Source organism: Peromyscus californicus, unplaced genomic scaffold, assembly GCF_007827085.1.
Source record: "Peromyscus californicus insignis strain IS unplaced genomic scaffold, ASM782708v3 Scaffold_8__1_contigs__length_139910024, whole genome shotgun sequence".
In the NCBI taxonomy this organism is placed as follows: Eukaryota; Metazoa; Chordata; class Mammalia; order Rodentia; family Cricetidae; genus Peromyscus; species Peromyscus californicus.
In genome coordinates, this window is record NW_026294606.1 from 27,912,891 (window position 1) to 29,066,323 (window position 1,153,433).

At 43.0% G+C, this 1,153,433-nt stretch overlaps 8 protein-coding genes, 2 long non-coding RNA genes, 1 other non-coding gene and 2 pseudogenes across 17 annotated transcripts; 5 read left to right on the forward strand and 8 right to left on the reverse strand.

Moving 5' to 3' along the window:
- The first annotated feature begins 35,874 nt into the window (after window positions 1-35,874).
- Nrn1 (neuritin 1) lies at window positions 35,875-44,540 on the forward strand. 2 transcript variants are annotated; one of them, XM_052728803.1, is made up of 4 exons: window positions 39,695-39,898; window position 40,132; window positions 40,187-40,331; window positions 43,363-44,540. In XM_052728803.1, the coding sequence occupies exons 1-4, from the start codon at window positions 39,818-39,820 to the stop codon at window positions 43,589-43,591; spliced, it is 456 nt and encodes a 151-aa protein (XP_052584763.1). In that variant the 5' UTR covers window positions 39,695-39,817; the 3' UTR covers window positions 43,592-44,540. The 2 variants fall into 2 exon arrangements, with proteins under 2 accessions (XP_052584762.1, XP_052584763.1); XM_052728802.1 differs by lacking the exons at window positions 39,695-39,898; window position 40,132 and adding an exon at window positions 35,875-36,148.
- Window positions 39,604-40,180, reverse strand: LOC128104054 (uncharacterized). The gene is made up of 2 exons (XR_008215850.1): window positions 40,001-40,180; window positions 39,604-39,803 (listed from the first exon to the last, which is right to left on the reverse strand). It is a non-coding gene; the product is annotated as an uncharacterized LOC128104054 (long non-coding RNA).
- A 65,155-nt stretch (window positions 44,541-109,695) lies between the features above and the next one.
- On the reverse strand, window positions 109,696-114,427 carry LOC128104034 (uncharacterized). Its single transcript, XR_008215847.1, has 4 exons — window positions 112,638-114,427; window positions 111,583-111,648; window positions 110,789-110,851; window positions 109,696-110,691 (listed from the first exon to the last, which is right to left on the reverse strand). It is a non-coding gene; the product is annotated as an uncharacterized LOC128104034 (long non-coding RNA).
- A 124,180-nt stretch (window positions 114,428-238,607) lies between these two features.
- On the reverse strand, window positions 238,608-694,799 carry Fars2 (phenylalanyl-tRNA synthetase 2, mitochondrial). Of its 5 annotated transcripts, XM_052729748.1 has the most exons (8): window positions 694,541-694,793; window positions 656,756-656,842; window positions 595,450-596,082; window positions 561,431-561,590; window positions 543,459-543,590; window positions 439,897-440,057; window positions 379,253-379,404; window positions 238,608-238,900 (listed from the first exon to the last, which is right to left on the reverse strand). In XM_052729748.1, the coding sequence occupies exons 3-8, from the start codon at window positions 596,059-596,061 to the stop codon at window positions 238,762-238,764; spliced, it is 1,356 nt and encodes a 451-aa protein (XP_052585708.1). In that variant the 5' UTR covers window positions 596,062-596,082; window positions 656,756-656,842; window positions 694,541-694,793; the 3' UTR covers window positions 238,608-238,761. The 5 variants fall into 5 exon arrangements, with proteins under 5 accessions (XP_052585708.1, XP_052585707.1, XP_052585709.1 ...); XM_052729747.1 differs by lacking the exon at window positions 656,756-656,842 and having other exon boundaries at window positions 694,541-694,792; XM_052729749.1 differs by lacking the exons at window positions 656,756-656,842; window positions 694,541-694,793 and adding an exon at window positions 609,383-609,481.
- Window positions 617,779-617,881, reverse strand: LOC128104792 (U6 spliceosomal RNA). The gene has a single exon (XR_008216098.1). It is a non-coding gene; the product is annotated as a U6 spliceosomal RNA (small nuclear RNA).
- A 195-nt stretch (window positions 694,800-694,994) lies between the features above and the next one.
- On the forward strand, window positions 694,995-736,981 carry Lyrm4 (LYR motif containing 4). The gene is made up of 3 exons (XM_052729753.1): window positions 694,995-695,442; window positions 722,918-729,340; window positions 731,087-736,981. Exons 1-2 carry the CDS (start codon window positions 695,357-695,359, stop codon window positions 723,087-723,089), a joined length of 258 nt encoding a protein of 85 aa, XP_052585713.1. The 5' UTR covers window positions 694,995-695,356; the 3' UTR covers window positions 723,090-729,340; window positions 731,087-736,981.
- Window positions 736,982-746,023: 9,042 nt separating this feature from the next.
- On the reverse strand, window positions 746,024-748,425 carry LOC128104734 (heat shock protein HSP 90-alpha-like). Its single transcript, XM_052729746.1, is given in 3 exon segments — window positions 746,024-747,082; window positions 747,085-747,856; window positions 747,858-748,425. Coding segments are annotated over 3 exon segments (2,229 nt in total). The 5' UTR covers window positions 748,380-748,425; the 3' UTR covers window positions 746,024-746,147.
- Window positions 748,426-755,813: 7,388 nt separating this feature from the next.
- On the forward strand, window positions 755,814-756,159 carry LOC128104737 (60S ribosomal protein L39-like; annotated as a pseudogene).
- Window positions 756,160-834,015: 77,856 nt separating this feature from the next.
- On the reverse strand, window positions 834,016-836,500 carry Ppp1r3g (protein phosphatase 1 regulatory subunit 3G). Its single transcript, XM_052729752.1, has one exon. It carries the CDS (start codon window positions 835,627-835,629, stop codon window positions 834,586-834,588), a length of 1,044 nt encoding a protein of 347 aa, XP_052585712.1. The 5' UTR covers window positions 835,630-836,500; the 3' UTR covers window positions 834,016-834,585.
- Window positions 836,501-871,523: 35,023 nt separating this feature from the next.
- On the forward strand, window positions 871,524-871,783 carry LOC128103831 (peptidyl-prolyl cis-trans isomerase FKBP1A-like; annotated as a pseudogene).
- A 30,861-nt stretch (window positions 871,784-902,644) lies between these two features.
- On the forward strand, window positions 902,645-911,270 carry Rpp40 (ribonuclease P/MRP subunit p40). The gene is made up of 8 exons (XM_052728717.1): window positions 902,645-902,802; window positions 904,275-904,419; window positions 905,085-905,153; window positions 906,451-906,546; window positions 907,184-907,309; window positions 909,315-909,513; window positions 909,622-909,756; window positions 911,050-911,270. Exons 1-8 carry the CDS (start codon window positions 902,680-902,682, stop codon window positions 911,246-911,248), a joined length of 1,092 nt encoding a protein of 363 aa, XP_052584677.1. The 5' UTR covers window positions 902,645-902,679; the 3' UTR covers window positions 911,249-911,270.
- Window positions 911,271-940,887: 29,617 nt separating this feature from the next.
- Window positions 940,888-1,094,777, reverse strand: Cdyl (chromodomain Y like). 2 transcript variants are annotated; one of them, XM_052727854.1, is made up of 7 exons: window positions 1,094,211-1,094,777; window positions 1,013,534-1,014,200; window positions 959,924-960,180; window positions 958,514-958,686; window positions 952,942-953,152; window positions 943,431-943,574; window positions 940,888-942,462 (listed from the first exon to the last, which is right to left on the reverse strand). In XM_052727854.1, exons 1-7 carry the CDS (start codon window positions 1,094,232-1,094,234, stop codon window positions 942,304-942,306), a joined length of 1,635 nt encoding a protein of 544 aa, XP_052583814.1. In that variant the 5' UTR covers window positions 1,094,235-1,094,777; the 3' UTR covers window positions 940,888-942,303. The 2 variants fall into 2 exon arrangements, with proteins under 2 accessions (XP_052583814.1, XP_052583816.1); XM_052727856.1 differs by lacking the exon at window positions 1,013,534-1,014,200 and having other exon boundaries at window positions 1,094,211-1,094,435.
- Window positions 1,094,778-1,127,591: 32,814 nt separating this feature from the next.
- LOC128103451 (coiled-coil domain-containing protein 167) lies at window positions 1,127,592-1,128,096 on the reverse strand. Its single transcript, XM_052727857.1, has one exon. It carries the CDS (start codon window positions 1,128,069-1,128,071, stop codon window positions 1,127,778-1,127,780), a length of 294 nt encoding a protein of 97 aa, XP_052583817.1. The 5' UTR covers window positions 1,128,072-1,128,096; the 3' UTR covers window positions 1,127,592-1,127,777.
- Window positions 1,128,097-1,153,433: the final 25,337 nt, after the last annotated feature.

A 1,153,433-nucleotide genomic window follows, 5' to 3' on the forward strand; every position in this document is an offset into this window, starting at 1 on the left:
GATCGTTTTCTTACTAACACGATCTATTTTCCTTTTCTTCCAGCTGCTTAAACTTCCTGGGAGAGACTAGCATGAAGAAAATACAGGCTGTTTTATTCTCTCTCTCTCTCTCTCTCTCTCTCTCTCTCTCTCTCTCTCTCTCTCTCTCTCTCTCTGTGTGTGTGTGTGTGTGTGTGTGTGTGTGTGTGTGTGTGTGTGTGTGTGTGTATGTTTTAATGAGGTCATTTCAAGTGGGGAATTTTGGGTTTGTGCATTTGTTGGTCATTCTTTCCTTTATCAAGAAATTGTGGCTTGTACTGACCAGCTAGCCATGTGCGGCTCACTCAGTTTTACTGTCATGTGAGCTCCATTCACAGAACCCAGATAACACATGTTGATAAGGGTCCTCTAAGCACAGAGCTTCATCCACACACAGAGGCATCTAAGGTCACAACATCTGCATCACTTCTTACCCATTTGCCTCCTCAGCTGTGTATTAGCAGTCTCAGAACTACTGGTGTGGGTAGAGAAAGTGAACAGATTCTAAGGGGCACATCACAGTCATGGTGTGCCCTGCAGCCCCTTCCTCTGACCAGGGTCTGTGTCACGTGAATCCCAGCAAGCTTCCGTCCCCACATCCTGTTTTGTGATGTTCAGGGATCTACAGAAAGTCACCCTAAGGTATCTGTTGTCCTTATGGATGGAGCAATTAACACCGATTAGTCTCCTTCCTCTTGGACCTAACTGAAAACAGAAGAAAACCTAACAACAACATCTTCTACCCCCAAGTATTCACGACAGATCCAAAATAATCACTGTTCCCTCCACCCCAAGCTGCTTTCAGTTTAGCTATATGCTGATAACTTCTATTGTCACTAGGATTGGTATAACTGATCCTAAGATATCTAAAGCCAACCCAAATTGTAGGGATATTGTGAAAACATATACCATATGATGGGTATGGTCATCATATGCTCTCTCTAGAGCTATCGCAGTACCAAATATGTCTTCTTATACTATGGAGGATGGAGAAAACATGCCCTTCCCCATCCTCCCTGCCTGTGACGTGCACACTCGCTCACTCATATCCCTACCAGGGCAGGGGCATCTTGGCAAAAGTCACTTGGACTCTTTTCATCAGGGAAATAAAGCAGAGAAACTAGAATACATGGTCTCTAATACCAGACAGGATCTGAGTGCTGATGCAGGATGTCTGTCGAGACAGGATGCATTTCTGGAAACCTTCTGGCTGTCATGCAAATTGGTCTGCTCAGCTCTGTTGTTCCTGCACTGACTCCAAGATCTTGGTTGTAACACTCTGGCAACAGGCAAACGCTCTCTATTATTAGAACTTCTCGCTACATATCTTAGATGTTAACAGATGTTCATAATTTCCAACTGAAAAACTGAAGAATTTTGATGTTGTCAGAGAGAAAATTCCATTCAGTTCAATTTTAATAAACTTGGATACAGTCTTTGCCATCTCTCTTTCTATCTTACCAGAATGTGTGTTAGTGACTTCTCTCATCCCTATGACCAAAGACCTGACAGGAAACAATTTAAGAAAGGAAGGATTGATTTTGGCTCACAGTTTTGACAGGCTGTAGTCCATTGTTGCTGGGAAGGCATGGCAGTAGGAGCATGTGACTCGAGACTCCTCACATCTTGGTGGGTCAGGAAGCTGAGAAACATATTGGTTTGAAAGCATGGCTGGGATGGACTCTTATGACCTACCTCTCCCAGTGGCCAATATCCTCCAGCAAGGCCCTACACCCTCAAGGTCCCATAACCCCCCAACAGCACTGCCAGCTGGGGTCAAGTGTTTAAATATATGAGCCTATTGGGGACATTTCATATTCAGACCATAACAGAGTGCTGTGTTCTAACCATCCTGGAAAACAGTTTACTACATATAAATTATTTTGTGCTTCTGTCTGCAATGCAATTAAGACTTTCTGGCACCATGGCCTTAAGTATCAAAGGCTACATTTTGTTGATGTTCTTTGCCTTAGTAAAATGTCAAGAATTATTAAACATTCATAAGAAACTCTCTTTGGTCCTTTGCTGTAAGGTGTTAAGTCCACAGAAGTCCAATAACCTTCAAATCCGAAATTCTAAAATATGACTTATACTTTCCAAATGTGAACAAGACATAAGAAAGGGGAAATCTGACTGCCATTGGTTACAGTGGGTCTGAAGAGTCAGGTCATATAGTCTTTTGAAAAGGCCTATGGGAAGGTCTTGATCATATACCGTACGTGTAGCTGTATTCACACAACCCCTTACTGACCCTGTCAGGACTGACCTGGTCCACAATGCCATGAATCAGATCTGTCATTAGGATCAGGATTAGTAGTGTTAGTATTCTTATGGTCCCAAAGACACGTAGGTCAGCTTTTGACTACCTATCACTGACAAGTTACCTAACATGGAGTGTGGGTTTAACCTGATGCCTACAGACAAGGGGATCTTGTTAATGTAGAGGAAATCTTCACAAGCTCCTATATAGTCAATTCACCACTGTTGGGTACACCACCCAGTACAGATGATGTTAGCAGGGCTCCCAACAGCATGTGCTCCAGAGCCATAGACCAATCACCTATGGAATCTGAGGAATAACAACAAATCAAACATTATGTGCAGGTCAGTAGGTAATTCTGAATACTTCATAATTTAGGATTTTCAGAGGGATCTTTTCTTGGTTTTTTATCACTGAAATTTGTTCTTAAATAATTTTATCCCTGTACACAATGAATATTTAACAACTCTCACCCTCTATCTACCTTCTCTCATCTCCCTACCACCTCTATCCAGTGAAGATAGAAAAAAATAGCAAGAAGTTGCCACACTCAGAAACTAGCAAATGTACTGGTTTATTATTCAGAAAATGCATACTGGGACCAGATGTGGTGACACACACCTGTAATCCCAGCATTTGGAAGGCAGAGGCAGAAAGATTACATTAACAGGCAGTCTCAGCTACAAAGTGAGACCCTATCTCAAAATTAAAAAAAAGTGTGTGAGTGTGTGTGTGTGTGTGTGTGTGTGTGTGTGTGTGTGTGTGTGTGTGTGATGCATAATATCTGCTAGACTCAACTTGAAAGCTAAGTGAGAGTCAGCTTGGTTCCTGCCCTTAAGTTGCTCCTCACCCAGTGACGAGGACAGGGGCCTGCACAGAGGATGACAGCTGAGTTATGCGATGGACAGTGGTGGAAATATGGAAACACCTACAAAGGAAAATTGCTCCACTATTCTGAGTTATTCTGTTCTACCATGAGACATGTATATGTACTGCCTCATCTACTGCCACAATGACCTTATCAGAAAAATTCTGTCAGCCTCATAAAGCATGTGAGTGGGCTGGAAGCATAGCTCAGAGGCAGGGATCATCACCAAGGTGTCAATTGGTCAAAACTAGGGTGCCATGTCATCTACTGTTTGAGACAGGACACTTTTGATTAAAAAAATTAATAAATTATGTAAATAGCCTATGTACATCACACACAGAAAAGGATATAAGACAAATGAGAAATAGAAAGATGAAGTACCTGCTAGAGGTCAGACAGGTGGTAAGTTCCATAGCCTATTTTAAATCATGACTGCCCCTCGCCCAGTGCATTCTTCTTGTGATATATGGTATTTGGTGAATAGTACATGGTGAAGACATAGAAGAAAAGGGAAAGGACTCTCCTAATTATTTAATATAGAAATCTCCAATTTGAGAGGGTATTAAATGGGAAAAGAAAATAAGATGATTTTTGAGATTCAACACAGTGAATACTACATTTTTCTTGCATTCTAAGCAACTAGTATGTTTTCTGAGCAATCACATGAATGGCTTATACTACTCTTTCCAGGGAGAAAAATAAGGTCATGGCCAACCTGATAGATCTTATCTGCTGAAGCAAGGTAAAACTCTTCTGTACATTTTTTTTGCTCGAAAATAGGGGATATATATTATTGCTGTAGCTATCACAGTGTCTGTGAGTGCGGAATTGTTCATTATTTATATAGAAACATAAATGCATATGGCAATTTACTATACATAGCACTTGCTGAACAAACAACTCCCCCAAAGAGCTGAGAAGAGGACAATGTAGAACAACACATTGCAAGAAAAACACATCACCCAGACAAATAGGAGGTGGTTTATGTTCTTTATGGCCAGAGAGCTCCATAGAATAGATATTATTCTCTGCTAAAAGTATTCAATGTTGAGATGCTATATATCGAATTTTTAAAATATGGATTTGCCTAATCAGATCCATCATTTTTATGTCCTTCAGGAAACCAATGAAATAGGTTCAAAATCACTTTTTTGGGGGAATCAAAGTGGAAGCAAGGACATTGTTTTAGAAGGCAGAGTTGAGAAATGAATAGCAAAAAGGACTGAGACAAGACAAACTGCGATGTACACACTAATGTCAAGATAGCTGGGCTCTCATGAGCATTTGTATGACATATCAAATGGGGAGGAGCTGTTTGGTAGAAATGTATTATTGTGTCGGACAATGGACTGGCATAAGGTCCTTTGCAAGTCATTCAGTTTTATGCATGGCCATAAACTCAGTTTCCAGGGTCTATACAAACAAGCCTAAAACATGGCTTGTTATTATAATAGGTAGGGGCTTGAGACTCATAAGATATTTCTATTTCTAGTGAAGTTATTTAATGTTGTGCAATGGGGATACTGATGAATCAAACCATATACTATTGGAAATTTTTTTAAATATATACAACTCAGGTTATAGATATTCTTTTAAAGGGTACCAATGGATCACCAAAGTGTCAATTGATCAAAATTATGGTTCCATGTGATCTACTTTTTGAGCCGTGAAAACTGAAGTATGATGACTGGTTATCCAAGCACACTACAAGCCAACCATAACTGTTCTGGGCAAACTGGTTACATGGTCACCCTAACTATTCATAAGCCATGTATAAAATAAAGAAACTAGACCACTGAGGAAAAAAATCTAGAAAACATCAGTCCTCTGTGTTCATCCTCAGCACTCCAGGACATCACAACTCCCCAGAACTCAGGCTAAATCCAAGGTGTATTCAACACAGCCTGCTGGAGAGCAAGCAAAACTGAGTTTAATGCAAGTTTTCAAGGTTTTTCTTCTCAAATTTTACTGACTTTAAAGAAGCTTTGAAGAAAATGAAGAACCATCTCCATGGAAAGCGTACATGAGGCAGGATTTTTTGCCTTCTTGCCTAGGAAACTCCTACCTGGTGAATGTGAGCCAACTGTTTAGCCATCCAAAGTTCTCGTCAATTCTCAGCAGAAGAAAATAACACACTTCCTAAGAATAGACAAGGGTTTCTGAATCTTAGCACTACAAACGTTTTCGTCTGCACAGCTCTTTGCGGTAGAAACTGCTCTTTACCTTGCAGAACAAAGTAGATCCAGGTATCTGCTGATATGGTGCCAATGACATCCTCCCACAGAGTGACAACTAAAATGTCTCTAGTTACTGGCAAGTATTCTCTGGAAGCAGAGTCCACAGTCAAGAACTATTGGCACAGGCACATTTGCCACTCCAACCACTATGAATTATTTTGTACTCTGAATTTGAGAGCTCAGACCAAAAAATAAAAAATTTAAAATTAAAAAAAAAAAACCACTTCTCTTGTATATACATATTAAAGCACACGCAATGTCCTTGGGTCATCTAGATTCTGCATGGCATCTCCAACGTGAAAGGGTTTACTTCTTCATGAGATGTTTTAATACATGCTTTGGCATTTCAAATATGAGAAAGTTTATTAACGCTGGCCTGAATCAGCTTCCTTGTGATTGATCCCTGCGGTCCCATCTTCCCAAGGGGAAACTCAATGGAAGTTATCTAGACATGGTCCTCCTAATTTGGAATCTCCTTTCTTCCCAGAGAAGCTTCTCTATTTCCTTCCACAGTATCTCCCATAACCCACCAGTTTTAGCCCTGGTCTCAAGACTTCCCCCAGATGAAAATAATGAAGTCAGTAAGGATGATGATGAGAGTGTTAATGATGGTGCTGCTATTGCTACTTGCTGATGGTGGTGATATATAGTGATGATAAGGATTGTGATGATGGTGACAATGCGATGATGATGATGATGATGATGGTAGTGGCAGTGATGATGACAATGGTTGTCATGATGGTAGTGACGATGGTGGTGATGACAATGGTGATGATAGCAATGATGATGAAGGTGGTGATTATAGTCATAATGATGGTGATAATAATGATAGTTATACTCGTGATGGTAGTGGTGACAATAGTGGTGATGACATTAGCAATGGTGATGTGTCAAACATGATGGTCATGGTAGCCATGGTGATGGTGCTAGGCACCACTTGTGATGATGCTAGGCATCATTTATGGTGTCCCTTCCATGTGCTATATGCTCTTTATCCATCACAATATTATCCAGTGTATCAACTATGCACATCCCTCCCTATATAAAACTGATAAATTATAGTGTATCTGAAATATCATTCCCACCAGTAATGGTGGCACATGCCTTTAACTTCAGCACTTGGGAAGCAGAGGCACCTAGATCATTGTGAGTTCAAAGCCAGACTGGTCTACATAACAAGTTCCAGACAAGAACTGTATAATAAAACCAATCTCTGCCCACTTCATGAGTCAACTGAATAGTTCTACTAAGTTCCTCTTCCAGGCTTTTAGAGCCCTTCTGAAGCTGACTCCACTCTTAGAAGACAGTAGCTGACACCTACTATTAAGTCAAAGTCAAGTAGATAATAGATTCTCCACTTTCCATTTTCCTGGTTCCTTCATTGTCCCCACCAGGGATAAATAGACCCATAACTACACTGCCCTTTTTTTTTTTTTTTTTTTTTTTTTTTTGGTTTTTCCGAGACAGGGTTTCGCTGTGTAGCTTTGCACCTTTTCTGGATCTCTCTCAGTAGACTAGGCTGGCCTCGAACTCACAGAGATCCACCTGCCTCTGCCTCACAAGTGCTGGGATTAAAGGCATGCACCACCACTACCCGGCCCCTTCTCCTTCTTTTGCAGAATGTACTAAAGCTTTGTGTATGCCCAATCAAATCTTGTTGCTGATTGAAAGCCCAGTTCAAGTCCTCCTTCATTCATTACCATCCAACCATATTTTTAGTTCCTCTTCATGCCAAATATAGCATACCGACACACAGACCCTCAGCCCATTCTTCATATAACTGTGACAAAGATAGTCTTAGGTGCCAGTGAATACTTTCAGTTTCTCTTGCATCCTGTTCACAGCAATTTCACCTGGCCAGTTCACAGTCTCTTTGACTCTTTTCTATCAAAGCCAGCCTGACATCAGAAGCCTGTAAAACCAAGCTAAGTTAATGAATAGCTGGAGAACAGAAGCTGTGTGCACAAAAGAGTTAAGAAAAAACAAATGTCAAAAACAAAATGTGGGGCAGGTGTCAAGAAAGTCAGGGTTGTTGTTTGAAGGTCTTTACAGCTTTGGCTTGCAGGGCACATTGGTCTTCTGGAGCCACAGGAAATACCTCTGATTACTTTTGATTATGAGATTGCATGTTTTGAGTAAACCAGGACAGAAATGTGCATTATGTCATCAAACTATGTCTTGTCTTCATCATCTTAGCCAAGATACTTTCCTTCCTTGCTTGCTTGTTTCTTTCCTTCTCTTCCTCCTTCCCTCCCTCCCTCCCTCCCTCCCTCCCTCTCTCTCTTCCTTCCTCCCTCTTTCTTTCTTTCTTTCTTCCTATCTTTCTTCCTCTGTTTTTTTGAGAGAAGATCTCACAATGTAGCCATTGCTGGCCTAGAACTTGTTACTATGTAGACCAAGCTGGACATAAAGTCATGAAGATCTCCCTGACTCTGCTTTGTCTCCAGATTGCTGGAATTTACACCACCATATCCTACAAATATACTTTATTATTATTATTATTATTATTATTATTATTATTATTATTATTCATTCTTTGAAATTTCATACATGCATAAAATATCTGTCTTGGTCATAGTCTCACATGCATATTCCCTCCAACTTCCCTCAGCTGCCCCCCCAAATCTACTCCCAAACTTCACGTCCATTTTTTATAACTCACTACTTCTGATTAGTACTGCCCATATATACATGGGTGTGGGGTCTTCCACTGGGAAACATACCAGTGGACACTCTCCTCAAAAAAAAAAAGTCATTCTCCCTGCCCTAGCAGTCATCAACTGTCAATAGTTCCTCAGGTAGAAGTGGGACCTCAGGAGCACCATCCTCCTCCATGCTGTAATTTTTAACTGACTGGATTTTATGCAGGTTTTGTGCAGGTAATAACAACTGCTGTGAGTTCATGTTTGCAGCACCATATCACATTTAAAGAACAGCATTTCACAACACTTCTCCCCATTTTCTGGCTCTAATATACTTCTATGCCCTCTTCCATGATTAACGGTGGGGAAGTGGTTGATGCAGAAGTCCCATCCATGGCTGAGCACTCACAGTCACATATTCTCAGCACTTTGAACAATTAAGAGGCGCTGCATTATTCACTCTCCACAGCAATAAGAAGCTTCGTTGACCAAGGTTGAAAGCAATACAAATTAGAGAAAATAAATGTTTAGAAGACAGGTTGGCAATATGATCACTGAGTAAAACAACATTAATAGCAAACACCCCCTACCTTGAGCATACAGTTCACTAGCCATGATTTTGACCATGTTTCCAGAACCAGGCATGAACTTTCTCCTGTGGCACAGGCCTCAAATCTGGTCAAGGGACTGGTTGGTTACCCCCATAAACAGTCCTGCCACTATTGCACAATCAAATACATCTTCCCCTTAGCCAGAATACTTTTGAGAATAAAAGAAGTAATTAGCAATGACGGTCATGGAATAAGTTATAAACCAGGACTGTGCCAGTCAGCAATACACCTGAGTGTAATCACGATAATACATGGCAACTAAAGAAATGGGAAGTGCTGGAACATCACCAGGCCTGAGAATCAATGTCTATCCGGAAAGTGGCAAATATGGGTGAAGAGAAATTCTAGGTTAAAAAAAAAACTTTTCAGCTACATAAGCCTGTAACAAATTTCTTTTCTGAATTAAACACCATATTTCACCTGTTTATGGAGTAAATTATGCTTCCATCTCATGTTTTTGACTATTTTTTCCAAACTGAACAGTTTAAAATTTAGAAAACGTCAATCTATTACATCATCAAAAGAAAGAACATCAATTTTTCTACTCTTACCATGCTGGGCAGTGTAGGAGATACAAGGAACAAAGAACACAATAAATACACATTGCTTGACCAATGTCATTCCTCCAGACCAAAAGATTGGCACCCATTTTCTAATTACTTGCATTGGACTTTGAGCAATGCTCAACAGTGAGGCTAATTGTATAAGGTCAATAATTCCAAGCAAAAAACCAAGATTTCTATTTTTTTATTAATGAACAGTAAAAATGAACTTGAGGCTCATTTACAAGGCTTTCCCTTCATCCACAAACACCACTTAACAGCCCAACACATTCATACACCTACATTACCAAGTGGAGATAAGTGTTATTTGTCTTCAGCTTGAAAAGTAAAAATGCTCATTTCATTTCATTTCACTCCCCATCACTTTTTGTCTCCACCTTCAGTCTGCTGCTCCAACTTTACAGTAGTTGGCTTGAATAAAGATTTTCCAACACTACCCAGTAACAAGTGGGGAGAATCCAAGAGAAAAAGTGGCTGGTGTTGCTTGCTCAGTTTGATGCACAGTGATGCAGAGTGTCATAGAATGGGAGCCTGTCTTTTTTTTTTTTTTCAATACAGTTCAGTTCTATATATCAGCCATGGATTCCCTTGTTCTCTCCCCTCCCGCTCCCCTCACCTTCCCCCCAGCCCACCCCCGATTCCCACCTCCTCCAGGGCAAAGCCTCCCCGGAAGACTGAGATCAACCTGGTAGACTCAGTCCAGGCAGGTCCAGTCCCCTCCTCCCAGGCCGAGCCAAGCAATCCTGCATAGGCCCCAGGTTTCAAACAGCCAACTCATGTACTGAGCACAGGACCCGGTCCCACTGCCTGGATGCCTCCCAAACAGATCAAGCCAATCAACTGTCTCACCGATTCAGAGGGCCTGATCCAGTTGGGGGCCCCTCAGCCATTGGTTCATAGTTCATGTGTTTCCATTCGTTTGGCTATTTGTCCCTGTGCTTTATCCAACCTTGGTCTCAACAATTCTCGCTCATATAAACCCTCCTCATTCTCGCTAATTGGACTCCCAGAGCTCCACCCGGGGCCTAGCCGTGGATCTCTGCAGCCAGATCCCTCAGTCATTGGATGGGGTTTCTAGCACGACAATTAGGGTGTTTGGCCATCCCATCACCAGAGTAGGTCAGTTCGAGCTGTCTCTCGACCATTGCCAGTAGTCTATTGTGGAGGTATCTTTGTGGATTTCTGTGGGCCTCTCTAGCACTTTGCTTCTTCCTATTCTCATGTGGTCTTCATTTACCATGGTCTCCTATTCCTTGTTCTCCCTCTCTGTTGTTGATCCAGCTGGGATCTCCTGCTCCCCCAAGCTCTCTTTCCCTTGACCCTCGCCCTTCATTACCCCCACTCATGTCCAGGCTGTTCATGTAGATCTCATCCATTTCTCCGTCACTGAGCGATCCCCGTGTCTTTCTTGGGGTCCTGTGTTCCAGGTAGCCTCCCTGGTGATGTGAGTAGCAGTCCAGTCATCCTTGTTCCACATCTAGTATCCTGCTATGAGTGAGTACAAACCATGTTTGTCTTTCTGAGTCTGGGTTACCTCACTCAGGATGATTTTTTCTAGATCCATCCATTTGTCTGCAAACCTCATGATGTCATTGTTTTTCTCTGCTGAGTAATATTCCATTGTGTATATGTACCACATTTTGTTTATCCATTCTTCAGTTGAAGGGCATCTAGGTTGTTTCCAGGTTCTGGCTATTACAAACAATGCTGATATGAACATAGCTGAACAAGTGCTCTTGTGGTATGATTGAGCATTCCTTGGGTATATGCCCAAGAGTGGTATAGCTGGATCTTGGGGAAGATGGATTCCTAATTTTCTAAGAAAGCGCCACATTGATTTCGAAGGTGGTTGTACAAGCTTGCATTCCCACCAGCAGTGGAGGAGAGTTACCCTAGCTCCACATCCTCTCCAGCATAAGGTGTCTTCAGTGTTTTTGATCTTAGCCATTCTGACAGGTGTAAGGTGGTATCTCAGAGTTGTTTTGATTTGCATTTCCCTGATGATTAGGGATAAAACAGCTTGGTACTGGCATAAAAACCGACATGTGGACCAATGGAATCGAATTGAAGACCCTGACATTAATCTGCACACCTATGAACATATAATTTTTGACAAAGAAGCCAAAAGTGCACAATGGAAAAAAGAAAGCATCTTCAACAAATGGTGCTGGCATAACTGGATATCAACATGTAGAAGGCTGCAAATAGATCCATATCTATCACCGTACACAAAACTTAAGACCAAGTGGATCAAGGACCTCAACATAAATCCAACTACTCTGAACCTGCTAGAAGAGAAAGTAGGAAGTAATCTTGAACGCATTGGCATAGGAGATCACTTCCTAAATATAACACCAGTAGCACAGACACTGAGAGAAACAATCAATCAATGGGACCTCTTGAAACCGAGAAGCTTTTGTAGAGCCAAGGAGATGGTCAACAAGGCAAAGCGACAGCCTACAGAATGGGAAAAGGTCTTCACCAACCCCACAACTGACAGAGGACTGATATCCAGAATATATAAGGAACTCAAGAAATTAGACATCAAAATGCCCAACAGTCCAATTAAGAAATGGGCTATAGAACTAAACAGAGAATTCTCAACAGCGGAAACTCAAATGGCTGAAAGACATTTAAGGAATTGCTCAACATCCCTAATCATCACGGAGCCTATCTTTTAACCATGACTTAGGTGCTCTGTTAGCATCAATTTCATCAGAGGCAAGAGCGTTTTCTGCAAAACCAGCCATTTGAGCTTCCCACAGCGGGGAAGAAGTTGTAAAGCATGGTGATGACTAATGATGTCATGAATGCTAAGACTTAAGGTGGGAATAGCATGGGCAGGAGAGGGAGCCCGTGGTGATACAAAACGAGTCTTTTGATTTAGAAATCAAGTTGACCCTGAATTTCTCCCAATGAGAACAAGAATGTCCTCTCATCCTACCAACCCTAAGGTGGAGCCTTCATTCTTTGGCCGGCTCCATTATAAAATCGATTTTTTTTATATTTTTATAATATTTTTATATTATTTTGCTTGGTATACAGCTTGACTCTCCTACCTAAACTCATAGTAAAATTTACTCCCCATTGCAAGGAATTAAGAGTGTGACCAAAGAAGTGATTATGACATGAAGTCAGAGCTCGCTCGCTCTCTCTACTTATGAATTCATTCATAAATGAGATTTTCTCCCAGTGGGAGTATCATAAAGGCCCATTTGGCTCTGACTCCTTTACATAGCTCTCACAAACTGATAGCTTGTGCTGCCTTAGGACCCTGTAGACAGTCCTCACCCACAGGAAGTCCCTCACCAGATGAAGTTCCTCAACCTGGGGTCTCCTAGCCTCACAAACTGTGAGATGAGTAAGCTTATATTCTCCATTAATTACCCAGCAGTTATATTCAGCTATAGCAACAGAGAACTGGAGTGAAAAATTGCCGACATGTTTCTGGGATGTTTTTCCTGATAGCTGAGATTTACCCACATATGTATTTGTCTAACACAATAAAATTTGAATATTATAATGGAGAATGGAATAAAGAAAAGCTGTTTCACTATGACCAGTATCTGTAACAAATTGTTGGATCACACAAAATGTCAGAAACTTGGATAAAACACTGGACCAGTTATATCATCCCCACTTTGTCTCCATTTTCGTCCCCAAGAAACATAACAGGTCCCAATATGACAAATCCTTAGAGATTTTGTTTTTCATGACAACCATATGTCAAGACTATGTGCACACATGAGTGCAAATGCTTATGTCAGGAGTATGGACACACATGAGTGCAAATGCTTATGTTAGGACTATGGGCATACATGAGTGCAAATGTTTATATCAGGAGTATGTGCACACATGAGTGCAGGTGCTTATAAAGGACAGAAGAAGTCATGGGGGTCCCCCTGGAGCTGGAGCTACATATAGTTGTGAGCTGCCAGTCATGGGTGCTGGGAACTGAATTTTGGTCCTTTCAAGAGCAGTAAGCACTCTTACCACTGCTCCATCTCTCCAGTCACCAGGTCTTACTTTCTGACACCCATGTTGTTCAGTTCTATTTTAAAGGAAGAATTAAAGGAAATCTTTTAATAAAACTATCTTCATATTTTCCCATCAAAACACCTTATCGCACCACAGGAGGAGACCATAAATGCTGCAGCCACACTGAATTCATTCCAAGGTGGGTCACAACTAAGAACAACCTGTGACAAGTGTTTAGGACTTTGAAATCCTGCTCCTTGGCTTAATGCTAAATGATCAGGGGTGGGGGGACGCTCCAAATTCTGAGTGTGTAAGCAGTAGTCTAGCCTTTTGTTTTGCTTCTAATAAATATTTTATTGTTGTTTGGAGAACATGAAAGTGCAAGTAGCAATTTCCTCTCTGTGGCTTTCCTGGTAATGACAGTCACTCCTTCATGAGCAGAAATGAGAGTTTCCTTTCCGTGGCCTACCTGTGAATAAAACCTCACTTAGCCGTGCAGCCGGTATGCTCGAGAGAGAAACTGAGGAAGAGATGATTCACTGTAGCTTTGCTCCATATCTGAACAAACAAGTATTAGACTTCGGTCAGTCTCTGCTGAGGCATTTGCTTCCACAGCTGACTTGTTGCAATTACAGTCTCTCCTTTCATACTTTAAGAGACCCATTCATAGAGAAAATATTCAAACCAATATTAAGACATTTGTAATTCCTGAAGTGCCTTGTCTTTCCAGTGATTGCAGAAGATGTCTAGTTTCCCACAAAGGATAAGACCTCTCCAAGCACTGATGTTGAGGACAAGCTTCATTTTCTGAGATGCTGCCATGTTTGTGAGACTCCCCCAGGCGTGTATCATGCATCTACCTGTTATTATGTACAGGTTATTGGAAAAGCTGCTACGATTTACTATAGCTGGTTCCAAGGGGAAGCACTATGAACAAGCGAGAGGACTATAGGGTTCAGTGCTTGAATCTGTCTGCTGGGATCACTCAAAGCATCTTAGGGAGCTGTTATCGCCACACAACATGAGATTCAAGAATGTAAAGCCTCTGGAGAGAAAGACAATGGCATCAAGTACTCCAGGATCCAACTACTGTCAACAAGCTCACAAAAATACATATAGAGAACTATGGCTATACATATATAGTGAACACAGGTTACCCCAGCACATGAGATGTGGAGGTAAGAGGACCCAGAGTTCAAGGCCATCCTTGAACATAACAAATGTGAGGCCAGACGCCCCCCCATCTTCCCCCATGCGTGAACACTCACGTGCTCTCGCTCTCATTCTCGCTCTCCCTACACACATACATAGTTCTTACAAAGGAAAAACACTTTGTTTACCATGATTGGGCAGAGGAAAAATCCCAGGACCCAGGAGGAAGACTGATTAATTAGAATTCTTGGGTATAGAGCAAGAAGGTCCTCTTGCTGTCTTGGGACCACCAGGACATGTCAGTGATCATAGCCAGCTTTTCCGGCTTTGTAAAAATGTCTAGGAATGTGTTTCATGTGGCCTACCCTTGTTACTAAAACACTTTGCACATTCAGCCAGATTTGTTTCTCTAGCAAGCCAAAGGGACATCTTTGAACAATAGCTAGCAAAAGGCACTAGACTCTGGTTCCTATATGGATTCTTATTAATGCATGTAAGTGAAATTCTTCAGGGGGATTAAAGCATATTCAAGCTTCAAAGTTTCCATTCTGAGTCTCTAGACCAAGACCTGTGCTAGAAACAACATTGTCCTGTTGATTCAGTCTGCTAATGCCCTGGGAATGGATTGATTTCTCTCCATTTCTATAGCTACTATCATCTCCTCTCACCTGCTACCTCAACTACCTCCTGCAAAGATATCTTGCCTCCCTGCTCCCACTTTCCATAACCCTATTCATTGTTGTAGATACTTCTCTGCCCTTGTATGATCCTGGCTTTTTAAACCCTTCAATGGCTTTATATGCTCTTAGAATAACCCCAGGCTTTTTTTTTTAGACACACACATAAGCTTCTTCTCATCAGTCCCTGTTAGGGTTTTTTTTCTTCCCAGAACTGTCTTCCTCTGTTTTTTTTTGTTGTTGTTGTTGTTATCTGTTTGTTTATTTGTTTGATATTTGTTTGTTTGTTTACCAATAGTTCCTATTCTTCCTTTAAGTATCAATATAAGGATCACATCCTTGGGAAAAACATCCCTGTTCCCTACAATGAGTTGAACTATGTCCCAAAATAATATGCTGAAGTCTAAACTCCGGGTACCTGTGAATGAAACTTTATTTAGAAATACAACCTTTTCAAATACAATCAAGATAAGAAGTTAAGCTAAGAAAACGGAAGAGGGAAGGATAGGGAATGAAGGAAAGAGAGGGAGGAGAGGACAGAAGAGGAGAGAAAATAAGATAGAGACAGATATAGATAGTGTGATAACCTTATAAACCAGGGGATTCCAGAATCTGTCAGCAGCTCAGAGAAAAGCAAAAAGGGTATAATGGCTTGAATGAGAAATGGCATCCACAGGCTCGGGTGTCTGAACACTTGGCCCTAGATGGTGCCACTACTGAAGATGTTCTGGGACCTTTAGAACATGAAGTCGTGCTGGACTTTGAGAGTTGATAGCCCCACCCCACTTCCAGGTCATGCTCTCTGCTTTTTATGTCTGGTTAAAGATGTGCTCTCCCAGCTTCCTGATCCATTTGCCTGCTGCCATGTCTCCTCAACCATTATGTCCTCTCCTTCTGGAACTATAAGGTAAAATAAACTCTTCCACAAACCGCGCTTGGTCATAGTATTTTTATTAGAGCACCAAAAAGTAAACTAAAAGGGAAGGATTCTTCTCTAAAGCCTTCAGAGTCAACATGGCCCTGCCAACATGTTAATTCCAAGCTCTAGGCCTCCAAAAATACATTTAAAAATGTTAGGAAATACATTTCCATTATTTTAAACCAATACATTTATGATAAAATTGTTACGGGAAGTCATGGGAAGTAGATACAATCATTCAGTCTAGAGTAGCTTCCTCTAGAACCTGCTGGTTCTTTGAACACTTTCAGAAAGTGTGAGCACCCGTCACTGTCTGTGATTATTCATTGCTGTACTGTGTCCATACAACTTCTCTATGAGACCGTAAGAGTCATGAGGTTAGTCACATGTGCGAGCCATTCACCATCACATACCCAGAGTACACTTACCACAGGGACGATGATAGCTAAGTAAGGGATGGTTTAGTGCTGGGGATTGTGCTTAATTTGTGCTTCTCGGGGGTACTTATTTATTTATTCATTTCTCTTTATTCATTACATTTATTCATTTGTATGCATGCACACATCATGGAGGAAGGCCCAAATGCCAGTGTGGGCTGTCAGAGGACCACTGTGTAGAATTCTCTCCTTGCAACTTTACATAGGTTCTGCTGATCAAACTCAGATCACCAGACTTGTGCTTTACTTGCTGGGCCTTCTTGTAAGCCCTCCTGTGAGATGCTGAAGCTATGTGGAGTGGTGTATCCTAAAACCAAATGGTCCCATATTGCTGCCCTGATGTTGACTAGCTCCTCTGTCCTCCTGGAATCATAAACTGGCAGTGCTGGAGAGACGCTTAGACTCCGCCTAACTCCCTACTTCCAGCCCCCTCTGGCTTTTTAGATGAGAGAATTGTGCCTTCTCCATATGCTGCGCTGTCACTTCTTACAGCTGTCAGTACATTCCTCTTGCAGAGCAGCAGTCCTCAATTGGCTACGGCTGCCTAGCCTGAGGGTCCAGAGGCAGCCTTCCCTCCCCTGCAGACAAAAGCACATGACTTTGACAGCTATTCACTGCTGGATGGCATTTTTGCTTAATTAGAATAATGGAATTTTAAGCCTGGAAGGTCCTTAGACATCATCTGAGCAACCTCATCTCCTCGTTTAATTGAGTAAGAAAAGTCTCAAGCTATATACACTTAAATTGTAGCAAGATGGATTGCCAAGATTTGCCCAGTTAATCACTTCCAAGGAGACACTCAGATATTTCTGAGCATTTCCTACAGGTCCATGTCCAGTGAGCTGAGGATCTGCCCCTCAGATTTCTGTATTTATGACCTCCCTGGGCTGACCAAGCCTGGGATGCCCCATCCAGCCTAGGCCTTGAGCTTCCTCTGGCACCTGTATCTCATTATCTTCTTCATCTCACATTCAGGACCTCACTCATCACAGTATTGCTGATCCTGGGCTCTAGACTTTGAGAGAGACTTCCCTGAAGAATCAGGCATAACAGAAGGGGAGCAGAGCACAGAAAACAAGGCAGATGGTCCTTGGTGTAGCACGATTCTGAAACCATACTTTGAGTTGACGCTTTGATCTTTTTTCAAGGCTAGCGATAATGTGGAAATGATAGCTGCCCAGTGTTCAGCAGTAGTGTTCAGTACACTCGACAGGGAGTCTAGGCCAAGTTGTGGTCACAAACACTAGTGGACTTTCACCCTACTGGAAATGCTTCAGGATTCCAGGTGCCTCAGAGTCAGCCTGGGGGATTCTGATCATGAAGAAGGCAGGACTAAGACCCACACACTTTCTGCTTCAAGGCTCATGTCCTCTGGGAAGTCCATTCCCTCTAAGGACGCACCACCACTACCTTGGCACTGTCCTTTCTTTGTCAAGACTGTCATGCCAAAGTACCAGGAACTGAGTGTTTAAAAAACAAAAATGTATACCTCACAGTTCAGGAGGCTAAATGCCATGACTAAGGTTGGCAGGGTTGCTTCTCCACACAGCCATGAGGGAGGCTTATCAGGTCCTTAGCCTGGTTTCTAGAGGGTTTATAGGTGGCTTTACCTTCTAGGCCTGTCCATACCTTTCTCTAACCTTTACTCCATTATCATACGACTGTCTTGAAGTCATATGTTCCCTATGAATGTCTGTCTCCATGTCCAAATTCCTCCCTTTAAAAATGTTATGTATTTGTTTTACGTGTGTGTGTGTGTGTGTGTGTGTGTGTGTGTGTGTGTGTGTGTGTGTGTGTACATGCGTGGATGCAATAAAACTCAGGTAAGGCTTATTGGTAAGTATCTTAACCTTCTGAGCCATCTTGCCAGGCCCCAAATTTCCCCCGTTATAAGTCTTATGTGATTAGGGCACATTTTAATATCCTCTTGTAAACTTTATTGCCCTCTAGCTTCTCTAAAGGAGCTCTTGGCAGATAACATCATGTGGCAGGGTACATGCAAGAGAGAAAGGTCTCACGGCACAACAGAATGAAACAGAATGGGAGGGGCCTGGCTTCCCCTTGTATGATAACCTGCTCTTCCTAAAAGTAATTCCTCCCTTCCTTCTTTTCTCCCTCCCTCCATCCCCCCTCCCTTCCTTGCTTATTTTTAAGACAGGGTCTGTGCCCAGGCTGTCTTCAAACATGCCATGTAGTCTAAGATGACCTTAAACTTCTGATCCTCTTATGTCTAAGTGCTGGGATTACAGGCATGCACCACCATACCTGATTTATGCAGTGCTGGGGATCAAACTCATCATGGCTTTGTGTATTCTACACAAGCACTCTCCCAACTGAGCCATATCCCCAACCCCTGATTCACTCCAACTGGACCTAACCTACTCTATGAAATGACTGTTAATCTATCCATGAATGTGAAGGCCCCATGACTAATTACCACCCAGTAGGTTTCATCTCTTAAAGGTTCATCATCTCAGTACCACCACACTGGACACGAGCACATGACTCTCATGGCACAAAGTGTACATGGCCAAGTACATCCCGCTTCCCATTCCAAATTAAGACCTGAAGTTAACACACTGCTCATCTGTATCCATAAAGAGAAAAATACCGAGTGCATTCCAAGCCCAGGTGCACAGAAGCTTCTCTATGGGAGGCTATAACTTCCTACAGAAGGTTCTTGTAGATACAAAAATGTCCATTCCCCAGCAGGAGAACCGACCAATAGCACAGTGTCCTAAACTCATTTATAAGAGGTGACTCCAAAGACCAAGCTCCAAGAAACCAATACAGATCTGAGTGGCAGAGAGACCGACAGTGGTTCCTTAAACAGGGGCTCACAGTGATCTGAAAAGAGAAACCTGGGAAGGCGAAGTCTTATTCCCTTCTCCATACCACACCCCACAACGACATCTTCCAATCCAGCATCACACTCGTCCTTCTCAGCAACTCTCACGCAGCAAACATCTTTACATACATTCTAGACAGGGAAACTGAGGCTTCTGTATAGTGAGCGGGCCATATTTTCAAAGCCAATATATTTAGGAGGGAAGCCAGAACTCAGTCCTTTCTCAGGTTGCCTGACTCCAAGATGTGATTCAGAAGGGGACCATTTTCACTTCGTTAATGAATGATTCATGATGGTCAGGGAAGTATTGGTAGGGTCAGATGGTCTGTCCTGCCAGGGCTAGACAGATTAACTTCCAAAAGTGTGTTACCAGGAGCCTCTTTATACCCACAGATGGAAAGGAAGTTTATCTAAAGAGTTTCATAAAAATTGTGCTGGAGCCCAGGCTCAATCAGCAATGGAGAGAGGAGCCAGAAGGCCCTTGTGGTGGCTGTATTATTGCCAGCTGTGTGTTCTTCCCAGCTCCTTCACCAAAGAATTGTTGGCATTTGTGGCCATCCTGGCCTCAATGTCGGGGTGGCTGGTCTTAGTGTCTCAGCAGCACAGATTTGAGAAGTTATCACAGTTTTCAAAATTACATTTTGGGGAAAAATATTTATCTGAGAGAAACCTACTGCAGACAGATGAATCCATTGTGTTTACTTGTTTGTTTTTCTTTCTGTTACAGACTAGTCTCCAGGCAGGAGAGAGTCTACTGAGCAGACTGTGAGTGGGTTGCTATTTCCTTTGTGTGGCCACAAGGCCTTGGTGAGAGGGTGAAGAGGCCCATGGTCTCTAGTGACAAATAGTCACACTATAAATGCCATTCTTAAACCTTCTCCAGTGCAAAACAAATGATGGACTTGAACCACTTCCCACTGAGATAAATAAAGCAGGCTTCCTAAAGTTAATAAATTCCCCAGAAAACAGCTAATAAGGTCATCCCACAAGTAAAATAACAAAGAGAGATGAATGCCAACACCTTTGGGCTCTCCTCTACACAAACAAAGGGCAGCCTGTGTGGCTTGGGCTCAGCAGTTGCAATGGGGCAGTGGAAATGCTGAGCTGCGTGAGCTACAGGGAGCTGAAGGCTGAGAGTAGGGATAGTCTTGAGATACACCTGTATTTGTATTCGAGGGTGAAGTATTTAGAGAGTTAAATGAAGCCAAGGAAAGGACAAAAGACTAGGAGATAGGCAGTAGAAATCTCTACTGGGAATAGTTTACTTTTTAGCTGTTTTAAAGTAGGTAGTGCCTGTCCTTCCTGTCACAGAGTCAAGTGGCCAGCCTGACTCAGGACAGAGATTTTGGAGGAAACTCTGAAACAAGCATGCTTGGGCCATGACCCAACTCCAGAACTGCCTGGAGTAGAACACCATGTGACAATTTTTAATATCATCCACATCCAAAAGACATTGAACTCTCTGGAAAACTGACCAGAGGAGGGGACTAGAGCCAGCAGAGCATAAAGAAGGCTTAGAGATTAAAAAAAAAAATTGAGAGTAGAGAGCAGAGAAAATGTAGAGATGAGAGTTTGGGGATCACTTGTTTGTGCAGTGGCGGAATTTGTCATAAGAATTAAGAATCTGGAAACTGTGTGTTCATGTTTAGGCCGCTGAGACTGAGTACTGAGGCCAATCCTTTTTTTAGCAAGACAGAGAGACTTCAATGGAGTAGTCCAAGGAGCGAAAGAGAACAGAGGAGGTGAGTGAGCAGTCCGGTAAGAGCCCATGGTTAGGTCAGACTGCATGAGACAAGCAAGAGAGACAGAGCCAGCTCCAGGAGAGAGCTGACAGACAGAGCAAACAGGAGAGAAGACACTTTCGGAAGCAGATCAAAGGGCAGTGGAGAGGCTCAGTGAAAATGGTCCCGAACAGGAACTCTGCCACAAGGAGGATTCCCATAGAGAGAGGGCTAAGTGCCTTAGCACAAAGGTGCCCTGGGCCATCGTGGAGAAGCACATAGCAGACTCTGGAGCCAAGCAGAAACAGCTTTTCCACGTGGTGGGCACCCAGGAGGGCAAAGCAGGCTCCAGGAGTCGGAGAGGACACTGCAGAGGAGGTGAGTGGTTAGAAAAGGAGGAGGAGGAGGAGGAGAGGCTGAAGAGGAGGACTCTGGAATCTGGAGTCGAGTCTGGTGAGTGGCAGAAGCGAGCAGAAACTTTTCCACTCCTTAGGAGAGTCAAGTCAGCTGCTTGGTTCGGTTAGGAGAGACCGGGCCCCTCGGAAAGGGTCCATTTGTGCTCCTCCCAACTTTCAGCAGCAGATGCATGAGAGGAGGTATGGTAAACAATCTGCTGACATAACCACTCCACTATTAGGGGGAGGCTGTTGATTGTGAACAAGAGAGAGAAAATACCCAGAGTCATCTGGAAGAGTCCGGAGCAGAGAGAAAGAGAAGCAGATTGGGCATGGCCAGGGCTGTCTGTGAGAGAGACAGGGGAGTGGAAGAGAGCGTAGCAAGGGACAATGGTGGAGATAGCAAGAGAGAGAGAGAGGAGGTGACAGGGAAGCGGGAAGACAAACCATGTGGTTTATAAAGAGGGAAAGGCCAGGAAGCTAGCAGGTACTTTGAAATACGTAACAGTACTTGTGACACTAAGGGATCCTGGAGGCCAGCATGGACTTTGATATGTTGATAGACACTACAGGTCGCCATGTCTTTTCTGCCGGACATAAGGGAAAGGACTCTTTTTGGCAAATGGGAACCAGTTTCATAAGTTCCTGAGGCATGCTGGCTTTAATTTAACCACCAGAAATCCTTCTATAGTTCATCTTAAGCTCATATGTGGATATATGGACATCCTGAGACCCAACCACAGATCGCCGAGGCAATTAAACATAAGGATCTTGTAGATCATTCACTCTCCAGCAGGGTGACCAGTAGTCATTGTGTCAAATTTGAATTGAATTGTGCCTATTCTGGATGTGTAAAATACAAACTGTTTGAGAACAGAACAAAGTAACATAATTTAATAACTTTTTACAGGTATTACAGATTGAAATTATAATATTCTGATAGATAAATATAATACATTGTCATTAATTATTGTTAAATAGAGTATATTATTAACTGACTTTCACCTGTGTTCTTTTATATTTTAACTTGGGGGCTAATAAAACATTAAATTCTGCATGTTAATTGACTTCTTCTCCAGTCACACTGTTCAAATTGCTTTTGGGGGGCTTTCAGGCTCCCCCCATGTGCTTAAGTTGAGAAGTGGCTGAAATGAAGTGGTCATTCTCTTTTCTCAGAGATTCTGGAGCTGTACAAGTCAGTCAATCCCAATTTGCACTTGTCAAAACGCATAGAATGTGCACGGCAAAGAAAGCTTAATGTATGCACAATTTTTTAAAAAAATCATTTAGGAAGTCAAGGATGGAATTCAGACTGTGACAAGAATCTAATTATATGGCAAGTGCATGAGAAATCACTGAGGGTGGGAAGGGGAAAGATGCTGACCCATGTAACTGAACTGGAGTCTGCAAGACAAAGGAAAGAGGGGTGTCTGTAGACACCATCCGTCCTCCCGTTGAGCGCTCTTTCCCATGGGCAATCAGGACAGCACTGACACCTCCACACATGTCTTGGAAGTGAACGATTGGGTGGAAGGGTAGCAGAAAGTGGGTGTCAGTTGTTCCACTGTTGGAGGAGAGGGGGAAGGGCGGAATGATCCCTGTGCTGAGGAGTGGAGTCAGAGACACCATACGGACCCATGTTTAGTTTAATGGAGGCACAGACAGATGCATAGCGAAGTATTTACTGGTCTGTGTGCATACACACAATTTCATATATTTTCTGACTGAGTCAGATGGAGTGACTGGAAACTAGACCATCTCTCGGCAGCAACAACACACCAACTGTCCAGGTTTTGTTTTCGAGGTCCAAGAAAAGGAACCAGAGCTTCCTGGAGAAAAGGCCCTTTCTAGACTTGAATGGAATTCTAAAAACCTCTAAAGGGTCCTCCTGGAGAACTGTGCTGTGTCAGAATGAAAGGAAAACAGTCGACAGTTATGGAGTCTGTCAATGGGAGACACAGGCCAACTGAAAGAGTTCTTTCTCAATGGTCACAGCTGGGACAATATGTGCAAGAAAACAAAGCAACACAGGTGACCAAAAGGCAAATATCAGCCCGTCTATACAGATGTGAATAAAGACCTGAATAAATTAACAACAACAACAACAAATAACAAAGAGACAAATAACCCACCCAGAAGAAATCTCCCTTCCCATTATGTAGTCTCTGCCCAGGACCTTGCTCATTGCTTCTTACTTCCCCTTTCTGGAAATAATTTCCGAATACAGTGACTTCTTTCCAGACAACACAAAATGGAAAGAGAAACAGAGAGCAGAAGCTCAATAAGCACCTCGCCAGGTGATCGAGGTTAACAGCAACAGATACAACCCGTTTCTTAGCTCAGGTTCCAGCTGCCTTACCACCGCGGACAGCTTAAACAGCAGAGATTTCTTTCTTACATCCTTCAGGTGAGAACTCCAGCATCAAGGCCTCAGCAAGGCTGACTTCATTATGAGGTCTACTCCTGTCTCCTGTGGAGCTGCCATATCACAGTGTACTCACATGACCTCTCCTTTGAGCACACACAGGGACTGCAAGCAAGGGACCTCAAAGAGTCCTAAATCAGTGTACAACCTGAAGCTAAATCGACTGGGACAAAACAGAAGGGCAAGTCTACTTGTTGTTGACCTGAACAATTTTGTCTATCATCCCAGAACACAGAAGGCAAAATAAAAATAGACAAATAGAATTGCATCAAATTAGCAAGCTTCTGCACAGCCGTAGAAACACAAAACTTAGAAATGGCCTCCAAAAGGGGGACATTTGCAAAAGGAGTCCGTGTCCACGCTACTCAAAATTCAAAAGCAAGAAAAAATAACCCAACTCAAACAAGGGCAAAGGAACTAGAAGGATTGCTCAGTGGTTAAGGGCAGTGGTTGCTCTTCCAAAGGAGCCAGGTTCAATTCCCAGCACCACATAGAGGCTCACAATTATCTATAACTCCAGTTCCAGGGGATCTGGCACCATCTTCTGGTCTCTGCAGGCACCACACACAAATAGCACACAGACACACATGCAGACAAAACATACCTTCACATAAAAGAAAAAGAAAATGAAGAGTAATACTTGCTATTCGGTAAAAAAAAAAAAGACAATTCTCAAAAAAATGGTATATAAGGGACTTGAGAGGTGGCTTAGCAGTTAAGAGGATGGATTGCTCTTCCAGAGAACCTGAGTTTGATTTCCTACCAGCCACATGGTAGCTCATAATCTCCTGTAACTCCCAGCTCCAGGAGATCTGACAACTCTGACGTCTGTGAGAATCCACACTCATGTGTACATATACCTAGTTAAACACAAAAGAAGCTTTTTTAAATGGCTTACAAAGAGTCAACAAATATATGAAAAAATATTCAGCATTTTCAGAAAAGTTCAAATCAAAACCCCAATGAGATATTACCTCATCCATCACTCACTGGACTCTAAAAATGTAGTCTTATTCAAAGCAAAGCTTGGCCATGCTGATAGGAAAACTAAGAAAAACAAAACCAGTATGCTGGGTGTTCAGTACATGTTTGAGTAACAGAGAGGATGGACACACAAAACCTCAGGAGATACGAACAGCACAAGCAGGGAGGAAGTTGACGCTCATAATCACTTATGGGAAAAGTGACATGAGGAATATTCTTTTGAACTAACCACATAAAAATTTCCACTAAAAGTGATTGAAACTGTGTAGCATACGTTTACCAGATGCAGAGCAGCTCAGCAGTTTCTAGAAAGTGGCACTAGAAAAAGCAGAGAAGCACCACCCTCCTTTCCACGTCCTTTGCCCCATACCTCAATTCCATATGGCTGACTACCTTTCGTGGGAAAGAAACAATCATAAATAAATGTCCCTCCCCTGAGTTCTATGAGCCACTCTTGCAAATTTACCAAAATCCCAGGAAGGGAATCAGAGCAACCCTAAATTTATTGGCAGTTGTCAGAAGCACAGTGGACGACCCACCTCTTGCTCCTGGCACCTGAAGTGAGGACAGTCGAGTGGGATTGAGCCCCTAACCTGTGGGGTCTGATGCTTTCTCCAGGTAGCTAATGTGAAAATTGAATTATAGGATGAGCATTTGTGGCTCACTGGAGAATTTTTTGGTGGGTGGAGAAAAAAAATCTCACACTTCTGGTCCCAGTAGTTTTGTGTGACTCTGTTAGAGTAGAAATAACAATTCGAGAAATGTCCAAAGGCAATCAAATATCTCACTTAGGAGGGCTATTTTAACATAGATGAAAATAAAACAGATGGTAATAATCAGTGAGTGCCTAGGCTGTGGGTAGAGGTCATATATAAATGAATAGGCGGTATTGTATTGATGTTGAAATTATGAACATAAACTAGTGGGTTTATATCAATAGCATTTTTACAAAGACTGCCCATATACAAAAATGGAGATGTGTGCATGTGTGGACTAGGACACCACTGTAATCTCAGAATATTTCTCTACAATAAAAAGGATTCATCAGTTACAAAAGAGGAAACAGCAAATCCAAGGGTTGGCCCCACAGATAAAGGTGCCCTCTACCAAAACTGATAACCTGAGTTCAATCAGTTCAGTCTCTCCTTTCAGGGAAAGAATTGACTTCCAAAAGGTGTCCCCTGAGCTCCACACTCAAGAGAAAGAGAGGTAGAAGGAGACAGAGAGATGGAATGGGGGCAGACACCAACCCAAGCTACCATCATTGCTGCAGACCGTCAACATCATTATGAGAGGTATGGAAAACACAGCTTTTGTGATCTGGGGTGATCCTAATATCACAGAATGTTAAAGAGGGAATGTGATATGGGCCACATGGAGGATCATCCTTGTACCCTCTGGTCTTGAAAACTATCTTGTACCAGGATTTTTCTTTTGGGCCACCAACAAGTTCTCAAATCACAACATGGACATGGAGACTTAGTTTTGAATGCTTAGCCTAGCTTAGGCTCGTTTCTGGCTGGCTCTTTTAACTTAAATTAACCTGTTTCTCTTTATCTACGTTTTGCCTCAGGGCTTTTTACTTTTCTTTCCTTCTGTATGTCACACTTTCACTGCTTCTCATGTCTGGCTGCCTGGCTTCTTGCTCCGGGCATGTCCCTCTTTTTCCCCTCATTCTCCTTTCTTCTCTCATCCTAGATTTCTCCTCCTACTTATTCTCTCTGTCTGCCAGGCCTGCCTATCCCTCTCCTGCCTAGCTATTGGCTGTTCAGCTTTTTATTAGACCAATCAGGCAACTTAGGCAGGCAAGGTGAAACAAATGCAACACATCTTTACATAATTAAGTAAATGCAGCATAAACAAATGAAACACATCTTTACATCATTAACAAAGGCAGCAGAAACAAATGTAACACACCTTTACACAGTTAAAGTAATATTCCTTAGCATAAACAAATATAGCACAACTTTACATAGTTAAATATTCCACAATACCAGCTAGGACCTGAAACACATGAGATGCTTTTTTTTAAATGTTAAGCCAGTTTCACAACATTGTTGGATTAAATTGTGTGTGCTTTTTCATCCATCATTGTGTATGAGAGGGGTTGCTTTAAAGCAAATGGTTTGGGAGGACTTCTCAAATTCTTGACAACAATTTTTTAGACTTTTGAGATGTTAATTTATTTACCACATGTAAAACATCTGAAAAGTACCCAGTATATGACAGCAGTTATTTTTTTCTTTTTTCTCTTTTTTATTTACTCTTCTCCCATATATTACATCCGACTGCAGTTTTCCTCTGTGTTCCCAGTCCCTTCCCACCCCCCAGATCCACTTCTCCTCCTTTTGCTTCAGAAGAGGGCAGGCCTCCCAGGGATATCAACCAAATATGGCATATCAAGTTATAATAAGCCTAGGAACATCCCCTCATATTCAGGCTGGATAAGGCAACCCAGTGGCGGGGAAAGGGTCCCAGAAACAGGCAAAAGAGTCGGAGACAATCCTTACTCCCACTGTTGGTGGTCCCACAAGAAGACCAAGCTACACAGCCAGAACATACACGCAGAGGATCTAGGAGATTTCCACACAGGCTCCCTGATTGTCAGTTCAGCCTCTGTGAGACCATATGAGTCCTGCTTAGTTGATTCTGGGGTCCATTTTCTTGTGGTGCCCTTGACTCATCTTCCACAGGATACCCGGAGCCCTGCCTAATGTCTAACGTGGGTCTCTGCATCTGCTCCCATAAGTTGCTGGATGAAGCCTCTCTGATGACGATTATGCTAAACTCTGGTCTACAAGTATAGCAGAGTATCATTAGAAATCATTTCATTGGCTTTTTTGCTGCCAGTCATGTTTGGTGCTATCCTAGGTCTCTGGGCTATCCAGACAGTAATTATTTATATATTTTAACATAATTTTTATTGATTCTTTGGGAATTTTACACCATGCACCCTAATCCCACTCATCTCCCAGTCCCTCCATATCTGTCCTTTACCCTTGTAGTGTCCCCCCAAAGAAAATTTAAAACTAAATAAAAACTAAAATTAAAATTTAAAACATACAAGCAAAAACACAAAAAAACAACAACAACAAAGCAAAACAAAAACAGACAAACAACAACAAAAAAAATCCACTTCGCTCCTCTATCTTTCCCACCTCCCATCATCTCTTCCTTCATATTAGTGGCATTGGGAGCTATGGTGTGTCATGTAGTAGACCCTTCTGTCCAAACAGCTTTACTTACAAATGCTCATTGTGTAAGGAGTTGTTGGTGAGGTTCAAAGCCTCTGGCTTCTGGTATACCATCAATACTGGACCCTCCAGGATATCCTGCTGTTGCTCCAAGTCATGGAGATTGTATGACTGTTGTTCTACCAAACCAGTCCCTTTGAGCACTCCAGCAGGTCATAGATTGGGTAGATGCTGGGGTGTGCCAACTCAAAGCCCTGAATGTGTGTGTGCCTAGGAGGTAGCTGAGTTGGTCAGTACAGGCTGCTGGGATCACCTCCCTCAGACAAGGGTGGGACTATCTTTCTCAAGTGCAGGGGCCAGCTCTCCTGTGAGGGGTAGGGCCAGCTCTCCCAGGGCCAGTAAGGGCCAGAGCCAGCTCAGCACAGCCCTCAGACTTCAACACGCATGGTTCACATGGGCTTCTGTGTTAACATAGGCAACAGTAGCTGTGTGGTCCCCAAACTCCAATATGGCCTCATGTGGCAGTCCAGACCCTAAGCATCTGCATGACCTTTAATGGTAACAGGAGCCATGGACATCAACACAGAGCCTGGCTGTGGTAAAGCCACGGACCCAGACATGGTCCTCAGCTGCCGTTTGGGCCTGGACATCACCACAGCACCAGGTGGCAATACAAGCCACTCAGATCTGTGCGGCCCCAGTGGCAGCATGACCCTGGGATACTAACATGGCTACAGGTGGTAGCCCAGACCCCAGGCATCTGCACAGCCTTTGGCGATAACAGGAGCCATGAATATCAATCAACACTGGCTGTGGTAGGGCCACAGACCTAGACTTCACACTCGGCAACAGCTTGGGGCTGGATGACACTATGGCCCCTGATGACAGCATAGGTCACTCAGATAGGCATGGCCCCAGCTGCAATGGAGCCCTTAGACACCAACCTGGCCCCAATTGGAGTATGGCCCTCGGACACCAACTTGGCCACAGGTGGTGGCCCAGACCTAGGGCATCCATGTGGCCTTTGGAGGCAACACAGACCATGAACACCAACACAGACCCTGGCTGCTGTAGGACCACAGACCCAGACATGGCCCTAGGCTGCAGCTCAGGCCTGGAAGTCACTATGGCCCCAGGTAACGCAAAGGCCACTCAGATATGAATGCCCTCAGCAGCAGCATGACCCTCAGATACCAACATGGCTTCAGGTGTCGGAGCAGACCCTGGGCATCTGCATGGCTTTTGGTGGTAACAGGAACCATAGATCAACACAGACCCTGGCTGCGGTAGGGCCATCTACCCAGACATGACCCTCGGCAGCGGCTTGGCCTGGATGTCAACATGGTCCTGGATGGCAGCACAGATCACTAGATCAGCATGGCCCTACTAGCAGCATGGCCCTCAGACACTAACATGGCCTCAAGTTTCGGCCCAGACCCTGAGCATCTGCACAGCCTTCAGTGTGCAGAACCACTGACATCAACACAGACCCCGGTGGCAGGAGGGTCATGGGCCTAGCCTTCACCATGGCACCAGGCAGCAAACAGGCCACCCACATCAGCTACTTCCTCACTGCCTTTATCTCTTCAGATCTGCCTCTCTCCATAGCACATGAACCATTCTCTCTCTCTCTCTCTCTCTCTCTCTCTCTCTCTCTCTCTCTCTCCCATTTCTCCACCATAAATTCACTCACCATAATGGCACACATCTACCCAATGACACAATGCACCAGGCAGGCCTATGGGTGCCCTCCACCCTCCCGGGCCTAGTCTATTTTTATATATTAATCCTTTGAGAATTTCATATAATGTATTTTGATCATGTTCATCTCTTTCCCCTCAACTCCTCCCAGACGTCTTTTCCACACCCACCCAATTTTTGTCTTCAGAAAGAAAGAAAGAAGGAAGGAAGGAAGGAAGGAAGGAAGGAAGGAAGGAAGGAAAGAAAGAAGAAAGAAGGGGGGAAGAAGGGAGGGAGGGAGGGGACCCATCAAGTCCAATTGGTACTGCCTGTATACTTGAGTATGGGATCATCCACTGGAGTGCAATTGACCCACCAAGGGCCTCATTCTTAAGGAGAACTGACTCACCCTCTGTTGGACATCAAGTGCCAATAGCTTCACAACTACAGGTGAGATTCCCTGCCCTACTTCTGTCTCCAAAGCTCTCACAACCACTCTGAGTTCATATGTGCAACTGCCCTGTTGTGTCTGTAGTCATCCACTGCTCCTCTCTCTTACACTCTTCCTTACAAGGATCCCTGAGCTTTGGGAGGAGGGGGTATAATATAGATCTCCCGCATAGGCCTGAGCGTTCCAGTCTGATATTCTATGCATCCCGACCAGCTGCGGGTCTCTGTGTTAATCTCCATCTTGATATCAATTTTTGTGATTGTAATTTGCTTTTTTTCATTTTCTTTAAGGTGCTATTGAACAAAAGTCTTCCATTTATTATAATCAGATCAATATTTTTCAGTTCACGGTTTTTAATGTTTTTTAAGGCCTAATCTTCATCTAGCTGAGTGTGGTTGTGCATGCCTATAATCTTAGTGCTCAGGAAGGTAAGGCAAGAAAATGGCACATTCAGGACAAATCCAAGCTGCATAGTAAGTTCCAGACCGGCTTGGACTAAATATCAAGATCCTGTCTCAAAACAACAAAGAAACAAACAAAAACCCTTCATCTTATATGGTAACTTGTATTTCAAAGTTTTTGGATAGTTAAGTCTCTATATTAGTCTATTTATATTACTATAACAAAGCACTAAGGATGCTTCTTCTTACAAGCAGAGACTGAAATGGAACAGGGTACCAATGGCAAGAGATATGGAATTGTGTGTGTATGTGTGTGTGTGTGTGTGTGTGTGTGTGTGTGTGTGTGTGTGTGTTGAGCATATGGTATGTGGTGTATATGTAGATAGATAGATATGGATATAGATATAGATATAGATATAGATATAGATATAGATATAGATATAGATATAGATATAAATATAGATATAGATATAGATATAGAGTCCTCTAGTTGGTCTCTCTATGAAGCTAGCAGTATTCATTCATGGATCACCATGATGATTTTACCAGATCCCAATCACTTCCCAAAGGCCCAGTCTCTAAACATCACAGTTTCTACTTCTCTTAATACCTCATTACAGTGATTAAATTTCAATACAGGAACCATTGAGGGACACACTAACTTTATGAAAACTGTAACAAAGGCTTTAATCACCTGGAATTGATTTTTTATTTTTATTAATTTATTTTGAAATAACTTCAAACATTAAAGAAAATAATGCCAGGGGAAAACAGAACTCAAGTCCCCTTTCATTTCCCCAGCTCTTAACATATTACTGTGTTTTTACCATGCTATTTATTTGCCTGTATTCTAGCTGTTCTTTTCTGAATGCTGTGATCCCTAACACTCCAGGAAACCACCACCCAAGCACACCTTTTTCTACACACAAGTCTCCAATCAAAAATCAGCGCTCACATAACATTGTGTCACTCATGGACCTCATTCAAGTTTTTAACAGTGCCAACAACATCTCCTTCTGATCTAGGGATCACACATGGGAATACAAATCACACTTAATCCCTATTTCTCTTCCAGTTGGTCCAGTGTGGAGAGATGTTCACACTGTCACACACCATGCAGATGTCACCATGCAGACGTTCACCTCGTCACACACACAGGAGCTCTGCACAGCCTTGCCTTGTGAGTCATTCTCTACGTACATTCCACAACAATGCTTACTTTTAAGAGGAGAGCATGTACCTCCAGAATCCAAATGTATGCATTAAAACCAAGTTTCCTTGGTCGGCCATATGTTTCAAGTGTAAAGGTTTCATCTAATTTTGGAAAGTTTCATGACCTACAGTGGAAAGCCACCTTACCAAGGTAAACACGAGGGTGGAAGAGGCCTCCTAACAGGAATTCTCTCTCTCTCTCTCTCTCTCTCTCTCTCTCTCTCTCTCTCTCTCTCTCCCTCTCTCTCTCTCTCATTAAAGTTTTTCTTTCACATACAAGACAATGATTTTGTTTTACAGATGTAATCATTGTACTTTGCTCATATTCGTTCACCCCACTATTAACCCTTCTTGTCCCCATTCACTGCCTCCCTTCTTTTTTTCGGTACATAGACCCCCCCTTCTGCTTTAATAACACACACACACATTTTACATAGGAGAGACAATTTGTGACATGTGTCATCACCTCCACACACACACACATTTTCCCCTTCCCACCTTACATGGAGTTTTATTGAGACCTCAAATGAAATAATACCATACACAAATTCACTTTCCTCCTAGTTTAAATATAGTATAGTTATTTCAATTAAAAGAACTAGCTTTATACATTTATACTCATACTTTGATTAAAGGTTTTGGTTGAAGGTTAAAAACAATGACAGATTGAATTTAGGGAGATGTATTGTTAGGTCAATCCATTCTAGTACAACATTGGCTTTTTTTTCTGGCCTAGAAGACAGAGATAGAATCTCCCACTGGCCCTGGCAACTGCTTTTGCGAACAATTTCAAGGGGATGTGTCTTGAGATGGCAGCTTCTGGGAAGTCCATGAATGACGGATTAGTAGAGGAAGCTGGGAAATCAACTCAGAAACTGTTCAGCCAAACTGGAGTGGCCCAGCCTGAACTGAGAAAGAACCTGGATGCTTTAAGGAAAAGGAATTTCGTCTGCCTGTCACTTATGCACATCTACTTTAGGTGTTCCCTGTCTAACCTTCAGACCCAAACAGCAACAGGGGCTTCCTTCTTCTTCTTTTTTCTTTTTCTTTTTCTTCTTCTTCTTTTTCTTCTTCTTCTTCTCCTCCTCCTCCTCCTCCTCCTCCTCTTTCTTCTTCTTCTTCTTCTTCTTCTTCTTCTTCTTCTTCTTCTTCTTCTTCTTCTTCTTCCTCCTCCTCCTCCTCCTCCTCCTCCTCCTCCTCCTCCTCCTCCTCCTCCTCCTTCTTCCTGAACTGTGTTTGTTTCTCTAACTTGTAGGGAAATTACTAGTTATTTGAAGGAAAAAAAAAGTTCTGCCTCTGCTGACCTATGCCAGGCATTCCAGCATGGACGTTACGCTCTGGTGTTATGTGCATCCCCACTTCCAGGCATGTCCACACTATTCTAGAAAAGCTCTGGTTCACAAAAACTCAAAGCTGAAAATCCTTTGGAGATTAAATCATAGGCACATCCTCTTTGTTTTCAGATTGGGAGAATGCAACCTCAAGCCTTCTAGGGACAGCCACGGTTGCTTGGAAGCCAGGGCTGTATCTGCCCTCCTACATGGCCATCTTTCACGTTAAGTAGGACGTGGATAGGCTTTACGAATTAATTTAAAAGAGGAAATGTCCTCCAATCCAGCCCCAACCATGGATGCAGCCTCTGTGATCTCCGTCACCAATGCACATGCTCTGCCATCTTGGCTTTTGTTACCCTTCAATTCAGGAAGTGGGAAAAAACAAAGCCTGTCTGGGCCTAGACTGCAGAAAGACCTGTGTGATTTAAAAGGTTGGAAATTTCAAAAAACGAAAACATCGTTAGCATCTGCTTTCAATTATTCATCCCCCGGATTATTTATGGGCAGTACCTCTGCCAGACTCTCACTTCACTTTAGCAGAGGGGGCCAGTGTAAAGGAAAGGGCCAGCAGGGGACCCAGAGGTGGCTCAGCACAGCAGGTCCGGAATCTACGCACGCGTACGCCGAACTGCGGAGGCCTGCCCTCGCACAGAGGCTTCATCGGCTTTATTTAGTTTTTCAATTCACCCTCCTCACTCAAACCCTAAAGCCTCGAGTTCCAAGTGAGAAAGGATGTATTGAGTAGGATCCCAGGGAACCCACAGAAAATGTTCCAGAAGGTCCCGATGAGTGAGCAGGAGGAAGGCAAGGACGTTGAGGGCACGAAATGTAAATCCACCCGGTTCCCGGGCTCTGAAGCTATGGAGCGGAGAGGGGAAGACTCGACTCAGAGCCACGGGCGGGGGTGGAAGAGGGGGAAGCCGGGCGGCCCCGCGCGTGGAACCCTGAAGGGACCGGGGATACGGGGGCGGGCTTCCAACCTTGAGGTCCCGCCCCTGGCCAGCCCCTGCTCTACCATTGGAGGGTGTCGGGGGAGGGTCCGAGGGACGCCCCCCTCTCGCCACCCGTTCTCGCCCCGCCTCCTTCCCGCCCACCTTTTCTGCTTTTCTGGGAGCCTCTGAACACTGGAACAGGAAACCCCCGGCGCTGCCACTGGGACCCTGGAAAGTGCGCCCCCGCCGCCCCGCCCACCCACTGGTGACATCACTACGGGGCGGGGTACGTGGCTCCGCCCCCAGAGCCAGGGCGGCCTGCCTAAGGGGTCCGTGGTTCTGCCCCGCTGCCGACCTGGGTCCCCTCGGTGGGTGCACTTCTTGTTACACCGTGCGGCAGTCAGGACCCCGCGGTCCTCCTCAATTCCTCCACAGCCAGTCACCTGACTCCAATTTTGCATCTTTCTGTCCCTTTCTCAGTCTGTGTGTCCAGATGGCTGTGTGGGCTCCCAGTGCAGGGGCCTGGAGAGGCAACTACAACGGAAGCCCTACCTCCCTAATCCCTTTGCATTTCTGCTACTAACGTGATAGCCTAACGCGGTCACTCTTCAGTCTTGCAAAATATGAAGGTTTTTTTTTTTTATTTTCTCCTAATTTTCGTTTATCTCTTCAATTGGCTTAAGTAATAAAGTTAGCCAGTGCGGCCTTGGACATTTGATCAAAGACGTTAGAATTCAGGCTGGGGAAGAGGATGTGGTGCATTGCAGAAAAAGAAGAGAAAACCAAAACTTAATTGCGTTTAGGAAATAGCCCTGATTATTTTTCCATTTTACACGACCCACTACAGGACCTTGCACAAACGCAGCTGAAGAGACATTTCGTTGCTGCACAGTATGTGCTGGATCATCAAAAAGCAGCGCAGGTGTGTGGGGGTCCGGTTGTGCGTGCGTGTACGTGATGGACATTGGTGCGTGTGTGTAAACGTGTGAGTGCAGCCCAACAAATGACCCCAGGAGGCTCCCAGAAAAGAGTCTGCACACTGAAGCTTGCATTGGAAATTTCCTAAAGCGCTAAGAGTTTGTAAATCACAAGAATCCGAAAATCGTCTTAGCCAAGGCTCATTGCCCGGTGCCTTCCCCACCCCCCAAAATAGCTGTCTCTGCGTCTAGTGTAGCGGCCCCTCGGGTGGGTGCAAGTCGCCAGTGGCGAGATTCACAAGAGGGCACGAGGAGTCTATTTCTGGGGCCCCAGGTGTGCACGAACCCCTGGGGCCTGGGCGTGTACGCGCGCTCGCGTGCAATGTGTGCGGGCTGACTCGGGGGCGCTGGGCTCTGTTCCCGGGCGTGCGCATGTGTGCGGGTGCTGGGGGCCGGGTGTTGTGTTCACGCGCTCCAGGCTGCGCCTAGAGCTCAGCTGAGGGGCTGGAGAAAAAGAGGATAGGCAAGTGTGGGGTCTGCAGGCCGTGGAGGGAGGAGGGTGCGGCGATTCGGCTCGGCTGAGTTTCCCCCCCAGGCCAGAAGCACCTGAAACCTCGCTGCAGGGTTAGAAGTGTCTGGGTTCGTTGTGGCGCCGGTGGAGGAGGGAGCAGGTTGAACAATCGAGTGGGCGCGCCAGGACTCCCCGGCTCCGGGCGGGGAGAGGAGAGGGAGCCCCGATTCTGCGCACGGAGGGGGCGGGGCTGGGGGCCCCTGGAAAGAGGAGGCGGGGGTGGCCACCGGGATGGGAAGTGGTCACCCCACAGAGGCGAGATTTCGTTGAGATTGCACATTAATTGGAGATAGCTGATTAATTCCAGAGTCTTATGACTATAAATGGCGATTCTCTACCAAGGTGTCTATATTAAAAAAAAAAAAAATCAATCCGTGTCATCCCCCACGTCAGGCCTGCTCGTGGGCGTGAGGCTGTACTTCCTCCGCCCCCTCCTAATGGAGTGAACCATTCCCAGCTCTCCCCCCCCCCAGCCTCTCACTCTCTCGCTCTCTTTCTGTCTCTTCCTCGCTCCCTCTCTTTCTCTCCTCCCTCTGCCTTCCCAGTGCATAAAGTCTCTGTCGCTCCCGGAACTTGTTGGCAATGCCTATTTTTCAGCTTTCCCCCGCGTTCTCTAAACTAACTATTTAAAGGTCTGCGGTCGCAAATGGTTTGACTAAACGTAGGATGGGACTTAAGTTGAACGGCAGATATATTTCACTGATCCTCGCGGTGCAAATAGGTAAGTGGCCGCCCGGTCCGGCATGGTAGGCGACGGGAGATTGCCAGCCCCGGAGGCGCCTAAGGGGACTTGCTGGCCGGCGTCTGCCGCTGCATTCAGAAAACCCTGCAGACACCCGGGGTCGGGGCATTAGCTGTTTGGGACTCTGGAGTCCTGGTTCGGTTTTCCTAAAGTAAGGGACTTGAAGTGTGTGCGGCAGGCTGTTTTCCAAAGGGGTTTTCTCCTTTCTCTCCAAAGCGCACATCCATTTTTGCTACCCTTTCCCGGGTTAAAGCAGGGTCGGAGCGCTCGTGGCATGTGGCCCCTGTTATACTGCAAGGTACTATTTTGAGGGGTCGAAATGTGAATGCAGAAATTAGATGGCTATGCAGCTAGGTCTGAAAAGTTTATTGCAGAAAGCAAAGATATTCCAAGGCTGCCCTCAAACTGCAGCATTTAGAACTTTGTCCTTCCCCCGCCCCTCCCCCATATCCTAGCTGCAGCGTTTGCTCCGGGCACCGCAGACTCCGCGCCGAGGAGGATAAATCAGCCAAATATGCACCCATACACTTTTTCAGGCTCCCGTGTGTCTGTGACTTTACATATTAGCATCTCTATTATTTTTATATAGGAAGGGGTTTTACGCGTTTGCAATATGTCGTTTCGTGTGTTTGTTATTTTTGTTTGCAGCGGTTTATAGAAGGACTAATTCGGTCCCCATTTTATGTTAAGGAATGTTGAGTCTCAGTTACACTGTCAAAAAGCTTTTTTAAAGTTCATATTTCTCCAACCAAAATGTAAATGTTGTAAGTGCTAAAGAATCCGCTTGTCTGATGTCGGATGGGAACACTAATTAATGTAGCCGAAAAGTGAAAGTAAAGCAGCTTATTAATAGAATGGACAAGAGGAAAAAAATAGAAACTCTCCAATGGGTTTTCTGGAGATGGAAAGAACTGCTGTCATGTCAGGCTGTAGAATTCTTTATGGGCAAATCTTGCAGTATTTAAGGAGTGCGTTAGGGAATTTGTGTGGGACAAGAAAAGGAATGCTTAATATTTTTTTCTTCATAAGAAATGTAGAGGAATCAGTGTTCCCAGGACATTAAAATTGATTCTTTCCATCGGGGTCTATACGCATTTGACATGATTTTGGGGGATTTTTGTCATTTTGCAGAAACTGGGATTTTGCAGAGCAAGGGCCGTGTATGGGGATGTTGGCTTTTCCTTTAATTTTAGGAAATGACTTAATGCTTTGCATCTGATGATTTTGTGCCTTTGACACCAGTTCAAAGAGCTGCAACAATCCTAGGACATAGATTCCCAAGGGCAGCAAATTCTTTACGTGTTGGAAATAAGTGACTGTGGCATTTTGCAGTTAGGCTGCAAACGCTTCTAGATCAGGAAACAGTGATGATTTTAAGACAGGCGTTTCACCTGGAGGATGTTTGGGGACTCTGTTTTCCTTGTGGGTGAGAATAGAAAATAATGAAACAGTGATTGCAAGAGGGATGCATTTGATTAACCTCAGCCTGAAAATGACCAAAATACTGCCAGTGGAATTAAAATGTATATGTTCCCAAATGTCCACCACCACCACCACCCCCTTTTTTTGCATCAGAGCCTCAGTCTTTATTAATTCATGGATGGAAGCTGTCCCAAATCACTGACATTTGGCAAGAAAAGTGGGGGTTGCGGAGGGGCGGGGAAGTAGAGGATGGTGAGCGAATAAAGATGCGCCGAGAGGAAGTTTGGAATGAATGAAAGGTCCAACGAATGAATGAGCAAATGAAAACCGCACTGGATAGGGATGTTAGAGAAAACAGAGGAGCTGGGGTCGACTGCCGGGGGTTACAGAAACCGGGTTCTGAAAGAACCGAGAGCTCAGACTTGCGCAGAGGCTTGCGCCTGCAGACTCTGTCCCGCGCATTGCTTCCGGCTCTCCAGTGAAAGCTAGATCTCTAGAAGCCACAATTTCGAAACACAGAAATGTTCCTGAATTCGTATTTTACACACGCTCACACACATGCGCGCTGCAGGATCTGCTCCAGCAACGCCTGGGAAAATAAGGTGACAGGAGGGCTTCCTGCTCCCAGAAAGCCCCAACACCCCTTTTAAAAATCATCATGGCATCTTTAACGACTCCGAGTTTGGGGGGTGAGGAAGGCCCCAGGGCCAGGGAGACTAGGTTGCGTTTTGTTTCTTTCCTGCAAAGGCGTGTTTGTAACATGCATTATAGAGGAAGCTGTATAGGGTTTCTTCCATCGTGACTGAGCCACATTAGAACAAAGATTCATTTATTCATAGGTCGCGATGTCAGTGTTTAAAATTTGCTTTTGTTATAGTGCCGAGGGCTTTTAAAACTAGGTGTGAAGGAAGCTAGGTTTATGAAAGGTTATGTGTCTGCCCCGGCTGAGGTGGAAGTTAACCTCGGTCCCTTCCGCAGAGCTTCCCGTTCCGGATTAGGAAGCACTAGTCCCGCCTAGCTCTTCCTGCGGCAATCTGCCTGACGCGCAGCCCGCACGGAGGCTGCGTCTGGCTGGGTCACCTTCCCCCGGGTCTGCAGTAGCCTGGCGTTCAGGGACAGGTGGCTGCGTGAGACTGAGGATGCTGAGTGTTCCACCCCTCCGCGATGCTTTCAACAGGGTTAGGTGGTAGAAGAGGCCTGCGCCAAATCCCCTAGAGCCGAAGGCCCCTTTCCCTTCTAGGATTCCCCTTCTAGTAGTCACCCTTCCCCGCCCCTACAGTGGAGATTTGATCCTCCCTCGAGCCCTTCGGGTACCCTCAGGTGTTTGGGGCCTTTTTGCCCTCTATTTACTGAGCCCCCAACCCGGTTCGTTTGCCACCGGATGGGAAGAAATGGCTGTTGCGCCGCCCTAGTCTGCCTGGAAGCTAGTAGCTCTTAAATCCAGCGCTTCCAGATTTGGTTGGCTTGAGTTTGGGAGCTAGGATCCCAGCGTGGCCTGGGATTTTTCCTTCTCTCCGCTGCCTCTGGCCCAGCTTCTACCTACTTCAACCCCACCCCGCTCCGTAGGAGCCAGAGCCCTAGGCGGCAGCCTATCTGGCGCCTAGCAGGCTGGCTGGCTGCAACCTTGAGAGGAAAGGTCTGATCTCCTGGCTGTTTCCAGGAACATTAAGGGGGAGTGCAGAGGTGAGAGATGCAAAGAAGAAAAGGGAAAAAAAAACAGGACACACACACACACACACACACACACACACACACACACACACACACACACCAGGCTGCGGGCATTGACTGGGGTCACTGGCACAGATATATCTGTCACACACACACACACACACACACACACACACACACACACCAGCTACTGAGACCAATCCTCACCTCAGGTAGGTCCCTGAGCATTTAAACTGCCCTGCTTTAAAGCGGCAGGGAACTGTGCACCTAAGGGTCTCACAAACAACAGATTTCATGCTGGGCAATCGGTCTTGTAATAAAAACCATCCCGTCCGCGTGGCTGTTGCGGTCTTCCAAAGACTTTATTCATTCATTCATTCATTAAGCAATATTTGCTGAGCGCCTGACAGAGACCCAGCTGCCCGGTGGCTGCGTTGGGGGTGTGGCGCTTGGTTCAGCCGCGCAAGCCCGGACTCCACACCTCTCTGGCCCGGCCGGCCGGCCGTTTTGGCCCCCCAGCACTCTACTTCTCAGACCCCCTCTGTCACCACAAAAATGGAAGATTGCACCGCGAGACGTGACAGGGTTTTTGGTGGGGGAAGTGTTGAGAGACAAGGAGGGAGTGAGGAAAGAAGAGTAATAAAGGAGATGAGGGAGGTGAGAAGAGGGGGCGATGAAAACAGAAAAAGAAATGGAGCTCAGTTGGGGGAGCGAGCTGGAGAAAATAAATGGACTTACCTCCCTGCCACCCATCTGCACTCACCCACGCTCGGATCCCGCCATCTGCACCAGAGGTGGGCCGAATGCAAATAGGTCATTCCTGGGCCACTTCGCTGAATGTTAAGAGAGACCACCCCAAGGGGCCACAGGGTCAGTGGTGGGGCCTGGTGGTGGCAATGCTGACTGGTTCCCTCCTCCCCGCAGCTTACCTGGTGCAGGCCGTGAGAGCAGCGGGCAAGTGCGATGCAGTCTTTAAGGGCTTTTCAGACTGTTTGCTCAAGCTGGGCGACAGCATGGCCAACTACCCGCAGGGCCTGGACGACAAGACCAACATCAAGACCGTGTGCACGTAAGTGTCCTCTCTGACCCTGGGTTTCCCTTCTGGGAGCGCTGCTGAGGTCGGAGTTCCATGCCACTCCCCACCCCCACGCTCTGCCCTACCCCCTCCCCTCCTGGGCTCGACATTCTACTAGTGAGAATCTGTCTTTCTGCCTTCTAGCCAAGGCTGCCGACAGGCCCTCTGGCCCTGAGGCCCAGGTTCCTGGTTTAGAATTTGCACTGTCTAAGGGGACTTCATGGCCTGAGGTCGGCTAAGGGAGAGAATTCTCCCACTAACCTAAGTTTTCCAGTCTTAAGGGCCTGCACCCAACAGGCATGGACCCAGGGCAAGTGCCATTTTAGCAGTTTCTCATTCCACAAAATCTCTGCTTTGAAATGATTTCCCATCTTTCTTCTTGTGAGTAGGTAGCCTCCTACTACTCTGAACAGTTGACTCCAGTTTAAGAAGAGCTGGGGATAATAGGAGATTTAAGAGAAGCCCCCCTCCAAAGCACACTAAGCAAGTGCAGGAAGGGACCACGGGTCTCCTTGTTTCCTAGAGAAAGCCTGAAGCACTGGTGTGTGTCAGTGACTTTGGGGCTTGGCAGGTTTTGCTAAGTTTGCAGTCCATTCCCAGGTTTGGAGTAGCCACCCTCCTTGCTCCTATCACCCTTTCCCCTTCCCATATCTGTAGGATCTCCCCAGATGGGGGCAGCTGCGGGTCCACGGGTGAAGAGGCCTTCATTGCCTGGTTCAGTGGTGTTTTCTCAGTGGTTGGCTAGAAAGCCTGCATCTGCCATAAAGGAGGCATCCAGCAGAGCCCCACTGCAGTGGACCTCCACATCTTAGCTGCTGGAGGCCTTAGAAATGCCTTCAACTTTGTATTTGACCATTCCCACCAAATGGCCTTGTAATAAAGCTAGGGCAAGAAGCACTCTTTGTTCCCAGAAGTCAAGTGCCCACTTTCCATAGCGTATGCATGGTTCTTCTCTTCCTAAATAGGGGAGAAGGGTATTCATTTAAGCAATGATCAAATGGAGGGGCTTGTCTTGCTAAAAAAACTTTACTAAATACCTCAGTACCCACTAGGAACTCCAACAAGTAAGTGGCTGATATCTTTCTATCATAAAACAGAAAAAAATATTTAATTCCAAACATCTGATAAAAAAGAATCTGCAAAGCAAGGCAGGTTTGCATACTTCAAAACCTCCAGCATTTGCTAAAAGCATGATATATTCCTAGCTACCTTTAATTTTTTAGCAAGACTCAGGTCCTGGAAAACATAGACAAGAGAAGGGCTGTCCCTAAGGCTGCAGGCAGCTGGATCCAGAACCTACCATGTTAATAGTACCCATTGGTCAGCAAGTGGGTGAAGCTAACCTCTCCCAGCCCCAGGTGAATGTTTGCTCTTCTCCACACCCCATATCAAAGAAGTACTCAGTCCCTATCTGGGATACCTTAAAAAAGGAGCAGTCTGTGTGTCCTTTGCTTTCCAGGTGCAATTGCCTTAGAGTCTGCAGGGGAGTTGTCCCTTGGGCCTTGCAGTGTCTGTAAATCTTGGTATCTATTTACAAATTGTGGAGCCTGGAAGTCCTGTGCCCAGGTCCCGGAGCCCTAATAATTCAGAGAAAGGAGGAAGTCCTTAGGAGGCAGCCTAAGTTCCAAGAACCCCAACAAGCATTTATATATAACTCGCTGTGAGCCAGAAACCAGGTTTGAAGTGGAAGCGAAGGTTAAGCTTGCCTTCAACAAGCTTACAGTCCCGGTGCACGAACAGAAAGGAAAGAGCTGAGGAAAAAAAAAAAAATGCACCCACACTGCTAAGAGTAACTGCTGACCCTGAGCTCTAGATCTGGGAGCAGTGGGAGCCAGACATACAGATCGACCCACCTCCGAAAGGAGACAGAGCTTTAGGAATCGATCACGGCTTGGGATTATATTTAGTTTCGGGATCTATTTTGGGTTTCCACAAGAAAGGGGGACAAATTTAAAAAAAAAAAAAGACAGGTTGGATGAAGGTTGTGGGGGCGGGGCTGAAGCTGAGAGGGAGAAGGGGAAGAGGCTGAGTTAATGTGAGTCGATTTGAGAACTGTCCCGAGGTGGGGGATCCGGAGCCCGGTCCGGGAGTGAACAACATAGGTGTCCATCAAGCCCACTATAGAGAAGTGGGTACTACAACCTGGAGGTGGTAGGTCATAAACTCCGGCTATTCAAACCTATGAAAAATGCTAGGGAGAAGGTTAGAGTAAGAATCCACCTCGCAGACCTGGAGCCACCCACAGAGGTTTGCAAGAGCTGGAGAAGGCTCCACAGTCTACTCAGGTGCTCAGGCACTTAATACTCACCGACCTGGGAATGGAGAGAAGAGCTGGCGGGGGTCCCCAGACGCCTTTTGGAGGACCGGACTGTAGAAAGGCAGGATGACCTCGGAGGACCGAAGCAAGCGGGAAGCGCGGAAAGGAAGAGAGGGGGGAAAATGAAAGGGGATATGAGGAAAAACTGGAAACAAAAGGAAGGTGTGGGGGCTGGGTGGAGAGAAAGAAGGAGGGCGAAGGCGAAGGCGAAAGGACCGCGGCGGGGAGAGGAGGGAAACAGAAGGGGCGAGGGGGAGGAGAATGTGAGAAGCCAGGAGGGGAGGGCCTGGCTCAGAGCAAGTCACCCATCTTGCGAGCTAAGAGGCATTAATGGGCCGCAGCTTGCAAGGCTTAGTGCTGTTTTCTTAGCTTTCCCGGAGGAGGGTGAGCAATCTGTTTGCGCAGGCTGTGGTGCCAGTGCCACGCAGCGGGTGCGACCCCGCTCCTGGCTGTCAGGTCCCCTCTTGGCACCGGACTAGGGAAATCAGACGGAAAGGAGAGGCCCACACTCTGGGACCCGGTGTTTAGGATGAGCTAAAGATCTGGCCGGTCGTTACCCAGTGCGGAACAGGTCTGGGAAAGGGGAGGCGGGCGGGGAAGAGGCGCTCTGGGAGGTTGGCAAGGGCGCAGTCACCGGGAGCGTAGCTCTGGGGTCCTCCCGCGCCCAAAGTGATCCTGCTTCTTCTGTTTTGTTCTGTTCCTCGCCAGATACTGGGAGGATTTCCACAGCTGCACGGTCACAGCTCTTACGGATTGCCAGGAAGGGGCGAAAGATATGTGGGATAAACTGAGAAAAGAATCGAAAAACCTCAACATCCAAGGCAGCTTATTCGAACTCTGCGGCAGCGGCAACGGGGCGGCGGGGTCCCTGCTCCCGGCGCTTCCTGTGCTCCTGGTGTCTCTCTCGGCAGCTTTAGCGACCTGGCTTTCCTTCTGAGCGTGGGACCAGGTCCCCCCACCCCCACCCCCGGCGCACCCACCCACACTCACTCCATGCTCCCGGAAATCGAGAGGAAGAGCCATTCGTTCTCTGAGGACCTTGTGATTCTCTGTGATGTTGAAAACACTCATATGGGATTGTGGGAAATCTGTTTCTCTTTTTTATTTCGTTTGATTCCTTGTATTTTATTTGCCAAATGTTACCGATCAGTGAACGAGCAAGCACAGCCAAAACCGGACCTCAGCTTTAGTCCGTCTTCACACACACAAAAGAAAACGGCAAACTCACCCCCATTTTTAAATTTTTTTATTTTTTGGCAAAAGAATCTCAGGAATGGCCCTGGGCCACCTACTATATTAATCATGTTGATAACATGAAAAATGATGGGCTCCTCCTAATAGGAAAGCGAGGAGAGGAGAAGGCCAGGGGAATGAATTCAAGAGTGGTGTCCACGTGGGAAGCATCTGGTGAATACTCACACTCACGTCTTTCTTCCACAGTACCTTGTTTTGATCATTTCCACTGCACATTTCTCCTCCAGGAAAGCGAAAACACACAGTGTGGGCTTTGCATTTTAAGGATAAGAGAGAGATGAAAACAGGCTGGGTGTAGTGGGAAAGGTGGTCAGAGGAAATGCTATGGTCACTGAGGGGCTGGCTTCACCTGCTATTGCCGATGCATCTTTCAGGTCCACTGCCTTTATTTTCCCTCCTCTCTCTTGTTTTAGCTGTTACACATACAGTAATACCTGAATATCCAACGGTATAGATCACAAGGGGGTAATCAATGTTAAATCTAAACTATAGTTAAAAAAAGATTTTGACATAAAAGAGCCTTGATTTTAAAAAAGAGAGAGATGTAATTTAAAAAGTTTATTATAAATTAAATTCAGCAAAAATTTGCTACAAAGTATAGAGAAGTATAAAATAAAAGTTATTGTTTGAAATGGGGGTGTCACTTTTTTTCCCCTCCGCCGAGTTCCCAGAATATCTAGAGGAACGCACACGGGAGCCAGGTGATTGTTCACCAAACATCTGGATGTCGTCTTCACGGGAACCCTCATCAGTTAAGACGTTTGGCTGTGTCTCTCAGATTCGGCTTATATTTGAAGAAAAAAAGGGGTCGTTTTCAATTTCATTAGAGAACAGAGGCCTTCACTAAGTGTGCACTGGAGACTTTCACACGCAGGTACAATGACCGTGGTCAGCCGCCTGCCAAGCCCCCAGGTGGGCCTGAGCCCTAACCTAGGTTCCTGCAGGTCAGGCCCTAACCGCCACACACCTCTTCCTCTGCGGTGGCTAGAGGCAGCTTGCAAAGGAACCGCCATTAAGGGCTCTGCAGAGGGGCAGAGAGACTGCTTTCCCAGGCGGGGATCAGGCGAATCCTTTCATAATTAATAAGACGGCTCAGCTGAAATGGCGAGGAGACGGGGCCCTATTGATCTGCCCGTCGATCTGCTTCCACCTCTCCTATTTATAGGCTCCTCATGGCTTTACAGATTAGTAAACAGCCGCAGTGGAGACCCGGGTCCAGGGTCTGCATACATGGTGTAGGCTGGGGGAAGGAGAACTATACGCATAGGCTCTTGGGTTCATTGAAATCAAAATCTGATTTCACTGTAGGTAGGGATGGGAGGGAGTTCGTGGGTGCTCCCTAGGGTACGTGGAGGGGCGGGAGAAGGATGAAGGCTGATCCGGTGCTGAAGCAGGCTCCCACACCCAATAGCCCGCCGCCCGCGGCGGGAGGGTGTGCCAAAGCTCTGAAATGCAATGTGTAAACAATCGCTAGTGTAACAGTTCATAAATCAAACCCAGTGGGTCGCAGCCCAATCTGTATTCCCCCCACGGATTGAATTCCAGCAACACATGCGTCCTTGCGCCCCGAGCGCTGGAAGCTGCATGGATTCTTAATGGCAGCATACATTACGGGCTCTGGTTCACGCACGCGCCTCGCGGGGCCACTCTGGGGAACAGTTCCACACGCTCCCCGCCCCCAACCCCTCCTCCTCCCTCGATCTGGATCTCAGCCCAAACCAAAGGAGATCCTGCTGCCTGGGCCGGGGTGCTCGCCCGCGCCGGATCGCACATTATTTTGGAAAACAGTTGGAATTTGTTCGTAATTTCATTCTGATGGTATTTTCAAAAAGTGTAAATATACAAATGACCAACCTAAGCACAACCGCTAGAATTTAAATGAAAACATCTAAGCCTGTCGCAAACACCCATCTATTTAATGGGGTGCGGGTACAAGGAGGAAAAAAAAGAGGATCTCCTCAGGTCCTGTTTTTTTGTCATAATAGTTTGCTGCCCACGATCTTTTCCCTTTGAGAATTGGGGACGATCCAGTGCCCACCACTGAGTTCCTAGCTTGTGGAAACGAATCCCACTTCGTGTTCTCTGCGGGCTTTGGTGAAAAGGCTGACAGGCAAACTGGAGTGGCTCCTCCCTGCGAGCTTCCCACTAGATCCACCTCCTAGAAGACCTAAGTGGGCGAGGCTGTGGGAGGAGACAGAAGGGATCGGGGGCGGGCTGACTTGTTCACCCAACAAGGTTCCTTTCCAGGAACCCCTTTCTCTGAGTGAGGTTCCAACTGCTCCCCAGGTGGAACTGCTTTAGACGGAGGGCTCCCCACCCCTAATTCCTCTGGCGTGCCTACTCCAAGTGGTCCCTCGGGAGACAGGAAACACCGGCTTACTGTTTGAAGCTATCTTACTCGGTTAGGGGACCACGCTCACATGCCCTAGGAGAGATCTCCAGGAACATAAGGCGAGTCTTTGAAACTCGGGCTTCTGGATCTGGCTCCTCACAGAACGTTTCTTTTGTTTGTGATTGTTTAGATTATTATCGCTCCGTCTCCAACTATCATGTGCTGTTTAATCTCGATGACATCTCCATCTCCATATGTTGATTGGTGTAACTGTTCTTAAGCTGCAAGGCAGGAGTCCGGGTTGCCAGTTCTGGGAGGTGGTATAATTAAAGTGGATCTGTCCTAGCACTGTGGTGAAGTGGGAGGAGTGGTCACCAAGTTCAACACACCTACCCGCTCCAGACCTGACCTGCGAGCATCGCCTCATAGGCTCTCCACACGGTCCACTGGCGCTGGCTCCCAGCACTTGAAGAGGACCTCCTTCACTCCATCCTAGGCAAAGTAGATTCAAGACATGCTAGTTCACTCGAGCATCAACTCCATGTGAAAATGTGAGAGAGGCCGTTTCCGGAGCCCTGACCTCAGTCAGGAACTTGAGGGCTGGTAGGAGAGGAGGGAGAACGAAGGAGGAGGAGAAAGGCGCCAGCGTGGGAAGTGGAAACCGGTGGAAAGCTGAGGAAGACAGATCCAGAAAATGAGGGTAACGGGGGCGGAGGCGATTTGTGAAATAAAGAAAGAGCATAATAGGGGGAATTAGAGCAGGAGAGATAAAGCCCGCCTTGGAGAAAAGAAGGCCAGGGTGAAACCCTTAGCTTTCACTTAGGACTCTGGGTGAAGCGAATATTACAAGTGACTACTGGGACTTTCTTCCTGAGGATCCAAAGAGTTTTTCGTTCATTGCGATGAAGAAGATTTTTCACTTCCGATGGCTATGGTGTAGGTACCCGCTGCATCTTTGCTCTGGAGTGCCCATCCCCAGCACTCACAGCCCAAACAAACCTTCAGTGTTGGACTCCCGCCTCCTGGAAAGCAGGCAAAGCGTTTCCCATTTCCAGAGGGCCCCTTAAAATCCCTGCAGAGGCTTCTGGGAAGGTCCTCCAAGATCCTTTGCTTCTCTTCACACCCATTTCGCCACATGCCAGACTCCCCCCACTCTGGTGATACTCACCTTGTCTGGTCTAGGACGCCGCGGGGGTGGGGGGGGGCGGGTGTCGGTTTCTGGAACAGCCGGCACTCTAGCCAATGGGCCCTGGAGGGAAAGACCAAGGTCCCCCGCTTACCCTTGCTCCCTAACACCTACCAAAGAGAATCCACCATCTATGTGCTGATCTCCCCCATCCCTTGCCTCTGGCATGGAAACAAAGTGGTAACCAGAGTAGGAGCGGGAGTGGGGGGGTGGGGGGGCGGGGGGTAGGGATGGGGTTAGCGATGAGTTCACCAGCTGCAGGGGCTGAAAAGGGGCCTTCATTTTGCTCCTTTCCTTGCATCCCAAGTCTTCAAGTTCCTAGGTCAGGGTGTCAGGCAATTTGTAATGACATATGGATCGGGATCCGGTCCCACTTTCCAAACCGAACAGCCTGAGCAAGGTGGTGAAGGGTGTGTGTGTGTGTGTGTGTGTGTGTGTGTGTGTGTGTGTGTGTGTGTGTGTGTGTGTGCAGTCTCTCCATGCCCTTCCCCAACACAGAGAAGGCTCTTCGCCCATCAGCTGGCTGGGATGTTCCAGTCAGATTTGTACCCTAGAGGGAAGTCACCTTTAGCTTGGCTTCCAGGAACCAGTACTCGAGCACCCCCAGAGCGATACTCCCAGTTGTGACAAGCTTAGACACAGTGGCTGAGCCCCTTGCAGCTGCTTCTGAATGTCAGCTGGGCACAGCAACACTCTGTGTCACAGGATTGTACCTTCCTGCAAGCTGACCATAGCGTTAGTTTTTAATTTAACTTCTTCCTGTTTGGTTTAGGCTTTATCTGCTGGAACTCGCAGAATTCTTCAAAGTACCCTCCAGGGACAACCCCCTTCCGCCTTTTAAAATGTCTGGAGAGTTTTTCTATTAGTACTCCTACAGTTTTAAGTCCTCTAGCTATAGGTGCTCTGTGCCCCTCCATGACCTTCTCCAAGGATATACTGGACAAAGTCCTTGGAATAAAGTTATCAACTTATGGATGACTTCCCCGAGACCACTCCACCCCACCTGGCTGTGCCCAATCCCTTACTGTCCCAAACCATATGACCAGCTGCATCACTCCTGTCATGTACAGAAAATTCTCCCAACAGTAAAAATGTAAAACAATTATCCTTGTAGCCAACAATGTGATTCAAGGGGACCTACAGGGAGAAATTTAACCTTGCATTCACTCACAGTGTTTATAGGGTGATGACTGTGTGCCCTTCACAGTGTGCCTATAAACCTGTGCTGACAGATATCCATGGTGAAGGTGAATTTAGGCTTTTTCCATGGCATGTGTATTTCATTTCAACAAAATCTTTTGATGAACATCTACATACATAGTGCCTTCTTTTAACCAGTCACACACTATTCCACAGAATGGTATACTACAGATTACTGTTTATTTCTTTGTTTGTTTAACATATATTGATGCACATATGAGGTTTTGTTTTCTTTTGTTTGTTTATGATGCTCTACAAATGTTACTGTCACAAATATTCTTGTTCAAACAACGCTCTGCACTAGATTTTTATTTCTTCAATAGCCTAGAGTTCCCCCACCATCACTCAGATTGGGTTGCTGGGTAGAAATGTCTATGTGCTTTTACTATGAAAAGATGCTAATTAATTATCGAAAGGATCCAGACTACCAGTTTTTCTGCATCCTCATCAACACTGGGTGTTAACAGTGCTTTGCAGCTTTCAAGGAGGCCACCTTGCCTGGCACTTCTCTTTTTTTTTTTTTTTTTTGTGCATCTCTCTTGGACCCTGAGGACCAGAGCACATGTCTCCAGGAACAGGGAAGCTCCAGCTAGACTTTGGGTCCCTGCTCCAGACTGTGGCAAGAGCCAAATAGTCAATGATTTGATTCAAAGCTGGGAGTAATTAGTCCTGGAAAACCCTGGCTCACCACCCTTAATTTAATCAACAGGCATAGGGAGTCTAGGGCTCCTGAAGGCTTGGTAAGTGATTAGAAGGCTCAGCTGAGGACCCCCCACTGCACCTTCTGTTGTTACCTGGCACTCACCCTGCAGCATGCCAGCTCCCAGTCCCAGCTGAGGCTGTAGTCCCCTGGCCTGGCTACAGTGGGTGGCAAGCAAAGCACACCTCATGGGACACAGATAAGGAAGACGAAGGCTGCAGCTGCCCAGTGGGTCCTAGAGGCACCTACAGGCAGGATCCAAACCACATGAACACCCAGGAGGACTGAACCATCTATGGGGGATCTCACTGTACAGAATAATCTCAATTCTACTCTGAGCCTTCCTCCATTTACTCTGACCTACTTTTAAAAAGGACACGAGTCCTTTCTACATGTCAAGTGTTATGCCAAAAGGTTGAGTTTCCTTAGTAAGCTCAGTAGCTGAATTGCATTCTCCCCATTTTACAGATGAGAAGCTGGGGTTTAGAGAGAGGCTAATAATCATTCCAAGGTCAGCAGGTATCAAGAGAGGGAGCTGAACTGGAAAACCCTGATCTAGCTTAGGAGTCAGTTTTTACGGTCACTTCCCTTTGCTTGGCATGTTACTATGCTGAACGAAAAAGAGTGAACAGAAGCAAAAAGATAACAACAGCAAAGTAATGTAAGTCCCCTGGCAGGCAGAATAAATGGCCTGAGAGATGTCTATCCATTTCCTAATTAAGCTCTGGAACTGGTGAGTTTTGTAGTTGTTGGCAAAGGAGAATTAAGGGTTGCTGTTGGGATTCTGCTGCCAATGGGCTGACCTTAAGATGGGGACATTTTTCTGGATTGTCCTGGGGATCAGTGTACTCACAAGGTTCTTAATTCCCAAGAAGAAGGCAGACTAGGCCAGAGTTATGGATGGGAGAACTCAGCCCACTTTTGGTTTTGAAGTCCAAGGAAAGAATCTCTGCCAAGGAAGTTGAAATGACTTCCAGGGAAAACTAAGAAAAAAAAAATGTTCTCCAGGGCTTTGGAAGGGAATGTGACCCAGTGACTTCTGCCCAATAAAATCCATGTCAGATTTCTAACCTACAGAACCTAGCATCAGATAATAAGGTGTTGTTTAATTTACCGTGTTTGTATATTTGGTTATAGCTGTGAAGATTTGAAGAGAACACTAGTCCAATCATAAATTGTATTGTACTGATTTAGTTGAGAAGGTACTTTTTACAAAAAACAAACATACAAAAAAAAAAACCCAAAAAACAAAAAACCCAAACCAACCAACCAATCAACAAGCAAAAAACATGCCCTTCAGATGTAAGCATGCTAGAGATTTTTCTCAGGGCTTCCCTTCATCCACGTGTGTGTTGGAGGAGGTGGCTGATCCATTTCTGTGGCATTTCAGGAGGCAGAATATGCATCAGAGAATGTGTTTCTAAGGGACAATACCACTGCTCACCGGTGTCTCAGCACAAAGACTTTCACATGTTCATCCCTTTTCTATCCCTTCCATTTGCAAGAGCCTCCTCCTGCTCACCTCCTTTCCAGCCGTTAACTCACGAACAAGCTAGGAGGTTTTTTGACTCTGTAATCCTCATGGGCCTGCCCAGACAAGAAAAGCTCGTCATTCGGAGCCATGCATTCTTGAAATAGACCACTGTGCTCTTTTTCTCTTGATAATTCACAGGAACTAGTATTAGCCACATACTTCATCACCTGGACAAAAATCGTATGTTGGACTGAGTTGCATGGTGGTAGCATTTCTAACTCTGCACTTTATCCAGACAACATAAGGAAGTGGGTTCCACCTCTAATAGAATATCTGGAGTGATTTGCTTGCTATCAACATCCTAAGAAAGAAGTTCTCTTGGGGGGGGGCAAAGCAAATTTAGACAGGCCTCTAGTTGTGACTGTCCTCTACACCCAGAGAAAGCTGTTGAAATAGTCCTAACACAGTGAACAGGACAAAGAGAAACATATAGTTACTGATCCTAGAGGACTCAAGGAAAGGATGGCAGGCACAGGCCATTAAATCCAGATTCACTGAAGGTTTACACTGGTTCCTCAGGCCCACCCTGCTATGTCTCTATGTGTCCTCGAGCAGTTGGCAAGCTTAGGTAAGTGACTATGAAAAAGGCTCAGGGACCCCCATGGTCCTCTGGTCAGCTCATCTGGCTGTCATCTGATGTACAGTAGATACAGAGAGAAATCTCAATTCAAATGATCAGTTAACTTTATCCAAACACAAAGTCTTCAACGTAGACCACTTTGAAGTGTACACTAGAGGCTAACCCATCAACCAGTGTGGAGGGTGAAGACTCCGAGTTGGGGGTCAGCCAGGTCTCTCCAAAGATTATATCCACCTAGTGAGCTGGTAGGCATGTCTGTGTCACATGTCTGTTCCACCTTTTACACAGCAGTCTTGGAGAAACTTTTGCCATATTATGATATTTTCCATTCTTGAACAGAGACTGCCTCAGTTTCTCTGTATGGAATACTGTCCTGTTCTACTTCTGAACAACGCTTAGACATTTTTACAGAAAACAAAACGACTTGTTCTTAGTCGAAATATTTATCTTCAGATCATTCTATAAGATCAAGTCTAAGACATACGTGTATGGCCTCAGGTAATGCAATCATGTATTGTTTAATTAACATTTCCCAGGACACACAGAATCACACAGATTCATATGTGCACACACCTGCAGATGTACAGTGCTCCTTGACCTGGAAACCTCTGTTTGGCTTTTGAAACTTGTCTCCCATCTAGTAGACTATGATCCCTGTTTTGAGTTTCATCCTCCACATGCTCTTCCCTCCCTGTGCTCTTCCCTCCCTGTGCTCTTCCCTCCCTGTCTACACTCATCTTCTTTCTGTCCCTGTGACAAACAACTGTGAAGGAAGAGTGAAAAGTGACTGGCTCCTGTCACAGAAGTTTTAGCCCACATCCACTTGTCCCACCATTTTGGGCCCGTGATGGCTCAGTGCATCATGGCAGGAGAACGTGGCACAGGACTCCACCTATAGTGTAGAACAGGGGAACAAAGGAAAGAAAGAAAAGAGGGTGAGGTTCCATTTCAGTGGCATGGTGGTGATGACCTAATATTCTCCAGCTGTGCTTCAGCTGTACATGGTCCTGTCACTTTCCAATAGTGTCATGAGTTGATGATCAAAACTTTAGCCCTTGAACCTTTAGGATAATGTAGGATCCAAAGCATGATATTGTTCATCTTGTGTGTTTCCCTATCATGCCCCAAGAGCAGTAGCCACAGAAGATATATAGTAAATAATAAAGGAAGAATCAAGTCCAGAGATAACAGATGGGTAGTAGAGCACAAGCTTAGCATGGACACAACTCTTGGAAGAAGTGTGGTGTGGTGGTGGTGGTAGTGGTGGTGGTGGTGGTGGTGGTGGTGGTGGTGGTGGTGGTGGTGTGTGTGTCCATATATAGATCAATAAAAATATTAGCATGTGTGACTACATCTATGTGAGATATTAGAGAAGATGATTTACTCAATAGACACCTGTGCCAGGCATAGTGCTATGTATTGTGGGATACTTGAAAGTGAGGGGCATTTCTTGATTTTAAGGAACTTAGGATTTAGATATTGATAACTTTGTTAACACACGAAGAATGGACAAATATGCATGAATAAAGAGTACATCAGTAACATCTTCATCCATACTACCTGAGTCCATTTCCGTTGCTAATAAATTATAGAGAAAGGTTTATTTTGTCCATTGTTCTGGTCCAGGGTCAAGACTCTACATCTGGCATGGCCTTCTTGCTGGCGAAGTCCCAAGGTTGTACAGCATGTCACATATAGCCTGAGACAGAGATCACACTAAAGATGTAAAACCGGCCTGGCTTTTACACCAGACCCATTTCTGAGATCTATCAATCCATGAGTCCATGTAGAACATGTATCCCTAAACATCTTTTAAGGGTCCCACATCCTACTATCTCATGATAGGAAACAATGTAACTTGAGTTTTGGAGGACACAGTCCACAGTCACTCCTCTGCTGACTCCCCTTCTGATCTCCAGAGCCAAGTTCTGTAGACACTGCTATTAGCCCCTTCTCCTCTGCCTCATTTGTGTCTTACCCTTAAAAAAATTATTTATTCTATTTAAATTTTTTATCAAGAATTCACACACACACACACACACACACACACACACACACACACACACATATATATATATATATACACACACACACACACACAGTGAGAATATTGGAAAGTGCAGGTGATATAAAGGGGAAAATTTAAATAGTTATAATTTCTTCAACCAGAGATAATCATTTTGGACTTAGTGTCTCTTGCATTAATCACCTAATTTTTGCATGGGTATGATGAAACTGTCTCTCCTCAAACATATTCTCTCTCTTCCCATGGCTAAATCATTGCTGAGTGCTTCCCATTGTAGAATATCAGTTAAAGATGTGTTACATTGGTTTATACTGTGGAATATTTGTTTAATGATGCAAAGATGTGCTGCATTCTTTTATGTTCTATCTGTTTAACTCTGTAAAGCTGTGTTTCTTTGTCTGCCTAAAACACCTGATTCATCTAATAAAAAGCTGAATGGCCAATAGCTAGGCAGGAGAGACAAAGTGGCACAGCTAGTGGGCAGAGAGAATAAATAGGAGAAATCTAGAGAACAGAGAGAAGAGCAAGGAGCAAGAAAAGAAAAAGGAGAGGAGGACACCAGGGGCCAGCCACACATCTAGCCACAGAGTAAGAAGGAAAAAAAAGATATATAGAATAAAGAAAGGTTAAAAGCCTAGAGGCAAAACATAAAGAAATGGGACAATTTAAGCTAGAAAAGCTGACTAGAAACAAGCCAAGTTAGGGCTAGGCATTCATAAGTAAGAGTAAGTCTCCATGTATTTATATGAGAGCTGGGTGGTGAGCCCCCCAAAAGTAAAAACAAAAACAAAAAAAACCAAACAAAAAAAATCCAAACTACAGCTTTCAACTCCCTGCATAGAGCTCATGACTTACCAAGATCTTGTCCCATCTCATCTCACCCGCCTCTTCTCCACATACAACCCTCTGCATACATTGCAGCCATATCGAATTCCCTGACCCTCTTTGAGCCGACATTGTCTCTTTCACCCAATGCAATCATTTTTCATTATGCATCACTGCTGATCCTATGTGACCAATACAGTAGACTACAACTGAAGCTGCACTGAGTGGCCTTCAAGACAAGGTCACAGTGGCTATTGCAGCTGCTTTCTCGCTCTCTTGGATTGCTTTCTTCAGCCAGTCGCCTTGCCATGAGGACGCGTAAACGCTTGGAAGAAACCCACATAGAAAGGAAGTGAGGCCTTCCACCATTGGCCAGCACTGTCTTGCCAGACACATGAGTGGCTGGAAAAGCAAAATTCTCTATCGCCTAATAGAATTTCAGATGCCTACCAGACTCAGTTCACCTCTGTCTACAACTTCACGGATTCCTGTGCTAATCTACCCAGTCAAGCTGCTTCCAAATTCTTTACCCAGAGAAACACTGATAAATAATAAATGATTTTTTTTGTTTGTTTAAACCAGTTTGAGAATGATGTGTGGAGCAAGCTACTCAACAACAGATTAACAACTACATCTGGAATATTCCTTCATTTTATTCTTCCATGTTTGTTAATTTTCCTGTATATGTTCCCATGAGTCTGTAAGTCCAAAATACCTTGAGCATCTAAATTTATTAAAGAACGATTTCTGCCAACTATGATGTCTTTTGGGACTGTATTGCTAAAAACACATACAGGAAAAAAAACAGTCTAAATATTTCTAATACAGGTAAATCTACACAGATGATTAAAGAAGATCAAAAACAAAGCAATGTTACCTTAATTAGGAAACCATAGCAAGACATTGGTGTGAGAGCAAATGAGGAAAATGACACTTCTCTCACCCATTAGCAATTAGCACTGAGCTGCTACAGCTGCTACAGAGCTGGAGACACCCCAGGAGTCAGAGGGAGAAAGCTAGTCTCCCCTTCTAATCTCCTGCAAGGCCTCCCATTGGCCAAACTGTTAGGAAGAAGTAGACAAAGGAGTCTGGGAAATGTAGTTTGCAGACTTCCTTCCCCCGCTATTAAAGAAAAGATATGTGTAGGGAAAGTGAGGCTCTGGGAGCTAATAGAGACAATTCATCATGTGAAACAATAACAGATAATGAAACAATATAAGCGCATATCTGACAGGTCTTTCTTGAAGAAATTAAACAGCCAACATGCATGATCCTCCTCTGACTGGAGAAAATCAGATGTTATTATGTTCAGCTCTAACATCTATCCCAGAGCTCACCAAAATACTGGACCCCACCATAGGGGCACATCTCACTCAAAAAAGCCTCCACAGCAAAGCCCTATTTAGTTGAAGAAAAGGATTTCTAATAAGAAATAACACACCGAGAGAATGGAATGGAGCAATCTTCTTTTCGACTGTAAACTCATGTGCCTCCCACAGCCCTTCCATGGAGCTGGTCCTGATGTGGTGTGTTTGACAGGTGAGCCACCTCAGCTGTAAAGAAATCAAGCCACACAGATGGTGAGTGGCAGAAACGGGGTCCAAATACAGTAAATGAGATCTAAAGAATGTGTATTTAACCACTCGACTACTCTGCTTCTTACTCTTTGTCACCGTACCTGAAATGTGGGAACTACTGACCACTTGCTGCACCTGTACAGCAAAGATTAAAAGGTACTAACAATGTAAAAAAGCATGAAGAACAGAGCCTGTGGAAACTCAAGCCCTGAGCCACAGGAAAACCTTTGGACTCAGCCTTTCCAACTGTGAGTCTACTGTAGATCAACTCATACATTCTAGAAAGGCCATAGTAGTTGAATTATCTAGGACATTTTTCCCCCGAGGCTCTGAACTGACCTTTAAGTCTAGAAATGACCCCCTCTCCCAACCCAAGCATATGGGCAGGTTAATATCTAGTGCTGGGGAGATCCTGGGATGTGGCCATGTGTCAGGCCAGTGATGAAAGCCCATACAGAACAGTATATCTGGGCTACTCTTTCTTGCTAATGCCAAAGCTGAAGTTGATGATTCTAGTTACTTGCTTAGGCTGTTGATAGAGAGGCAGAGGGGGAAATAGTTGGGTCAGTTTTTTCACTTATTCCAAGATATTTTTTTGAGGCTACTGTGAAGATAATGTTTTCTTGCTTTCTTTCTCCACATATTTGTTACTTGTATATAGGAAGGCTACTGAATTTTGTGTGTTAATTTTGCATCCTGCTGCTTTGCTGCAAGTATTTATCATCTGTATAAGTTTCCTGGTGGAATTTTTATGGTCTTTTATAAATAAAATCATATTGTCTTCAAATAAGGATACTTGGAGCTGGATGGTGGTGGCGCACACCTTTAATCCCAGCACTCGGGAGGCAGAGCCAGGTGGATCTCTGTGAGTTCGAGGCCAGCCTGGTCTACAGAGAAAGATCCAGGACAGGCATCAAAACTACACAGAAAAATCCTGTCTCGAAAAACGAAAACGAAAACCAACCAACCAACCAAAAAAGATACTTGGATTTCTTTTCTATTTGTAGCTCCTCAATCTCCTTCCATTATCTTACTGCTCTCATGAAAACTTCAGTTACTGTACTTAACAGGTCTGGAGAGAATGGACAGCCTTGTCTTGTTCCTGATCTTAGTGGGAATGTTGGGGTGCATTGTACAAGTCTAGCCAATGAAGCCCCAGCTTCCCTCTCCTGAGAGGGAAGCCTGAAACAGAATACTAATGTGAAAACAAGAATTATACAGCTGTGGATACATGTATGGTAAGAAGTTGACTTCAATATAATTTATGAAATAATGTTGATTATTTTATAATAATCCACTTACATACTTGCAAAATAAGACAATCTGCTTTGCCTTGACAACATTTTACCTAGTTCATGACCAATGGAGAAAAATTGGGCTGCTCAGAATAAAAAGGAAAATGGCCTGTTATTCTGATGACTGGTACCAAGGTATGGTTGCAAATAAAGGAAATAATTAAAACACAATAGCTTTTCTCAAAATGAATATCTTATTTTAGAAAATGTGTTTATTTCCTCACAAGTACAGAGCTACTATAAACAATACTCTGCCAACATCTTGCAGGACCATTGTGAATGAGCCATCTTCTCTTACTCAGAGGACATGCCACAGTGAGCTCTGCCCCCCAAATACCAAATATCCAACTCAGGGATGTGGTAATTCCAAAACTCATACTTACTTACATACCTAGAGTAGACATTTTTGGTTCTCTCTTTCTCTCCCTCCTTCCCCTCCCTCCCTCCCACCCCACCTCCCTCCACCCCCACCATCTTTTTCTAACATGGCTCTCATCATGAAGAGATGGAAGCCAACACCAATAACTCCTAAGGGCACGCTGATCCAAATGGAAGTTTCTGAGCAGGTGCAACATGAAACAAGTGAAGTCAACCAGATCACAAATGTATGTCTGTGAGACGAGGGAGGCAAGAGAAGAGCCTGATAGGCAGCGCGTCTTCACCTGCTGCATCTTCACCTGCTGCACCTTCACTTACTGCATCATCTTCACCTGCTGCACCTTCACCTGCTGCATCTTCACCTGCTGCATCTTCACTTACTGCATCATCTTCACCTGCTGCATCTTCACCTGCTGCGTCTTCACCTGCTGCATCTTCACCTACCACGTCTTCACCTGCTGCACCTTCACCTGCTGCATCTTCACTTACTGCATCATCTTCACCTGCTGCATCTTCACCTGCTGCACCTTCACCTGCTGCATCTTCACCTACGGCATCTTTACCTGCTGCATCTTCCCTTGGTGCATCTTCACTTACTGCATCATCTTCACCTGCTACATCTTCACTTGCTGCATCTTCACCTGCTGCATCTTCACTTGCTGCATCTTCACCTGCTGCATCTTCACTTGCTGCATCTTCACCTGCTGCATCTTCACTTGCTGCACCTTCACTTGCTGCACCATCACTTGCTGCATCTTTACTTGCTGCATCTTCACCTGCTGCATGTTCACCTGCTGCATCTTCACCTGCTGCATCTTCACTTGCTGCACCTTCACTTGCTGCACCTTCACTTGCTGCATCTTTACTTGCTACATCTTCACCTGCTGCATGTTCACCTGCTGCATCTTCACTTACTGTATCATCTTCACCTGCTGGATCTTCACTTGCTGCATCTTCACCTGCTGCACCTTCACTTGCTGCCATGCAACTTTTGAAACTGCAATTTCTGAAATGTTCACATTGTCATCTACTTGCTTTGTCGCTGATCTTCCTTCTTTCCAACACGTTCTCTGCCACAGACAGCATAAGTCCCAACACCATTGCACCTAGAGTTTCTCTGCCTTGCATCAAAAATCTTTAAATGGAAGGCTCCTTTCTGTCATTCAGCTTCAACATCCGCATCCTGCTTCAGAGTTAGCTCTCTAGCCCATCCATGGAGAACTGAGAGCCACCATGGCTGGTAACTGCTCCCCAGCAGACAGGGACTGCCTAGTTTTGCTCTGTTCACAGTCCTGACCCCTTGAAGTTTCATAAAATCACTATGTAATGTTGTTGCATCCTCTAATGCACTTGGGTGAAGCTGTGCCCAGCTCTTGGATAAACAGACACATTGTGTGTAGTTCTCTCTCTCCTAAAGCCCCTAAGTGGTCCCTGGGCCTCTTCTCAGATCCTTTCTCTGAGTTTTTTTCTTCTGAAGCTAAACATCCTGAATTCTTTTCTCCTGCATCACTCACCTCACATCTTGATGCCTCTTGAACTAATAATGAGCAAATCTCAATAGATCAATATTCATTTTTACCCATGGGGGTATGTTTCAAGAACCCCAGTAGATGCCTGAAACTCTAGATAGTATCCAATCCTATACATACTGTCTCTCCTCATATCTATTGCAAAGGTTGGTATTGATTATCAACTTGACAGGATCTGAAATATCCCCCCCAGGCACAACTGTGAGGGGTTATTTAGCTTAGGCTAACCTACCAGCCCACCTGTGTGAGTGCTCTTGATTAGATTAATTGAGGTGTGAAGACCCACCCTAAAGGGGAGCATCATTCCCGAGGCTTAGGTCCTGGACTGTTCCAAAAGGAGGAAGCTAGCTAAGTATTCATTGTTCTCTGCTTCCTGACTGTGGCTGCAGAGCGACCAACTACCTCAAACTCCTTCTGCCAGAACTTTCCAGTTGTGATAGTCTGTACCCTCAAACTATGAGCAAACATAAACTCCCCTATCCCTTGCTCTTGTCTGGATATTTTATAGCGATGACAGGGAAAAATAGAGACCTATGAAAAGAGTCACTGATTTCTGTGGTATGTCCTAATTGCCAGCATCACAGCTCCTGTACTTGGGGGCCATTAAGTAAATAGTGTTATACATGCACAAGTGCTTGATACTAGGGTATATGCACTGGTTATTTGAATAGCTAATAAGTGGCTAGTGCACTAGTAGCATATACAATGAGGACACACTGGAGAAAGGGATGAATCCCATCCCAGGTGGGGATGGAGAAAGCATTCACCAAGTTTCTCCAAACAGAATGTATTTTAAAATTCATGAGTTATTTCTGGAATATTTCATTTAGTGTTTTTAAACTGTGTTTGGCCTCAAGCAATTGAAATAATGGGAAACAAAACCAAACATAAGAAAAGACCTGAGTCAGAACAAGTAGCAAGTGCTGGGTGCAATCCAGAGGATCCAGTGTGGCTACTCTTGACCTACATAAGCAGGAGATGGTGGGGCTGAGTGAGCTCCGTGCTGGAGACAAAGGTGCTGAGTGTCTGGTGACCACAGGGCTCTGCTGAGTAGATCCTAACCACAGTTAACACTCCAGAAACTGATATCCCACTGCAACAGAGTGGTCCCATGAGATAAAACACCTCTTCATCCCTTATACTGCTTTCATTAGAATATCTTATCCCAGCAACCAGAAAAGTAGCTCTGACAGCTGTGATCAGGTGAGGCCTTGCATGGTTTTCACTTAAAGGAGACACTCTGTGGTGTATCCCGATTGCCAAATTGGTTCTGAGAAGAGACAGGGCTCTGTCTAAACTACTCCCCCTTCAGCTGTCACCTGCACAAACACAGGGGTAGTCAAGGAGACAGTAGCATTTATACATTAATATTCTCTTCATGGGAAAGCCTACCTGTTTAGAAAGAACTCATATGGTCACCTTTAAATAAATTTCATTCCAATGGTAGGTCTCTGTTCTTTGTAATATGACACAATATGTAGCAAAATGCCACTTTTCTGAGTAAAACCAAACCCTGGCCCTTCAGAGTTGTCAATGGAGGGAGAATATTCCTGTGAGGGTGACCCACCCCTTCCCTTATCCCTCCATTTTTATTTCAAAAGATCGCCACTCTACTGAGGATCTCTGGGTGCTGTTTGCACCACTACTAGGCTGGTCTCAGAGGGCACTGGTGCATGCTGTAGGCCTCTTCTCAGTCCTGGATGCAGCTGTTATGGTTTGATTCTGAAATCTCCTCACCAGGTTCCTTTTTTAAATACCTAGTCCTCAGCTTGTGGTGATATTTTGAGGGCTGTAGAGCCTGGCTGGTAGAAGGCACTAGGTTTAGACTTTTGAAGGTTTTACTGTAGAAGAGCCTTCTTCACAGGCCCCTGCCTCTACAACTTCCCCATCATGATGGACCCAAATCTCTCTAAAACCATAAGGCAAAACACGCCTTTCCTCCCTTAAAGTAGTTCTGTTGGGAATTTGGTCACAGCAAGGCAAAAGTAACTAACTGGTGCCCTCCTTCTCCTTCAGTCTATTGGAGGGAATGTTTTGTTTTGAACTTTCCAAACACCAGAGGTGTGCCCTGGGCTCTGACCAGTCCTATCGAATCCAAAGGTCAAGTAGAGGACTTAAAAATCTAGTTTGGAAGACTCCACAGATGATTCCCCCCAGAGTCAGGGCTGATGCTAAAGTGTAGATGTGCAGACTCTAACCCATCCCCTAATCCACTATTAGGCAGCATATACAACGACATGAACCATTTGAAAAGATGTTACTGAAGACCTGGGGAGAGAAAATGCATGGAAACAGTAACACTCAAAAAGATGAGCGATGTTACACCTTTCTTCTTAGAGATCCCCAACTGCATCCACAGAGAAGGAACAGTAACACAGAGAAACTCTATTAACATTCATAGACAAGAAAAGTCCCCACAGCCAAGGAAGTCTGGGACATGCTATATACATGCTCCTGGTCCTGAAATTCATGGGTGCATGCCGCATTTTGAAATCTTTTACAGGAAAAATCTCACTGAGATCTGTTAATCTGCAATTACCTGCACATACATCACCACAGAAATTCTGCTAAGTAGAGATACCTAAGGCACCTCTAAGTTTTTGCAAGCTTGCAGTCAAGGCTGTCCTCGAGACACCTCCAGAGTCTCTCTTACTCAAGGACCCTCCTCATCTTTCGACCAATTAATCTCTGACAAGAGTTTACATTAGGCTAGGGGTGTATAGCACTGTGGTGGAGTGTTTACCTAACATGTATAAGGCTCTGAGTTCTATCCTCAGCACCAAAAAGTGAATATCTCTAAACACAGGGCTGATCCCAGCCACAGGTCAGCATCTGGTACCTTTGGGCCCACTGTGTCTATAGGTTCTGTTATTGAATTCAACCAACACAGACTGGAATTTTGGCAGAAAAAAAATCTGCCTTGAGACTGAACATTTACATATTATATTCTTCTTTTTGGTGATGTCTCAAACTCACCATGTAGTCAAAGATAGTCTCAAACTTCTAATCCCTTGCTTCCATCTCCCAGGTGCTAAGACCAAAAGCATGTACTACCATGCCTGGTTTGTGAGATGTTTGGGATTGCACTCAAGGCTCCGTGCATGCTAGGCAAGCACTCTACCAACTGAGCTGCATCCCTAGCCTTTTTTCTTGGCATTTTCCTCTACACAATAAGTATAAAAACTATACTTAGCATTTGTCCTGCATTGGTTATTTCAAGTCCTCTGGAGATGACTTGAAGTACATGGGAGGGTATGGGGAGTCCTTTACAAATACTGCCTTGAATAGAAGAGACATGAGCATCTAAGAATTTTTTTTTATATCTTCAAGGGCTGGACTCCATCCCCTGTGGATACTGAGGGACATTTATTCACCAGCACTTGTATTCAAGAGAGACACACAATAAGATAACAAAGAAGACTTTGTTTATGTTCAAAAGCATTGCAGGTAATTGTTCAACCAGAAGATGGGAATCACATTGATCTAAACCTAATCCCTGTTCTTTCTAGCCAGCAGTGTGCTTCCAGACTCATGACTGCCCTAGTAAACATGAGTGTGTAGCTCTGTTTGGACATGACTGAGGGCTGTAGCACGAATCTTAAAAGTTCTTATTAATAAAATCAAACCTGAGCCAGGTATTGGGGTGAACGCTGGAAGATCAGAGAGACAGAATAGGCCACAGCCACCTTACCTCGCCAGTTCCTCAGCTGATCCTGTTTCCTCACACTGGAAGCCTCTGAGTCCTCATCCAGAATGAATCTCAGCTGAACTGCGGCTCCAAAGCCTGAAACCTTAACCAGCTAAAAGCTTCTAGTTTCTGGTCTTCACGCCTTATATACCTTTCTGCTATCTGCCATCACTCCCTGGGATTAAAGGCATGTGTCACCATGCCTGGCTGTTTCCAATGTGGCCTTGAACTCACAGAGATCCAGAGGGATTTCTACCTCTGGAATGCTAGGATTAAAGGTGTGAGTGCCACCATTCTCTGGCCTTTGTATCTAGTGGCTGTTCTGTCTCTGACCCCAGATAAGTTTATTAGGGTGCACAATATTTTGGGGAACACAATACCACCACAGAGGGTAGCCATGCAGATTCTGGCAAAATGATATAGGAGGCAATTTGTTTAGGGCCAACAGCTCTCGATGGTCCCCATTGGTCCACCTGGAGGCTAGGCAAACCTCTCTTGGAATGCAACTCCTTGAGTTCTCTTCCTTCCCCTGCAGAGGAATATGGAGGGAAAGAAAGGGAGTCTGTAGCGCAGGACTGAGATTAGAAGACAAAGGAGAATGGGAATAAAGGGATAGCTCAGTGGGTAAAGTACTTGTCCCACTGGCATGAGGGACAGTCTCCAGAAGCTCACGGGTCAAGCTAAGTTATGAACAAAAGATTTTGGAAGCTGATTGACCAGTATGCTCTTTTCATGAGATAGTGTATTGTAAGCTTTTACTTAGTCAGATAACAGCTGTTCCATGGCTTATCCACAGTAACAACACAATACCTTGATAATTTCCTTGTCAGCACTAAGTGTTAGTATAACAAACCTTTTAATATCTCAGTTTGACCCTAACTAGGCTATAAGCTAGGAAAACTTTCCCTGATCTAGAGTAGATGCGGAGTACACATTTGCTGAATTACTGAATTCAAACAGCTAGCCACCGCCCAGTGGTTGAAAGCAGAGTCCTTCTTTCACCCTTAGGTCTACACTCACCTTGCCTGGCCTAGATCTTTGCATCTAGAAAGTACTCACTAACCCCTGAACACATGAACCAGTGAATGCAAACAGATGAATGAACGAACAAGTAGGTAACAGGAATTAGTTTCTCTCTGTCCTGCCATGAGAAGTATTTAAGTATGTATACTATTGTGCTCTGGGAATAGTTTAGAACATGTGGTGAGATCAGGGGGCTTTGTTGTTCTACACTCCACATTCTCCTCTCTAGAACTTGTTCCTTCACATTTATGGGGAGGAGGCGCATCTGGCCCTCAGCATGTGTAGACTCTGCCTCTGTAGATCCAAGCTATCTTAGATCAATAATGTGTAATACATTTAAAAAAAACTTCATTTGTTCTGAGCACATACAGATTTTTGGTTATTTTTCCCTTTAAAGCTGGGAGTGATGGTGCATGCCTTTAAACCCAGCACTTAGGAGGCAGAGGCAGAGACAGGTGGGTCTCTGAGTTTGAGGCCAGTCTGGTCTACATAGTGACAGCAAGAACTACATAGAAAGTCCCTATTTCTAAATAAACAAACAAATTAATTAATTAATTAATGGAAGGAAACCACACATATCAATGCATTATATCAAGCATTGGCATCATCTGAGATGATTTTACCATGTACTAACACTTTGGGTTAGCACACAAAGTAATAAGCTTCATCGTAGCATCCTTAGACATGTCTTTCTTTGTTCTGCTTCCTCCTCTTCCTCCATCTTCCTCCCTCATTCTCTCTCCAGCTGGTTCCTTGCTTTCTCCTACTGGTCCCTATCTTCTGCTTTCTTACCAATAGAAATGATTGGAAATATCTGGGAAGACACAAGTAGGTTCTATACCAATCATTCTGCATATTTACATCTGACAATGTGATGCACACAGAGATTTCTGGAACCAATCTTCCATGGATGCTGAGGGACAACTACAGCTTGAATTCTAGGGACAGTGGCTCCTAATCGGATTTTGAACCAAACTAAAAACATCATGTCACCACGACCTCCCAAATCACTTCCCAAGAATGTTTTGATATCTGCCATCAGAGAGTGAATCCTTCAAGCTAGTGACTTGATAGCTTAGAGGGGCCCAAAACAAAGCAAAACAAAAGGTCTTGTTAGACACGTTTCTCCTCCCTGGTCGTTTGCATGAATAACATGTTGGTTTTTATGAGCTATTAGATTTTATAAACTTCCTTTCTAGAGCGATTTGTCAGTGTCAACAGTTATTACTATCCTGCAGTCCCCAAATTCCTCTCTTGTGAGCAATAATTTAGCTTAATTTTTTTCTCTGTGATAAACCTTTACATGATGATCAAGTTTCTAATTAAGGATTATGGTTACCTGGGAGGTCCCAGCAAAGAAACAACCAACAATTTCTGAGTAACAGACCAAACACAAGAGAGAGAAGGCAGTTTTGCAAATTGTCCCTCTGATGTCTCCCACCCCCTCCCCCAACCAGAATCCAATGGAGGATTGTGAGCCTCACACACTTGTCTCAGACACACTTTTTTTTGGCAGTAATGGTGATTGAACCCAGGACCATGAGTTCTAGCATGCACTTTAATTTCCCAGCTGTACTCCAGAGTTCTTCCTTAGTCCCCATTAATTAAAACAGGTCTTTTCAGAAAGTATCATAAATTAGATGATGCTTACACTCTCCAGGCATATCAGTTTTATCAATAGGCAAACTTTTAATCATTATCCTAGGACAGAAAATTAAATTTCTGGAAGGAGGGTTCTCAGAGCAGTATTTTGCTTTTAAAATAATAAACATTTTGGTATCCAAATGTCAACAGAAGTTAAACATATTCAATACATGAGGAGGTTGTTAATGCTGTTACATCTAGAGTGTTTCCCTATATTTGAAACAGACTCCACACTTGACACTTTAGCAGGTGGTGTCTTATTGTTTATGTCACTGTGCTGATTCCACGTGACAGCCTAGCACTCACATGCTTATTGACCAGCCACAAGGGCAGCGTTGTCAGAAATGATACTGAGATGAGCATCAATTGTTTTGTTAATAAAGGCTAGACAACAGATTTTGGTTGAGATTGAAGGGCCCTCAGCAGTGTTGTCCTATGCATCTCCCATGCCAGCCCCACCCTTCAGCCCATCTTTTGGTCCAGCCATACTGAATGGTCACTATAGTAGTATTTGCTCCGCCCATGACCTTGGGCAGTTCAATTACACCAGGGATCAGGAAGCAGGGAGAAGGGACCTTGTGACTCCTCTCCCTTTCCTTTTAAGAGGTCACTACAATAGCAAGAAGCACCACCTCCTTCAGGCCGTATAGCCCAACGTCATGAGTGGAACAAATACTACTACAGGCCACCTTTATGCAAGCAGAGCAGACAACATTCATACATTCAGTCTGGAAGCATGAGAAATTTGACATGCTGTATGAAACTGTGGGTCAGAGGGAGCTGAACACGGGCATACCAATGTTCACCATATCTCCCTTAGGTGGATGATTCTGAGCCACACTCCGCATCTTTTACTCAAAGCTCCTAGCATCATAGAGAACTACTCATTCAAGGGGTAAGTTAGCATGTCCAGGATGTTACAACATATATCACAGACTGGGTGGCTTGTAACAGCAGAAATTTATTTCTTATTGTTTTGGGGGCTGGGGATCGAAGCCCACAACACCAGCACTCTTCTGCATGCTTACAGAGCAGGAGAGGGCCAGAGAACTCTCTGTGGATTCTTTTTACGAAGTCTCTATTCTTATGGTCTAACAAACTCCAAAAGGCCCCACATTCCAGTTGAATCACCTTGTGAGGTGTGTCAGACATCAGAGTTTTGGGAGAAACACAAACATGTAGTCCATAACAGAGACCAAAAGAATTCACCCTTGCAAGAACCCAGGAAGAAGAGATGGAGAGATGGCTCAACAGTTTGCTGCTCTTATAGAGGGCTCAGGTTTGGTTCCCAGCACCCACATGGTGTCTCATGACCATCTGTGGCTACAGATCTGGGGGATGCAATGCCCTCTTCTGACCTCCACAGGTACCAGTCACACATGCAGACAAAGCACTCACATGCTTAAAATAAAATAACCTTTTTTTTTAAGAAGAAGAACCCAGGAAGAAACAAACGAAAAGTAATAGTTAAAAGAAAAATGTGATTTTTATTTATTTGTTTTTGTTTTTTGGGGGGACAGGGTTTCTCTGTGTGGCCTTGGCTGTCCTGAAACTTGCTCTGCAGACCAGGTTGGCCTAGAACTCAAAGATCTGCCTGCCTTTGCCTCCCGAGTGCTGAAATTTAAGGCATGCACTACCACCACCCAGCCTGAAAAATGTGACTTTAAAAAGGGGGTGGGAGTGGGGGTTGCTCATGTACAGGCCACTCCAATCAGAAGAACAAAGATTATCTGCTGGACCAAACAAAGGCCATGCTAACTTCCATGGGGGGGACCTGCCCCTACTTTTCCCCCCAGGATACTCTTGAGCAGGGAGAAGTAGAAAATATTTAGATAGAAATATAGAGGAGAGATGGATAGAAACATAGAATAGCCTCAGGAGGGCCTGGATCAAAACCTACCAGCCCAGAACTTTATTCAAAAGGGCTTTTTATAACAATGCCAAGGGATGAGGCAAAAAGACCTCCCCCTGCTAGGTACAACCAAATGTAGGCCCTTCTAAATACCTGGTAACCAGACCCATGGCCCAATCATCCTCTTATGCAGTCCTGCTGGGTACAGCCACTAGGAATCCTCAGTGGGCTCCAACACGTCCAAAAGTCCAGCTCCCAACTCTGACAGAGACTCCCTGCTGGACCAGAGGTCACAGTGACCCAGAAATACAGACCACAAAGTCCAGAAGACCAAAGAAGAAACAGAAACAAAGAAAAAAACACCTATCCAATAAAGACAAACTCAGAAATCAGCACCTAGACCTATAATCATCCCAAACCCAGATGCCTACATGCTAGAGTAAGAATACATTCAACAACATCCAGGGCAATATGGCACCCCAAGACCCCAGCTATCCTACTACAGCAACCCATGGATATTCCAACACAGCTGAAGCACAAGAAAACAACCTTAAAATCAATTTTATGAAGATGATAGAGGTCTTTAAAGAGAAAATGAATAAATCCTTTAAAGAGACCCAGCAAAACACAAACAAACAATTGGAGGAAATGAATAAACCCCTTAAAAAAACAAGCAAACAAGTGAAAGAACTGAATAAAAGTGTTCAAGACCTGAAAATGGAAATAGAAGTAATAAAGAAAACACAAACTGAGGGAGATGGAAAATCTAGGTAAGTGAACAGGAACTACAGGCACAAGTACCACATACAGAGTACAAGAGAAGAAAGAGAGAATCTTAGGCATAGAAGATACAATAGAAGAAATTGATACATTGGTCAAAGAAAATGTTAAATATAAAAAATTCCTGATACAAAACATCCAGGAAATCTGGGACAGTATAAAAAGATCAAACCTAAGAAAAATAGGAATAGAAGAAGGAGAAGAATCCCAGTTCAAAAACCCAGAAAATATTTTAAATAAAATCACAGATGAAAAAATTCCTAACTTTAAGAAGGACATGCCTATAAAGGTACAAGAAGCTTACAGAACACCAAATAGATTGGACCAGGAAAGAAAGCCCCTCCCACTGCCCACCACATAATAATAAAAATACTAAACATATAGAACAAAGGAAGAATATTAAGCACTGCAAGGGAAAAGAGCCAAGTAACATATAAAGGCAGACCTATTAGAATTACACCTGAGTTCTCAACAGAGGCTCCAAAGGCCAGATGGTCCTGGACAGATGTTTTGCAGACACTAAGGGACCATGGATGCCAGCCCAGACTACTATACCCAGCAAAGCTTTCAATCACCATAGATAGAGAAAACAAGGATATTCCATGACAAAGTCAACTTTAAGTGATATATATCCATAAATCCAGCCCTACAGTAGATATTAGAAGTAAAACTACAACCCAAGGAGGTTAATTCCACCCATGAAAACACAGAAAATAAATAATCTCACATCAGCAAAACCAAAAGAAGGGTAGTGCATGTGTGTGCACACACATACACACACACACACACACACACACACACACACACACACACACACACACACACACACACTACCACCACCACCAACAATAAAATAACAGGAATCAACAAGCATTGGTCATCGATATCTCTCAATATCAATGGACTCAATTCCCCAATAAAAAGACACAGGCTAACAAAATGAATGCAAAAAGAGGATCCATCCTTCTGCTGCATACAAGAAAAACACCTCAACATCAAACATAGACATTACCTCACAGAAAATGGGTTGGAAAAAGATTTTCCAAGTAAATGGACCTAAGAAGAAAACTGGTTTAGTTATTCTAACATCTAACAAAATAGACTTCAAACCAAAATTAATCAAAAGAGATGGGGAAGGACACTTCATACTCATCACAGGAAAAACCCACCAGACAACAGGAGGGATCAGGTGGGGAGGGTGGAGGGTAAGAGTACCAGGAGAGAGGGGGGCATTTGGGAGATGAGTTAGAAACCTAGTGCAATGGAAACTCCCTGGATTCTATAAGGATGACCCTAGCAAAGACTCCTGGTAATGGGGGATACAGAGCCTGAACTGGCCATCTTCTGTAGCTAGGTCAGGCTTCCAGGGGAGGGAATGGAACACCAACCCAGCTACAAAACCTTTGACCTATAATCTGTCCTGCCTACAAGATGTACTGGGGTAAAGGTGGTGGAGAACTTTCAGGAGTGGCCAACCAATGACTGGTCCAACTTGAGACCCATGCCATGAGAGAAAGCCCATGCCTGACCCTGCCTGGAGGGCCAGGAACCAGAGGCTGGATGGCCCAGAGACCTAGGATAGAACCAAACATGACTGGTAAAAAAAAAAAAAAAGTCAATGAAACGATTCCTAATGACACTCTTGCTATTCTTGTAGAATGGAACCTAGCATAATCATTATCAGACAGGCTTCATCTATCGAATGATGGGAGCAGATACAGACACCCACAGCCAAACATTAGGCATAGCTCTGGGGATCCTCCAGAAGGACAGGAAGAATTATAGGAGCCAGAAGGGTCAAGGACACCCACAAGAACATAACCCACAGAATTAACAAGGCAGGGCTCATAGGGTCTCACTGAACTAACCGTCAGGGAGCCTGTATGGGACTGAATGAGGTCCTCAGCTTATGATTGTGTAGCATGGTGTTCTTGTGGGACTACCAACAGTGGGAGCAGGGGCTGCCTCTGACTCTTTTGCCTACTTTTGGAACCCTTTTCCTCCTACTGGGTTGCCTCATCTAGCCTTGATATGAGGCATGTGCCTAGTCTCACTGTAACGTGTTATGCCACATCTCAGTTGACACCCCTGGGAGGCCTGCCCTCTTCTGAAGAGAAACAGAGAAAGAGTGGATCTGGGGAGACGGGATGTGGGGGAGCAGCTGCTGGGAGGAGAGGAGGGAGGGGAAACTGGTTGGGATGTAATATATGAGAGAGGAATAAATTTAAAAAGGAAAAAACAAAAATCAAAAGACTTGGGGTCCTCACCCAGGGCGCACATATTCCACCATGGACAGTCTAGAGAGGAGGCAGGACAGAGAGTTGAGGAAATGAAAGAAAGTTTCCATCTTAGGAAAAGTGCCATTGTTGTAGAGAAAGCGATTCGTTTAGACAGAACAGATTCTTTTTCTTTGTTTCTGTAGTGCTGGGGGTGGAAGCCAAAGCCTGATACACTGTGGGCAAGCCCTCTGACACTGAGCTGTATGCCCAGCACACCACAGTGTGCTAAGCAGTAACATTGTTTTTGTGAGAAAGCCACATAGAAAATAATTTCTTTTGCATGGCTATGCATTACCTGTATTATTCTAGACTCCCTTTTCTTTCTCAGATCTGATTGTCACCAAGCATCACACAGTATGTTCAACTGATAATACAAAAAGCTCTGTTATAGTCATCAAACCCACCCCCAGAATTACACGTTCATGCGTACACCTCCACATGTGCTTGCTTTTGGCTTTACTTTTGTTTGCTTTGGCTGGCTTAAGAAGAACTCCAACACTATTTTAGAAAGGGACATAGGAAAGAAAAGAAGGGGAGGAAAAGTAAAACGGAGGCTTAAATAAAAAGAGAAAGAAAAGAAAAACAAATGAAAACTTAGTCGTTGAAAAATAAAACTGGTCACATACTTCACGGGAAAGACAAGTGGCCACCAGATCAGGACGCTGTGCTCCCAACCACTGGTGGTGAAAGCCTTCAACGTATCTTCTCTCTGGGCGGAGCTCTTTCCACCTATGGCGGTTGTCTGGTTGTCCGGATGGGGTCTGCCGTCATCTCAAGTTCAGCCTTCCCACCTTCCAGGCTCCTGAACCGGGTCCTGTCTCCAGGAGAAGACTTCCTCCGGGTTGTGTTTCTCAGAGTTTAACCAGAACCAAACATGGGTGCTGCCTACATCACTCAGCAGACCCGAGAATGCTGACAGCTGGTCTATTCTGTCTGTGTTAATCACCAGGGCATTGCCCACAGCCCCTCCCTTCCCCTTCGCAGAGCTCTTTCTGAGTGCAGAATCTCTCTGGATTGGCTCTTGGTTGCATGTTTGGGGCTGTAATTTTCTGTGCATGTGTATTATCTGTCTCATCCCACTCATTTTCTGTCTTCTTTCTAAGAATTTCTCAGTATTTCTGGTCTTCTGATGATGGCTTCATTTCACATTTTCTCTGATTGTAAATTTATTCCTTTAAAAATATAGTGTTTTTATGTTAATAGACTTACAATTAGAGGGAAGGTGACAGATTGTGTTGTTTGCCATCTTGCTCCAGTATCATTTATATGTGCATATTACACAGGCATACATATATCTGCTTTATACTTTAAATTTGCTTTACAATATAGAAAATTATACTGCAGAATATATAATCATGTTGTATATATTACTTGTAGTCTCTTTTTCAGTTTCAATCAGAATTACATTTAGAATAATTCTTTATGAAATAATTAATCAAATCTTTCTCAAATGTAAAGGACAACAGCATTTAGCATGTGAACTAGAAATATATAGGACACCAAAATTCAAGATCTGCTAATTAATAAAATACATTCTTTTTCTTTATTGATGTTTGATGTTAAAACATCTGGATCTTACCAAACTCAAAGCAGAACAGATTATCAACATATTTTTCAGACAGCTGTTTGGAAACCCCATTGTTTCAGTGTAACTTGTATCTACTTTGCAAGAACTCAGTGATATAAAACAGGACATATGTCCTGATAGGGTATTTTCAAATCTGCAGCTATACTCTTAGCACAAGTTTGAGATACAATGAAACCCCACAACACATCTCTATTTTAAAACTTCCTAATGGGAAAATCAGCATGTGAGGACCATATACAAATCTATAAGTTTAGAGAAATGAAATAGAAGGTGAGTGAAAAGATTTTCTCTTCTTAAGATGCCTCATTGATGATATGGACCCTCTACAATGGACCTGCCTGCCAGAAAGAGAGCACACATACTCAAGAAAGAAAAGAAACTTGAATTATACTTGGTGATTTGATAGAAATGAAAACAAAGAGTATAAGAGATTAAAATAATATTGATGTTCTGCATAACGCTCACTGGAGACTGATGATGGTGCTCTCTGGAAGTTTACTAAAGTATAGAGTTCTCCAAGAAATGCCACTAAAGTGTTTAGTACCAGGAGTGTATGGCAGAGAATTTGTGAGGATGTCTGTTTGGTTCACAGAAGTGCTTCCTCAGTATACCAAGGAAAAATCTCACAGGTACCCCTCCTATATCAAATGATCATTTTCAGAATAGGCACGGTAATGGACCCCAAGGATGTCTACCATTGAATCTTGAAATATGATAGTTTGCATGGTAAAAAGGACTTTGCAGTTATGAAAGGCAAAAGGACTTCAAGAGAAAGAGAGATTGTTCTGAATTGTTCATATGTGCCAAGTCAATTCACATGAGTCCTTCAGGGTAATGAATATTTCCAGTCATAGCCAAAGAGATTATTCTACACAAGAGGGATTCCATCCAATATAATAATCTTTAACGACGGAGAGAGGATACTATGAGTCAAGGAATACAGTGGCCACCTAGAACTGGAAATGGCCCTCCCTCACAACTGCAAAGAAAATTCTATCTGCAGTCCCCAAAGTCAGAAAATGGATCCCCATCTTACTCTCCAAAACCTCTAAAAAGAATACAACCATCGCCATCTTGGTTTTAGCACAGTGAGATAAGCATTGGTCTTCTGACATTTAGAACTGTGCTGTGCTGGTCTCCCAAAAGCCACGAAGCTTCAGCTTTTGTTAGCTGTTCTCTACTGAGCAAGCCCAGATAAAACCAAATGCCACTTGGCATCTCCACATGCAAATGCAGATGTTTGCAGCCAAAGCATCATTTCAAACTGCAGAAATTTAATTGTGGGCCAGTAGGTATAGTTGCCCCTTTGACAAGGTCAAGATTGAAAGTCAGAAATGAGGGTGATGCTGGCCCTACTTCTGCTCCAACTTCATAACAAACAAGGACTTCTCTGTGGTCCTCCCAGTAGTCCTGCATCAGCATGTTCCTCCACCATCTGATTCTGCTTCTAGTCTTCTGCCCACACAGAGGTTATATTCTACTTCTTTCTTGAAGAGAAACCAAAGTCTTCAATGAGAGTAAAATCCCATGTGCTCTGAAGCTGAGTCCATGATATTGCCCAAGGATTCAGTACTTGAGGGCAGTTGTGTCACAGTGCTGGAGAAAATGAACAACCACATTCAGAAAGCTTAATTGTCTTGACTATCAATCTTTTCTTGTATTTTATCCGTCCCAATCCCCCCCACCCACACATGCACATGCATGATGTATATAGAGAGATTATAGAGATAGTAAACAGAAAGGCATACACGTTTGAGTTTTGATTTTTATGTAGCCTTAGCTGGTCTTAAATCCATAATCCTCCTGCTTCAGCCTCCCAAGTGCTGGGAATACAGGTGTATTCCATCACACCTGGATGAATATTTTGATTACCATATTAATTAGATATTGTCAGTTTAGACCTAATTTCTAAACTGATGTTTCTTTTCATAGAAAGTAATACAATTCATAAATTATGCAGATACTATGTGTGTCAATCACATTCTCATTTTCAGATACTAGTAAATTGAGTGTTATTGCAACTCGAGTTTAGGATGATAGCTAACAAAACATCTCCACATCCCAGAAGGCTCAACATGGCAACAGAACTCGGTTTAGATTATTATTCTCATCATTCACCTTGTTTCATTGAAAAGATTCTGATATCTAGCACAGGATGGTCTTGAACTTACTATGCTTCCCACTTTAGATTTCAGGTGCTGGGATTACAAGTGTGCACTGTAGCATGTACACCACACTATCGATACTTATTCAGGATTTCAGTGGGCAACTGCTTTGAGTTCTGAAAAAGCTGATTCTGTAATTACTCATTTGCTAGAAGTTATGGCCATCATGGGTATACCTGCACAAATCAAAACTGATAATGCTCCATCATATGTCTCTGTTAAAATGAAACAGTTTTTTGCTTATTACAATATAAAGCATATTACAGGCATACCACATAATCCTACAGGTCAAGCAGTTATAGAAAGATCAAACAGAACTCTAAAGGATATGCTAAATAAACAGAAAGGGGTAACAAAACCCCCAGAAACAGACTGCATAATGCTCTATTAACTTTGAATTTTCTTAATGCCAATGAGAAAGGAACAACAGCTGCAGAGAGACATTGGATAATAGAAAAAACTACAGAATTAAATCAGCCTATATACTTTAAGGATGTGCTGACCTCAGAATGGAAACCAGGGTATGTGTTACGTTGGGGACGAAGTTTTGCTTTTGTTTCTACAGGAGAAGATAAGTTGTGGGTACCATCAAAATTGATAAAGGTTCGATTTGAACAAGAGAAACCTCTTAATTAGAGGAGGTGATATTCATCAACCAGCATGAACATCCAAGTTAAACTAACTTACCAGTAACACATGTCTTTTCATTTAATCAGAAAATAACTTGCCAAAAAGGAACATCCCCAAAATTAGTCTTGGGGAAAGGTTTTTGTTTTTGTCTTTTAGGAGAATGAAGGTTAAGGAATCTGAAGAACACTGGACAAATTAGACAACTGAAGAAAAGGGACAAATCATCTATCCCAGGAAACAGAGTGAAATGGCATATGGGTATATATTATCTAAAAAATTTTATGTCTTCCTAAAGGTTTGTTTCTGCTTTTCTCTAAAAATTTAACACTATTGGTCTTCTAATAGTCCCAGTTCAATTAAAATTTAAAGCTGACTTTAGAGTTGGAGAATGGCTCTCTCCTTCTTTAAACTCAAGCATGTTGTTAAAAGGAAAATGCAAACTCCCTGTATCATGCCAGAATAAAAGAGCCATCTTCTGCTATGGAACAGGAGAAAAGCCAAATTAAGTAAGGGACTATTCTATTACTAATCTCAACTCTTTGATTCTATTCTGATTCTTTAAAACTTTTCTTAAAGTATAAATTTTATATCAAAATTTGCAAGATTAATATATATAGATATATAGTTATATATATATATATATTTTAAACTTTAAGATATGAATGGTCATATAGAGTACTAATTAATTCTAGAAAAAAGGCTTCAATTAGCTGCATATATATGTCTTTGTGTTCGAATCTCTTATCAGTTTTCTGCAGGAAATCACGGCCAGGCCTAACATCAACTGAAGTCTCCAGGAAGAAGTTGGGGCCCCACAACAACAACAATTCCACGTGGACAATAATAACATCATTAAGCTGACAAACATCATCTACAGATCAGCTTTGAACTACAAGGTGCTCAGAGCAATTTTGAGATGACTAGCTGAGATGATCCAGTCTCAAAGACTACTTGAATAAAGACTTGAGATAAACCCTGAACTTTGGCATTATACACAGACTGGATAATGAAGGACATAGTTACCTTTCCTAGAATTTGACAATTAACCTAAAATTTTTCTTTCAGGATAAAGATAACTTCGCCCATACCCAGCAGGAAGCAATTTTAAGAATACGACGCCCACATTTCCAAAGAGGTGGTGTGGGGCGGGTGGTTTTTTGGTCTTTTTAATGGGTTTTGGGTCTGGGATAATTTTCATTGTTTAGGGGGTTGGTTACAAGTTGTTGTCAAGGGTTAGGAAAAAGGCTAAGCAAAAGAGATTAGATTTAAGGTTCTTGTTTAAAAAAAAAGAGAAAGAAAGAAAGAAGAAGAAAAAGACAATTACTAGTTTTAAATACTTTACATTGGATTGGATTGTTTTATATTGTATACAAATTATATATATACTGAAATTGATATTGTTAGAAAATGCTATATGTATATTTCTAATTGTACTTATACCGTTCATTTAACAATGCAATTTTCTGATCCTTGAATGTTATTATTACCAACTATTAGGATATAAAGAAATGAAAGTTAGTAGTTAGACGTTACAATAGAACTTGTAGTCATATTAGATAGGTTTTAAAAATTGAGCAGATATATTTTAGACAGGTCATCTTCAAACCCTTCAGAGATCTACAGAATATGGCATTTAAAATGTTTTAATAACTTAGAAAATTTTTCTTTTTTGTTATGATTATGAGACATGTCGGCTCCTGGCAGTACCAATCTACTTCAGAGAAAATATGGGCATTGAAGAAACTGCATATGGAGTTAACTTTCATTGTGGCAAAAGTTAGCCACTGGACAGCAAAGTATCCTCGAATCAACTGCTGACAAAATGGACAGACAGGACATGAAACAAAGGACTACTGATTCTTGCCAAAACAAGTGTGGTTATGGCTTTATCAAAAGGCATCTTCTGAGGCCAGGACAATATGGCACCATCCCTGAAGTGGCCTTCGCAATTCGGAAAAGGTACAGTGCCCTTTTCTTTGAAGGCAGCTGAATAGGCAGTGGGCCGATGGCTTCTGATGTGCAATGGAACAGCAGCTGAAACAGTTATTCTTGAAGAGTAACTAAGCTCACGCCTCGCAATAGTAAACTGGCATTTGACAGAGGGATGTGGAGAAGAATGGGATGCTGAGATGAAGCCATATATACACAGCCAAGAAGAATGGACAGCTGAATTAAAAAACCAACAACAATTTCCAGAATTTAAAATCCTGAATCATGACATGACACTAGTGGAATTCAGGTGTTTCTGGTACATGGACTGCTCTCACCCAATGTGAGGTTGAACTGTTGACCTTGTGTACATCCTACTTCACAAATGAGTCTGTCAGATATGCTAAGCCTATAGGCTGAAGATGATGCCCCAGCATTGCGGAGAAACCTCAGGTGACTGTCCAGGCAGCTGGCCGTTTCTGTCAACTCACAAATTTTTTGGAAGTTGCTTGCATGCACTTTCTGTTTTTATTTTTGTTAGCTAATATTATTTCCTTCTTGGGTCTCTGAGGGAGTTGAAGATTAGTTAGTTATAGTTGAAGGTTAGTTAGGTATAGTTGAAGATTAATTAGGATAGAAAGTGAATTAGATACATTTTGGACTTAACAAAATAGGATGGATAATGAAATTATTTTCTCTGAATTTGTCAAATACAAATGGACTAGACATTGTTTAGACATTTATTACTTGTATATATTGTATATAGTCATTGTACTTTTGTATATGGTTTTTCTTTTGTTAGTTATAACCTTTTTCTTTTTTTTCCTTTTTATTAAAATAGAAAAGGGGAAATGTGGTGGTATTTTACTTGTACTGAAATGTGATTTTAATTGTATGTTAATAAATAAAGTTGTCTGGGGGTCAGAGCTATTAGAGCCATAGCAAGTGCGTGGCGGTGGCGTACGCCTTTAAGGACCTGGAGGGCGGTACATTCAGGCAGTGATGAGGCAGTCACATGTTTGGGTTTACAACCAATGAGAAGGCAGAACAGGAAGACTTTAAAGACATACACACAGGAAGTAGGTCCTTTTCGGAGACCTCTCGTGGCTGGAGAGGATCCCTGAATCAGGAAGGGTGAGGCTCTTAGCTCTGACCTCTTGGTTTTCTTCTCTGAATTGGCTCTGTGTTTCTTATTTAATAAGACGGTTGGTCACATCTACAGTGCACCACCATGCCTCACTCCCTCCTGCCTTTCTTAGTCTACCTTTCTTTAATTACTTACCAGTATTTATTCAGTCTACACTGTGTTACAGATTGTGTAGGTGCCAGAAATTCAATAATTCGCAAATCTTATATGGTTTTTGTCCAGATAGGTTTTAATATGACACCAAAATATTAGTGTCATATTAAATAATAGCACCAGCGTATATGAGCACACTGAAATCAAAGTGTTTAAGTAGAGGACTCAATAGAAGGGTTAGAATGCCTCAGGCTGGTCAGAGAAGGTTCCTGAAAGATGAAACAGCCTGTACTATGAAGACTATGTGGGAGACTCCTAAGTGAGGACAGCTAATGCAAACATCCTGAGGACAGAGTAAGATGGAGTTTTTGAAACTCCAATAGAGTCGTGGTTAGCAGCGAATGGGAGGAGAGACTGTGAGTGGATAGAGCCCAAGTCCACATGCCCTCCAGGCCACACTCTGGATTTTCATTGTGATCTAAAATGCAAAGAGAAGACATTGAATTATTTTAAATATAGAAAAAAATGAACTCAGATTTTAGGTTTTGAAAAAAAATCTTAGTGACTATAGAGAGTAGACTAAAAAGGCCAGTAGATTGGATGAGAAACAGTGGACTATTGAGGTGGGACTAGCGAATGAGGAACAGGTACATGCCCAAACTCCCTTCCAGGTCTCAACATGGGCTGGATGGTAGGCCATTCACATAAGAGGAGCAATGTCAAAGAGAAGGTGTGGGGTCTCATTTGGCTATGGTGATTTGGAGATAGGGGAGGACAGCTAAATGTGAGTACTAAGTGTGGAGGGGACATCTAGATTTTTAAGTATCATGAGCAAAGAATGTCAGTGAATGCATGGATGCGTTGTAGCATGGCTTGGTCCTAGAACGCTGACTAGAGTGTGGAGGAAGAAGAAAAGACAAACACATGGATACACAGATCAGATGATGGTAAAGCTGCAGCACACTGGAAGCTCACTGTGTTTGTTACAGACGGCTGAACAGGGAGGCAAGGTTGCTGCATACAGCTAAACATGGAGGTGGGTTTAGCTGATCTCAGGAGGAATGATATCTGTAGGAGCAGACTTCAGGTTGTAAGCATCAGGGGGAGAAAGCTACGGTGGGCATTTTCTGCACACACACTGCCAACATTCACATCAGAAGCAAAGTCCTTGTCATTCCCCCCAGCCTAGCCTGGGGAAGGTTTTGCCATTTTCTCTGTGGGTCTGAAACTTTGGTTCATGATAGAGCCATGCCTATGTCAACAACTAACATCCGGTCAGGACTTCAGACACTCAGGGTATCCTCTGCTTCCCACAGATGCAGATGAAATTGACTGAAAAGCAAGGGCTTCAGTGTGGTCTGGGAGTCCAACCCTTTAGAGGCAGAGATAGAGGAGGATGCACCCTGGCAAAAGAAGCTGGGAAGGAGCAGCTGGAGGTGGGAGGAGATCGAGGAAAGTAGTGACTCACAAGCCAATGACAAGAGTGTTTCCATGACAGTGGACCACACATTGAACACCAGAAACAGGGCTAGGGCTTCTAAGGAAATGACAGAGATTTGGCCAATTATTGCTAGCATATCTAATTAGGATGGTGTGAAATGCTCATTTATCACCTGAAGGTCACTGCTAACTTAGATAGAGACAAGTTTTCTTCATTATGGAGAAGTTACATTACAATGGGTCAAGACATTTATGAGAAATGTGGAAATGGAGGCACTGTATCCCCTCAGCCCCAAGACCGCAATAGGTACTAAATAATTATACTCATAAGTATATTAAAATCATTCCCAGAAGTAGGGCCTAGTGCTAAGGGCCTACAATCCCAGCTACCTGGATTGAGACAGGAAGATTGCCAGTTCAAGAAGCCTGGGTAACTAGGACCCTATCTCTTCAATCTTTACCACGGGATATATTTCTGAGGAGAAAACGTGTGTGTGTGTGTGTGTGTGTGTGTGTGTGTGTGTGTGTGTGTGTGTGTACATAGGTATGTATATATAACTGTGCATCTCAAATTTATATGTATTGCTTGGGCTACTTTATGGAGAACAGGGCAGAAGATATTAGGCCAGCCTGCTTCATGCTGATAGAAGGCAGAGATTGGTGGCCCAATTCACTTCCATACACCTTGCATTGTCTAGAACTCAACCAAATAGTTACAGATAGCCACAAACACAGCTGGAGCTCAGAGGCCAGATGCACAACCAGGGAGATGAGAAAACAAGTTCTGTGGACCACTTATCTGTCTCTACCCTAGAAGACCAAGATGTGGCACAAAACTGAGTGGTAACGATGGGAGAATTAAGAAGAGGTTAGATTTGGAGGTATTCTGATGACAGAATTGGGATCTATGAAAGGCTGGAGGTGGGTCATATGGGAAAATAAAAGACCAGTGTGCAGACTTCCAAGCATGAGTAACTGTAAGCATGGGGCCATCAAGTAAGATTAAGAAGGAGCAAGTGGAAAACCCTAGGCTCGTTAAACACAAGCTCCCCACTCTGCCAATTCCTAATCACTACTCTGTCTTCTATCTCTATATATCTAACTCTTCTAAGGATTCCATATACCTAGAGTCACATTGTGTGTGCCCGTTTGTGGCTCTCTTACTAAATTTAACATGAGATTCCTCTGTATCATACCATGTGACAGAGTTTTTCAAGCTGAGTATGGCGTGTATAGATGACATTTTGCTTGTCCATTCATCTCTTTGTGGGTTCACGATTCTCTTACATGCCTTAGCCATTTTTGAATCATGCTGGTATATACAGGGAAATAAATATGTCTTTGAGACCCTGCGGTCCATCTTCTGAGTATATACTTGGAAGTGGAATTGCTGGATTTTGTTGCATTTTCAATTTCTTGAAGAACTTCTGTACCATCTACCACTTGGGCATATCATCCCTCAGTCCCATGAACATTGTACAAGGAGTCCAATTTCTCCTAGTCACCAACTTCTGTTTTGTTGCAGAAGCCATTCTGGTGGATGTGAGGGGATATCTTGCGACTTTGTCTTAAACTTACGTAATTACCAGTGATACTGAGGACTTGTTGGTATTCTTGTTGGCCATTTGTAACCTTTCTTCTGAAAACATATTCAATTTTAAATAAAAAAAAATTATGTGTCTGAATGTTTTGCCTGCATGTATATATGTGCACCATGTGTGTGTCTGGTGCCTGTGGAGGTCAGAAGAGGACATCAGATCTCTTGAAACTGGAGTTACAGATGGTTGTAAGCTGCCATGTGGATTCTGAGAATCAAACCCAGTCCTAAGGAAAAGCAGCCAGTGCTCTTCACTGCCCAGCCATCTTTCCAGCTCCCTAAGTAGATATTTTTTAAACTTAGGTATTCTGGATATTAGTTCCTTACCAAACATATGATCTGAAAATCTTTTCGCCCATTCTATGGGGAACCTTTTTACTATGTTAATAGTATCTTTTGGTGTTTTTAAACTCTTATGAAAGTATCTGATTTTTATTTTTTTTCTTCCTGTCTGCACCTTTGCTCTTGTATCCAAAGCACACATCGTCCAATCTAATGGTCCCTCTTTAGCCATCAGGAAAATGCAATTTAAAATTACGTCAAGATTCCATCTCACCCCAGTCAAAGTGGCTGTCATCAAGAATGCAAACACAAATAAATACTAGTGAGGATGTGTGTGTGGGGGATAGGACCCGTTACATACTATTAGGGGTGTAAATTAGTGCAATCACCAAACAAATATATGGAGGTTCTCTCTCCCAAACTAAAATGGTGATATCATGGTATGTTCTGTTATCCCAGGGTGTGTCCCTGGGGGAATCAAAGTCAACATACAAGAGACATGTGTGCACATCTACATTTATTGCAACACTGTCTCGGTTAACAAGTAATAGCCTCAGCCTAGGTGCCTTTTAACAGAGAAGCGGATAAAGAAAAAGTGAGATACATATATATGTATACAAACACCCACAACGGAGCATTAGTCCGTTACAAAGAAGAACAAAATTATACCATTTCCAGGAAAATGGCTGGAACGGGGATCAACATGTTAAAACAAGCCAGGTTCAGAATGACATTTATCACATCTCCTCCTATATGTGTAATCTCAGTTTCACAAAGGATGTGAAATGGAGCAGTTTGGTGGAAGCAACTATAGGGGAGATGGGGACCTGAGAGGGTAACAGGATGAATACGATCAATACATCTGTCAAAATGTCATAATAAAACTCATTATTTTGTACAATTAACAAACCCTGAAAAGTCCAGTATGTGAAACTTTTATAGTATGTTTGCTTCTAAGAGTTTCATGGGTTTAGATTTTATATTTAAGGAATATATACACTAATCCAGTTGTTCTCAGCCTGTGGGTCACAACCTCCAAAAGATCATCGAAAAACACAGGAGCTGTGGTGGTTTGAAAGAAAAGAGCCCCCAATGGGAGTGATACTATTAAGGAGGTGTGGCTTTGTTGGAGTGGATGTGGTCTTGTTGGAGGAATGTGTCACTATAGAGACAGGCTTTGAGGGTTCATATATGCTCAAGCCATGCCCACTGAGTCAGACTACTTCCTGTTGCCTGCAAGATGTAGGAATCTCAGGTGCTTCTCCAGTGCCATGCCTGCCTACACGCCACCATGTGCCACCATGATGATAATGGACGGAACCTCTGAACTGTAAGCAAGCCAGTAAGCAGCACCCTCCATGGCCTCTGCATCAGTTCCTGCCTCCAGGATCCTGCCCTGTTTGAGTTCCTGTCCTGACTTCCTTCAATGATGAACAGTGATGTGGAAGCATAAGCCAAATAAACCCTTTCCTCCCCAGCTTGCTTTTTGGTCATGGTGTTTTATCACAGCAATAGAATCCCTAACTAAGACAGTAGCAAAATTACAGTTATGACATAGCAACAAAGTAATTTTATGGGTTGGGGTCACCACAACAGGAGGAACTGTATTGAAGAGTCATATCATTAAGAAAGTTGAGAACCACTATAAATCGATCAATTAATTATCAGATATAGCTTTAGGTAAGCATTCAACTTCATTCTTTTACACGTTTCCATCTAGTTCTCCCATAACTATTTGTTGAAAAATTATTTTCTTATTGCTTACACGGTCAAAAACCATCTGCCCATGTGTGCAAGTGTTCATTTCCAGGTTATCCACCCCATTCTTTTGGTCTAAAAGTCTGTATGCCAGCACCATGCTATTTTGATGACAGCAGCTTTGAATAATTTTGAAATCAGGATAGAGTGTTTTACCTATTTGGGGATCCTTTGAGGTCCATATAAGTTTTAGGAAGGATTTTTTTCTGTCTCTATCAATTGGATTTATATTGATCTGATCGGCAGTGGTTTCTTAACAATATTGTCTTCTGGTTTGTGGACATATGTATCTTTCCATTTAGTCTTTACCTTCTTCTGAAACAGTAGTTCCCATTGGACAAGTTTGCATTTCCTTGACTAAGTGAATATCTAAGATGTCTATGCTATTGTAAATACAATTGTTTTTTAATTTCCTTTTCAGAGTGTTCATTGTCACCTTGTTGGAGCTACAACTGGCATTTGTGTGTGAACATTCTCTCCTGATACTTTATTGAATTGTTAATTTGTTTTTTAAAATTTGTGCATGTGTGTGTGTGTGTGTGTGTGTGTGTGTGTGTGTGAACACTTTTGTATGAAGAGTGAGTTCATGCCAAATTCAGAAGAGGCCAAAGGTGTCATGGTCTGTCATAATCTACCCTAGACAGTAGACCTCTAGATGAACATGGAGCTAGGCTGCTGACCAGACAGCCCCAGCAATCCTCCTGTCTCCATTCCTTCCCTGCTCCCACAAGCACTAGAGTTAGAGGCGCTTCTGACTAATCTTCCAGCCTCAACCTCCTGAATCCTGGGATTGCCACACAGGCTCTGCCATGCCCAACTGACCTTTCTATTAGTTTTGGCAGATGTTTTTGTGGAACATCTAGGTTTTTATACACATATGATCATATCATTTGCAAACACAAATGGTTTTTTAAATACTTAATTTTAAAATTTAAAATTAAGTGTGTAGGGCAGTAGTAATGTTCCCATGAGTGTGGGTGCCTGCCAAGGTCAAAGGTGTCAGCTCCCCTGTATCTGGAGTTGCAGGCAGTTATAAGCCATCTGACATGGGTATTGCGAACCACACTCAGGCTGCCTGCAGAATTGGTGTGTGCTGTTAACCGCTGACCCATTTCTCCATCCCAACAGTGGTTCTTTTACATCTCCCTTTAGATTTGGGTCCTGCTTACTTCATTTTCTTGACCAACCATTCTAGTTGGGACTTCCAGCACCATTTCAGACACAAATGATGACAACGGCCATTTGTAAGGCTCTCAGTTTCTCTCAGAGGAGAGTTAGCTGCAGGTTTTTCATCCAGGACTTTGGTTATATTGAAGCACTTTCCTTCTCTTCCTCTTTGTTGGAAGAGTCTTCCACTTTCCTTCTAAATCATGAAAGGTATTGAATTTTAGCAAATACTTGTTTCTTCATCAATTCAGATGGCTATGTGAGATTTTAATTTTTAGTTTATGAATGTAACATATTGTTTTCATCAGCTTCCCAATGTTATAAGATCTTTGCATCCTAAAAATTAGTTTCACTTGGCTTTGGTGCATAATCCCCTTACTATGTGACTGAACATGGCTGCTAACACTTTTGACAATTTTACAACTATGTTTGTAACAAAGACGCTGATCTGTAGTTCTCATCTCTCTTCCTGTCTTTGTTTTTGACACTAGTATGATACTGGTCCTCCCAGAATGAGTTAAGGGCTTTTTGGAGATGTTTGAAGAGTGGCGGACATTTTCTCAATGTTTGTTAGGATTCCCTGGCAAAGCCATTAGATGTAGGGCTTCTCTTAGCTGAGACGCTTTTGATCACTAGCTTCATTTCCATCTACTTACAGGTCTATTCAGTCTTTCTAGGAATCTCTCTGTTTTGTGGAGATTCTCCAATGTGTGGGCATATGATTGACCATACTACACTCTTATAATGCTTTCTATTTCTGTGAATTATTAATAACATTTCCACTTTCACTGTAACTTTCCTCATTTGTGTCTCCATTCTCTTTATTTGCAGTCCAGCTAAGCAAAATTCTGTCAGTTTTGTTGCTACTTTTTTGTCTTTATTGGTACAGTTTTGTCTTTATTGATTTTTTTGGTACAGTTTTGTTGGTACAGTTTTGTCTTTATTGATTTTCCTCTATTTATTAGCTGTTTTTATTGATTTCTTCTTTATTTACATGTATGTGAGAGTGCTTGTGTGCTAACGTGTGTATACAGCGATCAGAGGATAACCTGTAGGAACTGGTTCTCTCCTTCTTCCATGCGGGTTCCCAGGGATCAGACTCGGACCATCAGGGTTAGTGGCAAGCACCTTTACTTGAAGAGCCTTCTTGCTGGCCCTATTCTAGTCTATATTAAGGAAATATTTTGGGGGATGTAGGCTGAGACCAGGTCTCAGTATGTAGCCCAGGTTGGCCTGAGCTCACTATATAGCCCAGACTGACCTCAAACTCACTTTTGTTTTACCATCACCCCTTGAATACTGGGATTACAGATGTTTTAAATGTGAGTGAAATACAAACAACAAACAAAACAGTGTTGTTTTTTTTTTCTGATACTAGTGAGCCACACAGAAAGGCCAATGTAACAAGAGAATTTTTGGAAGACTCATTTTCATTTGTTAGACAGCATGCCATTTAGTATGAAATGATGACAGCCTTTCATAAGAGTGTTCAAGGTCATGGGTAAGAAGACTAACCGTGGTTGGCTGAAGGTGGGTCACTCATTGTGGAAGTCATTGTTGATGTAGGAAACTTGTCTCTCCTCCACTGCCTAGCTTTCTCCATGACTACATCCTAGGGTAAGATAGATAAGAAACAGAATGTAAATTCAGAGACTGGTTTTATTGTTTCTGTGGCTGGGAAAATTCCCAAGTTCCACCCAGTAATCTACAAGGGGCTCTGGGTTAATGTGGTAGAATAATGTACATATGGGGTCACTTTTTGACACTGTGATACTCTCATGTGTGGATGTTTATTAAATATACCAAAACCCTAAACACTTGTGTGACCACAGTGTATGCTTACAGTTTGGTATTCTCTTCTTTTTATTAAGTGGCCCCAAACCATGGAACTTTCTTATCCTTTTGCCCTTTAAAATTCACTTACATGAGATGCAGCCTTGATTGTCTTTTCCACAATGAATTACACTGAATTGTGATAGAAGCTGAACCAATACCTCACTGACTTGTTACAAAAGTCCTAGAGCTGTACAGGATTGTCAGAGGACAGGCTAGAACCCATGTCCCCTGCCCAAATGCTCCATTCTCTTATACCAATGAGGGTCCACTGCCATTTAGCATACCTGTCACTTCCTGGATCTGGAACTAGGTTAGATTTAGGCTCTGTCTTAGTTAGGGTTTCTATTGCTGTGAAGAGACAACATGACAATGGCAATTCATATAAAGGAAAACATTTAACTGGGGCTGGCTTACAGTTCAAAGGTGCCTCTTTCTAAGCAAGGTCCTGTGGAGTTTCATTCCATGGCTTTAATAGGTACTGGTGGTCACCATCCAGGTCTGTTCTTTTAATGAGTTTTGCAAATAGGTGCTTTCCTAACATTCCTTCCCCTTGAAAATTTATTGAGATTTTTATTTTATACAAGACTTCTTCTCATTGACTATCTGGTTGTCTAATAAAGTGAGCACAGGTAAGGTGGGGTAAATGCTTTATTCTTTACTTTTATTTGTCCATCTCCAGAATAATTAGTCAGTATCTGGTAATTTCCAAAGGTAGTTAACCAGTCAACTGTGAAGGGCTGTATTGTGTCGTCTTGTTTTACTGCGGGGGAAAAAAAACTTGTAGTTTTTGTATACTTGATGTGTTTCTATACATCTTAGTCATTCTTCTTCTTCAAGTTGTCTCATCCTCCATAAGTTCAGGTGGATAGTCTTCCTTTTTTATTTTAATTCCAACAGTACGGTCTTTGTTGCTTTCCTTCTTGTCTCAATTGTACATTTTTATTACTATTTTTTTTGCTCCAGGTCTGGAAATGCCCACTTTCCTAAGAAAACCAGGATGTGCACAGTCTGTAGATTTTAGAGCCTTTCAGCTTTTTCTCTAGAGTCAGCTTGCTCCCTCACAGATCCAAGGTTGGGCATTGCCAGATTTCCCCTGAAATGTGGGTGGTGTATGTTGTCTCACTCTTAACATTTTCCAACAAGCTTGACTACAGTGAGGATACAGCCCTCCACGTGGGCCTGGAGCTTAAGGATTCCTACACCAGGCTCTGTTCTACTCTCCCCGCAGCTCTGCAGGGACTCCAGGACTGCAAGAGGTAGTCCCAGCTCTTGGAGAAGTTCTTGGGCACCCACCTTAGTCATCACGGGAGCTGAGCCAGAAGCTCTGCCGGAGCGTGAGTGGTCAGACACACAGGCACCAGGGTTGGTCCTTATCTGCCCTTTACCAGCACTGTGATCCAACACGTCACCTCCACTGACGGCCCCAGGCTGCCCATGTACCAAAGGAGATGACGGCAATAGCTTCATGGGGTCCTGGGAGGGTTAAAGAGGAAGACGCACAGCACCCAGCCTAGGACTCTAAAAGATGACAAATGAGGGTTCCTTGCCCTTCCCTGGATCACTCACCCTCTGTTATATAATCAGACGGGCCAGATCTAAACATTCTGAGCCCTTCCTGAAGTACTGATGCTATTTTTACCTGTCCTTTCACAGAAAGGTTACAGCCCTGTCCCGTTGTCGGGGAGAGGGCAGCCCTGAGTCACTTCCTCCCTTCCTGGGTTGGTCCTTCTGTGCTAAGCTGGCCCGGGGCCAGGCTGCTCCCCGAGAGCTGCGTAAGCTACTGGGGCTTGTGCTCAGTGACATTCACAAAGATTTAAAAACAAAAAAATCTACCGGCTTTGTGGGGGACTGGGCTGACCTCCCACTTCCTGAATTGATCACGATTTTCACTTTCCAGACATCCTCTTCCTGAAATGGATGAGTGTTCCACCCCACAGCAGCAAACATTAGCAGGTGGCTGATATTCAAACTTAAGGCTGGCAACTTCAGACTCCACACAAGTAACATGATTCTCTTTTCTCTTAAAATGTTGATGAATTTCTATTTTGCAGTATAGAACCCAGTATAGGTAGAACCCAGAGCCTTGAACTCACTCAATCACCAGGCAGCACTTCGTTTAAAGACAAGAGTGAGTTGAGGCTGTTATTTGTAACCCTAGCCATGCCTCAGAATGATGGAAAGAATCAAAAGTGCTAACGGCTGGGGATGCAAGCTGGTATTGGAACAGTTGGTAAATGTTAACGCTGAGCATCCAGTGACAGGTGAGTAGTATTGGCGAATGCCAACGGAAGTGCAGTCTTGCTGGCCAGAGAGTTCAAGCTGCATTTCCCAAGCATTAAGACTCTCTAGGGCCAGTGTACTGTAAGTGTCATTCACAGAAGGCCTACATCCATACAAGAGGGCTGAACTAGAACCCTGTTGGAGGTTTTCCAGCAGATTGGTGTCTTGACCAGATTGACATAACAAGGAATGTTACCCAGAAGCACTTGGGGAAAAGAACTGGAGTCAGGATGGACAGGTAAGACCAGCAGATCCCAATGTAGGATATTGGGAGTTGGACAGCCACCAGGAGTAATGCAGAAGGCCAGAGCATGGAAGCCAAGGAGAGGGGTTTTGCTGCCTCCCATGGTGCCTGGTCTTGGACTCTCAATCTCTATACTGAGCCCCTTGACATTGGCTCTTGGCTTGTTGGAGATTTTTGATACAGGCTTCCATCTACTTAATCATAGTAATGACTCATATTTGTTATGCATTTGCTATGCCTCAGGCACATATCTAAGGTTCTCACCTTCCCATTAAGAAAACTGAAGCTCAGAAAGGTTAAGTGAGCTGTCTAAGGCCACACAGTCAGTGGGAAGTAGAGTTAATAGAACTTTTAAATGATCCCATTTCCCATTTCTACCCTAAATATAACCATGTGGGAAGCCTGTATCCCACCTGGACAAGCATCCATTCAGCTTTGGGTTTACTGAGGCTCACAAAGTATTCATCCTTCTCTCCAGCCTCAGTTTCCTGCTCCCAAATGTAAGATGTCTGAAGTTCTGACCTTACTGTGCTTCTCTGACCAGTGGTTGGCGATTCCTTAGAGACTCTGAAGAGTCATCTGATCCTATGGTTTTGTAGCTTCATTGCCAGATCTATTAACCCCCTTTAAGGACAGGACCTCATTTCTACTTTGCAAACCCTTGTCCCAGTCTATGGTGTCAATAAGCATCGAGGTCTCATTAATAAAAGTGAAGAACGATCAACTCCATCAGAGGTTGCTGAAGAAAAGGTAGCAATCAGCATGAGCATTGGATAGCACTGAGAGTCTGAACACTGGGCTTCTCCTGTCACCCTGGGAAGCCAGGAAACCTCCACGCACCAAGTGTGCTCTTTTGGGGACTCCCATTCATCATATAGCTTTGTCAGGGCCATGTGCTGGCAAAGTTATTCTTTGAGGTGGTCAAATGTATCCTTAACCCTGGAAATTTCAATCTTATTTCATATTTGAAAAGACTTTTTGGTAATTATTTTGGGAAATCTCAGAACTACTTGATGATGTGAATACATTCCTCAGTTCCTTTGGGGGAATTTTTATGTAACGTGTTATTTGAGTGTAGCAGTTCTATGCTTCTGGCAACAGAATGATGCAGATTCTCTGCTAGAGGGGGACACCTGTGGGCACTAGTCACCATGCTTAGCTTGATGAACAGATGAGTAAATAAACCAATGCTTACATTCCAGGACCCAAAGAGATCTGAATTCAAAATACATAGCTTTTACCTTAAAGAAATGATTGATTTGCCAGGGTCTCTCCATGTCTCTGTCTCTGTTTCCCTCACGCTGTGCATTTGTACACACACACACACACACACACACACACACACACACACACACGTATATACTCATTTATCTTTCAAATGTACTCTGTATTTCATAATTTCTTCTAATACTGAGGAGGGTATGGTAGAAATAGTTATACATGGCCACTGATGATTTCCAATAGGATTTATGAATAGATAATGTGTAAGATGGTATGTGAACAAAGGCAGGCCATCATAAAGGAGTAAAATAGATCATGAGATTTTCCTAGTTCATTTACATAAAACTGAAAGAAGATTCTCTTCTGGTTTTATCATAATGAAGAGACTTGTAAAAGGTTCAGTGTGGTATTTTGCTGGGTTCATTGAAATAATATACTCCAGCACATTTTATAACATCTGAGTAAAAGAATCACTTCACTGTGGATGTGGATACTTCCATGCCATCTGTACCAACATGCATACATTCTGAGAGGTGTTTGGTTAGAAATTTTATCCGCATGTGAACATTATACTGCTCCATGCAGACCTAGATCCCATAGGTCAGTCACTCAATGTGGCTTCGTAATAAGGTATAGAGATGTGCTTGAAGTGAAATGGATGAGGCTACCACTGATATCACAGGGCAAGCCATCTAATAGTATAAGGTAAGAAAAAAAATAACAAATATGTAAAACAGGGACCTAGCCATTGCCTCTATCGAGTACTACATATTTTACGTAATTATGTTATCTTTATACAATGGGTAGTACAGTTCACTTGTAATATCAGAATCACCTCAAATCCATGACTAATGTGTGGCAATGTGATCTTATGCGGGCTACAGTGTCACTAGGAAACAGGAATTTTTTTAGCTCTGTTATAATGTAACACCACTGTCCTGTGCATGGTTTATCATTACCTGAGGTGTTATTCTGTGGTATAAGATTATGTGGAAATGGCTCTCTGAAGTTCAATGAGTTCTTGAATTAACACAATTGATTACCCAGAAGATCTTTCAGGAATCACCCCTGTTTTGTGCAGGATGGACCTAAAGGTGTTTGTGTTTTCCCCTGGGGTGGACAGAAGAAGTACATTTTTAGGATCAATCTATCAGACAGAGCATGATATAGTAGTAGTTTTAAAGTTTAAATATGAGAAGGGATGATATACTGCTTGCACTGACAGCCTGGCATGCCTCAACCCCTTCTACATAGTGTTGTGTGTTGCTGAAGAAAACTCTGCAATTTTCTTCCCATCACCATTAGAGTTTTCAATAAAGAACAAAAAAAAATCTAATGGCATCAGGCAGTTGATAAAATTGGCTGCCGTGTTGGGGAGTGTCTCCAAAATGCACGCACTCTGGAGGGTAGCTATTTATTGGAGGCAGCTAGCTGCCCATGGCTTTGAGAAGCTCTTATGAGAGTCTTGTGCTTTGGTGCTCCAAGACAGCTGGAATCTAGCTGGGTGTTTCCCCAAATTTCTGGCTTTTGTAGATTTAGGGAAAGTCGATTCTCTGACCTTGGCTTCCCCTGCCCTACTCAGCCATCATACCCTCTTTGGATTAAATTCTTCCTGCTTGAAATGATGAGTGTCTTCCCCCCTTCCCCCCAGAATGAACCCTCATTGTTCACCATCTTCAGCAACTTCAGTTGCAAATGATCCCATGTCCAGAGGTCCAGCTGGCTTGGAACAGAGGGTGGAGAGGGAGCTCTCTGGTCTGCGAGCAGAAACAGAATTCCTACCTTGGACAGCACCAGCACACAGCCCTCAAGGGAATGGAAGGAGAGTGAAAATAGAGCTGAGGTGGGGTTGGCCTTAAGAATCAGGATCAACATGTAGAAACAGGGCCCAGGAGTTATTAGCATAATTACAAAAAGGGGCAGTATCCTCTAGGACGCTTCTGAGTGGGAAAGTTGGCTGTAGGGGCTGTGGATCAGTTCTCAAGCTTTGGCCATGAGAGGGCTTGCATTATAAAGAAGCAGACCCCAAACCAAGAATATACATTGTCCTTTTGGAGAAGCAGCAATGAATCAGGACAATGCCCTTTACATAACTAAAATACTGTGCTGTAGGTATAAGGGATGTTAAATTGTCATGCTTCTTCCTTCTTTGTAGCAGCGCTTGACAGTGGCATACAGCCAGGGCATCATGGCATGAAAAAATGTGCTTACACATTCTTTGATTTGGAGCATAGTAATGTGACTTCTTTTGGCTAAAGGGAGAGGAAATATTAATTAGAAAAGAACCTAAAGGTGTGCTCACAAGGTCAGGCTCATTCTTTTCACATTTTCTACCACTATGAAAGACTATATCTTAGATATCTGATGCCTTGTTAGTCTCACACCTATAGGCATGACCCACAGGCCCATTCAAACCATATTGTTTCCCATTACAATTCCCAGGTGCTTGTTATGCTGTAGATTCATGATAATATCTGCCTGATACAATTTGTGCACACATCACAGATACCTTTCTTTATGAAATAATTTTAAAATTTGAGGGTAGCCTTGATTGTGTTGCTTTTATAATCAGCATACCAACATCTGCCTCATACTCAAATGTAGGATGAGATTTTATCAACTGTTTTCAATGATGACTTGATTTTATTCTTGGCTCACAAATGAAAATTCTGCTAGTTTGTGGTAGCTGTGGTCCTGGATAGTTTCTGTAACTATGTGATGAGCAGTTAGGTTTGAAATTGATTTGGACCCACACCTCTACAGCTACGTGTCTGTAGAAAGTCTTCTTCTCAGCATCTGACACCTCCATTTCCAGATGAGTTTAGATAAGGCTGTTTTCATTCTCCATTTTACATCTCGGTGAAATTTACAAGGCAGACACGTGTCCTTAGGAATGAACCAACTTTTTTTTAAAAGGCATGAACAAACTGAGAAATATACATGATCATTCATTTGGCACCATATTCTTGGATTTCACACATCAGGAATAAGCAAAATTAGTATAATTTGATTCTTAAATTGCTTGCTGACAATGTGAGTGAGGTGCAGAAGAGAATCAGTTTCCAAGGGAATGTGACAAGACAATCTTCCCAGAGCCTTTGTGAGTGGAGTGGCTCTGACCCCAGCACTAAGACTCTTACTCAGGAGGTCTCACCCACCTGACCCATGCTCCTCTTTGCCCACAAATGCTCAGATTCTGGATGGCCAAGGGGCAATAGTATTTTAGTCATAGAGTTTCTTCACTTGCTTTTTGCTATCTAAATTAAATGTCAATGGTCAGTTACCATTTTGGGAGTAGTTTTCAAGACAAAGCACTCTTTTTATGAGGGTAGAGATTAGGGAACATCATGGTTGTCATGGTTACATACTCCTTCCTTGATCTCAAGTGGTACCTATTGGTACTGCAAACTTTCCATCAGAGAGAGTGAAGAAGTTTCCATAGCCAGTTCTTCACTGTCTAGGTCAAGGGAGGGACTCAACGCATCCCTAGCATGACTCCCACATGTGCCCTTGTGTCATCCAGCCATGCTTGGTTTTGCTTGTCACTGATCCTCACTTCATTCTCAGGTCTTTCATGGACACTATTTAGTGTGGAGAGACACAGCACAGGACACTCTGGGTCTGAGTTCATGCTTCAATACTTATTGGTTCAGTGTACCAGTCCATCTTGTGTTACCACAGAAAATACCCAAGGCCTAATCATTCATATATATTCATATAAGACTATAGAATTCATATGTATGTGTGCATGTGTGCATGTGTGTATGTATGTATGTATGTATGTGTGTATGTGTGTATTCTGGAGGAACAGGAGCACATCACCAACATCAGTTTCTTCTAAAGATGCCACAGCAGAGAGGGCAAATGATGAGAGATGAAGCACAAGACGGACCCAAGACATACAAGCTGGTTTTATGACAGTCCATGAAGAGTCCAGTCCCTGAAGAAAAGCATTAATCCCTTTCAAGACTGATCTCCCATTACCTCTACACTGGCAACTAAATTTCCTACTACCCGGACGTTAGGGAGACAAGTCACATTCAAACCACATCATAGAAAACATGGGCAGGATAGTCCCTTGGTTTAGACTTATCATCTCATTTGTGGAAAGGAGACAATTGTAGCACCTACGTTGGGGGAATATTGTGAAAATTAAGTCTTAGAATAATGGGTCAGGATATGTCATCACTGTGTGATCCCTGCTATTTCAGTAAATGATAGTTGATATCAAAAGAAAAGATACCACGGAGACTCAGCCAATATCTGAGTAGAGTTCCTCTCGCACAACCTCGGCTCACCCCACATCAGCATGTAGAAGCTGCAGATAGGATAGCCATGTTGTCAGAGGATGGGAGTCCAGTACCCTGACTCTTCCCAGGCCTTAGTGGGCTCTTTTACTCTTATCAGAACTAGCAAGCCCAAGCTCTGTGGTGGACAAGACCAGCACGTGTTACATAGATCCAGCCAATGCCCCGTTCTACAGGGATGAGACCTGAGGCGGGAATGGCATACTCAACACCCAGAGGCCGATTCGTGATTTGACATCTTATTTCAGATTTTCTGTCACTGTCCCGTGCTCTCGCAGGCTGCTGTCTTCAGTAGTTTGACATGCATGTCTGTCATCATGTACATGCCATTTGGGGCTTCAGCGACAGGCAGGGTCATGTCAGTCTGAGCCACACAATGACACTGCCTTTAGCAGGCACCACATACAGAAACGTGTGCGACAGTTCTCCCACTTCTGTGTTGTGTCCGGCGCCTGCCCCCACATTTTAACACACGACGTATCTACTTTACCACTCTGCTCCCAATTCACTGTTTGAAGGGTTCCTGGTTCCTTGGAAAGTGCTTTGCAAAGTCTCCAGGTCACATGGTGTGTGGACAGAGGTCCAGCAGCTGAGCAGGGAGATTACACCAGTTGCCTCACTTGACTTGGGGAGACAGGCTTGGCTTCCTCACCCAGTACTCACTTTCTCAAACTGGCCTGTAAGTGTATTCACTAATTATTTCATCCCAAGTGGATGGTAGGTACAGGAGCCCCTTCATCCTGCCAATGGATTTACTCCAGGACTCCTGCAGATATCAAACTCCAAATGTTCAAATCCCTTAGATAAAATGGGGTCATATTTGCAGAGAAACTGTTTACATCCTCTTTTATCTCTAGATGACTTATAATCAACACAATGTGCATTCTATGTAGTAGCTGTTCCGTAGCATTTAGAGAATTACAAGGACAACCACTTGTATATGTTCAGATTTTTAAAAAAAAAATATTTTCAATCATTGGTTGGCTAAATTCACTAATGCACAACACTCAGCTGCAAAGGGTAATACTATTGTGACAAATACTAGTGCACACGGCCCTGCTCTGGAGTCACTGAGGAAGTGTGCAGGACTCACAGGATGGGGTGCTGTAATGTTGGCTAGGAGCTGTGGTGACGTGGGGATGGAACAGGAAAGGAAAGCAACAACCAGGAAGTGCCTGAGGTCAGACACGTGATGGACAAGCAGCCACATGGCTTCAAGGAGAGCTTTAGAGAAAGGGTGAGGAAGTACCTTAGTACTTAGCCCAAAGTACTAGAAGCCTTTAGGTTCTGCTTGTCACCCAACGGGATCTCGTGGCAGCTTATAAGAACCTGCATGGACCAAGCTCTAAAAGAGAAAGAAACAGAAGGAAGGAAGGGTGGGAAGATGAAGGCCAAGAAACTGTGGTGAGGAAGAAACGTAAGAGTGATAAGCAGCTGACACTCCAGGAAAGACCACCTGTCCCCATTCTCAACAACACACATAGCTTGCTGTATATCAGCACCAACCTGCCTCTCTGGTGACTAATCCAAGCCCTCAAGATGCAGCTGACTCTCCAATCCAGTCTCTAGAGAAAGGCACTGATACACTCATGAGGATGGAGCCCTCACGACCAAATGGTCTCTTAAAGGCTTCCCCACCTGTCAACACTTCAAGGCTGAGAATTAAATCCCAATGGAAGTTTTGGGAGCAAGGTACACCGCAGCCAGAGCACACATACCCTTGATGAGGTTCTGGGAAGAGGGAGGCTGGAAGGGAGGGTTCAAAGTAAGTTCAGAGATGGGCATTCCTGAGGGTCCTCAGGGCTTGGGACACCTACTAGGCAACTTCATTAGGATGTGCAAGGTTGAAGATACACAGCTTTGCCTCACTTCTACAGCATCAGCTCCACTCTCTGCTGCAACATTCAACTTATTCATTTTGGCCATGAACTCTGATGACCCTCATGGATTGAGATACTGGCTTATTTACCCATTTAGCAGAAATGCTGTTTTAAAATTTTTTTCAAGTGGTATCAATGACAGTTGTCATTTGCTCATGCACCAAGTGTCTTTGGGACGTAGCTTGTGCTTAATAACACTTGTCATGTCATTATTAAGTGGCCAGCAATTAGGAAAATTCAAATTGGGAAGGGCACTAATCTTACATAGTTTCACTAGGGAGCCCTCTGTGCTTTGTTGATTCATATGAAGCAGACGGTGGAGGGAGGGGAGAAGTATGCCCTCCACAATGCAAATGTCCTCAAGTGCCCCCAGTCCAGTCATGTTCCTGTATCTTTTGGGAGGGCCTGGCTCTGCACATGTCTGCTTCTCATTCACAAATCTGTTTCAGAGAAAAGTAAAAATCTCAAGAAAACATCTTTTAGAAATTTTAGCACAATTGTGGACACGTTAAAAATCAAACAACAGGCAAAGTGACTGAGAGCAAAGAAATATCATTGGAAATAACTGGGTTTGCATCATGCAATTTTAGCTACAATCTTAAAAGGATTGTCTTTCCCATTTAATAATTAACCTGTGCTTCCTTCTTTAAACGAATTACATAATTCTTGGTTAACAAACTACAAAGTAGTCTGCCTGCTGTGTGGTTTCAGATGGATTGTGTAATCACAGACATTTGGGATTTAACTACTCATTATGGTGCTAAAGTAGGCAAAATGGGGTTATTTATATGATTTTGTTGTTTTGTTTCCAAATGGCCAGGAAAAAGAAAGGGTTATAGATCTTCATCATAAATAATGCACTGTGAGGTAGACTGAAGACATTTAAACAAAGATGGTGTTTACAGGTTTGTCTGCCAGTCTGCCACATAAAAACAGCCGGCTAGATTGTCATCAAGTACACCGGGTATGTTTGGGACAATGTGACAAAATAATGGCTGCCTGGCATGGACTAAATTCCATTTGGACATTTAGGAAGCATTGATGGAGACAAACAGGCATTCTTCTAACCAACACAAACAGGTCAAATTAGAGGAACCTGTGACCAGCCATAAGAAGTGACATATTATATGTTATTAGGATGGACTGAACTGGAAAAATTGAAATGAAGTGATTTTACAGATAAGTCCCAAATCAAAAATCAATGGGACAGATGCACCCTGATGCTGAAGCTAATTTGCAGTGGAAACTGCTTCTCGCTTGGGGATGCAGTGCCGTACTGGGTGGACCAGCAGAGTGATTTATTGATTTCATGATTAATCAGGTTCTGCTGTTAGCATGAAGAAGCCCAGCCAGACCCAATAAATCAAAGGCAAACCGGTGAGGAACATCCCTACCTGGCTCCTGTTTAATTTTATGTATTTTCATATGCTGTAAAGACTTTGGATCAGGAAGATACAATGTCAGATTTCGTGCAACATCTCTTGAGGCGCATGTGCAGAGCGAGCCTAATGTTTATGTTCCTCATTAGCATGTTCTTCATTACTTTCTTATGCTTCAGACTAACTGGCGCCTGTTGTGAGGGTCGCTGAACAATATCTGACTCAGAATGTAAACCAGTGAAATCCAACAAATCTCTCAGCGATTTAGCCCAGCAGAAATAGGGAGGAGTCGTAGGGTTTCTCTGCACTTGAGCAAGCACATGTGTTCCCATGGGATGTGTTCATTTCCTTCTATGGTCTGGAAGACTTGTTTTGATTATTGTTGTTGATTTAATTTATGAGGCTATGCTGAGTTTATATGCTATCTGCTGCATGTGCATGCAAATGCCTGTGAAGGCCAGAAGAGGGCATTGAATCCCCTGGAACTGGAGCTAGAGGAGCTCGTGAGCTGCCTGATGTGGATGCTGGGAACCAAACCAGGGTTCTCTTCAAAAGCAGTAAGAGCTCTTAACCAATGATTCATCACTCCAGCCCCTCTTCTATGGTCTTAATAACTTGTTTATTTACTTATTCATGTAAGGAATATATTTCACATATCCAAACATTGAAAAGTAAAAACACATTGTAAAAATTCTGCTTCTTACCCTGTCACCTAGTGTCCTTCCTGCCACCAGCTGTGACAATCATGGGATCTCCAGTAAGAGATTTATTATATACATTTAAACAAAAATATACTTGTGATTCCTTTGTTTATTGCATTTAACACATTTTGAAGATCAATCTACATCAGTATAAAAAGAGATGGGTCATTCTTTTTAATGTCTGCACATCAATTTGATTAGGATACTGTTCGTAGAGAGGTATCCCATGCCTGTTACTGGGATTTTCATGTAACAGCCTATCATTTCTGAAAGCAGGTATTCATGTAGGACATTATCCAAGTAGTACAATTCTGTTTAAATTCCACTTTTTCTTTGTCTTTGTTAGCTTACCCATCATCAAGTTTCCTTATGATTTTTTCATACATTTTTAGTTCTAGTTCATCCCCTTCATCATCTTCTGCTCGTCATCATTTTCCTGCTCACCTTTCCTGTTTAACATCCCCTGCAAGATCCAGGACATGCGATTGGTCCGAGGTGACCAAGTCCAAGGATACCTGGAATGATAACCACAGCTTACATGTGTGATGAATTCTATGAGCTAGGCAATGCTCGGGCATTTTTATTATATTGATCATTTAATCCTTACTACCACACAAAGACCTAGAGCCTATTGTTTTCCTGCTCTTATAGATGGGGAAACGGAAGCTCAGTAAGAATGCTCAGATGTTGAGTGGCAGAACCGGGATTTAACTCAAAAGTCTGCCATTGGGAAGAACTAAAGGAGCCACAGAATTGAGACAAAATGCCACATGTCTGTGAAGCCTTTAAAGTGTTTCCTGCTTAGGCAGGGGCTTATCTCATCTTTTGAGCATCTAGGCAGTAGATGGCCATAACTTGATGAAGAGAAGAGTGATTCAGTCAACAAGTGGGCTTGGGTACAGCCTGCCTTTGGTTTGCATGAAACTCATCCCCAAACTGTAGGTGAGGGACCTGGCCTTGTGTTCTATCAACTTATACTAGTATAATTAGAATTATGCATGGAAAAGTTGCTTGTTCTTTTTTGTCTGTGCTACCTGACAGGGAACAAATTGGGCATCGTTCTCCCAGCCACCCACTGTAAGGGCTACTGAAGCATCCTGGTCCCTGTCACCGAGCCTTGGACACTGAAGAAACCTGCCTACTCATGCACCACCAGTACCCTTTTTTAACAACACAATTATCCCTAACCCAGGTTTGCCTTAAACCTGATATTTAGTCAAGGATGATCTTGAAGTTCTGATCCCCATTTGTCTACACCCCAAAGGTGGGATTCCAGGTGGTCCACCACCACAGCTAGTTTATATGGTACTGGGGAATGAACCCAGAGCCCCATGTATGCGCAGCAAGCACCCACCACCTGAAGTGCATCCCAGGACTTAGACCTTTAAAATATTTGCTAACAGTGCAGACAACCTCAAAATCGTATCTTCTTTACTATAACACCCTCTCTACCTTTAAGAAAAGGATAGAAAGGAAATGAGTAACCAAAGTATTGTAGAATTCTTTGCCACAGCCACAACTGCCTTACTAATGACTATACAATTCTCATAACAGTCCAGTTAAGACAGGAAGTAAGTTCTTTCTGACTTTTTAAAAAATTTATTTATTTTTATTCATTTTACATACCAACCATAGTTGCCTTTCCCTCCCTTCCTCCCGCTCCCCCCACCTCCCCCAACCTACCCCCATCCACTCCTCAGAAAGGGTGAGGCCTCCCATGGGGAGTCAACAGGCCTGGCATGTTCAGTTCAGGCAGGACTAAGCCTCCTCCCACCCCTGCATCAAGGCTGAGCAAGGCATCCCACCATATGCAATGGGCTTCAACAGAATTGGCTCCTTGTCAGTTTTTTTTCCCATTAGTTTTTTCTCCAACATTCTCACACATGTATGTAATACATTCTGGCCATACTCATTTCCCACCCTCTCTTATGCCCCTCCAACACCCACCACCTCACACCTTTCCTCCCCAGACTTTATCCAAGCATCATGTCTATTTGCTTGTTTTTGCTTTTGCCTTATTTTAACCACTTCTGAGGGCACGGGTCCAGAGTTACCCACTGGAGCATGAGAAGGTCACAAGAGACCACATCACTAAAGACAATGACCTCTGCTCCAGCCTCCACAACTACCAATGCATCCCGTGAGAAGGCAGGGCTCCACTAGTTCCCTCCACATCGATGACTGAAAGTTTATTAGCTCAGTCTTGTGGATGCCTTATGCAGGCAACTTCAGCTGTTTTGAGTCCATGGATGTTTGAGCTATGTCATGCCCATACGACAGTATTTCACAACCCTTTCTCCCATTGTCTGGCTCTTACACTCCTTTTTATCCCTCTCTCATAATGTTCCCTGAGCTTTGGGGAGTGAAATATGGGTGTTCTATTTAATGTCGAACACTCAACAATCACTTGCTCTCAGTACCTTAACCAGTCATGAGTCTGCATTAACAGCTGTTCACTGCAAAGAGGCACTCTTTGATCAAAGCCAAGGACAGTACTAGCCTATGGGTATAAATATTTAACAGCCAGTTGGACAAATGTCTACTTAGCAAAACAACAGTAACAGGTTCACCCCCAGGGCCTATAGTCTCCACAACGTATGGGTCTTGGACCAGGTCTACAGTACCAAGCATGGATCCCTCCTGGGGAGCTGGTCTCTGATCCAATATGAACTCAGCTGATTACCCCCATGTTAGCCATGCCACTGACGCACCAGTAAGCACCTCTTGTTTAGTAAGTGGGTGTTTGTAGCATGCAGGGTATAAAGCTAGGGGAGACTACTGCTGACTTTGCTCCTTTGCCACTTACATAGCAACTTGGAGCACTGTGAAAACTAGGTAGGAAGCATCCAGCTTAGTTCTAGCATGGCTTCTCTTTACTCTACAACCAAGGTCTGTGGTGCACAGTACTTGTAGAGGATCAAGGACAATAACCATGATCTCTATAGTTTCGGGAGCCTCTGTGCACTTTCTAGCCAACAATTCTAGGAAGGCGCCCCACATGTGGCACTGAGATTTTCATTTAATAATCCATGGCTTCTAGGATGGCAGTCCCCATCCATGATGGCATGTCTGCTCCAGATGTTTTTAAAAGTTTATGTTTTAAAATTAGATTTATAAAGTGATACTAATCTTGTGTTATATGTACTATGGCAAAGATCTTCTCCAATTCTGTGGGCTGCCATTTCCTTAAATTGATTATTTCCTTTTGTAAAGAAACGTTTTTAGTTTCATGAAATCCCATTTTTACATTGCTGGTCTTATTTCCTATGTTCCTGAAATCTATTCAGAAAAGTCCTTAGTTGTGCCTTTATGTTGAGGAGTAATTCCTATTTTTACTTTGAGAGCCTTGATTCATTTGGAGTTCAGTTTTATGCAGGATACGAGATGAAATTCGAGTCGTATTCTTCTACATGTTGATATCCAGTTCTCTGAGCACTATTTGTTAAAGATGCTTCTTTTTTTTTTAATGTGTAGTTCTTTGCATCCTTGTAAAAATTCAGGTATTTATAGTTGTTACACTTACATTTTAGATCTCTATTCCATTCCAGTGATCTGTGATCTATCTGTATGCCAGTCCTATGCTGTGTTTATTCCTATGGTTTTGTAGTATAACCAGAAATCAAGTATGGTGATGCCTCCTGCAGAATTTTGTTGTTGTTCAGGATTGCTTTGGCTACCCTTGAGCTTTTCTGTTTCCACATACATCTTAGAACAGGTTTTATTCTATGTCTAAAAAGAATGACCCTGGGATTTTTATTGAGATTGTATTGGATTTGTGGAGTGTTCTTGGTGAAATGGTTTCTGACCCATAAGCATTGGAGCTGGGTTATTATTATTATTATTATTGTTGGTAGTGGTGGTGGTGGTGTCTTCTAGTGTCTTTTTCAATTTATTTCTTCTGTGTCTTATAGTTTTCATTGTAGAGGTCTTTCATTCTTTGGTTAGATTTATTCCTAGGTGTTTTATTTTATTTCTGTGACTATTGTGGATTTAATTTTCCCCTGATTTTTCAAAAAGCATGTTTGTTGTATATGTATATAGAAAAGCTAATAATAGCTTTTATTTAATTAAAATATAATTACATGATTCCATCCTCCTACCTCTTCAATGCCTGCCACCTGCTCCCTCCCAAATTCACAGCCTCCTCTTCTTTAACCATTGTTATCACACACACACACACACACACACACACACACACACACACACACACACACACGTGAATAAACCTGCTGGTTATTGTTCAGTGTTCCCTGTGTGTATATATTTCTAGGACTGACCACTTTGTTTCCCTCTGAAATGTCACAGCCCTGGGCTCTATTGTCTGCATTTCTCTCAGCATTCTAATCTTCCAAGCTCCCACAACAATAGCTTCCTAAGCTATGCACATTCAGCAGCTTCTCCAGCTCAAAGCTCCAACTGCTTATACAATCTTCCTCCAACACCACACGGTCAGGCTCATCACAGCAACAACATTGCTCCTCTGTCCCAATCTCTGTATTAGTTACTTTTCTATTGCCATCACAAAACACCCCGTCGGAAGCAACTTAAGGAAGAAGGAGTTTCCTTTGGTTTACAGTTCCAGAGGGCTAGAGCCCATCACGGTAGGGAAGAGATGGCAACAGTCAACAAAAGTGTGGTGGTAGAGGCAAGAAGCAGAGAGAAAGAACAAGAAACAGGGCGAGGCTGCACACCCTCAAACCTACCCCCAGTGATACATTTCCTCCAACAAGGCTCCACCTCCTAAAGTGTCCATAACCTCCTCACACAGCACTGCCAGCTGAGAACCAAGTATTCAAATGCATGATCCTATGGAGGACAGTGACCATTCACACCACCACAAGCAGCCTGTCTGAAAGTTAGACCAACTGTTTAAATTAGATAATCTGACTATTGTCTACTTCTCCCACACTGAAATATCTACCTCTCCACAGTTTAAGGTAAGCAAGGTAAGCAAGACAGTTGCAGGGTATAAGTCAAGGGCAAAAACACCTAGTTCGTTATGAGGAGGGTTGTATCAATAAGCTAGTACCAAAATAATGCCAGGTTTTAAAAATAAAACCTCTTTTGTGGACATATATAATATGTATTAATTTATTAGCACACACACACACACACACACACACACACACACACACACACACACACACATACAATTCACTCACATTTGTAGTTCCAAAGCCCAGTTCAGGTAGACATAGTGGTTTGGACTCTGATGAAGCTAGAATAGAATATGATGGAACATCATTGCAAGAACACATATAGGAGCAAAATGGTTACAATTTGAACTGAATGAGAGAGAGAGAGAGAGAGAGAGAGAGAGAGAGAGAGAGAGAGAGAGAGAGAGAGAGAGAGAGAGCAAGTGAGAGACAGTGAGACACGCAGAGAGAAACTAGGGCCCTGCAATTTCTTTCCAGGGCATGCTCCCAGTGACCCACAGACTCCCACTAGGCCCAACTTCCTAAAGGTTCATGGAATCTCCCAACCCTTCATACATGAACTTTTTGGGTCACCAACTCAGTCTATAGCACTCAGAATTTAGTTTCCTGAAAGTATATTTATTCTCCTTGGTCTGTAATTTAATTGGGCAGAATGTCTACACCAGGATCTAACTGTGGGTATAGCTCGATTTAACCAAGTAGCTCTGCTCCAAGTGTGTTCAATCAGAACCAAAGAGGTAGGCATCACTTAGAAAAAGATCATCATGCCAGGCGGTGGGGGCTCACGTCTTTAATCCCAGCACTCGGGAGGCAGAGGCAGGCGGATCTCTGTGAGTTCGAGGCCAGTCTGGACTACAGAGTGAGTTCCAGGAAAGGTGCAAAGCTACACAGAGAAACCCTGTCTCAAAAAAAAAAAAAGAAAAAAGAAAGAAAAGAAAAGAAAGAAAGAAAAAGATCATCACATGGAAATGACAAAACTAGAGCAATTCCAACCACACATGTGATTCTCACTAGGACCACTTCTCATCTGTGTCATTATATTGTCTACAGCATCTCTTATGGCCAAGCCCCAAAGCCAAGAACAAGGAAGTATATTTTTCCCATGATGGAGAAGACCAAATGGAAAATAATATTTGTGGATGCTTTTCCCTATGTTTTCCTATAGGGCACATTATTATGGGCTGTGAAGTCAGTCAGAGGAACCAAACATTATCTAAAGCACAATTGTTCTGAGATCAAGCACTACTAAATTCAACAGAGTATGGAATAAATTTAATCCCACCGAAAACCCTCATCAATAAGTTAGAGGTTAGAAAATTTCCCCAGGAGGACTTATTATTTCTTTCTGTCTGCTATATCCAAGTCTCCATAGCTGCTTCCAGGTAAGCAGTGATACTTGATTTATGAGCATGTAGACCAAATGGTTAATTGTGCAAATTATAGAAAGGTCAACCATAAAACACATAATTCAATCATTTATGAGTTTTCTACCAAAGTATAACTCCTGATTCAGTTAGCAATATAAATATTTAACTTCTTGCTATGGAAGAAGTAATTCTGTATTTGGTTTCATTTGTTATTAATAACTATTTAATATAACTCTGGTTTTAACTTCCAGATTGGAGGTTAGAACCTTTTGAGATGAATTTCTGACTCTCAGAGTTGGCACTAGTATTAGGGCTATGGTAGTTTGAATGAGAATGGCCCCCATAGGGTCAGATGTTTAAATACTTGGTTCCCAATTGGTGGAACTTTGGGGCAAGGATTAGGAGGTGTGGCTTTATTGGAGGAGGTGTATCAATGGGGGAAAGAGCTTTGAGGTTTTTTTGTGTCGTCCCCATTCCCTATTACTTGTGGATCAAGATGTGATCTCGTAGGTGCTCCTTCCCTGCACCTTTACTTCACCAGCATGGACAGTAATCCTGTGAAACCATAAGCCCAGTTAAATGATTTCTTTTATAAGTCACCAAATGGTCATGATGGTTTGACACAGAAATAAGTAACTAAGACCCTTAAGAGTATTAGAAAAGATTTCTCCCCTCTGTTCTTGCCAGTTCCCTGCATTTACAATGTCTTCCTTTTCTCTGTGATAAGGACACCATTCCCAGCTGGGCACAGCAGTTCACACCTGCAATCCTAGCACTCAGGAGGCTGAAGCAGAAGGTTTGCCATGTGTTTGAGCCACACATACTGAGGATACATACTGAATTCCACGCTAGCCTGAGGTAGGTACAGTATGAGATCTCATTTGAAAACAAGCCAACATCAACTTCCCCCATTACCTCATGAAAGTTTCCATGCAGTTATAATCTGTCAGCCTCAGAGATGGTTTGGTTCATTTTACCATCACTGTGAGCAAATTACCCAGAGAACAATTTAAGAAGGAAAGAATTACTTTGGCTCCCAGTTTCAGAAGGCTAAGGTCATGGTTGTTTGATCCCAAACTTGATCAGGGCATCATGTCAGAGAGGGTCTTCAAGTCACAGAGGACAGGAAGCAGAGAGAGAGAGAGAGAGAGACGCGGGAACCAGGAACAGGGGACAGTGTTTATAAGCCTCATTCCTCAAGTTTCCAGAACCTCCCCAAACAGTGCCACCATCTGGAAACTAAGTATTCATCACACAAGGGGACATTTCATATAGAGCAGTGGTTCTCAACCTTCCGAATGCTGAGACCCTTTAATACAGCTCCTCATGCTATGGTAACCCCCAATCATAAAATTATTTCCATCGCTGCTTCATAATTGTAATTTTGCCACTGTTATGAATCGTAATGTAGGTATCTGATATGCAGGATATCAGGTTGAGAATCACTGATATAGAAACTATAGCCACACCTTCAAAACATTTATAAGAGACCTTAGGTGTGCTGCCAATTTTTTAAATAAATGAGATTTCAAATCAAATTTTAGTTTTCTGGATTTTCTTGAAATGGGAAGGTATCTGGCTAATCCTGATTTGGGTTTGCAGATTTGTGGTGTCTGGTTGGGACCCAGAAGTGCCTTGGGGAAATCTGGGCGCACTCCACAGTTCAGCCCCCGGGTTGGGTCTCTACCACAATTGCTGCTGGCCTGGCCCTGTGGAGCACTTTGGTTTCTTCATGTTTGACCGTATTTGTGTGAATAATGGCCTCTCCCTCAGACCTGCAATTCTTCTCTGTGTGCAGCTCCCTCTCTGCCAAGAGAAGTGAAATTGATCTACCTCACCCCTCCATCTCTTCCAAGACTCACCACATCTATCCTCATAGAAGAGAACACTGCTCTCCGTGTCAGCACAAAAAGCCAACGGGGGCCATTTTGTAACCTGAAAAGCATATCCTGGCCTCTGTCCACCCATCTTACCACCCAACCTTTGCTGTGGCCTCTGAAACTCGGTATAATTCAGACGAGATACCCACATGTCTGAAAAAGGCTATCTACCCATCTCCAATTTATATTAAATAGTTCCTAAATGAGACTCGTTTCTTTAAAGCAAAATTATACAGCCATTTTCTTCCTGTCTATGTTGTAAGTTGTTTTCTGCCTTCTAAAGTTATCCGCAGGCAGTCCTACTGAGCATGTGTGTGCTGAGGAGGTTGGGGAAGGCTACGGTCCTCCTCTGATGACCTTTTGTGGTTTCTTCAAGTTGCAAAAAATTTTAAGCCATCTTTTAACTAATTTTCCAAAATGTTTCAACTCAGTATCCAAATATTTCAAGGTGGAGTCAAGAACAAGGACAATTATAGGATGGTGTACCTTGACTGCTCACTAAATGCCTCTTAATCACAAAGTGAAAGACTAGGTCAACATAATTCTAAGGGCGGAGGAAAGCAAACAAGTCAAGGTTAGCATTCTGCCTGGTTGGAAATGGAGGCAATCATTTTTATTCTTTGGAGGAATTGCATGTGTGTATTGGGCTTCCACTTGTGAACAAACCATGAGCCATTCCAGCAGCCCCTGAAGCACATTGCTATGGGAAGCCCCAGACTCCTCCCAGGTGAGGCACACTTCTAGTAGAAGAGTCTTAATCTAGTTGTTTAGACCCATCTCGTGCTCCTGAGGACTCTAAGGCTGGATCTCAGTTTCATTATAAATGTCAGGGCATGATATAGTTGTGATTTTAAAAGCACTTTTATCATAACTCCTTCTTAGACACTTGGAGTTTTGTTTTATTTTGTTTGTTTGTTTCAATAAATTGCCCTTTGGGGATGAGACTTCTTCTCAGCCTATACGTGTACTGGTATGGAAAGCTTACCAAAATCCAGGCTGCCTTATTTTAAAACCCAGCAGGTGTCCACTGCCAGAGTTAGGGTGAGACCTAGTTTATGTAATCTCAGTATTTATGGTCTCATTTCTGGGCTTCTTCTTCATCTAATTAAAAGAAAGCAAATGGATATAAGAGGAAGAGGGAGAAGGAAAGAATTCTGCCTTTGTTATTCTGGTATGCAGGGAGCCCCTGCCTTCCATTCTTCTGCCCCCCACACACACACACACTGGCACATTTATAACCCAAATGGACACTCCAGCTAGAAGCAGGACAGTGAAGGTAGAGGATGGTGTTCTATACAATCAAAGTCAAAGGAGAGAATCATCGACATTTACAGGTAGCAGGGGATGTCCATGGATAAAGAGTGAGAGAGAGGGGGGGGGGCGGAAGAAGATGGAAGGAGTGGGGAGAGGAGAGAGAGTGGATGCAGGAAGCAAAGCTGAATTAAAATGCCAGTTCCAGGGAGATGGAGACACTGTCAACATCTCTGGAGTCTGGAGTCATGAGTGGAGTTTGAGGCAATAAAACTAGAACAGAATTCAGACCAGTGAAGTGCTGGTTGTGGGAAGGGCTGCCACGGATCATCACTGGAACTTACCATTACATGTAAAATTTGAGGACATTTTCCAAAGAGTCACCAGCAATGAGAAGAATTTAAGACCCAAAAGAGCTGATTCCAGACATCAGTGTTCATGATCCTGGCATATCAGCTGAAAATGCATGGGCTTGTGTGTCAATGTCCTTAGCAGAACCTGGACATCTCACCTGTCCTGAGTCTAAACTCCCAGTGGGTGCTTGGAGACAAGTGACCTCCTATGTCATTGCCCGGTTATTTAACCATCTTTTTGCTTTGGGAGGAAGACTTTGAAATTCTCTACAAGACAGACTTCAGACAACTAGTGGCTGATTGCCCTGTAGAAAGTATACAGGGTTGCTGAGTCCTTTGAATTAAGGATGTTTTTTTGGTTATAAACTGGGATGTCTGAGCATCTGGGATGTTCCGCATTCCCCTCAATGAGTGGGTGGAGTAAGTGAGGCTGCAGGGCTCTTGCCTTGCATCACCCCAGGTGCTGTGTGCAGACCTCCTTACTGCCAGGAGGGAAAAAAATCTTCCTTCCACCCTGGAGGCTCTAATTTCTTCTATATTCTGTCTCCTGCCTTCCCTGCATGTGTGGGTGAATGGTAAATGCCTTTGACACGTTCGAATAGACCTGTGTTAGGAATGAGTCTCCAAGGCTTTTCAAAACCACCCACGAAACAAGTAAAAGTTGTCTTTCTCACCCCAGTAGAAAATTCCCAACTTTTTAATAAGCTATCAAGCAAGGAAATGGGGGCCACTTTGGGCTTCTATAGCAATGAATACCCAAGGACTTACTTCCTGGAACATTTGTAATGTTAATAGACCTTCAGGGTCCCTAAACATTCTGTAAAAGATAACTTGCTGGATCTTTGGGGTTCTCACAGGACACAGAGTATTTCAGTTAGAAGGTTCTAAGGCCAAACTAATATAAACAAAGATCACAGAGTCCTGGGGTTGGGGGGGACATAAGGAAGAGGTTAGCAGGCCAAACTCCCCCATAATCACACCGGCAGTCCTCATTAAAACAAGGATGACTTAGATGGTGTTTGTCTTAGTTAAGGTTTCTGTTGATGCAACAAAACACCATGACCAAAAAGCAAGTTCGGGAGGAAAGGGTTTATTTGACCAGGGAGATAAGCCTACCTGAGAGTCGAAATTCAAGAATGTGGTGTTCAGTATGGAAGAGGGAATGGTGGTCACATAGCACACAGCCATTACTGTTGCAGTAACACCAGGAGTTGAGTGCTGCATTCCAATGCAGAAGATTGGTGTTGCAGAGGCTCCTTGCTCAGGCCGAAGTTTAACTGTTTCTTGGCAGCTGAAGGCTTCTCCTGACCCTTGGTCCTCCACTACCAGCTTACTGCACATCTGCACATCTTGGCTGAGGTGAAGTTAGAATTCCTCTAGAGCTGTCTATTTCTGAGCTACCCAGAGGTCACGAGGTCAGCTATAATCAGACTCATCCATTCATCTAAACAAAGTGCTCTCTTCTTTTTCTGCAATGCTGGGAATTGAATTCAGGACCTTCTGCTTGCTAAAGTACTCTGCTACTAAGCTATGCCTCAAATCCAAACAAGTATCTCTTGAACAATGTCTGCATTCTAGCTCTGTGGGGGAAAGCAATGAATAGGATACAATCCATGTTACACCGCACTTACTGTCTTGCAGACAGTAACTAGCTAACTGGACAATTAGGATTTCTTATACCTATTTGTGATCTAATGAGCTACTGGATTATGAGAAAGTTTTTCAAGTAATGGCCCAGTTTGATTTGGGGCACCAGCAAAAGTTGTTCTTGAGAGCTGTTCCACCGATTCTAAGACGTCATCACCTGAAACACACACCATCATTGTATGTACTACTACAAAAGGAAAAATTCCCTCCAACTAAATATGACACATTGTCTTTTTAGAACTCAGAATATCCCATTTGCTTTATTTGACTTGGATTTTTATTAAATATCATTGTATGCACAACTGGGAGAAATCTTAGGGTGGGAGATCAGTTCTTCAGTTCTTTTTTTTTCTTTTATTGAAAATAGATTTTTTTCATGCAGTGTATTCTGATTATGGTTTCACCTTCCCCAATTCCTCCCAGTTCCTCTCCTTTCTTCCACCATTCGATCCATACCCTATCTGTCTCTCCATAGAAAATGAACATCTACAGAAGAATAATAAATTAAAATTAGATAAAACAAAAAAATCAGAATAGAACAAATCAAACAGAAATAAGAGCCAAATAAGAAACACAATAAATACAATCACACACACACACACACACACACACACACACACACACACACACACACACACACAGCCACACAGTGGGGGGCATCCCATAAAAACACCAAATCAGAAGCCATGATATATACTCAAAGGACCTGAAGGGGCAGGGCAGGGGGGAAGGTCCAGACACAGCATTATGAGATGCCAGCCACTGAATTCATTTTGTGTTGTCTGTCTATTGCTGGGAATGAGGCCTGCCCTCAGTGTGATTTGTATACCCAGTAAAACTCTATTAGAGAAAACTAAACTATCCCTTTGCAAGCAGTTACCAGTTGGAGGTAGTTGTTGCGTTAGGGATGGAGGTATGTGTCTACTTCTCGCAGCTCTAGGACCTCTTCTAGTATAGACACAAGCAGTCAGTCCCTGTGTATGTTGCCTAAGTCTCCATCATTTCATTATGTGCATCAGTCCTGTTGTGTTTAGAAAGTCTTGTTTTCTTTTTCTTGCTGTCCTCCATCCCCTCTGACTTTTGCACTCTTTCTGCTTCTTCTTCCACAGAGTTCTTTGAGCCCTATGGGGAGGCATTTGATGGAGACTCCATTTAGGGCTGAGTATTCCAAGGTCTCTCACTTTCTGCACACTGTCTGGCTGTCAGTTTCTGTATTTGTCTCCATCTGCTGCAGGAGGAAGCTTCTCTGATGATGGTTGAGCAAGGCACCACGGATCTATGAGTATAGCAGAATGTTGTTAGGAGTCATTTTATTGCTACAGTGCTTTATTAGACCAGGAGTACTTCGGTTTTCCCCTAGGTCAATGGCCTACCTGGTCTCAGGTTCTTGGCCACCCAAGCAGTGTCAAGTATGGATTCCATCTCTTAGACTGGGCCTTAAATCAAATCAGATAGTGGTTGGTTACTCCCGAAAACTTTATGCCACCATTGCACCAGTGTGTCTTGTAGGTAGCTCCCCATTGTAAAGGCTTTGTAGCTGGGCTGGTGTTTACCTTTCTCCTTTGGTAGCATGCAGAGTACTTTCGAGTACCATGAACACTAGTCTTTGTGTTCAATGAGTTGTGTAGGTGTTGTCTTCAGTAATAGGACCTTACTATCAGTTTGTAGTGAGCAACCAACAGCCTTGGCCATAGCCTGGATTGTTTGGGGGATTCCCATTGGACCCCTTTGGCCAACAACTTGATTAGATGGAACCCATTCTCAGTACTGGAAGATTCATTTGATAAAAAGAGATGTCCAGCTGAGGCTCTGTCTCCTCCATTATTTGGTGATTTCCTTTAGATCACCTTCATACACATATATACTTTAAGAAGCTTCTACTGTATTCAGATTTCATACAACCCCCCAAATGGTTCTTAGTTTTAGCTTTTATGCTGTATCCCCCTCTCTTATCTCCCCTCTTTCCTCCCCTCCCTGTTTAATCCTCCCATTCCATTCCTACCCCCTCCTCATTCATCCATAGCTGTCTATTCTATTTCTCCTTCCTGGGGAGATCTATCCCTCCCCCTTAGTCCCCTACTCTATACCTAACACTTGTGGTTACATGAATTGTAGCTTATTTAACCAAGACTTAACAGTTAACACACAGATATAAGTGAACACCTACCAAATTTGTCTTTCTGGGTCTGGGTTATCCCATTCAGGATGATATTTTCTAGCACCATCCATTTACCTGTAAATTTCATAGAATCATTTATTAATGATTGAGTGGTATTCCATTGTGTAAATGTAGCACATTTTCTTTAGCTATTTACAGAAATCTAGATTATTTCTAGTTCTGGGTATTATAAAGCAGAATGAGCATGGTTAAGTAAGTCCCCCTGTAGTAAGATAAGTTATTCTCTGGATATATGCCCAAGATACACCTGGATCTTGAAGTATGTTGATTACCACCTTTCTGAGGAACTGTCACATTGATTTCCACAGTGGCTGTACAAGTTCTGTTTTCTTCATTTCATTCTACTTTTTGTTTATATTTTATAGATTTTTTAATATTTTTATAGATTTCATTAATAGATTTATTCATATCCTTTTTAAGAACCTATTATATTCATAATAGCTATTTTGAATTCTTTGTGCTTCAGCTATATTGCATTTTTCCAGGCCTACTATATAGTAGCGTTGCTGGGCTGTAGTGAGGACAGATTGTCCTGGCTGTTATTGGTTGTGTTTTTACCTTGGAACCTAGGCATCAGGGTTTGGGATGCTTGTAATTTTAGGTGCTGCCATTTGGTCTTGTCTTTGCTGGTAATGCCTTTGTGAGTTGGCAGCTGAGACAAAGGGATAGGGTGGTGGAAGTCTGTAGGAGAAAGAAGATCTGGGTGATGTGCTGGGAATGGGGTCAGAGAGCATAGATAGGTTCTTAAGGAATTCCTAGAATCTCTTTATACTGAGTGCTTCTATTATTTTCATCACAGAATGGTTAATGTTGATGCTTTTTCCACACGATATCATTTTCTTCACCATTAAGAGCACTGTGATGCGATATTTCTGAAAAGAGTCCATAAAAGAACTGAAAGCCATTGGGACTGTGTTGTAAGCCAAATGTGCAATTATGCCCGAATAACCTCTTTCTGACTTTGGCTTGGAGAACGTTGCTTAATAGGTCTGATCCACCACCCTTTACTTCCCCACCACAATCGTTTACTTCTCAGGACGTACGAGAGTGAGCCACTGTGTCTTCAGGATTCACAGTCAAACCACCAGCCGCATTCTGCATGTTGTGATGAATGCTTCCACAGCTGATGTGGGCAGAGACACAAATGAACATGAGCAACAGCATCCTGACAGCTGCCAGATAACAGCCCACACCAATGGATGCACCCAGACTGAGGTACCCCAATTCAAAGTTGTTACCATGTAGACAGTATATTTGAAAACAAAACATGGTAGTTTCTAAGATGGAATCATATAGATGAGTAAAAACCAGACAAATGAGAAAGGGAGTGAGGGGGGTGTTTGGAAGAGAGAGGGACATCATTGCACAGGCCCGAGGTGACAGAGTGTGGTGCCTTCCAGGAGACTTCAAATCTTGGCTCTATATACATGTTTATTGATGCACTATTTACAGTAGCTAAGAAGTGGAACCAACCTAGACATCCATCAATAGATGAATTAATAAAGGAAACTTGGGGCATAGACACAAAGGGGTTTTATTCAGCCATAAAGAAAAATGAAATTATAACATTTGTCAGAGAATTAACAAAACTAGAAATTATTTTGCTACATGAAATAAGACAGACTACGAATATTGCACATCTTCTCTTAGCTGTGGATCCTGGATTTATAGATGTGAAACTAGAAAGAGGACCATTAAAGGGAGAAAGAGATATTAATAGGAGAAGAGTAATAGAATGCATGTGAAATGGAAGCAGAGAGAGACCACTGGAGTCAGAGTATCACTGGATCTGAGGGATGGAGATGGGTAGAAAGAGGGAATGGAGGAGGAGGTACAAAAACAAATGCCAATTAAAAACATTGCCACATACAAAATTAAAATGTTGGAGCTAATAAAAGGAGTTTATGTGGTCTCCATACATGAATGACAAAAGTTTGAGGTAATGGTCATGCTTGTTATATGATATACATATGTTGAAACATCACACTGTACTCTATAACATATGCATTGTGTGTCAGTTAAAAGCAACAGCAGGAGTTGGAGAGACAACTAATCAATTAAAATCGTGCACTGTTCTAAAGGACTGAGTTTGATTCCAGCAGCCTAATCAGTGGCTTACAACCTCCTGTAACTCAGGCTCCAAGGGATCTGCTGCCCTCTTTTGGCCTCCGTGAGCACCTGCTCTTATATGCATATACCTGCACATAAGACAACCACATATATATGCAATTAAAAAAATAAAACCCAACATCAAAAGTCATTGTGTCTGTCACACAAGAATAGAGTTAAGGCAGCCAGGGATAAGGGTAAGTCTTGTGATGACTGTGGAATTTTATTCCTGAAGCTTGGAAAGGGCTTTCAGCAAACAGTGACCAAGAAAGAGTGAAGTACAGAGCCACTGAATGGTCAGGTCTGGAGAAAGGACTGGGTGAGAGTGAGGATGATGGAGGTCAGCCAAAGGCTATGGCAGCCACACACGTAAGCTGTGAAACTGGAACACATGGCTGGACTGGTGGTGACTGAAAGAGAGAGGCACCGAGCACACTTGTCTGGAAGGCTTTTACATTCAGGTTCCATGTCCTGAGGCAGCAGACAGGGCAGCAAGACCAGAGTTAGACATGGGTGTTACACGAATTGCTGATTGATCTTACAATAAAAAAACTCGATACCAGATATTGGGATAAATGCTGAAAGATCAGAGAGACAAAGAAACAAGCCACTGCCACATCTCACCTCACCAATTCTACAAATCCTCTGACTGAAATCCTCTGAGTCCTCACCTGAAAGGCTCCAGCCAAAAAAGCCTCTCGCTGAAAGGGATGCTTCTGCCAAAGTCTTTAGTTCCTGTCTCCTCACGCCTTATATAGTTTTCTCTGCCCAGCCATCACTTCCTGAGATTAAAAACATGTGTGCTTCCCAGTATAGGTATTAAAGGTGTGTGCCACCACTGCCTGGCTCTGTTTTCTCTCCTAGACTGAGTCAATCTCATGTAGTCCAGGGTGGCTTTGAACTCACAGAGATCCTGGATCTCTGCCTCCCGAGTGCTAGGATTAAAGGTGTGTGCCACTACTGCCTGGCTTCTATGTCTAATCTAGTGGTTGTTCTGCTCTCTGATCTTCAGGTAAATTTTATTAAGGTGCACAATGTATCACCACACATGAGGACAGCACTATCTCACCTCAGCCAAGTTTCATCTGAGGTTCTGAGACACCTGATGGAGGTGCTTCATGGAAAGAAAGATGGGCAGGCCTGAAGCTCAGAGCAAAGGTGTGGAATGGAGGAACGCATCTAAGTGTTACCAGAGCATACCTGGTAAATGAAGTGAGGTGTATACAGTTTTGCCAGCACCTCCCTGGGAGATGATCTAGAGGGAGACATACTGAGGCCCAAGGCTCTGTCTTGCTACAGCACCTAGAGCTGGATGGAGGATGTTAAATCATCAGCAGAGCTGGAAGCAACAGCCACAAAAAGCGAGAAGCCAGAAGAGCAAGGATTGAACATTGCCTATTGTCTCCCTGATGGCTCCTCCAAAGTCAGTCCCAGACCCCACAGGAACTCCTTACAAAAATGGCTTCCTTCCCACTCCCATGGCACCCTTTGCCTCCTCTAGAAGGTGTTCTGTTTCTAACAAGATTAATTTCATTTTCCTTTATATGGAAGAATATATGCCCACCCATAACCTCTCAGTTTGAACAGCTTTAACCATGTTTTTGGCAAGGTCATTAATTAGAGTCCTATTTATAATACTACTCAGTGCTCCTGGGGGAAGAAAAAAAGGCCATGAAGAAGGGGGTGGGGATAAAGGAAGAGAACAAAGCAGTCTTGAGAACTTCTGCTCCGTGCAATTCAGTGTTTGATAGGAAAGTAAGAGACTCAGAGAGGCTAAATGATTCGGGCAAAGTTACTTAGATAAGGTGTTTTACTCGCAGAGCTCAGGGCTCCCAACTTTGATCTACCTGCTGGACATTTCCCTCTGGTCAATTCCTTGCAGGAAGCTCCCAAGTACCTTTGAGATGCAAGCAAATTCTCTGAGAAAGAAGACTCCAGTACTGGTTAACAGCAGAAGCGTAAACATGACCCTGATGGATGACCCCCATGAATAAATTTGTTCTCTTTTCCTCCTTTAATTATATTGGCAGGTTGGACTCTGGTAGAAATAGCTGTGGCGTGATGGATGTATTGGTGGCAATTACGTGTGAGAAGGTTTCTCTGATTGGTCCGTTTTAATGGGAACACCAGGCAGCGACTTTAACAAGGACAGGCCCATTTGTTTCTCTGCCTCACTTGTTAGCTCTCCTCAGATCAGGAGGAAACTGCTGTCTAGTGGGGCTCAGATTCCCTTCAGAATAAAAACAGGGTCTTCACAAATCTCATTACGGTGCCTCGGGGTAAAGTGTAGGGAACAAGGGCTGCCTGAGGTCACTGAAGAATTGTACCACCCATCTCTGCTACCTGGGGGGAGTGCTGCTCTGTGCTAAACATTCTGGGAATTAATGAATAGCACATATTCCTAAAAGGAGTCCAAGGGAGCCAGTCTCAAGCTGTCTTGCCCACCAAGCAGGGAAGTGTTATGATCAGAGAAGATGGCTTTGGTCCATGAAGCTGCTTTAGGGGAGGGATGGAAGGTAACCTGTTCAGGGTGACATGTTCAGGGCAAAAAGGAACAGCAAGGGTGACTTTCACATAGGTCAACAATACTGAGACTTATTGGACATCTCCAAAATGAGGTTTTTGTTTGTTTTCTGTGGCACCCTTGGCACCACATGACAGGGATTGATATGACAAAATGTGACATATTTAGAGGTTCTTTTGCCTATGCTCAATACAGGACCCTTTGGATTTGGAGAGAACGTTTAAAATGAACCTGAGGTGGGCATCACCTAAATGTATCCACTATCTGCATCTGCCTCAGGATTGTTTTTCTTCTGTGTTTGAGACAGAGTGTCAATCCCAAGGTCTTTCTGCCCCTGGGATTATAGACATGGGCCACCATCCTTAATCTAGAGACCTCTCAAGACTTTCTACCTCCTTTTTGCATCCCTGTTCTTCCAACAAATCTAGGCATAAACACCAAAACGTTTAAGTTAAGAGGAGAAGCTGATGCAGGAGCCTGGTCTCAACCAAAAGATCCCAACCGTTTGTCACCAATTTGGAAATACTGTGATAGAGAATCTTGATTGTCAACCTGATAGGGGCTAGAGTCATCTAGGGACCAGTGGCTCTGGGCAGGTCTGTGAGAGAAATTCCAGGAAAGATTGATTGAAGGGGAAAGACTCAGTGGCTCAGTACTGCCTTTCTGCTTTTGGCTGCCCTGTGTGTTTATCCTTGTCTTTGATGATGATGATGATGATGATGATGGTGGTGGTGGTGGTGGTGATGGTGATGATGATGATGATGATGATGATGCCACCGCCATCTTTGCTGGCACTAAACATCAGATTCTTTGGCCTTTTCACATAGATTGAGGACCCAAAGTTCTTCAGGAATCCTCAGCACCAGAAGGGGACTACTGGGGCATCTAGCTTTGTGGACTGTGATTCTCGTTTTCTTCATTGTATAAATAATCACGGTTAGACTACCCAGCCCTTAGTGTATCACCAGGCATTCCAGGGATGCCCCTTTCATTGTACACATGCACATCGTTGGTTCTTTTTCTCTAGAGAAGCTGCCTAGTACAGGTGCTGAGGTACAGACTTGAAGTGGGAACTGAGCTAGTTTCTCTTCCTGGGCGCATAATCTGTCTTGGAGGAATTCATACCAATGGAAACTGAGCAGGTGTTCTATGCACCTGCCAGTCTGAAGCAGATGGCTACAACTAGGAGATCATCTCATCGTGGGATGTCCCACTATGTCCTCATGGGTCCTTAAAAGCAGAAAAGGATTCAGAAGAGCCAGAATGATGTCATGTGAAAAGCACCACCAACACTTGGCTGTGGGTGAGAAGACAGGCCAGGAGTCAAGCTGTATGAATAGCCTCCTGAGAGCCTGGAGAAGACCAGAAAACAGATTCACCTTCAAGCCTCCAGAACGACTGTAGCCTGGCTGGCACTTTGACCCCCTTTGGCCTCCCGAACTCTGAACCTTGAAGAAGACAATGAATCTGTGCTGTTTGAGGCACTGAGTCTACAGTAATTTGTTACAGCTGCCATATTGGAAAATCGTGTACTTTAGATTCTAAACAAACTAGAGAACGCAGGCTACAGACACAGCACATAATTTACAATAAGGAAGGATAGAAAAAGGAGCATTTATTTATTAGTTTTTTTCACTTGTATCTAGTTTTTATACACAAACATCCTCCCTGGGGCTCTTGTTTCTTTAGTATTCAACACAGAAGGATATTACATAGGGCAGGTGCCCAATAAACAAGAGGTTAGAATTCATGGTGGATGACAACAAATATGCCCTGTATGTGTGTGTGGTAGAGTCAAGCCACACCAGGTACTAGCCTGGAGATTTTGGGGGTAAGTTGAGGGGAATGCTAACACCTGGAAATAACATGGTTATGTAATCAATGCTCTCTTGTTACCCAGTGGCTTGGGGTCACTGGATCTCAATGGCAGCATCCAGACTTCTGTGGCAGGAAGGACAGAGCTAGCACGGAAAATGCCCAATGACAAGCCTCCTATTAGTCTCTGACTCTCGCCTACCTGGTCTGCGGCGGAGCTGGTAGCAGGTAACCAAACCTGACAGCTTTGAGTTTCTGCTCATCTCCTCTTTGTTTGCAAAGGACAGAGCTATGAAGAGAGGAACACTGAGGGGTGGGCAGGAGAGAGGGGACAGACAGTGACACTAGGCTATTTTAAACTTCTGGTAATTGGTTCCAGAATAGTCGGGAATAGACGTGTATTTTATATAATACCCACATCTAAAGAGGATTATTTTCCAAAGGGGAAGAATTATTAGCAAATGTAAAATGTTATAGATAACTTGAGAAAGAATCTTTTGTCTTTTCCATGCATGACTTCACTAGTGCAGACATTTTTTCCTTCAATGTAGGCTGTATGCAACTCAAACTCACTTGAAGGCATTTGTCTGTTAATAACTTTAACGTTAGCTACCAAATGAAGTCATTGTAAGAATTAATGACATTAGGGATTAAGTGTTTAGGATGGTGCCAAGTCCATAGAAAGCAACACTCAGAAGACAGTGGTCATTATGGTTCAGTTGTGATTAACCATCTTACCCAGAATTCCAACAAGAAAAAGGAAGGTGAGCCTTGCCGTCGAGGCAATGGCACCCCAGAGCTTAATGACTGGAGGGTGGGACCCAATTTAAGTTTTCACAGCTTCTCAGCAAAGACAGAAGAAACCAAGTAAAGTGTACAACTCAGGGCATCAGGGTGGAGACAGTCTGATTCCCTGTCCAGATGGTTCCACCAAACAACCAGTTCAGTCCCTAGTGATGTCAAAGCAGGAAGCCACACAGCTACAGCGTGACTGTCCTGGATCTATCAGCACAAGTCACACAGCCTACAGAGGATGTCCTGATAAAAATTTCTGGATTAAATGAGTGATCTAATGCCCCCCTCTACACACACACACACACACACACACACACACACACACACACACACACACACACATTTCTCATTCTGTAAAGTAAAAGTAATGAGTTTCAATTATCCATACAGAGTATCTCAGGACTGTTTACTATTTGGGGGAGAATCCTCTGAAAATCACTGAAAAATAACACAAAGTCAAGCATGGTGGCACCTACCTGCAGTTCCAGTGCCCAACATGCTGACAGAGGAGAATTCTGAGTTCAAGGTCAGCTTTGTCTACATGGATAATTCTAAGCTAGCCTGGACAATACAATAAGACATTAGAAGGAGGAGATGGGAGGGAGGATGGAGGGAGGAGGAGGAAGAGAAGTGAGAAGAAAGGTATTTATAAAGCAAATTGAAACAAGGTCAAGCAAAGAAAGCCACCTATACCACAAACCATGGTCCTTGTGAGAGTTGCCAATCACTGAACCACATGTTACCGTAGTCTTAGTAGTTTGTGTATTTACTATCTAACCCCAGTGTCTAGGGGTTAGTAGCCTAGGCCTGGCCCCCAGATTCTGCCTGTGATGGTGAGTCACTGGGCAGCATGCTCATCATGCCAAGAGAGCCAGCCTCTCTTTCAAGAATGTTTACCTCATTAATTCAGCCTCACCCTGTTTACGAAGTTACAGTCGTCAATAAACTAAATTCAGACTTAAATCATATATGCAAAAACAGACACCCTTTCTGGGTTCCTCAAAGCCAATAGAGGCAGTTAAGAGCCACTACCGCAATAAAAGACAGTCCTACCTAAATCTGTAGCTACTGATAGAGCATCACCCACCCTGTATGTATCAACAGTTGGTTTCTTTGTATTGAGGATAGCTGGCTTGTCTCCAGTTTAGTGTTACAAGCAGCACAGTACCACAAGCACTTGTAAAGAGGCTTCTGTGTGGACATGTGTAGGTGCTGAGGATTGTAGATGGTGAGTTAGTCTTTGCATGTCTGTTTTAAGGAAAATTCTAAACTGTTTTCCAAAATGGCTGGTGTCTACTTTCCACTAAGACAAATGATAAAGCTGGTGTGCCCTGCTCTAAACCCTGGTGCTTTCACTTCTGTGCATTGTATTTCTGACTATATATCTTGGGCCCAACATCGAATAAAATTTTTGATCTCCCAAATACTATTTTGTGAATTTTATCCCAATATTCCAGGCTTTAAGATCTTTAATATCTAATGTCTCTCACCCAATATATTGAGTATGCTTCTGGCTTCATTTTTTTCTGTGCACTATATCCATGTTTAGTAAAGATTCCTTAATTTGAAGCCCAAGAACAAAACAGGACAAAACCCCAAAGCATTGGAGACAAACTCATCAACTGTAAATAGCTGCCATGCATCTTCTTTCTCGCCTATGTCAGCAGCATTTCCAAAGGCTTTCTCGAGTCCAGGACGTCGTTTACACAGAACTTCCATCTAAATCCATCCTTTAAAAATAGAAACCTTTAGCTTCTTCAATCACACTGCTTCTCTGTGAGCACACTTTACTTCTTAGTGACAGATGTTTTCTTCTCTCTGTTAATAGAGACAGATCAGGATACTAACAAAATCACTTTATCACAGTATCTCACACGATTGATGTAGGGCACCAAGGTTTTTAAAACATGGAAATTACAAGGGGGTGATTGGTGGTGGTGGTGGCGGTGGTGGCAGTAATAGTGTGGTGATAATAGTGATGGTGATGATGATGATGATGATGATCTTATTGCTGCTGATTATGCGATTAATGATACTGGTTTGGTGGTGGTAGTGATGGTAGCAGTGGTGATGGTGGTGATGGTGATGATGATGTTATTAATGGTGGTAGGGAAAGTGGTATTGGTGATAATATTATTGATAGTGATTATGGTAGTAATGGTGATGTTACTGCTGGTGATGGTGGTGGTGGTAGGGGCAGTGGTGGTGATGATGTTATTGATGATGATGATGATGATGATGGTAGCAGTTCTGGTAATGATGATGATGATGATGGAGGTGGTGGTGATTTCAGTTAACATCAGCAGCACAATGACTATGTGTCAAACAATGCTGAGAAACATGACGGCTTCATTTTTATAGTTATATCACTTTGACCAATGTTCATGTTACTCAGTTCACGTATAAACTTGAGGAATATGGATGTCCTTTTTTGAAACTATGTATAGCAGCCCAACACTTTAATTTCGATCTTTAGTTTGGGTTGTATCTGAACTCTTAAATGAAAGGGAAATTAGATATTATAAAAAAATCAAAGCCAAAGAAAATTTTTGATTTATTTTATAATTCGTGGGACATTATAAGGCTTCAGAAGTCTGATTATCTTGCTTTAATTTACTGTATATTATATTCTTAGGTCATGTATATTTATGCCCTTTCCCGTTTTAGCTAACAAAGTATCATAATTTAAAATAAGAGAATTAAGCCGGGCGATGGTGGTGTATGCCTTTAATCCCAGCACTCAGGAGGCAGAGGCAGGCAGATCTCTGTGAGTTTGAGGCCAGGCTGGACTACGAAATGAGTTACAAGACAGCCAGAGCTGTTACACAGAGAAACCCTGTCTCAAAAAACCAAAAACCAAAAACCAAAAAAAAAGGAAAGAAAAAGAATTAATATCCAAAATTAAATAAATAAATATTTTTATTTCATGGACAATTGCCTTAGTATTCTTCTAATTCTCAAGGAATATTGGGTTTACACTGCACTGTGCAAGAAAGAAATATAGAATTTAGAGACGTAATTGACTGTTGAGAACACAGAGGTGTGATCTAATTGACAATGTTAAGAGGATGGTGCAGCTGAGCTTCAGGAGTCCAGTGGAAGAGAAGGAAGAGGGATTCTATGAGCAAGAGGCATCAAGATCATCATGGGGGAACCTACAGAGACAACCAAATCAAGCTAGTGGGAACTCATGAACTTTAGACCAACAGCTGTGGAGCCTCCATGGAACTAGACTAGGCCCTCTGCATAAACGAGACAGTTGTGTAACTTGGTTTGCTTAAGGGGCCCCTGGCAGTAGGATCAGGATCTATCCCTGGTGCCTGAGTTTGATTTTTGGAGCCCATTACCTATGGTGGGACACCTTGCACAGCCTTGATGCAGGGAGAAGGCCTTGGACTTGCCCCAATTCAGGGTTTGCTGACTCCCCATGGGAGGCCTTACCTTTTCAGAGGAGGGAATGGGTGGTGGGTTGTCAGGGTTAAGGCTGGTGGGTAGGGGAGCAGGAGGAGGGAAGAAAGGGGAATCTGCGGTTGGTATGAAAGGGAATAAAAAAAAATTCTTAATAAAGAGAAAAAAGAGGATGGTGCATGCTGGGAAGGTGATTCAGGTAGGTGAAGTGCCTACTGTTCAAGTATGAGGACCTATGTTTGGATCCTTGGTACCTATGTAAAAAGACAGATATAGCCATGCACACAGGAGGCAGAAAGGAGGATCCCTGGAGCTCACTTGCCAGTCACTCTAGCAAATCAGTCAACTCCAGCTTGAGTGAGACCCTGACTCAAAAAGTAATGCTAAAAATGATAGAAGAAGAGAATCTTTGGTCTCCACATGTGCATGCCAGAGTTCATGTAGCTATGTATACACAGGTACACACATACCCCCTACACACACACACACACACACACACACACACACACACACACACACACACACACACAGTGGGAGAAATAACAGCTACATCAATCATAAAGACTCATAATAATGGTTTTCCTAATTTAATTCTTTTATCAGCAAAAAGGTTTTTTAAACAGATAACAAAGTCTTTTTAAAATGTTGGAATCCAGCCGAACCTTGGCACCCATTTAAGTAGCCATGGAAAGTGATAGCCTGCATAGTATTAGAAGACAGATGCTGTAAAGTGTAAGATATTCCACTCACGTGGAGGAAATAGCCTCAGCTGTAAGCGAGTGCTCATTCCGCCTCACACTGTAATGATATTCCGGAGTCAGATCGAGATATCAGTCCCCAAATGGGATTTCTTAAAAAACAAATCAGTTGTTGGGGGAAGTCATGGTTGAAACATCCATCTACTTCATTAAATGCGAAGAGCATTGTGCTGCCACTATGGAGCCCAAACCTATCGTCGCCGGGGAAACACTGTGCTATTTTTGATATGTACCTTCAAAGCAATTGAAGCCAGTAAGTCAGTTTCAGCACAGAGAACAATTGTGAGACAAGGGGATACTCGTGCTTGAGAACTTAAATGCTCTTGTACTTGATTTACCATCACTCTGAAGAACAGTTACTGGTCATGTGACCTTGGGTGAGTTTCCCTAAGCATCTCTAAGACTCATTACCTGGATAAATGACTATAAAATGGCTGCCTCAGAGGGTGTGAGGTGGAAAGCTTCCAGGGCAGGAGGCAGAGTAGCTTTTGGTAACTTTTTGGATTATAATTGATGACTACTCTATATTGAGCATTTATGATGTGGTGAGGATAATTGTTCTCTTTGTGTTAGCTTTCCATCACTGTGACAAGATGCTTGAGAAAATCAACCTATAAAAAGGAAAGGTTTATACTTTGGCTGGGTGCTTTGGCAGTTTAATCTGGTCACTTTGCCATGTTGCTTTGGGCCTGAGGTGGCACAATGCAGCATGGATGGAACATATGGCCATGGAAGTTACTCACCTGACGGTGAGGTCTAAGGCCACATCCCTGGCTTCCTCTCACTAGGTACCATCTCCTAAAGGCTCCTCTACTGCCCAACAGCACTGTCAAAGAAGACTGACAACTCAAACTACAGCACAATCAAAACTCTGTGAGGAAAACACCTTATTTTATTTCACTTGCCAGCATGGGAACAAAGACGCAGAGACTAAGTGGGTGGTTTGAAAGAAAATGGCCCCACAGGGAGTGGCACTATTAGGAGAGATGGCTTTGCTAGAGTAGATATGGCCTTGTTGGAGGAAGTGTGTCACTGTGGGGGTGGTCTTTGGGATTTCCTATGTCAAGCTACACCCAGTGACACAGTTCACTTCCTGTTGCCTATGAGTCAAGATGTAGAACTCTCAGCTCCTTCTTCAGCACCATGTCTGCCTGCATGTTGCCATGTTCTGCCATGATGGTAATGGATGAAACCTCTGAAACTGTAAGCCAGCCCCAATTAAACATTTTCCTTTATAAAAGTTGCCATGGTCATGGTGTCTCAGCAATAGAAACCCTAACTAAGACATTAAGAGAGTTGTCAAATATTAGTGATTGAAAGGGGGCTGATCTCATGTGTAAGGCTGGTCAGTGAGAAGCATGAATTGAGGGCTACATCACCTTTCTCCATCCCTGGCATAATCAGCAACATCCTGGAATAAGTGACTAGGGTACCAATTTCCCCAATTTCAGATTTCTCTAAATTCATTATGTTTTCCTTATTGTAGCAAACAAATGTTTATTAATATGATGTTATGTCTTATAAATTCCTAGTAGGTGTTTTTAAGCACTTGACACATGCCTTGTTTTAAACAGTCACTCTATATGGCCCTACTGTCTGCCAGGTCCCTTTCTAGACAAATGATTACCAGGTAGACCAAAATCTGCCCTCCTGGAATTTTGCATCAGACACCATGGAGCTAGAATTACAGACAATTGTGAGCTGCCCAATGACATGGGTTTTAGAAGTCAAATTCCTAACCTCTAGACAAGCAGGAGGTGCTCTTAATCACCGAGCCACATCTCTAGCCCTAAGGAACTTTCCTAAAACAAAACAAAACCCACTAACAATGGCAGTGACGGTTGACTGTTCTGTCATAAACAAGACCATCCCCTGTAGGTCCCAGGGAACATTGTAGAAGAGGGGGTGGAGAGAATCTATAAGAAGGCAGACTAGAAGAAGGCTATGAAACATGCTGTTCTGCATAGACACAACAATTGCAACCAGCTGTGAGTACACTGGATCTGCACAGCAGTCAGGCATAGATGAGGAAGGGCCTCAGGGAGGTCTACCCAACCCTCACTGAACAACTGGCTGTGGGTAGATTCTAGAAGAAAAAGAGGAGTTATTGTCTTTATGTGTCTAACAACCAGTGAGGTCATCAGACTCTAGTAATAACTCCTAATCAATGGTTACACAGATGACCTTGGTAAAACTCTGTGGTTCATAAAATAAATTTAAAATCATAAAGGGAGTAAAGGTACTTGTTGGTTAAAGGATGTGGTGGTTTAAAGAAAATGGCACCAATGGGCTCATAGAGAGTGGCATTATAAAGTGGTGTGGCCTTGTTGGAGGAAGTGTGTCACTGGGGGTGGGCTTTGGGGTTTCAGGTGCCCAAGCCAGAGCCAGACCCAGTGTCATGCTCTCTTCCTGCTGCCTACAGATCCAGTTGTAAAACTCTCAGCTACCTCTCCAGCACCATGTGTACTGTGTGCCACCATGCTTCCCACTGTGAAGATAAAGGACTGAAGCTCTGAACTATGAGTCAGCCCCAATTAAATGTTTTTTTTTTCTTTATGAGAGTTGGCATGGTCATGGTGTCCCTTCACAGCAATAAAACCCTAACTAAGACAGAAGTTAGTACTGGTTGTAGGGTATTGTTGTGATAGGACAGTCCATGCCTTTCTTTTGAGGAATATGGAACACTTTGGGCCTTTGGACTAGAAAAACTGTTGGATTCTTTAAGTGGGGCTTAATGGGCCACCTTAGTAGGAGCATGGAAGACAGTGATGCTGAGTGTGCTTTGAACTGGAGGCCTTACTCAATAGGTTTCAGAGGAGAATAATACTAGTATGTGCCCTAGAGAATGGTCTTGTGATACTTTGGTGAAGATCGTGGCTGCTTTCTTCCCTTATCCCCCCAAAAAATCTATGTGAGGATAAATTGAAGATTAATGGATTAACATCTTTGGCAGAGGAGATTTCTAGGCAGCCTAATACTGACTGTGTTTCTTGCTTATTGGTGGCCAGTATTATGCAGATATAATATAATGAAAAGGATCATTAATCTAAGCAAGGGAAAATACAAAATGTACATTTTGAGGAGAAAAAAGGCCCTAGGGAGTATAAAGAAACTAAGTCCCATGTTCAAGGCTACAAAGACATTTAAAAAAAAAAGTCTGATGCTAAATGGAATGAAGGGAATAGTGAGCTCAGGGCAAGAACCCACACAGCTAAGCTTCCAACTTGTGAAGAGGAATTAAAGAAAAATTTAGGACTGGCTGCAATGCAGCTCACCTTTAATCCCAGCACTAGGGAGGCAGAGGCTGGCAGATTTCTGAGTTTGACATCAGTCTGGTCTATAGAGTAAGTTCAAGGGTAGCCAAGCTTAGGCAGTGAAGGAAACCATTGAAAATAGAAAGCTGGTGAAGACATATTTGAAAAAGGAGTCCATGCTCCAGCCCCAGCAAGTAGCAGAACTTGGCAGCTTTGGCTACATGGTTCTAGCTTTAGAGTTAAGAATAGAAGAAAGGAGTTATGGAATCTCCCTCTGCAGACTAAGGGAAGCCACTGAGGTCAAGCATGTGTCAGGGATGTCCCCGCATGGAGGCCTAAAGAAGCCATTGTGTGAAGCTGTGAAGGTGAAGCCTAGATTGCCTTGGAGACCCCAAGATGCTAGAGATGACAGAGCCATGGGATACCTGCCAAGGAGAGCTGCTAACAGGGAGTGGAATCAGCCCAGGAGAAAGAAGTGTGCTGCCATCAACAAAGCTAAAAAGAGTTGGAGATCTGAAGAGCACTTTGACATCAGACATGGAGATTCAGAGTTTGGAATTTGCCTGGCTGTTTTTTGGTCTTGTTTTTTTTTTTTGGTCCAGTATTTCCTCACTGTGCTCCCTTTTCTCCATTTTAGAATGGTAATATATGTCCTGTGTCATGGTATGTTGGAAGTATGTGATTTGCTTTTCAATTTTGAATTAATATGAGACTACAGTTAAGAGATTTCATGAGTCTCAGAAGAGACTTTGAGCTTTGGGTTTTTTTGTGTTTGTTTTGTTTTTTGGGTTTTTTTTTGTTTTTTTGTTTTGGGTGTTTTTTTTGTTTTTTATTGTTTTTGTTTGTTTGGTTGGTTTGGTTTTTCAAGACAGGGTTTCTCTGTGTAGTTTTGGTGCCTGTCCTGGTTCTCACTCTGTAGACCAGACTGGCCTCAAACTCACCAAGATCCACCTGCCTCTGCCTCCCGAGTGCTGGGATTAAAGGCATGCACCACCAGTGTTGAGACAGAGATAGACTATAGGGACTTTTAAAGTTGGACTGAATGCATTTTGCATTATGATATGGCTACAAGCGTATAGGGGCTAGGGAGAAGAATGTGGTGATTTGAAAGAAAATGGCCCCCATAAACTCACAGAGAGTGGCATTACTAGTTGGTGTGGCCTTGTTGGAGTAGATGTGGCTTTGTTGGAGGAAGTGTATCACTGGGGATGGGCTTTGGGATTTCAGCAACACAAGCCAGGTCCAGTGTCATGCTCTCTTCCTGCTGCCTGTGGATCCAGTTGTAGAACTCTCAGCTACTTTTCCAGCACATGTTTACCTGCATGCCACTGTGTTTTCCACCATGATGATAATGGATTAAACCTCTGAACTGTAAGCCAGCCCCAATTAAATGTTTTCCTTTGTAAGAGTTGTCATGGTCATGGTGTCTTTTCATAGCAATAGAAACCCTAACTAAGATAGGGGAGCTTGATAGGGATGAAAGGGAGATAAGAAAGGTTGACAGGGGAATAATCAGAATGCACTATACACTGTATGAAATTACCAAAGGAAATTTTTAATTAATAAAAAGTTAATAAACAAAATAAAGGAAAGAAAGGAGAAAAGGAGAGAGAGAACAAGAGAGAGAGGGAGAGAGAGAGAAAGTAAAAATGGAGTAACATTGGTTTAAGGTATTTATAATGGAGCCAGGAGGCATTATTCGATCAGGCCTTGTCTTTGTATACATAACCTTTTGAACTGGGTCTATTTTCAGATGAACACTGATCTTTGACCTGTGTCAAACCATAGATTTCTTAAACATATTTATTAACCTCTACTTATCTTCTGTTCAATGAATACTTTTCCCAAACAGAGACCAGGACCTCATCCAACTTGCACAACAGTTTAGCTTTCACCAGCACCAACCACAACACCCAACAATAAGTGATGTGATGCCTAATCACACTGTGGTTTAAAGCGGTGACAGTAACTGTCATTTCATGAAACCTCAGAGCACTTATTCTGTACAAACAAATGTGTTTTTCAAGTGACCACCCTCAGGTTGGGCTCAAATAAATCTTTTGTTTCTATAGTCAGTGTGCTTCAACTTGCCTCTTAAGTCAGCATACATTTATGCACAAGGGTTTTCTTTGTGGGGGGAGGAAATGGGGAGCAATGTGTTTTCTCATCTTTGAAATTTCTGAAGGTAAAATTTTTACTAGAAATTCTACAATGGTAATTCACTGTTCAGCATTTTAAGGAACAGTCATATCATCTCCCAACGTGGCTGCATTCTTTTCAGTCCCACTGGTGAAGTGTGAGGGCTGTGGGTTCTCTGCATTATTGACAGCACTTGTTGCTGTGGGTCTTTTGACTACCACCATTCCATAAATCGATGCAGTGTTGGATTGTGACCATTAATTTTGGGACAACTTTTTCTTGTCCTTGTTTGCCATTTATACCTTTGAAAAAATACCTCTTCAAATCTTTTGTCCATTTTAAAATTGGATTGTCTTCTTGCTAAATGCTCTTTATGAACTGTTAGGGTTTGAATGTAAAAGTCTCATGCATTTGAGCAGTAGGTACCCAGCTGCTGGTACTGTTTTGGGTGCACCTAGCTAGTGGTTGTCAGCACTAGAGGTGAGCCTTGAGGGTCATAGGCCAGCTCCGCTTTCCATCTGTCTCTGCTTCATTTCCACTAAGAGGTGAGTATGTCACAAGCTCCTGCTGCCACAGATTAACCGGCTCTCCCACCGCGATGGACTGCAGCCCTATAAACCAAACCATGAGCCAAAATGGCCCTTGCACCCCTGAAGTCACTCTGTCAGGGATTCTGTCACTGCAATGGGAAAGGGAATGACTTTGCGTGTTCTAGATTTGAGCCCTTTGTCAGAAATAGAACTTGCAATCTTAGTCTTTAGTTCTAGAGAGTGCCATCTCACTTCCCTGATGGTACCTTTAGGAATACAGAAGGTTTGTGCTTTCAAACTTGTTTTGAAACGTTTTGTGGATTTACTTACTTACTTGTAAATTGTGCTAAATACATTCAATATGAAATTTATTATTTTAAACATTTTCAAGTGGTTCAATAGTATTAAGTACATTCACATGATTGTATAACTACCTTCTACCATCCATCTCTAGAACATTTTCATTCCAAAACTTAATCCATGTAAATACTAGATAATAATTTCTCCATCTCCTTCATCTTCCAGCCCCGTGAAACTACCATCCTACTTTCTGTCTCTATGAATCTAACTATTTCACATACTTTATGTGAAAATAATCATACAGCCTTTGTCCTTTTATGACTGGTCTATCTCACTTAGCACAATATCAAGGTCCTATTAAACTGTAGCATATACCAGAACATTTCTCCTTTTAACACTTAATAATATACCATGATATGAATATACCAACCTTTCTTTAATTCATTTATCCACTGATGGAATTTTTAAATTTAAATAAAGACAATTTATGTATTTTCTTATATGGCTCAGACTTTCAGTAGCATAGCTAAGAAATCACTGCCCAGACAACATCACGAAAACTTACTCAGTTATTTTTCCCAAGAGCTTTGCAGTTCTGTGTGATTTACCTAGTTCTCCTTGTTCATTCACTTCAATGCTGAGGACTGAAATTTAGAATCTGTTTTCTGAGCTGCAGTGCATCTCAACCTGGATTCATTGTATTTAATTTTTAGATTGCTGCGAATTGCAAATACTTGATATATGTATGTAGCACAATGTGTTTTATTCCTATATGTATTAGATACAGACCAATTCAAAGTAATTCACATATTCATTGCCTGAAACTTCTGTAGTTTCTTTATAGAAACTCTTCTCTCCTATGCTGAGACAGAAGAGTGCCACATTCAAGCTTGTTATTGCTGTATTCACCCTGCTGTACCATTTACCTTTAACGACCTATTGGCTCTAGGTCAGTTACCACCTGTTTTGCTGATAAGAATCATGTTTGATACTTTTTAAAATGGAAATTCCCAGATCTGTCTCCTGGCGATTCTGATTCAAGGGGTATTGAGATGAGGTTGGAATCAGCTCCTCCTGCAGTCCTCCTCAGCTTAGCCGGTAGAAGAACACTTATACAGCTACTTGGGACTCAAAGAAGAGTTCCTCTGCTACAAACCAGAAGTGTCCTTACCCAGATACTCTACTCCAGGCCCTGACCGTAATAGAGAGAGGAGACGAGAAGCTGAGAAAGAAGGGTGCTTTCTGTTGTTTTCCTGTGGGGAAGAAGGGTACATTTCCTACTGTTTTCCCGTGGTTTCCTGAGTGCTGTTATTCTGTGATTATTGATTACTGTAGCAGCCATAGCATTCCACCACCATCAATTAAATCAAATTTTCAGTTTTAAATCTATTCTTAGTAATACCTTTGTTAAATTCCCAAATGAAGACGCCCAGGCCTACCAGCCAGCACCTCCCTTTGGATATCTGGGTTCCAAGCCCTTGGGGCACTGCTCCAGATTTGGAAATGTGGCACCAATAGAAGCAAGCAAGGCCTCATAGTACATCTAGGTCTGAGCGCCACAGGGCTACTTCTCTAAGTTTCTAAGTTTTTAATCATCTCAGTTTCTTCCCTGTGCTCAACAAACCTTTGGAATGGTTTCTGCTTCCTGCACTTGTCTCTTTCATTATACTTTAGAGTTTTATTTTTAGCCATTAGTTTCTTACACAGTAACTAGTTGGTTATTTTATGCATTAAGTTCTTTCTTTGAGTACACCCATTACAGGAAAGAGTAACTTGCTTGGGAATTGCTCTTTGGTCAAAAAATTGCCATATAATTATAGACCCTGAGAGAATAAAAAAAAATGTAGGGGATGAGGAGAAAGAACAACTCTATAATTGTTCTTATTCTCTACTTGTGGGTAATTTCTGCTCCATGGGACAGAGAAGGGAATTCAAGTTAAATCTGATGTTTTCACAAAGATGATGAAGCCATGGCAGACACTTAGAGATCCTGAAGAATTTGCCAAGTACCTGCAAGGAGGGAGCTACAAAGCTCTAGAACCCAAGTAATCCCCCTGAGTCCACTCCTCTGACTGTATAGGGTGAAATCCACAAAGCCAGGCAAGGAGCTCACAGAGCACTGACCTGCAAATGGAAAACTCTTAGGGTAGGGAACATTCAGGTTCTAATCGACCTAAATGGAGAAAAGCAGTTGAATATCTGTGGCTTTTGTAGAAGGGGCAAACATAACAGCAGAGTTTTATTATCCTCTAAAGTCCTTCTAGATACATGATCGTAAGTGTAAAAACAAAGCTAGAAAGGATCAAGACTATCAGCAGGGAACTAGTTGTTAAAAACAGGTACTTTTCAAAGAAGGTAGTTCAGGAGAGGAAATTAGTCAGTAGAAACAGTGTGATCGAGACTGTCCAAGAAGCCAGGACCAAAATAATATTGAATGTGCAAGTATTTTATTAGAAGTGTGTGTATGTGCATGTGTGTGTGCGTACTAGAGAGAGAGAGAGAGAGAGAGAGAGAGAGAGAGAGAGAGAGAGAGAGAGAGAGAGAGAGTTTAGAGGAGTACTCTAGTAACCCATGGAACAGCATCAACTGTCCAAGTGTTCTAAGGCATGTATAATTGGTACCTCAAAAGGGTAAATAATGGAGCAGCAAGAACAAATGTCTGAAGAAATGGTGGTTCTTTTTTTTTTTCTATTTTTCTATAAGCCACAGATCTAAGAAGACCAACAAACTCCAATCAATGCACCATAATGAAAAGTATATCAAAACACATCAGGGTCAAATCAATGAGGAAAAAATCTGGAATCAGCCAGAGTAAAGGAACATTACGCACAAGTGAACAAAGATATAGACTGAACAGTTTGTGGGTTGTTTGCTTGTCTGTCAGAGACTATGCACACCAGAAGGAAGGGATGATACCTTTGAAACATTGAAACCAAAGTCTTTCAACTGGAACTCTAGAGTGAAAATAGTTTTCAAAAATAAACACAGCAGTTGGTTTTATGACAAAACAAAAACAAAAACAAAAGACAGAACTGCTGTCACCAGAAGACCTATGGCACAGGACATGCTAAAGAAAATGTCTCTCTAAGAAGGAAGTTTCTTGTCTTTTCTTTCTTTGATTAGTTCTTGGGCAGAGTTTCATACATTGTGTCTTGATGATATTCACCCTTCTCCCAACTCTTCCCAGAGTCACCTCCACTGTCCTGACTTCACCCTTTTGTGTGATTTTAAAAAATAAAATAGCCGGGTGGTGGTGGCGCACGCCTTTAATCCCAGCACTTGGGAGGCAGAGCCAGGCGGATCTCTGTGAGTTCGAGGCCAGCCTGGTCTACAGAGCGAGATCCAGGAAAGGCGCAAAGCTACACAGAGAAACCCTGTCTCGAAAAACCAAAAAAAATAAATAAATAAAATAAATAAATAAAAAATAAAATAAAAACTCTCAAGATCAATTTGTGTTGCCCACATAGTTTTGGTCTGGTGAAAAGAAACCATTTACAATAAGGTCCTTTAAAAACTGGGAAGCTCACAGTGCCAGAGGATGCTACACAAGTTGTGAAAGAATAATTCGCCAAAAATTCTCTGCAGATGCAGATACCTGTGTGCCACTTGACTAGCCAGCCCAGCAAGAAGTGCCCACTAGTGTAGCAGCAGCGAGTCAGTAATGGGGGTAGCCAACTATTCTCTGATTGTGTGTGAGGTCCCCCTCCTCTGTAAGAAATCCATATCCAGTACTATGTACCTGTTCAAAAGCCTATGGCTCGGGAAATCATAAGCCCCCAGTGGGGAAAGTACTGATATTGTTTTGCTAAATGTATAGGCTATACCTGTTAATTTCCCTTCCAAATAATACTGCTTATAAGCATATATCAGTGACCATGAAGACTCAGAGTCAGAGGAAGGAGTGGAGTAAGAAGAATGCTGTCTCCAGAACACAACATTGTGACTGCATTCTTGATCCCACAGCAGCAGTGATTGACTGGCTTAAACCTGTGCAAGATTGGGCCTGCTAACAACTGCCGTGGGGGTTAGGAAGGCCCATGACCCCTTCCCACAACCTGAGGACAGCTAATGGTAATTGTAGGAGTGAGTGAGTGAGGGTCCATGAGTCTTATAGATCCTTGAGGATATGTAGGCTGTTAAAGGTCCCTTTCTATAGGCAACCCTAATGAAATTCATTGGCTTGTCAATAAATGAATAAATAAATACAAATATACTATAAAAGTAGAACTTCAAGCCGGGCGGTGGTGGCGCATGCCTTTAATCCCAGCACTCGGGAGGCAGAGCCAGGCGGATCTCTGTGAGTTCGAGGCCAGCCTGGGCTATCAAGTGAGTACCAGGAAAGGCACAAAGCTACACAGAGAAACCCTGTCTTGAAAAACCAAGAAAAAAAAAAGTAGAATTTCAATTTGTGTTGCCCACATATTTTTTGCCTAGTAAAAAGGAATCATTTACAATAAAGTCCTTTAAAAACTAGGTAGATTGCTGAGGTCAAGGCTGGCCTGGTCTATAGAGTAAGTTCCAGAACAGCCAGGACTACACAGAGAAACCCTGTCTCAAAAAAAAAATAATAATAATAATAATAATAATAATAATGAAAAAAGCAATGTACCCAAGAAGACTAGATGGACACTTAGCTCAGCTCTCATAAGGAAAGAAGAATGCAAAAAATGGACAATACAGGTATGGCGATTTGAAAGAAAATAGCCCCCAAAGGGAGTGGCACTATTAGAAGGTATGGCCTTGTTAGAGGACATGTGTCACTACAGGGATAGGTTTTGAGGTCAGCTATGCTCAAGCTACACCCAGTGAAGCCAACTACTTCCTGTAGCCTGCTGGTCAAAGTGTAGGACTCTCAGCTCCTTCTCCAGCACCATGTGTGCCTATATGCCGCCATGTTCCTCCATGATGATAATAGATTGATCCTCTGAAATTGTAAGCCACCCCATTAAATAGTATTCCTTTATAAGAGTTTCCATGTTCATGGTGTCTTCTCTTCACAGCAATAGAAACCCTAACTAAGGCAACAGGTATATAAAATAAACTTATTTTTTTTTTGTTGTTCTTAAGTTTCTTTAAACTCTGCTCAAATAATTGGCATGTTGCCTGTCTCTGGTTTCATTACGCAAGCCACATCACTTCCTGGTCTCCTGGTATTCTTTGAGCTTGAAGTCTTTTTATTACTATTTCAATCTCCTTGTTATGGGTCTATTTAGATTTTTGACCTCTTCTTGGCTTAATTTTGGTTGTTTGATTTAATCTAGAAATTCATACATTTCTATTAGGTTTTCCAGCTTAACAGAGAAGAGGTTTTTAAAACATTCCCTTATAATATACTGAAATGCTTTGGTGACTGTGGTAATATTCCCTGTTCCATTTTTATTGCTTATTTGGGCCCTCTCTTTATCTTTATTATTTTATTTTATTTTTGGTTAGTTGGACAAAGTGTCTGTCAATATTGCTTATTTTCTCAAAGAACCAGCTCTTAGATTCATTGATTCTTTGTATTGTTTTCTTTACATTAATTTCTGCCCAGTATTCTTCTTAAAACTATAAAACAAAATGAGACTACTTTTTGTTGATTGCGTTGTACAACCTAACAACTGCTTTTCTCACAGGATTATCCTGAAATCCAGTCCCTTCCCTTCTCTGGCTTGGCCCTATTATCTTCTCCTCCTTCATCCCCTGATCCTGCCTCCTTGCTCTCCTCACAATCATATCAGACTTTTTGGTTCTTCAAATACTTTCAGTTTTTCCCACCTTTGGATCCCTCTCGGTCCTTCCATGGCAGGTTCTTCCCTCAGATGCTTGCATGCCTCACTCCTTCATATTAATGGATCTCTGCTTGAGTATCACTCTGCCAAGAGACATTTCCAGCCTCTGTCTCAAAATGAGCAACCTCGTTGAATCTTGTTTCTCTTTCCCATCAATACAACCACTATTCACTTCTATTCAGTTACTCTGCTCACTTTCCTTCAAAGTACTACTACTGGTTAATGAAATAAATGTTCATTTAAGCCAGGCATGGTGGCTCATGCCTTTAATTCTAGCACTCAGGATATAGATGGCAAATCTCTGTGAATTTGAGGCCATCCTAGTCTACACAAGTTCTGGGAGATCAGGGGCTACATATTGAAACACTGTCTCTGGAAAAAAAATTGTTCATTTGTTTCCCCATTAGGTCTTTAGGTCTTTGGGATCTCTGATATATCAAGTAATGGCTTCCTGAGGTGTCCACATTCTAATCCTAAATCTGTAGCTTCTGAGTGTCACCTTATGGCCAGAGATTATTAAGAATCTTGCCCAGGCAAGGTAGTATGCATCTGTAATACTAGCACTTGTGGGACAGAGGCAGGAGAGTTTCCATGCTTCAAAGCCAGCCTAGATTATACATTAGACCTTGTTCCAAGAAATGATAGTAAAAGTGAAACAACAACAAAGGAATTAGGGGTCTTGAGATGATGCACTTATCTTGGATCTTTCAGGTGATGCAATGCAATCATCAGCACCCTTATGGAAGGGAGCCAGGAGGGACACACACATGGATGGTGATGGCACAATGAAAGAAGAGGTACTGAAAAGAGATGTGCTGCTGGAGTCAGGGGCTGGAGTGATGCCCTCTGAAGACAGAGGAAGACCCACAAGCCAAATGATGCAGGTAGCTTGCAGAGCTAGAGATAGCAGGAAGACTGACTGCCCAAGTTGGGCAGTGATTCTTTGCTGGGCCAATGGCCACACCAGCCACCAGAACTCCTGGTAGGTTGCCTGTCCATGGAACTCTTCCACTCTCTTGGTGCCTGCCCCAGGACTCTATCCCCAATACCTCTTCACCTCCTTATCCCCAACTCAGATGGAGACCTCCTTGCCTGACAAGAGACAAAACTGGCCACCAGAAGTCCAGCCTCTGACTTGAGTTGAGACTCTCTGCTCAAGCCACACTGGCAAGATAACCAGAGAGGAAACAGAAATCAAGGAACAAAACACCCATCCAACAACAACAAACCAGGAAATCAGCACCTAGACCTCTAATCACCCCAAACCCAGATGCCTAGGCTTTAGAGTAAGAACACAGTCAAGCACAGTGAGGGTAATCCTCAGCTATCCTATGACAGCAAGCTTCGAATATCCCAACCTAGCTATCCTATGACAGCAAAGCCCAGCTATCCTATGACAGCAAGCCTCGAATATCCCAACCTAGCTGAAGCACAAGGAAAATAACTTGAAAGTAAATTTATGAAGATGACAGAGGTCCTTAAAGAGGAAGCAAATAAACTCTTTAAAGAGAGAGAGGAAAAGACAAACAAAAAATTGAAGGAAATGAATAAATTCCTTAAAAAAAAGCCAAGAAAAAACAGTTGAAGGAAATGAATAAAACTGTTCAAGACCTGAAAATAGAAATAGAAGCAATAAAGAAAGCACAAACTGAAGGAATTCTGGAAATGAAAAACCTAGGTAAGCAAACAGAAGCAAGCTTCACCAACAGAGCACAAGAGATGGAAGAGAGAATCTCAGGCATTGAAGATATAATAGAAAAGCTACATCAGTCAAAGAAAATGATAAATCTAAAAAATTCCTGGCACAAAACATCCAGGAAATCTGGGACACCATGAAAAGACCAAACCTAAGAATAATAGGAATGGAAGGAAAAGAATCCCAGCTCAAAAGCCCAGAAAATATTTTAAACAAAATCATACATGAAAATTTTCCTAACCTAAAGGAGAAAATGCCTATAAAGGTATAAGAAGCATGCAGAACACCAAACAGATTTGAACCAGAAAAGAAAGTCCTCTTGCTACATAATGATCAAAACACTTAACACAGAGAATAAAGAATATTAAAATCTGCAAGGGGGGAAAAGCAAGTAACATATAAAGGTAGATCTATTAGAATTATACCCAACTTCTCAATGGAGACCCTAAAACCCAGAAGGTCCTGGATAGATGTCCTGCAGACTCTAAGAAACCACAGATGCCAGCCCAGACTACTATATCCAGCAAAACTTTCAATCACCATACATAAAGAAAACAAGATATTTCATGATAAAGTCAAATTTAAACAATATATATCTACAAAGCCAGCACTACACAAGATACTAGAAGGAAAACTACAACCCAAGGGTGTAGCTGGAATTTTCTCTCCAGGTCTGGCCAAACCCTGGCAGTCCGACAGCCCACTTATAAAATAAACACACAGATGCTTATATTATTTACAAATTGTATGGCCGTGGCAGGCTTCTTGCTAACTGTTCTTACAGCTTAAATAAACCCATTTCTATTAATCTATAAGTTGCCACATGGCTCGTGGCTTACTGGCATCTTCACATGCTGCTTGTCATAGTGGCAGCTGGCAGTGTCTCCCTGACCCAGCCTTCCACTTCCCAGAATTCTTCTCCTCCTTGTCCTGCCTGGTTACTGGCCAATCGGTGTTTTATTTATTAACCAATCAGAGCAATACATTTGTCATACAGAACATCCCACAACACAAAGTTGTTAATTACACCCGTGAAAACACAGGAAACAAATAATCTCACATCAGCAAAACCAAAAGAAGGGAAGCACACACACAAATACATACATACATACATACATACACACATACACACACACACACACACACACACACACATACACACACACACTCACACACACACACACATACACACACACCACCACTACCACCACCACCAACAACAAAATAACAAGAATAACTGGTCATTAACATCTCTCAATAACAATGGAGCCATTTACCCATAAAAAGACACAGGATAATAGAATGGATCCAAAAACAGAATCCATTCTACTGCTTTATATAAGAAATACACCTCAACATCAAAAATAGACATTATCTCAAAATAAATGGGTTGGAAAAAGATTTTCCAAGCAAATGGACCTAAGAAGTAAGCTGGTGTAGCCATTCTAATATCTAACAAAATAGGCTTCCAACCAAAATTAGTCAAAAGAGATGGGAAAGGATACTAGGTACTCATCAAAGGAAAAATCCACTGGAGAACAGGGGAGATCAGGTGGGGAGGGTTGAGGGCAAGAGTACTGAGAGAGAGGTCTGGAATCAGGGGGCATTTGGGAGATGGTAGAAGCCTAGTGCAACAGGAACTCCCTGAAATCTAAGGATGACCCTAGCAAAGACTCCTAGTAATGGGAGATACAGAGCCTGAACTGGCCATCTTTGTAACTAGGTCAGGCTTCCAGTGGAGGAATTGGTACACCAACCCATCTACAAAACCTTTGACCTATAATTGTCCTGCCTGCAAGATGTGCTGGGGTAAAGGTGGTAGAGAACTTTCAAGAGTGACCAACCAATGACCGGTCCAACTTGAGACCCATGCCATGAGACAGAGCCCATGCCTGATACTGCCTGAAGGATCAGGAACCAGAGACCCAGGACAGAACTAAACAGGAATGACTTCATTTGTGGGCATGAATGACTTTGACTTGGAAAGATCTAAGAGAAGAAAGATTAATTCAAATCCTCCCTGCCAGTCTCAACTGAGCAGCTCTTTGGGCAGCTAGCTTAATTAAGCAGCATTATTATGGGGAAAGCCAAACAGAGAAAAATTAGCATGATGTCAATTATCTGCCTAGTGACTGAGAGGATACTAAATGAAGTCTGAAGTTTGTTGACATCTCAAAGCATAGGCTGGGGCTGGTCTAGTGGCAGATGTGTGTGTGTGTCAGCTGAGACCAATACAAGCACAGGCTTGATCAACTGGTACGAACAATTTCTTTGGATAATGTAGATGACTATCCAGTATAATTTTCTTTTAATGCTCATAAGAGATCAGATCCAAGATACCTCTGGGGTACTGTGGTGGTTTGAATGACCAAGACCCCCAAAGGCTCATAGAGAGTGGCATTATTTGAAAGGATTAGGACATATGGTCCTGTTGGAGTAGGTGTGACCTTATTGGAGGAAGTGTGTCACTGGAAGTGGGCTTTGAAGTTTCAGAAGTTCAACCCATGCCCAATAGCTCACCTTTTCTTCCTGCTGCCTATGATTCAGATGTAGAACTCTCAGCTCTTTCTCCAGCACATGTCTGCCTGTGCACTGCCATGCTTCCTGCCATGACAATAATGAACTAAACCTCTGAACCTGTAAGTCAGCCCCAGTTGAATGTTTTCATTTATAAGTTTCTGTGATCATGGTGTCTCTTCACAGCAATAGAAACCCTAACTAAAACAGGTACCAAAAATTGAAGATGCTTGGGTCCCTTGTATAGTGTTTGAGCATAGCTGGTAGGTATCTTTCTATACACATGGCTTCACCTCTTGATTGTTTATGGTACAGTGATGGTCGATCTTGATTGTCAACTTTATGGGATTTAGAAAGATCTAAGGGACACACCTCTGGGTATGCCTATGAGGGTGGTTTTCAGAAAAGTTTAACAGAGCAAAGATGACCCACCTTAAATGAGCAGCAACCATTCCATGGGTTGAGTCTGAGACTGAATAGAAAAGGAGAAGTGGGCTGAGAATCACATTCATCTCTCTCAATTCAGAGCATAATGTGGCCAACTGCCTCATGCTGCCACAGGCATGACTTCTCCACCATGCTAGACTGTACCCTCCAACTGAGAGGCAAAATAAATCATTCCTGGGCCTGGAGAGATGGATCAATGGTTAAGAACACACACAACTCTTCAAGAGGGCCCTGGCTCAGTTCTCAGCAACCACTTTGGGAGACACAACCACCTATAAATCTAGCTCCAGGAGATCCAAGGCTTCTGGCCTCCAGGAGAATCCACACACAGGTAACATACACACTCCAAAATACACATGTATACATAATTAAAAGTAATGTTTAAAACTTTAAGTAAAAAAAAAAAACTTCATTATCTTGGAAAGTTGCACTGTCAAATATTGTAGCAGATAGTTTTTGTTTGTTTTTGTTTCTATTTTTTTAACTATTTGTCAGCTCACAACTGTTCATAATCCAGCTCAAGGAGATTTGACACCCTCATACAGACATAAATGCAGGCAAAAATTATTTCTTTCTATGACAGTCTATACCCATTTTCTTTTTTTTCTTAAGCCTACATACATTGCTAAACATACTGTAACCTGTTTAGAGGTTTTTTTCTGTCTGAACATCTTTTACTGTGTATCTTTTAGCCTTTTTTTGACCATGTGAGCAAATTGTTTTTTTCTTTCTTTTTATTATTATTATTATTATTATTATTATTATTATTATTATTATTATTTAGTTTTTCAAGACAGAGTTTCTCTGTGTAGTTTTGGTGCCTATCCTGGATCTTGCTCTGTAGACCAGGCTGGCTTTGAACTCACAGAGATCCACCTGGCTCTGCCTCCCAAGTGCTGGAATTAAAGGCATGCGCTAGCACTGCCAGGCTCATGTGAGCAAATTTTAAACTGCTAAGCTATAGCTGGGTCCTCCACAGGTCTCTAGCGGCTGGTTCCATCCCTTTCTTGGGTCTGTGAAAGCCAAACCTTAAACTTATGGCCCGGTTTAGAGATGCACTTGATCAGAAACTGTATTCAACCCCTCAGTTCTAGGAAGTGAGTGTCCCACACTGTGGCAGGCATTTTTACTTTCCTGTTTTTACTTAGCATGAAAAAGGCTGTTTAAGTGCTCTGCTGTATGGCAGAGTTTCTTAAAGGAGCCATATCTCTTCTTTAATTTTTTATTTTTCTCTCTATCTTTTTTTCTTTTTCAGCTTTCTCAGGCCCTATATGAAAATAAAGGCCCCACATTGGGTGCCAAAATGTAGGGGTTTTGTTTTGTTTTTTTTGTTTTCCTCTTTGGAGGGTCCACCACTCAGATCCCAAATAAATATATGGAAACTTATTCTTACTTATGAATACCCAGACTTAGCTTGGTTTGTTTCTAGCCAGCTTTTCTAACTTAAATTATCCCATTTCTCTTTAACTACATTTTGCCTCTGGGGTTTTTTATCTTTCTTTATTCTACATATCTTTCTTTCCTTCTTACTCCATGGCTGGCTGTGTTGCTGGGTAGCTAGCCCCTGGAATCCTTCTCCCTTTGTTACTCCTCCCTCTCTTCCCTAAATTTCTCCTTTTATTCTTTCTTCCTGCCAGTCCTGCCTATTTCTCTTTCCTGCCTAGCTATTGGCCATTCAGCCCTTTATTGGACCAATCTGGTGAAAAGTAACATAGCTTTACAGAGTTAAACAAATGCAACATAAAAGAATGCAACACATCTTTGCATCATTAAGTAACACATCTTAAACTAATATTCCACAGCAAGGTATTTTGCACAGCAGTGAGAAAAGTAACTGATACAGATCCACAACACAGTGTGGAAGTAGATGCTGCCTGAATAACTGCATTGTATTATGCAGGGAAAGATGACAAGACAAAGCCTGCATGTACTCATCACAGCTGAAATTTTTTTTAATCTTTGGTTGGTTGAGGCTCCATAGAACACACAGGTATGGGAAGGTGACTGCAGCTGGGGATCAATACATAGACTGTGGAGTCTGACTGACCCAAGTTCAAAGTCCAGAGCCACCAACTAGCCGCATCCCCTTAAGCGCATACTTGACTGCACTTACTAACAGAGCTACTTTGTTAAGTGCTTGTGAGAATTATGTTGAAATTGAAATGTCTGCAGAGTATTTGCTTCTGACATGTAAGAGGCACTCCATAAACAGTCCTTCTGGTAATCATCATTCCTTTTTCAAAAATGGCTTACTCAGCTTTGCTTCTAAAAAGAGTTGTTGGGACCTACAACACAGACCCCATATTCAATTCCTGAGAATTGACCCTCAGACCCTAAACCTGACCAAACTGCTGATATCTAAAAGTGCTCCAACCAGCTACTCATATGAGTACCTAACATCCTGTACTCAGGATTCATGGCTAAGGGGTGGCACTGGATACCTACCCTGTCACTGATTGTCATGCTGAGTGACAGAACACAGACTATATTCTAGAAAGACATGCTAAATGGATCCCTAGAAGAAAACTCTTGAATTTCAAGAATGGAATAATATGGCCTGCCAGCTGGAATTTCAACATTGGCATTTTGGTTCACAAGGGAAGCTGCATCTGCAGGTGGCTCCACAGGTGTTTTGTTTTCAGCCCTCCATGGCCAAGACTGTAATGTTTAACATGGAGTAGGAGTCAGTTTTGTAAAGTGCAAAGCCCAGGCAAAATTGTGTTTTTAGTAAAGTTTTTCAATAACTATTGAGCACACACACCCTGCTATCAGAACACTTACTCTGGTATGAGCAGAAGAGGTTGGCAGCACAACTCAGTTGCCCTCCACTCACTGGTCTTATCTTTACATGGTGCTACTATGCTTCATCTGGAGCTAGAGACTCTTGACGGTGAGTTATCAGCTACCAAATGTCTTGCAAAATTCGATGTTATAGAGAAACCCAAGACCTCACCAGCCATTTAGTGAATGTCATCCTTATAAGGAAAGATCACAAAGATATGATATGATCGTCTGAGGGGCCCCAGCATGGCACAGTATTAAGAGGATGGACTGTGAGCTTAGGAAGAGGGTTGAGAAGGGAAGGATGGAGATGGTGACTGAGAACAGGATGCAGGTGGATAGGAAAACAAATCTAATGCTCTACAGCATGGTAGAATGGCTGTGTTTGAAACAGTTAATTGAGTATTTCAAAAGAGCTGATGGAGAGAATTTTGATGGTATATTTTGGAGGTACCAATCATACTGGTCACTAACCACTGTATACATATAATGAAACACTGTATATATATATGTGTGTGTGTGTGTGTGTGTGTGTGTGTGTGTGTGTGTGTGTGTGTGTGTGTAGCTAGAGTTTTCCTGCCTGGCCCACAGTCAGGACAAATCTCTCTCACCCGCCAGTCCCACAGCCGCTCAGACCCAACCAAGTAAACACAGAGACTTATATTGGTTACAAATTGTATGGCCGTGGCAGGCTTCTTGCTAACTTTTCTTACAGCTTAAATTAATCCATTTCTATAAATCTATACCTTGCCACGTGGCTCATGGCTTACTGGCATCTTCACATGCTGCTTCCCATCGTGGCAGCTGGCAGTGTCTCTGACTCAGCCTTACACTTCCCAGCTTTATTCTCCTCCTTGTCCCGCCTATACTTCCTGCCTGGCCAATGGCCAATCAGTGTTTCATTTATTGATCAATCAGAGCAACACATTTGCCATACAGAACATCCCACAGCATATATGTACACATATAATGTATACTTACAATGAATATATACATATAGACACACTGTACTCCACAAATATGGACAATCACCATGCATCAATTTAAAGTAAAAATACATGAATAAAATAAAACCTGAAGAGCCCTTAGGGAGCTGTTATCAACTTCTGAGGGGGCTCTTACCTACATGTGAAGAGCCTCCTGTGAACCAGGAACCAGGTGCATAAAATACTCATCTTGCAAGTACCTCAGACTCAAACTGTTGGTGTCCAGAACTCTGAGCAATAAATGTGTGAGGTTTGAAAGCTAAACGAAAGCTGGGGGTATGAAACGTAGCTCTAGTTTTCATTCTCTGTGTGAACGGGGTCACATCACTTATTTTCTTGGCACCTCGATGCCTTTATCTGTCAAATCTGATGAGTGTACCTAATGTGCTCTGTGCTGCTCAGGAGCATTGGCCATCATCACCTAGAGGCTGAGACTTGTCTGAAGAGTCATGATCCAGTTTCTGGACTAGTTTTGGAAAAATACCACTGCCACTTTTAAGGAAAATTAGTCTGAGACAGCTGTCCCTCAGTGTTTATGGGGGAACCTGTGCACATCAAAACACAGTCCTCAAATGTAGCATTTGCATGTGACCTAACACATTCTGTCATAGGGAAAGCATCTCTGCATTCTTGTAATGTTGAACACAGTGTAAATGCTACATTAGTTGATATATTGTTTAGATAATAATGGCTAGGAAAGTCCAGGCATGTTCCCCCCATGTGCAAGTTTTCAAACTAATTTGGGTCTGTAGTTGCACAGACACATACTCAAGGGCTTGGGTTGTAGAAGATCCTCTAGCTTCTACCTTAGTTGAGCATTTCTTCCCCACATTTTGGGGGGAAACAGTTGTCTGATCTTGAGGACGTTCTGGTGACCCTGCAATGAAATCCACACAGTGAGGAGCAGAACCTCCTATGAACAACCACATAGGTGAACATCAAAGCAGGCTCTGCCTCTGACAGCTGGCCTACCCTCCAGAGATACCCTAAGCCAGACTCCCTCAGCCATGGAAGATCTTCAAAACAGGGAGAGAATCCACGATTGCTGCATGGAGCTGCTGGGATGGGAAGGCCTTTGTCTCTCAGCAGCAGGTGAGTGCTGCAGCCTCTGATGACAATTGGGAGGATGAGATGCTCCATGGTGCAGAAAAGCATTGGAAGAGGCTGGTCATGTTGAATGGTCCCATCCACAGAACACACCACTGTGTGTGTGCAGGAGGCCTGAGGGGCTGTTTTCCAGGAGCAAGGAATGTGATCATCATGCTGAAGAAATCCTTCTCATGCAGACCTTCACTCACCACCACAATCAACCCCTTCTTCTTGTGTCTGTTGCCACCCACCAATTGTAATCATTTTTCCTTTAATTATACAGACAGGATGGAATTCTTCCTACATAGCGTGGAGAATGTCTCAGGCTTCCTCACAGAGTGGAACCCACTCCTCTGGGGGCTTAGAAAGAAGCATGAACATTATGCAACACAAATAAACCTATGGACGACCACAGGTTGAGAAGGTCTGTGTGGAGATCCATGGCAGATGCTGGAGTGGATATACCTTGGTGAGGGTTGATAGTTTGAACTACCCTCTGTCATTTAAATACATGGCAGAGCTTCTGTGTGGGTGGCTGAGGAAAGGCTGTGTCTGGAGAAAGGCCAGTAATTCTTAGCAGATAGCAGGGGAGTAGGCAGACGATGGTGACATACCTCAGTGTCCAGGGGCCACTGGCTCCAGGACACTCATGGGTACAAAAGCTGCAGAGGCTCAGGTCTGTCACAGAACATAGTGTTCGCACAGAGTCCACACATACCCTGCTTGCACTTTAAATCATCCCTAAATGATAGACTACCTAACACAGTTATATGCTGTATAAATAATTGTTGTGCTGTATTATTTGGGGAATAAAGACAAGGAAAAAATCTGTAGTGTGTGTGTTCAGTGCAGATTCAATGTCCCCTGCCACCAGTATTTTCCATTCATGGTTTATCTGCGACTGCGGGCCCTGAAGACAAATAGGGCTGACTGGCATGCTTTTACCTGCTCTAATGTTTTTAAAGATCTACTTACTTTTGTTTTATGTGTATGGGGGTTTTGCTTGCACATATGTCCTGTACCAGATGTGTGTCTGGTGTCCTCGGAGGCCAGAAGAGGGCAACTGGTCTCTTGTAACTGGAGTTAGAGACTGTTGTTAGCTGCCATATGGGTGCTAGGATCAAACCTGGGTCCTCTAGAAGACCAGTGAGTATCCCTGGCCCCTGAGCATCTCTCCAGCCCCCTACCTGAGATATTTCTGAAGGTCTAAACAGAGTGGACAGGGGACTGTGACAAGACCCCAGAGTACCTGCTGTTCATGAATGAGAGCCTTGGTCAACAAATTATTAAGGACTTTTATTTTGGGTTTTTGAGATAAAATCTCGGGTATGTAGCCTAAGCTGGCCTTGAATTTACAGTGATCCTCCTGCCTCAGCCTTCTAAGTGCTAAGATTATAGGCATGTGTATACCTGGTTTTATTGTACTTTTTGAGAGTGAAATAGGAAATAAGATTTGAGACAGGTCGCCTGTCTGACCACAGCCCTGACCCCAGGTCTAGCTCCTAGAGGATTAATGCTGCCTAGCTTCCCTGCTGTGAACTAGCTATCAACAAAGGGCTTCTGGGCTGCCACCAACTCCACAGGGGCTTCAGGAGACCGAGAGGATGTAAGGGTTGTGGAGGAGGGGGAGCTGCCCCAATCGATAGACTGAGTGGTTCAATAACTCATTTTGCTGCGGATGCAGTGAAATAAATAAATAAATACCTGGTTGGACGTTGAAACTGCCCGTGCTCTGTGCTTCTCAGAGGCTGACTTGGTAGGCTTTAATAGCTTTGCTCGGCACAGAACACGGGCTGACTGTCCCAGCAGTGTGCCCTCTGTTTCCTAGGTAACCAAACTTGAAATCAGATGATGGCTGGAACTGAGGACCAAATCCATTTGTCCGAGGTACAGATGCGAGAACGCAGACTTCACATAGCCTGAAGACGGCCGCCTCATTTACTGTCCCTTCAGGTCCTGTGTGACTGCTGCTCCTTTACTTCCCACCCAGCACTGCCAGCCCCTTCGTCTTGACCCCAGAGCCCAGAAGAAAATGCCGGAGCTCCAATTGTGCTGTCGGAATCAATACGAGTATGCTTCTTTCCAGGTTGCTTGTCAGGAGAGGATCGGATGAAAAGAGCGGGCGATGCGCCTGGGCAAAGCTCTTTTGTGTGATACAAGGCTGAGCAGCGAGTTGCTGCCTGAAGCCAGGATCTTGGACCTGCGGTGCAAATCTGGCACTTGAAATGATTGTTCCAGGACTTTCCTCGAGGGAGGAAGAGTCCCAAGTACTGTAGTAGGTCAATCAGCAATTCTTCGCCTGTGCCTGGCTTCAGCTGAGAGTTACAGTAGTTAGCGCTCTGACTCCAAGCAGCTAAGTTCGGAAGACAGGAGACCCCTTTCCAGCATCTTGCACCGCTCCGATCCTAGCAATGCTGTTGAAACTACCTAATAATACTCTGTGTTGGTTCTCCTGTTATAGATGGTGCAAACACGAGTGGATAAATTTGAATAAATAGATGAGTTTTAATGGAACTAGTGGGGAAAAGAATCTCTCTGCTAATGTAGTATGTCTCTTTCCCACATTGAGTCTCTATTCTCCAAAGTTACAAGGGAGAGAAACACTTTCTCCAATCTCTGAACCCCTTGGACCCCAAAGGAAAAGCATCACCCTCAAGTCTGACATAAAACTGATAATAAATGCTCTCCGGGTACGCAGTAATATCATCACGCAACATAATTTGGCCTTATTTTAGAAATAGCTTTGAATTTCTACCTTTTGTATCATCAATGTGGTAATTCAAAATGCTTTCATTCAAGAAGTTTATCATTCAGGAGAGGCAGATAGGCAACCCTTTTCTCTACAGACCCAAATAGTATAAAACGTTATGCTTTCCAGTCCATCCGTTGCCTGTTACAACTATTTGTTGCTGTCAACTGCAGTGTGAAACCTGCTCTAGACAGCATTTGAACTGGCGAGGCTGTAGTTTAATAAAACTTTATTTACAAAAACAGGTGGAGAGCCAGATCTGGCACATGGACCATAGTCTTCCAACTCATAATCTAGATGAGTCTGTAGTATCAGGCACAAGAAATCGAAGAGGGAAACACACTGTAAAGCCATTTATTCTTTTTCTAGATTGGGTCCTTCATTGTACAAAGTTTCTCTACCCCACTTAATGACAGTACCATTTCTACATGAGGCTTCAAGTGTTTCTGCAGTGGGAGAAGAGAGGACCAACAATTAAGCACTTGACCCAGACACATCACCTGACACGTCATGGTCCAGAACTCATCACCTGACCACATACCTCTATATTCAAGACTAAGGAGAATTGTAATCTGCAGTCAGACAGGAAGTTAGGAATAGTGAATCACAATAATGTCTTCCTCATGACATTTCAGTTAGACCTGAGTTCTCTTCAGGAGACAGCTGTTAAAAGGGCCGCTGCTCTACCCCATGACTGAGACCTCTGCCCTCTGCAGAGACAGCAAGCAGAAGATCACTGGTAAGACTGCCCTTGGCCCTGAACTCTGTCATAAGTTTGAAGCATGGTAATAAACATAAAACACCACACAACCAGGGAGAAGGGCAGGAACCCCAACTCCTCCTATATGTAATGGGCAATGTAAATTCAGAAGACTGTGGTATAGTCAAGTGTTCTTGGGGCCCAAATGGGAAGAATGTGAGCCTTTTGAGGATACGGTGGGAAGCAGCAAACACAGCCTCCCATTGAGCAAAAGGATAGTGTACATTTAAAATGTAATCAGTTACTTAGACAGCAGTAGACGGCATCGGCTCTGCTTTATCGCACTGTCTACCACATCAGCAACACCAGTGGTCCTCAGGTGAACTTCCCAATAACTCTAGGAGGAAAATTGGAGATGAATTCATTTACTAAAGAGGGGAAACTTGGGATTTGAAAAGCCTGGAGTGAAGCTGGCAGCAGTTGCTAAGAGAAGAGGCAGATGCACCTGATAAACTGTGCCCTGTGCCATCCTGCCTCCACACCCTGGAGGGATGTACAAGTCACAGGCCAGCCTGGTGCAGAAAGAATTCCTGGAGCTGGTGTTGAATGGGGCTTGGGGAATGGGGACCTACTTAATGAAACAATCCATTTTGTCAGTTCGTAGGAATACTTACCTTGTCCCCTGAGACTTCCAAGAACTAATTAATACTAAATGCTTGTCAGGCCCTTTGCCAATGGAAAGGATTTGTTTAACCTGAAAGGCCAGAGTAAGCACAATAGAGGACTTTGGCTTTATTTTATAAACACCCTACGTGATGATGCAAAATGGCCTTGGCATGTGGTGTGGGGATAACCCTTTCCTGTAAAAGGCACAGCAAGATATGCACTCGCCTACTCATGTCCAGATGCTTAATCTGTCTGGAACCACATGATGATGTGTAAAGCTCCAGCATCCAGCTAAAGGCAAGAGCTGTCTCCTCCAAGAATCACCCTCAGTATCTGCAACAGACCTTAACATCATGATGTCAGTGAAACACCCAAAACCAAAGGACAGTTCGAGCTCATATGTTGTCTGGGTGAGACAGACAACCAGAAGCAGAGCCCATCTGGAGTTCATCAAATTGCCCAACTTGAAGGACAGTCCCAAGGCTGCCCTTGCTTCTGCAGAGCCAGGGAACTCCAATCCCACCTCCTGTAGCTAAAGTTTTTCTGCCTGGCCCACAGTCAGGACAAATCTCTGTCACCTGCCAGTCCCACAGCCGCTCAGACCCGACCAAGTAAACACAGACTTATATAAAACCAACTTATATTGGTTGCAAACTGTATGGCCGTGGCAGGCTTCTTGCTAACTGTTCTTACAGCTTAAATTGATCCATTTCCATTAATCTATACCTTGCCACATGGCTCGTGGCTTACCGGCATCTTCACATGCTGTTTCTCATCGTGGTGGCTGGCAGTGTCTCTCTGACTCAGCCTTCCACTTGCCAGCTTTATTCTCCTCCTTGTCCCGCCTACACTTCCTGCCTAGCCAATGGCCAATCAGTGTTTTATTTATTGACTAATCAGCAACACATTTGCCATACAGACCATCCCACAGCAACCTCCAGTTCTGACACTTCCTTGAACTCATTGAAAACGGCAGCACTCACAGCTCCAGTTTGTTACAGGAAAAGCATCGGGACCAGACAAAAGTGTGTCTACACAGAAGGCAGCAGTAAAGAGGGTTCCGTGCCCATATATGGTACAACCGTTGCTCATGGACCTTTTCAGCGTCCACACGTGACAATGCACAGCAAAGCTGATGTCTAGAGTGTTACATGACCACTTGGATGACCTTTACCTCCAGTACCCTGGAAATCCACCAAGGGCCATCCCATTAACATAAACGTTCAGGAGTGGTGGAGGAGGCTAGCCATGAAAGACAGGCTTTCTTGTTACTGTCACCCAGGGAAGTCTACAGGTTTCAAGATCAGATCACATCTGGAAGCAAGGGACAAAAACCACATCTCTGAATAAAACCAAATTCCTTATTATATAGGCTCTGGAGGAAAAGAATAAAGCCCCATTGGATTTCCTTGGGGAGTTTCCTGGGGACAGAGGGATCTAGGCAGTGGTGGACTAAAGGGATTTGCTTATTCTCAGTAGATAAGACAGTGCCCCTATCCTTTCAGGATTGTGTACTATCCCAGAACATGACTCCAGTCCTGGACTCTCTTCTCTTTCCTTTCCACCTATGAACCTCACTCATCAATAGCTCAAGAGCTCTTTCAAAATGTCACACATTTTGTTAATGTGTGACAGTTACACACACACACACACACACACACACACACACACACACACACACACATACACACACAAATGGCTACAAGCAAAATGGACTCTCATTTGTTGCTAGTGGGAAGCAAGCTGCCACTTTGGAAGACAGCTTGCTTGGTCTCTTTAAACTAAACATTCTATAAACATTCTATTAGCGTGTAATCCAGCAATCAATACTGTCCAGCAGCGCTGAAACTTATACCCACACAAAAACCTACACATGGGTGCCCAAGAAACTTTATTCACAATTGCCAAAGCTTGGAAGCAGCCAAGGTATCCTTCAACAGGTGTCATGACAGATAACCAATTATCACTCATGGCTTAAGAGATAAACGCTTTTAAGGCATGGAGGAACCTTAAGTGCATATTACTACATAAAAGAAGCCAATATAAAAGGTTTGCAGGCTCCCTTATCCCAGCTATATGACACTCTGGGAAAGAAAACTGTGGTGACTGAGTAGATTCTAGGGAGTTGGGGGAGGAAGGACTGAACTAGTGGAATGCAAAGGATATAAAGACGGTGAAATGACTCTCTATGAGATAATGATGAACACAGGACACAACAATTTGTACAAACTCACACAACGTAGCATGCCAAGAGCAAGCCCCAGGTAAAAACTGAGGTCTTGGAGTTACTGATAAGGAGGAAGAGGCAATGAAGGCTTGTTATGGGGAACAAATAGGTCACTGAGGTACAGAATGTTGTTAATGGGGGATGAGCCCAGGGGTGAAATGAGGGGTATGTGGGAAATATCTGTGGCTTCTATTCATTTGCTGAGAATTCTAAAAATTTTCTTAAAAGTAAAGCTTCACCAAAAAATAGCTGTAGTGTCCTTGACATCCTTTTTCTGAGAGGTAGGCAGTCCACAAACCCTTCGCACTAAATCTGGGTAGGCTTGAGCGTGCCTACCTTTTGGGGCTAGGTCAGGAAAGAAATGTCATGCCTTCTTGGTTTCCTAGGGCACTTGCATTTATGACCTTAAGCTACCAAGTAAGGAATGTCTGAGACCATCATTCTTGTAGAAGCCCGGGTCACCTGGAGAGCCATGATGAGTATTCCAACCTCAGCCCAAGTTAAGTTCTAACTGACATCCAGCAACATTCTCTGGCCATTGAGTGTGGATGCTTCCAGATGGTTCCAGACAAATCCAGTCAACCCAGCCATGCACCCTTCCTTCTGAGGTCCTACCCATGGAAGAGCAAATGCAAGCTGTCCCTGTTGTGTTAAGGCCAAATTCTTGGTTCAGTGAATCCTTTTACCCACAATGTCATGGGGTTGCATGCTGTATATTCTGATAAGTCACTATTTGGATAGGAAGTACACATGTGCAAAAATCCCTGGCATTGCTCGAAGTTGATATGTGGAGGACTGGTGCTGTCTTATCCTGCTGCTGTTAGAATATCTCAACGCAAGGATTTGGGGAAGCAAATTGGCAAGACATATTGGAAGCCTTAAAAATATATGTCCTGTGCTGAGAATTTGTTCTAAAGCATAAGTTATGTATCATCCAAAAGGTTTGTTTTTTTCTTTCTTTTTATTTTTGGAGAGTGGGAAACCCCCCACATGATCTAATAGAATGAGGATAAAGTAGATAAAAGCAGATGCCAACAAAATACACCATGGTCTATCCAGATGTGGCTGCAATGCTTCAGCCAACCAATGTCAAGCAAGAGCTTGCTGTGTGCCAGGTGCTGCTCCAGATGTAAGAAAGCGAAGCACTGAAGAGGCAGATGTCCTTCCCTTGCAGAGCTCACGCACGTGGGCAATAGACAACCAGCGCCACCCATGTTCCATAGAAACGTATGTGGTTCCTTGAAGAACGGTATTGGGCTGCAGAGAAACATAAACCAGGGCAGAAAGACAGATCATACTGGGATCATGGAAATACTAGACAGGGTAGATGGGTAAGAGCTGCCTGTGGGATTCAATGCCTTGGATGAGATTGAAGCCGCAGAGGACTTCTCTCTATGTTGGTAAAGGGAGAGCCAATGGGATTTGTCACTGTGTTGGGGACAGGGTGTGATGAAAGGACAGAAGTCAGAAGAATGAACTACTCAGAATGATGTGCAAGAGAAAGTGCAGTGGCCTGAGAAAATATTTGGGAACTGTTTCTAAGTGTTAAAGCAGGTTATGAAACAGCATGGCCAAAATGATTTTAATTTTGGAAAGGAAAACACATGTGTGGGCAGACACAGAAAATGTGCTAAAGGTTCTCAACTTAACTGTGGTTCCTTCTCAAACAGGATTTCAGTGGCTTTTATTTTCTTGTTTGCCTATCTAGTCACATCCCAGAGGATGACATTTTAAGACCCCTAAGATCCTGTCCCCCATGGTATCATAGTTATCTTCTATAAGCATACTCAATGGTGTTTGCACAATGACAGAAACCACTTTCTAATGTGTTTCTCAGAGCATCATCAGGCAACTCCTGACTTGATTTAGTTTCTATTTTTCCCAGAATTGCTTTAAGAAACAGGCTGGCTGTGCTGCCTGCTGGCCTTGAATTGATAGGCCTGGGGTAGGCTCAGGTGATTTTCCTGCTTCAGTCTCCCAACACATGCCCCCACAGCCAGAGGCGCTGATGATTTTCAACTAAGAAAAGTAAACCACTTATACTTGCTTTCCCCTCCCTGTTTTCCAAACTCAAATCTGTCCAACTAGGGCTTTCTAGGATTTCCTTCCGTGTGGTTTTCTCTGTTTTATTAGTGGTAATTATGGCTTTAGAACTCCCACTTTTTCTTCTGTTCCAGCTTTAATGGAGACAGAAGACAGTAAACATTTAATAATTCTTGTTTCTAGAATCAATCCAAAGCAGGAGTGGAACTATGACTCAGGAACTCAGGGTATGCAGTAAAAACAGTTTTAGTAGGGGCAAACTGAAATTTCAATTCACACCAAATGATTAAACATCAATGCAGTGTCCAGCCTGGCATCCAGAACAAGGGTGGATCCGTTTGGAAGCACCACACTATTGCTGCTATTGAAGGTGTGTCCTTTGCTTTATTCGGTAAGGCATACATGGAGAAAAGTAAGGAAGTAGACGATGTACTTTACACCATTGAGGTAACAGGTTGGTGGTGGGAGAGTGAGCGGGAGGATGACTCCAAAAGTTGTGACAGCTGACATCAACCTAACGGACAAAAAAGGAAGGATAAAGGTCCCTACAGAGAAGTGAGAAGGACATTCCAGGTTATAAATGATTCCAGTTTCTTTGGGGGAAGTCCTCGTAGGGACGGACATTCAGCCATCCTCCTCTGAGGCTCCAATACCTCTAGTGGAGTAATCATTCTCCCTGTTCTCTTTACCCATGGAAATTTCCTCTCTGTCTAACATGAAAGTCCGTTATATCTGGGATCACGTAACTAACCCTCTTCTCAATGAACATCTGAAAGTGAAATCTTTAAGTGGCATGTATGATGATGTGTATGTGTTTAAGAAATTAATTTCTTCAGCACAACATTTTTACATTGCTAGTCTCATAGTTAGTGATTAAACAAATGGCTTCTACTTTGGTATTTAGTAAATATCTCTTTCCATTATCATTTATTCCCTTATGGGAGCCATAAATGGTATCATAAACCCAGATGATAGGTACTTTTGTACCACCATGCCCCCAGGTTTAATCTGAGCAAAGAATTCCAAGGTGACTCTCAGGAAGGGGGTCAGGAGAGAAATCACATGGCGTTCTAAAGGGGGTGGTTTGCATACCCTGTAGGAGCATGATGACATGTGTAGGGGTGATGACATGTCCAAGAAGGGTTCATGCTGTGGTGAGCTTTTGGGCTGGATCTTCAGCCACTACTGCAGAATTGAGTTTTCAGAGGTTTCTCTGAGAGGGCAGGATTTGGAGGGGGAGGAGTGGGGGTGATCTATAGGCACAGGGCAATGCCACATCCTCCCAAACTGGGTGGAACTTGGCTTTTGGTGGTTTCTCTGAGAGGGTGGGGTTTGGGGAGGCAGGAATGGGGCTTTCTCAGCTGGGGCGAGCTGTTCCAGTCAAACAGCAGCACAGAGAATGGATCTAAGTTTGTTTTATGCAACAGTTGGTAGAGACTCCCCATAGCATCCATTGGGGGAAATAGTGATTTCTTTCGTTTTTGAAAAAGTCTGTATTCATACAACACACATGAAGTGAGCATCTCACACTTTGGACCTGGGTCTACCTAAGTTCTCAAGATTTAGAAATAGGTGTGAGGACAATTTTCTACCATTATGCAACTCTAGAGCCTCTGTCATTACCTGCACAGTGGAAGAAAATCATCCATTGAATAAGACTGAACACCTGACACCCATGAAAGTCTGCATGGATGCATGAACTTGGGGGTTAGTGGGGACCAATGAGCTTCCAGGAATGCCACGGGCTCGGGGGTGGCGGGGGAGGCACTGAGTCCAGATGCTTCTCCCTCACTGACCACAGTGTCACCAACAGCAATATTCAGCAAATGGTCCCTGCTCCATACTATAGAAGTGGGCTGTGCTACATTCTCCTTGGGGACACAGAGTTAACTCAGTCACCCATGTCAAGATTTGTGTATAGGGAAGTGGAGACCTCCTCAGTTCCTGTCCCCAACACATACTTAGTCTCCAGCACCTTCCCTGCCCTAGATTTGGTTCCAAAACACTGCTCACCATCTGTATTAAACAGGGTTCTCTGGAGAAATAGAACTGATGGGTTATATACAGATAGACACAGTGAAGAGGGTAAGAAAAGAAGATACGGCAGTTTGGATGAGTAATGTCCCCCATATATTTGAACATTTGGTCCCCAGTCGGTGGCATTACTTGGAGAGGTTGTGGAACTTTGGGGACATGGAGCTTTGCTAAAGGAAGTACTTCACTGTGAGTGAGATTTGAGATTTTATAGACTTACCAGTGCTTAATATCTCTGCTTCCTGTGTGTGGTCAAGATGTGATCTGTCAGCTTCCTGCTCCTGCCACTCTGCCTTCCCTACCATTTTGAACACCTAGCCCTATGAATCCACAAGCCAAAGGAAACTCCTTTTTAAGTTGTCTTTGGAAATTTATCACACCAATAGAAAAGTAACTAATTCAGAAACCAAGAAGCCCCCTGACCTCTCATCTGCAAGTCTGGGAAGCAGGAAGGTGGGTGATATAACTCTGTGTAAATCTCTAAATCTTAAGGCCTGAAAGTAGGTCCAGTGGTTTGGAGCCTGGTGCCAAAGGCCTGATGATGGAAGGAAGGTACTTTAAGTACCAGAGTCCAATGGACCAAGGACCAAAAGCTCTAATGAAATACAGAAAATGGGCATCCTCACTTAAGAAGTGAGAGAAAAGATTTACAAGACTTCTACATTTTTGTTCTATTTAGACCTTTAATGGACTGGGTGATACCCAACCACATTGGTGAATCTAGGTCTTGTTTACTCAATTTACCAATTCAAGTGCTAACCTGATACAGAAACATCCTCACAGATATTCCTGGAAATAATATTTTACCAGTTACATGGGAATGCCTTACTCTTGTCAATATGACACAAAGAATTAACCATTATGCTATCTGTTTTATTTAAAATCTACCTATGTTATCTTGTTTAATGTCTGTCTTCCTTCCTGACATACATGCCCCATTAGGGCAAGGACTTTGATTGTTTTGTGCAATGTACTTCACCAAGTACACTTTCACTCAATAAACATTCAGTAAGGAATGAATGAACATCATAATGCTGTGCCTAGATAGTCACCTTCAGCACAGTAGACATGTCCAGGTGCTCTTCTTGACTGGCAGCCCTTAAACACAAGCCTTGTAGTGTTTAAACTAGCGTATAACAATTGGGCAAAAATGTGAGTTTCAGTACATTTTCATTCCAGTATATCAGGTGCTCTGACCATCTTTGCCCCTTACTTCGCCTTCACCTCCCCCTCCCACCATTCCTTTCTTCTCTTCAAACAATCCTCTTTGCTCTGTGTGTGTGTGTGTGTGTGTGTGTGTGTGTGTGTGTGTGTGTGTGTGTGTGTGTGTCTGTGTGTCTGTGTCTGTGTCTGTGTGTGGTGTTGTGTTGTGTAAGGGCTGTAAACAAAGCTTTGTACATTTTGTCTCGGGTAAAAATCCCACGTGATAGGAATACACCAACTTTAATAGAAAAGGAAAAGGAGACCAAAATGTGTAGTAGTTTGACCGGGGTCATGTGAACAGAGTGAGAAAAAGGCTGGAAAGCTAATGCAATCTAAAATAACACAATTATGCCAGCCTAAACAGGACTATTTAATGTGGAATTTGGAAGCAGATCCATTGAGAATGCATAGATTTATTGATATCTACATGTACATTTAATTACAGCTTGTAAACACTAGTGATCCAGAAAGAAAAATGCCTAGGACCTAGTCTAGGTTCTCTTTTGTATTTCCTTACCTGTTTATCCTCAAATGACTTCTGCAACATCAAAATGTGTTTAATAACTATTTATTGAGCCTCAATGATGTGTCAAGCTTGATGCATCAAGATACATTATTGAACACAAATTATCCTGTGCTCATAGGGTCTATAATCTTACAGGGGAAAAAGATAATGAACAATAAATATAAGAGATAAGTACATCATATGTAGAAACATATGATGGAGGTAGGGAGCTGAGAAAGGTGAAGGGGTCCAAGAGTACCAGAAGGAGGAAACGAAGAGGAACTCTAGGCTAAAGGACTTACCCAAAGCAAAGACCTAATTGTAGAAGTGTGCTAGTCATGCTTAAGAGTGGCAGGAGACCTGCCAAGGAGTGACCAAAGGGACAGAAGTAAGAGACAGTCAGTGATGTGAAGGTACCCCCAAAGGCCCCTGCTTGAAGGATTAGTCACTAGCTGACTGGTGGGAGATAGTAGAACTTTCTAGGGGTGTGCCTAGTGGGAGTTAGGTCACTGGGAATGTGATCTTGAAGGGGATGTTGAGATCACTGATGGTTCCCATCTGACCTGTCCCGGGATAATGCCAAAGTTCTCACTCACAAGGTTGACAGACACAACGCTGTAAGATCGTGTCTTCCTTTCCTGCTGGTGTTGTGACCCCATCACTGTGACAAAACACCCAACGTAATAGATTTAAAGGAGAGAAGGCTTGTTTTGACGCCTTGTTTCAAGGGCCACAGCCATGGTCAAACGGGCTCATTGCTTTTGGGCCCGTGGTGACATAGTGCATCATTGTGGGAGCACCTGACAAAGGGGGTGACTTGTCTCTTAGAAGCTGAGGAATAAAAGCAAGTTGTGAGTCTAAAACAAGCCTGGGTAACCTACTGAGACCCTGCCTCAAGAAAAAGAAAAGAAAAGAAAAAGAAAAAGAAAAGAAAAGAAAAACTGGATGTTCTACATAGATACTATGGACCCTGAACACTCTAGTCAGAATTAGGTATCATTGCTGCTGAGTTTGAGGACCTTGAACCAGCCTCCTGCTATCTGCACACCACCAAAGGTATTCAGCAAATGGGGCCACTTACCAGGCAACCCTGTCTACCTTCCCCTGCTCCTGCGGTCCCCAGACCACTAGAGTTCACTCTCAGCAGAGCCCCAGGGAGAGAAATTCAGTAAAATTACAAATTCAGTGATGAAAATGATTCATTTAAGGTTTTGAAGGGTTCAGTATGAACCCATGAGAACCAGAGAAACTATAGGAGTGAACCTTGAGAGGTTTGGCCCAGTCAGTGGGTGGCTCACAAGAGTGACTAGGGCATGGCTCACCCACTCTCATCTGTAACTTAGTGTTCTTACAAGGACAAATTCGTCATCCCTAATATGCTGGTCATGGATCACTTAAAGCTTGCACATAAGGACAACGTAATCAGAAAAAGGTCCCATATATGGTTTAACATGGCATTGAGGAAAGGGTCAGAGGTCTAAGAAAGTCCAGGGATGTTTATACACAATACCAGAGACCTTGAGCTGCTCCTGGGAGACCTGGCGAACACATCCTTTATGGAATAGGAACCTCCCAGGTGAGGGGTCAGACATATGGGGCACACACAATAGTAAGTGCCACCACCAGTAAAGAAGGAAGCACTGTGGAGTGCCACAGGCCAGGGAGCAGAGCCCAACACACTCAGAGGCAAGTAAATAAAGTGACCATAATGAGCAGCAAGGCCAGAGTGGCTCAGGGCTCTGGACAGAGGTGACAATGGATGGCTCTGTCTCTAGAGGAGATGTGGATGAGTAGACAATAAAGATCTTTCTCTACTCCTATAATCATAAAAATATTATGGAGAGAAGGTGCACAGAGATCTGATGTCAACTACCAAAAGGAGCTGTTATCTCCCACTACCCATGGCTTGGGGAGTGGAGGGAGGCTAGGTTCCCCTGAGAAAAGACTCCACAATATCACAAACCTTCCTAAGGCACTGTGCAACTTCATGCTAGGAAAATGGAAATGCCCCAAGTTTTCAAGCATACAGAATCCAAACTGTCATCGTTACCAATAAAACCCAAGGTGCCATGATGGCTGTGGTCAGGAAGGGGAGTGGGAAAGTCCCACAATGGATGGGTTTCTTGCCACAGCAGGCTCCACAGTGGACCTGAGGGTCTGCGGATCTTCCTGTGGCTATTTCCTCAGTTCCGGATGCATCATTGAGATGGGTGCACTTAGAAGCCTCCTTGACCTCTGAGGTAAGATTGAAGAAGGCTGGAAGGAATGGGTGGACAAGCCAGAAAGTGCTTTTCTTAGCTGAGATGAGAGACAGACAGTACTCCACTCCAAGTGGAATGGCTGATCCCAGCACCACTCTTGAAAAGAAGCAAATGCAGGGGTGGACAATGGCAGCCTCCCCAAAGGGCTCAGGTCACTCTAGCAGATGAACAACCTAGTTAACACACTACCAAGAATGGAGGAAACATAAACTGAATGAATAATGGATAGGGGTTTTTAGAGCTAGGATTATAGAGCTGCAAGCGCTTTCAAGAACCATGCAAGGTTGTCCTCTTTATCTGGAGTTTATATAACTTTATTGATCCACAATTCATCAAGACCCAAATTATTAAACAGAAAATTCTAGGAATAAATGACTTATAAGTTTTAAATATGTGTAATCTTCTGAGAAAATGATGAAAGCATATGCTGAGATTTCATCACACCTTTGTCCAGTGTATCTATGCTGTGTATGCTACCCTCCTGTAAGTTACTGAGTAGCTGTCCCGGTTATCAGATCATCAGTCACAGCATACCTGTACATGTGTTCAGGTGGCCCTTACACAGTAACTTAGGGCTGTCATTCACATCATTCACCATGCCACATCCCATCACATAAGTAATATATCATATCAAACCACTGTGAAATCAAGTGCAGCACAGTAGGATACTGAAAGAGAGGCTACATTTATCTAACTTTATCATTTGTATTTATATTTTAGTGTATTGTTATAATTGTTTTATTACTGGTAATTCTCATTAATATCTTACTCCCCAATTAATCTATCCAATGGGAGTGTATGTACTGGGGAAAACAACACATACATGGTTCACTACCATCTTGGGTTTCAGGAATCCACTCGTTTAAGGGTCCTTTGTCCCGTGGACAGTGGGGCATTGAATTACACTTTGAAAATCTGAAATAAGCCAACCGCCGTTTCTAGAAAGTTCTCCACTCAGTCATCTCTAGCAGACAGAGTCCCTCCATTTTTCTACAATACTCTGGGGGCAGGGGGTCACCAACACATAGGACCTTGTAAGGTGTTGTGATGCTGTACCACTTGACAATGCTGTCGATGCTTTCCAGCTGAACATCATTCCTAATCTCAGCAGAACTGGTAAAAGTTGACATGCTTTTATGTAATCCTTTTACAAACCTTAAGCTAGCTGGTAGTTCTTAAATTAGATCAGGCTCTTGATTAATAGGAATTAAAAGGAACCGAGGATGGATGCAGTTCTTAATTGCAGTGATTTGTGCATGAAATTTGTGTTTGCTGCTCATGCAGGTTTATAATCTCTACTGTATTTTTCTTTCCGCTAGGAGCTAAATTGTTTGCCTCTTTGCTCCAAAAAGATGAGGTCTTAACTCCTACTGCCTCATAATTTGAATATGTCTGGAAATGGGACTGTTGCAAAATGAAGATGAGGTGACCCCTAAACCAATGTGACTGGCATCTCTGATGGTGAATGCTTTTGTCAACTTGATGTGATCTGAAGTCACCTAGAAAGCAAGTTTGCAGACACACCTGTGGGGGGTTGTTTAACATAGACGAGCCCCTAGGAATGTGTTTGAGAGAGTCTCGTGATTAGACAAATTGAGGTAGGAAGATACACCCTAAAAGTGGGCCACACCACTTCCTGGGTTTAGGTCCTGAACTGCACAAGGCAGAAGATAGGTGAGGAAGAGCATTCATGGTTCTCTACTTCCTGACTTTAGATAGGACATGACCAGCTGACATCAGGACTTCCTTACCATGCTGGACTGCATCCTCAAGCTGTAAGCCAAAGCAATAACTCCCTTTTAAGTAACTTTTACCAGGGTATTTTACTATAGAAACAGAAAAAGTAACTAAGACAGTGTCCTTACAAAAATACAGTGTTTGTGAACACAGACACACATGGGGAAAATGCCAAGTGACTGCATAAGCAGAGACTGAGAAAACAGACTGGAAGATGGAGAGTCAAGAGGACCCCTGCAGCTTTTGGAGAGGGCCAAGCCCTGCCAACACCATGGTCTTGAACATCAGACCTACAGAACTGGACATGTTGTTTTAAGGCACCCGCTTTGTGCTTCTGTTACAGCAGCCGAAGAAACAAATACATATGTGTGAATGGTTTATCTCTGATGGAATACCTAAGATGTATAGATCAGGATAAAAATGTGTCACTGATTCTCACCCATTTCCTCTCTTTTGAGGGACTATGGAAGTTTCTGAGTTGAGACTACGGCAGAGAATGATGGTACATATTTCCATCTTGGATGTATTTAGTTACAATTATAAAGGAGTAGCACTGCTTGCAAATAATCCATCCTTATCCACCTGGGACTCAAAGGCTACCAAACTGAAACAAGCCCCTCCCTCCGCAGGGATCAATAGATGCCCAATTTTTTCAAGAATACAAGAGCATTATTCTAAAATTAAAATAATCACTAAAGCTGGGCGACAGAATACCTTTATGTGTGGCCTCTGCAGGCTCGGCTGTGCCAAATTTAATTAAGGGGCTTTATCTGCATCAATAAATTATTATCCAAGGTAAAATAAAAGTTATTCGATTTGTTCACACTCAATTTCATTTAGGTGTACAATTAGTGGTTTATGTCTGTTGCAAAATAATTCAACCAAGAAATCAATTTTAGCACCTACAAAAAAGCTCAGCCAAGCTATAATTACAACCTTCCAAATGCTAATTACATACAATTTTGGATGGAAAAAAATATATGTATGTGTATACGTAATATCACTGTTTACCACCAAAAAAGTCTACTTGCATAAAACATGGGGAAATTATTTACATTATTTATGACTCTCAAAAGATTAAGATATTCCTCTTAGCGTCCCTTTTGGATCAGGCCACATTCATAATTAATTGTTCTCCCTAGCTGTATTTGTGCATGTACTCATCCTGTGCAGTCAGGAGAAAATAGGCTAAGGCAGAGAACTCCATAGTGAGTCAGCGAGAATCGGAGATCCAAGTGGGAACAGGGACACCAAGGAGAGCTCAGGATCCAGGGTTCCTGCTGTCCACAGCATCATCTTTGTTGGGTGGTCACTTCCCAATGCCACCATGTTTTGCTTGTGGCTTATCCCTTCCCAAACTCATGTTGACACCATTAGGTTAAAAGGAATTAATGCTGTTTTATGGTAGTTAGTTAACTTAGACAATAGTAAGCTCTCCTGCGTGGGACTGGTTAAAGGTCGCCCTTCATGCACTGTCTCTTCCACTAGTCTCCTGTTTTCCTACCATGGGATGCAGAGGGCAGTCCACATTGGGAGTCCAGCAGATGGAGCAGCTTATTACTGGACTTCCAGCCTCTGAACCATGAACTAAACAGAAGTCTTTCCTTTAAAACCCAGTCTCAGCTATTCCGTAATTCCTAAGACAGATTAGTGACCAATGGACTGATTGATGAAAACAATATTTGGTTCCAAATAGGAAATTATATATGTATTCCAGGGAGTCTATGAATCGACCAGATTTGATGAGGAGCCATGAAAAAGAAAAACCACATTGCACAGGTTGTTCTGGCAGTCTTAGTAGCTTCTAGATCATTCTGGGTAAATCATTTGGAGTAACCTAAGAATACAAAGTCAGTACACACTGAGTTTTGTTATTTCAGCTATATTGTTTGCCAAAGTCAAATTCACTGTGACAACCTTGACCTGCCCTGGGGTAGCAGGTCACAGTTTTTGAAGATCCAGCACTGGGAGGTAGATTTGCAGGGGGTTGTTCCTTTCGTGCTCATTTCAGAGTGGGGGTGATGGAATGAAAAAGGGGGCTGGAGAAGTGACGTGCTTCCTCCAACCCCATACTGCTCCAGTTCAGCCCGAGATACTGCGAGGCTGACGTTGACACTTCACAACAGGCTGACGACTGCAGTAAGCACCGTGCATTATTGCTGTAGACTTGTACATTGGACCTTCTTTCCTGGGTTCTAGAAGGCCCCGCACACCCCCCTTCTGTCCTTCTATGGTGCTGAGAAGAGAGCCCAAGCCCTACACCATCTCTGAGCTATATCCACAGCCTGAGAGAAACGTTTGAATCTCTTACAGGGAACTGCTGCCTTGAAGATTGGGGAAGTTGCCAATTTACACCTATTTTAATTTTAGAATTTCAGGATTTGGATACTTCAATCCATGAAAATACAAGGTGAGTATTTAAAGTGAACAGCAACAAGTGTCTGTGCTTAAGTACTAGACACTGGTCTAAGCATCTGCAAGTCTCCCAAAACATCCTGTGAGATTCACCACACTGCAAAAGATGAGGCTGAGGCTCAGGCTGTGGAGGAAACTGGCCTGTCATGGGTAGCCGTTCCAGCTTTGACCAGGAAGTGCCACCCTCTTTGAGGCTCCGGTAACTGTCATGCCTACAAGGTGGGGCCAAGAGAGGACCCCTGAAGATGCCTGAAGACCCCTGAAGACTCTGTCCCCTGAAGAGATCTGGATGGGCAAGCTCTCTTGGTTCCTGGACCCTGGGCACTGGAGGTAGACTGAGCAGAGTTCTCCAGAGAACACCACTGGACTGCGTTATACCTTTTCCAGACCCTGTAACCTATTCCTTCACTTGTAAGTTACCCCACAAAAAAACCTCCCTTTTAACTACATGGAGTTGCCTTAATATTTAAACCAATACTGGCTCAGCTTCAGAATGGCTTGCCAGGTGTCTGAATAAAATCTGTCCCACAATACTGATACAGTGAACAGTGAGACAGGCATTTAAACCTCAGTTTAATTGATCATAAATAGTCAAGCAATAAAGATGCAGTAAATAAGCAAAGATGTATAATCACTAAAGGACTGCTTCTGCAATCTGGCCAATGGGTGTACTTTGGCTGTCACAGTTCTCTGGCTGAAGAACACACAAACCCAGTGTCCTTATAAGTGTCTTTCTTAGTTTCTTACAGATTCACAAGTTCACCTGATACAGCTGCTTCCCAAAAAACCAACCTTGGGTACCTCCCTATGAGCTATTTGTCAGGGAGAGTCCAAAGTCCCCCCAAACAGTGCAGGCTGTTGCCATTTGTCTTGGTTGTCCACCAGAACTAGATGGTAAGACCCTATTGACTAAGACACTATACCACATCGGATACAGCACATGGGGAAATGAAGTTAGAACTAACCAGAAACTTTCTTCCTGTTGGCTAGCTTTCATAGTGCTGGAAAGTGCTATGTAGCCTACTGGAGGAGAAATGTCATCATGGATCCTCGTTGCTACAATACTGACCAGTCAGGCAAGATGGCCCACAGTGCAATAGGGTGTGAAGGTTATGGGAGCAACAAACCACTTCCTGTTTTGACTTGAAACTTGCTCCACTAGAGCAAATGCAGGTGAGTGGGTGAAGTCCTAAGTGAATGTGTATTGTTGACATGGTATGTCAACAACTCCAATGCCTCAGACCCATGGGAATTGGTAAAGCCTTCTCTGGGTGAGACTCAGAGGGTTGACAAAACCTTCCTCTGGTCCAAATATAAGTGTTTATGAATAACTGACCAATGTGCATAACAACAGCTTCCTCCTGATGGATGACTGCAACCTGAATCTATTCCCCTACAGAGACCCCCTAATAAGATTAGCAAAGCCTGCCTCCTTGTTCAGCTTTATACAATAAACCTGCCTTTTTAACTCATACGTATGAGTTATATGTAAACAGGCTGCTGTTGTAGTTGGTGACCTCCATTAGATCTAGACAGCTCACCTGACCCTAGCTTTTCTGTACCTATCCGTATGACTTTTCTTTCTTCAATACCCAGTGGCTCCAGTCAGGTCAATCCCTGAAGCCATACAGATGTTGTCAAGAGAATTCATGCTTGACACTGTAAATATGGTCAAAAGCCCATGGAGATCATAGGACCCAGTGGATGGACCAACTACTGTTATTTTGCTAAATGAACATATTGCCAAACTGTCTTCTAAATATTTATGCTTGCGCCCATAGATGATCAGTACTCCTCTCAGCCTTGGCTAGAGAAGCTTCTTTATGCAGTGAGTAGCAGTTAATTCAGAGATTTATAAAACTGGTAAGAGTTCAAAGAATAAGTGACAGTTGAGTATTCAGTCCTAAATAGGATCTCTACACCATGCTTCCCTGCTCATCAAGGCTCAGAGACTATCACAGAAAAGGGAGTGGAAAGAATATAAGATGAGGGATTGAAATGCTTAATGAACATGGCATGGCCACTGAAATCGTGAACTCATTGCAGCTGTGGTTACCTACACAAGACCTATATAAGATCAAGCCAGCAAGGTAAGTCAACGTTCCAAGCTGTACTAACTACTTACCACCACCACTCCCCATAAAAGAATATGGCATTAAGATGGGAAAGCAACATGTTGAAGAGGTGTCTTGGAGAAGTGGGAAAGGGATACTAGGGGTAGATACGATCAAGATGCACCCAATTCTTCAAGAAAGCTCCTTGTGCCTCTCTTCTTTTCCCTTGTGTTCTGTTTGTGGTAAGATCCTTTACCATAAAGTTGATCTTTATTACACATGTAAACTGTGTGGCACAGTATGGCTGACTCCAGGCTCGATGCTATGGGGTAGATCTCGCTAACCAGTCTTCCTGTTGTAATTGAAAGTTTACATTAACTGCACAAAAGCTTCCTGTTGCCTTCTGCCCCGCCCCTAGTAGCCACCGTTCTATTGTCTCTTCTGTGACTGTTCTTGGTGCCTCACGTGATTGGGATCTTGGAGTCCTTACAGTACTTGTTCTGTGCTTAGCTTCTTTCTCTTGGCCTACAATCCTCCGGTTCACCCATCTTGTCTCAATGGTGGTATTTCTTCCTTTTTATTTTTACTTTTTGTTTATTTATTTTTATAATTGCTTATTTATGTGCATATACGTCTGTCTGTCTCTATGTGTACCATATCTGTGCAGTTCCCCTGGAACTGGAGTTACACACAGTTGGGAGCCTCCCCAATTCACTGTAGGTACTAGGAACGAAATCTAGGTTCTCTGCAAGAACAGCAAGTGCTCTTAACCACTGAGCCATCATTCCAGCCCCTGATTTCTTCCTTTCCAAAGGCTGGATAACATTCCGTTTTGCAAATGATCTATCTGTTGTTTCTTTCTGTTGTGAACAGTGTTGCTGTGAGCTCGATGGGAGTGCCGAGGCTTCAACACTGTGATTTCAATTCCTTTGGGTTTATACCCCAGAGTAGATTGCAGGACCATGTGGTGCCTCTCTTTTTATCTTTGTGAGGGGCTTCCACGCTGTTTTCCATGGCAGCTGCACCACTTCGCCTTCCCACCAGCAGGAGAGAGGGGTTCTCAATGTGGAATATTCTCCCCCAGCAATGCCCTTCTTCCCCAAACAGCACAGGCCACCTCTATCAGCACCAGCCAGTTTTCAGTCAGTTTAGTATCTGGGAGCTGTTTATCCTCTCAAAGCTCAAGAGCCCCCTTCTAAGGGGGCCTACAGCCAGCATCTCACAGCTGTTCTTCTGTCTGATATTCATTTCTGTAATCCAGCTATTAAATTAAACACAGTTGATTCACTCAAAACAAGAATTCAAAGCAAATCTAATTCTCTTCATGTATAATTTTGAACAAAAATATACAGCAGGATCAGAACAGGTATAAATAATGAAGCAGGTAAATTGATTATGTGGCCAGCTGCAGGGGTTCATCCCAGGGTTCAGAGAAGGTAGCTCACGTGTTCAAAGAAAGTCAAGTGAAGAAGAACAGGCCATGGCCCCCTGCTGCAGTGGCATCTGACCCAGTTAGGCAAACAGCAGCAGTTATTACAACAGAACATAATATATATGCTAAAGGACCAAAATGAATGTTTCCAGGAACAGATGGAAAAAAAATGTAGGTTGGGTAACAGAAGTGTTGGGTGATTCACACATAACTGGTTGAACAAACATACCCAGCAGGGCCTATTAATGAACAAATGTCAACAGATAGTGAGGTCTCTATCAGTTCTGCCCCCTGGTAGGATGCTCCAGCATTGTTACAAACGACCTGGGGAGGAAGAAGGATGGTGTAATTGATCAATCTGTGATAATATGAAACCAGGGACCGTTATAAGTCATCAAGTAACAGAACCAGAATCCTAGACACCTGTGATATGGTCCCAACTGCCTGAACAGCCCACAGCATGGTATGTCCAGACAACAGGAGGAGATGTGCTTGGCATCACCCGACTGTATGTGTCACACGTATGGTGAGCCCTACTAGGACAGTGCTTTCAAGTGGGAACTGTAAAGTAGAGCAGATTCTGTCATGGGACCAGTGAGTCGGCGTAGCTAATGAAGCATCTGGCAGCTTCATCTCGGGAAAGCTAGCTAGGCACTCAGTGTAGACACACCCATGTGAAAGACACATGAGCTAAGAAAGACCTCATCTGTTGTCCACAGGTATGTGTGCACATGAGGACATAAGCCAGTGTCTTCCTCTACTGATCACCACCTTAGTTTTGGAGACAAGGGTCTCTCACTACACCTGGAGCTCATCAATTGGCTGGGCCATAACAAACCCCAGACATCTACCTATCTCAGCCTCCCTGGTGCTGAGATTCCAGGCGTGCATCACCACACCACCTAGCTTCTTGTGTGGATGCTCAGATCCACATGCTTGAGTGTCAAGTACTTTACTGACTTGAAGTATCTCACCAGCCCCTTGACTGAATTACCTTGGAAACACACATATGGGGTTATCTATGAGAGCATTTCCAGAAAGCTTTAGCTGAAGAGGAAGGGCCAACCCTGAATGTGCCCAACACCATCTACATCTTGATCTGCAGGTAGAGAATGAGACTGGGCCTGTCATGGGCATTTAAAACCTCAAAGCCCACTCCCAGTGACACACTTTCTCCAAAAAGGCCACACCTACTCCAATAAAGCCACACCTCCTAATCCTTTTAACCCAATCAAACAGTTCCACTCCCTGGTGACTACGCATTCAAATATATGAGCCTATGGGAGCCATTCTTATTCAAACTGCCATAGGCAGGCTGCTGACTTAGGATAGCTCCACAGTTGCTTCCTTCTGACAACATCACTGAGATATGTTTCATGTATCACAGAATTTGCCCTCTGAAGTGGTTTTCCTGATATTAATAGATGTGTGCAAACATGTTCACAGTCAATACAGGGCAATTTCTTATCACCTCAAAAAGGAGTCCTTTAATTCTCTATTACCTCCACTAGCCCCTAGCAACTACTAATAGACTCTCTGTCTCTTTAAATTTACCTGTTCCAGACATTTCATAGGACAGACTCATCATGCAATACCTGCTCCTTAATGACAAGCTTATTTCCCTGAATGAAATGTCCCCAGGTTTCATCCATATTGTTTCTTCATTTTATGGTTGACTAATATACCATGGTGTGGACAGACCATTCCCTGACTGATGGACATTAGGGTTTCTTTGACCTTCTACTATCATACATAATGCCATGGTTCTATTCATGTCAAAACTCCCACGAGTTCTTCCTGTATCTCACATAGTAATCTAGATAGCTGACACCTTGGTCTTGGCATTGTAGGCATTTCTTTCCAGAGCCTCTGCCTCTCTCCCAACCTGACCACAGAGAAGCACAGGGGTCACAGGCAGACCAGGGCTTTAGAAGCAGACCATACTTCCCAGCTGCTCCTGGGTTCAGCCAGGCACAAAAACAGCAGCCCCGCCTGAGAGTTTGGGGAAAGAGTGAGGCCTCTTCCACCTTAGTTGACTGTCAACAGGGAGTCTACTGTGTTTGCACTGTGGTCACACACATCTGCATCGTGCCTTTCTCCCTCAGCAGCTACCACTGTGGTGACTTTAGACAATTCAGCCAACCTGGATAAGAAAAGTTTTTAGCAGAGAACACTCCCAGAGCAGCAGAAGAAAAGCACCACCGCCCGGCAGCAGCCATTTTTCCCAAAGCAAGCCCTCTGTCTTAAGGAGATGCCCCTCTACCCTGTGGAGGGCCTCTTTACATTCCTGGGATCTTGAGTTTCAGTCTAAAACTGGCTGCTGCCACTATGACAAATGGCCACAAATGTAAACTTAGATATCTAGAAATCATGCAGGCTCATTATCTATCAGTTCTAGAATTCTAGAGGTCAAGAGTCCCAAAGATTCTCCCTGGGTTGGAGTCAAAGCTCTGACAAGGCCATGGTCTAGCCTGGAAGCCCTGGAGGAGATGATGGTTTCTGGCTTCCTCTAGCCCCTCACGCTGCCCATGTCCTTAGCTCCAGCTCTGAGGAAAATTGTCTCCTTGAGCAAACTGCCACCAGGATCCTCTGGGTACTCTCCACAAGGCCTCCTCTTTGGTCTGTAGAGCTGAGAAAACACTACACAGTTGTGACAGCTCAAAGCACCTTTCTAAGATGACCTTCACCCTCTTCTGAAGCACCTGCCTGAGAAAACTCACAGCTGGCCCACATCTCCCAGCCTTGGTGAGAGGAGACCTGCCTCCAGCAATCACACAGCTGTCCCCACGGCTTGTGCACAGATGAACCCTTAGTTATTTTACTTTCCTGGCTCTGTTGAGAGCCCACATGTTCCCCTTCTTCTTGAACCCCTTCATTCTGCCTTTAAAACGCCCGTCCACCTCTACACAAATCAGAGCTGAGTTCCTGGGGCATGTTCCCTTGTTGCGGTTGTTACATTTAAATCTGTCCCAAATGCTCTAATTCACGGTCAGCTCTGTGTATCTTTCTTAGCCCCGTTCCTCCAAGGCAGCCACAGCTGCTCCAGTCTTTCTCCTGTCTAATTAGCCTGACTCTCTGAGATTGCTACCACATCCCTGATTCCCTGCTTGCCTGTTCTACTTACAAGGAAGGACCCTTGGGATCTCATGGTCCCCACCCTAAGTAATCACCCCTAGATAATTAGTGCTCCCTGTCAAAGTCTGTTGATTAGCAACTTTAAGTCCCAGGCAACTAATTGACCCTTGCGGAATAATAAGAGCCACAGATCCAGGACTAGAACATGGACACCTTTGGTGATCATTTTTCTTCCTATTATATCAGCCCCCAATTTTATTAAGGTGTAGTTGAGGATTAAATATTATGCATAGTTAAAGTATACTCCCCCAATGATTTGCTATATGGATACCCATGAAATAGTCACAGCAAAGCCAGCAAGTACACCCTGCCCCTCATAGTTCTTGTATTTATTGGCATGGTGAAAACCAAGGTCTACCTTCTCAGCAAAGTCAAGCACACAACACAACCCTGCTAGCTGTAGTTGCAATTGAATTCTGGGATTTACTTTACACAACTGAAACTGTGTACCTCTTGTTCAACATCCCTCCACACCCCTCTCAGTCCTGCATCTGGTAATACCCCTTCTACTCTGTTCCTACAAGTTTGACACTTTGGGATTCCTCATAGAAATGAGAAGATGCGCTGTTAGTCTTTCTGGTCCTGGCTTATTTCACTCAGCACAATGTCACCCATGTTCCATGGTCTGCAGGCTGCAAGAGTTCCTGCTTCTGAGAGACTGACTTTATACATATAAGTGAGTAGACCACAGTGTGTATCCATTTTCTTTATCCATTTGTCTGTGAGTGGATACGTGGCTTGCTGCTTTTTGTATGGCATGACTACAGGGTAAACTCCTATGGTGAACATGGTATTGCTTCAAGATACCAATCTCTTATCTTTTGGACACATTTATATACCTAACAGTAATACTAGATGCCTGGATCAAGGAGGATTTCCATGTTTCCCAATAATGGTCTTTCGGTTTATATTCTATTAGTAATACAAAGAGTTCCCTTGTCCTCTTACTCTGGCAGCCACCCAGGCCTGCTCAAGGTGTGGTCTCATTGTGGTTTGGAATTCAGCTTTGGAGTTCCAGTGACAGACACATTTGTGTACACAGGTGTTGGCCATTTTTTCATCTTCTTAGGAAAAGTTAGCACAAATAATTGGCCACTTTTAAATCCAGGTTTTTTTTTTCTATTGAGTTGCATGGGTTCCTTATATGTTTTGGATAGTAATCCCTTACTTTGTATATTGTCTGTAGATGTCTCCTTCCAGTTTGCAGGCTGCCCTTTCACTCAGCTGATGACTTCTCTGTGGTCCAGAATGTGTTCAGTTTGGTGTAGCTTAACCTGTTCATTTGGATTTTGTTACCTCTGTTTTTAATGTCATATCAGTTTTTATTGGGGCTGGGGAGAAGGCTCAGTGGGTAAAAGTACTTGCCAGGCAAGCATGAGAATCTATCAAATGTCCAGAACCCACACAAAGCTGGATAAGCACCTATAAATGCTGTGGTGGTTCTGTGGTAAGATGGGAAGTGGAGGCAGGAGAATTCCTGGGAGTTTGTGCACCAGCTAGCCTGATGTGCACTAGAAGTTGTCCTTTGACCTCTACATGTGTATCCCAGCATACTCACACCCTCATACTCATGAAGGAATGTGCACGCACACATCCATACCTCAAATGCATATCGCACACACACTTAAACACAAAGATTTAAAATAATTAGTATAAAGTCAAATATATTACCAAGATCAATTTTGGGGAGAGTCTCCCACATGTTTGTTCCAGGAATTAATGTTTTTCAGGCCTTACGATTAAGTCTGTCAGTCATCCTTATGTATGATTTAAAATAAGTATCTAGAGGCTAGAGAAATGGCTCAGCAGTTAAGACCACTAACTGCTCTTCCTGAGCACTCGCAGGGTGTCTCACAACCACCTGTAACTCCAGTTCCAGGGGATCTGATGTCCTCTTCTGGCTTCCATAGGCACTGGCATGCATGTGGTACATAGACATATATGGAAGGCAAAACACTTTGTCTTAGTTAGGGTTTCTATTGCTGTGACGAGACACCATGACCATGGCAAGTCTTAGAAAATAAAACATTTAATTGAGGTGGCAGATTACAGCTTCAGAGGTTTAGTCCATTATCATCATGACAGGGAGCATGGCAGCTTGCAGGCAGACATGGTGCTAGAGAAGTAGCTGAGAGTCCTACATCTTGAAGGCAACAGGAAATGATCTCAGTGTCACACTGACCAAAGCTTGAGCAAGAGACCTCAAAACCTGCCCCTACAGTGACATACTGCCTCTAACAAGGCCACACTTACTTCAACAAGGCCACACCTCCTAATAGGGCCACTCTCTTTGGGGGCCATTTTCTTTCAATCTACCACACATTCATACACATAAAATAAATCATAATTTTTAATTAAAAAATGAAATAAGTAGCCAATCAAGTTTGGGGATTTTATAGTTTTTGCATTTGAATATCCAGTTTCTCAGCGCTGTTTATGGAAAAGACTATTCTTTTTCTACTGTGTATTCTTAGTGCCTGTGCTGACGATTACTTAACCATCTATATGTGTTGATTTCTAGCTGTCCATCCTGTTCTGTCAGGCTGTGTGTCTGTGTCATGCTATTTCAATTAGCATAGCTTCTTAACATACTTTGAAATCAGGAAGTACGATGCTTCCGGCATTGTTCTTGCCTCAAAGTTGTTTGATTGTGTGAAGTCTTTTGTGATTCTATTTGAGTTTTAGAATTATTTTATCTGTTTATGTAATACAAAAAGATACTGTCAGTATTTTAACTGGTATTGCGTTGAATCTTTTGAATAGTATTGACACTTTAATATTAACTCCTCCAAAAGACGTGGTGTGATGGTGTTCTGATTTGCTTTCTCTTGGTGTGATAAATAATTTTCTAACCAAAAAGCAACTTGGAGAAGAAAGGGTTTATTACATTTTACAGGTTACAGTCCATCATTTGGAAGGAAGTCAAGCCAGAGACCTGGAGGCAGGAACTGAAGCAGAGACCATGGAGAAATGCTCTTTACTGACTTGCTCCCAGGCTCAGCTACCTCTTATGTGCCAAAGTTCACTTGCTTGGGGATGGTACCCCCCACAGTGGGCTGGGCCTTCTCATACCAATTAAAAATCAAGAAAATGACCTACAGACACATCCAGAGCCCAATCTAATAGAGGCAATTCCTCGTTTGAAATTCCCTCTTCCTAGTTTTATTGACAATGAAATTTAGCCATCACAGATGATTAGTTTTGATGGTTGAGAACAAAAACAAAGTGTAATCGAAAGTTTCTCTCCTACCTGCCAGTTCCCGAATAACCATTCAGAGACTTAATATTAATTATAAATGTTTAGCTGATGGCTCAGGCTTATTACTAACTAGCTCTTACAACTTAAATTAACCCATTTTTGTTAATCTATATATTGCCACGTAGCTGTGGCATTACTGGTCTGCTGGCATCTTGCTCCTTGGGCAGCTGGATGGCATCTCCCCCAACTCCATCTTTCTTCTCCCTGTATCTTTGCTTGGATTTCCTGCTTGGCTCTATCCTGCCTTGCCATAGGCCAAAGCATCTTTATTTATTAACCAATGAGAGCAACATATATTCACAGCATACAGAAAGATAACCCACATCAATAAAGAATCACTTTTACACTCAGCTCTGGTTGTCTCTTGGCTACTGAGTCTTTCTCAAATGATCCAGTCTTCAGTCCCCAATTTCTGAATGTCCATTTAATTTATCATCTGTGACTTTTGTTTTACATGTGTTTGATATCAACAATGAAATGTGAAGTCTGCAAAAGTTTGGACCATATCTCAGCTTCTTGAAGGCAGATGATAGTGTGGCCGGTAGAAAGACAGGGTATTAGGAACTCAAATCTGGAAAACCCAGAGCAAGTTCCCTAACACCTTTGATCCTCACTCCTTCTTTACAACAAGGAGTCAATCCATAACTCTAGTCAAAAATAACATTATGTAACAACCATAAACCAAAAAACTCAACTGCAAATGGACAAGGGAATTAAATACACATTCTCCAAAGAAGATATACAAATGCCAGCCTCCTATTAAAAGACACTGACATCACTAGTCATTAGGTAAACACAGTTGCCACCATAGTGCGTTATCACTTCTCAGTAGTTATCACGCCTACTTACAAAGATATTGTGGTTCCAATGTGAAACGGCCCTCATGTGGCTGGGCAATGGCTCTGTAGGTGAATTGCTTGCCTTGCAAGCATGGGAACCTGAGTCTGATCCCCAGATTCCATGTAAAAAAAAAAACTGAATGTGGTGGTGAATTTGTAATCTCAAAACTTGGAAGACAGAGCTAAAAGAATCCCTAAGGATTTTTGCTGGCTAGCTAGACCAGCCTAATTGGCAAGTTCTAGGTTAATGAGAGATCCTGTATCAAAATAATGAAAGATAGATAGAAAAAAGGAAAGAGAGAAAGAAAGAAAGAAGGAAGGAAAGAAAAAAGGAAGGGAGGAAGGGAGGAAGGAAAGAAAAAAGGAAGGAAATAGATAGCATTTGGAGAATGAAAAGCAGTAATCAAGGTTGCCCTCTGACCTCCACACATATGTGTGTACATGTCCATGCACATCTGCATGTGCACACACATGTGCAACACATACATGCACACATGCTCCGCACTACATCCCTCATAGGTTTATGCATTTGAAGATTTGGTCCCTAGTTGGTGTGGCTATTTTGAAGGTTGTAGGATATTAATGAGATGGAGCCTTGCTGCAGAAAGGATAAAGTGAGTCCATAGGGTTGGCCTTAAAGTTTTCTGGTCCAACACCATTTCCTCTCTGCTTCATAACTGCTGATGCAGTGTAACCAGCTGCCTCATGTTCCTGGAGTCATGTCTTCCCCACCAAGGTGGATTGTATCCCCTCAAACTGTAAGTCAAAATAAACCAAGATATTTTTGCCAACAACAATAAATAAAAATAACTAACAAGGAAAGCAAAGTAGAGAACAGTAAATATAGAGGATCATGGGAAAATTAGAGCCCTCACCCCTTGCTAGTGGGAATGTGAAGTGGTGATGTGGATCAGCTGCTGTGGGGAAATTATGGCAGGTTCTAAAACAGTTCATAGAATTCTTGTGTAGCCCAGAAGTCCCACTTCAGGATAGGTGCACAGAAGGACAGGAAGCAGGAGCTTTAGCAGACATCCACACACCCATGTCTGTAGCAGTCTTGGTCATAACAGAAAAAAAATGGAGGAAACTCAAGTGTCCATCAGTGAATAGCAGGTAAACAATACCATGTGCTCTTTGCACACAAATATTATTCAGTCTTTCGGGGAAGGAAATACACATGCTACAAGACAGGTCACATGGAAGACATCATGTTAGGTAAAATAAGCGAGTCACAAAAAGACAAATACTGTGTAACTCTACTCACATGAGGCCCCTATAATTGTCAAAATTACAGAGATACAAGAGCATCATGTTGGCTGAGAGGGGCTGAGAGAGAAACAGGGAGTCAGGATTTATGGATCTGGGGCTCCTGCTGGGAAGAGGAAAGATCCTAGAGCTGGATGGGGTGACACTTGTACAATCCTGCAGACATTCTCCAAGCTCTAAAACTGTACACTAAGAATGTTCGGGAAGGTCCATTTTATGCTATGTATATTTCATCACAGCAAAAATAACATTTGTACAATACGAGGTGGCATTATTTCTGATGCTGTCACCTCCCCCTCACACACCTGCCCCTACTCCCATGCATATCCCTGCAAGAAACTGCATCCGGATCTGCAGAACACTGCCTCCATCCTTACTCTGTCCCCTCACATCTGTCAGTGAGCGTAGCTGGCTGTCTGAGCTGCATACACCTTTAAACCATGCCACCGTGAACATTTTTAGTCAGACAAAACATGGAGATGGAGAAAGCCAGGGAGAGAGATGTGTGTGTCTCCCGCATTCATGGGTTTGTATTTATCCCAAGTGATGTTGTTATTTTTAAAGTCTGCTAAAAGCTGGTTCCACCTGCTGGTTTCTTTGGGTGACCCAAATCTGTGTATGCATTCGCCATATGCTTTGGAGTCAGCGAACATGGGCTGTGTTGGTCTCCCGGCTGGTTTGATGCAGGAGAGAGGGACAAACAGAACCCACGACAGGTAGGGCTGGGAGCCCCAAATCCCACACAGCGCTGCAAGCTGTGCGCTGGAGCAGAGGGAAGCAATAAGACCTAATAACCTCCCCCGTTCTCCTAATTGCTTCCTTCTCCTCACAAAAGAACCACGCCAGCAGCTCTGGAGGCCCTCAGGGAAATCTCTGCTTGTTATAAGGCCGGTGGGCAATCCTTTCATCACTGTGAAATACTGGCAGTTTGTGTCAACAAATCCAATTTCAGTCAATCAATAGGCAACTGGGCCTCTCAGCCCCATCCTCCCAGTTGGGCAGAGCTGCAGAGCCCACTGCCTCCCTCTGCTAGTGCCCAGGAGCCCTGGAGCCCTGGAGGAAGGGCCACTAGCTGGAAGTGCCCCTCCCCACCAAGGAGGGAACATCAGAATGGACATGGCAGAGATCAGTTGACAAGGTTGGTCACATCAATAGAGGTTTGCGCAAGATACCCATCTTGGTGCGTAAGCTGGAAGGAAGGAAGGAAGGAAGGAAGGAAGGAAGGAAGGAAGGGAGGGAGGGAGGGAGGGAGGAAGGAAGGAAGGAAGGAAGGAAGGAAGGAAGGCTGTGAGACCTGGGCACAAGATCTGTGTGTGCAAGGTTCACAGTCTGGCACTGTACTTTGCAGCTTTGAACTCCAGCTTCCCACTTACAAAGCAGGATGCTTCTGCTGCCTGTGGACTGGGAGGGATGGTAAGTGTGCAATGGATGCTGGGCACTCTGCCTTGTCTTCAGTGTGTGTGCGAGCACAAGTGCACACACACACACACACACACACACACACACACACACACACACACACGGGTGGAGGGCCTTGATGCACTGCTGTAGTCATCATCAATGCCATCATCATGTCCTGTTTGCACAGAAAACATCTCAGGACTGTGCCCGTATGGTGGGGAACAGCATGGTGGCCCTGACAAGGCAGGCTGAGAACCTTCAGCCTCTAGCTCAAGAAGGTCAAAGGGCCTGTCGGGTGTCATCAATGTGTAACAGAACTTTGCAGACTGCAGCAGCCTCATCAGAGGGCCATGGCCACTGGATGAAGGTCCCTTCCAAGGAGCAGCACTCAGGACTGCACAGCCAAACCTGTAAAGGTTAAAACCTTCCTTTTTAAGAAAAGAAAAGGGGAAGTGCTGTGGGATGGTCTGTATGGCAAATGTGTTGCTGATTGGTCAATAAATAAATCACTGATTGGCCCGTGGCCAGGCAGGAAGTATAGGCGGGACAAGGAGGAGAATAGAGCTGGGAAGTGGAAGGCTGAGTGAGAGAGACACTGCCAGCCACCATGATGAGAAACAGCATATGAAGATGCCGGTAAGCCATGAGCCATGTGGCAAGGGATAGATTAATGGAAATGGATTAATTTAAGCTGTAAGAACAGTTAACAAGAAGCCTGCCACGGCCATACAGTTTGTAACCAATATAAGTCTCTGTGTTTACTTGGTCGGGTTTGAGTGGCTATGGGACTGGCGGGTGTCAGAGATTTGTCCTGACTGTGGGCCAGTCAGGAAAACTCTAGCTACAAATGGCGCCCAACGTGGGGCAAGAGTTTCCACCTAAAACCTGAGTAAAAAGATTCTAAAACGGAGCTAAAAACAGCTCCTAGTTGTCTCTTTTAAGCTGGCGGCAGCCTGCGTGTTTGAGCTACTATGGCGGGTTCCTGGCATGCATGCTCAACCTGCAGTATGGCGGGAATGAGGCCTCTGAAAATGGCACATTAAGCTGTGTGGTGGATTTAGCCTTTGCTAGTACAAAACAAAAAAAAAAAGAGATTTCTGGGCTACACGCTGCTTTGATAGAAGCATAGACCCACTATTTCTGAGAGTTGATGGCTCCCAGAGCTGGCAGAAAATGTATCACCGCCATGTTGGGAAGCTGAAGTGGGCGGAGCCAGCAGCGCCAGCACCGTTTCAGGCTTAGAAGGCTGCAGTTCAAAGCAATAGGCTCAAGCTAATATAAAAAAATAAGCCATGTAAAGATGGCTACCACACAGAGAATCTGGATTATGTTCTCTTTGATATTCGTAACTAAAGAAAAACATTTGATTACAAAAGCTGTTGAGTTATGCCAAAATGTATATTTTAAAGGTACCTTGACTTCAAAATTTGGATGTAAGGATATGTTGCTTTGGAAAGGAGGCTCTGCTTTTGTTTCCACAGAAAACCAGAGGCTATGGATTTGTTTCAGATTAAGACACATCAGGTTTGACCAGCCAAGACCACCTAAAAGGTCTCCGATGACACCATGGCCCAGATGATCCAACATCCAGAACCATTTCAAGGCAACTGGCTCAAACGAGACACCCTCATGGACTACTCCATAACCCTAAAATATTCTTTGTGTCCCCATAAGATACAGCGGCCCCCTCCAACAGGAAGTAGTAAGAGAAGCTACGCCCAAATTCCCAAATATACCAAGCTGACTTTGGAGATGTGTATAGGTTAAAACCTTCCTTTTTAAGAAAAGAAAGGGGGAAGTGCTGTGGGATGGTCTGTATGTCAAATGTGTTGCTGATTGGTCAATAAATGAATCACTGATTGGCCCGTGGCCAGGCAGGAAGTATAGGTGGGATAAGGAGGAGAATAGAGCTGGGAAGTAGAAGGCTGAGTGAGAGAGACACTGCCAGCCGCCACGATGAGAAACAGCATATGAAGATGCCGGTAAGCCATGAGCCATGTGGCAAGGGATAGATTAATGGAAATGGATTAATTTAAGCTGTAAGAACAGTTAACAAGAAGCCTGCCACGGCCATACAGTTTGTAACCAATATAAGTCTCTGTGTTTACTTGGTCGGGTTTGAGAGGCTGTGGGACTGGCGGGTGTCAGAGATTTGTCCTGACTGTGGGCCAGTCAGGAAAACTCTAGCTACACAAACCAGCAGGAGAAAGGCACTCAGCAGACTCCCCAGGATTTCTGCATCCTTAGGAAGCAAAAACAAAACAAACAAAAGACCACCCCAGAAAACCAGCAGCCCACTGGTTTCTAAGGGAGATCACAGCTTCATGGAGTACAGCTATTCCCCCTTGAATGCTAGAGGTCCCTACTGGGCAACAAAGAGTTACAGCTAAATATAGTTCTTGCCTGCAGTTGACATGCCTAATAGATGGAGGTGGGACACAGCCTAAGTCTGAGTTCCCAAGATGAAGGCAGCAATATAACCCTTGAGAAGCTGACAGGGAGGGACAGAACAAAGCGTCAAGATGAACATGCTTGATCCAGGGGCTCCTGGTGTGGGAAGAGCATGGCATTCACGAGCACTGAGGATGCCAATGCTCCTCCAGCAGGCAGCAGAGAAAGGGGCCTCAGAGCATGTTTTTGTGGCTGTTGTTCCTGCCGCTCTGCTTTATTTAACTGGGAAGGAACAGAGAGTAACTCAAGGCAGTTTTCAGGAGCAGAAACCTCTGGTGTTACTGGCTTTCATGAGAGGCCCCTCCATATTTGTTATTTCTCTTGATTCATCACAGTAACCCTGCGAGGTGGGGGTGTGTGTCTCTTCTGTCCACTGATGGCAAGGTTCAGAGAAAGCCAGAGGCTCAAGGACCTGGCAGCAAGCACCGGCCAGTGGTGGGAGTCTGGCAAAGACTTGTCTGGGGTCACACATCAGGAGGGGAACTCGAGGGGCTGGAGAGATGGCTCCGCTGTTATGAGCAAGGACTGCTCTTGCAGTGGTCCTGAGTTCGGTTCCCAACACCCACATGAGGCAGCTCACAGCCACTTGAACTCCAGTTCCAGTGGAATCTGACACGTTTGACTTCTGTGGTCACTTGCAAATACTCTTACACAGAGATACACATATTTTAAAATTATATAAATAAATCATATTTTAAAAAGAGAAGATTAGAGGCCAAGTGGTTCCTAAATCCCTCTGCTTGCTCCATGCCTACATGCTCAGAGCAGGAGACTGAGAAGGCCCTGACTAGGAAGGCGTTTTGGTTCATGGAAGAAAGTTCCAAATGGGGAGAGAGGGAGCTCAGAACAACAGACACACTTCACTACATATCTCAGACAGATCTTTCTAAACATTCCCTCTCTCGGCTCAGATATCTGTGGGGGACATCCAAAGATTCTGAATTTCAAAGCAAAAACATAAGCCCCAAGCCAGTAGACTACAAATCATGTTGACTATGAACGGCAACTGGGCCTTCATCACATGGTACCCGAGGTCTTCCTAAATCTACCCTAATGTAATGGCAGTGATAAAAAGGGAAGAGAGAAAGTAAGAAAGCAAACAAGAAGAGAAGATGGTGCGGTGCTCAGCAGATAAAGGTGCCTGCTGCCAGACCTGACATCTTGAGTTCCATATCCAGGATGGACATAGTAGAAGGAGAGAATCAATTCTCAAAAATTGTCCCCTGATCTCTACACACATGTAGTCACACACACACACACACACACACACACACACACACACACACACACACACTATAATAATTTTTTTAAAGAAAGAAGGACAGAAAGGAAGGGAAAGGAATGGGGATGGATGGCTGCAAATGTTTGGGAAATGTGGGACTAAGACCACAAGTGTGGTGGGAAGATTCCTGGCTCCTAATTCTGGATGAATGGGGATATGGAAATCTTTGCTTCTAACCCAACTTGAACTTAACACTAACATGGCAAATGGTCCTAATGTGATCCCTCTGGAATGTTCCAGGAAGGTAGAAAACAATGCATAAAACCAAATGCATTGTTTGACCTGCACCCATGCTGCCCACAGAGAGCAGTCTGTCACCTTCTTTACTTAGGTTGACAGCATCATCATTCCCTTGGACTATCACAGGAGTGTCCATCTGACCACTGTGCTGAATCCTCTTGACACCACCAGGGCTCCATGACAGTTTGCTCCTTCAGAGCAACCTCCCTCTCCTTCATAGACCATTGCTTGGAGAGAGCTCTTTCTAAAAGCCATATCTGACCTTAACAATATATGACAGAGATACCTGCACAGTCAAGTTTCTTGTAGCGCCATTCATAATCATCCTAGATCATGGTCAACAGATGAATGGGTAAATCTGTGATACACATACACAAGGGAGTTTTAGTCAACCACAAAGATGAATGAAAATGTATCATTTGCAGGAAAGTTGATGAACTGGATTTCAAGAAAAGCCCAACTCAGAGAGTTTCTCTCATAAACAGAATCTAGAATATAACACACACACACACACACACACACACACACACACACACACACACACACACAAATGTCTGCCTTCTTATAGAATACCAACAACTTGGGGAACAATTCCCCAACTGGGGAACCAATGAGTTTATTGGGCTTACTTACAGATCACCGGTAAGGAGTTACTTACAGGAGTGTGAGGGACCCCAAGGCATCCACACTTCTAGAAAAATCTCACACTGACATGGATGATAACTTCTTCATAGCTGCACAGATGGAAATCATAGATGAAACCCTTTCTGCTGTGGGATGGTCTGTATGGCAAATGTGTTGCTGATTAGTCAATAAATAAAACACTGATTGGCCATTGGCTAGGCAGGAAGTATAGGCAGGACAAGGAGGAGAATAAAGCTGGCAAGTGGAAGGCTGAGTCAGAGAGACACTGCCAGCCGCCACCATGATGAGAAACAGCATGTGAAGATGCCGGTAAGCCACGAGCCATGTGGCAAGGTATAGATTTATGGAAATGGATTAATTTAAGCTGTAAGAACAGTTAGCAAGAAGCCTGCCACGGCCATACAGTTTGTAACCAATATAAGTCTCTGTGTTTACTTGGTTGAGTCTGACGGCTGTGGGACTGGCAGGTGATAGAGATTTGTCCTGACTGGGCCAGGCAGGAAAACTCTAGCTACACCTTTCAGTTAACCTTTCACAGGGTGTATGGTCTAACACCCTCCAAGACCACAAGGCTGAACACAATTAAGGCAGAATTACATACAAACAGCCTGGAGGTGCAGGAGGGAGAGATTGAAATCTCAGCTGAGGGTCCAATGGCCTTCCCTAATCCCCCCTTAAATAGAGAATGTCAACAGGCCAGATCTTGGGGTCTTCTGTAAGTAGTCAAAGCTGCTCTCATGATGATGATGGCTGGTATGTTCAGAGTTATAGCACTATAATCATGACATACATGGATGAAATAGCCATAATAAAATGCATTATTTTGTATGTATTCCCCTACAGGCTTCAGACACACACACACACACACACACACACACACACACACACACACACACACACACACACCACACATTCCCAGGTGGCTAGATCTCAAACCGAGGCGTTTGCATAGCATGAGAACTTACCCTTTTCTCAAAGATGGACAAAGGGCTCCTGTTACGCAGTCTAGACACAAACACCGTTGCAATGACTGAGTTTGTGTCAACATTGTTTTCTAGGGCAACCATACAAACTGCCACAGGCTAGTGTGGCTTGGACAACAGAAATGGTGACACATTTGCACTGTTTCTCCCGCCACAGTATGGGTGGGCCTAGTCCAATCAGTTGGGACCCTAAAAGCCTGGTGAAAGCCTGCCTGCAAACTCCTGACTAGTGCCTCAATATGCAGATTTCAGAAGTGCCGGCCCCATGATTACATAAGCAAGTAGTCCCTGTGGCAAATACACACACACACACACACACACACACACACACACACACACACACACACACACACACACGTTTTCCCTGGCTTTATTTTTGTTGTGGGGTTTTTGTTGGGGGGGGGGGCAAGGTCTCATTTTGTTGCCTTGGCTGGCCTTGAACTCACAGCAATCCTCCTGACTCAACCTCCAAAGCGCTGGGATTACAACAGACATCGGCCAGAATGTCCAGTTTATAACCTGGTTGATCACAACTTAGTCATATCTAGTTACGAGGGAACTGGGAATGCAGTCTTCATTCCAGAAACAATAAACCCAGCTCAACTCCGAGATGGTGGTTGATGTAACTCTAAAAAGCGGCCAGTAGATGCACCACACCACACCACAGCTCTAGAAGCAGGTCCCCAGCAATGGGCGCAGGGACCAAGTGCCTTGGAAGTCTGCAGAAGCCCAGCGCCACACGTCCCCGCAGCCACCACTGGTGAGCGCGGACTCCGCTGCCATCCTGCGGCTGCCCAAGGCTCGCGGGGCGCTCGCAAAGCCTCGGGCTCCCAGAGCTCTGGGCTGGAGGCCAAGGGCACGCGCCGGGCATCTCGGGGCGCGCACATAGCGCTGCCCGCACCGGACTCCGCACCGTGGGGAGGGGCGGGGAGCCACATCTCCTCAGGGCAGATAGGCCAATGGGCGGCCTCGCTGATGCTGTAATGCTCCAACTCGGCCTTTCATTGGCCAGCTCCGCTTTGGCCTCGAACTAGTTATTGAGGGTTTTGTTTTGTTTTTCTGTTTGGGTTTTTTTTTTTTTTTTTTTTCCCTCCAGGAAACTCAAATAAGAGGAAACAAAATTCAAAGCAAAAGCGGGGGTCCCTGAGCCCAGATCCCGGGGAGCCAAGGATACCACACCTCTGCAGAGCCTTCTGGGCCCCTCAAGGCCCAGATACCTGCCAGGCTTTAAGGGCAGAAGACAGAGTGGTTGTAGTTCACGTTTCTTTCTGTGGGGTCGTTCAGAGCCAAGGGTACTGGAATAAACTGGCAAGAGGACGGAGACTTGCAGGGAGCTGTGCATGCCAAGCTTGGCTGATGATCTCTGAACCGTTTATTCCCGGAGTGTATCACAGAGCCGGTGTCCCACGGATCACACTGAAAATGCTCTTGGGAGGACAAGGCATCGCAGTCCTCAGCTGGCTAGCCAAGCCCCACAGGCCTTCACACTGGGCTTTCCAGGCAACACCATGCCAGGGTGACATAACTAGGCTGTCGCTTGTTACCGGCTCCCCAAACCCTAACTGGGGGTGGGAGGTGGTGGTTGAACAGTTGAGCAGTGCCTCCCACCCTCCTCTTTGTGCCAGGTTTCTTCTGTCTCAGGTGGTCAGATCCTAGCCAGCCTAGCTTTCAGGACAAAGTCTTTTCAGCACTGGAGATGACAGGTCCTGGACACAGTTCTGCCCAAAGTGACCCCTGGGAGTACCAAGAGACAGAGAAATAAGCAAGTGTGCTGGGTACGAGTCAACTGATACCAGGGACGGTGACGCCTCTTAAAAGGGGAAATGACAGTCTGTTGAGAGGATCAAAGTAAAGGAGAAGAAATGGTCGCAGAGAGGAAGGACCGGAAGTGCAAAGACTGAGTCAGTGTGGGCTTGTTAAAGGAGCTATTCCCCGCGCAGGGGGCCCTGGAAAGGACTCTCATCCCGGGGCATTGCTCTGGGCTCTGAAAGTCACACTTATTCTCTTGGGAAGAAAAGTAGGTGTCCTCAGCCTTGGCCAGCACATATTCTGGCCAGTTCTTGGCCCTCAGATGCTGCTCCCATATTCTGCCTGCTACCACTCAGGGAGCTTTGTTTAGGCAAGTGCCACGTGATCAGAGGCCAGCAAGCCCTTCAGGCCCAAGTAGGAAGAAGTAGTTTGCATGGTGGTGGGGCAGGGGTGTCCTTGAAGCTGGGGCCTGCGACTGAGATGGTAAGAAGAGTCTGGAGGACAAGGATGAAAGAGGTGGGGGGTGGGGAGCATACCTTGATGCAGTCCCAGTACCTGTGGGTATTAGGAGCCCTTCATTCTGGTCCCAGCTTCTCCGTCTTTGCCGGGGTGACCTTGGGCCAGTCATCTCAGCTGTGGCCTAGTTTCCTCACTTACAAAACAGTCGGGGAGGAGCTTTGATTGTTAAAGTCCCCTCCTCTTCGGACTCAGTAAGCATCCTTTGTTTGGGGGAGGTCTACTCCCCTACTACTTACCTACTGCAGCTGGTACCACGGTTGAGAGGCTGGGCAGATGGCTGCAGATGGCACAGTCGTGCTCATGGGTGGGGTGGGGGTGCTGACACTTAGGCATGACTCAAAAACGGTGCAGCACGAAGCCCTCTCTCTCTTCATCTTTCCATATCCTGCTTGCTGAGACCCCAGGACCCAGTGACTAATGGGACTGTCTCCTCGCTTGGCACAGGACGGTCCTGTGGCAGCCTCTGCAGGCTCCACCTCTCTCTGCTGGCAGCAGGCAAGCAGAATTTAGTAGGGAAAAACTCCTGCTTTCAGGAAGGTGAAGTCAGACTCCAGAGTGAGGCCAGGAGACCAGAGATAGAGAAGTAATTTTCCCAAACGCGGGTTGGGCCGAGGAAGCCCTGCTGTTCCTTCGCCCCACAAACTCCAAGTAGAAGCCCAGGTCCTTTGCTCTCGTGTGACAGCATGCCCTATCTTGCAGTTGTTTCTGTGTTTAGCTAAGAATTCTTTCTTTAAAAAGAAATCTGACGTCAAAGCAAAAACAAGACATTGTCCAATAGCTATTTCTTGAACAAGGCGTGTCGAATGCAACATTAGGACCTGGGTGTAGGCTGGTGGCCCAGACAGACCCAGCCTCTGTTCCATAGACTTTGATTCAGTAGGGGAGGGCCTTTGTAAGCTAGTAAATATTTAATGAACTATTGTGATGAAGGTAATGAAGATGAAGATGCCTTGGAGGATGGCCTTTCGTTTGCATGGTCAGAAAGGAGTATTCTGGTCAGGTTGGGATATCCCTGCTTCTAGCTGGGCCCCTTCAATGTGAAAACTGGGTACATGGCCAGATTGGATCCCTGGGAAGCTGAAAGCACCTAGGAGAAATGAGCAGCCAGTACAGGTAGATGAGTCAGTGGTAAAGTGCCTGTATACCATGTATGAGGCCCTGGATTCAATCCCCAGTACCCCACCCTACCCCCCCACCAAAAGTAAATGGGATAGTGAGCTGTCTTCACAGTGGTGTGATTGGCATCCCACCCCATTCAACTGGAGCAATGGCTTTTGCCCTCTTCCCATAGGCTTGCCAAAGCACAACTGTGATTTCATGTCAGAGACCAAATGCAGAGATTTACACACAACATTAAAGGTTTTACCCAAACAGGTATCAACAGACACAACAAAAGAATGAATTTATGACTGAGGAAGCAGCTCATATTCTAATCAGAGCAGAGAGGCTTTAATCCACTTACTTAATATCTTAGAGAAATATGGGAGGGCATCTATACATCAAACTGTCATGACTCAGAAAACAACTAATTATGAAAAAACAATAACAGATTTTAGAAGTGGGAAACTGGATTATTCAAAAGTCATTCCAGCCACAGTGTAGAGAATGAGCTGCCAAGAGGCAAAGAGCCATGGCGGCCCAAGAAAGCGAGAGCTGTGGTTCTGATGGAAGCAGAGGGCTTGGAAGGGACCGAGCACAACCACACGCAGTCTGCAGGGCTCGCGAACTATCTACGAGACTGTGTGTGAGGTGAGGGGTGGGGAGCACTCAGGGAAGGCATCTGCTCTGGGGCTTGAGCGTTCTAGCTCCCTACTGAGACCCCTCTGTGTGTATCAGAATGAGGTGGCCCTGGCCATCACCTCAGCCTCAGCCTGCACTTTGGAGGCCTTGCCCTCTCACTGTCATAGGGAAAGCGTTTCCCCCAGAGAGCTCGAAAGCAAGAGAGAGCTGAGTGCACACGGGCTGTGGCTGTGTCCCCTTTGCTGCCTGCAGGAGTCCAGGCTGTGGAGGAAGGAGAGCATGGCTGTTGCAGATGGGGTGTCTGAGAAGTAGACTCCCCAGTGGAGTGCTTCCTGTATCGTGTTAAGGAATCACCCCTACATCAGTGAAGAGTAACATGCAGAGAAAGGCAGAAGCAAAGCCACCCTTGTTCAACCCCACTGTGATGGACCTTGACAGCCCTGATGCCGCTCAGGATTGTTGCAACCTGGCATGAGATGCTAGATCTTTCTGCACAAATAGCAATCACTAAAATGTGACCTCAAAGACTCTTTCTCTACAGCATTCCATGCCATCTCTGTACTTCCCACTAAAGGGACAGAGAGTCCGTATTGATGGAGAATCTGCATGGTACTAAGGGTACAGTTGCCCTGCAGGAGGCTTGAGGCTCAGCCTAGTACATACCTCACTGTGTCTTAAATATGGCTGCCTTAGGGTCATTTGGGGATCTATTTCCAATCTTTGGAAGAAATTCGAAGATCCCAGGCCAGGCCTAAGCAAAAACAAAGAGACCTACATTGGGATAAAAGAGAAAGGAACGGCTTTCTACATAGTCAGCATCCATCTGGCAGCAACTCACCTGGGGTAGACTGTGTCATCTCAGCAAGAATCTTTGGAAATGCATCATCTACAGTCCAAATTCTACAAGTTCACAATGTGCACCTCCCATCGAGAGAAGCACATCTGGCTCAGTTGACAGAAATGACCCTCTGCGGAGATGTAAATTCTGTTGTCACGTGACCCGTCTGGTCCTGGCTGAACCCAGTCTCTCAGAATGCCTTGATGCACAGGATGTGGGCGGGTGAGCTGATAGAAGACATCTTTGTGTCCACAGGCCACTCAGGCCCCTTATCCCAGCAAAGTCTCCCTTTGTGATCTTTTGATTTTTTTTTTCATGGAATAACTAGGGTGGTAGGGAAATAGGAACGGGACCGAAGATGCGGCTCTTCCCTGCAGTCCAACAGGGACAGGAAACTTCAAAAACTCTGATTCTGCTTTGAGGTTGGTACCTCAGAATCTGGCTCATGAGAAGTGGCTTTGGGGGCAGGAGTAGTTTATTAAGTAGTATCTCCCGAGGGAAGAGTACAGAATAGAAATGGGAAGAGAAGGAAGCTAAGCAAGGTGGCTGAGCCAGCCAAGGCCTCATGATTTCATAGTGACTGGCTTGTCCCATGAGGAGGTCTGGAGACCTACAGCCACTCTACCTACCATCTAAGGATTTCTGTTGTTTGACTATTGGCTTGAGTATGTCTCCCGAGGGCTCATGTGTTAAAGGCTTAGTTTTTGGCATGGCAAAGTTGTGAGGTGAAAACTTTGAGAGTCTGTGTCTATTATTAGTTCTTTTGGTGTCACTGTGACCAACATACCTGGCAGGAGCGACTTAAGGGAGAAGGGGCTATTTTTGGACACAATTTTAGGGGAGTTTCAGCCCATCATTGGAACAAAGGCATAGTGGAGTTTATGGCAGTAGGTGTGCGTGGTGGGGCCTCTTCACATGGCAGAAGACCCAGAAGCAGAACATTTGGGTTAAGACTGAGGTTGGCAGAACTTTCATAGGCCTTCTCTCAGTGACCTACTTCCACCAGCTAGGCCCAACTCCCTAAAGTGTTCACAGCTTCCAAAAATAGCACTGCAAGTTAGGGACCAGGGTACAAAATATGAGTGTGTGGAGTACATTTCAGAATTCAAGCCACAGCAGGGCAGTTGCACTGTGCTCTCAGAAAGGACAAGATTCCAGGCCCCTGCAAAATCTCTTCTCTCTCCCTCTCTCTCTCTCTCTCTCTTCTCTCTCTCTCTCTCTCTCTCTCTCTCTCCTCTCCTCTCTCTCTCTCTCTCCTCTCTCTCTCTCTCTCTCTCTCTCTTTCTCTTTCTCTCACTACACACACACACACACACACACACACACACACACACACACAAACACACACATGCCTATACATGTGTGTTATATGATATTTTGTTTGTGTTCTGACAAAGTTTGTTTGGAGTCAGAGGGCAGAGCTAGCCACTAGTTAACCATAGAGGTCTGGAGGTCTATACAGAGAGGAAACAGGAAGTGATAAGGTGGGGCAGAGACAGGATCTTGGCCCTTTTGGATTCCAAGAACGGAAGAGGTAGGAAGTCACTGGTGGCTACTCCCTTGCTTTTCTAATCTTTCAGGTTATTACCCCCGATATCTGACTCCTGATTTTTATTGATAAGATAAATTAGATTTATACTTCACATGTACTTACATACATAGCCTGGCTCATGTTGACAATATGCCCTTCAATCTCCAGAATTATGATCTACAAAAACCTCTTTCATTTATAAAGTAAAACCCACCTCAGCTATTTTGTTATAATAATGAAAAACAAACTCACACAAGAGCTATGTCAGAGAGATGTATGCTCCCAGGCACTTCCCATTTTTACTTCACAGGCAAAGAAGCTTCCAGAAACTTGAGGAGAGCCCTCAAACAAACAAACAAAAAAAGTATAGGATTCTAGATACTTGGAGTGAAAGAAACTGGGGGCTGAGGGGATGACAATAAGGACACAAGGACGTCAAGGAGAAGATCTGCTGTGAGTATGGTCCACAGTTTCTGAACCAATACCTGCTGCACCAGTACCATGTGTGATATTTCTAGGAAGTCAGACTTCATCACTCTGGTTAGTAACAGACTATTTATTTTCCCTCAACACCTCAAACCACCATGTAGATTCCTGAGCTCCTAGAATGGACAGACTATATGCTTATGATTGTGAACATCTACAAACTATTAGAAAACTGAGAATGACTGTCTTTTTGAACATACAGTATTATTTAATAGTAATAACAATAAAAATAGTGTGCCTGGACTTGCATGGGTTCTTCTCATCTCTACCTGAACATACAGCCAAGTTATCTCTTCCAGTACCCTTGATTCAGATATAATTTGATGAGGTCCTGACTCTCAACCATGAGGCTCTTCCAATACAAGCTAAGCGAGTATGACTATCCTTCAGAAACCTCAGAGATTGTGTAGTTTTAATTGTTTTAAAGATATACTTTATATTTTAAAGTGTGTGTGTGTGTGTGTGTGTGTGTACATGTGGTATGGTGTACATCAGTGTAGGTACCCACAGAGTCCAGAAAAGGGTGTATGATATCCCTGAGCTAGGATCCAAACTCCGGTCTTCTGCAAGAGCAACACATGCTCTTAATCTCTCTATCCCCAAGACTATATATTGAAGGCAATGGTGCCACAAGATAAAAAAGTAGGATCTTTGAGTCCCTGGAGCCACCTGACCAGAATTATCAGTATTAGTGAGAAGTAAACATTTATTATTGAGCTACTGAGATTTCAAAGTTGTTGGAAACTACCTCGTCCTAATACAAATAACAATAACCACAGTAACAATGGCCCATTACCAGTGTCCTCATTTGTATTTGAGGAAACTGAGACCTAAAATAGTTGGAAGATGGAGGCAGAGCTGAGGTTCAGAGTCTGCTGCTTTTTAATCCCTAGTGTGTGCTCATTGGTCATGCAAACTTTATAAGGATTATATTTGATGCTTTGATAGAGCAGAGAAGAATATAAGCACATCCTGGGTGTGATGATAAATCTTCATTGTCAGCTTGACTGGATCGATCATCATTGTGGAAACACACATCTAGGTGTGTCTTTAAGGATGTTTACAGAGATTTAACCAAGGAGAGGAGACTCACCCTGACTGTGGGCAGCACCAGCCCGTGCAATAGAGACCTGGACTGAATTAAAAGGAAAACGCAAGCTGAACACCAGCATCCAGTGTTCTCTGCTGCCAGCCTGTGTGTGAAACGTGACCAGTTGTCCCATGCTCCTCTCGCTGTGCCTCTCCCTCCCCCCATGATAGACTGTATTCCTTCTTAAATTGTGAGCCAAAATAAAGCCTCCTTCCCCTGGTTGCTTCCTGTCTGGTATTTTGTCACATTGATGAGTAGAGTAAATCATATACTCAGTCTCTTGGGCAAGACATGAGTGGTGAGGAAGGTCACAGAAAGGAAAGGCTCCCTATATCAATAGTCAAGTTTAGATACCCCACAACTTTTCTAAAAGCATTCCTACATGTTTGTATGTGCTCTGTCCCCCAATAATCTGAGTGTGATCAGTGTTTACTACATTGTGCTCATTTGTCGGAAATGATTCTGACTGTTTGCTAGCAAGACAAATGAGATGACTAAAGGGTCAGTCTCTAATCCCCAAGACTGTGCCTCTTTAACCTGGTGTGGTGGTTTGAAAGAAAATGGCCCCCAAAGGGAGTGCACAATTTGGAGGTGTGGCCTTGTTGGAGTAGGTGTGGTCTTTTGGAGGAAGTGTGTCATGGTGGAGGCGGGCTTTGAGGTCTCATATATGCTCAAGATACCTCCCAGTGTCTCAGACCACTTCCTGTTGCCAGCAAGATGTAGGACTCTCAGCTACAGCTCTAGCACCATGTCCCACCATGATGATAATGGACTGAACCTCTGAACTATAAGCAAGCCATTCCAATTAAATGTTTTCCTTTTTAAGAGTTACCATGGTCACAGCAATAGAAACCCTAGCTAGGACACCTGGGCAGAGGAAGCAGACAGCTCTGTGGAGCTTGAAGAGTTGGTCACCTTCACGTTTTTTTCCATTTGTTTTCCTGAAACTAGAACTCTACCTTTGTTCATCCTGTCCAAGTTACAAAGTCCTTCATGGAAAGCTATGCTGTCTGCTTACCTGGGGCTGCGAAATCATGGCCAAATAATGTGGAATCATTTCCTTGGCTAATGACTGGTTTGGGGGCATACATATGGTGTGCAGTTGTCTGGGTCAATGAAACTAAAAGAGATCTGCATGGGAGGAACCTGCAGAGGTTTCTATTGCTAAATAAATAAGTAAGTATATAAGTAAGTAAGTAAGTAAGTAAGTAAGTAAGTAAGTAAATAAATAAATAAATAAATAAATAAATAAATAGTGACTTGAAAGTAAGAATGATACATTTCTGCTTTCATGCCTGAGACCACTGTGCTATTCCTGAAATGCTAGCATCCATCTATTAGCAGAGCAGCGATTAGCATAAGCCAAGTATTTAGGATGGCAGAGCAGAAAGATGGGAAGAGCCTGCATCTGGAACCATCAGGGAGCTGGTGGATTAAACAGTCCTGGAACTGCATCCTGCCAGACTTGTTACCATGGGAGAGAGCAAAACAGCTGCTTCTTCTGATTGAAGTGAATAAAGGATTCTATGCCTTGCAGCCAAATGCCTCCTAAATGATTAAAGTGATACTTTGTCAGATGCTCTCAAGACAAGCTTGGGCAGTTCAATATTAGATCATTCCTCTGCTGTGACAGAACACCTGACCAGGACAACTTAAGGAGAGAAGGCTTTGTTTTGGCTCACAGTTCAAGGGCATAGTCCATCATTGTCATGGAAAGTTATGACAGCAGGAGCCTGAGGCAGCTGGTCACTGTAGGCTGACTTTTCTTTCCCATCCACCAGTTCCCAAATAATCAACATGGAGACTTAATATTAATTATACATGCTTGGATGCTTGGACAGCCCATGTCCCCCACCCCACACCCATCACTGCCTCAGTTGCAGGCCAGCAGGGAAGACTCCTGTAGACAGGCTTCCCCACCAACACCCCCCCCCATTGGACCCTGCAATCTACAAGACTCACTCCCTACCCCAAATCCACCCATCTCCCTGCAACCTCAGCAGCTTTCTGAGACACAGAACCCCAATTAAACCAAGAGCTACAACTGGACTAAGACTGGCCCCCTGAGACACAGACATAGCAAAGACAGATTGGAGCGAGAGCAGGTCCCTCAGACACAGAAATCTCTTGTACCTATTGAGGAAGAGATGGGTAGATGCCAGTGCAAAAATACATACAACAACATAAAGAGCAATATGGTACCACCAGAACCTAGTGATTCTACCACAGCAAGAACTGAACATCACAATGTAGAAGAAGCAGAAGAAAATGGCCTTAAAAATAATTTTATGAAGATGGTAGAGGCCTTTAAAGATGAAATGAAAAATTCCCTTGAAGAAATTGAGGAAAAGACAAACAAAAAATTGGAAAAAAATCAATAAATCCCTTAAAGAAAACCAAGAAAAAGCAATTAAACAGGTGAAGGAAACAGTACAAGACCTGAACATTGAAATAGAAACAATGAAGAAGATACAAACAGAGGGAATTCAGGAAATAGAAAATCTGATTAAATGAACAGGAACTACAGATGCAAGCATAACCAACAGAATATAAGAGATAGAAGACAGAATCTCTGGCATGAAGGATACAATGGAAGAAATAGATTCATCAGTCAAAGAAAACACTAAAGCCAAAAAAGTCATAACACAAAATGCCAAGGAAACCTGGGATACCATGAAAAGGCCAAATCTAAGAATAATAGGGATCAAAGAAGGAGAATAATACCAACTCAAAGGCACAGAAAATATATTCAACAAAATCATAGAAGAAAACTTTCCCAACTTAAAGAAGGACATACCTATGAAGATACAAGAAGCTTATAGAACACCAAATAGACTAGATCCTCCCCCAAAAAAGTCCCCTTGCCACATAATAATCAAACCACTAAACATACAGAATAAAGAAAAAATATTAAGAGCAGCAAAGGAAAAAGGCCAAGTGACTTATAAAGGCAGACCAAGTAGAATAACACCCAACTTCTCAATGGAGACTCTCAAAGCCAGAAGGTCCTGGACAGACATAATGCAGACACTAAGAGACCACAAATGCCATACCCAGCAAAACTTTCAATCATCATCGACAGAGTGCACAAGATATTCAAAGGCAAAGCAAGACTTAAAAATACTTATCCACAAATCCAACTCTACAGAAAGCACTAGAAGGAAAAATCCAACCTAAGGAAGTTAGATGCATCCATGAAAACACAGGCAATAGATAACCCCACAGAAGCAAATCCCAAAGAAGGGAAATACCCACACACTACCACCAAAACATAACAGGAATTAACAATCACTAGTCATTAATATCCCTTAATATCAATGAACTCAATTTGCCTAAAAGACACAGGCTAACAGAATGGATATGAAAACAGGATCCATCCTTCTGCTGCATACAAGAAACACACCGCAACTTCAAAGACAAACACTACTTAAGTAAAAGGCTGGGAAAAGATTTTCTAATCAAATGGACTTAAGAAGCAAGCTGGTGTAGCTATCCTAATATCTAACAAAATAAACTCCAAACTAAAACCAATCAAAAGAGATCAGGAAGGACATTACATATTCATCACAGGAAAAATCCACCAAGATGAAGTCTCAATTCTGAACATTTATGCCACAAACACAAGGACACCCACATATGTAAAAGAAACATTACAAAACCTTAAATCACACATCAAACCCCACACACTAGTAGTGGGAGACTTCAACACCGCACTCTCACCATTGAACAAGTATGCCAGACAGAAACTTAACAGAGGAATAAGGGATCTAACAGATGTTATAACTCAAACGGACTTAATAGATCTCTACAAAACATTCCACCCTAACACAAAAGAATATACCTTCTTATCAGCACCCCATGGAACCTTCTCTAAAATCAACCACATGCTCCATCACAAAGCAAATTTCAACAGATACAAAAAAATTGGAATAACCTCCTATATTTTATTGGACCACCAAGGTGTAAAGTTAGATTTCAACAACAAAAATTACAGAAAGCCTATACTCTCATGGAAACTGAATAATGCTCAACTGAATCACCAATGGGTCAAGGAAGAAATAAGGAAAGAAATTAAAGACTTCCTAGATTTCAATGAAAATGAATGTACAACATACCCAAACTATAGAACACTATGAAAGCAATGCTAAGTGGAAAATTCATAGCACTAAATGCCCACATAAAGAAGTTGGCGAAATCTCTCACTAGTGATTTGACAGCACACCTGAAAGCTCTAGAACAAAAAGAAGCAAACTCACCCAGGAAAAATAGATGCCAGGAAATAATCAAATTGAGGGCTGAAATCAATAAAATAGAAACAAGAAGCACAATACAAAGAATCAATGAAACAAAGAGTTGGTTCTTTGAAAAAAATCAACAAGATAGACAAGCCCTTATTCAAACTAACAAAAAGGCAAAGAGAGAACATCCAAATTAACAATCAGAAATAAAAAGGGAGATATATCATGACAGTTAGGGTGTTCGGCCATCCAATCACCAGAGTAGGTCAGCTTGGGCTTTCTCTCGACCATTGCTGATGGAAGCAGATGCAGAGATCCACGGCCAAGCCCCAGGTGGAGCTCCAGTAGTCCAATTGGCGAGAGAGAGGAGGAATTATTGAGACCATGAGAGCAAGAGATATTGAGACCATGATTGGAAAAAGCACAGGGACAAATAGCCAAACTAGTGGAAATGCATGAACTGTGAACCAATAGCTGAGGAGCCCCCATGGAACTGGATCAGGCCCTCTGGATAAGTGAGACAGTTGATTAGTTTGAACTATTTAGGAAGTCCTCAGGCAGTGGGACCGTGACCTGTCCTTAGTGCATGAGTTGGCTTTTGGAACCTAGGGCCTATGCTGAGACATTTTGCTCAGCCTTGGTGCAGGGAGGAGGGGATTGGACCTGCCTCAACTGAATCTACCAGGCTGAGCTGAATACCCAGGGGAGACCTTGCCTTGGAGGAGGTGGGAATAGGGGGTAGATTGGGGGGAAGGCTGGGGGTGGGAGGAGGGAGGACAGGGGAATCCGTGGATGATATGTAAAATTAAATTAATTATAAAATGAAATGAAATAAAATAAAAAAGGGAGATACAGCAAGACAATGAGGAAATCCAGAGAATCATCAGGTCACACTTAAAAAAAAAAACCTGTACTCCACAAAATTGGAAAACTAAAAAATGGACAATTTTCTGAATAGGTACCACATACCAAAATTAAATAGAGACCAGATAAACAATTTAAATGGACCTGTAACTCCTAAGGAAATAGAAACAATCATTAAAAGTCTCCCAACCAAAAAAAGCCCAGGACCAGATGGTTTCAGCACATAATTCTACCAGAATTTCAAAGAAGAGCTAATGCCAATACTTTTCAAATTGGTCCACACAATAGAAACAGAAGGAACATTACCAAACACTTTTTATCAGGCTACAGTTACCCTGATACCCAAACCACACAAAGATGCAACAAAGAAAGAGAATTACAGACCAATCTCCCTCATGAATATTGATGCAAATAAAATACTGGCAAACCAAATCCAAGAACACATCAAAAAAAAATTATCCACCATGACCAAGTAGGCTTCATCCCAGGGATGCAAGGATGGTTCAACATACAAAAATCTGTCAATGTAATACACCATATAAACAAACTGAAAGAAAAAAAACACATGATCATCTCATTAGATGCTTAAAAATGCCTTTGACAGAATCCAACACTCCTTCATGATAAAGGTCTTAGAGAGATCAAGAATACAAGGAACATACCTAAACATAATAAAAGCAATTTACAGCAAGCCTACAGCCAACATTAAATTAAATGGAGAGAAACTCAAAATGATTCCACTAAAATCAGGAACAAGACAAGGCTGTCCACTCTCCCCATATCTATTCAATATAGTTCTTGAAGTTCTAGCTAGAGCAATAAGACAGCAAAAGAAGATGAAGTGGATACAAATTGGAAAGGAAGAAGTCAAACTTTCACTATTTGCAGACGATATGATAGTATACATAAGTGACCCCAAAAATTCTACCAGGGAACTCCTACAGCTGATAAACACCTTCAACAATGTGGCAGGATACAAGATTAACTCAAAAAAATCAGTAGCCCTCCTATATACAAATGATAAATGGGCTGAGAAAGAAATCAGAGAAGCATCACCATTTACAATAGCCACAAATTATATGAAATACCTTGGGGTAGCTCTAACTAAGCAAGTGAAAGACCTGTATGAAAATAACTTTAAGTCTCTGAAGAAAGAAATTGAAGAAGATATCAGAAAATGGAATGATCTTCCATGCTCATGGATAGGAAGGATTAACATAGTGAAAATGGCAATCTTAACAAAAGCAGTCTACAGATTTGATGCAATCCCCATCAAAATCCCAACACAATTCTTCACAGACCTAGAAAGAACAATACTCAACTTCATATGGAAACACAAAAAAAACAGGATAATGAAAAAATCCTGTACAATAAAGCAACTTCTGGAGGCATCACCATCCCTGACCTCAAGCTCTATTATAGAGCAATAGTAATAAAAAAAAAAGCTTGGTATTGGCATAAAAACCAACATGTGGACCAATGGAATTGAATTGAAGACCCTGACATTAATTCACACACCTATGACTTTTGACAAAGAAGCCAAAACTGTACAATGGGGAAAAAAAGAAAGTACCTTTAACAAATGGTGCTGGCATAACTGGATGTCAACATGTAGAAGATTACAAATACATCCATATCTATTGCCATGCATAAAACTCAAGTCCAAGTGGATGAAAGGCCTCAACATAAATCCAGTTATACTGAACTTGATAGAAGAGAAAGTAGGAAATAGTCTTGAACACATTGGCACAAGAGATTACTTCCTGAATATAACACCTGTAGCACAGACACTGAGAGAAACAATTAATAAATGGGACTTCCTGAAACTGAGAAGCTTCTGCAAGGCAAAGGACACAGTTAATAAGACAAAATGACAGCCCACAGAATGGGAAAAGATCTTCACCAACCCCACATCTGACAGAGGGCTGATCTCCAAAATATATAAAGAATTCAAGAAAGTTGACATCAAAATACTGTACAATCCAATTAAAAAATGGACTACAGAGCTCAACAGAGAATTCTCAACAGAAGAATCTCAAATGGCCAAAAGACATTTAAAGAATTGCTCAATATCCTTAGTCATCAGGGAAATGCAAATCAAAACAACTCTGAGATACCATCTTACACCTGTCAGAATTGCTAAGATCAAAAACACTGATAACAGCTTATGTTGGAGAGGATGTGGAGCAAGGGGCACACTCCTACACTGTTGGTGGGAGTGCATACTTGTATAGCCACTTTGGAAACCAGTATGGTGGTTTCTCAGAAAATTGGGAATCAGTCTTCCTCAAGACCCAGCTATACCACTCTTGAGCATATACCCAAGGGATACTCAATCATACCATAAGGATACTTGCTCAACTATATTCATAGCAGCATTATTCATAATAGCCAGAACCTGGAAACAACCTAGATGCCCCTCAACTGAAGAATGGATAAAGAAAATGTGGTACATATAAAATGGAGTACTACTAAGCAGTAAAAAAAAAATGACATCATGAAATTTGCAGGCAAATTGGATGGAACTAGAAAATATCATCCTGAGTGAGGTAACTTAGACTCAGAAGGACAAACATGGTATGAACTCACTCATAAGTAGATACTAGATGTAAAGCAGTGGATAACCAGACTACAACCCACAGTTCCAGCTCCAGAGAAGCTAGCTAACAAGGAGGACCCTAAGAGGGACACATGAATCACACTGGGAAGGGGAAATAGATGAGATCTCTATGAGTAAACTAGAGGTGAGGGGGGACAATAGAGCATAGGGGATGGGGGATGAGAACATAAGGGAGTGGGATGGTCAAGCTGGAACAGGGACAGAGTGGGAGAGCAGTGAAAGAGAAACCATGATAGAGCGAGACATCGTGAGGATAGGAAGAAACCAGGTGCTAGGGAAGTTCCTAGGAATCCACAAGGATGACCCCAGGTTAGACTACTTGTAATAGTGGAGAGACTTACCTCTGTAGTGAACTGGTTTACCCCAGTATTCAGATCCGTGAATACCCTAATTGTCATCATTGGGCCGTCATCCAGTAACTGATGGAAGCAGATGCAGAGATCCACAGTGAAGCACCAGGCTAAGCTCCAGGAGTCCAACTGAAGAGAGGGAAGAGGGATTCTATGAGCAGGGGGGCGGGTCAAGATCATGATGGGGAAATGTACAGAGACAACCATACCAAGCTATTGGGAACTCATAAACTTTAGACAAACAGCTGTGGAACCTCCATGGGATTGGATTAAGTCCTCTGCATAAGTGAGACAGTTGTGTAGCTTAATCTGCTTAAGGGCCACCCATGGCAGTAGGATCAAGATCCATCCCTAGTGCATGAGCTGGCTTTCTGGACCCACTACCTGTGGTGGGACATCTTGCACAGGCTTGATGCAGAGGGAAGGGCTTGGACCTGCCTCATCTGAATGTACCAGGCTCTGCTGACTCCCCATGGAAGGTCTTACCTTTCTGGAGGAGGGAATGGGGGTGGGTTGGGAGGGAAGGCTGGGGAGAGTGGGAGGAGGGAAGAGAGGGGGATCTGTGGTTGGTATGTACAATGAATAAAAAATTTTCTTTAAAAAAAAAGCAAGAAGCCGGGCAGTGGTGGCGCACGCCTTTAATCCCAGCACTCGGGAGGCAGAGGCAGGCAGATCTCTGTGAGTTCAAGGCGAGCCTGGGCTACAGAGTGAGTTCCAGGAAAGGCTCAAAGCTACACAGGGAAACCCTGTCTCGAAAAAAACCAAAAAAAAAAGTTAAAAAAAAGCAAGAAAAAAAGAAAGTTACAGATACAGTTTAGTATACACATGTATATATATATATGTATATATATATATATATACATATATATATATAATTTTTATTGAAAATAAAAATGAATCCATGAAAACACAAAATAATTATAAATGATTGGCCAATAGCTCAGGCTTGTTGCTAGCTAGTTACTTACAACTTAAATTAACCCATTTCTATTAATCTACGTTCTGCCATGTAGCATTATCTCTTTTTCATCTTTTACCTCCTGCTTCCTCTGTGTCTGCTGGTGATTCCTCTGAACATGCTCTCTGCCCTGAAAATTCTGTCTAACTATTGGCCAATCAACTTTTATTAACAATGAGAGCAACACATTTTCACAGTGTACAGAAGTATTCCACAGCAGGTCACATTGTACTTGCAGTTGGGAAGCAATGAATGCTGGTCAGCTCTCTTTTCAGTTCAGTCCAGGATCTCAGCCCATGGAATGGTGGCATCTATAGTTAGGGTAGATCTTTGCACCTCAACTAACTCAATCCAGAAACTTACTCACAGACACCCAGGGAGGTTTGTCTCCAAGGAAATTCTGGATTCTGTCAAATTGACAACCAGTATTCACCATCATATTTCCTAACTGACCCCACCCACCATGGAGTGGCTCACAGATATCTATGGGGATTCTTAGCTTACACCTCTGCTGTTCTCCACCCCTTCCCTCCTTCATGCCTTGACACATCTTAGTCCTTCATGTCAGAGGTCATTTTCCCCAAATTCTAAGATAACAAATCTTTGCGTGTATCCTGACCCCTGCTTTCCCAGGTTCCATTCTTATGGTTTTCAGCATAGATGTTGAAAGCCATGAGCCTAGTTGCTTTGAGAGCTGTTTTCTTAGGTTTCTATAGGTGAGGAACCATGAAGAAAAGCTTGTTTTCATTAGCCTTAATTAACCCACACAAGGTCATTTGTGAATTTTACATTTTAATTAACTTTTATTGAGCTCATGTTCAAAATGAGAAGCAAAAAAAAATGTTCATTAATGTAAATCACAAGGCTTTTTGTATAACAGTGTGGCTATTTCAATGAGACAGGAAATTGGAAATCTTTCCCTTCTGCTCAATACACAGTAGTATCTTGTAATTCCTAATTTTCCCCAAACACATCCATCCCTCCTTCAAAGAATAAGTAGAAAAAACACTGAAGTCATTGACTGTCTCAAGATGCCTTTCCCAAAGCATCTCTTCTGGGCCCCCTCTTAGGCCACCAACAAGGACCCCATTCTCTTACTCCACTGTAAATTGGTGTAACAACCACCATATTATCTTCAAGTTAACACATTTCTCCCACAGTATTGTGAGCTCCTTGAAGGTAAAACCATGTGTTTTTTATATTTTATCATTTATGATGTTACAATTTACAATACATAGCATCCAGCCACCTATTGAGTATAGATGTGGTCAATAGATGAGAGTCAAGAACATTTATCTGGGTTTTGTTTAAGTTTTTCATTAAGAATGAATATGTCCGGCTGATGAGGTGGCTGAGAGAGTAAAGGCACTGGCCACCAAGCCTGACAGCTTGAGTTCCATCCCTGGAACCTACATGGTAGAAGGTGTAAACCAACTCCTACAGGTTGTCCTCTGACCTCCAAATACACACTGTGGCATGTGTGTGCCCACCTCACATACATACATATATACATACATAAATAATGTAATATAATATAATAAATATGTCTTATTTCTGTATTTCAGTGTATAAAATGTCTCACAAGAGGAAAATATCCTTTTGTAGTAGCAGCCATGGACAGCAAGACCTGCTTTCATTCTGGATTTAAAGGGCAGTTGGTGAGGAACAGACAATGGCTGGACCACTACCTGAGGTTTGAACTTAAGCCAAATCCAAGTCCTTTGCAGCTAGGGTAAGAGAGGTCCCAGAGCCTTGAGGCATGCCTCCTGGGTGGCTTCCAGAGGCACTCCGATTGCAAGTATTAGCTCTTCAGATTGTCCTCAAAGTAAACACAGACCTGTCCCAAGCTCTACTTGGGACACTCTTCTACTTCCAACTTTCCCCCTAGTTTTCACATGCAAGAAAAAGTATGTGGTATGGTCTTTGTTCTTCTGTGTCTAGTTAGAGTACACACTGCCCCCTCCCCTTTTCCTACCCCAAAGGGATATAGCCCCACAAAGAGAATTCCTCATCTGAAAGTCCAAGACAGTGAATACCTAAACCAGCTAGAGGAAGGATGGACCATGTGGCCTTTGAGGATGGTACTGAGTGGACTCAGGGTTCTACCTCTAGTGTTTAGGCATCAAACACTGTTGCAGGAGAATTGTCTATACAACCAACCTAATGTGCCAACCTTTAATCTAGGACAGAGTCAGCAATTGGCTGACTGGGATTACCCATAAAGTTCTTAGAGGACTTTGTAGGTGGCTAGAGAGGACAAGAAGAGAGTTGGGAGGAGTTTGGGGGGAATTTGTGGTACTGGAGTTTCTGGAGAACATGGAGAGACCAATCATTTAGGTCTTTATCTCAATTTTTGACTCCTGAGTTTTTATTGTACTAAAACAAATTAGGTAGGTGGTCATTTTGTCTGGCAGCTACAAAACACAAATATTTTCAGTCCTCCAGAGAAGCAGAGCATCCATCTCAGCTCAGAGTAATCAGCCAATAAAACATCACCTTCCAGTCAATCTTGCACAAGGGTCAGTGCCTCCCCTCCAAACCCTGCGGTCACCACACCTTGCTCATAGGATAATGTCTATCCTAGTTTATTTTGTCATCTTAACACAAACTGGAGTTATCTGGAAAGAAAACCCTCCACGAAGAAAATGCCTCCTCGCATTATATCTTAGTCAGTGTTCTGCTGCTGTAAAAAAGACACCAAGACCAAGGCAACTCTTATAAAGGAAAGTATTTAATCTGGGGCTTGTTTACAGTTTCAGAGGCTTAGTCCATTATCATCATGGTGGAGAGTAGACAGGCATGGTACTGGAGCAGTATCTGACTGCTTTACATCCTGATTCACAGGCAGCAAGCAGAGAAAAAGATACTGGGCCTGGTGTGGGCTTTTGAAACTTCAAAGCCCACCCCCAGTGACACACTTCCTCCAAGAAGGCCACACCTCCTAATCCTTTCCAAACAGTTTTACTAACTGGAAACTAAGCCTTTAAACATATGAGCCATTCTCATTAAATCCACCATAGATTGCCTATAGGCAAGTCTGAAGGACATTTTATTAGTTAATGATTAATATAAGAAAGCCCATCCCTGCTGTGGAATAATCCTGTACACTGTGGAAATGTGTTGCTCTCATTGTTAATAAAAAGTGGATTGTCCAACAGCTAGGCTAGATTTTCAGGGCAGAGAGAATGATGGGAAGAAAAAGGGTAGAGTCAGAGGAGTCACCTGCCAGATGGAAAAGAAACAGGACATGCAAAAGAAGTAAAAGACTTGAGCCTCAGGGAAACACATAGATTAATAGAAATGGGTTAATTTAAGTTGTAAGAGCTAGTTAGTAATAAGCCTGAGCTACTGGCTGAGCATTTATAATTAATAATAAGTCTCTGAGTGGTTATTTGGGAAGCAGCTGGTGGAACAGAGCTGATCACAGTCCAGATAAAAAAACAACTCCACCTTCACATCCCACTGTGGGCAGAACCATCCCTGGGTAGGTGGTCCTTGGGTATATAAGAAAGCAAACTGAAAATTTTGGGGAGCAAGCTGGTAAGCCAAATTCTTCTGTGGTCTCCACTTCAGTTCCTGCCTCCAGGTTATTGTCTTGAGTTCCTGCCTTGGCTTCCCTTGATGGCAAGCTGTAACCTATAAGCTGAAATGAACCCTTTCATCTCTGTGTTGCTCTTGGTTATGGACTTTATCACAACAACAGAAAGTGAGCTAAGACAGCACCTGACAAGTAGGATCCACTCATTAATCACAACTGTTTTTCATTTTTTCTTTCCTAAGACAGGGTCTGACTCTGTAGTTGAGGCTGGCCCAAAGCTCTCTATGTAATCCAGGCTGGACTTGCACTTGACACAATTCTTCAGTCTTGGCCTCCCAAGTGCTGTAATGACAGGCAATTGTGAACCACTATTCCTGACAAATGTTTGTACCCAAATGGTCCTCTAACATTTCAGTAAACTCACATAGATAAAGAAGCAGGGGAGAAGGTGTGTGTGTGTGTATGTGTGTGTGTGTGTGTTCACAAAGCTAATAAGCAGCCTGGAGCCTCCTGGCCCTAGTTCAAGAGGCAGGGATTATACAGGCCAGGGCTAGACACCATTCTGTGGGGCACAAGTTGCCCTGTCACTTGCAACCCTGTCGCCTCCCCGGGGGATGGAGGATCGGCTCTGGCTTGCAGTGCTCACAGCCTGACCTGTCCCTCCTCACTTGTGGATCACCTGACTCCTCACACCATCTTAAAGCGACCTCATCATCTATCTGCACATCACAGTGTACTGTCCTCAGCTGCTTCTGAAGTATTCAGTGCTTGCATCGAGGTTTCAGTCATTTTCTCCTTGTTTTGGCCTCTTCTGAGGCAAATGTTCTCATGAGTCTGTGCTGCTGGTTGGCATTCATTTCAATAGTCACTTAACAGCCATGGACTGGGAAACATCCCATTTCCACATTAGCCTCCTCAGAGGCGAAACTCTGATTCTTTACCTGTCCCTCCCTGGCCATTTCCCTCTTTCCCCAACCCTCCCAGACAAGTCCTTGTGACCTGAACATTATTTTTTACTTAAAATCATTTCATGAGTACAGAAAGGTCTCACCCTCTAGACAACAAATGGCCCTCGGGCAACTGCCTAGGAGGAAGCCTTCCTAGGACATAAGGGTTGGTTTCTTGGAAGCCCTGATTAGGGAACTAACTCTTTGGGAGCTTCATGAACACTTTTGCACTCTGTGCTGGGGACATTTGCAGGCTAGGGAACACCAAGACCCACAGGCTCTCACCCGGCATGAGCTGCAGCCAAAGTATGAAAATACCACGTGACAGCACAGATAGGCCTAGAGACATCATGAAGTAAGACAGGCACAGGAAGGCACACACTACGTGATCCCACTCATGTGTAGAGCCTGGAAAATGGGTCTTGTGCAATTTAAGAATGGAATGGTGACAGCCCAGACTGGAAAGGTTGGGGAAATGGAGAGGGGTTGGTCAATGAGTTCCAAGTCACAGTCAGGGAAAACAGATCAATTCTGGGTTGTGATTGTACCGTTGGGTGATGACTACAGATAATAATGACATACTGAACACATCAAAAAGCTGGGAGAGAAAACTTCTAATATTTTCACTAGCAAAAATAAAGAAATGTTTTTGAAGTGTATTTACTGAGAATTGCTTTTAATGTTTCCCCCTGTGAGATAGGGTGTCAGAGTCCAGTTCCGACCTGTTGAAGGGTTCTTGGGTGGAGGAGAGAGGAATGAGGAAGTATTAGATAGAAATATAGACCTAGATGACAAGAAAGACAGAGACACAGGATAGCTTCAGGAGGGCCCTGGGTCAATACCCCAGTTGCCCAGAGTTTTATTCTAATGGGCATTATATACAGTAACAAGGGGAAAGGCAAAAAATCTCCCCCTTTCAAGATCAAAGCACCATGTACAGCCAAGTTGTAGACCATTCAAAACACCTGGTAATCATGCCCCTGGCCAAATCATCCTATTATGCAGCCCTACTGGGTAAAGCAAGCTCAGATTCTCTGACCTTGAGTAAGGCCTTACTAGGGAGCATCTGTGGGCCCCCACAATAATCTGTATACCCTAGACTGTTCCCAGAATCACTATGCAGCATATGCTTGCCTTGAACTTGCCATGTAGTAGGGTTTGCCTTGAACTTGCTATGTGGCCCAGGCTGACCTCAAACTGACCATCTTCTTCTCTGCCTCCTGAACGTGACAGTTATAGGCATGCACCACCACACACGGCTTGTGCACCTGTACTGAAGCCTCTCATGGCCTCCCATCATTATGTACAATTTCAAAAACACAAACAGGTTTGTTTCTAGTCTTCAAGTGTCAGGATAAAGGTGCATGTCTGAGGAGGCGGCAATCAGGGGCAGAGCCAGACAGAATGGGTTCATTGAGTTGGAACATGGACTGCACTTTGTACTCCTGACTGGAGAGGATTCCTGGCCATCTCCCTCCAAGACGCAATCTTCACTGGAGCAGCAGTAAAGGGGTCTTAGGCCTGGCCCCTTCTGGAGTCTCCCAAGCTTCCAGGCCCTCTCTTGTTCTGAAGGGCCTGGCTCTCCTGGGCTGACATCTGAGCTTTCTTCAATGAATATTCATGAGACTCTCCTCCAGGCTGCTTTCACTTGAGCAGATTCCAATTATTATTATTAAAAAGAAGTACTGCCACGTAGAGAGCAGCCTCCATTAATGACTCCTGTCCCCCTTGGGTGGGGGGTGGCTGTTATTCTCACCACCAATCTCTTTTATAAAGAGGAGGAACACGGGTTCCACAGCATCCCTCAGGTCACTTGGCCCAAAAGACTCAGGAAATCCCTGTCCAACAAAGGAGTTCAGAGCCCTGCCGGTGGAAACCCTGCCAAGAGCCCACCCTGAGCTTGTGGGTCTTTCCACAGCTGCTGGCCTCTGGAGCCAGGTCTAAGCCTGAATAATAAGGGAGCCCAGGAGATCTCCTGGGGACTCCACTCCCTCAGCATAAGTGGGAAGCTGTCCTCCTGGGTGGAGTTAGTAAAGTGATGACCACAGAGACACAGCACTGTGTGACATGAAAGAGTCCAGTCAGTAGTCAGTGTGTCTTCTGCCCTCCCCCCAATGCCCGTGGGTTAGCTGTGGGGGTAGAGTCTGAATGGTGAGGTTGGACGGCATGGACAAAGATCCCAAGTTCCCTGGTTCTGGAACACATCCAGATAGCATTCCACTCAAAAGCATGCATACAGAATGGTGACTCTGTCTTCCTCTGAGCTCTCTGCCCTCCTCTCCAGCAGCAAAGCCTCTGAATATGTGTATGGCCTTTCATCAGCAGTACAGAGATGGAGGAAGGCGCCATTGCCTCCCGTCTGTGCTCAAGTGACAGAGACTAGCATGCTTCAGTAGATAGCAGTCTACACAGCCAGGCAGCCACAGTAGCACCCATTACCTTGTTACTCTTCCTATTGATGTAATAAAATATCCTGACAAAAGTGGCTTGAGGAAGAAAGGGCTTATTTTCACTCAGAACTCAGGAGTACAGTGTATCATGGGAAGAAAGTCATGGTGGCAGGAGCCATAGGCAACTGGTCACACTGTGAGGAAGCAAAGATCCATGAATACTAACCTGTGCTTAGCTCACTTTCCCCTTTTTATATAGTAGAAGATCCGAACCTAAGGAATGGTGCCACCCACAGTGGGCAACTCGACAATCCCCCATAGGCAGGCCCAGAGGCTCTTCTCCCAGGTGATTCTACATCTCATCAAGTTGATAAATGAGGTTATGCCAGCACATCTGTCCATCAAATAAAATTCCCTAGAGCTGCAGTTCTCAATCTGTGGGTCATGACCCCTTTGGGGGTTGAATGATCCTTTCACAGGGGTCACATATCAGGTATTTACGTTACAGTTCAGAACAGTAGCAAAATTACAGTTATGAAGTAGCAATGAAAATAATTTTATGGTTGGAGTCATCACAGCATGAGGAACTATATTAAAAGGTCACAGCAATAGGAAGTTGAGAACCACTGATCTAGAGGAAAGAGATTTGGTGATGGGGATAGGGAGTAACAACCTTCAGGAGAAGGAGGGTTACATCACTTCTCAAGGATGTGCAACCCACTCCCCTGTAAACCCAGGCACAGTCTGGAACAGCCCTCTCCAGAGGGCTTCAGATACAAGCACTAGATGGACTGCAGCTACAGCAGGTACTTTGCTTATGAGCCTGGCTCTACCCTATTGCAAGTGTGGATTGCAAAACCAAGGGGCTGGGGGCAACAGTAGTGCCCTCCACTACCCATGCTTTCTACTTGCCCCTTCCAGGCCTCTGTCCCTGCCCTTCCTCCCTCATTCCCTCCCTGCCAGAAGTGCAGATGCTCACAGAGGCATGGATGTCCTCACAGAGCGCTGAGCTCACAGTTGCATAATCCAACTTTCCCCAGGCCCCGCCTGTCAGTCTCCACTCCAGCCGCTTAGCTGTGAGGACAGGACAAATTCATTTGCAAAGGACAAGCATAAAACCTCCAGTGAAATGCAATGTACCACAGTAAGTGGGAGCAGCTTAAAAAAAAAAAAAAAAAAAAGCACAAAATCCATTGGGGACCCTGTTGCCATAGGAACCAGTGTTACAGCTTGCTTCTGATAATTAATGGAGGGTTTTGCTATCATAGTCTTCTTGAAACTTCGCTTTCCCCTGCGCTGAGCTGCAGAATGCAGCATCCACTCCCCATTCATAAATATTTCATGACCACCGGCTGCTGCGTTTCATCACTGTGGATAACACTGGGCCTAAGCCACCCCTTGCCAAATTCCTGCTGTCCTGTCAGAGAGCGGCTTCAGTTTCTTTAATTCTTCCACAGTCTTCATGCATCTGCTTGGAAGCTCTTCATAGTCCCAAAGAACTGTGGCTTTCACGGTGGCTTTGCTCTAGGAAGCTGCGCATCTGTCTCCCGGGCCTGTCTTGTTCTGCTTAAGGCAGGGCCGCCCTTCCCTGGGGAGGTGGCTCTGCTCAGGCCCCTTGGGACACTGACTTGGAAACTCAGTTCTGCAAAGTGCTGCCTCAGCCTTGGGTCCCTCACTGCTAAATGGAGAATGGAGATGCCCACAGCCCTGCAGGGCATAGAGGCTAGAAAGAGGCTGTGGGCCACAGAACACTAAGGCCATACCCTCTGGATCTGCCGGCATTGTTGGTGGTTAAAACGCATGGTGCATTGTTCCCACAGATATCTTGTTTCGGTCTAAGTGAGATAACACTTGTACTTTTTTAAATTAAAAAATAAAAATTGTATATATTTGGCATGCAGCACAATGTTTTGATACATCCACACGTGGAATGGCTAAATCAAGTTAACATAGACTCTGTGGTGGAATAAGAATGGCCCCCATAGACTCATATGTGTGAATGCTTGGCTCATAGAGAGTGGTATTATTAGAAGGTGTGGCCTTTTGGAGTAGGTGTGGCCTTGTTGGAAGAAGTGTGTACTGTGGGGGTGGGCTTTGAGGTCTCTTATATGCTCAAGCTATGCCCAGTGTGGCACACAGTCTTGTTCTGTTGCCTGTGGATTAAGATATAGAACTTTCTGCTCCTTCTGTAGCTCCGTGACTGCTGCCATGCTTCCTACCATGAGAATAAGAGACTAAACCTGTGAAACTGTAAGCTGTCACCTCAATTAAATGTTTCCTTTATTAGAGCTGCCATGGTCATGGTGTCTCTACACAGCAATAGAAACCCTAAGACAGGCACCTAACCTCACACAGTTCATTTTTGTCATGAGAACCCTTACAGTCTACTCTCAACTCATTTCAAGCCCACCATACACTGTTCCTGGCTACACTCCCTGTGTAATGGTACCCCAGGACTCTTGAACTTCCTTTCTAACTGAAAGCTTTTATCTTTGAGGCAGCATCTCGCTTCTCTTTCCATGGCTCCTGGAGAAAAGGGTATCATTCTAGTTTCAATATCTGTTAGTTGAACCTTGTAGAATAAACATGTGATCATCATGTGATATTTGTTTTTCTTTACCTGGCTTATTTTACTCACCACCATCTCCACATTCACTTAGATTGTCACAAATGACAAAATTTTCTTTTTGAAGGCTGACTAATATCCCCCCCCACCGTGTGTGTGTGTGTGTGTGTGTGTGTGTGTGTAACATTTTCTTTATCTAATCATCCATTGGTAATTCCATACGTATCTTGGCGATTGTGAACAATCCTATAGTAAATATGCATGTGCAGGCTCCTCTTCCCCATACTGATTTCAACTACTTTGGGTATACATGTTCACACATGCACACAAGCACGCGCAGAGAGACAGACTTGAAGAGTGAGCTGTTTCTGACAGTTGCTACAAGGGAGAGCCTTGAGGGCATTATCATAGTGAAATCACATGGTCACAGAAGGACCAGCACAGCAGGAGTCCACACACATGAGGTTCCTGGAGTTGTTAAATTTGCAGACCAAAAAAAAAAAAAAAAAAAAAAAAAAAAAGGACAGGACTCCGGAAGTCCAGGAAGAAGGAAACTGTTGTCGGAAAGATGCAGTTTGGGACTGAGGAATGGAGACTGTAGCATATGCAGAAGAGATAGTTGCCCAGCCACATGAATGTCCTCAATGCCAGGTCCAGGAAGACTCTCCAGACAGTCAGCAAAGTGATGCGGATAGGACAGAAAGCCGGAGGGACAGGAGGAGGACATAAGAGCATCTCCTTTTGTACACATACTCCATTTGCCATCTGTGTCGCTCCAGGAGGAGCCCATCCTACACTCATTGTGTTGAGAAGTTGCCTGCTTAGACACCCTGGCACCTACTTCTCATTTGGGTCTGAATTTGGTGAAGCCAGTTTCCCCTAGAGCAGAGGAAGCTGGTGAGCCCGTGTGCCTAGGGCTTAACCTCCAAAAATGCCATCCCCTGGCCCAAGACATTACATGTGCCTACAGGTTCGCTCTGCCATCTGAGAGCAGGTACCTCCTGCCTCTGAATGCCTCTGTTTTTCAGAGCTAACCTGGGCAGAGGACAAGAGCACAAAGGAGGACAGAGTTTAGAATGCAAGGGGAAAGGTCACAGTGATGGACAGTGTAGGGAGTGAAGAACATCACCAGCAGAGCAGATGTTTATTGAAGCTTTATTCATAATTGCCACAACTTGGAAGCTACTGAGATGTGTGACATTAGGTGAATAGCTAAATAAACTGTGATATGTCTATGTCTATAAATAATGTAATATTATTCTGCACTAAAAGGAAATTAAATTCATATGACTAAGTGAAAGAAGCCAATATAAAAGATCTACATACTATAGATGACACTCTATAAAAGATGAAAAAACATGGAGAGAATTCAGAGATCAGGATCCCAGGGGTTGGGAGGAGACACAGAAGAACAGATGAAGCCTAGAGGACTTTTAGGGCATGGAACTGCTTTGTATGATGCTGTAATAGTATATCTGTGTTATCCACTTGTTCAAACCCATAGAATATACCACACCAAGGGTAAACCTTAATGTAAACTATGGACTCTGGGTGATGAGGATATGTCTATGTAGCTTCACCAACTGTATTAGTTACTTTGTTTATTAATGTGACTTTAAGAAGCAACTTTAAGGGATAAAGATTTTATGTTGGCTGACAATGTGAGGGTATGTATAGTCCATCATGGCAGGTGCAGCATGCCAGCAGGAGTGTGAGGTGGCTGGTAACATTGGTTCCATACTGTAGAAGCAGATAGAGATGAATGCTGACACTTAGCTTACTTTCTTTGTATTCAGTCCAGGTTCCCAGCCCATGGTATGATGCTGTCTGCATTCAAGATGAGTCTTTCTTCTTCAGTTGAGCCTCTCTGGAAATGCATCACAGGCATGTTCAAAGGCATGTTTCCACAGTGATCCTAAATTCAGTCCAGTTGACAATAAAGACTAACCATCACATCACTTGTAACAAATGGACCATTCTTGTAAAGGATATCATAAGTAGGTAGACTGCACACATGTGAGGGCATGGATTACTGTTTGACAGAGATACATCTACATTTTTTTTCCTCAAGGGCAGCTTCATCCCTGATACACCATGAAGTTGGAAGTAAACAGGTATGGCCATTTGCTGGTCACCAGGACTTCCTTTAACTCAAAGAAAGTATATGAGATCACCACCAATGGTTCCTTCACAGACAGACCTCAGCTCCTTACTGTACATGTTCCAGTATGATTCCATCCCCATAAAGTCCAAGACATCATCAATGGAACACCTATCTCCATCCTCTAGAATCAAGATCATTCCAGCAGCAAATGGGTGATATTGATGCTATGTTGTGAAATTTACTGACATCTTCCATATCTTGAAAAGGCTGGGGCTCACTTCAAGTGAGGAGCCAAAAAGGTTACCAAAAAAGGATCAGCCAAAAAGGGATCTATTGTGGGATATTTGTTTACACTGTGTAAAGTTGTATTGCTCTGATTGGTTTAGTAAAGAATTGAATGGCCAATAACTACACAAGAGAGAATAGGTGGGACTTATAGGCAGAGATAGGAACTCTGGGAGGAAGAAAGGAGGATTCAGCAGCAAGACACATAGAAAGTTGGATTACATTATAGAGGAGAGGTAACAGCCATGTGGCAAAAAGAAGATTAATATAAATGGGTTAATTTAAGATATAAGAGCTAGTTGGGAATGAGCCTAAGTTAAGGCCAAACTTTCATAATTAATACATCCATGTCATTATTTAGGAGCTGTCAGTCCAAAGAAAGTCCTGCAAGAAAGTCCAACTACATTTGTAACCCAACGTGGGGCATGTAACTCCACATAGGGCCTGAGAAAGCTCATAAGTTCCTGAACATGGAGTTGGATGTGGCTTCCTGGTGGCCACAGTCTCTTGGGTAGGCCCAGTGTTTGCAGCATACAGAGATGCAGCTCCTTTAGAGGTCTTGCTATGCAGCCAAGCACTTGAATAACTGGCATTCTACTCAGTCCTAGGTAGCACAGGGTCAGCAAATTCCCAGAGCTGGAGCAGATAAATGTGGCTCCCAGCCTGGGCCCAGGGGCATGAGGCTCAGCTCTCACCAATCTGGGGGGGGGAGGGGAAGGCAGAGCCAGCTGCCAGCATCATGTGCTAAACAGAGCCATGCAGCAGATAGCCTAGCTGCCACCTAGCAGATTAAGGTTTGGCTCACTGTGTCAGAGAAATACTGCAGATGTGGCAGGGAAAAAGTCCAGGACCAGGCCAAAAAAAACTTCTAAACAAGTACAGTATGCTTTAAAATGTGCTTAGATGCAGAAGAAAGAAAAGAAAATGGGTATAGACAGTCATAGAAAAATAAATAGTTTAAAAATAATAAAGTGAAGTCTTTAAAGAGAATAAAGTAATATAAAAAAGAATAAACCACATAAGATGGGAAATACACAGGATGTCTGGATCCTGTACAGTGCTTTGTTGACTTTGGATTTTTTGAATGCTGATGAGTGAAGGGCAAATGCTGCCAAGAGACATTGGATTGTAGAAAAAAACCTGCTAAATTAAACCAGCTTATATATTTCAAGGATGTTTTAACTTCAGAATGGAAGTAAGAAAATGTGTTGCATAAGGGGAGAGGTTATGCCTTTGTTTCCACAGGAAACAAAAAGCTATGGATTCCTTCAAAGTTAATAGAAATTAGATTTGACCTGGGGAGAACTCTTGAAAATCTTCGCTGCAGACATAAAGGGAAAAACCAAGAAGAACTACAAGACAAGTGATGTATAAGCTGATCTCTCTACAGGGAACAGCTCTGAGACTGGATGAGACATGATAAATCTTGTTGGCTCCAGAGTCCTCATCCTTTCATATGGCATGGATGGAGATTTATATTACAGTTTGGTTATACAGTCCAAACGGACTTAGAAAGTTGACAGATGTCTTTTACCTGCTCAAACATAGAGCAGAGAATCATCTTTAGCTGATTTGTGATCACCACACATTCCACACTTGTGTATGTTACCTTTAAAAGTTTGTGTGTTTTCAGAAAAAAAAGGACCAAACACCAATGAAGACAAGTAACCAGGTGATTCAGCCTCTCAGAATGCCTCTATTGAAGTTTCCTCAAAAATCTGCATCCAGAACAACTTCAAAGTGGTTAGCTGAGAGGATCCAGCCTCACAGACTACTCTATCCAGGACTTCAGGTAAGCTCTACACTTTCCCATCAGACAGAGACTGGACAACAAAGACATAACTAGCTCTCCCAGGACTTGACTATTATCTCAATTTTCTTAGAGTCCCCTCAAGATGTTGTTACCCCCAGACAGTAGGAAGTAATTTTAAGAACATGATGCCCACATTCCCAAGAGGTGGGGTGGGTGGTTTTTGTCATTCAGTGGATTATGGATGTTTATCATCATTTGGGGGTTTCAAGATATTGTTGGTCATGGTCAGGGAGGAAACTAAGTAAAGGAGGTTGGATTCAGGGATTTCTCTCTAAAAAGATAAAAAGAGGGGATATAGGAATGATAGAATAAAAGGGTAGATTATTCAATCTACTTTTTAAACTAAAAAGTAACTCATAATCTCAAATATTTTACATTGGCATTGATTTTTGTATATTGATACAAATTTAAGATTACTTTCATTACAACATACTGTATATACATTTCTATTCTTGTTTAAGGTATTATACCTATGCATTTCATATAAAAATGTAATGTAAAGTTCTAGTCCTTGGAAGCTATTATTATAAACTATTTAAGATAATTAAGAAATACAAGTCAGTAGTTAGTCATCTATAACAATCAAACTTGTAGTCATGTTAGATATGTTTTCAAGGTCAGACAGATATATTTTAGACAAATAGATGATCTTTAAACACTTTATTGACCTACAGAATATTGCATTAAATGATTTAATAACATAAGGCTTTCCATGACAATAAGATATGTCTGCTTCTGGCAGCACCAATCTACTTCAGAGAAGATGATGAGCATTGAAGAACCTCCATATGGAGTTTGCTTTCATTGTGACAATGTTACTTGCTGGGAAATAAACTGCACTTGCCTTGACTGCTGACAGTATGCTATCCAATTTGGACAGGCAGGACACAAAAGAAGGTGACTGCCAAACTTTGCCAGGACAAGGTAGCACTGTCCTTTTTGAAGAATAGTTCTTCAAAAATTCCTGATTCACAGAAAAGTCTGTCAGCTATTCTAGACCTAGGCTAAAGATGGATGCCCCAGTGTTGCAGAGGAGCCTTGGGTGACTGTTCAGGTAGCCAGATGTCTCTGTTGTTTCTATAGTTTGGAAAGTTGTTTGCCCTGTACTTCTTGTTTACTCAGGTAACATATCCTTCTCATGTCTCTGAAGGGGTTGAAGAATAGACAGTTACAGCTTTCCTTGTTAACAAATTCAGAAAAAAAACTCGCAAAAGAGATGTAAAGTATGTAAGTTTGAGAGACATAAAAGCTTAAGTTGTTTATATAAGAAAATGTTTTAAGGTCTAAAAAGATATTTCTAAGTTAGTAATACAAGTTATGATAGAAAGTGAGTTAGGTACAAAACTTTGAACTCACCAAGATAGGATAAATAATAGAGTATTTTCTCCAAATTTGCCAAATACAAATGGACTGGACATTGTAAATATAATTCTTACCTGATAATTGTTCTTATTATATATTGTTTTACTGTGTTAGTGTTAAAAACATTTCCTTTTTATTTAGACAAAAAGGGATAAATATTGCAGGATATTTGTTTACACTGTGTGAAGATGTAATGCTCTGATTGGTTTAATAAAGAGTTTAATGGCCAATAGCTAGGCAGGAGAGAACAGGCAGGACTTCCTGGCAAAGATAGGAACTCTAGGAGGAAGAGAAGTGGATTAGCCAGTGAGACACATAGAAAGTCAGACATACATTATGAGGGAGAGGTAACAGCCATGTGGCAAAAAGTAGAATATAAATGGGTTAATTTAAGATGTAAGAGTTAGCTGGGAATAAGCCTAAGCTAAAGCCAAGCTTTCATAATTAATAATAAGTCTCTATGTCATTATTTGGGAGATGTTAATCCAAAGAAAGTCCAGCAAGAAAGTCCAGCTACACATCCTTACTTTACATCAAGTGTAGACCCAAAAGGTCACTGTCTCTGTCTCTTCTCTAATGTCCCCACATCTGCAGTGACATAAACCATGAGAAGTATTTCAAATTCTTTGAGAGTGTTATCAATACCTCCTGTACCACCAAACACTTGGGCCCCAGTCTGGCTAGTTTTATGTCAACTTGACACAAGATAGAGTCATCTGAAAGGAGAGAACCTCAGTTGAAAAACTGCTTCTGTAAGATCGGGCTCTAGGCAATCAGGCTGTAGGGCATTTTCTTAATTAGCGATTGATACAGGAGGGCCCAGCCTATTGTGGGTGGTGCCACCTCTGGGCTGGTGGTCCTGGGTTCTATAAGAAAGCAGACTGAGCAAGCCATGAAGAGCAAAACAGTAAGCAGGACCCCTCCATGGCCTCTGCTTCAGCTCCTGACTCCAGGTTGCTGCCCTGTTTGAGTTCCTGCTTTGGCTTCCCTAAGTGGACAATGATTTAGGATATATTAGCCAAATAAACCCTTTCCTCCCCAACTTGCTTTTCGGTCATTGTGCTTCATGACAGCAACGGTAACCCGAAGACAGACCCCTGGCTAAGGTTGCTGATTGTTATTAGTTAAGTTTCTCATTGTGACCAAATACCAAGAGTGAACCAAATGTAAACAAACAAACAACCCACATATGTCTATGGGGATTTTTCACATCCAAATTATAACATTGACCATGATTACAATCTCTCCCATTGGTGGCTTCTCTAAGAAACTGATGATGCCCTGGATGTCACCCACTGGCACTACTAAAGCTGTGTCAAGATCATATCATTATTGTGTTGACTAGGAAACCTTTATGTCCTCACACTCCACATGTTGGTCATAGATCTTTTCAACTGGTGAAAGTTACACCAACAAGGTGACACAGGAATCAGCAGAGGTCTTCCAGCAGAGTGCCCTGGATCATAGTGGGGGCTAGGTTGTAACCTACAGCTGTGACAATGACATTATCTTCCCCCTTTGATGCTTAACTCTGGCCCCAGAGACCACTTTGTCAAGTAGGCCTAGTGGAGGAAAGTTAGGTCACCAGAGGGCATGTCACAGAAGGAGTTATCTGGAGTGCACCCCACTTCATGCCCTTTGAATGCTTCGAGTTGAGCAGGTTTCTTCTACCAAGTGCTCTCCACGTGACATTCTGTGTCCACAGGCCCAAAGCAACAAGACCAAGTGATCATGGACTAAAGTCTCTGAAACATAAGCCAAACAAGCCTTTCCCTCTTTGTGGTGATTGCCACAGGTGTTTACCACCGCAGCAGAAGGCTGACCAGCACACAGAGAAGTCAAAACTCAAGGCAAATGGTGAGATCAGGCATCTAAGCCCATCACTCAAATTACAATTATTTATTGGCTTGAACAATGGAGGTTGTCACAACTTCTGAAATAGCACGTCCTTGGGGGTAAATATTTTTTATTTTAAATTTTTTACTTATTATTTTGTGTTATGTATGTGCAATGATATATGTGTGCCATAGTGCACACACGGAGGTCAGAGGAAAATTTTGTATGATTGGTTTTCTCCTGTCTTTATGTGTCTTCTAGGGATGGGACATAAGTTGCCAGGCTTGGCAGCAAGCACCTTTACCCTCTGAGCTCTCTTCTCACCAGCCCTAAAGTTTTTAATTTATCACCATCATCATCATCACCATCATTAGAGAGAGAGGCGAGAGGGAGAGTTTTGTTTGGCACCATTGATTTCAGGCCCTAATGGTCACTTGAAGCTGCTGTCCTGACGTTAGAATCCTGCACAGATGGAAGCTGCCAGCCTGCACCAGAGGATGCCTGTGAATCCAAGATGGAACAGGAACCTGAGGGAAGATGGGTCCCCATGAGCGTCTCCTTTGGCTTCTGCTTTAGCACCGCTCGGCTCCACAGAAAGCACATGGCAACAAGGCCCCTTATAAATAGACTCCTCCAGATCAGACACTTGTCAGCTTCAAGCAATCCGTTAAAAGATACAGCCAGCACAGCAATGCTGGCAGAAGTTGAGGGCTTTCTTTCTTTTTTCTTTCTTTTTCTCCTTCCCAATTTTAACTGTTAAAATTCGTCTCCGGCATTGCACAAACGAAAGAAATCAACAGCTTCTTATCAGATCCCAAATCTGTCAGCCAGTGTCTACCAGTCGCCTAGAGCCAAGAGCCTCTTAGCACATGTGTGACTTGAGCTGAACAGGGACCGGGACAACAGTGCAGACAGTTTTGTTCTGGCACCCTCGTTCCCAAACATTTGCTCTTTTGGAGGCCAAGAGGCAGCCATGCCTCCGCCGCCTTCCCTCTCCATGCTGTGGGCTTCCAAGCACAGCTCGGCGTCACTCAGAGATGCCTCAGTGTCATCTGTCTGTAAGGACCAGTCGACAGCGGTAGTGACAGTGACCAACTCTGCTCTTTTCCCACCCTTCCACATATACCCAGGTCTCCAGAGGGTTGGAGGAGCCAACGCTGGACAGAAACCACAGTCTTTGGACCAGTTGGGCTGATGGAGTAGAGGAAAAAGCCCTGTCGTCCCTGGGACAGGTCATTCCTACACCTACCTTGAGTTGAGTGAGGACTTCCAGCTCTTGGACACATAGCAGAACATGTCTTTAGTGGCTCAGTGGCTGGGTTGGAGCAGCTGCCACTGGGCATCTCACCAAGACAGTGAAAAGGAGACATAGACATGATGGATGTAGCCTCCTCGAAACAGGTTTGGGTTAACTCAGCTATGTATTTCTGGGGTTAGCACACAATGAGTCCCAATAATAATAAGAACCATAAAGCATCAATAATATGCTGGGAACTTTATATGTGTCATCTAGTAGAGGTAGTCACATTTATTTCTGCAGAAAGTGAGAGGAAAAGCTAGAAAGCTAAGGACATTTCTTGAAGTAGCAAAAGTAAAAAGCCCCAAGTATTTCCCTTATTCTCTTATAGTAGCGATTGATAAAGTGAGTGAGTGAATGAATCCATTAGATAGGAGAGAACACGACCCAAAAGAGAAGTCAGTCTGTCTATCAAAGCAGGGTGCTCCTCTACTTTTGATCAGGTGAGAACAGGGGTCTCCAGGTGAGCTCAGGAGGGCAGTAGAAGCACCATTACATTTCCTGTAGTTCACAGCACCCTTAGCACTAATGGGATGGACAGCTGGAGTAAGGCCTTTTAGATGCTTCAGCATCCCAGCACAGACGAAGGAAATGCTATGACAGAATACTTCGGGCTGGATAGTTTGTAAATAGTAGAAGCTTTGTGCTCACAATTCTGGTGGAGGCCTACCTGCCGCATCACAACATGGCAGGACATGCGAGCACACAAGACGGAGAGAAGAAATTAGACTGAATTCATCCATTTAGCAGGAATCTACATCCTCAATGACTGGCCAGCTCTCAAAACCTCAGTGGTACTACACTGGTGAGGCAGAGTCCTCATGACCTCATCATTCCCTAAATGTCCTGCCTCGCCACACTGGTACAATGTCAACTAACCTAACACGCATTTGGGAGGGAGTATTTAAGCCATAGCAAAAGGGATCTCTTTTTTTTGCTGGGGCGGGGAAGAGGCGCTTGGCTGTTCACCTCTCTGCAGCACAAGAGCACTTCATGCTCTGACAGCATCTTCCCCCAAAACAGTGCCCCTCATGGAAGAGTAAGCCTGGTTTATCCTTCATAAAATGAAGCAGAGGGGGGAGAGGGGCAGGTGCAGAGGCTGTTGTGACTGACCCATCAGTTGTCCACTCCTCCTGGACGACAGTAATTCCTTCCAAAGGGTGAGAGAGCATCCTTGATCTAATCACCAGCCACCAGGCTCTGCCTTTTAAAGATCCACCACCTCACAGTACTTGTCCATCAAGGACCAAGCTTCCTTCACATGAACCTTCAGAGGACACCCCCAAACCACCGTGCCTCATGCTCCCATCTCCTGATTTGGAGCTTAGGCCATGGAAGCACAGCACAAACCCTTGGGGATCTAATGAGGACAGATCTCTAACCCAATGGTGTGGGAGCAGGAAGGCATTTGGTTCTCTTGGTCTTGAACATTCAGAATTTAAATAGGATTCCCTGTCTTTGTAACTCTTCACATATTTTCTAGGTGCCTTTATGTATAAAATAAGGTTCACATTTTTCATTATTTTTATTATTTTTTTGAGAATTTCACAGATGAATACACTATATTTACATTGTTTCCATCTCTCCTTCCCCACTCTCAACCCCTGCTGTCTCTAGCCACCCCCTTGAGAATTCATGGCCTCTTCTTCTATAATTATTGTGCACATATCTACAAAAACTACTGAGCCCAATTAGTGGTGCTTGTATTTTCCCTTAAAGACTAGGAACTATGTGTACATCCCCAGCTCTGTGGATCCCAAAATGATGTTTTTCTTTCTGCCTAGACTCTTAAACAATTCATCTTCATACATCAAAAATAAATCCAGATAATAGTTCCCTTATTGTCTCTTCATTTTGCTACTCATTTCATGGCTAATTCAATATTTATTAGAAAATATTTTGAAATATTTAGCATACACATAATGCATATAGAGATTCAAATTCAAAGAGCTACTAGCCACCCACCACCCAATGGGAGAAATGAGACATTACAATCTCCCTGAATTTCTCAGCTCCAGTCCCTGGTACAAAATGTGTCCTCCACAAATAAATACAGCTCAGAACTAGAGTTGATTGCTGTGGGATGTTCTGTATGGCAAATGTGTTAATAAATAAAACACTGATTGGCCAGTAGCAAGACAGGAAGTATAGGCGGGACTAACAGAGAGGAGAATTGAGGGAACAGGAAGGGAAGGGAGAGACTGCCTGGAGCCGCTGCCAGGACAAGGAAGATGTAAGGTACCAGTAAGACACAAGCCATGTGGCAAAGTATAGAGTAATAGAAATGGGCTGAATATAAGAGTAAGAGCTAGACAATGATAGGCCTGAGCTAATGGCCAAGCAGTTTAAATAATATAAGCGTCTGTATGTTTATTTTATAAGTGGGCTAAGGAACTGCTGGGACTTGGTGGGACCCGGAGAGAAAACTCCAGCTACAGTTGATATAGGCCATGCTTTTCTTTATAGAATTGGTGCATGTACTTGCCTCTCCACAGAGTCTATGGCACTCTTTTTCATGTTTTATATGTACTGTAAGTGAGTCTTGATATTTGTATTTCAATGAATTATAAACCAATCTTCACATATATTGTTTTGTACCTTGATTTTCTACATCAGCATCACAGTTTTGAGATTTATATGTACATATATATATATATGCACACCTACATATATATGTAGATATGAGGTATGTATATATTTGTATATGTATGTGGCAAAATCATTGGGTCATAGTGATATGTTGTCACTGCTGCATAGTACTCCCTTGGATGATTGACTGTATCATGACTCACATTTTCACTATTCTACTAGTGACCATTTAAACTGCTTTTACTTGTTTTGTTTCTAAATTCAAACAACACTGCTATGAACATTCTAGGGCCTGCCTTCATCACCTTTCAGCATGTCATCTCCATTGAGCAGTGTGGTGCATTATCTCACCAGCTTTTCCTCAAGTTAAGACATCTTTGGCTTCTTGGGCTAACCCAGCCTAATCATGATGCATTTGTATTTTTATAAACCTCTGAACTTCATTGGAAATGTATCACAGAGACCTGTGGGGACAGGTGACCTTTTTTGTTAGGAGTTGGGAAAAATCATTAAAGTCTCATGGAACTTAGGGTAGGTGGGACACCTGTCCCACCCTGCCTGTCCCAGGCCCTCATCCCGAACTTTCCTTTGCTCTCCTCCTTCTCAGAGACACTTCCAACCCCATGTTTGCTCACACATGGATCAGGGAGGGAACCAGGGACAGGCAGCACAGGGAGCACAGGCAGCACAGGCAGCACAGGCAGCACAGGGAGCACAGGCAGCACAGGGAGCACAGGCAGCACAGGGAGCACAGGCAGCACAGGGAGCACAGGGAGCACAGTCAGCACAGAGAGCACAGGGAGCACAGGAAGCACAGGCAGCACAGAGAGAACAGGGAGCACAGGCAGCACAGGGAGCACAGGCAGCACAGGGAGCACAGGGAGCACAGGCAGCACAGGGAGCACAGGCAGCACAGGGAGCACAGGCAGCACAGGGAGCACAGGGAGCACAGGGAGCACAGAGAGCACAGGCAGCACAGGGAGCACAGGGAGCACAGGCAGCACAGAGAGCACAGGGAGCACAGGCAGCACAGGGAGCACAGGCAGCACAGGGAGCACAGAGAGCACAGGCAGCACAGGAAGCACAGGAAGCACAGGCAGCACAGAGAGAACAGGGAGCACAGGCAGCACAGGGAGCACAGGGAGCACAGGCAGCACAGGGAGCACAGGCAGCACAGGGAGCACAGGGAGCACAGGCAGCACAGGGAGCACAGGCAGCACAGAGAGCACAGGCAGCACAGAGAGCACAGGGAGCACAGGCAGCACAGGGAGCACAGGCAGCACAGGCAGCACAGGGAGCACAGGCAGCACAGGGAGCACAGGGAGCACAGGCAGCACAGGGAGCACAGGCAGCACAGGGAGCACAGGCAGCACAGGCAGCACAGGGAGCACAGGGAGCACAGGCAGCACAGGGAGCACAGGCAGCACAGGGAGCACAGGCAGCACAGGGAGCACAGGGAGCACAGGCAGCACAGAGAGCACAGGGAGCACAGGCAGCACAGGGAGCACAGGGAGCACAGGGAGCACAGAGAGCACAGGGAGCACAGAGCACAGGCAGCACAGGGAGCACAGGGAGCACAGGCAGCACAGGCAGCACAGGGAGCACAGGGAGCACAGGGAGCACAGGGAGCACAGAGAGCACAGGGAGCACAGGGAGCACAGGCAGCACAGGGAGCACAGGGAGCACAGGGAGCACAGGCAGCACAGGGAGCACAGGGAGCACAGAGCACAGGCAGCACAGGGAGCACAGGCAGCACAGGCAGCACAGGGAGCACAGGCAGCACAGGGAGCACAGGCAGCACAGGGAGCACAGAGAGCACAGGCAGCACAGGGAGCACAGGGAGCACAGGGAGCACAGGCAGCACAGGCAGCACAGGCAGCACAGGGAGCACAGGCAGCACAGGGAGCACAGGGAGCACAGGGAGCACAGGCAGCACAGGGAGCACAGGCAGCACAGGCAGCACAGGGAGCACAGGCAGCACAGGCAGCACAGGGAGCACAGGCAGCACAGGGAGCACAGGGAGCACAGGGAGCACAGGCAGCACAGGGAGCACAGGGAGCACAGGGAGCACAGGGAGCACAGAGAGCACAGGGAGCACAGGCAGCACAGGGAGCACAGGCAGCACAGGGAGCACAGGCAGCACAGGGAGCACAGGGAGCACAGGGAGCACAGGCAGCACAGGGAGCATAGAGAGCCACCCTTTCCCTTCTCCAGCAGGAGCCAGGCTTGCAGCTCCCTCCATCTTCTCTCTCGTATGCTCGAGCCACAAGCACGGTTTAGTGGTAAATTCTGCTGTTCTGTCTCACCAGCCCACATCTGTAGAGGGGGCTGTTCCTGGTTCGTGACTTAGATTGACAGTGACTTGATCAGAACCTCCAACACCCAGAATTGTGCTCTTGCAAAGTCATACTTGATAAACAGCATCCACCTGCCTCGGGATCTCACTCTCAGGCTCCCCCCGAGGCTAGCTTCCAGGGTGAGAAAAGCCAATGGGGATGTAGAAAATCTAGTAAGAAGAGCAGTGGAGGCTTCCGAGCTCTCTGTGAGCAGTTAAGAGCAATGCCCTGCCAGGTCCCCAAAGTCCCATTGTGGTGACCCGTGGCGATGGAGCCCTGCTGGGATTCAGCATGAGGGGCTGGGCTTCCCTCTTCCTAGTTTCCACAAGGCCTTAGTAACCACTCTGCTACTTCACTATTCCTCATCAGAGCCTGTGAGCTCATGAGGTGGGGATATTTGCCACTCTACGGGCTGTATGCAATTAGACACATAGAGACACAGGTGGTCCTATCTTATTAAAGTAAAATTAAAACAAATGCAGCTGAGAGGAAAGATCAAACCATGAAGCTGTACAGAAAAAGGAACGGGCCAGAATGTTCTTTGCTGTGTATTTGGTGCCGATCCCTGAGGTTAACAGGTAAAATGTCTTTTAAAGCCATTTTCTCATTTTCTCCCTATGTTGAACTGATTCTATCCAGACATCCAGCACAGATTCAGTACTGTTAACCTGGAAAAGAGGGGAGACAGGGAAGTCTCCTTGGTAACTGTCTGTGCACCGTCTGGAGCTGCTGCCTGAGGTGGATCTGAGCCCAGCGCTTTCCCCATCGCTCCTGTTGCTCAGCTCAGCCCTCAGCTCTGCCTGAGGGCATCCAGAAAGGGTTAGAAAAGACAGGCACCCAACAAGCCTAGTTCAGAGGACAGTGTCTGCAGGTGACGCAGCCCCTGTTTCTCCCTTGGTATCACTCATTACCATCTGCTGCAAATCTGTTCATTTTTCTACTTTACCCCCCATCTATTTCTGATCATCAGAAACATTTCTATAAAAATGAAATAGTACCTTTTGGCTCTGAAACTTCCACCTGGGAATCTAACTCAAACAAACTAATCCATAAGATGAGACAAGCCTTGTGCATGAAGGGGTTCACTGTGTGTTTTGTCCTGGTGACTGACAGCCATGGCATATAAAACAAAAAGTAGACAGGCTGATGTAAATTAAGCCATTGAGTAGTCCACAAAGTTATCACTCAGTAGTAACACAGGAAAGCATCTCACAGTCTATGGATGAATAGTGCCTCCCCAGAACCTGTGTCCAATGATTATTGGTCTCCAGCCTGTGGTATTTGGAAAGTGTAGGATCTTTAAGAGGTAGGGGCCTGCCCTTGAAGGGACTATGAACTCCCCCCTCCCTTTCCCTCTCCTCTCCTTTCTCCTTCCTCTTCCCTCCCTCCTTCCCTCTACACCCCCTTCCTGGCCGGCACAAAGCAAATCACCTCCTCTACTTACTTGCCTTGCCACAGGCCCAAAAGTAACATGCCAAACAACTGTGAGTCAAATTAAATAAACAAATCAAAACTGCTTTCCTCTTGTTGCCCTAGCTCATGAGAGCTCTGTAAGTCTTTCTTCTCCTCTTCTGTTCCTTTGGGTAAAATGCCAGTGTTTGTTATCATTTCAAATTTAAAAGATTCTGCTGCTTCCTCTATAGCTTCCGGTTGTTCACTTCATTATTCCTCAGGTACTTCCAGTGGGAACAGAAAACCGACTAGGTATGCAGTAAGTCAAATGTACATTTGCAGTACAAAGGGAAGGAAGGACAACATAAGACTAGGTACCATGTGAGGCCGATGGCTCTAAGCAGGAGCTCCTTTCTGCTTGGGTGACAACATTGGGTACTTTTCCTGCAACCTCAGAAAGGTGGCTTAAGAAAGGACTGGTTTTCTACGGGGCACAGATGGAGCGTGTTACAGTCCATCATGGCAAGGCAATCGTGGCCGCAGGGACTTGGAGGCATCTGCAACCAGGAAGCAGGCAGAAATGGGTGCTTGTACACTCCTCACTTTCTCCTTCCCCCCTTTTTATGCAGTCAAAGACCCCAACCCACCTGATGGTGTCATATGCATTTAGAGTGGCTCTTCTCTCCTCAGTTAAAACTCTCTGGACCCAAGTTTGGTCAAGATGAACTTGATCTAAACTGCAGTTGGGCCCTTCTGCAGCTTCTGGAAGTGCTCCTCTTCTGGAGTGCCCTCTTTGGTCTCCGAGTTCACCTTAGCCAGAGTCTTGACAAGCTGCTTCATCAGGAATCTGCTGCTCCTGTCAGGCATGGTCAGATACACAAGCAATCTCAGCACTTGGGAGGCAGAGAAATGGGATCATGAGTTCCAGCCCAGTGTGGAATAGGTGGTGACTTCTAGGCTAGCCTGAGCTACAAAGAGACTCTCTCATCCAAAGAAAATATCCACTACAGCATGAACCCTTGGGGAATTCTTTTCTTTGTAATATGATGAATAAAGCTGGAGAGGAGAGTGCAAAGTGGAGAAAGCCAGGCACAGAAAGACAAGTAATGTGTGCCATTGCTTGTATGTGATGTCTAAAGAAGTTGAACTCGTAGAAACAGAGGGCAAGGTGGCAGCTGAAAGACACTGCTAAGGAGACAGACAATTTGGGAGACACTAGTCAAAGGTAACATTTCAATCAGACAGGAAAAACAATGAAGAGATGTATTGTGCACCACAATGACTATAGTTAATAATCACGTATGATAAAGTTGAAAACTGCTAAGGGAATAGATCTTAAATGAGCTCATCACATACGGATAATATGTATATATAAAATGAAGGATATGGTAATTAATTTGAATGTGGTAATAATTTCAGAATATAGACATATATTGTAAATATCACAGTGCTCGCTATAAATATATACAATTTATTTTTATCATTTATATGTAAATAGAGCTTGAGGAGAAAAGATTTAGCTCAAATGACAGATTGTATATACACCTCTTTCTGCTTTTCTTTTCTGCAACAGGGACTCAGGCTGGCCTCCAACTTGTGGTCACCTTGCCTCCATTTCCTGAGTCAAAGTTGAGGTTACAGATGTGTGCCCCACAACTGGTTTATATATATTATGGAGGGGAATGCTTTACAGGGTGATCAGGAACTCACTAAGTGGCATGGGCTAGCCTCAAACTCACAGTAGCCCTCCTGCCTTCTTCTCCTGAGTGTTGGAATTTCAAGTGTGAACCACCACAATTTATTTTAATGATAGAACATGAAGTCCTTTTGGGCCATCTGACAGATGAGGGTGCCCCATATTGCTACTATTTTTAACTAGGAAAAAGAAGTGTGTGGTGATGTATGCTGGTAATTCCAGCTCTAGGGACACTGAGGCAAGAAGACCATGAGTTCAAGGTCAGTCTGAGACACATAGATAGAGCTCTGAACAAAATAAGACACCCAAACCACTACAAAGAAGACTAAAGCAGTTGATTGAGCTAAGGCAGAGCCAGTGAGTGTAGATACTAGGAAGATATGATTATGGGTTCTTCCTCCTGTCAGGAGCTGCTCTTCAACATTTGGGTATTATCAAAACACAGGGAGCGAGAAGTGTCCCTACTTGACTCTCTGATCTGGTTTTCTCCAAGTCTTGGCACCCGCTTCAGGGGAAAATACTCCATTCTTCGCTAGATAACACTTGCATTACTATCTCAAAGTGATCAACGTTGAATTGTGGTCCTGGAATTCACATCTTAGAACCAAACACTATACCTCAGAATGTGATCATATTTGGAAACAGATCAGATGGAACCAGGACACCAGTAGATGAGAGGGAAGATAACAAGTAGACTCAGAGAGAAAGTAGTCATCTATGAAATGTGGAGAAAGACTAAGACAAACCAATCCTTGTGGACCACAACTGTGAGAAAATGAAGGTGTTGTATAAGCATCCAGGGGTCTGGTTTGAATGTAATAAATAACCCAAGACTTATGTGTGAACACTTTGTCCCCTGCAGGTGGCCATGTCAGAGGAGCAGCAGATGACAGTTGACTTCAGGGTGTCAGCCCACCAAGAGGAGAATCCCTGATGGATTAACCTTAGATAGGCAAGACCCAAGACTCCAGACTCCAGAATGTCTTTTGCTTCTGCTGTACCTTTACATGTTTGCACTGCCATCTTTCTCTAGTGTCTGGTGTGCTATGAATGGGTGTGGAGATATCCCCACTGCCTGTAGTGTAGTGTGTTTATCTCATGGAAACATCCCTTTCTACTGGGCATTTTTACCTATAGACTATTATGAAGATAATTCTTCCTGTCTAATTGATGATAATAATGTTAGTTTAAATAGAGTTTTGATGATAAAAAACAAAACAAGGAAGTGTCACACAGCTAGAACACAGGGGTTTCTATTGAGGAGCCATATAGACTGTAGTTTTTATTAATGATTAAGAAAAACAAGTTTAAATTCTAAATTCTATTCGCAGGTTTCAGGGTGCAACATAGATGAAACAAAGCTTTGAAAGTAACTTAAAGTTAGACTAAAATGTTTTTGTCAAATAGCTTTGAGGTAAAATACCCAAGAAGATAATCTAAAGTTTTAGAAAGGCACATAGTTGAATGAGGAATTCATTAAGGTCAGGGAACAAGCAAAGCAGCCCAATCATTATTAGCTGACGTATCTTTCTTGCTAGGATTGGTTGATGACCAAAGGTGATAATTAATTCCTTGTACCCATTATTTTTTTTTTGGTTCTTTGAGACAGGGTTTCTCTGTGTAGTTTTGGTGCCTTGTACCCATTTTTGCCCTCAATCTCTTGATATAAAAAACTATTGATGAGTGAGTATGTACCCTAAAGATTTAAAGTAGAGCTGACTAATTCTTTTTCATGTGTAAAAGTTTAGGTTTGTGATTCCATTAAGATTTCTTATAAGATTACCTTTCAAGATAAGTAATAAAGTGATTGGTCCTTTCTTTGTAACTATAAAATGTAGTCTGCTGGTAAAAGAATATCTTGCTTGCTTACACTCTGTTAATCTATAACAAGTTGCTTGGGTATGAATGTATGTGGGTTCTTGGGATAATTTGTTTTTCACCTGTAATATGTAAAATGTTTAATCATATAAGGGATATGGAAAACATGCTGTTTTTTATTTATATTCATTGTAATCATTCACTTGAAAAAACAGAATGTAATGACATCATAATTTTTATATTGCTTGAAAGATTTTGCTGGGTTATATAGTCTGTAAGAGAAAGAATAAAGATAAAGTTAAAATGAGTTAGAAGGAAAACATCTAGAATGAGAGACTTAGGAGGAGAACATCAAGAGAGTTAGAAGAAGAAAAACATCAAGAGAGAAGGGACATTTCTGGATAGAGATAAGAAAATAGAACACAGAATGAAGAACACAGAAGAATAAAGAAGGAAACCATCAAGACAGTGTGTGAATGTCTTTTTCCCTAACCCCCTCAGACAAAAAAGTCTAGTACACACCAACTCTGGATTTCCCTTTGAGCCCTATGCTGCTGGAGGCTGGTCCCCCAGGCAACGATAGTCCCCAGTTAGGGACACTATTTGTTTAGGGGGTGGAGTCTAGCTGTGAGAAATATGCTGTTGATGGGGCTGGCCTTGAAGGGTACAGTGTGGTCTTACTTTCTGTCTGAGCTGGTTCTGCTTTCTGACCCATCAAGATGCAAGAAGCCATGCCACAAGCTCCCATTGCTGCAGACGAAGCCCTTTCTCTGGCACGGTGGACTGTATCCTGTTCAACTGTGAGCCAAGTCTTTCCTCCCTGAAGTTGCGTCTGTCAGATACTGAGTGACAGAGTGAAAAAGGTAGTGGATACACCTAACCCATAGTACTTCCTTACTGCAAACTAACACATCATCCAATCGAGGTAGACTGTCTTTTCCGAACACTCCTGAACTATGTCAAATATTTAAAGACTGTTTTATATAAACTACAAGGAGGTGTTTCAGCAAAGTTTTCTTCATTATACACTTACATGCCTGTGACTCATTAGCTGACATATTCATGGGTTTAACCATATGCTATTCAGCTCATTTTGTGTGTATCTTTAGTCTCATCTCATGCAATTCTTGAATTATTCACGTTCACTCTAAAAGGGCTTCTTTGTGCATCGGTAAGAAGAAACCACGAAATAACTAAATTAGAGAAATGAACGACTGAATCCAACTGAAACTGAACATCATTGGGTTGGAGGTCAAGTTTACTATGTTCAGAGTGGTAGTATAAATTGGAGAATGGGACACCACCGAGTTACCTTCCTGGTTATGTTCAGGTATGTGAACTGACATATATTCTGGGCTAAAATCATCAGGGCAGTGTGAGTGGAGCAGCATGAGTGGAAGCTGGGGAATCACAAACTCTGTGTGGAAGGACATTTGTCTTCCTTTCCAGGAAGTGATAGAGAAATCCAGTCTCACCGACCTGAGTTCTCAGAAAGGTCTGACTCCAGAAAAAGAAGGAAGAAATATCAAACAACAGGAAGTCAGGAGGAAAGTCCCCAAATTTTCATAAATTCCTTCCTAGCCCTTGACTGGCATATGTGGAGGAGGGGCCAGGAAACCCACAAGGAACACCAGCTGAGGGGATAAAGGCACACAGTACACTGTAAAAGTCAGCCATTTGTGTTCTGTGACCACAGTGGGATTAAACATTCTCTACATCCCTAAAAAGCTATAACAGGCATTACAGGGAGCATGGGTGAAGCTGTAAAATGGACTGGTTCAGGTGACTGTGGTGGGTTGAATAAGAATGATAAGAATTGTCCCCATAGGTCCATATATCTGAATGCTTAATCATCGGGGAGTGGCATTATTTGAGAAGGATTAGGAGGTGTGGTCTTGTTGGAAGAAGGGTGTCACTTGGGGTAGGCTTTGAGGTTTCAAAAGTCCATGTCAGGCCCATTCTCCTTCTCTTTCTCTGCCCCTAGATCAAGATGTAGCCCTCAATTACTTCTCCAGCACCATGCCTGCCTGCATGCTGCATGTTCCCTGCCATGATGATAATGGACTAAACCTCTGAAACTGTAAGCCAGCCACCAATTAAATGCTTTCCTATATAAGAACTGCCTTGGTCATGATGTCTCTTCTCAGTCATAGAACAGTGACTAAGGCAGTGAAATACTAGTCAATATCCAAGCTCCAGATTTTGATAATTATCTTGAAATTGTGTATAGGATTGTTCGTGTTTTGGGGAAATACATATAAGGGAATTTAGGGGCACAATGGCAGGGATCAAGTAGGGTGAGGAGAAGAAGATAAACACTGATAGAAAAAACAGAGAATGAGAAAACAAATCAGACACAACTCTAAACTATTGGTGAACCAGGTAAAGGGTATATGGGAGATTCTTCTATTTTTGCAGTTTTTCTGAGTGTTGAAAATCATAACAACATAAAACTGGAAAAAAATGTCTCTGATCTTATCCATGTCCTCCTCTTACATTTCTTTCTTGACTCTCTATGATAAAGATTAGGGGCAAGTCTGTGATGATGGTTTCCCTCTATCAAAGGTCCAGTGAATATTAAGTTGGGGACATAGCTCCGGTGTGAAGGGCAGTCTGGGTCCCCACAGCTCCCACCTACTTCTAGACACCATCTCATGGTTATTGGGCATTGTGATAGTTTGAATGAAAACGGCCCCAATGGGCTCATAAGGAATGGCATTATTTGAAAGGATTAAGACATGTGGTCTTGTTGAAGTAGGTGGGGCCTTATTGGAGGAAGTGTGTCACTGGGGGTGGGCTTTGAGGTTTCAGAAGGTGAAGCCAGGCCCAGTGGCTTACTCTTTCTTCTTGCTGCCTGCCAATCCTGATGTAGAACTCTTGGCTCCCTCTCCAGCATCATGTCTGCCTGCACAATGCCATGCTTCCCTCCATGACAATAATGGACTAAACCTCTGAATGTAAGGCAGCCCCAATTAAATGCTTTTAAAAATAGGAGTTGTCCTGCTAATGGTGTCTCTTCACAGCAATAAAACTCTAGCTAAGACAGACATCTGAGTGAACAATAGCCAGACTGATAGTCAAATTCCAGAGAGCAAAGGCAAGGGTTAGTGTCCCCTCATCACATGACCAACTGCTATGATCATCTTGTAAAAAGTTTGGAAGCCTCCTGGGCCCAGATATCACCATGGTGCCAGGTGACTGTGCAGGTCTCTCAGATCAGCATCACCCTGGCTGCAAGGTGGCCCTCAGACAACAACATGGCCCTACATGGTGGCCCAGACCTTGTGCATCTGCACAGCCTTCAATGGCACCAGGAGCCATGGATATCAGGACAGGCCATGGCTTCAGTGTAGGGCCATGGACCCATACATGGCCCCTGGCTGATGCCACTAGGGCCCCAGATGGCAGCACAGTCCACCCCAATCTGTACAGCCCCAGCATTATCTTGATCCTCCAGCACCCATATGGTCTCTGGTGTGTTACCACAGAGGTCCATGTGAACCATGTGTTGAAACATGAGTTGAAGAACAAGGGCCTTGCTGAGCTGGTCCTGTCTCTCACTAGCCCTGGAGAGATCCACCTTCCCTCACCAGAGAGCTGACCCCCGACCCTTGCCCTGGGATAAAGGACCCAGATGATCCCAGCTTGAGAAAGCTGGTCTTGCCTCTAATAGGAGAGTTGGACCGCCACACTATGGAAAGATGGCCCCAACCGTCACCATAGGCATGGGAGAGCTGGCCACACCCCTCACCTGAGGGAGTGGTCCCAGTGGCCTAGACTGACCAACTCAGCAGCCATCCAGGTACACATTCAGGTCTTTAAGCTGGCATACCTCAACATCACCCCATTTATGACCTGTTGGACTGTGTGAAGGGCTGGTCCTGCAGAGCCATGGCTGCATGATCTACATGACCCTGGGCAACAGCAGGATGTCAGGGGAGTTTTCATTGGGGTCCAGTGTTGATGGTGTGCTGGAGGTCAGAGGCCTTGAACCTGACCAACGACACATTACATGATGAACGCTTGCAAGGAAAGCTGTTTGGACAAAAGGGTATACTGCATGACACACAGCAGCTCCCAGTGCTACTAAGAAGAATGAAAAGGCGGTGGAGAGTCAAAGACGGAGGAGCAAAGTGTTTGTTTCATTTGGTTTTTCTTGGTTTGTTTGTTTTTTTTTAAGTGAAATTGATACCCTTATTTCTATTTTTTTTACTTTTTATTTATTTTTATATTTTATTTTATGATTTGTTTTTAAATCCATCTTATTTTTATATTTCTTTGTTAGTTTTACTTTGGAGGGGACACAGCAATGGTGAGGGGCAGATGCAGAAGGACTGGAAGTCGGGTGGGGATTGGAGCACATGCTGTGAAATTCCCAAAGAATCAATTAAAAAAAAAAAGTTTGGAAGCCTCTAGATTGGAAAGATGAGCCAGCATTGTCTTTGAATGATGATTTGCATGTGTCAAGTGCTAATATGTTCTAAAGAGGACACAACAATGGGAGAGACGGGTGCCTTCTAAGTGTGCTTTGAAGAATAGTATTTGTTGGTGATTCGCTTCTCTCGTACTTCACAGGACCGGACCATGACTGCCAGTGTTTCTTGCACATCTGTTGTATATCAGCACATTAGCTATGGTCACACTGTCTGTGAAGTAGACATTGTCTCTGAGTGCCCTGGACATCTTAGGCCACTTCCCTGTAACCCTTCTCTGGAGAATATTGGACACGGAAGCTGACTGCTAAGTCTTCCTTGAGGTGTGGAGTGGCGCAGGGCCCAGGCTCACCCAGCCAGAAGCATCTTCTCTGACTTCTTTCCTGCACATGGAGCAGCCACAGGGGACAGAACCCTTGGCAGAAGCACAGGTGATGCCTTCACTAGGGCCACTAGGGCAACCAGGGCCTGCAGCATCTGTAGTGACTGATGCGGGATGGTCCTTGGGACGGGTTTAGGATGGCTCTTGCTGGAACAACGTTCTATGACTTTCAAGCATAATTTGAAAATTTTAAATTATGGCCTCTAATTTTGGTATACAGAGTACTACTGTTTTTATTGTTATGGTAAAATGCCTATAACTTTTATCATTTTAGTGTTTTTCAATTGTATAATCCAGTTCTTGGTCACCACAACTGGAAACTCCTGTGTGCACTAAGCAGTGACTTTCCAGTGCTCCTGTCCCCCCACAGTCTAGGACTCTAGTGTGCACTGTGTCTCTTTGGATTCACCTGTCATGGGTATTTTATATGAGTGGAATGAAACATCCCGTGGTCCTGCTTCCCTCCTTACCATTGATCCACACTATAGCATGGACCAATGCCATATCCTTTCTCGTAGGGAAATTCTGTTTTGCCATGAGTATAGATAGACTCCATTTTGTTGATTCCTTCATTGGCCAATGAACACTGAGCTGTTTCTTGCTTTCTGAAGTCATGAAGAGAGCTTATGTGTACACTGGCACACATGTTCTGTTTGAACACCTATTGTCAATTCCTTGTTTCTATGGTTTTGAGTGTGCGGTGTGCCCTGCCCTCCAACCTGTGACACTGAGGAGTCTGTGGAGCCTTTAGAAGGTGGGGAGTTTAGCGGAGGAAGTGGGTTACTAGGGGGCAGATCTTAGGGTTTACAGCCCAGACCTGCTTTCTCAGTCTGAAGTCTTTTTTTGCTTCCTGAGGTGACATGAGCAATCAGCTGCCACACCCCTACCAGAGCGGCCAGAGGCCACGCCTTCCTTCCCTGCATTAGTGTACCGTGTTCCTAACTGTGAGCCCAAACTCCAAAACCCCCTCCCCCCCTTAGGTTCTTATAGGGTATTTGTCCTTGGTGAGAAGAAAAGTAATGGGTAAACGTGTGACTATATACGACAACTGGGACTGTAGGTCACAGGATAAGCTTATATTTCACTTATGGGGAAATGACAATCTCCTTTCTCCAGTAATTTTTTTTTTTCTTTTTGATGGGAAAATGACAAACTCCTTTCCCGGGTATGGTTTTTTTGTTTGTTTGTTTTGTTTTGTTTTTTTGTCTTTATGTGTATAGGTGTTTTGTCTGCATGTCTGAGCACCACTTGAGTGCCTGGTGCCCGTGGAGGTCAGAAGAGGACAACAGATCTCTGGGAACGAGGGTCCTCTGGAAAAGCAGCCAGTGCTCTTAACCACTGAGCCGTCTCTTGAGCCCCATTAGTATCTTTTTAATACAACATTTTCCCTGTCATATCGGTGAAATTTTTTTCCATGAACCCCAGTGAAGATATCTCATTCCCTTTTTACATTTGGGAAAACCGAGGCCCTGGGAGACAAGTAGTTTGTCCTCAGCTCTGGGTTGCTAGGGTTTGATCCTAGCAACACACCATTGACAGTTTACTGACAACACCCTAAGACAGAGATGACCTCTTTGTAATTGTGACGTCTCCCAATAGGAGTCCCCAGAGGCCAAAGGCACTATGAGTTCTCAGGGGTCTGGGAGCTATCTTGATGGTTTGAGAAGCTGTGGTAGATAGTCTGTGTTCCAACATTAAAGCTGCTTGGGGATCTACAAGGAAAAATGACTTGCTTTGGGCCAGGGTTAAATCACCCCTTGTGGTCATAGAGCTACGGCTGCTGCAGGGGACCCTGGCTGGCATGTGTACCCGACTAGTGTTTGCAGTGGGAAAGGAGTAATTGATTATCTGACAGTTGCAGTTGTCTGGCAAATGAGAATCTCTTAAAAGCCAGGATTCTTGGGAAGAGATATTGCTCATGAGTGTCTTGGTGGTAAGAAAACAACAGGTACAATGGGAACAAGTCCTCGCCTAGGTGCCTGGGGCTCTGGGTCTGGCCTTGCTTCTGCCACAGACATCTGGGAACTTGCACAACCCGAGTCAAGAGCTGGCACAACCCTGCCGGCCCTTTCCCTCCCACACCACCGTCTTCCCGCAGCCTGGCCTGAGCCACTAGGAGCTGCGCAGTCTCCTGATGGCCGCTTATTCCACGCTGCAAGCCTCCGGGTCACCCATAATTGCTTTCTTGACATTTAGCTTAAAAAAGTGACAAAGGGCTTAGCATTTTGATTTCTGGCACTAGATCCTGTCCCTGCCAATGGTACCGGAAGCCCTGTGGAGGCTCTGTGTGCAGCTGGACCCATCCCTATACCTCTCTGGGTGGGGAAAAACACTAGAAATGGCAAAAATGTTTCCCATGGACTTCACCTTTGAGTTATGGGCATAAATAAATTAGCCTTTGTAAAGAGCTCATAAACACTGCAAGGCAAGGCCCCTGGTGGCATGCACACGTCTCTTCAAACTGCCAGCCTCAGGATGCAATGTTTCATGCCGGCCACCACCTTCAACAGACCCAGAAAGAATGTGGGGAAGGCTGGGCCATTAGTTGACTCCTTCCTTGGGCCCCAGGAGTCAACCCTGAAACACTTCTCAATTGTCTGTAGGCCCTGGGACATAGAAGCCAGAAAACCAACCGCCACACTGCTCAGTTTGGACTCAGCCTTGGCTGCCTGAACCTCACTCCCACCCCCACCCTATGCCCTGCTCAATGAGGACACAGCACAGGGAAGGGGTTGATATTTAAAAATAGTGCCAGGCCCAGAATATACAAACAGGGCTTGCTTACGCCTAGCCAAACACACTAGAAGGGAAGGGTGAGAGATGTTTTCTATGTGGCGGAAGACACTTGTGAGGAGACGCTAAGATGCCTGGTGCTCTCCCTCCTGGAACACAGGTGTGGCATGGGACATGTTGCTTGTGCTTCCCCGGCCCCACTGCAGCCCTGGAGGGCCAACACATCATAGGCAGCAGAGCTAAAATATGGGGAGAGCCTGGGTCTCAGTGATAGTGTGGTTCCTCTGACTTTTGGTTCTATGGGATACTAGATTAAGACACTGTAGCTAGGTTGGGCATTTGAGCCTCACAGCCAAACTATTCAAATAATTCAGCCAGCTGTTTTATACCCATGAGCTTTAAGGTGGGGGTGCTGGACGAGTCCTACAGTTTCTTTCGGGTCAGACCTTCTGGTAGCACATTTTACAGATGCCTCCCTACCCTTGTAATCCTTCAGTGGGGATGGTGGTCCTCTGGGACTCTGCACCCCTCACTGTCCAATACCAGCAGCTATGGCATGCATTGCCATTTAATTTTTAGGGTGAGATGGGGCCCCTTCTGCAGGTGTGGCTCTGTGCTTGAACCTCCATTTGCCACAGTCCAGTCAGGGTTCTTAGTCCCTTTGTGAATGTCCATCTTGACAATGCACTTTCCATAACCATCAGCCTATTTCCCATCCATGATGCTGCGCTGGACAAAAAATGGAAGCATTCCCAGCCCCTCTCCTGGCCCAGGATGAGTCTCTATAAAACTCAAGCTACAGCTTGCTGGATGGACACAGAAATGGACAGTCATCTGCAGGCTGGGCCCAGCTGGAACGGCACAGCACGACCTGTCAGAGCTGGTCAGCCTGAGGCGTGAGGCAGGAAGGCCTGTGCTCTTTAGCTTTCGTCTACTGGGGTTCTGTGGTGGCAGAGCTATAAAGACAGGGGAACTCCCTGTGCTGCAAAGAGGCCCTGCAGTCTGTGCTCGCCAGGGCATGGAGGTGATTAATGCACAGAGACAAGAGTGGAGCCAGCTGCCCTGGCAGAGGAACCCTGATTTACCAGGTGCTGTTTCTCTGGTCAGCGGGTGACAGCAGGACCTGCAGCACTTCCCTCTGGTGGGAGCTGCAGCTCACATGGCATCCTAAGGGTCTGAATATGCAGGCTAGGGCAGCCTCCAGGGTGACAGCAGGAGACAGGAGAGGGTAGGGAAGAAGAGAGCGGGCGAAGGAGGGACCACACAGAACAGCTGGAGGAAGAGGAGGGAAGGAAGAAGGAAGGAGAGGCCTGGGGGAGGGAGGGGAGGAAGAGAAGATGGAAGGAGGAAGATGAAGATGATGGGAGGGAAGGATAGAGAAAGAGAAGAAGGAAAGAGTGAAGGGAAGGAGGCGAAGAAAGGCAGGGGAAGGGAGGGAGAGAAGGACAATGTTCTGGCCTCTGGACCAGGGATTTACTTTGAGGGCAGAGAAACAGGAGCCAAAGGAAGTGATCTATCATCCTGACTTTCCTGTGGCAATCAAGACTTCCTTTTCCTTGGCCAGTCAGGGGATGCTATGATGGTGGCAGCTGAGAGAGCTGAGTGATACCAGCTTCACAGGACCCGCTGAACCTCTTGTCCAGATTCCTTGGAGCCCTGGGGCCCTGCAGCCCTTGAGGTGTTTCTCACTAAATATTAACCAGGCCCACCCAGTTCTACTGCACTCCAAGATCAGAGATCAGGCACTTTCAGGAGTATGGCCCCAGACTTTGGACTGGAGATGGAAACCTGGACCTCATGCACTCTAGGCAAGTGCTCTACCACTGGGCTCCACTGCCAGCATTGTCTCACTGTTTCTATTCCTTGACACTGGGTGGCAAGTTCCTGGAGATTCCAAAGGGGGTGTGTCACCTAACTGTGCAGACACACGTTTGACCATCTGTGAACTGCTCTTCTTGTCATGGGTGTCAAGGATAGTCCATGTTCTTTTGCTACTCATGTGCTAAGATCATCAATAGGCACTACACATGGCCAGGACACTCTTGTCATGGACAGGCCTTCCTTGCTTGGCTGCCTTAGTTCAGTGCTTGCAAGTTTGGAGACCCCTCTGAGTTTCAGCTATATGGCCTGGACCTCCAGACAGACCCCTGACCCTTAACTGATGCCCATGCCATATACCTCTCAAGAGACTGCCAGATGAAGGGGTTCGTAGGAGTCATGTGACAGCTCAGTGTCTCCTGGCTAGTTAGCCTTGCAGTCCCATCCCTAGGTAGGAGGAGGAATCTTAGGTGTGAATCATTGCAGAGTCTTAATGAGAAAGGGAAGTAGCGGCCCTGTTTTGGGTGATGAATCTTAGGGGCTGAGATTACAAAGTACCCTGTGGTAGTTTGAATGTAATTGGCCCCCCATTGGCTCATAGGGAGTGGCACTATTAGGAAGTGTGGCCTTGTTGGAGTAGGTGTGGCCCTGTTGGAGGAAGTGTGTCTCAGTTCACTTCCTGCCGCCTAAGAATCAAGATGTAGAACTCTCAGCTCCTTCTCCAGCCCCATGTCTGCTTGCATGCCACCTGCCATGATGACAATGGACTAACCCTATTAACTTTAAACCAGCCCCAATTAAATGTTTCCTTTATAAGAGTTGCCATGGTCATGGTGTCTCTTCATAGCAATAAAACCCTAACTAAGACACACCCCAAACTAAAAATGTACTTTCTCAAAGTTCTAGGTGACAGAAGTCTAATGTCAAGTGTTGAGTAGATCTTTGCACCCCTTTGAAATCGTAGGGGAGCTTCTCCCCATCTTCCATGGCTTGTCGACAATCACTGGGAATGCTGAGCTCACAGCTTTGCTGGTATCTCTGCCTTCATGTAGTCCTCTTCTCAGGACACCAGCCCTTTGGAAAAGGGTTCATTCACCCAGTAAGATGTCGTTTTAGCTACTTCCATCTGCAGTAAGCCTGTTTCCAAACACAGTCACACTCTGAGCAGCTGATAATGCTTGCTGATTATGGCCACCTCTCATCAAATATTTATCCCAGCACTCAGAGTCTTCCATCAGCCTCCAGCATCTTGTCAGGCCTGAAATCTGATGATTAAGGCTGGTCATGAGTGAAGCAGGCAGACTACAAAGTGCAGGACGGAAAGGGGAAGACATCAAAGCCCTGTGTTCTTCCTTAAAGGTCACCATCCTTCTGGAATTGGAGGCCTCCTGCAGGGAACAACCTGAGGAGGTGGCCCTGTGTGTCTCCTGGACCCAGGGCAGTTCTTGCTCCTTTCCTTCCTTTGCATGAGGGCAGAAGGCAGGGAAGTCCAAGCTCAGGGCCAATGGGCTGGCCCCTGGCCTTGCGTTTATGAAAGCAAACAGCTACCTTGCCTGGCTCAGAGATGTGGCTCTCTCCACTTTCAAGGGAAGCCCTGGCATTTCATCAGTGGCCTCTTTGAAGCCTGCCCTTTGCAAAACAAAGAAGAGAAGGGAGAGAGGCTGGCCCAGACTCAAAGACTTCCTGGACAGGTTTGGTTGGGGGGTGATGATCTGGTCCAGACCACTGATAAAGTAAGTTCATCACGTAGCAAGTCACAGGCATCTTTTGGTTTTCCAGCGTACATGGAAGTACAGGCTTACCTGAAAACTGTCTCTGTGAGGTGCACAATAGATTTATGTTCGAAAAGCCCATATATTTACCCAATTAAATAAGAACAGTGCCAAGAAAGACTAATGATCATTTGAGTTGAAGGAAAATGGAGGACGACAGGTTTGCTCAACACAGGTTGCCATGAACCTCCAATTTGTCAAAATGCCGGATCTGTGACCTGCAGCCAAGCAAGCACACAAAAACTAGGCATGCCTGTACAATATCCAGTTTCTGAGGCCCTTCTCTGTGGCTTCACTCATTACATGGGTGGAAGAGCCTGTCAGGCGAGAATCATGCCTGGTGCTTAATGGAACCCAGGGACCAATTAACCACGCCGAGAGCCAACGGGCCAAGCATTTCTAAACGGATAGCAGGGAACTCTTATCCCAGTGCCTGCTTTCTCCTTCCCCCAAATAAAAGACAAATGCCATGTCAAGGCTTCTCAAAAGTGATCCTTTATTTCCTGAAAGTCCTAAAGCAGACCCATTTATCAAAAGATGACAGATACTCCAGTCCACAAGCAATGTGTTTCCCCTTTTCCAGCGAGTCTTGGAGCTCCATGAGGGCTGCAGCCTGGGTAAAACCAGGGCATCAAAAACGGCCCTCCACACCCAGCAGCTGCACGGCAGCCTCCTGTACAGCCTGGTGGACACTACTGACTTCTCTCTGGGACAGTGTCCGCTCCATGTGGCGGTAGGTGATACGGTAGCAGTGGCTGGTCCTGTGTGTCCTGGAGACGGGGAGAGAATGCAAGTAGGTGAGTGAAAAACACGTCTGCACATGGATTGAAAGCAGGAGGGCTTATTCTTGTAAAACAGCTGCCATATCACAATGGTATGGTATCACCTGCTAAGAGCAGACCTAGTGGGTCAGGATCCAGTATCTGTCATGTGTCACCACACAAATACCACTTGCCACTCAGGACCACATTGCTTCAGTGTGTGGGAGGGTGATGGTTAGGGAAACAGTAGCTTGAATAATGGAGAAGCTGGTTCCTTCATGTTGGATGCACCATAGTCTCCAAGGTAGGTGCTCCCCATAGGTTTGATGTCCTGGGTAAATAGAGAGTTTGATTGCAGGACACAGGACCTGGAGTTCTGAGCTCTTTCTGGCTCCCCAGGCATTTCTGACTGTGTAAGTATTGGGAGTCAATGCTAGTGACCTCCACCTTGCCATGGTATGGAAAAGAACTATGCTCGTAGACCACACTGCATCAAACAGTGCCAGAGACAAGGCTGGGAAGTGTCATCCCCAGCCCCCCCCCCCCCCCCCCCCCCCCCCCCCCCGTGAACCTAGGAAGCTTACATCATTCCATGCACACCAGGCACTCACACATACTGGGCTGACCTCTACTTTACCACAGCAGTGCTGACCTGCTTTTGTGGATCGCTCTGCTCAAGTGGCGTGGTAGCAGCAGTATGGTAGTCTCATCGGGAAGACCAAACGGTTACGACTTGTGTCACTGACCCTCTCCTGGGATGTCTCTCACTGGTTGTGTGGATGGGAGGGGTCTGAACAAGCCACTCTGAGAGCTTTAATTTCTCTTCTGCATAATGAGAAGCCATGGCAACTCCTGGTTTCCAACCCCAGTAGTAGCAGAGCCAACCCTGGGTTCTCGGGCGAAGAAGCTCCAGCAAAGGAAGCAGCCCCCAGGGGGCGCCCCTCCTAATGATGTCACTCATCTGTGAGCCTGACCAGGAGAGGCCACAGTACCTCCAGTAGGTGAGTAAGGGCTGGGCCTTCAGTCATGCTAGAACTGGGGACAAATGGGTTTCAGGTGGGCTGGCACCTTGGGGAGCCCCTTTACAGGAAGACAAAATAATTCCCCTGTGTGGCTACCAGAGCCTAGAGCCTCTGCTTCCTTCCAAGGCCTTCATGATGTTCCGGGATCATTCTCATAAGAGTGCTTTCTCCCTGTCTCCCACCTGCTGATTTTAGGTCAGACCTGGAAGTAGACAGAATATGCTTGGGAAGAGAAGTGTCCGTCTCAGCCCCAGCCTCTGATAGCTCCTTGTCTCTTCTTCCAGCTCTCCTTCCACTCCTTCCCCACCTAGCTTCTCCACTTTACTCTGCTTCTCCCCGCCCCCACCTTGAGCCACACTTGGGAAGGGTGAGCTCCTAGGACCCTCTGCCATTTGAAGTCAGGCACAGAGCCCCCATCTGCAAAGAGCAGCAGGAAGGAGTCACCTCCAAGGCGCTCATGTCCAAGGCTAGCTGGCATGTCCCCGTCCTCTTTAGCCTCAGCAGCCTGTTTTAGGCGAGGGAGAACTGGCCTTCCTTCAACCCTGTTACTTTCCCACCATAGCCCAAGTCACAAATTGAGAACAGTCATAAGAAGGAGACCCAGGTTTGTTCAGCCCCTGAGATTCGCAGAGCAAACCAAAGGCTCGCAGAGCTGTGGCCAACTGCCAAACATGGAAGAAATAGGACTCCGTGAAGGGAGGGATGGCCTTGGTGAGGAGCCCAAGGGTTTGGACCAGAGCTCTTTATTGTATCACACCCTACATGGCAGCCCTGTAGCCTACCTAGTGCTTTCTAGCCTTTCACTGGACACATAAATTCACTCCGACTGATAGCTTCACTGAGCAGATAACATCACTGTCCCTGGGAAACATCTGTGATCACAGAAGGCAGAAGGGACTTGTCCAAGTTCAAACAGCAGGACTACATGACAAGACCAGAATTCCAGCCAAGCAATGTGGTAGGAATATGAAACATATATGCTGCTGTGGAAAGGGTTAGTGGGTTTGAAAACATTAAACGTATTATTACTACATACTCCAGTAATTCCTAGGTATATGCCCCCAGAGAACAGAAGGCTCACACTTAAAGTCCGACAAGAATTTGCTGCTGAGTCTCTTGATCAGGCCTGTAATCCTGGCTACCTGGGGAGGCTCAGCCAAAAGGATCACAAGTTCAAGGCCTGCTTGGATTACAGAGTGAGTTCGAGGCTAGCCCTAGCAACTTCATGAGATCCTGTCTCAGAATGAAAAGTAAAAGGAGAGCTGGGGCTACAGAGCTCCGTGGTAGAGTATTTGCCAAAGATGTGTGAAGTCATAGGTTCAATCCCCAGCAACACACACACACACACACACACACACACACACACACACACACACACACACACACACACATTACACTTTCCTAAAAGCACTGTTTAGTCATTAGCAACTGATGAATGGGCATCAATAAATTTAGTATAGCCAAATGGACTACTATTTGGCAAAAAAAGAAAAGGAAAGGAAAGGAAAGGAAAAAAAGAATAGTTTACTAATACTGATGAGTGGAAATTAGGAGAACTTCAAAACCAAAGTATGTAGACACCACAGATATCTGAAACATCCAGACTAGAGAAGCACCCAAAGGCACTGAACTGTACACTTTCAAAATGACTAATTTCATATTCAGGGAATTTTATTTCAATAGAACAGAAACATACCCTGGCCAATCTGGTTTCAGAACTCAGCCTTAACCACGGCACTCAGGAGCTCTAACAAACATAGCCCTCCCTTTCACATCCAAGTTCTTGCTGTAGTTTGGATCCTGAATCTCACCAAGTGCCCCGGCTACTGGGAGGCTGTAGGGCCTTTAAGATATAGGGTGTAGTTGGGGGGGGCTGTCTTGGGTTATTGGGTGAGGTTTTAGAGGGGGATAAGCAGACCTCAGCCCCTTCTTTCACTTTTCCACACCCAGCAACAGGGTAAATGAGTCCCTTTGATCATGTGTTCCCACCCTAATGTGCTTCCACAGGCTCAAACTAATGAGTCAACTGGTCATGGACTGAAGGCTCTAGACTATGGGCCCAAATAAACACATTATCTTTTCTCAGGTATTTCTCATAGTAACAGAAAGCAAATACATCCAGCTTCCTCTAAGCAGCAATATAGTTTTAAAATAACCAAGAAAGATCCATAGTGATCCCTATCCTACATTCCTTTCTGTCTCAGAGAGGACACGACTGGAGGCAAGGAAGACCAGGATGCTCTTTGATTGGGACACATAGACCAGGAACACGCTGATAAGGATCTCTCCTACTGTAGTACCATTAAAAGGTGGACAGCAGGCAGGAGGCAGCTGGCTGGGAAAATAGGGCCCAGAGAATAGGAAAAGAAGGCAGTCCTGGGGTTTGGGCATCAGGCAGTTGCAATAGCTTTCTATCCAATTCATAGGGCCCAGTATTCAGGATGAGCAGAGTGGGCTATACAATCTGGAGAGTCATAGGTAAATCAAAGTTCACTTTTACGTACCTCATAGTTTCCACTCATGAGACAAATAAGCAAGATTATCTATTGTTCAGTTAGGGAAGTCAAATCCCTTTGTTGACAAGATGGAAGAGAATGAAAAATAAAAAACACTTAAAAACTTTCACTACCCTGCAATACTGGCTGACTGTAAAATGAGCTGGCTGCTGGCTAGAACCTCACTTTTTGCTTTTTTTTTTTAAACAGAGATTTTGATGTAAGGGTCTTACAGTGTTTTCAACTAGGACTAGTTCATTTATAGACTGCTTCAGTCATTCAACAAACAGCATCTTGCAGGCACTGAGCCGGACAGAGGAGCACAGGGAGAGAATGTGCAATCTGCCATGCAGCAGTGGGCCGTGTAGCAGCAGCAGCAGCGGGCCGTGCAGCAGCGGTGGGCCGTGCAGCAGCAGCGGGCCGTGCAGCAGCTGCGGGCCGTGGAGCAGCTGCGGGCCGTGCAGCAGCGGCGGACTGTGCAGCAGCAGGCCGTGCAGCAGCAGCAGCGGGCCGTGCAGCAGCAGCGGGCTCTGCAGTAGCAGGCCATGTAGCAGCAGCAGCAGCAGCAGCAGCAGCAGCGGCGGGCCGTGCAGCAGCGGCAGGCCAGCAGGCAGCACGAGAGGCTGCCAGTCACTTGACAGGGAAGTCGGCTGTGCCACACTCCATACAACAAGAACTTTGAGTTTCTCCTCTTCAGCAAATGGTATTTCCATGCGTACTGGCATGGTGCTGTTCATCTAGTTACAGAGTTGAGCACTGCAGAAATCATACAAGAAATCTGGGTCACTATGCCTGTGGACACTGAACACAAGACAGCTACATCTGACTGTCCTCGTCTGCCTCTGAATGACTCATGGTGCTCGTGGTACCAGTGCCGCCACTTTTGTGCTTTTCCCAACCAGCCTGCCATCCAGTGCCCTGTTTCTAGGTCCAGTCCAACTGGTGGAAACCAGAAACATGGCTTACTTTCTCAGGGTCCTGTTCCCTGCTCCACCGTGAACGCCAAGGTTTACCCAATTCCACCGCCTACCCAAGTCCAGATGCTCAGGCAGAAACTGAGAGTTGGGATGGGCAATCCCATATGAGCCCTGGGGAGAGCTGGCAGGACAGTGAGGGACAAGCTAACAGAGAGGGATTCCATTTTAGTGCCTCCTCCTCCCAGACTCCTAACTTTAGACCAAAGATAAAGCTGCGTAGGAGTTAAGAACAGTCAAGTCTGGATCAGTACAGGACTGTCAAGTTTATGCTTAAACGGGCTCAGCAATCCACTTCTGGGTGTGCATCCAAAGGAAATTTTAACCATTGTGTTGAGAGGATGCCTGTACGTACCCCATGCTTATACACACACTATTCATAAAGCTGAGATATGGGATTACCACAAACATCCATCAATGGATGAATGGAAGAGGAAGGCGGCACAGGGAGCACATATTCAATGGAATACTAGTCTGTCTTTAAAAAGATAAGATCCTGTCATTCACAGCAACATGCATAATCACAGAAGACATTATGCTTAGTGGAATAAGACAGACAGAAAACCACATATTGTATGTTCTCTTTTATGTGTGGAGCCTGAAGAAGCTGGTCTCAAAAAAGAAAGAGGGAGGCTGCCGGAGGCTGGGGCTGGGATGATAAGTCAGCAGGGGCAAAGTTACGAAGATGCAAAGAGCAGGCTCTGGTGATCCATGGCAAAGCAGCTGACTATGGCTAGAAATTCTGTTTTGAATATTTTAAATCAGCTATGAGATGATAAATGTTCTTAACACAAAGAGATGGTTGAGGTGATGAATATGCCCAACACTTTATATCATTACACATAGCTAAAAATATTACACTGTACCCCATAAATATGCGTATTTGTATAGATCTTAATATGAAAAAGCTGAGCAATAAATATCTTAAAACCAAACACAATAGAAAAAGTGATAAAATGGTCCATTATCCAAAGTACTGTGAAGAGTGACTAGTGCTCCTCAGCTCAGAGTATGTCAGTGGGGATTTCTGGAAAGGAGGCAGGGCTATGGAACCTACTGGAAAGAAGGAACCATAATGGGTCAGAGTGCTGGTAAGGGTGGGAAGAGTTCTATTATATAACCACTTGGTTCACCGTGGCAACCAAACTAGCTCTGCACTTGAAATAAAACCCTTCCTCACGTGCAGCCCAAACCTAGCTCCTACAGCATCCACAATAGTATGCGTTTCCATCTGTGACGGAGCAGCTAGTCCATGTTCTTAGATGGTGTGCCTGACACCTCCCAGAATAGAGCAGGCATGACCAGTGAGCACTGCAGACACTGCCTGTCCACACAGAGATTACTCAATGGAGAAGAGATGCTGTCCACAAGAGCTCCATTAACAAAGTGAGAAAGCTGGGTCCTTGGCTTCATCTTCAACTGGTTCTTGCTTGTTAGGGACACAAGGTCAATCTGAACTCCTGTGTCATTACCACTCTGCTCAATGGAGACAGTAAGTTCATCCAGTACTTTCATAGGCTTGTTGAACTGAGCAAGAGGCACAGGGAGGGGAGATAGCTCCATGTCACTTCCAAGAATAGAACTGAGAGCCGATGGATGTGGGAGAGAAGAGAAGAACTTGACTTTGCAGTTAAGAGAAACCTAGTTCCAATTCTTACTCTCTTTGCTGTGAGATCTAGGGCAGTTTGTGTGACTTTGTGTGTCTCAGAGTCCTTGCCTATGGAGTAAGACCTCCATTTCCTTCTTAGGCTCCCTGAGGACTGGATGGGCACACTATACAGCAGTTATTTCAGAGTCTGGCTGTCACAAGTGATGTTCAATACTGCTATCTACTTATTGGAGGGGACACATTCCAAGACTCCTAGTGGTTCCCTGATGCCAGAGAGAGGCAACAAACACTACAGACACATTTTCCTGAGTATATATGGTATTGATGTTTGATTTAAAATTTAAGCACATTAAGAGGCTAAAAATAGTGAAATAGAACAACTGCAAATATATAACACAAAACTTGCCAGGATCACTACTCAAGCTTTGGGCCATTATCGAGCTAAAGTCTACTTGACTCAAGGACTTTCATGTCACACAGCTGATCTGATATATGAGAAAGCTACTGATGATTGATGGGTGGATATGTTATATAGGTAGTGTACACAGGATGGCTATGTTGGAGAACAATGGGTGAGGTGGCACAAAATTTCATACTGCCAAGCAATGTGAATTAGAACTTATGAATTATTTACTCCTGGAATTTAATATTTTGGATTATAGTTGACTTCATGTAAATATGCTGCTGGAAGTGAAACTAAAATGAGGAGTCCTACTCGGTTGTTCCATTTTTGTCTTTTCCTTGTGTAATTTACTGGAGAAATGAGCCCCTATGGGGGGCGCTCTCTCTCTCTCTCTCTCTCTCTCTCTCTCTCTCTCTCTCTCTCTCTCTGTCGGATGCTTGATCCCAGTTTATCAATTTTTAACCTCCTTTAATGAGTATGGAATCAGACATTCGTCTGAAGATAGCCAGGGCTACTCCTGAAAAATAAAACCCAAAGCACAGATTTGGGCCTGGTCTGAATAAGCGATCCAGACACTAAGTAAACCAGACTCCTGCTCCCCTCCCTGCTATAAACAAACACAGGAGATAATGAAGACATTCTGGTAATAAGACTTGGCGGGTGGGAGGTGGAGCCCAGGCAAGCCTGGGCGAGTGATCTTGCCTGGTCTCATCGTCCTCAGCAGTGAGAGAGGTGGGCTAAGTGGGTTTTAGGGTTCTTCTGGCTCTGACAGCCCGAGAGTAAACATGAGGGAAGGGAGATTCCAGAGGACTCTAACAGCTGCATGGAATGAAATGGAAGGGCTGAGGTGGACATGAGCTGCACCCATTCCTGATGTGTGGATACTAGGAGAATGAAGAGCAGTTGGCTGGCTTCATGAGGGTGGGACAGTTACTGCTCACAAGACCAATGAAAAGAGGTATCCTGTAGCCAGTGGGAGGGTCTCCAGCCATCCAGCAGCTACTCTGGCCTCCTATTCCCCCCATTCCCTGGCCATCCACATCCCCCTCCTCCCATAGCTGTATTAATTACTTCTGCATAGCCAGAACCAAACAACTGACAGAAGCAATAGAATAAAAATTTGATTGGCTCATGGTTTCAAAGGGTTTGGTCCATGGTTACTTGGCCCTGTGTGATTGGACAGAACATTAGGAGGAGGAGGCTCATATGGTAGCCAGGAAGTAGAGAGAGGAGTTAGAGGAAGGGGCCAAGGTAGCCCGAAGGACATGGCTAATCTTTTGGCTTACATCACCTTCCAATAGTGTCATAATATAAATATATCAATAGATTAAATCCGTGATTAGGTCAGAGCCCTTAGAATACAGTCCTCCAAAAGCCTGGCAACAAAGACCCCAATACATGAAGCTCTGGGGGGCATTTCATACCAAACTGTAACAACAGTTAAGAGGTCTGCCACCCTATTTTCCAACCTTTTCTTGACCTGGTGCCCCCTGGAGGCCCTTCTGAGCTGTGCCTCTCTGTAGTTCTCAGCTAGCCAGGGAGCTAGCCTCAGGTAAGTGTCTCACCACCATTGCCAAGCTTGCTAACTCCCAGAGGGATGTCTGCTCCTTGGAGTCAGTCATAAGAAACTGGACCAGCTGGCTTCTCTGACAGTTTCTGCCTGCGGAAAGACAACTCGCATGCAGGCCTTCATAGAGGCAGGGCCAGCAGCTGGGAAAGGAACTGAGCTGGGCCACCCCCACTGGCCCACTCCCTGGTCAGCCTCAGTCGGCAACTTAAGAGTGCTATAGAGACACATTTTACAGGCAAGAAGTGCTTTTGAACATCAAACACCTGCCAAGTCCTCTGGGAAGTTCAAAGCACCCCCCAGCTTTTTTTTCCCTAACACTCCCCATAACTTCTGGTACTCTTGAGCAGTGACTTCTGCCAAGCAGGCACGGGGAGGGAGGTGGAGTGCTGGCCTCCTGCAGGGTGGGGCTGAAGTTCTGGATCTTCATCTGAGTAAAAAATGAAAATAACTACTTTGGGAAGTCTTTTAATGGTCTCTCTTACTACTGCTTCTCAGCTAAAGGCTCTGGGGCCAGTTTCTAATTTGATGCAGGTTTTTACTCTGCACTATAGACTCGTGGGGGTTTTGAATGAGACAAACAGACCATTTCTTGGCACATTTCATGGTTACTGTGAACAACTGATCTTACTGGACCTGCAGGCAGCATGGCAAGGCCTTGCTTTGGCCTATGCAGAGAGGCCCAGGTGTTTGCACATGTTACATGTGACAACATGGATGAATGTTCTGAGGACACAGTGCTCAGAGAACAAATGATACACAAAAGACCAGTATTCCATGACTCTGCTGTGCAGGGTGCCTAGAAGTCACACGTACAGACAGACAGCAGGTGAGCACTGAGAGCTGGTTAGAGGGCACCGAGTTGTGGTGTAGGGAAATGAGAAAGTGCTGGAGATGGATAGAGGTGATGGTTACACAGTGATCATGTGCTTAATGCCTCTGACCTGTACACTGGAAAGAGACAGAGGCAGCAAATGCCGTGTAAATTCTACCATGAGAAAGGGAAATTCAAGGAGTGTTGCCTAAAATAAGCCAGAAGTTAAGAATTTGCATTCTACTTATCTACTTAAATCAAAACCCAAACAGCAGAGAATGGTTCTGGATTCCAGTTGTGGTCCACTCCGAGCTCTGCCCTGCTCAGTGGAGTGCTTCCAGAATTCCATACAGAACAGCCAGGATGCCCTGCATCTTACAGAGATTACTTTTAAAATCCTTCCTCCATAATACAGCAGGGTTTTCCCTTATTGGACAATTTTTTTTTTCAATTGTTCTACAGTCCTCCAAGCCATCTTTCACTTCTAACAGAGGTGAAGTAACATCCCATTCTGTACAGATTTCCAAAGCTCTGTGATTGTCAATTGTGTGGAAGATTTGGAGGTGATTTTAAGTTTCCTCTCTGGCCTAAATCTGCCAAACCCAAGTCAACAAGGCCAGCTTTAACTACGTGCTGCTACAAGGCTGCTTCCTGACAGTACTGACACAGGTCACCAGGTCTGGTTACAAAAGATCTGTGGCAGGCAAAGTGCTACAGTTCCAGCTCAGTCCATTGATCAGCAATTGTTTATTCTGTGCAGCTGGTTGATCAGCAACTATTTATCCTGTGCTGAGGTATGCACTGTGGGAGATACAGACATGTAAATTAACTGCTTGATCAATACATGAATATTCATGTAGTGGCCACTCTGCCTGATACAATGGTAGTGTAGGAATGTCACAAAGCATTAGAAAGAGGGATGCCACTGCATAATGACATGTGGTCAATGACAGACCACACACACAGTAGCACTCCTGGGAGTCTGTATCACACAGTGATGGCACATTCACCTTCATTTATGGGATTAGACTGTATGTTTGCACAATAACAAAACCATGTGATACTCATTTCTTAGAATGCAACCATGCCATTTTAGCAGCACACAACTATATTATAATCCATTTGGATGCTAGGACATTGGTATATAAAAAGAAAGCAGGCAAGACATAGTTACTAACACTCAATAGAAAAAATGGCATGAACTATAAACTCAGAGGTCAAAAAAGACTGAGAAGCAATGAGAGTAAATCTAGATCTTAGAGCACAAATGGGATGGTGACAGGTGAAATCAAGGCTCTCGGTCCACCTGGAAAAACCCACGAGCGGTGCTGATGATAGCAGGGACGTTAGTGGCATTTCCCCCTCTCATTTTAACTAGGAGAGGCTGAATGTATGCCCCAGGTTTTAGATGGAGCTGTGAGGACCTCCCAGTAGGTCACATGTTTCATCTACTGGGAGAGGACATGTTGCATACACTCACAGACCAAAGCTGGTTAGGCAGGTATGGAGGTGGTGGAGCTGCCCAGGAGACTGCAGTGATCTCATGAGCTAACAGAAAGGAGGACACAAGAACTGGGCATACACATAAGTGCTGCAGAGGAACGGCCACTTCTGTAAAGCATGCCAATAGTTCAGGAAGTGAGTGTCAGAGTAGCCAGTGTTTGGGAGAGAAAGCATAGTACAGAAATATGTGTGTTGGAGCTGGGGTCACAGAGGTCCGCTCATGTTTCAGGCTCAGAAGCCTCAGACAAAAGTCCATCTTTAAGCCAATCAAAAAGCCTGAGTTCAGACTTGGCTTCTACAGGAACCTTCTAGAAGGGTGGAAAGGTGTTGTGGCCTCGACATGAAATGTCTCCTGTAAGTTTGTGTGTTTGAACACTTGGTCCCAGGCTGGAAATGAGCCCTGAGGTGGGGCCAAGCTAGAGTAAGTGGGTCCCTAGGTGGACCTTAACGCTTCTTACCTAATCCCACTGACAGTGTGACCAGCCACCTGAAGCTCTAGTCACCATGCCTTCCCTACTGCGATGGACTGTGCCCTCTAACCCTGAGCCAAGATCAACCCATCTTCCCGTAGGTTGTTTTGGTCAAGTATTATACCAGGTGAAAAGGAACTAAAGTAAAGGCCCTTATTCTGGACAGCTTCATTGCATACAGAGGCTGGCTAACAGCAGCGCTTATCAGGGGCTTTCAGTCCATACAGTTCTACCAGGTGTTAATAGCTACCATTCGAGCATGAGTAGATGTTCCCCATCCACTACTCAGGAGTAGAATGCCATGTTGTACAGCTTTTAAGACTCAGGACCACGTTTGAAAGAATCACACATTAGTAAAGAAAGATTTACAGACTTTTCTAATGACTTTATTTTGCAAATATATTTTGGAAGAGACTCTCTGGGTCTAATCTATAGTGTCACTTCTTCATAAGTAGGAAGTCAGAGATCAAGGGGACAAAACAGGGATTTGCTTGGCAGGACAAGCATCATCAATCTATGATATTCTGGGTTGGAATGATGCAGCGATGGCTTCAGTAAGTATTGTGGCACAGTGACACAATTTATGAACTCACTGGCTCGAGGACGACAGACCTGAGCTCTTCTGACCCATGCTTGTGTTCTTCCTACAAGCTGTGACTGCTTCAATGGGCAGCCTGTCCAAGGCTTCCACGGTGTAAGCTGAGAGGCTGTGCCCCTCACGCAGAGCGGACAAATGTGTCACGTAATTCTCTTTGCTGGTCATGGATATACTCTGGTCTCTTTCTTCTATGGCAGTTGGCTAAACTTCATTACTCAATCCCAGCACTCAGGAGGCAGAGGCAGGTGGACTTCTGTGAATTTGAGGCTGGCCAGGTCTACAGAGTGGGTTCCAGGACAGTCAGGACTATACAGAGGAACTCTGTCTTGAAAAACCAAAAACCAAAACCCAAAAAAACAAAAACAACCCCATAACTCATGACCAGCAGCAAAATGGCGCACTGATCCTGGCTAGGGTATGCAAGGCCCATCAGTGGTTAGAGAGGAAAGAGATCATGGAGGGAAGGGTGGTCCATGTCATATGCAGCATCACTGCTTCTAGCATCAGGAATATAGTCATTGACCCATCTATCCATCCAATTCATTAATGGACTCACTCAGAAAATGAATAGTGTACACCCAATCCACTCTCTACCACGCATTCTGCAAAGTGCTGAGAACCTAACAGTGGCATAATCCAAACCAGACTTGAGCATGCCCTTGTGGAGCTCTGAGCCTAGTGCAGGAGATAGGTACTAATCAAAGAATTATGAAAAAATGTAAATTACAACTATGATAAAGGTTATAGAGAAGAAGTACATGGCACTATGAGGCTACATAAAAGGCCCATTAACTTAAAGGTCAGAGAAGGTTCCCTGTGCAAGTATCAGAGCTGAGACCCGAAAGAGGATGGGAGCCAATGAGGTGCTTGAAGGGAGGAGTGGCATGCATGGCCACGGATATAGGCCGTGGGATCTACATGCAAATTCTAATTTCTCCCCTTCTGAGTGACAGAGTCCTGCTCAGATCCATCACCTTCTCTCGTCAGTTTCCTTTTGAGGAAAGACTTCTTTCTGCCTGTCATACCGGAAGTTCTATCTAGGCACCACTGCCCCCAGGTGTTTAGTTGTTTTTTTTAAGAACCCCAATTTCTGTGCCACATGACAGCCTGAGAGCGTGTGTCGTCTACACTAATAGTTCGTGTAGCACAGTGGAGGGCAAAGCTGCTCTAGTGATGGTGGCACAGGATCCCACCCATGCCTGCTCTCTTGCTAGGGGTCGCCCCCAGTCAGATTCCAAGGGCTTTACCTAAATACTAATCAGGCTTTTAACACAGAAGAAAGCCAGGCTGACAGAGGCCATGCTTTGCCTGAATTTTTCTCAGAATTTACGAACCTGAGTGAAACATTAAGATGTGACAGGAGCTCATTTTTGGGAATACATTTTTCTAAATAATGAAAGAGGATAATGAGGAATAATGCCATGCATGTTCCTGACGTGTGACCACTGTCTCAGTGGCTGATCTGTACTGCTCTCCTCAGGCAATGACAGTCTGGCTTGGCCATGTGTAGAAAATAAGGAACAGTCCAGAGAGATGAAGTGACAGGTAAGGCCACAGCTAGAATACAGCCCAGCCTGACTCTGTCTGCTTTCCTGTCACTAACCTGCTGTGGCTTGTCCAAGCTCCATTCTGTTCAGCTTATTAATGTCCACAGCTGTTGCTATCAATTGCTTGTAACAGGACTCACATGGTAACAGTTACTTACCAAGCAAATTTCAGGATGTTTCCAGAAATACGACTTTATCCCCAAAGGGGAAAAAAAAATAAATCCAATATGAAATATTACTTAGAACAGAAAGTACAGGGACTGAGAAGAAAAGGCAAAAGAAGAAGAAAAAGTATTTTAAAGGGCAAATGATCTATTATGAATGAAGTTGTAGGTGCTTGAATGACCTTAATTTAGGCTCATAACCAACAGGAAACACAAACAAGGTAAAAAGTCAGAGGAAGAAAAAAAAGAAGGGTGGCGAGGGCAGGGGTCCAGCCTGGAACAACACAGAGTTGCTGGGTCTGCGTTTGGACAGTGCTGAAGCAGGAGAAGGAAGAAGGCCGGAGAGGAGAAAACAGCAGAGAAATTTAGGGAACTTCTAACATTCTAAAACAACTTCTTGGGAGTGGGTGTGTGAAACAGAAGCTTATGATTAGTAATGGTGAAGATTTGTGGATCACTTTCTGTTATTGAAACACTAAACTGAATTTACACTCATTAAATCATTTATTTCTTACAACGGTTCTGACATGATGGGTGGTGTATGGGCATGCGAGTGTATGCACATGAGTCGTAGATCAGAGAAGTTCAAAGTCCACCCGAATATCAGCTAACAAGTAAGGTGTCCAGGTGCCTTGAAATGCTCTTGTCCTGCATGGGACGTCGTCTGATGTCAGTGGCCAGTGTCTCAACTACATCCCTATTTCAAAGCACCTGCAGCTTTCATAACTCTGTTCCCGTGATGAAACTTGAAGGATCAACTTCAAACCCTATCTTATGATCTTATAAAAAAGCAATTTTGCTTGGTGCAAGGGGGGTGGCTGGGGCAGGCTTATTTTTTAGTTGCCTCCTCCTTGTTTCTTGGATGAATCTACAGATCTCTCCAGGTCTCAATAAAATAGAAGCAGTGTTATTTGTTCCTAAATATTCCCTCAGTTAGGAAGAATTGAAGTCATGTAAGCAAAGCCTTGTCAGCAACTTGGAACGAAGTGTTAATAAAGTAGAAGTCAGAGTCAATAGAACATCCAACAGTATTATTGACTTGCAGTTGTCCACGTTCAGACTCAGTTAAGAAAAGTGCTCACTTTCTGTATTTTCTTACTTCAAGGAAAGAAACATTTTTTTTAAGGCTTAGATTTCCAGTGTATAGGAGAGAAACATGATCAATTTTCTCAACTTGAATTTGTCCGTTAAAAGTGTTTTGGAGAAATTCAGGAGGGCTGGGTTAGCACTAGAGACAAAGTGACGTCTCAGGTAAGGGTCCAAGGGCACTGCCACACATCACGGCGTGAAGCTCACACTGGTGTCGTCTATGTGTTTATGCCCCTTGCTTGAGGCTGAATTTTTCTGGGCCAAGGAATGAGCAAAGATCGGGCAGATGGACCTGGTAGGACTGCTGGAATGGGTGACTGGAGGATGTGTCTCTTTCCAGGCTTCACCTTCTCGATGCGTGGCATTCAGTTTGACATATGACATGATGACCAGAACAAGATGACTAAAGAACCTATTGCTGTGTGCGCCCACATGTGCCAGAGTACAGAGAAGGACAGAGACTGTTTTAAGGAAATGACGGAAGAGATAAGATAACAAGAGAGAAATTCCCAGGTACCAAAATGAAAAAGAGAAATGGCAGCAGGTGTCTCCAGTGTTTCCACCCCAAAAGTGGAGGACAGTGTCAGTCACCGAAGCCTGAAATTTAATTTTATTATTCACCTTAGAAAAGATCAAGACTGACATGAAATCAGAAGCTATGGATATTCGGAAGATTCCTGCCAAAGTGGATTCTGCAAAGGGTTGGCTTCCCAATGTAGCATACACTAGGAAAACAATATACTCGTGAAGCTTGGTCAGAACGATCTTGGATCTGTGTGGATTCTGAGGACATAGGGAATGAGGCAACCCTGAAAAACCAAACCTCTAAATGAAGCTCATATCTCAAGCTGATTCATGAGCCACCATATATAGTACCTAGGGCTAAAAAGCCAAGCATAAAATTGGTCCTGGAAAGTCTTAACTCTAGGATAATTAGCAAAAGAAAATACAGAAGCTGTCCAAGGAAGAAGGCTAGCACGAGGGATCACCCAGTAAATGGTCCAGTGACTATAACCTCAAAGCCCAAACTTACACACTGCACAGTGGAGGCAAAGGCCAGAGGATTGCAAGTGTGAGGTCAGCCTGGGCTACATAATAAGGCCCTGCCTCAAAAGACAAAAACAAACTCTGTGTGTGTGTGTGTGTGTGTGTGTGTGTGTGTGTGTGTGTGTGTGTGTGTGTGTGTAACATTTAGGGGGAAAGATCAGCAAATCTAAAAGAAGATTTACATAAAATATGTAGAAATAAAATTGTAGTTATGATTTACAAGGAATAGAAGGGTTAAATGACAGATTCGACAAAGAGCAATGACGTGGAGGACAGATCCGTGGGACCTGTTTAGAAAGCAGTATGGAGAAGCACAGAAATGAATAATATGAGAGGAGTTGGTGTAGGCCTGGAATTCTAGCACTCAGATGCTGAGGCCGGAGGATCTTGAGCTTGAGGCCAGCCTGGGCTACACAGTGAGCACTCCTCTCAAAAACAAAAAACCAAAACAATAACAACAAACCAAAAACAAACAAACAAACAAACAAACAAACACAAACGCGTAAAATAACACATGTGCTAGAAGACTACAAAGAAAATAAAGATAAGCAACATCTGAAGAGGGGACGAGATAGTAACTGAGAAGTTTCCAGAATTAATGGAATTCTCAGGAGGCATAGTAAAAGTTCTGAATGGGGGGAATTTAAAAAACAAAGTCTTTATTTTATACCCTGAGCTACAAAGAGATGGCTGAAAATAAGCAGGGATCAAAGGCCTGGAAGGGAAACAGATCTTCCCACATCCACAGAAAGGCCAGGCTATGCGGTTGAACACCAGCAGAATGCCTCCATGCTCTGGCCAGCCGAGCTGCCACTCTGGGATGGAAAAACTAAACTATACTCGGGATTCCCATGACTTCCGTGAAAGATCTGTCAAACTATTTCGGGAAGGAGACTGAAATAAGATGGGGAAGCAAGAACGCAGCAACAGCAGTACGATGGCGGAGAAGACAGCAGTGGACGTGCTCGTCCTGTCAGGACTGTTGTCCCGCCATCGTTTCAGAAGCCGGGTAGTCCAGAGACTCTTCCTGAGTTGGCACGAATAGCTGAGGAAATGTTGGTGATCTGCTCTAGAACTCACTGCTCACTGTGTCCCTCTCTGAGAAGTCACAACTGAAGGGCTGAGAGCAGATTGCAGGCTACGAAGACTAGTTCGCAGCACACAGAAGGTGATTTTGATTTTTCAAATTACTAAATCTCTTTAAGCCTCAGCTTTGATAATTTTAAACAAAACTAACAAAACATACTGTAAAAAGTTGTACATCACTTATCAGTAGGGGTATATCCTGGGAAATGAGTCCCTAAGTAATGGATTTTGCCATTGGTTGAACAACATCATACAAACTAAGATGGCCATGACAGTGCTGGGGGGAGACGTCCTTCCGTGTTAGCCTAACATTCACAGAGACGTGACTATGCAGCAAGTGACTGCATGTGTGTAAGATCTAAACAGTAACTACCACAGAACAGTCAATAAAAGAGAACACAGTTGGGATGATGGTTATTACAGTCATAAGCTTGATTAATTCACTTGCTTAATTAACAACACATACATTCATTTTGAGAAAAAGATGTGTCCCAGGATTTAGTTACAAAGAAAAACAAAACAGTAAGAGCATTGATATTAACTGAAATTTAGGCACCAGGTGACAAACACTGGACAACTACTTCCTACAGTCCCTCCAAGTAAGCTTCTAAGCACAGGACAGCTGGGCAGGTCCTCTGTCAGCACCACTATGACTGGTTCAGCTTGCTCTGCATTTGCCCCCAGGAAGTGGCTAGTGACTCTCCCAGAAAGAGGTGTAGAAGCTACATCCCGGTTGGTGGTGCTCTGTGAATCATTCTCTTTAGTAATGTCTAGCCACAGGAAAAACCAAAGCAGGGCAGCGGATGAGGGACTAGCCCCATAGTTTCCTTTTCAACAGACAGGACATGACCATGAAATGCAGCTCCTGTTATATGGGAGTTGATGGGTGGCAGATGAAAGACAGGGTTGCTGCCAGCTCCATGCCATGCTGATCACTTCTGCAGGTCAGCAAACCCAGCATTTACCACTGCCTCCAGGGGCAGATAGAGGCCTGTCCCAACAACAAAGGTAGCAACTTACAAAACACAGGCATGTGTCCAAGGAGGCACCAAGCAGAGCTCTACAGCTGGAATAGTAGTTCAAATAATAATCCTGGACCCCCAAACAAAATTATCCAAGAAGGCGCCCTTTCTCTTGGTTATCAACCACATACATTGATATCTTAGAGACCCTTCTGGCCACCACTTTTATTCAATGTTTGGAGGGAGTGACTTTGATTCATAATACTTTCCTGTAACACATATGTTCTCTTGTCCACTTTCTTCTCCCACTCTGTGCTTCAAGGCCTCCAAACTATGAAGGGATCTCTAGCCAATGAACATGAGAGTCCAACTTAGTTTGGGGACATGTCTACATAGCTATCTCATATACTCAAATGTTTACCTGTCCTATTACTTTCTTAGTAACAATCAGCAAGCATAACCAGGAAGTGTCCAGTTTGCCCACTTGGCCCTGCTAGATGGAAGAGGGTCTGCTGAAGCCCCTCCTTACCGTGTTTACGCTTCCTTGGATGGCTCTGGCTCTGGGTGGTAGACACGGGGCACAAGGAAGGAGCAATGCCTGGGGTCAGGAGGCTGGCATTGTAGTGACATGGAAATTCCATTTATGCCATCCTGAGCAGGTAGCTAAGGTTCTGGGCCTCAGTCTTGCACTGAGATTAGATGACCGACCCCTGGCTCCCCAGTTTGACACTCTCCAATCCCCTCTTAAACTCTGGTAAGCACTGACCAGAAGTTGGCAAGGTGGGGAAAGTGCCTTTTCTAACTCAACAAGGGACCTCACATTTGTTCTGTCCCTCCTTGGCAAAGGTCACTGCTGGTAACAAATGAGTGGGCTATGGCCTGGAAGACCTGGCTGTGAGGGGTTCACAGCCAGACTTTGAGCTGCCTGCTCTGAATAAGCAGCTAAATAGCTGCTAATTGGATTTGGCAAGCTGCTGAGTCACTGTCGTGTAAGATCAAATCGCTGCATGCTGAAGACGAAGCCCACCCTGTCAGCAGCCGAGAACATGTCTTTGTGATTAAGAAGAACGGGGTGCACAAAGGCACACTGGATCAGCTTTCACAATTTATGACGAGTAATTAAAATCTAACAAACCACAATTAGAAAGCACCCACCACAACCTTATTTTGCCATTTGTCTTTTAATTAAATGTTTCCTATGATTTAGCTGTAGCTCTGCACACAGAGCTGGAACCCTGATGTATTGGTTGCAACATCTTGGAGGAGGAGGGCTGAGAGAGGAAGCTTAAGTGTTTCCTTTAAATCACTGCTCTTTCCTGTCTTGGGATCTCTGTGCATCACAAGGGAGACAGTAAGTGAGGCTGGCCCTTCACAATACCAGGGGATGTGCCCAGGGGAATCCTAAAAGCAGAGCCAGGACAAAGCCAACTGGAGGATGGTTTTTAATTTGCTAACACTGACAAGGTGATAAGTGGGAGAAAGGGATCATTATGTCATAAACAAGGCATATTTAGGAGGACACTCTGGTATAAACTAGGATGGAGGGAATAACTTCTAAGTGTAAAGAAATTCAGAGTCCCCTCCATGTTATTAAAGGCTTATCAGGAATGAGAAATGGCCTTGTGTTTGCCATGTCCAAGGTCACTATGGAATTAGAGACAGGGTACTTGAGTAAAGGGAGTGATGGTCCTGGGGAGGATATCTTTCTGAGTACAACTTGGAATGCTTTAGGTAGTGCTGGCTTGGTGTGGATATCATTCTGTATAAATAAAACACTGATTGGACAGTGGCCAGGCAGGAAGTACAGGCAGGACAAGGAGAGAGGAGAATTCTGGGAAGTGGAAGGCTGAGTGGGATCAAATGGTATTGGAACCTGTTTCTCCATAAAGACCCTTCCTTGGGTGCTAAGTTATTTGGGAAATTGTAAAGGTTGAACTCATTGACCTCAGTCTAGGGAAGACTGCCAGCTGCCGCCATGACAAGCAGCATGTGAAGATGCTGGTAAGCCACGAGCTACATGGGAAGGGATAGATTTATAGAAATGGGTTAATTTAAGATATAAGAACAGTTAGCAAGAAGTCTGCCACAGCCATACAGTTTGTAAGCAATATAAGTCTCTGTGTTTACTTGGTTGGGTCTGAGCGGCCGTGGGACTGGCGGGTGACAGAGATTTGTCCTGACTGTGGGCCAGGCAGGAAAACTCTAGCTACACTGGCTCCCACCAGGCCAACCAGGGAACTGAGGCAGGCAGAGGACTGATTATTTAAAGCTGGAAATGGGGGAAAGGTGTTCTCTAGAAGATTAGGGAGGGTCCATGCTTAGAATTAGGTTTAAAGGATTTCACACCAGAATAAATGCTGCTTGAGGACAGATGTAAAGGAGGTCAATATGACAGCTCACTATTGAGCTTGCTTTCTGCTTGGCAGGAAGCTATCTGTTGCTTGCTGGGAATTGCTGCAGTTTTCCTATTGCACCAGCTATCAAGTGTCCAGGAAAGCAGCACCCTACTTTTAGGTGAGATGATGCCATTGTCTAGAAAGCTAAAGGCTGCATAGGTCCAACTGTATTTGCTGGGGCCAACACTGGCTGCCATTGGTTGACTTCCCTAGACTGAGGTCAGTGAGTTCAACCTTTACAATTTCCCAAATAACTTAGCACCCTAGGAAGGGTCTTTATGGAGAAACAGGTTCCAAATACCATTTGGAAGACTTGAGTTTGGACCACAGCACATCTAGAAACATGTATGGTCAGGATGTCACCTAGCTCCTCAAAATATACCTAACTCTAAATGTTTATGGCAGTCATCTCGTTGTTGAAAATTAAAAAACACATTTTTTAAGTAATTATTTTTTCCTCATTTATTTTACATACTAACCACAGTTTCCCCTCCCTCCTTCCCTCCCATTTCCTCCCCTGATCTCCCATCTACCCACCCCCCATACATCCCTCCTCCATCTCTGTTCAGAAAGGGGCATGGAGTCAACAAAGCACAGCACATCAAGTTGAGGCCAGACCAAGCTCCTCCCCCTGCATCAAGGCTGGGTGAGGTAACCCAGCATGGGGAACAGGCTCCCAAAAGCTAGTGCAAGTGTCAGGGACAGGTCCTGATCCCACTGCTAGAGGCCTCACAAACAGACCAAGCTACACAATTGTCACACACATGCAGAGGGCCTAGGTTGGTTCCATGCAGGCTCCCAAGCTGTAGGTCCAGAGTTCTTGAGCTCCCTTGAGCTGTTTCTGTGGGTTCCTCCATCATGACTTTGATCACCATCCTACCCCCACTTGTACAATCCCTCCTCCCTCTCTTCGACAGGACTCCAGGAACTTGGACCGGTGCCTGGCTGTGGATCTCTGCATCTGCCCCCATCATTTACTGGATGAAGAAGCAACACACACAAGAAGCATTACCCAAAATGGTGGCAAAGAAAGGCTGGGGAGTCCTACAGTAAGACCCCAAACTAACCAACCAACAAGAAAAACAAAGTAGACTTGCCAACAAGGTGCTTTGAGATAACCTAGAAGGTGGAGGGAGCCCATCTTCAACCCATCTTTGAAGATGGCCTTCTTCCAGAATGGAAATTTCATCAATTTCCTGCCAGCAAACTTGCAACTGGCCCTGGAATCACATCTTTTAAAGTGCATTTGGCCATTACATCCCTCAGCATGCCTCAGATTCTCTGGGAACTTGTCTAACCGCATCCTTACTCTCCTTGTACCTGACCCTCCTCACTCCTGGGCCCTTTCCTCTCCACAGTGGTATTTTCACAAGCTGGAGTTGAGTCTATCTCAAAGCAACACACTCTCCACTGGGCTTCACCACTCACTGTCCAATTGTCATTTGCCCCTTTCACAGCCAAGCTTCACGAAAATGTGTGTCCTCAATGTGATCACTACCTTGTGCACTACAATCCCAGCTAACCGAGGGAGAGAAAGGGCTAGAGTCCAGCTGGTGCTGAGTCTGGTCCCCAGGGTAGTCTGCATCCTGTCAGTGCTCCTACTTGGGCTAGTTCAGGGCTGCTGAGAATGCCATGCTTTTGGGTACTTATAGTTGTACAAATGGGTTTCATTACCACATTTTCACACATGTATGTCATAATTATCTCATATTCACCCCTTCCTTCCCCCGTCTCCCCCCAAATTATTACTCGTATGCTCTCATGTTATATGTATATGTTTACATATGTATTTAAGTTTAGGTCCACATAAAAGAACTTGTGACATAATGTTTTTCTTCTCTCCCTATTTTTCTCTTAACCTCTCCTCCTGTCTTGGACCCCTTCTTCTACTCTCGTGTGTGTGTGTGTGTGTGTGTGTGTGTGTGTGTGTGTGTGTGTGTGTGTGTATACATACATCTAGATTCCACATAGGGGAGAACACACATAATATGTCTTTCCGAGTTTGACTTACTTCACTTAGTATGATGATCTCTAGCTCCATTCACTTTCCTACAAATGACAGAATTCTGTTCTCTTTATGGCTGAGTGAAACCCCACTGTGTATATACACCACATTTTCTTTGCCCATTCATTTGATGATAGGCTTCTAGACTGATTCCACATCTTGAGAATACTGCTCTCTCTGCCATATGTGCCCCCGCACTCTAGTTCACTAACTTCTGCTCATTCTGCCGCTGCCTACAGAAGCGTCCCTGTCCCCCTCTCCACATGCTCCCCTAGTGCCAGCATGTCACTGTGCAGTGATGGCCTGGCACTAACTCCGAGAGGTTAGAGACTGAATCCCGTGTGTGTGCTGTTCTGTCCTCAGTGCCCACCATGATGCTCTCCCCACAGGCGCTCAGCAGCTGTGTGCTGGATGGCAGATGAATGCAGACCTTCTTACTCCACAGAAAGCCTGCAATAAGCAAACTCACTGAAGCTCTTCCATCAATGGGGAAATGTGTTTCTTGTTCTGTCAATCACACCTGCACTTCTGCAGGGGCGGGAGGCAGAAGTGGCCCGCACTGCTGTCACAGCCGTGAGATGCTTAGCAAACTGTTAAGATGCCGGAAGGAAGGCATTTCCACAGTGGGGATGGAGCTCCAAACATACTTTCCTTGGGAGCTTTGAGCCCTGAAGGCTCAGGCCAGGGTTGTGGCACATGCTTGATAGAACTACCTGCTTGATCTCCTCCATGGCTATGTCCATCTCAACCCAGGTTAGGACTTATCCTGCCAACAGCAGGCCACACAGAGGCCCTCACCAGAACCTTCCATCCAGCCTGGCCTGGTGTTCAGTGAGCCACTATGGTCTCCCTTTTTATGATCCTCCCCATCCCTGCAGCTGGCCTTTTCCAACCCACTCTTCCTCCATACCTGGAGGATCTTTGAAAAAAATAAAAATCCGACGACGCCATATCCCTGGTTAAGAAACTTAATTAGGCCGCCACCACTTCTGATATGAAGAGAAAGTCCCTACAGGCCTGGCCTTCATGTGTGATGTGCTGATGTTACCTCAGCTCCTGCCACTTGGAATCAACAGTCTTCTGGCTTCTCCAAGGTGTTCATCATGCTACCCCCGGCCCCAGCCTGAGCTGCTTCCTGGGAAGAGGGGTAGTCTGGGGAAAGGGAGGAAGAACAGAGAATACTTGGCTCCACCTTCACAGATCTCGGCCTTTCGATGAAGGGCTATACCTGTCAGGTAGGTTGGGTACAGATTCCCAGGAAGGCAGCCTCAGGAGCCAGCGAACTCATTCAGCCTTGTCAGAAATAAAGCTGTACCATGGCTGTCACTTGTTCCTGTATCTGTTTCTCAGTTATATTCAAACTTGCAAGAGGAAGGGGGGTCATTTGTAATGGACCTCTTAAAACAGCAGCAAACCCAAACGGTTGCCGGTTTAAATTCACCACGTGTAAATTAGAAAGCAAAATGCCAGGATCCGAGTCTTTCCCAAAGTCAGCACTTAGGTTCTATCTGTTGACTGCGAGAATGGGAAGTACTGCAGACTGGCTCATGATAGCCGAATTAGATCTTGGTTACCGTTCTAGGCTCTGTCAGTACCAGGTGGTGTTCTGAACAAGTTACCGCTGAGCCTCAGTCATGCTGGATAAAACGACAGTGTGCGACACACTGGCATCCATTAGAAATCAGTGCTCGCCATTTTCATTAGCACTTTTGACTCTTGTCTCTCATGACATGGTGCCTGGCTGCTGCGAGGCTAGCCTTCAATATTCGTGGTGAGGGAAATGGTCAAGATCAGCTGGAGGTGGGCCAGGAGTCAGGTGCTGAGATTGCCAAAGCTCTCCACATTATCCCTTCTCACTGTCTCTGCCTTTAAGGGTGCTGGGTCCTTTGTATAACTACTACATATGAGTCCTGTTTTGTTTTGTTTTTTAGCTTTTGCTCAAACAGGAGGTGATGTTTCTCCCAACCACGAAGAAAGGGGTCCATTTTTGGGAAAGGAGTGGCAAGGTGGAAGGCCAGAACTTCCAGAGTCAGACGTCAGCCCTGCTGAAATGACGGAGACTGGAAGCTGAAGGCAAGAATGGGTGGGGAGAGTGAAGTAGGGAGCTTTCTGAGGATGGGACTGCTTGACAGGCAGATTTTGAACAATTTTTGTTAAATCTATGTCATAGAAAGACTTAATCTTAAGAAACAGTCTAGAATGAAGCACATAACATTTAAGGAAAGAAAGAGCTGGGAATTGGAGAGAATGGAGAATTTGAATATAGATTTTAAAAATCAATTGATATCTAGTCTCAATAATGAAGAAAGAGGTATCTTGGGGATCTTAACAATGGGGTGATGACTATTTTAATAATCAGAAAGGATTGTTTAGCAGCACAGAGAAGGTGAACAGGTGGTTCTCTGCTGACTTGGCCATATGACTCTCAAGATGTTGTGTGCCTTCAGCAGGTGACTTACCCACTCTGAGGCTCCCTACCTGACACCGGTGGCCACCTCAAGTGTCCATTCCACTCATACCCACCATAGTGTCTGGCCTCTAAGGGGGGTCCAGGACTCCTGCCATGTGGTATCCATGCTCCTTTGGCATTCCTTCCCATGCTGCACCATGACCCTGGCCTATGTAACCATGGAATATCGCAGACATGACAGTAAGTTATTTGTTTACACCCCAATAGGGACAGGTAGTCATAAAAAAGGCATAATCACCATTGATCCTTAGGTGGTGTATGGAAGAGGACAATTAAAAAGCAAGTGGGGGGCCAGGCGGTGGTGCCGCACACTTTTAATCCCAGCACTCAGGAGGCAGAGACAGGCGGATCTCTGTGAGTTCGAGGCCAGCCTGGGCTACAGAGTGAGCTCCAGGAAAGGCTCCAAAGCTACACAGAGATATAATAACCAGAAATAACCAGAAAAAAAAAAAAAGAAAGTGGGGTTGGAGAGATGGCTCAGTCAATAAAATAGTGTTGGCCTTACAAGCATGAGACCCTGAGTTCTATCCCTAGGACCCAGCAAAAAACACTGGGAGTGGTGGTATACACTTCTGAATCCAGTGTCTGGAAGATGGAGGCAGACGGATACCTGAGACTTCCTAGCCAGCATGCTCCAGTCTGGTGAGAGACCCTCTCTCCAAAAACAAGAGTGATGGTGTCTGGAGAATGACAGCCAAGATTGTCCTCTGGCCTCCATATACATGCATACACATATACATTCATGCTCATAGAGACAGAGTAAGAAAGGTGTGCATATGTATGTGGGTGCCTGTGCCTGTGGGTCCCATCATAATCTAAACACTCCACAGATTACTCACTGGTTTTATGAATTGCCACTCCCCACTGGGATGTAAGGTTCTAACTTCAAAAAACACCCAGGCCTGGCAAGATGGCTCAGGGCAACAGTTTTTAACCTGTGGTCACTGATTCCTTTGACAACCCTCTATCTCCCAAAATACTTACATTATGATTTTTAACAGTAGCAAAATTACAGTTATGAAGCAGCAATGAAAATAATTTTATGGTTGGAGGTCACCATAACTTGAGGATCTGTATTAAAGGGTCATAGCATTAAGAAGGTTGAGAACCACTGAATTTTAGAGTGAAGGTGCCTGCTGCCAAACCTGAGGACCTGAGCTTGATCCTAGGACCTTGGTGGAAGTAGTAGTGAATCCTGCAAGTTGTTCTCTGACATCCACACTGTGGTACATGGTCGGGGATGGGCATACACACATTCACATACAAACACACAGGTAAATTATAATATAATTAATATAATAATATAATATAAATATAATATAATCTTACCTCATCTCATCCCCTCTGTCACTAGCACCTAAGCTTTCAGCATCTGCATTTGAATTTCCACAATGGTCCATTGTACCTTTGCATTCTGAGTAGGCAAAGCTCTAAGTCATGCTTAGTCATCTTTGCTCCACATCTTGCAAAGCTTTCCCAAACTGTTCAGAGTAAAAGTCAGCCTTTCAAAAAGGCCTACCAGACCTGTGTGATCTAGACCCCACCTGCCATTTCTGACTATCTCCTGTACACGTAACCATTTAACTTGCACTAACTAATGTGGGCTTTTGGTTGGTTCCTACTATCTATCCATCCAAGCTTGGGGCTCTCAGCCTTTAAAACTTTGCAACTGCTCTTTCCTCTACTGGGAATGCCTTTTCTCAGGTCACTCTAGGGATCATTCCTTCATCTCCTGCAAGTATTTACTCAGCTGGTACCATCTCTCCACAGCCCTCCCTGATGCCTGGATGGAACCCACACTACTCCCCATCACAATCTAAACAATCTGTGTGCTGCTCATTGATTTTAGGCCTGGCCTTTTCCCACTGGGCTGTTAGCTGGGTGCATGCAGTACTTCCTTCTCAGCTCTTCACCACTGCAGTCTCTTTGAGCCTGGCCAACAACAGGGAATAAATAGTAACAGACAGACATTGATCACTCCTGGTATTCAGGAGACAAGGGAGAAGAAGACCTGATGCCGCCCCTCGTCCCCATCTTGTGTAGTTTCATCTTGGCTGGCCCTGGTATCTTCACTAAATCCTGCTTCTGCTCAAAAGCTGGGCTACCTTTTTTCTGAAGCTGCTGGTCTGATCAGGTGTTATTTGCAAAGAACTTTGGTTTGAAAATGCTAGGCACTCTGCCAACCTCTGTGGCTTGGGGACTGAGTGGCAGGATCTCAGTGATATGGGGGTGAAAGCCACTGTCTGATTTATCCCCAAAGTGTCCACAGACTATGTCAATCACGCAAGACCCTGCCAATGTCAAGCTTATAAACTAGATACCATCAACACTGAAGCTGAGTGTATGTGAGTGTGTGTATAAGCACGTGTGTATAAAACACACCCTTTTAACTTTCCCCTTCCATTTAATGCACTGTCTTTGTTCATAAGGGCAGGCACCTAGCAGAAAGCCTGGCTTTGGGCTGGTCTCAGCAGTGTACAAAACTAATTATGTGGTACTTGCCTGGGAATGCTTGGTATCAGACAGATTACCTTAGTAATTAAAAAAATGAAAGGAGTCATCTGGGCTGGAAGATACGTTTTGTTTCTGAAGCTGAAGACCTGAATGAAGAGCTAACATATGAGCAGGCGAGGACATCCTGATTAGCCCTTCTCTCAGGCAGCAGCAGCTGGGGAGGACTTGTCCTACATCATGGGAACTCGGATTTCTGTCACTGGTGCACTTTCCCCAGGGATCTGCCTGTCCCATACAGAACAGGGAGGGCTCACTTTGGTATAAAGGTGCCTCTAAAGGCTCCTGATGTACCTCTTTGCTGGCTTGCATCAAGTGGACATTGCGTGCTATCTTCAAAAAGACTTGTTTTTTCTACTGTCTTTGAAAAGAGCCAATAAAGGCTCAATGATAAGAGACATACACATAGAAATTGGCCCTTACGGACGTGGGATACTTAAGAAAAAGAAAAGATCCTTAAAGCCCAGGCACACACAGAGGTGTGTTCAATGAAGATGGCCCCTCCACACATTTTGGTGTGCCCTGGCCCTCACAGGAAAGGTCAGGATTATGTTCCAGGCAGAAAGATCAGGGTCAAGAGCAAGAACATGTTGAGAAGGACAGTTATCTCTTCTGCTTAACCATTTAAATGCTATATTTCCTGAAAATCTCTTCAGGGCACATTTCCCTCAAGAACTTAGCACAGTATGAGCCTGCGTGTAGAATAAGGCTAATTAGAGCTCTGTTGCTGCCATTGCCCTTACCAGAAAAGCAGTTTTATGTTTCTAATGGCTCCTTTCCAGAGCATCCCTTTTGTTTTTGTAAAGACATAGTCTAATATAGCTTGGGTTGGCTTTGAACTCACTATGTAGTCAAGGCTGGCCTTGAGCTGCTGATTTTCTCACCTCTGCCTTTCCAGTGCTGGAATTATAGTTATGTCATCCTGGGAGCCAGGCACTATTTTGTGGGTGTTATCTGTGGATATTCATTATGGTCTTATGTATAGTATAAAAACTACAACTTTCCCTAGAGAGTGCAAATGCTGCAGATACCAGGGCTGGGGAAACACCTGTGACAATCATTTCCATTGATGATATAATTGCCAAATCTAAATAGATTTTGACTGGGGCATTATCTTTATGATGTTCATTATACTGTATATTTTATGCCCCTTTTCTGTAGGTAAGTTATATGTGGTAGTAAAAAGGACTAAAGACTTAATGGGCTGCCTTCTGTGCAGTTCCCATGGCTACACACCAACTACAGGACTGCCCTGGAGCTGGGAGGCTCAGGGCAGAAGCTGATGAACTCCTGTTCTGTGCTCTGGTCTTTGTGTACTTAGACTCAGAGGCAGAGTGGTACTGTGCTTCCTCTTGCTTCCCAGAAAGTGAGCGCCTTCTGGGTGCATGATGGTCAGGATACAGGAATGGATGGAGACCTTCAGGGAGGAAGGTTGTGTAGGAATAAGGCAGAATGGGTTTGTACTCAGCTTTGCTAACTACTAGTTCCAGACTCAAGACAGCTGCTGAGCTCCCCAGCTTCCTCCACAGATAAAGGCTATATGGTACTGATCTCAAAAGAGTCTTATTGATGTGTAGTATGCTCACACAATGATCAGTGTCACTCAGATGTGCTGTTGGTTACTACGGAAACCCAGAATATGACAGTCTCTAAGACTGCAGAGCAGTGTTGGATCACACTTATGCTGGTGAGCAGGGCAGAGAGAACACTGTCTTACAGTGGAGGCCCTGGCTCAGATCCTCTGCTGCTTTTCCAGGTCTGTTTTTTTCACACAATGTGGCATGGTCCTTAGATCTGTACCAGTGAGTCCAGGTTCTCACCCACAGGACAACACACTCTTCTGAGCTATTCTTTAGAGGAGGACACAGGCCTAGCTACCAATATCTAATATCTTAGGTCGCCACTCCTTCCTAAGCCAGTTCCTGTCATATCAGAACTGCTGTGCACTGTTGGTTTGGCCCCAGTAGAAAAACAGAAGTCAATGGTTGAAACAATATGGTTGGCATACAATAAATAAGAGAGAGGGGGAATAGACAGTAAGAGTTACACAGACACAGACACACACTCAGTATTCTTAATATTTAGCTGTCAATGAATGGAAATATGGAAACTTATTACTGTTTAATAGTGTAAGTAATTGACATTTCTGATGCCTGCTGACAGAATACCTTTTTTTTCCCCCCCGAGACAGGGTTTCTCTGTGTAGCTTTGTGCCTTTCCTGGATCTCACTCTGTAGACCAGGCTGGCCTCGAACTCACAAAGATCTGCCTAGCTCTGCCTCCCAAGTGCTGGGATTAAAGGCATGCGCCACCACTGCCCGGCTTTTTTTTTTTTTTTTAAACATCCTCCAAGGAACACTGTTACATCCCTAAACACACAAGTTGGTCCCCAGACAATGGTGCTACTGGGAGATTATAGAAACTAGAAAAAATGGGGATGAATGGGACACAGGAATCTTTCTTTCTCTTCTGGTTCCAGACATCAGGTGAATGGCTTTACTCCACAATGTATTCCCAACATGATGTTACAGTTGTTTGTCTCGTTATACGGTACATATCTTGTTATAGTTCTGAAAGCAGCGGGGCTAAGCTGAGCATGGACCGAAACCTCAAAAACTGTGAACCAAAAGCAACTCTTCCTCTTTATACCTTGATTATCTCAGGTATTTTGCTATCATCTTAGGAAGTTGACTGACATAAGAGTGACATAGCCAACTTTTAAACTCAGCATGTTCTCAATGAATACACTTTCTAGGGTATTTACCAATAGTGACCTCTCTTATGAAGCTACCCTAAATGTGAAAACAATTCTCAGTGTGAGCATGAGCCTCCAATACCTGCACTAGTGGGAATATTTTTTTTCTTAATCTATGTTGCTAGAAACCTACCATGAAACTTTCAGAAGGTAATGATAAAGCATGGATTTCACCTTCTAATATTCAAACCAATATTTTATATAGTGGCAATGAGACAACAAAATTAGAAGCATTGGTCTCAAGTATTCTGAAGACTATAATATGCACAAAGACCTTTCAACGACCATAAGAAAGGTCATGTGAGCTTCTGGCCTGATCTGCTGTTCTTTAGGATGGCAGTGCCAGTGCTTAGGGCTAAGTGGAGGAAGGAAGGTCTCCACGTTTTCCATTGTGGCATTTTGAAGGACAAAAGTCGCCAAGCTAAGTGTCTTCATCATGAGATGAGAAAAGTGAAAGGTTTAAACAGAGTTTCAGTTGTCATTTAATATGATATTGGAATCCTTAAAGGAACCATCTCAAGGTTCTTGAGAGGGGTTGGGATTACTGCTCGAAGAAAATTGCAAAACTTCCATCACTAGATATAACCCATAAGGTACCAAAGATGGATGATGTTTTTGATCCACTAAGCCCACATATCCTGCCTTTGCCTCATGATCCTCATACAGTCCTTTTAGATCTACTTCCTAGGCATGGAGTCATACACAGTCAATGAGGTCTGAAATAATACATGGAAAATTCTAGAAATAAATAATTTATGGTTTTTGAGTAAGTTTCATTACAGTGCATCATTCTATTTGCATTATTAATCTCTTACTTTGCCTGACTTAACCAATTAACTTTGTCACTGATATGCATAGAAAGGAATAAACAGAGCCTGATAAAGGGTTCAGTGTGATTCATGATTCATTTACCTGCAGAATTTATAGAATACATGCTTCCCTAAAGGAAGAATCTTATATTTGCCCCACTCAGACATACACACACACACACACACACACACACACACACACACACACATACACACACCTGGAGGTAACTGGTTGGCCACTGGACAAAAGCACAAATTCTCTTGAGTGTTGTGACCCCATTTGTCAGCAGGAATGTGGTTATTTGCTTTGTTTCTATGTTCAGGAGTTCCTTGAAGATTGTTTTTCTATTATAAAGTAACTACTGTGAGATAATGAGTTTGCTTTCTTGAACAATACTACCTGCTTCTCCTCCGGTGACTCTAATACTCTTTAAACGTGTCTTCCTCTTTGCAGACATTGAAAATGCAGGGGGCACATGGGGAGGGGAAGTGGTGGTGAGGCTCTGGAAAGGTAGGAAAAAGCAAGCAGGCAACCAAACTAAGGAGGAAAAAGTTCTCACAGAGGAAAAATAAGGGGAGCTCTGCACTGGTGGGGAAAAAAGTGTGACCAGCAAAATTCTCATTGAGGCCAAAATCTAGAAAGTACTACACATATTGAGGGAAATAAAACAGTTAGCAATCTACTGGAATTCTTATTCCATTAGTGTGTCCATTCATCTTCCTACTTTAATTCTTTAGATGTTGTTCTTTTGTACAAACTATGCTTAGCATGAAAGGGGTAAGAAATCCAGGAAGAGATGAAATACATGACGATGGTGACGGAATAAGGGATGGGAAGAAAGAGAGACGATTAAACACAGTTCTGGGAGGGTGAAAACCTGCACTCTAGATTGGATCTATGGGAAGGAAACACCAACAAGTGCCCTAGGAGCCCACAGTATGTGAGCATCCTTGTAGCAAAGGCTAGGAAATGATTTGGGAACCAGCAGACCTAGAGAGACTTTAAGAAACTTGGGGGACAGGGCTGGCTGAAGGTACTCATTAATCTTAGACCTGAAAGACTTGGGACTATCTTTCCCAAAGCCTATATACAGAGCCTCTTTCTGTCTGGAGCAGAGTAAAGACAGGGTATTGTGGTTGAGTTCACCTAGAATACAGCCCAGAAGCCCGATGAATCTGGAGACTTTTGACACCTACAGAGAAGTCCTCCAGAGCAGTCACACAAGGAGGCCGTAGTAGACCCTGGATGCTGGTGAACAGTCACAGGGGTGGTAGATACATAGTACCTATAGGTACAATGGAAGTACTCATGAGCTGAGCCATGATGCTGGAGATGTTCCCAGCTGTTTGGAATCTCGATCCTGTGCACAGTGTGACTGAATCAGGAGGAAATACAGGAACACAAATGGAATGTGTAGAAGGCTGAGGGGAGGTGATATACCACAGTTCAAACTGCTGCACCAGTGCTTGCCATTACAATACACATGAATCTCAATCCCCCCCACACACCAGCACAGGGCATCTCTGCTCAATTGGAGGGTAGCCCAGAGGCAAGTGGAAGAGAGAATGTTGAAAGAGGTTCCGTGAACCCTGGTCACAGTGGAGAGGAATGAACACCAAGTATCCTGGTATGAGGATGTGCTTAGAGGTGGTGCAAGTGTCTGCATATTCAGGGCCTTTGGTCTGTTTTTCAGTTTGGACTACAAGGCTCTAGGTGCTTTTAACCATTGTGTCAAGTCTGGTTTTGGTATCTGATCTTGGTAGAGTTTATTTTTCTAAGCCTTAATTGCTTTTCCCATAAAATGGTACAGGTGGCAATTATCTACTTGTAGAGATACTGAGAGCACCAAATCAGACAATGCAACAAGTACATTTAACAGACGTTGGGAGGAGGGCTTTGAGGAGAGGGACAGAGGGACTCCAGCCATCATGGAAAATGCTGTTGGAACAGGCAGCAGGTAGGATTCTTGTCTGATATGTGCAATATCTTGAAGGAATTTCAAGGGAACTATGCAGTGTAGGAAACCCACTGCAGAAGGTTACATGTAGTATGATGACATGCATATCAAACAATAAGGTCACAGAGACAGAAAATAGATAGTGGGTGCATACTAAGTACACTGGGAGAGGGAGTGTGGGGGTAGTAGCCACAAAGGGGCTGTCTCCCCTGATGGACACTCTGGTGCCCAACATTTCTGCTCTGGAGAGGCAGGGCCAGGTGCTACCGGTTGTTCAATACTTTGAATTGAACTTCCCATCTTATAAGAGTTAGTTTTGGATTCTAGAAAAGGAAAACAACAACAACAACTGTTCATTGTCCATGGAAGTTTTCTTTCAGGAGTCCTGAAGCCTCAGCTCTTTTCTTCTAAATGTAGGGTCTGTGATAAGTATTTTGGATTTAACTGTTGGAAAGAAATCCAACTAGCTTCGTGACTTGTAACCAGCTCCTCTTGCTGTTACCATATGGTGTTTCCTTTAATAAAAACATTTTGCAGAAATAATGATAAAATTTACTTTAAGCTTGTATAAAAGTTTGAGGTTCCTGGTGATAACAACACCCCTTTAATCACGTAAATAGCTGTGTATCTGGAAAACCTCCACTCACCTGGCTATTTTCTCTAAGACTTTGGCATTTACTCTTGTGTCATTCAGTCTCGGTGTTCTGACTCTGGTTCACTGACTCACTGTAGACTGCATCACGTATATTCGGAGCTCCTGCTCTACTCGGGATCCCACTTCTTTTATGAGTTTCAGTAGAATGACACATCCCAGCTCTGCACAGCCTTGGCACACTGCATCATTTCTGATCAGTTCAGTTACATTCAAACAACACAAACACAAAACTGACATGGCTTGAACACATTCAAAATAATCTGGAGGTGCGCAGTCCAAAGAAGCTTTTGTTGTGATGAGGGACCACCTTGAGCATGCACATATGTTCCCTAATGGTTGCAGATGGCCAAAGAGCCACAAATCAGCACTGCACAGATAATAAGCTGCATGGGAAAAGGTCATAGGTGCCTGCCAGACCAAAAGCTCCTAGGACCGTGGTTCTCTACTTTCCTAATGCTGCTAGCCTTTAATATAGATCCTCAAGTTGTGGTGACTCTAACCATAAAATTGTTTTCATTGCTGCCTCATAACTGTAATATTGCTACTGTTATGAATCATAATATAAATATCTGATATGCAGAATGGTCTTAGGTGGCCCCTGTGAAAAGGTCATTCGATCCCCAGAGGCTGTGATCCACGAGGTGAGAACCACTGCCCTAGGGACTCTTCATAGAAACCTCTGCTCATTCTCCTTAGCCAAAACTGAGTCTCCAGGCTATGTCTAGAATGAGGAAAAGGAAGATGTGGGATGAAGTCAGTTCAGTCACGTGGTAACATCCTGACTTACCCTACTCCAAAAAGGGAAAGAGGGTGGATTCCCTTGCCTCCCTGTGGAATGTGAGTTTTGATGATACATTATTTCTTGTTTTTCCCTATTGCCCTTTAGGAACTCTTGGTGTGGCTCCGAGTTCTGTATGAGGTCTTGGCTGTAACCATGTGGACTTCCTTTATGCTGCCTTAGCTATGTTGCTGATGTCTGGATCCTACGATGTTTAATTTCATTCCCTTCCTGGAAGATAAGGGTAATGTGGCAACAAAGTACATTTAAACCACTATCTTCCCCCAGAGTCATCTGGCTCCGTGTGGAGGGCAGGCAGGCGGGTGGAGACTCCTGTGTGAATGGGGTGGTAGGGCAGCTAAGAGGCGTGGGCTGAGCGGTGCAGTTTTGTAAGCAGCTAGCATAGACTGGCTTGCTAGTATTCAGCCTCTTAGATAACTCGTCCTTCTGGATTAAAAAAAGAAGTGTTCTAGCACCTATGATGGTTTTACATTGAAAACAGAGCTGAATTCTGTGAGTCTATTTAAAGATCTGTAGCCATTTCCATGGTAAACAGTGAGGGGACACGCAAGTGAACAAGATCCCTTGAGGTTAAACCACAGACTCGAGCTTCCAGCTTTTATTTTAAAGTTAATATTATCAGTAGAGTGGTTGGCACGTGGCTCCACACACTGAAACATGCAGATGACCCAGTAAATGTGGAATGAACCTTCTCCAAGGCTTTAGAGCCATTTGGGTGGCACTTCCTAGAGGCAACAATTGGGAAGAGGAGGAAAAGAACCAGTAGGAAGAGCAGGCGAGGGCCAGGACAGCTGTCCAGAGAAAAGACTGTCCCATCTCTACTCTCTATCCCCCTGGGATTCCTGCCATGTGTCGGCTCTCCCACACTGCACCAGGACTACTGTGTGGATAGCACAGCAGAGCAGAAAAGATGGTGTGAGATCTCTAAGCTAAGCTATGAGGGAAACTATGGCTTCTGTATTGTATTCTCTCTTTGGTGCCTCCTTTTTGGAAGTCAGTGGCTACCTGACCTGTGGTGAGGAGCTGAGCTCTCCGGAGACTGCACAGCTGAGTGTGAGAGCTTAGAACAGGGTCCTCTGGCCCAGGTGAGCTGTCAGGTACCTTGCTGCCCTTGATGACAACTTAACTAACCTCATGAGATAGAAGTAGCCCACCTGGATGCTCGTCTATAATTCCTGGCTATGAGCGCTGTGAAGGATCAGGATGTGCTGAGGGTAAGCAACTCTGTGCTGAGTGATACTTCCCCACAACAACCTTCCCATAGCAATGGGTAACTAGCCACATTTTCCTGTCCCAGTGGTTAAAGAGAGCATTTAAATCTTCCTGAGAATAGTTTCCTACCAAAAGATCATTATCAGCTATCAGGACACCTAACCTTTTTGGAAGTTTTTGGAAAGTTAATGTGAAGCCACAGGGTCCCAAGAAGGAGCAGGCACATAGGGTACTCTCTAGCCTTGGGGTAGAGAACACCACCTGACTGTTTATTTGAAGGTTTGGAGTATCACCACTACTGGTTATAGCCATTGACAGTGACAAGAGTCAGAATTACACAGTAGCATTCCAGATTTCACAGTGTTACAGTATGCTCAACACTCTCAATCCAAAAACCAAATTCTAAACGGTTCTAAAATCGGAAACATTTGACAACGATATAAATTTGGTAATGCCATAAGTCTGATGATTCAATGTAAAAACTTTGTTTCATACACACAATGATTAAGAGCACAGGAAGCAGGAGAAATGGAGCAGTTCATAAAGCAAATGCCAGACAAGCAAGAAGACCTGATCAATGTACCTACCTAGAAAGCAAATGTGGTGACACACGCTTGCAGTCAGTGCTGGGGAAGCTGAGAACGAAGGATTTCCGGGGCTAGTTAGCCAACCAGTTTAACTGAATCGGTGAGTTCCAGATTCAGTGAGAGACCTTGTCTCAAAAAATAAGGTGGAGAGCAACTGATGAAGAAACCCACCATTGACCTCCAGCTTCCACACACATGCACATACACACTTGTACACACACATGCATACATATGCACACACAATACTGTATGCTGAATGTAGTAGTTGTACATATCTGTAAGACAGCACCAGGATGCCTGAGGCAGGAAGAGCATGAGTTCAAGGCTAGTTGCAGATACAAAGATTTCTTTTCCAAAACACAAACAAAAACAATATAAAATGTTTTTCAAGCTATGTGGATAATTAATATATATGTATATAAAATAACTTAAGTCCCATCTCCCAAATATCTCATTATGTATATATGTAAATAGTCTTAAATTAAAAAAAAACCCTAAATCTGAAATATTTCCCATCTTAAGCATTTGCAATAAGGGATGTTCAACCTGTCATAGTCAATGAATAACTACACCTGGGAGAACAGTGTTGTATGATATTTTGTTTGTGTTTTGACAAATAAATCTTGCCTGGAGATCAGAGAAGCAGAGCAGCAGCCACTAGAAACTTCTTACCTCTACAAATCCTCAGACCTAATGGGGCAGGAGATCCTGTCTCCACTTCCCTAGTGCTAGGATTAAAGGTGTACACCACCACTGCCCAGCTCTGTTTCTCTTTTATACTGGTTCAATCTTGTGTAGCCCAGGGTGGTCTTGAACTCCTGATCTTCCTGCTTCCTCCTCCCAAATGCTGGGATTAAAGGTATGTGCTACCACTGCCTGGCCTCTATGGTTAACTAGTGGCTAGCTCTGCCCTCTGATCGCCAGGCAAGCTTTATTTGTCAGAACACAAACAAAATATCTTATAACAGAACAGAGCTAGGAGTGTACCTGTGTTACTAAGCACAACCCTGATGATCCCATCTGTGCCACAGAGCTGATGGAGCCAGAAGCTGAGCAGAAGCCACATGCTCTTACCATTGAAATTCTCACATTTCCCTTGGTACAATCTATTGACAAGATCTGGTGATCCACTCATGTCAAGTGGAGGATCATGGAAGAAACACTTAGAGATAGATAGAGCCAAATGGTTTGAAATATTGCAGTTTCACCACTAACCAGCTCTATGACCCTGAATAGGTCATTCATAGATAAGTACGAGAAGCAATACTTCTATGTTATTAAATAATGTGACTGTTAATATTGTTACTAGTAGGATCTAGAATTATCTAGGAGACAAACCTCTGGGCATGTCTGTGAGGGAGTTCTAGCTTGTGTTAATTAAGGTGGGAAGGTCAACCTCAGATGTGAGTGGCACCGTTCTATGGGTGGGTCTTGGGCTGAATAAAAAGGGAGAAAGAGAGCTGAGTACCAGCCTTTCTTCCTTTCTGCTCTCTCAGTGCACGTGCAAGGTGACCCAAACTGCGTCCGTCATGTGTTCCTATTATTGATTACATACAAATCAGGTACTAGAACTTGCCCAGAGGTGATGACTATTGTCTTCAACAGGCTGTTTCAATACCAAGTCCCTCATCATTTTTTGAATCCCATGACTTAATAGTGATTACAGTATCTGGTTTTTCTTCTGGCTTATGACCTAGACTTAATCACATCATTCATTTAATTCTCAGAATAGATCTGATGACAAAATTATTCTGAGTCCTATTCAATACAAAAAGTGACAATCAGAGAGGTTTCTTTTTAGAGTTATACAACCAGGAACTAGGCAGGGTCAAGGGTCCAGGTATTTGGTTTCATAGCTCCATACTCCCCTACCCCACAGTAGGGACCATGGTACAGAGCAGCCAGGGGCTCTCCTGGCTTACAGTTATATTCCAAATTGTGGTACAAACCACAATATGGGACAGGCATGGGCTCCTTGGCTTCATCTCCTAATTGAAGAAAAATCTGAAGGGGGAAACAGTGAAGGCTCCATGGTCTGACACACCCAGCTCAGGGCTACAATGCTCCTGAGCAGAGGTGACGAAAGACTGGAGAGTCAGTGTGACTACAAAGATCAGGGCATGGCAACTGTGAGCAGGGAAAGCCCTTCCTGGGACAGTGAGAGATTTTTTGGCATTTGGAAAGAGACAAGATGGGGAGGCACCCTATCATTTTAAAGTACAAATTTTCCTTCTTGGTGATACTGCAAAGATGAATGTTCTGTGTGACCCCAGCCACATCTGAGGTGACTCAGGACCCAACCCGCATGTGAGAGACAGTGCTCCAATCTCCTCCACCAAAAACCAAATCCCATTTTCACTTGTGGGTATTTCATTCATCTTTGCTTTTTTGCTTTTTTAATTACATTGCACAAGTGTGACTGTAATTTCCTCTCCATGTCATGATGGCAGCATTCATCAAGAAGCCTTTAATTCTCCACAGCAATCACTTCTTTCCCCAACTCCGATTCAATCTCTGCCCACGCAGAAGGGCAGGGCATTTTGACCCTGAGGTTAATTATCTGCAAATAAGTTAAAATTACACAAACCCTCATCTTGGGAGAAGAGAAGCTATCCAGCCCAAGACTTCCTGTGGCTTGTCCTCGAAAGGTGGCAGCAGGGAGGAAGGTCGGGCTGGGCAGTCACCCTGTGAGGTTGTCATCTGTTACAGAAAGGAGCTGGGTGAGGGGCGGGCTGTTTTGATGTGGCTGTAGTTTTGCGAACCTAGTATGGCACTTGGCATAATTCCAAACTGTAGGAGTGGCGCTAACTCGGGGCTGTGAATGAAAGAATGGGGCTTAGAAAAGATAAATGTATGACAATCCTATTTCTGTTAGGATTGTGAGGGTGGGAGAGGAAAGAAGGCAGCAACGGAGGCTTACCAGGGGCCACGAAGGAACTGACTCCTTCTGGCTGCTGGAGGAATCTGCTGCTTCATGGGAAGGGTCTTAGATGTCACAGGACCTGGCCTATCCCTCTGTACACTCCCCTCCTGACAGGACCACCTCCACATCAAGAATGTCTGCTCACCTTTCTGTCTTCTCAGATCCTCGTGTGATGAGCACAGCAGTTATTTACTTGAATTTCATTTACCCACCTCCCCTCCCTGTGTGCATGCAGGAATGCACATAGACATCAGAGGACAGATGCACCAGTTCTGGGACTTGGTTCTCCCCTTCCACTAGGGACTGAATTCAGATGATCAGGTTTGTGTGGTATGGCCTATAGGAAAGTTTGTAGGGTATTTTATTGATTGACAATCGATGAGAAAGGGCCCAGCTCACTGGGGAGTGTTGCCATCCCTGGCAGGTGATTCTGGGAGGTATAAGCACGTGGCCGAGAAAGTCATGGGGAGCAGGCCAGTAGGCAGTACTCCTCCATGGCTTCTGCTTCAGTTCCGCTTCGTTCTGCCCTGACCCCCTTTGATGATGAACATGTGGACATGTAAGTCAAATAAATCCTTTCCCCCTAAGTTGCTTTTGGTCAAGGTGATTTATCTCAGCAATAAAAACCAAATAAAGACATGTAACAAGTGCTTTTACCCACTGAAACATTTTACTGGCTCTTACTTACAATTTTGTTACAGTGCCTTCTGAACATTTGACCATATACATGGCCTAAGGCTGGAATTCAGAGGGAGAAGAGGATGACAGCTGGCCACTGTCAAGTGCCTTCGATGTGCCATGTGTGACTGCTTCCCAACCTTAACTCATGGAGTCGCTCGATGTCTTCCTAGGAGGCTGAGCACATAAGGGAGTCTGCTCTGAGGAAACTGTGTGCGCCTGGCTCTGGGCCTGCACCATGGGCTGACAGGCCTGTCACTTCTATTGACTGATCACTGACTTAGGCATGCTCAGCATCTAGCATGGTGGCTGGCACATGACAGGACTAAGGCAATGTTTGACTTACTATTGAAGTGACTTTAAACCAGCAAGGATGGGCACATCCGTAAGAAGCAATACAAAGATTCACTCAGGAAGGCCCAGAGGGCAGTTTGGGGTGAGAGAATGATACAAACAGATCCCAAGTCGGCGTGTCTCTGAGATCCTGTCTCTGTGATGGGGTTGACAGGACCCCACAGGAGGTAAGAAGGAGATGAAGAGGTAGAGGCAGGAGGACAAGCCAAGAATCTATCTGGGGGGAGTGCTCTTCCAGATCAGCCTGAGACTCCTGTGGCATGGGCATACAGGACCTTGATGATATATAATGGGGTAAATCACATTAGGACTTTGATCAGGGGAAGGGTACAGCTTCAGGTAACATTCTTTGAGTCCCCAAAAGGGACCAAGGGGCCTATTTTTATGCGTTTCAGTTTTTAATGAGAAAGGATGTTGAAGACAAAGCAAGATCAGAAAGCAGTCATAGCCTAGAATGGAATTTCACTGCAAAGGGGCTTTGAGCTCCAAGTTCACAGTCTGCCCATCTTCTGCCTCCCATGGCACCATAACACTGGTGGCTCGATAAGGGATGCTCAAGAGATCACAGGCTAAGATGGCAAACACTGTTCATTAAAATTTTTATACTCCCATGTGTTAAAAGGCTCAGCTTTGGGCCCTCTGGCTTTTAATGAGCCCATGTGACAAGCATCACGAGGGTCAGTATCTTACTTTCTGAGGACTGGGATACAGCCCAGCAGAGGTGGTGGGTCTGGAGGACTCCATGTCTTGAGAAAGAGAAAAGGGAGATGAGACAGAGGAAGGGGGTGTGAGGAGAAGAGGACAAGAAGAAAGGAGGCAGAGAAGAAGAGGAAAGGGACTTAATCTTCTGGGTTCCTGGGAAGCTGTCCAATTAACGTGGCCTCCTTCCCCAGTTCCTTCCTACCTCACAAGCCCAATCTCCAGGTTCTCTGAAAAGCCCCAGGTCTGCCACCCTCTCAGATGCTAGTCACATGAGCTGACTTCCCAAGGCTTTTCAGCCATGGTAGCAAAGCAGCGGGTCGCGGCATGCACTTCCTAGCTCTCAATCACTTCTCTAGATAGACTAGCTTCTGATCATTTGAGCTAGGCTTTCAGAGCCAGTGGTGTAGGTTTGCAACCCAGCTGTATCACTTGGGAGCTGTGTAATGTCTGCCAAGTTACTTAACTTTATTGGGCTTCTATTTCCTCATCTTTAAATGGCCACTTAGGACAAGGAGGATCAACAGAGTTGATCCATGTAAAGCTCTTAGTACAGAATTTGGGACAAAATATACACACCCTAAAACCAGCAATTGTCATTACCAATTCCCAGCAATGGGAGGAGGTAGGATCATGGCTAACAGGAGAACCATTCAGAGGAGCAAAGAGCTGAAGCTTAGCTCATGGCCTCTGAAAGGCTGCCAACTCTTGCGTAATCTGTCCCTGGTGATAAATATTTTTGTCACTTGGAAGGAGGCTGAATTTCTCTCTTGGTCCTGGGCTTGGACACAGTCACTGATGAAAACATATTACCACCCTTTGATGTCTTCAGAAAAGAATTTCCCCCCAAGCCACAATTCTCGTTGGACAAAGATCCAGTGATAATCTAGCGACTCTTACAGGCGCCTAGGACTGGAGTTAACGGAAGTGCCCATCCCCACCAGACCCAACCCCTCTCTTTCCCACCCTCCTTCCCCAATGGTCTCAGCAGCAGCAGCTGCCGCCTACTTGAGTTTTCCCTGGATTCTGGCTCCTGCCTCTGCTCTGGAAATGGACCCAATCTCCCTTTCTCTGAAGGAAGCTCACATTTCTTATAAATACATATTTATAAACACATCTAAAGGCTTCTGTCCTGTTTCTCACCTTTTCTAAGCAACTTCTTTAAAAGATACAAGTCTTAATCTCTACCATCTGTAACCAAGGATGGGGCCCCTTTGCACTTTTCCTATAACTTCAAGCAGAGACCTTCTGTAAATCTTCAGGGATGTGTTTCTCCCGCTTCCCATCTAGATCTTTGGATGTGCGGTGACCCCCAACTTCCTCCTTTGAACCTCTATCTCTCAGCCTCCTGTGGTTTTAGGTTGCTCTGGGATAATGCCAGACCATTGCTTCGTGGGCTAGGCTTCCACCTTTGTTCCCGGCCTCTACTCCATTCCCCTGCACAGCTTACCTGGGTGTGAGTGCTGTCAGACCTTGCCTCTGACTCTTTCTTTCCCCCTTTGCTCTAAGTACATGGTTAAGCAGTCACTGTAAGGAGAATGCTACACTGACTATTTCCAGAGCCCACATTTCTAAATGCTGGCAAAACACCTCCAAGAACTTCCTGCCTATAGGGCTCAGATCAACCTGGTTCAAACTCAACCCACTACCTTCTCTCTTGCCTACTGTGTTCCCTGGTTCTAATATTTGATCACAACGTGGACTTTCCCAAGTCACTTGGATGATCTTGTATCTTCCAGCCCCCACCATATCTTGGCATGTCCTCGGTAAACACATGCCAAGCACTGGTTCTTGGCTTGCCTTTGCTCTTCACTTTCTATTCAGAATCTACGTTTTCTTTTGTTTGCTGTTTTCTCAAGTATTGGGGGTTGAAGCCAGCTTTTTGGACAAGCTAGATAAGCATTCTGTCACTGACTAACAGCCTGGTGCCCTAATGATCATCTCTGCTTTTGATCTTCCCCTCCATTCCATCTTGTGCCCACAAAGTCCAGTCCAATCACAACCCTGCTCCATTTCCCACTTGGTGGGTATTGCTTCCTCCTCATCTGCAAAAGGTCAAGTAAGCATCAGAGCAGTTAGTCATAGAGGGCAAGTGTCTAGACCCAGTATACTACTACTGTCCTGTGGTTGGCTGGTTGGTACCATAAACAGACAAGTAGATCAGTGGGTATAGGGAAAAGGGGCCAGCTAGAGAAACCCAACCTGACCCTGGAGCCCAGAATCAGTGAAAGAAACACAGCCTAGATCTGGGACCCGAGCCAGAGAAAGGAACACTTTATCCCTGAACCCAGAACCAAAGGAACATGCCCTGACTCTGAAACCAGTGCCAGAGAAATATACTTTGTCCCTAGAATCAGAGCCAGTGAAAGAAATAACCCTGGTCTTAGAATTAGAGCCAAAAAGCTAAGAAAGGCCAGTGAAAAGAAACATAGTTTAGCTCTGAAATAAGAGCCATCTCTGCCCTGACCAACAAAACTAACCAATCCCTGGACAGAAAATCTTCTCCCTGGAGAAACTCCGCCCCCAAGAGATCCTATATAAACCACCCTGCCTGTTTAGTTGTGGGCTGTTCTTTTTTACCCTGGTAGAGACAGCCACTCTCCTGGACTCCTCCTTCTCAAATAAAGAGTCTTGTGTGTGAAGATCTTCATTTGCTGGCGTAGAGAAGAACCTTGCTAAGATGTCCCCTGAGCAAGGTAGAGCAGAAAAAGTAACAACTTTTCACGGAACTGGAGGAGATTGCTACATTTCTGCAGGGGTTTCCCCTTTAGCAGAGTGAAGCAAAAGCAACATCTTGGGCAGGAGAGGAAGTAGAGCTCTGCTGTGAAGCCCCCTAAAGTGGGGGCTGAGCAAAGCCCAGTTGGGGCAGCTCTCCAGGAGAGGAGCAGAACTGCTATATCCTGCGGGGAGACCATCCCCCACTGTACCCCAACTCCAGGCATAGCCTGACTCCTGAACAGTCAGGATACCTTTCCCTCCAGAGCTGAGCTGTCTCAGTGCAGCTCCAGCTGTCAGAGCTGCCCTCGCAGCTCAAGGTAGTGCCTGACTCCCAGAACAGTCAGGATACCTCTCCCCCAGAGTTTTGCAACACTCACGTGGGTATACAGAAGATATAATTGAAGAGATAATGTGGGTCTAGAATGTTCTCCAATGACCATGGCTAAGGCTTGGTCCTCAGCCTGTTATACTATTGAAAGTGCTAAAACCATTAGGAGGTGGGCTAGTTGACCATATCAGGTCTCTGGGGTGACCTTCAAGTGTAACTAGGGATAGTGGCCACTTCTTACCTCTCTTTTTACTTCCCATCTGTGGTGATAGATTGTGTACCCTAATAAACTTTGCCTGAAGATCAGAGAACAGAACAAGCCAAGATAAAACATAGAGGTCAGGCAGTGGTGGCACACACCTTTAATCTTAGCACTTGGGAGGCAGAGATCCATCTGGATCTCTGTGAGTTCAAAGACACCCTGGACTATATATGAGACTGACTCAGTCTAAGAGAGAAACAGAGCCAGACGGTCTTGGCACAGACCTTTAATCCCAATACTTGGGAATCACACACCTTTAACACCAGCACACTTGAGATCTCATGCCTTTGCTTGGGAAGCACACATGCCTTTAATCCCAGGAAGTGATGGCTGGGTGGAACAAGGCATGAGGAGACAGGAACTAGGGACTTTTTCAGACTGAGGAGTTGATGAGGTAAGAGGTGGTGACTGTGGCTTGTTCCTTTGTCTCTCTGATCTTTCAGCATTTACCCCAATATTCTGGCTCTGGGTTTTTATTAAAAGACCAATTAGAAATTTGTGTTACACCCATCCTCCATAGAGAAATAGACCTCCTCTGACATGCACTCAGCATGTTGTATTGTGTTGACACAGACTCAATGCAGGGCCAAGAGATCATGAGCTACAATTGTGAAACTGTGAGCCCAAATTAGTTGATTAAACCCTTCTTGCTTGAAGTTGTTCACATAGCTACTTTGCCATAGTGATGAAGAACTGACTGGTACCTAACGGATGAGTAAGAGCAGCCCATGTACCTTATTCAGGTTGGCTCATTCACAAGGGGTGCGCTGCTTTCAGTTGCTCCTGTAGACCAGTGGTTTTTTAACAGAGGAAATGTTTGGGGAAATGTTTTCCTTCAGGGACATCTGGCCCAGAGGCATCTTTTTGTGGTCATAATTGGAGGAGAGGGGATGCTGCTCTTGGCATATGGCTGCTAGGGATCACAGTGTCTGCTGAATACCCTGCAACACACAGGAACACCCTGAATAAAGAACGATTTCTGACATGGCAGTTGTGCTAGGTTAGAAGGACTCAGGAGTCACCCCTGGGAAACAGGCAGGGGTTTGGGTAAGTGAAGGAACATATTGAATCATTTTACATTTGGAAATCTCAAAAGCAAACAAACTCAAAAGAACATCAAAAACACTGACACCTGCACAATAAAATGAGGGCACAGGTACTTGTGTTTAAGCAGTATGTCTAACATTCAGCAGGAAAGAGTCTGGGAAGGCCAGAAGCTGAACTCTGAATATAGAAGGGTCCAAAAGTATTTTATGAAATCGTCTAGAAATCTCTGCAAGAAAAGAGCAACATGAGTGCAAACCTCACATCTGACAACACATACCACCAATGCATGCTGCCTTTTCTGAACAAGCTCCCAGCTCTGGCATGTATCTGTACCCTGCTACCCTGCGGCCCCTCCCCAGATCCTTTCCACTGTCTCCACTCCACTCTAGTCTCACTCTAGAAGGCCCTGTCCCAGCATCAGGGGACAGTCTGTTGGTCTAATCAGGTTCTGGGGCCATTTATTAGCACACACTGTTCATCAGTTACCGAGAGAAGGTAGGTCAGGCAGTCAGTGCAGGCTTAAAACCAATGCAAGTGACAGCTGCCCAGGGCTGGGCTCTTTCCTGCAGTGGGAAAACTGATGCTGCCTGAACTAAATGCTTGCTTTGTTTAAGTGTCTCCTTCTGTGAAGTTGTGAGAAATGGAAACAACAGCCATCTGTGGATGAGTGAGCAGCACAAATGCGCACAGCCATTGGACCTCACCAGCAGCTTCCTGGGGATGTGATGGCCTGGCAGTCTGCTGGGCAGGCCACTGTCAGAAGCACACCAGACACTGATGGAGACAAGGGACGTTTCCTCCCACAGTGTCCAAAGTCAGTGGGAGAATGGAGAGCTTGGATAGGGTTTTGAGAGTGGCCCAGCCTCTGCATAGTGGAGGGAGGAAGAGCAGGAGGACAAGGGTAAGGCAGAAACGTCTGCCTCAAGAACAGTTTACCCTGGGGCAAGCACTTGGCTCTTTTCAGGAGAGAGCTCAACTGTGCTTGAGGGTTTTGAGGATTAGCGGGGCCTGCTGTAACACCCAGCTCACACTGTGATTTAAGCCTATTCGCTACCAGTTACAGCGATCTGCAGCGCACAGTGTTTTTCCTGTCACTTAGTGCAGGCAGGGACTCCAGCGAATATATTCTCAGCTTTGCCAACAGCAAAAATCATTTTGAAGAAGTCATTCTTCCTAGATGAGCAGAATTATTCCCTTTACCTCCTTCCCCCCCACTCGTCATGAATAAACAGTCATTTCGGCTACAGCAAACCTCTCTTCAAAATAAGCAAAGCCCAAAACAAAAGAATAAAACAAAACAAACAAAAACCCAATAAAGCTATAATGCTCCGAAATCCATAATTTCCCTCCAAATGTCACCATACAAAAACACCGAGTTCCTTCTAAGCACATTTGCAAAGCCGTATCAGGCCATTCCCAGATGCTGGATTATTCTGAAATACACTCAAATTAATGGGTAGACTCACAAGCCAGGCATAATTCCTCCATTTATGTTGCTCATGAAAGTGTCCTAGGACTGTAAACTCCTGCCCCATCCGCAGTGAACGAAGAAGAATGCAGCCCCACTGCTGAGATGGTGATGGCCAGTGTGCAAGTGTTCCAGTGCCTTCAGGTCACGGCAGGCTCATCAAGGCAGCTTCTGCCCATCGCTCACTTGATTTCATTCTCACTTGATTTAGCCTCCATTAAGTGCCTGGTAGATTCAGCTCCGAGCCACCCTTTGCCCCTGCTCCAGTCCCTCTAACAGTTTCATTCATGGGGTGACCCTCTTAACAGTATGAGCAGACTGACCTCTGCCTCCAGGTGCACATGTAATTTGGAAAGAACTTTGTTGGAATCCCGTTGTTACATTTCCAAGTGCCAATGTCACATGGCAACAATGTGTGTGAGGGTGGGGTGGGGTGACAGGAACCCCCAGAAGTTCATAGCTGTCACATGCACCAGAGGGAAAGGTACTAAGATCTTGGTGTCCCTAAGTCTGTAAACTCCTCAGACTCCTTGAATCTGCACTTAAGTAATTAGCTGGGGCACTTATTAAATATATAACAAATGCCCACACGGCACTAAACACTGCTTCTCTGGGAGTGGGGAAGATGGAAGGCACTGGATAGAGGACAAAGAAATGAAAGGTTCAATGAAGCAAGTGTTGAGCATACCTGAGACTCAAGCCAAGTTCTCAGCACAGAGATTCAGGTGAATGTACTTGTTTTATAGCTGCATGAGACCTGTTGGCATAGCTCTTCTGTCTTAACAGAAGCCCCCTGACCTGGCCTTTCTATGTCCTGGTTATTTGTCACTCTGCCTCTACCTCTGAAAGTGGTAACAAATATAAAGGACACTGCTGTCATAGGGAAGTAGCAGATGTCAATGGAAGAGGCATGAATATATTTCTCCAGAGCCCGGATAGGACCGAAGGTACTGGAGAGGAATGGGGTCCAACCTCAAGGAGGAGAGTGAAATCGAGCTGCCCAGAATGAAAGTGCTCTAGGAATACCAATGTGACAATACCAACCCTATCCACCGACAGCAGCAGTTGCTGTAGCCTCCCTGTTCACTGAACGGCTTCCTGGGTGCCATCCAACACATTTTGTCTTTCCTACTAGCAAAGAATCAACAAAGAAGAAATTGTCACGCCACATTACAGATGGCAAAAGTGAGGCTCAGGGAGGCCACACAACTTGCCTAAGGTCCCTCGTTTGTACATGATGGGTACAGCTGGTCCTAGACATTTTAACTGAGCCCATCAACCCGACAGTCAAAGGAAGCTACTGTCAGTCCATGCTCCCTGGAAGGGTTGTCCACGTGGAAGGGAGGACTCACAGTCTCTGAGGGAAGCCGAGGACTCACTGGCTAGGATTGCTAGTTAGAAGATGGTGCGTTCCAGGGTGACAGAGTACACAGGGGTGCTCAGCTCCGTACACCATACTGGTTCCTCCACACATGCAGGCCCTCTTTTCTGCTGAAAGTACAACTGTTTAGCAGAGGGCTTCCTGAGGTCCAGAGGCCTCTTGGCAACACTCTGTCCTTAGTCCTTTCTACCTTTATTTTATTACAAGAATATTAATGGAAAACCATTATTGTGGCTAATCAAGCACCACCTCCTTGACTACCTCCATATGTCTACCATTCCCAATGGGTCGACCTTCAAGGACACCACAGATTCATATTTTTATAGCCACACAATTTTAGGTTTTATCTGACTTGACATTGCAGCCTAAATACTCCCCCTGCTGCTGGACTGTCCTCACTGTCAACGTCTCGCTGGGCCACAGCCATGAAGTGTGCACTTTTAGCACTGAGACTTCCCAGGGCTTGAAACTGCTCCCCAGAGTCACCTGTGGGAAGTGCTTTACTAAATGTGCACATCTTTGTTCCGCATCCTGATGAAGGGTTGTGGCATGTGATTAATCCCAAGTGATGGTTTTAAAAAGGCTTTAGAAAGAAAAAATAGAGTTTCTATTTGTGAGAGGAAACATGGAGCAGGTGCCGTGTGGCGGGCAGGTGCAGCACGTCTAGTTTTTTCACGTGAGGTCCTGAAGTGCTGATGTGTCCCACTGTGACAGTCACTTACCTGCTGGAATTTACTCACCCATCTTGCAATTAATGTTCCTAAAATAACGACACTGATGATGATGATATTAATAGCAGCTATAGCAATGGAGTCCCCTATCATTGTGACTTGTTCTGTCTCTACTAGTTCTTCTTCTTGGTTGGGGGACCCAAAATCAGTCTATAACTCTTAAGTGTGGCATGGGAGGCACTGCTCCCTGGCACACTGGTCTCTGCTGGCTGACAGGCCTGGGTTGGCCCTGCCTTCGGAAAGAGTCTAAACTATTGCTATGGTTTGGATGTGAAAATGTTCCCCACAGGCTCATTTGTTCTAACACTTGGTACCTGGATGCTGGTGCTGTTTTAGAATAGAGGATCACAGCCTTTCCTGCTTCAGGTGCATTTCTGTTTTCTGGCTGGCTGAGCAATGAGCCCCAGACACATGTTCTTGCCACCATTAACTGGCTGTGCTGTCCCCGAAATGGTGGACTGACACTCTGAGTCAAAACTTAACTCCCCTCCCTTAAGTTGCTTCCTGCCAGGTATCTGGAGACAGTGATTGAAAAAAATAACGACTACAATTATGGAAAGAGACGAATCAGGTAGATTCCAAACCCGCTCGAGAGAAGTACAGCCATGCAGGCTGGGGAGAGGGCACTAAGAAAGGCCTTGCCTGGAACAGCTTTCGGGTCCCACCGAGACCCCTTCTCTAGCAGCCCCACTGCTCTGCAGGCTTCTGCACTCTTGGGGGAACGTGCCTGTCACCAGCCGGCTGCTCAGCTGAGGCTGCCCACTGTATGCTTCTAAAATTTATTTCCAGCCATATTTTTGGCCCAAAGCCCTGAAGCTTCTTTTCAGGAAGAGAGCATGGAGCCTCCCAATTTCATTTTGCTTTCTTACTGCTTGTTCAAAGAACAATCATCTAAGATAAAAATATCATCCTCAGGCAAAAAGAATTTAATTCAAACATTCTTAAGAACAGATTCAACAACTTTTTTCCTCACAAACAAAGCAAAACAAAACACAACACACAAAGCTGCTTCACTCTTGGTCCCTAGTTACCTTAACAATGAACAACAACAACAAAAGGGTAGAGGGAGAGTGTAGTCAGGAGAGACTTTCTACCAATTAGGAGACTCCAGAGTGACAGTGGATAGGCTGTATCCCAGAAAATGATCTCAGTAAGTAGTCCTACAAGGGGAATGCCACTAGTCCTCACTGCAGATGACACTGAGGCCTAGGGGGATCAGCAATGTGCCCTAGGTTGCACAGTTGGTCTCAAAGAAAGTCTCAAAAATCAAGCAGCCTTTCCCCAGAACCTATGTTCTGAGCCACAACGCTCCACTTGGTGTTTGCGGATTGCTATGGTCCAAACAAGCCAGGAAGTTAACTCCTGGTGAACAAAAGCAAAATGTGTCGGCATCTGACAGCTCTCCTCTCTCGCCTTTCTTCTGTTTTAGTGGGAGTGGTGCTGGGGACTGAATCTCAGCTCTGTGCATGCTAAGCACATGACCCGCCAGTGAGCTGCACTCTCCACCCTTCTTATGTTACACCCCACACATTGCCTGTCATCAAGTACAGCTCCCACAGCCAGCTGGTCCACTTCACAGTCTGCTTCCCTTCACTGTTCCTCATGACATACAAAATACCAGCAAAGTCACTGGATATCAGAACTTGAAATTTCTTCCCTCTGGAGTTGCCCCAAGCCATCGTCTGGATGCTTCTCTCTGAAAGTTAACATGGTTCCCTAGACTTTCTTGCTTTTTACCTTACCACAACTACCCATAGTTTATGACTTGGTTTTTATTTTATAAAATAAGTATTGTGCCATATATAACCTTTGGGGATTTTCTTTACATTCTATTTACAGTGTTAGAACTTTGAGTCCAGCTATGGCCACTTGGAGAAGAAAGGAGGTGGAGGGGAGGGAGATACAACCTCCTGCTTTTTTTTTTTCCCCTGGGGGAGGACTATTGTCCTGTTGTGACAAACTTTCTCAAGAGCCTCCTGGGGCACTTGCAATAACATCAGGCTTTGACTTTGTTTCTGAGCCAGCTCAGGTGGGGCACAGTACCTCACTGCTCTTCCCTCTCCTCACTGGGATCAGAACCAAGCACTCCTTTCTGTGTCCAGAACATCCCAAATGTCCTCTTTCCTTGGCACCTGAGCGAGCTGTTCTGCTCTCTGCTCTTAAGTTCAGATTAACTCTCACCTCCCCTGAGAAGCTTCTCATGAGCATTGGGGAAGCAGCTGCTGGGACAACGCTCCCTGCTTTATTCAGCTTGCAGAATGCCTAGCACCTACTGATTTCTAGTTCTCTTACTTTACAAGAAAGACCAGAGGATGTATCTAGTGCCAGACAGCATCCCATAGGCACCAGAGGAGGCCCAAACCTCTTTCTCAGAGATCCTTAAGGTCAACACATTTTCACAGTATTCCATCTGTTTCTCTGTACAGGAGTCACAGGTGGATGAGACTCACATTATGCTACTCCAGAGCAAGGCAATGAGGATACATAGTTACTAGATTTTCTTTTTACTGTTTTCATATTTGTGGGGGGAAAAGTATAATAACAAGTTTCATCCAATAAATCCAATGAAAAAAAGGATTTTTGAAAATTTATCTTAAAAGCAGTGAAAGTTACCTTGATTAAATCTCCCATCTTGGGCATTCATTTTTTCTTAATATTTTGTGTGACTAGATGGGAAAAAACCACGTTCACGTCTACACAATGACATATCAAGTGGTCTCAAAGAAAACCAAGCTGAGCTAGCAACTATTTTTTCTTTACTTGAAATGAGTGTTGTGAGACCCAAGATGGCTGAGACGTCTAAGAATGAGTACAATGAGCCTGCTATTCATGCTCAAGTGAAAATGTGAGTTTTGGAAAACATGTATCCACCAATAGTTAGGACACTCCTGGTAGAGTGGTGGTGTGGATAATGAACACATTTTGTTGATCTTGGATAATGGAATCCGTCAGCATTTGGAAGAGACTACAATGGAGGGAACCAGCATTTCCACCTGATAATGCATTATTTCATGAAATCACGCGCTTGTAGAAGGTCGGTTCAATTTCAATAAAGGATAATGGAGTGCAATGTTAAAAGTAAAGTTCATTGATGCTGGTTCAGATTTCCTAGTGCAGTGAACTTGGTGAAAACTACAGGTCAGTGGAAGTATTCCATCCGTGAAGAATAACCAGTCTCCTCAGAAGCCACTGGACACTCTCCTTTTAAACAGCATGCTGGCACCACGGCTGGGGTTCTTCATCTACTTCAGCAAGAGCAACTGAGAGCATCAGCCCGAACACAGAAGCAGCTATGTAAGCCAGCGGTCAGCTAGGCCTAGAGACTCATAACTATAATCTCAGCGCTCGGGAGGCCAAGAAAAAAGGATTGCCAGGAGTTCAAGAATAGGCTGGGCTATGTAGTTCCAGTTTGGCTCAGAATATAGTATGAAACCACGGTCCCTCCCCACTCCCCAAACAAACAAACAATAATAAAAAAACAAAACAAAACCCAAAAGACAACAAACAAAAAACCCAAGAAGGAAAGAAAAATGATGCCAGCTGTTTTTTTTTTTTTTTAAAGAAGACAGACATTAAAGAGGTCTGAAAAACCAATAGATAAATCCTGTATAAGGAGGAAGGATCGAGTAGTTTGAAAGTGCACAGGGCAGAGCAGGAGCAGAAACACAGGTGGGAGTTGATGTTCCTTCTTGAGCTAGAATTTCTACAGGAAACCTCCGTTTCTGCTCTTTAAGCTCAAACATGACAGGAAGTGGCTCACCGGCACGGCGGAGGTAATTCTCTTAGAGTATACTAATTGTAGATATTAATCACATCTACAAAACACCTGTACAGTGACAGCTACATCAGTGTTTCCAACGCAATGATTGAGTACTACCTTAGCCAAGTGGAAACCGGTCAGAGAAAAGCTGTTGACATGGTTTGATCTGTGTAGATCTGCCTCCCTGAGAAGACACAGAGAGGAAAAGAGGAGGCTGAGGGTAGGGCAAAGGAGGGTGGAAGCTATCTGGTACATTAATAGCCATCTGTGAGGAAAAGGGTCCCACAGTAATGAATCCTGGGAAACAGGGAGCTAAACAAAATAAAATCAATCATTTTTCTGGCAAAATGAAAGGGAAAGGTATTGTGAGCAGGAGAGATGGGGTATTCATAGTTCTCAGGGTACTTGATGAAGTCAGTATGTACAAAGTGCACATGGGTTTACATACCTGGACAGAGATGTCCAAGTGGATAGGCTGGCAAGGGGCCACTGAGTGGAGGAGATTATAGGCTAGGGATTGTATTCAAAATTCAAGGCATGCTGGGCAGTGGTAGTGCACGCCTTTAATCCCAGCACTTTGAAGGCAGAGGCAGGCAGATCTCTATGAGTTCAAGGTCAGCCTGGTCTACAAAGTGAATTCCAGGACAGCCAGGATAGAGAAACACTATCTCGAAAAACAAACAAACAAACAACAACAACAACAACAAATCCCATTCTTAGAATGGGGGTGTCCTTCTTGAAATAATAATTAAAGGAAGCATTCATGCCACTCCATACAGGATGCTTTGGACTAAAGCCAAGAAGCAGAGAAGCGAGCAAGGATTCGGATGATTACTGATGGACTTATGGCTATAAATAACCTCAGAACTTGGGTGGGAATAAAATGGAAGCAGGAAAGCCAAGAAATGTTGCAGACAAAGAAATGCTTAGAAGCAAGCAGAAAACAGAAAGTGAAAGAGAGAGAATTCTGAAGTTGGGAATAATTACAATGCTATTTCATCATAAAGATCTAAGATGTTCATGCAGTCCACCCGACTCCCATCATCAAACAGCTCTTCCGGTCTCAAGGAAATGTGAGAGGCTCTTTACGTGAGAGGTTGAAAGGGCTTCACAAGCCCCATCCATTCCATTGTGCCACTGGAGAGCCACTTCTCAGATTAATGTGATAACACAAATCAAGTTGCAGCAGCGTCTCAAGGAAAAACTCAGAATAGAGACGTTCCATAATGGGGTAAAGTAGTGCCATTGGCTGTGCCATTAACCGCCACAGGCTGTGCTAAAAGATGCAAAAAGGGGATATCTTTAAATGAATGCCACAATCAATGGGAGGCTACATATCCCAGTGAGCAAACCATAGAAGGATCCACAGAAGAAGTACAAAGCACATTTGTATCCAGAAAGTTTTCTTCTCCTATCTTGGCAATGACAATATCATAGAACTCCAGGAAGCTGCATCTTTTTCCATCTCATCCGCCAACCACAACACAATTTCCTCCTATAGCTATTTTTCATGGTCATATATGCTAATTACCAAAAGCTTCACTGTTAAGTTTAAATGAATTAATGAAATACTTAGAAAAACGATTATGGCTGTAATTTTTCAGGTAGCCATTATCTGCAGCTATAACTTCAGTAAACACAAACTCTTGTGGTCTTCAATTAACTTTTAAGGATATGAAAGAGGGTTGGGTGTAATCCTAGGACTTGGGCTCACGTGGGAGAATTGTAACTTTGAGGCCAAACTGGCATAGTGAGAGTTACATATGAAAACTGTCACACTCACACACACACACACACACACACACACACACACACACACCACGCACGCACCAGGAAATAAAAAAGAATGCAAAGGGGACCTAGAGACTCCTGGCTTGGGAACCACAGTTCTTTCTACTATTTCCTACATGCCGGGTACTGGATGAACACTGGACTAAAGATATTCTCTTTGACATATGTCTCCTTTTTGAAACTTCTCTCTTTAACTTACTCTTTGCTTGCTCCCCTTCCTCATGAGTCCTGCAGTTTGAACAAATGCTCACAAATGTAAAGAAGACAGACCTCCCCCGCCCCAAATGCAGATGCACACTTCAGGATCACCATGAATGTCCGCAGCTATTTTTGTCAACCCTGCTTTTTTCTTAAGTGCCTACGTCAAGACACTAATTTTAAAGCTAAATTTTACAAGAATATAATATAACTGCTTTACTGTTAATTACTGTTTTACAGTATTTTTCACTTTCCACATTATGAGTAGAGGGTAAAGAAGTGACAGTATCATTTTATATGTTCCTTCTCCACAGGGCAGCACATGCCAAGTTTTAAAAGCAACTCTCGAGCTCCTTTCTGGAATAGAAGGGACATTGTAATTGTAGCATTTCTGTGTAAAACAGAGACTCCACACAGTGTCACACTGCAAGAAAGCCACGCTTAAAGAAAAGCCAACTATGAACTTTCCAAGATTATTTCTGAGTGAGCTGCAGAATTTGAACTTGGAGTTACCTTGTATCAGGGAATGTGCTCTCTCTGTTGGTGAGACATGAATGATGAACCACTGCCAACCCCAGCTCTTGGCGGCCCATCATCAGAACTTCTGCGGATTCCACATAAAGTTCAGCTTTGTGCACAAGCCTGAGAGAATGCTCACACATGGGTACTGAGAATACACTCACATGGCCTTGCCTGGATTTTACAAAACAGGACCTGTTTCCCAGATGCTGGGTTAGTTAGCATCTAGATGCTGTCTTTAAGGTACAGAGAACTTTGTCTTCAGACAAGTCTAGCAGAATCAGTAGTGAAGGGGGTGAAGCGGACCCTAAGAGGCAAATGTTGATTTGCTTCAGATAGGTTGTAAGCACCAGGAACGAGACAGGCAGTGATTCAGAAAAACCAGACTCAGCATTAACAGGAAAAGTCCCCAGATGTGATTTCCTTGTTGTTTAAAACACACTGGCCTGAACTTGATAATCAGAATTTAATGAAAATTTTCATTTAGATCCAAAACAAGCAACCACAGCCTTAGGCTGAGAGTTGGATTCCTCCAGATGAAGGGGAATAGGTTCTGTCTTCTAAAAGGTATGTGGCCCACAAATTTTCGAGTTTAATTAGATAAAAGAAGTTTTGGTTAAAAAGAAAAAAAAAACATAGCCTGCATTCTGACTTGCAGTCTCGGATCTGATGGTCCAAATGTCCCTGTGTACATCGGTGTGTTCGGCCCCTCTCACCTGGATTGATGTCTACAGGGCACTGGCAAAGCATCCAGAGAGCTAAGTTCTAGCGCAAAGGCTGCCGAGTTAAAGAGCAGATACAGGAAGGAGAACCCAATCCTCACTCACCAGCCTCTACTAGTGAGCCCTGCCACAACCCAGGCTGAGCAGGAGGTTGAACTGCGGGTCTAGAAGTACACAGCAGAACTGCTGCTGACTCTCCAAAGTTCACAGTCTAGCATGGAAGAGCTGAGTAAAATGAGTACATAATTAGCATAAAAAAGAAAATGCTCCTTTAATTATCAATACCTCACCATCCCTGCAATACAAGGGAACTAGCAGTATGGTTGAAAGATCACAGCTGCATTCTCAGGAGGCACCTGGTTGAGACTGATTAGGAAAGAAAGCTTCCTCAGTGAATATCAGGTCTAGGCAATGCTTATGAATGACTGCAAAACTTGCTAATGCAAAAAAACGGTTGATGGATGTGATGGTTAGTTTTGGTTGTAAAACTGGCTACATGAAAGAATGGATGCCTAGAGAACTGGTTAGGTACACTTTTGGGTATATCTGTGAAAGTTTACAGAGAAAACTAGCATGTAGGCCAGGGATGAATCAGGAAAACCTATTCTCCATGTAGGCAACACTATGATGATTACTGTTGACTGAGAACTTGAGAAAAGTTAGAATTACCTGAGAGGTGGGCCTCTGGGCATGTTTGTGGGAGATTATCTCGATTATTTTGATGGAGGTGGGAGGACTCCCTTTGGGTGGCACTATTCCCTAGGCTAGGGACCTTGGACCAAGTACGGGTGGAAAAAGCTACTTCTGATCATGGATATCACGTGACAAGCTTCTGAGTCCATCTCTTTCCCACCACCAGGGACTGTAACATGGAATTATGAGCTACACAAACTGTTTCTCCCTTAAGTTGCTTTGGTCAGAGTATTTTATCACAGCAACAAGGGACAAAAAGAAAAAAAATGTCATGTAATAAGCTGGGGTTGATGGAAAACAGCTCAAGACAGAGACTATCTTTGGCTTGTGTGTGTCCCCTTAGAGTGGTACATTTTCTGCTTCTCATGGACATCGGGTTCCAGGTTCCTCAGTGTTTGGATTTCGATGTGCATCATGGGCTGGCTCCTCAGGGTTTGTACTAATTGCTTTGCTGCTGCTGTGATAAAACACCATGACCAAAGGCAATATGGAAACAATATTTTATTTTGGCTCAATTTTCAGAGGAATAAGAGTTCATTGTAGTGAGTAGTGACAGCAGCGAGCAGCAGGTGCTGCAGCTGGAGCACAAGGCCAAGAGCTGGGATCCTTAACTTCAAGCATGAATCCCAGAGAGGGAAGTGGAAGCAGGGTAAGCTATCCAACCTTAAAGTCTGCTGCCCGCCGGTGATGTACTTCCTCCAGCAAGGTTGCACCACTTCAACCTCCCCAAACAGCCCTACCAAACAGAAACCAAGTGTTCAAATAGCTAAGCCCATGGAAACAATCTCATTCAAACCAACACAGGACAGGTCTTCCAGGTCTTCTGCCTTGGACTGGAACTACATTAATGGTTTTCTTCTGATGCTTCCACCTTCTTTGATTAAGCAGTTTCCCTGGCTCCCTAGCCTGCAGATGGTCACTGTAAGATTACCCAGGGTCTGATCCTATGAGCTAGCCCAACAAATTCCATCTTCTATACATGGTGATGGCCTTGCTTCTCTGGAGAACTTGAATACAGGGGGTTTTATAACACATACCTTATACAATACTCTACTAACTTTTTTTTTTTTGGTTTTTCGAGGGTTTCTTTGTGTAGATTTGCGCCTTTCCTGGATCTCGATCCGTAGAACTGGCTGGCCTCGAACTCACAAAGATCTGCCTGCCTCTGCCTCCTGAGTGCTGGGATTAAAGGTGTGCCAGCCTTTAACTAACTAACCTTAAAGGCACAAGAGACAGGGATGTATGAGCTCTAATAGACAAAGTCTTGTCAAATACACAAAGTAAGTTAAATCTGATCAATCCTCTAGATTCAACTGCTTGCTTGAAGGAAATTAGAAGACAGAGAGCATGTGAATGACACTACAGGGGACGCACCTGCAGAATTCAGAACTGGAAAACTGTTGAAGTCACACAACCTAACTTCAATCACCATAGGATTATGCAGTGAGGAGGGAGTTTATAGATTAAGAGATCCAACAGATATTAACTGAAGGCAAGTGCTGGCCTTGTTTAAATGATCAAACAAACAAAGAATATTACAGAATCTGATAGTTCAGAGGTTTTTGTTGTTGTTGTTGTTGTTTTTGTGGGGGTGGTTTTTTCGAGACAAGGTTTTTCTGTGTAGTTTTGGTGCCTGTTCTATAGACCAGGCTGGCCTTGAACTCACAGAGATCCTCCTGGCTCTGCCTCCCGAGTGCTGGGAACAATTCAGAGATTTGAAAGCATTGACTGCAACGTGGTGGTTGCATAACTTATACACCGAAGGCTCGGAGAACATTGTGGAAGGTCTGCTTGGAAGATGAAATAGTTTGCCAGTCTCTCAAGTGGTTAAACATGAAATGACCTGATGACCCAGGAATCCATATTCAAGAGAAAGGAAAGGAATATGTCAGCAGAAAACTTTGATAAAAGTGTTCACAGCATTATTATCATGATAGCTGACATAAATCAGCAAATATAGTGTTTATTAAATTATGGTTCAATCAATAACTGGAAATCCATACCATGAATATTCAATCATAAATAAAGAATGAAAGGGGAGGGTAAGTGGAGTATGGAGGGGAAATACACTTGAAGTACGTTTTATACTTGCATGAAAATTGCCTTATATAAAACTGAATAATAAAAATGTATATACAATAAGCTATCAACATGCTTTAATATTTATTTTTTAAAAGGACATCTATTGGTGAAATTATTAAGGCCACTCCACGTAGTTAAAAGGAGATTTATTTAATGGCGTAACTTACAAATTAAGGGATAGGTAGGTCGCGGGGTCTGGGGAAGGTGTATCACAGTCCAGAGGTGTTCTCTGGAGCTCTGCTTGGTCCACCTCCACTATCCAGGGCCCCGAAACGGAGAGAGCGCCCGCTGATCCAGATCTCGGGTCCCCAGGCCCCGCAACCTACCTATCCCTTAATTTGTAAGTTACGCCATTAAATAAATCTCCTTTTAACTACATGGAGTGGCCTTAATAATTTCACCAATATCTGGCGCCCAACGTGGGGCCTGAACCCACGACCCTGAGATTAAGAGTCTCATGCTCTATCGACTGAGCTAGCCGGGCTGTTTGAAGATTACCTGTCCATCTCCAGTTACAGACATCCAGATAGATGCCATAAAAATGGACAACCCTAGAGAGTAGTAGACAGGCAGAAGAAGCTACATGTTATAATACTCCTCATATATGAGATATCCAGAGTAGGCAAACCAATAGCAATAAAAAGCAGACTAGTGGTTACTGGGGTGGAGTAGGATAGGGAAAAGCAGGAGGACAGTGATTGATCCAAGGGTCCCCAGATCTTCTGAGAGGCAGTTCAAATGTTCTAAAAGTGATGGTAGTAATGCATCCCTCTATGAATGGCACTAGAAAGCATGGCATGGCACACTTATCCAGAGAACAAAAAGTACTGAGGAAAGAAGGTAAGGACACCGGTGAGCTTCAATAGACCCCATGACAATCTGTTTACGTATGAAGCCCTACATCAGGCCCTCTGGGTCAAATCCTGGCTCTGATCATGACCAACTGTGTGACCTTGAGAACATAAGCATCCTGACTCTCAGTTGGGAAACATACAGATTATGTGGAAGCCTAGCCAGACTATGGCACCCATGAGAGAGATGCTCCAAGAACACAACAATCATGTCCGATTGTCACCTGGCTCCTACAGGGCTCACTGCCACCATGGGCACACACAGAGGCTCACACAAAGCATCCTGAAGTCTCATGCTGGGTTGGTCTTTTTAAATTGTTATGATGCTCTTTACCATGGCATTATCTTCAAAAGGTTCTGAATTGTTGCGACTTAGTTTTCTTTTTAGCTCACACTACAGATGGAGATTTAGGGAGAGTGAAAAAAGATGTAAAGAGACCCTTGGAAGCAATACAAAAATCTCTGCACCAGAAGGCTTGGCTATCTTCACCCAATAGCCACAAGTGAACCCCAGGCTCTCTCATTGGGTGGAGAGCTGAGGAGACCAGCTTAACCCAGAAGTGACTGTGTGTTATTAACATCAACAGGCCTGCCTGGATTCGAACGTGGTCTCTTGCCTTGCACTCCATTTTTTTGTACATCAACAGAGGCCTCCTAAGTTAGCAAAGTGCTCTGATACCTCAATAGCAAAGGCATTATGTACATCTAATCAATGAAACTATGACAAATATTTGGTAAATGGCATTCTGAAAGGAGAGTGTACATGTACGTGCATGTACACACACACACACACACAGACACACACACGCGCGCGCGCGCTCACATATGTTCTCAAAACAGAACTGCAGTATTTTATATCATTCAAATTTTCTTCAAAATAGACTTCTTAAATTTTTTTCTTGTATTATGTGTATTAACTGCACAGGGCAATCAGTCAATGAGACATTTAAGCATATGGACTAAATTTCATGGCTTTCGAAAACACAACAGAGCTAGGCAGCAATATGCTCTTCAGTTCTGGATCCTGAGAATGCTACTCAGCTAGGCAAGGGGCATGTGACTCACCTGGCCCAAGTTCACAGCAATGGCTTGTTTAAACATGCCGCATACTGGGGGCACTGGCTAAAAGTGAGGGACTCAGGGATAGGGGCATAGCCCTATGAAAGCTCTTCAAGGAGTGCTGATCAGTGCTTCAGAATGCTCCCTCACAAGACCTTCCTATAGATATTCTGGATTGGTGAGGCAATCAGTAAGCTCAGAGGTCAGTGCATGTGTGCATCTGACATGTGACCAGGACAGAGACTTTTATTTAAAGTGAAAAATAAATGTGGTGGTAATTCAGTAGACATTTGTTCCAATTTATAGGTAAGCAGGCATATCCTACTGAAGAAGAGAGCAAACCACCCTTGATTTCACTGTTATAATAGTTATAATGTACACATTTATATCAGTTGCCAAATGAACAATGTTCTTCCTATTTGCCTGCACAATCTCCTTGGCTCCCTTTGGTAACTGAAACAGAACTGTGTACTGTGTTGCTTTTCAGAGACAACATCAGCACCAATGTTTATAACTGAAATGCACTTACGCGTGCACAGTGTATCCTTGTGGAGTCTGTAATATAGCATCTGTTCCTGTCCAGCAAAGGTAGAGGCAAAGTTTTAAAAACTACTACCCAGCAGTTCCACCATATGGCACACTGCCATGGCCACTGAAGGCTTATGATGGTTCACTGGAGGCAAAGGGGCACGCCATCTGTTGTCATTTGACCTTTTCTCTACTTTCCAAGTATCACAGTGAGGACTGAAGATTCTGTCGTACTCATTTTAGAGCTTCATTTAGGCGCAGACATAGGAACAGGTGCAGGTCTAGGACCAGGTATAGTTAAGAGCATCCTAGTAGATTCAGGACTATGCACTGATAGTAGCAGACTCCTTGGGGCACAGCTATGAGGATGTGTGTCTGACTAGGGCAGCTCTGTGCGGGGTAGCACACCAAAGTACCGGGTTCTTAACCCTAGTGCTTGCTAGGCAGGCCAGCACTACAAACCAAGGTCAAGGACTCAGGTTGGTGGGCAGGAAGCTGGGAGAGGCATGTACAGGTTGTGTGGCTCCAACAGTAACATGACCCTTTGAACTTTGACTCTGCCATTTGCTGGCTAAATGAATGAGAGGAATTCACTTGAGCCCCAAATAACTCACGAGAGAAAAGGTCCATATTTCAGAGCGAAGATTAAAAAAAGCCAACAGTTTGTGCACAGTATGGCAACAAAGGTTGCAAGAGAAAAGTCAGTTATGAAAGCCAGTCCTGTGCTCTCAGTGCCTAGCCTCTCCCTCAGGAGTGCCTAGCCTCTCCCTCAGGAGTCTGGAAGGCCCTGCAGGGAACCACGATGGTCCCTGAGACCTCAATTCAAGGCTCAAGATTAAAATATGAGTTAGCCTGACTTAGTTTCATAATTGAGTAACTTGGGTTTCTTTAAGCTAACTCTAATATATTGCTAGACCTCTCCAGAGTCACTAACTCAACTGAGATGTGAAGAAAGCCTTTCAGTGATGGGGAGGGGAAAGAGGAAGGACAATAGATGGCTTCTTCAACTGTGCTGGCTCGTGGGACAACTTAGCTCTAAACTGTACTTAAATGCTACTTAATCATATGTTTGGAAAAGCCTTTTTTGATAAACTTTGTATTTGTGAATATTTCAGACTTAGCTGTCACATTGCCACCTCACAGTGTCTCCTGTTAAGCTCCCATTAACCGATAAACCAATATCAATCCCTATATACTATTTTCTCTAAAGTCCATCCTTAGGAAGATTTTATTTATTTTTCCTTAATGTCTTTTTTCTCTGCCCAGAATCCTCTCCAGCATGCCCACTGAAACTGAGGTGTATGCTTAAGATTTCTAAGAAAAAAGTTAAAACTTGGAAATTTTTACCAAAGCAAAGCAAACTTTTTCACTGTGATTTCCCGACCACTGGGAAGTGGAAATATGGCAAAGGAAACTGTCTCCTGGAGCACACCGGAGTCCCCCTATCAGTAGATGATCTTGTGGTTTGCAATACGGTGATAACAAGATACCTCAAAGAACTATGTGTAGGGTCCATCCCAGATGGGGTGTCCCCGCAGCATCTTTGGCTTCACTCCATCTTCTGTTCCATGCCACACACCCCACACCCGTACCTTAAGACCCAGACAAGGCAGAAGAAACAAATAGCCCTCCCAGAGAGGCCGGCATGGGACTCCTGGCTTCTGACGCAGAGTTCCCTCAAGACTTGTTTACTTCATAGCCAGTGACAAGGGTTCTGTTAAGGCAGATAAGGGCAAGTAGCCGGCTTTTGAGTTATTGATTTGCTGCTTTTTAAAAAGGAAGGGGTGAGGTGCGTGTAGGGGTGTCCTGAGCTCATCTGCCACAGGAAGCCTGCCTTGAGCTGGGCCTAGGTTCTCTACTGATGAAGTCAGGGTGCCTCCAGTGACCAGTATTTCCTTACCCACTCCCAGAAGGCGACCACAGGGGTCCTATCTATAGAGCCCCGCCTCTAGTAGATCACAGAACAAGATGGACCTTAATTAGCACCACTGTTAATGACTAAAGCTGAGACAGTGGCAGACCAGCTGACCCCACACGCAGGAATAAGAACAACAGCACCCAATCCAATAAAAATGCATACTGAGGCTCAGAACACGAGGGAATCCCACACCTGGGGCAACTCAACAAAATTAAGCTGATGTTCTCCACACTGATAGCTTATTACCTCAAGGACAAAGCCCTTCTGCCCCGATCCCCACCAGATTGCTCACTGCTCAAACCACCACAGACTCAAGACACTCACTCCCAGGTCTGCACATTTTCATTCTATCAAAGCATCCTACCCTACCCCTCTGCTGTACCTTGGGAAACACTCATTCCTCAAGGTTCTAGTTCCATGTCACTGTTATGGAATATTACTCAAACTAGGCAAAGATGCGTTATATTTGTTCATGCTGCATTTGTTTAATGATGTGAAGATGTGTTACATTTGTTTATGCTACATCTGTTTAATGATGTAAAGATGTGGTGCAATGCCTGACTAAGACACCTGATTGGTCTAATAAAAGCCAAACCACCAATAGCAAGGCAGAGGAGAAACAGGAGGGGCTGGTGGGCAGAGAGACTATAGGAGGAGGAGTCTAGGCCCCAGAGAGAAAGAGAAGGAGAGAAGGAGGGAGAAAGAGAGGAAGACCCTGGGAGCCAGCCAGGCAGCCGCCAGCCAGCCAGACATGGAGTAGGACATACAGAATGAAAGGGAGAAAGCCATCTTTTCATAGATGAAGAGAAACAGGTTAATTTAAGTTATAAGAGCTAGTGGGACAAGCATAAGATAAGGCTGAACATTCACAACTAATAAATATAAGTCTCTGTGTCATGATTTGGGTGCTGGTTGGTGGCCTAAAAGAAAGCCTGTTACATGTCACCCTCTGTGTGGTTCTCAAATGTCCAATAACACGTATGATGGCAATGCAGAACTAATAGCCAGAGCTTCCCCTACCCAGGTTCCCACAGCTGCACCCTGAGTTCTTGCTAAGCTTTCTTCTGTTTTGGAGTATGAAGTGCTGGGGTAGAGAATGTGATTCACAAATCTCTGGGATCCCATGACTAACGGGCGTGGTGGGAGCTCCCTGTGATGTGCGCTGGGTACAGACAGGACATGAAGGAAAACGTGCCACTCTGTTGGCAGGTTAATGTTTTAAGGGAGGTTGGCAGCTGTTCTGTTGCATATCTGCCCATGGGAGGCAGGAGAGGTATTCTCATGGCCCACTCACAGGCAGACTGTGACATCCAAAGCCTTGGTTCCAGCCTTGGCCATCCCACCACATGCTCTCAGTGACTCAGAGCACATCTACAGGTCTGGCCGGTTACTCACTGTTTCTAACCATGCTCTATGTCTCTGCCTCTCCTTGGGTATGTGGTCTGATGGTGAAGATTGATCTAGCATCTGGGTTTCCTGATGCTTAGCAGCTCATTGAAGGCCCCAATGCCACTTTATTCTCAGATGCCAAATTTGTGTTTCAAATCTGTGCAGTAGTGGAATAATGGTTGTTGCCCAGCTGGCAATAAGAATATGCTTTTATGAGTGATGCATGCATTACCAGCATGGCATGGGGCAGCCCGTGCTGTGGACTGCAGGCGGGACCCACAGGAAACTGCATGGACACACTTGTTTCTTTCAGCAAACATGGCAACAAGGTGATGATATCCAGCAGGCCTCTAATCAAAGGAAGAGGAGAAAGGACACAGAGAAATAGGGGCGAGCAGAGCAAACAAGCACGTACAGGCCCAAGCTGACTGCGCCTCTGCTAAAACAAAAACAAGACATTTTGGTTCAGTGGGGCACACGGGAAAAGCTGAGTTGCGTCTGCTTGGTCTTTAAATATGGCTCTGCTCCTGGACACATGAGCTTCGAAAAGGATGCAAAGACTACAACCTTAAATACTACCTCCAAGTCTAATCTAACAAAACCCTTCTCTAAAGGGCTTTCTGGCTATTGCCCCAGCAACATCTGGTAAATGGCAAGGCTGAAGACAAGTCACAGAAGTAACAGGAGTTGCTGAACACATTTCTCTGCTCAAACACATCTCAATACAGACAGTTAAAATATAGTCTGCAATTACCAACTGGTTTGTAGCTGAAGGACTCACACAGAAGCAAGCTAAATGTCTTCCTAGTTGGAAAGTCAGCCATGTGTGCAGTCTTGGGGTTAAAGGAACCTTCTGGGGCTGTTACTGTTAGGACTCCTGGCAGGGTCTAATAGTCCCTAAGAGGTCAATATCACTTAATGTGGGCTGGGACAAGCCCTCAAGTGACCATGGCAGAAATGACCAGTGACCAGCTGTATCATAGGGATATGATGAGGATCAAGACATAGCCCCTGGCTATCAGGGAGCTGTCATCTAACAGAGAAAAGACCAAGTGTCACTGCTGAACACAGAAGATAAGGATAATGATCACCAATGGAGTAAACAGCACAGTGCCACTTAGGCCTAGAGACAGGAGTGAGCACAAACAACTGTAAAACTGAGTGGCTGTGGCAGGGACACTCAAGATGGATGAACTCAGATTTGGGGAGTATGACAGGCATTTAAGAAGTGGGGACATTCTGAATCAGTTATGGAGGGACTATGTATGTAGAAAACAGAAAGAAAGGAATATTATGGTACCACTGGGGTCATGAGCACCAGACCGAGCCATTTGGTTTAGTAAAGAGAATGAGAAGCACTAAGAATTCCCACAGGAGGCACTAGGCCTGCATCCAGGAAGAAGAGCTAGACAGCCACTTACAGGATGGGCCAGAAAACACAAGCCCAGGAAGGCCAGCAGGACGAAGGAGTGGCTCACACAGGGAGGAACTGAACAGGGAAGAAAAGGTGGGGAAATCAGTGGACAGCACAGGGGTGGGGGAGACAGTGGGAAGGTGATGTTGAGACCCCATGTCTGGGTTAGACAGAACTCAGGTGGGCACACAGTAAACCCCGGTGTTAGCAGATCAAGGGAAGTGGGCAGCAGGTAGCTGAAGATGAGGCTCTAGGGTTAGAAGAGAAGATGGCTTTAGAAACAGATCTAGGAGGTACCCTGGTGGGTATGATGGAAGATGAGGGATGAGGGAAACCAAGGCAAGCATCCCATGAAAATCTACATTCAGGAGGTGGTGGGCAGCAGACAGACACATGGGCACCTGGGTTCCAGGCACACATATCTGCCGGGAAGGATAGTGCCATGGCCAGGTCCCTCAGATGTAGGTCTGAGTGGACCTTGCCATGTGTGCTGGAGAGCTCCTAACAGGGGAGTGGGCAAGGGGAGTGAAGGCACATGGACACAGGAAGGAATCTTCCTCAAGGGCTTCATTCACTTCAATTTTTTTTTTTAGAGACTGAGTCTTCCTAGGAAGTCTAAGTTGGCCTCAAATTCATCACCTTTCTGTCTCAGTCTCCCAGAAGCTAGGATGACAGGCATGTTCCACACAAGGCTACTTCAACTGTGACAGAAGAAAGAAACTATCATCTATGATTATCATTTGCTAGCTCCAGCGAACCATGACTTTTGTGACCAGGCTGGAGTTTCTTGGCTTCTAAGGACCAATTGATTGAAGGGCATGTGGTACACACATGAGATGGTGTTATTCAGTGATTTTTTTTTTAAAGGTGACTACACATTGGATAAGAAAAATGCAGGCATTCATAAAAAACTATCACCTTTGGCTGCCATGAGCAAGGACATTGCAATGAGCTGTCTTGTGGCACAGCTTTCTGGTTAATGGAGTCAGTGTCAAAACACAGCCACAGACCCTGGAATCTCTGTCACAGTACATGTCATGGCTTTGTTACCTTGGGCAAGTCATTGAGCTCTCCATGGTTCCACCTTCTCAATTAATGTGCACAGAGATAATTAAACCCATTGTCACAGGAATGTTACCGGGAATGTTCTTGAGGAAGGGGAAACTGAGTCTCAGAGAAGGGTTTGTGTGTAGTGAGATGAGGGCATGCAGTGACAGCTATCACTGTGACTCCCACTGTCAGAAACTCCAATAGTGCTATAAAAAGCAGCTAGAGCCATGTTTGGCGGCTTAGTTGGATAGCAATAGTCATAGCCATCCATAGACAGTTCACAGTGAGCCTCCTCAGAGGAAACTACAATGGGAGAAGTCAGATCTTAAGTCCAGAGCAAAAGGTGCCCTATTCCATAGGGAAAAGAGGACTTGCCTCTGAGGACGGCAGTGGTGGGTGGATTCCTGATCCTTCCCTTATTGCCTGTTTCTACAGTGTTTTGTCATGTCCTACAAGTGGTTAGTAACTATGACCTTCCTGATTTCCTCTCAAATGAGCAGAAGGAAACTCCAAGGAAAGATGAAAGTCTTGGGGATCCAGCTGTGTGCACTTCAGTTCAGCTGGCTGGTTGATGTGGATGAAATCTGTGGTCCTACCCTCTAAGTTAGAGTGTGATGTTACTGTGATAGGTTCAGACTATTCAATACTGAGTTCATCTCTTTATCTTATTAAGTGGGTCCTTGAACTCATGTAAGGGAGTCTCTACTGGCACTAGCACTGTTCCAAAGGACACTACCTTACTTCAGGCTCATGAGGATAATAAATGCAGCTCCACTTCTCTGAAGCTCAAGAACAAGTCAATATCAACAGATGTGTTACAAATCAGGATGCTTGTTGCCTTGGAGTACTGGATGGCGTGAGAGAATGGATTCCCTCACAGGGAAAGGGCATAAGGGGATTTTCTAGGGTGACTACCTAGATGAGTGCAAATGTTGAGTTCATCCAACTGAACAAGTAAGATTGGTATGTCCTATCTCCACAAAAGTTAAAGTATTTAAAAATTAAGAAAATCCATGTGAGTATCCTGTCCTTTCATGGCCATGGGTTCAGGGATAGAATAAGGAAGTGTAGGATTCACTGTCCCTTATGCATGGGTGCTAGATAGGCCCAACCCACTGCCATACTTTCTATTTTAACATCTGAAAGGAGTCAAGGAATGTCTGGTTGCTCCTCCCCACAGGCCTTGCCAATGGTTTGAGCACAGTCTCTTTCTTCTGAGGAGTTCCTTCCTTCTGGCCATGTTGGATGATCCCTGTATTCCTTCCAAGACAGCATTCCTGGGAAGAAGTCATTTAACAGTTTGGGCATGGGGTAAATACAACAGGAAGTTCCCAGGATCTCACCAGAGGCACCGGCTATGTGGGGAAGTATGTCAGCAGAAGGCAAAGCAGGGTGTCTTAGGGTTTCTACTACTGTGAAGAGACACACACCACAGCAACTCTTACAAAGGAGAAACATTTAATTGGGGCTGGCTTAGAGTTTCAGAGATTTAGTCCATTATCATCATGGCAAGAAGCATGGTGGCATGCAGGCAGACCTGGTGCTGGAGAAGGAGTTGAGAGTTCTATATCCAGATCTGCAGGCTGCAGGAGGCGACACTGACACACTGGCATGGCTTGAGCATCTGAGACCTCAAAGTCCTCCCTCAACGACACACTTCCTCCAACAAGGCCACATTCCTAAAAGTGCCGCTCCCTATTGGCCTATGGGGCATTTTTACTTAAGCCACCACACATAGTATCTGTTAACACCACTTACTGGGCTTGCTCTATATACAGTCCATATTGTGTGGCCTCTGTGCTATCCCCTAGAACAGGAATTCTGCCAATAGCTCACTCTGCCTTTTCTCTGAGCATAATGTTAAATCAAAACATATGGATTTCCTAACATTGAACCATTCTCATTCTTTTAAATGGCAATTTTATGTTTTGAACTATATTTCTTATTTATGATACATGTTGTCAGAATGTAACTTAGGCCAACTTCTGCAACTGTGAGGGACGCTGCTACAGTTTTGTTCATTTCTCTAACATTAGCCATAAAATCTGTCCCTCATGCACCAAGAACACTGTTTTTAAATCTCTAGAACAAAACCCATGGGTTTATAGTTAGCTGTTGATAACACAGACAGCACATGCATGTGTCTGTAGCATCTTACCTATATGTATTTCCCTTTTCCTCACAGCGCTCTGAGCACAGGTTTTACTATCAGATGAGTCCCCTAATAGGTAATGGCCAATGGCCAGAGTGGAATGGTTCTCCAGTATCAGCCAGCCCGAAGTGCTTGAACACAGTCCCTGTGTGTGCTTTCCTTTCTTGACCACTGGTGCAAACGGATCACCCGGTTACATCAGAAGCCTGTTTCAGTTTCACGCCCTATTCCTATGATAAAATACCCTGAGAAAAGCAACACACAAGTCAGGTTACAGTCCACTGTGCAGAAGTCAAGGCAGCCGGAAACTGTAGCAACTGGTCTTACCTCATCCAAAATCAAGAAGCAGAGAGGAATGAATTAATACATGCATGCTTGTCTCAGCTCTCATACAGTCCAGGAACTCTTGTCTGGGGAATTGTACCTCTCATGGTAGGCAAGTCTTCTCAATTCAATTAATACGATCCCATTCGCTCCCTACAATTATGACCACAGGCCAATCTGACCTAGACAGTCTCTCACTGAGAGTCTTCCCAGGGGGCTATAGATCGAGAATAATTGAAAATTAATCAGCACAAAACTTGTTAACTTCGCTTGTGTGTTGGATCCATTTCTAGGATTTGAGTATCAATCCCACTTTGTTTTAGATCTCTAGAAGGATTCTGAAGCCCTGATACAGTCCCTGACAGGAAATGGCTAATTGGGCCTAATAGACAGTAGGCACGCAACACAGTGAGAACTAGACTCATGATGTTTGACTCACAGCCATGGCACTGGACTCCACATATGTTGCCAGATTTTAACAACTAACTCCATTCTGTTTGTTGAGAATTTGACAGAAAAAAACTTTACTTTCATGAAATCTTGCTTGTGGAAATGTTCAAGAGTGAGCATCTCACTTTCCTTTGAAGCAAGCAACAGGATCTCAGAAAAGCCAATGTCTTTAAATCAAAGCCTCTCTCTCTCTCTCTCTCTCTCTCTCTCTCTCTCTCTCTCTCTCTCTCTCTCTCTCTCTCTCTCTCTCTGTGTGTGTGTGTGTGTGTGTGTGTGAGCTGTGCTGAAGTCCGACCACGGGGGTTCCTCTGCGGTCCCACGGGAGACTGGGAGGTGAGCAGCATCCCAAGGTATGGAGAACGGCAGGTCTGGCTGGTCACCTCTGAACTGTTCATCTGCCTGACCTGGCCAGGGTCCTCCATCCCGTGCCTCCTCTTACTGTCAGCTCAGCATGTACAGGAACACGGCAGTGCACAGGGAACACGGCAGTGCACAGAGGGAACACGGCAGTGCACAGATCGGAACACGGCAGTACACAGGGAACACGGCAGTGCACAGGGAACACGGCAGTGCACAGATCGGAACACGGCAGTGCACAGATCGGAACACGGCAGTGCACAGAGAACACGGCAGTGCACAGGGAACACGGCAGTACACAGATCGGAACACGGCAGTGCACAGAGGGAACACGGCAGTGCACAGAGGGAACACGGCAGTGCACAGGGAACACGGCAGTGCACGGAAGGGAAAGGAAATCCAAACCAAATTCATCAAAAACCTTAATGAACTATAAAACCTCAGCAAACCGTCCCTAGACAAGCTGTATGGCCTTAGCTTCTAAAACTCTGCTGTAATTATTGACCTCCATCAACCCATTAGTGAGCTGTCTTTTTATCACGTTCTGGACACACAGATGACTACAGCACACTCCAAAAGGATTCCTATTACCATAGACTAAAGCTACATTTTATTTGGTCCTTTCAAAGGCACGAAACATGCATCACTATAGGAAGACACCGGCAGGAGACACATCGGCTCAGCATGGTCCCTTCCTACCGTGCTCAAGGCCCCAGGTTAGAGCTCCAGCACCTGGGGACAGTGACGGGTGGTCTAGAAATGTAGTTTTCTGATTCACTCTCATTAACTAGGGCTGCTCAGTGCTGAAATTATTACCTTTGCAGTCACTGTCCCTGCCCAAGAGCTGCCCCCCTCCCCCTACCAAAGAAACTGGCTGAGTATACACTGGGCTAACCAATTACTTTCAGTTCTGGGATTTCAGTTCAGAAGCACAAAACCACTGCTATCAGTAAGAAAAATGCTACTGTTGTTTTCATTTTGTCTTTGTTTATGTGCTTGCCTTCAAATGAAATATTTAAAAATCATCTCTAGCATTGGCCTTCAAAGCCCTAGCTTTTCAGCTACTGTGCTAACCAAAATTCCAATCTAAGGGTATGTCGAGAGCAACAGTACAATAAAACAGAAGGCAGAGAAAGGCTGGACTGGCCTAAAAATAGCCAGTATAAATCTGAAAAAAGTGTAAAAACACACGTATACAGACTGCTGTATTTTGTATCTGACAAGTCATCCATCTATTTCCACCTACATTACCACTCCCAAGGTCTATTCTAATATTTACCATGTTAATAAAAGTAGTTAATGAAGAGACCTACAACCCACATGCCACAGGCACCCATTAAAGGGCAGTATAATAAGAACTTTGTATTAGAGAACAATGAATTTCAACGAGCCTTCTTATTTACATGATCTGAGTTAACCACGCCATGCTTCTCATTTATTTCCTACTAATGACTGCTCCTCCTTTGTCTCCAGTGTTCTTTTAGGGATTAAGCCAGAGACTATGAAAAACAAAAGGGTTGTGACACTAAAACTGGGGTCCTTGGTGTCAGTGCATACGACAACTGTCTGTGAGACTGCCTGTGTCTGGTTTCTGAGGCTTCATTAGTCTTCAATTCTGCACCTGTCTAAAGATGTGTGCAGCATCCCTGTTCCCAGTAAAAGCCCAGCCCAGAGAGGTACAGTGCAGTCGCATTCACATTCATGTGTCTACCACTGACACCTGCCCCACACCTCCTGGCTGCCCACAGCCAATGACAGTGACAGCCCCAAGGGAGAGATGACAATGTGGCTCCCAGGCACACTGCTAATACCAGTTTTCTGCCTGTGACCAAACAGCTCTTGTGGAGAAAGGCACACGGGACTCTGACTCTGCAGGCTGGGTAATCTGGAAAAGTGGATCCTGTCTCCAGGGACTGGGTCTGCCACAAATGCACACTTGTCACAGGCTGGCAGGTCATTTTTCTGCCATAGCCCACCAAATCCCACAGATCCTGCTGGGTCCTCTGCAATGAGCTCTTTATACCTCGACTCTTATTTAGTGTTCACACAGAACAGCAACTGTACGTGGTGTGATCATAAATGTCCCACAGAAAATTAACAGCATATGTGGGTGAAAACATGAAGGAAGCCATTTATTCTCTTCTGAGGCTATTTGGGAAAGAAAAAATGTCCCTGTGAGCTCCAGTCTAGCACAGCAGGTGCTGTGGTGACAGAGGGGGCCCCTTCAAGAAAGATGGGAGCCTGCACGTGGCAACTTCATTATAGTAGGAAAGGTTTTAATGAGGTCAAGGATATTTACACCTGTCCCTAAATCTGAATGTCTCTCAAATATGTGTCACTGATCATGAGTTGACAGAGTGAGAGAAATAAATGAAAATGACCACTGCTAGTCTACCTATCCACTTATAAATTTTAAAAGCCTTCTCAGAGTTAATGAGATACAACCAAATACATTATTTATTCCAATTGTCTATGTTATTTGTTTTTGTAGTACTGGGATTTGAACTCAGGGCCTCCTGAGTTCTAGACAAGCATTCTATCACTGAGTTAGGACCCCAGCCCTACCTAACATAGTTTTGAATGTTCAATCGTGAATAAGACAAGAAACTGTGGTAGTACAATGGGTATCCTTAGGCAATCATCCAGGGAAAATCAAGAGTTAAATTTTATATATCTGGAAAATACTAACAGTACAGTTTAGTAAGTGAATGTATTTGTATCCATGGTACTTGGACCTATAGTATCTTGAAATGTGGCTGTCCTAAGAACTCTTCCGTCTTGGAAAGAGGCATACACTGGAGTGCTGGGGTAGTTTACTATTGAGTATTCTGTCAGCATGTGTGAGACGCTGGGCTTGATCGGGCACTTAAGAAAAAAAGTAAACACATTGTTTTGTGACTTCTGAAAGAAGCTAAAATACTTCCTTTAAAATCAGCACAGAGTGATTTTGGGGACCAAAGACCAGTTGGTAACACTTGGGAGGGGAGATGGCCCTGGGAGGTCCTGGGCCACAGTAAATGCCTAGGAATGCTGCTTGAGAACAGCAGGGAGTCTCAAATGTTGTAGCCTGACAGTCACCTGAGCTGAGCAAATCTCGGTGGAAGGCCTCACTCCAGACCTGAGGACTGGGTATTTGCAATTTGCATTTTTTCCCCAACTCTCCAGGTAATTAAACATGCTGACAAATTTGAGAATCAGCACTCTGGAGACATAATTTTCAAACTCTAATGTACACACATCTCCTGGGCTATCTGTGCAATGTGATCCAGTAGGCTGCAGTGCGGCTCAAGAAGCTGCATTAAACAGACCCCAGCTAATGCCAAGGTTGCAAATCCATGCACCAGCTTGAGTAACAAAATTAAGAGATAGTAGGAAAACTCCAGATCTGTGTGAGGGAATGATGTTATAAAATTGAGTTTTCCAAAGATCAGCTATGCATCCTTTAGCATGAGGAGGGGATGCATTATGGGGAGGGGATGAGACAATAGACCCCAGGGCTCTAATGAGAAAGGTAAGGCTAGAGGAGCCTGAGTGAATCTAGGAAGCAAGTGAAAGTAAACCTATGCAATATTGCCCGACAAGGGGCTGCTGCTATGGGGTATCTTAAAAAGACCCTCCAGTGGTTGGAAAGTCCTCATACCACTGCAGCCTTTGCTAGGTATTCTGCGCCAGCAGTCTGAGTCACCACCCAGCAAGGTGCAGTATGGATGCTGGTGTCTGCCAGTTTCTGCCCAAAAGACTTTATCTCCCACATCACTTCCTGTCTCCTTGTAGGCATGGTGGCCAGTGCCTTGCCTCGCCCTCTGTCCTGCAGTTGGGAGGGCCCCTGATTGCTTCTGATCACTGCAGTGTCTTTCTGCTCTGCACTGCAGGCTGAAGCAGGAATAGTACAGAATGAAGAGTTTCCACAATCCTGGCATGGAGGTGCCCCAGCCACAGATGCTCATAGCAAGAAATAGACTTACTCTGTTAAATCACCAAACTTTCTACGTTATTTGCCACTCTACCATGTGTCTGGCCAGTCCTGACTGACAGACACAGCCACTGACCCTGTGGCTTTAAGACCTCTAGTGTGATTCCAGGAACCCAGAAGATATGACTTGTGGCTCCCAGTGCCTGTATATCCACTGATATGGGGAAGCTGATTGAAGATTCTGACAGTGACTTCCCTGACCTCCAGCCCCTGGGGGAACTTTACAGGGCCAGAGCTTCCAAAGGGCTGCTAATGATGTCCTTCTCTTCCTGTCCCCTGTAACCACAACTTTACTATGGGGCTTTTGTGTCCACTCTCCACATCAGTCCGGACTCAATTCTCTACAGGCAGAGTTCTAACTAAGGGGCAGGGCATAAATCTGTTAAGATTCAAATACTATCAGATGGCAGTTTTGATTAAAAAAGCAAGTGTTGCTTTTAAGTTGAGAATATAACTTGCTAGTCTCCTCAGACCTTTCACTTTACACCAAACCACAGACAATTCAGAGGGCGCTAATGCCACTCAGCTCAAATGCACCCTAAAATGAGATGTTTGAAGTCTGCAAATGAATAGAAAACATGTTCTCTTTGAGCAGAGCACTAAAATAATGACACAAAGCCCTTTCAAAGGAGAATCTTCGGTTCTGGTCTTATTTCATGGCTTGTCTTTGTCGAAAGCCAGACCCATGTCTCCAGTGAATACTGAACGATGCTCTAGGAAAGCATGCTTGCATCATACAGTGTCAGGGACTAGGAAGAAGGCTGCACAGCACACTTGTGTTTTTAAATGGAGTCGATAAACTGGACTCACATTTCTCTTTGGTAAAGTAAAGAAGTCAGAACTCTTTTAGTCTCCAAATTCCTATGCGACAATGGTTTAGGAATCCCTTTCAAAGCATTTTGAAAGAATGACTTCAATCCTCTCCCACTATTAACTAATTTTAAAATATTTACTTATTCATTTTTATATATACTTATATGGAGGTCAGAGAACAACTTGTAGGAGTCAGGTCTCTCTTTCCAGCATGTAGGTTGCAGAAATTGAACCCAGGTTATCAGTCTTAGCAGAAAACACCTTTACTCACAGTACCATCTCTCACACCCTCCCCCAGGCCCCTTTATATACTGCCATTCACCATCCTTTTTATGTCTCCTATAACTCAAGTAAAAAAAAATCATTCTAATTTATCATCAACTCAGCCATTATAGGTTTTTTTTCCCTTTTGTTAGGCACACTTTTGTTATCTGTGTCTAAATCTACAGCCTGTTAGAAAGAAAGCCCAAGAGAACTTACTGTGATTCTCCAACTTCACTTAGGTAAGTAGGAAAAAGAAGAGCTCAGAAAGCATCTTGTCAAAATTCTTGTGTTTTTCTAATATCTACTAGGCTGAAAAAGTCATCAAAGCCAGTTAGCTTTGCTACTTTTCTCCTCTCCTGTATGAAGTCACTACTGTCTGTTTTCCACGGTTGGTGAATTCTGTCTCTTGGCATGAAGTGATCCATTTATGCAGGCTGTTTCCTGTACCCAGGGTCCTGATAAGTGATGGCTCCCATACTGCCTTTGTAAATGAGTGCTTCTTATACAATGTAATGTAGGCATATCATAGTAAAATATTTAAATTGTAAACAGCTCTATTTTCAGAGATAATTGTTAATGATTTCCTTTCTATCCTTTGTTTATGTTCTAACAAGCACAGAATTTGATAATAGTCGAGAGCCCGTTGTATAACTGGATTCTTCCAATCAATCAGTCTTTCCCATTTGCTGGTATGTAGAATACATCCTACTGACTGTAGGATCCCATACTACAAACATTCTAGGATTTACTCAGCTCTCCACTGGCAAGCAGTTTCTGGTATTGTATACACCACTGCAATCAATGTGTATACACACATCTTTGAAGGTCTGGGTTAAGATTTGTGGGAAGCAGGTGTGGTGATACATGCCTGTAATATCAGCACCCTAGAAGCTGAGGCATGAAGGATGTTGAGTTCAAGGCTAATCTGAGCTATACAAGGAAACTATCTCAAAAGAATCAAAGTAAATTAACTCTAGTCAAAGAGTAAGAGTAATATATGTGTGTGTGTGTGTGTGTGTGTGTGTGTGTGTGTGTGTGTGTGTGAGAGAGAGAGAGAGAGAGAGAGAGAGAGAGAGAGAGAGAGAGAGAGAGAAAGAGTATATATAACATATGTAGATGTAACAGTCTTATTAAATAAGAAACACAGAGTCAAATACAGAGTTAAAAGCCCGAGAGGTCAGAGTAGTAGCTAAGGGCTGATACTAAAAACCCTTTTTTACCCTTCGCTGCCGCTGCCGCTGTCATCCTTCCCCTCAGAAGAAGACCTACTTCCTGTGTATCTGTCTTTTTATTGACTTTCTGTTCTGCCTTCTCATTGGTTGTAAACCCAACCACATGAACTCCTCGTCACTGCCTGTCTATACAGACCTCCAGGTCTTCTATGGCTGGTATTGAGATTAAAGGTGTGTGTCTCCGTGCTGGCTGTATCCTTGAACACACAGAGATCTGCCTCCCAAGTGCTGGGATTAAAAGTGTGCACCACCACCACCTGGCTTCTGCTATGGCTTGCTATTAGCTCTGACCCCAGGCAACTTTATTTATTAACATACAAATAAAATCACATTTCAGTACAAATAAAAATATCACCATATTTCCCCTTTTCTATTTTAATAAAAAGAAAAAAGGAAAAAAGTTACAACTAATATAAGAAAAACTATATACAAAAGTACAATAACTATATACCATACATACAAGCAATAAATACCTAAATAATGTCTAGTCCATTTGCATTAGACAAATTCAGAGAAAATAATTCCATTATCTATCCTATTTTGGTAAATCCAAAATGTACCTGATTCACTTTCTACCCTAACTTATATTACTAACAGAACTATCTTATAACATCTTTCAAATTTATACACTTACACCTCTTTAGTGAGTTTCTTTTCTATTCATACACACACACACACACACACACACACACACACACACACACACACACACACACACCATGAAACAGCTTTCCAGAAGATTTGTATGGATTTTCACTTCTACAAATACAAGTGAATAGCATTATTCCACACTGACATCACTGAGGTGCAGCCCCTTGAATCTTGGAAGATAGGTTCTATGATGCTCCCCCCAGACACCTAAATCAACAAATATCCATGTCTCTTATATAAAATGGTACAGTATTTGCATAGAACCTATGCATAGCTTTCCATATACTTCAAGTCATCTCCAGATGGCTTATATTACCTACCAACCACTGCAAGTGTTAATTAAGTAGCAGGTGTTCTGTACTGTTCACAAAGAACAACAAGAGAAAAGTCTGTGCATGCTTGGTGTAGGTACAATTTTTCTTCAGATATTTTTGATCTGTTGGCTCAGTCAACAGACTTGGAACCCATGGGTGAGGACTGCCAAGTGCATTATTTGAACCTTTGCCAACAGCTGAAAGGGTGACCTTCTCTATAACCTTTAATCACAGTAACATACTTACTTAGATAAAAAAGCCATCCCAGATCTCAGGTGACTGACCCAAAGTGGCAGCTGCTTTGTAGGTTAAATTTCAATTTAGGTAACACTGGTACACTGGAAATTAGCACCTAGCTCTACTGTGCAGGCTCCACTGACCTTAGCCACTGGAAGGCAGCTGCAGGTTAGCTACTGGCTCCTGGACAGATTTGGATGTGACTGGGCATCCATCCTGCTTCGTCTTTCTAGAATATGGTTATCACAACATTTCCAAGGTTACCCAACTTTCTTTTGACAAAATTTAGTCAACCAACCCTTTGAGAGGTGCAGGCTGTAGCCCTGTCTCCTGGAACATGGTGGTCATAAGGACTGTTCTCACTAACTGGGGGAGCAGAAATGCTATGGGACCACCAAGGCCTGATCACAAACATTGTTTCCTTTTCTCTCTTGAAACTACTGGCCAGTAAATGAAGGTTCTCACGACTTAGAACATTCTGCAGTGAGCCAGGCTGGGTCACATGGAGAGACTGTGGATTCTCCTGTCCAAACTTCACAAGTCCCAGGTGATAGCTGGTATTCACTGATGGCCATGTAATTGATGGTCCTCAGTGCAGCCCTGCCACCGACACTCCAAGCCCGAGTCTGCTCACACAAGACCTCATATTACAGAGCAGAGACAAGGGTCTTGAACATAGTGACACCAGCACTGAGGATCTCCAAGTTTGGGGGTGATTTGCTACAGAGCAACAGATAACTGGACTTTCATACTAGGTTTATTTGAGAATGGCTACCTTGCAACTGGTGAGGAAAAAAATCATCTTCTAAAGAAAAACCTGGAGCCAAATATTGGGGTAAATGCTGAAAGATCAGAGAAACAAAGGAATAAGTCACAGCCACTTCTCACCTTGCCAACTCCATGAATCATTTGTGGATCATTTGGATCTGAAGCTTGATTGCATTCTGGTTACTTTACCCTCTAAGCATTCACTTATAGGAATTTTAATGCAGAGGGAAGATATTATATTGGAATGGATATTTCTACCAAATAAACAGAGTAAAAAATTAAAGACATGTGGAAAAGATTTCTGATTTGATTTTAAAAGGAAAATTGAGACTTCATCATTTAGCAGGAATAGACCCAGTAGAAATTGTAGTACCTTTAACTAATGATGAAATTGACGAATTATGGGCAGAAAGTGAACCTTGGCAAAGAGCTTGCAGTAATTTTTTGGGAGAGATTAACAGCAAATATCCCCAAAGCAATAGAATTCAACTTATAAAGAGAACTAACTGGATCCTATCTCACACTGTACGGGAAACACGAATATCTAGATCCCCTACATTTTATACTGACGCAAACAAGTCAAAACAGGCAGGTTACAAACCAGAAAATTTAAGTGAAGTGGATCAAAGTCCTTATAGTTCTGTCCAAAAGTCAGAATTATATGCCATTCTGATGGTATTAATGGAATTTATGGAACCTCTCAACATAGTTACTGACTCTCAGTATGATAAAAGAGTGGTCTTACATATTGAAACTGCTGAATTTATCCCTGATAAGTCAGAATTAACTTTGCTATTTATTCAGTTACAAGAAATAACCAGGAATAGAAATCATCCCTTACATATGACTCACATCCAGTCCCATACAGGTCTGCCATGCCCTTTAACTCAAGGTAATGATGAGATTGATAAATTAGTGATAGGAAATGTGCTGGAGGCCTCAGAATTTCATAAAAAACATCATGTCAATAGTAAGGTTTGAAAAAGGATTTTTCCATAACCTGGCAATAAGCCAAGGAAATTGTAAGGAAATGACCTACTTGTTCTTTATACAATCAAACTCCATTACCTGCAGGAAGTAAACCAAAGGGTACTTAAAGGAATGAAATCTGTGTTTCATTTTGTAGAATTTGGAAAATTAATATATGTATATCACACTACTGACAGCGATTCAGGATTTCAATGGGCAACTGCTTTGGGTTCTGAAAAGGCTGGTTCTGTAATCATGCATTTGCTAGAAGTTATGGCCATCATGGTATACCTGCGCAAATTAAAACTGACAATGCTCCAGCATATGTCTCTGGTAAAAATTAAACAATTTTTTGCTTATTACAATATAAAGCATATTACAGGTATACCACACAATCATATGGGCCAAGCAGTCATAGAAAGATCAAATCAAACTCTAAAGGATATTCTAAAGAAACAGAAAGGGGTAACAAAAACCCCCAGAAATAGACTACATAATGCTTTATTTACTCTGAATTTTCTCAGTGCTAATGAGAAAGGACAACAGTTTCAGAGAGACATTGGATAATAGAAAAAAAAAAACTGCAGAACTAAATCAGCCTGTATACTTTAAAGATGTGCTGACTTCAGAATGGAAACCAGGGTATGTGTTACTTTGGGGACAAGGTTTTGTTTTTGTTTCCACAGGAGAATAAAAACTATGGATACCATCAAAATTGATAAAGGTTCGATTTGAATGAGAGACCTCTTAATTAGAAGAGGTGATAGTTCATCAACCAGCGTAATCAATCAATTTAAAGTAACTTATAAGACTAACAAATGCTTTCCATTTGATCAGAGATAACTTGCCAAAAAAGGAAACTCCCAAAAGTTAGAGTTGGGGAAGTGTTTTGTTTTTGTCTTTCAGGAAAATGAAAACAACGATCTTGAAGAATTTAAAGACCTTTGGACAAATAAGCATCCAAAGAAGAAAGGAGAACTACCTGGAAAAAAATTACCAAGAAAAGGAATAATCTGACCTAATGCCATCTCTGAGGTCTCCAAAAAGATGATGGGATCCTACAATGATGATTCCATTAGGACAATGATAATGCCATTAAGCTGACAAACACCATCCAAAGACTGTCTTTGAACTACAAACTGCTCAGGACAATTTTGACATGGCTAGTTGAGCTGATCCAGCCTCACAGACTACTCTAGCCAGGACTGGAGACAAGCCCTACACTTTCCCATTATGGAGAGACTAGACAGCAAATGATACAGCTACCTTTTCCAGGACTTGACAATTAACCCAAAATTTTTCTTTTCAGGATCCCCTCAAGATGCCATCGCACCCAAACAGCAGGAAGTTTTAAGAACACAATGCCCACATTCCCAAGAGGTAGGGTGAGTGGTTTTTGGTTGCTCAATGAGTTATGGATATCTGTCATTGTTTTGGTGGTTGATTACAAGTTATTATTGGTTAATGGTCATGAAAAAAGTTAAACAAAGGAGATCACATTTAGGGTTCTTGTTTGAAAAAAAAAGAAAAAGAAAAGAGGATATAGATATGATAAGATAAAAGGTAGATTACTGAATCTACATTTAACAAGCAACTACTAGTTTTAAACATTTTACACTGGATTAGATTTTTGTATATTGTATACAAATTGTGTATATTGATACAAATTTGAGATTGATTGTGTAAGAATATATTGCACATATATTTCTACTCTTGTTCAAGGTATTGTACCTATATAGCTCATTTAATAATGTAATGTAATTTTCTAATCCATGAAAATTATTACCAACTATTTAGGATAATAAAGAAATGAAAGAAATGAAAGTTAAGGTTAGGTATGTTTTCAAGGCAAACAGAGATATATTTTATATAGACAGGTCATCTTCAAATACTTCAGAGAGCTGCAGAATATGACATTTAAGATGTTATAAAAAAAAAAAAAAGAATCTATGTTATTAAGACTATGAGACATGTCTGCTCCTGGCAGCACCAATCTACTTGAGAGAAGATGATGGGCATTGAAGAAACTCCATATGGAGTTTACTTTCTTTGTGGCAAATGGGAGAAGCAGGACACAAAAGAAAGGACTGCGTAACTTTGCCAAGACAAGGTATGACAGTCCTTCAGAAAATCCTGCTTCACCGATAAATCTGTTAGATATGCTAGGCCTGTAGGCTGAAGATGGATGACTCAACATTGCAGAGGAAACTTGTGTAGCTGGAAGTTTTCTCTGGTCCCGCCTGCCCCATGGTCCGTGGCCACTTATAAAATAATCACTCTGAGGCTTAATATTAATTACCAATTGAATGGCCTATGGCAGGCTTTTTGCTAGCTAGCTATTATAACTTAACTCAACCCATTTCTATTAATCTATGCATTGCCATGTTGCTTCGTGGCTTACCAGTACTGCACATCTTGCTTCCCCTTGCAGTGGCTTGCAGTGTCTCTCTCCCCTCTCTTTTCTTCTTCCTGTATCTCTCTTCAATTTCCCACCTAGCTATAACCTGACTTGCCATAGGCCAAACAGCTTTATTTATCAACCAATCAGAGCAACACATATTAATAGGATACAGAAAGATATCCCACAGCAACCTTGGGTGACTGTCCAGGCAGCCAGCTGTTTCTGTCATTTCTCACATTTTTTTTGAAAGTCGCTTGTTTGCACTTCCTGCTTACTCAGTAAGTATTATTTCCTTCTCGGGTCTCTGAGGGAGTTGAAGACTAGATAGTTATAGTTATAGCTTTCCTTGTTAACAAATTCAGAAAAGAAACTCACTAAAGAGGTGTCAAGTACATAAGTTTGAAAGATATCAAAAGATAGTTTTCAGTTGGTAATGTAAGTTAGGATAGAAAGTGAATTAGGTACACTTTGGACTCACCAAATTGGATAAATAATGGAGTATTTTCTATGTTAATGAACTGGACATTGTTAATGTAATTCCTGACTATATATATTATATAAACTTATTGTACTTATTATATAGTTTTTGTTATATTAGTTATAACCCTCTTTTATTATTTTAGAAAAAAAAAAGGGAAATGTGGTGATATTTTGTTGTACTCTAATAAAATTTGCCTGAAGATCAGAGGACAGAGCCAGCCACTAGATTAAACATAGAGGTCAGGCAGTGGTGTCTTGTATAATATTAGAGGGACCAGCCTTAATATTATACATCCCAGGGGCTCAGGAGAGAGAACTACTAACGGCGAGGACTATTTTCAGGAAATAGAATCTCAGCACACCGAGCTCTATAGTCCACTTGCTTTAATTCCTCTGGCATAACATCCTTTATACCCAGCTTCAGTTCTGTTCTCATGTCTAGCTCCTTTCTTGGCTGATTTCTCTCTATATTTATCTACTGCTTCCTCTAAGTTCTATCTTAATTCTCTCATCTTAATTCTGCCTCATCTAGGTCCTTTTCATCTTGTTCTTACCCAGCTAGTACTTCCCCATCTAACTCTTCCTCATCTTCCATCTCATTCCTCTGGTACTCTCTAGCCCTTCAATCTAATTCTTCCCCATCTCAGTTTGTTCCTCTCAAGTTCTTACCCGTCTAGTTCTTCCATTCTCTTTTCTCTTCTCCGTCTCTCCGTGCCCTGGAAGTCCTGGTACATAAAGCCAGGCTTCCAGGGTCAAATGAAGGGGTGATAAGAATCACATAGGGAGGCAATAACCGTTAATTATCATTTGCAACCCCAAAGGGAAGTGACCAATGGGGAAATGAATTAACTAAAGGCTAAATTCGGGTAATATCTAAGAAGAGGGAATCTTATGTGCTCAACTATAGTCTTAAATGTGATTAGTCTATAAGTTGCTAGGTCAATGGGAGAAAATAAAACTGTATTCTTTTTTCCTGTGACTCCTATCTGTCCAAGCTATCTGCTGTTTTTCTGCAGGGTGGGGGAAAGTGTGCTCAGTCGCTAGGCAACCTGTGTACAGCTAGATGCCTCTGGTGATAGTTAAAGGGAGATCTGGAACCAGAGGTAAGGTTTGTGAAAGGAGGAAGTAAAGCTTAATTGGCATATCCGCCAGGTCTTCTCAAATGGGTAGCCTGGATGCTTAAGTCTGTTCTTAGGAAGTACAGAGGTATCTCTGATAAGGTACTTTCCTCCATCTGGGGATGGACCTGGCTGGATGCTGCCAATGATGATAATAACAGGGAGGCTTGAACTGGGGTTTGGGCTGAGCATAGCTGTCAGCACAAAAGGTTATCTAAATATTCCTAGAAGTGGTTAGGTAAGGAGTTAGAGGTTTATAAAGTTAGTAAGGCTGTAAGAAAGGAGGGTCCGAGCTGAATTGTGTAAAGCTATTACTTAATGTCCACCTGACCTAGGTGGTGTCTCCTTGTGGAATTTACCTTAAATCAGGAGACTTGCATGTGGACTGTTATTACTGCTAGTCCTTGAAAGTGGCCAAGGGAGATATCTGATTCCAGAGAAAGCCATTCCTGAGGCTGTTCTCCAAATACCTGGAATGTGTATATCCAGAGAGTGATCAGTCCACACTGTTAGCCCTTCTTGGGGAAAAGTCAATTGGGAAAACTATGAAGGCACACATGACTTTCATAACAGAATACAGTTGATATATAACAAGCCAAGTAACACCAAAAACTCCTTGGGATTTGGTTTCCTCTGGAGGAATTCCCTGATTCCTCCAGGTAGTGACTTTGCCATAACCAGCTGAGTTCTTATAATATATTCCTGAGGCCCGCAGCAGTGGTGGCACACACCTTTAATCCTAGCACTCGAGAGGCAGAGCTCCATCAGGATCTCTGTGAATTCAAGGCTACATGAGATTGATTCAGTCTAGGAGAGAAACAGAGCCAGGCAGTGGTGGCACACACCTTTAACCCCAGTTACTTGGAAAGCACACATGCCATTAATCCCAGCACTAGGAAGGGTGAGATAGGAAGTGAAACAACTTGGCAGAGAAAGGCTAATAAGGGGTGAGGAGATGGAAACTAGAGACCCTTTTGGCTGAGGACTCAGAGGCATTCAGTCTGAGGATTCATGGAGACAGGATCAGCTGAGGAGTTGGCAAGGTGAGAAGTGGCTGTGGCTTGTTCCTTTGTCTCTCTCATCTTCAGGCAAGTTTTATTTCTTAAGAGTACAAATATCACCACAACCCTACCCATTAATATACCATTCACTATCACTCTGTGGGAAGCAGGTTTCCATCCATCCCACCCTCTGTCAGAGCTAAGTGCTGGATTCCTCATGTATCATCAAGCAGCTCCAGGGTCAGCATTAAGAGGGAAGGTCTGCTGAGGGCTTCCCATAAAGGAAAGAAAATATTCAGCCCATCTTGTGAGGGGCTTGTCACATGCTGCAGTTGTCACCATAGGTTCCAGCTAATATTTCACAGTTGTCTCCATGGCTGTGTAAGTGTAAAACCACCTTTCCAGAGGCGGTGCAAGATAACTGTCAGGCATGGTTTGCTATGTGTAAGCTAAACTAATAGGATGTTACTGTGTCAAAACAGCATGGTGATAACTCCTTGTTAATATTTATTCTGCAAAACAGATGAAACATGAGTTCTCTGCTACAAGGCCTAACCCAGAACACTAGGACAGGGAAAAACTATGACACCAATTAACCTGCATCTGTGAGCATCCTCATTTCTGATGGCAGAAACAAACAAGCAAACATAGACCCATGCATGCACGCCTGCACCCATGCATGCATGCACACACCCATGTACACATATGCACGGGCATACCAGGAAGGGGGATAAAGAGCCAGGAGACCAGGAGACTACTTCTAGATTTGGGAAGGTAGGCAGCAATCTAGTGGCCTGGTTACAGAGCCATAGGTGTAGCCAATTATGACAGTTTGAACATCAGGACCAGCATGTATGTGTCAGACCCACATAATCATAGGATGGTAAGTTCAATGTATTAGTACAGTATGCGAATAATGTAGTTCATGCCTTCACCTACTACAGATGGTATTTTTGATAGACAGGAATGGAACCTAGATGGCAACAGAGAGTGTGCTGCTTGATAAAAGACAGACTTGAGGCTAAATCTAACAAACGTCAGAGAAGGTCACGGAAGCCAAGCCTGCTACCATAGATGATGGACCTGCATGCCTTCTTTAGAAAGCTGAGAGCTCACTCAGGCCAGGAACAGGGCACACAGGAGAAATGAAGAGCAGCCTCAGCACTCACCACTTTCCTGGTTATACACCTGGCTGCTCTATGTTCAGCCCAGGTATCATTCTCTCCATGTCACGTAACATGCTAGTTTCTAACCCTCAGTTCTAACTATAACCCCTTGTATTTATGTGGTCAGTTTCCTCTAGGATGAGGAAAAAGGAAACAGAGCACATGCCTTGATCATGAACACGGGCTGCTCACATGGGCCAACATTTGGCAAAAATCCTAAGAGTGACACTCAAATCTGATGCTCTGAATTCCTGAGGATTTATCAGACCACTGCTGGATTTATTCATGGTGGAGTCTTTCCTGGCTGTGGGTTCCTGCAGAGTACTGGGGATGCAGCCCAAGCTAGCCAGGGCTGGCATGAATCAGGGCCTTTATTCGTATATCTGAGCCAGTTCATCACAGATGGTTCTAAACACAATGTTCACTGCCTGGGACTGAAAGTAATGGTGTCACCACTATGAATCTGCCTCTGGGGGGCAGATGGGTAGACATGCACCAAAACTGCATTGGGAAGGCTTGAGTGGGTGTCTTTGGTCACACTGTTGTGACTGGCAAAGGTGGGCCAGACTAGAATGGTAAGCTCTTTCCATGGAGACTCCCTTTCCATGCCCTGAATATACAGCCACCAACTTCAGGGAAGTAGCAGCTGCTTCCGGGTAGAGCCAGAGATCCCCAAAACTGTCCCTCCATCTCAAAATGCCACCATTTCATCTTCACCATTCCCTTGGCCATCCACTCCAAGTGGGCACCTACCCTGTCCCCTGGCTCCTCAGTACCCCTCAGCATATCCTTTCTCCTTGGCCTTCAGCATGACGCTCACTCCTACCCCATCACTCTATCACCTTTACCTGGCCAGGTCCTGATTGTATCCTCCACTGCTAACAGGCTCTAGCTGACCCTCCTCTCCCCAAGTCTCTGATAGTCCACATTCTCTGATGAACCATCTTTGAAATGCCTGAACTTGTTCATGGTGCCGAGGACTTTCCTTATTGTGGCCCACTGAGCCCTACACTTCCCAGCTTTGGCCCAGCTACCTCAGCTCATTTTCTCTAGCAAACACACTAACCTTGCACCCATGCCTCAGGGGTGGTGCCTTTGTACATGTTGTTCCTGCTGCCTTCCTAGACTTCATGTTGCTCTCCCCTTTCTATCTATGCCACCCTAATTTTTTAAAATTTACTTTTATTTTATGTGTATGGGTGTTTTGCCTACATGTGAGTCTGTGTACCATATGTGTGCAGTACCTGTGGAGGCCAGAAGGGGAGTCAGATCCCTGGAACTGGAGTTAGAGATGGCTGTTGGTTGCTATGTGTGCTGGGAACTGAACCCAGGTACTCTGCAAGAACAGCCAGTGCTCTTAACCACTGAGTCATTTCTCTAGCCCCTCACTCTCCTTGCAACAGCTCAGCATCCAATGCTCTGCCTCTGTGCTCACTGTTATTCTTGTTCACTGCAGCTGACACTGAGCTCCCAATGAACTTGCCTGCTCATGTAGTGTCTGTTTTCCGCAATATCCTGGAAACCCATCAGGGAGCAGATCCTTGCCATCCTAGCTGCTCTATGCTGCCCAACCCCGACAGAACCTGGCACACAGCAGGACTCAGCATCTGTTGAGTGCATGGGTGAAAGAACACCATGGAAGTTAGCAGGCAGATAACCACACTGAGAACTGCAGACACACCGAACTCCAGCCCAGGCACTGTGCTTGATCCACTGTGCAGGAATGGTGTGTTACAGGTCCTTCTTGGTTGAGTCCCGGCTGCCCTTAGGAACATAAAGGAATTCCACTACCACACTTTACATTGCTTTAAAATTTAACACAGTAAGAAACTTTGTTAGAAAAGCACACAGTCTATCAAAGTTCCAGGTGAGGTGACTGCTCAATACTTACTACTGAATTACTAACATTTTCCTCTTCCATTAAATTATTTTCATTTCCCATGCTTCCTCCATATCCTTCCAATACAAATGGGCATTTTTACAATGCTGTAATGACAATTAGATATAGTGCTTTCATTTTTCTTTTGTAATGCTTTTTGATACTGTAACCCACTTCTTATAATTCTTAATGGCTAAGTAGTACTCCACCAAGGTGATGTACTACTGTAGGTTCCACATACAGTCTCTCTTAAACAGTTACCTAACTTAGCTATTGAAAGTTCATGGAGAATAAAAGTGCTGCATAAACCTAGGTGGTATGGGAAGTATTCTTTTAGTAGAACTCAAACCACATTTTAACCAGGCCCAAAAGAAAGGCACACACAGCCTGTCACTGGCAGTCTTATCTTGCTAGTTTATAAGAACAAATGGTAGGCTGTTGCCAGGAAGCTCTAAATCACCTCACAAATTATTAATGAAAGAATGACTTCAACTACTGACTGAACGTAGCCAGAGACTTAGGAAAAGGCACCAATGATAGGAAGGAGGAGCAGAAGACAGCCACAGAGGAGGAAGCTGAGAAGACGTTACTCAGATCCAGGACAGAGCTGTTTTCCTTTCTTGAGGTCTCCAGAACAGTCAGCAGTTTGTGAGTAGATGGGTAGGTCAACCTAAGTCAGAGGGGAGGACAGGGCTTGGGTGTCCTGGAATTCCCCATCCTGCATTGTAAAGATATTCCATAAGTGGCTGCAGTTCCTTGTTCATTTCTTAGGACAGAATTTCATGTAGCTCAGGATGCCTCAATCTCCACGGACCCAAGAAGATTGGTTTCCAACTCCTGGGCCTCCCTACCTCCACTCAAGTATGGTAGTATAGTTGTGTGCCACCACCCCAGGCTTCTTTGGCCTTTCCTATTTTAATTACAGATGGAAAATGGAATCACTACTATTTTAAACTGCATTTTTATGATCACTAATGAGTTTGAACTTTTAAGTTTTGTTTTAAATTTAGATTAAACTGCATGGTGAAGTATTTTTATTTTACTGCTCATTTTCCTAGTAGAATGAAGTGTGCTTCCATTGATTACTTGAGCTACTGTAACACTACTTGGAAGAAGCAAAATAAACAAACAGCACATGTTTATGCCTAAAAAAAGAAGTGGAAATAAGACCAGAGGAAATCCTCTGAAGTCTTAATTATGGGTTAGGTGATGGGAGTGGATACTTGAATTTTCAACAAGTATAATTTAAAAGGTATACCATCTCCCACGTTAGCTCCACATGACGATGAATGCACAGAAAATGGAGAGAGAGTAGCCCGGTGGAAGATGTTTTCTTTGCCCAACTTTCCATCTCCTTATTCAAGGCCTTCTCTCTGTCTGCCTCTGCAGAGAACCTCTCCTCTCTCGTCTGTGGACAGGGCGGTGGCTGCTGCTGCTGCTGACACAGACAGCTACACATGACCCACCATACTTTTTCCCCTGGCTACGAGCACCTTAGCACTTGGACTGAAATAACTGTTTAGTTACTCCACATGCAGGCACTCACTAATGCTGAAAGCACAGTCACCAGGCCTAAGGATTTAATCAAGGCCCCAACTGTCCCAGAGCTACATTGCGACTCAACTTTCCCTCATGTACCAGGAAGGAAAAGTTGCGAAAAATTAACACTTGCTACAGCTGCCCCATTAGGCTAGAGGGTGCATTCAGTTGTGGCATGATATCTGCTCTTTAGTTTTGGAAAGTGCTCTAGTTTCTTCCTTAGGGGGACCAAAGCTTTGCAGAGCTGGGCAATTGATGCTAACTGAGCTACATAACTGAGTCCAGGTATCACTGTGCGGTATTGTGAAAGAGAGGGAGTACTGAAGCCTCTGAGTCAGGTCAAAGACACAGGAATCTCAGGGAGATGAGGCACTCACTTGGGGGGGGACAGGAAATTTGAGAATCCTTGCTCTAGCAGGCTGTCCTGGTGCGGCCTTAGCTGTAGGTCAAGGATGGTCTGTGAGTGTCCGTGGTGACAAATCACTGCAAGCTGTCAGACTGGTCTACAGAAACTCCACTGTATAGGTGTCTCTATTATTGCCAACCTTCTGAACGCCACTGCACTTCTGAGGGGCCCTGGGGAGGTAGGGAGCTGAAGTGATCAGTCCACATTGTGAAGTTAACACCAAGGCAGGGAGGGTTGGCACACGGGGATTAATAGATCAAGGGGTCCAGAGGAAAGAGTGAGAGTTGGAGGAGCAGAGCACAAGCAGCCATAGGCAGTCCAGAAACACTCAGCAGGGATGCTGGTGAAGGAGGGCCTACTGTTTGTGTCTGATTTTAAAGGAAAGAGAAAAGGCTGGTAACTCTAGTGCGCACTGCAGTCACAGATTACACTGCAGTGGCCCATGTGAGTCCTGATTACACTGCAGTGGTCCATGTCAGTCCTGATTACCCTGCAGTGGTCCATGTCAGTCCTGATTACACTGCCGTGGTCCATGTCAGTCCTGATTACACTGCAGTGGCCCGTGTGAGTCCTGATTACACTGCAGTGGCCCGTGTCAGCCCTTATTACACTGCAGTGGCATGTGTCAGTCCTGATTACACTGCAGTGGTCCATGTCGGTCCTGATTACACTGCAGTGGCCCGTGTCAGCCCTGATTACACTGCAGTGGCCTGTGTGAGTCCTGATTACACTGCAGTGGCCCGTGTCAGCCCTCATTACACTGCAGTGGCCCATGTGAGTCCTGATTACACTGCAGTGGCCCGTGTCAGCCCTGATTACACTGCAGTGGCCGGTGAGAGTCCTGACTACACTGCAGTGGCCTGTGTGAGCCCTGATTACACTGCAGTGGCCTGTGTGAGCCCTGATTACACTGCAGTGGCCCATGTGAGTCCTGATTACACTGCAGTGGCCTGTGTGAGCCCTGATTACACTGCAGTGGCCCATGTCAGCCCTGATTACACTGCAGTGGCCGGTGTGAGTCCTGATTATACTGCAGTGGCCTGTGTCAGTCCTGTTTACATTGCAGTGGCCCGTGTCAGTCACGATACACTGCAGTGGCCTGTGTCAGTCCTGTTTACACTGCAGTGACCCGTGTCAGTCATGATTACACTGCAGTGGCCCGTGTCACTCATGATTACACTGCAGTGGCCTGTGTCAGTCCTGTTTACACTGCAGTGACCCGTGTCAGTCATGATACACTGCAGTGGCCCATGTCAGCCCTGATTACACTGCAGTGGCCCCGTGTCAGTCATGATTACACTGCAGTGGCCCGTGTCAGTCATGATACACTGCAGTGGCCTGTTTCAGTTCCAATTTCACTGCAGTGGCCCATGTTAGTTAGTCCTGTGAAGACCTGGTTTTCCTCTCATCACAGACATGTGGTCTACAGAGAAAGAGTATTGCTTCTAAGAGCATTGCCTAAAGGAAGCATGAGAAAGGAGATCATTTGGTCACCTCAGTTGTCTAGACTTCTGAAATCGAGGGGCAGCATGTCATCGCTCTATTAGAAAAATAAATCTGTGAGGCCATTTCCTAGGAACAGGCATCCGGCTGGATGTTCCTAGAGCTTAGCTTGTGATTCTGACCACGGATCAATGTGTTTTGGACATTCCTTTTGATCAGAGGCACCAATTCTGGGCGGAGACAGCTTGTGGCCTCATTGATTGGTTTATCAACCATGGTGGGCAAGACTTCAGGGCAGGGCATGGCCAAGAGTGCTTCCTGTCACCTGTAGAACTTTCACAGATGTTCACAAAGCTTGTTAGAAAAGTCTGGACAATTGAGGTAGCTGGGCTAAGAGAGCCAATGAGAGGGCAGAAAAGCAAGACATATAAAGCCTGGGTAGACAGGAAGTCACTCCATTTGGAAGCTGCAGAGTTGGTGAGATAAGGTTGGCTGGTGGCTTTTCACATTTCCTTGATTTCTCCAAGGCTTCAACCCAAATTTCCAGCTCCGTGTTTTTTATTTAATAAGACCATTTAGAAATTCAGCTACAGACAATGGGGGAGGGGGCACTGAAATGATCAAATGAATTATTTACCACATTCTCATAGTAACTCACTGTAATAGGGTTACCAATGCTGTGATGAAATACCATGACTAAAAGAAACTGGGGAAGGAAAGGCTTAATTTTGCTTCAATTTCCACATTACTGTTCATCATAGAAAGAAGTCAGTGTAGAAACTCAGAGCAAGAATCTGGAGTTGAGGGCTGATGCAAAAGCCATAGAGGAATGCTGCTTACTGGCTTATTTCTCCTGATTTCTTATAGCACCTAGGAACACCAGTCCAGGGGTGGCACCACCCACAATGGGCTGGGCCCTCCCACAACACTAATTAAGAAAATGCCCTACTGGATTGCCTACAGCCTTTCTCAGTGGAAAATTTCTCAGCTGAGGTTCCCTTCCCTTGTGTTGAGTTGACAGAACACTAGCCTGTACACTCACAGACTTAAGGGTCAGAGACGGAGCTGTTCCCTCCTCATTTACATGACGCTCAGCTAAGACTACTTTGGCCCTTCAGAAAGGGGTAAGAAGGGGAGATGTCTGAAGCTACAGAGGTTACAAGAGACAACAATGGTGCCCAAGCAAGCAGCCCTGATGATTCAAAACAAAGGGTGCATGCAGCATGAGCCATTAAAGTGCATCTTCTTGGAGTGGATACTGGGTGTCTCTGAGAAACACCAAGGCCTGTGGGATCTACAGTAGGTACAACATGACAAACACATATACAGACAGACACATGTTTTGGCAAAGCATTTATTCTGATTTACAAACTATACTCATCTTTGGTTATATACAAATTAATCATCCTTGATTTATTTAAGACTTAGAATATTTAAATGTTTTCAATCAAAAAATAACATTTGATGAAACTACTTGGGTGTAAATGTGTGGGCAATATACAGATAGCTGTGAACTCGGGAGTAATAACTATCTCTTGGATGTTCCAGCAATGCCCATACCCTGACATCCTCGAACAGAATTGTGCTTACTCAAGTCTGTCTATATTGACTGGAGGAAGCAGCAAATACCAGGGCAATCCCTGAGCAAGGAAGGGAACAGTGCAGTCACAGGATGGGGCCAAAATTTAAGATGGGCTACAAGATTTTCTTTTTCTAATACAGACCAAAAGTACAAACCAAGCCCTATTAAGTTCAAGAGCATTTAACAGATAATTGAACAAAATGAAACTTCCACATTAAGAAATATGACTCCATATAAAATATGCTGAGGCTCTGAGACTCTATCATATGAAATCTGATTGCAATGATTTAATGTACTATCACAAGGCAAGGGGCACACACTACTGCAATGTGACATTGTAAATGTCCTTACGCTAGCGCTGCTTTCTGCAACTGTCTTATTAAGGTGTTGTTGAGAATTAAAGCAGATCCCAAACTAGGACACCACAGGCATGTGCAATGAAATATATTGTTAGTGTCATAATTTCAAAATGGAAGATCAAATAAACCTGAATTTCTGGATGTAGATCCAGCCTGAGAGGACCAAAGTACGTAGCAAGTGCAAAATGCAACTGAAGGCTAGTGCCTAATCTGAGAAGGGAAGAGAGAAAGAACCAAAATAATAAAATCATTACAAAAAGTCATACTCACCTAACACCAGATGAAGTAAATTTCTTACACAATAAAGCCAACATCTTTAAGAGGCACTAAGAAAGGCTCCTCCATGCATACCTCAAGGTGCCGTGCTGGACTAAGCCTGTCAGAAGCCTGAGTCAGGTTGAGTTGATGGCTACTCAACATAAAAGTTTTTATATGAGTCTAACCAGGTTTAATATCACTTGTCTTTATTTGAATTCATATTTTAAATGCCACTTTGACCCAGTACAGTAAAGTTTCCATAGGTCTCTCCCCAGAGGTCCATGTGGCACATGGTACAATTATGACCAAGATGTTGTGCAGTACATAGGGAAGGCGATCAGGAGAACACTTCTTGAGATATGAAAAAAAATGTACTCCACTGGTGCTAACCAATGAAAAGCACTATGGAGACAGCACACCACTTGTAGCTTACTTATGGATTAGTTCTGGTTCATTTTATTGTCTTCTCTGAATGCTTTACTTTGTTTGGATAAAAACTAGCTTTTCCTGCCATTTACACTGTGCTGCTCTTAAGGTTTCCTAACTCGGCCTTTCCACATGAAATATGATATGAGAAGCTTGGAAGCACTAATCTCTCTCTTCACCTTTCTATTTTATGTATGAGTGTTTTGCCTGAATGTATGTACGAGAACCACACATGTATAGTGCTAAGGAGACTACAAAAGGTATTAGGGTCTCAGGAAATGGAGCTACAGACAGTTGTGGTTGTGCGCAGTCATGTGGGTGCTGGGAATTAAATCTAGGTCCTTTTACAAGAGCAGTAAGTACTCAACCACCGAACCATGTCTCTAGCACATTAGGTGACCACTAGCTGAAGTGCTTACACTTGTCCTGTGATTGACCCTAATCTGGCAGGGCTCTTTTGAAACACTCTACTTGGTAGGCATGGAATAGTAAGGAACATGTTCAGGACTAAACAGTTACTGTAGACAATGCTGCATTGCCATCAGAATGCAAGCATGCTGGCGTGCATGGCTTTCACACCACAACTATTCTGGTAAATCATCAATGAAAAGGAGCATAACATATTATGCATTTCTCCCCAAAACTCGCTGTGCTGACAGAACATGAGCTGTACCTTCCCTGTGTGGTTTTATCTAATCTATCTCTTTATCCATCTGCTGGCCTAACTTGTTTGGCTGTCTAATCCTACATATTTTATCCTATCATCTTATCTAGCAGGCAAGCTTTGTATACCCACAAGTTCTTTATCTATCTATCCATCCATGTTTGTGTTACACACACGTTCATAAAACACTTTCTTCTAAAAATGTTTACTGATGATTTGTGCTGTAGGCAGATCCTCTAATCTTTATTTCTTTTCCCTCTAAGAACACAGACTGTGAGACTTTTTCTTTTCTCTCTTTCTCTCTCAATCTCTCTCTCTCTCTCTCTCTCTCTCTCTCTCTCTCTCTCTCTCTCTCTCTCTCTCTCTCTCTCTCTCTTCTTTTCCCCCCTGTGCTGTGGATTAAACACAGGGCCTTGTGGGAAGTACTTTACCTTGGAATCAAACACCTAGTCCGAAAAGACTTAACTGTCTCCTTAACTCCCCATAATTATTTGGAAATCTGAGGTGAGAAGCACTGAGCATCAGAAGTGAAAAAGAGAAGCGGCTTTGGCTTAGCTGTGCTGCTGACCAGACTTGGGTACTTTCCCTGACTGTGCTGGTGTCAAAATTTCCACTTGCATAATGAAGGGACCAGACCAGACCAGACAATATCTTAAAAAAAAAAAATCCCAAGTACAAAATACCACAGTTCCAAACATGGAAATGCTTTATAATGGTAGAAACGGGCAAAAATAGTTCTTCCAGAAGAACTGAGCAATACTGATCTGATATAGACTACAAGCATTCCTACATGAGAAGACGAACAACATTTTACATACACTCTCCCCTCTAAGAATCTGAGCCTAAGTGAAATCAGATGTTCACAGAACTGTAAGTGAAAAAAGAACAAGTGATCATGAACATTTGCAAATGTAAAAGACAACTAGTAATCTCGGACTGACAGGGAACAAGAATCCCCAGCTCCAAGACTAGATTGCTTCTGCAGAGGGGAAGCGTCCACACCCTCCTAGTGTCCATTCACCAGGGCCCTTTATGTGGTCAACTAGAGTCCCCAATCTCCTAGTGTCCAGTCACTGGTTCCCTTTATGTGTCAGTCAACTAGGGCTAACACCTGAGCAGTAGGGTTTCCTCTTCATTAGGACATTAGCTGTATGAGACTAGCAAGAAATGGAGAAAAGTGGGCTATCCGGGTCTCCCTAATTAGAGGTTTATTAAAATGAATGGGGTGAATCTATCAACAATTTCTCTGACTTACACCTTCACCTGCCTGCTTTCCTCCCTTCCTTTCCCCCATCCCTTTCTTCTTCCCCTTCTCTTCTTTCCTTCCTCCTTCCATCCCTTCTTTTCTGTCTTTCTTCCCCCAATCCTTTCTTTCTTAAGAGTGCATTGAATGAAAATAGTCACTTTTCTATGGTTTTTCCCATCATGATTCTGACCACAGAAAAGTGACTATTTTCATTCAATGTAGGAGACTCTGGACTGACAGTTGGGGGGCCCGCATGGGACCACACTAGGCCCTCTGAATGTGGGTGAAACTTGTGCGGTTTGATGTTTGTGGGTCCCCTGGAAATGGGACCAGGACTTATCCTGAGTACACGAACTGGCTTTTTAGAGCCCATTCCCTATGGTGGGATGCCTTACTCAGCCTTGATGCAAGGGGGAGGGGCCAGGTCCGGCCCCAATGTGGTATGCCAGCCTGTGTTGACTACCCAAGGGAGGTCTTACCCTCTGTGAGGAGGGAATTGGGGTGGGATGGGGTTAGGTGAGGAGGAGGAGCGGGAGAAGGGGAGTGAGGCATAACGGGTTGGTACGTAAAAGGAAAGAAAATTTTTTATTAAATAAAAAAATTATAAAAAAAGAAAATAGTCACTTTTAAACTGATAAAAGGAAAAGGAAGATATATCTTCAGGGTGAATGGTTTTAAAGTCAGTGTTTGAATATCACACATATATAAATCATTGGCAGAATTGCCCTTTGGTTTCATTTTAACATTCTGCTTAATGTTTTGTTGGGATGAAAAACTATACAATAATTCATATGGATGATATAAAGTTAAATAAGCAATAAAACTAAAGAAGACCATTGTCCACAAATCCAGAGACGAGCTGCCTGTCCTTCTAGTTTCCTGGGATGATATATACCTCCTAGTTATATGTTCTAGTTTCCTAGGAATATATATATGTATGTATGTATATGTATATATATCATGTGTTTCTGTATCTCAAATTAATCCCATAACCCAGACAAACCCAGTAGTTCGGAGACTCAGGAGATCACAGTGTAGTGTAGGCATGCCATGCACGTATGCCTGTGTACTAAATTGCCTGTTGGGATCTCTGCTCTCCACTGTCTGTAAGTCTGTGTTCATCAGAGATAAACACCATCAGCATGACAGTGAAACTTCCCATGTTTCTTCTCTCTGCCCCTCATTCCCTCAGAACTGGCATAAATTCAAAAGCATATAGCCAAATTCTGCACAAAAGTCAGGGAGAATTCTTTGCTGCTCAAGTTCCATTTGGAAAAATAAAACCACTCCAACAGTACCCCTGCTAACACAGATACCTGCATCATAGTGGACAGCCCCAAACTTGTGGCTTGTCACTGAAGTCCTCTAGAAGGAGCTGAAACAGTGTCTTAACAGAGACCTCCTGCTGACAGAGATAGGGGAGCCGAGCCTGCAAGCAGTGTCAGCTCATTTCCGTCCCAAATTCACAATGGATCCCTTAAGTATGTACCAGCAGAATCAGATGTGGTTCTGTCCTTATGATGCAGACCTGGAATTTGGAAATGGACATGGGACCTGCACAGAGCCTCTTTATTTTGATTGGTTTCTCTCATGCTCTTTTAGTATTATTTAGTCATTTGCCCATCTTGATGTAAACCACATTACTAGGACACAGGGAAGATGCATAGATGTGGGGGACTTGATTCCAAGCTGCAGAGGTAGATGGACAAATTTCCTTTGTAGTGACAAGATTCATAGCTCTTACATTATGTTAATAATTCATATCTTCCTATAATAAATGGCTAGGAACTCTGTATCACATTGGAGCCACCAGAGGGACATATTAATTGTGGTGGATCATCTCACGCCATTATGATCACTATGCAAAGATACTTGCTCTAAAGGTAAAATATGGTGCCTCCAGATTCTGGGGTGAGAGCAAAGAACACATGTTGGCAGTGGCAACCAATCTTAGCTTCTATCACCAACTACTGTGGCCTGATTCTGACAGGTTCAGTTGCAGCCTGGCCTTGAGTCACACTCAGCAATGACTCAGCCACAGGTAACCTTTAGATCAGGGTCAACCTCCCTAATGCTGTGACCCTTTAATACAGTTCTTCACGTTGCAGTGATCCCCCAACCATAAAAGTATTTAGTTGCTACCTTATAACTATAATTTTGCTACTGTTATGAGTTGTAATATAAATATGCAAACCCTAAGGGTGACCCACTGTTCTGCATACTGTTTGTAAGGGTAAGTAGAGGGCTGCTTGAACTTTCTTGAGGTTCAGTTAAATCTCTGTGTTAAACCAGTTACACCCCTGAAATTACATCACCCATAGCATTTAGCATTCACATTGCTCTTGCTGTCAAGCTTGGAAACCACTTTTGTGGCCAAACTGGGCAAGACAGAAAAGAGTTTTCAGAAGAGCCTGGGTCCCAAGGTTTAGAATCAGAACCCTCTGCTGAGGTAAGCTATGCTGTCCTGGGACTAAATATACAGGATGTTCCCAGGCACTGTGTGGTAGAGCAGCTGCCTCAGCTGGAGTCTCTGGGTGGCCTCTTCAGTGACAGGCACTGTTAGATTTGCTGTGGATTTTATAAATTCAGTGTTCTCCCCTTCTTCCTCTTCTTGTGAATGGGCTTTAAAAAGCTGTTTTAAAAAGCATGCACTTTGAAGACACATGTTGCCCCTTCTTTCGTATTTGTCCTTTTCTGAGATGGAAAGCCTAGGAAAAGCTAACACTCAAATGGGCCCTACCATACTGCAAGGAAGGGGCTGAAAGGAGGGAGCCCCTAAACTGCTGAAAAGGCATCCATATCATCCATTTTGGCCATCATGGTCCCTTCGGTGACCACAGTGAACAAGAACTAGGCAGATATATCAACCTAAAGCTGAAATACCCTCTCATTGAACCATACCAAGCCAATACCTCAATGGGTCATTAGCAAACCATGTGGTGATACTGTGTTCCCCAAAATACTGTGCACCCTAATAAACTTATCTGGGGTCAGAGAACAGAACAGCCAATAGATATAGAGGCCAGAAAATGGTGGCACACACACCTTTAATCCTAGCATTCCTGAGGAAGAGATCCTTTGGATCTCTGTGAGTTCAAGGCCACACTGGAAACAGCCAGGCATGGTTACTCATGCCTTTAATCTCAGGAAGTGATGGCAGAAAGCAGAAAGGTATATAAGGCGTGAGGATGAGGAACTATGACTGGTTAAGCTTTTAGGATTTTGAGCAGCACAGTTCAGCTGAGATCCATTTGGATGAGAACTCAGAGGCTTTCAGTCTGAGGAAACAGGATCAGCTGAGGAATTAGCAAGGTGAGGTGACTGTGGCTTGTTCCCCTTCTCTGATCTTCCAGCATTTACCCCAATTAACTGGCACCGGGTTTGTTTTTATTAATAATACCTTTTAAGATTCCTGCTACAAAACCACTTTCAGCAACAAACGCACCCAACTGGGGACAGGGAGGACAAGGGGGAGGAAGGCCCATATCATGTTCTGAAAGCTCAGCTGGGCAGCCGCATTCTTCTTTCTCAACTCACAGCACTGGAACAAACGTTCTCCCGCTCAGCTGTTGGCCAGCAACAGGCTCTAAATTAGCTAAATTTAACTATAATAAACACACTGCAAATGAATTCTATTTAACCCTAGCATCCACCTCAGGGCTTGTCTTCAGATGGAATAATTTTAGTTTATGCTACCCCAAGTCCCCTAACTATGGCAGAGAGTAATTACCCAAGGATTTACCATAATGAGTTCACTGACACTCATTATTTATTATAGTATGAGGACAGTCCAGTCATTACATAGTTAGGAACAGACTTCAGACTTTTGAATATATAGACTTGGATGGGCACTAACAGAGCACTGAAAATAAAGATGTTCCAGGTACTTATAATTTCAGCTAAGAGTCACCACGACGAGTCCCCCCTTAGCCTGGCAATGTGAAGGGAACAGGGACTGCCAGAAGCACGGACAGTGTGAATCAGATGCCAAGCTTTTGGAGAGAACGGACCAAAGGGAAAAACAGAGTGTGTGTTAAGAAAGGAAAGAGGGCTGGAGAGACATCCCAGAGGTTAAGAGCACAGCAGCTCTTCCGGAGGATGTGGGGTTGACTCTCAGCACCCACACTGCTGCTCAAGGCTGTCTGTGGCTTCAGTTCCAAGGAATCTGAGGTTTTTTTCTGGCCTCCTGGGACCCCAGTACCCCTATGGTGCACAGACATACATGTGGTGCATAGATACTCACACACACAAAATAATGAAATAAATCTAAAAATAATTTTTAAAAGAAAAAACAGTAAGCAAACTTCAGAGCTGTGCCTGCTAGTGAGGACTAAGGAGCCTTTGGCGAGGACAGTGTCTTCTTCAGAAGCACCTAAAGCAATGGTAACTTGTCCAACAGCTCATTTCTTATAAATACTATGACATTTTACATTTCACTATTTTGAAATATATTCCCATTAATATTTTAAAAAACTTCCTTCTCTCCCATCCCTTTATTGAAAATAGAGTCTTTCTCATACAATATATCCTGATTGGTTTCCCCTCCCTCTACTCTTCAGTCCCTCCTCACCTCACCTCCCATCTGTCTCTCATTAGAAAAGAACAGGCTTCTAAGAGATAACAACAAAACATAACATAACAGAAAATATACTGATATAATAAATATACAATATCATGATTGTTATAATTATATAATTATAATAAAATTTATAAAATATAATAAAATCCATCATATCAAAATTGGACAAAGCAAACCAACAAAAGGAACTTAGCCCAAGAGAAGGCACAAGAATCAGAGACCTACTCATTCACACACCCAGGATTTCCCAACAACACTAAATTGAAGGCTATAATATATACACAGAGGACCTGATGCAGATCTGTGTAGGCCCTGTGCTTGCTGCTTCAATACTGTGAGTTCCTATGAGCTCTGCGCTGTTGATTTAGAGGGACTTTTTCTCCTGGTGTTTATTAGTCATCTTTCACATATTATTGCACATCAGCTGTGGGTCACATATGGTAAGAATAAAGACTTAGACAAGACATGGGCTCTGTTCTCGGGAGACTAGAACTTTAGTTGGGATACAGCCCTGTGAATAAGTGATTTCCCAAAGCATGATATCTGCATTGGTTAGTGGTAGATACTGCCTTACATATATCAATTAATTGGTTGTGATTGATTTATACTGAGTGGAAAAACCTAAATATAACTTGGCCAGTGATCAAATCACCGATGGCCAATCTTGGCCACTGAATGCCCCTTGTGTACTAATGCATAATGCCCAACCTTGGGTGCATATATCATGAACCTGCTGTGCTTGATTTTCATAAAATTATACTTTGTCTCACTTTCAAGGTGATTTAAAGTGGCTAACAAAAGAAAAATATGTAATAAAATAAAGCTTGATGTTAAACAAAGAACCAACTCAAGGGAGTGTCTTTGGCATTTTACTGAAGCCAGCTCCCTTCTACCCACTTCTTTCTCATCCCTTTCAAAGGTCATGAGCCATATAAGCATGTAAAGTCACCTGAAAGTGTAGGCTTAGAAATGGTTCTTAAGCTAGTTCAGTCTCTTCTCCTTCACCAACTTCTTCATTCACCTGAAATTAGAGTCAGGCCTGCGCTCTTGTGGCTGATGAGGAGATCCTCAACTGCTACTCTGTTTCAACAGACTCAATTCTTGGGAGTTCATAGATGCTGGGGTGACAAGAAAGACGTTAACTGCTTGAGTGGTAACTACAATACTATTTTATCAACCTTGCATACAGCACGTGAGGTCAACATTAGTACTGCTGAGACCAGGGAGAAAAGTAATGCAAATTGCAAGCCTTGAAGGCTGACACGGAATCAGCAGGGTCTCTCCCCAGCAAAAGAGACAGGGAAAACAGTGAGGTGCAAAATGCTTAATATTAACTTTACCTGCACAATGAAGACAGCTAAATTCTCTCACACTGAACTCTTAAAAAATCTCACAGAAGGTCTTATAGAGGCTTCCACTGCTACAAGGACAAGATCCTGAGCAAGTTTACTAATGAGCCTGTAGTTAGCAACTTCCTCGGTTTTTTTTTTTTTTTTCCCTTAGAGGATCTGTTGATGGAAGTCAAGGTGCATAATCCTGGAGAACCATAATACTGTCCATGCTACCAAAGGCTACATTACCACAGCTAGTTTGATGTTAATAAATGACTTGTGACTTTCTCTATCCCAGCATTCCCCTTTCTTCTGAGGAGGAAGATTAAATAGCTGCTTGTATTTGCAGGTACAATGGAAGGTATCTTATTAGAGTAGAACCTTCCTGAAAATTCTGTGTAGTATCACCATCATCACCACTGGAAACATTTGAAGCCCAGAGATGTTACATAGCCCGTTAAAGTTTCTATACCTATAACAAGGACCGCCAGGATTACACTAGAGATGCCTTCAAAACCATCCATTCAGGCCCTGGATGTTCCCACATGAGAAAAACAAGAAGTGATCTGTCTGAATGAAGCCACAAAAAACATGTAGTAAACATCAATGTGTTCAGTTAATAAATTTTAGTGAGCCTGTTCACTCTGGTGTCTTTGGTTGTTTGAACTGACAATGGGCCAGATCCTTTCATGATACGTGTTTATCTGTATAACACCAGAATTGTGCTGGATATCCACCAAGCTTCCAATGGCCATGAAACACTACAGTTTCATTTATGTTCCATCTGATAGTACAGAGTGAAAATAAATTAAACATTTGCTTATGTGGTTGCTTAGAAAAATACATATGAAACAGAAGACAGCTCACATTACGAAAGCAAGTTATCATCACCGTTTAGAAGTGAAATGCAGCACAACAGAAGCTTTGTGTGCCCAGATCGTCCCTGGGGAAAAGGTAAATTTACACACCTCTCATCTGTTTTCTGAGTTTTTACTGTCGGAGAGCAGAGACTTCTGAAGGGGCCAGACAGAGGAACAGCAAGGAAAAGCACTCTGATGGTGGGCATTAAAGGAACGTGGACTGCCAAGCATCACATGGGAGTGTGTGGAAAGCCTCCGTAGCGCAGGAAACCCCCACGCCACAGACATATCCCACATCAATACTACAAAGTGTTTCTCATGCTCCACGAGTCTGTCAGCAGCAGCCAAAATATCTTCAGAGAAAACAGCTTGTCTTTCTCAGCCCAGTAATATTAAGGTGCACTTCCACACTACACACACTGCCCAAGAGAAGGGTGGCCAAGTGCTGGCATCCCCACCTGAGAATGACTGATTTGAACAGACTGTTCTAGGGACTTGTCTTGCTCTGATATTTTGTTATTCTGTGAATTTTAGCTGCTGGCTCTATATTTGATATTTTATAGGATTTTCTTTTCTTAATGTCAAATGACACTTCTTTTTCATTTCTAGAGTTTGATTTTGTTAGATACAATCTTTATCTTATTCTATTGCCTCTGTCTCTTTGAACTGCACAGTCCTGGTCCATAGAAATCCAGTGTGTCCTCAGTAATGAATTTCTCTTGGCCCTCCAGCTGCCAGGTTTCTTGGCACTCCAAGCACCGTACAGGAGAGAAGTCAACGCTGTCCCCATACAGCCATGCTGGCTACTTCCCTGAAGTGAATTCATGGGGCATTTGGGTGGGACCTCTTCAACTCAAAGTGCACTTGGGGAGCTGCAGTGGTCTTTTGCCAGGAAGTGTTTGCTCTACTCAGTTACAGACTCTGCTCTGTGTAAATGGAAGTACACAAGCAAAGGAAGACTGATGACCTGATTGTGCCTCTTCTTAGTAAGCAGTAAATGTACCAGGTTAAGAGAGTTAGCAAATTCTCTGTACAACCCACCATCCCTAATTCAGGCCACTGTACACAGGAGGACCCCAGAGTATGACAGGGCTAGTCAAATGGAATCAATCAAACTCACAGCCTTTTAAATAAGTGCAGCACTCCAGAGGCCATGAACCTGCCATTCCTCCTTCTAGATTCTACCATGGAGCATTGTGCACTCTGCACACAGGGCTTCTTCAACACCAACACCTACAGCAACCCTCTCCAAACTTCTTAGGATGTAACTATATCTCGAAAATGAGGTGAATTCCTTGAGAGAAGAAATAGGAAGCTCTCACCTGCAGGCTGCTGCCAGGCTTTTCATTTACCCTGTCTGAGTTCTGTCAGGGCATTTTGTGAAAAAAACTAGAAAGGCAATATTCTAAGTTAACCCCTGAGAAAATACTTAAAAGAGTGACAGAAAACACATCCATTATTTTTCTGAGTAGCACCATGAACTTTCTCTTCTTGGTTCCTACCAGCAGTGTGATTCTGGCTCAGCTTTCCCAAGTGAGGGAAAGTGAATTCAGTGGGCTCTCTTCTTAGGAGCAGTCAAGCACCTCAGTCACACATAACCATGCCTCTGTATCTCTGTGTCTCCCACAAAGCCTTCAAGGATGTGTGCATCAAATCTCTAGGAAATCAAGTGGCATCACAGCTTGTATGCCGACTCTGCTGGCACTCCTGAAGCAGGGCACTACAGTGAGATGGCAGCCTGGCAGCCTCAGGGATTAAGGCTACACGGTCTCTATGTAGCCGTGTGCTCTCTGTCTCCCCATTCTACCATTCTGAACTAAATCTCCAGTTGTTGGTACCAAGAGGGGACGCCAATGGAAACCATAAGCAACCCAGTCAGCTAAGAACTGGGGTGGGTATCCTCAGGACGATAGCCCATGAGTGACCACCTGACTGCTTATGTGTCAAGAGTTCTTGCTTTCTTACAAACAACTTCTTCCTAAGTTTTCTCCGAAGTTGAAAGAAACTTTTTCTCATTTTCTTCTTCTGGTCCTAGAAGCCTCCAGCATACCCCTCTTTCATCACGCATTGTCTCTTTAAATAAACTAACAAATGCTTCGCAGTGTAAGAAAAGAAACAGGAAATAACAACTGGTAGAAATAAATGAAAGCAAGCAAACAAAACCAATTAGACATTTCATCCTTTCTTTGTGTGGGTGCCCTGAGGCACTGTATAGCAGACCCATGTAGACCTCCAGAGAGCACAGCCCTAAATCCCTCAGGTATGTTCAAACAGCGCCCAATCCGAGGAAGCTTCCATGTTGGTGGCCATAGTGCAAAGGTGACTGTGGTGAGGGTCCCATCTCATGACCTAGAACCAAGTGCAAACCACATCCCCTGACTCAGACACACAGTCATGGATCGGAGGCCACTCCATGCTGTTGGGAAGATGCTCTGATGCACCAATAAGCAGAGTCAACACTGAAACTGGAATCTGCAGGGACCTGCTGGAACGAAGGGAAACATCCGCACTTGCCAAAGGAAGCCTCACCTCCTGAACTGTCCCTGCCCTTGCCCCTGGGGGCAGCCTTGGCTCCTCAGAGGACATTTCTTCAATGGGAAGAAACGGAAGGTTCACTGGATTATCAGTCACTCAGATGGTCTTTGACTCCCAACCCCTTTCTGTCCCCTCTCTGCATAAGCAGCTTCTGTTTTCAGCATAAATTAGCATAGAGATGAAAGTATTCCGGGGAACTCAGAGTGAATTGACACAGGAGATATTAAGTTTTCCATTTCTAAAATGAAAAAATTTTTTTTTTCGTTGAAACCCCACACTGCCACTTAATTTGTGTTCGGATTGTGCTTCCACAGTGAAGCTGTGCTGAGGAAGCATGCTAGGAGGGCTGAAGAGGGATGAGGGCAGAGAAGGGCTGCATAGAGGGGAGGAGGGGACTGAGGAGAAGGGATAAAGATGGAGGAGGAAGGCTAGGAGGAAAGGAGGGATGAGGGCAAAGGAGGAGGGCTGGGGGAGCAGGGAGCTGAAGAAGAGGGCTGAGGTGGGTATGGAGGCAGAGGAGGTCTGAGGGGAAAAAGAGGGATGGAGTAGAGGACAAGGAAAGGAGGAATGGGTGATAAAGGACTGAGAGAGGAAGGAGGGATAGACAAAGGAGGAGGGCTGATGTGGGGAAGAAGGGTTGGAGATAAAAGAGAGGGATGGGGCAGGTAAAGATGAGGCAGCAGAGCAGGGCTGCAGGGGGGAAGCAGTGGAGGCAGCAGAGCAGGGCTGCAGGGGGGAAGCAGTGGGGGACAGGAAGAAGGCTGAGGAGGGAAGGAGTTGGACAGAAGAGGAGGGCTAGGGGAGGAGGAGGGATGGAGCAAAGATGGGCTGTGGGGGGTTAATAGGGCTGAGGAGAGCAGGGGTGAGGGAAGCTGGGGACTGACAAGGACTGAGAGACTTGTGTGGAGGTGCCAAAGAGGGAGGAAACTTAGAAGGGCAGAGAAGATGGGGGCCCAGGAGGACAGCGACTGTGGGCATGGCCATCTACAGTGGATGATGAAGTGTCCAGACAGACTATCAGGTGGGCCCAGGAGGACAGCGACTGTGGGCATGGCCATCTACTGTGGACGGTGAAGTGTCCACTGACATGCCATCAGGTGGGCCCAGGAGGACAGCGACTGTGGGCATGGCCATCTACTGTGGACGGTGAAGTGTCCACTGACATGCCATCAGGTGGGCCCAGGAGGACAGCGACTGTGGGCATGGCCATCTACTGTGGACGGTGAAGTGTCCACTGATAGACTATCAGGTGGGCCCAGGAGGACAGCGACTGTGGGCATGGCCATCTACAGTGGACGATGAAGTGCCCACTGACATGCCATCATGGGGGGGCAGTCCATCCTTTGCCTCCCAAGTAAACAAGTGGATGTGTCTAGGAGCAAGCATTAGATCTGGAGAGAAACTGTCTAGAGGTTTGCTGGGTGGGACTTGCTCCAGCTCAGTTCCATGTCTGTCTCTGGCTCCCTCAAATAATTTCAAAGACATCTTCATTGCTCTTTTGCCAGGATTTCTTACCTCTCTTGCCACTGGGAAAATGTTCTGGGCTGGGAGAGATGACAGCTCTGCCCTGTGCTCGCACCAGCTTCCGTCCCTTCCCAGGGTCTCCACATCCCTCCTCTCAGCTATTTTAAGCTCTCCAGTTCTTTCCAGCCGTTCTTCAGTGGATTGCTTCTGCTCTCAGGGGAAAACATTCCCCACCTCATCACTGATAAAAGACTCTATAGAAGGCTGGCTTCTGGATGGCCAGGGGGTAGACCTGTCCAGGGCCAGTGTCAGAGCCTTTCAACTAAGGAGGAGCAGGGCAGCTTTGAACAATGCCACATTCCTAAAATAAAGGATTCCACTCTAAATCCAAACTTATTATACTAAGAATTTTATTTTTTTAAATTCAAATATTTTATTCCATTGTTAAATGGTTAAAAATGACTAAAAGCAAGTATGTTTATCAGTGCCAAGCTGGCTGAAGATGTTCCCCGCATCAAAGGTGTGTGTGTGTGTGTGTGTGTGTGTGTGTGTGTGTGTGTGTGTGTGTGTGTAAGGCAAAGGAATTAATGCATAGGTAGATAGACACTGTGAAAAACAATTTCCAAAGAACCAACTTTCAGAGCTCTATGTAACAAAACCAAAGAGCATCCTAAGTGAAATGACCAGCAAACGGCACAGGGGCACTGAGGGCCATGGGAAGCCAGCAAACGGCACAGGGGCACTGAGGGCCATGGGAAGCCAGCAAATGGCACAGGGGCACTGAGGGCCATGGGAAGGCCCAGCACGGTGTCTAAGCAGATACACAGGTAAGATGTTGAAGTGCCCATCATGCTTCAGGTGCTGTTCCACAAGCTCCATTAGAATGAATTCATTTAACCCCACGGTCACCAGGCGAGAGGACAAGTATTCTGTGTATTTTACAGAAAAGAAAACTGGGGTACTATGAAATTATAAATTGTCCATGCTTACAAAGGGCCATGCCGTGACTGGCCCAACATCCAAACCCAGGACATGTGACTGGAGGGTCTTTCCTCTGACCAATGCATGTCCCAACTGCTACTCACACAAGGGTTCCAAAAGTGACCCCTTGGCATCACTTTCTTAAATATGCAGTTTTGAAAACCAAAGGAAAATTACATTTATAACATCTGAGTGAAATACACACTACTGCTCCTGAGTTAGTCAAAAGCCAGCTGAGAAGTGTGACCTTGGCAAGCAATGCCTCCTTTTAGGGCAGGATGGTGACTTCCACAGGCTGGGGCAACTGCAGCTTTGGAAGGGGACAGGATGGGTGGTCACTTCTGGAAGGCGGTTTGAATGGAATGCACACACAGCACTGGTGTATTAGGATGGTTTTGTATCTCCTGAACTGCTTGCTGACATTTACAGAGACATCTCTGCAAAACTGAAGGAACCAAACATTCCACACAGGAAGAACTGCTGCTGGCAATAGGCTGTAAGGGCAGCGAAAGCAGAACAAAGGAAGGATCCAGTTCAGAACAACAAGAGTTGCTGGAGATGAAGATTGGAACAAAACTGTGCAGTGAAAACAGGAGGATAACCCATAGCAACAGAGCAGGGAAAATTAGACTGGCCTAGGTCCATGTCAAAGGGAAGTCTGGTAAGAACACAGCACAGTCATGTCCCAAGGCACCAGGGAGGGGTTTGTGCTAGGAGAGGTGGAAGGCCCCACGCTCCTCACCAGCACCCAGCTGACCTTTACTCTATGCTGTTTCTCTGCTCACCCTACTTTTCCATGTGCTCCCCAACCATTTCAGATATTCTCCAGTGCTCCCAGCCTCTCCCCATTCTACTGTGGTCCAGTCTTTCATTTGTTAATATTGAAGTCTCTGCGTGGACTTCAAGAGAAAATAGAAGCCACCAGGTGGGAACTCCATCCCCTTCCAGTGGCTCAACTGACAGCCCTATAGCTTTGGGTCCTGACTGCTTTGGTTTGAACTTTCTTCCTCAACTCTTAGAGTTAACCACTTTTACTTTTCTGGACCTTTCTTCTTGCTTTCCCATACACTGAAGCTTTTTTCTTTTCCAATAACATTTCTCTTGACCTGCACATTCACTCCAACTATGATTTCATCTCCTCCTTCCTCAAACTCACTATACAATCTCCAGTTCCTCTACCCCCTCCTTTTCTCTACCTACTCTAAGCTTCTTTCTGTCCCCTAAGAACAAACCTTTCCCACTATAGCTACTGAAGACCCTCACGTTGCTAAGCATGGTGGCTGTCTGTCATTTCATAGTTTCTTGGTAGTTTTTGACGTGTTGGCTATTCTCACCATCTTGAAGTCTACGTGTCCCTGGCTTGTACGGCTCACATGTTTCTAGCCCCACATGCTCCATTCAGGTTCATTATCCTCTATCACCTCTAAACGCTCAGGTTCTTCAATACTCACCCAAGACCCCTTGTTCTTCTCACTCCACACTTCCCAGGCACCTTCTCTATGCTTCCAGTCACATATATATTCCAAATGAGGAATACACTAATTTATACATCAATTCTCATGCACCCCTGAGCTCCACGTGATTTGAAATTGCCTTTGCAGCATGTTGACTCAGGATCCATGGACCTGTAGCCCTCCCCCTGGTCCTATAATGTTACTTTTGAAAACCAAAGCTGACCATATCACATCCTGATATAGTCTAAAGGTCCCCCAAAGGCATACATGTTAAAGAGTCAGTTGCTAGGCTGTGGAGCTGTGGGAGGATCTAGCAGTTTAAGTAATTGGGAAAATGCTGTAGAAAGTGATTATGGGACTTTGATCTCTTCCTCTCACTTCCCATGAGGTCAGTACTTCTTCTACCATGTGTTTCTCCTGTGATGGTACATTGCCTTACCACAGAGGAGAAAGATATGGGGACAAATGACCAGGGACTAAACTCTCTGAAACCATGAGCCAAAACAAGTACTTCTTCTCTAGAAGTTCATTATCTCAGTTGTTTTTTAGACGACAGTGGCAGAGAGCTAATACACATATCTTTTGCTTTCAACATTTCAGGGGAATCTTTGCCTGGAAAATGTCTCTCCAGCCTCATCACCAAGCTCGCATTTCCCCTGACTCAACTTGGCCTTTGTTCTGAGCCTCTGATGCATTGGATTCCCCCCCCCACACCCCCCCTCCCCAAACCACCTTGCTCCTCATCTGACTGCTCTTCTCTTCCCCACCTCATGCTCAACCTTGGTGTCATTTAACATTTGTGCCTGTTGTTCAATTAAATTTCGTTTTGCTAGAATAGACTCTAGGCTCTTGAAGAACGTCAACCATGTCTGTCTTTGCTCTCTGTATTATCTTCAGCACCTGGCACCCAGCAGCCATTCAGATGAATGAACAAACAAAAGAGCTAATGAATGATGTGAGCAAAGGAACACAGGACCCCAGTCTTTCCTCAAGCTTCATTCATACTGTCTTCCAGCAGGGCCACTTTTAGAAGCCATACACTCAAGACACACTCTCCAACTTCTGAGGAGAGCAAAGTGTATGCCTGGTAGTGTACACCAAGGACCGAGTAGGATCCCCTTTAAAACGGAAATGCTTTGGGGAAGGCACAGTGCAAACTTAACTCTCACACAGGAAGTATCTGTGAAGACCCCAGGAGGATTGGCAGGAATGAAACTGTGCCTTCCATGTATTGTGCCATATTTATATCATAGATCTTTTAACACATTTCTATATTTTATTCTCTATGTTCCTGCCTCCTTTAGCTAGACTATAAATTACTTGAAGGCAAAGACCAGGCTTATGCCCTCAGGCATATGTAAGTAACTCAGGTCCAGCATAGCTCAGGTACTCCTGTATTTTTGATGAATGACTGATAGAAACATGAATTAATAGACAATTAGAGACAGTCATCAAAACACAAAGTGCTTCACTTTAAAACAGTGTGGAAGGTCAAGCTGAAAGAGTTACCCATCCAGTGTTTACAACACTCTGCACGGCAATGGAGAACAGAAGCAGTGGCTGGGCACTGGACAACTCGTTATTGTTATCTGCTCACCTGTCATGCTATCCAACTGTGAGTTCCTCAAGCAGTACTTTTTCATTTATTCTTTGAGTTTGCTTCTCTTCCCCCCTAGTTACTAGATGAATTAAAAGTTTAGTCCTAGCTGGTGCACATAGTGTTTGAATTAATCTTGTCTGTAAAATTCTTGTGTTTTTAGGCTTACTATAAAACAATAGGGCCACATAACTTCAAAGATCTTACTCTTGGCTTTAACATGTGATAAATCCTTAACTTACCATTCAAACAAGCAGAAAAGAAAGGGGGCCAGACAAGGACTACACAGTAGGTTATCTACAACTCTACAAAACCTTCCAGATTATTAGTCACTCCAGACACTGCTAGTAAGTAAAGAAACGACTAACCCACTATGGGCAGTTTGCATAGAAATCTCCCAATATTCCAAAATGCTACAGAGAACAGTCAGGAGACATAGGAGTGAATGAACATCAGTGTTGGGTAGCCTGGCAGTGAAGGGTTCAGATAAAATGCAAAGAAAATGTTAACCTGGCTGAGAACATGCACGAGGTACTTTTACCATCACTGTCCACAGAATGGGGGGTTAGACAGTTTGAAGTGGATTTTCAATTACCCTATAACTTGGTTTTATCATTGAGGAAAACTGCTAAAAATTTTCTCCTCCAAAATTTTTGTGACAGAATTGAGTTCTATATTTGGCTAAAGATCTATTTCACTCTGGAAAAAAAAAATCAATTCTTGAATAGAAAATTCTTGGTGGCATTCCCCCAACCCAGGGAGGTAATAGCTTTATGACTATGACAATGCAGTTCTGGGCTGCTGCACACTCTTCAAGGAGTGAGGTGTTGCAGCTAAGTACAGCTGGAGAATGAGAGAGAGCATGCTGGAGTGTACCCCAGGACACACTCATCACCACCTGAGATCCCAGGACTCAGTGCACTGGAACAGAACAGTGGTCACCCAGATTTACTGAGGATTTAACTCACAGGGACTAAACCCTTGAAAGATCAACTCATGCTTCAAATCTATGACACGGGATAACAATACTATTGTCAAAACCACCAACATAAACTGAACCACTCTGTTGTGCCATGTACTGAGTATGCATCTCACTCACACTCTTTTCAACAACAGAGAAGAACACCATACTTATTATGATTCCCTATTTCACAGAGGACAAAACTGAACTTAAGTGATTTATCTACAGCACCATGGCAGCAAGTTGGTGGGGGTAAGACTTGAACCCAGCCATTCTACTCTGGGCCTGTCTGCTGAGCCATAGTCAGCATTGCTCATTCACAAACAACTCGCCAACACATAAGCCTGGACAGAAACTAAGAATTACACAACTGAATGTGACTTCTGAAAATGGTCTATCATACCTTCTAGTACTCTGTATGCTTTCAAGAACTGTCAGAGCAATTCAGGCCTCATGTGGCTACACAGTATAAACCCCAAAGGAACATACAAGCCTCTAGACTATAAAGATGGCAAACATTCAGGGGATCTGAAGGGGAGAGAGGACTAGAACCCTTAGGTAACTAATGTTTTCTAGGCTGTTATTCACAGAGGATATATCAGGATGACATCTTTCTTTTCAGAATAAATATACTAAGCATCAACTCTAGAAACCATTAAAATCGTAATTTAAGTCCTCTGAAATCATTATTGGCTAATACTAGGAAAGGATGGAAAAAAGCCAGGAGACCCATGGCCTGTCAGGAGGAATCAGGGATGTGTGGCAGGTAGAGTGGTCCAGGTAAGGATGATGCTATCATCCTTTAAGACAGATGACTCTGCTTGACACAGCTGGGCTTGGTATCCCTGCATTCTCAGAAGAGTGCATCTGCCATTCACTTAAGGACTATGGCTCAAGTCTGACTTAGATCCCATGGTAAATGGTCTGGACTAGAATGTGTACCTTCTATGGATACCACTCACTCCACGAATTATCAGATGGTTTCAGGGAATCCAAGGCATCAGTGTCCATGATGGCCACGTCTAAGACCACCAAGAAAATGGTCTTGCCATTTTGAAGTTAAATGCTACATGTGCATATAGAACACACAATAGAACAAGAGGTCAATAGAACTGAGGTCAGGTTAGAGCAAAGGAGATGTAGCCCATTCCTGCCTCATACCCTTACCTGTGCTTCTCTGAAGCCAGAGCTTTGTTTCATTCACAGTCACATCCATATATCCGGAGAGACCCCAGCACACACCCGCTTTGCATAGGTGTTGAGAGAATGAATGGATGCGTGAATAGAAGAGCACAGATCCCTAGGAGTCAATTCATTTTCCTCTTCCTGGGCCCTGAAATGATATTTCTTTCCCACCAAGCTCCTAGGACAGCCTAATTATTTCTTTCCTATGCAATTCTGGTGAGACTCCCATTAGTGTCATTCAGTTCTAATGACTGTCCTCGTCCAGATAAGTGCGTAAGGGCTGAAGGGTGAGCCTGCTTCATTCGTCAATGTAACCAGGGAAGGTGGCTCAATGCCTCTCATTCAGTGGCTGATCAATAACTACCAGTAGATTTAAAGGACTGAAACATCTTTTCTCCAATTATTTTTCCGGAGTGGTGGGATTTGCACACACAGGATTCATATGCATTCAGGCTAGCATGAACTTCATACTGAGACCCTGTTCACAAACAAAACACAACAAATCTTTAGGAAACAAAATCATTATGTTGAAAAAGAAAAATATACAAAATGGTTTATTATTGAACAGAAGATTATAAACATACTATTTTTCCAAAACTGACTTTTATAATTAGTCTATAATAGGAAGAGCTACAGGTTGGCCATTTTAAACTGAAAATTCTGAAATGATTTAAATTTTGAAAATTTTAAAGTAGCAATGTGATGTCACAAGTGGAAAATTATACATAGGATGAATTATAATTAAATATATTTATATTAATTTAATTATAAATATAATTATAATTAAAATATAGATGGACTAAAACTATCACCTAAAATTGCCTTCAGGATCTCCACATACGGTACACATGAGGCAAAAATTAGTTTTTTTGGGGTCTCATCCCTAAGGTATCTCATTATGTGTACGAAAATATTTTGAAATCCAAAACACATTTTGTCCTAAGCATTTCAGGCAAGAATTAACTCAACCTGTGTTTTCAAATACTGGGAGATACTTCAAGAAGACTGGGGTTCACCAAGGCATGAGGTCCAAGAAATTAAAAGTATTTTAAATTGTATTCATCAACACATAAACACTTAAGGTAACACACATATATTCGTGTATGTATATAACTTGATTTACTAATTAATATACTTTCCTTGTCTTTGAAGAAGAGATAAAAATAAAATGGCATATTGCATTGAACATGTGGCATATGGCATGCTTTATAAATATGCACACTGAGTCTTCTCTCCTTCCTTCAATATACAAAACCCAGACTGTATCTCATGGCCCTGACCTCTTGCTCTAATCTGGACATCTCTGAGGTTCTGCATGCCATCTTTCCTGCCCGGGGAGCTTACCATTAGCACTAACCAGGAGGGCCCTGCAGGCTGGACCCTGAGAATGCGTCCAGATGCCTTCCATCACCACAGAGGTGCCTCTGACCAGATCATAAATCTGGCCATTGTCTGAGTCCCAATCACACACCTAGCAAAGTCCACGGATGCTAAGGAGCAGTCATCAGTGTCTGCCCTCAGACCTCCTCATCTCTTCCCTCTTCAGTGGACATGAGCATCTAAGACACGGAAGGGCCAAAGCCACCTGGCAATTCTGACAGTTGTGTGTCAGTCAGCCCAGCCTCATGCCCATCCCAAATTCCTATGTGCAACATGTCCTTGTCCTGGAAAGAAAAGGAAAGAAGAAGACTAACATTTGCTAAGTCCCTGGGAAGAATAAAAAAAAGTATTTTATAATGGTACCACAAAGTATTAATACCTTTCCAAAATTGCTTATCATTTTTTATCAAAATTTTATCTGCACACATTTGAAAGGTCAAATATTTCTAGAAATTTATACAGACAGAAAGACTGTAGCTTCTGTTCCCTCTTGTCAGTTAACTTCCCAGAGAAACTTGTATTTAGTCCTTCTAGATCATTCTTTTAGAAGTTATCTTTATATAGTCTCACTGTTCCTTTTTTTCTTCCCTAATTTAGACAGTTAAGTGTTGCTTTACTTAATGATGCAGGTACAATTCAGAAATATGCTGTCAAGCAGTTTTGCCATTACTAGGTGACATAATCTCGCATCTTCTAAGCAGACTGCTATTGGCTGGAATAATATGCATTCTGAAGGTATGCATCCCACAGAGCTTCTCTATTCTAGAAGAATAGGAATTGGCTTTTCACACATCACTCCCAGATCCATACCATCCCCTGTCCACGCTGTGTTCCACCTTTCTAGTGTGGTCTGTAATATCACCAACCTCATCATCACAGGTTCACAGCTGAGCCTCACATGGCCAAAGATTTCTTTCCCTTGTCTATGCAGCTGTTGACTTCCTCCTGACTCTCCTCTGTCATCTACTTTGTTCCTCAGGTTGTGAGAGACTGGTGGCTGTGGTGTGGGGGTTGTAAGCATGAACTGTTCGGGTACAAATCTGCTTTGTCACTTACTGGCACATAACGTGCAGGAAATTACTGGGCACTGAGGGCACCAATTTCTTCATTTGTTACAATGGAGACAGTGACTGTCTACATACAATGCTACTAACAGGAATTGTTGGCACACAGGGATACTTAGTAGGTCCGAGAGGGGAGGACTATGGCTTGGTACTTAGTGTTCTGTCTTCTGCAGAGTCTAGCCTGCAGTTAGCCCTCTGGACTGTGCAACTGCTGCTTTGGGGCAGCCTGTGCTTTTTTCTTCTGGTTGGGGTACTACCTCAAAGGTGCAAGCCTGGCTAACTTCTCAGTGTATCCTCTGCTTAGCTTTCTGCAGGGAAGTTTCCAGAGTTCTACTAATGAAGGTTTACTTGGCATTGGGGTGAGGGGTCCTTCTGCTGCCCAGAACTGGGGAGAACATCTGAGGTTCTGCTTTGCAAATGCATTTTCCCTGGATTTGCTGGTGTTTATCTCGTTCTACTACAACCTCCACAGGAAGCAAGCCAGCTCATTCCTGGAGCTTTGTGGGGTGGTGGCAGAGGTTCTGGAGGTTAAGCTGGGTTGAGTCTTGGCTCCTTCCACTATCCAAGCCCTTAAGGTGGTCACTACTTTTCCATTAGTGTTTTGGCTTCCAAAACGATGTTGCTGATTCTCCCTCGACTTTCCCTCAGCCCATAATTAATTTATGCCTGGAACACATTACCTCACTTCTTCTATAACAGCAGCTTGAAGGCAACTGAGGTTAATGCTGTGCTCAATCTGCTGTCTTTAATCAACAGTCTATTAACCTTAGTTTTCTCCAGGAAGGAAAGTGAAGGAGAATGTAAATGACTGGATGAAGCTCAGAGAATCTGTTACTAAAGACCTATCCTTTCCACCTCTCTAGGAACACAGTTATCTTCCAGGTACAGTTGCGTATCACTTGAAAACTGATGCCAGGATAAATACCTTCAGATCTCTAAGACATGAGCAACGTCTCTCAGATTTCTGATGAACCTCCCTGCATTCTGAATGTCCTGGGATTGGGTTTGAAGGGTTTTTACAGTGAAATGGATGGTCTAACAGAGAGGCCCTTCTTTTTGCTTACTGAATAGTTATAATACTGGTTTCTTTATGTGTTTCTCTGACAATATACCTGGCAAAATCAACTTGAAAGAAAGATTGTTTTTTTGTTTACAGTTTTAGGACACAGTCCATCATGGTAGAGACGTCATGGTGGCGGGAGCATGAGGCAGCTGGTGCCACTGCATCTGTAGTCAGGAAGTAGAGTCCAGCTAGAATACCTCAATGTCTGCTTCCAGTAGCCCATATCTTCTAGCGATGCTCAAACTCCTAAAAGTTCTACAACCTTCCAAAGGAGTGCCGCCAGCTCAGGACCAAGTACTCACATACATAGAGCATTCGGGGACTTTCACATGTAAACCACAATGCTTTCCCAATGACATGACTATCACCTGAAAGCCATCTGTGATCACAGTACTTGGAAATCTTAGAAACCCTTTCATGAAAAAGTCTGGGACTCTTCTGACCAAAATGCCAATGGAAGGGATGTTTAGAGGCATTATTCACCAATAACCTAGACCACATGTGCCCAGCTTGTCCTGTGGGTCGCCTCAGAACTGCCCTGCCCTGTAGAGTCTAATGGATAAGAAAATGGTCCAGAACCACAGGGGCTAGGGTTCAAGTTCCAGCTTTGTCATTTACTGTTTATATGGACCTTGGGCAAATTTCTTAGTCTTCTAAACCTTCATGTTATCATCTATAAGATGTAACAGTGAAGAGATTTATCTTATAGAGTTATTGATTTAAATAAGGTATTATATATTAAGTACCAGGCATAATATGCAGGCTGATACCTGGCAGGTCAACAGCACGGATGTCCTGTATGGCAGTTCTTAGACTGGAGCCCGAGCACCTGCACATACACTTCTCAGCTTTCATGTCATTCTGGAGTCCAAAGACTTTCCAGGACTGCCCCCAGATACTTACTTCCCATATAAGGCATACTGGGGACAGAAACTTTGGATATGTAAAAGTTAAAAGACTGAAATGATGCAAGCTACTTTAAGGATACCGGAGATAAATGATCTATTTATATTTTTATGGTGAAGACATAAATAGAAAAAAACACAGCACCCGAAGAAATGTTCCTTAAAATATATGTACAGCATGGTTGAGAGATACACGCTGAACACACAGATGCTAAGTAGATACCTTTTCACATCAGCCATAACTTTGCAAGACACATTAATTCAAGAAGATTTACCAGGCACTGATATAATTATAAAAATGAACTGTCTGACAAACTGGGGCATGGGGTGCTTCAGTGACTTTTTTAGAAGCCATTATGTAATCAGTCTGTTGGAACAGAATAGTGAGGACCTCCTCAGTCATGGCCTTGATTCCTGACCCACAAATATTATTATTAAGCAAGGACACATGGTTTTATCTAGCATCAATTCAGTCAACAACTGTTTACTAAGTGCCTACTGAACACCAGCCAGAACCAGCACTCTGGGGAGAGAGGAAGAACAGCAGAGATCCCTGCCTCCATAAGTGACAGAGATAGACATAAAACATGACCACGCTTGCTGAAGTCTTCCATTAAGCAATACAGCTGTGGGGTTTGATAGTTGGCCACTCAAGTCAGACCATCTGAGCTTAATCCTGGATCCCAGGGTGAAGGAAAGAACCAATCCCGAAAGTTGTTCTACACACATGTCCCCTGGTTCGTTCGTGTGTGTGTGTGTGTGTGTGTGTGTGTGTGTGTGTGTGTGTGTGTGTGTGTGTGTGAGAGAGAGAGAGAGAGAGAGAGAGAGAGAGAGAGAGAGAGAGAGAGAGAGAGAGAGAGAGAGAGAGAGATTTTGATGAAGCCAAGGCAGGAAAATATTCAAATCAAGATACAGCTCAATTTATTTTGCTTGTGATTCTAACTGAATAAATCTAAAGTCACATGTCACTCCTGGCTCACAGCCTCGCCCAAATCCTCCTTGGATACTTGGAACACATTCCGGCTGTTTCAATTCTGTCTGCATGCAGGTAAACACACTCTGTCCAGTCCCTAATTTTGTCCCAGAGGCACAATGACTGCCATTTGCTGCTTTAGAGGCAGCTAATATTTACTGATGGATGAAATCTCTGCAGATGAAGTGTCTAAGAGGAATTTAAGCATCCTTGAAGATAGGGAGGGTAGTACTGTCCTCATTGCTCAGTCAGTCTTTACAGCAAAAATGCTCAATATGCTATAGTCCTGTGGCTTGGTATTACTTCTTCAGACTCACAGAAGGTGGGAATTGAGCAGGTTTTCTATGTCCTGTTGGGAGAGTCCTTAATGATTCTGAGTGCATAGCTATTCCTGTTTGTAAACATCTTCAGAGAGAATGCTATAATAAACTACCAATCATTCTAGCTTCTCTCAGTTTTTTGGAAGAAGGTAAGAAATTTAAAAGCTGTACCCTTACCAACTGGGAGCAGGAATAAAGGGAGAAGAATAAGTAAGCTGTCGGAGCTGCTGAATTAGAGGCATCATGCATGGAGCCTCACAGCCTGGCTCTGGGGAGCATCACCCAGCCTCTCAACAGAATCTCGTGACTAAAGGTGCTGAGTGAGTCTTTAAGACTACACGAGTAGATCTGCTGTCAGTCTGTAAGCTGCTGAGAGACAGAATCAAAGGTACCTGTACCTGCTGGAGGTCATGTAAAGGAAGCATGTGTGAGAGTGGTTGTTGGTGTTCAGTGGAGGAAGAAATCCTTTGTCTTAATGACTAGCAAGGGCAACACCTCTACAGGAACATAGCTTAAAGCAGGTGTAGGGGTGTGTGTGTGTGTGTGTGTGTGTGTGTGTGTGTGTGTGTGTGTGTGTCTGTCTGTCTATGTGCATGTGTGCTCATTCCACTTTTATCCACTGCTCTCAAGAGCTAAAAAGCTAGTTCTCAGGCCAGAGCGAGCACTCTGCCCTCCTCTGTAGAGACCAAGTGGTCTTCATCACCACCACGTTAGAATCAATCCCATTTCCATTCCCTTTTCTAGGATTCTGGTGTCTCTTTTTGATTAGTAAAGCCCAGGTATAACTATAGCTGGGGCTGGTGGCCTGGGACAGACAGTCTGTGCTTGAAAACTGGCTTCTAACCACAGGGGAGAGGCAACTTCTGTTATAGGGCACAGTTCCTTGGGTGTGCTTGGGTCCCAGGACAGCTCTACGTCCCACCACATGCCTATCTCTGGCCATTAGGGCAGTATATGCCAACTTACCTTATTATGGCTGCAGATGCTATCAGTGATGCTGAAGACAGGCAGGAAATGTTTACTGGGTAAACACAGGAACACCAGTGTTGCCGTCTGCAACAGCCTTCCCGCTCATTAAATCTCCCCCAGCCTGTGCAGTTGAGCTTCTGCTTGAGAGTTTTCCTTCTTATATCCATTTTATGCTCCTCTGATCTCACATCTTGTTTCTAATCACAGCTCCGAGTGAAACACGTGTAAGGTAATTACTCCTTGGCGTACAGTGGTAGTGCTCATTGATTAGAAATAATTTTCAGAGTGAACACCATAGCAAAGAACTTTGATCAAGCTGGGTTATTATTTCAGTTCTTTTCTCAGTTATATACATCTGCTTCTCCCTGTAAGAAAATGTGTGTGTGTGTGTGTGTGTGTGTGTGTGTGTGTGTGTGTGCGCGCGCGCGCGCGCGCGATACCTGCCTGTGTAGACAAATCATGGGGCAGTTAAGAATTGTGCCATCCCCCCACCCCACCCCACCACACACCATCCTTCTACAGGGTCTCATGTAGTACAGGTTGGCATTAAATTCACAATTAGCTGAAGATGAATTTATGGTCATCCTGTCCCTACTTGTTTTATTTTTATTTAATTAAAATAAAATTATATCTTTCTACCCTCTCTATCTGCCTCCTACTCCTCCCATGTCCACTCCCACCTCACTCTCTTTCAAATCCACAGCCTCCTCTTCTTTAACTATTGTGACCTATAAATTAATAAACCTATAAATACAAACTGCTCCGTCTGCTCAGTGTTACCCAAATGCACGTTTCTGGGGCTGACCACTTATTAGATGACCAATTAGGGAGCTCACCCTCTCTCTGCAGTTGCTAATTGCTTATAGTTGTTCATCTAGGGTGAGGGTCTTGTGAAATTTACCTCATCTATGTTGGGATGTCAACTGTTTTTGGAATTGTTCATGTCTTGTTAGGCAGCCACCTCAACAACATGGCTGCCTCTACTTCATAAGTGTTGGAATTACAGGACACGCCACCAAATTTCACTATTTCCTTTTCTTTTATTTTAGGGGGTGGTGGGTATCACTCTGTAGTCCTAGCTGGCATGAAACTCACTACTGGAGCTTGTGACTACTCTCCTGCATTGTCTCCTAAACTCTGGGATTGTAAGTGCAGACCAATAGGTTCCACACTCCAGTAAATATATCTAACAAACAAATCCTGGACTTGTTTCTTCCTCAGGTTCACATTCTGAACCTTTGTGTCATCCTGCTTAGGCTGGTCTCTGAGATGAGCTTGTGTTCAGGTCAAGAGTCAGTATGTTACAGAGCTAGAAAATCTAGACAGTGAGACTCCAACCTCATTAGGACAGTGGGTGCTGGGGTATCAGGTCCCAGTGGGAAAACTTTTGGACTTCACACGGGCTGTCGAGGTTCTGAGGCCTTCTGTAAGGTGGCTTGTAGGTCTAATCTTTATGAACTTGCTCTATGAGCAGAATGAACTCTAAAAAGATGAGAATCTACTTTGAGTGGGGCCATCTTTGCAGGTGTGTATACTGTACATTTTCTCACTGGATACTACATTTTCTCATGGCAGAGCTACATTCGAGGTCCGCAACAGAAGTGGGGGCAAGATATACAGGAGAAAGCTAGAAAGTTCACATGTATTATAATATTATATTAGGCTATTATAACATATATTATATATGAACACATATATATTTTAAGAAGTATCTTCCATTCTTCTTGAAGTTCTGTGTTAAAGTCCACATACAGGGAAAAGGTAGGTTGTTCTATAATGTCAACTCCCAGTTCCTGTTTTAGATGGGCAAAGAAAATAAGACATTCTAGAAGGCTTTAAAATTATTTTATTATTACTTAAATTGTGTGTGTGTGTGTGTGTGTCTGTCTGTCTGTCTGTCTGTCTGTGGGTTTGTGCATGTGAGTGCAATGTCTATGGAGGCCAGAAAAGGGTGTCATATCCTCAGAAGCTGGAGTTATAGGCAATTATGACCCAACAGATGTGGATGCTGAAAGTCAAACTTAGGTCTTCTACAAGACCAGCTGAGCCATCTCTCTAGGCAACCCTCCTGCCTTTTGGAGCAACAATTTTACCCAGGAGGAAACTATCATAAGTTATTAATCCAAGCAGCCAGAAAGCTTAAGCAACAGACAAGAAACTTAAAACAAGTCAATCAGGGATTTTACAGTATGCAGAAGAGTACTTGGCTATGATTATCCTGTATCAAAAGAACTACAGCTCTTATTTGTGTACCAGTCTTTACCATTCTAAAGAGTCCATGTAATTATGCAGTGATAAACTAAAATATGTACTGTGTATGTGTTATAATACACAAGAATATATTTTCACATCTCTATCTACATGTATACTGGTGTAAAACAGCAATTTTAGTAAATATTCACTGACTGTCCAGTTAAATCAACAGATTTCCTGTCTGCAGGGAGTTTACAATTCGGTGGTTAGTTCATGGACCTACATGCAAGCAAGGAACACCAAACATGGCTGACTCTTTGAAAGACAGGAGTATTAAGGACCATTCTCTAAAGACTGCACCTTCAAGTTACATCTGTCCAGTGGCCTTTGCATGTGAGCACACTGAAAAATTATGACTTGTGACTGTGGTGACTCACAGATAAGCATGTCTGGTAAATGTACATCTTCTATATTGGCTCCCTGGGCTAATCCTGAGGTCAGCAACCTGCTTAGTGGCAGGAAATGCACCTGGGAGAGAGCTAATCACTTACTACCTAGATGATCTCAATCCAGGAAGTCATTTCTAGCCATGCCCTACCATGGTGCTTCACTCATGTGCACACAGAAACATCACACACACACACACACACACACACACACACACACACACACACACACACCCTGAGAAAAGTTATGTTATATGATATCAGTAAAAAGAGACTTAAAGACAAAGAAATGCTTAACCTTATTATAGGAGTACTTAACCTAACCTTAGATCATCGATCACCAGAAACTGAGGCAGGAGTACATGTGTTTGCTAGCCTCACTGCATAGTAAGATTTTGTTTCAACAACAAAACCAAAACCAGCTTGGTCCTGTGAAGATGTATGTACATATATTTAATCAAAGGCAGTTTAGCCTGACAAAGGCCCATGTTTCTGGAACATTCCCCTTTGTGCAGACTGGCCACTCCTGTCAGATTATGAAGCTGTGATTCCAGAAATGGGATGAGCCAGTGTCTGACCTATGTTAGGGATAAAAGCCAGAGGCCATCTTGGCCCAGCCTGTAACCTCAGGACATGCTAATGGAGGGATGCACTTAGGCCAAAGGGTCTAACAGACAAGGGTCTCAGGAACAGAAATGGGACTGACCCTCAGGATGTCTCTGCTGTACTCCAGGGGTGTGGACCTTGAACGGATCAAGGCTTAGCATTCCTCCCCAAGACACAGGAATGGGGGGCCTGAATGCTGCTTGGACTCCCTTCTCTACTTCCATCTGTCTGCTCCATCCTTTTCAGGTTGCAGCAGAAGGCAAACAAATGATGGGAAATATGCTTCTATTAAAAGAAATATGGAGGGTCAGGAGAGATGGCTCAGCTTGCCGGGCAATCACAAGAACTAGAGTTAAGATCCAGGACCCCTTGGAGAGCATACAGGCATGTGTATAGGCACTTCTGCCCAGACACCCACATGTAAATATGCTCACATAGACACACATACACCTAAAAAGAGAGAGTGAGGGAAGGAAGATGGAATCTTTGTTATCACTACTTGTTCAGTTCTCTTCTAGAGCCTAGGATCTTAGTCCAATGGGATGATTCAGGGTAGAGGATACTTCAGGGCATAAGATGTCTGTCATGGCCACTGCTCTTGGTAGGGTAGGACAGACAGTTTCCAGACAGGAAAAGGCACTGAGCTGGTTGAGGTCCCCAAGTGGTGGTAACCAGACAAACTGTCAGGCCACAGCTGTCAGAGTTCAGAATTCTTTAGTCAATTTATCTCAATCCCATTATCATATGGGTGGCATTTCTTCACAAAGATTTTGACTTCCTTTCAAATGTTATGTTATAGCCAGGTGTGGTGGCACAAGGCTATAATATCAGCAGGCAGAAGAGTGCTCTTGAGTTCAAGCCAGTATGGAGTATATGGGAAAATGCTGTTGCAAATAACCAAATCAAATAAAAAGTTGCCACTGTCTTGGACTTTATCCAGCATTCTAAATTCTAAATGATTTCAAATTTGGAATGCTCAAAAGGCTGAAATAAACTAAGGGCCATCTGAGAGGCCACATAGAAAACTACCACAGTAAAAGTTTCTTAATAAATACATGAAGGAAAGAAGTCTAAATGAAATCATGAAAACAGAGACAAAGCCCCAATCAGACATCTCTTGCTACCAGTGCCACAAACGGGTAACATTTTAACTAAGTTTTGAGGCAAAGGGACCCCATGGAAACCTCCAAACAACTCAGACTTTTGCCAAGGCTATCGGTTGCTTTCCACAAACCGACAGCAAGGCCTATTGCTGACGACAACACCTACATAACTCATTGAACACAGAGAAATTGAGCCATCACCTCTACTGAATAGTGTTCATGGTACTGGAAGGCACTCTGCATGTTACCAAAGGAGAAAGGTAGACACAAACCCAGCTATAAAACCTGTGATCTCCAATGGCGACCTGTATGCATGATATGCTGCTGCAATAGTGGCACAAAAGTTGTAAGAGTTACCAACTACTGTCTGATTAGATTAAGGCTCAGTCCATGAAATGGAACCCATGCCTGACACTGCTTGGGTGGCTAAGAACCTGGGATTAGATAGGCCATGGACTTAGGGGAAAACCAAATACTACTGTTCTGCTAAAGAAGTATGTCAACGTAATGACTGCTAACAACATTACATTCTGTTATACCCGTAGATCAGTGTCTTGCCTGGCTATCATCAGAGATGCTTCCACCTGCAGTAGACAGGGACAAATACAGAGGATCCACAACTGGACAATGTGGAGAGAATGAGAAATCTTGGAACACGCAGTCCTATAGGGGATGTTTCCATAAAATCCCTCCCCACAGTACTCAGAGAACTTTGTGGAAGAAGCAATAAGATTGTAAGAACCAGTGGGGAAGGGAACCACCAAGGAAACAAGACCTTCTAAACACAGCATGACTTATGCACATATAAAATCATAGAGACATTGGCAGCATGCACAGAGTCTGCAAAGGTCCAAGCCAGATGGGGTCCCAGCACTGAGAGGGGGAAGTAGACACACTTTCCCATCCCTAACCAAGAAGCTGTTTCCAAATGACAACTATTTGTAAAGGAAAATTTAGTTTGCTCCAATAGAGTCTCACTGGGTATACAAACCACACTCGAGGGCCCATGTCCAGAAGTAGATGGCCAGCTCAAAATGAACTCAATGATATTTTGGGAGGGTTTTTTTTTTTTGTTTTTTTTTTTTTTTGGTCTCATAATACTTTCGGCATTTTTTCTTTTGGTTTCTAACTGTACTGGTCTTCTGCTTACATAATTACAGTTTCCAGTTTTGTGTTTTTATGGGTTTTCAGTGTACATGTGTGCTTCTGCTGTTTTATCTTTGTATTTTTCTTTTTGTTCTGTTCTGGTTTTTTTTTATTTGTCTGTTTGACAGAGAGAGGGAGGAAAGGAGGGAAGGAGAGAGGGAGAGAGGGAAGAAAGGGAAGAGAGAGAGAGTGGGGGGAAGGATGTGGAGTTGGAAGGGTCAGGAGGTGGAGAGGATATGGGAGGAGATGAAGGAAGAAAACCCATGATCAGAATATACTGTATGAAAAAAACTACTTTCAATAAAAAGTACATTAAATTAAAAAAAGAAAAGAAAACAATAATCAGGCATTAAGGCACATGCCTAGCTCTAGGGAGGCTGACAAAGGACCTTAAGTTCCAGGCCAGCCTGGCCTACTTGATGAAGGCTTGTCCCAAATAAGCAACCCAACCCAATACACTTTCTTAAAACCCTATCTCAAAGCATTGCTATTTGTAAGTCAGTATAGCAATACTTTTTAAAATAACTGGCTAGGAGTTGATGTCTGAGAAATCACTTTACCACGAACTATATTTTGGATCACCAATAGGCAATGACAAAATAGTGTCATTTTTTAAGAGTGATTGACAACCCTTGTTCCAGAACAGTGACAGCAGCAACTACTTGGTATTCACTCACATCATCAAACAAACTGCTCACTGAATTCCAAATCTGACCAGAGAGAGTCATGAGTCTATAGGTCCCTCGGTTAATGAGTCACTATTGGGTAGACATTGGGCCTGAACTAAAACTTGAGAAACAAGGGCCCAGGGCCCATGCTGTGGGTACTGCTCAGCCAAACCTTCCCAATCCCCAGTGGTAGTTCCTTCCTCCCTTCCAGGTCACGCTGCAAGTACCATCAAACACCACTCTGCACAGTGGTGCTGGCCGCAAGGACTGGTTCTGTCCTTGTTTACCAGAGGCACCCAGTGCTTTTCTTTTATTGTATGTACCCTCAAAAGTATGCCACCCACATGGTCACTGTGCTTCAAGAAAAAAACAGGCATGGATTTCCTTATGGTATTACAGAAGTCCGCTCACAGATCTAAGGCCACAGCTTGCGTCTCTTTGTCGTTCTCTTGTCCTGCTTTATCATTTTCTTCTTTCCAAAACAATTATTTCCTGAGAAAGGGACTGTAGCATGTAGAGTGAACTACCAGTGAAGCAAATTGATGCCTATTTTGAATATGAGCTCTGTTACAATCATCAGAACTCTGATATATTTGGAAGGTACTCATCCTGACTTAGAATTCGTTTCTCCCAGAAGAAATTCTCCTGTAGGATTTTACCACTGACATAGTAGTTAATGTTTCTTGGACACTGGTGTGCCATACATAGCCACAACTGCGCAGATGCCTCTCAGTCCTGAGTGGTAACACCTTTCCTTCCTTCCAGGGCTTAGTAGAATAAGACAGACTACAACAAAGGTCCCACAGTGAGGCTATGAGGCCAGGTTAAGTCTATCTATGATGGCAGAATCCCAGGAACTTAGCTGTCCAGTGGGTTAAGGACAACCAGGTGTTGCTCTCTATCGCCTTTGGCAGCATGGTAGTCTGAACAAAGGGACTAGGGAATTTAACGGGACCACTCTGGTATGAAGTGTGAGTGAGATGTCTTTTAGCAAGGACTGGAACACATGAAGGCCAAGCCAGAGACAAACCTGTTGTACATACAAGCTGGTCTCTGGGGTAACTTTGAAAATGTCATGTGGAATAATTGGCTTAATGTCTTTTGTAAGAGATTCATTTATTGCAAATGGTTCATCTTATAAGTGGCATCAGGGAAATTGTTTAACTACTTAGGAAAATAAAAGTGTCATATTCACATGTTATGATACAGTGGCAAAGCCAAGATGAAACTGGAAATAAACAGTTTAATAGTAACTTGAGAAAATGTAAAGTGATATCTACACCATCTTTTGGGAATGAAGGACTTTCTATCTGTAAAAGCAATGGAACGAATGGGTGAAAAACATTACTTGTGATGATATAAAAATATCCCAATGCCTGGAACACTGGAAAGGAAAGGAAAGGTAGGCAAGTACCTGAAAAAGACTGGGAACAAAGATGGAGGCATCAGTCTAGAACTCTGGGCACATATAATAGCTGACAATAGCGGGCATGAGATGCTACTGTTCGTACAACCCCAAGAGAAAAAAAGTGGAGACAAAACACTGGAGGCTAAGACAGGCAGAGAAGGTCCTGTCCAGAGAGACTCTGTTCCAATGCCTCCTGGGAGTTGCTGGTATCTATCTTTCCATTGAATTTTAACCAGCAGAATTTCCAACTTTTCTTTTAAATTGGGAGGTAGGGAGAAAAAGCAATGTTAAAAACATAATCCAAAGACTCCACTGATAAACAAATACAAAGTTTGGGGGAGATGTGGGTCAAGAGGTACCGAGTAGCAAGAGAGCAGGATGGCAGCTGGAACATTCTAGAACACAGCTTTGGACCCACAGGCGATGCCAGTGCAGTGGGGCAGGAAGGGGAGAGTTCTGAAGAGTAAGTAGACATGCAGCCCGGGAACCACATGCGATGCCAGTGCAGGCCAGGTGGGGTTCTGAGGAGTGAGTAGATTGCACCTGGAAGACGGTCATGGCAGGCCAGGGGAGAGATGGGGAGCCAGGTGTGTTCCTTTGTTTCAGGATAGAAACCACTTTAGTATACATGAATGTCATGATGTGATCCTGCAGATCTAAGGTATACACAGTGAAATGTACTGAAAACAGTGTCAGAATGGTTGACTGCTATCCTTTAAAAACTAGGTAATTATAACTGACTTGTTGGTCTTAAATCACAGCATGGAGTAGAAACAAAACCTAAGTAAAAATATTATTTAAACTAGCAGAAGTGAGTGATGACAGCTCCTCAATGCCTGCCTTGAGCACATCAGCACGTTGCCCTTCTGACCAGCACAACACACGGCATAGGCGTGTATGGCAGGCCAGTGGTCAGCTCTAAGACGATGGCAGCCTGGAAGACGGTCACGGCAGGACAGTAGTCAGGCTTTAAGGTGATGACAGCCTGGAAGACGGTCATGGCAGGCCAGTGGTCAGCTCTAAGACGATGACAGTCTGGAAGACGGTCATGGCAGGACAGTAGTCAGCTCTAAGACGATGACAGCCTGGAAGACGGTCATGGCAGGCCAGTGGTCAGCTCTAAGATGATGACAGCCTGGAAGACGGTCATATTCAGAAAGGAGACAGGGCCTAGGCAACTGCTTGGAAGCTCCTGGTTCAAATTTCTGAGACATCTGTCCTCCTGAAAGAATCTGGACTCAGCTTTGAAGGTTAGGGGGACCTTGAACTTGAGTTCTGGACTAACAATGAGAATTTTCATCTTGAATATCTATATTGATCTCCTTTACTCATACAGTGCTAAGAATAGCACCTATTCACACCAGTCTTCTCAAGAATTTGATCTGTCTAATATTGCAGGTATATTCCTGCATCAGACATGGTATAACATTATTTCAGATTTAAGCAGGCTCATGAGCAGTAGGAATCCCAAAACTAAGATGTGGGAATCCCAAAACTAAGATGTTCTATGGAGAAATACTCACCACTTCAATCCAGGCTAGAAAAATCTATAATCACCCCTCTTCTTTCTCTCATCTTGGGGAGGCTGTTTTTGGCTGGAGAGGTGAGCAGAGGTCAGGCATAACTTCAAGAACCACGTGTACTTTGCATTGTATTTCACTTTGGTTCCCGAGACACGGAGGTGAAAATTCCACACGGCAGGTACACAGACTCCCCTGCCATGTAAGGCAGTTGGGAAGTATGTGCAATTTTAACAAGGTGGGGTTTTTCTTTGTCTCCAATTTTGAGAAATGCTGATCAAAGTATGGTTCAAATTCCATTCATATTTTCATTTGCATGCCATCCTTTTAAAGATTAGAGACATAGCTAAGCGTTATGAAGTGGGTTTAATGAATAATGAGACTTGGCTTAGGTGGATTACCTCAGTGCTAGGAAGTCGTTCTCTCTCTCTCTCTCTCTCTCTCTCTCTCTCTCTCTCTCTCTCTCTCTCTCTCAGATTCATTTTATTTTATGTAATGAGTGTTTTGCTTACATGTATATCTGTGCAGTCATGGGTGCCCAGGGCCTGAGGCGACCAGAGGAGGGCATTGAATCCCCTGGGACTGATACTAGAGTTACAGATGGCTGTAAGTTACCATGTGGGTGCTGGGAATCAAACTCAGGTTGTCTGCAAGAACACCCAGTAGTGCTCTTTTATTTCCCCCTCAGAGACAGGGTTTCTGTGTAGTTTTAGTGCCTGTCCTGGATCTTGATCTGTAGACCAGGCTGGCCTCGAACTCACAGAAATCTGTGTAGCTGAAGAGTTTGTGTAACTGGAGAGTTTCTCTCCAGCTCACAGCAAGCCCTGGCAGTCCCGCAGCCCACTTATAAAATAAACACACAGACTCTTATATTATTTAAACTGTATGGCCTAATGGCTCAGGCTTCTAGCTATCTAGTTCTTACAGCTTAATTTAACCCATTTCTATAAATCCATACCTTGTCACGAGGCTCGTGGCTTACCAGTATCTTACATGTTGGTATTCATGGCTGCGGCTGGGTAGCGTCTCCTGACTCAGTCTTCCTGTTCCCAGAATTCTCTTCTCTGCTTGTCCCGCCTATACTTCCTGCCTGGCTACTGGCCAATCAGCATTTTATTTATTCAGAGCGATATCCACAGCAGATCTGCCTGGCACTGCCTCCCGAGTGCTGGCATTAAAGACATGCGACAGCACCGCCTGGCAGTGCTTTTAACTGCTGAACTATATCTCCAGCACAAATGTCACCCTTAAAAATTTTTAAACAGGTATTCATTTAGAGTGTGTGTGTGTGTGTGTGTGTGTGTGTGTGTGTGTGTGTGTGTGTGTGTACCATGGTGGGCACATTAGGGTCAGAAGACAAGCTGGGGAGTCAGTTCCTGCCTTCCACCAAGTGGGTTCTGGGTACTGAACACAGGTCGTCAAGCTTGGCAGCAAGCACTTTCACCCAGTGAGCCATCTTGCTGGCCCAGAATCTAATCCAGCATCTGAGCAATTCATGCCCAGAAGGGGACTACAGATCCATCAGCTGTCCTTTCCTGACCTTTGCACGAGCTGTCCAAGGATGGAAATAAAAACAGGAATGACAGGAAAAGGGAAAAGTTACCACAGCATTCTTTCAAATGACACTCGGGGACATGTAACTAAGAAGAGGTAGGTCTAGTTTCCAGTCAGAATACACTGGCCCACAAAACCCTGAATACATTTATGTATACATACATACATACATACATACATACATACATACATACATGCTTACATGCATACATACATACTTAAGACAAGAATCCTCTCATCACTAACACTTGTGTGGAAGTGAAGGCACACCGTGTGGTGCCCCGTCAGAACACTTTCTATCATTAGACTGAGCACAGAGGACCTCAGTGTCAGAGCCTTGCTATCAGGTCTGTATTCTAATGGATCTTGCAAAAAGGCTATCCCCCGGCCTCCATTCCTTCATTCACACTTTCTTTCTACCCTCTGTTCACCTTGATGTTTCCAGAATCCTTCTTCCTTTGGTTTTCCAAGCCAGACACTCACAGGCCCCTGGGTCTTCTCCAGAGTACGAGCTGCTCAGTCAGTATGCCTTATTGACCCTGCCTCTTTCCAGGAGCTCTTGTGGCCACATCCCTGAATTCAGAAAGTCTGAGATAACCTGGGCATTGTTCCCTCTTCTCTGTCTCCACCTCACTTTCAAACACTGCTCTTGTGGTCACACAACCAGGTGATACTTAGGTCCATCACCTCCATATCTTCCTTGAATGGCTCACCTTTCCTATGGATTTCATCTAAATATTCTTCCAGTCAGCTTCTTCCACAGGATTTGACCCTGTCTTAGCTCAGACTCTTTTCTCATCCATACTCTTAAAAAAATTGATTTTAATTATATGATGTGTGTGTGTCTCCATGTCAGCATGTGCATGTGAGTGCAATGCCATGGAAGCCAGAGGACGTTGGTTCCTCTGTAATTGTGGGCGCAGGTGGTTTGTGAACTGCTGATGTGGACACAGGGTACCGAAGTTAGATGCTCTTGCCAGAATGGTACGTGTTTTTAACTCATAAGCCACATATCCAGGCACTCACTCAGATTCTTGAGGTGTGCCTCAATCTGGTGTGGTGGTATTTGCTAGTAACTGCAGGAGGGCCTCAGTGAGTCTGAGGCCGGTCTGGGCTGTCTAGGGAATGCTTGTCTGAAACAAACAAACAAGCACTAAAGATTAGGTTGTGCCCTACCCTAAATTACTCCAGATTGTGTAAAATGGTGTTTTTTCCCAGGTTGCACCTGGTCCCCAAGGGACTCCACTTTACAAGCAGTCTTGAAGGAAGAAGGACAGCTCTGCACCAGGGTGGACACACAAACAGCACCATTTGTTTGGCATGGTGCATGACTTATTTCTGGGAGTAAAAAGGGTTCTGTTCTTCTTGTTTATAATGGTGAATTTTAATTTTAGGGGCATATTGGCATATTAAAATTGTATTAGAGAAATCGAGCCCAAGAACTTATCAGACATAACCTGATTGAGGAAAGGACCTAACTCCTTCACTTGAACTACATAAAAAAGTAGATACCTACCACTAAGAAGACATGGCATCCCACTGACCAATCATCTGACACCCAGTGTATATGTCACAGACCATGTACATCAAGAAGCAGTATGTCAGTCAAGGACCAACACACGGAAAATTAAAGCCCGTCCCCGCTGTTAACACAGCCTACTTAGCCGCTGTCTGCTCGCCCTCCTGACGGCCCGGTCTGGACCTGCCTTTCATCCAGTCACTGGCTGTACGTAGCTTTGAACCTGGCCCTGCCTTTTCACCTCGAGGTTCTCTGCCCAGACTACAGCAGCATGTTTTTTCAGAGAGTTGGTTTGGGTTCCTTATCTTATCAATACAGTTCCAATACATGTCTATCAGTACTCCTGAAATCTCTTACAACAACAGTTGCATCTTTAGCATATATAAATACATAAAACATTACAGATATATATCTGTATATATGTATAATATATGTTATATATCATAGATATCATATATATGTTGCAGAATGAGTACAGAGTGATAAAGGAATATATATGTGTACTGTGTGTCATGTGATAAGAGTTAATATTAGAAATTAAGATAGAAATAAAAGATTTTATGTTCACCTTGACTAGACCAAAGCAAGTAGGATTTATCAGGCAAACTGTTGCCTGTAAGGGCAATTTACATTGTAAATTTGTTATTCAGTACATTCTGACATAATGGAAAAACACAAGAATGTTATTCTGTTTCTGGAATAGTATACTTAAAACAATAGCAAACCGGACAGACAGACAGACATCCCTCTACTTATTTCCCAGCCTCACTTCTTCATGGCCAACATTGTCCCCAAAGGAATGACAGGAAAGCCTTAAAAAATGACAAAAAGAATTAGATCAACAACTTTCCTGATTTTTCTACCAGAAAGGCTAACAGTTTTGTAAGGGAAAACAAGTCATCTGCTGTGGTTTGAGTGTATACTCCAAAAGTTCACGTGTTAGAAGCTTATCCTCCATTTCACAGCTGATGGCATCTTGGGGGTGGCGTCTCTTGGTTGTCAATTTGACACAATTCAAACATTCCCACCATCAGATTGGCTCTGTGGGGGCATTTTCTTGATTGCTAATTCATGGAGGAGGACCTAACCCACTGTGGGTGATGCCACCCTGGGTAGGTGGTACTGGCTACAGCAAGTCAGAAAGCAGCATTCCTCCATGGCTTCTGCTTTAAGCATCTACCTTGGATTCTTTGATGATGGACTGTAACCCATAAAATGAAAATAAACCCTTTCCTCCCCCAAGCTGTTTTTGGTCAGTGTTTTATCACAATGACAGAGAGGCAAACTTGGACAGGAAATAATGGTGATCAGAGGAGATGGGGAAGGAGGAGTACCATAGAGGGATTATGGCTCTGTGAGGAGTCAAGAGCCAGCACACTCCTTGTTCCATGTTACAATACGGTGAGAAGGCCCTTGTCAGATGTTGGCACTGTGCTCTTGGACTTTTAGACCCAAGCTGTGTAATAAGTAGATACTCAATCATAAATGAACCAGCTATTCCTTTCTAGTAGCAGGAAGGGACAGAGGCAGCCTCTGGCCCTTCTGAACTTGCAGCTGTTTGCCTGCACATTTCCATGCTTGTGTGATGCTGCTCACATCTCTGTCTTTCTCTCTCACACATCCTGTTCAGTCTGCCTGGGATTTGGGGGGCCTCCACTTTAAGCTCCATTTGTCCTCAAGATTCTGCTGAACCATGACCTGCAAAAGTCACTTGAGGATTTAAGGTAAAGTAGGTGCCATCCTTCTTTGAAACAACGGTGCTTGTTTATTTAAGGCCTTTCCCTTAACTTTCCTGAGAACCAGAGAAGGGCTGAAGGTCATCCTACATAATCCTTTGGCAAACACTGATGTGTTAGAGAGACCAGGCACCGAGGGACTAAGTTAACTGTTTCAATTTGGCTGATGCTGTGAGCAAAGAGGCCTGCTGTGTGAAGGTAATGTGATGGATCCTTCATGGAATGTTGGAAAGGGGCAGCTTGGGGAAAGAAGGAAGAGAGGGAGAAGCCAGTGTCCACACTAAAAATAGTTCCTTAGACTTGCTTTCCGGGCCATCTGAAGCACAACAAATGTTCCTCGGCCTGCAGCGGCACTGCAGTAGAACACAGAAAAGGAAAGAGGACAGGCGAGTTCAAAGGCAGACCTGCTGCCTCTGGCCATCTCTGTGGTACTGCATGTTGTCATTTTCAAGGATCACAACTTCTGACAAGCTTTCTGCACCCAGGGCTCTCCTAAGATTATCAGACTGTTTATTATTATTACTAGTATTACTGTTTTGTTACTATTATTATAATCTTCATAAAAGATTGTTAAGGATTCTTTAAGTTCAGATAGGGCACTCACTCGGTTCCATCACAAGACCAGGAATGACAAGCAAACCAGAGAGCTCATCCCACCTGCCTCTGTCCACAGCATTTGCTCCACCCAGGACCCAGGGAATAGTGACGTGGGTGCACAGCTCTGCTGGCCAGTACTGAGGCCACTTCACAAAGGTGTTCCCCCTCATTTAAAAATCTACTCAAGCTGCAGGGTGAATGCACATCACTGGTTGGACAGTTTTACTCCAAGTCCAGTCCTTCTCCTCACTCCCAGAGCCTGCAGTCATATGGACCTGGCCGCCAAACCCAAGATTCACAGCTATACCAGGAGTGTTTAGAAGGTACTGTTTTTGGTTTAAACAAAACAATAACAGCTAATTATCTCAATGTATTTCATACACATAGCTCTATTTTAAAGCAACTACTCGAAGAAAATATCACTTCTAATAGCAGATGAGGAAATGAAAGCTCAGAACAGAATATTAAATAGTGAGTTCAGGACTTGATCTACAGCTTCCAACTACATATTCTAGGCTGCTTCTACTACATCCCTAGCCTCTGCTTCTATTAAACATGTCATACACTAAGAACTCGTCTGAGAAACAAGATTAATTATCCACTCATCAAGCACGCTGAGTGAGGATAGTAAGGCTCTTGCCACCATTATAAACGCTGAGAGAAGACAGAAGTGAGCTATTCTTGCCTTAGTTTATTTTTGCTTTTATAACAAAACACCTTAGGCTGGGCAATTCATAAATAATATAAAGTAATTCCTCACAGTTCTGGGAAGTATGAGATGGAGATGGCAGCAGCTCTGGTGTCTGGTGAAGACTTGGGCTGTTGGTTTTGTAGAGGCTTCTCTTACACACCCTCACGGGGCTGGAGGGACAGCAGGCTATCACGACAAGACTGTGTCCTAACACAATGGACCAGAAGCATAGGACAGGCACTCAGAATCCGCCTCTAGGAGGGCAGGAAGCTCATACATGAGGGAAGGCCTCATGACCTGCCCACTTCTCTAAAGGTCCACCTCTCAGTACTAGCGCAGTGGTGATTCAACTTCAGCATTCCAAACATAGCGTCTACTATGCAGTGGCCCTCAAGGAGCGAGCAATGTGAAGCAGTCACAGAGTCTGCGCATGAGCAACCTGGACAGGGAAGGGAGGCAGCACTTGTGGGTTAGTTTGAAGAAACTGTCCTGGCAGTCCTTCAACTTGAAATGGTGCCGGAGAGTACAAAACAGCCGGCTGTTTGATGAGTGGTCCCCAGCAAGCCCAACACCGGATTCTGGCCTCATCATGGCCATCCACAGACTGTGTAGAGCCCCAGAAGGCAGCCCAATCAAAGCACTCTGCCCCAAGGTAGTAGTACTGAACTCCCCAGGTTGAGCCATCCTGGAATAATGGAAAGATTGCCCAGGGAAAGCTGTGGACCATGAGGGAGACAGAGGTTAACAAGTATGTATGAAGTGGGGGAGCTGAATACAAGCCTGCTGAGAAAAGGAAGAAAAATGAGAGCCAAGGGATCAAGATGTGGAGGGGCTCTTCCCTTCAGATCTGTCTCAGTTCCCAACACCCTTGCAGTTAAGATTCAACTAAATCCTTAAATAAATCCCTTCTGTCCAAAGACAGCCAGGCTGCCACCCTGGGGAAGTACTCCTCCCAGTGAAATCCCCTTTGGAAGCCTGTGAAAATGGCAGTGTTTGGGTATATCCTCTATGACAATTTAGTAAGTGAAGTGACAGGCTGCAGAGGGGGCTATAACCTCTAGAAAGCTAAGAAGAAACGTGACACTCATCTTGAGTGACTCACAGGACAGGATTTATCCCTCTGGCATCACAGCTCTGACCAACAAGGTTCAGAAGACCCCATAAAGACCACATGAACAGTGGCAGTAGTGCAATCCCAGACAGACTTATGTCCAAGAGCAAAACCGGGGTGGGGACATCAGTGTATCTACTGCAGAGACCTGCAGTTTTACCACCATGCACTTCTTAAGTGTCAACCCAAATACGTAAAAAACAACAAAATTTTAATTCTCTCAAAACACGTCTTAAACTCAACCCAAATCACCCTATTTGAGGTTATTTTACTTTATAATTTATCTCTATAATTCACAATAACCTGCTGCCATCTCCAAATAGAGTGTGAGCCTAGAGAAAATGGTCTGGTTTTCCCAGCTTCTCTTTACTCTTTCTTACGCCCCAGGCTAGAAATATTTTGAACAATTGTGTTGCAAGAAAATAAACTTGGCACTATAATTCTTAAAGCTGCATGAACTCAGAGGCTAAAGATGACTGATGCCTCCTCAGGGAGCTGAAAGCATACACAAGATGACTTATGATTTGCCTTCATTAGACAGGACATGCCTAGAGAGCAATAATCCACAGAGGTCCGGACAGCGACCCTACCAAGGGGTGGCCACTATGACATTTGCTGCTAGGTTAAACTTTTGAACTGCAGAGTTCCTTTAGTACATTAAGAGGCCCAAAGAGGAAGTCACAGTGAACCTCTGGAAGAAGGTTCTGAATGACCAGCTAGAACCAAATGCCATTTTCTCCTAAGCCATGCATCCATCTTCCTGCAGGGGACAGACTGTTATCTGTAATTGAGACGAAACTCCTCCATTTGTTGAACATTATGAAATTAGCCTCATATTCAGTAGATTATGCTTCCCTCAGACATCCTGAGACATGCTCTTGTTCAAAACACAATATGCAATTTGTTCAACACTTATTTATCTCTGAGAGCAGCCTTTGTGCTTCTTTCATGTTGCTGTGTTTTGGATGTCAGGCAGAGAAAGGGTCCATGCTCCTTTGTAGTGTCATCACTTACGTCTGCAGAGAACGCTCAAGGTGGGCACTGGCAAGTTCAGTCTAGGCAGCCGTTTCCTCCCCACCCAGCCAGGGGCCTTCTGATGGGGAGAGGGGTGCAGGATGCTGCTCAAGGGGCCTTCTGATGGGGAGAGGGGTGCAGGATGCTGCTCAAGGGGCCTTCTGATGGGGAGAGGGGTGCAGGATGCTGCTCAAGGGGCCTTCTGATGGGGAGAGGGGGTGGGGTGCAGGATGCTGCTCAAGGGGCCTTCTGATGGGGAGAGGGGTGCAGGATGCTGCTCAAGGGGCCTTCTGATGGGGAGAGGGGGTGGGGTGCAGGATGCTGCTCAAGGGGCCTTCTGATGGGGAGAGGGGGTGGGGTGCAGGATGCTGCTCAAGGGGCCTTCTGATAGGGAGAAGGGTAAGGATGCTCAAGGGGCCTTCTGATGGGGAGAGGGGGTGGGGTGCAGGATGCTGCTCAAGGGGCCTTCTGATGGGGAGAGGGGTGCAGGATGCTGCTCAAGGGGCCTTCTGATGGGGAGAGGGGGTGGGGTGCAGGATGCTGCTCAAGGGGCCTTCTGATGGGGAGAGGGGGTGGGGTGCAGGATGCTGCTCAAGGGGCCTTCTGATAGGGAGAAGGGTAAGGATGCTCAAGGGGCCTTCTGATGGGGAGAGGGGGTGGGGTGCAGGATGCTCAAGGGACTTTCTGATGGGGAGACGGGGTGGGATGCAGGATGCTCAAAGGGCTTTCTGATGGGGAGAGGTGCTGTGGGATGGTCTGTATGTCAAATGTGTTGCTGATTGGTCAATAAATAAATCACTGATTGGCCCGTGGCCAGGCAGGAAGTATAGGCGGGACTAACGGAGAGGAGAATAGAGAGGACAGGAAGCTGGGTGAGGGAGACACTGCAAGCCGCCATCAGGACAAGGAAGATGTAAAGTACCGGTAAGCCACAAGCCGCGTGGCAAGGTATAGATTAATAGAAATGGATTAATTTAAGCTGTAAGAACAGTTAGCAAGAAGCCTGCCACGGCCATACAGTTTGTAACCAATATAAGTGTCTGTGTTTACTTGATCGGGTTTGAGCGGCTTGGGACTGGCGGGTGAGAGAGATTTGCCCTGACTGTGGGCCAGGCAGAAAAACTCTAGCTACAGAGAGGGGGTGGGGTACAGGATGCTCAGGAAGGACAACCACCCAGGCCAGGGCTACAGACTCAGAGTGGGGTTTTGAGTCAGCAAACTGAAGCCTACAGGCCAAATCTGACTCCAGGGCAGCCTGAGGCACAGCCAAGCCTGGACTGTGCACTCTGTCAATGGCTGGTTTCTCAGTGGCAGTCAGGTAGTGTGGAGAGACAAGAAGGCCCACAAAGTGAAAACTCTTAACAGTCTTGATATTTACTGGAGAAAGCATGACGACCTCTGCCCACAAGACTGCTTGAGAATTACTCCACAATGAGCAACATGGTTAAAGAGTATCTTTCCTCAGATATGTTCCTCAGTGGTATGGGCTATGTTTAACTTTGGATGTGAACCACAAACACCTGCATTCAATAAGCCGCTTCACTCTCACCTAGGGCTAAGGTGATACGCCCCAGAGCCAGGGTTGGAGCTTCTATGTTACTGCTCTCCTAACAGCTTCACACCTGGCTACAAAAGAGCTGCTAGAGCACCAGACATTGCATCTCAGCCAGGCACCTTAGTCAAGTTAGGAGGCAAGTAGCACGGGTTCCCAAAGTGGAAATCAAGTAGAAAGCAAAAGGATGGAGGAAAGAAACACATACAATACTTTATCTCAAAAGACCCCAACAAGTAGCTTTGCTTTTATCCAAGAGCTGAGGTTTATAATCTGAGGTGCAAAGGAAGCATCAGTAAATGTCCATTCTGGGATAAATAAGAGTGCATCTGTTTTGAACAAGTATAGAATGGAAGATGAAGCTGGACCAGGCAGTGTAAGTTTGTAATCCTAGCCACTCAGGAGGCCAAGATGGGAAGATCCAAGTTCAAGTTTGCCTGAACTAGAGTGAATTCAAAGTCAGTCTGGGCAACGTATTGAGATCTCATCTCAAAAAGCAAAAATAAGTCAGTGGTAGAGTGCAAGGCCTTGGGTTCACTCTCTAGTACTGCAAAAAGAGTTGGTTCTTGGGAGTAGAGGGGGAAAGAAGCCTTACTGGTGTAACAAGTTACCATGAAGGAAGACTTGAGTCTCCCCCTGGCCAACACCCAACCTCCCCTGCCAAGCCCGTGCAAGCATTTGGTCTAGGAAACCAGTGCATTCAAATGAGTGGAAGAAAGGCAATCACACTTCTACCACATGCTCATCAATCAAGACAGAGTGGAAGGATGGAGAAAGTGGTAGAAAAGCTTACTAGCAAGAAAACCTAAGATGGAGAGACTTCTGCCTCTGGAGCTCAGACAATTTCTGACTAAGTATTTTGCAGTGACTTATTAAAACCAAGAGAAGCAATTTCTCTCTTAAGGAAGGTGATAAAGCAGACACAGGGAAGTCGGATGCTAGTGGTGCACGCCTTTAATCCCAGCACTCAGGAGGCAGAGGCAGGTGGATCTCTGAGTTAGAGGCCAGCCTGGTCTACAGTGAGTCCCAGGACAGCCAGGGCTACACAGAGAAGCCCTGTCTTGAAAAATCAGAAAAACAAAACAAAACAAATAGGCATAGGGAGGAGATGGTGAGGTTAGAGGGAGAGGAGGTGAGCTCTCAGGACATCACAAAGGGGCATAGGGAGGAGAAGGTGAGGTTAGAGGGAGAGGAGGTGAGCTCTCAGGACATCACAAAGGGGCATAGGGAGGAGATGGTGAGGTTAGAGGGAGAGGAGGTGAGCTCTCAGGACATCACAAAGGGGGAAGCAGTAACTGAAGATGGGTACGGATGTGTGGACAGGAGGGGAGACAGAAAAGATACACCTGGGGCCAGAGAGCATCATGGTAAGGAGGCATAGCAGGTGAAGTGGAAATAAAGAGCTTTAAAAGGTGAGAGAGACAAATGATAGGAACAGAGTCAGATAAGGACGTTCTCAGAATGAACCTGTAAAGATACAATTTAAGAAAACTCCCCCAAAGCAAAAGCAGAGTCAAATCTCATTTTTGAACGATCTCACATGGGCAAGAGCAGGTTCCCACTGAGGGGTATCCTGGGCAAGCAAGCCAGCTTTTTAGATAACGAAATAATCCTTTAGGACAAAAAATAAAAATAGTCATGTGTGGCCTTAGATTTCTCTGTACCAAGTTAAACTCAAGAAATCAAGAGAGTAACACTATATGTTATGTCTGACCCAAGTGACACTCATTTAGGCATAAACAGACTGCCAGTTTTAAAAATACACAGGGTCATAAGATACTGCTTCCATTACTCTTTGAGCAAACACTGTCCTTGACAACGAACTTTAGGATGTCTAAAGAATGGGGGAAATGAGACAAGAGTTGAAAATGAGAGTACCAAATACCTTCATCTGGGAAAAGAAGAGTTAAAAAAACAAAACAAGAAGCAGAAAGAGGGAACATGTTTAGCAGGGTAGAGAGGAAGCGCAACAACATGGGTGTGATACGAGTGTGAAGACCAGGAAGTAGGGAGGGGTGCTAGGCCAGATTCAGTGACCATTCAAGTCTCCAACAGCTGGGAGTCAAGAAGGGACTTTGCAGAAGGGGCCAGGAAGGTGAACATCTTTCCACCTCTCCTGCTCACGAACTTCTGAAGCTTCCATCACAGTTAATGCAAAATCCAAGTCTCAGGCTTTGCACCTCCTGGCCCTGCCTGATCCTGTGGATACATCTCTGCCTCAGGGTCACCTCTTCGCATTTACTTCCCATAGAACTTCTAATCACATGTCCTTGCTGCCTTCGGCATCTTGCATGTGTCACTGTCCCACTAACAGAGGATTCTACTGATTTCTATTTTGTTTTATGTAGGTTTTTTTTTTAAATAGTTTGAGACAGGGTCTCACTCTGTACCCCAGGTTGTCTTTGAACTCAAAGCAATCCTCTTGCCTCAGTTTTCCAAGTGCTATGATTATAGGCATGAGCTATTACACCTAGCTTTCAAGTCTGCTTTCTGGAATGTTCTTTTCCCATTCCTAGACTGCTCACCATACTTTTTTTCTGAGTATTTTCTATGGTGCTAGAGATTGAGCCTGGGACCTCACGCATGCTAGGTAAATGCTCAACCACAGAGCTGCATCCTCAGTCCTTTTTTTAATTTTTAAAATTTGGGACAGGATCTCATTAAGTTCCCAGCCTGTCCCCGAACTCTGTAGCTCAAACTGACTTTGAACTTGCAATCCTCCTGCCTTGGTCTCTGGAGCAGCTGGGATATTATAGGCAGGCACTGTTAGGCCATTGCTCACCATGTTTATCTGCTTACCTTCAATATCTTCAAGAGCTGATCCAATCCCCCAGCTGGCACCAGCTCTTTGATTGATTGATAATGTGTTTTCCCTCATTAGACTGCAAGTGTGTGGTTATTTAACATGTGCCTTTCCCACAAGGCAGCAAACTCAGAGAAGACACTGGTAGGAGCACAGTGAGTATGAAGACCCACAGTGGATCTGTGTCACTTGTAAATGCACACTAAGGTGTGCCTCCCCGACTTTCTTCCCGTCTCATCAACTCTGCCCCTGACGGTGATATGGCTAGGAACCACCTCTCAAACAAAGGACCTTTCAAACATTCTGCTTCATGCACTTCCTTCACCAAGGCAGAAAAGGACAAAGATGCACTTCAGGAAATCTTCTAAGAGGACTGATGCAAGTTTTCACATACAGCCTCCCTTCCAGCACAAATTCAGAAGACATTGTGTCTTGGCACACTGGGTTTCAGAGAAACTCTGCTGTGAGTCTCTAGGTCCCATTTGTCACACAGAGATGGTAAGGGATAAAATCAGAAAGCTTTTCACTTACTTTGGGTGTTCAAACTTGTCTATAAGATCAACCTTTTCCACCAGGTCTCCTCCAACTGTTCGGACGATGTCGTAGAAATCATTCTCCGTGTAATTCTCGGAGGGCAGCCAGAATGAAATGTCATTGAACACAGCGGGGTACTTGCTAAGAGGCTAACAAAAGGAGAGAAGAAAAGACGTACACTTGTTAGTTGCTGAGAATACATCTTTTCATGGAAGATTTCAGTTGGGCAATTAGGAAATACTTATAAAACATTACTTTAGTGTTTGAATTTTCAGAAGCAAAATGAATTTAAAAGACAAAATCAATGTTCAAAATTAGTAAATTCCAGTTTGAATGCTACAGATTCTTACCACATTCATGTATAACACTACCATATATTGTATTTACTTTGTCACTAATGGTCAATTTACTAAAAAGTATTTTGAATGTGTTGTGTTTCAGTTTTTTTATTTGACTACCTCAGAAAAAAAAGAGTTCAAATGTAATTAACATGGGATTCATTAACTTCTTGTGGTACTTTCAGGAACCATCTTAATAGGGAAATAAGGGCTTGTCAAAACTGAGATTTCAATTAGTAAAGCCATTCTTTGTTAAAATTTCTAATTATGAAAACTAGGGCCTACGCTAAGTCATCATTTAGAGATTATTTTTTTAATTATGTTTTAAAAATGTGATAAACACAAATGTGTCATTTCCCCCATTTTATTTCACTTATTCTTGCTTTAACAGTTCAGTCATTCATCATATTAAATATTTAAAATTAGCTGCACGTTTTGAAGATGCTGCATTTGTATTCATGCCTTTATGTATGTATATCATAATTATATATATAGACACACACATATAGACTTTAGTCTATAAGTAATACCACAATGAGAAACACTGCAGCATGTAACTAGGAAATGTTACAGGAATACCTGCTAAGCCTGTATATTTTCTAGATGGGCAGATGTATAAATTGAGTTATGCTAAATCTGGTATTACTACAAACCCTTTGGTGAATCATTGATTAGAAGAAATGTAAAATTTTTAAATGGCATAGTCTCTGAAGAACGAAAGACTTATACATAAGTGATTACTGAACTTGGAATGTCAATAAAGTTGTCAAACAAATGAGTCAGTTCGGAACACACATTTCAAACAAGTGTGACAGAGCTGCAGTGTGGCTGCTCTCTGCAGAACACCCTGGATCCCCAGAAGCTCCCCGTGCTTTCTCTCCCTGGAGGGAAGTCAGGATGCTGTAGTCACAACCCAGGGACAAGGAGAGCAGATGGCACTTCTGTGGCTATGCAGGAGGCTTTCCCTTTTATTGTCCCCACTCTTCTTTTAAGAGCCATTGGAATTTAGGGAGACGAGAGACTGAGACTACAAGGACTGCCATAAAATCTTCTCTTCAATGGGTCCAACCTGAGGTACCACCCTTCCTGAGTTCTGATGAGAGGTGAGGTCACAGAGAGATGGGGAAAGGTACCCCAACAAAGCATCTTGGCTAGCAGCCTGTGGACAAGCCAATATAGTGACACATCAGGAAGAATACCTCCCCCCACAGATACGTAAAAATACAGATTATAATAAATACAGCTTCAAAACTTACCCATTTAAAAGCAACAGCCCACACAACTAACTACTTTGTTATTTATTTTGAAGCTATGAAACATAAGTCTAAAGTACAAAATTAACTAAATGGAGTATGAAGATTGGTGCTGCAAATTGACAGAATCTAGAACCACCTGTGAGAAGGGCCTCTGGGCACCTGTGGAGAATTACCCTCATGTGTTAAGTAGGAGGACCTGCTAATGTGGGCAGGACTATTTCTATTCCCTGGCTTTGAGCCTGGGCTGTGTAAAACGGAGAAAGGAGCTGTGCACAGTGCTCCTGATTGTGGATTTGATGTTGGCAGCTGCTTGACGCTTCCTCCACCTTGACTCCCCCTTCATGATGGGCTGTATCCTTGAAGGGTGAGCCCAAACAAACCCTTTTTCCCTTAAGTTGCTTTTGTTAGGGTGTATTATCACAGGAACAGCAAAGGAGACTAAGATAGGAAGTACTTATTTTACTAACTGGCAGGTATCAATGGGACACCTAGTGCTTATCAACGGGAGTTTAACTCTGCTTTGTAAATAAGGACAATTGCAGAGCCATGATTCCCAAGATGTGGATTGGTCTTCAGGTGCTTAACCACCAAAATACTCTGGTAAGGGTGGTAAGTGGGTCAGTGTTAGAGCACCTGTAAGAATCAGACTCCTTGTGTATTTGTCTCCAGGGGCAGGCAGCCAGTCTGTTTTGAATTTTTTCTGAAGTCTAGCAAAATGTGTAAAAGGCTGTCTTTGTGACTGAGAATACTGTTACTTTCCTGTGTCAGTTATGAAAAATACTCTAGTATTATTTCTATTCATCAGAATTATACAGCTTAAACAGAAATAATCTTTCTGACCATCCACAGCTATATGTGTGCCCAGAAGATGGAATATTTTCTTGAGGACAACACACAAGCAGTGGGGAGACTATCCATAGCTGTTATTAGGGAAGATATGTAGTGACACGAGAGAAATTAGACAGTCAGTGACTCCACAGTCAACTGGTCAGTGACTCCACAGCCTTGCCAGGTGGGGATCCCCATCAGAGAGTTATTTATTCATTGGTGGGTCGACTTGTTACATACTATTTGTCACCTCCTATATACTCCCATGGCCTGAGGCACATGAGGATAATGAACTGGAGTCCACCTAGAGCGGCACAGCAGATACTGTCTCAACAGTGCCTCCCTTCCTACCAAAAAAAAAAAAAGAAAAGAAAGGGGCCAGGGGGACAGAATACACAGAATCACAAAAGGCTGTAAAGATAGACAGATGAAAAAAAGAAAATCAATAAATAGAAAATAATAATTATGGTCCTTACTAACTCAAGTATATAAATTAAATATCCTAAACATGATTTAATCACAGAAGGATTGTCAGAGTAGATCAAAATTCAAAGATCAGTTACATGTGGGGCCTACAAGAAACCTACTTTCCATGGTTACTCTCAATTGTCAAACTGATGAGATCTAGAATCACCTGGCATATTCAAGGGAGGTTATCTTGGTCAGGTTAATTGGGGTAGAGGGCTTCATCATCACAGGCAGCCATACTCCTTGGAATAGCTGAGGAGCCCCCATGGTACTGGACTAGTCCCTCTGGATAAGTGAGACAGTTGTTTAGCTTGAACTGTTTAGGGGGCTCCCATGCAGTGGTATCGGGACCATCCCTAGTGCAAGAGCCGGCTTTTTGGAGCCTAGTGCCCATGGTAGGACACTTTGTGCAGCCTTGGTGCAGGGAGGAGGAGCCTGGACCTGCCTCAACTGAATGTACCAGGCTCTGCTGACTCCCCATGGGAGACCTTGCCTTGGAGGAGGTGGGAATGGGGGGTGGGTTGGGAGGGGGAAGGCTGAGGGATGGGAGGAGGGAGGACAGGGGAATCTGTGGTTGGTACGTAAAATGAATAGAAAATCTCTTAATAAATATATATATACATATATATGTGAGAAAAAAAGAATCAGACTCTGGCTTCCATCATAAAAAAAAAGGGGGGGGGGAAGAAAGAAAAGAAAAAAAAATCACTGGTGGTAGTTCCTAGGATTGAGTCCTAAAAGTTAAAACGATTCCTAAAAGCTTCTACCTATTTGTGGGTTCTCCACATTCGGAACTGTAACAATACGTTTTTCAAAAACTTGGATTAAACAGACAATATCTGCTCATGACAGAAAATCCACACCAGCAACTATGGATCAAATGAAGTCATTTTTCAAATCTCCTTACACCAAGAAGTTAGACTGATGGTTCACAGTATGGTTTTTATCAGGTGTTTAAGGTAAAAGAACTGCTTTCTATATATAAAGCATTTCATAAAACAGAAGGAGGTAAGCCCAACATATTTTATGAGGTTTAAAGACAAGATCAGACAAGCACAGTACAATTCCTAAGAAAATTGTCCATCAATTTATGTTGCGCCCTACCTGAAGAATCCTGCCTTCCTATTAGTAAATACAGTTAAAATTTATGTTAATATAAAGTTTCAAGATGGACAAGGAAGGATTATTCTAAAATTACAGGAGTGACTTCAAGCCCAAACCAATTAATATGCCAAGAGAAACAACCCATGATTATTTCATAAGGAGGATGTATTTGATAAATTCATTATTAATTCATTATAAAGGAAACAATCAACAAATTAGAGACAGAAGGCAACTTCCTTAGCCAAAGTAGGTCTCGTATACAAACTGGCAGCAGACCCCAGATTTAGCCACATCACTTCAGGAGCATCTCCAAAGGTTACATATAAGAGTAAGCAGCTCCTCTCACCACTGTCCTTCTTCACATAGCAGATCACACCCAAGCAGGAAAGAATTAGAACAGGCTGGGGACATGGCTCACTGGCTAAAGCTCCTTCAGTACAAGCATGAAGACAAGAGTCACACAGAAGTGCTGGGAGGGTGTGCTAGCCCATAATCTAGCCTGGTGGAGCCAGGGCCCAGAGCAAGCTGGCTAGTAAGGCTAGCCATATTGGAGAGCTCTGGAGCTAAATCCCCAACCCCGGTGCTTAGCACTTCTGAGAAAACTGTTCATCCTTTCTTCATGCAGAGCAGGGAGATCATGGAGTTGTGTGCTTACCTGGCCCACCCTAGGCCTCCGATTTGGTACCTCTTGAGTTCATATTTCACTCTGTCCTCAGGATACCACGCTTTGCCCACCTGTGCAACCTAGCACCCTCTGATAAATGCCCCGTCAACTCTATTGGTATCCATTGTGCTATAGGGTGCATGCCCATGTCCCAAGTCTCCCAGTGCAGTTTGGACTCTCGAAATAGCAGTTCTCCACACTATCTGGGCTACATGAGCTCAGCTTCTGAAGAGGATGCTGTTTCCCTTTTTGCTTTCTTTGAGACAGCAAAGCATTAGAACACACTTTCTCAGGAACTTCCACCCCAAGTCTATTTACTTTATTCCAGTTTATTTTCCTCTTTATTAAGGGCTGATTCTTCTAGGGATGCACTCCCCAGATTTGGGGGAGTCAAGAGTTCAATTTCCAGACACCAGGCATTAAATGGGACATAAATGAAAATGTGGGCAGTTTTTTTTTTTTAAATCTCAATTATTTGTCTCTCTCTATTTTTAGATAGAGTTTCATCTGTAGCTAGGTAGCTTCAAGCTTGAGCCTCAAGTACAGGCATGCACTAAGTCTGGCTTGATTTCTCTTGTCTTCTTGTTTCATTGGTTTCCATCTGTTCTTTTTCTATGTGAAAGATTAATTCACACCTTTAAAGGCTTTCTTCCCCTTAAATAAGAACATGTCTCTCTAAAACCTCTTTAGATATACTGAACAGCTTAATGTGGTATTTCCATTGTTCAGCTTGAAATATTTTTACTTTATATCACTGTTTTTTACTTTATATGGCAATAAATTCTTTCAGTTTTCAAATACATGCATTTAAATATTTACATCTATTATAAAATATTTACCTAAGTATAGATATATTCCTTACTGGAGATCAAATCCCAGCTATCATGGAACTATCCTCCAGTTTTAAAAATAACTGTATTGCTAATTTCAAATTTAGTTGCACTGACATTGAAAAATAGATTGTAATTATTTCTGGTTTTGTTGAAACTTGCTCTATAACAGAACATGGTCAAGTCTGCACATGTTTTCAGTGTGCTTGGAGACTTGACCAGCTTCATTTTCACATGGAGTTTTAGTTTTACACACACACACACACACACACACACACACACACACACACACACACACACATACACACACACACCCCTCCTCCTCTTCATTGCACAGTTCAAATCTACATCCCTTTCATACTTTATATGCTGAATTTTTCTTGTTTCCAATAACAGACAATAAAATTACCCACTACTGTCACTGCATGAACTTTTCGTGGTAATTTTATCAGTTTTGCTTCATTTTCTTTTCATCTATGCTGTTAGGTAAGCAATAGCTCATTCTGTCCTCAGTAGCTGAGAGAACCCAAGTTTGTTTCCCAGCACTCACATAGGGAGTTCATGTTCACCTGCAACTCAGCTCCAGAGATCTACCACCCTCTTCTGTTCACAGGCACCTGCACTCATGTGTACAGAGCCACACAGAGACATGTGTATATGAATAATTGAAAATCAAAATCTTTAAAAATAACTCGAGATAAATAACTTGCTTTCTGTGTGTTTCTTAAATAAAACTCAGGACAACTGCCTTAAAGAACACAAGTGTTGGAAAGGGGTTGCTGAAGAAAATGAAGATTTTTGTATTATTTAGGAATCCAAGTAGAAGCACTAAATAACTGTACTTTAGGTTGAATATATAAAAAAACATATGAATTCTTTAAGAATTTCATACATGTGTACAATGTATTTTTATCATATTCATCCTCTATGCCTTCCATATCCACCCCCCCTCCATCTTCCCAACTCTGTGCCCTGTTCCCCCAGGTTGAGTTGCTCATATACTCATGGGCACAGGGCCAACCACCAGAGTATGGCCAAACTATCAGGGATCAAGCCTTAAAGAAAACTAGGAGCTATTAACTATGCATAGCTCCTCCATTTGGGGTGGGACTCATGAACTCCTCTACCCTATGCCAGAATACCGACTGGCCTGGCCTTGTTCAGGCAGCAGCTGCTGTGAGTTCACGAGAACAGCAAGCCTGTCATGTCTAGAAGAGGTTTCATTGCATTCTTCCCTAACCTTTGGCTCTTACAATCCTGGCCCCTCTTTCAACAAGCTCCCTAAGTTTGTGGGGAAAGGGACTGAAGCAGATGTCCCATTTGTGGCTGAGCATTTCATAAATACTCTCTGCTCTTTGACTAGCTGTGAGTGTTTGTGTTAACCACTAGCCATTGAACAAACACCTGCACTAATCTCTGTATGGGCAGACAGACATGAATATCCAGGGCAGCTTGATACATGCCCATATCCATATACACTTCACAGTTTCTTCTGTCCTAGAGGGAAAACTATTAGAATAGTTTTTAAATTAATCCAACCAGAAGAAGCTGACAAGGAGAAAATACAAAGGCCCACACTGATCACAGCCTTTCCAGAGCAATGGTGTGATACTATCCTCACCAAGGTCTGGTTGTGTGTGTGGTGATGGGATCACACTCATGGCCTCATGCACAGCAGACAAGTTAGGCAAGTGCTCTGCCACTGAGCTACACTGCCAGCTTGCATAGCACAGGGCCTTGGAAGATACCTGCAGTTGCTCCTGGGGTGAGATGGGGTGGGAAGAACAGATTTGTTTCCTCAGCAGAATGACAGTGACAGCGTTTGGGAACAAAAGTGGAAGTCTGGTAACACTGCCACATCTCAATAATGGAGAAGAAAACAAGTGACTGAAAGTGAACAACTGAAATAGATGACGGTCCCTCAGTGTAAAGGCTTTCATGACCCCACCCTACAGTTCACTCACGGGGTTAGGGATGGGACAACCAATGTGAGGAGGACACTCCTGCTGCCTCTGCTGAGAGTCAAGGAGTCCTCTGGCCCTGAGAAGCGCTTCCCTGGCATTTGGTTCATGTCCATGAAGCTAACCTACAAGCCTCTCTAGGTATTGACGCCCTTCTTACCTTTCCCTTCTGTGACATGATAGAAAACGAGGGATGGTTGGCTTTGGCTCATAGTCTCAGAGGTCTCACTACAGGGGTGCTTGGCCCCCTTGTCTTTGGACCCATGAAAGACAGTATGATACAATGGTAGGAGAAAGTAAAAAAGTAAGCTCATGGTAGCCAGAGAACAAAGAAAGAAACAGGAAGGGCTGGAGTCCCAGTATCTCTTTCAAGGATACTTTCCCAATGACCTAACTTCCTCCCACTAGGTCTGACCTCCTAAAAACTATGTCCCAGTAGATCACAGGACGGGGACCACATCAGTGACACCTGGGCCTTTGGGCTGTTACCACATAGCACCTGGTTTTCTCCTTTGCTCTCTTTGATGAATATCCTTGAATAGTTTGGTTGTTATTTTTTTTTTAATTGAAAATAAAAGTTCGTGACAGGTAAACCATCCCAGTATTTCCATGTCTAAAGGCCCTCACACTTAAGTAATTTGGCAGTGCACAAAACTGTGGGCTTATGGTTGTTTCAGCTCAGCACTTTGAAAGTATTTTCCTGGTACCTATTAGTAATGATGACAAGTCTGCTGTCAGTTAGTGCTATTCCTTCACAGGTAATGTGTCTCTTCTTTTTGACAGTTTGGAAGGCTACGTCTCTTTCCCTTAGGCTCTGCCGTCTGGCTCTGATGAGGTCGAGTATGCATTTATCTTTATTTATTCTGCTCAGTTTGTAGAGGGTGCTCTCAATCACAGAACCTGGGTCTTGTTCTAATTCTGAAAAATTCCAGCCACTATTGCTCAGTCATTCCTTCCATTGTTTTCTGGAACAGCATCAGGACTTTCTGTGGAGCTTCTGTGTTTCTCTTCCACTTCAGTTACACGACCATCTGAGGATTTTATCTGTGTCTGCATTGTGGGTGACTTTTTCAACAACAGCATCTTATCTGCGTCTCCTTAACTGAGAGTCATAGCCCCCATGTACTCTCCCTCTTGGCTTCAATGAATCTATGGCTTGGTTCTGAGATTCCAATCTATTTTCTTCTCTCTACTCCTCATACTTCATTTCTGCATAGTTCTGCCCCCTATTAACACTTTCCTGCTGGTTTATTTGTTTTATAGTTATTGTTCCTCCATCCTTCCTTCCTTTGAAGATATGAGGCATTTGTTTTAAATATTGCTTTTGACTTGACTTCAATGAAAGCCTGGCTGTTGCTGTACAAGGCTGACAGGCCAATGTAGGGTATCCTGAGAAATGTGTGACTCGTGTACACAGGCTCTTCCTGACTGAGAGACAGCTCCTAATCTTCTGTCTGTGTTCCTCCACTTGAGACTCTGAGCTGTAAATGGAAATGACCATGGTAGTCTGAGTCTCTGCCAAATGGTCCGTGCTGATGCCACTGTGCCCACTCACATCATCCCTGGTGGAAAAACCTTGTATCTGTTCAACTCTGTTACTGGAGTCAAGGCTCCACGTAAGCTAGAGGCCATAGGTGACAGTAGTTCTCATCTTCCCTCCTACTCAAGCAGAGCACAGGTACTGGAAAAGCAAGCCACACTTAGCTTGCCCAGCCCTGGTACACATAGGAAGAGCTACGCCACTGCCCATGTGACAGTGCTGGAGCACACATCGTTTTCTGCTTCACACTCTGCTTTGTGTTCGAGTTTGTCTCTGGCCCACAGCAATATGTGATTTTTTAAGTGGGGCTGGGGGACAGTGATTTGACTTTTTAATTTTCTCTTTTTAGATTTTAATCAGTTCTGTGTGTTTGGAGCAGGCAAAGAAGTGCAGCCTATGAAGGAGCATCAATTGGACTATTCCTTTATGCAATATCCCTGTCTGTGGAGTAAGAGGGCACAGGGCTCTGAAAATATGATATGCAGTTTAAGTCCTGCTTCCATAGGAACTTATTTTCATAATGCAGATGGAAAAGCCCAGTGATTTTGACAGTTTGGAATAAGAACTAAGTCAATGTGTGCGCTGGTTGGTTTGTCAACTTGGCATGAACCTACACTTACATGAGACAAAGGAATCTTTTTTTGGGAAAATGCCTCTATAACACTGGCTTGTAGGCAAGTCTGCAGGGCAATGTCTCGACTAATGGTCAATGTGAGAGGGTCTAGGCCACTGTGGGCAGTGCCATTCCTGGGCAGGTGATCCTGGGTTGTATAAGAAAGCAGACTAAGCAAGCAAACCAGTAAGCAGCACTCCTTCAAGGATTCTGCTTCAGTTCCTGCGTCCAGGTGCCTGCTGTGCTTGAGTTCCTGAGCTAACTTCCCCCAGCAACGGACTGGTTATTTGGAAATATAAGATGAAATAAACCCTTTCTTCCCCAAGTTGCTTTAGGTGCTGGTGTTTTATCACAGCAATAGAAACCCTAAGTCAATGTGCATAGTCACAATTGAGGCATACCATTGAAATATAGATGTCTGGGATGACTAGATTAAGGGAATGAAAAATTAAACTTCTACTCTACTAACAATCTATTTACATGGATACATGTATCTGCTATATAAACAACAGGACCTGAGTTTGAATCCTCAGCACCTACATAAAAGCCATCTATATTAGTTAGGGTTCTCTAAAGGAACAGAACTGACAGAATGAAATAAACAAACAAACAACAAATATATACAGGGGATTTATTAGATTGGCTTAATTCAATATGACTGGTACACATATTAAAGGAGAGATCCTTAGTACACAGGTACACATGCAGGAAGAACATCATAGGATGATAATAACAGAGATTGGGACCACGTGACTGAAAGCAAAAGAATGTCACAGATGGCCAGCAAACCATGAGATGCTAGAAGAGAGGCATGGACTAGACCCTCAGAAGTCATCAACCGAGTGATTATATACTTCTAGCTGCCAAACTCTGAGACAATGTGTTTCTGATGTTTAGCCTGCCCTATCTGGTTGCTTGTTATGCTACATCTATGACAGTTCATCTCAACTGTAAACTTGATGAAATTGCTAATCACCTGAGAAAATGCCCTCTTGATTAGGTTAACTGAGGGAGGAAGATGTACCCAGTTTGGGTGGGACCATTACCTGTGATGGATTCCTAGACTGTATAAAAATAAAGAGAGGTGAGCAGAGGCACTCATCACTCCCTGCTTCCTGACTGTGGGTGAGTAGCTGCCTAAAGCTCTGGGTACCAGGACTTACCTACCATGTTGGACTTGACTTCACAACTGTGAACAAAAACCAACCCCACCTTCCTCAAGATGCTTTCCTTAAGATGTTGTATCACAGCAACAGAAACAGGAACTACGAAACACCCATTCACCATACTTGGTTTTGCTGTAGTCCTTTCTGAGAGAATGGGCAGTTTTAGCTTGTCTTTCTCTGTGTCTAGGTAAATGAAAACCATCCAAGTCTCCAGGTAGCTGGCTGGGTCCTTTCCTGCCAAATCAAGACCATTCCACAGTGGTAGAGACAAAACGAGTGACATCATCATGAACACACATGCAGTGGCTTTTTGACTAAAATATTGATTGGGCATATAAGTTTCTAGATGTGCATGGGCAGTTAGGAATTTTAACTTTGCCGAAGAAATGTGATGAAAGGTCTAAAGGTGAAATTCTGTTTAACACTACTCATCTATACTGCCTGGCACCAGCTTCCAGCTCACCTGCCCTCACATCTAAAATACAAAGGTTACAGAGTCTTCTTAGGTCACAATGCTCAAAGGATCGCCTGTTTTCATTCTATAATAAAATCAGAATCTCCAGCTTCTGTGGATCTGTCACAAGTACTCTCAAAGAGGATCACCTGTGAGGTCAGCTGGTAGCACTGCCTGGTTTGTTTCTACATGGAAACCACCCACTTATCGTATGTCCCTCTCTTTCTTCACTGTTCCTGAGACAGGACAGAGCCCCGCCCTCCACTGTACAGCTTTGCCTGCTCTCGTCAATCATTAAGTCCACCTCCAAATTTTCTTTCATTTAGGCTGAGCTATGAGGCTTGCTTTGGGGTCTAGGGATGGGAATTAACTTTGATCAGCAATCCAACAGAAAAGGGTCTTGTTCCCACAACAAGTTCTCCAGAGTTGGGCATCTGTCAAGATGATTTTCAGTTAGCTTTTGACTTTGCCAAAGATGACCCCTTGAATTCTAATGCGATTATATTCTTACCTAACCTTAACATCCCTGGGGTGCTGTGGGCCAAGCAGGTACTTTATTAGCATTGTCTTATTAATGCACAGTGCAGTCCTCTAAGATAGCCAATATAGCTATTCCAACCATGCTCCTGAGGGACCTGAATCACAGAGACTTAACTACTTTGCCTAAAATCAAACATCAAGTATGTGGTAGATCCAAGGGCAAATGCACATCTACCAGAGCTAGGCTGTATTGTTAGCACCTAGGTTGTAAGGCCTTTCATTTAAAACTGAGGGCTCTGTCTTAGCTGTGGCTGCTGAAACCAAAATACCACAGCCTGATAGCCTAAACAACAAACACTTTTTCACAGCTCTGGAAGCACAGTATGAGGCTGGAAGGCTACCTCTTCTTCCCTTAGGACCCCCTCCTCCTGTGTTTGTGTGTGTGTGTGTGTGTGTGTGTGTGTGTGTGTGTGTGTGTGTGTGTGTGTCTGTGCGCATGCACGCACACTAGAGAGAGAGAGAGAGAGAGAGAGAGAGAGAGAGAGAGAGAGAGAGAGAGAGAGGAGAGACAGACAGACAAGAGAGAGAACAAGAGAGACAGAGATTGAGAGAACACATACCACAAGCACAAAAGCCAAAGCTACCACTCTCTACCCCACTGTTTTGAGACAGTCTTTTACTGAACCTAGAGCTGGGCTGGTGGCCATCAGACCCAAGTGATCTCCCATCTCTCCAGCCCGACCCCACCCCATCAGCCCTGGTGTTATAGTGTGTTTGGTCATGCCAGGAGTTTACATGGGTACTGGGATCCTACCTGAGGTCCTCGTGCTTGTGAGTGAGACCTCTTACTCACTGAACCATGTCTGCAGGCCTCCTACTCCCATTTCTGGACCCCCATTTCCAAAAATCATATATGAAGTTAGGATTTTAACCTATGGATTCGGTAAAGACACAAACATTCAGTCTACTACAGGCTCACAGGAAATGGCTCAGTTCCCTCTACTGTTTCCAGAACTCTATTCAGCCTAATTAACAATTATGTAAATAAGACCAAATCTAACATTTATCCCTGTGGTGCCTTCCATGACATTTCCTTTTCAAATGATTCATGTACCTCTTAGACTAATTATCCTGACATACAAGTACTTCCAGTCTGTTTACTGTCCATGAGATTGTGTTCTTATCCAAAGTAACTTAAAAAATCACTTTTAGTTACATAAATAGTATGTGCTATCAATTATTTGCTTTTACATTCAAATGTTTGACAGCCCTTATTTTAACTCCATCTAGTCATTTAGTAATAAAAACTGTTTATTAAATTTGGCTAGCAGGTTTTGTATATTATGAATGTAGACTTTTTAACTCATGACTCTGTTGCCTTGGTCTTTACAGATTTTCTTGCTTTGTTCCAATATTTTGGTTTGAATCTGCCTTAATTTCCTTGAGTTCCAGGCACACACTATGGTCAGAGGCAGGCACAGTTCCTACTCGGGCAACTTGGCTTCTGTTTCTTTATCAAGAAACTGCACGAGGCTCACTGAGTTCTCAACATTCTTTCCAATGTGGGGAGGAAGCTTCTGTATTTATTGTTACCTTGTCAAATAATTTCAGTTCTTTCTGAAGATCACAGAAAATACAGTGTTTCCATTATGGAGTCATGTGGAACAAATACTGTGCATTCAATTAACTCCCAGAGTATAACACCGTCTCCAATTCTCTAATGAATGACAAGGAGAGAGCCAGAACTTCAAATCTTTCAGAGCCCTCTCACACTTACTTTAAACCCTGGAAGGCTTTATTTAGAACAAGTCATAAAATGCCACCATTTGGAAAGTGAAGATTGGGTGTGCTCCCCTTGGTAAATGCTGTAGATGGGTAGCCCAGGCATCTCAGCACATTTTGCCATAGTCTGTGGGTCTTGGGGATCCAATACAAATTTCAAGTTCCTTGTCTGAATGTGAAGCTCTCTAACTTAAGGGAAAACAAAAAAATAAAAGAGAAGAAGAAGGCTTAGACACCATTGTTCAAATATCACATACAATTTTAGCTAAAGAAGTAACTGCAGAAGAATAGGGGCCTAGAGCAGAGAGCTCTCATTTGTGGCCTCAGAGCATCCACAAGTAAAAATGCCGAAAAAGTTAATATCTTTTGGAGTAATAAAAATCTTCTAAAATTGATAGTAGAGATGTTCATGTATCTCTGTGAACACATAAAAACCCCACTGAATCTCAGGCTCCAAAGGGTGATGCACCGTGGACTGCATCAGTACAACTGCTAGGGAAGTAGCACATGAGCAGACATATTAATAGAAGTAATCATGCCCCTCCCCAGGAGGGATACCCCTTTTCTTTTCTATCTCTTTAGATCGACTTTCAGAACTTATCAGATGTTACCCCCCTCATTATTTTTAGGTTGAGCAGTCTAGCTTTTCTAGAGGCAGGACTGTTTCACTCTCATCGAGGTGAAGTAGTTGTGGAAGGTTAAGTCCTCCACCGAATTTCTTGTATGCATCTCAATGGACGTATACCATCATTGTATTTTAGGCAATTTTGTCTCAGTAATCATGCTTACCATGAGACAAGAATGAACCTACCATCTGCTTCCTTTAAAGTGAGTAGAGAAGCTGGGTTTTAAAAGAACAAAAGTAATGGGAAGCTAATCTGTGACCCTCTGCTATGGACTGAACATGGTCTGTCCTTGCTAACACAGTGCTGAAGCTTATCCCCAGCGTAAGAGTATTCAGAGGAGGTGGGATGCTGAGAGCTGGGGCGCAGGAGTAGGAAATTAAGTCAGAGGTGCAATCTCACAAGGGATTAGTGACTGTCTCAAGGAGGTGGGTTAGGTTACATGCAACTGGATTAGTTACCAAGAGAGTGAGGTGCACTTTCTTCTGAATCCGGTCACCGCTGCTGCATACACTCCTGCCAAGCACAGGCTTTTGCCTTGCGATGCAGCCAGAAGACAATACTAGTACCATTCTGCTCGGACAGCACAGACACCAGAATCACAAGTCAAATACGTTTCTTTTCATTTTAATGTAAACATTCTCAGGTATTTTGTTACAGCAACCTCAAAGGTTAACTCTTGGTTCACATTCTCATTCATATCATTTTACCTCCTTCACATTTATGTCATCCCAGTTCCTACAAAGTCCCAAATTCTGACAGAGACTGTTTCAATCTGTGGGGTAGAAATGGAGGCTAACTAGGGAAGGTGACTTGAACATGCCTGAATTCATTCAGAGGGGATTTCCCGACTATCAGTCCTCAGAGAAAAATGAGCAAAACAAACATGAACTGGAGTTTAAGCACAGTTTTCTGTTATAGAATATTTTAAAGTGTGTTATTTTTGTTTAGGTTGCATTTGTTTAACTCTGTGAAGCTGTGTTACTGTGCCTGTCTAAAACACCTGATGGGCTAATAAATAGCTCAATGGCCAATAGCAAGACAGGAGAAAGGATAGGCGGGGCTGGGAGCTAGAGAGAATAAACAGAAGGAGAACTCTGGGAGAAGGGATGAGAGAGAACTAGCCAGGGACGGAGGAGGACATCAAGGGTCAGCCACCCAAGCTACACGGCAAGCCACAGAACAGGAAAAGCCCAGAGGCAAAAGTAGATGGAATAATTTAAGAAAAGCTGGCAAAAAATAAGCCAAGCTGAGGCCAGGTATTCATAATTAAGAATGAGTTTCCATGTGTGATTTATTCGGGACCTGGGTGGTGGGCCCACAAAGAGCAAAAACAAACAACACTTTGGCACAGCTCCCCCGCCCCAAAGAGTAAAAAGCATACAACAACAGTTTGCAATGGCTTTTTCAAAGCTGAACTAAAGAAGCTTGCCTTCGGGAGGACTCCCTCGGGTCTGACTGCCTCACCCTACCCTCTATGTATGTGATGAGATCCCTCCACTCGTGTGAACCTTCCTCCTGATGCCCACTTATTCTCTGAAGAGGCTTGTCTCCACAGCCAACATCTACCCTGAGTCTGTTGGCAGTTTTGTTCTCTACGACAGCTGAAGGCAGAAATATGTAGGAAAAGTCTGTTTAGCTGAATTAATTACTTTTAAAACATTTACTAATTTAACAATTCTAGAATAGTCTAATATCACCTAAAAATTCAAAGAGTAAAAAAGGAGGTGAGACAAAAACTAAACATGAGCACTCAAATTTCTAAAGGAAAACGAACACCACAGCTGCTCTGGGCAGGGACAGAAGGTCTCGGGATGGAAAAGTGGGTGAGAGGGAAGACAAGACACATGAGGGCAACAGACCTGAGACACTTGTCATTCTTCACTGGCATCCACTGCACCACAATGCTGTGTGACTTAAATATTTGTATTTTCTAAACAGCAAATATTACATAGAAGAGACAATTACAGGAAAAAGGTATTAATACTTATTCACAACCTAGGAATATTATAAAGTGGTTAGGGAAATTGAGCTGCAGTCTATGCAGCTGGGCTTCCCTTCAAATCACTATTTCTTTACATAGAATTCTAGTTGTCAATATTAGATTTGGGTCAACAAACAACAATTGTCTTACTTTAGGAACCAATGTGAAGTATGGTTTTCTTTGGTGCCACATTCAAAGAAATCTAGCACAATATACAGCAAACTTTATAGAAGGTCTTAGTTCAAAGAAGATAAAAGTGAACACAGGGTTTTATGTGGCCCCACCCCTGAGCAGTGCCTTGCCTGTGCTGCTTGCTCTGATCACTCAGATTTCACTCCTACCTCCCAAGAACCAACTGACCAGAGTGAAGGGGAACAAAACAAATGCTTGGTGTAAAATGTGATATGTGGAAGATGTGTTCAAGCCCCTTGGGCACAGGCCAGGTTAGCCAGCACTGTAAATGTCACAGCTGCTATTGGTTCTTCGATTTTCTTCTCTGATTTCCAGGGGCAACTGAACCTTCCAGACAGAAAATAAAGTCTCCTTAAGGTAAACTCATTCGAAGTACAAACCTTGGGGACATAGTCAAGAGGATCTGGCCCACAAGACCTGACAATGAGAAAGAAACAGCCAATCTGTTACTTCCAGAAGAAACTGTCCTCATATAGTGCATGGCTCCTTGGTCAGACCTGTGTCTTTGACCCACGACAAAACATCAACCCTCTGCACCCAGGGCTTCATCTGCAAAGGAGGGTGCTCACATGCTGCTGTCCAATGAAAACTGTCCCAGAGAGTGGCAAGAGGGTACTTGGAGAGTGCCAGCCACTGTCAAGTGTATCTGAGAAGCACTGGGTTAAACAAGTTAGGCAGGAGAAGCCAGATGAAGATTACAAGGAGCTTGTCCTTCCTAAATTTTAAATTGAAACGGTCAAGTGAAACCCACATTTTAGGCCCCTCTAGATACCTTAGTGCTGCCATCCTGCCTGTCAGAGGACAGAAGAGACACCAACAGGGACATCTGGTGACTGCACTAGTCCTGACTTCTAGAGTGCTCTCAGATCTCACTTCTACTAAACCCTATACCTGCCTCTCCAAGGACCCTGAGCTTAGTGACAGTCTCTCTCTCAATTTTCTTTAACTACTTACAGTTAGGAAACAGCTTTTTAGAGTTCTATCAAATTCTCCGAGGCTCCCAGTAAGCCAGATCATTAACTCAAAGGCACCATGCCAGGCCCACTAGTGACTAATTTCCCCTCTTCAAAGTGTTCACAATGAGTGTCATGTACCCAGGATCAACCCTGAAGCCACATATTCAGATTTTGTTTCTCAGACTTGCCCTATATGCCGGTTACCTCCATAGGATTCAACTCTCACTTTCCAGCCTCATGGTGCAGCATGGCAGATGGTGCGATCCAGATTCTGCGGATGGGGAAAGGGAAGCGCGGAAGCCGCCGTGCTCAAGGGTGCATGGGAAGAGTGAGAAGAGAGGGGATCCACACATAGCATGTGATTCCCCATCCACCCCACATCCATACATCACAGCACACCCACAATGTGTCCCTCTTCCTGAAGCCCTCCCCAGAGCTGCTGGTCCCACCATGGTTGTGCTGTTTCTTCTGTCTCTCAGGCTCCCTCTATTTTTTTAGATGGAATAAACTTCTTATCAGATTATTATGAAAATTAAATGAAGTAAAATACAGACAGGTATTCCTCTATTTCTAATGAGAGTTACAGCCTGATAAACCCATTATAAATGGAACATACCAGAAGTGGAAAATGTAATTAATTAATACAACAACTGAAATCCAAGCTTATCAACCCAGTGTGTGCAAAGCATCAGTTGTTTCCCCTGGTGACTGAGAAACTGGCTATATGAGTGGATCTTTGCTCAGAAGAACCAGAGGATTGGACAAGATAGTGGTAGAGGTAAAATACACAAATTCCAAATTCAAAGCAGAATTATCATTGAATGCTCACTGTGACAGCTATTAATCAACAGTCCATACTAAAACCCCTAATATATTAGAAAATGCCAAACAAGGTTGGTTTTTCAAGACAGGGTTTGCTCTGTAGACCAGGTTGGCCTCAAACTCACAGAGATCCACCTGTCTCTGCCTCCCTAGTGCCTGGATTAAAGGCGTGTGCCACCATGACCTGGCATAATTGTAAGCTTTGAAAACTGTCCATCTAATCTGATGAACAAGACAATGCCATGCTGCTTACTCTTCACTCTATGCCAGTTTCCTCACTTAATCTTCAGATAGAACATATGTAGGAAGTCACTAGGCTGTCACAGCTTCCTAGTTGTTTTTTTTTTTTTAATGACTTTGGGCAGTTCTTCAGTCCCCCATCTGCAGTGGGGATAATCATCCTAGCATTCCTTCACTAGCACTGCCACAGGGTCAGATGTATGAGCATATAGAGACCACATGATGATACATGTTTACTGTTTGCACTCATCCATAGACTAGCTATGAGGGAACGCAAACCTAGGTACTTCTCCTACCCCTTCATGCTATTCCATTTTCACCATGGTCTATAATCTACAGAGAATGAGTGTGCATGCATGAGTTTGTGCATTTGTGTTCTCTGGACAGGGACCACATTTCATCCTTGTTTCTATTAAACAGTGTGGTGCTCACAATATACAAATGGCCAATGCCTACGGAACAGATTTAGAAAGCTGTGTGGCTCTCTCAGCTTCACTAACCTAGATGCAGTGGTGGAATCAGAGACTAGATCTGTGGTGGTAAGGAAACAGGCAGCAGAGAGAACTTACCGGAAAGAGCAAATAATTGGAGGAATAGGCAGGACACATAATACATACCCCCTCCCCTAGTACACCATTAGAGGATTAGGGGATAACTCTCCCCTAGCAGAGAAATGAAGGGATTAAGAAATTGAAAATTGGAGGGTCTTTGTACTTGTTCTGGAATGTCCAACAGTGAAACACTGAACTGGAGAGCAAGAAGCAGACAAAAAGCTTCATGCTCAGCACAGCTTTGAAGAAAGATATCAGGGTTTGCTTTGAGAATGATGAAGCCAATCATCTGTGGTCCAGGTGCTAACCTCCTACCATACAGATCCAAGCCCACCGATGTTAGAAGTAGTGATGGGCTCTGCAAACCATGTTTCAACTTTGCCAGGGTTGCTATCGGGCTCTGCTAATGGAGCTACAGGATGGACTTAGGCAGAGGAGCCCATTCCTCCTGTTGGCTTCCTATCAAGAGTCCTCAAATACCATGTCTGTACAGCATTGAAATCAGTGTGGCCATTAGCAGCAGCTGAATTCACTGTAGTTTTCCTAATTCCTGCAGAACTGACCTCATCTGAGTCAGGTCCCAGGTCGGATAGTCACTCTGAGGGAGCCTCCTCCAGGATGCTAATGAGATGCATTAATGTCAGCCTCTTCCTTGGTTACCTCATTTCTTTAGAAGAGTATCCTTCTGTACCTGCAGGCCCATGATTCCTAACTTTCTACTTCCTCCCTCACAGATTGATACACCTTTAGAACAGATTCTTTATACCAAAACCCAGTCATTGATAATGGTCTCTGCCATCTGCCTAGCCCACAACTTCCCCAGGAGAAATGGACAGAGGCTAAGTAGGATCTGCAGTTGCTAGCCTTGTTAGCACAGCTGATTCAAGGCAGCAACAGGAGACTCAGAAAACCCAATTCACAGCACCAATCTAAAGAACAAAATGAAAAAAAGGCAGTACTAGTAAGTTGTCCAGGGAACGGCCAAGCTCCCTCCAGCACAAATCTTTTGGCCATTTAAAGAAATTTCAAAAATACCAACTCTGAGCCTCTTAGAACACTAGACACTCTGTAGGTCCAAACCCCATTTTAAGGTGCCCCACCCCTGCAAAGGAAAAGACCACACCCAAATTTTCTGCTAGACAGAACCAGTGATGTCAGGCGCTTCACGGGGAAAGGGATGCAATGATGAGTAACAGGAGAGCGTGAGGATGGAGGCTGCTGGAGGAGGGCTGGAGCAGGTCTCACTTATGCCTGGCAGGTAGAAATAGCTCCTATCCACGGGTCCTCAGCCAGGGATTTGTCCATTGCAAATCCATCTGTCTGCTGCCCGGGAGCCACGGTTAACAGCAGTGACAACATGCAGCCCCACACCCCTATTAGCCCAGGATTCTTCCGATTCCCCAACCACAGCCTCTTTGCTGCCTGGCAATGTCATGAGAAATTTCGCCTAAGCCTGAATAGAATGGAATCAAATAACTTCCTATAGGCCATTTCTCAGAACCTCCTCCCAAATAACCCGAGGACTCATCACGGTTTGCAGCACTTCACTATTAGCCCCACTGGACTCTCTGTTCCCAAGCCTGACTCTGATGAGGCTGACAGGACAAAATTCCTTTTGGGCAGTTTTCCAAGGCCCTTTTATTTTACTCTTGACTTCTTTTTTCTTTCTCGTTCATTTTTTTTTTGGAGATGGAGGCTGTGGAAGGTGGGGAGAAAGGGAGGAAACTGCCTCCTCATTGCAGTTGTAGAGGCGGTCGGACCTGGCTTTCCTTGCTTCACCTGCTGTCTCAGTCTCAGAGTTAGAATTACTGTGTTGCTGGGCAGAGACCAGGGAGGGCAGAAAGCTGGGTCCTGCCTGGAGGTACCCCAGGGGAAAGTGTTCCTAGAGAAACCAGATGGCACTGGGCTAGAAAGCCTTGGATTTCCTAAGTTGATAAGCTGTCACTTGCTTAGCTGTCCACTTACGTTGCTTATTTTATGTGCTGCGAAATGAAGCAGAACCATGCCAGTGCTCAGGAATGCTCTGGTTGGCTCACTCTTGGCCTGTAACAAAGAGATGAGGTGCAAAGTTGAGGGGGGAGGAGGGAAAGAGCTTCAAAAGAGAGACTTGAGAGCTGGGGAAGGGGCGGAGGGATGACAGGCCTGAAGAAAGGGGTGTGATGGACAGTTCTCAGAATGCCAAGACCCACTCATGTACCCACTCCACTGTCCTTTCTGGGCTTCTTGGGGACCTGCAGTGGCCTGTCAGGATGCTGACTATTGGGAACAGGGAGCATTTCCTGGCTATGGCAGGTAGGGAAGACACAAGCAGACTGTCAGCATGAGGAATGGTCTGCTCTGCCTCTCACTGGCTCTTCCAAGTGAGTGGCCAAGACACATATGTTCACCTATTGCTGCAATCCCAGCACCGGGAGTTTTCCAAGGCCCTTTTATTTTACTCTTGAATTCTTTTTTCTTTCTCGTTCATTCTTTTTTTGGAGATGGAGGCTGTGGAAGGTGGGGAGAAAGGGAGGAAGGTTGAAGCCAACCTGGAAAAAATGACTAAAACACAAACAAACAAACAGCAAAATGCTCTCTTAGCTTGAAGCAAAGGCACTAGAAAAATCTAAAGAATCAAGGTCACATCTAGGGGCTCAGTGAATCTTCCAGGATGGGATCTATTTACAACATTTTCTAACATATTTATTTTTGAGACAAAATCTTTCTAGGTAGCTCTGGCTAGCCTCAAACTCATAACATTTCTGTCTTTGCATCCCAAATGCAGGGATAACAGGCATGCATCATAGCACCCCCAATGAATATTGGAAACCTTTCAGACCTGAATCGATAAAAACAAAGTACCATGTTCTAAAAGGCTTGAACAGGGATATAAAAATATAAATATAATTCAATGTGCTTTTCCCAAACACTTTGATGTCAATTAACCCAACTTAGTCTTTCTTATCTTCATTCATCCAAAATCTATTTTTTATTTTTATGCAAAGAAATGTGAAAGGCACATAAGAGATAAAAAAAATGAGTAAAATATTCTTGTTCAGAAGAATTACAAACTGATGAGGAGGTAAGCATAGGCTAAATAAATTTAGATGTCAGTTAAATTGGAAGAAGTACAAAAAACTCAGAATTCAGAAGGAACATGAGCAATTGGGATGCAGGTGAGGAGAAGCTATGGAATCTGAAGAGGAGCCAGGAGAGGGTCCTCAGAGCAAGAATGTCTATCATCAAAAAACAGAAAACCACAGAGGCTCCTTCAAGCACACGGACTGCTGCATAGTTGAACCATGTTCAGTGTGTTGACTTTAAAATACAAACAGGGCAGCCATGTAGACATGGCTAGCCAACACACACACAGTGCTTATCCTGAGGGAGATATGAAGAGAGAGCCAAGCTGTGGAGAGCTTAAATCCTGTCTGCCATCCTCAGATTGGTTAATGTAACTTGGAGATACAAGATATCCTGTCATAGTCAATGATTTGTCAAATATGAGACACTGGTCATGTAGCCCAGGATCTGTCAGTCCCTCTGGTTCCCTCCTCCTGTGTCTTGTGAACCCCCAAACTTCAATTAAGTACCGTATTATCTTTCCTGAGTTTCAGGAAATGGACCTTTATCACACAAGGTTGAGGGTTTTCTTATCCCAAGTTCAACAGCATGAGCCCCAGAGTTCCTGCATTCACTGGAATGTTTCAGACTGCAGCTGTCCAAGTGTTCTGTTGCGTCTGTGTTGGCTCTCCCTATCTGTGTTGCTGCAGACAGGCCCGACTGGGAGAATTTAATGATACCAGAGTAAATTCTCATGGCTGCTATTGATGGCTGGTTAGTCTTTTCACATCAGTAATCCATTTCCCTAGAAATCTCACTCATTTCAGAATTTGCAAAGCAATGTGTTAGCTATGAAAAAAATTTAAAATAGCTGGGCAGTGGCAGCACCTGCCTTTGATCCCAGTACTCAAGAGGCAGAAGCAGGCAGATCTCTATGAGTTCAAGGCCAGTCTAATCTACAGTGAGTTCCAGGACAACCAGGACTACAGAGAAGGCCTGTCTGGAAAAAACAAAAAAACAAAAACAAACAAAAAACAAAAAACAAAAACAAACAAACAAACAAAAAACAAAAGTGAAGCAAAGTCTTCCTTCTTCCAAAATAAAACAAAACAAAAAATATTGACCAGGTCAGTACAATTTACAGAGTTAAGTTAGATGGCTGTTGAGTAATAAAACACTGAATAGGATGAGAATTCCATGCAGGGAGTTTAGGGATAAAGATGTGTCTGACCAGTGCATCAGTCCCATCTCCTGTGAGCAAACTGTGTACTGGGAATATTATTCTAAAGGTAGGAGGTGGAAGTGGATCTGAATGAACACTAATGCACCTGGCCTGCCCTTCCTCACCGAAGGGAGATCTCTGTGCTGGAGATGATGGCCCTGACCTAATGAATCCAGAACATGTGCCAGTGCTGAGTTCTTAACTGGCTTGTGTACTTGAGCCCCCAATCTGCTGGATCCATCTTGGAGCAGGGAACATTCAGTATTTGTCTTTTCTGAAAGATGCTCAAGAAACTCCAATGTGTTGGGAGCCAGTGTACAAGGCTAAAGCAGAATGGAATCACACTGTTCGTTGGCTTCACATGCATCCTCTCCATCGTCGTATCTACCCCACAAGGCCCAGTTATGTAGGGCTGTCACTTTTAAATACACTAAGATTTTCTGTGCCCTTTCAGTGTGCTAGGTACTCAGCTAAGGAGTCTGGACATATTTTAACACATAGCGAGCAAAATCCACCTTAGAAGAAATCAACTATGGTTTCCTCAGTTTACAAAGGAGAAAATAGTGTGGACTGTTTTCACCAAAGTCACACAGCTTCTAGATGGAGCTGGGCCATGACCCCAGTCTGTGTGACATCAGAATCTGTGCTTCTAACCATTAAGATTCGCCAGCTCACTTATATCTACAGTATACTCATTTTTTTTCAAATATGTCCTATATCTCCACACATAGAGCTTTTAAAATCACATTTATCTATAAAATGCAGAAAATAAAATTTCACTTGGAAATGACTTGTCCAAAGGATATATATGCAGCATCCAGACTGAGAAGAAGCCCACTGGCACTCTCAGACACAGTGTATCCCACGGTGCTCCATCTAAGGCTTACCAGTCACTGCAGGATTGCCGCAGCTTGGCGCATCTGCAGAGGTGACCAAAGCCAGCCTACAGATTGAGCAGGCAAGGAAAAACAGGACACTGCTGAGTGAAGCTATAGGAGTTTTGCCGTTTTCAAATTTAAAAATGATTCTTCTATTGTTGTGGTTACTGGCAAAGACAAGCCAGTGCTGCTAAGTATTATATGTTACCGTATAACGATTAATCTCCCAACTAATGAGAGCATTTACTGTGTGCTGACTTTGTGTAACATGCTGTCCACAAAGCCCACCTCAGACCCTCACTATGGATGCTGACATGGAGCAGAGAGGCTGAGGGGCTTGCTAGGATTGCATTCAGGCAGTGCAGAACAGGGCAGGCACTGGGCAAGCCAGCTCCATTTCCCAGCTCTTCATATACACACAACCCTATACACACGAGCCCTAACAACATCTTGGAATATATCTGACCTAGAAAGTCATAGCTGGCCTCATCAGCTTTACGGAGTCTCAGGGCATTAACAGTAGTCTATATTACAATAAAGTGAATTTTATAATGAATACCTCTCATATATTCATAGATGAGTATTTTGTAAACATGATGAGATTGAAAAATCATAGAACATCTGAAAGATGATTCCAGCAACACAGTCCCCAGTAGAGTGTAGGCTGTTTCGACTCATGACTACACAGATCACTAGGGTTGTGATTCCTTGATGCTGCCCAGCATCACAAGAGAGGATCTGAGTGCACACTGCTAGCCTGGGAAGAGATCCAGATTAAAATGCAGGGGTGGCCTTCATGATAAAGGTATTGGAGCGATCAGGAATACAGGGAACATACCTAAACATAATAAAGGCAATTTACAGCAAGCCAACAGCCAACATCAAATTAAATGGAGAGAAACTCTAAGCAATTCAACTAAAATCAGGAACGAGGCAAGGCTGTCCACTCTCCCCATACTTATTCAATATAGTACTTGAAGTTCTAGCCAGAGCAATAAGACAACATAAGGAGATTAAGGGGATACAAATTGGAAAGGAAGAAGTCAAGCTTTCCCTATTTGCAGATGACATGATAGTATACTTGAGCGACCCCAAAGATTCCACCAAGGAACTGATACAGCTTATAAACACCTTCAGCAACATAGCAGGATACAAGATCAACTCAAAAAAATCAGTAGCCCTCCTATATACAATGGACAAAGAAGCGGAGAAGGAAATCAGAGATACATCACCCTTTACTATAGCCACAAATGACATAAAATACCTTGGGGTAACACTAACCAAGCAAGTGAAGGACCTGTATGACAAGAACTTTAAGTCCCTGAAAAAAGAAATTGAAGAAGATGTCAGAAAATGGAAAGATCTCCCATGCTCATGGATAGGCAGGACTAACATAGTAAAAATGGCAATCTTACCAAAAGCAATCTACAGATTCAATGCAATCCCCATCAAAATACCAACACAATTCTTCACAGACCTGGAAAGAATAATACTCAACTTCATATGGAAAAACAAAAAACCCAGGATAGCCAAAGGAATCCTGTACAATAACACAACTTCTGGAGGCATCACGATCCCTGACTTCAAGCTCTACTATAGAGCTACAGCTTGGTACTGGCATAAAAACCGACATGTGGACCAATGGAATCGAATTGAAGACCCTGACATTAATCCGCACACCTATGAACATATAATTTTTGACAAAGAAGCCAAAAGTGCACAATGGAAAAAAGAAAGCATCTTCAACAAATGGTGCTGGCAAAACTGGATATCAACATGTAGAAGGCTGCAAATAGATCCATATCTATCACCGTGCACAAAACTTAAGTCCAAGTGGATCAAGGACCTCAACATAAATCCAGCTACTCTGAACCTGCTAGAAGAGAAAGTAGGAAGTAGTCTTGAACGCATTGGCATAGGAGAATACTTCCTAAATAGAACACCAGTAGCACAGACTCTGAGAGAAAAAATCAATCAATGGGACCTCTTGAAACTGAGAAGCTTTTGTAGAGCAAAGGATACGGTCAACAAGGCAAAGCGACAGCCTACAGAATGGGAAAAGATCTTCACCAACCCCACATCTGACAGAGGACTGATATCCAGAATATATAAGGAATTCAAGAAATTAGACATCAAAATGCCCAACAGTCCAATTAAGAAATGGGCTATAGAACTAAACAGAGAATTCTCAACAGAGGAAACTCAAATGGCCGAAAGACATTTAAGGAATTGCTCAACATCCCTAATCATCAGGGAAATGCAAATCAAAACAACTCTGAGATACCACCTTACGCCTGTCAGAATGGCTAAGATCAAAAACACTGAAGACACCTTATGCTGGAGAGGATGTGGAGCTAGGGGAACTCTCCTCCACTGCTGGTGGGAATGCAAGCTTGTACAACCACTTTGGAAATCAATATGGCGCTTTCTTAGAAAATTGGGAATCAATCTCCCCCAAGATCCAGCTATACCACTCTTGGGCATATACCCAAGAAATGCTCAACCACACCATAAGAGCACTTGTTCAGTTATGTTCATATCAGCATTGTTTGTAATAGCCAGAACATGGAAACAACCCAGATGCCCTTCAACTGAAGAATGGATAAACAAAATGTGGTACATATACACAATGGAATACTACTCAGCAGAGAAAAACAATGGCATCATGAGGTTTGCAGACAAATGGATGGATCTAGAAAAAATCATCCTGAGTGAGGTAACCCAGACTCAGAAAGACAAACATGGTATGTACTCACTCATAGCAGGATACTAGACATGAAACAAGGATGACTTGTCTGCTACTCACATCACCAGGGAGGCTACCTGGAAAACAGGACCCCAAGAAAGACACAGGGATCGCCCAATGACAGAGAAATGGAATGAGATCTACATGAACAGCCTGGACATGAGTGGGGGTAATGAAAGGCGAGGGTTGAGGGAAAGAGAGCTTGGGGGAGCGGGAGATCCCAGCTGGATCAACAACAGAGAGGGAGAACAAGGAATAGGAGACCATGGTAAATGAAGACCACATGAGAATAGGAAGAAGCAAAGTGCTAGAGAGGCCCACAGAAATCCACAAAGATACCCACACAACAGACTGCTGGCAATGGTCGAGAGACAGCCCGAACTGACCTACTCTGGTGATGGGATGGCCAAACACCCTAATTGTTGTGCTAGAAACCTCATCCAACTACTGAGGGATCTGGATGCAGAGATCCATGACTAGGCCCTGGGTGGATCTCTGGGAGTCCAATTAGCGAGAATGAGGAGGGTTTATATGAGCGAGATTTGTTGAGACCAAGGTTGGATAAAGCACAGGGACAAATAGCCAAATGAATGGAAACACATGAACTATGAACCAATGGCTGAGGGGTCCCCACTGGATCAGGCCCTCCGAATGGGTGAGACAGTTGATTGGCTTGATCTGTTTGGGAGGCATCCAGGCAGTGGGACCAGATCTTGTGCTCATTGCATGAGTTGGCTGTTTGAAACCTGGGGCCTATGCAGGATTGTTTGGCTCGGCCTGGGAGGAGGGGACTAGACCTACCTGGACTGAGTCTACCAGGTTGACCTCAGTCTGTGGGGAAGGCTTTGCCCTGGAGGAGATGGGAATGAAGGGGGGGTTGGGGGGAAGGTGAGGGGGACGGGAGGGGGGAGAACAAGGGAATCCGTGGCTGATATGTAGAACTGAATTGTATTGCAAAATAAATTAAAATAAATTAAAAAAAAATGCAGGGGTGGATATAACTCGATGGCAGAACACTTTGTCTAGCATGTTCCCCAGCATCATGAGAGGCAAAGGAGAACGAACACACACACACACACACACACACACACACACACACACACACACACACATCACAACTATGGTTTCTGTTTTGTTTTGTTTTGATTTGGGGACAAGTTCTGATTATATTACCCAGGCTGGGCTTAAACTGGCAATCCTACTGCCTTAGCATCCTTAGGGCTGGGATTACATGTGTGTGCCACTATACCCAAACTAAGGCAGTTTCTACTGAATGTATATCATTTTTGCAGCACTATGAAGTCAATAATCCTACCCCAAACCACAGTAGTCCAGGAAGGTGTATTCTGGGCTCTATGATAGCAATGTGACAAAGACAAACACAGCTCATGAAAAAGTTGAGAAATATCCATCACAGTAGACTGCCATTAGGGCCAGCTCTCTGTCTTAGTCTACAGGAAAAACAAGAAAAGGTTAAGCTGGGATACTATAAAAAAAATAGTTCGTCTGATACAGTATCAATTCCTAGGAGCTGACCCCCATGTCCAAGGTTCGTAAAGACAAAGGTGCACAAAAAGAGGCAGATGTGCTCTTAGGACACAAACAGACCTCAGTCAATGTGGTAACCCCTGAAGGTCTTCAAGGCTGCTCAGGGATTACACTATTAGATTGGTGGATCCTCACAAGGAATTACAAGTAAAAGGATCTAGAAAGTCTGTTATCTACTGACAAATAAATGTTGATTACTGACAAGAGATACTCAGAGTAAAGCATCCTTAATCACAACCCTGGTGATCTGTGTAGTCATAAGTGGAAACAGCCTACACTCTATAGGGGACTGTGTTGCTGGCATCATCTTTCAGATGTTCTATGATTTTTCAATCTCATCATGCTTATAGATACTCATCTATGTATATATATATATATGAAGAAGTCTAGTGGGCAGAACCAATGGAACATACTGATTTAAAGGTAGAAACAGACTTTCCTTCTAAGCAAGAGAAAGGGCAGATGTAAGAGAAAAGACAAACAGGAAAGCTGGCTGGCACCAAAAATCTCACCATCAGGGTGCTTTGGTATTCTTACAGAGTTTGATGATTATTTCATGTCGCAAGTCATACAGCTATCAGCTAGGCATATATTTTGATTAATTGTATTCCTTAGTTATAGTGAGTTTCATGAATGTACTAAAAACAACTCTTCTAAACAATGTAGTTTATGTAAACTATAACACTAGGATTTTTAACACACCAAGAAGCCAATCCACAGTACCAATGATCATTAATACAGAAATGTATCTGGCAAACACTTGAAAAAGAATTGTCACCCCTTTCCAAACTCTTCAAAAGTAACCAAAGGTAACCAAAGAACTACTATCAAATTCATTTTACAAAGCCAGCATTCTCCTCAAAACTGTAAGACAAAATAATAATACTAAAAAATCAATAAACCAATCAAACAAACAAAAAGGACACCATAAAAAATAAAAATTATGGGTCTGATACACTGCTAATAAATATGGATTCAAATTTTCTTTAAAAAAGGTACTGTCCAATTCACTTAAATAGCACATAGTAAGAACTGCTGGATTGGTTAAGTAAGGTTTGCTTGGGATACAAAAATGGTTCAACATATGCAAGTGGACCAATGTGGCAGACTACATTAACAGAATGAAGGATAAAAATCACATTACAATTTCCAAAGACACTGACAAAATCATCCCTTCAGAGTAAAAAACACTACGATTTAGGCATAGAGTCTAACAGAAGAGCTCAGCGTCTTCTTTTCATAATCCTTTCCCTGTTCTTCCATGAACTAGCTCTTTGGACTTGGTATTCTAACATCTAAAGAGAAGCAGATGTGAAACACACACACACACACACACAGCTCGAATAAATTGACTTGTAAAAAGTAGTGTGTTAAGAAAACTTCACCTAACTCGAAGAGGTCTGAGTCAACATGACTTTCAAAGAAAAAGTTAAGAGGCTGCATGCTGACAGCTCCAAATAAATCTGCTAATCTATGCTTCAAGTTTCTTGTTTTTGTTTATTTGTTTTCCAGTACAATGCTGAACAGTAGATAACCTATGGTCTGGTAACAAAAGGAAAATATCTCGACATATATACTCTTACCGTATGTGAAAAGCCCACAGCTAATGTTATGATCAACAGTAAAAACACGAAAAATATTCCTCTAAGATGATCTGCAACAAGACAAGGATACCCTCTCTCATCATTCCCCTTCAACAAAGTACTAGAGCTCAAACTAAAGCAATTAAGAGAAAGAAATCAAACATATCCACACTATGGTGTGGAAAGAGGAAGCTGTTTTTATTTGCAGATGACAGTATCTTACATACTAAAAAATATAAAAGTTTCATTAAAAACTGCTAGAGACAATAAATGAATTAACTCACTGAAGTTGAAGGATATTATATTAGTTGGCATTTCTGTTTCTGTGACAAAATCTTTTCAAGGAAACACATGAAAGAAAGAGTTTATTCGGGTTTGCAGTAGCAGACTGTAAACGTCAGTCATGACAGGGAGGCATCCCTGCAAGTGGCCCACCCACGTGGCAGCAGAAGCAGAGAGCAAACTGGAGGTAGGCAAGGCTTTCCACTCTAAAACCTCACTCCTAAGTCCCAGTGACATACTCCAGCCAGGCTGTACCACTTTAACTCCGGCAACCAGTGCCACAGACTGGGGATCCAATATTCAAATGCCCAAGACTACAGAGGACATTTCTCATTCAAATCACCACAAATACAAAATCAACATACAAAAACTCATTACAGTTCTGTAATAACAATGAATTGTCAAAACTAGAGAAAGAGAGAGAGAGAGAGAGAGAGAGAGAGAGAGAGAGAGTGAGAGCGAGAGCGAGCGCCAGAGCGAGAGCTTGAGAAAAGAAGGGAGGGAAAGAGGGGGGGAACGAGGGAGGGAGGGAAAAAGGAAAGAAGGAACAAAGTCCTCTACGTAATATCAAAGTAAAATATTTTGAAATTAAATACACCAAGGAGATGAAAGATAAATAAACTAAAATAAATTGAAGACACAAATAAATGAAAATCTATCTACCCTGTATTCAAGAATTAAAAGAATATTTCAAAACATTCACGGTTGTGAAAGTGATCTGTGGAGTCAATGAATTCAATCAAAATTCTAAGAGCACTTTTTAAAGAATTAGAAAAAAAATACTAAAATTGATATATACACAAAAGAACAGAAGGGCCATATCATTCTCGAACCCAAAGAACAAAACTAATGAAATCATACCATCTGTCTTTCATACTACATTATAAAATGATAATAATCTAAACACTATTGCAGCAGCATAGAAACAGAAGAGATGAATGGAACAAACAGAAATCTCAGAAACAATCTTACTTAAATGGGTTACTCTTTGTCAAGGTTTCCAAAAATACACACTAGGGAAAGCACAGGCTTTCAGGTGTTAAGACAACTGAATATCCACATGCAAAAAGAATGAACTTGAAAGTTTATCTTACATCCCATATAAAAATCAACCCCAAATGAATTAAAACCTTCTAAGATTTGAAACCTTAACTTTCTATAGGACAACACAGGAATAAAATTCTCAGACATAGTTTTATATATATGTATAATATACAACACTAAAATTATAGGTACAAAAACAACAATAAAAATATTGGACTACATCAAAAAGCATTCACAGCAAAGAAAAAATAACAAAAGGGCAACATATGGATGGAAGAAAATATTTGCAAACTTTTATCGAAGCAAAACTCTACAGATCAAGGAACCTCTGCCAAATAGGCTTATTGAGCCATTACAGATTCATGCCAGGAAATGAATGAATGAATCAATGAATGAACTAATGAATGACTTGGTCCTGGGACAAGATTCTATAAGCTGCCAGAGGCATAAAGCCAAGATTTCTTATAATCAACCTTTATAGGCTGTTTGTAAATTAACTTCCCTTATCTGTTCTTCCCTTTACCCTCTGACCTTTGTAATTTAGGAAATCTCAATTTTTATATCATTATATATGCAATAGGGAATTAATATCCAAAATATATTAGGAACTACACAAAAGTAACGATGCTAAATGACTCAGTTTAAAAATTAGGCAAAGGACATTTAATGAATAAACATTTCTCCAAAGGAAGCATATGAATCTCCAACAGTATTTGAAAGGATGCTCAATGCTAACCATGCAGGCAATGAGACATCACCTCCCATCTGCTCCGATGGCTATGGCAATAGGGAGAAAGGGAAACTTACTTGCTGTGGGTGGGACTGAAATTGGTACAGTCATCATGGAAAGCAGTACAGAGGGGCCTCAAAACTGAAAGAGAGCTACCTTATGTCCCAGCTATGACATGTCTGTGAACATCCCAATCAGGATCAGAAGTCACAATCTAGAACCCCATCTTCATTCTTACAGCACGACCACAGCAGCCAAGCCATACTACCAACCTAAGTGTCATCAACGAATGAACAGACAAGGAGAATATAGAGTATGTGCGTGTACACACACACACACACACACACACACACACGTACCTCTGAACAGTGGTGGATGTGATAATTTGACTGTGTAATTATTATAGTGAAATCAGCACAGTCTATGCCTTGAATCCATATATTTGTATTTCAATTAAATATTTCTAGATAAAATAATATTAAAAACAGAAGTATAGAAGGTTTTTCATCTACACAAGAGCAAACATTTACCTGAGACAATTCGTTCTTTTTATACACAGTCATTCCTAAAGGTCTCTGGCACTGTTTTGGTATGACACAGACTATAGGACAAAGAATATTACAGCAATAAAATGAAGCACTTTTCTTCCCTGGGCTGCTCCTGTCATTTAGTTTCTGAGTCTCCTAATTCATATTCTGAGCATAAAAGGAAGTGAGAACTGGGGCTGTATTAACCATCACAGCCCTTACTCTCAGCACAGCGTTGCTGTTTCTAATTATGCGTCTCACAGAGGAGCATCCCTGGCTGCCCTCCATGCACAGGATGCATAATGTAGCTTTTGTTTTCAGAGATTTATGGCAAAGATCTCTTCATTAAATGCTGTGGGAGGGCAGATGCATGTCTATGGTAGGTTAAAACAAAGCCCAACATGCTAATAAAATAGTCATCCAGGAACTGTGCCAATGAGAGGTCATAAAGTGGTCCTTCTCCAAAGGGTGCATCACTCACACACACACAGACAGACAGACACATAGACACACACACACACACACACACACACACACACACACACACACACACACACACACACAGTCATAGGGAGGCAGGGAGAAAAAGAAAGAAGGAAAAGAGGAGACGAGGGAAGAGAAGGAGTAGAAGGGCACAAAAAAGGAAAGCAAGGATAGGGGCGGGGCACTTATTTGTAAAAGGCCTTTAAACCACTTAGAACATGAGAAACCCTATGCAGAGGGACGATCCCCAGAAACTGGGTGGCTGGATTTACAGAGAAGCCCCACCAAGAGCCTTGCTTCATTACTCCTTTGTTTGGAAGGTGGGGAATAGGGAGCTGATGATGCTGTAAAGTGACCAGATGCCTTTCAAGAGTCTGCTGACTTCTGCAGCATCTGTCTGGCAGCTTAGAGGAGTCCTTAACAGTAAGGAAGAGGGAGAGTGGAATTCTGATCAAGGAACAGCATCCAGAGCCAAGGGACAGGGCTGTCTCCAAGCTGCAATGGCACCTGGTGAGGAGGAAGTTGGCCTGACAGGCTAGGGGAGGTCAGAACAGAAACAGGAACATCTGAAATTTTGCAATTTTAAGAAAACACACACACACACACACACACACAAATAAATAAACAAACAAACAAATAAACAAACAAACAAATAAATAAATAAATAAATAAATAAATAAATAAAAACTGTAACACAGGCCTCACAAAGGAAGAGCCACTTGCCTGAGTCCAGGTTGACAGTGCTCACAGGAGTACAGACCAGATTAGCTCAACTCCACCCTGAATGCCTGTGGCACTGGACCTGCTTTGTTCCCTGTCTCAGTCTCAGTTTTGTCTTCTGTAAAATGGAACCATTATTACTTCAACATCTAGGCAACCCGCATTTTATGTAACATGTTTACAACAGAGCCTGGAAGCAGGACATGAAGAAAGTTCTGCTAAACAATAACTCTAGCAGGGCAGGTGATTCCTGCCTTTAATCCTAGCACTGGAAAAGCGGAGGAAGATGGATCTCTAAGTTCTAGGCCAGTTTGGTTTATATAACAAGTTCTAGGACTGGTAGGAATACATAGTGAGACTCTGTCTCAAAGACAACTACAACAACAAACAACAAAAACAACAAAATCAAATAATTCTATTTGTAAATACAGATGGGATGGGACTGCATTTTCTTACTAAATAATGAGTTTATTAGTAATTTCAACAGCATCGATGTTTCTCTGGAAGATTTCAGGATGCCATGTAAACGTAATTACCTAGAAGTGGAGTCACCTTTATTCATGTATAACTAGGAAAACTAAGGCAGATTTAAGCATGCATTCTTCTTCTCCTAGTCTTGCAAACACAGCTCAACTGGCTGTGACCAGAGCAGACCCTCAATAAACAATGGTGGCCCGAGATCTACCTGTGCATTTAACTGACAGAAACATCCTTTTTTGTTCTAATTTCATTCCTGTTACAGAGGCTAAGCAAGAACAGTAATATACTTGGTTTATGGAACCACTCTGTGTTCATAGTACTTTGTAAGCCTGGGAACAATCATCCACTGGTGACACACTTGTTTAGAGTGCGTGGCTGTAATGATGACAGAATGAGGGTTGAAAGACCTGCAGCACAGTTATTTCTTAAGGCTCCTCATGTGTTGGCTAAACACTCACAGAGAACGCCTCAAATGGCTCTAAGTCAGTGCTGCCTTGAATACACTCAGTTGTCAAAGAGAAGGCAGCATGGCTCATCACAGTGTCTGCAAGGCTGAACTCAGTTACGTCTGCAATGATTCCAGAAACTTCATTAGTCTTTGTCTCTGACTTTCAACTCATGCAAAAAAGAACTGTCATATTTTTCTGAAAGAGAGTGCATTTTTTTAAACGTTGAAAAGGTCATTTTGTTCTTCTGATGAAATACGATGAAATGTTACCCAGTTGTCGAGGGGCACACACAGAACCTTAGCTGTCTAATGGCAAAGGCTCTGCCACAGACCGTCAGACTGAACTGTACAAAACTGCTAGTCAGTGACTGGTTTTGGTTCTACCTGAAAGTTGTGTAACTCTGGTCAAATTTCTAAATTCTCCAAAAATCAATTTTGCTGTGTGTAAAATATGGACACTCTTTGTATTTACTCTATGGTAAAACTGTAAAAATCACAGAAAGCACCTGGCAAGCAAGTGGCAGTCACTGTGGGGACTTGAGTACTTAATAAAGGTTAGTGGTTATTCAGAGTAAGGGGACTGGCATCTGGCTCTGAAGCTGACTTGGATGCCTGAGTAGAGAGTGTCATTTGGGATCACTTTCAAAAACACGGGAGAGCCGGGCGGTGGTGGCGCACGCCTTTAATCCCAGCACTCGGGAGGCAGAGCCAGGCGGATCTCTGTGAGTTCGAGGCCAGCCTGGGCTACCAAGTGAGTTCCAGAAAAGGCGCAAAGCTACACAGAGAAACCCTGTCTCGAAAAACCAAAAAAAAAAAAAAAAAAAAAAAAAAAACACGGGAGAAACAGCCTCCTGCACAGGCCCTGCTGTGCACAGGCAGAAGGTGCTTGGCCCTTATTTCTTTCTTTGGCACAGATGTTAGCTGTGGAGGAATCCAGAACTCAAAGCAAAGAATAAGCACAGCACACACCTGGCTGCAAAACTGCCTGTGTGCAGTGTCCAGAGTGACACTGTCCTGAGGGACCATGTTTAGCAACATACCAGTGGCTTTTTCAGTGGCACTACTTACATGCTACCCAGATGGCTGATTGGGTTTTTAATACAAAGTAAAAGAGAACCTAGCTAAAGAATTTCTGAACTAACTTTCCCCACACCATAGCCTCCTTTTTTTTCTCCATGTGTGTATGTATTCTACTTTTCATTTTGAAGATTTGTGCATGCATGTGTGCGTGCGTGCGTGCGTGCGTGCGTGCGTGCGTGCGTGTGTGTGTGTGTGTGTGTGTGTGTGTGTTATACATGGAGGCCAGAAGATGGCATCAGATCCCCTTGAAGTGGAGTTTATAGGTAGTTGTGAGCCACCCAAAGCGATCTCTGGTCCTGCACAAGCGCAGCAAGCACTCTTACACAGCTCTCCAGGCCCTAGTTTTCATTTTAGTAGATTGAAAATGCAGTTTCTTGCACTCCTACCCATGAGATAGAGCCTCGGAAAGAGTTTCCAGTGTGCTGATGTCCCCTCCAGTTGCAGGGGGTGCTCTCTAAGGCCGAGCCATTGTGAGTGCTAGGTGCACACAGCCTCGAGGGAACCAGATGGTGAGGAGCAAATGCTGCAACCCACTTGCAGGTGCCCTCGTCACCTCAAACACCTTCAAGGCCACAAACTTCGCACACAGCCTTTTCTAGCTTTCTGTGAACTCTGCCACACTTCTGTGAATTCCAAATCCTTAATTCTACAGATTCAGGATGTTCCAGAATAGACAGTTCTCTCAACAGTAATGCTTATCTTTCATACATAAAAAAATTATTTTTTTAGCAACCCAAGCTTTTCACTAATCACACATATTGACAGATTTATATCTGCACTGGTAACAGAGCTAAAAGCCAAGACTGCAATGTAGGTATGACAGCTACCTGTAATGGGAAGGTCAAACCTGGGCTCCCTGACCATCTTCTTATCAAGAATGGTGGTCTCTAGAAGCACAGCGATAATTCACTTCTTGATGACAAAATCAAATTCTGAACCTGTTCACAAAGTGAGTTCACAGGCAAGGTCTTAATCACTGCTATGATATATGCAGGGGCAGGTGTTAGGTCTACCTCACTGAGCAGCTCTGGTTTAGATGGCTGCAAGGCCACATGGTGGACCAGGCTGCTACCCTTGTGAGTATCTGGGCTGTATGAAGAAATACAGCGGTTAGAAAAGGTGTCCTCCGTTTCTGTGTGATTGCCTTTCTGGATGTTGAGTAAATACCCTGGAGTCTTACTTTCTTCAAAGAAAAATCAGAGGTAACACTACCTAGAGAATCAATCATCTTGTTCCATACTATTGCTATAGGCCCTAGGTTCTAGCAAAGAAAGAGTAGATAAAACTATCAACAGAAAAAGTAGACCAACAAAGGCCAGGATTTTTTGCTTGATCATAAACATGAGAATCTGTCTGTAAAAAGCTATGCTGTGGCAGTAGATTTGCAGGCATATGCCTTGCATCATCAATCAATGAGTGACAATCAATGTTGTGATGGTAATACCTTATATGTTTAAAAAATAATCAGCAACCATCAGTGATTAAACACGATAGAAGATGTCAGTCACACACAGGCAGGTGCGAAATTTCATATTTAATGTACAGTACCTTAATCGACAAAAGGAAAATATTAGGTAGGGAAAAAGAATTAGGTTCTTCTACTAACCCCTGAGAGGAGGCATACAAAGACAAGATGGTGGGGAATATCATTATTGTGAAAAAAGCTGGCAAAACACTATTCCATTCATGGACTATTACCTTTAAATTTATATAGCAGTGCTTGTTATTGGACTGTAGGAGAGTTTATGTGCCAACCTCTAACATACCCATTTAAGTATGTGCCAGGTATTTATTTGCTATACTAGCACAGACATTTACAGCTATAATAGTTGAGATTTACATAACACTTTTTATATGTTGGCACTGTGCTAAGGATTTGTATTGTATCTAAGCCCCTTAATCCTCTTAACAACCTTCTCTGACTAGGAGGAATTAATATTTTCCTGCTTTTACAGGTGAGAAAACTTAGACTAAAGCAGTGGCATGGACTTGAATTCAGATGGTCTGCTCCAGAGCTCACACCTCACTGCAGCCTTACTGTTGCTTCCTCTCCCATACACCAAAGCTTCTTTACAGCTCTGCACAAAGTGGGACACACAGGTTGAGGCTATGAAGACAGTTTGGTTGAGGACAGCCTCAACACAGCCCAGAGTCCCCTCCCTAGAGCAGTTCTAGTTCAAGCCCAGGAAGTGCCAATCCAGATGTGTCATGGGTATGTAAGGGAACAAGGCCTAGTGTCCTGGTAGAGAACTCCTTGTGGGACATAACACTCAGCATGTGTTTGGGAAGAGCCACTGGGAAGGCTCCACAAGACATAACTATCAATCATTCTTACTCAAATGGAATGGAACAGATACAGAATTTCAGGAAGCACCACATAAGGTCAATGGAAATAAAGTTATATTTTGGATCCAAACTAGTACTTCATATTTGCAAGCCCTACTTTTGGGGTCCATGCTTATTGGGAGGAGTATGCTCTTACTCCCCTGCAGTTTCAGGGAACAGCATAAAGAGAAAGGTCATTAAATTTTATAGATAGTATTGTGACAGGAGAAACAAGAAAATATCAGAGTCACATCAAGTTCAGCACAATATTCCAGGCTTATCACCTTCTGTTTTCCCTCCCTCCCCTTAGATTGAGTCTTCTGAGCAAGGGCCATTCTTCCTCTTAATGGAAAACAGTATTTAGAAATTGAGGTCATCAGGGTTGTTCACTGCTACTGTTCCAGATGATGAAAAAGGGCAGAACTACAGAGGGCCTATGAACTAACAGACAAACACACATGCGCAAACACTCTATGTTTAAACAAATATATTTTTAAGGTCTGCCTAGACAACTTATCAAGACCCTGTATCAAAAACAAGGTATGAGGGAGGGTGCTAGAGAGATGGCTCAATGGTTAAGAGCACTTGATGCTCTTGCAAGGACCTCTTGTGGATGTGCTCAGTATCCACATGGCAGCTTATAACTGGCACTCCAGTTTTAGGGGATCTGATACCTCCTAGGGCACTGTATGAACATGGTGCACATCGCACAGGCAAGCACACCACTCATATGCATAAAATAAAATACAAATTTATTAAACCAAAAACAAAGGTGAATAATGTTGGGGATACACCTTAGTGGTAGAACACTTGGCAATCATGTACAAACCTAAGGTTCAATCCCCAGCAACACACACACATACACACACACACACACAACCAAATAAACCAACCAAACAATCCATAGATTCATATTAATTTCCCTGATTCTAACCTAATAAGGGTTTATTTTTGTCTTTCTATTTGTTGCATCTTATTCATTCATTCATTCATTCATTCATTTATTTATTTATTTATCTATTTATTTTTTATTTATTTATTTATTATTAAGACAGGGTCTCACTATGAGTTCTGGTGGGTCTGGAATTCACTCTGTAGATCAGGCTGACATTGAACTCACAGAGGTCCACCTGCCTCTGCCTGATGAGTGCTGGGATTAAAGTCTTGCACTACCACTATTTCTATATCTATAATTTCTTTTAGAGTTCCATTTCTCAATCTTTTGCTTTTCTAAGTAGGATGTAAATCTATATATAGGGAAGAGCACAGAGCATGAGTGTTCATCTCCATGGTTTTCATAACAGACGTACTCACAAGCCAGCTCCTGTCAAAATACGAAGCATTTCCAGTGACCTCAGAATGTACACCGGGTCTAGGAATCACAGAGACATGCACAAGGACACAGAAGACAGTTGAGCACAAAGTCAGAATCACATCTGACAGTAAGCAGAGAAATGTTGAATCAATGAATCAGTAAATCATTCACTTTAGCAAACATAAGTCTGTGACTGTCAAAAAGTAGGCACAACACATGCTTTCTCACAAGTGTAATCTAGACAAAAAGAGACATGAAAGTAAAGGGGGGGCATATTCTAGAACAGAAAGGGTACCTGTGGAGCAGAGAATAGGGGGTGAATATGATCAAAGTACAGTATATGCATGAATGAAAATGTTAGAGTGAAGCCCATTATTCTGTGCAATTAAGACATGCTACTATTAAAAAGAAAGAGTAAGTGTAAGGGAAACAGAGCAAGAGAAACTGGGTAGGAAGGGATAATTAGTGAGCAAACAGCCTGGATAAAATGGTAAGGCATTCTAAGTAATGGGAACTACTGAAAGCTTAAAACAGAGCAGCAGCAGCAGCAGCAGCAGCAGCAGCAGCAGCAGCAGCAGCAGCAACAGATGGGATGGAAGAAACGGGAAGATCCAGACTCAGGGGAAATAGGTGGTTACTATGCCAGTATGACTTGGGGCTTTCAAACTCTGGTGCAGCAAGAACCTCAGTTTGTGAGAAAGTAGACTCCTCGAATCCATCACCAAAGGTTCTGACAGAGGACCAAGGATGGATAGAAACTTAAGGAGAAACCAAGAAATGGAGAAGGAAATGGAGGTATTCATATCTAATATCCTTAGTCCCCCCCACTCCAGCCCTCATCGAGGAGATGAAATTATTAGTGATGGAGTAGTAGTACCAGGAAGCCGCTAAGCACACTTTGAACTCAAAACAGGCAAGAACCACTTGTAAAGGGGTTAATTAGCTCTGCCTTATTAGTTTTAGGCATGTTCAACATGGAACAAAAGATCCAAACAGGAAAAAGATTTAACTTTGGTTGACACAGAAGATGCCTGACCAGGCCGGCAGACAGGAAAGAATGACAGCCATGGATGCTGGGGGAGAGAGATGCAGGATCAGGCAATCATGGTCTCTGGCTGGGCTTGATGATCAAGAAGTAAGGCTTGTGGAATGCACACAGAGTACATGGGAGATGGAAGATAAAGTTGAAAACTGAAAACAATGATACAAATGGTCCAGTGGTAGGGGACAGGATGGGTTATAGTACAAGACAGATGGACCTGTGGCTATTCATGGTGGCTCCTATGGGCTAGGTACCTGACGGATATATTTTGTTCTTTCAGGAGGTCAAGATGACTGTGGCACTTAAGCACTGTTCTTAGGCTGTGGTGAGAAAGATACATCCAAAGACTATAGATAGCAGGACATGGTGGAGAGGTGACCATGAGGCAGTAGGTATGGAGGTGTAAGGTGTCACCATTACAAGGCTCAGGAGGAAAGGGGCCACCTCTGAAAACACCACACATAATTTCTCTACACCTTCCTTGCAGCTTTTACTTTTATTATGTATGTATTTATTTATTATTACTTTTTGCAGTGTTTGGAATGGTTCTCAGAGTCTTGAATATGCTAGGCAAGCATTCTATTACTCAGCCATAGAAGGTTTGTTTTTATTTTTTAATAACTCTTTTATAAAAGATTAAATCTATCCATCCACCTACCCATCTTTCTTTTGATACTATGGATTAAGCCCAGGGCCTTATATATGCTAAATAGGTACCTGAACAAACATATATAAGGTACTAGACTTAATCCACAGGACCAAAAGGTGTAGGGGTGTCGCTCTACTCTTTAACTGACAGATACAAAGTATCTAAACCATTGTGAAATGAAAAATACCATGCCTGTAAGTCACACAGGAGCCATGAAATAGTGAGACCAAAATGAACTCAACATTTGCCTGAATTTTGTTCCATGTTGAACATCCCTAAAACTAATAAGGCAGAGCTAATTTAACCCCTTTACAAGTGGTTCTTTCCTATTTTGAGTTCAAGGTGTGCTTAGCAGCTTCCTGGTACTACTACTCAGGCCCCCACCACAGGTTTTCTCATTTCTATAGGCTCCCTTCCAATTACAATAAAACTAATTAGTCAATAAATAATGTTTGAGGCTCTACCTCATTTGTTCGGCATTCAAGTTCAATTTACATACTAATTGTTGTGTATTTGCCTTTAATAGATGCAGTGTGTGAAAGTAAGTATAATAAATGAGTATCCATTTTAGTGTAAGGTTACTATGTCCTCATGAAAAATAGGAAAATGGAATAGCCAGTGAATCTGTTTATTTCTCCTCTGGTACAAAATAAAGCTAATGCCAGGATGAGAACATAAATGGAAATTATTTTGTAGAAGCAACACAATGAATGTTGTTCAGTACCTCCTTGGCAAAGAAATGGGAGGCTCTGATGGGAAGGCCAATTGCTTTGTTCCTGCAGCTTGGAGCTGGCAATGCCTGTAGGTGCTGCTTCTGCTTCCAACCTGCAAGGACCTTTCCTGTCGATGTTTAGAAATGTGTTGAGCAACCAGCATCTCCCATGATGTGGAGGCCATATCACCAGGGGTACCACAGTTTGAAGCTGAATTTACCTACTAACAAGAATAACAAGAATATGGTTTCCATTTCCTCTCTCTTTTTTTTTTTAAATGGAAAAGGGTAAATAGCAGAATATGAGTTCTGTGTAGCAGGTGTAGAGTTAATTCGGTGCTAATTGGAAAACTGGCTTAAGAAGGAGGAAAAACAAACCACCCACACAAAACTAGGAATCTGAATCATGGGACAACAAGGACAGAATTACCTCCAGACTATGTCAATGTCATGGTAATGCTAAAGATGCTAATGAAATGTTGAGGAGTGAAATAAGAGGACATCATGGGTTTTATAATGGCACCAGAATGTAAAGAGAATGCTATGTTGTTTAAGACTGCCAAAACTCAAGTTAGCAATGTAAGAAAACTTGTACTATCCACTTCTCTTCCCATTTGCTTACAATTCTACCAAAATAAACACCTGAGTAAGATCTTACAAATAGTCAAATGTACATAACACCTACTACAATGTTATTCCAGTTTGTTTCCCTTCACTTTTAAGTCTTTGGGCCCAGGAAGAAGTATCTTTTGACTAACATTAAAAACAAACAAACAAACAAAAAAATGCATTTGGAAGATGAACTCACCAAAAGCTTGAGGCTAGTCTTTCATGAGGACTGTTTTATGTAACTGTCCTTAAGCAAGTTCAAGGCTTAAAGCATCTTTGGAGTTCAGCAAGCTGAGTAAGCAGTGACGGTGTGGGTGCTGGCCCACAGAACCCTCCTCTGCTCTACCCACCTACTCATGTGGTCCTGCTTCCTCCAGGAAGACTCACCCTTGTTGCTGTGGCAGGCTGTCTTCTTTCCAGCAATTTCCCAGCACCATCTATGCTAGTACTTGCTACCAACTGACTCTCCCTTGGTAATTACCGCCAGCCCAACCTAACAAAGGAGCTCAGTTCGGACTTGTTCTCCACAAGAAACATTCTGTTACACCTTCTCATGTCTTGGCCTGGGCTGTCACTTGGTCCCAGCCTCATATGCAGCCATATGCCCAGGAGAAGAGCTGACTCTGCCATATAAAAGAAGAAAAAGGCGATAACATACCAACTTTTACACTCCTTGGCCAAAATTGGACTCTGCATTTACTTCTCCAGGTATTTATCATTTTTATTTTCCTCTTTCCTTTTTCTACTCTACCCAGTTCCAAAGATACAAACCTAGGAATCATCCTGGATTGTATGTGTGTCTTTACTTTATTATGGTGACTGAAAACCTGGGCTTGTGAAAGTCAGTTAACGAAGCACCCTGCAGGGGTAGCAGTTACTAGCCACTGTTAGTAACCTCTTAGTAATCTTCTGTTGTTCTCCATGGCAGCCAGGTCTCAAACTACATAATAAATGAGATAATCACCATACTTCTGTCTTAAATCTTGTCCATGGCCTATGGCCTTTCAGTGTTGTCTTTGATCCCAGAACTGTCTTTCCATCTCTTTCAACTCCTACCTTATTTGGTCTCACATCATTCCTATGGTGGGCCTTACATGGACTCCTAACCTCATGGCGCCAACCCATACTTCTTACTGTCCATTAACACTGGCAACTAAAATGGAAATCTGATCAGGAAGCGAACACTTTACTATTTTCTTTTAGACAAAATGCAAAGACAGGCTTCATCTCCCAATTTTCCCTGCCCACATTTCCCACCCTTCTTCAGAACTACCAGTCCTCCCCTCCAAACACCCTAAACTGAGCTGCAGACTATGGCTGCATCCTGCCACCAGGCTGCTCTCAGGCTTCCTTTTCTCACTATGGCCTGCCCCCTCCTGCCCAGGATAGATTCTCTAGGAAGGCAGCCTGCTTTATAAAAGCCCTTATACATGTTCCTGTCCACTACCGCCAGGAGTTATCAGAGGGCAGGGACTTCTCTGTATCCCAGTGTGCAGTGCAGTGTCTGACATGGAGTAGATGCTCAGAAATGCTTCAGGAATGAATAATTCATCGTGTTCTTGTGTTTGGGAAAAATCCTGTCAGATTTCCCATACATCAACTACAGCCTCAATAAACAACAGGGAAATGACTCCCTTTGTGGATCCCATGAAGCCCGAGACCATTTCTTCCTTGCCGTGCTGACAACCTAACTTGAATCAGAATCACATATTAAGATGGTGACAGTCACAGAGTGAGTGAAAATGTCACCTGGCAAAAACACAGTGAGAAGGACAGAGACACAAAGATGGAAGAACAGGGCGAGGCACAGGGAGAGGTGGAGAGGGAGAGAGGCTGAAGCTCAGCACCATCAGGTAGTCACCAGCCCAGGGCCACAGCCCAGGGCCACAGCATGACCTGAGCTCTTTGGCTACAAAGGCAGCTCCAAGGAAAGAGTGCCACACTGAGAGCATCTTGCTTTTAAGGTGTTCAACAAATAGTTCTAGAGGAAGTGATTGAAATAGTTAAAGATCTGGCCCTCCTAACCCTGTGCCATATGACCATCCCCTCTTGCCTCTTCATGATCTAAAAACCAAAACTTGTTTTGAGGGTTTTTGTCATCTGGTGTGACCTTTTCAGAAGGATGGGGTCCAGGGACAGCCATGGATTCTATTTGATTCTTTTCCTACCCCCTCACCACTCTCAAGGTGGTGATGGTGGTGGTGGTGGTAAGGCTGGCAAGATTAACTCAAAAGTGATGTAAGGAGTTAACAATGAAATTTCAGGCAGACAGGAGAGGAGACAAGGAATCCTACTCACTCTCCATGAACAATGAATGACACAATGGGTACGGAGCAGCCCAGATAAAAACAAAAGTCAGTGAGTAACCAAATGGTGCCTTCCATCAAGGTTTCTCAATCCCAGGTCAAGTCCACATTCAAACATCATGTTGTAGTGGATCGGGAAAGAACATCACACCTGTATATAAACAGATGCACAATCAGAAAAGACACTGGAATCAATTCTCTACCTTCCAGCTACCACCAGAGATACACTGATAATAATGTGGCAATACTCAAAAAATACATAGGTAGTTCCAAAGCAAAGAATAAGAAATGGACTTCAAAAAAAAAATATCACCAATAAGCCATAATGATTACCTTGGGGCAACAAAGGTCTAAACATTTTATATAAAAAGATTTTTATCCGTGATGCTCAATATTTGATTTCTATTGCTAATAATTTGTTTCTAGGAATATAATGGCAAATTTTGCAAATAATTTCCTTAAACATACATAAAAACAATAAGAACAAGTAATTTTATGACAAACTGGGAAAAGGACTTGTACAGACTCATCTCCAAAGACACACTAATAGCCAACAAGAACCTGAAAAGATGTTCAGCATCACTAATCATTACAGAAATGAAAATCAAAATCGCAATGACATCACTTCATACACTATCATGACAACTGAAAGATGTGCAATGGAAAAGAGAACTGATAAAGTTTTAACTTGTTAATCAATCAATAAAAAAGTATTTAAACACCCAGGATTATAGCAGTATTATTCAGTTATTAGTGACAAATAAATGAGTAAACAAATGAATTATAACATTTAACATTTTACATTTAAAAGGAGGAATTTTTGATATATGCTGTAATATATATGAACCTCAAGGACACTATGTTAAGGGGAAACAGCCAGTCATCGGAAGTCAGACAGTGTGTGATTTTTCTTCATATGTGGTACCTACAGAAGACAACCTCTCAGAATCAGAAAGTAGACAGCAGTTTCCTGGGACTTGGGAGAAGAGGGGCAGGGAATAATTATATGATGATAACAATGGATCAGTTTTCAAGATGATGAGTTCTGGAGATAGCTGAAAGCTATAGAATAATGTAAATGTGCTATTGGCAATGAATTATGAATGTAAAAAATGGTTATATGCTAAATTTTGTTACATGTAACTAATACAATTAACACATATGGAAACAAGTTATTACTTTATGAATATTAATTTGACTCTGTTTAAAACTATATACATCTTATCTACATAATTCATAGTTACATAAAAAGATAATATAACCAAGTTTATACATTACATTATATTACATTATATTTTAAGATTAGAATATTGGGTTAACATTTAAAAATCTGAGGAAGAGGGAAAAAGGTAGAATTACTAATAATTCAAAAGCCTGAGTACATACAGAGCAGTGGGCTGTGCCAACTGATGTGAAGTTAAAGAAAAGGCTGACTTAATAAGCACAGATGTAGATCAAGGTTTAGTTCCTGAAGAATAACAACTCAACTAAAGATGCTAATGTTAAGGAAATTATTTCCTCAGAGTCTTACGGTAAAAATCTTGATGTGATGCTTCAATGAGCTCATGAACTAAATCATCGCCTTCTTTAAAGGGAACTATGTGTACAGGGAAAAAGGAATGTTGGATGATTTTCATGAGTTATTAGCCCAAGCCCCACTAGCATGGTAACTATATAATGAAGAGGTAAATATTCTAAATGCCATTAGTACACTAGTTCTCAAAGAAAGCACATGAAGGACGAAGTGAAAGCCATGCAAAAGCAGCATAGACAAAAATGCAAAAAATTAACAAAAGTGAGGAGAAACAAATATGTTCAAATGACCTAAAAAGGCTGGATTCAAACACAGAAATATCAGAATGTGAAAAACACAACCAACTAAATCAATTAAACTGTGAGTCAATTTTAGACAGGGAGTTCCAATATGCATAAATGGAAAATCAGGAAAAGGTAAAGTAAGGAATTGTGGAGAAGAGCTATTCAGATTTTCAAGAGTCAATTTTGATACCAAAAGTACGTGGCAAATATTCAGTTTGGAATAAACATAAATCCACATCAAGACATAGCACAATAAAATCAGTGGACATCACATGTAAAGAGATAAAAGTATTACCTAAGGCAAAAGGTATTACTATGTACAGAAAAACAAATTGATTACTTCTCCAGAACATGGGCCTGAAGTAGTATCTTCAAAATGCTAAAGCAGAAGGACGGCTGTTCAGGAATTTTATACCCTGCTAAATTAGCATTAGATTATGAGTGCAAAAGAGCTGGTGTGGTGATATTGTGTCCCCCAATATATTGTGCACCTTAATAAACTTATCTGGGGTCAGAGAACAGAACAGCCACTGGATAGACATAGAGGCCAGAAAATGGTGGCACACACACCTTTAATCCTAGCATTCTGGAGGCAGAGATCCATCTGGATCTCTGTGAATTCAAAGTCACACTGGAAACAGCCAGACATGGTGACACATGCCTTTAATCCCAGGAAGTGATGGCAGGAAGCAGAAAGGTATATAAGGCATGAGGACCAGGAACTAAATCTCATTAAGCTTTTAGGCTTTTCAGCAGCAGTTCAGCTGAGATCCCTTCGGATGAGGACACAGAGGCTTCCAGTTTGAAGAAATGAGATCAGCTGAGGAATTGGTGAGGTGAGGTTAGCTGTGGCTGGTTGTTTCTCTGATCTTCCAGCATTCACCCCAATACCTGGCTCCGGGTTTGTTTTTATTAATAAGACCTTCTAACAATTTGTGCTACAAGCTGGTAGTATGGTTCAGTTCACTAGCAGATCATGTGTTTAGCACATGGAAGGCCCTGGGATCAGTCCCCAGCCTAGAATGTATGTTCTTTTCTGAGGAAGAACATACATTAATCAAACTGATACAAAGTAAAACTTAAAATCTGGATAGCCTAAAACCCACAAATTTTAATTTATAATTTAAAACTTCCACAAAGAAAACTTGAGTCACATACAATTGCACTGGTAAATTTGATACAATATTTAAGAAATATCATCACCCACAAAATACACTTCCAGAGAATACAAAAGGGAACTACTTTCATACTAGCTTCATGAAAAAAAGCACAATCTGAACCCAACAGGAATAAAACAGATGGGAAACTACAAGCCTGTAACCCTTGAACAAAGACTTAGAAATCCTAAACAAATATTAGCAAATCAAATTCACAACTAGACAAGGAAGGTAATATAGCCAAGTTCATATGTGTTTTTCAAGAATAGAAGACTCGTTTAGCATTAAAAAACTGATCACCATCACTACAGTAAGAGAATAAAGCCCAAAACTCATGAGACTACCTCAGAATACATGGAGGGTGTAATACATTTTAACACTCATTAATGATAAAAATAAAGTCCCCAGCAAATTAGAAATAGAAGGAAATATTCCTAATTTGATAAATGCCTTACCAAAAAAATGCACAGCAACCACTTTAAATAAATAAACATTTCAAACTTTCTAGATCAGATATATAATTAGGTTTTAATTTTACATTACCATAGTTCATTTAGTTCAATCTCCTCAATTCAATTTACTCCAATAAGAATCAAAGAACCACTCATGGTAAAGTGAGTTTTTCAAAGGCTGTAAGCTAATAAATTCCCTTTTGATTTCAGATCTCCAACCTCCACACCCCACCCCAGAACTCATTTATAGCTAATGAGGAATACAGGGTCATTTCTCCTCTTTACCATATAGATACCTAATTAGCCCAGCTGCATCTACACAGACTATTCCTCTTGGCGCTGCTTGGCAGAGTCCATGTTGTCAGGAGCATGGTCCTGTGGAGGGAGGTATGTTGTTCAGAGTTCTGGACCCCTAGATACTCTAGGGACTGTGAAAGTCCCACAATTTCTCAAGTCTTATAGATCATTATTTGGGCACTACAGGCTCTCTGCATTATCCTATCAAATTTAGAATTTGTTTTTCCAATTTCTCACCAAGCTTCTCTGGATTTCTCCTTTTTCATTGCCTTTGTCATAGACAAAACTTCGGAGCAATCGTACAAATCATTTTTGGACATAAAGTGCAGCAATAACGAGACTGACAAGCGTGGAGATAAAGCAAGCAGGGGCACTGTTGGGGTGAGCACAAGTCACTCGCAAGGCAAAGGGGTCTGATCGAATTTCTTCTGTTTTTCCTCTTCAAAGAAACACGGGGCACAGACTCAAAGAGACTGCTGGAAGGAGGCAACAGAGTGACGGGCTTACAGGTGTATATTGTTCTTAGAAATCAAACGGGTAAATACTTGCTTTAGATGTTTCATCATTTAAAAAAGGAATAGAATTCCTTCTAATACAAAATTAACTCTCAAAGAGCAGTTAGGATTAGGCTCAAACTGTGCCAACTGGGCTTTCCCAAAGTCAACCTTCATACCCACTCTCCTCAGCAGTGCATTACATCTTAGAATTATAAACTACGCAAGAGAAGCCCTTGAGAAGATAAATTCTTCCCTCTCACTGAGAGAAAATGTTTGATTTGTTATTTACCCAAGTGATAGGAGAAATAATTAAGCCATCCACTATATATATTAGTGCTTTCTTTAACCATTTTTGAGATCACAAAATCACATATAAACATGTCAACATAAATGCACAGTTTGAAAATCTGTCCCACAATTTAACTGCAAAGTACGCATCATTTCTCTGTCTTAACACGCACAGCTTTTAAATCCCACCATCTCAGATGAATTTAAATTCACCTCTCATCTCTGTACAGGGGCAGGACATGCCTCTGACTGAATCATTGGGGAGATTTGATTGTTCTTATGAACCAAGAAGGAAAGACACGTTAAACTGTACTTACCTTCTCTACTAGTTATTCTTACAGGCAAATTGCTTTAATCTAATTTGGTCCCAGTTCATTAATATGAACTTAGGATTTTCTGCAGCAATTGAGTGATCAACATTTTTAGTTCCTTCAAAACTCTGAGAATCGAATTCCTAGGCTGAATGACCTTGAAGTTAGTATTTCAGTCCTTTTTCCTTTGGGCTAATACAGTTAACTTAGTCTAAGGCTCCGAGATGACCCTTACTTTAAACAGAAAATTCCCATATAGCACAACAATCATCTACCATTTGTTCTGTGAAAGTAAACAGTTCTAGACAAAATAGTCAGTTCTAGACAAAAGGAACTTTCTGTTCAAGCAGAATTCAAAGCAGGAAAGTAAAGGAGACTTCAGGCATTAGTCAGAGGGAAAGATTTTAGGCGGAATCATACTTTAACTAGTCTCTATCATTCTATTTCATAAATGACAATCTATTAAAAATGGAGTGAGTACAAAGCTTTAGCTTTTTGGATACAGTCTAATTATATGCACTGGTGCTGTTGATTGGACAATCCTGCAAGTGTAAACTTGCAGACAAGAGCATAGTCTACATATTAGAGAACAGCAGGTGGGCTTTTAGACCACAGCAGCTAACTTGAGATGAGATGTGAGGAAAGTCAGATGAGGACCTCTGCAAGGATTTTCCTCATACTCAAAAAAAAAAAAAAAAAAAAAAAAAAAGGAACGAAAAGCAGATGCTTTCTTTCCTGTTGTGTGTGGTAACTGCTGATGCTTGATGCTTCTGCTGCCATCTTTCAGGCTTGAGGGGACAACTGTGAGCAAAACCCAACAGATTCACGGTCACTGTTCTCAGCTATGCCGTTTCCAATTGGCTCTTCTCTTGGCTGAAACCAAAAGCCTTCCTGTCACTATGATCTTTCTTTTTGCAACAATCTCCTCCCAAATTCATATCTAGGGGAAAAACATGGGCCTGTCCATTACCACTTACATGACATGTTGTCTTTACCCATGTCAGTTCCTGCCTACTCTGATGATCTCTTTCTAAAATTCTGCCATCAGTTATCAGTGTCCAGTTTAGATGATTCTGCAGAGCACATCATTAGTTCTCTTCCTTCAGTAATAGAAATAAAAGCCTTCAACTAGTCCCACAGATAATTCTTAAATATATTGCTCATTGGTTAGATTTTGGCAAGACTTAATGTTTAACATGTTGTCTACCCACAAGAAGCATTTGTATATTCAGTTAAAAGCTAAAAAAAAAAAAAAAAAAAAAAAAAAGTAGGTCCCACACCTACCTGAGGAACTATAAGCAGTTCATGGTCACTAGGGTAGGGACAGATGTTTTCTTCAGTGGGATAGCCACTGGTAAGTTGCTGGTGCTCCTATAAATAACTTTTCACCCATGCTCCCTTTAATAATCCCAATGAAACTTCCCAGCTTACCCCAAACAAACATGAAAGTAGGAGGGTAAGCTGAGAAGAGGACAGGGATGAACAAGAGTGGGAATGAGCAGGAAAGGGCAGCAGAGGTGAATACAATAAAACAGACACATTATATACACACAGAATCTATCTAGGGCATCACACATGTATAAATATCACTAAACACACATGTTTGCAATCTAGACTACAAAAAACATCATAGCAGATAATGCTGAGATGTGGTGGGGGGCAGTCAGGTCCATGCACACCTGTATGTTTGAAGTGCCTTAACTGAAAAAAAAATATGGTTATAATTCTCTAAACATAGAACACAACAAGAGCTGCTAATTTTTACAGTTAAAAAAGCAGTCAAAATCCATATGTCTGTGAGGATAGATTCCAATACAAACACAGAACTTCATATGATAGGATAAAATGGGCTCTGGCCAACGAAACAACCTAGCTCAGGTTGTGGAAAATCAAAGCTGTCACAGGAAGGTGGAGAGAGTAGCCGAGGGCATAAAAGACCAAGAATCACAAGGCTGTGGCCCTCAGAAGAGCCTGCATTCTAACAGTGGTGGTAGAGATACGATACGATGCTGAGGAAGACATGAGAAATAGTGTGTATTAAACACAATGAGTGAGAGTCTCTTCTACAGGCTTTACACACAACTCTATAAAGATTCCCCAAATGTGAGGCTCCAGAGATGGCTCAGCAGGCAAAAGCATTTGTTGCTCTTGCAGAGGGCCTAAGTTCAATTCAGAGCACACATATGGCAACTTATAACCAACCATCTGTAATTCCAGTTCCAGAGGGATATGATTCCCTTTTCTGGACTCTGAGGGCACTGTCCACAGTATACAGACATACCTGCAGGCAAAACCCTCATAGATATAAAATAAAATAAATCTGATGAACAAAGGGGCCTGGGTAGAAACAGAATGTGGGTCCTGACCAAAGCCTGGAGGCTGGGAAGGTATGGGTACAGTGCTGGGTGTGGGATCTGGACTCCATCTGAGGACAGGGAGCACGCTGGAGGCTTAGGGAGGACTCATGCTAGGCTGGCACAGGGTATACTGGCATGGATGGACATGAAGGGCAGATATGGTGTGGGCATAATGGGACAAGGTCTGGTGAAGAGAGAGAGGCAACAGGACAGGTCCAGTGTTAGTGAGGTCATGATCCTAAAGGCGAACCCACTACTGACTTTACTAGACTAGCATATTCCTAACTGCATTCTCAACTCTTATACCCACAGACACATGTGGCTCCACCCCTCATCAAAGCAGCTTCTCTTTGCAGCAGATGGAGATTATTACAGAAACCGACACCTGGTCAAATGCAGAGAACAACTGACCATCATGGGGGTGCATAAGCCCAATGAGTATCTATAACAAAACCGTTATGCCTAAGGCTCAGGGAACATCTTGGAATAGAGAGTGGAAAGATTTTAAGAGTCAGAGACCAGGAAGTCTGCTGTGACATTGTGTCGTCTAGATATGACAGACAAAGCTATACCCCAACAATATAGCTGCCTAAACAAGACCTGAACAAGACAATACCAATAGAAATGCTAACGTGGAAGAGGGGGAATCTCAGATGGCTTCATTTATGGACAAACAACGACAGGCAACTAATGACTGTTGAGAGAGGGAAACTCTTTCTTCTTCAGGGATGAGATCCTAATACCTTATCCAATATAAAGTGGTCAGCCCCCAAATTATATATATATATATATATATATATATATATATATATATACAGACAAGCAACACGAACAGTCTCAGAAGGATGTTTTTATATATTTTAGCCAGATATATATAACAAAAATAAAGAAAAGGAGGCTATGAATTTGAAAGGGGTTGGAGGGAGGAAAGGGAAGAGGGGAAATGATACAATTATATTCTAAATTAAAAAATAAAAAGAAACTAGCAACAACAATAAGACAAACTGTTTCCCAAATGTGTCTGTTCTCTTACTGCTGCACTGTCCACATCTGTAAGTCAGTTATGCTTACTGAACTTGCACAAAGCCCTTTGCTTTCCCATCTTCCTGCTTATTCCTCTGGCCCCTTCTGTAGTGGGTAGCCATTCCAGCTTTGATCTGGAAGTTCCAACCCCCATTGAGATTTTGGCAACTGTCATGCCTACTGAGATCTGGATGGGCCAGCACTCTCTGTTCCGGGACCCTGAACGGTGGAGGTGGATCGACCAGCGCTCCAGAGAACACCGCTGAACTGTGATACACCTTCCCCAGACCCCGCGACCTACCTATCCCTTAATTTGTAAGTTACGCCATTAAATAAATCTCCTTTTAACTACATGGAGTGACCTTAATAATTTCACCAATATCTGGGGCCCAACGTGGGGCACGAACCCACAACCCTGGGATTAAGAGTCCCACTACACCCTTCTTCTTGGAAAGAAGAAAATGTTTAATTTTGATTGAGTAGGAAAAAATGCATATGGTAGCAGATTAAAAAGAAAAAACTGCAACTCATGAGATTCTCACAACTGAATTTATGTGAACAGAATGAGGAAATACTGTGAAATCCTACATTAAATCTCTATCAGATACCATTTATGATAATGACCAGATCTAGAAGCTCTTCCAGGCCAGGAGATTAATACATACATAATCAGGCGAGAGCCCTGAGACAATTCTGGAGAGACGTGGGAGGATTCAGAGAATTAACTAGCAAGAAAGGATTAAAGAAAGGAAAAAGGAAAATATGACCTCCACACTCACTGGTCAGTATTACTGTAACTATGCATCACCTATGTGTAGTTCCACCACTGCTCTCTGTTATCTTAGGTGTCTCAGTAAATCTGCTTCTTCCTCTAGATTCGGAACATCTTGGAGTTGGGAAACTGAGAGTTTCACCTTAGGATTTCCATGTCTACTAGTACATTGTTATATGTAAAATAGAGCTTACTAAGTATAAGCAGTTGTGTGGATTTAAGCTTGGCTTAAAATTCTGGCTGTTACTGAGCAGTAGTTACTATGGTTAGGTTTACTTGATGGTACCAAGCCTCACTTTTTTATGCCTACAAAATATATTCAAAAATATCCATCTAAACCTTTGGGGTACATCAAAGCTGTAAACAGACAAAATATTAATTCATGATTTGCATACAATATTCAAGTGCCAAGTGTTATAAAGTTTTAATATGATCATGTACAGGACTCAGTGAGGAGGCTCAGTAGGTCAAAGTGATTATAACCCAGTCTGACAATCTGAATTGGAACCCAAGAACTCACAGTGGGAAGAAAGAAGCAACTCTCAAAAGATGTTCTCTGGACTCCACCTACACAGCGTGTCAAGTATCCCCCCTCCCTACACACTAATAACATATTATGATCACACACAGAGGAATTGTGTATTGAATTATGTCTACTCAAGAGTATAGATAAATAAGAGAAAAGAGCCAACACACAATATTCCCTTAAGAAACCTCCCGTCCCCAGCTAACACAGAACCCACTGCTGATGACTGCTGCTATTGGAGGCACAGACAGTTTCCCTAGGTGACTAGGGCATAGCTGACTTCCAACAAGACTGAGGCGACACAGGAAACCTTCATAGCTGCCACTTTCTGATGCCTGGATATCAAATTCTTTGTCTTTCATTTCTTCTTTAAAACTCTTATTTCACCATCTCCAGTTGATATTTATTTTGATTTAAATACTAACATCTCCTTCACTTTAAGCATAAAGATAAAGAAGAGATGCAAGTACCAATAAAGGGAGAAGAGAGAGGGGAGGATGAGGGAAGGAAAGAATCTTAAGTAGCTCATCAAAAATTTAGAGTGTAAGCCAGCTGGCTGTGAGGGTGCACGCCTTTAATCCCAGCACTCAGGAGGCAGAGCCAGGTGGATCTCTGTGAGTTCAAGGCCAGCCTGGTCTACAGAAAGAGATCCAGGACAGGCACCAAAACTACACAGAGAAACCCTGTCTTGAAAAAACCAAAAACCAAAAAAAAAGAAGAGTGTAAAAGTAACTACTATTTTTAAAACTTAAAAAAAAAATTAGGGCAAGAAAAAAGGTTCATAGATCTGTTCATGGAAGAGTGCTGTTAAAGTCACAAGGAGAGTGCACCAGAGGAGGAAGGCTCAGGGCCTGGTCAACAGGTCTGACCTCCTGGAATGGATAAGGCTCCTGTTGCCACCCAGAGAATGTGGCTTGTGGACTTGTGGCACCAGCAACAACAGGCAGGTAGTAAGAAATGCACACTCTCAGTTCCCACATGAAACAATAAATCTGTGTTTAACAGGGTCCACGGGTGACTCATCTGTACATTAAAGTTTGAGAATCATTAGTATATGGGGTTGGCTGTGATTAGATTTAAAAAGGTTAATAAACCTGATAGTTCATATATTTACATATGTGCCATATGCTCTGGCTATGAATAATCCATCTATGAATTTTAAGTCAATTAAGCTTTAAAAAAAAATAGCCCCCTGAAGTCCTGACTGAGTAGCACACTACGCTAAGGCTGATAATGAAATGGGCTCCATTCCTCATGTATATAATAGGGGAGTATCAGTATTTAATTCAGAGAGTTGTTGAGAAGAAGGTTAAGGCAGCAAAACCTCAGTCATGTCACAGAGCAAGGCCTAGGGGAGCATCACCTAGGCTTAGGAATAGCATAGTATGCAGACAGTGAAGGCAACCTGAAAAGAACCCCTCATATGAGAGAAAAGGAAACAGTCACCATTGCTAAATAATCGGTAAGCTACTATGGACAGACATGTGATTAATGGCATTTAAAAAAGCTATGTAAATAAAATGCATGATGTATTAATACTCTATGTAGGGCTAAATATTGAACGCACAGTCATAGATTGTTTCAAGAATTGTGAAGGATATATAAAAGCTGATTTACTGTGCATTCAATTTAGGGCACTAGCATACAAGTGTGACTTCAAGGGAGTTCAGAGAAACAACCCACAAAGGCACATGCACTCAGATGGATGCACACTGGGCCCTGCAGCAGTGGGCAGAGAGCTCTTGTGCAGAGCAAGAGGACACTTGCACGGCAAAGCAACCAAATTGCTTGTCCACTTATCTCAAGCACTATCCGGGGGTCTAAAGAGAGCTGTCATAGGCAAAGTCTTTGATCAAAATGTATATGCTGAGGACCAAAAATTAAAAAGGCATAACTCAAGTTTTCTACTTACTAGGTCTAAGAAATGGCTCTCAAGTTATTAGAAGAGTCTCCTAGATAAGGCCTCAGGGTGCTCTAAATCAGAGATTGCCCTAGAAGCCAGAGCACCCTCATAGCTAGGAGTTGATTTACAAGACCACAGAGCCTGCAGAGGATACAACTACTAAGGCCCAGAGAGCTTGGGGCATAAGTTAGGAGGGCCCAAGGGAGGATAAAGGAAACAAATCTCTGCCTCCACACAACAGGATTCTGGAGGCTCCTGGCCAGAGAAGTCATAAGCCAAAGATCACAGCTGCAGAAGGCTTTTCTCAACATTTTTACTCCTCTCATCTGAGCAGGACTATTCTCTAGGATTACAGACAGCTGCTTCTGGGCCAAGAGGCTCTTAGTTCCCTCTTATGAACATAAACATGATGACTCTATGAAAACAGTAAAAGTGCCAATAACAAAATTAGCAGAGTTGATGGCAAGCAACGTTATGTTAAAAGGAGAGAGTAGAAGGCAAAATATGCTCCTCAAAGACATCTAGAACCCTGGGACTTGTGAATATGGTCCTGTGCCTTTGCAGAGGCACTAAGAAAGGTCTGGACAGGCTGTGCATGGTGGTGTGTACTTTGAATCTCACTACTTGGAAGGCAGTAGCACATTGCTATCTGGGACTCTGAGGACAGCCTGGTCTACACGGCCACTTCCAAGTAAGCCAGGTCAACACAGTTAGACCAAGTACAAACAAGACAAACGGACAAACAGTAGGTAAAAGCATTCTGAACTATGTTGCTAGCACCATGGAATCATGGGAGTCCTTGAAAGAGGAGGCACAAACTCAGAAAAAGTGATGAGATTTCAGGGGGTAAAAAGTCCATGTGGTATGCAGTCATGTTAGGGGTCTGGAGAGCTGGCAGAAGCACAGGAACAGATTGTCCCCTGGAGCCAGTCTAAGGAACCACACCTACCGCCACCTTGACTTTGGACAGTATGTATTTTACCTACATACATGAAAGGACACAACTCCATATTGTTTCAGACCTCTGACTTTGTAGTCATGTGTCAAAGCAACAACAGAAACGGATACATACTTTGGTTTCTTGAAGCACGGTAATATTTATAACAAACACCTTAAAGTGTTGAAGTGGTCTAGAGATTAGTTACTGAAGAAATTAAGAGGTCATGGTAGGAGCTTCCACATGGAAGCTGGGGGTGGGTCGGTGGGGAGAACAGTGCTAAAAAGCGGGAAAGAAGAATAATCTTAACAAGGGTTAAATGGGGTTGAGAGTGGGAGAGCAGGATAGAGGGAACACAGGACAACTAACATCAAAGACCTTCTTGTTGTGGAATATTAGTTGAAGATGTGTTACATTCATTTATGCTGTGAAATACTTGTTTAATGATGCAAAGATGTGTTGCATTCTTTTATGTTGCATTTGTTTAACTCTGTAAAGCTGTGTTATTTTGCCTGTCTAAAACACCTGATTGGTCTAATAAAGAGCTAAACAGCCAATAGCTGGGCAGGAGAGAGGGAAAAGTGGGGTTGCCAGGCAGAGAGAATAAGTAGGAAGAGAAATCTAGGCTTAAAAAAAGGGCATAAAGAAAAGGAGAAGGAGAGGAAGATGCCAGGGGCTAGCTACCTAGACACACAGCCAGCCATTGAGTAAGAAGGAAAAAACGATATATAAAATAAAGAAATGTAAAAAGCCCAGAGGCAAAATTTAGTTAAAGAGAAATGGGATAATTTAAGTTAGAAAAACTGGCTAGAAACAAGCCAAGATAAGGCCAGGTATTCATAAGTGAGAATAAGTTCTGTATTTATTTGGGAGCTGGGTGGAGGCCTCCAAAGAGTTAAAAAAAAAAAACCAACTAAACCTTCTTAAATACTTACATGAGAAAACAGCTACTGTAGAAGATTTGCTCTTAATTAGGGTTTCTACTGCTGTGATAAAATACCAAGACCTTCCAGGAGCACTCAGGTGGTCAAGGCAGGTGAATCTCTGTAAGTTTGAGGCCAGCCTGGTCTACAAAGCGAGGTCCAGGACAACAAGGGCTATACGGTGAAACCCTGTCTCCAAAACAAATGAGCAAACAAAGAAATGAACAAAAAACCTCCCAAAACAAAACAAAAAACCCCACCACTAAGACCTAAAGTAACTTTGGAAGAAAAGGATTTATTTCATCTAACAACTCTCAGATCATACTCCATCAATGAGGGGAAGTCAGGGCAGAAACTCAAGGCAGGAACCTGGAGGTAGGCACTGAAGCAGAAACCATGTAGGAATGATGTTTACTCACTTGCTCAGCCTACATTTGTATACACTCCAGGACTACCTACCCAAAGATGGCACTGCCCACAGTGGATAAGACCCTCTCACATCAATCACTTATGATAATAATAATACCCTACAGACCTGCCTACAGGCTAATCTTATGGAGTATTTTCTCAATTAGGATTCCTTCTTTTCAGATATATTTAGGTTTGTATCAAGATGAAAAAAATTTATATATATATATATATATATATATATATAGAGAGAGAGAGAGAGAGAGAGACAGAGACAGAGACAGAGACAGAGACAGACAGACAGAGGGAAGGAGGGAGAGAGAGAGGGAAAGAGAGAGAGAGAGAGAGAGAGAGAGAGAGAGAGAGAGAGAGAGAGAGAGAGAGAGATTAAGTGGAGTTACTTTCTAACAGGACAATAATGTCCCTAGAATACACCATAGTCTAACAAATTAAAAGCCCAATGTCAGGAATGGGTTACCTCTTCTGGAGCTGTTGGTCTGTAAGGTCCCATAGACCATCACATATTACAGGCCTTTGCCATTGCATTTAGTAACCATTCCAAGTCCTGTTGCTGAAGACACACTGAACTATAGAGTACTAGAATATGGAGAAATGAATCTTGTACAGCTCTGGAAGCTTTATCCCTAATGACTAGCTTTCATAGTGTTATGTTGTGTTATGCACACTACTGGATGAAATATTCAGATATGAAATCCAGGAGCTACAATAACAACCTGCCCATCTAGATGAGACCACCAGTGCTATAATGCCATAAATAACGAGCAATATTTGATTAGATTTAAGGCCTGCTCTACAGGATGGAGCCCATATCTGGCACTGTTATAAGAGCTAAAAACCCTGTGGCTAGACAGGACACAGGACCTAGGGAATAATTACAACTTCTCCACTCAAAGGACACGATATTAAAATAACTCCTAATGACTTATCATTATACCCACCTATTAGTATATCTCTGAAACCTCATTAGAGAAGCTTTTGATTGTTTTCAATAGATGGTGACGGACAACTGTCAAGGTGAAGAGAATAAAATAGTCGAGTGCTTATACCTAAATGAGGCATCTATAACACACTTTTCTCCTTCCAAGTCTCAGAGGGATCATTGCAAAAGAGGGAGTGGACAGACTGTAAAAGCCATAGGCGGTGGATGACTGCAACAAAACAATTCCTTCTGGACACAATAGAGCAGGTACACACAAGAACTCTCAGAAATTGGGGCAAGACCAATACAAGTTCAAGCCAAACAATGTCCCAGTACAGAGTGGGGGATTGATTATCAAGTCCCCAGCTGAGAAGTTATTGGTAGAGAGCTGGAGGAAGAAGGAGAATTAGCTTTCTTCAAGGGTGTGCCATCTGGTAGGTGGAATAACACAATGGATGCCCACAAAACCAGCACTAATTAGACTGTTTTAGTTTATTTACATTTTATTTTTTTTACTGAGAACACAAAGTTGAGAGGGTATAGAATGAGTGGTGGATTTGGGAAGAACTGGGAGAGGAAGTGAATATGATCAAAATATAATTATGAAATTCTTAATAAAAACATGTATTAAACTTATTTTAAAAGGAAGAGTTTATTTTGGTTTAAAGATCCAGAGGATATAGCCCACTATGGCAGGGAAGAAACAGCAGAAGAAGCAAAAGACAGATGGCCATAATCAGCAAGTCCATAGTCAGGGAAGGGAGAGTATGGGTGCTTGTGCAGAATTCCTTCTCCTTCTAATTCAGGCAGGACTCCAGCTCTTTGAATGGCACTGGCTACATGTAGGGTAGGTTTTCTGATCTTGACCTATGTCTCAGTTAGAGTTTCTATTGCTGTGAAGAGACACCATCACCACAGCAACTCTTATACAGGAAAACATTTAATTCAGGCTGGCTTAGAGTTTCAGAGGTTTAGTCTGATATCTCCATGGTGGCATGCAGACAGACTTGGTGCTGGAGAAGGAGTTGAGAGTTCTACATCTTGATCCGCATGCAGCACAAGCAACTGTGTCATTGGGCATGGCTTGAGCATGGCACCACAAAGCCTGGCTTCACAGTGACACATTTCCTCCAATAAAGCCATACATCCTAATAGTGCCATTCTCCCTACGGACCAAGCACTTAAACACCTGAGTCTATGCAGCCATACCTATTCAAACCATCACAACTTAAAGAAATACCCACAGATTTGTTTCCATGATGACCTCAAAACCCATCAAGTTGACGGTAAAGATTGTCACCCCGATTTTTACAATATTATTTAAAAATTCAAGTTTTCAAGTAGAAGATCCTCCTGTATTTTCATGACCATTTTTATCAACATTATCCTAATTCTTACAATTGTCCTACCTGAAACTTGACTGTCTGATTGATGTCTGACAGGTGGAACTGCTTCAGGAAGCGCTCATCCTCACTCCAGAAGAGGCGGATGTCAGGGATATCGTAGAGGATCATAGCCAGTCTTTCTAACCCCAGGCCAAAAGCCCAGCCAACTTGATCTTGAGCACCAGCTGTGATGAGAAACAAAGGAAAAGTCTGTTTAGGAAAGCACCAAGATCACACAGATGCCTGGTGTACTCAGATGAAGACTGGCAATGCCTCTTAGTGGCAGGGCTGAAGAGTACTATGGACTCATCTAAGACAATGTTCAATCGTACTTTTTCCTTTATTCCACACTTATATCCCCAGGAAGCCTTCTGGGATCATACTAGCTGGGGGAGTCTTTAACTTCTCAATAAAGGTCAAAGGGGAGGTTTGTTTATCCATGTTTCTCCTCCCTTCTTCCCTCCCTCCCACACCCTCTATGTATGTGAGAATACATTTGGGTGCATTTGTGTGTAAAGGTGAATGTGTTTCTGTTGAGGCCAGAGATCAACAACAGGTACCTTTCTTAGTCCCTTTTGTACCTTATTTTTTAAAGATTTATTTATTTTTATTTTATGTGTATGGCTGTCTTGCCTGCATGTATGTCTGTGCACTACATGCATATAGTGCTCACAGAGGCTGAAAGAGAGCATTGGAGCCTCTGGACCTGGAGCTCCAGGTGGTTGTGAGCTGCCAGATGGGTGCTGGGACCTGACCCTGGGTCCTCTGCAGGAATAAAAAGTGTTCTTAACCATTGCCAGCCTCTATACCTTATTTTGGAAATAGAGTCTCTTAATGAACCTAAAACCCACTGATTCAGTGAGACTGGCTGGCCAGGAAGTCCCAGAGATCCTCCTGTCTTCATTTTCCCAGCATTGGGATGACAAGCATTCGCTGTCACGCCTGGTTTTTCACTTAAGTGCTGGGGATCCAAAGTCAGGTCCTCATGCTAGCATAGCAAATACTTTACCAACAGAGTCATCACCCCAGCTCCATGTCCAAGCCCTGGCTCCTACCTCTGAATTAGGATTTTCTGTAATCTGTGTTTGCTCTGATTCAAACATTAAGTACCCTATATGCAGACCTTAAGAGAAAGGAAGACAAGATCTCTCCCTAAGTAATTTATTATACAGAGAGAAGTCTTCACAATGTGCCACAGCAGATGGCTGACATTCAGAAAACAGTATCAGGCCTTTAAGAACTGGTCACATGCCCCCATCCCTAACCCAGAAGCTATTGCCAATTGATAACCACTTGCAAATGAAAATTTAGTTTTCTCCAAGGGAGTCTCGCTAGGGAAACAAATTACTCCTAAGGGTGGACTGCATGCCAAGCAGTAGATGGTACAGAAAATTAACTCAATGGCATCTTTGTAGATTCCTTGTCTCATAATGTCATATCAAGGCTTTTTTTTTTCATTAATTCTCTCTCATTCTCTCCCTCTCCCTCCCTCTCTCAATCATAGAGGTCCATTGCATATATATTATGTCTTCTGGTGTTATGTTTTTATGGCTTTCCCGAGTGTACGAATGAGTGAGTCTCTGCATCTACATTTGTTTCTTGTGCCGTTTCTTGGGGTCTCTTTTTGTTTGTTTGTTTTCGTTTTATATTATACTATATCATGTCATATCATATTATAATTCCTTAGAAAACTGATTGTTTTTTAATGAGAGACAGAAAGGGGGTGGATTTGTATGAGACGGGAGGTGGGGAGGAACTGGGAGGAAGAGAGGGCAGGGAAACTGTAATTAGGGTATGTTATATGAAAAAAACTCAATAAAAACTTCACCTTTTTAAAAATATCATATTTTTATCCTTCATAAGCTATCTCAAGAATGTGGGGAGAGCAAGCAAGCAGCTGGGAAATGTGTATCCAAAAGCATTTATTCCAAAGGTAACGTGTCCTGTTCAGATTATGATACAGCCATGAATTTTAAGGCTGTATTTCACAGATATGAGGCAAAATAAAAAAATGATAAAAAGTAAATGATATAAAGTGCTGTGTGGAGGAAGGCATGGGAGCCCTTCATACATCTAGAAAAGCTTATATAAAGAGCTCATAAAAGGAATGCCATTCCAAGTGAATACCAGTGATGAACAGGGTCCCATGGCAGTCAGAGGTGGCCCCAAGACCCCCACCTCCATGTACATGTCCTAAAGAAAGCCTTCCCTGAGTGTGGTAAGGCCCCATAAAGGACGAGATTTCATGCCTGTGATTAGCCTGTTTTATGTAAGACAGCCATATGGTCTTTAAAGCTTCAAGGATCTGCCAGAGGAAATGAGAACCTCATTCCTATTATCCTAAGGAACAAATTACTCCAATACCCTGGTGTGCTGAGAAGTTGGCTTCTCAACTCCAGATGAGTTTTCTGCCAATGCCTATTCCAACATGATTATAGTCTTCATCGTCTGGCCAAAAGGCTTTGTCGAGGGGATGGAGAGATGTCTCAGTGGCTAACTGCATGTACCGTCTTTGTAGAGGACCGCAGTTTGATTCCCAGCACCCACATTAGGCAACTCACAACCCTATAACATTAAGGGAATCTGACAGCTCTATCCTCCCCAGACATCTGTAATCACCCCCGCCCCCTCCCCCCCCACACACACCTTCTTTTCAAAAAATATAAAAGCTTGCTTATGTTGTGACACCCAATCATCATGGAAGGTTTCAAGGAAGAGCATGGTTTGTTGAGCTGTAACAAATTTCATTTATAAAACACTTTCTTTTGGTCCCATCTAGACTTATATCTGAAATACACTCAGCACTATATCATGGTTCATTAAATTATTAAGACAATGCCAGGAATGTCTGTTAGGTATACTGGTTACCAAACATAGTCTTCTACAAGAGGCTTTAGGAAATAAATAGATCTCAGATCTAAGAAAATTCCTGTGAGTCTTAAGAACAGAAAAGGCTTCCTCCAGAACAACTGGGCTGTTTTTAACTTTGAGGATGCCATGCATTACATAATTGGTCATAATAATTCACTTTTTATTTCACCCTCTTGGAAACTTAGAGCCAAACACATACATCCACTCAACAACTGAAAAAAATACCCAGGATGTAAGTCTATGTGACTTCTACCCCAGTTTTATTTTCATATCCTGATTTCTATGTTGCCCTGACTATTTCAACTATTTGTTTTATCCTCTTCTATGTGTTTTACAAGGTGCTTCAAATTATTTGTGGAAGAGAGCAAGCCATAAATAAACAACCCTGAAAACCAGTGTCAGTTGAAGTGGGGACAATCTTGGGCTCTTTGGCATACTGAACAGGTGTTCAAGGTGGGACAGAGCTTACAGTAGGATTCCCCCTCATTCTAGAATCATAGACTGCAGGAAGACAGAGTCACCAGAAGAGAGAACTCAATGCAGATGGGGCATCCTCACCAACAGAACCCTTGCACTGAGAGGCACCCAGGCATTCTAATAAATGCTATTCTGCAATGACTGAACATCCTATGAAAGGATGTTTTCATATTTTCATTGTTGCTGAACATCTTTACAAGAAGGCCAGTCACGCAGGAGAGGAAAAGTGTGGGAGTCCCAAGAAGGGGAAGTTAAGGAAAGAGAGGAAGAGTAGGAGCTAGGCAATAGAAGAGAAGACAGAAAGATATGACCACTGTGGAAGTAGAGAAACAAAATTGATCTTAAGCTTTTAGATGATTCTAACCCATGGATGAGCCTATGAGATGGCTGGCCCTCCAGGCCCTTGCCTCTACAGCTACTGAGAAGAAGGGATTGAAATACTACCTAGTGCCTATTAGAAGATGATACTTCAGGAGCAGATTTCCCTCCAGAGATTACAACATAAAAACAAAGATTATAAAACTAAGGATAAATTTTAAAGTAAAATATAATTCCAGGGTAGAGGAAGCTAGAAAAAGTGCACAAACTGATACTCCCACTGAACAGTGGGAGATTGCTCCCTTCTTTCCTCAGAAGCAGAGAGGTACTTTACTCTTTCATCTACAATTCTTCATCAATGGCCTATTTAACCCTGGGAGACAGAATAAAATCTTCATTAGGGATATAATTTAGGTCTAAAGAATGGCTCAGTGGGGCATGGGCTGATTTTCCAGAGGCTCTGAATTTGGATCTCAGTAACCATACCCCACACCCAGCAGCTCACACTATCTGTAATACAGCTCCAGGAGATACAGAGCCCTCTTCTGCCTCTGTGGGCATCTTTACTCACATGCACCTGGCAGCCACATAGTCACATACATACACACAAATAAAGATAAATCTTTCAAAAACTATAATTACTAAAGCTTTCATGGTCTCCTTTTATAGTTTTGCATTCTTAGCCCTTGCCATCCTAACAAATGGTGGTATGCATTCTTGGCTCCTTAAAAAAAAAGTAAAGGAATTCCCAGAAAACAATTTCTTCAGCAGTTATAACATAGGAGTAAAAATTCATTAAAACTAAAGATAATAGAGTTTTAAAGTAAAGTAAAATTTCAGAGGGGCATGCTAGTAAATAAACACACACACACACACACACACACACACACACACACACACACACACACACACACACACCAATAGCCCTTACGAACACAAATGCATAAATCCTCAGCAAATTACTAGCAAACTAAATTCAGCAGCATATTAAAAGGATTATACACCATGATCAAATGGGATTTGTGCAGGAATGCATGTTAAGGGTAATTCAAAATATAAGACTATGAAAGTAATATAGCCAGCTAGTAGAAAAACGCAGGGAAATGCACACTATTACCATAATTAATGCCAAAAAGCACTCGATAAAATGCAACACTCTTTCATGATTAAATAGATTTCCAATAATTAGATCACAATGGAATTTCCTCCACATGAAAAAGATTGTGCATGAATAACTCATAGCTGACATCACATTGAGTCATGAAGAAGCGACAGGGTGCTAGTTACCCCACTTCTACTCACATAGTACTGACAGTTCCAAACAGAAAAAGTAGGCAAGAAGAAGAGATAAAAGACACCCATTTGGAAATTATAAAACATAATTATCTATTTATAGATGACACAATTTTCTGTGTAGAAAACTTTAATGAGTCCATGAAAAACATGAACTTACAAATTTAGAAAAGTTGAGTAATACATAACCAAAATTGCAAAAATATATAATCAAATTGCAAAAATCAATTACACATCCAAATATCAATAACGAAAAGCTTTAAACAAAGCTTTATCTACAGGAGCATCAAGAAGAACAAAGTAGTTCGAGCTTGGCAAAACACTGCCTTTGCTTGCTGAGCCATCTTGTCTGCCCCCCACCTGACGCTTTATTCAAAACCTAAAATAGGTTGGAAACCTAAATTTAAGGCTTAAAAGCTTAAAACTCTTTAAAAAAAAATAGGGGAAAAATATCGCCCCCTGCCTCCAAAAGCACAGGCAAACAAAGAAAGAAGCCGAGTCACATCAACATTTAGAATAATTTTTTTTTTTCATCAAGACACTTCAGGAATGTGAAACCATAACCCCATAACCTACAGAATGGCAGGAAAGATTTGTCAGGGGTCTGATAAAGGTTGACTGTTCAAGGTAAAAAAAGAGTCCCCACAGCACAACCACAGACAACCCTATTGAAAAAGAGGCAACGATTTGCACAAATCCCCCAATACACAAGTGGTCAACATGGTAAGATGCTTAACATTATTAGTAATTAGGAAGTTCAAATTAAACTACAATGAGAAACTACTTAACACATATAATAATAAAAACAGAAAGTTTTGGTGGCTCCTAAGGCGTCACTGAGTTAGGGCTGGGGGACAAGAGCTCAGATGTACAGCACTCATCTAGCATGTACAATGTTTGGGGTCAATTCTTAACACAGACAAAAAATGTTATAGCTTCTTCATAATATGTCACAGCAATGCGCTCAGTCTCCCTTCCCTCCAGTTCTCTCTGCCTTCCCCTGCTTAACCAACTGCACACTGGTGTTCAGTAGTATTGATCCGAGCCAAGTGGTGGAAATAACTAACGTGCATTTCAACAGATGAAGGTTTGAGCAAAATGCATGATTTACATGTAACAGAATATGGTTTGGCTAGAAAAATAATGATGTTCTGATACATTGCATAGCAATGGTGACTTTTGTAAGTAGTATGTTACACAAAGAAGCCAGGCACAAAATGTATGGTCTCTAGAAAAGACAAAAACTCAGGAAGACAGCAAGCTGATTAGTAGTTCGCAGGATGGGAGGGATGACTGGGGAGTTCTTGCTTGATGGCTAGAGAGCTGCTGATGGGAGGAGGTGAAACTATTTTGAAAACAGTGGTGAACTGTACAGTTCAAACAAGCCAACAAGGCAAGCTTTATATATTTACTACATAAAGTATTTTATATTATTAAGTAAAAACCAATTTAAAAATTTTAACAGCTCTGAACTCTATGATGTGGTTCACTTTAAAGGACTTAACTGAGGCTCTAATCTAAGTAAATGCTCAACAAAATACAAATTATAGCAGAATGAGTAATTTTAATATTTAACAAAAAAACTAGACATAAATCTGTCGAGTGTTCTCTCCTGTGGTCTCTGGTCTCCATGAACTTGGAAGGACACAGGTACATCCAACCTTGATGCAACTGATGTGACATCTGCACATATCTCTGTTTGGATGTCCCCTTCTCAGGGAGGCCTCCCCAACTGCACCTGACAAACAGGTGCAGACATGTCCCCCAACACATATGCTAACCCCGGCTGCTTCCTGCTACTTCACAAAATACCACCTCACCCCATCCCTCCTATTGTTCCAAGTCCTTATTTGGCACCAGATTTACAAGATACCTTGGACAGCATCTTAGCCTCCTAATCACTGACACAGCTCTAGGAGCTTCCGGGCATTTGGCATGTAACTAATGCTCAGTAAGAATCAAAAAGAGATAGCAGGATGCGATGAAAGAAAGACATCTCAAAACCTTTTTTCACTTTACTTGCTTCATGGAAATGGATGGTATCACAGAGAATTTCATATTTAACAGCAAGCTTTCAGTTATTTTCTGTTGTTTGCAAGAGATTTTATTGATCATATATACTTTGAGGTGACATTTTAACAAAAGTAACAACCTTTTAAAGACAAAGTCTCTCATTGACCAGGCTTGCCTCAAACTCACTATAAAGCCAAGGGATGTTTCTAAACTCCTGGTCTTCCTATCCCTGTAAAGTGGTTGGATTACAGGTGTGAGCTACTATGACCGGCTAGAAGTGAATTTATTTTTTCATTTACTTCTTGTTAAAGGCAGGCCACATCACTGAGTCTCAGCAGCTGGAGCCACACAGATAACCTCAGAGATGCCATTCCAGAGGCGACATCAAATAGAGGAGAAGGGAACACTTGGGAGAAGTGTCTAAGCTCCTCATTCTCCCAGCTCCCCACGGCTTACAGGCGGGCTGTGACGTGGGCATGCACACAAGCTTCCCTCCTGCTTTACCTTCTTCCCCAGAAACTGGCTTGTGCAAAGCTAAGCAGCCCTGTTCACTGCTTTCTTTACATTGATTATTTTTTTTCACAAGGTCAAGGGCTAAAGGAAAAATTTAAATCATTACATACTAAAATGAGTTTTTACACTATATTAAGTATGTATTTATGTATTTCCTTTTTTTTTTTTTTTTTTTTTGGTCAAAAGGGTAAGAATCTAGGAAATCTTCAACTTCAGGGAACATGTGCCCTAGATAAATGCCACACAAAACACTGAAACAACAAATCAATTACTATGCATATATTTCATGGAATGCCACCAATTCCAGGGCATTTCATCCATACTGCCTTGATTTTATGTCTCACAATGAAGCCATGGAAACAGCCAGATTGGTATCTAGGCTTTATCAATGCTGGAACTCAGATCTATGGACAGCTCAAGTACACATCCAGTGGTTGGTTCCCCAGATTCATGTTGAAACTAACTTAGAGGGGCTGCCTAAGGTCTTTCCAAACACCTAAGAGCTACATTCCATCTGTAAGCCTTCTATTTTGGAAGTGCTTGTTTCTAGGCTGACTTTGTCATAGTCCATGAAAGTCAGCAAAATGGCTTACAAAAGAAAGTGCTCAGATGTACCAGGAGACTTCTATGTTGGGTTTGGCTACTCCAAAAATGACCTATATGCTGAATATACACACAGAACTCATCCTGGGTGAGTGAACAGGACTAGTGCTTAGCAGTGGCACTGGATAAAAGCTTTTGCCTCCCTGGATCATTAGTTACAATGATCATCACAGGAAAGGCAAGCAGCACATTGCCCAGAGAGACACTGTGCACACAGAGGCAGGACTACAAGGGCCTATACAGCAACATCAATTTTCATTTCTCCTCTTCCTACCTAGGATGTGGTCCTTGGCTTCCTCCATTCAGCTACACTTCTTCAACCCGTTCCTTTGGGACAGGCCACTGGATGATTGACTTCTCCAGCTGAGCCTCAAGATCGATCTCCTGCCTGAAAAATTTCTCTAGCTGTATATACCCTTGGCCCCACACACTTCTGTCAATAAGTCCTTCACATGATCCAAAGGCAGACTTTTCTTTAAAAGTTTCTCATAGTCTGGAGCAGACTGTGGACTGGCCATGAAAAGTTTTCCTTAGTACATACTGCACTGTGCACTACTCACAGTGCACAAACACCATCATCTATCTCATGGAACTCACTTTAGCCCAGGCCCTTTCTTTACTGGGTCCAGAATTTGGCTTTCTATTCCTAAAAGAAACATAAGTTTCTGGGGTACATGCCAATCATAAAGCGACTGCCAGGGAGACTGTCCTTTACAGGCATCCTCGATTTCCCCAAGGGACTTGGAACACAGGAATTTTCACCCTTTCGATCCCTTAGAATTTAATCCAGGTGTAGTATGGTTAGCCTTCCCAGCTGCTAGCACACTCTGTGCAATTTGGATAGTGATGTGCCAGCCCCCAAGGGCCTGATTTCCTCTTCAAATCCCTACTCTAGGAAAAGACATGGCAATGGTCAGACAGAAAGAGAAAGCTGCTGTGACATTCACAAGCTAGAGTTTATCCTTGGGTACAGGAGCCTTTGGAACTCTCCTCTTCCATACCACATCAGCTAATGTCACTTGAGAGTACAATGATGAGAACGGACGAGCCAGCAAGGACAGGAGGCAACAAGCTGGTGGCTGGATGCCAGTGGACTGAACAGGTTAAGTGCAGAGCCTGGACCCCACAAAAAAGCCTTGAATCTTCATATTAAATCTGTCTTGAAATGCACAGTGATGAGCCATGTGACTTATTTCACCATTAGCTACAGTTTTGCTTCTTGTGAAAGATGTATAAAACCTTAGATGATGAGCAATAGGGAGAAACAATATAGAAAGCTATTTGGATGACAGGTCTTGATAGGGATAAAGGGCAATTTCAATGAATAGACTTCTGTCTGGATACTTTCCCTAAGGACAGCAAATATCAGTTTCTAGCTTTCATCTGTGTCTCAGATTGCCTTCTTCAAAGTCAAAGTATCATTCCCAGGTAGGAGAAGCGCAGCAGAGTCCAGGTCTCAATGACACCAGACATGGAGCTTTGAGTATTAATAATACTATAAACATTCAGTGTAAATAGCAATGAAAGTAGATAAGGAAGCATTTAGGGAATTTTGAAATTCCCTAAATGAAAGAATAAAAGGGGGGGGGGGGGAACCAACCAAAGAATATTACAGAGACTCATCACAAAAGAATTAAGGCTAATAAATTAATAAATATACCATCAGGCATTCCTGACAGGGCAAGAAGAGACTTGAATCACACACTGTCAACACTCCCCCACGAGGATAGCTATGAACTTTACTCTAGCTGTTTTCTTCAATATGTGCCACAACATAAAAGTATAGCCCCATGGGAATAATGAACACTTATTTCCCTGTGGACTATTATCATCTCAATCAGGAAAGATGTTAACACTACCATGCCTAGTAACAAACTTCCATAAGGAAGAGACACACAAGCCCAGGTCTCCATCATGTGTTCAATGAGAAGGCACAAGAAATCCAATGGGATCAACAAGAAAGAGAGATTAGTTAGAAGTTAAAACAAAAGAAGCCTAATATCACAAATTGTAATCACCCTACAATAGACTGAAGTACATCAAAGGAGCTCAGAGTCTAGGCACCATAGGCCGAGAACCAGAAACATTGTTTTTGGTTACAGCTTCACAGAGCTCACATTCAACAGTCATTCTACTGGGGCACACCAAAGTATACAATCTATAGAAATGCAAACATACTCTGTAAAGACAGCCATGTACAACAACTTCCCTCAGCCAAAAGAGGGTAGCAGTAGCCATATCAGCTACCACTTTATATAGTCTATTGATTTGGTAGATCTAAATGATATATTTGATTCATATTCAATGATAATAACACAAATTTATATTAACACTTATTGACACATCTGTAAATATTCATTGCATACTATAGGAACTATGTAAGCCACCTGAGATTTGCTGCACACAGCATGCTCCTTTAGTCCTTGACATTTGTTGTATATTTTTTAAGCAAGAGACGAAGATTCATATTGCACGACACTCTCACCTAATTTGAAATCTACATTCCATTTTTGTGTCTCAGTCATTATCCCATAGCATTTTTCCCTTTCAGTTGAGGACTATACATTATCCTCATAAAGCATACACAGCCTCTGTTCATCTAGAAACACTCCCAGCTTTCCCTTGTTTTACATGGCATGAGAACCCAAGGACAGTTGTTCTGCACAGTATCCTGAACATGGGATTATCTGGTATTCTTTTGTAACTAGATTCAGGTTCTGGAACCCAGCACAAACCTACAAGTGACATTGTTCTTTCTCCAAGCATCAAGCTGAGACTCATGGTTCCCATCCCCCATGCTATTATTTCTGACATTTATTTTTCCGCATTAAAAAAAAAAAATCACTCCCACAACTTTGTGGTTCATTGAGCAGCAGATCAGTTGATCCTGGGTTCTTTAGTTCCTCACTGGGTTGACTTAAGCGCATGTGCTCAGCTGGACTCACATAGCTGCTACTGGCTGTCTATTGCTGGGACACTTTGGTCCTTTCACATCACCCAGTAAGCCAGTTTGGCTGGACAGACATATGATTGCAGGGTTCTACTTGTATTAAGAGTGTAAATCTCAGGCTGGAGAAATGGCTCAGAGGTTAAGAGCACTGGCTGCTCTTCCAGAGGTTCTGAGTTCAATTCCCAGCAACCACATGGCTCACAACCATCTATAATGAGATCTGGTGCCCTCTTCTGGCCAGAAGGCATACATGTAGGCAGAACACTGTATACATAATAAATAAATAAATCTTAAAAAAAAAGGAGTGTAAATCTCATTACACAAACACTCTATATGTGTCCTTTTGCTGTTGACCTGATTGACTAAAGCCATAGTGCCAAGCCACATATGAGGAGTGGCAAAAGACTGTCAACTCAGTCATTAGCAAGCCTGTGGGAAGATAAGCTATAGAATCTTAACATGTAAAGTATATGTAAATATTTGATGCTAATATTCATTTATTCTTTCAGCAGATATTTATTATGACTTACTTTTATTAAAAAAAAAACCAATGTGGTAGATACTTTCTGATTATCAATACCAAATAAGGTAAGACAAAAGAATAAACAATTACTTGGTATGATAAATCAGAAAATAAGATCTCATTAAATCTGACATCATTACGTGAAGTGACTGTTATTAGCTCTATTTGTTAACAGATGAGAAAGCCAAAGTTTATAGGGCTTAACTAATTTACTCAAGATTATACAACTATTTGGAAATGCTTCTGGTTGTAAAAAGTAGAAAATCCAAGTGAAAATTACATATATCATAGACACTTGACTTCTACAAGGATTCTGGAGGTGGCCATTTCCTGGTTTGGTAAAACAGCTCTAGGATGTCATGGATGATCCTTTTAGTTTCCTGTCCTGCTCTCAGAAATAGTTGTCATAAGTATTGCTGTAATTACCTGGTGCTATACAGAGAAAGAAAGCTTTGCTAATTCTCCTTACTTCTTAAAGCCACCCCCTGAGACAGCTTGTTAGGCCACTGAGTTTTAAAGGGTGAAAGAAACATAGATGCCTGGCTTCTCTAAATCTAAAGTGGAAAAGTCTCTAAAGAGAGCTGGCACTGGGGTTAGTTGGCCAACAGTTAGTAAGTGCCTTATCTAGGATGTGAATCCAGGAGCATGGAGCTTGAGAGCTCATGCCCCTAAGGAATACATGCTTTCAAAGCAAAGAGACAAAGAGCTTTAAGTTCTGTGAGTGCTAAAAATGAGGTTCTTTGGGGCTGCAGAGAAAAAAGGAGTTACTTTAAAATAGGCTGAACAGGTCTGTTTGGAAAAGTACATCAGAAATGTTCTGAAACGACTGTGGGGTGTTGAAGGTAAGATTACCAACCAGGAGTGAAAATCAGGCAGCCAAATGAAGGCAGAAGAAAGGCATTGGGCCAAGCTGACCAAACTGGACAGAGCAGTGCAGGGAAATTCAGAGCCTTAAAAGACATGAAATATCATACATCATGCCTCGCACAGCTTTTATGAAGAATCACAAGCTAAATATAGATAGTCAAGTCAACAAACTAGAGTTCATATCCCACCTCTTAAATGCCTCCCTCAGACTATCCCAAAATACAGTGCCTACATTTTTAGCCTATTTCCTTGAAAATTCATTGTAAAATCCTAGATTTCAAGAGAATTAAATGTTTTTTTTTTTGTTGTTTTTTGTTTTTTGTTTTTCGAGACAGGGTTTCTCTGTGTAGCTTTGCGCCTTTCCTGGAACTCACTTGGTAGTCCAGGCTGGCCTCGAACTCACAGAGATCCGCCTGGCTCTGCCTCCCGAGTGCTGGGATTAAAGGCGTGCACCACCACCGCCCGGCTGAATTAAATGTTTTTAAAGTAACATGTTGGAAACAAGTTATCTTACAGCAAAAGTCAGCCTCCTCATAGTTTTGTTTAACGGCCTTATAGTTACACTAAGAATAATATTTTCCATTTCTTTAGATAGAAATTGGGATTTATTTGCTGTTCATTTTTGTGGCCAGAGTCTCACTAAGTAGTCCAAGCAGGCATTGAACTTTTGCCTCTTGCCCCGCCTCCGCCCCCCCACCCAATGTTGGGAATACAGGATTGTGCTACCACCTGACTTGAAATGAAGGGTGGCTTTTTGTTGTTGTTTTGAGACATGGTCTCATGCAGCTCGTGCTGACCTCATATTGTGTAGCCAAGGATGACCTCAAAACTTTTGATACACCTGTTTCTAGCTTCCCAGGGCTGAGATTACAGGAATGGGTCACCAGGCCTGGTTTTATGTGGTTCTAGGAACCAAATCCACAAGCATGCTAGGCAAGCAGTGTACCAACTAAGATGGATCTCCAGCCCATTTGTTTGTTATGAGATAGCTCAGCCTATCCTGGAATTATGTAATCCAAGCTTTGATTTCCAGCAACCATCCTGCCTCAGTCTCCCAAGTATTGGGATTACAGGAATGAACCACCACAAATATGAGAGGCAGAGGCAGTTTTCATGTTATTACTTATTGTGTTTTGTTTTAAATTGCTTAAACTGAATATAGATATTAAAGTAATACTCTTCCAAATTTGCAGGTGATCCCAAAAGAAAGTGAGTAATACCTAAAGTGCACTAAGGTGATCACTAATCTTCACTTCCAACTAAATGTGGACTCTCTATATGAGGCATTTCACAAGGGGAGTGACCATAAAATGTGCTTGAGAAAACACTTCAAAGCTGCTGCACACACCTGCCAGTGCTGGAAAATGCTTCCACTCACATCTAATGCACCACTAGATTTCTTTATTAACAAGAGTTACCAAAATAAGGACACACTCACATCCATGCATCACCAGATTGCTTTATTAACAAGAGTTACCAAAATAAGGCCACACTCACATCCAATGCATCACTAGATCGCTCTATTAACAGGAGCTACCAAAATAAGGACACACTCACATCCAATGCATCACTAGATTTCTTTACTAACAAAAGTTACCAAAATAAGGCCACATTCACATCCAGTGCATCACTAGATCGCTTTATTAACAAGAGTTACCACAGCAAGGCCATAAGCAGACAACAAAGCAGAAATCAGTGAGTCCACCATATTATAAAAAGTCTTTCAGGACAACAGAGCAGAAATGGAAGGAAGTTCAGGAAATCCCCTGAGCATAGATTATCAGGACACTTTGATTCTAGGAGCCCTGTCTTGGACAACAGGGTGAACATAGTCTTTCTACAGAGACAAAGCCACTTCTTGCTCTGCTGACACTCACCACAAGTATCAAGTCCCACTTGAGAGAGTTACCTGACCCAGCCCTTTGCCGAACAATAAAGATAAGCCCAGGAGCTACCAGGTATAAAACACAACACAGTGGCCTAAATAGAAAATATACACACTTAAAGTACCTATCATCTATTCATCAGTCCACCTAATGTGTACGTGCGACGTGTGTGTGTGTGTGTGTGTGTGTGTGTGTGTGTGTGTGTATGTGTGTGTGTGCATCAACACCCACACCCCCACATAATGCATGTTATACACATGTAGGTAACATACACATATCATGTACATATTAAGAAGAATGCCCTATACCTTTATGGGTGTGGAAGACATGAAACCATACTAATGTCCCTTTCAAACATTTTAACCCATAGCTAGAATCTTAAAGTATTAAATTAGATACCTTATCTCTTTCTCTCTGAAGAGAAAAGAAATGACAGTTGTTTTCATCTCTCCACTAGAAAAACAGCTTTCCAAAATAAAAGTTAACAGTGCTCTATTTCTTATGACACAGTTGTATTTTTTTTCTAACCAGGAAAGGAACTTAATTTAGAGTAAGTAATGCCACTGCCACTTAAGTCTGTGAATGATGAAAGGAATGTCAGCTGTTCTAATTCCATAATTCCCAAGCACTGACAATTAATGAAACACTCTTTACTAGTGGGAGTTGTTTTAAGCAGCAGATAAAGGAGTCACTGAGCCTTTTAAGATTTATTCTCATAACCAAATTGCATATCTCTTCATCATTATCCAAAATATAATTAAAAGATGACATTTAAAAACAAACCTTAAAAAAAAAATCAAACTGCATCCCACTCCCAACGGAAAAGCAAGTGAGAAACAAGGCTTGTCTTCCAGGAGTGCTGGGAGGGACCACACAGCACAGCCTGACTCCATCTTAGTCTCCCTACATGCTGCAGCTGTCACCCCGGGCGTCAATCTCACTTGTCAATACAGGAAATGCTAGATCGTATCATTGAATGCCATTGGACAGATATTAATTGTGCTGTTTCACTGCTGAAGAAATATTCATTGACCTTTCCCAACAGAAAACAAATCAATAGGAGGATCTTATGAAAACTGCTACCTCTCTGGGTTTGCTCCAGAACTTGGAAATTTACTGAGTTACATATTTGTTAGACCATCTGCTTCATAAGCATCTACACCAAGAGAAAAGGTATCCTTTCATGTTAACCCAAACACAAAATCCAGAGACCTCTATAATTCTTTGACTGGAGTCATGCTAATTATCAAAAGACAGAATTTTTGAGCAAAAGCTGAACAGTTTGACGCTATCTATCCCATGTATCTTAAGGACAGCTGTAAGAATGTGCCTCGTTTTCGGTCTTTCCTCTCTGGTTTTAGCTCTGCTTGACAACACTAAATCAGTTTACTTTGTAGTCTGCATCACCAGAAGGGACATCCTCATAAAGTATGAGGGATTAGGATCTGGAGAGAGGATCATGACCAGTATCATCGTGGGGTTTTCCAGGGCTTGACCCCCAAAATTGTATGCAAGTATTTATAACAACATCCAAAAATACAGGGAACTTGACTAGAATAACAGTAACAAATTTTTGTCTATTAACATTTCACACATATTAACCAATACTTTTCAGTTAGAGAATTTGATATAAAAATTAGAAAAAGTCGCCAGGCAGTGGTGGCGCACGCCTTTAATCCCAGCACTCGGGAGGCAGAGGCAGGTGGATCTCTTTGAGTTCGAGGCCAGCCTGGGCTACCAAGTGAGTTCCAGGAAAGGCGCAAAGCTACACAGAGAAACCTTGTCTCGAAAAACGAAAAAAAAAAAATTAAAAAAAAATTAGAAAAAGTCAACTAACCCCAAGAAGGCCAAACCCTCTATGAACTAAGGGGCTGCAGGGAAGTGACAAATGTCCTTCAACAGGTACATGATCAGAAAACCTGTGATACACATCATGGCACAATACTGTACAAGAAGAGATGAACAGCTGATAAGATACACCAGCCCCCATGGCTCTCCATGGAATTACACTGAATGAAGAAAGCTAAGCTTAATGGCTATATCCTATATGATTCCATTTTTTTGTGTCAATATGAAATAATAAAATTTTAGAAACGGAGATACCACTAATGGTCAGGGTTAGGCAGAGCACCTAGGGAGAAGGGTAACCACAGTTATAAAAGTCAACAAGGAGGATTCTGGTGGTGAATGAACAGCTTTGCCTTTTGACTTTAGAAACTCATTAGAGGGGCTGCAGTGATGCAGTTAAGAGCACTGGCTGTTCTTCCAGAAAACACATGTGGCAGCTCACAACTGTCTGTAATTCCAGGTCTAGGGTATCTGATATCCTCATACAGACATGAATGTAGTCAAACACCAACGCAATAAAGTAAAATAAAAAATCATTAGAACTAAATACACACACAAATGACATCAAGTTGGGGATCTTTGATAGATCAATGAATTGTATCACTATCAACTTAGCTTACTTTCCAATTAATACCATAGGGAAATTGGAGAAATTTTCTGTGGCTGTTCAAACAACTGCACATGCATCTACAATCTCTACCCCAAAGCAAGTGTAAAATTTTCCACATCTATGAAGAATCTTGCCTATCATACCCTTCAGGGTCTAGTGAAAGTGTTCTAACAAGGGGCCTATGGTTGTCATTCTCCTCTGAACACAGGGAATTCATCTTAAAGGTCCTGAGTCAAAATTCAGTCATTTCCTTCCTGTCTCATTCTTTCCTTTTTCCTTCCTTTTCCCCTCCCTCCCTCCCTTCCCTCCTTCCTTTAAGACAGAGTCTCACTGTGTAGCCCTGACTCTCCTGGCATTCACTTTCTACTCAAGGCTGGCCTCAAACTGACAGAAATCCACCTGTCTCTGCCTCCCAAGTACTAGGATTTAAGTCACTCAACACCAGGCCTGGCTACTTCTCTTTCTTTATCCAGGCTCCCCCTTCCCATGACATACTATTCAGATCAATCCCAACTACTCTTTCCTCCTTTTCATACCAAAATGTATCATTAATACAGATACACGTGTAAGAGCAAGGGTCTCACTATATACCCCTGGTTGGCCTAGACTTCACTTTGTAGACCAGGCTGGTCTCAAACTTTCAGAGATCTGCCTGTCTCTGGCTCCTGTGTGCTGAGAGTAAAGGAGTATGCCATCATACCTACCAAATACTCATGAATAGTGTTGACTGGGTTCCCGCAGGAAAACAATGCCATGCCTAAACCACCCCTGAGACCCCTGTAGACTCTGGCTCCTAGCAGCCTGAGTTCTTACCATTCTTGGACATTTCTGGGCTTTTAGAGCTAGATTGAGGAGAGGACAGCCTCTCTGAACACGTGGGCAAGTGAGTTAGTTCTCTTGGGAGTAGGGCAGTACTACTTGCTTGGAAGAAGGTAGAGTCTGAGCATAGGTAAAACTGTGGGTAGACATAGGCCATGGGTCAGCACCCTTAATCTTCTAGAAATTCCCCAGCAGAGCATGTCCAAGGGAAGGAGGAATTCCAATGCTGCTCTGTTCCAGGAAGGCACATTTGGTGGCCACTTCCTGCTCAGATTCTTACACACAGCAGCATATGCTCTTGAGGGGTGCAAGGATGTAAGGGCCATGGCAGAAAGCTGCTCCCACTTGGGCAGGCCTGGTGTCTACCTCAGGGAAAAGTGGGTTCTAGTAAGTCACTGGCTTTTCCCATTCTCTCAGCTTAGGTGTACACTAGTTTAATTCCTGCTAGATACGTAAAGAATAGAATAGCTAAAAACACTGACCCTGGAGGCAGATAAATCCCAGCTATACCACTTACTAGCAGGTTACCTAGGCAACCTATTAAATCTCTCTCTGAGTCAATGTTTCCATTTGCAAATTGAGGGTGATTAGTAAATTATTAAAGGGAACGGCTCGGGACAGAACCTAGAAGAAAGAAAGAACCTTATGGTGATGATCGTGGAGTAGTTCTGGGAAGCTAGGAACATGTCACCTAGCAATGGCCGTGCTCCTTTTAAAACCTGCTTTGCCTTGGGTTTCTCTAGGGGGAAGAGTTCAGACCACACACTCAGAACTTTTCCCATGTTCACACAGCATTTTATGTGTGGTTCAAAAGAATCTAGAATTCTCTGTAGTTCCTTCTTCCCATGAAACAACAGGCTCCAACTACGAGTCTGTTCTGTGTGTGGAACTCAGTACCCTCCTGATGCCTCTCTTCTACACAAAACTTTGGCCCTGGTCATGGATTACTTATCTTCTCTTGGACTCCCTGTCACATGTGGTCTCACTTTGTGAACTATTTGGTGGGATGTCCAACAGAACACTGCCTATTTGTAGGTACCATTGTGGTTTCAAAGACGTGATTATAGAAAAGAGTGTTCAATGGAACACTTGATAGCATTAGTAAAGTTTCAGTCTAGGAAACACATGCACTGGGGACATACATTAGGTTTCCATCACCACAGCAAAATGCCCCAGATAACTTATAGGAAAAGGCTTATTTCGGCTCACAGTTTCAGTCTGTCATCATTTGTACCTCTGAGAATGCAGCAGTTATGAACCTGCTTCCTCATGTCTAAGAAGCAAAAGAGAGAGGCAAGAATCCCACAGTCCCTTCAGGGAAATGTTCTCAATCATCATGTACCGGGCACTGCTATCTCAAAGCTTTGACGTGTCCCAAGAGCGAACCCTAGGGAGCAAGCCTTCGTGGGATATTCAAGATCCAAACCAACTGTAAGACAGTGAGACGGGTGTACTCACTCTCACCTCCATGCTGGATGTGTAAAAGCTGAACATTCAGTGTTCCTTGCCAAATGTCCTCCTTTGAGGACTCATTAACTAACTGCCGTCCTCTACCTCCTCAGAAAGAAGGGAAGTAGCTGCCTCATAAAGGAAGTAGGGGAATATTTAATGACACTTGGAAAATTCTACAGGCCAACAACGTAGTGCAAAGGGCCATCAGAGGAGCTGGAGGATGCGTGTCTGTGCTGTATTAACGACCTGTGTATGTGTTGTGGCTTCATGGGCTCCCAACAGAAAGCAACTCTCCATTGCAGGCAGCTTTACCGTCCTTTCTCTCCTATCCAGCCCAAAAGGCCTCACTGAGTTCCCTCTTCCTTCCTTCTTCCTCTGTCCCCAGCTTTCCCAATCACACTTCCTGGTGACAGGCAATCATCCTAATTAGAGTAGCACATGCTAAACTGAGTAGACAGAAGGAATAGGAAGTAGAATATTGCAAGTTAATGGGTACTAATTCTCTGGCTGTATTCCTTTTTCTTCCAATGTTAAATTTTAAAATTCTATCCATTTCATAGTCACTCTCCCCAAACAAATCCAATGTATCTTTTAGCCATGGATATGGAATATAAGAAGGAAAACAGATGGAGGGGGAACTTAAAAGGACATTGGATAAAAATAAGATATCAGTTGGCAAAGCCAAAAACACACTTCTGCCAATCTGAGCACATGAAACTTCTATAATAATACGTGTTAACCAGGCAGACTGAATCGGCAAAATGTAGTCTGTGGAACACAGTGACAATTGTTCCGTTCACCAAGTAACATGGTCAAGTCACACTAACACTAGTACTTAGAGTAAATGCTACTTGAGAGGCACAACTTACAGCTCACAGTCACCTTTGCAAACACCTCGAGCCCATTGACTGCAGGTCTGTTATTGATCTCTAAGCAAACAGAGGCCTGTTCCTTGGAGACCCTCCAGTTCTCTCTTCCCTTGCTGTAGGGACCATGGTGGTCACATGATCCAGATGTTATGATTATGATGGGAAACTCCACAATAGTCTGAGTGAACAGTAAACATTCAGTGAATTAAGTCATTCAGGTTTAAGGTAAGCTGTTAGTGCAGCAATGGCCTAACCTATCCTAACTATCAGTAAGGCTTCAGATTCTGGTAAATGGAGGAATCTAAAGTCACTGAAGGATGGCATAACCTTGGAGTGGTACCACATTCTTAATAACAATGCCATTTTATCATTTACAAATAATTTTGATAAGTCAGTATAAACTTTTTACTTAGGTTATGGAGGAGATTTACAGAAACACAGACACTTTAAATAGTTATGAATAAGATATTCCTAAACTGTAAAGATGCATTAAGTAAGCATTTGGCTGAAATGTAAGAAATGAAATCCCTGAAAATCTAAAGAACAATGCAATAAAACAGGCTACCCAAAGGTGCTGTTTAGTCATGATTTCTAGAAGTTTCTATAATGAAGACTGAAAACCCAGTCTTGACTATGTCAGAATTTTAGTTAGCTCCTAGCATCCACAGGTCTTGGTCAGAATACCCAGGAAAGCTTTTCAAACTTTATAATTCTTTGCTCTGGCAGTAGCCTTCTGTTTCAGGCTGAAAATAAAGGGAATTTGGGTGTGCTTTCAGCCAATAGCAATTAAGTGGAAATAGTACACGAGGAATACTAGAGTACCATGGGAGATGCAGATTGTTTTAGGTGCTCTGAGGAGACACCATGACCACAGTTACTCTTCTAAAGGAAAACATTTAATTGGGGCTGGCTTACAGGGTCAATGGTTTAGCCCATTATCATCACAGTGGGAAACATGACTGCATACAGGCAGACATGGTGCTAGAGAGGTAGCTGAGAGCTCTACATCTGGATGAGTGGGTAGCAGGAAAAGCAAGTGAGTCACTGGGTTTGGCTTGAGCTGAAACCTCAAAGCCCACCCCCTATGACAAGGCCACACCTCCTAAGAGTACCACTCCATATGGGCCTATGGCAGCCATTTTCATTCAAACCACTACACAGATTTTTCTGGTTCTTCATTGAAAAGATCATAGGCTGAAGGATATTTATATTTTGTTTGGTTTTGTTTTAGTAGGCATAAACATTGCAATATAAACTGAGATGTTATAAAGGGACAATATGCCTCATTTTAAAACATTTTACATTTTGGTAAAATACAAGCCATGAAATTAATCTTTAAATGCAAAATCTAGTGGAGTAATATTCTTGCTGTGTAGCCACTATGGTAATCTGTTTCCACAACTTTCTCACTGTTACTTCTGGGTTTGGTCTTGGAAATCATGTAATAATTGAAATTTGTATACATCTAATGTTTTTGGGACAGCAATTAATAAAAGGAAATGAGGCAAAAAACAAACAAAACAAAACAAACAAATAAAAACTGCCAGACATTCTACAGGACACCAAGAGAAGTGACTGATAGACTTTAGGCCTGTGGGTTGAAGATGGATGCCCCAACACTGCAGAGGAACTTTGGATGACTGTCCAGGCAGACAGCTGTCTCTGTCATTCTAGATTTTTGGAAGTTGCTTACAATGCTCTTCTTGTTTACTTAGGTAATATTATATCCTTCTGAGTTCTTTGATGTAGTTGAAGATTAGATAGTCATAATTTTCCTTAGTTATGATACAAGATAAGTTAGATATGAAACCTTAAGCTCACAAATATAGGATAAATAAAATATTTTCTTTGAATTAGCCAAATATAAATAGACTAGATATTGTAACTGTGATTCTTGCTTGATAACTGTTCTATTATATGCAATTTTACTATGTTAAAGTTAAAATGTTCCTTTTTGAAAAAAAGAAAAGGGGAAGTGCTGTGATGTCTTTCTATATGCTGTGAATATGGGTTGCTCTGATTGGTTGATAAATAAAGCCGTTTGGCCTATGGCAAGTCAGCTTAGAGGCAGGCAGGAAATTCAAACAGATAGAAAGAGAAAGGAGAGGCAAGGCAAACGCTGTGAGCTGCCGCCAGGAGAAGCAAGAAGTAAAGGTATTGGTAAGCCACAAGCCATGTGGCAAAGTACAGATTTATACAAATGGGTTAATTTAAGATATAAGACCTAGCTAGCAAGAGGCCTGTCACAGACTATACAGTTTTAATTAATATAAGCCTCTGTGTTTTTACTTGGGGGACACAAAGGGGAGAGATTTATCCCAACTGCAGAAGGCCGGTACAAAGGAATTCTTTCAGCAACAACCTGCCACACATTGAACATGGTTTTTACCATCAGTGTCAACTATCAACTGCTACTCTAGATACCAAAGGTCACCAAATACCAATGCAAACAGATCTCTACTTTATGTTGTCACCAAAACCCAAACCATAGATAAAATAAAAGCTCAAAAGAAACGTATGGAACTTCTTTCAGCCTCTAGGATTTGTGCATTTCAGAAATTAATATCTAGAAAAATTCAAGAGAAGCAAGCAAAACAGAAAAACAAAATATTACACAAGAACAGGAAAGACTTCTAAGAAGTCTTGCAAGTATTCAAAAAAGCTTCCAAGAACCAGAGTCCATCATTAGTACTGGCTTTATCCAGAATGAGGCAGGAACTTGGATGTTTCTTGACATTAAATTTGTCCAAAGAAGCCTGACTCTGATTGCTTTGAGGAATCAGGTGGCAGCCAAATCCATCATTCAGTGGCCAATCAAAATCCAACAGTATGTCCAAAATATTCCATTTCACTAACACAGTACATGTTGATATTCTCTCATTTTCTATTGTAATAAATTTATCATGATTTTTAAATCAATATTTTACTTCTTTGGGGACTGTATTTCTTTGAAAACTCACTTCCATGTGTTATCTATTCTCAGAAACTCCAAGGGTAATTTGAAAAATATAGCTCCATCATTTTTCACTCAACAGGATTGGCACAAACTTCAGTGTGACAATGAAAAACATTAGCAGGAAGGTAGATTAAACAAGACTCTCATATATTGCTGCCTGGGTAAGGAGGGGAAGGTAGGAGGAATGCTGTATTCCTATCTGTAACATATTCTCAGAAGTGATAACTGAATGTCAACCGAATGTGTATGGTATTATTCTCTGTATCAGTGGGAGTATTTCACATTTTTCTTAACAAGAATTTTAAAAACATATCTTACACAGGCATATAAAGTGAGACAAGTCACTTTCTTTATACCCTGCCAAATACAAAGAAGTGTGCAAACAAGTGTGACTATTAGGACAATAGCTGTAACCACATTTCTACACAAGTGCCTGTTTTGGGCTCTCATGGTCCTAACATTCATGTTAGTGAGTTTGTTTGCTCCCCATTTGAGTAAGGGTCTAACTCAGTAGCTCAGGCCTACCAATCAATATATAGCCCAGACTGTCCTCAGACTCCTGGTAATCCTCCTGTTTCAGTATCCCCAGTGTTGAGATTACAGATGGGACCTACACACAAAACTTAAGCAAACAAACAAACATATATACACCCTCAAGGTCCAGGAAGATGGTAAAGGCTAAGTTTGCCAACCTGAGATGAATTCCTGTAACCCACATGGTAGAGGAAGGATGGAATCAACTCCTGAAAGTTGTCCTCTGACAACTTGTTTAACACACACACACACACACACACACACACACACACACACACACACACACACAATCTTTAAAAATTCATTAAAAAAAATCAACCCAGCATGAAGTTCTGTCTTAGAACTAGATTTATGATATTCAGGTTTGGCTCACCTTACGAGTCCAGCAGCAGTCTTTGACAGAGTCAAAATAGTGCCTGGAGTCAAGAAAGAAAACTATTGTTGACTTTCTCAAAAACAACAACAACAACAACAACAACAAAAAAAAAACAGCTACTAGCCTGCCACTGTGGGAACTGGCCAGGTCAGGACTGGACAGCAATTGCAGGAAAATCACAAAAAGTCATAGGCAGAACTGAGCTTGGATGGGAACTACCCATTTGTCTACTCAAAGCAACACTGGGAAGAGCCTCATAATTCACTTTTTCAACAAAGTTCATCTTTAGGACTATGCCTGGATCCATCCAATGCAATACAATGGAATGAACACTACATTTGGCACTTGCAACCAGACAATAAAACGTGATAATACCAGAATAACTTATTTACTTTCATATATTACTACTGCATAGAGTACTGGATTTAGAGACTTCTGTTTTTAAGAATATTGAGAAAACAAAAAGAATTCTTGAAATAAAGAACTGCTATTTACTTAGAATATCTTCTTTCTTGTCATTGCTGGGAATTATGACTGAAGAAACTAGCAGCATTCTTTCTATCCCATAACCAGGCTTTCCCTGAAAACTATAAAAATTATGACCACTTCAAAAATATAGTATTTGTATTAGTTACTTTTCTATTGCTGTGATAAGACACTATGACTAAGGCAAGTTATAAACCAAAAACATTTAATTGGGTTTTTGGTTTCAGGAGGTTAAGAGTCGATGATGGCAGAGCACAGGCATGGAGGCAGGAACAGCTGAGAGCCTGTATCTCCAACCACCAAGCAAGAGGTGCTGGGACTGGTATGAGACTTTTAAAACCTCAAAGCCTACTTTCAGTGACACAATTCCTCCTAATCCTTCCCAAGCAGTTCCACCAACTGAGAACCAAGTATTCAAACAATGAGCCTATGGGGGCCATTTTCACCCAAACAACCCTACTCTACTCCCTGGCCCCAAAAGGCTCAAAGCCATATCACAATGCAAAATGCATTTAATCCAACCCGAAAAGTTCCCATAGTCTTTCTGTCTCAACAGGATTTAAGAGTCCAAAGTTCAAATCTCTTCTAAGATTCAAGGAAATCTCAATTGTAACCCTTATACACTTAATAAGCAAATTACAGATTTTCAATATACAATGGTGCAAAATATACAATACCATTCCAAAAGGTAGGAAGCAGGGAATAGTGACAAAATACTGGATCAAAGGAAGATCAAAGGCCTTCAGGTGAAAACTCCAAATCCTCTAGATCTTCTGTGTCTTAAAGGCTTAGATGGCTCTTCCCTGCCATCTTTGTTGCTTGTAAGATACCACTTGCTCTCTGGCTGGTTCTGCTCCCCATGCAGAGCTCTCTTTGGCAAGCATCCATGGCTCTGGCATCTCCAACAATGCAATCCAGGCTTTGCTTTCACAGTTTCACTCAAAGGTCTCTCAGAGCCTCCATGCAGGCACTCCCCTTAACCATGGAGGAATATTCTACAACCTCTTTACTAGTGTATCTTTCATGACTAAAGGCAGTGCCACATGGAGAACACTGCCAAGTATAGCTACCAACTGAGGTGAACACTGGACCCCCTGAATCATAACAGTAATGGAGCAGAAAATCCCTTAGACCTTTCCTTTTCACCAACTGGAAACTTAGCTGGGCAGGGTCTTGCCCTGAGGGCACTCCTCCCTTTATTCCAAAGTCTATCAGGCCACTCCTTAATGTCATTCTCTCTTTCAGCACAAGCCTTGCTTTTTTCTTTCCAAACTGTACTTATTTCATTTCTTTCTACTCTCCATTTGCTCTTTTTCATTGTAGACCTACAAAAGAACAATTACTAATAAGCATGTGACAGAGTCATGTGGCTGTCTTGAAATCACAACCACCAAAGAATTTACCTCATTACTTTCTAAATTAACCTCAGGCAAATTCTTAGAACAAGGGCAGAAGGCAGCCATATTCTTTGCCAAACCATCACAGGAATGACCTCAAGCTCAGTGGCTGTTAAAGTCTTTGCTTCCTTTTGATGCCTCTTGAGTCTACACAGTCGAAAAAGCTCTCAGCACTACTGTCTTCCAAGTTTCTACTACTATGATCCATTAAGCTCTGCCTACAGCATCGAACTGCTTTTCCAGTACAAAGTCCCAAAGCTTTCCATATTCTTCTAAAAATGCATACGGTCGGGTCTGTCACAGCAACAGTCCACTGCCTTGTACCAACTTCTTAGCTACTTTTCTATTGCTGCGATAAAACACATGACCAAAGCAATTTATAGAACAAAAAGTTTATTTGGGGATTCCAAAGGAATAACAGTCCATCATCATCATGGCATGGTGCACTGGCAACAGGCAATCAGCAGGTGCAATTGAGAGCCCTCCCATTGCTCCACAAACAGGAAGCAGAGAGCACAGGGGATTGCAAGAGGCTTTTGAAACTTTAAGCCCACTCCCAGTGACACACATCCTCCCACAAGGCCATGACTCTGAATCTTTCCCAAGCAGCCTCTAACTGGGGACCAAGTATTCAAATGCCTGAGACTTATGAGGGACATCTCATTCAAACCACCACAGTATTTCAATTAATTCTTTGAGAAATTCATATACATGTAAGTATATTTTGACAATATTCACACTCCATCCTTTCCCCAACTCTTCTCAGATCAACTCCCCACACACAACTTAGTATTCTGTTTTGTTCTTTTCTTAAATAATTCCATTTGTGATGCCCATATACTCATGGGTATGGGGCCATCCACTAAAGCATGGCCAGTCAACTGAAGGTCACAAGCTTAGAGGAAAATGACTCTCCCTCCTCCAGAAGCCAATAACTGTCAATAGGTTCCCCACTAGGGGTTGAGACTGAGGTGCCCCACTCCCTTCCAAGCTGGAATGTTAGCTGGCTAGATCTTGTGTGCATGTGAGTTCACGAGTGCAATACCTTTATCAAGTCAGAAGATATTGTTTCTCTCTGATTCTCCCCAACATCTGGCTCTTACATACTTTTCACTTCCTCTTACATAATAAGAACCTCTTTCTTAAAATAATGAATGTGTTTTAAGCTCTTTAATCATGGCCTAGAAAGATGGCTAAAAAGCAAAGAGCAATAGCTGCTCTTCCAAAACTGCCAGGTTCAATTCCCATCACCCACATGGTACTTGAACTGTCTATAATTTCAGTCCCAGGAGATCCAATGCTCTCTTCTGGACTCTGCAGACACCAACTACCCATGTGTTATACTGACATACATGTAGACAAAATATCCGTACAGATAAAATAAATAAACAAAAACTCTCAAATGGTGACAAACCCTTTGAGATCTTTAAAGCAGTCCCTTGAGCCTAGCTTCAGGAAGTCCACTGCTTCTGATACAGACAGCATCATTCTTTTGGTTTTGTCTAGACAATTGTACAGCTCCCACACTCAATATTGACTCATGTAAGATAATCTTCATTGTCAACTTGACCATATTTGGAATAACTTAAAACTCATAACTCTGAGCATGTCTGAGATTATTTCCAGAATGGTTTAACTGAAGAAGGACGACCAACCCAGAATGTGAACAGCCACATCCTATGACCTAGCATTCTAGACTGATTGAAAAATGGAACACCAGTATGCCCTCTCCTCTGCTTCATGGCCTTCCCAGGTGCAACACTCCCTGGCTGCACTCCTTTGCTTTCATGGACTGTACTCTCTTCAACAACAAGCCAAAATAAATCCTTGTTCCCTTAATATGCTTTTGTCAGGTTTACTGACACACCACTGAGAAAAGTAAATAACACAATGCACTAGCAAACTTTCATTTATTCAAGGCAAGAGCCTGGTTACCATCTGTTCAGAGCTTTAGAATGGATTTTCCCATGATTTCTTATATGTACTATGTAATCTCAGGCATTACAGTTTAGATGTAAAATTTTACCATGAAATAGACATTCTGCTTTGGTATAAAAATGGTCCCATAAAACACTGCAAGTATTATATCAATCCTTACTAATTAAAAAATCTTCTCAACATTGAAAAAAATTCAAAGTGCTAATGATACATCTGCTATAAAATTTGATTACTTCAGGAACCCTTACATATTATTAGGAATTAGATTTCTTAGTAAAAGAAAATCAAGAATAGTTTTTATTAGGAATTATGATTTATAAGTATTAATATTAAAATTATAAGTAATAAAATATATATTCCTTACTTGATGGAAACATTTAAATTACTATTAATAAAAATGCTATCTTTTAATAAGTTATCCTAAAAATTAGTGATCCTGGATGGGTTCCTTCTGGCCCTTCCTTGAGTATGGACCTTCCTCACACAACCATTTCTATTTTCTATATTTTTCCATCATATTCCTTCTTGATAATCATGTAAAATCCTCCTATGTGTAGAATAGTTGCAGGTTTGCCCAGCTCTGACCTCCCTGGGTATCACAGACTTACCTACTCTAAACTCTTTTGAATACACACCAAGTCATATCAAATTATTGTTTCTCCCAAATGCAAAATGTTTGCAACACAACTACCCATCAGTCATCAAAAACTGAAACCCAAGAGTGAGTTTTCTCCAAATGCCAATTCCAGAACAGCAGAGCTAGCATCACTGCCCCTTTACAACCCTTCATGTATGCCCACCAGAGATTGCATCCTAGCCTGTGCTCCAGTGACTGGCACCGCATCATCAACTAAATGTACAAACTTCAAAATTCTCAAACTGAACTTTCTCCCATTTAAACAGGTACAGAGCAAATGGCTTAGAAACAACCCCCAAGAATCTCCATATCCTAGAACTAGCCCCATTCAAGAGCTCAACAGCAACACCTGACCAGTGCCTCTGAGGCTGGACAAGGCATCTTGAACACCAGCAAATACCTGATGGATTTCCACATATATCAACCTTTTACATGACTTAGTTTTCCTCTTCAGACTGACTCATAATCATTATTATAGATTCAGCTCGGACAACCCTTCCTAATTCTCTAGGTATGCCATGTCCTGAGAAGCACACTCCATCCACCCTCATGTAGAACACCATCATGGTGTCTGACTGAGCATAGGCCGGTTCATACTTCTGTCTCTAACACCATAATTCTAGCATCTCCAGAATGAAATCCTACCACATCTGCTCATATTTATATTTCAAGCTTCTTACAAAATCTTGTACATAGCAGCAGGCAAACGAATCTGTTTTAAATACAATGGAGTCAGAAAAAATCATGTGCCACTTCTAAATAAACATATCAAAGGTTAATTTAAAAATATGAAGTTGTATTCTAAACATGCACAGTGCTTTGACAGGTTCTCTTTCAGTTACACATCTGTGATAATATTGTACCTCTAATTCAAGCTTGAATACAATAGATTTAAATTCTGGAGTTTTAAGTGCTCTAAGATCCGAGCTACCTTAAGAATAAGGAGAAAACAGGTTAAAAAATTAAGTGATGAATACAAATTTAGTGAACATGTAATGGCACCACAGTTTAGTCACTTAAGGCTTCTATCTCACCACTTGGCTCATATAGTGACATTAACTACCCATGTTAACCAAAAAAGCCTACAAATTACAGTACATCCACACTACTGAATTTTGTTTGTCAGGATGGTATGGCATAGAACATTCTCAGTCAAAGTTCAGAGTGCTACATTCTCTGATCCTCCTAGAGCCCTGTTATATTTCTAGCCCATACAGTAGGTGTGAGAGGATATGGGTCACTTGTGGTGTGAGGCACTTCTGCACTTCTTTGCCACCGAAGTGCTTCTTCCCTGACCTAGGACCTGGCTGAATGGCACTCTTACAATGTGGAACAGGCCTGCACTGCTGAATTATCAATTGGTCCCGGCTGACTCATCTAGCATTTTCAAGAGCAGGGTATACACATTTGTTGTGCTAAGTGACTGGGATTCTGAGAAGTTTGTGTTTTTCCTGCCACAGCAGCTCATGCTTAATTACCCAGACTAACACAGACAGCAAACTAAATTACATACATAAGGCTGTGCATCTCCAAGTTGAATGCAGTGCCAAACGTAATTAATACCACTCAAGCTACTGAATACAAATCTACTACAGGGTTATTTTGTTTCTATTTTTTATTTTAAAGTGGTGCGCTAAATTATACATTTAATTTAAAATGCCACAGGTGTGTAAAAATATGAATTCACAAAATTGTCACTGTAGAAAACACACACAAAAACAAATATTCAATCAGGTTTCACTGGCACTCTCCCAAGAGTTGCCAATACCATGCTACGGTCTGAGTCTTTCTTTGCATGTGGGTATTTGACTCCGTGAGGAATTCCCGAGGAGGCCTCACCTGTCGTGAGTACCTCTCTTTCTTATTGTCTATCATTTGCATCCTGAGTAGCACCACCTATGTGTAATAATCACAAAGTTACTATTATTACTACTGCCAAGGAAATACACAATCTTAAGTTTTATAGCTTGCAAATTATTTCATTCTCACATATATTATAATAAGGAGGACTGACTAATGATGTTCACAGTGCCTCTGGGGACGATCCCCACAGACATGCTGATTATTAGTCTGTACTGGAACCTTTGGTAGGAGTTGGAGGTGGTGTCAGGTAGAGCTGTTCACAGCAAAGCGACTTTGCAACTGAAATTTTCTTTCCTTGTGTTTCAGCAAAAATAGTTTTATCCAACTATTAGGTGATTCCCTAAGCTTAGAATTTCCAAATTAAAAATTGATACTTGAACCCATTTACAGTAAAATTTCATATATGTTTTGAGTTTTCAATATCACCAAGCCTCTCAGATAAAACTATGCAATCCCCAGTTACTATTACAGAGTGTATAGGACTCAGCTCCCCACATCTGAGAGAAGCAATCTCTCTCTCCTCTCCCTCTCCGTCTCTCTCCCTCTCTCCCTCTCTGTCTCCTCTCTGTCTCTCTCTCTCTCTCTCTCTCTCTCTCTCTCTCTCTCTCTCTCTCTCTTTCTCTCTCTCTCTCTCTCTGAGAGTTTTATATACGGTTCCTCTAGCATGCATTTCCTTCCATTAAAGAATGTGTACTTGGTTGAGAAGAATTTCAGCCATGTAATTTGTTTTAATTAGATGGCTAGCAGATTACTTGTGCTTCATTTGAGTTTGGCTGAATATTTTGTGAATTTGCAACACAGAATTATTTCAGAAGTTACAACATATCTGGAACATTCCTAGATTCCATTTATCTTTTATCTTTTTCTGGTCCTGATTTACACATTCACTTTCTGTTTTCCCCCTATGTATTTTGTTTATTTACAATCACTCTCAAACCTTGTATACCATGAAAGCATGCAGATGACCACATGAAGGGATACAACAGCATATTTATTTTGACTAGGATATATTTTAGAAATTATATTTTATGTGTATGAGTGCTATGGAGTGCATGTATGAATGTGCACCGTATGTGTTTCTGGTACTGGTGGAGACCATCAAATTCCCTGGAACTTGAGTTACAGGTGGTTATGAGCCATGTGAGTGCTGGGAACCAGACCTGGCGCCTCTGTAAGGGCAGCAAGTGCTAACCACTGTGTCATCTCTCCAGACACTAAACGGTTTTGGGTCTGGGTTTTTTTTTTTTTAATTAATTGTTTTTTCTCAAAAAGAATAGTTTTGAACATTTAGAACGTGTAATAGCACATAAAGCCTTCCACACTCTGGAAACCCAGCAGGTCTCTGTTCAGGACCTAAGTACTGACTGAGAAAACTTATTCCGAGGACTTAGTGTTCATTTTCTGTGCTTGAGGGCGGCAAAAGAGACTGGTAAACACAACTGGGAAATAAACAGTCGTTACTATGACAATCTCAACCCACTGCCTCCCTAGATACAGAAGAGGTTCTGGAACAGAAGGCCAAGAGGAAAAGCCAGGGAGAGGTTGGGGGAGGCAGCACTGAGAACAACACAGGTGCATCACGGGTAGCATTGTAGCCACAAATGAACATAATGTATCTTCCTTGGCTAATTTCAAGTCATTCTTCAACCCTCAGCTAAATGGCATTTCTTGGGGTGTTCTTCAGTGGCCTTCTGGATTAAGGTAGATTCCCATTAACTACTTGTTTTATAATATCTGACAATCAATGCTGTTTATGGAAGCCTTCCTCTGAATCCGGCACCGCTCCAGGTAAATGCAAACACGAGGAAAAACTCTGCTTCTTTCCCAAGTTCCAGTCTTAGCTACTGATTTCACTGCCCACCCTAGCACCAAGAACTTCCCTGGAATCTACTCCTTTCCTTACTAAATAAATCATTGATTCTACCCCATTCTGACCTCTGTCTCCTGAGCCCAATTCCACAGTATAGACTACTAGTCTCCATCCTTTTCCAGGAAATATCCCCTAATCTCTGACTTCTGAGCCTCCAGTCCCTGCTCTTGGCAACTACAACCTACATAGCTACATAGAGAACGAAAACTGGCGAGTGGTGATGAGTCAAGCCTTTGAGACCCCCAGCAGAGCTGATGGCTGGACCCAGCTACCCTCTGCATCTTCCCAAGTGATGCTTCTGCCACACTCAACTGTCTGCGGTTCAGCCTCTGCCACACTCAACTGTCTGCGGTTCAGCCTCTGCCACACTCAACTGTCTGCGGTTCAGCCTCTGCCACACACAACTGTGTACAGTTCTCCACATCTGGACTACTTTTTTATGCCCAACATTGATGCCTACTATGCCTCCTACTGGCTCCTAGGTGTGAACCTCTTATTTGCTGATGAAAAGAATCAACAAATTCATTCCTTAAAAAAACCAAATGAAAAGAAACAACACATCTGTTATGTGCCCGGCTTGGCCATCTTTATCTGCAGCTGTGTATCCCTTATATCTGCTTCCCAAACGCCTAGCACAGTATCTATAACCCAGGAGGTACCAAGTCATGTCTTTAGAAAAAAATGGGTAAAGAAATGAACAAATGGATGGACATCATCAGCTGAAGACACAGTGGGTACAAAGCAATGATCTCCTTCTTCATGAAGGTGCCAAGGGTATTTGCTAGTTTCCTTACAGAGTGAGGAATGTGCAGGTCCTAAGAGGTAAAATCATCATATATGACCACTGGGAACCCAAGACGAGGCATGCTCTTGTTCTACTTCGCTTTTAATCCTTCTGATACTGATTGCAATAGTGTAAGGGTAGCACAATATAACAGACAGAGAACTGCCTTGGGAGTGAAAGGACTTGAGGTCAATTCTAACATTCACTCTGCTACTAATTAGCTGTGTGGACTGGATTCAGCTGCATCATAAGCAAGCCAACACCATGGACCTTCTATTTATGAAAGCAACCAAGCCCCACCCCCTTTCACTTTTTACTTCAGTTGGGCTTTTGACTATTAAAACTAAAGAATGTTAATAGCCTACTTTTACTGTCCCTTATGGCAGAATTAGCCTTATGGTATCAACACAAAATGAAAAGAGGGCTTTCTGAAACTCGTTGAACCAATAGTTGCAAAGGATTTGATTGATGAACATACATGCTTGCCCACAAATCCCTTGCATTGTATCTGGCTCTGACCTATCCCTATTTTATTTATGGCTCTCAACCAATACTTGAAGAAATGACAACCCTGTTTATCTTACTTTTACATCTTGAGGATCTAGAACAAACAGTTAAAATTAACATGCAAGAACAAAGACTTGATGGTCTGCAAAGAGCAAAGAGGACAGATTTAATAAGACAGACAAAAAGTCGATGTAGGCCTCTGAAATGACTCTCTCAGTCAATCATGCCTTATCTGCCAATTACTTATTTTGTGAGTCAGCTCCCGTGGACAAGAAGGTAGTGGTGGAGCTCAGGTCTGGAACACATCCTGCAATACGAGTAGCCAAATTCCTCTTTGTTTTCCCCTTCTCCTAAAACACACTTGGAAACATTGATGTAGAAAACAAAATCCTTCTGCTTTTCTTTGTAGGTTATAATGAAGTTTCCTGTCTGAGCATATATTTTTATTCTTTGTGGATAGGGCATTATTTCTTAATTGTAACTGTTTCTACAGTTACTTGGGAAAGTTGCCCATAAGTGATTAATTAGCTTTTTGATTATTGTGTGTTTAAGAGCCTTGAGGTTTTTAGACATGTACACCTGAAAATTAAAATTTATCAACATTAGCATAATGAAATAAAATGATTTTATGTAACTATGATTTATATTTATTCAGTAAGTTAGTTAAGCATAATTTATAGGTTATTTTTCATCCCACAACCGCTTTTATTCTCTTCATTTCTTCCTTCAGGGAAATTTCCATATTTCTCAACTCGCTGTTTATACACAAAGTCTTCATCTTGGAATCCATTCTTCTTCTTGTCTGTCCTTCCTTCCCCCGTTTTCATTTGTTCTTTGCCTAGAATCCAGGCATTCTGAGGGGGACTGTGGGGCACTTGAACCAGCTGGCTTCTCATTCTCCTGCTCCATCCTGGGTGTGAATGAGCAATGCTAGCTCTGATTTGTATGGCCTCGGTAGCCTTGAGGAAAAATGAACAAGGGAACTATCATATTCCAGCCCAGTGAGGCCTCCAACTCTATGCATCAGCAGAGCCCCACACAGACAAGCCAGTTACCAGACACACACCCAACTCTTAGAAAACAGTCAATCATGTCTCACCTGCCTATTATTTATGTGAATTCAGTTCTGTGGTAGTGTATTCCTCAAAGGACAAGAGGGTGGTGGTGGAACTCAGGCTTGCAACACATACTGGAACACATGGCCAAGGTCCTCTTTTTGTTTTCCTCTCCACATATTGATTTGCACATACAGTAAGCACCCCTTCATGTGCTAGGCCCATGGATTACAAAGGCAAGGCTCTGCACTCTGCTCAAAATCCCTTCAGTCCCTAGGCAAGTATGCCCATAGTGTGCAAGACCCAGGCTACTGGTTTAATAGCCTTACAGTGCTTACAGATGACAAGATAAGATAGATCATGCAGTAGTGAAACAGAGAAAGTGCTCTTTGAAGTCAGAAGGGGAGAAACCTGTTCCAGCTCCCTGATGATAAGGGATTGCCTAGATGGAAGATGGACAGGATGTTGTCCTGCAGCAAGAAGCCAAAGGAACCAAGTGGAGTAGCCACTAAGCTACCACCTAACCTATCTGCCTGCCATCTCTCCAGGTAGAGTGACAATCTTCCAATCTACATTCTGTCCCAGTCACTGAGTTAAAAAGAAAGGTATCTGTGAAGTGAGGTGAAGTATTTTCAACAGGGAGCAACAGGTGCTGCAGAAGTTGACACTCATCAATCTTTACTGAGACACTTGGCCATACCGTGGCCATGGTGTAGAGAGTAGCAAGATCATTCTGTGTCATTCTTTGGGGAAAACCCGTTCTTTTCAAAGCCCAACCAAAGTCTGAAAATGTAGAACAATTCCTCATGAAGCCAATTTGGGGCAGACAAGAGGGCTCACTGGGTAAAAGTGTTTGCCCTGAAAACCTGTCAAGCAGAGTTCCTTCCCCAGCATCCACATAAAGGTAAGAGAAGAGAATCAATCACACAGAATTGTCCTGTGATCTCCATGTATGTGGCACAACATGTGCAAGGCCCGCCCTCCACCCCCCACAATGACAAAAGTTTAAAATTTAAAAAGAGGAGCCAATTCTAAAAAAGGTCATTTTGATATACAAGAGAATGTCAATAGAGAAAAAAAAGTAAAAAAAAAAAACAGTAATTTTCCAGATGAAGTTACAAGTTCAAGTTTTAGAATCATTTTCTGAGAATGAATTACTTCTGATTATTCTCTTTATGACCTCTAAGAAATTCAATTTCTACAATTTGTGTGGGTGCGTGTATGCGTGTGTGTGTGTGTGTGTGTGTGTGTGTGTGTGTGTGTGTGTGTGTATACATATGTAAGAGCTTGCTGTGTAAGCATGAGGATGAGGATGTGAATTCAGATCCTAGCACCCAAATAAAAAGCCTGGTGTAGCCACACATATCTGTGACCTCTGAGGTATAGCAGATATAGACAGCATGTAAACAGGGCTAGATGGCCACCAGTCTAGATCTAGGGTTAGTGACAGAGCCCGTCTTAAAGGAATAATTCAGAGCATGAGAGAGCAAGACAACAGTATCCCCAACAGTGTTCAGACCATGTGGACATACACAGGTGCACACACCACCCACATATATATCACATTCCTACACATACACATTGGAAAATTCTGAAAATATAAAGCTTTGGAATTTAAAAAAAAAAGAAAGGAAGCAGAACAAGAAAAACGCTAGCAATATCAACTCAATCCAAACAAACAAACAAACAAAAATACCAATTCCAGAGTTTGTCTCCCTTGTAAGACTCTTGCAATCACCACCACCTCTTCTTCCCATCTATGTAGATGAAAATGGTTTAAATTCTCAGCCCAAGGAGCTGAAGGTGGCTTTGTGGTTAAGAGCACCTGCTGCTGTTGAAAAGAACCCTGGTTCTGGTCACAGGACTCACATCAGACAGCTCACAACTGCCTGTAACTCCAGGTGCAGGGGATTTGAAGCCCTCTTCTGACCTCCCTGGGTACAATCATGGGGTACACATATATCCACTTAGATACACACATGATCATAAAATAAATAAATTTTAATTAGGCATCCCTAGCCCAAGACTGGCAGGGCCATTATAAGAGTAAAGTCACCATCAGAGAGATCTAGCTCCATATTGCTCTAGAAAACAAAATTGGAATTCTGAGTAAAAGAAAACAAAGCAGAAACTATGTGTATATAAACACCCAGAAGAATACATATGTTAAGTACTAGTATATACAGGTATTGTACTAAGGGCAATGCTCTCACCAGTAGCTTGTGTTAAAGGCAGATTACAGAGGGTATCTACAGAAAGAAGCCACCATCTCCGAGCATACTACAGTCCTAATGTTCTATCTCATGACATCCTAGGCTTTCCCTTTCCTGTTCCAAGCTTGATTTGTCTCTTGACATCCTTTTCTCATTCATCAACTATACTCTAAAGAGTAAAGCGCTCAGGAGGCCAGTGCTGTGCACCTCACCGTGCAAGTCCCAGTTTTTCCTGTTCCTGCACCCTTTGATCCTGACCCTCATTTTCTGAGCTGAAGCAAGGAAGTAAAACCCAGGACAGACTGGAATTGTCCTCTACCATGAACAGCTCATTTCTTCAATGAGCTGCTGCTGTTGAGAAGAACTTCACTGAAGTTTCTGCATGACATTTTCCACAGCTACACAATGTAAATGACAAAGCCACTGTGTATCAGACTGGGGTCCAACTGCCTGCATTGAGTTCTATTTAAGGAAGATAAGAACAGATGAGTCAGACCATGTTGGATGTTTATTAAAAGTGTCTGCCACCATTTAAAAGAAAGGGTGGTAACTGCAAGATTCTTCCAAGGGAAATAAAGTCTAGAATGGGTAAAATGAAATTTTGGTTACAAAGTTATCAGTGCGTTACCTAATCTGCACTTTTATTCTCTAAAGCTAAACATGTTTTTCCATCTCTTTTTAGGGGCTGGAAAACCACTGTCCTTCAGTCATGTGTGACCATATGTATTCACATGACTTTGCTGCAATTACCCTCACATTAGGATTATTTGGAGACTGGCCCAAAGAGCTGATGTTTCTGATGAGCCTCAAAAGCTCACACGTTATAGAAAACGTCTGTAGATTTTCACATTTATCAGGTTACTGTCACATCTTTTCCCAGAAAACTTCACAAATCAAAATGTCTTCTCCTGTCCAGTGGAAGTGCTACTCACCATAATTTCCAAGGTTTCATTTTGGCTATGGAGGGGCTTCCTCACAGTCCAGCCCATCGTGCCTCCTTCTTCAGGCTCTTTATGGATACACTTGCTGAATCATCTCCTACTCACACCTAAGGACCTGCAGGCTCTTAGTTGCCATCAAAACAAGGTTTAGAATTTCTCATCCAGGGCCCTAATTCAGACTAGCCTCACTCCCTCTTGCCCTTAGCCCATTCCAGCCAGTGTCCACACAAACCCTAAGTTTCCTCCACCACCACACTGGCTTCTGCGACCCTGCCTGGCTCTAGCCTAGTCTGGCCCCATTTCCACCAGAAGGTCTTCTTTTCCCATCCCATAATTCTCTCTTCACATAGGAATCACCCATTTACTCACTCAACAGCCATTTCGTACCAGATTTTAAGTTCATTTTATAGATTTTGGAGGTAACAAAAATAATAAAACAAATGAGACCCAACATTTCAGCAAGGACTCAGCTATGAAGACCTCATTTTAGGGATGATCCTCTTAAATGTGGAAAGTCAACATATTACATTGTAACAGGTGAACCAACTATACACCAATCAATACACACAGCAATAAGTTTACATCAGACTCAACTATATTCAAGATAATTAACATTTTTACTTTTATCTACTCAAATATCTAATTGGTCTCATAACAGAGCAGTGGATTATTAGAAGAATTAAAATATATCAATGAAATAATGTATACTCCACTTTTGCAAAAGCTAACATCTTGTTTATTTTCCATATGAGGACACTGCAGCCTCCAGAACTAATCACTATTTTCTCAGCAGACTCTGACATGAGAAGAAACTGAGATCATCAGTCTTTAACATGCTGAACATTTATGAATAAACATCTGGACTTCTAACAAAACAATAAAACCTTGCTGTAGAATCCCTAGCAAGGCAGCCTGGAGGTTTCTGCCCCTGCTGCTGCTCCCTTTTTCTTACTTGCTCTGCTCTCTCTTTGGTGTTCTTGCCATATGCCACCAAAATATGCCTGCTCTGGCTGCAGAGTCAGATGTGGCATCCTGGAGGTCACTAGTGGCTAGGCTGAGCCATTGAGAAATGAGCCTGATTTAGAAATCCAGCCCCAGTTATGCTCTCTGGCTCTCTTAAAAGCCATTGCCATCAACAATTAGTGTCCCAGCCCTGTCTTTACAGTCTTAAAACTACCCTGAGCCTTAGCCTTCCACCCTAGCTCACCATTACTCACTCTTGACCGGGAACTTTCACTTTTAACTGCTTTTTCAAACACAAATTGAAGTACTGGAAATTAATAGCTGGAAGGAGATGAAAAAGAATTGCTTCAAACTCATTTTTAGCCATTACAAGTCAAGAAGTGCTAAACGTCAGACTTAGAGGTGGGGAAAAGCTTCTTTTCCGTGGGCAGGTACAACATATGTAGGAGATAATATCTCAAACCCCAAGTGGTTTGTGAGTATACAAATGTGAGTGCTCATTTCCTAAATAAATGTCAGTTGGCATGGCACATATAACAATGGCACGGCCAGGCAGGCACAGCAGAGTTAAATACCTGTTACTGTCAACCACAGCGTAAACATGTTAGGAGCCATGCTTTCTACTGCCAAATTCTGAAGCCTGTCTTTGAAAGGCTGTAAGCACTGCATTCACAATGAAGGCAGGTGGCATAAAGGGGTTGGTAAGGTTAGATGTTTTTGTGAATCCATTTTAGAAAGATCTGAAACTCTAGACAGCAGTATGCATGCACTCAAATGTGCAAAACTGGGAATAAGTCATTCTCCATTGGAAAATCAAAGCCATGTACAGAATACCCACATCCAGGCCAGGGTCAGTCTTTAAATATATAGTTAGCCTTTTGACTTCTCTCTGTGAAAAATGTCAGATTGCAAAGAACAATACTGAAGATTTATTGTTATACCCAACTTCCCTGCTAATAAATTGTCTGTAGACTTTCAAAGTGACTTTCTATTTAGCTCTTTTGAGAACTATCTAATGATCAGTTACTGAAGTATAGACTCTTCTCACCAGTAGTCATGTTTATTAGCTAAATCTGCTCCATGCTTCTGAAGCAGATCCATGTGAAAAATGAGCAGCATTATCAGTGCTAGGAACATTGCTGGATGTCATCTTCAGTATGCGAAGACAATCTAGACTCTTGGGCAGTGGAGAGAGCTGCTAGCAACAAAAGAGAAAGGTATTTACTTACCACAACCAAATCCAAGAAAACAATGTTTGTCAATAGACTGAAGTACCCTAGTTTTGGACAGGCTGTTCCTGGTCCAACCACACCTATACACTAGCTGTCCATCAGAATATTGGATATCACAGAACTACAGTGGGGTGTTTTCCAGTCTTCAGTCAAGGTCCAGGTATTACAATGGAGTTGTGGTGGTACACTGAAATTTCTTTTTCTGCTGGTCTTGTGTTTTTATATGTAGAGAAAAGTCAAGTACAATGACAATTTCATATATGCACATACAACGTTTTGGTTATGCCTTCCCCTCTTATTCCCTCCCATTCCTGTCAGCAGCCACTCTTCTTCCCTACAAGCCTCCCCCGACATCCATGACTTTTGCTTCATGTTGTGCTGTTTAACTCGGGACGTATATGTGACCGACTCTCTACTGGCAGGAAGAATTTATCTCCCCAATTGATATTTCTCCAAGAGGTGGAACTCTTGTATCAAAAGACCTCAAAGCAGGGCGATCTGCTTTTCCTCTATACTCTCCACCTCACGCAGAAGACAGATTACACCTTTTATACAGACCTCACCACTCCCCTCAGTGAGCAGAAATGGAGAAGGAGAGAGATGGGAAGGGAAGTGAGAGCCAATCCTCTGGATGCTTACATAAAGCCATGTGGTCCAGCCAGCTTTGGAGAAATAACATTAAGAGAAATGTGGTCAGTTATAATCAGCAGGTTTTATGTGAATGTCGGATGTTAAAGGTTACACAGTCACGCTCAACTTACTGGAGAAACTGGGGAATTCACTTTTTCTTAAAAAAAAAAAAGTACTCAGAAGATCATTATCCAAAGGGTTTATTAAAACATAATATTCCACTGTGTAACTATACCACATTTTCATTTTCTACCCATCAGCTGAGGAAAATCTAAGGAATTTCCATATTCTGACTATTGTGCATAGAGCAGTGATGAATATGGATGGATGAACACATAACTCTATAATAAGATTTAGAGTCCTCTGGGTATCCCAAGAGTGTTATAGCTGGATCATGTGGCAGATCTATTTTTAGCTGTTTGTGGGACCTCCACATTGATTTTCATAGTGGTTGCATCAGTTTATATTCCCGAGTAGTGAATAAGTACACCCCTTTCTTCATATGCACACCAGTATTTGTCATCAATGTGTTCTGACAACAGCACAGGCAAACCTGTGAAACTCCAAACCAGACCAAATTTCAAAATGAGATGGGAAATGGCCTATAAACCCATCTCTAGCCATGGACAGCTGGGAAACGAAGTGTCAGTTTTCTCTACAAGTATAGCTCCTGGTAAACCAAACAGGCTCTCATGAAAGACCATACATCCAAGAATGCATACATTGGTCTTGAAGGATTTTCTTGTTTTTGTTTTTGTTTGTTTGTTTGTTTTTAGGACACAAAGTTGGGTGGATAGGTAAAAATACGATTTTTTAAAAATCAGTAGTTTCAGTGTATCCTTTAAAATTCAACATCACTCCACTCTCCAAGCACAAATGCTCTCCTGACCTCTTTCATATACACATTTCAACCTGTAATTTGCTACAATTGACTGTCAGTCAGTAGCTCAGGCCTAAAAAGGAATGGTGGTGTCTGGCTGGCTGACATCTGAAAGAGTAACAGTACAAAATACTTCTTTCACACCAGGTAGATCCATGCTACCTATCCCAAGCATGTCTCAGCACAATGTCACTTCCTCTGTGCTTACAAAATCTAGGGCACTGTAAGGAAGGCTCTAGTGAGTAAGTGAGATCTCTCTGCAAAAGCTCTATGTGCACCTGGAGGATGCTCTACAGAGTGGAGTGGATAAAGAAAAGGCCCATCAAGCCCATACTGACTTACTGCAACTCAATCAGGAATAATGATTCTTTAGCTAAAAAGTGAGAAAGCTAAGACAATACTAATTTGGAAGCAATAAAGATAAGAACTGGAATTATTTGGGTAAATTGAGACATGTGACCACCCACCCTCTTAGTTAATGAGTCTCCTAAAGAAATGCAACAAACTTCTAAGATCACTGGGGTTACTCACTTCAAGGCATACCTGACAGCTTTTCAGGCTTTGTCTTTTTCCATATTTCCAATAGGAAGAACCATACAATGGGTATTGTTTTTTAATCAGGCTTAGACTTTTTGTTTTATAATATAAAGCTGAAATACTAGAAGTATTGCTCAAAGTCTCTGAAATTTACTCATTTATAAGTATCACATTCCGCTATTCCTCTGCCCAACAACATTCACCCTCTGTTTTTATAAGGCTAGCCAAATTTCCTTTGCATAAAACAATTTCATGTTTACTAAATATTACATCCCCTCTTCTAATCACACCACACTTAAAAAAGATCAAAACCAACCTGATCATTTTATTCTATGGGAATTGGATCTTGAATAAAATGTCACAAACACAGAAAACATTCAAGGAGGTTTCCTTCAAGTTTCTGTTCTATACAGCACAGCTATCCTGGTTCTCATGTTTTCTAGGAATAAAGATCACTTTTTTGTGTGTTTGATTGCTTTACGTATATGTATGTTATCTATGTGTTTGTATGGCACATATAGGTAGGTGGGTGCTTCTGAAGGCCAGAAGAGGGCATCAGATCCCCTGGCACTGGAGTTACAAGCAACAGTTGAGTATCACCTGATTGGTGCTGAGACAATAACTCGGGTCCTCTGAAAGAGCAGCAATACTCATAACTGCTAGCCATCTTTCCAGTGCTCAGGCCTCAGTATTAGTCTTACCTCTCTGATCAGTTCAGAGAATTCCTTGGTGTTCCTTCAAGCTACTCCCTCATTTTTCCCAAGGCAGAGTACCCAGACTCAGTTGTTAAGGCTCACAGCCAAAGCACCTGCCTTCCTCAGAAATCCAGACTTGTCTTGACTCTAGAGTTTGTGCCTTAGCTATGGGTATCTTCCTCATCCAGTTCCTGGCACCATAAAGCTTGCACACTGAGTTGCTTTGGAGGAATTCACAGGAAGGAGAGTACTACCTGCTCAGCTGCAAGTTGCCACTGAGGCCCTGTCTTTGCCCCAGGTTCTGCTGTCTTTGATTCCCCAATGTGTTCTCCACTAGAAATACTTTCTTTCTTGGGTCTTATTTGATTCACACTCTGCTTCAGCCAGATCCTAGGCAGCTATCAATAGCCCTGAGACAAGTTGCATTCCCATGAATCCTTCCACAGCCTCCATATTGGCTGGGAAGTCAAGTTCCCATTACCAGAATTTCTCACTATACCATACATACTTTACTAACTGCAGTTTCCTGGAGTTGGGATGAGTGGGCATTTGACCAGATCCTCAACGGGTTATTTAAATGATGTTAAGTGGCAAATCTACTGATACAAAGAGTCATGTAGAAGTCATGTCTTCATAATACAACACTTTTTCCAAGGGCACTGCTCTTAGAACAGTTGCCTAAGCTGGCTCCAGCTGCCCCATTTGCTTCTGCCTGAATTTTGGATGGCCTCATATTAATTTATATATAGGGAAGGAAGATGGAACTAAAAAACGAAGCAACTACACAGGGAAAATGGAAAACTAACAGCAAAGGAACAGGAAATGTAGGCCACAGCTAGACCCAAAATTTAAGTAGTTAGTCACTACTATTTGAGTCAGATTCAGTTTTCAAAAGTAAAAGAGCAATACATGAGCTCATCAGATATTCTGGCACACAGAACAGGAGAACTGGTTTTGTACCAGTTTTCTATTTCTGCATATGATGACATCAACAAGCAAAAGGGAAGCAAAATGGAAGAGAATGATCCCAAAGTTACTTTAAACTCTTACAAAAAGTGATAAATTTATGGGCAACTCAGGGGAACTGAGGTTTTAAATGCATACCCTGGGAAGTGGGCATCAGTAGCTCTCAGTCGACTGAACTCCAGTAACATGGATCTGAATGCTGCGGCCCAGAGGATTACATCAAAGTAACAGACGCAGTTAAAAAAATTAGTATGTCCATGACTAGAAACCAAGCCCTCTGAATCTATCCTTTCTGTTCACCGAGGGGAGTGGTGAGGTCTGTATAAAAGGCGTAATCTGTCTTCTGCGTGAGGTGGAGAGTATAGAGGAAAAGCAGATTGCCCTGCTTTGAGGTCTTTTGATACAAGAGTTCCACCTCTTGGAGAAATATCAATTGGGGAGATAAATTCTTCCTGCCAGTAGAGAGTCGGTCACATATACGTCCCGAGTTAAACAGCACAACATGAAGCAACGCAATCTACTCATGTTGCTGGACTAAAGGATACTACAGTATACCTTTCATCTCATAGACTCTTGGGGGGGGGCAAAAAAAACCCCACAGGACCCCCACCCTCTGTGGGTCTGATATACTTCCCTTTTTTCTACTTCTAAGATACTTCTTCCTAACAAAAGGTTCATATTCCAATCTCTTGGGCTCCTTAGTGTCTTTGGCAGAACCAAGTTTGAGAACCATCTGTGGTTTAATCAGTGCCTACGTCACCCAAGCCTCCTTCAGTAAGAAATGGTGCCACTGTCTTCAGAGGATGGTTAACCACCTTGTTCCAGTTCCGAGCATTCTGGCTCAGGTAGCTGTGGGTTCCTTCAGTTGAATGAATCTTCCTAACTCAGCAGTCTTGACATTCTCTTCACGCTGTTGTCCCTCTGTGAGTGACAGGTACACAATCCAAACAGTAACTAAATGTGCGGTTGGTAGTTAAAGGGATAACTGCTTTTAGGAAGTCTGAAGAATTTAGTTACAGCCAAGTTAAAGTCAGTTCTATTTTCTGCAAAGCATCAACAAAAACAACAAACAAAAAATATATGGATCACAAATCTAATAAAGCAATCCAAAGTTCAACTGTGCCAACATGTACTGAGTGCCTGGCATGTGTCATCAGAGCTGATGTTGGGGACACAGCAAGGACTGGATTCTTCCTGAAGCAGTCCAAAATCAAGAGGAGACACAGAAGCGAAAAGAGCCAACAGCTACAGCTTAAGAAAAATAACCTCCATCAAACTTCTCTAATCAGAGAGGAGGCTTGGCTCAGCCCATGCGCCTTATCATTTCCTTTCTCTGCCCATGCTCTTCAACAATGACACTAAAAAAGGAAACAGCGAAAGGTGTGGTGAAAAGGACAAGAGAAAAAAATAAAGGTCTTGAAAATTCCATCCCCCAGATAATCATATCTTCAGGAATCAACTGGTTTATCACAGCATCATGTTTCCAATTTAGAACTATGAAATATCAAAAAAATTAATCATTTCCTATTTTTTGAAGCTTTGTCCTAGATTTTATTTAGTGAAACTGTGAGTAGTATAAATTGCCTAACTCAACAAATATGTAAGTCCTAAACACCCCAGAGAGGCTCCCTATCCCCCCAAGTCACAGCACAGGCAGCAATAGCAAAGCATTTGGGAGGTAGTGTTTATCCCTCTCAGAACTGGCTCTGGAGCTGTATAATTAGCTACAATTGCTAAATTACAGCAGCCTAGGGAGAGAGGACTGTGAACTATTTGTTTATTCACAATGAACGATAATGTAAAACACTTAATTGCTTTCAGATGCCACAGCTCCTGTAAGAAGAAAGGTCAATGAATTACTAATTTAGGGTAGAAGAAAATATATTCAGGAATTACATTTTTCAAAGAGACAAGGTTGAAAACTCCACTTAAAATGAAACTGTGGATAACCAAATGACCCACATCCCTAGCTCTCAATCAGAACACTGATAAAACATTTTAAATATATTTAGGGAACTGTAAGAAGCAAGAACTCCCAATGATTAAACTTGCATTCATTTTTCATGTTAATAGCTTTTTGATACTATGATAATAGTTAATACAGGCAAGAACTGAAGGCGTGAAGTGGTGGTGGAACACTGTGATTTCTATTATTAAATGAGATAAACACACAATGTTCTTTGTACTCATTTTTCTGACATTTAATCCATGACAGCCAATCATTTCAGATACCTCTCAACTTGTCCTTCGGCCCACATTTAACACATCATTCTCAGCAGGCCTGGCAAAAGAACCCTTCTTCAGATCTGCTCTATCTTCAACAGGGTTGTAAGCACACTGGGCACCTGTCCAGCCAGTTTCTCTGGTACGCTAGTAAAAAGCATCAAAATGATAATGTTTCCTAAGGTGGGTCCAGCCCTTTCCAGTGACAGTGGTAGCTTTGTCTTAAACTAATCATGACATTCACTACTATGTATTATGTAATTCTAACATGTTCTCATGCAGGGATATGGAGTTTTTTAAAATCTTCACACACAAGAATTCGAGTCTCAATACCATCCTGAGAAGATACTTTTCCATTCAATATTGTTTCAAATTATAGCACTAGAGCTTATTAACCGCCTAGAAATGCTAGCTGTGCTTCCTAAAAGCTCCTATCTTGAAAATCAGTATCTGAGAACGTAACTAAACTAGAAGATGGAACCTTTAAAGAACTAACTCTTTCAAAGAAAGTCAGTAGAGTGAATCATGTAAGAAGTAGTAAGGACAGTGGTATATACAGAGGGAAAACACATGAGGACACCTAAAGAAAGTGCCATCTACAAGCCAAGGAGAGAAGGAAGACTCAGATAAAATCAGCTCTGCAGACACTATGGTCTCAGGCTTCTAGAGTTTCACATGCCCACAGTAAGTTGGAACTGCTGTGGCAGCAGAAGCAGATGAACACATGTATACCCCATCTCTCGCCTTCTCTGCAAGAATGCCCCGCTATCAGGTAATGCAAACTCAACAGTGTCACCAAAGTCCTCCCTATCATGCTGGCGACACTCTGAACGCTAAACATCTATAACGTCTCACTTGACTTCATCTTAAACTGACTTCTATAATGCCTGCCACCAGAGTCACCATGTACTAGTGAGTGGCAAGTGACCTTCTCAAGAACTGTCTTCTGCCACACAGCAACCGCAGAAGGGCACAGGGTTTCAGAAAGCTGGAGTATAACTAAAGCCTCCTTTTCTTCAAGGAAAGGAAAAATATCATTGCATGTGTTCAAAGTAAACTGGAAAGTTACTGGGAGAATCAGGTTGGGGGGGGTCAGGGAGTAGACATGGGAGACCCTTAGTGGAAAAACTGGGGCATGGTAACTTCATAAGATTTTTTTTGTTTGTTTGTTTTTGAGACAGGGTCTCACTTATAATCCAGGCTGGCCTAAAACTACATAGCCTAGGATGATCTTAAACTCTTGGTAATCTACCTGCTTCAGTTCTGGAATTGTAGACACAAGCCACCATGACCATTCCTGACTTATGATTTTAACAAGGTGACTTTTCTGCCACAGGCAGACCTTAAGGGCTGCTGACTGCTCAGGCATGGCCTCACAGTGCTTGTGATATTCTAAGGATTTTAGTCTGATCCTTAGACTTCTCAGCCCTACACTCTAGGTAACTACTCAGTTAGGGCTAATCTACAGGTTGCAACCTATTTACCACTCCTGTGGAGAACATGTTTAAATAAAAATCTCAAATTCCAAATCATTCTATTAAGGGCAATCTCAAATTCCAAATCCTTCTATGAAGGGCAATCTCAAATTCCAAATCCTTCTATGAAGGGCAATCTCAAATTCCAAATCCTTCTATGAAGGGCCTCTGATTCTCGATGATTTCAGCTGGGAAAATAATTAGTGAGGCTCAAGCCAACCACGCACGTCATGAGCCACCACTTCAGGATTACTGGTTTACCTTCGGATTAAATTTAACTGATGATCTTCTGACCCAAATAAAAAAGAAAATCTGGAGGAGCCAGTCCAGAGGCTCAAGAAGTCGTGTTCCCTTAGGGCCTCATTTACCTGGAAGATCAGGCTTCCATTTTTTCCCATATATCCCCTGAATCTTTTGTTCAAGACCTTTCACGGCTCTATTCGACTAGACCCCAGAAGCATCAGCAGAACAGAGGCAGTGCTCCCATTTCTAATTCACTTTTAATCCCAGAAAACAGTTGGCAAAATATCAAAGGCCCATGTACCAGTTCTGTGGCCCCACTGGGAGCAGAGGGCTCACCAAGAAGAGCAGAGTGGGAGTCCTGTAACAATGCAAAAAAGACAAGATAAAATGGAGGTAGGAGCCGGGCGGTGGTGGCGCACGCCTTTAATCCCAGCACTCGGGAGGCAGAGCCAGGCGGATCTCTGTGAGTTTGAGGCCAGCCTGGTCTCCAAAGCGAGTTCCAGGAAAGGCGCAAAGCTACACAGAGAAACCCTGTCTCGAAAAACCAAAAAAAAAAAAAAAAAAAAAAAAAAAAAAATGGAGGTAGGAGCCCACGGCAATGTGCATCTTCCAGCTGGAAGGACCATGGTTGTGAAGCAAAAAACTGCATTCTAATTTAAGGTGGCTGTGACTTCCCCTAGGATTAGCCAGAGTCACACTGTTGACCTCTACAGTTTCTATAGCTGGAAAATGGTTTTATTATTTGAGTGGGTAGAAAACAAAGGGAATGAGAGGGAGGAAGGGGAAACAACAAAGTTCTCCACTCTGGCTGACCTTCTTCCCCCAGAAGGACAACTCAAGCAGCTAGTCATTTACAGAGTGTGTTCTGAGGAGAAGAGCAATTATTCCTTCCACGGCCAAAATGTGCATTTGTTTAAGAGGGTCAAAAGGAAAGAGTTGTATCTAAGCTATAAGGAAGCTTATAATAGTTATTTTCCATCACTTTTTCCCTTGATAGTTTTCCTTTGACATTTTAGGCTGCAGGGACACCTTGAATTAGCTCTAGGGGAAAGGAGAGAAAAATGAAAATAATAAGACATGTCTCCATACACACTGTATCTGAAATTTCATTTAGCAGACACATGAACTCATGCAGGCAATATAGAAGGGGGGATATGGGGAAGTGAGAAAAAGGAGTCAACATGGCAAATATGACAAAGGGCCAACCCAAGAGAAGAATGAGAGGATGTAGGCAGAGAGATTTGCAGGCTTGGATCTAATGATGAAGGGGATTTATCCTAAGGAGACCCCACCAACATGCCCACCCCCAATGGAGGTGGTAGCCACAAGGCAAACCACAGTATTTTTAGAGCTTGGAAAAAACTAAGAAATGAGAATATGCCAAAGACTCACAATATAATCAAATTTCTAGTCTGTGAAGTATGCCACACAGGGGGCAGTATCAAGCCCAGGTGACAGACAAGGATTCCAGCCCCACCAAGGTGCAGCTTCAGCAGATTCCTGGCCTTGTTGCACCTCATTTACCAAGTTCCGAATGGATGAGCAGTAGCATCACTAAGGTGTACACTTCACTTCAAAAACATCATGGAACCTAAAATCTAGGAATTTTGCTTTGTGAAAGTAAACCTGGCTCAGCAGACACCGTGGACCTCATAAAATCTAATTTACCTGTCATTAATTTTTACTGCATTTATAACAATATTGTTAGAAATATCTTTTTAATCTTTGAACAATTATTTAAGAGATGCTCATTCTGTGTGCTTTCTGTAAATCAATTCTTTTGATCCTCAAAATATCTGCATAAATAAGAATAATGTCCCTATTTGACAGATGGGAAACTATGGTTGAGATAGCAAGAGAACTATATCAGGCTCGGAGCTACTTATCATAACCCGAGTCCTGGCTTGGTCCTCTCCCTGGAAACTCTGGCCTCGACAGTGTATTCCCAAATAAGGTCGATCTATCACAACTTTGAGCAGACAACACAAGCAAAGACATTTCCTTGATCATCCCTCTTGCGGATCCTTCTTCCACCTCAACAGTATTTCTAAAATGTTCTATACTAAGACACCAAAATCCCTAATTTCAAACACATTAAACTTTGTTAAGAGGTATAAATGAAAACTGAAAGGAACTAGGCAACAATTAAATTTGCAAAGAGCAATACAGAACAAACACCCTTTATCAGCAAAGGATGTGTTTGTAGATGCCCATGGATGACTGAAACCATGGACAGTACCTAATCCAATATACTCTAACCACATACACCCATGATAAGGCTTAGTAAAGAACAGCAAGAGAAAAAAAATGACAATAAGATAGGACAGATATAGAAATAGGCTTACTAAAAGAGAGGTCATCACACTTCTCTGAATGGGTACAACTTAGAACTTAGGACCTGTTCAGCTGTGGTTGACTGGGCTAACTGAGACTGCAGAAAGTGAGACCTTGGACATGGGACACATGAAGTGCTGCAGGCAGTTTACTTCCACTTAGGAAGTATATGTAACACTGATTGCCTTTGGGACCCATGGACACCACCTTGTGGGTGAGAGCTAGGCACAGGCACTGAGAGTGTACTGTTACAGCTGAAACCTCCCCATGTAGGTGGCTGATCAGGAACAAGTTCTGCTGAGTCCAACACAGCTCAGCTTGGCTCTGGTCACTAAGCAAATGACATACACAAAAGGCTGTGGGGAAAAGAACAAATTAGTTTAATAACACAGACTGGATCAAGTTAATGTGCTTTCTCAGGCTACATCAGTTCGAGCTCTAATTATATAACAAAGATGTAGAAATAATGAAATTACATAGAGACAAATGCATTTGACAATCAGCAAGACTGGAAGGAAATGCACTAATAAAGTTAACCTAAGTAACCTGGGTCAATGCTGAACTACAGCCTAGAGTCCACAAACATAAAGTGGGATATCAGATGCGGTCCAGTCCCACACCAGGCAAAAGGCTTTGTTCCAGCAGCATTCAGCCTCCAACAGCATGGAGGCAGGAGCACCAAGAAACCTATGTGCACCAGTTCTCAGAGACTGCTCTGTGTGCTGCGTCCTCCCACTCATTTGGAAATATTCAGAACTAGGGCTATGAGTTGGTCCACCCCAACATCCACCTAATCTATGATCTGTTGGAGCATGTGAAAGAGACAAACCTACAGATCCAAAACAGCAGGATCTCCATGACACAGGATATCCAAGAGGAGTGCCAGTGAGAGCCCATTATTGGTGGTGTAGCAGAAACCAGAGGCCTTGAGCCAGACCAATGACTTGTTGTGGTAATGAACACTTGAAAGCTAAGATGAACAGACTAAAGGGTAAACTGTGTGCCTCAACAGGCCACACTACAGTTTCTATAACAAAATTCTTCTTTTCTTTTTCTTTTGGGGGGTTTTGTTTCGTCTGGTTTTGTGTTTTTCTTTTAAATTTGGTTTTGTTTTGGGAGAGGTTGCAAGGGCAGAGGGCGGATACAAGGGGATAGGGAGATAAGTGGGATCTGAAAGCATGATGTGAAATCCACAAAGAATCAATAAAAGGAAAAAGGAAAAGAAAAACATAATACCATTGAAACATCAAATGTCAACTTCACTTGGAGGCATCTGCTGACTGTCCCATTTTAAACTGAAATATACCCACCCACCCCAACTCCCACACCCAGAACTTCCTATTATCCTTCCCTGCTTCATTTTAAATTGTGTCCTTTAGGATCTGAAGACACCAGATAACATAACTTACTCATTTAGTTATTAGTTTTCTCTCTGTACCAGACTAAGTTCTAAAAGGCAACGTGCCCGCCTGTATTCATTGTGTGATACCCAGTACCTAGAAAAGTACCTAGTATGCAAGGCCAGGAATACTTAACAAATGAAAACATTACAAGAAGTCAGTCTCTGGAAAGAAAGTGTGTGTGTGTGTGTGTGTGTGTGTGTGTATTTAAAAAGATCAAGATGAAATTGTTGTTCATAGTTGGTTACACCAGGTATGAGATATTCATAGCTAAAGAAGGCCCATGGAATACAACAGAAATCAGAGTTGTTGATCTTCTAATAGACAATGGCTAAAGCTCTGCAAAGACATGAGATTCTAAAGATGGGCCTCCATTTCAACAAGTCCACAACTAAACTCTAAATGTGTCATTATACCCAACCAATATAAATCCATAATACCTCTCCAGTGCTGAACTTACGCAGCTTTATATAAATATCTTTGTATACTGCCAAGTACAATTATAAAGCAAATAATTCTGGCCACAAAATCAGATATATGGAAACATTCAGGTAGGTCCATAGTAGACATTCATATTCCTGCATCCTTAAGCCCTGACAACATTGGAAAATTCTGGGTCCTTATACGAAACCTGCCACAGAGCACTGCACCAGGGAAAAGAACTGCAGATTGACTGAAGAAAGCCTGCAGAGGAGTCTCACAAATGGATGTCAGCATTTTCTTCCTTGAAGCTTGAGTTTGGGGGTCACTTTTGTTCAAGGGAAGGTTTGGAACAAATCCAGAAGGACAGAGGTAAACAAAGGGCAGGGGCTTAATGCTAGGACATGAGAAACACATTTGTCTGTGGACAGAGCTGACCAGAACCCCCACTTTCTGTGGAGAAACAATGTCCCAAAGAAAGTATCCTCAAAGAAAGTTGCTTCTTCTGGAAGAGAACAGACCCTAGAATAAGCTGTACCCTGCAGACCAGCTGCCCAGCCCCTGCCAACATGAAATAGAGAGAGCCAGTATGCTCATTCTGTATTCATGGAGTCTGACCACATGGTATGCGCCCAGAGGGAGTTCAATTGCTGTAAACAGAACTGTGCAGAAGGAAGGCTGATGAGTCTAGGAATTAAAATAAAAAAAAAAAAATCACAGCAAGTCACCAAAAGAAAGGACTTTGAAAACGTCTAGTCCAATCACTCATTTTCCAGCAGAGGCTCAGAGCCTGTGTCAGCAGTTGCAGACAGTGACAGAAGAAAACCCCTCTGTGTGGGCCAGACATCAGGATCTGCCATCAGACCACCTGGGGTTAAATACAGCTTGCCAACAGTTAACACATGGGGTTTGGGCAAGTTTCCTCCTCTAAGCACTCCATCATCTTTGAAAAGGGAATGGCACAGGAGTGTCAAACAGAAGTGTAACAGGAAACACTGCAGTGCACTTTAGTGTGATATCCGGCATGAGGTTGCAGAGCAATCCCAGTTGTTACTACGAAGATTGCCGGTGGTTATTAAAGACCAGTTCTTACTAACTCTGTTCCTGGACACAGGATCACGGTTCTCCAGCTAAACTCAACTCCCTCAGCCTGTCTGTCTGGATAGCTTCTTTAAGAACTGTGGACCTACACAGGTGCCTTTGCACAAGAGGCTGTTCTCTGCCCAACACTTCCCAGCCATGGCTTCTTCCACCCCATGCCACTGGGCAGAGTGCACTACCAGCTGACTTGCACCTGGGAAGGGTTGAGTGGGGACCCTCAGTCCCACCCACTTGTAGCTGGAAGTTTTCCTATATCCTGCATCCACTCGGTCCCAAATAAACATACAGAGGCTTATATTAATTATAAACTGTTTGGTCTATGGCTCAGACTTATAGCTAGCTAGCTCTTTCATCTTAAATTAACTCATTTCTAATAATCTATGTACTGCCACGTATCTTGTGACTTTACCTGTGTTCCACTAAATCTTGTTCCCCTGGCAGTTCTTAGCATCTGTGTTGACTCCGCCTTTCCTCTCCCACCTGGCTATAACCTGTCTTACCATAGGCCAAAGCAGCTTCTTTATTAACCAATGGTAGTAACACATATTCACAGTATACAGAAAGACCATCCCACAGCACCCACTCATGATAGTAAGAAGTTATCACCATGGTGAGCCCAGAAGCCATTAACAAAATACCAGGAGTATAAAGCAAACAGCAAAAAACCAGAAATCTTTCTCTGTGTGTAGTGTCACTGCAGCTAAGCACCATCTTTTTACAGATATCAAATTTTGGGATTTATTTCAAATAATCACCTATGAACATGAACAGTCAACATCTAGTCACCTTCATTTTTTTTTTTACCTAGTACGCAGCTTATATAGTTATATACACTGTTATATAGTTATAGATATAGTTATAGATAGAGTTATATAGCTTATATAGTCACATGATACAGAAACCATGGAAGGAAGAAGAGCAGCACCAGACTTACAGGCCTATGGACCTACAAGTTGGTTGGCTAACAACAATCATTACATAGACAAGAAATCTGTTGCTCAGTAAAAGTGATAACTAGCAGGGCAAGAGGAGCCAATCAATATAGTGTTGGCTTTAATTCTGAATAAGGAAAGGTAAAATGATAATTTACTCTGTAATCCCAATTGCAAAGTATTCTCTGTTGTGAGATAACCTTTATCTCTACCACTAAGCCGAACAAACATTTACTGTAGATTTTTCTCAAAATTACCAGAGTGAGCACTCACCTGGTAGAAGGTTAAATGAAAACAAGTTGTAGAAATGACAGGATGAACAGATCAGTAATCCAGTCAGGGCTTAAAGGAAAACTTCTCTTTCAATGGCTAGTAACTGAAACACAAAGCTACAGCCTGTCACTACACAAATGTCCTGTTAAAAAGGGTGGTGGTGTCCTTTTTATCAAACACAGAGGGTTTTTGTTATTGTTCTTGTTATTATTATTATTATATTTCAAGCTTTACTACAATTAACAGTAACCAAAATGTGTCTTTGTCTATAATATTAATAGCCAGCATTTACCAAGTTTAAATGGCCTTGTGTTAAGTAATTTATATTCATTAAATTCTGACCACAGCCTTGAGAGAGGTAAGGTAATAATTTGCACTTTACAGTTGAGGGAACAAAGCCTCAGGAAGAATAAATAACCAGCTCGAATCCACAAGGCTGGTGAGCAGTACAGGATGCAGTGGCCATGGGAGCAGGGCTTCCTAGGCAAACTTCTTCTATGTTCTGGAAATGTTTTCTAACCATGCTGTCAAATGGTGGCTGCCAGCCAGCACAAGTCTACTAGGCACTGGAAGGGTGGTAGGTGTGACTAGAATTGAATTTTCATTTCTGCTTAAGCTGCTTAAGAAGAATTGATTTACATTTACACACCCATGTGTCGCTATTGGCTGCACACTGGACAGGGCACGCTGGGGCAGTAGCTGGCAAACGACAGGCTACCAGCTCACCATGCTGACTGTGAGCTAGGAGGACATTCATGTTATTAAAGAAAAAGGAGAACCAGAGAGATAGCTCAGTGGTTAAGAGCTCCTATTGCTTGTTTAGACATGCGTGCATGCATACATGCATACACACACACACAGGATGAGAGAGAGAGAGAGAGAGAGAGAGAGAGAGAAAGAGAGAATATGTAAAAATTGAAAAGAAGAAGAGCAACAGAGACAGTCAAAATATTACACAGCCTAAAACATGTCCTGCAGAAGTCTAGGCCACCATAATCATAGCTCCTGGGAAAAAAAGATTAAGCTCCTGTCTTCATTTAAATCTTAATAATGTAAAGATGACAAGAACTATGAGAGCATCTCCCTATTTTCCATTACAGTATTTAAGAGATCTGAGTCTGAACTAAGACAAAAATGCAGACCAAGACATATCCTAGGTACAATCTCCATTTCATGAAGGAGAAAAGTGAGTTGTAGCTCACATCTACACACTGCAGGAAGGACAACTCCAAGTCTACGCATGAACAAGAAACAGATTTCTGAAGAGGTGCAAGAACCTGGTGGTCACAGGACCACCTGGTAGTTTTGACTAGTGCACACAGAATAGCTGAGATCATGGGCTTTCTCCCTCTAGGAGAAAGAGCCTCAATTGTCACCATCAAGTAAGTGTGCATAGAGGGAGAGGTGGGACAGGAAGAAGAAAAAGAAACTGTGGTTGTAATTAAACCAGCCCAGTGTCCAACTGACAGCTTTGTAATAAGGCCCATGCCTCTTTATTCCCCCTTCACAACACCATGGACAAGCTTAACTAGCTAATAAATAGGTGGCTGGGGCTTAAACTATGCAGAGCTCCAGCCTGGTGCCTCCCCTCCCCTTCCCTTCTTCTTAGCACATTGGTCTGGCACCATGTATACATCTCCATGTGTCATGCCTCCAGGAGACACATGGAGAGTTCCCCTGGGCTCTGGAGGCAGGTGGTACCCGTTCTGAATCGAGACAAAAGGATACTAGTGCCAGAGTATTTCTTTCCAGGGAGTGAGGGACTGAACAAGGATATAAGACACATAAAAAACTGGCTGTTTTTTCCGGCTTCCAGTGAACACTGCTGAAGTCTAATAGCAAGATGAGTTCTACAAAGCACTTTCATTAACTTTGCAAAATGGATTTGGCCATCATGCACGTGCGCGCGCGCGTGTACACACACACACACACACACACACACACACACACACACAACATTTGATTTTTTTTTTAAAGCCCTCAAGGATCCTACAGAGTCCTACTTTCAATTCACCATCATTTCCACACAGGAGGAAGGAGGTGGGATATATTTCAACTTAGGAGAAAGATGCTGTTTGGTGACCTTGGTGTAGGTCACAGACATAGCAGAAACCTGGAGTGACAGAAAGTCAGGAGGAACAGAGAAAATGGCCTGTCCTGCTTCAGAGTGCTAACTATTTCCCCAAATGTGCTTTGAAATACTAATTTCCATTTCAAGGAATGTGTTTATAAATTACATATTTCAAATTGCAGTTAGAATTTTTTCCTTAACTCATTGAAATATGTATGCCATTCAGGGATCCTACACTGCTGGCACATCTGCAGTAAGGGCGGGGTGCAGCAGCCCTATGAGCTATGGCTAGTCTCATTTTTCAGGGGCTACATACGTGCTTCCATATTATTACCTACATTCTTCAGCAGACTTGTCATAAGTTAACTCAAATTGAATTTGTGACAAATTACATCCGCTCCCCACCATGGAGTTATACAATTAATTTTCTAAACCTAATTTGAAGACTTTATATTTAACTTTACTATTTTTCACTGGGATATTTCGGGTACATTTTAGGCTATCAAGATTTTCTTGACTCAGGACCAAGTCACTAATCATATTAGCTATTCCTCTCAGCCTGGTGCCAACTGCCAATTTGATAAACATGTCTTTATCAAAGTCATTGATAAAAATCATGAACAAGACAAGTCTGAGGACAGGATCCTGAATCATTCTACTAGACTACTTCTTCAGGTTAATATTAAGTCAATAATCTACACTTTGGGAAGATACGTTCAAATTAAGACAAATATAACTAAGTGCAGTCTTCTTCGACCCAGACCACATTCTCTGTGCTGCTCACAAGGGCCTCTGAAAAGATTTTAGGAGACGCCCTTTGGATAGTCCCAAGGAAGATACATTACATGGATTGATTCACTGTTAGACTAATAAGGTTCCGAGTTCAGGTAGAAGGTAGGAGAAGACAGACATTTTCAGGTAAGTCTTGGTGGTGCCATGGCCATGAGAGCCCAGTGACAGCTGCTGCCCCATGGTTAGAGTAGGTCTCTTACGTATGGAGTCATGTTCCAAAGCTCCTAGGGGATTTCTGAAACTGTGGACAGTGTGGACTCCTATACATACTGTGCTTTTCTCCTCATATACATATCTATACTAAGGATTATTTTATAAAGTAGGAACAGCAAGAGGTTAACAGTATAAAAAAATTTTAACTATAGCTATATACTACAATACAGGTACACAATTGTGGCCTTTCTAGGTATCTGTTCCAGTTTACTTTTATGTTGCTATGATAACCAGCATGGACAAAAAATAACTTGGGAAAAGACAAGATTTACATGGAGGTAACTCTTCGTTTGATGCTCCTTCTTTCCGCACCTGTCAGGTTGACTACTGAGAATGGCCATCTCAGAATCTTATTGTATTATGGTAGGTCTTCCAATTAGAATGACCTGTAATGACAATGGCCCCTGAGGAGATGGCGGGGTAACAAGATGTAAAGATAGTGTGCAAAGTAATGGTCTACATTCCAAGTGGGAGGCCGCAGGCCTGCTCAAGATTCCATCATGGTACTAAGAACAGTACACAACTGCAAACTTAGGACTGGTTTCTTCCTAGAATTTTCAATTTAGTATTTTCACTCAGCAGCTGACCCCAGGTAAACGAACCAATGGAGAATAAAACTCATGGTAAGGAGCTCTGTAATTCATGACCACAGTTTTTCCTGGCCCCAAACTACCTCCTCTTCATATCAGGGAACAGAATCATACGGTTAGCAGACTCCCCTAACCATACCGAAGGGCTAAAACATGGAGATCCCATCTTCAGAGATGAGTCACTTAAAACTTACCTTGAAGCAAAGAAACATAAAAGCTGAGCTGTTGCTAATGGCTTCTTCCCTCCATGTTCAAGCTGTTCTCAAGGAAGATGCTGAGGGGCTCGGAAAGATGGCTGATGCTCTGGGTCCACACACCTGATATCTGAATAGAGTTGCTTCAACTGTCTCATCAAAGGAAAAGCCTTTGAGAGGCCCATAGAGAATGGCCTCATTTCTTCTACACAAGCCTCTTCTCTTACTAAATCAGTCCCTAGTTTTGGCTTGAGAGCTGAGCAACGACCTATGAGGACACAGAAATGTCAAGCGATGTGTATGCAAATGCACATGCCCATGTGTCTGTCTGTGAGGCTACTACAGTGGGGGGGGGGGGGTGAAGGAGGGGGAGTCTTCACAGCAGACTGAAAAGGGCCCCTCCCATGGTCCCCCATTCTTCCAAGCATCATACCCTTGCCTTCTCCAAAGGAGCAGAGTGCTGTCTCAGGTGGCTAAAGCAGCATGGCTGGCTGGTGTCTCCCTGAGATACATGTGCAGATATGGCTGTATGAGCTTATGCTTAGCTCCTTTCAAGTTGTTATTTAGCCTTCAATAATCAGGCTGGAATACAGTAAAAATTATAGTTCAGACCATAGTGATTCTTTTTAACTATTCTTGTGGTGATATTGTGTTCCCCAAAATATTGTGTACCCTAATAAACTTATCTGGGGTCAGAGAACAGAAAAGCCACTGGATACTTAGGATAGGCAGTGGTAGCACACGCCTTTAATCCTAGCATTCCAGAGGCAGATATCCATCTGTTCAAGGATACAGCCAAGCATGGTAACTCACACCTTTAATCCCAGAATGTGAGCCTTTACTCCCAGGGAGTGGTGGTAAAAAGCAGAAAGGTATATAAGGCATGAGGACCAGAAACAAGAAGCATTTGGCTGGTTAAGCTTTTAGGTTTTAAGCAGCACAGTTCAGCTGAGAGCCATTGGGATGAGGACACAGAAGCTTCCAGTCTGAGGAAACAAGACCAGCTGAGGAATTGGTAAGGTGAGGTAGCTGTGGCTCATTCTGCTTCTCTGATCTTCCAGCATTCACCCCAATAACTGGTCTCAGGTTTGATTTTATTAATAAGAACTTTTAAGATTCCTGCTACACATGCTCCAAATTTTATTTGTACAATTCCACCTGAACTGGGTCCATACAGAGGGTGTTGGCAATTGTTTACATCTGCACAGATTTGTGCTGTAAGCGCATTCAGTATAAGAATATAGCATCTACAGACCTATCAACTACAGATCAGAGTTGATCAACAGTAATACAATTTAAAAGATAAACAACTATGCATTAGAAATAACTGTATCCTGCTGAGAGCCAAGTAAAGATAATACCTGCAGACCTTCCTTCAGGTTTTTAGGAAAACTCTGCCCCTGGACAAACATAAGAACATCAGAGGGAAGTGGAACTCAATTCTGGCTCCAGACTCCTCAAATACTCTCTAGGTGATACAGTCTTATTCACGGTGGTATTTGAAATAGGATGCAACAATTTTTTTAATAGAACATAACTATGCCAGCAAGAAAGAGAAGGCAAACCTAACACATTTCATAGGCAACATGGTAAGTGGTCTAGGCCCAGTGAGGATTTTCAAACAAAGGGATCAAGAAAAAGAACTGCATCCAGAAAAATCAATCCAAATGTCCAGGCCTTTCACTTGACACAAGGCTGCATATAATATGCACCCTGGCCAGGAGGCAAACACAAATGACTTCCTCAAATCATGTAAGTGGCTTTAATATATTTCAAACACTACAAAAAGATGATTTTCATAGAAGATTTTCATAGTCAAAAAATCATAGAAAGTTTCTAAACACACTTAACTTGAAGCTTATGGGCTCTGTCTTACCCATAGGCCTTAGCACCCTCAACTGTGCTCAGGGGATGGGGAGAAGGGCAATCTACATGGTCTTCAAAAGGAAATAAACAAGCCAGTGTTTTGTTACCCAAAGTATTCATACTAAGATGGCCCAAACTGTCAAATGGTATCAACACTGGCCTAACTAGTGAAAGTTCCCTGCTGTGTTACTTTACCTCCAAACAGCACCATTTTTACAATGGAGGTTGGTCTGTTGCAAGTTGAGTTGCTCAATCAGCCTGAGAACACCATGGTGGTTTGAACGTTGGTTGCTCACCTAGATTTTGGGCAGAACACTGATAGCACAGGCTGAGAATAAAAGATCAACACCTCCAACTAGGGTCTAGAAACTGGGGTCTTACATTTTACTCATCCTTTTGCTACTGCTTATCAAGGACTTGATTTTTTCTCTTTGCGGGGACAGGGATAGTACTAAGGCTTGAACTGAGCATCCCATGCAATGCTATGCAAGTAGTCTACTAATAAACCACTTATGCAGGCCCAGTTCTTAAGAATTCTTAACCTTTGTGTCTAAGCACCATACCTCATGAATAGAAATGATATTCCTTATATTCCAGGTGAGAATAAGGGCTGATATCAGTGAAAAAACAGTCCATAGGAGTCTCACAGAAATGCTGCACTCATCTAGAAAGTTACATCTATCTCTCACATTCTAGAAGTTTACCTAGAAATGGAAATAGCTTACCAACAGAGACAGGTGAAGCAGTATCGAATTACAAGTGTAGATAAGGAATATTCAGAACCCTCTGTTGCAGCCAACATCAGTACTTGTGGATCCAATGTCTGCAGGCACCCCTGTGCCAGATCAACATTAATAAGGAAGTTCTTGTGTGCTAAGCACAATGTATTTTAATGAACTTATTCATTTAATCCTTAAAAGATATCAACTAACTACACATGAAACTTAATTACACTATTCAGTAAACTGAATTTTAGAAAGGTCAATTAATAAGACCAAGGTCAACCTCCTGAAAGACAGGGTTCAAATTCAGGCATGCTGACTAGGAGCTCATGTTCCTCATCACTTTGTTCTATGTCTTGAAGATGCTATAGCAAGGCAAATGACATGTTTGCATTGATCAAACAAATAAGTCATGTTTCAGGAAAGTGGGGAGTACTGGGAAGGGAATAAAATGGGTGATGATACAGTGGGTGCCTAAAGGAGCTCAGTGCAGAAGCACACAGACACATTCTCAGGATTACCACTCCCTGTGAGAACAGACAGTCAAGGCCCATGTCTTTGTGTGTTCCATTTGTAGTACTGCAGACTGAACATTGGGCCTCCTGCATGGTATGCAAGCTCTCTACCACTAAGCTCTGTCCCCAGCCCTCATACTGTGCTTTATTTTGCAACAGTCTTACTACATTGCAGAGCATAAGCTGGGTAATTCTGTAGTCCAGGAAGACACTGGGTTTTTACAATCCCCCTGCCGCCAATCTCTAAGTAGTCAGAATTACAAATCTGTGCCACTAGTCCCAGCCTTGACTGCTTATTTTAACTATGAAATCATATACAAAGTACTGTGATGTCATATGCAGTCAAGGTTTGGATATACAAAACTGAACTGGGCATTGTGGTGATATTGTGTTCCTCAAAATATTGTGCACCCTAATAAACTTATCTGGGGTCACAGAACAGAACAGCCACTAGATATAGAGGCCAGAAAATGGTGGCACACACACCTTTAATCCTAGCATTCCTAAGGCAGAGATCCATCCAGAAACAGCCAGGCATGGTGACTCACGCCTTTAATCCCAGGAAGTGATGGCAGAAAGTAGAAAGGTATATAAAGGTGTGAGGACCAGGAACTAGGCTGGTTAAGCTTTTAGGCCTTTGAGTAGCAAGCAGTTCAGCTGAGATTCATTCTGGATGAGGACTCAGAGGCTTCCAGTCTGAGGAGACAGAATCAGCTGAGGAAGTGGCAAGGTGAGGAAGCTGTGGCTTGTTCTACTTCTCTAATCTTCCAGCATTGACCCCAATACCAGGCTTCAGGTTTGATTTTATTAATAAGACTTTTTAAGATTCGTGCTACAGGACATAGTTCATATACAATATAGAGTCATACATAAGAGCCAGCAACGCTGGTGGCCAGCCCTGATTATAATGAGGGACATTTTCTTCTATTGTCATCATGCCTAAATTTTCAAGAACAAACATCTAGATCTCCACACTGATAATACTAAGTGGCACTTACTAGTCTACATTTCAAAAATTTACCTCCTTATCCAGAATAGCAAGTGCTCTTCTTCCTATATCCCCCATTTCTCCCAAATACCCTTGGTGCCCCTTCCTTCTCTGGCTGAGGACATCTCTTTTGCCCAGTCCTTTACCAATGGTACTGCAACTCCAGTGAGTAGGTGCTCACTGCTCTGCAGAACTTCTCTGCAATTACAACCACTTTTCACCAGCTATCTGCAGTGGCCCTGCATAGTATTTCATAAAAGGGTTATATTCACCTCCCTGCTTCACTTCACTCATTTACTCACCCATCCATCCATCCATCCATCCATCCATCCATCCATCCATCCTATAAATTTTTATTGGTCAGCCATTGATGTCTTCATATTGGCTAACAGTTATGGATTTGACAGTCAACAAGACAGACAAGCCTTTACCTAAATGAAACTTAAATTCTAGTAAGAGTATTAAAATAAACAGGATACCTCATAGATGGCTAATTTCCACCAAGAACATAAAGCTGGGCAATAGCAAGAAAATCCCACCAGTGAGAATACTTTCTGCTCAAACAACAGATTACCTGACAAAGAGCCTTGAGACGGAGACGACTCCTCAGACCTTGAAGACGATTCTCGGCCAACTCCACTGAACCATTACACTTGGAAGTTCTCTGGTGCCTCCTTCTTCCAGGTTCTGGTTACAGACAGTCAGACTCAGACACTATCACATTGGCTTCAACTTCCAGAAAATGAAAGGGCACCTCACCCAATGACTCTGTCAGAAGTGAGGACATTTTCTCCCAAAGGCCCTGGTTGACAGCCTCTTAGCTCTCATTGATCCAACTGTGGGTCATGAAGTGACCAAACCAGTTATTGGTAAAAGAAAAATGACTTTGGTGCCATTTGGCTCATCAGAATCTACCCTGGATGAGAGATAGGAACACCATTCCCAAAACACCAAAGTGACACAATGAAAAACAAAACAAAACAAAAACAGGAGACCAACTACCAGAGCTCATGACATCAAGACATCTGAGGCTGAGGGCGGAGAAGAAAGGAAAGATACTCTCTGACCTGCACCTGAACAAAGACAAAAAGGTGTCTATGCAAACCCCCAAAAGAGTGTTCGCCCACACCGGGAGAAACAAGGCCAGCCACTTGGGACACAGAAAACAATGAAGGAAGATGCAAAGAGAAGGAGTCAGAGGCCAGCTGTGCAGGACCCCAAAGGCCAGCAGCTTTCTGGGAGCATGTCCTTCACTGGTATGTCGTTTTACTGTGATTCAATTCACTGACCATAGAATGAAGTCCAGACTCTGACTGAGCCCCTACTGTCCTCCCTATTCTGGACCCACATTGTGCTCACACATGTTCAAATCAACTTTTGGCCCCTTGTCATGGTTGAAGCATTACCACAACCGAATTCTTGTACTATTCATGACTAGTATATGTTTCTTTTCCATCCTGTACAAGCAGTTCAAAATGTGTAAGGACAGAGTGAAAAATCTAGTCTTTTGACCATTGGCTAAGGTGAATTAAAAACCTATTCAAAGACTGATACCAGAAAACCTTCCAAATGTCTATGGAAAAGTCATTTTTCCTGTATGGAACAATCAAATACTTTGATCTAGTGTGCTTCTGTAGAATTGCCAATTCACACTTTGCATATAGTTCTCTATACTCTGCCTGCAGCAGAACATCAATGTCTATGACTTCATTTTCCACTTTTATGTCTACAACATGTGCTAGGCACACTGCCTGGTGTATGTCAAACCGTCTGGTAAATAATAAATAAAAGAAATAACATTTTGACAAACAAGCAAATGGATAGAAATTGCCTGCCAGTACTGGTCATTAAATTTCCAACAAAATGGATGGAAAGAGATGGTATCATTGCTATTACTGAATACTGAGCTGCAATAGTGGTTCAAGAATGGAGTACTGTGGGAAAGAATGCCATTTCATGAATAAGTGCTTTCCAATCTTCATAATAATGCTGGTTACATGAGAGCATACCCCTATCATCTATCCACAGGTAGGCTGCTGCTCTTGTTTGATGGTCAAATCAGTGGTACTATCAGTAGTTAGGGACTGACACAATATTCCACAGAGATTTCACAGAGCAGCAAGCCTCTACTTGGGCTGATGTTTTGTTTTTGATTCTACTGTGTTGGAAGATGCTGCTCCCCTCATTACAAACAAATCTTCTATGTTTATGTATCTGGGAAGGTCATGCTAAAATGTAGATTTAAAAGGCAACCCAATTTAGTCTGGGGGAAGAAAAGAGCATTCTCAAATTCAACTTTAAAAAAGCAACAGCCTAAGTAGAAGGAATGCTGCAAGGAGAACGGTGTGTAAGCATGGATATACAATTCCTCGGAATTTCCAATGTCTTCGGAATCAGGGGCAAGCAAATAGCACGTCCCCGGCGAGGGAGGGAAAAAGCAATAGGCTTTGCGAGTGCTGCTTTGAGTCACAATCTCCTAGGTATTATTTCAGGGCCGTACTTCATAAGCAAACATGGACAACAAAGTATCATCTAGAGAAAGAATAGAGCATGTTGTTTAAAAAAAAATCATACAACCATAGCTTTGGACGGCAAATATTATCTTGTTAAGCTATAAAAATAATTTGAAGATAAGTACATACAACTGTTCTTCTTTGTACACAAAATTTTCTTTGTGATACATATTGAATTTGTGTTACTCTTATTTACCAACATTGGGGGAAGGGTCTTATTTCTTCCAAAAAACCAAGCAGATTGACATAACAGGCCCCTTTTGCTTAGGCAGATTATTGAACAAACAAATATTTATTCTGGGTTACTCAGCTGTGATACATGAGGGGATTCACGACATGCTATGTCTGGTGCCTGCTTAGCTCTTACAAGATAATTGCACTTTGGACCACCTAGAACATTGTGTTCAATGGAGAGACAGATTAAAAATTCAAAAACATGGTACGAGCAGAATTTAATCAGTCACACCTCCATCAAATTAAGGCAGATATAAATAAATGGGCAATAGAAAGGTGCAATAAAACCAGGATTAATCCAACCGTGATTAATTCAGGATCAGATTAAAAACCAATAGTGCCAGCTGCATCAGATCTATTCTGCAGCATTCACCTCTCCTACTCCTTTTTATCACCACGTTTCCCCATCTTCTCATCCCACTCTGCTCTCACCCCTAGGGCACTTTCCCCGGCTGGATAAACCTGAAGGAGAGTTAATTGTCACATACATGGATTTAATCACATTGTCCATCACATTTGGGGCCCTGCCTTCAGTGATCTGTGACTAATTGTTGTGGTAATTTTTCAATCATTAACAGCAGCACATATGCTGCAGACAAATCCCAAGGTGCCTAGTAAGCCCCTGTGACAAGTGGACCACAGGCTCCAGAAGGGGTGCCACACGCCTCACCCCAGCCCCCAACCCCAATCCTATTAGTCATGCCTCCTTGTTAATACACACTTATCCCAAGGATATGTCGGGCTGCAGAAAGCTCTGAGGGGCTGCAGCATGCCTTATGACATTGCCTTGTTTTCAATCTAGATTCTGAAAAAGGAAGAGGAAAGGAAAGGAAATTAAAACTCCATGTGGGACAAGTAGCTGAGGGCCTATTCTGAATTCCACTTGTTTTTCATTCACTTTCACACAGGCTCCTGAGCTGTGGCAAGTGCCCTTTCTTTGAGTTTCAGCAGTATTAGCAATCTCCATGGCAACCACCAGTGCGCATCTGCTGCACCACACTGCAGCATCTCTGGCTCAATTCTCAAGTTGCCCTGGTGTCAGACAGGGCATGCCATGTGCACTGGTGGGACGAGACCCTGCCTTGGGGAATCTTTCAGCTGATTGAAGCTGGCTCTAATCACCACATAATATGAGCGGACAAGATCACAGGGAATATGATCCGCCTGCACTAGGCAATAGCGTTCCAGGAATGCTATTTATTTTTTCATTTTCTTTTTCTTAAGGGTCTTTGTTGGTTAAAAGCAAAGAGGCACTAGCTATCTAACAAAAAGGATTAACTTTCAAGTAGGTGCTACAATGTTTCAAGTCACTGATTTGTTTAAAGCCTGCATCTCATACACCTTTCATCAAGGAAACTATTCAATAAGAAATGCAAATTCCTGGGGTTTCCATTTGGGTCTTCTAAAGAAAATGGATATCTGGCACATTAGCCAGAATATGGAAAGACAAGAGTAGGATTCATGGAGTTTCACTGAAATTTTTATTCCTCCTGCAGAGTTTCAGGAAATTCCCTATTATACTTAGTTTTCCCAAGATTAAAATAAGACCTACCTTACTCTAAGGCACTTAGGCCCAGATCACGGAATAAGGTCTTAGCAAAACTTAATTAATATGAGCAATTCATGTCTAGCTGCTCAAAAGAGATAGTTGTTGCAGGTTCTATTCCTATGAAACGAGGGACGGGGCGCCCTCTGCTGCTGCTTCTAGGCCAGTCTCCCCAAGTCTTGAACCCCATGCTGGGGTTCACTTCTGTTACCATGCACTCTTACAAAACTCTGGCTTCAAAAGCATTTGCTGATTGGTAAGAGGAACAAGAGCGATCAGATAACAATAGACAGGTTGCTAAAAATAACAGTCCTGTAGAAAACCACTCACCGGTACCTTGGTTATTATTAGTACCAGACCAGGAAAGAGCTTGGGAAAATTCAGAGTGCTGACTCCATCATAAACACAAACTAAAGAATTAAAAAAGAAAAAATGAACTTGCATTTCTACTCACATTCTTTCATGACAAGATGTCTACATGATTTCACTCATTAATATATGTTCTAGAACAGTCAGTTGAAAAGAAAAAAATTGTTGTTCTTACTTAGACTTAACTCATAGCACTAATTTTCAGCTTTGTTTCTGAATTTAGTTTGAACAAACACAGATTCGTGTTTACATAGCGTTGTACAAAATTCACTTTTGAACCTCTAAGAACCCCATTACTATAAAAAAAATACAATTACAGAGAAAAAAATTAAATACACCAAACATTACTTGTAATCCTCTTACATAAATGATGGCAACCTACATTTACAACTTGAAATACTAGTTCAGCTTGGAGTTCAAATTAACTTGGCTTAGAGCTAATGATACAGAAATTGTGCTTCTTTACTACAAATCAACTCCTTCCATAATGTCTAAAGGAATGATCACAATACACTAGGTAATAATCTATTAAAGTTTAATGCATGGTGTATTCAAATTCCTCATCACAAACTGCTTTGAGAGCTACAGATATCATTCTTCAATTTTCACAACTCTTTAAGATCAGTGCCAATATCATCTCCCATGAATGAAATTAAAATTAATCAAGAATTAATGAATGGACTGGGATTGATGGCACAAGCCTTTAATCCCAGTACTCAGGGGCAAAGGCAAAGCCAGAAGCCAGCCGAGTTCTGTGAGTGTGAGGTCAGATCCCATCTCAACAAACAAACAAACAACAAAAGAAGTAATGAATGGGGACTGGAGAGATGGCTCAGTGGTAAAGAGTGATGCCTGCTCTTAGAAAGAGCTAGGTTCAATTCCCAGCATCTACATATTTATTAGCTTATAACCTCTAACTCCAGTTCCAGAGGATCTGATGCCCTTTTCTGGTCTCCACAGGCACCAGGCACCAAAGCAGGGTGCCTACATATCTATGGGCAAAACACCCACACACAGAAAATAAAAACAAACAAAATTTTAAAATAAGAATCAAAGAATTAAGATTGAATTAATGGAAAAATGAGATTAAAGAGATAAATATCTAGTATCAGTTAGTTGACAAACAACAAAAGGAGAATCCAAATTAGAACTATCTATATCTGACTTAGTTACTGAGCTCTGCTGAATAAATAACACTGAATAGAATCACGTCCTGTGAACAGACTCAGAGAAGTAGACTGTGGAATCTAGTTCCTTTGCCAGGGTGGGAGTGGGGGTGTATTATAAAACCTCTGGTTACCTTGTATGAGACCTCTTTAAACCCTCAAACCTAAGCCATTTCCATTTTGGAAGCAAGCACCATTTATTGCATCCCCTCTGGCTTTCTTAATGATTTTTATCATGAGTTTAGCCTTGGTGTAAGCCAGCATGACTGAAAGAAACCTAGCTCAATGATAGGACACCGAGACCAATGTATGGAATATTCTGGATGACCAAGTTCCACAGCCTGACATATGGTAATTAGCAAGTAGCTGCTAGATTTTAGCTGGTGTATGTTGGGGTAGAGGGGCATGAGGGGGTTTGGCTGTGAGCAATTGTCTATGGAGAAGGCTAGGGAACTACCAGAAGGGATCAGCTACTAATAGCCTTTCCTAGAGTCCCTTTAGCCAGTGACAGTGGGGGATCCACCACAGGGAGCAGAACACCGCACCATGAGCTGCTGTGAGCAGCATGGGTCCTGGATAGAATACTGCCACTGCTCTGGGTGGAACAGAGCCCTGGGAGGCTCTGGGTGACCACAGGAAGGAAATAACAAAGGATACAAACTGAGCAGTTGGCTGGAGCCTGCCACTTAGGCATACAAACCATCATAGTAACAGTGGCAAAAGCAAAGGATGGGCCATGACATGTTCTCTAGGGGGCTCATGCAGGACACTTTTCAAGAACCCAGAATCTTGAAATGATAAGAATCCAGAAAACACTGGCAGGAGATTTTCCAGTGTTTCCTATTAGAAAATATTTGGGGAAGGAAGCTATGAGGTGCCAGAAAAAAACATTCATCTATATTTACAGGTACAAATTCCAGACACAGAATTCCCCAACCTCATCACTCTAATAAGCACATGGTCCACATATTACCTTACAAATGAAATTACCACTTTATCTTACTATTACTTTCCTATACAGAACTGGACCTGAAACATCCTAGGCATCCTAATCACGTGAGCAGTGTGAATAATTTGTTAGCTGTTAGGAAATGAAATGCATTGTTGATTATGCAGACTCTGTAACTTATTCCACAGACACAGAAGAAAGATCAAGCCCTCATACTCAGAATGGAGGCATTCCATTTTATGAATGAATGGCTCTTTGAAGTAGATCTAAAGATTTCTGGTCAAACTGTACTTCAGAAAATAAGTATCCTTTCTATAGTATTAGGGATTCTTTTTAAATAGTTCCTTTTTAAAATACAAAGCACTTGATGAGAATATGAAAAGGATTTGCATTCCTTTAATAAGGTAACAATAGTACTTCACCTGCACAGAAATCCTTTGATTTCATTATATGGCTATTTTTTTCTCTATCGCCAGTCAAGAAAATATAGCTCTAATTGGCACACCTGAAAATCTTAAACAGACACTGCACTACACATATTTAACTTCCTCACACTTTAAGAGATTATTTTGCAGTGTACTGCAGGATTATAATTGCCACTCAGAGCATCACGGCTTTGATAATGCTGACATAAAGGGCTTCAATGACTTCCTAGTACTTAAAAATAAGTTTACTTGGGTGTGTCTAACATATCACCAAAAAGTTCAGGGTTGAGAAAGCATAGGTCTTCTACAAGGGCCAAGATGCCCTCTAACATCCCGTTTAGCTAATATATTATGACTATGGGCTTAAACTACTAGATTCTGTCTCTCACTAAGGAAAATGGCTAATCACTACTGCATTAAAACACACTCTACCTAGTAAAATTCTGAAGTTAATCACATTAATGAGGACATGAACATCTTGAAACAGAACTCATCAGTCTCTCATGATAATTTTCTAAAGTAAAAAATACCTATAATCAGGGGCTGGAGAGATGGCTCAGTGGTTAAGAGCACTTGCTGCTCTTCCAGAGCACCCGGGTTCAATTCCCAGCACCCACATGGCAGCTAACAACTGTCTGTAACTCCAGTGATCTGACACCCTCACACAGACATATATGCAATATGCATGAAATAAAAATAAATAAAAAAAAACCTATAATCATACAAATAACTATCCAAAAATCACAGAAACATAAAAACAAAGACATATGGTATCTAAGAAACAAAACTTTAACCCATCCCATTCATTTTACTGATGGAGAAATTCAGAAGTCCACAGAATGATGATGAGGAGGAGGAGGAGGAGGAGGAGGAAGAGGAGGAGGAAGAAGAGGAGGAGGAAGAGAAGGAGGAGGAGGAAAATGACAAAGTCAGTGACTTTTATCAAATTAATATTTGCTAAAAGGCAGCTGTGTTCCCCAATTTAAAGCATTTTATATATACAGCCATCTATAATTTTTCTGAAGACCTTTAAGAGATAAACATTGTATTATTATCTCATTTTTCGTAGACATGGAGGCAGAAAACAAGGTTAAATCATGACTCCACTACTATCTCCATCCAACAGACAGCACATGGCAAAGCAAGGGTTGGAGCCCAGCAATGCAGCACTCACAGGAAGCCGGGAGAAAAACACCTCTTCAAATAAGGAGACCACATCAATACGGTTAAATTAAAATTATCAACTAATGTAAGATTGAATGGGGCTGGCAAGATAGCTAGCAGGTAAAAGCATTTCCCATGAAGCTTCATGTCCTGAATTTAATTTCTAGAACCCACATGATGGAAGGAGAGAACCAAATCTCTAAAGTTTTCTTCTGACCTACATGTATACACCCTAACACGTGCGCATCCCTATACATGCAAAATAAAATAAAGTAGAAAACAGTAAAAGATTGAGTGTACATTTCATTTCAGAGATTCCATAGCAATACACTTCAAACATTTTCTGAGCCAGGCACCAGTCATACAAAAAGTTTAAGATGGACACACTAACTTTATGGAAATTATTTTCTTTACCAGGCTTGGGGGCCCATGCCTTTAATTCAAGATTCAGGAGGCAAAAGCAAATAAAGATCTGAGCTCTAGGAGAGCCAGTATTACATAGTTTCTTATCTCAAAAGAAAGAGAAAGAGACAGAGGGAAGGAAGGAAGGAAGGAAGGAAGGAAGGAAGGAAGGAAGGAAGGAAGGAAGGAAGGAACGAACGAACGAACGAACGAACGAACAAACAAACCGAGGAAGGAAAAAAAGAAAGAATGAAATGAATCAAGCTTAGCAAGGAGTTAAGGACTATGAGCATCTAAAGAAAGAAGCAGCCTGTAAGTCCTACAGTTCATGGGAACTAAGCTCACATGAGAGGCATATATTAAAAATTTGGTCAAATCTGGGCCTCCACAGCCATAGCAGTACTTGATAACAGTTCTACAACAGCTCAACCATAGGGAAATCCAGTTCTCTGTGCTTAGGGGGCAGGAAAGAAAGAGCGCATCATGTCTAAGTGATACCTGCTTCTTTACAATGAAGACGCCATTCCCTTTCCTATTATATATCACTGAGCCCAGGATACCACAGGAAATGTGTTGCCTCCAAAATAAAACCAGCTCTCATTACCTTATGATGAGAAAACTCAGCCAAGAAGCAGCTAACGGATTTGTCAGATGCCCTGGAGGGGGGAAGAAGAACCTACTGAAAAAGATGACTACTGTACTACTAGAGCATGTCAAAATGGGGGGGGGGGGGGGAGCCAATAATACTGAAAGTTGACATTTTAAAGTACATCACAAAGGAATATTTCCCTACTATCTTAGAACCACTGTGTCTTACTTCAGCATATAAGAGTTCTCTGTGGACAAGTATGAGCTTCCATGTGTAGGGCGTGCAGGGGTCATAATGGAAACTACTTGGCAAAGGTCAGGAAGACATTCTCACAAACCAAGCAGACAAAATAGGGGCTTCTGAAGGGTCATGGGTGATGTAAGCTCAGTAAAACATTGTTATCCAATGTTTAAAATATCCAACTAAGGATAGCAACCCAGAAATTGAGGAGTGATTCTTCAATTTACTAAAAACTGCATTACTAGTGTCTCATTGTCCCTTTACGAACCTTCTTTTGTAATTTTTAAGAAGAGATCTGTGACAGATTGAAGACCATGTGGCTCTCTCCATTCTGGCCAAGACAGTCACAGGCTGTGCTTATAGAGAAAGATGTCAGTACAGTATACGGCTGTCCACGTGCTCTAGGACTCAAAGAACCCAGAGAGGAGCTAATGCCAGCAGCTGACTCAAGGTGGCCCCATTACCAATGGCAATACTTCTCAAAGCAGGCTTAGCTACGACACGGCATTGGAGATGTCCAGAGTGGCACAGAAATATGAAGACAGGCCTCACTGGGGCCCAGAATGGGAACAGGAATGGAAACAGGGAGGCTGAGCCCAAGTTTGTAAAGATGTGGACGTGAGAAGCAGGCTGCAATTTTACGGATGGGTGAAAACTGAGGGAGAAAAGGACAAGTGGCAGACAGAATGGACTGAGATGCTCTGAGAGACAGAGATGAGGGACATCCAGAGAGCCACACAGTCTCCAAGTTTCTTCAACTCTGTAGCAGCTGTATGGTAGGTGCCAGGTTTCAGAAGCTTGGAAGGGTCAGCACAGTGAACAATTCTGGAGTCTCAGCTATTTGGAGGCTGAGAAAAGACAGCTTCTTGAGCATGGGAACTGACACTGGTCAGGGCAAAAGTGTGAAACCTCATCTCTTAACAGAAAAAAATACATGACTCTGAAAAAGAAGCATGTCTGTCCTGGTAAGTGTTATTTGCCATAGGGTTACGGAGATACATTAAAAACAAAGTTGATTTCTATATAATGAGCATTTTGAAGTCTTAGGACAGGAGCCTTTTTTTTTTTAAATTGTTGCAGAGTGTATGTGTGTATTTATATGTGTGCAGGTGTACATGTATGTTTGCCTGCATGCATGCATGTCAATGTCAGGAGCTATCTGCCTTCCTTTTTCTTTTTTTTTAGGTTTATTTATTTTAGTTTATGTGTATGAATGTTTTGCCAGCCTCAATGTATGTGAATTGCGTGTATATGTGGTGCTGAGGGAGTACAGAGGAGACCATTAGAACCTTGGGAACTGGAGTTACAGGTGGTTGTGAGACACATGTGGGTGTTGACTACTACACCTGGGACCTCCATAAGAGCAACAAATCCTCTAACCACTGAGCCATCTCTCCAACCCATACCTTCATTTTTGAGACAGACTCTCCCATTGGGGCTCAATGATTAAGCTATCTGACTGGCCAGAAAGCTGCAAGGATCTGCCTGCTTCTACCTCCACAATGCTGAGATTACAACAAATGCCGGCATGCATGTCTATGGGCTGTGAGTTCCGAGGCAGACTCAGATTGTCATGCTTGAATGGCAAGCACTTTAGTAATGGAACCATTTCCCTATCCCGTGTGTGTGTGTGTGTGTGTGTGTGTGTGTGTGTGTGTGTGTGTGTGTGAAAAGGTGCTTATGACAAACAAGTTAAAAGTAAAAAATAATTAATAAAAGGACCTTTTAGACTTATGTGAGAAAAACCTATCTCTCAAGGCTTTCAAAGGATTCTGACAGATCCAGAAGGCTAAAGGCGCTGCTTTCCCACTGGCACTTACAGAGATGTGGGCACAGATGAGGACACGGATGAAGAGTCAGAAGCACGGCCGTCTTTGCAGCTAGAGGGAATAAGACACATAAATGCACTGCCTTCCCAGGGGTCTTTCCAAAGTCAGAAGCAAGAACAAGAAGCCGGCCGGGGGAGAGGCTGAAGCTGCAAGAGAGCAGTACCGCCAAGCCTCGGTGCTGGGCAGCTCTGGTTTCTGTTAGAAGAAGCCAGTGAGCGAACCGCTGAGGTGTCCAGGCCCACTTAACTCTCAGTGAGCGTTACAATGAAACAAGGAAGCAAGTATAGAAACGTGGACAGCACTAAGCGCCCAGCAACCCTTCTCCAGAAAGCTTCTACTCTGACACAGGACTCAGGCGTTCTGTAGGACCCTCAACGGGAAGGCTGCATGGTCTGTGTCCCAGTAGTGTGAAGGCCTCAACGTCGTTTCATTTTGTTTCATTTCCTTTTGTTTCTTAATAAATCAATTTGAGAGATAATCAGTGTCAGAATGGACTTGTCCAAGGATGTTTCACGAATCTACTGCTTTTAAGAGGACACTGTTTAAACTAGTTCAAAGAGATGACTAAGTACTGAAGATGCTCACAAGTAACATGTACTAGGTACTGAATGTCAGTCTTCCCCATCTCCACAGAGAAGAAAGTCTCCTGGAGTCTAAACTGTGGCCCTCACACAACTATGAAGGATTCTTCTAGTTGTATTTTCAAGAACAATTGAAAAGACACATTCTCTTCAGAGAAAGGTTCCAATTTTGTTATTTTCTGCCTGTTCAGACTATGTCAGCTAAACAGTTACATTGATGATCTACCTGAAACAAAGTTGTTTTCACTTTTAGAAAAGGTTCTCATTTCTGGCTTAGTGTTAAGATTAATTTTAATTTTTTAAAACATTACAAGATGTTGGCAATTTCTTAGTTACATGAAAATATTTAACATATCTCCATAAAGAAAACAGGTATCTGGTAGGTTGAGAAAGAGCTGCACACTATTAAGAAATGTTTTCATCAATGACAACAAAGGTAAAAAAGAGTATGTTCTAAATCTGGCATAGACAACACAATCTGGTAGGTTTGGGCAAGCTTAACTATGTCGAAGAACCACTCTTCCAAACAGATCCCTAAGTGTGGGGAGGACTCACGGATTTTGAAGCTGGTAGAAGCCCAGGGCTCCTGGTGACAATAGCCAGATTGTTCCACTGGATTTGAAGACACTGGCCTGAAAGCAGGTCAAGGTTATGACTATTCAACCAGGGAATCGAGAGGTCAGCACATAAGGGAGCCAGCTGTGGAGGAAGCCAGCTGCTGTGCAGTCACAGCCTCTCTGCAAGGTCAGTAGGGCAGCAGTGTGCAAGACGTTCTGTCTATCCCAAACAGATCCCTTGCCCCTAACCAGACTGACTTTTCTTGCGTATCTATGACACTGCCCCGAGCAGATACTGATTACAAACTGCTGACAAAATGAATACATTGGATAGTAAGTTAATAAAGAAGAACTGGACAATCACTAGGGAAGCAAACCCTAAGACTCCAGGTGCTCTCCCTGGTCCAGGTTACAATCACATTAAAGAAAGATGCAGATAAACAGCACATCAGAGGTTAAGTCTTGGTCACTGTACAGTGCCTGCCCTGAGGTCCCAGTGCCTGGATGATTTCTAAGGGCTCCTCTTGTGTCTAAGTATATTGGCTTATCATCAGCATCTTAGCAAAGGCTCTTCTGCTCCTTCCCTTGAATAAGACCTTTCTCAAATGCCATTACTAGGGAGAGGGGAGGAAGGAAGCTAGTGATGTAAAAAAAAAAGGAAAAGGGAAGCAGCCTAGGGTTGAAGCCACCAAGAGACAGCACCACCAGAACCAGCCACATGGCTCTGTGCAGAGAAGCAACAGGAAATGGCATGTGTGACTAGCTGTAACCCAGCTAGTTTTAGTTTGTTTTTAGAAAATAAATCCGCTCATAAATAAAAAATGGCTGAGACAGCTCTGCAAATGCTGCTTATATATTTACACCACAGGCACATTAAATAAAACCTGCAGATAATATGTATTATTTAAGTTTATCACACCTATTAGTGTTGTAAATTTTTCCTGAAATATTTTCAGTAGGGGCATGATAATGTAGTAGGGTTCTTTTCTTTTCCTTATTAAAAAAAAGGAAAAACAACAGAAATCATACAAAACTCAAGAAAGGAATTTTCCAACTATCAATTTTGAAAGGCTGACAAGTAAATGGGCCCAAGACATGGGTGAAGGAGGACCCACATCAAAATATCTAACGTATCGTCTCCAAACTTTTGAACAGAACTAGGTCCCCAAAAACTCTCAGGAGACTTCAAAAACCCTATAGAACTAATCAATAGATTTTGCAAGACAGAGCACAAGATCAAGATGTAACATTCTATCTATTCTAACTACCATCGAAGAGTAACTATAAAATACGATTTTAAAAGAAACTTCATTCATGACACCATTAAAAACAGTAGAAACACCAAGAAATACATTTCTCAAGTGAGCACTTGTGGAAACTACAAATACTTTCATTGATAAAATGAAAGCTGATCAAGTCAATGTTCAGATTTAGCAGACAAAGTGTTCCTGGAAACAGCCCCACCTGTTCTCCACGCTGCTCCAGCTGCAGAGCTGGGTTACTGTGACAGGGCTGTGTGGCTCACGGAAGAAAACATTTACCAGCGCTCTTGTTAAGAGAACATTTACCAACCTGAGAGCCATACATACACACTGTAATGTGAACTCAATATTACTAAGATGAAAATGTCTTTAACATTACCTACACTCAATAACTGGCAAGCTTGGCCTTTTGTTTTTGTTTTTGTTTTCCTTTTTCTAAAACTGGCAAGCTGATTCTATGATCTATACTGAAACAAAACAGTTTCAAACTGCCAAAATAATTTAAAATGAACAACAAATTCTGAGAACTTATATTACCATATTTGTACCAAGCTATAAAGCTGTATAATCAGGACTGAAACTGTATATGCTTGGTGTGGGTTTTCCCCAAAAACCTCAAAGCAATCCAGTGGGGGAAAACTATCATTTCAACAAGTAGCACTGTACAAAGGGCATCCACAAAGATAGTTCAGAGTCTTCTCTTATGCCAGTCACAAAATTTACATCAAAATCATCTTATGCCTAAATACAAGAAATAACTATTTCTGGGATCTTACAAAAAGAATATATAAATAATTAAATATCAGGACAAATAACCCAATGAAAATGAACACAGTAGTTGAACAGACATTTCACCTGAGAAGCTATATAAGTGGCTAAAGAAGATGTGAGAAGATGCTTGAAGTCCTCTTGATGAGAACGTAAGTTACTACTACCTGAGTTTGCCAAAGGCCCGCTGAATGGCTAATAGTAAGAAGTCAGCCGACATCAAATGCTGGTAAAGAAACAGAGAAAGGCACTAAAGTGCTCACATCTTGCAGGTGGGAATCCAGGTGTTTTTGTTACTTCTGAAATATTTTTGCAGTTTCTTTAAAAAACCAAGCATAAGCTTACTAAGCAACCAAATAATTTTCTCTAAAGAATTACTAAAGAGCTAAAATCGTATGGCCCTAAAAAATCCAGCCATGACTGTTCACAGCAGAATCATTCATAAAAGACCTAAACTTAAAACAGCCTAAATGCCCATCTCTTGGGAATAAATATAAAAGAAAATAAAATATGCACATATTATCCAGTGATATGAAAGAAAGAATGACTGAGATATGGTAAGAGGGTGGACCACAACCTCAACTTAGTGCTAAAACTGCACTAAGTGAAAAAATGTCATAGACATGGTCCCATTTACATACTATGTATAGAAAAGACAGACTGTAACAGACACACAGTTACAAAGAGTAGATCAGTTTTTGCCTAGGGCGGGGCATGTGGGGAAAAGAGTAATAATGGCTGACTACAAATGGCCAAGAGGTCACTTTTTGGGATGATAAAATGTTCTGAAACTGGATTGCAATGATGACCACAAACAAAACTCCAAAAATTTAATAAAGAATCTTTAAGTGTATACTGACATACATGTACAGGTGTTTGACCTACATGTATGTCTATGTACTACATGTATGCTTAGTGCCCACAAAAGTCAGAAGAGGGTGTCAGGACTCCTAGACTGGAGTTATAGCTGATTGTGAGCTACTGAGTGGATGCTGGGAATTGTACTTGGGTCCTTTGAAAGAACAGCCAGTCTTTTTAAGTGCTGAGCCATCTCTCCAGTCCATAGTGGGAAAGTTTTATACCTAAAATTATTCTCCAATATTCCTGTAGGGGGTAGTAACAAATAAATTACCAGAAATTAAAGTTTTCAGAATTCAAAAACGTAACAATGGAATCTCTACAAGAGTTCTAAAGAAGGCAGATTTTCACAACAAAAGCTATATACAGACAGAATAAATGTCTTTCAAACATGCAAGGATCCAAGAAATTTGTACCATATATCCTCTCTCAGAACAGCATGGGGATAAGAACTATCAAGACAAAAGAGTAAACACACACACACACACACACACACACACACACACACACACACACACACACACACACACATATATACATGCGCGCGCACTCAGGGGATGGGGAGATGAGAAGTGACAGAGTCCGAAAGTCAGACAGACCAGGTATGATGTCTGGGGTAGTATGGCACTTACTACTCATTCCCATTCCTCTCTGTCCTTCTAAACTACAGAACTTCCCAATGTCCAGGTTCATTGAGTGACTTAGTTCCCTCCAGTTAAGGACACTGAACAAGGCAGGAAACAGGAGTGGAAGCCATCCTAGTGCAGCTTTTGCTTTCCCTACTGGTCAGCATGGCACAATGGGGGGGGGGGGTTGCTTCTCTAGGGAGGCTGCCCCCTCTCATCACCAAGAGCATGGATATCTGCACGTTAAAAACCGCCACTGTGCCTATAGCAGAATCTTCTTAAGAAGAGCAGTCACAGGGCGACCTCATGATTTCCTCCAGCATAGTGAGCTATAAGAAGCAATACCTTTGGTGGCTGGCAGCTCTGTAGCTCCCAGTTAATCCAGGACACCTTGGACTTAAGCTTACTGCCTTTTGTCTTCTCCATCTGAAACACTGCAAAGAAAATAAGCTATAAAGACAGTCACAGGAAACAGTATATCCTCACAAGAGAGCAACAAAAAGTACACCATATGGCAAAAGAGAGACACCAAGATGGCAGTTGAGAGTCAGATGTGGAGATGAACCCGCCCAGGCACGAGCAGGTTCTCAGGATGCTTGGGGAGATATCGAAGATATCTCCAGGACATCAAATAGCCAGAATGGGGGGGGGGGGGGGGGGTAGGGGGGGGATGCAGACTGAAGGGCATGCTTCTGAATGGGTGAAAAACTCACAGAATAAGAAAATAAACAAACAAAAAAGGCTAAAAAGCTGCAGAGAAGAGAAGAGGCAATCACAGTTTTACCTATGGAGAGTATTCAGTTTAAATACAGGTGTATCCCCATTTAGCCTACAGCTACAGCAAGCCAGTGGAATGAAAGGGACTTTTAAGGTGTTTTAGTGTGAAGAAAGAGCTAAGTATCAGTTACATTCATATTGCACGGTCTTAAGAGAATACTTAAAATGAAAAGAAACCAAGAGGTAGTGGTGTGGGTTGATTAGAGTGGCAGATTACAAAAAGTCTCTGGAAGAATGGAAGCTGGAAGCACCAAGCACAGTGGTTACAACCTGTGGGTCATGACACGTGAATGACCCTTTCACAGAGGTCGCCTAAGACCAGTGGAAAACAGATGTATACATTATGATTCATAACAGTAGCAAAATTACAGTTATGAAATAGCAATGAAATAATTTTATGGCTGGGAGTCACCACAACATGAGGAACTGTATTAAAGCATCAGAGCATTAGGAAGATTGAGAACCACTGCTCTAGGAAATGGGAAGGCATCAAAGGACTGTAGAGGGAGGATTATGCTAAATCTCACAGAAGTGTCTGACTCTGTACACCAGCCTGAATAAACTGTAACAAAAGGAGAAAGTCTATTAAAGCAGAGACACGAACCCTCTGAATCATTCTAAGGCCAAGACCACAGTGCTCAGAGTCCAGCTGTTCTTCCTCTCTTAGGTACATCAACGCAGGCAGAATGCAGCTAGGCACATCCCATTCTTGTCTGTAATGGTGGCCCAGCTACTGCCAGCCAGGAAAGAAGCAGACTGATGGGAGAGAGGCTCAAAAACTATGACTGGGGAAGATCAGGTGCAAAAGGAACATGATCATGTAGTAGGAAAGAGGAATCTCAACTAGAAAAATCATACAGTGGTTTTCACAGATAAACAAAGCATCGAAAATAATTTTAAAGTGATCACTAACAAATGCCTCATATTTAAAACAGTTGTTTAAAAAAAAAACATTTTCAGCTGAATTCAAATTTATTCATGAGATATCCAAGAGTCAACACTTCCAGAAATACAGGGAACAAATTTGCTTACTATAGTAAGTAGTGTAGGTCTAGGGCTCAGATCTACGACTGTACTCTAGAGAATCCTGATTCCCTCCATTCTGTCCCCATGGTCCAATGTCACAGTTCTGTTAAACAACACAGGTGATGACATTATAGTAACAGACCCCATAGAGTCAACTCAAAACACGTTTTGTGCATTAATCTTTAAAGCAATCTAAAAGAATAAGGCTAATGTTTCTGTAAGAACAAAGGAAAATAAAAACTCCCACCTCCATCTGCATTAAAATTTATCTTCAGGACAGAATCACACCATTTACACAGGACTGGCCTTTCGCATCACAACAGATAAATTTGCACTTGCCTGAGCAAAATTTCATTCTCCCCACAATCAAATAGCTACCAGCATGTTTTGTGAACACTATAAATCTGCCCATGTTGATTCATGAAATGAAAAATATCAAGGGAAATAAATAATCCTTTACTCCCCGCCATTCCCAGGAATCAGAAGCCACAGACAGACTGAGGAGAGAAAATAAGCAATAAAAGGTTGCCCTTAGCAGGCGTCTGGATGGGAGTGGAGCCTCAGCAGAATCCATGTGTACTAGAAGTTATGTAACTGAAGACTCATGGTCTGATTGCTAGGTGGAAAACAGAGTTCTGGTTTTAAGTTCTTAATTATTCAATATCATTAGCAACCATGGGAGGAGCTGATCACCTCTTGTTCTTTCCATTTATGAATTAATGTGCAGTTAGAGAAGCCCTGGATCTGGCTGGCCAAGGAGCCAGAGAACATGCCTCTTCTTGGCCTACAGCATCACTCAGCCCTGAGCAGAAGACCAGCTTCCTCCCACACAGGTTCCCAGCGTCCTTGGCCCCAACAAAGCCTCCAGTATTCTAACTACAGCACGACCAGTTCCTGCCCAAACCTTTTTCCCACCAAGTTGAGGATCCATTTCCAAGCTTTGCAGGCCACATTCTAAATAATTACAGAGCATCAAACCTAGACAGATCTAAGGAGCAGAAGGCAGAGGCAGGCTGACTAGAGCCAAGAATATGAGAGCAAATGGGATTTGGCCACAGGAGCAGACATACAAGCTGTGCCCTGGAGCTAATCAGAGGACATGATGGGATGGGCAGAGGAACTAGGGCAGCCACACAGAAGCCAAGCCAGAGTTACTCAACCTAAGACTCCTTCTCTCCCCTCAGTCACAGTCCCTACAGATGCCAGGCAAAGCTGCCAACCTGAGGAGGCTTCCACCAAGCAAAGCACAATCCTTACACTGGGTGTGCATGGACACATGACAATCCTTACACAGGGTGTGCATGGACACATGACAATCCTTACACGGGGTGTGCGTGGACACTTGACAATCCTTACACAGGGTGTGCATGGACACGTGACAATCCTTACACGGGGTTGCATGGACACTTGACAATCCTTACACTGGGTGTGCATGGACACGTGAAAATGGTTCCATAGGAGGGAGAGATGTGGGAGCTTTTAAGGATTATAATGTTCCTAAACTACCAAATTTTGTTCTCTCAACTATACTCGCCAATGTTTAGTTTTGGCCAAGGCATCAGCCTATCTATATATTCTTTATTTTTCTTAGCCTCAGTCCCCACAAACCCCAAAAGAACCACAAAATGAGAACCATATCCTTAAATCCACCCCTCAAATTCAACATTACAAGAATTCCAAGTCTTTTTATTTTAGAACATTAAATATTCATGGAATCTAGGAACTACATGCTTACATATGAAGTTTTTAAAATGCTCAATCAAATCAGAGGTAAAGTATAGTCAATATCACAGGAAATTATAGAAAGAGTCCATTTAACAATTTTAGCCATTTGGGAGCAGGACCTTTTAGGTATCCAAGATTTGATCAAGGAAACTAAGTCATGTGTGGACAGCACAGGGGGCTAGGGAGGCTTAGGGTGGGAAACGACCTCTGATCTCAGGGGTCAAACATCCAGAGGCTTTGGTGGCACTACTGCCCAAGACCCACACCCCTAACTGTGGGGCTGTTGGTAGGCAGACATGACACTGCAGTCTCTAGGGTGACAACATGGCACAATGGCTTGGAGATGGAGAACATGCCTCTTGTATGCTGGGGAAAACTGAGTGGCGAGTCTACCCACTCTTGTGAACACGTGTAGAGGAAAGAGAGGAGGGTGACTCAGAGCCTTCCTGGAGAACTTTGTCTGGAAGACAGCAATCTTCATGAGCATTTTGTTGCAGTTGAAAGCTGTCTAATACAAGACTCTTACTAGACCAAGCAGAGAAACTGCCCCTAACTCCCTCTCTGAAAACAGGGACAGAGACAGGGAGGAGTCCATCCTGCCCTCCCGGTGACCCTTCACTGACCCACTAACCCTTCAGTACCAAATTTGCCCAGGAGAGGAGCATACTCACTATCCACTTTTCAATGCTGCTTACCCATTTCTTCGCTCAACAGCTTCTCGAGCCACACTACTTCATTCACAAAATATTTAATAAACTGGCGTTGATTAAATATCATTAAGCCTTCCAAATGCTCCAAGAATACAAGACAGGAGACAAGAAAATTCACTTGTTTGCATTCTAATGTATCTCAAGGACCTAGGAGAGTACTTAGCATACAGTAGGTGTTTAAACAGTACTCATTAAATGACTGAACAAGGCCTGATGCATGGAGGCAATTGTTATCTGAGAACACAGCAATCCTAAATATCACCGCGAATTGTTTCCTTTTGTAACTAAGGAACTGGACATGGAGTTGTCAAAAGTTCCCTCTAAGGTCACAGTGCAGCTGTGGAGGTGTTAGTGGGTTTAACTGGGTCCACAACTCCTGATCCTACACAGAATGCTCCTTCTTCGATCCATACTCAGTCCCTTGTACTTTCAATGCCCTATAATTAAGAGCAATGAAATTGGAAAGGAGGAGTTTACAGAACTCCAAACAATTTTATTCTAAAAATGGTTAGAGGCGGCACTACATGGAGTATTAAGGTAATAAAAATAAATATGGAGGATGGGTGAAACCACCTGATTTTGGGTCAACAAAATGAAAGCCTTGCACTCTCTGTTTTACAATGCTGCTGCTTAGAATTCCTGAGATTGCCTCCATTACTCTGCTTTGAAATTGTTCAGTAAACCACATCAGACATTCCTCGACTAACACTCACAGTCTGGCCTTCCCTGCTGGCTCCCTAGAGACTAACACATACCCAAGCTTCAAAAATTCTCCCTTGGCACTAAAAGTGTATATATTTTGAAAGGCAATAAATAGAGGTTTGTGTCATCTTTGGAGTAGCTTTTGGAATCTTCTGCAAAGATTTAAAAATCAAAAAGCTGCTTGGTAGCCATCTGCAGGGTAAAGAACAAGTAACAAATAAGCAGTCCCCAAGACAGTTCTGAATGACGACGGGAAAGGACAGGAACCTCTTGGCAATGGTGACACTGTTGATAAACAGCAACGCAACACCTGCACCTGCAGCACACACTATGGGCACCGCTGGAGGGGGAGGGGATCAGAGGAGACAAACCAACCAACGTGACCCTTGCCCCTATGGCACTACAGTGTTGGGAAAGGGAGGCTAGAATCAGAGACACTAGTAGAGACATGATCACAACTGTCACTCAATGTTGATGCTTATACAGAGGATAGAGGGGCAGTATGGTGGTGACCCACAGGGTCCTGACTGACACAAGCCATGCTGGCAAAGAAGGTGAAACAAAAAGGCTGTGCAGTGGGAATGCCACATGCCAAGGAGGATGTTGGGCTTGTGAGGCTACATGGCAGTAAGGGCCAGAGCACCACAGACTCTAGGGCACTGACAAGGGCATTGACAAGGGCCTGTGAGCAATGAGAAGGCAAACATCACGTACCATTATGAGATCATCTCCTGAAAAACAATCCTTTATGTTTGTACAAACAGCTGGAAATGAAGCAAGGTTAATCAGGATGTGAGGATTAGTTGATAGCTTAGTATTTAGGAATGACAACAGAAAATCGTGTCCGCAATTCCAAGGAATGGATGGTAGATGCATTCATTCTAAATGGGACTAACACAACCTAAATCTAAGTATGTGAGCAGAAGAATTCTGAAGCTTCCTGTATGAATAATAAGATACATAAAGTAATAACATATAAGTAATAAGATATACAAGTGTGTGTGTGTGTGTGTGTGTGTGTGTGTGTGTGTGAGTATTACTCAATTCTACCTTCCATTTGGTTATGCCTGGGATGGCCACTAGAGCTGTTGGGCACCTCTGGAAAGGTTTACCCACTTGGTTCCCTGAGGCACCTAGCAACCTGCCACATACAATACTCACCAAGAACTGACTGACATAGGTAACAGACAAGTAACAAAGAATTGCAAATGTGGGCTGTAGAGATAGTTCACAATTAATTCCATCATGTGTCACACAGAGAAAATCAAATCCTACCACTCTAGTAAGAAGTGTGGGGAGTGTTAGGAAGAATGCTCTGAACATCACATCACTTGTATTATAAGATGTTCTGTCTCACAGAGAAGGAAAAAATTTCCCTCAGCTTTCTGTGTCAAGAATGCTATCTTCCCTGAAAGAGTTTTCATCTTGAAAACACTATAGATAGTACTAATGAATTGTTTCCCCCCTTCCCTTTACTATGGGGAGCTGAGGCAAATATATGCCTCTCTGTAGCAATACAGAGAAATGTGTCTCTTTGTTGCAAACTTGTAATAGCTTCATTATTTTCCTATTCTTATTTCTCCTTTATCTCCTGCTTCTCATTTCATCCAGATATATCTATATTAATAGATGTCACTGCCTCATAGCCTTTATGTATAAAATTGTGTTTAAAGAAACCTGTAAATAACATTTAAGCAAAGAATTCCTTAGAGTCCCACAATTTACTCTGTAGTGCAGTCTTTGGTAGTTGTTTCACACACCAAGGCAGTTAATCCACAATTAAGATGATTTCCAATCATAATATAAGGGGTGGCCTTCTATGGCCCCCCAAGAAAGCACCCAGAGAATGCCATGATCAAACAGCTTCAGAGGTTCTGTTTCCCACTGCTCAACTCCCGCAGCCCTTCACAACATCTGTTCACTGCCTGTGTTCCACCAGATCTACTTCCCAAGCTCTCCAGAATATATTTCCTCCTTTGAGTTTCCATTGCCATGGCTGTATTTCAAGCTCTCATCTTTTCTCTCCTAGGCTACTGTGGATGCTCCTGACCAATATCCATCTCCCAGCTCTGCTCTGTACAATCTGTCTTTCAGTCCACAAATGCATCTATCCATCCACTCACTCAATAAATATCTACTGAGACTCTACTAAAGGTTAGGCACGTGTGAAGACTTGATGACAAGGAAATAAAGAAGCCTGATCTCTTCTCTTAAATGTTTTGTGAATAGTGAAAAAGCAAAACAATAAACAAACCAGCACAGTTTGACAAGCAAACACTAGGGAATTCCTAGGGTCCTGCTGGGATGTGATGAACCACAGAAGTGCTGTGAGCTGGGGGAAGAATGGGTGGCGGGGGGCATGACAGTGCACCTACAGGTAAGAGAGAGAGGGGAGAGCCCAGTGTGGTGGTCCATGGTGGTAAACCTAAGCTACAAAGGCCAATCAGGATGATCCCAACACCCAGATCAACCAGGACAACAGAGCAAATTCGAGGTCACCCTGAAGCATACACTGAGAGCATATCTCAAAATACAGAAAAGAAAGTGTGTTAAGCAAAGTAAAATGGGTAGAAACTGGGGAGGAAGGGCCTAGCAGACCATCCTATTTTGCCACATTTTCTGTCAAAAAAAAAAAAAAAACCAACCTCCAAGAGTGGCCCATGCCCAATCTTGAAGCATGGATTCTATGCCACCAGCTGCAAAGCCATCACCCTTCCCAGGGCATTCTCAACCCCTGCTCCAGCACCACACCTAGCTCTTTCCTTACAAGGACTCCAAGTAACCTGTGTCCATAGCGAAACTCACTATTCCATCAACCGGTGTGTGACAACACCCCACCCACCCAGGCTCTGCACCTCAACACCTAATCCTATTTTTTTCAATGCATTTTACTGTCACAACTACTAATTATGAATTAAGTAAGGTTCCTACCTCCATAGAGGTTGGAGCTTTGTAGAAGAAAAATTCAAAATAGCCATCATATAAAAAAGATATGGAAGTGTCACATGACATGACAGGAATGTCTACAAAATAATTACTTCATTGCAATAAAAATACACAGCAGGAGATCAGGTGTTAGGGTCAAGTACAGAATGCTGCAAATGTTTTAAAAGAAAAGCAGCATTTAAACTAATCCTTGTTGGTTAAGTAAGGTCTAACCAATTAGATAAGACAGCCAAGGCCCTCACTGACTACTTCTATTTTCAAACACCACTATGCTTTGTCCACAGAACAATTTAAAAAATGAAGCATATATAAACATAGTAGATTCCAAAATAAAACATTAGCCATGCAAGTATCATCCTTAACTATCTATCAGTCTAAAGAAAAATCTAGGAAGATTTTATATCAGCCTAATGTTATTGAAACTAATGTCCCTATAACCTCAGATGCAGATTAGGATGCCCAACGAAACTGCAACTAGCCATTTCTCTACGAATTATAAAAAGCTAGCAATGTGCTCCAAATCCCAAATTCTTATGACAATTCAAGAACCATCATACTGACTTACTTGAGAATTAAATACTAAGTAGAACATGTTTCCTGGAGACAGGAATAATTGAATTTTCATGAAACATAATGCAATATTTGTTCATTCTATGTAAACATATACAGATTGCAAGCAAGGCTAGATTAATTCCTTCAAAGCACACTAGATTTCTACAAACATAATGAAGCTGTCTGAGGTAATAAAGCCTTGGAAGTCAACATTTGATGACTTTTTCATTTATTTCCGTATACCTGAAGTGGCAAGAAAAAAAATGAGACGAAAATATAGGACTTTTATATGTAAATTAATACAAACTCGTCTAGGAAATACACAAAAAAGCTCAGAATGAAAGCAAACTAGATGTGCATACACAGAGGTGAGTGATAGCCTAAGAAGCCCTGAAGTTCTTATAGCACCCGCCATCAGATCATTAGCCTAAGAAGCCCTGAAGTTCTTATAGCACCCGCCATCAGATCAGAACACTTAAGTCACTACCTTTGCAGCCAAATCTTTCCCAAATCCTCCCCAAAAGGAAGATGAGGACAACACAACAATGAGGAAAACCACAGCATCTGCAGAGACAATGACTGAAGACATTGCCAAAACACATGGAACCGCTCTCCACCATCTGTGCCACATAACACCAAGGTACTGCTGAAGATTGTAAGTGCTACTAACAAGGAGCCCGGTGCACAGCCTCGGCAGTGCTTAACTCAGGCAATTGGCCACAGAGCAAGCTAGATTGGTTTTAATTTAATTATGTAATTAAAAAGTCCAGTACTCAAAGAAATGGAGCTGCACACAGACATGTTCAGATCACCTTGGATCATGTGTGCTACTCAGCTAGTGCAGATTACCCACCCACCAGCAACCTTCCAGGAGGCAGACATACAACAGACAGGGTGTCCAAGGAGAGCCAGAATGATGGTGTGGAAGAGAAAGGAGCCAAGTGGACAATATGTGCTTCAATCAGGGTACACTCAGGTCTTGTGTAGGTCACAGCCAGTGCGATTCAGGAGAACTCTCTATGGGAAGTAAATCCCATGCTGCTTTAGGAAGTTTGGGCGGGAATTGGTCTCCTCCAATGACGCCTCCATCTAAAAACAACGCCTCAGCAAAGACAAAGACACTGTGCTTGTTTGTACATTTGGGTGACTTATGAAACAGAATGAGGAAGAAGAGATGTGGAACTTACGTGGTTCTAGAGGAGAACACTGCCCAAAGACCCTATGTGTTCACAGTTCTTGGGAAAGTCACAACTGGAACTAAATTATCCTTCAATCTATAATTTATTATCATGCCCAGACTGTTGACAATTGCACTGTCTCCTATAAGACACTGCCACTTAGTTTTCCTGTCTGCCCATTATCACTTTCACCCCTGTCCTATCATGTATATTTCTAGACTTTCCACTTGGTCTTATACCCTTTGAATAGGTTGTTATACTCACACCATATCAAGGTCAGACTCCCAACATCAATCTCCTCACACTGTCTCTCTACTTATGTTCTCTCAATGGATGGCTACTACCAGTAGAATGAGATGTATAGACTTTGTTTTACATGCCAAGCCCTCCAAACACTGATCCTAGGGCTGGAGAGATGGCTCAGTGGTTAAGTGAGCACCCACACAGTAGCTCACAACCATCTCTAACGCCAGTCTCAGAGGATTCAATGCCCTCTTCTAACCCCATGGGCACCATGATTGCATGCAGTGTGCAGATATTCAGACATTTATACAGGCAAAACACCCATGCACATGCAATAAGTAAAATTTTTCTTTAAAAAAAAAAATGAAGAACTGATCCTGTTTAGACGCTGCCCTCCTTGACTTACCTCCCACGCCTGTGGGTATATCCTAGCAAGTCCTACGCATCTGTCACCCCAGAATATGTACAACTGACTTCCACTCCTTATAATACTCTTCATAGAGAAAAGATCTGTGCACCAGACCTACATCACCAGGTACTCAACCTTGCTGCTCAGCTAAAGCCTGGAATCCAACAAAAGAGGACTTTGTACAACCTTTCCAGGAACCACTTTCTTTCTCAACGATTCCTACAGAACCGTGGACACAATGGCTTCCTCATCATTCTCATTCCTAGACTGTCTATACCTCAAAGGCAGATACTTCCCTCTCCCTATGCCCAGCACCTAGCACAGAGCCTGCCACACAGAAGCTCACTAGAAAGCTGGAGGAATAGAAGGTAACAGAGAAGGGGTCCTAACAGACAGAGGTTTCAAATACACATAACACACTTTGAGAGCTTTTCCTTAATACCTTTTAAAGCTTAAACATTGTACTTCCACAGGTACCACATCCAACCTACCAAAGAGGTATTCTGAACTGCATGTGTTGACATCAGACACTTGTTACACTAAGGACACACTTAGAGGTAAAATTTTAAGAGTATCTCATGGTTCATCACTCCTTTCCCAAAATGAATTTCTATCTTCCCCTTACTTTAATGTCAACCTCAGCAGCCAACAGAAGAGCATTCTTTAACTCTCCATCTTAGGATGCCTCCCATGAAAGGGTTGTTTATTTTTTTGGGGGGGTGGGGGGGACGGGGTTGTAGATGGGAGAAATGTGATAGATCCCCTGGGCCAGTAAGCTTAGGAATAGCTGCGTACTCATCTTTCACTTAGGGCAACCTAATTCAGATGACCTATAGATGTACTACAGCACAGTGTTTTCAACTCATCATTTCCCACACTAAGAACTAATAAACTTTGCATGTATATGCGTAGAAACACCTAATAATATCCAAATCCTAAAATGTCAATTAAAAATCATAATTTTAAAACATAGCAAAAATTATGCCTGATGACAATACTTCATACCCTCTCCTAAGCATAACATGGCCATTTCATGATGTTGTTGCTTCTAGCCTAAATTACCGAAATGAATCTTAAAAAAAGACACAAGAAAATATCTTAGTAGATTCTGTTTACCCACACAGTACCATAAATAATTCCTAAACCTCTAAAATTGCCTTTTTGCAGGGGAGAAAATAAAATTTAGCCACTGGGAGCACATCACACCCGCCTGCAGACTGCTAAGATCCTGTAAAGCAAGGGCTCCATAAATACTTTACATACAATTCAATTATACGAGCATTCTAGTTTTTCTACTTTGTTTTATCTCTGAGAATTTCCTTAATGGGAAAAAGAAGCCTCCTTCACCAACCATACATAACAAAGCATTTCTGGTCTACAATTTTCCCCATGATAACAAAGAACAGAATGTGAGGCCCAGTTGACATTTAAAACCTCTGGGTTGTTTAGAAAGCCACACTCTAGAACTGGAGTTCTAAAGGAAATTTAGGCTACTTATTTTTCAGTGAAGAAACTGAGACTCACATGACTCGTCCAAGACCTGCAGCCCAGAGAGAGCAGCCAGGTTCCTGATACCAAGGTCCATGTGCTCTCACTAACCATCTTCATTAGCCAGGACCACACACAGCAGCTAAGGGAAGAACAAGCCAAGGGCACACTTGAAAATACAGGTCCCTTTTCTTCCCACTGTTCTGCTTCTATGAACCTGGGGAGGGGGAGACCCTACCGATTACCATGGGGGTGAGTGGCTCCCCTGTGTACCCTGGCATATATTCTGGATTTGTGTACCGGTACTAACGATGTGCTAAGCACTGACCTAGAACTCAGAACATAACAGTAATCAAAAGCAAAAACTTAACCTGCCCTCATGAAGCAACTATTCTAAAGGTTTCTGAGTCTTCTGTCTGTGACTGGTTAAATTCAATGTCTGAAATTTAATATACCAGAAACACACTGTGTTATTCAACGTTTTATCACTGTCACAAAATACTTGATGTAATCATATTAGAAAAATTTCTTTTGGCAGCTTGAACTCATGTTTGGTTGGCCATGCTGTCTCTTGGGCCTGTGGCGAGGCATTATCTCCTGGTGGGGTCACTTGTCAAAGAACATTGCTGGGGCCCAATATCCTCTTCAAGGGCATGCCCACAGTGACCAGAAAACCCCCCTAGGGTCCACCTCTTAAAAATCCCACCATCTCCTAATTGTACCCTGGTCCTAGTATAGTAGTCTCTGAGGAATACTTACCCCAAACCTAGCACAATCCTCCACATTAGCAGCAAGTAAAAATTGTCTGAGTGGGCAACTCTCCAGATAAACTGCACTGCTAACTCCTGCCTGGCTCACAGAATCCACAACTATACCTCATAGTGAGACAATATTTCAGTGGCTGCTGTACAGTGGAAACAAAGTAGAAAAATTCCCACTCTTTTCAACTATCTTTCACACTAAACTACAGAAGAAAGTAAGGAAGAAATGCCTGAAAAAAAATGAATGAGGTTTCCTGGACTTTCTGTGAAATGAAATTGGAGAAGACAATCTCAAGACCTCGGTCGGCTGAAAATGAACACACAATACAACCACCATGTACGTTTTTGTGACTCAGCAATGGCACTGGACAACAAATCAGTACAAAGTCTCAGGGCATGTAACAACCACCAGGCATCTGCAGGGCAGGGCTTTAGGCTTGGCAGCTGGACTAAAAAAACTCTATGAGCCTTTCACTGTTATAAAAACAGCCAGCTGCACAGGGAATATTCCCTTATTACAGCAGTAGCAAAACATTAGCCTGTCTTCCTACCACATCTGCTAATATCCCATTGGTCAAATCAGTCAAGTGGGCAAGCATCAAATCAGGAAGACAGAGAAATATGCTCCTCCCACAGCAGAAAATGCTTCAAAGCCCTAAGGCAACATGAATAGACAAAGGAAAGAGTAGATGGAATGAAATACAGCTTGGAGCACTCTAGCTGGCCAATTTACAGACTTCTTACTTGGTACTTCACAGTCAACCTCATCGGTGTGATCACATGGATGGGAAAGGAGTTGGGAACTGAGAGGTAATTACTTTATACAGTCACCAAATACACAAAACTTTAGGAGATGAAAATAAGAATCCTAGCCGGGCGGTGGTGGCACACGCCTTTAATCCCAGCACTCGGGAGGCAGAGCCAGGCGGATCTCTGTGAGTTCGAGGCCAGCCTGGACTACCAAGTGAGTTCCAGGAAAGGCGCAAAGCTACACAGAGAAACCCTGTCTCGAAAAACCAAAAAAAAAAAAAAAAAAAAAAAGAATCCTAGATGAGTTGGTTCTTCACTCCATTTCCCAAGCATACAATGTGCAGTAACTCAGCTGCCAACACTGGGCATGCAGTACACAGCAGAACTGCTGCAAAAAAAAAAACCCGGGAGCAAAGGCAGGCCCCAGTATGAAGGCAGAGGTGGGGCCTTCCTTTTACACTAGCAAGAGAAACACTGGAGGGGGACAGGATTAGAAGCAGGATTAGGGAGAACTAAACACTCTCCTAGGAAACATATCCAATTCCCTGTAAAAGGCATAATGGAAACCTCAGGCAAGCTCGAAGCTACATTTCCTAATCAAGCAAGAGAACCCTAAAACATACCTTCCCAGCCAAGAGAAACTGTCACAGAAGGTGGGACCAAATCTGACAGAACACTATGAGACAAGAGGTGGATACCAGAGAGGATTAAATATTTAGAATCCCAGTGTTGAGAATACGAATGATACAACAATAACATGAGAGACATAAAGCTACCAGGGCTAAGCATGACAAGCAGAGGGGTGATCTGCACAGAGCTTGTCGACTTCCACCCACTCACATTTCCTGTAGAAGGAATTTTTTTTAATGACTGAGATATAAAGAACTATATGTATTTCATATATATACATATATATAGTATGTGTATATATATATATATATATTACTTTTATGAACTAGAACTAAAAAGGGAGAAAAGTCACAAACTTGTGACATTATAATACATAAAAATAACAAGTGAATAATATCTGATATAAATGTAAAAAGCCTACCAATAAGTTTAGAAAAAGAAATGGGAAGATAAACCCCAGTTGAAAATAAAGAGACAAACTACAAATGTCAAAAGAGCACATAAGAATGAGCTCAGCCATAACACGAATCAGGCAACAAGAACCACAGTGAGCTTTGTTTACTCTCAACAGCCCACCGATAAGGAAGAGGCCAGAAAGAAATGTCCATAATGCCATGTGATTATTAACAAAGTTCATGCCATGTTTACTCTGAACAAAATAGGTTAATATTCAGGGATTCTACTTTTATGAAATGTGATTCCATATAGAGTCATGTGATAATTACACTTATATATGTGCTTAAGATTTTGACAACTGGTTTAGGTGACCATGAATTAACTTTCAATCTCTTTTTATACTTTATTTTCTCAGTTACTGCAGAATGCTTTTATATGAGAAAAGCTTATTACCTGTTTCAAAAAGGGAGAAACACTATATCCATATCTGCACAGACCTCTCTAAAAAGGCCGTCTGAAACCACAGCGACAAATGAGTGCACACAGGACCGACACATACCTCTGGGTTTTGTGGGAGGGCATCAAGAAGGCTGAGACTCAGAGCCTGAGGAGTCTGAGGGAGGTGAAAGGAAGGGATGGCAGTCAGACTGAGCACAGACAGCCTTCGCTTACTGTGCCTCAGAAGTACACCAGCCTGAATCTTGACTAATAACATCCACAGATTAAATATGCAAGTGGTACCAATACATGTTTCCATAGGACTCACATACTTGTATCACGTAACTGTCCTCTCACCTGGAGCATCGGCATGATCGCACGATCTCACCTACAGGTCACTTCATGTACCTCTCCCTCAGACTAAAAACAAAGGCCCTGGGCATGGAAACAAAACAGCCAGTGGAGGATTCTGAGAAGGGAGCCAGGGGAAAATTATGAAGAATGGTCAAAACCTGACAATATGATCCACAGCAAGCATTTCTTAGTTGGTCGTTCTTTCTTTCTTTCTTTATTTATTTCTTTATTTTGACTTGTGCTATTTTTGCCTTAAAGGTGATTCCTAGTTGTAGAGCCACAGGCATCCCAGGCAATGCACATTCAAGAGACCTGTGTCTGTACGCAGAGTTGAGGGTTAGCGTGAGCTGGACAGAGACTATCCCTCACGGAGGGTCTGGAAGCAGATGCTCTAAGTCTGTATCTGTAGAAAACCCTCATCTCAAGTGTCAGTCAAAAGCCTGAGCAGCACACGCTCAAACCTGTCCAGCAACTGGAATGTGAGCCTCTCTGCCAGGTTTCCGACTCATCTCCAAAGTACTCAGATCAGCACAGCAAAGACACTGAGACATGAACCACTGTGCACAGAAGTACACCCAAGGTTCTTCACTTATTAAAATCCCAACCATCATCAGAGGATTATAAGCAGACAAGAAGGTACACAAATCCCCTTCACAGTGCCATCACACAACACACAACCAGTATAAAGAAGGAAGGCATGATCCATTCCCGACAGACATCAAGTCTCAAGATGGCCCAGGTGTTGAAATAATCAAGTAGGTTCTTTAAAGGGACTGTGGTAATTTTGCTCTAAGAACAATTCATTTGATAAGAATGAAAATACAGGTACTCTCAGCAGAAAATGGAAACTGTGAAACACAAGCAAATGTCAATTACAAAGGAAAAAAATGTTATGGAAAAAGTTATGTGATGACCAGGGCAGCAAAACTGAGATACTAGAGGATACACCCAGTGAACATGAGGTTATTCCATAGGGTTCACCAGATCTGAAAGGCAGACGAGAAAAGAAAGAGGGAAGAGGAGAGAAGGGGATAGGGAAGGGGAAGGGAGAAGAGGGAGAGGAGGAGAAAGGAGGGGAGAAAGGAGGGGAAGGGAGAGAGGAGAGGGAGGGGGGAGGGGAGGGGAGGGGAGGGGAGGAGAGGGGAGGAGAGGGGAGGGGAGGAGAGGGGAGGGGAGGGGAAGAGAGGGGAGGGGAGGGGAGGGGAGGGGAGGAGAGGAGAGGGGAGGGGAGGGGAGGAGAGAGGAGAGGAGAGGAGGTTAAGAGCACTAACAGTTCACCCAGACTTGATTCCCAGCACCAACATACATGATAGCTCAAGACCATCTTTCATTACAGTTCCAGGGAATCTGACACCCTCTTCTGGCCTCTGCAGACAACAGGCAAGCAACTGATGAACTGATACACATACAAGCAAAACACTCACACATATAAAAACACAATAATTTAATTTTTTAAAAAAGGATCTCTATGGGGGAACAAAGAGGAAAAAAAGAGTAGTTAAGTAAATTCAAAGAAAACAGTATCTAAAAAATATGAAAATCACATTTCTGAAAATCAAGAAAGCAAAAGTAAAAATCTGAAAAGTAGCTTTAAAAAATAACAGAAAACACTGTAGAGATAGACAAACAATTAGTAGGTAATTGAAATTATTATGTTTTTTCATATAACCATGGGCACAATACAACATGTTTAAGAGAACAATTGCTAAGACAAAGGAAAAAGCCACCAAGCTATACTTCTATATTCAATAAAAATATTCTTCATGATAAAGAAAAAAGGTGTGCTCAGATAAAGCAAGTCTAAGGAATTTATCACCAGCAAACACAGGCTGTAAGAAATGCCAAGGGAAAATTTCCACACCAAGGGAAAAAGGCTAGAAAGAATTAAATATACATTGAATTATGAGGTTTTCAATAGAGCCAGGAATAACAAATGTAAATATAACAATAAAAAATTAAGGAGGAGAAATATACACTATTTTAATATAAATAGGCTTCAAGAAAGAAATATCACAGATGAAAATGTAGATCTCACAAGGATAAAAGGAACAACTCCTCTGCAAAACACGCCAGATACAGAAATATTTGCACCTAATAACAGTTCCAAAAAACATAAGGAAAAATTAACAGTATTAAAGGACACAGAAGAGAATGCCACAATCACAGTAGAAGACTTTTTTTTCTCAACACTAAGAGAATACTAAGAGAGGAAACATCAGCAGGCAATGAAAAGGTGAACAACACTAGACAGTTACTTGGATGTTACTGACACTTACAGAACATTCTATCATGGATTTCTTGTCAAAAACAGAACTATGTCCACCACACAAAGGTTTTTACACAAATATTTATAGCAGCTTCATACTTGCCTGAAACTGGAAGCAATCCAAAAACCCATCAAAAAAATGAATGGGTAAGCAAATTGAAGTGCATCTACACAACGGGATACTATTCAAAATGAAAGTCAAGGAACTGATACAGCAGTGACTGATACCTTAACAGAGGGAAAACTCAAAACTGCTATATGGTAAGTGAAAGAAGTCATATATAAAGAATACATAATGACCACATGACAGTATTTACAGAACATACTAGAAAAGGAAGACTAAAGTGGCAGAAGCTATCAGTGGTTACAAGACAAGGTTGGCAGTGGGGCAGATCACAAAAAGGTCAAGAGCAAACATTTTAATGATGAAAACATTGTTTATCTTGACTGTGGTTATGACATCATCTACACCAAAATTAGAGGAATATTCAATTTATCCCAAGTATAGCATTTTCAAAGCATGGAGGTACTCACAGTTTGGGAGGTATCAGTTCATGGTTGGTTGGCTCAGTGTTTTGGTGTTTTAGACTAGGGTAGAGTAGCACACCATAAGAACATGTAGCAGAATATGCTACTCACATCATAAAGGTCAGAAACAGGAAGGAGCCTAAATCCCCTTTAAGGGAATGCCCCTAGTGACCTAACTTCCTTCCAATGTACCCCACATCCAATAGCACCAACCTGGGGCTTCCAATGTACCCCACATCCAATAGCACCAACCTGGGGACCAATCATTGAATACATGAGCTTTGGGAGATATTATGCATCCAAACTACTATGTTGTAAGTTTTTACAAGGAAAATGTATGTTTTATTATGTTTGTAACCTCCTGGTCTAAAACCCTGTCTAGCATTTTTTGAAATGCTAACTATTAAATATCATGTCTAGTGTACCTAACAAGCCAAAGCTATATCAAGGCTGATGCCCTTTAAAAGGTGATTAACTTAAATCACTAACACTAAACCAAGTAGAGACTGCAGAGATGAGCTATCAAAGAGGGAGAGACAAGAAAAAGCCTCACATTAACACTGGTAAACCACAATACGAAGACCAACTGGGAAGCAGCAGTGATGACAAAGACAACTCCTGGAAAACAGGAACCTAACTTATCCTGAGACACATTTCCAACCTCTATCATGGCTAGCATGAATGTTCCATCCTGAGTCTTTCCTGATAATCTTTTCTAAGCTTAAGAGGAATCTTCCCTTTCACTGTGCCTACTATTCATTCCTCTGCTAAAAACACCACATGATACTGTTATCATTTTTATGTCTGTGTATTATAATAGTCTCAAAGGGACAATACTGACTCTGTTCTCTTTTAGCCTTAGAAAGACTGCAAGGAAATTTTTATACAAAACAGGCAAACAATAATTGTTTAACACTAGAAACTGATAATGAATAGATTTACAAAGGTTTTCCAAGAATCCATTTTGCAATTCAATAAGGAGGCAAGGGAATTGCATGTCAGAGTTCCCTAAAGGAATGCAGCTAGTAGAATGAATATTAGAGTGGCTTACAGTCTATGATCTGGCCAGTCCAACAGTCACTATCTCCTGATAGAAAGACCAAGAACCTGGTAGTTGTTCAGCCCACTAGGTTGGATGTCTCAGCTGGTCTTCAGACTACGCTGGAATCTAGAAGTGGGCTCTAATCTCAGTGAAGGGATAACTCAGCAATGGGATAGTTAAACTTGCCAGTGAGAGAGAGGGCAAGCAGGGAAAAATACAAAGCTTCCTTTTTCCATGTCCTTTGGTGTGGACTGCCACAAGTAGATGTGGCCCAGATTTAGGGTGGGTCTTCTGGCCTCAAATAATCCAGATTTAGGGTGGGCCATCCCACCTCAAATGATCCAGTCAAGGAAATCTCTCACAGGTGTATCTAACTGCTCAAGTTTTAGTCAATTCCAGATGTGGTCAAGTTGACAACCATGATTAGCCATCAGAGACACAGATACAGTGTTTTAAGCTATTTTCCACCACAGACCTTTTCTCTCTGTCTTGGTCTACGTATAATCTTAGGAACCTCAAAAGGGTCAATGAATGATAAATTCCTTACTGGCACAATCTTATCCAGCCATCATCCCTTGGTGATGGCTTCAGATGTTTGTATCCCGTACCCCATACGAATAGACAGAAGCAACCTAAGTCATCCCAGTGGGAAACTGTATAGCATGGGGACATGACTCAATATTGTCCTCAAAGCAGGGAGTGTGAGGTAGTTAGCCAAATCATCAGGAGAACTGAAAAAACTCACATCACAATTACTAAGTCTAGGAGCTTGAAAGTCACAGTGAATATATAGAGCAGAAGGAAGAAGAGAAAAGGTACATTCTATGAACCATTTGGAAAAAACATGCTGTAGACATAAAAACATGTATATACAGCAAGGCCAACTCCAGTGCTCATGTAAATTAGCAAGCTCATCTCATGCTTTAAGAATAGGCACTGTAGGCCTACCTGCCATCAGAGACAGTGGCCAGAGGACCACCTGCTGCCACCAGGCAACGCAGGCGGGGAGTCAATATAATGAGCAAGTGTCTGGTGGAGAAACGGGAGAGAAAGAGAAGCAAGCAGAGCAGTTCATGTGCTGTGGAGAGAGGTGGAACTGAAGATGTGACAGTGCTGAGAACAGTCTGATGTGAGAGGCCTGCACCACCACCTGAGGCCATGTGATATCTGGACCTGTGTTGCCACTGAGGGCCATGTTTGGGTCCACGGCCCTACCGCAGCTGGGGTCTGTGTTGACGTACCTGGCCCTTGTTACCACCTAAAGCCATGCAGATGCCAGTGGTCTGGACTGCCACCTAAAGCCATGTTGATGTCCTAGGGCCATGATGAACTGGCCTTGGGAGAATTGGCCTCGCCCCTCATAGGAGAGATGGTCCCACCCCGCACCTGAGGGGGGGCAGTCCCAGCAGGGGCCCCAGCTGACCAACTCAGCTACCACCCAGGCCTACATCCAGGGTTTTGAGTTGGCCCACCCCAACATCTACCTATCTATGGCATGCTGGAATGCATGAAGGAACCACTGCTCAACTAAAGCCACAGATCTCCAATACTTGGGACAACAGCAAGGATATCTATCCAAGCAGAGTTTTGTGAGGGTCCAGTATTGACGGTGTACTAGAAGACAGAGGCCATTAACCAACAAACAACTTATGGCAATGAACATTTGCAATTAAAGTAGATCAGGCAAAAGCATATACTGGGTGACACACCACAGCTCCCAAGGTCACTTTGACCAAGGACTATGTAATGGAGAGGGAGGCAAGATGGAGGAGCAAAGTGGGTTGTTTTTGTTTGTTGATTTATTTTGGGTTTTTTTTGGGGGGGGGTTCTTTTATGGGGGAGGATACAAGGGTGGAGGGCAGACATGGAAGGACTGGGAAATGAGTGAAATTGGGATGCATGATGTAAAATTCCCAAAAGAATCAATAGAAAGATTATGTTTAAAAAAGAGTATGTATTGTATCACAGATAACACACAAGGTAGCAAAGCCCTTCTTTTAAGTAACCAATTAGAAAACAAGTGAAGACGTGTGCCCCATCTGTTCCATTGGTTTCCATTCTTATTTCATGTTAGGAAGAATGGGTTGTTAAAAATCAATTTTGACCTCTGAAAAAATCTTCGCTTCACTATTTGGGTAGCATCACCTCATGGCTTTCTTAAGTTTAATTTCTATTGCTGTGACAAAAACAAGTTGGAAATAAAAAGTTTATTTCACTTTATAATTTGTAGTCTTTCATAACCAGAAGTTAGGGCAGGAACTCGGGGCAGAAACCTGGAAGCCAGAACTGAAGCAGGGACCATGGAGGAATGGTACCTACTGGCTTGTTCCTCTTGGCTTGCTCAGTTTGTTTTCCTATACAACCCAGGACTACCAGTCCAGAGATGGCATTGCCCCAGTGAACTTGGCCTTCCCATATCAATCATTAATCAAGAAAATGTCTCCACAGACTTGTCTATGGGTCAATCTGATGAACGTATTTTCACAACTGTGATCCCTCTTCCCATACTAGCTGTGTCAAGTTGAAAACTAAGCAATCATGACAATGGTTAACTACTATCAGAAAGAGAGGCAAGTTCCACAAGTCCTAGAAAGCTAGCTATTTGATCAGGTTCTCCTGTCTTAGACAAAATGAAAATGGGGATTACAATAAAATCTACCTCAGAGCTTTGCTAGCATGTTTATGTGGCAAACAGCATAGAAAGCATATGTTCTGAAATCAACTGCTTAATCAAGGGCTCAGACATCTGCTAACCATCACTGCTTCATCATTGGCCCCTTTACTATTTGGTTATCTAGGCACTCACCCAATCTTCTACAAGATCGAAAACTGGTATTGTATCGCATTGTTTCTAGTTTTCTCTTAAGCTGAACATGGTAGTTCTCACTTGTACATTTCTCAGCACTGAGAAAATGCGGCAGGAGAAGCAGAAATTCAAAGTCAGACTTAACTATACTGCAAGTGTAAGGATCACATAGGCTACATGAGACCTGATCTTAAAAACACCAAAACAAAACAGAAAGTTCTCTCTCAGGAGAGAAAGGACTGTTGGAGGAATAGAGAGATCAGGAAGAGAAAGCAGAGACCAAGAAAGAAAGAACATGTAGAAGGGGCAGGCAAACAGCATGGTGAAATACAGAGATGCTGTACACACAGCCAATCTCTTCGGGATGCAGATATTCAGAAAATAAAATCACTTGTATTCAGCAAATAATGTCTGTGGTTAGGACAGCCAAACACACAGTTTAAAATTTCTATCAAAACACATTCAAGTCTAAGAACACTGAAGGAGTTTGTCATCCTAACTTCAAGTTCAAGCAGCAAATCCTACACAGACATGCTTTTATAGTATCAACTCTTCTTCCATTGCTTCAGTCTCCCTCTCTGTAAAATGCTTAAATTTCATGCATACAACTTTGCAACAACTTGAGCACATCCTATCATCACCACACATCACATTGCTTCATTCTTGTTTGTTACTTTGCCATTACCTTTCAAGGGTATCTGGCAAGGCTCAACTTCCAGATCAGCAGTGTCACTGGTGGACAATAATGAATATTCTGAGCCAATTATTGTGGGAGGAAACATCACAAAACACATGAATGAGAGATTCCAAGGAACAACTGATACCACCATCCAATTAGCCATGTTTTATGTCTTAGCTCTGGACCTCTGAGAAGAAACTTGAGGGAGAAAGGCTAGAACTCATTCAAATCTCCTGTAAGGCAAACAGAAGGCCACAGGTACATCTGAAGTCCATCTTTAGACCAGGGTTCTCAATCTGTGAGTCACAACCACTACAGGGGTCACATATCAAATACCTTGTATATGAGATATTTATATTATAATTCATAACAGTAGCAAAATTATAGTCATGAAGTAGCAATGAAAATAATTTTGTGTTTGGGGATCATGAGGAACTGTATTAAAGGGTCACAGATTAGGAAGGTTGAGAACCACTGCTTTAGACTTACCATACTTAGAACATTTTGAGGCTTCCTGCCCTTCTTATCTTTCTTTAATTTTTCTCTCATATATATCATCCATTCAAACGAGAATCTGGACACAGAAATAACTATAGATTATTAAGGAAGAAGTTCTGCTGAGTAGGAAATAGACTCTGGGACATGGAAGGCAGCTTTTGTAATACTTCCTATTATGGAGTCCCTCTGTTGATAAATGGCTCTGACCATTAGCAAAATTCTGAATGGTAAAACATGGAAAATTAATCTCTACTGAATTGTTACTATATGTCAGATTTTTTGTTAAACACTTTTCACACATTACCTCAACAACTTTTGACAAAAGAACTTTAAAAATGACATTGTTGTGTCCACTTCAACTTCAAGCAAACCAAGGGTCACAGGACATGAATAAAGTACCTCATATATTCAGCTGTTGCAGATCAGAGCTTTAACAATCAGTCTGAGTTTCTAACGACCCAAGGGCCACTCAGGACTTTTACCCTCAGGCTCTATTTCCATACTTCAACCCTAGGGCAGCCTTCCATACATTCAAAAGTTGTCTATGAAGACTTTGGCTCTGTGCAGAGATCCCCTGCAGAAAGAAAGCCAGGGAAACCTAGACAGATTCTGGGACTCCCCTGGCTTTGCCATTCGCTGTGATCATCATCATCATCATCATCATCATCATCATCATCATCAATTATGAGGTCACATATCTACATGGTATAACCATGGGCTTTGTTAACAGTAACACTGCTGAGATGCGGTCACTGCCCTAGTGCTGTGGGATGTCTTTCTGTACGCTATGAATATGCGTTGCTATGATTGGTAAATAAAGAAGCTGCTCTGGCCTATGGTGAGTCAGGCTATAGCCAGGCAGGAAATGAGAGAGAGAGAGAGAGAGAGAGAGAGAGAGAGAGAGAGGAAGAAAGGCAAAGGCGAGGGAGACACCAGCACCACCAGGAGAAGCAAGATGTGAAAGTACCAGTAAGCCATAGCCATGTAGCAACTTAAAGACAAATATAAACGGGTTAAGTTATAAGAGCTAGCTAGCTAGCAAGAAGGTTGCCATAGGCCATACAGATTGTAAATAATATTAAGCCTCAGAGTGATTATTTTATAAGCATCTGTGGGACCATGGGGCCAGGCAGGGCCAGAGAAAACTTACATCTACACCCTAGGATATGCTAACTGCTTAAGTAGCTTTGCTTTACTACAAACAGGTTGAAGATATCAAGCCTTCATTCAGATCTGCACAGGTGTCTGATGAGTGACCTTAGATTTAAAGACTCAAAACTCCACCTTCAGAAAAACCAAACACCAACATTTCCCGAATATGCATCTTTTGAAGAGCCATGAGTACAAAATTCCTGGGCAGCAGACTGATCAGCTCACTCTGCCCTACCCTGTCTTTAATCCCCTTTCCCTTCTTCTCAACCACCCACTTCTTTATTCCATAATACTCTAGAGCCCTATTCTCGCAGAGGCAGATTAGAGATTGGGGCTCCTGCCTCCTCACATATGGCATCTTGGGAATGAATTCTTTTTCTTTTTCAAAGTTCATTATTTTAGTGACTTACTACCAGGTAAAGCGGGCCTCACCAACTAACAAGAAGAAGAAGAGGGAGCAGGCATTCAACCTCTTACACAGAGACAGTTAAAACTCATGCCACCTTGTCTCCTGTCTCACTTCACCATGAACTGGTACCGTGCCCTTAATCACAGTCTGTCCAAATGTATTAGTCACCAAGAATGATGTACTCTTGTCTACCCTGAAGCAGAGGGCTCTGCACCCAACTCAAGCCAAAATTGCATTTTAAGATCACAAGGCAAATGCCTCTTTTCCAGGGCCAAATGCAGAGGGCAGGGCTAGAGGACAGTGAGCAGACAAAAACCCACATCAGCTCCTCTCTGTTTGGTGCTCGGCTGACTAATCTCTCAACGTTCACTAAAAAAACCAGACTCCACAACATATATCTACATACAAATACATATTTATTTTCGTGTGTTTGAGGATGTTTTCATGTATCACAGGTTGCTCTTGAACTCACTACATGGCTGAGGATGTCCTTGAACTTCTGATCCTTCTACCTCTACCTCCTGAGTACTGGGATTAGAGACCTACATCACCATGTTCAGTTTTATGTAGTGCTGAGGATCAAATCCAGGACTTTATGCATGTTAGGCAAGCCTTGACTAACTAAGCTACATCCCTAGCCCTAAAAAAAAACCTTTCATAATTAAATTCATATAGTCATATTTTTAAAATGCACAATTCTGAAACCAAGTCTAAATGGTGTCATTTTTATTAGTTAACGGTCCCCTAGGAAAGAGTTGCAAAGAGCTTTCTCAAGTTTGGTTAGAATTTAATTAGCTCCATGTCTGTCTGGGTTCTTTCACTTGACGGTAATACCTTTGCTGACAGTGGGGAGCAACTCAGTAACATGGGCCTATGTGGTTTTATTTTATGCCGTAGTGTAGTTATAAAATCTCTCCTGAATTCCGGCTACTGAACTGAATGCAATAAGAACAAAACAGGATTATGTATTAGCTTTATTCCTGAATAGCTGGGAAGACAAACTGCACTCATGTGACACATATATATAAATGCCTTTGGGGCAATTACAAAACCCTCCCCAACCCCTCCAATGAGTACAGAATCCTAAGATGCAGATCTAGCTGCCAAGAGCTGACAAGAGGGATCTCCAAAGATAGGACACATTTGCAAAATGAGGAGTGACAAGCCCAGCATCAGAGACGGGTCTTGTGGGCATTCTTGGAGAAGCTGGTGATACTGTCCCTGGTGACACAACTGTAGGTGATTGTGCAAATGAGGTCACATGAGAATAGACAGGTCCTCTAGGAAACCTGTAAATTTAGTGCGGGGTTCTGTCCTACCTGAATTGACAAGCTGCTGTTCCATCACTCCACAGCCAAGGACTTCAAGCCATTCTCCACGGAAGTTGATCTCCATCTCGAAGGAAGGATGGGTAAAGGGAAAGTAGCAGTCCACCCACCGGACCTCCAGCCCTGCAGGGACCCATAGGAAAGGTACACTGAGTCATAAGTTGTCTACCCTTGCTTGGCATCAAATTTGTCTTTCAGCTAGCCACGTCAACTACAACATTTTAAATAAATCAAACAGCACACAAACTCATTTGCAATATGCTAGTGCAAGATGATAAATATTAAAACTTCTAAAAACCTGAACCTGTCTTTTCAAAAACAAACAAAAAATTCTTGTACCATTCTGGGACCCTCTAAAAGCAAATCAGTCAGCTGTCAATTCTCTGAAACCATGTTGCAGGGAAAGGATTAGACCTAGACTATGAAAAAGCGGGGGATTCTGGTGGTTTCTGTAAGTGAGAGTGGCATGTTTGAGTTAAACAAACTATACTTTCACTAAACTGCCCTCCAAATGTATACATCAATGATGAAATAACAAATTTGGATGTCCTAAGTTCAACTACAAAGGCCGAAGGATGGCATCAAAGCAAACAGAGAGTGATTCAATTCACTAGTGCAGAGGCTCCTTTCTGGGTGTATGCTGAAATTGTTGACTTGAAATCCATCATGGCTGATGCCAGCTCAGTGCTCTCACTAAGCCCAGAGCTTTTGTGGGATATTTGTACACTGTGAAGATATATTGCTGTGGTTGTTGTAATAAAAAGCTGAACGGCCAATAGCTAGGCAGGAGAGACAGGTGGACTTCCGGGCAGAGAGAGAATGATAGGAGGAAGAAAGAGGTCGCCAGGCAGACACAGAGGAAGCAGGATGGGCAGTGTGTATGGAGATGAGGTAACACCATGTGGCAGAACATAGATTAATATAAAATGGGTTAATCTAAGGCTAGTTGAAACAAGCCTAAGCTAAGGCCAAGCATTCAAAATTAATGTCTCCATGTTGTTATTTGTGAGTTGGCAGCCCAAAGAAAACATATAATTCACCAATCCAGAGCAGCACTCCTTACAGAATGCCTTCCAATCCCAGGCTCTCTTTATCTGGCATAATGTTTGCCTAACCTATAGGTAAGGAGATTCAACATACACAGCTTACACATTCCTCAAATTCCAGTACCAAATTTGCCCTTCAATCTGGCCCAGTGGACCTATTTCTACTACTTCACTATTCCTGTTGCTAGGATTCTAAAAAACTTATTGGAGAACCTAGACTGTCCTCTGGCTAGCATCTGCAATGCATCAACAAACCCTTGAATTAGATCTCCACCCAGTTTCAGAGTTCTGTTTTCACAAACCACAATGTTTACCTGAGGACAACGAGATCAACTTTCACTCTCCTATTAGTACATGCTGTTAGTTTTATAAATTATCAACAGCTAACAAGTTAATAAAACAAAGTCTTTCAAATTTAAGCAAAACATTTAAAAACAACAAACATTTTTCCTACAGTAAATGGCAAATATATTTTGTTTAATATCAACAAACAAAAAGCAATACCTACTAAATGTCAGGATTGATCTTCAATAATCAATCAGAAATATGGTCTTTTTGAGCAATGATACCATTATTTAGCAAAAAAAAAGATTAATGAACTCAAAACAATGATGCCTGAGTAGGGTGGAGGTGACCTGAAAGCAGAGAGAGCAGATAAGAAGTCCCCTAGTGGCTTGATGATCCTATCAGGCACACAGAAGAAACACAACTCACCTGAGCACCTGTCCCTCCCCGGGATGGGTCTTCTCTTCCTATTTCTGCTAATTCCACAGAAACCAACTCCCTGTAAATTTAAGACACTCTATTTTCTTGCTCAAGACCATCTAACTTTGAGCCCCACAGAAATCAAGACACATAATTACTGAAAGTGTTAGCAATTGCTTCCATCTTCAGAGCACTCACTATGCTTCTACAGTCCTGTTTCCCAGAGAAGGAAAAACCAAAACAGAGAGAGAGTCTACCTTGCCCAAAGTCACACAGCTAGGGCAGGTAACTAAGCCAAACCCAGGTCTGCCCTGTTCTAAATCCCTAATCTTGACAATTTAAACAGAATTCCCTGACCACCAATCAAAACTCAAGATAGAAGCTGGCAGTGATGGCACAGGACTGTAAATCTAGCACTTGAGAGACAGGCAGGAGAATTGCCTACAAGTCTGAGACCAGCATGGTCTACACAGCAAGTTTCAGACTAACTAAAGCTATACAGTGAAACCCTGCTTCAAAACAATAATATTAAAATCATATGAAAGCAAGTCATGAGACATGGAGCCTTTTCTGTGAAAGTGGAGTTTTCAGTTTGTTCTGTCCAATTTGAAATTTCTTTTTCTAGTTAACTGTTGTCTGTGGCTCTGACTAATTTTTGTTAAAAATAATAATTTATTTCCCCATCTAGTATATACATGGTATAACAGAAAAACATTCTACTATACATGTAGAAAATACATCAACTGACAGATATTGACAGATGTATACACATAAGAATCTGTAGCCACATTCAAGTTAAAGACAGAGCCAGGAATACAAACACATAACTGTAATCCCAGCAGGAAGATATCAAGTTCAAAGTCAATGTGGGCAACTTAGCAAGATCCTGTTTCAAAATAATTTTTTTAAATGCCGGGTGATGTAGCTTACTGGCAAGAGTGTTCAGCTAGTATGTATGTGAGAGGCCCTGGGTTCAAAATCAGTATTAAAAACCAATAATAACAATAATAAAATATCGTATACCCTGGATCCCCACATCTTTAACAATCTCGTCCATCACTCTCAAGGCACTTGCGTCCCCTATGATTTACAAGCATGGCAGCACACAGAATGTATTCTTCTGCTGTAATGGTCAGTTTCAGACTTGTCCACAGTGCTGCATGTAACAATAGGCACTCATTTCTAGTGCTGAGTAGATCCAGTCAGACTCTTTCTAATGGGGAAGGAAAGTCTCCCTTTTGTGGGCCACTGGCGAAATGTCTACAAGCCATCTGCTATGGCCAGAACTGTTGAGAAGGTACATGTGGCAGCAAGTATTTATCTCCAGCTCTACTCCAAGGAGGGCTGCAGACAGCTGTGCACTTGTCCTAGTGCAAGCCCAACAATCCCTAGAGATATTTCAATTAAAAGGTCAGAGGCCATCCTGCTAGCAAACAGAAGTGTGTGCAGCCTCCAGACAGAAAGCTGGTGGACAAGAAGACAAAAGCATTTATTGTAACTCCTAGCAGATAGGCACAGGTGGTGTAATGAAAGCAGTTAATGAAAACAAGATAGATGTTTGTGGCTTTTTATAGCTGGACTGAATTCTACCCAAAAAAAAAAAAAAAAAAAAAAAAACATTCCAGGTTTACATTATGATCTTTAACATATAATTATTATCTAGGAGCCTATAACATGTTAAGAGGATTCTACACAAATCAATTCTATTCTATGGCCTTAAAAAAACTGTTTTGATCAGGCTAACTAAAGTCCCATTTACAAACTTGGCAATACAAAGTACACCTCAAAAGGAAAAAGAGAAGAGTTTAGTCTTGGGCCAAGTATGAGTGAACAGAGCCCAGGAACACGGGTTCAAATGACCTCAAATGCCATGTTCTAATGTGAACACAATTTCATGACATTTTTATAATTACAGAACAAAATCAGGGCACTTTTCAATACACTAGTGAAAACATCGGATAGGCAGTTACAGCCAAGTGTAGAAACCTAAATTATAGGTTGCAGACTCTATCTGATGACACTCCTAGCTTTGAGTTTGGTGGGATTCAGTGATCTATAAAAGTTAATACTTCTCAAAGGTTTTACATGATAGTCAAAGGAAGCTAGGTGAGACACACAGGTGGATAACGTGGCTACTACAAGGGGCTGAAGATAACCCAAGATACTTTGGTTCTAGATTGCAGCATTCCAACTCTCCATGTACAAGAACTTTAGCCAGCCTTGCAGAATCTTTAACATGGGTGCTTCATATTTCACACTTCAAATGTCATGGGCTACTAAGCTGAGGCAAAGCTTTAAGGCATCAGTAAGCACTCAAAATAATAGCCAATGCATTCTCTGTAGAGTCCCAAGGCAAAAGGGCCTCAGGAGACGGGGCTTGGCTATGTAGTGCTTGTACTATCAGCACAGCAAGGAGGGAGGCCGGAGATCTCTTGCCTACAGGACTCCTCTCATTGCAAGGTGCTGTGGGATGGTCTGTATGTGCTCTGATTGGTCAATAAATAAAACACTGATTGGCCAGTAGCCAGACAGGAAGTATAGGTGTGACTAAAGGAGAGGAAAATTGAGAGAAGAGGAAGACAGAGGGAGACACTGCCAGCCACCGCCATGACAAGCAAAATGTAAAGATGCCGGTAAGCCAGGAGCCATGTGACAAGGTATAGATTTATAGAAATGGATTAATTTAAGATATAAAAACAGTTAACAAGAAGCCTGCCACAGCCATACAGTTTGTAAGCAATATAAGTCTCTGTGTTTACTTAGTTGGGTCTGAGCGGCTGTGGGACTGGCAGGTGAGAGAGATTTGTCCTGACTGTGGGCCAGGAAGAAAAACTCTAGCTACAGCAAGGTTTCAGTTTTATCATTTCTTCTACAACTATATGGGGAAACTTAGTTAGGACTGAAAATTTCTGTAATAGTGAACAAATTTTGAGGCTTTTCCAGCACTTTATATCTGCTCTTGCTCTTTTAGGCTACAGACCCTAGCCACCATGACCTTCAGTCTCTTTTCCTCAATCACCTGACGGGTGTCGTTTTTTCAGCAGAAATGTAGGAAACTACTGCACACTGAAGCCTGCCTAGAGCAAAGCACACCCAGGCAGGAAAGCCAGCCAAAGCTTTCCAAAGCCCACAAGCAAGAATGCTAGTTATGTGTATGGCAGAGCCTGTGGGCAAAAGAGAAACTTTAGAAGACACTGACGGGTCACAGGTAAGGCTGCAGACCAGGGAGACTTGAATACATTCACTACCTTGGATCCCCGGAAAGTCCCTCTGACCTTGCCGAGATCGCTGGGCCCACATGCCATCTATCTCCTCGGCTCCGCCAGCTCTAAGCACTTTCTTGGTCGTTACTTTCCCCTTCTTTGCATAAACAACAGCCCAAATCTTCCAAACCCCACTTTTGAGCAGGCTCTGGCTCTATTTCAAACCCAAGCAGTAATTATAAAATTGTATGGTATTAGTTAATATATAATATTGGCAAAAAATGCCATATCCTCTATATAGTTAAACAATTTAAACTTGTTACTTTGACACATGAACAGTGGTTATTTTTAAACCACTGCGAACAGAACCATTTATAGAAAACATAGACATTAACACTAAAACCTATTTTCTTCTTGCTTTTTGTCACACACTTTCTAAACTGTTTGTTAAATGATTTATTGAGTACTTCAGTATTAGCACCAAAATATATTTTTCTTCATTACCTCAAAATTTCTGTATTAAACACAGTTTTAAAAACATCTTGCCATGGTTCTTATATTAACAATATTAACAACTAGCTGAAATTATGGCTTATGTCACATGTCAAGTATCAGAAGTAAAAATGTTTACTAAAAAAAAAGACATATTTGGGGCTAAGTATGTCCAAATTACACAGATCTTACTCCCTAATCTCTTAGGAGTATGCTTGAGGGAAATTTACCTGTATCATAATAAATACAGTCACTGCAAAATCATGTCCAGGTTTCTTTTTTCCTCTTTCTTCTGTCTCTTTTCTTGGCAGAGAGGTATCATAATTTACATTTAAAAATAAAGCACAGGGGTTTTCAAATTAGCTTCAAACCCCTGTACATAAAGGCAGTTGTCCAAAAATACACCCTGAACTTCCACGTAGGGCCAACTAGATAATGGCCATTCTACAATAAATGAAGACTTGAGTTCAAGCCTCCAACTTCTAAGGTAGGTTAACTTACACTTGTGGGCCGAGCTGCCATATATCCATGTTGAATGAGATAGCAGAGGTTGAGGAGTAGGGGTACCTAGGGGGTACCTAGTTCTCTCAGGATAAAAGCTCCTCTGGTTAGATGTAGACACCAACTACAAGGAGTAGGGGGTGCTGAGTTATAATAATCCTTGAGTTGGGTACCTATGGAACTGTGAACAGAAATTCCTTTTGGCCAGTGATCTGAGCCAATGGGAAAAGGACCATAAGAACTCCATTTCTTTCTCACCAATGAGAGGCCACACTCATTACCTACCCTACTGCCCCAGGAAACAGAGAACCAGGAAAGGCTAAACTGCAACCCACCCAGGAACCAGCCTCCCAACTGCTATATTCTTAGCAAGACCAAATGGAGATGGAGAGCAGGGGCAGGGGGGCACTTTTCATCTTCCTTTGCCTCCCATGCAAAGCTCAAGTTTCTAGCACTTTGACAGGCACACTGTGAGTATCAGTACAGTGGTCTTTCTATTCCATCTCCCCTTCACATTCACAATAGATCTCATACTTAATAAATAATCACAACATTCAACTTCCCTGAGTAAAAGCTAAACAGATTCTCCTACTGGCCCCTAGACCCTTCATATTTAAAATAGAACTCTGCCATAAGAACGCCTTCCATAGGCAATAGAATCTAAATGTGAAGGGCAGTCCAAATGAGAGCACATACAAAGGGTTTTCTAAATCCTTTCAAGGCCACCCTCCACTGAAGCAAATAATTTTTAAAGCTGACTACACACATGCCATTAATCACCGTGTGTGGCATTAATTTTTCAATAGGTCTTTGCTCAGGTGGTAGCAAGTATAAATAGTAAAATGTAGCAATTTAAAGCAGTGGCTCTGGTTGCTTTCTGAATAGCGTGAAGCAGGCATCCACCAGAGGGAAGGAAGGTGGAGAGAAAAAAGAGGACGTACTTATTTCTGGCTGGAAATAAGCTCCTAAAAAAGTGGCCCTGGGCTCAGCAGGGTAGGGACATGGCTACCAAGTCCAGTGACCTGAGTTTGGGCCTCAGGAACCCCAGGATGGAAGTAGATAATGCACCTTCAAGTTGTCCTCTGACCTGCATATATGCACCGTGATACACACATATACCTCCAAATAAATAAATGCAATAAAAGTATTTTTAAATTGGCAGTGTGATAGAAAACCACAGTGTAGCTAGGGAAATAACTCAGTCCCACTGGCCAAGGCACCTGGCAACTCATCTCCCTTACTTCCCAGAAACTCCATAGTCCTTGACCAGAGTGTGCAATAATGAACATGTAGGCTATTGGTTATTATAGCCAATTATAGCCACTCCACATAGTTAAAAGGGAGGTTTATTTTGTGGGGTAACTCACAAGTGAAGGGTCTGGGAAAGGTGTGACGCAGCCCAGCGGTGTTCTCTGGAGAACTCTGCTCGGTCTACTAACAGCGTCCAGGGTCCAGGAACCAAGAGAACCCACGCATCTGGATCTCAGGTCTTCAGGGTCCTCCCTTGGCCCCGCCTTGTAGGCGTGACCATTACCGAAGCCTCAAGGGGGGTTGGAACTTCCAGATCAAAGCTGGAATGGCTACCCACTACAGTAGGCCATGCTTTTCAGACTTCTAAGCAGTGTTCTATTTTAATAATTTTCCTTTTCAAAAAACTCTCTTTTGAGTTAGGTAATACATTGACAGGGTTCAAATCAAAACACTCTAGCAGGATAAATCCAACTATGTAGCAGGTCTTCAGTGAGTAGCCTCCCTCACATCTCTGTCTCTGTCTCCTTTGCTCTCCTGAACCCTTACAGTAAACTTATAATTTCCTTTAATTGCCAAGTATAAGCAAATACAAATATCCATTTCAATTTTCATTTTCCTAGATAAAATACAGAATCCTAGCCACAACATCCCACACATGTGGTCTTCACATTGGTTATATCTGGAGGCCTCTCTGCATGAAGGCAGAGGACTCACTCATTTTCTTCTTGTTCCTTCAAAGTACTGTACATGGCTATCTCGTGTTCAAAGAAGTTCCTGACTGACATGTGCTTGGGGTATAGACAATATGTTGCTATTCAGAGCAATGCTACAATGAAACACCCTGCTGGGCCCAAGAATAAGTGCTTCTAGAACTAGAATAAGCATTGCCTCCTTGTTCTCTACAAATGTTACATAATACTTTACATCAACATTATCTCAATGCTTTTCACAGAAACCAAGAAAGACAACTAATTAGTGGTAGTGTCAAAGTGGTGTTCAGGCTCTGATGAAAACCCAGGGAGCTGCTGATGAAAGACCGCCAGGCTGACCCATCTGAGGCAAGGGATGTATGCTGTGGTATGGTCTGTATGTCAAATGTGTTGCTCTGATTGGTCAATAAATAAAACACTGATTGGCCAGTAGCCAGACAGGAAACATAGGCGGGACTAACAGAGAGGAGAATTGAGAGAACAGGAAGGTGGAGGGAGGCACTGCCAACCACTGCCATGACAAGCAGCATGTGAAGATGCTGGTAAGCCACGAGCCACGTGGCAAGGTATAGATTTATAGAAATGGATTAATTTAAGATATAAGAACAGTTAGCAAGAAGCCTGCCACGGCCATACAGTTTGTAAGCAATATAAGTCTCTGTGTTTACTTGGTTGGGTCTGAGTGCTGTGGGACTGGCGGGTGACAGAGATTTGTCCTGACTGTGGGCCAGGCAGGAAAACTCTAGCTACAGATGTAGCCAGTGTGGACAGGATCCCCAGATTCCTGCTGCCTTTCAGCCACTTGCTCTCTGCAGGCAGCCCTTGTCTCTCCCCTAGCAAAGGAAGAGTGTCTTCCAGAATTAGCAACTGCATTGCTAGTGGTTATGAGGAAGAGGAGGCACATTTAATCTCTGAAGTATCCTTGTGGGAATATGAGTGTGAATTCCATTTCCAAAGCAACAAAACTCATTGTGACATACCCTTCATTCCCAACTAGAGCCTCACAAACCTGCCAATGGCCCCACTGTGGCTATTTAGTATACCACATACACCCTCCACATCCACACAGCCACTTGCCAGGGAGTCCAATGTTGAAGGGTGCAACCACCACGTGTCATAAAGTCCTTTGGTGTAGATCTCTCCAAGCACAAACCAGAAGATAGTGCTGTGTCAGCCAGTGAGGCTTCTGCTAATTCATGTACAAAATAACAAGGATATCTAAAGTCTGGCAAATTCCCCACCACTGGAGATGGTGTGGCTGATCATATAGCTATTAGTCTCCTTTGTGTTAGGAACTAGCGTTTAAGTAAATTTCCCCGGGAGCCCTCTTCATAGGATTCCTTGAGACTGGGGCTAGGATCTTTAAGATGAATTCATTTCTCCACCTCCCCATGAAGACAGAAATGGCCATCAGCAGTTCGAATACTAAGTATGTAGTCAGAGGTGCTAGAACAGATGTCTCACTCTCCAAGGCTGTGTATTAAGCACCAGAAGGAAGAGCCTAACATCACCCTACTTTGAGGTAAGCACAGGTCCTTTGAGTCCTGATGCTTCTCTACAATGCAGGCTAAAAAGAAATTAACTTCACTCCAGAATGCAAAGCCAATCGCAAAGACTACAAGGGGCACCACAGCTGCCAAGAGCTACCTATGAGTTTCTGGATCCACTGTGTTTGGTACCTTAACATCTTGGTGCCTCAGCTTGTCTAAATAATAGCTTAATGTCGGTTTAGTAAGGAAAGCATGCGGAGAGCATAGCCGGGCCTCTAGTAGACTCCATGGGTGGTTTTAAGTGAAGGCCATCGAAGTAAGGCCCCAGAGTTCCATACCTCCTTATACATTATGAAATGAACATTTCTAAATTGTGCGTTCAAAAGGTGAATGGCATTTGTTGCCCAATTCATACATATTAGGCACCGTGTAAGTATCATCTCACATGCCTTCTCTCCCTTACTGCTATACTATAGAAGGCTAGCAACCTCCAAACACAGCAAGTATTATTCCCATTTTACAGGTGAAGGAAAGGCTCACACCACTATGAAGTTAAGTTTCCAGTCCAAGATTAGAAGCAAGTATGTTAAACAGCAGCCTCCCACACTGCCCTCCACTAGAACAGATAGCAAAAAATGACTAGCTCTGCTCCCGTCCAAGGGCACTTACAAGGCCAAGTCTATAGGGTGGGTCCTTGTTCTAACAACTACAAAAGAGTAACAGATAAAACAAAATGAAAAAAAAAAAGACACAGGCTAAGATTAGAGACAAGAGAAACATCTCCAATGGCCAGAAACAAACGAGAAATGACACTCAGTGAGGGGTCAAACCCAGGTCTGCCCAACTCCAGGTCCACACAAGGAAGAGCTATTAGCTTGACCTCTGAGGATGACACACTGCTAGCTTTTGACTGGAGAATGCTAAAATCTTCCTCAAAGGATACAGCAGGATGAATTCTATGCTGGCACAGAAGGATGAAAAGACTACCACCCAAATACAGCATGGAGCTGTGACTCAGAAGAGCTGTAGGTTTAGACAAGGCTAGACACTGGATCTCCTTCACATCTGCATCAATGGATCACCAGGTTCTTAAACCATGCTCTAGATTACTGTAATGACAACACGTAAGTACTGTCAACCATTGTTAAGGAGTTGTTTAGAGAATAATAACATGAAGAAACCATTTTGTTTAGGGAATAATTCCAAGGGGAAAACATCTGTACATAAAGACTACAGAAGCAACTTTTTACAAAAAAAAAAAACAGTTAGGCCCACAGAATGCTGACTCCACAGGTGCATGATCCATGAACATGGAACATGCAGGGCAGACATGCACAAAACAATCCATTCACAACACTGGACACCAGGGAACCAGGAAATGCTCTCTGAGAGAAGAGACTTAATTCCTCTCCAGGAAGAAGGCAGCAAGTAGGAACAGCACAATACCTCCGAGTTAGAGACATCTGGGAGTCTGCACAACTTAGAGAGGCTGGAGTGCAGGGGGCAGAGTGGAGAGGCAAAGAGAGACACATATAGAACAAGCTCTGCGGATCTGCAAAGGAATCCATCTGCAGATAGGAATTGAACTACACAAAAAGATTAAGGGGAATGATGCTCCCACAGGACCAAGAATGGTACCAGTTCCCAGCAGCCAAATGAAAAGAATCATAATGCACTGGTTATCATTCACAGTACTCAGAAAGTTCCTGCATCAGTACTAGGGGAAAATAGTCACATTCTAAATACTATTCCAGTCTTGCCTAAGAGAGTTTAAAAAAAAAAAAAAAAGGATCAAAGTGTTTCTGAGTGTTCCCAAACAAAGCTTATGGGCTCTGGTTAGATACAGAATTACCCACTGCATCACAAGGTGATAATTACCAGGCATTCAAAGAAGAAAAACGCTAAGTAGAGAAAAATCAATAGCAACTTATGAAATGACAAGTACAGAACTAGAAAACAAAGACATTAAAACAAATATTATAGCGATACTCAGTAAGTTCAAGAAGCTAAAGCAAAAACTAGATATGTTAAGAAGATGCTTATCACATTATGAATGTGATAAGAAAATGTACAGGACAGTATTAGTAGCAAAGTTGACCCTGCAGAAGAAAAGAGGTAAACTGGAAGACATGGCAATAAGAAGTATCCAACAGGAAACAGAAGAACTAAAACAGGCAAAGACAATGAACAGAAAGGAGAAATTCCAAATGATAAGTACAAATAACTAGAGTCTCAAAAGGGAGGAAGTGATAGAAAATATCTGAATGTTGTTCTTTGATTCCCATGGTGATGCCCTATTTCCACTGAGCACTCTGCTGGCAAAATGCAAAGCAGTTCACATCTCCATTGCATAAGGATCCAAAGCCTTGGAAGGCTAAGCACACTGGACAGTTTTAATTTTTAAATACATCTTGCTGTGGATGACAACCAAGCTACAGTGAGCAGTCAAGTGAACACTGCTTGATGCAAAGAATGAGTTGCTACTTCACTGTCTTGAGTATTCAGAAAAAAACTCTAATGGCATGGATGAGAAATGCACCATAGACAAGCAGTTCCCAACCTGTGAGTTGTGACTACTTTGGGGGTCAAATGACCCTTTCACAGGGATCGAATATCCTGCATCTCAGATATTTACATTACGATTCATAACAGCAGCAAAATTACAATTATGAACTAGCAACAAAAATAATTTTATGGTTGGGGTCACCACAACATGAGTAATTGTATTAAAGGGTCACAGCATTAGGAAGGCTGAGAATCATTGCCACAGACTTATGTATTCAAAATACTTGGTGTAGCGCCAGGCGGTGGTGGAGCACACATTTAATCCCAGCACTCAGGAGGCAGAGCCAGGCGGATCTTTGTGAGTTCGAGGCCAGCCTTGTCTACAGAGCAAGATCCAGGAAAGGCGCAAAGCTACACAGAGAAACCGTGTCTCGAAAAAAAAAAAAATACTTGGTGTCTAGCTGAGAGCATTGTTTAGGGAGGTTATGGAATCTCTCGAAGGTTCAGCCTTGCTGGACAACGTTCATCATTGAGTGCAGACTTGTTTATAACCTCACCCAGCTTCCTGCTCCTGTTCCCTGGTTCCTGTGTGTGGCTGAGATGTGGTCTCTCAGCTTCCTGCTCCTGCCACCATGCCTGCCTGCCATTATGGACATCTAGTGCTCTCAAACTATAAGCCCCCCCAAAAAAAACTTCTTTCTTGAGTAGCTTTTGGTCAGATTTTTTTATCACGCAATAGAAAATAATACAACCCTCTCCAATCAGACCTTAACACTCAGCAGACAACAGCAGTTTAAAGACTGTTAATATTAAATGATTAATGTATTTTACACAAAATTCAATTTTAGAAATAAAGTAGAACCCTCACAAACCTAATAGTCTCAATCACTTTAACTTCATTTACACTGACAGGGATTTAGGGATACAGAAAGCAAAACAAAATGTTCAAGGCATATTGTCTTTATTACCATTACCTCATAAACTCACTCTGGACCAGGTCACTGGTCACAGCACAGGGAACCCTAGAAGGTTTTGGCTGAATGAGTCTATATATTGGTCCCTATGCAGGTCTAACTGGCAAGTAGGTTATCTGTGGTCACTCAGCACCTGTGGAAGGGCAACATGGTAAGGAGGAAGGTCTACACAAGAGGAAAACCACAACCTGCTGTCAGCCTCACAAAGCCTTGCATTTACAGAAGTAGCAATGGCTATCACAATAGCATCACAGAAGACACTCCTGCTAGACTCAAGCTCTGGACATGGGAAGGGATGTCCTCAGGCAAGGGAGCTCCTGGCATCTACAGTTGTCTCCTGAGGTGCTGCTGGCTGGAGGCTCCTTGTATATCAGTAAGGGTATGGTTGGAGATGTGTTCCAAAGACCACCAGCAACAGAGAGGCATGCTCCTTTGTGGGGACCAGGTCAGGAGAAGAGCAGCATGGTCCCTCTCTCTCTTAACTTATTCATCTAAACTGCACCATGAGAGAGAGCAACGCTCTACTGGGAAACACCAATGTGTGTCAGACACTGCTCTGGAAAAAGGCTGTAAACACCAAAGGCTACAAAAAGAAATTAAAATTCTAGGAATCCTAAATCCCCATCTTAGATGATATAAAAGAAATGATTACTAAGCAGGGTACAAAATATACAGAAAGCAGTAGAGATATGGAAAACAATAATGAATTCCATGAGCAGAAAAGTAGTCTAAAGCGTTATTTTATTTCTTTCTAATTCTAAAATGATAACCTCTCTTCTAACAGCCTTAGGGTACTGGTACAATTGAAATGTTAGCAGAAAATAATAAACCATATTTGGAAACAGAGAAAAGCTGAACCTAAAGTTGCTATAATAACAACAAACTGTCACAAGGGCAGGATGAGTTCTAATTTTTAATTTTGCTTTCAAGTACAAAGGAATCCAATAATAATAAGCGAGGGGTATCGGCCATATAAATAAATATAAAAAGAGTCTTGAGAAATATGTCTGAGGCTGCAAACTGTGGCCATTAATTAAATATAGAAAGAAAAAAGTTTCAGTTTTTATGTGTCCTTTGATACCCCAAATGTAACTAAACATGTAGCAAACAGAGGGTTGGTGACAGGCTGGCCCAGGACAAGAGGGAGAGAAAAAAGCCACAGGGCAAACTGGAGAGAAAGGCTGCTTTCTCCCACTTTAGTTAGACTGTCTGACTTTTTTTTTTTCCATCATAGATTTCATTTGTCTCAGTCTCAGAAATAATATTAAAATGACCAATATCTCCCCTTTACTCACCCCCTCCCTCCTTTAACCTTTCCTGAAAGTATCTTACCTATGGGGTCCTGGGTAACTGATCCTGCTGCCTCAGCTGCCCAAATTCAGGAATCACTGACCTGCACCACGTGGTTTATTGAAATGGTTTATTTTTATCCTTTCAAAGAGCTAACCCCTAAACTAGGTTCAGGAGTCCAAATTCTTGGGCTACAACTGGCAGCAGGAAGGAACAATTCCTTCTGCAAGTGCTCCGTGTCAGGATGGACTGCAGCTACCCTCTCTGGGGCCGCTGTCATTGCTCTGACTGTTTCCCTGAGCTCCATGACACTCAAGCTTGATGGTACTGATGCAACTGTACTAAGACACTCTCCAGGTTCACTGTAGACTTCAGTTTACATTAACACTATTCTCCAAGAAGACGTTAATTTTTTACTTTAATTCTATTCTATACCTTTGTGAAGCAGATATTACAAACAAAAGTGACTCTGAAGATGCACAAAAACAGCAATACTGGCCAGGCACAGTGGCTCATGTCTTTAATTTCAGGACTCACGAGGCAGAGGCAGGTGGATCTCTAAGTTACAGGATAGCTTGGTCTACAGAGTGAGTTTCAAGCCAACCAGAAATACACAGCAAGATTGTATCTCAAAAAAAAAAAAAGTAATAATGATCTGTTATAAAATATGAACTGAAAAATTCCAAGTCCATAAGACTTTAAAAATCAACAAACAAACATATTCTGGTAATGACACTACCTCACTGCTGTTTCAAAACTCAAAATTCTATACTTACGTATGAGCTTTTGCCTCATGTCAAGACAGGCATCAGAGTCAAACAAACAAACCAACAAATGTATTGCAGAAGCAGTCTTAAATAATAAATTTCACTCCAATATGTGGTTTTGAAAGGCATGCAAATACAAATATTAAATTACTAATACAAAGGTAAGTTCAAGACCAGATTCCATGAAATAGACATCCTTGGTCTCCATGGAGTTTAGCACAAGACATTCATTCATTTTTTGACAGCAGGTGCCTGCCGTAGTACACTGAGGAAATGAGAAGACAACTTCTGAAAGTCAGCTCTGTCCTTCCACCATGTGGGCCGTGGGGATAAAGCTCAGGTTGTTAGGGTGGACCCTGGGCATATTTATATGCTGAGCCACCAGTCCAGAACAAAGACGTGTTACAAAGATAAATGTCAAATTGTTGCAGATCATGCAAAGTTATGCTGAGCACCAATGTGATGGGGAAGGAGCATCGCATTCCATTAGCTGCCACCGAGACAAAACAAACCTACCTGTCAATCACTCTGACTATGCCCCACCGTCCTCATAGCCGTCTTGTGTTTAGTACCTTAACTTCACATCTGTTTCTTAGTTTTTTTTTCATATTTACACTAAATTTAATATTTAAACTTATAAGGTTGTTGTAGAATATTGTTTTACGCTGTGTTACATTTGTTTATGCTGTGGAATATTTCTTTAATGATGCAAAGATGTGTTGCATTCTTTTATTTGCATTTGTTTAACTCTGAGAAGCTGTGTTACTTTGCCTGTCTAAAACACCTGATTGGTCTAATAAAGAGCTGAATGGCTAATAGGAAAGCAAGAAAAAGGAGAGGTGGGGCTGGCAGGCAGAGAGATTAAATAGGAGTAAAAATCTGGGAAGAGGGGATCAAGGAGCAAGAGAAGGAGGAGAAGAGAGGACACCAGAGGCCACCCACCCAATACAGCCAGCCACAGAGTAAGAAGTAAAGAAAGTTATACAGAAATAAAGAAAGATAAAAGCCCCGAGGCAAAACGCAGATGAGCAGAAACAGGTTAAATGAAGTCAAAAGCACTAATGGGACAAGCCCAGGCAAGGTGGGGAAATTCTGTGTGTATTTATTTGGGAGCTGGGTGGTGGTCCCCAAAGAGCCAAAGAGTCAAAGAGTAAAAAAATCAAGAACATAAAGCATATTTTGCATGTTATATTTCATTTTATTTGTGAAGCAAGTATTATTTAAAACTAAAAGTTAGACAACTGAAGTGTAAGATATCAAAGAAACTGATAAATAAATTAGGGTTAAAAAGGTAGAGAAGAGACCTGCTTGGAAATCCTTAGCTGGCATGGCATTTACTGCCAGCCACATTCCTTCCTCTTTTCTCCTGTCCCTGTGTCATAGCCCCAGGCATTGTTTTCAGTGTTCTGCACCTATGTCTGCAGACTTGGTTATCATGTGTTCTCTTTTTTCTCCACTGTTTTTTGGTTGTCTGGAGCCTTCCCTGCTAATTCTCCCTCATCCTCGGTTGGCTATCCTCCACCAGGTGCCCTCCTGAGTACAGGCTCAATCCTGGATGAAGCTCCTCTTCTGAGTACTCACGGACAATGTTAACTTGGTAGAGGATAAAGATGCTTGACTCCTTGAAGACAGGAATTATGTCTAGATTAGTCCATACTGTTATGTCTACAACTTAGTAAAAATCAAGTTCATAAAATCTCACGAATAGCAATTACAATTATTTGCTTACAGATATGTGTAAAAAAAAAAAAAAAAACCCATAAGGATGGCCGTAAGTTTTTTTTTTTTGTACATAATTTGACAAAGGAAAAAATGCAGATGAAATCCTGGCATGCTGTGTGATGCTGTGTGGCAGAACGTTTCTCCTTAACACTGGGATCCCTTCTTCCCTACCCTGCCTCTTCAATGCTTGAACAATATAATCTATCTCTCTACATTTCAGTGTTAAGTAGATTGTACTACTGCTAAAAATACCACAATTCCTTTATTGTGGAAGTAAAGAGAGGCTAGCTATAATAAGATCTTCATATCAACAATCTTGAACTGAAATCTGTTTCGCATTATACCATTTAATATGAAATGCTTCAAGTCTGGAGACAGGAATAGAAAATAGCAACCATCCATGCACCCATTATTCTACTTTATCAAATCATAACATTTTGTCATATTTTACTTCAAACTTTTACAAAATAAAACATCTTTAACACAGATGAAGGCAATTTCCCACACCCTCCCATTACTATTCCTTACTGCCTAGAAAAGCGTAAGTCTGACATCAATGTGCAAATTTAAATAATGTATGCCATATAAAGAATGTAGAGGGCTAGTTAGTGGCTTCTTAAATGTTATATGAATTATGCATCTGATGATATGGAAGTAAAGATATTCCCATAAACCTTGTTAAAACAGAGTAGCAGAGCCTTACTAAATTACAACAGGAGTCATTTTAAACACACACTGGAGTTCATGCGTAAATGGGAGTCTGGAGGAATGAAAGCATACAGGTCAACCCAGATCAGTGAGCTCTGGGATCCAGCTGGGGATGAGGACTGTGGCTTCCACTGCAGGAAGCATCAACAATATTTTCCCCCTTGGAGGAAGATTCGAAGATAAGTATATAGTGAGAGCCAAAATCTGAACAATATTATTTTTCCTATAGAAACTCACATTAATATTTCTGCTATCGATAGTAGTAGTCAGTACATCAAATTATGATTGTACCAGGGGATACTCCACATTGTGAAGAATTTTGTCCATGTGATGTTAGAATACAGAAACAAAACCAAGCTAACCTGATAACAAGCTAGTCCACCATCACTGTTCCTTCTCTAGCTAATTCCATTCTATATCTTCTATATCTCAAGTTGAAAGAACCAAGAAGTCCACAGGCTCCCTCTCATCCACCTATAACTTAGACAAAAACCAAATCAACAACAAAAACCTTAGCTACGGCCTCAATGACCTACTGCACAATGTTAGTAACTTTTGAATTATTAAACCTTGAGACAAAAAGATATCTGAGTACTTACCATCTCCAAAAAGATGTGTCATAAGCCTCGTCAGTACTTGTTTAAGGTCAAACTCCACAAGCTTCACAGCCTCCATGGTGTGTGTCTCTTGCTTATGAGCAGAGCGAGAACTTTCTTCAAAGAGCTGCAAGCTTTCTCCATCCTTTACGCCAGCAAATAACTGTAAACCAAAAGGAATAATGAAATATGTTTAAAAACAGAAACAAAAAAAAGTCCTAGTTGGCCTCTGTCAAATAGCATAAAAATTCTGGGTATAAAAATTATATCTTACAAAAAATAATTTTTAATTAAAATTTAAAAATAGTCAAATTTTATAGTTAATATGCACATTAAAATTAACAGCACTTTGTACTAACTAGCCAAGCTCTGAGCTACCCAGTGTGGAGGGTCCCTGGGAAATTAAAAGACACTCCTCAGATCTTTGCTGATCTGTTTTACATTTGCCTGAATTTACAGTCATTTCCTTACAAGAGACATTATCCTCAATTTTAATGGAAATGCCAAGCTTTAGACTCTAAAATAGTATCCCTAAGTGTCCCAAAGGATCTTCCCAATGTGATCTAAGACTAAGTAAGAAAGTACAGTTTAAGAATTAAATCCTATAAAGTCTATGAAGACAGGAAGCCTGCTGGAGTTTTAATACTCTATTTCTAAAACCCATTTCAGAGCTTCACACATATTTCCATTGCATACTATACACAGAAAGGGGAAAATTAACTGATAGCTAAGGCTCAGCTCATTGACACATAAAATGGGATCATGTGAATTCACAGATTTATATGGTAGGTAATATATTAAAATACAGAGTGCATGGCACAGTATAACAACTAAACAAAATTTCCTCAGTATCATCATTAACCACAGCTGTCATTAATTATATGCTACTTGTCCAATAAAATAGAATATCCGGGGTTGATGAGACAGCTCAGTCAGTAAGGGCTTGCCACATAACCATGAGGACCTAAATTCAAACCTAGCAACCGCACGAGAAGCCAGGCACAGTGACATGCGTACCTGTGCTCCCAGTGCCAGAGATCACTGGGCAACCAGGCTAACCAAAGCAGTGAGCTTCAAATTCAGTTAAAGACCCTGTCTCAAAAGCTAAAGTGGAGAGCAACAGAGGAAGTCATTTGATATCTGCCCCTGGCCTGTGTGTACACGCATGTATAGACACAGGCATACAGCCACCACCACACATGAACATATCTAGCCATGGTGACAGAGCAGATCAACTTTACCTATAGGGAGAATGAGTCAAGAAAGAAAAATAAAGCCAGGCGGTGGTGGCACACGCCTTTAATCCCAGCACTTGGGAGGCAGAGGCAAGTGGATCTCTGTGAGTTCAAGGCCAGCCTGGTCTACAGAGCAAGTTTCAGAACAGCCAGGGCTATACAAAGAAACCATGCCTCAAAAAAAAAAAAAAAAAAAAGAGAGAGAGAGAGAGAAAGAAAGAAATGAGCAAATGGCCATCATTGTTTAAACCTGAGCCCCATGGGCAACAATTAATGTTTTATTAAACAAAGGGTTCTCGGTTTTACTAATGTTATATTGGATGATTAGAACAATCTTTATAAAAAAAATTTGCTAAAGGCACAAAGAAAGTAACAAAGTAGATGGGAATTATAAAGTAAAACTCTACAAAATAGCATAAAACCAGCAAAACATCAGGAAAAACTCACTAAGAATGCCTGCCTTCCCAGCACACTAGGGAAAAGCTGAGTGTATGAGTGACAACTTGGCACAGGGAGCAAGACAAAAGTGCAAGCCCAGTAGCTGAGCAAGCCAGAATGTCTGCTGAACATCACAGAAAGACTCATTTCCCCACCCCACCCCACCCCCAAGGACTAAATCAATGTAAAACACATAAGCCAAAACCTCCAGTCAAGTGCCACACCTCCTAGGCAAAAGGAGCTCCAACTGTGATCAAAAACCAAGGAAGTCAAGACTGAGGTTTCCTCTAGATGCTCATAAGGTCTTTTCAGAAGATCTCGCTACCCTGGGCCTTAGGTGACTCCCATGAGTGCTGAAAATAACCCACCTGTGTACAATTAATACAGTTCAGGACTCAAGCCTAAGAAATGATACTGCACACTATTAAGCTGGGTCCTCCTACATTAATTAATGTAAAGAAGACAGTGCCCTACAGACATCTTCACAGGCCAACTTAACCCTGAAAAAGCCCTCACTTAGATTCTCTTCCCAGGTGATTCTATACTGAGTGAAGTAGTTGACAAAGCTAGCCATCATATTTGTGCATCATATCTGGCATTTTTGAGAATTCAAAATATTAAACATAAAAAAGTTTTGTGCTGGACAAATAATTGAATAAACTGTGGTCAGTCTAAGTGAGCACTATTTAAGTGCAAAAGAGAATGCAGAAGCCCTCCCTAACTGCGAGGAAGGATATCCAACACACAAAAAAAAAAAGTGAAAAAGAGCCGAGTACAAAGGAGCAAATGCTGGCTTTCCTGTAATATGCAGGAGGACACAGAGACAGTCTTCAGGTACCTGCAAAGGAAGGACTGAAGGATAAACCACACTGAAGAATGACTGGCCGGGGGAGGTGGGCAGAAACAAAGGATAAGCAGGTGAGTGGGGATCCCATGTGAGGATGGGCAAGGCACAAACAGTGATGATTCTCTAGGCAAAACTTTTGTGCAGTTCTGGATTTGAGAATCAAGTTAATATTTAATCCACTCAAAACATGACAAAGAAAACCAACAGAGAGGTGTGGAGAACACCAAATGTGCTTTCATTTGACTGGCACAGTCACACAGAGGAGAGAAGAGCACTGGCCGCTCTTCTCTCCTCTTAAAAACAGTGTAAGTCACTTTATAAGGTTAAAAATGTACCTTTAATCCCAGCACTCGGGAGGCAGAGCCAGGCGGATCTCTATGAGTTCGAGGCCAGCCTGGGCTACCAAGTGAGTCCCAGGAAAGGCGCAAAGCTACACAGAGAAACCCTGTCTCGAAAAACCAAAAAAAAAAAAAAATGTAATTATGGGGACATATGTGGTACACAAGACAGCCATTTTCTCAACAAGACTATACGGTAACAATTCTGAAATCACTTGAAGTTCCTTCTATGGCTTGTTGTGTATTAAATGCATTACTGGTAAGAAGAGCAAGATCCTAAGTTACTAGCAAGGGCAATGGAGAGGGCCACAAAGAGCCATTTGGTGCTGGCTTGGGACTGAAGGAATCCACAAATTCAACACCTGTATAGATCCATGGCAATATAGAAACAGATGAATATAGATTTCCTGGCTGTGTCTAAGAAGGTCTAGACAAAATGCATTGACTATAACAATAAACATACTCAGGTCTGGGTTTCTAAATACCATTCTCTCATAAAGGAGACGTCCCTAGAGAAATAACTGATTTTAAAAGATGAATCAGGGATACCCTGTTGAACACAAAGTAACAAGAGTCCAGGGCACAGATGACTACCACAGGGGCTCTGCATGGCCAAATTCAGATCCAACTGAACAATGTTGAACATGGACTAAACCACAGATATAGAAACAAATATACAGAAAGCCATGAAGATATTAAATATTGAATAAATATGTAGAGAATAAAATTCTAATGAATGCATTTAGAAAAAGAAAGTTGGCCAAAAAAACAGTAATTCAGAAGATGACCAGTGGATTCTAAAGTTAGTAGGAGAAAATATGAGAAAGAGGATATTTATAGTGGTAAAGTAGATTCTACAGAAACTTCCTAATTATGTCAGAAAATTTTAACAACAGAGAAACATACTATCTTTATGAAGTAATCAATCCCAGGGTAACCAAAAACTGTACACATCAACGGCCTATCATCTCTCAAAAACAATGTATTGACAAAGGCAAAGAAAATTTCCCTTTTTTGCCAAAAATATATAACCCAAATCTGATCATGAGAAGATACAATATCCAAATCATCCTATGAAAAACTTGACAAATGCTATGAAGAGTGTCAAGTCACCCAAGACCAGTGGTTCTCAACCTGTGGTCACAACCTCTGGAGAAACTGAACAAGCCCTTCACAGGGATCACCTAAGACCATCAGAAAACACAAATACTTACATTATGATTTGTAACAGTAGCAAAATTACAGTTATGAAGTAGCAACAAAAATAATTTTATGGTTGGGGGGGGGGTCACCACCACATGAGGAACTGTATTAAAGGATCACAGCATAAGGAAGGTTGAGAACCCCTGCTCTAGACAAAGACTGAAAACTGCCGTAGTTTAAGGAAGGTGATAATGACGCGTCCACTACACAGAGTATCATTCTGGATGGAATTCTGACTCAAGTGGGGGGAACGGTTGTAATTCCTGCAAATATGTCTGCATATTCTATTTAATTCTTCAGAGCTGCGTGGTTTTTGTTGTTCATGTTGCTGCTGCTGCTGTTTGTTTCATTTTTTGTGTTTGTGTTTTTAATAAAGACTAATTTTGAAAAGCAGTTTTAGGTTGACAGTAAAAGTGAGAGGAAGGTAGAGCTGTCAATATGCTGTCTACCATCCATCCCCTCCACACACACACATACTTCCTGCCTACCACACATATACATACACTTCCCATACTAACAACATCCCCACCAGATGCTACACCTTATGTGACTAATGGACACACACTGACATATTAACAGCCAGCCACAGTCCTTAGTGTACATTAGCTGTGATCACTGCAGCAGAGTTCACATTAAGGATCACTACTGGAGCAATGTGTTCTATGGTTTTTGTAGATGTACAAAGATGTAGCCACTATTTAACACCATACAAAATAGTTTCAGTGCTCTAAATGCTACCTGTGTTCTGCCAATTTATCTGTCTCTCCCCAGCAGCCCCTGGTGTCCACTGATCTTTTCACTTCAGTCTAAAGTTTCATCTTTTCCAAAATATCATAATTGGAAGTATGGAATATCCAGACTTTTCCAATTGGCACCTTTCACTGAGCCATATGCACTTAATTTTTCTTTATATCTTCTCTTGGCTTGATAGCTCATGTATGATTGTTTTGAATAAAACATTTTTACTATTTATACATTTTTAAGATTTGATTTTTAAAATATTTTATAGTCTACACCTTAGAATTACAACAGCTGAAACAATTGGGGACTGTTTTACCAACCCTCCAACAGCACTGTCCAGATGATTTTAGGTCTGTGGATGGAAGGTCACTAGGAAGCCTGAAGGCCTAGTGGGAGGGAGCTGTCAACCTCAAAGACTATATAGCCAGTTCTCAGGTTTCACTCCCCCATCATGTTTAGTCTCCTGGCAGCCCTAAAGAGGAGGACAGAACTGCATGCAGAAAGCCCCAAAATGCACCTGTACCTTCTCTAGACGCTCAGTTCAATGAGAGCCCTCTCCTCGGGAAACTGTCCCATTTCCATAAGCTTTAAATGCAGCAAGGTATGGAGAGATGGTGCAGCTGTTAAAGGAGCACAGCACTAAGAGTAACAGCCCGAGTTCAATTCTCAGAACTCCCATGGCGAAATAAGAGAAATGACTCTCATGTTTCCTATGTCTCCAGCAAATAAACAAACAAATAAGGGCAGACAGAAAGACATCCAGACAGACACACAAATAAAAATGTTAAAATCTGAAGAATATTTTTAATTATAGCAATATTATTTCATGGGTTGCTTACCTTTTCTTTAAACTATTCGCTTAATCCCTTCTTTTGGCATATCTAGTCCACACTTAGGACAAGCTTCTGGAATGTAACTTTGTAAACTACTTTCAGAATCATATTATAAGACTCCCAGAAATTGAATGTCTTTCATATTTTACCCCTGGCTTGTTTGTTTTGTGGAATTGGATAATCTCTCTCTCTCTCTCTCTCTCTCTCTCTCAAGGTTTCACTATGTAGCCCATGTTGGTCTCAAATAGGGGCAATTCTACTATCTTTCACTCTCTACTTCTGGTTTTGATCACCATGACCAGTCTGGTTCTTAATGAAATGTTACCCAGTTTGATCACTCAAAATTCTAGCCTTCTACCCAAATGACTTTTGACTGTATTCAAAACCCAAACCTCTCAAGCAATATGATCTGTTCTTATGAATATGGTCATCTCAATACCTGATGATGGAGTTCATTGAAGACAACGACAAACAAAATACTTTTCACGGCTGGAGAGATGGCTCAGAAGTTGAGCACACTGGCTGCTCTTCCAGGAAGAGGGTTTGGTTCCCAGCACTGGCACGGTAGCTCACAACCAGTTATAACTCCAGTTCCATGGGATCTGACACCCTCATCTGGCCTCCAGGGACACCAGGCATGCATGTTATACACAGACATATATGCAGACAATGTACCCACACACATAAAATAAAATTAAAGAGAAAGGGCATTGTAAATACTTAGAGCACCTTCAGCATTGTTGCGATGTCCCAGGAGGAAACTAGATGAAAGATACTAATAGTCATTTAATTACTAAAAGATATTTTAAAAAAAAAAACTGCTTCCCAATGTGATTTTTAAGCTTTGGAGGGGAGAACTCTCTGTAGAGATTTAGGTTCATGAACAGCTTTCCTTTAATGGTGAAGAATTTAGTAACTACATTAGATTACCAAGCAACACCAGTCTTTCTTCATAGGAAAGTTTATATGAAATAATGTTATTCCATTACTAGGATGAGGTTGAGCCATAACACAGCCATTAAAAATTCAACATTTAAGAGAAAACTGTAACAGTGGAATATTTATTATCTCTCTGTGGTAGGATCACTCAGAATTTTCCCTTTTTCTTGCTGCTTTTATGTATTTTGTATATTTCCCAATAAACAAGATTACATCTGAAGTTATAGAGAATACAACAAACACCATTGGAAGGACGACAAGGAACATGGTGGGAGCTGGAGAGATGGCTCAGTGGGTAAAACACTTGCCTTTGCAGAGAACCTGGGTTTGGTTTCTAGCACCCACATTGTGACTCACATCCATAACTCCAGTACTGGGTGATCCAATGCCTTCCCTTGACCTCCCTAGGCAGAAGCCATGACCATGGATACATACATATATGCAGGCAAACTCTATAGATATAAAGTAATATAAGTCAGTCTAAGAAAGGAGTGAGGGGCATGGAAGAGTCTTTACTCATCAGTACTGTGCACTGCAATTACTACAGTGGGCACCTCTTATTGATACAGCACACAATGTTCTACTGCTCTGTTCAGAAACATAAAGCTAACTGCTCCTATGACTGGAACCACTCCCAGGTCAAGCTAACTAGTGGGAAATATGGAGAGGAGAACTTATGAGGAAAAGCATTTCATTGGTGGTAGAAAGGTGAAGGACTAAAATGCTTTTGGTCAAAATGCAGATAATCGGTACAGAATGTTTTAGATTTCTATGACATTTTCAAGTGTAGTTCACTTCTGTGAATCCTTCTTTCTCCCACATCCCCTTCTCCTTCTTGTACTCTTCTATGTCCAATATCATATTCATTATTGTCACTTGTGTTCTAGTACCTGCCCCCTTCCTCAATACCTCCTTCTCCCCTTATCACTGCCCCCTTCTTGTTACATGACCTCTATGCACACATACCCACATATATGTATGTATGTAAACATGTCAAGCCAGGCTCTGCATATGAGAGAGAACATGTAGTACTTGTCTGAAGCTGGGTTACCTTGATTAAAGTAATATTTTTCAGATTCAACTATTTCCCCACAAATATCATAATTTCATTTTTCTTTACAGTTGAATGAAATCCCATTGTGCATATGTACCATAGTTACATGATCCAGCCATGTACTGATGGACACCTAGCTAGGCTGGTTCTATTGCCTTGCTATTACGAGTAGAGCAGCATTAAGCACGGATGGACAAACAGCTGTGAGGTGGAATGCACACAGCACTTCAGGCATTTGACCAGAGGTGGTACAGCTGGGTCATACAACAGCTTTACTTCTTTCAGTTTTTGGATAACCTTCCACACTGATCTCCACACTGACTATCCAGTTCACACTCCCACCAATAACACACAGGGTTGTCTCTCCCGCATGCTAGCATCTGTTCCTCTTTGTTTCTTGGTGGAAGCCATGCTGAACAAGGTGAGATGGAATCTCAGAGAAGCTTTAATTTGCATTTGTTGACAGCTAAGAATATTAAACACTTTTAAAAAATGTTTATTGGCCATTTGAGTTTCTTCTTTGGAGAACTGTCTGTTCATTTCATTCACCAATTTATTGACTGACAATTCTGATGTTTAACTTTTACCGTTCTTTATATATTCTAGATATTAATACTTTGTCTGGCAAAGATCTTCTCCCATTCTGTGGGCTGTCAACAGAGCAGATAGCCTACATATATATTTTTAATGTCCTAATCAACTTCTCTATATTCTTAAGCTTACTTATGTCCCTTCTGTAGCACAAATGTCATTACATTGTTAGCAAAGAAAAACAGAAACTTCTCTTAAATTAGCATTAGACCCGAGAAGAAAAGCCTTCAACTTTAATCCAACATGACCATTTTCTTGGTTTTCCTGAACCACAGCTGAGGATGGGCACACCAAACAATAAAATCTAAAGCCAAGACTCAGCCAATAGCTTCACACAATGCTACAAGAAGGCTTGTTCACTCTGCTCTTACCTAAAGGATCATCAGCATGGAAGCCATGACAAAGGAGCCTGGCACAGCTGTCAGTCACTACATGAGAAAACTAGTTCTACCTCTGGTGTAACTTTTTCCAAACTCAGAGTAGTTGCCTGATAATGTTAATGTATACCTCACATTAGCAATAAAGTGTACTGTCCCTTTAAAAACACATGATCCTCCCCTGCACCACATGCAGCTCCTGCCACTGCTGACTCTGCCCCCACACCACCTCTTTACACAGATGGAACCTCCAACTCAAAAGTGTGTCTTCTCCAAGTCCCATGGTTACCAGATAACGCTAGGGGCCAAGTTGTAGCCCATAGAATTCAATTACGGACTGTGGCAAATCACTTCAACAAACAGAAGCACTGGAATGTTTATGGACATACACCAAACATGCCAAAAATCTCAGGGGGTAAGGAAGGAGCAGCAATAGTGTGCATAAGGAAAACTTAAATAACTCCTATTAACAAGGGATATAGTGTCCCCTTTGGGGGTTCTTATATCATTAACAAAAGAATTTAAGAATGGACTCCAGTGGAGACACAAGAACAATTTTATTCGAGTTAAAAAGAAAAGACACAGAGCAGGCAAACAGCTGCTGCCTAGAGGAGGAGAATGGAGGAAAGAAGGGAAAAAGCTAAGTCATTTAAGCTGCAGGGCCAGGGAAGCTTTAAAAAAGAGGAAAGGAAGCCAAAATATGTGTGTGTGTGTGTGTGTGTGTGTGTGTGTGTGTGTGTGTGTGTGTGTGTGTGTGTGTTGGGGGTAATTATAAAAGAGACAGAAAGAAGTAAAGGAAAGGGTACCGGTTTACTGAATAGTTCAGAAAAGCAGGCAGAACTAAGACCCCCACGTAGCCATAGTCCTTAAGCTTCTGGGATGGAATAGTATAGTATCTCATTATTCTGAGATTATTATTAATGAATTATAATAATAAATTATTCTATTTCTTTAGCATGGCTTTATATGAGTCCATCTTCCTAGTAGTAACCCTTAATCAAAGAGACTGAACCAGCCCAATTTGAAATGTTGGAACTATTCTATTTCCTTACCCAGGAGTTTTTCCACTCAAGCACTGTATTGTAGCTTAGGACAATCACAATAAAAGAAGTCAAACATCATCATGTATTTTCAAAACGAGTAAGGGCTACATAGTGAGTTCCAGACCTCTCTGACCCCCAGAGTACATGAGCATAACCAAAATGTATCTGAACATACACAAAACATTGAAGACTGAAAAACACCAGAACAAGGTGAAAGAACAGTGTGAGAGGCCATCTGTACAACATGGCACAGATGAAGAACAAGATAATCTAATCAGAGCCAGCTATTATTTCTAATGGAGTAAAATACTAGGGCAGGAAGAGAGTCTAAGGACTGCCTACGCCCAACTCAGAGAAGGGAAAAGAGCCAGAGGAATGCAGAACCAGGAGGGGCAAGGTCACTTAGACAGAATGGTCTCACCCCAGTCCCAGAGACGTAAAGGGTGGTTTCTCACTTCACCGGGTGACTGAGAGACAGACACCACAGTGTTGATGAAAACTTAACTTTCCATTAAACGCGCAGAATGGGCCGTGCCAGCTGCTTTCACGTTAGGTCTTTATTTCTGACATGTTCTTAAGTACCCTATATAAACTCAAATGACCCAAATACAAACTCTACCCTCACTGCAGAAACCAGGGGAAGAAGTTCAAATGAGAACAGAAGAGAGAAAAGAAATTAATTCAGATATGGTCTAACAATGAAAGTGGATAACAAAAGCTGATTTTGTTGAAAATTTAGAAAGTAAAAAGGTCCTAGAGTCGAAGTAAATTTTTTAAAAGGCAAATTTTTATAAAGAAAAAAGTCAGAATAATATACAAAATAAAATTTTATACAAAATAAAATAATATACAAAATAAAATTTCCAAATGACCAAAGGTAAGAGTCAGATATATGAAAGCAGGATTCCAGATGGTTAAATGAGTCTGGGCTTTCCTGACCCTTTCCTATTTGCTCATTTAAATATCCTTTTCTATTTGCTCATTTAAATGTCCAGAGACCACTTGCTCCTTCTGCACTACAAGCCTTGCATGTGAGGGCTAGAGTCTATCTATGATGCCTATTTCTCTAGGTTTCTGTGACAGAGCTCATGACACTCTGCTGCTACTCAGAACCATCAGCTGAAGATAACAGGCACTGTCTACCTTGTAAGGTTGTTACCTTGACCACTACATGGTTTCATTTATTGCCTATAACACTTAGCACATCCCAGTTACTCCAGTAAGAACTCAGGGGTTTGAGAGGTTACTGGAGGAGCCCCATTGCACAGTAATTGATAGTGCCTCAATCCCAAGCCAACTCTATGATTGTGTGATCTAGTCTAGGACCCAGAGCCCTCTCTCTGACTTCAATACAGAAAGGACCAGACAGACAGGATGAAAATTTGATATAAAACATGAATATAACTGAGCTGCCAGGCCCATATACTTATATTTCCTGAGACACTGTGCATAAAATAATGATAGTTTACTCCAATTAAAACAGGTTTACTAAATTAAAGGATCACTAAATTCTATTATTATGATTATGATTATGATTAATTGGGGTTGGGAGATAGCCCAGTCTATAAAGTGAAGCGCATTGCAAGTATGAGGCCCAGAGCCTACACTAAAAAAAGTCAGATATGATGCACGTTTATAATCTCAGTGCTAGGAGAGGAGAAACAAGCAGATCCCTAGGACTCTCTGGCCAGCCAGCCAGCCTAGTACAGCTGATGAGTCCCAGTCTTAAGATAAAGTAAACAATTCCTAAAGAGCAGCACAAAGGCTGACCTCTGGCCTCTACAAGCACATGCTGCACACACAGACATAATTTAACAACCAGTTAAGCTTGCCTTTTGAGTACACTAAATATCTGTGAACTTGCATGCAAGTGGACAGTTTGGGGACCATTCAAGGAGTGCTTTCCACACAGATGGAATGCAATGGAATGCTCCATACTAGCACTACACACAGAAAAATGTGATTAAACCATGTGAACTACTGGAGCAATGTACAATACAAGAGATGGGTGTCCTGGAAGGTCCTGGCTCATTCTGGCATGTCCTGGAACATCCTGGAGTGTCCTGGAGCACCTTTTCTAACACCTGTGTTTGACTCCAATGATTTTGGCCCTTTCTTCCTAAACTGAGGCAGAGAAGTAACTGAAAGGAGAATAAAAGAAACTAAGGTGAGAAACATCTTAGAGTTGAATAAATCATACACAGAGAGATCATAAGGGATTAGAAACAACTTCTCAAATATGAGACCTGTTCAGACGAATCCCTCCAGAAGGAAGAGGCAGGTCTGTGACATTCTGTACCATGTATAAAACTCTGAAAGATGATGTGTCCAAGAGAATATTCAATCAACCCCTACAGAAGTTGTCTTGGTGGACACAGGCTCAGATGTAAGGGCCCTTCTTGGGCACTCAGCAAGGGTATCTACAGAACACACTGAATGCATTCTGCATTAACCCAAAATGCCGACAAAAAACAACCCCACTTTCCTGCCAGAGTCCTGGGCCAGGAGATGGTGAGAGGAGGGGACAGTCTTCTCAGCCTCTCAGGGAAAGCAGGCATTAGTGGTCTCTTTGTGAATAGTCTACACATTGTCAGGCATGTGTTAATCTGGCACTCAGAAGACTGAAGCTGTTGAATTATAAGATTGAGGTAGCCTGGGCTACATAGGGAGCATCTCTTTCAAACAAACAATATTTTGGGGGTGGGAAATGTGAATCAAGTGAAACATTTTTAAACTGCAAAATATTTCTAGATTATAACATTAAAATAAGTGTGATAAAATCAATTCAACCACATTTGAAAATTACAAAGCCTTTAGTAAAACAGTCAGCCAATATTATAACAGTAATTTGGCTACATGGAAGCTTATAAAGCCATCCCTATCTGAGGTAACAGAGCAAGAAGGCTACAGGACTATCGGCATGGCATAAAGTATTTTTGCTCTACATGATATCAAATGTGAGGAAAAGTGACATGAGAAATAAACAGAACACCATGAATAATTTGAATGGGAACTATGGCTGGGACCTGCAGCCAAGCAAAACAGTGAAGTATAGAAACTGAATGCATGAGAGAAAGGGGGCAGGGCCATGAATCTGGGTTATGCAAATCATTACTTTAATAAGGGAGTGGGCAATGAAAGGGGACGGAAGAGGCAAGAATGTCTTCAAAAACTGGACAAGAGTCATCAAGTGAAACTCTGGCTAACAGCATGCTTCATCCCCATCATGGTGCAATTCTGAAGGTCATTCTGTCTAAAGTCTAAAAGCCACAGGATTTTATTAGAAAGCGCCTAATAGAAGAGACTCAGAGACTCATGGTCAAATTAAGCAGGACAAATAGTTATTTTCTCAATAATATGAGAAGTCTTAGACAAATGGAGGAAATCAGGAAATATTTTGTGACAGACAAAAATAACTAAGGTGCTTGGAAGTGAAAACCCCTGAACTCCATGAAATACAAAACAGTGGCTAAGTATATCCCCATGAAAGTAGAGAACTTGCTACCTTCTTTCTCGCATTTGGCAATGTCCTCGGCCTAGGAAGCAGCTGTCAGAGAACTGAGTTATACCCAGAGGAACTATTGGGAATGGCTGCCCACTAACAACTCATAAGGGTACTTGGAAGAAACAGACAGATCCATTGATTCCCTGGAATGAGCCTGCTGCAGATGACAGGACACAAATACTGTCTATCTTATAAATTCCCCACCACTCATCCAGGATTGTGCAACAACTGAACACTTTACAGTCACTAACAGAGCTCCCTAATTGTGTGTTCTGCTGAGACAGAAGTGAGTACACAGTGCACAACAACAGAACACACGTAATGCCAGCCTGACAAAGATATTTTCATTCCAAATCCTGCAGCTTAAGCATTGCAGGCCAGCATGAGATCAGTGCCATCTAGAGGCAGAAGACAGGGAGCTGCTCCATTATCACTGGCCAGGCCACAAGATTTATCATCAAAAAGTATTCTCCTTTATTTCCATTTTCAAGAGAGTAATGTCTAGCAAATTGTATTTATAATACCCTTTAAATCAAAGCCAGATATAACTGATGCCAGAGACTTATTAACTTACTAAAGTGCATGATGGGTTTTTTTTCTGTACTTTTTACCCTCAATGGTATCATTTCTGAAAGAGATAAACTAAGTTTCAGAAGATAATCCCAAGGAAACAGGGAGACAGGGCTTAGCTCTGCATAGGGAAGTTGCAAACTCCTTCAATGCCAACGATAACCCAAGAGGCTAGAGCAAGAAGGCTTGGAAATAAAAAAACAAAAGTGAATACAGGTAGTAATAGAGAGAAATTGGTTCAGGGTGGGCACAGTAGCACACCCCTGTCATCACAGCCAAGAAATGCTGAAGCAGAAGATCCAACTAAGCCAAGAGTCTAACACTTGCTTGGGGACAACAGCAACAAACAGTCTTAAAAGGAAACAAAAATATTTTAAGGGCGACTGCAATGGTTTGGATCTTAAATGTTCCCCAAAGGCTTGTCTGCAAAGGCAGGTCCCCAGCCTGTGGTCACTCCTGAAAAGTAGTAAAGGAAGCCCTGTTGTTGAGGCATGTTCTTAAAGATTATGAAAGCCCAAATGCTTGTTCTCTCTCTTTGCTTCCCATATACCACAAAGTGAGCATTCTGCTGCATTAGAAGTTCTCACCAGGATGGGTTGTGTCACCACAGGCCAAAGTCAACAGGGTCAAGTGACCAGAGACTAAAATAAGCCTTTTTTCAAATGTTGATATACCTTAGGGATTGTTATAGTAATAAAAAACTGGCTATTACCTTAATTGCGATAAATATGCCATACTAATATGATGTTTTCAACAGTGGGAAAGCCGTTTTTAGGGATTTCAAGAGTTCTTCTATTGCTGGCAACATTTCTGCAAACCAAAATATATTCTATAATAAAAGTGTTATTAAAATAATGAATATGAAGATGATGATATACTCCTTTAAGTGAAATCAGCATGATACAGAAAGAATTGGAGCCCCAGGAGTCACATCAAACTCTTACTGTGAATTAAGATGGATTACCATGATTTTCCAATAGTTTCAGCTCTAGCAAAGGTCTCTGAGTACCACCAAGACCTCCAGAGCAGGAACCATCATCACAATGCCTTCATGCCATCCTTACCAATTACTTGATTAATTTAGAACTATCTCAATAAGCCACACTGAGTAAAGCAGCACATTTCAGGGTTGAAAGTTTTAACTCTTTCATCCAATTAACATCAAACACTACGCTAAATACACATTCCACTCCTTAGAATATCTATTCCCACCCCTCTATCTTCACTTAGAAAAATATGTTGGTCCTGCCCTCTTCATGGGGAACAGAAGCCATCCAATATGAAACCTCCCAGAGTCTAGTCCTCCATCCCCTTCCATAACCATTCTTGTCTTTGATGTAGCCAGGCTTCAATCCTTCACTTTCACTTGACCTTAAAGAAGGTAATTGTTCTTTGAAGGAAACTTTCCCCTGGGCAGGCTCTAGACCCTATGCCTCCTCTGCCTCCTAGACACACTTCATCCCATCACTGTGTCCTTAAAGTTCTTACTCAGAGCTCAGGTAGTCACTTCTATGCCGGCTATCTCCTGTCTGGCTCTTCATAAAAGAATGCATTTATTTCTTTCCTCTAAACAAGTGAACTAAACAAATGAAAACTGACTTTTAGGCCAGATCATGCTCCCCAGTCATGTGTTCACAGCAAAGGGGCTCACTCCTTTGCCATCTTCCTCACAGCTTCTCTTTCCTTCTACTCTCACTATGTATTTCTAATTCATAAGCCTCATGCTCAGCTTTCTAAACTCTTTCATCTGCATACTGTACCCTAGATGACTGGATTCACCTATAACTCCAGCTTTCAACTATGAACCAATGATTTTGGATGCCACAAGTTCTTATCTAAAAAGCACTTCACCCCAAAAGCTGTGTTGGGACCCAAGTATACACCTGCCTATAGGGTGTCTCCATGTGCAAATTCTCCACCTAAACATAGCCTAGGCTCCCTTCTCTTTCCTCTTCTCATCATAAAACATACTTCTCTTGTAACCCTTAATTCTGTAAATGGTACCAAGAAAACAAGGTCAGGGCTCTTACTTGCCCTTTCCTCCCTATATGTGACAATGAAATCCAGTCAATTCTACCTCCTTCAAGTATCTTTGTACCTATGATCTTGCCATCTCCCCGGCCAGGCCTGCACTCAACCAGTCTCTTGGAATGTAACCGTTTTCTCATATGACTCTCTAGCACCAATCTTCCATGGTGGTGCTGCACTCTGCATACTACCCAAAAAGGTCAACTTGATTGTCTCACACTTATTCTTCAAAATTACTGAAGACCTCTGCTTTTTTCTTGTTTTAACTGAAGTTCAAATGCCAAGAAAGTTACACAGGAGGCCCTTCATGAAGTTGTTCACACCTCCCTCTTTACCTTCACCACCTCTCATCTCTCCATGTGTCAGGCATTCCATAATACATGGTCTAGGGATGTGTCAAAATTGTCATATTTTGATGCTGTCAAATATGCTACTCCTAATATCTTTTCTGCAACTATACTGTTTTAGTCAAGATTCTTTAAAATACCTTTATTTATTTTTATAACAGAAGTGATTTCTCATTTCTATGTGCTGACCATCTTTCTCAGCATGTTAATTGCATGGTATGCAGCCTGTAGCTTGTTTATCTCTCACAAAGCTATGAACAAGGAACAGTGCTTAGTCAAGATCTTCTTTTATACCAACCCTGCTTAGGATTAGGTTACCAAAAACATGTGCCATCTAAACACAAAGGCAAACTATATCCAACTCAGCTCAACTAAAACCTATGGCTAAACAGATGCCTTCTGAGCGCCAGGACAGGGCAGTCATATAGAGAGTGATAGGTATAGCCCGTAACTCCAGTAAGTAATACTTTATCTATTAATCCTTGGCTCAGAAAGAAATAAGGAAGAATCCCCTTGAAACAGAATCAGATGCACATACCTCACCACAGGAACTCCCAGGCCTTCATATCCCATGAATACAGCAAGCAAATTCAATTATAGTATTCAAATCTGACTAAAGCATTTCAGCAAATATTAAGTATTCAAATCACTTTGGAGGAAGGATTGGGATATCTTATATTAAAGGGATAGCAGACTCATCTAAGTGGATTTGAGCTGCTAATTTCCATGGTTTTTAATTTCTTTAAACAACTGGGATCGTCTGCTTCTCATTGGGGAGGACTTGTGTTTGAAAGGGCCAGTTAAACACTGCTCTGTCCTCAGGTCTCTGTGGGAAGTCCATTCTTGCTTCAGCTAATTGATATTGAACCAGCTTTGTCTTTCTTTGGATTTTCTGTAATGCACCACATGCCAATTAATCAAATTACAGAGCTCAGCACAGGGGAGGGAATGTACTGAACCTGTGTATTGCAAGAAACAGACTTCATTCTCTCCCTGCTGCTATCTCATTTCCTCTCCCTGTAATGAAACTTTGTGGCAGTGGAGTAAAGGGGAGAGATCTGAAACAGGCCACATTTGAAGATACTGTAGCTGAGGAACAATGACTGCCAGGAAGCCGAACCAAATGCTGCTTGGACATCCAACTTCTACTAAGGTATCCAGTTTCCATTGGACACACTCTTCTGGCTTCAGTCTAAGCTTCTTAGGAGAATAGTCATCCTTCATTCAAAGTGGCTTTCATTTCCGAACCCACATGATCTACCCAAATCTTCCAGCTTCTATAATATAAAACTCAACTTGAATAGTCAAATCCCAAGCTAAATAACCCGAAGACATGGTCCCGAGAAGCCAGGTTCAACAAAACCTCTCAGGGAGGGCAGGTTCACCCAACATGACTTCATAGAGCTGCTTTCTTGGGATGAGCTGAGGCTGTCCTCCATGATCATCCAGTGTAGCACCATCGGGGAAGTTCCTGAAGCCCAGGCCTCCCTAGAGATTCTGCTTCCAGGTATTCACAAATGCAATGAGTTGTCCTCCTTGCCTTTACTAATTCTCACATAGACTTTATAGCACCTTTCTTCTCTTGTAGATTATCCCAGGGATACAGATGGGAGAATGTTGTTCTAGCCTATGCATAGAAAGCACAGAAAATTGAATACGTTAAAAAAAGGAAGGAAATTATAGACAGCTGTACACAAGAGCAAGAGATACTCAATGTGTGGACATGCTGAGATAAAAAGTAAGTATGGTAACTGAGGTGACAATTCAGTAGCCCACCCATGCCTAAAATCCCAGTACTAGGAAGTGGAGACAAGAGGTTCTAGACTGGGGCTTTGCCAGCCAGAGTCTAGCCAAATCAGTAAGCATTAGGTTCAATGGGAAACCCTGTCTCAAAAATTAAGGTGGAGGGCATCACTGAGAAAGATATCTGATATCCACCTCTGTCTTCCACAAGCACACGCATGCATATTTACATAGACACACAAACACAAAGCACACCCCTCTGTATGTACATATGCAGAAATAATAAAAATGAAGTAAAAAGCAACAATCAACAATGGCAACAACAAAAAACCCACATCCCCATGTGAACTGGGTCTCATGACAATACAGTTTAAAGGAGAAAGAAACATCCATTCTGCTTCCTCCTACAGTAGAGGGAAATAAATATAGAGACTCACAACTTAACAATGGGCAGAGGATGAAAGACCTTGAAACACTCAGTCCTAAATAGGATGTCACATCAATTCTCTCCCCTCGGGAACTCAGAAATGATGGCAGCATGCACAGGGCCTGCACAGGTCTGGGCCAGATAGAGTACTAGCACTGAGAGGGGAAGTGGACATAATGCCCCCATCCTTAGCCCAGAAGCTACCTCTAATTGATAACCACTTTCAAAAAATTTATTTTTTTTAAAATTTAAAAATTAGTTTTCTCCAACAGCATCTCACGGGGTATACAAACCACTTAAGGGAAGGCCTCACGCCTAGCAGGAGACAGCCAACTGAACTCCATGGCATTTTTGGAGGTTCTTTGTCTCCTAATTCTTTGTCAGGCCTTTTTTTTTTTAAAAAAAAAATCATACATGTCCTTTTTGTACTGGTTATGGTTTCCAGTTTTGTGTTTTTATGGGATTTCTGCACATGTAAATGTGTATCTCTGCATCTATATGCATTTCTTTGGCTCTTTTTCTTCTGTTTGTTTTGTCTCAGTCTTGTTTGTTTTATCTTATTACTATTCTTTTCTGATCCCTGTTTCTATTCTAATGAGAAGCAGCAGCAGTGTGGGTTTGGGTGGATGGGGAAGTGGCAAGGCTCTAGGAGAAGTCGAGGGAGAGAAAACCATATCAGAACATACTATACGAAAAAAGCCTATTTTCAATAAAACAAAGATGCGAGGGAGGAAGGCAGGGAGCAAACCAAAGGACAAGGTGGAGGAATCCTGAGATCATCTGCACTCCTACAGGTTCTGCTGTTCAGAGAACCACAATCAACATAAACTCCTAAGCCTTGAGACACATTTGGAAAGCTGGGATCCCCACAATTCTTCTGAAAGAAACTAGCAGCAAATCTTCAACGATGTCCTGTGTTGGCTGCAGGTTCCAAACACGGATGGAACATTTCAATAATAAATCACCACTAGTACAGATGATTCATTGTGGATGAATCTGTTGTAGCTTGCTTGAAAAATCCTGTAGTATATATTAACATATGGCAGAATCAATATCTAACAATCTGATTCTAGAACGTTATTTTTGGCACCAGAGTTCAACTAATCATTTGTACCACTACTGCCAAAGCAGGTGGATGCATATTCTACAGAGTCCCACCACAAGACCCCCAGGAAGAGATGCAGCACATCCTAAAAGGGGAAAGAATCAAGGTGGCTCACTCAATGGGCTTTAAGTTTATTTATGAGTCAATACCTTAAAAAACTGAAAATTTAGGAACATCAACCAAGAGAATGTAAACTCATTTTCCCTTAAAATTCATCTTCTCATTCAAGAGTCCTTATGGTAAGAAAGTTCTTTATATTTGCCTGGCATAATCTTTCTTAAATCCTAAATAACACAAATAACAAATTATGTAAATTCCAACACTTAAAAGGCCTCCAAGGATCAGTGTGTACTGTTGTGCTTAACTCTCAGTCCAGTGGGATACAAGTGTCACCACTGCCATGCTGGCCTGAGGCTGACACGGGAAGCCTCTCACCTACCAACTTCCCAAGCTAAATATGTAAAATGATGCCAGTCCATCCCTGCTAACAGCATCTAGGTATATGTACCACACAAAGAGATGTGGTCCCCAGCAAAGTGTGAAGTCTACTGTGCAAGAGTGCAAGAGCACTGTGAATATATTTCTGCCACCTTCACACTTCACTTAGGCAAGTAGAAAAGACATTGTTACTGCATTTACATGGATTCAATAAAACCTAAGCAGGCCTCTTGGCCTTCTGTAGTAGCACAATGTAAATGGCAGCCATTTTCTTGATATCTTGGAGAAATAAGATTAAAGGATGCTAGACTGCTCCTTTTGATGCTATTCCTGGCCCTGGAGCACAGGTGCTCACCATTCATTACATCTTCTGGTCTATCATCATTCCATGTACTAAAAAATGGTATTGAGGAAACCTACACACTAATTATACCCAGAAACTTTAAATTAGTATTCACAACAAATATGTTTGTTTCTCTGGGTGTGACTTTTCCATACCAACCCACTTACTGGACGAATAACAGCCTGTCTCCCAAAATGTGTCTAAACATTATGGCAAGGGAGTACACCCGCTTTGCCAGTCACTGCTTTATTGCTTCTCCACTATCAAGCTGTCCTTCTTTGTCCGCTCTGAGAACCTGGTGGGCCCTGCAAACACTGTTCTTTCGCCAGCTGACCCAAAGTGAAGCAGTGATGGTAGAGGCTGCTGGAGAGATCCATCATAACTGAAGGAATTCTAAGTCCCTGGTGCTACTTTGCTCTCTGCATTACAGTGAGGGCAAGCAGGGGCATTGGGCTCCAGCAGTGGCTCCCTCAGAGACCAGTAGCTTCCTCCAGTCCCTCTCTGTCATTTACATAACAATTATTTCTTGCAGGCAATGCTCCCAAGACAGTCTTTGTTAAAAGGGTTATTTTCATCAAATTCTTAATAGCACACCTTCTCAGATCAACTTACTGTGTGATTTCTTCCTCAAGGTTGGGCCCTTACTACACTTGCTCCTCTAGGAGGAGAAACAGCTCTAAGAATGTCTGACCAGAAAAGTAGACACATGAACCACCATGTATTTAAATGTGTTAGTCGCCATCTTTTGCAGAGTGCAAACTGACAGTCTGGAGCGAAGGAGACATCCAAGCTCTGTACCTAAGAACAGTCTCTCCGTTCAGGATTCTGTCAACAAAGGGGACACAAAGAAGACAGTCTGGCACCCTCAAATGTGGTGGTACTGTGTTTCCCGAAATATTGTGCACCCTAGTAAACTTATCTGGGGTCAGAGAACAGAAAAGCCACTTGATACTTAGGATAGGTAGTGGTAGCACACGCCTTTAATCCTAGCATTCCAGAGGCAGAAATCCATGTGTTCAAGGATACAGCCAAGCATGGTGACTCACGCCTTTAATCCCAGAAAGCCAGCCTTTAATCCCAGGGAGTGGTGGTAGAAAGCAGAAAGGTATATAAGGCGTGAGGACCAGAAACTAGAAGCATTTGGCTGGTTAAGCATTTGACTGGTTAAGCATTTGGCTGGTTAAACTTTTAGGTTTTGAGCAGCACAGTTCAGCTGAGAGCCATTCGGATATGAGGACACAGAGGCTTCCAGTCTGAGGAAACAAGATCAGCTGAGAAGTTGGCCAGGTGAGGTTAGCTGTGGCCTGTTCTGTCTCTCTGACCTTCCAGCGTTCACCCCAATAACTGGCCTCAGGTTTGATTTTATTAATAAAGACTCTTTAAGATTCATGCTACACTCAAAGAACATATTAATCTGGTGGGGACAGCATGGATAAACAAAGGGATATTTCAAGATGGTAAACTACAGAATGCAACAGTGAGCATCAAGAGCTCATCTGTAAGGCAGCATGGGTCTCGGGCTAAGGGGCTATAACATCTATCTTACTGCAATCAACAATGCATTATCTGCAAAAGCCTTATGTCATAGAAAAACTGGTCTAATCAAATGTGCCTCCAAATCCCTCTATGTCTTCCAATAATAGGTACTACCCAAATCACATGAGCTATGGATTCCTATGATCAGTAATTTCACCACCAGAGAAAAAAGTAAGTAAACATCTGGGTAAAGGGGGAAAAAAATGAAGACAAGCTGTTTCTAGTAAGTGTGTCTTTGACAAGAGCCCTGCCTAAAAGATTTTTTAAAAAGAGATTAGAGAAATGTGGTGACTGTAATCTATCAAGGCGAAATTAAAATGCCCTCAATAAAACTCCTCCACATGAGGCTATTAAGGAAACCCAATAACCACACAGTGGAAAATAAATAACCATCATTCACTAAAAGACAGAAAAGTGATTTGGGGCTGAAAGCAGAAATAAAGAGAGCACCTTTGTCTCACAGTAAGAGTGACAGTGGGGAAGCCCAGAGAGAGAAGCTCAAGAATAGAAGGGTTCTAATGAACCATCTGGAAAGAAGGCGACAGTATCACAGGAGGAGAAGAGAAACTAATAATGCCTGCCAGTGGCTTCCTACAAGGAATCTATAGTGGAGGCCAGACAGGTGTTTAAATGAAGGCTATACACTCCACTATGCTTCAAATAAAGGGTGCACTCCACTTGAAATCACAACAGTCAAGGGATACAACTGAAGGGACAATGCCTTCTACATGCTCCTACCTGCAGAAAATGGTCACTGACCATGATCCCTTTTTAAAAGGTGGTGAGTGGTATACGGACTTAACACAGACATCTTGATGAAAGGCCATTTTAATAGATGTGTTCTGGTTAAAATTACATCAAAGCTTTCTTAGTATACCTTCACATATCTCTCCTACAAACACATTTCTTTGTTTCTACATCAATATTCATGATTTATATGCTTACATTAAAATATTTATAACTTCCGGGCGGTGGTGGCGCACGCCTTTAATCCCAGCACTCGGGAGGCAGAGCCAGGCGGATCTCTGTGAGTTCGAGGCCAGCCTGGGCTACCAAGTGAGTTCCAGGAAAAGGCGCAAAGCTACACAGAGAAACCCTGTCTCGAAAAACCAAAAAAAAAAAAAAAAATATTTATAACTTCTTCATAAACTGCCTTTATTAAGACCTTAAGTTTTATACTTTACAAAAGAATAAGAATTTCAAAAACATTCTGAGGACTAAGGCAAGCACATCTTTATAAATAAATAAATAATCCTTTATTTGTCAAGTGCATGCATGGATTTAAATACTATTTCTATGATTGATGAAAGAAAGTTACACAGCCCTCAAGAAACTCTGAAAGACAAACAGTAAATACAAAAAGTAAATACAATTTTATGAAACTTGCTATACTGCTGTCATGGTTTCAGTTTTCCTGTAAAATCACTAATATCTTGTACTACCCAGGAAGATGAGAAAAACAGATGCACACATTATTACATACAGTAATTTTAAATTGTGTACGTAAGTGGTTTTTGAAACTAATTAAGACAGAGTGGCAAGTCTCTTCAAATGGGATAAAACTCGGAAGCAGTGACTGCATATGTGCATGTATGGACAAAACTCCAAATACACCTCCCTCGGAGCATGCAGAGGGATGCAGACAAGCTCAGGAAATGCAGCCTGTGCAGCCTTGACTTAAGCACAAACTGCAAGATGCCCATCTCCTCCACAACTCCACAGTTCACCAGCACAGACTACCAGTGCAGGCAGCTGGTGAAACTGGACAGAGCATCTTCAAGCACAATGGGAAACAGAACAGCTTGGAGCACTGCTCCAGGTATGCATTTTTCATTAATATTTTTAATCAAACTACATTGACACAGGATTCCTACGATGGACTCTCAGATGGGTCTGTCAAATATATGAAATTTGACAATCTTTACAAAATAGTTTTAAAGCTACAGAACAGTGGTCTCCACATACTCCTTTGTCTCAAAATCCTCGCACAATCCTAGGAGTCCTAATACGCTCTCCAAAGTGCAATGACTGTAAGGCTTATCTACACATTCACCCCTTCCTCCTGATGGGTCATCACTGTCCTGATTCTTTGTTTTAGCATGTCCATGAATTTTTTTCATACCTACATCACATAGTTATTTAATTTGAAATTTGTGTGTATGTATAATAAGACAAAGAACACAAACCACTTTGTAACAGCATGCACTGCTGGGCATAGTCTGAACAGCCATAAAACAGATAGTAGTCTAGTGCATCTCCAGTTGTTGGAATCCTTCAATACAACATCAGCATTAAAGCCTCATCACCACGGACATAGGTAGCCAGTTCATTTTACAAATAAGGCCCATTTTATTTATGATTTCTCTGCTGTGGAACAATTCTCATATACACTGTAAAGATGTGTCACTGGAATTGGTTTAATAAAACACTGATTGACCAGTAGTCAGGTGACCAAACTAAGATTCTGGGAAGAAGAAGGAATGAGTCAGGAAGTCACCAGCCAGACACAGAGGAAGCAATATAAGAATCCCATACTGAGAAAAGGTACCAAGCCAGGTGTCTAAACACAGATAAGAATTGTGGGCTAATTTAAGTATAAGAGCTACTTAGTAATAAGCCTGAGCTACCAGCTGAGCACTTATAATATTAATATTATAATATTATATTATAATATAAATCCCTCTTCTTGATGGACATTTGAGTCTTTAACCTTGGGGGAAAAAAAAAGGTCAAATTACAGAACATAAAATTGTTATTTTCATAGGAAATGACGAAACTATTCTGTGGAGTAGTGAGAGCTACACGTGCTTCCAAAAGGCTCAATCTTATGATTTCACTTAACATTGGCAATCAGCAGCATTACTAAATGTACTGATCTGCTTTTCTATTTACATATTTCCTAGTCAAGCTGGTCCTTGCTCACTGGCCAGTCATGGGTGATTTTCTTCTATGAGGAGTTCATTATGATGTCTTCCCTTTATTTTTTAAAGCATAGCAAAACGTGCATATGAAAGATCAAAATGTATCATTTTAAAGAAGGAAAGCCTTTCTGTGTGCTTGTCATTTATACCCTCTTTTAGCACTGACAATTTGGAAAGCTGTCACACCCATATCTGACCACATTGGGTCATTTCTCGGACGGAAAATAATTAATTTTTTTAGTTTACCATTCTCTTGTTTTGCTTTGCAACTTCTCAACATATACCTGAGCCCCTATAGAATGTATGAGGTAATTATGCTCACTTTTTCAACCTTACACAAATGTAGCCATATTATCAAAGCTTCTGTAGCTTTCTTTTATTTATTACTCAATACTGCTTCTCCTACTCATTACACTGAGAGGGTTATGACAATCATTTCTACAGGTTCATCGTCTTGTAGAGTCAAATAAATACTTCCCAATTTAGTTCACTAAATTGGCATTGTTCCAGTTTTCATCTACTTCTAATAGATTTATAAAAAGTTAGTGTCCAGATGAAACACACCCAAGAATATCTCCAAGTGTGAACATGAGAGTAGGAGTTCAGGTGCAGGTTTTACACTCGCACACTAACAGATCCACGGTCCACAGTTACTGACATTCATTGTTGTTGGGCATTTTCATAAAGGAAATGTTTGCCATTGCCAATATTTTAATAAACACAAACACACACACACACACACACACACACACACACACACACACACACACATTTTATATATAAAAACAGCAAGGATTTCAACCAGCAGGGTTTATCTTTGTCTCTTCAATGTAGTCTATCCATAAGTGGCCATGGACGGAGGTTTCTATGGCAAAGGTTAAGGTAATCAACTTCAACACTTTTTCCTTCCTGGAGGTTTTTTCCCTCAAAGAAGCTCATATTTCAGATACTATATTCCACCGTGATAAGCAAAATAACCTCCTATATTTTCTTCTACAATTTTTAAAGACTTTCATTTCACAAATGGATTAAGTTACCCAGGAATGAATTTTGTATCCAGTGATAGACCAAGATCAATTTTCCTATGGATAACTGTCACAGAACAATTAAAATAGAATTTATCTTCCCATTTTTGTAACTTCATTCCTATTTTGTAAATTCATAAACTTAAGTATGATTATTTCAAAACTCTCTATTTATAATATATTTATTTATTTTACATCCTAGCCATAGTTTTCCCTCCCTCCTTTGCTCCAAGTCCCTCCCCCCCCCAAAGCTCCCTCTGTCCCCCTCAATCTACTCCCCCTCTGTTTCTGTTTAGGAAAGGGCAGGTCACCCATGAGTATCAACAAAACATGGCATATCTCTATTTTATCAACTTTCTGCCACTCCTAAATTATCTTTGCAACCACAAATTATATGTCTTAATATCTAGTAAAGCAAACCCTTTATACTTAACACTGTGTCTTGAATTTTATGACCAGTCCTCTTTTACAAGACCCAGGAGACATTATCAGGTTTACATAAGACAGAGGAATTACCATCTTCATGGCATTGTTTTCTTACTTGTAAAAATACTTATATATGGCATATCTCTCTTTTATTATATATTTAATAGCATTTAATCCATAACTATCCTGAGTATCTTGTGCCATATTTATACACAGGACTTCAAAGTTTTAACTAGTACTGTGAATAGAATCTTTATGCTATTACATTTTCCATTTGTTATTGCTTATGATAAGAAATATTAATGCTCCTACATTTTCCTTGTACCCTTGCTGAATTGTCTTCATAGTCTGAATAAGTCTGGAAATTCTATTAAATGTTTAGCTTTAGCTTTAGCTCCTATTATCCAGTGTTTCTACCTTCTTTTCTCAAAGATTTCTTTTATTTTTTTACATGTGTGGGTGAATCTGTGTATAGGTATGTGCATTTGAGTACCAAGTGCATGAGGAGGCCAGAGGCACTGGATCCCCCTGGAGCTGGAGTTACAAGTGATTATAAGGCATGGGTGATGGGAATTGAATGCAGATCCTCTGAAAGAACAGTATGGGCTCTTAACCACTGAACCATGTCTCAAGCCTTCAGGTTCTCTTTCTTTCTGTTTTTGGGAGACATTTTAATTCAATATGAGCAGAATCAGGGAAGCAGGTGATTCTGAATAAAAGCTGATTTTGATAGAAACATGTATAATGATTCATCATTAGTTATGACGGCTGCTGCAAATGCCTGACAGATATCATTTGCAAAGTTCAGAAAGTTTCTTTATATTCTTAGTTTGCTAAAGTTTTTACCATGCATCATTAATGTCATTAAATGTATTTTTAATACTATGATATAATTAAACGTCAAATTATTTTCCACATCTATTGAGATAATCACACGCTTTTTTTCCTCTTTGTATGAGTTAATACAGTAGACTTCAATATAAGTAAATGATAATAGAATGGGATGATATTGAATTGAATTTGTAGATATTTAATTCAATAAATGTTTGTCTGTTCATTGAAACAGAATGAATGGTAACCATAAAGGTGAAATTTCCAAAGTTTCCTTTTAATTTAGCATGACTATAAACAGGTATAACCTCATAAGATAAATTTGACGAATATCTTGTTTTCTCCTTTATAAAACAAACTACATAATTCTTTTACAAGTTCAGTAAAAACTCACATGAAAAAAGGAGAAGCTATCAACTGCAGATTTAATGTTTCTATTGTGTATCATTTATACTCTTTTCTTTAATGTTTCCTGTCTTTAAGAAACAATTGGTGATTACCTTCCCATAAAAGAATGGGACCCTTTAGAGTACATGCTGAGCCAATGTCATTTTGACTACTGGACTCAATATTCTGTGTTTAGATTTATAGGAGATGAATCTAAAGCACATGTAAATACACACCCACAAAAGATGATTCTGCATGTACACAATACTCAAGTAAATTATAATTTACAACCAGTCCTCTTACATCCACCATAATATGCTAAAGCCACTTCCAATATTATTATGAAGAAAATCCCAAGTCCTGTATTTTCCATATTGGTGGTTCAATATGCATCTCTAAAATAAAGACTTTATAAAGAGTTTATATTCTCATCACATTTTAAAAATAAATAAAGAGCTTACTTGCAGGTGTTTCATTAGTATTCAAATCTCCAACCACATTAAACATTGTTTCCCCTTTTTCCTACAAAATGTTTTCCCTTGGTAGGATCTACCCATTAGGATCAGATGAACCAATCCTTCCCTCATCCCTAAGTTCCATTTCCTAATATTTTGTGTTTCTGATCATTTGCTTGAGCTGAGTCATTCATTCTTTGAGCGGCACTTCCCAAACTAAAACAAACGGAGAGTCTTAGATTTCCAATGGGTTATGAACAGAGCCGTGGGCCGACTGCACACAACTACACACAGAGAACTCACAGGAAGCATTTAAGAACACAGGAACCCCTCTACACTCTGCCCAACAAAAGAAGTAGTGGGGGACCAGCCCCCACTTTTACAACCAGAGCACTCTTGAGCAGGGAGAAGTGGGAAATAGTTGGAAACATACCTAGACGACAAGAAGAAGGACAGAAACACAGGATAGCCTTGGGTGGGCCTGGGTCAAAACCCACCAGCCCAGAACTTTATTCAAAAGAGGTTTTGATAAGAATGCCAGCAGGTGAGACAAAAGACCTCCCCCTGCTAGATACAACCAAGTGTAGACCCTTCCAAACACCTGGTACCCAGGCCCATGGCCCAATCACTGTCTTATGCAGTCCTGCTGGGTAAAGCCACTAGGAAACTTCAGTGGGCTCCAACAAGAAGTTCACTGACAACATGGTAGAAAATGATGAGTTCAACTCTTGAACACCTCCCATTGCCTAAACATTTTGAAGCACTTGCTTTTGGTTCCCTTCATCTTCATTCTGCAAGTCACACCCTGAGCAGACTTGCTGCCACTCCCCATGGTCAGCTTTGGCACTACTTCTCTGGGCCATACCCTCATATGTGCCTCTCTTCTTTACAGTTCCTATAATATGATAGCTGGACCTGGAGATTGTTGATGTTCACATCCAACTGCCATGGCAAGTCTTTAGAGTCAGTGCCATGCCCCCCGCCATCAGATGACACACCTCTAAGAGACCATCTCCTTTGTGTATGTAGGGAGGTGCACATGTGTATGCCAGTGTGTATGCACTTTGAGGTCAGAGAATAACCCAGAATATCATTTCTCAGGTACCATTCACCTTGTTTGTTGAGACCATCTCCCACTGTCCTATGGCTCACCAATTATGCGAGGCTAGCTAACCAATGAGCCCCGGGATCTTGCCTACTCTGCCTCACAAGCACTGAGGTTTCAAGTGCATGCTTCCACTTATAGCTTCTGTAAAAAGCTAGTGTAATTGGTGCTGGGGACTGAACTCAGGACCTCATGCAGGCATGACAAGCACTTTACAACCTGAGCTCCCTCCTAAGCCCCTGACTGGTACTTTTCTTATGATAGTGGTAATCACTGACACACAATCTTATGAGTATATCATGTCAAAGTGCCACTAGCAAATTTGGTAATCCAAATATTGCTCTCTGAACAGTTCTGTAGGAAGGTCTCCTTTTTCCAGGCACTACTGCACTCCTCTATAAACTCATTCTCTAACACAGTTCAGAACTTCCAGCTGGTAGAAGTGACTTCCTACACAGGGATGCTCTTAGGAGAACCCTGTCATCTAGTTATGTCTGGATTTTGTATAGGTTTTAGTTTTGCTGCTCCAGTGGCTCAGTTTTTCTGCAAAGACTTGGGGATATCCAGAACCATACACCCAGCTACCTTCTATTTTTTTTGTTTAGAATAATTTGGCATACTTATAGCATTTTAAAACAAATATTTAATTCATTAATTGTATACAACATGTAAACAGAGACAATACACGGAATTCTTAAAGATATATCAAGCTTGTTAATAACATTTTCTGACTTCTATACCTTTATTCATTTTGTCTAGATAATCCACAGGTCCCTGACTAAAATCATTTAACGTCTTTGACCATGACCATGATTTGTCAAACTCGACCTTTAAGTCAGCAGTGTTGCTTCATATATCAAGGTTATAACAGAGGCAGATGAAAGTTCATAATTCAGAAGGCTTCTTAGATTACCTATTTCAGGCTTCATCCACATTTATCTTTTCTTCTATAAATTCTTCTGATGTTAATACTGCTGCATCTGACACCTTTGTGGAAACATTTGCCAGACAAACCTGCCTGTCCTTCACCCCATTCTCTGGAGTGCTTTGGTTTCAGGTTCTCTGAACATCCAACCTGATCACACATTTCTGCACCTACTAGGCTTAACCAACATTAGTGTGGGAATATTCATGCATTAGAATTCATACTAAACTGATGATTTGGGCTCTCTGTCTTTCAATCCTGACTTCTGTTGAACTTAGATCTTTTTCTGTATTACTCCTTTTTCCGCATTATTCTTTTCTCTCTCCATTGTTGCTGAAAGTATAGATTAAATCCCAATCTTTACTTCAAGAAAGTGTGGGTACTCAATGTTTCTTTCTATCCTTTCTCTTGTTCAGAGCTTTAGCAGACTTACCTGTTAATTACTCCCCAGAAATTGTTATAGATATTACTTTCATTTATATTTCTTCAAAGAACAAAGGGGCTGTTTTTCAATAATTGTTAAATTAACATGCTATCATTGCTCATTCATTTCTGAGCAATTATCAATAGTTCACATTCTACTTTTTCTTCTTGAGACAGGGCCTCACTATATAGCTCAGACTAGCCTCAAACTTGAAATCCTTCTGCCTCAGCCTCTCAAGTGCTGGGATTCCTAGCCCATACGGCACACCCAGCACCATTGTTTCTTTTACTCTATAACTCTAATAACTTGTCTTGTGCATAATAATGAATAGTTTATTAAATATTAGGAAAATAAAACAATATATTTTTTAAGTACATATGTACATATGTTTTAAAAAATTTAAAGTATTATTCATAGAAAAAAAAACAAGGTAAGCCAGACTGAAAAAAAACAAAAACAAGGAAAAACTCTTTCCTGAGGTTAAGAGTAAGAAGACTGAGAATCAAAACTTCAATGGACGACAGGAATTCAGAAGCGACCACTCTCCAGTGCTCTACTGCTGTAACAACCTTGCACTGTCACAAACTGACAAGGAGTACCACAGAGATCAGCAGAGCACAGCAGGTGAAGACTGGACTCAGGAGACCCGTCTTCCCATTGAGCTCTGCCACTGACTAGCTGTGCAAGACTGAGTAGGTCACTAGACCTTTCCAGACTTTGGACTCTCTGTGCTGAAGTGAGGTGACCTACCTCATAGGTTTTTAGTAAGAAGAATAAACGAAGCACTGAAAATTGAAGTACCGTGCAACCTGAAATGAAGCCAGTTACACATATAGGTGCATAATTCATTAATAAGCCAGAAAGCAGTCACAATATCAGACTAGAGTAGCTACACGTGGTGCCTGGAAAATTGGACTGGATTACAACAAATATAGACAAAGAAGGGTTAATACCATATATGCATTTCATTTCCTTTTGTAACCTCAGTTTCCCCCCATTAAAATGCCACTGTCAGTCTCTCAGCCTTGACTGTCTCTACCATAACATGCAGGCTTACACATTAGTGTGTTCTTTATTGCGTTAACAAGGTAAGCCAGACTGAACACTTGTCCAATGGCATGCCATGGACATCATCACATCACTCTTATCACTGAATCTCTTACAGATGAATGTTAAGTGGCATTTTATGACTTTGTCATATTCCAGACTCTGACTTGTCTCTTTTCGTTTCCATTCAGTTCCCTAATGTTTCCATACCCTTTCTAGTGTTATTACCTCTACCTTGCAAAATAACCATATCCCAAGTATTAGGAATGTCCATCTAAGCTCCCCAGATCCAGCTCTGAAGCCTGTTTTGAGAAAGGCTAACCTATGTCCCAGATGTAAAGAATAACATTATTCTGACGCAGATAGAAAAAAAAGGAGAGGGTAGTATTTTTCAGTTATTTTCCACCAACTTATTTACTAAAATAATAAAATAAAAACTGTTAGTCTAAGGACCCTATTGTAAGCGAGTGTTGCAACCCTGGGGAAAGTTATCCTGATTGCTCCAGGAGTCAGGCAATACCTTGAGCTCCCAGGACAGCTCTGGCAACTGGAGCTGCAATGCAACAGCTCAGCTCTGGAGGGAAAGGTATCCTGACTGTCAGGATATACCTGGAGTTGGGGTGCGGTGGGGGATGGTCTCCCCGCAGGGTATAGCAATCCTACTCCTCTCCTGGAAAGCCTCTACAGCTGAACTTTGCTCAGCCCCCACTTAAGGGGGCTTCCCAGCAGAGCTCCACTTCTACAGCCCGAGATGTTGCTTCTTTTGCTTCACTCTGCTAAAGGGTAACCCCCTGAAGAAATGTAGCAATCTCCTCCAGCTCCGGCCAAAGTTGTTACTTTTTCTGCTCCACCTTGCTCAGTCCCCTAAGGGAGCATCTCTGCAAATTTTTTTCTGCTCAGTCCCTAAGGGACTTCTTAGCAAGGTTCTTCTCTGCGGCTGTGAATGAAGATCTTCACACCCAAGACTCTTTTGAGAAAGAGATTTATTGGGAAGGAATCCAGAAGAGTGGCTGCCTCTACCAGGGTGGAAAAGAACAGCCCACAACTAAACAGGCAGGGTGGTTTATAAAGGATTTCTTAGGGGCGGAGCTCCTCCAGGAAGAAGATTTTCTGCTCAGGGATTGGTTAGTTTTGTAGCCCAGGGGCAGAGCTTTGATTTCAGAGCCAAACTGTGTTTCTTTCTTTCACTAGCCTTTCTTTCACTAGCCTTTCTTAGTTTTTCGGCTCTAATTCTGAGGCCAGGGCAAATTTCTTTCACTGGCTCTGATTCTAGCGACAAAGAGTTTTTCTTTGGCACTGGTTTCAGAGTCAGGGCATGTTTCTTTGGTTCTGGGTTTAGAGATGAAGTGTTTCTTACTGTAGCTCGGGTCCCAGACCCAGGCTGTGTGTTTCTTTCAGTGGTTCTGGGCTCCAGAGTCAGGGTACTCAGAGATTGGTTGGTTTCACTCGTCAGCTGGCCAAGGGCAGAGATAGCTCTGATTTCAGAGCCAAACTGTGTTTCTTTCACTGGTTCTGGGCTCCAAGGCCAGGGTGGGTTTCTTTCTTTTTTTTTTTTTTTTTTAGACAGAATTTCTCTGTGTAGCTCACTCTGTAGACCAGGCTGGCCTCAAAATCACAGAGATCTGCCTGTCTCTGCCTCCCTAGTGCGCCCCGCTGCCCGGCCAGGGTGAGTTTCTTTAGCTAGCCCCTTTTCCTTACACCCATGTTACTTGTTTTCACATTCAGAGCCCATCAAGCTGTGTTTGCAGGAAGGAGTTTTGTGACCATACCAATTCCCCTTCCCAGTGAAAATGTTTGGAAGGAGTTGCTACAGACATATATGAAATAATAGAACTTTCTAAAACTTGCCCTGTTTCTTACAAGAAAAGATGGAAATAGTCTCTAACATATTTGAAAGAAAAGTAATGCTGCAATTTAATTATTTTTTCTTTAATTTGTTTATTCTAAGACAGGGTCTCACTATGTAGCCCAGAGTGGCCTTGAACCTACAGCCCAGCTCCTGCCTCTGCCTCCCAAGAGCTGAATCACTGCAGGCTTGAGCTACCGTGCTTATCACAATTTTTTTTTTTTTTTTTGGAAGTAGGTTCAAGCTTTGTAGTGCTTTCATACTACAGAGAAAATAAATGTATACACAGCACATTAGGATAGCATCAAACAGATATCTGAATTTGAAAACTTTTGAGGATGGCCTGAATATCAGTCTTCTAATCAAAAGGACTCCATGCATCCAAACACACACGTCAACACTAAGAATTAAGACATGCCCCACCATCAATGTCAAGCAGGAGGAGAAGGAGCTTAGGAACAAGAGCACAGCTGATGGTCCAACCCAGAGCACCTGCAGTCACCCTCAGCACAGGAGGGCATCACTCTCCAGCAGCAGGAGACCAGTACTTAGTTCCACTGACACAAATGGACAACCCGAGAACAGGTTTAGAGTTGCGCCTTCACAAAGCTTGCATTAGGCTGAATTTGAACCACTAACCAACCACTTACCAGTAGTAAACCAGTGTAAAGAAGGTCAGTACTGAGAAAAGGGATGAGAAGAGACAAGTAAAAAAGAAAATTTGTTTTGAAGTTTACAGTTTGCGGTGATGTGAGACAACAATTGTTTGTCTCAAATCAGGCACACTGTAGCTTGGGAGGCCAGTGTGCACAAAAGACATCATGAAAAACGGATGGGTCAATAAAGGGAACGAAGATCAAGGACAGCTCTTTCAAGGTTCGCTGATCACCCATCTTCAGAGACATCAACACAAATGTTCTTCAACAACAAGACACATCTAAAGACTCACCTCATGCTTGGAGAAGAGCCGGACACCCTCCAGCTGGTGGAAAACTGGGTAGTGCTGGGAATCAATCTGGTCCCGCCTATACACATCTCCTACCACGAGGAAGGCATTAAGTCCCGCATGCAGCAAGTCCCACTGGTGTGCTGACGTGTGTGCTCTCAGCATGTGCACCCGATTCAGATAATAGTTGTCCCCTTTCTTCCTGCTGGGGTGGTCCTCTGGGATTAGCAGGCTATCAAAGTTCTGCCAGGTGGTGACTACTGGAGGAAGCTGGTCGTAGACGGAGAAGAGAGGGGTCCTGGGCCGGCCCATGTACTGCTGGTAGAAGTGCTCCTTCACCCTCTCCTTAATCAGCCACAGAGGGTGGTACTTCTGGTTGTGCAGGTTCCTGCCCACCTTGGAAAGGACCTTCTGGGTGAGGTTGGTATGGTCATCCTGAGGGTAGGATTTTCCCAGCACCTCTACCACACTGCCCGGAGCAGCTTGGGCAACGAACTGGGATGCAGCTGGCCTTGAGCCCCAGGTCCGATGCTGATGGCATCTGAAGACATGACTGACCTTCCTTAGTAGGCAAATGTGTTCATGGGCAGCTCTGATGAAGGCTGAACAGACCATTATAGAAGCTTCTCACAAATTCTGGAAGAAACACACAGGAAAAGCACAAGTTTCATTCTGTAGACAACAGGAATGTATCCTTATGTTCTCTCAATAGGTTCACTACTTTCCTAGTGACATACCTGTGTCCTTGCCATCACATTCACACCACAGAAAGACAATTCAGAAAATCTATTGACAGGCTTCTGTAATTTGAAAGCTCTTCCCGGAATTCATGTTGAAATTTCACTGACATCTAATAGTATTAAAAAGGGCAAAGCACGAGGGCTCTGCCTCTAGAACACAAGAGTGGGTTATTAGGGTAGGGGTGGGCTTCTCATACAGGGATAAGCTCAAACCCTGCCCTCCCCCTTCTTCCATGAGATAATCTAAGTAAAAGGTCTGGCTTCATGCCAGTGCCTTGATCTTTAGCCCCAAACTCCAGAGCTGTGAGAAACAAGTTTCCTTTTATTATAAATTACTCAATCTGTGGTATTCTCTTATACCAAGAAAAAAAAAATGACTCTAGCATGGTGGTGCACATGCACCTGCAGTCAGAAGACAAAGGCAGGTGGATTTCTGTAAATTTGAAGTCATCCTGGTCTAGTATAGCAAGTCCCAGGCAGGTCAAGGCTATATAGTAAGATCCTGTCTCAAAATTTTAACTAATAAATAAAGCAAACAAAACACACTAAGACAAAGCTGTTGTATGATATTTTGTTTGTGTTCTAACAAATAAAGCTTGCCTGGAGATCGGAGGGCAGGGCTAGTGACTAGTTAACTATAGAGGCCAGACAGTGGTGGCTCACTCCTTTAATTCCAGCACTTGGGAGAAGGAAACAAGATCAGGAGTTCAAGGCCACCCTGGGCTATCATGAGATTGAACCAGTCTAAAATAGAAACAGAGTCAGCTGATGGTGGCTCACACCTTTGATCCCAGCACCTGGGAGGCTCACATCTTTAATCCCAGCACTAGGGAAGTGGAAACAGGAATTTAAGGAGGTGGAGACAGGATCTCAGCCCCCATTAGGTCTGAGGATTTGTAGAGGTAAGAAGTGACTGTGGCTGCTCCTTTGCTCCTCTGATCTTTCAACTTCCACCCTAATTAATATCTGACTCCAGGTTTTTATTGATAAGACTAATTAGAATTGCACTTCACAAAGCCTTAGTGTTTACTGCACTAAATCAGAAGAACACTGAAGGTGCTTATAGGACACTAATCTCTAGGTGTCCTTCTCTGTCATTTAAATTATTTGCTCTGTAGAGAAAAAAGCCTCCATCATGCGGCCTTGTTCAAACTTCTCATGAAGCAGAAAACATTCTACGTGACAACTACCTTTACTTTTTTACTAAACTGTAACACCAAAGGAATCTTTAGAAGGATCACCTAAAAGTTATTAGAGTCCACAGAGCTGGATTCATTCATTACAGAAAGTATAGGCTCACATTAAGGCTTCTGATGGGCAATAAGAGAAAATAGTAAACACCCACACTTTACCTTTCTGCTATCTACCCTCATAACTACAAAGTCCTGTTTTGCTTTTATAGAGAGTACCTTCTGCCTTCTGGAATAATTCCCAGAATTTTAAAAAAGCCATCAATTATACGTTTGAAAAGCCATTTTGAATAGGATCTTGGAAGATGGCTCAGTTGATAAAGTACCGGTCATACATGTATAAGAGCCCAAGTTTGGATCCCCAGTGCCCATGTAAAAAGGGTGGGCACATCAGCAAGCATCTGTAGAGCCAACATTGGGTCAGGCACTCATGAGCCAGTCAGCCGAGCTGAACTGATGAGTTCCAAGTTCACTGCCAGACCCTGTCTTGAAAAATAAGGTGGAGAGTATGAGAGGCCCTGTCTCAAAAACAAGGTGAAAATGTCTGAGGAAGACATATATAATGTTGACTCTGGCTTCCATATGTACCCAAATGCATACATGCACACAACCACATGAACACATACACACCAACATATACACATACATACAGATCTTCTAAATAAAATTACTACTTTAGATGGTAGAATGTTTCATTCAGTAATTTAAAAACTAAAAATATACTTAATGAAACTTAATACTAAGTAACAGACTATGCCAAGAGTAGGCAGAAATTATATTTGTGAATGTTCAGTCTTCTCTGCTCTTATTAGTCATGACATTTAATCTAAAACCCTTTGCATCATTCCATCAGTGACTATTCCTCCTCATAAAAGACAGCTTCTACTGGAATACACGCACACAGTAAAACCAACACAAGAGAATTTACTGGAAAGGGGACACAAAGTTGACAGAAGACAGAGGGTTGACCTGGATGTGGGGGGAAAAAAAGAAACAAAGAAAAGAAAAATGCACAGAATTTAATAAGATTGTAGAATTTCCCAACTAAGAGCCGCCTCAGCAGTCATATGGGATAGGACATTGAATTCTCAAGTAAAATGATAATATCCAGGAATAGATGCCCAAACTCTGTGCCTGTTAGTGGAAAGACTGTGATCTACTAACACTGTTTTATACTTTACTTCAACAAAAGCAGTTTTGAACTCCCTCAGGGAACATATTAACAAGGGTAACTAGAGATTAAAGTTGAAAGTTCAAAAATAATTTAAGTTCTTAAACTTAAGTCCTTTTTTTTGAATTTCAAACTTTCATTTGAAATTTTTTGAGATAATTTAAAATACACAACTTGGTTACTTTCTTCAAGACTCATGCAAGTCCACCATGAATGCATAACTCCATGGTCCACAAAAGCCTACCTCACATGGACCTGAGCTGCATAATTGCCAGACTCAAAACTGCAAGTAAGAATAACTTCCTAGAAGCCTATCCCTAGAACTATCATGATGGAGAAGCTTTCAGAGATACCCAGGAACAGACTAGATTCACACACATGGTTATTTTGTCAGGGTTGCTTCGAGTGGTTTTGGCTGAGCTTCAGCTGAAATCTGTCTTCCCATCTACATTGTTCAGTAACTTGTCCCTGCAGTAGATACGAATTTCAAATTTGCACATGCAGCCTTACGCATCCCAGCACAAAGCCACACTGATAGGCTGCTAGTTATCCAGCTCAGAACTCTTGGCAAACACAAGAAAACATTTCTTTCTTCCACGGCATATGCTGTTACACAAAGTGCAGGACTGCTTAAAAAAAGTGCCTTTATACAGTTATTCATGGTTGCCCATATATATGTAGCATACATTCACCCAGACAGATACACAAATGAAAATAAAATAAATTTTAATTTCTTAAAATGTAAAACCTGAACACTGCTGGTGAGAAAGTAAATCATGCAGAAACCCAGGAATTCTGAGCACAAAACAATCAAAACTGGTTCTTGGGGGGCAATGCTAATGTCAAGAGGCTAAGGTAGGAGCTTCCCAAGTTAAAGACCCCAGGGATATGAAGCAAGACTGTAATAAACTTGCAAAAAATTTTGATTCTTAAAACTGAATCTTAATATATAAACTAGCTTCTACAACAGCATGTGGATTGTAGCCTTCAGAGAAATAGAAAAAAATATTCAGTCTGAAAGGTCCTCCAGAAGTCATTCAGTTCAAAGCTCTATAAATTAGGATATGCAGGAAACTAGTCAGGTAATCTAAGTAGATGATTCTGTGGTAGTCTGATAAAAATGGACCCCATAGGCTCATATATTTGAATGATTAGTCACCAGGGAGTAAAACTCTTTGAAAGGATTAGAAGGATTAGGAGGTGTGGCCTTGGAGGAAATGTCACTAGGGGTGGGCTTTGAGGTTTCAAATAGCTCAAACCAGGCAGCCTGTGGATGAGGATGTAGTTCTCAGCTACAGTTCCAGTGCCATGCTGGTCACTATGCTCCTTGCCTTGATGATAATGAACTAAATAACCCTTTGAAACCATAAGCTAACCCCCATTTGAATGCTTTCTTTCATAAGAGTTGCCTTGGTCATGGTGTCCCTTCATAGCAATAGAACATAGCAATAGTGACTAAGACAATGACTTATCCCAGTGACCCAATCCCCAGGTAAAAGTCTTTTCTATTTCACGTTATCACAGTCTCCTTCTTCTGACTTCACTGTTTACTAGCAGAATAATCTTGGTCTTTCATCCTCAGTCAAGAGGATCCTTCAGACCACTGTTAGAATTGAGTGAATTAGGCCGGGTGGTGGTGGTGGTGGTGGTGGTGGTGGTGGTGGTGGTGGTGGTGCACACCTTTAATCCCAGCACTCAGGAGGCAGAGGCAGGCGGATCTTGGTGAGTTCAAGGCCAGCCTGGTCTACAGAACGAGATCCAGGAAAGGCACAAAACTACACAGAGAAACCCTGTCTCAAAAAACCAAAAAAAAAAAAGAAAAAGAATTGACAGAGGACCCTGTAACAGTACCTGGACCATATAAAACTCTCAATAAATGGCAGCTACAACTGCTAATGACTTACCCAAGTACATTGGACATCTACTCCCTGAATCATCTGATCCAACACAGGCTAAGACAGCAAGGTCAATAGGAAGTCAAGCCTCCACAAAGGGATGCTAACTACCTCCTCCACACAGAGCTGAGGGAAGGTTTTATGACTTCAGGCTTACATCAGGAGAACTTATTAGCATCCTTAATATCACCCTCTCAAGTAGCCACTCTTCCTATCTTTTGAGTGATGTGAAAGGGACTGGGCACACTCAGGGAATTTCCATATTTAGAAGGGTGAGGCAGAGGGACTATCATGAGTTCAAGGCAAAGCCATCCTGGGCTGCACAGACACACTGCCACAAAAACACAGGAAGAGGAAGAACCTAAAGCTTCAGTTTTATAGCCATCGATTACACCTCAATTTTAAAGGTTGTTTTAGAATGTTGTCCACATTAACAATACTAGAAACTTTCTTTACCACCACAAATCTAGCACAGTGACTAAAAAATAAACTGGTAATTGATGTAAAGTTTATTGGGGACTTATTTAGATTTTAGTTATTTTTTAGTTGTGTGTGTGTGTGCATGCATGCACTTGAGCATGAATGCATGAACCAAGGACAGTCAGAAGAATGTGTCAGATCCCTGAAGTTGGAGTTACAGGCAGTTGTGAATCACCCAATGTGTGTGCTAGGAACTGAACTTGGGTTCTCCATTAGAATAGTACATGCCCTTAACAGCTGAGCCTTTTCTCTAACCCTAATATGAACTTTATAATGGGTCCACAGTCCTCTCTCCACCTCCTTCATTCCTGTTGGAAAACCTAAGCACTTCACAAACTTACCAGAATAATGGTTTCTCTGAACTACAATTGCCTTGCTGAAAAGGATCAGTGGTGAGTAACCATAGTCCACACAAGGTCATCACTATGCAAAAGTCATCAGACATATGCTATAATGACAGATATAATATATAGTCTATATGGTAAAAAACACATAATTTGACTGTTTTAAAATAAATACATACATTTTACTCTACTAGTTTCCATTTTCACTCAAAAAAGATCATATCAAGAGAGTATGTTTTGCATCCTGCTGACAAGGATGAATAACAAAAAATCTCTAAGCAGGCAGTTTCCTCTATTACCTGCGAGAGAGTTATTGGCACAAGCTTTCTAGAAAGCAATTCAGCACTATCATGAAATTTAATACTGTTCACACTCTTTGGCACAGTGATGAAAGCCATCATAAGAAAACCCAAAATTAAGGCAAGAGTTAAGGACGCAGTTTTATTTAATGATATTTATATAGGAAAAAGTTAAAAACAGTATGAATATCCCAAAAGAAAAGAATAATTAATCAACTTATACAATAACCACACAATAAAATATCATGTAATCATTAAATATAACAAATTTTGGAAATAATCCTAAAGATGAAACAATACACTAATGTTAATTTAGGTCCTATAATTGTGTGTATAAAACCTTACCTATATGAATACATGCTTACTATGTATACCATGTTCTGCACCTGCATGCCAGAAGAGAGCACCAGATCTCATTATAGATGGTTGTGAGACACCATGTGGTTGCTGGGAATTGACCTCAGGACCTCTGAAAGAGAAGCCTGTGTTCTTAACCTATGAGCCATTCCTCCAGCCCCAACTAGCCAGGCAGTGGTGGCTCATGCCTTTAATTTCAGTACTTGGGAGGTAGAGGCAGGCGGAACTCTGTGAGTTCCAGGACAGCCTAGTCCACAGAGCAAGTTCCAGGACAGCTAAGCTACACTGAGAAACCCTATCTCAAAAAACCAAACTCCTCCACCTCTACACACACATCACACATACACACATACACACACACACACACACACACACACACACACACACACACACACAAACCAAATACATGGTTGCCTATAACACTATGTGCTAGACATAAAAACCATGGGAAGAATTATGTGAAAAGTTTAATAGCAGTTACCACTGGTTCTTTATTCTATTTTATACTTCTATTAAATTTTCTAAATGCATGTTTATTGTATTTTAAAGTTTATTTTGAAAACATAGCTATTACAAGAACACCTTCTTTGAAACTGTCCAGTTGTGTTCTAGACACTGTATGGCCTGCATTAAAGAAGAGTGTCAGTGCAAATACATCCTTGGCAAGATAACTGTGTATGATGCCCACCTACACCATTACTTCTTATGTGAATAAAAGCAGAATACTTGTGTAGGAAATTTTATACTTGACCAATTTTCTCTGTTCATCCATAAATCAGCTGTCATAAACACAATAGCAGTTACCTAGTGCCACTTCTTGAGAAGTAAATTTTAGAAAACTAGGCCAATTGTAAATACATTTCTTAATTATACTCATAAAAGAAGCTTTTCATATGTGTGAAACCTCAAAAGTTATGTGGCATCTTAGTTAAAGAAGAAAACCCTTCTTACTTGTAAGGAAAAGGTTCATTAAAACCTGGATGAAACTAAGGCAGGCCTGTTAGCCAAGAGGTTCCTTATGCAGGGCTGCTGGGGCATAGTGAGGAAGTAGGTCACAGTCAGAATCCTGCAGGTGTTTTGTGTTTGTTTGTTTGTTTGTTGTTATTTTCAAGACAGGGTTTCTCTGTGTAATAACTTCAGCTGTCTTGAACTTGCATTGTAGACCAGGTTGGCCTTGAACTCACAGATATCCAGTGGTTGTTAACACTGCCTCATTGGGTGAAGCATCAGTAACAGCACAAGCAGCACTGTAAAGGCTGAGTTCTTTCAGAAGGCCTGGGAATGCTAGGAATCAGTAGCAAACCTATCATTTCATTTTACTTTTCAATCTGTGCAGACCTGTTCCTCAGGAGACTCAGGATTCCTTGCCCACTAGACTATCTTATAAAGACATTTCACTGTTGAGAGATCAAATACCAAGACATTACTTTTCACAGTAAGCAGAAAAGTGGGCTGAAGAGCTGCCTAAGATCTACTTTCACATTCCCAAGCCCAGCTTAGCTCACTGAGCTCCTACAGAGCACCATTGAAATGATATGCAAATATGCACTCCAGCAGCCTATCGCTTCATATGTAAATAACGAAGCCTAAATAAACATACTCCTTTCAGAAATCTTGATGTGGGTTTTCTGTATCATCCTCTGTCAACTTTACTTAGGTGTGCCTGCAGCACTGGCATAAGCCTATAGTCAACTCCCATAGGACAATCCTTACCTCCCCCTTGACAGTGCATCCTGTATTCTAAGTTGTAATAAACCACTCACTGGACACTTTCAGTTCCTCAAATCCAAACCCTACTAATGCAGCAATCAATCATCTTTCCCTACCAGCTATATAATCCTTTCCTGTTGGTACTGTTCTCAGCAACCACTGGCACTATACAAACGCCACAGGTTGCCCATGTTCAGCAGTCTCACTCCAGTGCTGCTGTACTGAAGACATCTCACGGCCAGTTTGTGACAACTGTATTCTCTGGGCTGGGCTGCTGCTGACACACCTTCCAGGTCCCCTTTTCACTGCTTCCAGTTTGCCAACTCCTTCAACATTTTAATACTGCAATTAAGTTCGAAGTCAGAGAGAGAGAGAGAGAGAGAGAGAGAGAGAGAGAGAGAGAGAGAGACAGAGAGACAGAGAGAGAGACAGAGAGAGAGACAGAGAGAGAGAGAGAGAGAGAGAGAGAGAGAGAGAGAGAGAGAGAGAGAGAGAGAGAAAGGAAACAGCAGAGATTGCTATGACCTATTCCACACTAAAATTCCTAACTCAAATCAGTTCAAATTTTGTACTCAAGTAAGTTTTGGAACCAATTTTTCTTCAGGGCTTTTCTCAGACCTGAGAATTACAGGTTTCCTTGGTCCTAAGTTCACTGCTTGCTGTCAGCCAGGCCCCAGTGAGCCCCTTCTCTCAGCTTTAACCTTTTTACTCTAACAATGGAGAAAACAGAAGGGCCTTCTAAACACACATCCACATTGCTTTTCTGCTGGGAAACCTGTCACAGTCCCAATGCTAAGTCAAGACTTCCTGTGGCCCAGTCCCAAGCTACTTTTCTTGCCTCCTCTTGGAATCCTTCCCACAACATGCACCTAGTTTACTACTCTGCACCTATATACTGAAAAATGAGTCCAGCAGGTTGTCTTTCCATAAACAGTATTTTCAATAATTCTGATGTTTCAATACAGATGTTAAGAGCGGTAATATAATTTTAATTAATAACAAAAACTAGAATACCTTGAAGCAGTTTCAGCTCATCTTGCCTGTGCTGCCTAGCTCTTGGTCATTTAAGAAGAAGGAACCTCAACTGAGAAAATGCTCCCAAAACATGATCTGTGGGCCTGCCTCTGGGGCATTTTCTTGATTAATGATTGATGAGAGAAGGCAGGCTGAGTGATCCATGAGGAGCACACCTGAGGAGGAAACAATGTTCCTGCATGGCTTCTGCATCAGTTCCTGCCCTAACCTCCCTTAGTGATGGAGTATGAGCTGTAAGATGAAATAAACCCTTTCATATTCAAGATGCTTGGTCATGGTGTTTATCACAGCAAGAGAAACTTAACAAGATCTAGATTATCAATGACATTAACCAAAGTGAAATGTAACTCAATATGACTGAAAAAATAAAACAGATTGATAGTAAGGGCATGTGATGGATTTAGGAGAATCAGTTCTAGAATTCATGTCATTTTTAAAGAAAATAAGATCACATTACAAAATGCTTACTTTTCCTGAACCAAAGAACTTAAAAAGTCAAACACACAGCTGAAACTTGGTCAAATATGACAAATGCCAAAAAAATTAAAATGGGGGAGGTGGGGTGGTGGCTAGAGCAATGGCTCAAAGGTTAAGAGTAGTCTGCTCTTTCTGTGGAGCTAGGTTTGATCTCCAACATCCATATGGTGGTTCACAACCTTCTCTAAATCTAGATCCAGGTTATCTAAGGCCCTCTTCTGGCTTTTGAGGGCACTGCATGCACATGGTACACAGACAAACATGCCTGCAAGGCACACATACACACAAAGTAATTAATTAATAAATTTTAAAAGTAAAGAAGATTAAAATGCATAAGCCCAGGGCCCTAGCTACCCTGGCCAGAAGAGCTTCTTTCTGAGAGGAGAGAAAGACCACTTGCCATGAAGTCAGTCGTTAGAGACAAAGCCACACAATGATAGCCACATCTCAACCTTGGAGTACACCTCAGGGGTTACACAGGAACAGTTTTGTACAATGTACCAAGATCACCAAGAAGCCAGTTTCAATGTTCTTAGGAACAGAATTTGCTGCATCTATACATCTATTAACTGAGCACCAAAAAAACCTCATCTTCTTCTATGGGCCTCACTGAAAACAAAACAAATGTTTAAATTGGAAATAATCACACATTACATCAAATGATCCAGTCAGTAATCACTTGTGAACATGGATTTTGCTCCATTAAAAAGTAACAAGTTTGGAGCAGAAATAATTCATTTTATTATTTCTGTGAGGTGGGAAAGCCCACAAAGTACCTGTACCAAGAAAGTATTTCTTCAAAACTAATGACTGCAAAACGAATTAACAACTCCCATTCCACAGTGCTCACAGAACTGTTTCCATGAGCTCAACACGAAACAAGTTGTTCAGCAGGATCATTCACATTCTATATGATCAACAGATGTGTACTTTGAAACTATCAACTTGGAATATCATAAACTGCTTAGGAGGACATAGCAATACATGTAAAGTTGTATGGACAGCAGCCCCCCCACACACACTATCTCCTTGCATTGTCTATTTAGATAGGTATATTTTTCAGAGAATCTCGTCCAGCTGAGTCCTAAAAATGGTTGCAGCCCCTAACAGTGACCTTCCTTCTATCCCAGGTACTTCAACATCCTTGACAAGCATCTAGTGAATGAATTCTTCTGTAATAACTCATCACCATGTGTTTTCTTGATTGACTCCAGAGCATATATGAGACAATGGAGAAGCTCTCAGGGAAGGCAACTGCAGGTCCCATACATATGAAGGTCTCTAGCTGGTAAACACCAGCTGCCCCTTACCACATATCAGTGCTCCTGGCTTGCATGTATAAGTGTAAGCAATTTTTAGCTCAAATGGTGATTTATTTACCTATCAATGGCTTCAAGGCATATTTAAAGTCAGGATTTATAACCATCAGCAAGAAACTGACACTGGGCAATGCCGCCTGAGGCACATGGCTTCCACTGGTTGGCAAAAGCCCATTACAATATTAATGAGAATGCCATTTGTCAAGACAATTATGAATGAATCTGACAACTACAGAAAGCAGATAGCCCCGTGAAAGACAGGCCCAGGGCATATGGATCAAAAGCCTGAGAAATCCCTTGATACTTCTGTCTTTTGTACTTGTGGCCTTTTTGTGTAGATAATGTCTTATTAAAACATTAAGTCTGAGGGAGGAAAAGTAGGGGAGAAGCAAGTATTAACACAACTATTATCTGTGTGCATAATCCCCATGCCCATTCAGAAGAATCTTTTCATCAGTATAACTCAGCTGAAAAGTGACTACCAATATCAGTCTTTGATAATAAATACCATGGTTTCAATAATGAGAATTCTGAAAGTGTTTTTCAAACTGGGAATATCTTTATTTATTCAAAAATAAAAGAGCACTCATGAGAAAAGTATCACGTGATGGAAACAAAAACACAGGGACAATATCACTTTGAAAGGTTTTTTCCATTCTTAAACACAAGTTCCAAGAGGAATTAATTTGGATATCTTAAACCAAAAGGTTAAGATACTCAATTAAATGAATGCATGAAGGATTGACTGCAGACCAATGATTCTACAAATTAATTTGAATGCTGGTTAATAAGTGACATAAGATATCACCATATTTGGAAGTGATGTGACTCTCAATCACTTTTTCACTATTTTTAACTTTTCGAAGTGTCATGTAAAATTAAGTTCATGTTATCAGTATCTATTAATATGCGTGCTTTCCTAAATATGCCAGGGGAAAGCTCAACATGCACAAGGTACACAACACACACACACTCTCTCTCTCACACACACACACACACACACACACACACACACACACACACACACCAATAGTCAAACAAAAATATCTCATGCTCTTACTATCTCAAGAAACCCAAGTGAAATAGCAAACTGATAGTTAATTTCAACATTTATCAGTTTCTTTCTTACCTTATTTGCTACAAAAAAAAATTTAACTGGACTATAGTTCTATATAGTCCACATTTGGGGAGAAACATTGCAATTATCCACAAACTCTAGCATTTAAAGAAGTTTCATAATAATTTTAGTAATGTATATATATATTACTAAATATATATATACATATATATTTATATATATAAATATAACAATTTTAAATTTTTTAAATGTTCAGTTAATGAAAGAGATTTTCAACCAGAAATCATTTAGCAAGCAGAATGGTAATGGCAAATAAAATTAAAAATTGTTTCAAGTAGGCTCATTAATTTCATATTAAAAAACTATTTTAAGGAATTAGAAATATTACTGCTACACAGAAAAATAAGCTCTGGGTTAAATTTTTTCTCCTAACTATTCTAAATAAGCTGATTTTTAATCTACAATTCTCCAAATAAGTTTACTGCATATAAAATCCTGGGATGCTAGCTCTGGCAGAGAAGAGAGTAAGTTACAGCGCATGGGCACATCGAGTCCCAAGGCCCAGGACTGGTGAGCGGAGGCCAACACGCTCCAGTGTACCTTCATACAATTGCAACTGCAGCACCCACCTCAAAGCCTCCACATCTCATTTCTTATTCCTTCAAACTTGAAAACAACACAAAGGCCCACCTACTGACAAGATAATGCTACAGTGAAGCACCAGGCCATGATTTGTCCAGGCTGCAGGCCACCATGCAATGCCCACTGCCTGGTCTTGCCAACAAACACCACCTACCATGTTTTCTTCAATATGCTCTCTATACGATTTCTTCCAAAATTGAAGTCAATTTCCCATTAACATGATTCAAAACTCCACCAATGTTTTATCTGCATTAAAAACTGTCTTAACTGGATGTATGCTCCTGTAATTCCAGCACTCAGAAACTGAGGTAGAAAAATTTGAGTTCCTGAGTTACACAGCAAGAACCTGTCAATAATAATAAAATAATAATAACAATAATGAGGAGGAAGAGGAGGAGGTCGTGGGTACTGAGCTATCTCACCTTTGTTATAGGTATGTTTCTTCTACACAGGTCATCCATGGCTCATGAAAATACTATATCAGCTAAGACTAGTCTGGTCTGTAAGATCTTAAGCCACTTGAGGACAAGGTAAATACTGTGTCATTGAAAAGGGATGTTTTTCCAAGTCAAAAGGAACAACTCTGTTATGAACATCTAAGGTGATAAATTTCCAAATTACTGTTTAGTCAAGAACCCATAACATCCACTCACCTCACAATGACTTTTACGTATCACCATCTACTATCCATAGCAGATCTCAAAAGACAGTAGTGAGAAAAGCCAATGTACAGTCAGCATAGGAAGTCAATTGCAAGCATAGAATCAAACATCACTTTTAAATTATTAATTCAAAGATCATTATAATGCACACAGTACATTATATGCCTGAGCATAGCAGAAAGACAGCAACAGCCTCACCCATCCCCATATATTCTCTTCTCCACCTAAAAATCATCTTATATTGCTCTACAACCTTACTTGTTTTTGTAAGGACAACTAATACATGAAGGTGTTTAAATTACCAATATACAGAAGATACTCGTGATAGTTAATATTATCCTACAAAGCCCCTGTGATTACAGACTTAGCAAATACAGAAGTACTATGCACATAGAGGAAATACAGGGTTGATTTCCCGGAAGCTCCCAGTCATATCATTGCCACCTGATCAATACATAACCTTGTTCTATGTGTTTCTGTTTAAACGCACTTTATATGGTTAATATATTACATTACCAGTGATTTCATGGCCAATACCTAAATGAAGCTTCTAACATGTGTGATTTCTCAGATGTATCTTCCAAAGTTCCTGCACTCAGATTCTAGAAGAAACTCCAGCACAATGGTTGGCAGTCACTGTAAAAAGTAAAATCAATAATAAAAACAATTATCTGCTGTGAGATGTCCTTCTGTATGCTGTAAATGTGTGTTGCTCTCATTGGTTGATAATAAAGTAGTTTTGGCCAATGGTGAAGCAAGATAAGGTTAGACGGTACAATCAAACTGAGGAGGGAGATGAAGAAGGATGAGAGTCGAGGACACGTCAGCCAGTCAGCCAGCCAGCCACTGCGGAAGCAAGATGTGTAGAAAATGAGGTAACAAGCCACAAACCACATGGTAAAACAAAGAAATATGGGTTAATTTAAATGTAAGAGCTAGCTGGTAATAAGCCTGAGCCATTAGCCAAGCATTTATAATTAATATAAGTCTCTGAATGGTTATTCGAGAACTGGTGGGCAAGAAAGAACCATTGTTTACAATTACCAGTGTCCAAAATATGATACCAAACAGACCAAGAAAAGGTTCCTTGTTTCAGCATGAAAGCTGAAATGTGAAGGCAGAACACTGCCTAGCACAACCTTAGCAGCAGTGTGCATGCATATCAGCTTGCCCTCACTGCCTCTGCTCCACATGTCAGTCAGTCAGTGCAGTATCTCAAGTCCTGATTTCAGGTACAATTCTGAAGAGTGAGCAAATACAGATACAGAAGACTTGCATGATGCAGACTGAGTGTGAACCAAGACACTGTTCATAGTAGATGCCTCACAGGAAAGGAAATGGGTGGCTAGGCAAAGGAGGGAGAGAAACTTGTGTTTTACTCTAAGCCCTTTTGTCCTTTGAGTTATGCAGAGAGAGGGAGGAAGAGGAAGAGAGGGAGAACGCTCACATGGATGAAGTTTATGATGATATGTGTATATAAGAAAACAGTATTAAACACATTTTAAAAATTTACAAAAATAAATTTTAGCTTTGGGTTCATATGTTAAAAAGGAGACAAAGGAAGAAAAAGTGAAAAGGAAAGTGAAATAAAAATTGAAAGAACCATCTATTTTTTCTACATTGAGGCAACTGCAAACAAAGTCTCAGGTGAGGAAACAGCACATAAAAATGACTTAAAAGCTACTAACTACTAAAAAAAAAAGTTAATACTACTAACATCTTAAGTTCTCAGTTCCCACCAAAAGAGGAGGCCACAGAGAACAGGACACACACAGAAATTGTTATCAATGAATTGCATCAAAAGAATCGCTTTACATTACAGCTATGTTCCCCCAGGAAATTTAAATATAATACTTTATACAACACTTAATAAATTATTCTGTGTAGAGCAGTACCTGTTCCAAGACCACCACCACCAGCAGCAGCAGCTGTAAGCATGGTTTTACCCATGTTCCTAAACAGATACTGAGAGAGTGGGCAGTCACTACTCTAAAAACCCTCAGGACAGATTCTGAGGTCAACTAAAATTTAGGTCTCATGAAAATAGAAACTATAAGCTATTAGAAACTATAAGCTTTTCCTATTGACAGTGATTGATCGTTAAAAAGACCTAAGGCTATTTTGTGCAATCACAGGAGAGCCATAGATCATATATACTGTCTCAGTTTCTTTATGTAATTAACGTAAAAGAAAAAACAATCTTTGGTGAAAAAATTACACCAATACACTCCTCTGGCAAGCACTGGTAATGAGTAACTGGAAAGGGCCAGAAGGCATTTCTTAACATTGACAATGATGGTCAGGCAGTGGTGGCGCACGCCTTTAATCACAGCACTCGGGAGGCAGCGGCAGGCGGATCTCTGTGAGTTCGAGGCCACCCTCGTTTACAGAGTGAGTTCCAGGACAGGCTCCAAAGTTACACAGAGAAACCCTGCCTCGAAAAATCAAAAAAAAAAAAAAAAAAAAAAAAAAAATGACAATGATGTTTAATATCTTGATACATTTGAATTTTACAGGTGCAAATATTTGCCACAAAGTGATGGATGATATACCAATTACCTGTGCATTTCATTGTATATAGAATTTCTGAGAATGAATCATAGTCATATATGAATAGGAGCTCCAGTTAGGTAGTTGTCTGCATTTAAGAGGAAGTCAGCGACTCACTCTGAAAATCCCCCTCAGGAAAAGAAAGATGGGTATATAGATGGAAAGGGGGAAAGTGGATGGATGGCAAAGTATGTATAATACCATCTTTACTGAAGAATGCACGTAGGGCTTTATGGAAATGCACCATGATGCTGTTTCAGCCCAGTCTGTATGCTTGAAACCCTTCAATAAAATATTAACAGGATAAATAGTAGGTACTGGGTTGTACCAAAAGTACCATGGTGTATTCCAGTGTATGACTCCTACCTATATGCTTGGATTTCAAATCCTAGAACACTGTGACAGTAGCTCAGGCAGTGCAAAGTGACAGGAAAATGACAACACAGAAGATTTACTTTAGAAACTTCTATTTCACAAAAAACAGAGGCTACAATGGCGAAAGCAGTGTGAATACATATACAAGAAAATTATCGCTGGCGATAATTAGGAATTCCTACACACGTGTACCATGGGCCTCAGTAAGGAACAACATCACACCTCCTCCCTCTTCAGGACTCTGTGAATAACACACATACAGCTAGAAGAAAGTTTTTACTATGCAGCCCAGGCTGGCCTCAAACTCAGAATAAGCTTCCCTTCTCGGGCTCCTAGTGTGAATTACAGGTGTAAAATACCAAGTGTTACCAACACTACCCAACAGCTGGCTTCATATCTTGACTTCACAGATGGCTGACTTTCCAGGACATCGGAATTAGGGTGCACGGGAGCTGAAGGCAGTGCTGGTCTAGAGCCCACAGTTTTACACCACCAAGCCATGAAGCCATTTCCAGCACCCCAAGGTGTCTTTTAATGAGATTTTTCCAGTTATTTTAGTGACAAAACATTTCAGGTGGGAAAAAAGTCTCTATTCTCTATGACAAAATGCTTCAAAACCAGAAAGTTCGTTTTCTTTTTAACTGCCTATGAAAGATTACAGGCTTATTTTCTGACTTTGACACTCATTTGAAATTCAGATTCTTTAGTATAACCTAATATGAGCTGTGGAGATAATTAATATCATGTTAAAATCTCAGGATAAAGTAAGAGAACAAAGAAAAGGAACATTCTTAAAGTTCAAGCCTCTTTCCTATGCCGCTGAACTGAACTGTCTGCTGCTCTCAGAAACACAATCCAAACACTGAGCTGAAATTCTTCCTCTGTACATCCCCACTGCCCTATTCTGCAGAAGGACATGGCTTCATTGTACATGTGTACGTGCGTGCATGTGTGTGTGTGTGTGTGTGTGTGTGTGCGTGTGTGTGTGTGTGTGTGTGTGTGTGAAGGAATGGGTAGGAAAGCCCCACTTCCAGGAGCTCCAACTTCAGTTACCTTTCTCTGTAATCAAAATGCTTTTTCTTTCTTTCTTTCTCTCTTTCTTTCTTTCTTTCTTTCTTTCTTTCTCTCTCTCTCTCTCTCTCTCTCTCTCTCTCTCTTTCTTTCTTTCTTTCTTTTCTTTCTTTCCTTCCTTCCTTCCTTCCTTCCTTCTTTCTGTTTTGTTTTTCGAGACAGGGTTTCTCTGCGTAGCTTTGGTACCTATCCTGGAACTCACTCTGTAGCCCAGCCTGGCTTGGAACTCACAGAGATCCTCCTGCCTCTGCCTCCCGCATGCTGGGACTAAAGGCGTGCGCCACCACCGCCCAGCTTAAAATGCTTCTCTAATTTACTGAAAGGGAGGGAACATCCACACAAACACACTCTGCTGAGTCCAGGTGTGTTGCTGGAACAAACACCTGAATGTAGCTAGAGTTTTCCTGCCTTGCCCACAGTCAGGACAAATCTCTGTCACCCGCCAGTCCCACAGCCGCTCCAAGTAAACACAGAGACTTATATTGCTTACAAACTGTATGGCTGTGGCAGGCTTCTTGCTAACTGTTCTGCTAGCTTAAATTAATCTATTTCCATAAATCTATACCTTGCCACGTGGCTCGTGGCTTACCGGCATCTTCACATGCTGTTTGTCATGGTGGCGGCTGGCAGTGACTCTGCCTCAGCCTTCCACTTCCCAGAATTCTCCTCTCTCCTTGTCCCACCTATACTTCCTGCCTGGTCACTGGCCAATCAGTGTTTTATTTATACAGAATGATATCCACAGCACCTGAAGTTCAACAGGTTATTTGATCCACAATCCTAGAGGCTCAAGGTTAGAACCTGAAGACAATCTTCTCATTGAGAAGTCCTGAGGTAACACAAGTTGTCATTACAGCAGGAGTACCTGTCTCTTCTGAACCTGATTCTTAAAAACCACTGGGATTAATAACTGGATTCCATGTAGTGGGTAGCCATTCCAGCTTTGACCTGGAAGTTCTAACCCCCACTGAGGCTTCTGTAATGGTCACACCTACAAGGCGGGGCAGAGAGAGGACGCTGAAGACCCAAGATCCGAATGCGCGGGCTCTCTTGGTTCCTGGACCCTGGACGCTGAAGGTAGACCGAGCATAGTTCTCCAGAGAACACTGCCGGACTGCGCTACACTTTCCCAGACCCTGTTACCTATCCCTTCACTTGTGAGTTACCCCACAAAATAAACCTCCCTTTTAACCACGTGGAGTGGCCTTAATAATTTCACCCTGATGACCTTGTCTAACCCCACTCTTGTTACAAAAGCCTCACCTCTAAACACCAGAGAATAAAAGTTCTACCTTCCTACTACTTTCCAGTGCAGACTCAAGCTGCACCTAATCCCAAGGCCCATCAGCCAATGAGCCTCACAGTCTATGCAGGCCTAGCAGTCCTTGATATATTTCACTATCAGAACAGTAGCCTGCAATGAGATTGTTCCCCTCTGCAGCAAAGAATCAAGAGCACAAAAGGCAGTTATTTCCTTACAGTCACCTCCGGCTGAGTCACTAACCATGAAATTCATATATATCATCCTAATTCAAGACCACTACTATTTTCTAGAAGCTGGACAAGGTAACTCACACTTGTAATCATAGCACTCAGGAAGTTGAGGCAAGAAGACTGGCATGAGTTCAAGGCTAGCTTGGGTCAAATATAGCAAGACCCTCTTTGCAGGGAGGGAAGAATGAGATGCTGAAGCTACATAGCCAAGGTTGGACTGGCAAGAATCTAAACTCCAGATCCAACTATGAAACTCAGATCATAGTATTTTGGATCAAGGATAAACTTCAGCTACCCAGGACAAGTCTGCTCACCCTTCGTTCTGTGCTTCTGGCTGATGAGCAGAGCTTATCATTTGGAGTAATGGGTCCTGTAATAGAGTAGTGATTTGGTTCTGGCTCTAACACTGGATCACATTCTCAACAGCCTCCACTGTCAGCAAACTAGAAAGCTGAGGCATATTAAAGTGGTAACTGTGGGAGCCCATAAGTAAGAATACACAGCTAGTAACCCCCACGTATGAGAAAATGGAATTAGAAATCTATCGCAGGGCCAAACACCCACAACCCATTTCCAGGTCTAGGGTATGCATCTGTTAGGTCACTTCCCACATCTATGTCCGCAAACCCACTCCTGCACAACAATGGTGTCAAACACTGTGGCAGAGGGCGAGGCATCAGCCCACAGCAGTGGCCAGTTCCTACACATAACCACAGTGGTGTTTCCAACTCAACCTTTAGACTTACATAAACTTAGACCTGAAGGCTACCTGCTTTGAAATGCCACATCAGACACAGTGACTTCTGTGACATTAGGTGGGCTGAAATACATACATGCATTTGGTTGACCACATACTTTGAAACAAACAGAGCAAGTAAGGACACAACAAAGAACCACAGATCTGAACAAGGATTGTTCCAGCCACTAGAATGAACAAGGGCCAATTCCAAGTGTCTTGAGTATTTGAGCTAACAAATAGCTTTTTATTCCTTAAAGAAACTAGAGGAATAATTTCACTGTTAGAAGTTTTAACCTGTAAAACTTACAGTATATACCCACCACAGAGACATGAGTTTCTGTAATACAGAATGGCCTTTCTCCCACAGGTCACTCCCCAGATAGGTCCATGTGATACTAGCTCCTAGGAGAGCTTGTCCTTCCATCCGCAGAGTCCCTGCCACACTTAGCCACCCACATCCTGGGCATACACAAGCCCATGATGCGGTACAGCTTAAGGATACTTTAGTATAGCTCTACTTTTTCGCCTCCTTTCACTTTCACTACACAGTGAGCTAGAGCATGTCATAACTTTTACTCTACGGTAAGTTTCTCTCAATTTCTCCAGTAGGAGAAAGTCAAAACATTAACAGTTACAGCATCTCATATGTACTGGGCTGGGGAAAATGAAACAATACAATCATTGATTGTTCAGATGACACCAAAAAGAACGATGCTCAGTTTCAGGACAAGGATGTGAATAGAGATAAGGCAGGTTACTTGATTTATCAAATGAGCAATCCACCAAGAAGCTATCACAATTATCAACATACACATGTTGAGAATATGTGTATCCAATTTCATTAAAAAAAAAAATCTACTGGACAAAAACTCCCAATACACTGATAGTGGGTGACGTCAATACCCCACTCTCACCAACAGACAAGTCATCTGCAAAAAAACTGAAGAGACAAACACTGGAGTTAAATGATACCATTAATCAAATGGACCTAACAGGCATCTACAGAACATTTCACCTAAACATAAAAAATACACAGTCTGTTTTGTTTTGTTTTGTTTGTTTGTTTGTTGTTGTTGTTGTTGTTTTTCAAGACAGAGTTTCTCTGTTTAATCTTTGCTTTCCTGGAACTTACTTTGTAGACCAGGTTGGCCTCGAACTCAGAGATCTGCCTGCCTCTGCCTCCCAAGTGTTGTGATTAAAGATGTGCACTGCCACCGCCAGGCTAAGAATATAAGGTTTTATCAACCGCTCGTATTCTCCAAAATCAACCACATTTTAGGACATAAAACAATTCTCAACAAATATGGGAAAATGAAATAACATCCTGCATTCTACCTGATCATAATAATAAAGCTGGATATCACTAGCAATAGAAACTAAAGTAAGTACACAAACTCATGGAAACTGAACAACACACTTATACTAAATGATAACTGGGTCGAGGGAGATATCAAGGATTATTAAAAATTCCTAGGATTCAGTACAAATTAAAACAAAACATACCAAAACCTATGGGACACAATGAAGGTAGTCCTGAGAAGAAAGTTAATACGACTAAGTATCAACATCAAAATATTTGAGCCGGGCGGTGGTGGCGCACGCCTTTAATCCCAGCACTCGGGAGGCAGAGCCAGGTGGATCTATGTGAGTTCGAGGCCAGCCTGGACTACCAAGTGAGTTCCAGGAAAGGCGCAAAGCTACACAGAGAAACCCTGTCTCGAAAAACCAAAAAAAAAAAAAAAAAAAATTTGAGAGAACTCAAATTAATAAACTAAACATGCACCTTGCATGGCTTAGAAAATAAGACTCAAAAACAGTACATGGGAAGAGAGAATCAAAATTAGGACTGAAAAACTAATAAAATGAAACAAAAATATATAGGTTAGTTGTTTGCGAGGATTCACAAGATTGACAAAACTTTTGCCAAAATAACCAAAAGAAAAAGAGAAAAGACCCAAATTAATGAGAGCTGAAAGGAAGACATTACAACACTGAGAAAATTCAGAAAATCATAAGGACATACTTTAAAATTTTATATTCCACTAAAATTGAAAATCTAAAAAAAAAAAAAAAAAAAAAAAAGATTTCTAGATGCAGATGACCTAACAATGTTAAACCAAGATGAAGTTAAGTACCTTAAGCAGACCCATAACAATAAAGGCAGTAATTTTAAAAAGGCCCAGGGCCAGGTGGCTTCAGTGAAGAATTCTACCAGACTTTCCAAGAAATAACAGCAATATTCCTCCAATAGTTCCATAAAATAACTGATGCAAAGAGGGAAGCTTCATCCCTCCCTACTGGCTAGCTTTCATAGTGCTGGAAGACGCTATGTGTGCTGCCTGAAGAAAAAAATATTAGCAGTCTCACCCAGCAGTGAACTCAGTGAGCTACAATAGTGAGCAGCTCTGTGAGCTACGCCAAGCGCTGCAACAGCAGCACAAATATTATGGGAGTAACCAACCACTTTCTTCTTAGACTTCAGGGTCCCTCCACAAGAGAGAACTTACGTCTGGTGCTATTAAATGGCCAAAAATCCATGGCAAGCGAGGTTATAGGTCCTACAGGAGAATCTATACTACTATTCTGCTAAACAAACATAGTAATAAATTTCTCCTTAAGTTCTTATCTTTACACCCAAAGAATAGTCCATCTCTCATCCCTGGACAAAGAAGCTTTTTTTTTTCTTTTTCTTTTTGTTAAAAAAAAAAATATGGAATGCTTCATGAATTTGTGTGTCATACTTGCGCAGGGGCCATGCTAACCTTCTCTGTATCATTCCAATGTTAGTATATGTGCTGCTGAAGCGAGACAAAGAAACTTCTTTTTACAAGAGATGGCAATTAATACACAGAACCACAATTTGTCAAGATGCAGAGAATAAGAGAGTGGTGGAAAGCTCCACTCTAAATGTGACAACCATGTCACATCTCCAATTCTTTCCTCAATAAGGCTCAGGGATCATCATGGAAGAGAGGACAGAAAGACTGTAAGAGCCAGAGGCAGCGGGAGGCTGAGCAAAACAGTCTTCTCTGGCTGTAACAGTGGCACTGCACACATGAACTCAACAGTGGCTATGACTGCATCTACAAGACTTGCACATGATAAGCAGCCAAAGTCCTAGCATGAATAGGGGAGGGACTAACGAAGTCTCAGCCCAGCTAGGGAGCCAGCTGTTGGCAACTAATGGATGCTGAGATGGGAAAGTCAGTTTTCTTCGCAGGTACAGAGAAGCTACCTATCACCTGTGGTTAAAAGAAAGGAAAAAGAGACAGAGCAACTATGCTGAACATGTCTACCAGTATAAGAAGTTTCCGGTGCAGACTTTAGTATATTTTCTGTATAGAGTCATATCATCTGCAGATAATGATACTTAGGTGTTTTCTTTTACTATGTGCATCCCCTTTATATTATTCTTGTATTTTATTGCTCTAGCAAAGACTTCATGCACTATGGTACACAGGAGTGTATAGACCCAAAACCAGAAATATATGGACAGCACAAATGGAAGTTGAGGAACCATTAATTAATTTTTTAAGAGAATATGAAGTGGGGTAGAGAACCAGGGAGAAGTTAAAGGGATAGGTTAGAGCTAAAATATATTACATGAAATTCTCAAAATTATTTAAAAAGAGAGACTGAGAGAACAAAGTTGAGAGGAAAAAGTGGGAGGGGCAAAATCAGGGCATTTGAAAGGAAGAAAAAGGGGTAGATTTGATCAAAATGTACTATATAAACTTAAGAAATTCTCAAACAATTAAAAAACAAAACATCCTATGACAAGCCAGGCATGGTATATACACCTGTAATTCAAACACTTGGAGGATATGAAGAGGATGATCAGGAGGCCAAGGCCATGCTCAGCTGCCTACTGAGTATGAAGTCAGCCTGGCCTACATGAGAGCCTAACTCAAACAACAACAAAAAGATCATAAGTCAAATTTAGTCATCTTAAAGAAGAAGAGAATAAGATCCAGAAAAGATCTGATTTAGTTTAGAATGCAAGCCAGTCTATGCTGTACAGACTGACTTTGTGCAGCCAGTATTTCCAAACACTGAAAGATCACCCTCAAATAATCTTCACGGGCTAACCTAGGCCACCCATGCCTTAGTTTATGAAGAAACACATACTACCGCATTATCCCATGGAAGCTCAATCATCAAGAGCTCCACATTGAAAAGCAATGTTAACTTGCACAATGATGTGAAGGTGACACATTTACATTAGTTGGTTAAAACTAATGGAATTATGAAAATGTGCTGATACTAGTAAGTACACAATCTGAGACAAAAGTGGATATAACAAAGTATGTGAATGTTGTCACCAATAGTCAAGAGGACAAGGGCCCTAAGCTGATAAACTTAGTGTGCTAAGGGAGGAGGAAGAAAAGGGTACACATATCCCCAACACCAAGAAAGACTAAGGTAACTAAAGACTGCCCAAGGAACAAGTTAAAAAACACCACTAAAACACAAAGCCAAAACCAGTACTGTAACATCCCGAAAACTGTGGCTCAAACTGCAGTCTCATCTATCAGGAAAGGGTAGGCAGGGTCTCACAAGGAAGAAAACGCAGGACAATGCCCAAATCTACTTCATGCACTCCTATTCTATCCTTTACAAAATGCTCACCAGTGAACCCTTACTTAAAACTGCACTGACAATTTATTTCAGTGATTAGAGCTAGTACTCCTGCTGACAGAAGCAGAATTTGTGCTAAAAAATAACTAGTTTGCAAAATTGTCCAACTTTCAATTTAACACATTTTAATGTTTTTAAAAATCCATTTGTGTTACATAAGTCTTAGGCATGAAAATATGCACTTATAACTAGGAATGTTATACTACTTTAGTTCTCGAGGAACAGATAAATCAAGTGTCTAACTTCTGTATATTAAATTGGGGTCATCTTTTTCAGGGCTGGGTGGTGAGTGGAAAAGAGGACAGCATATGATGGCAGCAAAAGGACAGGAGCCAGGATTTGTGCTAAAACATGGCTTGTATTCACTCTCAAATCTAGCTCCTGCTGGGATGACATGGGCTTTGTGACAGCTGGCTACATGGAAGCTGAGGGAGGGTTGTTGTTTTAGCTTTTTCACTTTGAGAATCTCCTATAGCCTACGCTGGTCTGGAATTTAGTGTATAACCAAGAATGAGCTTAAATTCCTGATCCTCCTGTTTCTTCTTTTGGAGTATTAAGATTACTAGGGAATCTCCACAGTCAGTTTTATGATGCATATGGGACAAGCATTCTACCAACTGATTACATCATCAGCTCTGGAAGCTCCTCTTAGTTATGCACAGTTAATGGTGCAGAATTTCCAGATCCCCAAAGAACTCGAATTCTGCCTACTTTGATTTGAGTTTGGGTGGGGAACCTAAGTTCTGGGTAAGCATACAGCCCAAATGACACCTTAATTTCAGCCTTGCAAACTCCTGAAGAGCAAACCCAGTGAGATATAGCTGGACATCTGCAGAAACTATGGAACAGTAAGTAGGTGCTATGTAAGGCTCCTAAGCTTGGGTTAGCTATTACACAATAACAGGATGTACAGTTAACAAATAATGTTAAATAAATGGCTTCCCATTCCATTACACGCTTTGAATACTAAAAGCTGTATCTATCAAGGTTCCCAAATACATACATACACACACACACACACACACACACACACACACACACACACACACACACACTTTGATGTTCCAACAAATAGGTCACTTTATCTCCGATCCAAAACAGTTGATATGCTATATGCTAAAAAAAAATAAAGCCAGGTAGAGAGCATAGTCATTGTAACTAAACAGTGTGTTAAGTAAATATATAAGAAACAATGGGCCAGGTGGTGGTGGTGCATGCCTTTAATCCAAGCACTCGGGAGGTAGAGGCAGGCAGATCTGTGAGTTCGAGGCCAGCCTGGTCTACAGAGTGAGATCCAGCAGAGGAACCAAAACTACACAGAGAAACCCTGTCTCAAAAAAAAAAAAAAGAAAAAAAAAGAGTAGAAACAATGGGAGCTTTAATAGCTTAAATATAAAAGGTCACCCACAAACACCTGTGCTTGAACATTTGGTTCTGAGCTGATGGGGCTTCTGGGGAGGTTTCCCCAACCTTTAGCACATGTGACCTAGCTAACAGAAGTGGGTCACCAAGGGTGCACCTTGAAAGATAGATACCAGACTCTGTCGTTCCCTAGAGTCTGCATTGTGTTCTTGCAGCACCATGAAAGAATTCTTCCGCTTCTTGTTCTCAGAGCCACACCTTCTCCATCACTGGTCCCAGCAGTCCTTTCTTTGGGTATTGTATCAGAGAGATGAGAAAGTCTAGGAAAGCAAGGGCTTGTTTCCTTCTCTTTTCTCTTGTACTCTCTGAACATCCCAAATGGTGGCTGCCACCCTAACTTTTTAAAACTCCCACTATTTCCAGTTACTCAGGCATGATAGTGCCTTGAGATTTTAAAATAATAAGACCACAATGTCTTTGCTCTTCCAGAGAAAGAGGTTGTGTTTCTCAGTTTTTATGACCCTGAACTTACAGCTAAGATTATCGTCTATTCTCAGAGTATTTGTACCAAAAAAGCAATCGTAGCTTTGTATTTATTTTAATCCTCCCAACACAAAAGAAAGTATTGCATAAATAAGACTAAAATGTTAAGTGGGGAAATAGCTGAAATCAAATCAATTACCTGTACACCTCTGCAGTTGTTCTTCGAGGCCAGACAAGATCTCTGCACTAAAGAGGTAGTTCTTTGCTTCTTCCAACCTCCAGAAAGGCATCAAGCAAATGGCCAGCACCTCTGAAGTCGCAAGGTCCCAACAATAAAATCTATTCTCGTCTCTTCCTTATTTACAAAGAGTCAAATAAATGCCCAGAAGAAGATAAAGGTAAGTACAGGTATCTACTATCTGAAACATTTACTGTGCACCATGACTACATTAAAAGTGATTGTACTGCAGAGAAAATATTAGCCATTTTTTCACTTCCCTCTTTGCAAAGTATTATCAGCTGTTTCATCATTACTCATACAACTTCTACAAAAAATTTCACATGCTAAACAACTCAAGATAATTTGGTTTCACCTAACAGCAGTGACAATAGTTTACATTATAACCAATTAGTAGTTGTTCAAAAACATGTTAGCTTCAAACTAAGAATATTTGTTCAAAATAAGCACTCAACAGTTTCTATGTGAATGACATCTGTGCACTTAATTAAAATAATTGTAGATGTCAATACTGGTCAAAAATAACATCAGCACATAAGTACAAGACAAAGAGAATAAAAACACATCTATTAATAGCACTATAAATACAGCCTATTCATGCATAAGGCTTCCAATATTGAAGGAGAAACACAAAGTACTTGTATAGTGTTAATTGTGGCTTTTCTTCACCTGGCACTGAACTTGCTTCTTATGGCCAGGTCTCAGAAGATCATTTATGTCTCAGTCAGGCCTAAGCTGTCTAACAGATCACAAAAGATCAGAGGGAGACACACATGAAGCAGGCAAAGTCTTTGCAATAGATTAACCACTGAAAGCAATGAAAATTCCTGAAGTTTGGACATGGATTTAAAAATAGGAACTAAGGACTATAGCTCTGCAGGGCATGGGTACATATGTCTAGGAAACCTAGCTCTCAAGAACAAATGTTAACAGATGACAACTGGCCTGACAAACCATGTTCACTTCTATTAGCTTCACGTAAGTCATCAGATCATCAGATGAAATCACCAAAAGGCAGGACCAGACCCTAATCAGTATATATACAAAATCCCTTGCTTTTGAGCTAACATGACCATAAGACATAGGCACCATTGACCAAGGTTCCACAAAACAGAGGGAAACAGGAGTTATCTGTCAAGAATACCAACATTGGCTAGATGCACTCTTTTTCATTTCTTGGCAATACAACTTTTTTGACTAGTTTCCTTAATGTTAAGTGATTTATAATTATTTTACCTTTAAAAACAGTAATAAAATATTACAGACAACCAAGAAAAACTATGCACAAGAACTGTTAAATATCTCCTACTTTATGCTGTATTCTTTAAGATTACTAACATATCATGCAGGATGGAAGTTACAATTTCTGACTCTAGGGTTTGTTTAGGGTAAAATCTTGTCATGACAATCACCATGACCAGAGCCACGTTCCAAACATCATTGGGTACTAGGACTGTAGAAGTTCTTCATATGCGTTATCTTATCTTCCAGGGTTACAATGACAGTCATGTGGATTTTAATTCTGTACTTATAAATATATTAAAAAAATTCATCTTGTCAGGCCTAATAGTATGTTCCTTTAATCCTAGCACTTGCAACTGGGAGGCAGAGTCAGGCAGGTCTCTATGGATTTGAGGCCAGACAAGGCTACAAAATAAATTAATCTCACATATTTCACACATAACACAATGTATGGAAATAAAACTCAAATAAGAAAATTTTAAATGGTAAGTTCACACTGTCCACTCTATCTCCTCCCATGTACTTCATATGTGCACATACATATATATGGACATCCACACATCCTCATACTTAATTTTTAAACAAATCTTAACACACCACTTGGCATCTTTCTAAATTAAGAATCTGTACTGACTGCATTCCTTAATGTTAAGTGATTTATAATTATTTTACCTTTAAAAACAGTAATAAGGACAGATCCAGCTTACCATCTAAAAGGACCAAAACACTGACTCTCTTTTTCTACTGATGATGTGTAGGTTTCTTCAAATACTTTGTTAAAATGAGTAACTCTATGAAAGGTTTACTGTACATGCATGTTTATATACACACAGAAGCATTCTTAGGACAGACTAAAACCTAAGGGTGTGAGGACAGCTTCCAAATGTTGTTTGAATTTCTAAAGGTCTTATAATAATAAAAAAAAAAAAACCCAGAGCCTGATATTGGGGTAAATGTTGAAAGATCAGAGAGACAAAGGAACAAACCACCTCCTCTTTCTTACCTTTAGGACTCCTCAGCCTGAAAAGCCTCTAGTCCCTCTCTCGTCATGCCTTACATACCTTTCTCCACCCAGTCATCACTTCCTGGGATTAAAGGTGAGTGTGCTTCCCAAGCAAAGGCATGAGATCTCAAGTGCTGGGATTAAAGGTGTGTACCACTGTAGTGGGTAGCCATTCCAGCTTTGATCTGGAAGTTCCAAACCCCATTGAGACTTCAGCAACTGTCACACCTACAAGGCGGGGCCAAGGGAGGTGCCTGGAGACTGGAGAGCTGGATCGGCGGGCTAGGGCTCGGTTCCAGGACCCCGGACTGGAGAGGTGGACCAAGCAGAGCTCCAGAGAACACCGCTGGACTGCGATACACCTTCCCCAGACCCTGCGACCTACCTATCCCTTAATTTGTAAGTTACGCCATTAAATAAATCTCCTTTTAACTACGTGGAGTGGCCTTAATAATTTCACCAATATACCACCACTGTCTGGCTTCTATGTTTAATCTAGTGGCTTATTCTGTCCTCTGATCTTCAGGCAAATGTTATTAGGGTACACAACGTATCACCACATTATATCACACATATCAAGATGTTCATACATTTTAACTTTTAACAGAGAGGACCAAATGGAAAATGTTAGAGGAAGAGTTCACCTAAGAGACAGTACCAGATAGGCCTCCTTCTAATAGTGTGTGTGAGCCATGTTCCAATGCTCCTCATAAGAACTTATGTAAGGAACCTATTTTTACCTCTACACTGCCAGGTACTTTTTCTAAAAAAACTATGCGAAATGATATAGACGACTCAAAAATAAATGTTACTATGCAAAATTTTCTGTTACTTAAATGATCAGATCTGACACCAAAGGTTTAAAATGCCTGTGTCTGTAGGGCAGCAGTGTTGCTAAAACCTATAAGTGCATTTCTAAGAAGATGTGATTAACAACAGGGCAGTATCCTAGAGATGAGGCACATACAGAGACTGCCTGGAAGACATTCATGGATGAGGTAAGAGGTAAGGCTCCAACCTTGTATTCAATGAGTCAAGCCTAAAGAGTCCAAAACAAAGAGGAAGATACAGGACAAGATCAGCCTCAGCAGAATTCAAAGTCAGTACAGATGATGACAGGACATGCTCGTGGTCTAACCTAGCTAAAGGATGGACTGGCTAGGGACAGTTGGGCCTTCTCTGACTTATCAAGGGTCTAGTTGAATAACACAAGCTAAAGAGCACAGAAATACAAATAAACCTTTCCAAAAAAAAGTGTGTAAAGAACCAGACATACTCAGAGGCAGTGATTCAAAAAGACACTAACCTCTGCTCCACATACACAAATCCTCAATACAGGGTTAGTTCCCTAGCAAGCAAGACCTTCTTTAGACACAATCTAGCCTAGAAAAACTCACCTTGAAATGATGGTCAGCAAAGTAAAAACAAACTTCAACTTTTCCATTCATTATTTTATATTCTGATTGTATCTGCAGATCAATCATTTTGAACCAGAGACAACAGCATGCTCCAGCTAAAGCAAGAGAGATGAGAGCAAACAGGGCAGCATCCAGAAATACGGCTCACACACCATGGGTGAGTTCCACATACAAGCCTTTCTGCAGCTTACCCATCTCAAGCACAGCCAAAATGCTGCACATCATTTAATTTAATTATCAGATCTTTTACTTTGCTTTCTGATTTCTCTGATATACTCGAAAAAATCAGTAAAAGGTACTTGAAGATGAAAAAGCCAAAGACAATTCAGAAAGCAAAATGGTGTAATAGTGTGTAAACAGAAGTTTCTTGTCCCAACCGCCTGTTTACAAGTAACCACTCCGAGGCTTATATTAATTGTAAATGCTCAGCCAATAGCTCAGGCTTTTACATTTTAAGTTAACCTATATTCCTTACTTACACTCTGTCACACGGCGGTACCTTCATTAGCATGGCACGTTCATCTCCTGCTCCCTCTGCGCTTACTGGCAACTCCTGACTCTGCCCTTCTCCTACTCATCATCCTTAGTTTGGTCACTCCACCTATACTTCCTGCCAGGCTACTGGCCAATCAGTGATTTATTAAACCAATTCAAGTAACAAATCTTTACAATGTACAAAAGGATTATTTCACAGTGATGGTGCACTTTATAGAGGTTAACGACCACACAAATCAATCAATCAATCTCTCTCTCTCTCTCTCTCTCTCTCTGTGTGTGTGTGTGTGTGTGTGTGTGTGTGTGTGTGTGTGTGTGTGTGTGTGCATGTACATTTTTCCTATGTAGGCACATGTGGAAGCCCGAAGCTTTTTCTCCACCTTATTTTTTCAGGCAGGGTCTGAGCTTGCCATTTAGGATACACTGGCTGGCCAGAGAATCTCTCAAAGCCTCCCATCTCCTCTTACTAGCTCTGGGACTAAAGATGTATGCCATCACACCTGACATTTAATGTGGGTACTAAGGACAGGAACCTGGGTCCTAGTGCAAGCACTTTCCCCACTGATCTATCTGCTCAGCTCTAGAAGAACATTCAAGATATGGCCCATATATAAACCTAAGAGTTAACTCTGCTAACCACATCTGTTTTCGTAAATAAAAACAAATTTTACATCTTCTCTATCCCTGAAACTGATCATCGCATGCCTGGATTCTAACGCCCACTGCAGATTGTGGTTCTATCTGTACTTCCACGATTATCAGTAACCCCTTGGGCACAATATTAAATACACTATAATGACAAGTGGGGCTGAAAAACAGAAGATTTCCCCTGTTTTATATTTCTCCTATTTGAATCCATAACATAACAAGTTTATACTATCAAATCCACTGAAATTCAGATGGTTTGAGTGAGCACAATTTTAAATAAAGCAACTGGTATTGACCTGAATAGATTGGTTATTTCAGTATATTATCAATCATGAAATCAGCCCAAAATTGCTAAGACAGCATCTTCAAAGGACATTTATAAATTTGAGAGTTTCTTAACAGCACATTTCATTTAGCCTTTCTAAGGTTCTACTCTGTCTTCTTTATAATCATCCACTTTTTTCTATTGACTCTCAACATTTCATACATTGATATCAATCCACTGCCAGCTGAAATAGAGCCATGTATTTATGAAGTGCTCCCATGAAGTCCTTCAAATTAAGAAGACATAAAAGCCATGCATTTGTGCAATGCTTCTGTGAAGTCATTCAAATGAAGACATGTAACAATCCTGCAGTGTGGGTAGTTTAATACTTTCTTGTATTTCCAGAGAGCTGGCTGCACACCTGGCACTCAGTGAATCCTCTTACCACTAAGACCTATAGTTTCCTATCTGAAAAGCACAGATCAAGAACATCCATCTCAGAAATGGTGAGATGGCTCAGTGGGTAAAGGTGTTTGCCACCATGCCAAGAATCAGAACTTGATTCCCCAGGAGAAAATATACTGTCACCAGTTGTCCTCTGACCTCCTCAGGCAGCACATGTACAGACACACATACACACATGCACACAAAATAAATAAATATAATGGAACAAGGAGGAGGAGGAGGAGGTCTATTTCAGAGTTCAAAGCCAAGTTGGGCAACACAGTAAGAGCCTGACAATAAATCAATCACAGAAACTCCATGAAAACTAAATGAATGTAGTGATATTGAATACCAAATTGAAGATAATATTTACTAAACATGAATATATCTTCACCAGAATTTTCTTATAAATTATACCTTAGTAATATGCTATATAAAGGGTACCAATCCCTTTAAAAAACTAGTGACTATAAAAGAGGTTGCCTATACTTTCTATGATGCAACACATACTTTCAGGCATTCACCTTAACAATTGAAATATTTCTACACCTTGTATCAGATCCAATTCTGTTCATGTTAATTTCACCCTAATTTTTAGACTCAATGCTAATGACCCAAGTTGCATTCCCAATTGGAGTGAGTCCTGGATAGCTATTCCAGGTCTTCTTACATGTCCTTACCAACCTTTGACTATTGACTATTAGTCCTAACATTACATGGAAACTACAGGTGAATGTGAACAAGATGTCTAATAAGTTTCTTTACATTGTCAAAGATGACAAATGGGCAAGCCACCTACAGAACACTATAATTTGAGCCCTCTCCTGTGACCAGGGAATCCTAAGTGGCATAACCTGGCTAGCCAGACATTGGGGAGGCTATGTGAGTGACCCCAGAGATGTGATCTCTAGCTCTGGTTACTCTCTCATCTACACAGCACCTCAAAACTGCAACCCCTTATTCAGGCAAAAACTCTGTGAAGAAAGTAACACTAAAATGAAAACAACCAAGCAAAGTAAGAGAAAATTTAATTTTTAAAACAAAGCTTACCTAAGTATAAGCTTGGAAATATCATTCTATGAGAAATAAGATTGAAAAAATATATACTGGATAATCAAGAATTACCAAGTTACTATCGACCGGACCACAGCAGCACTTACGTCCTTTAGAGCATAGTGCACTCAAATGCATGCATATTATGACTACTCAAATCTGCTACCCATCAGAATAGAATAATATATATATATATATATATATATATATATATACTGAAAAATATACTTTGCAATAATTCAAAGGATTATGAAATTTGACTGATGGCATTTGCTGATGAATTATTTTATCTTCCATAAGATTCCTATTGTTTTCCTAATATGAATAATTTTCCTCCCAAGAGTTGAGTGAAATTAAAGAGCAGTAGACATTTGCCCCATTACCCTGTAAGGAAGGTTTCACACATACACAGTGATCTTAAATGCCCCTGCAACCAGACATAAAACATCTTCCTACTTCAGAACATACATAATACTGAGGCAAAAGGAGCTACTAGGACAGAAGCAGCACAATATATAACTTCTAGCCAAACAGGACGGCAGACACCAGGATCCTGGCACTCTGGAGGCAAAACCAAGAGGATCAACAGTTCAAGCACATTCTGTAGTGAGCCCATGTCTCAATAAACAAAATAAAGTCAAGACATTAAATGGGGGAAAGCCCAGAGGACCTTCACAACCCTACACAAAGAACTACAGGCACTAAAGGAACGCTACGAAGAAATGGTCTTCCCTAGGAAGAGCACGTCAATTCCTTATCCAATAGCAAATAGCCCTGAAAATATACATACAAAGAACTTTATGCAGACTGAGGAGGTTGTATCTTATGTAATTCGACACGACAAATCATGCCAAAAGAGGCCACTAATTTGAATAAAAGCAAAGAGGAGTGTATGGGAAGGTTTGGAGGAAGAAAAGGGAAGGGGGTATTGCCTCAGTATTATGTATGTCCTGAAGTAGGAAGATGTTTTATGTCTGGTTGCAGGGGCATTTAAGATCACTGTGTATGTGTGAAACCTTCCTTACAGGGTAATGGGGCAAATGTCTACTGCTCTTTAATTTCACTCAACTCTTGGGAGGAAAATTATTCATATTAAGAAAACAATAGGAATCTTATGGAAAATTATTCATATTAAGAAAACAATAGGAATCTTATGGAAGATAAAATAATTCATCAGCAAATGCCATCAGTCAAATTTCATAATCCTTTGAATTATTGCAAAGTATATTTTTCAGTATATATATACATATATATATTTTATTCTATTCTGATGGGTAGCAGATTTGAGTAGTCACAATATGCATGTATTTATAATCTCATCATAATATGATGTAATTATAATCTCAAAAGATAAAAGAAATATTTTTTGAAAAAACTAAAGACAAAAATCTACACGATCAGGCAGTGCTTGACCAAATTAGCTCCGAAAGAATATCTGCCTGTGTGGTCTACACAAACACCAGGGAGTGTCAGAACTGTCACAACAGACGGCAAAGAGGTAAACAATTGGTAGATGGGAGACAAACATTTTGCATCACAAGCATTATGAAAAAGACGGCTGAGCGGGGCGGTGGTGGTGCGCGCCATTAATCCCAGCACTCGGGAGGCAGAGCCAGGAGGATCTCTGTGAGTTCAAGGCCAGCCTGGTCTACAGAGCGAAATCCAGGACAGGCACCAAAACTACACTGAGAAACCCTGTCTCGGAAAAAAAAAAAAAAAACAGCTGGAAGGCATATCTACCATAGCACGGCAGTAAGCACAGTCAACCCACCTACTAGAAAATTCACTTCCCATTTCAACCATTATCAACAGTGAGAGAAACTAACGTGAAGCACTTCCTAAAATTACGAGACCCACCCTGATGAACTATTCCTAAGTTGACTGTTAGCTGTGCATTTTTCCGCAAAAATGATGTTCACTAGAGGACTGCATATCGACTAACCGAAACAGAGGAGTTTCTGAAAAGTGTAAGTGCCCATCAGAGGAAGGACTGTATCAGAAAGGGAAAGAGACAGAGTTCTCAAGCAGGACACTCAGGTGGTGAACTACTCCAGGATGCCTTCAAAGAGGAAAGGCAGACTGGAGAAGGCATACATGGTCACATCTAGAGACAAGTCCAGGAAAAGATGAGAAGTGTAGAACAAAACCCAGAAAACATGCAATGCTAAAATTCGCCATAACTGGCAGGTTCACAACTGAGATTTTTAATTCCATAGGCTACAGTGGAACAGGTTAAATGGGTGGTTCTTTTTAACATTTCTTTTACTACTTGATTGAGAATTTCATAGGTGATTACAGTATTTGCATCATTGTCATCCCATAGGATCTCACATCCAGATCCTCCATCCACTCCCATTCAATTTCATGACTGAATTATTGCTGTGTGTGTGTATATATTCATATATATAAATACATCCTACTGGGTCCATTTAGTATTGTTCATGTGTATACGTGCTTAAGAATGAATACTTGAGATTGGAAAGCCTATCAGGATTGTGCTGGACAGTTTTATGTCAACTTGATGCAATCTAGAGTTATATGAAAGGAGGGAACCTAAATCCAGCTGTGCTATTCATGGGGAGGGCCCAGCCCGTTCTAGGTGAAGTCACCCCTAGGCTCGTGGTCCTGGTTTCTATAAGAAAGCCAAAAGAACAAGCCATGAGGAGCAAGCCAGGAAGCAGCATCCTCCATGGTCTCTGCATCAGCTCCTGCTTCCAGGTTCCTGCTTTGTTTAAGTTCCTATCCTAGCTTCTTTCAATGATGAACTGTGATATGGAAGTGTAAGCCAAATAAACCTTTTCTTCCCCAACTTGATTTTTGGTCATGGTGTTTCATCAAAGCAATAGAAATCGTAACTAACACAGGAGAAGACTGATTCTCCCTTTATTTTCAGTAGCTATTAATTGCTTGTAGGTCTTCATCTAGGGTGAGGCCTTGAAGGAAGCCACAGAGTTGGCCTGGAAAGGCATAGGTGTTCCAGGTTAGAGTCCATGACTCCTGGGACACAATGTGCCTTCCAGTTCCTGAGAGATCAATGTACTCCTTCAGGCAGTAAAGCATTCAGACTATATCTGAAAGTACTACAATCCAGAAATGGAGGGCACACTTGAGATCCAGATCTTAAGGCTAGAAGACACACATTTTTGATCCAGATCTTGAGGTGGGAAGAAATACCTTTAATCTGGGCCACACCTTCTGCTGGAAGCCTGTATAAGGACAATGAAAGAAGGAAGGGTTTGTTCAGTCTTCACCTGCTTACCCTCACCTTGTCAGCACATCCATTCCTTCACTAGGGAGCCTACTTCTTTGGGATTCCAGCACATACAAAAGACCAGCTGGGACACCCAGCCTCATGGGACTAAGCAACTATGATTCTTGCACTTCCAATCAATGCTAGCCATTGTTGGACTGCAGCCTATAAGTCACTCCAATAAATTCCCATATCTATATGGAAATTTGTATGTCAGTCTGTCTGTATGTATGTATGTGTATAGATAGATAGGTAGATAGCTACATAGGCAGGCAGGCAGGCAGGCAGACAGACAGATATTCATTCCATAAGTTCCGTGACTCTAGAGAACCTTGAATAATACAGGCTGCTTTGTGTTTCTCTGTACATTCCTCTGAAAGTCAAGAAAACCTAGAATCTTGATAGGACAATTGGTGTTAGACATTAATCTTTTGTTTCCTGTATAGTTTGCAAACGTCATTGTATCCCGGCCACTACAACTGTATTGATCCTGGAAACTGACACAAAATTCGGTTTCTGATGAAAGTATAAAAAGTCTGATTGTTCTCAGTTAAACTGTTACAGCCTCAGTTTTACTTTGGCCCTCCCAACCCCAGCCTGGTTTCATTCCTCGTGGCCACATCAGATGACTTTGGCCCAGTAAGTAAGCGTCCTTACAGGGCATTATGAAATTTCCCATATCCACACTGGGAGTCAACCAATGTCATTGCAGAGGTGTTTAGGTAACCATACAGGTAAGATTTTATGGGTGTAACTCTCTGTCATATATATAAGATGCTATCTCATGAAATGTGCCGGTCCTCTGGCTCTCATAATCTTTCCATCCCCCCTTTGTAATGTTCCCAGAGCCTTGGGTGTATAGGTTGTGTTACAATTTACCAACTGAGGATGGGCACCCTTCATTCAGTTGTTCTTCAGAATGGATCCTCTTAGAAAGGACTCTTCTTAACTCGACATGTCTCAAAAGAATTCTGTATACCTCGAAAGCCAACAGAGAGGGTATGAACATGGCTCAGTTGGTACTCACCTAGCATGAATTTAGAACTGAATTTGATGCCCAGCACCATATATACTAGGCATGATGACACACAGCTGTAATCCCAGCATTAGTAAGGTGAGGAAGAAGGATCAGAAGTTCTAGGTCATCGTAGCCTACATGGACATTTCAAGGCCAGCCTGGAGAATGCAAGAAGCTATTTCAATATTGTTTTTTTTTTTTTAATTTTTAAAAGCCAACAGAGGAAAAGTAGGAGATGCTAGGACAACAAAAATATACTTCCATCATATTCGATCCTTTACTTCACTATAAAAACACAATAATGAAAATATGTGGCACTTTGATATTTCAAAAACACTACAGACAAGGAGATCATCTGAAAATATGGAAGAATGTAAGTCCACTGTTTTGAGAGAGTCCTAGGAGCAGATGTGAGCCAGAGCCTGGGGCTCCTCACTCAAGCTATTTATCTTCCATGGCTACAACACTGGAAATGGACAAACAAATTCAAGGCCCTATTTTTTTTTAAGAGGGGAAGAAAAGGTCCTATATCTTCATATCTTCCATGCCAGAAATTCATAGAAAAGAGTGTTCTTAAAGAATGTATGCCCTACACCACAAGAAAACCCACACAATCAACTAACCTGGGCTCATAGGGGCTCACAGAAACTGAACTGCCAGCCAGACAGCTTGCATGGGACTCACCTAGGCCCTCTGCACATGTTACACTTGTGTAACTTGGTCTTCCAGTGGGACTCCTAACAGTGGGAGCAGGGGCTATCTCTGATTCTGCTACCTGCTTTGGGAGCCCTTCCTTCCTACTGGGTAGCCTCAATCAGCCTTAACAGGAGAGGAGATGCCTAGACTTACTGCAACTTGATATGCCATGGCTGGCTAATATATACAGAAAGCCTGCCCCTTTCTGAAGAGAAAGGAGGACTGGATGGAGAGGAGGAAAGGGGAGGTTGAAGGGAGAGACTGGGAAGAGGGGAGGGAGGGGAAACTGTAATTGGAATGCAAAAGACTAATTAATTAATTAATAATTTAAAAAAGAACGTATGTCCTAGGTGATTATTTTCGAACGTGGTCCATAGTGAATTTGAGGACACAAAAGTGATGAGAATCAAGACAAACCAGTTCCTGGTTAAAATTAAAATACTTTTTCATGTTGAGAAAAAGAAGGGCGAAAAGATAATATAAAGAATCTGAAAGCCAATTATTAATGCTACCCTGTATTAGAACCCAGTAAAAATAGACATCTCCTTTAACAAAAACAAAGGGTATTCATTTAGTTATCTTAAGATCTACTAAAGAGGTTACTTTAAAGTGATCTAAAACAATATCATGAATTTCAAGAATTCTTTATTTCTTATTATGATCTCTGAGAGAGGTAAAATTTCCCCAAAGCTATTGGGTCAGTAGTATGAGCCAATGGCCAATATGCTATTTCAGAAAAGCAAAGGTCACTATCAATGCCAGGGGACTCAACTCAAAGCAAGTGGTAGTAGGGGCTTAGCTATCTATTCCCCAGAATTCCTGGTTATGTAGTCTAGTTACTTAAGGAAGGATGAGAAAGGAGACAGGAGGAAAAATAAACTCAGAGTGTGGTATGCAGTTATCCAGGAAGTCACTGTAAAACCAAAGGAAATTCCCTCATAATCTACAATGTCAGGTTTTTCTATATTTCTATTCTTCATAAACTGACCTAGCAATTAAGATTACTTAAAAACAGAATGTGTAATATTACTAGCAGAGTGTCCTTTAAAAAAAAATGAAAGATTAAATTTGTGAACTGCTTTTTTCTTACTAATTTATTTTAGGAAAATAGTTAATTCAGAAAGAAATATACAGGAATGACTTCCCTGGAATTTGGTAACTGAGATATCATGCCAGCATAAAGAATTACAGCTAAGAAGCAGCTACTTCCAGCTTCATTTATAAACAGTCTAGGCTGATTTACCATGATCAGGATTTCTACACATCAACTCAATAATTAATGTCTGCCATGCCCTTAATGCAGGGTTGAGCTGAAAACTGGGAATAACTGCACTAATTACTTGGATTGATTGAAGAGAATCTGAAGTCATTGCAAAACAATAGTAAATTAATATAAACTATATATAAACAGATTATAAATGTTGCCAGTGTGATCCAAAACACAACCATTATGTACCCCCACATGCCTGTTAAGTGTAACTGAAGGAGGTACCAATCTTGCTGCTTTGTGAACAAGCTTTAGGGCCCCATGTGGACAACAGGGTCAAGTCTGTTGCCCTGGGAACTGGAGCTTCAACAAAGATGGTGAGCAATGAGGAGAAGGAGGAGCTACAGGCCCATCCAGCCCGTCCCTGCTAGAGACTGAGTGGGAGAGACCATCCCCATTCTCCTATATAAGGACCAGCAAAAGAGTACTGTAGCAGCCACCTGGGTTAGGCTTCGTCTGCTGGGTCACATAAGAGCCATAACAAGATGCTGTTTTCTTATACCCAAGGCTACAACCAACCCCAGCTCCTGAGAGTTACAACACCAGAGGAAAGGGATGCAGAGCACACATCGCACAGACAGGCCAAGAAATGGTGCTGAACTGAACAATATGAACCAGCCTCCTATGGGCTGTGGCCTGCATGGTAGAGTCAGGAAGGAAGCAGGAAACTGTCACACAGATAAATGTGTATTTCAAATTGTCACCATGTACTGCCAAACAACTTTACACAAAGACTGACCACCAATAATATAAGGAAAGGAACTTTCCAGTTCTTCACAAGCATGGCATTTATGAGGCTTTCTTTTTCCTCCATCTCTGCCAGTTGATGATTAAAAGTACAGGCTTTAACAATCTCTCTTAAGAACATTAAAAATGTTTTCACACTTTTAATAAATTTCAGTACTTTTTTTATTGAGTCCCTATTCTAAGATACTGATTATTTTCTTAGTAATTTGCCCATCAATACCTATAACAAATATTGCAAATGCTGGTCATTTGTATATTATTCTTCATTCTGGTACTTAACAACTATTCACTGGAACTTTCCACCAAATAGATGGTATGTTCATAAACAAGACAACCATTTTGTTCATGGCCAGTGTGATAACATATACCAACACCTGCTGACAACCCTGTTGCCTAAGCTGCAGGAAGAGTCCGTGATCTGCAGTGGTTGAGTGGTCTCACAGACTAATCTGGCATGGAAGCCACACTCTGCTGAAAGGGACGCCATTCAGGTAAGCACTCAGGCAGGCTCCACAGTGGGTCGGTCCCTTGCTAGGCCCATGCAGTGCTGATGGCAGAGAGGGCAGGGTGCTACATGCATGAGCTAGACTAGACTCAGCATTGAGGAGATGTGTTAATATAGCATCCCTTGCTATGCAACTCGATCTTTCTGGAGTCTGGCCTAGAGTATGAGGATGGGGGCTCAGGCATACAGTATGCTAGCACTTCCTCTCATTTTTGACTTTGGAAAAGGTAACCCACTTGAAAATGTCCATCAGAGCTGCCATCCTGGAAGATGATGAGTATCCAAAAGTGACTGTCATGCTGCACATCTGTGTAGCAATCCTGCATTGCTCTAACACTCCTTGTAACTAAAAGACTAGTTTACTTTAAAAAGTGTGTTTTCCAGTGAAAGCCATTTTTGATAAATGCTCAACTGTTTCAATATGAAACTGTGAGGTACACAGGAAGTAAAGGAGACAGATGTCTGCCACTGCCTCCTTCCTGCTGCAAGATGGCATGTCTCTCAACAAGATAATCTCAAGAGGCAGGTGACAAAGGAAGTGTATGATCTGTTCTCTACAGGAAGCCATTTGACTTGCCCTCAAATGCACATCTTCAGGGGAGATGGCAGCTAAGATTCAGAGAGCCAACTAGATTTCACGTTAGAGACAGCAAAAGCTCCCAACCTAGGCAATTAGCTAACAGCTTTCTATGTAGATGTAAATGTAACTTGAGAGGATGAGGTAAATAGATACAGAAGTGGGGGGGGGGGCTGTCCCCACTTTTTCCCCCCAAGGCACTCTTGAACAGGGAGAAATAAGGAATATGTAAACAGAAATAGAGAGAGAGACAAGACAGAAACACAGAATAGCCATGGGAGGGGCTAGGTCAAAAACCCACCAGCCCTTTCTGTCTCTACTAAAGGGCTTTTAAAGGAATGCCAAGTGGTGGAGCAAAAGGCCTCCCTTGAGCACAGCCAAGTACAGACCATCCTAGATACCTGGTGACCATGAATGTGGTCAAGCCATCCCCTAATGCAGCCCTGTTGTGTAAAGCAAGCTCAGATCTCACTAGGAAACCTTTGTGGGCTCCCACACTGAAATTATGAAGCAAATATAGAGGAAGTAGATACAAGATAGAATAGTACAAAACCTTAGCTACCTGACCACTCTTCACCTCACGCAAGAAACAGTTCCTAGGGCCGGGCGGTGGTGGCGCACGCCTTTAATCCCAGCACTCGGGAGGCAGAGCCAGGCGGATCTCTGTGAGTTCGAGGCCAGCCTGGGCTACCAAGTGAGTCCCAGGAAAGGCGCAAAGCTGCACAGAGAAACCCTGTCTCGAAAAACCAAAAAAAAAAAAAAGAAAGAAACAGTTCCTGACCAATGCTATAAGAAGCAAAGACAACACAAGAACATTTTCATCAACACTACTCAGTCCTACCTCTACTTGTGTTCAACTCCTACACATCCAGGACATACCACAAGGCTACTTCTGCAAATAAAATGAGAACAGATGAACAAACTAGATTTTGAGTCTCCCAGCATCATGACAAATGCCGTCAATCAGCTCAATATAATTAAGCCTGGGATATACATACACAGTAACAAGAGAGAAAATGGGGAAATGATCACCTTGTACATGGGATTCAAAAACAGGGGTTCTGTGGAAGCAGAAGAAAGCCATCCCACTTTTTATTCCCTTCATGTCCACGTGACTCTTGCTCACAGGTACACATGAGATTTGGGTAAGAGATGACTCTGGATAGACCTGGCTACCTGCTGTTACAGGCTTTGTGTCAAACCGAAATCCAAATGCCCAACATAATATCATTAGGCAGTGGGGCCTTCTAGAAAATGACTAGGTCATGGCATAGAACATCATAAATGAGACCAGTGTTTATGTGAGAAGTAGAGACCTAACTTGCCTATTCCAGAATGTGAGGAAACAAACAAGAAGGTGTCATTAAAGAGAAATGAGCCCTCAGGATTCACCTAAACCACATGCTTCAATCGTGGACTTCCGAACTCTAAAGAGTAGCTTAAGCATCTGAAATAAACTGAGACATGCTCTCTGCCCAGGGCACAGGGTGGGTTAAGCACCCTAGTGATACACTTATCTCTACCATTCAACAAATCAAACAGTGTTTCCCTACTATTTGATTAGTTATAGGATTGGAATTAATACTCAGGAACACTCCAACTCCCATCTTTGATTCTTAAGGACAGGTAGAGTATTTCACTCAAACTTACCAGCTATACTGCTATGCAAAAATATGAGGAAGCTTCTCCATAAATATTTATTAGAAAATACTTCTTTCACACATTACACATATATCAAATTCCTAACCTTTCCAAAAATCAAAATATTAGCTACTTAGATAAATTAACATTAACATTCATTTAAAAAGCACTTAAGAGAAGCGAGCTGTTCTGGCCAAGTAAGTCAATTCTAAATGTACAAGCAAGAAGGTATCACTAAACATTTATTCTCTAGATCAGACTTACATGAGACAGGGCACATCAGGAAGCTAGTCTGCCAGCTATCACCCTCATCAGTAGATATGGACCAGAATCTTCCTAAAGCAGTAACACCAGAAACTGTCCACCAAAACTTGTAAGTGTGCTGACACTAAGGCTAACAAGGTTCTATGTACCAGTGTCCCCATACTCTGCACATGTTTCTTCAACATTCTCATGGCAGAATTTGTGCCTGAGAACCATATCCAGTTCCAGCACAAAGAACTTAGGGAAAATTAATTCACAAAGAATACTGAACAAAAAGCTACTGGGTGCTTCAAGCTCCACTCCCAGAACCCACGGAAGATTACTTACTTAGCTTCTCCAAAGTGCTTTCCTCAAGCAATCAGCATAATCTTCCTGCTTCAAAAACTTGCTGGCTAAAATCTTGCAGGGGTCTTCAGACTCCATAAATTGCTCTATAAATAAACTCAAATATCTTTGTATAACGCATAAAATTCTTTATAAATTGGCTTGAAGATTGCCACATATTGACACACAATGAAATTTGGGAGGTGTTTGAAATTCCCAGTGTTCAGGGTGCACTCCAAACCAATTAGCTAAAGATGCCCAGAGAAGAGAGACAAGCATCTGCATTGTTTTCTTAATTCCAAGGGACTCAAATGTTCAGCAAGCTTTGGGAGCCACACACCCACCATTGCCTCCTTCTCTAGATTCACCTATTACCATTTCCACCACAAAACCTACCACACCAGAACCCATTTTGCTTTTTCAACACTTTCTCATGTTGTCTCCTTTGAAGGGTTTTGCTTAGGATATCCCCTCCTTCTGGAATCCTACTCCTCCATTAAGGATTGGGCAAGTCTACCTCCCAGAATAACTCAATTCCTACAAAAGGGTTCTTTAAATAAAATTACTGGCAGCACCGTGTGAACTCAGTGAGTTGAAAAGGAGAGTACATGAAGTTGTGAATAAGAGTGGTGGAGGAAGGGATACAGGAGGAGCTCATGGAAGGGGTTATCAAAATACTGTATTCGTGTAGGAAATTCTCAAACAGTACATTTTTAAAAAGAAAAACTAAATGTCTAGCCACGAGAAAACCAACAAAGTTATCAACAAGGAAAACACACGTTAAACAGAAATTCCAGCAGGTCTTTGCTCTAGAAATTGTGAGCATGACATGGGAATCAGATAAACTGAAGAATCCGGCCCTGCTCTCACTTTATCCAGTGCATGTTCGTGGATGAGTAGAGAGCAAAGAACCCAGTCAGAATTGAGGAAGCACCAAGGAAACTAGAGCTAGCTGGCAGCAGTCTCCTGCTGAAAGACTCTGGCGGATCCCAACCTGATGACAAGGGGCGTTTATAACAACGAAAGCAGGCGGCATTTGAATATACGGTCATCTGAAGCTTATTTTGAAATGTAAAACTTACATTCACATGGGGAGACCACAATGTGGTTTCAGTTCACTCTTGGGGTAAAGGTCTGCTAGACTAGCTTAATTCACAACCACAGGAGCATACTGTGAGGGCTCTTCATATCACTGCAGACCTGAAAACAGAAGCCAAGGAAAACCTCTAAAGGCCTGCCTCTATTGACCTGATTCCCAGCTAGGCCCCACTTGCCAAAGATTCCAGAGCTTTCAAAACAAATTTTCTCAGGGAAAAACTAACATATACAAGATGAGCCTATGGGGACATATCCAATTCAAACCATAACAGGGTGACTGGTTCTTTGCTCTTTACAGATCAGCTTGCCTTGCTTCCCATAACATTTCAAACAGGCACACACCCATTCCAGAATCCTCAAATCCTAGCCACAAGGTGTCCAGGGTGCTCATGCCATGGGACCCCTCCTAAAGGCCCAGGCTCCTATGGAACAAGAACACATGCAGCTTAGTGAGCAGCTGAGAGCTTAAGCAAGGGACAGACAGAGTCTATTGTCTGGCACTGGTTCTCCAGTAGCTACTTCAGTACTTTTTGCGCAGGGTGGCCACACTAAATTTTATCTGAACCCCATTTGGACCTCTTGAAATTTATATTTGGAATCATGGCCTTGAAAACCTGAGCGATAATTCTTCAGGGAACAAGAGCACAAAATAGAGGGCAAGAACAGAAGGCTCCGCATTTTCTAGCGCATTCTGAGAATAACCCTATTTTTCAAAACCCTCCTCAATGAGCACATTTCCCATGGCTACAGAGACAAGCTTGAAGCTTTGATAGTCCTTTGCTTTTTCTGCTGTCTTACTCTAATATTCTACACCATTGTTAACGTCTTTCCTAGGTTGGCAACATTGTCTCCAAGTATCAAACAATAAGGCCTCAGATAATAAAGGCAATTCCCAGTCGATTTCTCAGAATTGTCATGAAACTTAAAATGAGAATGTATGAAAAAGTCTTCTGAAACAGAAAATATCACACAAATGTAAGTTACAAGACTTATTATGGATTAATAGTAAGCAAAGCCCAGGGGAAATGCTCACTGAAAATGTTATGCTTTAATTTCTGGGGATAAATGAATGTATTATGAAGCTGCCATACTTCTGAATTAAAGATACATTCATAAAAACTGAAGCTTTATTTATAATTTGAATTGTTTCCAGAGGATGGTCCCAAGCTATTCGCTTTTTTCAAAATTACCTACATGTATTAAAAACTGTAGATATATAGAAAGTTCATTAGAAGTCAAGGAGTTTTATGTTTCTAAAGTTTGTTTGTAGATGAATATTTGTATCATAAAACCCATGAGCATTCAAAGGATTCTATAACATAAGAAAAACTAGTTAAGCTAAATTACAACCCCAATCACATCTACAATGAGTAAATTCACATAGGACCACAATGGATATGCCACAATGAATCAGAAGTGCAGTACAGCTACAAAGCAAAGCAAGCTGGATAACTATTTCTACCTCAATTTTAACAAGGTCAAACAAACCCAAACAGAAACCTGCTGTGGGATGTTCTGTACATCAAATGTGTTGCTGAATGGTCAATAAATAAATCACTGATTGGCCAGTAGCCAGGCAGGAAGTATAGGCGGGACAAGGAGGAGAATAAAGCTGGGAAGTGGAAGGCTGAGTTAGGGAGACACTGCCAGCCGCCGTGATGAGAAACAGCATGTAAAGATGTCGGTAAGCCACGAGCCACATGGCAAGGTATAGATTAATAGAAATGGATTAATTTAAGCTATAAGAACAGTTAGCAAGAAGCCTGCCACGGCCATACAGTTTGTAACCAATATAAGTCTCTGTGTTTACTTGGCCGGGTCTGAGTGGCTGTGGGACTGGCAGGTGAGAGAGATTTGTCCTGACTGTGGGCCAGGAAGGAAAACTCTAGCTACAGAAACCACTCCTTCCCATTCTTTCAAACTGTTCTAACCCACCCTCTATGCTCATAATTAAAAATGGGTATACAACTTTCTCAGCTAATTAAACCAAGGTCAAAAATTGGGCAAGTGTAAAGCTAAGAACAGTATCATCTACTCCAAAGCCAAGATAATAAGTAAACTTGATGACTGAACAGCAGAGCAGCTAACAAAGATCATTTTGCAGAAATTTTTGACTATACAACATTAAAATTGACTGTTTATGTTGCAATGCACAGAAATGAAAAGGCCCAGTAATGGCACACTTGGCTGATCGGTTGGGAGGAGCCAAGAGTCAGTGACAGAACACACACCTGACTAGTGCAAGGTCCTTGGTTTGTCTCCACCATAAACAAGCAGACCTTGTCAGTCAGTGTCCCCTGCTTCTCCCAATACATACACCACCACCACCACCACCACCACCACCACCACCACCACCACCACCACCACCACCACGGAAAACTCCTCTCATTGATGGGTGATGGTGCTGTGCATGCTGTGAATGTGTTGTTCCCATTGGTTGATAAATAAAATGCTGATTGGCCAGTGTAGCCAGGCAGGAAAGTATAGGCAGGATAAACAGACAAGGAGAATTCTGGGAAGAGGAAAGCTGAACCAGGAGTTGCAAACCAGACACAGAGGAAGCAAGATGTGAAGACAGAACTGAGAAAAGGTACCAAGCCATGTGGCTAAACATAAATAAGAATTATGAGTTAATTTAAGTGTAAGAGCTAGTCAATAATAAGCCTGAGCTAATGACTGAGCAATTTTAATCAATATAAGCTTCTGGGTGATTATTTTATAAGCGGCTGCGGGGTCTGTAGAGCTGGGCAGGACCAGAGAAAACTTAAGCTACATCCCATAGGCGGGGCGGCAGTTGTGCAAGCCTTTAATCCCAGCACTCGGGAGGCAGAGCCTGGTGGATCTCTGTCTGTGAGTTCAAGGCCAGCCTGGTCTACAAGATCCAGGACAGGCACCAAAACTATACAGAGAAACCCTGTCTCAAGGGAAAAAAAGAAAAAAAAAAACTCCTCCCATAAGAAACCCTAATACCCCTGCCTCCTGGCTCATTTCCCTGCTGCTTCTCACTGAGCACAGGCAGCCACCCTCCTGTGTCTTGTTATGCCCTGTGACTTTGTAGTATTCCTTGTTCCCAACAGCCAGGATACTTTTCCCTTCAGAGCTGTAACAGGTGTATAGGGGAGACCTCTCCCCTCAGAACTATAACACTTCCACTGGGGAAACTTTTCCCTCAGAGCTGTAACCCACACATTGGGGAAGCCTTTCCCTACAGAGCTGTAACACATTTACTGGGGAAGCCTTTCCCCTCAGAGCTGTAACATTCACAGGGAGTAGGACCACTGCTCCTCAGCTCTGTCCACTCTTTCTAAAGAGTTGTTCTTGATTCCCTTCCTTGATTTAACTAAACACTCTTCTGTGTCATCTAAAACTGTGCCTTGACTTTTGAGAACACAAGAACCTAAATTGATGCTGGGCTAGAGACCAGAGAAAACTGGAGGTTACCCTATAGCAAAGGATTGGTAAGTTTTCATTCATCTTTCATTTCCCCCATATTTTCTAAATATTTATTTCATTCTGAAAATATTTCAATCCCTTAAAGACAAAGCAAAGCTAAACAGTACCAAACCTGTACTCTGTGGCAGAACATCTGTCAAGAAGAGGACATTGAGCCTCCAGTTTCTCTACATATACATACTTGAGCTTTGCTGGATAATCACTATTATCCTTTCTCACCACCAAGTAGAATATGTTTAGAGATAGTGACTTCAAAAGAAGTGGCTAGAGAGAGGGTCCAGAGTGACACAGGCCTAACAATTGTCACTGAATTCCTATGTTACAGGATCAAAATCCAATTCCATAAAAAGTGACAAGCTGGCCTTAGGGAGCAAAAGAAACCAAGTCTGAGTGGAGTCCTGAGTGAATGTGTATTGTTGACACAGAAGTTAGCCATGTCAAGGACTCCAAAACCTGAGACCCATGGGAAAATGACAAAGCTGTTACCCATATGACTCAGGCTAAAGAGCAATGGCAAAGCATTCATCCACTGTGAATAACTGATCAGTATGTGCAAACTAGCCTGGCACTGCTTCCCTACAGAGACCTCCCACTGAGACCAGCAAGTCGTCCCCAGGTGCTGTACTGATAAACACACACAAGTCACCACTTAGGAGCTTCACTGTGCAGGTGTCTATCTTTTCTTCATTCCCTCACTGCCCCTGCTGTCCCTAATCAGGGTTCCAGCACCCAAGCTGCAAAATGCATGGTACTTGGCATCATCTATGGGTTTACGAAGCAGCTTCTAGTACAAGTAGCCACAATGCCTGTTGTTCACAGAAGGCAGTAGAGTGTGAGTGTCAGACAAGCAGAGAAAGGTGATGCTGTCAGCTAGTCCAGAGTAGGAATAACTGGATCACCTGTGAGCTGTCCCAGAGAGAAAATGCAGACACAGAGAGTATGACACCATGGAAATGGTCTGGGGCTTCCCACTCTGCATAAAATAAGCTCTTCCATCAAACCAAAGACAAAGTGACAAGAAGGCAGCAAAAGCCCTCTGAAATGTAAACCTCCATGAATTCCAAACCTAAACCTACTGCAGTTGTATCCACTGACAGCTGACCAGGTTACCATCAATTCCCAGGGGCCTAAGACCACCATGGAAGGAGTAAGTTCTGGTATCTACAAATTCTTCAACTCCCAAGGCAGACAGATGGGCTGGTAAAAGCTGGTACACTGATAATTCTCCTTTGTCTCCAAAGTCCCTTCATTTGGCATTCATCATGAATACTCACTTCTATTAATGTGCTTCTATTCAGAATTTCAATTACACAACTAAATATGCACAATACATCATCAGGTCAAGGAGTTATGGAAAGAAAGGAGGAAAACCAACGCACGGCAGAGACAATATTGAAGCTGAGCTTCAGTCACAAGAGAAATCAAGAAGCCCAAAGTTAATGCTCCCTTGACAATCTTACATCACTTCTCGAGGCATGTGGGTCATAATGAGAGTTTTATTAGGATCACGAGTGTGAAAAACACACATTCAAATCATCAGTCATATTCATCACTGCACATTCTCCCTTAAAAAACAAAAAAACAACAACAACAAAAAACACAGTTTTACAAACTCAGAAATAACACTACCTGTAACTCTATATAGAACTGAACTGTGACCCTGCACCATCTATTGGAACTCAGTACAAATCTCCAGGCCTGTGCCACTCTGGACACGCTCTAGCAGAGTCCATTGAAGCTGTCATCCTAAACATATTTCTGCTCCATGACAAGAGAAAATGTGTGGTCCACACTGAAGTTCAATGTATATCTGCAGAAGATGCTGGAGGAGGCACAAGTGACAAGGTTCCCAAAGCAATGCTATCTGGGGATCAGGAGTCCCACCTTGGAGTTCCCAGTCACCCACCACCTGTGTGGCTTCAGAAAAGACATTAATCTTACTGGGCTTAAGGCCACACAGAAGAAGGCAGTCCCACCAGATGTCTTGGAAGACTACCCAGAGGAGGAAGAGGTCAATCAATTCAGGCATCTTTGGTGAAGGCTAATTTTCACTATAACTTGATTAGACTTAGAATAGTCATGAAACAAATCTCTGAGTGTGTCTATACAGGTGTGTCCAGAAAAGTTTAATGGAAAAGAGTAAATTCACCCTGAATGTGGGTAACACCATCTCATGTACTGGAGACTGAATGAAAAGGAGGAAGTGAACAAAACACCTCTCTTTCTCTCTCTCTCTCTCTCTCTCTCTCTCTCTCTCTCTCTCTCTCTCTCTCTCTCTCTCTCTCTTTCTCCCCTTCCTGACATGAACACAATGTGATCAGGGCCTCACACTCTTGCTGCCTTGTCTTCCCCACCATGACCAACTGTAGCCCTTCAAACCATAAACTAAAATATATCCTTCCTTCCTTGAGCTGCACCAAGACAGCTGTCATAATTACTGTTCTACTGTAGTGATGAAACAACATGACCAAGGCAACTTATAAAAGGAAAAGTTTAACTGGATGCTTGCTTACATTTTAAGGGGGTTAGTCCATGAACATCATGGTAGGGAGCACAGCGGCAGGCAGGTGGGCATGGTACCAGGGTAGTAGCCAACAGTTCACATCTGATCCACAAGTTGTAGGAAGAGACAAAGACACTGCGTCTGGCATTGGCTTTTGAAATCTCAAAGCCAATCCTGAGCAACACACTTCCTCCAACACCACCACACCTCTTAATCCTTCAAACAGTTCCAATAACTGGGAATGAAACATTCAAATATATGAACCTGCTGGACAGTGGTGGCACACGCCTTTAATCCCTGCAATTGGGAGACAGAGGTAGACAGATCTCTGTGAGTTGGAAGCCAGCCTGATCTACAGAGCAAGTTCCAGGACAGTCAAGGCTACATAGAGAAACCTTGTCTTGAAAAACAAAAACAAAAATGGTGGCCCACGCCTTTAATCCCAGCACTCGGGAGGCAGAGGCAGGAGGATCTCTATGAGTTCGAGGCCAGCCTGGTCTACAAAGTGAGTTCCAGGAAAGGCGCAAAACTACAGAGAAACCCTGTCTCGAAAAACAAAAAAAAAAAATAAAATAAAATAATCAAATACGTGAGCCTACAGGGGCCATTCTCATTCAAACCACAAAAGGTTTTGGTCCAGAAATGAGAAAAACACACCTGTCCTAAATGCTTTTGTAGAAATGTTGTAGTGAAGTGTGCTTTCCCACGTGAGCATGGGAACTACAGGATCTATTGCTTCATCCCAAGGCTTCATGCCATCAGGATGAAGAGAACAAAATACTCATTTCCTTTATTCATCCATTCAAGAGACCCAAAGTCACTACACACACATCACCCACAACAATGCACTAGACACTCTAGGAAACCAGAATAAAATTCATCATTTTAAAGATAACAGTCCCTATTGACATAGGTTTATGATTCAACAAGAAAGATAATAAATTGAAGAAAATTTAATTGACCAAGTTCAGAACAAACTGCCAGCCATGCACATAGCAGTCAAACAGTATACAGAGTGCTTACCTGGTAGACAAAGTATATGTGCAGCCCAGGTTAGGCACCCTCCTGAGCACAAGCCCAGGTGTTTCCACTGCCCTCCCCATTCTGGACCAATTCCCTCTGAGCACTATTTGCATATGCAAGTCATGAGGTAGTCCCAAAAGTAGACCACCAATAGGAACCTAGTACTTATAACTGAGTGTACTTGTTAAGTCATCTTTGTTGACTCAAAAAAAAATGACATTTATTTACTCATTGGAGGGGAGGCACTCAACTGCTAAGATGACTAGGACAGGAGACAACCAGTGGCAGTTGGTTCTCCCCTTCCGCCATGTGGATGCAGGAATCCAACACAGGTTGTCAAGCTTCATACCCAACACTTTTACCCACTGAGCCATCTCTCCAGGCCATCCACTGAGCCATTCTGTGAGCCCTGTATTGACTTCTTTCCAGAAGAGCAGGAAACATCTGTAATTTGCTCTTTCCTACATCTGGTGCACTGTTCTACAGCTAATATACTAATGAGATGATGGTGTATTCCGACTGACAAGGATAATGCCTGGTAGCATCAGGACTTCAGTCAATAAACAGATAAACTAGTAAGTTACACATACACATACACATACGCGCACACACACACACACATCACTCTCCTTCTGTTCGAGACTGCAATCCTAACCCTAGATGGCCATCGGGGAAACAAATGTCTCTGTGATGGCCTTGTAAACTGGTTTGAGCTTCAGAAAAGCAATCTGACAGAATGTTTTAGAAGCCATAAAAATATTCCTTCTGTTACTTCATGTTCTGATTTGCTTTCTATTTCTGTAATAAACACTATGACCAAATACAACACGGGGAGGAAAGGGTTTGTCTGGCTTGGATATTCCAATCACAGTGGATCACTGGAGAATGTCAGGGCAGAAGCTAAAGCAGAGGCAATGACCACAGGAGAACATTGTTACTACTTGTTTCATAGTTTTCTCAGCCTGCTTTCTTAGACAACCCAGCACTACCTGCCTAGGGGTGGGACGACCCCCAGTGGATGGGTCTCTCACATATCAATTATTAATCAAGAAAATAAACCACAGATATGCCCACAGTGCATATCTGATGGAGATATTCCCTAGTTGAGAGTCTCTCCTCCAGATGACTATAGTTTGTGTCAAAATGACAAAAAAACAAAACACAAAAACTCACAAGCATACCACCCCATAATACCGCTTCTGGACTCTCCATCACAGGAAACTGAGTTTATTAATAAATGAAAAGCTGGAATTTATGTGTCAATTTAGGAAACTAACAGTGTAGCACTTTGAAACACTCTGCTTATGTATCTGTAATCATCCAATGCTGACAGACCAGACTCTTGAGACTCAAGCCATGCTCAAATACTCACTGCTTTAACTCCTAGAGTACTTAGGCCACAATTACCAAGATTAACACACATCAATCTGTATGATGAGTAAAGTGAAAGAGTCTTTGCTATTCTGTGACTTCAGGATGATCCGGGTTCTCCACAGAACAGTCTGGTTACCGTGCAGTCCACAGCAGATCTGCATGAGCAGCACCTAGAGGCCCAGGAGACGTTAGTGTAAAGTCCCATTCAGCTGCTGAAACAGAGCCTTCCTCCTAGCACAGTCTATAGACATAGTCACCCAGACCTCTTGTTCAACAACACAGGTACAAGTGGAGTCTGAGGGTACATTCTTCCGAGAACCCATGGATAGTCAGACCAAAAGGTTCCAAACAAAAATTGGCTCCAAATGGGAAGACTATGCCCAGACTCCGCAAGTGACAAGGAAGATGGGGTGTGACTGATAACTGAGAAAAGACTAGAAAGGGGCACTTGGCCAGCAGCTTAGAGTGAGCTGGTAAACCCTCAGAGGGCAGGAGACACACTGAAATCCAGCTATTTGCTCAGCTGAACACCTGACATGGAGGAGATGTCCATGGAAGTCTCCTAACATTACTTCCTGCTTTGTAGGTCTATCAACTAAACTGGAATGATAGTCGTTCATTTAACAAATAACAAAACTATTTCACATTGTCACCCGTGTACTGCCTGTCCTAATATGAACTGAACATCCTTCCATTTCAAAGTCAAAAATGCCCCCAAATTTAAAACTTTTGTGTATGAACATGACACTGGAAGTGGAAACATTCCATGCCTGACCTCTTGAGAGACAGCAGTCAAAATGTAAGTGGACAAAAATACTGTACATTCAGCCTGTGTTTATTGGTTCACCTGAAACTCAATTCATTTGTATGTCAACAAGGGTTGTATGTCAATTATTTCACTATTTGTATATAACATGTTCATAACCACAAAATCCAAAACATTGCAGTCCCATCAGGAAAATGACACTCATATAACATTTACACTCACAAACCTATGGTAGACTTAGTGAGTTCAGAACTGACTCCTGTAGAAATGATGCTGTCTTTGAAAAGTCCCAGGAGCTGGCAAGGTGAACATGACATCTCATGCTTAATCCTAACATTTAGGAGGATGAAGTGGAAATCATCAAAAGTTTGAAGCCAGGGTGGTCTGCGTAACAAGCTCTGGGCCAGCCAGATCTACATGGTAAAACCCTGTCTCAAAAACCAAGGAGGGAAAAGCAGGGGGAAGTGGGAGAAAGAAAAGGGAAAGGAGGAGGGGGAGGAAGAAAAGATAGACCCAGGAACTTGCTGTAGAAAAAGGGCTGGCAGAATATCTCCAAGAAACCACAGGCTGGGTTTTAAAGAGTATTTGCTGTTACCTTGTTTCATTTCTATTTCCAATTTCTAGAATATTTTTGTTTTGATTGGTTTTTTGGTTTTTTTTTTCAAGACAGAATTTCTCTGTTGTAGCCCTGGCTGCCCTGGAACTTGATCTCTAGACCAGGCTGGCCTTGAACTCACAGAGATCCGCCTGCCTCTTCTTCAAGAGTGCTGGGATTAAAGGCGTGTGCCACCACCTTCAGGCTAGAATATGTTTAAAAAGACAAAAACAAAATTAAGACATCAGAAAATTAATTTTGTTTCTGTGCCTTGTTTCTCTAGCCTTGGACCTTTTCTTAGTGACATATCTAAATAACAAGCCCACAATGGTGGTCAACAATCTAGGAATAACTACAGATAGACACAGGAAAAATAACTAAGTAGAGCCTAGAAAAGCTATGCCAACTGTTCCAGAAGACACTTGGAAGCCCCTAAGGAACACAACCTCATTTTCTAAGACTTTGGAGATGACCAGATGTCACAGGCCATTATCTAAATAATCTGTCTCACATCTATCAGTGCCTCTGTCTCACTCCCACCTCTACACACACCTGTCACCTCAGAAATTAACCAAGGGAAGAAATTTGCATAAAGGTTAAAAGAACCATTTCCCAGGTCCCTACACTGCTAAAAGATTTCCTAAACAGAAATGTCATGCCAAACACTGTATGCACCTCTCTGAAAAGACCACACAGAGTCAGCATCAGGTGTCTCCAATAAATGTCATAGGCCAAAGATGAGAGAGAACTTTCATTTCACTCTGAATCAGCAGGTATACAGGGACACAAACAGACCTAACATTCAGATATTTTATAGTGCACACATATGCACATATACATCCAGTTCATGGAGTCTTCATCCATGAGTTCAAACATATGTTGGCCAAAAATAATTAGGACAAAAAAAAAATCCTGCATATGTACTAAGCAGACACAGACTGTTTATTGTTATTATTTCCTAACAACAGAGTGTAGCAGTCTTCTGAATAACATTCACAGTGTGTTAGGAGTGATAAATCATCTAGGGATGCATGAGCATATTCAGGAGGATGTGCTCTGGTGATACATAAATAGTATATTGTTATAGGGTATTTATGCACTTTGGTATCTGTAGTGGCTGGAATCAGCTTCCCAGCAGATAGCAGAGACTGTATATATGAAGGTTTTAACTACATCAAAACTGGTTTTGAAGTGGGTAAGGAAGTCTTTGTCCTCAGCTACTCAACTCAGTCACTTTTAGCCATCAGTCAGATCTCTAAGACATACCCTGCAGGAAGACCACAATCAGTCCTGCATTTCTGTTGCTCCAGCTATGAGTAGCACTCACAGAAAAATAGGAAACAAAGTAATGACACCATTATCAAGTATTATACCTAAGCATTCTTTCATTTATTTTTCATTTTTTTTGAGATAGTTTCATATGTGGCCCAGGATGGCCCTGAACTGTTAATCTTTCTGCCTCTACAGGAGTGTGTCACCATGCCCATCTTAAAACATTCCATTTTAAACAGTCCCAAAACTCTGAGGAAATTTCTACTAAGTAACCTTAAAGTCACAGTCCAACACAGCCACTGTCCTTAGAGAAAGAAGAAATGCAAGAAACACAGCTTCTTCCCTTCTGTTCTCCAAATGTAAAAAGACTACAATAACTGTGGTCTACTCACACAAAAACCCAGGTCTTCTGCTTTAAAGACAGGCATGGGTGTTTCCAAACAGAGGAAGCAGAAAGAGCTGGAACACTGTGCTTCAGAGGAGGTAAATGTTTAAATGAAAAGCCTTTAGGAACTATCAGAAATAACAGCAAAAGACATCAGTCTTCAGTTTACACAACTAAGTAGCCACCTGAGATAGCTATTCTTGGGTGTCAACTTGACTATATCTGGAATTAACTAATGCCCAAATGGCTAGGCACATCTGTGAGAGATTTTTTTCTTAATCAAATCATTAAGTGGGAAGACCCACTTCTAATTCAGATCTCTGAGGTGGGAAGATACACCTTTAATCTAGATCTTTTGAAGTGGGAAGATACACCTTTAATCTGGGCCACACCTTCTGCTGGCACCTGGTATAAAGGACAGAGAAGAAAGAATTCATGGCTCTCTCTTTGCCTGCTTGCTCTCACTCTCAATAGCAAGTCAATTCCTTTACTGGCATTAGAGCCTACTTATTCAGGGTTCCAGTGTATACTGGATTCTTGGACCTTCCATTGGTAGACAACCATTGTTGAACTAGTTGGAACACAGCCTGTAAGCCATTCTAATAAATCTCCTGTGTGTGTGTGTGTCTGTCTGTCTGTCTGTGTCTGTCTGTCTCTGTGTGTATATATTCAAGCATTCACAGAAGTATATACACACACACATACACACAGATTCATTCTGTACATTCTGTTCCTCTAGAGAACCCTGACTAATACACCACCAGTGACCTAGAGCTTGTGCTGACATCTAGACAGACAAATCTCTGCCCTTCTTCTGTACTTTGGAGTGCATGGCTCTACAGAGTGAACTAAATCTTTCTGCTATAGCAACCAGCACTAAAGCTGTCAGGAGCAATGCCACTAGCTATTGCAGGCCATGACACAGTTACAGCAGATAGTAATTGATAATTCAGATGTCAACCCACCAGACTAATGATTCCCTGATGGAGGAACCCTGCCATGCAAGGCTTGCAAGGCCACCAACTCCGAAAACAGTTGCTCCTGTCTTTAATTTCACATGTGCAAAAACAACTGTGGTATCTTCCCAATCCTGCACTAATTTTATATGACATCTATATGTAATCTTTTTTTTTTTTTTAATTTTTTGAGATAGGGTTTCTCTGTGGAAAAGTCCTGGCAGGCTGGCCTCGAACTCAAAGAGATCCACCTGCCTCTGCCTCCTGAGTGCTGGGATTAAAGGCGTGTGCCTCCACCACCAAACTGTATGTAATCTCTTGATTGCATCTCAATCTTATGGGCACATATATTTGTGGATGGTCAGGAAGATGACTTCTCATTAAGCTGTATAATTTTGATGAATAGAAATATACTAAAATATGCTTCATAACTAGATCTATTGTCCCACAAGGACTGTAAGACACTTAAAGCCTGATTTGTTTCTTTTATTCAGACATAAGAAAGCAACAATTTCTCCCCAATCTAAGACAAGCTACATCTATTTTGCTGATTTGAAACCTCAGAACAGTTTCAAACTAGACTGAATGACTCTGTAAATGGATCCTAAGTTAAAATCTTTACAGATATGTACAAGGTCAGAGTTGCAGATGTCTAACCAAGGTTATTAACACAAAGCAACCTAAAAAATCATGCCAATTCTTCACTTGCCAAGTCTGGCTGATAAAAGACCTATGTCTCGCAGCTTGTCTCACCAGGCACTGTGCCCCTGGCCTCTGATCACAGTCTGACACCAGAAACCTTGAAACCTTACACCGCCATGGCAAATGGCTCTGTCCTTATCGTTTACCCAAGGAATGTGCTATGACCAATGAGATGCAATTCTTGTAACTTTTTCTCATTGCTTCAAGCGTCCTGTAAAAAAATGTATTTAAGCTAGGTGAACAAAGAAGCAAGAGGGAGTTGAAGCTGTAGAAAGAAAATTAGAAAATAGAAGAATAGAGAGCAAAAAAATAAAGAATAAAGAGTATGACCCTCAGGTCGTGTGTGAAGGTATTATAGAAATCTTTCCATCCCTGCTTCTGAGAAGCATTTCTCTGAGTAACCCTGGATAGTGGCACTGAGGGCTGGATCCCCAAGCTGCTAAATAAAGCAAAGATAGAAGAGTAATTTTGTAGCATAAGTCAAATAATAATAAAAGAGATTCCCTTCCTATGTAAGGAATATACCCCAGCAACTCAGCTAATGAGGATAGCATGGGAATAGGCATTTTTGTGACTCATCATAGTAAAACATTTAAGTAAGACCTTATGATGGTTTGAATAGAAATGGCCCCCATAGACTCATGTGTTTGAACGCTTGGCCCATAGCGGGTGGCATTATTAGGTGGTATGGTCTTATTGGAGCATGTGTGGCTTTGTTAGAGGAAGTGTGTCACTGAGGGTGGACTCTGAGGTCTCAGATGCTCAAGACACACCCAGGGTGGCAGTCTTTCCAGCTGCTTGTGGATCCAGATGTAGAACTCTCAGCTTCTTCTCCAGCACATGGCTGCCTGCATGCCACCAAACTTCCTGCCATGATGATAATGGACTAAGACTCTGAGCCAGTCCCAATTAAATGTTTTCCTTTGTAAGAGTTGTGGTGGGGTCTCTTCACAGCAATAGAATGCTGTGGGATGTTCTGTATGGCAAATGTGTTGCTGATTAGTCATTAAATAAAACACTGATTGGCCATTGGCTAGGCAGGAAGTGTAGGCGGGACAAGGAGGAGAATAAAGCTGGGAAGTGGAAGGCTGAGTCAGAGAGACACTGCCAGCTGCCACGATGAGAAACAGCATGTGAAGATGCCGGTAAGCCACGAGCCATGTGGCAAGGTATAGATTAATAGAAATGAATTAATTTAAGCTGTAAGAACAGTTAGCAAGAAGCCAGCCACGGCCATACAGTTTGTAACCAATATAAGTCTCTGTGTTTACTTGGTTGGGTCTGACGGCTGTGGGACTGGCAGGTGATAGAGATTTGTCCTGACTGTGGGCCAGGCAGGAAAACTCTACCTACAAATGGCGTCCAACGTGGGGCAAGAGTTTCCACCTAAAAACTGAAAAAAAAAAAAAAAAAGATTCTAAAACGGAGCTAAAAACAGCTTCCTAATTGTCTCTCTCAAATGAGCGGCAGCTGCCTGTTTGAGCTACTGGTGGGTTTCTAGAGTGCGTGCCCGAACTGCAGTATGGTGGGAATGAGGCCTCTGCAAGTGGCACATTAAGCTGCATGGTGGATTTAGACTTTGCTGGTACAAAGCAAAAAAAAGAGGTTTCTGGGCTGTACGCTGCTTGGATAAAAGCATAGACCCATGATAGCTCCCAGAGCTGGTGGTAAACGTAACCATGTTGGGAAGCTGAGGTGGGTGGAGCCAGCAGCCACAGCTGCTGCAGTTTAAAGCCACAGATTCACAATAAGACAGATTCAGATGTAATAGTTTACAATGTGTGTAAAAGATACGTAGGCTTGAAAGAGACAAAAAAGGTGATATATAGAGTTAAAGAAACAAATACATAGTTTTAAAAAATAAAGTCTTTAAAGAGACAGTAAAGGTAGTATAAAAAATAAGCCACGTAAAAATGGATATTACACAGAGAATCTGGATTGTGTTGTCTTTGGGATTTTTTACTGCAGAAAAACATTTGATTGTAAAAGCTGTTGAGTTAAACCAATATAGATATTTTAAAGATACCTTGACTTCAAAATTTGGATATAAGGATATGTTGCTTTGGAAAAGAGTCTCTTTTGTTTCCACAGAAAGCCAGAGGCTATGGATTTGTTCCAGATTAAGATACATCAGGTTTGACCAGCCAAGACCCCCTGAAAGGTCTCCTATGACACCATGGCCCAGATGATCCAACATCCAGAATGGTTTCAAGGCAACTGGCTCAGACGATACAGCCTCATGGACTATTCCATAATCCTAAAATTTTCTTTGTTTCCCCATAAGATACAGCGTCCCCCTCCAGCAGGAAGTAGTAAGAGAAGCTACGCCCAAATTCCCAAATTATATGTAATTTTACTTTGTTAAGGTTAAAACCTTCCTTTTTGAAAAAAAAAGGGGGGGGAAGTGCTGTGGGATGTTCTGTATGGCAAATGTGTTGCTGATTAGTCATTAAATAAAACACTGATTGGCCATTGGCTAGGCAGGAAGTGTAGGCGGGACAAGGAGGAGAATAAAGCTGGGAAGTGGAAGGCTGAGTCAGAGAGACACTGCCAGCTGCCACGATGAGAAACAGCATGTGAAGATGCCGGTAAGCCACGAGCCATGTGGCAAGGTATAGATTAATAGAAATGAATTAATTTAAGCTGTAAGAACAGTTAGCAAGAAGCCAGCCACGGCCATACAGTTTGTAACCAATATAAGTCTCTGTGTTTACTTGGTTGGGTCTGACGGCTGTGGGACTGGCAGGTGATAGAGATTTGTCCTGACTGTGGGCCAGGCAGGAAAACTCTACCTACAATAGAAACCCTAACTGAGACAGACCTAAAGAACTATAAGAAAGAAGTTAAGGAGAATATAGCCAAGTCCCCAATACCTTTACCATATGTTAAAATTGCAAGCTTTTTTAGTATGAAACCAGTCAGAGTGGGGATGAGACCCTGGTATCTCTCTGTTTGTTTCTATGTGGTTCTCTGTTTAGTACTGGGATTGCACTCAGCCTCCTGCATGTTAGGAAGTTTTCTGCCTAAGTAGCATCTCAACAGGATGTGAGCCATGGGCACTGGGATAGGATGTTTTTCTCTCCTTTCAACTCTGTAAGAGAAGCTGAAGACAGAGTACAACCCAGCCTCCTGCTTACAAGTTAGACCTAATGAGGCCAGCTCTGGGAGACCTCATGTATCCTCCTTAGTATCAGTGTGAGGTACTGGAGACCCTGTGACAAGAACACACCAGCTGAACCAGGCCAGCACCCCTAGGCATGGCTGCATTTTTGAAAGGCACATAACCCCATGTGTCCTTTTAGGGAGAGAACCAATACTTTCTTAGCAAAATAAATGCAGAAGAATGAATATGTTTCCTATTTTTCCTCTGTGGATAAAAGCTGTAAGTTCACTTTATCTGAATAAAAAGAAACCCAAGTGTTTACCACTGCTCTCCTCCAGGCTTCCCCAGCTTAAATAGACTTTGAATACTTAATTTAGTTTTATTTGAAAGCAAACTTCTGACAGAGAGGGATAGAGCAGAGCTATATTTTAAAATTCACTAGAATCAATGCATATTTATTCAAAAGGTTTAAACAAAAAATTTACTCAAGAAAGTCAAAAAGAAAACTAAACACTGCTGACATTTTTTAAGATAATATTTTAAATAAAAGAAACATTTTAAAGTATAAATTCAGAGAGTCGAGGAAAAGGCATATAATGATATTTAAAGATTACTCTATTTTAAATAGCATTTTTAGCATAAAGAGTGTAAAGGCTAACAGTAGCTTCCCTCCCAGCTGTGACTCTGAATCCAGGATCTGCTACTGGGTCTCTGTGCTTTTCACACCCGTGTGTCATGGCACATCATGCTGGAGTCTGGATGGTGAGTGCAAATTCTGACCTACACATATGAATTGACTTCATCTGTGTGACAGTCACTTAGCTTCTCTCTGCTTCCTTCCTGCTTTCTAACACTGAGGACAATAGTACCTACCTCCTAGGTGGAGACTGGAACCCCTGTGCACTTGCTTGTGGGACTGAAAAATCAGACAGCCACCATAAGGAAACAGTACAGAAGAGCCTGCAAAATTGAACACCATCTTATTATATGGTCCAAAAGTTCCACATTGCATTGTATGAACATAAGGACTAAAAGCAGGGATATAATAAGATACCAGGAATGCATTGTTATGGCCATATTATCTACAATAGTTAAAAACAGAAGCATAAGTCCATCAGAAGATGCATGTATTAAATGCATGCAACAAAATGTATTGTATATATAGAATGAAGCATTCACCAGCCTAGAAAGGGAAACTGCGAATACATGCTACAATATGGATGACCTTGAAAATACTATGCCAAATGAAATGAACCACTCATGAAAAGACAAATGCTACATAATTCCACTTAGATAAGGTATTAACATTAGGGTGCTTTACTTGGCGATGCTTATGCCAACAATATACATTTCCTTAGGATTTTATCCATTCCCCACACATGTAAGCTGTAAAGTATATGCTACCACACAGCTCAATATCAGCTCCTATCTTACCTGCCTGCCTCTCTGACTCCCTGCAGTCCTTACTGAAGGCTAGGCAAACACTGATCCTCCACCTTTGAGTTGTATGCCTTCTGTGAGCAGCCACTTCAGCACTAGGCTTCTTTTTCAGGAAAACACCCTTTAGTGTAAACATCCACTGCAGTGGAATGAAGAAGACAAAGAAGCCACACATCTACACACTATAAAGCTAACTAGAGAGAACACAACTGATTGTCATACTTTAATTCCTAAATTGCCTGCTAACAATCATCTCAGAAACAGACTCAAAGGTTAAAGCTACCATACAGATCTGACAGGAGGAAGGAAAGAAGAAAGCTCCCTGCTCTTATAATCTTCTACTTGACAGCAAGTGAGAGACTGTGGACACCCACAGAGGTTTCCTAGTGGGCACTTACTCAGGGTCCAAGAATCTGAGCTTGCTTTACTCAGCAGGGCTGCAAAAGGGGATGAATTGACCACGGGTGTGGTTACCAGGTGTTTGGAAGGGTCTACACTTGGCTGTGTGATGTGCTTTGATCTAGCAAGGGGGAGGTCTTTTGCCTCTCCCCTGGGCATTGTTATAAAAAGTCCTTTTGAATAAATGGAAAAGGCCACTAGGTACTTAACCAGGTCCTCCCGAAGCTATCCTGTGTTGCTATCTTTCTCCTCTTCACTATCTTTCTTTCTAATATTTCTTATCCCTCTCTCCTCCTCATATAAATCCTTGAAAAGGTGGGAAATGGCCTCCCACAAGAGACTATATTCTATTGATTTGTTTTCTCCTCAAGACAGGATTTCTCTGTGTAGCCCAGGCTGTCCTAGAACTCTCTCTGTAGATCAGGCTGGCTTTGAATTCACAAAGATCCTCCTGCCTCTGCCACTGAGTGCTAGGATTAAAGGTGTGCACCGCCAACAGCCGGCTTCTATTGTTGCTCTTAAAAGTATTTATTATAAAATTCCCAAGAAAAAAATAAAAATAGGGCTCAAGTACACCAATCCCCAGGTAGCCAGCAGCACACTGCATTTTTACCCTGTCGTTTGTTTTTGCTCTTTTTTGAGGAGGCTGCCACCCAGCTCCCAAATAAATCACACACAGAGTCTTATTATTACTTATGAATGCCCAGCCTCAACTTGGCTTGTTACTTGCCAGCTTTCCTTAACTTAAAATACCCTGTCTACCTTTTGCCTCTGGGCTTTTCCCATTCTCTTACTTCTGTAAATCTTACTCTTACTCTGTGGCTTGCTGTGTAGCTGGGTGGCTGGCCCCTGGAGTCCTCCTCCTTCTGTGGCTACTTCCTTCTTTTCTCTCCCAGATTTCTCTTTCTATATATTCTCTCTCTGCCTGCCAGCCCTGCCTATTTCTCTCTCCTGTCTCACTATTGGCCATTCTGGTCTTTATTAGACCATCAGGTGTTTTAGACAGACAAAGTAACACAGCTTCACAGAGTTAAACAAATGCAACATAAACAAAAGTAACACACCTTAAAATAATATTCTACAACATTACCCTTTATGGACTACAAATCTAAACTTTAGAACAAAAATAAATTTAAAATTCGGAAAAACAGATGTATGTGTTCTTCACAGACTACTGCCTCAGCCCACCACCCCACACACCCTTCTCCTCTTTGCTCAGTAAATGCTACAATTCTCCTGCTTGCACACTTCCTTCCATCCCCTAACACTTCCTCCTAAACAAGGGACCACAAATCCAAGTGCCTAATCACAAAGCTAGTAACCTCAAAGACCCCAAATATAAAGACAAATACAGTGAATGGCTAACCTCAAGCACTAGGGTAAGTACCAGTCTCTAAATTAAAAATAAAAACACATTTATCTTGTGCTTGCATATGTTTATAAACATAAAGAACAACTGTGCTTCATATATCTGAATTGTACAATACCAAGTATGCCTTCCTATGTAGGCCAATCATGGGTGTGTGGGGGGGGGTGTGTGGGTGTGTGTTGGGGGGGTATAAAACACAAAACTTCCTTTTTGATGACCCTAGAAGTTTTATCTGCTAATGAGATTCATTTCCTTGTAGTACTTCTCACCTGTGGCAAATCTGCCACATCTAATTTGTTTGAAAAGAAATTTTTAATCACCCAATCAATCAAACCCTTGACCTTCAGCCTTCACAGCCACTTCGCTATGGTCAAAATCAGCACTGAGAATTCATGCTGCAAACACTTCTGTTGTCCTCAAGCTCCAAAATGCCCATGACAAGAATATAATTTGAGCAAGCCCTCTGACAGATGAAAAATGGTACATAGAGTCTGGAAATGAGCTTTTGCCAAGACTAATAAAAGTAAAGATGTACATTACCATTAAGTAATAACTTTTCCTCCACTGGGGTTTAAAGGATTAGAAACAATTGAAGTTTCTAGATAGTGAAATCTTAAAAAACAGTCTATTTTGAAGTTTAATTCATTTACCTTCTTTATGATAAGGAGTCAGGATCCTTCCCACTCTCATCCCACCCTCTAAGCATGCACTCTTAACCACATGGGTGCCCATTCTTTCCTGCTTCATCCTGTCAGTAGAGGAGGAAGCTGCATTTTGCCTAGTCCAAAGCCTCATGGCTCAGTCACTTCAGCACAACATAGACCCACATTTCTCTCACTAAGCCCAAAAGCACCTCTCTCTTGCCGATCCCATCCAGTAGCAGCTCCCTTCCTTCTCAGGGCTTTATCTCTTTCTTTCTCAAGAAGGAACAGACTTAGTATCTACATGGAGCTTCTTAAACATTTCCACTCACAACCCCTGTGCACCAGAAAAGGTTTACACTGCCCTGGATATGCAGCACATAAAACAGATACACAAATCAAATATTTACTGATAATAAATCATTACAAATGTATTTTAGAACATTTCTTAGTATGTACATAATTTCACTATTTATTTATATGAAGTAAATTTGCATAATAATGAAATGAATGTGTTTATTTTTACATAAAGAATTCAGTCTTGCTTGAAAGTTTAATCATCCTTGACACAGATGTAGAGCATCTTTAATGTTTTCAGAGTTGACTGATATTTTGATTTTATAAGTATCAATACTAGACATGCCACTTCACACAAATATTCAGTAAACAATGGCAGAAGTATGTTTAGCGCCACTTCAGAAATTGCTGAATCTGTCCTAATACCAGGCCAAAATCTATGGAATGATCTTTTATGAAACTTACATCAGTAAATCAAACAATTTTTTAAATCATACATTCTACACACTACAAATCAAAGATAAACTAACTCAATTATGCTGAAGTATGAAGGTAGTAAACATTCTTTGTTCCCATAATTAAAACATTTGATAACTATGAGGGCAGAAAAATGGATGCACAGTAAAAACAAGGCAAACAATAACAACAACCATGCCAGGGCAAATTGCCCATGCTGTGTGATCAGAACCAAGGAAGCAGTAAAGTCACATGACACAGTGTAGGTGAGTGTAACCAGAAATACTAGGGATTCAGTACTGGTTGGACTTTGCTTTAATTTTTGGTTTCTGTATTTTGAAAAACTATTGCTGTTCCCAAAGCCTTGAGAACTCTGACATGCAGTTACATGACCCGATACGGCATCACAGTTTTCAGGAACTGACACCTGAAGCAGTCACCTCCAACTTCTCATCCAGCTATCTGTCAGCACAGTGAGCACTAGGCCTCCCCTGCACTGTCCTGGAAGACTTTCACACAGGGGCCAGTGGCTTCCTGTGTTACACAATAGCCACCTCTGTGCTTACCTCACTTGAACTCTGTTGAATCCCAACAATGCCACTTGAACCCTCTTCAAAATTGGGTCTCTGTAAGGGGCTCTCTTCCTGCTTTTCTCTCATCTCTCTGACCATTTCAATTCAGTCTCCTTCCAAGGCTTGTCCTTCAATCATCCCTCTCAGAGTTCCATCACTGGCTATGTTCTAATCTCTGCTACATCCTTTTGTGGTTTTTGATCTAAACTATCTTCAAATATGATGAGCTTGAGATGCCAATGCTTTATGTCAAAGTTCCTCAAGGCTTTCAATTCAGTCCAGCATCCCTTGGAGCTTCAGCTTACATATACATCCATGTGTGGGGCTTCTACATGTGAGTGTCCCTTGGGGATCTTCTCCTTGGCAAATCCCCAACCTCATGAATTTACTAACCGGGAGAATGTTACTAACAACTGCCTGGGCACTCCACCCTGAAAACTGAGAGGTATCACTAGTCTCCTATTTCTCCTTTCCCTCCACCGCTGCTGGCTCAGACCATCATTCTTACCTTGATTACCAGAACATACCACAAATACAGGCCGCTGCTGCCAATCAACAAATGTACCCTGACCAGCAATCCAGGCAAAAGTATCTGTGTCACAGGAGCCGATTTCCTACCCAAAACTCTCCAGGAAAAATTAAAGAATTTTAGAGTCATAATTTGCTTCCTTAACATCTAATAAACCTCATGTCTTACCATCAACTATCCCTCTCCAAACATCAACCAGCCAGAAGCACAAACCTGTGTCAAAAATATCCTCAACCAGGAAAAGCCCACCAATGTCTCCTAGCTAAGTTCTGCTCTCACTAAAACCCTCCAGGAAAAGCTCCCCTCTGCCTGTCTGTAAGGGTGACCCTGCCCTCAGACCTCACATCACCTCAACATCTACAGACTTTTCTGAAGTTGTTGACATTAATCTCTGTCAGTAAAATATCCACTCTTTGGAGGAAAGAAATGTGTCTTATTAGACTTTCTATATCTAACTACCACATATTAGTGTAATAAATCAATGATTTTTTTGTAAAGAAACATTATTTCTCAAATATATTAAATATTTAATTCTAAAGGCAACAAAAGTAGTATATAAATCTCTAACTCATTAATAGTACCAAAGACAACAATTATTTTTCATAAAGCGGGCTTAAAACTCCATTGTACTATAATTAATAAAAGGTGAACAAATTTTTCTTTCTCTCACTGAAGTTGAGCAGTCTAGGGATCTGAAATTACCTGGCCTCTTAGACCATTTGTTCCTTTCCTGCCAACGCTGAGGCACTTTGCCTTCAGAAAAGGGTTCCAAGCAGCAGTAGATTTGAAAATGATGCTTAGAAGTTAGAGGAATAAGTTTATCACTAAAATCTTCATACTAAATAAATAAATGAGGGCTAGGCTAGCAGCTTGCTATGCCAGACAAAACAATGCTCCATGGGCTGGTGAAGTGGCTCAAGGAGGAAAAGGCCTTGTCCCTGACGGCCTGAACTTGATCCCCAGGTCCCATGGAGGAAGGGAACAGCTGACTCCTGAATGCTGTCCTTCAGCTTGTGTGTGTGTGTGTGTGTGTTTGTGTGTGTGTGTGTGTGTGTGTGTGTACCACGGTATAACTGCACTAGCACCTACCTGCACTGTCACACACAACAACAGACACTAGTAATAAATCAATAGGTCCTGTTCCTTACATTAGAAAAAGTTAACAGGAATAAATTATAAAAAGAAATAAAGACTGATTGTCTTGTGCCTGATGTTCAACACATACCTCACCATGTACATATTTTTATACCTATTTCCACAATGTTTCACGGTGAGAAGAAAGCAGGTGAATTCTTATATATGGTATATTATATGTCATTTGCTTCCAGTGAGACATATATTCCAGTAAGTGGTCCATGAATATTATCACAGCCCTCTTTCTGCAATTGTTTAAATTGGCACCAAAGGAGGTAAGGAAGGAGTGGGGATATTAGCAACTAAGGCTAACCTCACTGGTATCAACCAATCATACATCACCTAAACCATGGTATAGCAACATCTTCCAATCACGTCATCTAAAGAGTACTGTCACCCTAGTGCTCTATAGTTCACATAGAAAAACAGAACATTCTACCTGAGAAACCATACTGTTACTCCTGGCCTGTCTTGTTTTCAAATCTTAAAATTTTACAGCTAAGCATTACTGTGTGTGTGTGTGTGTGTGTGTGTGTGTGTGTGTCTGTCTGTCTGTCTGTCTGTCTGTCTGTCTGTGTCTGTCTGTGTGTGTATGTATCTGTGTGTGTGCGCGTGTGCGCGTGTGTGTGTGTGTGTGTGTGTGTGTGTGTGTGTGTGTGTGTGTGTATCTGTGTGTATGTTACTAGGGACTGAATATATAGAGTCCTTGAACATGATAGGTAAGTGCTCTACCACTGAGCTACATCACAAGTCAGTGAATTTTAAATTGCCAATGAGTTATACATCCAAATTACATGAAATTACAAGTTCCTGCATAGCAAAGGAAACTATCAACAGACAAACAGATTAAACAATGAGAGAAAATCTTTCTCAGTAATAATTCAGACAGGAGTCTAATATCTACAATATATAAAGTAACTATAAAAATTAAACACCAAAAAAATTAACTGTCAGTTCTTAAGAAGCAATGCAAATATCCAATAAGTATTTTAAAAGAATTCAACATCCTTAACCATCAGAAAAATTCAAACTAAACTCATTAAAGATTCCACCTCCCACTCGTCAGAATGGCTCTCATAAAAAGGAGACAAGAAAAAATGCTAGTAAGGAAAGAGGAATTTTTATTCAGGGTTCACAGGATTGTAAACTAGAACGGCCATTATGGAAATCAGAAGTTTAGAAGTAGACACCTACCATATTACCCAGCTATACCCAGCTCAAACACAAAGCACTCTACATCCTATCACAGAGATAACTGCATATCTACATTTATTGATGCATTATTCACAAGAGCAAGAAAAAAAAGGGACCAGCCTAGATGTCCATCAAGAAATGGATAATGAGCCGGGCGGTGGTGGCACACGCCTTTAATCCCAGCACTCGGGAGGCAGAGCCAGGCGGATCTTTGTGAGTTCGAGGCCAGCCTGGTCTACAGAGCGAGCTCCAGGAAAGGCGCAAAGCTACACAGAGAAACCCTGTCTCGAAAAACCAAAAAACCAAAAAAAAAAAGAAATGGATAATGAAAATGTAGCATACATACACAATAAAATTTTAGTCAGTTCTAAAGTAAAAATAAATCATTAAATTTGTAGAAAAATGGATGAATCTAGAAAGTATTACATTGAGAAAATCCAAACTCAGAAAGACAAAAATCATGTGTTTTCTCATAAGCCAACCCTACTTTATATTATTTACATGTATGCATGTAAGTGAGGGTGAGTGTGGATATTGGCTATGAAATTAGAAAGAAGGCCATAGCCGGGCGGTGGTGGCACACACCTTTAATCCCAGTACTCGGGAGGCAGAGCCAGGTGGATCTCTGTGACTTCGAAGCCAGCCTGATCTACAGAGCAAGATCCAGGACAGGCACCAAAACTACACAGAGAAACCTCATCTGGGGGGGAGGGGGGGAGATAGAGCACTGAGGAAGAGAGGGCCACAGTTGGAAGGACACATGTAACATATGTGGGGAAAGAGGCTATAGGAGATGGAAAGGTACAAGGAGAGAGAGATTAGGTGTTAGGGGGTGTGAAATGTCACAAGTGAATCCAGAGGGTAAAATGTCACAAGTGAATCCAGAGGGTAAAATACTAGGGATGGGGAAAGGTACTGACCATTAGGAAGCTATCAATAAACTTGGGAAAGCTGTTTCATTGAGGAATCAGATATAAATCAGACATTCCTAAGTGCTACTTGTTAAAGTCTATGCAAAAATCACAAATAAAATATTGGCAAACAAAACCCTGTTAAATGCTAATAGAAAAGCAGCATGGCAGGGGAGTGTGCCATATGGAAGTCATACATAGAATGTGGCAACAACTGTTATTGGAAATTCATTCTTCCAATCATATGCTCCACCCCTCCAGACTCTCTAAAGGCATCTGATAAACACTGAGTCACTTGTGATTAAAACAAATAAAACTATAACAATAAAGTACAAAGAGACGACTAGTGCCTTCATGTTATACCAATGTATCAACCAGAACTCCACACGAAAGCACTACTAGTAAGCGCCTCACAGTCCAGCTTCTGAATGGAAAAATGGGAATCACCAGAGGCAGAAAGTCACCCAAAAGGAATTGCAAATGCCTCTGAAAGTCACTCCATGAAATATCATTCCATTTCACTCTAGAAAAATGCATATTCAAATGATGAGATCATTTTAAATAATCAAAGATTGGGAAAGATCCAATGGTCTAAGAAAAAAGAAATTGCTGATAAAAATTTAATAGGAAACAATTTGGGAATATCCATCTAATTTTTAATGCACATATCCTTTAATCAGCAATCCCATCTGTAGCAATTTGAACCTGTAAATAGACCTATTAAGATGAGGAAATAATTCACAAACAAGGACATTCACTAAGAATGAAAAAAAAAACTTAATTTGTATGTCTGGGGACTACCTCAGTAAATTAAGAATAGGGCCACTCCTCACATAATAGCTCCAACCATGAAATGGCTTACAACATGAACAGAATATTGATGTGTGTGCAGGGTAGTTGACCTTGTGGAAGGAAAGCAAACAGACTTTATGTGCATGCATAGGAAAAGGCATAACAATTAGAGAGAGCTAAAGGACAGATAGGAGGGAGGCTCACTTTATCACACACTCATTACACCTTCGGGACTTCACAAATGCATCACAGCCTAATGTTCCTGACCTGGTGCCCTCTGCACCCCCTACTCTGAACAGCTGATAGGGCCTCTAGCCTTACAATCTCTAAGTCACTTTGTCCCTTGCTTTCTCTATCATTAGAACTGACACAACATAAAGATCCTCAGTACCTTCCTTCTAGATGATTCACCACTGACACCAATCCTAATCTACCTTCAAAATTACAGGTTTATTTAGCTTCCAAAGACCAGTGACTTCCAGGATTGTCAAGTGTTCCACATAGGTTCAAGTCTCCATTTTCTCCCGGGAACTGTATCCAACACTCTAGCTGAACACAATAAACCCTTAGCTTTCCCTAGCACCAAGCCTAACTCTCCTGTTGTCCTCTATCAGGGTTTATCATTCTCTCCATGTACGTGACTCCTCCCCAGCTGCACTGCTAAAATAGTCTGCAGCCCCCATCACCACAAGGACTCCCACTTACTCAGGAGCCTTTCCCTCGTGCCCTCTTGCAAATGCTGCAGCCAGTGTATTTGTATGGCCCTGGCACAGGCCGCCTTTCAGGCTACCCACTGCCTCTTTCCCCTACAGACCCAGGCCAGTGTACCTCTTGCTCTGTCCTTGAGTCTACTGAACTCAAGGATGTGCCCACACCAATCTCCAGAGCAAGGCATCTGGGGAAAGGAACACTGTCTTTCAGATTTGAAAAAGTGATGTTGCTCATTAAATGGCCCCAAATTGTGTTGAATTCACTGATTGAGATGTGCTGCTCTGCAGGGTGGGCCAGTTTATATCTGGAACACACTTTAAAATATGACGTTTCTGTCTTTCTCAGCAGAAACTGGTAAAATAGTTTGAATATCAAGTATCTACTCAAAGTCACCCTTGATCGGTCTAGTGAATACCCTAACTGTCATCATATTGCCTTCATCCAGTGACTGATGGAAGCAGATACAGAGATCCACGGCTAGGCACCAGGCTGAGCTCTGGGAGTTCAATCAATGAGATTGAGGAGGGATTCTGTGGGCAGGGAACATCGAGATCATGATGGGAAGACATGCAGAGATGACCAGCCACACTAGTGGAAATCCATGAACTGTGGACTAATAGCTGTGGAGCCCCCATAGGACTAGACTAGGCCCTCTGGATACGGGAGACAGTTGTTTAGCTTGAACTGTTTGGGGGGCCCCCAGGCAGGGGAATCAGGATCCGTCCCTGGTGCATGGGCGGGCTTTTGGGAGCCCAGTGCCTAGGGTATGACACCTTGCACAGCTTTAGTGCAGGGGGGAGGGGCTTGGATCTGCCTCAGGTGAGTGTGCCAGGCTCTGCTGACTCCCCATGGGAGACTTTGATTTGGAAAATGTGGGGACCAGGGGTAGGTTGGGGAGAAAGCTGAGGGTGGAAAGAGGGAAGGGGGGGAATCTGTGGTTGGTACGTAAAGTGAATAGAAAATTTCTTAATTTAAAAAAAGACAAAAAAAAAAAAAAGGAAGTCACCCTTACCACCTGTCACTTAAAGGTAATTTTCAAGAATTATCATTTTCTTCAATGAGAGAAATGATCAGACTCAGAGTGGGATGTAAGGTCAGTGTTGGCCAGAAGCAGTGACTACATTGGATGGCTCCATGTCCTTAATAAGAAGTGTCTCCCATTTCCCAATGTGAGGCAATTAGTGGGCTACAATCATTTTAAAAGACATGATCCCTGAAGACAGTCAGGTGTGAGTGCCATATACTGGTCTGTACAATGGCTATGGACACAAGTTTTAAAAGCATGGCCAAACTCTCAGGCAGGAAGTAGAATGATTGCCAAGAGCAGGAAGTGGCAGAAACTGGAATTGTATAGGAGAATCAGAACTTTGGTCTGAGATGGTAACAAAAAGTTCTGAAGAAAGCACAGTGGTAAGGTCTACCCCAGAATGTCAGTGGATGAAAGGTCAGTGAACAATATATATAAAAATGATTAAAGTGGTAAATGACAACAAAAACATCCACTGTGAAATATGGCTATCATGTTTATCGTTAACACAGTTAACCCAAGGGCTCTTTTCATCTCTTCTCTGAAGACTTGAATGAGACAATGTATCCCAACAGCAGCCTGAGACAGATACTTCAAACCCACTGTCACTACACCACACCGTCCTGGGTGTACCTAACCCCAGCCAATCTAATTAAAATCTGTTCTGCTGATTCCTCATGAAATCTTACCTTTACTTGCAAAGTACTAACACATTAGTCCAGTTCAATGTGACAATTCTTTTTCAATCCTACTCTTCACTTGAAACCTGATTATCCTCTAAGATCAACCCACGCTGCTAGTCACAGCCACACCTTAAAGATTATACTCCACACAAAGGAAAGTGCACAACACCTGAATCAGAAGTAACACAACCCTAATGAAAAGCATAGTCTCTCAAACCTAAGCCCAGGATGGCACCAGTCAAATTAATAAGATACAATTAAAATAATAAAAGCAGTCGGGCGGTGGTGACGCATGCCTTTAATCCCAGCACTCGGGAGGCAGAGCCAGGCGGATCTCTGTGAGTTCGAGGCCAGCCTGGGCTACCAAGTGAGTTCCAGGAGAGGCGCAAAGCTACACAGAGAAACCCTGTCTCGAAAAACAAAAACAAAAAAAAATATATAATAAAAGCAGTGACTAGAAGAAAACAAAGTAAGACAAAGTCCTAAGTTATTATGAATACTATAAGATCTTTTACAAATTTCAAGTAAAACACACAGCCTAATAACTATGGATAGAAAATGAGTTATACACATAGTACAACCTTTACATGACCATTCTGGCTCCAGAAATCAACAGTATTTGCTGGCATATAGTCAGTGACAATATTTTAATTATCAGAAATCAATAAAATTTCATCCTGAAGATACGTGTTATTGAGTACAGTAATCACTAGCCATCTGTGACTAGTTAATTACAATAAAATAAAACACGAAGTCTGGCCCTCTGTTCCAGTCATGCTACCAGCACTCCCGAGACACCGGTGGTGGTGGCAGCCTACTAGAGCAAAGTAAGAAACGTGTCCACCATGGACTGTCTGCTGGATACTCCTCTAGCACTACTCAACACACCTAAGTGCCTTTTTCCTGAAATACACCATTTCCTATTTCCTTCAACGAATGTTTGTAGGGTACCTAGCTGTCTGTGATGAGCATTGTGCTAACTGCAGACCCAGACCAGGAAAGAATGCTGCAATTTAAGAAAGAGAATTAACAGAAACCTTAGAGGTGGGACTGGGGAATCACAATTTTAGATAAAAAATGACTGAGGAAGCATAGTTAAGGAAGCAAGGTTTAAGCCAACATTAGACAGACCTAGACAGATAAGTCTTCAAAAAGACAAGACACAAACCAAGTTTCAAGACCCAGGGGACTGAGTACCTTGGTACTCGGCGTGGGAATGGCTAAGCATATTCTAGACACTAAATTTAGTACATTTTGTAGCTGTCTCATTAACTTGAAACACCAAGCAAAGTATTTAACTGACACTCACATCTATTCCATGGGGAAAGTTAAAGCACAGACCATACATAACCCAAAGCAGCCCTCCTTCTTCCTCTAAATCACCTGTCTTTTTGTAATCTCATTTCTTGAAGTATCAACTTCTGAGTGGTCATGTACTGAAAGAGCTATTAATTTTGTTGCTTTTTAACAGAGGAAAGAGAGGCTTAAATGAGCTTCTAAATTACTGTGAATTTTAACTGGTTGTGTCTTTCCATGCCACTATTAACATGGGCAATGAGGGTATTTTCATCACAGGTTGAGCTCCTTCTATTTAAGGGCATTACCGTTATTTTCACCATGGGTGAACAACGGCAGTCTTTAACAGTATCAAGCTGCTTGGAGTAATAAGACAGGGTGAGCAATCCTTCCCAGTTGGCTGCAATGTGGTAGGCCCCTCAGCACAGCCAAAAGTCCTCAGCCTTTAGAAGACTAGGCTGATGGCAAACCTTAAACCCTGCAATCCCTCAGTGCCTATCTGAGGGGGTCCTGCAGTTATCCAGGAAGGAGAGTAAACCCTCGAAGAAATGAGAATAAAAACATGGTGCAGATTGCTGGATCAGACTTCAGAGAGTCTAATGCTAGGTGGGTCGTTATCAGCACATTTAAAACAGTACAATTAGGGAAAAGGTTTCCAGGCCACAATCAGTTCAATCAGTCCAATTCCAGGTTCACAATAATGCTTAAAGTGTCACTACTTAGAGACTCTTTTACACAGTACAAGTAAACCATGAGCTCTAGCTAAAAGGCCTAGAATCTAGTGTGGCTCTGACCTATAGCATAGAGGTCAGCAGACCATAAAGTACATGTGACATCTCCCCTAAGGATGGGTAACGGTCTTGGGAGGGAAGAGTCTGGGATAATCATATGGGGAATTTGAGTGAGGTCTGCTTCTATATCAAAAATGGGTGAGGTCTGCCTCCATAGATAGCAAAAAAGCTACCATGTCACTAATAAAATCCATTCTCAGCTTTCTGAATGGAATACAGGTATCTTCCACTTTATGAATTAAACACCTCACAGACAATCAACGTACCATAAATACCTGCATTCCCTCTAAACCTGGTATTTCTGAAAAAATGCTATACACAAAACTCAGTTCAACTTCAGTATTTCTAGCACATTTTATGCCCTATGGAGATTAGTTAGGAAATAAAAGTATTTTTAAAAAGCATTTAGGCCCAGGCATGCTTAACTTCAACAAGTTCTGCTGCACTCTGATCTGAGCTTGTACCTTTCTTGTAAACAGATGTATTCTTGTAACTTAAAAAGAAAACATATATCTACAATCATTCAGCTGAAACTCTTACCCATTTTCCTTTCTCGAAGCACCACCTCCACACCTCTGAAGCCAATCCACTTTATTTCCAATGCAAGTCATTCTGCAGTTCTACATGACCACTTTGGTTGGGCTTTGGTTTCTTTCAAATGCTCAAAGGTCTATACCTGGCTTGTATTGAGTAAAGTCTACACCAAAGTAAATGTCTGCACCTGACTAGTGCCAAAGAAAGTACTGTGAGCCACCAAAGTCTGCAAATGCACAAACTTTGACTAAAACTCTAAGGCATTCATTCCCTGTGGCTTGATCCCACTCCTACATCACCAAACAATCTAGGAGCAGAGAAAGGCAAAGTTAATTACAGAAAAGCATCCAGCTGATTAAGGCTTCAATGCCAGAAGAGGTAAATAATCTCCTTGCACCATAGTACTCGGAGGTTAGGTAGTGAATATAGTGGGCACAGGTGGACATTATTTCAAGGCATATCAATCAAATCTTGTCCCTGGGCTGCACAGTTTATAGAGATGGGAACACGAAGGTAGAAAGAAACGCTGGTCCTCCCCAGCTAGTGGTGTCAAGACATCTCCTTGCCCTGAAGGTCCCAAACCCCTGTCAGCTACCACTTGCATGATGATTCAGCCAGGTTTGAGGCAGATATAACTCTGTTTCAATAGTGGTGCACACCAGTCTATGCTTCATTGGGGAGATACAATCAATATAAACTGAAGCTGGAGTGCTGATGCTCCTTGACTCCTAAGAGGTTTCTATCCCAGTACACTCATGCACAATAACTGATCTGCACTGTCAGCTTGACCTGATGTGGAACTGCCTAGGAGACACACAGCTGACCTTGTCTGTACGGTGTTTCCAGAAAGCTTTAACTATGGAGGGAAGACCCACCATGAATCTACCTGGTGGTACCACTCCATGGACTGGGATATGGAAATAGTAAAAAGAAGAAAGAAGAAAGCAGGCTGAGGACTAGCATTCATCTCTCTCTGCTTCCTGACTACAGATGCAATGTGACCAATTGTCTCTTACTCTAGCTACCATGACTGCTCTAAAAAAAAAAAAAAAAAAAAGAACCATAACCCCTCAATCTATGTGCCAACATAAACCCTTTTTTTAGGGGGTATCAAGTACTTAATCACAACAATGAAAAAATAACTGATAGACCATAGTAATCTTAAATTAACAAAATCTGAAAACACATTTAAACCACCTAAGCAACATAGCACACTGTATGTATGGCTATCTCCTGGTAACTGCAAGGCTGACTGAGAGGAATAGTTCACTGCCAATGCACAGAATCCAAGAGATCTTCCCACACACCCCTGGACCTGCAGAGATTTAAACTCGAAATTCTAAGTACACATTTCTATGGAATCAATGTGAATGCATATTGCTTTTGTACCGTAGTAAATTCCACAAAATCATAATTCATCCATCCTAAGTCATAGACTGCCTATACTTTAAAAGAGATAAAATTCACTGGCAAATATTTTTTCATTACCACTGGACACTGAACTTGGGGCTCCATGCAGGTCAGGCAAGCATTCAACACTAAGCTACATCCTAGTCCTTTTGCACTTGTCTATTTTGAAACAAGTTTGCTTGTTGCTCTTGCTAATCCAAAATGTGTTACATGGCTCGGGCAAACCTGAAACTGGCAATCCTCCTGCTCCTGACTCTCATGTACCAAGGATTGCACACATGCACTACTAGACCCAACTTGCTTTGAGATCTTTTACTGTGCATTAAAAAGATGCACACACTAACATCTATTGAGGAAACGGTGAACAGTACAAAAGAGGCTCTAACTTCAAAGATTTACCAGAGCTAGCACTGCAAGGTCCCTAGACCAGGGAGGCATAGGCAATGGCTGTGAGTTCATCAGAGGCTCATATCCTGGGGCAGTACTAAGATCACCAGTTCTCAGCTTTTCCTAAACAGCAGGTTAAGTGGGAAACTATTTTAAAATATCCCTATCAAGGCACAACCTCCAATTACTTTGATCAATTGTGGTGCACAGGTTTCCTAACAGTAATTTTACAAACACCCAATGACTATAATGAGGAGCCAGGATCAACCACTGCTTTCAACTGACAATTTACAATTGAGTATGTCGGTCCATGATGTCTCAAACTGCTTCTCAAATTGTCCACAGTTGTTTGATTCAGCTTGGGAATTCATGAAGTAACTAGGACCCTACTTATAAAATGCTCTGCTGTATATTCCAAATGCTATTTCTGCATTTCAGACTGCAACTAGCACATAACTGCAATTTAGGAAGCCATGTCCACCCTTAGGTTTTTCAAGTGTCTAGATTTCTGTTAGTGTTCTATTCTGTATATTAAGTGTCTAGATTTCTGTTAGTGTTCTATTCTGTATATCAAGTGTCTAGATTTCTGTTAGTGTTCTATTCTGTATATAAAGTGTCTAGATTTCTGTTAGTGTTCTATTCTGTATATAAAGTGTCTAGATTTCTGTTAGTGTTCTATTCTGTATATCAAGTGTCTAGATTGGTGTTAGTGTCCTATTCTGTATATCAAGTGTCTAGATTTCTCTTAGTGTCCTATTCTGTATATCAAGTGTCTAGATTTCTGTTAGTGTTCTATTCTGTATATCAAGTGTCTAGATTGGTGTTAGTGTTCTATTCTGTATATCAAGTGTCTAGATTGGTGTTAGTGTTCTATTCTGTATATCAAGTGTCTAGATTTCTTTAGTGTTCTATTCTGTATATCAAGTGTCTAGATTGGTGTTAGTGTTCTATTCTGTATATCAAGTGTCTAGATTTCTGTTGGTGTCCTATTCTGTATATCAAGTGTCTAGATTGGTGTTAGTGTTCTACTGCTATGAGGAGACATGGTGACTAAGGCAACTCTTAGAATAGAAAGCACTTAACTGGGGCTTGCTTACAGTTGCAGAGGATTAGCTCATTATCATGGAGGCAGGAAACATGCTGGCACACAGACAAGTGTAGTGCTGGAGCAGTAGCTGAGAGCTACACCCTGATCCACAGTGGGGCAGGAGGGAGGTGGGGGGGGGGGGGGGACACTGAGCTTAGTGTGGGCTTTTGAAACTCCCAAGGACACATTTCCTCCAAACAAGACCATCTAATCATTCTATCTTCCAAACAGTTCCAAACAGCATATGGGGGCCATTCTTATTCAAACCACCACAGAAGTGAAAAGCCTGAAGTACTGGCCATTTTCAGAAAGCTCCTAACTTACCTTCACATCTTCTGCATAAAGTCTGGCTAAAGAGTATTTCCCCGGCAGTTGGGGATATAAATCCAGGCTGTTGCACCTGCAACATCTGATTTGGCTGTATAGATTTGCTGCTAAGGAACTGAAAGAATGAGGGACATACATTATGAGAAGACTGGCTAAATTGGGTAGCAAGAAGTCACAGAGCAAGCAATACTCACTGTGACATGTCTTAAGATTAAAGATAAGATCAATCCTAAAAACTGCTTAATAAGGGAAGGAAAGTTCAAGTAAAGGGCTCGCTGTGGAGGCCCAGAAAGGTTCCTAGTAAGATCTGAGCTTGCTTTACCCAGCAGAGCTGCATTAGAGGATGGCTTGACCATGTGTGTGGTTACCAGGTGTTTAGGATGGTCTGCACTTGGCTGTGCTGTGGTGTAGCTAGAGTTTTCCTGCCTGGCCCACAGTCAGGACAAATCTCTCTCACCCGCCAGTCCCACAGCCACTCAGACCCAACCAAGTAAACACAGAGATGTATATTGGTTACAAACTGTATGGCCGTGGCAGGCTTCTTGCTAACTGTTCTTACAGCTTAAATTAATCCATTTCCATTAATCTATACCTTGCCACGTGGCTCGTGGCTTACTGGCATCTTCATATGCTGTTTCTCATCATGGCGGCTGGCAGTGTCTCTCTGACTCAGCCTTCCACTTCCCAGCTTTATTCTCCTCCTTGTCCCGCCTACACTTCCTGCCTAGCCAATGGCCAATCAGTGTTTTATTTATTGACTAATCAGCAACACATTTGCCATACAGAACATCCCACAGCACTGTGGGGAGGTCTTTTGCTCCACCCCTTGGCATTCCTTTAAAAAGCCCTTTAGAAGAAACAGAAGAGGCTGGTGGGTTTTGATTCAGGCCCTCCCAAGGCTATCCTGTGTTTCTGTCTCTCTCCCCTCTATATTTCTACCTAAATATTTCTCACTTCTCCCTACTCAAGAATGCCCTGGGGAAAAAGTAAGAGCGGGTGTCCCACACTCACTCTGCCTTAGAAGTAGCTTCTCTCTCCAATCCAAGGGGCTCCGTAAGGGAAGTTCTCAGCACACCTGGCCACAGGCATCTGAGCACTGTACCTCAGGCTCTGAAATGGATGCAAGGCATTTGCATCCTCCTCCTGAGTTCAGAGGTTCAATGTCATAGGGCTGATAAGAAATGGCACAGGCACACAGGTACAGGGGAATGAACAAACGCAGATGTCTTCTGCCATTTCAGGCAGCTACTTGGGCCTGCTGACATAATGTCCCTGAAGACTTTTCTTTTTTTAAGATAGGTTCAGTCCATCCTTGGTAGTGAGGCCCCTATCTTCCTTTCTCTATATTTCTGACCTTTGGTACAGGTAGAGCCCAGGTATTGATATGTTTTTCTTGTCTGTCTAAAAGAACAAGGTAGAAAACCAGTGGATGAATAAAACCAGAAATAGTTCTGTCAGTTAATAAAGCAAGGCTCTGAAAACTGACAAAAGCAGCATGACCTTCAAGATGATTCAAACCCTTTCTTCTACACAGAAACATGGAAGGAGTACACTTTTGGGGGAGAGAAAGGCTTACAGTCAGACACACTGGAGTTCAAATCCCAGCTTCACCTTCAATTAGCTATGCAGCACTGGCTCATGTGTGCATACTTTCAGCTCCCGTTTTCACATATATAAAATAGAACTTACTACGTTTTGTCAGGGCTTTACCAGGGTGTAAGTAATAAGGAAAAGCTAGGAAAGCAGGTGCTCAAAACTGAGAGCTATCTCAGCCACAAACAAGTTGCTGCCAGTGAAGAGAAGCATGTTTCAGCTCACTATCCCATGCACAAGAAGTAATCAATACACTGTTTCAGCTCACTATCCCGTGCTCAAGAAGTAATCAAGTAAACTGCAAGACTCAACTAATTGGCTATTGGGCAGCAATAGTGCTACTTTCTCCGGTTCCCGTTAGAAATTGAATGTGGGATGTGGGTAAAGTACAGCATAGGTGGATGCCGAGGGAATCTGAATTTACTTCCTCTGCCCTGACTGTGTTTTGGTCTCTAGTCTCCTCTTCATGAGTCAGATATTCTCAAACTCACAAAGCAAAACTTTGGAGGAACCAATCAAAGACACTGGAAAGGCATCTATCTATTCAAAGGGAGTTTCCTTCTTACACAGTTCAAATTAATTTCCTTTTGCAAAATTTGACAGAGAAGAGGACAATAAGCTACTAATGGAGATACGGGTAGTTTAATTTTACTAATGTGATCTTTAACTCCTCTATTAACATTCCCTGATTGTAAACTGAAAACCTACTGGGAAAAAAAAAAAGAGGAAAAAGAATGAGAGAACTGTAGGTTTACCGCCTGCTCTTTCAGTGAGGAACTGTAACATCTTTCTCAATCTCAGGGTTGCCATCAGCTGACCAGCAATCAGAGAACACTCAATGGAGGTACAGACAGAATACTGAGTAGCAAAGAAAATATGTTAAATGAGATAGAGACTTATATAGAAAATCTTTGTCAAAAACTGAAAGTAAATGATGCCACAGATGGGCTAGCTATAGAATTAGCAAATAACTGTCACTGATTGACAGGAGAAAAGCTAGCTTTCCCAACTGATGTATGCAGCTGTTAAAAGCAACACATTAACAGAAGCATTTATAAAACTATTAAAATAGTTCAAATAGAAGAAAAACAGGTATATAAAAAAGCAACATAACATCAATGACTTCTTCAACATCAACACATATCTACAAATAAAGATCTCTTCAAGGGAGCTTGGAAGAGCCCCTGATTCCCTCCTTGCATGGAAGAGTGGGAGATGCATCTGCCTCCTTAGCTCTGTTGAGTAGGCACCTCATTTAACTGTCCTGGACAGCAGCTGGTGTGGTTCCACGCAGTGAAGTAGACCAGGAATGTGCATCCAGACGGCACAGAGAGCAGGAACAAGCTGACAGCATGCACACATGACTTCTTTGGAGAAGTCCCTGTGACTGTGAGCAGAGGGCACTGTCTGGTTCAGGGGCCACAGAGAGTATGGCAGAGTGCCTGGCCTGAGCAACATTCTTCCCAAGAAAGCACATGGGCAAGTGAAAGAACACCTACAACATACCTTCTGTGAAAAGACCTCAGATGAGCTAGGACAAAGCAAGAGAGCATAGCAAACCAAAGAAGAACCAGCTAACTCAAGGAAGATGGAGTTGGAAGGACCAAGTCCAGCTTTAGTTTTTGAAAACCCCAGGAAAATGTCTGTTAAACACCTAGAGGACTAATCCAGTTAACACAAAACTACTAAATTCCTTTACTCTCCTTCCCCTAGTATTGGCAGGAGTCTCAGTGACAGGCAGTCTGAATGAGGGGAGAAAGAAAAAACAAAACAATACAAAATAACTATATACCACCACCATTCTCCACCACCTTAGAAGGCATGGATAAGAGACCAAGTTTTAACCAGGAGTGTATTACCCCCTCTAAGTGCAATTTTAAACAGACACTGGCATGGTGGGTTGTACTTGACATACATTGTGGGTGCAGGGGTGTGCTCAACATATGGATTACATATACATCACCAAATGATACACAAAAATATTATGGTGGGGAGCCAAGGAAACAGACATAGACAGATGTTCCCACAAGGTACATCATCTCTACACTGTAATCAAGCCTGCTAGCAAAAGCATGGGAAGAAAGCAGAGTGAGGTTAATAACTAGGACTGAGAGCCGCATCAGTCTAAGGAACATCATGCAGGAATTAAAAAACAGTGACCACATGATGGCTAATCTTGATTGTCAACTTGATGAGATTTAGAACCACCAAGGAAACAAATAACTGGGCATGCCTAAGAAGAACTATTTAGGTTAGGTTAATTGAATTAGAAAAACCTCCCTCGAATGTGAGTGGTACCATGCCATGAGTGAAAGATAGCAGAAAGCTAGTTAGGCAAAAGCACTCACTGCCCTCTGCTTCCTGGCTGAAAATGCAAGGTGATCAACCACCTCCTGCTCCTGTCATGTACCTTCCCCACAATGATGAGCTGTGTGGTAATTTGACTAGGAATGGCCCCCATAGACTCATGTGTTTAAATGCCCATAGGGAGTGGCACTATTAGGAGGTGTGGCCTTGTTGGAGGAGGTGTGGTGTTGGGCGAAGTGTGTCACTGTGGAGGTGGGCTTTGAGGTCTCATACATGCTCAAGCCACACCCAGTGTGACAGTTCACTTCCTATTGCCTGTGGATCAAGATGGAGAACTTGCAGCTCCTTCTCCAGCACCATGTCTGCCTATATACTACCAAGCTTCTTGCCATGATGATAATGGACTAAATCTCTTAACTGTAAGCCACTTCAATTCAATGTTTTCCTTTATAAGAATTGCCGTAGTTGAGGCGTCTCTTCACAGCAATAGAAATCCTAACTAAGACAAACTGTTTCCCTGAAACATTAGCCAATATAAACCCATTCTTTCTTATGGTGCCTTTATCAAGCATTCTGTCACAGCAACAAGTAACTGACATAATGCAGAATCTTAGCTCGGTATGGAGAGAAGAAAAGCTAAGAGGAGGATTCAGCACAGAGCCCATATGAGAAGATTAACAGACCCCAAGTCCTAGTGGAGTGGTGGGAGCACACAGTCTGGTGAAATGCCAGGGCACAGTCAGGAAAATGCTCAAAATAGAGATTTCTGAGGAAGTCTGCTCAATAAAACATGTTTGACTTAAATCCCAGCTGTATCTCTTATTGTGAGGATATCAAACACAGCACCATAAATGTAAACATAAACACAAAGCCAGCAACTGATGCTGAATAAGCCAAGAGTAGTTTAGTCTCCTTAGTACACAGAGAGCTGATTAGTGTTTAACCAGGAATGTAGAGGTAAAGCAGAGACAGCTGAACTACCCAGACAGAATCACATACATTTCACATAAGCTAAATACAAGAATTCTGCTGAATGAATAAAATCTAAAAACATGGAATACAAGTAAATCATGAAATCACCACGTAAGTGGGATCTTGCACTAAATTACTGACCAATTATCAAAGATCTGTGAAGGCCTATACAAATAACTACTTAATCCCATACAAAGTATAGGCAAATAACTAATTTACTTTAATATATATCTCCTAATAAAATATTGTCCAGCACATAAACAAAATTGGAGCTGCATTAAGTGCAAGACAGTTTACTGGTTGGCTCATATTACCAAGGATGGGAGCCAAAGATGGTCTCATCCCTGAAATTAGCATAGAATGAGAGAACATGCCTCTGCCACATTAGTGAAGAGCTAAGCGGAAGCTCTGAAGCCAAGGAAGAGATGGAAATGTGATGGTTTGAAAGAAAATGGCCCACAAAGGGAGTGGCACTATTAGGAGGTGTGGCCTTGTTGGAGTAGTTATGGTCTACTTGGATGAAGTATGTCACTGGGGAGGAGGGATTTGAGGTCTCATATACGTTCAAGATACCACCAAGTGTCTCAGTTCACTTCCTGTTGCCTGCAAGATGTAGGACTCTCAGCTATTTCTCCAGCACCATGTCTGCCAAAACACTACCATGTCCCATCATGATGATCATGGACTAAACCTCTGAAACTGTAAGCCACCACCACAATTAAACATTTTCCATTGTAAGAGTTGCCGTAGTCATGATATCTCTTCACAGCAGTAGAAACCCTAAGACAGGAACTACCTGGTTAATGTAGTTGAGCTGCTCTTCTGTAGAGAGCCGTGCACGGCCGTGCCTCAAAGATGGCGCCGGCGTCTGGCTTCCGCCTTCCCGATGGCAGGTGCTCCTTATTTGGCTAAGGCTAGGATCTGACTTGCTTCCGCACACCTGGACCTAATCTGGCTTGCTTGCCTATGTCTGACCCTATCGGCATTGTCCACGTGGCACTACGGGGTTGATTGCCCAGTGGCTATAAAGGGCGTGGGCTGGCTTTCCCCGGGAGGAGAGGGAGAAGGAGAAGATGGCTTTCCCCGGGGTCAGAAGATTGTCTCAAGGTTCTTGAATAAACTGCTTGGAGAAGAGCCTGGTGTTGCGTCTTCCTTGCTGGTCGAGGCGGACGCAACACTTTTCCTTGATTAGGAAGTCACCAAGGGACTCCCAAGCTATTCTAGTATAGTCTAAAAGTAAGTTTTAACTATAAAATAGATCTGCCTCTCTTAAGACCATATGTGTAATTTCAATAAACAGTATATAATTCAGCTACATGAAACATTAATGATCACATCACTATGGTACCTGCATATTTGAAAAATGGGATGACACATAGGTGTTAGAAACTGTCAGGTGACACTGGGGGCACACAAAAATTCACATATTCTTCTTGTTATATTCAGGAAATGATAAAAGTAGTGGAACTTTTCCACAGCTCCCACATAGGCTTGAAACCACAATGGCAACTGACTGAGCTAGCAAGGCCAAGAAACTTTTAAAACTCACACCAATCTACCTGAAGTTGCAGGACCTAAACATGGCCAGGGGGTGCGATGTGGGGGAGACTGATACCTAAAAAAAAAAAAAAAAAAAAAGAGAGAGAGAGAGAGAGAGAGACTGGGAGGGATCCTCACCAAAATACAAAACCACAGCTCCGTTCTCATCCACTACTGAAGGAGCAGGCTCACCACATGCACGCTGTGTGCAGTGATGATCACTCACTATAGTCACTTTCACACACATTCACACCAATGCTAATTTTTCACACACAGAACCAAAGAGAATACAGAATAGCCACCCTAAAACAACAAAGGGATTGGTTATGAATGCTTACCCAGGGTAGAAAGATGCTAATGAAAAAATAGGCAGTAAATGTAAAATATTTCTTAAGTTTCCTAGGTTACTTTTAAAATCCAAACAAATCGAATGTGACATGACAACATATAGAAAATGCAAACATTTCAGAATCAGTCTTCAACTCAAATATCAAATATAACCTGAACGTGCTACTATTTAAAGGTCCTAAGCTTCAGAGTGGATTTCTGGTTTTATTTTTGTCATCTTGTTCATTCACCTAGTACAAGAGCAAGTCCTTTGGACTTTGGCAATGCCCGGTAAGCAGCTAAAGCTTGGGAAGAAAGGGAATCCTAAGAATTGTCTGTGACTGTCAGGAAATTTCCTACATGAGGCTTCAGGCCATATTACGCTGACATGTAATCATTTTGCCTTTGTGTGGGGGAGGGAAGGGACCCTGAGATGGGCACCCTGAGTCAACCCAGGAAAGACAATAGTAAGCTTCATCCAAAGCACAGGCTGCAAAGCTACAAGGAAAAAGCCCTGAGAAGTCTCTAAATGTCATGCTGCCAGTGCTGCAGAAATGCTGGGTTACTCTCTAATATTTCTGTCACTGTCATAGTTAGGGTTTCTATTGTTGTGAAGAGACACCATGATCACGCCAACTCTTACAAGGAAAAACATTTTAATTGGGGCTGGCTTACAGTTTAGAGGGTTAGTTCATTATGTGCAGGCAGACACGGTACTGGAGAAGGAGCTAGAGTTCTACATTTTGATCCACAGGTAGCAGGAAGAGATTGGGACACACTAGGCCTGCCTTGAGCTTCTGAAATCTCAAAGCCCACAAGCAGCAGGAAGAGACTGAGACACACTAGGCCTGCCTTGGGCTTTTGAGATCTCAAAGCCCACCCCCAAGGACACACTTCCTCCAACAAAGCCACACCTGTTCCAACAAGGCCACACCTCCCAACAGTGCCAGTCCCTGAGCCTATTGGGCCATTTTCATTCACACTACCACAGTAATAATGCAGTGTCTCACAGAATCCCCAACAATAAGACTGTGATCATACAAAATACACATAATACAATTCCTGCATTAAATTAAATGATGGAAGTAGAGTACCCTCCCCCAATACCTCAGTACAACCAGATGATCATGCACAAAGAAACTCAGCCCTAAAGCCAAGAATCCCTTTAACCAGTCTCCCACTGACCACAGAACACAGCAATCTGGAAATCCGAAATATTACAGGTCATCAAAATAATCATACTTAGAAAGACCTTGGATAAGAACTTTCAAGTCTCTAAGCCGAGCATGGCAATGGTGAGGATGCAGCCATTCTCTGGAGAATTAGAGAAAAGACAAGCCATTTAGACACCAATTCTTAGTTCTTGCAATTTTTCTCTCTCTACAAACAAAATAAATTGTAGCTTTGTCTTATGAGAGTGGAGACATGATTTCAGAAGACCCTCAGACATAAGATTAACAGTCTATAACTGTTAACAATCATTCCAGTATCAAACTGTATAACCACGTCTGTGTCTCTACGACAGTTGAGGTACATGCCACTGCTACAACATAATTATTAAGGCACTCACTTTCATGGATCTCAAATGTCTTGAGTTAGGAAATGAATAATGTCATCACCCAAATGCTAAGTGAATCACCTAAAACAAAATGAAAAGTCTGCACGGCTGTAAAATACAAAACAAAATTTTAACCCAGTTTTCTTCCTTACTATGACATTTACAGTGTTTATCACAAAAAACGCACAACTCTCCCTAGATACAGTAAAACTAATACCTATCTAAGATCATAGCATGCTGAAACTAAAGAATGTATCTTTAGTATCTCCATTGTGAGTCAGCGACAGTATCAACAAGTCATGAGACTGCTCTTTCAAAAGCAAACATGATTCCAGATGCAGGTCTAACAGTGTGACCAACACAGTCATCTACTAGAGGCTCATTTCCATGCTTCCTGCAGTATCCACAAAAATCAAGTAACCATTTTATTTACCAGAGATTCTTCACTCCAAATTACTAAAATTGTATCAATCAAGCAAGTTTTAAGATAACACAAAATTTAAGAATAAATCACCAAAACAAAAAGTACTTAAAAAAGGCAGCACTATTCTTAAAAGAACATGATGCTTGCCCCACCAATACGCTCAGAAATAATAAAGTGAACAAACTCTATGATATGGAGAAATACCACATGTTGCCTAAAACTATCAGAAAGATAAGAGATACAGAATCTAAAAACATTCAGTCATTCACTAAATGTTTACTGATCATCTGCAAGGTGTTATAATTACAGTGGTAAAGAAAACAGATACAGTCCTTTCCTCATGGAATTCACATACTGATGTAAGAAATCAATAGTAAGCCACTATAAGAATGGATAGATCCAAAATAGAGTTGCTTGTGTCCACCCTAACAACAATAAATAAATAAATAAATAAATAAATAAATAAATAAATAAATAAATAAATAAAGCTGAAAGGTTTTTTAAGGACAGGATCTTGGGCCCATATACCTGGTAACAAGAACTATCTATCACAAGGCATTCAGAACCACAACGTTATACAACAATGGGTGTGCAAAGATTTGTACCCAATAACTGTCTGTTCAACCTTGGACTGGTGTCAACCATACTATTGATTCTCTTCTCCCACCCTCCCACCCCAACCCCCACCCCCGGAGCTGAGGACTGAACCTAGGGCCCAAGTGCTCTACCACTGAGCTAAATCCCCAACCCAACACATCTTTTTTTTTTTTTTTTTTTTTTTGGTTTTTCGAGACAGGGTTTTTCTCTGTGTAGTTTTGGTGCCTGTCCTGGATTTCGCTCTGTAGACCAGACTGGCCTCGAACTCACAGAGATCCACCTGGCTCTGCCTCCCAAGGGCTGGGATTAAAGGCGTGTGCCACCACCGCCCCATATTATTAATTCTCTAATACCTTTGTAATTAATCTTCTGTAATTAACGTATTATTTTAAAACATCTATAAAATTTTCATTTACCCATAAAATTCTGTGTACTCCTTAAATTCATCTATGCTCCAATCAAAGTCATCAGCATACCCATCCCTTTTCACATGCTCCTAGCATCCAAGGCACAAATATTCAGCACTGCAAAGCTTCCTACTTATTAACAATAAATATAATTATTCTTCAGCAAGTCTCTGTGACACCAATAACCTATCATTATACAAACCTATCCTTTTAGACTGCAGAGTTAAGGGAAAGAATGAGGTATTAGAAGAAGTACTGAAACCATAAGGGTGTGATTTAAAGGACAACCAGGGTGCAGTTCACTCAAGACATGACATTTAATCTAAGTGATCCTGAATCAAGTGAAAACTGTCGGAGAAGAATGATTATTCCAGATAGAGGCTTTTGTGTACAAACATTCTTAAGTGAAAAGAAACTTAGTCTATGTGTTTACATAACAGATTTCTGTAAAACAACAAATGCATGAAAATATCCTAAAACTTTCTAAATAGCAAAGACAACTTCAAAATACACAGCAGTAAATTCTAAACCAAACCTTAGCAAAGCTGAAGCAAGAACAGTCAATTTTATTTTAGGCACAGTTATGTAAAATGTCCCCACAGGCTCATATGTGGGGGACAGCTGGCTCCCAGCTAGTGGTGCTGTTTAGGGGTTCTGGGGAATGTTTAAGAGGTGAAGGCAAGTGGGAAGAAGTGAGTGACTTGGGGGGTGTTGAATTACCATGACTGCCTTTAAGACCATTCATTTTCAGGACCTAGGCAGTGTTCAGAAGGAAGGACAGCTCAATTCAATCAAATTCATAATCAACTAAATATCTGTCGAATTCACAGCCAACAATAAGTCGAATTCACTCAATTTTCACAGGTGAATCAGTTAAGAGTTTAGATTGATTAGTTCATTCAACCATTGATGTTCATTGATCAAATACCATGTGCAAAGCTAAATGCAAAATTTTGGGGAAATGATGGTAATCAGAGACAGTCTCCAACCATTCTCAAATCTTCAGCCTAATAGCCAAGAACAATACTAATCGAATAACCACATAAAGAAGCATGCAACTCTGGCAAGACTACTCTAGTGAATTTTGTTGTTTCTTACAATAAACAACCACCCCCCACCCCCGGCTTCACTACCTGCATTTCAATGTATGTAGCCTATACCAACATACTCATCCCCAACTTTCACACCTACCCACTGAGAGGAGCTGTACTCACCTTGCCTCTAAAAGTTAGGCAGGTGACTCAAACTAAATAAACATAACCCTGTCCCTAAGAATGGATTGCCTCAGAGATGGATGAGCATGCATATAGATGAAGACAATGGATGAAAAGAATGGACTGGTGGGCACCCCTTCTCCACAAGTAGAAACAAGCACCCAAGAATTGTTGGTGGTAAAAACCAAGACAGGTTGCAAACCTAAGGATTCAGCAGACATTGGAAAAGACTTGTTAAGAAAAAGAACAAAACCAGGTCTTTGGCAATGCCACACAAACCAGCCAACAGTAAGGCTTCATCTGGACTCTGAGCCCTCATGCCATAGGAGTCAACAAAACCACTGCAAAGGTGTGAATCTGCTTGATTTGGCTGTCTGGGGCAACTGCAGTCACTCTCAGTTGAAAAACACTTCCCAATTCTGAGGCACACTGAAGAGGAAGATCTGCTTCACTTCAAGAAGGTAAGTTCACACAGTATCTCTTAACTGAGAGAAGAAGGAAGAGTTGCCAGGTCGCTGGATTAGCTGTGGCACAGGTCCAGAGCAGAGAAGGAAGAAGTTCCAAAGAACCAGAAAATCACATATTAAAGTAACAATGGATGGAGCAGGCTGGAGAATCACTTGGCCAGGGACAACAGGACCTTGCAGGCTGTGCTGAGAGTTCAGACTACATCCCGAAAGTGCTGTAGTGTTTCAGGAGGAGACAGAATGATAGACATGACTGTCTATCGTGTAATAAAAATAATTCATATATATCTAAAGAACAGACCATGGACTGACCCTGTAACAAACAGTTTCTGTTCAAACAGCTCGCAGGGGCACAGAAAAAGATAATGAGGAAACACTACAATCAGTACTTGAGAACACTTCTCAGCAAGGTTCAGAGTAGAAGGGCATCCAACCTCGGCTTGGACAAGTCTAGCAGCCCCAGGCAGGCTTACAAATGACAAATCAAAAACTGTTTACTTAGGGCCTTTAAAAAGTTGGGACTTCGGATGGGGACTTAGCTCAGTGGTAGAGCGCTTGCCTAGCAAGCACAAGGCCCTGAGTTCAATCCTCAGCTCCCAAAAAAAAAAAAAAGGTTGGGACTTCACAGCCTGGTGGTGAAGGCCTGTAATCTCAGTCAATCTGGAGGCTGAGACAAGATGATCATATGTCCAAGCTCTTCCTGGGCTACAGAGTTATTTCCAGGCAAACATGAACAACTTAACAGACACCTGGCTCAAAACAAAAGATATAAAATACAAGGAGATACAATTATTTGTGTGTATTTATTTGTATAAGTACAAATACATAAATACAAAATAAAATACAAAAAAAAAAAGCTGATGATAAAACTTAATCTATGCACCTTGAGGGTACTACACAGGGCCCTGAGTTCATTACTCAGAATTCACACACACACACACACACACACACACACACACACACACACACACACACACACACACAAAGAAGGGACTTGTCCTGGGTGGTTTTCTGGTCAACTTAACAGAAGCTAGAGTCATCCAAGAAGAGGGAATCTTGAGAAAATGCCTCCATAAAACTGGCCTGTAGACAAGTCTGTCTAGCATTTTCTTGATTAATGACTGGTGTGGAAGGGGCCAGTTCACTCTGCTTGATGCCACCCCTTGGCAGGTTGTCCAGCCATGTACAAGAAAGCAGGTTGTATAAGCCAGGAGGAGCAAGCCAGTAAGCAGCACTCCTCCATGGCCTCTGCACCAGTTCCTGCCTTCAGTCTTGAGTCTATAAACTGTGAACTGAAATATATCCTTTCCTCCCCAAGGGAGGTCTTAGTCTCTATCACAACAAAGGAAACCTCACTCAGACAAAACTACAAGAAGCTCTTCAAACCCAGCTCTATAAAGTAAAGTCACCATCATACTTAGCTCTCAGGGCACCCAGAAGCCTATGCAAATGGAATTTGCAAAGGACTTAAGGTTATGGGTGCTCAGGGAAAGGCACTTGTTTTAAAAATGCCTGGGAGATTAAAAATACATAGTTCTGCCTGTCATAGTTTGGATCTGTAATGCCCCACAAAGGTGCATGTGGTAAAAGACTTGGACCTCAGGAAATACTATTGGGAGGTGATTGAACCACTGATGGGTGCTCTGCATGCTGTGAATGCGTTGTTCCCATTGGTTGATAAATAAAACGCTGACTGGCCAGTAGCCAGGCAGGAAATATAGGCAGGATAAACAGACAAGGAGAATTCTGGGAAGAGTCAGGAGTTGCCAACCAGACACAGACGAAGCAAGATGTGAAGACAGAACTGAGAAAAGCCACGTGGCTAAACATAAATAAGAATTATGGGTTAATTTAAGTGTAAGAGCTAGTCAGTAATAAGCCTGAGTTAATGGCCGAGCAATTTTAATTCTAAGTGATTATTCTGTAAGTGGCTGCAGGACTGCGGACCATGGGAGGCAGGTGGAACCAGGAAAACTTCAGCTACAAACCACAAAGAGGAGCCTAGTGGAAAGTTTTAGGACACTGGGATATGTCTCTAAAAGGATCATGGGATACCAGTCCTCTCCTTCCTTCCTCTCTTTTTTATATTCCACCTTGTGCTTACTGTGCCGGCTAATTTTATGTCAACTTGACCCAACCTAGAGTCATTAGAGAGGAGGGAGCCTCAATTTAGGAAATGCCTCCACAAAATGCTGCTCTAAGCAAGCCTATGGGGAATTTTCTTAATTAGTGATTGATGGGAGCCAGCCCAGCACATGTGAGTTGGGTCACCCCGGTGCTGGTGGTACTGGGTTCTATAAGAAAGGAGGCTGAGCCATGCATGAGGAACAAGCCAGTAAGCAGCACTCCTCCATGGCCTCTGCAACAGCTCCGGCCTCCAGGCTCCTGCCCTGCTTGAGTTCCTGTCCTGTTTCCTTCAATGATGAACACTGATTTGAAAGCATAAGCCAAATTAATCCTTTCTTCCCCAAGTTGCTTTGATCATGGTGTTTCATCACAGCAATAGTAACCCTAAGACACTCCCACTATGATATGCCTCCAGAGACTTAAAACAAAGTCATTCAGTCATGACTACAATCTCCAAAACTACAATGCAAACGAAACCCTCACTCTTTCTAACCCAATTGTTTCGTGTATACCGTTTCAGCAACAGAAAGCTGACAGAGAACCCGTGTCTCAGAAACCTCAGGAAGACAGTGTGCTAGATGCTAACCTTTCTCCAACAGCACTACTTCTTAACTTACTTTCCTCAAGAATTATTGTGAAGATAATTTTCCCAATAAAGTTATCCTCATTAACTAAAGCTAACTCTGTAGTACTGTCTGCCAATATTACTGTAATCCATTTCACAAAAAGCAGACAGGCTCTTATTACTCTTAAACATTATTAGTTAACTCAAGTAACAAGTGCACACACATAATAAGTTTACCAAGCTAAATTGCTTCCATTGTGCTCAGTAAATAAATGTTTGGCTAATAAGTTATGAAATATTAAATCACATAAAAATATTCACTACGATGGCAAAGACATTATGAACTCTATGTATAGACTCTGGTTAATCAGTCTCCGGTATAATTTCAAAAACATATTATCCTACTGAGAAATCGGTTATTATAATATCACAGACCTACGGGCTAAAGGTGTAGCACCATGATAGAGCACTTGCCTTGAATACCCAGGTCCCTAGGTTTGATCCACAGCAGCAGAAATCATTCAGTGAACTAAGTGTTAAGGACATTAAGACCCTGAGCTAGTATTTCTCCAGGGACTGACAAACAACAACAAAGTCAGCACTACAAATCTCAAGTGTTTTCTGAAAAGAACCAACTGATAGGCACAAACAGGAACTGACAACTCATAGACCTCATTGAAAAGAGCCAATCACAACTTCAAATTTATCTTTAGAAAAATTACCAAAATGGGATGCTGGTAAACTACTTAGCAAGGCTCAAATAAGAGAAAATAAGCCAAATAATTAATAGCTATTATTTTTATCACAGTTAGTTTGTTTAATACATCATTCTCAAATGCAAGAAACAAAAAAACAAACCATAATAGCTATCCTCCATGCGTATTAATAAAAAGGTGACAGTACTCTGTAACAAAGTATTACCACTGTCAAAGAATCTTCACATTGATGGTGACTTTGGGCAAGGAAATATGGTTTCCTTCCAAAAGGAGAAATTAATTGGTTAAAAAATAAGAATCCTGCACAAGTGACTGACAGTTTCATTATTGCTGCCCACAAGCCAGTGAACCTAATCACCAAAGAGGACAGGACAGATTTTCTTAAATTTATTTGAGAAGATGCTCTACAGAAATGTCTCACACACACACACACACACACACACACACACACACACACACACACACACAGAGAGAGAGAGAGAGAGAAAGAGAGAGAGAGAGAGAGAGAGAGAGAGAGAGAGAGACTTAAGACAACAAATATTTTCTGTTTGAAATGTAAATATATCATAAAATACAAAAAAAAGCATACAAATCAACAATTCAGAGTCTCAATACTTACAGGATTTCCTTTACAGAGGAGTTAATTTTACAAGTATAAGAGGATCCAACTAAATTTAAATTCAAATGTGACTAAAATTTACCATTATCCAAAAAAAAAAAATTAATCAGAGTTGGCAAGATGACGAAGTAGGTAAAAGAGCCAGCGGCCAAGTCTGACAACCTAGGCTCAAACCTTGGGACCTACAGGGTAGGAGAGAACCAACTTTTAAATGTTGTCCTCCACAGCGCACAAGACCACAGAGACACACACATATAATAAATAGAAACAAATTTTCTTTAAAAAAAAAAAAAAAAAGAGAGAGAGAGAGAGAGAAATCAATTCGATTTCAAATTCCCTAAGCTGGCACAAGAAGATCATCTGTATGAAGTAAGGGAGCAAGCAGTATAGCTGGACAGAATACATCCTCAGCCAAAGGCCATTACAGCCCATTTTCTAACAGCCTGGTCCTGGCTAAATCATCTACTCTCCCAGGTTCCCTTTCCTTAGAGGTAAAAGCTGTTCCCTTTGCTCATGGACTAATTGGCTAAGATCACATGAGGGTTCAGATCCTCTAATGTCTTCTCACCGGATCCCCTTACCCTGAGCTCTGGAAAGAAGCTATAATTATATGCTCTCTAGCCTCATAATAAAGGCTTATAATTTATCTTCCCCAGATAAAGAGAACATTTCCTCCTCTAAGAAGAAACCACCACAACCACACATCCAAATTCTCTGCCCTCAAGGCCCAGCTGAAATCTGAATCCTCCCCAGCCAACCAAACATTACCTTAAAGGTCCTAATTCTTAGGGTTCAGTGTTTCCCTACCCCAGCAATATCCAGTGCCCAGGGAATGCAGTCCTAGCTACAGGATAGGCGTCGAGGATGGACATGACCTCTCCTTGAATAGACCCAACATCACATAACCAGCACTTCCTCGGCAACCTTTGTGCTTTCTAACCCATATCACAATTACATACAAACGCACTCAAACCATAAATATGATCTGCAGCCCTAAGTCACTACGAGAAGCAGGCTAGTCAGCTTCCTGATAAATATACAGATAAAGAACAAAGCTTGCAGAGCTCCTGGAGTACAGAATTTGAAGTCTCAGGATATGAAGGGTTCTAACAGGCCCAGGCATGGCAAACATGGCACCAACAGGTCTTCCAATCCCCTTTCTCTCCTCCCCCTTCCCCAGACCTTGCTAACCCATCAGATTACATTCCTAAAGTGAGCAACTAAGGTCCATTCCCTATCTGGTTACTTTCTTATGCTCGACTCATCCCTGAGGCTGAAGACCAAGATCCAACTAGAAAACATTAAGGACCAACAATCAACATTCAGTATTTGGTTACATTGACTAACATGTCCAATCAGGACTTACCAACGCTTCCTAGCACAGTCTCCGCTTTTCTCCTTAAAAACCACTCCTCCAAAAAACACCTGCTACTGTTTTTGCCAGATCCAGAGGCAGCCACCCCTACCCTCCCACCCCCCATCCCTGTTTGTCCCCCATGGTAATAAAATCTCCTTGGTGCTGAGAATATGGTGTCTGGGTGTGTTCTGGGCTAACTCTGAGGCTCCTTCAGGATAGAACAAGTCGCCAGTACCTTGTTAATGAACTCCACTGGGTCAAAACATTCTACTTGCTGCTACATAGGGGAAAGAAATAACTTAATTCGAAAAGGGGAAATATAACTAAAATAAAGCTGATACAGGGCTAATCACTTCTGTAGTCTGACAGGGGAACCCTACTTCCCACCTTCAGCTAGTCCAAACCACAGAAAGGTGGATACACAAATTGTGTCCACCTCCTTCCATGCCTTAATCAGGAACTACAATGTCAAACTTCCCACACTCATTTTCCAACTGCCTTCTATGATGGTGTCTCCCCTCAGGTCAGGGTCTTAGTTGAGCTAGGTGTGGTGGTGCACACCTGTAATTCTAGCACTCGTGAGGTAGAGACAAGAGGATCTTCACATGTTTGGGGAGAGCCATGTTCCACATAGTGAGGTTCAAACCAGCAAGATTATATGGCAAGACCTTGTGGGGAAAGAAAAAACACCAAAACCCAACAAACAACTGAAGAACACGGATCACAAAGATCTAGCTACACTTCAATGTTAGAAAAAGGCATGGCTGCAGTTTGTAGCAGGCTTTCTTTTGGGCCACCAATCAGCCCCCCAAATCATGACATAGAAACTTATTATTAGTTGTAAATGCTCCGCCTTATCTCATGCTTGTCCCAATAGCTCTCATAACTTAAATTAACCTGTTTCTCTTCATCTACATTTTGCCTCGGGGCTTTTTTACCTTTCTTTCATTCTGTATGTCCTACTCCAAGTCTGGCTGGCTGGTGGCTGCCTGGCTGCTCCCTGGCCTTCTCCCTCTCTTTCTCCTCATTGTCTCTTCTCCCTCTCTCGAGCCCCGATTCTTCCTCCTACTTCTCTCTGCCCGCCAGCCCCAGCTATCCCTCACCTGCCTAGCTAGCTTATAGAGACCAGCATCTTAAAGGGGCAGGCCCATGATCTAACAGTATGGAATACAGTAATTCCATATAAGGTGACTCTACAATATAAAACTTCCTTTATATATCATTGTTATATTTAATTGTAAAGATAGTAAATGGCTTTACATTGCTTCAAAAAGCAAGAAATATTTACTGTCAAGAATTATGGTATTCTTAACTCAGTATTAAAGAAAATGTTTACATTTTGAGGACTAAATGACAGTGGATACGTACCCAATTGTTTGTAGTTATTATCTAATAAAACCTTGTTCTAAAATAGAATGACAGAACACATGAGTAAGGTCCAGTCTCAGCCTCTGGGCCAATTCTACCTAGAATCTCAGTAGAGTTGTTGCATTTAAAAAGTCACTTCTGAAGTGAAGATGAGCAAAACAAAGATTTAGTTTGGGAAAGTGATTTTTTTAATTAATCCTTCAAGGCAATGATAGCCAACAAAAGAAAAATCACAAAATAAAGTATGTTTATAAAGACTTGGAATAGCGTTAACGAATGTTAATTGTTACAGCAATTATAGTAGTTTATTTGAACAAAGAAAAAGAAAATGGCGTGAGAATCAGGCAACTCCCAAACCAAAGCAGGTTCTAGAACAGTAACAGTGTGATGATCTGAAAGCATTTACAGAAAATGGAAACAGCACTGAAAATGCCATTGGAGGTAACATAATCAACTAGTCGACAGCTTGCAACTTCATTGCAAGTTACTGAATTGGTTATAGGACCTCTTGAATAATGTTTAATTACTATGATTAAAGTCTACATTAGTCTATTGTGTCCACTGGTGGTACCCAGGCTGTATCCATAGCCTCTGACAAATCTGACGAGTAACACTAAGACCCTATCAATTTCCTGATCTTAACCACTCCTTGAACTGACAGGTCTACTACCCAAACTATTTTAACTCTGCAAATTCTGTTAGCTGTATTTGATCACAACAAAGATATTTAGATGTGCACGTTATTGTGCACATTAGTAACTAATTCCCTTGTAATTAGGCACAAACTCCACACACTTCACAACAAAGATATTTAGATGTGTACGTTATTGTGCACATTAGTAACTAATTCCCTTGTATTTAGGCACAAACTCCACACACTTCCAAGATGAAAGTACAATACAGCAGAAATGTATTCCCCACTCCTTTTTGACAAGTCAAAACAATTTAAATATTTTTCATTCTTATTCTGGTAATTTTGTTTATCTGTAACTTGCAATGTGTAGTTTTTACTGGTGCCCTATATTTTATATCAATAGCAACCAATAGTTTATTACCTCAAGAGAACACAGCTCTGTTCTCACTCTGTAACAATGTGAAAACCTTCCTTATGGTCTTCAGCTAGTTAAGAAATTACAAAGAAAAACTCAACAATATTAATAGATCTCATTAAACCTGAGGCAATGACCTGACCAAACAGCAAGGGAGCAATACTGAGACACATTCTGTTAATGTTTATTAAAAAATTAAATTTTAAATATTTATTTATGTATTTTATGTAAGTTTTGTCTCATACATAAACGGCCAGCCTGGGCTACAGAGTGAGTTGGAAAGGCGCAAAGCTACACAGAGAAACCTTGTCTTGAAAAACAAAAAAAAGCAAAAATAAATAAATGAATTTTAAAAGCCTGTTTTGATTAGGAGAAAATCAGAGAGCTTAAAAGTATTTTTTATAAAAGCACTGTATCGTCAATACTTTTAAATGTCACTGTATCATGACTAATAGGTTTGTTTGTTTTTTAGATTCAAGGACAACAGGTTGCAAGCACACTAAAGAATTCTCTGCCCTAATGTTCCTGAAAATACAAGTTGCTTTGCATAGAGCACACATCATTTCAAAACTAGATACACCAAAACAGATGAGAACGGATGTTAATTTAATCGTAGTCTTATCGTTTAAAATTACTTCTTAGCCGGACGGTGGTGGCGCACGCCTTTAACCCCAGCACTCGGGAGGCAGAGGCAGGTGGATCTTTGTGAGTTCGAGGCCAGCCTGGTCTACAGAGCAAGATCCAGGAAAAGGCGCAAAGCTACACAGAGAAACCCTGTCTCAAAAAACCAAAAAAAAAATAAAATTACTCTTTACTGTTTGGGGGCGGGGAAGATTAAAGAAAAGGCTTGTAGCAACGTCGTTATATAAAACCAGATTCGAAAACTAATATCAGGGCTTTCCAAACACAGTAACCAGAACCAGCAGAGGCTTCTCTTCGCACAGCCCTAAGATCAAGGACCAGAACAAAAAACTTTACTACTTTAGCAAGATGGTCTGTAAAATCTGAATTCTGAGGGGGCGGGGGTGGGGGTGGGAGAGAGACACCATCAAGAGAAAACTTTTTGCCTTGGGTCTGAAATGATGCCTCGGAAATCCCTCAGTCCCAAGGGATACCTAATTAATCATGACATCTAAAGTCCAGACTTTTAGCGTTTTTGTTTTTGTTTTAAAAACACACTACAAAACTGCGCGCTTAAAAGTAAAAACAATAATAATAATAATAACAACCAAGAATTGCATGGTGTCCCACGTCTGTAATTCCAGCACTCGGAAGGCTTCGAACGAAAGCTCAGACAGTCTGGGCTACAAAATGAGACCCTGTCTCCAAAAATAAAAGGTAAACAGTACAAAAGTCCAGACCCTCAATGACTATCCCGGAAACGGGAGAAAGTCACAGCCAAACGCCAAGTGCACAACAAATCGGCGACTTGACACCTCCAAGCAGCGGCAAGGGCAGCACTCACCCAGCATTCACCGGGGAAACGCAGACCGCGGGCGTTTCGAAGTCAGCAGCGCGACCACACACTCGCTCTGCAGTCTCTGAGCTCAACCTCTCGCTTAGCATCCACCGTGCGCGCTGGGCGCCGCCATCTTGACGGAAAGAGGTCCGGGCCCGAGGTCCCTGCGCCGCTCGCCCAGAGAGAAGCCGGTGATCCAGGAAGTCGCTAGCTAGTCAACTCCGCACCTCTGGAGCTGTGTCCCCCCAACCAAGATGACGCCGATTATCTCAGGCTGCCGATCAGGCCCAGGCAAAGCAAACTCACCCTCTCAGTCGCGCACAGCGGGTCAGGCAGCGCTCAAGACAGCCTCACCGGGCAGGGGCGGGGCAGCGGCGCACGCTTCGTAACCCGGGCAACCGGGCCTGGGCAGGTGTAGGGGGCGTGGTGTCCGGAGACGCCAAGGTCTCGGCCCCGCCCCCGAGCGGTTCGGCGGAAGAGTGCAGGCTGAGGAGACTGCCAGCCGCGGAGTTCGAGTCCGTAAGCGTCCTCCGGAGGAGTGTGCCTGGGCCTGGACGGCCGGGCCTCCTGCCGCTGGACCAGCCTGTGAGGAACGCGGAGCCTCCCGGACGCGGGCGCCTCCCCTTAGGTGCCCGCCGCCCTGCCTGCGCCGCCTCCTCGCGCACGGGACTCTTTCCCCAGGCCGCGAGTCAGGCGGAGCCGCTGCTTCTGCTTTCCAGCGTGCTTTTTGCATCGTTTGACATTTGGGGTTGAGTTAAACCCGGGCCGCCCTCGAAGAAGGACCCGTTTGTTTTTTGTTATTATTTTTTGTGTGTTTCCAACATGGCAGCCTCCAGCCGCGCACAAGTGTTAGATCTGTACCGGGCGATGCTGAGAGAGAGCAAGCATTTCAGCGCCTACAATTACAGGTGACCCGGGGGGAGCGCCGGGAATGGGATGCCCAGGTCTGTCTCTAGGGGTCGCGGAACAGGCGCCCGCAGCTTGGGTTAGTGACAGGCTCCTCTGCTGTGACGCGCACGTGCAGCTGTCCACCCCCAGGTGTGACCCTCGGAGCCCGGGAGGGGAGGAGCCAAGGACTTGCCCTTCAAGTCCTGGGACATCTTCCCTGAACTGACTGACACCCAAGCTGGTGCTTTAGGACCCTTGGCCAGTGTCTTGTTTCTGCGATACGAAACGATGGACGTGAAGCCGCGAGTGAGAAAAGTTAGGACAAGCAAACATGTGCGGTACATGAAACTTTCCTTGAGAATACGACTGGAAGCAGTCGCTCATGACCACGTGGCCGCAAAGCTGAAGGCTTGCTCTAGGTCCCCCTTTCATTTACACCGGTGTATTAATTTGCGACTCTGGGGCCAGGGACCAGAGCAGCGTTTCTGAACCTGTGGGTCAAGACCCCCTAAAATGACTCTTTCACCAGGGTTGCTTAAGACCATTTGAAAACACAAATATTTACATTATGATTCATAGCAGTAACAAAATTACAGTTATGAAGTAGCAACAAATAATTTTATGGGGGGGGGGGGTCGCCACAACATAGGAACTGTATTAAAAGGTCACAGCATTATGAAGGTTGAGACAGTGAATTAGAGGATAAAGGAGAGGGAGCGGGTACTTATACAAGGAGTGTTAAAGGTAAGAGGAGTTGCTAAGCCTTCAGAAACTGAAATGTTAGTTTATCCTACCTCACCAGACTGAGATCTTCCCTCTAGGTCCTAGAGTCTGGGACCTATTACAGCAAGAAAACAAGAGCATCAGTTCTTCAAAAAAGAAATTTAAGTTATACATAAATGCACAAAAATCATGCATTAATGGGGTGCCATGTGTGTACCTCACGTTCATGCAATAAAACTTTTACATTTTTAAGCCAGCCCATTTTTTCCATGCCTGGCCCATTCCACTACTTGTATATGAGACCCTTATACTTGTTAGGAAGTTCTCCACCTCAGAGCCCCCACCTTCTCATTTTCTACTTCTTTGGAACTTCTGACCCACCATTTCGGTAGAGCCTTCAGGGTTTTCCTGAGATGTGGTGTCTTACTGACTAATTACCTGAATCCTCTGAGACTGAAGCATACTCCTAAGAACAAGAATCGGATGGAACCAGCTCATTTTTCTTTAATGGGTTACTTATTTACAGTTACTTCCCAAGTGTTCAGATTACTTCACAAACTAGTCTTCACTTTTTATCATTTCAGACATTATTGATGCCATACCCTTAGATAACTGACTAGGCTATGGTGTCCTGGTGTCCGCTAACTCCTGAAACAGACCTGGTTCTAGGTGCACCCTCCTCTAGAAATTGAGCTGCAAGGTCCTGTGATGGGCAGGCCATGCACAACCTCATTCTGTGGAGGGATGCACCAAATATCTCCAGCAGTAATTCATCTTTTAGAAACCTACTGAGAAATTATACTTGTCCTGTCAACTTGAGAACAGCATTGGTTGTGCTAGTGAGCTCATACCCACTAAAGACATGGTTAAATGAAACATGGTTTTACTTGATGGAAGATAAAGGATATAAACACTAAACCTACAGATTGATGTTCCATAAATACCTACTGCTAAGTACTTACAATTGATGGAATACAGGAAATTTGGAAGTAAATACTTGGAGTGTTCCCCACAGTCTAAAAGATGTTCTGTCTCAAGAATAAACATGGAAGGAATAAACAGAGACTAGGTCACACTAGAGGGCATATCTGGGAACAGATTGTATAAAACACAGGAAGCAGCCCTCAACAGAGTTTGTAACCTTGGAGTTACTCGGCCTCTGAGATTCAGTTTTCTTCATGGCAAAACTAAGTCATTGGACTAGACAGCCTCTTAAGGGCCCTTCATTTCTAAACTTCCATCTGGAAGTGACTTAAAAGCCGATCAATACAACAAACGTTTTCCAAGTCCCTAGGAGTAAACCGAAAATCCTTGGCTGTGCCTAATAGAAATGTAAAACTGAGCTTCAGCATAAGCAACTATATGCTGATAAGCACCCTGAGAGTAGTCTGTGCCTCACACCAGATGTGTTTTCCACGGAAATCTAGTGGTCACTTTTACCAGATATCATTTACCCAAAACCTGAGAACCCTGCCTGCATTATCATTATGTCCCACGAAAATAAATCTTGCTTCCTATAAAATATATCTGCTTCTCTAATTCCCTATAGAACTCAAAAATAACTGCTTCCCTCCTCTCTCAACTGAACACTGTTTGTCATCATGGCAATCACTGAGAGTATCCATTGATCACTTCCATGTTTTCTGTTCTTTATGTCTATTAGCACAATTATTTTGGAAAACCTCATGAGGTACTGTTTTTATGAACTAAACAAAACCAAGCACTAGAGACGCTAAGCTATCAAAAGTCACGAAGCTGATGCTAGATAACCAATCCAGAGAGCATTGTTGAGCCAGGACATGGTGGGGCACAACTGTAATCCTGACACTCAGGAAGCAGGAAGATGAGTTCAAGGCCAGCCTGGTCTATACAGCAAGTTCAAGGTCAGCTTGGGTTACATGATCCTCTGTCTCAAAAATGAAAAAAAGGCAATAGTGAAAAATTTGTAAAGAACCCAAAAGTTTTGATGTCTAAAGTAATCACAGTGCTGAACTATTTTGTAAGACCTGTACCTAGGCCTCATTTCAATATCGTGGGCAGGTTTCATCCCATCACCAGCAAGCCTCACTCACACGCCCTATGTTCTTTATTGTTTCTTTCTTTCCTCCCTCTCTCTTTATCTCTCCACCTCTCTCCTTCCTCCCCCTCTTCCCATGGCTCAAGAGCTGGGATTAAAGGCTTCTACCAAAAGGCAGCCACTTGTCATTTCTTAAATGTACCGTGTTCTTCAGTCCTCAGACCTTTGAAAGTCCTCCTCTGTCTAGCATATCCCTTATCACCCCTACCCTGAATGCCTTCTCTTCCTTAAGATATTGTAGTTATGACCTCTGAATATTCCTTTTCCATTCACTTCATTGCACAGCCTCCACCACAGACAATTCTTTTACCACCACCAAGACATCCAAACAGACTTAGTGCTTCCAGAAAACCTCTGAAGCTTCCTTTCCCCAACACTAAATCAGGCCCCAGAAATACAAAGGTGAGCGCTTTGGACTTGGCAACCCATGTTCTCTCAGTAGCTAACAGGAAGGGTTTTTGCAGCCTATTGTGATAGAAGCTTGGGCAGGGTGTAGAATCAGCTGGAGGACCTCCCAGACATTGGCATCAGATCAGCTGCGAGCAGAGTAGCATAAACTCAGGTAACTACAAGCAGAATATTGCAGCTCAGATGACAGACATACCAGGGCTTGTAGTCTCCACTGTGGAACCTGGGTTTTGTCTTAGCTGAGAAACAGCCAAGCCACCCTATTGCGATTTCAAGTTGTTAAGTGACAACCAAATCTGAGGATTAGGTAAGTTCCTTTGGGCAGCAGGATAAGAGTATCTTGAGCTAGAAGCTAGAAGTAAAGACATTAGTAGGAGTTGATTGTAATAGTGCAGAAGAGAAATTAGAGAACATAAGAAAACAGACTTTTGTAGGAAAATATTAGAACTCTGATGATGCAGTCTTAGTCACTATTCTATTGCTGTGAAGAGACACCATGACTAAGGCAGTTCTTTAAAAATAAGCATTTAATTGAGGCTTGCTTACAGTTTCAGAGGGCCAGTCCATTATCATCATGGCAGGGAGCATGACAGCACACAGACAGACATGGTGCTGGAACAGTAGCTGAAAGTTCTACATCATGATCCCTTGGCAACAGGGAGAGAGAGACTGGGCCTGGCCTTTGAAACCTCAAAGCTCACCTACAAGGCCAACAAGTACTCCAATAAGGCCACACCTCCTAAGCATTCAAATGTATGAGTCTGTGGAGGCCATTCTTATTCAAACTACTACAGGCACCAAAATAACATCAACTTGGGTCTAGAGTATGGGTCAGGTTAAGCTAAGGCCCAGAAAAGGGGAAACAGATGCCCTGCCATTAACTGACTAAAACAGTAAAGAAATAGCTGGTCTGAAGAGATCTTTCACTAACTTTGGGAATGTCCCCAAGTAGGAATGGAGCCCAGAGCACCCTGCAGAAGCAGGTAATCACAGCCTGCACCTCAGGAGCCCCAGCACCCAAACAGCCTGAGCCACCATATCCTTGTGGCCCTGGGAGAGTCTCCAGCATGCTCTGTCCTGCACTTTCTCTTTTTTAACATTTAAAAATGTAGACTTTAACAAGTGTGATCAGGTCAGCTTGTGGAGAAGCTGACATAGAAAAGTTGGAGATACAAGTGACCATCCAGAGTTTCTATACCTGATTCATTTTGCAGAATATTTGTTAAGGTGGTTTAATGTACAATTTTTCATTTATTGTTTTGAAAGACCTTTATTGTAAAGTTATGCTTTTATCTGATGAAAAACAGCAGTCACAATGATCATTCTGGACCTTCATCTTAGATAAATTCCATTTCCCTTTTTTTTTTTTTTTTTTTTGGTTTTTTTCGAGACAGGGTTTCTCTGTGTAGCTTTGCGCCTTTCCTGGAACTCACTTGGTAGCCCAGGCTGGCCTCGAACTCACAGAGATCCACCTGGCTCTGCCTCCCAAGTGCTGGGATTAAAGGCGTGCGCCACCCCCCCCCACCCCCCCCCACCCCCCCACCCCGGCAAATTCCATTTCTTCTTGGGACAATGGTTCTCTTTGTATTTCCAAGATACTGTTCATATTATTTCTGCATTTCTGGTAGCCCCTAATGCATCAGCAAATGTTGGGATATACTTTTGAATGCTGTGATGTTATAGAAGAGTGAGAGGGTAGCCCAGCTTACCTCAAAGCTTCTGAGGCATTAAGTTTAGGATCGTCTCTTCAGTCAGGGAACCTTATTAATGGAGCATGTGTCTTAACTACTGGCACAGCCCCACTGGCTGACACCATCTTATGCCTGTCATGACCCTTATGCCCTGCACTTCTTAATAGATACAGGAATGATTCACTGCCTCCTTTTCCCATATGCCCACAGATCAAGAACCAGAGTGAATTGGAATGAGCCTGTCAGGAGTCATACTAATACCAACCGAACCTTTCTAAAACAAGGATAAGGAGGTGGCTCAGTGCATAAAGTGCTGAGAAAGCATGAGGCTCTGAGTTCAGATCCTAAACACCCAGGAAAAAGTCAGATGCAGTAGCAGACAAATGTAGTCCAAGCGCTGGTGAGGTGGAGACAAGAGGGCCCCTAGAATACACGGGTTATCCAGTCTAGCCAGGTGCTAAGCTCCAGGTTAAGTGAGACACTGTTTCAAAATCTGAAAAAAAAACAACTAAAGGAGACCCTGTAACATCAGCCTCTGGCCTGCATACATAACAGAGCAGAAAGAAAAAAAATAGGTGAAAAAGAAGGCCTTGATGCCAAATAGTCTTTCCCCCTTAGAACAAACTGAGAAATTCCTAATAGTTCTTCAACTCTTTGTGTGTGTAAGTGTAACTACAGGGCCTGAGAATAGATAGAATCTAAACATAAGATGGCCATGCTAAAAAAGATTGTGGTATGGTTGTGCATAAGGACAACTTCAGAAACTAGCAGAACTAACAGGAAATATGTGCCTGAGTGCTGAACTGTAGCATATAGTGGTTTCCAGGGGACACTTCCCTAATGATGATTTGGCTGCCTCTTGTTACACTGTTGTAAAAATATGCTTCCATAACACTGTGATGCTCATTTCAACCCTTTGGGCATAACTCAGCTCCATTTTGATCTTAATTCTGTGTATCATTTCTTCCTTATAAACTTATATACACTGCAGTGCCCTTTGTTTCTATAAAGGTATCTTCAGCCCTCCAAGGGTAACCTTGTCCTTATTGTCAAACCACAGCCTCCTGCTACACAGCAGTTGCTAATAGTGGGAAACTCCATCCCTCTAGTCTTTCTCACCTCTCCCTCCTTAACTGAATTAGAGCTCCCCAGAGCCCACCCAAGTGCCATCAGGTTAGTGAGTATATTGTTCATGGTGTATTTGCTGCTGTTGCCTTCCTTGTCTGGGTGCTAAGGATCAGACTCAGGGCCTCCACATGTGACAAGCTCACACTCCACCCTGCTTTACAGCCCTCACCTCTGATGTGTTCTTAAGATTGTTAGGGTTTTTTATCCACTTCAGTTTAAAAAGGGAACTCCCTTTTTTCCCCTCACTTTAAATCTTGAAATAATGCTTTTAAGACATAGGTAAATCATTACTTACTGGAGAAGACATAAGATTCTCTTTTAAACAGCCAATTAAAAATTTTACTTTGAGGCCGGGCGGTGGTGGCACACGCCTTTGATCCCAGCACTTGGGAGGCAGAGGCAGGCGGATCTCTGTGAGTTCGAGGCCAGCCTGGGCTACCAAGTGAGTTCCAGGAAAGGCGCAAAGCTACACAGAGAAACCCTGTCTCGAAAAACAAAACAAAAAAAAAAAAAAAAAATTTTACTTTGAAATGCTGAGCAAATCATACATCTTGGTGAAAACTACCTTTTGTGTTGCAAGTTGTACAAAAGCATAGTTTTTAAAAGAAAACCATTGCTTTATTAAATTTTCTAAGTTCCTTGCAAATTGTGCTTTAATATTTATTCTGAGTTCATGCAGTTGAGTTCATGCATACATAGCCTGTGGCACTTTAAGAAGAATCCTTGTGCTGGCCCTTTTTGTGGTATGCCACAGACAACTGGAGGCAATTCATGTGTGCTTAAAAATGATTGCTTAAATTTGTGAAATATTAATTATAACTAAATGTGGCTGGGGTTTCAAAAACTGATATTTTTTCTTATAGTTGCTAAATTTGCCATATTGTGTGGATGTAATTCTGAACGGTTTTATTAAATAAGAAACACAGAGCCAAATGCAGAGTTAAAAGCCCCAGAGGTCAGAGAGCAGTAGCTAAGAGCTGAGACCAAGACCGCCTTCTTACCACCTGATGCTGCTGCCGTCCTTCCCCTGAGAAAGAGACCTACTTCCTGTGTGTCTCTTTTTATTGACTTTCTCTTCTGCCTTCTCATTGGTTGTAAACCCAACCACGTGACCTCCTCGTCACTGCCTGTCTATACAGACCTCCAGGTCTCTATGGTTGGTATTGAGATTAAAGGCGTGTCTTTCCATGCTGGTGGTGTCCTTGAACACACAAAGATCTGCCTGTCATGTGATCGGAATTAAGGGTGTGTGCTGCCAGACTTCTGCTAAATGGCTTGCTATTAGCTCTGACCCCCAGGCAACTTTATTTATTAACATACAAATAAAATCACATTTCAGCACAAATAAAATATCACCATAATATTGGTTAATGATTTTTGAAAAATAAGTTAAAATTACATAGTTATTTTGGAGGTACTTTGAGAAGATTACATCCATCAGCTAAATTTGGGGATAGAATAAGTGCATTCATTTTTACTCTAGACTAGATGATAGGAGGAAGTAATTTGAAAGTGTTAGAGGTGGAACTGGAGATGTAGCTCAGTTGGTAACGTTTTCCCAGCATGCACAACATGCTGGTTTTGATCCCCAGCACAACATTCAAAAAAAGTAGAAGGATGCAGTGTGATTCCTTGTAATTTCAACACTTAACATGTGGAGGCAGGAGGATCAGAAGTCCAAGATCTCAGCTACGTAGCAGAATTCAAGCCCACATTGGGATACATGAGACCTCCAAAACAAAAGTATTAGATCTATGTGTGTCATTGCTGATTTTTTTTTGCCTTTGAAAGTATCTCCAAGTTATATTTATTCTATCTATACTTCAACTTAGCGTTTCTACCCTAATATTAAAAAACATACTATAAAATGAAATGTTATTTAAAAATAATAAGTGAAAGAATCAAAGCAAAGAGAAAATAGAGGTAGAGAATAAAGAACAAAAGACTACAATATGCTATTCCAAGTAAATAAGATGCTTGTTAAGTGTCTTAAAGGTATTCTGCATTGTAGTCAAGTAATACCATTTGTTTACAAACCATTCTGTTTGAAAATGACAGTAATGAAATAATAGGATTTTGACTGCCTTTCACAATCCAACAATAACAAAATATAGACTTCGCTAAGGAAGAAGGGTCTTCTATGCCATACCTCTTATCCTGTATGACACTTTTCCTGTCCTTGAACTCCACTCCATTAAATATAGATTTTTACGTTTTTCTTGGCGCTTATTTACTCAATTAACTGGTACCTAGTAAATTTAGTAAAGTTTTACCCGTTAGAAACCACAGTAAGTAGTAAAATCAGATAGGGTGCATGAACCAAGCTATGAATTTGTAGATTTGTAGAGCTCAGTTAACAAGAGACCAGTCCTCAGAATATTGTCTGATCAGTAATCAAAATACTGGAACAGGGTTCATGCAACCGGGTCTCCATTGCTTATTTTAAGAAGCAGAATAAGAGTTACCAAGATCATGTTAAAATGGTATTGCTGTGGCATCTTAATATCTGTACAGTTGATGAGCCCTCAGAGTTCAAGAGAAATGAAATCATAGCTCAAGCTTTTGAATTTGCCTTTACATATTGTTTTTTGGCATTATGACTGAGTACCATGAATGAGGCAGTCTTAAACACGTAGACACTTTTTCTTGTCATTGTTGCCTAATGTAGTGGTTCTCAACCTTTGTGTCGTGACACCTTTGGGGGTTGAACAACCATTTAAAGGAGTCACTAAGACCATCAGAAAACAAAGATATATTACAATTCATAACAGGAGCAAAATTACAGTTATGAAGCAGCAATGAAAATAATTTATGGTTAGGATTCACCACAACATGAAGAACAAAACAGTATTAAAGGGTCACAGCATTAGGAAGGTTGAGAACTACTGGCTAAAAGAATACAACAACTATTCCACAGCATTTACATTTAATTAACTATCAGGAGCCATCTCGGGATGATTAAAGTATGTAGGAGGATATACTTAAGGCCTATGAAATAGTGTACTATTTCATATAAGGAACTTAATGTTCAAGCATTGATGGAATTAGATATGGGAACGTGGAAAGTACTACACTGGGATCCTGCAGACACAGGAAGATTCCCTTACATACAAATTGGTGACTATATAGTTATCACTAATAGTGGTAGGCCACCTCTCAAATTTGCCATACTCAATGGTCTTTCAGCAACTCAGTTAAATCTCTTGAATCGTCTTTTGTATGAAGTGGTTTTGTTTATTTGTTTTTCAATCTAAAAATAGAACTTTGCTATTGTAATTTATACAACTTCATTATGACACTTGACCCTTCATTCACTAACTGATTATTAGGTACCTCCCATTGTCTGGACTCAGCTCCTGGCTGAGGATATAGAGATAAATAAAACTTACTCTTTGCCCCAGAGATGCTCACAGTAAGTTCAGTGTATAGACTGATATGTTCACTGAAGACAGTATGGTAGCATTTGATCAGTGAGGGGATGAACTGGCCATTACAGAAACAGAAAGGCAGCACAGCCCAACTTGAAAAGGAATTGAGGTTGGCTGACCCAAGCCATAGAGGGTTAGCAGGAAGTCACTGGTTAAAAGAGGTGGGAGTAGAGAGGACAAGTGTGAACACCAGTGTCACTGGTGGCAGACCTAAGTCCTGAGAGACATGTCTTGCAAATATCACAGAGTACACTCTGAGAAGCCTGGAGTGCTCCAGGACAGTGACCCCACATGACCTGATGCAGTTATGAGAACTGGTGAAGTCAAATAGAGGAGACTGCAGCCAGTGTTAGACAGATTTTTTTTCCTTTATGAGGACACTCAAAAATTATCAAAAGGACATATACAAGCCAATGACATGATGGTTTGTTGTAATCAAATGTTGTACAGTAGCAATAATTATATATGCTATACTTTCATACTATTGGCAGTACAGTGGGTGTTCACACCAGCATCACCACAATTATGGGAGTAACATGTGGCAGTACAATGACATCATCATGGCTACCATGTCAGTAGACCTCAGTATTGTGGAGCTTGGGTATAATCTTGTGGGACCTCAGTGTATATGCAGTTGGCATTGACTTGGGTGTCTGATACAGCACTCGTCACTCTTTTGATATGGGTGTTAACTTCATCTTCAGCCCTCTCTACCTTCTCTCACTTTTCTTTCTCTAATTATGCATTATATGTGTTGGTGTTATTAATCTGCCTGTTAATGTTCATCAGTTCTCATTGACTTGATTGATCTGTTCTCAGTAATTATTTGTTTTATTTAATAAATGGCTGCTGCCACATTCAGTGCTGTTAATGTATTACCCTTATATTTTAGTCTTTTGTTCCTAGGGTAGTTTTTGAAGTGTGTTTAATTCTCCATTTAGCTTGGTTTATTCAGTTGTTTATATTATCCGTTTATTATAGATGGTGAACATCACTCTTTACTATGCTCATTTAATGACTTCTTATGGTTTTTTCCGTCTATCCATGCAGCCATTTTCATTAAATAATTATCTCTCTCCCACATCCAATGGCTAAGTAAGAAACATCCTGTTTTACCAGAAACTACTTCTATAGGCAGAAATGTCTCATCTGAAATTATCTTTACCTTTGACTAATCAAAAGGCAAAATTAAATAAACAAGTATTTCCTTATAGACAGATTGGTATTAGACACAACCACTGATCCCAGGGCTGTCCAGTCATCCTTCATTAGTTCAGCAGCTTGTTACTGAGCACTCAAGTGACATGGAGTTTGGAGGATGGGATCCTTCTCCTGACAACACAGATGGAACTGGTGCAGCACAGTGCTGCACCTCCAGGCTTGAATACTGACTGACGTAGTGAAGATGTCATTGTCTGCTTATTGGCCCTGGGCTTGACCTGGGAAGGAAGGAAAGCCCCAGTAGGTGAACAGTAGCCTAGAGCTCCCCTTTAACTAGCAGCCTTCTGTGAGTAGTGCTCTGCCCACCCACAGTTTTTCAACTGCAGCCAGCCTCTGCATCTGACTTGGTCTTTGAGTCATCCCTGTACCTCCTACCACATCAGACCTACCACACAAAACTGCTATGAACATACAGTCATCCAGGACTCCTCTGCTGTGCGATGTTCTGTATGGCAAATGTGTTGCTGATTAGTCAATAAATAAAACACTGATTGGCCATTGGCTAGGCAGGAAGCGTAGGCGGGACAAGGAGGAGAATAAAGCTGGGAAGTGGAAGGCTGAGTCAGAGACACTGCCAGCTGCCACCATGACAAGCAGCATGTGAAGATGCCGGTAAGCCATGAGCCATGTGGCAAGGTATAGATTAATGGAAATGGATTAATTTAAGCTGTAAGAACAGTTAGCAAGAAGCCTGCCACGGCCATACAGTTTGTAACCAATATAAGTCTCTGTGTTTACTTGGTTGGGTCTGAGGGGCTGTGGGACTGGCAGGTGATAGAGATTTGTCCTGACTGTGGGCCAGGCAGGAAAACTTAAGCTACACTCCTCCCTAGCCCCTGTTGCTTACAGTCTCCCTGGATCCTTCTCGGGCACATCTCCCTACCCTTGGCTCCCCACCTTAGCCATTCCACCCTGACTTCTCACCTAGATATCTGCTCCTGTATGCTGCTATTCATCACCTATGTGCCTGTTCTCCTCTCTGTGAGGTTTCTAAACTGCACTGGCAACCTCTTCATCTGTGTGGTATACACCTAGCTAAGTGTAGCCACCAGATAATTTCTGTTAAGACCTCATGAGAAGCAGAAGAGATCTGAATTGGAACCCAAAACTCCAGTTCCTCTCCCCTTTATTTAAAAGAATCTGTGTAACTTTTGGAAGTTAATTCATGGAAAACTCTAATGTCACTTACCTGCCCTCTCTCCTCCTATTCTTTGGTCAGAGCAAACTCTTGCCTGTTCTTATGGTAATGTTGCCTTTGTGTGATCACATACTGATCCCTACATTTTGTACGTCCTCCTTCCTTTAGCCAATCCCTGACATCACTTAGAATTCTGCTAATAGACCATTTCAGAGGAAGCTCTGCAGCCTCCCACTGCACTCTGCTCTCTTTACTAAAAAGTCATAGCTCTAAGTCTTGTCCTTTCTCTTGGAATAAAGACCCAAACCCTTCCCTACTTAGGTCTGGGCTCCCTGCTTTTCTCCTTTGTGTCATGTCACCTTCCCACTAAGGATACCTATAACCATGGCCTTTTCTCAGGCTCGTGGCCAGGCTGTTCTTGTTTCTGGACTATGCTGGCTAGTTTTATGTCAACTTGACACAAGAGTCATCTGAGAGGAGAGAACCTCAATTGAAAAAGTGACCCTACCTGATTGTCCTGTGGGCAAGCCTATGGGGCATTTTCTTGATTACAATAGAAGGGCCCAGATCCCTATGGGTGTTGCTACTCCTAGCCTGGTGGTCCTGGGCACCATAAAAAGCAGACTGAGCAAGCCATGAGGAGCAAGCCAATAAGCATGTTCGTTCATTACTTCTGCATCAGCTCCTGCCTCCAAGTTTCTCCCTTGAGTTCCTGCCCTAAGACCCCTCAGTGATGGAGTGTGACCTAAGAATTGTAAGGTGGAATAAACCCATTCCTCCCCAACTTGCTTATGGTTGTGGTGTTTTACAACAGTAGCAACCCTTCCCTACTCACCTCCCACTTAGCCTGGCCGAGCAGCAATGTTCATTCCTAGCCCTATGCACTCCTCCATAGGGACACACCAGCTGAGGTCTGACATTATCTACATTTCCCTTTCTAGTCTGATGGCAGGTTCAGGATGCCAAGGCCTGGGTGTATGTGTTCACCATCCCCCCAGCATACACAGGTACTTGGGGAACAGACACGGGACATTATAGCAACCTATGAATTCCTCTTATGATGCTGTCCCTGACTTTCAGACACTGTGCAACCTTCTGCCATATTATTTCTCCCTAGCAGTCCCTTTCCACTAGAATATCGCCTTTCAGATTGTAAAGACCATGTCAGCTTTGAGTTGAGCATCAGCATTTTCTCTGAACTAGTGCGGTGGAGTGTTTAGAGCCCAGGAACATTTTGTATTTCTTCATTATCACTTATCCAAATATAGAGGTATCTCATGGAATTTTAAGATAGGATTCAGATTTCTTTTCCCAGAAGTCCATTTGTTTTATTTTTAAATGATCTTCCTGAAAATGAAATCAGCATGATTTTCTTGTTATTGGGATTTGTATAATGTGTATGCAGGCCAGCAAAGTATTAACATATAATCATAGCAATAACAATTTCCAAGCCAGCATTATTGACCTTGGAGGAGACCATTAGTAGGACATGGGTTGTAGCAGAAGGAGAGTGGCTCTTGTGGCCAGCACCACCCCGACACACTCCATCTCCTTAGAGCTGCATTTCTGTTGCTGTGCTCCATGCCATGAAGGTACCACATGGATTCAGTCTGACACATCCTTCATTGCAGCCTGCAGTCAGCACATAATTGTCTTTTGCCTCCTGGTTTGAATGTCTACCTATATAAACTGATGGTTTGTATATGGTGGTAGAGGCACATTCCACTCACCTGTACATGTGGGGGCCAGAAGTCAACTTTGAGTGCCTTCCTCTAGACTTTCCATCTAATTTTGTATATTTATTCATTTATTTTGAGGTGGTTGTTTTGAAACAGGATTTCATTGTGTAGCTCTAGCTGGCCTGGAACTCACAGAGATCCAACTGCCTCTGCCTCCCTAGTACTGGTACTAAAGGCACTGACACCACCTTACTAATTAAAATAAGATCTCTCGATCTCTCTCTCTCTCTCTCTCTCTCTCTCTCTCTCTCTCTCTCTCTCTCTCTCTCTCTCTCTCTCTCTCTCTCTCTCTCTCATTGTTTTTGCTAGACTGGTTCCAGCAAGTCCCAAGGATCCACCACCAGAAGACCCAGCGCTGGAATTACTGGGACAGGCCACCATGTTTGGCTTTTATGTGGGAGCTGGGGATCTGAACTCAAGTTCATGCTCACACAACAGGCACATTACTGTCTGACCGAGCTCCCTAGCCCCGTACTGCCAATTTTAACTGTCCATCACATTGCCATTATCACTGTGGCTTTCTCAGTACCTCGTGCTACCTAGACATAAGACACTTACTGATTTTCTGCCTGAAGCCAGTACAGAACTGCTCGCCCAGACTGAGGGTCTTAGGCTTGGGACTGAGTCTTCCTGTGTTCTTATTGACCTGACCAGCTGTCCCAGACAGTGGTCTCTCTCCCCCTTTCTCAACATTCCTACTGCATACCTTTAGCTTACCTTTCAATGAGTCCTTTAGATTTGGTCTGTCTCCTGAATGAGGGGCAAAAATGGCATGTCAATAGGATTTGTGCTTTAATTAGACTAAATTCAGGAAGTAAGATGTGTTGGAAATATACTTCCTTAGACATCATTTCCTGGAACTAGAGTGTAGTTTAGTGGTAGGGCCTGTGCTTAGCATGTACAACCCCCTCCCTGGAAAAAATCCTTCTGTTGTAAAAAGTGAAAGTCAATGGGGGTGGGTGCTGCAGGCTGCAAGAATATGTAATAGAGATTCAGCTGTATATGATAAAACTATACCTAGAAAAGTCAGGAATCCTTCTAGAGGAAGTCAAATATCAAGGAATATTTGGTGTTATTTGACTTTTAATATATCAGCTGTTTCGTACTATCAATTCCTTGTGCACCCATAACTCCTGGGGGCGGGGCAATGATGGAGAGGAGAATAGCTCAGCCCGAGGAGAAAGCAGGAGGGTTAGAGTAGCTCGGTGGCCTAAGGAGAAAGCAGGAAGGAAAAGTTTTTGCAGATTGTAGACGAATTTGAATCAGGTCAAGAGAATAGGAGAGGAAGGAAAGATGGAAGATGGAGGACAGAGATGGACAAAGATGAGATCGATAGCAGAAGAGCTTAGTTAGGGCTATGAGAGGACAGGAAAATAAAATGAAAGAATCTAGTGTACATAGATTCTTTTCCCTCAGATTACCCCATTGCCGGCCATAGCATCTTCCCTAGGACTCTGGGAGAAACCTTCTCAGGGCAGGCCCCTGGGAAAATTTCGATAGGTGGGGGTATACTCTAAATATTGAGACAGCTCAGATGATGGACAAATCTGATGTGAGAAGATGAGTCCTTGTCCTTCATAGTGTCATACTCTGATGATGGTGCACACTTTATTAAGACACTGCTATCTGTTTCCTCGACAGTTTTCAAAGATCAGAAGAACTAGCCTATAAGATAATGTGTGGAAAATATGCTTCCTTCTCATAATTAATTAGAAAACTGAAATGCAGAAGCTGCTTCTTGTTTCCTAACTGCTATCACACAGTCACCTGGCAATAGTAGCATTACCATAGTAATTAATGTTAATCTACAACCTCTAGAAAGGGAATTGCTACCCTACAGTCTCCTGACCCTAGGGAGTAAGGATGAATCTAATGCTGCTGTTTGCCTATGTTCTCTATTTTTTTTTCCTCTTTTAGAATAGAGGGAAGAGATAACACCTTGCAGTGCAGCCTGTTTGAATTTTATAATTCTATAAATTCATTTGTCAGCCTTCGAAAAAATATGTTTCAGATATTTTCACTTACTCTCTATTCTTTAAGTCATTGCCATGTACAAGACCTGCCTTCCTCTGCCTCTTGGGATGTGTTTCTCTGTGAAAGAGACACACTGACGTGGTACCCTGGGTGGATGAGAACATTTGAACCCTACTCTGGAGCCATGTTTACTTTCCATGAATTCTTCCTGTGCAGTTTTCCCTGAGTGTTCATGGATTACATGGACCCATCTTAGAATACCAAAATCTCCAGATGCTCAAGACCCTTATATAATATAAACTGTGTAAATGCTACAGAAATTGGGATCACTACATTTTTGAGGGGATAACAAAGAAACTGTGTACATGTTCGATCCATGCACTATTTTGCTTTTGTTTTGTTTGCTTTGTTTTTTGTTTGTTTTTGTTCTTCTCATACAGTTTTGGTAGTGGTTGGTTGAATCTTTGGATATAGAACTTTGCAGATATGGAGGGCTGACCGTACTTATTACCCCTTGACTTGTAAAGTACAGGTGAGAATTTAGACTCTTCAGTTGTTATTTCCTAAATAATTTTACTTTTTAACCTTACCTTGGCCTTGCTCACAGAGCTAAGACCTATATTGACCATAGAACCACTCCTAGAAGCTCACAGCCCATCTGTGGGAGGGAGAGTCAAGCCCCTGCACACTGTCGTCGGGGACATTTCAGCTCTGGATCTTCCCTCCCTAGACAGCTCTTCCTGCATTCACCTTTTTGAGAGGGTAAAGCATAATTAAAAGCTGTCATTTCATAGTTGATATTTTAATAGATATTGCTCCCACCTGCTCTTGTGGTGTAAGTTCCTTAGTAAATGTTTTGAATTGTGCATGAATACCCTATGGCAATATTATCACAAAGAGTGCACTTTTATAGATTGAAAATAAATTAGCTTGGTTACATTACCATATTCCAAAATACAAGCAGAGGAATGGGAGTAGTGTTAATGAAAAATATTTCTGCATTTTAGTTGTAATGGGAGACCAAGAAGTGGACAGATAAGGGAAAAGATCTTAGCAGAAAAAGAATGAATAAAATGGGTGTGGTTTAGAAAAGCCAGTCAAAGCTGGGAAAGTTATATGCTGGAGGAGGGACATGTTAAGTGGCAGAATACTGGCCACATCTGCCTTGGCAGAACCCTGTGGACTTCTGAAGGGTTACTGCTAGTGGCCCGGTTTTACCTCACTGGAGAGAAGCATTTCTAGACCACTGCCTACAGCCTCCGCGTGACTGGCTCCAACAGTGTGCCCTTCCTCTGTGCTGAGGTACTGAGCTTCTCTGCAGAAGTTCTCTCTACTTGTGCTGGGTTCTATCTGTATAGGGATAGTGAAGATGTCGCAGAGGAACTGTATCCAAAGAACCTCAGAACAGAAAGCCAGGTTTGGTTGGAACATGGCCTTACTCTCCAAGACCCTCTAGCATTTTAAAAACATGTATGGCCTATGCTTTGGAGATGCTGGCATGGGATGAGCTCTGCAGCCTCTCCCTTGCTAGTCTCATCCTCCTCACTCCACCACAGTCTGCCTTAACACTCCTCATATTACTTTTGTCTTGGGCTCAATTGGTATAATATCATCTTCTGGCACTTCCTCATAAGACAAATAGGCCCCCTGTCTTATGGCCACCCCATGTAATGACTCTTCTCCTCTCCTGCCTCTTTATCTTTGACAACGGAGGCCCAGAATTCCTTTTCTACCTTCTGACATTCTCCCACATTCACCTTAGTAACTGTGGCTTCCACCCTGTGTGTTTTGGTGATTCCCACTAGTTAATCCTTATCTCCTGAACTACATCCTATTCTTTCCAAGGTCCTCCTGGGCATTTCTGGGTGTGTTACCAGCATCTCAAGTTGAGCAGAACTTTATGTTTATCTGAACTTTAATGCTGCAACCCACTTAATCTGTTGCACCTTCCAAGCAAGCTTGACCCTCTTTTCTTCATCATGGTCCAGATATTCATTGCTTAAACTGGAAGTTATATTGATTTCTCCTCACTTTGTGTAAGTCATAAGGTTTTTATTTCCCATGGAATCACTCTTACATACTCTGTTTACTGGCTGTCTTTGTGTCCTCACAGTGGTGGTCTTTGTTAGCCATCAGGTTTTATCTTGTTTTGTACAGTTTCTGTACATCACTCTGCACCAGCTCTTGGTTGTGTCAGACATCCTCCATACTGCAACCAAGATGTCTTGCTCTGTCCCCAGTCTGACTATAAAAAGAAGCATAAAGGGTTAACAGAAGCACAGTTCTCAAAAGAGCTAAAATTTGTCAAGACAATTGAGTAGGCTCTATTTAAATGAATACATGCTAAAGACAAGGCAGCTCCAATAAATAGCATGGGACTGGAGATAACTTATGTCCGAGATGGTGCTTTGTTTGTCTATAGGAAATATGTTGGATTTGCTTATAAAATTTGGAATTCTAATGGATTAGTTTTCTGCTACTAGGAATATTAAGGATTAACCCCAGGCCAAAATTTGAATTTCTTATCTCATAAGAGCTATAGCAAATAAATAGGATCATAAAATTAATGTTGTATTGTTCTTCAGGTATCTGTATTCACTTCACTGCTCTCACTGAATTAAATTACTTAAATTATTTGTTTATAAAGGGGAAAACAAGTCAACTTGGTTGAATAAAATATGGATTATTTACAAAACCCTTGAACTTTCTTTTAAATACTTAAAAATATGCTTGTTGTCTTAACCTATGTATCTCATGTATAGGAGTTTGGAAAATCACTGATGTCTCATTAAACACAAACCCTCTAATAAGGAAAGAATTCTATGCATCCATATAGACTTAGCCTGCAGAGTGCATCTTGAGTAGCCTTAGTTTCCCTTAACATTGTCATATGCTATGTTGGAGTAAACTTCCTTAGACCTGGTTTAGAATCTTACCATCATTTCATTTTATTCCAAATTCTCAGCAAGAACTTCCAGGGCTAGGGATATGGTGGTGTGATTTTTATAGCTCTTCTGAGGCCTTAAATTAAGTTCCGTAGCACTGAAAGAGAAAAAAATAAACAAGAAAAATTTGAAACACCCATCTTTTCTCACATAAAACTAGAGTTAATTTTGTTCTTGGTTTATCTTAATTTACTTTTTCTTAAATAAGGAATCTAAACGAGGTATCAGAATTGTATACAAGTACTTTAAATAAAAACATCTAGAAAATAAGGAAAGGAAAGGAAACCAAAGACTTGGGATGAGGTTTGCAAACATGCAGGCTGCTTAGAAGACAGAACAGTTGACACCAGGATCACCATGTCTGGTGTGGCTCGGAGCTTCCCAGGAGCAACTACAAGAAAACAGTGGTGCTTGGTTATGTGAGTTAGTTATTACAATGTGGAAACAGCCAGTTGCTAATAGGAATTGCAACTCTTTCTCTTACAATTTTTTCTTTGAAGGTCAACATCCTCAGCAGAAAAATACCCTGAAGGCGCGTAACAACAGCGTGCTTTCTGGGAAATAAGTGAAAAGACAGTTTTATCATCTCACCAACTAAAATGCTGGGATAGCACTGGGGGATACAGTTTTCTGAGACTGCCATCATGCATGAGGTCCCCTCATCAACTAAAGCAACTATTCAGCAGATGACTGGCAGTCTGAAAGGCAGTTTCTTGGTATCCTGTGATATTGGCTAATGGCACACCACAGTAATGAATCAGTTTGCAAGGAACCAAGCTACAAGCCCCCAGCATAACCCACAGATAAAGCTTGAAGTATGTAGAGGAATGTATAGAGGGTGTGCCTTTTTGGTAGTACTCCACAAATAACATTCTCTTCAGTGTAAATTTTGACATGTTCCAAATAGCAGAGCCTAGACTTAGCTGAAGGCCAATCCTTTACCTTATTCCTGAGAACTTATGGACAGAAGACTAGAGACCTCTAAGGACTGCACACCTTCCAGTTCCATACCATAGAGGTTTTATTTAAGGGACTATTGTAGTGGGCCATCTATAGTGAGGTTTTGTCTCTTTGTTAACTTTCTTTTAATTATTTAAGATCGTGAAGTAAATCAAAAAATAAACCCATGTATAACTAAATAGTTTGAGCTAGAGGCCAATATGGTTATGTCATAATTATTTCATAACCTCATCAAATAGCACCACCAACTAGGGACCAAGTGTTGTGGGATAATCTTCTTGTACCCTGGAAGATGTGTCTCTGCCAAGGCATCTTCTGATTGGTTTAATAGAGCTGAATGACCAATAGCTAAGCAGGAGAAGATAAACAGAACTTCCAGAGAAGTTTTAAGTATGTGACCTGCCACTGAGCTGAGCACAGCCCCATCCTCAGTATTCAAGAGCTAAGAGAACAGATACCAGCTTGTCCCCTGCAGCCCTTTCAAAGCCAAGACACTGGAGACACTCATCTAGACTTTAACCATACTCTGTAGTCTTCAAACACTCCAGGCCCAGAGCCTCTATTTACTCTCTGCCATCCTGAAAGTAGATGTGCTTACTATATCCCGGAAGTATTTTGTGCAGATAAGATTTACAGTTTGGTTTATTTGTTTCACTTTTGGAGGTTTCTTTTGTTTTGGATTATTCTACTATTTGGCCTTAAAGAAGGAAGGGGAGGTTTTTCCTACATTTTGCCACTGTATAAAAATTATCCTTGATAATACACTAAGCTTGAGTAGATCACTTACACTCTCCCTTTTTCTCCTTCCTTAGTCATTTCTTACTAGTGCCTGTTGTTGGTGAGTAATAGCAATAAAAAGGACCAAAAGGGAAGGCATTTCAACTTGATAGGCTATTTTAATGAATTTTCCAAGTTCATTGACCGAGAGAGATTTCCATTGCTCATTACATTGTTTTTCTCTAATAAAGTAGAAACTCCAGAATTCACTGAAGAGTCTGTTGTAGGTATTTATTCTCCATAAATTTGAAATACCTTGAAGATCATGTCTTAGGTTGGCTGGCACACACTATAATTCTGAAATAAAATATAATATTCTGTAGCCCAAAATTTAGTTCTATTACATAATGAAAGCTTAAGGTTTCTTTTCTGGTACTGTGTCGAGCTCTCTTCTCTTGGAGGTGGAGGTAGAGGCAGGAAATCTCATTCTTAGCCATGGAGCCTTTATGGCAAAATACTTGAAAAAGAAATGCAGCCAATTACTACAGAAACATGTATGTAGACATAAAGAAATTACCAGAATGTTCTGCTTATTCCCTCACAAGGGCAGCTCACAGGACTCTGCAAATGAAACCTGGGTTCTTCTCTTAGTCTGGGGACACATGACAAGGGAACCATGGATCCTAGCCACAGCTACCACCTCTGGGATTACAGCGTTCACAGTACTGTAAGTCTAAACCTCAAGGCAAATGAGACAGGGCCCTGTACCTCTCCACCTGGTCTGTATTCCTGGCTGAAGGCATGGCAAACCCCTTTCGAGGGTAGCTTTTACTGTGATCTCTTGGTTAACATTTTGAGAAATTGTGTTGGCCACAAAGTGTCAGTGACTGATAGTAGACCCAAGTGATAATGAGAAGTTGAAGTTTGAAGAAATTCAGTGCTTTTAAGCATTGTGAAGGATGCCAAGACCTAAATGCACCTCAACTGTTCTCCTAGGGACAAGGATGATCACCTGCTACAAGAGGTGTACTTGATTATTTTCTGCTAGCCCATTAATTTTTTAAAACATAATGTTAATTTCAAGTATCCCCATAGAACCTTACCCAAATTTTTCAGTTCTAAGAAATTGTTGAGTTATATTGTTCTGAATATACTTTGGTTGGCACATAGTTTTTCATATTTGCTCAACAATTTTATTGTTTCATTAATTTACTGTAACTTTTTAGAGGCTGGTTTTGTTTGCTTGTTCATTTGTTTATTGAATGTTTAGATTAGTACTTGAATCTTCCAAAAGAAACTTGAGTGACTGTGGAGGGGGAACATTCGTAGCTTCATCTCTTGAGCTGTGGAGAGATTCTCTCCTTTGCCCTGGTGCTGTGGGATGGTCTGTATGTCAAGTGTGTTGCTGATTGGTCAATAAATAAATCACTGATTGGCCAGTGGCCAGGCAGGAAGTATAGGTGGGACAAAGAGGAGAATAAAGCTGGGACGTGGAAGACTGAGTGAGAGAGACACTGCCAGCCACCACGATGACAAACAGCATGTGAAGATGCCGGTAAGCCACGAGCCATGTGGCAAGGGATAGATTAATGGAAATGGATTCATTTAAGTTGTAAGAACAGTTAGCAAGAAGCCTGCCACGGCCATACAGTTTGTAAGCAATATAAGTCTCTGTGTTTACTTGGTCGGGTTTGAGCGGCTGTGGGACTGGCAGGTGAGAGAGATTTGTCCTGACTGTGGGCCAAGCAGGAAAACTCTAGCTACACCCTGGTGTGTTATCTGCTGTCAAAACTGCATCCAGGTATTACTATCCTGTTGTAGAGTATTACTTTAAGATGTGTTACGTTTGTTTATGCTGTGGAATATTTGCTTTAATGATGCAAAGATGTGTTGCATTCCTTTATGTTGCATTGATTTAACTCTATGAAGCTGTGTTACTGCATCTGATGGTCTAATAAAGAGCTGAATGACCATTAGCAATGCAGGAGAAAAGATAGGCGGAGCTTGCAGGCAGAGAGAATATATAGAAGGGGAAATCTGGGAGGAGAAGGAGAAAGCAAGAGAACAAGGAAAGGAGGATGCTAGGGGCCAGCCACCCAGCCAGCCACAGAGTAAGAGTGAAAGTAAGATACACAGAAGAAAAGGAAAAAGCCCAGAGGCAAAAGGTAGATGGGATAATTAGTTAAGAAAAGCTGGCAAAAAATAAGCCAAGCTAAGGCCGGGCATTTATAATTAAGAATAAGCCTCTGTGTGTGATTTTTTTATTATTATTATTTTTCAATTTATTAAAAAATAAATAATATTTATTATTATTTGGGAGCTGGGTGGCAGGCCCCAAAAGGGCCAAATGAGCAAAACAATCAACAACACTGTCCACCTGTGTTCACCTGTGCAGCTGAACACACCTGCCATTCTCAACAGCCCTTAGTGAGTTCTGAAGTGTATTCACACTGATCCTGAAATAATTATTTTAAGCCTTGTTTTTCAAACCTCCAAACTTCCTCAATTTTTTCCTTGTAATTGTTTTTCCTGATATATAAGCCAGATACTATAGCATCATTAAAAACAAAAACAAAAAACGAAGCTGTCTTAACTAATTTCATCTGCCTTTTTTATAATTTCTAATTTTAAATAGATTGTTTTCTATTTTCTCATAGGGACGCTACTATTTTGTTTTTTAGAATGTAAGAAAGTACTTAATTTGTTGAATTCAGTATTTTATTAATAAACATATTTAAGTCATTAATTTTCATGTAAGTATGACTTTCACTATGTTTCAAAGATTTCACATATTATATTTTTATTGTTGAAGACATTTTCTTAATTGTGTTAATGAATTTCGTTCTAGTGCTAATTGTTATTCATGAATGTGCTTCCAGAGTTAGGGCTTTTGCTACTCTATTTTTACTAGATTGTGATGGTGTTGCTCCTATGGATGTCACTGTTAGAATCCCCAGAAATGATCTTATCCACTCTCTAGAAAGATTGCCTTATCTCATGTGCATCTTCTAGCTTTCCACCTGCCTTTTGACACCTCTGTCTCCCATTCTCTTTGTAGATCCTGCCATGTCTACTCCTCTGTATTGGTAGGACATCTTCAGGGCTCCATCCAAGGCCAGCTTCTCTTTGACATCTACTGTTTTCACTGGGAAAACTCTTCTGGCTCTGTGGTTGCCTCACACTTCGTGTCAATAAACTAGATTTACCACCAGCCTATGTCTTATCTGAGCTCTGAAGCCCTATTTTTGGAACCCTGTTGGACACAGTACCTGTTGTCCAAATGTTTGTAGTGTGTCTAGGATCTTGGACCTCTGGGAAGATTATAAGAAACTGATCATTGATTGCAGATAAAAAGCTGCTTGCCTAAAGGGCCAGAATAGAAAGGAGCAAATTTTCACTTCACACTTTTAAACCTGACTTCTTTTGAAAATATTTCTCTCAAAAGCATAGTGTCTTAGTTTATGTAGCCACTTCTGCAGTGTTGAACATGTATTTTTTTCTATTTGTAATGCATACATATCTGTAATGAACATTATGCATATAACTTCTTCCAGGTTACTTCCATGGGACAGGTCCGCAAAGGTGGATTTTGCAGGTTAAACTTGAGTTATTACCCATTTTTATGCTGCAGTAGTAGATGATATTCCCAGCAGAGTGACTAGTTCCTTGACTTTTTCTAAATATGTTAACTGAAGACCAGAAAAGTGGTGCTTTGTTTGAGTGTGTATTTCTTGGATGATGCCTGGGGCTGGCTATTCATACAGCTCTGTCTCTGTAAAATCAGTCTCTGTGTACTCACCTATAAAGTATTGTTCCATGCTTTTACTCATTGATTTACTATGGTCTTTGTCTTTTGGTTGGCTTAATACGTGGTGTTTATTCAAGTAGGATATTCATCCCCTATCATATTTGTTTGTAACTTAGGTCTTTAGAAATGAGTGGAGTTTGCTCACCCCCCAAAAAAAAACCTCCAGCAAAAGAACACTTCATATACACAGAGCTAGCTAGCTTCAAACAAAGAACTGATGAAAAGGCATGCCTTCCCACATGGCTGGTGAATGGTCCATATAGAAGGTGCTAGAAGGACTGAAAGAGTGGACCAGAGTCTTTTAATAAACAATTTGACCCTGATCTCCAGACAGTGGAAAACAATGAGAGAATTCTGAACCGAGAAGTATAGTAGAATTTATTCACAGCTACACCAGAACTCAGAAATTTTGCACTGGTCCCCAAAGTGTATTTTCTTGTGGTAATTTAACCACCTCACTCTACAACCCTTCAGTTGTCATTGCTTCCTTTTGAAACAATTAAGCTCAGTTATTTCACTTACTTGTGGTGCTATATCAACAGCTCTTTCCCTCTAAGGCTCTCAGCCACTTGTCTTTGTAGGACAGGCTCAACACTTGAACTGTTTGTAGGAGCACTTGACAGTGTTGAGAGTGAAGATGACCTTTTTAAGCTTTTCCATGCCAGAATGTTTTTGTAAAGCCTTTCAAATGAGTAACAGCTTGGCTTGGCTTAGCAAGGCACGTATCAAATAGTGGGTAGTTTATTAACCTCAGGTGGCATGACTTAGGATTGAAAGATAATCACCTGAGTTCAGAGCCCAGTGCTGCCACACACTGAGTCAAATCTCTCTGAGTGACAGTGTGTGGGGCTTGAATAAGAAAAGGCATATCAGGTGCTCTACACCTCATGGTATTGTGCCCCAACTGTTAATGCTTTAGCCTTTTGGACTGTCACGTGAGGAGCAGCAGCCTTTCTCTTTAGGGGTTAAAAATGCGCATCTGAGCACATCTCTGTGTCCCATTCACTATCATCTACTTTGAGTTCTTTCTCCTTTAAATGTATTGTTTTCTCCAACCTTGGAGTTGGGGGTTGAAGTAAATGTCTTAGCATTATCCCCTAGTTGTTAAATCTTGGTGAGTCTTGTCAAGTTTTTACACTCAACTCTGGGACATTCCCTTTCATTATAATTAATTTCCTAAACAATTTGGTTTGTTCACCCTCAGTATTCGTGTTGTGTTCCTTTGCCTTATTCCGGGGCTATTTTTTTCTTATGTTATTTCTTACTAACTTACTTTGGCCTTAGCGTCCTGAGTGCTGGTATTAAAGGTATGCACCACTACACTCATCTAAAACTTGTGGTAATTTTTTACATTACAAAAATAAATGAAAAGGGAGGAAGGGGTAAAAACAGAATGAGGCAGGATTAAAATAACTGGTGGTTAGTCCTCCTACAAAGTGAGGGGCTATCTAGATTGTGCTGACCTTCCCCAAACTGATCATTTGAAGTTTAGGCACATTACTGGGAAAGAAATTGCCCCTGCAAAAGCATCTCTGTCGTTCTGAGCCAGTGAAGTATCTTTTCTTAGAAACAAACAAGAGAAGGACACCATCATGTTGTCGTTTCAAAGGTGTGTCTAGGTGTAGAGCTGAGATTTTTGACTCTGTGTGTGTGTGTGTGTGTGTGTGGTATTGAGGAAGGTGGCTCACAAATTCCACAGTGCATGTATGAAGGTCAGAGGGCAACATTGTGAAATTGGTTTTCTCTTTCCACTTTTATGTGAATTCCAGGACTCAAACTCAGATTGCCAGGCTTGAATGGCAAATACCTTTACCTACTGAGCCATCTCACCAGCTGGCTTTTGACATGTTGAATTCTGAGATATAGAGCTAAATTTCCTTAGGTAAGGCCTTGGAAAGCTGAGGAGTTTAAAAAAAAAAAGAAAAATGTAGAGCCAAATATTCTGAGCTCCACCTTGAGCTTAATTGATATAAATTATAGAGCACCTTGAGCAACTCTCCTCTTTTCTTAAACTTTGGGGGAAAAAAATTACATTTATTTCCATTCTGTGCAGTGCTCTTTTTTTATAAACGGAAGCTTTTCTCTGTCCTGCCCCGTCCTGCAGCCGCTTCCCAAATTATGACACAGAGGCTTATATTAATTATAAATGTTTGGCTGATGGCTCAGGCTTATTACTAATTATCTCTTATGTTTAAATTAACCCATTTCTATTAATCTACTATGCATTACCATATGGCCCATGGCTGACTGGTCCTTTGGCATCTTGCTCCTTGGGCAGCTGACTTTCATCTCTCCAAACTCTGCCCTTCCCCTTGTATCACCATTTGGATTTCCCTACCCAGCCTTATTCTGCCTGGCTATAAACCAAATCAGCTTTTATTATCAACCAGTGAGAGAACATACATTCACAATGTACAGAAGGGTCCTCCCATAGCACTTTTTCTTTTAGGTATTCTGAACCAGTTACCTGTTCTGGGGGAAAAAATCAGGGTATTGATGGCTACTATAGGCTGTGGTGTTCTTACACAAGCTTGTGATGAATTGTGAATGAAGAATTAAAATAATGGATGAGGGATGCAGGCAGAGCTCAGTAGTCAAGCACATGCTTTGCCTGATTTAGAGCACCAGCCACAAGAAAAACATGACACCTGGAAATCAATCTTGTTACAAATTCACCTTGTTACATGTGGATTGAAATATTAGAATTAAGCTAGGCAGTGATGGCGCATGACTTTAATCCCAGCACTCGGGAGGCAGAGGCAGGTGGATCTCTGAGTTTGCGGCCAGCCAGGTCTACAGAGCAAGTTCCAAGCCAGCTAGGACTACATGGAGAAACCCTGTTGTGAATACACACACACACCCCAAAAAAGAAAATTTATTAGAATTAAGCAAAGAATGGTGATACATGCATATAATCTCAACATTCCTGAGAAGGATTGCAAGTTCTAGGCCAGCCAGGCCTGCATAGCAAAACCCTGTCTCAAAAAGAAAAGCAGAATTAAAATATTTTATGCCTTTTCTATTTTCCTTATGCATAAAAAAGTAGATGCTTTGGAGGAGAAAGTTGGTGTGGTAAGGAACAGAGACACTGTGTCATAAAAGTACACCAGAGATGACCATGGGCCTGCTTACCCAGCTGTCATCTAATGAGCAGGAATTAGAAGGCTGATCACTGTCCTTGTAGATGCATATGAAATGCATCATTTGTCCTCAGAATTCATGATTGTCTCTGCACAGTAAAGGTTCAGTTATCCTGTTAATGGAGGGAAGCCAGACATGCATAACTCCAAAGAGCCAGTGATCAAAGGAGCATTTTAGCAACAATTTGCCGTTTGTATGTAACTTGTTTGGGATAGACTTATTTTCCTAAATCTGCTTGCTTAGCCATCCTAGAACAGACAAGCAAAGATCAAATTGGGTTATCTGTAGGAGAATATTTTACAGTTAATTCTAGAGAAAAAAAAAAAACTTTAAATTCATTCAAAAGCAGAACCTTATACCTGCTGACATCTTCTCTTTTTTTCTCTGAATTCATTAGAATGTATGCTGTCAGGAGGATAAGAGATGCCTTCCGAGAAAATAAGAATGTAAAGAATCCTGTAGAAATTCAAGCCCTGGTGAATAAAGCCAAAAGAGACCTTGAAATAATCCGTAGACAGGTAAGATGGGTTGGTGACAGACTGCTTTTCATTGTGCATATTCAGCTTTGACATTCCCTCCTTGATTGGACATCACTGCTTTGGTGTTTGTGATTTCCACTGCAGGATGGTGAGGCACTGTCCTCTTTTCTAGTGCAGACATGCCAGGATGAACTATCCTATCACCAGATTCAAGGACATCCTACAGGAGAATACCAGCTTTCCAGGACTTCCAGGGCCTGGTTCATCTAGGAAACAGAGCTCTCCTGTTTTACTAAAGTTGATGCCTTGAGTGTGAGAAACTGGGAACGGGGGGAACTGCTTTTTAATCCAAGTGTCTTTAGGATGTACATGGCTACATGACTTATATCAAAGCACAAATATATCCTCCTTTTTCTCGTTTTTCTCACCAGATTTTAAGATGAATAGAATGGGCTATAAGCATGACCTATGTTACCATGTGGAAGGCGTGTTTGCAGATACAGGGTACAGAACACATCTGTTGACATGCTGACCTGCAGTGGCCCCCGAGAGGTCTTTCTGATTTCATTGTGCTCAGTGTCAGGAGTCACCCTGACTCAGGCTTCTTGTTCTAGAGCTTTGTAAGGCGAGTCTCTCACACATGGAAGCATGTCTCCTGACTAGTGTGGTAGTGTGAAATATCCGTCTTCTGAAGTAATTGAAGTGTCAAAGACTGGTGTAGTCTTCTATTGATTGGCTTTCTGCCCTAAACTTCCCATTTCACTTTTCTTCAAATTGGCACAGCTCCATTTCTGTTTTTACCTCTTACTGCAAATTTGTTTATGCAGTGTGGAGGGGGCACATTTCCAAAGTTCTGTTGTATTCTGGAACGGGATTTGTGAGCCCCCTACTTAGGAGAGTCCTGCTTGGCCAACATTGCCTCTGATTCAGTATTTCCCTGGCTCTTTCCACAATTGTCTCAAAATAGAATTTAAACAAAAAAAAAGATATTTAAAAAACGAGATTTGCATTTTGTGTCAAGATTAAACCTGTTTCTGTTGCCTACATAATGGAGCACTCTCTTCAAGAGTAGCATCAAGCTGGGCAGTGGTGGCCCACACTTGGGAGGCAGAGCCTGGTGGATCTCTGTGAGTTTGAGGCCAGCCTAGTCTACAGAGCGAGATCCAGGACAGGCACCAAAAACTATACAGAGAAACTCTGTCTTGAAAAATAAAAAAAAAAAGAACAGCATTAAACTCTGATAATCCTCTGAGTCCCGCACTTGTCTAATCAGAATAATCGAGCCACATTTGGATGTGCCTAGGAAATGATTGACAGCTAAAGGCCTGAAAAAGTAATAAGGTCACCAGGAAAAGCCCAGTCTACACATTTATATATATAGGTGAGAACTACAGATACATATGTCACTTGGAAAACTCTAGTGAACTACAAATACATCTGGCACTTTCTAGTCTCTGGTGATTGGATCATTTCATGGGATCCTCTAGTGGTAGAATTTTGGAAGATAAGCAGCTTGAGTCTGTATATTATATAAATGCACAATGATTCGGGTCTTTGGCACTTTCTCTGTGCAGAAATTGGCAAGCATGATCAGAACACAAGCTCCATTGAAAAGGGGACCTATAAGTAATCTCTGCCACCATTTCTCATGTCTAATCTTTGTCTGTATTACCTCTTGGTTTGAAATGCTAAAAATATTCTCAAAAGATAAGCCAGGGCTGGGGTCATGGCTTAATGGTAGAACACTTGCCAACTGTGGGCAGAGCTCTTTAGTTCTAGCCCCAAAACTGCAAAGAGAAAACAAACCAAAATATAAAAAGACTAGACAGACTATGGCTCAGTCAACATTCCCAGTAAATTTACACTGAGAACAGGCTGGGACATCAGGAGAAATGGACTGTGAGCAAGGTGGTGATGCCCATCTCAGGACAGCCTGGTGACTGAACTTTCCTCCTGAAAGATGCCCATTGCCTTCTTCCAAGGTTTCCATGGTAACCTAGTAGAGCCACATGTTCCCATCTTAGAGAGGCCTGACTAAGGCAGCATACTCACTGCACTGGAAAACTTAGCCAGTTATACCTGAGCAAGCAGCTAATTCTATTTACTTCCCTTTCATGTCAAATCTTCCTGTATCCAAGTGCCACATTCACCACAGTAAAGTATTCACTGAGCCAACTTGCTACAAGCTGTCATAAGCTGGCCTTACAGCAAAGGCCTAAAGTAAGAGAGGAAACTAGATTGTCACACTATCTGTGCATTAGCCATTGTCACTGCTGTCTCAGTTTCCTTAGTGTGTCCCCTGGGTTCTATTCACACACTAGACCGGTCTTTTTCTGAAGAAAGGATCAGATTGAGTCACTGTCTTCCTGAACTCCCCCAGAGGCTTCAAAGAAGCAGCTTGACAATAAAACATGAAATTCTCAAGAGATCCTCAGAGGCCCTTCACTGCTCTCATCCCCGTCACCTTCACTGTTCACACCATTGCTGGTCCTGGTGCACAACCAGCCTTCACCCCCTCTTCCCAGAGGAATCCAGCCAGATTCCCAAGGTATGGTTTTCCTCTTTAACCATGCTGTTTAAAACAGCTATTTGCCCTTATTCCTCAGAGCACTTATCAATACCTTAAATATTAGTACTCAGAGCCTTATCTGTTTTGTCCCACCCCATGAGGACAGGATCTGACCTGTGTCATAGTCACTGCTTCCACAAGAGCCTATCTGCATTAAGTCCAGACTTGGCCTACCATGTGTATGACTGAACCTCTCAGTGCCTGGTGGCAAATACAAGTGGGGATAGTGGTGTTGTAGCAAGCATCAAATAAGGTAATTAATATATGAAAAGCCCCTGAAATGATAGTAGTGCATGGCAAGTATGTCCATTCTTTTTTGGTTTTTTTGTTTTGTTTTGGTTTGGTTTTTGGTTTTTCAAGACAGGGTTTCTCTGTGTAGTTTTGATGCCTGTCCTAGATCTCACTCTATATAGACCAGGCTGGCTCTGCCTTCTGAGTGCTGGGATTAAAGGCGCACACCACCACTACCTAAGTATGTCTATTCTTACCTACCATGTAAAGAACAGGCTCACATAGAACTGACTTCTAGTGTTTGTTAGCTAAATGAAAATGTGCAGTTTGTCCCGAGATCACCTCAGGCAAAGGATCTGTGCTATCAAAATGGTGATGTTTTCAACTTGGAACCCAAGATACCTAGAACTTACTTTTAGAAAGCCTGAATTGTGGAAGGATGGGAGAGAGCTCATGAACTGTGGTCGCTTTCCTATCAAGCCCTACTACTGGAGCTGGTGGACCTCACACACCCACAGGTTGTATACCAATTCAGTCACAGTTCCTCCCAGTTCTTTGAAACAGAAGCCAGGGCACCAACCCAGCTGTCAGATACACTGATTCTAAAGGCAGCACCCCAGCTGAAATTCCGCCTACCTTATATGATGTAACCTGCTACCCTACTTGCTAGTCGCCCTTCTTGTGGCAGCTTCTTCAGTCATCCTGGGGGTTATGAGGCCACCAAAGCCCAGTAAGATTTTGCAATTTTTAAAGAATTCTCCAAAACAAAAACGAAGGTTCCAGGACAGCTGAACCTTGTTTTTTCCAAGGACAAAGGGCCAAATGTGAGCTCATATCTTCTCAGTCTTTAGCAAGCTCAGAAATTCAAGGGCATTATTAGCTCTCGAGTCAGTAGAACCTAGTAGATAAAAGTCATATTGCCTTTTTTTTTTTTTTTGGTTTTTCGAGACAGGGTTTCTCTGTGTAGCTTTGCGCCTCTCCTGGAACTCACTTGGTAGCCCAGGCTGGCCTCGAACTCACAGAGATCCGCCTGGCTCTGCCTCCCGAGTGCTGGGATTAAAGGCGTGCGCCACCACCGCCCGGCCATATTGCCTTTTTGTTCCAAGAACGATAAGCATATCACTTACCTAGCTCAGCCTCTTCTCAGGTCATTCCCTCTTCCTCCACACTCTTCATGTGTAAGATATTGAATCTTCATTGTGGCAACCCTAAGGGATTCAAGGCAGCACCAGCATTTCTTAACCTTCACACAGCTGTAAGGATCATTCTCTTTTCATTAAGAAATGAGAATTATTTTTCTTTCATGGTGAACAAGTCAGCCTCTTGCTTCTTCTCCATAATTATGGCCCCACCTCTACTTGTTTTGTCCTTAACATCCTTGGGCCAGCATGCTCCCTGAAAATTGTGGTCTGGTGTGCCAGTCTCAAATCTCTTAGCTATATGCACTGTATCATATCTCAGGGCCAGCAAATACATTCCTCCACCTTCTGCTAAACTACCATTCTAGTCATATAAGATGACACTGGAAAGACACACTGGGCCAAGCAGTACATATTGGCTTCTCTACCAAAAGCAAATTCTGGAGTAGGCCTCACTAAACCATGTTTGCTTTTAGGGAAGGTTAGAAATGTTGGGTGAGATTTAGGGTATGCACCAGATAGGGCCAGGCAGTGAAGGTGGACTGTGGATGGGCCAGAGTGAGGAGATCATAGGAAGCCTGGGCAGCAAAGAATTACCCACAATTTCTACTTCAGGCAAGGAGCAAGAAAGTCAGCCAGATTCTATCTTGGGTCTTTCCATGCTAAAGGGATTCCAGAATTCCTTCTGGTACTACTTATAAGGCATTAACTGCCATTGCTATCACTTAATCATCCCAGTTGATTATGGTCTGCAGTTTGACACACTCATTGGTGGGTTTTCTTGCTTTTGTTGTTCGTTTTTTAGACAGCGTCTCACTATATAGCCCAGGCTAGCTTCAGACTCCCAGATGTTAAAATTATAGGTGTGTGCCACCACACCTAGCTGCCCCTTCTTCTTTTATGGGAACATAATATGGAGTACCTTGGTATGGGATATTACTTGCCTTATACTAGCCCTTGCTACTCTGGGTAGCAAAATAACTCCAGCATCTCTAGCACTTGGGGCCTTCTTTACTGTGGCAATCATGGAGAGCATGTGTTCACCAAAGAGGAAATAGTTTCTAAGTATTGTGAATTAAAGTTATGACCTTTATTCTATATCTGGGCAAGACAGAAGAAGAGACTGTTGGGAGTGGACACAGGGATGAGCAGTAAGCCAGGCTTAGGGGTCTATATTGATAATATTCATTTGGACACATGCATACGATCATGATTTCAGGAATTTCCAGCCAAGTCTTGAATGACGGCACCTCTGCTTGAAACTTAGAAAAATAAATTCATCTAAAAAATCATCCCATGGTTTCAGAAATGTTCACCTCAGTCCTAAGAACCTTAACACTTGTGCATGAAAGCCATGTGAAGGAAGCTTGAGTTCTTTTCTACCTATGTCATGCTAACAGGGGTCATTTCCAGCACCTGCATAGATGTTCACAACATATGTTAACTCCAGTGCCAGGGAATCTGATGCCCCCTTCTGGCCCATGTGGGCACCAGGCATGCACACAGTACAGACATAAATGCAGGAAAGACATCCATCAATGTAAAATAAAAATCTTTTTTTTTTTTTTTAATCCTACCCTGGCAACACTTTCCCCTATGCCTAGATAGATCAACTGAGATTAGCTCCAAGGATCGATCTTCACTTAAAAAGTGATAATAAAACAGTCAGCAGCAGAGGAGATGGCCACACTCTCTCTTGGACTTCAATAAATAGCCTCACAAATGCAGCATGAATTTATATACAGTGACCAGAATTGCACCCAAAATGAAACCTGTGTCTTTTGGATATATGGAGCTTTACGTATGAATGAAATATTCCTCAGTCCCCTGTTGAAGTTTAAGAAAACAGAGCAACAAGAAGGGTTGTTTCGTTTTATAGCTTGCCCTATATAGAACATTCCTTTTTTCCCCCGTTTGTTCAATATATAGCTGCTCTAAAGCTATAAAATATCTCTTCAGTGAAAATTTAGACTAATTTTCTGCCTCCCTGCTTTCTGTAGGAATTTCTGATTAAGCCTGAAGTCTGAGACAATGGTCTTCCCATTCAGCATTCCTGCAAAGGACATGCTTCTCATCTGATTGCAGGTTGCCTGTATGCTAGATTCCTCCAAAGTGGTCATATGTAAAACAAGATTGCCTTTCCAATCTAGAAGAAGTCTGCTTTCTTGTGCAGTGGTAGTTCATTAGCACATTCCATATAGAACTCTATATGGATGCATGTGCTGGTACTGTGTCTCGAAGACTTGGGCAGGAATTTTACTAGGGGATTTTTATAATGATGTCCATCCATCTGCCTCCCATGTAGTCACCAGAGCCATGTTTCCTGGTGTTCCATGAAGGACTGTCCTTGTGCAGGTGTATCCTGAAAGCAGTAGTCAGTGGTGACTATAGCAGACTCATAGGTAGGTGTAGCTAGAGTTTTCCTGCCTGGCCCACAGTCAGGACAAATCTCTCTCACCTGCCAGTCCCACAGCCATCAGACCCAACCAAGTAAACACAGACTTATATTGGTTACAAACTGTATGGCCGTGGCAGGCTTCTTGCTAACTGTTCTTATAGCTTAAATTAATCCATTTCTATTAATCTATACCTTGCCACGTGGCTTGTGGCTTACTGGTACTTTACATCTTCCTTGTCCTGATGGCGGCTGGCAGTGTCTCTCTCACCCAGCTTCCTGTTCTCTCAATTCTCCTCTCTGTTAGTCCCGCCTATACTTCCTGCTTGGCCACTGACCAATCAGTGATTTATTCATTGACCAATCAGCAACACATTTGACATACAGACCATCCCACAGCACTTCCCTTTTTCTTTTCTTAAAAAGGAAGATTTTAACCTTTACACATCTCCAAAGTCAGCTTGGTATATTTGGGAATTTGGGCGTAGCTTCTCTTACTACTTCCTGCTGGAGGGGGGCGCTGTATCTTCTGGGGAAACAAAGAAAATTTTAGGATCATGGAGTAGTCCGTGAGGCTGTATCGTCTGAGCCAGTTGCCTTGAAACCATTTTGGATGTTGGATCATCTGGGCCTTGGTGTCACCTTTCAGGGGGTCTTGGCTGGTCAAACCTGATGTATCTTAATCTGGAACAAATCCATAGCCTTTGGCTTTCTGTAGGAACAAAAGCAGAGTCTCCTTTCCAAAACAACATATCCTTATATCCAAATTTTGAAGTCAAGGTACCTTTAAAATATACATTTTGGCATAACTCAACAGCTTTTACAATCAAATGTTTTTCTGTAGTTAAAAATCCCAAAGACAACACAATCCAGATTCTCTGTGTAATATTCATCTTCACGTGGCTTATTTTTTATATTAATTTTACTGTCTCTTTAAAGACTTTATCTTTTAAAACTATGTATTTGTTTATATAACTCTATATCACCCTTTTTGTCTCTTTCAAGCCTACGTATCTTTTACACACATTGTAAACTATTACATCTGAATCTGTCTTATTGTGAATCTATTGCTTTAAGCTGCAGCAGCTGTGGCTGCTGGCTCCGCCCGCCTCAGCTTCCCAACATGGCGTGGTACTTTACCACCGGCTCTGGGAGCTATTGTGGGTCTATGCTTTTATCCAAGCAGCGTGTAGCCCAGAAACCTCTTTTTTTGTTTTGTACTAGCAAAGGCTAAATCTACCATGCAGCTTAATGTGCCACTTGCAGAGGCCTCATTCCCGCCATACTGCAGGTCGAGCGTGCAAGCTAGGAACCCACCAGTAGCTCAAACCGGCAGCTGCCGCTCACTTGAAAGAGACAATTAGGAACTGTTTTTAGCTCCGTTTTAGAATCTTTTTTCTCAGGTTTTAGGTGGAAACTCTTGCCACCACATTGGACGCCATTTGTAGCTAGAGTTTTCCTGCCTGGCCCACAGTCAGGACAAATCTCTCTCACCTGCCAGTCCCACAGCCATCAGACCCAACCAAGTAAACACAGACATCAGGATAACTATGCCTGTTTCATAAGGCATAGTTTATGCAGCTTAATTTAATTACAGCTTAAATTAATCCATTTCCATTAATCTATACCTTGCCACATGGCTCATGGCTTACCGGCATCTTTACATGCTGTTTCTCATCATGGCGGCTGGCAGTGTCTCTCTGACTCAGCCTTCCACTTCCCAGCTTTATTCTCCTCCTTGTCCTGCCTACAGGTAGGAATCTCAGCTGAGTCATGTACTTTAGGATCTGGAGCAAGTTGCTTGTCTACCACTTTACTTCATCCATGGAGTGACAGGGTCGTGTTGAAAGATGGTGGTGGGGTGTGTCTGCGGTGCTTCCTTGTGCCACTCTATGCACAGACACCACACAGCTCTTGGGGTACATTGTCTTGGCTTCTCATTAAGTCTTATGAAACAGGCATAGTTATCCTGATGTCTAAGAGGAAAGGTGACTTTTTAGGAGAAAGGGACCCACACATCCATACCATTCTCACTTCTAAGCCAGCCCTCAGGAAGACTCACACTTTAGGTGGCCTTCTCTTTAAAAAAAATAATAATAATAATTTATTACTTTTTCATACAATATATCCCAGCTGCAGCCTCCCTTCCTTCCCTCCTCTTGTCCTCCCTTTTTCCCTGCCTCAGATCCACTGCTCTTCTGTTTCCCTTCAGAAAAGAGCAGGCCTCCCAATAATATCAACTGAACTAGGGCTAAAATATGTATCAACAGCCTCTGGAAACGGCAAAGCTATTGATTAGTGAATAGTGCCACCATAACTAACCCACACTCATTTTCCATCCCACTCGGGCTGAGGATGTGACCATTTCCTCTCAGTTCATGGCCCTGTAGCTCCATAGGGTACAGATGACATAAACACACAGACCATCACCTTTAATTTACTCACCTTTACAGAGGAAGGACAGTATTTTGTAAACTCATTCATGCCTGAAAATACAGGAAGATACACTAAGTGATGCTTTTCCTAGGTGCTTTGTTTACATAGACTTGATTGGTTTTTTTATTGAAATTTCCCAAGCAGAAGCTGAATGAGAGCCCTGAAAGGTGAAATCTGATTATAGCTGTTCAGGGACTACAGAGATAGAGGGGTTCTCTCTCCCCATGTGCCAGTCCTACGGCATTGAACATGTCACCTATGGTGACCCTTCCTGTAGGACCTCACCATTTTACAGGTAAACGAACAGGTTTGGAAATCATCTCAGAGAGAAAGTGCTTGAGCTATATATCAGTGAAGGTCAAGACCAAGATTTAAGCTGAGGCTTCTGTCACCATTCCATCAAAGTAGCATCCTTCAGTTGCTTTAAGGGTTTTATTGTTCTATACTGTTGTGCTGTACTGTGCTGTATTGGAACTGTACATATTGGGCAAACTCAATCACTAATATACATTTCAGAACTTTTAATTCCATTTTAATAGAATTTTATAAAAACATAGGGTCCAATATACTTTTATAATCTTGTGTAAATAAATCCGTAACACCAAGAGTCATGCTTTGAGGGAGGTACCCAAAGCCCTACGACTTTTCACTGTTCCTTCTCTATGGTGGTATTGTGTTCCCCAGAATATTGTACATGCTAATAAACTTATCTGGGGTCACAGAACAGAGCAGCCACAATATTAAATAGAGGATAGTCAGTGGTAGCACATGACTTTAATCCTAGCATTCCAGAGGCAGAAATCCCTCTGGATCTCTGTGAGTTCAAGGCCACATTGGAAACAACCAGGCATGATGACTCACACCTTTAATTCCAGAAAGTGAGCCTTTAATCCCAGGGAGTGATAGCAGAAAGCAGAAAGATATATAAGGCTTGAAGACCTGAAACTAGAAGCATTTGGCTGGTTAAGCTTTCAGGCTTTCGAGCAGCAGTTCAACTGAGATCCATTTGGATGAGGACTCAGAGGCATCCAGTCTGAGGAAACAGGATCAGCTGAGGAATTGGCAAGGTGAGGTAGCTGTGGCTTGTTCTGCTTCTCTGATCTTCCAGCATTCACCCCAATAACTGGCCTCAGGTTTGATTTTATTAATAAGAACTTTTAAGATTCGTGCTACACTTCTCTATGTCCTTGGGACTTGGGAGGACAGAAGAAATTAGATGCACCCACTTCAAGTACTTGGAGTGCTAAGAAGTGCTCAGAAGGTCACTCACTCCCAATGGTATGAGAAAGATGATTCTCTTTGGAGAAATAAACAAATGAAAGAGGTAAGCCAGGCAAGATTCAGAGCTGAACAAAAGGCTACCAAGAGGATCATGTCTGACCAATGAAGTGACCCAATTAATGTAAATGCAAGTCCTACTTTCCAGAGGACTAGGTAGTGGCTAGCTTGTCTTGATCATGGGACAACCATACAAAATCTTTGGATCTCCAAACTTAAACCTTTGTTTCAGCGATGTTGTTATCCTTCCTTTTATGCTTTTATAGTGATTCAGACTCTGTTCAGGTTTTAGAGATTTAAATAAAAGAAATTCTAACTGAAATTTTCATGTGCTACTTAGTAGGATAGAGTACACTAGACTGAGAGTTTGTTGCATGGGTGAGTCAGTTCAGATTCTTGCTGATAGCAACTGAAGACTTAAACATGGTCCAAGTCTTAGAGAATCTGAAGATTTTTTTTTTCCAAACATGAAAGAACATGAATCTCTCCCATGCATTTGCACTCCCAGGGCCTGTTAGGCATATGGGACTAGGGCTTGGCCTTCTTCATGCTCCTGTTTTTCCATGATGGGAACAAGAAGCTAACTGAAGACTAGCACAATCTATATCAAATGCCTCCTCTTCTCAGAGGAGGTCTCACGAAGACCAAGGTTATCTGGTCTTTAATGAGAACTTCAAAGACAGGACTCTTCACCTTGCACTGACAGTTCCCAACCTTGACATTAGAGTCATGTGTGATACTTTGACAAATCCCAATAACCTTGTCATTCTGGAGCAGTTGCATTTGAACTTCTAAGAGTGAAACTGAAGCATCAGCATTTTGGAAGCTCTTCAGGAGATTGGGGGGTACAGCCACTGTTGGGAAACTGATATCTCTCACTAAGCCTAGAAGGGACCCTGCCTACCTGGAGTCATCTTGTTAGCACTACTTTCCAAAGAACTAGGCAATAAGCAAGTTGCTTTGATGTGATATCATCCTTGATTTCTGGATATCCAAACTAAACCTTATATTCCAGGGTTTCTTTATCCTGTGACACTTTTACAGTAGTTCAGGCTCTGTTTAAGCTTTAGAGTTTAAATAAACTCACTGTAACTAAGAATCTCTGTGCTTTTTTGCTCAGTAGGATAAAGTACACATTTCTTATGACATTCTTTGGAATTGAGGATGATATTATGAGATAGTGTTCTTTTTATTAAATTTTTATTGATTTATTTTGCATCTATCTATATATGCCACAGCATGCATAGGAAGATCAAGAGGGGAACTTGAGAGAGTCACTTCTCTCCTATCATGTGGGTCTTGGAATCTAACTTAAGATACCCAGCTTGGTGGTAGGCACCTTCATCTGCTGAGCCATCTTGACAGCCCACAAGACAGTATTAACAGCCTAGCAGAGTAAATTTAATTTCAGAAGAATAGTGGAGACATGTCTTCAAGATTGGAACATTCATCCCAGGGAGAACTTTAAGTTTGATGAGAGAGTATTCTTTTCTACATAGAAGTTGTAGTTTTTCCATCTTGCACATCTGTGAATGGACTGTGGTTCATCAACCAAGAAAATGTCTTACATACTTTCCTACAGGCAGTCTGATGCAAACTTTTTTCCTCACTTGAGATTCCTCTTCACAGATAACTCTAGTTTGTTGACAAAATAAAAAGGAGAAGGGAGGGAGGGACAGAGGGAGAGAAGGAAAGAGGGAGGGAAAAGCAAAGCCAACCAGGGCTTTGCCTGGAGTTTATGCTTGTGACTTTCACATAATACATTTTCAGGGTCAATCTATGTTGTAGCATCTTTCATTACTTTATTCCACTTTGTTGCTGGTCGGACTCCACTGTGTGAATACACTTCTGTAAATTTAGTTACTCTTCAGTTATCAGTGAACATTTTGTTGCTCCTTTTTTTTTCCTCTTAAACATCTTTGTACAAGTTTCCAGAAGCTATTTCCAACCATATACTTTCATTTCTTTTCAGTAAATACCTAAGAGTGGACTATTCAGGATTTTACTCTGTGAGGAACTGCCATGCTATTCTCTAGAGTGTCTACACCACTGTGTATTGCCATCAGCAGTGTTCAAGGATTCTGATTTTGCCACATTATAAATAAGCACTCATTAATACCTATAGTTTGTATTGTAGTTTATACCCTTCTATGTATGAGGTGGCATGATGTATAGAATAATGTATACATTTATTACAATAAACATGGTTTTGACTTAGGTTGACTTTGAGACATCTAAGGAAGGCTAAAATAGGACACAGGGTACAACATAACCTTGGCCCTGACCTTCTTGGTATCTAAACTCCACTCTGAAATTAAAGCCCGTTGCTAACTTTACAGTGCTTAAAAGAGAAAATGTGACTGGGGTTATTGGGAAATCCCATGGCATGACTCATCTTGCAGTACTAGATGAGAATCCTGCTTTTCAATCTCATGTAGCCCTTCCCTGGTACTGATGAAAGAGGACGTTCTTCTCAGATGGACAAGACAGTACCTTTTTATACTGCTTCATGGAGTTTTAGAATGTATCAATCGATATGTATATATGGTTTTTGGAAAGCCACCTGCTTCCCTGTACAAATTCAACTGCTACTACAAAGACATAGACCTCCTTATTGCTAATCCAGTTAGATTTTGAATCCTACTTATTCTATCTAACTGGTAACATTGACTAAATCTCCTCTTTGGAACTTCATCTTTAGCTCTCTTCACTCCAGTTTCCTTGCCTGCTTTATCCTGAATCCCTAGTGTGTGCTGGTTTTCTCTGAGCAGGTCTGCAGTTGAAGTTCTGATAGAGCTTCCTCTTGACTCCCTGCTTATCTGTTTGAATAATCTCGCTTTTAATGTGAAAACATTGTTTCCTGGCAGCCTAATTTCTCCACATTGGTGGTGACTAGATGTGTATTGATGGGCATTACTCTCTAACTGCTGCTGTCAGAGCTCTTTGGGAAGCTCGTCAATCTTGTGCTTTTTTAATTGACATCAATAATATGTTTGCATTTATCAATATTTCCTAATTACCAGGTTATAACAGTGAAATGTCTATAATAAATCATATGTACAGATAACTTCAGACATTAGGGCTTTAGATTCCTGCCAATATTTGGTGTGTTGTAAGTTGTTTTTCTGAGGAATATTTTGCATGTGAAAGGAACTGTGCAGCAAGACAGAAAACTGAACCCATGTTGCCAAAGGGCTATAAGTTAAAGATCCAGTCATGCCAATTTAAATAACTGTCTCCAGAGCACCACAGTCCATTCCACGAAGTTCAGTCTCTTGCCCTGATGAATGCAAATGTATCTCCCCTGAGAGTGACGAACTCTGCTGAGGGAGTAAACTAGAGTGTCAGATGGGGAGGAAGCTAAGCGGGCCCTGTTTGCTTAAATGGCTTGCCCAGAGTCAGTGACTTTACAGAACTGGGTTCAAATTGGGCCCATCAGAGTAGACTTGTGATCCTTTAAGACAAGCTTAACGAAATCCAAGAGATCATTCAGGTATCAGATCAATCCGTGTTGCTGTTGAGGACATAAGGCTCAGTTCTAATTCTAATCGAGAGCCCGTGCAAGAGTTGAGCATTGCCTTTTGTAGTCATGTCTCTTTAGTCTTAACATGGAATTCTTCTGCAATCTTTTATCACCGTTCATGACACAGACATAGGTAGCCCAGAATGTTCTCCTGTCTGAGTTTGTCAGGTTGTTCTCTAGTGACACTCTCAAAATTAGACCCTTGTCAAGAAGGCTGCATAGGTAATATGCTATTCTTCCCATTGCTTTATATCAGGAAACTTATAATGTCCTCTGTACTATTATTGCTTCACACTTAACTTGGTCATTTGTAAGAATGGATTTAACCAGATATTTCCATTGTAAAAATCCTGTTTCTCTGTAATTACTAATCTTTTTATTTTTAATAAATAAATCCCCAACGGCTTTTCATCCTGTGCTTTTTCATTAATGTACCGTGTCTGAGTCGGTTCTTACATTAGTGCCTCCAAAATGGTGATGTTTCTCATTCTCTTATCACCAACTTCTGCATAGCAAAGTGGGCCCACTTTTAACAAGAATAACTCCTGACTTAGAATCAGTTGCATTCCTCAGCCTGTTTTACTCCTCATTCATGGTTGAACAGACTCATGATGTGACCCATTCTGAAGCCTGACCTAGGAGTTGGTGTTCCACTGTTCCTTCTCAGGGGCTGAAGGTCAGTCTGTGTCAAGAGGACTTTCCTTCCCTGAGCTGCCTACGATACCACTGAACCTGCTTGCAGCACTAACTTGCCCAGAACAAGAACTAATTCTCCACTCAATCCCTGTGTGAAGATAACCTGCGTGCTGGGCTTACCACAGCTATGTTTATCTAACATAAGGTGAACATTTTTCATATGACTCAATTTCCTTTTGACTCATGGTTTTTAATGGTTTCCAGTATTTTATTTTTTAGCTTCCCATGATTTGTTTATTCTATCCCTCAAATGTTGAATATTTATTTAGTTTCTGATTTTTTTCTAATTATAATACTGCCATAAATATCTTCATGTATGACCCTGATAGCTTTTGTAGGACAAATGTATATCATTAAAAGGACTGGACTGTGTGATTACCATATTCTTTAAGTATATGAGGCAACTTTTTAATATAACACCTTATATAGAATAAGTCATTGCACTTTTCTCAGAAATAGCTACACGTGTATGAAGAGGTGATGTTTTGCATACCTTACTGGGGGTTCTTGAAGAAATGGGCTCAGGTTCAGAACTTTTGCTTTTCAAGATTAGGATCTGAAAACTCCCCAACACCACATACACTGCCTCTGGAGCTTCCTTAGACTCACTTGGTTTAACACATTCTGTAGCTCTGAACAATAGATTTAATTCTAATTAACTAGTAATGAGGCTGTTCGGAGCTTTTCTTGCTCTGTTGGTAAAAAAAAATATTACAATTGGCATCTGTCAGATTGTCATTTCTGAAGACTTGAAATGTTTTCTATTGGTAATTGATTGTATGTTGTCATTTGTAATGCTGAGGATACAGTGAGTCCCTTGCCTCTTATAATCGTTTGCTGCCTATTTGTGCTCTGTGTTGGGTAGTGTAGGGTAATGGCAGTTTTCACAATGCACACTGGACTGCTATTTCCCTTACCAGAGTTGCATCAAACCACTTACTCTAATTCAATTTATTTATAATTTGGAAAACTGATTATAGAATCTTAGACTGGTAATTCAAACTACTGCTACATTCTTTCCACTTAAGAGGCCATGGTAACTAAGACACAGGAACACGGTGGGAACTAGGTTGCCAACACTCGTTCTTCTTTCAGTAGAGACACGTTACCAGTAAATTTCATGAGGGCGGAGATCATGCTTTTGAGGTCTCTGAAACAAGTACTGTTCTTCCACCTTGCCTCTAAAACACACACACTGTAACATGAGTTGTCTGCACTTGTCTTTCCAAGTACTCATTTCTGGACAACAGACATAGAACAGAGATGTCTAAATGTACTGTCCCAGGAAAGAGTCTATAAGCCAAAATGCTTCCCAGATATCAGAGGGAAGATCTGTTTAAGATTCTGGTTCCTAGAGTTCAGTGTTGTACATCACATAAAAGACAGTTGCATTATATCCTGAGTATGTGTGTTTGTATGTTGCTGCATTTGATAGAGATGATTTTAATCACATACATAGCATCCCATTACATTTTCCGTATCATAGCCTATTAGAGCCATCATATTCAATTTTTTCCTCATTAAAGCATTTAGAACAAATACTACTATAGAATACCACATGAATTTTCTTCTGTATAGGTTTTTTTCTAAGGTAGAGTTATATTGAGCTAAAACTTATCTGTATATAAAGAAAGCATTTTTAATCACAGCTTTTTTTTTTTAAGTTTAGCCTCCTTGCTCAAGCCAAATTGTGTTTTAAAAACAAAATTTTAAGCCTCAAATGCTTTGAGCCTGCTAAGGAATTTACAGATACAGCAATACTGTCTATTCTACATGCTTAGTGTAATACTTTATTATTCCAGAGTAAACTCAGACTCAATTCTAGCAACATCTTATAAAAAAAATTAAAGTGAGGAAAAGATAATTTCTTTGTGTGTGGTTAAGGCAAATTAGAAAGCATGAGACTGAACTCATCTAGTTGAGTCATTAAATCACAGGAGAAACTTGAAAGAGTTCCATAAACGCTCTTTGTTCATTTATTAAATAGAGATGTCCATATTAATCTACTTTGCTATACCAGTAAAGGAATTCTTTGGATCAGATCAACTTTTGTTGTTGACTTATGTTTGGGGATAGCAGGGGTAAAAGCATGTGTTGGCATGTTTTCACAGGTGACTTAACTATCTTTGTTTTTCCTTTTCTGGCTTTTTAATTGTTCATACAGATATTGCAGGTAACTCATAAGGGTAGGCCCCATGCCCAGCAGTCAATAGCCAACACAAAATAAACTCAGTGGCATCTTTGGGGGTTGTCTCATAATGCTGTGACAGGGCAATTTTTTTTAATCTTACCAGTCCTTTGTGTATATATTTATGGCTTCCAGTTTTGTATTTTTATGACATTTCTGTGTGTGCAGATGTGTTTCTTGTGCTTTTTCTTTGGCTCTTTTTCTTATATTTGTTTTATCCTATTCTGATTTGTTTGTTTGGCTTATTTTATTATTATTCCTTAAGTATTTGTTTGTTTTCTAAGTAGAGACAGAAAGGATGTGGATCTGGATGGGAGAAGAAAAAGGGAGGAACTGGGAAGAGTTAGGGGAGGGGGAACCATAATCAGAATATATTTAATCAGACTATATTGTGTGAAAAAAAAAATCTACTTTCAATAAAAGAAAACCTGTCATAAAAAAGAAAGTCATAATAATCACAGAATTGGGCTGGAGAGATGGCTCAGAGGTTAAGAGCACTAGCTGAGCTTCCAGAGGTCATGAGTTCAATTCCCAGAAACCACATGGTGGCTCACAACCATCCATAATGAGATCTGGTGCCCTCTTCTGACCTGCAGGTGTATATGCAGACAGAACACTGTATACATAATAAATAAATAAATCTTTAAAAAAAAAAATAATCAACAGAATTTAATAAGTGGCTCTTTGCTTTGTCCCAGCTACCATGTGGAGTATTATAGACCTTCATGGTTCCTAATGCCTAAGATACAAGAATCATGCATGTCAGAATTAAGGGGATTGGTGCCTTTATTGATCTTCTCATACTATTATGGTTTGAATACAAACTCCCTACCACATAGTTTTCAACACGTGTTGTCAGCAACGAGGGACTAAGGAGGCTCAAAGGATGGAAGTTCAAAGTTCAGTTAGAGGTGTGGGTGAGGACTTGTCCAGACTTGCACAGCTCCAGTGTTCTGTAGTGTTATATTCATGGGTTATATTCAATAAATTTTATTTATTTACCAATTTCTGGAATTACCTTATAATTTTTATTAAGAAGCAATTCTTTACATTCAGAACCCAGAACAATACCTGATCTGCATGCAGTAGTTACTCAGAAAGGGTTTGTAGTGTATAAGTGAACATTAGAAAGCAGGATCTGCCAGCAAACCAGTTTACTCGTCCTCAATCCAGAAGCAGGAACTTGGAGCTCTTTGTACCCTGGTTTTATTTTCTGTAGAGAATAGGATCCATTTTCTAAATACCAAAGGCTTAAATTAGTCTATTGAAATGTTAATAAAATTTATCTGTATTAAGTGTGAACAAATCTTTTTTGTGTTTGTATTATTTTTAATAGCATTTCCACAGAGAATTCTAACCTTGTAGACACATGGCTGTTATAGGTTCCATCTGAGCACCCAGTATTTAGGAACTATTACCTTCCAAGAAGGACAAAAAAAGAATACTTTTTTCCTTGGAAAAATAAAAAAAGTTCTTGTGAGGGCGACTACTTGATTGTAGTAAAGTTCTTTATTGTGAGATCTCAGTGCACACTATCTGTACCTTACTTTTGATTTCTACTTTTGATTTATTTGTTATGACACAGCATCTACAATGTAGACAATTGTGGATAGTTATGTTTAGTATGTTTAAGGGTATGTAACTCACTTGTAGAATGCTTTCCTAGCATGTAGACGACTTAGGTTCAGTCCCTATTTCCTCAGTAAAAGAAAACATATAAAAATGTCTTTAATGAAAGTAATTTGAAAGATAGAAAAATGGAAAGATTGCCCCTTGGTCCCTTACACAGAAGTTTTGAAGCACAAGAAAAAGATACAACCCTTGATCCTTATTTATAATTGGCAGATATAAATTGTATGTTTTCAGTGTGGAGTGTGATTCATTGCTTTATATGTGTTGTAAGATGATTTTATCAATCTAGCTACCATGCCTATCACTTTTCAGCCTTATTGCATGTATCTGAGTGATCCGTGCATTTGAGGTCTGCTCTCTCAGCAGTTGTTCAGTGTACAGAGCACTACCACTGACAGCAGTCCCTGTGGTACATAGTGGATTCTAGCAGGAGCTAGATTCAGCGGCCTAGTTAGCTGTCACAGTCTGTGTCCTCCTTTTGGTTACTTTAGCCCTGTCCCCAAAAGATGAGAAATGACCACCTCTACACCAATACTTATTTCCTGGATCTAAGAAGAGGGAGGAGAGTACAGTAGTAGATAAATGAGATTGTTGTGGTACTGCAAATAGGAGATTCTGTATGACACATCAGAATTAGTTAATAATAACTTTATTCTCCAGATTTTTTTTTTTTTTTTTGCCAAATAGAATCTCAGAATTATTGTATTGGTGCGCAGTCCCTTTAGGAAGGACAACCTTACTTACTATAATAACTATCATTTATTGAATTGCCAGATGCTACTGCTGTTTTCACTGACCAGAGATGAATACAAACAATGTTTACCTTTTTAGGCTGCAGAATTAGACATTAAGTATAGAAGATGTTTTGACTCAGCAGCAAATAGAAGATGTGATGTAAAATTGGAGGGCACAAGAAACCTCTGGTTTATACAGCAAAGAAAAGGACAAACATTGCAATTCAGTACATTTGATTGATTTTCTTTTCCGTGAGCCCTAAGTCAACTAAAGACCCAGTTCCTGAGTGCCTTTAATCATGCCTGTGGGCTTTGGTTAGTCTCTGTACTCATCACCACATGAAGACTTGGGGTGAGGACAAAAGATAGAAGCAGAAGTCTTTGGTAATTAAATACGTGTGCCAAGTATAGTCAAAGTCTAAGATTTGTGCTTCCATTATAGTTTCTCCCACTCTTTATGGTAAATGCTAGATAGTAAAAATAAAGCATGTATACAGATAAAATCTCCCTACAATAAAAGTCTCTGTAATATACAATATTCTTCTCTCTTGGGTTATACCCTCCTTAAAATTGATGCATTTCAACTAAAGAATACAGAAGATCCATCGATCTCAAGCAAAATGAGACACACAGACACAGGTTATTATACTCTCTACACTGATCAAGGGTGGACGTGAACAGTGATTCCTCAAAGGAGCAGTCCATCAGAGCCACCTTGTTAGAATACACATGTTCAGGCTTGTCGTTGTGAGCACCTGCTCTCCTCTGTAAAGCCATGACCCTAAGCCGTTAAAAAAATAGATGTATAAATGATGTATATTGAACATTGATTGGTTTTTAATAGCCAGAGGGCTATGACCATGGATAGGTACATCACACATAATGACAAGTTTATTAATCTTAGGTATCCAATAAATGAAACTTTAAAATGGATCTTTGGTAAACATTTAAGTATTGACTAAAATCTAATCTGTTTCTTTAACCAATTTAAAAAGCAGTTGCTCCTCTAATGTAGTTGCTTTTTTTTTTTTTCAATTCAAACAGCTTAAAGAATAGCTAAAGCAGTACAGAAACGGTCATTACAAAACCAGTTACTACATTTATACTTGAACCTGTTCTAAAATGTTAACAGCATTGGTTTGACTTTACTTTTCATTATTTCTACACAACCTTGTGGGGTTTCAGAAATGTCATGTTAATTAATACCTGTCTGAGTTTAATAATCTGTAATAGGACCTGGAGGCTACTGATTGCCAGAGTCTGAGCTGCCCCATTAAGAGCAAAGTTGGCTTCTTATACTAGTGTGAGTGTTTGTGTGTCACTCAGTTCGAAGAGTGCTGTTCTCTACAATAGAGAACAAAGGAGAGCTAAAGGACAGAAGTCCCATCAGACTGAGTGCAAGTTGCCAGTTTTTAGGTGCATCCAGCAGGACACAGACCTGCAGCTCAGGCTACTCGGCGTCTGATGATAGGTACAAGTAGGCTGTGTTGAGTGTAAGAGAGTGAGAGAGAAAAGACAGACAGAATAGCAGGGGTGAGAGGGGGAAGACATGGAAGAACTGCTTGGTAGGAAAGAACAGAGAATGGTTAAGGCAAGTATTTGAGAGAAAGGGCAGATGGGTCCATATGTGAGTGTTTGTGAGAACATGAAGATGTTGCAATGTTGACTAAGAGAACGGAGCAAATACAGAAGTAATCAGTGAAGTCCAATAAAGGATGTAGCAGAACATGGACCTAGAGCTACAGGGGGAAGGCATATGCTTCTTGAAACTCCTTTTAAAGAAGGAAAGAAAGGCATACACGATAAATCTGAGGCAGGGGAACTGAACATATTCGTATATTCTTTCTTACCTTCTCATTCACCTTTTATCCTGGTTTTTTTTAACATTGTAAACTCAGATTATCAGATAAACCAAGGCTCTCTTTTGTGCTTTTCTTTTTCTTTTTCTTGACAAGAAAATTAATTTTAAATGGTCCTGATCCCTTCAGAGACTCAAGAGTAAAAGTCTATGAGTAAAGTCTGAGTTATAGGATTAAGGTGTATTGTGTGAGAAAAGTGGAAAGTCTGTAGTGTAGGTATTTGGGAGAAGCACCTCCTTAAGTACAGATAAGGGAAAGCAGGCAAGGCAGTATTAAAGTTTAAATTGAATCACGTGATTCATAACAAGACCATCCAGTATTGGTTTGCGGTATTTAGAGCACATAAAGAGATTGACACCTTTTCCCCAAGCTAGAAATAGCAAAGACAAGACAGCAATAGGAGTCATTTGAAGAAGGCCACACTTAAGGACATCACCCTCAGATTAGCAGAACAGCAAGGCCTTTGAGGCTAGGATAATGGGAAGGACCAACGAAGCAGAAGTCACAATGAAGAAAAATACCAAGTGCAAGGGTAGCAGGTTGCGAAAAGCTAAAGGCTGATTAAAATCTTGGACATGTTCTCGATGCCAGTGAGATCCAGGTTGCAGCATTAGAGAGGCAAACAAACAACTGAATTTGAACATGCTAGATGTTTTGTATGAGCCAGGGTCTTGGGAAGATCATTAGCATAGATGCTAAAGAGACTACTCATAAAGGCGGAAGAATGAGTACACAGGAAAATAGAGCCAGGTACTAGTATCACAGGAGGAATAAAAGCTGCACATTTGGAAAGAGGTGTGAGATTGCACAGGGCACACGCACACTGCCGTATGTGGTAACCCGATAGGACTGTGACATATTGAGTAGCCTGTATATGGGTGTCTGATGAGGCATCTAGGATTCCTTGCTTTTCAGATGTCACTGAGAACAGCTCCTGTGAGATGCCAGCATTCATGGGTTAACCCAAGAAGCAAATAAGTTTACTTAACTGATTCATAATTTATACCTATGTGTTGAGACTTGGCTTACTTCTTTACAGGTAAGAAACCGTGGTGTAAGAGAAAATTGATTGACTTGTGTGGCCAACATTAATAAGACATTAGAAGCCATGCATGGTAGGCACACCTTTAACCCCCACACCTGGGAGACAGAAGCAGGTAGATCTCTGAGTTTGAGGCTTCATAGTGAGCCCCAGGCCAGCCATAGTTACATAGTATGACCTTTCTCAAAAAAAGTTTTTTTAAATAAAAAAATATTGGAAAAAATAGCCATAGCCTAAAATGTATTATAAGGAAGCATAATTATATAAAGCCCAACTGAAGCTACCTCTCTCAGCATTCCCATGTGACCAGTAGCTCCACTTGTGAGTATATTGCTTTAAAGAACTGAAAGCACAGTGATGAGCAGATACTTGTATGTCTTTATTCATAGCAGTGCATTTGACCATAGCCAAAAGTAGATTGTGTTGATAGATGTATGTCTAGATCAGCAACATGCAATAATACAATATCATGGAAAAGCATTCCCCTCTAAAATAGTAGGAAATTCTGGCATGTGCCACAATATGGATGAACCAAGAAGACATATGCCAAGTGAAATAAAATAATCTCAAAGGACAGTACTTTACCATTACAATTATAGTGGGTACCTAGAGTTGTCACATTCACAGAGATAGTGTAGAACAGTATTGCTAAGGCATGCAGGAAGAGAGGATGAGGAATTGATATGTAATGAGGGCAGAGCTCCAGTTGAGGTGGTGAAGTAGTTCTGTGATAGATAGAAGGGATAATAAACAGAACAATGTGAATGTACAGAGCTACTGAGTTATATACCTAGTCACAGTTAAAACAGTAATTTTATGAATAATTAATCAAACAGAAGAATGATACATAAAAAAGTCTTCCTATGAAAAAGAATATAAGATGGTTCACTGTGTAAAGGCAAGTGCTGCCTACCTGACTATGTGAGTTCAGTCCCACATTGTAGAAAGAGAAACAGGCTCATACAAGGTGTCATTTTTTTTAATCTCATCTTTTAAAGTAGAATATGAGCGAGCACTATATTTCCATTCAGAAGACTTGCTAGGGTTTTGTTCTCAGTACTTTGGAAAACAAGCCACATGGGGAATTCTTCTGTTTTAGCTTGTGTTCTTCTAAGACTAGAACATGCAGAATTACTACAGGGGATGAAAAATTTTAAGATGAAACTTAAGCCATCTTAATTTTTTTCCTTTTAAACATGAAGCTAAATCTCAGAATATTTACAAGTGACAAATTATTTGGTCTACTAAGGAATCCAGCTTCTGTGAACAGCTAAATACTTCAGACCCCAAAGTTAATAGGTTACATTACGTCTTACAACAAACATTCTACCAACCGGTTGAATTAAACCTATAGTATCACAGTATCACAAGTAGAAAGAAATTTTATCTTCCCCTTTGTTTACATGCCACACAGATGTTTTAAATGTTAACAAAAATAAACAAAAATCCTGGAAAATATATTATAAGAGAAGGAATGAAAGTAAGCATCAATGTCATCATCTCCTTCCAGGGGTGGCATCTCTTCAGTTACAGCAGCACTGGTATCATCCACAGTAGAATCATCTTCATCAATACCTAGACCAAGCTTGATCATCCTGTAGATCCTATTAGCATGTGTCTGGGGATCTTCCAGACTGAAGCCAGAAGACAAGAGTGCAGTTTCATACAGCAAGATGACCAGATCCTTCACAGACTTGTCATTCTTGTCAGCCTCCGCCTTTTGCCATAGGGTTTCAATAATGGAGTGATCAGGGTTTATCTCCAGGTGCTGCTTTGCTGCCATGTAACCCATTGTTGAGTTGTCTCTGAGGGCTTGAGCTTTCATGATTCTCTCCATGTTTGCTGTCCACCTGTATGTGCTCGTGACAAGACAGCATGGGGATTTCACCATTCGGTTTGATACAACCACCTTTTCAACCTTTTTCTCCAAAATATCTTTCATAATTTTGCAGAGGTTTTCAAATTTTGTCTTTTTCTCTTCCTGTTTCTTTTTCTCCTCTTCATTTTCTGTGAGTTCCAGTCCTTCTTTGGTAACCAACACCAAGGTCTTGCCCTCAAATTCCTTCAGCTGTTGTACACAATACTCATCAATGGGCTCAATCATATAGATTACTTCTAAGCCATGTTTTCGGAGCCGTTCCACAAAGGCCGAGTTAGCAACTTGGTCCTTGGTCTCACCTGTGATAAAGTAGATGCGCTTGTGGTTTTCCTTCATTCTGGTGCAATAGTCCTTGGGAGAAACCATCTCATCTCCAGAAGCAGATGTGTAGTACTGCAACAGCTCTGAAAGCTTCATCCGATTTTGAGAGTCTTCATGAATTCCAAGCTTTATATTTTTTGAGAACTGCTCATAAAACTTTTATAGTTCTCTTTATCTTCTGCCAGTTCAATAAATAGTTCTAAACATTTCTTGACCAAATTCTTTCTGATAACTTTCAAAATTTTGCTTTGCTGCAACATTTCATGGGAAATATTTAGAGGAAGATCCTCAGAATCCACCACTACTCTAATGAAATTCAGACACTCAGGAATTAACTCCTCACAGTTATCCATGATGAAAACTCTGCGCACATACAACTTGATGTTGTTCTTTTTCTTTCTGTTTTCAGACAGATCAAAAGGAGCACGTCTTGGGACAAAAAGAAGGGCCCGGAATTCCAATTGTCCTTTAACAGAAAAATGCTTCACTGAAAAAGGTTCTTCCCAGTCGTTGGTTAAGCTCTTGTAAAATTCTTCATATTCTTCATTAGTAATGTCATCAGGATTTCTGGTCCAAATAGGCTTTGTTTTGTTGAGTTCTTCTTGATCAATGTAATTTTCTCTTAACTTCTTCTTCTTGTCACCATCCTTCTTTTCTTCTTCATCAGAACCAACATCTTCTATTTCAGGCTTGTCCTCAGACTCCTTTTCTACTTTTTCTTTCTCTTCTTCTTTATCTTCTTTTTCTTCAGCTTCATCATCACTGACTTCCTTATCACGTTCCTTCTCCACGAAGAGAGTAATGGGATAGCCAATAAACTGAGAATGTTTCTTCACAATCTCCTTTATTCTCCGTTCCTTCAAATACTCGGTTTGGTCTTCTTTCAGGTGTAAGATAACCTTTGTTCCATGGCCCATTGGTTCACCTGTGTCAGTCAGTCCTCACTGTGAATGGGCCCCCTGCTGAGGATTCCCAGGCATACTGCTCATCATCATTATGTTTGGTGATCACAGTCACTTTCTCAGCAACAAAATATGCAGAGTAAAAACCAACACCAAATCGGCCAATCATAGAGATATCTGCACCAGCCTGCAAAGCCTCCATGAAGGCTTTGGTACCAGACTTGGCAATAGTACCAAGGTTATTGATCAGGTCAGCCTTGGTCATTCCAATTCTGGTATCCACAATAGTAAGGGTTCGATCTTGTTTGTTGGGAATAAGATTAATGTGCAGCTCCTTCCCAGAGTCTAGTTTATTAGGGTCCGTCAGACTCTCGTATCTGATCTTGTCCAGAGCATCTGATGAATTTGAAATCAGCTCCCTCAGAAAGATCTCTTTGTTTGAATAGAAAGTATTGATGATCAAGGACATCAACTGGGTGATTTCTGCCTGAAAGGCAAAAGTCTCGACCTCCTCCTCCTCCATTGGTTGGTCTTGGGTCTGGGTTTCCTCAGGCATCTTTGCTCAGTGACCATGCACAAAACGTGACCGGCTGCACCACCACACTGAAGCAACTATACAAGTTGTCTTTTGACCTCCACGTGCACATCATGGTGAACAACCTGGCCCTAACTTTCAGTTATCAATGGGTGCTTGCTCCTATTGATTTTTTTCACTTGTTTATTTCATCATCTGTAGAAAATCAGTGAGAACATGATCTGTGTATCATTTTCTAATCTTCTAAGAACACATACTTGTACATGCACAAATACTTGCTTTATTTTACATGGAACAGCAATAATAAGTCTTATTAAAGCCATTTCCTTTCTATTTTCTTTTATTTACTTCGTTGGTTTCAGGAAGGGGCACCCAAGTCACTTCATTCACTCCCACCTGTCTTATTAAGCAGTGTCAGTACATCAGAGTATATAAAAAAGGTCTTGGGGTCTGTGACACACTTTCTCACACATGGCATCCAGATGAAGGTCTCTGGTGTTTCCATGGTGGGCCAGTGAACTGAACCTTTTACACATACCCTCCATGCATGACAAAGTAGCCATGGGGCCATGCCAACTTATTTCCTTATAGCTGAAAACTTAGAAGAGGAAATGCCCGAAACCTGTGAAATATTTGGCTCTTGAATGCACTCCAAAGACCCCTGTGTTGAACATTTGGTATCCAGCGTATGCTTTTGTGAAGTGGTTGGGTGAGACCCAGTGAGAGACAGTGGACCCCTACTCTCTTTCTCATCTTCTAACTTCTAGCAGCATCAGGTGAGTAGATTGCCTGCCATGTACTTCCTCCACACTGTGTACCACAGGTCCTGACTACCAGGCTCAACTAGTCATGGACAGAAACCTTCAAAACTGAACCAAAACAAACTATTTTTTTCTCATAAGTTGGACACTAAAAACACAGTTGCCTTCAACTACTTGGCTAATTTTTTGTTCCTGCTTTGTGGACTTCTCTTTGGCCTGGGTTAGAGGCAGGTCTTAAGTTGACAAACCTGTGAGATCTTGTCTGTCTGAGCAGCAGAGGTGTAGTGCAGGCCAGCCCAGTGGGATGGAAGTGGAATGGTAGTGTGACCACACTACAGAAACTCTGCTTCCCTCTGTAGCCATCCGTGCTTCGCCATAGCCTCACAGAAGTCTGGGGACACCATTTTCCTCCTTGGGCCACAAAACAGATATGGTAACACAACTAATACAGGCATCCTTTCTGTTGCCAGAAGTTCCCCAGTTCCCCAGATGTGCCGGATCCTCTTACCATACCCTTCATAACCTGCCTGCCCCTCTACTGGCATTTTAGCTGCAATGCCTGGATAATAGCAGTGTGTGGTTTTAGTTTATGTTTCAGTTGCATTTAGGATGTGTGCTCAGAATTTCAACTAGATTCTCCCTATCTTGAATTGTTCCCTAGATAAGCCATGACTCATAAACCAGGATCCTAGAGTCCATAGGAATTGCCAGCAGAACTCATAAAATCCTTAACTGGCCTGTTTGAGAGTATTGTTTTGAGTCTTTGGAAATAAGTGAGAGGAGCACCATGCTGATAGACAGTTTTGTCCAGAAGTCCCTTTGCATATAAAGTTCTGACTGAACATGTGTCACTGCTTCTAGAATTTTAAGGGATGGTGGGAGCATCAAGGCATAATAGAGAAGAAATACAGGTCTTCATTAGGCAGCATTAGATAAGCAGCACCATGAAAAGTAAAGGTAGTACAAGACAGTTCTAATTAGAAGCTGTAAGACTTGGCTGAGTGCTTATAAAAATGTGTTACATACAGGAGTAGATTCTTGACTGACTCTCTTTAGTGCGGTTAAAATATGGTTCTCTGTTTCAGTGTTAACCAGTTTTCCTTTGCTGTGACAAAACTACCTGGCACAGTCGATTTATGAGGAAGAAAGACGTACTTTAGATTATAATTACAGGAGTTTGATTCTGCCTGTGTCACTGGACCCTGTTGTGGCATGCAGAGGTGGGTAGGGAGGAAGGGAAGAGGGGGAAGAGCAGAAGTGGGCCATGAAGGGAAGGAGGGTCTGGAGTCCAGATGTCCCCTACAAGAGCATCACCACCAACCAGTCTCACCTGTCTTCCTTTCGCTGAACCTACCTCCTAAAGGTTCCACCAACCTCCCTTGAGTGTTACAGGCTAGAGAACAAGTTGCAGCACAGTGGCTTGGAGGAGATATTGAAGATCTAAACTATAAGCCAGGCATGCTGGCACACAGCTGTGGTCCCAGCACTTGGAGATAGAGATAGGATCAGGCATTCAAGGTCACCTTTGGCTACATAGCAAGTTCAAGGCCAGTATGGACTACACAAGATTCTGTCTCAAGAAAACAAAAGTCCTAAACTATAGCATGTAACACTAATTCCTAAATGGTTTTATTAATAAAAAAAAAAACAAAACAGACCAGATATTGGGGTAAAAGCTGAAAGATCAGAGAGGCAGAGCAGCAAGCTACTAGTTCTTACCCCTACAAAGTCCTCCACCAAAAGAGAGAGTTCCTGTTTCCTTACGCATTTTATATATATATCTGTGTCCTACCATATTACTTCCTGGGATTAAAAGTGTGTGTCACCACTGCCTGGTTCTGTGTCTCTCATGTAACCTAGTGTGGGCCTTGAACTCACAGAGATCCAGACGGATCACTGCCACCCGAGTGATAGGATTAAAGGTGTGTGCCACCACTGCCTGACCTCTATGTCTAATTTAGTGGCTGGCTCTGTTCTCTGATCCCCAGGTAAGCTTTATTGAGGTACACAATATATTACCACAATAGCAATTAACTACATAGTTAAGCATATATGGGTGACCAGATGGGCTTTGAAGTTAATTTTCAGCAACATTTTTTGATTAAATGTAAAATATGACTTGCTCTGTGGTGACCACATTGATTTTTCTGTCCCTGTCATTCATAAGAGCCATATAAAATCAATCTGTATTTCTGTATGTGGTCTTTTATTGAAAGCTTTTTACTTTCAGCTTCAGTGGAAATCATTAAATTGCTTTGAGGGGTTATATTTTATTTAGATTTTTTCTCCTCATTCTTGACCTAATTACAAGTGAATTTGGTTTGGTTTGTTTTTTCCACTTTTGGAAGTGTAAGAGAAGGAAAATTGCTTCCTTTAAACAATTAAAAACATAGTTTGGCTCACCTATATAGTGTGTACTTTACCGTGCATAAATTATATGTCATTTAACAGGAAGAAGAGGGCTGGGGTAGAGTACTTGCCAGGCCCTGGGAAGAAGGAGGAGGAAGAAAAGGAGACGACTAGTAGATAGATCAGCCTTGCACATACTTCTACTAGAATTAAAAGTAAGCATTGGAGGACTGGAGAGACAGTCCAGTAGTTAAGAGCACTCACTGCTCTTCCAGAAGAGCCAGGTTCAATTCCCAGCATTCACTTGGTGGCTCACAACTGTCTGTAACTCCAGTTCCTGGGAATCCAGTGCCCTCTCCTGGCCCACATAGGCACCAGGCATGCACATAGTATACAGAGATTATGCAGTCAAATCACCCATACACATAAAATACAATAATTGAAATTTTTTAAGTTGTTTAAATACATTAAATATGGCTCAGTTGATTAAAAACTGATGATGTAAAGGGAAGCTAAGTTTCACATCTGATCTGTTATCTATGGATAGTGACACAGAGAAGCATAAGCCAAACAAAGACAGATGCCGGGTCTTTCTAATCATGCCTAGATGGGGTTTTGCTTTTGCTGAGAAGTAAAACAGTAGAAAGGCTATGGCACAAGGAGCCATAAGAGAAGGGAAAGTGTTTGGGCCTTTCACACTGTCACACACGCTAAAACACAAGCCCATCTGTACTTCACTGCCCACTCAGGGAACACACATACACACACACACACACAAATGCAGAAATAGATTTTTACTTTTTAAAGTTTTTTTTCTAAGTTACAGAAAGGAATCCCTGAGCAGTTGTGCTATTCCTGCATCTAAGTGATGGTCTTCAGTATTTTTGCATGCAAGAACCTGCCAGTTAACTCACTACATTTCCAGAATGGCCTGCCATTCTAGTTTATAGTACATGTAAGAAAACTGCATAGTACCAAGGCCTGTCTCCACAACTGGTTCTGAATTACATTTGACTGGTTCCAAAAGGCAAAATGACCCTCAGAGGATGAACTGTCAAAGAATAATGTGCAAAAAAATATGAATTACCTGCTCAATAAATATTTCCAAGTTCCCAGGAGTTCTGCCAATCGCAACAGATGTAAGATGAAAAGACATCTTCATTCCCTGCTCTTATGCTGCTGACAAGAATTTTCACAAGAATTTACAATTTATAGTATTAACTATATACTCTTTATGGGGGTGCCTCACATGAGCATCATCAGAGCCTTGGGAAGGAACATCTTTCTAGAATGCTTTGACCATAGACAGAAGTATCATCCCTGGGATGCATTTCCATCTCCCCAAGTGATGGTCATGAGGAATGTATGAGGCCAACCGAAAAGCTCTCATTTCCTAGTAATAACTTCTCGTCTTTGTGTAAATATGTCTGACCTTACTTGTTTGGAGAGTACAGAACAGACACTGCTGCAGGGTGATGATTTGTCCTTTAGCCCCTGGACTGGTCAGAGAATACCAATCAGCCCATCTATGATTCTTGCTGGATTTTCTACTTTTGTTATTGAAGTAACCTTCTATCCTAAGGACATATTTGACAACCATAGATAAAAGGATTACAGAAAAGATTTAAAGATTTCTCAGGTCAGAACATCAGGACAGAACCAAAAGTCCTCACCAGACAACTTGGGAGAGTGGGTCTGCAGTAGAGGATCTACTGACCTATTTTCAAACAGCCAGCAACCCTAAACAAAAGGAATGCAATTGAAATATGTTATCTAGAGTATTGATAGAAATGCATTCCGTGTGCAATACTGTTTTATATCTTGTGTGATGGGCAGCTTGGGGAAAGATACAAGAGAGATCAGAAGTAATATGCACCAGTATAGATAAAAGATCCCTCTTTAGGAGTTCTAAAATTCACATTCACTGTAACTTTTACTACTATTGCAAAAAAAAAAAACTCTATAGTCAGCCGTCATTAACCTTGTTTCTGTGATGAATAAGAAAACTTCATTTTCAAAAGAAAATGTCAGTTCTTAACATAAGCACACTTTGGTCTTTTAGCCCAAAGAAAATAACAGGCAAGAAGTATTTCTCAGCCCCAGTGCTTGTGGAAGTACAGTGCAAGAGTTCCCAGGCAACATTTCTTTTTGTTGCTGATAAGAAGAGAAACACACCGCTGACAGGTTTTCCTGATTAGCTTTAACTATCAACTTGGCACATCCTAGAATTATCTGGGAAGGGAATTTAAATGAAGAATGGCCTATGGGCATGCCTTGATGTGACTGTCTTGAATGTTAATTTATGTAGGAGGGTCCAGCCAGCCCACTCTGGGCAGATCCATTCCCTAGGCAAGTGATCTAGAACTATATAAGAAAGTTAGCTGATTTAGCTGCTTTCCTGGCATGGTGGCACACACCTTTAACCTCAGCTCTTGGCATAGCTGTTTCCAGGCCAGCCAGAACTACATAGTGAGAAGCTGCACCACCCACCCACCGCCCCCCAAAAAAAGAGAAAGCTAGATGAGTCTATGCCTGCTGCTAGCCAGCAAGAGGCATCCTCCATGATTCTATACTTATTTGGGTATGACATGAGTTCTTGGGTCAGAGTTAATATGTAGAATAGCAAGCAGACCTGCAAGTTCCTGCCTGGCATTCTTGCCTTGACTTCCCTTGATGAGGGACTGAAACCTAGAATTTTAAGCTGAAATAAACTATCTCCTCCTCTAAATTGCTTTTGGTCAGGCCATTTGTCAGAGCAACACAAATTAAACCAGAATACAAGTGAATACTTGCTTTATGTATCTCAAGTAAAGCTTACCTAGCATAGAAGAAAATAACACAAAAGAGACCATTTCAGATACTTTCTTAGTCTTGTGCAAACACTGTCAAAGATCTGTTGCTACCAACCCAAAACTTCATAGACTGAGGAAACAGCAGCCATTTTTTATTATGCTCACAGAATGTGGGGATCAGGAATTCTAGCAGTGTGCTCTGTCACTGGTTTATATCTGCTGCAAAATGCCAGCCTCTATTGAAGAGACCATACCATGAAGGAATAACTTTTTTTAAAGATTTATTTATTATGTATACAGTGTTCTGCCTGCATGTATTCCTGCATGCCATAAGAGGGCACCAGATCTCATTATAGATGGTTATGAGCTACCATGTGGTTGCTGGGACTTGAATTCAGGACTCCTGGAAGAGGTGCCAGTGCTCTTAACCTCTGAGCCATTTCTCCAGCTCCAAAGGAATAACCCTTAGGGTTGGGTTTGGCTACGGTCGTATACTAGGCTCAGCAGTGACCACTACTAAAAGTGTCAATGTCTGGTTTCTTCATTTGGACTTCATCATACTATAGCAACCTCAGGGTACTCAGACTTCCTACATGTAGTCACAAGTCCATTGAGTAAGATTGAACTGCATGACCTTTGTGACACAGTCCTGGAGCCACACAGTATTGCTTCTGTGGTATTGTACTAGTCAAAGCTAAGATTCAAGGAATGGGACCATAGACCCCACCAAGTGGGAGTGACATGGGATTTGTGGCCATGTTTTAAAGCCATCGAAGACCTCTTCTCCTGAGTGTTTCATTCTTTGGACTGCCAACTTCTGAATAATGACATAGAGACTTCTTATCAATTATGAAAGCTTGGCCTTAGCTTAGGCTTGTTCCCAACTTGCTCTTAAAACTTAAATTACCCTGTTTATATTAATCTACATTCTGCCACATGGCTCATTACCTCTCCTCAGTACAGTATGTCCCACTTCCTCTGTGTCTGGCTGGCGAATCCTACCTCTCTTCTTCCAAGAGTTCCTATCTCTTCCTGGAAGTCCCGCCTATCCTCTCCTGCCTAGCTATTGGCCATTTAGCTCTTTATTAAACCAACCAGAAGGTGCCTTGGCAGAGACACAACATCACAGTGTATAGAAAGATTATCCCAAAACACATCTGCCTTTTGATCTGGAATCCTCAGAAAATATTTCTTCTTAATTATTCTACTCCATTCTTACCCCATTGCCCATTATACAGTTCAGTGTTAAGAGCCAAGGGGCTCACCTGCATCCCATTACCTCTAATCCATGGGTCAAGCAGGAAAGAAAAAGGTGATGTAGACAAGTTTAACAATGCAAAAATGAAGGGATTGCCCTAGGTTCATGGCCCTGGGTTAGACCCCATTTTAGCCATGGGTGGTGGCATATGACTATAATCTCAGCACTTAGGAGGCTGAGGCAGGAAGACTGCCAGGAGTTTGAGGTCACCCTAGTGACATACATAGCAATACCCAATCAAAAATTCAACATATCGCTCTTCTCCTTTCCTCCTCCATCTTGCGGTGGGCTCCTGACTTTGCTTCTCACCATGTCTTCTCACAAGACTTTCAGAATCAAGCGATTCCTGGCCAAGAAACAAAAGCAAAATCGTCCTTATTCCTCAGTGGATTTGGATGAAAACTGGTAACAAAATAAGGTACAACTCCAAGAGAAGACACTGGAGGAGAACAAAGCTGGGTCTGTAAGGATTCACACAATGGCAAGACAGTTTATACTGAATTGTGGGTCATCAAGCAATCCTACCACGTGGAGTTCAACATTTTAACCTGAAGACTTGGTCGTGTTTTAAGTTGGGGGAGTAGTTTGTCCAGTAATAAAATGTAGAACCTTCCAAAAAAAAATTCAACATATCAGTGAATTAGTGGAGTGAGCTGTGTCTAACCGCAGTGTTCATGTGTTTGTTTAAAGGGGAAATATTAGATTGGAATGAGGACTGTTAATTTTATTGTGAAGCTATATTTTTAATTGTTGCTTACTTTGTTTTCTAAAAATATGCTGTGGGCTAAACTTTGGACCCTTGTCTGTGCCTTGGCTCTGAGCCCCTCTGCAAAAGACCTAAGACTAACAAACAAGATACTGTCAAAGAATGTGCATATATAATATCACATTAGAGTCTGGAATGCCCTCACCTTTTAAACACTGCTTACTTTAACAACTTAACAAAGAAAGTATCTAAGAGTATAAGTTCTAAATAAGTGGCCAGCATCCTTCATGTGCATGTGTGTGACTGTTGTATTAATTATGTGTATGGAACCAGGTGATGATGGAGCATACCCAGCACTTGAGAGGTTGAGACACAGAAGAACTGTTAGTCTGAGGCCAGTCTTGGCAAAATAGCAAGTTCCAAGCCAGCTAGATCTACAGGGTAAAACCTTGTCTTAAAAGAAAAGAAAGAAAGAAAAAACAATACTATGTGTATGATATCTAGATGTCTCTAAGCTTTGTTGATTAAGGAACAGACTTTTTTTGGGGGGGGCGGGGTTCGAGACAGGATTTCTCTGTGTTGTTTTGGTACCTGGATCTCGCTCTGTAGACCAGACTGGCCTCGAACTCACAGAGATCCACCTGGCTCTGCCTCCCGCGTGCTGGGATTAAAGGCGTGCACCACCGCCGCCCAGGTAAGGAACAGACTCTTAATGGTTAATTGTAGAAAAGCTTCCACTTTGAAGCTAATGCTAGGTTGCATTTTGTACTCTGAACTCTTCTCAGTATTTACTAGAATTCATATCAGTTTAGAAACGAAGGGGGATATGACTATCCATATATGCCCCTTAATTTAGCATGAGGCCTTCTAAGGTGACAGTTATAACTGTAAAGATGAATAAAACCTAAACCAAAACAGACAAAATTCACAGTGGATCATGTAGGATATAGAAATCTTTAAGACTTAATATTGTCTTTCTGCCCTTCTTGACCAAAGCATTAAATTTGCTCTGAGAAGAAATTCCTACTGATACCTAACAGGATGAGACATAGAAATGATCTTTATTTTCATTTTTGAAACTTGAATCTTTATGAAAAGCTTTCTCCCAATTTTCTTCCCTCCTGTCCTATTCATTATCACTTCTGTAGCATAGCACCTCTGTTGAAGCCAGGAATAGAGAGAGATGGATATGTTCCTCATTCTAAGCATAGTAATTGATTTTAAAGGTGATACTCCCCTTAGTAACATGATTGGTGCCCTGTAGGGGTGAAATTAGTTGCTTCCTCTGTGGAGGAAAGACTGTAGTGATTTTTATATTCTGTGGAGCTCTCAATGCAAAATTTATTACAAGATCTGAACAGCTGCTTATGGAAGACTCTTGACTCCTTAAGGAATGGGAGAGAGGGAAAGACAGGTGTTTTCAGAGAATCCAGTGAGAAGCTAGGGTCCAGCAACAACAGGAAAGAGCTGCCGAGGAGAAGGTTCCTTGCAGGTTGTGTAATGGATCCCACTCCTGTTTTTCAAATGGTAGAACTCAGGACCAGAATGGATGATTCCTGTAACTCCCATCTGTTCTGGCCTTATAACAGGGTCCTCTCTCTGCCTCTTCCAGGGTCATGTGTACCATCTTATTCCTTAGCACTCAGGTCTGCAGAAATCTCCAGGTGTCTAGAAGACAGCTAGCTTCCTGTTGAGTGCAGCAAAGAAGATTGCAGTAGTGTTTAGATTTGGGGGCAGGGGTGGCTTTGTTTTTTGTTTGTTTGTTTGTTTGTTTTTCTGGGTGGGTTTTTTTGATGGTTTTTTTCTTTTTGAGTTAGGATCTCACCATACAACCCAAGATGACCTGGAACTACACACATTGTTACTGTATTTTGAAAGTTGGCACATTACTTTGAATTCACATTGTTACTGGATGGAGTCATCTTTTGTGTACATGTTAAACATGAACCCCCCTCAGCAAAATTGACCATAAAAGTGACTAGTACTTAATAGATATTCAGTAAACAGTAAGATAAAAAACTGGGAGAAAGGCTGAAATTTTGATATGATATATTCTTGATCACTCTTGTACTCATTGGCCATTTGTTTCAATAACATAATTTGTTGAATTTCAAATGTGTTAAAATAGATATGCTTACTTTACAAGAAAATGATTGTGACTTTACATAATACGTTTCTCTTCAGAGTATGCCATCTCTGGTGGTGTTACTGTTTTTATTCTACAACTGATTGAAACCTTATTCCCTGTGCATCTTGGGAACATACCTGAATATGCTGCTACATGGGTTGTAACCTTTGGCTGAGAGACTGAGACAGAAGGTTTTGGTTCTTCAAGCAATGCCAAGACCAGAGAGGAGCTCCATGATAGTACATGTAGGAGTGTTAGTATTAACAGATGTGTACTGGCACAAAGCAGAAGAAATTTTATCACACCTCTGGCAAATTGATACTGAAAGAAAGAGAGACAGATGGTTGAAAACAGCAATGAAATATCCTGTTACATGTCGGCAGAAATCATTAGCAGTTAGAGGTATTATTAATGGGTCAGACTCACTTGGGGAGTCATGTTTCTGTAATTCACATAAAGCAATGGTACTTCTGGTATTTTTAATGCAATCCATACCAAAGACAAACATGTCTTTCTGCATAATTAGAAAATAGATTTATTGATAGTAAAGAACTCGCTCTGTAGCTTGATTCTGGATCACTTGTAGAAGTTATTGTTCTTACTACATAGCACCAAAGAGTGAAATATAAGAGAGTGCTATCCACGTAGGTCACTAAAATAGTGTTATACTGTTTCTTTCCTCTATTTTGGAAAGATAGAGAAAGGGTGAAATTGTTCTTTCTAAAAATCCATTTTAAACAGGCTTGGCTAACCCACTTGTGAACTCTGCAGGAATAATTCCTATCTACCTAGTGCTTTCTTATGTCTCTTTGTAGTTGAAGCCAATCTCAGGGTTTTTATTGTGAGCATAAGAGCAAATTTGGGTGTTTATGTTGCCAAAGGCTCTCAGGACGGTTTTTATCCCTCTAACATTAAACAGGCACTCATCAGATATCTGAGCAGTTCCAAGTGAGGAGTTGTTGGTTTTAGCCTGTATTAACTAAACAAGGCTACCAACAATTTCCTAAAAACAAGTCTTAGCTACTCTCTACCATGGTGCCCATTTATCAGAGTATTATCTGCAGCTAAGTCAGGCAGAGTATAGCACTGCTTATATATGACTTCTAAAAATCAAGTGACGGGCACGCATGAGGGAAGAAGTGAATGTTCATCATGTTTCCCCTCACTACACATGGTTGATGCCCTGGTGTTGGACAGCATGGAGTCAGTGAGATGTTGGAGAGCTGTTAGGCTACCTGCTGTGGTCCTCACTGCACAGAGGAGACTTTGAGCCCTAAAGGGCCTATAGGTCAGGATCGACACCTGCTGTGTTCTAGGGAGGTGAAGCATACTGCACATGCTAGGAAACAAGCAGCTGACTCAGCCCCCAAGTAAAAAGAACAGCTCCTGGGACCTACATGTACTTCTTGGGTAGTCAGCATTTTGTCTCCCTAAGTTTGCAAATATTGCAAATCTTCTGTCCTCTGCTGGTTCTTTTCCTGAACTTTCTGGAAGTTGTTGCTTATCAGCTAGAACTCTTCCTACAGTAGAGAGCCGTGTTGCAGTGTGCAATCCCAGCATGTTAGTGCATACCCACCTTGAGCTGAAACTTGGCTGCAGAGCTCCTTGTAGGAGTTTGGAGAGTTCCTGGTACAGCCTGTGGTCCTTATGAGTGGTCTAAGCATTATGCAGCCAAGAGTGCTGTTACAGTACATAGCCATAACCACAGACATAACAAGCATGTCCACACCTCTACATGGCTGATGCTGGTGTCACTGATGGGTTTATGGGCTCTGTTCCATGGGAGTGGTGATTTACAGTGTTCTTCGCTAGAAACTGATGAACTCTGAGTAGATTTACCCCATTCATAATTCTTTCCTTATCCTTTCAACCCAAAAAATAATTTTAAAAAAGTCAATTTAAAGATGCTACATAAATCTGCTATGTTTGATTTTAGTACCTGCAGTGACAGTAGAGGAAAAGCTAACATTTTCCTCAGTGAGTCTCCACCACAGAAAGAGATGCTTTGTCATCACTTTAGACTCTTAAAATGTTTATGTGGTTGGTTAACAAACACCACGAAATGATAACAACTGCAAATTGGTTCTTTTTTCAAGATTGTGGGAAATTTAAACTTCTTGATTTATTTCTGATACAATATCTTTTGGTATTCTTTTAGCCTACCTACCGACCCCCAATCATTCATGTTTGTTTGACATTTCTGTGTCTTTCTCAGATTAGAGGTATAACTGTGAACAAGAATAGGTCATCCAAATACTGCATGCCAAGAGCAATATGATTCATACTGGTTGATGCAGGACTTGAAGGGACAAAAGACTCTCATGAAACAGTGTTAGTGCTTTACTTGGCAGGATGAGAAAGAGAGAGATATAACGTTGATGGATAGAGAGACATTTTTGTTGATATGGGAGGACTAGTGTAAGGGAAATGTCTTTTTGGAATACATAAATAATATACAATTTTTATAATATTTAGGGGTAAAAAGAGAAAAACTGTGGGGCTACAGAGATTGCTCAGTGTTTATGAGCTAGTACAGCTCTTATAGAAGACTTGAGTTAATTTCCCAGCACCTACATTGGCCAGCTCATAATCACTTCTAACTCCAGATCTAGTAAATCCTATGGCTCTGGCCTCTGTGAGCATCAGCACTCACATTCACATGTGCATGCAGGCACACACACAAACACACACACACACACACACACACACACACACACACACACACACACACACACTTAAAAATAAATATTTATAAAGCAAAACTAGTGTTAATCTTTCTGTCATGAAACAATGTCATCTTTATCTGTTTCCTTCCAGAATGTTACTTCTACAGAGTTGTCTGTCTGTCTGTCTTGTCTGTCTGTCATTTGATGAAATCTTACTAGTAATTGGTAGCTTATCTAATTTTAATGTCTCTCAAGACAGTAAATTATAAGCCTGCGTCATCACTTTAAAGGGAACAAGGCAAGGTGCCACCCAGTGAACTCTCTATCCTTCCTTTATATAGCTGATCTTCTAATGTTGAGCCTTTAGATCATTTCCTGGTTTTGCTGGTATGTATAATGCCATGATAAACATTATTGTTAGAGATATAGATGGCTGTTTGTTTATGATAGATTACTGAAAATATAATTGACAGACCAAAATTTATACACAGTATGAAAAGATTTTTTTAAATGCAAAATTGGAGAGAAAGAAGTGTATATTTGATTTTAATACTTGTGTGTTGCTCCTAAGGTTAGATATTGGATGGTGTCATGTTGTAAGGAAAGTAGTTTCCAGACCTATAGTTGTATTGTGAATCAGAATTGTTAAGAATCTAAACATTGGGTGTTGCACTTGGAAACTATGAAAAACATGCATATTTCAAGTGGTTAATTGACTCCTGAACCAATCTTAGGTCCAGTCAAATCTGAGTTGCAGTTTCTTAATTGGTTATGATTGTGGGGGTGTGTTAATTGTATTGATGTCATGCCCATTAAGAATGGAGAAAGGAATTGATTCAAATGATTATGCAAACAAGCAAGTTCCAAGATATGCAGGGTGAGTGATCAGCAGACACTGTACCCAGGAACAGCCAGTATTTCAGTTTGAGTCTAACAAAGGGCACAAAATATTGGTGCTCCATTTTGAAGGCTGGTAGACAGGAAGAATTCTCTTACCCAACATCAGTCTGATTGTTCTATGAAGGCCTTCAATTATTGGATGAGGCTTACCTACATCAGAAAACACCATCTGCTCTGCTTAGCTGCCTGTTTTCAGTGTTATTCTTACCCACAAAGAGGATAATGTTTGCCCAATATCTGAGCATCCCATGGTACACAGTAAAATGACAAAATTAACCACCATACTCAGCATTTCCACCTTCTAAGAGATCCCCAGATGCTGTGAGGCTTACAAAATAATCAGATCAACAACCAGCAGGAAATAAACCAACATAGAACTGTAAGCCAGGATTTACAACCCTAAAAGGAAACATTTTTTTCAAGGTTTTAATTTACAAAGAAAATAATGTATGCCATGTCTGCATGAAAATGAGCATGTTTCATATCTGGAAGGGCTGGAGATGTAGCTCAGTGACAGAGCACTTACCTAGCATGCAGGAGGCTCTAGGTTCAATCCCCTGTTCAGGGAGCAGAAGGGCAATGGAACTGAAATAATCTCTGTAGATGCCGTGTGGTTTCCAAAATATAACACCAAAAATAAACAGACTAACATTTGTGTCTTGTCTTAGTTAGGGTTTCTATTGCTGTGACAAAACACCATGACCAAAGAACAAGTTGGAGAGGAAAGGGTTTATTTGGCTTACGCCTCAGCATTGCTGTTCATCACAAAAGGAAGTCAGGACAGGACACAAACAGAGAATGATCCCAGAAGCTAATGCAGAGGCCATGGAGGAGAGCTGCTTTACTAGCTTACTTCCCAAGACTTGCTCAGCCCACCTTCTTATAGAACCCAGTACCAGCAGCCCAGGGATGGCACCATCCACCATGGGCTGGGCCCTCCCCCATTGATCAATAAATGAGAAAATGCCTTACAGCTGGATCTCATTGACACATTTCCTCAACTGAGGCTCCTTCCTCTAATGACTCTAGCTTGTGTCAAGTTGACACACAAAACCAACCAGTGTATGTCTATTTGTAAATTCCTGATAAGACACTAAAACAAGAAGAGATAATCACTTGAATGGGAAATTAGGCAAACTGAAATTGGGAGGATCTCAACACCCCACCCCATCAGCAACACCACCACAAACTGTGCATGCCCCATTGTTTACTTGTTTCTTTGAGATGGGGTTTCGTCTCACTCGGTTGCCCTGGCTCTCTTGGAACTCACTATGTAGATCAAACTGGCCTCAATTTCACAGAGATCTACCTGTCTCTGCCTCCTGAATCCTGAAACTGAAAGTATACACCACCATGTCCAGCCCCATTTAGTTTTCATCTAAATAAAAGATAAAGTATTTCCAGTCAGTTGCCTATAAAGAGAATTGTAGCATGAATCTTAAAGAGTCTTCTTAATAAAATCAAACCTGGTGCCAGGTATTGGGGTGAACGCTGGAAGATCAGAGAAGCAGAACAAGCCACAGGCACCTCGCCTTGCCAATTCCTCAGCTGATCCTGTTTCCTCACTGGATGCCTCTCAGCTGAGCTGTGCTGCTCAAAAACCTAAAAGCTTAACCAGGCTTAGTTCCTGGTCCTCATGCCTTATATACCTGTCTGCCATCACTTCCTGGGATTAAAGACTCTTGTTACCACGCCTGGCTGTTTCCAGTGTGACCTTGAACTCACAGAGATCCAGGAGAATCTTTGCCTCTGGAATGCTAGGATTAAAGGCGTGTGTGCCACCATTTTCTGGCCTCTATATCTAGTGGCTGTCCTGTTTGCTGACCCCAGATAAGTTTATTAGGGTACACAATGTTTTGGGGAACATAATATCACTGCAGAGAATGGCATACTGTAATAAATATATAATATTCAAAAGTGATTCATTAAAAACTTTAAACTGATGTCCATTCTGGAAAACCTTTATAGAATTTTTTGGGCTACAAAGTGAAACCTTATTCCAAAAATAAAATGATTGACTCCATTATGACATTTTAATGAATGCATATAATGAACTTTAACTATATTGACATTTCTATGCCTATATATAATATACTTTGATTACATTCACCTTCTCCTGTTCCTGATCCCCTTCTTAGATAGGAAAATTTAAGGGCTAGAGGGATAGTTCTGTCATTAAAGTGTTTGCCTCACAAAAATGAGTACCTGAATTTCATCCCCAGAACACACATTTAAAAAAAAAAAAAAAAGCCAAACATGGTGATATGTGATATGTGCTGTAATCCCAGTACTGGAGGGCAGAGACAAGGGGATCCCTGGAGCTCGCTGACCAGCCAGCCTAGATTTATCCCTGAGCTTCAAGACAATCAGAGACCCTGTCTCAAGGTGAATTACATTCTAATATTCCTGATCATGACAACTGAGCTTGGCCTACATACTACACACTCACACATACACATGGACCCACACAGAAACCAATAACACAAACACACATATGTTTATCTGTTGAGATTTAAATTTGAATTCCGTAAGAACTCATAATGATGAGCACCTTTTAACATATGTATTGCAGGATGGATATTCCCCACTAACATTGTTAATGTTCCCAACATAGCCCTGTCAAATTGCTAACAATTTTTCTGAGACTGAGACACTTACTTTTTCAGGAATTGACATGAAAAATCAAAGGGCCAAAAGTAGCAGAGCATTCTTAAAGAAGAGGGGGAAAGCTGTGATTCCTTCACTACCAGATTTCAAAACTATTCTAAACCTCTGGTAATTGAATCAAGGCTAGGTAGACGATTGAGACTGTAGAACTGAATAGAGGCCAGAAAGACGCCCACTTATGAAAAGCCACCTGGTATGTGGCTAAATGCAGTACGTTGGGAATAGCACAGCCATTTTAATAAGTGGGTTCAGCCATTTGGATAAATATTGGGGGAAGAAAGTATCTGGACTTCTTCTCATATCACACAAAAAATGGATTGTAGACTTACTTAAATGGGAAAGATAAAGTTTTTAGAGAAAAATACCATCTTTCATATTTTGAAATGGCAAAATTTTCTCAAACAGATCACAAATGTAAACCATAAAACAAAAGTGTTAAAGCATTATACTCTGTCAAAGTTAGAACATCAAGAATACCATTATTAAGAGAGTGGCAAAGCAGAATGAAAGAAGACATATAAGAAAAAACTCTATCCACAGTGTATAATGAACTACAAATTAACTTTTAAAATGGCCACAAGGTATCTTTTAAAGATGGGTGAAAGACTTGAGCACTCACTTTACAAAGGCAATATCTAGATGGTCAAATGAGGAATCTTGTCTCTTTCTTATTTTCTCTTGATTTGTGACAGAATATGTATATGTTTTGTTCTGTTTTGTTTTATTTTTGAGACAGGGTCTCACTGTATAACCCTGACTGGCCTGGAACTCCGTTTGTAGACCAGGCTAGCCTTGCACTCACAGAGATCTGCCTGCTTCTGCCTCTGGAGTGCTGAGATTATGCTCCCACCCCTGGTTAGAATGTGTGTATAATTTAAACACTCCCCTATGTCGGGCATTATAAATTACTGTGTTTATGAAGATCCAGTATTATGTATGATTCCATTAAAATCCCATGTCCTGTAAATATTGTTTTAGGCTCATGATGTTTTGATGCCATAGACATATAAACATGCAGGATCTAAAGGATGTGACAGAAGGACTTAACAGATGGCTTCACACATATTTACAACCCTAAGAAAAATACAGCTTTCCCATTACCATGAAACTGATCAGACTAGTTCTCTGCCACCAACATGCATGGCCTGCTCATTCCTTCTCTCTGATCTCTGAGTCATAGTTGTCTTATCCCATACACAGCCACCTAAGGCTCAACCTCACAGGTTACCAATGCTATCCCTGGAGAAAATAATGAAGGGGCACGTATGTCATAGAATGGATGGAATAAGGAAGCTTCTTATGTGATCTACCTGGGCATTATAGAAAGCTAGAATATGTGATGGCTCAAGGGTTTTGTAAATGAATAAAATAGGTGTCAAAGTGACACAAAAACAAAGTTAAAGCCGTCTGTCTGGTTTCTGGACTAGCTGGAATCATTGGTGAGAGCTTTGGTGGCCACTGCATTAGGGCCCAGAGCTAATGCATCTAGCGCATCACTCTGTCTGGCTCATGGGTCCCTTCAGAGTTTAAATATGGGTTTGCCCCATTAAGTGACCTTCAGGGTGTTAGATTTGTGCTTGGTTGGGGAAGAGGGGTCCTTAGTCTTTTTACAGTTCATTTCTAGAGTCTGTCAGCCCTGAGGACAACAAATATGAAGTGATAAAACTATCTTTTCAAGAATAGATGACTTATTCAAAAGAGTTTTCTATCTCCCTCCCTCCCTCTCTCCCTCCCTCCATTCTTCCTTAACCCCAGACACTCAGTGCTATCTGAACTAAGAGCTTCTGGAACCAAAAGGGCCTGAGGGATCAGTACTGTCTGCCTCCTTTTGCCTAGCCTTCTCAGCCCTCCAAACACAAATTAAGAATTCATGGCACTTGCCGAGTGGTGGTGGCACACACCTTTAATCCCAGCACTCTAGAGGCAGAGGCAGGTGGATCTCTGTGAGTTCGAGGCTAGCCTGGGCTACAGGGTGAGTTCCAGGAAAGGCGCAAAGCTGCACAGAGAAACCCTGTCTCGAAAAACCAAAAAAAAAAAAAAGAAGAAGAATCCATGGCACTCAAGTTTGTATTAATGCATTGAACCCATAAAGGTTTGCCACTTGGTCAAGTGAGAGACATGGTAGCAGTGGCTATCTCTACTTTGGTTCTACGTGCAATTTGAATACAGATGCATTGTAATGAAAACATTGTCTAGTTCATACAACCGCTTCTAACAGCTTTTGTCAGTGACTGAAATAGTTTTATTTACTGTCTCATCTATAAAAAACATTATATGCTCTTTTGCTGGGTGTCATAAGCTGTGCCAAATACTAACCAGAAAGTCTTCCTTATACTCATGTGATAATCTGTGTAAGGTTTTAGCAGGTGACATTGTATCATTGAAGACAATGCAACAAAAAGTTTTTAACTGATGGGGACTTTTCATGTCTTGTATTTTTCTGTTTCTTCATCGATCTCTTTTGCCCAACAAAGAACAAGCTAGAACTAAGATTTTAACTTACAACCTATAGCCTGTTTCTGGCTAACTAGGTGCACTAGATCTGGATCTCAGCATCTGGCCTCCCAGCAGGTCCAACACCAGCATTGCAGTGCAAATTTCCAGATGAGGAAACATGTTGTTGGTGACATCTTCAAAGATGGAATAAGTGAGTTGCTCACTTGGGAACTTCCTGAAGGTGGCTACTCTGGGGTCAAGATCCAAGATAGAAATCATTGCCTTAGCCACCAGGACACAAATTGTCCTTGACAAGAAAGTATTGGTTAATTCAGGGGTTAAGTACAGTAGTCCAGAAGAGATCTGGCTTCCCCAAGGAGAGTTCAAAACTTGACTCCAATAAGCTGTATGCCCCAAGGCAGAGTCTGTTAAAACTCCTAGGCTGTACAAAGGACCTCCTTGAGGTATGCTGTGGTTCACAGTGGCATAGTCAATATCATACTTAAGGTCACTCTATCCAAGGACAGAGGGCTAAATCCATGATGTTGGTCTGATGGTCCATAGTAGAGACCATTAACACTACATTGATGTCACCATATGATCAGACATGGTATGCTAGGAACTAAAATGAATATTATACTCTGGGACCCACATGATAAGGCTGTCTCTAAGAAGTGTCATAAAACCCAGAGATGAGATCTGCCCACCATCCTCATCTCAGAACAAAAGCTGGGAAGCCAGAACCACCTGACGTGTTCTAAACAGTCTCCACAGCATCAGAGGGTTTCCCTTGCAGTAACTAGAGCCTAGATGTTGCTATATGAAAACAGTTAATAAAATCATATTTGTACACAAATATAAAAAATTATCATTATTTAAAGAAGACCTGTAGATGTATCCAACCTTCTTATTAAATAATAAACACAGAACCAATGCAAAGAAGAAAGCCAAGAGGTCAGAGCTAAGAGCTAAAACCTTACCCTTCCTCCTGCGGTGGTCCTACCTCTCCGAACCAGAGCTACCCCTGTGTTAAAGTCTTTATATAGAGTTCCTGTCCTGCCTTCTCATTGGTTGTAAACCCAACCACATGACCGCCTCCTCACAGCCTGTCTGTATAGCCTCCAGGTTTTCCATGATTGGTATTAAGATTAAAAGCATGTGTATCCAATAATGGCTGTATCCCTGAACACACAGAGACTTACCCAGCTCTGCCTACCAAGTGCTGGAATTACAAGCGTACGCTACCACTGCCCTGCTTTCCTATGGCTTGCTAATAGCTCTGACCCCCGGGCAACTTTATTTATTAACATACAAATAATATTTTAATACAAATAAAATATCACCATATTTCCCCTTTTCTATTTTAATAAAAAGGAAAAAAAAGAAAAAGCTTATAACTAATATAAGAAAAACTATATACAAAAGGACAATAACTATATACAATATATACAAGTAATAAATACTTAAACAATGTCTAGACCATTTGTATTTGACAAATTCAGAGAAAATAATTTCATTATCTATCCTATTTTGGTAAGTCCAAAATGTATCCTAATTAATCTTCAACTATAACTAACTAAACTTCAACTCCCTCAGAGACCCAAGAAGGAAATAATATTAGCTAACAAAAATAAAAACAGGAAGTGCACACAAGCAACCTCCAAAAAATTTGTGAGTTGACAGAAACAGACAGCTGTCTGGACAGTCACCCGAGGTTTCTCCGAAGTGCTGGAGCATCATCTTCAGCCTATAGGCTTAGCATATCTGACAGACTCATTTGTGAAGTAGGATGTACACAAGGTCAACAGTTCAACCTCACATTGGGTGAGAGCAGTCCATGCACCAGAAACACCCGAATTCCACTAGTGTCATGTCATGATTCAGGATTTCAAACTCTGGAAATTGTTGATGGTTTTTTAATTCAGCTGTCCATTCTTCTTGGCTGTGTATATATGGCTTCATCTCAGCATCCCATTCTTCTCCATATCCCTCCATCAAATGCCAGTCTACTATTGAGAGGCATGAGCTTAGTTACTCTTCAAGAATAACTGTTTCAGCTGCTGTTCCATTGCACATCAGAGGCCATTGGCATACTGCCTGTTCAGCTGCCTTCGAAGAAAAGGGCACTGTACCTTTTTCGAATTGCGAAGGCCACTTCAGGGATGGTGCCATATTGTCCTGGCCTCTGAAGATGCCTTTTGATAAAGCCATAACCACACTTGTTTTGGCAAGAATCAGTAATCCTTTGTTTTATGTCCTGTCTGTCCATTTTGTCCTGTTGATTCGAGGATACTTTGTTGTCTAGTGGCTAACTTTTGCCACAATGAAAGTTAACTCCATATGCAGTTTCTTCAATGCCCATATTTTCTCTGAAGTAGATTGGTACTGCCAGGAGCCGACATGTCTCATAGTCATAACAAAAAAGAAAAATTTTCTAAGTTATTAAAACATTTTAAATGCCATATTCTGTAGATCTCTGAAGGGTTTGAAGATAACCTGTCTATCTAAAATATATCTACTCAATCTTGAAAACATACCTAATATAACTACAAGTTCTATTATAATATCTAACTACTAACTTTCATTTCTTTATATCCTAATAGTTGGTAATAACATTCAAGGATCAGAAAATTGCATTACATTGTTAGATGAACGGTACAATTAGAAAAATATATATAACATTTTCTAACAATATCAATTTCAATATATATAATTTGTATACAATATAAAACAATCCAATCCAATGTAAAGTATTTACATTTTTCTTTTCTTTCTTTCTTTTTTTTTTTTTAATAAGAACCTTAAATCTAATCTCCTTTGCTTAGCCTTTTTCCTAACCCTTGACAACAACTTGTAACCAACCCCCCTAATCAATGAAAATTATCCCAGACCCAAAACCCATTAAAAGACCAAAAAAACCAACCGCCCCACAAAGACCTAAATGTTTGTACCATTAATGAAAATTGGAGTATTTTATAATTCTGTAATTTATCAACCTCCTATCTTCGACAAATTACATATTATCAGTGTTAAGTTCTCCACATTTTCAACAGATTAGGACAAAATCAGGATATTAGTCCTTTATCTAGTAAGAAAAGGAAAAGTAGATGCAGAGACCTTAGCCATGACGTTCTGTGTTGTTATCACTGCCATTCCACAAACTCTGTTTTGTTTTTGTTTTTTCAATCTATTTGCTCATTGTGTTGTTATAAACTATTTTTATCTGGTTGAATACAGTCGTCCCCAACTTGAACCTGCCTCCTGGCAAACCCAATCCAAAAATCTGAAGATGCTCAAGTCCCTTGTATGAATGGCATGTTAATGCGTAGGACCAGTGTATACTCTTCCATATAATTTACCACTCTAGACTACTTGTAACACCTGCCATTGTGATGCAGTGTAAATAGTAGTTAAACTCTATTTTCAATGGAATAATGCAGGAAAAGTCTGCATATAACTTTCTTCAGTACTAATAGAATGATTTTGTACTGATAGAAATTTTTTGTTTCTATTTCTAGTAAGATGTAATTTTAATAGTATTTTTAATAGTAATTGTTGCCGGGCGGTGGTGGCGCACGCCTTTAATCCCAGCACTTGGGAGGCAGAGCCAGGTGGATCTCTGTGAGTTCGAGGCCAGCCTGGTCTCCAAAGCGAGTTCCAGGAAAGGCGCAAAGCTACACAGAGAAACCCTGTCTCGAAAAACCAAAAAAAAAAAAAAAAAAAAAAAAAGTAATTGTTTAGGGTTTATTTTTATTTGTGTAAATGTTTGTGTCTATATGAGCATATACAAGCATGTGCAGGTACCTGTGGAGGCCAGAAGAGGGCATCGAAGCTGGAATTAAAGACCGTTATAAATCCCATGGCATGAGTGCTGGTTACTGAACTCAAGTGTCTGGAAGAGCAGCCAGTTCTCTGAATGGCTAAGTGTCTTTCTAGCCCCTTACAAGTATTTTTTTAAAGTTTTTGCTCTGTTATTTTTTTTTAGCATCATGATTGGATGAATCCAAGGATATAGAGTTGGAAGGTTGGGAGGCCAGCTGCATATGAGCTAGTTAGCTTGGAGACAGAGGGGAGAACAAGCAGGAGAAAGGAAGTCTAATGTGGTCAGTGAAGGGACCCCAGATCCAGAACTAAACAGGGAACCTTCCCAGGCTCACTCGGTGTTCTGCCCTCCATTCCCAGCCTACCCAGTGGAGGTCAGAGAGGCCAGGGACCAAACATCTGCTAGACTGAACTGTTTACTTTGCAAGCTGCAAAAATAGAAGTCACTTTCCTAAGATAGAGAGAGAGCCAAGAGTCTTCTAGGAGAGAGTCTCCAAACCTGCTTCTACATAGAGATCACCACAGCCAAAGTTAAGAGAAGTGACTTCAAGAAGAAAAGAAAGAAAAACATTCCTGGACAGGATGATGGCTTCCGATGAGAATGCCATTAACACGGAGTAGTGGGGCTCAGGAGACAGGACTGGGGAGATAGCTCTGTGGTTAAGAGTGGGTACTGCTCATACTGAGGACCCAAATTTGGTTCCAGCCTCTGGGGGATCTGACACCCCTTCTGGAGCCCATGGGCACCTACACTTACTCACACAGACAGACATGCACATACACACACACACACACTTAAAAATAAATCTTTTTTTTTTTTAAATAAGTCTTAAGAAAAATAAAGCAGATTCCAAGCCAGTGCTCACTGTCTAGTGGATTTGGGCTATTTCACAGGTGCTGTAGGTCACATATTCACATGCAGACATTTTGAAGATATATAGATATAGATACAGATATAGATATAAACATATCAAGAGTCCCCTAGTGCTTTCTAGCAAAGTGTGATTTTGAAGTGGCAACTAAATATGTACTTAGGAAAATAATTGAGCAAAGTATCAGAATGGAAAGATCCAGTACCTAAGCATTCAGAGAGTACAGGACAGGTTTGGAGGGTTCTGTTGGTTGTTTGTTTGTTTGTTTGTTTGTTTGTTTGAAGAGAAAGCTTGAGATGAGTTTAGAATAATTCCCATGGAAACAGTGAAGAACAACTGAAATGTTTTATAAAAATATGACTCATACTAGTCACCAGTACCTTCTTTCTTGTAAAAGCAATGCATTAGTTATAATGAAATAATAAATTTTGTCCATCCTTCATCTGTGATCTCTCTTCCCTAGCATATGTGGCTCTCTGCCTTCCTTCTCACGTTCTTGTTCTTTGGGGACTACCAAAGTGATAGTGATACACAAATACACACCTTTTAGACATTTCCTTGAGAACAGCAGCTGTCCCCTCCTCTTACCCTCACTGGCTGGCTCTTCCCCGACACTAACCTAGTCATGTGTCTCAAGACTGAAACCCCCCATGACTATTCCATGCAGTGGCATTCAAGCTTCTCTGCTTTCTCTCAGGATACCCAGGCCCCATGTGCTCTAGCTGATGCCCTGTTCTGAGCCTGCCTGTATCACGAAGGTGCCAGTCTTTTATAACACATGACAATAATATTATGAATCTTTAAATATTTAAACTAGTAGATGCGTTATTCTTATCAATCTCTTCTGGATTTGTCTTCTGGATACAGGCAGGGGTGGAAGCCTCCCATACAACCAGTGTAGCCCCCTCTGTGGCATGTGTCTGGGAGAGAAATATGGCTACATTCAATTTGCATTGCCAATAGGACCTGCCAACTGTTTCTGTTTATATTTGCTTATATGATTTTAAATTTGTTGAAGTACCTACTTACTATTCATTATTATGTACATAAGTAAATACATCTACATATGTTATGTATACATACCTAGTTTGCACATGCATGTGTTCATGCACACACATACATAACTGCATGCATATGTATAACTTGTAGTGGGTAGGTGTAGTGATTTGAAAGAAAATGGCCCCCAAAGGGAGTGGCACTGTTAGGAGGTGTGGCCTTGTTGGAGGAAGCGTATCACTGTGGGGACAGGCTTTGAGGTCCCCTTTTCACAAGCTTCCCTCAGTGTGTCAGTTGACTTCCTGTTGCCTACAAGATGTAGGTCGCTCAGCTACTATAGCACCACATCTGCCTGCACGCCACCATGCACTCCATCATGATGGTAATGGACTGAACCTCTGAAACTGTAAGCAAGCCATCCCAATTAAACGTTTTCTCTGTAAGAGTTGCCGTGATCATGGTGTCTCTTCACAGCAATAGAAACCTAACTAAGAGAGTAGGATTATTCTTTCTCCCAGCCCTCCCACCCATTTGTCTGAGCCCAGCTCTGAAGCAAACAAAAGAAGTTGTATGTGGTATTATTGTCTCTCACACACACACCCAAAGGCCTGTTTCCTCTCTTCATCACACTTGGACCTGGGTGATAGTGAGGCCCACTAACAATGCCCACAGTGCTGAAGCTGGCCAGCAATTGGCTGAGTAGAAGGTCCCACTGCAGTCTTTGCCTACAGGCTTCATTTAAATCCAACTCATGTTGCCTAGCTGTGGCTCAGGCACTGTTAAAATTAAGAGATACATTCAATTTTAAACAAAGAATAAATGAAATCTGTCTTCTAAAGAAAAGTAGGAATGGCCTCCTGTGGCATTTCTGGAAGGGACTAATATGTTGATCTTGGAGAAATTGGGAGCCATCTTTCATGTTTTCATTATTAAGCCAGGTGAAATGAAAACCAAATCTCACTTGTAAATGATTCTTCTGGGAATTCTACTGTGTTGTTTCTATTTTAAAGTAAACTGCACCATTTCTTCTGTAGTTAAGGCATACAGTTGAAAATATTAAATTTCAGTTGTTTAGAGTTTTGTTTTTTGCTTTTTAGCTCTCTTAGTTACTTTTCTGTTGCAGTGACAAAACACCATGACCAAGGCAACTTATTAAAGGAAGCATATAATTTGTGGCCCACAGTTCCAGAGGGTTAGAGTCCTTGACCGTCACAGTGGGGCACATTGCAGCAGGCCTGGTGCTGGAGCAGTAGCTGAGAACTTCCTGAACCGCAAGCACACGGCAGGGAGCGCTATCTCGGATAGCTCCAAGCCCACCCCCAATGGCACACCTCCTCCAACAAAGCCACACCTCCTACTTTTTCACAGACAGTTTAACCTACTTGGGACCAAATATTCAAACATATGAGCCTAAGGGGGCCATTCTTGTCCAAGCAACAAAGACACCATTTAGTTGCTTCCTTTTCGTAAGCAGAGCTTACACAGAGAACATTTGATAATGTTAGCCAGCTGTAAATATCCAATTGTGTGAGAGGCAGTTTGCTGTGAACCCACCTTCGACAGTGAAAGAAGCTTCCTTGGAACCTGGCTATAAAGCACTGGTTATCAGAGTACTGCATTGGAGTCCACAACAGACTTCTAAGTCCTCATTCACACAAATGTGGGCTTCTGAATGAAATTTTCAAAGAGAAACTCAACACATTAAATCATGTCATTCTTGATGATCTAGGTGAGAGAGAGGAAGGGATGGGAAGCTTTCACACACTATCTGTTTATAAATCAGCATATATGCTTACAGTTCTAAAAGACTGTAATGATGTTTTTCTTTGTCCTGTCAAAATCCCAACCTAGGAGCCTGAGGTAGTAGCACAAGACTAATCCCAGCACAGATCTCTGTGATTTCAAGGCCAACATGGTTTACAGAGTATGTTAGAGAACAGCCAGAGCTGTTTGTTACACAGAGAACAAAAACCCTGTCTCAAAATAAAATTTAAAAAAAAAGATTGACATAGAATTGTACAAATTTATGACGTAGGGCTTCTAGATTCCTAGAACAATGTGTAGCTTAAGCAAGGAGCCTCAGCAAGTCACCCACCCAGACTAGAAGTCCTTTAAGACATGGCCACAGCTCCAGCCATCCCCCACATACATTTCTTGCTTTTGCATCTCCATACCATCTTGTGCCCCTATTTCAAATGCTGCTTTAGCAAAGTCATTATGAGCAATGCACACATACACACAGTTCCTTGGGCACAGTGCCTGCTCCTAGCACTTAGAGAGACCTGAACCATTAGCAGGTATCTGTGGTCCCATATCTTTCCCAGGACCTGTGTATTCTCCACCTGAAGCTGAGGTCTTAACGTGTAAGAGGCTATCTTTTATCATTCTGTAGAGAAGGAATCATGTTCCTCAGCTCTGGAGATGGCTGCCATTCTTCTTGACTTCCAGCTGTATCCATAGTGGTCTTCTTCAGAACTAACAAAATTGTTCCAGTGCCTTAGATATCATAAGGAATTCCTCATGCTTTACCTTTGCCTTCCATAGCAAATATTCTAGAAGGGAGATGGCAGAGTCCCATTGAAGCATTCACAGTTGAGTGTGCAAGTTTATAAATCTACATGGTTACCTCTGGATAATGCCATGTGAAAGTAACAAGTTGACCCAGGCTGCCTCCAAACAAATCTCAAGACTTTTCTCTTTGCCTGTTTTTGTTCACTACAGAATTCAAATATGTTCACAGGGATCAAATTACGTATGATACTTTGGAACCTACACAAATCTAAGAACTATAAAATGCCAATTAGGCATTTGCTTGACTTAATGCTGTAAGCCTTTTTAAGTAAGTTCCCATGTATTATCATTATAACCTTCACAGTAGATGGGATAAGCATTTAACTACCTTTTGAAATGAAAAAACAGGTCTGACACTGTGTAAGAATGTAATAGCAGGGCCAACCTTGAAAGGTAGGATTCCTGCTCATATGCATGATTTACACACATACACACACACACACACACACACACACACACACACACACACACAGCCATTAAAACACAGTTACTGAAAAATAATAGAATTTGTCGGCATCAGTAATTTTTATTCTGTGTCTGCAGTAATGGTAGCTGAGTTCATCATTAGCCTCATAAAGATGAGATCTGGACACGTCCTGTGTTTCAGTAGTAGTGGTTTTTGATGACAGTCTTGTGATCCTCACAGCAGGGGATATAGTGATCCTCCACAGAATCAAAGCAAGACTTCTGAATCATCCTTCTTTCCATCTATACATTCAACCAACTATCCTATTAGAATGATGCTGTACATTAAAATCTCAGACCTAGAGTGTGGGGACCTGAACTGTGAAGTCTTACTCTTACACAGTCCAACTTAAGATATTATTGCATCCTTGTAAACTTGACAGTTTTTAAATAGGTAAAATGAGATTCTAAATTTTGTTTTCTCCTTCATCTCTGTCCTGTGTGGTCCTAAGTTTATGCAAGCAATTCTTTGTCAAGTATATTCCTCGCCTTGAGGGTGACTTCTGTCACCTACATAGGGCCAGGGGACTGATGATGAGGTGTAGGTAATATATTAAGACAGCATCCATATATAGACCCAATTTGCAGTGTTTGTATGAAATTCCCTCTGCTGTTTAATTCCACTAAATTGCATTTTTATGTTAACTTAATAAGCTAATATTTTATGAACTTATAAGATTGAATATGTGGAATGGAATCAATATTTCTGATAATTACTTGATGGGGGTGGAGAAGTTCAGTAGAAAGTCATTTAAAATTTCCAGGCAGATATTGATTAAAAATAATGGCTTTAAGATCTAGAATATCTAATTTTGCAGGGTTTTTTTTTCCACTTAGGGTTTATGCTAGGACTTAGGTAAAAAAATAAATAAATAAATAAACAAACAAACAAACAAACAAACAAACAAACAAATAAATAAATAAATAAATAAATAAATAAATAAAATATTGCCCCAACATTTATGATAACATTCAAGCAGGTAATTTTCTTTACTAGATTTAGCCAGTAATTTAGAATTGGTGCATTCTATAGACAATGTTCTCAGCTTTATTGCTGTAATTTAGCATATATGTCTGGGATATTGTGCTCCTAAGGGAAAAGCCTTCTACTTCCTGTTTTGAAATTATTAGAATCTTTGTTTCAGCATTCACTGGTACATGGTCATTTCATTCAAGTGTTCATGAGTGGCTCTAAGCACATCAATAATTTCTTAGATCTGTTGAGTCTTGCACAGCAGTGTTCCCCGGCTCTCACTGTACATCAAAATGTATGTGTAGGAAATTACAGGGATGATCTTGATGAGCCCCCTGTTTGAAAGCATAGGTTCCAGTGGGAGTGTTGTCATTGTTCACTTGCTTCTGAACCACCCATGATGACAGAGGCACAGTGTATGCTGTTGGTAATCCCTTTTACAGGGAAGGAAACTGAGACCCTGGGAGGTTAGGTAAACTTTCTCAAGGTCATACTTCATGGAGCACCTTATCTGTTTGGTTCTAGATGCCCAGTTTCCCTACCAAGGTGGTCAGACACACAGTTGTGACCTGGGCTCGTCACCAAATTTAAGATTATCAATGAAAACAAAACTTTTAAAAAATAGTGTATTTTGCTAATTGTGGGGACACAGGGATTCAAAATTAGGTGAATGCTCCATCTAAGGAGGCTGAGAGTCCAGATATCACAAGTAAACATATGAAAGACATACCATCAGTTGTCATAGTCTTGGTCTAGAGATTAGTAATCAGAATCTTCTTATCTTCACCTAGTTCATCAGTACCAATTAGTGAGAGAATGCTAGCCAGCCCTCTTGTCATATAAACCAGTTGCCTCACCTGCCTGAGAAGTAGACCCAGCCCCCAGGAGAGTAGGCCCAAAAGAGCGGACTTTGGAAAGATAGTCTCCCCCATTCAAAGAGCTGAGTAATACGAGTGTCAGTCCTCGTCTTAGGAAACCATATATAGGAGAAGGCGGGTTGGGGGTGAGGGTGGGGCCTGAGTGGACATCCTAGCCAGAGATGACAAACCAGGCCAGAGATGACAGCCTGATAGTGCCAGCCACACCTAGGTAGAATAAGATAAACTTGCTTTCTTCAACTAGGATAACAGATAATGAGATGACTGTTCTCATTCCTTGCTTCATTTAGGAGGCCATGCAGGGCACTAGAGGCCCAGTGCCTGGCTTGTCAGGTTACAAATTGCTTATTGTCTATAGATACCTCCCTGAGTGACTTGAGGTATTATGGGAAGGTAACATTTTTCTAAGAAATGCTTCTGGTATCACAAAACAGCCAGCCTTGTCCTGCTTAGGAAATGTAGCACAGGAGACACACAGAATTGAGTGCCTTCCACTCTTTACTTGCCATAAGCAAGTTACCTAACTCTCAATAGCATTGTTTCTCCAAAGGCTTGGTTGTCAGACCATGGTGCTATCGAAAGATGGTGGACCCTTTAGGAGGTACAGCCTAGTAGAAGAAAGTTATACCAATTTGGGAGGTGTTCTTGAAGGGAGTATTGAAATCCTAGCCCCATCCTGACTCTTTGGTTACCAGCCACCAGGAAGTGAACAGATTTCCTCTGCCATGGTGTGTTCTGTTGCCACAAGCCCAGAGGCAACAGAGAAAATCAGGGGTTTCTGAAACTCCTGAAAGCTGGAGCCAAAAAAAGACTGCTTTTTTAGTTGACTTTCTCAGGTACTGTGTCACAATGACAGAAAAATACATTGTGTTTGTAACTTTTCTTTCCCATTTCTGGTAACATGGTAACTGTAGTTTTACTCATGCATTGCATGATTCTTACCTCTGCTAGATGCTAAGGGGCTGTGTGCAGTACAACAGTGAATCCCAAAAAAGGTCTTGTCTTCCTAGATTTTACCATCCAACCGGAATGTGAAAACAGCACAAACAATTATCATAGAAAGTTCAAAGTGGGAAAAACCGTTCAGAAAGACATGGACAAATAAGCAGGTGTGTACTGAGTCTGTCTCAGTGCCCTAAGGCCTTACTTAATGCTTGGTGTACGTGTGATCTAATTATAGGATCCCAAGAGATGGAATTATTGTGACTTTACAGGTGAGAAATCAAACCTTCCAAGACTGAGTGATGTGTTCCTGCTGCTGTAGCTCGTGCATGAAGGCAGAACTTTGGCTTTCCTGGCTTGAAGGGAAGGGAAGCTTCTTTATCGGAATTTTCCCAAGGGCCTGCCCTGAGAAGATTCCTCCCAGGGTCCTGGGGAAAACACTACAGTCGGCGTGGGGGTATTTGGAGGGAAAAGAATCTAAGTACACCAGGCTCTTTTGTCTGACCACTTTATTGCTCTAAGACAAAATTCTGTCTTCATAGCTTCAGTTCCATTCTGACATTCAGTTCCTCTCTGTCCCTTCTTTTTCTGTCCTCTCATAGTCCTGTTAATAACTAAGCTCTTATGCTCTCGACCTCATCCTCATCCTCTGTTCCTCCATCCTCCATTTTTCCTTCCTCTTCTGCTGATCTGACCTAACCGGTACTCATCCAAAAACTCTGCCCTGTTCTCCCTCCTCCTGCCATGTGACTCTGCCTGGACCAGGAATTCTGCCCCAGCCTTCACTCCACCTGGTTATACAAAAAACTCTCTTGTTCTGAGTCAATTGCTCTGGGATGCTGTTTTCTCTGTCTCAGGAAGGAAGGTCTGAGCTTCATTTGCACAAGAAACAAGGCTATACATCTACAATCCACCTGTCTCCTAGACTCTGTAGGGGTGTTACCTAGTTCAGATAAGCAGTCAGTCTGAGAAACTTATACTGCTTGCCATTAAGGCCTAGTAGTACATGAGCACACAAGAAATTCATAGCAGAAGACAGCTGATATATTAAAAGCCAAATAACATCAAATAGTCCTTGATATTTGACTTTCCTCTAGAAGAATTCCTTGACCCTTCTAGGTATAGCTTTATTATATACAGCTAATCTCTATTTCATATACTTGCAACCCCCAGCACTTCCCCTTTCGGAACATACTGCCTCCTTCCTGGGAAGATGTTGGGAGACATGTTAACAGGTGGTAACATGCACCATCTGGGATAAAGAAAGCACTTTTTTAGAAGAGCCATCTGCTTAAGGACTTTAAATGGGTGGAAATATATGTGTACACTGGGGAGCAAAGGCAATGGGCAGGTAGCAGTGCAGGTGTGTTTCTACAGGCAAGGACAGTGGTAAGGGGAAGCAGCTGTGGACCAGGTGAAGGCCTCAAGCTATTTACAAGACATTTTGGAGCCACTACAAGAAGATGTGGAAGTCACCTCCAGCCATGCTGTAAGAATGCTGATAGAGACAAGAATCAAGTAGGGGGGGCTTTGATGTAACATGGCTGTCTAAGCAGAAAGGAATAGAAAGGAAGGGGAAAGTGTATCATTCTCATAAAGGTGGTTTCTTTAGAAAAACCAGACCTGGGGCTGGAGTGATGGCTCAGGGGTTAAGAGCACTGACTGCTCTTACAGAGGACCTGGGTTCAATTCCCAGCCTCCACATGGCAACTCACAACTGTCTGTAACTCCAGTTCCAGGGCACCCAACACTCATGGCAAAACACCAATGCACATAAAATTTAAAAAAAAAAAAAAAAAAAAAAAAAAAGGAAGGAAGGAAGGAAGGAAGAAAGAAAAAAAGAAAAAGGAAAACCAGACCTGGACTGGAGAGATGGTTCATTAGGTAAAATGCTTGCCATGCAAGCATAAGAAACTGAGTTAAGATCTGCATCATCCATGTTTTAAGCCAAGTGTGGCAGAACTGGAGAGGCAAAGACAAGAGGATCCCCAGAACTCTCTAGCTAGCTAGTTTGTCCAGTCAGTAAGCTCCAGGCTCAGTGAGCTACCTTGTTTTAAAAGTGAAGGTGGAAAGGTGATTTTGAGCTGCACTTAGCATCAGCCTCTGACCTCCACACATGCATACACACATGTGCATATACACCCCAATCTTATATCCACAAAAAGAAAAACTAAACCCAATCTTAGAAACAATCTATGAGATGCAATGAGGACTCTAATTCTGGTGAGTCTAAGGTGCAAAAGATTATTTAAGCTGTAATTCTAGACCTCAAGGAAGTGACCAGAGGCAGCTAGGGTCACCCCAAGCATGCCTGAGTAGGGGATGTCCTTGGAGAGACCTGGAGGCTGGGGGTTGTAGTTGACTCAGCAGACACCTGGTGCTCTGCTGTCTCCAGTTCTCATGTATATTTGGTATCTCATAGTCTTTGTGACAGATACTGAAGGGCAGACAATTGAAAGAATAATTATGCTAATAGCCAACAGTAAGTGTCGGAATGCACCCAGCACATACCTTATACCGCCCATCCTGAAGAGGTGGATGCTAGAATTACCTCCATTTTATGCAAGAAGAAACAAGACCAAGTTAAATAACCGAGGTCACACAACTAGAAAGTAACAGCACTGCTGTGATGGCCTTTGGATCCCCATACTTTGCTAGGCAAGAAGTAAATGAGGTGCTTTGACTGGGGAGAATCATACTAGAAAAGAAAAACTTGCAAAGAGACAGACCTGGCTGATTGTGTTCATTTGCCATCAAAAACTGAGACTCAGGACTGAGGATGGAGTTACTTTCAATAATGGGTGCCTGGTTCACCACCATTAATAATCACCTGATTTCCACAAAGCTCACACATTGAACTACAATAGAACAGATGTGCTGTGGCATGTTACTGCCTCCTAATACCCCACATTGCCCTTACCTGGAATAAGGGTTAATATTTGAATGGTAGCAAGGACTCAGAGACTAGCAGAGACACACAGGTCTGCTCATCTCCTCTATGCACAAAGATTTTGCATTTAATATTTGCCATTTTTTATATTTATCCTAGAGGTTGGCATTATTGTTAAGAGATGGTGTTTTACTTGTAGGAAATCAGTCATAGCATAGGATTGACCAGCTTACTTCCATGATGAGCTAACAAGACAGCATCACATTTATAGCTGTGATTTTAGATAGGATTATCTGGGTACATGGTTTTTACATATACAGACAATTTTATATGCTACATGTAAATTGCTCCAAATTTTTCCATTGTATCATGATTTTATTATTTCAATCACAGCTCAGAGGAATGTTTATTTGAAGCTCTAGCCACTTCAAATTATTTTAAGAGATAAGCCCCTGGGATATCCTGATTTCTACAGCCCCCAAGGAACGTTAGGGATCTTTTTTTTTTTTCTACAAGACATGCAAAATTTTTCAGGTTACTTTTTCTCCATCTCTAGTGTAAATTGGAGAATGTCTTTCTAAAGTAGCTGTAAGGACAAGTGGTGTGAGTTGTAACTTTGAAAGCAGACATCTAAGGTTTGAATCCCAGCTTTGCAGCATGCCTTCTGACCTTGGCCAACCACTGAAATTCTCCTGCATGTCAGCTTTCAGAGGAATAAGGAGCCAGACACCATCCTTGATTCCTGTGTCCTCTAGCCCTGGAAGAATTAATGAGCTGATGCGCAGATACTCTGTCTTCAATTGAAGAGCCTCTCACAAGACGCCTCCCATGCAGGCATTCTTTGCCAGCATGCCTTTCGCACACATCCTGGCTTCTTGCAGGTCCTCCTCTTACCATCACTACATTAGTACCTGTTTCACTCTAAAACCTGAAAACACCGCTTACATTAACGGAAGCTTCTTGAAGTATGAATGTGTACCCAAAACTGTACCTCCAACAGAAACTAAGTTGGCGAAATATTATTCGCCCAATAATTCCTCTGAAATGTGTCAATATAAAGCCCTAAAAATACAATAATTAATGGGAAATTTTAGGTTTAAAGTACAATTTTGAAATATCAAACAAGCATCATGTCAAAAAATGAAATATTGTTAAAGGAACTATTTTTAGGGGGTCAAGAAATAAAAATTTGAGTTCTGAAAAAAATTATAAAACACATTTGATTCCATCCTAGACAGTACATTGTAAGCGGCAAGGTAATTTTATATGTGTATTTATGGATTTAATTGACAGTCATTTCATCATTTATTTCACATGCATATAAATGAAGAAGGTTCCAAATGGGAAACTGTCTCTTCAAGAATTATCATTGCTATTGTTTGGGAAGAGTTGATTTTTTTTTTTTAACTCAAGGACAATTTTATTAGTTTGAGAGAGAAGCTACATCACAGGCAAGCTAGAGATCTCAGCAGCTGCCAGGTGGAGAGAGATGAGTAAGAGTGAGAGAGGAGGTCTTGGTTACTGAATTAATTTTTTGTTTATTTCTTTCTTAAAAAAATAGTTGTATGGGTGGTTTACCTGCATGTATGTCTGTGCATTACACGTGTGCCTGGTACCCACGGAGGCCAGAAAAGAGAATTACATCTCCGTGGAACTGAAATTATACCTGAGAGAATGAGAATTTTACAGGGAACTCAGGGTTCCCTGTTATGCATTCCAGAGTTGATTTTTTTTTTTTATAATGACATAAAAAGCACAATTCTCACTCACCTCAAAGTGAGACAGTTTATTCGGGAGCCAAATTTGAGTGACCGTGGCACAGATTGGGATTATTCCAATTTCCATGTTCCAGGGCAGTAGCAGTCTTATGAGGTAGTTACAAGAACAAGGAAACTCCAGAAAAGACATTTTTCAAATACATTCATAGTACACAGGGCAAGGAGGCACGGTGGTTACAGCAATGTGGGGAAACCTCTGCCTGCTACAGGCCTCAGATGCTACCTGGTAACATTTTTGGCTCTGGAGTTGGTAAAAAGCATTGATTCGTTGAGTCATCCCAAAAGGTTTCATGTGGTAGTAACAGGACTTTAGGTCAGACAGTTAGTGGCAGTGAATAGCCACTAAAGAGGATAAAGATCCATTGTAATTTGGCTTTAGATCTGCAACATTCCAACCTCTCCACACTGAAGTTTTAATCAGTCAATCAGCTATTGTAGAATGTTCAGTGTAAGTGCAGCCTCTTTCTGGGGACTGTGTGTGTGTGTGTGTGTGTGTGTGTTTTCCCACCAAGGATTATTATATCACTTAATCTGAAATTTTTCTTAATGTTTTTCCTAGCTTTCTTTCCTTTTTCTCTCATCCATATTTTTGCTCCTCAGAATATTCAGAAAAAATTGGCCTTACTCAAGGCTTGTTCAAATGTTGACCCAGATCAGGACTCTCCTTCACTGCACCAGGAAGTCATAGCCCTGTTAACCATAGGTGTGGGAATTCCGACTACTTCTCCTATAAGTGATGAGGAGCACAAGAAGGGCAAATACCCTGAGATGAGACATATTAGGTGCCCTGTGTAAGGAAGAGCTTGGCCCAATCCAGGAACTAAAATGAAAGCCCTTGTTGCTTTCCTGTTCTGCTTGAAAGAGACATTTCCTAGAGCCTGTGGCTGCCAGCTAATTCACAAAAGAAATCGCGCATCAGTGCACTGTTAATGAGACCTGGAGCTTCCAAGGAAATTAGGTTTAACAAAGTACCACACTGTTACTTCCCTGGAAAAATAAACAAAGAAGAAAAGGTGGCAGGAAGGGCCTAAGTTGATCCCTGGTTGACAGCCTCCGACTTGGCTCCCTAGTGCAGGGAAAGGAACTCTGTTGGCTGACAAAGCCTGTGTTCTGCCATCCTAAAGGATTTGAAGGAACCCATTCATAAAACAGATAAGTAGATACAAGATTAGATAAGCAAATCCCAAAACTTGTTAACCTGGACAGTGTATTTTGTGCACAGTGATAATTCATTTTCAACTATAACCTCATATTGATTCTCAAGAGAGAGGCAACAGCACTACTGGTCATGACACTTGCAGTGACATTCTGAAATGATTGTTTTAGGTGGCCTAATTAGGTGCTTTATTATCTAACCCAAGGTACAGGTTGTTGTGGGATATTTGTACACTATGTGAAGATGTATTGCTGTGAGTGGTATAATAAAAAGCTGGACAACCAATAGCAAGACAGGAGGTATAAGCAGGACTTCCAGGAAGAGAGAGAACTCTGGGAAGAAGAAAGGCGGAATCACCCTCAGTACATGGAGAGGAAACAGGAGTTGCAAGATGGAAGAGAGGTAACACCACATGGCAGATCGTAGATTAATATAAACGGATTAATTTAAGTTAGAAGAGCTAGTTGAGACAAGCCTAACCTAAAGGCCAATTGTTCATAATTAATAATGTCTCCATGCCATTATTTGTGGACTGGTGGTCCGATGAGAAGTACTGTTCCAACAGGTAACAGTGCTGTAACAATGAAGGCGGCTAGATCATCACTACACATTTGCTTTCCAGAGCAATTAACCTGGTTAAAGAGAAGAAAATCCGCCAGGCGGTGGTGGCGCACGCCTTTAATCCCAGCACTCGGGAGGCAGAGGCAGGCGGATCTCTGTGAGTTCGAGGCCAGCCTGGTCTACAGCGCGAGATCCAGGAAAGGCGCAAAGCTACACAGAGAAACCCTGTCTCGAAAAACCAAAAAAAAACAAAAAAAAAAGAGAAGAAAATCCTGGCATGGCCTTGTTTCCCTGAGAAAATCAAAGGAGTTCAAATGGAATGTAAATCTATGTTTAAATTGCTAATAAACAGGATTTTTTTTCTTGCTCAAACAAAAATATCTCAACAAAGCTTAATTCCTGCCATCCAGTTAAGAATATCATTAAAGTAGAAAATCCCAAATCTGTTGAGATAACCAGTGGCCATGGGTTTGCATCTGGCCTTTGGATTGTGTGTCCTGACTAGGAAAAGTCCCTCTGAGAGGATGTTGTGCGCTTACTGTCAGAAATATAGAGAGCCGTGCTTGTGTTTTGGTTCACAAGGTCATTGACTAGCAGCAAGTTCACGAGCTGCATTTGTTTTGATGCTTGCAGTTTGCCAAGTGATCTAGATTTCCCTTGATACTGTCACCTTTAGCAATCACGGGTTCTTTTATTCCTGTATTAATTGCTGTGCTTCACTCCACATTTCAGACAGTGATACAAAGAGTGAGTGACTATGAAAGGGTTAAAGATGGATTCCTATAAGTTGAGGAATGCAGCTTCAGAATTGCTGAGGTGCCCAGAGCCTGAAGTGCAGGACCATTAAGGCAAGACATAGTACCAGGTCCAGTGCATAGGTGAATGGACTATCAGAAGCCAACTGGGCCACATCAGGCACTGAGAACATATTGAGCTTAAGCCCTATGGACAGCCAGAAGTTCTCTGCCTATCAGTGCCTTGACACAGGCACCAGATGGTCAGTTGACAGGTTGGCAGGGGCTCTCACTATCACAGTATTAGGTACCCCTCTTTCTGTGCTACCCAGGTGAGGGAGTGGCCCTGCTTTGGTCTCGTGGATCTATGCTGATAGAATTTTAATAGCACCAGCACCTGCAAGCTCCCACTCTACTTCAGGTAGTTCACAGGTAGCACCTTTACTTACATGAAGAAGTTTCTCCTCAATCACTTCCTTGTGGTTCACACTGCACTTGGTGTCTGTGCACAGACAAGATGCAGAGTCATTCTGCCTCAGCATTTGCAATCAAAATGGAGCCAACTGCTGCTTTGTGAAGTGGAGTCTGCCAGGGTGAGGCACAGCCTAAAAGCCACTATTAAAAAAAAAAAAAAAGCCACTGTTTCCCACAATACAGACTAGCTTAGAGCAGGACAATAACTCAGAAAAAGTCACAGCATGATTCCACAGTGGACAAATGATGGCAGGAACATTCACACTGATTCTGGTACTTTTCTGCAAATTGGTCCAAAATGATTGCGGTCTGCCCTCTCCCTCTCCTCCATCAAATTCCTGATATAAGAATGTTACAGTTTTATATGAGATCAAATCTTGGGATAGTTACTATTGGAGACCTAATAGCTTCAATTTGGCAATAGCCATTAGTCAAAACAAAAAGATCTGTAACTCCTGTTTTCTTTTTTACTATTATTTGTTTTAAATGACACATTTTATCTAAGTTTTCTTGAGGATACATAGTCACCATTAATAATAAGGGCCCCAACACACCAAGGAAGGGTTCTGTCCAAGTCCCACTTAGTGAACCTATGGATTTATTAGAGTTATTTACAGAAGCATGAGTGATATAAGCAGCTATTACATGAAGAAGTCCCCCTGTGTTCTCTGGCAGCAGCTCCTCTGAGTTCAGCTGGCACAGGAAGGAGCCAGACCCAAGTGAGGTCTCCTCACCTCCCCCCTCCTTCCACAAGGAAATGGTAATAGCCTTGTCATTGCTGTGGACCCTACTGTCAACTAGATGGTTCTGCTTATTTCACTGTCATGCCTGTGGTCAGTCTGTGTTGGTCACCAAAGCAGTGCTGCCCAACCCAGAAGAATCTGCTCCACTATAGCACATAGTAATCATTCTTATTTATGGGGTACAGTGTGACATCTTAATACATACTTACTGTGTGTAGGTTTTTTTAAGCATGATTGTGTCCTCTAAAGGAGGATAAAGCTTTTCCAGAGGTCCCAAATGTCCCTCTACACTAGTTTTGTTAGCAGTTGTATTGTAGGATTGTGCCCAAGCCATTCCCTGGGCAACCACTCTGATCATATCAGTCAAGACACATGGCTGCACAGACACTGGACTTCCCTGGGGCACGAGGGAGACTGAACACCCTAGTACTTTGAGGGGAAAGAGGAAACAGGACAGCCTGGAATGGGTCGTCAGCAGCAGCATCTACCAGAGTGGGTCCATTACAAGGGGTCTGGGAACCTGCATTCAACACATACAGCATGTTATTGCCTGGTGACATTAGTGACACATACACTTGAATTTGGATCCATGGCTCTGTCACCCTGGGCACGACCTCTGCATTTCAGTTTTCACTGATAAAAATGAAGAGCGGTATCTCCTTCAGGATTTTTGAATGATGAATAGTGTCCCTGGCACAGGCCTTCGTTCCCAGTAAAGTCTAATCCTAAGGGCAGGGCTTGATCTTGATAGAGGCAGCCTCAGTGGTGTCACCGGCATTTGTTTACTAGGACTGAAGACTAGCAAGCAGTGACACGGAGGTGAGTGAATCACCCTGTGCTCCATCCAGCCCAGGCAGGCGGGTCAGAAGACAGTGTTGGAAGCACCACATGCAGTGAGAGGGAGTTAAAATGTTTTAGGTAGTAAAGCAGTAATACAAAATGTGTTAGAACTTGTGGTAATGAGGAAATGTAATTGTAGAGAGTTGGTATGGAGGCATGGTATCCAGGGGAAGACCCAGCGTAAGAGCTGATTTGAGTGCTGGCAGAAAGGGTGTATGGATGATAGGGACAGTATACATGTTGTTTATGCTGGGTTAGGGGTCAAGGAATAGCTCTGGCCAGGCATTCAGTGCTGCTAGAGCACTGCTAATGAAGCCATGGGGATAAATGAGACCACAGGTGGTAAATATTTATTAAAGACGTATTGGTGGGTTTCTGGTGTTCTGGAGCATTGCCTATCAATATGCATTAGGAATGAAGGCATGAAATGAATTTTCTGCTCCTTCGCTGTCATCTCTCCTGTGATTTCTTCCCCCATCAATCGCTTCCCCTGTAGATGGAGCTTTTTTTTTTTTTAACTCTGTGGACAAGAAAGTGTTAGCTGTCGCTGAGAAATACCACAGCTATCACCCGCCCTGTCATGGTGATGAAGAACATTGGCAGGAATCAGGAAGACTCTGGGTCTTAGTTCACCCCATTTCAGTCCTGACTCCTAGGTATCAGCTCTATGAAATTAAGGCATCTCCTAGACCTCAGCTTCCTCTCCTACAAAATGAGGCTAACAGACCAACTGTATAGAACAGTCATACAAGCCACATGCCGTGATGCATTAAGACTGGTTGGCGTTCACCTGGCCTAGAGGAAGTGGACAGATGTGAGCTGTTAGCACTGCTAACCATAACTGCATTGTCTTTCCTTTGTGGAAACATAAATATATGTGAGAAGTGAGAGACTCTTGCCTGTCAGTTGGCTACATGTTTGAAATAGCAGGTTGGTGTTTCCTGCAGGGATATACCTGGACTTCCTGATTTCTAGATGCTGTCTCCCTGACAGAAGAGAAAGCCTGTCTTTCTGCCTCTCATTGTTCTAAATAAGATATCTTTCCTTCTCTGTGGGCCTACCCATCAAGCTGAGGCACCACATTGGCCTCGTGGCCTGCTCCAGCACCTGTGACGACCGCACTTCACATGACGCCAGGTACCATTCTGAGAAGTCATCTGGTGCAGGCCAGTAGGGAAGGCCTTGAGCCTCAGAGTGAGTGCCACACTCCAACACCCAGATGAATGAATACCTGCTCCTGCATTTAGACAGTTCTAACTGGGCATTGTTTGGAACAGTGAAAAGATTTCCCAGCTCCCATGGCTGTGGGCAGCTGGGATTCTCTGGAAAAGATAGAGAAAATCATGAGCCTAATAGAAAAGCCTCTCTTCCTTGTGCAAACTGAGTCAGGCATTCCCTCGCCCAAGGCCAGGATGCGAGATGTGCTGAGAAGGCTCAGTCAGAAGGAAATTAGGGAACTGCCAGCATGAGGAGGCCCCACATGGTTTATCCTCAAGGAAGCTGCCTGACAGGCATTTGTTTTTCCTCACACGTACTCTGTAAGACCAATCTGACGATATGGTCACACCAGATCTCTCTCCCCAGCTCTAAGCATTTCTTTTTCTGGGGTGTGGAGCAGCTCTTCAGGGAAGAAAAGCAATTTGATGTCAGGAGTTCCTTTGAGCCTTGGGAATTAGGCCTCAGAACCTTGGAATTGGAGCTCAGCTGCTGCTGGAAAATACACTGTGAATGTTTTATTCAGTAATGCATATATAACATTGAGCAGAATCCAAATACATAAATCACTTATACAATAGCTGTTAAGAGCTACCTGCCAGCATTCAGAACCGGCTCCTGGAATCACTTCCAAGGTCCTCTACTGCCATCTGCTGGCCCAAAAATTGTTTTCTGTTGGTAAATTCTTAACTAGTTCATATCTTGGGTGTGCCCTACCACAACCCTGTCCACAGTTTTTTGACACTCAGGTTTTTGAGGCAAAACTTTACCCCCACTGAAGTTTAATTGCCTGTAGTCAAGGGTTACTGAGAGACATCTCAGCACTCTAAAAGTTACAGAAAAGAGAAGGATGACAAAGGCACTTTCTTCTTGGCTTTATTCTAGCTGTGTGCTATTTCTGAGGCCTCTAGATTAAGGCCCCATGCCATCCTTCATCTCAAGGTCAAAGACTACTCAGTTTGTCCTTATAAATGGGTCCTGTTGTTGTAACTGTCAACCTCTCAGTAACTTTGAACTGTCATCACCAACATATTACATCAGTGAAGCCAGAATCCTGAACATCACCTACCTACAACCAGCCAGCAAAGGTCTGCTTGCATTGTAGTTCTTGGCCTCTTCAGTATGGCCACTGAAGGCCTTGGTGCACTAACAGATGTCACTTGAGCCTTCTGAAGTGAATCAGGATCACCCCGATGCCATTCTGAACATGAAGTGGCAATATGCTGGTCTTTTCTGTGCTGAAACAATACATGTAGCATCTCAGCTCCTTGGGGGGTTCATGAAATAGTAAGCAGGAAATATTCAAAGGAGGAGGGAGGATCTGTGAGTGGTATGTAGAGTGAGTAGAAAATTTCTTAATAAAGAAAAATAAAAAAAAGAACTAAAAGAGATTTTACTGTAGGAAATAAAACAATTCAGTTGACTGTATACTTCTTGGATTTGCTCTTAATAAAAAGTATATACTGAAAACAGGGAAAAAAAAAACTGCCTGTCTGAATTTAGTGGATTGAAATAACAGTCTTCATTTCGTACCACACTTTACTCTGCAGGTCAGAAATTCAGACATGGCAGAGGTGCCCCATGTTACTCTGGGGTGACCAGAGTCTGCTACAAGACCTGAAAGCTGGGCAACAAAGTCCTCTTATTCAATTATCTGGCAACTGTGCTGGCTGGCAGCTGAGGGCCAGGCCAGGGCTTTCATCCAAAACACACAAGCATGGGCTTTCCATGTGGCCTGGGCTTCCTCACAGCATGGCAGCTTCCCGGGTATAGAAATCCAAGAAAGAGCCAGGCAGAAGTCACATTACCTCCAATGTCACGTAGAATCACTTCTGCTGTCGGGGGTATGGGTCAGAGTCACAGGACCTTCCCGGCTGAGTGAAAGTGTCTCCATGAAGGTTAAAGTAACACTGTAAGTGTAAGAGGAGCATACAGGGCACAAGTCTGTCCAGACTTGTTTGTACATTACTATAGGCTCCTTGCACACGTGGATAACCAAAGAGAACATGCCACAGACCCTCAGTGGGTGACGACTTGGATCAATGGGGGCAGCTTTAGTTTTGATCCCTCTCTAATTTGCAGTCTGATCAAGTACTAGGCACTCTTAGCCTTATTTTCTTCATCCTAGAAAGAAAAAGACTGGGGCCCAGTGAGAAACTGGTGAAGGCACACACCACCAACCCTGCAAGCCCTAGGTTGATGCTTGGAACTCACATGGTGGAGGGAGAGAGCCAACTTTGGTAATTATCCCTTGAACTCCACACATGCTCCATTGGAAAGAGAGTGGGGAAGTGGAGCTCATTTAGTGGTGGATCATGTGCCTGTCGGACATGTGCAAGGCTATGTGCATCTCCAGTGTGGAAGGAAGAGAGGGGGAAAGAAACCTGAGCTTTGGTCATTATCCTGTCTTTATACTTCACATATGCCTCAGTGGTGGTGCTGTGTATAACTCCTGTCAAAGTCTTGGAAAACTTGGAAAAGCCTCGGAAAACTTGGAAAAGCCTCCATCAAAGTCTAAGACACCTCCTCCCTCAAATGCCTTCGTGATCTCTAAAGTCCCTCCATGTACACTGAGATCATGGCCATCCTTAGCAGTTCTTAATTTCACTCTCCTACTCTGTAAAATTTAGGAGCCTCTCGCGTCCTGTGTCAGTCGGTATGCATTTTCACAGACTGGGGTTCCTTTCTGCAGTTCAATACTGTGGGTGTAAGAGCCTGCAAAAGAAGAAATCCCAGACGCAGAGGCTCTTGCCTAGGCTACTTGAGACGTTTCCATAATGGAACTTTAGATGCAGAGTGGCTTTTGTGGTCATCTGGGGCATGTGAAACCATCACACCTGGCATTTTACAGATGAGGAAGGGTATTTGCCCAAAGTCAAGGGACAAGTTAAGTGGCAGAGGAAGCCAAAACTCTGTTCCTGACAGCTGTGCACTTTACTATTCATGTGATCTCTTTTAACCAAAATGTGTAACCATGAGGACCTGAGCGACACCAGCCCCCTACCCCTCCCTTCTCCTACATTCCCAGGGGGCAGCCCAGTGTCCCTGGCAGTGTGTCTGCTCACATGTATTAAGTGCCTTAATTATATTAAGTGTAGGTTTTCATACATTAAAAACTCTACATTGGAAGACTAAAAGTCTTCCAACATACTGTAAACAAAGATAGCCATGATCACACATTGAGGTCCTTGATATGATTTCTATAGATACCAGCAAGTTGAGTATAAAACTAGCTATTTTTAAAGCATGTTGATCAGCTTTTAATCTAAGGAGCTAGTTATGTAGGAAGTAGAAGGTAGCATTAGGAAAGCTTTCCTTCCAGCATATGGTGTGAGCAATAAGGAAAGGGTCTGTGTCTACAGTTTAGTTTATCACTCTTTCATTGTTACTTATGCTAAAGCTCACATGACACAGAATCTGACACCTGAATCATCTTGAATTACACATTACATTGTTACCAGACTTTGGGTGAATGAACAAGAATCCCAGGAGTTACCAGGTAGGAGAGGCTGGCCTTCCATGTATACAAGAGCAAGTCAGTGAAGCTAAGTGGCTTTTCTGAACCCAGTTTGAGGCCTTGGTTGTAGAGTCACCAGCCACAAATGTAAATGTCTATAAAACATGGAGATTTTCTTATCTGTAAAGCCCAGAGCCCACATCCTCTCCTTGTTTGTCTAAGCCTATATAGCCTATGTATCCTATATATAATGTTGTTCTCAGTGCTGACACCAGTGTGCTTTGGGGAATATATGTGATATATGTGCATATTTCTTGTTCTCTAGGTAATATGTTATAAATCCTACCAAATGTCAGTTAAACCTTAAAAAAAAAAAGTCGTGTAATATTAGCTGTGATCGTCATGTGTCAATCATTACTAGCATCTTAAAACTAGCCAAAGGCATGCTTTTACCTAATCCTCTTCTGTCTCCTGCTCCAGTTGAATTTTTGTAAATTCACGGTCATCTCTGTCATGGCTAGGACCTGATATTCAGTTGACTGATTCTGCAGTCTGCCTTGTCTTGGCCAGCATTTTAGAAACAATCCATTTGCCATGCTTCTGGTGAGGAGAGGGCTTGAACTTTGACTCTGTTTCTCTGTTAAATGAGGTGAAAGTACAATGTGGTGCCTGGGAAGATCATGTGCACTGGGCTAGCAGGCCTATCTGGCCAGTTCTGCTTGTCGCTTACTGTCGTCATTTAGTTAGACCTAGCTATTTACACCTTTGTCTTCCTAGCCCTCCAACACAGAGGTTTTGGTATTTTGGGGTTTTTTTTTTATTTTTTTAATTGACAAATAATTATGCATGTTTTCAGGGTACAGTGTGATACTTTTATAGTTGTGTGCAGTATGTAATGATCAAAATAAGCTTTTTGTTAAGAACATTGAGATTCCTGCATATTTTTGAGATATATTGTTATAAACTGTGGTGACTCTACTGTGTGATAGAACAATAGAACTCACTCCTCCTATCAAGGTGTATGCTCATACCCATTATCCAACCCCTCTCTACCTACCCCACCATTCCTAGCTTCTGATACCCACTATGTTCTACTCTACACCCACAAAATCAACTCTTAGCCTCAACATATGAATGGAAATACATGGTGTTTTTCTGTCTGTGACTAGCTGGCTTTAGTTAGCAAATGTCCTCTAGTCCCACCCATGTTGCTATGAGTCAGAGAATATCATTCTTTTTATGGATTAATGGTGCCCTGTCGTGTATATATAAATGACCAACAAGTATGTGAAAATGCTCAACATGAGAAGTCATCAGAAAAAATGTAAATGGAAACCATAGTGAGTTACTGTCTCATCCCCAGTTAGAGTGGTTATTATAAAAAAGACAAATTCTGATGAAGGTGCAGAGGAAGGACACTTTCATGCATTGCTAGTAGAAGCCTATAGAAAAGAATATGGAGCTTCCTTCAACAACTAGAAATCAGTCCACTGGATGGCCCAGCTATGCCTCTGTAGGTACAGAGCCAAAGTCAGTGAAAACAGCATCTCAAAGAGATGCCTGCACTCACCTGTTCATTGCAGTACCATTCATAGTAGCCAGTGGGCCAGCCAAGGTGCCCACAGTATATGGATGCTCTGGAGTTTGAGTGGGAAATATCTTCCATAGGTTCATGTATTTGGACATGTTGGTGGTGCTGTTTGGGGTGTTGTGTAACTTTTAAGAGGTGCAGCTTTGCTGGGGGAAGTATGTCAATGGGAGTAGACAGCTTTGAGGGTTTAGAGCCCCCATCCACCCATCCACCCCGCTACCTCTTCCTCTCTTCCTGTTCCCTGTGTGCAGTTAAAATGTGATGAGCCAGATTCCTGTTCTGGACAGCTGCTTTCATGCAATACTCACCATTGTGGACTCCCCCTCTGGAATTATAAGCCAAAATAAACTATGAGTTGCTTTGGGTTATGGTATTTTATCACAGCAACAGAAAAATAACTACTACAAAAGAAAATATGGATATACATCGAACATAGAAATTAATAGCTATAGGCTAGAGAGATGACTCAGAGGTTAAGAGCACTGGCTGTTCTTCTAGAGGTCCTGAGTTCAATTCCCAGCAGCTACATGGTGGCTCACAGCCATCTGTAATGAGATCTGGTGCCCTCTTCTGGCATGTGGAATACATGGCAGGCAGAACACTATACACAATAAATAAATCTTTTTTAAAAAAGACATTAATAGCTATTTCCTATTGTTAAATATTAAAAGACATTACTTTCTGTAATTCAAGTGCCTATCTTAAGTGTCTGGAATGTAGTAGACACTCAGCATTGATATTGTTCTTTTGAGAACCTTCATTTGACTGCTTGTATGACCTTATCACTTTAGAGTTCTAGCCTGATTGTGGAGAGCAGACCATGTAGATTCAAAGGAGGGATGCTCTAGCTTTCAGCTTTCCTCTGACACCTCTAGCACTTGCTCCTATATGATGTCCCGAAATCTCCTTTCTTTAACTCTGAACTTTCGTTGACTTGTGTTTGTTTTTCTTACTCCATCTCCATCCTAAAGCCTGTGGTCATATCTAGCACAAGCTTGCTTTCTATCACACCTTGGTATTTTCTCTGGAGTTGAGTGGGGTACACAGTAGGGTTCCATACAGAATAGATAACCATTACCATATACCATATAAGGTTTTGTGGCAATTTAGAAATTATATATTTTAGAATCATCATTCCTTTAGATAACTGAATATTAAATTAGTAAAATAGTTTAATATTGTTTTTCACACAATGAAATAGTATTTGGTGATGAAAAAGTTAAAAAGATGACCTTTGAAAACATGATGCTGTGTGAAAAAAAATCCATAAAGGACTATATACTTATGGTTTTGTTTTCATGAACAGAATAGACAAGAATCAGAAAGATTAGTCATTGGCAGGGCCTAAGAATATTTGAGAAGTCTGAGGAGTCATGTATTAGTCAGCTTTTCAATAATACAACTAAATTCCTGAGTCAGGCTACTTGATATAAATGATGAAAAAGGTATATTTTGGCTCATAGTTCTAGAAATAAACATGGCCCAGGCTCTGACAAAATACTACCCCACTAGGATCACGTCATCAGGAAGGACGTGTGTAGTCACAAGAGCTTCACCCAGTGACATCCAGTCATGCCCAAGGCCTTGTACACTGCTGGTAGTGAGATTTGGTTTCCAGCCTTTTGCCAACATTCAGTGAAAAAAATGGGGATTAAAATCTTCCATTTATTTGAGGAAACATATATATTAAAACTGTAGTAAGATGCCAGGTAACAAGTGTAATATGTCTGTCAAAGGTAATGAAAACGTTCTAACACTAATTATGGTAATATATGCACAAGTATAAATATACCCCAAACCATTGTACTTTAAGTGGATAGAAAAGGTCTTCCTGTGAAGAGTCCTTTAAAATGAGAAAAGGACAGTTGGCCTGGTCTCCCCACAGCACAGGTCCTCAGAGCCATGTAGCTGTCCATTAGGAGAGGCTGTGGCAACGACCTGTGGCAATCACCCCCTAGCCAACACCGAGGGCTATTGCAAAGAAAAGAATCTGTTGAGTGGGGCCACTCATTGAATGCCACCTTCTAGCCACTGGCATTATATAAACACTACCTAACTTCCACAAGACTGGTATTATCTCATTCTGTATTCTGAGGCTTCAGGGTTAAGTGATTACCCAGCAATTGACAAAAAAAGCCTTGTAATCAGCTTTGCTTCAGACAAAGCCCATCCTCTTCTCTATGATATTATATGACTTTCTCTACCTTCCCCAGTCCAGCCACATTCCAGATGGCAGCAGTAAACTTTGAACAGGTTAAATCTAAGAATATGTAAGAGAATTATCATATAATCCCACATCTCCATTTGTATATATACTTCAGAGAACTGAACAAGTGTTCAGAGCAGCATCATTCTCAACAGTCTATCAGCAGGTGAATGGAGAACAGTGGTCTGGCAACACAATGAAATGTCTGCCTTCACAGGGAAAAAAATTCTGATACAAGCTACAAGATGAGTGAACCTGAAAATACTATGCCAAGGGAAATACAGCAGTCACAAAGAACACATACTATGTGAGTCCCCTTATACCTGAGTGTTCTAGAAACCAAAAGTAGAATGGTAGCCGCAGGGACCTAGGAGAACATAGTGAGCTCAGTGTTGAAGGGATGCAGTTTCAGTTAGGGAGGGTGACATGCTCTAGAATGCATAGCGCTGATGATGCTGATGACTGGTTACTTTCCTGTTGCTGTAAGAAAACATGTCCTGAGATAGGTAATTTAAGGGAGAAAGAGTTAACTGTGACTTGCAGTTCCAGGGAGATGCAGTCCATCGTGGTACAGAAAGCAGGAAGTGCACTGGCCACATTGCATCTGCACTCAGAAAGCAGAGAGGGAGCTGGAAGCACAGCTGAGCTGTGAAGCCTAGGAGTCTGCCCTGCCCCCAGGGACACCCTTCAGCAGTGAGGCTCCACTTCCTAAAGGCTCCACCACCTTCCCAAAGAGCTACCAGCTGGGGACCAAGGAGTTAAACAGGTGAGCCTATGGGGACATGCCACGTTTGCCACACAGCTGTGCCCTAGAACTATATATATATATATATATATATATGCACATACATATCTTACCACATACAGACACACCCAAAAAGTAGTATCAGGTTTATTTCAAATTCTAAGGGTAAAAAATGCTTTTGAGTGGATTCAGCAGGAAAACTTAAAAGAAAAGTCTTGTCTTTGAAGGAAACAAGGCCTGAGGCATGCAGAGTGAGCCCCACCTAGGGAGCTAATTCAATTGATTACCATAAAAATCTTACCTGCAGGGAATCTATACTCTGCAGTGTCCTGGGAACACAGTGAAGGAGGTGAGGATTTCCTGTTCCTTACTTTCCAATAGCTGAGAGTTTGTTTTTTAACTTTCTGTTACTGAAAATTTCAGTATATACACAAGACAATAATCTAATAAGCCATGTTACCCATCCAGCACCTTTGACAGTTGCATGAACAGGGCCACAACTTTTTTTAACCTGTGTATCTGCCAACATCTTCCTGTATCATTTTGAGGAAGGTTTTATCATTTCATTGAAAATTATTTTAGTATGTATGTATCTGGAAATAATACTCTTCTAAAGCATAACTTCAAGAGTATTGCCATTTTAATAAATGTAATAATAGGCAAATGTTTACATTTTTCATTGTACCACAAATATAATTTTTCCTAGTGTGTATTTGAATTAGGATTAAAATAGAGGTCCAGATGATAATGTCTTTGAAAGTTTTTAAAAGAAATCTGTAGGCTCCACTTACATTAGTTTAATGTAGTAGTCAGCTTTAGTGTCTGAACTTTGCTGATTGGGTGTTTTGTTATTTGGAGGGCTTTTTGTTGTTGTTGTTGTTGTTACTTGGGTTATATAAAAATTGATGTTTGTTCTTAATTAACCAACCTGGGTTTGAGTCCTAGCCAGACAGACTCACCTGGAGAGATGTCCCTGTCCTGATGAGTGGGAAACAGCTTGTCGCTTTCTGAATAAGTTATCCATAGAACTGCTGTCTGGCCAGCAGGCACACTCCACAAAATACTGACACAGTTGGTAAAGCAAAGACTCGTGTGTGAATGTCCAGAGCAGTACTATTTACAGTGGCCTAAAGATGGAAACCACCCCGGTGTCCATACCATGATCTCAGTCATGAACAGCTGATGCATTCTACAGCCTAAATAAAAGTGACATGGGAATGATTCCATTCATATGAAATGTCCAGAGTGGGGAAATCTATAGAGACAGAAAGTAGGTTATTGGTTATGTGTGTTTTTAAATATCTGACGTATAGAGAGTACCCAAGATCAAATGAATCATAGTCTCTTATGTGACCCATGCATCAGAGCAGTCTGAAACCCGTCCTGCATGGGATGGAGGGCTTGGAATCACTGACAGAGGCAGAATGGATGAGGACTTCTTTTTTTTTTTTCTTCTCTTTTCTTTTTTTTTTTTCTTCCTCTTTTTAGTGCTAGGAGAGGAAGCAAGGACATTACAAATGCTAGGCAAGTACTCACCACTGAGACACACCTCCAGCCACAGGAGGGCTTCTGAGCCTTCATGGGTCATGGTAGTGCTGTGCTATCTTTAAACCCATGCCAGTCTGGCTGCTGCTTCTAGAGGATTCCCATCCTTGCCTGTTCAGCAACTATCAGACAACGAAGACTATCCAAAATCTGCTGTCCAACTCTTACCCATTTTTTTAAATAAAATTTTGGAAAGCCTGAGTAAGATTAAAATGATCAGTCATCACAAAATGATTGGTGTTTAATATGACAAGAATTTTCTTTTAAGTTTTCCTGCTGAATCCTCACAAAAGCTTTTTTGCCTTTAGAATTTTCAACTATTTGATACTATTTCTATGTGTTTTCTAAATGGTAAGTTACAGATGTGGATATAACCCCATAAGTGCGGTAGGACTTACTCAGAAGTGTGGAGGGAAGCAGAGTCAGTGAATGTGATCCTCTCCCACACAGTGCTTCATGTCCAAGCGCTGTGAACATGGCATGTGAACAAAGAGGGTTCAGAAGACATGTTCTTGGTGTGGCTGCGGAGATGAAAAAGAGGATGGAAGCATCATCTCCAAATCCTCCTTTTTGTGACTGACAGCTCATTCAGAGTGGACCACAAAATCATCACATGATTTCTCTCCCTGCAAAGGCAAAAGTTAAGGGTGGTCATTTTTATCAGCTGTCAGCCAGTCCCACAACCTTGTCACTTTGGCTTTCCTCAAGGGGGATGTGTGCAGCGACTGTCAAATCTGACAGCTTCATTTAGCCTTTAGTGATTGGTGAGCTAGAGACAGGACTCATGTCTATGAGGCCACTGAGTGTCCTGATTCTGCAAGTCCATGACACCCTCAATTTGAGCTAGCAGTATGGCTATGTGAGATGATGGGTGTACTGTTTCCAAGGGGCAGTTCCTTGAACACTGTCAGATTCCATAAAATACCCCTTTGCATACAGTGAGAAGCCTACATTTGGGTTCTACTTAATTTTTATTATTCCTAGAGGAGCCCCATTTATCTTATTGAGAATCAACAACCTCTAGACACTGCTTCCCACTGTATCCCCAGGCTCCCCTCACCAGGTGGTGATTGGTGGTACACAGAAAAATGTAAATGGTGTAAAGGTCACTTCCCCAGGTTGCATACTGTGCTGTAGTTCTGTTAGAATGTACCACCAGGAGCATAGAAACAGGGCAAGGAGCATAAAGGCCCTCTCCATACTACATGTGTAAACTTCCCATTCACATGTTTGTTTTTCAAAAACAAAAGCCAAAGGCAATATGGTGAATTGCAAAATGATATAATGTTTAGTTTGCCAATTAAAAAAAAAACTTTTACAAATTAAAAATTAGTTTTAAAAGATATCAGATCTGGACTATCCAAAAGAAATACAATGTATGGTATAAATTCAAGCCAGCCATGGAGTCTTAAATTACCTAGTTAACAATATTTTTTTTTTAATCAGGCAAGCTTAGTTCTAGGATTCTGTTATTTTTAACTCAGTGTATCCAAAACAAATCTTAGAAACTCCATTTGTGTTTTACACTTACAGAGCATCTCAACTTTGATCAACCATGTTTCAAGTGTCCAATGGCTCCATGTGACAGAGCACAACACAGTCCAGATGACATTGGAGCAATAACTGCAAAATCATTTAACATGTTTTACATCCTTACTGAGATTCACCGTGCCATAAAGTGTACCCATTGGAAATTTATTCCTGTTTTTAGGGTAGTCTGTGTGTAGCAACCACCAAAATCAATTTTAAAACATTTTCAGGATACATACAAGAACCCCACAACCATTCAGTCATTCCTCATTCTCTCCTCTTCTCTAGTCATCCCCACGCAAATAATCTGTATCCCGTCTGTACAGACTGCATGTTCTAGTTATTTCAGAAGAACAGACTCATCAGATGTATGACTTCTGTGTCTGGGTTCTTTCACTTAACATAGTGTTACCCAGGTCATTTATGTTGTAGCATATGTCTAAACTTCATTTCTTTTGTTACTGAGTAGTAGTCCATATGAGAATGCTACCTTTACCACCATTTCTTCATCTTCTCATGACTAATGTGCATATGGGTTCTTACTGCTTTTTTGTGGCTGTGAATTTTACTGCTGTGAACATCCTTGGACACCTTTCTGTGTGGGCATATGTGTCCATTTCTTTGAGGTTTAATTTTACAAAATCATTCTTACACTGTTCCTTACACTGTTCCATAGTTATTTTTACATACCTTTCCTTGGGCTGTATCTTTTTGTAATTCACATCCCTTGAATGTGTGAGTATTTATAGCAGCTGCATTTCTGAGCTCTCCATTGTCTTAAAGGATTTGTTTCTAGTCCCTGAGCATTATCAATTGCACTGATGACCTGTCTCTGTCCAGGACACTTCCCGAGGACTAAAGATGTTAGGGGTTCATCTAACACTTTCTTCCAATAGAGAGGAAAAGCTTATATTCTTGCAACTCCGGGTGAGCACTGTTTAGCCTTAGCACAATTTAGGATGTTTCTATCAGTAGCAACAACAAAAATCATGGATATTAAAAGCAATCATAATACAGTCCCAAAGCTAAGTGATAGGAACATGTCACTCCAGTGGAGAAACTGAGCACAGCAAAGGCTTAGACATCTCTACAAATTACCTTGGAATAAGAACTTGTCACACTAGCAGTCATTATTGTCAGAGTTAGATCCAAGGTCATGGTTTTCTTCCTCTTGCTGCTGAAAGCAGTGGATAACCTACCCTGTGTGAACCAAAACACACCAGACATTGGCCCAGAGGACAGTTGTATATATATCAGGTTGTATTTGAGACTCACAGGTCCAAACAAAAGCCCCTGAGCACAGCTTTTGTCACTAAACTCACATGTGAAGACTGGGAGTCATCTTCCAGACCCAAAGCTTATTGGTTCATGAGTGTCCCTACATGTGTGAGAAATGCTTGGAGGAACAGCATGGGGAGGATCTCTCCCTTGCCAGATTCAGCTGTTGCTGGTACCCAGTCCACCTTCTGGGTCTTACTCTACCAAGGTCTGCCTGGGATCTTGAACAAGGTCTCCTCTTAGAATTCTTTCCTGCATTCATCAGAGAGGGAGTGAGAACTATGTCAAGCACTGGGAACAGGTTGTGGCCCCTTTGCTATGGAAGCTGTCTGTGGAACTGGCAGAAGAGGGGTGTGTATGTTAGTCAGTTTTAGCTTATAAGGAAGAAAGATTTGTATGAGCTAATTCTTTCAGGGGCTTTAGTACTACATTGGTTAGCTCCTTTGCTTGTGGGGCAGTGATGAGGCCACATCTCAGTGTAGACAACCTAGGCTAGAAAAAAAGCTGTTCACCTCATAGAAGCCAGGAAGCAAAGAAAGAGAGAAAAAGAGGAGGTCTCATCATCGTCTTCATGGCCACGCTCCCAGAAACATGTCTTCTTCTAGGCCCCACCCTCTAAAGATTCCAAAACCTCCCAGCAGTGCCCCAGGTTGATGATCAAGTCTTTGTTATGTGGGCCTTTGGAGACATTAAGGTTCCACCATAACAAGGTGTTTGCCCACCACCTAGGTGCCAGTTCAAACCCAGACCATCCTTTACTTCTAGGCTTGAGAAGAGCTGATTCGGGGCCTGGAGCTAGAATAAAATGAGAAAAGTAGACTGTAGAACCTCTGCAGGTATGCGTGCCAAGAACTGATGTGGCTGGAGTATCTCTGAGAGTGGTACCAGCAGTGACAAACAGTGCCAAAGACTGGCTAACATAGCCTCTAGGGTTGCCCCAGGGACTCGGGCACCTCATACAGCACTGCAGAAGTAGTAAGGGAAGGCTTCCTCCACAGACACCCTCAGTGCCTCCTGAAGTCAGCACACTGGGATTCTTGGTGCATTTGAAGTTAAATTGTGTCCTTTCCCTAATTTCCTTGAGGCCATTCTTTCCACCCAGAGGAAGCCTGGTGTGTTAGTTACTTTGCTGTGGCTGTGATCAAATACCATGACTAAAACAATTTAAGGAAGCGAGGTTTATTTGGGCTTACAAGTTCAGAGAGGTGGGGTCCATATAGCAGGAGAGGCAGCAGGACTGGATGCTGGCTGATTATATTCAGCCAGAAGTAAGACAAGGCTGTAAAACCTCAAAGCCAGTGACATGCTTTCTCCAGCAAGTCTCAACCTCCTACGGTTCCAAAACTTTCTCCAATAGTGCCACTAACTGGAAATTGAATGCTCAAATACATGAGCCTGTGGGGGAGATTTCTCATTCCAATCACCACACCTGGGTCTGGAGGAAAAAGAAGTGAAAGAAGAGGCAAAGGACACAAGAATTGTGAAAGTCTTTTGTTGTTTTGTACTTGACTTTGTTAAGATGGCCTCACACTGAAGCCCAGGCTAACCGAGAAGTCCATGTATAGCCCAGACTGACCTCAAAGCTGGGACCCTTCTGCCTCTGCCTCTTATGTGCTGGGTTACAAGCCTGAGTTACCACATCAAACAGTCCTAGAATCATTCACATTTAGCTGAGGCTGAGACTCCAGCTACTGAGATACAGTGTTTGCCATGTGGTGATAGAATGCTCACTGTTAAGACAAAACAAACCTTTTACTTCAAAGAGAACAAATAGTTTACCCTATAGTCACATGAGTTACCATTGCCCAGGAATGTGAGTTCACATTGCCCCAAATACCATGTTTTATAGTTAAAGAGCAAAAGGAAGTCAAAAGTCAAAGCAGTTTGCAAATACATTGGTCAGAATATCAGGTAAGCAGGTTGCAAGAGAGTGGGGAAATCTCTGTTGTAGGTTTCAGATGTTGATGGCATTCTTAGCTTTTGGGTTAGTGGTTACTACTTATCTCTTAATACCTTCCAAAAGGTTTCACATGATAGTCACAAGGATGTTAGATCAGATAAATGTCACAGTGAACAGATATTAATAGGACTAAAAATAGCCCAAGGAAAATTGGTCTGGATCTGCAGCGTTCCAAGGCTCCATAATCAGAGTATTCTGATTAGTCAGCCTTGTAGACTCTCCAGCATAGGTATGGCAGGCTGGGTTATAACTCAGTGTCAGAACACTGCCTAACATGCTGAAAGCCCTAGGCTCTATTCCCAGCACACATGCACACATGCACACACACACATACTAATTGTAGTTAGTAACACCAAATAGCATAGCCACATGAAGCTACTGATTTTACCTGGCCAAATAAACCTATCACAGGATTCATATGCAGAGGTAAAAATGGCTTATGGTGATGGGATTGTGGCTCTTTGTTTTTTTAATTTTCTTTTACACAAACTTTTAAATCCATATCATGTTCACAGAATTAACTGACATTTTGTATGTAGATTAAAGAATTTAAATTTAGAAATAAGCTTCAAGTCAAAGTAATAAGTTTTAACTCCATGAAGCTTGATAAATTTACCTTGTAGACCCTTGATCTCTTTTCCTGTAAAGTAGAGATAATGGCAGTGGCATTGGTAATGATGGTGATTGACTTGATCACTGTTCTATTGCTGTGAAGACACACCATGACCAAGGCAACTCTTACTAAGGAAAGCACTTAATTGGGGACCTGTTTACAGTTTCAGAGTCTTAGTCCATTATCATCATGGCAGGGAGCATGGTGGCACACGTGGCACTGGAGCAGTCTCTGAGAGAGACAGAGACAGAGACAGAGACAGAGAGACAGACTGGACCTGGCATGGGTTTTTTAAACCTGAAAGCCCACCCCCAGTGACAGACTTCCTCTGACAAGGCCACAAGTCCTAATCCTTGTAATCCTTTCAGATAGTTCCACTCCCTGGTGACTGAGCATTCAAATACATGAACCTATGGGACCGTTCTTACTCAAACCACCACAGTCATGAAGATAATGGTAGGATGGTGGTAGCGATAATGTGGTGATGGTGATATCTGCTGCCTATACCTTATAGGAATCAGATGAGCCAATATAGTATATAATACTATGGAAACTTTAAAATGCTGAACAGTATCAGTTGCTTCTATAATTATTATACATGGAAGTATGAAATCATAGTCAATGTGCATCTTAGGATTTTATTGAAGCAAATGAAATTGAAGAAAAGGCCTAGTGATGGCCCTTTTTAAAATCAGCAGTGACAAAAACATGTCTAGGAGAGGGATGAATCCCCTTGCATCTGCCCCTTAACAGGTGAAGGTAAGCCCATGTGAAGGGACAGCCCATGGCCTCCAGAGAACAGTTATTCCAAATTGCCTTCTGTGGTCCTTCTGCTTCTATGGCTGAAAACAGCTTCCTGGGTAGCACAGAGGATAAGGACGGGGGTGGCACTACTATAGTGATAGAGTTTTGAGTTCCACAGTACCTTTCTGAGGCAAGGTAGATGTGTCCCAGGGACTTAGGATGCCAGCAAAAGTCACCCTGAGACAGTGGCATTACACAGACACTCAGGACCAAGCATGGCAAAAGGTAAAGTCTATTAAGGAAAATTTTGTGAAGTGTGAGAAATTAAAGAAAGTGAGGGGAAGGCCTAAAATTTGTTTCAATTATTTTTATTTTATTGTATGTGTATGAGTGTTTTGCCTGTATCTCTGTTTATGTATCACGTACTTGCCTAGCAGCCATGGAGGCCAGAAGAGGGTATTGATTCCCTGGAAATGAAGTTGATTATGATCTACGATGTGAGTACTGTGAATCAAATCAGGGTCTTCTTCAAAAGCAGTCAGTGCTCTTAACCACTGAGCCATTTCTCCAGCCCTAGGCCTAAGATTTATAAAGGTTCAACATAAAAAGAAAGCAAAGCTCTTGGCATTGGTGAGAGGGGGTCAAGCAGCTGAACACTGAGGAACCTTGAGTAAAGACTTGTTATGAGAATTATGATGACAGTAGGGCTGAGGCTAAGGTAATTCTATTAGTTCGCCTATTAGAAGGCCCCACTCACTATCCATGCTCCCCTGGCCTAAACAAAAAGATCATGCTCAGTCCATGTCCTTCCTGCCCAGTTAGGGGTGGTTGAGTCCACCTTCACTCATCCTTTTTAGCTGTTGGTCTTAACTGCTAGTCATTGACCTCCTAGTTGTCTTGGGGCTGTGCTCTCTTTTTGTTCTCACATTTGGTTTGTGCTTTATCATGGTGGAGAACTGACTTAGCACAGCTGTCCAGATGTAACGACAACTGTTCCTAACCCCCTCACGTTTAACTCGTGGTCCTTTGGGCAATTTGGGGTCTCTCCTGAAATGGATGGAGGCTTTTCGAAACTGTATTTACTTACAATTTAACCTCTTTTAATTAGTTGCTTTAGAAGCAATAATATTTAAAAGAGCAACTTTGTCTAGCATATGTTCCACAGAGGGTCTCCTGGATCCTAGCCAGCAAGCCCGCCAACACTGGCCTTACTTCTCAGAGCCTGTCTCTCTCCTATTAGGTCCACTTGGCTAGCTTATGACCAGCTACAAGCTTCTTTGTTTCTCATGCCTAGTGTTCCTGCCTTTAAAGTTTTAACTTGAACATTTTTTTTAAACCTAATGTGTATTCTTACTGAAATATGGGAGCAACTTGTAATTTTCCTCCTCTCCTTACTGCCTGTCATGAACTAACTCCTGCCTCAGTAGAGCAGAGGGATGAGAGCCAGGACCACTTGCCCAGGCAAGGCTGGCCAGGGTCTTGACATCAGCCCGATTTGTTCTGGGCAAGTGAAAGCAGAAAGGCCCTGTGTCACCAGCCATTGCAGAGCATTGGTGAAGTGCAGCCACTGTGGGTTTGTGACTCAAGGCGTGGCTCATTCCTTCTGTAGGTTGGTTTTCATTTCATCTGCCAAAGGTAGTGTCCCTCTTGTGCCTGTCTCGGGAGTTGTGGCTCACACTGTGGAGCACTGAAGTGGATGGAAGGAGGATACTCAGATGCTGAGGTTGACACTTCTAGGGGCTCCAGGAGGCTTTCGGGTTCTGAAAATGCTTCTCGTACTTGATGTCTTAGTCAGTGTTCTATTGCTGTGTAGATACACCATGACCTCAGCAACTCTTAATAAGAAAGGCATTTAACTGTAAGGATTGGCTTACAGTTTCAGAAGTTAGTCTATTATCAGCATGGTGGGAAACATGGCAACAGACAGGCAGACATGGTGCTGGAGGAGCTGGGAGTTCTACATCCAGATTTGCTGGTGGCTAGAGAGAGACACTGGGCCTGGCTTGAGCTTTTGAAACCCCAAAACCCACTCCCAGTGACACACTTCCTCCAACAAGACCACACCTTTTAATCCTTGTCAAGTAACACCAGTCCCTAATGCAAACATTCAAATATATGAGCCTATGGGGACCACTTCTATTCACACCACACTTGGTGTCTAATTGGAAGGAATACTCAGTAACAGCTTTGGGGCCCTTGGAAAGGCTGTTATTTCCTCCAAAGTCCACAGTGAATTTTCCATATACTAAGTTAGCTCCAGGACCTGGAACTGGGCTTGGGAGAAGAGCTGAGGAGTGCCAGAGAGCCACCACCAGTAGGCTGACTGAAGTAAGCAAAGGCCCTGGTCTCGTCAGAACAGACTAGTGGCATTTCAGGCTCTGCTTTTGGCTTCTCTCCCTGCCCCATCCAGAATAACTTCCCACAGCAAGCTAAGGGCCACATGGTTCTTACATCCCTTGAAAAGAAGGAAGTCTGAGCATTGTGACCAGAAGCCTGTCTTCACAAATAGACCCCTTCACAATAGTAGCCTAGACTCTTCGTGAGCCCCTTCCCTATGGGTGATGTACAGGACATTGTCTTTGAGGCCTGTACATGACCACTTTGAATGAAAGATGGCCAAGCTGGAAAACAGTAAGGGGGCGCTACCAAATGAGAACTGTAAGTGTGGGGCATCCAGAAGGAAGGAGACAGAAGAAAGGTTCCCAAATGTGAGGGTCAGGCATCCGGTGTGTTGGCGGGGGGTGGCATAAGGAGCAGCTGTTTACTTAGGGATGGTACAATTAGACATTTTCACAAATCTCATACAAATAGCCTTGGCCTAGCTCCTGGCCAAGGGCCTTCTTTCCCCCAGACATTCCAGGAAAGGCAAGAATCTTACACATGAACTCAAATGTCTCCTTTACCCTGTTACCTGGGGCTCCTAGGGGAACATTCAGGAAGTAGCACTGTGGGGATGTCTGTGTTAACAGAGGTTATGTCTCTGCCTGTTCTGCCCCTTGCCTATGTTGCTGCTGATGCCCCTGGTTCCCTGCACTTCCCTGGCCAGTTTTCTCAATGCTTCCAGCCCAGCTGCTGTCTCCTCACCACTGAGCTGCAATGAGCTCCCACATTGACATGGGGCCCCTCTGAGACCCTGCCAGGCAGTCTGGATTATACTGATATTTTTCTCCCAGTGACTGTCATGGTGTGTTCTACAGCCTGACTGTTAGAGGGGGAGATATATAGGATCCCAATTAGTCAGAAGTGACCCTGAATTGTAATGTCATTCTTGCCAGCGCTAAAACCCTGGAAAGTAAGTGCTGCTGACCACATGCCTTAAAGTCCTTGAATGTCATGTACAACTCCCTGTGGGCCTGTGAGCAAAGGGTCACAATGTAGCCATTGCAAACCTGTGGGCCCTGGGGACAAGGGAACCTGTTCTAGATGGCCAACTGAGAACAGCTGTAGGAAAGTGCCCTGAGACTTCCTGCTCATTTATTTCTGTTGTTTCCAAGCCCTTCCAGCATGTGCCTCATTGACGTCAGCTCACGAGGGCACAGAAAGGGTAGCTGCTGGCAGCTGTAGCATCCTGTTAGGAATGGTATGAGATAGAATGCACCCAGAAAAACTTCCAGAAAGCATTGAGTGTACAAGTGATTGAGCACAACCAGAAAAGAGAACACTCACTGTGAATCATAGGGGACTTTTTCATCAAACTTCCCCAGGCAGCTTTTGGAAGAAGCCAGTAAATGAGTGCATTTCATAGACCTAAATTTGAAAATAAGTGTGACCCTGGCTGCTAAGCGGAGTCTTTCAGCACTGACTCTTCTATGAGGCTTTAACCTTGACTCGGGTGCTGCTGTGTTCAGAACTAAGGAAACCATGACTCTCAGTAATGACTTCTCAATTCTGGAAGCCCACAAATCCAAAACTTAGAATCACATAAAGCTGTGCAGACATCAGAGCTGTCCAGTGTCTAGCCAGGTAAGGTACTGGGCAGTTATCAACTGGCAGAGATAATAGAGCGAAAGCAGCTGAAGCAGAGGCAGGACAGAGCATCTGCAATGGTGTGAACTAAGCAGGGCTATCCTTTGTCCTGATCAGCTTCTGAGCCTGCCTTCTCATTTACCCTAAAAACAGTGGTCCTGAAGGAGTAAATAGCAAGAGGCAGCCTGCTGTCCCAGTGTTGTAAAAGATACTCCCCAGAGCAGAGAACAGACATAGTCAGGAGTTTGCTCATTCTGGCCTGTAATCTAGGAGGGATGGTGAGCATTTGCACAGCCTTGCTAATAACTATGTATCAGGGGAAGGCCTATGGTTGAGGTGCTGGTGACCTGAAGTGGTGAGTTCAGGGACTGACGTGTACCAAGTTTAGGTCTCACCCTTGGTGCAGGAGCATGATCTCTGATGGAACATTGTCTCTGGCAGCTCGCCCAGACTCTGTTGTCACCATGCCTGGCAAAGTACCAAGTTTTACTCTGACGTGATGTTTGGGTCTCAGGTTTTGCTCAGTTCCAGGAAGGGCAAAGTGCCTGAGTTGGGGCTGCTGGTCAGAGGCTATCATTTCACAGAGTCTGTTATGTAATGCCCCACGAGGCTTCTAGGGACTCCCGCTGGGCATCTTTGTGTCCACTGTCCTTGCCTTACCAGTTCTACCCACCCCAGCAGAGGTGGGAGAATATGCTAGAAGAACAAGTGCCTGTCTCCTGTTTTTTAACCACCTCCCCACCTTGAGCAGTGGTCTATACCAGCAGCTGGAAGCATCCACAAGTCCCAGCTCTGGGGAGCAGTTCACAGGCACTAGTATCTTACGGAACACCATAAACTGCACAGTCTCTTCTCCATCTCATTTGCTGTGTGTGACCTTGTCTTCTGGAAGGACTTGGTGGGGAAATGCTCTGCTCTGGGTTTTTGTTTGTTTTTTCAAGTATTCATTCAGTAATAAAAGTAAGAGTAAGTGGTTGGCCCTAATCTCCTTAGATTACACTTCCTGTCATTTATCACCCAAGGATGTCAGTCAGGAGAAAGAGCAGTGGATGGCCTGGCCTTCCCCTCATCCTGTGACTTCCCTAATAAGCAACTCAAGTGTTATCCAGACAGTGACTGCCTGGAAAAACTAACCCCCAGGTTAGGGATATGGCCCTTGTTAGGAGTCTCTGCACCCACACTTGCATCCATTCGAAACAGATTCATCCCTGTAGCAAGAACTAAAAACTTGTTGAAATGGGAAGCTTCTGGCAGCCCATGACTTCAGGCTCCTCAGAGGCCACAGTTCCTTGAGGTCCCTTAAAATAGTTTCATTTCCCTACTGGAATGCAAAGAATGGCCCTCACATGGTGGGCTTACTTCTGTAACTGAACATCAGACATCCAGGGAAACAATGAGATGGCCCAGAAAGCTGGTGACAGCAGGTAAGAGTCATAACCATGTCATTCCTTGTCCAAACCGGCACACTTGAGAGAAGGATCACTGTGTATCACTAATCCTGCAGGGACAGCCAGTGTAAACAGGATGCATGGATATACTAATGAGAGCACACACTCCTGCATCTGCTTTCTCTGTCCCTGAGCACAAGGATAACAACATTAATTACAAGCTGTGATGTGGGAAGTGAGGAGGGGAGTATATTTGTTCTTTTTTCTTTTTTTCATTGATGATAATTGCACCTGAAAATTGCTAAGCATTGAGCTCTGCCAGTGAGCTGCACCCCACACCCTGTTCATTACTCTCGCCAGAAGCGAGAACAAGAGAGGAACAAGTTTTGTTTCACCACCTCTGTCCTCATTAAGAATGTCCCAGTGTCTCTAAGTCAGGGCGTAACGACAGAATGGACAGCTACAACGAAGCTGCAGTGGTGTCACAGAGAATCACTGATTGCATTGCACAGTTGGAAAAGCTGTCTGGTGTTTGCATAAGCCAGAGACCCTGATGCTGTGCTTGCCCTCCTCAGTGCAGACCAGCGAGAGCAGACAGCTGATCACTTGCCCTGTGAGAAGAGGCCTCAAGCTGGAATTCATAGGAGGTTCATTAATTGATAGCTGAAAGGTGTTTTGTTGTGTTGATTGCCTTTCAAATACCCTGGTAAGTGCAGCCCCATGTTGAGAAAGTGAGAAATCTTTAAAATGTGCTTCTGAAACTGAGTGTATAGAAACACAGATAAATTCAGTGTGCCTTCCTAGAAATTCATGATTACCTTGGGAAAAACATTTTTAGATTAAAATATACAGAAATATATTTAGAGCAATATATGCCACATGCTTAAGGATCTTCAGAGAAATGTTCTCAGTAACCTATTCAAGTCTAGTCAAATCCCCAAGAGGAGGATTGTGTATCAGCTAATTCATAACAGGGTCCAGTGTGAAAGGCTCTGCTCTGTCAACCTTCCACCTCTGGTGAGCACCATGCTATTTTGGTTGTATCCCAAAAGTGATTTCAGATTTTTATTTTCAAATTGTTCTCTGTTTTGACATCATTGTCTTTGGTGTTTCATTTGTTTGGTCCTTTGTTTTGTTTTGTCCCTGAATCAGACCTTGCTTTAGAGCCCAGGCTGGCTTCACATTTACAGACCTCCTACCTTGACCTGGTGCTGGGATTGTGAGCATGTACTGTACACTAAGCTTCTGTCTCTTATTAGTCAAATAAATTATGCCTTCCATGAGCATGGCTTGTCTCACATTTCATTATAATCTGTTTTAGACGCTGATCACAATTGCTCACACTTGTAATCCAAGCATTTGGGAGGCTGAAGCAGGATTCCCAGGAGTTTGAGGCCAGCCAGGGACTACAACTTAACAAGTTATAAGTTAATCCGGGGCTGTAATGAGAAACCATGCCAGAGAGGAAGCATTCTAAATTTCTAAGTTTGGGCAAGAGGATAATTTTATTTTTTTGGCTTTCTATGACGATCTTGCTAGATACGGTGTTGGCCACCCTGAAAACACAGTGTATCCCAGGCTGGTAAACTGGTAGGTGTTCTCCTTCCTTGTGAGAGTGGAGAGAGGAATGAGGAAATGAGGAAATATTAGATAGAAAAATAGAAAGAGACATAAGAAAGACAGAGATACAGGATAGCTTCAGGAGGGCCCTGGGTCAATACCCAGCCATGCCCAGAGCTTTATTCAAAAGGACTTTTTATAACAATGCCAAGGGGAGAGGCAAAAGACCTTCCCCTTACAAGATCAAAGCACACCATACAGCCAAGTGTAGACCCTTCCAAACACCTGGTAACCACACCCGTGGCAAAATCATCCCATTATGCAGCCCTGCTGGGTAAAGCAAGCTCAGCTTCTCTGACCTTGAGTAAGGTCTCACTAGGAAGCCTCTATGGGCCACCACACTTTCTCTGTCTTCTGGGTGCAGGAATTACAGGTATACATCACTACACTCACCCTAGATTTAAGTTTACTAGTTTCTTCCTAAAAATCACTCATATTTCTTTCTGGGTTTTTTTTTTAATATTATTAATTTTGTGTGTGTGTGTGTGTGTGTGTGTGTGTGTGTGTGTGTGTGTGTGTGTCATAGACTCGTGCTATAAGCATGTGCTTAAGGATCAGAGGGCAACAGGCAAGATCTGTTCTTCCGTCCCACCCTCTAAGTCCAGAGGAATAAACTCAGATTTACCAGGCTTGGCAGATGCCTTTACACACAAAGCCATCTTATCAACACCACACATTTCTTATTAAGATTATATCTCGGTGTGGTGTTGGTCACTGTGAAGTTGGTACAATACTGGCTTTTATCATGTAGATCACTGCAGTACTGGCTTTGGTATGTGAAATGGGAAGACATGCTCATCAGAGCAAGGACATGCCTTCCAAAAATGAAAATTCAAGCAAAGCAAGTTATGTTCTCTTAAATGAAATACTTAGAACCGTGCCTGGCACATAGCAAGTGCTCATTAGACGCTGCTGTCAATTTCCTCACGATGGGTAGTAAGGGTGTCATCATAATGCTTTGGAGGCACATTTGCCACTTGCTCAGGAAATGTCCTGCCTGGCTGGCTTCCCTCAAGGAAGCAAGCAGCGCCATTCTACCCTGGGCCTTACCAGCAAAGCCAGCAGTCCTCATCCCCCTTAACTCCAGTGTCTATGCACTGCGTTCTCACCAAGCCCACAGACCAGTTGGAAATACAAGGGCCCTCGCTGGGCAGGAAACCACAGCCCTAGAGATAAGAACCAACCCAGCAGTCAGTCATTCCTCAAATTCAACCAAAAAACAAAACAAACAACAACAACAAAAAAAAAAACCTCACATTCAAAGCCACATGCCTCAGTCTAATTAGTACATATCCATAGGTTCTCACAGGTAGAGAGAGACCTTTGAGATTCCTAAAGTTGGGGCTTAGGACCCTATGATGCACATCATGACTGAGATGGGTAGTAGCAATTAACAAGCACTTGCCATGTTCCTCCCTGTATTTGGACTCTGGGAGCAGCTAGAATGGTTGCTAAGTAAGTGCTCCCCATACCTATCCTCTAGTTTGACTCTCTGCTACTCCATGAAACAAGCAGGAAGTAGCAGGGGCAGGTTTAGAACTCCTGGCAGGGCAGATTCAGTCCACTGGCAGGTCTCTCTCCCCTCCCCAAGTCCCAGCTGTTGAGTCCAGCTTTTCTGCCCTTGAGTCTCAGATACATTGGAGGGTGATTGCACATCACTTCTGAAGAGTTAGCAGTAAAGACCTCAGAGACTAAGACCTATTCTGTTTTCTTGGATCCTGCTATATCTTTAGCAACCTCTTTGTCTTTGTTTCAGTTCCCCCACCTACTCGTAGTTGTATAATCTGTATTTTTCTGATAGACTTTAATGCCAACTCCCAAACTTTATAGAAAAAAAAAAGTGTGATCCATTTTAATGGCCAATTTATGCACAGTAATTGTCTGGCCTGGCTGTGGAAGTCAGTTGTGGATTCTGACGGGGCTGTAAATTGAGGCTGCTAATTGCACTTCCTTACTTCCCTTAACCTGCAGCCCAGTGGCAACATGCTGTGTCATCAGTGCTACAGCCTGAATCCCACTAGCCTCCTGAGTGTGCTGATGACTTGTACAGCCTGAAAAATGCAAAAGGGCAGTTAGATGTACATTTGTGGGCTCAGCTCTAGCACTCATTCAGATAGCTGTTTGGAATTCCCTCCCTGCATGAATTCAGTGTTTCACTTTCCATTCTGTAATTGCTCTGGGTTAATCCCTATAACCCTGAATTATGGCATAAAGCCCTCTGCTCAGCCACCTGTTTGGTTCTGTTCAACAGTCAGTGGACATTCTTGTTTCAGGAAACGATCATCCTATTGCTGTTTTTATCAGCTTGCCTTCATTGGACCTGTATTTCTATACTTAGTCGCAGCAGATCTAGGTTTCACAGTAGCCAGCATAGAGTCTTATGGCCATAGGCTACAAGACACCACCATTTTCAGTTACCAAATAACAGTCGTGCTTCACTACTGATGGGACAGATATGTCTTGAGAAATATGTCATTAGCCCATTTTATTACTGTGGGATCATTGTAGAGTATGTTTGCACAAACTAATATGGCTACAGTGCCACTAGGAAATATGATCTTATAGGGCCACCATCATATAGGACATGTGTCTTTGATTAGAGCATCGTTATATGGTAGGTGGTAGGTGGTAGGTGGCAGTACTTACTGGACACTGCCCACATGCAGTCCTACCCTGAGCTGTGGGTATGAGAGCAACAGTTCAGTAATTCCATCCCCTCTTGCCTTCTCCTTCCATCAGTCACTGAAACAGGCTCATGTGGGGTCAGTGTGGGACATGTGAACATCATACAAGTGTTGCCATCTCTGTCATGCACTCTCAGGAAGAGAGCCCCTTCTACAGAGGAGACCAGGGAAGCCTCAACCAGGGAAGCCCAAAGGGTGGGCAGGCTCTGCTGGGGTGGACATCAAGGGAGCCTCTCTTGAAAGGCAGAAAGGCACAGAAGTCAGAGACTCGAAGCCTGATTGCAGTGTGTGAAACATTCACAGACAGAGCCTGTGAGCAGCCGGGGAAGGACTATGTGCAGACAAGAGGGAGGACTATGGGAGAATTCGAGACCGGCAGATCTCATTCGTCTTTGGTTACTTAACACTATTTACATTATCAAGATCTGATTGCATAAACCACAACCCAAGCCATAAAATTACACATCTGAATGATTTTATTTAAGAGTTGGGAGTGTGGCTCAAGGGGAGAGCACTCGTCTAATATAACATACATGTGGCCCTGGGTTCTATCCCAGCACTGAAATTTTAAATGGACTTTAAAAACCTAACTGATACTTGAATCAAAGTGAATTCAGTCTTGTGTCACTGAAGCCTTCAGACAGACCACCAGAGGGAGCATCCATCAGCTGCAAAAACAAGCAAACCTCTTTGAAAGCCATTTGGAAGCTCTTTTAGGCTTCCTAAGAATGCCATACCTACTCCCAGTAACTCTTCTTCTAGAAATTTTCATTAACAAAAAAAAAAATCAGACACAGACACACACACAAACACACACACACATACATGAAAGACATATAAGTGGTCATCCTAGTGTTAACCAGAAGCAGTCTGCATGTTCATAATGTGAAACAACTAAACACATATGACATATCTTTATAATGACACATCTTCATACAACTATTAAAGATATTCATTCAGGGGCTGGAGAGATGGCTCAGCGGGTAAGAATGCTTTCTGCTTTTGCAGAGGACCTAGAACCCACATTGGGTGGCTCACAATAACCTATAACTCCAGGGAGATCTGACACCTTTGCTCCTGTGGGCATCTGCACTCATATGTATATACCCACACACAGACACACACACCCACACTCACACATATACACATAATTAAAAAGAAATCTTTTTTGAAAGAGATGTTAGTTCAGAAAAATGGTGAATGATCCTAACATGAAGTTAAGTAGAATGAGCAAGTTACAATTCCAAATTTAAATATCTTGTTTTGTGTATGTGCACACACTTTCTTTAGTTTTGTTTTTGACTTTTTGAGACAGGGTTTCATGTAGCCCAGGTTGGACTTGAAATCAGTATGTACCAAAAATGACATTCAACATCTGATCTTCCTCCCTCCACTTCTCAAGTGCTGGATAACAGGTGTGCACCACCACACCTGGTTTATACAGTTCTAGGGATTGTGTACTGGGCTTTGCATGCTGGAAAACACTGTACAAGTGAGCACATTTTTAAACCTATTATAAGTTAACAGACTGGGGACAGGGACAAGGGACTAGGAGTGTATTACCTCAGTGGTAAAGTGCTTGCATATAATGTACAAGACCCTGAGTCCAACCCTAGGACCACTTCCCAAAACAATTCCCACCAAAATGTCAACAGCTATGTACCATAATGCAATCCGATGTTTGGGGAGGGAAACTTTCTGAAGTCCCTTCATGATGTCTTTAAACTTGGAACATTGCCGTTATCTTAGTGGTACCTCTGTCATAGGGACACTTTTCTTTATTATGAACAGAACAGGGTCTACCTCCTTCTTGACACTGACCTTTTTTTTCCCTATCAGTCATAATATTCAGTGTATATTCAAATCAGTTATGAGTTGGTTTTAGCTGCATAACACAAAATCAAAATAACAATAGCTTTTTAAAACAATGGGTTCCCCCCGCCCAGGAGGATACCCTAAACAAGCAGGCCACTCCATGAACATTAGGAATCAGGTACTTCCCTTGTACCCTCATTCTTAGTGTGAGACTCCCAGATCTGACTTCTCACACAGTGCCAAATAGCTGCTGGTGTTCCAGCCATCATGTTCGTATTCCAAGGAGAAAGAAGGCCAAGTGTCTTAGTTAGGGTTACTATTACTGTGATGAAACACTGCTGTGGGATGTTCTGTATGTCAAATGTGTTGCTCTGATTGTTTAATAAATAAAACACTGATTGGCCAGTAGCCAGGCAGGAAGTATAGGTGGGACAAGCAGAGAAGAGAATTCTGGGAAGTGGAAGGCTGAGGCAGAGAGACACTGCCAGCCGCCACCATGACAAGCAGCATGTGAAGATGCTGGTAAGCCATGAGCCACGTGGAAAGGTATAGATTTATAGAAATGGATTAATTTAAGATGTAAAACTAGATAGCTAGAAGCCTGAGCCATTAGGCCAAACAGTTTAAATAATATAAGCATCTGTGTGTTTATTTTATAAGAGGGCTGTCGGACTGCCGGGGTTTGGTGGGACCCAGAGAGAAAACTCCAGCTACAAAACACCATGACCAAAGCAACTTGGGAAGAAATGCATTTATTTGGCTTAGACTTTCACATCATTGTTCATCATCGAAGGAAGTTAGGACAAGAGCTCAAACAGGGAAAGAACATGGAGGCAGGAGCTGATGCAGAGGCCATGGAGGGGTGCTGCTTACTGACTTCCCCTGGCTCACACAGCCTGCTTTCTTATAGAACCCAGGACCACTAGTCCAGGGATGGCACCACCCACAATGGGCTGGGCCCTCCTCCAACAATCACTAATTAAGAAAATGCCTTACAGCTGGATTTTCTCATAAAGTATTTACTTTACATCCCAGCCACAGTTTCCCCTCCCTCCTCTCCTCCTATTGCCTGCCCCCACACCCCTTCTGACCCACTTGAGCTGTTAATGTTAAATAAAGTTGAATAAATAAATAATGTATTTAACTTAGCTCACGTATGTAGACATTTCAAAAAATAGTGATTTGGTTCTTTGTTTAAAAAATTATTTGTATTTTACTTTTTCTGAAAACTATTTGATAGTGAGTCAATAGGTCTGTTTCATATGAGAATGACCCACAATAGCCATACTTTGGGCTTTGAAGGGGTATGTTTATTAAGTATATAGCAATCAGGAATGAAAAAACAAAACAGCAAAAATACAGTAGGATATCAGATCAGATACAGCATCCAGCAGAAACTGACTGGGGAAGTTCCTAAAAGCAAAACAGTCAGCCAGAGTGTGCACTGGAGGAGAAGGCTCCAGAAGGAATGTTCTCCTGGGGAGACTGGAATTAGCCCTCCACCACAGGCATTTTTATGTTTGTGTCATGGGATAAACAGTAGCAGAGTTGCTTTGAGAAGGTGCCTGAAAATGACTTACCTCCCAGCTGTGTTCAAGGACTTGCGGTTTTGATCCTAACAAGCTGCTCTCCTGTTCTCGAGGACTTGAGATCTTGGCTCTTGGGCTGGCTTCTGTTCTTTTCTGTTTCTCTCAGGGCTGGATAGGTAAGGGTTTGGAGGACACACTGACATAAACATGCTTGGCTCTGAAATGGGACAGGGGCAACCCAGCCTCCAGAGCTAGCTTCTCAGTGAGTTAAAATGCACCAAACAATTTACTAATATATAAAAGTTTATGAACATGTACTTTCTTACAATTTACTGATATATATTACAAATATACAGGGTTGAGAAAAGCACTAGTTTTTCTCTTAAGACCTGATTCAGGACACCAGCAGCTATTTCAGGTTGTCAAGGTGGGAACCCCAAACTAGCCCTTGGCTCCACTCTCCACTCACTAGGATTGTGATAGGATTAGAAATCCAGAAAATGCATGGATAAATGAGAAAAAAAAAACCCTCCCTAATACCAATACCAGACCTGAACAAGGTCCCAGCCATGCTCACCAAAGTGTTCACAGTCCTGCTTCCGAGAAATGCACCTTCCCAGGTCCCATCTATCTGCCATTCTCTGTGCTGATGAGAAGACAAGACCACAGACACAGAAGCAAGCTCACCACTGTACTTTCATTCAAAGTTATTCTAAAGCACTTGTTGCTGACAACAGAAGCACCTGCACTGATACTCGTTTCCACACTCTGCACTTAGATAATGTGGCTGTTAAGTTTCCTGTGTGGGTGTCTACTCACGTGCAGACCAAGGATAAGACAAATGCACAGGAAAACAGGGAAGTCAGGAGAGCCTCTGCAGCAGCCACCATTGGTGGAGCAAACCACAATGACCATGCTTCTTGCTAACGACATACTCCCTTCTCCTGGGTCCTCTCTTTAAGCTAGAGCACTAAGGCAGGAAAAGGACCTGTGTAGTGACGCACACCTTTAATCTCAGCACTCAGGGGCCAGAGGCAGGCGGATCTCTGAGTTTAAGGCCAACCTGGTCTACAAAGCAAGTTTCAGGACAGCCAGGGCTACACAGAGAAACCCTATCTCATGGGGCAGGGGGGTTGGGGGAGGGAGAAGAACCCTTGAGAGTCTGGATTCTGACACATGACCACTCTGGGTGGTAGCCCTGGCCTTTGGAAGTGTGTTCGTTCCTATTTGTCTTTGTAAAGAGCAATTTCTCGCCCCAGATGGTCCATAGAGAGTGTCCCAGTGCTGAGATCCAGACAGACGTCCTAATGCTCAGCACTCTCTTCCCCGGTTTTGTTTGTTCCTTAAAGTATCGCCCAGGAAGTGCCTTTAGTGAGAAACCATGACAACGACTCTTTGTTTTAGAAAAGGGACAGCCCTGCTTTGCTGCTCCAGCATCTGAGGTAGTGGGGGCATTGGGATACCAACAGAGACACTTAATTAAAAAACACAACAGAAGAAAAGAGGCAGGAAAGATGGAGCAGGAGCAGTGAACACAAACTGACAAGCCCAGCATAGACAGCACAGGCTGCTTGCTCCCTGGAAAGGAAGGAATTCCCATGGGGTAAGAGCTCTACACATGAATGGCTCTGCCCGCAGCTGGCAACCAGGGAGCCTGGTCGATAGCCTTGCCAGTTCCAGATACCAAGACTGGCCATGGTGACATTTGAGAGAAATGTGGGGGTCTCACTAACCTCCCATAGCAGGGAGCCTGGGAGGGGGATATAAGGGAACTAGCAATGGCACATGGGGATGAACTTTGTCCTGTGGCACAGTTTCCAGAGGCATCAGTCTGCCATGACAGGCACCTGCACGTAGTTGTTAGAAATGAAGCCAGGCTGGTGGCACAGATCTATAATTCCAGCACCTGGGAGGCTAAGTCAGAAGGATGGCCAAATCAAGGCTACGCTGAATTACATAGCAAGACACTGTCTCAAACCAAAGCTGACAGAGTCAAACAATTCTTAACCTGTGTCTCTTCTTTCCTTCAGGTGCATATTGCCAACTGTATTCGACTGACAAGCTGATCATTGAGAATCAAGAGAAGCCCAGGACATAGGAGCCCAGCACTAGGAAACAGCCTCCAGCAGCTGAATTGACCACCTTCAGCATCCATTCTATATGGTGTGGAACCTCCCATTATGGGCTGAACATAGCCTCTTGCTCTGCCTGCCTTGTAGGAGCTGATAAACTGGGTCACATTTGCATTCTGTCACAGCCATAATGTGAAGAAATGGCTATGCATTCTCAATCCAGGTGTCAGAATGAAGAGCTGGAGGTCCACTCAGAATAATGCCATGTGTTATTGTGTCTCCTCTCCATCTCACCCATCTTACAGATCACCTATGTATAGAGCTTTTGCAGACTTTGTGTCTTAGTCCTTAAAAATAAACAGAATTATCTCCCTACCCTTTTGTACCAAATAAACCCATTACAGTGAATGTGCATTTATTTCCTGACAAGACAGGAACTGTAAAAGTGGGAACCCAAAAGGAAGGTCCCACCACCAGCTGAAGGTTGCCTTTGTGAAGGCAAGTCAGAGGCAGGCAATAAGGGCCTGGATCAAGATGAGCACAAGGTACAGCCCCATCACTCAAATCTACAAGCTCAGAGTCCCAAGCCCCTCCACAACCTATGCACATTGGAATCTTAGTTCTGGTAATCCCCAGGGGAGGCCGTCACACGGAAGTTCGGGAAGTGCCTTGTTAGTCCTGTGGCCCAGATCTGATTAACACCAGGGACACTGGGAACACCCTATGAGTACGTATACCTTATGAGTACATCTGTTTAGCACCTTAGAGTCCTCGGGAATGAAGTGCCCAGAGATTTAAATGTTTAAAATACAGTTCTGGTGGGGTGGATGTGGCTCAGCGCTTGGGAGTGTGTTTTGATCTTGTAGAGGACCCAGGTTCTATTCCCAGAACTGGCATGGTAGCTGCCAACCATCTGTACCTCCAGTTCCAGGGATATGATGCCCTCTTCGGGCTGCTGCAGTGACCAGGTATACACATGATGTATGTACATATACATGCAGACAAAATACTCATGGAAAATTAAACTTTAAAATTATTTTTTAAAAATAATAAAAGTAAAATACAGTTCTCTGGGTGACTCTGATGATCAGCCAGTCAGCAGTGGCCATTGACTTGGAGCCTCTCCCAGGTACTGAAGATGTCATTTGTTGTAGAAATTCATTCCTTCCCTACACAAGGCACACACCACGTAACTTGCTTAACTTGTGGGGAGTTTCCGGGGACCTGTCCCACTGGGAGAATTTCTGGTCCGTGTTCAGTAGACTGGATTCATGTCAGGGTTGGCACAGGCATGGAAGTAGTGCAGGTGCTCCAGTAGCTAGACAGGGTGTCACTAATTCTTGTGGCATCCATATGAATTGAATAAAAGCAGTCTAACTGTCACCCTGCCGTAAACGTCATGGAAGTAGGGATAGGGATGTGAGTCCATCCACAGTAAAGTGTTTGCCGCACAGACCTGAGGACCTGAGCTCAGATTCCCAGCACACACATGAAAAGCTGGACACACCAGCATGGTAACCCAGAGGGGAAGGGTCAGACAGGTGAATCCTAAGAGCTCACTAGCCAGCCAGTCCAGCCAAATTGGTCCACTCCAGATTGAGTGACAGACCCTACATCAAACATTAAGGTGAAGAGTGATTGAGGAAGACACCCAGTGACATTGACCTCTGACCTCCACATGCACCACACATACATAAAGCCATGAGTGAGGCAGGTGTAGGGTTGCGCATCTGTAATCCTTGTACTTGAAGGCTGAAACGGGAGCACTGAGTTTGAGGCAGTTTGGGCTACATGAAAAGTCTAAGCACAGACTACATAGAGCCTGTCACAGGTGTTCACCCTGGTGTCTGCAGTACAGATTCTGTCATGGTGATGTCTGTTTTGCAGTACAGCTTTCTTTTTTTAAACCAGTGTGCAAAGTAATGTGTTTTGTCTTAGTGGTCTGTTGCTGTGAAGAGACAACATGATCACAGCAACTCTTTTTTTTTTTTCTGTTTTTTATTCCTCCTCAAAACACGTTTTCTCTGTGTAGTCCTGGCTGTCCTGGAACTCACTTTGTAGACCAAGCTGACCTCAAACACAGAGATCCGCCTGCCTCTGCCTCCTGAGTGCTGGGATTAAAGGCGTGTGTCAACACATGCTCAACTACATGGAAACTCTTAACAAGAAAAGCATTTAAATGGGGCTTGCTTACAGTTTCAGAAGTTTAGTCCTTTGTCGTTATGGTGGGGAGCATGGTAGCATGCAGGCAGACATGGTGCTGGAGAAGTAATTGAGATTTCTACAACTGGATCCACAGGCAACCGAAGAAGAAAGACACTGGTACTGGCTTGGGCATTTGAAACCCCAAAACCCACCCCCAGTGACACACTTTCTCCAACAAGACCACACCTAATCCTCCCTGATGACCAAGCATTCAAATATGTGAGCCTATGGAGGCCATTCTCAACTCCAACCACCACAGGTTTCATTATGGAATTTTCGTGCCTGTGTGTCATACTTGGCTCTCATTCTTCCAGTTGTGCACCTCATGAGCTCAGAATTAAGTCTTGTACACCTGTAAGTAGTCTCAAATTTCATACCACTGGGTCCACTCCTGGGAGCTGAGGTATTCAAGAAGTAGGGCATTCAGCCTGAGGGAACAGACATGCTATGGGAAGTGTGCTCTCGCCTTTCAGCTGACATGTGGAGCAGTGTTACCCAGCCCTGTGGGGGTGGTACTTACTGTTTATACTGAGCATCAATAAAATATGTGGTCACTCACCATCTAACACCAATGCTATGGACAGTGCTCCCGATCTAAGTAACTGTATTGTGCAACCTAATTCATCCCCCTGTAAGTATCATTGCAAGCAGAATGGTAGCTCCATGGGTGACTCCCCACAAGATCACTTCCATAGACCATCATGGAGTAAACTTGGCTTGACTTGCAAACCGTTGACAGCTGGCTGCTTTTGTGTTAATTAAACCTCATAAATGGGTTTGGACATGCCCAAGGCTTGATAATATAGAGCTAATTCTTGTAACTTAAATCAAATTAACTCTGTATTTGAGGATCTGTACAGATAACAAAGGAGAATTGAGACAGAAAAGCCCACAAACAGGAGTCGGCTAAGCAGAGCCTCACAATGGGTGTTCGCCAAATGCAGAGGACTTCAACTTGATTCTAGGGCTTCAGAAAAAGTGGAATTTAACTGGTGTTTATAAAAAGCAGCCATCTGCCTGCCTAATAGCCCCAACTGTAGAGCTTGGGCCAGGCAATGTCATGGAGAAGCTGTACCACTTGCCCGGGCCATCTCGACTTTTCCAGAGTATGCCACTGCTCTGCAGGTGCCAGGGGTCACTCAGTGTCAGCAGCTGCAGATGAAAAATGCCACCAAAAGTTCACCTCTCCAGAGGCAAAAAGCACTCAGCAAGCAACAGTTTCCTAGACCTGCAGATGGCATTGGGTGGGCTTATCTGGTTCTCTAACTCTGGTTTGAGAGCAACAGTATGTAGGCAGGTGTGAAGCTGTGTTGTTCTGATGGTCCTTGTGCTCTAGATGGTAGAGCTAAGAGAGAGCATCCTCAGTGTAGAGAGCCGTGCACGGCCGTGCCTCAAAGATGGCGCCGGCGTCCGGCCTCTGCCTTCCCGATGGCAGGTGCTCCTTATTTGGCTAAGGCTAGGATCCGACTTGCTTCCGCACACCTGGACCTAATCTGGCTTGCTTGCGTATGTCTGACCCTATCGGCATTATCCACGTGGCACTACGGGGTTGATTGCCCAGTGGCTATAAAGGGCGTGGGCTGGCTTTCCCCGGGAGGAGATAGGAGATCGGAGGAAGAGATGAAGATTGGAGGAGATAGGAGATCAGAGTGAGAGTGAGAGAGAGAGCGAGTGAGAGTGAGTGAGAGTGAGAGTGAGAGAGAGAGTGAGAGAGAAGAAGGAGATCAGAGGAGAAGAGAGAAGATGGCTTTCCCTGGGGTCAGAAGATTGTTCAAGGTTCCTGAATAAACTGCTTGGAGAAGAGCCTGGCGTCGCGTCTTCCTTGCTGGTCGAGGCGGACGCGACACCTCAGGCCATGACGTAGATTGATGTGCATATATGATGTCCTGCAGCAGTCACCTTTGGCCCTTCCCTCCATAGCCACACCAACACAGAAAGCCTATTATTTCCAAGGATTGGAAACACTGCTCTTACTTTTTCCAGTGCTGCAGATAACCAACCCTATGTGTGCTAGGGAAGTGTTCTGCCATGGAGCTACAACCTTGTGTGTATCATGCCATAAAACTGGAAGACCTTCATAGAGACAGTTTACCTGTAGCTCTGTAGAACAGATATGCACCCATAGGGAGAGCTGCCTATAGAGAATGTTTTCTTTTTGATTGATTGTTTGGGTTTTTTGTTGTTTTTATTTTATTTTTCTTTGAGACAAGGTTTCTCTGTGTAACAGCCCTGGCTGTCGTGGAACTCCCTTTATAGACCAAACTGGTCTTGAACTCATAGAGACCCACCTGCCTCTGCCTCCAAGTGCTGGAATTAAAGGCATGTGCCACCACTGCCTGGCTGAGTGTGTAAGTTCTATGCAAATACAATGCCTTTTTATGTAAGAAAGGAGCATGCACTGCAGATTCTGACCTCCATGGAGCTCCTGGAATTAGTCCCCTGCAGACAACAGGTGACAGTTGTACTTCATACCAACTGCTATTGCCTTCTAGATTAAAGGACCTCTTAGGTATTGGGGCCAGGCTCAAAACAACAAAAGCCAAAGAGAAGATAAGACCCCCAAAACCAGAAGGTGGAAGTGTCTTATACTCAGAATAATATGCTCTGAATTTGGAAGCTCCTTTTTCTGGGGAAGTTAACTCACAGTCAAGTAGGCCCTTGAGAAATATTACCTGAACCCAGATGACCCCACAAACATACACCCAGCACTGGCGATGAATGCTAGGGTCCTAGGCAAGTACTCTGCTGCTGAGCCATATTCCCAGCCCCATGTGATCGAACCTTGACAAGACAACCATAAGCCCTGTTTGAGGGAAATCTGTGCCAGCCACCAAAGTACAGGTCAGAAGTCATGTGGAGCAGCTGGGTCATTGTAATAAGCACATATGGTAAGGTCACATGATATAGCTGGCAAAGCTTATTCAGGTACACATTATTCAAAACAAAGGGGGCAGCCAAGAGAAAGCCCTCTGCACATCCTGCCTCACTGCTAGCTTCACTGCTAGCCAAGCATTTGCCGGTTGTTATAAAAGGAACTTGGTGCCGGGCGGTGGTGGCGCACGCCTTTAATCCCAGCACTCGGGAGGCAGAGCCAGGCGGATCTCTGAGTTCGAGGCCAGCCTGGACTACCAAGTGAGTTCCAGGAAAGGCGCAAAGCTACACAGAGAAACCCTGTCTCGAAAAAACAAAAAAAAAAAAGGAACTTGGTAGTGGAGACTGTGCTGAATGACAAAGCCGACCTCTCTCCCTCCTCATCTCCGAAAGTTTACCTAGAATCTATGTGGACAGTGGCTCATCTACACCTGAAAACAATAAGATCTTTCTTTTTCAGTCTTTGCAGCTTTATTAGTACTTCAGGGAGCCATTGATGAAAATTGCTTCTCGATTTCATATCCATGTACAGAGCTGAATGGATGCCTTGCTTTTGCTCAGGGACTCAGTTTCAAGTCCAAAGACCCTTCAGAGAGAACCAGAAGGAGAACATTCAATGATGAATTTGGCTGTTCCTTACCTGAGAGGATTGTTTTTTACCACTGTGCAAACAGCAATGTCGGTGTCTCAGTCTTGAAACTGGATCACATGAATTGTCAACACTAATAGACCTGGAGTTGCACATGTTGGAGTTTTTGTAACCAGATGGTCTCGACTAAACAAGTCTGTGGTGACCACAATGTGGCCCATGTGAGTTACCAGGCATCTGCCTGGACTTCCCCAGGGACTCAAAGCATCAAGGAAGAACTGGTTCCACAGGAAACAGCTTCCAAGAAAGATCTGTATCTTCCTACCAGAATGTTAAGCTTTCTCAGAAACTGTCCATAATCAGCCCATCATCTGAAAAGTTACTTTATTTTCTTTGTCTCTTAAATGCCTTACATGTTCTTAAAGAATTTCACTAGAACTTCCGATCTATTACTTGAAGAACCCATGTGACTTTGCCTGTCTAATATTAGTGTCAATATAATCAGCTCTTTATTTTGAAGAGTTAATGCACATCTCATTTATGTACATCTAATATGTAGGACATTCAGGACATATGATCAAGAACTATAATGTAAAAGGTAGGAATCTGATTAATAACTGCTAATATATTCTTCCACTGAGATTCAAATGTAATATATTTAAGAGTCTTAACTTGCTGGATTTTAGTATGCTTTAAAATATTTCAAGCATAGCCTTACATTTTCTAGCAGCTTTATATAAATAAAAGTATATTCAGCCAGGTGTGGTGGCACATACCCTTAATCCTAGCAGAGGCAAAGAAAAGCAGATTTCAGAGTTCAAGGCCAGTCTAGTCTACATAGTGAGTTCCAGGACAGCCAGAGCTACAAAGTAAGACCTTGTCTTGATAATAAATAAATAAAATAAAAATCTGAGGTACATGACTTTAATCCCAGCACTTAGAAAACTGAGGCAGACAGATCTCTGAGTTCAATATCAGCCAGGGCTACATAGGAAGTTCACACACACACACACACACACACACACACACACACACACACACACACACACATCTCCAAACAAAAAATAAATAAATTATGAGCTAGCAGCAGTTTTCCACCTGTAGGTCTCACCCCTTTAGGGATCAAACAACCCTTTCACAGGGGTTGCATATTAGATATGCCGCACATCAGATATTTATATTACAATTCAAACAGTAGCAAAATTGCAGTTATGAAGTAGCAATGAAATAATTTTATAGTTGAGGGTCACTGCAACATTAAAAAGGTTGAGAACCACTGGGCTCTAGAGATGGTTTGGCAGTTAAGAGCACTATCTGGTCTTCCAGAGGACCTGGGTCCAATCCCCAGTACCCACATGTTGGCTCATTCCTGTCTGTGACTCCAGTTCTAGGGGACCCACCTCCCTATTCCAGCCTCCATTGGTACTACAATATCCCAGGCTAGCCTTGAACTTGCAATCCACTTACCTCAATATCCCGAGTGCTGGACTTAGAAATAAGTATAGGAATATGGTTTTTAGAAAAGCTCTAAATGCATCACTTTTTCTCTTACTTGCAGAATGTAGAATTAAAACTATATGTTTGCAGTTCTGAATGATTTGAGAAGTGGGCAGTTGGGTGGAGTCTTATTGATCCAACATAATTGGGCCCCTGCCAGAGGGAGCCTGACCTCATTGTTGGTGAGACTAGATAACTCCTAGAAAATGACCAGGTACTAGACAGGCTCTGAGAGCAAGGGAAGGGTGTAGACTGGAAAGAACTCACAGAGATCTGTGAGTCTCCGTGATGCTCAAGAGGGTCACACGTTTGAGCAGTGCACACTACAAATATTCATCAGAGGCCTGTGGGCAGGCCCAGGGGCTGGTGTGCCCTCAAACAGGAGTGTATCCCAAATCCAGGTTCTCATTAATGATAAGTGGTGAAGAATCCCCCATTTGTAGACAGCCTGGCCTAGAAAAGTCATCCATCTCTTTCTCTTTCAACCCTGCTCTGTCAGGTAGCAAGATTGCATGTGAACAGAGTCTCTGAACTCCATAAACTGGAGCTGTATGTCACAGCTAAATGTCACAGCTAAGCCCTGTAAAGTTCCTGTCAAGTTTTAAAATATGTAGCACTAAGTTCTTCCCTGAGTTTGATAGGGAGTAAGTATGTGATAACTACTAACTCCCTTATGTGGAACATTCTAGAAACCTTCAAGGATCCAGACAGGGACTGACATAGGTCCTTCTCTAAATCACATTTAATCCCAAGTGCTGGGATTAAAGCATACACCACCACACCTGGCCATTAAAATCTTTTAAGTTACTAATTTATAAACAACTATTTTAAGGTAATTGTAAGTACACTTAAGACCTGTAAAGGTTAATCTTATCAGCTTGATAGGAACTGCAATCAACTAAGAGAAACACCTCTGGATAGGTCTGTGAGTAGATTTCCATACAGGACTAAGGGACAAGACCATCCTCAGATGAACAGTACCTTATGATGAGCGGCCCAAACACAAAGAGCCCAAGGGGACAGCAGTGGTATTGCCTGCTTCTACAAAGTGTCTATCTTTTGTTGTGGACTGTGTCTATCCCTGTTGTTGTTGTGGACTATGTCTGTCCCTGTTGTTGTTGTTGTGGACTGTGTCTATTCCTGTTGTTGTTGTTGTTTACAGTGTCTATCCCTGTTGTTGTAGTTGTTGTTGTTGTTGAATGTGTCTATTCCTGTTGTTGTTGTTGTTGTTGACTGTGTCTGTCCCTGTTGTTGTATTTGTTGACTGTGTCTATATCCCTGTTGTGGACTGTGTCTATCCCTATTGTTGTAGTTGTTGACAGTGTCTATCCCTGTTGTTGTTGACAGTGTCTGTCCCTGTTGTTGTTGTTGTAGTTGTTGACTGTGTCTATCCCTGTTGTTGTTGTTGTTGTTGTTGTTGTTGACTGTGTCTATCCCTGTTGTTGTTGACTGTGTCTATCCCTGTTGTTGTTGTTGACTGTGTCTGTCCCTGTTGTGGACTGTGTCTATCCCTGTTCTTGCAGTTGTTGTTGACAGTGTCTATCCCTGTTGTTGTTGTTGACTGTGTCTATCCCTGTTGTTGTTGTTGACTGTGTCTATCCCTGTTGTTGTTGTTGTTGTTGTTGTTGTTGACTGTGTCTATCCCTGTTGTTGTTGTTGACTGTGTCTGTCCCTGTTGTGGACTGTGTCTATATCCCTGTTGTTGCTACTGTCATCCTTTGCTAGCATCAAACTTGATCTTCCCCACATAGAGTGAAGATCAGTAACTCTCCAGGAATCTCCCAGGCCTTTGGCATGAAATTGCTACTGCTTGGCATCAAGTCATGTGGACTGAGGAGCTACTGAGTTCTCAGCCTCTCTGGAATGCACATGAGCATTGTTTAATTGCCCAACTCCTATAAGGGGGAACCCCTTTTTGTAACATATATATGCTATCATATATTCTAGTCCCCTAAAGAACCCTGCCTAACAATACCCTACATATGTGTGACTAGAAATGCAGAGAGCTGTGTAACTAAACTTCATCTAACTATGCAGATGTTTACAGAGTTCCAGGCCAGTCAGATGGCTCAGTGGATAAAGGCTCACTAGCTAGGTGAGCTGAGTTCAAATCCCTGGGACCCACATGGTGGAAGGAAAGTACTGACTCCCACATGCACACTATGTCATGTACACACACACACACACACACACACACACACACACACACACACACACACACTTAAAAATTAACTAATGTATAAAAGAAAAAGGTTTACAGAGTTAAAGGCATGTATGGCCAGTGTATACAAAATGACCACCAAGGGTCCTCTTTTATACAATATGCATTGTGTGTGAACCTTCAATGTAAAATTAGCCAATAAAAATCTTTCAACTGCTGCTTGTAATCAGCACCATCAGATGAAAGACTTTCCATTTGGGCAGTTCTATTTAAAACCTATCTATATCCACTTGCCTAGACCAAAGAGGCATTTTCTTATTGTATATATGAGACATACTTGTACATCAGAAAATGAGGATTCTAAATATACATCAAACATGGAGGCTAGATGAACATATAAAGAACTTGTTTGTAGCTATGATGTCAATTGCTGGGGGCTCCTTTGTCTGTAAAATGTGTTTATGTTCCTCAACTATATAAGCCATCCAAAACGCAAAGTGTAAAACTCCTTACCAAGCTGGTATCCTCCCAGCTGCAACAGTTATGGTGCTAACCTTTCCCAGGTTGCTCTGTAGATGGACAAAGCCAAGTCACTAAAGTGACCTCAGCTTGTCATCTCCCTGCCCCAAACCTCTATCCCCAATGACTTCAAACAGCTGTACATGCCTGATCCTGTGACCCCAGCAGACCCCCTACATCTTGGGGGCTGCCCAGGCAAAGGCTGGGACTACCAATATCTCATCATCATTTGTTAACTTGTAGGCAAAGTGCTCTCTCTACCCTACATGCCTACAGGTGGCATGTGTCAGAAATTTGATTCAGTTCCATGATGCCACAGAAAGCAAAGTTTCCACCCTTGTGCTGTTTCTCCTCCTCCTAATAAAGAAGATGTGATGCAGGCATGCTAAGCCAGTGGCCTCAAGGCACAGAACTCAAAAGACACACACGGCTAAGTCAGGAAATGAAAAATCTTATCCTAATCAATTAGACAAAAGCTATGTGGCTAGAGCTGAAATTTGTGAAACCCATGAAGTGGTGTATGAAAATCCTATAGCTGAGGGGAGAAGGAAAGGTAGAGCAGATCAAGAGACCTTAGACTGGAAACCTACACATGCACACATGCGTGCACACAAACACACAGTGTGAGAAAATTCACGGACTTCGGAGCAGAGGTTTGTGGGTAATCTGACAATCACACTCCCAGGCACTCAGGGAAGTCTTCTGAACAGTGACCTTCCCTGCTGCTTCATAGGCTCCCAGAGTACAGTGCCCACTCTCGGAGTGGGAGCCTGGCTTCCCAAAGTCTGCAAACCTCGCCGCTCATCTTGCTTCATGAGCATGGAGTTTCCTAGGGAAACATTTTGTTCCATGCAAATTTTCAGACTTTTGCACAATGCTTTGGAAACTCTTTAGATGGAAATACACTTTCCACCCAAGATTCCCTGAATCAGAGATTCAGAGACACCTTGGCCACCAGGAAGCTTCTAGAATCTCCCTTTAACGTAGGACAGGGTAGTTAAATCACTGGGAAGAAGTTAGTCTTTAATGACTAGAGCTAGATAAGATTTTTAAAGTTATTCCATTTGCAAGCAAAATGACCACACTTCTCCAATAAAGGTGAATATTCCTGCAAAGAGGCACCAGCTTCATTTTGTGAATTTTGTGTTGCAGGGATGTGCTTTCTTCCTTTTGGAGAACTCCTACTCTTCCCCATCCCTTCCTTCCTCTTCCCCTCCCTTCTATCCCTCCCTTTGTTTTGTGGGGCTGGGATCAAGCTCAGGCCTTCACACATACTAGATCCAATGGTTAGTCAACACTCTCCACCTTGATGAGGTTGAGAAACACCATAGAAAACACATCTCTAGGTGCATCTATGAGAATGTCTCCAGAAAGGCTTAAATGGGGGTGGAAGACACACCATGAATGTGGATTAGCACCATGAACGGGCTGCGGGTCTCAGACTGAATAAAAAAGGAGAAAGTGAGGGCTGGGAGATGGCACCCTTGGTAAAGGGCCTTCCATGCAGGAGTGAGGGCTAGGTAAAAGAACCGTGGGGTGGGAGTCACCCAGCACTGGAGGGTGGAAGCAGGAAGGTCAGTCTAGCCAAGTGATGGACTTCAAGTTCAGTGAGAGACCTTGTCTCAAAAAGGATGGAGTAGAGAGCAATAGAAGAAGACATCCAATGTCAACCTCTGGCTTCCACACATGCATGTACAACCACAGGGACACGCACACATATGCATACACCACACACGTGCACAAAGAGGGAGCCAGTAAGCCGAGGCCGGCGTTCATCTTTTCTACTTCCTAATTGTAGACACAATGTGATGCAATGTGAGCAGCTGCCTCCCAGAAAAGAGAGAAGCAACTAACACACCAGGCAAGTGCTCTGCCACTGAACAGCATCCGGATCCCAGTAAACACACTTTTAAATACTGAGTGGCTTTGTTGGTATTAACCTTTCCTTCAAAATAAACATTAATTTTTTGTAAGTTTTTGTTAGTTTGTTTGTTTTTCAAGACAGGATTTCTCTGTGTAGTTTTGGTGTCTGTCGCTCTGTAGACCAGGCAGGCCTCGAACTCACAGAGATCCTCCTGGCTTTGCCTCCTAAGTGCTGGGATTAAAGGTGTGCACCACCACTGCCCAGTTTTAATATTTTTTTTTTTTATTTCTCATTTAGTCCAGACTGGCCTTGAAGCTTCTACAAGGCTAAAGATAACCTTGAACTCCCGATTCCCTTTCCTCACCTCTTAAGTACTGAGATTTCAGTAGTCAACTATACCACACCTATATTGAAATAACAACAAAAATTCTAACAAAAATTTTAACCAAAGAAAATTCTAACAACGAACAAAAATGTATTTTAACTTCACTTATATTTATAAAATAAAATGTTTCCTGGGAGTTGGAGAGATGGCTCAGCAGTTAACAGCCCTGGCTGCTCTTCCATGGGATCCAGCGTTGATCTCCAACACCCACATGGTGGTTCATAACCCTCTGTAACTCTGGTTCTAGGGGATCCCATGCCCTCTTCTGGCTTCCGAGGGCACCAGGCACACAGGTGGTGCATGGACACACATACCAGCAAAACACCCAGACTCATAATAAGTAAATAAATAGTTTTAAGTGTTTCTTATGGGCTGAAAAATAGTTCAGTGTTAGAGATACTGACCACCTAACCTATAAACTTAATATGTATGAAACCCTGGGTTTCAAAATAAAATAAAATATAAATAAACAACAAATAAATAAAAAAATAAAAACCCAGGTTTCATCCCCACAACAACAAAAATGTTTGCTTTTTTGTTTTCTTTTGTCTCTTGAGACAGGATCTCTCTGTGGTGACTCCCTGGGTTTTCTGGAACTCACTATGTAGACCAGACTGGCCTAGAAATCACAGTGCTCCCAAGTGCTGGGATTATAGGTGTGTGCCACCACACTCAGCCCTTGTTTGCTGTTTTAAATCATCACTAGGCAATCGTCACTAAGCTGTTAACTGTTTTGTGAATTATGATTCTCGGCATATAGCTTTAAAATTAGTAAGCAGGGTTGACACACTTTCTATAAAGGGTCAGAGAATAAATGGTTTACACTTTGCATCTACTTAACTCTCCTGTAGTGCAGAAGAGCATCCATAGAATGAGGTCACGGCTCTGTTCCAGTAAATATCTGTGGATGGTGAAGTTTGAATTCCACATAATCCTTCGTTTGTTGGGTTGGTTTTGTTTTTAACCCAGCTCTCATTCTGCTGGCCTCCAACAAGCTGTGATCATCCTATATAAGCTTCCAGAGTCCTGGGATTTCAGGGATGAGCCACCATACTCGGCCTTGTTTTTTGCTTGATATAGTTTTTCTAGGCCTCCGAGGCTGGCCTCAAACTCTTGACGATCCTGCTTTAGCCTCCTAAATGCTGGGATTATAGGTGTGTGCCACTATATCTGGCTTTAATATAATTTTCATGGCACAAAATAATAATTCTTGCCAGGCGGTGGTGGCACACGCCTTTAACCCCAGCACTTGGGAGGCAGAGACAGGCGGATCTCTGTGAGTTCGAGGCCAGCCTGGGCTACAGAGTGAGTTCCAGGAAAAGCTACACAGAGAAACCCTGTCTCGAAAAAACCAATAATAATAATAATAATAATAATAATAATAATAGTAATAATAATAGTAATAATAATTCTTTAACATTAAAATAAAACTTTAAACGTGAAAATCATTTATGGGTCTCTGGTTCCATGAAAACACACTTTGGACCATGTTTGATCTTTGGTAATTGTGCTGACCCATCTGTAGAACCATGAAAACATCTCTCCTTAAATTTAGTCTACTCCAAACTAATTATGCTAGTCACGTGCTAGAAAATAGGACACTTTGAAAAATAATTTTCAAAAGAAAGTACGTTACCAGGGAAGAGTGGGAAGAAAGGAACTGAGTCTTCACCCAGAGTGCGCCCCCACTCAGACCTGTACACATCTCAGCATATGGGGCCGTCCACAGTGAGTGACGATCCCCACACCCGCGCCTAGGGGGTTGCTGTACAGAGGGCCCCATATGATTCTGAGCAGCAGGAGCCGAGCGTGCTTTGTTACCATCAAGTTCCCACTCGTCCTTGTGCCTCTGAGAGGAGAAAGAAGCCACCTGTCCAGCCCCCAACCCCGGCACTTGGAGCGCAGCCTGCGAGAGCCCAGTTTCTCCGACTGCTAATGGCCCTCTCTAGTGGGACAGCTATTACGAGCTCTAACTGCACAAAAGGGTTTGGGACGAATGTGATGGGTTCCTGCAGCTCACAGCCAAGGCCTTTGGCATTTTAATTCGTCCAGCATTTTACTATAACAAGGGACAGAGCACTTTTTGTACATTTTGAAGACTGCTTTTCCCAGTGTGGAGAACTTGGGCTCTTCCACATCAAGAGGAAGCATGTCAATGCTGTCTGTTTTGTCAGCTGAGCACCCCCTGATCGCCAAGGCCTCCCCAAACCCAGACCCCCAGAAGGTGAAACATGAAGCATGGAGGGGAAATATGTGCACGTGGCCTTTACTTTTTAAAAGGACATTTGTATCCAATCACAGAAGAAAATAGCGCTGTGACTGGACAGACGTTTCCAGATCCCAGATAAATGGAAAGGCTGATCAGCACCCACCGAGCCTTCTGAGAATCAAACCTCGGTGTGAAGGTTCCCTCCTGGAGGTGGGGTGCCTGTCTTTCCCTGCAGATTTTCATCAAGCTGTAAGGACTACATCTCACATTAGAAACAAATCCCTAAGGTCACAGGTCCTGACTCAGGGTTCCACAGCCCTTCTTGGAGAGAACCCCTGCTTAGGGGACTGAGGTGTTCCTTAGTCCATTGCAGGCTGGGAATTCTAGAAGGCAAGTAGAAAGGTCAGTCGAAAGAGGGTCAGAGTATTGCCAGACCCTCCGCGCTTGCTGGTGCGTTGATCTGCGCTGCGAGTTGATGGTTTATTTAACGCTTTGCTCCTTTCTCTCCAAGCTTGGTTAATGCGACGCTCAGCTAAGGTTCCTCAAGAGCTCTTGATGGAACTTCGCGTGCTGGTCAACCTCCCTCCATGTCTCAAACAAAGCTCCAGGGCTCAGAGTGGATCTGTGGAACACACATAGCGCAAGGTGTAGTTGGCCCCCTCGTTGTTATCCCAGTATTCGCCCTGTTCACAGCGGTAGCAGACGGCAAAATGGATAGCGACGTCCCATGTGTCAGCGTCCTCCCCTTCTTTGGGTTGCAGACCTGGGGGCAGGCACAGCGAGAAGCAAAAACGCTCGGTGACAGGCTCCTCCTCACTATCCTCAGCCCCTGGTCCAGAGTGCCCCGCTGGCACAGGAGGCAGCTGCTCCGGTGACTCAGGATGCAGCTCGGCCGGCACGTCCAGAAAGGTGCGCCACTCGGTAAAGGTGTAGCGCACCGCCACAGCCCTGGGTCCAGGAGAGCTGATCACCCGGCCCGAGCCGGTCACCTCGGCGTGGGGCGGCTGGGAGCATTGCACGCACTCCAGACACACTCGCTGTCGCCGCAGACGCTCCTCCACAGCGCTCAGCCCCGGGAGCTGGAAGAGGGGTCGGAGCTGGATCCGCGGCACCCAGAGGGGCGCGGGCACTTTTGCCACCGTCAGCAAACCCCCGACCTGCTTCAGGTCCTCGGCGCTCAGCGGGAAGCTGCGGAGACGAGAGAGCACGGCGGGCGGCACCTGAGGCTCCTCCGCCTCGCTGAAGTGCTTCACGCTGGCCAAGCTCAGCCCTAGGGAGTCCGCGAACTGCACGCGCTTCTTGCACTTGGCGCAGCAGTCCACGGCCCGCTCGCCGCACTCCGCGCCGGGCTGTCCCTCCAGCTGCTGCTGCTGCAGGAGCTTGGCGGCCTGCAGGATGGGGTCCGCCGGCAAAGAGAAGGAGCGGGCACGAGGGCGGCGATATTCCTGCAGCTCCTCCTGCTCCGGGAGAGCCGCCTCTTCCCGCGGCGACAGGGGCCTGTCCTGGAGCTGAGCGTCAGGGATCGGGGTCTCCGAGGTGCCACCCTCCACGCAGAGGACCTCGGGGACCGACAGCCTCTCCGTGGGCGGGGGGTCTCCGGAAAGCGTGGAGCTGGGCGCCTCGGAACTTTGCTGCTGCTCCCTGGATGGCTCCATGATACCATCCGGCCCCGGGATTAGTCCCGCAGCAAACGCAGTTCTGGAGACTCGCTGGAAACTTATCTACTCCAGCAGCAGAAGGAACGCATACCGCCGGCTGGGCTCGCCCTTCCTGGCTCAGTCTAGCCAGGCTGGAGAGCAGAAAGCAGATTCAGCCTGGAACCTCCAGCTTTTAGCTGCGGCTGCCCCGGACCGAGAGGGAGGAGGATGCTGGCCTAAGGCTAGATCCCAAGGGGAGGGCCAGGGGCGGGGAGGCGCGGCCTCCGGAATACCTGGGAACCAGGTCCAGAATGGAAATCAAGACTTTCTGAAGGTCGCGGGCTGGCTGATAGCCTTGATCCTCGCCGTGGCAGAGCTGCGACTGTCCCACCTCTAGGGCAGCTCGCAACTTTCAGAGCCAAGAGTGGAGACAAAGTTTTCCAGTCAGTGAAGTTACTCTTCCAAAGAAGTGTTGTCGCCTCGCGGTGACATGCCGGCTGCCACCGTCCTAGGAAGTTCGCGATGCAAGCCTGTCATTGAGGCTAGCAAGCTAGCCGAGTGCATCCCTTCTCTTTCAAAGCCTTTCTCCCCCAAAACCTCGTGGGTCCCCGGGTCACATCTGCATCCGTGCAGCTGCCCCTTACTGCTCCTAAAAGCTGGGAGACGGGCTGCAGCCTCCACCTACCTAGCGGGTGACTTTGCCAGTGGGCTTGTGACGGGACAGAGAAAGAACCCACCAGGAGCTGACACGGCGGCCAGCCAGCTCAGTGCAGCTGGAGGCCATTCGCATCTGGCACTAAAGCACGTCTCCGGTCCTCCCCTTGTCCCGCCCGCAGATCTGGGTGGCCAAGAAGGGGCTTGGCACCTCCCTCCGCCGCTGAGCGCCTTCCCACAGCCCGCAATGCATCCTCCTTGCCTGCTGGTGCTGCTGGTTTCCTTCCCGAGGAACCCAGACCAGTCTAATACAGCTCAGGCCTTGGGGGGGGGGGGGGGGGGGGCGGGGTGCAAAGCCCAATCGCTGGAAGACGGATGGGGGAGCATTCCATTCTATCCTGGCATTGGAGACTTGCTAAAGTGTTGTGTTGTGCTTTTGTCTTCAGGCCAGTTTGCCTTGATCAAACGTCAACTGATAACCCCATGACCAATCGTCACACTCACCCCTCATCCCCCTACCCTCATATCTGATTCAGGGGGTCCCACGCGGTGCCTGAGAGGATTTCTAAGAGGGAGATGCTGAGGCTGGGCTCTGAGAATCACAATTTAGGAATGAATAACTACTTGATCTACAATTACTTACATAAAAAGTTGGGCTGGGCAATGGTGGCACACACTTTTTATCCCAGTACTTGGGAGGCAGAAGCAGACAGATCTCTGAGTTCAAGGCCAGCCTGTTCTACAGAGCTAGTTTCAGGACAGCCAAAGCTACACAGAGAAACCCTGTCTGGAAAAACCAAACCAAACAAACAAACAAAAAAAAAAAAAGAAAAATAAAGTTGGGGGTTCTAGAAACATTGATCAAGGGGGAAAAAAGGGGGTGGGGCAAAGCTATCTTACCCAGGCTTTTCAACTGAGGCTTAATCCCTGAGCAGAATGTAATGTTCCTAGGACTTTGGGCATATTAGGAAGAGGGCAAGGGTCATATTCATAGGTAGTATCTATTGAGGGCTCACAGGCTGCCATCCCTCCCCAGGACTGAGGGTCCTTCCTGTGTGATCTTATACACACAAAACTCTGTGCAGTAAGAATCATAGTGCTCCTACTCTGCATGTAACACATAAAGGCTAGGAAGGGACTGTCTGTTCAGGCCCCACAGCTGGGCTGTAGTCAGGTTTGGCCCCAGGCATTTGAGAAATGTCGTCTATAGACAAGGAGCCTGAGCTGGGGAGGTATTTTGAGGAAGGGGCCCCGGTGATCCCTTGACTGGGATCTTGTGATAATTAAGTGCCCAGTGTAGAACTCATAACTACATCTCAACTTGGGCCTGGGGCTCACAAGAAAATCCAGATCCATCTAGAGTGCCCCTCCCCACAAGCATCTTCAAGGTCTAGGACAGAGGGCAATGTTTTTACGTGTAAATTGACATTGTTATGTTGTGATACTTAGTCTTCACAAACTAGTTTAAAGGTGGAATAGGAACTTCAAAGAGATTTTGAGGTTGGAGAGAATTGTGTCGCTATTACAGGGACAGATTGAGTTTGGGCTCTTGCTCACACCAAACAGTGCCTTGTCTAAATAAAGCCAATGCTTTGATTCTCAAATGGGCATCTAACAGTTCAAGACACTGCCTACCTGGAGTTAGTGTCAGAGCCACAAATTAAAGGCTCAGTTTAGGAACTCCAGCCTCACTCCCCTTCCTGGAGGTCAGCTTCCAGTCTTTCTGGTTCTTTCTGGTAACCAACTAGTCTGGTTGTCTAGGGGACCCAGTTGAAGTGATCTCATTAGCATAAGCTCAGGTGTTACCAAAAGGAGCTTTTTATAAATATTTGGTTATAACAAACACATAATCAATGACCAATCCCTCTTCACTTAGAGCTGAGTCTTAGGAGGTCTGTACTAGCAAGTAGGGGCAAAGAGCAAATGTACCTGCTACTGACCCAGGACCCTTTGCCCTGATGCAGGATGCTGGTCACTGAAATGATGAGTTTTGCAAAAGAGAGTGTATTCATAGTTTGGGCAGGTCTCAAATTCATCTCCCAGAGAACAGGGTAGAGGGTAGTTATGGCTATGGCAGAGGGATTTAAGATTTGGGGAAAGGTGACTGGAGGTGATATAGTGTATGGTTGATCTTCACGAGACACATACATGTTCAGAATATGAGATATCAGCCTTTTCTGCAAATAGAAATTTTGGTCCTGTGATATCAAGAAATGGCCCATCAAACAATCCCACATAAAAAGTCAATGGTTTCAACAAAAGTGATGTTTTATGCCCTGAAAAATAATGTAGGCAACATGACCTACACATCAGAGGTGTTATCCATAGCAAAGCTAGCAGGAGACTAATATGTTGCTTAGATACCTGACCTCCAAATTTTGTGCCTTTTGAAGTCAACTAAAAGCAAGTGAGGCAAGAGGGTGGATCTCCCCTCAGCTTTATGTGTTTTCATTATTATACCGCAGTAGGTCTACAGCTCAATAGGTCTGGACTGAGCTTTGAGGAACTCTGATGAGTGTAAGCAGAAGAGTGTAACCTGCGGAGGTGATGGAGATGAGCAGGAAGCAAGAAAGGGCTGTTCCCCAGAAACCAAGCAAAGACCTTAGAAGCAAGGGCAGTGAGCACCTTACTCATCCATTATGGGGACTTGGGGACTCTCCGAAAGACGCAGTCTGTCTCTGGCTTCCACTGTATATCTGTCCTCTGGCAAAGCTGGTGGGACACAAGACATTTTCCTCAGTCTTCCTCTCTGAGACAGGGCCAGGTAATATGTGTGTGCTTTAAAGTTCTGGCTCCCAGAAGTTAAACAGATGCTCTCTAACATAGAGATGGTTCAACTCTTGGTTCTTTTTGGTGGCATGAAAGTGACACATGTTATGGAATAATCTTTTTGTGTATTATGAAGATGCGTCTTTGCCAAGGCACCTTCTGCTTGATTTAATAAAAGAGCTGACTGGCTGGTAGCTAGGCAAGTGGGACAACAAGACACAGAGCATGCTGGGAAGAAGGGTGGAGTCAGAGGAGTCGCCAGTGAGACACAGAAAGGAAACAGGAGGTGCAAGATAAAGAGAGGTAACACCATGTGGCAGAATGTAGATTAATATAAATGGGTTAATTTAAGTTGTAAGAGTTAGCTAGTAACAAGACTGAGCCATTGGCCGAGCATTTATAATTAATATTAAGCCTCTTTGTGGTTATTTAGGAGCAGCTGCCAAGATACAGAAAAACTCCGCCTACAGACACACTTTCAGTAGAAACTATAGTTCAGATTTTGAATTTGGATATTTCCAAAGATTGCTAAGGGAAACAGCAGATGCCCTGTGTAGACAACATTGCTAAAGTGTGCAGTAGATGAAGTATATTCAATTCATTTTCCACTTACAATATTTCTAGCATATGGTGGAACCAAACCCCAGTGTAAACTGGGGAACAGCTGTAGTTAAATGATACAACCTGAAAAATAACTTTTTGAATTTAGACCACCTAGCCTATAGATATGTGTTTAAGTCAACCACAAACATCACATGATCACACATCTCATTTGCTAAAGTATTTACCCCAGGCATTCAGATTCTTAGTTATTTTAATTGTTGTTGTTTTGTTGTTTTGTAAGGGTTAGAGAGTGCTTGCTACATAGTCCAGGCTGGCCTCAAACTTGTGATCCTCCTGCCTCTACCTAAAAGGCTAGAGCTGGGGTCATCTGATCCCCAAGTCTGAGGCCTGGGAAGTCTCAAATGATGCGAGGAAAGTCAATGGAAAAGAAAATTCTTCTTTTCATTAAAAAAAAAAAAAAATGATGAGACAGTGTTACAATCCCACACTGTGGTCTGAACCCAAGGCTGGCATCCTCAAACCAAAGCACCAAACGTTTCAGCTGGGTCAAAGGCCACCACTGTTGTGCAACCTGGGACAGTTCAGCTGCTCACCTGATTACATGGCCTCACAACAGAAATTACGAGTGAGTAAAGCAAAATTTGGACTGACTTGTTGCAACCTCCCAAGTAAGACTGCAGGCCTATTATGTCGGGGTATTTCACAACCTGTTCTGCTCTTCCAAAGCGACAGGGCACATGGAGGACAGAGGCATGCAGACAGAGGCCAATGTGACCAATAACAACAGCCTCAATCAACTCCAACCTGGAGAACTGTGCTTGTCACTCTTTGTCCTTAAGCAGCGCTAGTCATTTAGTGTATATGATGACATCAAGGTAAAAGGAGTGCAACAAAAACAGTGAAGACAACGTGCTGGTTACTACACACACTGTGTGTGTGTGTGTGTGTGTGTGTGTGTGTGTGTGTGTGTGTGTGTTATACATGTGTGTGTGCCTGTGCATGCATGTGCAGAGGCCAGAGGTCAACATCTTCATTGTCTTCTACTTTATTTTTTGAGACAGGGTCTCTCACTGAACTTGAAGTGTGGTGGTTTGCCTGTACTGGCTGGTTCCGAAAACCCTGGGACCCTCCTTATTCTATCTCCCAGTGCTTAGATTAGAGACACATGCCACTGTGCCTGGCTGATTATGTGGCACTGGGGAACTGAAATCAAGTCTTCATGCTTTCATAGCTAACTCTTTACCCACTAAAGATGAGACAGAATGTCTTTGTTGTGATAGGCTGCTGTAGCTAGAGTTTTCCTGCCTGGCCCACAGTCGGGACAAATCTCTCTCACCTGCCAGTCCCACAGCCTCTCAGACCCGATCAAGTAAACACAGAGACTTATATTGCTTACAAACTGTATGGCCGTGGCAGGCTTCTTGCTAACTGTTCTTACAGCTTAAATTAATCCATTTCTATAAATCTGTACCTTGCCACGTGGCTCGTGGCTTACCGGCATCTTCACATGCTGCTTGTCATCGTGGCGGCTGGCAGTGTCTCTCTGACTCAGTCTTCCACTTCCCAGCTTTATTCTCCTCCTTATCCCACCTATACTTACTGCCTGGCCACTGGCCAATCAGTGATTTATTTATTGACCAATCAGCAACACACTTGACATACAGACCATCCCACACCTGGCTGCCCTAAACATTCTAAAACCTGTAACATCTCTAAATTAGATTTGCAAAATGCTCCTGGCAGTTCCGAGCAATTTAAAAAGCACACCAGGTAAAAATATTATGTCCTGTATATTTTAGCACGGTCTAAAAACCATTTTAAAAGTGAAAAGCTGAGGCAGCATTCATGGTTACCTGGCCTCACTCTACTGCTTTGTTTCTTCCCTCTTGTTGGCTGCCTTCGGCCACACAATCTCATCTCTGTGCCGTGTCCATCCTTTCCTATCTGGACCACTGTGGACATCTAGCATGACTAGATGCCCTCAATCCTTCAGGACCCTGATGGAGGAGTCTTACCCACCCCTGCTTTGATGCCAATCACATACATGTACCAGGTATGAGCCAAATGCCTGTCAAACACATTACCATCCTGTCTCCCTTGTGTCATTTCCTGAAAAGCACCCTAGGAACTCCTGGGCAGAAGTGAGCTGAGATAGCAAGGCCCTGGGCCCTGCTCCAACTCTAGTTGAGAATTTGAATTTTTACTTCTTTTACATATTAGAATTTCCTGCGATTTTGCTTGATCAGAGAACTCCACCACAAAACAACCAAAGCACCATCACCGCTGTCACCATCACCACCGCACCATGACCTCAACAAAAATCACAACTACACCACCACCGCTGTCGTTACCGTCACCACTGGTGGCATCGGCCGTTGTAACTCCCCCAGAGTGTAATATAGGAGGTTTTGTCTGAACTAGAAACCTGGGAGACAGAAGGCCAGAGTTTATACCGCAGTGCAGCCACGTTTGCAAGTCAATGCCCTCCCCGAGCTGTGCTCTCCTTAGCAGTGAGTGGGAACAATAGCACCTACTCATGGTGCTGTGAACCTGAAAATGTGTTCAGGTTGCTTCTCAAGGAGCCCTGTGTGCGGCTGCACAGTAACTATTTGTTACTATTACTTTTTAGCATAATGCCTTCGATAATTTAACATATTGCATGCCAGCTATGTACAGGCAATAACCACACACACACACACACACACACACACCCTCCTTCTCCCCCTCTTCTTCCTCCTCCCTCTTTTCACATCAATTTGCAGTAACCCTCCTGACTGCTAGATCACAAACCCAGCTAGAGTAGGGTGGTGGTAGCACATGCCTTTAATCCCAGCACTCGGAAGGCCGAGCAAGGTGGATCTCTGTGAGTTCAAGGCCAGCCTGGTCTACAGAGCAAGATCCAGGGCAGGCACCAAAACTACACAGAGAAATCCTGTCTGGAAAAACCAAAAAAAAAAAAAAAAAAAAAAAAAAAAAAAAAAAAACCAGAAACAAAAACAAACAACAAAAAAACCCCACAAACCCAGCTAGAAACATTCCCCTAGGGCTTGGGACTAAGTTGTCAATGAAATAGGCCCAGATCCCTGTCCTTTGTGAGTTCACATCCTGGTGTCTGGGAATGAGATAGAAACAATATATAAACAAATGCAGAAAATATGGAGCTGAAGCTGGGCAGTGGCGCACGCCTTTAATTCCAGCACTCGGGAGGCAGAGGCAGGCAGATCTCTGTGAGTTTGAGGCCAGCCTGGTCTACAGGACAGCCAGGGCTACACAAAGAAACTCTGTCTCCGCCCCGCAAAAAAAAGAAGAAAGAAAAGAAAGAAAGAAAGAAAGAAAGAAAGAAAGAAAGAAAGAAAGAAAGAAAGAAAGAAAGAAAGAAAGAAGGAAAGAAAAGACAAAGAAAAATATGTAGCTGATAACATACATAAAACTTTGCACATAGTAGGTACTCATTAAACTAGGGTTGGTTGAGTAGATCCCCTTACCTTCACCTCCCTGACCTCTCTGTGTCAAACTCCTCCTCTTTCCAGAGTGATTAAATAACAGCCATGGGCTCTGGACACCTGAGACTGTAACTGAGACACCAAGACAGGAACGCAGAGAAACAAAACGGAGCCCAGAAGTCATGGGACATCTGCATCAGAGACATAAACAAGCATTTTGACGTGTGTTTTCTCCTGGCTGATCACACTTTTGTACTCTAAAGTTTGCACTTGCCTGTGATCAATAGTTGTGCACTCTGAAGTCAGGACAGTAAACAGTGGCACTCGTACTGTTTATGATCCCAAGGCTGTCTCCTTCCTGTCCCAGATGTCTCTACACTTTTGCTGCTATGGGAACCTTTCACCGAGTTTACCTTTCACGGCTCCCTGGTGACCATGTTTTCATCATAGTCCAAAACAGACCAGAGCTTCAACTTTGACCTCCTGTGGTGTGAGGGTGCAAAGACTGCAGTACTGTACAGAAAGCATCCAGCACCACAAGCAGATGCACCAAATCCCTGGTTCAAAAACAGGTGAACCCAAGTCTAAAATAAATCTGGATGTGGGCATGTGGCAATAGCTGTCTGAAGGAAAAATAAAACGTCAAGGTCTTCTAAGCATGTTTCCCATCCCATATCTAGCACTGTGATAACTGCAGGGTGTTCTTGTAAGGTTTGAACTAAGTGAAAGTTAATTGGTCACTGCAGTCTGCCCATATCCCAGTATTGACAAGTTAGTTCTCACAAAATGTAAATCCTCACATACTATATCATTATATTAATATTCAATGTATACTGATATTTAATAATTTTACTTTCTATTATTATAATGCTTAAAATTTCTCAACACAAATTGCTACGAACTGCTATGAGATCTATTGTAGTAGAATATTATTTTAAGGTGTGTTACTTTTGCTTATGTTGCATTTTTTATAACTCTGTGAAGCTGTGTTACTGTGTCTGTGTAAAACACCTGATGGTTTAATAAAGAACTGAATGACCAATAGCAAGGCAGGAAAAAAGAGGGCAGGTCTGGCAGGCAGAGAGAATATATAGAAGGGGGAAAAAGAAAGAGAAGGAGGGCTGGAGAGATGGCTCAGAGGTTAAGAGCACTGACTGCTCTTCCAGAGGTCCTGAGTTCAAGTCCCAGCAACCACATGGTGGCTCACAACCATCTGTAACGAGATCTGGTGCCCTCTTCTGGCCTGCAGTCATACATTCTGTATACATAATAAATAAATAAATCTTTGAAAAAAAAATGAAAGAAAGAGAAGAGAAGGAGCCAGAGAAGGAGGAGGACTCCAGGGGCCAGCCACCCAGCTACACAGCAAGCCATGGAGTAAGAGTAAAATTTACAGAAGAGAATGGGAAAAGCCCAGAGGCAAAGGGTAGATGGGATAAGTTAAAGTTAAGGAAAGCTGGCAAGAAACAAGCCAAGCTAAGACTGGGCAGTCATAATTAAGAATATGCCTCCATGTGTGATTTATTTGGGAGCTGGGTGGTGGGGCCCCCAAAAAAAGAGCAAAAACAAACAACAACAATCTATTTTGATGCTGTGTGTATCAGTTAAATCTTACTTGGATTAAACCTTTCCCTGTGTTCCTTGTCCCATCTAGCTGCTTCTCTTCCTTCCCCCAGATAGCTCCCATTTAGCTTTCATTCATAAAATTCTACTTCTATTCCTACTACCTACCATGACTTCTCCCTATTCCCTTAAGAACTGAGCAAAGTATAATGCCACAGATGTATGTATCTTAATTGGGGTTTCTGTTGCTGTGAAGAAACACCATGACCATGGCAACTCTTATAAAGGAGCTGGCTTACGGTTCAAACATTTAGTCCATTATCATCATGGTGGGAAGCACAGTGGCATGCAGACAGACAGGCAGTGGCAAGGGAGTGAGCTAGCTGGGCTAAGATAGCCAATGAGAGGGCAGAACAGCAAGGCAATGAAGGCACGGGTAAGACAGGAAGTAGCTCGCACTTTGGAAGCTGCCGTGTGGTGAGGTAAGGCTAGCTGATGACTGTTCCGGTTCCTCTGATCTCTGTCAGATTTTCACCCCTATTTCTGGCTCTGTGTTTTTTTATTTAATAAGACCACTTAGAAATTCGTCTATGGTATGAAAATGTGATAATGAATTACTTTCTATGAAAAAAATGATATACATGCATGACAGTGTTTAACATGGCACTATTCTTAACAGCCCAGGAACCTGTCAATGGATGGATAAAGAAAATGTAGCATGTGTGCGTAAACACACACACATAAAATGAGATTTTAGCATGAGAGAAGAAGGAAATCATGTTATTTTCAGGAAAATCCAAGGGATTGGATATGATCATGTTAAATAAATCAAGGAAACTCAGAAAAACAAACATTGTGTATTTTCTCTCATATGTGGAATATATATTTGGTTTTTCGAGACAGGGTTTCTCTGTGTAGCTTTGGCGCCTTTTCTAGGACTCACTCTATAGACCAGGCTAGCCTTGAACTCTGCCTCCCACGTGCTGGGATTAAAGGTGTGTGCCACCATCACCCGGCATGGAATCTAGATTTTGTAAAGACATGGAAGTAGACCAGATCTACTTGGGAAAAAGGACAAGAGCAGATAATGAAAGTGAATCTGAGCAGTATACATACGTATTTTGGCCATATATATGCCAATAAAAGGAAAAGAATGTATCTTGAGATTTGTCATTTTTCCAAATATAAAAATTTCCACAAAAGCCAAAAATCAAACCCATGAATTTCTACATGTACTGGTCATTCTTCCAGACAACCCAAAGCGATTGTTCTCCCTGGTATTCACAACCATCCAGTGACCTGTGCAATCACGAGGAGGTGGTGGAAGTGACAGCTGCCCACGCTGTCACAGAAGACGCTGAGGATCCTGTCACTCTCCAGGCTCTGTGGCTCCCAGCCCTCCTGTTGTGACACAGGCATCAATATGCCAGTCATGTGAGTGAGCAGTGAGAGTGCTCCCGGGAAATGGTTCTTGAGAAAATGGTCCAGGAACACTTTAATTAAACACTCCCAAGTTCCTAGCTCTGCAAAACTGTAAAACACGACATTTTCATTATTTAATCACTAAGTTTCAGACAATTTGTTATAGAGCACTCATAGCTTTTTTTTTTAATAGCTCAAGATCAGATTGGCCTGTGAGCATGTCTATGGGAGATTGTCTTGATTGTTAATTGATGTAGGAAGGTTCAGTCCACTGTGGGTAGTACCATTATCTGGGCAGTTGGTCCTGAGCTATATAAAAAAGCTAACTAAGCATGTGCCTGAGCAAGCCAGCAAGCAGAGTAACCCCATTTCTGCTAAGCTTCCTGCCTTGAATTCCTTCCCTGACTTCCCTTCAAGGACAGACTGTGACCTAGAATTATAAACCAAACAAACCCATTCTTCCTAAGTTGCCTTTTCATCAGCGTGTTTCATCACGGCAACAGAAAGGAAACTAGAATAAAAGGGGACTGTGAGAAGGAAAATGGAAGTTTTGAGGAAGAAGGAGGGTGATTGAATCCACATGCCATGAGAGCAGAAAGTAGACTACTGGGGTTTGGAACGGCACCAAGGGGACAGAAGAGAAGGAAAGAAATACACATTATGTATAAAATGGCCAGAATGAAACCACTACTTCGTAGACTAGTGAATAAAGTCTTAAGTCTATAAAGACAGGGGCTAGAGAGATGGCTCAGCCGTTAAAGGCTAGGCTCACAACCCAAAATATAAGTCTATAAAGACAGGAAATGTCTAGAAGGAAACCTGTGGGGAATGGGAAGAAGCTGGTCATTAATAAGTCTATGCAAATAGATTTCAGAAGGAAATAAAATTAAAGCATGAACCTGTTGTGCCCCTGTCCAGAGACCACTGAGCAAAACCACCACAGAGCCGATATCCGATGCAAAACACACGGGGGTTTACTGATTTACAAGCAAGTCCAGGCTCGGTTCGTGTCCAACACTCCGACACAGAGGGTGGAGGAGGATGGCCCTCAGCTCTCAGAATGAGGGGTTTTTAAAGGGAAAAATCACAAGCAGGGTGGTACAAGCCTTTGTGGCATATGATTGGATGAGGGTATGTAACCTTTGAATTTACTGGTTGGGAATTACAGTTAGAATTTTTGGGCAGGCCTGGACAGGTCCCAGGCTCTGACCTTGAGCTGCCATGGAGGCTAACTGGCCTAGCACGTACTGACTTTCAGGGGCTGACTCAGTGGCACAGGCTCTGTCCTTGACTCATGCACGTAACTCTAAGTTGGTGAGGGGTCCCAGACAGTAAACAACTGGCTGAACCTTGAGCGGTCAGAGTACGTGCAGAAAGGGAGCTACTGCAAGGACTAGGTCTTTTGTTCACGGCCCTCCCAGAAACTGCTTGTTCAAGTCTCAGGAAACTGAAATTGAGACCTGATCTCCGAGAGAAGACTGAGCAGCCTGCTATGGCGGCTGCATGGTCCTTTCAAACCTAGAACCAGCCAACACACCCTTCACTTGTTCTAGTTTCATTGTTGCTGGGGTAAAACACCCCACTGAAAGCGACTTAGGGAAGAGAGGGTTCACTGAGCTTACAGCTCCAAGTCACAGTCCTCTCGGGGAAGTCAAAGCAGGAACTCAGGCATCTAGTCACATCACATCCACAGTCAAGAGCAAGAGCGAATGTGCACATCCTTGCTCCCCTGCACTGAGGCCGTTTCCTTCTCTTTTAGACAGTCAGGACCCAGCACATGAAATGACACAGCCCACATTCACGGTGGGTCTTCCATCACACCTCAGTCTGCATCATCAATCTTCCGTCACACTCGAAGGCAGGAAAGACAGTCCTCCACAAGCATGGCCACAGGTCAGCCTGTTCTAGGCAGTTCCTCACTCAGGCTCTCTTGCCAAGTGATTCTAGGTTGCAGCAGGTTATCATTTCAAAACTAACCATCACAACAGGTGAGTAAATGAACCACAGTACATGCAGCACTAGAGTACTGTTTGGCAATGCAAACCAATCAGCTCTTGGCTAGCCTGTACGTTATATAGCATTACCCTATCTCAAAAAAGAAGGAAGAGAAGCCGGGCGGTGGTGGCGCATGCCTTTAATCCCAGCACTCGGGAGGCAGAGCCAGGCGGATCTCTGCGAGTTCGAGGCCAGCCTGGGCTACCAAGTGAGTCCCAGGAAAGGCGCAAAGCTACTCAGAGAAACCCTGTCTCGAAAAACCAAAAAAAAAAAAAAAAAAAAAAAAAAGAAGGAAGAGAAGAGGGGAAGAAAGGAGAAAGAGATGAAAGGGAGAAAGAATGGAGGGAAAAGGAGAGAGAAGGGGAGAAGAGGGGGGATTGGAGGGAGAAAGAAGGAGAATGGAAGGGGAAGGAAATGGGGGAAGGAAAGGAAGGGAAGGGAAGGGAAGGGAAAAGAAAGATAAAGGAAGATACTATTAAGCCAAAGAAAAACAACAAACAAACAAAATAAAACCAAAACACAAAAAACAAAACCACAAGGAAACTTAAAAGCGTATCATGAAGTGGAGAAGCCTCTATATTGTAGGGCTTCTCCGACCCTCTAGAAGAGACCAAACTGCAGAAGCATCGAAAGACCAGAGGCTCCCAGGAGCTTGACGGGGCTCTGAGTGTGCAGAGTGCAGAGGGCTCCTCGGTGGGAAGCTCCTCTGTGAGGCTCCCTGGACACAGAGAACATATACCCAGTGACTCCTGGTGTCAACTGTGGGCTTGGGATGACAATCCTGTGCCAGGGCAGCATCGAGTAATGGGATGTTGACATGTGGTGGTCACGTGAGGAGAGGACAGGGTGTGTGGAAACTTGCTTCTTGTCACTCAGTGTTTCTGTAAACCTAAAAACAAAATCCGTTAGTAGTTTTTAATATATAATACAACTTAAAAGTTGCCAAGCAACTAGACACCACCACCCAGGTGCAGGGCCCACCAAGAAGATGCACGCTGGCCAGTCCCGACTGTCTCACTCGGCCTGCCTTGCCTCTCCTGGACACCCAAAGGGGCACTGGTCTCTTCACTGCCCTCACTCTTCTCCCCTGCCTCTGACCACCTCAAGGCTTTGCCACATGTTGCTGTGTGTCCAGGGTGCCAAGTCTGAAACCCATGACAATCTAAGCCTGTTTCCCTGAGCCTCTCTCAAATCTCCTCTTAGGGCTGCATTTAACTGCCACACAAAGAAATACAGACCAGAGCCAGGCATGGTGACTCACTCCTGTAATCCCAGTTCTCAGAAGGTAGGAGGGTCCTGTCATTTCAAGGCCTGAGCTACTGAGCAAGATCTGTATAAAAAATAAAATAAAACAAATGGAAGATAATACCGAATGGTGGGTGGTAAAGATAGCGTCCAAACTCCTCAAAGAAACAGGAATCATTTGGTGGCTAGTTCTGAAATAACTACTTGGGGAATTTGATTTTAATCCTCAAATTTAGCCCCAGATAGATTAAAAGTCCTAAAGTAAAAAATGGAAGCCTGAAAGCTAGAAGACAGCAAGGAAGAGGAAAAGACATCTTAGCTTGGGGAAGAACTGACCTAAGCATGAAACCAGAGACAAAAGCCAGATATGAACTCACTTGCGCAGAGAATCCAGTGTCCCTGCATGGCAAAATGGATCATCAACAACCCCAGACAATCAGCATCAGGGAACAATTGTCCCAGCACTTTGACAAAAAGTGCCTTCTTTGGGGCACTAAGGCCCTCTGGCAAACATTTTCTTTTTCTGTAATGCTAAGGATCAGACCCAGGCCTCCTGCATGCTGAGCAGGAGTGATACTGCCAAGCTGTACCCCCAGGCCCATCAACGTTTGCAATCAAACACATTGAGCCAACAAATCTACTGCAGCAACTGAGTCTATGCATCCACCGGCACTTCCCCCAGGCACTGTTCGTGATAAGAGCAGAAAGGATTCCACTTGTGAAGCAGTCCTTCCAAGCCCCGGTGTTGTGGAATATTATTTTAACTGGGAAAAGATGTGTGACATTTGTTTATGCTGGGGGATATTACGCTAACTGTGTAAAGGTGTGTTTCATTTGTTTATGCTGCATTTGTTTAACGATGTAAGGATGTGTGTTTAATTGTGTAAAGACGTGTTGGTCTAATAAAGAGCTGAACGGCCAATGGCTAGGCAGAGAAAGGATAGGCAGGGCTGGCAGGCAGAGCGAATAAATAGGAGGAGAAACCTAGACTTGGAAGGAAGAACAAGAGAAAGAGGAGGCGAGGAGGCGAGGAGGCGAGGAGGCGAGGAGGCGAGGAGGCGAGGAGGCGAGGAGGCGAGGAGGCGAGGAGGCGAGGAGGCGAGGAGGCGAGGAGGGACACACCACGGGTCAGAAGCCAGGCAGACACCAGTCAGCCACAAGAAGCAGTGAAAGTGGGACATACAGAAGGAAAGAAAGGTCAAAAGGCCTGAGGCAAAACATAAAGAGAAACAGGTTAATTTAAAAGACCTACCCAGAAACGAGCCTAAGCTAGGCTGAGCATTCAAAACTAATAAGAAGTCTCCATGTCATGATTTGGGAGCTGGCTGGTAGCGGAAAAGAAAAAGCCTGGTACCCCCCAGGGTTGCTCCTCTCCTGCGTGTCTGAGCAACCCCTGGGGGATGAGGGTATATTTGTTACTTTTCTCTTTGCTGCGATGAAATACTCGGCAAGAGCAACCTCACCTCACCGAGGAAGGGTTTATTTAGGCTCACAGCTTGAGACACCATCCACCACAGTGAGGAAGGCCCAGCAGTGGGGATTTGAGAATCCAGCCAGGAAGCTGACAAGGATGAACGCTGGTGTCCATGCTCCTTCCCTTTTCTTCATTCCAGGAACCCAGTTGTGACCACTGGTTATACGTCAACTCAACAGAAGCTCGAGTCATTTTGGAAGGGGGAGACTCAGTTGAGAAAGTGTCTCCACCTGTGATGCATTTTCTTGATTGATGATTGGTATGGGAGGGCCTAGCTCACTGTGGGTGGTGTCACCCCTGGGCTGGTGGTCCGGGGTGCTGTAGGAAAGCAGGCTGAACAAGCCATGAGAAGTAAGCCAGTAAGCAGAGTTCTTCCGTGGCTTCCTTCCGCTTCAGTTCCTGCCTCCAGGTTCCTGCCCTGACTTCCCTTAGTGATGGAGTGTGACCTGGAAGTGTAAAATGAAACAAAGCCTTTCCTACCCAAGTTGCTTTGGGTCATGGTCTTTATCACAATAGAAACCTTAAGGTCCCAGCCCATGGGACAGTATGTACCATCTACATTCAAGGTGGCTCCTCTCCTCAGTTTAACTTCCCTGCAGAAACACCTCCCACAGATAGGCCCAGTTTGTCTCCAAGGTGATTCTAAAGTCCATCCAACTGTCAAGTTTAGCTATCATAGAGGTTAACAAGAAAATAAAGTATGCCAGGCATGATGGTCCAAGGCCTTAATCCCAGCACTTGGGAGGCAGAGGCAGGCAGATCTCTGAGTTTGAGGTCAGCCTGACCTACAGAGTGACAGCCAGAGCTACACAGAGAAACCCTGTCTTGAAAAACAAACAAGCAATAAAAAACCAGAAAAGAAAATGTTCAGAACTGTGTAAGCAGCAAGCCTCTATTGTTGCAGTAAGAAATGGGGGGTGTTTGTTATGTACACTGAGAACTTGGGGTCACTGCTCTCCCTGGACAGAGTAAGACACTGGAAAGTCTTGCTTGCTTTTCAATATTTACCCTTCTTATCAGTTTCAATTTCTACCTTATGCTCTTACTTTTTCAATTAAAAGCACTTAGTTTTTTGTTGTTGTTTTAATCAGGAAAAGCAACTTGGGAACAAAAAATTTGTACCTTAGAGGAATGTGAAGGAAATTAAAGTTAAAAATAAAAAAAGGATCACAAACAGTACACACTGGAACAATTATATATACTTCAGTGGAGTGGAGATCCGGGGCTGAAGAGTGAATAAACCATTGCCAGAATGGGGAGGGGGGGGGCCCGCAATGGAAATGAAATGTCTTGGAGGAGAAAGGTAGCTATTGGAGACAAAGTGGGTTTCCCTGTGGAGTTCACAGGGTTTCCACTGTCCCCTAGAGAAGCCAGAAGCTGACACACAGCACAGCCTGGGCTCAAAAGGTGAGGTGTGGAGCAGAGAGGGAGAGAGCAAGGGAGAGGGAAAGAGACTAAGCTGTTGGGTGGGTGCACACTCCCTCCAGGCCAATTCTCTGGCATGTGGCTGTGATCTGGAAGGGTGGTTGAACATGGTGGGCAGAGAGTGTTAAAGGCTGACCTTGGCCTCTCCTGTTTCTGCCAACGTGGGAGAGCTGGATCTGGCAGGCTGTGGAGGAGTGGGGGAGCTGGCAGCACCCTGCACAGTCCTGCATCTGAATGAAGAAACATCCACGTGGCACACTGCAGACTCATGTTCAGTCGTGATCCCTGTGGCACAGAGGAGTCACAGGAGGCTGTAGTGGCCTCCTTGAACTCATGTTAATTCTTCACCCTGGGCACAGGGAGCTCCCTTTGACTCTGCTCTTGGAAGACGCTGAACCAAGATCAGGGACCCTAGGTCAGTGGGACAATAAAGGAGGAGATGTGGTCACATCGAGAACTTAATGTGGAAGAAGCGTTCAAGAGTAACTGAATAAACTTAAGGCATAAATCACTGAATAAAGATGTGTTGTTACCAATTGTTTCAGACCTCCAAAGCAAAGGCTAGCCCTTCAGTCTCCCACATGGTCCCCTTGTGGCCCATAGGAGGGATAAGGCAGGGCAGGAAGGAAGAAAGTCTTGAGCGCCCCCTATAGGGCAAAACATGTGCAGCTCCTGCAAACACACAAACTAGGACAAGCCTTTCTCATTGTGGTGTCAGTGGGAGGGTGAAGTTGAAACTGTTTTCCCATTCATCCCCTGCACTACGGACTTCTGGATGTTTGTGCTGGTGGTAAAGGACAGTGGAATGGCGTGTTAAAACCCCACTAAGGTTACTTAAGATCAACCGGGTGAAACACTGGGAATGATTAAATTAACATCAACCATGAGTGCAAGCTTTGAGTACTCTCTGTGAACAGTAGTCACACACGAGGAGTCACTTCTCCAAAAGCGTGATGGTCGCCTTGAGGACAGCGCCTGGTTACCAAGTGTGAACTGGCTGCTTTCTCTTTATTGCAATGAGCAGCCGATAAGCTCGGAGCTCTCCTGCATTCTAGCATGAGCGTTGGTCGATATTTTCTTGAACAATCCACATGAGCCTCTAACGTGGATGGAAGCAACTGGAAAACGTGTTGCTGGTGTTAAAAATCTGAACTTTGGGGGGAAGTGGTAATTTGGGAACACTTTGTGCACCACAGTTTCACAGCTTCCTGGCTTTAAAGAGTTCACCCTGACCTCGACAGGAAAGCAAATGTGAAGTGTGTACTGTAATACCGACATCAGAAAGGTCGCTGTTTTTCAGTGAACCCCAGTTCCTGAATGATGGATGGATGATGTTACAGCATCGTGCTTGGTCAGTGCAAGATAAGCTGGTTGTAACGAGTGTGCAAACCCCGTACGTTTTCAGATTCCACACTGTAACTCCCTTAAAGACACTGCATTCGTGCAGGCTCCCACCTGGAAAATGAGCACTCCAGGGCGGGAATCGATTCAGGCCTGAGACAGCAGCCAGGAACTTGAAGCCTTCTTTATCTAGCCAAGGGTGTTCAGGGGTGGGGAGTATGAAGTGCTGAGGCCATACAAAGAAATCCACCTAGGGATTCTGGTTGCAGGATCTTGCCTTAATGTATGTTTATTGTGCCCTGGCTCTTTGCCGTCATCTACAGCAAGTTCCTTCTCTCTTTGTCTGCTCCAAATGGGAGGAGCCTTGCCTGTGATGGTTTAGAGAAATCTGATCCCTCTAATATTTTTGGTGCTGCTGTTTTGATGGGAAGTGGCTGCTTGCTTCTTCCGTTTTAGTGTGAGATGTCCAAACGAAGTACCACAGGCTTTAGTGCCGATAAACAACAGAAGTCCATTGCTCAGTGTCAGGGGTGAGAAGTGGGAAGGAAGTCAGTTACCACGAGTGATTCATGTTTGGTGGGGCCTGATTTTGACCCACACACAACACTGGCTCACAGTGTCCATGGCAGCAGGGGTGAGCCAGCTCTTTGAAGTCCTGAACATTAAACCAGTTCATGGGACTCCACCTTAAAGACCTAGTCACCTACAAAAGGCCTCACCCTGCCCAGACCCTTCCTCTTACCTCTTCTGTTTCCCCCTGTTCCTTCATCCCTCCTCCTCTCTTTGCCCCTTACTCTGCATCTGGGCCTCATTCAGAGTTAAAGATGTTGTCCTCAGCCAGCCATTCTCATTTTCTGGGTTCTGTGCTCTGCAGAACTGGAGGAAAGGGGGTGTGTGGCTCACTCTCTGGTAAGGAAAGAGAAGGTAATAGTCACAGGAACCCTTCTATCAGAAACTGGTCACCATGACACCTCCTGTTTCATACCACTTACCATCCCCACCATGTGCTGCTGGCCCTAGGGGTGACTGCTTGACCGTGTCATACTCCTAACAGCTAGTACTTTCTGAGAACCAAACTCTTTACATTATACATAATCAAAATACAACATGTATTTTGCATGGCTCCACAAGATAGAGACAGCAGCTGGTGTGTGTGTGTGTGTGTGTGTGTGTGTGTGTGTGTGTGTGTGTGTGTGTGTTGAAAACAAAAAGATCCTGAGAGGTGAGGAAGAGGGTAACAGAATCTGGACAAACTGGGAGAAGACAGGAAGCCAGTTGAAGGGGGAGGGAATATGTGGGTGGGTAGTGAGGGAGAGGAATAAATTAGAACAAAATATAATGACATATACTTTGAAGGCACATTACTTTGTAAGCTAGCCTCCAAAGTTAATTTGGGGGGGTGGGGGGGTGGCGAAGTCTCACTATGTAATATTCCTAGCCAGGCTGAAAATTAATTTTTAGTGTAAAAGAATTTTAAGAATTTCTGAGTCGGGCGGTGGTGGCGCACGCCTTTAATCCCAGCACTCGGGAGGCAGAGCCAGGCGGATCTCTGTGAGTTCGAGGCCAGCCTGGTCTCCAAAGCGAGTTCCAGGAAAGGCACAAAGCTACACAGAGAAACCCTGTCTCGAAAAACCAAAAAAAAAAAAAAAAAAAAAAAAAAAGAATTTCAGTAACCTCTCCATCCAGCTAGATCCTACATTGAAATAAGCACTGAGGAGAACAGAGTATCAAATTTATAATAGCAAACTCTTTACCAGTCATGGATTGGTGGATACTTTTAATAATCTCAAAAACAAAAATATTTTTTCTTCAAAATACCATGGTGTGATTAGATGTTTTCATTACCTGGTCTTGAGATTAGGGGAGCAGTTTATTCTTTATTAAGAAAAATATGCATTTAGAGGAAGTGTAATGAATAAAGAAGTCTAAGGAATATTGAGACTGAAAGTATATTTTAAAGTCTGCTGAATTATACCAGCATAGGCTCAGTGCATCAATCTCTTACCAAATGGTAGCATTTGTGGAATCATGTTTTACTGTAAATATGTTATAAAGCAATTCACAGGAGCCATAATTTTTAACACTATTTAAAACACTTTTCAATTCTCTATTATGTTTACTGACTCTGTCACCTGTTCAGAGTGGCATTTTACGTCCTCTCGTGGACTTTTCATCTCAGTTACTGTACTTTTCAGCTCTGGGATTTTATACAGAATCTTTGGAGTGATAATAGAGGAGACACTTAGAAAGCAGAGTGCCATTTGCCCTAGACACCACAAAAATATTTTCTTATGAAAGTAAAAAGAAGAAACACAAACAAAAGTGTACGGATTCCTGTAGCCCAGCCTATGACTCTCTCCCATTTACATGGCTTTAGCCAGAAAAATAGTTCTGAGTTTTCCAAAGCTTCTAATAGTATCATGTCAAAACTGTGTCAGAGCATCAACTATGTAATACGAATATGTATATTTTTGGATGAAGCTGTCTATTTCATAACAGTCGAACATGATCTAATAAGCTAGGAAAGTATATGTCAGGTGCCGCTGCATTGATACATAAGCAATGGGTGATTGTGGTGGTCACGGTTTGGGACACTCACTGAGATTGTATGGGAAGCTGAAGGACAGAGCAGAGGCACTGGAAGGGGTGGTCCTCTCTTTCAGGGGTAGAGGAGTTCACAAACCCGAGACTGATGCCTCCTGCAGAGAGCAATAACCTCCAATCATTTTGGCTGGCACTAATGTCTCTCCCAGTGGCGGAGGATGTGGTGTTCTAAAAAACAAGAAGAGGTCAGGATCATGAGCTAAACCAATGGTGAACTCAGGACGCAAAAGAAAAAGAAAAACAAAAAAACCATGTTCCGTGTCCACTGGATGCTTCAGGAGGCTAATACCATAGGTGTCCCTGGGTGAGGGTCTTAGAGTTCAGGATGTGGGTACTCTGTGGCAGGGGGCAGTGTCATCTCCACTAGTGGCTCTGGGCTGGGACAATCCTGTCTGAAGTGATGTCTTTTCCAGCTGTGAGCTCCAAGATGATGTCCTCTCAGATGTGGGTCTGGGGTACCCTGGAGGAAGGTAGATGCAGTAGAGATCTCTGTGAAGGTTGTATGCACCAACAAAGCTGTTGGCATTTTTTAACAGGCTGCCCAGAAAGGTGTACTGTGTCCCTTTGGAGGTGCCAAAGACAAAGAGTGAATGGGAGAGTATTGAAATACTCACTGAAGAGAACACAGAATCAAAATTTACAATAGAAGAATATTTACCAGTCATCCGTGGATCAAGATCACTGCTTCCCCTGAGGGCAAGTACTCAGTCTCCACGCTGGCCTCTCTGTAATCCTTCCACATGTGGATCAGCAAGCAGGAGTGCGAAGAGTTGAACCCCTCCGTCATCTGCAGCATGCACTTAGAGGGACTGATCAGGCGCCAGTCGTTTGCTGCATGAGCTGACTCTAAAGTTTCAATTTGTTCTGGCAAATGTACACACCACCTGCTCGCCTCACAAAACTGGAATAGCCTCGGAAAAGAAATGTATCCTTGAAGCTTTTATCTGATATCAGCACCAGATCACAGGACTCGTTACCAAATTTTGACGTCATACTCAAGTTGGCCATTCCTTTGGTATATGCGCAATACTCCATGCATTATCTTGACTTCAGTCTTTAGTTCGTGTGGCCTGGGTCACTTGGTAGCTGAGGACGGCACGCTATGGAAGAGAACCCCAGCCTGGAGAATTGGTGTGAGTAGAGTACACCAACCTGTGCAGGGTTAAGGACAGAGCCAGTCGCCGAGGATGTCTCAAGACTGGCAAGGGTTCCCGAGCCACTTAGTACTTCCTTCATATCCATCTAACAGGGCAGGAAAGCCTGAGTCTTAGGACCAGTGTTCATTCTTGTGTTTTCCCTCCTGATTGTTGAAGGTGGTTGCCTACCTTGAGTTGGGAACGTTTATAATTACATCTGTAAACTTATTTGTCCTTTTGATTTATGTAAGTTTTTTTTTTATACTCAAGTCTTTAAAAAATGACAAAGTTTGCTGTTCTACTGTTGGGCAAGAGCATGAGGCCCCATCAGGACACCGTGGAAAGAAAAGTAAAGAGCGTCTGAATACCAGAGTGAGACGAAATGAGATAAACTGCCCCGGGCGTGGTGGCCCACGCCTTTAATGTCAGCACTGGGGAGGCAGGCAGATCTCTGAGTTCAAGGCCAGCCTGATCTACAGAGCAAATTCCAGCGATACACAGTGAAAGCCTGTCTCGAAAAACAAAGCAAAGCAAAACAAAACAAAACAAAAGTGAGGTAAATCGGCACCCCTGCTGTTTCCTGTTTCATCACAAGCACATCTAAGCTGTCCCATGTTTTCAAGCACTTCCCACCACTCTCACAATGTTCGGGCACACTATCTGTGGTGGTGCACATGTCAAACTGACAATCACAAACCTCCAGGCTTCCCCTGTGCCACCTCCTACAAATGTGCAAATTGATTGCACATCTGAGTGAGCAGACACAAGCCTGGAATGAGGGCTGAGAACAGCACCTGGCCTTACTCATCTGGTTCAGAAATCCTCCGATGATTTCCCACACGAAGAACGTCGGTTCTGAAGGCTGGGGCTTCGGGTCAAGCTCGAGCTCTGCTTTCCTTGGTGAGGAAATGAGTCTCATACATACCACTGATGGCTCAGTGAACGTGGGCTTTTGCTGTAGGTTCCTTGGCCTCCCAGCATGCCTTTTGTCTCCACAGTTCACCCTCCTCAGCTCTGCCAGCCGGACCACACCAGAAAAAACTCTCTTCTCAGGACTTGGTGTTTGAGCTCCACAATTCAGTTCCGCGCAACACACAGCAGAAGCAACAACTTTGGGACCGCAGTGCAACATAATCACCAGCAGGTGGCACCCCATTCTCAGCCTGTTTCTGAGGCTTACTAAAACCAGCTGAGCGCCAACTAGCGGCACATTCGAGCCCTAGGCTAAACTAGCCTGCTCACTCTGTCTTACAAAATACAATAGATTGATAGAAATCTTGAGGTTCGGTAAGGATAACAGAGACCTTTCCTCTCCTCCCCTCCTCTCCCCTCCCCTTCTTTTCTTTTCTTTTTCTTCATGGGAGGCATAGAAACAGAGTCTCACTTTATAACCCAGGCTGTCCTCCAACTCATGGTGATCCTTGTCTACCAGTCTCCTCAAAGAGATGATTACTGCAAGTTTATCATTCACGGAGTTGGAGCAATGGCTCAGTGGTTAAGAGCACTGGCTGCTTTTGCAGAGGACTCGGGTTTGGTTCCCAACCCCACATGGCAGCTCACTTCTGTCTACCACACCAGTTGCAGGGATCGGAGGCCTTCACCTGACCTCCGCTGGCACTAGGCAGGCACAGGGTGCACATGTGTACATGCAAGCAAAACACTCATGCAATAAAATAAACAAATCAAACAACAACAAAAAAACCTTTATGGTTCTCAGTTCCCAGGGCACACCATGGGGAAACATCAGAGTCACCAGGAAGCAGAGGGACCGAAGAGCTGTGGGCAGAGCTTTTTTGTGGTCCCTGTGGGAAGAAACAGGTAAAACAGGGTGAGTGTATCCACAATGGGAATATTTGAATTGTTTAGGAGACTCTGGGATACAGGGCTGTCCCTAATTGTCTGATTGTGGGAAGCCAGCTCCCACCTTTTAAACGGCTCCTATGATGAGGAAAGAGGAATAAGAAACTTTTAGATAGAAAGATAGTGGAGAGGAGACTGACAGAAACATAGGATAGCTTCGGGAGGGCCTGGATCAAAACCCACCAGCCCCTTCTGTCTCTTCAAAAGGGCTTTTTATTTAACAATGCCAAGGAGCGGGGCAAAAGACCTCCCCCTTGCTAGATCAAAGCACACCACACAGCCAAGCACAGACCCTTCCCAACACCTGGTAACCACACCCGTGGTCAAATCATCCCCTTAGGCAGCCCTGCTGGGTAAAGCAAGCTCAGGTTCTTGGACCCTGACTGAGTAAGTTCTCACTAGGAAACCTCTGTAAGTGTCTACATCTGATCCCCAGTCTGAGGTGGTGAGGACAGAGGACAGAGTGCCTGAAAGCCCCTGTGAAGGAAGCAACGTTGAGTGCCACAGCCTCTTAGCAATCTACCTGCAGAAAGCCTCTAGAGCTGTGATTCTCATATCAGATATTTACACTACAATTCATGACAGTAACAAAATTACAATTATGAAGTAACAACGAAATAATTTTATGGTTGGCGGTCACCACAGCATGAGGTGTCACAGCATTAGGAAGGCTGAGAACCACTGCTCTATATCCAGAAACTCATGTGCTGGGAGGATTCTGATCAACAGGAAGGATAATGGGAATGGGAAGGGGGACAGGTTGGAAAGTACAGCAAACACGCCTTCTGGCTCAGCACAAAGGTCGGCACAGACCAAATGAAGGAGGAACAAAGTTCCATCCACTATCCTGCATATAAAATAATTTTGTACTTTATTTTCCGTTAGAAGAAACTTCTTCACTCTTAACACATAGTAGTTACTTCATCTGGGGAGTTTCTTTTCTTCTCCCCTGCCCTTCTTTTCTCGGCTGGCCTGGAACTCCCTGTGTAGAACCGGCCTCAAATACACAAAGATCTGCCTACATCTGCCTCCGCCTCCCGAGTACGGATTAAAGGCGTGTGCCACCCTGCCAGCTAGAGAGTCCATTTCTAGTCACCCCAAATAGAGAGGACAACAACTTGACAAAGAAATGATTCCATTTAGGTTCAGCTTGGGGTTACCAGTATGTTCCGAGGTTACTCACAGCAGCATGGGTGACTCCAGCCGCAATATCACTGAAAAGTCACCCTAGCGCTGGTGATCACGCATGAAAACAGCATCACTAAACTTCCCAGCACAGCTTGCGGGCAGCGCTGCCCAAGGTTGGTTCTTCTCTACTCCATGCTATAGAACCTTGAGAAGCAGTCTTCACGACCCCTGTGGGTCTCTTGAAAATTCCATGAGCCTCTGAGCTCCCCCTCCCTCCTCCAGGAAGGAATGTTTCAATGCCAAGGAAACACCCATACAAGCAGCATGTGGACGTGATTTGACTGACTTAGCTCTGTTCTGGTACTGGGACAGAGCCTGGTCTACGGAAAGCATCAGCAAATATTCATTTAAAAAACAACAGGAAAGTTATCACTGTTCACCCTGTTTACTTAATTGAAGTCCCTTGGGTCATAACCTTGATAATACACTAACAGTTTCAAATGAACGCATCAACATTGTGTTCCTTTAAATATTGTAAACACTTATCCAGCCTCCTCTTTTTTTTTCCTCTCTCTTTAAATTTGACTGATCTGCAATAAAATTCTGCTGAACAAAATAAGCTTTAGCTTAGACCAAATGGAATAATTAGAAATTTGGAAGAAGCAGTTGGAGTTAATCAGATTCTACCCTGTTCAGAATAATTAGAGAATTTTAGAGCCAGGGAGATCTTAATTTGTGCATGCGTTAATTAAGCTCCTCTGGGTTAGCTAAGGAGGTGGGAGGGGAAATAATGCATCTCACAGGCTGTGTGGGGACAGAAGGAAGGTCACTTGATTCCCAGACAACCTGGATAACAGCATGTAAGGCAACATACGGCACCCTGCTTCTGTGCAGGCCTCAGAACTGTGGATCAAACAGGTTCACGCGCAGTAGGCAAGCGCTTTCCCACTGAGCCCCATTTCCAGCCCTGCCGTTGTCCTTAACATAATTACTCAGTGTTAAAGTTTAAGGTTGTCAGATGCCCTTGGAGCTTTCAGTAGGTGGACCTACAACATACTGCTTTTCTCCACTAATGTAAACAACTAACTGACAAATTAAGGGTATAAAGCTTATAGACGTTGGTGTTATTTAGAAATCATTAGTGTTGTTGTTATAGTTCTTATATAACCCAGGCTGGCCTAGAAATTCTCCTTAAACTTCTAATTCTCCTGCCTCTACTTCCCAAGTCCTGAGATCACAACTGTGTACACTATGTTCAATGTTTTTATTGCTTTATCTTAGAAGGTTCAAGCAATGTGTTCATTTAATTGACACTGAGAACTAATCATTTGCCAGGCATATATTTTAACCCCAAGAATATGACAGTGAAGAAAAAGACATGGCAATGCTCAGACAAGCTACCTGAGATAATCAACTTAAAAGGAGAAAAGGTTAACTAGGGCTCCTGGTTTTGAAGCAATCGGTGGAGACTGCCTCTTGTCTCAAACTGGGTTCCTGTCCTGCTCTCCTCCAAGAAAGGAGTGTGTGGACAGCAAAGTGTACAACCTGGAGGAACTCTCCCTTAAGTGGGATCATACAACTGTAGACGGAAGTTTTTCTGTGTCCTGCCCAGTCCCAAGTAAACACACAGAGGCTTATATTAATTACAAGCTGAATGGCCTATGGCTCAGACTTCTTGCTAGCTAGCTCTTTCATCTTAAATTAGCCCATTTCAGCTGGGCAGTGGTGGCAAATGCCTTTAATCCCAGCACTCAGGAGGCAGAGCCAGGTGGATCTCTGTGAGTTCGAGGCCAGCCTGGTCTACAGAGCAAGATCCAGGACAGGCACCAAAACTACACAGAGAAACTCTGTCTCAAAAGCAAACAAACAAAAATTAGCCCATTTCTGTTAACCTATATGTTGCCACATGGCCATGGCACTACCAGTCTGCTAGCATCTTGTTGCTCCTTGGGCAGTGGGGCTGGCATCTCTCCTGACTCCACCCCTCTTCGTGTCTATCTTCAGTTTGAATGTACCACCTAACCTTATTCTGCCTCACCATTGGCCAAACAGCTTTGTTTGTCAACCAATGAGAGCAACACATATTCAAAGTGTACAGAAAGTCCTCCCACAGCACACAACTTAAATCAAATTGCCCCGTGGGATATAAATGAAGCAGATTCAAACTGTTGGCTAACAGTAAGATGGTAGCTAGCCAAGAGTCGTTATAGCTCTGAAAGGAGTCAGTATACCTCAGACAGAACTGGGAACTGTCACAGCTCAGAAGCTCTCCAGGGGCTTTGAGATGCCAACCAAGAACAGTCACTTGCAGACCAAGTCTACAGGTCAGCCAGTGGAGTGGCAGGAACAGCAGGTCTCCCATCTCCAGCAGATCTTAAGGGTTGGGTTTGCAGGTCCGGAGCAGGGTCTTGGAGGTGGAAGCCACTGCAAGAATGCATTTCCATCTGTAGCTAGGTTCAGGGTCTTGGAGGCTGAGGTGGGAATGAGTTCCTCTGCCTGCAGCTTCTGGTTGGTACTGGAGGCTGCTCAAGAGAGCTCCCTATCTAGGGCAGAAGTCTCAGGCACAAGGCTGACATGTCTGTCCCTGTTGAGTTCTCCTTTTCTGATGGACAGGATGGCTGCGAGCCAGACCTACAGTCTACTTCTGCAGAGAGTAGGAACATTGGAGGCTGGGCTCCCGGTCAAGACTCTGAAGTCTTCTTCATCTGTCAGCTTCTGTGACTGTTCCATTAGTAAAGATGCAGGGTGTCTGTATTTACAGACATGCCAGGATGCCAGTTGGGCTTTGATTGGCTGAAGGTTAATGTGGTGGTTTGAATGAGAATGGCCTTCTAGACTCGGGATGGAAATGTAGATGAACAGTCTTATTAAATAAGAAACACAGAGCCAAATACAGAGTTAAAAGCCCAAGAGGTCAGAGCAGTAGCTGAGAGCTGAGACTTAAAACCGCCTTTCTTACCCTTCGCTTCTGCTGTCGTCCTTCCCCTCAGAAAGAGACCTACTTCCTGTGTATCTGTCTCTTTTTTTTTTTTTTTTTTTTTTTTTTTAAGATTTATTTATTATGCATACAGCATGTGTGCCTGCAGGCCAGAAGAGGGCACCAGATTTCGTTACAGATGGTTGTGAGCCACCATGTGGTTGCTGGGAATTGAACTCAGGACCTCTGGAAGAGCAGTCAGTGCTCTTAACCTCTGAGCCATCTCTCCAGCCCCTGTATCTGTTTTTTTTTTTTTTTTTTTTTTGGTTTTTCGAGACAGGGTTTCTCTGTGTAGCTTTGCGCCTTTCCTGGAACTCGCTTTGGAGACCAGGCTGGCCTCGAACTCACAGAGATCCGCCTGGCTCTGCCTCCCGAGTGCTGGGATTAAAGGCGTGCGCCACCACCGCCCGGCTGTATCTGTCTTTTTATTGACTTTCTGTTCTGCCTTCTCATTGGTTGTAAACCCAACCACATGAACTCCTCGTCACTGCTTGTCTATACAGACCTCCAGGTCTTCTATGGTTAGTATTGAGATTAAAGGCGTGTGTCTCCATGCTGGCTGTATCCTTGAACACACAGAGATCTGCCTGTCATGTGATCGAGATTATAGGTGTGCACCACCACCGCCTGGCTTCTGCTATGGCTTGCTATTAGCTCTGACGCCCAGGCAACTTTATTTATTAACATACAAATAAAATCACATTTCAGTACAAATAAAATATCACCGTATGGATATTTGAATATCTTGTCCCCAATGGATGGAGCTGTTTCAATAGGTTTAGGAGATGTGACCTTGTTGAAGGAAGTATGTCACTGGGGTTGGGCTTTGAGATCTCAAAAGTCCCATGCCATTCCCATTGCTTGCTTTCTCTCTCCCTCTCTCTGTGTCTCTCTTTGTCTCTCTGTCTCTGTCTCTGTCTCTCTCTCTTTGTCTCTCTGTCTCTGTCTCTCTTCCTCTCTCTCTCTGCTTTGGTGAGGTTCAGCATGTGAGCCCTCAGCTTCCTGCTCCTGCCATCATGCCTTCACTCCACCATCCTGAACTCTAACCCCCTGGGGTGCCATAAGCCCAAATCAGCTCTTCTATAAGGTGCCTTGGTCATGGTGTTTTGTCACAGCAGTAGAAAAGTAACTGATGCAGTAGGTATGCAAATAGGACCAATCAAAGAAGAGCTGTCAGCCTAGTGGGGGAGGGGAAGAACTCTGAGCCTACCAAGTTTCTAAAAGTTTCATGATGAGGTCTCCAGGTCTCTGTTTCAGCAGTGGCAGAGAAAGTAGGAAGGAAGTTTCTGTCCCTTGCCAGTCGCTACAGGGACCTTTAAAGGCTTCCAGTTGCTTCCCTCCTTCCCTGCTCAGCCAGGGAAGTTCACGAGCCAGGGTTTTGTTTCTTTTCATTCCTTTCTGCTGCTGCTGGAACAGTTATCAGCTCTCTACGGCTGTCACCTAGCTACAGCTCCTTTGCCTCCTGGCTTGAGTCTGCTAACGGTCAGACACTCCTATCTGCCTCTCCTCCCAACAGTTTCAGTGGCATCATCCACTGTGGCTTCCTCCCACCAGGTTCTACCACCCCCCAATAGCCCCAACTTGTTAGGTTTAAACCCTGGACAAATGGCAGAGGTGCCTATGTATCATATCAAAGCAGACCTGGCTTCCGGAGTTCTCCCAGTATCCCTCAGCCCCAGTGTGTTACAGGGCCCTCTTAGCTGGCATACCCTGCAGTCTACCCTGCCCTCTTCAGCCCAGGGGGCTGGGCTGCTCTTCCCTACATAATCAAACCATTTGATTACCCACCCTTTTTGTACCTTTGGCCCCCTGGCTGCTGCACCTGGTCTCCCTCTTTCCTCTCTCCTTCCTATTCCTCCCCCCTCTCCCGACATGGCCCAGCTCAGTCTGGTCATGTCCACTCCGAGTTCCCTGCCTCTGACTATGCTCTCCCACATATCTATACTAACCTGTCTCCTCCACCATACCTAGGAGCAGTCATGTCCTTTCCTTTCCTTTTTATTTCTGTTTTTCATTCACAACTGAGTACCAAGCCCTTCACACGTGTGTAGTGGGTAGCCATTCCAGCTTTGATCTGGAAGTTCCAAACCCCATTGAGACTTCAGCAACTGTCACGCCTACAAGGCGGGGCCAAGGGAGGTGCCTGGAGACCCGAGATCTGGATGGGCCAGCGCTCTCTCTGGTCCGGGACCCTGGACGGTGGAGGTGGGCCAAGCAGAGCTCCAGAGAACACCGCTGGACTGCGATACACCTTCCCCAGACCCCGCGACCTACCTATCCCTTCATTTGTAAGTTACGCCATTAAATAAATCTCCTTTTAACTACGTGGAGTGGCCTTAATAATTTCACCAACACACGTGAGCCTTTGCCGGACATCCCAGATGCAGTGACAGCTGTACTCCACATTCTCAGAGCTCAACCAACAGGTATTGTCAATCAACCGTTTGTCCACTTTATGTTTTAAAACAGTGAAGAGTAAGGCGAGGGGAGAAGTGAAAGTCTCAGAGGCCTGCAGAAGGTTTTCTACTTACAGCATGAGGGAAAGAACCCACTCGGTGATATTAGCAATTTGAAGATTGTAAGTGGCCGTTAACTCCAGCTTTCAGCCAGCTGGGAGTCAGACTGTGCCCAAATAAATTTTTTAAATCATTAACAGAGGTGCTTCCTGCTTCCTTTTTGTCCCATGACTTTCCCGTTTTCCCAGACAACTCCAAAAAATAAAAAATAAAAATAAAAAGCCGAAGACTCATATGCAATAACCAGCAACTGACTTCCTAATTGTTGGATTACCGTTAAGCTTCCTGAATGCTGCAATGGATGATGGGACTTAGACCCACAGTCCTAGGCAGTTCACGGTTTGTGCCACAGAACATCACATGTAGCCCCAGTCAAGGTCATCTGTGCTTTCCAGGCCCCAGGCAGTGAGGAAAAACCTTGCCCTCCTGCCAGCCCTGACTGACTTCCCTCAGCAGATTCACCGAGGCTCCTTACAGAGACATTCCTTTACATTAGCTCCGTTAAAACCCATATCACAGGCAGGAGGAGAGGAGGGTGCTTCCTCCAGCTACTCTCAGCATCACGGAGGCCATGCTGCCAGCTGTGGAGCACCAATCCACGTCTGGAATTCGGGGCAAATACAACTTGACTTCCGCTGCTCATCTCCTGGACAGCAGTGGCTTGAGCATCAGCCTCCAGGTCAACAAGTGAAGAGCACAGCACTTCCAAACCACAAAGGGGCGGAGCCTAGAAGTCTAACGCAGCCGTGCGGGACAACGTCCACTCACCTTAACTTCGCTAGAAGTGGGACACGAGCTTGCATCTTTGTGGGGTGCAAGAACACATCTGCATGCTCGGGCAGCAAGACTTCACTGAGCCATCTTCCCAGTCCCGTCCACGACTTCAACGCCATTGCCGTTTCATTGCAGCAGGCTTTCTTTGGGGCCACCAACCGGCCCCCAGATCATGCCAGGGAGACTTATTATTAGTTCTGGATGCTCAGCCTTGTCTTATGCTTGTCCCACTAGCTCTTATAACCTAAATTAACCTGTTTCGCTTCATCTACGTTTTGCCTCAGGGCTTTCTACCTTTCTCTCATTCTGGCTGGCTGGCCCACAGCACCTCCCTCTCGTTCTCCCTTGTTCTTGCCTCCTCTCATTCTTGAGCCTAGATTCCTTCTATTTAGTCTCTCTGCCTTCCAGCCCTGCCTATGCCTCTACTGCCTAGCTATTGGCTGTTCAGCTTTCTATTAGACCAATTAGCTTTTTATTAGACAGGCAAAGAACACATCTTTACACCATTAAACAAATGCAGCAGCATAAAGAAATGTAACACACCATTTCATTGTTTTGTTCCTTTTTTAAAAACAGTTTTTATTTGTTGTACTATTATTGTGTAGGCCAGAGGACAGCTTTGGGGAGTTGGTTCTCTCCTGTCGTGGGTTCCGGGGATCACACTCAGGTCATCAGGTGTACACAACAAGTGCTTTTCCCTGCTGTGCCATCCTGTCCACTCAGTTTTGACTCTTTAGATGAGGCTTTACTGCTGTGGGATGGTCTGTATGTCAAATGTGTTGCTGATTGGTCAATGAATAAATCACTGATTGGCAGTGGCCAGGCAGGAAGTATAGGCGGGACTAACAGAGAGGAAAATTGAGAGAACAGGAAGCTGGGAGGGGGGGGAGACACTGCCAGCCGCCATCAGGATAAGGAAGATGTAAAGTACCAGTAAGCCACGAGCCACGTGGCAAGGTATAGATTAATAGAAATGGATTAATTTAAGCTGTAAGAACAGTTAGCAAGAAGCCTGCCACGGCCATACAGTTTGTAACCAATATAAGTCTCTGTGTTTACTTGGTTGGGTCTGAATGGCTGTGGGACTGGCAGGTGATAGAGATTTGTCCTGACTGTGGGCCAGGCAGGAAAACTCTAGCAACAAATGGCACCCAACGTGGGGCACGAGTTTCCACCTAAAAACTGAAAAAAAGATTCTAAAACGGAGCTAAAAACAGTTCCTAATTGTCTCTCTCAAATGAGCGGCAGCTGCCGGTTTGAGCTACTGGTGGGTTCCTAGTGTGCGCGCTCGACCTGCGGTATGGCGGGAATGAGGCCTCTGCAAGTGGCACATTAGCTAGTTTAGCCTTTGCTAGTACAAAACAAAAAAAAGAGGTTTCTGGGCTACATGCTGCTTGGATAAAAGCATAGACCCACGATAGCTCCCAGAACTGGTGGTAAGCATACCGCCGCCATGTTGGGAAGCTGAGGTGGGCGGAGCCAGCAGCCACAGCTGCTGCAGTTTAAGGCAATAGATTCACAATAAGACAGATTCAGATGTAATAGTTTAAAATGTGTGTAAAATATACGTAGGCTTAAAAGAGATTAAAAAGGTGATATATACAGTTACAGAAACAAATACATAGTTTTAAAAAATAAAGTCTTTAAAGAGACAGTAAAATTAATATAAAAAATAAGCCCCATAAAGATGGATATCACACAGAGAATCTGGATTGTGTTGTCTTTGGGATTCTTAACTACAGAGAGATATTTGATTGTAAAGGAAGCTGAGTTAAACCAATATGCATATTTTTTTTTTTTTGGTTTTTTGAGACAGGGTTTCTCTGTGTAGCTTTGCACCTTTCCTGGAACTCACTTGGTAGCCCAGGCTGGCCTCGAGCTCACAGAGATCCGCCTGGCTCTGCCTCCCGAGTGCTGGGATTAAAGGCGTGAGCCACCACCGCCCGGCTCCAATATGCATATTTTAAAGGTACCTTGACTTCAAAATTTGGATATAAGGATATGTTACTTTGGAAAGGAGACTCTGCTTTTGTTTCCACAGAAAGCCAGAGGCTATGGATTTGTTCCAGATTAAGACACATCAGGTTTGACCAGCCAAGACCACCTGAAAGGTCTCCAATGACACCATGGCCCAGATGATCCAACATCCAGAACCGTTTCAAGGCAACTGGCTCAGATGATACAGCCTCACGGACTACTCCATGATCCTAAAATTTTCTTTGTTTCCCCAGAAGATACAGCGCCCCCCTCCAGCAGGAAGTAGTAAGAGAAGCTACGCCCAAATTCCCAAATATACCAAGCTGACTTTGACTTTGGAGATGTGTAAAGGTTAAAACCTTCCTTTTTAAGAAAAGAAAAGGGGAAGTGCTGTGGGATGGTCTGTATGTCAAATGTGTTGCTGATTGGTCAATGAATAAATCACTGATTGGCAGTGGCCAGGCAGGAAGTATAGGCGGGACTAACAGAGAGGAAAATTGAGAGAACAGGAAGCTGGGGGGGGGGGGAGACACTGCCAGCTGCCATCAGGATAAGGAAGATGTAAAGTACCGGTAAGCCACAAGCCACGTGGCAAGGTATAGATTAATGGAAATGGATTAATTTAAGCTGTAAGAACAGTTAGCAAGAAGCCTGCCACGGCCATACAGTTTGTAAGCAATATAAGTCTCTGTGTTTACTTGGTTGGGTCTGAATGGCTGTGGGACTGGCGGGTGATAGAGATTTGTCCTGACTGTGGGCCAGGCAGGAAAACTCTAGCAACACTTTACTGTGTAACCCAGCCGGTCTGAGACTCACTATAGAGACTGGGTTGGCCTTAAATTCACAACAGTCCCCCTGCCTCTGACTCCCATGGGCTGGGACTACAAGTGTGTGCTGCCACTTCCAGCTTATGGATTTACATCTTTGAGTGTCACCCAATTCTGCTTTTGTATTTTGAAATGATTTATGACCACCCTAGGCCCCCGAAGGATATCTATATGTGATTAATAGATACCCAGCCTCCTCCTTCTCTAGGCTGCTCCCAATTGAGACAGTATCATAATCTCAAAAGGTGAGTTGGAGTTCGCCACGTAGGTGCTTCTGAGCTCTGTGTCCCTGGAAGATGGATCCACAGCCAGATTCACCTGAAAGCCCCCATACCACTACCATTAAGCACTGGTAGGACAGACAGCTCAGTTTTGACAATGCCTGGAGCACAGGTATGTAAAGAATGTCGTGGGCAGCTTTCTCCTGGCTTTGGAAGAATGGTTGCTTTTTTTTTTTTTCTTTAAATGCCGAATGCTGTTTATTGAAGAAGGGAAGAGATCTTAAATACAGGCTTACAGCATAATGGGAGAACCCTGGAGGGCAGAAGTTCGCTACCGATGTTTTACAATCTTGCATCTAAGCTGTTAACACCCATTATGCAGGATACACAGACAAGGAACTTCAAGGTCAAGGTCAGCAAGCAAGGGCCCTATAGAGGATAATACATTTTTATTAAATGAAATTAAAAGATTGGCCTTATTGGTCAGTTTATAAGATTAGAATAGATTTTTAGAAAGGTATGCTTACTTTTATTGTGACAGTTTTCATATTTTAAAAGAATAACAATGTCAATTATTATTCAAGACTGGTGGGTGGTTCCATGGTTTACTGAGAGATAAGCACAAGAGTTCAAAGCCCTTGTCCAGGCCGAGCCTTTAATCCCAGCCCTCAGGAGGCAGAGCCAGGTGGATCTCTGTGAGCTTGAGGTCAGCCTGGCCTACAGAGTGAGATCCAGGACAGGTACCAAAACCACACATAGAAAACCTGTCTCAACAAACAAACAAACAAAAAAAACAAACCTTTGTCCAGACGTTATTTCTGAGGGACCAGGAGAAATGAAGGTACTGGTTTATGAGGAAACTGCTTGCTGGCATGGAGTCCCCAGTAACTCATGGTCACATTTCTTCCTCACTGTGATTCTGTACATAGAAATCCTTTGACTTGATTCTATTTGTTTGTTTCTTTGTTTCTTTGAGACAGTCTCACTATGTAGTACTGGCTGGCCTAGAATGTACTATGTAGACCAGGCTGGCTTCAAACTCACAAAGATCTACCTGGCTTTGCCTCCTGAGTGCTGGGACCAAAGGCACAGGACATAGCACCTTGCCTTGACCTGTTTTTATTTTGATTTTAAATTTTTATTTATTTTTAAATTGTATTTTAAGTGTATGAATGTTTTGCCTCCATGTATGTCTGTGCACCCCCTGAGCACCTGGGACCTGTGGAGGCCAGGGAATCAGATACCCAGGATCTGGAGTTACAGACAGTTGTGTGAGCACCACGTGGGTGCTGGAAATCAAACCAAGTTCTCTCTGGAAAAGCAGCCAGTGCTCTTAACTGCTGAACCATCTTTCCAGCCCTGACTTAATTATTATTTTATAAGGTGATTTAGAAGGTTTTGAATAGGCTTATCTATTTTTTTAAGACGAACATCTAAAATACAACATTTAAAAATATTTTCAAGAAATCTAGGCTCACTGGGGCTATGTCTATAAACCCCTGAGAATTCTGAGAAGCCTGACACAGTTTGTTTCTACAGAAACAATTCGGAACTCCATCTGTTCCTCCCAGGTCTTGGAGACTCCCACAAAAGCGCCAGATTGATCCACCAGCCTTAACGGCGTGGTTAAGATAGCAAATCTGTTGTAATTACTAGTGGCAAACTGAAAGAGCCTAATTCTTGTAGAATATGTTTAACATTTAAAAGATTAGGGAACACATTGTCTTCACCTTCTCACAGTTAACAATTGGCTACCCTTGTCTACAAAGTGTTGCAACCACATTACAAGAAATCACAAATGGAGAAAAGAATCAGTGTGAAGATAAGTAAAACTCCAGTTAAAATAATAGCAAACAGGCAGGGGGACTGTCCGAGCTGCTCAAACTCCACCAGGTCCACTTTGTGTCCTCATGGGTGTGCAGGTGGAGACCATCTTCCCCAGAGACCAGGGCAGCTTCCCAAAGTAGGACCAGGCCTTCCAGGAGAACTGCACCAGGATGCTTGAAGATGGAAAGAAATGCGATTTCTCCCCCAGACAGAAACAAGCTCTTCAAGTTTCTGCTAGGCACACAAGAGGTGACCAGAGGATGGGAAGAAGGGGTAGCCTAGATGAGGGTACATTGGAGAGCCACACAGATGATCTCTCTAGGCTATGCCTACAAGGACACTGAGCACCCAAGGGCCATCCCACCACACCCCACTTGGCTTCAATATGGAACTTCTAAAATGGTCTCCTCCCTTAGCTCCCTGCACGTGAATCTACCCTAGAGGATCTCATCTCTAAACATGTGCATATAAATCCATGTGGAGCCTTTCCTGATGCCCCATTCCACTCTTTGTGTGGCCATCTACCTGACTGACAGTAGTAAACACAGTTTATCTCATATCCAAATAAATACAAAACCCCATACTAATCACTCACCTTCCTTAGTTCTCTCTACCAAATTCAGCATGTCTAGCTTTCAGCAAAGTTACAAATACTTCAGTAATGTACAACTAAAGAGACAGGGCAAATAGCAGACCTAGATTCACATACAGCGGAATGTTGGAAACATTAGGTCAGTGTCTTAAAATAACCGTCATTATGGGACATGGTGGTTGGTGTATGCCTGTAATCCCAGCACTTTGGAATTAGAGGCAGGAAGATCTGGAGTTCAAGTGACCAAGTCTTAAGAAAAAAAAATCAACAAAAAAATAAAAACTAATTATCATTCACATGCTAATGGAGAAAGTGGGTGACATGAAGGAATAGAAAGATGCATTGTCAGAGGAATGGGAACTCAGAGAAACAAAAGCAAATGCTGCACATGAAAAACACAGCAGTGGAATGAAAATGCCTTTGATGAGTTTATGAGTCAACTGGACATAGTAAATAAAATAATAATAATAATAATAATAATAATAGTAAGTGGTGTCCTCTTTTCCCTTGCGGGCCATTGACCACCAGTACACGAGGACAAAGGGGCAGAAGTGATGACAGAGAGCTTTGAAAGGCCTGTGCAGCCAGATGTATAATGTACCACACATGAACATAATACTTAGGGATGACACGCACCCATGCTGCTAGTGCATGTATTTACTGCACTATTCTTCTGACCATTAATATACAGTGTGTTCCTCCTACACATAAAACAAAAGCTGACTTAAATCTCACTGTTGAACAGTCTTGCGTGTCACACCAGAAGCTGCCTCATCCATCTTGTGTTTACTGTGTCTCTTGACGGCATCCTCTTCTCTTGTGCTTAATTTCATCTGATGTAGTTTTGTGCATTGTGGCGTCTGAGCACACACTATCTCCTGTCAGAGTTGACAGAAAGAGACTGTGTCCATGGTTGACTGCAAACAAAATAAAAAATGATTAAGGACCATGAAGACAGAGTCCGCGTTGGTTATTGTTTGTCACGCGAGCATGGCCCATTCCACCCTGGCTGGATCTTGACTGAGAATGAAATGATGAAACTAAGAAAGTATCGCTTCTGGGTGAATCATCATCACTGCACACTGATAACACAGGTAATAATGAAACAGAGGATCTGCTTCACTGAAGCCAATGAGATGAACACAATTCAAGGCCCATGTCACATATACATGTTCATTGTGAGGACTGAAGGCCAGATCCAGACACATGCACTTCTCAGCACCATGATGGACACACCTGCTCATCAGCACCACGGTGGACACGCCTGCTCATCAGCACCATGATGGACACACACACTCATCAGCACCATGATGGACACACACACTCATCAGCACCATGATGGACACACACACTCATCAGCACTATGATGGACACACACACTCATCAGCACCATGATAGACACACACACACTCATCAGCACCATGATGGACACACACACTCATCAGCACCATGATGGACACACCTGCTCATCAGCACCATGGTGGACACACCTGCTCATCAGCACCATGATGATTGTGAGCTATGCAAAAAACAATTGTAGTTTTGAAAGTAAAGGCCAGATCTACTGCTGAATTTCAGGCTAGCTCTGGGTAAGTTCAAAGCCTCAAGAATCGTGACTTGAAGGACAGTCTCAAGGCTGCCCTTGCTTCTGCAGAGCCAGGGAACTCCAATCCCACCTCCTGTAGCTAGAGTTTTCCTGCCTGGCCCACAGTCAGGACAAATCTCTCTCACCTGCCAGTCCCACAGCCGCTCAAACCCGACCAAATAAACACAGAGACTTATATTGGTTACAAACTGTATGGCCGTGGCAGGCTTCTTGCTAACTGTTCTTACAGCTTAAATTAATCCATTTCCATTAATCTATACCTTGCCACGTGGCTCGTGGCTTACCGGCATCTTCACATGCTGTTTCTCATCGTAGCAGCTGGCAGTGTCTCTCTGACTCAACCTTCCACTTCCCAGCTTTATTCTCCTCCTTGTCCCGCCTACACTTCCTGCCTAGCCAATGGCCAATCAGTGTTTTATTTATTGACTAATTAGCAACACATTTGACATACAGAACATCCCACAGCAGATACCCAATGCTAACATCAGACAACTGAAGGATTTTCACATAGTTCAGCCAAGTTTGGAGGACGGTTGCTTTCTAGAGCAAATCTTCAATACAGAAGAATCTGCCCTCACAGTGTTGAAATAGAGATGTGTTTTCCAGAATGACCCTTATTGTTAAGTAATACAGGATTGTAGATGATAATTTGACTAAGGACAGGTTACAACTGGTTGTACCTATAATGTATATATAAGAAATACATTTGCCAGGGCTGGAGAGATGGCTCAGAGGTTAAGAGCACTGACTGCTCCTTCAGAGGTCCTGAGTTCAATTCCCAGCAACCACATGGTGGCTCACAACCATCTGTAATGAGATCTGGTGTCCTCTTCTAGCCTCCAGACATACATGCAGGCAGAACACTGTATACATAATAAATAAACAAATCTTGAAAAGAATTTTTAAAAAAAAAGGACCTTAAAAAAAAAAAGAAATACATTTGCCTTTTTTGCATGTGTGTTTACTGGTATGTGGATTTATATGCATCTTTGATGATTCTTTACTTTGTATATTGAGGCAGGGCCTCTGCCTCCTGTGTGCTGGTGTTACAAGCAGATGCTGGGTGCTGGGGATCTGAACTCTGGTCCTCGTACTAGCTCAACATGTGCTTTATCCACTGGCCCTTCTCCCCAGCTGTACCAAAGTATTTTTTCAAACAAATATATGTATTGGGCTGCTGTGGGATGGTCTGTATGTCAAATGTGTTGATGATTGGTCAATAAATAGATCACTGATTGGCCAGTGGCCAGGCAGGAAGTATAGGCGGGACTAACAGAGAGGAGAATTGAGAGAACAGGAAGCTGGGTGAGAGAGACACTGCCAGCTGCCATGATGAGAAACAGCATGTGAAGATGCCGGTAAGCCACGAGCCATGTGGCAAGGTATAGATTAATGGAAATGGATTAATTTAAGCTGTAAGAACAGTTAGCAAGAAGCCTGCCACGGCCATACAGTTTGTAACCAATATAAGTCTCTGTGTTTACTTGGTCAGGTCTGAGCAGCTGTGGGACTGGTAGGTAAGAGAGATTTGTCCTGACTGTGGGCCAGGAAGGAAAACTCTAGCTACATTGGGCAGCCTTTTTGTGTTTGCATGGTGTACAAGCTGGGCGCTTGGGTGAGGATCTGAACATTCAGGAATGCTGTCCTGTCGGCTTCCAACTATATTTGGATCTGCTTAACTGCCCTCCTCTCTTCTACCTTGCATACCTTCACAAATAGATTTAGGATGTCTCAGAACTATTCTCTTATCATGAATGTTTTTGAACGGCCCATCTCTTTGTTATTGAGAGTTGTGGAGATTGCTCTGGGTCAGTTCCCTCTTTGTGCCATGATTCACTCCAGCCTTCCATAATTCCTGTCACAAAGGGATCACTTTGAAGACATTTCTCATTTAATTAATTAATTAATTAATTAATTAATCAATTTGAGAGATAGAGTCTTGATATATTGCCCTGACTGGCCTCAAATTTCCAGGCTCAATCAATCTTCCTACCTCAGTCACCCAAGTAGCTGGGACTCTAGGCTGCTGTTCAACTTGACCCGTGTGTTGTTATATTTATCAACTTTTTAGAATTCTGTTTCCAAGGGCTGGAAGGGTGGCTCAGTGGTTAAGAGTACTTACTGCTCTTGCAGAAGAGCCGGGTTCAATTCCCAGCACCCAGAAGGCAGCTCACAACCCTGTAACTCTAGCTCCAGGGGATTTGATGCCTCTTCTGACCTCTGTGAGCACTGCACACACCTGGTGGGCATAGATACTATCAGGCACACACATATACACATAAAATTAAATGGATACTTTAAAATTATGTTTCCAGGCTTTTTGTTTTAAGCATCTACACATTCTTAACTGAAAATTAGAAGAATTTGTTATGAAGGTTTTTTTAGAGTATGCCAGAAGGCTACAAAAGGAAATCTATTCTTGAACAAATGTGAAAATTCGGGTTGGTTTATTTTTGTTTTTTATAAATACACTTTTTTCTCTTAAGGAAGTTTTTTCTTTCTCTGTTCTCCACACTTTAATTATATAGCATATATCTTTCTTTATGCTTGTGGTTTCTTTATGTTCTGTATTTTGAAGACCCACTGGGCCATTTAAGTTGAGACAGTTCTACTGCACTCAAGGTAATAGTGAGTGACTTGGGATTTATTTCCCTCTGTACACAGAGCTGGTCAGGGCTGGCCTTGTGAAGGCAGGGCTATTTTCTGTTAGGAATTGAGCAATGCTGAAAAGATCCTTCCTAAACTCATGTCTCTCAAAATTACACAATGGAGAGACTTGTATCTGTCAGTCTTAAAGACTCTGAGTTACTGTTAAAATAGAGATTCTAGGAGGAGAAGCAGCAGCCACCCAGAATCCTCCCTGGGCTTTCCTGTGGGCCTACAGAGAGGCCAGAGCAAGTGGCTGGGCTTGTCACTGTTAGGCCTACAGAAAGAGGGGAGGGACCTGACCTCCCCAGTGGACGCTGATTCTTCTGCAACAATTCCTCCTGCTGGGGCCTGTGACCACACTGAGATGAGCAGAAGTTATTCACATCCTTCACCTGTGGGGACCGTGTGGCAACATGTTTCTGAGATTTGTTTTCTCTTTCCTGAGTACGTCATCGGTTAAGCTGCCTTTGTTCCCCTGGCCTGCCAATCACTGCTCTTTTTAGGGACTGTTTCAGGGGAAAGACTGTGATTCTCTATCAAATGCTTGCTAAAATTCCTTTCTACTACAACATGGCTGCATGGAACCTCTTGCTTCTCTCCAACCATCCGTTTCCTTTCTAAGTTCTTTAAAAAAATATTTTCCTGCGGTTCCTGTGGTCTCTGTTGTATTCGGTGTGTATGTACATGTGCACCTGTGTGCATGTACATGGGTGCTTCCAGAGGCCAGAGGAAGACATTGGATATACACTGAGCTTGCCACTTCAGCTAGGCTGACCACTGAGCTCCCAGGATCTTCCTGTCCCTGATCCTGAATGTAGGCGTGGGCAACAACACCTGACTTTTTTTTTCAAGAAAGTAACTCTTATTTATTCTTTGTTAATTTCACACATGTAAACAACCTATCTTGATTATATCCACCCCCAGTTCTCCCACCACTCCCCTAGTGCCCCAAAATGTACCTCCTCACACACACTTCGTGCCCTCGCCTTTCTTCTTCTTTTTATTTTTTTTAGCCCACTGAGCCCAGTCGTTGCTGCCTGCTGGAATATTGACTGCTCACGTCGGTTTTGTGCAGGTGACTCCAGCTGCTGTGAGGTGGCAGCCATGTCATGTGCAGGAGACAGAGCTTCCCCAGCCTCCGGCTTTCACTTTCTTTCTGTCCCCTCTCTCCTGACACTCCTTGAGCCTCGGTGGGGATTGATACAGATGTCCTGTTTAGGGCTGAGCACTCAATAGTCACTTGCTCTCAGAGCTTTGACCAGCTCTAAGTCTGTACTAACTGTTGAGGACTGCAGAGAGAGCCATCTCTGGCCAAGGCTGAGGCAGCAGAAACACAAAGATTTAGAAGGCGTTTTGACAACCTACCCATCTAGCAAGACAACAGCAATTAGGCTCCCCCTGAGGCCTATGACATCCCCAGGCATGGGCTTTTGACTAGGCTTACAGCACCTGGCATGAATTCCCTCTTGTGGGACAGGTCTCAGATCCAATCAAAAGTCACGCTGTAACCTGCATCCCACTAAATTCCACCAGTCATAGCTGCCTTTTTCACTTGGGTGCTGGGAATTCGAACTCAGATCAGAGCCATTTCCTAGCTCCCTTTCTCAGTGCCTGCCCTGCTTCCTTCACGTGCTCTGAATATGGTGAAGGGGCAGTTCTGCCATTTTGTAAAACGAGTTTGCATTGACCAGCGTGTGCAGAGTGCATATCCAAAACCCAAGCAGTATGTGAGAAAAATCTGTCTGCTCATTCCCACAATTCAATACACTGAATTCCTTGGCCTTTTCAGCTTGGCTGACAGCCTGTGGTATGACACCCTTCCAGGAAGTCACCATGTCATCTGGCCTTCTACCAAGATTGGGTCATGCGTCTCCTTGGTCACCTTTCTGCCTAAGATTGTGTGGAGAGACAAGCCATCTTCCACAGGGAGGCATTTGCTAGCAATGTTGACAATCATCTGCTCCTTGCACTTCCTATGTACCTGGAGCTGCACATTTTGAGCACTTCTAAAAAATGAGTTTCCCTGTTCACAATTCCTCTTTGGTTTTGGTTGATCATTTTAATTTTAAAGGGGCATTTAATGTCTCTTGGCTTCTCCACAAATCCACAATGCAGTAGTTCCTTTTGAATATCACGTTCCCTTCCAAGCCAGCAGCCTGGTGGATGCTTTTCAATTGTGTTTCCTTCTCCTCAGTGGGAATGCAGGGGAACTGCTGGCATACTGCACGCCAGAGCTCAGAAAGGAATTCTACTTCCAGCCTAAATGGCAGAGCCAGGGAAATTGCCAGGGCGATGCATTATTAACTTTGCTGCCCAATGTTAAGTGAGTCCCACCCCTTCTCTTCCATCCAGTATTAGCAACTGCCTGGCATGCCCTCGTTGCTGAACTTGGGTTGGGCTCCTGCCGACCTCCATGGGGCCCATTTCAGCTGTGCACAGTCTTCTCACTTCAGGAGTTCAACAGATCACTCAGGCACTGCAGAGCAGGAGCCCTGAACATTTGTGCTAGTTCAGTGCAGGATACAGACTCTTCCAGCAGCGCAAACAACAGAGTCCTCAGCAGATTTCTCTACTACTATGTGTATATTACCATGCTAGCTGGGAACAAAATGGTCCGTTTGTTTATGGAGGTGCCACAATCCATGCTTATGAGGAGAATTTTATAATGATTGTGCTAAATTATGAAGCACATAAGGAATGATTGAATGCCGATGACCAAACATTTGCAACATGTGTGGTAAATAAATTGATGAAAGCAATTAGCACCCCAGTAGTAAGATAACAACCCTTAAAACAAGGGTTTTAAGATTTATTTTTATTATTTTTAATGTATATGTGTGTGCACACATGAGTGCAGGTAATGGATGCCAGAAGTACCAGATCCCCAAGGAGCTGGAGTTACAGGTGGCTGTGAACTAACTGATAATAAGTGCTGGGAACTGAACTTGGGTCCTCCATAAGAACAGCATGCCCGCCTAACCACTGAACCATCTCTCCTTCCCCCAAAGGCAGTTTTTAAAAAGAAGCCGGGCGGTGGTGGCGCACGCCTTTAATCCCAGCACTCAGGAGGCGGAGCCAGGAGGATCTCTGTGAGTTCGAGGCCAGCCTGGGCTACCAAGTGAGTTCCAGGAAAAGGCGCAAAGCTACACAGAGAAACCCTGTCTCAAAAAACCAAAAAAAAAAAAAAGAAAGAAAGAAATATAAAAGTATAATAAAACATGAAACTACTTCAAACATTACTAATAATAACAGAAAAATTAAAGGCATGGATTCAATCAGGTACAGATCATGAGAAATGGAAAAAAATCTCACAATTGTTCATGTCAAAATAGAATTAGGAAAGTGCCTTTTCATGCATTGTTGGTGGGAACATTCATAGCGACAGGGTTTATGTAAAGCTGTGTGGCAATACATGATGACAATTTGAAGTTTGCATACATTTTCCAACATGATAGTTGCTACTTCGCCCTAACACAACAGAGCAAAGGCCACAGGACTTTGGCCCACATTGTTTAATGCAACAGCATCTATTTCCTTGGACCATCTGTGGACATCTTGTTCTGTGTCTCTTTCCTCTGATATGTAACTCTCTGGAGTCTAGGCTTAGCTTTACCCCAAGTTCTGTGATAGTGACAGAGAAGTCTCTAGAATACAGTTCCTGACCACAGCTCTGTGATCAGAAAGACGCAGAGCATTTTCCTGAAGCCTATCCTTAAATCTTGCTGGCCATTGCGCAGCTCTGCAGGACCCTTCTGCATATTCTTATATAGAAGTGGGTCCTCCCCACTACACACACCCCCGCCCCATGACTGGCTCCAACAGGGACAGGCTGGATGGGCCTGGAGCTCCTCCTCCTCTCTGCCCACCATCTTTGTGGAAACTCCCAGTTCCCAGGGCAGCAGGCTTGTCCCCTCCCCTCCCTCTATAAATATGCACCTGGAGCTATTTTTCTGTTGGGAGGCCCCACTGGTGAGAGGTTGCAGTCTATCATAGTTTAGCTCTCCCTGGGCTCAGTCTGCACAATATGGAGGACTCCCCCCTACCCCCACCCCACCTCCACCACCTCCCTTGGCAGGGGGCTTCCTGCACTCCTTATCTGGAGACTGTCTCTAGGTCCAGATGCCTGACTTACCTCTAGTGTGACCCTGACACAGACCCCTGCAGAAGATTTCCCCGTGCTGACCTTATGGTAATTACACTTGAACTGGGAGCCTTAGGATAGGAACATACTGTTCGATGCAAATTAGGTGATACTCCTGTCTCTTTCCCCATCCTTTACATCTCCCCTCGCTCTGGAATAGAATTGAGCTGTCTCACTGAAGTCATATCCCAGAAAGCTATTTCTGCCATGTTCACAGGCCTTTCAAAGCTCTTCTGCCCCTTTGTCCTTGTGGACTGGTGGCCAACGGGCTGTGAGGAAAAAAGGGACCCCACAATTATCCAATCCAGAGACCCTGTAGGTGCTCTTAGAGAAGCATCAATTGTGATGCACGGTGTCCCCTTGTGAAAGTGTTATTCATGGTCAGGTAAGAGTGTGACTGTGTTGTGTGACTTTTCCTGGGGAGACATGAACAAGTGCCTATTTGCCCAAGATAAGGTACTGATGACAGACAGTGAAACAATTTCATCCAAGTTCAACTTGATGAACTAATGGGTATATTGAACTTAATTGTGGGAACTTAGATAAGGGCTACTTAAAAGTCTGTAGGTGATGGACAAACAGCTGCATCACTAGAGTCCACCCAAACCCTGACGACACTCTCCCAAAAGCTGCATAGATGGAGTCTGTCTTCAGTTAACCTTCTACCTCTCATATACTCCAGGACTCCTGAGACCACATGCTGCTGGGGCAGCATTATGTAGAGCTGATAGGGACAAGTGGGAAGGAGTGGCTGGCGTCTCAGGGGAGGGTCTGTGCTTGCTAGTTTTATGTCAACTTGACAAAATTTAGAGTTATTTGGGAAGAGGGAACCTCAATTGAGAATGTACCAGCACCAGACTGGCCTGTGGGGATGTCTGTAGTGCATATTAATTGTCAATGACTGATATAGCAGAGTCTATCTCACTGGAGGAGGTGCCACCCCTGGGCTGGTGGTCCTAGGAGCTATAAGAAAGCAGGCAGAGTAAGCTATGGGAAGCAAGCCAGTAAGCAGCATCCATTCATAGCTTCTACATTAGCTCCTACCTCTGGGTTCCTGCTTTGAGTTCCTGCCCTGACTTCCTCAATGATGGAGTGTGATCTGAGAGTTGTAAGACGAAATAAACCCTTTTCTTCCCAAGTTACTTTTGGCCATGGTCTTTATCTCAGCAATAGAAATGTACTCTACTCCTTCAAGGGAATATTAATAGGCCTGATACACGGGTAATCACAGGTTCTCTGATTTCAAGATGATAAGTGCGGTGTCCTGCCTGGAGGACAGAGTTCCACAAGACACTGCAAGTGTGGGATACATCCCAAAGCTGCTAGCTGCAGCTGGAGTTCTTGTTGGAGATTCTTGCTCAGGTGAAGCCACGATGTTGAAGTAGGCTGCTGCAAAGAATTTCAGAATGAGTCAGAGTGAAGCAAAGTTGAGCTTATCACCTGCATTAGCATTCCTTAAATCCATGAGCATGGAAAGTCTACATTTTAGAATCTTCCTCAGTGTTTTCCTTCAGGGCTTTAAAATATTCATTGTAAAGGTTTCTCACTTCCTTGGTTAGATCATTTCCAAGATATTTTGTTATTTTTTAAGTCAATCGTGAATGGGATTATTTTCTTGATTTCTTCCTCAAGATGCTTGTTAGTAAAGTATAAGGCTACCGACTTTTGTTGATTTTGTATTCTGTCACTTTGCAAAAAAATGTTTAACTGTTCTAAGAGCTTTCTGGTGGAGTCTTTAGAGTCTGTTATGAATAGGAAGGATCATACCATCTGCAAATATGGATACTTTGATTTCTTCACTTCCTTTTTGTCTGCCTTACTGCTGTAGCTAAGACTTCAAGTAGTACACTGAGTAAGAATTGAGAAAGCAGACATCCTTGGCTTGCTCTTGGTTTTGGTAAATGCTCTCGTGTATTTTCCCATTTAGTACTGTATATTCCCATTTTGTTGGTCATAGGTTTGTCATATATAACCTATATTGAGATATATTTCTTCTATTCTTAGTTTCTTCAGTTATTTTACACTGAGGGAATGTTGGATTTTTGTCAAACGCCTTCTCTGAATCTATTAAGATGGTCATGTGATTTCTGCCCCAAGTCCATTTATGTGACATATGTGTAGATTTGTTTATGTTGAGCTGTCCCTGGACTTCTGAATGAAGCCAACTAGATCATAGCAAATGATATTTTTTATGTGTTCTTGAATGCAGTTGGCAAATATGTTACTGAGAATTGCTGCATCTGTTCATCAGGAAGATTATTTAAAACTTCCTTTTTTGTTGTATATTTATCTGATTTTGATATGAGGGTAATAATAGCTTCATTAAAAGAGTTTGCACTGTTTCTTTTCTTTCTCTCTTATGGAATAGTTGGAACAGTACCTTAGCCTCTTTTGTATTTCCTAGAAATGAAGCAGATAGCTTTGCTCTACCACTCATTTTCTCCCATGATCTTCCACCTCAAGGCAAGCTCAGCCCAATATGTCACTCATCATGTACTAGAAACTCTAAAATGTCAGTCAAAATTAACTTCTTCTATCTATAAATACATTACACCAGGCATCTTTGTTATAGTGACAGGAAGCTCACACAAAGGTCTGGAGACTGGATTGAGGTGTAGATGAAAGAAAAATGGCGAATAATTGCTAGGTGCTGAAGTTAGGTGAGATGCCAATGTTATTGTTTTGTTCTTCATGTATGTCTAAATTTTTATGTAAGAAAGAACAAAGACATAATTCATGTACAGTGTTAGGTCTTGAGAGCTTTGGTTTTGGTTTTTTGAAGGCCAGTGAAATGGCTTGGCAGGTAGAAGTGCTTGCTGCCATAGCCTGGTGACCTGAGCTCAGTCCCTGCAACTCATGGTAGGAGACACGACACCTCAGAGTTGTCCTCTGACCTCTGAACACACTTTGTGGCGCACATGCACCCGCACATCACACATCTCTCTCTCTCACACACACACACACAAATAAAATAATTTTGAAAAAATCTTTTGTCGTCTTTGAGAGACGGGAGAAAATGGCTGCCTAGAGAAGTTGTTTTTCTATTTCTCAGTTTTATAATTATATGTACTTTGTATTAATTCACCAAGTTTTATAGGATACTTTGTTCAGGTACTGTATGCATCTGTATTAGTTCATTTTTCCTGGTGCTATGACAAACTACTGAACAAAAGCAACATATGGGTTTATTCTGGAACACAGTTTGAAGGGCTACAGTCCACCATGCACAGTGGTAGGAGGGTGAGGCTGCTGGTCATACTGTGTCCACAGTCAGGAAGCAGAGAGTGGAGCACTGATGCTCCACTTCCACAGTTGTTGACTGCGTCTATCCCTGTTGTTGTTCTTGTTGTTGTTGTTGACTGTGTCTGTCCCTGTTGTTGTAGACTGTGTCTATCCCTGTTGTTGTTGTTGACTGTGTCTGTCCCTGTTGTTGTTGTTGTTGTTGACAGTGTCTATCCCTGTTGTTGTTGTTGACTGTGTCTATCCCTGTTGTTGTTGTTGACTGTGTCTATCCCTGTTGTTGTTGTTGTTGTTGACTGTGTCTATCCCTGTTGTTGTTGTTGTTGTAGACTGTGTCTATCCCTGTTGTTGTTGTTGACTGTGTCTGTCCCTGTTGTTGTTGTTGTTGTTGACTGTGTCTATCCCTGTTGTTGTTGTTGTTGTTGACTGTGTCTGTCCCTGTTGTTGTTGTTGTTGTTGACTGTGTCTATCCCTGTTGTTGTTGTTGTTGACTGTGTCTATCCCTGTTGTTGTTGTTGTTGTTGTTGACTGTGTCTATCCCTGTTGTTGTTGTTGTTGTTGTTGTTGTTGTTGACTGTGTCTATCCCTGTTGTTGTTGTTGTGGACTATGTCTATCCCTGTTGTTGTTGTTGTTGTTGTTGACTGTGTCTATCCCTGTTGTTGTTGTTGACTGTGTCTGTCCCTGTTGTTGTTGTTGTTGTTGACTGTGTCTATCCCTGTTGTTGTTGTTGACTGTGTCTGTCCCTGTTGTTGTTGTTGTTGTTGACTGTGTCTATCCCTGTTGTTGTTGTTGTTGTTGTTGACTGTGTCTATCCCTGTTGTTGTTGTTGACTGTGTCTGTCCCTGTTGTTGTTGTTGTTGTTGACTGTGTCTATCCCTGTTGTTGTTGTTGTTGTTGTTGACTGTGTCTATCCCTGTTGTTGTTGTTGACTGTGTCTGTCCCTGTTGTTGTTGTTGTTGACTGTGTCTATCCCTGTTGTTGTTGTTGTTGTTGTTGACTGTGTCTATCCCTGTTGTTATTGTTGACTGTGTCTATCCCTGTTGTTGTTGACTGTGTCTGTCCCTGTTGTTGTTGTTGACTGTGTCTATCCCTGTTGTTGTTGTTGACTGTGTCTATCCCTGTTGTTGTTGTTGTTGACTGTGTCTATCCCTGTTGTAGTTGTTGTTGTTGTTGTTGACTGTGTCTATCCCTGTTGTTGTTGTTGACTGTGTCTATCCCTGTTGTTGTTGACTGTGTCTATCCCTGTTGCAGTTGTTGTTGTTGACTGTGTCTATCCCTGTTGTTGTGGTTGTTGTTGACTGTGTCTATGTTGTTGTTGTTGACTGTGTCTATCCCTGTTGCAGTTGTTGTTGTTGTTGACTGTGTCTATCCCTGTTGTTGTTGTTGTTGTTGTTGTTGTTGACTGTGTCTATTCCTGTTGTTGTTGTTGACTGTGTCTATCCCTGTTGTTGTTGTTGTTGACTGTGTCTATCCCTGTTGTTGTTGTTGTTGTTGACTGTGTCTGTCCCTGTTGCAGTTGGTGTTGTTGACTGTGTCTATCCCTGTTGTTGTTGTTGTTGTTGTTGTTGTTGTTGTTGACTGTGTCTGTACCTGTTGTTGTTGTTGACTGTGTCTATCCCTGTTGTTGTTGTTGTTGACTGTGTCTATCCCTGTTGTTGTTGTTGTTGTTGTTGACTGTGTCTATCCCTGTTGTTGTTGTTGTTGACTGCGTCTATCCCTGTTGTTGTTGTAGTTGTTGTTGGTGACTGTGTCTATCCCTGTTGTTGTTGTTGTTGTTGTTGTTGTTGACTGTGTCTATCCCTGTTGTTGTTGTTGTTGTTGTTGTTGTTGACTGTGTCTATCCCTGTTGTTGTTGTTGACTGTGTCTGTCCCTGTTGTTGTTGTTGTTGTTGACTGTGTCTATCCCTGTTGTTGTTGTTGTTGTTGACTGTGTCTATCCCTGTTGTAGTTGTTGTTGTTGACTGTGTCTATCCCTGTTGTAGTTGTTGTTGTTGACTGTGTCTATCCCTGTTGTTGTTGTTGTTGTTGTTGACTGTGTCTGTACCTGTTGTTGTTGTTGACTGTGTCTATCCCTGTTGTTGTTGTTGTTGTTGACTGTGTCTATCCCTGTTGTTGTTGTTGTTGACTGTGTCTGTCCCTGTTGTTGTTGTTGTTGACTGTGTCTATCCCTGTTGTTGTTGTAGTTGTTGTTGTTCACTGTGTCTATCCCTGTTGTTGTTGTTGTTGTTGTTGTTGTTGACTGTGTCTATCCCTGTTGTTGTTGTTGTTGACTGTGTCTATCCCTGTTGTTGTTGTTGTTGTTGACTGTGTCTATCCCTGTTGTTGTTGTTGTTGTTGACTGTGTCTATCCCTGTTGTTGTTGTTGTTGACTGTGTCTATTCCTGTTGTTGTTGTTGACTGTGTCTGTCCCTGTTGTTGTTGTTGTTGTTGACTGTGTCTATCCCTGTTGTTGTTGTTGTTGACTGTGTCTATTCCTGTTGTTGTTGTTGACTGTGTCTGTCCCTGTTGTTGACTCCACTTCTTTTGACCTTTTTATTCAATCCAGGACCCCAGCCCATAGATGGTGACAACCAAAATCAGTTCTTCTCACCTCAGTTACACCTCTCTCTATGTATGCCATCATAAGTACAGTCACACATGTGTCTCCTAGGTGATCCTAAATCCCACCAAGTTGACAATGAAGATTACCTATCACAACACACTATATTCCAATGAAACTTTTAAATACTTCATGAGCACTTTCTTTTAAAGTGGCAAACAACTGCTCATGGTATCATGTGAAGGTCACAGTACCTATCAGTGTCCTGCCCACATACTTGGACTTGTGGGCCTGGAAGACAGGAACAAAATAAGCATCAGATATCTGTCTTCGCAAAGACAGCAGGTAGATACTGTAGGTTAGACTGAAAGGCTACAATTTAATAGCAGATGTTTTATATTCAATTGAAAACAAATTTGTAAGTAAGTCACCAAGACAAGTTGGTTTAAAGTGGCAGTTTCTGTCTTATCTGTACACCACAATCACTGAGAACTTTTAAAGATACTTAGGCCTGAGTCCCACTCCAAAGAATCCTGATTTAATTGGTTGTTCTTTCCTTGGACTTTGGCAACTTTCAAGGCTCTTGGGTTATTGTAAGGAACAGCCCTCCATGAGAAGCGTGGAATCAGGGTTAAGGATATGTTGGCTGCATGCCTTCCTGTTGTTGGTGCTGAGGGGATTCAATCCATGTCAGCATCTCAGTTTGGGGTCTTGGGAACCAGGTTTGCTCTGTTAAACCAAAGGCTCAGTTAAGTCGCCTTCAGCTGTTGGGCTGAACTGCAGCAGCAGGAGATGTCTTCTCAGCCGTTCGATTTCTGTGACTTGCATCCAGACTATGAAGTTGTTTCAGGCACCATTTAATTTAGCTTGTGACGAAAATCATAAATGACCTACAAATACCAAAGAGAGATGAAAAGAATTTACAAACATGTGGAATGCATTATACATGTTTTCAGATTTATCCTGTGATTAGAAATGAAAATTATATTGCTTGGTCCTTAATTTCTGAACTTCATCCTCAGTTATTTCCTTAAATTATTCCAAGTCCTTGGAAGACATTTCAGCATGCTCTTGGCAAGATTATCCCGGTGGTGGGGAAGACATGACTCATGCGTCTCTTGTAGAAGTAGCTCTCTCTCCAGGGCCACCTGGGACCCTGCATTAGCAGTGTGGTTGAGTGCAGGGCTTACAGGCTTTGGAGTCAGGCATGGCCAATAGCACCAAGTCCCAGCCCAGGCATTTCCTAGCTGTGAAGCTTCAGACGTCACTTGGAATATTATTTAAGCTTCATCTGCCAAGGATGCTTGGTGACCAAAACCAGTATTTCTCCTTCCTCACCTGTACCTGTGCTCTCTGTGATGTGGTTTTACAGCTGTTCCCGTTGCTGGGTAGCATGTGTTTCTCTCACATTGGATCTGAGCTGATTCCTCCTCTGGGCAAACATGAAGCAGATATGACTGTGAGAAGAGGTCTTGAAGCTCCTTGCTCTTTCTTTCCAGAGCTCTGCCTTCTCATCTCCATGGGAAGAAACCCACTATAGCCTGCTGAAGGGTGAGATATCCTCTTTTTTGTTTGTTTGTTTGTTTGTTTGTTTGTTTGTTTGTTTGAGACGGGGTTTCTCTGTGTAACAGCCCCAGCTGTCCAAGCTCTGTAGACCAGGCTGACCTTGAACCCACAGAGATCCACCTACCTTTGCCTCTTGAGTGCTGGGATTAAAGGCATGCGCCTTTAAAGGCCAGATCACCTTCCTGTGGCAACCCAGCTAGAAGGGAGATGGAAGAAGAAAGCTTTTCCTTTTGCCTGCTTGCCCTCGCTCTGGCTGGCAAGTTCCTCTACTCTGTTGCTACCATGCCTGCATTTCTTTGCTGATGTAAGAACCAGCTTCTTCAGGCTTCCCTCTCCTATGGTACCACATTGGAATCGCTGAGATTCCAGCCTCATGTACTGAGCAACTATGAGTTATTGGCCTCTTCAGTGTGAGACAGCCATTGTGAGAATACCTAGACCTTGTCATTCAATCAGAATTCCTGTAAAATCTAATGAGCCAAACCAGACAAAACAGGTCTGGCTAACCAGAGGCCAATCAGTGTGAGTGGGTGACGTCAGTCTGTCCATGAGAACCTGCACTACCTGTGCCTGGCACTGTGATGAAATCAGAATGGAGGGAGAAAAATCTGTGCTGATATTATGTTCCCCAATATATTGTGCACCCTAATAAACTTATCTGGAGTCAGAGAACAGAACAGTCACTAGATACAGAGGCCAGAAAATGATGGCACACACACCTTTAATCCTAGCATTCCAGAGGCAGAGATCCATCTGGATCTCTGTGAGTTCAAAGCCACACTGGAAACAGCCAGGCATGGTGACTCACCCCTTTAATCCCAGGAAGTGATGGTAGAAAGCAGAAAGGTATTTAAGGCATGAGGACCAGGAACTAGAGGCTGGTTAAGCTTTTAGGCTTTTGAGCAGCACAGTTCAGCTGAGAGGCATCCAGTCTGAGGAAACAGGATCAGCTGAGGAATTGGCGAGGTGAGGTAGCTGTAGCTTGTTCTGCTTCTCTGATCTTTCGGCGTTCACCCCAATGTCTGGCTCCTGGGTTTGTTTTTATTAATAAGACATTTTAAGATTCGTGCTAAAAAAATCTGATTGACTAGAATCGCTTTTCTGTTGTTATCATCATGAGGAGGGCCAAAATGGAAATTAAGTTGATTTGTAGAAAATGAAATCGTATGTCTTACATTAAAGGATATCGCACAGCTAAATCAATAAGTACTTATAATATCTCATGTCCATTGTAAATGCTGCCTTATAAACATGTAAGATCCAATGAGAGTTGAGTTCAAAGCAGTTAATTTGTCAAGTGTTTCAAGGCTTGGCTGTGAGCCTCTGTATTTCCTTTTCCATAGATTCTCTTCCCTGTGATCAGGGAAAAGGCCAACATTATATCTGCAGCACTCAAAACCCACAGGACTTTTCTTTCCTTGGCATGTAGTGTTTTTATTTTCTCACTTCTCAAATACCGATTTCAGACCACAACTGAGAGAAAGAACTTGATGAGTTGAGGCTGGAGTGAAATTATATATTATGTTCACACGCACATTCATACTAAAAGCAGGCATAACTCTCAACAATTCAGCAAGGTCCCAGTACACTTAGTCCACACTGGGTCTTAGATTATGCTCCTGTACCACTGAGGGGATTATGTGCTGAATTCAGAGCAGACAGGCTGAGAAGTTAGAAAGCAAGCAAAACTCCATCACACACTAAACCAATCATACTCTTGTGGGAGAGCAAGGATGATCACCGAAGTTAGCTTACTCAAGGGAACTTCCTGCTTCGCTTCTCCAATAAAAATGAAAAAAGAAAAAATAGCATTTTCAGAGAGTGAGGCCCAGTTCAAATATTGGAATGCTTTGATGACTGCTCCAGAATATGACTGAACTCAAGAGGAATAAATGACCCAAAGCCCCCAAACAATACACCTGCCATGGACATCATTGTGAGCATCAATATCAGAAAATTAGCTTTTTCACTTTCTATTTGGTTTGTATTGTTAACTTTAAAAAGCCAACATCTCTGATATTGCATTTAATTTTTTTCATTGTAACAAAATGCATGTAATGTAGAAGTTTACCATCTTAACACTTTTTAAGTGTGGAGTTTAGCAGTTAAGAGATTTCCAGAGTTCAGCACTCCCTAAACCTTTTCCAGGCTGCAAAGCTGAAATTTGCCATTCAGAGGCTGCAGTTTTGTAAAAGAAATCTGAATATAAAATGCTTCATTTCTTCAATTATTCACCAACAATGATTGTAATTTGCCCATTCTATACAGACTAGACTTCCTGGAACTGCAGTGAGATGGAAAAGAAATAACAAATATTGCTCTCATGAGATGGTAAGCGCTCTAAAACAGGAACGGGGTGATATCACATCTTGATGCTTTGCATTGTGTTTATCCCACGACAAGCTCCTCGGGGAGAGACTTTTGGTTAAAACAAAATGAATACTTCTAGTGGACATGAAGGACATGAGAGTTTTCTCCTGCTGCACCCTGGAGCTGAGGGCTTGCAGGCATCTGCAGACACACCTGTCCACTGACTTCCTCCTGAGACTTCGCCTCTGACTCTTCCCAGGCCCAGTTCCAGTCTCCGTTTTTCCCCATCCCACCCTTCCCCTCAAGCCTGCACTAAGCTATCCTTGGCCCTTTCCGGCTGCCTTTCCCTGATCAATCTGCAACAGGAGCTGCCTTCCCTCTATTCTTCCATCCTCTGCTGTAGCTCTTTAGTCATTTTTTATGCCCCTTTCCACAGTAAAATGAGTATTTTCCTACTCCCTGCTACATTCGGTGTCACTAGGAACCAAAAATCCACGCTACAGCTTAGAATCCCCGGTTTGGGAAGTCACTGAAGTCCCTTTGGGATCTGGGAAGAAAGCTTTGTCTTTCTCACCTACTTCTATTTTTCCTCAAACACAAGATAAAAATTCACAAAAACCAAAACCATTGCAGCAGTCATAAAAAGACACGAAGTACTGATGCATGCTAATGATATGCTGATCACCTCCACAGCACAGCTAAGGGAAGGAGTCACAAGAACCCTTGTACTATGTGAGTTCTCTTATGTGTCATGTTCAGAAAAGACAATCTTCCGAGGAGATTAGTGGTTGTTTACTGCTGGGGGATCGTGTGGAGGGGAGAGCTAAAGAGGTGGAGCTCCTTTGAGGTACCAACAACGTCCTCAGGGTCACTACAGTGTGGGCTGCATGTCTGTGACTATACTAAAAAACACTGACTTCACACTTCAAAGGAGGAAGGAAGCCATCTCCCGTTATCTTTAACAATTAAAAAAAAAATGAACGATTTTAAACACACAAAGTTATGTGTATGTGAAATACATACGGTAGAAATAAATCTATCACCTTTTTAATAAATATAACTTTGCCACAAGCTTTTCACAAATGGTCCTTGCCACTCCCAGTAGAGGAACTGTGATACTAACCCAGACACAAAACCTCTGACCTAGGTTGTCCTGCCTGCACTGTGGTAAAAGTGGTACAGAAATTATGGGAGTGACCGGCCAAGGACTGATCCAGCTTGAGACCCATGCCACAAGAGGGAGCCCATCCTGACACTGCCTGGAGAGGGCTAGGAACCAGAGGTTGGATAGCCCAGAGACCTAGGATAGAACCAAACATGACTGGCAATAAAAAGTCAATGAAATGATTCCTAATGATAATCTGCTACACTCGTAGACAGGAGCCTCACATAATCGTCATCATAGAAGCTTCAACCAGCAACTGATAGAAACAAATGCAGATACCCACAGCCAAACATCAGACGGAGCTTGGAGAGTCCTGCAGAAGAGGGAGAGGAAGGACTGTAGAAGTCAGAGGAGTCAAGGACATCACAAGGAAACCCACAGAATCAACAAACTTGGGCTAACAGGGGCTCACGGAGACTGAACCAACAGCCAGGGAGACTGCATAAGACTAGCTTAGGTCCTCTGCTGTATGGTTGTATAGCTTGGTCTTCCTGTGGAACTCCTAACAGTAGGAGCAGGAGCTGCCTCTGACTCTTCTGCCTGCTTCTGGGACCCTTTACCTCCAACTGGGTTGCCTCATCCAGCCTTAATATGAGGCGAGATTCCTAGTCTTATTGTAATTTGATATGCCATGTTTGGTTGATATCCCTGGCCCTTTTCTGAAGAGAAAAGGAGGAGGAGTGGATGCGTGTAAGGTGGAGAGGTAGGGAGGTGGTGGTGGCGGTGGGGGATGCTGGGAGAAGAGGAGGGAGGGGTGTGAAATATTCCTTTACACTGTGTGAATATATGTTGCTGTGATTGGCTTAATAAAGAAGCTGACTGGTTAATAGCTGATAAAGTTAGGCAGGAGAGTCAAACTGAGAATGATGGGAAGAAGGAGGGCGGAGTCTTAAAGTTGTGAATAGACACAGAGAGAAGCAAGATGGGCATTTGGTACTGAGAAAAGGTACCAAGCCACGTGGCAAAGTGTAAATAAGAAATATGGGTTAATTTAAATGTAAGAGTCAGCTAGTAACAAGCCTGAACTATCGACTGAGCATTTACAATTAAAATTAAGCTTCTGAGTGGTTATTTGGGAGCAGCTGCAGGACAGAAACTTCTACCTACAGAGGGGAAACCGTAATTGGGATGTAATATATGACAGAAGATAAGTTTTAATAAATAAATAAATAAATAAATGGTCCTTGCTAAATCTAGACTTTTGCCTCCCCACACAGAAGAACAATTCAGCTGAGGCTTTCTATAAAAAAAAAATCTATTTGACTTACATAATACTTTCATTAATTAATATCACTAACTAAAATGGTTAATTATTATTCATAAAACACTGTTTAACTTATAAGTTTTTCAGCTTTTTTATTTTTTCAAATTTTATTTACTGTGTGTGTGTGTGTGTGTGTGTGTGTGTGTGTGTGTGTGTGTGTATGCATGGATGTGCACATGCCATGGCATGAATGTGGACATTAGAAGACAACTTTTGGGAGTCAATTTTCTCTTCTCACTGTAGGATCTAGAGATCAAATTCAAGACAGCAGATGTGCAGGCAAGCAAGCCATCTCACTGGCCCATGTTCATTTGGGCTGTAACAGAACACCATAGACTGGAGACCTTACAAACAGCAGAAATGTATTTCTGATGGTTCTGAAGGCCAAGTCTCTTTCTTGTCATAGTGTATTCTGTGTCCTCACAGGGTGGAAGGCTGTCATGTCCCAAAGGTCCTCGTCTCCATACCATTACACTGGGAACTTAGAACAGCCTGATCAATCACAGCAGTGATTGGTTCCACAGCAGCTGTCAGGCTGGGGCCACTCTGCTGCAGGAGGGCAGTTGGGGTCTAATCCCAAAGGTGGTTTGCAGCAGGGCCTGGAGTCTGTTGCTGGAAAAGTGTGTGATGTGATATTCAGGCTCAGGCTCTGTAATTTCTGCAGGAATTACATACCCCTGCACCGCTGGGCCTATTTGTAGTAAAATGGTGTTGAGACCCCAGTGCAGTACCAGTGTCTAATTAGCATAACCTGGTCCTTTTCAGTGCTTTTGAGTCAGAGAATTCTCTCACAAACACCACACATCTATGGATATATTTGCCAAAATGTATAGTCAAGCATTATGATTTTGAGTTTCTGATTTTAACTTTGGCCCAGGATTAATTTATTTAAAACAATATTTTTAGTACTTTCCAGGAGTTGAGTATCTTTCAATTCTGTTTTGGTTGTTTGCAATCTTATTGCACATGGCCCAAAAGTATGATGTGTAAATTGTTTAGTATTTTATATTTACTAGGTATACACTTTTGTTCTGGGAATATGATCAAAGGTATTTCTATTTCTCTGCAAACCTCTTGGCTTGGGTTTATTAGTTTACTGCCACATTCTTTGGGGAATACAAATACAGAACAACTATACTTTCATGTATTTGAATGCTTTTAAAATTTTGGTTTATTTATGTATCATTCTTATTTATTTGGGGGTGGGAGGATTAAGACAGCATTTTATTATGTAGCCAAACTGGTCTGGAACTCAGCCAACCAGGCTGTAACCCAGGTTGGCCCTGAATTCATAGTAATACCCCTGCTGCAGTCTATCAAATGCTGGGATTATAGACATGAAGTCACTGTGCCTGATTATTTTAAATATTTTTTTAGGTCTAAACCAATAATTTTAAAAGTCAAATTTTAAAGTTAGCATACAAATTAACGGGTTCCATTATGGCATTTCTACAGCATTTGTCATGAAACTCCATTTTTCATTCATTCCTTCCCTGACTGCAAAGCCCCCTGCCTCTCCCCCTCCCCCTCCCACTGGTCCCCTCCCCCACCCCCCACAGTCTCCCTCTGCATTCTTGTCACGTGTGTTCCATTCCTTTCTGATTCCACCTCCCACCTCAGGATCTTCTCCTTCTCTCTTCTGGTCCTCTTTCTGGTTTCATGACCTTTCTACGTTTGAATACACACATATTCAAATCCAGCTTCCAGGAATGAGAGAAAAGATGCTATTTTTCTGAGTCTGAGTTATTCCTCTTAAAATAATGATCTCCAGTTCCATCTAGTCTCTGGAAATGTCATGGCTTTAAAAAAATCCCACTGTGTACACACGCCCTGTTTTCTTTCTCTCTCTCTCTTTTTTTTTTTGAGCCAGGGTCTCACTCTGTAATCCAGTCAGACCTGCAACTCCCTAGCTAGACCAGGGTGGCCTCACACTCTTAGCAAACCTCCTGCCTGTAGTATCATACCCAGCCCATTTTCTTTATGTATTCAGATTGATGGGCAACTAAGCGGGTTCCTTCTTTTGGTTATTGTGATCAGTACAGTAATACACATGGGTGTGCAACCATCCTCTGCAAGGTACTGAATTAGACTTCTTCAGGTATGTACATACCCGGGAGTTGTGCAGCTGGTTCATACAGCAGCTCCATTTTTCGTTGTTTGGAGGCACCTCCACCCTGATTTCCATAGTGGCTACGCTAATTTACATCTCCAACAGCGGTGTCTAAGGGTCGTCTTCCCTGAACCAGCATTGTTTGTTTTCGTGATGACACTTGTTCTGACAGATGTGAGCTGGAATCTCAGTGTAGTTTTTTCTATTGGGGGTTTTCTTTTTTTTTTTTTTTTTTTGGTTTTTCGAGACAGGGTTTCTCTGTGTAGCTTTGCGCCTTTCCTGGAACTCACTTGGTAGCCCAGGCTGGCCTCGAACTCACAGAGATCCGCCTGGCTCTGCCTCCCGAGTGCTGGGATTAAAGGCGTGCGCCACCACCGCCCGGCTCTATTGGGGGTTTTCTAATGGTGAAGGTTGGGGAATACTTTTCCACATATTTACTGGCAATCTATTTTCTCCTTTTAAGAACTGTCTGTCTGATTCATTTGCACATTTATACATTGGATGTTTTTGGTGTTTAATTTTTGGAGTTCTTTATAGGTTCTAGATAGCAATCCCCTGTCTGATGTGTATTTGGCAGAGATTTTCTCCCATTCTGCCAGCTGTGCCTTCACTGTGCCGAATATTTCATTTGCTATTCAGAAAGTTTTAAGTCTTGGTCAATATTTAGGATCACTCTTTTCAGAAGTCCATGCCTGTGCCTGTGTCTTGAGGCACTCTACCTGTGTTTTTCTGTAGCAGTTTCAGACTTTGATTTTACACTGTCTGTCTTAGCTACATTTTTGCTGCTGTGAGAAACTACCTTCCAGCAAGGCTCCACCTCCTAAAGTTCCCATGATCTTCTCAAACAGCACCACCACCTGGGGGGGCCAAGCGCTCAGCACACCGAGCTTAGGGGGCATTTCTCATTCAAACCACACATTCTGCTCCTGGTCCCTGCAGGCTCGTGGCATACAATGCTCATGATGTAAAATGCATTTAGTCCAACTTCAAAAGTCCCCATAGTCTGTAACAGTCTCGACACTGTTCAAAAGTCCAAAGTCACTTCTGAGACTCAAGGCAATCTCTTAACTGTAACCTCCTGTAAAACGAAAAAGCAAATTACATACTTCCAGCCTACAACGGCATAGAATAAATATTCCATTTTCCAAAGGGAGGAATCAGGCATAGTGAGGAAAAATATCTCTCTCTCTCTCTCTCTCTCTCTCTCTCTCTCTCTCTCTCTCTCTCTCTCTCTCTCTCTCTCTCGGTTCCGTTCTCTGCATAGCTAATTCCTCTAATTTTGTTGGCTGGTTTTCTGTCGGGTTACTGTTTGTCTCTTCTTTCTTGCCACATTAGCATAAAGGGATTACATGATGGATCCCTTCCTAGTTCTTCTTCACTCACATTCTTCTCGTGGTTTATTCCTTCTGCATTCTCGTGACTCCCTTAAGTTTCTCTGTTAAATGCTGGCTTGGTGGTCATGAACTGTCTTTGTTTTTACTTGTCTTGAGATACTCCCATTTCACCAATGTTTATTTGTTTGATTGTTTATTTGGTTTTTCGAGGCAGGGTTTCCCTGTGTAGCTTTGACACCTTTCCTGGAACTCGCTCTGTAGACCAGGCTGGCCTCGAACTCACAGAGATCCGCCTGGCTCTGCCTCCTGAGTGCTGGGATTAAAGGTGTGCGCCACCACTGCCTGGCTTCACCAATGTTTAAATTAAACCAATGAACTTGATTTTTTGATAGGGGTCTTATTATGTAGCTCTGGCTGACTTCAAATTGCTACATTGCCATGATGACCTTGAGCTCCTGATCTTCCTGCCCTCACCTTCTAATTGCTGGAACTAGAGGCATTTGCCACTGTGCCAGGTTTATGTGGTCCTGGGGACAGAACCCAGGGATTTGTGTACATTAGACAAGAAGCTTACCAACTGAGCTGCATCCTTGGCCTCAGCACTGATTTTAAAAGACAGTTGTGCTGGATAGAGCCATCTTGGTTAGAGTTATTTATTTTTAGGTCTTGTTATATATTGTTCCACACCTTCTTAGCTTTTAGGGCTGCTGCTGAAAGTTATGATATTATTCTTCTATGTCCACCTTTGTCGCTGAGTTAGTGCTTTTTTCCCCCTTACCGCTTTTAATATTGTTTCTTTGCTTTATATTTTTTACTTCCTCACTGTGTCATGGAGAGAATCTGGCCATGCTTATTTAAAGTTGTAAAATGTCTCTTGTGTTTGGATGTTCATTTCCTTCTCTAAATTTGGGGCTTTTTTCCTGCTATAATTTCATGAATAGATTCTCTATGCCTTTAGTTTTGATCTCAGCTTTCTGTCTCATAGATCTTAACTTTGGTCTCTTGATCATAACCCAGAGTCCTTGAACATTGTTGTCCTGTTCATTATTTTCTTTATTGATCTTTGAATGTATGGTTTTCTCAACCTTGTCATATACTCTTTCTTCTGCCTGGCCACATCAATTGGTAATATTTTACACTTTGATTTTTATTTGACTTTTTTTCATTTCCATGATTTCTATTTGTGTATTTTTGTCAAAATTTCAGTGTCTTTACATAATTATTTTTCAGCTACAGAGTCTAAGAACTCTGAAGCTCCAGCAGACTGCCTGATGTTCACAGCTGCATATTGAAAAGCACAAGACAAGCTCTGTCTACACACTCAGTTTTAGAATATTATTTTAAGGTGTGTTACTTTTGTTTCTGTTGCATTTGTTTAACTCTGTGAAGCTGAGTTACTGTGCCTGTCTAAAACACCTGATGGGCTAATAAAGAGCTGAACGGCCAATAGTGAGGCAGGAGAGAGAAATAGGCAGGGCTGGTAGACAGAGAGGATAAATAGAAGGAGAAATCTGGAAGAAGGAATGAGAAAGAAGTAGCCAGAAAAGGAGGAGGACTCCAGGGGCCGGCCACCCAGCTACACAGCAAGCCATGGAGTAAGAGTAAGATTTACAGAAGTAAGAAAACGGGAAAAGCCCAGAGACAAAAGGTAGATGGGATCATTTAAGAAGAGCTGGCTAGAAATAAGCCGGACATTTATAATTAATAGTAAGACTCCATGTGTGATTTATTTGGGAGCTGGGTGGCCCCGCAAAAAAAAAGCCAAAATATCAACACCACCACTCTGGTTACTTTCCTCCTTCTCAAAGCACTGAGTAGACAATCCTTAGCTAGACCATTAGCACCCCTGGAGAATCTCAGGAGAATGGAAGAACTTGAACCACAAACTGAAAAGCTACGTGTGGTCAGCAGAGGTCCCTGATGAACAAAGTAAAGCTACTAAGATAAAGACATCACTCTCCCGAAGTCCCCCAATTTCAGTCATCTCCAGAAACCTAGTACAGTGAAAACTCCCTGGAATCTGCAAGAGTGACCCTAGTGAAGTCTCCTAGTAATGGGGGATAAGGAGCCCAAACTGGCCATCTTCTATAAGCCTTCTATAAGGTTCTTAACAGTTGGACGGGGACATCAACCCAGCCACAAAACCTTCCTGCCTGCAAGATGTGCTGAGGCAATGGTGGCGCAAAACTTGTGGGAGTGGTCAACCCATGACTGTTACAACTTGTGGACCACACCATACCACACCACAAGAGGGAGCCCATGCCTGACACTGCCTGGATGGCCAGAGACCAGAGGCAGGACAACCCAGAGACACAGGATAGGGACAAACTTGACTGGCAAAAACAACAACAACAACAACAAAAGTCAGCTGGGCAGTGGTGGCACATGTCTTTAATCACAGCACTCAGGAGGCAGAGACATGCAGATCTCTGTGAGTTCAAGGCCAGCCTGGTCTACATGGTGAGTTCCAGGACAGCCAGGACTACACAGTGAAACCCTATCTCAAAAAACCAAAAAAAAAAAAAAAAAAAAAAAAAAACAAACAAACAAACAAAAAAAGTCAATGAAATGATTCCTAATGATATTCTGTTATACTCATAGATCAGTGCCTAGCCCAGTTGTCATCAGAAGGTATCATCCAGCAACTTATGGAAGCAGATGCAGAGATCCACCACCACTAGGTAGAGCTAGGGGAACCCAGCAGAAGAAGGGAAGGAAGGATTGTAGGAACCAGAGGGGTTGGGGACACCATGAGAACTTGGGCCACAGAATCAACTAAGCAGGGCTCATAGGGACTCACAAACTCTCAGTAGATAAACATGGATCCTGTATGGATGGGTCTGACCTAGCCCTTTGCACATACGTTATGGTCATATAGCTTGGTGTTCTTGTGGGACTCTCAACAATGGGAGTGGGGTGTGTGTGTCTATGACTCTTCTGCCTGCTCATGGGATCCTGTTCTCCTAAGGGGTTGCCACATCCAGCCCTGATATGAGGATTTGTGCCCAATCTTATTATCTTGTTAGGCCGGTTCAGTGGATATCCCTGGGAAGCCTGCTCTTTTTATTTTTTATTTTTAATCTTTTGAAGGAAAACAGAAGTTGATCTGTGGGAGGGGGAAGTGGGGGAGGGGAAAGGAGGAGTGGACAGAGGGGAAACTGGTCAGAATGAGAAAAGAATAAAAGTTTTTTTTAAAAAGATGTCAAAGGGAACACACACACACACACACACACACACACACACACACACACACACACACACAAAACAAAATAAAGACAGCTTGTAGTGATATTTTATTTGTGCTGTAACAAATAAAGCTTGCCTGGAGATCAGAGGTCAAAGCCAGTCACTATATTAAACATAGAGGTCAGGCAGTGGTAGCACATGCCTTTAATCCTAGCATTCGGGCGGCAGAAATTCATCTGGATCTCTGTGAGTTCAAGGCCACACTGGGAACAGAGCCAGGCATGGTGGCACATGCCCTTAATCCCAGTGCTAGTTAACCATAGAGGTCTGGAGGTCTGTACAGACACACAGGCAGTGACAGAGCTGGGCAAAGAGAGGAAGTAAGATGGCAGGGCACAGAAAGGTATAGAAGGCATGAGTATACAGGATGTAGCTCCCTTGGGCTGAGGATTTCCTAGGGGTAAGAACTTGTGGCTGGCTTGTTCTATTCCTCTTCTTTCAGCTTTCACTCTAATAAGGCTCCGGGATTTTTATTAATAAGACCATTTAGCAGTTTGTGTTATAACAGCTCTGGAGGACACATGACACTTGTTCAATACAGGCTCAAGACAAGAGTCCACAAGTTCAACAACACCCCTCTCCTGGGCAATTCCAAACACCCTGAACGAGGCTGCTTCCACATTGTATCTTTCTCCTTTCTCTTTTACTTTAACCCTTTGTTCTACTTAGTACGCTGTTAGTGTTTTCACTTTATTGCAGTCTTTAGAAACCTTTTAATTCCCTCTCATGTATTTTCACATGTTTTACATCTCATACATAAGTTTATTTTATATTATTTATATTGTTTATTACTTGGCACTCTTTTTCTTCCTTTTGTACCTTTTAAAAAATTGCATATTTTTATCTTTTATCCCCTTTATGTTTATATAATTCATTATTCAAGCTTTTTTATCAGTGGGATTTTCCCTCTTCTTTTCTTTTCGTTTTTTATTTTTTTAAACCCTTTCTCTCTTCACTTCCCCATCCATGACACACTTTCCCATTCCTCTTTTTCTTCCTTTTATTGGAGCTTGCTTTTCTTCTTTCTCCTTTCTGTACTTCATATTCTTGCTACTTTCACATTTACCCTACATAATCTTAAGGTTCACAGCATCCTCTACATTAGTGTTGGAAATCTGTCCCTTGGTTATTGGCCATACATTGCTGAACGCAGTCACTGGGAGTGTGTTTCTGTCTTCCTTTGCTGCTATCTCAGCACTTGGTTTCTCCTCTAGGAGTGCTGGAGAAGAATGGGATGCTGAGATGAAGCCATATATACACAGCCAAGAAGAATGGACAGCTGAATTAAAAAACCATCAACAATTTCCAGAATTTAAAATCCTGAATCATGACATGACACTAGTGGAATTCAGGTGTTTCTGGTACATGGACTACTCTCACTCAATGTGAGGTTGAACTGTTGACCTTGTGTCCATCCTACTTCACAAATGAGTCTGTCAGATATGCTAAGCCTATAGGCTGAAGATGATGCCCCAGCACTTCGGAGAAACCTCAGGTGACTGTCCAGACAGCTGTCTGTTTCTGTCAACTCACAAATTTTTTGGAAGTTGCTTATGTGCACTTCCTGTTTTTATTTTTGTTAGCTAATATTATTTCCTTCTTGGGTCTCTGAGGGAGTTGAAGATTAGTTAGTTATAGTTGAAGTTTAGTTAGTTATAGTTGAAGATTAATTAGGATACATTTTGGACTTACCAAAGTAGGCTAGATAATGAAATTATTTTCTCTGAATTTGTCAAATACAAATGGACTAGACATTGTTTAGGTATTTATTACTTGTATATATTGTATATAGTTATTGTACTTTTGTATATAGTTTTTCTTATATTAGTTATAAGCTTTTTCTTTTTTTCCTTTTTATTAAAATAGAAAAGGGGAAATATGGTGATATTTTATTTGTATTAAAATATTATTTGTATGTTAATAAATAAAGTTGCCCGGGGGTCAGAGCTATTAGCAAGCCATAGGAAAGCAGGGCAGTGGTGGCGTACGCTTGTAATTCCAGCACTTGGTAGGCAGAGCTGGGTAAGTCTCTGTGTGTTCAGGGATACAGCCATTATTGGATACACATGCCTTTAATCTTAATACCAATCATGGAAAACCTGGAGGCCTATACAGACAGGCTGTGAGGAGGCGGTCATGTGGTTGGGTTTACAACCAATGAGAAGGCAGGACAGGAACTCTATATAAAGACTTTACCACAGGGGTAGCTCTGGTTTGGAGAGGTAGGACCACCGCAGGAGGAAGGGTAAGGTTTTAGCTCTTAGCTCTGACCTCTTGGCTTTCTTCTTTGCATTGGTTCTGTGTTTATTATTTAATAAGAAGGTTGGATACATCTACAGAGTGCGGTGCTGGGGACTGAGCCTTGGAGAGTTAGGGCGCTAGGTCAGAAAATACAGCAAGTAAGCCAGTAAGACATCTTCAAATCAATAGATACCAAAACTACACACGGAAATGCAAGAAACAAGAAAGAACGTGACAACTCCTCCAAACAACAACAACAATAACAAAACAACTATCCAGGGGTGGTGGTGCACACCCTTCATCCCAGCTATTGGCCAAGCTTTCAAAATTAATAATAAGTCTCCAAGTCATTATTTGGGAGCTGACTGGAGGGACAGAGAAAGACTCGCTATGGAGTCCCAGGTCATTCAGGATATATAATGAGACCCTGTCTCAAAACAAAACAGTTTCTGGATTCAAAGATCCTGAAACAGGTACAATGCTGGGTTAAAATTCAGAAGTTTACTAGTAAAAATACTTTAAGACCTCAAAAAAGATTCAAACAAAAAGATTAATTAAGTCAAGGGCCTGGGGAGGAAAATCAGCTGCACACATATGCTTAGCAAAATAGATGAGAAAAATCAACAATATGGCTTTTTAAAAAAATCAGCTACATGGGAGTACAATTCAGCTGAGATTTTTGGGGAAAATCAAAAAGCAAAGCAAATGAGTCCTGTTGGAAGTAAAAATTAGCTAAAATACCGTATTTTCTTCCCTCGCAATTTCCTATACCTCTTGGGAAGGCTCAGTGAAAACTTAGGGGCCTGTGGGGGTTGTGCATTAGGAACTAGACCATGTGAGGAGTCAGGAAAATAGAATGTGTGCCCAAAGCAGGTGAATTTCCTGACTGTACTGGACCTTCCCTCTGTTTTATCATCCTCTCTGATTCCTGCTCAGGTACGCACTGTTCTTCCCTGAAGAAACTTTGTGGGATGGAATGGATGTGTCAGGTTCTCAAGAACCTTCTGGGGAAGCTTCCGAGTTCTTTACAAATATAAGGAACCCTCACTCTACTCCTAACCAAATCTCCTAGGAACTGACAGCAGAGGGGAAGGAAAGAAGGGTTAAGGGCGTGGTGGAGGGAGGGGCGTGGCATCAGAAAGGGGCAAATGGTACAGTGAGGGGCGGTCCGGGAGGCGGGGCGGTCCGGGAGGCGGGGCGGTCCGGGAGGCGGGGCGGTCCGGGAGGCGGGGCGGTCCGGGAGGCGGGGCGGTCCGGGAGGCGGGGCGGTCCGGGAGGCGGGGCGGTCCGGGAGGCGGGGCGCGCCTAGACGCGTGATTAACATGGCCACGCTGCGCCGACTGCAAGAGGCTCCCCGGCACTTACTGGTATGTGAGAAATCCAACTTCGGCCACGACAAGTCTCGCCATAAACATCTCGTGGAGACGCACTATCATAATTACAGGGTAAGTCAGGTTCACCCGGCCTCCTTGGGCTGGAGAGGTTTAGGGGAGAGCTTCTCTGGTCTTCCCCGGCGGGACCTCCTCGCCTTGCGGGGGCGGGCAGAGTCCGTCGCCAGGCATGCTGGGAAGTGTAGTCTCTTCAGTTTGCCGAGCACTTTTCTTGGAGGGGTGTAGGACTACAACTCCCAGGTGCGCCGGACACGGGGCGGTACTCCGCCCTTCAGGAACAGTGGAGTTTTTGGTGTTCATTTTCTGAGTTCGGCTGGTTAATGCCGGGTTCCGGATTGAGTCTCCCACGGCCCGCGGTAGCTAGGTGAAGAGTTGGGCAGGCACGGAGGAGTTAGAAGTGTGACCTGAATAACATGAAGCTGCCTTTCGCCCTAAATTTGGGCTGGTCTCTCCGTAGCTCAGTTTGTGCCTCTTTCCAAAGCATCACCGGGTTTGACAACTAAGGAACTCCAAAAAAACTACCTCAAGACGACAAGGGCTTAACCATTTTACACCTTAAATATCGGCTTGATAGGTTTCCCAGAGACATTAACTGGCGTCCTTGCCCCTCAGGCACAGACTGGTTGTTGGAGCTTTGCGGGACGGACTTCAGATGTGCCCTTGGGGATCATTTGAAATCCGCGCTGATTTTACGTCTCTGCTGTGTTTGAAATCTCATCCCTGCGGTCAGGGGTGTATTGCTTATCTTGTCTGGCCTGTTATGTTCGTCTGGGAAATGGAAGCGTCCAGGGGCACTTCTGTTTCTGTGTAGCTTCTTACCAATGGAATGTCCCTAAACTCCCTGTGCTCCCAGGAGCAGTTCCTTTGGTTTCAGTGACTCCAGGGTAAACAAATCAAGGCATGTTGAATTATACTATACTTCCTTGAATATAAAGTGTGAAGGACATAGCATGTATTGTTTGTGCAAAAGATAAACTTTAAGCAAGACTTGCATTACATTTCTCCTTAGTCTCTCGCCTCACATTGCAATGCAGAAAGGAAAAAACTAGCCGGGCGGTGGTGGCGCACGCCTTTAATCCCAGCACTCGGGAGGCAGAGCCAGGTGGATCTCTGTGAGTTCGAGGCCACCCTGGGCTACCAAGTGAGTTCCAGGAAAGGCGCAAAGCTACACAGAGAAACCCTGTCTTGAAAAACCAAAAAAAAAAAAAAAGCAAAAAACTGAGTAATCAAATGTGTTTGCCTGAGATTGATAGCTTAAAAGATTTGTTACCCAGCAGGGTAGTGCATACCTTTAATCCCAGGCAGAGGTGGGCAGATCGCTGAGTTTGAGGCAAGCCTGACACACAGTTTCTTTATGAGAAAAAACCTTGTCTCAGAAAATAATTTAAAGAAGATTTGTTGTCTGTGTTTGTATGTCCTAGTAAAACCTGTAAAGGAATAACTAACAATTTTCATATTTCACTTCTAAAAACATAGTGTTAATCTTCATAAAATATAACTTTGTTTATACTTCTACGTTCCAATAGGTTTCATTTCTTATTCCTGAATGTGGGCTGTTATCAAAAGAACTGAAAAACGTGGTCATGGAAATTGGGCCCTATTACTCTGTGAAGAACTTACCACTTCATGAATTAATTACACATGAGTTCATCCACACCTTTGTAAAGAAAGGTAAGAAAAGGCATTTAGTCCCTCATTTGAACAAGGCAAGATGAAGAGCTATAGGAAGGCCATAGCAAAATACAGGAGTTCTTCAGTTGTTTTCAAAAGGACCTGTAGAGACTAGACCATGTGGTTAGCTGCATACATCACTTCTCCATCTATCAGAATTGTTTGTTCTCCTCTTTCCTGTGTCCTCTTTAGGTGATGGCTACAGATCTTACAAATTTAATTAGCCCTTCCAACAACTCAAGTGAAGTAGGTTAAATCTCTACTTAGCAGATGAGGAAGATTAAGTACCTTTTGATTATTAACTTGGTTGAGTAGTTTCTGACTCGTAATTTAGAACTTTGCCTCAAAGGTTTGTCCCCTTGCATCATCTACTGTACACTGTTCTTTCTGCTAGAATCCCCAAGGTTGTGGGTTCTATTCTGAGTCCATTCTCAGCCTGTTGATAGTAAACTTGCACAGAAAGACCCTGCCTATATTGATATAGCTGGAACTTAGCATGTGTATGTTCCAACTTATTCCTGGTCTGTATTGGGTTTATTGAGTGGCTTAGAATAGTGCTAGTTACTGAATATTACCTACCTGGAAAATTTGTTGTCATGTTAAAATAATTCATTAGCAAACATTGCAGGGTTGAGTTAATTCTTTTTCTTGAATTTCTCTTACAGGTTCATTTTCTGCATTAACATACAATACAAGTATTGATGAAGATAATACTGTTGCCCTCCTACCAAATGGTGACAACATTCATTTTTTTAACTTATTTTTTTCAATTATAAAAGAAATCTGTATGGTTAGAAAAAACAAAATTAAAAAAATTAAAAAAAAAAACTCTAGGGTGTAGAGAGATGACTTAGCAGTTAGGATCACTGGCTGCTCTTCCAAAGGACCAGAGTTCAGTTTCTAGCACCCACTTGGTAGCTCACAACTGTCTGTAGTTCCAGTTCCAGGGGATCCAGTGCCCTTCCTTGTCTGGCCTCCACAGGCATCAGGCACATACATGATGCACATGTGGGCAAAACGCCCATACACATCAAAATGTAACATAATAATTTTTAAAAAGTCAAATCATGCAGTTCTAAACAGAGTGAAATGAAGCTCCTCCTTGAGCTCTAGACTTCCTTCTTAGATGGAGCAGTTTTCCAAAATTTCGTATGAATTTATAGCATAACGTTTTTAACGTTGGCTATATTACCTTGTTTCTCAGTAGTCTTATTTCCCAAGCTGTATGGCATAGACATGTTCCTTCATCAGTGCAAATAGTTGAGACTTAGAACTTTTTGATTTGTTTTGTTTAGAGATGGGATCTTACCATTTAGCCCAGGTTGGTCTCAGATTTTCATTCCCATCTGCCTTAGCTTTCCAAGTGCTGAGATCACAAACATGAACCAGCACATCTCTACTTAACTCTAACATAGTTTTTAAATGACTTGAAGATATTTGAAGTAGGGGCTGGAGAAATGGCTCAGCAGCTAAGAGTGCTTACTGCCATTGCAGAGGACCCAGGTTCAGTTCCCATTACCCACATGGCAGCTCACAACTCAAGTTCCAGGAGATCTGACACCCTCTTCTGACCTCCACAGGCTCTTTGGTGTACTTACACACACCCAGGCACACAAATACATACAACATTAAAGTAATTTAAATTTAAAGAAGAAGGTATTTGAAATTGATGTACAGACCAGAGTTTGGTGGTTTCTTCCTTAATACAAATATAATTATTTCTAGTTTCACTACTGTAATATCTGCATATGTATATATGATAGATAATGTCACCAAGCATGGTGTCTCACCTCTGTAATCCCTGTCTTTGGAAGGATGAGGCAGGATGATTGCCACCCGTATGAGGTCAGCCTCAGCTACACAGCAAGTTCCAGGCCAGTCAAGTACATGGCTAGATAAATCCGATGTGTTACGAATAAGTTCTTCATATGTACTTACACTGCTGTGTCATTGCCCAGTGTTCTACCTTCCTTAGAGAATATCAGCCATATTTTAACATCTCTCATATGGGAATTATTATTTGATTTATAGGGAAATTAATTTTATCACTGGATAAAGATACTTATGAAGAAACTGGACTTCAAGGTCGTCCATCTCGGTATTCTGGCAGAAAAACTATGAAGTTTAGTAAGTATTATGTGTGCTCCGCTGGTGTCTGGCAAGTCAGTTTTCTTGTAATAAATGATAAGTGTTTGCCACACCTCTCATCTCTGTTCAGAAAAGGTAGGGCTCTTTCTTGCCTTTGAAATCCTGACTCAAGGAGCTGGTGGTTGGGTGTCCCAGAGGATCCGTTGACACGGTTAAATTGTTTCTCTTAGCTGTACACGGCATTTAATAAGGGTTGTAGAACTGGACTGGCCCCTTGCATGCAGTGGAGAGCAGCAACTTAGTGTGCTTAGCACACAGTTTCTTTATGATTCCTAGTAGGAATTCACTCACAAGTGAAGGGGTGGTTTTGATGGCACTGTCTGGTGGGAGCATCAGTAGCCAAGGCTGCCACATACACACAAGATTGAATTGATCCCCTGAAGACCTCTTCCCTTGATCTTTGACCTAGGAAGACTTAAAGTATTTGAAACAACTGTAGCTGGCAGCTCTCAACACTAGAAATAGCCCACTGAGGGATATGTTTTTCATGAGGCAAAAGGGATGAAGAACAAAATAATCTGTACTATTTATAAACTTAACAAAAATTCTGATGTTTCTCTACAGTGTAAGCTATGTATACTTTGAATGAAACATGTATTCCTTTTTCTACTTTAAGTTATTTCCATTGATTTAATGGATTTATCCCTTAACCTGGATTCTAAGAAGTATGAAAGAATATCTTGGTCCTTCAAAGAAAAGAAGCCTTTGAAGTTTGATTTTCTTTTGGCTTGGCATCATACAGGTATGAAGTATAAATTGTATAATGATACAATGATTTTGACATCTTATTATTGGAGAGGTGTAATGGAAGGTTGAGTTGTGATGGATCACTGTGATCAAGGAATATTGTTTATATAGGTGTGTGGCATTGTGAAGGAGCTGTTCTAGCTTTATAGATGTCCGAAGCACCTTTGGTCAGGGAAACCTAGTTCTGGAGCAATCTGCCCCATCTTGTTGGGTTTTCTGCAGATGCAGAGATGCACAGTGACTTCAGAACACCTAACCTGTATCTACTCTCTTCTTTCCCTCCCATATACCAGACATGGCTAGAATATTTTAAAGCAGCATCAGTTATATGAGTGTGATATGTTTATCATTATTGCAGGATAGTACCCCAGACAGGCTATTAAATGTCTGATAGCATTTGTTCTGACTTTTAATTGATTAGAATACTGAATTTAGTGCCAGCTTTAATGTTTATCAAGTATATTACAACTTCCACATGTATTGCTCCTTTTAGAAGTCTATCTTTGGCCCATTACCAGATTGTAACAAATCAAATCATTGGGAATTATGGTGGTGTGTTATCACCTTTAGAAGACAGGGAAACAGTCCTTTTTGGAACTCTACCCATCTGTCTGCTCCTCATGGAAAGTTCTTGGACTCTGTCGGCCCTGGATGACTCCTGTCTGTCCAAATTTCATAATGCTTGATGCCTGTCCTCCTTTTGCGTATGGTAAATATACAAGAGGAGAAAGATATTTACTCATGTTTCTGACACTTGGCAACTTCTCTGAGGATTGTTCGTGCAGTGGGTTCTGTATAGCTACTAATTACTTCCAGAGAAACTAAGAATGGACTGAGATTTTACCCTGCCTACCAACCAGCGAAGTCAGCCACAAGTGCCGTGGGTCAAAAACAAAGGATTTGATTCATCACAGTGGTAGCAGTTGACCAGTCTAGAAGCCCTGCTGGCAAGCTAATAGTGTCACTCTCAGGATAAACCAAAGGCCTGAGAACCCGGAGCCTGATATCCAGGAGTAGGAGAAGCTGGGTCTCTCAGCTCCAGGAGACAGCGTGAATTTACCTTGCCTCTGCCTCTTTGTTCTGTCTGGGCCCTGGATGTTGGAATAACTCACATGTTTACCACCCTAAGAGTGGGGCTTTCCTACTCAGTCCGTGAACTCACATGCCAGTCTCCTTTTGAAACGTCCTCACAGACACACCTAGAAATGAGCTTAACCACTAATCCAGTTTGACACCTAGAATTAATCAACACATAAGAGAATTGACATTTGCATAAGCTCACCAAATCCCAGTTGGCACAGAGTGTCACAGAGTTGTTTTAGTAATGCTGGCATGTGCAGTGGGTTGCATTGCAGAACAGGAGCATAGAGCCCAAGGAACCCAGTTGTTTTATAGTGGGAGTAAGCCTATATGCTCTGCCCACAGATAGGGGGTGGTGTCATTATTTCTCTCTTATTGGACAGTAAGCCAGCCTTCCCTATGCTTTGGAGGAGGAGGTGTGTTTCTGTCTTCCAAGGTGGTTGGGTGCACAGACTTCTCTGAAAATATAGTGGATTTTCCTGGGTCTTCAAAGGGATAGTTAGCATGAGATTCTACTGTCATTCAGTTCCTCTGCTGTTTCCTGTTAGAGTGCACAAATAAACTCCTTTCTGTAGAGTTCACTAACCTTCCTATGTAAGGAATACTTTGAGGTTTATATATGAAGTGGAAATTTTCTTGTTAGGGTAAATAAAACCCTAAATAAATAAATTAGAATGCAGCTTTGCCTAGCTTCCATGTTACTTAATCTTACCAGTTCCCTGTAACTCAAAAGGGAATCGGAAATGTGTTGGGCATGGTGATACATACGGATGAAGGGAAGGGAGGTAGGCAGGAGGATCCTGCATTTGAAGCCAGCTACATACTAGACCCTGTCCCAAAAATACACAGGAGAAGACAAGGGAATGGAGTTACATCCAGTTATAACAAGGCTGACTTAGCCTTATTTGGTATGTTTTAAGGTGCACAGGAATCAACAGTGATGTCATACTTCTCCAAATACCGAATTCAGGAGCATCAGCCCAAAGTGGCAGTGAGCACTGTGAGAGAGCTGCAATGTCCAGTGCTGCAGAGCAGCTGGATTGCAGGAGAGCCGGAGGAGGCCTGCAGTGCGCCCGAGCTCTTTGACTGGCTTGGCGCTGTCTTCTGCAATGCGGATCTGTGGGTATATGAGCTCTGGAGTTTGTTGCTTGTCTTCAGTAAGTGTCCAGTACTTTGGATGTGGTTATGTAGTGATGGTAAATGCGTTTTCTTTCCTTTTTATGGCAGAAATAACCAACCTTATAATTTCATATCAACCTACTGCTGTCCCCAGCCAAGCACAGTGACAGCCCAAGCTTGTCTGTGTACAATCACAGGTTTCATACTGCCAGAGAAGATACACGTCCTTCTGGAACAGCTGTGGTGAGTATTGACTGTGTGTCTCATTTGTTGGTGCTGCATTGGGGTGTTAAGGACTTTCGTTAGTGTGGTACAAGGCAGAGCCCCTCACACACATTTATCCCGTTTTTCATTACTTGGACTCAAAAGTATAGTAACATTTTAAATGTCATAAGTATTCATTAAAAACAGCAACAGAAAAAGAACTATCTTTCTTTAAGATTTGTTTTATTTATGTGCACATGTGTGAGTGCCAGTGAAGACCAGAAGAGGGGTTCAGATTCCCTGGGGCTGGAGTTGTAGACAGTTGTGAGTCTACCTATGTGTGTGCTGGGAAGCGAACTTGGGGTCTCTGAAAGTAAGTGCTTTTAAATACTGGGCCATCTCTCCGGCCCTGGCATATTATTCTTGCTGACAGAGAAAATGCTATTTGGAAGTACTTAACCCTTGTGGAAAGAGAAAGCAGAGCCTCAGTAGGCCTCTTGAAACAAGCTGCTCAATTTCCTGGTTATGTTTTGAACCATTTTGATAAATAAATAAATAAATGCACACACTACTTGAAAACACTTCAGTATTCTATGGGACAAATTATGTTCTATGTTAAGTTAAAGAATTCTGCAGATCTTTCATTCAGAATTAGGCGGGAACTTGGCATGGTGGTGCACACCTTTAATCCCAGCAGTTGGGAGGCAGAGGCAGACGGATCTGAGTTCAATGCCGCCTGCTCTACATTGTGAGTTCTAGAACACCTAGGGCTACATAGAGAAACCCTAGATTTTTTTTTTCCTTCCATGCTAGGAATAAAACTCAAAGCCTTGAGCATGGTAGGCAAGTGTTAAGCACTAAGTCCCCACCCGGCAAGATTATTACTCTTCGTGGGAGAGAGGCCAGCAGGATAGCTCAGTGGGAAAGGACACATGAGCCAAAACTGAGTTTGGTTCTCAGGATCCACAGAGGACCTCACAGGTGTCTTCTGACTCCAACACAGGCATACACACATTTAAAACAAACCAACAAAACCCTGCCTAAATAGGAGGGAAACTATTAGGTAACTTGGGTGGGGTAGAGGTTGTTCTCTTGGTCTTAACTGGGTTTTCCAGGCTGTAACAGCTGCTGAAGTTGTTTTCTGACTGTTATGTTAGTTAATCTTTATGGAATTCATAATATAGCACCAAGTATTTAATTCACATAGCCTGGTTTTTATGAATCAAAATAGAGTCTCAGCTTAATTAGATCATCAGAAATACCCCTAGTCCAGGATAATTTCTTTAATGTGGACATTCCTGACCTCTTATAAGAATTTTCTTTCTTTTTCAGTCACTACTTTGATGAACCAAAGTTAGCCCCATGGGTCACCTTGTCAGTTCAAGGCTTTGCAGACAGCCCTGTCTCATGGAGAGAGAATGAACATGGCTTCCAAAAAGGAGGAGAGCATTTATACAACTTTGTGGTTTTCAGCAATCAGGACTATTGGCTTCAGATGGCTGTTGGAGCGTTTGATGACTGTCCACCATAAGAAAATGCAAAAGTTAAAACTATGTTTGTTTGTTGTCAATATTTCCTCATTGTGGAAGGGTTGTGTGTCATCCAGCCTTGTCATAATAATTCACTTCTCAGATCAGCATTTGCTTGCTGTCTGCAGTGGCCCCTGGGCACTGGCTGCTTGTCCAGGGAATAGCTCTGAGCTGACTTTTCTCTTGAGCACAGGGTGTTGCTTACTCCAGAGTAGGGTAAGCTGGAAGATAGAGACTGATAGGATTGGACCAGTTAGTGAATTTTTAGGTAAAAAAGGAATCCTTATCCTTGGCAGGCCCTGTAGCTAGAATTTTCCTGCCTGGCCCACAGTCAGGACAAATCTCTGTCACCCGCCAGTCCCACAGCTGCTCAGACCCAACCAAGTAAACACAGAGACTTATATTGCTTACAAACTGTATGGCTGTGGCAGGCTTCTTGCTTACTATTCTTATATCTTAAATTAATCCATTTCTATAAATCTATACCTTGCCATGTGGCTCGTGGCTTACTGGCATCTTCACATGCTGCTTGTCATGGCGGTGGCTGGCAGTGTCTCTTCCCACCTTCCTGTTCTCTCAATTCTCCTCTCTGTTAGTCCTGCCTATACTTCCTGCCTGGCCACTGGCCAATCAGTGTTTTATTTATTGACCAATCAGAGCATTTGACATACAGACCATCCCACAGCACTTCCCCTTTTCTTTTCTTTTTTTTTTTTTTAAAAGGAAGGTTTTAACTTTTACACATCTCCAAAGCCAGGTTGGTATATTTGGGAATTTGGGCATAGCTTCTCTTACTACCTGCTGGAGGGGGCGCTGTATCTTATGGGGACACAAAGAAAATTTTAGGATTATGGGGTAGTCCATGAGGGTGTATCGTCTGAGCCAGTTGCCTTGAAACGGTTCTGGATGTCGGATTATCTGGGCCATGGTGTCATTGGAGACCTTTCAGGTGGTCTTGGCTGGTCAAACCTGATGTATCTTAATCTGGAACAAATCCATAGCCTCTGGCTTTCTGTGGAAATAAAAGCAGAGCCTCCTTTCCAAAGCAATATATCCTTACATCCAAATTTTGAAGTCAAGGTACCTTTAAAATATACATTTGGCATAACTCAACAGCTTTTACAATCAAATGTTTTTCTTCAGTTACGAATATCAAAGAGAACATAATCCAGATTCTTTGTGTGATAGCCATCTTTACGTGGCTTATTTTTTATATTATCTTGAACCTATTGCTTTAAAATGCAGCATTCTAAGACTGAAATGGCACTGTGGCTGCTGGCTCCGCCCACTTCAGCTTCCTAACATGGTGGTGTACATTTTCCACCAGCTCTGGGAGCCATCAACTCTCAGAAATAGTGGATCTATGCTTCTATCAAAGCAGCGTGTAGCCCAGAAACCTCTTTTTGTTTTGTACTAGCAAAGGCTAAATCCACCAGGCAGCGTAATGCGCCACTTGCAGAGGCCTCATTCCCGCCATTCTGCAGGTCGAGCATGCACGCCAGGAACCCATCATAGTAGATAGTAGCTCAAACACACAAGCTGCCGCTAACTTGAAAGAGACAACTAGGAACTGTTTTTAGCTCCGTTTTAGAATCTTTTAACTCAGGTTTTAGGTGGAAACTCTTGCCAACACATTGGGCGCCATTTGTAGCTAGAGTTTTCCTGCCTGGCCCACAGTCAGGACAAATCTCTGTCACCTGCCAGTCCCACAGCTGCTCAGACCCAACCAAGTAAACACAGAGACTTATATTGCTTACAAACTGTATGACCGTGGCAGGCTTCTTGCTTACTATTCTTATATCTTAAATTAATTCATTTCTATAAATCTATACCTTGCCACGTGGCTCGTGGCTTACCGGCATCTTCACATGCTGCTTGTCATGGCAGTGGCTGGCAGTGTCTCTTCCCACCTTCCTGTTCTCTCAATTCTCCTCTCTGTTAGTCCTACCTATACTTCCTGCCTGGCCACTGGCCAATCAGTGTTTTATTTATTGACCAATCAGAGCATTTGACATACAGACCATCCCACAGCAAGGCCCAGTCCCTATCATGGGTGCTATTCATACATTAACTGATCTAGTTTGATTTTCTGTTGACCAGAAGCAACTTCTGGAAGGACAGAACAGGTTACAGTTTATCAGCAAAGGAAGTTGAGGCAGAAACTTAGAGACAAGAACTGAAGCAGAGACCATGGAAGAATGCTACTTTCTGGCTTGCTTGCCTAGCTTTTTTATATAGCCCAGGACCACCTGCTTAGGAGAGGCATTTCCTACTGTGGGCTGGGCCATCTTCCATCAACCAGCAATCAAGAAAGTATCTCATCGACATGCTCATGGGCCGGCTGATGGAGGCAGTTCTTCAGGTATAAGCATCTGGCTTGTACCTGACACAGTCACTGTGGGGCTGGCAGGACAGAGGGAATGGGCTTCACTCTTGGCGGGGAGGACATTTGGGAGGATATTTAGGCCTACTTCAGTCTCACTGGTTCAAGCTGATAGTCCTATCTGAAGTCCAAGCTGGTGTCCTGGCTGAAGACACAGCAAGAATGTAGGAAGGACTGGAACATGGAAAGAAGGACCTTTCCCCTGTGGAGAAAAGCCACCAGGGAACTTCTTCGACATAGGACTGATTTGTACACCCTCCAGCCCACACCCGGGATCCTTAGTGTACAAGTTTGGGAAGGCATTTCTCAGCAGGACACCAGCTAGCCAGCCCAAGCTTCTTAGGCACCCTCTTCCTCTAAGGGTGGATAGACGGTGTGTGTCAGGACAGTGCACTGCTTTATGGAAACAACTTCTTCCTTGATGATGACCCTATTAACAGAACTGAGCGTTTTGTGCACTGTCTTATTTTAAGATGGGGGCAGGGCTCAAGGGCTGAATTAACACAGGAGACAACACGAAGGCATGGACTTTGTGAGGTGTGGTTCATTAAGCACCGTCAAAGCAATGCCTCCCATAGGCTGTGTGGATGATAGTCTGTATGGCTTAGAAACACCCTTTTCCCTTAAGCTTGCCTGCTGGAGTTTAAAATCGAGCCTACAGATCTTTGCCTATAAGTTTTCTTCCTTTCTTTTTCAGTCTCCTGTCATGAATTCATCCATTTGGCTGAACTTACTGTCCCTTTTCTATTCATTAAAATCCACACTGGGCTGGGGTAGGGGGGTAGGAAAAAATGGCAACAGCAAGCTGAGTGAGCATTACTGCAGAAATCTACTAGCCTTGTACATGCCATCTGCAGGGGGCCCCTGAGAGAAAGCAGCTAATTGAGGACATTCAGACAGGATCATCAATCCATTGATACTGTACACTTGTTCTGGGGAGAAACCAGGTATTTTAGGGGGTGGGGGCGGATCCTGCCTACCTTCTTTGCTTCCCTCAACTGATGATGAAAGTTAGGGCTTTCCCTTGATTTAGGAAGAGTTCACATCTGGCTTTAATTTCTGATCACAGTTGGCAGCCTGGGACAGCATGTTCTGCTAATCCCAGGGACTCTGGGCTCTTAGGCCTTGATGCTAATGCCGTCACCTGGGTGAGAGATCCAGGTTAGACTCAGAGGCTAGGATGTATGGCTGTCTCTCGGTCTGTGAGCAGCCAGGATTTGCCCTGTGCATCTTAGGCCTCTGACAGGCCTCCATCTCTTTGTTGCTGTGAGAAAGTTTTGAGCATAATGCCTTCTGAACTTCCAGAATGTTCTCCTTTCTCTCAATTGATAAACTTTGCCCCTGTCCCATTTTTAAATCCATTCAAAATTTCTCAGAACAAAAGCAAAGCCAATACATTTGATTGAGTAATAACAATGGCTGACATTTCTGGGCAGTCATTGAGTATTCAAGCAAGCCAAGCATTTTAAACACATTCCACCAGTTAATGCCCATGAAAGTCCTTCGGAACAGATGTGACTCACATTTTACAGATAGACCCCACCATGGCCCCAGGGTGAAGTAGGCAGTCAAGCCACAATGGCTCATTAAGTTTTATTCTATCCCTGGAGATTTAAAAATAAAGATTTATAGCCAAGTGTGGTGGTGCACTCCTTTAATTTCAGCACTTGGGAGGTGAAGGCAGGTAGATCTCTATGGTTTTGAGACCAGCCTGTTCTACGTAGTGAGTTCCAGACCAGCCAGAACTGTAGAGTGACACCCACATCTGAAAAAAACCAATACGGTGTTTTTAATCCTTCATAAATACCTTTATTCATTGTTAGATAACAAATTAACCCCAAATTTAATCACTTTAAACAATAATTTGTTATTTTTCATGGTACTGCTTATTAATCAGAAGGTTGTTGTGTCTGGCATGATAGTGGATTAGCTGGTCTTAAGTGACTCACTCCCACACTGGGAGGGTGGTTCTGGTGGCAGGTTGGGTGGTCACTTGAGACTAATGACCAGAGACCTCATTGCTCTTTTTTTTTTTAAAGATTTATTTATTATATATACAGTATTCTGCCTACATGTATCCCTGTAGGCCAGAAGAGGGCACCAGATCTCATTATAGATGGTTGTGAGCCACCATGTGGGTGCTGGGAATTGAACTCAGGACCTCTGGAAGCAAGTGCACCTAACCTCTGAGCCACCTCCCATTGCTCTTCTGTGTGGGCTTCTTGGTAGCTGTTTGTGCTTTTTCACATCATGGTGGGCACTAGTAAGGAAAATTACAGAAAGATAAGGCCTATTGTGAAAGTACTTAAGGATCCAGTTGAAATATTGTTGTTTATGACTCACTGACCAAAGTTACTCTCATGGCCAAGGGTTGAATTGACAGGAGATTATACAAGGGCATGAATCTTGGGAGGTGGTTCATTGGGCACCACCAGAGCAACAGTTTACCATAGGCTGTATGGATGATATTCTATATGGCTGAGAAACATCTTTCTTTTCCTTATAAACTCACCAGTTGGACTTCCAAATTGAGCTTATGAATCTTTGCCTAATTCTCCTCTTTTCCCCCAGACAGAGTCTCATGTGTCCCAGCCAGACTGGCCTTGAACTTCCTATGTAGCTGAGTATGTCCTTGAACTTCTGATCCTCCTGCCTCTACCTTTTGAGGGCTGGGATTATAGGTATGTGCCACCATGCTGGTTTTTATGCAGTGTTGGTGATTGAAACCAGAGCTTCCTTCATGCTAGGTAAACACTTAACCAACTAAGCTACATCTCCAGGTCCTACATACACAGCATTCAAAACTTTGGTGATATTCAGAATGCTGAACTGATCAGTAAGTGGCTAGCTCATTTGTAAATTTAATATTCTCTGCTTTCAGTTTAATAAGAAAGATGGATGGTTGTCCTAGTTAGCCTCAACAGTCAACTGGACGTGGCCTCGAGTCATCTGAAGGAGTCTCAATTGAGAAATTACCGAAGTCAGATTGATCTATTGCCATGTCTGTGAGAAATTGTCTTGATTGATCACTGATGTCAGAGGGCCTAGCTCACTGTGGGCAGCATCATCCTTAGGTAGATGGATTTGGACAGTGTGGTGGTTTGAATAGGTGTGGCTCCATAGACTCTTGTGTTTAAATGCAATTGGCCCATAGGGAGTGGCACTATTAGAAGGTATGACGTTGTTGGGGGGAAGTGTGTCACTGTGGAGGCAGGCTTTGAGGTCTCATATATGCTCAAGCTATGCCCAGTGTGGTACTCAGTTCACTTCCTGTTGCCTGTGGATCAAGATATAGAACTCTTAGCTCCTTCTCCAGCACTGTATCTGCCTGCATGCTGCCATGCTTCTCACCAAGATGATAATGACTAAACTTCCGAAACTGTAAGCAAGCCCCGATGAAATGTTTTCCTTTATAAGAGATGCTGTGGTCATGGTGTCTCTTTATAGCAATAGAGACCCTAAGACAGACAGTGTAAGACTTAGCTGAGCATGAACCTGTGAGCAAGCCAGTGAGAGAACTCCAGCTACATGAGCCAGTAAGCAGTGTTCCTCCATGGTTTCTTCATGAGTTCCTGCCCTGACTTCCCTCAATGATGGACTGTGACCTGGAAGTATAAGCCAGATAAACCCTTTCCTACCTAAGGTAGTTTGAATAAGAATGGCCCCCATATGCTCATATGTTGGACTGCTTACTCACCGGGGAGTGAAACTCTTTAAAAGGATTAGAAGGATTAAGAGGTGTGTCCTTGTTGGAGGAAGTGTATCCCTGGAAGATGAGCGTTGAGGCTTCAAATGCCCACGCCAGGCTCAATCTCTCTCTCTCGGCCTCAAAGAGATGAGCTCTCAGCTGCTGCTTCAGCACCATGGCTTCCTGAAAGCTGTCATGCTCCTTGCCATGTTAATAATGGACGACTAAACCTCTGAACTGTAAGCAAGCCCCCAATTAAGTGCTTTCTTTTATAATAGTTTCCACGGTCATGGTGTCTCTTCACAGCAGCGGAACACTAAGACACTACCTTAAGTTGCTTTTTGTCCGAGTGTTTTATCACATCAACAGAATGATACTAGAATAGTGACTATCCACTGAAGTTAGCCAGCTGGATAGAAGGACGGTCAGAATGTCAGCATGTCCCTGGGATTTCCACCCCATCACTAGGCTAAAAGGTCTGTCTCTGTGGCCTCTTCTTCCCACCCTGTCATGTCATTTTTCTCCAGACAAAGAAGCAACTAAAAGTTCCTCAGACACCAAGCTTTCTCGGACACTTGCTGTCCTTCCTCATGAGGAACACCCCTGTTCTCCTTCCACAGGCTGCAGTCAGCAGTCCACACGTGCATTTGACCTGGCCACTCTTGGGAGTCAGCATTGGGGTCAGCCCTCGGGAGTCTTCTCAGAGACCCTTGATAAGGTTGGTGCCCCCCATGGGGGGTCTGGGCCCCACACATCCTGAGGTCTCTGTGTTGTACAGCTTCCACCCTGCATGAAATGGTCAGTTCTAAGACTGCATCCTTCCCACTCTGAAGTAAGACTCCCCTGTAGGCTGGAACCACAGTTTGGCAATCCTTTTTCCTTTCTTTTTTGCTTGTTTAATTGTGGTAAACTTATAAAATGGACTGAGATAACTGTATTCAGTATAGAACCCAGTGGTGGTATTCACATGTACACAGTGCAACCACTGCCACTCTCCACTTCTGGAATTTTTTCAAACCCCAGGCAGAAACTCCATTCCTAGTACATAGTAACTGTGTCACCGTGTCCCAGACTCTGGAAACCTCTGTTCTCGAGTGTGCTTGTTGTATAAGTGGGACGATGCAGCACTTGTCTTCTGGTGACTGGCTTCTCAGTATGATGTCCTCAAAGTTCATTTGTGTTTCCAGCCTGTGTCAGAATCCCCTTCCTTTTTAAGAAATATATACTAGTAAATCCCACCTTACAGACATTCTGCTTGTCAACCTTTGTATTTCCAGGCCCTGGAAAGTAACTCAGTGACTGTTTGATGGATGTTGTGGTTTGAATGTGAAATGTCCCCCATAGGCACCTGCATTTGAACACTTGGTCCTTAGCTGGTGATGCTATTTGGGGGAAGTTGTAGAACTTTAGGAGGCAGAGCCATTTCCTGTCCCCATTTCCTGTTCACTCTGGGCATCTTTACTGCAGATGCGATGTGACCAGCCGACCTCCTGCTCCTGCCCTGGTGCCTTCCCTGTTATGGTGGAACATGTCCCCTAGAGCTATAAGCCAGAATGACCCTCTCCTCCCTTAAATTGTTTCTTGTCTCACGTTTAGTCACAGCAATGAGACTAAGTCAATATGGTGGATGATGGAATGATGGTGATATACAGAAGCTGAGAGTAAGTGACCAGCATAAATACTCAGTGACTCATGTTCACAAGTGAGAAAATCAACGTTTCTCCCCTGATGTTATTAGAAGCATAAACAAATTCCCCTTAGTGGAATATGATCTCAAAACCAAAACAAAATGCCTGTGTTTCCCAATGGCTGTGCTTCAGGCCGCTTTGGGGAAACTGGGTAGAGGGTGTCCTTAGTCTACAGTAACTCTTCGCGTGTCTTCCTTAGTGGGTGTAGTTTGCATTCCTCTGATGGCTGGTGACGTTGGACTCTTTTTCACATACTTGGTGGCCATTTCTATGTTTTTGTTGTCATTTTGTTTTGTTTGCGAATGTCTCTTCAGGTTCTTTGCTAAAGGTACAAATAGTTTATTATAGAGACAGAAAGGCCAAAAAATAAAGAGCTCACAGTAAGAATTGAAATTGGTGTTGAAAATAAGCTGTGTCTGACTCTTAAGCTGCTCTGCTGCGCAGTAGAGTAGTAAAATAGTATTGTTGTTGTTGTTTTGCGGGCTGTGCTTTGCCTGAGAGACTACTTTACAAGGAGCCTTTTTACTCCATCTTGAGGGACAGGAATGGGTCTAAGCCCTGGGTAGAGCCACAAACTACACCATCAGCTGCAAACTGCACTGGTCTAGCATAGACTGATAACTGGCCCTCCTGGAAGTAGAAAGGAATTGCCTTATACATTTATCAGGGTGCATTGAGACTGAAGGGGCCCATGGGTGTGTCACAATCATATCAGAGAAACCAGGCCCAAGAACTTAACAGACACACCAGACAGGAAGGGTGCCGGACACCTAACACTGTGGTGGTGATGCCCCACCGATCTAGCATGTGAGAGCCGGTATATGCATCAGAGATTGGAGAGCGGAGGACTCCCAACTGTCCCTGAAGCTTCCGTTTATCTTCTTTGTCCCATTGTCGTTGTGGTTTGGGACTACCAGCTTGTCTAACTTTTTACCCATCTAGACCTGGACCTAAACTCGCCATTTCCTGCTCTTGGACCCCAGTTCAACTTTTCACCCTGAAGCTTCATTCCACAGCTTCGCTCTCCAAACGATTCCAGCAGCTTCAGCAGCAGCTGTTTCCTGACCCTAGTCTCCTTGCTGTCTTCCCAGTACAGATTCCCTCAGCCCAGTTCTGAAACCTTTCCAACGCTGATGGTCTCTTTATCTTGCATTTGTCCTATAAACCACGTATGTGCACAGAGATGGATTTGCTGTGTGCTGTGTGCTATGAGAGTTAATAACTGAGACTGGAATGTAGGAACCAGATTTCACCTCAGCCAGACAACCAGGGTGGGGGTGATGATCTGGCACATTGCTGCCGCTGAAACTGATGGGCCCTGTAGATTTTACTGTTGTTACTCAGTGAATGCTGACACCGTGGAAAGACGTAAATGTGCCTGTCTTTCTCTGTACTCACACCCTTACCCCACTCTCCAGCGATCAGGTCCCTCTCACTGTGTGCAACCTGACCCAGGGACTTGTGCTGTCCTACAGAGATCATTAAAGCCTAACTTTGTGATCCCTGGTGTCTCCATTGGCCATTCTCAGGAGGGGTAAGTGGTGTTTAAAATCTACCTTCCTGATCCAAGACAAATAGCTCAGGAAGCAACTTCTCTTAACTGCTATAAAAGGTCCCCTTTCCCTCTCAGGGGTTCAATGCTCTGTCTGAGAATTCACTTTCTGTTTCTTTCCATAGTATCTATCCTTTATGAGAACCTCAGTTCTGGTGTGGGGTAAATACTGTTCTGTGTCTTGGGCTCACCACTCCTAATGTAACAGGTGTTCCTGTTGCTTTCACTGTTTAGGTTTGAGTTTACTGTGAACTTTATACTGACCACTCAGCAGCTGAGATGCTCACAAACAGCCTCTCTGGTTTTGTAGCTTGTCTCTTCTTTGCTGCACAGAAGTTTTTGAGTTTGGTAATTTAGCGTCTGCCTGTGCTTTGAGATCATATCGAAGAAACTGTTCACATAACCCTGTCGCTGAATTTGCCCATGTGTTTTCTATGGTTTTATAACCTTGGGCCTCACATCAATGCCTTCAATCCACTTGAGCTGATTTTTCTGTACGGTATGGTGGAGTTCGAATCTCATCCTTTTGCATGTGGCTATCCGACTTTCCCAGAATGCTTTGCTGGGGATTCCTTTCCCTTTTGTGTATCTCAGTGTCATTTTGAAGAGTCAACTGATTAAAAGTGCTTGGGTTTGTTCCTGACCCTTTTCCATGTCATTGATCTGCCAAACTGTTTTATGTCAGTAATGTGACATTCTCATTACTGGAGGCTTATGATAGATTTGGAAATCAAAGAGTGTGATCCACTGGATGGTAATAGAGCATGCCTTTACTTCCAGCACTTGGGAGAAAGAGGCAGGTGGATCTCTGAGTTTGAGGAAAACCTGGTGTACAGAGTGATTTCCAAGAAAGCCAGTGCTACACAGAGAATCCCTGTCTCAAGCAACAACAACAACAACAGTGATCCTTCTGACTTCACTCTTTGCTTGTTTATTAGGTATTTGTTTATTTGTTTGTGTGTGTGTGTTGTTTCTTTAAAATGGGAGGATTGTTTTCTCTATTCTTGTTGGGTTGGATTTGTGTTTGGCCTGGGATTGTATTAATTTGTAGATAGTTTCGGATTCTGTGAACATTTCACCCATATAGGTTCTTCCAGTCCATGTACATGGGGTGTTTTTCCACTTGTTTGTGTCTTCCTCCAGTCTCCCTCCACCCTCGAAGAAGACACAGCAGGTTAATTGTGTGTTCTTCAGGGGCAGGATGCAGCCGGAACAGGAGTCCTGCCCCACCCCTCTCTCTAGTTCTTGCATCAGTAGCTCATTGTCCGTGAACAGTTCTTTCACCTCCTTAGTCAATTTTTTTCCTAAATGTTTTAATTTTGTAGCTGTTATGAAAAAAAAGTCTTCATCACTTTTGGGAAGAGATAGTTTCTCGTTCATGTATAGAAATGCAACCGATTTTCCATGTTAACTTTATATCCTGGAGTTGCTTATTAAGTTCTAACAGTTCTAACGTGTTTCAGGTGTCCCCTGTGCAAGGACATGTTTGCAGACAGAGGCTCGTGGCTTCGTCCCTTGTGGTTTGTATACTTGTACTTCTTTCTCTTGCCTGGTCACTCTGCTTAGGGCTTCCACTGCCACACTGAGTAGAAGTCGGGGGATGAGCAGCCTTGCTTCGCTCCCGACTATAGAGAAGAGTTTAATCTTTCACGGTCAAGGATGATTTGGGGAATGGATTTGTGACATTATCAGGGTTAAGCCAGGGTCTACAGGCCACACATACCTGTAGCAGTCTCTTTCTCTCTTTACCCTTCCAGCTGCTCTAAAAGACGTGGCTGGCACCGTACTGTGACTGAGTCTGGAGCCTTCACTTACCCAGAGGGAGCCTGTCAAACATATAAGTTATTAGAGGCCACCAGTGGCATAGTCTGTAGGTGGCCACATGTTAACTAAAGGGCTGACACTTTCCCCTCCTCTGCCCCTAGGAATCAAACACAACCAGACTGGAAGCTACTCATCAACTACATGACATGAAACACCTGCCTCTGAAACCACTAAGAAGGGCCCTCCTAACCCTGAGTGCTTAAGCTCTCCACGGGAACCCTTATTCCCCATGGCTGTCTTCTTTGATGATATCATGAATCCTGGAGCGGATGTCACTACCAGACTCCGGTATGCTCCAGGAAATTTGACATTTTGTTTAGGGACAGCTGTCTTTCTCTACTGTGAGACTGCAAAGGAATTATTTTTCACACAGCACATTTGCTCCCAGTCTAAAGGTTGTGGATTTCTTGGAAGGATTGAATGGGGACTCTGCTGTCCCCTGGACCAGAGAGAAACATGAAGCAGTGGCAGGCAGCCCTGATTCTAGGTCTGAGCACAGCCCTTAGACCTTTAAACTCCTCAATCTGGAATTGCCCTGGCAAGCTGGGCAGTGGTAGCACACACCTTTAATCCCAGCACTCGGAGAGGCAGAGGCAGGTGGATCTCTATGAGTTTTAGGCCAGCCTGGTCTACAGAGTGAGTTCCAGGACAGCCAAGGCTATACAAAGAAACACTGTCTTAAAAAATGAAAAACAAAAGAAGACACAATTCTGTTAGATTAAGGGTAAATACTTTTAACCCCGTGTCTTAGGCTCATCATTCCTGGTGTAACAGATGTTCCATGTCATTGATTGATGCAGAGCTAGGAAGAGGAGAGGAGAAAGGAGCTTACAGGAGAGCGCACACCTGGGTGAAAGCATGCTGAGGGCAAGCTTGGCTGCGACATGCGCTCTCTGCAGGGCAGTAGCAGAAACACATGGCATGGTGGGCAGAGAGGCAAGGGCTTGTCCTGGATGACATCCTGATGGAAAAATGTCCCACCAGCTTTGCCAAGGACACAGAGAGATGTCAGCTCCAAGGCTTCCTGGAACCCCACAAGAGTGGATTGTTGGATCCTTGCACTTCCTACAAAGGCTGTTCCAAGTGTCACTGAATGCTGGCCCTAGCAACAAGCAGCCAGGGGTGTAGGTTCAGCTCTTGGCCAGGGGCCAGGGCAGTATGCGAGAAAAGAGCTTCACATTTCTTCAGGCTTTCTTTAGAAGTGCCAGGAGGAAGCTGGACACGATGGCACACAGATGAGATCTCAGTGCTTGGGAGGCAGAAACAGGATGATCTGGAGTTTAAAGTCATTCTCAGATGCATAGCAAGTTTCAGGACTGTCTAGGTTACATGAGACCTGTCTCAAAATAAATTAAATAAAACAAAATGGATGAAGGAATAGGTGCCTTGTAAAATATTTATAAATGTCTCAGTTTAATTTATGTGTTAAAAAAAAAAGTCTTTCACAAAATTCTACTTCTCAAAAGGAAGAAGATTGCTTGCACCACAAGGACTATCTCAGAGTCTTTCTTCCTCTTCTTTTTTCCCATTTAGCCCAGGAGCTGAAAAAGAAGTGTGGGGGGCTGGAGAGTTGACTCAGAGGCTAAGAGCACTGACTGCTCTTCCAGAGGTCCTGAGTTCAATTCCCAGCAACCACATGCCAGCTCACAAACATCAGTAATGAGATCTGGTGCCCTCTTCTGGCCAAAAGAACACTGTGTACATAATAAATCGAGAGAGAGAGAGAGAGAGAGAGAGAGAGAGAGAGAGAGAGAGAGAGAGAGAGAGAGAGAAAGGTGAGCAAATTTACCTTGTTTCTTCCTTTTGAAGGATAGCAGATGCTAGTTGCTGCTTGGCATAAACCCCAAACCTCGTGATTAAATAACAAAACCATGTGCAGCCAGCAGACAAATGAATCGGTTTCCTCGCAACCACACTTCAGCCAGAAAGGTGAGCTGGGATGACTTGTTCCCTCGCTACGGCCTGGCAGCAATCTGTGAACTCTTGGGTGCAGCCACATGGTCTGTGGTGTCATCAAGAAGACCACACTTTAAAAGAAGTCCAGATCTTATATGAAAATAAACGTGTGGCTAGGCTGAACGGGGCCCTGCCAGAGAGGAAAAGCATTCATTTAAATATCTGATTTGTATCCAAATCCATTCCATCAAAGACCTGACTCTGCAAGAGTTTGCCAACTCGCTGGAGGAACAGCACAGACATTTCTGCTGTGCCTGTAAAGTGGCCTCAACTTCCCATGCCACCAGAGCCAAAAGCCATAATTGGCTCTGAGGGCCGGTGTCAGGTTCCTGGTCCCAGGATAACACGTGGTCCAGTTCAGCTGAAACTGGAGCTGCCCCAAGATTGCTCTCTGCTGGCTCTGGGCCTACACTTCCTCAGTCACAGCCAGATGGGGCCAGAGACTGTGAACAGGGCTGGAGCTGGGGACGCTGGGAGAACTGGGATCCAGTTGCTTGGCTCATCAACACTTCCTCCCACCCTGTCACCCTCCCTGTCCCCCTCCTGACTGTCTGCTGCTCTTTTTGTATCCTTAAGTGGCAGATTTTCTAGTGTTCCTGCCAGAACCCAAGAGAGACACTCAAAAATGAGCTGCTGTGAGCAATCCATTCTGGCTTGCAACTGTCGTTTTCATTCAGAATTTTCTAGAATCTTAGCTCCCTTTCAATCTCCCCGCTACGTGGTCTTCGCTAGGCTTTTGGACCTCTGAGGCAAACCTGTGAGAATGACTTTAGGCCACTTCCCCACAAGCAAAAGACAAGATACAGGGACCTGAAGGTGGAGGATGGAGTGTTGTTGGCTACCTCAGGCGAAGGGCACACCTGGGATTATAGACCGCTCTCCCCTTAGCTGTATGTCTGTGACACCAGATATCACCGTGAAAAGGCAAAACAGGAACATATGCAAAACAACAATACAAACAAGTCCTGCCCGCATGCCTGGCATGCAGTGGGTTCCGGGTCAGCAGAATAGACCGTTGCCTCGCTGATGAGCAAATCCTTCACTTTGTTCTGCTTTGAAAAGGTCAGGTTCCTTGTACTGCAGAGTCTGCTCTGGGCAGGACTCCTCTTGATGGGTTAAAAACACACACGCATACACACACACACACACACACACACACACACACACACACACACACACTACACTACTTTGTTGATCAAGAATATTAGAAACATTTTGTCTTCAGGATTCAAACACTCACATCAAGGAGGTAAACAAATTCTGTGGAATCTTATTTATTTATTTATTTGAGATATGATCTCTCTATTCCATAGCTCTGGCTGTCCTGGAACTCACTGTGTAGATCAGGGTGGCCTCGACCTCACAGAGATCCCTCTGTCTTTGCCATTGAGTACTGGGATTAAAGATGTGCAATAACCTTTTAAAAACTATTTGCTTATGTTAAATCATGGTAAAACACACAGCATGAAGTTTATAATCTTACCAGATTTAAGCATGTAGTTCTGCACGACTGGATATATTCACAGGGCTGGCGGTGTAGTTCAGGGGTGGAACACTTGCCTGTCATGTTCAAGGCCCTGGGTTCATCCTTAGGACCACAAAGCTGCACAAAGAAGTCTGTGAAATACAAAGAGGCAAACAAATGTATGTATGTATGCATGTGTGTGTGTGTGTGCACGCGCGCGTGCACATGTTTCCAAGATTGTACAGACATTGCCACCACCTCTAGAACTTGGTTGTCCTCCCAATCTAGCCTCTGTATCTGTTAACATTTGCACCAGGGCTCCCACCCCCCACACCCAAATCCTGCAATGACCGGTCCCATCTCTGTCTCATATAAGTGAGAGGGAAAGTTGCTTTGTTTTTTTAATTTAGAAAATACTTTATGACCAAAGAGGTAATAATTTTTTGACTCATAGAATTGAAATTTCGGTTAGTGAAGTCATAGGCACAAAAGGTCCTGGTGCCCGCCCCCCATTACCACGATCAGCTATTTTGCAGGAGGGGGTTCTGAGCAAGTCACCATTCCTGAGAAGGTGGCTCGAAGCAAGAATCTGGACACAAGGCAGAAGATTCTGGCTGACAGAGCCTCCCCCTTGGCTTGGGACAGACAAACCAACAGAGCCTCCCCCTTGACTTGGGACAGACAAGGACTCTGGCCCCGACTCTCTCACCTTTTCTTCCCTGAAGCCTTGTTTCTCTCACCTGTTATAAACGTTTTTGTTTCTGTCAGAGGTCATTAGTCTGGCGAGGGCTCATTTTCTGATTCTTCTCCTTTGTACCAGTTAGCCAATTGCATCGGATTGTGAATTCGAGTTCCCACCGGTGTGATGAGATGGAGACACTAACTAACTACATTAGGGGTAAAAAAAGGGAAGCTATCTTGACCGACTATGCTTGCTGGCCAGGTTTGGGTCTTGGTACACCCTCTTTTTCCCAGAGAAATTGCCTTGCTAAACTACTCCACTTTCTTCTCCTGTTCCTTTGTGTGACACGGAGACTTTTCTTTGTTTCCAGCTTTTGACTTGTTCAAGTCTCTCTGGTGTCTGGAGGTCTCTTCTCCACCCAGCTCCCGCCTGTCACCCAGCCTCCCTCCCTTTCCATCTATGTAGTCAAATCTACGGGCCAGTTGCTGATTTGAGATCAGCACACTCTTCACTTTAGAAGTTGGAGAGCTCGTTGTGTTTTTATGGTCACAACACAAACGGCTCTAAGAAGCGCACAGGAGTTTATTTATTGCACAGAAGCTAGGCTGCTGGGAGCTTTGAACTCTGTTTCATGAAGCAAAAAGGGGCACCGAGGACGGTAGCAAGGGGGTTGTTATAAATAAAACACTGACATTGCTTGGCTTAGATTGGGGTTGTATCCAACTAACCAATCACGAGCCATCAATGTGTTTAAGACACCTGACCTTCCAACACTCTTGCTTAGCAGCATCCCCTGTGGATGCTGGTGCTTCCTTTTGGTTTCCCCAGTCCAAGGGAAAGAACTCATACTAGTAAGGTTTTTGCTGGATACACATTCCCTTCCCACCGTAGTAAAGTTCAAACCATCACAAGTCAGAGCCCCAGCCGTTTAATCAGCGGGAGGGTTCTAAAACTTGCTACGGGGAAATAAAAAAACAAAAAACTGAAGTGCAGGGAGAGAGATGGCTCTGTGGTTAGGAGCGCTTACTGCTCTTGCAGAGGACCCTGATTTAGTTGCCAGCACACATGTCGTGGCTCATAACCACCTATAGCTCCAGTTCCAGGAGATTTGACTCTCTCTTCTGGCCTGGGTGGGTTCCTGCATGCATGTGGTGCATACATACACAAGGAAACACACAGACAGGTAAATAAATAAAACCACCTAAAAAACTAAAGTGAGCTGGATCTGGTGACACAGGACTTTCATTTGGAGGCACTGTGTGAGTTGCAGCTTGGTTTACACAGCAAGTTCCAGGATAGTTTGGGATACATAGTGAGACCCTGTCTCAACAATAAAACAATAGTATTCCCATGTCACTGTGTGCTTGCACGTTTTCCTGCCAATGGGCATGCGGAGCTCTTCTTACACAGTGCTGCTGTAGGCCTGCTGGACACAGGAGTGGGAGCTGCCAGGCTTCTTGAAAGTCTGAGCTGCCATCAGCAGCTGAACAGCTAAACCTCCAGAGCCCGGGGGTCCATGTCTCTCCAGCAGCCACTGCGGGCAGCGACTTTGCTTCTGGTCACCTTGCTCAGGAAGGCCTTCTCACCACCATGGCTTCTTTACCAAAGTCTGATGACATCAAGAAGTTTTTAGTGTGGATGCTTCCTTTCTCCCCTCCCCTCCTCTATCTCCTCCCTTCATGCACCTTCCTCTCATCTTCCTTCCTCCCCTCTTTCGTCTCTTCTGTTGTGAGAATCTCGTCAAAGAGATGGGGTACCGAGGCGTCTTCAGGAAAACAGCTCCACATCCCCTCCCTTGGTTTTTTCAAGACAGGGTTTCTCTGTGTAGCCCTCACTGTCCTGAAACTCTATAGACCAGACTGGCCTCAAACTCAGATATCTGGGGGCTGGAGAGATGGCTCAGAGGTTAAGAGCACTGACTGCTCTTCCAGAGGTCCTGAGTTCAATTCCCAGCAACCACATGGTGGCTCACAACCACCCACAATTAGATCTGGTGCCCTCTTCTGGCCTGCAAAGACACATGCAGGCAGAACACTGTATACATAATAAATAAAATAAATTTAAAAAAAAAAACTCAGAGATCCACCTGCCTTTGCCTCCCAAGTGCTGGGATTAAAGGTGTTCAACACCACAGCCTGGCTAGGAAAACTGCTTTTAATTATGCTAGCAAAGTGGGCCAATCTCTGTTTAAAAGAACTAAGTAAGGACTTTACTGGAATTTTTGCTTCTTTATCCCCCATATATGGTAACTTATAATTTTCTTGATTACTTTAAAACCCTAAGATGGGATTGTAAAGATGACTCAGATGTAGAGGAAGGGAGGGTTGTTTGGAGGACCACTGGGAAGAGGTATCAAGATGAACCTTTTGGAAGAGACTAAATTGAATGGTGGACTCTTGGTCCTCTCCTCAAGGTTTCTGGGGAGGTTACTAAGTGAAGAGGGAATTATGGGAGGGAATGGTGAAGTTCGGGAACATTCAAAGACATTGCTTGGCCAGCGAGTGTGGCTATTTTTTGTTTTACCTGGTTCTCAGGGGACACTGCCACATTTGTGTCATCCCTCTCTCCTTCCTCCCTCCCTCCTCTTCCCTCCCTCCTTCCTTTCCTCTCTTCCTCTTCTTTGCCCTCTTTCCTTTTCTCTCCTCCCTTCCTTTTTTCCTTCTTCCTTCTTTTTCTTTCCCTTCCTCTTTTCTTCTCTTCTTCCTTCCTTCTTCTTTACCAGCTCTTATAAAGAACTCACTCTTTTTTCTGAACTAACTCCTTTTGCTATTTATCATGATAATGTATGTCACAGAGTCTGTCACTCATATGTGTTCATACTCACAGTCAGCGGCATGGGTGCCCTTGTGTTCTTTTGCACCTGTCATCCAGACTGGCAGCTGTCTGTTGATTTCTTTGGCCCATTTTCCCCTGCTTTTTTTCTTAGTAACTTATAGCAATTCTTCATTCATTATAGATCAAAATCCTTGCCTAGTACATAAATTATAAACACATTTCCCCATCTGTGACTCCTGTTTTTGGATCTTAAATGTCCCCCAAATGCCCATGTGTTAAAGGCTTGGTGCTATTGTGAGCTGATGTAAGAGGGAGGGTGTGAGGTCTTTAGGTCATAGAGGGCATTCCCTTGAATGCTGGTGGCTTGGCCATGTCAGAGGAGCAGCAGGTGGCAATTGAAGTTCAAGTGTCAGCCCACCAGGAGACAACTCCCTGATGGGTGAATCTCGGATCTGCAAGGTCCCCAGACCCCAGACCCCAGAATGTCTTTTGCTTCTGTTGTGCTTTTGTATGTTTGCTGCTGCCATCTTTTTCTAGTATCTGGCATGGTGTAAGTAGGTGTGGAGAGATCCCCACTGCCTGTAATGTAGTGAGTTTATCTCATGGAAAAATCCAGTTCTACTGGGCATTTTTACCTGTGGATTATTATGAAGATAATTTCTAAGCTGTATTGTCTAAATGATAATAATAATGTTAGTTTAAATAGAGTTTTGATGATTAAAATATAAACAAGGAAGTGTCACACAGCTAAAACACTTGAGTTTCTACTGAGGAGCCATATAGACTGTGGCTTAGGTTAATGATTAAGAAAAACAACTGGGGATGGGGATTTAGCTCAGTGGTAGAGTGCTTACCTAGCAAGCACAAGGCCCTGGGTTCAATCCTCAGCTCCAAAAAAAAAAAAAAAGAAAAAAAAGAAAAAGAAAAAGAAAAACAGTTGAGTCCCAGTAGCCCAGCTATCTTAAGTTCTTCTAATGTTAATGTTGGGAGATGTGTTCACAGGTTTCCATGTGCATCATTGGCTGAAATAAAGTCTTAAAATAATTTCAGGTTAGATCAGATGTCTTGATAATAACTTTGGAATGGAAAACCCAAGAAAACCATCTAAAGTTCATAAGGACACATAGCTGAGGTCAAAAACACAAAGCAGCCCAGTTGTTACTACAAAGCAGCCCAGTTGTTACTACAAAGCAGCCCAGTTGTTACTAGCTGATATTCTTTCCTTGCTAGGGTTGGTTGATGATCAAAGCTGATAGTTAATTCCTTATACCCATTTCTGTCCTCAGTCTCCTGATATAAAAGCTATTAATGAGTGGGTATGCACCCTAAAGATTTAAAGTAGAGCTGACTGATTGTTTTTCATATATAAAAGTTTAGGTTTGTGATTCCTTTAAGATTCCTTAAAAGATTACCCTTCAAGATAAATAATAAAATGATTGATTCTTTCTTTGTAGCTGCACTATGCAGCCTGCCAACAAAAGAGTTGATTGAGAGAAAAACAAAACAAAACAAACAAAACAAAACAAAACAAAACGCTCCTTGCTTGCTCATGTTCTGTTAATCTGTAACAAGTTACTTAGATGTAAATGTCTGTGGGTTATCGGGGTGCCTTTGTTTTTAATCATGTAAGGGAGATGAAAAACATGTTTTTACCTATATTCATTATAATCATTCACTTGAAAAATAGAATGTAACCACATTGTAATTCCTACATTGCCTGGAAAACTTTGTTGGGGTACATAAGTTGTAGGAAAAAAAAGTATGCAGTAGAAAGAACACAGAAAGAACACAAAAGAACACAGAAGAATAGAGACTGAAGTGGGAAATCATCAAGAGAGAGTGTGAGTGCCTTTTTTCTCTAATTCCCTCAGATAAAAGAAGTCATAGTAGGTGCCAGCTCCCTCTGTGGCTTCTCTTTGAGCCCTGAGCTGCTGGAAGTTGGTCCCCCAGGCAGTGGTACTTGAAGGGGGTGGTGGGCCCTGGCTTCTCTTCCTCTTTCCCTCCCCTGCCATGAAGTCAGCCATCTGCTCTGCTGCCATGTTTCCTCACCATGGGCCCACAGCAACAGTTAGCATGGATGGGGACTTCTGAACTCAAACTAACGCCTTCCTCTTTACGAGTCAGTTCACATGAGGTATTGCTCCCAAGGCTAGGAAGCTGATTACAGGTGACCTGCCTTTCCAATGATGATGGGGATTTCTTAATCTTACTATCATATAATTTATGATATTTTCCTTCTGGGTTAGTGGCTTCCAAGTTTGCATCCTCCTCCTGTGGAGTTTTACTTATTATTTTAAAAAAAATGTATGCTGGGGATTGAATTTAGGGCCTATTGTTAGGCAGACACATTAGAGCAATACCTTTCCTCCTTTGTATTTTACTATTTTATTTTTTGTTTGGCTTTACTTTTATTTGCATATAGCAATTTCACAGAGTAATTAGTTGCCTTGCAGCATTTCCATACATACGGAATAAGTCCTTTGATCTAATTTACATCCTCTGTACATTTTATTTTGAGACAGAATCTTTCTAAGTTGTACAGCTTGAACTCATTGGATAGCCTCAACTAGAACTTGAATTTGTGACCCTCATGTGTCAGTGTGATGTGATCATCACACGTCAGCCCAGGAGTATCTGGGACGACAGCTCTGCCCTCCCAGGGCCAGTTGTTAAGTTTCATGACAGCTAAGGTGCCTATTTAACATATTACAGCAGACCTGGCTGCCAGTTCCCAGCATCCCTCAGGCCCTACCTGCTACAGAGTATGGATCACAGCATAAACCTCGTCCTTAAACCTGAACTTTCCAGCCCAGGGGCTGGGCTGCCCTTCCCCCAGGGCTTTTCTCTATATAATCCAGACATTTTGGTTTCCTCTCCCTTCTTATACCTTTGGCCTCCTGGCTGCTGCACCTGCTCCCCCTCTCTCCCCTCTTCTTTCCCTCCCCCCTCCCCACATGTCCCAGCTCAGTCTGGTCATGTCCACTTGGGACTCTCCCAGAGCTTCCTGCCTCTGACTGTGCTTCCCCACATACCTACAATAAACTTTCTCCCCCACCATACTTAGGAGCAGTCATGTCCTTTGCTTTCCTTTTTATTTATTTCTTTTTTTTCTCCATTCACCAGCATCCCATGGAATGTCCAAAAGCCCCAGCTACTCAGTAAGTGCCACTGTTTTGATGCCCATTTTGAGGCACAAAATGAAGCTGGCACTTTGCACAGACTCGATCTTCTAGTCTGTGTGAAACCTATACTGTTCATGTTGTTTTCCCAGAGTGTATGAGGATGATTTTCATAGTTTCCTGACACTTGAACACCAGTGCTGCACTGGAAATATGCAGGGCCTGAGACAGGCATGGGGGCCATTCTCAGCATACTGGCATCCCAGTGGTGTAGGACCTGATGAGTGGAGGGGCGGCATCTTTGGAAAGAGCCAGCTCAGACAGGTAGTGATGAGAACAGAGAGTATGGAAGAGTCTGCAGCTCCGGCGGCGCTACAGCATGCAGGACAGAGCTGATGGGGAAGACTCCATGAGCACAGCAGACTAAAGGGAAGAAGCTCTGGCAGGGAGACCTGACGCCCCTGAGTTTGTAGTTCTATGGCACGTGGAAGAGAGGCAAGGCTGTGGCAAATGGTTTCATGCACCACACCTCTGGCACCCAGTGTTTGGTACTGACCACAGACTGTATAGAGCCTGCCTGCCCTGGACAAGAAATGTAAAGAGGGGTGTCATAGAAGTTGTGGGGGGCAGGGCAAGTGCTGGTATGTGGGGCTAGGGCTCTGAGGCACTCAAAGTTAGGGCAAGGTGTCCTAAGAAGGAATGGTACCCGCTCTCCATCCCTCCTCCTCCCTCCTTCCTCCCCTCCCTCCCTGAGTTGATGCTTTGAAGCACACAATATAAAGCTCAGTCTGCACTGTGACTTGGAGCCCTTCTGTGCATTGCTTAGGGTGGGAGACGGTAGAGATGGTCCAAAGAGAGGGGTGTCTAAGAGGCACAGGAAAGCCTTTGGAGGTGACAGACACTCAGAGTGTCTTGACTATGGGGATTATTCCATGGCGTCCATATTTGTTGAAACTTGTCAAATTGTATACTTTAAATGTGTGATGTTAGCCTTCAGGTGAGGCTGGGCACTCTTGCAGTTTGTCATGAATTGATTCAAATTTGCTTTTTAATTAGCTTGTCACTCTCCTAAGCCACCCGCTGGAGGCAGGCTGCAGACATCGCTTCAAGTTTGATGTTCTTGCGCCCATAATATCCCCAGCTGAGGACAGAATCTTCAAGGTGGAGAGTAGCAGAGTTTCTGCCTGATCATGAAGGGGATGCACCTTGTCTGATGGTCCTCAGGACAGAGCTGAGGACTTTATTTTATTTTGGGGAATGTTAATTATACCCTTTGTGGGATAAAGATTACAGATATTTTTTTCCTCCAAATAGTATGTTTGTGCAGATTTCTTATTGTAGGAGGGCTTAAAGCTTCTAGTAATAAAAAAGAAAAAAAAACAATTAGTAGTGACTGTCACAACAGGTTGCTATTAGCAAAATTTACAATGAGATATGAAGACCAACAGTCTTCTGTTTTTCCTTTTATTAATACCCAAATGATGCCTGATTAGGGATACAGTATTTAGGCAGTAGTCTAACTATGTCTAGCCACAGCAAGGTGTGCCCAGTCTTTCTGGGAAGTGACTGGAGCCTGTTAAACAAGCGACCTCTTTCTAATTCTCTGCCAATTGTGTTGTTGGAGTCAGTCGGCTGCTGAAGGCCTTTGGTGAGGAATCGGAGGCCGCAAACAGGTCCCATGCCAACATCACACCTCCTTGGCTGAGTGCTGCAGCCATTAGAACCACCACTCTGGCCAGGGAAGGAAAGTTCAGCTGAGCTTGAAGCAGAACATTGCAATCCTCCCCTGGAAACCAGGGGCTTCACTGTGAAACCTAAAGAGTTCACACGGTCCATGATGTGGAGGTACACACCTATAATCCCAGCACACAGGAAGTGGAAGCAGGAGGACCAAGAGTTTCAGGGCAGCTCAAGCTACATAGCATGATTCTGGATGTCCCTCTAACCACAGGCCACCCCAAGAAATGGCACAGTGAAGCCGTGAATCTTTACATGGAATCAGCCTTTAAGGGGTGACATTGGGCTCCACTCATTCAAGCAAGTTGCTCTTTGAGAAACTGATTGATGCTTCCTGAGATAAGAAGGGACCAGAGACATCCCATCCACAGATCGTGTGATAACAATTAGTTAATTAGACAGTCTGTGAGGTTTAAAACACTACAGCAATTTATTTGGAAAGTAAAAGTTTCTTGTAGTCCATCATAGTCACTAGAGATGAGCAGTGATAATGAAGGCCAGAGCTTGGTGGGTATTCTCTGCACACGGAATGACCCATCACTACCAAGCCAACTGTTGGCCATGGAATGACCCACCACTACCCAGCCAACTGTTGGTTTCTGCTTTAGATACTGCACGTCAGCTCAGGGGACTTGGGAGGGAGGCATGTGCCCCAGATGACTTTCACCCCCCAGCTTAAGACAGTGAATGGCAAGAGTTCATGTAAGGCAAAAGTTATTTCATTGTACTGGAGCCTGGAGCTTGGTTGTAAAAGTTGGGCTTGTGGGCTAGTGAGAGGGCTCAGTGAGGGAGGGAGCTTGCAGCACAAGCCTGGCAATCTGAGTTCAATTCCTGGAACCCATGTAAAGGTGGAAGAAGAGACCTGACCACAATATTGTCCTTATATCGCCTCACACATGCCATGGTAAGCATGCCCCCCCACACACAAATGGGTTGTCATACTAATAAACAAACAAACAAATAAAGGGGTTGTTTTAGGTTGGGTTAGCCATGATACATAGAATAATCCCCATGGAAGGCCAGTGAAAATAGAACTGCTCTACCTGTGTGTGGTCTACCTACTTAACCCAAAAATATTAACAAACTGATAGTGCAGCTATGTGCAAAACAGATACGTGCAAAAACGTAAAGGGAGCTTTGGGCATGTGTCAGTGAGTGGCAGAAGCTAACCCTCATATTCCTTCCATGCGGGCAAGGGGGTTGAGTCAGGCCTGTTTTGGGGCATGTTTTGTGTCTGAGAGTTCCCAAGTGTGGTGGCCACCTCTGCTCCTGGTCCCAGCAGCAGCCCCACCTCCAAGCCTGTACCTCCCCCAGGAGTGTCACTCTCCCTTAACCGAGGCTGGACCTGGTGGCTTGTTTCCAGCCTTGAGCTCAGCAAAAGCAGTGGGAGGCCACTTTAGTGTCACAGACCTGGGCTCACTCTAAGACACACAGCTGCTCTTCTGGGAGGCTCCTAAGGAGAGGCCCAGGAGCCCAGAACGGAGGGTAACCTCCTTTACCTAGCCAGTGCCCCTCAGTACAGTGGCCCATAGGAACCCCATCTTGCCAGAGCTCATGGGAGCTGAGGCCAGAATTCTTGTCCGATTGAGTTGTGAGGCAGCTGCGGGAAGGTCAAACCAGGCCCACTTCAGTGGCCTTGTTCTCCTGGAAGGGGTATGCACACTGTCACTCACTGACATGTGCCCAGAGTTCCCTTTATGGTTTTGTACATATTTTTTTAAACAGAGCTATCAATTTTGTATATTTTTTCATGTTATGTAATTAGATCACGTTTCATTTTCATTGTCCTTCTAAAGAACCCAGTCTATCTGCTGCTTGGAGGAATTCTTGCATTCTGTTAATAGCCCAGGCACTCCGGGTCTTGTGGGTTAACATTTGCACAAGGTATATTTTCCACCTTTGAACTTCCAACTTCTCAGTTTTAGGGATATTTTTGTAAACAGCTTGTATGAATATATTGCATGAGTGTTTTGCCTGCTGTATGTTTATGCAGGTCCCACAGAGGTCAGAAGAGGGCTTCAGATCTGCTAGCTGGAGGTATGGATGATTGTGAGCCACCATACGGACGCTGGGAACTGAACTCTGGTCCTTTGCAAGAACAGGTGCTCTTAACCACTGAGCCATCACTCCAGCCCTGTCTATGTATTTTAAATACAGCCAGAAAAGTTTTGCATTTTCATACAAGAACGTCTCCCAGTTTCAAAGTCTGTGGCCATTTATGTCTGTTTTTTTCTCCCTCACAGCATCTGACAAGGTTTAGCTTTGTGGCGATACACACTTACACACTTGCGCTCCATTTTTATTTACGGCCACACGACATCCCATTGGCTTCACCAAGCATCGTCCGTGCATTTATCACTTGATGTCGATTGAGTGGTTTCTGCTTTTAGGCCACTGTGGAAAATGCTGCCACAAACATTTATGTGCCGGAACTTACTTGAATGAATGCTTGTTTTCGACTCTTGTGGATATCTAACCAGCGGTGGAGCTGTAGGGTAATAAAATCACCATTGTTTGGGAACCTGTCAACCTGTTTTCCACAGCAATGTGGGGGATTCTGATTGTCCATGTCTGTATCAATCTTGGTTATTTTCTACTTTTTCTTCTAACCATCTTATTGGGAGAAAGTGATGTCTCATATTTTGATTTGCAATTCCCTCATGACGCATCTCTTTATATGCTTATTGGCCACTTGTATAACTTCTCTGAAGCAATCTACTCAGTCAGCCTATTTAAAAAACACGGTTGTGGGGCTGGAGAGAGGACTCAGCGGTTAAGAGCACTGGCTGCTCTTCCAGAGGACCTGGGTTTGATCCCCAGCACCCACATGGTGACTCACAACCATCTGTAACTCCAGTCTCAGGGGATCTGATGTCTCTTATGACCTGAGGGCTCCTGCACACATGTGATGCACATACATGCAAACGCCCATACACGTAAGTTAAAAACAAACCAGGTTGTCTATTGTTGATGAGTTTCAAGACCTCTTTAGAGGGGCTGGGACACAGCTCAGTGGTGGAATGTTTGCTAAGCATGCCTAAGGCTCTGATCTCAATCAGCACCGGCACTGATAGAAAGCCCCAAACAACCTTATGTGTATGTTTAATACATTCCAGACACCAGACCCTAACCATGCATGGAATTTGCAATTCCTTCTCCATTGAGCTTTTCCATGTACTTGGTAGTGTCGTCAGAAGCATAAGACCTCAACACTTGATAAAACTCTTGGCTGTTTGTATTTTAGAAAATACTGAATCTGAGATTATGCACTTACATAAGTCTTTGTGGACAAATCCCTTAGATTTTTTTTAACCCACTTAAGGCTAATCCTTGTATATAGCATGAGGTAAGGATCCAAATTCATTTTTTCCCCCACGTGGGCATCCAGTTGTTGAAGGTAACTCTCTGGTGAATGGCATTAGCATACTTGTTGAAGATGGATTACAAGTGAATGCTTATTTCTGGACTCTCAGCTCTAGTCCATTGCTTAAGAACAGAGAAAAAACAGCTTTGTTGAAGTGTTCTCTTACTTTTTGGAAGAAATTTGTGAAGAATTGCTATCATTCCTTTTAAAATTTTTGTTAAGATTTATAAGTGTCCTGGGCAAGTGTTTTTTAATTTTATTGTTATTTTACAGATTTGATCTTTTAATCTATTTAGGTTTCTTTTGAGTCAGTTTCTGTAGTCTTCTCAGGAACTTACTGATTTCATTAGCTTATTAATTTTTTGACAGTCTTATTACTTAGCCCATGAACTCATGATTGTCCTGCTTCCATCTCACAAGAGCTGGGATTAGGGGCTTGGAACCCTAGGCCCAGCTCCTTAGCTTCCTTATTTTGTGGTTTGAATAAGAGTGACCCCCACGGGTTCATATATTTGAATGCTTAGGGAGTAGCACTATTTGAAAGGATTAGGAGGTGTGGCCTTGTTGGAGGAAGTGTGTCACAGGGGTAGGCTTTGTGGTTTCAAAAGCTTAAGCCAGGCCCTGTGGCTCTTCTCTGCTGCCTGCAGATCTGGATGTAGAATTCTCAGCTCCTTCTCCAGCACCTTTTCTACCTGCATGCCACCATGTTTCCCGCCATGCTGATAATGGACTAAACCTCTGAACTGTAAGCCAGCCCCAATGAAGGGCTTTCCTTTATAAGAGCTACCATGGTCACGGTGTCTCTTCTCAGCTATAGAACCTGTTTACTATGATGTATTCTTATCCCTTTCTGCATTCCTGCTTTTAGTAATTTAAATATTTTTCCCTATTTCCTCAGTCAGTATTGATATAAGCTTGTCACTTTTGTTGACCTTTTCAAAGAACCAACTTTGGGTTTCACTGGTTTTTTGGATTTTTTTTTGATCACTTGTTTCTGCTTTCATCTTTCGTTTCTTTCCCTCTATTTGCTATGGGTTTTCTGTTTTCTAGTTTCCTAAATTGCAAAGTTAGGTTACTGACTTGCTATCTTTCAAACATTTTTAACAAAAAAACTGTGAGCCAGAGACAGGGCTCAGCGGTCGCTTGCTGTTCTTCCAGAATACACACCAGCAGCAGCACACTTTAGAAAATATCTAGGATCTTATTATAATATAACTTACTGTGCAAGTTCTGTTATGTTTCAATTTTACTTCATTATATACTACCTTTTTAAATTTTTAAATGATTTATTTTTATTTTATGTGCGTTGATGTTTTTCCTGCAAGGGGTGTCAGATACCCTGAGCTACAAACAATTGTGAGCTATCATGTGGTTGCTGGGAATTGAACTCAGGTCCTCTGGAAGTGGCCAGTGCTCTTAACTGCTAAGCCATCTCTCTAGCCCCTCATTTCAAATTACTTTCTAATTACTCTGTGGTTTCTTCTTTGGACAACTGAATAAGTCAGGAAGGTGTTGTTGATTTTGCAATGTTTTGGTAATTGGTCTCCTTTCATCCTATTGTGAAGGGCACATGGTTTTTGTACCGTCTTTGGTTGGGGATTGCTCTAATGTGCTAGGTCAATGTTTAAGAATATGTAAGTCTCTGCCCTTGTTATCTCCTATCCTAACATGTTTAATACAGGAGATGCATTTATTTTTGCCCAGTTCTAGAATGCAGTGTGAACTTTACAAAAATAGAAATGTTAAAACTTACTAAATCTATGATTTTATTTCTACCCCACTCAAAGTAACTATATAGTCCTTGCTGGCCTGGACTTGTAGGCCTTGAACCTAGACATGATCCTCTTCTGGAAACACAGGATGGTGCTCCATCATACCCAGCTTGCTTGAGAGTTTGTGGAGTGGCTCCTGTAACATTTGGGATTCATATCTGTTTTCTCTGGGCTAAAACTGAAGACAATATAAAGCACCTAGTAAATGAAGACTGAGGGGCATATAAAACTCAGCTGAGCACTGCCCCATCTCTGACTGGTGGGGGTTTTTGTTGGTTACCTGGAAGGTGCTTCCAAGAGCCCTGGCATAGAGAGGTGGCAGACCTTCCCTTTGGCAGTATCCCTTGCATCCTGGGGGCTAGAGTTGAAGGACAGAGGCAGGCACAGGTGCATCTCTAGGAACAGGTATTCCCATTTTTTGTTTTTATTTATGCTTTTCTTCTCTTAGGTTGGATCCTTGAATCACAGAGTGGCCAAGAAGTTTTAAGTCTATATTAAAATCACCCATTGCCCTTTCACCAAAGCAGATAGTTGCTAGATCGTTCAGAGACACTGTTTAGAACACTGTCTACAGGGCCAGGGCCTCCTGGGGTGGAGCTGGCTAGGTAACTACTTAGTGAAGGCCACTTTTGAATGCTTGGCTGCTACAGCTTCCAACGATGCAGAAATAGCTTGTGGACAGACCACCATAATTTTCTTATTCAGCTCAATGCTTTTCTTAGTTTTTAATTTTGAATCCAACTAGGCCTCAACCCACTCACCCTGCCCCATCTCTTCTACCCAGAGTTGTTTGCTCAAAGGGTGCCAAGAAGGGCCATTCTTCCCCCATGTTGGAGTACAGACAAATTGACTGTATCGGGCCATTCTTCCCCCATGCCTAGCCAGCTAGCTTTGTGTGGGCAGGGTATCGGGTTTTTTTTTTTTAAGCTACTTAGACCATTAAAAATACAACCTGAAGAGAAACCATTTTCATCTTGACAGGAGCTCTCGAAGTATACTTTTCCTAGGGCCTGGCCACCAAGAGGCTGAGAAATGATGCTGCCCAGTGCCCCTGGGTTCCGTTTTCTTACAATGACTTGGATGACAAACAAGTGTGTGTGATCAGTGTCTGCTCTCTCAAGTCCTGGGTAGCACCGCAGGATGGCAGTATCCAACTGTCCCAGGCCTTTCCTCTCCCTTCCTCTCCTGGACTCCCTGTGATATCCCATAGTTTCTGCTCAGGCACACCTTCCCACACATTTGCTAGGGCACAAACCCAGGGCTGTCTCACAAGCTTCAGATGATTCACCCCTTGGGACAGGAAAGTCATGGGCTAGATCAAGTTGTCCATGAAAGAACACAGTAAGAGAAGCCATGAGGCAGGCAGGAGAGGCAGTGGCAGACCCAGCCGACGGGGCTCAGGGCCCTTTAAAGCATCACTGTTTTGTAGGTGCCAATGTGGTGAAATACACTTCCCTTCCTTTGGAGCAGTCACACTATCCATCCAGGAGAACGTGAGAATAGCCGTGGACAGTGGGCTGCATCCTGTGCGCCAAACACCAATGTTTATGTACATTTGTGAACCTCACAGAAAACCCCAGAGAAAATGCCCCCACAGGAAATCTGGCAAGGGAAGAATTCATTGAGAAACATTCCCATTTGTTAAGAAATATTAGTTTTATTTAACCAGTTTTCACAGCTGAATATTTATTCTATAAAAACTTTACAGATTGTACAGTTTATATATAGTTCAAACTACTGAACAAAAGAGTAGGTCCCACAGATGCAAAAATACTGTACCAACCCATCCACGGTAAAGGCAGATTTACACACTGCACAGCGCTCTTCACGGCTGGGAGGCGTCAGTTCTGAGTATAAACTTCAAAACTGTACAAAAATAAGGTTTCCATTTTATTTCAATCTTCATACATTCAATATGCTTGCAAGCCCAGAAGCCTAAGTAGTCATAGGCGCCTGTAGTCAGGAATCAGTCCCCACTCCACGGGGTACTCGTGAACACGATACTGTGCACAGTATACGGCAGACATCAAAGCAGAGACCGCAAACGATAAATGTCCAATATAAGGTAGTTCTTTTCTGGTTTGAAAGGAGTTTCTGTGTTTAATAGTGTGCCAAGAGAATTTTAAATTAAATAAAATATATTCTAAGTGAACCTAAAAATTACACTTTATAAACATAAAAATACTTTTTTTGGTGTAATACATCAATCATATCTGCAGATAGACAAACAAAACTATGCAAAGTAGTATTTCTCACCCAGCCACAAGAAGCACTTACGTAGTTATTTTTTGAAAGAGTCAGGAAAACTATTTAAACCCACTAGTGCTAATTCATAACTTAGCAAGTAGCACTCAAGCTATGGAGGGATTCACGGACACTGAACCATTCGATTTCCTCCACAGACACTGATTGCTTCATGTTAGCTGGGTAAGAACGGAACACATTAAGAAAGGGAGAATTGGTGGTCATCTCAGCATGAACCCACAGTTCATGTAGGATTTTCCATCAATGATGCTTTTCCTACAAAACTGGTTTTAATTCTGATTAGACTTTTTTCAGCACTGAGGTACTTGTACTGCCCCTGCCCCTGCCCTCCTAGATGCAGGGACACGTTTCAGATATTTCTGTATCTGTTTAGGTAGAGGGAGGGGGATGAGGCTGGCTTGCACTCTTTAGGGTCTGTGATCTAGGTTTAAAAAAAAAAACCAAAACCAAATGAGTAAAACAAACGTTATTGCAAACTCTTCTGTCACCCAAAATGAAAACATAATTCCTTTAAAAAACACAACAAAAACCCCACAACTAGCTTCCAAGGAAATCAGAGCTTCTAAAAGCAGCCTGATGCTCAATTACATTTTTATACTGTGTATACATGAGTATAAAATAACGACATTTGGACAAAGAAGCTTTGTAGTTACTTTAAAGTTACAGTACTTAAAAACTCCTCGGTAATAAATAGCTTGGATGTTTCCAGTCCTGCTTCCAAGCACGAGCTCCTGGTGAGGATGACTGTGGCAATGGGGAGCCACTGAAGTCCTGCTCAGTCTGCCAATCAAAACTCATCAATTTTTCTCTGCAAGTACTTCAACATGGAGTCCATGCCCTGGGCGGAGCCCCAGATCTTCTTCAGCACTTCACATTCCCTCTCGTTGGCCTGCTCCAGCTCCACCTTCATGTTACAGCGGACCAAGGCTTTGGATTCCTCCAGGACCTGTAGCAGTGATGAACGAGAAAGGAGGTTGGTTGTTCATAGGCACTAAACCTTTCCTCACACGCAGGACAGCAACCATTAAATCTTTACGTGTCACTCACAGCTTAGTATAGTTAGCCCTGCATACTCGTGAGTTCCAAATCTCTGGGACTCAATCAACCTTGGACTGAAAATATGCAAAAAAACAAAAACAAAAACATCTAACCAAATATACACTTTCCTATCTCAAAATCCAGCAGAGCCCTTACTCACAAAGCAATGAATGCGCTCTAACAGGACTGTGTGTCATCTAGAGATGACTGAAGTATATGCAGAGGTGCATGTGGTGTAGAGGATTTCAACACTAGTGGATTCTGGTATCCATGGCAGAGCGATGGATCATGGGTACAGAGGGATGCTGGGATATTTAACATTGGATACTGAAATTTGAAATGGCTCAAGTTATTTCAATAGAGGTGGTCTGTTACACACCACTACTGCTATGGGATGGTGTGGAGCCCTGAGTGGATATCTACTCTACTGAAGCTCAATGAAATTTCCCAGAGTGACCGTGGATGGAATTTTCTAAAGAAAACACAGCTTACTTTTAACTATGACAGTTGCTCGTCTATCTACATGAGCTTAGAAAGTTGGATCGATCACTTGAAATATTTCACACACCACACCACTAAATGCAGTGTTAGGAGACTCAGTATTCAGTACATTTACTAAACAAAACCCCTAGGCCTCCATGTATGTGTACCTAAGCACGTGATGAAGTGTAAGGACTTTGCAGACAGTAAGAAATGGTTATCACTGGATAGGCTGCGGGAAGTATTGAGTTTCACACTGGCATCCATTTCTACAACGAAGACCACGCAAACAGATCTGGAACATGGTACAAGTCTAATTTAATCTGTGAAGGAAAAGGTTCTCTTTATTTAAAAACAAACAGAAAACAAACAAGTAAAAAAACTATTTTGACGTACAACTGGGTTACACGAGGCCAGCTCCTTGATGCGAACCATGACTTCCTGGGTGAAGGTACCTGGCCAAAACACCTGGGAGACCAGGCCCTTGCCACACGCCTCCTGAGCCGTCAACTTACGCCCACTGAGCAGCATTTCATTTGCCTACAATGAAAAAGAGTAGACGTGATGTGAAACATGAGGGGAGGTGGATGGAGAAGATGTCTTGGAAATTCAACCCTCAGAAATCCAAGCTGATGATGGGTTTTTGAAGATGTTAGAATCTGCCTCATGTCCTTTAGTGCCCACTAAGCACAGACCATGGACAAAGCATGACCAAGTGGCTGGACTGAAGAGTAACACCCCGGGCCAGTTAAAAAAAATAAAAGAAAAAGGCCTGCTTCACGATGTAATTCAGAGTCATGTGGACTTGGATGAAATTCAAGTTAGAGGCTTTTTTGTGGTAAACTTGAGGACGGTGGTGTAACTTCCTCTTTTATATGAGATTCTTCTCTTGATGCTGGTCTTTTCCACACAAGTGAACTCATTTAAAATTCAACCTGGGTACCTGAGTCAGTAATTCATGTTCTAAAGGAACCGAACCCAATATGAAACTTCATTTTCCCATGGATTCCTTTCTCAACAATGTTTAAAGGCAGTGTGGCATGTCACTGCTGAAGAGTCACACTTCAGAAGTCACACTGTCATACAGATACCAACTATCCAGGGGGACTGAGTGTACCTCAGTTGCTGCCACCCATCTTAAGAGGTTCTGAGTTACTTTACAAGGTTTACTTGAGAAAACCAATGTAACTTTGCTTTTAAAAACAAGAGAGGTATATACTGGATTAGAGGCCACTGTTCCCATCCTGGCATTAGGTGTATGGCATCATCAACAACAACCTCACAGTTGCCCTGGCAGGCTAAGGAGGTCTGCCTAGCAACTGATGTGCCCATGTCCCACCTGTGGGTTGTCTTGCACAGATAATTTTGCTGAGATTCCAATGGTCTCGATGAGGCCCAGATAAATATACTCTAGATGCGCCTTTCTTGAGAGGCAAAAATTACACAGAGGCCCTCCAGTGACCAAATGCAATTCCGGATCACACGGAATATTTGAGTCTGGTAATCCACAGAGCAAACAACACACAATGGAGATAAGTGTACAGCTGACTCTGTACTTCTAACAGGGCAGACACTGTAAACAGATGTGTGTGCCGTAGGTGCAGACTCCTCACAAGAGTCTGCAAGGTTTTGAGGGCATCATTCAAGTGTAGATGGCCATTTCAGCTCAGTTATGAACACACAAGCCTGCAACTTTCTCTGATGAACAGTCCCTCTCAGTGAAGAGATGATCCATAAACATCTAAAAAAAACCCTGATTTGACTTTATTTGGGTAGTTAACTTTCCCCACAGGAATACTCTAGGGAGGTAAGAAAGGGTGAGAGAGGGCCCCCGATGTCACAGGCAGTAGGAAGAGCTCTAAAGCACCCAGAATGTTCTTTCTTTGGAGATGACACCACCAGCACGTAAGTTAAACATGTCCTCAACACAGCAGATACTAATGAACTTGCCAGGCCGAGGAAGCCCATCTTGATCATTTCTTCCCAGGCTTTCCCTTGGGCCCATCTGTCCTTAGTCATTCCCTCCTCCCCACCTTGGAGACACAGACCAGACCAGCCTTGTACTCACGATCCTCTGGCTCCAGCCTCCCAACACACCCTACTTCAGACACGCCACTTGCTGCCTCTGAAAGACAACTCACAGCCCTGGGCACAGCTCACTTCCTGCGTCCATCTCTTTTCCTCGTGTTGTCTGTTTGGGCCAATCACAACTGCCTTTGCTCTGGCCTATACACTGTCTTGGCACCTCGTCCCCCTTCTCTTGGCTTGCATGGCTCTGCATCCATTTGTTACTAGACAGTTTTTACGGTCTGTGGTCCCCCCACCCCCATTTCACATGGGTAGGATGTGCAGGACAATAAAAGGAATTTTAATTTACCCAAGAGTGTAAAACAGGACTGATTCAAGACTGTGAATGCATCCCATGTAAAGAGCAGTGAGTCAGTTTAAAATAGAGGCATGAAGAACCAACAAATCACAATCACCCACAACCCAAATCCAACTACCACCACCAAACAAAAACCCATTAAGAAAACCCATTTCCATGGTCAGACCATACAGACTGAGTCCCACCCCGCCACTCTGCAGTAGTCTTAAAATAGGAAGTTAGTTAGGAGGCGCGGGGAAGAAGACGTCAGTTCAGACTGCTTCAAGGTGTAAGAGGAATGCTCTTGTGGGTGAACGAGGGGTTAGGAATCAGCCCTTAGCTTGCACACAGAGGAGGATCTGGTAGGAAAAGGTGCACAGATGGGGGCCTGTGTCTGAGCCCAGACCTTCCTTCCTGTTCTCCTTAGCAAAGCCTACCTAAAGCACCACTACTGCACTGGCCCTGAATTATTTCCCGAGCATACAGGGGTGAGGATTCTTAAGAGGGGACTGTGAAGGGTGTAAGGTGCACAGTAGGTACTCCATGGATGTCTGCTGGGGGTGGTGGTGGTAGACTGCAGGGCAACACACTCCGAGGCTAAAGCCACACCCACCAGCAGCTAGGCAGGCAAGTGTCTGGTCCCCGTGGGACACACTGAGGAAGGCTCACACAACTTGTCTCATTGTACGCCATTTTCTTCTGACAATGGTATTCCTTCAGTTAATCCTCCTGGCAGAATTTGTACACACCAAGTAGGGAAAGCCAAACTTGTCCCACGCTCAAAATTCAAATGTACCAAAATGCCACAAAAGAAAGTGTATCATTTTAAGAGTCACTTTCAACAAGAGCTGTTGCCAATACAAGTCACCTCAGTAGTATTGGGTTACTTGTTGCATAGGCGTTAGTCAAACGCTGTTCATAAGGTGGGGATTTACACTGTATGGGGGGGATGGCTCTCTGCTGCTTCAGAGGAGGGCTTCCCCAGGCTCTAGAGGATATCCTGGACTCCAGCAAGTGTTTGGGGTAGTCCTGTTTTGGAGGATGAGGAGTGCCAACACTGACTTCTAATGACTAGTATCTTCAATTGTAGAATCCTGAAATGTCTCCAGCCATGGCTATATGCCATACGTAACCACAGTGGAGTATAGCTATACCATCAGATTCCAAGTTGAGGCAAAGAGCAATTATTGGTCAGGACTCATCTACCAAATATACCACCCACAAAGGAGTAGGTGTTCAAATGGACTGATTTAAGCCATCCTTCGGGAAATGTTCCAAGGCTAGCAAATTCTTTAAATTTTAAAATTGTATTTATTTGGTGTGTGTGTGTGTGTGTGTGAGTGAGTGAGTGAGAGAGAGAGAGAGAGAGAGAGAGAGAGAGAGAGAGAGAGAGAGAGAGAGAGAGAGAGAGAGAATGCCCATTGCCATGCATTTATGGAAAGCAGAGGACAGCTTGTAGGAGTTGGCTTTGTCCTTCCATCATGTGAATCCCAAGCATTGAACTCAGGCACACCTGCCGAGCCATCTCATTGGCCCAAAGCTTGTGAACTCTTGAAGTCTCCACATGGCTAGCATTTGGTTCAAGGGATCCAATTCTAAAAATGTAGCTGCTCAGTGGTATATTCGTGTCTAAGATCATTCATCTCCTCCAGATGAGCCCTCTGTGTGCACCTTTACCCATTACACATGTACAAAGAGCCGACAACACAGGGAGAGCACACTACCAGATTTTCAAATTTAGCTTTGACAATGGTTCTCAATCTGCCTAACGCTGTGACCCTTTAATAGTATTCCTCATGTTGTGTGACCCCAATCATAAAATTATTTTCATTGCTACTTCATAACTGTAATTTTGCTACTGTTATGGCTCAGAATGTAAATATCTGTGTTTTCTGATGGTCTTAGGTGACCCCTGTGAAGGAGTCATTTGACCCCCAAGGGGTCATGAGGTTGAGAACTGCTGGCTTAATAGGTGGTAAGAACTTTTTATTGCCAGAACTGGAAATAACTGTTGTCAAATGATTTACTTTAGCAACAGCTCACAACAAACCTAAAACTGACTTTACTGGTAATGAATGACCTATGATTAATCTTGGTTGTCAACTCGATGGGATATAGAATCATTATGGAAACCAATGTCTACAAGGGATTTGCTAGTTTAAGTCAAGAAAGGTCAGAAGATCCACCGTAAATGTTGGTGACACTACTCCCTGGGATGGGGTCCTGCAGTGAAAGAAAGTGAGAAAAGGAGCTGAATTGCAGCACTCATCTCTCTGCTCTTTGACTGTGAATACAATGTGGCTGGTATCTGAAGCTCCCCCTGCCATGATGGCCTGCATGCCCCAACTGTGAACTGAAACAAACCCTTCAAACTGTTTTGTTAGATATTTTGTTCCAGTAATACAGAAAATGAACCCTTGGGATCAGAAGTGGGTTTGTTACTGAGATAACCCTGATCGTGTGGTTAGACTTTTGAACCAGACAATCCTTAGGATGCTGTAAAAAGGGCTTAGTTAAGTTATTCTGGTAGAGTTTAGAAGACCAGAGTGCTGAGAGAACAGGGACAGTGGAGACCTGGCTCCTGGGGCTGCTGAGATCAACAAGAACTCTATAGAGAACTGGCGAAAGGCCATTCATGTAATACTCTAGCCAATAATCTGGATGCACTTCCCTCTGGTCCCAAAACTTGAGTGAGGCTGAATACAGAATAGACTCATCTGCTTGGTGGAGGAGCTACCAAAACAGGACAGCACTCTGGTGGGTGGTAATGCCACAGCTCACCGCTCCCACTCAGGTTCACAGTGTGAGAGCAGGAAGAGGAGCAGAAACATCATGAAAAACCCAGAGTTTAATGAAGTAAAGGACACAAGTGAGTTTAAAGCCAACACACAAGGCAGATGTAATTGTTACAGGGATCAAAGAGAAACCTCACACTCTGCCCTGAGACATCAGGAACGGTGCCCTGTAGGCAAGACTACTTGAAGGCTCTAACTTCTAAGAGGTCAGATTCATTTGAAAGGAGAGCCTGAAGTGAGAATGCTGAAGCATGGTTTCCCTGCTCAAAAACAATTGCCATGGAAAGTACTTTTTGTATATACCATACAGCCAAGGCACAGATGCCTCTAGAGCAGTGGTTCTTAATCGGTGGGTCATGGCCCTTTGGGAAAACCTGTCTCCAAAAAACATTTGCACTGCAATTCATAACAGTAGTAAAAGTACAGTTACGAAGTAGTGACAAAAATAGTTTTATGGTTGGGGTCACCACAATATGAGGAAGTGTATTAAAGGGTCGCAGCATTAGGAAGGTTGAGAACCATTGCTGTTGAGCTTTGGTTCATGGGGACCAGTTTCTACCCACCCAGGGCTGGTAGCAGAACTTGGGAGCATTGTCCATATGGTACTTAGAAGTAAAGATGTACATTTGTAAAAATGCAAGATAGATAGGTTCATGGAGTTTCTTCTGTAGTTTCAGAGACAATGTTAGGCAAGACTCAACTCCTCCACTACATGAATCTGAAGATGATGTCTAAGTTGTAATAGTGATTCTTGGATGTTGGAGATGGAAGGATCTTGAGACTATATGTAATGCAGGCAGCAGAGTTTGGGGGTCAGATAATCCCCCCAATCCCTTTAAAGCCCAGACAATTCCATTATCAGTTGCAGATGACAGATGTGGGACAGATACAGGATTTGGTGTTTGATCTACTAAATTTGGTTCAATCATATGGCTCCATCCTTCCCCATAGAATGTGAATATTTATTCTGTACTACTGTGTATTGGAAGTGTGAGTTTCTGACTTAATAGCATTAAGACTGCCTTGAATTTCAGATTAGACTTGGACTTTGGACTTTTTTTTTTTTGGTTTTTTTTTCGAGACAGGGTTTCTCTGTGTAGCTTTGCGCCTTTCCTGGAACTCACTTGGTAGCCCAGGCTGGCCTCGAACTCACAGAGATCCGCCTGGCTCTGCCTCCCAAGTGCTGGGATTAAAGGCGTGCGCCACCACCGCCCGGCTTGGACTTTGGACTTTTAAAGTACTGGACTATTAAAAAACTATGAAGACCTACAGTTGTACTGAATGCATTTTGCATTATGAGATAGCCATGAACCATGGAGTGGAAGGTTATAGTTTAACAGTGATGTTTCCTTGTCAAGTTGGCTTATGATGATTAATGTTGTCAATGGGGCTTAGAATCACCATGAAAAATCCCTTGGTTAAGTCTGTGAGGGATAGTCTAGATTAGGTAAATCAAGTCCAAAGGCCACCTTAAATGTGGGCTGCATCATTCCATATCCCCCTTGGGGGGGTGTCGTCCTAGAGAGGAAGCGACCAGCAGCATTCATTTCTCTCCACTCTCTGACAGCAAGTGCTGGCTCACACCCCTGCTGCCACAATTGGCCAACTGTGAGCCATGTAATCACTTCTGTAAACTGCTTTGTCAGTTATTTTTATCCCAGCAACCCATAAAGGGATGCTAGCTGTGTAGAGGCTGCAGAAAGAATGTGGTACCACTGATTTGGGAATTCTCCTAGGATGTAATTTTAATCTCTGGCAAACTCCCCAGGAGAAGTCTTCCCTTGCTCTTTGGATGTCTCCAAGGAGGGGAAAGTGGGCCCAGGCTGAATGAAGGTGGCAGACCAAGACTGCTATTGGTGACCATGGAAGAAGGAACAAGATGCCATGTAGGCTTCTGGTGAAAGTCAGGGAGGCTGTACTTCAGCTCTGGTGTTCTGGACAAGAATGGGCCATTCTTAGCAGCAAAGGATGCCATCAAATGATTACATTGGCAATGTCCACCAGGCCCATATACGAAATGCCCACAAATGTGGGATGTGCCTGGTCACAGTGAGTGGCATAGAAAAAGCAAGTCTAGGTTAGGCTAATAAAGACTTGTAGCAGATATTTGGCCTTGATGAATGGCCAGGGGCCTGAAGATTGGTGACAAGGTGTGTAGGGTAGAGGTGTGTAGAGAAAAGGAGGAATGTGGGAAAGAACACATCCTGCTGTATCATGTTCATATTCAATAGGGAATTCAACCTTGGAATGGACACTTGGCTGCTTGGCCAGGGTGATCTTGGCATTGTAGTCATATAATCTGAGGGATGGGACATCTCACCAGTGACTCCAAAATATGATGTGACTTTGCTAATGTTGCTTGACTGTCCTGTCAGTGGGAGACATCAAAACTGAGATACTATCATGGAATCATTCCCAAGGATTATCAGCCTGGTAGTTCCTGGTGGTGGCCTGACTGTTCTAGTGAGAACTGATGCTCTCGGCCTGTTGCGGCCCATAGGTCCTCTGGTTTTATCAGGCTTGGGAGTCTGGAGTACCAGGGTGCTGCACTGGCCAGGAGACCCTTCACAGCAGAGGACACACCAAGGTGATAAGACCACAGGGCGCCTGACGAGTGTAGAATGTGTGTATGTGTCTGAGGTACGGTGAGTAGGTGCTGTTTTCTCACTGGTAGTACATACAGTACCCCAAAGACCTTTACGTTGCATCATATCTTCAGCAGGAACAAGGCATGGCCAGGCACTTGAGTGAAACAGGAGGCTCTTAGTTTTCTCCTGTCGATGGCAGCCATTCTGTCCTGGCAGTGATGGGGGCTGCAGCCCTTGGAAACAAGTATCCCAGCAGATTGAATATTAAGGCTAGCAAAAGGGGAGCTGTGGAAAGGCATGTGTGGATTGAGACCAGACAGGCTGTGGAGATGGATTTGTTCTACTAGCCTTGGCTTTTCTCATTTCACTGAAAAATATTTTGGTATCTGAAATAAGTTCGACTTACGGAAAAGTCTTGAAAGTTTATATAAGAGTTCCCCTTCCCCTACATCTTTCTAAGTTGCATTCTTGATAGGCTGCATGTTAAAATGTTAAAGCCCAGAAAATTACCACTGATTTCTCATTCTTTACTAGACTATATACATGGTACTGATCTTGCCAGCTTCCTCCCCGATGTCTTTTCTGTGACCCACGAGCCCACGTGGGGCCCTGTCGCATCCTTCACTGCCTCCTACACATCCTGCTGCTTCTGAGGAACACTGTTCAACAAGTACAGTACGGATCTGTCTGAGGGTTTCATGTTTACTAGACTGAGTGGTGTTCCTTGGCAGAGGGTCCTCAGTGCAGAGGCTGCAGTATCTCTGCATCTTCTGGAGGTGTTCTGAGGTCCATGTGCCTTGTTTACAGGTTGACTGCTGTAAAGGAGTATCTGCTACGCTTCTGCACTGCAAACAGCAAGAGGAGGCAAATAGTCTTTCCCGTCTTTGTAATTCTTGGGTGGTTTTGATAGAAACTTCTTATTGTCTAATGTCCTTCTTCAAAGTTTCTCTCAGGAAGAGGCACTTGAGGATTAGAACAGATGCCCCCTCCCTCAAATGTGCAAAAGGGCCGGGCGGTGGTGGCGCACGCCTTTAATCTCAGCACTCAGGAGGCAGAGCCAGGTGGATCTCTGTGAGCTCAAGGCCAGCCTGGGCTACAGAGTGAGATCCAGGAAAGGCGCAAAGCTACACAGAGAAACCCTGTCTCGAAAAACAAACAAAACAAAACAAAACAAAGTGCAAAAGGTGGATCTCAGTGGCCTGGGAATGCACTATGGTGGACAGAGACGAGCGGCTGAGGTCCCTTCCAAGAGAAATCTATTGCCCCACTTGGGAGTGGTGCGGGTGGCAGGTGGCTATCAGCTCCTCAGGGAAGACATTAATTAGTTCCATTACAGTGTTAATGGGCAACATTCTTCTTGTGAGGTCCACTCACGGTGATGATGGACATGAAGCAGCCATTCAAGTCCATGGGGGAGGATATACTTCAGAGCTGTGTGTGTGTGTGTGGCCACGGCTGCATCACAGCCTGATGTCCCCTCTGTCCTGTGTGACTGTCTTATCAGCTCTTCAGCAGGTATTCATTGCCCAAGACTCTTGAGTTCTGCCTTTGGAGAACCCCATGTCATTACTTTTTGCCCCAAGTTCAAGGACTAAGGAACGAGGTGTCCGTAGTTGCTTGTCAAAACACAAGCTACAATATTAGCATCAACTATTACAGATGAATTTGTTTAAACATTTTAAAAAAAAGAAACCACAGAAGTAGTGGGGAAACCCTTTCTTTTTCTTTTTCTTTTTTTTTTGGTTTTTCGAGACAGGGTTTCTCTGTGTAGCTTTGCGCCTTTCCTGGAACTCGCTTTGGAGACCAGGCTGGCCTCGAACTCACAGAGATCCGCCTGGCTCTGCCTCCCGAGTGCTGGGATTAAAGGTGTGCGCCACCACCGCCCGGCTGGGAAGCCCTGTCTTATCCTATGCACACTTCCCCTTTTTAGTGAAGGATTTTTCGAGTGTCAATATGGATAGTGGATACCAGTGTTACCTATGGGGATGGTGCACAATAATACATAGTTCACAGCCTTCCATGAACCAAACCAAACTGTTTGTATAGCTGGTATGGTAAGTCCCCACAGAATGGCACACTATATACACCGAGTATAACAATAACAAGCTAGATCTCCTCAGGATGTCTTCTAGAATGATTTTGTTTTAAATGGTACTCACAGACGCTCCTCCCATAATCTTGGGAAACATAACGGTAGAGCAGCCATCTGGACTCTGTCCGAAGGTGGTATAGGGTGTTTGAAACCAAGCCTTTTCGTTAGCCCAAACCACATCACAAAGAGGCAATATGGATGCTCCTAGTCCAATGGCTGGGCCATTAACTGCTACAATAATAGGCTTCTTAAACTGAATGAAAGTATTCACGAAGTTTCTAAAATGAAAAATAAATGGGGAATTACTGAAAACATTGCATATTTGAGCAGATGAAAAAAGTCTATCATGGAATTCAATTTACCAAGATGTAAAACTCTATGGAAATCATTAAGAGATGAATGAGATTTGCTTAAGGTGTTCTCTCTGAAGCTGTGGACCATGGGTTTATTTGCTGTATGTTGTATGTAAGGCTTAAAGACAGTCTGGCCATCACATGGGGAAAGGTGTTGCCACAAGTTCCATGCTAGTAGCGGGTGCCTGGGCTTTCTAGCCAATGTATCTTAGTCCTCAGCCCCAGAAGATCCAGGAACCCACTCACATTACAGGAGTCATGACCAACCAAGGAATGATCCTGATGAAGCTTGGTTCGGGACAAACCAAGAATGTCTGAAGCTGAGTGAACAATGGTGGGTTAGGTATCAGAGAGCATAGGGTCAGATCCAGCCTGGTATGTGACTTCTGACAGCTATCATCTGGAGAAAGCCTGATTTTATGCTGAACTAGATTGACTGACTTCCAGGAGATAGACATGGGCTGGCTTGAGACACTGGAGTACTCCAAGGCTTGCGCCTGCAGCCGACCAAAGGCTGCGGGAATCCCATTGCAGCAGAAGCTCAAAGGACTTCAATGCAAGGAGCAGGGCAGCCCTCACAGGGATAGCCAATGCTATCCTGGGGCTTGCTCATGGGTCAGGCTGAAAAAGCAGGTCACTTCTGGGGATGGGGAAGGTCAGTGTCACACCACATTGAGGATCCCTCTCCCACCTCTGGAAGCCAGCTGTGTATTCAGAGATGGTTCCATGTTATGATTTAACATAGTGAGGCAAAGAGAAAGAAGAAAAATACACAGACCGGAGTCCCTCACAGGTAGAATGAGCTACAGGTCAGAATGGAGAGCAAGCGGAGCTCTTCGTGACTGGTTTCTAAATCTGGGCCTACTCTTAGCACTGAAAAGGACCGACAAGTTGCTTTTCCTAAGTCACCGGTTTAAATGCTGCAGTGGTGAGCCTGCATCTCTGGAAATCACGACCCAGCAGTTTAGGTTGTCCCTAGCCCCTGACCTGCGGAACGGGCCACAGGACTTTTTTTTTTGGGGGGGGGGGGGGAGCTTAGTAAGGTGACCAACGAGGACTGCAGAGCTCGGCAGCTTATTGACCAGGCTGACTCAGGCTTGAGTAGAAGGCCTCCGAAGTTTGTGGGATCTGTGACTAGACAAGATGAACTCATTCAAATGAGTGGTCTGCACTAAGACTTCCTGAATGAGAAAGCCTGAGGCACCAGTGCATCATCCGGTACGAGGAGAGCCAGACAACCTTCGGAGCAAACTTTGGAAGCAAACCCAGTCTTACTGCCTTCTGCGGGTTAGGGATCACTAACTTGGGATGGGACTCCATATCCTATGCTGTCCCTGGCACCTTTTGGAAAGGTAACTGCTAAAATGGTGGTCTCCATGACAGGAGCAGATATTCCCAAAATAAGTGCTCCATGTACCCAGAGTGGCTGGCACAGTGCTGAGATCTAGAAAACACAACGGGATGGTAAATTAATGTGAAATTGATCATAATGCTAAAATAATTCTACATAGAAATAATAAAAGGATTTATAATTTATGTAACACTGCTATATCAGTTTACATGTCTGCATAAAAAATATGTTTTTAAAGTCTTGGGAAAAAAAAATCAAAACTTGGACTTTATTGTTGCTCAGAGTAACTTCAGCTGGCTCTTTCTGGGAAGCATCAGAATTCCAGTCTGGAACAAAGGTCTCCCCTTTTAAGCAGGAACTGACCACTGATGTGTGAACCTAGATTAACAGATAAAGACAAGGGCCACATAGAAAATCCCAAAACTCTAACAGCATCCTGTCTAGCAGGAACTTCCCAGGGCCATGAAGGCTTAGTCTTGGGAGCATCCAGCCCGGGGTGGAGTGTCCCCTGGCCTTAGGTTGGAGCCCTGAAGAGCCAGCACCAGAGGAAGGAGCTGTCTATTGCTTCTGATGAGAAAGGCTTGGTATTAAGCAAAATCTCTGCTGGAAGAACATTTACTAACTTAAATATCAAAATGTTAGCCAATCACATGAAAATCTAGGGACTGTTTGGGGGAAAATGAAGCAACGAGGATCCAGAGCTGTCACCAGCCGGTTTGCTGCCTTTCTCAGCCGAGTTAGATAGGACCGAGAGGAGGAGGAGGAGGGAGAGGAGGAGGAGCAGGAGGAGGAGGAGGGGGGGGAGAGGAGGAGGAGGGGGGAGAGGAGGAGGAGGAGGCAGGGGAGAGTCGGCTTCAGGGTTAGCAGAGCCACCTTCCACACAGGAGCGTCTAGGTGGCTGCTCTAGTCCTGGTCCACAGACTTCAGAAGCCAAGTGCTGTGACTAGGTTCCTGGTCCTTATGTCTTACCACCAATGCCTTGGACATTTTACTATAATGAATCTTCAAAGTGGCTACCAACGGGTCTGACAATGGAACAAGCTAGTGTTTAACTCAACCTTCCTTTCTGACTTTCAGAAACTCAAGACAATGAAGTCCCTCTGCCTCAAAGTTTCAAGGGGTTTGAGATGAGGGATACCACAGACACAAACACAAATGATCGAGAGAAAGGCTAATAGAATCTGATGTGACTTACTGTTTACCTGACCTGTTAAAGTGTATCAGAAAAGTTCCTATCAACAAGAATGCGTTTGCTTAAAGAAACAGGTTTTGCTGAAGCAGGATTTGGCTGTTTGCTAGAACACTAATCCAGCTTTATGACCAATGTGGGGAGGCTGGGAAAAGACATGAAGAAAATATATATTTAAAATTACCTAAAAGTTCAATAAATGAGACTATGTGAATCTGTCTTGATTTTTTTTGTGGGGAGGGTGTTTTCTGTTTTCCTAATTCCAACACCACTAGTCTCTGGTGCCACCCAGAGTAACTTATCACTGGAGGGAGGAGAAGGGGTGAGCCTTAGAAAGATTCATAAGTGGAGCTCAAGGAAAGCAGACCTGGAAAAAGGAGACAAACTTTGAGACATTGGCTGGTGAACCCTATTATTTTAATTTTGTTTTATCTATCTATCTGTCTGTCTGTCCGTCCGTCTGTCCCTAGGCCGGGGCTATCAGAACACACACTTTTCTGTGTGGCTCCAGTGTGAGCACATGGAAAACATGCAAAGCTGTCACAGGGGCAGGATGATCCGGATAAAAATGACTCTCAAGCTTCCGCCCTTGGTCCTGAATGGGGGCAGAGTATGGGGAATGGCTAAGGTCGTCTTGGATAGGAGCTGGGTGGCACTACTGGGTAAGTATGTAGTCCTACTATAACGCTGTTTCACAGGTACTGACAATCTGCCAGGGCACGTTGACCAAGCAATTTAATTTCCAACTGGAACAGAAGATTGTGCCATCTACTAGTTTACCACAAGTCTGAAATTATGTAGGAAACCAGAGATAACAATTCTGAATAATATTTAGTAAAATTATACAACTTAAAAATTCTTGGAAAAAAAAACGATCAAGTTATGATCATACTCAGAAAGATACCCAGCAGGCACAGTCCATCTTTTGAACATGATATTGTCATGTGCAAGTTTCATGCCTCAGAACTATGCAATCAAGTTATTAAAAACAATTAAGTTTTAAGCTTATGATTTGGTGTTGGGTTGCATTCATAGCTATCCTTGGCTGTGCATGGACCATGGGCTGGACACATTTGGAACAGATGGTGGATAACCTCCTAAATCCATATGTCTATTAATTTTGAAAATGATGAAATATGTTTGTTGTGTAAGGCCAAGGCAATGCCTCACAACTCTAAGGTGTGGGGCTCCAGGGCCTGTAGATAGCATCTCTGAGAGTCACCTGGGGGATCTATCAAAGACATGATCTGCCACACCTCAGACCCACCAACACAGAAACACAAACAGAAACCCATCCCTATCCTGCTCTGTGCCTCCAGGTGGCTTACAGGGGACCAGGAAGCCCAGTACGACAGTGACAATACTTAGCAACTTGGAGCCCATTAACTCTCAGAATCTCAACTCTAGCTCTACAGAGACCTGGCAGTTCAGGAGAAGATCCAAACTGCTTTCTTGCACTTGCAAGCCTGAAAGTCTTTGGATTTTCAATCTGCTACAAATGAGAAGGAAAACACAAAAGGGTCCAAAGGGGGCACCTGAGGATAATGTCCTTCTAGAGAGGTAGGCAGGGAAATATAGACCACCTTCCTGGTAGGTGAACTGGCTTTATTCACTCTAACTAAAACTCACCTCTGAAAAATTAAGACACTTTTACTTATACCTGCAGTGATTAGCACAGTAAAGGAGATGTGCTTACAGGAGGATCTGAAAGTTCTAGGGAAGGTGTCTCAACTATCAGGACACAGTAGTGAAAAAAACCAACCAGAGGGGAAATGGACATGTCTTCAGATTGGTAATGTTACATGGAGAAGGTGAGCTGCCAAGTAGTAGTATAACTTATATACTTAACAGAACTCAAACTAAATCTTTATTACCTGTGTGTGTGTGTGTGTGTGTGTGTGTGTGTGTGTGTGTGTGTGTAAAATGCTTATATTGGGAAGGGCATGTTGACTCTAAAAACATATTGTAGACTTGAAAACTGTTAAGAAAGTAGATTTCAAGCTGGGCATGGTAGTGGCCTGGACATAATCCCAGGAACTGGAAAGCTGAGGTAGGAGGATTGTAAGTTCAAGGTCAGATTGTCTATGCAGCAAGACCCTGTCTCAAAAAAACGGGGGTCGGGGAGAGAAGAAAGAAATGTCTTCAATGTTCTTACCACAGCAGAAGTGTGAGGGCCAACTTAAGTGAGTTAGCCATTTTACAATGTACATGTCTCAAAATGCAGTTTTTAATCATTTCAAAAACTTAAAAACATATTTAGAAAAGACTAGGAAGACATACAAATAAATAATCTATTTTCTGGGGTGAGCGTGAGAAAATGGGACTTTTAACAGCATTATTTACTTCTCTGCTAGAAGGGAGTTGGGGCAAACAAGAAGGTGTACTACTTATACTTAGAAAAAAAAAATCAAGAACCACATCCATTATGTGACCTTACGGACTGTCAAAACCTGGACAACTTCGAGGGAAGAGAATACACAGCACAAATACACAGAAGGCTAACGCACCACAATGCTCCCAGAATGCCCTGCGCTTAAGCCAACCCTGAAATCAGTGATCTGCCCAAGGCAAGTAGTAATTTATGCTGGGGCCATAGAGAAGGCAGAGGATTTAATTAATCATGCTACCAGTGCCTATTAGAGAAGATGCGCACTTTATTCCTGAGGCTTACACAGGCTTATTCTCTGAAGGACTGGTACCCTGCAAAACCCCCAGAGCTGGGCTGAAAACCCCCGTTTGTACTTACCTGATAGCATCTGCCATCTTAGTGCTTTCTCTCTTTCTGTCGTCCGTGAGACGCCGTATAAAATAAATAAAGTCCAGACCACAGCAGAAGACACTGCCCACAGCGCTGAGCAGCACCAGCTTGCTGTCGTCGGCTGCAGCCGTGCTCAGGGCACTCTGGACTTCTTTCATCACCTGGAAGTCACCACAAGTCCAAGTGGTCAAGAGCACTCTGGGTTCAGAATCCTACAAAGCACTGTCTAACGGGACAGTTGAGGTCTATAGAAAAGGCACCTCCATTTTGACAGGGTTCACTTCAGCCACCAGCACTGTATGCACTCTGCAAGCTTTATATCATCTAAGCAGAGGTCAGAGTGCTAGGGATGGAGTGGAACTATAACTTCATGGCGAATTAGAAACACCGGTGGAAAGGCAGGTGGATCTACACCACTTGGTTCTTCTACAGGCACCGTGGCTCTCAGCAGACCAGGCAAGCCACACAGATAGCTATGGGAATTTCTAGTTTGGACAGCAGGTGGCACATTCAGCCAGTTTCAAGAAATGAGTTAAGTTCTAGGGGTTTTGGCTGTTTAGTACCTGAGCACAACAGGGACAGGAGTCTAAGTCATTTGCTGCGTCAGTGCACTGAGTAGGGGTGCACCAGTGTGGGAGGGCACACACCACCTGAAACGACCTCCAAGAAGCATTTGCAAGTAACTAAAAAAGGTACCCTGTAGTCTAAAAGTGGACCAAGGACCAGCCCTGTTTTGTGACTCTGGCCAGATACCCACTTGCCCAAGATGTGCACAATGGCAGTCAAGCAACCGCCAGAACTCAAAACTCTGGTAAAGTACAAGTTCAAACACATTGGATTCTAGAGCCTTCATGGAACTGGTTTCCAAACTCTGCAAACACATTACTCTGGGTCACTGAAAGGTCCCTTCTACTAGGTACTACTGACAAGGACATGTGTCTGCCACAATGCTAATAGCATCTGTGCAGCAGGATGACAGTCAGATTCTTTAAAGGGACTAAGACCCAGGGGACCTTTGTCTGAACAAAGAACCCATCAAGATTCTGATGAACGCTAAAGCAAAGCCCATGTGTACACATTTCCACATGACTTTAGGGAGGCCACATGGTCACCGAGCCCTATGATCTACAGATGACTTTGGGGGAGGGGGATGAAGAGGGGAAGGATGCAGCTACTACGCCCACTTCAAAGCCATAGTTCCCACAGCAGAGAATGGAGTGGCTGCTCAGCACCCTCCTCCTGTGAGGTGTTACTGTGGCCAAAAGTGTGAGGAGAAGCTAAGCTGTTACTTTCCCCAGAAGGCTTAGAAAGATCACAAAGAGTGCCACTCAGCAAAGCAGGCCGGGACACCAGGGGCACAGAGAAGCATGAAGCCACAGCCTGGGGCGTGTCTCTCACCTCTGGGTTTAGTGAGTTATTCTCTGATGATTTTGTGGATAACAAGATGTGGGTGAAGCCATCTTGCTTCCTGACGACAATATCTCTGTATCTGTAGGCACTCTCTGTCTGCCTCACACTGAAACGCAACCGCTTGTCAAAAGGCTGGTCTCTTCTGTCGTCAATAAATTTCCTTTTCCCGGCTGTCACTCCTGTAACAGACGTCTGTATGGTGGCTGTTCCATTGGCTGTTAGCGCATCCATGAACGGAGATGTACCTGCCAAGAGTTTGAAATCACAGTGGTCTGTGATGTCCTACCATCAATCAGTTTCCAGTGTTGCCTCTGATTTAGATCAAGATGCCCATCACAAACCCAGGACTTGGCTATTAAAGGCCAACACAAATTAGAAGCTTGCCCAAGTTTACTTTTACTTTTAAAAACATCACCTTCTTGTCTATCTAGTGTTCAAAAAGAAAAACGCTGGCCATGTACCCACTGAAAGGAAGAGCCAAAGTCTGAGCCTTGTCAAGACTGAGACTGAGTCTCAAGGAGAACAACACGCTCCAAGTCTGAGAATTTAAAAAGGAAAGGGAGACTGACTGATGAAGACCTGAAGAGCTGAGACTATCTCCCATCTAAATTCAAGAAGAACCAAGAGAGATGCAGAGATGAAGCCATGTGTCTTAGCAGGCCTATGGAGAAGTGGCCACTGTTCCCTGTGGATATTACAGACAGCAAAGACTTCTTCTTTCTCATGCTGCCCCAGAAGATGCCTAGGAGGTCTATCTACTGGACCCATAATATTTTACCAAGTCTTTTTTTTGTTGAGACAAGGTCACACCATGTAAGTTCTGGCTATCCTGGAACTCACTATATAGACAAGGCTGGCCTTGAACTCACAGAGATCCCCCTGCCCCTGCCTCCCAAGTGCTGGAAGAATTAAAGGCATGTGCCACTATGGCTGGCTTCCATGTTGTTCTTTAACTTAGCACAGGTTCTGAGCAGAGGTTGGGGAGATCTATTGAAGATAGCTCTCCTTTCCCCCAGCACTGCCCCATCATGCACCACTGTTCCTCAGCATCAAAATGGATGCTGTTTTTCAACCAGCCTTGGCACATGATTCCTCAACTTTTCTTTCTCAGTGCAAGCGATCAAACTCAGGGCCTGCCTCATGCGTGCTGGGTACATGCTCTACCATTAAGCTACTCTCTGATCTGCAACAATTTATTATAATAAAGTAGACAGTAACGTGCCCTGACCATCATAACAGGAGGAAACAATACCACCTGCTTTAAGTTTTGCAATAAAAACCCTTCAAACTTAATCTTTTGACAGATCTAAGCAGGATATAAATGCACACATTTTAAGAATCTAAAAACAGAGGCTAAAGAGATGTCTTAGTGGTTAAGAGCACTTGTTGCTCTCCCAGAGAACTCGAGTTCAGTTCCCAGCACCCACATAGCAGCTAACAACCACTTGTGACTCCAATTCCAAATGATCTTATACTCTTCCAGAGTCTTCAGGCATTGCATACACATGGTACAGAAACACGCGTGCCGATAAAAACACTCATACACATAAAACATTTTAAACATCTGAAAATAAGCTGAGTATAGTGACACACACTGGCCACCCTGGCATCAGGAGGCAGAGACAGGCACACTGTAGACCCGAGGACAGTCTAGGCTTCTCCCTCCCCTAATCTAAAGCTATGGCCAAGATATGTGTTAAAAAGCCTTCCACCCCACTGATGAACTCCAGGCCAGGTTTTCCAAGGTGCTCTTCCAGACTCTTTATATGGAAAGAAACAGGAGCATCTGTCCCTCCTCCCTCCCTGTTAAAGAACAGGTGCTGGGATAGATATCATCCCACCCGCAGGGTCGTATACACACTGTTACTTTTGCTTTTCCTTGTCATTCACTTGCTATCAGGACACTACTAGTTCTTAGGAATCGCTGTGAGCCACATTAGAATTTATTTTCCCAATTCACACTGGAATAACCACTAATGTTCAATGGGCTAATTCTATCAGCAGTGGCCTGTATGACTCCCATACAGGCAAACCCAGACTGCATGATTCTAGAGGATCTGTGACTTCAAGTTTTTCATTCCTGAAAAGAACACCCAATGGCACCTGTCAGGCAGGATGTTGTCGAATCTTTCTGAAAGCTTTTAAGCTTCATTTTCTTCTCTGCCAAATCCTGCCCAACTGGTGCTCAAACCCTGCACCAACGGCTTCTACCCAAAGCTCTCCGCTCTTCTTTTCAGCACCACTGCCAGGCCTACCACAGCATCCCAGGTCTGCACTTGCCCCACATCCTCCTTGGCCCTCCATTCCCTGACTCAATTCAGAGTCAACATGGCCAGGTAATTCCTTGAGTACAGAGACATGGACCATGTGTGATTCTGAATTACTGAGCTCATTCATATGGGGAATTGAGAGTTAGAGACACCGGCTTTACCCAGGGTGAGCACATTCACGGGAACATGCTACACAGCTCAGAAGAGGGGCTGGGGCATCCTGGGTTGGAGGTCAGTATATGGGAACTGATGTCCAAGATGATGCTGAGGTGGTCCCTCCACAGGAAGAGCAACGGTCTGTAGCAAGGTTGGGTTAACATGATCAAGTACATCACATGCATGTATAGCAATGTCATAAGGAAACCCACTACCTTCTACAATTGGTACACACTACTCATTTCAAGTACAACTCTTAAAGCTAAAAATGTAAAATGACCGAAGGCTGGACATGGTGGCGCATGCCTTTAATCCCAGCACATAGGAGGCAGAGGCAGGAAGATTTCTTTGAGTTCAAGCTAGTTAGGGCTACACAGTGAGACCCTGTTTTAACAAACAAACAAACAATTAAGTAACCAGTAACTTCTGGCTCACTGTGCTAGAGAACTATGATGATTCCAGATTCTGGGGATGCTGATATCTACCCGTGAATAGCACGAGGCACGCAGCCATGCACTAGATAGGAAGTGCTCATATGAGGCTGACCTTGACATCACATACTATCGGCACCGTGTTAAGTCCCTGCCTATCCTGACTGCCTACAGCATCTGTGCCCTTCTGCTCTCACTCTGGACAGTCAGCCATGTGTTCTCACACCATCCAGGTGTGCGCTCACTAGAGGACCTCTGGACACACTATTCCTCTGCCTAGAATACCGTGTCCTAGAACTTCAAATGGCCAGATTCTTCTGCTCACCCAGTCATCACCTGCAAGTCTTTCTGGACCTCATCACCCCATGCTGCCCCCTTGTCATTAACACCCACACCCCCTTTATTGGGCCCCTAAAAGCAGTTTTTCTCATTGCCCTTTCATACATAATATTTACTACTGGTATACTCCATGAAGGCCTGTGAGGGCAGGGTCGCTATTGTATCATTTACCTCTGTAGCCCCAGTGCTCACAAACTCAAAAGGCCTTCATTTCTTCAAAAGTTAGTTACAAAGTCCAGTTGTCACACAGCTAATCAAGTTCAACCCTTGGGAGCAGGACTGCGCTGTAACAAGATCTTCCACACTGCAACACTCCCTTTTAGAAGAAGGTGCCTCAGAAATCAGGGAGTAGGCAGACTCCCCAAGTCTCAGAAAGCTTCGCCAAACTTTTCGGTTTCACAAGGCCCCCAGCCTGGAGGTGAAATAAGCAATACCAAGGCTGAGGAGGGGACACGGGGCTGTGGTGCTGCCTCAAGCAGTGGAGTGAAGCCCAGGAACGTGGCTTTCCGGTGATGCTGCTGCTCCTGGAGTAACCCCAGTAAACTCCCGGGCTTCTGTATGGTGGGTGGACGCCTCACGCTGACGCTCTTTGTTCACAGCACTCCAGTCAAACCACACACCCGTAATCAACTGCCAATGACTGGAGGCCCAGGAAATACTATTCTTTACACCATAAACAGAAAATCCAGGGACTCACAGGGGTGGCATTTAGGAAAACACAGGCGTCAAAGTTGCCTCTGAGAATTAACCGCGGACACTCCTGACCATCAATGTCTTCCCTTAAATTAGGAGCATAAAATCTGTCAAGCAAAGAAATTTATTTCTTTTTGAATACTTGCTTTTTCTTTTACTGACTGAAGAGAGTTAAAGACACTTTCAAACATGGGTGCTTAACCTGCTTACTATCCCGACTTTAATGGGGGCAGGTGTCTAAGAATGCCTGAAATCTGTTTCCAATCTAGAAAGGTGCTGTGCTTTCTTGTCTCTGGTAGTGACTAGTATTATGGTCTGAATTTAAAAATGTCCCCCAGCGGACATGTTTTTGAGCATTGGGAGACTGTGCAATCTTTACGAGGTGAGACCATACCCAGAATGGGTGGTAGGGCACTTGGGCAAACCTTACTAGGTTGGACCTGCCCCTGGGTTCTGGGAAGTTCTCTCAATTTTTTGGCTTGCCAGGATGTAAGTAGGTTTCTCCTGCCACCATGAACTGAGTGGTTGGTTCCCCCATGCCTTTCTATTGTGATGACCGAGATCCTTCAGAAACTGTGAGCCAAACCCTCCATCTCTTCCTTAAGCTGTACGGACCACAGCTAACAAAGGCAACCAGAACAACTAGCAACTAATACAACAATATTCAAGTATCTATCTCCAGACTCTGGATAGCAGGCAGGGGGGGGGGGGGCAGTGTACTGGTCTAACAGCTTTCTACCCAAGGGTAGAGGAAAACACTGATGTGCATACAGATGTTGTGAGGCAGCATATAGGGAGAGGAAGTTCCAGGACTTGTTCGGGATTCCTTTGAGTCTTGGCCCAATACCCGTCTGGATATACATAGGGGAAAATTATATTAAGTCTGGTAGGGAACAACTTGAGGATAGATCAACTCCTAGAGACATAAACTGGGTAATTTTCAGAGTTTACACAGGGCTGGTAGCCCTCAGAAGCCCTGATGAGAGATGTTACATGTAGAGCAAGGCACAGGCACACGTCAGCAGTAAATCTACACTGGTCTAAGATAAAAGATGCTCAGAACTGCACAAAAGTTACAGTGAGCCAGAACAAGTTAACACTTCTAAAACTATATAAAAGGATTGGGGAGATGGGTAGTGGTTAAGAGGGCATTCTGTTCCACATCGGGTGGCTCATAAGTGCCTGGAACTCTGGCTCTAGGTAACTGGATGCCTCTGGCCTCCACTGGCACCTGCATCCCCATGCACATACTCACACACATACATGTAATTTTAAAAACACACACAAATCTTTAAATATGATAAAACCCAACACCCTAAATTGTAAAAGCCACAGTATCCAGCAAGCAACCCGAGCCAAGGCTGACAGAGTAGAAAAATAAGGCTGATGTCCAAGACTGAATTACTGAATAGGAAGAGACCCCAAAATAAGAAGTGATGAAAGTAACAGAAAAAGACATTTCAAGACTAATTGTCATCCATGTGTAAAGAGAGGACAAAGATCTATAAAGGGGAAAAGGCAGCAAAGTCTTGCTCCACATAGTACTCCAGGACTGTTCAACAAGGGTCCATATAGAAACAGTTAACATGTTTTTGTTTCTAAATCCTAGACATGTCATAGTTAGCGTCAGCTGTCAACTTGACATACCTGGGAGGTGGGAACCTCACTCAAGGCACTGTCTACACTGGTCAGGCTTGTGGGTATGTCAGGAGGTGGGGTGGGGAGGCGGATTTTCTTGAGTGCTGATTTATGTACGAGGGCTTAGGCTGTTTTTTTTTTTTCGGGGGAGGGCAGCTAGTAAGCGGCATTTCTCTCTGCCTCAGCTCCTGCCTCCAGATTCCTGCCTCGGATGCAGGCGCTGGCTTTCCTCGATGGTGTGAGCCTTAAGCCAAACACACGCTCTCTTCTCCAAGTTGCTTTTAGTTACGGTGCTCATCGCAATGACAGAAACCAAACCAGTACAATGTAGATGTCAAAATATGTTTCTTATTATGCCTATTTCTTACAGAGTTACATCTAAAAGAGAAAAGAACTGTATTTTTAAAAGAATGAGTTCTAAGATCAGATTTTTTTTTTAAATCACATCTGAGGCTCAGGACAGATGTAAATGCATGATACTTTAGAAAGAATAGCTCATATCTTATGTATTTCAAGAAAGCCAGAAAGATGCCTGAGGACCCAGGACAAATAACAAAGACGAGGCAGGATGCATGTGCATCACTCGTGTGCGCAGACACAGGCAGATCATAAATCTGAAAACCTGGGGGTGGGCAGACACCGCAGACAGAACCACTCTGCTTGTCTTTAGAAGTCTTCGAGAGAAAATGGTGCCTATAACTAAAACAGTAACCACTGGACTCATCACAAGGAAAAAGGTCCATCTGCCCCTTACTTCCTTGTACCAACAACAAAAATGAGTAAAAATCATTTAGAATATACTAGAAATAAGAATATCTCCAAAAAGTGTAGTGGTTGGAAAAAATACTATTTCTCAAGACAGGTCTTTGAGTACAAGAAAGACAGACAAAAAGTAACCAAGAAAGGATAAAAACAACAATACCAACAACAACAAACCACCAGCAGCTACCTCAGGAGCACTTCTGTTCAGATCAGCATTCCGTGGCTACAGTAATAAAGAGCAAATAAATAAATAATAAAGACCAGGGCCAGGCGAGCATGCACGGGCCTGTGCTCCGTTCTCAGCACACGGATGGCAGAAAGGTTTATTTTGGCTCATGGTTATGGATGCTTCAGTGTAGTGGGTGGTTGTCTGTGCCATGCCCTGAAGCACCGCCCCTATTGAGGCAGCTAGGTACCTGCCCCATTGGGCATGGCTGCCAGGGACCCTTAAGACCTGGGATGCACTTACGTGTGCTCTTCTCTTCCCTATCTCGTGGTCTTGGATGCTGGTGTGGATCAAGGCCCGCAGTGGACCGTGCCCCACCCCTCCAGGATTCTTTGACCAACTCCTTTATTCTGGTTGTGAAGTAATCCCCAACTAAATTCCTTTGGTCATTAAATAGACTCTGTGGATTTATCGCATTACTTCAGTCCATGATCAATTGGCCCTGTGTCTGGGGGCCATGGCAGGACTGCACACCCAGGCAAGAGCACATGGAGCAGGCAGTGCTCACCTCACAGCCAGGAAGCAAAAAGAGAAAGCAAGACATGAGATTCCCATGCATCTTGAGGCCACACCCCCAATGGCCTCAACCTTCCACCAGGCTGGAGCCCTAAAGGTTCCCAACAACACATGAGACTTGAGGGAAGGGATACTGCAGCTCCAAATTGCAGCAACTTCTTAAAAACCAGTTTAGGGTTAAGCAGGCTAAGGACAGCTGTCCGTAACAAAGGCTATGGCACACAGCACACTGGAGGAAACCTACAACTCACTTGTGACAGATGACAGAACACAGCTACACTCTGTCTGGTTCTGTGGCACACACCTGTGGCAGCACAATCCTGTTTCACTAACAGTTGTGTGAGGGCAAGAAAAACCAACATCCAACCCACATTCTAGCTAATGGAAAAATACACAGTAAGATGTGTCTATAATAGGAAGTAAATTTTGGAATAAACCCAATCTTCAAGAATATGCCGAATAAGGCCAGGTATGGTAGCACATGCTTTCATCACAGCACTCAGGGCAGAGGAAGAAGCAGACAGGTCTCTGGGAGTTCCAGGCCAGCCTGGTCTGCACAGTTGAGTTCAGGCCTGCCAGGGCCACATAGTGAATGAAACCCTGCCTCAAAAACAAAACAACCAGAATGAATAGTTGCTATCAAAATTTTATCAAAGAATATTACAAAAGAAAAAAGAAAATGGTATTATTCTGGAGAACACTGAATACTTTTTAAAACACCTTCCAATTGAAGTTCTAATAGTCTTCAAATCAGTATTTTTAATAAAGACCTAATAGGAAGACACTATGATTTTTCAGAGAAATTAAATATGCCTTACTAGTTACGTAAAACTACATTATAGTACATGAATTCTAGTGCAAGAAAATGGAACCAGCTTAGATCAGGAAGCAAACATTATAAACCGCTTAGATTACCCTGGACCATGCAATAAGTGTGAATGAAAAAAGATGTTCGATTGTTAAAAACCAAAAAACCATTTAACAAACACAAAAATAATGCAACATGGTAGCATGACTTCTTTCTCTGTGTAATTTTGGAGCCTGTCCTGGAACTCGCTTTGTAGACCTGGCTGGCCTCAAACTCAGAGAGCTGCCTGGCTCTGCCTCCCGAGTGCTGGGATTAAAGGCGTGTGCCACCACTGCCTGGTGCAGCATGGTTTCTATGTATGTAGAAAAGAATGTTAGAGGATAGAAAACTCAGGTACACTACACTCAGGGCTGCACATGGGAAGTTAGTACTGTGCTCAACACTGAAGCACAAATGCGAACCGAGTTAAGTGAAAAGAAAGAAACAGACCACACAGTAACACAGACACAGACCACACACAGTCACACAGACATAGACCACACAGTCGCACAGACACAGACCACACCCACAGTCACACAGACACAGACCACACACACAGTCACACAGACACAGACCACATACAGTCACACAGACACAGACCACATACAGTCAGACACAGACCACACACAGTCACACAGACACAGACCACACAGTCACACAGACACAGACCACACAGTCACACAGACACAGACCACACACACAGTCACAGACACAGAGCACACACACAGTCACACACATACAGATCACAGTCACAGACACAGACCACACACACAGTCAGACACAGACCACACACAGTCACACAGACACAGACCACACACAGTCACACAGACACAGACCACACAGTCAGACACAGACCACACACAGTCAGACACAGACCACACAGTCAGTCACAGACCACACAGTCACAGACACAGACCACACAGTCACGCAGACCACACACAGTCACACAGACACAGGAGGTGTCTCAAATTCAAAGCAAGGGATGAAACCACCAAAATATGAAAGTGATCACATGGGCAGAAAAATGGAACTACCATTTCTACCTTTACAGTAGCAAAGGTTTAAATGTTGCAATAAAGTCAGGGCTGGTGACGGTACACATCCACCAACTGAAAAAAATCTCTAAGCAGTAAGATGGCCCATCAACTTCTGCTCCAATAATTCCATTTTTAGAGGTCTACTCTGTGACAAAGGAATAGACACTATGTAAGGACACGTATTTTACATACGTGATGAATTTAAATACCTCTACTTCTAAAATGGAAAAAGTTATAAAGCATTCATATATGACATTATATGGCCTTTTTATACAACCTCAGCAAAAACGAAAGACAATGTGCTGGGTGGTTTATGTCAACCTGACACAAACCTAGACATGTGTGAAAAGGGGATTGTCAGGTCTCAATTAGGGACAAATGGCTGAGGTGCCTACCTAACATATCCAATGGACCTGGACGCCAGGTTCTCTACCCTCAGTCCCTATCTGTTACATACAAGGCTCTCCTGGCGGCCATACCATGCCCCCAGCTGCCCTTCCTTCTACAATCCAACCGTTTTGGTTACCTGCTCTTTTTGTCTACACTTTTGGGCCTCCTGGCTGCTGCACATTGTTCTCCTCAACCCTCTCCTTACATGGCTCAGAGTCATGTGCACTCTGGACTCTGCCTCCCTCATATCTATAATAAACTTTCTCCTCTACCATACCTAGGAACAGTCATGTCCTTTCTGTTTTCTTTCCTTATTTAGGGAGCATAATTGAAAAACTGCCTCTAACAGATGGGCCTTTGGGCAAGTCTGTGGGGGTACTATCTTGATTAATGATTTTTATGAGAGGGCTTAGCTCACTGTGGGTGGGGCCACCCCTGAGTAGGTGGGTCCTCAGTTGTATCAGAAAGCAGGCTGAGCAAGCCACTAAGCAGCATTCCTCCACGGCTTCTGCTTCAGTTCCTGCCTTCTGATTCCTGCCCTGACTTCTCTCAGTGACAGAGTGTTACCTGAGTGTTGTAAGATGGAATGAAGTTGCTTTTGATCATGGCGTTTTATCACAGCAATAGAAAAGTAACTAAGAGAGAAATCAAAAGGAGCATGTGGACAGACCATGATATTTCATGTGATTTTATTAAGAATATAACTGCACAAATGCTAATAGTGGCTCTGAGCGATATGGATGGATACAGAATACTTTCTATAGCTCAGCCACTCTGTATATTACTTTATCACTATATAATCCTGATATAACCAGGGAAACAATAAACACACGCCGAACCCAAACTCTAGGATGTTAATTTCTATTCCTCACGGGTTTTCTTCTTACTAACTGTATTTGAGTTTAAGTCAAGGCAATATGGGTTTCAACCAGAGTTTAAAACTGATTTTAACTATCTCAGATATCCACAGCCTCTGTTTTTTCTGAAATTAGAGAGCAAGGCCAATGGTGTCTACAGAATAACCCATGTTTATAAGGGTTTAACATTTGAAATTGTTATTCACACCTAACTCAATCCTATTGAAACCTACAATCTTACTCAGTTTATGCAATCTGAAACTTAAATTTACTGAGGAAAATATTTTCATTTGAACATGTTAGTAAGTAAAGGTAGCCTTAGAGCATTAGTATCTATTTTATTTTATTTTATTTTTTGGTTTTTCGAGACAGGGTTTCTCTGTGCAGCTTTGCGCCTTTCCTGGAACTCACTTGGTAGCACAGGCTGGCCTCGAACTCACAGAGATCTGCCTGGCTCTGCCTCCCGAGTGCTGGGATTAAAGGCGTGCGCCACCACTGCCCGGCAGTATCTATTTTATAATAATACAAAGGACACAAAAGTCCCCTTTGCTCCTCTTCCTTCAATTATAAGTTCCATCTACAGGGATTTGAGTTTCCTAGGGGTAAATGCTCCTCAGTCATCTGCAAGGGAAGACACTGTTGGTACAACTGTTTGGAGGACGTTCATGAATGAACAGCACCCAGCTGCATTTAGCTCCTTGGGAACACAAAGCTCAAATCTGCTGCAGACCATCACTAAAGAAACCTTATTATTAAGGAGCAGCCTACCCAAACTCTTGAATAAACCCACTCCCTGTCACTGCCTATTCCCAGAGCTTGGCTCTACATGTAGATGACCCCCTCCCTCTGCTCCAGCTGAGCATTCTAGGCACTCAGGGTTCTGGACACGGGCCCACACCACAGGGGCAGCACAGAGAGCAGGAGGAGCAGCCTGACTGCGGTGAGCTTCACTAGCCAGCTGCCTGGCCAGACACTCAGACTGGAACACCCTTCATGCTCTGGCTGGTAGCTGCTAGTTTTCATACTGGGGCAAGGGCAGGGGGAATTCTTTTAGCCATCACTGCAGTGCGACTAACAGTCTGACTGTGATCCTGGAGTACTGGGGTAGCATGTGAGAGATACTGTATTCTCTCCAGGGAGGCCATCCCCCTGCCCCACACATCAGTACTTGTAAAGCTCTGGGATGCAAAGACAGTTTCATGGCCACCAGTAAGTATTTGTTTCAGACAGGACTGTGAGAAACTAGAGATCACAGTATATCCACATAGTGGCCTGTCCTTCATGATGGGTCATGTGGGGAGTCTGAGAATGCTGCTTCCATACCAGCACCTTCTGGTTAAGTTTATCTCACAAGAGGCTCCAGCTGTGTTCCCAGACAGCACCACCCAAATCATCTAGGCCCTGAGAGGGGATCTTCTACTTCAAGGGTTCTCAATTTATGGGGTGCCACCCCTCAGGTATTGCATATCAGGTATCTTGTCTATCAGATTATTCACACAGCAGTTCATAACAGTAGCAAAGTAGCTATGGTTGGGGGTCAGCACAACAGGAGGAATTATATTAGAGGGTCACAGCATTAGGAAGGTTGAGGACCACTGCTCTGATACACTTGACAGACCCAAAGGCCTGAGTCTCAAGCTTACCAATCCAACCTCTGTGCCTGGTGCCTGAACAGTGTGGCTTAAATGAGAATGGCTCCCATTGGCTCGTATATTTGACTGTTCAGTCCTTAGCTGGTGAACTGTTCGAGAAGGGTTAGAAGGGGTAGGAGGTGTGGCCTTGCTGGAGTAGGTGTGAACTTGTTGGAGGAAGTGTGTCACCAGGGGTTTGAGGTTTCAAAAGCCCAAGCCAGGCCCAGTGGCTTGCTACCTGTGGATGTGGATGTAGCTCTCAGCTCTTTCCCAGCACCATGACTTCCTGCCGCCATGCTTCCTATCATGATGATAATGGACTAACCCTATGAAACTGTAAGCAAACTCCCAATTAAATGCTTTGTTTTATAAGTGTTGCCTTGGTCAAGATGTTTTTTCACAGCAGTAGAACAGTGACTAAGACAGCCTCCCCGCCCCTCTCCCCACTGGCCCATTGCCATCCTGGAAGACAGGTGGTTGGCTGGGCAGAATGCTAAGTCTCTGTCCTGACTCTACCACTAACCGCAGGGGAGGTCACAGGCCTTTGGCTGTGGAAAGGGATGGGCATAACATCAGCTGATCTGCCCCAGCTCTTCCCACATGTAACCCCAGCTCCCTCCTCTGCTCTGCCGGCCTTCTGATCTGCTTGACTCTCAAGCATTTCATTCTTTGAACCACTTTTATCCTCCTGCACAATGACACCATCAAGTTCCCTTGGCTACTGAAACTTTTCTCAAAATATTATTATTTATGTGCTTGTGTATGTGTATGCGTGTGCTTCTGTCTGAGAAATTCAGAGGGTTGTCAAGATTCCCCAGAGCTAGAGTTACCGGCAGTTGTGAGCTGCCTGAGTGGGTTCTGGGGGTCGAACTTGGGTCTTCTGCCCGAATAATATACACTCTTTCCTACCCGGCCATCTCTCTAGACACCCCCTTAAACTTTTCATTCAACAATTTTCTCTACAAATTAAGAACCATTAATATAAACATCATTAAACTTAAACGTAGTTGAATTGTACAGGATTTCCGTAACACTGGTCTCTCATACCTCTGATGCTCTTGTGATAATGACTCAGTTTCCAGCCCGGAGCACACATGAGTACCCAGCTCTCAGTCAAGGCCAGGGAGGGGCCATGACACCTTGTGTCATTCAACTATGGTACAGCATCGCAGTGAGCATAATACTGCACCAGATTCATTCCTTAAAGAGCAAAGGGAACCCACAAGCGGCAACTGTGAGCACCATTGTAGTCCACAAAGCACACAAGTAATTCATTCAAACTGCAAAATAACTCAGGAATGCCAGAAACAGACAAAAAGTAGATGAATGGAAAATTGCAAATGAAAACATTAAAAACTCAACAGCACACAGCTCAGGAACCATAAAAGCTGTGGTTTCTTCAATTAAAGTGATTTGCTTTAATAGCTAACTTTTCAGTGCGAACTAATCTAAAAATATTAAGTACACAAAGCAGTAAGGAGAGTTAAGTTGAAAAATACTACGTTGAGACAAAAAAGAACTACCAATTAATGAGAGGCTATGCAACTTTAAATCAACTCCAAATAGTTAATTATGCCTTCTTAAACCTAAATAAGACCCGTCTAATTAAATCAAGGGATACACAATAATGATGTATTTGACATGTTCAGTGCGGTGTGCTGTTACCAGCAGCAGGAGGGCTTCTCACTCCGACTCACCTCAGACTCCCAGGGAGCTCTGTGAAAGTGCTTTTGGGCCACAATGCCAGCCACCTGCAGCTCCTGGGTAGAACACACACCCTTGCAAAGTTGATGTGGAAAAGCACCTGTGAAGAGCTGATGTGTTTGATACCTACCAGGAATGGAGCATACTCAAAGTCTAAAATAGCCCCAAATGTAAAATATACGGGGGCAGAAGGGAAGTCACAGAAGCCAGGACATTTCCTTCACACCAGAGGAAGAATCATGAACTCCCAACAATTAAAGTTAGGTAACAGAAGAAACAGGGAGACAGCTGCCCAGGATCGTAGAAACGAGCAGGGGGCTGTGGAGTGTGGGTCAACACCAAGACCACCTGCTTCCTCATTTCCTCAGGAGACACATGACTAGTTCTGTGATGGCTCCCAAGGCAGAGACAGGATAGGTTGGTTGTGGCATAGTTTCATATTCAGGCAATTGAAATGTTCATATTCCGATCAACCATCTTCCCTCCAAATCAGAGGGAAAGTGTGGTTTCTTGGAGTAAAATGAAGACAGGTGGCTGGACAGGGCAAAGTCTGGCTCCTAACACTGAGTGACGACGGCCCTGTCGATGCTCTCCTGGGGATACCCCGGCACCTCATTAAATCTCTTTACCAGAGGAACACCTAAGGTCTACTGTGCTTACTTCCCCACCTGAGATCAACCAGTGGGTGTTAAGCTCATATCACACCCACCAGCCTCCCACAGTGGCAGCCATGCACGCACAAGAAAAGCAAATCAGCAAAAGGTAAATGTTGGGAAAAGAATTAATGGATGAGAAATCTCCACATACTTTTGGGTTGAGACTTGATGGGATTGAGATTTCAATGACTCTCAAGTGCTGTGCACACTGTAGGCACTCAGTGGGTATCTGCTGAATGCAACTGTTAACAGATAGAATCTGGCACATTAGGATACCATGCCAATTAGCAAAGAAATGGAATGTCCATGTATGCCAGATTCAGGGACACAAAGAGAAAGCTTACCACAAATAGCCAAGATGGAAAAGAACAGATTGGAACCAGCCTTCTGAGGGTTAAACAGCACATTAAATAATTATAGGCATAACAGTAGAGGCAGTGGAGGGATTAAATGATCAACAACTCACCCACCTGCCAGCAACAACTGACAACGGAACCCAGGGAGGCAGGAATGCTTGAGATCATCCAGGGAATGGGAAATGTGTTCTAGCCAGTTAGAAAAAACCCTGAGGGCTGATGTAACTCCCAACACATGTCTCATAGCTTATTAAAATTTAAGGGCTCCATACCAGGGTTGTTTTTATTACCTCTGGCATTGACCCGAGAGAAGAGGGACTGCTTTTTACAAACGGGGAGAAAACCACTGTTGGGCTGTGTATCCAGTGACTGGGAAGAAATGGCTGATTCTCAGGCATGCTACCATTTCCCTTCCTTGGTTCACAGTTTGAGAGGAAACACACTAAGGCCACATGGCAGCATTCTCTCTTTGTGCTTAACACGCTCACCTCCCAGCCTCGCTTGTCCTAAATAAAGAACTATTATTCATCAGTAGGGCCTGAACACAACACCCAGAACCACTGCTATTCAGGGAACAGCTCATGCTAGGAGATTATTAAAAAACACACACAGACACAGACACAGACACAGACACACACACACACAGACACACACACACACAGACACACACACACACACACACACACACACACACACACACACACACACACACACACTTCTAACAGGGGAGTTAGGGAGCTGGCTCAGTGGCTAACGAGACTGCCACGCAAGCCTGGGAACCTGAGTTTGAACCCCCAGGACCCATTTCAATGCCGGACAGTTATGGTGACCTACCTGCAACCACAGCACTTAGAAGACAGACAGCATCCCCAGGCAAGCAGGCTAGTTGGATTAGCGAGCTGGTGAGCTCTGGGTTTAAAGGAGAGAACATGTCTCAATATGTACTTCAATAATACCTCAAATGTAAGGCGGAAAGTGACCGAGGAGGACACGTGAGTCAACCTTTGGCCTTCACACATGCATGAACACCTGCACAAATATGTGTGCCCACACAAACACAAACATGCATACACGCAAAACGCCTCATTGACACCACAGATGAACAGGACTAATATGCTGTTCTGATGGTTCACTCTCATGGTTCCCACCTTCGCCCCTCACACCCACCGCATGGAGCTTCTGTTATTCTGTGAAAAGCTTCCCTGCGGTGTATACCAGTGTTCGCAGGGACACCCAGGATCAAGCAGAGGCACCCACACTCAAGAATCTATGGATTCTGTTCTTGGAGTAATAACAGTAAGTCCCCAGTAGAGATTAGCAAACAGCTGGGTGATATCACAGCATACAGTAGTTCAGTACCATCAAAGACATTTACAGCGGCATGCACCATCCCTGATAAACACTAACTTCTTTGTCCCATCTCCTTCGTGTTCACAGATCTGTCTCCTTTGGGGACTGACTCCTCCTGTACGGAGACACATCTCTCCTATGTGACTGGCTTGCTTACTCAGAACAATGTCCTTAAGGCACAGCCCTGATGTAGCACACACAGAAAGGACTTCTTTCTTCTAAGGCCCGGTGACCCTGTTGTGTGGACAGACCCCAGTTCATGTATCTGTCCACTAGCCAATGGACTGCTGGAATGTTTCACCTTTTGGCTTTCATTAGCCCTCTCTCTTCCAGACCCTGCTTTTCATCCTCTGAACACACTCCCAGAAATGGAATTGCTGGATCTTCTGGTAAATCTATGCTAAAGTTTTTAAAGCTACACTTCGTGTTTTCCTACATTATCCCAGAATGTGTTTAACGAGTAGCTACAGCCAAGCTCCGGGGAAACAGTTAAATTATGGCTGTGCCCACTCCACTTCCTTGTTAAATGTCTTCGTTTTGGTCTCCTTGGGATGGGCAAGCAGGGGAGACAAGGCTGTAAGAGCCACGAGGATGAAGGCTAATGATCACTAAAGCACAGAAGAAGCCACGCAATTCTGAGGCTATGCTAGTCTAGAGACAAGGAAGTTCTCTGTTTATCTGTTTATGGCCAGGAGCTGCTGTCTCCAGAGCTATCTTAGAGTACAGATACACAGAGGCAGCAGACACACCTCTGTATTCTGCCTTACTGAGCTTGGGCCTCTGGTGCTGAGTTTGAAGACATTCAGAGCTTGCTGAAAGACCTTTAACCATACGATTTCACCATGCAAAGTTCTTAGCCCAAGGACAGCCAAGAGCCCTTGTCTATGTGTTTAAAGTTTTGTGGCACACAGGTTAGTGCTCTGTGGATTACCCTGTGCCTAAGAACCCTCTGCCAGCTTTCATCTTCACTGGGAGTTAGCTGAGCTCCTCAGAGAGTATTAATCCCTAAGGAGATCTGGATCCCTAAATCTAGAAACGGAGCCTTTAGTAGCTTGCTTTACAAAGGAAGTCTGAAACCCCACATTTACTGAGTCCTTCACAACATAGACTCCATGAAGCAAGTATAAATCTGTCGGCAATAATCAACACTTTAGAGTCAAGGGTAGAACATTAAGGAAACTAGAACCCTTAAATGTGAATATTTGAAAGTCAGAGGAAACTATTCAAGTCAGAATGGTCTTTAATGACAAGCGCAAATTCCATGGAGGAAGTTTAGTTTTACTCTCAGAAAATGGAAACAAGAAGATGGACAATTATTAGTAACACTGATTCACTCCAGGCCAAGTGGACCCTGCTGGTTTCTAAAGTAATTCCAGTAGGACAGGTGCAACTGCAAATGAATTGTATTTCACTCTGATAGTTTTACAAACAGTTCCATACTGGAAGTGGGAAAAAGGTCCAACACCCCATGCATTGCAATGTCCCCTTAAAGTACTGTAAAATGAGCAGAACACCCAAAGACCCGCCATCCCCTTTAGTGTGGACAACAGAGTCAAAGGAGGAACACAGAGGCACAGAAAACATGGGCAGGGTAACAAAGACTGGAGGCGGAGCTCAGTGTGTGTGGTGTGATCAGAAAGGGGCCCCATAGGCCCCTTTGACTGCTTGGTCACTAGGGAGTGGCACTACTTGACAGGAATTAGGAGGTGTGGCCTTGTTGGAGGAAGTGTGTCACTAGGGGTGGGCTTTGGGGTTTTCAAATGCTCAAGCCAGGCCCAGTGTCTCTCTCCTGCTGCCTGTGGATCCAGATTCTTTTATATGGTGTAGTTCTGCAGCAGTGCGGTCTTATTATTGATCACAGCTATAAAAGATTTATTCCTGCACAACGACTCTACTTTCCCATGAGATCCATTTCTCCACACTTTCCTTTACATTCATTTTGACTTTTAGAATTAACCAGATTTTGCAACTACAATTTTAGTAAGACAACTAATGAACAGCAGTCCAATTTCCCTAGTTCATTAGTAGTGCATGGTCATTAATTTCAAATCCTACCTATTACAGGGAGGCACCATCTTAGTTATACTCAAGCTTCTTCAAAGACAGTAAATTTACAATATATACTTACTGTCTCCAGTATATTCTAGGCTAACATGTTCAGAACTCATTTTTCACCTCCACTGCAAAGACAACCTCACAGAGTTAAAACTTCAAACACCTCTGGAAAGTATATGATTATCTAGAGTCACACTGTCACATTGCTTGCTGACATTCACACTGAAGTTTATCAGCCTTCTATCTACAATAGCAATGGCAACAGGCTGAGTGAAAACTGTCCTCTTTTCTGAGGGAGATCATTTTGGCAACTTCTTTAGTAGTCAAACAGAGCACACCACAGGACAACATTAACCTTTCCCTCCGAACCTCATTGCCTCTCTAAATCAAAAATATTTAAACTGGAATGGTGTCTGCCTTAATCCTGATTGTGTTCTCAAATGCTGTCCGATTAAGCTCTGTAGTAGCATGTTATAGATCCTGGAGGGCGAAAGATGCCTTTATTAAAGCCACAGAGGCTACAGTCTTGTTTCAGGGGTATGTACAGCAACTCCATTTTTTTTTTTAATACGCTTAAGATAAAAGAAATCTATGACTTAAGACAAGCTGGTACTTCTAAAATCTAAGAGAAACTTCTCCCCAGCGTTTCTGAAAGACAAAGTCAACATACTCAGCCACCCACTCAAGTCCAACATAAAAACAGATCTCCGCCTGACATGATAAGTCAAATTCAAGAGAAGGTTCCTTAGCATTTCCCAAAACCACAAGGATAGCTTCTCCCCTCTAAACAAATGGATCCTCAAATACAAAGTGCTCTGGGGATGGGTCCCTGCTAGTTCCAGGGCTGGCCTGCTAGACAGGGATACTGAGCAGGGCTGGTGGCTGAGCCGCTGTCTGCTCGAAAAATGGAGAAACCAAACTTCTTTGGATTTGTGAAGTACTGTAAGACTTGCACTTAGTATGAAACAGGCTGTGAGGAGAGGAGAACGTCCTCATTGGACCCAGTCATTTGCCAGAGTGGCTGAAGGGGTCAGGAGGCCTGGAGAACAGAAATACCAGCTCCATCTGGTCACCTTCAAGATAATCCTACGACCTTTCAAGCATCTTCCAGATCACAGGCCTAGTCCATCTGATCCAAAATGAACTTGGAAGAATTGTTTCATAGCATTTGTGGCATTCAGTCTGTCTTTAATTTTAGTGTTTATAGTCAGTATTTCTCCACCTTATGACTACTTAAAAGGAAATTTGCTCACAGGAACACAGATTTTATATAAAGAATATGCTCAAATTAAAAAAAAATTGGTATGAAAACTGGGAATGATAACAAATACCTGTAATCCCAGCTACCTGGGAAACAGAGGCAGGAAACTTGCAAGTTTGACTTAGCACTTAGAAAGACCCTACCTTACAACAAAACTTAAAAGGCCTGGAGACATTGTTGTAGAATATTATTTTAAGGTGTGTTACCTTTGTTTATGTTGCATTTGTTTAACTCTGTGAAGCTGTGTTACTGTGCCTGTCTAACACACCTGATGGGCTAATAAAGAGCTGAGCGGCCAATAGTGAGGCAGGAGAAAGGATAGGTGGGGCTGACAGGCAGAGAATATATAGAGGGAGAACTCTAAGAGGAGAAAAAGAAGAAAGAGCCAGAGGAGGAGGACATCAGAGGCCGGCTATCCAGCTATACGGCAAGCCACAGAGTTAAGAGTAAGATTTTCATAAGCAAGAGAACAGGAAAAGCCCAGAGACAAAAGGTAGACAGGATCATTTAAGGAAAACTGGCTAGAAATAAGCCAAGATAATGAATTTACAAGGAAGAATAAGCCTCTGTGTGTGATTTATTTGGGAGATGGATGGCAGCCCCACCCCCCAAAAAGAGCAAAAAACCAGTAACAACAAAATGTAGCTCAGTGGTAGAGCACTTGCCTAGCCCTGGGCTTATTTCCCAGAAAGGGGGGGGAGGGGAACTGGTATAAAGTATTATCCTCTTAGAAGGGCAGAAGTGTAGACAGTTTGTATCCATGAGGGTCACTCAAGACAGATCTTGCAGCTTTACTTGCTTAATAAGATTTACGGTTCATTTCTGCCCATTGAAAATGCAAGGCAAACTAATCACTGGACACTCAAGGGAACACTCAAGTTTAGCAAAGCTTTGTATGTTAAGTCATCTAACACCAGAACCGTTAAAAGTGTGCACACCCAAAAGCAGAGTGGCCAAATGCCGGAGAACCTGTGTCAGATACTCAACAAAAGACACCACAAACCCCCTCATCTAGGATTTATCCTGAAGATTTTCATTAAGATGTAACAGAAGGATGTGCCCTGTGGTGTGTGTCTGAGCAGAGGAGCATCTGCTGTATGTAATTAAAGACTACGTGGTTGTGCCTAACGAAACAGAGAACCAGCCATTTATGCTGAGGAGCCACAAGTGTGTAAGGAGTTCTCAGACAAAAGCAGCACAGGGAGATGGGGATGTGAGGATGAGGACCAGAGCCAGACCTCCCAGACTTCCCAGATCTAAAGCTGGTGGTCATGTTCTCTTACCCATCCTCACTTGCAGATCCATTCTTGACCTCACAGGAGTGAGGTCGACCTACTGCCTGCCTCTATCTACCTGTTTATTGCTATGGAATAATCCTTTTGTACACTGTGAAGATTTGTCATTGTGATTGGTTTACTAAAGAAGCTGACTGGCCAATAGCTGAACAGGATAAAAATAAGGTGGGAAAGCCAAATTGAGAATGCTGGGAAGGAGAAGGGCAGAGTCAGGAGTTGCCAGCCAGATGCAGAGGGAGGAGATGAGCGTGCAGTGCTAATAAAGGTGGCACAGCGTAAGTAAGGAATATGGGTCAACTTTAAATGTAAGAGCTAGTTAGTAATAAGCCTGCGCTATTGGCCGAGCATTTATAAATAACATTAAGCATCTGTGTCAGTTATTTGGGAGCAGGCAGTCCACCTACAGTCAGTTTGTTTATCATCTGTCTGTCTGTCTGTCTATCCATCCATCGTCTATCATCCACTTATCCATCTCTGTGTGTTTGAACATGCATGTATGCTATGGTGTTATGTGTGGAGTTCAGAAGACAACTGTATGAAGTTGGTTCTCTCCTACCTTCATGTGGATCATGAAGAATCGAGCTCAGGTCATCAGGCTTGCTTTGGTGTTGGGTAACAAGCCCAATTCTTGCATGTTGTGGTAACTTAGGGTATCTGCCAGGCTTTTTCCCTCAGTAATGATACTCATGCCCCTCAGCAGAAGCCTACTATGCAAGAGAGTTTGAGGGACATTGGCCAAGGTGGAACCAAGTCACTTGGATCCATAGCTGGCAACAAGGGGATGACATTGAAGACTCTGCAAATGCTGTACTTACTGCAAAGAAAGGCCATTAAGGAAAGAGATGGACAGTTCAGAATGAGCAGCAGACCTGCCATGGTTTAAGCACTGGATAAACTACAAAATACAACAGGAATACTTGCAGGAATAGATGGAAAATTCTAGCAACAATAAATGTAAGGGCAGAAATAAAAACCATCCAGGTCCAGGTGGTGATGGCGCACGCCTTTAATCCCAGCACTTGGGAGGCAGAGGGAGGCGGATCTCTGTTAGTTTGAGGCCAGCTTGGTCTACAAAGCTAGTTCCAGAACAGCCAGGACTGTTACACAGAGAAACTCTGTCTAGAGCATGGGAGGGGAGGGGAGAGGAGATAACAACAACCACCACCATATGGGGGAGAAAATGAGATGTATCAGTGGTCTTATCCAGCTGAGAATACTCCAAACTACATAACCCACCAGGCAAGATGTGCCCACTGTTGCAACAGTGGCATGACTCTTAGGGGGCAACTAAGCACTCTTTGGTTGATTCTGCGGCCTATTCTATAGGAAAAAATCCTTACCGCCTACGTAAATCTGGTGAAAACCCACAGCTGAGGAAAAGGTGTCTGACACCAGGGGATAATTCATTACTGTTCAGTTAAACTGACAGTACACCAACTGCTTCTAAAAACTTGTGTTTGTGCCCACAGACAAATGCTGCCCTCAGTCTCAATCAGAAAAACTACAATGAAATGCAGTAAATGCAGATACTCATAGCTGTTCAAAACACTGAGTATAAGTGATGGCTGATTGCTCAGCCCTTAATAGAACATTCATGCCACCCCAAGCCCCAAGGCTCAGAGAACACCGTAGAAGAAAAGTGGAAAGAATGCAAGAGCTGGAAGCCAGAAGAGCTGTGAAATGCCATCCTGTGGGCATCACATTACCAATGCAATCAACTGGATACACAGGTCAACTGGTTAAACCCAGTGGGTCCGAAAACAAAGACAGGAATGTGGAAAAGGGACCTGTGTAAGTGCATGCAAGAGGGTTAACAGAGGTGTGGGGGGTGGAGGGGTGCCGGTATCAGAAGGCACTATATATATGTGCGTGTATCAAAGTGTTAAAAGAGCAGTGAGAACCAACAACAACAACAACAAAATCATGGTGTCAGGGGTTAAGGAGGCTTCCACAGGCTCATCAATAAACAATTCCACAAGCTGAGTAAAGACCAATGCTTTCCTGCTCTCCAACCCTGCAAAAAAGCAAAACCAAACATACAAAAAAACCAGAACAGAGGGTATACGGGACTTGGGGAACTCTAGGAATTTTAAAAAATTTACTCTTAGACAATCCATTTCAAATTTGTAAAAATTCAGACTAGACCAAACAGAAAACACACATTACACTGAGAATGTCTACCAATTTTCTCCTCAGAAACGACTCAGAAGACGGAGTGACAGCTTAAAATAATGAGGACTGTCATTTGAATAATCTGCAGCTAATAAATAAGGATTTCAAACAGGAAGACACAATTAAGACGTTTGCAGAGGCAAGGGTTTCGAGAATGCACGCATCTTAGTAAAGACACAAATGATTTGAGCAAATAGGTATCTACACATCTTAACTGATTATGGAAAGAAGCCTGCACAGTGTAGTCTGCTAAATGTTCAGAAATGCAGTATACCTATGGAAAAATTATAATCAAAACCCAAACACAAATATACAGTAGTAATAAAAATGCAGATCAAAACATGGAGAACTCAACAAAGTCTTGCTACAGGGGAAATCCACAGCACTAAATGCCTATTTTAAAAGGGCTAGCACATGGAGTTACAGAACTTGGGAGATGGAGGCAGTGATCTAAGGCCAGCCTGGGCTACATGACATCTTACCTCAAAATAAAAACTTGAAACTGTTAAGACTCAGGAATACAAATAGCCATCATAGTAAGTTAGTGTGGTGGTTTGAATAAGAACAGGCCCTTACTCATATATTTGAATGTTTAGCCACCAGGGCACTATCTGAGAAGGATTTGGAGAAAGTGTGTCACTGGGGGTGAGTTTTGCAGTTTCAAAAGCCCGTGCCAGGCTCAGTTCTCTCTTCCTGAGGCCTGTGGATCAGGATGTAGCTCTCAGCTACTGCTCTAGTGCCATGTGTGCTGCCATGCTCCCTGCCATGAGGATAATGGACTAAGCCTCTGAAACTGTAAGCCAGCCCCCAATTAAATGTTTTATGAGGAGTTGCCTTGGTCATGGTGTCTCTTCACAGCAACAGAACACTGACTAGACAATCAGAAACAGAGTTAAGTCTAAATAAAATACAGGATTAAATATGCAGATAACAATATTAAGGAACCCTGTAAAATCAATGACAGAAAGTATCTTAGAAAATCTGACAAAGAGTAGGTAAGTCCCTGAAGAAGATGATAAAGAGGGGAATGGGAAAAGTAGCCAGAACCTACAAAGATGGACAAATATGAACAGTAGGCCAACAAATTAGAAACTGAAAACAATTCCTAGGAACCCTACCACCACTGGCCCGTGTAGACATACAAAGTCCAAATGGGTGAGATCACTGAAAATGATCTTTGAAAATCCTTTCATATACCCAATGAGAACACTACCAAAACCAAAAGGGAATGAAGAGACATAAGATCCAGAAAGGGCTGGAGAAATCCCACCAAACACACCAGCACACGCATCACAGGAATCCCAGAATAGGGAGGAAGACACAGAAGTAACTTCTGGAGAGAAAATGCCCCAAACTTCCAAAATCAGATGGAAAAAATATTAACCTATATATCCAAGAAACTGAAAACTTCAAGCAAAATAAACCCAAAGAGATTCTCTGGAGACATGTCAACTTGCTAAAAGCCAAAGACGGAACCTTCAAAGTGGTGAGAAAGAGGTAAAAGTGATTTCGGGGTTCAAGGGTCCTCTATAGATTAACAGCTCCCTTCTGAACAGAAACCAGGGGACAAACTGCACGATGGGTCCAGCGCTAAGGAGGACTGTGAACCGGAAGTTCCACACTGAGTATAATCACCTTCCAACAACACGGGGGGGGGGGGGGGGGGGGGGGTTGGTTACAAATAAGATAATTCACCATCAACTAAAATGCTCTGCAACTGAAAACCAAAGAGACATTTTGGGGTTGAGATGAGGACACTAGATTGCACCCCAAGTCCTCACAAAGAAATGAGCACTGACAAGGAGAACTACTCAGGAAACTGTAAAATGCAGGACAAATGTATTCTGGTTTGCAAGTCTTCTCAGTTCTGATTTAAAAGACATCTAATACAAAGCAATAATTACACATCTGGACCAGGCATATAATTTGTATGACAGTCTCTGTAAAAGGAGGGAGGACAGAATGGAGTTATATAGGAATAAAGCTATTTTTAAAAGTATTATTGAATGTAAATTGGTATTAATTCAAACTATATTTTCATCAATTAGCATTTAACTAACTAAAACCTCCAGGGAAATTAATGAAAACTGCCGAAACTGTACAGCACATGCAGTACATAAAAAACGAAAGGGAATAAAAGTGGTAACACCAGAACATATTTAACCCAAAAGAAGTAATGGAAGAATGGGGTGGGGCCTAAAATATGGAAACAGCTTTCCATAAGCACAGGTGATCTGTGTTCCATACATCGAGGCTGTATGGAACAGCCTCTTCTTTCTAGGCTACAAACCTCAACAGCGTGTTACTGTAAGTACATGTGTCTCTGAAAGCATCTCTGGGCTTGGAGTATGGCTCAGTAGTTATACCCTTGAGTGGCATGTGTGAAGCTCTGGGTTGCTCCTTAACATCTCAAATAAACATGTTCCAAACAACAAAACCACTGAAAAGGCACACGCACAGAAAAACAGTATAAAAGAAAACAAACAAACAAACCTGGTCCACTTCTTCAGGGCATTTAAACATGAATGGATCTGGCAAGACTAGAAGTTGGTCCAGCAGAATAAGTGGTGAGTGAGACAAAGGCTTGGGATATTCAGGCCCTTGCACTCCAGCAGACTTTACATACTGTACAGCCAGGCTATACTACATTTATAAAACAATCTTTAATCTATAAATTAATCTTTAGATTATCAACAATTTTAAATGTTTCTTTATTTAGATAAAAATAAAACCTATTTGTAATGACCCTGTCTAGTCAGTCAACTAGTTAACTGTCAACTTCTTCAGGATTGTTCATATCAGCCTCTGGGGTATCTGTTGGGGGAATTATCTCAATTGTTAATTGACATGGGAGAGACCAGCCCACTGTGGGCAGTACCATTCCCCAAGCAAGTGGTTTTGGGCAGGAGAAGAAAGCTAAGTGTGCATGGGTCTGTAAGCATGTAGTGGTCCCAGGCTGCTGTAGAGTTTCCTGACAGAAAGTAGAAATGTGTGCAGAACAGCAAGCATGCCTTCTTGAGTTCCTGGCCTGACTTCCTTCAACGACGGACTGTGACTTGTGAGCCATTCTTCCGTCGTGCAGCTTTTGGTCATGGTGTTTGTCAAACCAACAAAATGCAACTTTTAAAAGACCCCTATCTTAAAACTCAAATTCGTGATAAGCAATGGGAATTTTTTGATCTATTATAATCGATGGGGCCATTGTTATGCATGTGGGCTCATCAGTGACTGAACATTGTCATGTGTCAGTGCATAATGAACCTACTTTTCAGTGTAACAAAACAGATACTCCGTTTAAATGTCAAGAGATTGATAAAAGGAATGAAAAAGCATGATATGAGTGAGTATAACCTGTAAACAGAACAATGAAAAAAGACAAAGTAATAACCAGACTGGAGTTGGAATTGCTAAACCACTGTCAGACGGAATAAAGCAAAAGCTGGGGAGGCGGCTCAGCAAGGAAGATGCTTGCTGTTGTACCAGGACACAGCCGTGCAGATCCCTGTACCCACTTAAACCCAGGGGAGTGTGGCAGTCTGCTTGTAATTCCAAGGCAGGGATGGCATCTTGGGAGAAAGCTGGCTAGCCAGACGGCTGTAACAGTAAGTTCCAGGTTCAGAGACCCTGCCTCAATATATAAGGTGAAGAGTGACCCAGGACGACACTTGACGTCAATCTCAGCCTCCATATACTCCATGTTCGGGAGAGTAAAAGTACAAGAAAAATTGTTACTAGAGGGAGAAAAGAGGGACGGTGTGTGTGTGTGTGTGTGTGTGTGTGTTAGCTAGAATACTTGCCTAGGAATATGTGATGCTTTGGGTTTAATTTCCGGAACTTAAAAATAACCAATATAGGTGGGAAGGGGAGGCAAGAGTACATTCTGTAACCAAGGTTAATATACAAAGAAGAGACAACCAAGTCACATGTCCAAGTAACAACAGAGTCCTAAAATGGAGTAAAACCAGACACATGAAACAAGGAAACAGATAACCCAATTCAGGTAACTGAAAATTTCAATATGGACACATCAGAAGGAAGGAACAGAGTCAGACAGAAGATTCGTGTAACGAAGGCCACGCAGACCTAGCAGAGCACCACAGAGCAATCCAGCGAAAACACAAGAAACTCCCATCCTGGGCACATCAAAGACTGCAGGGCAGAGAACAAATACGGTCATAAAGTCTGACAAAACTTCAGAAAGACTGAGAACATGGGAAGCATGACTTCTGAACTCAGTGAATGAAATCAGAAATCAGTTAACAAAGGACAATTTGCAAACCATTTTTATTGTTTTTTTTTTTTTTTTTGGAGACAGGGTCTCACTCTGCAGTGGCTGGCTTGGAACTTATCCACCAACCTCTGTCTCCCGGTGAGGGGATCACACCAGCCCACCTGAAAATTTTTTTTTTTATAACTACTAGCCTAACCATCCAAGAAGTAAGACTAAGTAAAACGAAGTTGGTTCTTTAGAAAGCTCAACAAAGTTAACAAACTTTTATTTAGACTTGGCCAAGAGAAAAAGAGCATTCATAAATATTACAATTGGGAGCAAATGAGGGATTCCATCAGCAACCTTGAAGAATAAAAAAAAGGACCACTGTGAGAATACTGTTCTTCTGAATAAAGCAACTTGATACAATGGGATACTCCTAGGAAGATACAAACCACCAACATTGAGTATAGAACAAACAGAAATGTGAACAACCCATGACAAAAGATTACATTAGTAATCAAAACATTTCCCACCAAGAAGAGTCAGGATTACATGGATTCCCAAACGCAACACTAGCCCTTCAAATACTCTTAGGAAAAACAGAAAAGGAAGTATTTCTACATTCATCCCATGGGGCCAACACTGCTTTGATACCAAAATCAAAGATGTTTCATAAACCACAGTCCATTACAAACATCATTCATTACGAACACAAATCCCAAATCCTCCACAAACCATAGCAAGCTGAATGCAGCAGCAGTGAAAATGATTACATACCTCCAACAACTTAATCTGTCTTAGGAGTGCAAGTTGGCTTAACATACACTAATAAATGCAGCAGTATTTGTGACCAGCAACTAGAACTACATAATTATACTAATATTTAATTAGTGCGAAAGTAATTGTGGTTTTCACATTGCTGAAGCTTGCCATTTGTGATTGGATTACATTCCTAATAAGTATGCTTAGGTTATACTTCATATACTTCATGCATACTTGATGCTTTGGGTTTTTTTTGTTTTTTTGCTAATGACTTATTATTTGTTTATTTTACACGATGGAGATGTTAGACAAAAAGGAAATTAGACAAATTTTCTTATGAGTTCAAAATGGGTCCTAAAGCATCAGAGGTGATGTGCAAAGTGAACGTTGGATTTGTCCCAGGGATGAGTCAGTGCAGTGTGGCTCACGGGGCTTTACGAAGGGGCGGAGAGTCTTGAAGATGAGGAGCAATCATCAGGGCTCCACCAGAAGCTGCCAGAGAACTCGCCATGAATGACTCAACAGTTGCTCTGTACTTGGGAGCAGATTGTAAAAGGGGGAAGACTCGACAAGTGAGTGTCTCCTAAGAGGACTGGGAAAAAAAAAAAATCAAGAAAATATGCTGTGGGATGGTCTGTATGTCAAATGTGTTGCTGATTGGTCAATAAATAAATCACTGATTGGCCCGTGGCCAGGCAGGAAGTATAGGCGGGACAAGGAGGAGAATAGAGCTGGGAAGTGGAAGGCTGAGTGAGAGAGACACTGCCAGCCGCCATGATGAGAAACAGCATGTAAAGATGCCGGTGAGCCATGAGCCATGTGGCAAGGTATAGATTAATGGAAATGGATTAATTTAAGCTATAAGAACAGTTAGCAAGAAGCCTGCCACGGCCATACAGTTTGGAACCAATATAAGTCTCTGTGTTTACTTGGTTGGGTCTGAGTGGCTGTGGGACTGGTGGGCAGAGAGTTTGTCCTGACTGTGGGCCAGACAGGAAAACTTTAGCAACAAATGGCGTCCAACGTGGTGGCAAGAGTTTCCACCTAAAAACTGAGAAAAGATTCTAAAACGGAGCTAAAAACAGTTCCTAATTGTCTCTCTCAAATGAGCGGCAGCTGCTGGTTTGAGCTACTGGTGGGTTCCTAGCGTGTGCGCTCGACCTGCCTATGACGGGAATAAGGCCTCTGCAAGTGGCACATTAAGCTGCTTGGTGGATTTAGCCTTTGCTAGTACAAAACAAAAACAAAAACAAAAACAAAAACAAAAGAAAAAGAGGTTTCTGGGCTACACGCTGCTTTGATAGAAGCAAAGACCCACTATTTCTGAGAGTTGATGGCTCCCAGAGCTGGCGGAAAACGTATCACCGCCATGTTGGGAAGCTAAAGTGGGCGGAGCCAGCAGCCACAGCGCCAGCGCCGTTTCAGGCTTAGAAGGCTGCAGTTTAAAGCAATAGGCTCAAGCTAATATAAAATATAAGCCATGAAATGATGGCTACCATACAGAGAATCTGGATTATGTTCTCTTTGATATTCGTAACTGAAGAAAAACATTTGATTGTAAAAGCTGTTGAGTTATGCCAAAATGTATATTTTAAAGGTACCTTGACTTCAAAATTTGGATGTAAGGATATGTTGCTTTGGAAAGGAGGCTCTGCTTTTGTTTCCACAGAAAGCCAGAGGCTATGGATTTGTTCCAGATTAAGATACATCAGGTTTGACCAGCCAAGACCCCCTGAAAGGTCTCCGATGACACCATGGCCCAGATGATCCAACATCCAGAACCGTTTCAAGGCAACTGGCTCAGATGATACAGCCTCACGGACTACTCCATGATCCTAAAATTTTCTTTGTTTCCCCAGAAGATACAGCGCCCCCCTCCAGCAGGAAGTAGTAAGAGAAGCTACGCCCAAACTCCCAAATATACCAAGCTGACTTTGGAGATGTGTAAAGGTTAAAACCTTCCTTTTTAAGAAAAGAAAAGGGGAAGTGCTGTGGGATGGTCTGTATGTCAAATGTGTTGCTGATTGGTCAATAAATAAATCACTGATTGGCCCATGGCCAGGCAGGAAGTATACGCGGGACAAGGAGGAGAATAGAGCTGGGAAGTGGAAGGCTGAGTGAGAGAGACACTGCCAGCCGCCATTATGAGAAACAGCATGTAAAGATGCCGGTAAGCCATGAGCCATGTGGCAAGGTATAGATTAATGGAAATGGATTAATTTAAGCTATAAGAACAGTTAGCAAGAAGCCTGCCACAGCCATACAGTTTGGAACCAATATAAGTCTCTGTGTTTACTTGGTTGGGTCTGAGTGGCTGTGGGACTGGCGGGCAGAGAGTTTGTCCTGACTGTGGGCCAGACAGGAAAACTTTAGCAACAAAAATAATTCTGAATTGTCTTCCTTCATTGGATGAAAAACAACGAACCATTTCCTAGTCAGACTGTGACAATGTGACAAACAAACAAACAAAAGGATTGTATTTGACAGCTAGTAATGGCCTACTTAGTAGCTGGATTGAGGAGTGCCAAAGTATTTCCCAAAGCCAAACTCGGACAAAAAAAAAAGATAAGTCCTAGCACCAGTCCCATTTATTTTATGTTCCGAATCCTGGCACAACCATTACAGCTGAGAAGCATGCTCAACAAAGTGATGGAATGCATCCAAACCTGCATTACTGCAGTGGGCACTGGTCAGAAGGAAGCAATGGATCCCCTCCATCTGGAGTTATAGATGGTTGTGAACCACCATACGGGTGCTGAGAACCAAACGAGTCCTGTGCAAGAGCAACAAGTGCTTCTAACTCCCAGGTCACCCATCCCACTCTGGAGGATATTTAAGATCAAAACCTTAATATAGACTCTCAAGACGGGGTCTTGGTGAGTAGCTCAGGCTGGCTGGGAACCCAAATTCATCCTACCCCAGCTTCCCAAGTGTGGAGATTACAGACACGCACCAATGCACAAAGCAAGCTCCACATACTTTCAATGGTGTCTGCAGTGTTCTGTAGGCAATAATATCCTCTTCCTCGTTCTTACTGAATTTCTTGATGCCATCAAGAGATCACACAGAGGAACTTACAGCATCAAGGCTGTAAGTAAGCCCTAGAGTGTTTACACAATGGTGAGTTGCCTATGTATTTCTCAGGATATACCAGTGAGTGATGCTTAATTATTGTTCTTTACGGATGAACCATCTTCAGTTCAGTAGGTAACTCACTCATATGTAAGCTGACATGATATTGTATGTGTACTTTGCACACATGTCTTAGGGCTGGGTACAGAGTCCTTGCTACAAACATACTTCAGTCTCTTTCAACAGTGGAATCCTTTGTGAATTATTCTATTTCTCATTCATCTAAACAACCACCTCAGCCCAGGATCCCTGTTGTTATACTTTCTATTGTATCTGATACTTTAAAATGAGTATGATTGAAACAAATAGTAATTTTAGGTAATAAAAAACCCCATATGAATATGTAATATTCAAATATGGACTCTAATCTCATTAGCATGAACAATGAATCTGGTTGTTTTTCTACAAACTTAAACCATAACCTCCACTCCCCAACGTGTCCATAAATCTGTCCTTTTCCCACATTGTATCTGTCCTCAGAGTTCCCGCACTGTATGTGTCCCTTCCAACAATCTTTTCATTCACAGTATGGCTTCAAGTACTTTTTGTGCACACAGAGATGTAAGACAAACCAAATCAACACTTGCCATCTCTTCGGAGTAACAGGTACCTCATCTTTCAAGATGTAGACCCAGCACCTTAGGAAACCCCAAGTGTCTGGTGCCCAGGGATCTAACAGAGGTTTGTCACAAACACATATCAAAATAACTCACTGGGGCAGCACAAGCCCTTTGACTGAGTTTTTTTTTTTTTTTTTGGGGGGGGGGTTTGGTTGTTTTTCGAGACAGGGTTTCTCTGTGTAGCTTTGCGCCTTTCCTGGAACTCACTTGGTAGCCCAGGCTGGCCTCGAACTCACAGAGATCCGCCTGCCTCTGCCTCCCGAGTGCTGGGATTAAAGGCGTGCGCCACCACCGCCCAGCGTTTTTTTGTTTTTAAATCAACAATTCTGAGGCATTTCTATCTTTGACTGTGTGATATAAAAAGCCGACATAAGATGTGTATTTTCATAGAAGACATTTTCATTGAAAACACTCAATGTGAACATTTAAGAACCCTGGTCAGCCCAACTTTCAAGTTACTTTCAGTCCACCAACTTTCAGACCCAAAGCAGGTCTACCAGCCAGCAAACATTTGTTTACGTTCCAAAGGCTCACTCAAAGCTTCTCCTCCCCAAAGAATAATCCTTCATTTATGTTACACTTGGGAAAGAGATGGATAAGAGTTGTTTCATTTCAATAATATAGTTCTCCAAAAACTAAAGTAGGACTTAAAAAAAAATCATGAATGTAGATGAAGTGGGTAGCTGTTCCAGCTATGACCTTGAAGCTAGTGAAGCAGCAGATAACTGCTACACCTGCCTAGGACCCTGAAGTACCTGCTCCTGGGGTGTGGCTGCTGGGGACCCTTAAGACCCGAGATGCACATACCTGGCAGCTCCTGTTTTGTCTAGTGAGTTTTCTTTCGTAATAAATTGCTTTGCCCTTAAAGTAGACTCCATGGACTTCTCCCATTATCTGGCACCCAACATGGGGCTCAAACCCATGACCTTAAGATAAGAGTCTCCTGAGCTGTGCACATGCATCCCAGGTCTTAAGGGTCCCCAGCAGCCATACCCCAGGGGCAAGTACTTCAAGGTCATAGGCAGGTATAGCAGTTACCTGCTGCTTCACTGGGGCAGTGCTTCAAGGTCATAGCTGGAAGAGTTACCCACTACATCTAGGATTTAAAAGAAAGTCACGAAACTAACTTTGCAATTGTAAAAAAAAGTTTACATATATATCTGTGTGTGTATGTATGTATGTATGTATCTATCTATCTACACACACACACACACACACACACTCTAGAACACAGGGGCTTACACACCAGGTATGTGTTCTACCCTAGAGCCACACACCCCAGCTACTGCGATATCTGCAGCACCAGGAACTGGGCTAGATGAAGAAAGGCCTGAAAATGAGAAAATGAAGACTAGGCTTGGCTACCCCACCCTACTTCCCATTCACACAGGATCAGGCCTGGCTGTACTGAAACATACCATCTCAGATCTTTGCTGGGTATCTACTGAGTGTATGTCTGGTGAGGTTCTTTTCCTTGTGGTTCCCCCCGCTCCCAAAACACACACTTCAAGGCTTACTCCATCAGGGTGACCTTGGGAAGCCCTAGGCTCTGGCCTCCCAGTCTTACTTGTCTCGTGATAACCTGGTAACGGCAGCTGCTCCTCTCCTGTGTGTAAGGTTCCAGGGATTTACTAGGGACTGGCAGGGTGAAGGCTCCAGATGCTGTGTCGGAGAAAACTAAACCTCCCTGCCCTTCCCCCAAGATTGTTCCTTCCATGTGTCTGCCTTTCTCCCTCTTTACCTGGAAACAGGCAGACACATGGCTGCCACCCTTCTCTATCTAGGGGGTGTAGTAGGTACAGGCAATGTCCTGCCAATAGTACTTTCTTTCCTCCAGGGAGTAGCTGCCAAGAGCCCTATAATCAGAAGAGCTCCACGCAGCCCCTTCCTGCTCCCTACAAACACAATTAAAGGGCTTTGGAAATGGTCTCTGAACACTACCCAATCACACTATCTGATCAAATTACCTTTCCACACAGATCTCCATGGATAGTTTTAAGTCTAAAGTGGTCTGCTGGGGGATGTCTTTCTGTACGCTGTGAATATATGTTGCTCCCATTGGTTAATAAGTAAGCTGCTTTGGCCTATGGCAAGGCAGCTTAGAGGCAGGCAGGAAATCCAAGGAGAGAGAAGGAAAGAGAAAGGCAGAGTCTGGAGAAATGCCAGCCTCCATGGAAGGAGCAGCAAGATGCCAGCAGACCAGTAAAGCCACAGAATGTGTAGCAACACACAGATTAATAGAAATGGGTTAATTTAAGATATAAGAGCTAGCTAGCAAGAGGCCTGCCATAGGCCATACAGTTTGTAAACAATATTAAGCCTCTGAGTGATTATTTTATAAGCAGCTGTGGGACCCTGCGGGACCAGAAAAACTACACTACAGTGATCACTGCATGCAGTCCACTCATTCATTCTTCACTCATGACCTTCTGGCTAGGAACACAGAAATAAAACCATGAAGTCTGTTCAAAGAACTTAAGCTGGCAGGAAGAGCAAGTCAAGAAAATTAGTGCCAGCTTACTGTCCCTATGCAGGTAATCACCGCTGTCACTGTCCCAATGCTGACCCCACTCAGGGGTTCATTAACATATGAGGTTCCTGGTGTCCTGTAACAGACGAATAAACAGAGATGCTGTGAAGCTTCACAGTTTAGGTGGCAGAGGACAGGAGGCTGGTGGAGACCAGAGGGGGCTTCCACAAGTGCCAGCCAGGCTGAGATCAGGAGCATATGGAGTCAACCAGACTAAAAAGGAAGGAAAGGGAACACATGCACAAATCCAGTGAGAGAGAAACCAGCCAACTTCAGACGGAGGAAGTATGCCACTGAAGCAAGACTGGCCAGCCCCAGGTTCCACAGACCACAGTGTAGATCTCCAGTGTTTTAGGAAGTTGGGAGCCTAAAGCAAGACAGCGAATCACGATTCACATCTACAGCAGAGCCTTCAGTGGCCAGAAGAAACACCATTGAAAAGGGGCAATAAGAAAGTGACAGACTGGATGCTAACAGTGTGGAAGAAGGGAAGGACGGCTCTTGGCCTGAGCTAAACCGATGAAAGCAGCACCTACTGAAACGGAGAGGCTGACAGAGCTGGTCAGTAATGAGCTCTTTCAATGATCTTATTTCCAATGCCTGTGGTGAAATGTATTAAATAACTACATGTTAGTAGAACTTTTCTCCTAATACACTCATTTCCTTAACCCTGTCACTGAATATTCACAGGTGAAGAGGACACATCTTAAGAGCACAACTACATGCTTGTGCAGACATTATCTTAACTCTTTGTGAGAGCACAGGGATTCTGAAGCCCTGTCTATGTACACACAAAACCTTTAGTGTACATGCAAAGATCTGGGTTACATGTTGGTCCAATGAAAATGAAAGTTACATGTGCTGTTTATACCGACTGCAAGAGAAACCTCTGCAATTGTACAATGCTGTCCTCTAGGAAAGGACAAGTCCTGGGAGCTGCCAGGAAGGGGTCCTCACGATGATGCTAGCCTCACTTACAGCCAGCACTAAACACTTCTTGTGCCCCCTTTAAAATCACACACTTAGCTTAGTCTGCCAGGGTCCCTAATGATGCCAGATAAGCCCAAGAAGTTACACTGTTTCAAGTGCACTGTACCCTGGTCAGGACTGCAAAGGCTGCCCAGCCTCCAGCTGCCCAGACTCTTTCCTTAGCACCAAACAGGGAACTGCCAAGAACTTACAGCTGTGACACTTATCCAGCACCACTGCTAACTGCTGAGGAGGGACCAACAGACTGCCTCACACCTGAGGACTAAAGCCACTCAGAAACCAAGCCTGAGACGGAGTCCTGCGTCAGACACAGAACATAAAGTAAAAAGCTGAGAGCCACACTCACCAGACATCCCACACAAACAAGGGCGCTTCAGACAACTTAGAACTCCAGTTTTGAGATTTATTTTAACCATTTAAAAACTGCTAGAGCCAAGTGCCGGCAGTCAGCTTCTTCCTTTCTGACAGTTCCTCCATTTATGTTAAAATGCCAGACCCTGCAAACTTTAGTGCCCATCTTAGTTCCCTTTCCTTGTTACTGTGACCAATGTCGACAATAAAAGCACTTCAGAGGAGAAAGGTTTACTTGGCTCGCAATTCCAGATAACAACAGTGCATCACAACAGAGAAGTCAAGGCAGCCATACCACCCTGAATGCACCCGATCTTGTGGACTTTTCTTGCAGTTCTCATGGACCAAGGAAATGCTACGCTGCAGCAGCATGGCCATCAACTGCTCACCCACCTCCCCTGTCCTCTGTAGAAGACACCACAGTGGCGCCCAGTGCTCGCACTAACCCAGCCCTCCAGCCCCCGCAATGCATTCATCTGGCGCCAAAGAGAAGTGGTTCTAATGCGGTTGTTTAAAAAGTGACACCAAAGCTCTGAAGACTGTGGAAAGGGGCCACCCGAGGCTGTCACAGCAGCCCAGAGACTACATAAGCGGAAGACCCAATGTGTAACGGCTTAAGTGCACCAGAGAATCCCTTTGTGAAAACTGGGGAATGCAAGAATTAGGTCACATGCCACGGTCCTTCCAAATGGCCAGAACTGTCTTCTGAAATATTACGAAATATGTTTAGACCACCTGGTGGGAACGTTACCAAAATTTGGCATGGGGAATCGCTTCCCCTAGATAAAACCAAACCAAAACAGAACTCAAGGACTATTTAAATTCCCCTTCTCCGCTTGTTACGAGGCTGTGGCAATGCGGGCAGCTCTGAGAACAGCTTCCTCTAACTATGAAGTCCTTTGTTCCAGTTAAACTGTGAAAAGTCAAAGTTTATGACAGGGAACAGGAGAAAACAGCTTTCTACTTCACCTTTAGGTCCACAAGATACAGGCTCAGATCTCGAAACTCTAACCAGACGCCCAGTGTCACACTCTGTGGGAAGCATTCCTGTGCGGCTGTCACACTGCACTGTCACAGGACGGACCCAGAGGCAGCCCATGGAGCACAGGTGATTAAACAGCTTGCTCTTCCCTATCACGTGGAGAATGCTCACGTTGTATTTTCATAGCATTGCTACAAAACCAAAATGGCATTTAACGTCTAGAGGTAATACCAAGGATGGAAGGACTCCCACGCTTTGCTGAAGTACCATCCAGAGAAGAAAACACGCCAGTTACAGTGCTATCAAGGGACATATCACTCAAGCACCAGCAAGACGAAAAATAATCTCTACCTAGTTCATTACGAGTTTCAGGCAATAATGCATGTTATATCCAATAAAAGTCACAGCACCCATCCTTGGGATAGGCACGTTCCTTACCAGACAAAAACACACTCCTCCCATTACTAATACAGTACTTAATTAAAACCGTAGGCACCTGCCTCATAAACCATACTGTCTTACTATATAATTTTAAGATTTTACTAGGACTAAGTCATTTTTCTTTCAAGGCTCCAATTGCCATAGCAACACGGGAGTTTCCACTGGACTGGAGCCGACAATGGAACTGGTCTAAAAAAATGGACTCTAGGGGCTGCAGAGATGGCTCAGTCGTGAAGAGCAGTGCTCTTCACGAGATGTGAAACTGGCCTCCCTAAACTCAGGTGGCTCAAAACCCCCAGCTCCAGGGAAATCCGATACCCTCTTTTGGCTTCCTCAGGAACCTCACACAGACACATTAATTAAAAAAAAAAAAAAAAAAAAAGGTTCTAACAGCCCAATTTCTGTTACTATAATGAGTGCCTGAGGGCAGATAACTTCGTAATGAGGGTCACTTAGTTCTAAGTTCTGCAGGTTCAAGTGTCCGATGCCCTGGTAAGAACCCATGGAAGGAGCATGATGGAGAGAGGGATATACCCACTCCCCATGGTCTCACTGGGGCACCACAAGTACTATCCTCATCTTTCAGAGGTGGCCCCCCACACCTAACCACCTTCCACATCACCACTTTGAAAGCTAAGCTTCTAGTAGACCAAGCCTTTAGGGAACAGACCTATCTAAACAACAACACAAAGACATGAGATCCAAACTATAAGGTATCTGATGCATAAGCAGCAGTTCTGGGGAATTTCTGCCTTTGGTTCTCCCTCAGATGGAACAGATCAATTACCCAGGGCAGAGTCTAACCCACATGGAACAGACTGCTTAGCTGGCATAATACTCAAAGGCAAACTTCACAGTGGACTCCTCCTTTTATTACTACAAAATAACACAGCTTCTCACACACTGTTTCTCACACACTTCTTCTAAACACGTTGGTCAATCCTCTAAAGTATTAACCATACGACCTCAGAAAAAGTGTGGCCTCTCTGGTGACAGAATATTTCTAAAACTGCAAGCAGTCTGCACTATAGTGCAGGTGTATCTCAAGGGAACAGAGGCCAGCTCCATAAGAATTGGCGTCTGTCTGAACGTTCAAGCTTCTTCAAGCTTGACCCTGACAGCTGGGCTAACTGAGCGGTCCCTCTAGTTCAGCATGACCTACTTTTGGGGGTCTAACATTCTCACTAGTTTAGTGGGGTGCTAAGAGCACTTGCCAGCTTCTTTGGAGGCAACCTATCATTTGCCAGTGTCAGTGAGAATGCAATATACAACCATTTCAATCCCATGTTACCTGGCCTACTACTGTGGGAGGCCATCCCACCCCCACTTTCCCCAGGGTACTCTTGAGCAGGAGCAACAGGAAATATTAGATAGAAATATAGCTGGAGAGAGCGACAGACAGAAACAGAATAGCCTCGGGAGGGCCTGGATCCTTATCCATTGGGCCCCGACTGTATCTGCCAAAGGGCTTTTAAAGGAATGCCAAGGGGAGGAACAAAATACCCCTCCTCCCCCCCACCCCCTCACCCCGGCACAGCCAAGTGCAGACCCTTCCAATCACCTGGTAACCACGCATGTGCAGCTCTGCTGTGTCGGGCAAATTCAGATCTCACAAGGAAACTTCTGTGGGCTCCCACATACTATCTACTATATCATAAGTCAGGTTCTTTTAATTCAGAACATGCTAGGGAAGGGGGACAACCAGACTGGCCATTTTATGGAGGCCACAGGAGGGGCTCACAACCTTGTCTCCTTCTGGCCTCCATGATTACCCATACACATGGCATGTGTGCGTACATACACACATGCACACGTACACACACACACTTTTAAAAATTACACATAGTAACTTAGATAACACAGTGCGAGATGGACCAGATAATAAATAAACCTGATTATATAGCATTGCCTTCCCAGCATGCGCAGAGGAGGAGACATGATGAATGGAAGATGGGAAGTAATCCCATGTGTAAGCTCAGGAAAAAAACAAATGTGAGGTAACGAATCCTTTGGAGGTAAGCTTTGTGTTTCTTAACATTTCTACTCTGAATGCAACATGGAGCCTATTTATGGCCTTAAAAGAGGGTAGTCAGACCTGTGTCACTGGGGAAGATGGGCACTTACTGCATTGGGGTAGTTACATTTTATAGAGCTAGTTTATCTCATTAGATGTCACCACTCTGGGAAGCTTGGATCTGTTCAGTTCCTTCATGACAATCTCCTCAACAATGGTCCAGCATGCTGCTCTTGCCTTAAGGAATGCTGTCCACAACTGCAGAATTTTACTTTTAGTACTACTGAGGGATAGCTTCTGTCAGCACAGTGTGGATGTATCAACTACACAGCCACTGAGCAGGGCCCTGTGTTCAGAAGATACTGCCTGCTGAACACCAGGAACTCCTGGAAGCAGGGACATGGGTTCCGAGGTGTGAATTAGGCACACAACAGAGGGAGCACACGGTGGCTGGTGTGTGCCCTGGAGGGACTCAGGGCTCCTGGAGACTCTCCTATCAGTGTCTGGCATGCGACACGATCAATTTGAAATTGAAAAGCCACAAGACAGCTGAAGGTGAGCTAAATCCAAGTCGATGTATATAGCCCAAGCACAAGGTCAGAGCCACCATGAACAGGAGCAAGGGGAAGGCCTGAGCTCTGCTAGGACCACAGTCTCTCCGCAAGGGCATCAGTGGCAGGAGATGGTAAGATGGCTCATGGTCAGATGGGTGGCTCCATATAATTCCACTTGTTGAAGTTCAATGACTCTTTTACCTAGACTGTGCCCACACACAACAAGACAGCATTAATTTCCAAAATAGGGTAAACTGAAGGTGAACACTGAAGGTGAACCACGAAAGAAAACACTTCATTCACCTTCATACCTGTGTGGCTCCTGCCCCGTAGCAGGGAGTAGAACAATAAGCAATCTTGGTTTTTCCTGTTATCGAGTCCCTGGTACACTGGGGACAGCTGTAAAATTTTTATTAACTTCATTTAAAAGACATGCAAATGTGGGAGGGGAGGCATGGCTGCAATCCCAGCACACTGGAGGCAAAGGCAGAAGGACTACAAGTTCAAGGCCAGCCTCTCCCCACTCCAGTAATAAAGGATGTATAATCAGAGAGAGGTTCCCCACTATTTAAGGCAAGGTTGTGGGTGACCTGGGGCAAGAAGAACCCCACACGGATGGCTTGGCTCCCAATGGATGCTGTTAGTGTCTTTTTCAAGGTCCAGCACACCCGACAGCCACTCTCTGTGTACGGAGGCCGTAGCAAGCCGCGTCTTAAGGACTGTCACACTAACAGGTGGCGGGCCAGCTCACGGGCCACTGGAAGAGAAACAGCTAGGGAGGTCAAAGACAGAGGTGGTGAGGATGTGGAGAAACGGGAGCCCCTAAGATGGTACAGCTGATAAGGAAACTAGTTGGGAGAGGACCCCAAACTTCCATAAAATCAGCAATTCTACTTCTGCTATTTATACAGAAGAAGCAAACGCAGGGACTTGCAGGAATGTTTCTAGACGCCTGTATTCAGCAGTGACATTTGCAACAGCTGGAAGGCAGAAACTCCAGGGACTATGGGTGACCAAAGGAGAAAGAGGGCAGGGCTGTAACAGGGGGGCACTCAGCTTAACAAGAAGGAAATGGACACATGCTGGGATACGGATAAGCCTTGAGGACACTGTGCTGAGCGAAACAAGCCAGTTTCAAAAGGACACTTTTTAGAGAAACTCAGACACAGGGAGTCGAAGGGGGCTTCCAGAGGCTGTGTGTGGTGGGGGACAGACAGGACCTTACCGAGTACTGAGGACCGAGCTTCTCCTTTGGGACAGGAAGAGTCCAAGGCACTATGTCAAACCATGTGACTTCATAGAACACTACCGAACAGTGAATTTAGTACCACATAACGCAAAGCTAGTGCTGTGTGGTAATGCAGTTGAAAACCGCAAATGTTATTGATAAAGCATGTTAAGCGTGGCTGGGGATACAGGCTCTGGTGGACCTAGGCTGAAGATTCAACATCTTGGTGCTGATCATCTGCAGAGCAGTCAAGGCAACACCCAGACTGCAGAATGTCAAAGGAAAAGAGCCAGCCAGCAATGGTGGGCGTGCTTCCAGAAATGCAGAGAAGAATTCCAGGTAGAAACTTGAAGCAAAGGGGCTGAGGGAACAGGAAGCTTGCTAATGGGCCAGGAGCAGGGACTAGCTAAGGGACATTCATCTTCAAACCTGGTTTTTACTTTTGAAAAAAGAAGACACTGTCACCTTTAGGGTGGACAATCTCCTCCTCGGCAGGAGACTCAGACACAGACAGTGTGACTTTCAGCTGTAGCACTGGTGTCTTAGAGTAAGGGGCAGCCAATCACCAACGGTGCAGTGATGACAGGTCTTGCTGTCCTGAGCCTCGCGGGCTCCCCTCAGGCGCCTCATCTTAGGTGACAGGCAGGGATGAGTGAGAATGAAGGCTCTGACAGGAGAGCCTGTAACTCTTGAGTAAAGCTGGAAGACCCAAAGCTGGCTCAAGCCAACAGTCATGAGGAGGGGGCAGGTACCACAACACAGGCTTTGGTGAGGAAGTGGCATCCTCGGAGCACTGTGGGAGGAGTACTCTGTTCCAGAGGGCCATGAGAAGGGCAGGTAGGAGGTTTAGGGGAGGACAGGAAAGTGTGAGAACGCTCACAAGGGTCAGCATTAGGACACTAGATGCAAGCTCAGCAATCCCAGCAGGAGCGTCCCCAGTTGGGAGGCAGATGACAAGGGACAGAAGGCAGCTTGAGAAAAGTCAGAGACGGCATCAGGGTCAGGAGGAGGAAACAGCCAGAGCACACCGGGTTATCTCCTTCTCTAAAATCAAGTTGAGGCGCTGAAGCACATTGTGGAAACTATGCTTTGCTGGTGAATAACTCTAGTGGGGTCTACATAGGACCCAGCACGCTGCAGCCTAGGTATGTCTGCAGAAGGCAACGTGACTCACTGGCACTGCCGTGCAGGTAGGTGCCTGTGAGCATGGAACCGAACCCTGCCTCTTGCTGCCTTGTGATGGCTCCAGCCACCTGTCAAATCACTCCCCACGCATCTTCTCACAAGACAGGCAGTAATGACAGAAGCAGCAGTGATAAAATTCCTCCAACAACTTATTCATGCACCTAGAAACATCTGCTAAGCACTACTATTATGTGTAAACAACTGGACTAAACAATGTAGGAAAATCTCAAATTGTTAAACTGTTTACTGTGTTGCCTTCCCATTCCCATTACCTTAAGTGCTGATGGATTTATTCGTCCTTCTGGATCTTTCCCTGAGACTTTTCTGTAGGGATCCAACTTAACCTGACAGCAGCCACCTTGAGGTTTAACTGGCCTGATGGCTAACTAATTAACCAGCGTTAACTAACTCTGGTCTGCTTTCCACACAGTCCCCAGTACATCAGAAACAAACCCTCAATAGTGGTGTGTAAGGCCTTACGAACAGACTTTGGAGCCAAGCACACGAGGAAGGTGCTGGACATCGTTAGTACCAGTATAAACCAGGCACACACTGGCATGAGCAGAACCACTTTTGTTCTGGCTAGCATAAGAGCCCCTTCCTCTGACTCAATCTGCAGGAACCCTCTGTTCTTGTTATCACTTGTGACATACCCAGGAATCCCCATAGCTCAGCCTGTGGTGACCCTGATCTACCACCTTCTTGGGACTCCTATGCCTTTTGCTAGCAGCCGACAGTTCTTTTACACCAGATTTTCCAAGATCCTTTTCCATCCGATTTATTTTTTTCAGATTCCTCTTGGAAACCGCTCTCATCCGAGCCCTCAATCCAGGTATCAAACTACTTTAAAATGTCGCTATCCAAAGCTAAACAATCGTGGGGATTTACTTAATGGCGTTTCAACATGGGCCCTTATTTCCATGCCAGGCTTAAGAAACCTGAGGGGGGAAAAGAGAAGGGGCATACATCTCCTTTAAGAGCTTCAGCCAGACAGTTTCTGCCTGTTAGTAAGTCCTTGAGCAGCTAGTACATTAAGTAGGAACAAAAAACTAAGTAAAAACTCTTGCCACAGCGCAAGCACCAGCATTCTAGAAGTTTAGGAAGGTTGAATGCATGTTCTGGTCGGACAAACCTCCGACTGGCTGTGAGTTTCATGCTTGGCTTTCAGACCCGAGAAGTGGGTGGAGCCAGCAGAGGGCAGCGTGCTCAGAGGATCCAGGTGTACATTAGCAGTCTAAAGTTTGATCATGCGGTCAAAAGACTAGAGATCCAGATGGAAAAACCTCTAAACAGGTTACAATATGTTTAACAATGTGTGTAGGCTTAAGAAAAGGAAAAGGGTATAGTCATTTTAAAAAAAAGGCTATAAAACAGTCTTTAAAGAGAGAATAAAAGAAAAAAGCCATGTAAGATGGGAAATACACAGGTAGTCGGGATCCTGTATGTTACTGTGTTGATTTTAAATTTTTTGATTGTTGAATAGCAAAGGACAGCTGCAAAGAGACCTAAGATTAAAAGGACTATTGAAATAAATTAGCCTATATACTTTAGGAATCCCTTAACTTTTAAAAAGTCAAAAAATGTATTTGTCAAATAGAAATCAAAAATGCTTTGGAGTTTTGTTTCCACAGGAGAAGAGAGGCTGTGGATTCCTTCAGTGTTAATATGGAGCAGATTTGATCAGGCGAGACCCTCCTGAAACTTGACAGATGGTATCTATCAACAAAGATTACTGCTGGTCTTCCCAGGACTTGGTCATTATCTCAAGTTTTCTCTCTGGGACCCTAAAGATAATTTGTCCACAGGCAACAAAAAGAAGTATGGAGAAAACTATGGCCACCTTCACAAGAGTTGGGGATGTGGATGGTTTTGGTTATTTGGTGGGTTATGGATGTTTATTAGCATTTAAAGAAATATAAAATATTGACACAAATTTAAAGTTATTTTTGTTACACTGTATATGTTCCTACTCTTGTTTAAAGGACTTTTATATAGTGATAAAAATTTAAGGCTATTTTTGTTACAACATATTATATATTGTTTCTACTCTTGTTGAAGGTATTGTACCTATGCAGTTCATTTAAAAATATAAAGTTCTAGTTTTTGAAAACTATTATTATAAGCTATTTTGGATAATCAAAAAACATAGGTTAGTAGTTAGTCATTTATAATAATCAAATTTGTAGATATATTAGGTATACTTTCCAGATCACAGAGAGAGATATAGTTTAGGTAGACAGATGGTCTTCAAACCTTTCAAAGATCTACAAAATATGGCCTTTAAAATGTTTTGTTAACATAAAGTTTTTCATTACAATGAAATACATCTGTTCCTGGAAGCACCAATTTACTTCAGAGACGATGGGCATTGAAGAAACTCCTTGTGGAGTTTGCTTTCATTATGGCACGGTCAGCCACTGGGCAAAAAACCTGTTCTTGCCTTTGACTGCTGACAGTGTGCTGTGCAGACTGGACATACAGGACACAGGAAAAAGAACTGTTGAACTATGCCAAAATAAGGAAGGACAGTCCTACTTTGCCAAAGAGTCTGCCACACATTCTTCAGAGCACAGAGGAGAGTCACTAATGAACTTTGCCACAACAAGGCAGGACAGTCCAAAATTTCTGCTTCATAGAAAAGTTTGTCAGAGACTCTAGGCCTGTAGGCTAAAGATGGATGCCCCAACATTGCAGAGGAACTTTGGGTGACTGTTCAGGCAGCCAAATGTCTATGTTGTTAGGAAATATTACATCCTTCTGGGTCTTTGATGGAGTTAAAGACTAAATAGTTGTAGTTACAATTCTTAATTATAAGAGAAAGTAAATTAGATGTAAAATTTTAGATTCACTAAGATAGGATAGATAATGCATTATATTCTCTAACTATGCTAACTACAAATGGACAGAAAATTGTGAATGTAATCCTTACTTGATAATTTTTATTGTATATAGTCTTACTATGTTTAAGTTAAAACCTTTTCATTTTTATTTAGACAAAAAGAGGGAAATGTAGTAGAATATTATTTTAAGGTGTGTTACTTTTGCTTATGTTGCATTTGTTTAACTCTGTGAAGCTGTGTTACTGTGCCTATGTAAAACACCTGATGGTCTAATAAAGAACTAGCCAATAGCAAGGCAGGAGAAAGGAGAGGTGGGGCTGGCAGGCAGAGAAGATATAGAGGGAGAAATCTTGGAGGAAGGGAGAAGGATCTAGCAGCCGGAGGAGGAGGAGGAGGAGGACTCCAGGGGCCAGCCACCCAGCCACACACACAGCAAGCCATGGAGTAAGATACAGAAGTAAGAGAATGGGAAAAGCCCAGAGGCAAAAGATAGATGGGATAAGTTAAGTTAAGGAAAGCTGGCTAGAAACTAAGCCAAGCTAAGGCTGGGCATTCACAAGTAAGAATAAGACTCTATGTGTGATTTAATTGGGAACTGGATGGCGGGCCCTCACAAAAGAGTAAAATACCTACAACAACATTTTACTCTTTAGCATCTTCTTTCCAGGGATCACTGACACTATATTTAAATTCCGTATTTATGAATAAGGCCAGTGTATATAAGGTTATACATAGGAAGGAAGTAAAGGCAGAGTATATCCTCCACAGATGGGACAGGAACAGTCAATATGGATCCAAATATAGTGAATGAATGGACAGAGCATGGTCTACCAGGAGCAGAGTCCAGCTATATTGGGAGGACTAGGCTGTGTGAGTCAGCTGGCTAAACACTGAAATATGACATAACTTAAAAGCATTACTCAAACGATTAATTTTTAACCTCATGATAATCTTGCCCCTTGCAAAATACTATATATAAATGCTGTGGGAGCCCACAAAAGCTTCCTAGTGAGATCGGAGCTTGCTTTACACAGCAGGGCTACATTAGGAAGGAGATGGCTCGACCATGTGCATGGTTACCAGGTGTTTGAGATGGTCTGCACTTGGCTGTGCTGAGGGGAGGTCTTTTGTTCCACCCCTTGGCATTCCTTTAAAAGCCCTTTAGAAGAGATAGACAGGACTGGTGGGTTTTGACCCAGGCCCTCCCGAGGCTATCCTGTGTTTCTAACTGTCTCTCTCCTCTATATTTCTACCTAAATCTCTTATTTAGGTCCTTACTGAGGACCTCACTCCTCAAGAGTCCCTGGGGTAAATCAATGTGGGAGCTGGCCCCCACCGAAATGCAGTTGGTGATTTTAATTGTGTCAAGACTATTCACTGCTATAGTTCAGGTTTGCCCTGTTTCTAGCTCCAAATTCCCTTGGAAACCACTCTAGCCCCCTGCTAGGTCAGATAATTTAGGAGAAGTTAGTTGTGCCCTTGGAGCTCTGGGGGGAGAAATGTTTGTCCACTGTGAGGTCAGGGCACCAACCACTGTACCCTGGTGGTTCCTTCCTCGTGGGAGGACAGGGCTTGTCTGAATGCAGCAAACAGAGCCCTGAGAGGACAGCTAAGGTCTGGTAGCTCTTCTGGCCCTGTGTCCAGCTGTTGCGGATCTGACTACATGGCCGACACATAACATCTTCATGGCTTGCTTTGAGTATTTACACTTATTTGAGACAGGCAAGGAAAAAAGACAGAAGTCTTGACTAATATATTATCTACTCAAAGCATAAATTAGGCTTATAAAAACATACCTGTCACTCACTTGACAGAACAGAGTGGAAGCCAGAAGTAGGTTCAATATAGACCCTACTTTCCTACCAACTCTGGGGAGTCACTTTAATCAAGTCACCTTTTTCCCACTCAGACTGCCTGTAACAGGAAGACAGTCTGAGCTGGAAGCACAATGCTGGAGGAATTTAAGCAGCACAATGGCAACAGAGTAGCATGCTGGAGGACAGCTGGGGATACAGTCATCCTCGCCCTGAGACAGAATACCATTGCAGGACTGCTGCAGCAAGACTTAGCACATGCTGCAGATGGCAGACAAAAAACGGAAGACACAAGATTCAAATGGGACTGAGGACAGGTGTTCAGCTCTCATGTTCTAAGAGCAAATAATAAAGCATCAAGAAAATACCATAGGCAAGGGAAGTTAAGTTGAATACATACCCCGCCCTTTCCCACCCCCACCCCCACCCCCCACCCCACTCAAGCACATGGAAGAGACAAAGAGACGGCTGATTCCTGAGGAAGGGTGCGCACATGCCTGCGACCACATCCAAAACTGCTAACCACCAATAGAAAAAACAGTTGAGGAATATAAGGTGAAGAACAGAAAAAAATACCCAAATAGTCAGTTTTTCCCATTTTAAAATTCAAACCGTGAGATGCTGTTTTCTGCCTCCCCTGGCAAATATTGTGAAGTGGATTAAAATGTTCCTTAAGAACAGGTAAACAGGCAGTCACAATCCTGACAGCTTTTTCAGACAGCATTATGGCAACATCAAATTCCTCAATCAATTATGGCCCCACTGTTTACAACAGCAAGTTGCCAAATCACAGACAGCTGAAGAAATGTGTCTGCACACGTGTACATAATTATATACAACCACGGACATAAGAAAAGGCAGGAGACTAAAACAAGGCAAGATGTGCCCTAGGCAATCTGGGTAAAGAGTGTGCAAGGCATTTCCTACACTGGTCGAGCAACTTCCATTACTATGACATTCAATTTATATAAAGTTTAAAACTACTGAAGAAATATTTGGAGTAGCAACACAGAAAAGTCCTCTAAGACACATGTTAATAATGCTTATAGTAAATAGTTCCCTGACTCAGCGGTCAAGAGCATTGGCTGTTCTTTTAGAGAACCCAGGTTTGACTCCCAGCACCCACATAGCAGCCCACAACTATCTGTAAATTCCAGTTCCTGGGGATTCAATTTCCTCTTTCAGCCTTGGAGCGCACCAGGCATACATGTGGTACTCATACATAAATGCGGGCAAATACCCATGCACACCAATATAATTTTTTTAACTTCACATCTGGTCAGTTTCTGACCAGCAACAAGAGTACTAAAGTTGGATCACCGGGAAAGCACTGCCCAGTGTCCTGAGTCTACCTAAAGATACTAGAATACACTCAGCTGGGAGAAACACTCCCATAGAGCCCGCTTCCCTGAGCAGGTGGAGGTGGTCGGCAGACAGGACTGGTGTGCCATCTGTGCAAGGGTGTTTCCACAAGTGCCTGACAGGGATCAAAATATGGCCTTGCCCTCAACTGCGAGTCCATGCAGGGCATACTCCTACTGTGCCCTGCCCTTTCGGTACCAAGAAGCAACAGGTCTCACTGAAGAGATGGAACCGAGGCAAGTGCGCACAAACCAGCCTTATCACAGCAGCCTCACTGTGCACACGGGTCTATCTCCTCACACCTCTGCCACCACCCCTGGAATCTCATCGCTCCCTTGTGTCACCTCCACAATTTACCGTCCTTTGGTCAAACAGTACGTAAGTTCTTACATCTAATTCTTCCTTGGGCTACTTCCTTGTTTCTGTGGCATGTGCAGAAAATTAGTTAAATGGCCTATAGACCTATCCTTCAGTTCAGTTGTCTCAGAGGCTCAACTAAAGAGGGAAACATAACTAGTTCAGTTAGCCAAACTCACACAGGAGAGAAAAAAAATGGGATTTCAAAAAGCATTATTTAATACTTCAATAAAACTACACCACATGCTTTGGGAAGACTTGGCTAAATATACCTGTCCAAATAGATGTGAGAAAATGAGAATATAAAGAGAAAAAAAAAAAGCAAACCAAAGCCTAGGAACATGTTAGTATATGTTCTTGGCTTACTGTAAAGAAATTCAAACTAGATGAAATAGTGATACAATACAGTGTGCTTTTCAAGAAACAGCCCTACATTCACACTCAAAGGCTTTCACTCCTCCAAGTAGCAAATGGAATTATCTTCTGTCTGTGCATACACGCATGCATGGTACAGACCAAGCCCAGTCAGTGGCTTGTGCAAGTTAGGCAAATGCTTTGCCAGTGAGATATATCTAAGCGCGCTTTCCAAAGGGTCTTAACTACACATCACTGATTGGCAAATACCTGCATATTTATAAGTTTTAAAACAAAGTGATTACACTTTGAAGACTTCTTGGGGATAACCAAGAATGGCTAGAACTTGTATTAGAGTTCTAAAGCACACTAAACTCACCACAAGGAACAAAAGACCCCATCTGCTACTGAGCATCACATGTCCTGCTTGAGGGCATCAATTATCAAGAGATCTGGGAGCTGTTCAAGTACTTGCTGCCAATGTTTGCACAGGAGACTCTAATAAATGCCCACTGGGTGCACACACCTACCACACGGACACACTGCGCGATGTGTGTTGCGGGCACAAGCATGTGTTGAGGTCGGGGACAATCTTGGATGCTGGTCCTGGCCTTCCCTGTCGCCCCTTCTCGGTTGCTGCACCTGCGGGGTTAGCTGGCCCAGAGGGCCCTGGTAACATCCACTTACACCATAGTGCCTGGCTTTTAGGTGGGTTCTGGGAATTCAAACTCAGGTTCTCACACTTGCGTGACAGGCTTTTTAACCTACAAAACTCTTTTAACCAATAAACCATCTCCCCAGCTTTCAACCTCATTTTATGAGGCAGGCTTCCACTGAATCTGGTACTCACTGATTCTTGTCTCTGCTTCCCCAGCATTGAAATTTCAGGCAGGTGGGTGCTGGAATACAGTATCGGGTCTTCACGCATGTGTAGCAAGCAAATTACTGAGCCATCTCTCTGGCCCCTACAAGTAATCTTTTCTTAAAAATCAACTTATTGCTATTTTATATGTGTGTGTGTTTGCCTGCTTGTCTATATGTATACCATGTACATACAGGTGCCCACAAAGGCTAGAAAAGGGTGTCTGAACCCATGGAACGGAAATCACCCAGTTGTAAGCCGCCCAATGTGGGTGCTGGGCACCCCATGGTCCTCTGGAAGGGCAGCAAGTGCTTTCACTCATGAAGTCACCTCTCCTCTCTCCCATCAGTCAAATGTCTGCACACACACTCTCACTTGTGTGCCTCCTCTCACTTCAGTTTTTCTGGTTTTACTCTGGTGCTCTATGCCCCCGAACTTACTATGTAGCCCAGGCTAGCCTCAATTTCACAGCAATCCTTCTGCTTCAGCCTCTTGGGGACTGGGATTATGGGCACGTTCCACTATACCCCGCCCACTGCCCCTTCTTTGCAAGTACACACTTCCTCGTGGTCCAGCAGTGGGGTGCCGGTCTTCCGACTTCATCTCACCTGCGTCATTAGCCCTATGGGACTAGAAAGGAGCTGTTAACATGAAACTCAACACTTCCCTGAAAAGAAGAGGAAAGCAAACCAGGCCACAAGTCCACATCCTTGGGGAGATGAACGCAGGCAAGCTAAGGCCTTTCAGTCACTTTCCCAGGACAGTGGATGGCTTTGACTTGAATAATAGCCAGCTCCATGTGCTAAAAATGGGAGAGGGGGGCCCCCGCAGGGGGTGAGGCTAGTTTCCTGACAATATTGTCTCATATTTCCTACTTGAATTTGTGTACAGAAAAAAAGTTAAAACAACAGCTTTCAAAAGAAATTGTTTTGTTATAAAATTAATTCAGAAGGTAATTAGAGCAAGGAATGACCTTTGACCTCCTAGTGGAGGAGTAGGAAAACACCTTATCTACATTAATGAGAGAAGCTATAAATCTACCTTCTAAGCATTTATCTTTAAAATAGTTAAAAACCAAATGTGCATGAGTATGTATAAAAGTATTTGTGTATTAATGGCCCAAAATTTTCATTCTGATTCAGACACTCTAAGCTGTTTTCAGTGGTAAATACATCCCTTGAACATATGATTAATGTTTTGAACAGAAAGATGGTTCATTTCCCAATGACTCAACCAGTATCTGCTTCAATTAGTTTTAGAAAAACAAATCCGTTTTCTTACACAGCTCTAAAATTAATCTGCAAAGCAAAAACAAACAACTGCTTAAAGGATCTATGCACGTGGACCAACAGTTGAGCAGAGCTTCGGCCTCATGGCTCATCACTGAGGACAGAGAATGCCTGGCTCTCTGGAAGACTTGTCCTAGTCTCTCCTGGGCCAGAAAGGCCACAAGCGCCCACCTTCTGTGAGCATGTGTTCTACTGCAGCCCACCCACAACTTGTCTCAAGAACCAGCCCCAGGGCAGACACGGCTCTGACAAGTCTTGCCCCTGTCCCCACTGGCCTCCATGCGACTGTAGCGGACAGGAAAAACCTCCCTCAGCCTCAGAAGGAAGGGGTACTGGCACACCTGAGTCTTGTCTAGCTGCTTTGTCATCTCACTTGTTCAGAAAGGACTTGCCAATGGGGTGGAGGACCTAAGCAGGGAGGTACTCATTTTACCAATCTGCAAGTCTAGATTCTACATAGGCTGCCAGAAGAGATTGGTCCCCACTGGCCTAAAAATATCCCCAAGTGGCTTTTATTTGCCCCCTCAGTGGAGACTGTTCTCATCCAGTACTCTACCTGACCAACAAGCAGAAAGGGGAGCATGGACTGTGAAGGAACAGGGGCTGAGAAATAAGTCTCAGGGTGTTACTCTCACACCAACCCACCGAGCTTCACAGCAAGATTAAAAGCTGAAGATCTCAGGCTCACATAACCTTTGCAGCCAGGATGAGAACTTTTTAAGAGTGGGAAGCCACCAAATCCTGAAACTGGAGCCACTAACCACCTTACACAAGGACCAGAGGCTTTTGGCTGAGGGCGGGATTTTGCAGACTGTGGAAACGTAAGAGGGGCACAGTCCATGTTGCGTCACATGAAGGATCAAGAGAAAGACAGCATGGGGACCTACCAAAGCTGGCCTTCTTGGTTTAGAGTAGCTCGCTGGCGTTCTCAGCCTTGCTGAGTCCAAGGTTTGAATATCATCAGGTTCCCTCCCACTAACAATACACAAACTTTCGAGAATGACAAGAAGGTCACAGGTCTTCTGAAGCCTTTGCGTTCTACTCAAAAGCTAAAAGCAAAGGCCTAAAAAAAATGATGACTTCCTGTTGCAGGGACTAGTAAACTTTAAGCCACGTGGGCCATATCAGGACTCAGCTCTGTCCCTGTAGCAGACACAACCATGGATATAGTCCATACATAGATGAACACAGCGGTGTTCTGGTCAGACTCTTCACACAGACACACAATGTTGCTCTGTTGTAGTTTCACATCAATAGTCCTCTTGGTTTCTAAGTCATTAGGAAAAGTGAAGCCCATTCTTCGCTGACATGCCATAAAAAACCAGGTGGTGAGTGGGGTCTACTACTTCACAGGCTGTGTCGCTTTGCCAACCACTGTGCTAGTCCTTGTCTGTGTCCAAGGCTGAGCACAGTGCCTGGCCTCAAGTCATCAACCCAGAACAGATGCCCCTTGACTAGTACAGGCACTATGGGGAGAACACAGGAGATGAACTGAAACATTTGCTTTGATCCCTTCTGTGTGTATCTCTTTCTATGAACTTTCACTTTCTCTGGATCTGAATTCCCTACATGGGTAACAGAGCTCACAAGCAGGTACTTAATAGTCTCCTCCACCTCTGAATGTCTATGATCCTCCTGGCTACGGAATGTCATCATACTCATAAATGAGTGCTCATCCCATGTGAGGCTGACTTTCAGCCAGCGGAGCAGGACCTTGGGTCTAGTATGTATCTGGTAAATGCTGGTGAGACACCAGACTTTATTTACTAGCCTGTCGAGGGACCACACAAGGGCCAAGGCCAAGAGGAAAACTTGCTGCACACACCATGACAGGATTGACAGTAACGCTCCCGTGATTCTCACCTGCGGAGCTAAGTAGCTTCCCCAGCAACCCCACACCACTGTGTGCCATATTAGTCTACAAAACTGGAGTGGGGTGCACACACAGCGACCACTGTAAGATGGCCAGGAGAAGGGGCCCAGGAGGTGGAGCCTGCAATCCAACTGGAGTTCAGGAGGCAGATGAGAAAGACAGGCCAGGGTACGCTATCATGATGCCTGCACAGGTTGGGGCAGTGGCCCAGGAACATTCAGAAGTGTTCTTGCTACTTAAGTGAGAAGACTCACTAGCTTGGTCCAAAGGTACCATATTCTGTCCAAGTACGTGAAATGGATGGGGGTGTCAAAAGGCAAGAAACAGGAGAGCTGTGGAAAGCTGTGGTGAAGCTGGGACTGGGCTTCAATACTACAGCGCCTATATGGTCAGCATGAGGCTCTGGGCTTCGTCAGCAGTCCCTCATACAGAGTCAATTCTGAGGAAGCTGTGGCAAGAAGAAGACAGGCTCAGGACTTAAAAGACCAGAACGGCCAATGGGGTCTGGATGAGTAACCCTGAAAAACAGGCAGCCAGTAAGGTGTGGATTGGCGAGGGGAAGAATGTAGCACAAATAGTTAACACAGTATCACCACAGAAGGAGCCCCTGGAAGGCTATCTTTGGAAATGGGCAGGTCACAGATGAGAGGAAGCAAGGAGATGGTAACAGATTGGCACTGTGCTGGGTGAGCTCCGACTCCCAAACAAGATGCACCAGGAGCTGACCAGCTGCACAACAGAGCAAACCTGAAGACACCCTCACTGGAAGCACATCTCGTGATTCACATGGGCAAACCAAGAGTACGGTCTCTGAATCTATGTGGGCCACATGAGAAACCACAGGTAGATTCTTAACAAAAGTGTGTGTGAGAGACATAGGAAGGCAGCTGGCTTCATGAAGCTTGCTATAAAAAACAAATCAAAACAATCATAGACTGTTTAGGGAGAGACCCTGGACAGAGCAGTGAGAAGTGACGACCCAGCTGTGGGCAGCAAAGGGAAAGCCAGTGCTGAAGGAAGATGCATGCCAAAGGCTTGGAGGAAAGAAAGAAGCTGTCAAGATCTCCCAAAGGCCTGGGAGATAGCTGGGCCCTCTCCCCCCAGGAGGATGTGAGAAGAACCTTTCTAGAGAAGGACATATGCCCTCTAGAGTCGTTGCTCAGCATGTGAGCAAAGCTCATCACAGCCCACCTAGACACTCACCTTTTCCATTAACAGCTAAGCCCGTGGCCATGGCAGCAGTCACAGGGCCAGAAACCTGAGGCACTAGTGGATGTATTCGGGGCCTGCTCCCCATCCTGGCTCGTTCTGCACCAGGGCCCAGCAAAGCTCCAATGGGCTTCTCTGCAGTCACCTCTGGTGCTATGGTGTCCTCGGGACCCTGCTCCACAGGGTCCAGCTTCTCAGGGCTCTCCCCCTGAAAGCCGTCCACTGAGGTCCTGCCCTTTACAGGGCTCTTAGGCACGAGAATCTTGATCCCTGACTTGGCGAGGTCCATGTTCTTGCGGTTTGCAAGAGACGGGGCTGTGTTTTTCCTGAACTTCTGGCTGGTAGCCAACAGCTGGCTGTTTTTGGACTCATGATCTCTGCCTACCACAAGTGCTTTGGGGGTGGTCTTGGGGAGGTTGCTGTGAGTGGACCTGGAGATCTGCTTCCGGGCGTTGCTGGGGGAGGCTCTGTTGGCACGGGCCAGGCTACCCTCCTTCTGCCTCTCGCTGTGGCGCCGGTTGAAGTCGTGGATGTATTCCTCACAGTTCACCAGGTGCTGCTCCGGCTCCCACGTATCATCCTCGCTGTCATAGCCTTTCCAACGCACCAGATACTCTGTCTTTCCTTTCTTGTTTTTCCTTTTGTCAACAATCCTTTCCACCTATGTATGAGAGAAAGGTTAAAAAACAAACCTCATTACTTGAGAAAGCTATAAGTTTAACAAGGAAACATTCATTATCATCACCATGACCATGACCACTACAATCACCGCTACCATAGGCCATAAAGTTAATCTTTTCTTTCCTGCCCCAATCAGGGGGAAGAAAAAAGGGGGGGGGGGGGATAGAGTGGTAATGTCCTTGCCATGAGCTCAAACTACATTGCTTATATTTTATACTCAAAATGTATGAATATACAGAAATCAAAATGTTATGTGGCACCCCATTAACATGTGAATTTTTTATGATGTTAATATCAGTTAAATTATTTTTATAAAAAAATCCATACATACAACAAACTAAAACAGAACTGATACAGCCTTATAAAGATCGAGGCTAATGCAGAAGGACTGTTGCCATTTCAAGGCCAGCCAGGGCTATACAGAAGAACCCTGTCTTAAAACACCAGTTGTGTTTTAACCACAAGAAATATTGCTAATTTCAGAAGTGTATCTTCCATTTTAAGTATAAACTGGAAATACACTTGTAGCTATAAAAACAAAAAGATATCCACAGCTGTGCATGAGGGAGGTAGTTTATGATTCAAAGGGGCTTTTAATTTTGACCCTCGGCCCCACCACCCGAGCTGGATCTACTCCTCACAGCTGGGGCAGTATGCGCTGCCATCTGCAGTCAGCGCTGGCCATCCTTAGGTGGATGCAGCACGCAGTATGCTATGAACAGCAAGGGCTTTCTGTGGTGCACAGCTGCCTGGAATAAAGGAGTCTGGTAAACGTGACTCTGAAGTGCTTACTGACACCAGGGCCAGTCCTCTTAATGAAATGCTCGAGGACAGTCAGGCTACTGTCCCTCCAATCTTGGTTTTAATTTTTATGCTAACAGCTTTAAGAGAAGGTGATGCTGATCTAGTGATGACTGGTATGTTGTGTATTAAATTTACGCACACCCCTGGCTTTGTATGTATCTGTTATTGTGATGTATTCTATTACTTTGACACTCCAAGTGTACAAGGAAGACTTATAATTCAGATGAAGGAAAATATTTAACATCAATGCCCACATTATTGCAGAAATACCCATGATCTGTTATGATACCCACACTTAATGTAAAAGCCACCAGACTGTTCCACAGTGGTCAGGTGTGGTTTTTGTGTCATGTCTGGTGGGCAGAAGCTCATTATCAGCCAACAGCTCTTTAATTAAGGCCACAAAGGTCTAAGCCACCAATTCTCAAAACATCAGTTTGTTTCTTTCAAAGTTTCAGGTTAGAAGAAAGACCCAGTGCATGCCAAGTTCTGTAATACTCCAAATGAATGCAGGCTGACTGGCTGTGCAAGTGGAAACACCCAATCTTTATCTTAAGATATTCTTTATTCTTAAAAAAAAGAAAGACAAAGTCTCCAACATATTTATTTAAGATGCAGACACGATTAAAGCCCTTAGCTGTAGAACAGCCTCAATTTAAACATTCCTTATTGCTTCTATGTCAGGAGGGTTAAGAACAGAAAGACTAGTCTCCATGGGAGGCAGATTTCACAACCAACAGAGCGCCTGAGTGAAGAATTGCTGTTGGGAAGGTGTGAAATGGTCTGCAGAGCTGGTAACACAGAGAGGAGAGGTCTGCAAGGGTACTGCCATGCTCCTTTGTTTGGGAATAGTTATGCACACAGATGCAAGCCTTTCAATGGATGTAAAAGGGGCATTTCTGGAAAATTTCACAAAAATCAATTTCATGGCAGCTGTAGTTAGAAAGTTTTAAATGTTCATGGGAAAGAGATTATGTCTTAAGGGGAAACTATGTTTTATGCTGGTTTTGTTCCCCTAAATCCATTTCTACCCCAGTAAGAGTGCACTCAACCAGAACACCCTCTTTTCCTCACTTAAAGCTGAGGTGAGGATGCGGGGACACAGAATGCTTTCTTTCTCTCCTTTATTCTGAATGCTGGCTTTTCTCCTCTGGGCCCCCAGGACCCTGCCCTCTTCTTTGCCAAAGGAGACGCAGTATAGGAAGCAGCCTCAGCAGTTAGCTGGGAACACATGTGGGCTTCCCAAATGCTCAGGACTGGACTCTTCAGAGATCCCAAGAGAAGATGCTACTAAGCCTTATGGGCATTGCTAAAGAATACCAGTTTAACTCTTCAGGCCCACATGCTCTCCCAACCACTCAACTCTCTGAGGCAAGGGGGCAGAATCAAAATCAGTGACATCTAAAAAAGCTAAAAGTGGAGAATCTTGCACCTTCTTGGGCTATTAAATAACCATTTTATTTACTAGGCTGCTTAAAATATAAGCCCCATTGTTTGTGTCCCCCATGATGTGTAGTCGCTAGCCCCTCAGACTGTGGGGAGCAAACAGGCACTCAGGTGCAGACTTGCAACTAAGGCCTGTGAAGGGTTCAGCATGTAAGTTGACACAACATAGTGATGAGGAACAATAAGCCCTGGAGCTGGAGAGGTGGAGATACAGGAGACTCTTTACAGACTGCACAAGGTACCAAATAGAAACCACACAACTGGGGGCCTGAGTGTGGTCCTGCCCCCACTGGTGGACATTGTCTCCTTTGACACAGCAAACTGTTGTGGGTTGACCATGTATCTGAGCAGCCAACATTAATTAATCTGCAAACAGGCGTCACTTACATTCAACAGTGTTGGAACAGTAAACCTAAAATTACTTCCCAAGTCCTTTCACAGTGGTGAGGGAGAAAACTGTCACAGATGAGCACAAAAACTCCCCTTTCTTCATTCAAACTTCAGACTCTTTCTGAGTGTCTACACCCCAGATAACTATTTCCACAATCTCTTAGGACGTGCCTTTCTCATGGTATGTATAAAGGCACAGCTCCAGTGATACAAGGTCAACGCCAAGAATCTCATACAAAATAATTCTCTGTGGAAGGAGCTAACATGCAGGCAGGCCCACAGAAGAGCTCTAAGATTATTAAAGCCATGACTCAGTGAAGGAAGAAGGCATGAAAATCCCACCCAAATCACTGTCTTTACAACTGTTACCCAGACTCACACATGAAATGAAAATTTAAACATGAAATTCCAACCCTATGCCCCTATTTGTCTATACAGTAAGTCAACTGAAGTTCACTGAGTTAGGATTTTCTTCTAAAACTTAATCTAAAAGTCAAAATATTGAGACAAGTGAACTCCAACCTTCTGTAATATTCCAGACCCCCGCTGATGACTCGCAAAGCAATGAAATTAATTGCCAAGGAGCAGCTGACTACCCAAGCATCTCTTTTGAACCACAGTCTGGGGTCCCCAGGTCCAGCGATGTGTACCAAGGTGCTCAGGACTGCAGAAGACAGAATGGAACACATGGCAGAAAGGCTCAGGAGGGATGCAACCAAAGGGATGCAACCGTTACTACTGCACTTTGAGAAAAACCAGCCCAAGGCAAGCAAAATGCCACTGCCAGTTGCAAAGCCGGGACAGCAGAACTCTGGCACGTCAGATCACTGTCCACACCATCCCCGTGGAAGCAGGTTTGCCCAGGAGCATGAGAGGTTCCTTGGACCAGCATGAAGCCACAAACAATGCCGAGTGGAGAGAATAGCATATTAAAACCCCTGCTTATAGAAGAAGAACTTTGGTAACCCGTAAGATGCACAAGATGAAGACAACACATCAGCCACTGAAAAAAAGCTGTCTTTACTGTGAAGAACAAGAAAAAGATCGTTTTGATGTAACGGTCTGACACACTTTCCGGCTTTATCCTGGCATGAAAGCAATGTAGAGTCTGTAGAAACTGTACTTCAAACTTGGAATCCTGACCTTCTAGGCTACTGGGAACACAGCTGGACCCTGCTGCACTGCACAGCTGCAGCGGCAGTCACTGGGGGAAACAGCTGACTCTCTATGGGGTGAGGAGCTGCGGAGTGCTCCTTGGGTACCATGTGAACCACATTTTTTGACATTTTCAAATTCTAACCGGTTTATCGAGAGGTAATCCCATCAGAAGCTGAGCATCTATAGTACAAAAATAGAGTGTTCTACAGCTGAAATGAGGAAGAATTTAAACACAACTACCTGAAGACACTATAAGGAAACCCCAAAAGAAAGCAGAGGGGAGGGATGAGGTCATGCTTTAGGTGGTAGAACTCAGAGAGCAGACAGCGGACAAACCTGGGTTGAAAGTAAAAACAGAGATCTAGGTAGGTGGCAGACAGGACCCATCACAGAAGCATGAAGACCAAACCAACTCATTAACCCCTTCAAACCCCGGGGAAAATTCCTGAGTAACAGTGTGTCCCAGGACCCCTGAAAACACAGTCAGCGAGTGACTGTGGCTGTGGCTCATTACAGAGGAAGGACACTGAAAACCAGCAAAATAAAGGTGCATGGGTGACATGTGTATGGTGCTGGGCAGGCTAAGTTTGAAAGATACCCTCTCTGTGGAGCCACACAGGTCATACACTTGCATAACCCTGAAGCAAAGAGCTGCCATCTCAGGATCCGGATCTGAAAATGCCTAAAGAGCAAAGGGCACAGTAGACATCACCCCTCTAAAGTAGCAAAGCTGTTTTGTTTTGAAGTCTCTGAATAAATAAAGCGAAGGTGTAAATTCCCTGATGGGAAGGAGTGAAAGGTCAAGTGGAATGAGCTGCAAAGATCAGAGGTTACACCTGAGTAGTGGTTCAGACGTCTTTGTCCCAGGAGAGTCAATCTGTAAGACCCCCTAGACCACATTTGGCTAGCTGCACAGTGTGGGGAACCCCCAGCAAAAGTACCCTTGAATAAAAGAGCAAAAGGCTAAGTCAGAAGACACCTTGGTCAGCAGACACAATGAACCAGTGGGGGGAAAAAATGACTGAGCCCTTAAGGATTTGTAGAGACCCACAGAGGTTTCCTAGTGAAAACTTAACTCAGGGTCCAAGAATCACAAGAGACAACCTTTCAAAACACTGTCACTGGCTCACAAGCCCGGAGGCTGTCCCACCTCGAGATATATGTGAGTTCTGCAGGTTCAAACTCAAGACCTCACCCTTATGTAGCAAGTGCCTTGTTTACTGAGCTGCCTATCTCCCCAGTCAAGTTTCTTTATGAGTAGCACATGCAACCAGAAAATGCAACAAATTACAAGTGGGATGACTCCAGACACATCCAAGCTATAATTCTGCAAACAAAGGCAAAGAAATGACTCCAGAGGAGAGAATTCCAGTAATGCATGCTCCCAACTGCCTTCTCATCAGGAATAACGGACAGCAGAACCAAGTGGTACAGCACATTCAAGGTACTGGCTTTAAATCGTCAAGTCTTTTCAGAGGGGGACAACACATCTTCTATTTAAACCCTAATCGGGTCCTCTGTCTGTTACTGGTGATGTCACTTTCCCTGCCATGTTTTGTTGTTTAGGGGTGTCGTTGTGGGCATATTGACTGAAACGTACTACACTTCTGTGTGCTATAGACGTAATAAGACAATTGCACACGAGTTTATACTTACTGTATACATTTATGAATCCAGAAATATGAAGTTCTATAATGAGCAGAGCTACAGATATTAGTGGGGGAGAGGCCAGCGCATGTCAGCGTCTGGGAAGAGGGTGGGAATGGGGGGGGGGGGGGGATGAACTAGTATAGAACTTCAGAAACCACTCTATCTGATACCACAATAGGTTGCCTTGCTAGTATACTGCCAGCAGAATGCTGGCCCTCAGCTATGGGCTGTCTGAATGCACATCTATGACTTTCAACAATGTACCGCTTTGCTGTAGTCTGTTGATAAAGGAGGAAGGAGGCTGCAGGTCCCTTTCCAAGCCCTGTATGGAACATCTCTACTCTCTCCTCAAAACAACTGTCTGTACTTCTTGTTGTGAACATGAGACTGTGCTACAAATTTCCAGATAAAGGCAGAGTCTGTTAATGGGGATCTTCTGTACAAGAAATATTGAGGAATTTCTTCAGACTGGAAAAACCCAAATGAAAATTAGAATCCACCCAAAAAACATGCCTCTTAATTGTGTCTAATGGGCTGCATAAAGATCTCAAGTAGCAGGGAAACAGGATTCATTCACTCAGCTGACATTTATTTTTGGCTGCTTTAGTGTTAGCAAGGACCCTGTTGTGGCCTGGATGAGGAAATACAAAGTGTTTTGTCATAAAACCCTGGCCAGCATGTCGAGGTTGACAGAGTATCTTCCAGGGACAAGGTCATTTCAAAAGGAGTACAGGAGGAAGATCCTGCCACTCTGTGAACATGAACATCCAGGGCTCATGCAGGGTGAGAGCCCACAGGAAGCTAATGCACAGCTATGTCAATGATCCCTCCAGAGCTGATCCAATTATCAATGGAATTTCACTTTGGAGAGATTCTCACTGCATCACGAAGGCTGCAAGGTCTTCTGATAACATCTCTGTGAGCAGCTGAGGCTCTAGTCTCAACCCTAAGATGAAAGCCATCACACCTCTGAGAGGGAGATGAGCTAACACCTGGCCTTCACCCAAGAGATACAGCCCCAAGCATGCACACTGGCTCTGGGAGGCACTGTGTCACTGAGGACCACGCTGACTGCCCCCAACAGTGCTTCTGCACCGCTTACGATAAATGCTTTGGTTCAGATTATGGGCGCTCGTCCCTTTTTTGGAGGGGCTGTCTGGCCAGTCCCCTTCTCCGGCTGTCCACCGGACTAGCCAGGTGGCACCATCCTTCCTCGGGGGTGACTAAACGCTAGTTGTAAATGGAGGGCATTTCCAGGTGTCCACGGTCAGTTCTGTGTAGTAGGGCAGAAGTGGAGCCACTTGGCCGTTCTGCCAGTCTCTGCAGCACTGAGGCCCAGAGCAGCTTGGTCCTGACCTGGGACATCCATGAGTGACCCCAACAACTCTACAAGCTGAAAGAAGTGTGACTTTACACTGCCATCGGTGGTTTTCTAAGCAACAGAACAAAAGATGGTCTAGCTGTAGAGACTAGCTCAAATGCAAGAAGGTTCACAAGAGAGAACTGTGAGGATCCTTGACTTCCGTCTAAGAGCAGAAGAGCCATGTTCTATTTGTATTCGATGGCTGTCCTGGCTATTCTTGGTTATAAACTTGACTATATGTGGAACGAACTGCAATCCAGAAATAGAGGCCACACCTGTGATCTGGATCTTGAGGCTGGAAGACACAGGCCTTTAATCCAGACCTTGAGGTGGGAAGACACACCTTCAATCTGGGCTATATCTGCTGAATGCCTATGTAAGGACATGGAAGAAGGAACGTTTTATTCTTTGCCTGCTTGCCTGTGGCTTGTGAGCACATCCATTCCTTCACTGGCATTGGATTCCAGTGTATACAGAAGACCGGCTGAGACATCCAGCCTCATGGGACTGAGCAACTACTAGATTCTTGGGCTTTCCACTCAAAGCTACAGCTAGCCATTGTTGGATTATTTGGACTGCAGCCTGTAATTCATTCCAATAAATTCCACATATATATGAAATTTATATCTATATCTTTTTATATCTATATCTCTATCTATAAGTCTAATCTTTCTATCTACAGAGAGAGAGAGAGAGAGAGAGAGAGAGAGAGAGAGAGAAAGCATGAGCGAGAGAGCTTCATTCCGTAAGTTCTGTAACTGTAGAGAATCCTGACTAATACAATGGCTATGAAGCTGCAGAGAAGCAGCTAGGAAACACCACAGTTTGCAGCTTACCTAAACCATCGGCAACCCAGGCAAGGGCACTGCGGACTGAGCCCTCACCCCCCCCCCCCCCCACACACACGCAGTTCTGCTTAGGTGTGCCACTTTGTCACATAAAGGCAGGATGCTACTAGGGCCAGCTGCCCGGGTCTTCAGTGTGGCACTTCCCACGGAGCCCCAGAGGCTCCCCCCACTCTTTCCATCTGAGTCAGCCATGCATTCCAAACTGGCCAGGCGGGTCCGAGGATCGCACCACCTGGGGGATTTGGAGCAAAGATATATATATATAAATATCAGATAGACAGGTGGCTGGGTAATAACAGTTATCCTGCCAAGGGAGTGTGGGGATAACAGCCACGGTCAGTGAAATGTAAGGGAATATCTAGAAAGACACCCATCCACGCAGACTCACACTGATTCTGCTGATTATAAAGGCCTTCATAACCCACTTGATCAAACTTTCTTGATAAATGGGACTGGGAGACCTGGAACAGAGCTTAGTTGGTAGAGTGCTTGCTAGCATGCACGGAGCCCTGGATCTGATCCTCAGCCACCACATAAAGCTGCCCTGTAATCCCAGAACCCAGGAGAAAGAGGCAAGAGAGTAATAAGTTTATCTTCAGTTACATGTTTTGTTCCTCCAAGGCCAGCCTGGGCTACATGAGACCCTGTAACCACAAAATGAAAAGATACCAGAATATTGGATATATCCATTTGCTAAAAAAATAAAATGGAGCCGCAAACCTCGTTATCAAGTTAGTCAAAAATACATTGTAGGCCAGTAATAAAATCTAAAACATGAAGCATTTAGACCAAACACTAGAAACCATCCTTGTGGTGTGGGAAGAGATGAAGGTCTCTTGAGTCACAAAAAGCATAGTCATGAAAGGAAGAAGAAAATAGATTCTTCATCAAAATTTTAAAGTCTCACAAGCACAGGGTGGGGAGAACAGATGTAAACCACAGCTCAATACCAACCTGCGTTTGCCTGTTTGGGGCTGCTTACACTATTTATGAACAATAGAACTTTACTGCTCACAGTCAAGGTGCAAGCAGACTGAAGTGTCCAATGGGGAGCAATCCTCCCAGATGGGAATGTTTGTGTGATCTCAGAGTAGAAGGTACTGGCAAACTCTGGGGCCTTTTATGAAGTCACAAGTCACCTGGTAGAGCCCTCATGACCTCCAATACTGACTAACACTACTGCCATGGGGATTATGTTTCAATGTCTGAAGGAGGGTGGGGGACAAGAACCCTGATACAAACACAGTATGACACCACCAGACCCTCTCTGAGAAATGTCAATGAAATGCACTGTCTTTTCTAGCAAAGTGTTAAACAAGACAGTTAGTTCTGTCTTTATAAAGAAATGTGTAAAGGGGCTTAACAATTATGCCACTAAACATGTTTTACAGGCTTAGTCGCCTGCTAGTGGGAGGTAGTAGTAGCAACTGTACAAGGTAAACTCTAGCTGGTAGGAGTAAGTGAAGTCATTGAGAGTATGTCCTTGAAGGGGACATTGAGAACCCCAGCCTGTTCTAATCTCTGCTTCCAGGACGCGATGAGGTGACCTCCGTTACCTGCTCCTACCTCCACCGCCTGCCTCCACTACAGGCTCAAAGGCAATGGAGTCAAGCAACATGGGCTTGAATCTCTGAAACCCTTAACCAAAACCAATCTTTCTTCCCACTAAGTTGATTGATTGTGGGTGTTTGTTAAGAGCACAGGACTACTACTGACTCATGACAAGACTGAGACTAAAACTTGTTTGTTCAGCAGTGAAATGCTACATGACAGAATTGATATGAACCAAGAAGATGGACAAAGCTGGTGTGTGGCAGAGGCAATGAAAGGGACACAAGCGAGTTAGTTTCATGGGTGGAAATGGTCCCTGTGTCTAGCAGAGGCGAGTTACACAGGCGCCTACATCTGTTAAGATTCTGGACATCTAAGATCTATGTGTTTTCAACTGTATCTCACATAGCCCACTGCACAACAGAAGATCACCTACATGGTTCTTGGCAGAAGAAGAGCTTCTGGCCAACAGAAGCTAAAACGGCCGTTGGGTGCACAGCAGCCCACAGCTGCGCAACAGGGCTTCCCGTGAGGAAGCCAGCATAACAGTTCCGAAGGCCTAAGTGCTGGAGAAGCAGAGCCTACCGATCCCAATGCCGACACTAAACATGTGTGCACACACACAAAAAAGAGCCACCACAAAATCAGACAGAGATGCTGTGCATAAGAAGAAAATTCATACTATGTGATTTTATCTTCCACATCAATAAGGCCAACGCTACAAACTGAGTGTGGGACAAGTTCTAATCTAAGCAATTCATAAAAGAAAACAAACCACCAGTAAGCATGAATACCATTTAATCTCACCCAGTGTAAGGCTTACCAGGGTGTGAGGGAACATCTTTGACTGTGGAGGCTGCCTGAGTTGCATATTTTACCGAGCGCTGCAATCTTACTGGGAGCATGAAAGGCTTTAAAGCAGCCTTCTTTGTTAGGGGGACTCAGCTAAGGAATCTAAGGAGTAACTGGAGACACCCACATGCGCACAGGTTCAGACAGGCCAGAGAGCAGGACAGTGAGCGAGCAGGTGAGCAAGCAGGTGAGAGAAGAACTCTACATGGCTGTGCTGCAGGTGACTGCATCCCCTGTCTGTTCCCACTCAACCATCTCGACCCAGGCTCTTACAAGCACCACAACGCACCTCATCTGTTACTTCCTGATAACAGGATTCTGTACTAGTGGTATCCACCCAGTCTATTCTTAAAGCAGGTGGGCAGAATTAAGGCAGGAGTTTACTAGCCGTCTTTTCCAAAGTGTTGAATATTAAGGTAGCTTTCACAACAAAGACAAGGGAGAAAGTTTATAGCTCAAGTTATTAGCACTGCTCATCACAGTGCTGTCTAATCATACTTCTCCCCTGCCATGCAAGCACTAGATGGACAGCAATAAAATGATACTCAGAACACGCAAGAGAGGACATGAGGACACTATACATTGTAGTTCTCTCCACCTCAAAAAGATCAAGAATTCTCTATGAATAAAGAGATTAAGTAGATCTTTCTTGCTAACGTTCTGACACTTGTTTTATTATTATCTACCAATTTTAAAACCCAAACTCAAACTCAAGCTGTCTGTCACAGTCGGCAGCAAATGAGTTTACCCACTGAGCTATCCTGCCAGCCCTAGTCACTTTTTCTTAAGAGGTTTACCCACATCAAAATGAATTTTAAAAGATTTTAAAGTCAATGTTGCTGAAAAGAAGTTGCTAATAAGCTACTTTTCCAGGGGTTTTTGTTCTGAATACATGCAGAATGGACCAAATGAACGTGTTTGCTGCTCACATACTCGACAGAGGCCAAACTGAATCAAATCTGTATGTGTGTATTGTACACATGGGGTGAAACAGAACTTCACACAGCACCACAACGGTAAGAACAACTATGCAAACTCATCTCACGACTGCATTCCTCTTCAGACGCCTCAGAACAGAATAATGCATTTGCTGTTTCTCACAGGCCACACAAACCAAACCTGCTAAATGGGAAGCTTGGAGAAGTCATATAAAGAAATTCCTGTTGTGAAACTGAATGACTGGTACTGTGCCGTACAGCCTGGCTTTATTAAATGGGTAGACACAAAGATGAACTGTGGGGGTGCTAAAAATAGACAAACAGGAATTCTGAGGCTGGGAATTTTCTGTTTAGTTCTATTTTCATAAGACCACTGAAAAGTTAGAAACTACAGTTTATCTGAATTTGTCTTAAATTTGTTAAACTCTTGCTAAAATACTCACTTTTAAACCTCATGTTTCATCAGCAAAACATCCAGCCCTGTAATGACTTGGACATAAAAGTCATGGACAGGCTCATGTGTTTGGACCAGCTGGTGGCTGAGGGAGTCAGCTTTAAGGCTTACACCCAAGCCCTACTTCCTGAACTGCAGAGCTATGAGCAGGTTCCCTCTGCCACAGCAGTAAGTAGCTCCCCACTCTGCCTCCTTGTCCTGACTGACTGTGTTCTGTTAAACCGTGAGCCCCAGTCAATCTCCTCTAAGGTGCTTTAGCCAAGTATTTTACATTTTGTAATTTATAGCAATTAAAAAAAACAGCAAAGAATATAATACAAATCCCTAAGCACACCCAAACTAAACCAAGTACAGAATATACCAGGCACAAGATAGGCTCTTCACAGAAGAAACATTTGTAGATCTCACCCATTGGGTTTAATTAAAAATGTTCTCATCAATTATAAGCTGTTAGTTTGTTGTTTAAAAAGCCAATCTTCTGCTAACAGGAATGAACACATCCACCAGAGGAATAACTAAAACTCACTCCTGTGTGAAATGCAGCAAGGCTGTTGTACAGTCCACAAAACCCAAGCGGACACGGCATGCACATTGACGACCAATGGCAAACGAGGCCACTGAGGAGGCAGAATGACCGACCACACTGGAGGAAGTCAAAATTTCCACAACTTCTGCACAGACGTTTCAGACACTGGCAGGGAAGCAAGCGCCTTCTCTAGCATCAGCCTCACGAGGCTGACCCTACTGGGCTCAAAGGTTCGCTCTGTGTACTCACTCGGGCAGACTCCATTCCCAGATCTCCCCTTGTACTTCTGCATGCTCTTCCGGTCAGTTACTGCTCATTTCCACCGTTCTTTCCCAAGTACAGCCAGTTTTTAACGAATACATATTCCTTAATCTATCATCGTCTATCCGACTTGACAGAGCCCTGTAATGGCTGATTTCAGCAATGCTGTTTCATATTGTCCCCCAAAACCCAGTACAAAGGATTTCCCAACTTACTCCTCCATATACCCAAAGTCCTGCCCTCCCGGTTCTAATGTGGCCTGGGATTTCTGACTGTCCCTCTTGAAGTCACTTGGTTTGGTGGACGCCACTCTCTTGGTTCTCCGCTGCCACTCATTCCTTCTCTGTAGCCCCTATTGCGTCTCTCTTCTTGTTCTCTTTGAACGTGTGGATCTGGGACAACCAGCCTTCAGCTGACGTCATCAGACTTTGTTCTGTCGTGGTGGTGAGTGACTGCCTCCAGCCAGCAAGGTGACCACGGAGGAAGCAAGCAGGAAGGTGGCTCTCCACCTTCGCAGAACTCAGTGGGTGGTACCCGGGGTGGCAGCTGCTCCACGTTAGGGTATTTTCAAGTTACAAATAAATAGGTTAGTCAAAACACAGCTCCACTGCAAGCTAAAAACCATCTGAAGAACTAACAGATTTTGCTTTAAAACACACGCCAAACAACAAACTAAACCACCCAGAAAAGCTGTGAGATCACAGATGAGATACAAAACGACAACGTATGTGACTGTTAGCATGAGATGACTGTGTGGGTGTGAGTACACTTACTGTTCTATTTGTGATACAAATTTTGTTATTAGTCTGAAAATGGAAGAGAAATGGTGAAATCTGGGTGATTCGCTCTTTGGAATGAGGAGAAGACACCAGTGAACTCTGTGGGTCTGGAGGCGTGTGGCGTGTGGGTGTGCAGGCACGGAGGTCGTGTCCGTGAACTGCCATGTTCACTTTGATGGAGACAGACATGAACTCCTTCTCTTTCCCAATGTGTAGCCCAACCCTCTCGCCCTCCACTTCTTTTTTAAAGGGGCAAGTTTTTGTTTATATCTTCTCAACTGGATCCATGCTTTCATTTTCCATTACTATTTCCTGTTCTTATTTTTGGAACCCTTTTTTTCTTTGACTTTCCCGATGCTCTTCCTCTAATTTGTAATTCAAACACAAGGCTAACAGTGACTCAGTTCTAGGTGTTCTCTTAATTCCCTTGTGAGTTCCTCAACAGCTCACAGATAATGAGTTCAAATTTCCAGAACGCTTAATTAAACATTCAGTTCCAATCTAGGAACTAACAATCAGAGAACGTAGTAGGAATTCCGTCTTTCTTGGTGTCTGCTGCTTTGTGGCTAGTACAAGGACAAATTAAGAACGTACTTGTCAGGCATGGTGCCACACACCTTTAATTCCAGCACTTAGGAGGAAGAGGTGGGTGTTTCTCTGTGAGTTCGAGGTCAGCCAGGGCTAGAGTGAGACCCCATCTAAGAAAGAGAAAAAAGAAAGAAAAAAAAAGGAGAGAAGAGAGAAGGAGAGGAGGGGAGGGGAGGGGAGGGGAGGGGAGGGGAGGGGAGGGGAGGGGAGGAGGAGAATTTCTTGAAAATCTACTTACTCAAGGTAGAGCTCTCTACATCCCCCTGCTCAGACTGTAGTTATGCCAACTGTCTAATTTTGTAATTTCTCACTGAGCAATCTTCTAAATACTTAAGAAGTCTTCGAACATTTCCCACCAACTATAGAACTGAACTTCTGTCAACTTGGTTTTCTGTATTTTGAAGCAATGCAGCCAGAGGCTGCAAGGTTAAAATAACCTCATCTTCATGGAGAAATGTGCTCACATCCACTAAACAATGAGCACCTTTTGTCTTCTCGCCTTTAAAATTCTATTTCATGTATCTGATACTCTGGCATTAGTTATTGTGATTAAGTTATCTGCATTTATTTTGATGATCTCATTCTATTTACTCTTGTATATTTCTTTCTCCCTTTTACAATTTGCACGCTTTTAAGTGGTTGCCCTTAAATCTTCTAATATGCTTGTGACAATCTCAATTGTCAAGGTGAGATTGAGAATCATCTAGGAAGTGGGCCTGTGGCTGATTATCTTGATTAGCTTCACTGAGGTGGGGAGATCTGCCCACTGTGGGTGGCACCATTCCCTGGGGTAGGATCCTCAACTGTATGAAAAAGAGAAAGTGAACTGAGTACAAGCATTCACTGTTCTGTTTCCTAATTATGGGTTCGATGTGAACAGTTGCTTCCAGTTCCCACTACCTTGATATTCCCGCCACAATGGACTGCATCCTGAGACTTAGCCACAATACACCCTTTCATCAGCAAGCAACAGGAAAGTAACTAAGATAATGCTTGTCTGTTATTACATCTAAATGTACTTCCTCCTATCCAAATAAAAGATTATTCTTGTGATTCTTCCTGATGCTATAAAACTTTTCACTTAAATTTTATTTCATCAACATTAATGTTAGCTGTTCAAACATTGCTGCCGCCTGTTTCTTGGCTTACCAGTCATCCTTTGTATCTCACATCTTTCTGGCTCTGGTTTCCTCTTTTTCTCTTCTTTCTCTCTCTCAAATATCCTTTGATGATCCGGTTTTCAGTATTCATCTATCAGTGGTAAACATTCCCAGTGCTTGTGTGGAGGTGTCTATTTTACCTGGATCCCATCAGCTCTCAGCTAACTAACTCTTCCATTAGGAAGGTGTCCAGAAGCTTTGTGCTTCAGATTGCTGCTGAGACTCACACTCAGTGGCCCACTGCTGGTCCTTCTCAGGAGATTCTCTTCCTCTGGGCTGCCAAGCAAGATCTTCTAGCTCAGCTTTGATATTCTATGCTTTGTACTAATAGCATTTGGGTCCAGATTACATTGGTTTGGGTTTCAGTATATTTCAATTTGAGAATAAAAAAAAAAAAAAATCCACAATGGTATCTCCTTAGCCACTGTCATTTTCAAATCTTTTCACTAGACCCTGTCTTTTCTTTTCAGGAATACACAAGCAAGCTGTCCCTGCTTGTGCCTTAGCAACTGTATGGAATTCCACAAGAGACAGAAAGCACTAAGGTCAGTTTCTGCCCTGAATACCTGCTTTACAGATCTACAAAAATCTGAGAAAAGTGGTTTATTTTCTTGATTGCTTTTGATACGTTTGTGGAAAACAATGGCTTACTTGGAGAAACTTGACATCACTCAGCCTCACGGGAAACACCATCTTGCAACAGGAACCAAGTGCATCAAAGTGGGGCTAGCGTAGAGAAGGGTGAGACAGAATGCAAACGCCAAGGAAGCCTCCTGGTTAGCTGGTGAGGCCTCTGAGAATTCCTCTGTTTGAGCATGAAAGGACCTCATTTCTGCTCCAGGGAACAAGAAATCATGTATTGCTTTTCTCTTTTAACCAGGAAGTGGGGCAGGAGATGGTCTACCTGCAAAAAGACATGCTGAAGAGCAGCCAGGAAGGAACTGCCAGGTTTTCAGGTCAACTGATGAGACCTTTCCTATACAAGCTCGAGAATAAACACCATCTCTTTAAGCTATTTATGAGGAAACAGCTTTGGAGTTTCAAACTAAAGAGGAACAAATTAAAGAGCTATCATGATATTTTCTCTATCATCACAGACGTAGCTCACACTGTTATCCACAGCAGGCCTTTACATTTATTAAACAAGCTGCCCCAAAGGTAGAGGTTTGAGTTCAATTTGTTTCCTTGTTAAATCAAGTGTAGTTATTTCACAGGGCAGCTGTAAAGAACACTGTTTCCCAGAATACTACTAAGGGTTCTAAGTGCAAGCAAGGATGACTTTCTTCTAGAAAATAAAAGCTGGAGGAGTCAGTTGTCACCTGCTGATACCTTATTCACAGACTTAAAGCCCATTTCATAGCCTCAAACCAGACAGTAAGCTCAAACAAACAAACAAAAAAACCAGCAGAATTTCCTTGAGTCTTTCAGAGCTAAAACCTTCATTCCGGCTGTATGCCAGATGGAGGACCTCTTAGTTTGCATTCTGGAGAGTTCTGTTTTGTCCACACGAACTATTAGAAAACTAAAGTCAGTGCCCACAAAGGCATCCACAGTAACTCAAGAAAAGGGAAGCAATACTTTTTTTTTTTTTTAATTTGGAATAAGCATTTTCTTTTTTTTTTAATTTTAATTTATTTTGCAATACAATTCAGTTCTACTTATCAGCCACGGATTCCCTTGTTCTCCCCCCTCCCATCCCCCTCACCTTCCCCCCAACCCCCCCCCCCCCCATTCCCATCTACTCCAGGGCAAAGCCTTCTCCACAGCCACAGACTGAGGTCAACCTGGTAGACTCAGTCCAGGTAGGTCTAGTCCCCTCCTCCCAGGCCGAGCCAAACAATCCTGCATAGGCCCCAGGTTTCAAACAGCCAACTCATGCAATGAGCACAAGATCTGGTCCCACTGCCTGGATGCCTCCCAAACAGATCAAGCCAATCAACTGTCTCACCCATTCGGAGGGCCTGATCCAGTGGGGACCCCTCAGTCATTGGTTCATAGTTCATGTGTTTCCATTCATTTGGCTATTTGTCCCTGTGCTTTATCCAACCTTGGTCTCAACAATTCTCGCTCATATAAACCCTCCTCATTCTCGCCAGTTGGACTCCCAGAGATCCACCCAGGGCCTTGTCATGGATCTCTGCATCCAGATCTCTCAGTAGTTGGATGAGGTTTCTAGCACATCAGTTAGGGTGTTTGGCCATCCCATCACCAGAGTAGGTCAGTTCGGGCTGTCTCTCGACCATTGCCGGCAGTCTGTTGTGTGGGTATCTTTGTGGATTTCTGTGGGCCTCTCTAGCACTTTGCTTCTTCCTATTCTCATGTGGTCTTCATTTACCATGGTCTCCTATTCCTTGTTCTCCCTCTCTGTTGTTGATCCAGCTGGGATCTCCCGCTCCCCCGAGCTCTCTTTCCCTCGACCCTCGCCTTTCATTACCCCCACTCATGTCCAGGCTGTTCATGTAGATCTCATTCCATTTCTCTGTCATTGGGCGATCCCTGTGTCTTTCTTGGGGTCCTGTTTTCCAGGTAGCCTCCCTGGTGATGTGAGTAGCAGACAAGTCATCCTTGTTTCATGTCTAGTATCCTGCTACGAGTGAGTACATACCATGTTTGTCTTTCTGAGTCTGGGTTACCTCACTCAGGATGATTTTTTCTAGATCCATCCATTTGTCTGCAAACCTCATGATGTCATTGTTTTTCTCTGCTGAGTAGTATTCCATTGTGTATATGTACCACATTTTGTTTATCCATTCTTCAGTTGAAGGGCATCTAGGTTGTTTCCATGTTCTGGCTATTACAAACAATGCTGATATGAACATAGCTGAACAAGTGCTCTTATGGTGTGGTTGAGCATTCCTTGGGTATATGCCCAAGAGTGGTATAGCTGGATCTTGGGGGAGATGGATTCCCAATTTTCTAAGAAAGCGCCATATTGATTTCCAAAGGGGAAGCAATACTCTTGACAGCTATCTTGTTTCTGGATTCTAGAGAGTGGAGTTGGGAATCTCTTTAAACTCATGATCAGCAGGGCAGTGGTGGCTCACGCCTTTAATCCCAGCACTCGGGAGGCAGAGCCAGGCGGATCTCTGTGAGTTCGAGGCCAGCCTGGGCTACCAAGTGAGTCCCAGAAAAGGCGCAAAGCTACACAGAGAAACCCTGTCTCGAAAAACAAAACAACAAAACAAAACAAAACAAAAAACCACTCATGATCAGGGCTACGCATGTACGTGGATGGGCAACTGTGACTTAATAGAGAATGCATACTTTATGTTAGAAGCTGGTTTTTATTGGTCATGGATCTTTACAACCTGGCCAGAATCAGACCCTTGTAACCAAGGAATTTCAGGTATACTGAGTAAAACTGTACAGAACAAATTGGCTTGTACCCAGCAGCATTAAAGACATAGGTTAAAACAGTACTAGGGTGAGGATAGTTTCTAGGGGTACCAACAAGCAAATCTCTAACTCACTCCATTAAAGAGTAACCTCACAAAGGTAACATACCTTCATACAGTTGACAGAGTGACAGCTTTGCTATGGAAACAGATCCTCAGACATCATATGATGTATCAGGAGGTGTGGCAACTTTCTAAGAAGCCCAGGCTTGCCTGGAACTCTCAATCCCCTGGCCTCAGTGTCCCAAGTGTTAGAGTTACACAGGTCTCTGCCACCATGCCTGACGCATGCTAAGCTTCTAAATGGTGATCATTTTAAGTGCTGTTTTCCCTACCTCCACAGAAAGGCAGGCATCACATATTGCTCACATGATCTAACAGAAGCAGAGTGCAACCTGGCCAAAGCTGTATCTTCTCCAGCCTGGCTATATATACACGACCACCGCTCTATCCACAGCCTGCCACAGTCTCTGCTTTGTTGTCTTTCAGGCCCTAGAGGCTCTCCTAGAGGGCTAACCTAGGTGTCACCAAATGAACCAAATATACACAGCTAGAAAAAGCACTTTATGAACAAATAATTTGTTCTCAGTACCACACTCTACACTGACATTTTGATTGTGCTACATCTCTAAGCCTTTCCTGCATGAAAGAAATGATCTCTAATTACCGTCTATATTGTTCTTACCGGTACTAAACTCCTAGTCAGAGAGTTACCACCCAAATGGTAACACTGTGGTGGCTGTTATACCACCAGGGTCACTATGAGTGAGGAGGGCATGGTCGGCAAGCAGTAGTGATAACTTTAAGCATATACATGTGGAATGCAACACTCAAATCACAATTCAACAGCTGAAAACATAAGCTTGATCTTATAACAGTGTGCCCACAAAAGTCAAACCATTGGCTCAACCATGCAAGTGCTATACACCAAGGGTGGTGACTCCATGACTAACACCTGAGATTGCCAGAAACGTCCTGTAAATGTAATCTGTAATGTAAACATAATTATCTAATGCCGAAGCTCACGGTAAAGATGTTCATTTATGTAAATGGCCGCAGGAAAGTAGCCACCTCCGACCAAGACTTGAAAATGTGTAGTATAGAGTTCCAGGGACCAACCTGGGGTCTGCTAGGGGAAAGCACCGCCATTTCCCCATCTGTAAAGCAAGGGTAACCAGTTTCAAGGCTGAAGAAGTTGAATGAAAAAGCCCACATCAAACAACACACTTGGGCACAGGCGGTCTGCTAAAGTCAGTAGCAAGCAGAGAGTGATGAGCAGTAACCAGTCCCGGGGAGGAAAAAAAAAAAAAAACAAGGAAACACACACAGCTCACAAACAGGAGCTCCCCTCGGATTAAAATCCCCGCTGCTGTAATCAAAGGACAGATTTGTCCACAGACCACAGAAGTCACATGTTTCACTGCAAACCTCACAGAATTGGAACTATTTCAGAAAGCTTACTAGGGATGCCAGCTTCAACAGACAGACCTCACAGTGAGCAAAAAACAATGGGGCAAATGTGCACAAGTCTGATCAGTCGGTCCAGGAGCGCCTGGAATGAACAAAGGACACGGCAGGTACCTGACATTCGACACAGCCGATTACCATTTCTGAGCACTTATTTGGCAATCACCGCTTTGGGTTCTTTATGTATTAACTCATTGAATTCCTGCAAAACCCTCGGTGACAAACCTTACCTGTCTTTCCCTTTCTACAGAGGAGGAAGTCAGATACAGGAAGGTTAAGGCCTTTGACAAAGGAGTAGTCAGTAGAAGGGCCAGCATTCCAACCTGGCAAGTCTAATTTCGAAGTCCATTTTTTTCTAAGTTGAGAGCCTTCAATCCTAATAGACACAAAGACATGGAAAACTATGGCATATGCTTGAATTAGAAAACAAGACAAAGGTGGGTAATAAGAAAAATATGTGTGATGAGGTTGGGGAGCAGGAGAGCTAGGCATTGCCTGAGTTTACATCTGCCTGACTCTGACAGGGTTCCAGACTCTGGATTGTTCTCTGTGTAACTAGGCAACATTGGTACAATGTTTACATTTAGTAAACGCCCTTTACTAAAATGCTTGGGGGCCAGATGTGCTTAAGGCAAACAGCCGGGGGCTTGGCACTCAGTATGGTTGCGCTTATGTTAACCACTACTGCATATGGAGGAGGAGACAACATGGAAGAATGACTAAGGAGATGGGCTCTCTGCTACATGCTAAAGTGTTTTTCACACCTGTCCTGGGACCGAGAAGGCAGCACGCTTGCTAAGATAGTAAGAGCCCCTGTGGTAGTTTGAATGTAATCAGTCCCCATAGTAAGATCATAGGGAGTGGCCTATGGAGGTGTGGTCTTGTTGGAGGAAGTATATCACTGTGGGGGTGGGCTTTGAGGTCTCATATATGCTCAAGCCACACCTAGTGTCTCTGTTTATTTCCTGCTGCCTGTGGATCAAAAGATGTAGAATTCTCAGCTCCTTCTCCAGCACCATGTCTGCCTGCACACAGCCATGCTCCATCATGATAATGAACCTCTGGAACTGTAAGGCACCCCAATTAGAAGTTTTCCTTTATAAGAGTTACCGTGGTCATGGTGTCTCTTCACAGCAAAGGAACCCCGAACTAAGACCGCCCCTACAGCACATGAACAGTGTAGGTCAAATCTCAGTAGTTTAATGTACCAGAAATTAAATCAAGTCTCCTTGACTGCCGGAGGTTGAGCATACAGCCAGGTCTAAGCTGCCCTCCTTAGCAACAAACAGAAAACAAACCTAAGAACCACGTCTGGACATCAGACACTGCATGACCATGATAAAAGCAACGTTCAAAAACCAGGCCTGCCGGGCAGTGGTGGAGCACTTGGGAGGTAGAGGCAGGCGGATCTCTGTGAGTTTGAGGCCAACCTTGTCTACAGAGCTAGTTCCAGGACAGCTAAGCTGTTACACAGAGAAACCCTGTCTTGAAAAAACAAAAACAAAACAAAAAAAAGGAAATTAAAGAAACCTGGCTCCTTTGTACACCAAGAATTACCCGTCTAACTGCAGGTACAGACCTCTAAGTGCTATTAAGTCATTCTTAATGATGGCCTTTCTTAAAAGAACCAAAGTGGAGGCCGGGCGGTGGCGGCGCCCGCCCTTAATCCCAGCACTCAGGAGGCAGAGGCAGGTGGATCTCTGTGAGTTCGAGGCCAGTCTGGTCTACAGAACAAGATCCAGGACAGGCACCAAAACTACACAGTGAAACCCTGTCTCGAAAAACAAACAAACAAACAAAGAAACCAAAAACCCAAAGTGGAGCATTCTGCATAGCAAGGCTGGTGCTCATGGACCCTTCACGATATGTACTAATAGTTCTGTACCGTGGGGCTGAGACAGTTACAATTCCACCTCTATGTTGAAAGTCTGCCCTCCCCCTTCTTCTTTTTGAAAGCAGATCCCACAAAGCACTCAGGTCTTAAACAGGTGAAAAACTGCTAATACAAACAAGGGTGTTTCACTTCGAGTCAGAGTCCAACCCCGAGCTTTCACCTCTACAACCTCTTTCACTGAGCCTCTACAACCGATGTGCCAACTCCCATAAACCACCATTTGACCCGGAGAGCCATTCTAAATCCTACGGTCACTCTGTGGAACAGCTCTTCCCTCTTATCCTGAAGCAACTTTGCAGAGACACAGACAGGTCTAGAGCTCCAGTGACTGATGAATAAGCTCACGTGTACCTTAGACACACACACACACACACACACACACACACACACACACACACACACACACACACACCCCTTATCAAACGGCAGCTAGATCTGCTAGAGCCTAACCTTAGCTCTACTAGATCTCACTACAGTCTTATCTGACAGCCACAGGGAGACTTTATGTCACCTATTGTAACAGCTCTGTACACTTCTAAGGCAAGTAGTCTCGAGTTCTGGCCAACCCCAAGTTTGGGGCAATTTAGGGCTCCTGGCCACATCCCTGGAGTGGATAGAACTAAGCCTCTCGTAAACTGCCAGTCGGCTGGAACTTACCTGTGAGGCACAATGGCTCCCTGACCTGGCAGTCTTAGAACCACGCTTCTAGGCCAAGAGTCACTTTGGTATTTCATCCACTTGCTGTATCAGAAGATGCAGCACAGAACACACACACACACACACACACACAGACACACACACACACACACACACACACACACACACACACACACACACGGCTACCAGGTACCAAAGATCATGCCACTTGGCCCACCAAAATGACTCACTAAAGCCTTCACGGTTTGCAGGCTTTGGGTATTGGAAAAATCCCAAATTCTAACTCTGACCTGCTGGGAACAAATCCATGATAAATGTCAATTGTTTTTTGTCAATGTATATTGTCTCATATAACGAGTTAACTGTGAGAGCTGGCTCTTCAGAAACCTGGGCTGAGGAAGAACATCCTAATAATCCACACCTGTGTAGACTGAGAGGCCTGCAGCAAAGCCAGGTCAAGGCCCACATACGCAGTGTACTGTACTCCAAGAGATCTGTGTACGTGGAATTTGCACTTCGGCAGGCTCACCAGGAACGGGAACACTTCTGCATGGGGAGCCAGACAAAACAATCCCCAGAGATGCCGGAACCCCGAGTGCTTGGGAAAACTAAGATGTTAACAGTGGAGAGACAGAGGAAGAAGAAAGGCATGCTGGGGCACGGGTGACATGCAAGCTGTCCTGGACTGCTGGACAGCTGGGAGGAGAAGCCTGGGGTGGGCTTGAAGACAATGTGTCACACAGGGGGCTGGCTCCATCTTGTGCACAGAGTAGTGGCTGCTCTTTGTGGAGGGGAGAGGAGGGCAGGGGAGGACAGGGGAGGAGAAAGGGTAAAGGGAACGGGGAAAGGGAAAGGAAATGACAAGACCCTTCTGGCTAGAGCATTCACAGGGGAAGAAAGACAAGAGGCAGAGTTCTAACCTACAAGAGGGGCCCGCAGGTCAAGCCAGAAGGTGGTGCCACCTTAAGAGGATTTTGCGCTATCCTTGGTACTAAACAAGAGATAGAGGGTGGGGCAGGCAGACGGTTGCAGTGAACTATGATCAGCACCTCAGGGAGCTGGGAGCTTTTGGCTGAACTCTTTCAGTCCCAGTCTCTCCCCACCCCCCAACACGAACTTAACAGCTCGGCTCTCCGCATTTCTCAGAGCTTTGCCAGCCTTGTTTTACTGGAAAACGGAAGTTCCATTCTCAGGGTTAGGGCGAGGATTGTCTTACTTGGTTTCTGTTGCTGTGATCAATGCTATTACCAAAAGCAGCTTGGAGGAAAGAAGGGCTTGTTTTATCTTAAGAGTTTAGAGATCACTATACAGTCAGTCAGGATAGGAACTCAAACAGACATCATGAGGAATGATGCTCACCAGCTCGTGCCTTATGCCTTATTCAGCCGGTTTCTTTATAAAAGCCCAGGACCACCAGCCCAGAGATGCCACTGCTTACTGTAAGCTGGGCTGGGCCCTTCCACATTAATCATCACTCAAGAAAATGCCTCCACAGATTTTCCCACAGTGCCATGGCCTCGAATAAAATTTCCTCTGGTCCAGAGGACCCTAACTTGTGTCTAGTTGAAAAAAAAATCTAACGAGCCTAAGATCAAATGTATCTACACACTTAAGTGCTCAGTGGTGAGCAGGCAGATGCTGCCTTCACCAGCTGCACAGGAACGCACCACCTTAACTGACAGGTGGTGTCAGAAGAATCAAAGACCCCCAGAAAGGTTCCCACAGCTCAATGTTCAAGGACAACAAACAGCAGACCCACACCCACTACAGTGTAAGTCCACAGTGGGCACACGGAGAAATTTAAATCCTTATTCACCAATCAACTTCTTAGGAACTTTGAAAACTGGTTTAAAAGTAGCCCTACGTGCTTAGGAAGAATCGGAGAGGACCTCAGTAGTTGAGAGAAACTTAATTTCCCTACTAAATCTAGAAAGAACAAACAGAAAACCATCGTATCTCAACAGCCACTGGAGACACATGTTCGGGGGGGGGGGGGGGGGGGGGGGGGGAGACGGACGAGATTTCTGCCTGGTCGGTGCCCGGGTGTCACTCAAGGGAAACACAACCCTTCACAACAGACTGCACCCGCCAGTAAAATCATCTGCCTCTGGTCTGGCAGCAGTGCCACCTCATGCTGAAAGGTCAACAGGAGTCTGTCACATCAAGCCTTTCAACCCAACTCCTGAGTCTCAGAAATACAAAAGACTGAATGAATTTCATAACACTGTTAATCGGGAAACAACCAGATGAGTCCAGGCGATGAGACACAGACCTAGAAATTGACCCAGCCAGGAGGAAAGTCAATGAGAATGAATGAACGAAGCAACTATTGCAGAAAAGGGAACGAGACGCTGCACTGTGACCAGCACGTTGGTACCACAGCTTGCTTGAATCTGGTCTCTTAGCGTCCCCCTCGCCTCAGTTCACTAGTCACCAAGGACTGAAGACACATACTGGAAGGCATGCACTTCCAATGACTTAAGGCTGGTAGAGTCTGAATGCATGCCTGGCTGCATCGATCCCAGCTATCCAGAAGCAGGTGGGTGCAGCATACCAGCGGGCCTACAGGGAAGGCAGTACTGGGCTTGTTTCTAGCTCCTCTGCCTGGATGCATCTGACAGCTCCCCCACGAAAAGGAAGGAGAGATGGGGACAGGCTCATTTCCTTTCTGAAAGCACCTCTAACTGCAGGTGACGCCCAGGCTCCACTTCCTGCTCATCTCCAGGGACAGTTAGCCGAACATTCCCTGCATGAATAGCTCTAGAGCAGCAAGCAGCAAGTGGTGCTCACATCTCTGTGAGGACAGCTCTTGATGATCTCTGTCCAGGCTCTGAGCTAAGTAAGGTCTAAGACACATCACAGCTTGATTTTCACCACCTTGGTTACCATCCATTTCACAGACAGAAAACTAGAAGTAACCAGCCTAAGGTTGCAGAATGAGCATGGCTGTTTCTAACCAAATGCGTCTCTGGCTCTGAAGGGGTAGCAAACTCCAACTGTAAAGACCAGTCTGTGTTGCCAAGTAGGTGCTGATGTCGCCCTCACAGCTGTTACTACAAAACTAAATCATGAGTCAATCAGTAGACAGTGCTAGCGGTCACAGGATAAACCACAGTCTTGATGCTCAATGCTCAGTCTCAGCCACCTGGATACCTGCCCTTCCAAAGCAAAAGCTTTTTAAAAACATCACCCCCCCCCCCTTTTCAGTTCAATTATGGGCTTTAATCAGTTAATAATGTAGAGCACACCTCTACAATAATACTTTAATTTCTTCACATTTTACAAGAAGCTTTATTAATTGTGTAGCAGGAGATGTGCACCCTGGAGCGTGTGAAGGTCAGAGAAGGAGTATGAGGACTTGGTTCTCTTCCACCTTGTACATGGGTTCCGGGGATCGAACTCAGGCCGTCGGGTTTGCAAAGCACGCACTGAGCATCTTGCCAGCCCTCAGAATTATTTCAGCCCTCTTACTCTAAGCAGAGAACAATTTCTCTCTCATCATTCACCCAGCATCACTGTTAACTTAGCTAAATTCCAGCGTGTGGTTTTCACTATTGTATTCGATGGCCGCAATGGCGTATTTTTTTCCTGCTTCCTAATGTACACCAACATTACAAAGTTTATTATACTCGGTGTCCTTAGTGAGCACCATTATGAATGTTAGGGCTACTGTACAATTCTTAGAAGGAAAGGAACGCTACCATTTTAAATTTAAGATGCTTATGGAATGAAAAAGATTGCTCTTTTAAATAGTTCTGAGAGTAAGGAGTGGGAAAACCACAATCTTTACAAACTTTAATAAAATATAAACCTTTCCAGCTAACCACCAAAAGCCACAAAAATTGAACCATTTAATAAAATACATATAAATGTGAATGATACAAATCACAGCTCCATCAGAGTGAAGACAGAGATCCCTGTCTATCTAAACCGGGGTTGTAACCCTGGAGACTAGCATCTCTGTGCTCAATAAATATTTGCTGAATTTGTCAAGGAATGAACTGCACATCTAGCCCATGGCTTGCAGCTTTCTGGTGGAACTTCAGCATGCCAACCCTGAGTATCAGCATGCCAACCCTGAGTAAAGATGAGCTATTAGCAGTATCTGCACATGTAACATCCTTTTACTAATACTCTCCCTCTTAGCTACACAGTCCATTTTTTAAAAATTCTATTTTATGTACATTAGTGTGAAGGCATCAGATCCCCTGGAACTGGAGTTACAGACAGTTGTAAGCTGCCACGTGGTTGCTGGGAATTGAACCCAGGTCCTCTGGAAGAGCAACACGTGCTCTTAACCGCAGAGCCATCTCTCCAGCCCGCCCATTTTTATTATTACCTGTGTATTCAGGAGACAACGGATCCTATGTTAAATAACTGACCTGAAGTCATTGGGCTAACACACCCAGTGTAGAGGCAGCCAGGGCTTGCCTCTTCTATCCCTGTCTAGGTTACATCTGCTTTGACTCATCATTTTTATGGTTGTGACAGTCAAGCTGCATTGTCAACTTGACTGGATTTGGAATCACTTGGGAAAGACATCTATGAGTGTGTCTCTGAGGGTGTTTCCAGAGGTTTATCTGAGGACAGATGACCCACCCTGAATGTGGCTGGCACCAGGAGTCCTGGGCTGCATAACAGAAAAAGAGAAAGTGAGAAGCACCATTCATTCCTCTCTGCTTCCTGTCTGCTGACCTCCTACAACCAGCCACCTCATGTTCCTCCGCCATGCCTTCTGCTGCTAGACTGTATTGCAGTCAAATTGGTTAGACTGTATCTGCTCAAATTACTAAGTACTTGTCACAACCAAAAAGTAACTAATGGCCAGGTGGTGGGTTGTGGCCCACACCTTTAATCCCAGCACTTGGGAGGCAGAGTCAGGCGGATCTCTGCGAGTTCAAGGCCAGCCTGGGCTACAGAGTGAGTACTAGGAAAGGCACAAAGCTGCACAGAGAAATCCTGTCTCGAAATACCAAAAAAAAAAAAAAAAAAAAAGTAACTAATGCGATAGTTTCCAGCCGGGTGATGGTGGTGCATGCCTTTAATCCCAACACTCAGGAGACAGAGGCAGGCAGACCTCTAGGAGTTCGAGCCCAGCTTTGGCCTACAGAATAAGTTCCAGGACAGCCAAGGCTACCCACAGAAACCCTGTTTTGGAAAAAGAAAAAACAACAACAAAAAAATCCCAATAGTTTCCATACATTATGAGGTCCATGAGTACAGGTCTAGTGGGTAATAGACACAGAATAGTAAGAATTACTTAAATTACTTAACCTGAACTGTGGAGAGGAATAATGGTTTAATCAGTTTTACAGTCTGGGAGATTTTGATAAAAATAAAAATTAAAAGGACAATGTTCTGCACACAGTGATGTTTAGGCACAAAAGCACCAGAGAAAGACAATTAAGAACAACTTTTAAATAACAATCCTCAATTAATTACTAACAAAGCACACAGAATAGAATAGTTAAGAGTATTAGGAATCTTGGAAGACAGCACACCATATAAACATATTGTTTGCGGCTTCCTGCTTATAATTCTTCTAACCTCAAAAGTACTTGTACTTGGCAGGTAGCTGCTGATGTATGCTGCCACAAAGGCACACTGTGCCAATTCAGCATTATCTGTTTTTGTAATTGGCTCGTCACTCCATGGTTTCAAGAGGCTTCAACATTATGAAATCCCTGTACCATAGAATGGTGCTTCACAATCTTTAATGCCACTATTTTATAATCCGTGCCTTTGAGACAGTTTCACTGACGATTCCCCAGATAGTCAGAATGCTCTTGAACAGGCCACCATTAAGGCAAACAGGATTAATCCTACAGTTGATCAATAATAACAGTATCGGCCCTGACAACTGGTACCTGATGTATCATTACAGCTCGCCTTTAAAGTTTACTTTGTTACTCACCGGTGAGTGTTTAAGGAAACTGATCAAGTATTTTCGACAAGGTCAAGAGAAGCTGCAAACACCTGGGACATACAATGAACGATCTTCAACCCCCTGACTCTTCACAAAAGCCCAAGGTGGCCACTGCCAAGAGTCTCAGCTGGCCGCAGAGAGACCACGAACAGCTAAGAGTCTCAGCTGGCTGCATAGAGACCAGTGGCACTTTCTACCCTACTGAGGTATAAGACCCTCGACACTCAGTATGTCCTAAACCCAAATACGGGGTAAGCACAGGCAGAAGACAGTCAGGTGCTAACAGTCCCTAGAAAAAGTTCCTTTCCTGGCCAACCAGCTTGCTTTTCACCACACTGGATGTTCAGAGCAGCTGGTCACGATGCAATGTGACTCCTGCCCGTGAAGAACTTTGCTGCTGACACTCCAAATAAGCCGTGTGCTGTTCTCATATGACCGCTTGTTTATGCATTTGTCAAAAAAGGGCATTCCCACTCTGTGAAGAAGCACCGTTGACTCTTATACAAGCAACTATTTTCAAACCGACTAGTGGGAGAGAGGCTATTATCAGTAACCCTGACTAATTTTTAATTGTTGTAACAGAACCCTCCAATTTCTGTGAAATGTTGTTATGCAAAACCAATTTAAATCACTAGAAAATAGAACTGGTGTCTGGAAAGCTTTACCATGTTTGATCATTTGTTCTTCTGACGAACGCTGTCAGATCATATTTATCAGACACTGTTGCAGAGTTCAGGATAGGAAACAAGAGATACCCCCCCACACACCACATCACACCACCACGCCCCCACCCCCGCCATCCACCCACACCACCACCAAAGACTCACTGCCTCACAGAGCCAACCTTGAAAACAGTTTCTGACTGTCTACCCTGAAGAGCTAGAGGCTTGATTTGAGGCACTCTACCCTTTCTTTACAGGCCAAGAGGGCCTTGCTTGGTTTAACACACAGCCAAACCTGTTAGTATTTAGGACCTTTTAGAGGACTTCCTCCCCACCCCTGCTCAAATGCAAATTTGAAATGAAAAGTCTCCATATTTCCAAGGCAGAACTAGAGCCATACAGTGAGCCACACAAAGAGACAACACGGGCTCAGATACACCTGCACAAGTTCCAACCAGTGACCAGAGGGGCAATGGGGAGACTGCTGCCTTGAGCAGCACAGGCAGTCCTCGATCAACCAACACTCCCAAGTTCCAGGGAGAGTATAAGGAACACAGACATGATCTGAGAGTAGACCCTGCTACATCACAGAAAGCCCAGAGAGAAACAGAATCAAAACAGCAAACCCAATTTCAATAGGAAAGTCTATTCAGCCGAAGGACAGATGTGGTGAAAAATCAGGTAACCCCACTTGACAACAGCGGGGGCCCACAGCAGCCGCGTGCAGCACACTGGAGGAGAATGGCGGGCAGTCAGATAAAAGACACCAGTGGCGCTGGAGCAATGGCTCATGGGTGAAGAATGCCTGCTGCTCTTTCCAGGGAACTGAGTTCAATTTCCAGCACCCATAGTGGGTGGCTCACAACTGCCTGTAACTCTATCTAGCTCCAGGGGATCCATCTGATGCTTTCTTGGGGCCTCTTGCACATGAGAAATACACAGTCCGTCTGTCTAGATGCCTACCTACCTACTACCATCTATGTATCTATTTAAAAGAGATGGGCTGAATTTCTGATGTGCCAGAATTTACTGAACCTAAGTCTGAGACAGGAACCAGAAACTCAGCTCCTCTCACATGCCAAGGAAACCGGTGCAGAATGCAGGTGATAACCCTTACTCACACCTATGGGCAGTCCATGCTGGGTTTTAAATAGGGAACACTCGATTGTACCTGAGTCTTAGTGGCTTAAACTGCAAGGTGGCACTGACGCAGTATGTACACCATACTAGAGAGAGCGTGCTAATGGCATCTGAGACAGTTGCAGGAACCAGATTATTTTGTTGACCAAATTGAAACAAGGGAAGAAACCATTCAAGCTACAGGAGAGTTTGATTTGATGGATTTAAATGGGCGAACCACATGTCTTGGTTTGCTGAGAACAGTCTTGGCTTACACCTGTTGTCTCATTATCCAAACTCGTTTGGCCTTTTGTGGTGGTATTGTGTTCCCCAAAATATTGTGTACCCTAATAAACTTATCTGGGGTCAGAGAACAGAAAGGCCACTAGATACTTAGGCTAGAAAATGGTGGCACTCACGCCTTTAATCCTAGCATTCCAGAGGCAGAAATCCATGTGTTCAAGATACAGCTAAACATGGTGACTCACGCCTTTAATCCCAGAAAGCAAGTCTTTAATCCCAGGGAGTGGTGGTAGAAAGCAGAAAGGTATATAAGGCATGAGGACCAGAAACTAGAAGCATTTGGCTGGTTAAGCATTCAGGCTTTTGAGCAGCAATTCAGCTGATACCCACTCTGGATGAGGACTCAGAGGCCTCCAGTCTGAGGAAACAAGACCAGCTGAGGATCCGGCGAGGTGAGGGAGCTGTGGCTTGTTCTGTCTCTCTGATCTTCCAGTATTCACCCTAATAACTGGCCTCAGGTTTGATTTTATTAATAAGAACTGTTAAGATTCCTGCTACAGCCTTTGTATTTTTCCATTTTAAATTACATATTAGGACTCATTGCTGCATTGAAAGAAACTAGTGTGGATTTAGTCCATGCCTAGTTTGTCTTGCATTTGTCACAATCTTGTCTGTAGCATGTTTCACACGTACAGTGGACAGAGCTTGAACATGCTGCTGCAGTCTACCAGCAATAAACCACCTATTTCTGGGCCTTTTCCGGACCCCACATGCCTCAGGCACATGGGGCACTCACTTTCCAATAGAAAAGGAGCACGTGACAGTAGACTCTTGCTCGGGGAGCGCTGGGGCTCAAGCAAAGAGACTGGACCCTCATGTCTCTTGTTCAGGGTCTAAATCATTGTTTTCATTGCTTTTATTTTGTAATGGGCTACTGTAGTAGCAATGAACTAAAACATTAAACACGGACCTAGTGAATAAGAATTATACTTTCATTGCTCCAGCAGATTAATAATGTCCATGTAATCTGCACATCTGTCCATATGTGCCATGGTGGACCCAGGCAAACCAGACTCTAAACTAGTGTCAATACTCACTTTTTAAGAAATACTCAAAAATAATAACTACAGTTGGGAAGTTTACATCTTTACAATCACAGCATTTTGTATGCTTGTGAAGTCCAATTTTCCATTTACTCCAATGAGTGTTCTGATTCATTGTGTCTGTTTTCTCCAGAAATGTTCTGCCATTACATGATGGCCCCCGCAGCCATGGAAGACATCAGTTAGACTTTTCCAGTTTTCTAAGAGAAAATCAACTGCATTACTAAGTCTACATTTTTCACCTAACTCACAGGACAAGGGTCAACAATAGTAACCTGTGAGCCAAATCCACCTGCCTCCTGCTTTGGCACAGTCCACTGCGTAAGAATGCTCTGTACCAGCTTTCAGTGGCTGGAACAAGACCAAAAATAGAAATCATAATTTGTTACGCATAAAGATTATTTAAAAATTCATACCCTGGTATCAGTAGAAGAATGTTTACCATTTCCCAGTGCATACTCACACACTCATTTGCACACTGTCTACAGCTACCTTTGGGCTACCACAGAAGACAAGTACGTGTGACACAGAGCATAACATATCACTAGCCCTTGAGAGAAGCTTTCCTGAATCCTGTCCTGCAAGGTAAAAACCTCACAGTATTAAACATTCAATGTTGCCAGGCGGTGGTGATACACGCCTTTAATCCAGCACTCAGGTAGGCAGAGACAGATGGATCTCTGTGAGTTAGAGGCCAGTCCGGTCTACAGAGTTAGTTCCAGGACAGCCAGAGCTACACAGAGAAACCCTGTCTCAAAAACCCAAAAAATGTTTCAATGTATAACATTATTGTTTTTTGTGATTTTCACACACACACAAATTTTCTCACATGTACATAGGTAGGTAGGTAGAGAGGTGGGTGGTAGGTAGATATGAGTAGGTACAAATATATGTATACATGTGAATGAGAATGAACAACTAATTTATCTAGGTTAAAAGTACAGCATCTTAACATTATGTAGTCTCTTCATGCTGCATACCCAGGTAGACCTTCAAAAGACTACTGTGAAAAATCAATCCAAGTATCACAAAATGACCTGGACCCTTTCACATTAGATGCTTAAAACCTGGGCTGCTTTTTATTAAAAACAGTGGGAAAATCTATCAAAATTTTAAAGTCAACAATTCCTAGAACACACGAACACACACACACACACACACACACACACACACACACACACACACACCCCCCACTTGTACTTTTCGAAGCTTTTGGCAAATGGACAATTACTGAAATCAAAGTTTATAAGTAAACAGTGAAATTAACAGAAAACCAAGTGATGAGCTCAAGAAATGGATTTCAAAGTCCCTGAAAGCCAGAGTGTTCTTGAAACATTGCAAGCTGTGGAAAGAACTGGTTTTGAGCTCCTATTTTTAATTGGAGAAAGGCTAAATTTTACAGCATCTAAATATAGCCAAACATTCAAAAGGATGAAAGAGGCAATTTATTTGACAACGTTTTGTTAAATTATCTGTTGAACAAAGGTATTCTAAATGGAGGGTTGAAAAAAAGTTCTTGTGAAAATATTTGTGCTGAAACAGGCCATATTGCAATTAAAACAAAAAATATCTCGAAAATATTTCCCTTTGTTAGAAATTACTCTGATCATACTACTTATCAAGAAAGTATTTTTTCAACAGGAAAGTATGAGGGGTAATGTCAACAACATCACGTGTACTGATTGGAAGAACTTTAAAGAAGTAAATCTGAGTAAGAGTGTGTAGCGACAGAACCTAATCCCTGTTTACAAACTAGGATGGCTGTGTCTGGATGGCCTCCAGTAATCACTGCATTCTCCAATGGTGTTGGTTCAAAGCACCTGCCAAAGAGGGATTCCAGGTGCATATGACCCACGGTAAGCACAGGCAGAACTCTGCAGTTAGACCAGGATATGCACCTTGCTAATGGTGAATCCGGCTCTCTCTCGTCTGCACCACTAGGAAACGTTTTGCTAAATATGAGGAAATCTTAACAGAAGGATAATGGTTCACTTTTCCACACTGAATGGCAGCAGTAAGTGTTTGGTCCAGAGGTGCACAACCTGTGGGTCACTGACCCCTCTGGAGATCCAGCGACCCTTTCACAGGAGTCACATATCACATCTTTACATTACAGTTCATAACAGTAGAACTGTTGGTTATGAAAATAGCAACGAAGTAATTTTATGGTTGGGGGGTCACCACAACATGAGAAACTGTATTTAAAGGGTCACAGCATTAGGAAGGCTGAGAACCACTGGTCTAGAGGACTGATCTCTCATCACACTGTCTGATATAAACCCCATGATTCTGGACAATGGCTTCTGAGGACTCCTTGAAACCAGAGTGATCTTTATTGAATATTAAATTTTTTGGTAACCAAACTCAAAATAATTGCTGGTCACCTTTTGTATTGGGGGGGGGGTGCACATGCTCATTGACATAGTTAGTCATCAATCAATAAACACTACTGACATTTCAGTGAAATGAGCCTTGTCTCTTCATGCTTTTCATACATCTATTTCAGCTGGGTGGTATTTCATTATTCCACCCTAATTCTAGAGTTTATTTTTAAAGGGAGAGGTTAAAACAGTTGATTTACTTTTTAAATAAGGAAACAACACAGGTGGTAGGTAGTGTGGTTTGAATGAAAATGTCCAGCACAGCTTTATCATAGAATCCTTGATCCCAGTTGGTAGCCCTGTTTGGGCAGGGTGTGGAAACTTGCTGGAAGAGGTTATGTCACTGGGGATAGGCTTTGGGGTATTATTATGTTATGTTATGTTATGTTATGTTATGTTATGTTATGCTACGTTATGTTATGCTATATATTTAACACCCAACTTCCCCATTGCTCTTTCCTGTGTACAGCTGAGATGTGACCAGCTGGCTTCTTCCTCACGCTGCTCTCTGCCATGCCTTCCTTGCCATTGTGGACTCTGTGGTCTCCAAGGCTCAGGTCTGAATACATTCCCCCCAACTGGTGGAACTGTTGGGGAAGGATTGGGAGGTGTGGCCTTATTGGAAGAGGTGTGTCACTGGGAATGGACTTTGCAGTTTTAGAAGACTCCTGCCATTTCCAGTGGGCTCTCGACTTCCTGCTTCAAGATCAAGATCAAGGTGTAAGGTCTCAACTGTTCCCATCAACATGCCATCATGGGTTCTAACCCTCTGAAACCATAAGCCCGATGACACGCTTTCTTTTATAAGCTGCCTTGGTTGTGGTGTTTTACTGCAGCTATAGAAAACTAATACAGATTCTCTGTCTGGAACTGTAAGCCAAAATAAACTTCCTTCTTAAATTGCTTTGGGTCATGGTATTTCATCACAGCAACAGAAAAGTAACAATGTGGGGTGGGCGATTAGCTCAGTGGTAGAGCGCTTGAGTGCAAGGCCCTGGGTTCAGACCTCAGCTCTGGGAAAAAAAAAAAAAAAGTAACAATGTTGCAACAACTGAAATTTGGGTTATGACTCAATCAAAATGAAGTCAAATCATGGTTGACTATGATTACACAACAGACAATGTAAATTCATTTTAATCACAAAGGCATATGTGTTAAATTTTCTAAACCACAAATGTTAAGACCACACGGAAAGCTGGAGCACTCTGAAGAATTCCCATCCGGTACTGATAATTACCACCCTCTGGCTTACATTTCATGTCTCTGACCTGCTGCTTGGACCACAAAATCTGATAGCAGTAAGGCGAAGAGGTGAGAATGAGATTAACAGTGGTGAGGTGAGGTGAGAGTCTATGTCACATCACTAAAATCAATAGGATTTAGTGCAAGACTAGGAATACAAACAAACTGTCCCCACTGCTATTCACATCTAATACTCGGTCTATGCCGAGAATGGGGAAGATTTACGTGAGTTCTGACTCTACATTTCATTCTGGATGTGAGGCAAAGCCTTGAGTTTGTTACAGGTTTCAGAAGCCTTATTACAGCATTCAGTCCATTGTGGGCACACCACTGTAACTCACTACCTACTGTGTTTATAGGTTGAAGGACTTTCTACCCATACGAGGAAGATATCGGAGACACTTGTGGACATCGTTTTCAATCACTTCCCAATGCACTCACCCAACACACTGTTTCCTTTTACACAGCTCTGCAAAATGTCCATGTCTATCATGTCTCTTCTTAAATACACGCGAAACCAAAACAGATAGGGGCCCATTTCCCCTCAGAGAAGTGGCTGGTGTTACATATCGTTACAAATCAGTATTAATATTAATAAATTCTTATTGTAAGCACTCCTTGTGATGCTTACTTCCCTGCATATATATCAGCAAAACATGCCAGAGGGTGTGGCAAGCGCACTTTCTGACAGCTGTGAGACACTTTCCTGGAGTTCGGGCTCCCTAGAGCACAGGACTCCAGTCAAGCAGCACCTTCTATTTTGACTATCACAAAGACACCTTGGGGAAACGACGAAGACAGACCGCAGCCGCTTGCTCTAACTCCTGAAAGTGCGGCTCCAGCCACAACTCTTTCCAACAGTTTGCACCAGCCTTTGTGCTCTGACCCTTCAACAGTTATTTCCACCCAAGTCAGAGGGGGAGCACTCTCCTGCGGGCCTAGCAGACTGCTGTGACTGCAGAAAGGACAATGACAGGATTGGTGCGAAGACAAGCCTTCATTTCCACGAAGGGTTTGCGGCAACTGCTGCAGGCATGCCTTCTCTGGCTCTGGAAGCAGGCTGCTCTCACCATGAGGTGGGCTGAGGGCAGACACCCTCCGTGCTGCCTTTTCCGTTTCAACATCTGCACCAACACAAAGGATTCTCTCCAGTGGCCCCTCACTCTAACGAAGCAGAGCAGCAGTGAGGGCAGAGCTGAGCAACAGCCAGCAAGTCAAAGCTGCACAAGGCAGAGCTGGGGCCAGGAGCGGCGTCCCAGCGAATGAGCTAGGGGTCCTGCCAGGGGCTCTGTCGGAAACCCTGCAGCCTTGACAGTGGTAAGAGGTGGGGCTGCACCAGCAAACTGGGGTAACAGCAGTGGCAGGGATGGTCGGATGGTCATAGAGAGGACCTTAAGGGCTGATATGAAATCTGTACCACTAGAGGGAGCCACCTGCTGCTCCTGCCCGCCTGCTGTCAAAGGTTCAGGCATGCAAAAGCTGCAGGGGACAGCACTGAAGATTCTCAGTGTCCACCCAAACTTCAATCTGGGCAGACAGAAGAACGGAGCACTGCTCAAGGGAGTGTTCAGTGTAGTGAGTATGGGGTTACTTTATTTACTGAAGACACCAGACAAGGTGTACTGGGATCCTTAAGAACTTGATGATGAACAAGGAGCAGATTCCTGCCACCAAGGGAACTCATGGCATAGCCTGGTTCAGCTGGTTACTAACAACTAACCCGATGAACAGCAGGCACAAACAGCACCAAACTGTGGAAGTTAACACTAAACAAGACACCCACTTTGGGTGAAACTTCATTTTTATTTTTAAAAAGCTTTAACATCTTTTGTTTGGCCCTACAAGAGCATTAAATAGGGTATGCGAGTATATTCAGTAACCACTTTCAAGTCACAGAAATATACTCAGAGCCCTGAAGCAGGGCTACAAAGATATGATACAGCTGTGAGACCACGCCTGTCTATCTGCCTACTGGAGCACTTAATGTTTGTTCTCTCACGGAAAACCCAGATCTCTCCACTAGCTGTGGTTCGAGATGATGTTAGATTAGTCTATAATCTACATCACCATTCTGGCATAGTATACACGTACACACACGTGTACACACACGTGTGTATATACACACACACACACACACACACACACACACACCCCTTTGGAATGGAGGAGAAGGCAAACTCCAAATCACAGGCAGGAAAATGCGAACAGTGAACAATGTTTTGACACGTGCTCCAGGAGACGCTGCCAAGGGGACGTGCACTCCACTGTCACCCTCACTGTACCTGGATTAGGAGAAAACACCATTCCCAAGGGTACCACTTCTTAGAGTGAACTCTACATGCGCTCCTTGACAAGCTGACAGGAATGGCACCCGGTATATCTGCCAGAGCTATCCATCCCCAGCCCTAGCTTTGGCTAACAGGAAATCCCCACAGTGAAGCCCCTCCTCTCGGTCTGACTCTACACAGACGCAGTAGGACAGTGAACCCTATTCAACTTCGACCTCCAGTAGGTGCAAGTCAGTGACTTGTCTGTCCAGGGTTGGAGAGGGCTCACTCAGAGGTGAAAGCACTTGGTGTTCTTGCAGAAGACTGGGGTTTAGTTCCTAGTACCCACATGGTGGCTCACAGACATCCGTAACTCTAGTTCCAGTGGACCCTTTTCTGACCTTCCGGGGTACCAGGTACACACACAGTACACATCCATACATATGCGCGCGCGCGCGCGCGCGCGCACACACACACACACACACACACACACACACACACACACACACACACAGAGTAAATAAGTCTTTTAAAAAAATCAACTAAATATAAAAACAGTTGTTTATAAAATGTTCCGTAAAAGTCACTCCACTATTCTTAGGAAACATTTGTTTTTCTCTATAGTTTGCTAGAACGTAGAAGTTAAAAATAACTAGAATGTACAGTTTCATTTGAAACACAAAGTATGTCAACAAGTCTGTTTACTATGAGTCTGAGAAAGAAACTCTGGGAAATTTCTACCAAAAACATCACGAAACAAGCAATAAGACTCCAATAACCACCACTAAAACAACACCAGAAGGGTGCAGAAACACACACACAAACACATGGGTCAATCTCATTACAGGAGAAAGCCGAACTTCCTAAACAAACAGTGTAGCAAATGAATCCTTCGGTGACCAAAAAAAAAAAAAAAAAGAATGGCGCCTCCTTCTAGAAAGCTTCCTGGGCCCACCCGAGAGCTGCAGTTCTATGAAATCTATCACCAGATACACAGATTACCTAACACCGCAGGGAGCCGCAAATGCATACCATCAGAGTCCAACCTACTCATTCCTCTCCAGGCAGTAACAACCTCTTCACCAGCAAATATGGACAGAAGAGTATCTGCCAGGCATTTGGAGGCCACTCACACTTAATTGTGAAACACAGGAACACTCCCAGTACCTAGTGAAGGCTGCAATGTTATCTACCAAGCCTATCTGAACAGCTGTTTCTGGAAATCCCCAGCCTAGCAGACAACAAGATGCAATGGATATAAAACTCCAAGAAGAAGGTGTTAACACAAAGTAGATTAAAGTACAACACAGCATATACAGGTGTAAACATTACATACATATGTATCCAACTACAAATGTCACCAAAGGGCTTAAAAACAAGTTCAGAGACACACCATCTGTGTTTGGGAATGACGATGAGGAGGCTCAGTAGTCAAACAAGACTGTTCACTCAAAATGATGCAGAAATTCAATGCAATCTCCTGCCATGAAAACCCCAGAAGATTCCATAGACCCCAGCAGGATGAGCTTACAGCATTCCTACACAAGAACACATTTCCTGAAAAGCCAAAAGAACTTTTATAGCAGGGAGAGAGTTAGACAATGAGATGAAAAGTTATAAAGCTGCACTAATTAAATCAATGTTATACACAATAAAGAACATACAATCATAATCACAGAAACAAACAACATTCAAACTGACTCCACACGTGGGCAGGCCCTTTAATACACACCCTTCCATCTGACCACTTCCTGGTACTTGTCCATCTGATACATCCTGGGAGTTTAATGTCACACTGGACCTCTAAGAGGGGAAAGGGGGTGGGGGTGGGGCACAGAAAGGAAGCTAGGGAACAGTAAGGAAAAGATGAGGCATATCTACTCACAGCAACATGAAGAGCATCTGGCTGATGGGAAAAGCTGCAGTATTAGACCCTTCATGTGAACTTTAAACACAGTTGCACTTTGTGTGTGTGCAAATACACAGGCATATTCAAGTATGTTGTAGCCAGAGAGCAACCTTAGTTGTTGGTTATGAAACACCCACACCCCACCCCACTCCTTCTTCATGCTTCCTGGACACTCCCCTTCCCCAAACAACCAATCACATCACATTGTGAAGTGAAGCTCCCACCAATGAGATGAGAGACAAAGTCATCACCTACTTAAGCAATAAAAGAATGAAGCCATGTTGGCCCTGGTGTTGTGCTAGACTGGTCTGGGATCTGGGACATTGCTTTTACAAAAAGAATTACCTTGCCAAGACACTTTTGCCTTGTTTGTGTTTCTTTATTCAACGCCAAACGGTTTATTCTTTCTAACAGTTTTCAAGGGTCTACCTACATTTCCTTTTTTGAAGACAGGGTCTCCCAGTGGCTTACACTGAACCCCAGGGACCACAAGCAAGAGAATTACAGGCATGCACCATGTCCTACTTTGCCCATTTTTTTTTTTTTTTTAAATATGGGTTCTTGGGACGGAGCACACACAGGTCCTTCTTGGGACGGAGCACACACAGGTCCTTGTACCGGACCGTCTGAGCACTTTCTATGTCTAAATGATGTGTCTACCAAGCATGCTAACACGAATCTTGCTAACACGCACATTCCACTTCAATGTGTCTGGGTGATCCCGAGTCACTGCACAGCATCTTGTCACCTCCATGGGTCACCCCACACGGCAAACGTGCTATTCGTGTTCTTGAAAACTCCACAGGAGACAGAAGCAAGAGTGACTAACGTGAGGAACAGCCTGGCAGGAGAGTGAAGTCACAGGCAGCAGTCAAAAGTGGTGTTGGGCTCATTTTTGTTCTAGTTTCCAAGAATAATGTAATTGAGTACGTGTATAGTGAAAAGATAGTCTTTAAAAACTCAGAAAACTTAAGAACATAGTTACTAAAATCTAAGACACTCACGATACTGAGAAGTACAAAGATAGGGTCTGTTAATGCTGGCCAGCTCTGCTCTTCAATCAAGAATTGGCCACTAGACCAGAAAATAACAGTGATGGAGGGGAATCGGTCCATATGCTTGTGGCAACAGACCACAACCGTTGCAGAGGTACTACAAATGAATGAATGAATGAATGAACGAACGAACGAACATGCACCAAATTACGTCAAATGCCCTATTTTTATTCAAATTGACTGAGTCCACCAAGTTTTTATATTTGTTTTACCTATTATTTCCACCATAGTAGAATGTTTAACAGTTAATCTTGATTGTCAATTTGATGGAATTTAGAAAAGACCAAGGAAACACACCCACACCCCAGAGGGTGTCTATGAGGTGTTTCCAGAAAGGCTTCATTGAAAAGGAAAGACCCACCCTGACTGTGGGTAGCACAGGGCCTGAGGGGCTGGGGCCCAGGGCTAAATAAAAAGGAGAAAGTAGGGGCTATAGAGACAGCTCAGCCATTAAGAGCACTTGGTTTCCCAAAGGACCTGAGTTAGCTTCCTAGCACTCCAATCTCTCTTCACTTTCTGACTGTGGACTCCGGCCACCATGTTTTCCCCACCATGGATTCCACACCCTCTGAAATGTGAGCTCAAATAAACCCTTCCTTCCTTTAACGACACTTGTGTATTTGATCATAGCAAGGAGAAAAGTAATGCATTTTGCAGCAGGAAAGGTTTTTACATATCCTCTGTTTTACCCCCTTCATACTCTTATTACTCTTTCCAGAAGAAATTCAGGCCTCATGAGCCGGATGTCTCCTGGATAATGGCAATTAGTAAAAGTCTCCAGGGTTGGCCCTTGCTGAGGGCACCTGACCCTGAAGCATTATCAGCCTCCAGTGTGCAGGTCTCTCTATGGGTGACCAGCTACATCAGCAGGCACTTGTTCCCCTTTGATGTCACTAAGTACAAAGAGGCTCTGGCAGGGACTGAATGGGCATGAATGGCTACTTACTGTGGTGGCAATGTTGCCTACCAAATTTCATACGATCAAGAAGATGACAGCAGCAGAAGGTGAGACCTTTTGAAAGTAATGAGGTCAGGAAGCCCCACCTCCCATGGAAGAGACTCCTGAGAGCTTTATGGAGACCCCGAGAGTTGGCTGGCCCTGTCCATGTTTAAGAACACAGTAAAAAGGCGCCATTATGATTATTATAATCAGAGAAGGCGCTCACGGATATCAAGCCTGCTGGTGCTAGGAACTTAGAACTCTAGCCCCTAGTTCTATGAGGTAATAAACTTCTGCTATTTATAAGTCACTCAGCCAATGCCATTTTATATAAACTAGGACACCACTCAGGTTAGCACTGGAATTTATAGGCTTTATCAGTATGCTGGGTGAAATGGATTTGTGAAATCCAAGTCTCAGGCCCAATGATGCATCAGTGCATACAGACACGGGAACTAACGAAACATGAAACTTGTGATTAAATGGTACAAGCCATATTACCACAGGCAGTCATTACAGGGTACATGCATATCAAACAACTTATAAAAGTAGCACCTTCTAAGAAGTTAGAGGCATTTACTTCTTTCTAGTTGGGAAATCATTTGGGAAGTGGCCTTAGAGCTGAGTCTTGCTCAGTGGAACCTGGAAGGCACAATGCACATAGGAAGACAGTGTGTAAGCAGGCTAAAGAAATACGGCTTGGGGCGTGCTCATGGAGGTGTGCACGCATGCGCACGATGGGGGGGGGGGCAGTAAGGCAAAACTACCACACATCATAATCAAATTCAGAGTCAACATGAAGAAATGGAAGTTGTGGCATGTAATCAAGCACTCAAGAGGCAGAGGCAGGAGGATCAGGAGTTCAGGTATCTACTACTACCTAGTGAGGTGAAAGCTAGCCTGGGCTACATGAGACTCTTATCTAAAAAAATAAAAATAAAAACCCCAATTTAAAAAGTCATCATGGAAAAATATGTGGCAAAAAATATCACCAAGAGTTAGCACCCCCTTGCCGGGCAGTGGTGGCGCACGCCTTTAATCCCAGCACCCGGAAGGCAGAGCCAGGCGGATCTCTGTGAGTTCGAGGCCAGCCTGGTCTACAGAGCTAGATCCAGGAAAGGCACAAAGCTACACAGAGAAACCCTGTCTCGAAAAACCAAAAAAAAAAAAAGTTAGCACCCCATCATACAAAGGAGAATGTAAAGGCTGATAGTGAGTGGGAAAAATAAAAATCTGAAGCAAACACTTCATATACAAAAGTAATAACAAAAATTATAAAATACCAAATGATATGAAAACCTGTTGGCTCTCACTACTAAAATAAGTTACAAGTTAAGGACATGGAGGAAAAATTAAGGTGAGCTGTGTTCCTAAGACTAAGAAAAAGACTCACAACGACCGGGTGACAAGACACACTCCAGTGGCCCACCACTCTGGAGGCAGATCTGACCAGTCATACTTGCATTTACATTTTCTCCCAGCGATCCCACCAGAGACAGGTCCTGGAGACATGCCCCCAACCAACAGTAGAAAACTGCACACACACGGGTTTTCACTACAGCACTGTCCATTACCACGGAACACAGCGGACTTTTTTCATGCCAGATCCAGGGGGGGAAGCTGAAGGACTGACTGGAGAGATCTGTCACAAGGACGATCACTAAGAGCTGAGGGACTTCCAAGACAGACTGCGACAGGACAAAAGCAAAGCCCAGAGTACAGCCAGCTACGCGCACATGTATTTGCTGATCTGTACAAGACATACCAGGCCTGACAGAACGGCTGGGAAGGTGGAGACCTTGTTAGAATGGGGGGAGCCAGGGGCAGGGGGGAGGGACACTAAATCCAGGATGCCTCTTTAGATGGTTCCGGCCTGGATCCAAAGTCATGTTTCACAGACCCCCAAAATCCTTAATTCCAGTCAACTAGGATGCATTGTGGGGAAGCCCTACAATGGAATACAAGGACTAGGGAGTGCGCCCAATTGTATAAATAAGTAAAATTACCACTGAAGGAAGTAGAGAAAAAAAACAAAACAAAACAAAACTGGAAAACATTGCCTGACTCAGTAAAGCTACAGACAAAACTTCATATAAAATCTCTCCTCAGAATTGTGAGCAAGCTCACTCAGTGTCTTCAGTTTTACAGGCCATCCACTCTGCAAGAACTTGACTTGATCACGGTACTAAGAGCAACCATAGACAAAGCATAAACAGATGGGCAGGCTCTATTCCAAAAAACTGTCTACACAACCAGGAAGCAGACTGGATTTGGTCCACGGGCTATCATTCATTAAAACTTGATCTAGTTAATAAGGCTGCTCCTCATAACAACATGGGCTGACAAACTTGAAACAAGAATTGGGCAAACGAGAAAATGCAGTATGGGCTACTAGGGGCCAGGTGGTTCACTGTGAGAAAAGTTAGGATGAACACTGTTGCGCTGGAATAGATCGGTATGAACTCTGAGTTGCAGAGGGTTATATGCAAAGGATCCATATCAAAACCTCTGTATGTACACACACACACACACACACACACACACACACACACACACACACACACACACACACACTCCACAGCTATGTCCCATGGGTGGCTGAGAAGCAAGGACACCTCCGTAGCATCAAGCATACCCTGGGACCTGATCTGGGGTTCTAAACACCATTCTCCATTAAAACAGGATCCTCCGAGAATCGTTGGCTCCAAGGCAGGGCTTCAGAACAATGTCCAAGATGAGCCCTGGACATTCTTAAGGGCTGTAAATAGGAATGGGGGTGGAGAGCATACAGGAACCACACTGAAGGGGGGGGAGGCAGTGACCCAAATTGGAACTGAATAACAAAATACTAGGTTGCAACACAAATAATTAAAATGTTTTACACTTACACACACACATACACATTGGGTGGGTGGGTGGACGGACGGACAGACAGACAGGCGGACTAGCACATACAAGAAAGGGTCAGAACCCCATCTAACAAATGTCAAAGAAACAAAGAGAATAGATAACGAACAGAAATGACTGGCAGGCTAACTGTCAGCAGAGCACTAAAGTCACTGCCTCCAAAGAGAAACATTGTATGACACTTTAGGAAGGTCAAGAGCCTGGTGCTGGTAGTTCTGGGATCCACTATCTCTCATGAGCCTCCCTTATTTAGGGAGCAAGAATTCACCCTGCCCTTCTGCCCTAAATGGACCCTCAGACAGAACAATGCTACCCACAGCTGTGAGAATGATCTTGCCCAATGCCTACTCCCCTCTACTGCTAATCTCTTTCTGGGATGGATGATTTTAAAGATTCACCCACAAATATCCTTTCCCAGCTGTCTGGGCATCCCTTGGCCCAGTCAAGTTAACAGACAAAATTAAATTAACTATTGCTGTGGGCAAGAGGCAGTGGCAGGGGCACGTGATGAGGAGGGAAAGAGAGCTGGAGGAGGGCTGCCTGCCCAAGCTGTGATCCAGCCTTGACAGGAGACCAAGACCTACTAGCACTGAGATGAACAGCAGCTGTGCACACAGACCTGCTGGCTACTGGCTGGCACCTGGGCCACCACACAGCAAAGGAAAAGGGCACTTCCGTGCACCGTGCCTCCAGCAGCCTCTCTTAACCTGGTGTAGAGTCGAGCAAGCTGTCAATGTAGAATGTCACAGGACTGAGCACAAATTGGAATGGAGAAAAAGTAACTGTCTCCTTCATGCCGTGCCCAAGTAGGTTTCTAAATTGAAGAAAAAGAAAAAGACAATCTTTGCATTTCCTATCAAAATACTGTAATGGATCTCTACATTTAACAAACTAAACAAACTTCATGGGCTGAGAGTCAGCACAAGAGATCAACACGGGCTCTTCTTGCAGAGAACGTAGATTCAGTTCCCAGCACCCACGCCAGGCAGCTCACAACTGCCCAGCATTTAGTTCTAGGGTGTCCAATGCCCTCTTCTGGCCCGTGTGCATACCAGGCATGTATGTGGTACACATACATACATACATGCAGGCAGGCAGGCAAAACACTCATATACAGAAAATTAAAATACAATCTTTCATTTGAAAGTCTTTTTTTAGTACTTATCTAATTTTATTTTAAATTTTTATAAACTTTATTATTTAAAACCTTGCAAATAGCCGGGTGGTGGTGGCACATGCCTTTCCCAGCACTTAGGAGGCAGAAGCAGGCGGATCTCTGAGTAGATGGCCAGTCTGGTGAGTGCCAGGGCTGCAGAGAAACCTTGTCTTGAAACAAACAAACAACAACAACAAAAAAAACCCAACAACAACAAAAAACACCTTGCGAATAAATAAGGTCATGTTTTTACCCCTTAACCAACTTCTTGAATTTTCATATCACTCGTGGTCATACCCAAACCTGGATCTTCACTAAGTACACTACACTGCATAGACTTGACTCAAATCTCACCATTCCCCCCAATGCCCCTTTTCTGTCCTGGGATCTGTACTGTGTTCCTTTCATTTCTTTTCACCCTCTGTCTGTGGCAATCCCTGTCTTTTTTATCATGACCTCCATAGTTTTGAGAAATGTTTAACACTTATTTTGCAGACTGTCCCCTAAGTTTGGGTCTACTATATTTTTAAGCAAGAATTGGCATTCTATAAGGGTTTGCCAGGGACTCCATAACAAAACACACAGGCTGGAGGCCAAAGTAACAGGGATGTGCTTTCTCACAGCTCCGAGGACAGATGTCCAATGCAGAGGTGACTTTGTGGGAGGACTTTGTCCCCCAGGCTGTCCTTCATTACATGGGTCCTTCCTGATGGTACATGGCCCTCAGCCTCTGTCTCTTTCTGCTGTGTAACTTAAACTGACTTAAATATGATCTTCCTGCCTCGGTGTACACATGCACACAAAGATAAATTATGATGTAATAAAATCATATATTTAAAAAGATTAACATTAGTGATGTTTGTTTTTTAAAGTTTCTAAAAGTAAAGCAAATTTTACATTTAGAAGGAAGAAACCAATTATTGGTTAGCATATTTTTAGTGTGCTTAAGATCAATCATAGCAGTTCAAAATATATCATTATTATTTAGATATAATGTCTAGTTCCCTTTGGGGGGAGGGATTTGAATTTTGACTTAAATCTTTATGTAACAAAACTCATTGTTAACTATTGGCTCTATATTTTTCTGTATTTGAATAAATACAACCTTGAACATACAGACCAACACACAGAAAAGGGACAGATACCAATGCTAAATGGAGCCAATGGTTCTACTCAATTAACCAATTCTGTGTTTTCATTTTAAGAGATGAGTTTACACAGGTTTAAGGACCTTCTCAAAGGGAATGATGAACACCTGAAGGTTTTCTCAAAGACCTTCAGGTGTCCATTATCATGGATAGCTATGCAGCCAGCAGCCATATGGCCATGGGGTCGAATACATGCGGGGGGATGGGGACACATCATAATCAGCCATTTGTATACTAGTCAAGTATGAGAAACTGTTAGTCTAGAAACACAGGGAAGGCTACACTTTATTGTTTAGAGCAGTTGGGACAGGACAGGACAGACAGTGGTGTCACAGCAGGTGGAACAACTGTGGGGGGTGGGGGGTGGGGGGTGGCGCTCTGGGATGTTTTTAGACAGAACTGAAGGCTCGCTACCATCTACACTGGTCAAGCCCATAAGCGACTGAAGAACCCCAGCCTAACAGAGGGAATGGCCTTGCACTGGTGCCCTAAGGAGCAGGGAGCAAGCTTAAGGATGGGCACAGCAAAAAGGTTGATAACAGCAGAGTGAGCTGGTCATGGGGTGGGGTGAGGGGAACAATTTAAGAATGAGAAATGAATCTCCTCTGATGTGGTAAACAAGACATCCATTGAGAATAAATGCACCTGTAGTTGAATAAAATACCTTTTAAAACCAGGTATGGTGGCGCACACCTTTAATTCCAGCACTCAGAAGGCAGAAGCAGATGGATCTCTGAGTCTGAGACCAGTGAGGTTTATATAGCAAGTTCCAGACCACTAGGGTTACATGGTGACACCCTTCTCGGACAGATAAACAAATAAGAACACCTTTTAAACACTGCAAAACAACCATCACTCTCAAGCTGGCAAGAAGGGGTATTTTCAGAAATATAACGATGAAAAGCTTTTTAAAAAAATCAAGGTAGCTAATCCCCCAAAAGCTGCTGGTGCCTGTGATGTGGAGCTGGAACAGAGGACTGTGAGCCTGGTGAGGTGGGAGGCCAGATCAAAGTCTCCTTGGGCAAGCAAGGCCCCAGGTCAAAGGGCAAATGGGGAATGGACAGGAAGCAAACCTACCTCCCAGTCTTGGTTATATGGCAGATCTTGCCCTTATTCCAGCCTTCAAAGGAGGATCCAACCTGCCTGACCTCCAGGAGGCAGGAATGGGAGAGAATGGGTAAGAGCAAAGGCAGCTTTCATCTCGCTGCCCTCCTTCATAAAAGTAAAAAATCTTCAGACAACTGCCAATGTAACCCACAAGCTACAGTGCTCCAGAGGCCGGAAAAGTGAGCAAAAGCTAAGGCACAAATGCAGCGATCTATGCAGGCAGAAGAGGGTCACAACTATCTGACAGAGGGGCCAGAATTACCCGCACATGGTGGATGAGTAACTGCACAGCAAATGGAGCCAGCATCGGAACAGTGGTCTGGACCTCAAGGGGTTTCTGTGCACTAACACCCACCACCTTCAGGTAAGCTTGGACAAGGGACTCCCCCAGGTAGACAGGCTACAGCAGCCTCTGCCTTACAGGCTCTTGGAGAACTGGCCATTATGGAACACTAACTAGGGATAAAGCAGCCAGGGCAGGAAAAACAGAGGCAGGAAAATAGGGGGACCATCCAAATAAAGGGGGGGAGGAGAAGGCAAGAGAACCGGGCTCAACAATACTGGGCCACCTTCTCAAGTGGCTACTGAGGACAGAAGAGGGCGCTCTGGAGCTGCGGCTTCAGAGAACCTCACTGACCCCTCCCCTGAAGAAATGCACGAAGGGGAATTTCACATGAACAGAAAGGAACCAGCAGTGGAGTCTCTACAAAATCATCTCAATTTAAACATGAACGGAATAATGACCGCAGAAGCCATGAGAGCTCCACATGAAGCCATGCTCGGGAAACAAACTACCCTGTTATTTTCAGGAAAAAAAGATGAACAATCCACTCTTTCTAACAGCAGAATACTGAAGAGGGCACTCCAACACCCACAGACAGCATGTGTGAAAACCAAACTAAACAAAGAAACCTAAAGAGTGTCACAAAAGCCCAAGAAAGAGTTAAAACTACACAAAACCAAACCAGAATCAGTACGAAGGGTGAGTTTGTGTTTTCTGGCTTCAGGTTCTACCCAATCCCACAGCTGTGGCTGTAAACCAGAGGCAGTAAGAGCTAGTCTCTCCTGATAGTGCAGTGATGCTCAACCTTCCTAATGCTGAGACCCTTTATTTAATGCAGTCCTCCTGTTGTGGGTGGACCTCAACCATACAATTATTTTGTTGCTACTTTGTAACTGTAATTTTGCGACTGTTATGAATCGTAATGTAGATATCTATGCTTTCTGATGGTCTTAGGCAACTGCTGTGAACGGGTCGCTCCAACCCCAAAGGGGTCATGACCCCCAGGTTGAGAACTGCTGTGGTGATGGTTTCACATACCATAACTCCTGAGTTAAGAGGTGAGCTAGAAATTCAGGGTATTCTGTCGTCACCAGGTTGAAGGCATAACAAGGACTGAACAGGAAATGTTCCAGCTAGCCTCATGCACCAGGCAGACCACAACCAGCAGGGCCAAGAAGGCACCCAGGACCGGAAGGAAATCTAAGGGCAGCACAGAGCCAAATCTATGAACCCATTTCCCAAGCGTGCCCAGCTAGGGCAGCAGAAGGTTCAAGTGTGGGTTGTGCAGGGCTCACAGCTGGCAAAGCAGGAGAGTCCCAAGAAAGAAACCAGAAGTAGTAAGAACATCTCAGATCCCCAGTACCCCTCCAGCACTACAGGAACACAAGTCCCAGAGGAGTAGACCACAACCACAACAGCACAGGCCAACCAGCTTCAAAGCATAGGGAGAACAGTCCTTGGCCTCCATGTCACGCTACTGTCTGCCACAATAAAAACCCAGTAATCCTAGTAAGAACATTGAAGAACTGAGTCACTACAACACAGTCCACATTTCAACAGAATGAAAGAACAACACCAAGGTGTACACAATACACAATATGGTGGTATTTTACTAATATGGTGGTATTTTACTTGTACTGAAATGTGATTTTAATTGTATGTTAATAAATAAAGTTGTCCGGGGGTCAGAGCTATTAGAGCCATAGCAAGAGCGTGGCGGTGGTGATGCACGCCTTTAATCCCAGCACTTGGTAGACAGAGCTAGGTAGATCTCTGTGTGTAAAAAGATACAGCCAGCATTGGAGACACACGCCTTTAATCTCAATCCCAACCATAGAAGACCTGGAAGTCTTTACAGACAGGCAGTGATGAGGGCAGTCATGTGTTTGGGCTTACAACCAATGAGAAGGCAGAACCGAAAGTCTTTATAAAGACAAACACACAGGAAGTAGCTCCCTTTCGGAGAGCTCTCTTGGCTGAAGAGGATCCCTGAAGCAGGAAGGGTAAGGCTCTTAGCTCTGACCTCTTGGCTTTCTTCTCTGAATCGGCTCTGTGTTTCTTATTTAATAAGACGGTTGGTTACAGCTACACAAGCAGAAACAACAAAACCCGACGCCAAGGGATTTCTCAGTAATAAGTACTTCAAATGATTTTTAAGACATGTTCAAGAAACTGATGGAAAACATGACGACAATGAGTAATCAGATAAGGCAATCTAAAGGAAAACAGAGACTAGAAAATGAAAATTCTAGCGCTAAACAAAGTCTTTTTTTTAATGGATTAAATTTGGGAGAGGTCAGAGGACACCCTCAGGTGTGTCCTCAGGTACCTTCCATGTTTCGTTTGAGTCTCTCATTGGCCTGGAATTTCTCCATGTAGGCCAGGTTAGCTGGCCTGGGAGCTCCTAGGGAATCTATGTGCCTGTTCTTCCTATTCCATCAATGCTGGAGTAGACAAGCACCACCAGCTTCCTTCTGTTTTGTTTTGATATTTTTTAAGAGTCTGTGTCTGTCCCTGGCTGGACTGGAGCTCAGGCAGGTGCCTGTGTCTGCCTCCCAAGTGCTGCTACTAAAGGTCTAGGCCACCACACTCAGCTCACCACCAGGCTTTTCACACCTGATTTTATATGGGTTCAGGGAGTACACACACAGGTCCTCACACTTATAAGACAAGTCATTTACTTACTGAGTCCTCTCCTCACCAAAACTACACCTGTTTAGCAAGCAATGAATGCTTCCTTTCTCCCATCATCGGAAAAACAGTAAACCTAAAACCAACAAGCAGGTCAACAAAATAAAGAGTATAAAACAACAACAAGCAGAAAGAGATGGGCTGAAAAGCGAGAATTCAAAGACTTGTGAGACAATAGGAGTTGATATACGATTTAGGAGTGAACAGGAGGGGGAAAATTTGAGATGCAACATCTGGAAACCTCCAGCACCACAACAGCTCAGGGAACCGCAAACAAACACAAAACGTCCCGCAGACAGAGCCACTTTTCAGAACCACTGAAAGTTCGGAAAAGAACACCTTGAAGGTAGCCAGAGAAACTGCAGGCCGCGTGCAGGAAACCAACGGTAACACATGAACGAGGGATGCCCTCTCCCTAGAGTGTCCTGGCTTATGCAGACATGGGCACCAGTCAAATGTCACAGCCAGCCTTTCAGCAAAGAATTCTAGGACCTAGCAAAACCATCACTTCAAAAAGAAGATCCCTGCGACACAAAATACTTGACTCGGTCCTACAGTCTAAACGGAGTGCATACAAGATGGCCACTCCGATGATCTGCAAGGAGAACCAAGAGTCAGAAATGGGATCTGTGTGGCTATGTTAAGAAGAAGTTGCTATCTTGGCTTCTATAAAAGGTTAGTTAAAAGCAAATTCTATAATGCTACTGATAGAGGTGCAGAATACCTAGAGGTTCTAACTCACAACCATGGGAGATGAGAGGGACATGAGAACACACCACAGTAAAATGGTCTGCTCCAGGTTTGATATTTATGCCAAGTAGGTTAAGAGAAAGCTACAGTACATACTGTAATCCTTGAATCAAATATCCTCCTTCCTCAAAAAAGCAAAGAAGTATAGCTAGAAAGCAAAAGACTTGGTGAGCTAATTAACAATTAATACAAAAAAGCAAACAAAACCCTCTCCCTAATAAAGCAGAATATGAGCAATATAAACATAATCAGATTAATAATGATTTTAAATGAAATGGTAGGGTGGGAAATGTGGCTTGGTGAACAGAAAACTTACCAGGCATGCAGGAGACCTTGGTCTGATTAGAAGAAAAACAGGGTGGGGGATGGAGGTGAGGGGGTGGGGAAAGAGTAAAACAGTTTTAAATATAAATGAGAAGCTGGAAAGATGGCTCAGCCACAAAGGGCACACACCACAATTCCAAACATTCACATGGGCAGCTCACAACTACCTGTGTGACTCCAGTTCCTAGGGGATCTGATCCCCTTGGCCTCTGCCAGCACTTGCACTCACATCCAGCTTATCTCCCTCTCCATACATACACATAACTAAACATAAAAATAAACATAAATGGTACAAATTCTGATCAAAAGAAAGAAATAGATAGAACCGTTTTCAAAAGGCAAAACACAAAAAAATCCATCTGTAATCTATTTTTTAAAGAGGTACTTTAAATACACAAATGAAACAAACTAAAAATACCATAATGGATAAAGAAACACCAGACTAGAATAGCTTGTACAAAATGAAGTCAACTTCAAAGGGTTTTACTAGAAAGAGAATCCACGATGATTTTAAAAAGTCAGCCTAGAACAATCTATCAGTGTTAAAAATACATATCCATCCAATGACAGCTTCAAAATACGTGGAACAAAAACAAGGGGAGACACACTGATGTTGGAGATCCTAACACTGTACAATAATAAAAATGGACAGAACCCAGAGCAGGCACGGGAGATCTAAATGACAGCATCAACCTCGAGGCAGCAGATAGCATTCAACCAGGAATGAAAGACTCTACAATCTTTCCAAATATACACAAAAAATTCACGAGGGCAGTCCATATACAAGTCCATAAAAACTATCTGAATAGAATGTATGTAAACTTTCGAAAAATGTTTTTCAGTTGCAATGAAATAAAAATCTGAAAAAAACTTAGGTACTGATGGGTGATGTTATTCTGTATGCTATGAAAATGTGTTGCTCTGATTGGTTGATAAATAAAGCTGTTTGGCCAATGGTGAGGCAGAATAAGGTTAGGCGGGACATTCTAACTGAAGAGATAGGAGAGAAAAAAGGAGAGCAAAGGAGACTCTGCTAGCTGCCGCCGCCAGGATATGCAAGATGTAAAGATACTGGTGAGCCACATGCCACGTGGCAAAGTATAGATTTATAGAAACGGGTTAATTTAAAATATAAGCGCTAGAGAGCAAGAAGCCTGAGTCATTAGGCCATACAGTTTGTAATTAATACAAGCCTCTGTGTGTTCATTTGGGTCTGAGCAGCAGCGGGACCAAAGGACCGTGGGGCAGCAGGAGCTGGGGGACCAGAATAAAGTTCAGCTACAAGGTATCTAAAATTAACTCAAGTCTGAGGGAAAAAAGTACAAGCCAAGTGTGAAGTTTGCTACTGTCCTAGCTACTTGGAAGGCTCAAGTAAACAGGACAGCCTGAGTCCAGTAGTTCAATACTAGCCAAGACTGTCTAAATAGATTAATCAAAATTTAACTTTAGATGAAGTAAAATCCTTTAAAAACACAACTCAGACCAAAGTTGAAAATCTACACAGCCTTATGTATTTTAAATCAGATCTACAATCTAAAAAATAATCACAAAGAAATTCTGGGGTTTCACTCAATGAGTTCTAATAAATATGTATAGGAGAACCAAAGTCAATGTCAACACAACCAATTTCAGAAAAGAAACAGGGAGAGAAGACCGTCTTTTATGAGGCCAGTGTTCACACTGCTATAAATCAAGGGAAAGACCATAGGAACCTAAATAACTCAAGACATCAACATATACCAAAAGGTCCGAACATCCTTGGGTCACTCACATTCACATCAAAGGATCGTATCTACCTAGAACCACTGCAATAAAATGACATGAAAGAAAGGAAGGAAGATAGAAAGAAAGAAAGAAAGAAAGAAAGAAAGAAAGAAAGAAAGGAAGGAAGGAAGGAAGGAAGGAAGGAAGGAAGGAAGGAAGGAAGGAAGGAAGGAAGGAGGAAGGAAGGAAGGAAGGAAGAAAGGAAAGGAAGGAAGGAAGGAAGGAAGGAAGGAAGGAAGGAAGGAAGGAGGGAGGAAGGAAGGAAGGAAGAAAGGAAAGGAAGGAAGGAAGGAAGGAAGGAAGGAAAGAAAGAAAGAAAGAAAGAAAGAAAGAAAGAAAGAAAGAAAGAAAGAAAGAAAGAAAGAAAGAAAGAAAGACCTGACAGAAACTCAAATGAGAAGCGGGGGGGAGGGGGGGGGGGGAGGGAGGGAGAGAGAGAGGGGCGCAGAAGTTGTCTCTAGCTGTAAGACTAACAAAAACTACAAACCCACACATTTATATCCAGCTAAGCAGTCACTAGTATTACTCACAGTAAAGCAGTCAGTTGACACACAATAGCAATAATCCAGTACCCATAATCCTCTTGTCCTCTCTAAAACAATTAGAACCTAAGTATGTTCACACATATCTTCTACCTTGAATATTCAATATAGCACTAACAATAAATAACTCAAATATCCAAAACCGATGAAAACAAAATGTAGGACAAGCAGCCCCTGCCCCCCCCCCACACAAAGTACTAAGTAATAAAGAATACAGCACTGAAGCATTTCATAACCTGACTGAACCTTGAAAATATTCTTAAAAAAAGCTGGAGATGAAGTGCTAGGTATGGCATGGTTCGAGTATACAGAAATATACCCAAAACAGACAAATCCACAGAGATAAAACACAGACTACCAGCGCTGGGGAAAGGATGGGATACAAGGTTCCCTCAGAGTATTGACAACGTCCTGGAATTAGATGGGAGTGATGGTCATAAAATTTCGTGAAATATGACAAAAACTAGGAAAGAAAAAGATGTAGTTCAAGAAGAAAAATTAAGCCAGGCAGTCGTGGCGCATGCTTTTAATCCCAGCACTCAGGAGGCAGAGTAGGCGGATCTCTGTGAGTTCTAGACCAGCCTGGTCTACAGAGCGAGATCCAGGAAAGGCGCAAAGCTACACAGAGAAACCCTGTCTTGAAAAACCCAAAAAAAAAAACAAAGGAAAGAAAAAATAGCATACAATGAAGAAAGGAGGTAAGAAAACACAATAAACACTCAAATGTAATGCTGGAAAATTTAATCTAATTCAGCAAAAAGTAATGTACCAAATCACAATTATCTTTAAAAACAGCACAGCTGTAACCCTGAGCTTGGTGATACACACTCGGCAGGAGACTCGGGGCAAGGTGATCCTCAGCTACAGAGCTAGTCTGAAGTAGCCAGGCTAGACCCTGTCTCACAACACCAAAACTACATAAGGGTTTAACAGGGATCTTCACCTAGTCAGGGAGAAGCCAGACAGAGAGCAATGAACAAGGAAGGTCCTGGCAATCCTTTCTCGGAAGATAAGACAGATAAAACTTACTAAACACACACTTAATTGTTGATATGCTGATGAATAGATGATAATCAATGAATAGACAATAAAAGAGATGATGCGTGCAAATGGTTAAGAATGCTGACATCCTCTGAGCTTTGAAAGATCACTGAATGACCTGATCATCCCCGAGTAAGCAAGCAGAATGTAAAGAAACCAAGGACAACCACAGGGCCAGACACAGTTTTATCTTCCAAAGCAAATCTGCATCAAAATATCTTAGACCAAAAAAAAAAAAAAAAAAGCTGAATGGCTACTACTCACTTTCCATGCACAGGGCCCTGGGTCGGGTTCCCAGTACTCTAAGAAAAAAAAATTACCCAAAGGAAAGACAGCAAAGAGAAATGGTAATGGGAAACACTAAGAACCATTTCAATGATGCTAATAAATATTAAATTCAGAAATGATACTGCATTTGTAAGAAATAAATTACAGTTCATTTTCAGTGGGAAGTGCACAGAGCTCAGCAAAGAATCACAGATAAGCAGGAGGTGCTGGGCCCCTCTCTTCCCTAACTGACAGTGGCTTGTCTCGGAATTCCAAGAGCTGGAAAGCTGCCTGCGGTCTGTGCCCGTGATCCTCAACAGGCAATCTCAAGTCCCAGGAATTCCCAAAATAGGCTTTGCATGCTGAACCAATGGAATGGGGGATTTGGAGAGGGGACTGTGCTAGAAGAGGGCCAAGTTTGTAACTCTCCAGAGTACCAGCCAATGGGAAGAGAGGGCAGGAATTTCTCACAGTTGGGAACTTTAAAACCTACCGTCCAGGCCTAGTGATGCAGCTCAGGAGTTAAGCTGCTCTTGGAGAAGACCTGGGTTCTATCCCTTGCACCCACCCACACGGCGGCTATCAACTCTCTGTAAGTTATAGTTTCGGGGTATCTGGTTCCTTCTCCTGGTGCCTGTAGACATACTCATTTAAAAAAAAAAATCTTGGCGAAAAATACTGTCTAGCAACAAATTGGTACACCAGCCATTTTAAACTCTAGACCAGAGTCCTTTCATGCTAAATAGTAAATACTAAAACTGATTTGCCTTCACCATTCTCTTGAATTTGTTGTTACAGAATGAGGGTCGCTTCTTATATTTAAGGTTTTTGTGTGTTGCTTGTAGTTCTAAACAAAACAGGTAATCAGGCTTCCCTTCCTGCCCATACCTTTTACTTTGAGATGTGATCGCACTGTGCTGCCCAGGCCACTGAATTTCAGGGCTTAACAGATTCTCGGGCCTGGGCCTCCCAGGGCGCCGGGATTATATAGGTATGCATCCTTGCCTAAAGATACTTAAAAAAAAAAAGGAAGGAAGGAAAAAATATGAACAGCAGCAAATGTTGCCCAAAGATAGTTGGCACAGTCACATATACTATATATAGACCATTTTTCCCTTGAAGATATATATATATGGTATATCATATATATATATGATATATGGTATATCATGTATATATCTTTAAGGGAAAAATACAATAAGCGAATTTGATTAGATCTAAAGCATGGGGCTCAATATGCACAACACACACACAAAATGATGGACAAATACATAATCTTGGGAAATAAGTTCACCTGTGTCAGCTCATTAAAAGATTGGGCAAGAGAAAATGAAAGACCCAATCAATATTAGTCAAAGGATGTAAGTCTGACGTGTATATTCTTGTCCTTATGACAAAATACCCAATCAAAGCTACTCTTTACTTGGTCCACAGTTTGAAGGGACACAGTCCATCAGAGGGGAAGCCATGGAGGCACAAGTGTTGAGGCAACTGGTGGCTGAGTCCAGTCACTCAGAAAGAAGCACACGGACAGTACTCAGCTGGGGACCTTAGCACATGGAACTACTGTCTAGCTAAGGTGGGTCTTATACCTCAGTTAACCTACTCTAGAAACTCCCTCAGACACACCCAGGTAATTGTTTAATGGGGGTTCTAGAACCAACTCACAATCCTATCAACTACTACAGTCTATGCCTATAAACGCTGAACCCTGGTCAAAACAAATGCAAATTCTATTTCCCAAACAAAATGCTTTACACAATCACAAGAAAACTCCACGAATAACTTTTTAAGAAAAGATTGTAGCAATGTAAGAATGGCTTCATATCAGAAAACACAGAAGACATTTACTACATTAGAAAAAACGCCCAAGGGCTAAAAGGATCATCTCCAATAAATTTGAAAAATATCCAATATAATTCAATAACCGTGATTAAACAATGCCAGATTAAAAGAGAATCTAGATTCCCATAACTTCCCCTAATATTTGAAGAACCAGTCCCTTTTGGGATCAGAAACAAAGCACGAACACTTGTTACAGCTCATATTCAATGCTGCTAATACACAGAGGTAAGCATGCATAAACAAAAAAGTATGTCTCAACTTTAAGACAGTCTACATATAAAAAAAAAGAACCTACAGACTTTCCAAGTGACATGGTAATTTGAAAAGCTCACCAGACATAAGACAAGACACAAATATCCTTTCAACATACCAGTAACAGCCCAGTGCTCTTCCATTACCAAGAGCAGTTTCTAAAAATCAGGCTGTACAAAACTTTCAGGAGTCCAGACCAGTGATCACAGAGAGAACTCAGAAAGGGAGATGCGGCCTAAGCATTGGCGCTCCTACCTTCTCAACCTCTTCCACCTGTATGATCATCTCCCCTGAGCGCTGCACAGTGACTGTGGCCAGAACACCCCAGGGCACCCCAGTCTCCTCTCCATTTGATCTTACTCTTGTATATCTGACCGTGTTCAAAGTTCTAGCCAAATCCATACACAGATAACTCCAAGTCACCACCTGTCTTAGTCTCTAAGCTGTGTGGCTCACCATTGCTCAACATAACCCTCTAGACACAGGTTCCTCAAAGTTGACATCCAATACCCAGCTCCTCATATCCCCTTACCCTCACCAGCCCTCCCTGGGAATAAGATCAAAGCTGTCTCCTCCCTAAGCAGTGGCCCTACCTCAGTAAGTGACAGATACACCCTACTCACCCAAACTTAAAAACCTCACTTCTTTCCATTCCTCCTACTCCTCACAGGGCTAACCAAGCTCGGGTTCACGTCCCACATGATAGGCAGCAGCTGCTCACACCCCACTAGTGTTTGCTACATCCTCCTCAGGTGCCTTGTCTGTACTGTTGTGCTGGCTTCCTGATCTACCTTTTTGGCTCTTCTTGGGCTCCTTGCAGTTGGTTCCATAGAGCATCTGACAGGACCCCATAAAATTTAATGTCAGTACATCATTCTTCCATGGCTTCCCATGTAATGCCACTAAAATTCAAGGTTCTCAGCACAGCTATCTATAAGATCCTAAATGTGTTCCTTTCTAATCTAACCCCATCTGTAGTCCTCTGCCCATCTCAAGACACACTGACCCAAGATGGCCTTGAACTCACAAATCCACTGTGTCTGCCTCCCACATGTTGGGATTAAAGGTAATAAAAGTATGTGCTACCATACCCTGCTAGAAAGGATTTCTTAAACAAAATTAAGAAAAATAAAATCGGTGGCCCACATCTTTAATCCTTGCACACAAGAGACAGAGGTAGGGCGATCTCTGTGAGTTCAAGGCCAGCCTGGTAAAAGTCTACAGAGTTCACCATGGTAGCACACTTAATCCCAGCACCAGGAGGCAAAGGGGAAATTTGAGTTCAGGGCCAGCCTGGTTCACATAGCTCAATTCCCAAGCTAGCCAGGGCTGCTTTTAAGATGTAACCTACTTCACGGATCCACTCTTTCACCTACACTTATGCAGAGAAATGTGGAATAATGGCCCCCCGTGGTGTGTAGTGGCTAGTGCTCAGTCCTGGAAGAGGGGACACGGGAGCTCTCATCCATCCTTTCTTTTAACAGGCATACAGAGAGCCTTCACCACAAACCACAACTAAGGGGATGAGATTTGATTCTGCATGTCAGGTGAGTGTCAGCTGGTTTACACAGTGACTAGAGACAGACAGATCATATTTCAGAGAGGCTGTGGACAACCAACCACCTTCTCAGAACTTCTCTTCTCCCACATCTACCTACCAGTCTTTTGAACGCCCTCCGTAGTGACCAATCTTCCCACCATAAATGAGAAATGGATTTTGGAAGAAGCAAAGGCAACTAATTAAATGTGTCATGAGTGATGCTGATGATTGTGCAAATCCAAAGTGGTTTTCCCTACAACAGTGACGAGAAAGTCATCACCAGACCTCATGTGTTCTTCTGCATCTCCATGACTGCCCAAGCTCCCTAATTTCCACACACTAAACATATAACCTACAGAACCACTTCACAATGAACAGTACCCCTAGTCTTCCTTATTTTTTTCTTTAAAAAAAAAGAAAGAAAGAGAAAAGACTAATTTCATGGGCTGCAGATGGTTCAGTGGTTCAAGCACTTGCTGCTCTTACAGAGAACCTGGGTTCACCTCCTGTCAGCCATTTCAGGAGCCTCACAAACACGTTTCAATGGCCTGCCTTCCTCTTCTAGCTGCTACACTCATGTGCACACACAGGCAAAAAGGCGCACACATGAAAAAACAACAAAAACTTTTAAAAAATTAAAATATTTATGTGTATGTGTGCATGTATTCTCATGTTTACATGTTCCCATGGCTGCCAGAAGAGGGCACTGGACCCCTGGAAGCTGGAGCTGAAGGCTGTTGTGAGCCACCCCACATGGGTGCTGGGAACTGAACGTGGATTCTCTAAAGAACAGCGAGCGCTATTCCCGGCTGAGCCACTGCTCCAGCCCATAAATGAACCTGTGATGTTGGCACTGGACAGTCTTCTGTAAGTTTCCCATAAAGCTTGTTGCTCTAGTTCTTTAAAAAACATCTCATAAGGGGCTGAACTAAAGTCTAACAAAACAAGAACAAACAAACCCCCAACACACACACACACACACACACACACACACACACACACACACACACACACCAAAAGCACCTCATGGCCTGGAGAAATGACTCAGTGGTTGAAGCGTCACACAACAGCAAGCATAAGGACCAGAGTTGAGATCTCTAGAGCCCATAAAGATGGACATGGTGACTCACCAGGAATCCCAACCCTCAGAAGCCAGGGACAGGAAAATAACTGCAAGGTGAGCTGGCGAGCTAGTCTAGGTGTATCACCAAGCTCTGGTTCAACTGAGAGACCATGCCTCAGTGAGTAACATGGAGTGCATCCACCCCAAGCCTCACCCACCCAAGCACAGTAGAAACCCACATTTACATATAAAAATATCAAATGTCATCACACCTGTCAAACCATGGCTTACATTCATTACCTTTGTAGACACTTAAATTTTATTTAAAACAAACCTGGTGATTCCTCTCAGACAAAATTTTCAATCAACTTGCCTGAACAAATCCAATCTCTGATTTTTTTGTGTGCGTGTTCAATGACGCTTTAGGCATCTTTCTAGACATCTTAAATTTAAGTCAGTTAAAAAATGTTCTCAAAGATGATTCATTGAGTTCATTTTCCTTACAGATTGCCTTCATCTTATGTAAAGTTTATTAATTTTCTACCCCATCATTAGTCACTCCTTTCTGTCCACACAAAAGATTTCCATGATGCAATGCACAGGAAACCTACTGGCTGTCTGTGAAATAACTGGGAATTAGCCAAGCCTTATTTAGCTTCCACAGTGGGGTTAGTCAGGTCTGTTGTGTATTTTACTTAGAGACCCCCAGAGATGGTCACAATGAAAGAAAAGGAAGATGGGTATAGTGATTCGGATTCTCATGCCCTTGCTGCCAAGCCTGACAATCTGAGTTCAATTCCCAAGACCCACTTGGTAGTAGAGAACCAACCAACCCTCACGTTCTGATCTGTAAGTACAACATGGCATGAGTGTGCATGCACACACATGCATTCTCATTCTCATTCTCTCTCTCCTCTCTCTCTCTCTCTCTCTCTCTCTCTCTCTCTCTCTCTCTCTCTCTCTCTCAAAATAAACACAAAATATTAGGGGATGGAGTGATGGCTCAAAAGTTACGATTACTTTCTACTCTTCGAGAGGACCTGAGATGGGTTCCTAGTACCCACGCCTGGTGGCTCACAACCACTTATAACTCTAGCTCCAGGGAATCTAATGGCCTCTTCTGGCTTCCACGGGCACCTGTGTAGACAGACAGACATGCTCACACAAAGTAAAATAAATCTTTTTTCCAAATGACTCTACCTTTTATAAAGGAACTATTATCTGTCAACCTACACAGTGAACAGTTTCGGAAGTCCTTGAGTCTCTAAGGCTCATTCCAAGAAAAACAACCTATTTCTGTCACTGAAGTATGAGTATGCATCTTAGAGGGCAATGGCCTCTCAGACACAACAAAATAAGCTCAACCACAGAGGGGACGTTCCCCTCCTGGTGTCTAGCACTCAGCAGACACCGATGTAAATATGAAGCTATGCTTTTAAGCTAACATTAGCAATTAGGTTAAAAGATTTTTAAGTTATTAGTCTTCACATTAAAAGATTGCATTGTGATCGCCAAGCAGTGGTGGCGCATGCCTTTAATCCCAACACTTGGAGGCAGGGGAAGACGGATCTCAGTGTGGTCTAGAGTAAGTTCCAGGCTACATAGAGAAATCCTGTCTCAAACAAACAAACAAACAAACAAACAAAAATCAAAAAATGAAACAAAAACAAGTTTTCATTATGGCAGAGGTAGACAGATGTCTATGAGTTCTAGGCCAGCCAGGGCTACATAATGAGACCCAAAGATTTCATTAGAAGCTGTGAACCTGTAACTTGAGAAGCTAAGAGAGCAGATCACTGAAAACAGTAGTACAAGGACAGCTTGAACAACAGAATAAGACACAGTCTCTTTACTCATTTCATAAACTCAATTGGTTCGGTAAGCCTCCCAAGCATCACCTTCAGCAATGTAGGATGCTTACCAAAAGAGTAAACAGCTTCGTGCTATCATATATCCAAAGTAGACAGCTAGGGAGAAACATCAGTCTTCCCCTGTACGTGCTACTCTTCGCAAACACCATGGACGTCCACAGACAATGAAGACCTGAATGGGGCTGGGGATGTAATTTGGTGAAGCAACACAGCCTGGGGTTGGATCCCCACTACCACACAGGCCTGGTGTGGTGGCACAAACCCATATCCTAGCAATGGGGAGATGGAGGCATAAGAAGCCAAAAAGTTCAAGATCATCATAGAGAGCTTTCAAACCAGACAAATCCCAGGCTGGAGAAGTCGAAGTGGGTACAAAGTCCCACCCCTAACCAAGAAGCTATTTGCACCTGACAGCTAGTAGGGGAGGGGAAAATCAGTTTTCTTCAAAGGGTGACACCGGTGTATTAACCACACCCCAAGGGCAGTCTGAATGGGCAGGAACAGATGGCCAACATGAAACGAACTCTATGTGGTTTGTTTATTGTTGGGGTTTTTTGTTTGCGTGTGTGTATGTGTGTGCGTGTTAAGAGTTTTTGAGAACTTGTGGGGTTTTTTAGTTGTGGGGTGGCGGGAATCTGGGAGAAGCTGAGGGAGAGAGAAGAACAGAACCAAAATATATTGTGTGAAAATTTTTTAGGATTAAAAAATAGTAAGTGCAAGGTCTTCCTTGGCTACCTAGCATGTTCTAGGCAGCCTAGAATATGTGAGATCCTGTCTTATTCAAAACTATTTGTGTGCTGTGATGGTGTGTGCCGTGATGGTGTGTGCCGTGATGGTGTGTCCTGTGATGTGTGTCCTGTGATGGTGTGTGCTGTGATGGTGTGCTGTGATGGTGTGTGCTGTGATGGTGTGTGCTGTGATGGTGTGTGCTGTGATGGTGTGTGTTGTGATGGTGTGCCGTGATGGTGTGCCGTGATGGTGTGTGCCGTGATGGTGTGTGCCGTGATGGTGTGTGCCGTGATGGTGTGTGTTGTGATGGTGTGCTGTGATGGTGTGTGCTGTGATGGTGTGTGCTGTGATGGTGTGTGCTGTGATGGTGTGTGCTGTGATGGTGTGTGCCGTGATGGTGTGTGCCGTGATGGTGTGTGCCGTGATGTGTGTCCTGTGATGTGTGTCCTGTGATGGTGTGTGCTGTGATGGTGTGTGCTGTGATGGTGTGTGCTGTGATGGTGTCCTGTGATGGTGTGTCCTGTGATGGTGTGTGCCGTGATGGTGTGTGCCGTGATGTGTGTCCTGTGATGTGTGTCCTGTGATGGTGTGTGCTGTGATGGTGTGTGCTGTGATGGTGTGTGCTGTGATGGTGTGTGCTGTGATGGTGTGCTGTGATGGTGTGTCCTGTGATGGTGTGTGCTGTGATGGTGTGTGCTGTGATGGTGTGTGCTGTGATGGTGTGTGCTGTGATGGTGTGCTGTGGGAGCAGGAAACTCGTTTCCCACTGAGGACAAAGAACCTATAGGAAAGTGGGAACACACACTTAGTGTAGTTTGAAAGTTACTTGTTTTAGATCAGTGGTTCTCAAATCTGTGGGTCGAAAACCCTTTGGGCAGTCAAACAACCCTTTCTCAGGGGTCATATATCAGATATCCTGCATGTCAGATATTTACATTATGATTCATAACAGTAGCAAAATAAGTTATGAAGTAGCAATGAAATAAAAATTTATGGTTGGGGTCACCACAATGTGAGGAACTGGATTACAGGGTTGTATTAGGAAGGCTTAGAACCACTGTTTTCGATGGATGAAAGGATTGTATTGTTCACCTGATGGGTGTTCAGAAAAAACAGCAAGTAGCTTTTCTGAATGGCAGTGTGTGAAGGGGGACAGGCTAAAGAAGGGGTAGATGAGACAAGAGGGGGGTGGAAATGACAGCAGCAGTCTTCACTCCACTCACACCACACCACCACACCACCACCCCCAGACCAGACAGTGACGCCCTAAGTGTTTACTGCAAAGCTGTGGGGCACATACTATAAGAGCCAAGTTAATTTTGCCACTAATATGCAAAAACTTGTAAAATATATTGAAACTTGAGCCCTTTTAGCTCAAGTTCAGGACTCAAGAGGCTGCTACCTTCAGGGCTTAGAGATGCCAATCACCAGCTACCTTCTCTCTACGAATGACATCAGAGGGCTAGGGATACATTACAGAACTTTGGAAACAACCCTAGGCTCCATAGTTGATCCTTCAAGGACAGCAGATTCTTAATACACACTGGCCCTCTATAGCTCATGGAGCAGCCAGACCTCTTTCTTTACACAGATCTCCCTATGTAGCACAGTATAGCCAGAGCCTGCCTCCAGAACTCAGAAGCTATGATCACAAGCAGCTAGGGAATTCTAAAAGGACTCTTAGGGATAGCATGGACTTTGGGCTCAATACCCAGAGTTTTCTCTGGGTTTGAGAGGAACGCCCAGAGGGAAATGCTGACCAGATGCAGAAGGAAGACTGCCTCCAAGCCAAGTGGGAACATGGATAATGCCTGTTTCCTGGATCGTCCACCTTCCTAGCTGATGTTTAAGGTTCTCCTCCCCCGAAGAAAGAGCTTCTAGATCTAGATCAGTGTTTCTCAACCTTCCTAATGCTGCGACCCTTTAATACAGTTCCTCATGTTGTGGTGACCCCCAAACATAAAATTATTTCCCTTGCTACTTCATAACTGTAATTTTGCTACTGTTATGAATCATAATGTAAATATCTGACATGCAGGATATCTGACATGTGATCTCTGCCAAGGTGTCACGACCCACAGGTTAAGAACCATTGATCTAGATGAAGCCGTATCACTGGGCTATCTCTGGAACAAAGGATAATGCAGAAGAAGCATCCAGAGACTGCTGGAGTGGAAGCTCGAGCTACGAGGCAGGAGAGACTTTAGCTCATCACACATCATCAGGAGGGATGGTTCTTGAAGGCCACCCAGCAGGCACAAGGCTAGACCCCCAGCAGGCACAAGGCTAGACCCCCAGCAGGCACAAGGCTAGACCCTGAATCTCTGAAAAGGAGAGCTGGTAACTGGCAATGTGGGGAAGGAAGCTGGCATGCACAGGCAAACGCTGGCCACACCGGACGTAACCTCCTGAGTCTGAGTGGAGAACGGCAGTCACCCACCATGCCCAGAGGGGACGGGCATTCCCATCCTGCCTTCACTTCCCACCCATTACCCTGAGCAAGAGCCGAGGAACTGTGGGACAGTCCAATCTTTCCCTAGTTTTATTAGGGAACACTCAAGGATGATTTGACCCACCTTCAGAACAACAACATCCTCATTTGCCCTAATGTTTCCTTAAAAGCGGGTACTTTTCTCAAAGGGAGAGCCCTGTCCCATGAAGCAGCTCCCCACAGTTCACCCACATCCCTTCACTACTGCAGAACTAGCCACAGGAACCTCAAGATATTTCGGCTTCCTCTTTAGCAGAACAGAGACTGAAAAAACTTGAATTTTAGAATAACCCCTCCCTATCTCCACCTTGGCACTGTGTTCTTTTCCTCCCTAGGGCCATCTTTCTCACAATGGGAAGAGCACCTGTTGGGTGGCCCTACAGCTACCCAGCTCTGAAGGTTTCTGGTCTTAAAGACTTGAATTCCTCCTACCAACATGAGTACATACAGCTTGACAAGGTCTCATTCTCGGGGCCAGCAAAATGGTCCAGTAGGTAAAGGCACTTGCCACACAAGCCTGGCGGACCTGGGCTTGAAGCCTGGAACCCATGTCACACTGGAAGTCATGTAGAAGAAACCAGCATCAATTCTATTGCTGAAGGAGAGAAGAGACTATATTCTGAAATAATCAGACAGAAAACTCCAAAAACAAACAATTCATAGATTTTTTCTTTTGTAAACTGGCATCACAACTGGATATAGTGATGTATGTCCACTTGGGAGGTGCAGACAGGGATCGGTAGTTCAACTACACAGCAAGTTTGAGGCCAGCATGGGCTACATGTGACCCTGTCGCAAAACAACAAATAAAAAAGGAAACTGGGCACACTGTTAGCAGCATGACGAAATCCCCCAGGAGCCTGCATTTGTACAGCAGGCCCTGGGCAGTGTCCCCGGACTGTACACACTACCTACCATTAGTCACCTGATAGCCATCTGCGCTATAAAAACTACCAGTTACCACGGTGCTCAGAGTTAAGTAACTCGTGTTTTACCTAATGGCCCCAGAGGTTAAGAATTAAAACATGCCAAACAGAGGATATAAAGTACTTCAAGAGAAACAGCACAACTACAGATACTGAGAGGGCGGATAAGCAAGCGAGTGAGTGCACAGTCATAAACCTCGTTAGAGAATAGTTTAATCTCTTACTACGCCTAATTTATAAATTAAGATACCGCAGGTGCGCGTGCATGTGCGTGTGTATTAGTCAGCTTTCCATTCCTGCAACAAAATGCCGGAGATCATCACTTACAGAAGAGACTTTTGGCTGTTTTAGAGATTTCAGCTCACAACTAATTTGTTTCAGGTTGTGTCAGCGAGCATGTGCTGGGAGCCAACTGTTCACCTCACGGTTAGGAAACAAGAGGATACAGGTTCTCACTATTCCTGTGAAGGACATGCCCTCCCCCGCCCCATGACCTGACTACTTCCCATTAGGCCCCAATTCTTAGAGGCTTTAACGCCTCCCAATAGCACCAAGGACCTTTAACACCTGGGCCCTTGGGAGACACTGTAGAGTCAAAGAGCATAAATAAGAAAAAGCACAGCAGAGAGGGATAAAACTACCCATCATTTTAGGTATCAAACTAAGGATGCTACTGGTATATATTCCCTGTACTCTATTACATTCTGAGAAAAGGCACAACAAACCATATGCTAATGAGAATTTTCTGCATGCTTGTGTGCGCACACACACACAGGCACACACTCACCTCTTCTTTAAGCTCAAAACATCACCTGTATATCTGCACCACATCAGAGGGAGTACATACCAGACAGCTGGATGACTAAAGCGGTTTGGCCTCAGAGTTGCTTACACTCTACTTCAGGTGGCTGAAGTATAAGACAAGAAAAACAATCTCCTAGAGCACACAGATAAAAACTTAGCAAAATAAAATAGGCAGTCAGGCCCTGTGCCCTAATCCAGAGCTCTGCAAGGCAGCAAGTGGAGAGCCAAAGTCAAGAGTCAGAGCAAAGTCTGGTGGGGAACGAAGTCAAGTCTAAGACTGGACACGAGAACAAGAAAGCTGGGGAGAGGAATCCTGTCACTACCCAAGGCAGACAACTGAGGTGGACTGAAACGTTGCGGGGCTGCATCCGGAGCCTGTGCTGAAAATGCATGTCATGGTGCTGAAACTTAGTGAAGTACAACTAGCTGTTCACTTCATGCTGTCTGGAAAGCACAGCGAAAGGCAGGGGCCAGAACCCCAAAAGTTCCTTCAAAGACAGCCCCCAGTGATCCAGTTTCCCCAACAATGCCTGCCCCCCCAGCCCCCACCCCATTCTAAAGGGTCCAGCTCTTTCCAATAATGCCACAGGTGCATGATCTATCCAGCCTTTAACAGCAGGCTCTGGAGGACATTCCTCACCCAAACTACAGCACCCTGAAGAGAGTGCAACACCAACACTCTTTAAACAGGAGGCTGAGGGGAGACAAACAGTACACCTTCTGAGTGGCCAGTAGGAAGGTGACCTGACTGAAATCAGTACCTTTAAACTGCACTGAAAAAAGACCAGTTAACCATCACAAATTTCATTTACACATCACCAACTCAGTTTATACTTCTTTCACTTAAGGATTATTCTAGAAAGTAATACTCAAGTTCCTGCTTCTTAAAACAAGCTTGCGCACTCGCACACGCGTGCGGACGCACACATACACACACACACTGCAGGAGACCACAGGCTCCACAAACCACTCTCATGGCTCATCTTCCTGGAACATTTTAAAACATCTCCTAGCGGCCCTCCCTAGGTCTATCGCGTACCCAGCAGTAATCTCTTCACAGTTCTAGGGTAACATAAGATGTAAACAGGTCAGGCCAGCTGAAGGCACTCAACTCTCCACTCCATCTCAGTTTCCTAGGAAAATGTTTGCTCATTTTGCTGCTGTTAGAATAAACGGCATGGGCAAAAACTGTAGAACACATACCATAAAAAAAAAAAAATTAACTTTACACTTATATGCCCATTTTTACAAAAAAATCCTTCTAGATAGTTTTTTTTTCCAACACATAACATGCCTTTGCATCAACACAGCTCACACCTTATGCTCTCTCCAGGGCTCATGAACTCCAAAACTTTTTTATCTCAAGACCAAGAAGTCCCACCACCTTTAGCTCATTTCCTAATGTCATTTACCTGCCTTAGCAGACCTGCGTTCCTCCCTGGCTGCACTTGTATATCCTGCTACGGAAGCCGGTGAACGCCAAGTACACCATGTCTAATATCACGGAGTCCCAGAGTTGACCAATACACACACGCCGCTATTTAACAAACAAAGACTGGGGAGGGGTGTCCCCTAGTTCTCTCCGGTGCTCAACAGCCAAACTCGGGAGATTAGTTACATGGTAAATTAGGAAATGCCGCTGTGGGCATCTACTCGGTGCCCTGAAATTTGCCCAGAAATGACTGACAAAAATAAAGGGACACTTTAACTAAAGAATACTCACAGCCTGCAATCACCAGTGCTGGGGTCTACCAAACAAATGGAGGGAAGGCAGCATCGTCTAGAAAACCGCAAGCAGTGGAAACTATTACAGACGGAAGGCACACACAAACTAAGACACTGCAGACACCGGGCTGACCAGCTATTGGACACCAGTGTGAGAAGAAAGCCTCCCCTCCACACGTCACTTGCACAAATGAAAACATAAAATCCATTTTAAAGATTTTTTTTTTTTCCAATCTTATGTATACTTGTGTAGTGGGTAGCTATAGCTAGAGTTTTCCTGCCTGGCCCACAGTCAGGACAAATCTCTGACACCCGCCAGTCCCACAGCCACTCAGACTCAACCAAGTAAACACAGAGACTTATATTGCTTACATACTGTATGGCCGTGGCAGGCTTCTTGCTAACTGTTCTTATATCTTAAATTAATCCATTTCTATAAATCTATACCTTGCCACGTGGCTCGTGGCTTACCGGCATCTTCACATGCTGTTTGTCATCGTGGTGGCTGGCAGTGTCTCTGACTCAGCCTTCCACTTCCCAGAATTCTTCTCCTCCTTCTCCCGCCTATACTTCCTCCTGCCTGACTACTGGCCAATCAGTGTTTTATTTACTAACCAATCAGAGCAACACATTTGCCATACAGAACATCCCACAGCAGGTAGCCATTCCAACCTTGATCTGGAAGTTCCAACCCCCACTGAGGCTTTGGTAACTGTCAGGCCTACAAGGCAGGGCCAAGAGAGGACCCTGGAGGTAGACTGAGCAGAGTTCTCCAGAGAACACCGCAGGACTACGCCACGCCTTTCCAGACCCTGCCTTTCCTAGACCCTGCCTTTCCTAGACCCTGCAACCTACCTATCCCTTCATTTGTAAGTTACGCCACTAAATAAACCTCCCTTTTAACTACGTGGAGTGGCCTTAATAATTTCACCAATAGTACTTGAGTATGTATGTGCACCACATGTGTGCAGGTACCCACGAAGGCCAGAAGAGGGCATGGGATTACCTGGAACTGGAGTTACAGGCAGTTGTGAGCTATCTGATGTGGGTGCTGGCAACTTAACCCGGTCCCTCCGCAAAAGCAGCAAGTACCCTTTACTCCATCACTCCAGCCCCACATTTCATTTTAATAACAGCAATGCAATCTGTCTTTCTAGGAGAAATCTTTCTTCCTCTCAGATAATTTGTGCAAAGTTCACGTTATAGTTTACCTTCGAAACGCCTGGTAAGATCTGTCCCAAACCAGACACCCCGTGCCCCATTATCACATATAAGCTATGATATCAAACTCCAATCACTAGTAATATCAGCAATCATTGATTGTCTACCACATTCATGTCCCCAGACATCACACTATGGTATCCAAAACCACATTATGTATCCAACCATTCCAGAAGGAAATGCATACCACACACCTAGGACAAAACAATGTGCACAGAGGTGAAGGGCGGTAACTACAGTGTGAAACAAAATGGTCCCACTCGGAAGGGAAGGGTGCTGATGAGGTGTGTTTCAAGGTCCTGTGGAATAAGGACTCGACTATGCAAGGCAGGCTGGATGAAGATGGACGCTGGGGCTGGCAAGATGAGAGCAAGCCAGGCTTGGCTAAGGAAAATTAGAGAAGATATGTTCATAAAGCAAATTAGGGAGGAAGAACTACTATCTCCAGTTCTGTAAGCAGTCCCTATGAAATCCAGTTAACACGTCATTTGCATTTTCACTATCATCAGGTAAATACAGCACGTTGACTCAAACTCTCCAACTCATCATGGTAACTGAAAGTTCCAAATCCGGGTGGGGGGTGGGGGGGAAGCAGGAGCCAACAGCAAATGAGAGTTCTGAGGAACCACCACCACCACCACCACCACCACCACCACCACCACCACCACCACCACAAATAACCAGATCTTTAATAAGATGTGATTCTTCAGGCTTTATTGGGCTTGCAGAAAGCAAGGAAAACCTCAGGCACACCTCCAATTCCAATTCTGGAGAATGAGTAAATCACAAAAATAGATCACCACTCATGGCAGCTAATACTGATCCAGACTGACAGGAATCAACAAGAAGACACCTCTGAGCGAGGGCGTTTCTGGATTAGGTTAGCTCTAGAGGGAGACCCTAGGTAGTTGGTGGTGGTGGCACTACTCCTCGGGCTGGACTTCTGGATGAACAAAAAGGAGAAAGTCAACTGGGCCCCAGCACTCATTCCTCCATGGTCTTGTCTGCAGACACAATGCAACAGCTGCCTCACTCCTGAGTGACTCCTGCGGCCACCTCTACCACCCCACCACACCCCGATCAACCGAATCCCTTACTAGGTAGGCTGTGAGCCAAAGTAAGGCTTTCCATAAGTTACCTCTGCCAGGCACTTGTTACAGTTGTTATAGCTACTGCAACACCCAAGACAAAATGCAAGGGGGGATGAGGGGGTACAATCACAACAACAACAGTCACCCAGAGTATTTAGAAGCAGAAGTACTGTCAAAATACTGAACAGGCAAATTAAAGAAATAGCACATGGCTTCTTAAAATGTTTCCACTCACAACCCTTTCATCCAAGAAATTCTTAACTCCAAGTACCCAAGTATAGAAAATGAGTATAAAACCCAAACATTTATTGATACAAATCTTAATTTAAAACAACTTCTTGGCATACATATAATTTAACTGTTTATTTAAGAATAGAGCAAATTTAGTACTTTTTTTAAACAAAGAACAACTTGGTTGAATGTGGTACTGCAGGACACAGAGCACCCCTGGTGTTTGTCAAACAACTGTTGAACTGTCAATGCTGAGCACGCCACTTCACCTAAATGCATAGTACGAAAGGGCAGAAGGTCTAGAGCTATTCCAGAAAGTGCTGGATGTTCTTCTGCCCTAATCTCAAGCAAAATGTAGCATTTTTCTGAAACTCAAGTCAGCAACTTAAACAATTTTAAAATCAAATATTCTAACACATACAATCCAAAGACATACTAATTTGATACTTACATGCTAAAGAATGAAAATAGACAACTATTAAGTCTTTCTTTTCCATAATTAAACCACAGCTTCTTGCTCCTAAAAAAGAGCAGAAAACTTGTATGTACAATACAAACACCGCAGTGGTAATGTCATGGCAATCCATGATATACAGGTCTCAGATCTGAGCCAGGATCTCAGGCAGCAACAGCCGCCATTGTACGTGGTGACAGCATTCACTGCAAGGTCCAACTGTTATATATTAAGAACAGGCTGTAGCTACAGTGAAGTCACCCAGAGCCACACAGGTGTACTGCCAGCAACACCTCAAGTTCATTAAGCATTTGCTTTTGATTTCTACACATTCAGAAGCCTTTTACTATTGCCAAATTTTTCACAACTCTCCACATTCAGTTAGGTGACCCACTGAACTGGAATTACCAAATTAAACTCAGTTCAAAGGACTAGGGTCAAGGAAATACAAGGTTATCTCACAAAAAGAAAACAAACAGAGCAACAACGTTCATATATGAATAGAAAAGGGAAGTTAAAAAATGAAACAGAATCAAGGAGATGGAAATGAGAGGCTAAGCAATAAGGAGACAAAAGATGACGCAACAGACAGCTACATGGGATCCCAGGAGAGTAGAAGAGTGTACTGCTGCACACCAGCACTGAAAAGGCTGGGGGCCAGAGGATGCCTGTCTGGAGAGACAGGGCCACACAGCAAGACCCAACAAAGCTTCAGAGGAAGAGTGGACACAGAGAGAAGAAACAGTATCTGCAGACAGAATGCCCTGATAAGACACGAACTCACAAAAGCAGTATAACATATACCAAGCTAATTTGTAATAGAAGTGTCACAGAACATACAAGGTAGTAGAACTCCAAAACAGCAAAGTCCAAGAAAGGATCTCCAAGGCAACCAGAAAGAGACTGATTTCTTTGAATGGAACTAGATCCAGCACAAGCAAGCTCCTCAAGAATGATGAGAAAGCAGATGATGGAATCACATCTTGGAAATGCTGCAAGACAATGAGCAGTTTAAAAATAAATAGAAAAAGAACCAATGAACTGGCTTTTTTTTCAATACCCCCTACCCACTGCCAGGGCTCAGGGACCATAACACAGGCAAAGAGAGGGTAAAAAAATTGTAAGCGGAGGATCAGAGTGAAACAGCATCCTCTGGCCATGACAGGACGGATGCACTCAACTCACAGCAGCTGTTGTTGCCTGCACAAGACCTGTGTAAGAACATGCCAACCAACCTTCTAGCATGGAGTGTCCAGAGGTTCACGAGGCCCCACCCACAGCTCAAGAGTTATGGACAGTTGACGACTTCTACAGATGGGAGAGTCAGTTTTCTAAGGGTGTGGCCCCTGATAGGTTAACTATGCTCATGTGGGTGGCCCTACACCCATGAGTACGTGTACGTACACACACACACACACACACACACACACACACACACACACACACACACAGGCAGCAAAAAATTGGATTCAGTGGATTATTTAGAATAAAATAGGGGAATGGGTAAGAAAGTAGGGAGTGACTCTAGAAGGAGTTAGGGGGAAGAAGGGTGTGAATGAGTTCAAAATATACTGCATGAAATTCTTAAAGAATAATAAAATACTATACTAAAATGTGTATGTTGCTATTAGCTGAGAATAACCTGCTGTAATTATAGCATGGTTTTTGTAAACTCAATGGTAAACCACAAAGCAAAGCATACAAAATTAGCATTAGGAAGAAGATACATGTGTGGTGGCATTGTGTTCCCCAAAATACTGTGTGATCCTAATAAACTTATCTCGGGTCAGAGAACAGAACAGCCACTAGATATAGAGGCCAGAAAACGGTGGCACACACACCTTTAATCCTATCACTTGGGAGGCAGAGATCTATCCGCATCTCTGTGAGTTTAAAGCCACACTGGAAACAGCCAGGCATGGTCACTCACGCCTTTAATCCCAATAAGCGAGCCTTTAGTCCCAGGAAGTGAGGGCAGAAAGCAGAAAGGTATATAAGCCGTGAAAACCGGGAACTAGGTTGGTTAAGCTTTCAGGCTTTCAAGAAGCAGTTCAGCTGAGGTCCATTTGGATAAGGACTCAGAGGCTTCCAAACTAAGGAAACAGGATCATCTGAGGAACTGGCGAGGTAAGGAAGCTGTGGCTTGTTTTGTCTCTCTGATCATCCAGCATTTACCCCAATACCTGACTCCGGGTTTGTTTTTATTAATATGACCCTTTAGGATTCATGCTACATACATGTCCTAATTTGCTCTGAGAAACACCATTACCAAAAGTAACTTGGAGGGCCCAGAGGCCCCTGAGCAGGAACTAGTTCCTTGAGGACTAGCTTTCATGATATAAAAAGAGCCATGCAAGCTTCCAAAGGAGGGAAACAACTAAGTCCCACCCTATGACATCTGTGAACCACAACAACAATCAGCATGACACAGTGGCCCTACCTGGGCAGTAACAGCATGCATTCCTTGGCAGTAACCAAGGGTTCTCCATTTGGATGTAAAACCCACTCAACAAAGGGAAACTCATGCTTACTACTGGAAACCCAGGGTTAGCTAACTTGTAGATCTCAGAGGAGAATCTACAACCACCATTTTACTAAACCAGCATCCCTAACTACAATCTAAATAGTTCACCCCTCATCAAGGAAACTCTCTTTGCAACAGTCGGAGACATTACAGAAAAACCACAACCAATCAAATGCAGAACTGTGGAGTCTAGTTCCAACTGACACATCTACAAGATGACTCCTGAACCTAGGGCTCAGTAATCACTGCAGAAGCAGGGTTCTGGGCGTGTTGTCTAGCCAGAGCATCAGGGAGTTTGCACTGAGATTGTGTCTTCCAGAAATGTCAGAAGCTATACCCATAAGGTCTCATCATTGACTGCCTAATCATGAGCTGAACAAGGACAACAGACACGCTAAAGGAGACAGGAAAAGCTCTGTAGACCTCCTACAGACAATCTGATGGAGGCATTTTCTCAACTCAGGTTCCTCTTCACAGATAAATCTAGCTTCTAGCTTCTAGCTGACCAAAAACTAAACAGGACAATACAAAAGAACAGAGCAGAAACAAGTGAAATACAAACTGGGAGGGGTTGTATGTGGAGAGGTGTAAAAGAAAAAAAAAATCCAAATCAACAAACTTTTAGCTGAACCAAAAGAAAAAAAAAAAAGAATTTTTAACAAAAACAGAGCAGAAATGCAAGGCTCATGAGACTTACAAACTAGTAGTCACTAATAAAGTGGATACCCCCAAAGAACAAATTTGAAGGTGAATACACAATCAAGACTGAATGATGTAAAGACATAGGAAATCTGAACAAACTAGTAATGAGTAAGGAGACTAACTCAGTAGTAATGAAATGTCTCCCAGGAAAGCAAAGACTAATGGATTCACAACTGAATTCTTCTTAACACTTAGAAAAACAAAAGCACAACTAGAGGACGGTACCAGATCATACCCAAATGAATATAGGTGCAACAACCCTCAACAAAATGCTAGCAAACCCAATTCGATGGCAGATAAAAAAGAAAAACTCATCTACCAGGATAAAATGTGATTCACACTAGAATGCAAGGATGGTTGAACAGCACAAATACAACACATTAACAAAACAGAGAACAGAAACTAGATGATCATTTCACAGGATGCTGAAAAAGCATTTGATAAAACTCAACAGTCCTCCAGGATAAAGACCCTCATGAATCAGTTAGTGATCCCAATAAAGGGTATGGATGACAATACCACGGATAGCGTTGCATTGAACAGGTAAAAGTTACACACTTTTCCTCCAAGATCTGGAGCAAGAACAGATACTCTCATCACTTCCATTCTACATACTGAATGTCCTAGACAGGGCAGGAGAAAAAAAACAGATTGAAAAGAAATTCAGCTATCCCTGTTTACATATAGTATCATTTCATATACAGAAAACCAATGATTCCACCGAAAACCTTTTGTGGAATACAAAACCAACATAAAAATCAGCAGTGTTTCTACACACTAAAAGCAAAGTATCTGAAAACCAAGCAAGACATCACATTTACAACTTATAGTTGTAGCAAAATAAAGTGAAAGACTTACGAATGAACTTAGCTATAACAGGGTAGGAGTTGTAGCTCATTGTTAGGGCACCTGTCTATCACAGAGAAGACCCTAGGCTGGATCCTAGCACCACACACACACATAAAAGTAGGTGACTGCCAAACATTGATGAAAGACACAAATAAATGTAAAGGTATACCATGTTCATGGATTAGAATCAAGAATATGGTTAAAGCTGGGTAGTGGTGGCAGCGGCGGCGGCGGCGCACTCCTTTCATCCCAGCACTCAGGAGGTAGAGCCAGGCAGATCTCTGTGAGTTTGAGGCCAGCCTGGTCTACAGAGCAAGATCCAGGATAGGCACCAAAAACTACACAGAGAAACCCTGTCTCGGAAAAAAACAAACAAAACAAAACAAAATTCAATCCCCAGAAGGAAGAGGAAGAATGCTGAAAGTTGTCCTCTGACCTCCACACACACACACACACACACACACACACACACACACACACACACACACACACACACACATATCATACACAGAATAACCAAGTCTTAAAAAGTACAATCAAGTACCTTCTGTTAGAATGACTCTGAAAATCACAAAAGATATCCACTAGTAAGGGCACAGAGAAAAAGCAAATCCTGTACACTGATGGTGGGACTGTGAATTAGTACAAGCACTGTAATACTACTATACAGGGTCCTGGAAATGAGAATGAGATCTTCCAGATGATCCAAAGGAAATAAAGCCAGTATGCTGAAGAGCACCTGTACTCCATGTTTACTGCAGCACTGTTCATACTAATCCAGACATGGAGTGGGCTTGAGCTCATCAAAGGACGAATAAAGAGAATATGGTATATGTACACATAGGATACCATTCCACCAATAAAAAGAAGTTTCTGTCATTTGTGACATTGATAAAAATGGAAGTTATTAAGCTAAATGAAATAAGTCAAGGACAGAAAGAAAGATACCATGAACTTACTTGTAATCTCATAGGAGAGCAAAGTAGAACAGAGGTCAGTTGAGGGAGAACAGGCTTGGGACATGTTGGAAGAGTAAAACAGAAGGAATACATGGAGTCTTCTGTAAAGCAATGGTGACTGTGGAATGAGGATATACTGCACTATTGAAAATGTTCACTGTGTACTGTTTTCACCACAAAAATAATGAGAGGCACTGTGTGTCAACCAGCCACATTTAAGGGATTGCACAACATACACATACTTTAACATGACAGCTTGTGCATGATAAATACATACAACTGTATAACAATTTTTAAAATGCAAATTTTAAAACAAAAGATGTTTGGTCTCTTACAAAATCTATGTTCTTATTTATGCTTATCAAAGGATGCTTTAGGCACACCTGAGTTTGATGTCAGGAGCCTTTGGCTGGAAGGACGGAAGGAGACTCCAAAGCTGCCCTCGTAACTTCTTCTGCACATGCACCATAAGGTATGAATACACATGGGAAGGGGCACATGCATGCCGTGCACACCCAAACATGCTTTCACTCAGACCTGGCTGCTGGAGATGCAGAGAGTTAAGTCTATTCTATCCTTCAACTAGTTAGCAGCTCTTTGGATTCTGAAAGACTAATGTTCTACCCTTTTGTAGACTGTTCCCTTGTTTTTCATTCACAAAACATAGCTCCGATAGTCACTTAGTCCTACTTAGGACCTACTACTATATACAAGGTTCCATGTTAAGTGGTAAAGACATAAATGAAAAACTCCAGCTTAGTGAGTCATAAGACAACTCACTGGTGTTCATGAAGCTCTAAGACCCACCCTCCTATGTAGGCAGGTACTTAAGGGCAAGACTTTTCAGTATGCTCATCTGTAGAACCTCAGGCCAAAAACAGAACATTTCAACTTAGGGACAACCAGAAAAAAAGAACATGACAAAACTATTATCCCTTGACCCGGCCTCTAAAGCACATGGTGTTCTGCCCAGCCAGCCAGACGACAGTGCCCATCTACAGTAGGACATCACTCCTGCCACACAAAGCCTCTGGGAGCAAACTCTGTATCTTTCTAAACAAAAACGGGACTTGGGCATTTTAGATCAGTTACAGGACAGCACTGAGTGCTCCTCTTTCTATATGCTTGCTGTAGGGGTGTGCTTTGTGTATTTTCTCACACAAACCTCACAGCTCTCCAAGGGAAGCATTGATCCCAACTTCACAGATGAGGAAACAGCTTTCAAGGCTAATTTACTCAACGTGACAGCTGGAACTCAGTAACAAGCTATTTGACTCCACATCCAGCCTCTTCAGCCACTGTGCAAAACTTTCAAATATCAATTTTCTTTTCCCCTTTTCTCTTCCCTTTCTTTCTTCCCTTTCCTTTCCTTCCTTTCCTTCCTTCCTTCCTTCCTTCCTTCCTTCCTTCCTTCCTTCCTTCCTTCCTTCCTTCCTTCCTTCCTTTGTGTAGCTTTGTGCCTTTCCTGGAACTCACTCTATAGGCCAGGCTGGCCTCAAACTCACAGATCCTCCTGCCTCTGCCTCCCAATTGCTGGGATGAAAGGCGTGCGCCGCCGCCGCCGCCGCCGCCGCCGCCGCCGCCACCACCCCCCAGCCCCTTTTTCTTTAAATGTACTTATTTTATGTGTGTGTGTTTGTGTGGGCACCAAGTGACAATCTGCAGGAGTCACAGTTCTCTCCTGTAGATGACACTGACCAAACTCTGGCAGTGAGGTTTGGTAGCAAGAGCCTTCACCTGTTGACCCCTCTCACTAACTGCCCCTTTGTTTGTTTGTTTGTTTGTTTGTTTGTTTGTTTGAAACATGGGCTCACTATGCAGCCCAGACTGTCCTGGAGTTCCTGATCCTCCTGCCTCAGCCTCGTGAGTCCTCAGATTAGAGGTGTGTACTACCTCAACATCAACTTTTCACTGTAATACAGTCACAATGTTTCCAGCAACTAAAGAAGTTAGAAGCGAGCCTAAAAGATACTAACCAGGACACACCTACATTGACTTTCGTGACTTCAAACCATAGCTCTATGTTATCTTTTCCCTCAAAACAAACTAACGAAACACCCAGACTCAGAACTCCCATTGCATAGGTGAATGCACCTGTTCCAAGAGATGCTTTTTCAGAGGACCGCCCATCTCTCTCTATGACACCTCCATACCACAGGCATTCAAAAACATCCTGAATGAACACAAACCTTAGTATAAAATGCTATTTATAAATGCCACCTGTCAGAAAAATGGTTGAGTAGAAAGCAGGAAGCTAAAGAAAAAACACAGACAGTAACTTCACTAATTCATAACACAACAGTGATCAGTGGTCATCTCCTGTACTCACGAAGGATACAACTTACGTATAATGTGCACCACTTGCCCAAATACCAATGGGGCTGATATTTGGAACCCCCAAAACACTCAACAGTGAACATGCAAGACTAAGCCACCAAAGAAATGATCTAATGTGGAAAGTAAATCCCCACCTTGTTCACACTCAGTACTTTCTGTACTTTCCACGACTTGGCCAGTAGTAAGACATCTTGCCTACCTCCTAGCCTCTACTGTGCTGGTTCCCACTAAGACATGTTCATTCCTGGAAGCAAGGCTTCTCGGGAACCGGGAGTTTTCTCTTTATATCCCCCAGTGATCTATGAGCATCTTGAATACACTTAGGGGACTGCTAATATGTAAAATAGTTGAAAGGGGGAGGCAATTTTCAGTGATAGGTACAGCATACTGAAGCACAAATCAAGGGCAGGCAACAATCTCCCCTTTAAGTCTACATTAGGTAGCCTTCTTTTGCGGACTTTTGTAAACATTTGTTTTTCTTAAAAGCAACTAAACAAACATAAACTTGCTACAGGGCTCTCATTGTTGTCAACAAAGCTTCAGTCCACACCAAAAGCAGTAATACACACAGGAGGCACACCTTGGAAGGATCACATAAGGCTGTAGTTACAGATGCTTATTTCAATCCCTAAACACCTAGGTCCCTAAAGGTATCGTAAAGGTTGAGTCTGGAGAGAATCCGGAAAGTTTTAGTCTCTTAAAAAGATGTTTTATAAATATGTGAAATCAGAGAACCACTTAATCCAAAGGCAAAACCCTCTTCTGTACTCCCAGGAAGTCTACTTTGAAATAAGTCAAGAAGTTACGTGGAGACATTCAGAATTCGCCCAAGATCCAGACCGATAACTCTCAAACTTATAGTTAAAGCTGGCAAACCCATCACCCATAACTCATCGTCTCGACAGTACCCTTTCCTACTCCCAAGGCTGCGACGACGGCGCATCGGCGTTTAAGTTCAATTTCCTGGCTCCGGCCACAATGCTAACCTAATTAAAGCATGTGGTCAACGTTCAGCATTTTCGGTGCGATATTTTGCATCCCTCTGGCTAGTACCCGAGTGGAGACAGCCGCACGGGCCCCCCGCGAGGCGACACCCTGTCCACCAGGCTCTAGCAAACGGGCAGGAAAAGCACCCCCGCGCCGCCCACGGACCCTGTCGCGCGCAGACACGGGCTCCCCTCGCCAGCAGCACTTTGGGCTGAGTCTGAGCAAGTCGTTCGTGTCAGCGCCACTTCCCCCCGGCCCGGCAACTCCGGCGCCCCCGCCCGCCGGCCGCCGCTCGCTCGGGGGGCTGGCGCACGCTTCCCGTCCAGCAAGAGGGGCACCGAGGCCCGCGGGCCGGGGGCGCCGCCGGGGGGAGGGGAGTACCTCGTACAGCTCCTCGGAGGCCATGGTGGGCGGCGCAGGGGCGCGGCGGGGTCGGGGCGCGGCACCCGGCGGCAGACACTTTGTTCCAGTTGGGTCCTTGCGTGGCCTGCGCTTCCTGCTCCGCGGCCGGCGCCGGGCGCAGTGCACGGACCAGCCTCTCGCTCCGGGCGGCCGGTGCGGGCCGGCGGCAGCGGGGTTGTGCGCAGGAGCAGCTGCGCAACGCGCCCTAGGCGCCCGCGCTCAGTGCCCGGCGGGCCGGCTGAGGCTCAGGCGCGGGCTCATCGCGCTCGCCAGGGGCCGGACGGGCTGGGGCGGGCGCGGCGGTCGTGCGGGCGGTGCGGCGGGATCCGCGGCGCCCGGTCTCCGGTGTAGTGCAAAAAGCTTCCTACTTGCGACCGAAAAACCTGCCCCGGCTACTGAGCATGCCCAGTGCTGCCGCCCGGCCCGGCGGAGCAGTACTCCCGCGCTCCGGGTTTTCGGGCCGCCCTCACGGGAGGGGCGGGAGGCGGCGGGGCGGGGCGGCCGAGGGGAGCACGGACTCCGTTCCGGGCCTGGGCGCGGGCGGCGGGCTGCAGGGAGCAAGCCGGCAGGAAGGGGAGGAGTCGGTTGGGGTGGGCGGGGCCGTGTAGGGTGGTGGGCGGAGCCAGCGGTTGTGGGCGGGGCTCCGAGTTGCCCAAGTCCCGTTCCCCGGGGTCGGCTTGGCCACGGCACCGCCCACCGGCCCTGCCTGGACGTGGGCGCTAGTTGCCCGGCAGAGGGCGGGACCGGGCGGCGCATGAGGGTCGTGGAGGATGACCGTGCCTGCTAGGGCAGGTAACCCAAGCCGAAGTTGAGCGTGAAGGAACCTGGCGGGCTGGTGGGCTCGCGTCTGGAGTCGCGACCCGACGGCGGCGGCCGCCGTGCTCTTAGCGCCTGTGACCGGGAGAGCGCAGTGTCTGCCTCCGTGCGCCCACAGCGGGCGCCGGCCGGGGACAGCGCCAGCAACCTAGGGGCCAGCGGTGTGGCCAGGTGGAGTCTCCCGCCCTGCCACGTGCCCGCCGCCCCCGTGGCCGCAGCCAAGACCCGGAGCCGGGACCGCGCGCCCCGCCGCGTGTCGCCAGCTGGGCCTCCTGCCGGGGTGGGATCTGGGCGCGGCCGTCTAGCTCTGCCCGCAGCTTCCCCACGCCAGGCCTCGGGTTCCTCCTGAAGTGTCCAGCTCCCCTTAAGGGGAGCGGAGAGGAGTGTTCCGAATGTGGACTCCAGGAGGTCTGCGTTCTAAAGGACCAAAGCTGTCAATGGTGACGCGTCTTGAGGGGACCGAGTAGACAACACTCCCTCTTCGTCTGCTGCAATGGGCTGGCCTTTCCTCATGTATAGGTGAGACGTGTAGAGTGGGCCCGGCCCGCAAGGTTCATCCACCGGGAAACTGGACGTTTCTTTGTCGTTGGGGAAGAAGGCTACCGGACCAGCTTCCCCAAATAGCCAACAACACAATGGAAAGACCCCTCGGGGCACTACGGATACTTTCTCCCTCTAAGCCCTACTGGAAGTCAACATCACTTCCCTCTGCTCCCAGTGCTTCCCTCTCCGGTCCTTAGAGCTCCACCCTAACCGACCTTCCCGACATTGGGCTCCTCATACCAGTTTTCTTAAAACCCAACTGGTTTGTGTACAACAGCATTCTAACAGCCACAAACGTCGAGAAGTTCCCAGCCTTCCCCATACCCAGGTTAAAAAACAACAACACACCAGCTCCTTGAGTGCCTGGCATTACAAACCCCAGGTCTTCGAGAGGGTGCCCGTGCTAGTGACTGCCATGCCTGCAAAGCCCTCTTAGACTCCTAGCACCGAAAGCGTGGTCTTCCGGACTTGTCTCCGGGGACTCCCAAAGCACTCAGTGCGTGCTCCAAGGCAGCGCTTATCAGTATATTTTAGTGTTATCCACTCATCTTCAAATTGGAACTTCCAGCCCTAGGCACTATCCTGTACATATGAAATAAGTTGATATTCAGTGAGCAGGAATTCCAGTGGCCAAAGAAAAGCATAATCAAATGCCTAAACAAGAACCACAAATTAAGGAGTCCTACTCATCAACTATTTGAGGCGCCTCAAGCTCCGCCTTTCCCAGGTAGCTCAGCCAATGCTGTCCCACCTCCTAACAGGCCGCCTTCTCACTTAGCAGTTTCTTTGTTTGCTTCACTGGAGGGTCACCTCGAGTCCTGCTAATTATTCAACATAATTGTTAAACTCCTCGAAGCTAAGAATTAGGACTTTGAACAAAAGCATCTCAAAGCCCTTGGCGCACTAACACCATGTCAAGTGCTCAAGTGATGACCAAACACCGTATAAACAAATTGAAAACAAACAACAACAAAAACAGGGATCCTCGACATACAATGAGCAGCTAACATCTCACATTCAAACCCATGTACATGAGTGGACACCAAAATAAGTATAAACATTTCTATTTCCACCACGCTCACACCAATCACTGCTACTTTCTGGACAGAATCTATTAACGATTTTCAAGGTGTTGCATCGTGTATTATCTCTAAAGAGCCTTCAATCCTATCCCTGTCCCAAGAAGGAGACAAGAGGATGGAGAGAGACATAGCGACCATAATCAGACTCTGGGCTAGTACATAGAGAGGAAACCTTCCCCGTGGTGGAAAAGACAGAATGGAGTGGAGGTGGGGGGAGGGATAAGAGCCTTAGTAGAGTCACCCAGAAAAGTTCACATTTGACAACATGGAAGATCTAAATTATGCTAGCCACAAGTAGTCCTCTACGTTGAAGGTGTAACCCCTGGTAGACTCTGCCAAATCGGGAGCAAGCCCTTCTAAACTCAGCATCAATTGCCCCTCCTCCAATGACTTGGTTTCCACGGCAGGAGACCAGCACTCAGGTTCTCAACTAGTGATCAAAAATCTCACCACATTTTCAACTGTCCATTTACCCCCTCTTTCCTGACCTCCTTGTTTCCCTCCGTTTACAACAACCACTGGATTATTAAATGCTATTTTGCATATATAGTTTACGTCATCAGTTGAATTTCTTACTTTCAAATGTTGCTTTCCTCCTCCACTTTTTAATATAAACATTTTATCAGTGCTTATAACAAAAGTAAATATGCTCAAGATCACTTTGTGGCTTTGAGTTTATACCATCTTTATGAAATAGTGCAGTTTTTACCCAAGTTACCAAGACCACGTGTGTGGGTGTGGAAGTACTTTGTGGATTAAGAAATCAAGTTCCCACACTCTTCAGAAAAACGGTACCAAAAATACATACCACACAGTAGTATCTTTAAAAGGTACGTAGTACATTAGTACACATGTGCACCTTACAAATCTTAAAAGGCTATGGAAGGGCCATCACGAGACAATGGACACACGTAATTAGAACACAGATCTGTGTGATAAGCTTCAACTCTTACCTGGCTTGAAGCAGCGGAGGAGATCCACACAGTCCATTTTACTCCTTCTCCAGAAACACACAAGCCAATACTCAAGTACTACTCTTCGGATCGGGCGCCATAGCTATTTTCCACCTCTGGAGAGCAATGACTGAACACAAAATTCAAGGTCTCCTCTTTCTCCCTTCCTTCTTCCTCAACAGCCAATGCAGGCGACAGCCGGTCCTATTCTCCCAATAATCTGCATTCCATCTACATTTGAATCCCAAGGCATGCTGGAGGAGATGGGGGATGGGACTTTAAAGACAAAAGAAGCCAAAATCAAGCACCAAAGGCTCTCTGAGCCAAAGGCATTTTCAGGATGGGTAGCTGTGAAAAGCTGCAGATCAAGATTGCCTACAGCAATTATGTACCCCAAAAGCATACTCCATCTTGGCTACGGCCTCAAAAGCTCAGAATTTAATTATGGATTTTATGAAGAAGGGACCTAGAGTTGGTTTGTTTAAACATAATGAGGCTAAAAGGAAATTAAATACTATTCTTGTTATAGGTTATCCATTTCACAAAACTAAGTGGAATTCCCATCTCTGTCACCTGCAGGGAGAGAGGAAAAAGCTCAAAATTAGGAAGAAAGCAAGATCAAGAGAAACGGGAAGCCAGGTGCTGTGTTCTCTACATCTGGAGCCAACCATTCTTTCCTGAAACCTCAAATTGTCTATACTAGTGCCTCTTTCAAGCCAACTACTGATTTTTCGTTGCGACCCCCACCCCCAGCTCCACTTCCTTCCTGACTGAGTAGTCAATCTCCCATTTCCACACCAGCTTCTCCTTCCCTTTCTCGCCAGGACCTAGCTGACACCTCTCCTTCCTGTCCAAGTACCACCATTTGTTTTTGTTTGTTGGTTTGTTTGTGTTTTTTGTTTTTTGTTCTAGAAAGGTCAGAAGTCTCAGGATTTCTTTGCGTTTGATTTCACCAATTTCCCTCTTAAACTGAGGAACCACCACCGTTCAGCTGGGCAATTTGCAAATAAGGGTCCCTCCCTCCCTCCCTCCTTCCTTCCTTCCTTCCTTCCCTTTCTTTTTCCTTTTTTTTTTTTTTTTTTTTTTTTTTTGGTTTTTCAAGACAGGGTTTCTCTGTGTTGTTTTAGTGCCTGTCCTGGATCTCACGCTGTAGACTAGGCTGGCCTCGAACTCACAGAGATTGGCTGGCTCTGCCTCCCAAGTGCTGGGATTAAAGGCGTGTGCCACCACCGCCCCCTTCCCTTTCTTTTTTTCTTGCAGTACTAGGGATTGAAACACTCTAGGCAAACATTGGACAACTGAGCTACATCCTCAACAAGGGTCATTTTTTTCAACTTACACGATGCTTTTGACTGCTCCCCCCCCCCTTTTTTTTGGCTTTGATTTTTTGAGACAGTTTCTCTTTGTAGCCTTAACTGTCCTGGAACTCACTCTGTACACCAGACTGGCCTCAAACTCACAGAGATCCGCCTGCCTCTGCCCCTCAAGTGCTGGGATTAAAAACGTGTGCCATCACCATTTCTCCTTTTTTTTTTTAAGCTCTTAGTGATTCACCGAAATTACTTTTATATTTTTATTAAATTATTCTAATCAAACAGAAGCAAGGAAGTTTTTTTTTTTTTGATTAATAGCAGTGTTCGATATCCCACCTTGAGAAAAGAGAAAAGACCCAAAATTACAACGAGCAGATAGCCAAAGGTAGCTCCATGGATATGTGGTTGACTTTATGCCAGAGCTAACTCATTTTAGATCATTGAAAAAGCAGCGAATAACTTTCTCATGAATTATTGTGATAATTAATTACATTTATCACTCAACTGAGACCACCCAGCAATCTCTAACCCTCAGAGAGGAGTGCCAGAGGACATTTCAGCTAATAAGTAAATTAAGAACAACTAGGTGGCCAAAAGTAACCGGAATCCAGACTTAGCCTAGGACCTGGGCAAGAATCAAATGAAAATGGAATCTAATGAAAAGAATAAGTAAATTTGGAGGTAAAGCTGGGGTCAGACAGCAATATGAAAATACAAGGTGGTACTTGGTGTGTTTGCTTCATATCACTCTTATTCTCAAGATGTGTCCTCAAACCATCACCAGCAGCAAAAACAGAAGCACCTTTGAACTTGTTAGAAGTGTGCACTCTCTGGGCTGGAGACTTAGTTCCATAATAAAACACTTGCCTAGTAAGTGTAGGAGGACTGTGAGTTCAATTCCCAGATTCTCTTACCAAGAGAAAAGTATAAATGCGTTTACCCAGCAATCTGTTCAATTCAGTAAGCCCACTGAATTCTAATGCATGCTAATGTATGAGATGCAATGGTTTAGACCAACGTAAAATATATATGTATATGTAAAACCAAGCTACAGGCTTCAAGCCATTAGTGGATCATTAAATCATTTTAAATCTCAAGTAGCATCTTTTAAATATCGGAATGGAATGCACAGAATCAAATACACCTGGAGAAAGAACCAAGTACATCTGTCATTTTCCCAAGAGTCACTATTGTATAGTAAAATTATGATTTTATAATATACATATATGCTGTGGGATGGTCTGTATGTCAAATGTGTTGCTGATTGGTCAATGAATAAATCACTGATTGGTCAGTGGCCAGGCAGGAAGTATAGGCGGGACTAACAGAGAGGAGAATTGAGAGAACAGGAAGCTGGGTGAGGGAGACACTGCCAGCCACCATCAGGACAAGGAAGATGTAAAGTACTGGTAAGCCACAAGCCACGTGGCAAGGTATAGATTAATAAAAATGGATTAATTTAAGCTGTAAGAACAGTTAGCAAGAAGCCTGCCACGGCCATACAGTTTGAAACCAATATAAGTCTCTGTGTTTACTTGGTCGGGTCTGAGTGGTTGTGGGACTGGCGGGGTGGCAGAAATTTATCCTGACTGTGGGCCAGGCAGGAAAACTCTAGCTACACATATATATTTATTCATGCTATGTATGTGTGTATATACATATACACCCATGTGCATGTGTATTTGCATGTACTAAATCATAATATGTGTGTATATACATATATATATATATATGTGTGTGTGTGTGTATGTTTTGTTTTAGTTTCATTTTTGTTTTTGGTGTGTGTGTGTGTGTGTGTGTGTGTGTGTGTGTGTGTGTGTGTGTGTTTTGTTTTAGTTTCGTTTTTGTTTTCAAGACAGGAACTCACTATGTAGACCTGTCCAGCCTCAAATTCATAGAGATCTGCCTGCCTCTGCTTCCTGAGTGCTGGGATGAATAGTGAAAGCCACAACACATGGCTACAGAAATATATTTTTACATTTTTAGCTAAGTCAAAAAAATTTTTAAATTATATTTGAAAAGATCAATAACACTTGCAAAATTAGGTGCTCAATTATTTATGAACTGTATTGTTGATGTGCTTTAAAAATCATTTTTTTTAATGATGGAATGATCCTTTCAAATAAGGTATTTTGCCAGCATGGTGGTGCATGCCTTAAGTCCTAGCACTCAGACATCGAAGGTAGGTAAATCTCTGTGAGTTCAAGGCCAGCCTGGGTGCTGTAGGATGTTCTGTATGGCAAATGTGTTGCTCTGATTGGTCAATAAATAAAACACTGATTGGCCAGTGGCTAGGCAGGAAGTATAGGCGGGACTAACAGAGAGGAGAAAAGAAAGAACAGGAAGGCAGAAGGAGTCACTGCCAGCCGCCACCAGGACAAGCAGCATATGAAGATGCCGGTAAGTCATGAGCCACGTGACAAGGTATAGATTTATGGAAATGGATTAATTTAAGCTGTAAGAACAGTTAGCAAGAAGCCTGCCATGGCCATACAGTTTGTAAGCAATATAAGTCTCTGTGTTTACTTGGTTGGGTCTGAGCAGCTGTGGGACTGGCAGGTGAGAAAGATTTGTCCTGACTGTGGGCCAGGCAGGAAAACTCTAGCTACGCCTGGGTCTACATAGAGAGCTCCAGGCCAGCCAGGGCTATATAGTGAAACCCTGTCTCAATACATTGATTTCCTTATTATGCATTTGAGCATGGGGTGTGGGTGTGTGTACAACTTTGTGGAGTCAGTTCTCTCCTTCTGCCTTTACATAGGTTCCAGAAATAGAGCTCAGGTCACCAGGCTTGAGTGGCAAGTGCCTCTCTTTACCCACTGTGCCATCACACTACCACCTTCCCGCCCTGCGTTTTTAAGTGAAATTCCTCTTTTTTTTTTCTTGTAACATATATTTACTTATTGTATGTATGTAGCATGAATCTTAAAGAGTCTTATTAATAAAATCAAACCTGAGGCCAGTTATTGGGGTGAACGCTGGAAGATCAGAGAAGCAGAACAAGCCACAGCCACCTCACCTTGCCAGTTCCTCAGCTGATCCTGTTTCCTCAAACTGGATGCCTCTCAGCTGAACTCTGCTGCTCCAAAGCCTAAAAGCTTAACCTGCCTAGTTCCTGGTCCTCACGCCTTATATACCTTTTTGCTTTCTGCCCTCCCTTCCTGGGATTAAAGGCTCACTTCTTGGGATTAAAGGCGTGAGTCACCATGCCTGACTGTTTCCAGTGTGGCCTTGAACTCACAGAGATCCATGCCTTCAGAAGGCTAGGATTAAAGGTGTGAGTGCCACCGTTTTCTAGCCTCTGTATCTAGTGGCTGTTCTGTTTAAGCCACTAGTTTATTAGGGTGCATAATATTTTGGGGAACACAATACCACCACATATGTGTGTGTCCACTCATACCACAGGGCATGCATGGAGGTCAGAGGACAATATGTAGGAATTGGTTCTCTCCTTCTACCACATAGGATCTGGGAACCAAACCCAGATTATCAGATTTGACAGCCCTAAGTGATCCATTTTTTGTGTGTAGTACACATTATTTATTGATTTTTAAAAAATGATCAGATTAGGTTTCCTTCTAAATTATCCCATACCCTAACCTAACTCAATGAATTAATGAGAATATATTATATGTGTAACATAAGGAGTATATTCATATGGGTGAGCATGAGCATGTGTGCACATACAATAGAAGCTGACATAGGTATATTCAGTCACTCTCCACCTTGTTTGTTTGCTTATTCAAGGCATGCTCTCTTCCCAAACCTGGAGTTCATTTATTTAGCTAGGCTAGCTATCCAGTGAGCTTTCAGGAGATCCTCCTATCCCCCTCTACCCCTCACCAAGCAATGGGGTTACAGATGTGTATCACCACACCCAACTCGTTACCTTGGTCCTGGGGACCCAAAATCAGATCCTCATGTTTCCTTGCAAGTATTTTACTAACTGAGCCATTTTCCCAGCTCCAAATTTATATTACATATTTTAAGCCTTTTCTTCTAGAGAATCTAACAAATTAAACAAAATGGATGAGATTTAATTTGGTCAATAGAAATACAGAGAGAGAAAGAGAGAGAGACAGAGACAGAGAGGGAGGGAGGGAGGGAGGGAGGGAAAGAAGAAAGGAAGGAAGAAGAAAGAGGGAGGGAGGGATAGAGGGAAGGAAGGAAGGAAGGAAGGAAGGAAGGAAGGAAGGAAGGAAGGAAGGAAGGAAGAGATAAAAGGAAGGAAATGAACACAAACAAAAGCCCTTGTCCTTGTCCTGTACTGGGAACTGTTCTAAAACCCTTACAAATATTAAGCTCTTTAATTCAACAAACACCTAATAAAATTAGAGCTAATATTTACAGAGATCTCTAAGCAAGCACATCCATCCACAAAGCACCTTTAGGGATGCATACTGCTACTCCCTATATGCCAGTTGGTGAGGAAAGTTCAATCCATGCTCAGGTCCATGCAACTTGAAGGCCTGAAAGCTGAATCACTAAGTCATTCACTCACTTAATGAAAGTTTATTGACCCTTCGTGAGCAGGCCTTTTGCTAATCAAAATTAATTAGACATACACTTGTGTGTGCACCCCCCCCCACACACACACACAATCATTCCTGCTCCCTGGTAGCTAATAATTTATTGGGATAAACAGACACTAAACTGTCAGGGAAAGAACACTCTAAATTACCAATCAAGAAAAAAAGCTGTGAGCCTAAGCCACCTAAAATGACTAAGTTCCATCACTTTCTTGGAGTCAAGAACTTGTCACCTGGCACCATGCAGCACATGCTTGGGAGCCAGGGGAGAAGGATCACTGCTGTGGGATGGTCTGTATGTCAAATGCTCTGATTGGTCAATAAATAAAACACTGATTGGCCAGTGGCCAGGCAGGAAGTATAGGCAGGAATAACAGAGAGGAGAACTGAGAGAACAGGAAGGTGGGAGGAGACACTGCCAGCCGCCACCATGACAAGGAGCATGTGAAGACGCCGGTAAGCCACGAGCCACGTGGCAAGGTATAGATTTATAGAAATGGATTAATTCAAGACATAAGAACAGTTAGCAAGAAGCTTGCTGCGGCCATACAGTTTGTAAGCAATAAAGTCTCTGTGTTTACTTGGTCAGGTCTGAGCGACTGTGGGACTGGCAGGTGAGAGAGATTTGTTCTGACTGTGGACCAGGCAGGAAAACTCTAGCTACAGATCACTGCATCCATAAGTAATTTGACACCTCAAAACAACATCCCAGGAGAAAGAAACACTTTTACTTCTGTACGATTGTTTGATCTTAAAACTTTAAACACTGGGGCTGTTGAAATGGCTCAGTGGATAAAGAATTTGCTGCTCAAGCCTGATGTGAGTTCAGTCCCTAGAACCCATGGTGGAAGAGGAGAGTGGACGACAAGCTGACTTTTGACCTCCACATGTGCACTGTGGTACGTGCACACTTGCACTTGCACTCATATCACACACATACACATGAGCACACACACACACACACACACACACACACACACACACACACACTACATAAAATGAAAAGGAAATGAAATACTGGACCTTCAAAAGGACATAAAGACAGCAGAAGATCTATGACCAACTCCCTAGGTAAAGAGGGATAATATTCTGTATTCAAGTCAGTACTTGGAACTCAAAGTAATAAACAGCTCATATTGTGTTCAGTATTTAGGAAATATTTAGTTGTTCTTTTTTTTTTTTTCATAAAATTTGGGGTTACGATTGTTTGTTGTTTGTTTGTTTGTTTGTTTGAGACAGAATCACTCTACATAGCTCTGGCTGGCCTGGAGCTCATTATGGAGACCAGACTGGCCTCAAACTCACAGAGATGCCCCACCTGCCTCTGCCTCCCAAATGCTGAGAATAAAGGCATGGGCCACCACCGCCTGGCTCATAAACCTTTTCTTATTTTAAAAGATTTAGAAAAATTGTGAATTTAACAGAGTCCCCACATGCTCTCTACCCAAGCTCTCCCATGGTTAATGTCTTCTGCTACTCCATTGTATCTGTCACAACTAATGAAGCAAGACTCATACTTTTTTGTGTATGTGATGATAGGGATTCAGTTCAAGGCTACATGCCTGCTTGTGCACACTCTACCCCTGAGTCACCCTCTGGCCCATCACATTAACTAAAGTCTGTATTTTATTCAGAATCCCTTAGTGTTTTACTTTGGTTTTTGGTTGTTGTTTTTGGTTGGGGGTGGGGGGTGGGGGGGGGGTTCGTTTTGGAGTTTTTGTTTTGGTTTGGTTTGGGGACAGGTGGTCTAGACAGGCTCTGTATAACAGTCCTGGCTGTCCTGGAACTCACTCTGTAGACAAGGCTGACCTTGAACTCATAGAGATCTGCCTGCCTCTGCCCCCAAATGCTGGGATTAAAGGTATGTCACCACCCTGAAAGCATTAGTTTTTACCTACTTCCTTTTCCTATGCCAGCATGCCAGGTGAGTACCGCCTGCCGCCTTTGGCTGATCTCACCTCTGACAATTTCTTCGACTTCCCTTCTATTTAATGACCTTGACTGTTTTGAGCAATAGGTCGTTTGCTCCAAGAGGCTATTTGCAGAATTCCCTATGCGGGAATGTGTCTGATGGCGGACTCTTCATTAAACTAGGGTTTGTGTTTGGGGAGAGTGACCATGGGGGTCAAGTGCCATTCTTATCACATCTCATCCTACTTAGGATACATACACCCAATATTGCTGGTGGATGTTGATCATCACTTGACCTGTCAGGCTACTTACCCCATCTTGCCCTCCTTTTCCTGTTCTGTGCCTGCCATACTCTTTGGAAAGGAGTAAATATATGTAGCCCTTCTTGGGGAGCAGGACATTTAGAAAAGGGTTTGGAATTTATGTGAATAAGAATTCTCCTCTCCTCCTCCAGTTATTAATGCATTAATCATTAATTTCCATCAATCCAGCCTCCTGGATGTTAGATAATAATGCACACTGCTTTATTTCTGGACGGCAGGGGTTTTCTGGTGGCTCCTTTGACTCACTCTCACCAGCACAGGGCGTGTGTGTTTTGAGTATTCCCATTCTTTCTGGCACTATAAGATGTTCCAAGATCATCTTGAGTATTTTCCTAGACTCGGTCATTTCCCCAAGAACTCTGACTCCTTCCACTAGAGAAGCACACTAGGAAGCAGGCTGTGGGTGCTGAGTGTGCTCAACTGCTCGTGGGGCTTTTGAGGGTTTGGATTAAGACTATACCTAAGCTAGTGAGCTTAAAAACTAAAAGAATGATGAAATCAGAGGGCAATAGAGATTGTTCAAGGTTCGAAGAAGACCCAGTATAAAGATCTAGATGTGAAACATGACACCTCTGAGGAGCTGAAGAAGCTGGAATGCAGAGACCAGGAAGCAGGAGCTGCGGTGGTGGTGGTGGTGGTTCATGCCTTCAATCCTAGCACTCGGAGGGGCAGAGCCAGGTGAATCTCTGTGAGTTCGAGGCCAGCATGGTCTACAGAGTGAGATCCAGGACAGGCACCAAAGCTACCCAGACAAACTCTGTCTCAAAACAACAACAACAACAACAACAAAAAAGATGGAGTGAAGAGGTCAATGAGCCTAGTGGTCATAGCAACGTCCTTGTCTCTTAAACAATAATCTGGTAAATATACTTTTTTTAGAAAAGATTTGTATGTGTATGAATATATCTGTGATTATAGGCCATTCATGTGGGTTCCCACGGAGGCCAGAAGAGGGTGTTGGATCCCCTAGAGCTGGAGTTACAGACAGTTGTGAGCTGCCCAATGTGGGTGCAGGAAACTGAACTATGGCCCTCTTTAAAGAGCATCAAGTGCTTTTAATTGTACAGCCATTTTTCCACCCCACTGATCCATATTCTTAAAAAGCTTGGCTTTTACAGGGTATGGTGACTCCTGCTTGTAATGCCAGCAAATGGGAGGGGGAGATGGAAAGAACTGCAATTCAGTCATCCTCGTATTGAATTTGAGGCTAGCCTACATAATGACACCTGTGTCAACAAACAGGACTGGGTGTAGTGGCTCACACCTTTAATCCAAGGACTCGTACTGGGATGAGACAAGTAGACAGTTGTCTATGAGTTCAAGGCCAACTAGGTCTACTTAGAGAGTTCTAGGACAACCAGTGAGACCCAGTCTCACACAAATAAACCACCAAACAAACAAATGAAAGCTTGAGTCTAAGATACAGAATCAGCCTCTAAATCCATAAATAACTTAATGTATAAAAAATTGTGGCATATATACAACATAGAATTTTATTCATGAAGAACAAAATCGCTGGACACGGTGGCTCATACCTGTAATCCCAGCACATAGAAGGTTAAGGCAGGATGATTGACACAAGTTCAAAGCCATGTTGGGCTACAATGTGCATACTGTTTTTGCAAAGGACCCAAGTTAAATCCTAGCACCCACCTCAAGCAGCTCATAACTGCTACAACTCCACTCCAACTCCAGGGTATCTGACACCCTCTTCTGGACCTGTGCTCCCATATGCACATTCCTACACACACACATATACACCTAATTAAAAATAAAATGATACCTTAAAAAACAAAAAAAAGTTATCTCACTTGCAAGAGAATAGATGGAACTGAAGATCATCATGGAAAGACAAATACCATGTAAGTTCTCTCATACACAGACTCTAGATTATATATGACATGAAAGAAAAGGAGGGACTATTTGAGGGGAGGAAAGGGCTAGTGGGGAAGTGGACAAACAGTAAGAGAGGGTAACGGGGTGAATATGAATGTGTGATGATGGCATAATAAAGCCCATTATTCTGTATACTAATTTAAAAAATCAGGTAAATAAAAAAGGCAAAAAACAAAAAACAAGAATGGCTCTATGAAGAGTAGGCAATTGGGACAGAGTAGTTTATTTTTATTATTCTACTGAATTTGATGTGTTGTGCTTGTTTTAGTGTGTGTTAAAATATCTAATTATTTCAACATAAATTTTTGATGCCTCTCATTTGCTGATGCCCACAGTAAACAAGCATCACACTAAGGTCATCCCATGCAACACTAAATAAGTGGCAATACTGGACATCTAGTTTCACTTTTTATTACAAAGGGAAAACTTTCACCACTAGGGTGGTAGCTGCTAAGGAGATTTTGTAGGCATCTTCAGTCAGTGTAACACAGTTGCTTGCTTGCTTTCTTTTTTTAAAGATGTATTTATCTTATGTATATGAGTTCTCCATCTGTATGTATGCCTGCATGCCAGAAAAGGGCATCAGATACTATTATAGATGGTTGTGAGCCACCATGTGGTTGCTGGGAATTGAACTCAGGACCTCTGGAAGAACAACCAGTGCTCTTAACCACTGAGCCATCTCTCCAGCCCCACAGTTGCTTTCTAAAGCTAGTTTGAACAAAGTTTTGCAGGGAATAGTGGTCCATGACTTTAGTACCAGCACTGGGGAGGCTGAAACCAGCAGATCTCTGAGTTCAAGGCCAGTCTGTAGTGATTTCAAGGTCAGCCAGGGCTACATAGTGAGACCCTGTCTCAAAAACAAACAAAACAAATACAGAAACTTTAAAAACTAGATCATAAATGCGTATCAGATTTTTGACATCTACTAAAATGATCATGATATTTTATTTTCATTTTTTTGTTTTGTTTTTTGTTTTTTGAGAGAGAGTTTCTCTGTATAACAGCTCTGGCTGTCCTAGAATTCACTCTGTAGAACAGGCTGGCCTCGAACTCACCTATCAGCCTCTGCCTCTCGAGTGCTGGGATTAAAGGCATGCACCACCACTGGCCAACTTATTTTCATTTTTTAAATGTATTAACATATTTTTAAGTGTCAATTTTTGGTGTGGAATAATGAGGACAGAACCAGGACATTTTTTAAAAAAAATTTAAACAAATTTTACTTTTCTGGAATTTGCTAAATAAAGCTTTGGTATGTTTACCATGTTATTAATTACCTTATTTTGTGTGTTAATGATGTGTCTAGGATTTTGAATCTATGTTTCTGAGGAAAGTTGGCCTGAAATTTTTCTTTCCTATGTCTTTGTCGGGCTCTAATATCACAGTTGCACAGATCCTCAGAGGCTGGTGTCATCTATTAGACTGCTGGCCACAGTGACTGTACAGATCTCATAGAAGGTGGTGTATGCTTCCTTTTCCACCTTTTTTTTTGTTTTTTGTTTTGTTTTGTTTTGTTTTGTTTTTTGAGACAGGATTTCTGTATAGCTTTGTGCCTTTCCTGGAACTCGCTTTGGAGACCAGGCTGGCCCCGAACTCACAGAGATCCGCCTGGCTCTGCCTCCCGAGTGCTGGGATTAAAGGCGTGTGCCACCACTGCCTGGCTCTTTTCCAACTTCTAATCTGTATGTGAATGCCACTATTTCTTTCTTCAGTGATTGTATGCATTTGCTTTTTAAAATTCTCAGGTGTTAGAGCATTTTTGTTGTAAATTTCCAAAAATAAAGATTCAAACTCTTTTTTTTTCTTTTTCCTTTTTTTTTTCTTTCTGGATTCAAACTTTTAAAAAAAGATTTTATTTATTTTCTTTGTTTTTTTAATAAAGATTTTATTTATTTAAAAATTTCTAATAAAAGTTTTATTATTTTTATTTATAAATAAAAATCTTATTTATTCATATAGTATTATTTTATTATTCATATAATTTCATATTACATTCATAGGTGTTTTGCCTGGAAGTATGTCTGTGTACCATGTACATGCAGTGCCTAAAGAGACCAAGAAAGGGCATTAGATCCATGAGAACTGGAATTACAGACAGTTGTGAGCCATTATGTGGGTGCTAGGAATTGAACCTAGGTCCTCTACAAGAGTAGCCAGTGCTCTTAACTGCTGCTCTCTGGACCCCAAGATTCAAATTATTTAAGAAAGACTCAAATTTCCTGTTTATCCCTGTGTCAAATCCATTCCATGTAAAAATTTCAAGTTCAGTAACAAAAATTCCCACCAAAATCTAGTATTGTAGGATCTGTAGTAATGTCTCATTCTAATTCATTATTTCTTAAAAATGTGTATCAGTGTCATACCCTCATGTCTGTGTATGCACCACATGTATTCTTGATGCCCAAGCTGGCCAGGAGAGGACATTGGATCCCTTAGAACTGAAATTATGGATGGTTGTGAGCCATCTGTTGAGAATCAAACTTAGGTCTTTTGCAAGGGCAGTGAATGACTCTTAGCTGCAGTCCTTTAAATTTCAACTTTTTTGAAATTTAAAATTTCACATGTCACAGATGTCCACAAATTTTATAAATACTCCATAATACTTAAAAAACCCTACATATTCTTCAGTGGTATACAATGTTCCCTATCTGTCTGTTTGTCTGGGTAGATAGGTATGTAGACAACTTTACTATTTATGTTGTTCAAGTCTTTCAATTACTGAAACAAGTATATTAAAATTTGTCATTATGGAGCCGGGCAGTGGTGGCGCACGCCTTTAATCCCAGCACTTGGGAGGCAGAGCCAGGCGGATCTCTGTGAGTTTGAGGTCAGCCTGATCTACAGGAAGGAGATCCAGGACAGGCACCAAAACTACACAGAGAAACCCTGTCTGGGGGGCAGGGGGAATCTTGCCATTATGTTTGTGAATTTGTCTGTGTCTTTGGCTCAGTTTTTGCTTTATATATTTCTTTAAGCTATGTTGTTTGGCACACACATTTACAATTGTCGTATTTGCCTGGTAAAGGAAGAATTTTATCTTTTTAGTGTAATGACACCAATAAGGCTTTTGACTTTAAGTCTATATTTTGGAATCAAGATATCTACAACCAGAGCCAGTAAGATGACTTAGTGAGTAAAAGTACATGCCTCCAAGCCTGACAACCTAAGTTAATTCCCAGGACCCATGTGCTGTAAGAAGAAAAGCAACTCCTGCAGCTTGTTCTCTAACCTTACACACGTGCCATGTCACATGCATATATACACATACACACTAATAAATAAAACATCTTGAAACTATGAAAGAGATGGGGATGGTGGTATATGCAAGTGGATCTCTGTGAATTCAAGGCCAGCCCGGTCTACAAAGCAAGTTCCAGGCCAGTCAGGAATCTATAGTAAGACCCTGTCTCAAAACAAAACAATGGTCAATAAATAATGGAATAAAATTAAAACTGTGAAAAATACCAACAACTACATTTCTTTTGATTTGTGTTTATGTGCCAGAAATGTCTCCATCTCTACATTTTTAGTGTTCTCCGAATCTTGATATGTACCATCAATCTGTTCCTTACCACTAATCATTTCATTTTTGAACTTACCTTGACAAGCTTTGCTCATTCATTGGTTTGTTAACACTAAGGGAAATTACTGATCTGTGTAGTTTTGATTCCATCTGTCTTAGTTTGGGTTACTATAGTTATAATAAAATACCATGACCAAAGATACTTGGGAAGGAAAGGCTTTATTCAGCTTATGTTTCTACATGGCAGTTCATCATCAAATGAAGTCAGAACAGGAACTCAAGCAGAGCAGGGACCTGGAGCCAGGAGGGATGAATACTGCTTACTGGCTTGCTCTGTCTGCTTTCTTATAGAACCCAGGACCACTAGCCCAGGGATGGTACCACCCACCACGAGCCCATCAATTACTAAGAAAAGGCCTTACAGTCGGATCTTATGGAGGCATTTCCTCAGTTGAGGTTCCCTCCTTTCAGATGACTCTAGCTTGTGTTAAGTTGACATAAAACTAGCCAGGACACCTTTTTTTTTTTTTAATTTATTTTTCATTGTGCAAACATGTGAAGGTCAGAGGACCACTTGTGAAAATCCTTTGACTATTTGGTTTCTGGGAATTAAACTTGGCATCAAGATTACAAGGCAAGTACTTTTACTCAGTAAGCCATCTCACTGGCCCTGATTCCACCGTGCTGTGCTATTTTGTGTTTTTATATTTATCCACCCCTTCTGTGTTTTTCTTTCCTTCATTGTTTAGTTGCAGGTTGATTAAGAAGTTTAAAAAATTTTTTCTACCTTATTACATTAAAAGTCATGTTTCTATTCAATATATAGTGATAATCTTTTCTTTTTACTAAGTATATTAATACTTTTATCTTTTTCCTGAGCAGCATGAGACATGCTACTTGGTACCATTCATTTTATGGCCCATCCTTATTTCTGTTTCTTTATTTTTTAATTAATTCATTTACTTAGTGTGTGTGTGTGTGTGTGTGTATGTGTGTGTGTGTGTGTGTGTGTGTGTGTGTGTGTGTGTGTGTGTGTGTGTATATCATACACCATGGTGTGTGTTTGGAGGAAAGAGATCAACTCTGTAGAGCAGATTCTCCTCTTCTATCTTTGTACAGGTTCCAAGGATCAAACTCAGGTCCTCAGGCTTGCTGGTTGTAATGGTTAGTGTTGCCATTTTAAAGAAGTTTAAATCACCTGTGAAATGAGCCTCTGGACGTGCCCATGGGAGGGATTATCTCCTTTAAGTTAACTGGGGTGGGAAAACCTGTCCACTGTGGATGGCACCATTCCCTAGGCAGGGGCTCCTGGATTGTGAACGAGTGGACCCATCCAGCTGAGCACCAGCAGGTATGCAGTCATTGCTATCTTCCTCTGACTGTGGAAGTGTGATCAGCTACTCCTGCCACTGTGACTTCCTGCCCATGATGAACAGTGACCTGGAAATGTGAGCTTTTTCCCCTAAGTTGTTTTTGTCAGGATATTTTATCCCAGTAACAGAAAAAGAAACTGAGGTATGTGCCAAGCTGAGCCATCTTGCCAGCCCTGCTGTTTTGTATATTAATTCTCTATATGCCTAAAGTCATTTATCGGCTTATATTGCCTTGCAATTTTTCAACACACCTCTGTCTGAAATCATTTTCCATCTGCTTGTTGAACAATGAGTATTTCCTTTAGTGTAGATTGATGATGATTGTGTGAAAGGTCTTTGTTTTACCTTTTTATGTAAGACTATGCCACTCGGTGTAGAATTCAAGGTTAGCAATTTTCTCTTGATACATTCGACAAAATTTATTGTCTTCTACTTTCATTTCATTGTTTCTTCTGAGAAATACTAAACTTTTGCTCCTTTGAATGTAATTTGTCTTCTCTCTCTCTGTCTCTCATAAAAAAAAAAACAAAACATTGTGGGTGGTGTGTGTGTGTGTGTGTGTGTGTGTGTGTGTGTGTGTGTGTGTGTGTGCCGATCAGAGAACAACTTGTGTGCGTCTCCTTCCACCGTGTGGGGCCCAAGGACTGGACTCAGGTCGTTAAGCTTAGTGGAAAGCTCCTTTACCCACTGAGCAATCTCACCAGCCCAATTTGTCCTCCCTTGTTCTGAGGTTTTTCTCTTTGTCTTTTATTCTCTGCTTACTCAGCTTGGTTATTTTGAAGTTGGTGTTTCAAGTTGAGCATCTGGAGTTTTTGTGGGTCTGTTTCTGTTTCTTTCTTTTTCTTTTTTCTTTTGGTTTTTTTTGAAACAGGGATTCTCTGTGTGGCTTTGGAACCTGTCCTGGAAATTGCTCTGTAGACCAGACTGGCCTCAAACTCACAGAGATCTGCCTGCCTCTGCCTCCTGAGTGCTGGGATTAAAGGTGGGCACCACCACCGCCCAGCTGTAGGTCTATTTCTGATGTCTACTATTCCCATTGATGTCATTCAAATTGTTTCAATTTGTGTATTGTGTCCTTTTAATCCTATGTATCAGATTATTTTATATTATGTGCCTGATACTGTATTTGTAATATTGTAGAAATGTTTGGGTTCTGAGATGATATGTTTCTCCAAAGAGGATTAAATATCCTCTGCCAGCTCGCTAGGTGCTCATATATTTAAAGGTCATCTAAGACTAAGGTCATGGGTTGAAATCATCAGAGTTCAGTGGCAGTCTTAGAAATACTTCCTTCTGATTTTAATCTGTGTGAGAGAAGTTTATTCACCAGGGTTGCCACCCTAGGATGGGCCTTGGACACTAATCTTTGACACCTTAGTCCTTTATGGTCTTCAGAATCTCACTTGGCCTTTTAATCTCTGGCTTTTTAGGTTTCTCATGAAGGAAAAATCTGAGGCTCACCTCCTAGGGCCCCCACACTTGCCCCTTCAAGTTCAGTTTTTTCATTATTTGGTTGGTTGTCCTGTGAACCAGATTCTTTTTTTTTTTCCCAGAGTTAAAGTCTAAGAGATCAGAGCACTAGCGAAGCCCAAGACTACCTTTAGCTTACCAGTCGCTGTCATCTCTTCCCCTCAGAGAGAGACCTTCTCCTCTGTGACCTGTCTTTTTATTGCCTTTCTGTTCTACCTTCTCATTGGCTCTAAACCCAACCACACGATTTCCTCATCACTGCCTGTCTATACAGACCTCCAGGTCTCTATGGTAGGTACTGGGATTAAAGGTTCGGGTCACCGCTTGGCTGTGTCCTTGACTACGCAGAGAATCTGCCTGCCATGTGATCGGGATTAAGGGTGTGTGCCACCACCATCGGAGAGAACCAGATTCTTACAAATGTTGCCCCACAAAGCTTTTCTATTCATCCTCAGGAGGAAAGTTAGCCTGGCTTATTTTATCTGCCCTTCCCAGAAGCCATAGCTAACCTTTACCACCACTCTGTAGAACAGGGATTATTATTCCCATACTACAGAGAGGAAACAGGTCAAAGATGACTGAAGAATGGGGATAGCCATAGATACAATAAAAATACTGCTCATTGTGCATACAGAGTAGGTGGCCTGGGGATTCTCAGCTGCTGCCATATCACCAGTCCCCTTTAAAAGCACAAGGGAAGTGCATTTGTATCAGAGTCAGCTCTGCAACAGAGCCACTCAGGGAACTTTCAAGCTCATGCATTGGATTATTTCTTGAGTTACAACTTTGAAAAGATCTAACAAGTGTAACTGAGGAGTGCTCAATCTGGGTTGTCATCTGCCCTTAAGAGCACATCTCAAATTAGCTACGAAGTCATAGAAACAGTTTAAGGACATGCATGAGATGGCTGGGAGCAAACACTAATTTTCTCCTAGTTACTTAGAACATTTCTATGAAAGAGTCTTCACTTGATATGATAATGTAGCTGGAAAGACAGTGAGAGGCTGCGCTGGGTTATGCAACAGTAACAATGGATCTCAAACTGAGAACATGTTGAATTCCCATAGCCAGAAATGAAGCAAAGCCAGCAGAAGTTCTAAGAGGCAGGATGGGGCTGGGGTTATGCCTCACTCACCTGCTTTCTGAAAGTTAAGGCTCTCCTGTTTGCCACAGTTCCATCCACACTACGCTACTGTTTCTCACTCCCTTTCTATAGATCTTTCAACCAAGTAGCTTCCTTTTGTGTTGTGATTCTTTTTGGTCCCTTTATGCTAACTCCCTCATAGCTTCGGCCCAGATTTCTCCCTTGGAATAGCTCAGTTTCACATCTACCTTCCTCTGAGTCAGAAATAGGCTCTCTCCTATTTTGCTGAAGTTTTTGCTCCTCTCTCCTCACTGCCAACCCCGTGAATATTCTCGTCAGTGAGGCAAACTTTCCCCCACCAATCTGCAAAGAACCGAAGCCTTCAGCACTCCACACTCAGCCAGTCAACACCGCCTAGCCCTCTGACAGCGACATATAATTTATTTATTCTGGGGCATGGTTTCTCCTTCGATTGTCATTACTTTTTTTTTTGTCCTTGTACATGTTTGAATGCTTCAGAGAGTGGCTTCCTGGTGAATCTTATACCTTAATACTTTGAACCCACCAGCTCCCAGGATACAGTCGAGTCCTCAACAATTAGGAGGCCAAATGCCATCCTCTCTGTCCCACATTCCCACAATAAGTGCTTATGGAACACGGAGCAGGGATGTTCTTTCTTGTGGATAAGAGGATGTGCCTGTACCCGATTGAGGTCAGTTCAGGGGAGGAAAGATAGTTGCAACCCTTGGTTGGCTGTCTAGCTTCAGCAGAACAATAGACTTGCTTTGGGAGCAGGCATAAAATGAAGCAGTGGCAATCTGTTCAAAGACAGCTATTGAGAATGTCCTAAACTTTCCCCAAATAAGAAAATGAAGGTGCTCTTTCAGTCAAAGCACAGAATATGTGACGTTACTAAAAATAAAAAAAATACATAAACCATTAAAAGATCTGATAGATTTACATGACTGAACATGAGTGATATACCTATTAATAAAATATTGGCAAGTCCTTAGAAAGGTGGTTTTCAGATTTTTTTTAAAGATAGAGAAATTCATGTGCTTTGCATAATAAGACACAATACCTGAACACAATATGTAAAATATCTATAGAAGGATATAATATGACAAAAAAGTTTTAAATGTGAAACAATTGTTTTCATTATGGATGAACGCTGGCTGATGCCTTGATGCCTTGTTCCTGCTATACCTGTTCGTCCTTTCTGAGCTTCCAAATATTTAAATTTAACTTCTTATTTAATACTCAGGTACATAAGGAAAAATAAGGAAATACAAAGGTACATCAGTATAATTTCAACTATGCAAAAATGCACTTAGCAAGAAAGAACTTAAAATAACAGTAGCTATTTTCTCTAGAGATATTAGGTTTCTATTTCCTTTTGAATTTCTTAATTTTCCAGAAGTTTCATATATTCAAAGCTTCTCCCCACTTCCTCATTTTTAAAAATCTGAGTCCAAGGTCTTTAGCTCAGGCAGGCTTCCAACTCCCTGTGTAGTTGAGGATGACCTTGACCTTCCAAACCTGTTGGATCAACACTTTCAGTTTTTATGGTGCTGAGGATCCAATCTTGGGCCTTGTGAATCTAGACCAGCACTCTACCAACTGAGCCACACCCCAAGCCCCCAAAGTTATTTTTAATAGAATAAATTCCATTTAAAAATGAGTGGAAAATGAAAGTGGTAAAGAATTTAGAAAGCATATTTTTAGAAACAGTTAAAAAGTACACAGTTTGTTATGGTGATATTTTATTTGTACTGAAATGTGATTTTATTTGTATGTTAATAAATAAAGTTGTCTGGGGGTCAGAGCTAATAGCAAGCCATAGCAGAAGTCAGCGGTAGTGGTGCACACCTTTAATCCCAATCACATGACAGGCAGATCTCTGTGTGTCAAGGATACAGCCAGCATGGAGACACACACCTTTAATCTCAACACCAACCATAGAAGACCCGGAGGTCTGTATAGACAGGCAGTGAGGAGGAGGTCATTTGGTTGGGTTTACAACCAATGAGAAGGCAGAACAGAAAGTCAATAAAAAGACAGATACACAGGAGCAACTTGAGAGAGGGTCTATTCCAGCTTCCACTTCAGGAACAGTCCACCATGGTGGGGAAGTCGAAGCTGGAGGAACTTGAAGCAGTTGGTTACATTACCTCTGACTGTCAGGAAGGAGCAATGAATGCTTGTCTGTCTGCTGCTCAGTATGCCTCTCTGTCTGTTCAGTCCAGGATCCCAGCCCAGGGAAATGGAGCCACGCACGGTGAGCTGGCCTCCCCACCTCAACAAATGCAATCAAGATAATCCCCCAGAGGCAGAGCCCTTCCAGCTCTGGCCAAGCTAGATTCTGTCAAATTCGGAACACTGACTGAAGAGGCCTAACTGAACATTAGTGCAGCCACGACAGGCTGCAGACTAACAAGACTGGGACTAGGCCTCACCCTTACAACAACCAGGAAAAGCCACAAACTGTACCCTGCGGGGGGGACCAATCAGAATAGAGACAAACAAGTACTGGGTGCTCCAGAATGTTAAGGACAGCTTACGTCACTTGTATATAGTTACCAATTTCCTTGCAGCAATGCCAGTGCCAATCCCTGTTTGCCAAGACTTCTGTTGCCCCACTCCTGCCCAATCAGGAGTTCAACCCCCATCCGAATCCAGAATTCCCCTACACCCCATCCTTTACTCCTTAAAAACCCTTCCTCAACTGAGCTCAATGCTCTCCCTGCTCTAACCGTTGTGTTGGAACAAAAGAGCCCAAGCTTGAGCTTGCAATAAAGGCTCTTTGCTTTTGCATACAAACTTGGATTCCTGGTGGTCTTGCAGGGGTGGGGCACTCCTGACGAGGGCATAACACTGACCATCAAAGCTTGTATTACAATTTCTCTCATTTAGTGATAAAACTATCCTTCAAGAGGATTTTTAATATGTTATTAATAAATAAAATTTATACAACATTTCTTCAAATGTCATGTGGAGAATAGGTTCTTCTTCCTATTTATAGTAAGGATAGTTTCTCATTTAAAATATGAGGCATAGAAAGCTAACAAAGCCAACTGGTAATGGGTTATGTGATCTTGGAAAAGTCATTTAACTTCTGAATATCAAATCATTCTCAACTCCAGGATTTTTTATTTTGTTTTGTTTTCTTTTGTTTTTCGAGTTAGGGTTTCTCCATGTAGTTTTGGTGCCTGTCCTGGCTCTTTCTCTATAGACCAGGCTGGCCTCGAACTCACAGAGATCTGCCTGGCTCTGCCTCCCGAGTGCTGGGATTAAAGGCGTGCACCACCCCCGTGGCCTGCATTCTCAACTCCAAAGCAGAGAGCTTGAGCTAGGTTTCCAAGCATCTGTAGTAACAAGGGCTTTTTATGACACTTTCAAAGCTATCATGGAAATAAACACCATAAAACACTTTCTGCTTTATTAAAGAAAATCATTTCAGTTACAACGGAAGTCACAGCCACAGTCCTCTACCTGCTGCTCTCACCATTGCTTCACAAACAAGGAGGTTTTAACTACATCCAAAGGTAGGAGGATCATAACCACAATACAGGCCAACCCTTTCAATTTTACTACTTAGTTTTATTTTTTTTTTTAATTATTGCCAGGCAGTGGTAGCACATACCTTTAATCCCAGCACTCAGGAGGCAGGGGCTGGTGGATCTCTGTGAGTTTGAGGACAGCCTGGTCTACAGAGCAAGTTCCAGGACAGTTATGGCTGTTACACAGAATTTATTTATTCATTCAATCAAGATAGGGTTCACTGTGTAGTCCCCTAGCTGTCCTGGAACTCACTCTGAAGACTAGGCTGACCTTGAACTCACAGAGATCCACCTGCCTCTGCTTCCTGAGTGTTGGGATTAAAGGCATGTGACACCACCACCCAGCTAGAGTTTTTATTTTTGTGTAGACATGTGTTTGGAAATCATTAGCTTAGATGATATCATATCAATATTAAATATATATACATACATGCATATCTGTATCTAGGTACCCTTTTGAGATAAGTTCTTACTATATAGCTCACACTGGCCTCAAATTTGTGATATTCCTGCTGCAGCCTACTGAGGGAAGGAATTATAGCTGGTGCCACCATGCCCAGTTGTAATTACATATATATGAATTCATAATCTATAGATTAATTTATATCAATCAGTTGTGGATATAATGTTGGCCGAGACCATCATTTATACTTACACTGGGTCTAAAAAGAGAATAACACCCTTTAGTTATTAAATAATCATAGCATTGCTAATAGTTGCAGTTTTCAGTAGTCATGGGAGCCAGGAAGGGGCCAAATGTTCTCTTAACAACTTATGAACCTCACAATCAGCCATGAGGTGACAAAAATATCCATGTATTATGTAAAGGTTGAAATTGTCTGAATTCACACAGTGAGTGGACTTGAATTTATTTGTTCTAGGCCTGGGTTCAGATCATAAATCTGGGGGTAGTGGAAGCATGAGAAACAGAAGTTTAAGGCCAGCCTGAGCTATATAGTGAGTGTGAAGCCAGAATGGGATACAGGAGACCCTATCAGAAAGAGAGGTGAGGAGGAGGAGGTGGGGAGGGGAAAGAAGAGAAATTATAGGAGGTGTTGGAAATCTGTTCTTGCTCTCCAGGAACTTAAAATCTGATCAAAGGCAGGAAAGGGTAACAGTACTTGCTACACAAGAATGCAGACCTGGGTTTGGATTCCAGGACCTGGCTGCAGAGGTTCTTGTGACCCCAATGCTGTTGGGGACAGAGACAGGAGGATCACCGGGTCTTGCTTAAAAAAAAAAAAAAAAAAAAAAAAAAAAAAAAAAAGCCCTAATCTCAAAGGAATATGAATGGAGAGTGATAGAACAGGACACCTGACATCTTCCTCTAGCTTCTACAAGTGCATTCACAGAGGTATACACACATGGACATATGCACCACACATGTACACTATGACGTACATACACACACTCACCCACGCATGTATGCATTCACATGCATGCACACGCGAGAATTTGGGAGTAGGTACTGGGTGTGTAACCAAGGACCTTGCCCAAGCTACAAGCTACGCAAACACTCTGCCACTGAGCTATAGATTCCCACCCAAGAGTTTTAATTACAACACAGAGCGACGTTGTGTTGAGTGAGTAATGCAAATAGTAAACACAGGAAGTAAACTTCGGAAGAAAAGAGAGAGCAAAGAATCAAATCAAAGACTTCAGTTGGACATTTTAAGGGTCAGAGGTCGGGGAGAGAGAGGAAAGATGACATGAACAGAAATTTAGACGACAGGAAATAAAATGGAGTGAGGTACCTGGGCTATAGTAACTGATCACGTCAAGATGGGAGGTTGGAAGCCAGTACAGGTGGAGGACCTGAGACGGGTGAGCAGAGGCCTCTGATCCCTTCACTCTGAGGGCAAGCGCCACCCTTGGTTCTTGGGGAAGGAGTCTGTGCACAGGAGATAAGGCAGACAGACAACAGAGGCTCGGCGGGGGCCTTCAGTGTGCAAATGAGAGGAAGAAAATTTAAGGAGCAACATTACGGGATTTAGTGATGGATCTGATGTGAAGGAAAATAGGAGGGAAAAGCCAAACAATTGTTTGTTTTTAATTAGCATATACTAATTATTCATAATTGGTTCATCTGACATTTTCAAACTTGTATATATAGTGCATCTTGGTCCTCTCTGCCCATCACCCTCTCCTTCTGTCCCCTCCCACTCCTGCTAATCCTCTTCCTAGCTAGTTCTGCCTTTTTGTCTTTTTAGAAGAGAAATAGTCACAATTTCAAGTTCCTATACTCAATTGAAGTACCATAGGCAAAAGTAGGGACATAAGAAGACAATTGTGACTCAGAAAATAAAAAGAATTTCATTTTACCTATGTCTTGGAGGTAGATAACACACATTCAAATTTTATTTTTGTAATCTGTTCACTGGGGGATTAGGACAACATTTTCCCCACTCTCTTATTCTCAATTTCCTAATAGGTGAAGTCAAGATGGTAGAGCCCATCTATCAGAGGATCAAGTGAGACTTCTGTTTTCTTAAGACAGTGTCTCACTCTAATCTAGGCTACTAGTGACTCATGATCCCCCTGCCTCAACCTCCCAAGTGCTGAGATTACAACATGTCACAATGACTGTCTTGAGATTTGTTTTTCATACTTTTTAAAAACACTTAAAGCCTTTTTTGCTACATTTTTGTGTGTGTGTGTGTGTGTGTGTGTGTGTGTGTGTGTGTGTGTGTGTGCACATGCATGGGCACACGTCATGGTGCATGTGTGGCTATCATAGGACTACCTGTAAGAGTCCACTCTCTTCCTTCTATCATGTGGGTCCCAGAGACTGAACTTAAGTGCTTGGGCTTGGTAGCAAGTGCCTTCACCTGCTGAGTCAGCTCAGTGACTCCTAACATCCCTTCTTTTGTGTTTGGGGTGGTGTATGCATGCCACTGAGCACATGTTGAGGTTGGAGGACAGCTTTCAGGAGTTCACTTTCTACTTCCATCATGAGGGGTCTGGGAATCTAAGTCAGGTCGGTAGTCTTGGTGGCAAGCACAGTTACCTACTGAGTCATCCCACTGGCTGAGCTGCTTTCGATTTTGGGGGGGGGGTTGTTTGTTTGTGGGTTTTTTGTTTGTTTGTTTGTGATAGCTCTGTGCTGTGTAGCTCTGGCTGATCTGGAACTCAATATGTAGACTAGCCTGACCTCGAATTCATAGAGATCTGCTTGCCGCCACCTCCCAAGTTCTGGGATCAAAAGGCATGCGTTACCTTAAAAGCATCTGGTGTAACACACACACACACACACACACACACACACACACACACACACACACACACAGACACACACAAACAAACAAACAAAAAACCAAAACCATCACAAATAAGGCATCTTTCTTGTTAGTGCTAAGTCTTATACCTAACAGGATGCATTGGAGCTGTCAGCTGGAATTATCTGGTAATCTGAGGCTGGAGGTCGGAATTCAAATGAATATTCAGGACAGCAGAGTCAGTTGTTGAGAGTTATCACTGATGCAAAGAAACAATGCAGCAGGTGTGGGGGGAGAAGTGGCCGGGCCTGGTGCTGGAGGAGGGAGAGGGAGAAAAGATTAACAGGACCAAGTGCTTCGACGACGTGGCAGCAGGTGCTTTTACCTACTGAAACAGCTCAATGGCTCGTAGCGTTTATTTATGTTGTGTGTTTGGGGTGGGGGAGAAAAGAGAAAGGATGGATGGATGGAAGGAAGGAAGGAAGGAAAGAAGGAAGAAAGGAAGGAAGAGAATGCAACAGTACAGAATTCAAGAGAGAGATGATTTCAGGTAAGAATTTAGTAGGCAAAAGTTCAAAATGTTGCAGAAAAGACACGTTGGGAATTGCTTAAATTTCAGAGAAGTTTAAAGAATTTGGAATGATTTTCAAGACATATGAGTCAATGATTTAATTAATAGGATATTTTCCAGGTGTACATATTTGTCACCATCCAAGACTGACTTCCTTAGAAACTAGAGTAATCAAATGTGAAGTTAAGAAAAAATGAGGCTTGCAGTCAAGGTACCCATCTGATAAAATAGACTGGAGATAAAGAAGGTCCCACATACCAATAAAGGATGCAGTCCATCAAGAAAGACTCAACAATTGTAAATATGTGTGTATTGAGTGCTGGGGCACCTGGTTTTGTAAACCAAACAGTAATAGGCACAGCAGTTCAGTTAGCTCCTGATACAGTAATAGTGGTGACTTCATTACCCTACTCTCATCTTTAGACAGGTTATCCTAACTAAAATTCTCGAAACACACTTCAGAGGTAAACTGCATCACAGATTGGATGGGTTTAGTAGATATCTATAGAATATTCCAGGGAGCCTTCTCTAAAAAGGCCACATTCTAGGTCATAAATACATTCTAGGTCTTAACCAATACAAAAAAATTTATATAATTTCCTGTACCTTAATAGATAAAAGTGAAGCAATACAAATAGCTGGAGACTGACTAATCCATTCTTAGGAAAACAAGAGCAAGTCAAACTCAAAAGCACTAGGATGTGAGAAATAACAGAGACCACGGTAGAAATTAATGTGTGGGGGTTAAGCAACAGTACATAGACTGAATCAAACAAAGTGATTCTTTGAGAAGATAAACAAGACTGACAAACTCTGGTCAAGGTAGCCTAAAGAAGAAGAGAAGATCCAAATTAATAACATTAAAGAGGCAAAAAGTGGGGTTATGGCAGACTTCACTGAAATCCAGAAGGTCACCAGAAAATAACCTGAAAATGCGTATTTTCCCCAAAACAGAAAATCTAGAAGAAAGGGACAAGTTTCTAGAGACATGACCTACTGTGGTGGTTTGAATGAGATGTCTGTCATATTCTCAGGTATTTGAATACTTGGTCCCCCAGTTGCTGATGCCATTTGGGGAGGCTTAGGGTGTATGGCCTTGCTGGAGGGAGTATGCCATCGGTGTTGGGCTTTGAGGTTTCAAAGGCCTATTCCTACCCTTAGTTCACTCTCTGTTTCCTGCTTGTAGACTGAGATGTGAGTTCTCAGCTGTTCCTGCAGCTATGCCTGGTGCTGGCTGCCAACCCTCCCAAAGTGATGGAATCATATCCCCTGGAACCTGAAGCTCAAAATAAGCCCTTTCTTTTTTATAAGTTGTCTTGGTCATGGTGTTTTATCACAGCAATAGAAAAGTAACTAATAGCACCTACCAAAATAAAGTCAGGAAGATATAAACAAGCGGATTCATAACAAGGACCAAAGGACATGCCTCAACATGACAAAGGCTATACTCAACAGATTTTATACCAAACAAGGGAAAACTGAAAGCATTCCTCAAACATCAAGAATGAGCCAAAGGTGCCCAGGTTCATTGCTTGATGTCTTGGCTACAGTGATAAGACAAGAGAATAAAAGAAAAAGAACAAAACAGGACAGCAGGAAGCCATGGCATTCCTATTTACAGTTGATGTGATCCTGTACTTACAAGACCTTAATGGGGCTAGAGAGATGGATCTGTGGCTAAGAGCACTGGCTGTTCTTGCAGAGGACCTGGGTTGCTTGCGTTCCCAGCACATGAATGGCAGCTCACAACAATGTATGTATATTATATATTCCACTTCCAGGGAATCTGATACCTTCTTTTGACTTCCTAGGGCACTGTGGATGCATGTGGTGCACATTTATACATGCAAGCAAACACTCATACACATAAACATCTTTTTGTTTTTTGTTTGTTTGTTTGTTTTGAGACAAGGTTTCTCTGTGTAGCTTTGGAGCCTGTCCTGGAACTTGCTCTGTAGACCAGGCTGGCCTTGAACTCACAGAGATCTGCCTGGCTCTGCCTCCGAACTGCTGGGATTAAAGGCATGTGCCACCATTGCCTGGCTTCTTGTTTCCTTTTAAGGTGCTGGGATTAAAGGCATGCCCCATCACTGCCTGGCACATACACATCTTTTTAAAAAAGACCTTAATGACTTAACCAGAAAACTTGGATCTGACAAAGACTGTTGGAAAAATATCAGGATGCAAAAATCAACATGCAGAAATCAGTAACTTTTCTATATACCAATAACAAACTTTCTGAGAAAGAAATCAGGAAAAAGAATCTCATTCACAGTGTCTAAAAAAATAAGCAGACCTAATCAAGGAGGCGAAATACCTCTACAATGAAAACTTTGATACTGAATAAATAAATCAAAGAAGACACCAAAAGATTGAAAGACCACCCATGTTTAAAGATCGGCCGAATCAGTGTTGTAAAAGTGTCTATATTACTGAAAATGAGCTACAGATGCAACAATATTCCCATCAAAGTTATAATTGAATTCTTCAGAGAAATAGACAATTCTAAAACTCATATGAAAAACACGCAGATGGTTCTGCAAAGCCAAAGCAAGGTAAGTCAAAAAGATGAGCAAGCATCACAGTATGTGATCGTAGAGAATGCAGCACAGCTGTAGCAATCAATGCAGCAGGGTCCTGGTACTGTACACACGTGAGGACCAATGGAATAAGATCTAGAAATAGATTCCCACAGCTACAGCCACTTAATTCTAGACAAACTTAAGAAAACGCAATCTTTTAACAAAAGATCCCGAGAAAACCAGATAGTTAACCTTATCTAGAAGAAAGAGACACAATCCAGGTATCTCAGCTTACCAAAAAGGTTAATTCAAAGTGGACCAATGACACAAAACTGTGAAAACTAGAGGAGAGCATAGATGCAGCACTTCAATGTGTAAGCACTAATAAGGGCCTTTTGAAAAAGACTGCAAAAGTGCACAAAAGAATCCCAAGAATTGACAAATGAAATTACATAAAACTAAAAATCTTATGTACAGCAAATGAAAGTATCACCAGAGTGAAGAGATGGTTTACAGGGCAGGAAAAAATTTGCCAACTACATACCAGATATGGTATTAATTTTTTTTAAGCTACAAAAATTAAGCACTAAAACTCCTAAATGAACAAATCAACAAATGGGCTAATGAACTGAAGAGACAGTTCTGAAAGGAAGAAATACAAATGACCAGCAAATACTTGAAAGTATCAGAGCTGGAGAGATGGTTCAGCTGTTAAAAGTCTGTGTACTGTTCTTGCAGAGGACCTGCAGTTCAGTTCCCAGCACCCACATCCAGCAGCTCACAAGCCACCCATAACTCTAGATCCAGGGGATCCAGTGCCATCTCCTGGCTTCTGTGGGCACCTGTAATCAGATACACCCCCCCCCCACCAGACACACAGACACATAATTAAAAATAAAATTAATTAAAGAAAACTGCTCAATATCTTTAGCCATCAGGGAAATGCAAATTAAAACTGCTTTAAGATGACATCTCAAGGACCAGGATGTCTACCCTGAAGAAGACAACAAAGCACATGACTTTAAGCACTTGGGGAGCAGAGGCAGCAGAGCTCTGTGAGTTTTAGGACAGCCTAGTCTACACAGCTAGTTCCAAGCCAATCGAAGGTACAGACCTGTCTCAAAATAAAAGAAAGCAAATGATATCTAATTCTGGATTCTAAGTCCACATACCATAGAGACACTGAACTTCATGTTTATGGCTGCATTACTCACAGTAGCTAAGAAATGGACCAGCCTACATATTCATCAACAGATGGGGGACAAGGGCAGCGTGCTACATACACACAATGAAAATTTATTCCACCTTAAGGAAAAATTAAACTGAGCTGGTGAGATGGCGGCTCAGGAGGTAAAGCACTTTCTGTATGGGCCTGATGGCCTGAATTCGATTCCTAGAATCCATGTAAAAAGGAGATGTGATGGCTTGTGTCTATAATCTTAGCACTCCTATGGTGAGATGGGAGACAGAGACAGAAGAATCGGCTGGAAGCTTGTGTAAGCAGTGCACTGGCAGAAACAAGAGAGACTCTGCTTCAAAAACAAGGTGGAAGGAGATAACAGACTTTAGAAAAATCATTTCTGACCTCCCCATGCATGCTGTGGTGTGCATGTGCCCCTCCCCAACAAGTGTGTGCATGTACTCACAAACACACAAAACAAATAAGTAAACCTTTAAAAGCAAAAAAGTAAAATCACGACTTTGTAGGATAATAGATGGAACTAGGGGATCATGATGTTAAGTGAAATAAGCTAGACTCAGAAAGACCAGAACCAAGCTAGGTACTGAAGAAAACACAACACTTTGGGCTGGTTTGGTTTTTGTCAACTTGAAACAAGCTAGAGTTATCTGGGAGGAAAGAACCTTAGTTGGGGATTGCCTCCATCATATTGGCCTGTGGGAAAGTCTGTGGGGGGTTTTCTTGATTTATAACTGATGTGGGAGGACCCAGCCTACTGCAGGCAGTACCTTCTCTGGGCAGGAGGCCCTGGGTGGTATAAGAAAGCAGGTTGAGCAAGCCAGAGGAGCCCAAGCTGGTAAGCAGTACTCCTCCTTGGCCTCTGCTTCAGTTCCTGCCTCCTGGTTCCTTCCTTGAACTCTGCCCTGAGTTCCCTTCATGATGGACTGCAAGCTGTACAATGAAGCTTTCCTTCCCAAGTTGCTTTTGGTCATGGTCATTATCATACCAAAAGGAAAGTGAGACATATTGCACAAAAAGGTTTTGGGAAGTAGTGCTTTAGTATTCAAATATTTTTTTCTTACAATCTAAGTTGTTTATTATGCTCAGAGAGAATGAGTAAGCTTCAACACTTCTTTGTCCAAAATGTCACAAAAGTCTAAATGATGCAAGTCTCTTCCCTGAATGTTACTGTTTTGCATTGTGATGGCACCAAGAACTAAAAACCAAAAGGTCAGATGCTAATGTCTGGCTGTGAGTTTAAGAAAATTAGGAAATTCCTTGTTTCTTTTTTTTTTCTTCTTTTTTTGGTTTTTCAAGACAGGGTTTTGCTGCACAGCCCTGGCTATCATGGAACTCATTCTGTAGACCAGGCTGGCTTCCAACTCATAGAGATCTGCCTGTCTCTGCCTCCCAACTGCTGGGATTAAAGGCATGTGCCATCATTGCCTGACTCCTTGTTTCTTTTTTTTTTTTTTTTTTTTTTTCACTAGACAGCAGAGCTTGGGGCTCTTTATTGCCCCTCGGACTGAGCACTAGGAGGAGGCAGTACCATGCCTTTCTGCTGCAGCTGCTGGGCAACCACAGGGGGAAAAGGCCCCCACCTCTGTCTTGAGCTTGAAAGGTTGCTTGGTCCCTGAGTAGAGAGTGGAAGGGAACCTGCATGGCTGAGGACGGCTGACTCACATAGTCCAGTGGGCATAGAGTAGAGCGAGGAGGAGGAAGATGGCCACCGAGAGGAGCATGTTCTTCCGATTCTCTTGCCGAAGCCGCTTTAGCTCCTTCTCATACTTGGAGGCTCTGCTCATGAGGGTGGTTTTCTCCTTTTCCAGAGCCCTCCTGTCCTCAGGACTCAGCTCTGCCCTGTAGAGCTGCGAGGTCACAGCCTCTAGGTCCTTCCGACACTGAGACAGCTTCTCCTCTAGCCCATCAATCTCCTGAGCGACGCCGAGATTCTCCCGCTTGTTTTTAGTCATCCTTGCTCACCGTGTCCCCGCACCGGACCCGCCCACTAGGCCGCCTCCTTGTTTCTTTTTAAGCTGTATTTTTTATCTAATTCTATGTGATATTTAGATAGGATAAACAAGAAACCTCAAGTCAGAAAATATCTGTTAGAAAAGGAAGTAGAAATTAAATCTACCCATCTAATCTGTTTTCAGTGGCTCTATATTTGATAAAGCTAATAAAGTATCATTTCAGCCCTGGTCTGTGAAAATAGTAGAATACATCACAGGAAATGCTTTAGGATATTAGAATAAGTAAGACATACCCCCTCAAAAGAAAAAAAGAAAGAAAGAAAGAAAGAGAGAAAGAAAGAAAGAAAGGAAGAAAGAAAAGAAAAGAAATTTAAGGAACTAGGCAGATCTTCAGAATTGAAAAGCCTCTGTTAATGGACCAGATATATGACTGATTTAAACTCACGACTTGAGCTTGCCCTCCAAGAAGCATAGCTGAGCATTATTAGGCCTAGCCCCAGAAGTACTCAGCTTGAAGACTTTTCTTCTTCTTGTTATGGCGCTGGGGATGAGACTAGGGCCTTGCGCTTGCCGGGCCAGCACTCCAGCACTGAACTATAGCATCAGCCCTTTTAGTTTGGAGTCTCGCTAAGTTATCCAGGCTAGCCTTGAACTCACTTTGCAGTTCAGTAGGGCTTGAATTTGCCATCTTCCTATCTGTTTCCTGAGTAGCTTGGACCTTCATATCCCTGTGCTATCAGATCTGATTGGCTTTTGGGTACAGGTTGAACTGAAACATATCAGGAACTCAACTCAACTGAAATTTATGAAGTATTGTCATTGATATATATATGATTCTTTTTTTCTTTAAACAGGGTTTCATTGTGTAGCCCAGGCTGGCCTTGAACTTGTGATTCCTTATTTTAATCTCCAAAGCTCTGAGATTGCTACTGTCTGCCATTGTGGTGATTAATATTGTCATCTTGACAGATCTAACATCACCTAGGAGACAAGTCCCTGGATGGTCTAGATCACGTTAACAGAGGTGGGAAGACCCACCTTAGTATCCTCAGCTGGGATACTGGCAGCACTAAAAAGGAGAACACTATATAACACCGGCATTCCTCCCTTTCTGCTTTGTTACTGTGGCTGCCTCACATTTCCTGCTGCCATACTACGTACCCCACCATGACAGACTGGACCCTCAAACTGTGAGCCAAAATACACCTCCCCTCCTCTTTTGTTTTTTTGTTTTTTGAGATAGGGTTGCTCTGTGTAGCCTCGGCTGTCCTGGAACTCACACTGTAGGCCAGACTGGCCTCGAACTCAGAGAAAATCCTTCCTTCTCTAAGGTGCCTTTGTCATGTACTTTGTCACAGCAAGAAGAGAAGTTACTAATTCATACACTAAAGCTAAGGATAAGAATCTTACGGACTACTAGAATCCAGATAAAATTACTTCTGTCTTTTTTTTTTTTTTAAGACTTATTTATTATATGTACAGTATTCTGCCTGCATGCCAGAAGAGAGCACCAGATCTCATTATAGATGGTTGTGAGCCACCATGTGGTTGCTGGGAATTGAACTCAGGACCTCTGGATGAACAGCCAGCGATCTTAACCCCTGAGCCATCTCTCCGGCACCCTTCTGTGTTTCTTAGTGGCCACAGCAAACAAGAAAGGACTCCCAATGTCTCCCAAGGAGACCTGCTATAGACTTGCTGCTCTCCTGCTTACTGTAATTGCAAGACGGTGGAAACTTTAAGACCTGGGACCCAGAAATGGGTCTGCAGTTCCTCATTCTGTTTCATTTCCTGGCTATGATAAGGGGAGCAGCTTTCCAGGGACATGCTCTTCACCACAATGTACTGCCTCATCCCAGACTTAAAAGCAAAGGAGCCAAGTGTCCATGGACTGAAACAGGAGCCCAAATGAACCTTACCTCTTTAAATTGATTGCCTTGTGTATTTTGTGGAAGTAATGGAGGGCTAATGCCCCAGTTAGATTAATGCTGCTTGTAAGATAAAAAGTTATGTAGAGAAGCCAATGTTCTCCTGAAGCTGTATCCCCAAGGGAATATCTCCAGTGTGTCCTCCTGGGGAAGAAGCTGACATCCTAGCAGATTGGGCTAGCAATGAAAATCCCCATGTTTAGAGTAAAAAGGCATTCCTTTGAGTGGAGTGTGATTAAACCCTTCTCTCGTAAGTACAATTCAGCCAAATCAGTTCTATGTGGAGCAAACACCTGTAATCTAAATACACATGACTCTGGCTGATCCAGTTTGATCCAAAGGTAAATTTTAGGATAACCAGTAGAATGGAGAATTTGCAAACCCTTCCATCAACACTATTTCGCGAAAGTTAGTGTTTTGCTAAGGGATTAGAGAGCAAGAAGTTCAAGACTGGATTGTCTGGTAAGAGCTGGAGTGCAGGTGTTGTGAGTTAACAGTGTATGCCTTGACCACTGATGACTTGAGGGAAAAGGAAAAAGTGTTCTCGAAATTGTTTTTGTGGCTTGGGTAAGCATCCCCAAAGACCTATGTGTTAAAGACTTAGTTGCTAGCCTGGGGTACTACTGGGGGTTGGCAGAGCCTATAAGAAGAGGGGCCTAGTGAGAAGTTCTCTGATCAATGGCCACCCTTGAGGGCGACATACGAACCCTTGGGTTCTTCCTTCCTTCATTCGCTTTCTGGCTACTAGGAGGTGATCAGCTTTCTGCATTAACTAATCCTACCACAAGGATCTTATCACAGGCCCAAAGGCAAGGAGGGCAATCAAATATGGACTGAAATCTCCAAAATCTGAGCTCAAACAAGCCTTTACTCTTCACAAGTCGGCATTGTGAGGCATTTGGACACAGTGAAGAAAGCTGGAAACACTGTCCAGCTCCTCACGTAGGTAGGTGAACAGCTCTTGGCAATCCTGTCTCATAGCTCCCAGACTTGTTTGAACCGTTTTTCTCAGCTTAAGATAATAGTAAAAATCATTAATAGTACATGCATTATTTTGGTTTAATGATGTGAAAAAGGCATTTTGATTTGTGTTTGTAGAACTCAAGGCAGCAGGCATGCTGGGGAAGTAAGCGCCCACTCATCTGCACCCCCCTTCCCAGTTCCAACCAGTTCTTTAACAGGCTCCCACTTTGTCTATTTGGCTGTGATCAGGCAGGATAGGTAAAGTCCTCATTTAATACACAGGAGCCAAGACGGGAGGAGTGGGCTCTACCTCACATCTGGGACTAACATTCTACAACTTTTGCCCTGAAATAAATACCTTGCCTCTGGCCTTTGAGGACGACAGCTGAGTTTGTTTTAGCATGCACCTATCAATCCTTTGTGGAATATGAACTACCAGGAGGCAAGGAAATCGGTTTCTTTAGAGAATCCCAGAGAGACTGCTAGATTTGGCCCAGATTATGCGGTAAAATCTTCCCTGAAGTGATAAAAGTGTTAAGGTCAGAAATGTACATTTAAAAGGCTGCTATGCCACCGGATGGCTTGCAGTTTTCAGTACCTGTATACAACCTTTATTTGGGGGCACTAGCAGCCTCTCTTTGCCATCCACGACACTCATCTTGTGGAGTGTTGCTGGAAGCTGCCACCCCTTCTTTCTCTCCCCAGCTCCAGTGAAGGTTAACAGTGGACTACTCAGCAGCACCCACCCAGGAAACACTGTGCATATTAACACAGGCAAAAGCCTGCTGGGAAGCTCCACTGTCCCTGTGCTAATTGCCCAAAGTCATTATTGTTGTGGCTTTCTTCAGGGGATTAATTCATTGGGTCACATGTGCAGCAATGATTGTTGGAGACTGAGGAAGCCATTTAATGGCTGAAAAAAATGAAGAGGCGCCTGAGGCTGGCATGCAGCTGTGGCATTGCCTGCTTTTTACCAAGTTCATGGAAGGCTCAGAGGCAGCTGAACGGGCACAGGAAAGATGAGCGGGGCTCTCCAGAGCATGCCTATATCCCTTCAGCTCAACTCTTGCTCAGTAAAGATGCTAAGTATTTACAATGAGCAAAAGTGAAGATTTCTTGCAATGTTTTGCATTTCTAAGTGGTTTTGTAACTATCCCCTCCCCCTGACAGTTTTGAAAACAGAATGAGTTCAGTTAAAGTTAAAAGCTGGCCAGGTCCAGAACAGAGCCGTTGTCGCCTGAATTTGAGATTATTTTCCATATTTATTCCTGAAATTCTGTTTGGAAAATACAGGGTGTTCCTACCATCGTGACTCTTCTGTGTAGAGAAAAGACATCATCATTATCATCATTAAAGTTCTGGACACTTATAATCAAAAGAGGTTGTATTTTGAATCCGTTTTATAAAGGAGATCAGGACAAAAGTCAGGAGAACATATTAAATGTTCATTTTTAATTTAAAAGTAAAATGTACTTTCGGGGAAGAATTAATATGGTATGTAACATTGCTTCTCAAATGTCAATGTGTCTACAATTCACTCTCATTAAAAGGGTGTTAGGGTAAAGGGGGCTGAGAATTTGCATACTGGGCAGAATTCAAGCAATGCTGGCACTGCTCATTCATAAACTAGATGCATAGAAACATACATTTCCTAGCAATATTTCCATCACCAAGAGAATTCTGAAATAATCTTGACTAATCATTAAAAAGAATATTCTTTTAAAAGTCTTTTATTTTATGTGTGTGAGTGTTTTGCCTGCATGTTTGTGTGTGTACCATTTGAGTGCCTGGTGCCTGCAAAATCCAAAAGATGGTGTCTGGTCCCTTAGAACTGGAGTTACAGATGGTTGTGAGATGCCATGTGGGTGCTGGGAACTGAACCTGGGTCCTCTGTTAGAACAATAAGTGTTCTTAACCACAGAGCCATCTCTCCAGCCCCCCAGAAGGACATTTTCTTAAAGCTAAATATCTGGAATTAAGAATTCTGGAAAGACATGTCTGCCTTTTTTTTTTGTGAGATAAACTTATGTGTACAAACTACATCTACAGAACCTCTCATTATTATTTTACTGGCTTTAATTATTCATACATACTTTCACCCTAATTTTAACATATTATATTAATTAATTTTAAGAAGACTAAATAGTAATCAAGAATAAGTGCTCAGGTTATGGGAACAGCATGTGCAAAGACCCAGTGGCTACCAGAGCACATAGACATTTGCCTTTCGTTTGAGCTCTTATACCTTACTTGACCATATGACCCAGCTGACTTTCCTGTTCCTGGTGTAATTATTAATAAGTTGCCATTTACAATCAAAGGGGACTCAGTCTAGAAAATAAACTGTAATCATCCTAGTCATAGCTCATGCAGAGTTTAGGTTGTATATCATTTAGCACATAGTTTTCCTGTATGTCTATGTCTTACTGATGAGATTACAACTTATTTGAGAACATCACCAGCCTTATTTATTCATTAGATCAATATTTACTGAATATTCTTTAAAAAAAATCTGGGATCATTGCCTACATGCAAATGCAAGTTGGATGTAGATAACTGTTAATGTCAGAAAACATTATAAAACTGAGTAGTGCTTGTAGCCCTAATACAGCTCACCTGTCCGTTTATCCATCCATCCATCCATCCATCCATCCATCCATCCATCCATCCATCCATCCATCCAATAAAACTCTACTGAAGACCACTTTGTTCCAGGCCTCAGCTGGATCCTAACACAACTGTCAAACCAAAGTCCCTGCCCCTAGGTCTAATCTTATTTCTCCACATAGAAAAGTTTATCTATCTACCTACCTATCATCTATCTACCTATGAATTATCTATCTACTATGTATGTATGTATGTATGTATGTATGTATGTATGTATCTATCTATCTATCTATCTCTATCTACCTCATCTATATCTATATCTATTTATCTATCTACCTACCTACCTACCATCTATCACTGACCTTTTATTTCAGTATTAGTGGTAGTAATCAGCTGGAGAGATGGGAACAGGAAAGGAGACTGATTTTGACTCTGGGAAGTGACTGTGTGTTCTGCCCCCCAGTTTCTTTGTGTGTGAAACACAGGCACTTGGTGATATGGATGGTTCTTTGTAGTGCTGTCGGTCTATTGTAGAAATTAAGGTGTTTTCTTTTGGTCTGGGAAGTTGGCTCAGTGATACGGCACTTACAGCGATATGGCACTTGTCTAACATGTGGAGACCCCAGGCTCCATTCTTAGGGTTAAAAATTAGAAGAAGAAGAAGAGGAGGAGCAGTGCTTCCCTCTCTGTGGCTAGAAGCTTCTGGAAGAGAAGAATTTTTAGAAAAGCTTCAACTTGCAAAGGGGTTGAGGTTACAGAAGCATTGAGAGTGCATAGTTATAAAGGAGCCTTCTTCACCTTTTGAGCATTTGCTTCTATTTCTTTCTTTTGTGTTTTTGTTTGTTTTTTCCTGGACAGGGTTTCTCTGGGCAGCCTTGGCTGTCTTGGAACTCGCTCTGTAGACCAGGCTGGCCTTAAACTCACAGATGTCTGCCTACCTCTGCCTCCCAAGTGTTGGGATTAAAGGCATATACCACCACTTCCCGGCTTCTTCTTCTTCCTCTTCTTTCCTCTCTTCTTCTTCTTTTCTTCCTTCTTCTTCTTCTTCTTCTTCTTCTTCTTCTTCTTCTTCTTCTTCTTCTTCTTCTTCTTCTTCTTCTTCTTCTTCTTCTTTTCTTCTTTCTTCTTCTTTCTTCTTCTTCTTCTTCTTCTTCTTCTTCTTCTTCTTCTCCTCTTCTTCCTCTTCCTCTTCTTCCTCTCTTCTTCCTCCTTCTCCTCTTCCTCCTCTTCCTCTTCCTCCTCCTTCTAAATATAGGATCTTACCATGTAACTCTTGTTGGCTTGGAACTCACTATGTAGACCAGGCTGGCCATGAACTCACGAATATCTGACTGTTTCTGCCCCCCAAGTGCTGGACTTAAAAGGATGTGTTACCATGCCTGGCATATTTTGCTTTCTGATCTCTTTTATTTTCAGTTTTCAGTCATGGTTCTTCCATCTTTATTTTTCTTTAAAATTAAAAAAAAAGTATATGTTTATGTGCATTTGTGCATGGAGGCTAGAGGCATAGGACCAACCTGGGGCTAGAGTTACAGGTGGTTCTGAGCCATCCCATGTGGGCTGGGAGCTAAATTTGAGCAAGAGCATAACTATTTTCAACTACTGAGACATCTGTCTCGCTGGCCCCTTTACTTTTTATTAAAATGTACATCTTTCTCACTAAGCACATATGCCTTCCTTTTTGATGCCCATTCCCCATACCCATTCACCCTCATAGCTGCTGGGACTATGAAACCCCTCAATTTCACTGGACTCATGTATGCCCCAGTTCTCAATACCAGCTTCCACTTCATTTCTTCCTTATTCCTCTCTCCAGAAGCCAGTTGCACAATTGCCACATACTACTTATGTCTTTTTCAGGAGATCAGCAAGAATGTTGTATGTCTTTATAACCCCGTGCTGGAGCTGTAGAGGTATCTCAGTGGTTAAGAGCATTGACCAGAGGATCCAGGTTCGATTCCGTGTACCCACATAGTGGCTCACAACCATCTGTAACTCAGGTTCCAGGGGATCCAACACCATCCTCTGGCCTCTGTGGGAACTAAACAGAGGTGGAGCACAGACATATACACAGGCCAGATACCCAAACACATAAAAAAAAAAACAAACCTTATGTTACACGATGTATCAAAATCTCTCTGACATACTTTATGTCATGCATTCATTCATTTAATCATTCATTCATGCAACTGATGCTTGTTAAACAGCTACTATGCACGTGTTCTGGGGATGAAATCTATCCCTGCATATCCATTCATTCATCTGCTCAACAACTAATTTTAATCTCCTGCTGTACACAACATTATGGTAAGCACAGGGAGAAAGTATAGAAGAATGGGTAAGATACAGTATTTCTCTTCTTGGAACTTATGGTAGTAGTAGCTCTATAAACAAAAGAATTGCAACACAGTAAGACAAACACCACAGTGCCATGGAAACAAGGTGAAGGAGCCCTTAGAGATTCCTATGGGAAAGCTTCCCTGGGGTACTGGCATTTGACTTCCAAAGCACAGTTGATTCTTCTCTGTCACCCACTGCCAGGCAGCTCTAACTCAGGGATCTTACCTTGGTGAGAAGCAGACACAGTTCTGTTTTGTCTATGGCTTGCACTAAAATGTCCCCAATCTGAACTTCCCATTTCTACAGAGGAATAAAGGCACTCAGTGATCACCAGGTTCTCCGGAACAACAGGGTCAGGGCTTGACAAGACCAGTGTGTATCCGTGCTTTCAAGGCAAAGCCACAAACACTTGGTTTTAGGAGAAAGCATGTAGTGGTTGAAGAGATAGGGTTTATAATGACAAGGGTTGGGGCCTGAGGGCAATTCACAGGAACCACCATGTATTCAAAAATAAACAGGTAGAAGACAGTGAAATGTTTGCCAGGCATGGTGACTCATGCCTGTAATCCAGCACTTGGGGCCTGAGGCAGGTGAATTTCTTTGAGTTAGGGGCCAGTCAGGACTACAGAGTGAGGTCTTATGTCAAAAAAAACCAACAAACCAACAAAACAAAGAAAAAAGGGAAACTTTTGTTTAATGGATTAAAATTCTCTTATCTTTTTGCTTTTGTTTTTGTTTTTGTTTTTCGAGACAGGGTTTCTCTGTGTAGCTTTGCACCTTTCCTGGAACTCACTTCTATTAAAATTCAGACATGGGCTGTGTGGTGGTAGCACACACCTTTAATCCCAGCACTTGGGAGGCAGAAGCAGGTCGATCTCTATGAGTTCGTTTACAAAGTGAGTTCCAGGACAGCCAGAACTGTTACACAGAGAAACCCTGTCTCAAAAAACAAAAACAAAATAAAACAAAAGTTCAGTCATGGGGCTGGGATACAGCTTGGTCAATAGAGTGCTTGCTTAGCATGTACAAAGCTCTTGGTTCAGTCTCCAGTACCACATTAAAAACAGCTGTCATCCCTGCACTCAGGAGGAAGAGCCAGGAGGATTGAAGCTTAAGACCAGCCTCAATTAGGTAGCAAGTATTTTTTCTTTCTTTCTTTTTTTGTCTTTGAGGCAAAGTGTTGTATATCCTAGACTGACTTCAAACTCCCTATGTACCTTGAACTTCTGATTGTCCTGCCCCCACTTCCGAACTACAGGGCTTGTCATCATACCCAGTTTATACAGTGCTGAGCATTGAGCCCAGGGCCTCATGTATGCAATGGAATATTCTACCAACTGAGTCACATTCCCAATCGACATAGCACACCTGAGGCTAGTCTGTGCTACATGAGATCCTATCTCAAAGAAATCAGACCTGATTTAAATAATAGTCTATTCATATCTGTAAATTTTTAGCATTAAATAATTTATCAGAATGGCTAGGAGAGACAGCCAGAGAGAAAGAGACACATAAACAGTTTTGGATGGGAATCAGTACAACTATCCCAAGCATGAAGCAAGGCCCCAAAGAGAAGAGTGGATGAGAGGCCAGCCGGGCAGGAAGCTGCTTGATGTGGGTGGAGGTAGGAAGGAGAACAGCCTAGTTCTTCTGGGTCCAAGCTCTTCCATCCATTGCTGTAGTTACTTTGTGTGCAAACCTCCAGGCAGCCTTTCATCTGTGAAGTCTGGACTTTTTTTTTTTTTTTAGTTTTTTTTTTTAATTTATTTTAATTTATTTTGCAATACAATTCAGTTCTACATATCGGTCACGGATTCCCTTGTTCTCCCCCCTCCCGTCCCCCTCACCTTCCCCCCAACGCCCCCCCCCATTCCCATCTCCTCCAGGGCAAAGCCTTCCCCACAGACTGAGGTCAACCTGGTAGACTCAGTCCAGGTAGGTCTAGTCCCCTCCTCCCAGGCCGAGCCAAACAATCCTGCATAGGCCCCAGGTTTCAAACAGCCAACTCATGCAATGAGCACAAGATCTGGTCCCACTGCCTGGATGCCTCCCAAACAGATCAAGCCAATCAACTGTCTCACCCATTCGGAGGGCCTGATCCAGTGGGGACCCCTCAGGCATTGGTTCATAGTTCATGTGTTTCCATTCCTTTGGCTATTTGTCCCTGTGCTTTATCCAACCTTGGTCTCAACAATTCTCGCTCATATAAACCCTCCTCATTCTCATTAATTGGACTCCCAGAGATCCACCCAGGGCCTAGTCATGGATCTCTGTATCCAGATCCCTCAGTAGTTGGATGAGGTTTCTAGATCTTCACCAACCCCACATCTGACAGAGGACTGATATCCAGAATATATAAGGAACTCAAGAAATTAGACATCAAAATGCCCAACAGTCCAATTAAGAAATGGGCTATAGAACTAAACAGAGAATTCTCAACAGAGGAAACTCAAATGGCCGAAAGACATTTAAGGAATTGCTCATCATCCCTAATCATCAGGGAAATGCAAATCAAAACAACTCTGAGATACCACCTTACGCCTGTCAGAATGGCTAAGATCAAAAACACTGAAGACACCTTATGCTGGAGAGGATGTGGAGCTAGGGGAACTCTCCTCCACTGCTGGTGGGAATGCAAGCTTGTACAACCACTTTGGAAATCAATATGGCGCTTTCTTAGAAAATTGGGAATCAATCTCCCCCAAGATCCAGCTATACCACTCTTGGGCATATACCCAAGAAATGCTCAACCACACCATAAGAGCACTTGTTCAGCTATGTTCATATCAGCATTGTTTGTAATAGCCAGAACATGGAAACAACCCAGATGCCCTTCAACTGAAGAATGGATAAACAAAATGTGGTACATATACACAATGGAATACTACTCAGCAGAAAAAAACAATGGCATCATGAGGTTTGCAGACAAATGGATGGATCTAGAAAAAATCATCCTGAGTGAGGTAACCCAGACTCAGAAAGACAAACATGGTATGTACTCACTCATAGCAGGATACTAGACATGAAACAAGGATGACTTGTCTGCTACTCACATCACCAGAGAGGCTACCTGGAAAACAGGACCCCAAGAAAGACACAGGGATCGCCCAATGACAGAGAAATGGAATGAGATCTACATGAACAACCTGGACATGAGTGGGGGTAATGAAAGGCGAGGGTCGAGGGAAAGAGAGCTTGGGGGAGCGGGAGATCCCAGCTGGATCAACAACAGAGAGGGAGAACAAGGAATAGGAGACCATGGTAAATGAAGACCACATGAGAACAGGAAGAAGCAAAGTGCTAGAGAGGCCCACAGAAATCCACAAAGATACCCACACAACAGACTGCCGGCAACGGTCGAGAGACAGCCCGAACTGACCTACTCTGGTGATGGGATGGCCAAACACCCTAATTGTTGTGCAAGAAGTCTGGACTTTTATACCACTATTTGATGTGAACCAGTTCCCAGATCTGCTCCTCTTTTCTCTGTTTCTGGTTCCACTCACCCATGTAAACTTAGAAGTGAGAAGCCTAAGTGTTGGATTTGACTCCTCTTTCTCCTTCAAAAAATATTCTAATTTTAGTTTTTAAATTGTGTGTGTGTGTGTGTGTGTGTGTGTGTGTGTGTGTGTGTGTGAGAGAGAGAGAGAGAGAGAGAGAGAGAGAGAGAGAGAGAGAGAGAGAGAGAGAGAGAGAGAGACAGTGCCTGGGTACACACACACACACACACACACACACACACACACACACACACACACACACACACACGAATGCAGGTGCCCTCGAAGGCCAGGAGAGCACTAGATCCCCTGGACCTAGACTTACAAGCAGGTGTGAGCCACCTGCATGGGTCCTGAGAACTGAACTCAGGTACTCTGCAAGAACAGTACATATTCTAATCACTAAACTGTATCTCCCGCCCCTTCCACCCCTGCCATGCACCCTGCCTACCTGTGTATCAGTCTCTGTCACCCCACTGTAGCATCACAGACTCTTCTCTCTGTCTGTGTCTGTCCTACTTCTGTCCTTCTGGACAGATTTCTCAGCAGTACCCTTCCTTAAATCGTCTTTCAATCAATCAACCCATCCTGCTGCTAGAATGAACACCAAGTGTCCCCTTGCATCTAGGATTCCAGTCTCCTTAGGATCAAGTCTATTTTGATTCATGTGGCATATGAAGACCTTCGTGATTTGACCTTCATGCTGACTCTTGTCATAGGCTTGCCAGTGGTGCTCAAGGTCTAGTTATACCTCACAGTTCTCTAACATATGCTTTTTCTCACTTTAGATTTTTGCATGCATCACCCCCCATGTTGGGTCTGCCATCCTGCCATCCCCACAACTTCCACCACACTTGACTAGCTTCTATTTATTCTTTTTTTTATTATTTTATTTTACAATACAATTCAGTTCTACATATCAGCCATCGATTCCCTTGTTCTCCCCCCTCCTGCCCTCTTCCCCTTCCCCCCAGCCCATCCCCCATTCCCACTTCCTCCAGGGCAAAGCCTCCCCTGAGGACTGAGATCAACCTGGTAGACTCAGTTAGGCAGGTCCAGTCCCCTCCTCCCAGGCCGAGCCAAGCGACCCTGCATAAGCCCCAGGTTTCAAACAGCCTGGAGCTCCACCCGGGGCCTAGCCGTGGATCTCTGCATCCAGATCCCTCAGTCATTGGATGGGGTTTCTAGAACGACAATTATTTATTCTTTTAGGGTCTGGGCTTGGTCATTGTCTATGGAAATCTTTTCTACCTTCATCTCCTCACAGACTGGAGTGCAGCATGGTACACATGCATGGTACTCGAGCTCACTGATGCCAGTACCTGCCTCCCTGTGCTGTGAATGCAGAGCTGGGCAGAGCTGGGCAGAGCTGGGCTTCATGGTGTTGGTGGTTGTACACGCTAAGCATGAGGGGGCACTCTGTATTTGGCTAAAGAAGAAAGGAAGATGGCAAGGAAGGGGTTTTTGAAGAAAAGGGTGGAAGGACTACATATCAAACTTGATCTATCTTTTTCCATTTCCCTAAATGACAGCTGCTCCTTTCCCCTCCTTTCTATGCGGAGAGACCATAACACATGCTTGAAAACACCAATTATGAATGTGCAGCTAAAGTGACTTTCCTCCCAAAGAATTGAGACTGATTATGTAGATGATTAGTGATTGTGTAGCACTGAATAATGAGCACAAGAGACATTTCTCAGAGGGGAAAACAAAAACTCCAAATGACTGAGATTTGCTTGAGTTTCTGGGAGTTCTGAGTTCCAGTCTTGATGTTACCTACCACTTGCTTTGACCGCGGGTAAACTGTTTAACCTCCTTAAACCTTAGGTTCCTTAAAAAAGACTCCCCCTCTCTTTCCCCCTCACATTCTCTCTCCCCTCTCCCTCTCTCTCCCCCCCTCCCCACTCTCTCTCTCTCTCCCTCTCTCTCTCCTCCCTGCTACCTGTGCATTAGTTTGCATGCACATCTGTGCATGTGTGCATTTGGAGGCCAAAGGACAACTTCTGGTGGCATCCTCAGGAACACTGGCCACCTCCTTTGAGATAGTCTTTCACTGGCCTGGAGAGCTCATCAATTGGCTAGACTGGCTGACCAATAAGTCCCGGGAATCCTCCTGTCTCCATTGACCCAGCACCGGGATCATAAACACTTGTCACAACACCCGGAATTTTTCATTTTAAATTAGGTATTTTTCTTTTATGTGTAAGAGTGTTTTGCCTGTGTGTACGGCTGCATACTATATATGTGTGCAATGCCTGTGAAGGCCAGAGGGGGTGTGGATTTCCTGTTTTAACTGGAGTTACAGGTGGTCTTAACCACCAGTGGGTGCTGGGAATTGAACCTGGATCTTCTGGAAGGGCAACCAGTGCTCTTAACCACTAAGCCATCTTTCCAGAACCTATTTCTTTTTAAAGACAGTGTCTTACTGTGTAACCTTGGGATTTGATATGTAAGTCAGGCTGGCTTTGAACTCACAGAGATCTCCCTGCTTTTGCTTCTTCCCAAGTGCTGAATGGGATTAAAGGTATGTGTCACTATACTCAGCCCATACCTGGAATTTCTATGTGTGTTCTGGGGATTGAACTAAGGTCTTTATTGTTTGCAAGGCAAACACTTAACCAGTTGAATCATCTCCCCAGCTCAAAGGCTTAGTTTGTTTATAAAACAGTGATGACTGTAGTTCATGTCTCATAAGGACTTTGGAAGTTTGTTAGAGTATATAAAGACCTAGTACATTGCTTGGTACATGGTATTAACAATGTTGGCTGGAGTAGTGAGTGCAGAACAATGGCTTTCTCTTTGATTTCTAGAGACAGCTCTCTTGCTGTTTCTCTTAACACAGCAATTTTATAGTCTGATTCTAGGTTGATGGGCCTCAAGTGATGAACTTTCCTCCATATTCTTCATATCCTTCTTCCTGGTTTCATTGGGCCTTTGTTCTGCTCACTAGTGATTAAGCCCCTGATGCTTCTGACAAAAGCCCCCCTTTGCTCAACTTCTTGGTGAGGAATTAGTGGACACTGTCATGAAATCTATGGATTACTCCCTTGAGTGATAGGAAGAGAAGCTTATTATTACATCCGGCATTTAGTTCAAATTGCAAAGTCTCAAATTAACAAACTGTTATAATTAATACACAAGATATGTTTATCATAGTTGATTTTCTCAGGTATTTGTTACAGTAATGGTAAGCTGGCCAACAAATGTATTTCTGATAATACTGTTATAACATTATACATTTGACAGGTCAGATCTCTGTGCCAGCACCTTGTTCTATGTTTAAACCACTGTTATTTGGCCCTCTGTATTTGCAGATCCCATGTGTGCAGATTCAGCCAATGTGGACAAATGATACTGGAGAACCTGCATCTGAACCAGACATGTACAGAGACTATGTCATTATTCTCTAAATAATCTAGCATAAAAACCCTTTATTCAGTATTTGCAATAATATATTAGGCATTATAGGCAATCTAGGGATTGGATGTATACAGGAAGATGTGTATATGTGCTTTGCCAATATGATGCTATTTGTGTATATGTGCAGTGTGTGCATATGTTCATGTATATATATGTGCACCTATGTATGAAGGGCAGAGGTCAGCCTCTGTTGTAGTTCCTTGCAGTCATCTATACCTTGCCTTTTGAGGCAGGATCTCTCACTGGGCCCTGGGACTTGTCTAGTAGGCTAGGGGAGACTGGCTGGACAGGGATCAGCCTGCTTCCCCATCCCCATGCCTGGCTTTCATGGGTGCTGGGGATTGAACCCAGGTCCTCATGCTTGGGTGGCAAGCACTTTACCAATTAAGCTATCTCTTGAGGCCCTGTGCTATGTTATAATTAGACCCCTTGCTGTCCAAGGGGCTTTAGATCCAAGCTTGTGTGGTTTCTGAAGGCTGACTGTGAGAGAAAATGAGTGTATGGCAAGCACCTTTCTGGAAGACTTTTAATTTATTCATTTATTTTACATTGATCGCAGTACTCCTCCCTCCTCTGTGCCCATTCCCTCCCCTCCCCTCCCCCCCAAATCCACTCTTCCTCTGTTTCTGTTCGGAAAGGGGCAGGCCTCCCATGGGTATCAACAAAGCATGGCATAACAGGTTGCAGTGAGACTAAGCACCTCCCCTTGTATTAAGACTGGGCAAGGCAATCCAGTATGAGGAATAGGTCCCCAAAAGCCAGCCAAAGTGTTAGGGACAGCCCCTGTTCCCACTGTTAGGAGACCCATAAATAGACTAAACTACACAACTGCCCCACACCTACACACACACACACACACACACACACACACACACACACACACACACGGCCTAGGTCAGTCCCATATAGGCTCCTTGGTTGTTGGTTCAGACTCTGTGAGTTCCTAGGAGCCCAGGTTAGAGTTGTTTCTGTGGGTTTCCATCAGGTACTGGATGAAGGCTCTCTGATGACGATTGGGGTAGTCACCAATCTGCCACAGGAGATGACCAGTTCAGGCTATGTATCCACTATTTCTAGGAGTCTTAGCTGGGGTCATCCTTGGAGACTGGTGGGAGTTTCCCTTGCATCAGGTTTCCACTTGACCCTGAAATATCCCCGATTTCCAGTAATCTCTCTCAGCACTCTCTCTCTCCATCCACCCACCAACCCGAGCCCTCAAGTTCCCATCCCCACTCGCCCCCAGTCCACCCAGAATATCTCTGGGGATTATAGATGGTGATTCTTTACTTTATAGCTAATACCCACTTATGAGTGAGTACATACTATGTCTTTCTTGGTCTAAGTTACCTCACTCAGGATGATTTTTTTCTAGTTCCATCCATTTGCCTGCAAATTTCCTGGTGTCCTTGTTTTTAATAGCTGAACAATACTCCATTGTGTAAATGTACTACATTTTCTTTATCCATTCTTTGGTTATCGGGCATCTAGGTTGTTTCCAGGTTCTGGCTATTACAAATAAAGCTGCTATGAACATAGTTGAGCAAGTGTCCTTATGGTATGATTGAGCATCCTTTGGGTTTATGCCCAAGAACGGTATAGCTGGCTGGGTGGTGGTGCGCACGCCTTCAATCCCAGCACTTGGGAGGCAGAGGCAGGTGGATCTCTGTGAGTTCCAGGCCAGCCTGGTCTACAAAGCGAGTTCCAGGACAGACTCTAAAGCTACACAGAGAAACCTTGTCTCAAAACCAAAACAAACAAACAAACAAACAAACAAACAAACAAAAAACAGTATAGCTGGATCTTGTGACAGGTTAATCCCCAGTTTTTTTAAGAAACCACCAAACTGACTTCCAAAGTGGCTGTACAAGTTTACACTCTCGCCAGCAACGGAGAGGTGAGGGATCTACAGGGAGGACCCCAGCTTAGAGCCTTCACTTGCTAATAATTTAGGAAATGGTCTTATCAAAAAAGCCAAAGTTAGTATATCACATTCAATTTAAGGGCCATGTATTTAAATCTCCGTTGACTTATAATTAGGATTCTCAACCTCAGCACCATAGAGTATTTATGATTTTTTAATGGAGGAGGGAATGGACCCAGAGCATTGCACATGGTGGGTGTCTCAGGTTCCTATTGCTGTGATAAAACAGTATGGCCAAAATCAACCTGTGGAGGGAAAGGTTTATTTGGCTTACAGGAACTCAAGAAAGGAACCTGAAGGCAGGAACTGAAGCAGAATCCGTGAAGGAATGCTGCTTATACACTGAATTGCTCTTCATGGTTTGCTCAGTCTCTTTTCTTACACACCCCAGGACTACCTGCCAAGGGGTGGCACTGCCCACTATAGGCTGGGCCCTCCTACCTCAATCACCAATTAACAAGATGCCCCATAGTCATGCCTATAGGCTACTGATGGGGCCATTTTCTTCTTTTTAAATGACTCTAGCTGTGTCAAGATGACCACATGAACAAACAAACAAACAAACAAACACAACCAATACACTAGACAATGCTCTGTGGTGGAACCACACCCTCAGTCCTTACATTTTTGTACCGCCTAATTTTCGGAGGTGGTAGCCATTACAGGCTGCTTGGCACATCTCTGAACTCTACCTCCTATATCCCAGTAGAAGTACACTCTCAGCACTAGCGGGGAAGAGGCAGGTGGATTTCTGAGTTCCAGGACAGCCTGTTCCACAAGCAAGCTCCAGAACAGCAAGGGCTACACAGAGAAACCCTTTCTTGAAAAACCAAAACCAAAAATAAACCAACAAACAAAAAGAAACCCAACACACACACACACACACACACACACACACACACACACACACACACACACACACATACACTTGTGTATGTATGACTTTGTCAACTTGAGTAGCCTAGAATCACCTGGGAAGAGAGCCTGTATGAGGGACTGTTTATTTGGGGCTGGCCTGAAGGCCTGTCTGGAGGATTGCCTTAACTGAGTTAATTGGGGTGGGAAGACCCAACCTGAATGGAGGTGGCACCATTTCAAGGGCTGGGCCCTGAAACTGTGCAGGAGTCGAGAAAACTAGCTGAGCAGGCAAACAAGCAAGCACGTGTTTTTTCTCTCTGCTCTTGGCTGCAGATGTGATGTGACCAGCTGTTTAAAATTCCTGCCACTCCGGCTCCCCTGCTATCATACAACTATGTACTAACTAAACCTTTCTCCCTTAAGTTAACTCTTTGTCAGCATGTTTTATCAGAGCAAGAGAGATGAAATTAGGACAATATGTTACAAACAGCTCTACTCTGTCTTACTTTTTCCTTGTGTGGAAATGTTTAACTTTTTAAGCACAGTCCAGTTTATGTGTATGCATATTTAATCCTTCATCCTTTTGGGGAATTCTTTAAGAAATTGTCTCCTACTTTAAGGACATAAACACAGTACTCTATATGTCTAAAAGTTTTAATGTTTGATTGGAATATTTGTTTTTAATCCTACAGAAATCTCTTTTCTTGTTTTTCTCAGTGGGGTCTTATTCTTTCTTTCAGGCTGGCCTGGAAATCACAATTGTCCCACTTCTCTAGTCCTAGAATTGTAGGAGTGAGCCACCATGCTTGGATCCATCTGGAGTTTTTTTCTGTGTGCATTGTAAGGTAAGGACCACCTATATCTCTCAACCTTACTACAACCCATGGGGGTAGATGTTATTCTTCACAGATTGAATAGCCATAGCTTAGATAAAGAGTTCCAGTCCCCCCTGGGCCACAGAGCCTCTCTCTCACGTCTCTTTCTCTCCCCACTTCTCTCTTGTATCCTTATTGTTAGAGCCTCATCTGCCTCTAGGCTCACGAGGGAACGGAGAATATGTGGTTATCTCACTTGCATTCTGGTGTGAAAGTTCAGGTCCACTTTGCACAGGGGTACAGAGATGAACATGAAAAGGTGTTCCTTTTGGCTTCCCACAACCCATTTATCCTCCCCAGAGGTAACCACAGCTGACAGTTTCCCGGATATAGATTTTGTAATATTGTTGTGGACATGGAGCATAAAACAGAATTCACAGCGATTGGTCATTTTGTAGATGTCTCTAGTCTTCTGAGTTACGTGTTCCAAACATGAGGACTATTGTTCTTGATTCCTTTCCACTCCCAAAGAAGTTGCTGGGTGACCCTGCCAACCTCACCAGCAGGCCACCAAACCAGCCCTGCAGCCACCTCCCCTCCACCCACACTGACCTATATATAAGCGGACACCAGAAAAGATGTGGGCGGATCCCCTGGAGCAGGTAGCCTTCTAGGATAATGCTTCTTCTGTCCCCAGGGGCTTGTGGGTAGAATCTAGGAGGTCTGTGGACAGGGATAGGAACAGATCCCCATTTTCAGTATCTTCTGGGCGGAATTCAGCCTTCTCTTTCAATTATGAATTCAATCAACCAGTTGTAGCAGCATTAGCGACAGCTGCTGCAACTTTGTAACCAATAGAAACCACAGGTGTTTTCCCATCGCACACAGTTGTGGGTATCTTAAAATATCACTTAAATTCATTCTTAGAATTACTGCTGGAACTTGGTACATCGTATGACAAAGAAGAAGCACATGAGTGAAAAAAGCTGGACAGGGAAGGACAGACAGGTCTGAACCTGAATAAACACAGGAGGCAGAGAGTGGGAGGGTGGGAGCTGCTGGGGTGGGGCAGGGGGCTGCGGGGAGACCCTGGCAGTATTGGTCAATGAGTACAGAAGTTGGGTTATGTCAGGTGAATCTGCTGCACAACACATTAACAACATGCCATTGCATACTTAGGACATGGCTAAGAGGTTGCCCTTGTGTTGAGAGTCCTCCTAATAAAGGAAGGAAGGAAGGAAGGAAGGAAGGAAGGAAGGAAGGAAGGAAGGAAGGAAGGAAGGAAGGAAGGGATGAAGAGGTGAAGAAGGTTGAAGGCTACTTTGGAAGATGATGAATATATTTATGACGTGGATTCTAAGGGTGTTTCATGAGTAGGCACTCATCTTCAAGACACGCTAAAACATTCACATAAAATATAATATATGTCTTATACATATTAAAGATATGTAGTCTTTTACAGGCCAACTGCACCTCAATAAAACAGCTTAATAAAATGCACTACTATTAAAGTACACATTTTTAAAATGATTTTGATAATTGTATCTCAGGAACAATTGTGTCCTTGGTCGTCATGTACACTTTATTTTATAAACTTTAGAAAGTTTTTCTGAGAAGGGTCCACATTACCTGACTGCCAAAGGCATCCAAACACAAAAAACTCCAGAGGGAGTGTCTGTGGGATGACTGCTTCCCTTACAGATGACCCTCATTCTTTAACGGCTCAACTTGTATGGGTTTGTCTTTTTCTTTGTTTCGTTGTGTTTTTTCCTTAATGATGGGGTGAGAGTCTTGGAAATATGATTTTGGGTCTTCTCCCTGGCTAGTAATACGCAGGCTGATGCTCTCTGGCAATGCTGGGTCACACCTTCCTGTCAGCATTGCAGTCACAAGGAGAAACTAACTCAAGTTCCACCATGTGCCATGGGGTAGGTTAGGTGAACTACCGCATTGACTACTCACAATACCTTCAAGTTATGATGATGTGTGGTTGAGGAAACCATAAACCATATCCAGTAGAACAATACCTGTGCCTCAGACCAAGCCCACTGCAGACAGGGAGACGGTGGTCTTTTGGTCTTGATGGCCGTTTGTTAAGATGCAGGGACTTGGAAATGTATTCTGTCACAGTCACTGTTAGAGCAGCAACATATTCCTAGAGAGGCAGGTCTGTACCCTCCACACTCATAATTAAGGGGTCTGTGTGAACCCATAAGATGGCCTCTGCTTTTCATCTGGAGAACACAGAATGCCAAAGCTTTGTTTGAATAACCCACCCCATTGGGTGAAGAGGAAACAGCTCCTGCTGTCCTCATCTGTGGTGTCCAGATGAAGAATGTGCTGCTGGTTGTGAGTCCTCAAAGATGCCAGTGTTGGTGCGGACACCCTCCAGCTGGGACTCACATGGGTGAGCAGGAGCCTGGGAGGGCGATGTCACATGGAAGATCCAGACAGCAGTATTTCCCAAAGGACCCTCTTAGAAACCAGCCCCAGCTGTTGGGGCTGGAGCCATATTCCTTAAGGATTCTTCTAATCCTTCCACCCTCCTTTCTCCCAATTCAACCCAAGAGGGATCAACAGGCTACAGAGAGAGAAAGAGAAGCATAATGAAAAAAAAAAAAAAGACAGGCAAAGAATTCTTCTCTTTAAAAAAACATCGAAACAATCCCTTGGTCACATGTAGGACTTGAGATGGGGGCAGGGGGAGAATCAGAAGAAATATAAAATGAATCTTTGACTTAGCCTTTTGCATATTTAAACACCTGAAATGGAATCTCAATGCTCTGAATGCAGGTGATTTTAAAACTGAGTCCCTAAAGAGCTAGCTACTCAGCACAAGGAGATAAGAAGTAGCCAGAAATGTGGAGATATGGATGCAGGGCTTAAAAGAAAACATAAAGCCATTTGAGGTGCTCACACAACAGTTTGGACTGTGCATTTGTTCATTGCTCTGGCTGTCTGTTTTTCTTTATGACTTAATTTTTAAATACAATTAATTTTTTCACGAGACACACACACACACACACACACACACACACACACACACACACACACGCACATATATATATATTATTTTTTTGGAGCTGAGGATTGAACCCAGGGCCTTGTGCTTGCTAGGCAAGCACTCTACCACTGAGCTAAATCCCCAACCCCCACAATTTGCCATGCCATGTCAGGCAGACATCTTCTACCCCAAGATCAGACTTGCCCATGTGGCCAGGAAAGCACATGTACCTGGCAGGTGTCATCATAAAGATGTTCCTGTTCCTCTTGAAGCGTGCAGGGTTCAGCGTTAGTTGAACTCGGCTGGCTGTTGCTCAGGCCCTGTGGGAGGAGAAGGGAAGAGGGCACACTTGAGTCCTTGGGCTAGTCACTCACTGGGAATCTGTGTATGTAGCCAGGAGGGAAGACCAAGCTGAACAGAGCACTGGGAGCTGTGTTAGCACTCCTCAGTTCTGCTCTACAGTCTGGACAACAGTGAAAGGCTGACATCCATTCTTAGGCGGCTGTGGCCTACGGCCCAGGCATAGGTGAATTTGCAGATGGTTCTTGGAGGATCTGAGGCAGCTTTTTGTCGCTCTTACCTACCTGTCTCTCCATCACGCTGCAGTGCTTGTGCATAGTGGCACGATGTCTTAATCCACCACTGCCACCATTCCTGTCTGACCAAGTCCTTCAACACTCTTCTTTCTGCCTGTCTTCCAGGTCCACTTCTTTTTTTTTTTTCTACCTTCATTTTAGATAATTTTTTTCTTTCTTATATTTTCCCAATGCTTCCTCTGTCCACAGTTTTTCTTCATAACTTTTTACTTTATTCAAAATTAGAGAGATGCTGAGAATTTTTCCCACTTCAAATCACCCCTAGATATTACTATAAAATTTTGATATTTAAAATTATTGCCATTTAGTAGCTCACACATCCAAGAGACCATGAAAGGATTCTGCATAGTTGGTTGGCACCCCCCAAAGTTAAAACAATTACTTCCTCACTGCTTATGTAAGTTAGCACCACCTTGAACGTTTGTCTGCATTGATTTTGGCTGGAGGTAGTATTCCTAGGACTTTTGTTGGTCCACAGCAGAAGGATAGAAGACAGACAGGACCCTTGGCTCAGCTCCTGGAGTGCTCACCATGAAAATTTGATCCTGATGGTCCTTTTCAAAGGCATGCTAGTCACTTAGGCTGTGTAATACACTTGCATCCTTTAATACTGTGAGAAGGATTTATATCTTGACTACTCCTAAAGATGAGGATAGAGCAGAAGCCTATGATTTATGTGAACACTTCATGTGTGAAAGACCTGGAGGCTTTAGTTAACGACAAGATTTATATAAGCTGAAAGTGTTAAGTGGCTTTGAAAAGACAAATATAGACATTGAATGAATTACCAGAAGTGGAACATTCCAAACACAGGCAACATCAGCAAGGCAGTGTTCCCACTACAGCCAAAGAGCATACTTAATGCTGATCACCATGGAGCAGAGAAATCTGAGTTCCATGCCCACATGCAGACACACAGTGGAAGAAAATATCAGCCTCATGCATAGCCTCATTACTCCAAAGTGCCATGCTTGCCGGGCGGTGGTGGAGCACGCCTTTAATCCCCGCAGGCCGATCTCTGAGTTCAAGGCCAGCCTGGTCTATAGAGTGAGTTTCAGGACAGCCAGAGCTATTACAAAACAAACAACAAAACAACAACAACAAAACCCCCCAAAAAACAAAGTGCCACACTTAACCGTTTTTTTTGGGGGGAAGGGCGATGACTTCCTAATATGTTTGCCAAAAGAGTGAAAAATTAACAAGCACACTGACTGAATAAAGAGAGGAATCAGCTTAGGATGGTGGCAACAGGGGTGTAAGACCCCACTGTGGAAAAGACGGTCAGAGGAGTTCATATGTTTTTCGCACTCCAGAGACACCATTAGTTGTAGCAGAGACAGGAACTGCAGAAGGGATGCTGAAGGGGAGTGTTCTGAAATTCTTCTGATGCTTCTTGGAACCATTTCCTTCCTGGTTCTCCCTTGCAGTTTGTCTCCATCCCAACCCTCCAGACAGTGGAGATTTTCTCCTAAACTATGTCACTGTCCTCAAGAGAGATGACAGCTCCACTGTCTCTAGGATGCCTACTAAAGTTGGTACGCATATCATTCACTCCTGCATGATCTGCTACTATATTCTTTCATTTGATTTCTTTTTTTTTTGAGATTGGGTATCTCAGACTGGCCTTGAATTTGGTACGTAACTGCAGATAACCTTGAACTTTTGATTCTCTAGCTTCTGTCTCTGGAGTGCTGGGATAACAGGCATGCACAAGCATGCCCTGTTAAATGTGGTGCTGGGGATGGAACCCTTAGCTTTGTGCGTGCTAACCAAGCACTTTACTAACCTGGGCCAGATCCCTAGCAACTAATCTTTCATTGCTAGTCCCATCTCCAGCCAGAATGCCAATGACGACAGGTCATGCTTGCAGAGGGCCTCCTCAGAGAGCCCATTCTTCTTCCTCTCTGCAGTGTGCACTTCTGAGCTCCTTCCTCTTACAGGGCCCAAGACTAGACCAACCGTCCTCGCCTTCAGCAGCGGTTGACTTCATTTTTAATTCTTCACTCTTTCCCAGGGTGGCTTAGCAAGGTCTCAGCAGTCTGCATTGGGTGAGAGCTCTGCTTGGACTTTAAACTCCTTAAATCAACAGCGTTGTCGTTTTTCTCATTTGTTTTGGCTTTGAAGACACTGTCCTCCATCCCAGCACGGACAAACTATTACAAACCGTGCCAGCCATTTGACTACCCATTGTAGGGAAGTGTGAGCAGGAGATGTACAACCCATGTGTCTCCTTGACTCTCTGCTTTGGACCAGCAGTAGAAGTCAGTTTAGCTTATGAGCAATGCTTTAAGATAGACTGAGCAAGAAGACATTTGGTGCCAGCAGTAAAAACATTAAGCTTTGCCCTTCCAAAGATTTTTTTCCTTCCCTGTTTTGGAGGTCTATAAATCATATTGTCTAGTTACAGAATCTTAGGGAAACATGGAGTCCACCTCCTTGGCCAATTCTCTTGTTTATCTTCAGCAATGCATTTAATCTCAAGATAGCTTCCCTGTGCCACCCCGATTCTGCCTTCATGTTGTTAGAGATTGTATGCCTTGCTCGAGGAACATTGCTCTGTAGTTAAGAGTAGTTAATGGCTGTTGTTCTAGAGGACCTCGCTTTGATTCCCAGCACCTGCATGGTGGTCTACAACTGTCTGTGGCTCCAGTTCCAGGGGATGGGACACCCTCTTCTAGCCTCCTAGGACACTGGGCATGCACACGGGGCACAGACAAACATGCAGGCAAAACACCTACACACATAAAATAAAACAAAATAAAATAAAAATGTAAATTGCGCTTGCTAGGGTAAAATAACTGGATGCTTTCAAATAGAGAACTCTTGAGACTTTTGCCTAGTTCAGGTTGTCTGTGTTACTGTATTTACTCTTTAACCCAGTAGTCCAAAGGTGATTGGGGCTGGGAGTGTAGTTTCATGGTAGAGCACTTCCCTATCATGTGCTAGATGATTGAGTGAGCCCTTTAACAACAACAACAAAGGTGATTGAATTACTCTTTTTTTTAAATGATAGATTTCTGATTTCTTGAGGGATTGACCTTCAGTATTTCGATATATGAGACTTGTTAGATTTCATGTTTAAGCAGACAAATATTCATTTCCTCCTATGAAACAATGAAGAATCTAGGCGGTGATCCTAGCCTGTCTGAGCTTTAGATGTGGCAGAGGTCTGGGGAAGTGGCAGGATCTGGAAACATGGATGTGAGTTTTGTACTCCTATTAGGTAAACAGTTTAGATATTAACAGGCTTGAAAGTCATGGAGGATAGACCCCTTCTCCCTAAATCAGCAACTTGTAAAATCAGGAACTGCAAGTGTTGGACTCTGATCACTGGTCAAAGAAATGAGATCTGAATTGTGTCTCTGACTCTAGGTGAACATTCTGAACTGCCTGGAAGACCATGAGATTAG

Bases quoted from the DNA above. Each gene is read 5' to 3' on its own strand.
- Nrn1 (XM_052728803.1), top strand. From the start codon at position 39,818: ATGGAAGATTGCACCGCGAGACGTGACAGGGTTTTTGGTGGGGGAAGT. The intron at 40,332-43,362 runs GTAAGTGTCCTC...GTTCCTCGCCAG, and splicing joins AACATCAAGACCGTGTGCAC to ATACTGGGAGGATTTCCACA.
- Fars2 (XM_052729748.1), bottom strand. From the start codon at position 596,061: ATGGTCTGTTCAGCCTTCATCAGAGCTGCCCATGAACACATTTGCCTA. The intron at 543,591-561,430 runs GTAAGTACTCAG...GGGTCCCTGCAG, and splicing joins GACACATCTTTTTGGAGATG to GGCTGGAGGTCCGGTGGGTG. The intron at 379,405-439,896 runs GTAGGACAATTG...TCCTTTTGTTAG, and splicing joins ATCAGACAGTCAAGTTTCAG to CCTCTTAGCAAGTACCCCGC.
- Lyrm4 (XM_052729753.1), top strand. From the start codon at position 695,357: ATGGCAGCCTCCAGCCGCGCACAAGTGTTAGATCTGTACCGGGCGATG. The intron at 695,443-722,917 runs GTGACCCGGGGG...TGAATTCATTAG, and splicing joins TTCAGCGCCTACAATTACAG to AATGTATGCTGTCAGGAGGA.
- Ppp1r3g (XM_052729752.1), bottom strand. From the start codon at position 835,629: ATGGAGCCATCCAGGGAGCAGCAGCAAAGTTCCGAGGCGCCCAGCTCC.
- Rpp40 (XM_052728717.1), top strand. From the start codon at position 902,680: ATGGCCACGCTGCGCCGACTGCAAGAGGCTCCCCGGCACTTACTGGTA. The intron at 904,420-905,084 runs GTAAGAAAAGGC...TTTCTCTTACAG, and splicing joins CCACACCTTTGTAAAGAAAG to GTTCATTTTCTGCATTAACA. The intron at 905,154-906,450 runs GTGACAACATTC...TTTGATTTATAG, and splicing joins TGTTGCCCTCCTACCAAATG to GGAAATTAATTTTATCACTG.
- Cdyl (XM_052727854.1), bottom strand. From the start codon at position 1,094,234: ATGGCCTCCGAGGAGCTGTACGAG. The intron at 960,181-1,013,533 runs GTGAGTGTCTAG...AACTCTTGGCAG, and splicing joins CTTAGCTGTTAATGGAAAAG to GTACATCTCCGTTCATGGAT. The intron at 958,687-959,923 runs GTGAGAGACACG...GGTGACTTCCAG, and splicing joins ATAACTCACTAAACCCAGAG to GTGATGAAAGAAGTCCAGAG.
- LOC128103451 (XM_052727857.1), bottom strand. From the start codon at position 1,128,071: ATGACTAAAAACAAGCGGGAGAATCTCGGCGTCGCTCAGGAGATTGAT.